The sequence below is a fragment of the Ranitomeya variabilis genome, chromosome 8, assembly GCF_051348905.1.
Source record: "Ranitomeya variabilis isolate aRanVar5 chromosome 8, aRanVar5.hap1, whole genome shotgun sequence".
NCBI classification, from domain to species: domain Eukaryota; kingdom Metazoa; phylum Chordata; class Amphibia; order Anura; family Dendrobatidae; genus Ranitomeya; species Ranitomeya variabilis.
Genome location: NC_135239.1, coordinates 104,024,496 through 105,095,212, shown reverse-complemented (window position 1 = coordinate 105,095,212; position 1,070,717 = coordinate 104,024,496). Strand labels below are relative to the sequence as shown.

Sequence of the window (1,070,717 nt, the reverse complement as noted above, 5' to 3'; positions counted from 1 at the left end):
GGATATACTCACCTCTCCGACGCAGCCTGCACCTTACCGAGGGAACCGGCAGCCTTCTTTGCTTAAAATGCGCCCGTTTACTGCCTTCCGTGACATCACGGCTTCTGATTGGTCGCGTGCCGCCCATGTGACCGCGACGCGACCAATCACAACAAGCCGTGACGTAATTTTCAGGTCCTGAATGCCTAATTCTAGGCATTCAGGACATGAAAATTACGTCACGGCTTCTGATTGGTCGCGTGCCGCCCATGTGACCGCGACGTGACCAATCACAACAAGCCGTGACGTAATTTTCAGGTCCTGAATGCCTAATTCTAGGCATTCAGGACCTGAAAATTACGTCACGGCTTGTTGTGATTGGTCGCGTCGCGGTCACATGGGCGGCACGCGACCAATCAGAAGCCGTGACGTCACGGAAGGCAGTAAACGCGCGCATTTTAAGCAAAGAAGGCTGCCGGTTCCCTCGATAAGGTGCAGGCTGCGTCGGAGAGGTGAGTATATCAATATTTTTTATTTTAATTCTTTATTTTACACATTAATATGGATCCCAGGGCCTGAAGGAGAGTTTCCTCTCCTTCAGACCCTGGGAACCATCAGGGATACCGTCCGATACTTGAGTCCCATTGACTTGTATTGGTATCGTGTATCGGTATCGGATTAGATCCGATACTTTGCCGGTATCGGCCGATACTTTCCGATACCGATACTTTCAAGTATCGGACGGTATCGCTCAACACTAGTTATTACACTTGGGGCTGTTTAGTTTGGAAAAACGAAGGCTAAGGGGTGATCTTATTACAATGTATAAATACATGAGGGGACAGTACAAAGACCTTTCTGATGATCTTTTTAATCATAGACCTTGTAATGTATAAGAATTAGATCTGTCTCTTTAAGAAAGGAGGGCGGGAGTTGAGTTTAGTTTCTGTTTCAGTTCTAGCCTGAGGAGGAAATCTTATGCTGCTAGTATGCTGTGTGCTGGAGGAAAAGAGAAAAATAAAATACAGTTACGGCTTACTCTCTCTTAAATTCCTTACACCGTGTGGACATTACAACTGGCGACGAGGATGGGATTGAATCACCTGCTACTGTGAGTACTGACCCCTGCTTTACTGCTTCACACGCCAGCACCACTGAGAGACTCCATCATGGCTGAATACTTGTACACTCTGAATCCACTAAAGACCTTCTTATAACACACTATAAGGCAATTAACTTCATTCCCCTTCTTTGAATCTGCAGGACCGCCTGTCCTAACGGCTCCAGACCTACTGCCTCTCCTTTCTTTACAGGACCGCCCCTTTCAGCCCGGGCCTACTGCCTTTTCAACTACTATACACAGTATAGAACATAACATTTACCTTCAGTTTGAAATCACTGAGCCATCTCTATCTGGCTCCTAAGAGGACTCACCACTAACCCCTACGGGTTCACTTCCTGTCCTCGTTCTTCCATCAACATTATCAAACACTTTTCACATTTAACTAGTTAGGTACATTTAACGTGTTCATATCAACATTATTACTTTCTCTTTCCAAGACATTATTGCCACCCAATTGTCTTAAGGCAATACGGTTCATCAGCGCAATACGTGAACATCCCCTTTAAGAGGGGACCAAGTCTTTATGAGGTAGCACATCTTCTCAAGCTACCAGTCCATACTCAGCAAAAGCTCCGGTGCAGTATCTTCGCAAAGAGTCTCTCTTTAAGTAAAACCAGTAGGGAGCACCTTTAATAAGGTGCAAACTATTTACAAACAGTTTGTATCATGCACTGTTCATGATTGCGGCAGTTCTTTTCAACAGGAAACAAAAAGTGGAAAAACAACCAAAAAGCAATAGGGATCCCGGGTCAACAAAGGGATCCCTTTAAGAGTTAACCCTGGACGGGTTTAGCAGCAAAACGGTAGAACAATAACTATTTACATTCATCAAAGCATTCCTGCTTACTTAATTTTGTAGTGTAGGGGGTGGTCTTTGGTTCCCGGCCGATGCAGCACCTGTGCTGGTAGTTGGTCTCTCAGATGCCATCAGATCAGCCGGTGTCTGGATTTGAAGGCTAATCCTGCTTGCAAGTTCAGCAGCCGCTACAAGGCGTACGGTGGTGACAGTAAAAAGATCTGGCAATTCTGGATCAGTCATGATCGGGGCAACAGGCGACGCTCCCTCAGGCTCACACCGGTGTACGTTCCGAGCGCACCATCCTTGTGCATTCCGGTGGCGAGTGTAAGTCACCTGATCCCCCCTTTGCAATGGGTCACCATCTCGACTGCAGCAGGGAGTTTTCACGTTGTAACTAGTAACAAAGACATCAGTTGGTAGCCCCGGTTCCTGTATGGAGCCCCATCCCCTCTTCGGGTGGTAGGCCAGCACAGTTCCCCGCTTTACCACGTCTTTCCTGCCATGCGCAGACTTCCTACGTTGTGTGTCATGTTGTTCGGTCTCGTCTCGATCTTTCCAGTGCTGTATTAGACATTGCTTATACTGTTCCCAGGTAAGTACCGCAAGGGTGAGGCTCTCCCCCGGAGCTCCATACGGCTCATTCCAGGGGGTGTCCCACCGGAGGATCACCCCATCCGGGCCTACATCTATGGGTTCCCCCATCTTGGTCGGTAGTGGAGGTAACAGCTTCCCCATCGCATCGGGGGTGAGGACTACCCGCTCCACTGAGAAGAAACGGTTATTGTTGCTGGGGTGAGGAGCGGTCACAGGAGCGGGATTGGTCAGGGGAGCCGGATCGGTCGGGAGAGCAGAATCGGCATGGGGAGTAGGGGTGCCATCCATACCTGCGCCTGTTGTGATTCCACCGATGTCGCTCCGGTCCGTTGACAAGGACACTGGAATCGGCTGCAGCCCGGACCGCGGCTCTTCCGGAGTGGTCTCTGGATGTGGCTCCGCCCTCCATGGCTCCGTGGATGGGATAGGTAAGCTCGGCTCCTCCACTGGCGGCTCCAAGGAGTTCAGGACCTTCACCGGCGGTGGACGCAAGTCCGTCTCTGATGGGCAGGGGCAGGCCAGGATCACCTCGCTGTGGCTCGGGTACTTGCTGCTCATCGTCGCTGTCGGGCATTCGGTGGCAACGCATGCACCTGGCTCCGCCATTTCTCCGAGGTCGGGCTCCTCCTTCACCTCCTTCCCGCCGTTGCAAGTCAGGGGGCGGTTCTCCTCGGCTGCTGGGTAAGTCGTCCTCTCGCAGCAGGAGTCGGAGGGGGCGGTCGCTACTTCTGGCGCCGCTTTGGTAGTCTCCTCCCATGGCACGCCCCTCTTCTCCCTCCGCACTCCCTGGGACGCTGCAATGGCGGCGACTTTTGGCGGGAACTTTTGGCGGTAAATGGCAACACACAGTCTTTGCAATAAAGTACAGTCCAAGCACAATAAATCACAGTTCCAAGGCACACATGACCTGATTCTTCAGGCTTAAGTAGATCCTGTTCGTGACGCCAAGTTTGTAGCGCCCCCACTGCCACAGGGCCGAGGGGTACCCGGTACCGGGCCTCTGAGTCTCTGCTCTGGGGTTGTCACGGTGGCTAGGCCCGGTCCGTGACCCTGCTGAGGGGCGTACAGCAAATGATAGATGTAGATGGTGATGGTGGTGTAGTTATGAAGTGCCGGTCGCAGTAAATAACGAGGACACCAGGTTGCAGTCTCTTTACCTCTTTACTGGAGATCTCTGGGTCCTCAGTCCGGAATCTGGATAACCAGGCTGCGCAAGTCCGGCCGGTCCAATGGCACCTCCAGAGTTCTCTTTGCAGGTGGAAATCTGTGCCTTCCTGCTAGCGCTATGTGTTGTGGTCCTTCCCTGCTGTGCTTACAGAAAGTCCCCACAACTGTTGTGTCTGTTTCTTAAGTTCCCTCACAACTCGATTAGGTGATGTTCTGCTAATCCTCTGTCCCTCCCTGATGTTGCGGTTAGGACGGCACCCATATGACGGGTAGGCTCGGAGCTCTTCCGGGACCCTAGAGTCGCCCCTCTCCACAAGTTGCCCCCCAAGACTGCATAGGTGATTTGGGTGAGACAGCCCGCCTTAGACTGACTGTCCTGCCGTTGGTTTAGAGTATTGCTTGAAGCTGATATTGTGATACTCCCTCGGCGTTCCGGCCGCCGGTTTGCGCCTCAGTAGGATGTTGCCTCGGTCTCACAGCACGACTCCTACTGGTATTCTCCTTCTTGCTTTGATCTCGTTTCTCACTCAGCACAATCTATCTCGCTTCTAATCCTTCCTTGGGCACCGCCGCTATGCTGAGCAGGCACGGTTCCGTTATATTCCTTCCTGTAGCCAGGCCTCTGTCAGGATCCCACCCCTGACAGGGACCCTACCGAATCTTCTCCCACAACACCCCCTGCCACAAGGTGTTGCCTGGTTCCAACCCAGTCAGCTTTCCGAACTAACTACCTGCCTGACCCCCAGTTTACCCACAATGGTGGGGAGTGGCCTAATGAATAGAACCCTTAGCTCCCCCTGGAGGCCCGGCTGTGAAATGTATTGGTGTCTGTGATACCTGGTCAGATGAACTCCTTCAGTGCCATCGGACGTACCATAGCTCCCCTTAGTGGCGGAGCCACAGTACTGCAACGACCAGGACTCTGGGGCGCTGCAATAACGGTGCACAAGGCAAGCAAGCCCCGCAACAGAAGAAATGTTATAGATGTGGACAAGATTTCCCTCACCACATGAACAAATGTCCAGCTATAGGACAAACTTGCAGCAAATGTGGAAAAGGGAACCATTTTGCAGTTGTCTGCAAATCAGCACCCAAAAAGTCTCCTCTGCCAATGACAAAGCCTGCAAATATAAAAATGGTAAATCAGGATATAGAAGAAATGTCTGTGGCTGAGAACTATGTGTTCACGACTTCTGTCACTGGCTCAGTGCAGTCTCCATGTATTACACTCACCATCTGCAACACGGATGTTACCTTTACAATAGATACAGGAGCTTCGGTGGATATCATAGACAGCAATACTTATGAGCAGTTGAAAACAAAGCCAGTCTTACAGCAAGTGCATACTAAAATCTTTCCATATGGATCTAAAACACCTCTAGTTACAATGGGACAATTTGATGCTGAACTTAGCTATAAAGAAAATAGGCAGAAAACCACTTTTCACACATTACAAGGATCAGGAGGCTGTCTTCTCAGCTATCACACTGCCTTGAAGCTAGGACTCATCCAGATTGTTCATACCATAACCGACCCTGCGGACCTGGATGTACAAGCCATGGTGAACAATTTTCCCTCCCTATTTAGTGGATTGGGGAAATTAAAGGACTCTCAAGTGCATCTTCATGTGGATGACACTGTTCGTCCAGTAGCCCAGGCTCACAGGCGTATTCCATTTCACCTGAGAAAGAAGGTAGAAAGGAACTCCAATTACTCATGGATGATGATGTCATTGAAACTGTTTCTGGTCCCACTCTGTGGGTCTCTCCACTTGTGGTAGTTCCAAAACCAAATACTCCAGAGCAGGTAAGACTGTGTGTTGACATGCGCCTGCCCAACACTGCTTTTCAAAGGGAAAGACACATCTCACCCACAATTGATGACATTATTCATTTATTAAATGGAGCAACCGTTTTTTCAAAGCTCGACCTCAATAAGGGCTTATCATCAATTAGAATTGACTCCAGAATCCAGATACTTAACAACATTTTCCACCCATGTGGGTCTCAGATGATACAAAAGATTGACGTTTGGGGTTTGCTCAGCAGCGGAAATTTTTCAAGATACGATAAGGAGCGTCATTCAACATATTCTAAATGCCTTTAATTACAGTGATGACATACTGGTTTTTGGGAAAACTCAAGCTGAACATAATCGTGCTCTATATGCTATCTTTGAATGTCTGCTCTCTGCTGGACTCACTTTAAACAAAGAAAAATGCGAATTTGATAAAAATTCATTGGAGTTCTATGGTCACATTTTCTCGGCGGAAGGAGTACGACCTGATCCCAAGAAGGTGGAATCCATCAGAGCAGCTTCAATTCCACAGGATGCCAGTGAAGTGCGCTCTTTTCTTGGAATGGCAAGTTACTGTGCTAGATATATTCCAAATTTTTCGACAATCAGCACTCCATTAAGGGAACTAACGAAACAAAATTGCATTTTTCAATGGTCCCAAGACTGTCAGGCCTCTTTTGAAACAATCAAAAACGAACTCTGCTCAACAACCACCATGGCCTATTTTGATCCAGCTCTTCGAACCGAACTGATTGTGGACGCCAGTCCCGTGGGACTGGGTGCAATTTTAGCACAATACAAGGATGACAATCAAAGTCCCCACATCATTTTTTATGCAAGTAAAAGCTTAACAAGCACTGAAAGAAAGTATTCACAACCTGAAAAAGAAAGCTTGGCAGTCGTCTGGGGATGTGAACACTTTCACTTATTTCTCTATGGCGCTCCCTTCACTATTGTCACAGATCATCAAGCTCTCCTTACAATTTTTGGAAACCCCCGAGCTAAAATTCCGTCACGGATTGAACGATGGGGTTTACGTCTACAGGACTATAATTACAAAATTGTTCACAAACCTGGAAAATACAGCAATCCGGCTGATTATCTCTCAAGACATCCTACGAATGATGATTTACCCGTGCATTCCTCCATTGAAGAATACATCCACTTTGTTGCAGCTCATGCCGTGCCAAAAGCACTTTCTGTTGATCAGTTTGTGAATACAACAACAAGTGACAAGACACTCTGTGCCTTAATACAAATTATCCAAAATAGAAGGTGGCATGAAATTCAAAAGAAAAAATTTCCTGAAGATGGGATTGATCTGAAAGAGTTAAAACTATTTTCAAATGTACGTGAGGAATTATCAGTCACTGAAGATCAACTCATCCTTCGTGGTACCAAACTGGTTGTACCTAAGGCCTTGCGCAACCTAGTCATACAGATAGCACACGAAGGTCATCTAGGAATTGTTGGCACAAAAAAGTTACTCAGAGAAAAAGTGTGGTTCCCAAATATGGATAAATTGGTGGAAGAGAAGATTAGACATTGCTCCACTTGTCAAGTAATTACTCCATCGTCAACTCTAGAGCCATTACAAATGTCTCCGTTACCCACTGCTGTATGGGAGGAAGTGGCAGTCTACATATATGGACCATTACCAAATGGCCAATACATTCTAGTAACAATTGATGAATATTCTAGATACCCTGTCATTTCATTCATCTCTTCAACGTCTGCTAATAGTGTCATACCAGAACTGGATGACATATTCTCTGCATATGGCATTCCAAGAGTGGTCAAAACAGATAATGGACCTCCATTCAATGGACATGTGTTTGCACAGTTTTCTGAATACTTGGGGTTCAGCCACAGAAAAATCACACCGTGCTGGCCGCAAGCTAATGGAATCGTAGAACGTTTCATGCGCACCATGGGGAAACGAATCAAGGCAGCTAGCCTGGAGCACACCCCAATGAAACAGTCACTATACAAATTCCTGCGCAATTACTGCAACACGCCACATTCCACCACTAATGCTGCTCCATCTCATCTCATGTTCAGCAGAACTCTTCCTACACGGATCCCTGATGTGACCAGCCATCCCTTACCAAATGACTCTTCAGTGCGGTCAACAAATTTCTTTAACAAGCAAGCCATGAAACATTATGCAGACAGAAGGCGACGGGCACAGCCATGTGCTATCAAAAGAGGTGATATGGTTGTTGTGCGTCAAAAATCAACCAACAAAACCTCAGCTGTATATAGTCCTGCGAAATATAATGTTACTGAGAGAAAAGGCAGTATGGTCACGGCTGAGCGAGACGGACACTCCATCACTCGAAATTCCTCACATTTTAAAATCATACCGCAGGACAATGGTAATGAACTCCCACCAGTGGAAGATTTGATACCTGACGGTGGAGAGGACCAACAAGAGGTGACTGATCCGTCAGCACTGGACACCCCCAATGAACCGAGACATTACCCTACACGGGAAAGAAGGGCTCCATCGAGACTTATTGAAGAGATATAGTTTAAAAAAAAGGGGGAATAAGACAATACAGACATATGGTTTTTCTTGGTCATTTTCGTGTTGTTACATTGTCAATATTTGTTTTATGTTGTTAATATATATATATATATATATATATATATATATATATATATATAAAAAAAAAGGGGGATGATGTAATGTATAAGAATTAGATCTGTCTCTTTAAGAAAGGAGGGCGGGAGTTGAGTTTAGTTTCTGTTTCAGTTCTAGCCTGAGGAGGAAATCTTATGCTGCTAGTATGCTGTGTGCTGGAGGAAAAGAGAAAAATAAAATACAGTTAAAGCTTACTCTCTCTTAAATTCCTTACACCGTGTGGACATTACAGACCTGAGACAGGGACAAGGGGGCATCCTCTACGTCTGGAGGAAAGAAGGTTTAATCATAATCACAGACGTGGATTCTTTACTGTAAGAGCAGTGAGACTATGGAACTCTCTGCCGTATGATGTTATAGTGAGTGATTCACTACTAAAATTTAAGAGGGGACTGGATGCCTTTCTTGAAAAGTATAATGTTACAGGGTATATACACTAGATTCCTTGATAAGGCGTTGATCCAGGGAACTAGTCTGATTGCCGTATGTGGAGTCGGGAAGGAATTTTTTTTCCCCAATGTGGAGCTTACTCTTTGCCACATGGGTTTTTTGCCTTCCTCTGGATCAACATGTTAGGGCAAGTTAGGTTAGGCTATGGGTTGGACTAGATGGACGTAAAGGCTTCCTTCAACCTTAATAACTATGTTACTATGTCATCTCTAAAAATCATTAAAAAATTATGCAAACGTGTTTCAGACGACTGTCTTAATTACTGCATGTTTTTGCTTCAATGTATGTAAATCTCATGTCCCGATGCCTTTTTTTAACACTAAGGCTGTGTGCACAGGTTGCTGAATTGCCCCGGAAATTTCCACAGCAATTCTGCAACTCCCTGCTGCGGGTATAATTGGCATGTGTTTTCCCGCTAAACACTAGTGTTTTGCAAGCGTAATTGGCTTGCAGAATGCTAGTGTTTTCCAAGCAATCTGTAGCATCGCTTGGAAAACTGATTGACAGGTTGGTCACACTTGTCAAACATAGTGTTTGACAAGCGTGACCAACTTTTTACTATTGCTGCCTATGCAACATCAATAGTAAAAGATAGAATGTTAAAAATAATAATTTTTAAAAAAAATAGTTATTCTCACCTTCCGACAGCCCCCAATCTCCTCAGCGGCGCTTCCGGCGGCTTCCGTTCCCAGGGATGCATTGCGCGAAGGACCTTTCTGACGTCACGGTCATGTGATCGCGATGCGATTCCGCCGCAGAAAAATGTGCAGCATTAGCACAGCATTGCGGAATCCCATTGAATTCAATGGGCTGTGTTGTGCATGCCTGTTCGAAGCATTTTCGCGGCGAAAAAACGTGGCAAAAACACAAACAATCCACAATGTGTGCACATAGCCTAAATAATTTAATTTTTGGAATCTGTAGCTGTCACTTTCTCTTGCGGTTAATATGTGTTTTATTTGTGGGTTTTTCCCATAGACTTTGGGGAGATGTAGGAAATCAGCATACAAAAATGCAAATATGTTTCTATTGTATTTCTTCAGCAAAAATGGATGTCATCCACGTGACATTTTCAATAAAGCTGTATAAAAGATCAGCAGACCAGCAGTTTACAAAACAAGTTTTATTTAAAACACAATACAGACAAAAATAAAAGCAAAAATGAAAAAAAGTGATACAAATACATAAAATAAACACTCAAAAATGCAACAAAAACCATAAACAACCTAATGTAGCTAATTCAAGCAGGAAATACTACAGGAAACCTGCAGCGTCACTAACTCACTATAATATCACTCTGGAAACAAAGCCTTAGGCTGCGATTAATGTGACCCCAGCATAAGGCCAGCGTCACACTCAGCGTAGGTAAATACGGTGCGTATTTTACAGCAGTAATACGCAGAAAAAATCCAGAAATGGTGATCCGTATGTAATCCGTTGGCAAGGTGTAGTCGCGTATTTTGCGCATGTAATGTTGCGTATGTAATCCGTAGGACATCCGTAATGCGTTTTTTCCACGCAACCTGACAAAATGGACATTTAACGGTTGTTGAGGCTCAAATTAATTTAAATCAGCATCATCAACCCTATTTAAGGCCTCTACAACAGGTGGCACCCTCCCATATGGCCATTTTGTGGTTGTGCATCTGTTGGTGTGTTGTGGTAACGTTTGCACCATGTCTGACCTACTGCACTTCACCCCTACTCAGCGGGTTTTGTTTAACTGGGTCTTGTCGCGTCGGTTTGGCCAGCCATATCCTGTGATTGTAGATCCGCGAAGGAGGAGAAGAAGAATGTGGGCGCATCCTCTTTTGACCCAATGCCTCACTAAAGGCCATTTTAAGAGGCTCTATACAGCTCTGCGTGCACATCCTGATAAGTTTTACGTATACCGTCGAATGACAATACCAACATTTGATATCTTGTTGGAGACAGTACATCCAGGACTCATGTATCAGGACACCAGGATGCGAAAAAGCATATCCGCACAGGAACGTCTTCTCCTTACCTTACAGTATGTATTCAACATCCTCACATACTGTATGTTGATGATGTTTTTTTTTTCTTGGTTGTTTGCTATCAGCTATTTTAAAATATATGTGTAACTTAGGAGAAAACCACAAGAAAATTATATATTTTTAATGTTCTACTTATGTCCACTAGGTAAATATCGATAAATTTAATTGATATTCCAGTGTTTTATAGTAAACAACATACTTGCGCTTTATCATGTTTTCTCAACACTATTGTTACATAACTAATATGTTTTTTTTGGGTCCTTTCAGCTTCCTGTCAACTGGCTTGTCTTATGCGGGACTACACCTGGCGTTTCTCATTGGTCGCTCCACGATTTCTGGCATTGTGCGCTCAACATGTATTAAAATATGGGAGAAACTCCATGAACTTGTCATGCCTGAGCCAAAAATGGTTGATTGGCTAAAAATAGCCCATGGATTCAATGACACTTGTGACTTCCCACACTGTATTGGAGACCTGGATCGGAAACATATCAGGGTGCGTAAGCCGCCGAACTCCGGGTCCCAATTCTTCAATTATAAGCAGTTTTTCTCTGTAGTTCTGTTAGCTGCAGTTGACAGTAATTACAGGTTTATAATTGTAGATATTGGGGCCTATGGGCGAACAGGAGACTCTAGGGTGTTCAATTTGTCCATTATGGGTCGATGGCTACGTGAAAACCAGTTATACCTCCCACCACCACAACAACTCCCAGGCTCCAATGCTGAAGCAGCCATATGTTTTTGTGGGAGATGAGGTCTTCCAATTGACAAGGAATGTCATGAGGCCTTATCCCAGGCGCAACCTGGATCACTGGCGGCGTGTTTTTAAATTGAGGCTTTCCAGGGCGCGTAGACTGGTGGAGTGTGCCTTTGGGATTCTGTGTGCCAAATTGCATCTCCTCCAGTCTGCCATTCAGCTGAGTGAGGCTACTATTAATGAAGTTATTAAAGCGTGTGTTGCTTTGCACAATTTTACTAGACTTCATGATTGCCCGTCATCTGTTCTTGGTGAAGAAATGTTGCCCAATGTGAGTAGCCCTGCACCACATGTCCCTCCTCTGCGCCGTCCCCTTTCTGGAATCAAAGTGAGAGATATTTTCAAAAATTATTTTGTTTCTCCTCAGGGTGCTACTCCCTGGCAAGATTATGCTGTTTCTCCGTTGTGATTTCCTTATTTTAAAAAAATATTATCACCATAAAAAATGTGTTTCATACAGAAACTGTACTCTGTGTGTTGTATTTACTTATTTACCAGATGCTTATGAACAGAGCATATGTGTGTGATGTAAGAATGATTCTCCCACAAACGTCAATTGGCTTTTGACAACATTTTTTACTTAAGGCCCCGTCTCACACAGCGACGCTGCAGCGATACAGACAACGATGCTGATCGCTGCAGCGTTGCTGTTTTGTCGCTGTGTGGTCGCTGGGGAGCTGTCACACAGACAGCTCTCTCCAGCGACCAACGATCAGGGGAACGACTTCGGCATCGTTGAAACTGTCTTCAACGATGCCGAAGTCCCCCTGCAGCACCCGGGTAACCAGGGTAAACATCGGGTTACTAAGCGCAGGGCCGCGCTTAGTAACCCGATGTTTACCCTGGTTACCAAAAAAAACAAACAGTACATACTCACCATCTGTTGCCCGTCAGGTCCCTTGCCGTCTGCTTCCTGCTCTGACTGAGTGCCGCCGTACAGTGAGAGCAGAGCGCAGCGGTGACGTCACTGCTGTGCTCTCACTTTGCGGCGCTCAGTCAGAGCAGGAAGCAGACGCCAAGGGACCTGACGGGCAACAGATGGTGAGTATGTACTGTTTATTTTTTTTTACATTTACGCTGGTAACCAGGGTAAACATCGGGTTGCTAAGCGCGGCCCTGCGCTTAGTAACCCGATGTTTACCCTGGTTACCAGTGAAGACATCGCTGGATCGGTGTCACACACACCGATTCAGCGATGTCAGCGGGACCTCAACGACCAAAAAAAGGTCCAGGCCATTCCGACACGACCAGCGATCTCGCAGCAGGGGCCTGATCGCTGGTACGTGTCACACATAGCGAGATCGCTACTGAGGTCGCTGTTGCGTCACAAAACTTGTGACTCAGCAGCGATCTCGCTAGCGATCTCGCTATGTGAGACGGGGCCTTTAGAGCGAAAGCCTTTTGTTGTAAACATGAAACCATATTTGTTTCATATGGTTTTTTGGGGGGTTTCTCTTTTTTTTTTAAAACCACAACAGAACAAACTGCAATTACAGCACAAAGTGAACCAAAACATGGTTACGCGTAACAAATATAAACAACTTTTGTTACAGATTCCTGCAAGTTGGTGGAGGTGATGGCGGCAGCTCAGGGTCCTGCTCAGGTGGCCTTTGTTGGGCCAATTGTCCTTCACCCTGTGTGGATGCTGTGTGTGGCGGATCAAAATACAGGCGTTGATCATATTGGCCAGTTGGGTATTGGCCATAAGGGATTCGTCTCTGGCCCTCATGCTGATGAACATATTGGCTGGACTCATACCCACCCCCAAAATGGCCATGTCGTCCAAACCCAGGTTGGGACCAGCCTACAGCACTGGGTCTGGCCTTGGTTGATTTTGGGTTGGGAGGGGTTGAGGTGTAGGCACACGTGGAGGAGGTGCTTCAAATCCTGATTGACCCTGCATCTGTTGAGTTCGTGGAAGGCGCAAGAAGTTATGTGGTGAAAGCTGCCTTCTCTCAATAAATTCAAAAACCTCATGGGGTCATTTGGGGCGGTGCTTAAATCAATCAGGATTTGAATACACCCTTTCACACGTAGCCTCACCTCACGGGGAAGAGGACGAAGGTACCGGGCCAGGCTGCGAGCAAAGGCCTCCTCACCATCATCCGTGGCTGCCCTGGCCAAATAATTGAGGACCCCAGCGTCCACTTCCCTCCTAGTGGCTTGCCGCTCTCTCCTTCTGTGGCCTCTGCGTAAAGGCCCAGATGCCTGTGGGGAGGACACCAGTGGTACAGTAGGGCTGCTGCTCTGTCCATGCTTTTCCTGGCTTACAGCATCAGGTGCTGCTGAGGTTGTTGTTGCTGCATCTTGGAAACTTGATGCTGTCTCTTGTGATGCAGAAGCCGATGGTCCAGGAAGGATGGAGCTAGAAAAGTCCAAGGATGGGCCTGCCACCTCTTCTTCAACAGCAACCGGATCTATGACAACCTCCGAGTCTGACCCGGTCTCCCTCTCAGTGAGTTTGGACTGTGTTCTGTTATGAAAAAAAAAAAAAAAGAAAGAAAAAGAGTTGAGTCATTTTCTAACATAAGTTTATTATACATCTGTGACCTCGTCTCCCGGTAATTACCTACACGCAACCTACGATCCTCACAAGATCGCCTTCTCTACTCCCCTCTTATCTCCTCTTCACACAATCGTAGACAAGATTTCTCTCGCGTATCACCCCTACTCTGTAACCCTCTACCACAACACTTCAGACTCTCGCCTACCGTCAAAACCTTCAAAAAGAGCCTGAAGACACACCTCTTCCGACAAGCATATAACCTGCATTAACCACCGATCGACCAAACCACTGCATGAGCAGCTCTACCCTTGCCTACTGTATTCTCTCCCATCCCTTGTAGATTGTGAGGCTTCGCGGGCAGGGTCCTCTCTCCTCCTGTACCAGTTCTGACTTGTATTGTTTAACATTATTGACCTTTTTTTGATTATGTATACCCCTCCTTACATATAAAGCGCCATGGAATAAATAGTGGCGCTATAACAATAACAAATAATAATAATAATAATAATAATAATAATAATTGTGTTGGGATGTTTTTACTTACTGTCTTAGATCCATACTGGGATCCAAAAATGAAAGTCGATCGTAGTATATGTACTTTTTTTTTATGGTGGTTGCTGCTGACCCACTTCATGCCCGCTGCTGCCTTTCCCGGCGGTATTGATCCCTGATGCTGCGCCATCGTGTCATAACATCTTCCACTGCAATGACATGGTAACAAATATTCTATAAGCTTATTCTGCACATTGCTTAAAACAGTTGGCATTGATTGATCATATTTTAACGATGCTAATAAAATGCCTTCTTAAATGATTTCCCTAAAGTTTAAATTGATTACAACAACAAATACATTATACACAATAAAATGAAACAACACAAGGACAGTGTTCACTCCCCTCTGTACCAGTCTGGCGTTAACAAAAATAGTACCCAACGCAACACCTAGATTATCTATGTACGAAAACCCTTTCTCATGTTCATGATCTTTGTTTTTATACAAATTTTTTTTTTTTTTTTTTTTAAACACACTAAGCCAAAAAAAGTGACATAAATCATGTAGGTAAAGCATTTTTCAAGGTTAATTAATGTCACAACATGAGTGTACTTACAAAGTTGTGTCAGCTCCGCACGTGGCTGTTGGGCATAATCTGGGAATAGGATCCCACAGATGGTCCTCCAAGCTGCCTCTTTCCTGGCCCGGTTGGAATAATTTGGTTCCCGCTGGTCCCAGATTTCAGGCCTTTCTTGGACCAGGATGAGGAGCTGATCAACATTGATGATGGTTGCCATGCTGCTTGCAACTCCGTGGAGGCGAGCGCCAGACTTCCGGGATGTCTGTCTGGCTTTTTCAGCTAATTAGCATGTTTGAGCTTCCTGACTGAGGGCTTGGCACATTTCCTGGCACCTGGAGATGTCTGGCGTATTTCTCGCAAGTCACACTGCTGGTCCGTGTGTAATCCGTATTTTTCTCGGCCCCATAAACTTTCATTGGCGTATTTTTTGTGCAATACGCTGACAAACGCAGCATGCTGTGATTTTCTACGGCCGTACAAGACCGTATAATACGGATACGTAAAATACGGCAGATAAGAGCAAGGCCATAGAGAATCATTGTACCTTGTGCAATCCGTATTTTCTGCGCCTCTCATACGTCCGTAAAACACACTACGCCGGCCTTAGAAGATAACACTACTGATTGTCAGACAGGGGTGATTGCAGACAAGTCTGTTGCCAATGGGAGATAATTTGTGGTCTAAATTAAGGGTGTTCTCCAGTTAAAAAGCACAACAAAATATTTTGATGTATCTTCTTGAAGAATACTAGGGAATATAGGGGCGTCCTTTGTCCGCTGTTCTCATGGTCGGTGTGGTTACAAAGAACATGTGTTGCTCTCGCCTCCGGACGGCTGTTATGCCCTGCCATCACTGACAATCCATGGACATAAATAAGTGCTGTATAATAAATCCATTCTGTGCGGGTGCTAAAGGACATCTGAACAGTATCACTGATTTCCTGATCATCCTCAGGCAGCAAATTATGTTTTTTTCCACCTAATTCAGGTGTAGGCTTGTATGTGGACAGATACCCTGATTCTAGTGATGTCTCCCTGGGCTGCTTGCTGTAATAAAATTACTGTTTTATCAGCAGGAGATTGTCACTACAGGACTAGTAAATCTGCTGTCATGAAGTCCTCTATATTCAAGAGCTCTGTAACACCGCCCCTATCATCGATTAGCTGCTTTCTGTTTATGTACATAGGAAGCAGGCCAATTAGTGGTGTGGGCAGGGTTATACAGAGCTCAGCACTCAGAGAACTACTAGATCAGGCATTTTATCAAAACAGCAGCACGCAAGTAAGTGATATATCACTGGAATCATGGTCTATTCCCTTACACCATGCTGCTCTCAGATGGAGTAGCAAAAACCTGGTTATAGATTTCCTTTAATGCCCATTAAGGACAAATAATCATCTGTGATATTTTCCATACATTATGTTCCTCTGCCTCTTTTAATCCATGGCAAAAATGATATACTCATGACCAGAGAATCTTTACCCAGCTACCTAAAATAACTGAAATTAAAATACACTTTATTTTTTTTACAAATCAAGCAGAGGGAAAAAATAATGAACATCTCCTTGAAATGTGCATTTTTAAAACAATTACTTTCCCTTGTCTAACACTACAAATCAGCCTGCAGGTAAAGGGCTGAGGGAGATGTAGTCGTGTGGCATCCCAGGAGTCCAGTTGCCACAATGGTGTTGCCTTCCTCACGGGGGGGGGGGTGATGTCATGCCTGGGTGTAAGGAGGGATCCCCTTGTCAGGTAATACGATCATACAGCACTTTCCTGACTCCAGGCCAGAAGGGGGAGCTCTAAACCCGGTTTCAGAAGTTCTGGTCTGGAGGCTGGGTTAAAGAGTTTAGTGTAAGACAGTGAAGGGAGAGGAAGGAAGCGTGTGAGAAGAGAGACTGGAAGTAGAGCTTTGACTGAGCTCTTGCCAAGATTAAGTGCAAAAAAACCCGAACCCCGGACTCTGTGGTTGCACAGGTACTAAAGGCCCAGCAACTAGAACCGGAGGACTGGAGATTGCAGGCCTCCTGGCCCATCTAACACCTTGAGGCATCACAGCAAGTCAGAAGCCTGGGGCTACCAGTGAGAAGACACTGCCCATGCAAGGCTCATGCTGTGAACCATACGGGTTAAGGGAAACAGACACTAAGAGGAACTTGTGTAAAGCTTCAGACAGCAAGGGACAGAGAGCACAGCACAAAAGGAAGGCTTCCAAACCCACCTGGCTAGGTGTATCCCAAGATGCTCCCAGGCTGCCCAGACCCCATCAACATCTGTAACTTGTGCCCCCGACTGCACCTGCAATTTCACCAGTAAAAGGTAAAGGAAACTACAATACCTGTGTCCTCCAATTATTTCCAGCACCCTCAGTCCTGCACCCCACCACCTATCATCCCTTATCAACTGCACCAGTAGCCCTGGGGCCTGAGCTCTACCTGTGGGGAGCTATACCAACTTTGCTGCAACACCATCAGCCCCAGTGATCCCCTTTAAGCAGCGTCAGCCATCCCTGCCACAGTACCACAGCTGGCATCACAAAAATTTTCCCCATAGATTTTATTGTCCACTACACTTCATCCCCTTTAATTGGACACCCAGGGCCATGGATCGGGTCACCGCTTCCATGACCACTCCTTTAAGTACCGCCAGATGCGATACCGAGTGCCCCATGGCCTTAGCGTGTGCTCCATCTTGGCATCACGAACAGGATTTGCAGCCCGGTACCACCGGGTCCTGTGTGCCATAAACTTTATTGAGCTGTATGATAACCGCCATTGCCACATGCAAGCAGCCGAGGCGGTCTGCCTTCATGGGCGGAGCTAAGCAAAGAGCACAAAAAGAAGCTGAGCTCTGTGCTCTACGGTGCGTGGATGAAAAAGCAGGAAGCCCCGGATTTGAGAACCGGAAGGAGCACTGTCCTAATCGCCGGTGGAGCAGCCACTCACTCTGGTAACGGAACACAGGGCCTGGCAGAAGTTAACTAGAGGGGGAGGAACATCTTCAATCCAGGTGGAGATTCAGAGGCGGTCGCAGCCACAGCCCTCATCATGCAGCCAGACCAAGCGGTGGCCGCAGCCCCAATAATGCCACAAGACCCAGCAGTGGCCGCAGACACAGCCTCATGGTACAGCTAGACAAAGCGGTGGCTGCAGCCTCCATAAACCGACTAGATCAAGCAGCAGCCACAGTTACAGCCTCCATAATGCCGCTATTGATGCCGTACATGCAGGGAGAAGCCTGGTTACCGCAATACTCAGGGGAGTCACACACCCTGAGCAATTTTAAGGAAAGACTCTGCAGTTTGTTTGAAGTGTACCCCCTGTCTGAAAATCAAAAAGTCAGCATCCTCACTGGCCAGTTAACTGGTGCAGCTCAGAGGGCGATAATGCCCTGCTGGACACTGATAATAGAGCTGTTAAACAAATCTTGGCAAGGCTGAAGGACACATTTGACACCCGCCCTGCAGCAGAGATAAAGATGAGATTCTTTGCGTGGAAACAAAGGATGCAGGACAGTATATGGGACTATGCCCTTAATCTCCAGGAGTCACTTTGGTCCATTAAGCAGGTTGACCCTGACAGTGTGCAAGATGGGGACAGATAAAGGATCAATTTATTGAGGGACTCCTGTCCAGCACCCACAGAACACAGCTGTGCATCTTGGCCCAACAGAATCCTGACCTGGACTTTGCACACTTAAAATATAGGGCCATCCGGGTGCTGGATGAACCAAATTACAGCCGCAAAGCGCCCCCTAGGTGCCCAGCAATTACATACAACCTGGAGGTGGCATCTTTTCCTCATTCCCCCATTGAGGCCGATGCGCAGACCCTGGATAATGACCCTGCTGCAAGACTGCGCCTCCAGGTCCAGGAACTGACCAGAAGTGTGGCTGCACTAGCCAAAACCGTGCAGTCCATGTAAGTGTCCCTAAAGGAGAAGATCCAGCTGGCTTTCAGTCCAGATGATGTCCTGTGGTGATGGCAGAAGAGGATCCCACTGACCAGAGGGAGAGACAATGACCGTTACGACCAGGACGGACGACCCATTTGTCTCCACTGCAGCAAAGTGGAACACATCGCAAGAATCTGCAATTTAAACGAGAAACCCCCGGGAGAAGGATGACCAGGCCCACAAAGCCGGCGAACCAAGTACATCGGAGGGCGACCGGCATCCCAGTTGAGATTGACGGCATCCCCATGAACACTTTACTGGACACCGGCTCCCAAGTGATGACTATGCCATATATTCTTTACAAACAGTACTGGGCTGACTCTGATATTACCAGAGGCCCAGATAGTGATTTAACAATAGTTGCCAGCAATAGTCAGCCTTTGCCACAAGTGGGGTATAAGGAGTTGACCATTAAGGTGGGGCGAGAATGTGATAGGAAATTGTCTTGGCAAGGTTATTGTTTCATTACAACAGATAGCCAAAACTGCCAGTTCCAGTGAGCAGCGTGTCCTGCAAAAAGAGATCAAAGCCCTGATGCAGAGACAACAGGTAGAACTATCTGGTGGAGAAGTCGGCAGCGTCAGAGTGAGTGATCCTATCCCCATTGCAGTACCCCCCAAGAGTGAAATGTTAATCTGGTGTCGAGCAGCAATAGGCCTCAGGGGTCAAGACTACCCGGCCCTGTTAGAACCCAAGTATTCTGAAAGTAGGCCACCCATCCTGACAGCCAGAGGGGTAGTCGATGTCCGTAAGGGGAGGTTACCAATACGCACCCTGAATTGTGGGGAGAAAGAGGTCCATTTACACAGATATGCCACTCTTGCTAAACTGTTCACTGTCAGTCACAATGCAATACAAGCAACAGAACCCTTGGTCCCGTCTGACCAGGCGAAGAACATTGGCTCTGCAGGACAGCTGGAGGATTGGTGTCAGATGTTACACGTAGGCACTGACTCCACTCCTTTGCACCAAAAGAATGGGGCTTACCGGGTGGTCCAAAAATATGTGCGGTTATTCAGCAAACACCCACTAGACTTTGGGCAGGTAAAAGGGATCCAACACCATATCCCCACTGGAGATCATCCGCCCATTAAAGAGAGGTACCAGCCTGTACCTCCAGCTCACTATCAATGTGCCAAGAGTTTGTTACAGGAGATGAAGGAGGCTGGGGTGATCAGAGACAGTTGTAGCCCCTGGGCAGCTCCGTTAGTCCTTGTCAGAAAGAAGGATGGTACAATAAGGATGTATTGACTACAGGCAGATTAACCACATTAAAAATAAGGATGCCTACCCGTTACCCAGGAGAGAGGAATCATTATCTGCACTAAAATTCGCTCACTATTTCTCCACCTTAGATCTCACTAGTGGGTATTTGCAGGTACCCATGGCAGAGGCGGATAAAGAGAAGACCGCCTTCACAACACCAATGGGCCTCTTCGAGTTCTAGTACATGCCATTCGGGTTTTGCAACGCACCAGGGACATTCCAGAGGATGATGGAGTGTTGCCTCGGGCACAAGAACTTTGAAACCGTTCTGTTGTACCTGGATGACATCATCGACTTGAAGCACCTGACCAAGGTGTTCGAAGCCCTGTCCAACTTCGGCCTGAAGGTGAAGCCATCTAAGTGCCACCTGTTGAAGCCAAATGTGCAGTACCTAGGCCATGTTGTAAGCACTGAAGGTGTGGCACCAGACCCTGACAAAATTACCGTGATCAGGGACTGGCCAAAACCCAGCAACATTCATGAAGTACGGCATTTCCTCAGGTTGGTAGGTTACTGCTGGAGATTCATCAAGGGCTTCACCAAGACAGCCGCATTCCTGCAAGACCTCCTGTTGGGTCAATCCAAGAAGGCCAAGAATAAGAATCCTCCATTCGAGTGGAATGACAGGTTGGAAGAATCCTTCATCTGGTTGAAGGTGGCTCTCATGGGAGATGAAGTCCTGGCCTACCCTCACTATGACCAGCCATTCATACTTTACACTGATGCCAGCAACGTGGGATTAGGAGCAGTGTTGTACCAAGTGCAGAAAGGCAGAGAGAGAGTGATAGCCTATGCCAGTGGAGCACCCCCACGCAAGGGCAATGGGGTACTTGGTACCGGGTCCTTCGGTTCGGGGAATGTCACGGTGGCCCGACCCGGTCTGTGGCCCTTTGAGGGATGTCCAATAAAGAAAGGAGTAGTTTTTATGGTTTGGGGAAAGGTCTTTAAAGGGAAAGTGTTTGTGACGCCACCTGTGGTATTTGGTCAGGGCGACCGATGCTGCTTAGGGGTCCGCTGGGGTGATGTTATGGCAGCTAGATGGTATACCTTCCTACAGTTGAAGTGTATCCCCAGAGCTTCCCAGAGTGTAGATGGTGAATGGTGTGAGGTGCAGTGAAGAACGAGGACACAAGGTTGCAGTCTCTTTACCTTTACTGAAGGATTCAGTATCCACAGTCCAGGGTACGGACCACAGGGTAGGTAGTCTGAAGGCAAATTCGGAGTCCCCTTATCCAGGTGGAATTCAATAGCCTTCCTATGCACACAGTAACACAGTAGGTTCTTACTTGCATAAGTTCCAATATGGTCCTCCTCACCGTTATTACTCCTCTCACTGTTCCCCGTGGTCGGATAGAACAAAACACGTATGACCGGTGACTTGAGACTTTGGTTTGGGACTCTAGCACGCCCCGGCCTCTTTAAGGTTGCCACCTTTTTTCCTGTGTATAAAGGGTGGACAGGCAACTTGGAATCACCTGCCCTGCCGGTCTCTGAAGCAAGGCATAGAGCACTTACTCCCTCGGTATTCAAGGCTACAGGATCGCGCACTAGAAGGATGCAGCTTCTCTCGGCCACTCTCCTCTCTGGTATCCACTTGTTGCTATGCCTTCATTTCTCACTCACTGCAATACACTTCTCTTCTATATCTCTTTCTTTGGATGCTGCCGCACGTGGGGCAGGCGCAGCTCCGTGGACGCTCATTCTCCTCAGACCGCAGTCTGGATCTGACTGGAACTCCTGTCAGCCAGCTCGGTCTGGAGACCTTTCTCTCTTGGTCCTCAGCCAGGAACTCCCTAACTTTCCCTCCAACTACCAGTTTTACCTAACTGTGAGGAGTGGCCTAGTAGATAGAACCTTTGCTCCCCCTGGTGGCTGGAGTGTGAAGTGTGTTGTGTGTGGTTGTGATACCTGGACAGAATATCTCCTTTATTGCCTTCAGACATAATATTGCTCCCCCTGGTGGAAGAACAACATTACTGCAATGACCAGGACTCTGGGGCGCTTCACCAGCAGGAAGCTTCATCCCTCTGAAAGGAACCCTGACAACTATAGTTCCTTCAAGCTGGAGTTTCTCGCCATAGACTGGGATGTGAACGAGCGATTCAAACACTACCTGGCTTCAGCAAAGTTCACCATCTTCATGGGCAATAATCTGCTGACTCACCTAAAAACCGCAAAGTTGGGTGCATTGGAACAGCGATGAATGGCCTGGATGTCCAACTACGAGTTTACCATCAAGTACCGAGCAGGGCATAAGAATGTTAATGGTGATGTGCTGTCCAGGAAGCCCAATTTACCAGATGTAGGAGAAGACATGGAAGAGCTAGAAGAAATCGAGTTACCTGCCTTCCATCGCCCCAAGGCGATTCAGTGCTCCCACTGCATGAGGAACAAGTGATATGTCAGGCAAGAAGCCACGCTGAACCCGTTGCCCCACCATGGATGGGCAGAGACACAGGATAGTGACCCAGCATTCTGCCTGGTAAAGGAATTGCTGACACAGGCTGATTCACACCCTGGTTCAGATGCTCCACAAGAGACCCAACAGTTGAGATAAGAAAAGGGCAAGCTGTTCATCTATAAGGGAAAACTGTGTCAGAGGAACATCAACTCGCGCACACATGAACTGGTCTGGCAGGTGGTAGTCCCGAAGCGGGATACGTCAATGGTCTTAGAGGCATACCACGATGGAGCCAGATACTTCGGATGGAAGAAGTTGGAGGTCTTACTTTGTGAAAGATTCTACAGGATTGGCATAAGGACCGTCATTGAGAAGTGGTGCAGAGAATGTGGCCCCTGCAACCTGCGCAGGAAAGACCGTAACAGCCAGCGAGCCCCATTACAGGCGATCATCACTAAACAACCGCTTGAACTAGTAGCCTTGGACCAAGTGAAGCTGACCCCAAGCTGGTCATTCTATATCTACACCCTCACCATAGTGGACCATTACTCAAGGTTTCTGGTAGTCGTGCCTGTCAAGGCTCAAACAGAGAAGACATTAGCCAAAGCATTCCAAGAACACTTTTGTCGACCTCACGTTTACCCTGAAAAGGTGCTCTCCGACCAAGGCCCAGCCTTTGAGGCAGAAGTGTTTCAAGAGTTCTGTAACCTATACGCGGATACAAGAAAATCAGGACAATGCCATATCATCCACAGGCTTGTGTGAGAAAATGAACCAGGTGGTAGTTGACCTGTTGAAGACCTTGCCCCTGGAAGAGAGAAACGTTTGGCCAGAGAAGTTGCCTGACTTGGTAAATCTATACAACCATATCCCGGTGAATTCCACCAACTGCACTCCAGCCTACTTGATGAGAGCGAGACCTGGCAAGTTACCTATTGACTTGGACATGGGAGTCCTAACACCTGAACTTACATCACCAGATGCAGACTGGGATACAGAGTGGCAGCAGCAATACCGCAGAGTACAAGAAAGTGTAGAGAAAAGTTTGTCCCAAGCTAGGCAAAGACAAGAAAAGAGCTACAACTAACAAGCTCCAGCTACTCCTTTAGTACCAGGAGAACAAGTTCTAAAAAGAAAGAGGAGAATGCAAAAACTAGATGATCAGTGGGAGGCTGAACAATACACAATCATGCCTTCAAACTTTGATAATACAAAGGTATGCATTGTCAGTAAAGATGGAGGAGAAATCTCAGCAGCCGTATCAAGAGATCATCTGAAGGTATGCCCTGACCAACTGAAAAACAAAGAAGAAAACCAAGATGCCCCTCAACCCATAGAAGCGGAGGAAGAGAAAATCCATACCATTCTTGGAGACTTTCCCCAGTCATGGACACAGGTAGACCAAGCCATCGTAGTACCTGTCCTGATCTTTCCCCAACCTACTGCACCTGAAGCAGCAGAGACTCAAGACCAACCTGAAGACCTGTCAGCTCAAGCAGCAGATGCCACACCAGCAGAGGAGCAAAAGAGTCCCCCCCCTGCCAGCGGTGAATCTGTCATGCCCACAGTGAGTAGGAGTAGTCGTATGAAATCAGGTATACCTGTGCTACATAGAATCACCCGTAGTGTAGCCAATGGAGAGTGCACTACACCAGTGGTAGCAAGCACAATGAATAGATACACCCGTAGTACCAAAGGTCAGATCCCAGCCCGGTATAGGGACTAAAGTATAAAAGTATTAATAATGTAAATAAGTTAATATGTGTAACAACAATCGTTAGAAGCATGAGTACCTACAGAGACTACTGTATGAACTTTTAAACATGCATAATAACCTGTTAAAAGGACAATTGGGCCACAGGACTATGTGGCTATGTATGGTCAGGACATTTTCTTGTACATAGTTACCCCAGTTTGGCCTAGAAAATAAACCGCCGGCATGGCCGAAGACCAGGCCCACCAACAGAGTGCCCTGTAGCCATGCCCAGGGACGACACATAAGATGGGTTTTTGGCGGTTTCCACCAAGGAAATACAAGAGTCCGGAGGGTAACACAAATGGACCAGTTTCGCCCCCAGGAACTTAATTGGCCAATTGTTACCATGTTGTTTTGGTTTTTGTAATTTCTATGTTTTTGAAACTCTGTAACCCTTTTACAATTGTTCACCTGTTAACATGTTCTTCTTTTTGTTTCCTCAGTCCGGGAGTACTGAAATGTACTATTGGGGAATGTGCCCCCCCCAGAAATCCAGTTGCCACAACGGCATTGCCTTCCTCACGGGGAGGTGATGTCATGCCTGGAGGTAAGGAGGGATCCCCTCGTCAGGTAATACAAACATACAGCACTTTCCTGACTCCAGGCCAGAAGGGGGAGCTCTAAACCCAGTTTCAGCGGAACTTCCCTAGAAGTTCTGTCTGGAGGCAGGATTAAAGAGTTTAGTGTAAGACAGTGGAGGGAGAGGAAGCATGTGAGGAGAGAGACTGGGAGTAGAGCTGTGACTGATCTCTTCCCAGGATTAAGCGCAAAAGAAACTGGACACCGGAGTCCGTAGTTGCACGGGTACTAAAGGCCCAGCAACTAGAACCGGAGGGCAGGAGATTGCAGGTCTCCTGTCCCATCTAACACCTGGAGGCACAACAGCAAGTCAGGAGCCTGGGGCTGCCAGTGAAAAGACAGTGCCCATGCAAGGCTCATGCTGTCAACCATACAGGTTAGGAGAAACAGACACTAAAAGGAAATTGTGTAAAGCTTCAGGCAGCAAGGGACAAAGAGCACAGCGCAAAAGGAAGGCTTCCGAACCCACCTCGCTAGGTGGATCCCAAGATGCTCCAAGGCTGCCCGGAGCCCATCAACACCTGTAACCTGTGCCCCTGCAATTTCACCAGTAAAAGGTAAAGGAAACTGCAATACCTGTCCTCCAATTATTTCCAGCACCCTCAGTCCTGCACCCCACCATCTATCATCCCTTATCAACTGCATCGGTAGCCCTGGGGCTAAGCTCCACCTGTGGGGATCTATACCAACTTTGCTGCAACACCATCAGCCCCAGTGATCCCCTTTAAGCAGCGTCAGCCATCCCTGGCCGAGCACCACAGGTGGCATCACGAACATTTCCCCATAGACTTTATTGCCCACTTCACTTCATCCCCTTTAATTGGATGCCCAGGGCCATGGACCGGGTCACCGCTTCCGTGACCACGCATTTAAGTACCACAGGACCCGGTACCGAGTACGCCACGGTCCTAGCGGCACTCCAGACGCATCCACTGAAAGCCTAAACCTCACTTCTGGATGGAGAGGAGGACTCTGACCCCTTCTGCACCTGGAGGACTGGGGTCTCTTTACATTCTCTGTGTAGGGGGTGTCTTTTACATTTCATTTATTATGGGAAACTGGGGATTATATGGTGATGTACAGATTGTGGCAGTAGGGGCTCCATTGTCTCTGGGCAAGAACGGCGCCAACACATGGAATTCCTAACAAGTTCAACTTTTACCTGTATCTGCATCCTCAGGACATGGATTCAGTTGCAAACCATAGGAAACATAGACATTGGCCCCCTGACATCCGACTTATATTATCACAGTCTTTAATAAAGTATTTCCAGCTCCAGAAGTTTAGATAAGAACTTCCAAGCTTTATTTGGTTCCTCCAACTTAAGTCCAAATTAGGAAAACACATACATTGGTTACTGACAAAGACCATAGGGGGCACTGTGCCATAGCATCGATAAGTCCTGACTCCTACCATTAGGCGCTTTCTGTCTCAGACCGATCTTCAGGATATTGTGTGCATTGATGCCGGGTGCAAAAATGGCTGCACCACCCAATCAAAAGGACATGTGTTGTCTGGTGTAGGGGCTGTAAAACACTTTGTGGCTTTGTCATGAATCTTATTTAATTTTGGGGTGTGATGCACTACTTAGGTTGGAGATGCAACCTTTAAAAAAGGAAGGACATATATTAATAATATAGCAGCGGGGCTACCAGGACACCAGACTTCAGGAAAGCAAATTTCCATCTGCTAATAGATGATCTGGATACTGGGCAATGTGCTTGAAAATAAAAATACACAAAGCAAATGGGACACTTTTATAAGCATCTTGAATAGGACCTGTGCACAATATACAGTTGTGCTCAAAAGTTTACATATCCCTGCAGAATTTTTGCTTTCTTGGCCTTTTTTCAGAGAATATGAAAGATAACACCAAAACTTTTTCTCCACTCATGGTTTGTGGTTGGGTGAAGCCATTTATTGTCAAATTACTGTGTTTTCTCTTTTTAAATCATAATGACAACCCAAACCATCCAAATGACCCTGATCAAAAGTTTACATACCCCATTCGTGTATTGCCCCCTCTAACATCAATGACAGCTTGAAGTCTTTTGTGGTACTTGTGAATTAGGTTCTTTATTTTCTCAGATGGTAAAGCTGCCCACTCTTCTTTGCAAAATGACTCCAGTTCCTGTAAATTCCTGGGCTGTCTAGCATGAACTACGCTCTTGATTCCTCACCAGAGTGGCTCAATGATATTGAAATCAGGAGACTGAGATAGCCACTCCAGAACCTTCACTTTGTACTGATGCAGCCAATGACAGGTCGATTTGGCCTTGTGTTTTGCATCATTGTCCTGTTGGAACGTCCAGGTATGTCCCATGTGCAGCTTCCGGGCTGATGAGTACAAATTTCCCTCCAGTATTTCCTGATAGCATGCTGCATTCATCTTTCCTTTAACTTTGACCAAGTTTCCTGTGCCTTTGTAGCTCACACATCCCCAAAACATCAGCGATCCACCTCCGTGCTTAACAGTAGGAATGGTGTTCCTCTCTTCAAATGTAACGTTTATGGTTGTGGCCAAAAAGTTCAATTTTGGTCTAATCACTCCAAATTACCTTGTTCCAGAAGTTTTGAGGCTTGTCTCTGTGCTGTTTTGCACATTGTAGACAAGATACTTTGTGGCATTTGTGCAGTAATGACTTTCTTCTGGCAACTCGACCATGCAGCCCATTTTTTCTTCAAGTGCCTTCTTATTGTGCATCTTGAAATAGCCACACCGCTAGTTTTAAGAGAGTCCTGTATTTCAGCTGATGTTATTTGTGGGTTTTTCTGTAAATCCCAAACAATTTTCTTTGCAGTTATGGACAACATTTTTGTTGGTCTACCTGACTGTGGTTTTGTTTTTACTGAGCCCTTGATTTTCTATTTGTTAATCACAGTTTGAATGCTGCTGACTGGCAATATCAATTCCTTGGATATCTTTTTGTATCCCTTTCCTGTTTTATATAGTTCAACTACCTTTTCCTGTAGATCCGTTGACAATTCCTTTGTCAGAAGTCAGCAGCATCTGATTGCTTCTACACTGGCGCTGAGAAAAAGCACTTCTCCTTCATTTTAATTGTGTTTATTCCTTCTGGCAGAACAGGGGTAATCGGCCATGTTGGAAATCCCTGTGCTCACAGCTCTGCTTGGTTAGCCACTCCTTTTCCCTTTATAATCTGGGCTCTGATACTAATCCTTGCCAGAGCTAGCTTTATTGCTGCATGGCCAATGGAGGGAGAGGAGTTAGTATGAGAAGGAGAGTTGAAGGAGTTATTAGTGACTGTTGCTTAGTTTGTATGCCTGGTAACTCCTTATCCTTCTCTGTTTTGGTTTATTCCTTTATCTTCACACCTCGGTGCATACCTCTGTTATATGTGAGGAAATATTTTGTATGCCTTTAGTTTTCTGTTAAGCCTTGTTTGTGCTGCTTTGTTTGTTCGGTTTGGTGTACTATGGTGCACAGTAGTGCTCCTGAGGGCTAACTCAGGAAATTAGGCAAGGGCGGAGGTCCCGGCATCTTCACCATCTGAAGTATCCTGGTGAGCTTGGGCACCCCCAAGGGTTAGGGACAGGGAAGGAGCCCCTGGTTCTGGGTCACCCGACAACTGTGTCATGACAGTACGTCTATCACTGGACTTTGGGACACTAGTTTCTTAGGGCATTTCACGCCTTGCCTACATGGTGCTTTTCCTTCAGTGCACCCTACCAAAGGAGGTGATCCTCCTTTAAATGTCCTTGCTTGCACTCTTTCATGCATTGTCCGAGCTGGGGGAAGTTCCTGGAGACATGTCCTCTTTCTCTGCACCTCCAGCATATTGGGCCCCAGGGTAAACAGTGTTCAGGTGTTCTAGGGTTTGGTCCTGGTTTGAACAAGGTTGTCCTTGGTGGTGGGTCAGGCCACATTGGGGCTGTTCACTCCCAGGTTTCTTTTGATTACCTTTATAAAGAGACATTTGTCGGATGTCTCAGTTTTTCCCACCCTATCGGCTGGGGCGACAGTTTATATATTGAATGGCCCAACTTCCCTCACCCCACTTGATGGAGAGTGAGACTTTCTCAGCTGATCCACTTGCCGTGTCAGTTCCTGGTTTACAGCCCTCATCTCAGCCAAGGACTCAGACTGCTGATTTTCAGCCATTTTCAGCTGGACTCCCTGTCCTTTGGGGCCATACATCCGCACATTGCTTAAGCCCATATTATCCTCACCTTCATTAGCCAAAGCTTCTGCAGCAACTTTGGCAAACTGAAGTGTTTAATTCGCCCATATTTTATCCTGCAATGTCCATCTCAGCAATTAATCCCTGAACAAACTGTTCTTTCAGGATGGTGTTAGGATTGGTGAAAATAGAGGCTCCAGCCTTGCATTTTGTGGCAGGTCTGTAACATTATCTGTTAAGCATTTATATACTGGGAGATGTTTTTTTCTTCTTGCTGACACCGATTAAAGAAGAACATCTGGAAACTAGTGGCCCTGTCTCTCTCCCCATAAACCTCATCTAATATGGCCACAATGTTTTCTAGAGTTTTTTGTGTTGATGCGAAAAGCCGAGTCACCGTTTCCCGGGCTTCTCCAAATAGAGTGTGCAGCATGACATCTGAGTGCAGCTCCTCAGCTAGGTTCTGCAATCTGTATGTACTTCACATACAATTGGCCCATTCTTTGATTGGCATATTATCGCTGTCAAATTCTGCAAGTTATCTCAGTATGAACCCTGCTGACAAGCTCAGGCTTGAAGCGGTTAGAGTCGTTGGGAGATCGACTGGGACTGGTGCTCCTGCGGACCCTGCTACCTGTACCGCACTACCATCCTCGGTCGTGTTCTGCATTGTGATGCTGTACCCTCCTAACAGCGCCAAATGAAACATGGACAAGGGACAGCCACAGGACGAGAGGTACAGCAACAATCAGCTGATATGCATAGATAATATAATATGAATATTTACTAACATGTTTATAAAGCAAGAGAAAGGATGGTAGGTAAACAGTGTATAAGTAACAAATGCAATGACAGCAGTTACTCTCAATAACACCGACTAAGAGTATATGCAGGTTCACTTAAACAGAATTAACAGATATATGCGAGCAAAATACAACGTGATTAATCCTTTCTGTACGTAAATCAATAAAATGACAGTATTGTGCAAGTACTTTAGTAATCGCCTACTCAGTTTTCGAAGTGTCTCTTACAGAAGAGGCCTTTTCTCCTAACTAACTGGATCTCTATAAGGCTATTTATATATGCACACATACAGCTCTGGTAAAAATTAAGAGACCACTTTAAAGTTTTCAATTTCTCTGATTTTTCTCTTTATAGGTATATTTTTGCATAAAATGTACATTATACATTGTTGTTTTATTCTATAAACTACTGACAACATGTCTTTGAAATTCAAAGCTACAAATTTTGTATTTTTTTTGCAGCAAATGAAAAATCATCAAAATAATAAAAAAGAACCAGTGCTTTCAGACCGCAAATAATGCAATGAAAACAAGTTCTTATTCATTTAGAAACAACAATACTAAGGTTTTAACTCAGGAAGAGTTCAGAAATCAATATTTGGTGGAATAACCATGATTTTTAATCACAGGTTTCATGCGTCTTGGCATGCGTCTTGATCACCTAATCAGAAGCACATTAAGTTGAATGAGGTGTACTGTGGAATTCAACTGACTAACACTGATTTTTAGAAAACTGTGCAGTGGTCTCTTAATTTTTGTGCAGTGGTCTTTTGATTTTTGCCAGAGCTATATATTCAGATGTAAGATGGTATCGGTATGTACTGAAACTAAAGTAGTAGGGTCCTTGCTGGGCTGAGTCCTGAATAATCTGAAACGCTGTCTTGAAGCTATTAGGGAAAGCCGATCTCTCCAGCGCAGGGCTTCCCTAAGTCCTCCTAATTAGAAACACCATTTTGAAGCTCTTAGGCTAGGGTCACATTGCGTTTATGGCTGAGCGCTAACGGACAGCGTTCATTGTCGAAGTATATCTCCTGATCAGAACCCAATCGAACACCAATGGGGATTTCTGAAGAGACAAGTTGAGCATGACTCTCCATCCAGTATCCAGGCTCTAAAAAAACATTGTTTTTGAAGAATATGAAAGTTAAATGTTGCAATTTGTCACTAACTTGTTCATTCTAGTTCTAGAAGACTTGGTGCTGTCCTTAAAAATCAAAAAGGGCATGCAAAATAATAGATTTAGTAGTTTGTGATGTGGGGTGTATTCATTTTTGCACCAACTTATTTGAGTAAAACTGAAGATTTTGTAACGAAAGTTATATTATTAACTTTACTTTCATGTTGTGGGTTAAAAAATGTTCTTTGAAACTCAGTCTTGTCAAAATTGTGGAATTGTATTCAGTGAGATATTGATTAAAATCTTACTTTTCAAAGGGGGTGTATTAACTTATGTTGAGCATTGTATATTGCATAAATATTCATTATTTTATATTAAATATTTTAAATGTTGTAGGGTTAATTGAGGTGGAGATAAAATGAACACAGCAAACAAAATTATATTATTTTTTGGCTGCATAACATAATTGCATTACCAAATTGAAATACTCACTTACTAGTGTTTTCAATAAATATCATTTTAAGGACGGTCATGTAGTTCCATCCTACTGAATGTCTCTTTGTTAACCCAAATTGGTTTCTTAAGAAGCTTGGTATTTCTTCACTCCTGCATGACATTGGAATGAGTAAAGTCTGGAGTAGACATTTGAAAATATTTGTTCATCTTCTTAGAATACATGATATGATAAAATCATCTGACGGTAAAACATTGCAAGGCTTCTTAAAGATGTATTCTAGTTTTTATTTTATTTATAAACTAGTAAACCACAAAAAATATTTATTTAAAAGCTCCATTAAATATAGCAAACTGTAAATGTACTGTTACAATAAAAATTATTCAACTCCCAGTGTAAAGATTTATTAAGTACAATCTACAAACTTTCTGCTGTTTTCAATAAATCCATCAAACATGAATAATATAACAACTAATATAGCAAAAAATAATATAACAACAAGCAACCTAACATAACAAATGGTTTCTTCAAATTTAACACAAAATTATACTTTTAATGACTACTGCAGTCTCAGACTTATTTAACCCATTCATGACAAGCATTTATACAACTTACTAAAGCACCTCTGGCTGTATAATGAAGTGAACTTTGTCATCTTGGTCTCTGCCCATGCAGAATACAATAGCCACTACTCTGCACATCATTCAAAAATGTCTTCACTCATTATGAAGAGCTGCTTTAACATTTTGAATAGTTTTATAACTCTAAAAAGATTTAGAGCTAGGATTATACTTAGGGTTAAGCTTAGGGCTTGGGTTAAAGATAGGGTTAAGGATACAGATAGGGTTAGGACCAGAGACAGGATTATGGCTAGGGACAGGTTAATAAAATGATAATATTTTCATGAAAATATAATAGAAAAATAAAAAGTAAAACATATAGAAATCTTTAATGTTTTATTTTTAAAATGTAGAACAAAATGTAGAGGGTCAAATGTCAAACTACCAATACATGAGAATTTTCCTCAAAATATAATACATGTGCTTGATGAATAAGGGATGTAATACTGGACCGGTGTAAGAGATTCAGGAAATTTTATTTATTATTATTATTATTATAATACATTTATATAGCGCCATTTATTCCATGGAGCTTTACATGTGAATAGGGGGCAAATATAGACAAGTACATTAAACATGAGCAAAAAAACAAAACAAGGCACACAGGTACATAAGGAGGGAGAGCCCTGCCCGCGAGGGCTCGCAGTCTGCAGGGGGTGGGTGAGGATAAACTAGGAGAGGGTAGAGCTGGTTGTGCGGCGGTTCAGTAGGTTGAGGATCATTGCAGGCTGTAGGCTTGTCGGAAGAGGTGAGTCTTCAGGTTCTTTTTGAAGGTTTCTGTGGTAGGCGAGAGTCTGATGTGTTGGGGTAGAGAGTTCCAGAGTATGGGGGAAGCATGGGAGAAGTCTTGGATGTGGTTGTGGGAAGAAGAGATGAGAGGGGAGTAGAGAAGGAGATCTTGAGAGGATCGGAGGTTGCGTGAAGGTAGGTACCAGGAGACCATGTCAGAGATGTATGGAGGAGATAGATTGTGGATGGCTTTGTATGTCATTGTGAGGGTTTTGAACTGGAGTCTCTGGGTGATAGGAAGCCAGTGAAGGCCTTGGCATAGGGGAGAGGCTGGGGAGTAGCGGGGAGACAGGTTGATTAGTCAGGCAGCAGAGTGTAGGATGGATTGTACTGGTGCCAGAATGCTAGAGGGGAGGCCAGAGAGTAGGAGGTTGCAGTAGTCAAGGCGGGAGATGATAAGGGCATGCACTAGTGTTTTTGTGGTGTCGCGGTCAAGGAATGCACGGATCCGGGAAATATTTTTGAGTTTTAGATGGCAGGAGGAGGTAAGGGCTTGGATATGTGGCTTGAAAGAGAGGGCAGAGTCTAGGATCACTCCAACGCATCGGGCGTGTGGGACTGGGGGAAGTGAGGAGCCATTGATATTGATGGATAGGTCTGGTGGAGGGGTAGAGTGAGATGGGGGAAAGATGATGAATTCTGTTTTGTCCATGTTCAGTTTTAGAAAGCGAGCAGAGAAGAAGGCTGAAATAGCAGACAGTGTGGGATTTTGGTAGGTAAGGAGGTGAGGTCAGGTCCGATAGGTAGATCTGCATGTCATCGGCGTAGAGATGGTACTGCATACCGTGGGATTCTATGAGTTGTCCCAGACCGAAGGTGTAGATGGAGAAGAGTAGGGGTCCTAGAACAGAGCCTTGAGGAACACCGACAGACAAGGGGTGAAGTGGGGAGGTGGCGTGGGGAAGGGAGACACTGAATATTCGGTCTGTCAGATATGACGAGATCCAGGATAGTATTAGAAATACTAATGTTTCACAAGGTAGGGATTGAAAAACACCTGCCTTGCCCTGGGTGCTGGTAACTCACATTACTCCACTCTCACATTGATAATTATGTTGCGATCTGTTTAGTTTTAATTTTATTTCAGTTTTTTTAGAAACAGAACAAAAGGCGTATCATGCAGGACTTGTTATTCCATTCTTTTTTTCATGAACTATTGCGTTTTACTTACAGCAGAGTAAGTGTTTATTTTGTTTCTATTTTAGGCTTTGTCTGTTTAATTGCCAATGTGAACACGTTCTTACATGTTGCATGTATACTAACTTATACTCCAGTATGCTCTAGGTTCTTGCTCTCAGTGCAGGTAAGGGTGCGGTCTCCCTTTCTTTGAGCCGGGCATTACGTTTATATTACTTCCCAAGGCTGGGAGTCCATAGTCTGGCCCTGGTCCTGCTTGTCCCTTATTCACATTGAGGTAATTTTTGACACACAGTAAGGTTTTAATACTAGAGATTAGGATGTTCCTGATTGGGTAGACATTGTCATGGGTGAGATGGCTCTTACGTTTATTTTTTATCAAACCAGTGTGTACTAAGTACCCTATGTTATTTATATGGTCTGTTGCCTTTCAACCCCTTGCTGCCAGCTGACGGGATCGTACATCAGCTGGCAGTATCCCCCGCTTTGAGGTGGGCTCTGGCAGTTGACAAGTTGACAAGTTACGAGGCCAAAAAATGCTATGTGTCACCGCAGGTTAATTCGGTCACATAGTGACCGCTAGGGTACAGTGACTAGTCTAAGAAATTTTGACTGTATTATGCTGCAACATAGCTCCAGCTCTCTAAGTTGACATTTAGCACCAGTGGCCACAGCTGACATTTAAGGTACCGTTACACTAAACGATTTACCAACGATCACGACCAGCGATACGACCTGGCCGTGATCGTTGGTAAGTCGTTGTGTGGTCGCTGGAGAGCTGTCACACAGACAGCTCTCCAGTGACCAACTATGCCGAAGTCCCCGGGTAACCAGGGTAAACATCGGGTTACTAAGCGCAGGGCCGCGCTTAGTAACCCGATGTTTACCCTGGTTACCATTGTAAATGTAAAAAAACCCAAAAACTATATACTCACCTTCTGATGTCTGTCACGTCCCTTGCCGTCAGCTTCCCGCACTGACTGTGTCAGTGCCGGCCGTAAAGCACAGCACAGTGGTGACGTCACCGCTGTGCTCTGCTTTTACTTTACGGCCGGCGCTCACAGTCAGTGCGGGAAGCTGAAGGCGAGGGATGTGACAGACATCAGAAGGTGAGTATGTAGTGTTTTTTTTTTTTACATTTACAATGGTAACCAGGGTAAACATCGGGTTACTAAGCGCGGCCCTGCGCTTAGTAACCCGATGTTTACCCTGGTTACAAGCGAACACATCGCTGGATCGGTGTCACACACCGATCCAGCGATGACAGCGGGTGATCCAGCGACGAAATAAAGTTCTGGACTTCTAGCTTCGACCAACGATATCACAGCGGGATCCTGATCGCTGCTGCGTGTCAAACACAACGAGATCGCTATCCAGGACGCTGCAACGTCACGGATCGCTGTCATTCTCGTTGGAAAGTTGCTCAGTGTGACGGTACCTTTAGCCCCAGCCTTATGGTCGTACTCATCCACACTGATAAGGGCAAGGTTATAGCTGCCTGATAGGGAGCAAAGAAAATACCCATACCAGAGGAGTCTGGAATCGGATGACTGTGTGTAAAAAGAAACTGTGATAAAGTGACTGTGAGGAGTGGATCCCAAGACTGTACATAGTGGCTAGACAAGATTGTTTGAATTTAAGAAAAAAAAAAAAAAAGACCTAATATGGAGATGTGAATTAAAATATAAAAAAACAGGTTTGTTGAAAGGTGGAGATGGAAAAACTAAACTAAAATGTTATTAACATTAAACAGGTCTGGTCATTAATGGGTTAAAATCTTTTGGATTTGAGCAGAATATAATTTATTTATAGAGATGAAAGGAAGAAATATGAAGAGAAAATCCCAATGAGTGTAAAGAAATGGGCGGATGACTTTGCGGTTTGTCTTTGGCTCAAATTTAGTAACTTGATGATTTCATTACACCATCAATCACGAGTGATGATCAGGCTTACAGTTACGAGATATACCAGAAGTTTGGTGAGAGATTTTGATATGATAGAATGTGTCATTAATTATCTATAGTGCATGACAGCACACAGGTGATTTATGCCTGGACATTGTAAAAAATCCCCATTTATTATGTGTTTCATAAAGTTTGGCTGTAAGTTTGGAATGAAGTGTTTTACTAAAGCTGGAGTCACATTAAACATATGAAAAATCGGTCTGAGCCTCCCTGCCGAGATTCGCACGAGTGTAATGCAAATGTCATGCGAGTACAATCCGATTTTTCAAACCTAGCATCCTATTTACATCCGAATACAGTGCGATTGTTATCCGATTGCAATGCGATTTTAACATGAGCTTTTACGTAACGCAATTCTCTATGTCTTTACACATCATTTTCAAAGGAAATATTCTTCAAAACACACACACATTATACATTGCTCAAAAAATAAAGGGAACACTAAAATCCCACATCCTAGATATCACTGAGTAAAATAATACACTGGTAAATCTTTATTCATTACATAGTGGTATGTGTTGAGATCAATAAAACCTAAAAATGATCAACGTAAATCAGAACTAATATCCCACAGAGGTCTGGAGTTGGAATGATGCTCAAAATCAAAGTTGAAAATGAAGTTACAGGCTGATCCAACTTCAGTGGAAAAGCGTCAAGACAAGGAAATTATGCTCAGTAGTGTGTGTGGCCTCCACGTGCCTGTATGATCTCCCTACAATGCCCGGGCTTGCTCCTGATGAGGCGGCAGATGGTCTCCTGAGGGATCTCCTCCCAGACCTGGATAAAAACATCCACCAACTCCTGGACAGTCTGTGGTGCAACGCGACGTTGGTGGATGGTGACAGACATAATGTCCCAGATGTGTTGAATCGGATTCAGGTCTGGGGAACGGGCGGGCCAGTCCATAGCTTCAATGCCTTCATCTTGCAGGAACTGCTGACACACTCCAGCCACATGAGGTCTGGCATTATCCTGCATTAGGAGGAACCCAGGGCCAACCGCACCAGCATATGGTCTCACAAGGGGTCTGAGGATCTCATCTCGGTACCTAATGGCAGTAAGGCTACTTCTGGCGAGCACATGGAGGGCTGTGCAGCCCTCCAAAGAAATGCCTCCCCACGCCATTACTGACCCACTGCCAAACCGGTCATGCTGAAGGATGTTGCAGGCAACAGTTTGCTCTCCACGGCGTCTCCAGACTCTGTCACAGCTGTCACATGTGCTCAGTGTGAACCTGCTTTCATCTGTGAAGAGCCAGGGTGCCAGTGGCAAATTTGCCAATCCTGGTGTTCTGTGGCAAATGCCAAGCGTCATGCATGGTGTTGGACTGTGAGCACAATGCCTATCTGTGGACTTCGGGCACTCAGACCATCCTCATGGAGTCAGTTTCTAACTCTTTGTGCAGACACATGCACATTTGTGGCCTGCTGGAGGTCATTTTGCAGGGCTCTGCTCCTCCTTTTCCTCCTTGCACAAAGGCTGCGGTAGCAGTCCTGCTGCTGGGTTGTTGCCCTCATATGGCCCCCTCCATGTCTCCTGGTGTACTGGCCTGTCTCCTGGTAGTGCCCACAGTCTCTGGACACTACACTGACAGACACAGCAAACTTTCTTGCCACAGCTCACATTGATGTGCCATCCTGGATGAGCTGTACTACCTGAGCCACTTGTGTGGGTTGTAGAGTCCTTCTCATGCTACCACGAATGTGAAAGCACAACCAACATTCAAAAGTGACCAAAACATCAGCCAGAAAGCATTGGTACTGAGATGTGGTCTGTGGTCCCCACCTGTAGAACCACTCCTTTATTGAGTTTGTCCTGAAAATTGCCAATAATTTGCATCTGTTGTCTATTCCATTTGCACAACAACATGTGAAATTCATTGTCAAACAGTGTTGCTTCCTAATAAGGGTACTGTCTCACAGTGGCACTTTTGTCGCTACGACGGTACGATCCATGACGTTCCAGCGATATCCATACAATATCGCTGTATCTGACACGCAGCAGCGATCAGGGACCCTGCTGAGAATCGTACGTCGTAGCAGATCGTTTGGAACTTTCTTTCGTCGCTGGATCTCTCGCTGTCATCGTTGGATCGGTGTGTGTGACACCGATCCAACGATGCGTTCGCTTGTAACCAGGGTAAACATCGGGTTACTAAGCGCAGGGCCGCGCTTAGTAACCCGATGTTTACCCTGGTTACCATCGTAAAAGTAAAAAAAACAAACAGTACATACTCACATTCCGGTGTCCGTCAGGTCCCTCCCTTGAAGTCTGCTTCCCGCTCTGACTGACTGCCGGCCGGAAAGTAAGAGCAGAGCACAGCGGTGACATCACCGCTGTGATCTCCTTTCACTTTACGGTGGCACTCAGTCAGAGCGGGAAGCAGACTGCAAGGGACCTGACGGACACCGGAATGTGAGTATGTACTGTTTTTTTTTTTTTACTTTTATGATGGTAACCAGGGTAAACATCGGGTTACTAAGCGCGGCCCTGCGCTTAGTAACCCAATGTTTACCCTGGTTACCCGGTGCCTTCGGCATCGTTGGTCGCTGGAGAGCGGTCTGTGTGACAGCTCTCCAGCGACCACACAACGACTTTCCAACGATCACGGCCAGGTCGTATCGCTGGTCGTGATCGTTGGAAAGTTGCAGAGTGTGACAGTACCCTAAGTGGATAGTTTGATTTCACAGAAGTTTGATTTACTTGGAGTTATATTCTGTTGTTTAAGTGCTCCCTTTATTTTTTTGAGCAGTGTATATTACATAGAACCATAGATAGAAGAAAAGCCAGCAATTCAGCAGCCACATATTGTAAACTGACAGCAGAAGCCGACAGGATAGAATAGATGGATTACATATAGTAAATACACATAGAATAGATATATAGATGTCAGTGACATATACAATTTGAACAGTGTGTATTCAGCTTACTGTACATGATGTATTTAACCCCTTTGCAACGTTAAGTGTAATATTATTAGGAAGGTATGGAGCGGGGAGGTAACTGCCCCTCAATGGGTTGAAGTCTTGAAGAAGGTTAAGTGGCTGAATATAAGAAGACCCCTGCTGCAGAGTACAGCCCTCCGGTGCGAGAAAGAGAGACCACCCCCAAAGTGAAACTAGTGCCTCTCGGCGAAGAAGCCTGTTCACATGCTACAATTGCGGAGCACCCAGTCATAATGAAGAGGAGACGACATGGACCCGGGATTCCCGGTTGAAGATAAGAAGAATCTGGGAAGAGATTGAGAGTCTGGGGAAAGCCCTTACTGCTGTTTTGGGGACCAGCAGCGTAACGTGAGGTAACGTGAGGTAACGTGCGGAAGCCGCCAGAAAGAGATAGCGGAGAGGTGCGTAGCATGAAGAAGGCTTCAGTGGTGGCCCCAGAGTGTAACTCCGTATCCTGGGGTGAAGAGCAACTGCAGATGAGAGATGTCTCCCACCGAGGTCGACGATCCAGACTAAAGCGCCCTCCAGACAGATGCAGACGTGAGTGCTGGTCGTGCAGAAGGGTGGGACAAATGTCCTGAAATTGCCCTTCCCGAGAAAAGTGGTGGCAGAGATCTGCTCACCCCTCTGAGGGTCCTGCTAACTGAAGGGAACGTCGCCCCTGGAGGGAGTGTTACGGCAGAAAGAGAAGAGCCCCACCTAGAGCAAGACAGTACCACAATGTCGGATGCCAAGGAGAAGGGGAGAAAGTGCCAAGTGTTCCTGCGACGCTCATTTTCAAAGTTCTAGTCGATGAGAAGGAAGAACCACTGATGTCGTCCCCTGAGATGAAGTGCCTGCTGGCTGTCAGCTCACAAGATCCTGATCGGACAGAGGAAATGGAACAGCTGTGTGAGACAGGGTGTGTGGCTGAGAAGCCCTGGGAAGTGATGCCCGCAGAGCCCTGCGCAGATGACAAAGAGTCCGGCCTGCATGGTCTTAATCCATCTGATTCTAGTTTCAACAAGAATGCTCCTGTCAAACAGAGGGGGAGCTATGGAGAAGAATTACTTGTACTAAGCCCCCAGACTGAAGAGCCCAGGCAAGAAGTCCCTAAAGTTTCCGATAATGACAAGGAAAAGAATGAATTGTCTATGCAAGCATCTGCTAGCGGCAAAACCAAGAAGAAGAAGAAAAAGAAGAAGAGGACAGTGAGTGCCATTGGAAAATTGAATGTGACAACACAAGATTCATCTGAGGAATTTTCTTCTATGGCTGCCGACGAAGTAGAGGAAGAATATCTCAACCTGACTGATGAACAACTCCTAGACCATTTAGTTTGGCAGTATGTGGAAGAACAAAGGCAGAAGGAGACTTGAGAATTGCAGGTATCTGACTCCCCTCAAAAGAACAAAGAGGAGCACGAAGAGTTCTCACCCGTGGAATGGCGAGCTTCAAGAGAGGGGGAATAGGAAGACGAGCCCAGAGGAGGTTGCTTTCCCTGTTCCTTACCTGGAACCACTTAGTCGGACAGCTGGGTTGTTGGGGGGAGGACTTTCTGCCCTGGACAGAGGAGACCATGTGACTGCTGGGGGCAGAGAGGAAAAGAGAGGAGTGTGGTCAGAAAAGAGCAGGAAAGCAGAGCGCGTGGGACAGAGAGGACAGCGTGCGAGAGAGAAAGCAGGCTGCAGCGCCGCGCTCCCCATGAGAAAGTGCTCCCTGTGAGGGCACTGAGGCTGAGATACCCACCATAGTGAAGGCTGTATGTGAGGGTGTGGACTCGGAAGCCTCCGTAATCAGAGAAGACTTTTCCCCTGACAGCACAGAGACTGGAGCATACAGCCCCAGTGACTGCAGTGACAAGCCAAGACCCCTGAGTTTGATAAGTAAACTGCTCAGTGTGTGTGTAGAATTGCTACTGCAGAGAGACTGCCAGCCCAACATACAGAGACTCATGCAGCAGTGTGACTGTGCTACTTCCTGCTTTCAGTTTCACTCTGAGAAAAAGACTGCAAAAATTTTAACCCCGGAGTCTCCAGTTCCCAGGAGACAGAGGAGAGACTTCAGAATCTTCAAGTGCTGCTGGTGACTGTACCCAGTTGGAATAAGGACCCTCCAGTCAGGACCTCGCTGGACTGATAAGTTACATGAACACTCGTTAACCATTTCTGTTCCGCTTAACTGTTTCATAGCTTCAGTGAGCTTGCTGTGTATTGTTATACTGTTTGCTTTATCTCTACTAACCCCCTGTTTTCTCCCTGGGAGGACAATCTTACTCCTGTTAATAAATCCCCCTCAACAGTTGGTCTGTCTGTTCCGTGGTGACATACTCAACCCTGCACCCTATTACATCACTACCGCCAAAACTGGCTATGGGACTGATTGTGAGTCCTGGAATATGGTTGGGTGTGACACTGGGAAAGACTGGGCTTACTACCCTTTCATAGCCTGAGAAAAGACAGACTGCAAGGATACATGTGCTTTCATTAAATTCCTGATACCACTCTAGATTGTGACTCCAAGTACAGACAAGCTAAACGAATATGCAGCGGAAAACCAGAGACTAGGGTTGAGCGAAACGGGTCGGCCATTTTCAGAAGTCGCCGACTTTTGGCAAAGTCGGGTTTCATGAAACCCGACCCGACCCCTGTGTGGGGTCGGCCATGAGGTCGGCGATCTTCTGAATTTGGTATCGGAATTCCGATACCGAGTTCCGATATGTTTGCGATATCGGAACTCGGTATCGGAATCCACATTTAAGTGTAAAATAAAGAATTAAAATAAAAAATATTGATATACTCACCTCTCCGACGCAGCCTGGACATCGCCGCTGGTAACCGGCATCTTCCGTTCCTAAGAATGGCGCTTGAAAGACCTTTCGATGACGTCACGGCTTGTGATTGGTCGCGGCGACCCACGTGACCGCTGAGCGACCAATCACAACAAGCCGTGACGTAATTCTCAGGTCCTAAATTCCTCATTCTAGGAATTTAGGCCATGAGAATTACGTCACGGCTTGTGATTGGTCGCTGAGCGGTCACGTGGGCCGCCGCGACCAATCACAAACCGTGACGTCATCGAAAGGTCCTTCACGCGCTCATTCTTAAGAAGGAAGGCTGCCGGAAAGAAGCAGGGTGCGTCCGAGGGTGAGTATATACCTAATAGGAATATACTCACCCTCGGCTTCTTTCCGGCAGCCTTCCTTCTTAAGAATGAGCGCGTGAAGGACCTTTCGATGACGTCACGGCTTGTGATTGGTCGCGGCGGCCCACGTGACCGCTCAGCGACCAATCACAAGCTGTGACGTAATTCTCATGGCCTAAATTCCTAGAATGAGGAATTTAGGACCTGAGAATTACATCACAGCTTGTTGTGATTGGTCGCTCAGCGGTCACGTGGGCCGCCGCGACCAATCACAAGCCGTGACGTCATCGAAAGGTCTTTCAAGGCCATTCTTAGGAACGGAAGATGCCAATTACTACCAGGGCGCGTCAGAGGGTGAGTATATCAATATTTTTTATTTTAATTCTTTATTTTACACTTAAATATGGATCCCAGGGCCTGAAGGAGAGTTTCCTCTCCTTCAGACCCTGGGAACCATAGTATCCCATTGCACTGCATCGGCCGACCCCGACCCCGACTTTTTTATAGGATCGGCCGATTTCACTCGACCCGACTTTTGAGAAAGTCGGGTTTCGTGAAACCCGACCCGATCCTATAAAAATAAAAGTCGCTCAACCCTACCAGAGACACAATCGTGACACCAGCATTCCTACTTCTTTTAACCATCACGTGTACATTGACTCTCTATGGGTTCCAAGAGGAGTACCAGACAAGTTCAAAGCCAGGGATCAAGTAGCTGCAGCATTTGAATCACTGTTCCCCATTGTTACAGCGAATAAAAATGTGGACTGGATAAATAATATCAGCTATGACTATGACCAACTGTTGGATGCTAACTCTGACATGCGCATGAATGTAGCACCCGTATAGTTCACTTGCTTATTGTGGCTTGTGTGTGTTTGTCCATTCGATGGTGTGACAGGCAGATCGATATGGAGAATCAGGTGAAGTGTAGTAGGAAGGCTGAATTTATCTATTAGGGGAGGAGAATGTATATGTGGGAGTCTGTAGACATGCATTTCAGCTGGAACAAGAAAAGAGAATTATGAGAGTAGGATTTATATTTATCTATCCTGACTAGTGTTGAGTAGGGTTGAGCGACTTTTATTTTTATAGGATCGGGTCGGGTTTCACGAAACCCGACTTTCTCAAAAGTCGGGTCGAGTGAAATCGGCCGATCCTATAAAAAAGTCGGGGTCGGGGTCGGCCAAAACGCGAAACCCAATGCAGTGCAATCGGATACTATGGTTCCCAGGGTCTGAAGGAGAGGAAACTCTCCTTCAGGCCCTGGGATCCATATTTAAGTGTAAAATAAAGAATTAAAATAAAAAATATTGATATACTCACCCTCTGATGCGCCCTGGTAGTAATTGGCAGCCTTCCTTCTTAAGAATCAGCGCGTGAAGGACCTTTCGATGACGTCACGGCTTGTGATTGGTCGCGGCGGCCCACGTGACCGCTCAGCGACCAATCACAAGCCGTGACGTAATTCTCATGGCCTAAATTCCTAGAATGAGGAATTTAGGACCTGAGAATTACATCACGGCTTGTTGTGATTGGTCGCTCAGCGGTCACGTGGGCCGCCGCGACCAATCACAAGCCGTGACGTCATCGAAAGGTCTTTCAAGCGCCATTCTTAGGAACGGAAGATGCCGGTTACCAGCGGCGATGTCCAGGCTGCATCGGAGAGGTGAGTATATCAATATTTTTTATTTTAATTCTTTATTTTACACTTAAATGTGGATTCCGATACCGAGTTCCGATATCGCAAACATATCGGAACTCGGTATCGGAATTCCGATACCAAATTCAGAAGATTGCCGACCTCATGGCCGACCCCACACAGGGGTCGGGTCGGGTTTCATGAAACCCGACTTTGCCAAAAGTCGGCGACTTCTGAAAATGGCCGCCGACCCGTTTCCCTCAACCCTAGTGTTGAGCATTCCGATACCGCAAGTATCGGGTATCGGCCGATATTTGCGGTATCGGAATTCCGATACCGAGTTCCGATATTTTCCGCATATCGGATACTGGAATCGGAAGTTCCCAGAATTCAAACTGCCTATTTCAGCCAATGAGGAATGATTACAAGTGTGGGCACATCCTGTTCTGCATGGTGGGAATGTAACTACTGGCAAGGCTGTGATTGGCTGCTGAAATGATGTCATGATGCACTATAAAAATCGCTGCCGCCATTTCGGGCTCACTCTGCTGTGAATTCAGTTAGGGACAGGACGCGGTGTTCTGACTGAGTGCCACTTTAGAGATAGCGATTTGCTTCATTGTGCTTTACCCAGGCTAATTTAGCAACCGCTGTGTGAGAACCTTGCTTTTGCCTTGCAGCGCTGTTCACAACTGTCTGCAAGGTCTCTGTGTGTGTGAGTGCAGCTCACTCTTTAGTCTGTGTGCAGCCACAGCCGGTTGTATTCAGCTCAGGGTGCTTCACTGCCTCATACTGTTCTATCCATTGTCCTTTTTTGCTATTAGTGCAGCCTGCTGCACTGTTTTTTCAAATATTTCCTATTAGTGGCTTTCCACCCGTATCCAGCTGCATTGTGGAAAAACACTACATAGGATAACATAGAGGAGGGTTTTTGGGCCTTGCAGCGCCGTTTACGGCTGTCTGCACGGTCGCTGTGTGAGTGCACATCGCTCTGCCACTAAGGGGAGCGATGGTACATCTGATAGCACTTAAGGAGTTCACCTGACCAGGTATCACAGTCAGACATTACACGTCACATTCTGGCCACCATGGGGAGCAAAGAGTTCTATGTATTAGGCCACTCCTCACAATCTGGTAAAACTGGGGGCTGGATAGGAAGTTAGTCAGAAGCTGACTGGGTTGGATCCAGGCAACATCCTGTGGCAGAGGGTGTTGAGGGGGAAGATTCAGGGGGGTCTCTGTCAGGGGTGGGATCCTGACAGTGGCCTAGCGAACAGAACAGAATGTTACGGAGCCGCACCTGGACCCCTTGCGGTGGCATCCTAAGGAAGGAAACGAAGCAAGGTTTACTGTGGAGAAGTGAGAAACAAGATCGCAGCAAAAATGAAATAAAGCCAGTAGGAGTCGTGCCTTAAGATCGTGGCAACATCCTACTGAGGCGCGTAGCCGGTGGCCGGAACGCCGAGGAAGTATTTGGCTCCAAGCATTACTTCAAACAGCGGCAGGGCAGTTAATTATAGGTTGGCTGCCTCACCTAAATCACCTAAGCAGACATAGGGGGCAATTGTGGGAGAGGGGCGACGCTAGGGTCCCAGAAGAACTCCAGGCCTACCCGTCATACGGGTGCGTCCTATCCATATCATCTGGGGGACGGAGAAAGAACATCAGAATAGATACGAGTTGTGAGAGAAGAACATCAGAAACAGACAACAGTTGTGAGGACTATCCCGTGGTGCTCAGCAGGGAGGTACTACAACACACAGGCGCTAGAAGGTAGGCACTGATTTCCACCTGCAAAGGAAACTCTGGATGTGCCTTCAGACCGGCCGGTCTCAGCCAGCCCTGTTAGCAGTATTCTGGATTGTGGATCCTGAAGCCTTCAGTAAAGAGGTAAAGAGAGTGCAACCCTGTGTCCTCGTTATTCATCGCGACTTGCATCACGCATCACCAATACATCTTTCATTGGACGCCCCTTAGCAGGGTCACGGACCGGGTCTAGCCACCGTGACAACCCCAGGGCCGAGACAGAGAGGCCCGGTACCGAGTACCCCGTGGCCCTGTGTCTGGGGGGGCTCCATAGTCACTTAAGGGTGCGTCACAGCCTCATACAGTTAAATCCATTTTTTGCCAAATAGTGCAGCCTGCTGCACATTTTTTCAAATATTTCCTATTAGTGGCTTTCCATCCGTATCCAGCAAAATTTTGGAAAAACACTACATAGGATAACAGAGAGGAGGTTTTTTGGGCCTTGCAGCGTCATTTATGGCTGTCTGCACGGTCGCTGTGTGAGTACACATCGCTCTGTAGTCTGTCTGCAGCCACAGTCGGTTGTAGTCACTTAAGGGTGCGTCACAGCCTCATACAGTTAAATCCATTGTCCTTTTTTGCCAAATAGTGCAGCCTGCTGCACATTTTTTCAAATATTTCCTATTAGTGGCTTTCCATCCGTATCCAGCTAAATTTTGGAAAAACACTACATAGGATAACAGAGAGGAGCTTTTTTGGACCTTGCAGCGCTGTTTACAGCTGTCTGCATGGTCTTTGTCTGACTGCAGCTCACTCAGTAGTCAGTTCTGCAACTAACAAAAAAAAAAGTTAAAAAAGTTCACCAAACACACCACTTTACAGTTGTGTAGGCCACATTAGCTCATATTAAAGTCTAGTCCACACTCTAGAAAATCAGTGTTTCTTATACCTGTTAGGAGCTGTTCAGGAATAAGCACACTAAGCCCTTAGTAGTACTTTTCTGCTTATCTTTATCAGTCAACCAAGATGAAGAAGGCAGGGAGTAAGGCACGTGGGCGTGGGTGCGGAGCAGGGAGAGGACGTGGGGATTCTGTGCCTGCTGCGGGCATCGGTGACTCATCATCACCCAGTTTCAGCAGGGAACAGTCCTTCATGCGCAGCTTTGTAGGAGAGCTGCGTGAAGACCAAATTGAAGCCGTTGTCGGATGGATGGCAGCTAACGCATCGACTTCAATTAGTGCCACATCCTCTCAGGCACAAAGCACTGGAGAGCACCCATCTGTCTCTTCACCACCTGCCAAATTGCCCAGGCAGTCAGAGAGCCCAGGACAGGAGCCGTCTCTTCTTCTGTTCTCTGAATCTCTTGGCTTGGAAACAGGGGGCCAGCCAAGCAGCATTGGAGAAATGGGAGAAGAGGCAGTATGCAGTGATGCCCAACAGCTTTGTCTCTCTGACTCTGAAGAAATGGGTGGGCCAGTGCCTCCGGTCAGCACACCTCAGTACGTAGCTGATGATGAGACTCGGGTGCCACTTTCTGGTGCGTACTGTGCTACCAAGGAGAAGCAGTTGGTGGAAGAGGGGAGTGTAGATGATGAGGTCCTGGACTCATCATGGCGTGAGGTACAGGAAGGTGGTGGGAGCAGCTCTGAGGAAGAGATTCCCCGAACGGCCCAAAGAGGGAGAGGGAGGGGGAAGACTGCGGAGCCTGTAGCCTCCACTTCGGCACCCGTTAGGAGCATGTCTCTTCCAAAAGCCAAAACGGGCGCACCCAAGACTTGCAGTGCCTGGTCCTTTTTTGACACAGTTGCAGATGACATTTGCTTTGTCAAATGCAAGGTGTGTCATCAGAAAGTCAAACGAGGGAAAAATGTCAGCAACCTCAATACCACAAATATGTGGAAACATGTACGGAGCAGGCACGCGGCGGAGTTACAAAAACACACTGAAGACCTAGGCCAACCAACAGCGGCACCTACCACCTCTTCAGCTCGTGTTGTTGCCTCTTCCTCCAGCTCACACACAGCTGGTTCGGCTTCCTCACAGGAACGCTATGGAAGAACCTCTGGCAGTGTTGTCCAGAGACCCACTGTAATTCCACCCACAGCACCATGTTCCCAGTCATCCTCACAGTCCCAGCCCAGTCTACAGCCATCAGTAGCACAGGCATGGGAGAAAAAGCGGACATTCTCGGCAAACCACCCCCGAGCACAGGCTCTGAATGTTGGCATTGCAAAACTACTGTCCCTTGAAATGCTCTCATTCAGGCTGGTGGAGACTGACAGCTTCCGTAACTTGATGGCATTGGCAGTCCCACAATACAACGTGCCCAGCCGCTTTTATTTCAGCAGGCAAGCCGTCCCTGCCCTGCACAAGCATGTGGAGGGACACATAAAACACGCTCTACTGAATGCCATCAGTAGCAAGGTCCACCTCACCACCGATGCGTGGACCAGTCACCATGGACAGGGGTGATACCTTTCACTCACTGCCCATTGGATTAATGTTGTTGAGCCGGGTACAGATCGTGCGAGAGGTGCAGGACACGTTCTGCCAAATCCAAGGATTGCAGGAATCCAGTCTGTACACATTGACTCCTCCTCATACACAAGTTCCTCAGAATCATCGCTGCAGGAGCCGTCACAGTCCACCTCCACATTGACCCGTGAATGTTTACCTGTTATGACCGATATGAGCACAGCCGTGGCCAAACGTCAACAGGCTGTCTTGAAATTAATTTCTTTGGGGAATCGAAGCCACACAGCGCTGGAGCTCTGGAATGCCATAAAGCAGGAGAGCGACGTGTGGTTTGTGCCAGCGAATCTCCAGCCAGGCATGGTAGTGTGTGACAATGGCCGAAATCTGGTGGCAGCTCTGGGCCTAGGCAACCTCACTCACATCCCATGTCTGGCACATGTGCTCAACTTGGTCGTGCAGAGTTTTTTGAGGGACTATCCGGATCTTGATGCACTGCTACACAAGGTCCGCCTAGTGTGTGCTCACTTGTGGCGTTCCAGCACGGCAAGATCGGGCATTGCAGCTCTGCAGCGCCGATTCCGCCTTCCGGAACAGCGCATCATATGTGACCTACCCACCAGGTGGAACTCCACGTTACATATGTTGGAGCAGTTGTGTGAGCAGCAGCAAGCAGTAATGGAGTACCAGCTGCATCAGGCACAAAGAAGTTGCACTCTGCACCGTTCAGACTTCACAACCACAGAGTGGGCCACTATGAAGGACGTCTGCCAGGTTTTGCGTCCCTTCGATTATTCCACGCGGATGGCGAGTGCAGATGATGCAATAGTCAGCATGACTGTCCCCCTTATCTGCCTGCTTCAACAAACACTGCAAGCGCTAAGGGATGATGTTGTGGAAGAGGTGGAGGCTGAGGAGTCACCATTTCCATCAACTTCTGGACAGTCAGCGCTACGTGGTTCCTCACAAAGGAGTAGGCAGGGGACACTTTGTGAGGAGGATGAGGAGGAGTCAATGGAGGAGGAAGACATCCGTCCAGAGGAGGGAGTTATACAATTGTCCAGTAGTCAGTGAGTACAGTGAGGGTGGGGTGATGAAGAGCAGGCAGAGATCACGCCTCAATCAAGGGACAGCGTTTCTTGGCCAGTTGGCAGTCTGCAGCACATGGTTGATTACATGCTGCAGTGCCTGAGAAACGACCGCCGCATCGCCCACATTCTCAACATGGCTGATTATTGGGTGTACACCCTCCTAGATCCTCGCTACCGGGACAACTTACAAAGCCTCATCACACCGTTGAACCGGGAGCGTAAAATGCGGGAGTACTAAGACACACTGGTGAATTCCATCATCTTCTCCAGTCCAACTGAGAGCAGTGCTACTAGTGCTTTACAAAGCAGCTGAGTGCATCGAGGCAGTGGAGGAGGCTCTGCACAAAGAGGGAGCAGAAGCAGTGCCTCTGCCCAAGGCAAGACCAGTATGGCCGAACTGTGGCACAGTTTTGTGTGCCCGCCACAAATGTCTACCCCATCACCGGCGGCTCCAGGCAGCAGGAGGCAACGGTTCCGTCAGATGGTGACAGACTACATGTCTTGCCCTCTTACTGTACTCCCAGACGGCTCTTCCCCTTTCAAATTTTGGGTCTCTAAGTTGGATACATGGCCAGAGCTAAGCCAGTATGCATTGGAGGTGCTGGCTTGCCCTGCGGCTAGTGTATTATCGGAATGCGTCTTTAGTGCCGCAGGTGGTGTACTAACAGACCATCGCATGCGACTATCCTCCGATAATGTTGACCGGCTTACTTTTCTGAGAATGAACCAGGCCTGGATCTCGCAGGAATTCGCCACTCCTCTTCCTGATTAAATAATTGGGTGTCTACAGTATCCAGGTCTCCTGTTGTGTTCATCTTTCTACCACCTGACCTGTAATCCCTGGGCTCCAACAACGCCTGTTGATGCTCAGAAGTGCCGTCAAAACACACGGCCTACTGTTATTAGGAATCAGTAATGTCAGCTGATTCCCAGCTGTGTATCCGGCAATGTGTCCTGTGACCGCCACGCTGACACAACAACTGAAATTTAAGGGAACCTGTCCCCTCCCCGCAGGCATTTGTTACTGAAAGAGCCACCTTGTGCATCAGTTATGCTGTACAAGGAAAAGGTAGTTCTTATAATTGTGTTCCTTGCACACGCTGAACTTAACACTTATAAAATGTGTCCACTGATACCGTAAAACCGTCCCGGAGGTGGGACTTTCCTTCGTAATGGAATGCAGCACAGCCGTCATCCCTACCCCCTTGGCGCCTTGCGCTGCCTCCTTAGTGTTGTTTTAATCTGTCCCATAGCCTGCACTGCTATGTTCAACCTTGGCCATGCGCTGTTCGCGCTGCCTGTCTTCTGACATCATTTGGTGTCAGGTGGACTGGGCCTGTGCGGCCGCGCTGCTCGAGATCCCGCCTCGCAGTGTCTTCTGATTTCATCATACTGCGGGCCTGGGACCCATGGGCATGCGCAGTGCACATCTTCACCTCAGCCTCTTACTCATCTCCCTCCATGTCCTTCAGACTGTGCGCCGTCACCTGATCCTTAATAGCATGCCACAGCTGTGACGCCGCACAGTCTGAAGAAGCCGAAAGGAGGTGAGTGAGAGGCTAAGATATGCACTGCGCATGCCCATGGATCCCAGGCCCGCGGTGTGATTACATTAAATGACACAGCAAGGTGGGATCATGGGCAGCGCGATCGCACAGGCACAGCCCGCCTGACACCAAGTGATGTCAGAAGACGGGCAGCGCTAACTGCACATGACCAAGGTTGAACATAACAGCGCAGGCTCGGTGACAGATTTCAACAACGCTGAGGATGTGGCGCACGCCGCCAAGGGGGTAGGAATAACGCCAGTGCTGCGTCCCAGCACGAAGGAAAGTCCCACCTCCGGGACGATTTCACGGTATCAGGGGACACATTTTATAAGTGCTTAGTTCTGCGTTTGCAAGGAGCATAATTACAAGAGCCACCTTTTCCTTTTGCAGCATTTGTGAGGCACAAGTTGGCTCTTTCTGCTACAAACGCCTGGGGGGGGTTAAAGGTTCCCTTTCAACTTGCTACAAGTAGGCCTCAGCCTACACTCGGCTCCTCCTGCTGTCCCTGGGCTTCAACACCGCCAGTTGCTGCCTGGAAGTGCTGTCTGCACAGTTAACAGTCGCTCCTCTGTTATTGGGGTTCAGTAACGCCAGCTGCTCCCCTGCTATGTTGCGGCAATACCTCCAGCCTGCTCCTCCTGCTGTCCCTGGGCTTCAACACTGCCAGTTGCTGCCCAGAAGTGCTGTCTGCACAGTCAACAGTCGCTCCTCTGTTATTGGGGTTCAGTAACGCCAGCTGCTCCCCTGCTGTGTTGTGGCAGTACCTCCAGCCTGCTCCTCCTGCTTTCTCTGGGCTTCAACACCACCAGTTGCTGCCTGGAAGTGCTGTCTGCACAGTCAACAGTCGCTCCTCTGTTATTGGGGTTCAGTAACGCCAGCTGCTCCCCTGCTGTGTTGTGGCAGTACCTCCAGCCTGCTCCTCCTGCTTTCCCTGGGCTTCATCACCACCAGTTGCTGCCTGGAAGTGCTGTCTGCACACTCAACAGTCGCTCCTCTGTTATTGGGGTTCTGTAATGCCAGCTGCTCCCCTGCTGTGTTGCGGCAATACCTCCAGCCTGCTCCTCCTGCTGTCCCTGGGCTTCATCACCACCAGTTGCTGCCCGGAAGTGCTCTCTGCACAGTCAACAGTCGCTCCTCTGTTATTGGGGTTCAGTAACGCCAGCTGCTCCCCTGCTGTGTTGCGGCAATACCTCCAGCCTGCTCCTCCTGCTGTCCCTGGGCTTCAACACCACCAGTTGCTGCCCGGAAGTGCTGTCTGCACAGTCAACAGTCGCTCCTCTGTTATTGGGGTTCAGTAACGCCAGCTGCTCCCCTGCTGTGTTGCGGCAATACCTCCAGCTGCTCCTCTTGCTGTTTCTGGGCTCCAACACCGCCAGTTGCTGCCCGGAAGTGCTCTCTGCACAGTCAACAGTCGCTCCTCTGTTATTGGGCTTCAGTAACGCCAGCTGCCCCCCTGCTGTGTTGCGACAATACCTCCAGCTTAATCCTCCTGCTGTCCCTGGGCTTCAACACCGCCAGTTGCTGCCCGGAAGTGCTGTCTGTACAGTCAACAGTCGCTCCTCTGTTATTGGGGTTCAGTAACGCCAGCTGCTCCCCTGCTGTGTTGTGGCAATACCTCCAGCCTGCTCCTCCTGCTGTTCCTGGGCTTCAACACCACCAGTTGCTGCCCGGAAGTGCTGTCTGCACAGTCGACAGTCGCTCCTCTGTTATTGGGGTTCAGTAACGCCAGCTGCTCCCCTGCTGTGTTGCGGCAATACCTCCAGCCTGCTCCTCCTGCTGTCCCTGGGCTCCAACACCGCCAGTTGCTGCCCGGACGTGCTGTCTGCACAGTCAACAGTCGCTCCTCTGTTTTTGGGGTTCAGTAACGCCAGCTGCTCCCCTGCTGTGTTGCGGCAATACCTCCAGCCTGCTCCTCCTGCTGTCCCTGGGCTCCAACACCGCCAGTTGCTGCCCGGAAATGCTGTCTGCACAATCAACAGTCGCTCCTCTGTTATTGGGGTTCAGTAACGCCAACTGCTCCCCTGCTGTGTTGCGGCAATACCTCCAGCCTGCTCCTCCTGCTGTCCCTGGGCTCCAACACCGCCAGTTGCTGCCCGGAAGTGCTGTCTGTACAGTCAACAGTCGCTCCTCTGTTATTGGGGTTCAGTAACGCCAGCTGCTCCCCTGTTGTGTTGCGGCAATACCTCCAGCCTGCTCCTCCTGCTGTCCCTGGGTTCAGTAACGCCAGCTGCTCCCCTGCTGTGTAGCCGGCAACGTGTCCTGCAAACGCCACGCTGACACAACAACTGAAATTTAAGGGAACCTGGCCCCCCCCCTAGGCGTTTGTTACTGAAAGAGCCACCAGGAAAAGGTAGTTCTTTTACTTGTGCTCCTTGCACACGCAGAACTTAACACTTATAAAATGTGTCCACTGATACCGTAAAACCGTCCCGGAGGTGGGACTTTCCTTCAAAATGAAACGCAGCACAGCCGTCATCCCTACCTCCTTAGCGTTGTTTTAATCTGTCCCGTAGCCTGCGCTGCTTTGTTCAACCTTGGCCATGTGCTGTTCGCGCTGCCCGTCTTCTGACATCATTTGGTGTCAGGTGGACTGGGCCTGTGCGGCCGCGCTGCCCGAGATCCCGCCTCGCATTTTCTTCTGATTTCATCATACTGCGGGCCTGGGACCTATGGGCATGCGCAGTGCATATCTTCACCTCAGGCTCTTACTCATCTCCCTCCGCGTTCTTCAGACTGTGCGCCGTCAGCTGATCCCTAATAGCATGCCACAGCCGTGACGCCGCACAGTCTGAAGAAGCCGAAAGGAGGTGAGTGAGAGGCTAAGATATGCACTGCGCATGCCCATGGATCCCAGGCCCACGGTGTGATTACATTAGACGACACAGCGAGGTGGGATCACGGGCAGCGCGATCGCACAGGCACAGCCCACCTGACACCAAGTGATGTCAGAAGACGGGCAGCACTAACTGCTCATGACCAAGATTGAACATAACAGCGCAGGCTCGGTGACAAATTCCAACAACGCTGAGGATGCGGCGCACGCCGCCAAGGGGGTAGGAATAACACCAGTGCTGCGTCCCAGCACGAAGGAAAGTCCCACCTCCGGGACGATTTCACGGTATCAGGGGACACATTTTATAAGTGCTTAGTTCTGCGTTTGCAAGGAGCATAATTACAAGAGCCACCTTTTCCTTTTGCAGCATTTGTGATGCACAAGTTGGCTCTTTCAGCTACAAATGCCTGGGGGGGGGTTAAAGGTTCCCTTTCAACTTGCTACAAGCAGGCCTCAGCCTACACTCGGCTCCTCCTGCTGTCCCTGGGCTCTAACACCGCCAGTTGGTGCTCGGAAGTGCTGGCTGCACAGAGAAAAACATTCGCCAATGTGTCAGTGGGGTTCAGTAACGCCAGCTGTTCCCCTGCTGTGTAGCTGGCAACAACGTGTCCTGCAAACGCCACGCAGACACAAAGCTGTCTCCAGTGCAGGCTTCGGCCTACACTCTGCTCCTCCTTGATTCCCTGGGCTCTAACACCGCCAGTTGGTGCTCAGAAGTGCTAGCTGCACAGAGAAAAACACCCGCCAATGTGTCAGTGGGGTTCAGTAACGACAGCTGTTCCCCTGCTGTGTAGCTGGCAACAACGTGTCCTGCAAACGCCACGCAGACACAAAGCTGCCTCCAGTGCAGGCTTCGGAATACACTCTGCTCCTCCTTGATTCCCTGGGCTCTAACACCGCCAGTTGGTGCTCGGAAGTGCTAGCTGCACAGAGAAAAACACCCGCCAATGTGTCAGTGGGGTTCAGTAACGCCAGCTGTACCCCTGCTGTGTAGCCTGCAAAGTGTCCTGCAAACGCCACGCAGACACAACAGACACTAAGCTGCCTCCAGTGCAGGCTTCGGCCTACACTCTGCTCCCCCTGCTGACCCTTTGCTCCAACACCGCTAGTTGGGGCTCTTGGAAGACAATCTTGAATAGGTCCCCATCCTGGTTCCAGTACCGTCAGCTGGTTCTGGGTAGAGCCTTTGGCTTAGGTGCCTCCTTCTGGGTATCCGAGTTCCACCAACGTCAGGTGGTCCTTGGTAGTGCTTTCAGGCACGGGTACCTCCTGCTTAGTAACCGGGTACGTCAGCTGGTCCTCGGTAGTTCCATTGGATCTTGGACCTTCGGCTACCCATCCGGGTTCCAGTACCGACAGCTGGCTCTCGGCAGTGTCTTTTGCTCTTGTACCTTCTGCTCCCCATCCTGGTTCCAGTACCATCAGCTGGTGCCGGGCAGAGCCTTTGGCTTAAGTGCCTCCTTCTGGGTATCCGAGTTCCACCAACGTCAGGTGGTCCTTGGTAGCCATCCGGGTTCCAGTTCCATCAGCTGGTTCTCGGCATTTTCTCAGCCTTCTTGTACCTTCTGCTTCATTTCCAAGTTCAAGACCCTAAAGACGACGACCCTGAAGACCACCCCTAAGATGACGACGACACCAGAGATGACAACCCCTGAGACAACGACCCTGGAGACGACGACCCTGAAGACCACCCCGATGACGACGACGACCCCAGAGAAGACGACCCTGGAGACGACGACCTGGAAGACCGAAAAGCAGAAGAACAAGAGGCTGCAGAACAAAGAGCAGAAGAACATTAAGCATAAGACTAAACATCAGAGCAAAATATATTATCTAAATTATAAGCAGAAGAAGACTAAGCAGTGTATGGGGGTGAGTCCGTTCCTCCTCGTGGTGCCCCTGGAAAAAGCCTGCAGCTGCAGGCCTAACTGAACGCGGACAAATACTGTTGTAACTCTTTTGTGACAGGCAGAACGGAAGGTGTAATCTTCAAACTGTTATACATAGCAACGACAGGAATGCCTGTCACAAATAAGAATATGATGAAGAAGTAGAATATGAAGAAGAATAACAGTTTAATAACAAGAAGATGAAGAATGTAACAAGAAAAATAAGAGGTAGAAGATGAAGAAGAAGATGAATAAGGTGAAGAAGAAGTCGATGTCAAAGATGCTGCTGCTGAGGATGATGAAGAAAGTGTTGGAGAAGTAAAAAAGACGGTGAAGGGCCTGGAAGTAGTGAGACATCAATATCTGACAAGATAAAAAAAAACTTAACATTGTCAATATCTTTGTAACTCCGAACGTCTTAAAAAAAAAAAAAAAATTCCTGCTATTCTGTTTGATTGGGCTAAACCTCTATGCCTTTAATGTCTCCGCCACCTCCCCCAATACATCCTACATTATTCTTACTTGTTTTCCTTCATGTAGAATGAACCTACAAGGAAAGAAAGGGTTTATTTTAGTTCCGATATTTTGGTCCCATTCACTTGCATTGGTATCGGGTATCGGTATCGGCGATATCCGATATTTTTTTAATATCGGCCGATCCAATCCGATACCGATACTTTCCGATATCGGAAGGTATCGCTCAACACTAATCCTGACTCCATTTTGTTTTTTTTGTGCGTGCATCTCTTTGCTTGTAAAATGGAGTCTATGTAAGGGGGGTGGTCTTAGAAATATCTTTGTCTAAAGACTAAGGGTACTGTCACACAGTGCCATTTTGATCGCTACGACGGCACGATCCGTGACGTCGCAGCATCGTATGATTATCGCTCCAGCGTCGTAGACTGCGGTCACACGTTGCAATCACGGCGCTGGAGCGATGCCGAAGTCGCCGGGTAACCAGGGTAAACATCGGGTTACTAAGCGCAGGGCCGCGCTTAGTAACCCGATGTTTACCCTGGTTACCAGCGTAAACATAAAAAAAACAAACAGTACATACTTACATTCCGGTGTCTGTCCCCCGGCGTTCTGCTTCTCTCCACTGTGTAAGCGCCATACCCGGAAAGCACAGCGGTGACGTCACCGCGTCACCGCTGTGCTCGCTTTCCGGCTTGCCGGTGCTCACAGTGCAGAGAAGCTGAGACGCCGGAGGACAGACACCGGAATGTGAGTATGTACTGTTTTTTTTTTTTACGTTTACGCTGGTAACCAGGGTAAACATCGGGTTACTAAGCGTGGCCCTGCGCTTAGTTACCCGATGTTTACCCTGGTTACAAGCGAACACATCGCTGGATCGCTGTCACACACAACGATCCAGCGATGACAGCGGGAGATCCAGCGACGAAAGAAAGTTCCAAACGATCTGCTACGACGTACGATTCTCAGCAGGGTCCCTGATCGCTGCTGCGTGTCAGACACTGCGATATCGTATGGATATCGCTGGAACGTCACGGATCGTGCCATCGTAGCGATCAAAATTGCACTGTGTGACAGTACCCTTAGAGATCATGGAGCAGTGAAGCTAAAAGCAGAGCCACTGCTAGACCAAAAGCTGGGTGTCAATAGTGTTAACTTTAGCCAATTAGAAGTATGCATGCTAATGCCAGCACATATTTAGAGATAAGGTGAGCCAAATATATTGTTACAATGCATAACTATTAATAACCTATATAAACGCTGAGTAATTATGTAAGGAGTTATATTCTGACACTAAGAGTGCCAGTGTGGTTCTCTCTCTTTGTAAATGTACTTGGATTTTACAATCTAATTTGGAGCAGGCACAATGTCTCAGAGTCAGAACACCCCGCAATACGTGGCAATGACACTTACCGTATATACTCGAGTATAAGCCGACCCGAGTATAAGCCGACCCTCCTAATTTTGCCACAAAAAACTGGGAAAACTTATTGACTCGAGTATAAGCCTAGGGGGGAAAATGCAGCAGCTACCGGTAAATGTCAAAAGTAATAATAGGTACCAATAAAAGTAAAATTAATTGAGACATCAGTAGGTTAAGTGTCTTTGAATATCCATATTGAATCAAGAGCCCCATATAATGTTCCATACTGTTCATTATGGCCCCATAAGATGTTCCATATTAAAATATGCCCCATATAATCCTGCATAAAGGTTAATAAAGGCCCCATAAGATGCTCCATAGACACATTTGCCCAATATAATGCTGCACAAATGCTGATTATGGCCCCATAAGATGCTCTATAAAGATATTTGCCCCTTATAGTGCTGCACAAACGTTATGGCCCTATAAGATGCTCCATACAGACACTTGCCCCATATGCCGTAGTGCCCTACAAACGTTAATTATGGCCCCATACAGACACTTGCCCTATATAGTGCTGCACAAACGTTATGCCCCTATATAGTGCTGCAGAAACGTTATGGCCCCATATAGTGCTGCAGGAATGTTATGGCCCCATATAGTGCTCCAGGAACATTATGGCCCCATATAGTGCTCCAGGAACGTTATGGCCCCCATATAGTGCTGCAGGAATGTTATGGCCCCATATAGTGCTGCAGGAACGTTATGGCCCCCATATAGTGCTGCAGGAATGTTATTGCCCCATATAGTGCTGCAGGAATGTTATGGCCCCATATAGTGCCGCAGGAATGTTATGGCCCCATATAGTGCTGCAGGAACGTTATGGCCCCATATAGTGCTGCAGGAACGTTATGGCCCCATATAGTGCTCCAGGAACATTATGGCCCCATATAGTGCTCCAGGAACGTTATGGCCCCCATATAGTGCTGCAGGAATGTTATGGCCCCATATAGTGCTGCAGGAACGTTATGGCCCCCATATAGTGATGCAGGAATGTTATTGCCCCATATAGTGCTGCAGGAATGTTATGGCCCCATATAGTGCCGCAGGAATGTTATGGCCCCATATAGTGCTGCAGGAACGTTATGGCCCCATATAGTGCTGCAGGAACGTTATGGCCCCATATAGTGCTGCAGGAACGTTATGGCCCCATAGATGCTCCATACAGACACTTGCCCCATTTGCTGTGATAAAAAAAATAAATCACATACTCACCTCTCCGTCGCTCAGGCCCCGGGCACTTTCAATAGTCACCTGCTCCTCGTTCCGGGCGCCGATCTGTCTCCAGCACTGACGTTCAGCAGAGGGCGCGCACTGACCACGTCACCACGCCCTCTGACCTCAGCGTCACTGCTGGAGACAGATCGGCACCCGGAACGAGGAGCAGGTGACTATCGCGCAGCGCAGCGCTCCCCTCCCCGTATACTCACCTGGTCCTGCCGCTGTGTAGATCCTGCTTCCCCGACTCTGCAGCGCTTTATCCTGTACTCAGCGGTCACATGGTACCGCTGATTACAGTAATGAAAAGGCGGCTCCACCCCTATGGGAGGTGGAGCCGAATATTCATTTACTGCAATGAGCGGGACCATGTGACCGCTGAGTACAGGAAGAAGCTGAAGCTGCTGCTGCCGGCGCTGGGGAAGCAGGGACCGCGCCTGGACTAGGTGAGTATTTTTAGACAGCCCCCGCTCCCCCTCCCCTGCCGACCCCCGGTATGACTCGAGTATAAGCCGAGAGGGGCAATTTCAGCCCAAAAAAGTGGGCTGAAAATCTCGGCTTATACTCGAGTATATACAGTATGTATAACCATCTTTATGAAAGGTATAATATTTTTACAAAGTGTAAACTAATTCAGTATACTATGCTTTTTATAGCTTTTGTACAATTTAAGCAACACATACGTTCTATAAAGATGATCAAATGTAAGTATAGTTGTGTAGCGTCTGTCCATTGCAGTCCATGGCTCTTTCAAGTAATACCTTTGGATGCACTTTTTGCAATTTTGCCAGAGGACACATTGGGGGAAGAGGACACATTAGGAGTGGAAAACAAGTTGGAAGGGATTGACACACTGGATGGGAAAGAACCAAGGGAAGGTGTGGACAGACTTCAAAACATGGACACATTCGGAGGTGAGGGTGGAGGGGGTGGGCTAATGTCTTTTTCCTTTTTCCTTTTCGCTTCCAGGTCTTTGATTTGCTGCTTCCTCTGCCTTTTGGTTCCTGTTACTGCGTAGTGGGAGTGGAAGTCTGGGCTGCTGCACTCGGCTGCATGTTTGAAGAGGAAGGCTGGGCTGCTGCACTCAGCTGCGAGGTTGAAAGGGAAGGCTGGGCTGCTGCACTCGGCTACATGGTGGATGTGTACGGCTGGGCTGCTGCACTCGGCTGCATGGTGTAGCTGGGTACTGTTGGAACAGTCCTAATGTCCAGCGGTGGTTGTGGTGGTGGTGGATAGGTCACTTGGTGAGCAGACTGGTATCCATGTCCTTGATATGTTGGGAAAGGTGCTGGCAGATTCTGCCACTGATGCTGTCCTGGAGCTTGTTGCCCTGTAGGGAATGAAGTTTGTGCCTGCTGCTGATATCGAGACCACTGCATGGCCTCGGTGTAAGCAGCCTGACAGGCCTTCATCACATACAACTGGAGATCAGGACTAAGGTTTTCCGTCACACCCCGTCCCATAGTGGAAAAATAATGTCGCGCTGGTCTATTAACCCCTTCATGACCTTGGGATTTTCCGTTTTTCCGTGTTCGTTTTTCACTCCCCTCCTTCCCAGAGCCATAACTTTTTTGTTTTTCCGTCAATATGGCCATGTGAGGGCTTGTTTTTTGCGAAACAAGTTGTACTTTTGAACAACATCATTGGTTTTAGCATGTCGTGCACTAGAAAACAGGAAAAAAATTCCAAGTGCGGTGAAATTGCAAAAAAAGTGCAATCCCACACTTGTTTTTTATTTGGCTTTTTTGCTAGGTTCACTAAATGCTAAAACTGACCTTCCATTATTCTTCTCCAGGTCATTACGAGTTCATAGACACCAAATGTGACTAGGTTATTTTTTATCTAAGTGGTGAAAAAAAATTCCAAACTTGCTAAAAAAAAAAAAAATGGCACCATTTTCCGATACACGTAGCGTCTCCATTTTTCATGAACTGGGGTCGGTTGAGGGCTTATTTTTTGCGGGCCGAGCTGGCGTTTTTAATGATACCATTTCGGTGCAGATACGTTCTTTTGATCACCCATTATTGCATTTTAATGCAATATTGCGGCGACCAAAAAAACGTAATTCTGGAGTTTCAAATTTTTTTCTCGCTACGGTGTTTAGCGATCAGGCTAATGCTTTTTTTTTATAGATTGGGTGATTCTGAACGCGGCGATACCAAATATGGGTAGGTTTGATTTTTTTTATTGATTTATTTTGAATGGGGCAAAAGGGGGTGATTTAAACTTTTATATTTTTTTATTTTTTTCACATTATTTTAACTTTTTTTTTAACTTTTGCCATGCTTCAATAGCCTCCATCATCAGATCGCTGCTATGCAGCAGAAATGCAGGTGTGCTATGAGCGCAGACCACAGGGTGGCGCTCACAGCTATCCGGGATCAGTAACCATAGCGGTCTCAAGGACCTCCATGGTTACTCTGCAGAAGCATCGCTGACCCACGATCATGTGACGGGGGTCAGCGATGCTCTCATTTTCGGCCGCCCGGCCGGAAGCGCCGGTTAAATGCCGCTGTCAGCGTTTGACAGCAGCATTTAACTAGTTAATAGCGGTGGGTGAATCGAGATTTCACCCGCCGCTATTGCGGGCACATGTCAGCTGTTCAAAACAGCTGACATGTCCTGGCTTTGATGCGGGCTCACCGCCGGAGCACTGCATCAAAGAGGGGGATCTGACCTCGGACGTACTATCTCGTCCGAGGTCAGAAAGGGGTTAAGGTCAGCTTCCAGGTGTTCCAGGCGTCTGTGGACTTCCTGGAAAAGTGTGTTCACCTGAGTGAACCCACTATCCAGTCTTTCTACAACCGCCTTCATCCCAGCCTGGAAGACCGATCTTAAGTGAATAAACTCGGACCTGACTGACCTCTCCCAGGTCCTCTGCCGCTGGCGAGCATATCCAAGTAAAGTAGTGGCAGAGGGCTGGGAGAGGGGAAAACGAGATGGATTGGCTTCCTGTTCCCCAGTCTGTGAAGCCTACCTGGTTGCTACATCGCTGGTGGATGATTGGGATTGGGCCTGTTTGTTGGCTGGTCGATGAGTGGCCGCTCCAACAGAGGATGATCCAGGTTGTGTGGTGCTGCTCAAGGTTCTGTGTGGAAAATAATTGAAAAACGTTAGTAAAAAATTTAAAAGTTTAAATAATAGTAAGACAACGCAAAAGATACTCACGTTCGCTGAGCAAGCGCAGGCTTCAGAAAAGAAAGCCGATGATGGTACTTATATTTTCTGAGTTTTTGAGCAGCATCACTTTGAACCTGAATCTTCTCTCTCATGTCCTTATTGAAGCGATCCTTCATCGAACAGACGAGTAAGACCACATTGCAATACTTACGAAAATCCTTTCTGACTTGTGGCCTTGCATGGTCCCAATCATCCAACAGCGATCTGGTCACTTCTTCCCAGAGTCGTCGGATCAAGGCTGAGTCGGAATTATTTCGATCACGGGGGTCCCACAACGCTGCTCGCTTTTGCACCGCTTGATCAAGTATGTCGTTATTTATGTTCTTTCTCACGTTGTGGAACCTACAGATGAAATACAAAAAAAGAATTTGTAAGTAAAACTGAAAATAAATTAAATTACAACTCTAACAAAGGATACTTACACACCGTCTTTCCCCCTCAGCAACTTGAGGCTGACAACCCTGGGAAGAATCATTTCCACTCTACTGCTCCTGCTCTTCTGCACTGGAAGGTACCTGTAAAGAAAATACATGATAGTTATTTCTGCACAAAGGGATCCCAGAAGATACTGAAAGCAAAGGTTCACATACTTCTGTCACTCAAAAACATGTGATATTGGATCATTTTCCACAATTTAAAGATGACAAAGTCTAACATTGGTGACTCATTTACGTGATTTGTTTTTCTTTATCTAGATTTAGAGCTTATGTAAAAGAAAGTCTCATATAGTGTAAAGTCAAATTTATCGAGAAATATGAAAAATACTGAACAGTTCACAAACCCAAGCACCACTAAGCATCACAAGCATGGTGAAGGCTTGTGATCCCACTCCTGATTTTGGCTTCTAAACACTGATGTAAAATACTGACTAAATACTAAACATGTGAACATGGCCTTAGGAGCTGGCTCAGGAGCTAAGCCTACACCATATCTGACAGATGCCAGCTGTGTTATAAACAAGCTCCAATCACTACTCTTAATCCCCAGGATATACAGGGGTTGGACAAAATAATGGAAACATCAACAAAAGTTAGATTAATATGGTGTAGGTCCACTTTTTGCAGCGATTACAGCCTCAATTCTCCGAGGTATGGATTCATAGAAGGTGTGAATTGTTTCCAAAGGAATTTTAGCCCATTCTGCAGTTAAAACACCCTCCAGTTATTTGACCGACGATGGCTGCGGAAATCGACGTCTAACTTGAATCTCTAAAATCGACCATAAATGCTCAATAATGTTGAGGTCTGGGGATTGTGGGGGCCAGATGAGATGCTCAACTTCATTAGAAAGTTCCTCGTGCCATGGTTTAACGATTCTAGCTGTATGAATTGGTGCATTATCATCCTGAAAGATGGCGTTCCCCTCCAGGAACTGTGCTTGAATCATTGGATGCACTTGGTCGCCCAAAATGCCTTAAAAATCTCGGCTGTTAATTCTTCCATGAAGGGATATCATTGGCCCAGCGGATCTCCACGACATAGCACCCCAGATCATCACAGAACCTCCACCATGTTTTATGGTTGGGAGAAGGCAGTCTGGATAGAATGCTTCTTTCGGCTGTCTCCAAACATACACTCGGCCGGAGGTCGGAAATAGGGTAAACGATGATTCGTCTGAGAATATCACATGTTTCCACTGCTCGAGGGACCAATTCCTGAGGTTTCTACACCACTCTAAACGCTTGGAAACATTTGTCATTGAGAGCAGCGGCTTTCTAATTGCAGCTCTTCTGTGGAATCCAGATTTGTGCAGCTCCCGACGAACAGTTTTTGTGGAAACTGGGTTCTGTAGGTGTTCATTGAGCTCAGCAGTGATTTTTGGAGCCGTGGTCTTGCGATCCTCTCTCACAATTCGCTTTAGAGTCTGACGGTCTCTTTCAGTCGACTTTGACTTTCGGCCGGACCTGTGCTTTGCTGCGGCTGTTTTTCCTTCTCTTTCAAACGCAGTCATTTTTTTGGAGACAATACCTCTTGACACACCAAGCATTTAGGAACTTTCTGTTACACTAGCGCCTGCCATACGAGCACCAACAATTTGACCTCTTTGAAAATCTGACAGGTCTGCCATTGGTATCAGCTTCTCATCAATGTTCTTACAATTCCGCAAACCAAACAGTTACCGTATTTTTTGGACTATAAGACGCACCGGACTATAAGGCGCACCCAGGTTTTAGAGGTGGAAAATAGGGAAAAAAATATTTGAAGCAAAAAAATATGGTAAAATATTTAATAACATACTATAATATGTGGTGTTATTATATATAATAGTATGTTATTATGTTGGAAGCTGCGGGACCAGTGTGGTGTCTGTGAAGTACTATATGAAGATGCTGGAGGGTGAGTATAAGAATGGGGGCACAGGGCTTATATTGAAAGCACCACTCCAGCACTGCAAAATAACACTGGAGTGCTGCTTTAAAATCCCATGGGAGAACTATAACTCCCAGCATGTCCTGCAGATCCTATGACATGCTGGGAGTTATAGTTCACTAAAGGAGTGGCAGAGTGCTTTATTGTGTTTTGGAAAGACTAACCTCTTAATTGTGGCAGCCAGCCAGCTGTGGTGAGGTGAAAGCATCCCATGACTGCACACACAGAGGTCTCCCTCTTATTTCCTTTCCACAGCACAGGTAATGGAAGCCAGCAGATTCTAGTGTTGGAGTCTGAAGGACCTGTGATGATGTCAAGAAGAGGGAGGGCTCTGTGCTGCCATGTGATGCTCCAGCCCGCCCATTTCTGACATCACCACAGGTCCTTCTTGTGCACAGCTCTCAGCGTCCAGCCCAGGCAGGTAGGCAGCGATCTCCTCTCCCCCGGACCCTGCTGCTGCTGCCTCCTCCTCCCCCGGACACATGGATCTCCCCAGCTGCTGCAGGAATCAGTGCTGAGGAATCCATGTGTGTCACTGCTTAAGTGCAGTATTCATTTGCTGCTCCTGACTCACCGCTCAGCTGATAGGTGGGCGGGGAGTAGCTAATGAATATTCAGAAAGGGGAGGAGGGGGGAGGGAGAAGGGTTGAAGCTTGACACGCCGAGACATACATCTGAGAGCCGTTGCAATTAAATATAACTGGTGGGTGCCGTACCTTGCTGGTGATTTTCAGCTGAAGTAGAAGAAAAGAGAAATGGGAATTTCCAGCACGTCCATCCAGTGTAAGTAACCAATATTAATAATATTATTAATGCGTCCCTTTCCTTTATGGAACAATGCATGCTACTTACTTTAACCTCCCTTCAGGAAGAAAATTCTGGTGAGGACAAAATAAAGGACGAAGATGTGCAGGTGCTTTCATCTAATCCGGCATATTACCCCCTCCAATCAAGAGTTCCTGCTCTAGACCTGTTTCAGACCTTAGTAGAACAGGATTTGAAAAAACTACATGCTGAAACACGGAATGCCAATTATCGAAGTAACTTGAGTAAAATTCAATCTCAGGCTGTTAGAGATTTACAACGTAATCATGATTTGACAGTTCGTCAGTCGGACAAAGGGGGCTGTATAGTAGTCATAGATACTGCTTTGTACTGTAAATTGATAATATCTATTATACAGGATACCAGCACATACACTTCCTTAAGATCTGACCCTACATTGTCTTTCAAATATGACATGACTGATATACTAAATAATGCACAGAGATTGGGGGTCATCAACAACAAAATTTATAAATGGCTACTTCCAGAACATCCAATTACTCCCATTTTTCATGGGCTCCCAAAAACACATAAAAATGTTTTCCCTCCGCCTTTGCGACCTATAATCTCTGGGATGGGTTCCCTAAATGAAAATCTTAGTCATTTGATTGACGAGTATCTTCAACCTTTGATCCCAAGAATTCCAGGGTATCTTAAAGACACCTCATCAGTTTTGAAGGTTTTTGACACTTTTCAGTGGTGCCACAATTATTCTTTTGTAACTTGTGACGTCACAAATTTATATTCATGCATTCCCCACTCTTTGGCTATGACAGCAATTGAATATCACCTAAATAAGTATAGCAGTTACTCAGACTCATTGAAATGGTTTATTCTTGCGTCTTTACATTATTTACTAAAGCACAATTTCTTTATGTTCCAAAATGAGTATTACATCCAGACCATGGGTGCTCCTATGGGGTCTAAGTTCTCTCCATCTTTAGCAATTTTATTTATGGCATGGTGGGAAGAAATTTACATATTTACAGATGACAATCCATTTCTCCCATACCTTAATTGGTATGGGAGATTTGTGGATGATATTTTGCTAATTTGGCAGGGGGAGGTGACTAAATTTTCTGATTTTATGGCGAATCTGAATGACAATCAGTGCAACCTGCGTTTCACCAGCGGCATTCCTTCAGATGAAGTTTCATTCTTGGATGTACTCCTTACAGGCAGTAACACAACACAGAGGGTTAACACCTCACTCTACAGAAAAGACAACTCTGGTAATACGATCCTGATGTCTTCAAGCTCACACCCTCGTCACACTATTCATGCCATTCCTAGGGGGGAGCTCACCAGAGCAAGAAGAATTTGCTCTAGTGAAGAAAATTTCCATAAGGAGAGTTGTATTATTTCTGATAGACTGCTTGATAGAGGGTACAAACAATCTAACATAAAGCATGCATTCAGACAGGTTTCCAGGATTCCACGTGCCAATTTATTGTATTCTGAAAATAAGAATGTAAGTGCCGCTTCTGAAACGCAGATCACTTTTTCCACTGCTTACAGCAGTCAATATAACAAAATCAGACAGATCATTCTCAAATATCTTCCTGTAGTTAATCAAGATAGATCTTTGTGCACAATTCTCCAAAACGGATGCAGGATAGTGGCTAAAAGAGGTTGCACACTGGGGAATGTTTTATCTCCCAGTATGGTGCGCCCGAAAAAAACTCCCACATCATGGCTATCAGTGAAGGGTTTCTTTAAATGTTCTGGTAATAGATGCAATGTCTGCAAATTTGCAGACAATAAAAGAACTTCTTTTTCTTCGAATCACAATGTCACTTATAATATAAAATCATTTATCAATTGTGACTCTGATCATGTCATATACTGCATAAAATGCAAAGCCTGCAATATTTGCTATATAGGTTATACCACAAGGAAAATTAAAAAAAGAATTTCGGAACATATAGCTAATATAAAGAATAGTAATTCAGGTTATTCTGGGGCTACTAAACATTTTATTTCTGTGCACAAAGGCGATCTATCAGATTTTTCCTTTTTTGGCATTGAAAGGGTTAGTCAGTCACCTAGAGGTGGAGATTGGAGGAAGCAATTAGCTCTGCGGGAAGCTTTTTGGATTCTAACTTTAGACACCAGATATCCACATGGTATGAATTACAAAAATGATCTTTTTTATATATATTGAATTGACAAACAGATTTTGTGGTAATTTAAAACAGATATTTGTGTATTTCTAATATATTTGGAGAAAAATAAGGTAAAGTTCTGTTATGTGAGTCTAGCTGCAGCCTTTTCCAATGAAATTGATTGCTATGTCTGTGATTGGTTCCCTGTCATATATAAACCTGTTTATCCATGTTGTATTAGTTCCTATGACTAAGGGCGCTGTGGTGTGCCAGAAACGCGTCAGGCAAAGAGGGTTCCTCTCTCTTTTTTTAAAATTGTTTTTTAAAATGTTCTAATAAATTTTGGTTATTTTACTTACACTGGATGGACGTGCTGGAAATTCCCATTTCTCTTTTCTTCTAATGAATATTCACTGCACTTAATCATCGGGACCACATGGTTTCCCCAGCAGCTGATTCCCGGCAGTGGGGACATTTTTCTGCTGCCTGAAGTGGGATATCATTGCGATCCCACTCGCTGCTGCCCCCCTCCCCACATGCTACATCCCTACCATAAGACGCACCCACACTTTTCCTCCCAAATTTGGAGGAAAAAAAGTGCGTCTTATGGTCAGAAAAATACGGTAATTTACATGCACATATCACATAACACAAATAATGAACTACAAAACATTACCATATGTCACAGTTTGCATGTTTATAACATGTTCAAAGATTATGATGCCAAAACGTTAGGTGTTTCCATTATTTTGTCCAACCCCTGTAGCTCTCAGTGTATTACAGCGTCAGTTAAAAGGAACCTGTCTTGTAAAAAATGCTATTAACCTGCAGATATTGGGTTAATCTGCTGGTTAACCCCTTAAGCCCCGAGGGTGGTTTGCACGTTAATGACCGGGCCAATTTTTACAATTCTGACCACTGTCCATTTATGAGGCTATAACTCTGGAACGCTTTGACGGATCTTGGCGATTCTGACATTGTTTTTTCGTGACATATTGTACTTCATGTTAGTGGTAAAATTTATTCGATATAACTTGCGTTTATTTGTGAAAAAAATGGAAATTTGGCGAAAATTTTGAAAATTTTGCAATTTTCCAACTTTGAATTTTTATGCCCTTAAATCACAGACATATGTCACGCAAAATACTTAATAAGTAACATTTCCCACATGTCTACTTTACATCAGTACAATTTTGGAACCAAAATTTTTTTTTGTGACGGAGTTATAAGGGTTAAAAGTTGACCAGCAATTTCTCATTTTTACAACACCATTTTTTTTAGGGACCACATCTCATTTGAAGTCATTTTGAGGGGTCTATATGATAGAAAATACTCAAGTGTGACACCATTCTAAAAACTGCACCCCTCAAGGTGCTCAAAACCACATTCAAGAAGTTTATTAACCCTTCAGGTGTTTCACAGGAATTTTTGGAATGTTTAAATAAAAATGAACATTTAACTTTTTTTCACACAAAATTTATTTCAGCTCCAATTTGTTTTATTTTACCAAGGGTAACAGGAGAAAATGGACCCCCAGAGTTGTTGTACAATTTGTCCTGAGTACGCTGATACCCCATATGTGGGGGTAAACCACTGTTTGGGCGTATGGCAGAGCTCGGAAGGAAAGGAGCGCCATTTGACTTTTCAATGCAAAATTGACTGAAATTGAGATGGGACGCCATGTTGCGTTTGGAGAGCCCCTGATGTGCCTAAACACTGAAACCCCCTACAAGTGACACCATTTTGGAAAGTAGACCCCCTAAGGAACTTATCTTGATGTGTGGTGAGCACTTTGACCCACCAAGTGCTTCACAGAAGTTTATAATGCAGAGCCGTAAAAATAAAAAATCATATTTTTTCACAAAAATGATCTTTTCGCCCCCAATTTTTTATTTTCCCAAGGGTAAGAGAAGAAATTGGACCCCAAAAAATGTTGTGCAATTTGTCCTGAGTATGCTGATACCCCATATGTGGGTGTAAACCATTGTTTGGGCGCATGGCAGAGCTTGGAAGGGAAGGAGCGCCATTTGACTTTTCAATGCAAAATTGACTGGAATTGAGATGGGACGCCATGTTGCGTTTGGAGAGCCCCTGATGTGCCTAAACATTGAAACTCCTTACAAGTGACACCATTTTGGAAAGTAGACCCCCTAAGGAACTTATCTAGATGTGTGGTGAGCACTTTGACCCACCAAGTGCTTCACAGAAGTTTATAATGCAGAGCCGTAAAAATAAAAAATCATATTTTTTCACAAAAATGATATTTTTGCCCCCAATTTTTTATTTTCCCAAGGGTAAGAGAAGAAATTGGACCCCAAAAAATGTTGTGCAATTTGTCCTGAGTACGCTGATACCCCATATGTGGGTGTAAACCATTGTTTGGGCGCATGGCAGAGCTTGGAAGGGAAGGAGCGCCATTTGACTTTTCAATGCAAAATTGACTGGAATTGAGATGGGACGCCATGTTGCGTTTGGAGAGCCCCTGATGTGCCTAAACATTGAAACTCCTTACAAGTGACACCATTTTGGAAAGTAGACCCCCTAAGGAACTTATCTAGATGTGTGGTGAGCACTTTGACCCACCAAGTGCTTCACAGAAGTTTATAATGCAGAGCCGTAAAAATAAAAAATCATATTTTTTCACAAAAATGATATTTTTGCCCCCAATTTTTTATTTTCCCAAGGGTAAGAGAAGAAATTGGACCCCAAAAAATGTTGTGCAATTTGTCCTGAGTACGATGATACCCCATATGTGGGTGTAAACCATTGTTTGGGCGCATGGCAGAGCTTGGAAGGGAAGGAGCGCCATTTGACTTTTCAATGCAAAATTGACTGGAATTGAGATGGGACGCCATGTTGCGTTTGGAGAGCCCCTGATGTGCCTAAACATTGAAACTCCCTACAAGTGACACCATTTTGGAAAGTAGACCCCCTAAGGAACTTATCTAGATGTGTGGTGAGCACTTTGACCCACCAAGTGCTTCACAGAAGTTTATAATGCAGAGCCGTAAAAATAAAAAATCATATTTTTTCACAAAAATGATATTTTTGCCCCCAATTTTTTATTTTCCCAAGGGTAAGAGAAGAAATTGGACCCCAAAAAATGTTGTGCAATTTGTCCTGAGTACGCTGATACCCCATATGTGGGTGTAAACCATTGTTTGGGCGCATGGCAGAGCTTGGAAGGGAAGGAGCGCCATTTGACTTTTCAATGCAAAATTGACTGGAATTGAGATGGGACGCCATGTTGCGTTTGGAGAGCCCCTGATGTGCCTAAACATTGAAACTCCCTACAAGTGACACCATTTTGGAAAGTAGACCCCCTAAGGAACTTATCTAGATGTGTGGTGAGCACTTTGACCCACCAAGTGCTTCACAGAAGTTTATAATGCAGAGCCGTAAAAATAAAAAATCATATTTTTTCACAAAAATGATCTTTTCGCCCCCAATTTTTTATTTTCCCAAGGGTAAGAGAAGAAATTGGACCTCAAAAAATGTTGTGCAATTTGTCCTGAGTACGCTGATACCCCATATGTGGGTGTAAACCATTGTTTGGGCGCATGGCAGAGCTTGGAAGGGAAGGAGCGCCATTTGACTTTTCAATGCAAAATTGACTGGAATTGAGATGGGACGCCATGTTGCGTTTGGAGAGCCCCTGATGTGCCTAAACATTGAAACCCGCCACAAGTGACACCATTTTGGAAAGTAGACCCCCTAAGCAACTTATCTAGATGTGTTTTGAGAGCTTTGAACCCCCAAGTGTTTCACTACAGATTATAACGCAGAGCCGTGAAAATATATATATTTTTTTCTCAAAAATGATTTTTTAGCCCCCAGCTTTGTATTTTTACAAGGGTAACAGAATAAATTGGACCCCAAAATTTGTTTTCCAATTTGTCCTGAGTACGCTGATACCCCATATGTGGGGGGGAACCACTGTTTGGGCGCATGACAGAGCTCGGAAGGGAAGGAGCGCCATTTGGAATGCAGACTTAAATGGATTGGTCAGCAGCCGTCACGTTGCATTTGCAGAGCCCCTGATGTACCCAAACAGTACAAACCCCCCACAAGTGACCCCATATTGGAAACTAGACCTCCCAAGGAACTTATCTAGATGTGTTGTGAGAACTTTGAACCCCCAAGTGTTTCACTACAGTTTATAACGCAGAGCCGTGAAAATAAAACATCTTTTTTTTCCAACAAAAATGATTTTTAGCCCCCCAAATTTTTATTTTCCTAAGGATAACAAGAGAACTTGGACCCCAGAAGTTGTTGTTCAATTTGTCCCGAGTACGCTGATAACACATATGTTGGGGTAAACCCCTTTTTGGGCGCACGGGAGAGCTCGGAAGGGAAGGAGCACTGTTTTACTTTTTCAACGCAGAATTGGCTGGAATTGAGATTGGACGCCATGTCGCGCTTGGAGAGCCCCTGATGTGCCTGGACAGTGGAAACTCCCCAATTCTACCTGAAACCCTAACCCAAACACACCCCTAACCCTAATCCCAACGGTAACCCTAACCACACCCCTAGCCCTGACACCTAACCCATAATTCTAATCCCAACCCTAATCCAAACCGTAAATGTAATCCAAACCCTAACTTTAGCCCCAACCCTAACTTTAGCCCCAACCCTAACTTTACCTCCAACCCTAGCCCTAACCCTACCCCTACCCCTAACCCTAAACGTGACTGAAATACGTGGCACTGAAATACGTGGCACTGAAATACGTGGCACTGAAATACGTGGCACTGAAATACGTGATACGTGGCACTTAAACACGTGACACTGAAACACGTGGCACTGAAATACGTGGCACTGAAATACGTGGCACTGAAATACGTGGCACTGAAATACGTGGCACTGAAATACGTGGCACTTAAATACGTGGCACTGAAATACGTGATACGTGGCACTTAAATACGTGGCACTGAAATATGTGATACGTGGCACTGAAATACATGGCACTGAAATACGTGGCACTGAAATACGTGGCACTGAAATACGTGGCACTGAAATACGTGATACGTGGCAATGAAATACGTGGCACTGAAATACGTGGCACTGAAATACGTGGCACTGAAATATGTGGCACTTAAATACGTGGAACTGAAATACGTGATATGTGGCACTTAAATACGTGGCACTGAAATACGTGATACGTGGCACTGAAATACGTGGCACTGAAATACCGTGGCACTGAAAAACGTGGCACTGAAATACGTGCAACTGAAATACGTGCACCTGAAATACGTGGCACTAAAATATGTGGCACTGAAATACGTGATACGTGGCACTGAAATACGTGATACGTGGCACTTAAATACGTGGCACTGAAACACGTGGCACTGAAATACGTGATACGTGGCACTGAAATACGTGGCACTGAAATACGTGGCACAGAAATACGTGGCACTGAAATACGTGGCACTATGACTGTCAGAAAATGTTCATTAAACGGTTAGGGGTGAGGTTAGGGGTAGAGTGGTTAGGGTTTGGATCCCTTTATCACCTTGATGGTGGTGGGTGGCTTTTCAGTGTGTTTTCTGGTTTTTTTCGATAAAAACGCATGCGTTTTTAACGCAAACAAACGCATGTGCTTAAAAACGCAAGAAAATACTGCAGGTTGTATTTCTGAAAATGAACGCATGCAGAAAAAAAACGCATGCGTTTGAAAACGCGACCAAACGCGTACAAAAAAACGCATGCGTTTTCAATGTTAAATATAGGGAAAAAACGCATGCGTTTTTTTGTGCAAAAAACGCTTCAGACAAAAACGCAAGTGTGAAACCAGCGACGCTTTTTATAGCAAAAAAGTTTTTGCGTCTCCACATTTTGAGACCTATAATTTTTCCACATTTTGCTTCACAGAGTCATGTGAGGTCTTGTTTTTTGCGGGACGAGTTGACGTTTTTATTGGTAACATTTTCGGACACGTGACCATTTTTGATCGCTTTTTATTCCGATTTTTGTGAGGCAGAATGACCAAAAACCTGCTATTCATGAATTTCTTTTGGGAAAGGCGTTTATACCGTTCCGCGTTTGGTAAAATTGATAAAGCAGTTTTATTCGACGGGTCAGTACGATTACAGCGATATCTCATTTATATCATTTTTTTATGTTTTGGCGCTTTTATACGATAAAAACTATTTTATAGAAAAAATAATAATTTTAGTATCGCTTTATTCTCAGGACTATAACTTTTTTATTTTTTTGCTGATGATGCCGTATGGCGGCTTGTTTTTTTGCGCGACAAGATGACGTTTTCAGCGGTACCATGGATATTTATATCAGTCTTTTTTATCGCGTGTTATTCCACTTTTTGTTCGGCAGTATGATAATAAAGCGTTGTTTTTTGCCTCGTTTTTTTTTTTTTTTTTCTTACGGTGTTTACTGAAGGGGTTAACTAGTGGGGCAGTTTTATAGGTTGGGTCGTTACGGATGCGGCGATACTAAATGTGTGTACTTTTATTGTTTTGTTTTTTTTATTTAGATAAAGAAATGTATTTATGGGAATAATATATATATTTTTTTTATTATTTATTTAGGAATTTTTTTCTTTTTTTTTTTACACATGTGGAAAAATTTTTTTTTTACTTTTTTACTTTGTCCCAGGGGGGGACATTACAGATCATTGATCTGACAGTGTGCACAGCACTCTGTCAGATCACCGATCTCACTGACAGGGCTGCAGGCTTACCAGCGTCTGCTCTGAGCAGACACTCGGTAAGCCACCTCCTTCCCTGCAGGACCCGGATGCCGCGGCCATCTTGGATCCGGGACCTGCAGCCAGGAAGGAGGTAGGAGACCCTCGCAGCAACGCGATCACATCGCGTTGCTCCGGGGGTCTCAGGGAAGCCCGCAGGGCGATGTTTGATCGCGGTGTGCCGGGGGTTAATTTGCCGGGGGCGGTCCGTGACCGCTCCTGGCACATAGTGCCGGATGTCAGCTGCGATAGGCAGCTGACACCCGGCCGCGATCGGCCGCGCTCCCCCCGTGAGCGCGGCCGATCGCGTATGACGTACTATCCCGTCACCGGGAATTAAGTCCCAGGTCACCTTGACGGGATAGTACGTCATATGGGATTAAGGGGTTAATAGCATTCTGACATTATGTGGCGGCCACACTAAGAGCCCTGCTGCCAGGAAGAAATTAACTTTATTCCCACCAGCAGCCTCAGATTTTCAGTTATAGGGGTGGTGCTGGCATGATTTCAGTCACCCCTCTGTGCTTAAAGAAAGGCTGCTGCAACCGCGCCCCGGAAACTGACTGACAGCAGGCTCTGCATTAGAGATTTCGATCCAAGATACAGTAGTGTTCAAAATAATAGCAGTCCAATATGGCTAACCAGATTAATCACTGTTTTTAGTATAAATTATATTACCACATGTCAAACAATTTACCGGTTGGTGCAGTAGATTGTAAGAAAACCAACAGACTCCGCATTCATGATCTGCAGGTTTTTGAGACTGTGTATCAGAATAATTAATTGAAAGGGGGGGGGGTTCAAAATAATAGCAGTGTGGAGATCAATTAATGAGGTCAATCAGTATGTGAAGAAACAGGTGTGAGTCAGGTGGCACTTATATAAGGGTGAAGCCAGGACATGTTGTACAAGCATTTCCCCTGGAAAGCTTGGGAAATATGGGACGTTCGAGACATTGTTCAGAAGATCAGCGTACTTTGATTACAAAGTTGATTGAAGAGGGTACAACTTGTAAAGAAGTGCAGACAATGATGGGCTATTCAGCTAAAATGATGTCCAATGCTTTAAAATGGAAAGCCAAACCAGAGCGACGTGGAAGAAAATGAAAGACTACCATTCACATGGATGGAAGAATAGCCAGAATGGGAAAGGTTCAGCCAATGATCAGCTCCAGGATGATCAAAGACAGTCTCAAGTAGAGATGAGCCACCTCCCTAGTGTTCGGGTTCGATTCGGTTCGTCGAACAGGGACATGTTCGACGAACTGTTCATCGAACGTTCGACGAACACCGTCGAACCCCATTGAAACCAATGGCAGGCAAACACAAACATATACAAACACATGGAAAACACATCGAAAACACCTTAAAAGGCGTCCAAAAGCTGACAAACTGCTCAGAAGACACAGCAAACACATGGTAAAGTCACAACGACATATAGTCATGCGAAAAGAAAAGAGGTGGAGGAGTAAAAGGAGGAGGAGACACAGATATAGGCATGTCATGCCCTTCTAAAATCAAGAAAGGCTGGAGTAAAAATCTAAACTCACTCTACCAACACCCAGACGTCTTGACAAAAAAAAAAAAAAAAATCTTTAGGTAGAATGGCGGCGGGTCCATTCAGAACACTTTCCTTAGAAGACGTAGTGGTACCCCCATTGGGAGTTGTGCCAAAAAATGAACCCAATACATTCAGACTAATCCACCATTTGTCATATCCAAGGGGCAGGTCAGTAAACAACAACATCGACGTGGAACCAAGTACAGTACTATGTACTGTACCTCCTTTGACGAGGCAATCAGGCGGGTCAAGAAGTTGGGAAGGGGCACCCTAATGGCCAAAACAGACATTGAGGGGGCGTTCCGGTTACTACCTGTGCCTCCGAATACTGTCCTCCCATTGGGCTGCTTCTGTGAAGGAGCATACTACATAGATCGCTGTTTGCCCATGGAGTGCTCCATATCCTGATCACTATTTGAGGCGTTTAGTTGCTTCCTCGTACGTGTCGTCATGGACGTTTGTAAGGCGGCACAAATTATCCATAACCTCGACGACTTCTTATGCCTGGGCCCAAAAAATTCGCCACAGTGTGAAAACACGCGGTAGTCCACCTGTGAGAAGGAGAGAGCTGGAGGGAGAGTGGACACCCCAGAGCCGAGGGGTTAGATTGAGAAAGAACGAAGGTGGTGTAGCTTGCTTCATGGGTGGGTGTTATGATCCTAGTGGTAGAGGATCTCAGGAGTTCCAGCTAAGTCCGCAAACACAAAAACCAGCTCATAGGGAAGTGGTAACTTGGCTGACCGCATATCTGATCCTGGCACAACAACTAGAAGTAGCCGGGGAACGTACCTACGTTGATTCTAGATGTCTCGCACCAGCCGGAGAACTAACTAACCCTTTCAGAGAAAATAAGACCTCACTTGCCTCCAGAGAAAAGACCCCAAAGTTATTATACAAGCCCCCAACAAATAATAACGGTGAGGTAAGAAGAAAAGACAAACGTAAGAATGAACTAGATTTAGCAAAGAGAGGCCCACTAATTAATAGCAGAAAATAGGAAGAGGACTTATGCGGTCAGCAAAAAACCCTATAAAAATATCCACGCTGAAGATCCAAGAACCCCCGCACCGACTAACGGTGTGGGGGAGATTATCAGCCCCCTAGAGCTTCCAGCAAAAACAGAAATCACATTTTGAACAAGCTGGAACAAAATAAGAGCAAATGCAAAAGGACAAAAATAAGAAAGCAGAACTTAGCTTATCTTGCAAAACTCAGGGACCAGGAGTCAGGAGGAAAACAGACATAGACTGATTACATCGATTCCAGGCACTAGACTGAGTTTCCAGGAAGTCTAAATAGGAACACCCAAGGCCTAACGAACCAGGTGGGTACCAACCTGGGGAAGGATAATCCAAGTGCCATACCGCTAGTGACCACAAGAGGGAGCCAACAAATATAGTTCACAACAGTACCCCCCCTTTAAGGAGGGGTCACCGAACCCTCACCAAGACCACCAGGGCGATCAGGATGAGCAGCGTGAAAGGCACTAACCAAATCGGCCGCATGAACATCAGAGGCGGCCACCCAGGAATTATCCTCCTGACCATAGCCCTTCCATTTGACCAGATACTGAAGCCTCCGTCTAGAGAGATGAGAATCTAAGATCTTCTCCACCACGTACTCCAACTCGCCCTCAACCAACACCGGAGCAGGAGGCTCAACAGCAGGAACCATAGGCACAACGTACCGCCGCAACGAAGACCTATGGAACACATTGTGAATGGCAAACGACACAGGAAGATCCAAACGAAAAGACACCGGATTAAGGACTTCCAAAATTTTATAAGGACCAATAAAGCGAGGCTTAAACTTAGGAGAGGAAACCTTCAGAGGGACAAACCGAGAAGACAACCAAACCAAATCCCCAACACGAAGTCGGGGACCCACACCGCGGCGGCGGTTGGCAAAACGCTGAGCCTTCTCCTGTGACAACTTTAAGTTGTCCACCACATGATTCCAAATCCGCTGCAACCTATCCACCACAGAATCCACCCCAGGACAGTCAGAAGGTTCAACATGACCCGAGGAAAAACGCGGATGAAAACCAGAGTTGCAGAAAAATGGCGAAACCAAAGTAGCGGAACTAGCCCGATTATTGAGGGCAAACTCAGCCAATGGCAAGAAGGTCACCCAATCATCCTGATCCGCAGAAACAAAACATCTCAAATAAGCCCTCCAGCGTCTGATTAGTTCGCTCCGTTTGGCCATTAGTCTGAGGATGAAAGGCAGATGAAAATGACAAATCAATGCCCATCTTAGCACAAAAAGATCGCCAGAATCTGGACACAAACTGGGATCCTCTGTCAGACACGATATTCTCAGGAATGCCGTGCAAACGAACCACATTCTGAAAGAACAAAGGAACCAGATCGGAAGAGGAAGGCAACTTAGGCAAGGGCACCAAATGGACCATCTTGGAAAAACGATCACACACCACCCAGATGACAGACATTCCTTGAGACACCGGAAGATCTGAAATGAAATCCATGGAAATGTGCGTCCAAGGCCTCTTCGGGACGGGCAAGGGCAAAAGCAACCCGCTGGCACGAGAACAGCAAGGCTTAGCCTGAGCACAAATCCCACAGGACTGCACAAAAGAACGCACATCCCGCGACAGGGAAGGCCACCAAAAGGACCTAGCCACCAAATCTCTGGTACCAAAAATCCCAGGATGCCCTGCCAGCACCGAGGAATGAACCTCAGAGATAACTCTGCTGGTCCATTTATCAGGAACAAACAATCTATCAGGTGGGCAAGGGTCAGGTCTACCAGCCTGAAATCTCTGCAACACACGTCGCAAATCAGGAGAAATGGCCGACAAGATTACTCCCTCTTTAAGAATACCAGCTGGCTCTGAGACGCCGGGAGAGTCAGGCACAAAGCTCCTAGAAAGAGCATCAGCCTTCACATTCTTTGAACCAGGCAGGTACGAGACCACAAAGTCAAAACGGGAGAAAAACAACGACCAAAGAGCCTGTCTAGGATTCAGGCGCTTAGCAGACTCGAGATACATCAGATTTTTGTGATCAGTCAAGACCACCACACGATGCTTAGCTCCCTCGAGCCAATGACGCCACTCCTCAAATGCCCACTTCATGGCCAATAACTCCCGATTACCAACATCATAGTTCCGCTCAGCAGGCGAAAATTTCCTAGAGAAAAAAGCACATGGTCTCATCACAGAGCAACCAGGGCCTTTCTGCGACAAAACAGCTCCGGCACCGATCTCAGAAGCATCCACTTCAACCTGAAAGGGAAGTGAGACATCAGGCTGGCACAAAACAGGCGCCGAAGTAAACCGGCGCTTCAGCTCCCGAAAAGCCTCCACGGCTGCAGGAGCCCAATTAGCAACATCAGAACCTTTCTTGGTCATATCCGTCAAAGGTTTAACAACGCTAGAAAAATTAGCAATAAAACGACGGTAGAAATTAGCAAAACCCAAGAACTTCTGAAGACTCTTAACAGACGTGGGTTGAGTCCAATCATGAATAGCTCGAACCTTGACTGGGTCCATCTCCACAGTAGAAGGGGAGAAAATAAAACCCAAGAAGGAAACCTTCTGCACTCCAAAGAGACACTTTGAGCCCTTCACAAACAAAGCATTATCACGCAAAACCTGAAACACCATCCTGACCTGCTTTACATGAGAATCCCAATCATCAGAAAAAACCAGAATATCATCCAGATAAACAATCATAAATTTATCTAGATACTTCCGGAAGATGTCATGCATAAAGGACTGAAACACTGAAGGAGCATTAGAGAGCCCAAAAGGCATCACCAAGTACTCAAAATGACCTTCGGGCGTATTAAACGCAGTTTTCCATTCATCTCCCTGCTTAATGCGCACAAGGTTGTACGCACCACGAAGATCTATCTTGGTGAACCAACTGGCACCCTTAATCCGAGCAAACAAGTCCGACAATAGTGGCAAAGGATACTGAAATTTGACAGTGATATTATTCAGAAGCCGATAGTCAATACAAGGTCTCAAAGACCCGTCTTTCTTGGCCACAAAAAAGAATCCCGCACCAAGAGGGGAAGAAGATGGACGAATATGTCCCTTCTCCAAAGACTCCTTTATATAAGAACGCATTGCGGCATGCTCAGGTACAGATAGATTAAATAATCGTCCCTTAGGAAATTTACTACCAGGAATCAAATCTATAGCACAGTCACAGTCCCTATGAGGAGGAAGGGCACTGGACCTGGACTCACTGAATACATCCTGATAGTCCAATAAATACTCCGGAACTTCAGAAGGAGTAGAAGAGGCAATAGAGACCGGCGGGGAATCGCAATGAATTCCCTGACAACCCCAACTTGACACAGACATAGCCTTCCAATCCAAAACTGGATTATGGGTCTGTAACTATGGCAGACCCAAAACGACCAAATCATGCATTTTATGCAGAACAAGAAAACAAATCACCTCCCGATGTTCAGGAGTCATGCACATGGTCACTTGTGTCCAATACTGCGGTTTATTCTCCGCCAATGGCGTAGCATCAATTCCTCTAAGAGGAATAGGATTTTCCAAAGGCTCCAGGACAAAACCACAGCGCTTGGCAAACGACAAGTCCATAAGACTCAGGGCAGCACCAGAATCCACAAATGCCATAACACAATGACAATGAGCAAATTAAAGTCACAGACAAAATAAACTTAGGCTGCAAATTACCAATGGCGACAGGACTAACAACCTTTGTTAGGCGTTTAGAGCATGCTGAGATAACATGTGTAGAGTCACCGCAGTAAAAACACAACCCATTCTGACGTCTATGATTTTGTCGTTCAGTTTTAGTCTGAATTCTATCACATTGCATTGAGTCAGGTGTCCGTTCAGACAATACTGCCAGAGAATTAGCAGATTTGCGCTCCCGCAAACGCCGATCAATCTGAATGGCAAGAGTCATAGAATCATTCAGACTTGTAGGGATGGGAAACCCCACCATCACATTCTTAATGGCCTCAGAAAGGCCATCTCTGAAATTTGCGGCCAGAGCACACTCATTCCATTGAGTAAGCACGGACCATTTCCGAAATTTTTGGCAATACACTTCAGCTTCATCCTGGCCCTGAGAGATAGCCAGCAACGCTTTTTCTGCCTGAATTTCAAGATTAGGCTCCTCATAAAGCAATCCGAGCGCCAGAAAAAATGCATCAATATTTGCCAATGCAGGATCTCCTGGCGCCAATGAGAAGGCCCAATCCTGAGGGTCGCCACGCAAGAAGGAGATAACAATTTTAACTTGCTGAGCTGAGTCTCCAGACGAACGAGGTCTCAAAGATAGAAACAATTTACAATTATTCCTAAAATTCCTAAATTTAAATCGATCTCCAGAGAACAGCTCAGGAATAGGTATCTTAGGCTCTGACATAGGACTACAAGTAACAAAATCCTGAATGCCCTGCACTCGTGCAGCAAGCTGATCCACACTAGTAATCAGAGTCTGAACATTCATGTCTGCAGCAGGGCTTCAAGCCACTCAGAGAAAAAGGGGAAGGAGGAAAAAAAAAAACTCAGAACTTTTTTTTCTTTTAATCCCGCTTCAGCAATGCATTAAATATTCTCTTTTTTGGCCTGGAATACTGTTATGATCCTAGTGGTAGAGGATCTCAGGAGTTCCAGCTAAGTCCACAAACACAAAAACCAGCTCATAGGGAAGTGGTAACTTGGCTGACCGCATATCTGATCCTGGCACAACAACTAGAAGTAGCCAGGGAACGTACCTACGTTGATTCTAGACATCTCGCACCAGCCGGAGAACTAACTAACCCTTTCAGAGAAAATAAGACCTCACTTGCCTCCAGAGAAAAGACCCCAAAGTTATTATACAAGCCCCCAACAAATAATAACGGTGAGGTAAGAAGAAAAGACAAACGTAAGAATGAACTAGATTTAGCAAAGAGAGGCCCACTAATTAATAGCAGAAAATAGGAAGAGGACTTATGCGGTCAGCAAAAAACCCTATAAAAATATCCACGCTGAAGATCCAAGAACCCCCGCACCGACTAACGGTGTGGGGGGAGATTATCAGCCCCCTAGAGCTTCCAGCAAAAACAGAAATCACATTTTGAACAAGCTGGAACAAAATAAGAGCAAATGCAAAAGGACAAAAATAAGAAAGCAGAACTTAGCTTATCTTGCAAAACTCAGGGACCAGGAGTCAGGAGGAAAACAGACATAGACTGATTACATCGATTCCAGGCACTAGACTGAGTTTCCAGGAAGTCTAAATAGGAACACCCAAGGCCTAACGAACCAGGTGGGTACCAACCTGGGGATGGATAATCCAAGTGCCATACCGCTAGTGACCACAAGAGGGAGCCAACAAATATAGTTCACAACAGGTGGGGTACTCTGCTGAGTAGCAGAAATTGCTTCTAGGCCCAAAAGGATTTGCTGGGCCAGATGCCGTTACAAAATAGTAGTTAGGTAAATAGGCGGTGTAGCTTGCTTCATGGGTGGGGTACGCTGCTGAGTAGCACTAAATTCTACTAGGCCCAAAAGGATTTCCTGGGCCAGATGCCGTTAAAAATAGTACTTAGGTAAACAGGCACTGGGTGGCTGGGCTGCTCTGCTGACTAGCAGACACTGAAGCTTTGGAGCAGACCTCTGAATCCCAGGCCATAGTATGAGTAAACAACTCTGCAGATGACGGCAACGTCATATAAAACTCAGCAAGGGGACTAAATAAAAGAGTCTCCATTTTTTCAAAAAATTCGGCCACAGACACCACTTAAGTGGCATCAATTTCGCCAGTTTTTTTAAAACGGTTGGTGAGGGGATTTTCAAAAATCATCAAGCTTTTAGTCTCCCCAAGATGACACAGGGGTAGAAAAGTCCTTGCGGATCCAGGATTTGTTCATCTTGATGAATGTTAGTCTGTCTACATTGTCACTGGACAGCCGCGTGCGCTTATCTGTCAGCACACCACCAGCAGCGCTGAACACACGTTCAGAGAGAATGCTGGCTGCGGGGCACAACAAGATCTCCAAGGCGTGAGTGGCAAGCTCAGGCCATTTTTCAAGATTGGAAGCCCAAAATGAGCAAGGGTCCAATTCCAGTCATGGCATCGATGTTTACTTGGAGATACTCTTGTACCATCCTCTCTAGGCGTTGGCTGTGCGTCAGACTTCTTGTCTCCTGTGGCCTTGCAAAGGATGGTCTAAAAAAATCTTGAAACGATTGGAAAAAATTGCTGTTACCACCAGATACGATGTTACTGTTATGGTTAGAGTGATGACTCGATAGTCCCACGGTTGGCAAGTTAGAACTCAGAGACTGACTACGTGCACCACTGGTGTTTTGTGGAAAAGCAGATGTTAGATTCTGTAATAGTCTCTGCTGATACTCCTGCATGCGTGAATCCCTTTCTATGGCAGGAATTATTTTGCCAAATTTGCTTTTGTACCGGGGATCTAAGAGTGTGGCAACCCAGTAGTCGGCATTACTTCGGATTCTGACAATCCGAGGGTCATGTTGCAGGTAGTGCAGCAAGAAGGCACTCATGTGTCTTGCGCATCCAGGAGGACCAAGTTCTTGTTGTCTTGGTGGTGGTGAGGTGAGAATCATGCTTCCTTCATCTGCCCTCTCCCTCCAACCTCGCATAACAGAAATTTGATCAAGGTCTCCCTCATCTGATGAGTCTTCCATGCCCAGCGCCAGTTCGTCCTCCACTTCTTCCTCGCCTCCTGCACCTTCCTCAACACTTTGGCTGCTACCATGCGCCCTTGGTAATCCCTCTCCCCCAGCCTCCAATGCCAGCCGCCTTGGTGCTGCCAACCTTTTTGACCTTGGAGATATTATCCCTTCCACATACGACTCCTCCTGTTCCTCCTCCCCCTCTTGTTCCACCACTTGACTCTGAACACTGTGTAAGGTGTGCTCCAGCATGTAAATCACCGGCATGGTCATGCTGATAATGGCATCGTCAGCACTAAACATCTTCGTTGCTATTTCAAAACTGTGCAGAAGGGTGCATAGGTCCCTGATCTGAGACCACTCCTGCAGCGTGATTTGCCCGACCTCTTGAGCTCGTTGGCCCAGGCTATACATCATAACATATTGCACCAGGGCTCGTCGGACAGTGCAGACACTGCTCCTAGGCCCAAAACTATTAACTGGATTAGATGCAGTGAAAATAGAGATACACAGGCGGTGTAGTTAGTTTCACAGGCTGGCTACTCTGCTGACGTGCAGACACTGCTCCTAGGCCCTAAACTATTAACTGGATTAGATGCAGTAAAAATTGAGATACACAGGCGGTTGTTATGATCTGGTGGCCTAGGAGCAGCATGAGACGTACCCTGGAGAAGGTGGTACCTGTACTGACCGCAGACCCTGAACTTAACACCGCAACTAGAAGTAGCCGTGGAATGTACCTATCACACCCAAGACATCTCGACACAGCCGGAGGACTAATTACCCCTAAAGATAGAAAAGGGAAAACTATCTTGCCTCAGAGAAAATCCCCAAAGGATAGACAGCCCCCCACAAATATTGACTGTGAGAGGAGAGGGAAAAAACATACACAGACTGAAATCAGAATTTAGCAAAGGAGGCCACTTCTAGCTAAATAGAAAGGATAGGACAGAGTACTATGCGGTCAGTATTAAAACACTAGAAAATATCCACCACAGAAAATACAAAATCTCCACATCTAACTAAAGATATGGAGGGTATATCTGCATCTCCAGAGATACCAGCTTGGCTAAACAAATCCTTATACAGACCAAGCTGGACAAGACAAAAACATAGAAAAGAACTGAACAATAAGGCCCACAGCATGTGGACTGCGAAAATCAGGGCCAGAACTTATCTTTGTTGAAATGAACAGCAAAGCAGGAGAGACCAGGCAGGGATGTGAATCCTCCAGGAACAATGGACAACTGGCACTGACTAAAGGGTCAAGCAAGACTAAATAGCCCAGTCAGATTTGCAAAAAGTGGACACATCTGATGAATGCTGCGATCCAGAGACAGCAGCGCTACCACTTATAACCACCGGAGGGAGCCCAAGAGCAGAATTCACAACAGTACCCCCCCCTTGAGGAGGGGTCACCGAACCCTCACCAGAGCCCCCAGGCCGATCCGGACGAGCCAAATGAAAGGCACGAACCAAATCCTCAGCATGAACATCAGAGGCAACAACCCAAGAATTATCCTCCTGGCCATAACCCTTCCATTTGACAAGATACTGAAGCTTCCGCCTCGAAAAATGAGAATCCAAAATCTTCTCAACCACATACTCCAACTCCCCATCAATCAACACCGGGGCAGGAGGATCAACAGAAACATGACGGGAAGACAACCAGACCAAATCCCCAACCCGGAGCCGGGAACCAACACACCGACGACAGTTAGCAAAACGCTGAGCCCCCTCCTGAGACAACACCAAATTGTCAACAACATGAGCCCAAATTTGCTGCAACCTGTCAACCACAGAGTCCACCCCAGGACAATCAGAAGGCTCAACCTGCCCTGAAGAAAAACAAGGATGAAATGCAGAAGAAAAAGACAAATCAATGCCCAGCCTAGCACAAAAGGCCCGCCAAAACCTAGAAACAAACTGGGAACCTCTATCGGACACAATATTCTCCGGAATGCCATGCAAATGAACCACATGCTGAAAAAACAACGGAACCAAATCAGAAGAGGAAGGCAATTTAGGCAAAGGTACCAAATGAACCATCTTAGAAAACCGGTCACAAACCACCCAGATAATCTCTGGGAAACCGGAAGATCCGAAATAAAATCCATAGAAATATGCGTCCAAGGCCTCTCAGGGACCGGCAAAGGCAAAATCAACCCACTAACGCGGGAACAGCAAGGCTTGGCCCGCGCACAAGTCCCACAGGACTGCACAAAAGAACGCACATCCCGTGACAAAGAAGGCCACCAAAAGGACCTACCAACCAAATCTCTGGTACCAAAAATCCCAGGATGACCAGCCAACACAGAACAATGAACCTCAGAAATCACTTTACTAGTCCATCTGTCAGGAACAAACAGTTTCCCCACTGGACAGCGGTCAGGTTTATCAGCCTGAAATTCCTGAAGAACCCGTCGCAAATCAGGGGAGATGGCAGAAAAAATCACCCCTTCCTTCAGAATGCCGACCGGCTCAAGGACCCCAGGAGAATCAGGCAAAAAGCTCCTAGAGAGGGCATCAGCCTTAACATTCTTAGAACCCGGAAGATACGAGACCACAAAATCAAAACGCGAGAAAAACAGGGACCATCTAGGATTCAGCCGTTTGGCAGACTCGAGGTAAATCAGATTCTTATGATCGGTCAAGACCACAATATGGTGCTTGGCCCCCTCAAGCCAATGTCGCCACTCCTCAAATGCCCACTTCATAGCCAACAACTCACGATTGCCGACATCATAATTGCGTTCCGCAGGCGAAAACTTTCGAGAAAAGAAGGCACACGGTTTCATCAAGGAACCATCAGAATTCCTCTGAGACAAAACGGCCCCTGCCCCAATCTCAGAAGCGTCAACCTCAATCTGAAAAGGAAGAGAAACATCCGGCTGACACAACACAGGGGCAGAAGTAAATCGGCGTTTAAGCTCCTGAAAGGCAGAAACAGCCGCAGAGGACCAATTCGTCACATCAGCGCCTTTCTTCGTCAAATCGGTCAGGGGTTTAACCACACTGGAGAAGTTGGCAATGAAACGGCGATAAAAATTAGCAAAGCCCAAAAATTTCTGAAGGCTCTTCACGGATGTGGGCTGAATCCAATCATGAATGGCCTGAACCTTAACCGGATCCATTTCTATAGATGATGGAGAAAAAATGAAGCCCAAAAAAGAAACCTTCTGTACTCCAAAGAGGCACTTAGACCCCTTCACAAACAAGGCATTATCACGAAGGATCTGAAATACCATCCTGACTTGTTTCACATGAGACTCCCAATCATCTGAAAAAATCAAAATATCATCCAAATATACAATCATGAATTTATCAAGATAATTCCGAAATATATCATGCATGAAGGACTGAAACACAGATGGAGCATTAGAGAGTCCGAATGGCATCACAAGGTATTCAAAATGGCCTTCGGGCGTATTAAACGCAGTTTTCTATTCGTCACCCTGCTTAATATGAACAAGATTATATGCCCCTCGAAGGTCAATCTTAGTAAACCAACTAGCCCCCTTAATCCTAGCAAACAGATCAGAAAGCAAAGGCAAAGGGTATTGGAATTTGACCGTGATCTTATTCAAGAGGCAATAATCAATACAGGGTCTCAAGGAGCCATCCTTCTTGACAACAAAAAAAAAAACCTGCTCCCAATGGTGAAGAAGATGGCCGAATATGCCCCTTCTCCAAAGACTCCTTAACATAGCTCCGCATGGCGGTATGTTCTGGCACAGACAGGTTGAAAAGTCGGCCCTTAGGGAACTTACAGCCTGGAATCAAGTCAATAGCACAATCACAATCCCTATGCGGTGGAAGGGAACTGGACTTGGGCTCATTGAATACATCCTGGAAATCTGACAAAAACTCAGGAATTTCAGAAGAGGGGGAGGAGGCAATTGACATCAAAGGAACGTCACCATGAACCCCCTGACAACCTCAACTAGTCACAGACATAGATTTCCAATCTAATACCGGATTATGCACCTGTAACCATGGGAAACCCAGCACAATAGCGTCATGCAAATTATGCAACACCAGGAAACGACAATCTTCCTGATGGGCTGGCGCCATGCACATGGTCAGCTGTGTCCAAAACTGAGGTTTATTTTTAGCCAACGGTGTAGCATCAATGCCCCTCAAAGGAATAAGACTCTGCAAAGGCTGCAAGGGGAAACCACAATGTCTGGCAAATTCTAAGTCCATTAAGTTTAGAGCGCCTGAATCCACAAATGCCATGACAGAAAATGACGATAATGAGCAGATCAGGGTCACAAGATAACAGAAATTTAGGTTGTACAGTACTGATGGTAACAGAACTAGCGATTCTCTTGGTACGCTTAGGGCAATCAGAAATAACATGAGCAGAATCGCCGCAGTAAAAACACAACCTATTCTGACGTCTGAATCCTTGTCGTTCAGCTCTAGACACAATCCTATCACACTGCATAGGCTCAGGACTCCGCTCGGAAAACAATGCCATAGTGTGCACAACTCTGCGCTAGCGCAAGCGCCGATCAATCTGAATGGCCAGAGACATAGAATCACTCAGACCAGCAGGCGTGGGGAACCCCACCATAACATCTTTAACGGATTCAGAAAGACCCTTTCTGAAAATTGCCGCCAAGGCATCCTCATTCCATTTAGTCAGCACAGACCATTTTCTAAATTTCTGGCAATATGATTCTGCCGCTTCTTGACCCTGACACAGGGCCAACAAGGTCTTCTCAGCATGATCCACTGAATTAGGTTCATCATACAATAACCCAAGCACCTGGAAAAAGGTGTCTACATTAAGCAAAGCCGGATTCCCAGGTTCCAGGGCAAATGCCGAATCCTGGGGGTCACCACGCAGCAGAGATATAACAATTTTAACCTGCTGGATGGGATCACCAGAGGAACGGGGTTTCAGAGCAAAAAACAGTTTACAGTTATTTTTAAAGCTCAAAAATTTGGACCTGTCCCCAAAAAACAAATCAGGAGTTGGAATTCTAGGCTCTAAAACCGGAGTCTGAACGATATAATCGGAAATACCCTGTACTCTAGCAGCAAGTTGATCCACACGAGAAGCCAATCCCTGAACATCCAGCCAGCGCCAAACTCCTGAGCCACCCAGAGGTAAAGAGGGAAAAAAAACCACAACAGACTACAGAAAAAAAAATGGCTCAGCACTTTCCTTCCCTTCTTCTGAGATGCCGTTAACTCATTGTTGGCCAGTTGTACTGTTATGATCTGGTGGCCTAGGAGCAGCATGAGACATACCCTGGAGAAGGTGGTACCTGTACTGACAGCAGACCCTGAACTTAACACCGCAACTAGAAGTAGTCTTGGAATGTACCTATCACTCCCTAGACATCTCGACACAGCCGGAGGACTAATTACCCCTAGAGATAGAAAAGGGAAAACTATCTTGCCTCAGAGAAAATCCCCAAAGGATAGACAGCCCCCCACAAATATTGACTGTGAGAGGAGAGGGAAAAAACATACACAGACTGAAATCAGAATTTAGCAAAGGAGGCCACTTCTAGCTAAATAGAAAGGATAGGACAGAGTACTATGCGGTCAGTGTTAAAACACTAGAAAATATCCACCACAGAAAATACAAAATCTCCACATCTAACTAAAGATATGGAGGGTATATCTGCATCTCCAGAGATACCAGCTTGGCTAAACAAATCCTTATACAGACCAAGCTGGACAAGACAAAAACATAGAAAAGGAGTAGCTGGCCGACAGCACATGGATGAACGGATGCACGTCCTAGTTCCACTGGACCCCCATGGAGAGTGTACATACCACGTAAAAAATGAAGGACAGCATCCAATCCAGGTGAAAGTGTTCACAAACGATTTCCTTTATTTGCCAAGGTGCAACGTTTCGACCCACATGGGTCTTTGTCAAGCATAAAAAACATTGAAAATGGTGGACTCTTATAGGGGATGGATTACCATACACCAATCCCCACAAGATATCCACCCACATCATAAATATCTTATAAAAATACAAATACACATATTACATTTTATACACATAGCAGATTTCCAGGCAGAATATCAAAAATCGTCATATAACTGGCAGTAAATTCCATAAAACAACCTGCTTATGGATCCGTCCCTGTAGCCTTGGTAACCATGAACCAATGGCTACATGTATAACATCTAGACCATTGCCATCCCGCCTATCAAATCCCACTACATAGCCCATTCGGTCACATGTGTAGGATCCACCAATCTGCATCGGTATTATGCTCCACCAATCCCACACAATACCCAGAATGCAATATGTCCCAAAGTGGCCTATCACATCACGTTAGTCAATAGTGTTTACAAACATCATCGTACCAATAGATGAACTATTCAACACAGCAGCATGTTCGCTTCCTCCAATCAGCAAAGGCGCCTCCAATATGTGAGAACGGTGCTCCATGCCTGTGTGCCGGCGTGCGGACCCACACAGCTCCACCCACATCCGCGTCATCACCAATGACGCCGCGTAGTGAGGGGAACAGACCACGCCCACCGCCGCACCACTATGCATGTGCTCCAGACTCCAAACGTTCCTACATACAAATCCCGAGTTATACATCCAAAGGAGGTTCACTAAACATAACTCTATACGGAGACGCTTCCTCCAAGGGAAAGCGCCCCCTAACGAATTAGAGCGATCACCAATGTCATTAATAAATATATCATATGGGCTGTAAACAAATAAGACCAACCTGTGTGTCGGTACATGGGCTCACATAGCTCCACCCACCGCAGCGTCACCACCGATGACGCAACTCTGCGAGGTAAGCAATGCAGGCCCACAACCGCACCACTGCGCATGTATCCCGGACTCCTGACTCTTCACAGAGCCACAAATCTAAACGAGGCACACCAAGTATATTAGGCAGTAAACCTAGTTAAAGCAAACATAGAGGACATTTGGACATATATCCCAAGGGCTATAAATACATAGACATAATTAATCAAATATTAGAACCTTAGCCAAACCAGAAAGGAGGTCAATGTGCATGTTATATAATATCCAAAGAGTAGCAATCCACCCGCGAAAGCCATCAGATCTTATGTCTTCTACCAACCTGCCAACATATGTATATAAACCTAAAAAAACAAAAGAAGACAGAAAGAAAAAAACAAAATATGTAAAACCAATTAAAAACATTCCAATACTTAGATTAAGCCACAGAATAATCCCAAAGCTACTCAAGATACACAAATTTGGAGATTATAGTCAATATTTAGACCTCCAGGTTGTAAAGAACCTAATTTAGAGATCCACCTTAGTTCCTTTTGCTTCAACATCATAGTACGGTCTCCACCTCTTCTGAGTGGTGGCACTCCATCTATCACCCTAAATCTCAATTGGCTCACGGTATGCCTACTATTGCAGAAATGATTGGGGACCGGCAACGCCAACATCTTATTCGTGCTCGTTTGTGAACACTTTCACCTGGATTGGATGCTGTCCTTCATTTTTTATCTGGTAAAAACATAGAAAAGAACTGAACAATAAGGCCCACAGCATGTGGACTGTAAAAATCAGGGCCAGAACTTATCTTTGTTGAAATGAACAGCAAAGCAGGAGAGAACAGGCAGGGATGTGAATCCTCCAGGAACAATGGACAACTGGCACTGACTAAAGGGTCAAGCAAGACTAAATAGCCCAGTCAGATTTGCAAAAAGTGGACACACCTGATGAATGCTGCGATCCAGAGACAGCAGCGCTACCACTTATAACCACCGGAGGGAGCCCAAGAGCAGAATTCACAACAGCGGTATAGTTTGTTTCACTGGCTGGCTACTCTGCTGACGTGCAGACACTGCTCCTAGGCCCTAAACTATTAACTGGATTAGATGCAGTAAAAATTGAGATACACAGGCGGTATAGTTTGTGTCACAGGCTGGCTACTACTCTCCTGATGTGCAGACACTGCTCCTAGGCCCTAAACTATTAACTGGATTTGATGTAGTAAAAATTGAGATACACAGGCGGTATAGTTTGTGTCACAGGCTGGCTACTCTGCTGACGTTCAGACACTGCTCCTAGGCCCAAAACTATTAACTGGATTAGATGCAGTAAAAATTGAGATACACAGGCGGTATAGTTTGTTTCACAGGCTGGCTACTCTGCTGACGTGCAGACACTGCTCCTAGGCCCTAAACTATTAACTGGATTAGATGCAGTAAAAATTGAGATACACAGGCGGTGTAGTTAGTTTCACAGGCTAGCTACTCTGCTGACGTGCAGACACTGCTCCTAGGCCCTAAACTATTAACTGGATTAGATGCTGTGAAAATAGAGATACACAGGCGGTGTAGTTTGTCTCACAGGCTGCCAACTACTCTCCTGATGTGCAGACACTGCTCCTAGGCCCTAAACTATTAACTGGATTAGATGCAGTAAAAATTGAGATACACAGGCGGTGTAGTTAGTTTCACTGGCTGGCTACTCTGCTGACGTGCAGACACTGCTCCTAGGCCCTAAACTATTAACTGGATTAGATGCAGTAAAAATTGAGATACACAGGCGGTGTAGTTAGTTTCACAGGCTAGCTACTCTGCTGACGTGCAGACACTGCTCCTAGGCCCTAAACTATTAACTGGATTAGATGCTGTGAAAATAGAGATACACAGGCGGTGTAGTTTGTCTCACAGGCTGCCAACTACTCTCCTGATGTGCAGACACTGCTCCTAGGCCCTAAACTATTAACTGGATTTGATGCAGTAAAAATTGAGATACACAGGCGGTATAGTTTGTGTCACAGGCTGGCTACTCTGCTGACGTTCAGACACTGCTCCTAGGCCCAAAACTATTAACTGGATTATATGCAGTAAAAATTGAGATACACAGGCGGTATAGTTTGCTTCACAGGCTGGCTACTCTGCTGACGAGCAAACACTGCTACTAAGTAGGGTTGAGCAAAACGGATTGGACAAATTCAAAAATCGCCGACTTTCAGCAAAGTCGGGTTTCATGAAACCCGACCCGATCCTAGTGTGGGATCGGCCATGAGGTCGGCGATCTGCGCGCCAAAGTCCCGTTTCGTATGACTCTTTCAGCACCATTTTTCAGCCAATGAAGGAGGATGCAGAGTGTGGGCAGCGTGATGACATAGGTCTCGGTCCCCACCATCTTAGAGAAGGGCATGACAGTGATTGGCTTGCTTTCTGCGGCATCACAGGGGCTATAAAGGGGCGTGCACGCCAACCGCCATCTTAATTCTGCCGATCTTAGCATAGGGAGAGGTTGCTGCAGCTTCATCAGAAGAAGGGATATAGTTAGGGAGGGAAGATTAACCTCCAAACTGCTTGTGCTGTAGCGATTTCCACTGTCCAACACCACCTTTTTTTTGCAGGGACAGTGGAGGCTATATTTTTGTGCATCAGCTCTGTAGCTTATTAGGCTGCCTTATAAGGCTCCCTGATAGCTGCATTGCTGTTTGCACGCTGCTGTGCAAACCAACTGCTTTTTTAAAGAGAAAAAATCCTGTTGCTCCTTTCTGCACAGTTATCTTGTTTATTTGTCCACACTTTTGTGTGCAGCAGTCCTTTTTATTGCTGCCATACTTGTCCTGAGATCATTGTAGGGAGATTTAAATTGTACTACTACAGTCCTTGTATTTTTTCTTATATCTTACAGCCACTTTCTGCCACTTACATTGTGTTGTTTTATACACTGGGCCTAAGTTTTGGTTCAGTCTCCCCCCCAAAAAAGTGAGATTTAGATTCTCACAAAGTGGATATACTTCTGTCTTGTTAGTTTGTCGTATATCAGCCAGCCACTTTATGCCACTTACATTGTGTTGTTTTATACACTGGGCCTGAGTTTTGGTTCAGTCTCCCCCCAAAAAAAGTGAGATTCAAATTCTCACAAAGTGGATATACTTCTGTCTAGGGTTGAGCGACTTTAACCTTTTTAGGATCGAGTCGGGTTTTGCGAAACCCGACTTTGTCAAAAGTCGAGTCGAGTCAAATCGTCCGATCATCGCGCAAAGTCGGGGATCGACCGAAACATGAAACCCGATGTAAGTCAATTGGGGGAAAAAAAAAGTCTCTCTCTCTCTCTCTCCTCCGTGCACAGCAAAAGTTGTGTTGGACTGTGGAAATCGCTACTTCCCAAACGGTAATATGGCGGTTTTACCCCCTGTGACGCCGCAGAAAGCAAGCCGGAACCTATGTCATCATGCTGCTCACACTCCTTCATTGACTGAAAAATGGTGGGGAAAGTGTCACATGAAACGCGACTTTGGCGCGAAGATCGCCGACCGCATGGCCGATCCCACAGTGGGATTGGGTCGGGTTTCATGAAACCCGACTTTGCTGAAAGTCGGCGATTTTTGAAAATGTCCGATCCGTTTCGCTCAACCCTACTTCTGTCCTGTTAGTTTGTCGTATATCAGCCAGCCACTTTCTGCCACTTACATTGTGTTGTTTTATACACTGGGCCTGAGTTTTGGTTCAGTGTCCCCCCAAAAAAAGTGAGATTCAAATTCTTACAAAGTGGACATACTTCTGTCCTGTTAGTTTGTCGTATATCAGCCTGCCACTTTCTGCCACTTACATTGTGTTGTTTTATGCACAGGGCCTGAGTTTTGGTTCAGTCACCCAAAAAATAAAGGGAGATTTAAATTCTCAACAAGTTAATATACACCTTCTACCTTGTTTTACAGTACCATATAACGGTTGTTATTTTGGATAGATTTTCCAAAAAATGAGGAAGTCTGGTGGAAGAGCCCATGGGCAGTCATTGCCAGCTGGTACTGATGGTGGTGGTGGTGCATCTGGTGGTAGTGGGAAAAGCACAATAGCACCTAAGGCTGGAGGTGTTGAGCCAGCATCATCGTCTGGCTACACAAGGCCTCGAAGGCTTCCTTATCTGGGAGCAGGAAAACAGCTTTAAGGGTATGTGCACACGTCAGGATTTCTTGCAGAGATTTCCTGAAGAAAACCGGAAATTTTCTGCAAGAAATCCGCATATTTTTTTTGCGTTTTTTTCCCGTTTTTTTCCCGTTTTTTAGCATTTTGCAAGCGAAATTAGCTTGCAGAATGCTAAAGTTTTCCAAGCGATCTGTAGCATCGCTTGGAAAACTGACAGGTTGGTCACACTTGTCAAACATAGTGTTTGACAAGTGTGACCAACTTTTTACTATAGATGCTGCCTATGCAGCACCAATAGTAAAAGATAGAATGTTTAAAAATAATAAAAAAAATAAAAAAATGGTTATACTCACCTGCAGACAGCGGATCTCCTCAGCGGCGTCCGTTCCTATAGATGGTGCGCGTGTGCAGGACCTTCCATGACGTCGCGGTCACGTGAGCAGTCACATGACCGGTCTCGCGACCAATCACAAGACCGCGACGTCATCGCAGGTCCTTCACCGCACACCAGCTATAGGAACCAAAGCGGCAGCATGCACCGGAGAGGCGGGAAGACTCCGGAGGCCATCGAAGGTGAGTATATCACTATTTTTTATTTCAATTCTTTTTTTTTGACCAATTATATGGTGCCCAGTCCGTGGATGAGAGTCTCCTCTCCTCCACCCTCGGTACCAACCGCACATAATCTGCTTACTTCCCGCATGGTGTGCACAGCCCCGTGCGGGAAGTAAGCAGATCAATGCACTCCTACGTGTGCGGAATCCCCGCAATTCCGCATTTTTAATGAACATGTTAGCGTTTTTTTCGCGTTTTTATCACGTTTTTCTAGCGAAAAAACGCGAAAAAAATGCGAAAAATACTGAACGTGTGCACATGGCCTTAAAGTCGGAGCAGCAGGAAAAAGTTTTGGCATTCCTTGCTGACTCAGCCTCTAGCTCTTTTGCCTCCTCTTCAGAAAGCTCCAAATATAAAAGCAGCGAGTCGTCAGTGGATGCTCCCGGTCAGGAACAAGACGTTTCCTTGTGTCCTTCACCCAAACCAAAAGTGAAGGATGGGTCAGGCGACTCTACAGCTTACTCCATGGAGCTCTTTACACATACCGTGGCTGGGTTAGAAAGGGAAATTGTTAACTGCCCATTACAAGATGAATCGGACATGGAGTGCACTGATGCACAGCCACAGCTAGATTATTATGCTGTTCCATTGACTCAGATCACTACATTGCCCTCGCAGTGTACTGAGCCAGAATCTGACCCTGATGAGACTATGGTGCCCCGTCCCGAACGCTATAGCACATTACACGGTGACACAGAGGAAGGTGCACATGACATTGAAGAGGAGGTAATAGATGACCCAGTTGTTGACCCAGATTGGCAGCCATTGGGGGAAGAGGGTGCTGCTGCCAGTAGCTCTGAAGCAGAGGAGGATGATCCGCAGTAGCCATCTACATCGCAACAGCTGTCTTCTGGCAGGCCCGTATCAGGCCAAAAACGTTTGTCAAAAACAAAAACTGTTTTAGGACAGCGTGGCCATCCGGTGAAAGTAGCACAGCGTGCAATGCCTGAAAAGGTATTCCATAGTAGGAAGAGTGTAGTATGGCAATTTTTTAACCAAGATCCGAATGATCAGTGCAAAGTTATCTGTAAGAAATACTCAAAGACCTTTAGCAGAAGAAAGAATCTTCAAAATTTAAATACAACGTGCATGCTTAGACATTTAACCAGCATGCACTTGCAAGCCTGGACTAACTACCAAACGTCCCATACCGTTGGTGAACCTGCTCAGAATGAAGGTAGTCAGCAACGCTACATTGCTTCCCTCACTGTAAGCCCACCGGTTAGGACACCACCAGCAGTAAATATGGAGGTATCGTCGCAAGGTCAAAGCAGTCAGGGAATCACAAGGTTATTGGTAGGAAACACTGTATGTAGGCCAACATCAAGAATACCATCACCAACCCTCTCTCAATCCGCCATGCCCACCACCACCACCACTGCTAGTTCCACCATATGCAGCTCTCCAGTCCAGCTCACCCTACAAGAGACTCTCATTAGGAAAAGAAAGTAACATAGTAACATAGTAACATAGTTAGTAAGGCCGAAAAAAGACATTTGTCCATCCAGTTCAGCCTATATTCCATCATAATAAATCCCCAGATCTACGTCCTTCTACAGAACCTAATAATTGTATGATACAATATTGTTCTGCTCCAGGAAGACATCCAGGCCTCTCTTGAACCCCTCGACTGAGTTCGCCATCACCACCTCCTCAGGCAAGCAATTCCAGATTCTCACTGCCCTAACAGTAAAGAATCCTCTTCTATGTTGGTGGAAAAACCTTCTCTCCTCCAGACGCAAAGAATGCCCCCTTGTGCCTGTCACCTTCCTTGGTATAAACAGATCCTCAGTGAGATATTTGTATTGTCCCCTTATATACTTATACATGGTTATTAGATCGCCCCTCAGTCGTCTTTTTTCTAGACTAAATAATCCTAATTTCGCTAATCTATCTGGGTATTGTAGTTCTCCCATCCCCTTTATTAATTTTGTTGCCCTCCTTTGTACTCTCTCTAGTTCCATTATATCCTTCCTGAGCACCGGTGCCCAAAACTGGACACAGTACTCCGTGTGCGGTCTAACTAGGGATTTGTACAGAGGCAGTATAATGCTCTCATCATGTGTATCCAGACCTCTTTTAATGCACTCCATGATCCTGTTTGCCTTGGCAGCTGCTGCCTGGCACTGGCTGCTCCAGGTAAGTTTATCATTAACTAGGATCCCCAAGTCCTTCTCCCTGTCAGATTTACCCAGTGGTTTCCCATTCAGTGTGTAATGGTGGTATTGATTCCTTCTTCCCATGTGTATAACCTTACATTTATCATTGTTAAACCTCATCTGCCACCTTTCAGCCCAAGTTTCCAACTTATCCAGATCCATCTGTAGCAGAATACTTATCTTCTCTTGTATTAACTGCTTTACATAGTTTTGTATCATCTGCAAATATCAATATTTTACTGTGTAAGGCTGGTTTCACACTTGCGTTTTGATCTGCAGCGTTTTAGCGCTAAAAAACGCATGCGTTTTTTTCTATACTTAACATTAAAAAACGCATGCGTTTTTTAGCGTGCGTTTTGATGCGTTTTCGGCAACGCATGCGTTTTTTGACGTGTGCATTCATTTGCAGAAATGCAACATGTAGTAATTTCTAGCGGCGTTTTTTGCCACAAAAAAACGCATGCGTTTATTCGTGGCAAAAAAATGCATTGCTGTCTATGTAAACGCATGCGTTTTTAAGCACATGCGTTTGCTTGCGTTAAAAACGCATGCGTTTTTATAGAAAAACACAAGAAAAAACAAGAAAAAACAAGAAAAAACAAGAAAACCCTAACCCTAACCCTAAACACAAGAAAAAACAAGAAAACCCTAACCCTAACCCTAACCCTAAATACAAGAAAAAACAAGAAAACCCTAACCCTAGGGTTACTAGGGAGCCTAACCCTAACCCTAACCCTTAGGTATGGATCCCTAGTAACCCTAGGGATCCTAACCCTAACACTAGGGATCCTAACCCTAACCCTTAGGGTTAGGGTTAGGGTTAGGATCCCTAGGGTAGGGTTAGGGTTAGGATCCCTAGGGTTAGGGTTAGGGTTAGGATCGCTAGGGGTAGGGTTAGGGTTAGGGTTAGGAGTAGGGTTAGGGTTAGGATCCCTAGGGTTACTAGGGATCCTAACCCTAACCCTAACCCTAGCTATTTCTGTTTTTAGTGGGTTTTCTAGTTGATTTTGATGATTGGCAGCTGTCACACACTTCTCAGCATGCGTTTAAAAAGCGCAAACGCAGGAAAAAATGCATGTAAATGCCGCAAAACGCCGCGTTTTTTTTTCTGCATGCAAAAACGCATGCGTCTAAAAAACGCGGCATTTTGCCGCGTTTACATGAGTTTTTTCACCACATGCGTTTTTTTTAAAAACGCTGCAGATCAAAACGCAAGTGTGAAACCAGCCATAACCTTCTACCAGATCATTAATGAATATGTTGAAGGGAACAGGTCCCAATACCGACCCCTGCGGTACCCCACTGGTCACAGCGACCGAGTTAGAGACTATACCATTTATAACCACCCTCTGCTTTCTATCACTAAGCCAGTTACTAACCCATTTACACACATTTTCCCCCAGACCAAGCATTCTCATTTTGTGTACCAACCTCTTGTGCGGCACGGTATCAAATGCTTTGGAAAAATAGAGATATACCACGTCCAATGACTCACCGTGGTCCAGCCTATAGCTTACCTCTTCATAAAAACTGATTAGATTGGTTTGACAGGAGCGATTTCTCATAAACCCATGCTGATATGGAGTTAAACAGTTATTCTCATTGAGATAATCCAGAATAACATCCTTCAGAAACCCTTCAAATATTTTACCAACAGTAGAGGCTAGACTTACTGGCCTATAATTTCCAGGTTCACTTTTAGAGCCCTTTTTGAATATTGGCACCACATTTGCTATGCGCCAGTCCTGCGGAACAGACCCCGTCGCTATAGAGTCCCTAAAAATAAGAAATAATGGTTTATCTATTACATTACTTAGTTCTCTTAGTACTCGTGGGTGTATGCCATCCGGACCCGGAGATTTATTTATTTTAATCTTATTTAGCCGGTTTCGCACCTCTTCTTGGGTTAGATTGGTGACCCTTAATATAGGGTTTTCATTGTTTCTTGGGATTTCACCTAGCATTTCATTTTCCACCGTGAATACCGTGGAGAAGAAGGTGTTTAATACTGTATGTTAGCTTTTTCCTCGTCATCTACAACCATTCTTTCCTCACTATTTTTTAAGGGACCTACATTTTCAGTTTTTATTCTTTTACTATTGATATAGTTGAAGAACAGGCTGGGATTAGTTTTACTCTCCTTAGCAATGTGCTTCTCTGTTTCCTTTTTGGCAGCTTTTTAGATAAAGTATTTTTCTCCCTATAGTTTTTTAGAGCTTCAATGGTGCCATCCTGCTTTGGTAGTGCAAATGCTTTCTTTTTACTGTTAATTGCCTGTCTTACTTCTTTGTTTAGCCACATTGGGTTTTTCCTATTTCTAGTCCTTTTATTCCCACAAGGTATAAACCGCTTACAGTGCCTATTTAGGATGTTCTTAAACATTTTCCATTTATTATCTGTATTCTTATTTCTGAGGATATTGTCCCAGTCTACCAGATTAAAGGGCCACTGTCACCCCCCTCCAGCCATTATAAACTAGAAGAGCCACCTTGTGGAGCAGTAATGCTGCATTCTAACAAGGTGGCTCTTTTAGATTTTGGTTCAAGTATTCCCAAAATAAAGCGTTTTGAAACTTAGCCAAAATACCTGTCTTTAGCCAGGGAGGCGGGTCCTCACTCCCCAGCTTGAACCGCTACTCTGCCGTCACTCCAATCTTCAGGGGCTTTCGGCGCCGCCCCCTCAGCGCTGTTTACGCTTCAAAACCGGTGCCTGCGCTGTGTACTACTGTGCTGCGCAGGCGCAGTAAGCTCTGGCCGTCTGACGTCCCAGCCAGGCTTACAGACTGCGCCTGTGTGGGCAGTGCGACGCTGTAAGTTGGGGGACCTGGGTGACAGGCTGACACACGCAGTGCGCATGCCCAGGAATCCTAGCCCCGCACTGTGCATAATGCATAACACACTGTGGGGCTGGGATTCCCAAGGTGGGTGGCCGCACTGCTCAGCACAGTAGTACACAGCGCAGGCGCCGGTTTTGAAGGGAAAAAAACGTGGAGGGGGCGGCGCCGAAAGCCCCTGAAGATTTGAGTGACGGCAGAGTAGCGGTTGAAGCTGGGGAGTGAGGACCCGCCTACCTGGCCAAAGACAGGTATTTTGGCTAAGTTTCAAAACGCTTTATTTTGGGAATACTTGAACCAAAAACTAAAAGAGCCACCTTGTTAGAATGCAGCATTACTGCTGCACAAGGTGGGTCTTTTAGTTTATAACGGCTGGAGGGGGTGACAGTGGCCCTTTAAGGGCAACTCTAACCTGGTCAAACTTTGCCTTCCTAAAGTTCAGTGTTTTTGTGACTCCCTGACAAGTCCCCCTAGTGAAAGACAGGTGAAACTGTACAATATTGTGGTTGCTATTTCCTAGATGCCAGACCACCTGCAGATTTGTTATTCTGTCAGGTCTATTAGATAGTATTAGGTCTAAAAGTGCTGCTCCTCTGGTTGGATTCTGCACCAATTGTGAAAGATAATTTTTCTTGGTTATTAGCAGAAACCTGTTGCCTTTATGGGTTTCACAGGTTTCTGTTTCCCAGTTAATATCCGGGTAGTTAAAGTCCCCCATAACCAGGACCTCATTATGGGTTGCAGCTTCATTTATCTGCTTTAGAAGTAGACTTTCCATGATTTCTGTTATATTTGGGGGTTTGTAACAGACCCCAATGAGAATTTTGTTACCATTTTTCCCTCCATGAATTTCGACCCATATGGACTCGACATCCTCATTCCCTTCGCTAATATCCTCCCTTAAAGTGGACTTTAGACAAGACTTTACATAGAGACAAACCCCTCCTCCTCTCTGATTTTTACGATCCTTTCTAAACAGACTGTAACCCTGTAAGTTAACTGCCCAGTCATAGCTTTCATCTAACCATGTCTCGGTTATTCCCACTATGTCAAAGTTACCTGTAGATATTTCTGCTTCTAGTTCTTCCATCTTGTTTGTCAGGCTTCTGGCGTTTGCGAGCATGCAGTTTAGAGGATTTTGTTTTGTTCCAATCTCCTCGCTGTGGATTGTTTTAGAAATGTTCTTACCTCCCTTCTGAGTATGTTTTCCTGGGTCTTCTTTGTTCGAGTATAATGTTTTTCTTCCCGTCCTCTCTTCTTCTAGTTTAACGCCCTCCTGATGAGTGTAGCGAGTCTTCTGGCGAATGTGTGTTTCCCAGGTTTGTTGAGGTGTAGTCCGTCTCTGGCGAGGAGTCCATCGTAAAAGTAATTCACACCGTGGTCCAGGAATCCGAATCCTTGTTGTCTGCACCATTGTCTTAGCCAGTTGTTCGCATCAAGGATCCTGTTCCATCTCCTGGTGCCATGCCCGTCTACTGGAAGGATAGAAGAAAAAACTACCTGTGCATCCAGTTCCTTTACTTTCTTCCCCAACTCTTCAAAGTCCTTGCAGATTGTCGGTAGGTCCTTCCTTGCCGTGTCATTGGTGCCAACATGTATCAGCAGAAATGGGTGGACGTCCTTGGAGCTGAAGAGCTTTGGTATCCTATCGGTCACATCCTTGATCATCGCACCTGGAAGGCAGCATACTTCTCTTGCGGTTATGTCCGGTCTGCAGATGGCTGCTTCTGTGCCTCTCAGTAGTGAGTCTCCCACCACCACCACTTTTCGTTGCTTCTTGGCTGTTCTTTTTGCTGTCACTTGTTGCTGCCCTTTTCTTTTTTGCTTGCTGGTATTGCTTCATCCTTAGGTGTGCCATCTTCATCCTCTACAAAGATTTGATATCGGTTCTTCAGTTGTATGGTTGGTGATTTCTCCATGGTCTTCTTGCTTCTTTTGGTCACATGCTTCCACTCATCTGCTTTTGGGGGTTCTCTGACACTTTTTTCACCTTCTGTGACCAGTAGAGATGCTTCTGTTCTGTCTAGGAAGTCTTCATTCTCTTTGATGAGTTTCAAAGTTGCTATTCTTTCTTCCAGACCCCGCACCTTTTCTTCTAAAAGGGCCACTAGTCTACACTTCTGACAGGTGAAATTGGATTCTTCTTCTGGTCGATCTGTGAACATGTAGCACATGCTGCAGCTAACCATGTAGGTTGTCACATCTGCCATGTTACTCCTAGATCCTGCTGACTTGCTGTGTGTTTTCCTTCTTGTGTAATCTACTCAGCCAAGCTTTCTTGCAATAATGCCCTACAGGCAAAAATTCAGCGCGCGGTTTGGTGATGCTTTCCAAGCAGCTGGTCCCGGCTGTACCCAACGATCTTCTTGCTGAGGGAGACTCTTCGCTTTTCCCAGAAGGCACCTGGAATATGCAAATTATCCTCCTCAAGCTTGAATCCCTGGTTTGGTGATGCTTTCCAAGCAGCTGGTCCCGGCTGTACCCAACGATCTTCTTGCTGAGGGAGACTCTTCGCTTTTCCCAGAAGGCACCTGGAATATGCAAATTATCCTCCTCAAGCTTGAATCCCTGGTTTGGTGATGCTTTCATCCTCTCATCCACGTACACAGGGTTTGAACGCCCACATTGCTATACTAATCTCGTTAGAGATGATGCCCTACCAGTTGGTTGAAAGCGAAGCTTTCAAAGACCTGATGGCCTATGCAGTACCACGCTATGACCTACCCAGTCGGCAATTCTTTGCAAGAAAAGCCATCCCAGCCCTCCACCAGCATGTCAAAGACCGCATTGTCCATGCACCGAGGCAATCAGTCAATGGAAAGGTGCACCTCACAACAGATGCATGGACCAGTAGGCATGGCCAGGGACGTTACGTGTCCATCACGGCGCACTGGGTTAATGTGGTGAATGCAGGGTCCACAGGGGACAGCCACAGTGGGACAGTTCTGCCTAGCCCATGGTCTAGGAAACAGTTGGCTGTAGGCATTCGCCACCCCTCCTCCTCCTCCAGAAGTGAAAGCTCGTCCACAGAGCACACTCGCATGACCACTCTATCCGCAGCTGCCAGTGTTGCACACGAGGTGTCCCATTATCGAACAGCTAGTGGTAAGAGTCAGCAGGCTGTGTTACAAATGAAGTGTTTGGGTGACAACAGACACACCGCGGAATTACTGGCCGAGTACTTGCAGCATGAAACTCAGTCATGTCTGGGCAGTGTACATCTTGAGGCAGGCAAGGTAGTCAGTGATAACGGAAGGAATTTTATGGCTGCCATAGCCCTTTCAGAACTGAAACACATACCTTGCCTGGCTCACACCTTGAACCTGGTGGTGCAGTGCTTCCTGAAAAATTATCCGGGGTTACCAGCCCTGCCCCTGACTTTGCTTGCACATCTGCCGGTCACCCGTACACTCCAGCTGTATGCTGAACCATCAGCAATCGCTGAATTTTCCCCAGCACCTCCTAATAATCGACTTTGCAACAAGGTGGAACTCCACACTGCACATGGTTCAGAGGCTGTGCGAACAGAGGCGTGCTGTAATTAATTTGTGGGAGGATACACATACACGGGCAGGCACTTGGATGGCAGACATGGAGTTGTCAATTTTGAACTGCATTTAGCCTACTTTATTATTTGGGCCTACTAACTGTGTCTGCCACTCATTACAGTTTTCCTCCACTGGACAAAGCAATGCCGCCTGTTTAGTCCTGTTACCACATTTGAACTGCATTTAGCCCACTTTATTATTTGGGCCTATATCTGTGTTTCCTCCTCATCCTGCCCATTGCCCAGCCACTGCTAGATGAGTCTGCTGGTACATTGACTCAGACCACTACATTCCCCTTGCACACTACACAGCCAGAATCTGTCCTTGTTGAAAGTCAGGTTCCCCTTCCCGCATATTATACCACCTTACACGCGGACAAAGAGGAAGGTGCAGATGAAAGTGCAGGTTCCTTCATCAGGTGGGTGGGGCATACTCATTGGCGACGTCACTGGCACAGGGCCCCTCATAGTACGCAAAAGTGTCTCTGCCGGTGGGAGGCGCCACCCGCTGTCAAGCACACTGCCGTACTATGAGGGGCCCTGTGCCAGTGCCAATGCCAACGAGTGGGCCCCCCTGCTTGCTCAGGATCACAGCACTTGCAAAGTTGAAATACTTACCTCTCCCTGCTCCACCGCCATGACGTATTCCGCGTTTCCTGGGCCCACGAAAATCTTGAGCCAGCCCTACCCCCCCACAACTTTAGCCAAATGACCCCCAGTTTTCAATGCCTAACTATTATTATAAAGTAAATTAAAATTGACAAGCTTCAGTAATAAGAATTGATGTTTTTGGTATTAAAATGGTCACTGTAGGTGTTTTCCTGTCCTCCACTCACTGCTGACTTTGATTCCCCATTGACTTGCATTGGGTTTCGTGTTTCAGTTGGCCCCCGACTTTTCGCAATAATCGGCCGATTTGACCAGACCCGACTTTTGACAAAGTCGGCTTTCGCGAAACCCGACTCGATCCGAAAAAAGTAAAATTCGCTCAACTCTACTATTAAGCCCAAAACCCCAAAACCATTTACTGGGTTAGATGCAGTAAAAATTGAGATACACAGGCGGTGTAGCTAGCTTCACAGGCGGGCTATTCTGCTGACGTGCAGACACTGCTACTAAGCCCAAAACCCCAAAACAATTTACTGGGTTAGATGCAGTAAAAATTGAGATACACAGGCGGTGTAGCTAGCTTCACAGGCGGGCTACTCTGCTGACGTGCAGACACTGCTACTAAGCCCAAAACCCCAAAACGATTTACTGGGTTAGATGCAGTAAAAATTGAGATACACAGGCGGTGTAGCTGGCTTCACTGGCGGGCTACTCTGCTGACGTGCAGACACTGCTACTAAGCCCAAAACCCCAAAACGATTTACTGGGTTAAATGCAGTAAAAATTGAGATACACAGGCGGTGTAGCTAGCTTCACAGGCGGGCTACTCAGATGACTATCAGACAATGCTACTAAGCCCAAAAGGGCTGGCTGAGCTAGATTACACCAAATGCTGTGACTAAAGGTACCTTCACACTAAACGATATCGCTAGCGATCCGTGACGTTGCAGCGTCATGGCTAACGATATCGTTGTGTTTGACAGGCAGCAGCGATCAGGATCTTGCTGTGACATCGTTGGTCGGAGAAGAAAGTCCTGAACTTTATTTCGTCGCTGGATCTCCCATAGACATCGCTGGATCGGTGTGTGTGACACCGATCCAGCGATGTCTTCACTGGTAACCAGGGTACACATCGGGTTACTAAGCGCAGGGCCGCGCTTAGTAACCCGATGTTTACCCTGGTTACCATTGTAAAAGTAAAAAAAAACACATACTCACATTCCGGTGCCCGGCGTCCGCTTCCCTGCACTCCTCCTGCATCCTGTGTAAGTGCCGGCCGTAAAGCAGAGCGGTGACGTCACCGCTGTGCTCTGTGGCAGATGCCGGAGTTGTTCGGCGCTGACACAGGATGCAGGAGGAGTGCAGGGAAGCGGACGCCGGGCACCGGAATGTGAGTATGTGGTTTTTTTTTTTACATTTACGCTGGTAACCAGGGTAAACATCGGGTTACTAAGCGCTGCCCTGCGCTTAGTAACCCGATGTTTATGCAGCGCCCCAGAGTCCTGGTCGTCGCAGTACTGTGGCTCCGCCACTATGGGGAGCTATGGTGCGTCTGATGGCACTGAAGGGGTTCATCTGATCAGGTATCACAGACACCAATACATTTCACAGCTGGGCCTCCGGGGGGAGCTAAGGGTGCTATTCATTAGGCCACTCCCCACCATAGTGGGTAAACTGGGGGTCAGGTAGGAAGTTAGATCAGAAAGCTGACTGGGTTGGAACCAGGCAACACCTTGTGGCAGAGGGTGTTGTAGGGGAAGACACAGTAGGGTCTCTGTCAGGGGTGGGATCCTGACAGGGGCTTGGCAACAAGAACGAACGTAACGGGACCGTGCCTGCTCCGGGTAGCGGCGGTGCCCAAGAAAGGATTAGAAGAGAGATAGATTGTGCTGAGTGAGAAACGAGATCACGCAAAGGAGAAATACCAGTAGGAGTCGTGCTGTAAGACCGAAGCAACATCCTACTGAGGCGCACTACCGGTGGCCGGAACGCCGAGGGAGTAGAATAACATTCAGCTTCAAGCAATACTCCAAACAGCGGCAGGACAGTCAGTCTAAGGCGGGCTGTCTAACACATATCACCTATGCAGTCTTGGGGGGCAACTTGTGGAGAGGGGCGACTCTAGGGTCCCGGAAGAGCTCCGAGCCTACCCGTCAAATGGGTGCCGTCCCGACCAGAACACCAGGGAGGGACGGAGGATTAGCAGAACATCATCTAATCGAGTTGTGAGGGAACTTAAGAAACAGACACAACAGTTGTGGGGGACTTTCCGTAAGCACAGCAGGGAAGGACCACAACACATAGCGCTAGTAGGAAGGCACCGATTTCCACCTGTGAAGAGAACTCTGGAGGTGCCATTGGACCGGCCGGACTTGCGCAGCCTGGTGAACCGTATTCCGGACTGAGGACTCAGAGATCTTCAGTAAAGAGGTAAAGAGACTGCAACCTGGTGTCCTCGTTATTTACTGCACTGCACCACTACAGCGTCACCACCATCATCCACACCTGTTATTCACTGAGCGCCCCACGGCAGGGTCACGGACCAGGGCCTAGCCGCCGTGACAACCCCAGAGCAGAGACTCGGAGGCCCGGTACCGGGTACCCCTCGGCCCTGCGGCGGTGGGGGCGCCGTATTTACCCTGGTTACCAGGGGACTTCGGCATCGTTGGTCGCTGGAGAGCCGTCTGTGTGACAGCTCTCCAGCGACCACACAATGACTAAACAGCGACGCTGCAGCGATCGGCATCGTTGTCTGTATCGCTGCAGCGTCGCTTAGTGTGAAGGTACCTTTACACTTGCACAGCACTGGCTGAGACTTGCCTGGCAAACAGTGCTATGAACTGCTGTAACCTACCCTGAAAAGGGCTGATATTAGTCCCTACTCCTCCCGACTCCCTAAACCTATCTCTCTGACAATTCACTCCAAAAAAACACTCTTAGTCTGTATAGCGCCCACAGCAGCAGCGGTGCCGTCTAACACTAAGCTGCAGCAGTGAGGAAATGGTGGCGACGGGGCAAATGGCTGGTTATTATAGGGCAAGGACATGTGACATACACAGCCAATGACACATGCCCTTGCTTGTGTGCATCACATGCACATTGCTGTGTACAACTCGCTCTGCACTGAACCGTACTTTGTCATAGTGGAGACTCCACGCGGCATCCAGCGTGTACTTGTCTCAGCTAATGGCATTCCACGTGTCATACCACACAGAAGGTAGATCTCGGTATGTGAGCGCTAGCACAATCTGCTCCGTACTGAATCGTACCTTGTAAAAGCGGAGACCTTACGCAAGTATCCAGCATGCATTACTGCCAGCACTCCACATGCCATGACATGTATAAGGAGAGTTCACTTTGAAGTTCTGAGCGGTATACATTTATCACCGCCTGTCACAGAACTGTATTATCGGAAGCGGCTTTAAATGAGCGATCACCCCCCGCTGGCTGTGCGTTAAATAACTGATATAATTTCTGGCAACAATGCTATAATAGGATATCAGTTATTTATTCTAACATATCAGCTCAGGGCGAGCTTATAATTAGAAGCTGCTCTTATATAGACTCTACTACTGGGTGCTGCATTGTTCTCAATACGGTTATCTATATATATAATTGTCTAAGGGTCACTTCTGTCTGTCTGTCCTTCTGTCTTTATGTCTGTCTGTCTGTCATGGATATTCATTGGTCGCGGCCTCTGTCTGTCATGGAATCCAAGTTGCTGTTTGGTTGTGGCAAAACGCCCAGGACCATTGCCACGACCAATCAGCGACGCGCACAGTCCGGAAGAAAATGGCCGCTACTTACTCCCTGCACTCACTGCCCGGCGCCCGCATACTCCCCTCCGGTCGTTGCTCACACAGGGTTAATGCCGGCGGTAACGGACCACGTTATGCCGCGGGTAACGCACTCCTTAACCGCCGCTATTAACCCTGTGTGTCCCCAATTTTTTACTATTGACGCTGCCTATGCGGCATCAATAGTAAAAAAATGTAATGTTAAAAATAATAAAAAAACAAAAAACCTGCTATACTCACACTCCGTAGTCCGCCGAGCCGCTCGCACCGGCCGACATCTTCCGTTCCCAGCGCTGCATTGCAAAATTACCCAGAAGACTTAGCGGTCTCGCGAGACCGCTAAGTCTTCTGGGTAATTTCGCAATGCATCCTGGGAATGGTAGATGGCGGCCGGTGCGAGCAGCTCGGCGGAGCTTCGGTGGATCCCAAGCATCGGTAACCGCTTCCTGGATCCAGGCGCCAACGGAAGGTGAGTATATAAATATTTTTTATTTTAATTCTTTTTTTTTAACAGGGATATCATGCCCACATTGCTATATACGTGGGCTGCGCAAAATACAACGTGGGCTGCGCAATATACTACATGGGCTGGGCAATATACTACTACATGGGCTGCGCAATATACTACATGGGCTGCGCAATATACAACGTGGGCTGCGCAATATACAACGGGCTGCGCAATATACTAAGTGGGCTGTGCAATATACAACGGGCTGCGCAATATACTAAGTGGCCTGCACAATATACTAAGTGGCCTGCGCAATATACTAAATGGCCTGCGCAATATACTAAGTGGGCTGTGCAATATACTAAGTGGGCTGTGCAATATACAACACGGGCTGCGCAATATACAACGTGGGCTGCGCAATATACTAAGTGGGCTGCGTAATATACTAAGTGGGCTGCGCAATATACTAAGTGGGCTGCCCAATATACTGAGTGGGCTGCACAAAATATACAACGGGCTGGGCAATATACAACGTGGGTGGGCAATATACAACATGGGCTGTGCAATATACTACGTGGGCTGCACAATATACAACGTGGGCTGCGCAATATACAACGTGGCCTGCGCAATGTACAACATGGGCTGCGCAATATACTACGTGGGCTGCGCAATATACTATGTGGGCTGCGCAATATACAATGTGGCCTGCGCAATATGCAACGTGGGCTGCGCAATATGCAACGTGGTCTGCGCAATGTACTGCTTTGGCTGCGCAATGTACAGCGTGGGCTGCGCAATGTACTGCGTTGGCTGCGCAATGTACTGCGTGGGCTGTGCAATATACTATGTGAGCTGTGCTATACACTACGCATACATATTCTAGAATACCCGATGCGTTAGAATCGGGCCACCATCTAGTATCTTCTGTAAATTACAAGACCTTTCAGTGCATGCAGGAATTGTTTAGCAGCACTGAAAATTATATATATATTTGTTCTGCCTCTTATGATAATGATTAGTTATAGGTGGATTAGGTTGACTGTCATTTCATGGGGACAACAGTCATAATCACCTTTGTTATTCATACATCTCCCACATCATTCTACCTATAGGAATCAGTGAGTCACACTACAAATCACTATTGTGACCCAAGATACATGCACACTGGATGTATGTACGGTAATTTGAGACACAATATTTTAATATACCGTATTTTCCGGCGTATAAGACGACTTTTTAACCCCTGAAAATCTTCTTAAAAGTCGGGGGTCGTCTTATACGCCGGGTATCATCTTGTACGCCGGGTGTATATGGTGGGTGGGGGGGGGGAGTGGTCCTGATGACGACGAGGGGGCGTCTCACAGGAAAGTGCGTGGAGTATCCCCCATTACCTCATCGTAGCGCTGCAGCGTGGGGTCTCTGTGCTGGGAGCGGCGGCTGCTGCTCCTCTTTGTGCCGCGTGGGTGCTGTGCTGTGGGGCGGCGGCTCCTCTTCTGCAGTGTGGGGCCTCTGTGCTGTGGGGCGGCGTATTTTCATGCAGTCAGTCGGGGCTCTTCCGGCATCTCCTTAAAGCCCGGAGGCCCCGCTGGCAGCTCCATTGCTATGATGCGGTGGCCTCCGGGAAAATGGCCGCTGCTCAGATTCAGATCTCGTCTCCCGAGATCTCGGGACGAGATCTGAATCTGAGCATGCGCCGCCCCCAGCGGCCATTTTCCCGGAGGCCACCGCATCGTAGCAATGGAGCTGCCGGCGGGGCCTCCGGGCTTTAAGAAGATGCCGGAGGAGCCCCGACTGACCGCATGAAAATACGCCGCCACCGCCCCACAGCACAGAGGCCCCACACTGCAGAAGAGGAGCCGCCTCCCCACAGCACCCACGCGGCACAAAGAGGAGCCGCCGCTCCCAGCAGAGACCCCACGCTTCAGCGCTACGATGAGGTAATGGGGGATAGTCCACTCACACTTTCCCGTGAGACGCCCCCTCATCGTCATCAGGACCACTCCCACCCAAAAGGCACATTAGTCACCGGCCCTATAAGACGACATACGGCGTATAAGAAGACCCCCGACTTTTAAGAAGATTTTATATTTTAACTGGAAAAGTTGGGGGGTCGTCTTATACGCCCAGTCATCTTATACGCTGGAAAATACGGTATATGGAATGAAAGGTAAATTTTAGTTACACATTATCTCTCTTTTTCTTTATTGGATTCATAATCTACTGATGGTGTACGTCTATGTGTAACCTTGTCCTTTGAGGATGGATTAATCATTAATTAGAGAAGGAGATTATATGTATTGTTTGTATATTTTTTGTGATTCTTGTGATGAATGTATGTGACTTAAATTTGCAGGCTGTGTCTGTGCAGTGATTAGTGCTGAATGTGCTTCCACATTACTTTAGTCGGACCTGTGTGTTGTTATGTATAATTGATAAAGACCTATTGCTGGTCGAAATGTATTGTATCATGGAGGAATAAAGCTTTTTTTTAACCTCTTCACCTGGATTGGATGCTTTTCTTATTTTTTCCTGATACCTATTTTTAGAGCGTCCAGAGCCCCATTCCACCGTCATGGCCTTTTTCCTCAGCATATGGTCAACTATGAAAGCTGAATACACTCTAGAAGTGGATTCTGGAGTTTGCCCTTAACAATACCCTGGCCCCCTAAATGGCTGGAGCTTAGTAGTTTTACAATTTTCTTCCACAGAGAAATAGATTTTGGAATTTTTCATCCTTAATGTCTCTCATCCAGCTGAGAGACATTTAGGGAATTTGGAAATATGGGTAATACATTCTTTTATTTCTTTCATAGTAGTGTTCAAACTAATAGGAGTCCAATATGACTAACCAGATTATTCGCTGTTTTTAGTATACATTATATTATCACATGTCAAACATTTTACCAGTTGGTGCAGTAGATTGTAGGAAAACCACCAGACTCGGCATTCATGATCTGCAGGTTTTTGAGTCTGTGTATTAGAATCATTAATTGAAGGGGGATGTTCAAAATAATAGCAGTGTGGAGTTCAATTAATGAGGTCAATCAGTGTGTGAAGAAACAGGTGTGAATCAGCTGGCCCTTATTTAAGGGTGAAGCCAGGACATGTACATGCATTTCTCCTTGAAAGCCTGAGAAATAGGGGCCGTTCGAAGCATTGGTCAGAAGAACAGCGTACTTTGATTACAAAGTTGATTGTAGAGGGTAAAACTTATAAAGAAGTGCAGACAATGATGGGCTGTTCAGCTAAAATGATCTCCAATGCTTTAAAATGGAAATCCAACCTGAGAGACGTGGAAGAAAATGGAAGACTACCATTCGAATGGATGGATGAATAGCCAGAATGGGAAAGACTCAGCTAATGATCAGCTCCAGGATGATCAAAGACATTCTCAAGTTAACTGTGAGGACTGTGACAGTTAGAAGATGCCTGTGTGAAGCTAAATCTCTTAGGTTACTTTCACACATCCATCCCGCGCCGTCACACATAATCCGGTGGTGGGACAGATTGCTGGATCTGGCGCAATTAGTGTAAAAACTGATTGCCCCGGATCAGCTTTTCTTCCGGATCCAGAATAAAGATATAATGTAAAAAATAATAAACAAAAATAAAAAATCGTGATATTCTCACCGTCTGGCGGCCCCGGCAGCCTTCCCGCTCCTCGTGATGGTCGCAATGCTCCTGGTCCCAGTAATGCATTGCAGCAATGACCTGTGATGATGTCTCGCGAGACCGCACGTCAACTGGAGTCATTGCCGCGATGCATTACTGGGACCGGGAGCATCGCGAAGAGCCGGAAGGCTGCGGGGGACGCCAGAAGGTGAGAATATCACGATTTTTATTTTTGTTTATTATTTTTTACATGATATCTTTTTACTATTGATGCTGCATAGGCAGCACCAATAGTAAAAAAAGAGAGAGAAAAAAGGGCATGTGAAGTTTGGAGGCTGGACTTCGGCGCCGGATATCATCATGTGGCACATCTGGCTTCCATAGACGTCCATTGTCAGAAAAGTCGGACAGCGCCGATTCCGGTGCCATCAGGTTTTTTGCCACAACAAAAAAATGTTCCTCTGGACGTTTTCTCCAGCTGCAAGACCGGCAATTTTTGCCAGATCTGGCAAAAAACGGATGAAACGTTGGGACATCAGGCACAATCTGGCACTAATACAACTCTATGGGAAAAAAAAGGATCCAGCGGAAAAAAAACTGATCAGTTTTTTTGAAAATTCGCCGGATTGTGCCTGATGCAAAAAACCTGATGTATGAAAGTAGCCTTAGTTAGAAGTCCCTGCAGAGTCCCACTTTTAAAGAAAGACATGTACTGAACCGGATACAGTTTGCCAAAGAACACATCAACTGGCCTAAAGAGAAATGGAGAAATATTTTGTGAACTGATGAAAGTAAAATTGTTCTTTTTGGGTCCAAGGACCGCAGACAGTTCATCACACGACCCCCAAACTCTGCATTCACATACCACAGTACACTCTGAAGACAGTGAAGCATGGTGGTGCAAGCATCATCATGATATGGCCATGTTTGATTTACTATGGTGGATATACAATTATATATTAGGTTAGTGATTCACATGAATGCTAAATCTGTACAAAAAAGTACATATTGTGAGTTTGTAAAGACAAATGCAGACACTGCTATTTTTTAGAACAGCCCAATGTCCATTTTTTTATTTTCTGTAAAGTTGTTAAAAATTATATACATTTCTCATCATGTTTTGAATTAGAAAACTGTGTGCAATGTCCTCAATGCTGGAAATAAAAACTAGTAGAAGGATTATGTGATAAGCTCATATTTTTCAACACACTGCTATTATTTTGAACACTACTGTATGCTGAACATGGTCCTTGACCTTGAGTCATACGACTGCATCCTGTAAAAATGGCTTTCCTACAGGATTATGAGCAATAGTCTTGTCATCTGTTTTATTTATAGCTGTCTGGGAAATGGATGTTGCAACCTCTACATCTTTGCTCTACTGTTCCCAGATCTAAAAATCTGAAATCCAAGAAAATAGAAATGAATATGTTGTACAAATCAGATAAAGAAATTAAACTGGGAATGCAGTCAAGCTAGCTGCTCACAGTTGCCCTGAAGTAGATGGGGGTACTGATATGCTCAGATTGCCCTCTTCTCCCCCCCCCTCAGATTAAGGCTGCCATCACACTATCAGGCCGGCCTCACACTAGCGAGTTTTACGGACGTATGAGCGCATAAACTACGTCCGTAAAATACGCATAACACACGGCCCAATGATTCCCTATGTCCCAGCTCCTATCAGCCGTATTTTACTGATCCGTATTATACGGTCTTGTACGGCCATACAAAATCGCAGCATGCTGCGTTTGTCACCGTATTGCGCAAAAAAAATCGCCAATGAAAGTCTATGGGGGGCGAGAAAAATACGGATTACACACGGACCAGCAGTGTGACCTGCGAGAAATACACACCGGTCTTAGTGAGAAAAGCCGGTAATTCAATTGCCGGCTTTTTGTTTCTCCTTCCCAAACCCGACAGGATATGAGACATGGTTTACATACAGTAAACCATCTCATATCCCTTTTTTTTTGCATATTCCACACTACTAATGTTAGTAGTGTGTATGTGCAAAATTTGGGTGCTGTAGCTGCTAAAATAAAGGGTTAAATTGTGGAAAAAATTGGCGTGGGCTCCCACGCAATTTTCTCCACCAGAGTGGTAAAGCCAGTGACTGAGGGCAGATATTAATAGCCTAGAGAGGGTCCATGGTTATTGCCCCCCCCTGGCTACAAACATCTGCCCCCAGCCACCCCAGAAAAGGCACATCTGGAAAATGCACCTATTCTGGCACTTGGCCACTCTCTTCCCACTCCCGTGTAGCAGTGGGATATGGGGTAATGAAGGGTTAATGTCACCTTGCTATTGTAAGGTGACATTAAGCCAGATTAATAATGGAGAGGCGTCAATTATGACACCTATCCATTATTAATCCAATAGTACTAAATGGTTAATAAAACACACACATTATTACAAAGTATTTTAATGAAATAAAGACACATGTTGTTGTAATATTTTATTAGACTCTTAATCCACCTGAAGACCATTGTCTTGAAACAAAGTAAAAAAAACAAACAACAATACGGTATGGTATGGAACCTTCCGTTGTTATGTCCCACGATGTAAATCCATCTGAAGGGGTTAAATAATTTTACAGCCAGGAGCTGTGCTAATGCACTCGCTCCTGCCTGTAAACCCTGGGTACTGAAAGGAAAGCTGGGTGATCTGTAGTTACCTTGAGTTGCGGTGATGCGCCCTCTGCTGGATGTCCTCATGAACTGGAGCCTTGGAAAAGTTCCCATGCTCGAGTTCATATGAGGACATCCAGCAGAGGGCGCATCACCGCAACTCAAGGTAACTACAGATCACCCAGCTTTCCTTTCAGTACCCAGGGTTTACAGGCAGGAGCGAGTGCATTAGCACAGCTCCTGGCTGTAAAATGATTTAACCCCTTCAGATGGATTTACATTGTGGGACATAACAACGGAAGGTATGGAATATTGTTGTTTGTTTTTTTAACTTTGTTACAGAACCAGGGTCTTCAGGTGGATTAAGAGTCTAATAAAATATTACAACAACCTGTGTCTTTATTTCATTAAAATAATTTGTAATCATGTGTGTGTGTTTTATTAACCATTTAGTACTATTGGATTAATAATGGATAGGTGTCATAATTGACGCCTCTCCATTATTAATCTGGCTTAATGTCACCTTACAATAGCAAGGTGACATTAACCCTTCATTACCCCATATCCCACCGCTACACGGGAGTGGGAAGAGGGTGGCCAAGTGCCAGAATAGGCGCATCTTCCAGATGTGCCTTTTCTGGGGTGACTGGGGGCAGATGTTTTTAGCCAGGGGGGCCAATAACCATGGACCCTCTCTAGGCTATTAATATCTGCCCTCAGTCACTGGCTTTACCACTCTGGTGGAGAAAATTGCGCGGGGGGCCCATGCCCATTTTTTCCGCGATTTAACCCTTTATTTTACAAGCTACAGCGCCCAAATTTTGCACATACACACTACTAACATTAGTAGTGTGGAATATGCAAAAAAAAAAGGGATATGAGATGGTTTACTGTATGTAAACCATGTCTGATATCCTGTTCGGGTTTGTGAAGGAGAAATGAAAAGCCGGCAATTGAATTACCGGCTTTTCACATATATCGCGCTGAATTAAATATAAATACAGAATATATATATATATATGTCTCAATGACATATATTTATATATATATATATATATATATATATATATATATATATATATATATACTGTATATATGTTTTAACGAACATTTGAGCACATAAATCCATTAGATGTCGGTTTTGCAAGCCTGCGAGAAAATATCGCAGTACGGATGCCATACGGATTACATACGGAGGATGCCATGCGCAAAATACGCTGACACACCCTGCCTACGGATGACATACGGATCACTATTTTGGGGACTTTTCTGCGTATTACGGCCGTAAAAAACAGACCATATTTACATACGCTGAGTGTGAGGCCGGCCTCATTATTTGGTCAGTATTTTACATCAGTATTTGTAAGCCAAAACCAGGAGTGGGTGATAAATGCAGAAGTGGTGCATATGTTTCTATTATACTTTTCCTCTAATTGTTCCACTCCTGGTTTTGGCTTACAAATACTGATGTAAAATACTGACCAAATACTGCTAGTGTGACGGCAGCCTAAGACATACAACAATATTTGCCTTATATGTGTAATATTAAATATATTGTATATTGCATTTTTTATTCATGGGAATATTTTCTCTCTTACCGCCATTCACATATGAAAGTCATATATAAATTGTTATATGATATGGATTGTCATCGTAGTGGTTGATAATGAGATTTCACTTTGGTATTTGATTTTCAATAATGTATACTTTGTGAGTTACAAATATAGGTTACTTTTATACCTTTGTGTCTGTGCTCTTTTTGTGTCTATAAGATTATATATAACTAGATTGTGGCCCGATTCTAACGCATCGGGTATTCTAGAATATGCATGTCCCCGTAGTATATGGACAATGATGATTCCAGAATTCGCGGCAGACTGTGCCCGTCGATGATTGGTCAAGGCAACCTTTATGACATCATCGTCGCCATGGCAACCATTATGACATCTACGTCGATACTGTGCCCGTCGCTGATTGGTCGAGGCCTGGCGGCCTCGACCAATCAGAGACGCGGGATTTCCAGGACAGACAGACAGACAGACAGAAAAACCCTTAAACAATTATATATATAGATTGTATTGAGCCAGATACTGTGATAAGAATCTAGCAATGTACTGCAGTATACTTTATGATACTTTGTGTTCTTTTCTTGAACTGCTGTCTATACCTAACATTTAAACTTTATAAGATCAAGACTGTGGAAATGTAAAGACCAAGGAGGCAAGAAAGACTGTCTGTTGTGTTCCTGGAGCCAATCCATTTCTATAAGGCTGTGTGCACACAATGCAGATTTAGTGCAGTTCTGCAGCGTTTTTTTCTGCTGCAGAAACGCTGCAGAACTGCACTGTGATGTACAGTACCATGTAAATCAATGTAAAAAAAAAAAGCTGTGCACATGGTGCAGAAAAATCTGTGCAGAAACGCTGCAGATTTCAAAGAAGCGCATGTCACTTCTTTTGTGCAGAACTGCAGCGTTTGGCTATGTTCACACGATCCTTTTTTTGATCCTTTTTTTTTTCAGGTCCTTTTTCCATGCAGGGTACAGTCCAATGTTACTCTATGGAAAACAAAAACCGCTGTGCCCACTATCCTTTTTTTCTCAGGCAAATCCGCGAGGATTTGCCTGCAGAAAAAAAGAAGTACCATGTCACTTCTTTCTGCGGATTCAGCTCCTGTTTTCAACAGGCACCAATAGGAAAGTGCTGTTGAAAACCCGCAGAGGAATCTGCAGAAGAAACTGCAGGAAAATCAGCAGTGCAGTTTTGCACTGCGGGTTTTCCAAATCAGGACCTGAAAAAAAAAGGATAAAAAAAAGGATCAAAAAAAGGATCGTGTGAACATGGCCTTTCTGCACCCATTGACTCCCATTTTGTGGGTCAAATCCGCATAAAAACTGCAGATGTAAATACCATCTGCAGATTTTATGCGGATTTGGGTGTCAAAACTGCAGCAGAAGGAAGTGACGTCAGTGATGTGGAGGAAGTGTGTGGGCGGAGTGTAGCGAAAATGGAGTTGTATGGTAGAAATGGTATGTATAGTGTCTGTGTGTGTGTGTGTGTGTGTCTGTCTGTCTGTCTGTCTGTCTGTCAGTAGTGACTCATTGTAGTCATTCGTCGGGTGGGACTACTTCTCCCATCAAAATGTGATGATGGGAGAGTTGTCCCATCGTCAGGCGACTGACTACAATGGGTTAAAAACACAAACAAACATATAACATGTAGTACATACTCACCACATACGTCCCCGAAGGCCACCACCCACGATCATCCTTGTCCCAAAATAAAAAAAAAATTTAAAAAAATCTTTTCCGTCGTAATCCATAGTATAGGTTGTCCCACAACGTCCTCCGGTGATACACTGCAGGAGTTAATCGCTCCTGCAGTGTATCGGAGCTGCCCGTTCGTTTCCTGGAGTTAAATGAACTCCGGGAGCTCACTTTACGGCAATTGAACTGCTGTGAAATCTCTCACGCAGCAGTGTAGTAAAGCGAGAGTCCCGGAGTTCATTGAGCTTTAGCTCCTGTCAGTGTGTTTGGGAAGCCGTGGAGAGCAGTCTCATCTCCTGGGGTGGCTGTTCTCCATGGCAGATCGTCGTGGGACACTCGATATTAATGGACTACGTCGGAAAAGACTACAGATCATCAAGGGATTTGTAAGTATGGTAAAATTTAGAATATTAAAATACTTTTTCCTGTGTCTTTTTTTTGTGTTCAGTAATTTGGGGTTAATAATGGATAGGCGTCTTATAGACGCCTCTCCATTATTAACTGGGGTTAACGTCACCTTACAATGTCAAGGTGACATTAACCCCTTATTACCCCATATCCCACCGCTACACGGGAGTGGGAAGAGACAGGCTAAGCGCCAGATTTGGCGCATCTTAGAGATGCGCCATTTCTGGGGCGGCTGCGGGCTGGTAGTTGTAGCCGGGGGGGGGGGGCAATATCCCTGGCCTCTCTCTAGGCTATGAATATCATCCCGCAGCTGTCTGCGTAGCCTTTCTGGCTATAGAATATAGGGGGACCCTATGTCATTTTTTTCTGGGGTCCTCCTATTTTAATAGCCAGTAAGGCCACGCAGACAGCTGTGGGCTGATATTCATAGCCTGGGAAGATTAACCCCTTCCCTGGCTACAAATTAGCAGCCTGCAGTCGCTGGCTTTCCCTTTCTGGACATGAAAATTGGGCGGGAGCCTATGCCAATTTTTTTTGAGGGGTTAATAATGGATAGACGTCTTATAGACGCCTCTCCATTATTAACTGGGGTTAACGTCACTTTACAATGTCAAGGTGACGTTAACCCTTTATTACCCCACTAGATGGTGGCCCGATTGTAACGCATTGGGTATTCTAGAATATGCATGTCCACGTAATAAATTGCCCAGCCACGTAGTATATTGGCCAGTCAGGTAGTATATTGCCCAGCTACGTAGTAGATTGCCCAGCCACATATGTCACAGGTTAAAAAATAAAAAATCATTATATACTCATTTCCTCCGCCTTGGACTAGGAAATGACTAGGAAATGACATCACGTAAATATATATATATTTTTTTAAACTTTTATCTCTTTATTTATCTTTAAAAAAAGCTGAAAAATCTGCATAAAAAAACGCACAAAAATGCACTAAAAACGCACTACAAAACTGCACCAAAACTGCACTGCAAAAAACGCACTAAAAACGCATGAAAAACGCACAAAAAACGCATAAAAAATGCATAAAAAACACAGGAATTGTCAGCTGCATTTTCTGCCAGAAGATGCAGATTTTGTGTAGAAAATTCTGCACCAAATCTGCATCGTGTGCACATAGCCTAAGACCCTTGTGGCATAGTGCATTGTCCAACTGAAAGTATTGTTCTTCCAAATGACAAACAGCTGCCATAAAGCGATGAACGTTTTTGGCTTGGGAAAGTCATAGCAATGTCTGCCTATAGGAATCAGTGAATCTACAATGTGCAAAAAAAGAAAATAAACATTCCCTACATTATTACTTCACCTTCTCCACTCTGAACTATTGACTCCTAGCAGGAAGGGTTCAGCAATTGCTACTACCTGAAACTAATTCTCATCCTTATATTAGCAGGGTACATAGAAATCTCAACTCACCTGACCAGGCAATGTTGTTACAGTGCTCAGTGATCCAATTATTGAGCTCTTCTGACTACTAGAGTCAGTCTTTCCTTATCCTTCAGCCGGCATTGGCGCATGAACCAGTCAATTTGGACACATTAGTTAGTACATGTCCGTGAGCACTGTATTCGGCTATTTTGGTGATTTCACGACGGTGTAGTGGCCATGATGTAGCCGATGTGATAACTCCATATGTGAATATAATTGTTCCTGCGGCACAGATATAACAACAACCCCTTTTATATATTGCTGTACTGTCTACATACTTATTCAGTTCAAACTATTACTTTTATTTATTCATTTTTGCTATAATTCAGCCGTCACGGGTTTAAAGCAACAGAGAGGAGCCAGAAGGCTGCAGCATCTGAGTTCTCCTACTCCTGCACTGATCAGAAGCACTTCATCTTCTTATTAAACTATGCACATTTTTTTGGGACATAGCAACACAATGGAGCTGCACGCTCTGCTCCGGAGTGCCGGTGCCAGAGCTTCTTTTTAACCTGCGAGACTCGGCCGTATCGCGCTGTAGTGTGACTCCGGCCTAACACACTTCCTCAGACCTGGCTTATGCTGAATAGCTTAATAGGAGGATAGGTGTTGGTGCTTATTTGAGTAGTCAGTTGGTGGATTTATCTGTGACAGTTGCTTGGTTTTTTGAGTGTGATAATTCTATTTTTTTCTCCTACTTCGGTTTAACCTCATCCTTCACTTCCCAGAACTTACCTCTGTTATATATGAGTGCATATTTTTATGTTTGGTATTTTTCGTTACCCCTGTTCATATTAGCTTGTTAGTCTGGTTGGTGTACAGTGCACTACTACTCCCCTCTCCCCTGGGTGGGGGAAGGGTACAGACTGGGGCAGATTCAGGAGCTAAGGCAAGGTTTCTCTTCACCTTCCTTCACCTTCGGGGAACAGGGCAAGCTAGTGTGTCCCCTAGCATTAGGGACAGAGAAGGAGCCTCTGGTCCCAGGACACCCAATAACAGAGTTGTGTCATCAGCCTTCTCGAACAATTGAAACCACAGCATTATGAAAGGAAACTTATAGTTAGAGAACCAACCCAACTGAATATATCCCAAAATACATATAGGGAAATGTTTTGTAGTAACAATGAATCAAATGCATTCTGCAATAGATAATGTAATTAATTACCAAATATGTATATGGTATGATTTCTATAGTTTGATTGGCTTATGTGCTTTTTCCTAGTCAAAATCATGTTGGTTGTTTCTAAGTATCTACTGTTACTATAATAAATAGGGTACCAAAGGTTTTACATTAAGTGCGAAAATTTAACGTATCCATCGTGTGTCATTGTATTTAATTTTTCTGGACAGCCACTCCCTAATGCTAGAGGAAGACAATTTACTCTTTCCATGTGGAGTCCACAGATAATAGGCTGTAGGGAACTCCATAAAAAAACCATTTTGGAATACATTGAGTTTCTGCAGCAACAACGTAAACCACAGCACCTGCAACAATCTCTAGGCATTCACCAGCTGTTGCAAACAATGGGCCATCCGGCCAGAAGATTAGCTGCGTGGAAATAAAGAAATTTTTGTCTGCACCGCAGATGGAATCTCAAAAATTGACTCAGGAGATGGAGATGTGGAACGCTCGCCAGGGCAATGGCAATACTCGGTACCGGGTCCGGTCGCACTTAAAGGGGATGTCCCGGTGGCTGCAACCCAGACCGTGGCCCTGAGCACCCAATTAAAGAGGAAGGTCTTTTAAGGGTTTGGTGAGTAAAGTTTGTGTTTGTGATGCCACCTGTGGTATTCGGTTAGTAGGGGTCCACGAACAGTTAATAATTTAAGAAAGAATAGAGGTATAGAGAGGAACATCAAGTGCATGTATACTAATTCCAGAAGCCTCGCCAACAAAATGGACGAATTAGAATTAATGTTGTTGGAGCATAATTATGACATGGTGGGAATATCTGAAACATGGCTGGATGAGAGCCATGACTGGGCTGTTAACTTGCAGGGCTATAGCCTTTTCAGAAATGACCGTACAGATAAGCAAGGGGGAGGGGTGTGTCTGTATGCAAAATCGTCCTTAAAACCCATCCTGCGTGATAATATGGGTGAATTTAATGAAAATGTGGAGTCCCTGTGGGTGGAGATAAGGGGAGGAGGAAAAAATAATAAATTACTGATAGGGGTTTGTTATAAATCTCCAAAAATAATGGAAGCAGTGGAGAATATCCTCGTAAAGCAAATAGATGAAGCTGCGACTCAAGGAGAAGTCATTATTATGGGGGACTTCAACTACCGTGAAATAGATTGGGGAACAGAAACCTGCAGTTCCAGCAAAGGTTATCGGTTTTTGACAACTATGGGAGACAATTACCTTTCACAACTGGTTCAGGACCCAACAAGAAGGGGGCACTGCTAGACCTAATATTAACCAACAGGCCAGACCGCATATCAAATATAAGGGTTGGGGGTCACTTGGGGAATAGTGATCACAAAATAATAAGTTTTCATGTATCCTTTAATAAGATGGGTAGTAGGGGTTTACAAGGACACTAAACTTCAGGAGGGCAAATTTCCAACGGATGAGAAAGGATCTTGGTGCAATTAACTGGGACGATATCCTGAGACACAAAAATACACAAAGAAAATGGGAGACATTTATTAGCATCCTGGATAGGACCTGTGCACAGTATATACCGTATGGGAATAAACATACTAGAAATAGGAGGAAACCAATATGGCTAAATAGAGCTGTAAGGGGCGCAATAAGTGACAAGAGGAAAGCATTTAGAGAATTAAAGGAAGTAGGTAGTGAGGAGGCATTAAATAAATACAGAAAATTAAATAAATTCTGTAAAAAGCAAATCAAGGCAGCAAAGATTGAGACAGAGAGACTCATTGCCAGAGAGAGTAAAACTAATCCCAAAATATTCTTTAACTACATAAATAGTAAGAAACTAAAAAATGACAGTGTTGGCCCCCTTAAAAATAGTCTGGGTGAAATGGTGGATGAGGATGAGGAAAAAGCCAATATGCTAAATGACTTTTTTTCATCAGTATTTACACAAGAAAATTCAATGGCAGACAATATGATCAGTGATAACAAAAATTCCCCATTAAGTGTCACCTACTTAAACTAGCAGGAAGTTCGGTGGCATCTAAAAATCACTAAAATTGACAAATCTCTGGGCCCGGATGGGATACACCCCCGAGTACTGCAGGAATTAAGTACAGTCATTGATAGACCATTATTTTTAATCTTTAAAGACTCCATAGTAACAGGGTCTGTACCACAGGACTGGCGTATAGCAAATATGGTGCCAATATTCAAAAAGGGGACAAAAACTGAACTCGGAAATTATATGCCAGTAAGCTTAACCTCTACTGTGGGTAAAATCCTGGAGGGTTTTCTAAGAGATGCTATACTGGAGTATCTGAAGAGGAATAACCTCATGACCCAGTATCAGCACGGGTTTACTAGGGACCGTTCATGTCAGACTAATTTGATCAGCTTCTATGAAGAGGTAAGTTCCGGACTGGACCAAGGGAGCCCAGTAGATGTAGTGTATATGGACTTTTCAAAAGCTTTTGATACGGTGCCACACAAAAGGTTGATACATAAAATGAGAATAATGGGGATAGGGGAAAATATGTGTAAGTGGGTTGAGAGCTGGCTCAGGGATAGGAAACAAAGGGTGGTTATTAATGGAGCACACTCGGACTGGGTCGCGGTTAACAGTGGGGTACCACAGGGGTCAGTATTGGGCCCTCTTCTTTTTAACATATTTATTAATGACCTTGTAGGGGGCATTCAGAGTAGAATTTCAATATTTGCAGATGACACTAAACTCTGCAGGATAATCAATACAGGGGAGGACAATTTTATATTACAGGATGATTTATGTAAACTAGAAGCTTGGGCTGATAAATGGCAAATGAGCTTTAATGGGGATAAATGTAAGGTCATGCACTTGGGTAGAAGTAATAAGATGTATAACTATGTGCTGAATTCTAAAACTCTGGGCAAAACCGTCAATGAAAAAGACCTGGGTGTATGGGTGGATGACAAACTTATATTCAGTGGCCAGTGTCAGGCAGCTGCTGCAAAGGCAAATAAAATAATGGGATGTATTAAAAGAGGCATAGATGCTAATGAGGAGAACATAATTTTACCTCTATACAAGTCACTAGTTCGACCACACTTAGAATACTGTGCATAGTTCTGGTCTCCGGTGTATAAGAAAGACATAGCTGAACTAGAGCAGGTGCAGAGAAGAGCTACCAAGGTTATTAGAGGACTGGGGGGTCTGCAATACCAAGATAGGTTATTACACTTGGGGCTATTTAGTTTGGAAAAACGAAGGCTAAGGGGTGATCTTATTTTAATGTATAAATATATGAGGGGACAGTACAAAGACCTTTCTGATGATCTTTTTAATCATAGACCTGAGACAGGGACAAGGGGGCATCCTCTAAGTCTGGAGGAAAGAAGGTTTAGGCATAATAACAGACGCGGATTCTTTACTGTAAGAGCAGTGAGACTGTGGAACTCTCTGCCGTATGATGTTGTAATGAGTGATTCATTACTTACATTTAAGAGGGGACTGGATACCTTTCTGGAAAAGTATAATGTTACAGGGTATATACACTAGATTCCTTGATAGGGCGTTGATCCAGGGAACTAGTCTGACTGCCGTACGTGGAGTCGGAAAGGAATTTTTTTCCCCAATGTGGAGCTTACTCTTTGCCACATGGTTTTTTTTTGCCTTCCTCCAGATCAACATGTTAGTGCATGTTAGGTTAGGCTATGGGTTGAACTAGATGGACTTAAAGTCTTCCTTCAACCTTAAAAACTATGTAACTAAGTCGACCTTTCACTGGCTACAGCAGAGTAAAGTGAAGGTTCTGGAGTGGCCATCTCAGTCTCCTGACCTCAATATCATTGAGCCACTCTGGGGAGATCTCAAGAGCGCAGATCATGCTAGACAGCCCAGGAGTTTACAGGAACTGGAGGCTTTTTGACAAAAAGAGTGGGCAGCTTTACCATCTGAAAAAAGAAAAAACCTCATCCACAACTACCACAAAAGACTTCAAGCTGTCATTGATGTTAGAGAAATGGGGTATATAAACTTTTGATCAAGGTCATTTGGATGTTTTGGGTTGTCTTTATGATTTAAAAAGAGAAAACACAGTAGTTTGACAATAAATGGCTTCACCCAACCACTGACCATGAGTGGAGAAAAAGTTTTGGTATTATCATTCATATTCTCTGAAAAAATTCTGCAGGGGTATGTAAACTTTTGAGCACAACTGTATTATATAGAGTCATTACAAACGGAGTGATCTATTTCAAGTGTTTATTTCTGTTAATGTTGATGATTATGGCTTACAGCCAATGAAAACTCAAAAGACATTATCTCAGTAAATTAGAATACTTTATAACACCAGCTTGAAAAATGATTTAAAAAATCCGAAATGTTGGCCTACTGAAATGTATGTTCATTGTTCAGTAAATGCACTTAATACTTGATCTGGGGCTCCTTTTGCATCAATTACTGCATCAATGCAGCATGGCATGGAGGCGATCAGCCTGTGACATGGCTGAGGTGTTATGGAAGCCCAGGTTGCTTAGACAGCAGCCTTCAGCTCATCTGTATTTTTGAGTCTGGTGTCTCATCTTCCTTTTGACAATACCTCACAGATTCTCTATGGGGTTAAGGTCAGGCGAGTTTGCTGGCCAATCAAGCACAGTTATACTGTTGTTTTTAAACCAGGTATTGGTACTTTTGGCAGTGTGGACAAGTGCCAAGTTCTCCTGGAGAATGAAATTTCCATCTCCAAAAAGCTTGTTAGCAGAGGGAAGCATGAAGTGCTCTAAAATTTCCTGGTAGACAGCTGTGCTGACTTTGGTCCTCATAAAACACAGTGGACCTACACCAGCAGATGGCATGGCTCCCAAAACCATCACTGATTGTGGAAACTTTACACTAGACCTCAAGCAGCTTGGATTGTGTTCCTCTCCACACTGCCTCCAGACTCTGGGACCTTGATTTCCAAATGAAATGCAAAATTTACTTTTATCTGAAAACAACAGTTTGCACCACTGAGCAACAGTCCAGTTCTTTTTTTCCTTGGCCCAGGTAAGATGCTTATGGCATTGTCTATTGGTCTTGAGTGGCTTGACACAAGGAATGCGACACTTGTAGCCCATGTCTTGAATATGTCTGTGTGTGGTGGCTCTTGAAGCAATGACTCCAGCAGCAGTTCACTCCTTGTGAATCTCCCCCCAATTTTTGAATGGCCTTTTCTTAACAATGCTCTCAAGGCTGTGTTGCTTGTGCACCTTTTTCTACCACACTTTTTCCTTCGACTCAACTTTCTATTAATATACTTGGAAACAGCACTCTGTGAACATCCAGCTTCTTTGTCAATTACCTTTTGTTGCTTACCCTCTTTGTGGAGTGTGTCAATGACTGCCTTCTGTACACCTGTCAAGCGAGCAGTCTTCCCTATGATTGTGGAGCCTACTAAAACAGACTAAGGGACCTTTTTAAACTCTTAGGATGCCTTTGCAGGTGTTTTTGTTAATTATTCTAATTTACTGAGATAATGACTTGTTGGTTTTCATTGGCGGTAAGCCATAATCATCAACATTAACAGAAATAGATCACTCTGTAAGGGAGAGAGCCAAGGTGTTCTGCTGCATACTGTTAGGAGTCGAGTTTCCTCTGCTGCACAGGGGGAATCTCAATCCGTCTCTGCTGCGGTCTCCATCGGCCGCAGTGGAGCCTGCTCAGCGGAGACGTCGGTCCCAGCGTCTCACTGAGTCTGATTCAGTGCAAAGGGTTTTTGCTGCCTCTCCAGGCTCTACTATTGTACCCTGCACTGATCTACGATGAACAGGCTTTTCTGGGACTAAGTGCTGCTTTGCACACACTGAGCATGCCCAGGGTAAGATCTCTCAGTGGAGATCAAGGGTCACATGTTCAGGTACTGCAGCCAAGTCTATTGGTCTTTCTAGGAAGGTCCTGTAGGTACACAGACTCAGTAGCAGTCTCTCATTGGCCCATTTTTAAGGTCCTGTACGTGCTGTAGCTATTTTAAGGCTCGCATGGCCGCACGGCCATGCGCTAGTATCTTCTAAAGTTACATGCTTTGCGCCACTGTGGTCATATGCGTGAATGTGTTCAGGGACCTGGCTGAAATAAGCCCCCAGAATGCTGGCACCTCCGGCGAGGAGATTGTGTATGAGAGTATTCAGGGACCCGGGTGAAATAAGCCCCTACAATGCTGGCACCTCCGGCGAGGAGTGTTGTGTGCATGCATGACCACTGACTGCTCTCTTCTGGGTAGTTAGCCTGTGCCTCTGTGAGAGTTAACAGGGCACAGAGCTTTGCTTTCTCGGCCACTCTGTGAAGCTAACAGAGCTGGTTAATACTGCCATATTGTACCGCCATTTACTTAGCGGCAGGATATTTCCTGCACGGTGGATCCCGGGTTGCGAACGCACCAATCACATCAATAAATATATTTGGTGCGTTCCGCAAACCCTAACACATACCCCAACACTAATGAAATGGGTCCCTGGGTGTGTGTCTATGTCCAATCTAAAGATTTTTCCTCATGATTGTGTATTGCTCGGCAATGGTACGGCAAACGAGGACCAATCAGTTAAGTAAGGAAAATGACAATTCTGTACATAAAAATAAACTGCAACCAGCAATTGTAACCATCATTGCAGCTTTCAGGTCTGTCCTATACACCAGCCTCTGTCCCTTTATTCTACTGTACCATCTCAGAATTCCCGTTAACCACAACATTTAGACCTTCGGTTATGTACCATCATAGTTGAACTTGCCTATCTGTTTCTTGTCCTGAATTCTCCCAGTTCCCAGCTTGCTTTGCCTGATGCTTTTTCCACATCCAACTACCATGGTGCTATCCAGTTGATGGTTTGCTACCTAGGTGTCTGTGTCTCCCTCGTTTTCCAAGCACACTTGGATTATGGGTGGCATATACAGTCATCATACCTGTAACTGGCTTCACTTTCTCTCCTCAAATAATCCATCAAATGGGTTTGGCTATCTGTTAACTCTTTTACGCCCTGCATCCACACCGTTACTTTCACTCTCCCCAATATATTTGCATAGAAGCCAGGAAAAATTCATTAACTGTTGTATCAAGCATCAACACAACAAGAATTTATTAATTCAGTATATCACAGCAATGCCAGTATCTTCAACCATACCCTTACAACCCTATACAGTTATAGTGCCTCCACTGTGCCTTCAGATGGTAATAATGTCCCCTGTGTGCCTCACATAGTAATGATGCCCTCTTTGTGTCCTTAAATGGTGTCCCCTGCATTAACACATGGCAATACCACCCCCTTTGTGCCTCCACATGGTAGTTTAAGCTTAAAGGGAACAAGGTTTTTCCAATATAAACTTAAGATGCCACCTTAAACTGGTCTATTACTGCAATCCATCAATTTGGATATAAGCCCCCAACTCCCACATGAAAATTAAAAAGAAAAAATATATTTTTGCATCATTTGCTAATCCGCACGTTCTGGTCCAACGGTGGGCGTCAGTGATCTGGGGTTTATAGAATTGCCACCGTCCTGCCTCGATTGGTGTGGATGATGTGTTCTTCATCATCCACAGACCCATGCGAATCTTGCGCTTACTCAGTTGAAGCGCAGGCACAGTACTGAGGGTTGAACAAAGTCCTGCAATGCACAAGCATCAGCACCAGCTTCCCTTCCAGTTAATAGGTGCAGGTGCTGGCAATCACACTACTACCTAAGTTCGAGTATGTACAAAAACGTACTTATTATGCAACCTATATACAGTGTCGGACTGACCCACCAGAGGATTAAAAATCATTGCACCCAATAAATGAGTGTTTTGCCGGTTCATCAGGTGATTACCGGATTTTTTGATGAGTTGATAGTTGGGAACAAGCATTCCTATGAACACTCATTCCCCAATTATCAGCTTCACAAGATGGGGGATAAAGGTAAGGGAAGACTCTTCAGCTAGTACAACTTAAGCTTTGTGGGCCACAAGAATGATTTTCTATGGTGGAAAAAAACTACTCAAGACAGCTTTAATTCATTATTTTAATTTAATAAAAGTTCTATCTGTCTTAGCAGTACATATTGGGCAGATACTGTATCTGCCATTATTATATTGCTGGTTAGGACATGGATCCCCAAAATGTTATTTCTTTAGGTCTAAATCCAGAAGCACTGCTTAAGGTATTTTAACCTGAAAATTCCCCTCATTGGTGTATGGACTTTATGCTAAAAAATACATGGAATAGATGAAGTGTCAGCTTACCATTACTGATTAATTATTATTATTATTATTATTATTATTATTATTATTATTTATTTACTTTTGTATTATTATTTTATATTTATTTTTATTTTATTTCATTTCAATTGTTACTTTAAATTTTTCATTTTTATTCATTATTTAATATTATTTTTTTAATTTCCATTTATTGATTTGCATTCCTTCATTACCATCGTTTCCAATTTATTCATTGTTTTCACTTGTTTTTCATTTTTTCATGCATTTTTTTAATTTTTTTCTTGATATTTTTTTCATGCTATTTTCATTTTCATTTTTTTCATGTTATTGTTATTTTTACCTTATTTTTTATTTTTTTTGCTTTGTTCATTCTGTTCTTTTCATTTTTTCAGTTTTACTATGGTATTTGTATTATATTACTGATTTCTATCAGAATTTTCCCTTCCTCGGTCCTCATACATGGGTCAGATTACCTGTATTTTAAGTCCATACATACATAGCCACCATTTAGCTTTTTCACCCTATTAAGCTAGTGGCCCCTTTAAATGTCTCCCTGGTGCTACATAAATGATTAATCCTTTATTGTTCTTTAATAGTGATGAGCGAATATACTCGTTACTCGAGATTTCCCAAGCACGCTCGGGGGTCCTCGGAGTATTTTTTAGTGCTCGGAGATTTAGTTTTTACAGCTGAATGATTTACATCTGTTAGTCAGCATAAGTACATGTGGGGGTTGCCTGGTTGCTAGGGAATCCCCACATGTACTTATGCTGGCTAACAGATGTAAATCATTCAGCTGCGGCAATAAAAACTAAATCTCCGAGCACTAAAAAATACTAGGAGGTCACCCGAGCGTGCTCGGGAAATCTCGAGTAATGAGTATATTCGCTCATCATCACTATTCATTGACACATAGACTCTCTGTGAGTCACTTCTAAGCCATTCATACTCGCTCACTATGGGGTCATTAACATCTAATTTACTACAGAGCTATACACACTTTAGCAGTCCTGTCTTTTATATAAAGGTACCTTCACATTAAGCGACTTTGCAGCGAGAACGACGACGATCCGTGACGTTGCAGCGTCCTGGATAGCGATTTCGTTGTGTTTGACACGCAGCAGCGATCTGGATCCCGCTGTGATATCGCTGGTCGGAGCTAGAAGTCCAGAACTTTATTTAGTCGCTGATCACCCGCTGTCCATCGCTGGATCGGCGTGTGTGACGCCGATCCAGCGATGTGTTCAATTGTAACCAGGGTAAATATCGGGTTACTAAGCGCAGGGCCGCGCTTAGTAACCCGATACTTACCCTGGTTACCCGGGTGCTGCAGGGGGACTTCGGCATCGTTGAAGACAGTTTCAACAATGCCGAAGTCGTTCCCCTGATCGTTGGTCGCTGGAGAGAGCTGTCTGTGTGACAGCTCCCCAGCGACCACACAATGACTTACCAACGATCACGGCCAGGTCATATCGCTGGTCGTGATCGTTGGTAAGTCGTTTAGTGTAACGGTACCGTTACACACCGGCGCTGCAACAACAATATTACATAGGTTGCCAAGGCATTTGCTGCCTTCATGACGCCCAGGCAGGCGCAGTACATTCATTGTACTAGTGCTACATCACTTCCAGTCCAGACCGCTGGCTTCCAGTCTAGCGGCTCATCGAGACATTGAAATGCTCACATGGAGCATTCAGCTGACACGCCAGCACATCAGCCAGGCGCCGGAGCGCCGCTACAAGCATCTACTATACAAGGTAACCCTCTCACTGCCCTTACCTTATCGCTCATTCCCTTGCATTTACCTGGGCAATTAATATCTAGCTCCTGTCTCCCTCTTACCTATCCACAGACCTCTATCATAGTTTCATGGTGATACAGCACAAGCATTGGGATAACGATTTTTAGCTAAGTACAATATAGCCTTCCTTCTTTGTTTCCTTTTTTCTATAACTTTTATACTTTACACTAATTGTATCAATGTTCCTAACAGCCTCTGCTTTTTGACATTACAGGATTCCTATCCTTTCACACTGCATCCTTTCCTTTTTTCCTGATATTGGACTAAGGTAATTTTTCTATATATGTTCATGAGTGACCCATTGTATACCAACTTACATGATGGCATGATTGTATGATTATAATTGTTGCTGTTATCACTATTATAATTCTTTTTTCATTTTTTGGGGGGATATTTTGTTTCTTTTTGACACTGTAAATTAGTTCTTCTTTATTGTGATATAATCGTTATTGATGTGTTCCTTTTATTTTACAGCGATTATGTGATTAAGGCTCCGGCGGAGCCGAAATGTCTCTATAATTATCGCTTCCACTGCATATTTTTGTTATGCTCACATAATAAAGCTTATACTATTGTGCAAGATAATCCACAAGAGTGTGCGGTGAACTTTAATTTATCTATATTTCGACCTTCTGGTCTGTTACACCGGCACCTCATAGTTATTAATAGGGTTGAGCGGCTTTCATTTTTTTAAGATCGAGTCGGGTTTTGCGAAACCCGACTTTGTCCAAAGTCGAGTAGAGTGCAGTCGGCCGATTATCGCTAAAAGTCAGGGATCGACCGAAACACGAAACCCAATGCAAGTCAATGGGGAAGCATAGTCGGCAGTGAGTGGAGGCCAGGAAAACACCTACAGTGCCCATTTTAATGCCAAAACATCCATTCTTGTTTCTGAAGCTTGTCAATCTTAATTAAATTTATAATAATAGTTGGGCATTGGAAATTGGGGGTCATTTGGCAAAAGTTGTGGGGGGTAGGGCTGGTTCAACGTTTTAGTGGGCCCAGGAAACGTGGACTACGTCACGGCGGTGGAGCAGTGAGAGGTAAGTATGTCAAGTTTGCAAGTGCTGTGATCCTAAGCAAGCAGGGGGGCCCACTCGTTGGCATTGGCACTGGCACAGGGCCCCTCAAAGTACAGCGGTGTGTTTGCACGGCGGGGGCGCCTCCCACCAGCAGCGACACTTTTGCGTACTCTGAGGGGCCCTGTGCCAGTGACGTCGCCAACGAGTATGCCCCCCCACCTGATGAAGGAACCTGCACTTTCATCTGCACCTTCCTCTTTGTCCCTGTGTAAGGTGGTATAACATGCGGGAAGGGGAACCTTACTTTCAGCAGGGTCAGATTCTGGCTGTGTAGAGTGCAAGGGGAATGTAGTGGTCTAGGTCAATGTACCAGCAGACTCATATAGCAGTGGCTGGGCAATGGGCAGGATGAGGAGGAAACACAGATATAGGGCCAAAGAATAAAGTAGGCTAAATGCAGTTCAAAATTGGTAACAGGACTAAACAGGCGGCATTGCTTTGTTCAGTGGAGTAGCAAACCCAGGAGCAGCAGACACTGTTTTAAGGGCCCAACCACACTAGTAGGCCAAATGCAGTTTAATATCTGCTACTATAGGCCAAAAGCCTAAAGACTGAAGCTCAGCTTTATACAGTGGAGGACAACACCATGGAGCGGCAGACACCGTTAGTAGGCCGTAACCACCAATTTTTTGTTAAAAAAGCACTTAATGAGAGCCAGAAGGTTGAAGCTCAGCTTTATACAGTTGAGGACAACACCAGGGAGCGGCAGACACCGTTAGTAGGCTGTAAACAAAGTTGAAGGCCAAATGCAGTTTAATATCTGATACTATAGGCCGAAAGCCTAAAGACTGAAGCTCAGCTTTATTCAGTTGAGGACAACACCAGGGAGCGGCAAACAGAGGTATTAGACCCCAACCACCAATTTTTTAAAAAAAAGCACTTAATGAGAGCCAGAAGGTTGAAGCTCAGCTTTATTCAGTTGAGGACAACACCAGGGAGCGGCAAACAGAGGTATTAGGCCCCAACCACCAATTTTTTAAAAAAAAGCACTTAATGAGAGCCAGAAGGTTGAAGCTCAGCTTTATTCAGTTGAGGACAACACCAGGGAGCGGCAAACAGAGGTATTAGGCCCCAACCACCAATTTTTTTAAAAAAAGCACTTAATGAGAGCCAGAAGGTTGAAGCTCAGCTTTATTCAGTTGAGGTCAACACCAGGGAGCGGCAAACAGAGGTATTAGGCCCCAACCACCAATTGTTTTAAAAAAAGCACTTAATGAGAGCCAGAAGGTTGAAGCTCAGATTTATTCAGTTGAGGACAACACCAGGGAGCGGCAAACAGAGGTATTAGGCCCCAACCACCAATTTTTTTTAAAAAAGCAGTTAATGATGTAGCGCCCCCACTGCCACAGGGCCGAGGGGTACCCGGTACCGGGCCTCTGAGTCTCTGCTCTGGGATTGTCACGGTGGCTAGACCCGGCCCGTGACCCTGCTGAGGGGCGTACAATGAAGGTGTTGGTGGGGGTGATGTTATGGTGCGGTGCAGGTCGCAGTAAATAACGAGGACACCAGGTTGCAGTCTCTTTACCTCTTTACTGAAGGCTTCAGGATCCTCAGTCTGGAATACGGTTAACCGGGCTGCGCAAGTCCGGCTGGTCCGATGGCACCTCCAGAGTTCCCTTTGCAGGTGGAAATCTGTGCCTACCTTCTAGCGCTTGTGTGTTGTGGTCCTCCCCTGCTGTGCTTACGGGATAGTCCCCACAACTGTTGTGTTTGTTTCTGAAGTTCCCTCACAACTCGATTCTGATGTTCTTCTTCGTCCCCCAGATGATATGGCTAGGACGCACCCGTATGACGGGTAGGCTCGGAGCTCTTCCTGGACCCTAGTGTCGCCCTTCTCCTGTTGTTGCCCCCTGTGTCTTCATAGGTGATTGGTGTGAGACAGCCCGCCTATAGCTGACTGTCCTGCCGTAGGTTTAAAGTTAGGCCTGGAGCTCTATACTTCCTCGGCGTTCCGGCCACCGGCTGCGCGCCTCAGTAGGATGTTGCCTCGTCTTACAGCACGACTCCTACTGGTGTTTCTCCTTCTTGCGTTGATCTCGTTTCTCACTCAGCACAATAAACCTCGCTTCTTGTCCTTTCTTAGGGCACCGCCGCTATCTCGTGCAGGCGCAGTCCCGTAACGTTCTCTCTGTTCGCTAGGTCTCCGTCAGGATCCCACCCCTGACGGGGACCCCCCTGAGTCTCGCCCCGCAACACCCTCTGCCACAGGATGTTGCCTGTTCGATTCCCAGTCAGCTTCTGTCTAACTTCCTATCTAACCCCCAGTTTTACCAGATTGTGAGGAGTGGCCTAATACATAGCACCCTTAGCTCCCCCTGGAGGCCAGACTGTGAAGTGTATTGGTGTCTGTGATACCTGGTCAGGTGAACCCCTTCAGTGCCATTAGACGTACCATAGCCCCCCTTAGCGGCGGAGCATCAGTACTGCAACGACCAGGACTCTGGGGAGCTGCACTCCCCCCGGTTAAATCCAGTACTCCTGGACTGGGAAGAAAACAACAATACATGTCAGCAAAAAGACATACAATTTTGAAATGCAATAACAATAAGCAAATTTTGAACAGAGCTTCCCTTTATGGGAGGTGAGGACACTTGAACATTCAAACATGGTTAAATACTTGAAATAACATACTATAAATAACTTTTCTTACCCAACCGGGTATTCTACTTAGTGCAATTTCTGAACAATAATTTAACATTGCCTTTAAGGACGTACACGCTGAATCCACTAAAGACCTTCTTATAAAACATTATAAGGCTAATCAACTTTTTCTTCATTTTCCACCTTTACATATGCAGGACCGCCTGTCTATCTGCCCCAGGCCTACTGTCTCTCGTTCTATTGCAGGACCGCCCCTTTATGCCCGGGCCTACTGCCTTTCTGCTACTGTACACAGTATAGAACTTATTTTCCATCTCTCAGTTCAGGATCACCGAGCCATCTCTGTATGGCTCCTAGGAGGACTCACCGATTAACCCCGTCTGGGTTCACTTCCTGTCCTCATTCTTCTAGCAACATCATTAAACATTTCTCGCAATTAACTAGCTCACTACATACAACCTTTTTATACGTAAGCATTATTAATACTTTCTTTTAAAGCATCATCATTCTTTAAGTGCTATCAATGAACGTCCCCTTTAAGATGGGACCAAGTCTCTATGAGGTAGTGCAACTTTCTCAAGCTGCAAGTCCGTATGCAGTAAGGACTCCGGTGCTGTTTCCAGGAACAGTTTCTTCGCAAAGAGTCCTTTCTTTTATAAAACCAGTAGAGGGCACCTTTAAGAAGGTGCAAACTATTTACAAGGAGTTTGTAATCATGCAGTGTTCATGATCCAGCAGTTCTTTCAACAATGATAAAACAGGAAACAAAAACAAAAAGCAGAAGAAGGGATCCCGGGTAAACAAAGGGATCCCTTTAAGAGTTAACCTGATCGGGTCATAGCAAGAGGACAAACAGTTAACTATTTACATTCGATGAAGCATTCTTGCTTACTCAGTTTCTGGCTGCCCCCACCGAGGTTTTACCTGGCAGGTGGCCCTTTGCGGCTGATGTAGTGTCAGTGTCAATGGTTGGTCTCTCGGGTGCAGTCAGATCACCCGGTGTCTGGATTTGAAGGCTTGTAAAGTAAGCTGCGGAGACACCATCACGTGTTTCTCAACGCAAGCAATGAATAGCCAGGCCTTTCTCCGGGAAGGAACAACCACGGGAAGGGCAGCATCCAATAAAGGAGAATATCCAATAAAGGAAGACCACCTATGCCAAGCATGGTATCCATCCACAAACAGCTGTTTCGGGGTTTTTGCCCCTCATCAGTGTGGAGTAGGAAACTGGCTATTAGGAGCAGTGCCTGGTGAAAGGCTATGAAGGAACAGATGAATGACCTCGGGGAGACCAAAACATCCAACACTGCGGAGACACCATCACGTGTTTCTCAACGCAGTGATCCAGAACACTGCCCCCATCCCTTATGGGAAATATGCAAACGCATGTAAAGTAAGCTGCGGAGACACCATCACGTGTTTCTCAATGCAAGCAATGAATAGCCAGGCCTTTCTCCGGGAAGGAACAACCACGGGAAGGGCAGCATCCAATAAAGGAGAATATCCAATAAAGGAAGACCACCTATGCCAAGCATGGTATCCATCCACAAACAGCTGTTTCGGGGTTTTTGCCCCTCATCAGTGTGGAGTAGGAAACTGGCTATTAGGAGCAGTGCCTGGTGAAAGGCTATGAAGGAACAGATGAATGACCTCGGGGAGACCAAAACATCCAACACTGCGGAGACACCATCACGTGTTTCTCAACGCAGTGATCCAGAACACTGCCCCCATCCCTTATGGGAAATATGTAAACGCATGTAAAGTAAGCTGCGGAGACGCCATCACGTGTTTCTCAACGCAAGCAATGAATAGCCAGGCCTTTCTCCGGGAAGGAACAACCACGGGAAGGGCAGCATCATTCATTGCTTGCGTTGAGAAACACGTGATGGTGTCTCCGCAGCTTACTTTACATGCGTTTGCATATTTCCCATAAGGGATGGGGGAAGTGTTCTGGATCACTGCGTTGAGAAACACGTGTTGGATGTTTTGGTCTCCCCGAGGTCATTCATCTGTTCCTTCATAGCCTTTCACCAGGCACTGCTCCTAATAGCCAGTTTCCTACTCCACACTGATGAGGGGCAAAAACCCCGAAACAGCTGTTTGTGGATGGATACCATGCTTGGCATAGGTGGTCTTCCTTTATTGGATATTCTCCTTTATTGGATGCTGCCCTTCCCGTGGTTGTTCCTTCCCGGAGAAAGGCCTGGCTATTCATTGCTTGCGTTGAGAAACACGTGATGGTGTCTCCGCAGCTTACTTTACATGCGTTTGCATATTTCCCATAAGGGATGGGGGCAGTGTTCTGGATCACTGCGTTGAGAAACACGTGATGGTGTCTCCGCAGTGTTGGATGTTTTGGTCTCCCCGAGGTCATTCATCTGTTCCTTCATAGCCTTTCACCAGGCACTGCTCCTAATAGCCAGTTTCCTACTCCACACTGATGAGGGGCAAAAACCCCGAAACAGCTGTTTGTGGATGGATACCATGCTTGGCATAGGTGGTCTTCCTTTATTGGATATTCTCCTTTATTGGATGCTGCCCTTCCCGTGGTTGTTCCTTCCCGGAGAAAGGCCTGGCTATTCATTGCTTGCGTTGAGAAACACGTGATGGTGTCTCCGCAGCTTACTTTACATGCGTTTGCATATTTCCCATAAGGGATGGGGGCAGTGTTCTGGATCACTGCGTTGAGAAACACATGATGGTGTCTCCGCAGTGTTGGATGTTTTGGTCTCCCCGAGGTCATTCATCTGTTCCTTCATAGCCTTTCACCAGGCACTGCTCCTAATAGCCAGTTTCCTACTCCACACTGATGAGGGGCAAAAACCCCGAAACAGCTGTTTGTGGATGGATACCATGCTTGGCATAGGTGGTCTTCCTTTATTGGATATTCTCCTTTATTGGATGCTGCCCTTCCTGTGGTTGTTCCTTCCCGGAGAAAGGCCTGGCTATTCATTGCTTGCGTTGAGAAACACGTGATGGTGTCTCCGCAGCTTACTTTACATGCGTTTGCATATTTCCCATAAGGGATGGGGGCAGTGTTCTGGATCACTGCGTTGAGAAACACGTGATGGTGTCTCCGCAGTGTTGGATGTTTTGGTCTCCCCGAGGTCATTCATCTGTTCCTTCATGGATTTGAAGGCTAACCCTGGCTGCAAGCTCGGTAGCCGCAACAAGGCGTACGGTGGCGATAGTAACAAGATCTGTCAAGTCCGGATCGGTCATGGTCGGGGCAACAGGTGACACCCCCTCAGGCCCACATCATTGGACGTTCCGAGCGCACCATCCTTGCGCACTCCGGTGGCGGGTGTAGGTCACCTGATCCCCCCTTTGCAATAGTGGGTCACCATATTGGTTGCGGCAGGGAGTCTTCATGATGTAACTGGTAACGAAGATGTCAGTCAGTAGTCCCGGTTCCTGTAAGGAGCCCCAACCCCGCTTTGGGTGAAAGGCCAGCACAGTTCCCCGCTTTACCACGTCTTTCCTGCCGCACGCAGGCTTCAGGCGTTGTATTTTTGGCGCATTAGTTTGTTCTGTGTCTTTTCGGTTTTTCCAATGTAGGATCAGGCATTGTTTATATTGTTCCCAAGTGAGCACAGCAAGGGTGAGGCCTTCCTCCCGAGCTCCTTCTGGCCCGGTCCAGGGGTGTCCCACTGGAGGATCACCCCCTCTGGGCTCACATCTATGGGTTCCCCCATCGTGGTCGGTAGTGGAGGTACCAGCTTCCCCATCGTGTCGGGGGTGAGCACCACCAGACCCGCCGAGAGGAAACGGTTATTGTTGGGGTGAGGAGCGGTCGCGGGAGCGGGATTGGTCAGGGGAGCAGGATCGGTCAGGGGAGCAGGTGCGTCTTCCATACCTGCACCTGATGTGATTCCACCGATGTCGATCCGTTCCGCTGACAAGGACACTGGAATCGGCCGCAGCCCGGACTGCTGTTCCTCCAAGGTAGCCTTTTGATGTGGTTCCGCCCTCCATGGCTCCGTGGTCGGGATAGGTAGGCTCGGCTCCTCCGCCGGCGACTCCAAGGAGTTCAGATCCTTCAGCTGCAGTGGACGCGAGTCCGCCTCTGGTGGGTGAGGGCAAGCCGGGATCACTTCGCCGTCGCTCGGGCACTTGCTGCTCATCGTCGCTGTCCGGCATTCGGCGGCACCGCATACACCTGGCTCCGCCATTTCTCCAAGGTCGAGCTCCCTCTTCGCCTCGTTCCCGCCGTTGCAAATCAGGGGGTGGTTCTCCCCTGCTTCTGGGCAGGTCATCATCTCGCAGCAGAAGTCGGAGGGGGCGGTCGCTGCTTTTGGCGCCGCTTTGGTAGTCTCCTCCCATGGCACGCCCTTCTTCTCCCCCTGCGCTCCCTGTGGCGCTGCAATGGTGGCGGGTTTTGGCGGGAAACTTTGGCGGCAAGTGACAGTACACTGGCAATAAGTCACAGTCCAAACACAATAAATCACAGTTCCAAGGCACACATGACCTGATTTTTCAGGCTTAAGTAGATCCTGTTCGTGACGCCAAGTTGTAGCGCCCCCACTGCCGCAGGGCTGAGGGGTACCCGGTTTTGGGCCTCTGAGTCTCTGCTCTGGGATTGTCACGGTGGCTAGACCCGGCCCGTGACCCTGCTGAGGGGCGTACAATGAAGGTGTTGGTGGGGGTGATGTTATGGTGCGGTGCAGGTCGCAGTAAATAACGAGGACACCAGGTTGCAGTCTCTTTACCTCTTTACTGAAGGCTTCAGGATCCTCAGTCCGGAATACGGTTAACCGGGCTGCGCAAGTCCGGCCAGTCCGATGGCACCTCCAGAGTTCCCTTTGCAGGTGGAAATCTGTGCCTACCTTCTAGCGCTTGTGTGTTGTGGTCCTCCCCTGCTGTGCTTACGGGATAGTCCCCACAACTGTTGTGTCTGTTTCTGAAGTTCCCTCACAACTCGATTCTGATGTTCTTCTTCGTCCCCCAGATGATATGGCTAGGACGCACCCGTATGACGGGTAGGCTCGGAGCTCTTCCTGGACCCTAGTGTCGCCCTTCTCCTGTTGTTGCCCCCTGTGTCTTCATAGGTGATTGGTGTGAGACAGCCCGCCTATAGCTGACTGTCCTGCCGTAGGTTTGAAGTTAGGCCAGGAGCTCTATACTTCCTCGGCGTTCCGGCCACCAGCTGCGCGCCTCAGTAGGATGTTGCCTCGTCTTACAGCACGACTCCTACTGGTGTTTCTCCTTGTTGCGTTGATCTCGTTTCTCACTCAGCACAATAAACCTCGCTTCTTGTCCTTTCTTAGGGCACCGCCGCTATCTCGTGCAGGCGCGGTCCCGTAACGTTCTCTCTGTTCGCTAGGTCTCCATCAGGATCCCACCCCTGAGTCTCTCCCCGCAACACCCTCTGCCACAGGATGTTGCCTGTTCGATTCCCAGTCAGCTTCTGTCTAACTTCCTATCTAACCCCCAGTTTTACCAGATTGTGAGGAGTGGCCTAATACATAGCACCCTTAGCTCCCCCTGGAGGCCAGACTGTAAAGTGTATTGGTGTCTGTGATACCTGGTCACGTGAACCCCTTCAGTGCCATCAGACGTACCATAGCCCCCCTTAGCGGCGGAGCATCAGTACTGCAACGACCAGGACTCTGGGGCGCTGCAATGAGAGCCAGAAGGTTGAAGCTCAGATTTATTCAGTTGAGGACAACACCAGGGAGCGGCAAACAGAGTTATTAGGCCCAACCACCATTTAAAAAATAAAAAAAACACTTAATGAGAGCCAGAAGGTTGAAGCTCAGAGTTATTCAGTTGAGGACAACAACAGGGAGCGGCAAACAGAGGTATTAGGCCCCAACCACCAATTTTTTTAAAAAAAAGCACTTAATGAGAGCCAGAAGGTTGAAGCTCAGATTTAGACAGTGGAGGAAAATTTGGATTAGGGACTGCAGACAGACTTAGTAGGCTGTCCCCTGTGGACCATGCATCCACCACATTAACCCATTGTGCCGTAATGGACACGTAAGCTTCCGTGGCCATGCCTACAGGTCCATGCGTCTGTTGTCAGGTGCACCTTTGTACTCACAGATTGCCAGAGTGCATGGACAATGGAGGTGGTGCTGGTGGAGGGCTGGGATGGCTTTTCTTGCAAAAGAAGTGTCGACTGGGTAGCTCGTAGCGTGGGACAGCGTAGTCCATCATGGCTTTTTTAATATTACATAAAATAAAGAAATAGGCTCTATGCACTTTAAAATAGGTTCCAGGGGTACACGGGCAGCATTGGTGTGGTCAGTGGAGGAGGAGGATTGCAAGGAGGGACCGCAGACAGGCTTACTAGGCCTAAAATAAATAAAAATAGGCTCAAGGCAGTTTTAAATCGGTTACATGGATACACAGGCAGCATTGTGGTCAGCGGAGGAGGAGGATTGCAAGGAGGGACCGCAGACAGGCTTACTAGGCCTAAACTAAATAAAAATAGGCTCAAGGCAGTTTTACATCGGTTACATGGATACACAGGCAGCATTGTGGTCAGCGGAGGAGGAGGATTGCAAGGAGGGACCGCAGACAGGCTTACTAGGCCTAAAATAAATAAAAATAGGCTCAAGGCAGTTTTAAATCGGTTACATGGATACACAGGCAGCATTGTGGTCAGCGGAGGAGGAGGATTGCAAGGAGGGACCGCAGACAGGCTTACTAGGCCTAAACTAAATAAAAATAGGCTCAAGGCAGTTTTACATCGGTTACATGGATACACAGGCAGCATTGTGGTCAGCGGAGGAGGAGGATTGCAAGGAGGGACCGCAGACAGGCTTACTAGGCCTAAAATAAATAAAAATAGGCTCAAGGCAGTTTTACATCGGTTACATGGATACACAGGCAGCATTGTGGTCAGCGGAGGAGGAGGATTGCAAGGAGGGACCGCAGACAGGCTTACTAGGCCTAAAATAAATAAAAATAGGCTCTACGCAGTTTTAAATAGGTTACATGGATACACAGGCAGCATTGTGGTCAGTGGAGGAGGATTGCAAGGAGTGTCTGACACAGTTAGTACTCACAAAAAATAAATAGATGTTAATGTCTCGCAAAACAACAACAACAAAAAAAAAAAGTGTGGCATACTTAGGTACAGGGGTGGGCTCATCTGCTGAGTTTCTGACATAGTAATTTGGCAGTAAGTATTTACTGGTGTCAATATAGGACACTGACCCAGACTACTTTAACTAGCATCATAGATGTCAACAAATTGGTATTGTCAGTGCCAGGCATTGAATGATGTCAGCGCATAGACTAAACATTGGTGGAGCTGTGAGAGATAAGTTTATACGTGGTAGAGCACAGTTTGAGCTGGGGGGGGGGTGAACTCTCTTGTGGCCGGCGGTACCGTCCCAGGGCCCCTCATGTTACAACGGTGTGTCTGACGTTGGGTGCGCGCCACCACCGCCAGAGACACTTTATTGTACTATGAGGGACCCAGTGGCAGTGCCGTCGACCAAAAGCGGGCACACCCACCTCTTCAGACAAACGGCACTCTAACGGGTGCTTGCGCCAAGTGGCGAGACCACGGCCCCGTGGGGGGAGTTTTCCCATTGAGGGAGGTGTAAACATGTCGTATGCTGGAAAAACAGCTGCTGCAAATTAAGAGATTGGAACACTCAGTAAGACCAGTCCACAAGCAAGACCTTTTTATAGGAAAGCTAGGTGTCAGCCGGGAAAGGTGGGGCAAAATAATTTGAAATTCAGGAGTGGTTCATTTTAATGAAGGTTAGATCATCCACATTTTGGGTAGTCAGACGAGTCCTTTTTTCGGTTAATATTGAACCAGCAGCACTGAATACTCTTTCTGATAGCACACTAGCTGCTGGGCAAGCAAGCTCCTGCAATGCATATTCTGCCAATTCAGGCCAGGTGTCTAATTTGGATGCCCAGTAATCAAATGGGAATGACGGTTGAGGGAGAACATCGATAAGGGATGAAAAATAGTTAGTAACCATACTGGACAAATGTTGTCTCCTGTCACTTTGAATAGATGCTGCAGTACCTGTCCTGTCTGCGGTCATTGCAAAATCGCTCCACAACCTGGTCAGAAAACCCCTCTGTCCAACGCCACTTCTGATTTGTGCACCTCTAACACCTCTGCCCTGTACCCCCCTGCAGCTCGTGTGAGAACCATCACCGGCGCTGTGTGCTGGGAATGCCTGAATCAAACGGTCTACAAGAGTAGCTTGTTTGGTTGCTAATATTTATTTGAGGTTCTCATGTGGCATAATATTTTGCAATTTGCCTTTATAGCGAGGGTCAAGGATGCAGGCCAACCAGTAATCGTCATCGCTCATCATTTTAATAATGCGTGGGTCCCTTTTGAGGATACGTAAGGCATAATCCGCCATGTGGGCCAAAGTTCCAGTTGTCAAATCTGTGGTTGTGCTGGTTTGAGGGGCAGTTACAGGCAAATCTACGTCACTTTTCTCCCTTAAAAAAACAGAACCCGGCCTTGCAACGCCACTAATTTCTGTTGGCCCAGGAGAAGCTTCCTCATTAAAAAAGTACTCATCCCCATCATCCTCCTCGTCCTCCTCCTCCTCTTCGCCCGTTACCGCATCCTCTACACGGCCCTGACCAGACAATGGCTGACTGTTATCAAGGCTTTCCTCTTCCTCGGCTGCAGACGCCTGCTCCTTTATGTGCGTCAAACTTTGCATCAGCAGACGCATTAGGGGGATGCTCATGCTTATTATGGCGTTGTCTGCACTAACCAGCCATGTGCATTCCTCAAAACACTGAAGGACTTGACACAGGTCTTGTAGCTTCGACCACTGCACACCTGACAACTCCATGTCTGCCATCCAACTGCCTGCCCGTGTATGTGTATCCTCCCACAAAAACATAACAGCACGCCTCTGTTCGCACAGGCTCTGAAGCATGTGCAGTGTGGAGTTCCACGTTGTTGCAACGTCGATGATTAGGCGATGCTGGGGAAGGTTCAAAGACCGCTGATAGTTCTGCATATGCAGCGCCCCAGAGTCCTGGTCGTTGCAGTAGCATGGTTCAGCCACTAAGGGGGGCCATGCTGCGTTCGATGGCACGGAAGGAGTTCTCTGAGCAGGTATCACAGTCACCAATACATTTCACAGCTGGGCCTCCGGGGGGAGCTAAGGGTGCTATTCATTAGGCCACTCCCCACCATAGTGGGTAAACTGGGGGTCAGGCAGGAAGTTAGAGAGAACGCTGACGGGATTGAACGGAGCAACACCTGGTGGCAGAGGGTGTTGCGAAGGGAGAGACTGTAGGGTCTCTGCCAGGGGTGGGACCCTGGCAGAGGCTTGGCATGGAAAGAACGTAAAGGGACCGTGCCTGCTCAGCATAGCGGCGGTGCCCAAGGAAGGACTAAGAAGCGAGATAGATTGTGCTGAGTGAGAAACGAAATCAAGCAAAAGGAGATACCAGTGAGGGTTGTGCTGAAAGAGGCAGCACCTTACTGAGGCGCACTACCGGTGGCCGGAACGCCGAGGAGGTAAAGAGTTTCAAGCCATACCTCAGACCTACGGCAGGGCAGTTAGCTTGAGGCGGACTGTCTCACGCATCACCCAGGAAGGCAAAGGGGGGTACCAACAGGAGAGGGGCGCAGATAGAGTCCCGGAAGATCTCCGAGCCTCCCCGTCATACGGGTGCGTTCCTACCATAGTATCTGGAGGGACGAGGAAGATCATTGCGAATTAAGTTGTTGTGAGGGAACACGAGAAACAGACACAACAGTTGTGGGGTACTTTCCGTAAGCACAGCAGGGAAGGACTGCAACACATAGCGCTAGAAGGAAGGCACCGATTTCCACCTGCAAGGAGAGCTCTGGAAGTGCCATTGGACCGGCCGGACTTGCGCAGCCTGGTGAGCCGTATTCCGGACTGAGGACCCAGAGAGCTTCAGTAAAGAGGTAAAGAGACTGCAACCTGGTGTCCTCGTTATTTACCGCGACCTGCACCCCACAACTGCACCGCTACATCGCTACCATTACAACATCACTTATTGCACCGGACGTTCCCCACTGACGGACAGGGCCACGGACCGGGTCTAGCTACCGTGACAACCCCAGGACTGAGACCTAGAGGCCCGGCTCCGGGTACCCCTCGGCCCTGCGGCGGTGTGGGGGCGCTCCAACTTGGCGTCACGAACAGGATCTACTTAAGCCTGAAGAATCAGGTCATGTGTGCCTAGAGACTGTGATTTACTGTGCTTGGACTGTACTTTATTGTAAGACTGTGCTGCGCCATTAGCCGCCAAAAGTTCCCGCCAAAAGGCGCCGCCATTGCTACACCCAAGGAGAAGGAGGGCGTGTTATGGGCGGAGACTCCCAGTGTGGCGCGAGAAATGGCTACCGCCCCCTGCACTTCTGGCTGCAGAGGAATGACCTGCCCCAAAGCAGAAGAGAAACACCCCCTGAGATGCAACGGCGGGAAGCGGGTGATGGAGAAGCCCGACCTCAGAGAAATGGCGGAGTCAGGTGCATGCACTGCCACCGACTATCAGGCAGCGATGATGAACGGCGAGTGCCTGAGCGAGGAAGAAGTGGTTCAGGCCTGCCCTTCTTCACCGGAGATGGACCGGAAGCCTGCGGATCCGACAGCGGAGCTATGTCCACCAATCCCGACCTTGGAGTTAGAGGAGGAGGAACCACTGCAGGCGGAGCGGAATCCGAGCATCCCATTGGCGGGGCCCCGGTCCGGGCTGCAGCCGATTCCAACGTCCTTGTTAACGGACCGGAGCGACACTGATGGAACCACATTAGACGCAGGTATGGCCGACGCCCCTGCTCCCCTTCACGAGCCCGCTTCCATGGCCCACCTCCATCGCAGTAGGGAGCGACTTATCTCGGCAGGGCTAATGGTGCTATCCCCCGACGACCTGGGGAGGATGGTGCCACCGCTGTCGATTGGAGTGGGGGAGCCTGTGGATGTGAGTTTAGATGGAGTAGTTCTTCGGTGGGACACCCCCTGGTTTAGAGCAGATGGATCCCGGGAGAACGGGTCCACTCTTGCGGTGCTTACATGGGAACAATATAGACAGTGCTTGATTCTGCAGTGGAAAGGACGGAAAGGAGCCGAGTCGATGGGCCCAACGAAAGTACAACAACCCCCCCCGGCATGGGATGACAGAGACGCGGTAAGGCGGGGCACTGTGTTGGCCTACCATGTAAAAAGGGGGTGGGGCCTCATACACGAACCGGGACTGGATACTGATGTTTTCGTTGCGCACTGTAACGTGAGGGCTCCCTGTTGTGGCCGAAGTGGAGAACCGTTACAAAAGGGGGATCCAGTGACCTACAGCCGCCACTTGAACCCACTCGGGTGGTATGCACGAAATGTTCGGCGGTGTATGTCTGGGCCTGCGGCACCTGCAGCCCCAGATCTGGTCCCGGGAGCGCCTGAACTTGTCACTATCGCGACGGTACGCCTAGTGGCAGCCCCGGAGTTGGCCAGTCGAGTCCATCTGCATGTTCGAACCGAGGACACTGGCGCTGTAGTGACCGGGGTCCAAGAACCAAAGCCACCGGAAGGAGAATAAACCTCGATACCATGGAAAATGTAAATAGTTACTGTTTGTCTTTTATTCCTTTTAAGTTGCTGCTAAACCCGCCCAGGGTTAATGGATCCCTCTGTTCACCCGGGATCCTCTTTGTTTGTTTTCCTTTCCTAAAATTTTTGCACAAGTTTAAAGAACTGCAGAAATCATGGACTGTGCATGATTCGAACTTCCCTTGTAAATAGTTTGCACCTTCTTAAAGGTGCTCCCTACTGGTTTTAGCCAAAGACACTTTGCGAAGATATTTGCCCTATTTGTTTGAGCCAAAGACACTTTGCGAAGAAACTGTTCCTACTGGTCCTAGTTAAAGACACTTTGTGAAGATACCGGACCGGAACTTTGCATGGGACTGGTAGGCTGAGAAGACGAGCTACCTCAGAGAGACTTGGTCTCCTCTTAAAGGGGATGTGAGAAACTGAACTTGAGAGAGATACTGTTGCAGAACAGTAATGCCATAATGATGCCTTGAAAAGAAATGTAACTGTTTTACATGCTAAGTTATATGTGTTGAATTTGTTAAAATGTGAAATTTGAATAATGTTTTGAAGACAGGAAAGATGCAGAGAGCCCGTAGGGGTAGAAGTAGAGGTCTGCACAGTTGAAAGTAAGAGAAGTAATAATGAGGGTGAGGATAGAAGGTAAACCCTGCGTCCCCATTGAAAAGTTACTTTATTGCTAAGGACAGAGAGTGAACCCGTAGGGGTTAGAGAGTGAGTCCTTAAAGGGGCCGAGTAGAGCTGGCTCAGAGTTCTTCAACCGAAAGGAATGTTATGTCTATACTGTGTATAGTAGCGAAAGGCAGTAGGCCCTGGCTGAACAGGGCGGTCCTGTAGAAGAAAGGAGAGGCAGTAGGCCTGGTGCCGTAGGGACAGGCGGTCCTGCAGGTTCACAAGAAGGAGAATGTAAAGTTGAAATGCCTTATAATGTGATTATAGGAAGGCCTTTGATAGACTAAGAGTGTGAGTTTCTTAAAGGCAATGTTAAGTTATTATTTCAAAAATTGCACTAAATAGAATACCCGGTTGGGTAACAGAAGTTATTTATACTCTGTAAATTATAAGGTTAGTTATGTTTGTAACGTTACAAGTGTCCTCACCTCCCATAAAGGGAAGCCTACTTAAGTATACTTATTGTTATTTGCACTCAACAAAATTGTATGTCTTTTTGCTAACCTGTATTGTTGTTTTTCTTCCCAGTCCCGGAGTACTGTGTTTAACCAGGGGGGAGTGCAGCGCCCCAGAGTCCTGGTCGTTGCAGTAGCATGGTTCAGCCACTAAGGGGGGCCATGCTGCGTTCGATGGCACGGAAGGAGTTCTCTGAGCAGGTATCACAGTCACCAATACATTTCACAGCTGGGCCTCCGGGGGGAGCTAAGGGTGCTATTCATTAGGCCACTCCCCACCATAGTGGGTAAACTGGGGGTCAGGCAGGAAGTTAGAGAGAACGCTGACGGGATTGAACGGAGCAACACCTGGTGGCAGAGGGTGTTGCGAAGGGAGAGACTGTAGGGTCTCTGCCAGGGGTGGGACCCTGCCAGAGGCTTGGCATGGAAAGAACGTAAAGGGACCGTGCCTGCTCAGCATAGCGGCGGTGCCCAAGGAAGGACTAAGAAGCGAGATAGATTGTGCTGAGTGAGAAACGAAATCAAGCGAAAGGAGATACCAGTGAGGGTTGTGCTGAAAGAGGCAGCACCTTACTGAGGCGCACTACCGGTGGCCGGAACGCCGAGGAGGTAAAGAGTTTCAAGCCATACCTCAGACCTACGGCAGGGCAGTTAGCTTGAGGCGGACTGTCTCACGCATCACCCAGGAAGGCAAAGGGGGGTACCAACAGGAGAGGGGCGCAGATAGAGTCCCGGAAGATCTCCGAGCCTCCCCGTCATACGGGTGCGTTCCTACCATAGTATCTGGAGGGACGAGGAAGATCATTGCGAATTAAGTTGTTGTGAGGGAACACGAGAAACAGACACAACAGTTGTGGGGTACTTTCCGTAAGCACAGCAGGGAAGGACTGCAACACATAGCGCTAGAAGGAAGGCACCGATTTCCACCTGCAAGGAGAGCTCTGGAAGTGCCATTGGACCGGCCGGACTTGCGCAGCCTGGTGAGCCGTATTCCGGACTGAGGACCCAGAGAGCTTCAGTAAAGAGGTAAAGAGACTGCAACCTGGTGTCCTCGTTATTTACCGCGACCTGCACCCCACAACTGCACCGCTACATCGCTACCATTACAACATCACTTATTGCACCGGACGTTCCCCACTGACGGACAGGGCCACAGACCGGGTCTAGCTACCGTGACAACCCCAGGACTGAGACCTAGAGGCCCGGCTCCGGGTACCCCTCGGCCCTGCGGCGGTGTGGGGGCGCTCCACATACAGCTGGAGTGTACGGGCGAACGGCGGATATGCGAGCAAAGTCTGCGCACTTTGAGGAGCAGGTCGGGTAACCCCGGATAACTTTTCAGGAAGCACTGCACCACCAGGTTTAAGGTGTGAGCCAGGCAAGGAATGTGTTTCAGTTGGGAAAGGGCTATGGCAGCCATGAAATTCCTTCCGTTATCACTCACTACCTTGCCTGCCTCAAGATGTACAGTGCCCAGCCATGACTGAGTTTCTTTCTGCAAGAACTCGGACAGAACTTCCGCGATGTGTCTGTTGTCGCCCAAACACTTCATTGCCAATACAGCCTGCTGATGCTTGCCACTAGCTGTCCCATAATGGCACACCTGGTGTGCAACAGTGGCAGCTGCAGATGGAGTGGATGTGCGACTGCGGTCTGTGGACGAGCTCTCGCTTCTGCAGGAGGAGGAGGAAGAGGGGGAGGGGGGCGAATGCCTACAGCCAACTCTTTCCTTGACCGTGGGCTAGGCAGAACTGTCCCAATATTGCTGTCCCCTGTGGACCCTGCATACACCACATTCACCCAGTGTGCCGTGATGGACACGTAACGTCCCTGGCCATGCCTACTGGTCCATGCATCTGTTGTCAGGTGCACCTTTGTAGTCACAGACTGCCTGAGTGCATGGACGATGCGGTCTTTAACATGCTGTTGGAGGGCTGGGATGGCTTTTCTAGAAAAGAAGTGTCGACTGGGTAGCTCGTAGCATGGTACAGCGTAGTCCATCAGCGCTTTGAAAGATTCGCTTTCAACTAACTGGTAGGGCATCATCTCTAATGAGATTAGTCTAGCAATGTGGGCGTTCAAACCCTGTGTACGCGGATGCGAGGATGAGTACTTCCTTTTCCTAACAAGAGTCTCATGTAGGGTGAGATGGACTGGAGAGCTGGAGATCGTGGAACTAGCGGTGGTGTCGGTGGACATGGGTGACTGAGAGAGGGTTGGAGATGGTATTCTTGCCGGTGCCCTACATGCAGTGTTTCCTACTGCGAACCTGGTGATTCCCTGACTGCTTTGGCCTGGCGACGATAGCTGCACAGATACTGCAGGTGGTGCGGGAAATGGTGGGTTTACAGTGAGGGAAGGGATGTAGCGTTGCTGACTAGCTTCATTGGCCGAGGGTGCTGCAACCTTTAGGGATGTTTGGTAGTTAGTCCAGGCTTGCAAATGCATGGTGGATAAATGTCTATGCATGCAACTTGTATTTAGACTTTTAAGATTCTGACCTCTGCTTAATCATCAGCATCATTTTTGACAGATGACTTTGCGCTGATCATTTGGATGTTGTTTAAAAAAAATGCCAGACTGCACTCTTTCTACTATCGGATACCTTTTCAGGCATTGCAGACTGAGCTTCTTTAACCGGATGGCCACGCTGTCCTCCAACTGGTTTTGGTTTTGCCAAGCGTTTTTGGCCAGATACGAGCCCGGCAGATGGAACCTGTTGTGATGTTGATGCCTGCTGTGGCTCCTCCTCCTCCGCTTCAGAACTACTGCCGCCTGCACCCTGTTCCCCCAATGGCTGCCAATCGGGGTCAACAACTGGGTCATCTATGACCCCCTCTTCTATGTCGTGTGCAACTTCGTCTGTATCACCGTGTAAGCCGGTGGTATAGCGTTCGTGACGGGGCACCATAGTCTCCGCTGGGTTTGATTCTGCCTCACTACACTGCGAGGGCAATGTTCTGGTCTGAGTCAAAGGAACAGCATAGTAATTTGGCTGTGCATCTGTGCACTCCATGTCCAATTCAACTTCTAATGGGCATGGCCTGTTAACTGTTTCACTGTCTAACCCAGGAACGGTATGTGTAAAGAGCTCTATGGAGTAACCTGTTGGGTCGACTGACGCATCCTTCACTGTTGTTCTGGGTGAAGGACACAAGGAAGCGACTTGTTCCTGACCGGGAGCATCCACTGACGATGCACTGCTCTGACATTTGGCACTTTCCGAGGAGGAGGCGAAAGAGCTAGAGGCAGAGGCAGCAATGAAAGCCAAAACTTGTTCCTCCTGCTCCGGCTTCAAAAGTGGTTTTCCTACTCCCAGAAAAGAGAGCGTTCGAGGCCTTGTGTAGCCAGACAACGAACCTGGCTCAACAACTCGAGACTTAGGTGCTGTACTGCTTTTACCACGACCACCTGATGCTCCACCACCACTACCATCATTACCAGCTGACAATGACCGCCCACGTCCACGACCTCTTCCACTAGACTTCCTCATTGTTTGCAAAACGTAACCAAAGTAACGGTATTTGTTACTGTAAAACAACTTATAAGGTGAACTCAAACTTCTGTAGGATTTATATATACCTTTATAGGTGCCTGACACTGAAAGGAAAATCAGGCCCAATGTTACACACTAGGTTTTCTGTGCCCCAATAATTTGAGACTGATGGCACACACAGGACCGGCACTCAAGCAGAAATGCCAATCTTAATCTCCCACTATTTTTTTTTTTCAGGGAGAATTTAAAAATAAAAAAAATGTGCCAGTATTACACACTGGTTTTCGGTGGCACACAATGAGAGACAGATGCCACACACAGGACTTGCACAGAGGCAGACTTGCCAATCTTTATCTCCCACTATTAATTTTTTTTTTTTTACAGGGAGAATTTACCCCCCCCAAAAAAATGGCCCAATATTACACACTGGTTTTCAGTGGCACACAATGAGAGACAAATGCCACACACAGGACTTGCACAGAGGCAGACTTGCCAATCTTTATCTCCCACTATTAATTTTTTTTTTAACAGGGAGAATTTACCCCCCCCAAAAAAAATGGCCCAGTATTACACACTGGTTTTCGGTGGCACAGAATGAGAGACAGATGCCACACACAGGACTGGCACAGAGGCAGACTTGCCAATCTTTATCTCCCACTATTAATTTTTTTTAACAGGGAGAATTTACCCCCCCCAAAAAAATGGCCCAGTATTACACACTGGTTTTCGGTGGCACACAAGGAGAGACAGATGCCACACACAGGACTTGCACAGAGGCAGACTTGCCAATCTTTATCTCCCACTATTATTTTTTTTTTTTACAGGGAGAATTTACCCCCCCCAAAAAATGGCCCAATATTACACACTGGTTTTCGGTGGCACACAATGAGAGACAGATGCCACACACAGCACAGGCACAGAGGCAGACTTGCCAATCTTTATCTCCCACTATTTATTTATTTTTTTTTCAGGGAGAATTTACCCCCCCCAAAAAATGGCCCAATATTACACACTGGTTTTCGGTGGCACACAATGAGAGACAGATGCCACACACAGCACAGGCACAGAGGCAGACTTGCCAATCTTTATCTCCCACTATTTATTTTTTTTTTCAGGGAGAATTAAAAAAAAACAAACAAAAAAAAACCAATATTACACACTAGGTTTTCTGTGGCACACAATGAGAGACAGATGCCACACACAGCACTGGCACAGAGGCAGACTTGCCAATCTTTATCTCCCTGCAGTAATCTCAGAAAAGTATGGCAGGCAGCTATAAAAAGGACTGCTGCACACAAAAGTGTGGACAAACAAACAAGATAGCTGTGCAGAAAGGAAGGAACAACAGGATTTGTGCTTTGAAAAAAGCAGTTGATTTGCACAGCGGCGTACACACACAGCAACGCAGCTATCAGGGAGCCTTCTAGGGCAGCCCAATGAGCTACAGCGCTGAGGAAAAAAAAATGTAGCTTCCACTGTCCTGCAAACAAAAGGTGGTGTTGGACAGTGGAAATCGCTACAGCACAAGCGGTTTGGGGGTGAATGTACCCTGCCTAACGCTCTCCCTGCTTCTGACAAAGTGGCAGCAACCTCTCCCTACGCTCAGATCAGCAGCAGTAAGATGGCGGTCGGTGGGAACGCCCCTTTATAGCCCCTGTGACGCCGCAGAAAGCAAGCCAATCACTGCAATGCCCTTCTCTAAGATGGTGGGGACGGAGATCTATGTCATCACGCTGCCCACACTCTGCGTCCACCTTCATTGGCTGAGAAATGGCGCTTTTAGCGTCATTGAAACGCGACTTTGGCGCGAAAGTCGCGTACCGCATGGCCGACCCCACACAAGGATTGGGTCGGGTTTCATGAGACGCTGACTTTGCCAAAAGTCGGCGACTTATGAAAATGAACGATCCGTTTCGCTCAACCCTAGTTATTAAGACTGAGTGCACGCTAAAATCCTCTCTAATAGCTTACCATTACTAACAGCAGTCATATTTGCCTAGTATTAGATGTGTTTTTGGTGCCTGGTTTATAGCCTGTGCAACCTATTGAGAATTTGCTCTTTCAAGTCATGCATACTTTTTATATTATTTCAGTTTTCCATTAAACGGATGAGCCATTCTTAGCCGCATGATAGCTGTTAACTACCTGATATTGAGAAGAGTTGCTGTCTACTTGGCTCTAGTCCATGTTTTCATCTTAATGATCTGTGTTTTGGAACTTTCCACTCTATGTTTCTGGGCATTATGCCTTGCTTGGTCAGAGTCTCGATTTTGTTCTTTTCTTCTTTTCTATTTTACTTTTAATCCAGACAATTGTCTACAATGAATTGTTACTCACCCTTTACAATAGTATTGGAGTTCTCTGGCCATTAAGTGCTGGTTCTGCTTTTTTCAGCTGTCACTTTCTTTTATATCCTGAAATCAATGTTACACCAGTACACATCCTATGATGCCATTATTATTATTTATTGTGAACAGTGAAACAGCATAAAGCTTTAAAGTGGTTGATTCATTTGTTTATTTGTTTGTTTTTGTAGGGGGCAGAACCCATTTATAAGAAGACATGTAGGATAGTATTCTCATTTAAATATAATAGGATGTGGTGGCCCTTGATGGTAGACTATTTCCCCACTCGGGAGTGGTGAAAGTGAAAGCAGGTATCAAGATGCAGTAACAGTCGGAGGCAGAGCAAGGTTTAATGGAGGGATTTAATATAACCTCGTTACTCCACGCAAGGAGAGGGTATATGGTAGGTAGGATAATGAAACTGTGCATGATAAACTTAGGTACAAAAGGTATGTAGTAAGGTAGGGGAGAGTTCAAAGGAATCAGACTTATCGGTCCGGCGTTGATGAGGAGCAGTCTCTGAGATGATGGCGATGGCGTCCCGGCCTGGACGCTTGAAGAACCTGGTGTCGTCCTGGTGCAGAAGGGGTCTTGGATTCCGTCATCGTCGGTGGTCCTGGGCTGTCTGGTCACAGGTCCTGGGTCCAGAAGAAGATTAACTAAAAGGGGAATAATCCTTTCCTTTAAGCGCCGACACAGCATGGGAGTATACAGGAGCAGGTATGTCAGGCAACCACACTCTGACAGCTGCCTGGTCATCCCATCTGGGAGTGTGCCCAATGCAGTCTGGTCGTAAGGAGGGATCACTCACGCTCAGTGATATCACGGGAGTCAGCACTGTCAACGATCTCTGGAAGCATCTCCGCCTGAAGTCTCCAGTAAGTTTCCGTAGGCCACTCTGGCTTGGGCCTACATTTTCCTGACTGTGCAGTGCAGGAGAGCTCACAATAATCCCCTGCACATGACAGCTTCCCGCCACTACTGAACTTGTTCCCACGCACTGCCGCCCTTTTATGCTCTCCACGCCCCCAGGTCTCAAGTTCAAAGGTCTTTCTGGAGAACTGAACTCTCCCCCCTGCAACTCGGTTCTGGACTCACCCATACAAGGTACGTTGAGGCCGGCTCTCCTCCTTACATTCCCCCTTCCTTTGTGCTCGCCATTCCACGGGCAAGATTTCTTGCAGTAGGCATTTGCATTCTCCTATTCCTTTCACAATTTGTCGCCAGATGAAATGTTCCTGATCAAAATGGTTAGGGGTTTTTCCTGTGGTTGAGTGTTCAGACCGACGTAAACTGGGAGTCTCCGTCGAGTCTTGGAAGGTGGTTGGATTTGATTGTGCCAACAGGGCTGGGGACATGCCCGATTCAGGTAGAACAGTCATTTCTGGAACTAAAGGAGCCTCAGGAGTCTCAGTTGTCCGTTCTTCTCTCTCTCCCACTGGCATTTGTTCAGCACGTTCGCAAGCTCTGTTGCCCTGAGGGTAACAAGGGGTTGTCCGCAACTTCTCAATCTGGTATAAACGATGCAGCTCTTCCATCACTTTCCCCAGAAAGCAGGCTCCCTGATCTGAATGTATTCTCTTCGGGAAAGCTCTCTGTTCTTGAGGCTTGGACAGCTCACAGATCCTGCACTGCTGGCACACCTGTTCAACTGCCGTCTTCAGTAGGGGATGATAAACTCTTTTTTGCAACCAGTATAGGGTTTTCCCAGGACCAAAATGTGCTCCTTTTTCATGCACCTCTTTTGCTACTTCGTACACAAGTGTTTCTGGGATCACCACCTGTCAGACAATGGACAAAGCCCTCTGAGGCTGGATTTTCCTGTACAGGAGCCCATCTTTCAGATATAACCTTTCCCATTGCCGAAGTATTTACAGGACCCCGGTAGTCAGACCTTCTCTCTCGCTCTTGCTGGGCAGTTGTTGAGCCACCCCAAACCGGATCTGTGCAAGTTCTCCATCTTCTTTTTGATCCTTACCCATTCATCACAAGGCTGCCTCAGTATACTTTTCGAGACATCCACCTGTACCTGGTCCTGCGTTGCTGCCAACATCCTGGCAGTACCCCGGAAGACAGGAATTTCCTCATCCTCAAGTTCATCATCCCGATTGGGACCGGGCTTTTCGTGTGTGACTTTAGATAATGTGTCTGCATGGGTGTTTTCGGCTCCTCAACTGTAAGCAATTTTTTATCAATATTTTGCCATCCTTGCTACCCAGCGCTGTTCTAAGGCCCCTAATTTTGCATTCTCCAGATGAGCCAACGGGTTATTGTCAGTATGTACTAGCACTTCGGACCCTGCCAAGTATTCCACAAATTTCTCTGTCATAGCCCACAACAGTGCCAGTAGCTCCAACTTGAATGAGCTGTAATTGTCTGGATTTCTTCGGAGTCATGGAGGGAGCGACTCACATATGCAATTGCAGCGTCCCAGAGTCCTGGTCGTTGCAGTACCGTTGCTCCGCCACTAAGGGGGGCTATGGTACGTCTGATGGCACTGAAGGAGTTCATCTGACCAGGTATCACAGACACCAATACATTTCACAGTCTGGCCTCCAGGGGGAGCTAAGGGTTCTATTTATTAGGCCACTCCTCACAATCTGGTAAAACTGGGGGTTAGGCAGGAAGTTAGAGAAGAAAGCTGACTGGGTTGGAACCAGGCAACACCTTGTGGCAGAGGGTGGTGTAGGGGAAGATTCAGAGGGGTCCCTGTCAGGGGTGGGATCCTGACAGAGGCCTAGCAACCTGAGAGAACGTTACGGGACCGCGCCTGCACGATATAGCGGCGGTACCCCAAGAAAGGACAAGAAGCGAGGTATATTGTGCTGAGTGAGAAACGAGATCAACGCAACAAGGGGAATACCAGTAGGAGTCGTGCTGTAAGACGAGGCAACATCCTACTGAGGCGCATAACCGGTGGCCGGAACGCCGAGGAAGTATAGAGCTCCAAGCCAAACTTCAAACATACGGCAGGACAGTCAGTTATAGGCGGGCTGTCTCACCCAACTGACCTAGGAAGACACAGGGGGGTAACAACAGGAGTGGGGCGACGCTAGAGTCCCGGAAGAGCTCCGAGCCTCCCTGTCATACGGGTGCGTCCTAACCATAAGATCTGGGGGACGTGGAAGAACATCAGAATCGAGTTGTGAGGGAACACGAGAAACAGACACAACAGTTGTGAGGACTATCCCGTGGTGCTCAGCAGGGAAGTACTACAACACACAAGCGCTAGCAGGTAGGCACAGATTTCCACCTGCAAAGGGAACTCTGGATGTGCCATCGGACCGACCAGGCTTGCGCAGCCCGGTTAACCGTATTCCGGATTGAGGACCCTGAAGCCTTCAGTAAAGAGGTAAATAGACTGCAACCTGGTGTCCTCGTTATTTACTGCACCGCGCTACCACCACCATTTACACCTATTATTTGGGCGCCCCTCAGCAGGGTCACGGGCCGGGCCTAGCCACCGTGACAACCCCAGAGCAGAAACTCACAGGCCCGGTACCGGGTACCCCTCGGCCCTGCAACAGTGGGGGCGCTGCAAAACTTGGCGTCACGAACAGGATCTACTTAAGCCTGAAGAATCGGGTCATGTGTGCCTTGGAACTGTGATTTATTATACTTGGACTGTGACTTATTGCAAAGACTGTGTATTGCCACTTGCCGCCAGAAGTTCCCGCTAAAACCGCCGCCATTACAGCGCCGAGGAGAGCGCAGGAGAAGAAGAGGGGCGTGGAGTGGGCGTAGACAAGCTGAAGAGCGCGAAAGACAATGGCCGTCCAGTCTAAATATTTTGGCCCTTTGAGGACGTGTCCGTCAGCAGCCGAGATCCGCCTCCTGATCCTCAATGGTGGGCAGAGACAAAGAAAGCGAAACCGCCCACGAAGGAGAGAGCGGGAAAAGGACCAGGAAGAAGAAGTCAGCGACATGGAGGACGCCATGGCCAGCCACCCAGAGCCGGAGCTTGGGGTAGGAGCAGAGGACTCCCCCAGCTACCCGGAGGGGCACCGCAACCAGGCCTCCACCGCTGATATTGACTTCCTGCAGGCCGGAGGGGATGAGTTCAGCGACCAACTCCAGCGGACGCAGCTGAGCACTGAGGCCGGGTGGGAGAAGACCTTCATCGGGAGCCTCACCAGACATCTGTCGGCAGCCTCGTCTGGTCCGGAGCAGGAAAGAAGTTCCAGCGCTCCGGAGCCAGGAAGCAAGGCCCTGCCGGAAAGCGAGGTGCTGCAAACGGAGATGACAACGCCGCAGCGCAGGGCCCTGCAACCAGCGTTCCAGATCCCAGCGGGGACGGAGCAGATCGGCACCGGAGGAACCGCATCTGAAGCAGGTATGAAGGACGACCCTGCCCTGACGACCGACACCACTCCAGTGACTGCTAGTGCCACAGCTGCTGACTCCGTTCCAGTGACTGATCTTGCAGCAGCCGCTACCTCTGCTGCAGCAAATGCCCATACTCAAGCTGCGCAGACCTCCATCGCTGCGCATGACTTTACCGTACATGAAAGACGGATTAACGGCATTTGTCCAGCACTGGGTGTAACCCTGGACCTCACTTTTCCCAGGCCAAGAAGGGTTAAGTGCCAGGTGCAGCCCTGGAAGCCGTCCAACTAAACCTCGGAAACCTGAACCTGTAAATAGTTAACTGTTTGTTTTCCTGCTTTTTGCTGCTTTAAAACCGACTAGGGTAAACTCTTAAAGGGATCCCTTAGTTTACCCGGGATCCCTTCCTCTGCTTTTGCTTTTGTTTCCTGTTTTATCATTGTTGAAAAGAACTGCTGGATCATGAACAATGCATGATTACAAACTTTTTGTACATAGTTTGCACCTTCTTAAAGGTGCTCTCTACTGGTTTTACATAAGGAAAGGACTCTTTGCGAAGACACTGCTCTTGGAACCAGCACCGGAGTCTTTACTGCGAACGGACTTGCAGCTTGAGAAGTTGCACTACCTCATAGAGACTTGGTCCCCTCTTAAAGGGGATGTTCACATATTGCACTTATGAACAGTGTTGCCTTAAGATGGTTAAATGGCAATAATGTCTTGAAAGAAGAAGTTAAATGTAGCTAACCAGTTGATTGTAAGAAATGTTAGTAATGTGCTCTGAAATAAAGTCCTGTAAAGGTGAAAGCTAGAAGAAAGATGCAGCAGACCCGTAGGGGTAGACATAGCGTCCTGCATACATGTCAGTAAGAAAGTAATGAAGGAAGTTTAATGTTTTATTTAATAGAAAATGTTTAATAATGTGCTAGAAAATGAGGACAGGAAATGAACCCGTAGGGGTTAGTGGTGAGTCCTCTTAGGAGCCATACAGAGATGGCTCAGTAATCTTGAACTGAAAGATGGATGATATGTTCTATACTGTGTATAGTAGTAGAAAGACAGTAGGCCCGGGCGGAAAGGGGTGGTCCTGTAACAGAAAGGAAAGGCAGTAGGTCTGGAGCAGTTAGGACAGGCGGTCCTGTCAATGTAAAGAAGGAGAATGCATAAAAGTTTATTAGCCTTATATGTGATATAAGAAGGTCTTTAGTGGATCCAGCGAGTACGTCCTTAAAGGCAATGTTAAATTATTGTTCAAAGATTTTGCACTTAGTAGAATACCCGGTTGGGTAAGAAAAGTTATTTAAAATATTTAACCATGTTTGTAACGTTCAAGTGTCCTCACCTCCCATAAAGGGAAGCTCTGTTAAAAAGTTTACTTGTACTTGCATTTTCAAAATTGTATGTCTTTTTGCCGACATGTATTGTTGTTTTCTTCCCAGTCCAGGAGTACTGGATTTAACCGGGGGGGAGTGCAGCGCCCCAGAGTCCTGGTCGTTGCAGTACCGTTGCTCCGCCACTAAGGGGGGCTATGGTACGTCTGATGGCACTGAAGGAGTTCATCTGACCAGGTATCACAGACACCAATACATTTCACAGTCTGGCCTCCAGGGGGAGCTAAGGGTTCTATTTATTAGGCCACTCCTCACAATCTGGTAAAACTGGGGGTTAGGCAGGAAGTTAGAGAAGAAAGCTGACTGGGTTGGAACAGGCAACACCTTGTGGCAGAGGGTGGTGTAGGCGAAGATTCAGAGGGGTCCCTGTCAGGGGTGGGATCCTGACAGAGGCCTAGCAACCTGAGAGAACGTTACGGGACCGCGCCTGCACGATATAGCGGCGGTACCCCAAGAAAGGACAAGAAGCGAGGTATATTGTGCTGAGTGAGAAACGAGATCAACGCAACAAGGGGAATACCAGTAGGAGTCGTGCTGTAAGACGAGGCAACATCCTACTGAGGCGCATAACCGGTGGCCGGAACGCCGAGGAAGTATAGAGCTCCAAGCCAAACTTCAAACCTACGGCAGGACAGTCAGTTATAGGCGGGCTGTCTCACCCAACTGACCTAGGAAGACACAGGGGGGTAACAACAGGAGTGGGGCGACACTAGAGTCCCGGAAGAGCTCCGAGCCTCATACGGGTGCGTCCTAACCATAAGATCTGGGGGACGTGGAAGAACATCAGAATCGAGTTGTGAGGGAACACGAGAAACAGACACAACAGTTGTGAGGACTATCCCGTGGTGCTCAGCAGGGAAGGACTACAACACACAAGCGCTAGCAGGTAGGCACAGATTTCCACCTGCAAAGGGAACTCTGGATGTGCATTCAGACCGACCAGGCTTGCGCAGCCCGGTTAACCGTATTCCGGATTGAGGACCCTGAAGCCTTCAGTAAAGAGGTAAAGAGACTGCAACCTGGTGTCCTCGTTATTTACTGCACCGCACTACCACCACCATTTACACCTATTATTTGGGCGCCCCTCAGCAGGGTCACGGGCCGGGCCTAGCCACCGTGACAACCCCAGAGCAGAGACTCACAGGCCCGGTACCGGGTACCCCTCGGCCCTGCGACAGTGGGGGCGCTGCAAAACCACCCGTTCTCCTCCATCTGGGATTTGTGACAACACCACTCCTAATTCTTGCAGGCTGCCATCCGTATGAAGAATGAAGGGCTGCAAGAAGTCGGCATAGGCCAGCATGGGTGTGTGACACCCTAGGGTCCTGGTTGTCACAGTGGCATTGCTTTCCTTATGGGAAGAGTGATGTCACGCTTGGAAACGAAGGAAGATGTCTTTCACCAGGCAAACACAAGCATACAATGTGTTCACACTCCAGGCCAGAGGGTGCAGCTCTAAATCCGGATTAAGGGCAACTTCCCTATTGATACATTCTGGTCTGGAGGAAAAGTTAGTTAGCACAGGCGAGTGACAACTGGGGAGAACAGCTGCAATTGGGCAATCTCCTTATGAAGCGCAGATGCCGGTAGCAGGAAGACCGAGGTTGTGAGGGACTCCAAGACTTGCAGCAGAAACCGGCAGGACAGCTGAACTACACATAACCTGTCCACCTTAATACCCAGGAGACACAGTGGCGCATAGAGCCCTGGTTGTGACAGAGACCCTGTAAAAAGGCTTGAGCCACCTGTCGTACGGGTTTGTGTTCCACCTTTAAGGAGGACAGAGAGAACTGTGAGGACCTTGCCAGAAGCCATAGGCAGTAAGGGACTACAACACCACCCACCACCGCACTAGTAGGAAGGCTTCTAACTCCACCTGGTAAAGGGGACTCTGAATTTGCTTTCAAGCCAGCCGGACCCTGCCTGTAGTTGTGATCTGGTGCCCTGGACTGTGGCTGCCTGAAGTCTTCAGTAAACCAGGTAAAGAGACTGCAAACCTGTGTCCTCATTCTTTACTGCACTATTCACCATCTTCCATCTACACACCAGGAGCCCTGGGGATATACTTCATCTGTGGGAAGTTATACCATCTAGCTGCCATAACATCACCCCAGTGGACCCCTTTAAGCAGCGTTGATCCCCTCTGACCGAATTTGTACTTTATTCAAAACCCCTTTAGGGACATTTCCTTTAACATGGGTGCCCAGGGCCATGGACCGAGTCATCGCTAACATGACATCCCCCTTTAAGTACCGGACCCGGTACTGAGTACCCCACGGCCCTGACAGGCGACTCAGGTGCTTCCGTCAGGGCAGATTTTACAGTTTGGAATGTCTGCTCCTGCTGCTCTCCCCACTGGATCTCTCGATTCTTTGCTCCAGATGGGACGCCTCTCAACAGTTCCATCAGTGGATTCACGATGTGTGTGAAGTCCTTCACGAACCGTCTGTAGTAGCCAGTTAGTCCCAAAAAGGTCCTTATGTCCTTTACTGTCTTTGGGGTGGGCCAGTCCCGTACCGCTGCAATCTTTTCTGGGGATGGTCTTACCCCTTCAGCCGAAACCATGTGCCCTAGGTACTCAATCTGAGTGCAGAACAGATGGTATTTATAAGGCTGTGTCCTTGGAACCGGCTCAATACTTGCTCTAATCGTCGCAGATGTTCATCAAATGTGCCAGCATAGATGATTATGTCATCCAGATAGATCAGCGTGGCTTCAAAATTCAGGTCCCTCAGACACTTCTCCGTAAGCTGTTTAAAAGTTTCCGGAGCATTTGCCACCCCGAACGGCATTCGGTTAAATTCAAACAGCCCCATCGGTAGTATAAAGGCCGTCTTCGCTTGGTCGTGCTCCGATATTGGTACCTGCCAGTAGCCACTTGCCAAATCCAGTGTGGAGAAATACTTTGAGTGTCCTAGGGCAGAGAGAGACTCTTCTACATGGGGCAGCGGATATGAATCTCGAACGGTACAGGCATTTAACTTGCAATAGTCTACGCAGAATCGGAGGGTTCCGTCTTTTTTCTGGACAAGGACAATCGGAGTGGCCCATGGGCTCTGTCTTTCCCGGATCACGCCGTTCTGCAACATCTGGAAGAGCATCCCTTTCACCTCCTGATATAGTTGTGGAGCAATCTTCTGATAGCGCTCTCTTATGGGTGCTGCTTGCCCTGTTGGGATCTCGTGGGTGATGGCGGTGGTACAGCCAAAGTTGTCTTCAGGCTGGGCGAACACATCCCGATAGTGTCCCTGCAGAACTTCCACTTGTATTTGGCTGGATGTGAGCCTGGTAAGTTTCAGCCCGCATTTGGTCAAGGATATTCCGTCCTTCTTTTTGCTGTATTGGCTCTGACACGGAAAGAGCTTCTACGGCTACAATCCAAGGATTTTCCTTTTTTGCGGTCAATTGGACGGTCTGGGGTAGCATCAATTCTTTTGGCATGCCGATGACTTGGGCTATCTCACTCTTGGGAGACAAGGTAAGCGGTTCTTCACTAGTATATGTAGGACCTTGTCAAATGTGTCACGCTGTCAGGGGGGTCTTAACATCACTGAATCTTTGGCCTCTCACCCCTTTGGCCTCTCATTATGGCAACCTCCGCCTGCAGTGCGGGCACCATAGGGTGCATTTTCATCATCCCCTAATACATTCAGTCCAGCTCCACAACATGGTATTATTCCCATTAAACTTTGGCAAGTTAGTCAGCATAGCCCCTAGGGAGATATTGATCCTGGGGGTGCTCCAGATGCTTAATGTGCCCCCGCCAAAGTTGAAGACTGCATCCTGCCGACTACGCCAAGTGAAAGCAGGTATCAGGAGGCAGTAATGGTCAGAGGCAGAGTAAGGGTTAATGGAGGGATTAAATATAACAGCGTTACTCCACGCAGACAGAGGGTATATGGTAGGTAGGATAATGAAACTGTGTATGATAAACATAGGGGCAACAGGTATGTAGTTAGGTAGGGGAGAATTCAAAGGAATCAGACTTATCGGTCTGGTGTTGATGAGCAGTCTCTGAGATGATGGCCGTGGCGTCCCGGCCTGGACGCTTGAAGAATCCGGTGTCGTCCTGGTGCCGAAGGGGTCTTGGATTCCGGCATCGTCGGTGGTCCTGGGATGTCCAGTCGCAGGTCCTGGGTCCTGAAGAAGATCCGCTAAAATGGAAACATCAACATCAGACTTTTGTATCCACATTTTCACCTCAGGTCGCAACTTTTCCTATGTACCAAATATTGAAGAGACCTCTGGAATTCCAGATTTCTATTATCAATGACTGGGAAAGGTGGTGGTGGAGATGGCTCAGAGGAAACAATTTATTTTTTTGAGAAGATATCGGTGAAACACATTATGGATCTTGAAAGTCGGTGGCAAAACAAGGCGCAAAACTACTAGATTGATGATGGAATCTATCTTGTAGAGGCCAATGAACCTGGGTCCCACTTTCTAAGAAGGAACTTTCAACTTAATGTTCCTCCTCTTATTATTGAGAACATCTTGCCACACTAATGTATTAGACGAAAACAACCGTTCCTCCTCAGGTACTCCTGAAGGATAATTCCTGTTGAAGATGTAGAATTGAGGATGAAAATCATATGCCCCAAAAAACGGGGACTTGCCAGTAGATTCATGACACCGGTTAGTCACAGCAAACTCAGATGGAGATAATTAAGAAACTCAATGTGCCTGATATTTGGATACAAAACACCTAAAATATGTCTAAAGATTCTGTATCACTCGCTCAGTTTGCCCATTAGACAGTGGATGGAAGGCAGAAGAAAGTGAAAGATGAATCCGTAAGCGAGCACAAATGCTTTCCAAAATGTAGATATAAATTGAACAATATCAGATGGAATCCTATCTAATTTCACAATTTCTTTAATAAAATTTGTGTCAGAGTCTAGGCATTTGGTAAAGCAGGTAGTGCAATGAAATGAGTTATCTTGCTGGATCTATTTACCACCACCAATATTACTGTGTTACCTGCTAACGCAGGTTGATCCGTAGAAAAATCTATAAACAAATGAGTCCATGATCTGGAGTTGCCAAAGCTTGAAGAGCCCCGAACAGACGAGTATGTGGAGTCCTAGAATGCGCACAAGTACTGCAGGCAGCTACATAATCCCGGACATCCTGATGCACCCCAGACCACCAAAAACGGCAAGTAAGAAGATCTATGGTGGCTTTACTACCAGAATATCCAGCTAGGACCGAAACGTGATGTTCATTCAAAATTCTAAGAAGGAGGTTCAGAGGGACAAACAGTTTACCTGAAGGACAGGCAGCAGGGGAGTTCCCCTGAGCCTCTAGAACCTCCTTTTCCAGATTAGAATATATAGTAGCAATAAATACTCCTTTCTGTAAAATAGGACCAGGCTCACAAGTACTTCATCCCCCTGGAAAACAACGAGACAATGCATCCATCCACCTTATTGTTCTTATCCTCCAGCCTATAAGTCACAAAAAAGTTAAATCTGGTAAAAAACAATGACAGCTTGCCTGTCTATGTGTCAGACAATTAGCAGATTCCAGATACAAAAGATTAGCATGACCGGATGAACTGCACCCTCCAAAAAAAAGACGACATTCCTCAAAAGCCAACTTTATTGCCAAGATTTGCCTATTATATTACCGCAGGGTCAGACTGGGGTGTCTGGGGCCCACAGGGGGAATTGAACCCAGGGGCCCACCCTACAGCTATATGTAAATATCTGTAAGCCATTATCCCTGTTATAATGGAGTATTGACTCTAATACACAAGCTGCTCCTGCACATTACCTGTGTGCCACCATAACTGGTATGTACAATTACGGTAGTTTACATTAAAAGGGTTATTTTGTTAAAACAAGTTATCACCGATCCATGGGCTCCACTGGATAGGTGATCGCTTAGGTCTGACTAGGGTTGAGCGAAACGGGTCGTTCATTTTCAAAAGTCGCCGACTTTTGGCAAAGTCGGGTTTCATGAAACCCGATCCGACCCCTGTGCGGGGTCGGCCATGCGGTACGCGACTTTCGCGCCAAAGTCGCGTTTCAATGACGTGAAAAGCGCCATTTCTCAGCCAATGAAGGTGAACGCAGAGTGTGGGCAGCGTGATGACATGGGTCCTGGTCCCCACCATCTTAGAGAAGGGCATTGCAGTGATTGGCTTGCTGTCTGCGGCGTCACAGGGGCTATAAAGGGGCGTTCCCGCCGACCGCCATCTTACTTCTGCTGATCTGAGCGTAGGGAGAGGTTGCTGCCGCTTCTTCAGAAGCAGGGATAGTGATAGGCAGGGTACATAAAGCTACAAACCGCTTGTGCTGTAGCGATTTCCACTGTCCAACACCACCTTTTGTTTGCAGGGACAGTGGAAGCTACATTTTTTTTTTTCCTCAGCGCTGTAGCTCATTGGGCTGCCCTAGAAGGCTCCCTGATAGCTGCATTGCTGTGTGTACGCCACTGTGCAAACCAACTGCTTTTTTCAAAGCACAAATCCTCTTGTTCCTTCCTTTCTGCACAGCTATCTTTTTGTTTGTCCACACTTTTTATTTAATTTGTGCATCAGTCCACTCCTTATTGCTGCCTGCCATACCTGGCTGAGATTACTGCAGGGAGATAGTAATTGTAGGACAGTCCCTGTTTTTTTTTTTTTTTGTGGGAGATTAAGATTGGCATTTCTGCTAGAGTGCCATCCCTGTGTGTGCCATCTCTCACTCAGTGGGCCATAGAAAGCCTATTAATTTTTTTTGCTTGATTTGGGTTCTAAAATCTACCTGAAAAAAAATCACTACATCAATCAGTGGGAGAAAAATATTGGCCTCAGGGCTTGTGTGCCACTCCTGACTCCTGTGTGTGCAATCTCTCACTCAGTGGGCCATAGAAAGCCTATTAATTTTTTTGCTTGATTTGGGTTCTAAAATCTACCTGAAAAAAAATCACTACATCAATCAGTGGGAGAAAAATATTGGCCTCAGGGCTTGTGTGCCACTCCTGACTCCTGTGTGTGCCATCTCTCACTCAGTGGGCCATAGAAAGCCTATTATTTTTTTTGCTTGATTTGGGTTCTAAAATCTACCTGAAAAAAAAATCACTACATCAATCAATGGTAGAAAAATATTGGCCTCAGGGCTTGTGTGCCACTCCTGACTCCTGTGTGTGCCATCTCTCACTCAGTGGGCCATAGAAAGCCTATTATTTTTTTTGCTTGATTTGGGTTCTAAAATCTACCTGAAAAAAAAATCACTACATCAATCAGTGGGAGAAAAATATTGGCCTCAGGGCTTGTGTGCCACTCCTGACTCCTGTGTGTGCCATCTCTCACTCAGTGGGCCATAGAAAGCCTATTAATTTTTTTGATTGATTTGGGTTCTAAAATCTACCTGAAAAAAAATCACTACATCAATCAGTGGGAGAAAAATATTGGCCTCAGGGCTTGTGTGCCACTCCTGACTCCTGTGTGTGCCATCTCTCACTCAGTGGGCCATAGAAAGCCTATTAATTTTTTTGCTTGATTTGGGTTCTAAAATCTACCTGAAAAAAAAATCACTACATCAATCAGTGGGAGAAAAATATTGGCCTCAGGGCTTGTGTGCCACTCCTGACTCCTGTGTGTGCCATCTCTCACTCAGTGGGCCATAGAAAGCCTTTTTTTTATTATTATTTGGTTTCCACATTGTCCCTGAAAAAATCATTTTATCTTATTTGGTTTCTAAAGTCTCCCTGAAAAAAAAAAAAATAAAATAGGTGGGAGATTAATATTGACATTTGTGCTTGAGTGACAGTCCTGCGTGTGTGGCATCTCTGTGATTTGGTGCCACAGAAAACAGAGTGTGTAACATTGGGCCTGATTTTCCTTGTGGTCTCACCAACTTGTAAAGGGATATTGAAATCATACTGAAGTTATAGCTCACCGTGTAAGTTGTTTGACAGCAACAAATAAAGTTACTTTGGTTAAGTTTTTAAAACAATGAGGAAGTCTTGTGCAAGAGGTCGTGGCCGTGGGCGTTCATTGTCAGCTGGTAATGATGGTAGTGGTAGTGGAGCATCAGGTGGTCGTGGGGATAAAAATATTCCACCTAAGTCTGGAGCTGTGGAGCCAGGTTCGTTGTCTGGCTACACAAGGCCTCGAACGCTCTCTTTTCTGGGAGTAGGAAAACCGCTTTTAAAGCCGGAGCAGCAACAGCAAGTTTTGGCTTACCTTGCAGACTCAGCCTCTAGCTCTTTTGCCTCCTCTTCTGAAACTGGTAAATGTAAAAACAGGGCGTCGCTTGTGGATGTTCACGGTCAGGGACAAGTCGCTTCCTTGTCCTCTTCAGCAAAAACAACAACAAGAGAGAAGGATGCAGCAGGCGACACAACGGGTTACTCCATGGAGCTCTTTACACATACCGTCCCTGGCTTAGAAAGTGAAACACTTAACAGGCCATGCCCATTACAAGTAGATTCTGACATGGAATGCACTGATGCACAGCCACAGCCAGAGTACTATGCTGCTCCTTTGACTCAGACCACAACATTGCCCTCTCAGGGTACTGATCCACAACCAGACCCTGATGAGACTATGTTGCCCTGCCACGAACGCTATACCACCGACCGACACGGTGACACAGATGAAGTTGCACACGAGCTCGAAGAGGAGGTAATAGATGACCCAGTTGTTGACCCCAATTGGCAGCCATTGGGGGAACAGGGTGCAGGCGGCAGTAGTTCAGAAGCGGAGGTGGAGGAGGGGCCGCAGCAGGCATCAACATCGCAACAGGTTCCATCTGCCGGTCCCGTATCTGGGCCAAAACGCGTGTCAAAGCCAAAACCTGTTGGAGGACAGCGTGGCCATCTGGTTAAAGCTCAGTCTGCAATCCCTGAAAAGGGATCCGATGCTAGGAAGAGTGCAGTCTGGCATTTTTTTAAACAACATCCAATTGATAAGCGCAAAGTCATCTGTCAAAAATGTTCAACTAGCTTACGCAGAGGTCAGAATCTGAAAAGTCTCAATACTAGTTGCATGCATAGACACTTAACCACCATGCATTTTCAAGCCTGGACTAACTACCAAACGTCCCTTAAGGTTGTAGCACCCTCGGCCAATGAAGCTAGTCAGCAACGCAACATCCCTTCCGTCACTGTAAGGCCACCATTTTCCGCACCACCGGCAGTATCTGTGCAGGTTTCTTTGCCAGCCAAAAGCAGTCAGGGTCAGGGAACCACCAGTTTTGTAGGAGGAAATATTGCATCTAGGGCACCGGCGGAAACAATACCGTCTCCAACCGTCTCTCAGTCTGCCATGTCCACCGGCACACCCGAAAGTTCCACGATCTCCAGTCCAGCTCACCCTACATGAGACTCTGGTTAGAAAAAGGAAGTACTTATCCTCGCATCCGCGTACACAGGGTTTTAACGCCCACATAGCTAGACTAATCTCATTAGAGATGATGCCCTACCGTTTAGTTGAAAGCGAAGCTTTCAAAGCCCTGATGGAGTACGCTGAACCACGATACGAGCTACCCAGTCGACACTTTTTTTCCAGAAAAGCCATCCCAGCCCTGCACCAGCATGTTAAACAGCGCATCATCCATGCACTCAGGCAATCTGTGAGTACAAAGGTGCACCTGACTACAGATGCATGGACCAGTAGGCATGGCCAGGGACGTTATGTGTCCATCACGGCACACTGGGTGAATGTGGTGGATGCAGGGTCCACAGGGGACATCAATTTCGGGACAGTTGTGCCTAGCCCACGGTCTAGGAAACAGTTGGCTGTAGGCGTTCGCACCCCCTCCTCCTCCTCCTTGTCCTCCTGCAGAAGCGACAGCTCTTCCACAGACCGCAGTCGGCCAACCACTCCATCGGCAGATGACACTGTTGCACACCAGTTGTCCCATTATGGGCCAGCTACTGGCAAGCGTCAGCAGGCTGTATTGGCTATGAAGTGTTTGGGCGACAACAGACACACCGCGGAAGTTCTGTCCGAGTTCTTGCAACAAGAAACGCAGTCGTGGCTGGGCACAGTAGATCTTGAGGCAGGCAAGGTAGTGAGTGATAACGGAAGGAATTTCATGGCTGCCATCTCCCTTTCCCAACTGAAACACATTCCTTGCCTGGCTCACACCTTAAACCTGGTGGTGCAGTGCTTATTGAAAACTTATCCTCGGTTCTCCGACCTGCTCCTCAAAGTGCGTGGACTTTGCTCAAATATCCGCCGTTCGCCCGTACACTCCAGCCGTATGCAGAACTATCAGCGGTCTTTGAACCTTCCCCAGCATCGCCTAATCATAGACGTTGCAACAAGGTGGAACTCAACACTGCACATGCTTCAGAGACTGTGCCAACAGAGGCGGGCTGTTATGTTTTTGTGGGAGGATACACATACACGGGCAGGCAGTAGGATGGCAGACATGGAGTTGTCTGGTGTGCAGTGGTCGAAGATACAAGACATGTGTCAAGTCCTTCAGTGTTTTGAGGAATGCACATGGCTGGTTAGTGCAGACAACGCCATAATAAGCATGAGCATCCCCCTAATGTGTCTGCTGATGCAAAGTTTGACGCACATAAAGGATCAGGCATCTGCACCAGAGGAAGAGGAAAGCCTTGATGACAGTCAGCCATTGTCTGGTCAGGGCAGTGTACAGGACGAGGTAGCGGGCGAAGAGGAGGTGGAGGACAAGGAGGATGATGGGGATGAGTTTATTTTTAATGAGGAAGCTTTCCCGGGGGCACTGGAAATTGGTTGCGTGGCAAGGCCGGGTTCTGGTTTTTTGAGGGACACAAGGGACGTAGATTTGCCTGAAACTGCCCCTCAACCAATCACAACCGGAGATTTGTCAACTGGAACTTTGGCCCACATGGCGGATTATGCCTTACGTATCCTAAAAAGGGACACACGCATTACAAAAATGATGAACGATGACGATTACTGGTTGGCCTGCCTCCTTGATCCACGCTATAAAGGCAAATTGCAAAATATTATGCCACATGAGAACTTGGAACTAATATTAGCAACCAAACAATCAACTCTTGTTGACCGTTTGCTTCAGGCATTCCCAGCACACAGCGCACGTGATCGTTCTCACACGAGCTCCAGGGGCCAGCAGACTAGGAGTGTTAGGGGTGCACACATCAGAAGTGGCGTTGGACAGAGGGGTTTTCTGACCAGGTTGTGGACTGATTTTGCTATGACCGCAGACAGGACAGGTACTGCTGCATCAATTGAAAGTGACAGGAGACAACATTTGTCCAGTATGGTTACTAACTATTTTTCATCCCTTATCGATGTTCTCCCTCAACTGTCATTCCCATTTGATTACTGGGCATCAAAATTAGACACCTGGCCAGAATTGGCAGAATATGCATTGCAGGAGCTTGCTTGCCCGGCAGCTAGTGTCCTATCAGAAAGAGTATTCAGTGCTGCAGGTTCAATATTAACCGAAAAAAGGACTCGTCTGCCTACCCAAAATGTTGATGATCTAACATTCATTAAAATGAACCACAACTGGATTTCGAAATCTTTTGCCCCACCTTGCCCGGCCGAGACCTAGCTTTCCTATGAAAAGCTCTTGCCTGTGGACTACTGTGAATTACTTTTCTAATGTCTAATTTGCTGCAGCTGATTGTCCAGCATACGACATGTTTACACCTCCCTAAATGGCCAAACTCCCCACACGGGGCCGTGGTATCGCGACTTGGCGCAAGCACCCGTGAGACTGCTGTTTGTCTGAAGAGGTGGGTGTGCTCGCTTTTGGTCGACGGCATTGCTACTGGGTCCCTCATAGTACAATAAAGTGTCTCTGGCGGTGGTGGTGCGCACCCAACGTCAGAAACACTGTTGTAACATGAGGGGCCCTGGGCCTGTACCGCCGGCCACAAGAGAGTTCACCCACCCCCAGGTCAAACATTGCTCTACCACTTCCACAGTTATCTCTCACACTTCCACCAATGTTTAGTCTATGCGCTGACATCCTTCCATACCTGCCACTGACAATACCATTGTGTTGACATGTATGATGGTACTTAACATAGTCGGGGGCAGTGTCCTCTATTTACCACAGTAAATACTTTGCGCTAAATTAGTAGGTCTGAAACAACGCAGAGGATCCCACCCCTGAACCTAATGATTGCACCCTTTAGTGTTTTTGTTTTGTTTTAATGCGAGACATTCACATTTATTTGTTGTTTTGGACACTCATTACAATCGGCCTCCGTTGACCAGACCACTGCTGCCCGTGTACCCCTGGAACCAATTATAAAGTGCCTACAGCCAGCCCATTTTATTATGTTAGGCCTTGGAAGCCTGTCTGCGGTCCCTCCTTCCACTAGGCCTCCAATGACCAGACCACTGCTGCCCGTGTACCCCTGGAACCTATTTTACAGTGCATAGAGCCTATTTTTTTATTTTATTTAATATTAATAAAGCCATGATAGACTACTCTGTCCCACGCTATGAGCTACCCAGTTGACAATTCTTTTGCGAGAAAAGCCATCCCACCCCTCCACCAGCATGTTAAAGACCACATTGTCCTTTCATTCTGTCAATCTGTGAGTCCAAAGGTACACCTGACAACAGACACATGGAGCGGTAGGCATGGCCACGGAAGGTTATGTGTCCTTTGTGGCGCAATGGGTTAATGTATTGGATGCATGGTCCACACAGGGGACAGCCTGGTAAGTCTGTCTGCAGTCCCTAATTCAAGTTGTCCTCAAATGAATAAATCTGAGCTTCCACCTTCTGGCTCTCATTAAGTGCTGTTTTTTAAAAAATTGGTGGTTCCGGCCTACTAACGGTGTCTGCCCCTCCCTGGTGTTGTCCTCAACTGAACAAAGCTGAGCTTCCACCTTCTGGCTCTCTTTAAGTGCTGTGTTTTTAAAAATAGGTGGTTATGGGCCTACTAATGGTGTCTGCCCCTGCCTGGTGTTGTCCTCAACTGAATAAAGCTGAGCTTCTACCTTCTAGCTCTGATTAAGCTTTTTTTTTTTTTTTTTTTAATTGCTGGATGGGGCCTAATACCTCTGTTTGCTGCTCCCTGGTGTTTGTCCTCAACTGAATAAAGCTGAGCTTCTACCTTCTGGCTCTCATTAAGTGCTGTTTTTTAAAAGATTGGTGGTTCCGGCCTACTAACGGTGTCTGCCCCTGCCTGGTGTTGTCCTCAACTGAATAAAGCTGAGCTTCTACCTTCTAGCTCTGATTAAGCTTTTTTTTTTTTTTTTAATTGCTGGATGGGGCCTAATACCTCTGTTTGCTGCTCCCTGGTGTTTGTCCTCAACTGAATAAAGCTGAGCTTCTACCTTCTGGCTCTCATTAAGTGCTGTTTTTTAAAAGATTGGTGGTTCCGGCCTACTAACGGTGTCTGCCCCTGCCTGGTGTTGTCCTCAACTGAATAAAGCTGAGCTTCTACCTTCTGGCTTTTGGCCTACAGTAGCAAATATTAAACTGCATTTGGCCTATTAGTGTGTTTGGGCCCTTAAAACAGTGTCTGCTGCTCCTGGGTTTGCTACTCCACTGAACAAAGCAATGCCGTCTGTTTAGTCCTGTTACCAATTTTGAACTGCATTTAGCCTACTTTATTCTTTGGCCCTATATCTGTTTCTTCCTCATCCTGCCCATTCCCCAGCCACTGCTAGATGAGTCTGCTGGTACATTGACCTAGACCACTACATTCCCCTTGCACTCTACACAGCCAGAATCTGACCCTGCTGAAAGTAAGGTTCCCCTTCTCGCATGTTATACCACCTTACACAGGGACAAAGAGGAAGGTGCAGATGAAAGTGCAGGTTCCTTCATCAGGTGGGGGGGGCATACTCGTTGGCGACGTCACTGGCACAGGGCCCCTCAGAGTACACAAAAGTGTCGCTGCTGGTGGGAGGCGCCCCCGCCGTGCAAACACACCGCTGTACTTTGAGGGGCCCTGTGCCAGTGCCAATGCCAACGAGGGGGCCTCCCTGCTTGCTTAGGATCACAGCACTTGCAAACTTGACATACTTACCTCTCACTGCTCCACCGCCGTGACGTAGTCCACGTTTCCTGGGCCCACTAAAAGCTTGAACCAGCCCTACCCTCCACAACTTTTGCAAAATGACCCCCAAGTTCCAATGCCCAACTATTATTATAAAGTTAATTAAGATTGACAAGCTTCAGAAACAAGAGTGGATGTTTTTGGCATTAAAATGGGCACTGTAGGTGTTTTCCTGGCCTCCACTCACTGCCGACTATGCTTCCCCATTGACTTGCATTGGGTTTCGTGTTTCGGTCGATCCCCGACTTTTAGCGATAATCGGCCGACTGCACTCGACTCGACTCTGGACAAAGTCGGGTTTCACAAAACCCGACTCGACCTTAAAAAAATGAAAGTCGCTCAACCCTAGGTCTGACCATTAGAAACTGCACAGATCTGACGAATGAGGAAGTTTTATCCCTGATAGGACACTTATCACCATTTTAAAATGGAGAGGCAAGTGGGATGTCTGACCGCAGCTCTATTCATTCTCTTTTGGGATTCCAGGAAAAAGTAAGTGCAGTACTCGCAGCCACAAAGTAAAAAAATGAATGAATCGGTAGTCAAGTTGAACATGCCACTCCAGTCTAATGGGGATAAAAGGTCCACATTCTGCCAATTGGGTTCAAGCAGTCAGGCCTGCACCAATATGTCATCATCACTTATCCTGTTGAGAAGTGATTACTTTTTTCACAGGCGAACCACTGTAAGTGCATCTCTGCCACTGTGTACCAAGTATTTACTCTCTAATGGAAATAAAGAATGTTCTAATTAAAGTCAGAGAGAACAAATGACCTCCATACACAAGGCAATCCACTATACCAAGATCAATACCACTTACAGGGAAGAAATACCGCCACACCATGACCAGACCACATAGTGATAGAATAAAACCACATATTACCAACATATAGGGACCAAATAATGCTACATACAAGGAGAAATACAGCCACACCATAACTAGACTACATATTCTACCACATACTGTAATGACCGAATAATACCACATACAAGGGAAAAAAAACTGCCACACCGTGACCAGACCACAAATTACCACCACATAATGATTGAATACTACAATACTGGTCATGAATACAAATCACAATACTAAGAACACGGTTATTACCACCAGCGACATTATACACAAGAGCTCTGAATATACAGTCAGTGTACAGGTAAGGCTACTTTCACACTAGCGTCATTTTGCCTACGTCGCAATGCATCTTTTAGGAGAAAAAACACATCCTGCAAAGTTGTCTGCAGGATGCGTTTTTCCCCATAGACTTACATTAGCGACACATTGCGATGTATGGCCACACATCGCATCCGTCGTGAGACGGATGCGTCGTGTTTTGGAGGACCGTCGGCACAAAAAAGTTCCATGTAACTTTTTTTGTGCATCGAGTCGGCCATTTTCGACCACGCATGCACGGCTGAAACTCCGCCCCCTCCTCCCCAGAACTCACAATGGGCAGCGGATGCGTTGTAAAACTGCATCCGCTGCCCACGTTGTGCTACATTTAGCACACTGTCCGTCGGTACGTCGGGCCGACGCTTTGCGTCAGCCCGTACCGACAGACTAGTGTGAATGTAGCCTTATACTGTGATCACCAGTGACATTATACACAGGAGCTCTCTATATCATGTACTGTATAGTGTACAGGTAATACAGTGATCACCAGTGACATTATACACAGGAGCTCTGTATATAGTGTACAGTGTACAGGTAATAGAGTGATCAACAGTGACATTATACACATGAGCTCTGCATATAGTCTTATTCTACAGGTAATACAGTGATCACCATTGAAATTATACACTGGAGTTCTGTATATACTGTCAGTGTATAAGTAGCACAGTGATCACCGGTGACACTGTATACTGGAGCTCTGTATATAGCATCAGTGTACAGGTAATACAGTGATCATTAGTGGCATTTTACACTGGATCTCTGTATATAGTGTCAGTGTACAAGTAATACAGTGATCACCGGTGACATTATACACAGGAGCTCTGTACATAGTATACAGTATATAGTGTATGTATTCAGGTAATACATTGACTCACCAGTAGTTGAAGTCCTTCATCTTCACTTTTCTTCTTCATCCAGCACAGACCGCCATCACTTCTTCCAGCCAGTACTCGTCTCTACAAAAAAAACCACACAATCATCAATAGCTGATCGCTTCCACAGCACATTCTCATGTTTCCCCGAGTTATACACTACGTCAGATGAAGAAAAAAATTGGTATTGTTATTAGGAAGTTAGACAGTTAAAAGTTTATGAACCCTTCAGGTGCTTCACAAACACTAACGCAACGTGGAAGGAAATTTACATTTAACTTTTTTCACAAAAATTTTACTTTAGCCCCAAATTTGTTATTTTCACAACGGTAAAAAGAGAAATGGACCCTAAAATTTGTAGTCCAATTTATTTTGAGTATGCTGATACCCCAAATGTGTGGAAAATCCTGTTTAGGTGCATGGCAGGGCTCAGAAGGGATGGCTGGAATCGAGAGCAGACGCTATGTCACATTTTGAGAGCCCCTGATGTGCCTCATTTTGGAAGCTAGGCCCCTTAAGGAATGTATCTAGATGTGTGGTGAGCACCTTGAAACCCCAGGTGCTTTACAGAAGTTTATAACATAGAGCATTGAAAATAAAAAAATAATTTTACCAACAAAAATGCACTTTTATCTTCACATTTTATTTTCACAAGGTTAACAGGAAAAAATGGACTCCAAAGTTTGTTGTGCAATTTATTCTATGTCAATACCCCATATGTGGAGGAAAACTACTTTTTGGTCGTATAGCAGGGCTCAAAAAAGGAAGGAGTAACGTTTTGGAATGCAGACTTTGATGGAATGGTCCGAGGGCATCATGTCCCTTTTCGAGAGCCCCTAATGTGCTTAAACAGTGAAAAAAAAGTGACCCATTTTGGAAACTACACCCCTCAAGGAATTTTTCCAGGGCTATAGTGAGCATTCTAAACCCACGGGTACTACACAGAATTTGATAACATTAGGTCGTCATATTGAAAATGTTAATATTTTTTCACAAAAATGTTTTTGCCCCAAATTTGTAATTTTCATAATGGATAATGGGTAAATTCGGACCCCATATTTTATTGCACAATATGTCCCAAATGCGACAATACCCCATACTTAGTGAAAAACTTCGGCTTGGGCTCATGGCAGGGCTAGGAAAGGAAAGAGAGCTATTTGCCTGGGATAGATTGTGTATGCCATGCAGCATTTGAAAAGCCCCTGACATGAGAAAACAGCAGAAACCCTTAACAAGTACCCCCATTTTGGAAACTAGACTCCTCAGAGAATTCATCTAGGGGTGTAGTAAGTATTTTGAATCCATATGTGCCTCACAGAATTTTATAACATTGAGACGTGGAAATATGAGATTTTAGTGGTAAAAATTTAATATTTGTTTTTTGCTGCAAATCTGTCAGGTACACAGGGATTAAAAGGTGAAACTAGACCCCACAATTTATTGCGCAATTTCTCCCAAACTCGATGCTGCCCCAAATGTTGTCAGAAATTACTGTTAGACCACATGTCAGCGCTGAGAAAAAAGGAGCACTATTTGGCTTTTGGAGCACAAAGTTTGCTAGAATAGTTTGCTGGCACAATTTGCGGAGCCCCGAAGGTGCCTGAACAGCTGAAAAACACCAAAAGTGACCCCATTGTAGAAACTGCATCTCTCAATGAATTCATCTATGGCTGCAGTGACTACTTTGTAACATCAATTGCAAATCTTCCAATCTAGTACCTATACATTGTGTCCCCATACAGTGTAGAACCTCATATATTGTAGCGCCCCCACACATTGTGCCCAGCTTATGCTTCTGGTGATACACACGCATAAATTGTTAGGTACCGTACCTTTGCTCCATTATAATAATGCCAAAGATGTGGTCGCTTAATGTAGTTTAGGCATAATGGGGCTCAGAAGGAGGGGGCATTTGGATTTGGGAGCTCTACATGCATGTGTTGTGACTGTCACACAGCTGTGACACATGCAGCTGCGGCGCCGAACAGCTGATTATCGGGAGCGCTCCAAGGCAGCTATGCGGTTAGTGCTATAGCTCTCCAGATAAGCACTTATCCAAAGCTATTCGATCAACCATATTCGCTATATTCTGAGAGCTATAAGTTTTTTTTTTGCAGAATGGGCCATAAAAGGACTTTTTCTCGAGGGACTATTTGGCATTTTCATTTATACCATTTTTTCTGCATACAACTTTTTGATCACTTTTTATAAGTCACTGTGATGAAAAAGCATAATTTTTGGCTTGTTTTTTACTTATTATTTTACGACACTTGCCATTCTGTAAAAATAACATGCTTTATTTATAGAGCATGTTGTTCCGGACTCGTCGATACCAAATATGTATACTTTTTTTGTCACAAACATTGCGTTTTGAGTGATGAAACAGCTTTTCATGATATGAGTACACTTTTTTGTGTGTTTTTTTACTTTTTTTCACATTTTATTTTACTTTTTCACTTAGACCCACTGAGGGACATAGTATAATTTTCGGTTTGATAACTGGTACTGCAGTGCATGAGATTGTCAGTGTCTCACTGACCCAGCCTGTGAGACTCAGCTTAAGGCTGGAGTCACACTAGAGAGGAATACGGACGAGTCCTATGTGAGAAAAAAAATCGCATAGCACTCAGACCAATGTTAATCTATGTGGCAGCTTCCATCACGGTTTTTTTTTGTATTGCAAGGTGCCATTAAGCCTGCTTAGTAATGGAGAGGTGTCAATAAGACACCTATCCATTACTAATCCTATAGTTGTTAATGGGTTAAGTAAAGACACAGCCAGGAAAAAGTATTTTAATGAAATTAAACACTAAACACTGTTTGACCATTTTATTGTTACTCCTAATCCATGTGAAGCCCTCGATCTTCTGGAAAAAATAAAAAATAAATAAAGAACAATATACCCATACCTGTCCGGCGTTCAGTCAGTCCGACACCGTAATCCATATCTGGGGCATATAAAGTTTACAACCAGGAGTGGTGCTAGTGCTACTGGCCCTGCTGTAAACTACTGGGGAATGAATGAAATGCTGGGAGCGGAGCTTCAGAGACTAGCGGTGACGTAGCTGAAGCTGCACTCCCTCACAGCCTGAACTCAGATGAACTCTTGAGCGTGGGAAAATGCCACTATACTCCTATTCCCCAGTGCAGTTAAAAAGCAGCGCAGAGTAATAAGGTCCCTAAACCACTGCCATTAAAAGGCGTTTTGGAGGTCATAAAGGGGTTAAATAAGTAATAAGATACTGCCCTTGAGACGTTGCAGTCAGTGTACTGAGCCAAACACTCCGCATGTTGGGATGTGACGACCCGCTAAGACACACAGGCTCACTATGGGATTCCCTTGTTTCCCTGTGAACCAGACTGAGGCTGGTCACATCAGATAAAGGTCACATTTATGTGACTGGTGTGCACACACAAATTAGCCAATTTGTGTTCTAAGTATCTTCTTTTCATAAGTACAGTATATCCTATATAGCAGTAATGCAGTTTCTATTTCACATTCAGCCTATGCATATACAGTTGTGCTCTAAAGTTTACATACCACGGCAGAATTTTTGCTTTCTTGGCCTTTTTTCAGAGAATATGATATGAGTAACACCAAAACTTTTTCTCCTCTCATGGTAAGTGGTTGGGTGAAGCCATTTATTGTCAAACTACTGTGCTTTCTCTCAATAAATGATGCCACGCTTGAGGGTGTATTTTTAGAAACAGAATAATAAAACAAAGTTATATAAATAGCCTCCCAGTGGTATGGTATGATCAGAGGTGTGGCCCCTTTAAATGTAGTTTAATCACTCTCTGGGGCCACTAAGGTTGTCCAGTTTAAAAGATGCAGCAGAGAAATCAGTGCTCCAGGTGTGATCGCAAGGGGAGAAAACGTAGGAACATATGGACAAACACTTACTCTAGTATTGGTAAGTCGCTGCTTGTATATTGCAGAGTTGTGTCCAGGCATGTAGATTTCAGTGAGGGGAGTGAACTCCTGCAATAGGCAAGGTAGCAGGAGTACGGAGAGGCTGCTCAGAGCCAGGGAAGCCCCGGCCAGTGGCGTCCAAGGAAAAAATGGCCGGCAGTGCTTGCTAGCGTGTGACATCACAAAGGCTATGGAGCAGCGCTGGGATCAAAAAGGGTGACCAATGGGATTCGAAGGACTGAATCCTTCTTCATCAGAAGAAGCTAGTGTTCATCAGCAGAGCCAAGCAAATCTATAGATTCTGTTTGGTTTTCATAAAGCTCCATTTTCCATGGTTGGTCTATCGGTTTTTGGTCTGAAAATCTCTTGGGTAGTGATAGATGTTGAAAGGACCATGCACACGGTGGCTGCAAACAATGCACCTGGAGCACCCTCATGGGGCTGTTGAGAACTCGGTACCGGGTCCTTCGGTTCACAGGGGGATGTCACGGTGGCTGACCCGGCCCGTGGCCCTGGGACGTCCATGTAAAAGTGAAAGGTCTTTAAAGGGAATGTTCGTGACGCCACCTGTGGTATTCAGTCAGGGTGACCGACGATGCTTTAAGGGGTCTGCTGGGGTAATGTTATGGCAGCTAGATGGTATACCTTTCCACAGGTGAAGTATATCCCCAGGGCTTCCCGATGTGTAGATGGTGGTATGGTGAGAGGCGCAGAGAAGAACGAGGTTGCAGTCTCTTTACCTTTACTGAAGGCTTCAGCATCCACAGTCCAGAGCACCAGATCACAGGATAGGCAGAGTCTGGCCGGTTTGGAGTCAAGTCCAGAGTCCACTTGTCCAGGTGGAAATCAGTAGCCTTCCCTTGTGCTGCAGTGTTGTAGTTCCTTACTGCCTAAGGCTTCACATAAGGTCCTCACAGATTTAATGTCTTTCTCTCTGTCCTCCATACAGGATAGGACAAACCCGTATGACTGGTGGCTTGAGGCGGTTTATAGGGACTCTATCATGCCCCAGCCTCTAAGGGGTGTCACCGTGTCTCCTGGGTGTAGGGCGGACAGGTAACATGAAATTAGCTGTCCTGCAGGTCTCTGGAGCAAGGCATAAAGGTCATTACTCCCTCGGTGTTCCGACTACTGGGATTCTGCACCTCAGAAGGAGGTAGCCTGTGTAGGGCTGGTCCCCTTCTGGTATCCACTCCTTTGCTACGACTTCCTTGCACGCTCGCTGCAATACAGTTCTGCCTTCTGTGTGTCTCTTTCTAGAAGCTGCAGCTCTGAGCACAGCTCTGTGTCCTTCTCCTTTGTTCTCTGACAGGATCCCACCCCTGTCAGGGACCAACTCACTGAGCGGAGCTCAGCCAGCAACTAGCTAACTTTCTCTACAGGCGACCAGTTTTACCAATGTGGGGAGTGACCTAATAAATGGGAGCAAGAGCTCCCCCTTGTGGCCTGGAGTGTGAAATGTGTTGCATGTTTGTGATACCTGGATGCAGTTATCCTTCACTGCCTCCAAATGTAGCATCACTCTCCCTGAGAGGAAAGCAACACCACTGCGACGACCAGGACCTTGGGGCGCCGCACACCATTTCCAGATTTTGATCTGAATGAAAAAAAAAAATATTATTCTCAGAGATAACACCTGTCTGTTGGTACGTGTTCCCACTACTTTTGCCCGGGTTTCACAACTATCAGTACATTATCTGCTCCACGAGCAATTACTTCAGCAGGTTCTGGAGGACCTTTGTCCTCAGATTTTTACACCATCATTGATAGGATGTGAGGATCCAAATCCTTTATCAAATCTAACCTGATGGGCACCCCTCTGGCGTGTGCCCATTGGTAAGCAGCCTTTTCTCCCAGGTGTCCATATTTCTGGTGTGCTCACTGAGTCAATTCGAGCAGTCGCTCAGTGTTATCAGTCTTTTTCCTGGATTCAGCGAATGTTCATTTGCTACTAAAAAAAAGCTGAAGAGCCTTTCCAGTGTATCTGAAGCACAATAACCATGAACATTAAACACAGTCACTTTTATTCTTTGTACAATTGCCCAGATATCTTGCCACAACTCTTCCCCACATTACAGGATTGCTCCATTTAGTAGTAGTAGGCACAAGCACATTGATCTCTAACAAATTCTAAATTGTCTCTGTGGCGCCCCAGGGTCCTGGTCGTCACAGTAGCATTGCTTTCCTCATAGGGAGAGTGATGTTACGTTTGGAAGCGATGAAGGATAACTCTTATCAGGTAACCACCATAAACACAACACGTTCACACTCCAGGCCACAAGGGGGAGCTTTTGATCCTATTTAATAGGTGACTCCCCTATATATATTGTGGTTTGGAGGGAAAGAGGTGAGTTTTCAGTCAGATTGTCAGAGAGACAGAAGGGAGGAGACCGACCTAGAGGGTCAGAAGGTCTGAAGGGGCCGTGTAGTCTGAAGTACTACAGCTCCTGGAAAGAGACATACAGAAAGCCGAACATTGTTCAGTGAGCGTGCAGTAGAGCAAAGCATGGGAGATGATAAAAGAAGAAAATGAGGGCACTCACCAATCTTTCACGTTCTTAGTCCTTTATTGCAACACGATCCAGTTAAAACACATGGCCGGGGAAGAGAGAGAGCCGAAGCCCGTGTGAGCAGGCGAGAGACGACAGCTGTTTCGCGCTGTGCTTTGCGCTTCTACAGGTCAGCTTGTGCATAGGTGAAACAGTGGAAATGTAGTGCCGGCCATGACACCGCCCACCACTGTGTCCCCTCCCACAAACCAAACGATACATACATATACTTTAAAAAGCACACTTAAAACCATTAACGCAACCTTAGTTGGTAACAAAACCTTTTGGCAGAGCAGACAATTGGAGACATTTAAAGTTATTCTAGGAACCACAGTTAATCTTTAGAAAGCATAAAGGGTTAACCTTTAGAAAGCATAAAGGGTTAAACCCTCGCCGCTACCAACAGCGCACAAGACACTGCAGAATGCACAACTTCTGCCATAATATTCACAAAATTACCCCCCAACATCGGTATAAATGTCAGCAAAAAGCAGAGAAAGAAAAAAAAAAAATCTTTTCAAAAAAATTCTTAAAAAAAAAAAAAAATAATAATTATCCTTTTTTTCCCAAGCAGCAAATTATTAAAGAAACAATGTATATAATAGTACACTGGCGCTACACTATTAAGGAGACACTAAAACAACACTGCTGCTGGTGATTAGACAGGGTCTGTGTAAACCCCTGCTTAGTAAGAAAATAAAAGTGAATGCAAAAGTTATCACCTGCGCTAAAAGGGTACGTTGGTGGATAGAGTAAGTATGTGGATACCAGGAGAATAGTTGTGCAGATACGGTAATTAAAAAGCAATGCCGCCAGACATAATGATTAATTGCCCAAGCACTTACTGCATGGATCTGTGATGGCGCTGCAGGGTAGCTGTAACTTTTCCCGAGAGGTGTCCAGTGATTAGTCCCGTAGTGCGGTAGAGCAGAGGGGTAGAATACGCTGGATAGCTGCTCGCTGGTCACAGGGAAGCAGGACGAGCCGCCTGCATCTGGTGTGCCCCGGCCGGAAGCAACGCCGAAGCAGTGGCGGAGCGTGAAAAGGGCGTAGCTAAAACCAACGCGTTTCGAAGGATAAGTTCCTTCTTCGTCAGGGCCCTGACGAAGAAGGAACTTATCCTTCGAAACGCGTTGGTTTGTGTCCCTGCACGCTCCCCGTCCTTACTTTGTGTGTGACGTCACACTTTAGCTACGCCCTTTTCACGCTCCGCCACTGCTTCGGCGTTGCTTCCGGCCGGGGCACGCCAGATGCAGGCGGCTCGTCCTGCTTCCCTGTGACCAGCGAGCAGCTATCCAGCATATTCTACCCCTCTGCTCTACCGCACTACGGGACTAATCACTGGACACCTCTCGGGAAAAGTTACAGCTACGCTGCAGCGCCATCACAGATCCATGCAGTAAGTGCTTGGGCAATTAATCATTATGTCTGGCGGCATTGCTTTTTAATTACCGTATCTGCACAACTATTCTCCTTGTATCCACATACTTACTCTATCCACCAACGTACCCTTTTAGCGCAGGTGATAACTTTTGCATTCAAATTATTAAAGAAATATCGACATATCCACACGGTCATTGAAACCTAGTGGCCCCAATGCTTCACTGCGCAGAATCCATCTCGTCTCACATCTGAGGAGCAGATTATCCAGATCACCTCCTGGCGCCGGCAGACTGACTTTCTCAATCCCGGTGAAGGAGAGGACCCCTGCATCACCGCCATGTGTATCCCTAACATGTGTAATTAACCGTGGAACACCTTTCCCTGAGACAATCGATCTGCAATGCTCGCGGAAACGAACATATAGTGGCCGGATCGTCTTTCCCACATAGTAATACCTGCAAGGACAGAAAACAACGTATACTACGTGATCTGTCCTGCATGTGATGAAATCTTTAACCGTGTGCTTCACTGCACCTATATGAAGAGTCCGGTAAGTTACATGTTGCTTACACCAAGGACAATGCCCACACCTGAAATTACCTTTGGGTATAGCAGTGTTCAGCCAGTTCTGATTTGACTTAACTACCCGACTCCTCACTAATTTGTCCCTTAGTCTGATGCTCCGTTTATTCGCTATGAGGGGACCCCTAGACACTACCTCAGCCAACTCCTTGTCCCGACCTAAGATATGCCAATTTTTCTTAATGGCCAATCTGATTTGCTGGTCCATATTGCTGTATTGAAAACTGAAGGTAAACCTTCTCTCTACGTCAACCCTATTAGAAGGCACCTTCCTTACGTTCTTGCTTATGCAACTCCTCTCACTTCTCACTTTTTCCTTTTCTGTCATTAAAGCCCTATCAGGATACCCTCTTTGTTTGAATCTAGTCTCCATCTCATTTAGCTGCCGATCAAAACCCTCATCAGTATTATTAACCCTACTCACTCTCAGAAACTGACTATAGGGCAAAGAGCGTTTTGTATGCATTGGGTGGAAACTATTAAAATGTAACATGGTGTTACCTGCTACTGGCTTATGATAAAGCGACGTACAGATCTTATTGTCCTTAATTTCCACCAGGACATCCAGGAACTCCAACCGCTGCTCTCCGAAAACTGACGTGAAGGCCATGTTCATATTATTACTCTGATTAAGGTAAGTTACAAAACTATTGAAAGCCTCTTCTGTTCCATCCCAAATCAATACTACATCGTCGATATATCTCTGATAAAACTTTATATGATGCAAAAAATTATTTTTATTTGCGTACACATATTTCTCCTCAAAGAGCCCCAAAAACAAATTTGCGAAGGTACAAGCTGCCGGAGTCCCCATCGCAGTCCCCACTGACTGTACATACCAATCATCCAAGAACATAAACGCGTTATGCGTGAGGATGAACTCCAAACCCTCACACACAAAGCCAATAAAATTCTGGCTCTTTCCCGTGGTGCACAAAATCTGATTGACAACCTCAACCCCTATTTTTTGGGGGATCCTGGTATATAAACTTTCGACATCTATCGAGGCCAGGGAAAAATTCTCCTGCCATTCGACATCTTGGATACCACACAGAAAAGAGTTAGTATCCTTCAAATAAGCAGGAATATCTTTCAACATGGGACGCAACAGCCAATCAATGTACTGGGACAGGGGTTCGGTGAGCGATCCTATCCCAGACACGATTGGCCGTCCCGGGGGATTGTCAACAGACTTGTGCACCTTGGGGATGTGGTACCAGTGGGGCCTGGTCGGGAACTCCGGCAGCAATTTCTCCGCCTTTTTCTTGGAAATAATACCTAACTCAACATACTTTCTCAAGTATGATCTTAATTTGCTCTTATATTTTTGCAAGGGGCTACTCGGAAGCAACCTGTATACATTAGAATCAGACAATTGTCTCTTGGCCTCGGCAATGTAGTATGATCTGGGAAGTAACACAATCTTTCCACCTTTATCTGCAGCCCTCACTACTGTGTCCTCCCAAGAGCAAATCTCCTGCAATGCCTTATTCTCATCTTCCGATAAATTCTTGGGAGGTTTTTGATAAATCACAGCCTCCACGTCTTTTATTACCTGAGCCTCAAAAAGATCAATCATATTGCCTGGAGACACCATAGGCATAAACCTCGAGGGAACTCCTCCTTTAAAGGGAGCAAATGCTACTGTATCACCATTATTGAAATCGACTGATTCCTCTGCTATATTTAACAACAGTCTAGCATCCTCCCTCATATCGGCTAGAGCTCCTGTGCCTGCCATAAAACCCAAAGGGCCAATAGAACACGGGTTTTCCCCTTCCAGGACATTACTGCTCGTAGCTTTATTAGAAAATGCTTTAAAAAGGTGAATTTTCCTGATAGACTTAAACAGGTCAATTTTAAACTCTGTCAGATCGAACTCTTGCGGTATGCAAAAGCCCAAACCCTTAGACAGTAAGGACAAGTGAGCTGGAGTTAGAGCATGATCAGTTAAATTTATAATTGCATCCCCCGTCAGGGTTACTGGTATCTCCGGGTCCAAGCCACATGCTTCCGCTTGCGTTGTTTGCCTCCGCCGGCCTTTCCTTCTGCCCCTCCGGGTCCTCCTCCTAAAGGGGTCGACATATCGACGGTTTCAATGTCCGTAGTAGGCAATGCTTCTAAGGACGCGGTCAGATTACCTGCGCCATCACTAAGGCTAGACTCGGATTCGGTAGTCAGATAATCTTTATTGCGGTATCTGTTTTTATTTCTATTTCCGTTACTCCTCCTCCAACCCGTGGTATTTCTCCCCTTACCAATACCATCCGGGGGTGTATTCCACGAAAAAATGCACCCTGTGTCGAAATCTGCTTTATCACTAATAAATTTGTCTCTCTTTCTTTGCTTAACGTTTGCCTGAATGGGTATCAGTCTGCCATCCAATTTTTTACTGAAGGTGGCCCATTGACTCTCAGTATGGCGTGATTTTAATTCTGCTTGTGTTTTGACCAATTCGCTGTTCACTTTATCGTAATTCTGTAAATTTGTTCTCAGAACTAAAGACAATAACTCCTGCGAGCATTTAAGCATAATGCTTTCCCACTCCTTTCGGAAGGTACTATCATCGCTGTGCTGGGATATCTGCTTCCAGACCCTCAGTCCGCGCGGAACTCTCCCACTTTCACAATACGATTTCAAAGAGTTATTTGTCCAAAATAATTTGATCTCTCTTTCAGCTAAATTTGTCAATTTAAACTCCAAGGCTTTGGTGCTCATTGCATGTATCCCATCAGCCTGCTCACACTCTTTAAAATAACTCTCAACGTCCTCCCGGCCAGCTTGTAATCCCATTCTGGGTTGCACGGTAGCCAATTCCATCTGCTCCAATGCAGGATCCATTTAATCATCTACACCTGACAGTCCTGTCAGTAGCGTGCTCAGCTCTGATACAATTAGATTGGAAGGGGAAAACCCGTGTTCTATTGGCCCTTTGGGTTTTATGGCAGGCACAGGAGCTCTAGCCGATATGAGGGAGGATGCTAGACTGTTATTAAATATAGCAGAGGAATCAGTCGATTTCAATAATGGTGATACAGTAGCATTTGCTCCCTTTAAAGGAGGAGTTCCCTCGAGGTTTATGCCTATGGTGTCTCCAGGCAATATGATTGATCTTTTTGAGGCTCAGGTAATAAAAGACGTGGAGGCTGTGATTTATCAAAAACCTCCCAAGAATTTATCAGAAGATGAGAATAAGGCATTGCAGGAGATTTGCTCTTGGGAGGACACAGTAGTGAGGGCTGCAGATAAAGGTGGAAAGATTGTGTTACTTCCCAGATCATACTACATTGCCGAGGCCAAGAGACAATTGTCTGATTCTAATGTATACAGGTTGCTTCCGAGTAGCCCCTTGCAAAAATATAAGAGCGAATTAAGATCATACTTGAGAAAGTATGTTGAGTAAGGCTACGTTCACATTTGCGTTGTGCGCCGCAGCGTCGGCGCCGCAGCGCACAACGCAAACAAAAACGCAGCAAAACGCATGCACAACGCTGCGTTTTGCGCCGCATGCGTCGTTTTTTTCATTGAATTTGGACGCAGCAAAAATGCAACTTGCTGCGTCCTCTGCGCCCCGACGCGGGCGCCGCAGCGACGCATGCGGCGCAAAACGCAAGTGCGCCGCATGTCCATGCGCCCCCATGTTAAATATAGGGGCGCATGACGCATGCGGCGCCGCTGCGGCGCCCGACGCTGCGGCGCTGGCCGCAAATGTGAACGTAGCCTTAGGTATTATTTCCAAGAAAAAGGCGTAGAAATTGCTGCCGGAGTTCCCGACCAGGCCCCACTGGTACCACATCCCCAAGGTGCACAAGTCTGTTGACAATCCCCCGGGACGGCCAATCGTGTCTGGGATAGGATCGCTCACCGAACCCCTGTCCCAGTACATTGATTGGCTGTTGCGTCCCATGTTGAAAGATATTCCTGCTTATTTGAAGGATACTAACTCTTTTCTGTGTGGTATCCAAGATGTCGAATGGCAGGAGAATTTTTCCCTGGCCTCGATAGATGTCGAAAATTTATATACCAGGATCCCCCAAAAAATAGGGGTTGAGGTTGTCAATCAGATTTTGTGCACCACGGGAAAGAGCCAGAATTTTATTGGCTTTGTGTGTGAGGGTTTGGAGTTCATCCTCACGCATAACGCGTTTATGTTCTTGGATGATTGGTATGTACAGTCAGTGGGGACTGCGATGGGGACTCCGGCAGCTTGTACCTTCGCAAATTTGTTTTTGGGGCTCTTTGAGGAGAAATATGTGTACGCAAATAAAAATAATTTTTTGCATCATATAAAGTTTTATCAGAGATATATCGACGATGTGGTATTGATTTGGGATGGAACAGAAGAGGCTTTCAATAGTTTTGTAACTTACCTTAATCAGAGTAATAATATGAACATGGCCTTCACGTCAGTTTTCGGAGGGCAGCGGTTGGAGTTCCTGGATGTCCTGGTGGAAATTAAGGACAATAAGATCTGTACGTCGCTTTATCGTAAGCCAGTAGCAGGTAACACCATGTTACATTTTAATAGTTTCCACCCAATGCATACAAAACGCTCTTTGCCCTATAGTCAGTTTCTGAGAGTGAGTAGGGTTAATAATACTAATGAGGGTTTTGATCGGCAGCTAAATGAGATGGAGACTAGATTCAAACAAAGAGGGTATCCTGATAGGGCTTTAATGACAGAAAAGGAAAAAGTGAGAAGTGAGAGGAGTTGCATAAGCAAGAACGTAAGGAAGGTGCCTTCTAATAGGGTTGACGTAGAGAGAAGGTTTACCTTCAGTTTTCAATACAGCAATATGGACCAGCAAATCAGATTAGCCATTAAGAAAAATTGGCATATCTTAGGTCGGGACAAGGAGTTGGCTGAGGTAGTGTCTAGGGGTCCCCTCATAGCGAATAAACGGAGCATCAGACTAAGGGACAAATTAGTGAGGAATCGGGTAGTTAAGTCAAATCAGAACTGGCTGAACACCGCTATCCCCAAAGGTAATTTCAGGTGTGGGCATTGTCCTTGGTGTAAGCAACATGTAACTGACCGGACTCTTCATATAGGTGCAGTGAAGCACACGGTTAAAGATTTCATCACATGCAGGACAGATCACGTAGTATACGTTGTTTTCTGTCCTTGCAGGTATTACTATGTGGGAAAGACGATCCGGCCACTATATGTTCGTTTCCGCGAGCATTGCAGATCGATTGTCTCAGGGAAAGGTGTTCCACGGTTAATTACACATGTTAGGGATACACATGGCGGTGATGCAGGGGTCCTCTCCTTCGCCGGGATTGAGAAAGTCAGTCTGCCGGCGCCAGGAGGTGATCTGGATAATCTGCTCCTCAGATGTGAGACGAGATGGATTCTGCGCAGTGAAGCATTGGGGCCACTAGGTTTCAATGACCGTGTGGACATGTCGATATTTCTTTAATGATTTGCTGCTTGGGAAAAAAAGGATAATTATTATTATTTTTTTTTTTTTTAAAGAATTTTTTTGAAAAGATTTTTTTTTTTTTTTGTTTCTTTGCTTTTTGCTGACATTTATACCGATGTTGGGGGGTAATTTTGTGAATATTATGGCAGAAGTTGTGCATTCTGCAGTGTCTTGTGCGCTGTTGGTAGCGGCGAGGGTTTAACCCTTTATGCTTTCTAAAGATTAACCCTTTATGCTTTCTAAAGATTAACTGTGGTTCCTAGAATAACTTTAAATGTCTCCAATTGTCTGCTCTGCCAAAAGGTTTTGTTACCAACTAAGGTTGCGTTAATGGTTTTAAGTGTGCTTTTTAAAGTATATGTATGTATCGTTTGGTTTGTGGGAGGGGACACAGTGGTGGGCGGTGTCATGGCCGGCACTACATTTCCACTGTTTCACCTATGCACAAGCTGACCTGTAGAAGCGCAAAGCACAGCGCAAAACAGCTGTCGTCTCTCGCCTGCTCACACGGGCTTCGGCTCTCTCTCTTTCCCGGCCATGTGTTTTAACTGGATCGTGTTGCAATAAAGGACTAAGAACGTGAAAGATTGGTGAGTGCCCTCATTTTCTTCTTTTTCATTGCTACATATTTATGGACACATTTTCATTGAGGTGCACCACCAAGTCACCACTGTATGGTTTGTCCATCCGAAGTCTGCACAAATGCACCTTGACTAGAGCCTATGAGAAGTCGTTAAGACACATGCAGTGCCTCTCTTCTCCTTTTTTCTTTTGATTTTGGATACAAAGCATGGGAGAGTAACATCAGGGGAGACCAGCTAAGAGCAGGCTTTCTCCCTTTGAAGCACAGATAACCGGTATCCGGAACACTGAGGTTGTAAGGACTCTATGACTTACATCAGAGACCGGCAGGACAGCTGAACTGCAAGTTACATGTCCGCCTTAATACCCAGGAGACACCTAAAGAGCCCGGGGCATGCTAGAGTCCCTGTAAAAAGGCTCAAGTCACCAGTCATACGGGTTATGTCCTATCCTATATGGGGGACAGAGAGAAGAACTGTGAGGACCTTTTCTGAAGCCATAGGCAGTAAGGTACTACAACATCAACAACGCTGGAGGAAAGCTTTTAACTCCACCTGGTAAAGGGGACTCTGGATTCGCTTCCAAACTGGCCGGACCCTGCCTGTCCTGTGATCTGGTACCCTGGACAGTGGCTGTCTGAAGTCTTCTGTAAACCAGGTAAAGAGACTGCAAACCTGTGTCCTCATTCTTTACTGCGCCATTCACCATCTTTCATCTACACACCGGGAGCCCTGGGGATACACTTCACCTGTGCGAAGTTATACCATCTAGCTGCCATAACATCACCCCAGAGGACCCCTGAAAGCAGCGTCAGTCCACACTGACCGAATACCACAGGTGGCATCCAAACCCCTTTTAAAGACTTCCTCTTTTACATGGGCGCCCAGGGTCATGGACCAGGTCGCCATCGTGACATCCCCCTGTGAACACCATTGGACCCGGTACCGGGTAACCCACAGCCCTGGCAGGGCAACTCATCTTAGCGTCACGTACAGGATGGACCATCCCTGAAAATCGGGTCATGTGCACCTAAGAGACTGTGCCTAACTTAGATTTATTGAGAAACTGTGCATTGTGAATTGCCGCCAAAACTGCAGCCATTATAGTGCCACAAGGAGCACCGGAAAAGACAAGTGCGCCATCGTGGGCGGGGACTAGTTGCACGGCGCAAAAATAATGGCCACCCAATCCAAGTATTACTGTACCATGCGGACATGTCCATCAGCTACAGAGATCTGCCTCCTGATCCTGAATGGCGGAAGGAAGAGAAAGAAGAAGTTCCGCCCACGAAGGAGAGCGCCGGAGAGAAACCCGGACTCAGGAAGCAATGCGGAGGAAAACATGGCCAGCAGCCCATGGGCAGCAGACCAGAGTGTGGGGTGGAAGCCGAGGACTCCCCCAGCAACCTTGAAGGAAGCCACGGTGAGCCAGCACCTGCCGTCCCCAAACTCCTGCAGACCGGAGTGGAAGATCTGGTTGACCAGCTCCTGCGGATGCAGCTGGACGCCGGAACCACATGCAAGGTGGCACCAGTGGAAGAACCACAGGAACCGCATCCCGTCCAACAGCCCCCCAACACCAACGGAGGAGACCAGCACCGGAGACACCACAGCGGCAGGTAGGAACAACAACCCTGCCCCGGTAGCCGAGGGACTTTTAGTGGGCCATGCCATGGATCCGCGCGACTCCAGATCCTGGGGGAATGGAACAAGGCCACAGGGATGGAGCACTTTATGAAGGCCCCGATACAGCCCACCAGCCTGCCGGGTGAAATCTACGCGGAACGAACAGTGTACCGCTGGGTGAGCCCTGGGACAGACCTCATGGGGTTCCTCGGGGTGGAGAAGAAAGAAGGGGAGACCTTAGAGGTTCTGAGCTGGGAGGAATATCAGCAGCAACTCGCCCGCAAATGGGAGGCTAAGGAGTAGGAGTACCAGGCCCGGTGCAAAGCCTTTGACCAGAGGGACTTATACGAGAAGGCCCAGGCCCGCAAGGACCACCAGACAAACTAGGCCCAGCTGAAGCAGGGCACAGTGGTAGCCTTCAGATTAAAGAAAGGCTGGGGATTCATTAAGGAGCCAGGTCTATACGCGGTGTAACATTGCACTTACTTGCGGGTTGGGGAATACTCGCTTGGCAGCAGGATAAACATAGACAGGCACGGTTTTTTCTCATAAATAGTCCATGTGGTTTATTATCCACTCAGCATAAACCACGGAAGGCCATGTTCCACATCACAGACCTCACATAATACTTAGCACTTCACAGTATATTGCTTTGAAGCACAGTCAGTAAACATGCAGGACCTTACTTTGTCCAGTTGTCCTGGGTGACTGCATGCCACACAGTTCAGTAACTGACCTTCAATAAAACACATAGTCCTTTCCTTGTGCTGTTCAGGGATCCGGTCCTCCTCCCAGGACCTCCCAACACCAGCATGTGCTTTCAGGAAGCCTCTTCCCAGGTCTTCCAACACAGGAACTTACACAGAGAGCTGTGACCCACACCCTGGTCACATTATGTACCTTGTAACCACACCCCATAGGTGAGGTATATCACATGGGCTGATCACGTGATCATGACATCACTACAGGTCCTCATATTCCTGCAGGGAAAAAGGTACAGTGAGTGCCCTCACCCAGTGGTGAGGTATGTGGGTAGCCAGACCCTCCCATCTCTCATAGCTACCCACAATCGGGACCCAGGTGCACTAAATGACATCATCAGTGCTTACGTGCTCTAATGACAAGATACTCCGGGTTGCATCGCAGGGAGCATCCATCCCTGTGACACATACCTCCCATTAACCACAATGCCGGACACTGTCTCACTACCACATCCATGCATACCCGTGGCCTCAATATGCCTCTGTGCATATGCTGGGGAGACCATGCAGCGCCCCCTACCTGTTACAGGGGTCATTGCATCACATACCTCCCCCCTTTGTTCAACCCTATTGGGGTGGACACATGACATAAACCCGGGGATCCGATACCGGGAACCCACGTCACCTTGTCCTACTAGTCGAGAGGGCCCTCTCAGTCGGGTTTGGGCATCATGGTCAATCTGGCGTCGCAATCCCCTTGCACCCATATGACCTGTCTGGACTGACTGTTTGTCAACACGTCCTCTACCGGGTCTCCCACCTAAGTCAAACAGCCCTGAGCTAACTGAGATGACACTTCTTTTATCTCTTTCATCAGGCCTCTTTCTGTAACCTCTCTGCTGGCCATTTCTTCCATGGTCTTTATGTCCTCTGTTAGCTTCACCTTGAGGACCTTCAGCCGTTAGCGAACCTCTTCGCCTCTCTAACCCATGAGATGAAGCTGGCGGCCATCTGTTTCCCATTTTCTGCAGCTCTTTATTGATCTGCTCCCTCTCACGTCTTAGCTGCTCGATTTCTTTTAGGTACGCCACGCGATACCCCAGGAGCATCCGGATATTCTCAAGACTCTCCATGGACCCGACAATAAGGAATGGAACCATCCCATCTTCACCCACTTCCTGGGCCTCGTCATCTGCCGGAATCCTTAGTCTCTTCACACCGGATTTATTCACTATCTCCTGCATCACTCTCCCAAGTCTTCCGACGACTTTCGCCACCAGAGCTTTGGGCACTTGGATGACTTCTTCCACAAAGCCTAGCCAATTTTGAGCTTCTCTCGCAAGCTCCAGACGTCGTGCGGCTTCCTCATTTCTCAACAGGATCATCCGTTTCATGTGGAGACATTGTAGGTGCATATCCCTTAGAATAGCCACCCGCTTCACTGTGACTTCCTTAGTCGACAGTATCACCAACTGTTCTGTCTCTGGTACCCAGTGCACACTACATGCTTCTACTGCCTTTTTAAAGGCCTCATGCGCACGCTCACTAGTACATGCACCCTGCATGTCCTCGGGTATCTCCACCACGCACTTGAAGAGCGAGGTCTCATTTTCTTCACGGACAGATGGCTCCTGGTTTACCTCCGAAACTTCCATCAAGACATCTGTCACGACCAGGTGACTGTCTTGTTCTGCCTTTAGCGCGAGCTCTTCCTCAGTTTTACACTTCTCAACATCCTTTGCCAAGATGGGCATCGGCAGCTCTGCCTTGTTATCATTCGGGGTTGACAGCTGTACGTCTCGGACTTGTAACTTCTCCTCTGGCAGAAGATCTCTTACTGCTTCTCGTAGCACTACCACATTTTCGCCTAAGGCCTTATTCTCACTGTGCCACACTGTCAGGTGACTTCTGAGCTCAGAGACGTCCTTCTCCAGCTCACCCAACCTGTGCTCCGCCATTTGTCTCAGGGCCTTTTCTCGTTCCACATGCCCTTTTAGTATTTTTATTTCGGCCTGTAGATCTGCCACCTTTTCATTCTCACGAGATAATCCATTAGCGAGTTCCTGGAACCCCTGTGCTTCCTTCGCTACAAGCCAGGCCTTGACTGCTGAGAGCTCGGACTCCAGGTAACGCACCTGATCCAGCTGCGCGGAGTTGGCAACTTCTATCTCAGGGACATTATCTTTGTTGGCATCTGTCCCTGTCTCCTCTTTAACACTCTTCTCCGAGGGTGCAATTTGTTCAGCCCCTTTTCCTCTTTTACGTCTCCGGCGACGGGAGGAAGTTTTGTTATTTATACCAGAGTCAGTCTTACTGCCCTCTTTTCCGCTTTCGTCACCGCCTGAATCGGAGTCACCACCACCCGATCGGTCATCCGGGAACCAGCCGTCCCCATCTAAACAGGTCACATTTTCTGAAATGGCTGCCACCGCTATCATGACTTCAGCCTGTGGAGCCCTGTCGTTTCTCTGTGTCAGTACCTCTGATAGCACAGCGTCATACTCCTCTCTAGCACTTGTTACTGGCCAAGACATGTCACAGTCACCCCCAGAGCCAGTCTCACACCCCACAACATGGTGAACCTTCCTGCTGCTCCCTATCCGGGTGTCAGCTTTAGGGGCTTTATTAACCACGTCACTTACAGTCTTCTTGGGGTACACATCAGGTGACATGTCCGTAAGTTGGGCAGACACTCCCTCCCCACTGGTCAACCCGACATTTGACCCTTCAACTTTGGGAGGAACACCTGTTTTAAGGTACGCAACCCCACCAGCTGAGAGCCCTCCATTCACCTGTTGTAAAGAAACTCCCTTCTCCCACAAGTCTCTGAACAACTCAGAGTCCCTACCAATTATCACTGGGCAGGGTAAGGTCGAGACTACGGCCACATCATGGAGTGCACGGTCCTTGGCCGTCTCTAGGACCACCCTGACTACTGGAAAACTCTTAGTGTGCCGATGGATGCAGGTGACCTTGATCTTCCTACCGGGTATTTCGAGTCCCTCAGGTGCAACCCTCAGTAGAGTCACCAGGCCCCCAGAATCAACCAGTCCATACATTTCCATCTCATGCATCCGTAGGACACACCCCCGTAAATTTTCACCAGGTGGATAGTTCACAGAGCATACCGGACACACATAACTTACAGGCCCCGGGCACCAATTTGTCTGCGGTACCTCTTTGGGACGCTCTGCCCCCTTTTGGGAAACCTCTATTTCCAAAGATTCCACCTCTTTTTGGGCTACTACCCCTCTTCGGGTTACCGCCCCTTTTCGTGACTCCGCCCCCTTTTGGGCAATCATCCCCGTTTGGGTCACAGCCCACTTTTATGGACACCACCCCTTCCCTGGGGTACACCCCGTGGACTTCCCCACGGCACTCAGGCCCCAGTTCGCACAGTACACCCCTATGTCTCTGGGCTTGTACTGGCCCTTTAAGAGTCTGCACAAAAATTTTTTTTTTTTTATATGTCACTTCACCAGCTCCCGCTGGTACCGCCACAGCTCCCGCTGCAGTCACACACAACTGGCACCTCCGGCGGCCGACCACCAGCTGCCACTGCAGCTCCAGCCGCTGCGGAACCTCCCGCTGCAACCACGGCCACACTCCACAAGGCTCTACCGCAGACTTCGTGGACCCGCCGATCCACAGCAAGCCACTTGTCAGCTTCGTAACCCCGCCGAGTTACAGCCAGACACAATCTTCGTGGCCCCGCCGAGCCACAGCAATTAACTCCACGTGTGCGTGCTGGATCGCTGCCCGCATTCTCCACCACATGTAAGATTGCACTTACTTGCGGGTTGGGGAATACTCACTTGGCAGCAGGATAAACATAGACAGGCACGTTTTTTTCTCATAAATAGTCCATGTGGTTTATTATCCACTCAGCATAAACCACGTAAGGCCATGTTCCACATCACAGACCTCACATAATACTTAGCACTTCACAGTATATGGCTTTGAAGCACAGTCAGTAAACATGCAGGTCCTTACTTTGTCCAGTTGTCCTGGGTGACTGCATGCCGCACAGTTCAGTAACTGACCTTCAATAAAACACATAGTCCTTTCCTTGTGCTGTTCAGGGATCCGGTCCTCCTCCCAGGACCTCCCAACACCAGCATGTGCTTTCAGGAAGCCTCTTCCCAGGTCTTCCAACACAGGAACTTACACAGAGAGCTGTGACCCACACCCTGGTCACATTATGTACCTTGTAACCACACCCCATAGGTGAGGTATATCACATGGGCTGATCACGTGATCATGACATCACTAAAAGTCCTCATATTCCTGCAGGGAAAAAGGTACAGTGAGTGCCCTCACCCAGTGGTGAGGTATGTGGGTAGCCAGACCCTTCCATCTCTCATAGCTACCCACAACCCGGACCCAGGTGCACTAAATGACATCATCAGTGCTTACGTGCTCTAATGACAAGATACTCCGGGTTGCATCGCAGGGAGCATCCATCCCTGTGACACATACCTCCCATTAACCAAAATGCCGGACACTGTCTCACTACCACATCCATGCATACCCGTGGCCTCAATAAGACTCCGAGCATATGATGGAGAGACCATGCAGTGCCCCCTACCTGTTACAGGGGTCACTGCATCACAGCGGATATCTTCGTCAACAGGAGGGACATGGAGTCCCACCTCTGGGAAGGACACCCGGACGGGGATATTTACCCCAGTGACCGCGTGACTTACACCCGGCATCTTGGTGAAAAAGGGTACTATGCCTTGAATGTACACAAGCACAGAGACGCTGCTCCAACGCTGGTTAAATTAAAGACGCAAGCAGCGCCACCTAGTGCCAAAATAGCTACTACCACCACCACTCCGACTGTAACCCCAGCTTGCACCACCAAGACGACAGTGTGCATGATAACCACCATGGTGACAGCAGTGGCCACCATGCCAACCATCACGTATACTCAGACTACGCAGACCCCCATTGCAGGACATGACTTGACAGTGCATGAGTATAAAACCCATGACGTCAATTTGTTACCAGGAGTAATTTTGGCTCAAGACGTTCCCAGGCCAGGAAGTATCCAGAGCAAAGTATTGCCTTGGAGACAACCAAAGAAAAATTAAAAGAGAGGAAAACCTGACTGTGAATAGTTAACAAGTTTAAACATTTGTTTTACCTGGCCAAGGTTTTGCACTAACAAGTTTCTTTGCACTAAAGAGTTTTTGCACAAAAGTATAACTGTTTAAAGAACTGCAGAATCATGAACTGAGCATAATCAAAACCTGTCCATTGTACATAGTTGGCACCTATTTAGGTGCTTCCTACTGGTTTTACAAATAAGCTTTTAAGAGACTGTTTCTAACATTACTGTAAAAGTTGCCTTGTTTTACAGAGACCTGAAGAAAAAAAACCATTTGGCGTGGCAGGATTCCGGGTCTGGATACACGCCTAGCCTGCCCAAACCTACGTTGGGGGTTTATGCCGGGTCACTTGCATCGTTGCTGCTGTTATAAAGTATTAATTGACTTGAGTATTAAATTGCACCTTTAAATGCATTACCTCAGTACTGAAAGAAGTTAGATTTGAATTTGCACTTTTGACCAGTTAAATGTGTTGCACTGTTAAAGTAATATGTGGAGTTAGTCAGAACTGTACTTTATATGCTGGATAGTTAATATATTAGAGAGTTAATATAATGAATAAAAATGAAAACTGAAACTTGAATCCAGATAGTGTTATGTGCAGAAAGTATTAAAGATGTCTAATGTTGCACTTGTGAGCTGAACGGACCTGATGTAGCATACCCGTAGGGGTCGTATTCGTTTGTAAGGAATGTTCTGCACTTTGAAGAGAATAAAGATGACATTTGTTTTGCACTTCGAAGCCTTAAAGTAGTACACCCGTAAGGGTATTTGCATTTCAAAGTTAGTTAGTTATTATACTGTTTTCTATTTGTGAAAGTATGCATACTATTTATATATGTTTTTGTAACGTTCAAGCATCCATACCTCCCATAAAGGGAAGCTCCAGTTTGCACTATTTACGTGTTTCACCTGTTTACAGCATTTAAAAATTTGTCTGTATTTTTGATAATCTGTATTGTTGTTCTTCTTTTCCCAGTCCGGGAGTACTGGATTTAACGGGGGGGGGGGGGGAGAGTGTGGTGCCCCAGGGTCCTGGTCATCACAGCAGCATTGCTTTCCTCCCGGGGAGAGTGATGTTACGTTTGGAAGCGATGAAGGATAACTCTTATCAGGTAACCACCATACACACAACATGTTCACACTCCAGGCCACAAGGGGGAGTTTTTGATCCTATTTAATAGGTGACTCCCCTATATATATTGTGGTTTGGAGAGAAAGAGAGATAAGTTTTCAGTCAGATTGTCAGAGAGACAGAAGGGAGCAGACCGACCTAGAGGGTAAGGTCTGAAGGGGCCGTGTAGTCTGACGTACTACAGCTCCTGGAAAGAGACAAACAGAAAGCCAAACATTGTTCAGTGAGCGTGCAGGAGAGCGAAGCACAGGAGGGTAACATCCTTTGAAGCGCAGATAACCGGTAGGTTGTAAGGACTCTACAACTTATATCAGAGACCAGCAGGACAGCTGAACTGCAAGTTACCTGTCCGCCTTAATACCCAGGAGACACAGTGCCCCCTTAGACACCGGGAGCCCTGGGGATACACTTCACCTGTGGGAAGTTATACCATCTAGCTGCCATAACATCACCCCAGAGGACCTCCTAAAGCAGCGTCGGTTCACACTGACCCAATACCACAGGTGGCGTCACAAACATAAATTCTATTCACCAAACCCCTTTTAAAGACTTTCCCCTTTTACATGGGAACACAATTGGACCCAGTACCGGGTACTCCACGGCCCTGGCAGGGCGACTCATCTCAATTTGCTTTCCTCCTAGTCCTGTAATTATAACCTTGCACCCACTGAATTGTTTTGGATTTCCATAAATCACACTGGACTCCGCCTCTGTATCTACCAAAGCTTTAATATTCTGCCTGTTTTTATTTTTCCAGTTAATCACCAAACCTACATGGGGGCGTCTATCCATTTGTGGGGCATGGCCAGCTAGTTAGTCACTCTTATCTCCCCCTCCCCCAATGATCCTCCATTTCAGATGAAGATATCTTGGAAGGAGAAAATGATAGCCCCTTAAATTGGGCTTTGAATTCCTGTATCAAGGATTTGACTTCAGTATAAAAATCCTCAAACCCCGGTGCTGTGGGCTTTGACGGAGATGAAGAGGGAGTGGATCCTCTCTCTCCCCATGTCCTGTCTCACCCCCTCTATGGAGATTCAGAATCTTTTACTGTAACCTTTTTATTATGTGAAACCCGGGGCTTTTTAATATGTCATCTCTTTTGATACAATTTCCATATCTTGTCGTTACCAATCCCATCTATTTTATCCCCGTGGATGCCATCCTTTATTAAGGCCCTAAACATATATTGCCGGGTAATAAGGGTTCTGGGATTGTATTGACTTTTGACATCATAATGCTTCTCTTCAGAGGGAAAATTACCCTTTTTTGGGACCCCTGTCTCCCAGATCCCTTAACTGTCGAATTTCCTCCAATGTGGGAGGCAATGTGGGATTGTTTTCCCAGTCTGATTTAGCATTAATGTCATCATGATATGTTTAAAGGCTGGAGGGGCAGTTCTAATGATATGATTTATAACAGACACAATTAAAACAACTTGCATATAATCATCATAGGTGTTTGATGAAATAGCATTTTTCATGACCTCCTCCTTTAACCTCTGAGCTGAATGTCTCAATGTAAACCATGGTTTTTCATTTGGTGGCCATTCTGCCTTAGATAGGCACTTTTGCTGTAATGCCATAGCCACAACGTCAAGCATACTACACACCACATGTGGTTGCTGGTAGGGTTGAGCGACTTTCATTTTTTTAAGATCGAGTCGGGTTTTGTGAAACCCGACCTTGTCCAGAGTCGAGTCGAGTGCAGTCGGACGATTATCGCTAAAAGTCAGGGATCGACCGAAACACGAAACCCAATGCAAGTCAATGGGGAAGCATAGTCGGCAGTGAGTGGAGGCCAGGAAAACACCTACAGTGCCCATTTTAATGCCAAAAACATCCATTCTTGTTTCTGAAGCTTGTCAATCTTAATTAACTTTATAATAATAGTTGGGCATTGGAAATTGGGGGTCATTTGGCAAAAGTTGTGGGGGGTAGGGCTGGTTCAAGGTTTTAGTGGGCTCAGGAAACGTGGACTACGTCACGGCGGTGGAGCAGTGAGAGGTAAGTATGTCAAGTTTGCAAGTGCTGTGATCCTAAGCAAGCAGGGGGGGCCCACTCGTTGGCATTGGCACTGGCACAGGGCCCCTCAAAGTACAGCGGTGTGTTTGCACGGCGGGGGCACCTCCCACCAGCAGCGACACTTTTGCGTACTCTGAGGGGCCCTGTGCCAGTGACGTCGCCAACGAGTATGCCCCCCCACCTGATGAAGGAACCTGCACTTTCATCTGCACCTTCCTCTTTGTCCCTGTGTAAGGTGGTATAACATGCGGGAAGGGGAACCTTACTTTCAGCAGGGTCAGATTCTGGCTGTGTAGAGTGCAAGGGGAATGTAGTGGTCTAGGTCAATGTACCAGCAGACTCATCTAGCAGTGGCTGGGCAATGGGCAGGATGAGGAGGAAACACAGATATAGGGCCAAAGAATAAAGTAGGCTAAATGCAGTTCAAAATTGGTAACAGGACTAAACAGGCGGCATTGCTTTGTTCAGTGGAGTAGCAAACCCAGGAGCAGCAGACACTGTTTTAAGGGCCCAACCACACTAGTAGGCCAAATGCAGTTTAATATCTGCTACTATAGGCCAAAAGCCTAAAGACTGAAGCTCAGTTTTATACAGTGGAGGACAACACCAGGGAGCGGCAGACACCGTTAGTAGGCCGTAACCACCAATTTTTTGTTAAAAAAGCACTTAATGAGAGCCAGAAGGTTGAAGCTCAGCTTTATACAGTTGAGGACAACACCAGGGAGCGGCAGACACCGTTAGTAGGCTGTAACCAAAGTTGAAGGCCAAATGCAGTTTAATATCTTTTACTATAGGCCGAAAGCCTAAAGACTGAAGCTCAGCTTTATTCAGTTGAGGACAACACCAGGGAGCGGCAAACAGAGGTATTAGGCCCCAACCACCAATTTTTTTTAAAAAAGCACTTAATGAGAGCCAGAAGGTTGAAGCTCAGCTTTATACAGTTGAAGACAACACCAGGGAGCGGCAGACACCGTTAGTAGGCTGTAACCAAAGTTGAAGGCCAAATGCAGTTTAATATCTGATACTATAGGCCGAAAGCCTAAAGACTGAAGCTCAGCTTTATTCAGTTGAGGACAACACCAGGGAGCGGCAAACAGAGGTATTAGGCCCCAACCACCAATTGTTTTTAAAAAAGCACTTAATGAGAGCCATAAGGTTGAAGCTCAGCTTTATTCAGTTGAGGACAACACCAGGGAGCGGCAAACAGAGGTATTAGGCCCCAACCACCAATTTTTTTTAAAAAAAGCACTTAAAGGGAACCTGTCACCACGTTTTTGGAAGATGGGATAAAAATAGCGTTAAATAGGGGCAGAGGTGGGCGTTACATTAGTGTGTGTGTTATGCGTTTATTACCCACCTAAGTTGCCGAAATAACTTTGCAAAGTCTCCGTTTTCGCCTGTCAATCAGGCTGGTCAGGTCGCATGGGCGTTGTCTTCCCCCAGATTTGGCGTAGTTTTCCGTTGGTGGCGTAGTGGTGTGCGCATGCCCAAAGTCCGGAATCCTCTTCCAGGGGATTTAAAATAGCGCGGTGTTCGTTATTGCATTGGTGATCGGTGGGCGCGGCCATCTTCCTTTGGCCGCGCGTGCGCAGAAGCGGCGCTCTGCTGGCCGCGGCTTCAGGAAAATGGCCGCCGCGATATCCATCTGCGCACGCGCGGCATCCCGCGGCCATTTTCCTGAAGCCGCGGCCAGCAGAGCGCCGCTTCTGCGCACGCGCGGCCAAAGGAAGATGGCCGCGCCCACCGATCACCAATGCAATAACGAACACCGCGCTATTTTAAATCCCCTGGAAGAGGATTCCGGACTTTGGGCATGCGCACACCACTACGCCACCAACGGAAAACTACGCCAAATCTGGGGGAAGACACCACGCCCATGTGACCTGACCAGCCTGATTGACAGGCGAAAACGGAGACTTTGCAAAGTTATTTCGGCAACTTAGGTGGGTAATAAACGCTTAACACACACACTAATGTAACGCCCACCTCTGCCCCTATTTAACGCTATTTTTATCCCATCTTCCAAAAACGTGGTGACAGGTTCCCTTTAATGAGAGCCAGAAGGTTGAAGCTCAGATTTAGACAGTGGAGGAAAATTTGAATTAGGGACTGCAGACAGACTTAGTAGGCTGTCCCCTGTGGACCATGCATCCACCACATTAACCCATTGCGCCGTAATGGACACGTAACCTTCCGTGGCCATGCCTACAGGTCCATGCGTCTGTTGTCAGGTGCACCTTTGTACTCACAGATTGCCAGAGTGCATGGACAATGGAGGTGGTGCTGGTGGAGGGCTGGGATGGCTTTTCTTGCAAAAGAAGTGTCGACTGGGTAGCTCGTAGCGTGGGACAGCGTAGTCCATCATGGCTTTTTTAATATTACATAAAATAAAGAAATAGGCTCTATGCACTTTAAAATAGGTTCCAGGGGTACACGGGCAGCATTGGTGTGGTCAGCGGAGGAGGAGGATTGCAAGGAGGGACCGCAGACAGGCTTACTAGGCCTAAACTAAATAAAAATAGGCTCAAGGCAGTTTTACATTGGTTACATGGATACACAGGCAGCATTGTGGTCAGCGGAGGAGGAGGATTGCAAGGAGGGACCGCAGACAGGCTTACTAGGCCTAAAATAAATAAATATAGGCTCAAGGCAGTTTTAAATCGGTTACATGGATACACAGGCAGCATTGTGGTCAGCGGAGGAGGAGGATTGCAAGGAGGGACCGCAGACAGGCTTACTAGGCCTAAAATAAATAAAAATAGGCTCAAGGCAGTTTTACATCGGTTACATGGATACACAGGCAGCATTGTGGTCAGCGGAGGAGGAGGATTGCAAGGAGGGACCACAGACAGGCTTACTAGGCCTAAAATAAATAAAAATAGGCTCTATGCAGTCTTAAATAGGTTACATGGATACACAGGCAGCATTGTGGTCAGTGGAGGAGGATTGCACGGAGGGACCGCAGACAGGCTTACTAGGCCTAAAATAACTAAAAATAGGCTCTATGCAGTTTTAAATAGGTTACATGGATACACAGGCAGCATTGTGGTCAGTGGAGGAGGATTGCAAGGAGTGTCTGACACAGTTAGTAGTCACAAAAAATAAATAGATGTTAATGTCTCGCAAAACAAAAAAAAAGTGTGGCATACTTAGGTACAGGGTTGGGCTCATCTGCTGAGTTTCTGACATAGTAATTTGGCAGTAAGTATTTACTGGTGTCAATATAGGACACTGACCCAGACTACTTTAACTAGCATCATAGATGTCAACAAATTGGTATTGTCAGTGCCAGGCATTGAATGATGTCAGCGCATAGACTAAACATTGGTGGAGCTGTGAGAGATAAGTTTGCACGTGGTAGAGCACAGTTTGAGCTGGCGGGGGGGGGGTGAACTCTCTTGTGGCCGGCGGTACCGTCCCAGGGCCCCTCATGTTACAACGGTGTGTCTGACGTTGGGTGCACGCCACCACCGCCAGAGACACTTTATTGTACTATGAGGGACCCAGTGGCAGTGCCGTCGACCAAAAGCGGGCACACCCACCTCTTCAGACAAACGGCACTCTAACGGGTGCTTGCGCCAAGTGGCGAGACCACGGCCCTGTGGGGGGAGTTTTCCCATTGAGGGAGGTGTAAACATGTCGTATGCTGGACAAACAGCTGCTGCAAATTAAGAGATTGGAACACTCAGTAAGACCAGTCCACAAGCAAGACCTTTTTATAGGAAAGCTAGGTGTCAGCCGGGAAAGGTGGGGCAAAATAATTTGAAATCCAGGAGTGGTTCATTTTAATGAAGGTTAGATCATCCACATTTTGGGTAGCCAGACGAGTCCTTTTTTCGGTTAATATTGAACCAGCAGCACTGAATACTCTTTCTGATAGCACACTAGCTGCTGGGCAAGCAAGCTCCTGCAATGCATATTCTGCCAATTCAGGCCAGGTGTCTAATTTGGATGCCCAGTAATCAAATGGGAATGACGGTTGAGGGAGAACATCGATAAGGGATGAAAAATAGTTAGTAACCATACTGGACAAATGTTGTCTCCTGTCACTTTGAATAGATGCTGCAGTACCTGTCCTGTCTGCGGTCATTGCGAAATCGCTCCACAACCTGGTCAGAAAACCCCTCTGTCCAACGCCACTTCTGATTTGTGCACCTCTAACACCTCTGCCCTGTACCCCCCTACAGCTCGTGTGCGAACCATCACCGGCGCTGTGTGCTGGGAATGCCTGAATCAAACGGTCTACAAGAGTAGCTTGTTTGGTTGCTAATATTTGTTCGAGGTTCTCATGTGGCATAATATTTTGCAATTTGCCTTTATAGCGAGGGTCAAGGATGCAGGCCAACCAGTAATCGTCATCGTTCATCATTTTAATAATGCGTGGGTCCCTTTTGAGGATATGTAAGGCATAATCCGCCATGTGGGCCAAAGTTCCAGTTGTCAAATCTGCGGTTGTGCTGGTTTGAGGGGCAGTTACAGGCAAATCTACGTCACTTGTCTCCCTTAAAAAAACAGAACCCGGCCTTGCAACGCCGCTAATTTCTGTTGGCCCAGGAGAAGCTTCCTCATTAAAAAAGAACTCATCCCCATCATCCTCCTCGTCCTCCTCTTCGCCCGCTACCGCGTCCTCTACACAGCCCTGACCAGACAATGGCTGACTGTCATCAAGGCTTTCCTCTTCCTCGGCTGCAGACGCCTGCTCCTTTATGTGCGTCAAACTTTGCATCAGCAGATGCATTAGGGGGATGCTCATGCTTATTATGGCGTTGTCTGCACTAACCAGCCGTGTGCATTCCTCAAAACACTGAAGGACTTGACACAGGTCTTGTAGCTTCGACCACTGCACACCTGACAACTGCATGTCTGCCATCCAACTGCCTGCCCGTGTATGTGTATCCTCCCACAAAAACATAACAGCACGCCTCTGTTCGCACAGTCTCTTAAGCATGTGCAGTGTGGAGTTCCACCTTGTTGCAACGTCGATGATTAGGCGATGCTGGGGAAGGTTCAAAGACCGCTGATAGTTCTGCATACGGCTGGAGTGTACGGGCGAACGGCGGATATTTGAGCAAAGTCTGCGCACTTTGAGGAGCAGGTCGGGTAACCCCGGATAGCTTTTCAGGAAGCACTGCACCACCAGGTTTAAGGTGTGAGCCAGGCAAGGAATGTGTTTCAGTTGGGAAAGGGCTATGACAGCCATGAAATTCCTTCCGTTATCACTCACTACCTTGCCTGCCTCAAGATGTACAGTGCCCAGCCATGACTGAGTTTCTTTCTGCAAGAACTCAGACAGAACTTCCGCGGTGTGTCTGTTGTCGCCCAAACACTTCATTGCCAATACAGCCTGCTGACGCTTGCCACTAGCTGTCCCATAATGGCACACCTGGTGTGCAACATTGGCAGCTGCGGATGGAGTGGATGTGCGACTGCGGTCTGTGGACGAGCTCTCGCTTCTGCAGGAGGAGGAGGAAGAGGAGGAGGGGGGGCGAACGCCTACAGCCAACTCTTTCCTTGACCGTGGGATAGGCAGAACTGTCCCAATATTGCTGTCCCCTGTGGACCCTGCATCCACCACATTCACCCAGTGTGCCGTGATGGACACGTAACGTCCCTGGCCATGCCTACTGGTCCATGCATCTGTTGTCAGGTGCACCTTTGTAGTCACAGACTGCCTGAGTGCATGGACGATGCGGTCTTTAACATGCTGTTGGAGGGCTAGGATGGCTTTTCTAGAAAAGAAGTGTCGACTGGGTAGCTCGTAGCGTGGTACAGCGTAGTCCATCAGTGCTTTGAAAGCTTCGCTTTCAACTAACTGGTAGGGCATCATCTCTAATGAGATTAGTCTAGCAATGTGGGCGTTCAAACCCTGTGTACGCGGATGCGAGGATGAGTACTTCCTTTTCCTAACAAGAGTCTCATGTAGGGTGAGCTGGACTGGAGAGCTGGAGATCGTGGAACTAGCGGTGGTGCCGGTGGACATGGGTGACTGAGAGAGGGTTGGAGATGGTATTCTTGCCGGTGCCCTACATGCAGTGTTTCCTACTGCGAACCTGGTGATTCCCTGACTGCTTTGGCCTGGCGACGAAAGCTGCACAGATACTGCAGGTGGTGCAGGAAATGGTGGGTTTACAGTGAGGGAAGGGATGTAGCGTTGCTGACTAGCTTCATTGGCCGAGGGTGCTGCAACCTTTAGGGACGTTTGGTAGTTAGTTCAGGCTTGCAAATGCATGGTGGATAAATGTCTATGCATGCAACTTGTATTTAGACTTTTAAGATTCTGACCTCTGCTTAAGGTAGTTGAACATTTTTGACAGATGACTTTGCGCTGATCATTTGGATGTTGTTTAAAAAAATGCCAGACTGCACTCTTTCTACTATCGGATACCTTTTCAGGCATTGCAGACTGAGCTTCTTTAACTGGATGGCCACGCTGTCCTCCAACTGGTTTTGGTTTTGCCAAGCGTTTTTGGCCAGATACGAGCCCGGCAGATGGAACCTGTTGTGATGTTGATGCCTGCTGTGGCTCCTCCTCCTCCGCTTCAGAACTACTGCCGCCTGCACCCTGTTCCCCCAATGGCTGCCAATCGGGGTCAACAACTGGGTCATCTATGACCTCCTCTTCTATGTCGTGTGCAACTTCGTCTGTGTCACCGTGTAAGCCGGTGGTATAGCGTTCGTGACGGGGCACCATAGTCTCCGCTGGGTTTGATTCTGCCTCACTACACTGCGAGGGCAATGTTCTGGTCTGAGTCAAAGGAACAGCATAGTATTCTGGCTGTGGCTGTGCATCTGTGTACTCCATGTCCGATTCAACTTCTAATGGGCATGGCCTGTTAACTGTTTCACTGTCTAACCCAGGAACGGTATGTGTAAAGAGCTCCATGGAGTAACCTGTTGTGTCGACTGACGCATCCTTCACTGTTGTTCTGGGTGAAGGACACAAGGAAGCGACTTGTTCCTGACCGGGAGCATCCACTGACGATGCACTGCTCTGACATTTGGCACTTTCCGAGGAGGAGGCGAAAGAGCTAGAGGCAGAGTCAGCAATGAAAGCCAATACTTGTTCCTCCTGCTCCGGCTTCAAAAGTGGTTTTCCTACTCCCAGAAAAGAGAGCGTTCGAGGCCTTGTGTAGCCAGACAACGAACCTGGCTCAACAACTCGAGACTTAGGTGCTGTACTGCTTTTACCACGACCACCTGATGCTCCACCACCACTACCATCATTACCAGCTGACAATGACCGCCCACGGCCACGACCTCTTCCACTATACTTCCTTATTGTTTGCAAAACATAACCAAAGTAACGGTATTTGTTACTGTAAAACAACTTATAAGGTGAACTCAAACTTCTGTAGGACTTATATATACCTTTATAGGTGCCTGACACTGAAAGGAAAATCAGGCCCAATGTTACACACTAGGTTTTCTGTGCCCCAATAATTTGAGACAGATGGCACACACAGGACAGGCACTTAAGCAGAAATGCCAATCTTAATCTCCCACTATTTTTTTTTTTCAGGGAGAATTAAAAAAAAAAAAAAATGTGCCAGTATTACACACTGGTTTTCGGTGGCACACAATGAGAGACAGATGCCACACACAGGACTGGCACAGAGGCAGATTTGCCAATCTTTATCTCCCACTATTAATTTTTTTTTTTACAGGGAGAATTTACCAAAAAAAAAATGGCCCAATATTACACACTGGTTTTCAGTGGCACACAATGAGAGACAGATGCCACACACAGCACTGGCACAGAGGCAGACTTGCCAATCTTTATCTCCCACTATTAATTTTTTTTTTACAGGGAGAATTTACCCCCCCCCAAAAAAAATGGCCCAGTATTACACACTGGTTTTCGGTGGCACACAATGAGAGACAGATGCCACACACTGGACTGGCACAGAGGCAGACTTGCCAATCTTTATCTCCCACTATTAATTTTTTTTTTTTTACAGGGAGAATTTACCCCCACCCCAAAAAAATGGCCCACTATTACACACTGGTTTTCGGTGGCACACAAGGAGAGACAGATGCCACACACAGGACTGGCACAGAGGCAGACTTGCCAATCATTATCTCCCACTATTAATTTTTTTTTTTACAGGGAGAATTTACCCCCACCCCAAAAAAATGGCCCACTATTACACACTGGTTTTCAATGGCACACAAGGAGAGACAGATGCCACACACAGGACTGCCACAGAGGCAGACTTGCCAATCATTATGTCCCACTATTAATTTTTTTTTTTACAGGGAGAATTTACCCAATAAAAAAATGGCCCAATATTACACACTGGTTTTCGGTGGCACACAAGGAGAGACAGATGCCACACACAGGACTGGCACAGAGGCAGACTTGCCAATCATTATCTCCCACTATTTTTTTTTTTTTTAACAGGGAGAATTTACAAAAAAAAATAAAATGGCCCAGTATTACACACTGATTTTCGGTGGCACACAATGAGAGACAGATGCCACACACAGGACTGGCACAGAGGCAGACTTGCCAATCTTTATCTCCCACTATTATTTTTTTTTTTACAGGGAGAATTTACCAAAAAAAAAAAAAGGGCCCAATATTACACACTGGTTTTCGGTGGCACACAATGAGAGACAGATGCCACACACAGCACTGGCACAGAGGCAGACTTGCCAATCTTTATCTCCCACTATTTATTTTTTTTTTTCAGGGAGAATTAAAAAAAAAACCAAAAAAACAATATTACACACTAGGTTTTCTGTGGCACACAATGAGAGACAGATGCCACACACAGCACTGGCACAGAGGCAGACTTGCCAATCTTTATCTCCCTGCAGTAATGTCAGAAAAGTATGGCAGGCAGCTATAAAAAGGACTGCTGCACACAAAAGTGTGGACAAACAAGCAAGATAGCTGTGCAGAAAGGAAGGAACAACAGGATTTGTGCTTTGAAAAAAGCAGTTGGTTTGCACAGCGGCGTACACACACAGCAACGCAGCTATCAGGGAGCCTTCTAGGGCAGCCCAATGAGCTAGAGCGCTGAGGAAAAAAATGTAGCTTCCACTGTCCTGCAAACAAAAGGTGGTGTTGGACAGTGGAAATCGCTACAGCACAAGCGGTTTGGGGGTGAATGTACCCTGCCTAACGCTCTCCCTGCTTCTGACAAAGCGGCAGCAACCTCTCCCTACGCTCAGATCAGCAGCAGTAAGATGGCGGTCAGCGGGAATGCCCCTTTATAGCCCCTGTGACGCCGCAGAAAGCAAGCCAATCACTGCAATGCCCTTCTCTAAGATGGTGGGGACTGAGATCTATGTCATCACGCTGCCCACACTCTGCGTCCACCTTCATTGGCTGAGAAATGGCGCTTTTAGCGTCATTGAAACGCGACTTTGGCGCGAAAGTCGCGTACCGCATGGCCGACCCCACACAGGGATCGGGTCGGGTTTCATGAGACGCCGACTTTGCCAAAAGTCGGCGACTTATGAAAATGAACGATCCGTTTCGCTCAACCCTATTCACAACCACAGGAGGGAGCCCAAGAACGGAATTCACAACAATCTTTACCCTCTTCTGTTCCCTTACTAATCTCACTAACTCACCCCTCCCCCTGTCTGACCACAACCTACTGACATTCTCTTTCCTCTCCTCTCCTAGTGCGCAACCCCCACTCCACAAACTCACTCACCCTCACAGAAATCACCTCAATTTACAATCACTCTCTGAGTCCTTTCTCCCTCTTACAGACATAACTTCCCTTCATGGCACAGATGCTGCTGCCAATTTTTATAACACCACAATGACAGCGATACAATCAACAGACAGCCCTGGCTGACTAGCCTGACCAAAGAACTGAGACTGGCTTCCAGGGTCGCTGAGCAGAAGAGATCCCACTCTGCTGAGCACTTCATCGCATAAAAGCAGTCCCTCACCAGCTTCAAGTCCACGCTCACTGCCGCAAAACAAACTTACTTCTCATCTCTCAAATCATCCTTGTCGCACAACCCTAAACAGCTTTTCAACACTTTCAATTCGCTACTCCATCCCCCAGCACCTCCTCTCTCCCCTCTCATTTCTGCTGTAGACTTTGACTCTTTATTTAAACAGAAGATAGATATGATCAGAGAAAGCTTTGGCCCACAGCGCCCAATGCCCCTCTTATCTGCTCAACCTTGTTCCGCCAAAACCAGCTTCTCCACCATGACAGAAGATCAGCTCTCCACCCTCCTGTCAAGATCACACCTCACCACTTGCACGCTTGATCCGCTCTCATCCCATCTCATCCCTAACCTCGCCACACTCTTCATCCCAACCCTAACACACCTCTTCAACCTCTCACTCACAACTGATGTCTTCCCCTCATCCATCAAACATGCCAAGATCACACCCATGCTCAAAAGCCCTCCCTCGACCCATCCTCTGTGTCTAGCTATCCGCCGATACCTCTTCTCCCTTATGCCTCAAAACTATTGGAACAGCATGTCCATCTTGAACTGTCCTCCTACCTGGGTAATCCTAATCTGGCTTCTGACCCCATCACTCAACTGAAACTGCCCTAACTAAAGTCACCAATGACCTACTAACCACCAAGAGCAAACGATACTACTCTGTCCTCCTTCTCCTGAACCAGTCTTCTGCCTTTGACACTGTGGACCACTCCCTACTGCTACAGATTCTATCATCTCTTGGCATCGCAGGCTTGGCCCTATCCTCGATCTCATCATATCTAACAGACCGAACATTCAGTGTCTCCATCTCTGACACCAGCTCCTCACCTCGCCCCTTGTCTGTTGGTGTTCCTCAAGGCTCAATTCTAGGACCCCTACTCTTCGCCATCTACACCTTCCACCTGGGACAGCTCATAGAATTCCACGGTTTGCAGTATCATCTCTACGCCGATGACATGCAGATCTACCTATTTAGACCTGACCTCACCTCCTTACTCACCAAAATCCCACACTGTCTGCCTTCTTTTCTGCTCGCTTTGTAAAACTGAACATGGACAAAACAGAATTCATCATCTTTCCCCCATCTCACTCTACCCCTCCACCAGACCTATCCATCAATGTCAATGGCTGCTCACTTTCCCCAGTCCCGCATGCTCGGTGCCTCGGGGTGATCCTCGACTCTGCCCTCTCTTTCAAGCCACATATCCAAGGCCTTGCCTCCTCCTGCCATCTCAAACTCAAAAATATTTCCCAGATCTGCGCATTCATTGACCACGAATCCACAAAAACACTAGTGCACACCCTGATCATCTCCCACCTTGACTACTGCAACCTCCTACTCTCTGGCCTCCCCTCTAGCACTCTGGCACCACTCCAATCCATCCTACAGTCTGCTGCCCGACTAATCTACCTGTCTCCCCTCTATTTCCCTGCCTCTTCCCTATGCCAAGCCCTTCACTGGCTTCCTATCATCCAGAGACTCCAGTTCAAAGCCCTTACTATGACATACAAAGCCATCCACAACCAGTCTCCTCCATACATCTGTGACATGGTCTCCCAGTACTTACCTACACGCAACCTTCGATCCTCACAAGATCTCCTTCTCTACTCCCCTCTTATCTCTTCTTCGCACATCCGCATCAAAGACTTCTCCCGTGCTTCCCTCATACTCTGGAACTCTCTACCCCACCATATCAGACTCTCGCCTACCATAGAAACCTTCAGAGCAAAGCAACGGGTTATTCACCATTCTTCCTGTTGTTTGGTCAATCTCCAAGACTACCAAATGATATAATGTTTGATACTCCAGTTTCAAAGACTTATAAGACATACTCTGACTATGTTTGGAAATGGAAAGAACGTATGGCAGAAGCATACAACATAGCATCAAAAGTTGTCACGGGAGAGCAAGACAAGAGCAAAGAATACTATGATCTGAAATTTCATGGAGCGGAACTGATACCTGGAAGTCGTGTGCTAGTCAAAACTGTACATGAAAAAGGTGGTCCAGGAAAACTATGTTCATACTGGGAAGATAAGGTGTATGTGGTCATCAAGAGGAAGTCCATCGACAGCCCAGTTTATGAAATCAAACAGGAAATGGGAGACAATAATAAGAACAAGAATAATACATCGGAACTTGCCACTACCTAGCGATTACCTCTCGCCACAACAAGACATTCTAAAAGTGGATTAATGTTGAACCAAGCCAAATGACACTACTACAGACTAAAGCTTCTGAGGTGGACAGTGACCTTGAGAGTGGAGATGAAGATCAGATGTTTGTACTTCACATACTGACAAGAAGTGAAACTTACCATCCTCATGAAAGTAAACTTAGCCCTGAAGCTCCAGAGTTCATACCAAGAAACACAACCAAGGTTAATTTCAGATCTGATGATCAAACACCAGTTGCCGAAAATATTGATAGAATCCTAGGGTTAGAGAAATCACCAGACCGTACAGAAACGGATGATCCAAGTGATGTACTTTACAAAAGACTTTACCTGAGTGAATAGACTCTTTACCTTAAATAAACTCAAACAAAGAATTATAAAAGTACTCAAGACTAGTTAACCTTAGCTGTTGAAGGTTGAGCGAACAGCTAAAGCTGAAGAGTTGTTGATTGTTTAAGTTGTTTTATTTCTTGCAAGAGATCTACAAGCAAGAGTTAGTTAGGATATGATTGTTGTTAATGTTTTTAAATTGGATGCTAAATGAAAAATCTTTAACGCCTTTCTGACGTATGACGTACTATCTGGTTGAGGTGGGGTGGGCCGTATGACCATCGACGATAGTACGTCATATGAGATCGGCAGCGTGTTAGCTGACTATCGCAGCTGACATCCGGCACTATGTGCCAGGAGCAGTCACGGACCGCTCCTGGCACATTAACCCCCGGAACACCGAGATCAAACATGATCGCAGTGTTCCGGCAGTATAGGGAAGCATCGCGCAGGTATGGGGCTCCCTGCGTGCTTCCCTGAGACCCTCGGAGCAACGCGATGCACTCGCGTTGCTCCGAGGGTCTCCTACCTCCTTCTCCCTGCAGGCCCCAAATCCAAAATGGCCACGGGGCTGCTTCCGGGTCCTGCAGGGAGGTGGCTGACCAGCGCCTGCTCGGAGCAGGCGCTGGTAAGCCTGCAGCCCTGCCTGTCAGATCGCTGATCTGACACAGTGCTGTGCAAAGTGTCAGATCAGCGATCTGACCCTATAACATCATGTCTCCCCTGAGGCAATGTTATAGTGTAAAAAAAAAATATTCAGATGTGTAAAAAAAAAAATAAAAAAAAATTCCTAAATAAGGAAAAAAAAAATATTGTTCCCATAAATAAATTTCTTTATCTAAATAAAAAAAACAATAAAAGTACACATATTTAGTATTGCCGCATCTGTAACGACCTGGCCTAAAAAACTTTCCCACTAGTTAACCCCTTCAGTAGTGTTGAGCATTCCGATACCGCAAGTATCGGGTATCGGCCGATACTTGTGGGTATCGGAATTCCGATACCGAGATCCGATACTTTTGTGGTATCGGGTATCGGTATCGAAACAACATTAATGTAAAAATGTGTAAAAGAGAGAATTAAAATAAAAAATATTGCTATACTCACCTCTCCGACGCAGCCTGCACCTTACCGAGGGAAGCGGCAGCGTTCTTTGTTTAAAATTTGCGCTTTTCTTTCCTTACGTGAAGTCCCGGCTTGTGATTGGTCGCATGCCGCCCATGTGGCGGCGACGCAACCAATCACAGCAAGCCGTGACGTAATTTCAGGTCGTTCAGTATTTTAAAATTACGCTCCGGCTTTGTGATTGGTTGCGTCGCAGTCACATGGGCGACGCAACCAATCACAGCAAGCCGTGACGTAATTTCAGGTCCTTAAGGATTTTAAACTTACGTCCCGGCTTTGTGATTGGTTGCGTCACAGTCACATGGGCGCCGCAACCAATCACAAGCCGTGACGTCACGGGAGGCTGGACACGCGCGCATTTTAAAATGGGCGCGTGTCTAGCCTCCCGTGACGTCCCGGCTTGTGATTGGTTGCGGCGCGGTCAACCAATCACAAGCCGGGAGGCTGGACACGCGCGCATTTTAAAATGGGCGCGTGTCCAGCCTCCCGTGACGTCCCGGCTTGTGATTGGTTGCGGCGCGGTCAACCAATCACAAGCCGGGAGGCTGGACACGCGCCCATTTTAAAATGCGCGCGTGTCCAGCCTCCCGGCTTGTGATTGGTTGACCGCGCCGCAACCAATCACAAGCCGGGACGTCACGGGAGGCTGGACACGCGCCCATTTTAAAATGCGCGCGTGTCCAGCCTCCCGTGACGTCACGGCTTGTGATTGGTTGCGGCGCCCATGTGACTGCGACGCAACCAATCACAAAGCCGGGACGTAATTTTAAAATCCTTAAGGACCTGAAATTACTTCACGGCTTGCTGTGATTGGTTGCGTCGCCCATGTGACTGCGACGCAACCAATCACAAAGCCGGAGCGTAATTTTAAAATACTGAATGACCTGAAATTACGTCACGGCTTGCTGTGATTGGTTGCGTCGCCGCCACATGGGCGGCATGCGACCAATCACAAGCCGGGACTTCACGTAAGGAAAGAAAAGCGCGAATTTTAAACAAAGAACGCTGCCGCTTCCCTCGGTAAGGTGCAGGCTGCGTCGGAGAGGTGAGTATAGCAATAATTTTTATTTTAATTCTTTCTTTTACACATTAATATGGATCCCAGGGCCTGAAGGAGAGTTTCCTCTCCTTCAGACCCTGAGAACCATCAGGAATACCGTCCGATACTTGAGTCCCATTGACTTGTATTGGTATCGGGTATCGGTATCGGATTGGATCCGATACTTTGCCGGTATCGGCCGATACTTTCCGATACCGATACTTTCAAGTATCGGACGGTATCGCTCAACACTACCCTTCAGTGAACACCATTAAAAAAACGAGGCAAAAAACGCTTTATTATCATACTGCCAAACAAAAAGTGGAATAACACGCGATTAAAAATACGGATATAAATAACCATGGTACCGCTGAAAACTGGCATCCTGTCCAGCAAAAAACGAGCCACGATACAGCATCATCATCAAAAAAATAAATAAGTTATAGTCCTCAGAATAAAGCGATGCAAAAATAATTATTTTTTATATAAAATAGTTTTTATCGTATAAAAGCACCAAAACATAAAAAAGATGTAAATGAGGTATCGCTGTAATTGTACTGACACGAAGAATAAAACTGCTTTATCAATTTTACAAAACGTGGAAAGGTATAAACGCCCCCCCCCCCCAAAAGAAATTCTTGAATAGCTGGTTTTTGGTCATTCTGCCTCACAAAAATCAGAATAAAAAGCGATAAAAAAATGTCACGTGCCCAAAAATGGTACCAATAAAAACATCCACTCGTCCCGCAAAAAACAAGTCCTCACATGACTCTGTGGACCAAAGTATGGAAAAATTATAGCTCTCAAAATGTGGAGATGCAAAAACTATTTTTTGCAATAAAAAGCGTCTTTTAGTGTGTGACAGCTGCCAATCATAAAAATCCGCTACAAAACCAGCTATAAAAGTAAATTAAACCCCCCTTCATCACCCCCTTAGGTAGGGAAAAATAATAAAATTGAAAAAAATTATATATTTCCATTTTCCCATTAGGGTTAGGGTTAGGGCTAGGGTTAGGGCTAGGGTTGGGGTTAGGGTTGGGGTTTGGGCTAGGGTTGGTGCTAGGGTTGGGGCTAGGGTTAGGGTTGGGGCTAGGGTTAGGGCTAGGGTTAGGGCTAGGGTTAGGGTTGGGGCTAGGGTTAGGTCTAGGGTTAGGGTTGGGGCTAGGGTTAGGACTAGGGTTAGGGTTAAGGTTAGGGCTAGGGTTAGGGCTAGGGTTAGGGTTGGGGTTAGGGTTGGGGTTAGGGCCACAGTTAGGGTTGGAGCTAAAGTTAGGGTTAGGGTTGGGGCTAAATTTAGGGTTAGGGTTGGGGCTAAAGTTAGTGTTAGGGTTGGGGCTAAAGTTAGTGTTAGGGTTGGGGCTAAAGTTAGGGTTAGGGCTTGGATTACATGTACAGTTGGGATTAGGGTTAGGGGTGTGTCAGGGTTAGGGGTGTGGTTAGGGTTATGGTTGGGATTAGTGTTAGGGGTGTGCTGGATTTAGGGGTGTGGTTAGGATTGGGATTAGGGTTAGGGGTGTGTTGGAGTTAGGGGGTGTGGTTGAGGTTAGGGGTGTGGTTGGGATTAGGGTTAGGGGCATGTTCAGGTTAGGGGTGTAGTTAGGGTTATGGTTACAGTTGGGATTAGGTTTAGGGGTGTGTTTGGTTAGGGGTGTGTTTGAGTTAGGGTTTCAGTTAGGATAGGGGGTTTCCACTGTTTAGGCACATCAAGGGCTCTCCAAACTCGACATGGCATCTGATCTCAATTCCAGCCAATTCTGCGTTGAAAAAGTAAAACAGTGCTCCTTCCCTTCCAAGCTCTCCCGTGTGCCTAAACAGGGATTTACCCCATATATGGGGTATCAGCGTACTCAGGACAAATTGGACAACAACTTTTGGGGTCCAATTTCTCTTGTTACCCTTGGGAAAATAAAAATTTGGGGGGCTAAAAAAACCTTTTTGTGGGAAAAAAATGATTTTTTATTTTCACGGCTCTGCGTTATAAACTGTAGTGAAACACTTAGGGGTTCAAAGTTCTCACAACACATCTAGATAAGTTCCTTCGGGGATCTAGTTTCCAATATGGGGTCAGTTGTGGGGGTTTCTACTGTTTAGGTATATCAGGGGCACTGCAAATGCAATGTGATGCCTGCAGACTAGTGTTGAGCGATACCGTCCGATACTTGAAAGTATCGGTATCGGAAAGTATCGGCCGATACCGGCAAAGTATCGGATCCAATCCGATACCGATACCCGATACCAATACAAGTCAATGGGACTCAAGTATCGGACGGTATTCCTGATGGTTCCCAGGGTCTGAAGGAGAGGAAACTCTCCTTCAGACCCTGGGATCCATATAAATGTGTAAAATAAAGAATTAAAATAAAAAATATTGCTATACTCACCTGTCCGACGCAGCCTGGACCTCAGTGAGGAAACCGGCAGCGTTGTTTGTTTAAAATTCGCGCTTTTACTTGGTTACGTGAAGTCCCGGCTTGTGATTGGTCAGGGCGGCCATGTTGCCGGGACGCGGACCAATCACAGCAAGCCGTGACGAAATTACGTCACGGCTTGCTGTGATTGGTCCGCGTCCCGGCAACATGGCCGCCATTAACCAATCACAAGCCGTGACGTCACGGGAGGCTGGACACGCGCGCTTTTTGAAATACGCGCATGTCCAGCCTCCCGTGACGTCACGGCTTGTGATTGGTTAATGGCGGCCATGTTGCCGGGACGCGGACCAATCACAGCAAGCCGTGACGTAATTTCGTCACGGCTTGCTGTGATTGGTCCGCGTCCCGGCAACATGGCGCCGTGACCAATCATAAGCCGGGACGTCACTGGAGGCTGGACACGCGCGCTTTTTAAAATACGCGCATGTCCAGCCTCCCGTGACGTCACGGCTTGTGATTGGTTAATGGCGGCCATGTTGCCGGGACGCGGACCAATCACAGCAAGCCGTGACGTAATTTCGTCACGGCTTGCTGTGATTGGTCCGCGTCCCGGCAACATGGCGCCGTGACCAATCATAAGCCGGGACGTCACTGGAGGCTGGACACGCGCGCTTTTTAAAATACGCGCATGTCCAGCCTCCCGTGACGTCACGGCTTGTGATTGGTTAATGGCGGCCATGTTGCCGGGACGCGGACCAATCACAGCAAGCCGTGACGTAATTTCGTCACGGCTTGCTGTGATTGGTCCGCGTCCCGGCAACATGGCCGCCCTGACCAATCACAAGCCGGGACTTCACGTAACCAAGTAAAAGCGCGAAATTTAAACAAACAACGCTGCCGGTTCCCTCGCTGAGGTCCAGGCTGCGTCGGAGAGGTGAGTATAGCAATATTTTTTATTTTAATTCTCTCTTTTACACATTATTACATTAATGTTGTTGCGATACCCGATACCCGATACCACAAAAGTATCGGATCTCGGTATCGGAAATTCCGATACAGCAAATATCGGCCGATACCCGATACTTGCAGTATCGGAATGCTCAACACTACTGCAGACCAATCCATCTAGGTCTGCATTCCAAACGGCCCTCCTTCCCTTCCGAGCTCTGCCATGCGTCCAAACGGTGGTTCCCCCCCACATATGGGGTATCAGCAGGGCCGGCGTCAGCGGACGGCAGGGTCGGGCAGATGCCGGGGCCCCCTGACTTCTGGGGGCCCCCCGGCCCCCAGGATCCGACGGCAATTTTTTTAATTTTTTTTTTCTTACTTGGGACTGGCCGCCGACTCGCCGATCCAGAGACAGAGGGGACGGAGGAGACGGAGTCCCCGCTGAAAGCCCCGCCCAGCCATATGTTGCCCGGCCCCTCCACGCGGAACGTCCTTCAGCCGTTGCTTGCTGGACCCGGAAGCGAGCCACTGCTGCACCCCGGCGGAATTCCGGACGCAGAACCCGCCGGCTCGCAGGACACAGGTGGCTCTGTCTGTGTCACAGTCACAGAGCCACCGGCTCCAGACCACGGCCGTCGGACTCGGCCGTCCACTTGCCCATCTCGATCTCCCCATCTCCCCTCGTATCGGCAGGTTCACCGCCGCTGTATATACGCTGCACACCACTGTCACCACACCTGCCCGCCAGAACCAGCAGACAGCAGCCAGTAAGTACTCAATTAACGTCCACTATGTATATACATATGTGTTACTGTGTATATATCATATGTATTTGTATATATGTGTGAGTGTGTGAGTGAGTGTGTGCGTGAGTGTGTGTGTGAGTGCGTGTGCGTGCGTGCGTGTGTGTGCGTGGCAGCGTGAGTGAGAATGAGTGTGTGCACACACAGCCAATATAATGAATAAACATTACTTTCCTTCCCTTGACTGAACTACATGTGGAAGTGCTGCGTTATACACTATATATGGGGGAAGGGGGGGCCCAGGACCATTCTTTGAACATGGGCCCTTTGGCCTCTGTGTCCGCCACTGGTCCTATGTGACATAGGAGCGCAGACACAGGGAGCCGTCCGGTCCGCTGGAGCCACGGCGCATGGCAGCGCAAACTGAGCCGCTGAAGCCGCTGTGGAACATCAGCGCACACTCAACGCCGGAGCATCCTGTCCGCTGAAGCCACTGCCGCTCACCGCCTGACAGCATTTTTGTAAGTACACTGCATGGTATATATATATATATATGACCATGCTAGTAACGGTTGGACCCCCTTTTGCCTTCAGAACTGCCTCAATTCTTCGTGGCAGAGATTCAACAAGGTGCTGGAAGCATTCCTCAGAGATTTTGGTCCATATTGACATGATGGCATCACACAGTTGCCGCAGATTTGTCGGCTGCACATCCCTGATGCGAATCTCCCGTTCCACCACATCCCAAAGATGCTCTATTGGATTGAGATCTGGTGACTGAGGAGGCCATTTGAGTACAGTGAACTCATTGTCATGTTCAAGAAACCAATCTGAGATGATTCTAGCTTTATGACATGCACATGGCGCATTATCCTGCTGAAAGTAGCCATCAGATGTTGGGTACATTGTGGTCATAAAGGGATGGACATGGTCATCAACAATACTCAGGTAGGCTGTGGCGTTGCAACGATGCTCAATTGGTACTAAGGGGCCCAAAGAGTGCCAAGAAAATATTCCCCACACCATGACACCATGATGGATCCATGCTTTCATGTTGTTTACGCCAAATTCTGACCCTACCATCCGAATATCGCAGCAGAAATTGAGACTCATCAGACCAGGCAACGTTTTTCCAATCTTCTACTGTCCAATTTCGATGAGCTTGTGCAAATTGTAGCCTCAGTTTCCTGTTCTTAGCTGAAAGGAGTGGTACCCGGTGTGGTCTTATAATGGCGGTGATGCAGAGAATAATGAAAGTGATGTAGAGATGATGATGATGGGGACATGATGGTGCTGATGCAGAGAATAATGGCGGTGATGCAGAGATGATCGAGACATGATGGCGGTGATAGGAAAAATAATGACGGTGATGCGGAGATGATGGCGGCGATCCCTTTTTATTTTTTTTAGGCTAAAATGGATAGCACGGATCAAGGCCAAGAACTGGCAAGTCAACATGGACCTCCTACAAAGAAGTACAAGTCTGGAAGTCAGAAAAGAAAAGATAAACAGTTATTGGAGGACAAAATCAAGAAGCTACCTTCTATTGATCGTTTCTTCAGGAAGAGTGCATCTAAAGAGAATGAAGAATCTGTGATTTCTACCATGTCTGATGTGCAGCCAAATGTTAGTGGCTCATTAGAAGCGTGTTCCAACATTGAGGAAATAGGTGACATGCCTTTGGATTCTCCAGACCAGCCAGTCCTGCCCTGTCATCCTGGACCTGTGCCAGAACTCAGTGATGATCCAGCAAAATGGCCTGATGTAATCACCAACCTTCAGAGATGCCAAACTATCAAAAGGGGACCTAAACAAGTAAATCTTCACGATTTTCCACTCACAGATTTTCCGGATGGTAGTAAGAGACGATTTTCTTCTGTTCATTATTACAGGGTGATAGGTACTGGAGAAAAGGTTCCACGTGATTGGCTAATATACTCAATGCTTGGTGACTCCATATATTGTTTTTGTTGTCGGTTATTTGACAATCAAAGTAGATCAATATTCTCCAGCCCAGGTGGATTTAAAGACTGGAAGCATGTCGGTGGTAAGGGATCTTTGCACCTCCATGAAGTATCTAGCAGCCACATGTCTAATTATGTCAAGTGGAAAGAGCTAGAGGCAAGCATCAGTTCAGAGAGAACTATTGATAAAGATTTGCGCCAACAACTCCGTTTAGAAGAACAGCGGTGGCGTGAAGTATTGTTGAGATTGTTAAAAGTTATTCGATGGATGGCAAAAAATAATCTGCCATTTAGAGGATCGTCAGATACAGTGTTTACAGAACAAAATGGAATTTTTCTGCAGTTACTGGAGTTAATCTCCGATTTTGATCTGGTTCTGAAGGAACACTTGCAGCGTGCTAAAGAAGGAACCAATGTCCACTACCTAAGTAAGGATATGCAAAACAAGTTCTTGCAACTGATCGCAGAAGCAGTGATTGAAATAATAATTCAAAAGGTAAAACAAGCTAAATTTTTCAGTATAATAGTGGACTGTACACCAGACATCTCCAAAAAAGAGCAGTTGTCACTTGTGCTGCGATATGTGGAGATTGATAAAATAACAAAAACAGTGGAGGTAAAGGAAAGTTTTCTGCAATTCGTTCATGTCACAGAAACAACTGGAAGAAGTCTTGCAGGAGTTGTTTTGGAAAGACTGAGCGAACATGGATTATGTGTATCTGACATTCGAGGTCAATGCTACGACAATGGTGCCAATATGAGGGGGCAATACAAAGGAGTGCAGGCCATAATTTTAGAAAAAAATCCCTATGCCTTTTTTGTACCCTGCTCGCCACATAATTGGAACCTTGTCATTGTACACGCTGCTGAAAGTTCGAGCCAAGCCAAACGTTTTTATGACGTCCTAAATCGCCTTTATACATTTTTCTCTGGAGCGACAAAAAGGTGGGAAGTGGCCAAAGAGCATTTGTCACAGTTGACACTTAAGGCTTTGTCTCAGACACGGTGGTGTGCTTGTCTTCAATCATTGAAAGCTGTTTTATTACAGTTTCCCCAGCTTGTCGAAGCCCTAGAAGTATTTGTACATGGTACTACTACTACATATTCAAGTGACACATACAGCGAGGCAAAGTTTTTATTAGACTGCATATGCTCATACCCTTTTGTTGTCTCATTATGTGTTTGGTATGATGTCCTTCTGCAGGTTAATCAAATTAGCCTGGCTGTCCAGACAAAGACCATTAATCTCGCTGATGTCCTTCCACTTGTCGAATCTGTGACTGCTTCTTTTAAAGAATATTTGTCATCAGGATTCAAAACAGCAGAAAGTAAAGCTGCTGGTATTTGTGAAAAGCTCGATATCCCGATTGTGTACCCAACTCACAGAATGAGAAAAAAAACTCGACAATGCAGTGATAAAGATTGTCAAGAGCCAGCATGCCAGCAAGCAAGTAGTGGATCGTCATTTTTAGACACAAGGACTGAATTTGAAGAAACTTACTTCAAGCCTCTGCTTAACACCGTCCTTGAGGAAATAGATACAAGATTTAATTTTTTGAAACAATTCACTACCAAATTTGGATTTCTAACGGACCTCAAGAAATCAGCCTCTGATGGATCGGTGCTGGAGCAACACTGTTTAAACTTTTCTGATCCAGCAGTTGATGGGGAGGATATGCTGGAAGAATGTAAAACACTGGCTAGGATGTTGCCAGATGATCATCTAAGCCCACAAGAGACTTTGCAGTATATAGTGTCTCACTCACTGTACTTGACATTTCCTAATCTTGTTTTAGCATTGCAATTGCTGTTAACTGTTCCTGTCTCAGTGGCATCAGCTGAAAGGAGCTTCAGCAAACTGAAGCTGATTAAGAACTACCTCAGGTCCCAGATGTCTCAGGACAGGTTAAATGCTTTGGCCGTTCTTTCCATTGAGGCAGAAGAAGCTGAGTGTGTAGATTTTAATGACGTTATACACCGTTTTGCTTCAGAGAAATCAAGAAGAAAGGTTTAAAGGAGCAGAGCACCTAAGAAAAGTAACTACTGTTAAAGATCTAGCAAAAGGCATAAATTGTTTAAATTTGTTTAGAAGTTTACAACTTACAGAGAAGCTAATTTATCAAAAGTTTCCCTGATATATTGCACTTTCTCTATTTTGCACTAGTGTTTTTATAAAGTTTACATAGTTTTTTTCTAAATAAAATATTTGGGTCTCTGTGGTCCCTGCTGTTTTACTGTCGCCACATGATTTGCTCCACAAGGGGGCCCACTGAGGTTCTGTCGCCCAAGGGCCCATGAAAACCTGGAGCCGGCCCTGGGTATCAGCGTACTCAGGACAAATTGGACATCAGCTTTTGGGGTCCAATTTCTTCTGTTACCCTTGGGAAAATACAAAACTTGGGGCTAAAAAATAATTTTTGTGAAAAAAAAAAGAATTTTTATTTTCACTGCTCTGCGTTATAAACTGTAGTGAAACACTTGGGGGGTTCAAAGCTCTCACAACACATCTAGATAAGTTCCAAAATTGTTCTGATGTAAAGTAGACATGTGGGAAATGTTACTTATTAAGTATCTTCTGTGACATATCTCTGAGATTTAAGGGCATAAAAATTCAAAGCTGGAAAATTGTCAATATTTGCATAATTTTTGCAAAATTTCTGTTTTTTTCACCAATAAACGCAGGTAATATCAAAGAACTTTTACCACTATCATGAAGTACATTATGTCACGATAAAACATTGTCAGAATCATCAGGATCCGTTGAAGCGTTCCAGAGTTTTAACCTCTTAAAGGGACAGTGGTCAGAATTGTAACAATTGGCCCGGTCATTAACGTGTAAACCACCCTTGGGGGTAAAGGGGTTAATATACACAGTGTTACATGACTTTCACCACCTCTTCCAAAAGGACAGTTAAGGTAGAATAACATCTAGGGGTTGGTTAGACAAACTAGAAAGAAGACGAATGTTGGGGATGACATTAAATTAGGAGGGAACAGTGTGACAGATAGAAGCTGCACTGTTGATTTTTAATCATTCAGTAACTATAGGGGTTAAATGGTTATAGCAGAAAGGGAATTATAAGCTCAGCCCCAAGGGATAGTGGGAAAGTTGTTATTGTGTCCTGGACATCCAAGAGTAAGGTGTATGCTAGAGAATCTTCTGTTAGACTGAAATCAGACAAGCTGTATAGACCAGTACTTCCTGGGAAGTGATTGCTGTAATTATAGAAGCAGTCAGGACAGCCAGGAGCATCTTTATTACCTCAAGATAGAAGTGAAAGCACCGGACTCATCCCCCTCACCCCACCTCACTGCATGAGCAAGGTACAGTTCTGCTTAGGTTAAGACACTGTGTGTGAAGAGAAGTTATCTGTAAAGAGACTTTCATATATCTTGATGAAGCATTGCATGAAGAGAAGTGATACTGTGTAATGAGAAGATGCTTGAATAAAACCCCTGTGATCAACTTCATCTCAGATCTGTGTCTTAGCCTTATGGCCTTATGCCTCTAAACCGTTACCTCCCTTCTACTGTGAAAAATTATAATTAATGGTCACCCTCAGTAAGATTTCAGCTGGATTCCAGCAAGAACTCTTGCTTGAGAGAGGCTCACACTTGGAGCCGAAACTTCACCATAATGGACTCTTAGGCTGCTTTCACACATCAGGTTTTTCGCCGCATGCCGGTTCCGGCGTCGCGCCGCAGAGCCGGATCCGGCTTATTTTGGAAAAACTGGATGAAACGGATCTGTTTTTTAGCCAGATCAGGTCTCTGGATCCGGCGAGAAACCGGATCCGTCCAATCCGGTTACCATCCGTTTCGTCCGGTTTTCTATCCGGTTTTTTACGCATCCGGCTTGAAAAAACGCCCCCTGAAAGGCTGAAAAGGTGATTGGCCTGCTGAAAACTATATATACAGTGTTCAAAGCGCATCTGTAACAGTTTGGAGAGGAGAAAGATACAGAGCAAGATGGACGGCATTATTGCAAAGATTCTGCAGAACAACGTGGATTTCATCGTGGAGGCGAATCGATTGAAAGCAATTGTTATTGAGAAGGAGCGAGAGAGACAGCATGTCATGCGTCTGCGACAACGCCGTTTGTGGATCCACCCCATCACGGCACAGAGAATGACCCGGGGAGTCTTTTCCACTTTGTATATGGAGCTACGAGGTGAGCCTGACATGTTTTTCAGCTATGTGCGGATGAAAGCTGAGAACTTTGATGTATTGGTGGAGCGGGTTGAACATCTAATAAGAAGGAGTGATACCTATTGCAGATTCTCCATTACCCCGGCTGAGCGTCTGATGGTCACTCTTCGGTAAGCATTTTTTTGGGATCTACTCTTGTAGGGTACTTTCGTTGATATTTTGAATTTGCAGTAATTTCTGCCTTGCTTTTGTTCACAGATTCCTAGCAACTGGTGAATCCCTGTCTTCACTACATTTTCAGTTCAGACTGGGCATTTCAACCTTATCTGGAATAGTGAGGCACACTTGCCGTGCACTGTGGGACTCTCTGCATGAAGAATACATTCCACATCCCACAATGCAGACATGGTTGGAAGTAGCTGACAGATTCCTGGAAGTGTGTCAGTTTCCCAATTGCTTGGGTGCGGTGGACGGGAAACACATCCGTATCGTGAAACCGGCTGGTTCTGGATCTCAGTTTTTTAACTATAAGAAGTACTTTTCCATCGTGCTGATGGCCATCGCTGATGCGGATTACAAATTTGTTGCGGTGGATATTGGGGCGTATGGCCATTCTAATGATTCGCAAGTTTTCAAACTGTCTTCTATGGGGCGGCATTTATATGGACAAACCTTTCAATTTCCCCCCCAAGACCACTGCCTCAAACCTCAGAGCCACCAATGCCATTTGTTTGTGTTGGGGATGAAGCTTTTCAGCTTTCCGATCATCTTTTGAAACCCTACTCCAGCCGTGGTTTAAACAATACTAAAAGAATTTTCAACTACCGACTCACACGTGCACGGAGAATGGTGGAGTGTGCGTTTGGGATCCTAACCGCCAAATGGAGAGTTCTCCTGACATCCATTAACTTGAAGACAGACACTGTGGATGAGGTAGTGAAAGCGTGTGTTGTCCTACACAATTATGTTATATCCAAGGAACAGCTTTCCATTGAGGACCACTCTGCCGAAACCACCTTGACGGATTACAGCAACTAAACGTACAGAAGTTCTACCACTGTTTCCAGAATACGTGATCACTTTGCAGAATATTTTATTTCACCCGAAGGAAGAATACACTGGCAGGATGAGAGAGTTTAAACACTTTGTATGTAACCTAGTAATAACTGTTACCTTTACCCATGTTGTGTATCTATTTGGTTTTGCCTTTTAACCATGTTGTGTACCTGTTTGGTTTTACCTTTTAACCAAGATGTGCATCTGTTTGGGTTGTACCCAAAGTATTTTACCTTTTAACAATAAACCCTGTGTAACAAAATTGTTATTTGACACAAACGAATAAATACAAGGTAGTTGTAAACAAAAACTTTTTATAAAAAATTTTCTTAATCAACAAAAATGTTTTTGTAAACTGAATAAATAATGCAGCATATATACACTAAAGGTTTTTGTACGTCGGGGTGGAGACACTGTTGGAGGGGCTGTCGGATAGGGACACTTCGACAGTGGGAGTATGCAGAGAGGAATGTGTTGGTGGTGGGGAAGGATCAATAGGTAGTGGTGAAGGAGTGGAAAAAGCAATTGAGCGGGTGGACAAGAAAGTGGGATTGGGGTTAGGAATTTGGTAGGATGGAGGGGTGTAGGTTATGTTTATGGAGGATTGGGAGGCAGAAGGAATGATGGTTGGAGAAGAGGGTTGGGAAGAGGGTGATAGAGGCTGTTGGAAGTGGGCAGGGAGAGGAGGCGATGATGAAGTAGATGGGAAGTTGTAAGGGTCGGGATCATCATATGGGTGGGAAGAGCCACGGGTGGGAGGCTGGTAGTGTGGCTGGTGGGAAGGAGCACGGGCATGAGGCTGGTATTGTGACTGGTGGGAAGGGGCACGGGAATGCTGGAAGTGTGGTGGAGTTTGGGACGGGGCACGGGCACGATGTGGGTGATGGTGATGTTGGTGGGATGGGTCTCGGTCTGGTTGGCGGTACGGGTCAGGAGGATGGTAGTGGCTGTAGTGATGGACAGTGGAGGAAGGGGGGGCAGTTGAAGCATGGGTGGCAAGAGTATCTGCTCTTGAGGCTATGAGCGCTAGAGTGGACTGGCAGGATTCCATTACTTACATCTGCTGAGAAGTAGATAACACCTCCATTTGCTCAAGTACCGACTGGAAAAAAGTATTGTTCGGTGACTGTCTTGCCTCTGAACGCATCGTTACCAGAAGTGTATGCATCTCGAGAATACTTTTATTTATAAAATTAAAACCTGCAGCCATTTGCTCGGACAAAACTTTCAAACAGTTCTGGAATGATGCATTCAGGTGTAAGAACTCGGGCGCATAACTCTGTACCTGACCCCTCTGCCGAAGGCGCCCCGATGCTACAGGTGTACTAGAGGTGGCTGCGGCAGAGGGGTGGGGTACAGGAAACGCTATATCCTCACCAGCAGATACATGCAATGGAACTGGCCAGGATGCTCCAGCGCTCGTGGATGGGACAGAGGGATCAGAAGTGTGGGAAGATGCAGAGTGGGAAGGTGCAGAGGGGGAATGTGCAGAGGAGGAAGGTGCAGAGGGGTTCTCACTGTCAAAGTGTCCCTCGGTGGCGGCATCCTGATGGATCACCCCAGAAGGGTTCAACTGTGCTGCAGGCTCCCGAGTGCTCCCGACGGTGCTGTGGAACAAAAGATAAAAAACAAACAATTAATATACTGCCGTTGCATGGCCCTGGCTGAAAGAGCAAAATAGGTTTAGACATATTAAACATTTATTAGTGCATGTGGTGGGTAATATTTACCTTCGTGTCACCATCGTTGACCTGAGGAACGACAGGGCTCAGGCATCCAGATCCACTCGGGGCCCGCATCTCTTTGTTGAACTTCTTAAAGTGATCCCTGATCGACCGCAACCTTTTCACAATCCGCTCACCTGTTAAGAAAGGAGAAACACAACTTTGTTAGAAACAGAATTTTAGAATGCATCACCAAAACTGAAATGATGATACTTACATTCTTGAATCTGGGCCTGGACATCAAGGTCCTCCCACCTCGCTATCAGTTCTCAGCAGATTTGCTCCCAGAGTCGACGGGTCACTGAGAGATCAGCATGGTGGCGGTCAGCCATGTTCCACAGCGGCTCCCTGTCTTGGACAAGATCGATGAGGAGGTCAATATCAAGGCCGACCTCCTCACCGTCAGAATCGGGATCACGCTGTGAAACCTGTTGGAAAAGGGGAAAAAAAATTAACACAAAATTTGAAACATTGCTAACCTCCAAGGAAAAAAAGAAAAAAACCTACACGACGACGGCCGCCATGAGGGTTACACCGACAACCCTGGGAGCCAGTGGAAGAACCTCTTGCTTGAGCACCAGATTCCAAACTCTAGAATAAAAATAAGAAAAATGATGTGCTTGTTGGTAGCCTTTCTATGTCTTGTGTGACATGTAGTGTTGAGCGATACCGTCCGATACTTGAAAGTATCGGTATCGGAAAGTATCGGCCGATACTGGCAAAGTATCGGATCTAATCCGATACCGATACCCGATACCAATACAAGTCAATGGGACTCAAGTATCGGACGGTATCCCTGATGGTTCCCAGGGTCTGAAGGAGAGGAAACTCTCCTTCAGGCCCTGGGATCCATATTAATGTGTAAAAGAAAGAATTAAAATAAAAAATATTGCTATACTCACCTCTCCGACGCAGCCTGGACCTCACCGAGGGAACCGGCAGTGTTCTTTGCTTAAAATGCGCGCGTTTACTTCCTTCCGTGACGTCACGGCTTGTGATTGGTCGCGTGCCGCCCATGTGGCCGCGACGCGACCAATCACAGCAAGCCGTGACGTAATTTTCAGGTCCTCAATGCCTAATTCTAGGCATTCAAGATTTTAAAATTACGTTCCGGCTTGTGATTGGTCGCGTCGCGGTCACATGGGCGACGCGACCAATCACAAGCCGTGACGTCACGGGAGGCAGGAAACGCGCGCATTTTAAAATTACGTCACGGCTTGTGATTGGTTGCGTGCCGCCCATGTGACCGCGACGCGACCAATCACAGCAAGCCGTGACGTAATTTCAGGTCCTGAATGCAGAATTAGGCGTTTCCTGCCTCCCGTGACATCATGGCTTGTGATTGGTTGCGTCGCCCATGTGACCGCGACGCGACCAATCACAAGCCGGAACGTAATTTTAAAATCTTGAATGCCTAGAATTAGGCATTGAGGACCTGAAAATTACATCACGGCTTGCTGTGATTGGTCGCGTCGCGGCCACATGGGCGGCACGCGACCAATCACAAGCCGTGACATCACGGAAGGAAGTAAACGCACGCATTTTAAGCAAAGAACGCTGCCGGTTCCCTCGGTGAGGTCCAGGCTGCGTCGGAGAGGTGAGTATAGCAATATTTTTTATTTTAATTCTTTATTTTACACATTAATGTTGTTTCGATACCGATACCCGATACCACAAAAGTATCGGATCTCGGTATCGGAATTCCGATACCCGCAAGTATCGGCCGATACCCGATACTTGCGGTATCGGAATGCTCAACACTAGTGACATGTGATATCTATAATAAGTTTTGTATGTGTTGTGTGAGCTTAGAATGTATCAGTTTCTATGTGTTGTGTTCGAAGTATCTTGTGTTATGTGTTGTGCGTTGTGTAGGGTGTGGTTCCGCAATACATGACAGATACATACCAATTGTGAGCCCTCTCCGTGTGTTTCTCCACCCCTTCCCTCTTCTTCGGGGAGCACCTCTTCAACTGGGGAAGCAGCTTCAGCAGCTTCCTAAAAAGATGAAAGATTACAAAATACATTAGATACACACACACTCACACACACACTCACACACACACACTCACACACACACACTGACACACACACACTGACACACTCGACAACGATGGAGCAAGATAGCTAGATTATGTTCATATTTACCTCTGTGCGTCGCCGACGCGGAGGAGGAGGGCTCCCAGAAGAAGACATGGCTGCTGCTCAAGTACGGCTTGGCTCTGCGGTAGGTAGCTGGCTCTGTGGCAGGTTTCTGGCTCTGTGGCAGGCAGGAGAGCTGGCTCTGTGGCAGGCAAGCTCTCTGGCTCTGTGGCAGGCAGGCTCTCTGGCTCTGTGGAAGGTTTGTGGCTCTGTGGCAGGCAGGCTCTCTGGCTCTGTGGCAGGCAGGCTCTCTGGCTCTGTGGCAGGCAGGCTCTCTGGCTCTGTGGCAGGTTTCTGGCTCTGTGGCAGGCAGGAGAGCTGGCTATGTGGCAGGCAGGAGAGCTGGCTCTGTGGCAGGTTTCTGGCTCTGTGGCAGGCAGGCTCTCTGGCTCTGTGACAGGCAGGAGAGCTGGCAGGTTTCTGGCTCTGTGGCAGGCAGGCTCTCTGGCGCTGTGGCAGGCAGGAGATCTGGCTCTGTGGCAGGCAGGCTCTCTGGCTGGTTTCTGTCTCTGTGACAGGCAGGTTTCTGGCTCTGTGGCAGGCTCTCTGGCTCCTTCCGTCTTGGCAGGGTGTGGCAGGGTGTCGGCTCTTTTGCAGGCTGGAAATGAATGAAGGCCTCAATGGCACTGCTTTATATATAGTCCTGGGGGCTGGTGTTATGAACTGGTGGCCTAGGAACAGCATGGACTAGCTCTGGAGTAGGTGCCCACTATACTGACCGCAGACCCTGAACTTAACACATCAACTAGAAGTAGCCGTGGGATGTTCCTGTCACTCCCTAGACACCTCGTCACGGCCGGAGGACTAATTACCCCTAAAGAAAGAAACAGGAATACTATCTTGCCTCAGAGAAAATTCCCAAAGGAAAGGCAGCCCCCCACAAATATTGACTGTGAGAGGAGAGGGAAATTAGAAACGCAGACTGAAAACAGAATTTAGCAAAGGAGGCCACGCTACCTAGAAAGAAAAGACAGGACAGAGTACTGTGCGGTCAGTATAAAAAATACTACAAAATCCACCACAGAGAATACAAAAATCTTCACACCTAACTAAAGGCATGGAGGGTAACTCTGTGACTCCAGAGCTTCCAACTTGGCTGAATAAATCTTTACACAGACAAAGCTGGACAAGAAAAAACATAGCAATTCACAGAACTATTAAGTCCACCGCATGTGGACTGCAAAAACAGAGCCAGGACTTATCTTTGATGATTTGGACAATCCAGAAGGAGAAACCAAGCAGAGATGTGGATCCCTAGAAAACAATGGACAACTGGCACTCATTAAAGGAAGGAGCCAGACTAAATAGCCCCGTCCAAAGTGGAAGCAGCTGATGACTGTTGTGAAGGACAAACAGCAGCACTACCACTTATAACCACCGGAGGGTGCCCAAGAGCAGAACCCACAACAGAATTCACAACAGTACCCCCCCCCCTTGAGGAGGGGTCACCGAACCCTCACCAAAGCCCCCAGGCCGATCCGGACGAGCCAAATGGAAGGCACGAACCAAATTGTCAGCATGAACATCGGAGGCAACAACCCAAGAATTATCCTCCTGGCCATAACCCTTCCACTTGACAAGATACTGAAGCCTCCGTCTAGAAAAATGAGAATCCAAGATCTTCTCCACAACATACTCCAACTCCCCATCAATCAACACCGGGGCAGGAGGATCAACAGAGGGAACCACGGGCACCACATATTTCCTCAACAAAGATCTATGAAAAACATTATGGATGGAAAAAGAGGCTGGAAGGGCCAAACGAAAAGACACTGGATTGATAATCTCAGAAATCCTATAAGGACCAATAAACCAAGGCTTGAACTTCGGGGAAAAAACCTTCATAGGAACATGACGAGAAGACAACCAGACCAAATCCCCAACCCGAAGCCGGGAACCCACACGCCGACGACGGTTGGCAAAACGCTGAGCCTCCTCCTGAGACAACACCAAATTGTCCACAACATGAGCCCAAATCTGCTGCAACCTGTCAACCACAGAGTCCACCCCAGGACAATCAGAAGACTCAACCTGCCCTGAAGAAAAACGAGGATGAAACCCAGAATTACAAAAGAATGGTGACACCAAGGTAGCAGAACTAGCCCGATTATTAAGGGCAAACTCGGCCAATGGCAAGAAAGCCACCCAATCATCCTGATCGGCAGACACAAAGCATCTCAAATAAGTTTCCAAAGTCTGGTTAGTTCGCTCGGTTTGGCCGTTTGTCTGAGGATGAAATGCGGAAGAAAAAGACAAATCAATGCCCAGCTTAGCACAAAAGGAGTGCCAAAACCTAGAAACAAACTGGGAACCTCTATCGGACACAATATTCTCCGGAATGCCATGCAAACGAACCACATCCTGAAAAAACAACGGAACCAACTAAGAAGAGGAAGGCAACTTAGGCAAAGGCACCAAATGAACCATCTTAGAAAACCAGTCACAGACCACCCAGATAACAGACATCCTCTGGGAAACAGGAAGATCCGAAATAAAATCCATAGAAATATGCGTCCAAGGCCTCTAAGGGACCGGCAAAGGCAAAAGCAACCCACTGGTGCGGGAGCAGCAAGGTTTGGCCCGCGCACAAGTCCCACACGACTGCACAAAAGAATGCACATCCCGTGACAAAGAAGGCCACCAAAAGGACCTACTAACCAAATCTCTGGTACCAAAAATCCCAGGATGGCCAGCCAAAACCGAAGAGTGAACCTCAGAAATCACTTTACTAGTCCATCTGTCAGGAACAAACAGTTTCCCCGCTGGACAGCGATCAGGTTTATCAGCCTGAAACTCCTGAAGAGCCCATCGCAAATCAGGGGAGATGGCAGAAAGAATCACCCCCTCCTTAAGAATACCAACCGGCTCAAGAATCCCAGGGGAATCAGGCAAGAAACTCCTAGAGAGGGCATCAGCCTTAACATTCTTAGAACCTGGAAGATACGAGACAACAAAATCAAAACGGGAGAAAAACAGGGACCATAGGGCCTGTCTAGGATTCAGCCGTTTGGCAGACTCGAGGTAAATCAGATTCTTATGATCGGTCAAGACCACAATACGGTACTTGGCCCCCTCAAGCCAATGTCGCCACTCCTCAAATGCTCACTTCATAGCCAACAACTCACGATTGCCGACATCATAATTGCGTTCCGCAGGCGAAAACTTTCGAGAAAAGAAGGCACACGGTTTCATCAAGGAACCATCAGAATTCCTCTGAGACAAAACGGCCCCTACCCCAATCTCAGAAGCGTCAACCTCAACCTGAAAAGGAAGAGAAACATCCGGCTGACGCAACACAGGGGCAGAAGTAAATCGGCGCTTAAGCTCCTGAAAGGCAGAAACGGCCTCAGAGGACCAATTAGCTACATCAGCGCCCTTCCTCGTCAAATCGGTCAGGGGTTTAACCACACTGGAGAAGTTAGCAATGAAACGGCGATAAAAATTAGCAAAGCCCAAAAATTTCTGAAGGCTCTTCACGGATGTGGGCTGGATCCAATCATGAATGGCCTGAACCTTAGCCGGATCCATTTCTAGAGATGATGGAGAAAAAATGAAGCCCAAAAAAGAAACCTTCTGTACTCCAAAGAGGCACTTAGACCCCTTCACAAACAAGGCATTGTCACGAAGGACCTGAAATACCATCCTAACTTGTTTCACATGAGACTCCCAATCATCTGAAAAAATCAAAATATCATCCAAATATACAATCATGAATGTATCAAGATAATTCCGAAAAATATCATGCATGAATGACTGAAACACAGATGGGGCATTAGAGAGTCCGAATGGCATCACAAGATACTCAAAATGGCCCTCGGGCGTATTAAACGCAGTTTTCCATTCGTCACCCTGCTTAATACGAACCAGATTATATGCCCCTCGAAGGTCAATCTTAGTAAACCAACCAGCCCCCTTAATTCTGGCAAACAAATCAGAAAGCAAAGGCAAAGGGTTTTGGAATTTGACCGTGATCTTATTCAAGAGGCGATAATCAATACAGGGTCTCAAGGAGCCATCCGTCTTGGCAACAAAAAAAACCCCTGCTCCTAATGGAGAAGAAGATGGCCGAATATGCCCCTTCTCCAAAGACTCCTTTACATAGCTCCGCATGGCGGCATGTTCAGGCATAGACAGGTTGAAAAGTCGGCCCTTAGGAAACTTACAGCCTGGAATCAAATCAATAGCACAATCACAGTTCCTATGCGGTGGAAGGGAACTGGACTTGGGCTCATCGAAAACATCCTGGAAATCTGACAGAAACTTAGGAATTTCAGAAGAGGGGGAGGAGGAAATTGACATCAGAGGAACGTCATCGTGAACCCCCTAACAACCCCAACTAGTCACAGACATAGATTTCCAATCCAACACCGGATTATGTACCTGTAACAATGGAAACCCCAGCACAACAGCATCATGCAAATTATGTAACACCAGGAAGCGACAATCTTCCTGATGGCTGGCGCCATGCACATGGTTAACTGTGTCCAAAACTGAGGTTTATTTTTAGCCAATGGTGTAGCATCAATCCCCCTCAAAGGGATAGGACTCCGCAAAGGCTGTAAGGAAAAACCACAACGTCTGGCAAATTCTAAGTCCATTAAATTTAAAGCGGCGCCTGAATCCACAAATGCCATGACAGAGAATGACGATAATGAGCAGATCAGGGACACAGATAACAGAAATTTAGGTTGTACAGTACTGATAGTAACGGAATTAGCGATTCTCTTGGCACGCTTAGGGCAATCAGAAATAACATGAGCAGAATCGCCGCAGTAAAAGCACAACCTATTCTGACGTCTGAATCCTTGGCGTTCCGCTCTAGACACAATCCTATCACACTGCATAGGCTCAGGACTCTGCTCGGAAGACAAAGCCATAGTGTGCACAACTCTGCGCTCACGCAAGCGCCGATCAATTTGAATGGCCAGAGACATAGAATCACTCAGACCTGCAGGCGTGGGGAACCCCACCATAACATCTTTAACAGATTCAGAAAGACCCTTTCTGAAAATTGCCGCCAAAGCATCCTTGTTCTGTCTTCATACACGTTGATACGGTGTGTGATCCAACATACAGCATAAACCACTTCTGTCTCCAAAGTAAGCAGACTGTTTTCTGTAGTCTGACTTGTTTATTGGTAACAGGTATTGAAATGCGGTAAAACTATAAGAATACAAATGATTTGAGTAAGTATTGGGCACATAACAGCACAACTGATACTATAACTAACAGGGAAAGCATACAGGATGATGCGACTTCTACATGCAGCTACATACAGTAACTCACAGATAATAGATTTCCCAGGTACTAGTTGCTATACAGTAATCACATTCTATAGAACAATATATTACAAGAACAAGGATAGCAATCTTACCGGATAAACTAACCAGGGTGGCAGGTAAATGAAGTAGTTCCAACACAGCTGAATAACACGAGTGAACAGGAAATACAAGAGAAAAGGCTGGGGAATTCCCCAATCCCATGATGCTTTGCTGAAACCCACAATGCAACACTCTATTATTCATGGAAAACACAGGTTATAAATTTATCCACCACTGGGTGGTGCTATAACACAGCAAAACCAAAACTATGATAATAGTGAAACTTTTAATGCTGGACGAACCCCTGTCCTCCATTAGGAAGGGCAGAACACTCCCCGCTTGGCATCAACCGATGCCACCTACAGGTTCTTTTGGAGAAAACAGTAAGACAAGTTCCGCCACTGGTCTGAGGAATAGTTTGCTTTCCCCGGACTTGCCTACTTTGACCTCAACCTTACGGATCTTCCCATCTTTGCTTGGGAATACTTTAGTGATGAGGCCTAGTGGCCACTCGTTACGGTGTGACTGGCTGTCTTTCATGAGAACGACATCACCGGTTTTGATGTTTGGTTTGTCGGTCTGCCATTTCTTCCTTGGTTGTAAGGTGGAGAGGTACTGCTTCCTCCATCTGTCCCAGAAGGTATTGGAGAGACTTTGGACTTGTCTCCATTGTCGTCTGTAGAGGTCCTTGTTGCTAAATTCTCCAGGTGGAGCGCTGAGAACGCTGGCTTTCTGAGTAAGTAACATGGCAGGAGTGAGAATTGTCGGATCCTCAGAGTCACTAGAGAGTGAAGTCAATGGTCTGGCATTAATGATGGCCGAAACTTCTGCCAGGAATGTGGTCAAACTTTCATGTGTGAGTCTTGCACTACCTGCTTGCAAGAAAATGGAGTCAAGGATTCTGCGTGCTATTCCTATCATCCTCTCCCAAGTGCCTCCTGTTATGATTTTCCCAATGGCAGGGAAATCAAAATAACAACGGACTAGCTCTCGGGTGATGGGAACTAAAGTGACCGTGACCTGAACCTGACACGACACTGGAAGTAGCCGGGGAGTGTTTCCTACGATGCCCTAGACACCACGCGCCAGCCGGAGATCTAACTACCCCTATCAGAGGAATATACAGGCCTGCCTTACCTCCAGAGATGAACCCCAAAAGGAGATAGCAGCCCCCCACAGATATTGACGGTGAGTCAAGAGGAAAAGACATACGTAGGATGAACAGCAGATTTAGCACAGTGAGGTCCGCTTACTAGATAGCAGAAGTACAGGAAAGAGTCACTTCACGGTCAACTTCAAAACACTACTCAAAAACACCATCCTGAAATTACTTTAAAACTCCAGTGACAACTCATGCCACTGGAGTGGCAATTCCAGTCCACGAGAGCTTCCAGCTACAGAGAGTCACATTGCAAATAGCTGGACAAAAATAGAATAAACTAGAAACAAAATTCAACTTAGCTGAACAGGATCTTGAGGCAGGAGAATGCAACAGAATGCTACTGATACATTGTTGGCCGGCATCAGACCAGCAGCCAAGCAGCCTTAAATAGGAAACTCCCCTAATGGGTGTCAACAGGTGATCAAGGATAGAAGAAGGCAAATAAGTGGCACTACCATAAAACACCACCGGGGGAGCCCACAAACAGAATTCACAACAGTACCCCCCCCTTAAGGAGGGGGCACCGAACCCTCACCAGAACCACCAGGGCGATCTGGATGAGCACTATGAAATGCACGAACCAAATCAGGAGCATGAACATCAGATGCTGTCACCCAAGAATTATCCTCCTGACCATAGCCTTTCCACTTAACCAGATACTGAAGTTTCCGTCTGGAAACACGGGAGTCCAAGATCTTTTCCACCACATACTCCAACTCACCCTCAACCAGCACAGGAGCAGGAGGATCAGCAGACGGAACAACCGGCACCTCATACCTCCGCAACAATGACCGATGAAAAACATTATGAATAGTAAAAGATGCTGGGAGGTCCAAACGAAAGGACACAGGATTGAGAACCTCCAGAATCCTATAAGGGCCGATAAACCGAGGCTTAAACTTAGGAGACGAGACCTTCATAGGAACAAATCGAGAAGACAACCAAACCAGGTCCCCAACACAAAGACGAGGACCGACACGCCGATGACGATTAGTGAACTGTTGAGTCTTCTCCTGGGACAACTTCAGATTGTCCACAACCTGTCCCCAAATCTGATGCATTCTATCAACCACAGCATCTACTCCAGGACAATCCGAAGACTCCAATTGACCGGACGAAAAGCGAGGGTGAAACCCTGAATTACAAAAAAATGGAGAAACCAAAGTGGCAGAACTGGCCCGATTGTTAAGGGCAAACTCTGCCAATGGCAAAAAATGAAGCCAATCGTCCTGATCAGCGGACACAAAACACCTCAAGTAAGTCTCCAAGGTCTGATTAGTACGCTCAGTCTGGCCATTAGTCTGAGGATGGAATGCAGACGAAAAAGACAAGTCGATGCCCATCCTGGCACAGAACGCCCGCCAAAATCTAGACACAAACTGAGTACCCCTGTCAGACACTATATTCTCAGGAATACCATGCAAACGCACAACATTCTGAAAAAATAGAGGGACCAGCTCAGAGGAGGAGGGCAATTTGGGCAAAGGTACCAAGTGAACCATCTTGGAAAAACGGTCACACACCACCCAGATGACGGACATCCTACGAGAAACAGGAAGGTCAGAAATAAAGTCCATAGAGATGTGCGTCCAAGGCCTCTTAGGAATAGGCAAGGGCAACAACAACCCGCTGGCCCGGGAACAGCAGGGCTTAGCCCGAGCACAAACATCACAAGACTGCACAAAAATACGTACATCTCGAGACAAGGAAGGCCACCAGAAGGACCTAGACACCAGATCCCTGGTGCCAAAAATTCCAGGATGACCTGCCAACGCGGAAGAGTGAACCTCCGAAATAACTCTACTGGTCCAGTCATCAGGGACAAACAATCTACCAGGCGGACAGCGATCAGGCCTATCCACCTGAAACTCCTGCAAAGAGCGCCGCAGGTCTGGGGAGACAGCTGACAATATCACCCCATCCTTCAGGATGCCAGTAGGTTCGGAATCACCAGGCGAGTCAGGCTCAAAACTCCTAGAGAGGGCATCCGCCCTCACATTCTTAGACCCAGGCAGATATGAAACCACAAAGTTAAATCGAGAGAAAAACAACGACCAGCGCGCCTGTCTAGGATTCAGACGCCTGGCTGACTCAAGATAAATTAGATTTTTGTGGTCAGTCAAGACCACCACCTGGTGTCTAGCACCCTCAAGCCAATGACGCCACTCCTCCAATGCCCACTTCATGGCCAAGAGCTCCCGATTTCCAACATCATAATTTCGCTCAGCGGGCGAAAACTTTCGAGAGAAAAACGCACATGGTCTCATCACTGAGCAGTCAGGACCTTTCTGCGACAAAACTGCACCTGCTCCGATCTCGGAAGCATCTACTTCAACCTGGAACGGGAGCGAAACATCAGGCTGGCGCAACACAGGAGCAGAAGAAAAGCGGCGCTTAAGCTCCCGAAAGGCCTCCACAGCCGCAGAGGACCAATTAGCAACATCAGCACCCTTCTTGGTCAAATCAGTCAAAGGTTTAGCAATGGCAGAAAAACCCGCTATGAATCGGCGATAGAAATTAGCAAATCCCAAGAATTTCTGAAGACTCTTTAGAGAAGTAGGTTGTACCCAATCACAAATAGCCTGAACCTTAACAGGGTCCATCTCCATAGATGAAGGGGAAAAAATATATCCCAAAAAGGAAATTCTCTGAACCCCAAAAATACACTTTGAGCCCTTCACAAATAGAGAATTAGCTCGTAAAACCCGAAAAACTCTCCTGACCTGTTGAACATGAGATTCCCAGTCCTCCGAAAAAATCAAAATATCATCCAAATACACAATCATAAATTTATCCAGATATTCACGGAAAATATCGTGCATAAAGGACTGAAAAACGGAAGGGGCATTCGCGAGACCGAAAGGCATTACCAAATACTCAAAATGGCCTTCAGGCGTATTAAATGCGGTCTTCCACTCATCCCCCTGCTTAATCCGCACCAAATTATACGTACCACGTAGATCGATCTTAGTGAACCACTTCGCCCCCTTTATGCGAGCAAAAAGATCAGTCAGTAAAGGTAACGGATACTGGTATTTAACTGTAATCTTATTCAGAAGTCGATAGTCGATACAAGGTCTCAATGAACCATCCTTCTTACCCACAAAGAAAAACCCTGCCCCCAGTGGAGACAAAGAGGGGCGAATATGACCCTTTTCCAAAGATTCTCTGATATACTCCCGCATAGCAGTATGTTCAGGTACAGACAAATTAAACAAGCGACCCTTAGGAAATTTACTACCGGGAATCAACTCAATAGCGCAGTCACACTCTCTGTGAGGAGGGAGAGAATCAGTTTTAGGCTCCTGAAAGACATCATAAAAATCTGACAGAAATGCTGGGATCTCAGAGGGAGTAGATGAAGAAATGGGAACCAAAGGTGCATCCCCATGAATCCCCTGACATCCCCAGCTCAGCACAGACATTGATCTCCAGTCCAAGACTGGATTATGAATTTGTAACCATGGTAATCCAAGTACTAATACGTCATGTAGATTATATAACACAAGGAAACGAATAATCTCCTGATGGTCTGGGGACAGATGCATAGTCACTTGTGTCCAATATTGTGGTTTATTGCTAGCCAAAGGTGTAGAATCAATACCCTTTAAGGGAATAGAAACCTCCAGAGGCTCTAAATCAAACCCACAACGCTTGGCAAAGGACCAATCCATGAGACTCAGAGCGGCGCCAGAATCCACATAAGCATCCACAGTAACAGATGATAAAGTACAAATCAATGTCACGGACAAAAGAAATTTAGACTGCAAGGTACCCATAGAAAAAGATTTATCAACCTTTTTATCAACCTTCTTTATGCGTTTAGAGCATGCTGATATAACATGAGCTGGATCTCCACAATAGAAGCACAACCCATTTTTGCGCCTGTAATTCTGTCGTTCGCCTCTAGACAATACACTATCGCATTGCATATGCTCTGGTGCCTTTTCAGAGGTCACCGCCAAATGATGCACAGGTTTTTGCTCAGAAGATACCGCCATATGGTGCACAGGTTTTTGCTCAGAAGATACCGCCATATGGTGCACAGGTTTTTGCTCAAAAGATACCGCCATATGGTGCACAGATTTTTGCTCAGAAGATACCGCCATATGGTGCACAGATTTGCGCTCCCGTAAACGCCGATCAATCTGGATAGCCAATTTCATGGCATCATTCAGACCTGTAGGCACAGGGAACCCCACCATGACATCCTTCACGGCATCAGAGAGACCTTCTCTGAAATTAGCTGCTAGAGCGCACTCATTCCATTTAGTAAGCACCGACCATTTACGAAATTTTTGGCAGTATATCTCAGCTTCATCTTGCCCTTGAGAAAGAGCTATCAAGGCTTTCTCAGCCAAAATCTCTAAATTAGGTTCTTCATAAAGCAACCCCAAAGCCAGAAAAAACGCATCTACATTTAATAACGCAGGATCCCCTGGCGACAATGCAAATGCCCAACTTTGTGGGTCACCCCGCAATAGAGAAATAACAATTTTAACCTGTTGCGCAGGATCACCAGCAGAGTGAGATTTCAGAGACAAAAACAATTTACAATTCTCTCTGAAATTCAAAAAACGGGATCTGTCTCCGGTAAAAAATTCAGGCATAGGGATCTTAGGTTCAGACATTGGAGCACGTATAACAAAATCTTGTAAGTTCTGGACCTTTGTAGCCAGGTTATTCAGACCTGCAACCAAACTCTGTGGATCCATGATTCAAACAGGTGTAACCAAAGCCATTCAGAGATTAAGAGGAGAGGAAAAAAAAAAGGCTGAAGACTGCAGTTTAAGCAAGGAGTACAAATAAGCACTAAGGTGCACTTTCCAAACACAGAAGGAAAAAAAAACCTTTTCATATCCTTTCCTGCTTTAGTGCATAGTTTTAACACATGTGGGCCGGCCAAACTGTTATGATTTTCCCAATGGCAGGGAAATCAAAATAACAACGGACTAGCTCTCGGGTGATGGGAACTAAAGTGACCGTGACCTGAACCTGACACGACACTGGAAGTAGCCGGGGAGTGTTTCCTACGATGCCCTAGACACCACGCGCCAGCCGGAGATCTAACTACCCCTATCAGAGGAATATACAGGCCTGCCTTACCTCCAGAGATGAACCCCAAAAGGAGATAGCAGCCCCCCCACAGATATTGACGGTGAGTCAAGAGGAAAAGACATACGTAGGATGAACAGCAGATTTAGCACAGTGAGGTCCGCTTACTAGATAGCAGAAGTACAGGAAAGAGTCACTTCACGGTCAACTTCAAAACACTACTCAAAAACACCATCCTGAAATTACTTTAAAACTCCAGTGACAACTCATGCCACTGGAGTGGCAATTCCAGTCCACGAGAGCTTCCAGCTACAGAGAGTCACATTGCAAATAGCTGGACAAAAATAGAATAAACTAGAAACAAAATTCAACTTAGCTGAACAGGATCTTGAGGCAGGAGAATGCAACAGAATGCTACTGATACATTGTTGGCCGGCATCAGACCAGCAGCCAAGCAGCCTTAAATAGGAAACTCCCCTAATGGGTGTCAACAGGTGATCAAGGATAGAAGAAGGCAAATAAGTGGCACTACCATAAAACACCACCGGGGGAGCCCACAAACAGAATTCACAACAGCCTCCCATGTGAGAAGAGTGTGGTAGATTGAAAGTCCAGGTACATCCCTGCTCACTCAGGTATCTTTCCACACCGGTGGTGTCTAGGTTGGAAGGAATTTGAAGTTCTTTCACTGCTCCTACAAAGTTGGTACCTCTATCGGAGCGTATGTGCTTCACGGGACCTCTGATGGCGATGAAACGTCGGAGTGCATTTATAAACCCTGAAGTGTCCATGGACTCAATTACTTCAATGTGGACTGCTCTAATGGACATATAGGTGAACATAACAGCCCAGCGTTTGGCATTGGCCTGGACTCTTCTAGTGTTCCGTGCAACCACAGACCATGGCCCGAATACGTCCAGTCCGACGTTGGTAAAAGGAGGTTCTGTACTAAGTCTGTCTGGTGGGAGATTGGCCATCTTCGGCTTTTGAGTCCCGCCACGGAGTTTGCGACAAATCACGCAATTGTAAATGAGTTTACTCACGCATCGCTTTGCTCCGACTATCCATAGTCCAGCAGTTCGTAGATTTCCTTCAGTAAACAGTCGTCCCTGATGTTTCACCAAGACGTGGTGGTGTTGCACAAGCAGGGTCGTGACATGATGATGTCCAGGAATTATTATAGGGTGCTTCTCCCCAAATTCCACTTCAGCTTCTTGAAGACGACCGCCAATTCTTAACAGCCCATCCTGGTCAATGATTGGATCAAGCTTCTTCAAGACACTATCTCTGGAAACGGGTTGGCTTTTATTGAGGTTATCTATTTCTTTGGCGTAACATTCACGTTGTATGGTACGAATTATGACGTTCTTGGCATTTTCCATGCTTGGAACGGTAAAGGCAAGCTTGCAGTGGTGCCAACCTTTGCAAGGTTTCTGGATGGCGGGTGACGTTGACTTGTAGGATCGAACCACATGAATTAAACAAACGAGGGCACGAACAAGTGAGTCCCAAGTTGAGAACCTGTTGAAGCGGTGGGATTTGAGGTGATTGTCTTTAGTCACCGTACGTAGAACGGATACCTGAGGATGGATTTCCTCATCTGCCTCTGGATCCACCAATTCAAAGATGTTTGACTCGTCCACATATGGCGTCGAACGGTATAAGAATGTAGGGCCGGTGAACCAGGTTGTGTCCTTAAGTTGTATTGCTTCAACGGATCTGGTTGCGTGGTCCGCCGAATTGTGGTGCGTGGACACATAGTGCCACTGTTTAGGTTCGGTGGATCTCCTGATCCTTAGCACCCGATTGCTGACATAGACATAGAAGCGACGAGTTTCATTACAAATGTACCCCAGCACTACCTTGCTGTCAGTGTAGAACTCGACTTCTTTGATTTCCAGGTCCATTTCTGTCGAGATAAGTTCAGCTAACTCTACTGCCAGCACAGCTGCACAGAGTTCCAGTCTGGGTACTGTGTGTTCACGGAGTGGGGCCAATTTTGTCCGGCTCATAACAAGCCTTACGTGGCATTGTTCATTGATGTCAGTTGTTTTCAAATACGCCACTGCTGCAATTGCCTTGGTGGAAGCATCGCAGAAGATACAAAGCTTTTGCGCCTTGATTTCTGATGAAGGCACAGAAGCATATGGTCGTGCCACGTAGAGACTCGACAGGGCTTCTAAAGAATTTTTCCATCTTTCCCACAATTCTCTTTTATCGCTGGGAAGCGGATCATCCCAATCGGATGTCTCTTGGGTGAAGTCTCTCAACATCATTTTACCTTGGATAGTTACAGGGGTTACAAATCCCAGAGGATCGTACAAGCTGTTCACAACGGACAGGACACCTCTACGCGTGAAGGGTTTCTCTTCTTCGCTGATCTGGAAGGTGAATGCATCCTTTTTCAAATCCCAGAGTAGACCCAGGCTCCGCTGCATGGGAAGGGAGTCCGTGCTTAAATCCAAGTCTTTTAAATCGGTTGAGTAATCTTGAGAGGGAAAGGCTGCCATTAGTTTCTGGCTGTTGGAAGCAATTTTGTGCAACCTCAAATTGGATGAAGCGAGCATTTCTTGTGCCCTTTTCAGGAGACTGACTGCCGACTCCTCTGTGGGTGGGGATTTCAGGCAGTCATCTACGTAGAAATCCTTTTCCACAAAAGATCTTACATCCGATCCATACTTCGCTTCACCTTCTCTGGCTGAATGTCTAAGGCCATAGATAGCGACAGCAGGGGAAGGGCTGTTCCCGAAGATGTGAACCTTCATACGATATTCCACGATGTCCTTGTAGGGGTCATTATTGCGGTACCAGAAGAACCTCAAGTAGTTTCTGTGTTCTTCTTTAACAAGGAAGCAGTGAAACATCTGTTGTATGTCGGCCATAAATGCTACTGCGTCTTTGCGGAAACGAAGAAGTACTCCCAGAAGTCTGTTGTTGAGGTCTGGACAAGACAGGAAGACGTCGTTTAAAGAAACACCTTCGTATCTGGCACTTGAGTCAAATACCACTCTTATCTGACCTGGTTTCTTCGGATGATACACACCGAAAATAGGAAAGTACCAACATTCCTCGGAATCTTGAAGTACAGGTGCAATTTCCGCGTGGCCACTCTGGAATATTCTCTCCATGAAGGTAAAGAAGTGTTGTTTTGTTTCTGGTGCCTTCTGCAGTTTGCGCGTAAGGGAGACAAATCGACTGTAGACAAGTTCTCTGTTGTTGGGTAAGCGTTGCCTCTGTGGTTTGAATGGTAAAGGTGCGACCCAACTCTTTGATTCATCTCTTACTATCTCTCGCTCCATGATGTCCAAGAACAGTCTGTCCTCTATGGACATTGCTACCTGGTTGTCTTCTCTTGTCCTGTGGAAAACTGTGCACCCTATATGATCTTGCTCACCGTCGCATGCATGGTCTTCACAGGAAGGATCAGCTAACGGACAAGGTGGAGGGGTGTGGTGTGGCAATTCTTTAATCAGGAAACTGCTCTCGCATGGCTGGAAGAGAGACGGGCGTCCATTCTCGAGGGTATTGGTGAGCATGCTATTGACTGATGTCGGCCTGTGTGCTCCACCCAAACAGACATCTCCCACAATGACCCATCCTAGGTCAAGTCTCTGAGCATATGGGGCGTTTTGTGGGCCGTTGATCTGTCCTCTAGCCTTGTGGACCCATAGTATGTCTCTTCCGAGAAGTAAGACGATAGGAGCTCCTTGGTCAAGCTCTGGTATCAGGTGAGCTATACATCTCAAGTGGGTGTGATGAGCTGCTACCTCTGGTGTAGGTATCTCAGTTCTGTTGTCTGGAATCTGGTTGCACTCCAGTATTGATGGCAAGGATAAGCAGGTTTGACCGTCTATAGACTCTACTTTGAATCCAGTTGCTCTCCTCCCCGCCGTCTCGACAGTACCTGCACATGTCTTCAAGGAGTACGGAGAGCCGGGACCAGCAATGTTGAAGGTGTCGAAGAGAAAGGACTTAGCTAGAGACCTGTTGCTCTGATCATCCAAGATTGCATATACCTTGATCGCCTTATCCCGTTGGCTCGCTGGGAATACTCTGACAAGACAGATGTTTGAGCAGGATCTTCCTGCTATGAGTTCCTTGCAGATCTCTGTGCACTGAGAGGTGACCACTGGGGTGTCCATGTCAGTGTCCATCTGTTTTTCGGCAGACTCTTCTACTCGCGATGGTACCCCTGAAGGTGGTCCAGGATGCAAGGCCGTGTTGTGCTCCACACTACTACATTCTGTGCATTTCACACTGGTTTCACAGTTCTTGGCGAAGTGTGAGGTTGTCGCGCAGCATCTGAAGCATATCTTGTTTTCCTTTAGGAAACTCTTACGGTCTTCTAGAGACTTCTCCCTGAAGGCTCTACATTTTAGCAGAGGATGAGGTTTCTTGTGTAGGGGGCAGTGTTTGCTGAGATCCTGTGGTTTGTCCTCTTCTGGAGAAGACTTACTTGCCCTGTAAGGAAAACCTGTGGAGGTAACATTAGTTTTGTGGACTGCCACTGGTGTTTTACTGGGTTTTACACCAGAGGCAGCGGTACATGACATAGAGAAATCGAAACTAGGGTCATTTCTAACTTTAGCCTGCTGAGCGACAAAGTCTACAAACACCCCAAAGGGAGGAAATGGTACCTTATGAGCCTGTTTGTAACGGGACCCGTGACTGACCCACTTTTCTTGTAAGTTGTAAGGGAGCTTTTGGACAATTGGGTTGACACCTCTGGCAGTGTCCAGGAATGCCAACCCTGGTAGGTCACCTTCTGCCTGAGCAGCATGTACCTCCATTAACAAGTCGCTCAGTTCCCTGAGCTTTTGATAACCCTTATTTGCTATCTTGGGGAAATCATCAATTCTTTTATACAAAGCATTTTCTATAGCTTCTATTGACCCATAACATTCTTCGAGTCTCTCCCACACCATACGAAGTCCTGTGTGTGGGTACTTTATGTTAATGTTCCTGATTCTTTTGGCGTGTTCAGCTGACTCACTCCCAAGCCACTTAACCAGTAGATCTAACTCTTCACTACTGGAAAGATGCAAGTCTCTGATGGCATTCTGAAAAGAGGCTCGCCATGCTCTGTAGCTTTCAGCTCGATCAGTGAACTTTACAAGTCCCTTGGTCACCAGCTCCCGGCGGGTAAAGAACCTTGCAAAGTTCATAGTGGCTGAGTCTGTGCCGACGTGAGCTGGTGTGCTGTTGTTATGCGGTGTTTGTGGTGCATCCTCATACCTGGTAGGAGCTTCTGGCATAGGAAAGTCTGTATAAACCCATTCAGTGGCGAAGGGTGTCCCTGTCAATCTGGGCGGAGGCCGTACCTTCTGTTCCGTAGGACGGTAGTGGTGATCAATGTCGTTTCGCAGTATACTTTCCTGCTTCCAGTACGGTGTTTGGAGGAAGGGTCTCTGGTAATCTGTATAGGCTGGTTGGTGTAACGGATCAGAATTGTCTTCTATTTTGGGATGTTGGCGGACATATTCTGAGACGCGTTGAGCAGGGTCCTGATGATCAAGGTCTGGTCCGCTTATGTCGCTGCCTCGCTCGGATTCAGGAAACTCCACGGCTTCTAAAAACTCAGCTTTGGCTATTGTGGCTGCTGCTTCTTTTTCAGCGGAAAGCCTTTCTAAGGTCGCTTGCAGGCGGGCTCTTTCTGCTTCTTGCTCTGCTTGCAGGCGGGCTCTTTCTGCTTCTTGGCGGGCTCTTTCTGCTTCTTGGCGGGCTCTTTCTGCTTCTTGCTCTGCTCTTTCTGCTTCCTGCTCTGCTTGCAGGCGAGCTCCTTCTGCTACTTGGCCTGCTTGTCTTAACTTTAACTGCATCTCTTGTGCAGCGAAGGAGGATCTTTCTTTCGCTGCCTCAGCTTCTGCTCGGGCGAGGGTGGCAGACCTTTTCGAGGAAGACTTGCTAGAGCGGCTTGTTTGGGATCTCGTCTTGAGTGAAGATGTTTGACTTGCAGACATTTTATGTCCGTTTGCAGGCTGTAGGACGTCTCAGAGTGGGTAGGGGTGACTTCGGCGTGGACTGAGACGTGTGGTGCTTGGTGGGCTGCACTCTCGGTACTTGTGACTGTATGGCGGCCGCTGCGGTATCTGCAGGTAGTGCGATGTGGTACAAGCGGCTGCGTAGGTGGTATTTGCTATCGCTGGCGTCTAGCCTCCCTTTACTGTAATCCCGGCGCCTAGCTTCCGTTTTATGGCCTCCACTGGTATTTAGCCTCCGTTTTACTGTTCTGTCTTCATACACGTTGATACGGTGTGTGATCCAACATACAGCATAAACCACTTCTGTCTTCCAAAGTAAGCAGACTGTTTTCTGTAGTCTAACTTGTTTATTGGTAACAGGTATTGAAATGCGGTAAAACTATAAGAATACAAATGATTTGAGTAAGTATTGGGCACATAACAGCACAACTGATACTATAACTAACAGGGAAAGCATACAGGATGATGCGACTTCTACATGCAGCTACATACAGTAACTCACAGATAATAGATTTCCTGGGTACTAGTTGCTATACAGTAATCACATTCTATAGAACAATATATTACAAGAACAAGGATAGCAATCTTACCGGGTAAACTAACCAGGGTGGCAGGTAAATGAAGTAGTTCCAACACAGCTGAATAACACGAGTGAACAGGAAATACAAGAGAAAAGGCTGGGGAATTCCCCAATCCCATGATGCTTTGCTGAAACCCACAATGCAACACTCTATTATTCATGGAAAACACAGGTTATAAATTTATCCACCACTGGGTGGTGCTATAACACAGCAAAACCAAAACTATGATAATAGTGAAACTTTTAATGCTGGACGAACCCCTGTGCTCCATTAGGAAGGGCAGAACAATCCTCATTCCACTTAGTAAGCACAGACCATTTTCTGAATTTCTGGCAATATGACTCTGCCGCTTCTTGACCCTGACACAGGGCCAAAAGTGTTTTCTCAGCATGCTCTACAGAGTTAGGTTCATCATACAATAACCCAAGCGCCTGAAAAAAGGTGTCTACATTAAGCAAGGCCGGATTCCCAGATTCCAGGGAAAATGCACAATCCTGCGGGTCACCGCGCAACAGAGAAATGACAATTTTTACCTGCTGGATGGGATCACCAGAGGAACGGGGCTTCAGAGCAAAAAACAATTTACAGTTATTTTTAAAGCTCAAAAATTTGGACCTGTCCCCGAAGAACAGATCGGGGGTAGGAATTCTAGGCTCTAAAACAGGAGTCTGCACGATATAATCAGAAACACCCTGTACTCTAGCAGCAAGTTGATCCACCCGAGAAGCAAGTCCCTGAACATCCATGTCAACGCCTAACTCCTGAGCCACCCAGAAGTGAAGAGGGAAAAAAAAAAACACAACAGAGTACAGAAAAAAAAATGGCTCAGCACTTTCTTTCCCTTCTTTTGAGATGCGGTTAACTCATTGTTGGCCAGTTTACTGTTATGAACTGGTGGCCTAGGAGCAGCATGGACGAGCTCTGGAGTAGGTGGCCACTATACTGACCGCAGACCCTGAACTTAACACATGAACTAGAAGTAGCCGTGGGATGTTCCTGTCACTCCCTAGACACCTCGTCACGGCCGGAGGACTAATTACCCCTAAAGAAAGAAACAGGAATACTATCTTGCCTCAGAGAAAATTCCCAAAGGAAAGGCAGCCCCCCACAAATATTGACTGTGAGAGGAGAGGGAAATTAGAAACGCAGACTGAAAACAGAATTTAGCAAAAGAGGCCACGCTACCTAGAAAGAAAAGACAGGACAGAGTACTGTGCGGTCAGTATAAAAAATACTACAAAATCCACCACAGAGAATACAAAAATCTTCACACCTAACTAAAGGCATGGAGGGTAACTCTGTGACTCCAGAGCTTCCAACTTGGCTGAATAAATCTTTACACAGACAAAGCTGGACAAGAAAAAACATAGCAATTCACAGAACTATGCAAAAACAGAGCCAGGACTTATCTTTGATGATTTGGACAATCCAGAAGGAGAAACCAAGCAGAGATGTGGATCCCTAGAAAACAATGGACAACTGGCACTCACTAAAGGAAGGAGCCAGACTAAATAGCCCTGTCCAAAGTGGAAGCAGCTGATGACTGTTGTGAAGGACAAACAGCAGCACTACCACTTATAACCACCGGAGGGAGCCCAAGAGCAGAACCCACAACAGAATTCACAACAGGCTGGCCCATAGTTTTTTGAGCATGCTCAGTTTAAAAAGCCGGATCCGGCCACCGGATACGCCTTTTTACAGATCCAGCGCAATCAGGCGTCCATAGACATGCATTGTGGCGAAAAGCCGGAAAGGCTGGATCCGGCCTTTCCGGCTTTTTCGACGGAGACAAAAAACGTTACAGTAGACGTTTTTTCCAGACGCCGGAATCAAATGTACGCCGGATCTGGCATCACACCGGAAGGAACGCTGGGCCATCCGGCGCCATCCGGTGCCAATACTATTCCATGGGGGAAAAGCCGGATCCAGTTTCTCCGGTTTTCAATTCCGGTTTTTGGTGGAAGAGCCGGAATTTGCCTGAAACAGAAAACCTGATGTGTGAAAGCAGCCTTAAATAGCACTTTTTTTTTACCATTTCAAGCTGGTGTGCTGCCTCCATTTTTTTTCTACTAGATAGATAGATACAGAAATAGAATAATAGACATATATTTTTAGCTATATTTCACCCAGATTTTTTTGTAAAAAATAGTTGTGAAGCAAGGGATAAAAATGTAAGTATATGAATATATATTTCCGATACACAATTAATCTAAAATCAGACCTTAGATATTAAACCTAGTAACATTACTTCTAATTTAGTAACCAGATATGATAACCTAATAAATGTTCTACAGTATATACTGAATTTTCATCTCTAATCTTACACCTGTCTCATCCTACCTGCCTATAACAGAGACAGTCAGACAAGACAGGAGCAGCCGACAACGAGCCGGGGGGGAGGGCACCTCATCTTGCATCTTTTAGGGAGCCAACCTCCGCAGTTAGGTAGAATCAATTTAGGACATTAGTCAGGACTTCATACAGTAGTTACCGTTAGGGTTGAGCGACTTTTATTTTTATAGGATCGGGTCGGGTTTCACGAAACCCGACTTTCTCAAAAGTCGGGTCGAGTGAAATCGGCCGATCCTATAAAAAAGTCGGGGTTGGGGTAGGCCGAAACACGAAACCCAATGCAGTGCAATGGGATACTATGGTTCCCAGGGTCTGAAGGAGAGGAAGCTCTCCTTCAGGCCCTGGGATCCATATTAATGTGTAAAATAAAGAATCAAAATAAAAAATATTGATATACTCACCCTCGGACACGCCCTGGTACTAACCGGCAGGCTTCCTTCCTAAGAATGTGCGCGTGAATGACCTGCGGTGACGTCGCGGCTTGTGATTGGTCGCGAGCGGTCACATGGACAAGCCGCGACGTCATCTAAGGTCCTTCACGCGCTCATTCTTAGGAAGGAAGGCTGCCGGAAAGAAGCAGGGCGCGTCCGAGGGTGAGTATATTCCTATTCCTTGTCCATGTGACCGCTCGCGACCGATCACAAGCCGAGACGTCACCGCAGGTCATTCACGCGCTCATTCTTTGGAAGGAAGCCTGCCGGTTAGTACCAGGGCGCGTCCGAGGGTGAGTATATCAATATTTTTTATTTTGATTCTTTATTTAACACTTAAATATGGATTCCGATACCGATTTCCGATATCGCAAACATATCGGAACTCGGTATCGGAATTCCGATACCAGATTCAGAAGATAGCCGACCTCATGGCCGACCCCACACAGGGTCGGGTCGGGTTTCATGAAACCCGACTTTGTCAAAAGTCGGCGACTTCTGAAAATGGCCGACCCGTTTCGCTCAACCCTAGTTACCGTACGTATTAGGTTATTATATCTGGTTACTAAATTAGAAATATGTTTACTAGATATAATATCTATGGTCTAATTTCAGATTACTTGAGTATCGGAAATATTCACTTTTGCGAAGCGGTTGTTATACACTGGGATTTTAAGAATATTTTAAGGGATTATATGTTCATACACTATATTTTAACCAAGAGTAACACTAAATTAATTAGTTTCATGTTACCACAGTGTAATATAGGTGTTAAAGTGCAAAATAAATATTGAGTGTGACCAGGAATATAAAAAACCATGCTGCTCAGCAAAGTGCAAGTCGTCTTTTAGGCCATCTGGAATGTTAAGATTACAGTAACTACATGGGGTATGAATGATGAAATCATGATATCACAGAACACTGTGTTACTGTTGAGGAATAAGGAAATACTCCACCCATTTTTTACATGACTAAATGTCTTACATGACACGCAAAGACTCCTCGTGTTCATGTAGAACACTCATGCAGTGAAGATGACGTCCTTTCTAGCCCGTCTAGTCAGATTGGTAAATTTGGACCCAATTGCTATCTGAATCACAATACAAACTTATTTTTTTAGCCGTCATACCACTTGTGTAAAACAATACCTGTAACAGTAGAGGTGCAATGTATTTATACTCTGTGGCTGCATGCTGTTACACTGGGCACTTAGCAATTACACACAATTGCTCCCCAGACATAAAGCGCTGGTATTCCCGTATTCTGTGTACACAGTCAAACACTACTAACATCAAATGGAGCTTATTTCTATGATGAACCATCGGCATTTAACCTCTGAGTCTCTGGGTGAAGTGTCAGCAGACTCTCTCAACAGCAAATCATATTTTACACTTGTCAGACATTCTCTCATCAGTAATGGGTCAGGCTGTAATTAGTTTCCATCTGATAAATGTCTTGCAACATGTGCATCTATTTAAAGGAAGCAGACACGCATTTTGTTTGGGCTGTCAAATCGTTTGCCATGACATAATATGAGCAACAGACTGAAATTTCTTAATGGCAGAGAGAGTGCCAAGCACAATTTAATTGGGGGAGTAGACCGAACCGTATTAGTGAAATTCATTTCCTAAATGATTCAGTTCTCAGTATTGCAACAATCTACAGTTTCACATCTTCAGATTGCATGTAGTGGAAATTTGAGCAAGAGACAGGAGTAAATGTCTCTGCCAATGTTCCCTTTAAGCCTTTGTAGTTAGTGAGCGGGGCAGTTTGGGACCTCGCTACTGTTCCCTCTAAACCGGAAGATCGAAAAGAGCAGTAAATAAATCCTACCGTATATTTCTGAACTATATTAATGCAAGGATCCCTGGTGGATTAAAGGTGACGAAGGACTAGAGCAGGGAATGAGTTAATGGCAATAAGCCGGTGATCTCCGTCAGTAAATGGATTACTGTTGGCCCCCCTTATAATTTATGATAGAGAAGCAATTACTGATGGACTCCTCTGTGGTGTAGGGCAGAGAAGAAGTTTTATCATCAGTGGTGGTCTAGAGCAAAGAAAGTGATAACTACACCATCCTTGGGAATGTAGAGGAGACACAGTGTTAAAATTCGACTGGGTTCAGACAGTGGTGATTGAAAAAAAAGGGCCAGTTTAGAAAATTGTGGACATGATTGGTTCTGTATGCAGGTAATTGTGCTCACCAGCGTCGTGGACGGCTGCCGGAGATGACTGTACATTACATGCATTATTCTACTTTGAAAAATGGTTCAAAATAATGCACACCGCCATCGCTTCTCCACAAACCCCGCAACGTGCAATGTACTGTGTGTGTCTGACTTACGTCTCTAGTCAAGTGCACACTGTTGTCTAGAACAGCTGCAGTATTTAAACGGAATGTGTCACCAGGTTTTTGCTATGTAATCAGAGACCCTGATTTCAGGGATGTGTCACTTGCTGGGCTATGTTTTGCAGTTTCAATACAAAGTTTTCTCAGCAGGAAATTCTCACTACAAAAAAACTGGTCTTGTACATCCCAGTCCAACCATGCCCCATGAGTGATTCCATAATTTTTCCCCTATGCTTGGTTAAAAAAAGTCACCATTACTGACTACCACATTTTTTGTTCTTGATTTCCTTTAGTGTTTCTTAAAGCCAGAAAGTTGCCATTTGAAATGACTCTAGTTTTGTGCCATGTCTGTGATCTGCTTTTATTCTACAAAATTAAACAACTGAATGAAATCTTCCAAGGTCGGTGATTTCATAATTTTTGCCAGGGGTTGTATCTGGGTGTCTGAGATCTGACATCTCAGCTCAACAGGCCCATTATAGTATATAGAGGGCTACGTGGGGCCATCATATTATATGGAAGGCTATGTGAGATCAATTATAATAGTTGGAGGGCTAGGTTGGGGTCATTATATTTTGAGGTCTATGTGAGGCCCATTATAGTATATGGAAAAATATGTGGGGCCATTATAATATTTGGAGGGCTATTGTGGGGCCATTATAATTTAGGAGGGTTATGTAGGTTTAGGGAAGGCTATGTGGGTGCCATTATAATTCATGCAAGCAACTATACAGTACAACGGTTTGTGGGGGGTCCATCATACTGTGCAGGGCCCTCATTCCTACTGGTATCTGTTTTGAACTGTGATTTCTGTTATGCTGTAATGTCTATTGTCTGTATAAGTCCCCTCTATAAGTTGTAAAGCGCTGCGGAATATGTTGGCGCTATATAAATAAAATTATTATTATATATTATTATTATACTGTGTGAGGGCTTTGAGGGGGCCATTTTACTGTGCAGAGGGCAAGTGGGGGTCATTATGCAGCGTTGAGTGGTGAGAGGGCCATTATACTGCATGGACGGCTGTGTGGAGGTCACAGTTTGGGGATCATACTGTGTTGAGGTTACCATTCTTTATCTGGGCTGTTGAGTGGGGGTTCAGTAGAGTCATAGAGTCATATGTGTGGAGGAATTCACTGCGAGGGTATCATACAGGGTTTGTGGGACATTTTTGTTGGCATCATACTTTGGATGCAATGAAAGGGGGATCTAGGGGATCCAATAAGGTGGAAAATTACTTTGTAAGAGCTGCAAAGTTGTGAGATATGTTTTTCTGTGATCCTGTCAAATATGAATTATTATTTTTTTTTTTTGGTGGGGGGCAATAATCAGATCATTGTCTATGGAGCCTAATGATTTCTATGTACCCGTATTTCGCGGACTATAAGACGCACCGGACCATAAGGCGCACCCCAAATTTGGGGTGAAAATTGCAGAAAAAAAGATTTTTTATAAGATGGGGGTCCGTCTTATTGTCCGAATTTACAGTATCTTACCTGAGGGCTGGTGGTGGCAGAGCAGGGTCACAGGAGGCATGGTGGCGGCAGAGGTGGGGTGATGCGGTACGGCGTGCAACTGAGCAGGGTCCCTTCCTGCTTAGGTGGGCGACGCCACGGCCTGGTGTCCATGGGAGGGTGGCAGCAGTGGTTACCGACAGAGGTGCTGGGATGAGGAGGCACAGTGAGAGGTATGGCGTGAGAGGGGTCCCTTTCCCCGGTGAGGTGATGGAAGGATCTCGTGGGCACATGGACTGGAGATGATGGAGGTAGTGGTGTACATTGTGAAGTGAGTATTCCACAGGAGCTCATATGTCTGAGTCCTTGCCGCTTCCCGGCGCTCCTCAGCGCAATAATTATTTCAGAAGCCGGTAATAAGTGAGGAGCTCCGCTACCGAGACACAGCCGCCATGACCGGACACTGCGGGAAAAGCGCCTCTGTACTGCTGCGAGCCCTGCTGGAGGCGGAGAGCCGGCCGTGCCATGCGGTGCTGAGGAGCGCCGGGAAGCGGCAAGGACTCAGACATCTGATCTCCTGTGGAATACTCGCTTCACAATGTACACCACTACCTCCATCATCTCCAGTCCATGTGCCCACGAGATCCTTCCTGAACCTTGCTGCACCCATCCTGGGAAGCAAAAGGATGGAGTACGGTATACAGAGTCCAAAGTCCCGGTGAGGTGATGCAGCAGCCCGGTAATGCAGCAGAGCCGGGTGAATCCTGTTGATATCGGTGGGCGCGGCCATCTTCCTGAGGCCGCGCGTTCGCAGATGGAGCTCTGCTGCCCGGGGCTTCAGGGAAATGGCCGCCGCGATCCCCCATCTGCGCACGTGCGGCATCCCGCGGCCATTTTCCTGAAGCCCTGGGCAGCAGAGCTCCATCTGCAAACGCGCGGCCTCAGGAAGATGGCCGCGCCCACCGATAACAACAGGATTCACCCGGCTCTGCTGCCTTACTGGGCTGCTGCATCACCTCACCGGGAAAAGGGACCCCGCTCACTGCGCTTCCTTATCTCCGCACCTCTGCTGCCACACCTCTGCCGCCGCACCTCTGCCACCGCACCTCTGCCGCCACGGTAAGCCTGCATTGCGACTATTAGACGCACCCCCCATTTTCCCCCCTTTTTTGGGGGGGAAAAAGTGCGTCTTGTAGTCCGAAAAATACGGTATGTCCCTGCCCCCAATACTGATTAACAGCTCTCTCACTATACAATGTACACAGGAAACTGTGGTGTGAGCGGGGTTATACACAGCTCAACAACTGAACTCTGCAATAGCTGCAAGAGAAAACTGTGGCTCTATCATAATTGCTGCTCCCAGTAAGCTAAGTGATTCATTGTTGGAAACACGGTCTCTGTCCCTACCTCAAGCTACTTTCAGATTACATAGTAGAAAGCTGCTGACAGATTCCCTTTAATTTCTGTTTCTTCGGCTGTTCCTGACCATGGGCCAAACAGGCAGTTTAATATTTGGAGGGCTGTGTGACATTAAAGATGGTAATGCTGCAATTCATGAATAATCCAACAGTATGACCTAGCTAGATTATATTACCAGGAGCATACAATAATAGCCAATTACACAAAATGTGTTCATTTAAAAATTACGCTATTTATATTTTTATTTCATTCTTAAAACACATTAGTTACACTAAAATTATTAACGAGATGCCTCTGTTCGAGGGAAGACCTGCCAGAGTAGACCGCAGATTATGATATAGCTGTCCGTGTGAATAGTACTGGACTATATCCTACATGCCTATCAATAGGCTTATGTATCACACAGTAAACTAATAATGGAAAAAACAGCAGTGAAAAAAATTCCAAGCTTAATTCATTATATTTAATAGTCTCCTTTTAAGGTATTAAAATGACAACAAGAGGGTACAAGTGCCCATATAATATTGCCAAAGGCGGCCTAAAGATCCTGTCATAAATTTCACACCAAATGTAAGAAAAAGAAATGAATTTACCTATGGAAATGAAAAAAATGTGGAGTCCAGCGTGTTGCTGCGGGGTCTGGCAGAAAATTCCTCTACCCCAACGCACGTTTCATATTATCTTCTTCAGGGGGCGTGTCATTTTAATATCTTAAAAGGAGACTATTGAATATAATGAAATAAGCTTGCAATTTTGTTACCGTAATCATTTTAGTGTAACTAATGTGTTTTAAGAATGTTCAATAAAATAGTGTCATTTTTAAATGAAAACATTTTGTGAAAGTGGTTATTATTGTATGCTCCTGGTTAATACAATCTAGTGAGGTCATACTGTTGGGTTTTTCTCATGTCTTGATATAACCACAATTCTTTGGACTTTTATTTGATAATTTCATGCAATTCATGAATGTTTGGTTTGGTAAAGATTACAATGGGCCTGCTTCAACCAGCAGTTATCACCTGAATTCTTGCAAAAAATTACTTTAAATGTTGCAAAACATTTGCACAACTCAAAGATGCAGCAAAATTTTGCTACTTTTTTGCATTTTTTCCCAATTCCAGCCAGCACAAGCAACTTTTAGAAAATTCATCATAATTTCCCCCAGCTGGAGTGCATTTTTAGAGGCAGTATATTGCAATGGAAAGATGTGCCAAATTCGTTAAGAGAAATGGCCCTCTTTACTGAATTTGTTCCATCCTACATCAGCACTCCCTTCATTAAGAATTAGAGCCAATGGCTGTGCCTAAAGGGGTTAATGTTTCTGATAGTCTAGTGCAAAGAAATGGTTTATTCCAATATCCCTCGTGGTCCAGAGGTGTGAGACAGGCAATCTTTTACATTTGGTGTTCAGCATTATTCATAAGTAGTGTTGAGCATTCTGATACCACAAGTATCGGGTATCGGCCGATACTTGCGGGTATCGGAATTCCGATACCGAGATCCGATACTTATGTGGTATCGGGAATCGGTATCGGGATTAATATCAATGTGTAAAATAAAGAATTAAAATAAAAAATAGGGATATACTCACCTCTCTGACGCAGCCTGGACTTCACCGACGTAACCGGGAGCCGTTGTACCTAAGAATGCGCGCTTGCAGGGCCTTAGATGAGGTCACTGCGCTCTGATTGGTCCGTAGTGGTCGCGTGACCGCTACGCGACCAATCACAAAGCAGTGACGTTACCTAAGGTCTTTCAAGCGCTTGAAATACCTTAGAAGACGTCACTGCTTTGTGATTGGTCGCGTAGCGGTCACGCGACCGCTACGCGACCAATCAGAAGCTGCGGACGTCTTCTAAGGTATTTCAAGCGCTTGAAAGACCTTAGGTAACGTCACTGCTTTGTGATTGGTCGCGTAGCGGTCACGCGACCACTACGGACCAATCAGAGCGCAGTGACCTCATCTAAGGCCCTTCAAGCGCGCATTCTTAGGTACAGCGGCTCCCGGTTACGGCGGTAAAGTCCAGGCTGCGTCGGAGGGTGAGTATATCCCTATTTTTTATTTTAATTCTTTCTTTTACACATTGATATGGATCCCAGGGCCTGAAGGAGAGTTTCCTCTCCTTCAGACCCTGGGAACCATCAGGGATACCGTCCGATACTTGAGTCTCATTGACTTGTATTGGTATCGGGTATCGGTATCGGATTAGATCCGATACTTTGCCGGTATCGGCCGATACTTTCCGATACCGATACTTTCAAGTATCGGACGGTATCGCTCAACACTATTCATAAGTGATGGTGTTCTAAATGGTAATGAAACTGAAATCACCAATGAACAAACACTAGCTTTTCCTATCCAAAGACAACTGACAACATCTGTTACTGGATGGTCTACTCGACTCCCTTTATTTGGCAGCCACACAGCAGTATGCCTTATAGATAATTATTTGAAATGTGAAGACTCCAAGTTAGGTCTCCATCTGATGGCTTGCCTGTAGTCAAAGGGTAATTTGATGGCACTTTAGTGGTGTTTTGCCAATAATTTCTTGAAATGTGGAGACTAGGGTTGAGCGAAACGGGTCGTTCATTTTCATAAGTCGCCGACTTTTGGCAAAGTCGGCGTCTCATGAAACCCGACCCGATCCCTGTGCGGGGTCGGCCATGCGGTACGCGATCATGGCGCGAAAGTCGCGTTTCGTATGACGCGATTAGCGCCATTTTTTCAGCAAATGAATGAGCGTGGGCAGAGTGATGACATAGGTGTTAGGGGAGTGAACGCCTATTGTCATGTTATCGCTCGTGCGCAGTAGGGATTTGGAATGTGCAATACGAAATTTTCTGTGCTGGGACGGAGGAGGAGGAGGAGGAGGAGGAGGAGGAGGAGGAAAAAAAAATATAAATTCCTTCATTGGGTTTCGTGTTTCGGCCGAAACCCGACTTTTAACGGTGGTCGGCCGATTTCACTCAACTCGACTTTTAAGACAGTCGGGTTTCACAAAACCCGACTCGACCCTAAAAAACTAAAGGTCGCTCAACCCTAGTGGAGACTCCAAGCTGGGTCGCCATCTGGTGGGTTGCCTGTAGTGGAAGGGGTCTCAGAGCACCAGGTACCTGTCACTCATACCTCTTATTGGTCAATTTGTAAGCTGGAAATACTGTGACAGGCTCTGTCCTATTCATCCATGCTGCGCCATTATAAAACTTCTAATGTGGATCAATTGATGCCACTTTTCCTTGGTGTCTGCCCCTAATTTTTGGAAATATTTTGATTCCATGTTGGGTCTCCTTCATGTGTGTTGTCTGAATTTGACAGGGCTCCCAGTACAGCAGGCCTACACCGGTCCCTAACCCACCTATTAATTTCAACTTAATTTCAAAACTGTAAATGCTGACCCAGACCATGTCTCATGAATGCCCCATACCTGACTGCTGCACCATTATAAAATTTCTACTGTGGGTCAATTGATGCCACTTTTAATGGTGTCTGAGCCTAATTTTTGGAAATGTTTGGACTCCAAGTTGGGTCTCCTTCATGTGTGTTGCATGTAGCATTAGGGCTCCCAGACTGGCAGGCCTGCAATTACTTTCAGTCAACTACCTGTGCTACTATCCTTAAATGTTTCTAACAATAGTAGTCTGCAAAGCTGATATTTGTGCCAATTGAGTGTGGCTGATCAGAAAATTGTAACTTAAATTCAAAGCTGTAAATGCGGGCACAGATCCTGTCTCATGCATGCCTGACTGATGTGCCATTATAAAATTTCTACTGTGGGACAATTGATGCCACTTTTAATGGTGTCTGCCCCTAATCTTTGGAAATGTTTGGACTTCAAGTTGGGTCTCCTTTATGTGTGTTGCCTGAATTTGGCAGGGCTCTCAGAGCACCAGGCCTACACCTGTCACTCATCAACTTGTTACTGATCAATGTTTAAGTTGTTAAAGTTGGTCCCAGGCCGTGTCCCACGCATCCATGCTGCAAATTTATACTATTTCTACTCTGGGTCAATTGATGCCACTTTTCCTGATGTCTGCCCCTAATTTGAGCTGTTTTTGCAGCTTTTGGCTCTCTTGAAAGTGCTGTCTATGAATTTGGTTTTGCTTCCCATTGAATTATTTTGAGTTCGGATAAGTTCGGCAAACCGAACCTTATAAGGTTCGCTCATCTGTAATTACTGTGGTTGGCCAGGCACATACCTTCATTGAGTCAATACAAGAATAGTGTATTAAAGTCATTTAGGCAAGGTTGATTGCATTACAGTCCTTGGTGCTGCATAGAAGCCAAAATCTTTTCAGGGCCAATTTAAATAGATTCTATTCTCTACAGGCTTGGACTGGCTCATAGGGAAACAGGGGAATCCCCTAGTGGGCCCCTGTGCAGATCTTGGCCACCAACCCCATTGTATAGGCAGTAATTGGCATAATTTAACTGGCTGTCATTTACTGCCCCCCAGGGCCAGCCGCCACCTTCTTTGACCATTTCACCACCTGGCTACTTAATTTCCTTTCTGCGGACATCCCCACTATCATCATGGGTGACTTCAGCATCCCCTTTGACACTTCCCTCTCAGCTGCCACTAAACTTCTATCTCTCACTTCCTCCTTCGGCCTTGCTCAATGGTCTTCTGCAGCCACTCACAAAGATGGCCACACATTGGACCTCATCTTCACCCGCCTCTGCTCCCTATCTAACCTCTCTAACTCACCTCTCTCTCTTTCTGACCATAACCTCCTCACACTCTCTTCCCTCTCCACTCCTGTCCACAATCCCCACCCCACAAACTTGCACACCTGTTATGATCCTTAGTGGTTGAGGATCACAAATTACTCCAGCTAAGTAACAAACATAGGACAAGCTCTAGGGAGGTGGCAAACTGGACTGACCGCAAATCTGAACCTATCCAAACACACTAGAAGTAGCCGGTGAACGTGCCTAAAAATCCTAGACGTCTCGAGCCAGCCTGAGGAACTAACTACCCCTAGAGAGAAAGAAAGACCTCTCTTGCCTCCAGAGAAATAATCCCCAAAGATATAGAAGCCCCCAACAGATAATAACGGTGAGGTAAGAGGAAGGCACATACACAGGGGTGAAAGCAGATTCAGCAAATGAGGCCCACTAATACTAGATAGCAGAAAATAGAAAAGGGAATCTATGCGGTCAGTAAAAAACCCTTACAAAATATCCACTCTGAGATTTCAAGAACCCCCACACCAACTAACGGTGTGGGGGGAGAAACTCAGTCCCCTAGAGCAACCAGCAAGCGAGGAAATCACATTTTAGCGAGCTGGACTAAAAACATAATGAACACTGATAATCAAAAAATGATCAAACAAAAACTTAGCTTGTCTTGGAGAGACTGGGAGCAAGGTAGTCACAAGGAATCTGAAGAGCACTGAATACATTGATAGCAGGCAAGGAACTGAGTCTCCAGGTGAGCTAAATAGGAAACCAACCAAGGATAACGAACCAGCTGATGCAGCCAACCTGCAGAAAGACAACACTACACAGTACCGCTTGTGACCACTAGAGGGAGCCCAAAAATAGAATTCACAACACACACCCTCACAGAAATCTTAAACACATCAATATACACTCACTGTCTGAATCCCTTCTCCCTCTTACAGGCATAAGTTCCCTACACAATGCGGATACCACTGCTGCACTATATATCACTACAATAGCTGTACTCTGGAATCGGTTGCCCCCTCACACATACCAAAGCTTGCCAAATCAACAGACAGCCCTTGCACACCAGCCTGACCAAAGAACTGAGACAGGCTACCAGGGTTGCTGAGCGGAGAAGGAAAAGATCCCACTCCAATGAGCACTTCATCACATTGAAACAGTCCCTCACTACTTTCAAGGACGCACTTGCTGCAGCAAAACAAACCTTCTTCTCATCTCTCATATCCTCCCTGTCTCACAACCCTAAACAGTTATTCAACACTTTCAATTCTCTCGTCCGTCCCCAGCACCCCCTCCCTCTCTACTCATCTCGGCGGAAGACTTTGCCTCATTTTTCAAGCAGAAGATTGATAACATCAGAGACAGTTTTAGTCGACAACCCCAGAGCCCTTCCTCCTAACTGCCCAGTCCTCCTCCTCCAAAACAAACTTCTCCACCATTACAGAAGATCGACTCTCAACTCTAATCTCAAGATAACATCTCACCACCTGTGCACTTGACCCGATCCCATCCCACTTCATCCCAAACCTCACCACAGTCTTCATTCCAACCCTAACCCATCTCTTCAACCTATCACTAACAACTGGTGTTTTCCCCTCAAGCTTTAAACATGCCTCAATCACACCTATCCTCAAAAAGCCCTCTCTTGACTCATCCTCTCCATCTAGCTTTCGCCCCATATCACTTCTCCCCTATGCCTCAAAACTACTGGAACAACATGTTCATCTTGAACTGTCCTCCCTCTTTGACCGCTTTCAATCTGGCTTCCGGCCGCATCACTCCACTGAAACTGCCCTAACTAAAGTCACCAATGACCTATTAACTGCCAAAGCCAAGTGACACTATTCTGTCTTCCTCCTCCTAGACCTGTCCTCTGCCTTTGACGCAGTGGACCATTCCCTAGTATTACAGACCCTCTCATCTCTTGGAATCACTGACTTGGCCCTATCTTGGATTTCGTTGTACCTAACAGACGGGACATTCAGCATCTCCCACTTGCACACCACCTCCTGACCTCGCCCCCTATCTGTCGGAATCCCGCAAGGTTCAGTCCTAGGGCCTCGGCTCTTCTCCATCTATACCTTTGGCCTTGGACAGCTCATAGAGTCCCATGGTTTTCAGTATCATCTCTATGCCGACGACACACAGATCTACATCTCTGGACCAGATGTCACCACCTTACTAACCATTCTTATTCTCCGCTAGATTTCTAAAAACTTAATATGGACAAAAAAGAATATAAATGCATATAAAAACTTCCTAAATCACCATGAATAATCATTACTCATAATTGTCACACATACACAGACATATCAACCTAATGAAGAAAGACATGTGTGTCTGTGTGTTTAAGGTAGAGATGAGCAAATCGACTTGATGCAAATCGACTTTGTGCAGTAGTTATGTAATTCACTGAAACTGGCGGATTTGAATAATTTGCAATTCAATTTGCACAAATTGACAAAAATGGCAGCCGTAGAGCACTCACATGACAGTCAGGAAAGACTAAACTAGCCTGTATAAATGCAGAGACAGGGAATTCAGCGATCATTTTGAGGTGAATCTGGATAGTGAGAGGACGTCACAACTCACAGCTTAGCAAAGGAGATAGGAAGGAAAAGTCATAAACAGTGAATATACATTACAAATAGTGTGTGACATCACAGCAGTGAAGAACGGTTACATTGTGGTTACCCATAGCCACATACGTTAAGGTCACTTTAGCATTATTAAAGTTGTATTTGGGTTAAAGAGCTTGAAAGGGATTGGATAAAGTCCTAGTGGACCTCAGAGTGTTATAAACAATTTTTTTTTTAATTTGCTGAATCTTGCAAATATTCAAATTTCAAAAGATTATACCATCTCTACTGGGTGGGGTTCCAGAGCTCTTCAAAGTAATTTGACATTTCGCCTGTCGCCTTATATAATGGAAATCAGTTTTAATCCATTTTATTTCATCCTTTTCTTTTTAAGCCCCATTGTGTTTGTATAAAGTTGATGCATCATATTCTGTAATTCGCCCATAATGAGTGATGTGTAATGAGTCTTTGGTGTTTACAAATGAAACATGAACACCAGATACAAAAACTGTTGTAATTTATTCACTAAAAGGATTTTGTGGATTGTAATGTCTTTCAAGTATTAAATTACAGAGAAGCACAGAATGAGATTGGAGACTGCAGTTAGCTCAATAGGGATAGGGAGACACAGAAATATACACAATAAAAGTTGTCTGATACTCGATGCTGCGCTCTGTGCTGTATGATAAAGCTTTCACTTTCATTCTGTAGGTTTCCGGCTCTTTCAGGGGTCTGTTGGTAAAAACCACTCCTTTCATATGTTCCTCCCTTATAGAGAAGGGTAGCATTGGGTCTTCATTAAGTATAAGGAATGTTGTTCTTGGATGTAATATTCCATCTTGTGTGTATGCCACCAGGCGAATTAAGTCTTGATTGGCAGCAATACCAAATGGAAGTGAGACCAGTTTGTACTGCAGTGCATAGGGGCTGAGAGCACACTCCAAATCATTCAGGGCACAATTCTTCAAACAGTACCTGGTGTTACACAAACATGATAAACGGCATTAGTCATATGATAACAAATAACTGTTAACAACTTCAATTCAATTTGATTTGTTGTCTTGCAAAAATAAACTCTTTCTTGTCCATCGACTGGGTCAGGTATTAAGTGAATGGGACTAAGGAGAGCAAGTACAGCCCATGGACAAGAGTGGCAAGGTGCTTCAATTACGTTATGATGACTGACATACAAGTGCGACAGCTGTGTGCTATTACTGGATGCAGTGGGTTTAGGAAATGAGCCCACTCCATGCAGCGGAAGTGCTGGCTGCCTTATATCACCTGCAACCAACACATAGCTCAGATCATATTAGTTTAACCAAGTGTCACTTCTGATGGCCATTGACATCCTGTGCAACACAATTGCAATTGCTTTCCACTGCAGCCTTCTGATGGCTGAGTCTGTGACTGAGCTTCATAGAAGATCGCCAATTTCACAATACACTACAAGGAGAACAAGTCCTCTGAAAGGATTATTTAAAGATGTGAAAGTGTTACAAAATATTTTTAAACACATACATGCATATATACAGTACAGACCAAAAGTCTGGACACACCTTCTCATTTAAAGATTTTTCTGTATTTTCATGACTATGAAAATTGTACATTCACACTGAAGGCATCAAAACTATGAATTAACACATGTGGAATTATATACTTAACAAAAAAGTATGAAACAACTGAAAATATGTCTTATATTCTAGGTTCTTCAAAGTAGACACCTTTTGCTTTGATGACTGCTTTGCACGCTTTTCGCATTCTTTTGATGAGCTTTAAGAGCTAGTCGCCGGGAATGGTTTTCACTTCACAGGTGTGCCCTGTCAGGTTTAATAAGTTGGATTTCTTGCCTTATAAATGGGGTTGGGACCATCAGTTGTGTTGTGCAGAAGTTTGGTGGATACACAGCTGATAGTCCTACTGAATAGACTGTTAGAATTTGTTTTATGGCAAGAAAAAAGCAGCTAAGTAAAGAAAAATGAGTGGCCATCATTACTTTAAGAAATGAAGGTCAGTCAGTCCGAAAAATTGGGAAAACTTTGAAAGTGTCCCCAAGTGCAGTGGCAAAAACCATCAAGTGCTACAAAGAAACTGGCTCACATGAGGACTGCCCCAGGAAAGGAAGACCAAGAGTCACCTCTGCCTCTGAGGATAAGTTTATCCGAGTCACCAGCCTCAGAAATCGCAGGTTAACAGCAGCTCAGATTAGAGACCAGGTCAATGCCACACAGAGTTCTAGCAGCAGACACATCTTTACAACAACTGTTAAGAGGAGACTTTGTGCAGCAGGCCTTCATGGTAAAACAGCTGCTAGGAAACCACTGCTAAGGACAGGCAACAAGCAGAAGAGACTTGTTTAGGCTAAAGAATCCAAGGAATGGACATTAGACCAGTGGAAATCTGTGCTTTGGTGAGTCCAAATTTGAGATCTTTGGTTCCAACCACCATGTCTTTATGCGATGCAGAAAAGGTGAAAGGATTAACTCTACATGCTTGGTTCCCACCGTGAAGCATGGAGGAGGAGGTGTGATGGTGTGGGGGTGCTTTGCTGGTGACACTGTTGGGGATTTATTCAAAACTAGATTGTGGCCCGATTCTAATGCATCGGGTATTCTAGAATATGCATGTCCCCGTAGTATATGGACAATGATGATTCCAGAATTCGCGGCAGACTGTGCCCGTCGCTGATTGGTCGAGGCAACCTTTATGACATCATCGTCACCATGGCAACCATTATGACATCTACGTCGATACTGTGCCCGTCGCTGATTGGTCGAGGCAAATTCACGGCAGACTGTGCCCGTCGCTGATTGGTCGAGGCAACCTTTATGACATCATCGTCGCCATGCTGTGCCCGTCGCTGATTGGTCCCAATCAGAGACGCGGGATTTCCAGGACAGACAGACAGAAAAACCCTTAGACAATCTAATATATAAAGCTGAATATGTGTATGTGTGTATGTATGTATGTATGTGTGTGTGTATGTCCGGGATTGGCATCTGAACCGTCGCAGCTACAGCCACAAAATTTTGCACAGTCACACGTCTGGACCCCGAGAGCGTCATAGGCTATGTTGTGAGGCGAAATTTTAACCCCGCGCGTTCCAATTCACCAAACAATTTTGCCCCTATCTACATAATGGGGAAAAAATGAAAGGAAAAGTGTTGGAGGCAAATTAACAGCTGCCAGATGTGAACAAGGGGGACGTAAAGAATGAGAGCGATGGCGCCAAAGAGTATATACTGTACAGTTGCTAAGGTGGGGCCCCGACATGGGATAATCACCACACCACCACGGGGATATGAACACACACAAAATGCGCCACACACTACCACGTGCTCGAACACATATATCACCCTCAGCACACATTTCACCACACATACACCAACCTCGCCACATAAAAATCGAAACACAAAAGTCGCCGCTCAAAACTCGCCATGCGCAAAACTCTACACATGCAAAACTCGCCACACGTGCAAAACTCACCTCATGGAAAACTCGCCACACGCAAAACTTGCACACGCAGAAAAATTGCCACATGCACAAAAGTAGCAACACGTGCAAAAGTTGCCTCACACAAAACTTGCACATACTCAAAAGGCACCACACATAAAACTCGCCACGCACAAAACTCGCCATGCGCAAAACTTGCTGCACACAACTTGCTACACTAACCTGTCACATGCAATTCGACACACAAAAAGTTGCTACACGCATGTCGCCACACGCAACTCAACACACACAACTTGACACACGAAACTCGCCCTAAAACACACACAAGGCTGGTATTATCCTTCAAAAATAAAAATCTGATTAATAAGCAGACAAACTACAAGAGCAACAAATGTACCATAAAGGAATCCGGCAGCTGTCAGTCACATGACCAGTCTATTATGTGTATGTGTGCGCTAATATATACTGCCAGGGGGTGGGCTTACTGTTGGATGGGGATTTATCAGGCTGCCAATTTAGCTTACAAATACTGTGGTAAAAATACTGACCAAATAACGTGTGAACGAGGGCTAATACAGGAGGAGATGACATACAGATATATACTATATACAGGAGGAGATGACACACAGGTATATACTATTTACAGGGGAGATGACACACAGGTATATACTATATACAGGAGGAGATGACACACAGATATATACTATATACAGGAGAGATGACACACAGGTATATACTATATAGAGGAGGAGATGACATACAGGTACATACTACATACAGGAGGAGATGACATACAGGTATATACTATATACAGGAGGAGATGACACACAGGTATATACTATATACAGGAGCAGATTACCTACAGGTATATAGTATATACAGGAGGAGATGACATACAGGTATATGCTATGTATAGGAGGAGATGACATACAGGTATATACTATATACAGGAGGAGATGACACACAGATATATACTATATATAGGTGAGATGACACACAGGTATATACTATATACAGGAGATTACATACAGGTATATCTAATATATAAAGCTGAATGTGTGTATGTATGTATGTGTGTATGTCCGGGATTGGCATCTGCACCGTCGCAGCTACAGCCACAAAATGTTGCACAGTCACACGTCTGGACCCCGAGAGCGTCATAGGCTATGTTGTGAGGTGAAATTTTAACCCCGCGCATTCCAATTCACCAAACAATTTTGCCCCTATCTACATAATGGGGAAAAAGTGAAGGGAAAAGTGTTGGAGGAAAATTGACAGCTGCCAGATGTGAACAATGGGGACTTAAAGAATGAGAGCGATGGCACCAAAGAGTATATACTGTACAGTTGCTAAGGTGGGGCCCCGACATGGGATACTCACCACACACAGGGATATGAACACAAACACAAAATGCGCCACACACTACCACGTGCTTGAACACATATACGACCCTCAGCACACATTTCACCACACACACACCAACCTCGCCACATAAAAGTCGAAACACAAAAGTCACCGCTCAAAACTCGCCACGCGCAAAACTCGCTACATGCAAAACTCGCCATATGCAAAACTAGGCTCACACAAAACTCGCCACACGTGCAAAACTCACCTCACGGAAAACTCCCCTCATGCAAAACTTGCACACACAGAAAAATTGCCACATGTACAAAAGTTGCAACACATGCTAAAATTGCCTCACACAAAACTTGCACATACTCAAAACGCACCACACATAAAACTCGCCATGCGCAAAACTCGCCATGCACAAATCTTGCTGCACACAACTTGCTACACTAACCTGTCACATGCAACTCGACACACAAAATGTTGCTACACGCATGTCACCACACAAAACTCATCTCACAAAAGTCGCTACATGCATGTCGCCACACGCAACTCAACACACACAACTTGACACATGAAACTCGCCCTAAAACACACACAAGTCTGGTATTATCCTTCAAAAATAAAAATCTGATTTAATAAGCTGACAAACTACAAGAGCAACAAATGTACCATATAGGAAATACGGCAGCTGTCAGTCACATGACCTGTCTATTATGTGTATGTGTGAGCTAATATATACTGCCAGGGGGGAGGGCTTCCTGTTGGCTGGGGATTTATCAGGCTGCCAATAGCAACCAATCACAGCTCAGCTTCTATTTTGCTACAGTTAATTAATCTGAGCTCTGATTGGTTAATATAGGCAACAAAGACATTCTCAGTATAACAAAGCTAATATATGTTGTGAAATGCTTCTATTAGCTTAGTTTTTGCCTTTTAATAATTACATTTCTATCTATTTGTTTTGTGGTTTTTGCGTGCAGAATAAATTTTTGTTAACACATTCTATTTTGCTAACAGCAGTCATTAACCCGGGCAAAGCCGGGTAGTACAGCTAGTTATATATATAGATTGTAGGCATACTGAACCAGCATGGCTACCACAGCATCTTGCAGCGGCATGCTATTCCATCCGGTTTGCGTTTAGTTGGACTATCATTTATTTTTCAACAGGACAATGACCCCAAACACACCTCCAGGGTGTGTAAGGGCTATTTGACCAAGAAGGAGAGTGGTGGGGTGCTACGCCAGATGACCTGGCCTCCACAGTCACAGACCTGACAGATCGAGATGGTTGGGGGTGAGCTGGACCAGAGTGAAGGCAAAAGGACCAACAAGTGTTAAGCATCTCTGAGAACTCCTTCAAGATTGTTGGAAGACCATTCCCTGTGACTACCTCTTGAAGCTCATCAAGAGAATGCCAAGAGTGTGCAAAGCAGTCATCAAAGCAAAAGGTGGCTACTTTGAAGAACCTAGAATAGAAGACATATTTTCAGTTGTTTCACACTTTTTTGTTAACTATATAATTCCACATGTGTTAATTCATAATTCTGATGCGTTCAGTGTGAATGTACAATTTTCATAGTCATGAAAATATAGAAAAATCTTTTAATGAGAAGGTGTATCCAAACTTTTGGTCTGTACTGTACATTATTTTTTTAATGTTTAAATTGTTAGGAGTCGAGTTTCCTCTGCCGCACAGGGGGAATCTCGATCCGTGTCTGCTGCGGTCTCCCATTCTCCATCAGCCGCAGTGGAGCCTGCTCAGCGGAGACGTCGGTCCCAGCGTCTCACTGAGTCTGATTCAGTGCAAAGGGTTATTGCTGCCTCTCCAGGCTCTGCTATTGTACCCTGCACTGATCTACGGCGAACAGGCTTTTCTGGGACTAAGTCCTGCTTTGCACACACTGAGCATGCCCAGGGTAAGATCTCTCACTGGAGATCAAGGGTCACATGTTCAGGTACTGCAGCCAAATCTATTGGTCTTTCTAGGAAGGTCCTGTAGGTACGCAGGCTCGGTAGCAGTCTCTCATTGGTTCTCTTTTGGAAGGTCCTGTACGTGCTGCAGCTATTTAACCCTTGTCAGGCTGCATAATTTTACAACCTTAACAGGCTGCATAGGTACAATTGTACCTTCACATATACCTCCACTGTGGGAAGACGTTACTTGGTTTCAGAAACTAAAGTTCATTCAGCTACAAATGTTATGCTGATATCTATTGTTCAGTGTTGTTACTGGTCACTTATGTTGCTGTCAATTAAGTTAATTCAAACTGGGAGTGGCTTCTACTTGTCTTCCTGCCTCCCTCCTCTCATTAGCCATTTTGCTGTTCATCTCATTGCTGTGAGCACACATTTCTAGGCTTGTGAAGTCTTCAATTTCTTGGAAACGAAGGTAGGAAAGTCTCACAGCATCTAACAGCCAGTTATACCTTTATTCTCATTATGTGGGGACAGAACAGTCAAATTGTCTTTCAGCCTGGACTTGGCTTACATATATTTTGTATGAAACTTATCACTATAGGTATAATTTTTATACGAAAAATGGATAATAATTAGTATCTACATATTGTTTTACGATGTTTTATTTATATTCAGCACAAAATACGAAGCCAAAATTCATCTAGCAAGTCATCATGAGTGATAGTAATGCTGGATCTAGTTTCCGCCATAATCCAAGAAAACGTGTTTGCAGGTTAGTATAATTTTGTGAAAAGCCAATAATGTAGTATTTCGGAAAATTATTTATTTTACATTTTTTCATATTTACAGATTTACGTCTGACGAAATAATGCGAATGCTAGAAGAATCTGATTCTGAGCATGAGGATGAACCATATGTTGCATCTGATGATGAAAACTATGTACCACAAGTGGATGTTACTGAAGAAGATTCAGACATTGAACAAGAAATGGTCATAGAGCATGAAAATGAATACAAATCAGACGAAAGTGTTGAGGATGATTCTGTGCCTCAAAGTGCAGGCGACATTTGGACTGCTAAGGATGAAACTCAATGGTGCAGTAATCCACTGCCAAATGCACAAACAAAATCTCGTAATGTCCTACGACAAAGAGGTGGCCCTGCAGCAATCAGCAACCTATATACAGCAAAAGAGCTATTCAAGTCCATCATGACTCCCGAGATGTGTGACATCATATTACGGGAAACGAATCGAAAGGCCAAGAGAGTTTGTGATGCTTACAACAACGAACTGGTACAACGTTTTCCTGATTCTTCCAAACGGCCACCACAAAAAACATTCAAGCAATTTACTGAAACTGAACTTCATGCATTTTTGGGCATACTGATTGCTGCTGGTGTGCACAGAGCCAACAAAGAGAATCTGGAGGAAATGTGGAATGTTGCTGCTCTGCCTCTTATACGTGCAGCCATGTCTCGTGACCGCTTCAAGATGATACTCAGATTTATCAGGTTTGACAACGAAAATACACGTGCAGAACGTGTGCAAACAGATAAAGCTGCACCAATACGGGACATCTGGACAATGCTGAACAGTAATCTGGAGAGAGCCTACAAGCCATATCATTGTATCACCGTCGACGAGCAATTATTTCCATTTAGAGGTCATACTAAATTTACCCAGTATATACCTTCAAAACCAGCTAAATATGGCATAAAGATTTTCTGGGCTTGTGACTCATCAAATGCCTACCCTTTACAAGGTCAGCTCTACACTGGGAAACCAACTGATGGTCCTCGACAAGTAAACATTGGAGAACGAACAGTATTGGACCTAGTGAGCTCGTATAAAGGCTCTGGAAGAAATGTCACCACCGATAACTTCTTTACAACCATGGAACTAGCTAAGGTATTGAACTCCTGGAACATGACACTAGTTGGTACAGTGAGAAAAAACAAAAGGTTCCTACCTAACAACATGCAGCCTGCCAAAGAAAGGCCTGTAAACTCGACAAATTTTGCCTACAATCATGATGCAACAGTCTGTTCATATGTACCAAAGAAGAACAAATCAGTCGTGCTTCTATCATCTATGCACATGACGGGAGAAGTTGAAGAGACACTAGCAGCCAAGCCAGAGATAATAAAATACTACAACATAACAAAAGGTGGCGTTGATGTTATGGATAAAATGTTGGGAGAGTACACTGTGAAACGACGAACATCACGTTGGACTTTGGCATTTTTCTACAATATGATTGATGTCAGTGGGTTAGCATCCTACATCATCTACAGAGAACACAATCCAAGCTTCAGGGCAAAGGATCAACGAAGAAAGTTCCTGAAAGATCTCGCAAATCAGCTGTGTATGATTGCAATTGAAGATCGTAGTACAAACAAAATGATAATGAGAAACCATTTTCTTCGAGGTGCAGTAGAAATGGTGCTTGGACGATGCATTGTGGTAGCATCGCAGCCAGCAGCTGGCCCCAACATACCTCATGGTAGTCGTGGACCCTCCCCTGTTGTTGGTAGTTGCTATGTCTGCAGAGACCTGAGGCGAAAACAACGCAAGACTAGAAAGTCTTGTGTGGTTTGTGTGAAACCCATTTGCGATGAACACTCTGTAGCAAAGCCAACATGCATTACTTGTAAAGAAAATCAATAAAAAAAAGTTTCTTACATTTTCTTTTATAATGTAAATGAACAGTTTTTTACTTGTTTATAATAGTTAAATAGCATTATCATTAAAAAAAAATTTATGCTTTTTCCCTTGCATTATCTTCATTCAAAATATATGAGGTACATTTGTACCTATGCAGCTTGTTATGGATGCAAAAAGATCTCGACCCCTTATCTCGGAAGCGGGTGGAGATATTTTATTGAAATTTGGCCAATATATTCTGGACCAAAAATGTAGAGATGTCACGAAATTTCAGCCCTCTACGTCTTTTCAAAAAAAAGTTATTGCAATTTTAAAACGGAATAGTTACAATTGTACCTATTCAGCCGGATAAGGGTTAAGGCTCGCATGGCCGCACGGCCATGCGCTAGTATCTTCTAAAGTTACATGCTTTGCGCCACTGTGGTCATATGCGTGAATGTGTTCAGGGACCCGGCTGAAATAAGCCCCTAGAATGCTGGCACCTCCGGTGAGGAGTGTTGTGTGCATGCATGACCACTGACTGCTCTCTTCTGGGTAGTTAGCCTGTGTCTCTGTGAGAGTTAACAGGGCACAGAGCTTTGCTTTCTCGGCGGCTCTGTGAAGCTAACAGAGCTGGTTAATACCGCCATATTGTGCCGCCATTCTCTTAGCGGCAGGATATTTCCTGCACGGTGGATCCCGGGTTGCGAACGCACCAATCACATCAAAAAATATATTCGGTGCGTTCCGCAAACCCTAACATAAATCACATCAAAATGTAAAAAAATAACATCTTTATTTTTACTGTGTATTTCCATGGAAATTGAAAAACAAATTGAAAGCTAGAATTGTTTTGTTTGCCAGAATTTCCCAAAGGGCACGGCTGTATAAATTAAACGGAGATCGGAATGCAATGCTCGGACTGGTCAGCAGCTCTCCTAATCTGAGCATGACAGCTGCACAGAAGTACAAGAAGCTATCATGTTTTATTTGGGGGAGCCACCGACCAGTCCAAGCACTGCGTTACATTCTCCATCCAATTTAAATGAAAGGCCTTCTAACTATGCCCTATAAAAGGCAATGAAAAGCAATCAAAACTTTGCATGGTATCCATGAAAACAATCAATAAGTGGTTTTAATAAAAAATATTAGCTTTATGCGCAAAGAACAAGCACTCTCTCAGTTCCATTAACTGAAGACAAAAAAGTTACAACAGAAAGCAGAGACACAATTCACTTTTTTTTTTTTTTACAAACATATGACAAATCTGACATTTTGATTTGTTTTCCTTAGGTCGTTTACCATATTAGTTAAATTTATAAATTCATAGGTTGGACTTTTACAGACACAATATCATATGGGTTTTTTTTAACTGGAAAAATGGGAGAGATTCAAACTTTCATTCTTAATTATTTTTCAATTTATTTTATAACCTTATCTTCATTGCAACCCAGGGACAGCAACCTAAAATCATATTAAGTATTGCAGTATATAGGAAATATCACAATCTCCTGGGAAACCCAGATGTTCATCAGAGAACAGAAATGGTGGCGATATGGACCTTTAGTAGGTTCCTGCGCTACTGGCACTCCCCACCCACCACTTAAGGCCCCGTCTCACTAAGCGATTTACCAACGATCACGACCAGCGATATGACCTGGCCGTGATCGTTGGTAAGTCGCTGTGTGGTCGCTGGGGAGCTGTCACACAGACCGCTCTCTCCAGCGACCAACGATCAGGGGAACGACTTCGGCATCGTTGAAACTGTCTTCAACGATGCCGAAGTCCCCCTGCAGCACCCGGGTAACCAGGGTAAACATCGGGTTACTAAGCGCAGGGCCGCGCTTAGTAACCCGATGTTTACCCTGGTTACCAAAAAAAACAAACAGTACATACTCGCCTTTCGGTGTCCCTTGCCGTCTGCTTCCTGCTCTCACTGAGCCGCCGTACAGTGAGAGCAGAGCGCAGCGGTGACGTCACTGCTGTGCTCTCACTTCTCACTGTACGGCCGGCAGTCAGTGAGAGCAGGAAGCAGACGGCAAGGGACACCGAAAGGCGAGTATGTACTGTTTGTTTTTTTTGGTAACCAGGGTAAACATCGGGTTACTAAGCGCGGCCCTGCGCTTAGTAACCCGATGTTTACCCTGGTTACCAGTGAAGACATCGCTGGATCGGTGTCACACACACCGATTCAGCGATGTCAGCGGGGCCTCAACGACCAAAAAAAGGTCCAGGCCATTCTGACACGACCAGCGATCTCGCAGCAGGGGCCTGATCGCTGGTACGTGTCACACATAGCGAGATCGCTATGGAGGTCGCTGTTGCGTCACAAAACTTGTGACTCAGCAGCGATCTCGCTAGCGATCTCGCTATGTGAGACGGGGCCTTTACAGTAAATCTCACACTGCTCTGTACAAGCTGCAGCTGTCAGTCACACTGGGCGAGTGAAGATTGAATGCACTTTTATTTATGGGCTCAATCTCTATCCTCTTTATACTTATGCTAAAATGGTCATTTTAAAATCAGGATTATACAGCCATTGTGAAATTAATTTTGACAATAATTGCAATAGCCTCATCAAGTCTAATAGACGTTGACCTAAACAATATATTCAGTTATTGTTCAATAATACAACATAAAAAGGAAACCTTAGAGTATGCTTCAAATTCCTGTTTTGTTTCCATCCATCCCCCGCCCCTTCACATATACACAGAAGTACACTAGAAGAATTTGGCAATATTAACTCAAAAATTATTGGGTTGTGTCTTCAAAGCCAAAATAGTTGTGTCCTGAATTGGTTAATATACAGTATGTATCACTGCTTTTATGTTAGAAAATAAAACAGAATATAATTTTTTGTTAGACAAAAACACAAAATTTACATTAAAATGTATTAAAATATCTAAGCAACATCACTTAGGGTTGTAAGGACCAAAAATAAAAGAAAACAGCCTAGAATGGATGTTTCTGAAGGACTTGTAATCTGTCAATTCTGACAAATGATGGATGCTTCAGTCTGTGCCCAGCAGCAGCTAGATGAAGAACTTGGAGAGATTGTCCACTAGTTTTTCATGGATGACCTATCCTTAGGATAGTTCATCAATATCTGATTGGTCAGAGTCTGTCAACAGGCACCCCTGCTTATTAGCTGTTATTGGTGTCGGCAGTGGTGGCCGCCGGCTGGAAGTACTTAGCTGGCCGCCTTCTGGTAGTGACCGAGGTTTTGTACTGCACATCCGCCTCCTATTCAATAGGACGCGGATGTGTAGTACCCTGCAGTGGCCACTATCAGAAGATGGTGAGCTCCATAAGTGCACTTAAGGATAGGTCATCAATGAAAAAGTAGCAGACAACCTCTTTAAAGTACATCATTAAAATGGTAGGAATTTATTTTATTGAAGACTGACATATTGCTTAGATGTGCATTTAGAAAGGAAATGAACAATAAAAAAATCAGGACAAAAGTGTCTATAGCCTATAAGGTAACTTGTGAGTGTCATGTGCTGGTAGATAGTTGCTTGATCCGTACACCTTACTTATTTAACAATGACTAAATTCAAACTTGAAAATTGCCATGCAGTGGAGGAAATACATAGGTTAGAGATGATAGAATCAATTTGATGCAAATAAAACTTGTTTACAGTTTGATAAAATTTGCAGGTTTTGGCAAACTTAAAAGTGTGCCATTCAAATTGCACTATTTGTCAAATTTTAAAAAATTTTTGCTGTCATTTTAAAAATTGGAGAAGACTGCATCAACTACAGAAGGCACACATGAATCTCCGTGCACAGTCACCTGGATTTTTCCATAATTCCTTGCAGCTATCCCATCACATGGAACAGAGCAGACAATCTGGAGAGACTATCCTAGCCAGTATAAAAGCTGAATCACGGAATGCAGCAGCCATTTTTATTTCATAATTGAAAGAACACCAGAGCTCAGAGTTCAGCAATAGAGAAATGAATAGAGATCCCTAAAACAATGGACATATACAGTACTACAAGGCAACTGGAAGCTTTGAAGAATTGCAATTTGCAGAAAATGGATTTGCTGTGAATATAATGTGTGGGAAAAATCTGTTGAGTCTAACGGATTAGAATTTCAAAAGATTCAGTTATCGCTACAGGGTTTTGGAATTTACTATATTGGGGGGGAAAGGTTAGCAATACCTTCAACAAAATTGACAAGTATACACTGTTTTCAGTACATAAAATAAACTAGTAAGTATAACATACCCAGAAGAAGAGTCTCGTAGGTAGTTTGGAGGGCAAGGGGTATCGATGCATTGATGACTTCCCCTCATGTTAAAGCACATCTGGTTTGGATCACATTGAATATTTTGGAGAAGGCATTCATCAATATCTGTGAGTAAATGTGCAAATGACATAGTTGTTAGAATACATAAATTTGCTTTAGCTAGAAATAACACAAGTTGTTCAAAGAAACCCATAATTGACACACCCTACATATAACCTCTTTACTCTGGCACTCTATCTGTCTGAAGCCCTCAAAAATAAGGAAATGACACATTCTCAACAGTATGAAGACTGAAAGGATTAAACATAATAGTAGACACACCGTGAGCTGCTGCTTCTTCATCTTTAGTTTTTATCTTACAGCTCCACTGTTTACTTTTTTAAAGCACACAACATTCTTTGGGTAACTGAAGATACAGTCATGGCTGATAGTGTTGACACCCTTGAAATTGTTCCAGAAAATGAAATTTGTCCCAGAAAATTATTGCAATTACACATGTTTTATTATACACATGTTTATTTCCTTTGTGTGTATTGGAACAACACAAAAAACTGAGAAAAAAAAAGACAAATTGGACATAATTTGACATAAAACCCTCAAAATGGGTCTAATAAAGTTGTTGGCACCCTCAACTTAATATTTAGTTGTACACTCTTTGGAATAAGTAACTGCAATAAATCGCTTCCTATAAACATCAACATGCTTCTTACACCTCTCAACTGGCATTTTGGACCACTCTTCTTTTGCAAACTGCTCCACAACTATTTGAAGGGTGCTTTCTTCCAATAGCAATTTTAAGATCCTTTAGATCTGGACTCATTGCTGGCCACTTGAGAACTCTTAAGCACTTTCTATCCATCCATGTCTGGGTGCTTCTCGAAGTATGTTTGGGGTCATTGTCCTGCTGGAAGACCCATGACCAAGGATGCAAACCCAGATTTCTGACACTGGGTATTATATTGCAACCAAAAATCCTTTTGGTAATCTTCAGATTTCATAATGCCTTGCACTGTCAAGGCATCCAATGCCAGAGGCAGCAAAATAACCCCAAACATCTTTGAACCTCCACCATATTTGACTATAAGAATGGTGTTATTTTCTTTGTAGCCTTATTTCATTTTTGATAAACAGTAGAATGATGTGCTTTACCAAAAATGTCTATTTTCTAATCTATTCACAAGACGATTTCCCAGAAGGATTTTGGCTTACTCACGTACATTTTGGCAAACTGCAGTCTAGATTTCTTATGTGTCAGCAGTGGGGTGCTCCTGGGTCTCCTGCCATAGCATTTCATTTCATTCAAATGTGGACAGATATTTCATACTTACACTGATGCACCCCGAGACTGCAGAACAGCTTGAACTTCTTTGGAACTTGATTTGGGCTGCATATCCACTGTCTGAATCATTCTCTGCAGCCTTTCATCAATTTCTCTCTGCCTTGCATGTCCAGGAAGATTAGCTTGAGTGCCATGGGTTGTAAACTTCTTGATTATGTTGTGCAATGTGGAAAAAGGAACATCAAGATCTCTTGAGATAGACTTGTAACCTTGAGATTGCTGATATTTTTCAACAATTTTATTTCTCTTCTCCTCTTACTGTTCTCCATGCTTAGTGTGGCACACACAGACACATAATGCAAAGATTGAGTCAACTTCTCCCTTTTTATCTGGTTTTAGGTGTGACTTTCATATTGCCCACACCAGTTACTTGCCCCAGGTGAGTTTGAATGAGCATCACATGCTTGAAACAAAGTTGTTTAACCACAAGATTGAAAAGGTGCCAACTTTGTCAGACCCATTTTGGGGGTTTTGTGTGAAATTGTGTCCAGTTTGCCTTTTTTTTCTATTTTTGTCTGTTGTTCCAATACACACAAAGGAAATAAAAATATGTATAATTATTATTTTTTTTATTATTATTATTCATTTTTATAGCGCCATTTATTCCATGGCACTGTACATGTGAAATACGGGGCAAATATAGACAAATACATTAGACATGAGCAAAAAAACAAACAAAAAAAAAACAAGGCACACGGGTACATAAGGAGGGAGGACCCTGCCCGCGAGGGATCACAATCTGCAGGGGATGGGTGATGATACACTAGGAGAGGGCAGAGCTGGTTGTGCGGCGGTTCAGTAGGTTCAGGATCACTGCAGGCTGTAGGCTTGTCGGAAGAGGTGAGTCTTCAGGTTCTTTTTGAAAGTTTCTATGGTAGGCGAGAGTCTGATGTGCTGGGGTAGAGAGTTCCAGAGTATGGGGGAAGCACAGGAGAAGTCTTGGATGCGGTTGTGGGAAGAAGAGATGAGAGGGGAGTAGAGAAGGAGGTCTTGAGAGGATCGGAGGTTGCGTGTTGGTAGGTACCGGGAGATCATGTCACAGATGTATGGAGGAGATAGGTTGTGGATGGCTTTGTAGGTCATTGTGAGGGTTTTGAACTGGAGTCTCTGGGCAATAGGAAGCCAGTGAAGGGCTTGGCATAGGGGAGAGGCTGGGGAATAGCGGGGAGACAGGTAGATTAGTCGAGCAGCAGAGTGTAGGATGGATTGGAGTGGTGCCAGAGTGCTAGAGGGGAGTCCAGAGAGTAGGAGGTTGCAGTAGTCGAGGCGGGAGATGATAAGGGCATGCACTAGTGTTTTTGTGGTGTCACGGTCAAGGAATGCGCGGATCCGGGAAATGTTTTTGAGTTTGAGGCGGCAGGAGGCAAGGGCTTGGATATGTGGCTTGAAAAAGAGGGCAGAGTCGAGGATCACCCCGAGGCACCGGGCGTGTGGGACTGGGGAAAGTGAGCAGCCATTGACATTGATGGATAGGTCTGGTGGAGGGGTAGAGTGAGATGGAGAAAGATGATGAATTCTGTTTTGTCCATGTTCAGTTGTAGAAAGCGAGCAGAAAAGAAGGCTGAAATAGCAGGCAGACAGTGCGGGATTTTGGTAAGTAAGGAGGTGAGGTCAGGTCCGGATAGGTAGATCTGCGTGTCATCAGCATAGAGATGGTACTGCATACCGTGGGATTCTATGAGCTGTCCCAGACCGAAGGTGTAGATGGAGAAGAGTAGGGGTCCTAGAACAGAGCCTTGAGGAACACCAACTGACAAGGGGCGAGGTGAGGAGGTGGTGTGGCGGAGGGAGACACTGAATGTCCGATCTGTCAGATATGATGAGATCCAGGAAAGGGCCAAGTCTGTGATGCCAAGAGATGATAGGATTTGTAGCAGAAGGGAGTGGTCCACAGTGTCAAAGGCAGAAGACAGGTCCAGGAGAAGGAGGACAGAGTAGTGTCGCTTGTTCCTGGCAGTTAGTAGGTCATTGGTGATTTTAGTTAGGGCAGTTTCAGTTGAGTGATGGGAACGGAAGCCAGATTGTAACAAAACATTTGTAATTGCACTAATTTTCTGGAAGAAATACCTAATTTGCTGGAACAATTTAATGGTTGCTAACACTTTCTTCCATCACTGTATGCATATATATATATGCAATATGTACACACACACACACACACATTCAAAGGGATTTCAGAAATAGATGTCAATTCTGAAAGATCATGCTAAAATTAATAAAAGCGTGAGGGGAAGTAATTTTGATTTTACACAAAAAGGATTATCATAAGTAGACTCTGAATATGCAATATTTCATATAGGAGGTAAAGGGAAATTATACAGCTAAATTTTGGATTGATTTACAGAAGATATTAAAACACTGAAAATTTACCATAATATGTCATTTCCCATAGCTTCCTTGGAATGCACTGCTACTGCCATGGTTGTGGACAGGATTCCTTCCCTGTCCTCTCGGGGTTAATTTGTATAGCCTCCTTCTGGTTTGGGGAGGGCTATATTTGTCAGTGATACATCTGTCTTGGCTGTGTATCTGACCCCCTGGTGTGCTTGCATACTGTTTAGTCCGTTTGCTTTCTTGTGTATGACTCAGTCTGTTTTCTCGTTCTGTGCTTTGCCTTGAGGCTCTGTGCTAATTGTCTGTTTCTGGCTCTGACCTTCGGCTTGGTACTCTAACTTCCCTCCTGTCTGCCCCATTTGTACTGTACCACTATCTTTGGCTCCTCGACCTTTTGCTAATGTCCTCCCGTTAAGAGGGGGTACTGTCATGTTGTGGACAGGGTTCCTTCCCTGTCCTCTCAGGGTTAAGTTGTATAGCCTCCTTCTGGTTTGGGGAGGGCTATATTTATCAGCCTTCATCTGGGGATCCTTGTCAGTGATACATCTGTCTTGGCTGCATGTCTGACCCCCAGGGGTGCTTGCATAATGTTTAGTCCATTTGCTTTCTTGTGTATGACTTGGTCTGTTTTATGTGCTTTGTCTTGTGACTCTGTGCTAATTGTCTGTTTCTGGCTCTGACTTTCGGCTTGGTACTCTAACTTCCCCCCTGTCTGCCCCATTTGTACTGCACCGCTATCTTCGGCTCTCCAACCTTTTGCTATGTCCCGACCACGCTTACGTCTCACCCTTTTGGCACTTCATCGATCTCCCGGCTTGACTTCGGCACGTTCAGACTACGCTCCGCTTCCGCCGGTCACTGCCACCAATCAGCGTCAGACTCCGCCTCCACCCACTCCAACGGAGTTCACGTGTTTCAGGACCTGCGCTCTGGCAGGTAAGCTCACCGCGGCACTCCTTACTCTCTCTCTGTCCTTCTGTAACACGTGCACAGACTCCTGCTGTAAGTCTGCAGCAGGGCTCTTGATAGCTACCATCCGGACTTGTATTTGGAGATGTACTATTTTTTAAGTGTACATGTATTTTCACACAAAATCTATAGAAAAGCATGGTGGTGTTGTGCTCATCAGCAAAAATATTTTGGCACATTTCACTCTGTTAGATAAAAGAATTCTCCTGATTCTTATGATTTGCAACTTTCCACCCTTTTTGATTGTGCAGTTCCTCTTCATCAGCACACTGTCAGCATTGTAGATGCAACTTCCTTTCTCTTAATTCCCAGCATACATTGCTCTTACCACAGTCTAATGGCTTGCCTGCCCTGAACTTAAAGCTTGACACTTTTTATGCCATTATATGGATTAAGAAACAAAAGATGAAACACAAAAAGACAAACAGTCACAGCCTCATCCTGTGATCTGACTTACCGTCTTTGCTGCTAGATATGGATGATACTTTACAACAGGCAGCGCGCAGAAAGTTAGGCTGAAGGGATCCACCTAGTGGCCAACACTATGGAGTGACTTTTGAGTCAGAGGACATAATTTTTAAATAAAGTGATTGTGTATTTAAATTATCTATCAAATTCACATTGTCCATGAACTAAGATCGAGCAGTCTGAAAGTACAGCGTCCATTTAAGAATTATGTTATGAAAACGTTCAGCATAGAATCGTATTGGATGGAGAGTGTGGAGTCTCTTTTCCAACAGGGATTGACAACTGCTCTTGTAACAGAAGGGAGAATTGAGCTTTTATTCTCTTGCTGTGTACCATCAGTGGAAATCAACTACATATTTGATTTCAAAATGTAACATTTTATTGAATTACTACAGATTTCAACCACCCAAGTTGTGGCAGTTCTCTGCTGAATTAATCTTCATTAGAAAGCCCAATAAACAAAATAATTTTTGTTGGTGAAAATGTTTGCTGTTTTCAAGGAATATCTGCTATAAAACCTCTTCCACATGTGACTGAATTATCCAAAACTTTTCAACATTAAACAATATTGCCTGGAGTGTAACTAAAATACTGTGGGCCCTCATGCAAATTTATTGGACTAGTTCACCCACCAGTATGTTGTTTGTATGCATCCCCCAGTTCCGTTTCTTGGGTCTATAAGCATCTTCTTTCCCCTTTGGTACCAAACAAATTATTGGTATAGCCATGTTTCATGCCCCTCAATTGATGTCTTCCACATTTAAGTTGCAGCCATGTGTGCCACCACAAAGTAATAAACCCAATTTTGACCTTGATGTGCACTAATTCCCCCATCCTCCATAGCCCATAGCTCCTCACACACAATTAAGAATCCCATCAATTCCATGAGCTCTTCATCCTCCAGTAGACTTGGGCTGTGTGCCACACAAACATTGACCTCTGGATCTATGGGATATCGCCAACCATCATTTTCACTAGAATTCTGAGTGAGTGAGTGAGTGAGATGCTTCTGCATTTGAAAAATGTAATATACCACTGCCATCTGTCACACAGTCAAAATGATGTGATGAATCCTTTCAGGGTTACCAGATCAAAATGGCTGCTAATGTAAGTTCCGTGGATGCGGTTGGCATTTTGTGGTGGTTTATTATTTATTAGCTATTTCATCTAAGCATTTCAGGGTTGGACTGACCCCTTCATCAGGATTAATCAAAATTTTACTGACAAAACGAAAACTCAGCATCATCCCACTGATTCATAACTGTAATAGAAATTTTGGCTGCCAACGTCACATCGATCCAGAATGCAGCATTCATGTGGAATACATGCCAAGGCTGCTACAGGGTCAAGCGTTCTCTGCTTGTCGTGAAACTGCAGGAAAGAACTCTCTTCTAGGAGTAGCCTGCTACTTCAAACCGGGCTCCGACCCTTATGGGGATGATCACGATACCACCTCTTAAGACCTTGATTGTGTCACCCCTGAATACTGCCTGGACATACCTTGACATGACTTTCCATTGGCCATGAGTTGATAACCAGGTGGGCAGACACACTGGTAACTTCCGAGCACATTTCTACATTCATGTTGGCATATATCTTGATTGTCACATTCATTAATGTCTATGTAGAATAAATAAATGAGTGAGATAATTATTACATTATAACAATATTATAATGCAAACATGGAATACAGCCCTCAATCTGAATGTGACTTACCTACACAAGATTTCCCGGGACCTTCAGACCTGAACCCTCGTGGACAAACACAGGCATAACTACCATGCATGTTTTCACATATTTGGTTATTTTTGCACCGATGTTCAGCCTCTCTGCACTCATTAATATCTAAGACAAAAGAATAAAGAATTTTTACATACAACCATGAACTTGCAGTCCTCATTGGCCCCAATCTCCTCCATCTCATGTCCTGATTCTGCTCTGAAGCATTACAATGAAACACTGCAAAGTGCCCTGGATGAAGCTGCCCCTCCTATACATAGAACAACTCGGCACAGACGGCGACAACCATGGCACACGCTGCAAACATGTTTCCTGCAGCGGTGCTCCAGGTGCGCTGAACGTCTGTGGAGAAAATCTAATCTACCCAAAGATTTCATCCATTATAAGTTCATGCTAAAAACATACAACTCTGCCCTTCACCTCTCCAAACAAACCTATTTCAACACCCTCATCACCTCACTGTCAAATAACCCTAAACGTCTCTTTGACACTTTCCAGTCCCTACTCAACCCAAGAGAGCAGGCCCCAACCACAGATCTCCGCGCTGACGATCTGGCCAATTACTTCAAAGAAAAAATTGACCACATTCGACAGGAAATCATCTCCCAATCTCTTCATACCATGCACTGTCCTCCCTCTCCGACTGCATCTAGTTCACTCTCTGACTTTGAACCAGTTACAGAAGAAGAAGTAAGCAGGCTCCTTGCATCTTCTCGCCCGACCACTTGCACCAGTGACCCCATTCCGTCACATCTCCTCCAGTCCCTTTCCCCGGCTGTCACCTCTCACCTAACAAAAATATTCAACCTTTCCCTCACTTCCGGTATTTTTCCATCCTCATTTAAGCATGTCATCATACATCCATTACTTAAAAAATCCTCCCTCGACCAAAATTGCGCCACTAATTATAGACCTGTCTCTAATCTTCCCTTCATCTCTAAACTCCTCGAATGCCTGGTCCACTCCCGTCTTACCCGCTATCTCTCAGATAACTCTCTTCTTGACCCTCTTCAATCTGGCTTCCGCTCTTTACACTCTACTGAAACTGCCCTCACTAAAGTCTCTAATGACCTACTAACAGCTTAATCTAATGGTCACTACTCCATGCTAATTCTCTTGGATCTCTCAGCAGCATTCGACACTGTGGATCATCAGCTCCTCCTCACTATGCTCCGCTCCATAGGCCTCAAGGACACCGTTCTCTCTTGGTTCTCCTCCTATCTCTCTGACCGATCCTTCACTGTATGTTTTGCTGGTTCCTCCTCCTCTCACCTTCCCCTTACTGTTGGGGTTCCTCAAGGATCAGTGCTAGGCCCCCTCCTCTTCTCTTTGTATACTGCCCCTATTGGACAAACAATCAGTAGATTTGGTTTCCAGTACCATCTCTATGCTGACAACACCCAATTATACACCTCTTCTCCTGTTATCACGCTGACCTTTTTAGAAAACACCAGTGATTGTCTTACCGCTGTCTCTAACATCATGTCCTCCCTCTATCTGAAACTGAACCTGTCAAAAACTGAACTCCTCGTGTTCTCTCCCTCTACTAACCTACCTTTGCCTGACATTGCCATCTCCGTGTGCGGTTCCACAATTACTCCAAAGCAACATGCCCGCTGCCTTGGGGTCATCCTTGATTCCGAGCTTTCATTCACCCCCCACATCCGATCACTGGCTCGCTCTTCTTATCTGCATCTCAAAAACATTTCTAGAATTCGCCCTTTTCTTAATTTCGACTCTGCAAAAACTCTTACTGTCTCACTTATTCATTCTCGTCTGGACTATTGTAACTCTCTACTAATTGGCCTCCCTCTTACCAAACTCTCCCCGCTCCAATCTGCCCTGAATGCTGCTGCCAGGGTCATATTCCTCACCAACCATTACACCGATGCCTCTACCTTGTGCCAGTCATTACACTGGCTACCCATCCACTCCAGAATCCAGTACAAAACTACTACCCTCATCCACAAAGCACTCCATGGCTCAGCACCACCCTACATCTCCTCTCTGGTCTCAGTCTACCACCCTACCCGTGCCCTCCGCTCCGCTAATGACCTCAGGTTAGCATCCTAAATAATCAGAACCTCCCACTCCCGTCTCCAAGACTTTACATGTGCTGCGCCGATTCTTTGGAATGCACTACCTAGGTTAATACGATTAATCCCCAATCCCCACAGTTTTAAGCATGCCCTAATTTAAGCATGCCCTAAAAACTCATTTGTTCAGACTGGCCTACCGCCTCAACGCATTAACCTAACTATCCCTGTGTGGCCTATTAAAAAAAAAAACATAATCAGGTTCCTCGCATCATGTTCTCTCATACACTTTATGCAATTAATAGCACTCTGTGTCTGTACTGTTACATACTTAGGCAGTTAACTGGATCATGCAGCTTTACATGAACACCCAAGCCTTACACTATGGCTGGTCCAAATAACTAAAGCAATTGTTACCATCCACCTCTCGTGTCTCCCCTTTTCCTCATAGTTTGTAAGCTTGCGAGCAGGGCCCTCATTCCTCCTGGTATCTGTTTTGAACTGTGATTTCTGTTATGCTGTAATGTCTATTGTCTGTACAAGTCCCCTCTATAAGTTGTAAAGCGCTGCGGAATATGTTGGCGCTATATAAATAAAATTTTTTATTATTATTATTATTATTATTATTATTATTATAATATTAGCATTTCATATGCTTATGGCAAAAGCCATGTGCAGAGACTTGCATCTATATGAGTCCTCAGCATTATTTTTCCTTGCAAATCTGGTATGAATCCATGAGAAAAAAACTCTTAGGGTATGTGCACATGTTCAGGTTTATTCGTGTTTTTTTCGCGTTTTTTCCTGATAAAAACGCTATAAAAACTCATTTAAAACGCATACATTATGCATCCTATCATTTAGAATGCATTCTGCATGTTCGCGGTAAAAAAAAGCAGCATGTTCATTAATTTTGCGGATTTTCCGCGTTTTTCCCGCAATTCTATGCATTTGGAAAAAATGCACAATATTGCACAAAAAACGCGAAAAAAACGCATGCAGATTTCTGGCAGAAATGTCCGTTTTTTGTCAGGAAAATTTCTGCAAGAAATCCTGATGTGTGCACATAGCCTTAGGGTATGTTCCCACGGTCAGTAAACGCTGCGGGTTCAACGCTGCGTATATCCACAGCGTTCAATCCGCAGCAGCCAGATGTTACAGCATAGTGGATGGGATTTCAAGAAATCCCATCTAAACTATTCGTGCTCGGACGCCTCCGGCTTCCCTGCAGAGACGGACATGTGGCACATCTTTCCAGACCACAGGATGTCTATTTGTCTTGCGGAGATGCTCAGTCTCCGCAAGATAAATATCACACGTACAATGTATTGGACACGGTGATTCCGCACAGTTCAATGAACACGTGCGGAATCACCTGCGGTCAAGAGCTGGCAGCGCTTTGGATGGAGAGGACATGTGCTGTGTGCCGATTTCTGACAGTGGGAAAGCAAACTTAATGACTACCAGCAAACTCCTGGCCAATGCATTTTTAATAATATGCTGTTAGAATGCAACGAAAGCCAGGACTAAAGTCTGTGAGTGACTCCAGCTCTGTAACGTATAGTAATATACGATATGTGCTGACTGCAGCTGTGAAGAGGGTTCCCAAGCTGTCCAATGAGAGCATGAGCCCGCAGCTGTGATTAGAAGTATAACTTACGCCTGCTGCCACTAATAACAGCGAGAGCAGGAGTGGCTAATGGGAGTATTGATTAACCGCTGCCTGTGCACTAAATAAATAATTTAAAAAAACGGAATGGGTTCCCCTGTGTTTTATAAAATCAGCCAGGCAAAACTCACAGCTGGGAGCTGCAACCCTCACTATTAGCAAGGCTGGTTTTCAAGAGTAGAGGGGTGCCCACGCTGTTTTTTTAAATTATTTAAATAAATAATAAATAAAAAATATGTGGTGTCCCCCCATTTTAGACAGCCTGCCTTGCTAAAGCAGACAGCTGGGGGCTGGTATTCTGAGGCTGGTAAGCAGCCATTTATTTTGGCCCCCCTTAGCCTAAAAACACATGCCCACAACCATTCAGAAAAGGTGCACTATAGCGGTGACAAGTGGGGTTCATATTTGTGGGGTTAGTGTCACCTTTGCAGTGTCCGGTGACATGAAGCCCATGGCTTAATAATGGAGAGGCATCTATAAGACACCTATCCATTACTAATCCAATAGTTATATTGCAAATATACACACACCCAGAATAAAGTCCTTTAATTGAAAGAATGACAGAGTCCTTTAATAGTTACATATAGTTACATAGTTATTAAGGTTGAAGGAAGACTTTAAGTCCATCTAGTTCAACTCATAGCCTAACCTAACATGCCCTAACATGTTGATCCAGGGGAAGGCAAAAAAAAACCCATGTGGTAAGAGTAAGCTCCACCATGGGGAAAAAAATTCCTTCCCGACCCCACATACGGCAATCAGACTAGTTCCCTGGATCAACGCCCTATCAAGGAATCTAGTGTATATACCCTGTAACATTATACTTTTCCAGAAAGGCATCCAGTCCCCTCTTAAATTTAAGTAATGAATCACTCATTACAACATCATACGGCAGAGAGTTCCATAGTCTCACTGCTCTTACAGTAAAGAACCCGCGTCTGTTATTATGCTTAAACCTTTTTTCCTCCAGACGTAGAGGATGCCCCCTTGTCCTCATCTCAGGTCTATGATTAAAAAGATCATCAGAAAGGTCTTTGTACTGTCCCCTCATATATTTATACATTAACATAAGATCACCCCTTAGCCTTCGTTTTTCCAAACTAAATAGCCCCAAGTGTAATAACCTATCTTGGTATTGCAGACCCCCCAGTCCTCTAATAACCTTGGTTGCTCTTCTCTGCACCTGCTCTAGTTCAGCTATGTCTTTCTTATACACCGGAGACCAGAACTGTGCACAGTATTCTAAGTGTGGTCGCACTAGTGACTTGTATAGAGGTAAAATTATGTTCTCCTCATGAGTATCTATACCTCTTTTAATACATCCCATTATTTTATTTGCCTTTGTAGCAGCTGCCTGACACTGGCCACTGAATATGAGTTTGTCATTCACCCATACACCCAGGTCCTTTTCATTGACAGTTTTACCCAGAATTTTAGAATTAAGCACATAGTTATACATCTTATTCCTTCTACCCAAGTGCATGACCTTACATTTATCCCCATTAAAGCTCATTTGCCATTTATCAGCCCAAGCTTCTAGTTTACATAAATCATCCTGTAATACAAAATTGTCCTCCTCTGTCTTGATTACCCTACAGAGTTTAGTGTCATCTGCAAATATTGAAATTCTACTCTGAATGCCCCCTACAAGGTCATTAATAAATATGTTAAAAGAGGGCCCAATACTGACCCCTGTGGTACCCCACTGCTAACCGCGACCCAGTCCGAGTGTGCTCCATTAATAACCACCCTTTGTTTCCTATCCCTGAGCCAGCTCTCAACCCACTTGCACATATTTTCCCCTATCCCCATTATTCTCATTTTATGTATCAACCTTTTGTGTGGCACCGTATCAAAAGCTTTTGAAAAGTCCATATACACTACATCCACTGGGCTCCCTTGGTCCAGTCCGGAACTTACCGCTTCATAGAAGCTGATCAAATTAGTCTGACATGAACGGTCCCTAGTAAACCCGTGCTGATACTGGGTCATGAGGTTATTCCTCTTCAGATACTCCAGTATAGCATCCCTTAGAATGCCCTCCAGGATTTTACCCACAGTAGAGGTTAAGCTTACTGGCCTATAATTTCCGAGTTCAGTTTTTGTCCCCTTTTTGAATATTGGCACCACATTTGCTATACGCCAGTCCTGTGGTACAGACCCTGTTATTATGGACTCTTTAAAGATTAAAAATAACGGTCTATCAATGACTGTACTTAGTTCCTGCAGTACTCGGGGGTGTATCCCTTCCGGGCCCGGAGATTTGTCAATTTTAGTGATTTTTAGACGCCGCCGTACTTCCTGCTGGGTTAAGCAGGTAACATTTAATTGAGAATTTTTATCACTAGTCATATTGGCTGCCATGGGATTTTCTTTTGTAAATACTGATGAAAAAAAGTCATTTAGCATATTGGCTTTTTCCTCATCCTCATCCACCATTTCACCCAGACTATTTTTAAGGGGGCCAACACTATCATTTTTTAGTTTCTTACTATTTATGTAGTTAAAGAATATTTTGGGGTTATTTTTGCTCTCTCTGGCAATGAGTCTCTCTGTCTCAATCTTTGCTACCTTGATTTGCTTTTTACAGAATTTATTTAATTTTCTATATTTATTTAATGCCTCATCACTACCTACTTCCTTTAATTCTCTAAATGCTTTCTTTTTGTCACTTATTGCGCTCCTTACAGCTCTATTTAGCCATATTGGTTTCCTCCTATTTCTAGTATGTTTATTCCCATACGGTATATACTGTGCACAGGTCCTATCCAGGATGCTAATAAACGTCTCCCATTTTCTTTGTGTATTTTGATGTCTCAGGATATAGTCCCAGTTAATTGCACCAAGATCCTCTCTCATCCGTTGGAAATTTGCCCTCCTGAAGTTTAGTGTCCTTGTCACCCCTCTACTACACATCTTATTAAAGGAGACATGAAAATTTATTATTTTGTGATCACTATTCCCCAAGTGACCCCCAACCCTTATATTTGATATGCGGTCTGGCCTGTTGGTTAATATTAGGTCTAGCAGTGCCCCCCTCCTTGTTGGGTCCTGAACCAGTTGTGAAAGGTAATTGTCTCTCATAGTTGTCAAAAACCGATTACCTTTACTGGAACTGCAGGTTTCTGTTCCCCAATCTATTTCAGGGTAGTTGAAGTCCCCCATAATAATGACTTCTCCTTGAGTCGCAGCTTCATCTATTTGCTTTACGAGGATATTCTCCATTGTTTCCATTATTTTTGGAGATTTATAACAAACCCCTATCAGTAATTTATTATTTTTTCCCCCTCCCCTTATCTCCACCCACAGGGACTCTACATTTTCATTAGATTCACCTATATTATCACGCAGGATGGGTTTTAAGGTGGATTTTACATACAGACACACCCCTCCCCCTCGCTTATCTGTACGGTCATTTCTGAAAAGGCTATAGCCCTGCAAGTTAACAGTCCAGTCATGGCTCTCATCCAGCCATGTTTCAGATATTCCCACCATGTCATAATTATGTTCCAACAACATTAGTTCTAATTCGTCCATTTTGTTGGCGAGGCTTCTGGCATTAGTATACATGCACTTGATGTTCCTCTCTGTACCTCTATTCTTTCTTAAATTATTAGCTGTTCTAACCCCACCCCCCATGCCACCGCCACCCCCAACTTCCTTATTTGTGCCCAGGTCTCTATCTGCACTATCTTCCCCTCCTATAAAATGAATACCCTCCCCCCCAATCCCTAGTTTAAACACTCCTCCAACCTTCTAGCCATTTTCTCTCCCAGCACAGCTGCACCTTCCCCATTGAGGTGCAGCCCGTCCCTAGCGTAGAGCTTGTAGCCAAACCATGCTCACGTCAATGCCCATTCCATTGAAGCCATCGTCTCCTGTAATAAAACAAAAATGAAAAACAACCATTTTCCCCACTTGTCCATCGTTCTGTCCCACGCCGTAATCCATGTCTGTGGATAAACAGTTTTCAACCTGGACGGCGCCATGATGCGACTGTCCAGGCTGAGAACCACTGGGTGAATGTGCTACTGCAAGTTCAGCGTCAGTGAGCAGCAGTCACGTCATCAAAGTTATCACTTTGCATTCCCAGCTGGGCCTCTGATATGCGAGATCCCCGCTAGCACAGTGAGAGTCTCACAGTGCAGCGCTGAGCTCAGAGAGTTCACTGCAGTTCACTGTGAAAAATTCTCCAGGTTACCTGAGGTGAACTCACCGCTGCACCATGAGGCCTAATTTAGAATAATTGAAGGAGTCTGTCTCATTCTTTCAATTAAAAGGACTTTATTCTGGCTGTGTGTTTATTAACAATATAGCTATAGGATTAGTAACGGATAGGTGTCTTATAGTCTTACTAGTCAATGGGCTTTATGTGACCAGACAATGCAAAGGTGACATCAACCTCAAAGATATGAACCTTCACTTGCCACCGCTACAAGGCAAGTGGGAAGAGCTGGGCAAAGCGGCAGAATTGGTGCATCTAATAAGGCTGTTGTTTTTAGGCTGGGGAAGGCACAATATTAATGGCCCCTTACAAGCCTGATAATACCAGCCCCCAGCTGTCTGCTTTGGCATTGTTGGTTGTCCAAAATGAGGGGGACCCCAAGTTGTTTTTTATTATTTATTTAAATAATTTAAAAAAAACAGCGTGGGGGATCACTCTATTCTTCATAACCAACATTGCTAAATGCTGACAGCTGAGGGTTGCAGCCTGGTTGGTTATCAATGATACAGGGGAACCCACGTCATTTTTTTTAAAATTATTTATTTAGACCACAAGCGCCAGCTGATGAGTACTCCCATCAGCCACTCCTGCTTTCACTGTTATTAGCGGCAGTTATTAGCAGCAGTAGCACCATCAGCTGACACCAGTGACTCGAGGTAAAGTTAATATCTCTAATCACAGATGTGGGCTCATGCTGTCATTTGGCTGTCTGAACGGCAGTAATGATTTTTCCGCTGATCAGAAGCAGTGTTTGATGCACTGTCAGTGCGACAAACACCCGGTGTTCTGGGGACCGAACCTAAACAGTAACATGGACTTCCTCGTGAAATCTGTGTTCAGTGTCAGTGCCCGAATAGTAGGTAGCTAAAGACAAGCTGACATACAGCTCCATAAGCGGAGAAATAAAAAAGCGAAAGCTCCCAGAATACAGCGATGAAAAAATAATTATTTTTTTCTCTCAAATAGTTTTTATGGTGAACAAAACATCAAAAAATGTATATAAATGTGGTATCGCTGTAATCGTACTAACCAAAAAACTAAAACTGCCTTATCACTTTATACGGTGAACAGCATAGAAACAAAATAAAAAACAATTCCTGAATTTCTGGCTTTTGTTCATTCTGCTTCCCATATAGCGGAATAAAAATCAATCAAACAATGTTATGTGTCTGAAAATGTTGCCAATAAAATCGACAACTCGTCCTACAAAAAACATGTCCTCAAATAACTCTGTTAGCAGAGATATAGAAAAATTATAGCTCTCAAAATATGTCAAAGCAAAAACTTTTTTTTGTGAAAAAAGTGTTTATTAGTGTGTATCAGCAGCCATACAAAAAAAACTATATAAATCTGGTATTGCTGTAATCGCACCGACCCGAAGAATAAAGTCGTCTAATCACTTATACCAGATGAGGAATAGCATAAAAAAGAAATAAAAGCAATTCTTGACTTGCTGTTGCTTTATTTATTCTGCCTCCCAAACATCGCAGTGCACATTTATCTTGTGCTCTACGCTGAGCGCTTACACTAAAGTTAGTAATATTAAACACACAGTTATACCACCAATATGGGGAATGTATTATATATCCTCACCAATACTCAAAATCCACCCATTCCTGGTATACTGTGTAAGTGGGTGACTGCCGCCACCTAGTGAAGACTAACAACCCAGACACCTTAAAATGGATCACCAGAGAGCACCAAGACAGGAGAGTGTATAAAAGTTTGATACTTTATTTAATTTATATCAGAATAACTCAGTACATATTAAAAATCAGTTAAAAAGAATAGAGAATATATATAAAAAAATATATCCTTTATATATATAAAACACAGGACGAGAGGATAATTACATATCGCATATAATATGCCAGCCACAATTACATAAGGGATCCCTAGACCTCAAGATTTATATGAGACACTCCAATGACAAAAAGTGCAAGCGTGATTAAAAAATAAAAATAGCAATAAACACAATAAAAATTAATAATAAGAGATCCTATTTTATGCCCCAATATTTCAGCAATATAACGCTCAAAGTGCAAATGTGCAATAGAATTTATGTGCAAAATAACCTACAAAGGTGCAAAAAGTGCTACGGCAATGGCCGATTTCAATATCACACACAGTGCAAACCAGTTTTATATAAAGAGAGGATTTATCAGAGGATTTACCTATGAGTGGCTGTGTCCTGTGTATGCGTACCCCTACGCACGTTTCGGACTTTTTCCTTCGTCAGGGGGTCCTGACGAAGGAAAAAGTCCGAAACGTGCGTAGGGGTACGCATACACAGGACACAGCCACTCATAGGTAAATCCTCTGATAAATCCTCTCTTTATATAAAACTGGTTTGCACTGTGTGTGATATTGAAATCGGCCATTGCCGTAGCACTTTTTGCACCTTTGTAGGTTATTTTGCACATAAATTCTATTGCACATTTGCACTTTGAGCGTTATATTGCTGAAATATTGGGGCATAAAATAGGATCTCTTATTATTAATTTTTATTGTGTTTATTGCTATTTTTATTTTTTAATCACGCTTGCACTTTTTGTCATTGGAGTGTCTCATATAAATCTTGAGGTCTAGGGATCCCTTATGTAATTGTGGCTGGCATATTATATGCGATATGTAATTATCCTCTCGTCCTGTGTTTTATATATATAAAGGATATATTTTTTTATATATATTCTCTATTCTTTTTAACTGATTTTTAATATGTACTGAGTTATTCTGATATAAATTAAATAAAGTATCAAACTTTTATACACTCTCCTGTCTTGGTGCTCTCTGGTGACACTAAAGTTAGTGTAAGGCTGCCGTCACACTAGCAGTATTTGGTCAGTATTTTACATCAGTATTTGTAGGCCAAAACCAGGAGTGGGTGATAAATGCAGAAGTAGTGCATATGTTTCTATTATACTTTTCCTCTATTTGTTCCACTCCAGGTTTTGGCTTAAAAATACTGATGTAAAATACTGACCAAATACTACTAGTGTGGCGGCAGCCTAAATATCTGAAATACATGATTCAGATGGAACCCCAGGAGGAAGATTCTCTATAATGAGGCAGATGGAGGCACTGTGGAGACCATGTGGCCTATGATCCGGCCATGTCCATCTTTATAGGTGTGCATAAAAGCACAGTCAACCAAAGTTGTGTGCACCTCTGAAAAGAAGGACACCACTGAACAGAGGTCAGACAGAGTCCGAAGTAACTGTGTTGCCTCATTATTCTGAAGTGATCCCTCAGGGGTTTCATCTGAATCATGTCATTCAGAGATTTAAATAGAAACCCTGAAGTAAATGTTGAACATACAGGACATGATAAATGTAATCCAAAATGTTATGTAACATGTCCTTATTAAAAGCTTGAACTCAGTCCACAAAAAAAGCAAGTCCCCACTCAGGTCAGTCATATGTCTTTGGAAATATAAGGGCTTCCATATTACTGGTAGGACAAAAGCTCTTGACCGCGTATAGCCAATAAAGGATCCTTTCCACAAGAAATCCTCCGCCCCAACTACCTTGCTCCCTTTTAACCATTCCGTTTAACCACCTAATAAATTCACACGAACACATTAATTTCTTTTGGATAATTTGGCCACAGCGGCCATTTTATTAACAAACAAATACATGAATAACAACATGTAAACATTGTAAATGTAAAAACCTCGAGGGGAGGGTTCTTGGAGCTAAGAAATCTGGCTCATAATAGGCAGAAAGCCTACCACAAATTTAACCAAAACACGTATTTACCCTCAGCCGTGACCACCAGCTCGAGGGCACCATGTAACCCATTTCGGGCAAACCAACCACAAAGCTCCCGAGGTAAACACCCCGTCCAGAGCCCGTAACAAAAGCCAGATCAACCCTATAAGCATCATCACCAACTCCAAGAACCCCACCCCCCGCCACAAATGAACAGCCCTGACCACCTCAGGCTTGTGAGTGCCCCACCATCGCCAAAGCTCTTTCAACCCCCTCCTGAAGACCGAGCGCCCATAAATCCATACCTATCTCGTTGAGATGCACTCCATCATCCCTCCAGAAATTCCCGACCCCGGCCTCCAGCTCAAAATGTCTCACGGCAATACCCCCGTTCCGAGACACAAAACTCACCACCGTCCTATTCAATTTCACCCTGGCCCTGTTAATCCCTTTATGGGAACGGGCTTCCCGCCACATCCGGCGTGGCACAATATCCGACCACACCGTCAGTATACCAGGAAAAGAAACCCACAGTCTCAACAAGTCGAAACGGATATCCCGAATCAGTTCCCTCACTGGTTTCGCCCCCAAATCGTTACCTCCCAGGTGAACCACCAAGATGCCACGGGGGGCGATCCAAAAGGGCGGCGCGGGAGAATTCCGACAACAAGCTATGCCACAACATACCACGACGACCCAGCCAACGAATGACCACTGCCTCCCGACCAAAACCCAGTTGCCTACCATTCGACCTAGCGTCAGCCTGGAGGGCACCCCAGTAAACGAAAGAGTGTCCAACAATCCAAACCAAGGATGGGGGCCGACCTAGAAAACATAACCACAATTAACAAACGCCAAAACACCCCCCCCCCAGCATCGCCAAATCAATGTCGCATATAAGACCGGTAACGATTAGAACTCCACCTGCCTATTTTCTTAATTACATCCGGCCCCAGGTCCAAACCATCAGCCTCGGACGCGGCCCCAATCCTAAAAGAGTGCAAACCGAAATTATCCGGGTTAACATCCAGGTATCCCAAACCTTTCTTCAAAATAGCTACAAACTGGAAACGTGACAGAAAATCCCCTTCTTGGTGTTGTAACAAAGGACCTGACCAGGCACAAACTCCAATATGCTTCCAAACAGTGTCGCGGGCACATCCCGCTACCATCCACCCTTCCTAACACCACTTTCTTTCCCCTGCCCAGCTGGTCCGTCTTTGAACGCTGTATCCAAAAAGCGATACCACCATCCCAAAAAACCACATCTTCCGCCAAAAGACCACCCGACCTGACCTTGCTCGGGGAAACCAATTCTCCCAAACGCAAAGCACCAAAAAATGCTAACGAAAAGGCCAACCGAAAAAGTACCACCTAGAACTGAGAACAAATGAAACCTAAGGCCTCACCTAACCGCTGCAACATCCCAAAAGAAATGGGCCTACGCTTATCAAAAGTTACATTACCTTTGCGAAAACCCTTCAACGCCTGCCGTATTACAAAATCCTTTGTAACGTCCCGTAACCCTTGCAGCTGAAAACCAAAAACCAAACCTGCTATAAACTTGTTTAACCTAGACACAGACCAACCCCACTCCACACCTTACCTATCAGGGCCAATAACGCCATTGTCCTATCGCCATCAGACTCAGCCGAGCCACATTGGGCCAACCAACCTTCCCACATGACCCATGACGCCCTATAATCTGACCATGTCCTGTTTGACACTGAAGCTTGAATCAGTCGGCCTCCCCTTCCATAACAACCTACCACAGATGCAAAGGACATGCTGCTCCTGTCACCTCCGAATCTGGAGCCAATTCCCGGAATCGGTCCCACTGCAAACGAGACAAAGCGTCAGCTATACTGTTTTGAACGCCTGGCACGTGCACCGCCGAAATCCATGCATTCAACTCTAAGCATCTCAACACCAATTCCCTGACCAGCCTAATTACTGGGGGGGAGGAAGAAGATAGGCTGTTAATCACGGACACCACGCTCGAGTTATCACAATGAAAACGTACTCGCCGGTCCCTAAAATTGTCGCCCCAAATAAACACCGACACCACAATTGGGAACAGTTCTAACAATGCCAAATTCCTGGTAAACCCCTTCTTTCGCCAATCTTCAGGCCACACCCCCACACTCCATTTTCCACCACAATAGGCCCCATAACCAACTCCACCCGCTGCGTCCGTGTAGATCTCGCAGTCAAAGGCATTGAGATCCTCCCACTGAATAAGCGACCTGCCGTTATAGCTTTCCAAAAAACGTTGCCAAACAAGATCGTCCTTATGCTCTCTACCCAAACGGATAAAATGATGGGCCGACCGGACTCCCGCCGTCGCCCTGGACAATCTGCGGCAAAAATCCTGCCCATCGGCATAATACGGCAAGCAAAATTCAGGCGGCCTAGCAACGACTGCAACTCCTTCAGAGTTGCCTTCCGCAATTTTCCGATCCTGCCCACCTCCTGCTTAAGCAACAGCAACTTATCGTCCGGCAACCTACACTCCATTTTCTCGGAATCAATGAGAATCCCCAGAAAACTCAAGACCTTGCAGGGGCCCTCCGTTTTATCCTGTGCCAAAGGAACACCAAACTGTCCGGCCACCCATTCCATGGTAGCAAGTAGATGACCACACACCGCAGAATCCGGTGGACAAACAAACAAAAAGTCATCCAAGTATTGGACCCATTCCAAAAAGGTACTGAAAGTCTCAAACAATGCACAAGAAATCGAACATCCCATAGGCAAACACCTATCCAAGTAGTGGTGCACCGGCAAAAGCCTAAAAGCTGACTCGATGTCTGTTTTTGCCAACAAGGCCCCTGGCCCGTACCTGCGCACCCACTGGACAGCCGCATCAAAAGAGGTGTAAACAACAGAGCACAATTCTTCCGCAATCCCATCATTAACCGAGGATCCCCTGGGATAAGACAGGTGCTGAATTAGCCGGAACTTATTCGGCTCCTTCTTGGGCACCACCCCAAGCGGGGAAACAATTACGTCAGCCATAGGCAGCGAACTAAACGGCCCCGCCATCCTTCCCAATTCGACCTCTTTTGCCAACTTAGCCGAAACAACCTCCGAATGCAAACTAGCCGATCTCAAGTTTTTTGTAGAAAAGGGAACAACATGCGTCGGGTGAGGGATCTTAAACCCCTCTAGAAAACCATCCCTAATAACCTCCGCCTTTTGATAATCTGGGTATCTAATTAGATAGGGGGCCATCTTTTGCAGCCTCACCGGAGTCACCCCCTTGACCGCCACCCACTGATGGCTTACCCCGCGACTTCTTGAAACACTTAGCAGCCCCATGTGAGGCCCCGTTGCAATGGGAGCACACGTGTTTAAACTTACAGGTAGCGCCATACTTACACTGGCCGTCGTTAAACTGCCAGCATGTCCCCGTTCTTTCCTTTGCCCCCTGTGACCCCTGTCCTCCTCCACTTTGTTCTGACTGCTGACTGCTACCCCCCTGCCCCCTTGAAAGGACTGCCCATATCGCACCGGGGCCATCACCTTCAACCACAATCTGATGTCCTTCTGATCCCATCTTATCTCGGGCCTAACCGCTTTGCGCTGCCTAAACTGTTCATCGTATCGCAGCCAAGCCTGGCCCCCGTAGGTACGATACGCCTCACCAATAGCGTCGAAATAACAAAAAAGGCCTGAGCAATTCTCAGGGAATTTCTCCCCAATAACACTCGCCAGAATGGGAAAGGCCTGCTGCCAGTTAATGAACGTCTGAGGAATAAGGCGCCAACGCCTCTTTTCTTCCTCCTCCTTTTTACTATCGTCTTTCTTTCCTTTATCCAAATTAAATTTTTCTAAAGGAAGGAGAGAGAAAATCTCTACGTATTCATCTTTCCAAATCTTTTCCTTCACCTCCTTCTTCAAATGGGCCCCCAGCGGGCCCTCAAAACACATGTAGACCTCACCTTTTGCCCTGTCGTCTAACTTAATAGTATCACCCTTCCCTGTTTCGGTTTGCACTGACACCGACACCCCAGCCGCTGAAGACGGCGGCCCGCTACCAGAACTTGCAATCTCGCTTGGACCCCCTACTCCACAACCAGCAACCGACACCCAAGCCCCAGCGGGCGATGCTCCCACACTATCCGCAACCCCGCCATCCAATCTCCTCAAAATCTGCGACATACCCGCCAAAAGCTCTCTAACACCCGGAACCTCACCATCACCCCCACTCCGCTCGACTAACCCCGAAACACCCGGCACCGGAAAAAGACTGGACATATACTCACGGGGCTGCGCAGGTGCTGTGTCCCCACCAGCCGTGCCTCCTGAAGCCTGCCGCTCGCTTTCGTCCCGATGCTCGTTCCCGGAGTCGTCGCTGCAGCTCATCTGCCCCAGGCCCGTGCCCCTGGCCTCCACGTCACCAGGGGGGACTGTTAAGGACCTGGTGGTTAGGAGCACCCAAAATGACCTGATGGTTAAAATAGAAAACCTGGGACAAGCTCTGAGGAAGTGGTAACTCTACTGACCGCAATCCCTAATCCTATCACACACACTAGAAATAGCCGTGGAGCGTACCTAACTCTCCCTAGACGCCTCTTCACAGCCTAAGAGCTAACTACCCCTAAAGATAGAAATAGCAGCCTACCTTGCCTCAGAGAAATTCCCCAAAGTAAAAGTAGCCCCCCACAAATATTGACTGTGAGTTAAGAGGGAAGTAACAAACACAGGAATGAAACAGATTTTAGCAAAGGAGGCCGAATCTTCTCTAGACAGACAGAGGATAGGAAAGGGAACTATGCGGTCAGTATTAAAAACTACAAAAACCACGCAGAGTGTGCAAAAAGACCTCCACACCGACTCACGGTGTGGAGGTGCAGCTCTGCACCCCCAGAGCTTCCAGCTAGCAAGGAAATATAATAGCAAGCTGGACAAGAAACATAGCATATACTGAGAAGTATATTCAAAAACCAATGAACAGCAAATGGACTAGCAAGGACTTAGCTTCTGCTGGAGTAGACAGGTCATCAGAGAAATCCAAGAGAGATCTGAACCAGTACTGAGACATTGACAGCTGGCATGAACTAACGACCTGGGCAGAGTTAAATAGGGAAGCCAGCAGCAGCAATAAACGAGGGCAGCTGAGAAAGCCAACCTCAAAGATCAGCAGTTCCCCTCAAAGCCACCAGAGGGTGTCCAAGGACAGAACTCACCAAAGTACCATTCACGACCACAGGAGGGAGCCCGAGAATGGAATTCACAACAGTACCCCCCCCTTGAGGAGGGGTCACCGAACCCTCACCAGAGCCCACAGGCCGATCAGGACGAGCCAAATGAAAGGCACAAACCAAATCGGCAGCATGGACATCAGAGGCAACAACCCAGGAATTATCCTCCTGACCATAGCCCTTCCATTTAACCAGGTACTGAAGCTTCCGTCTCGAAATACGAGAATCTAAAATCTTCTCCACCACATACTCCAACTCCCCCTCAACCAACACCGGAGCAGGAGGATCAACGGAAGGAACCGTAGGCGCCACATATCTCCGCAACAACGACCTATGGAACACATTATGGATGGCAAAAGAAGCTGGAAGGGCCAAACGAAACGACACAGGATTGATAATTTCAGAAATCTTATAAGGACCAATGAAACGAGGCTTGAACTTAGGAGAAGAAACCTTCATAGGAACATAACGAGAAGACAACCAAACCAAATCCCCAACACGAAGTCGGGGACCAACACAGCGACGGCGGTTAGCAAAACGTTGCGCCTTCTCCTGAGACAACATCAAATTGACCACCACGTGAGTCCAAATTTGCTGCAACCTATCCACCACAGAATCCACACCAGGACAGTCAGAAGGCTCAACCTGCCCTGAAGAAAAACGAGGATGAAAACAAGAATTACAAAAAAAAGGCGAAACCAAAGTAGCAGAACTAGCCCGATTATTAAGGGCGAACTCGGCCAATGGCAAGAAGGTCACCCAATCATCCTGATCAGCAGAAGCAAAGCATCTCAGATAGGTCTCCAAGGTCTGATTGGTTCGTTCGGTTTGGCCATTTGTCTGAGGATGGAACTCTGAAGAAAAAGACAAATCAATGCCCATCTTAGCACAAAAGGACCGCCAAAACCTAGAAACAAACTGGGAACCTCTGTCCGACACAATGTTCTCCGGAATGCCACGCAAACGAACCACATGCTGAAGAAATAATGGAACCAAATCAGAGGAGGAAGGCAGTTTAGGCAAGGGTACCAAATGGACCATCTTAGAAAACCAATCACAAACCACCCAGATGACAGACATCCTTTGAGAGACAGGAAGATCAGAAATAAAATCCATGGAAATATGCATCCAGGGCCTCTTCGGGACAGGCAGAGGCAAAAGCAACCCACTGGCACGAGAACAGCAAGGTTTGGCCCGAGCACAAGTCCCACAGGACTGCACAAAAGAACGCACATCCCGTGACAAGGAAGGCCACCAAAAGGACCTAGCAACCAAATCTCTGGTACCAAAAATCCCAGGATGACCAGCCAACACTGAACAATGAACCTCAGAAATAACCCTACTAGTCCATCTATCAGGGACAAACAGTTTCTCCACTGGACAGCGGTCAGGTCTATCAGCCTGAAACTCCTGCAGCACCCGCCGCAAATCAGGGGAGATGGCAGACAGAATCACCCCCTCTTTAAGAATACCAGCCGGCTCAGGGACTCCCGGAGAATCAGGCAAAAAACTCCTAGAAAGGGCATCAGCCTTCACATTCTTAGATCCCGGAAGGTATGAGACCACAAAATCGAAACGGGAGAAAAACAGTGACCATTGAGCCTGTGTAGGGTTCAACCGCTTGGCGGACTCGAGGTAAGTCAGATTCTTGTGATCAGTCAGGACCACCACGCGATGTTTGGCTCCCTCAAGCCAATGTCGCCACTCCTCGAATTCCCACTTCATAGCCAACAACTCCCGATTGCCGACATCATAATTATGCTCAGCAGGCGAAAACTTTCTAGAAAAGAAAGCACACGGCTTCATCAAGGAGCCATCAGAATTTCTCTGAGACAAAACAGCCCCTGCCCCAATCTCAGAAGCATCAACCTCGACCTGAAAAGGGAGCAAAACATCTGTCTGATGCAACACAGGGGCTGAAGTAAAACGACGTTTAAGCTCCTGAAAAGCCTCAACGGCCGCAGGGGACCAATTCACCACATCAGCGCCTTTCTTTGTCAAATCAGTCAAAGGCTTAACCACACTAGAAAAATTAGCGATGAAGCGACGGTAAAAATTAGCAAAGCCCAGGAACTTCTGAAGACTCTTCACAGATGTAGGTTGAGTCCAATCATAAATGGCCTGAACTTTAACAGGATCCATCTCGATAGTAGAAGGGGAAAAAATGAAGCCCAAAAAGGAAACCTTCTGAACTCCAAAGAGGCATTTAGAGCCCTTCACAAACAACGCATTAGCACGAAGGACCTGGAACACCATCCTGACCTGCCTTACATGAGACTCCCAATCATCCGAAAAGACCAAAATATCATCCAAATATACGATCATGAACCTATCCAGATACTTCCGGAAGATGTCGTGCATAAAGGACTGAAACACAGATGGAGCATTAGAAAGCCCGAATGGCATCACCAGGTACTCAAAATGGCCCTCGGGCATATTAAATGCTGTTTTCCATTCATCGCCCTGTTTAATACGCACAAGATTATACGCCCCTCGAAGGTCAATCTTGGTAAACCAACTAGCCCCCTTAATCCGAGCAAACAAATCAGACAACAGAGGCAAAGGGTACTGAAATTTGACCGTGATTTTATTGAGAAGGTGGTAATCTATACAGAGTCTCAGAGAGCCATCCTTCTTGGCCACAAAAAAGAACCCTGCTCCCAACAGTGACGAATACGGGCGAATATGCCCTTTCTCCAAGGACTCCTTTACATAACTCCGCATAGCGGCATGTTCTGGCACAGATAAATTGAACAGTCGGCCCTTAGGGAGCTTACTACCAGGAATCAAATTAATAGCGCAATCACAGTCCCTATGAGGAGGTAGGGCACTGGACTTGGGCTCATCAAATACATCCTGGTAATCCGACAAAAACTCAGGGACTTCAGAAGGAGTGGAAGAAGAAATTGACATCAAAGGAACATCACCATGTATCCCTTGACAACCCCAACTAGACACAGACATTGATTTCCAATCCAGTACTGGATTATGAACCTGTAACCATGGCAAACCCAACACGACAACATCATGCAAATTATGCAACAGCAAAAAGCGAATATTTTCCTGATGTGCGGGAGCCATGTACATGGTCAGCTGAGTCCAGTACTGAGGTTTATTCTTGGCCAATGGCGTAGCATCAATCCCCCTTAAGGGAATAGGACTCTGCAAAGGCTCCAAGGAAAAACCACAGCGCCTGGAAAACTCCAAGTCCATCAAGTTCAGGGCAGCGCCTGAATCCACAAATGCCATAACAGAGTAGGACGACAATGAGCAAATCAGAGTAACAGATAAGAGAAATTTAGGCTGCAAAGTACTAATGGTGACAGACCTAGCGCTTAGTGCGCTTAGGACAATCAGAGATAGCATGAGAGGAGTCACCACAGTATAAACACAGCCCATTCTGACGTCTGTGTTCTTGACGTTCAGCTCTGGTCAAAGTCCTATCACATTGCATAGGCTCAGGCCTCCGCTCAGAGGACACCGCCAAATGGTACACAACTTTGCGCTCACGCAAACGCCGATCAATCTGAATGGCTGTAACGATTCCTGATACTTATCTGTCCGGCCGGCGCGATCCCAGCGTTCCTTCTTCTTCTTCTGCCTCCAGTTTCTCGGCCTCTCTGCACGTCGCCGGTCCACGCATGCGCCGTAGGGTCTCCTCCGCCGCTCTGCCTTCTGGGAGGTCGTGACCCGGTGGTCCCGCCTCCAATATGGCGGCGCCCTTCAGGTATTTCAGCTCGGCGCTTCCCCAGGTAAAGCGCCTGCGTATCTTCGTTGTTTCTGCTCCGTAGTTCAGCGTTGTGCTCTGGCCCATTCTAAGCTTAAGCCTCGTTGTTCCCTTTCCTGCCTTGTGCTCTGTTTCTTCGGCTTCTTCCCTCGCCCTCCGTCCCCTTTATCCTTCAGCTCCAACTGCCTGGTTAACTTGTATTTTTTCCCTTCCAGTGCTCCGCTTCAGTCATCCTCTGCATTCCAGTTCTCCTGCTCCACCCAGTCGTCCCTTTGGCTCCGGCAGTTGCGGTTCCATCCTCCCTGGGCCTGCTCCTAACACTCCCTGTATAGGGGGTGCTCCCATCAGGTTCGCTCGCCATAGGGGGCTCTGGGATCGTGACCCAGAGGGTCCACTTTGGGGTTCACCTCTCCCTCCCTGGCTCACCCCCGTGTAGCGTGATAGTATACGCAGGCCATGGATCCCGCTGGAGCCGCTGCCGCTCAAAAAGAGTTGCTCTTTCTCCACGAGAATCAGTCCCGTATGATGGCCTTTATGAAGTCGATGGACTCTCGTTTGTCCTCACTTCAATCTTCCGATCCTGGGAATGCTTCTTTGTTGCTAAATCTGCAACAGGAGCTGGCGCAGCAGCGCGACACCCAAACGCAGATTTTGACTTATCTGGCCGCTATTGATTCTCGTCTTCTCTCTCTACAGACCCCTTCCCCTACAGTCACGTCTGTTCACGCTCCTCACGCACCTCCCCGTTTGGCCAAACCCCCACGCTACAATGGAGACCCCAAAGTGTGTTGGGGTTTCCTTAATCAGTGTCGCCTCCATTTTGAGCTCTTGCCCTTGCAATACCCCACCGATCGAGCTAAAATTGCCTTTATAATTTCCCATCTCGAGGGGAATGCATTAGCGTGGGTAAATCCTCTCTGGGAACGAGATGACCCACTAATGTCTCGCCTAGACAATTTCCTCGAGACGTTCCGTCGAGTGTTCGACGAACCTGGTCGCCTGGCCTCAACTACTGAGTCCCTGTTCAGTTTACAACAAGGGACCCTATCCGTTGGTCAGTACGCCATTCAATTCCGCACTTTATCCTCTGATCTTGGGTGGAACAATGAGGCCCTGGTAGGGGCATTCTGGCGTGGTCTATCCGGGCGCATAAAAGACGAATTGGCGGGACGTGATACTCCCACCAATTTGGAAGATTTAATATCCTTGGCTACTCGTATTGATCTCCGATTCCAGGAACGAGCACGAGAGAGAAGGACTCCACGTCTTTCCCTGCCTCTTCGAACGTCACCCAGTCCTAGACCCAGAGTGTCTACCTCTGAACCGGTGCCGGAACCTATGCAGGTAGACCGGCTCAAGATGTCTGAGCAACGGCGCCAGGAGAGACGCACTCAGGGTCTGTGCTTCTACTGTGGCAGTTCTTCCCATCTCCTGCGTGCTTGTCCTGATCGTCCGGAAAACTCCTCCGCCTAGGTCAGGTAAGAGAGGCCTCCCTAGGTACATGTGATACCTCTCTACCCCTTACGCTCTCTGTTCTACTTCTTGTCTCTGGTAAACGCTATTCCCTGCAAGCTTACATTGACTCGGGTGCAGCAGGGAATTTTATCAGGTTAGAGGAGGTAGTAAGATTTTCTGTTCCCGTTAAGACTCTTGAAAGCCCTCTCTTTCTTGCGTCTGTTGATGGTAAACCTTTGCAAGAGACTATAACCCAGGTCACCCAAGTAGTAGAACTTCAGGTAGGGGTTTTACACAAGGAAAAGATTGCCTTTTACGTTTTAGCCAATATTTCCCATCCAGTACTTTTAGGCTTACCGTGGTTACGTACCCATGAACCTATGTTAGATTGGCATAATGGCAATATTCTTTCGTGGGGGGATTCCTGTCGGGCTCGGCGTCTCTTGTCGGTACGTCCTGTGGGTGACTCTTGCTCTTCCCTTGCCCTTCCTGGTCTGCCTTCTGCTTATTCTTCCTTTTCTGATGTTTTCAATAAAAAAGAAGCAGAGAACCTTCCTCCACATCGGTCCTACGACTGTCCTATAGATCTGGTTCCTGGTGCCATGCCTCCGCGAGGAAGAATTTACCCTCTCTCTCTTACGGAGACTCAAGCCATGTCGGAGTACGTTCGGGAGAACCTTGCTAGGGGATTCATTCGGAAGTCCACCTCCCCTGCTGGGGCCGGTTTCTTTTTTGTCAAGAAAAAAGACGGCTCACTTCGTCCCTGCATAGACTATAGGGGATTGAACAACATAACGGTGAAGAATAAATATCCGTTACCTTTAATCTCTGAACTCTTTGACCGCTTAAGAGGAGCACGAGTTTTCACTAAGTTAGATCTTCGAGGTGCTTACAACCTTGTTCGAATCCGTGCCGGGGATGAGTGGAAGACTGCATTCAATACTCGTGACGGCCACTATGAGTACTTGGTGATGCCTTTTGGTCTCTGCAACGCTCCCGCTGTTTTCCAAGAATTCGTAAATGACATCTTCAGAGATTGCCTTTATGTATGTGTCGTAGTTTATCTGGACGACATACTAATCTTCTCTCCGAATCTCTCTGCCCATCGATGAGATGTCCGTCTTGTTCTTCAACGCCTCCGAGAGAACCATCTTTTTGCCAAGATCGAGAAATGTGTATTCGAACAATCCAGTTTACCCTTCTTGGGATATATTGTTTCAGATGCCGGTCTAAAGATGGATCCAGCCAAGGTCTCCGCAGTTCTGGATTGGCCACAGCCTGTTGGTATTAAAGCCATTCAACGTTTCCTCGGCTTCGCCAATTACTATAGGCAATTCATTCCACATTTCTCTTCTTTGACCAAGCCCATCTAGGCTCTTACTCGCAAAGGAATTGCTTCCAACAACTGGTCTTCGGAGGCCCAAAATGCATTTCTTACTTTAAAACAAAAATTTGCTGTAGCCCCGGTACTTCATCGTCCTGACGCTAACAGACCCTTCGTCCTTGAAGTGGATGCATCTTCCGTGGGAGTCGGAGCAGTCCTCTTACAGAAGTCAGCTTCTGGATGTGTCGTCACTTGTGGTTTCTTCTCCAAATCATTTTCTTCTTCAGAACGCAATTATTCTATCGGAGATAAGGAACTGTTGGCCATTAAGTTGGCCTTAGAAGAGTGGCGATATCTTCTCGAAGGGGCCGTTCATTCCTTCACCATATTTACAGATCATAAGAATCTAGCCTATGTACAGACTGCTCAAAGACTTAACCCTTGTCAGGCCAGATGGTCCCTGTTTTTTGGACGTTTCGATTTTGAACTCCATTTCCGTCCTGGAGACAAAAATGTCAGAGCTGATGCTCTCTCACGGTCCTCTCAACCTTTGGATGTGGTGGAGAATCCTGCACATATTATTGATCCGGCTAAGATTATTTCCGTTGCTCCTCTGAAAGTAGTCTCCTCTCCTCCTGGGAAGACCTTCGTGGCAAGCAAAGACAGGAGACAAGTTTTGCTCTGGGGTCATTCCTCTAAATTTGCCGGGCACGCAGGAGTCAAGAAGACACTTTCTCTTATAACTCGTCACTACTGGTGGCCATCCGTTCGTCAGGACGTCCTAGATTTCCTTGCTTCGTGTCCTTCTTGTGCAAAAAATAAGGTTCCTCGGCAGCTACCTTCCGGACTCTTACATCCGCTTCCTGTACCTTCTTGTCCTTGGAGTGATATTGCCATGGACTTTATTACGGATCTTCCTCGCTCCTCTAATTGCTCTGTTATCCTAGTGGTTGTGGACCGATTTTCGAAAATGGCCCACTTCATACCCTTGTCTGGATTGCCATCTGCTCCCGAATTCGCAAAGATCTTCATCCTTCATGTCTTCCGACTTCACGGCTTTCCTCGTCATATTGTTTCTGATCGTGGAGTTCAGTTCACCGCCCGCTTCTGGAGAGCCCTGTGTAGCTTAATGAAGGTGACCTTGGATTTCTCCTCCGCCTACCATCCTCAGTCCAATGGCCAAGTGGAGCGTGTCAATCAAGTTCTCACATCCTATTTACGACATTTCTCCAATGCCCATCAGAACGATTGGGTCTCTTTGCTTCCGTGGGCTGAATTTGCCTATAACAATCACCCCTGTGAATCTTCTTCTAAATCTCCATTCTTGGTGGTTTTCGGGCAACACCCTGGCATTCCTTTTCCCATTTCCTGCACTTCAGGTGTACAGGCAGCTGATTCTTTGTCCCAGGAGTTCTCCAAAATTTGGCAAGAGACTAAGGAGTCACTTCTTAAGGCCAGTGATCGTATGAAAAGGTTTGCGGATAAGAGACGGCTTGATGCTCCACCTTATCAACTGGGGGATAAGGTGTGGCTCTCATCTCGGTATATTAGGTTGAAAATTCCGTCTCATAAACTTGGTCCTCGTTACATTGGTCCCTTTGAAATTTCCCACCGAATTAATGATGTAGCTTACAAGTTAAAATTACCCGCATCTTTGCGTGTTCCTAATGCCTTTCATGTCTCACTTCTTAAGCCTGCTGTATTTAATCGTTTTCACTCTTCTTCTCCTGTAGACCCATCCTTCTCTTCCTCCGACGGACAATTCGAGGTGAAGGACATTCTAGCCCAGAAAACGGTTAAGGGTCGGACATGGTTTCTGATTGATTGGAAGGGTTTTGGTCCTGAGGAGAGATCTTGGGAACCTCGAGAAAACATCAATGCACCCCTTATTTTGAAGAGGTTTCTTTCCAGTTCCAGGAGGGGGGGGAGTAAGAAAGGGGGTACTGTAACGATTCCTGATACTTATCTGTCCGGCCGGCGCGCTCCCAGCGTTCCTTCTTCTTCTTCTGCCTCCAGTTTCTCGGCCTCTCTGCGCATCGCCGGTCCACGCATGCGCCGTAGGGTCTCCTCCGCCGCTCTGCCTTCTGGGAGGTCGTGACCCGGTGGTCCCGCCTCCAATATGGCGGCGCCCTTCAGGTATTTCAGCTCGGCGCTTCCCCAGGTAAAGCGCCTGCGTATCTTCGTTGTTTCTGCTCCGTAGTTCAGCGTTGTGCTCTGGCCCATTCTAAGCTTAAGCCTCGTTGTTCCCTTTCCTGCCTTGTGCTCTGTTTCTTCGGCTTCTTCCCTCGCCCTCCGTCCCCTTTAACCTTCAGCTCCAACTGCCTGGTTAACTTGTATTTTTTCCCTTCCAGTGCTCCGCTTCAGTCATCCTCTGCATTCCAGTTCTCCTGCTCCACCCAGTCGTCCCTTTGGCTCCGGCAGTTGCGGTTCCATCCTCCCTGGGCCTGCTCCTAACACTCCCTGTATAGGGGGTGCTCCCATCAGGTTCGCTCGCCCTAGGGGGCTCTGGGATCGTGACCCAGAGGGTCCACTTTGGGGTTCACCTCTCCCTCCCTGGCTCACCCCCGTGTAGCGTGATAATGGCCAAAGACATTGACTCATTCAGACCAGCAGGCGTGGGGAAACCCACCATAACATCCTTAAGGGCTTCAGAAAGACCCTTTCTGAAAATTGCTGCCAGGGCACACTCATTCCATTGGGTAAGCACAGACCACTTTCTAAACTTCTGGCAATATACTTCTGCTTCATCCTGACCCTGACATAGAGTCAGCAAGATCTTTTCTGCCTGATCCACAGAATTAGGTTCGTTATAAAGCAATCCAAGCGCTAGAAAAAATGCATCCACATTAAGCAATGCAGGATTTCCTGGCTCAAGAGAGAATGCCCAGTCTTGCGGGTCACCACGCAACAAAGAAATAATAATCTTTACTTGCTGAATGGGATCACCAGAGGAGCGGGTTTTCAGAGCAAGAAACAATCTGCAATTATTTTTGAAATTCAAAAATTTTGATCTATTCCCAGAAAACAAATCAGGAATTGGAATTCTAGGCTCTAACATCGGATTCTGAACTACATAATCTTGAATACTCTGTACCCTAGCAGCGAGTTGATCCACACAAGAGGACAAACCTTGAATATCCATATCTACACCTGAGTCCTGAACCACCCAGAGGTTAAGGGGAAAAGAAAGACAAAACAAGCTGCAAAGAAAAAAAAATTGACTCAGAACTTCTCTTTTCCCTCTTTTGAGATGCATTAACACTTTGTTGGCCAGCTGTACTGTTATGGACCTGGTGGTTAGGAGCACCAAAAATGACCTGATGGTTAAAATAGAAAACCTGGGACAAGCTCTGAGGAAGTCGTAACTCTACTGACCGCAATCCCTAATCCTATCACACACACTAGAAATAGCCGTGGAGCGTACCTAACTCTCCCTAGACGCCTCTTCACAGCCTAAGAGCTAACTACCCCTAAAGATAGAAATAGCAGCCTACCTTGCCTCAGAGAAATTCCCCAAAGTAAAAGTAGCCCCCCACAAATATTGACTGTGAGTTAAGAGGGAAGTAACAAACACAGGAATGAAACAGATTTTAGCAAAGGAGGCCGAATCTTCTCTAGACAGACAGAGGATAGGAAAGGGAACTATGCAGTCAGTATTAAAAACTACAAAAACCACGCAGAGTGTGCAAAAAGACCTCCACACTGACTCACGGTGTGGAGGTGCAGCTCTGCACCCCCAGAGCTTCCAGCTAGCAAGGAAATATCATAATAGCAAGCTGGACAAGAAACATAGCATATACTGAGAAGTATATTCAAAAACCAATGAACAGCAAATGGACTAGCAAGGACTTAGCTTCTGCTGGAGTAGACAGGTCATCAGAGAAATCCAAGAGAGATCTGAACCAGTACTGAGACATTGACAGCTGGCATGAACTAACGACCTGGGCAGAGTTAAATAGGGAAGCCAGCAGCAGCAATAAACGAGGGCAGCTGAGAAAGCCAACCTCAAAGATCAGCAGTTCCCCTCGAAGCCACCAGAGGGTGTCCAAGGACAGAACTCACCAAAGTACCATTCACGACCACAGGAGGGAGCCCGAGAACGGAATTCACAACAGGGGACCGAGACTGGCGAAGTCGACCGTTCCCTCGACCTCCTGCTGGATCTGGACCTGGCAGACTCCGTGGGTCCTCTGTGTGCTGCAGCCGGACTGGCCCCTCTGGCCGCCACTCCCGCGGCCCGATTCGCTCCCTGTCATCGTGTTGGCGCCAGCCTGCCTGACATCCTGCTCTGCCGACCCGTCCTCGAGCCAGGTGCAATGGGCGGCTGTGATACCGGTGCACCCGCCACTGTCCTGTCCGGCTCCTGGCTCCTGGATGATGCAGCCGCCGCTGGGCTCCTCCCTCGCCCCGTCGCTGGTACCGCCGCCGGATCCTGGCTCCTAGGTGGTGCAGCTGCCGCTGCGCTCCTCCCCGTGCCGTCGCTGATGCCGCCGCCGCTGGAGCTGCTCCCCGGCGGGTACTGGCTGGAGATCTCGGCGCTGCAGCGCCTCCGCGCCCACTGCTAGGCCGCACCGGAAGTGCGACCCTGTCTTCCTGTGCAGCGCTGGCGCTCGGCTGCGCCTGCACCGCTCTCCCTGTGCCTCGTCGCCTCGCGCCGGCAGGGCCGCCTGGTGGATTCCTGCCGGAGGGGGGGCGGGCGAGGTGGCTGCGCCGCGTCCCACAGCCCCCGGAGGGGCTCCATGGCCTGCGCCTGCCGTGCGGAATCACGTCGGGGGACACCCTCTCCGGCGGCCTGGTCCTCCTGGTCCGCCTGCCCTGGCTCCCGCTGTCCCCTAGCAGCCCGGTGAGCTGCTCCTCAAGCCAGCCTGCCCTCCTGGACCTTGCCTCCCTGCGAAGCTGAGCGACCAAGCTGTCCACTGTGGCCATGGTGAGTAACACTGTGGCAGCAGGTCCACTCACTTTGCCTGTCTCTAATCCAATGATCCCCTTCCCGCACTTTCCCTAGCCCCCTCCTCCCATTCCCACAAAATCCCCGCCCCCATTCTTATCCCAACCAATCCCTGGAACCCCTGTTTAATTTTTTAAAAAATACTGCACTGCTCCCCATGGCAATGCAGTCATGTGGGGGCTTTCTTCTAGCTGCGTCCCATACAGCCCCCCCTCTGGAAAAGCACTATGACTCATTGCTCCCAAAAGACATCCAGCAAATTCTGCACTCCCAAATCCAAATGTCTCCCTCCATTCTGAGCCCTACAGTGTGACTACATCACATTTAGCATCCACACGCTTGACATTTCTGTAGCTATTAGAGCCCGCATGACTCCAGAAGCATGAGCTGGGCACAATGCATAGACATTACAATATAAGGGCACTACAATGGTATTACAATGACAGATTTGCAATTTTCACTCAGCAACATCCACTGCTCTTTGTTTTTCTAGAAAACACCCAAGGAGTCAAAGTCATCACTACATCTGTACATAATTGCCCAGAGGTCTGTCATTTCAAAAATGGGGTCACCTAAGAGGATTTCTGCTCTTCTGTCACTTAGGAGCTCTCGGCGATCGCCAATAGTGGCTACTGTGCAGGTGCAGGCAGCAGCCATCTTAATTATGAATACCTAAGCAGAGCACCACATGAACACCCTGCCCACAGGCCCGCCCAAAGCATGAGCACATCATTAACTCAAAACTGAAAATAAAGATTAAACAACAACCACAAGACAGATTTCATCAACCAAGGTATCATTTTAATCAGTGTAACGGTGCCGACCGGACACTGTCTGTAGGTTACTGTGCACAATCCTGCTGATAGATTCCCTTTAAATGCTGCTTTCGTCCCTGTGAAGCCCCAAAAGGGTTAACAAACTTCTTGAATGTGGTTTTGAGAAGAGATGAGTGAACATCATTGGCTCCCTCTTTATTCGGCAAGTTATAGTGCTTACCGAAGAAGCTGCAGCGGGAACCAGGATACCTGGAGCGCTCCTGATAATCAGGTGGCCGGCGTCGCAGCTGCATGTGTCGCGGCTCTGTAACAGTCACAACACACAGACTCTCCATGCCAAATAAGGAGGGAGCTGATGATTTTCGCTCATGTCTAGTTTTGAAATCTTTGAGGAGTGTAATTTTTAAAATGGTGTCACTTTTGTGTATTTTCTGTCACATAGGCTCAACAAAGTCAATTAAAATAGGATGTGGTTCTTTAAAAAATTGATTTAGTAAATTTTGTTGGAAAAATGAGAAATTGCTGATTAACTTTTATCCCTTCTAACTTCCTAACAAAAAAAAATATGTATGCAAAATTGTGCTGATGTAAAGTAGACATGTGGGAAATGTTATTTATGAACTATTTTGTGTGACATACTGTAACTCTGATTATGATAGATTTATGCACCTTAATTACTCTTTAACTGGATAGTTTTAAATGTATGCTAAGATCAATCATTTTGAAAAAAAGAAAGAAAAACAAGGATGCACAAAACTTACCAACACATGATCCATTTTCTGTTTTTTTAAATCCACTCGGACATAATTCAGTGCACTTGTAACTTCCACGTGTGTTTTTACACAGTTGATCTGGTCTGCAGACATTCTGACGACATTCATTCAGGTCTGCAGGAACATAAAATACATGAGTGAAAATTGTCCTTATAGCCCTCATAATAGCATAAGCTCTGTGGTGACCCACAACAAGAAAATTAGTCACAACACTCCCCAAAAATTAAGGAATTAGAATGCCTCCAAAAAACTTAGTGTGAACATAGCCTACAATTAGAGTATACAGCTGCAGGCTTATGCAGTGGAGACTAAGGCTGCCTTCACACTAGCAGTATTTGGTCAGAATTTTACATCAGTATTTGTAAGCCAAAACCAGGAGTGGGTGATAAATGCAGAAGTGGTGCATATGTTTCTATTATACTTTTCCTCTAATTGTTCCACTCCTGGTTTTGGCTTACAAATAATGATGTAAAATACTGACCAAATACTGCTAGTGTGACAGCAGCCTAAATGTTGCTACATGTGATGTATGCATCTATCACTCCCTCATCCATCCATCCCTCATCCATCCATCCCTCTCTCAGTCATCACTCCTTTCATCAATCTACACACACATCCATACATACATCACTACAGACTGAGGTTCTGCAGCAGCTGAGGAATATTATGAGTTATATATGTAAATATACATCACTATAGACTGAGTTTCTACAGCAGCTGAAGTGTATTGTGTGATATATACGTAGATACACACACATTACTATAGACTTTTCACAGTGTTCGTATGTCAGGGGTAATGTAGGCACATGTGACGCTCTGTCACCACTATGGATGTGATGTGGGCACATGTGAAGCTCTAGCACCACTGTGGATGTGATGTGGGCACATGTGAAGCTCTCAACACTGTGGATGTGATGTGGGACATGTGACACTCTGTCACCACTGTGGATGAGATGTAGAGATATGTGAAGCTCTATCACCACTGTGGATGTGATGTGGAGACATGTGATGCTCTATCACCACTGTGAACGTGATGTGGGGACATGTGAAGCTCTATCACCACTGTGGACGTGATGTGGGCACATGTGACGCTCTATCACCACTGTGGATATGATGTGGGGATATGTGAAGCTCTATCACCACTGTGGATGTGATGTGAAGACATGTGATGCTCTATCACCACTGTGGATGTGATGTGAAGACATGTGATGCTCTATCACCACTGTGGATGTGATGTGGGGATATGTGAAGCTCTATCACCACTGTGGATGTGATGTGAAGACATGTGATGCTCTGTCACCACTATGGATGTGATGTGGAGACATGTGAAGCTCTATCACCACTATGGACGTGATGTGGGCACATGTAACACTCTGTCACCACTATGGATGTGATGTGGAGACATGTGACGCTCTGTCACCACTATGGATGTGATGTGGAGACATGTAAAGCTCTGTCACCACTGTGGATGTGATGTGGAGACATGTGAAGATCTATCACCACTGTGGATGTGGAGACATGTGACGCTCTATCACCACTATGGATGTGATGTGGGGACATGTGATGGTCTATCACTGGAGCGCCCCCACTGCCGCAGGGCCGAGGGGCACCCGGTACCAGGCCTCTGTGTCTCAGTTCTGGGGTTGTCACGGTGGCTAGGCCCGGTCCGTGACCCTGCTGAGGGGCGTCCAGTGAAAGTTGAGAATGTGAGGATGTTGTGGTGCGGTGTAGGTCGCGGTGAATAACGAGGACACCAGGTTGCAGTCTCTTTACCTCTTTACTGAAGGCTTCAGGATCCTCAGTCCGGAATACGGTTAACCGGGCTACCTGAGTCCGGCCAGTCCGATGGCACCTCCAGAGTTCCCTTTGCAGGTGGAAATCTGTGCCTACCTTCTAGCGCTTGTGTGTTGTAGTCCTTCCCTGCTGTGCTTACGGGATAGTCCTCACAACTGTTGTGTCTGTTTCTGAAGTTCCCTCACAACTCGATTATGATGTTCTTCTTCGTCCCCCCAGATGATATGGCTAGGACGCACCCGTTTGACGGGTAGGTTCGGAGGTCTTCCGGGACCCTAGAGTCGCCCCTCTCCAAATGTTGCCCCCTGTGTCTGCTTAAGTGATTTTGGGTGAGACAGCCCGCCTAGAACTGACTGTCCTGTCGTAGGTTTGAAGTAAGGCCTGGAGCTCAATACTTCCTCGGCGTTTCCGGCCACCGGCTACGCGCCTCAGTAGGATGTTGCCTCGTCTTACAGCACGACTCCTACTGGTGTTTCTCCTTGTTGCGTTGATCTCGTTTCTCACTCAGCACAATAATCCTCGCTTCTTGTCCTTTCTTGGGGTACCACCGCAATGAAGTGCAGGTGCGGTCCCATAACGTTCTTCCTGTTCGCTAGGCCTCTGTCAGGATCCCACCCCTGACAGGGACCCCCCTGAATCTTCCCCTGCAACACCCTCTGCCACATGATGTTGCCTGGTTCCAACCCAGTCAGCTTCTGTTTAACTTCCTATCTAACCCCCAGTTTTACCAGATTGTGAGGTGTGGCCTGATACATAGCACCCTTAGCTCCCCCTGGAGGCCAGACCGTGAAGTGTATTGGTGTCTGTGATACCTGGTCAGGTGAACTCCTTCAGTGCCATTAGACGTACCATAGCCCCCCTTAGCGGCGGAGCATCAGTACTGCAATGACCAGGACTCTGGGGCGCAGCAATTTTTGAAATGCAACAATAAGTAAATTTGAACAGAGCTTCCCTTTATGGGAGGTGAGGACACTTGAACGTTACAAACATGGTTAAATATTTTAAATAACATACTATAAATAACTTCTCTTACCCAACCGGGTATTCTACTTAGTGCAATTTCTGAACAATAATTTAACATTGCCTTTAAGGACGTATGAGCTGAATCCACTAAAGACCCTCTTATAAAACGCTATGAGGCTAATCAACTTTTCTTCATTTTCCACCTTTACATCTGCAGGACCGCCTGTCTATCTGCCCCAGGCCTACTGCCTCTCGCTCTGTTGCAGGACTGCCCCATTCCTAATCCGGGCCTACTGCCTTTCTGCTACTATACACAGTATAGAACTTATCAACCTTCTCTCAGTTTAGGATCGCTGAGCCAACTCTGTACGGCTCCTAGGAAGACTCACCGACTAACCCCGTACGGGTTCACTTCCTGTCCTCATTCTCTAACACATTATTAAACATTTCTTACAATTAACTAGCTAACTACATATAACTTTGACATGTAAGCATTATTCGACTTTAAGTGCTATTGGTGAATGTCCCCTTTAAGAGGGGACCAAGTCTCTCGGAGGTAGTGCAACTTCTCAAGCTGCAAGTTCGTATACAGCAAGGACTCCGGTGCTGTTTCCAAGAACAGTTTCTTCGCAAAGAGTCCTTTTCTTTGTAAAACCAGTAGACGGCACCTTTAAGAAGGTGCGAACTATTTACAATAAGTTTGTAATCATGCAGTGTTCATGATCCAGCAGTTCTTTTCAACAATGATGAACAAGAAACAAAAACAAAAGCAAAAGTAGGGATGCCGGGTAAACTAAGGGATCCCTTTAAGAGTTAACCCTAGTCGGGTTGTAGCAGCAAGAAGACACATAGAAAGACGGACAGTTAACTATATACAGTTTGCAAAGCACTTTAAAGCTTCATAGTAAATTGCAAGACATCAGCCGGTAGTGGACATCTCCTGACCGTGGCGGCTTTGGTCCCTGGTCTCCGGCTGATGCGGTGTCAGTATCGGTGGTTGGTCTCTCGGGTGCAGTCAGTTCACCCGGTGTCTGGATTTGAAGGCTAACCCTGGCTGCAAGCTCGGTAGCTGCAACAAGGTGTACTGTGGCGATAGTAACAAGATCTGTCAAGTCCGGATCAGTCATGGTCGGGGTAAAAGGTGACACCTCCTCAAGCCCACATCATTGAACGTTTCGAGCGCACCATCCTTGTGCACTCCGGTGGCAGGTGTAGGTCACCTGATCCCCCCTTTGCAATAATGAGTTACCATATCGGTTGCGGAAGGGAGTCTTCACATGGTAACTGGTAACGAAGACGTCAGTCGGTAGTCCCGGTTCCTGTATGGAGCCCCAACCCCATTTCGGGTGAAAGGCCAGCACAGTTCCCCGCTTTACCACGTCTTTCCTGCCGTGTGCAGGCTTTGGGTGCTGCACTTTTGGTGGGTCAGTTTGTTCTGTCTCTTTTCGGTTTTTCCAGTGTAGGATCAGGCATTGTTTATATTGTTCCCAAGTGAGCACAGCAAGGGTGAGGCCTTCCTCCCGAGCTCCATCCGGCCCAATCCGGGGGGTATTCCACTGGAAGATCACCCCGTCCTAGCTCACGTCTAAGGGTTCCCCCATCCTGGTCGGTAGCGGAGGCACCAGCTTCCCCATCGTGTCGGGAGTCAGCACCACCCGCTCCACTGAGAGGAAACGGTTATTGTTGGGGTGAGGAGCGGTCAGGGGAGCAGGATCGGTCGGGGGAGCAAGATCGGTCGGGGGAGTAGGGGCGCCTTCCATACCTGCGCCTGATGTGATTCCACCGATGTCGATCTGTTCTGTTAACAAGGACACTGGAGTCGGCTGCAGCCCGGACCGCGGCTCCTCCAAGGCGGCCTCCCGATGTGGCTCCGCTCGCCATGGCTCCGTGGTCGGGATAGGCGGGCTCGGATCCTCCGCCAGCGGCTCCAAGGAGCTCGAGTCCTTCAGCTGCGGTGAGTTCGGATCCATCTCCGGTCGGTGGGGACAACCTGGGGTCACTTCGCCGCCGCTCGGGCACTTGTTGATCATCTTCGCTGTCTGGCATTCGGCGGCAACGCATGCACCTGGCTCCGCCATTTCTCCAAGGTCGAACTCCCTCTTCACCTCGTTCCCGCCGTTACAAATCAGGGGGTGGTTCTCCTCTGCTTCTGGGCAGGTCATCATCTCGCAGCAATAGTTGGAGGGGGCGGTCGCCGCTTTTGGCACCACTCTGGTAGTCTCCTCCCATGGTATGCCCTTCTTCTTCCTCTGCGCTCCCCGTGGCGCTGCAATGGCGGCGGTTTTTGGTGGCAACTTTTGGCGGCAAGTGGCAATGCACAGTCTTTGCAATAAGTCACAGTCCAAGCACAACAAATCACAATTCCAAGGCACACATGACCTGATTCTTCAGGCTTAAGTTGATCCTGTTCGTGACGCAAAGTTGGAGCGCCCCAACTGCCACAGGGCCGAGGGGCACCCGGTACCAGGCCTCTGTGTCTCAGTTCTGGGGTTGTCACGGTGGCTAGGCCCGGTCCGTGACCCTGCTGAGGGGCGTCCAGTGAAAGTTGAGAATGTGAGGATGTTGTGGTGCGGTGTAGGTCGCGGTGAATAACGAGGACACCAGGTTGCAGTCTCTTTACCTCTTTACTGAAGGCTTCAGGATCCTCAGTCCGGAATACGGTTAACCGGGCTACCTGAGTCCGGCCGGTCCAATGGCACCTCCAGAGTTCCCTTTGCAGGTGGAAATCTGTGCCTACCTTCTAGCGCTTGTGTGTTGTAGTCCTTCCCTGCTGTGCGTACGGGATAGTCCTCACAACTGTTGTGTCTGTTTCTGAAGTTCCCTCACAACTCGATTATGATGTTCTTCTTCGTCCCCCCAGATGATATGGCTAGGACGCACCCGTTTGACGGGTAGGCTCGGAGGTCTTCCAGGACCCTAGAGTCGCCCCTCTCCAAATGTTGCCCCCTGTGTCTGCTTAGGTGATTTTGGGTGAGACAGCCCGCCTAGAACTGACTGTCCTGTCGTAGGTTTGAAGTAAGGCCTGGAGCTCAATACTTCCTCGGCGTTTCCGGCCACCGGCTACGCGCCTCAGTAGGATGTTGCCTCGTCTTACAGCACGACTCCTACTGGTGATTCTCCTTGTTGCGTTGATCTCGTTTCTCCCTCAGCACAATAAACCTCGCTTCTTGTCCTTTCTTGGGGTACCGCCGCAATGAAGTGCAGGCGCGGTCCCGTAACGTTCTTCCTGTTCGCTAGGCCTCTGTCAGGATCCCACCCCTGACAGGGACCCCCCTGAATCTTCCCCTGCAACACCCTCTGCCACATGATGTTGCCTGGTTCCAACCCAGTCAGCTTCTGTCTAACTTCCTATCTAACCCCCAGTTTTACCAGACTGTGAGGAGTGGCCTAATACATAGCACCCTTAGCTCCCCCTGGAGGCCAGACCGTGAAGTGTATTGGTGTCTGTGATACCTGGTCAGGTGAACTCCTTCAGTGCCATCAGACGTACCATAGCCCCCCTTAGCGGCGGATCATCAGTACTGCAACGACCAGGACTCTGGGGCACTGCATCACCATTGTGAATGTGATGAGGAGACATGTGACGCTCTATTACCACTGTGGATGTAATGTGGAGACATGTGATGGTCTATCGCCACTGAATGTGGTGTGGAGACATGTGAAGCTCTATCAACACTGTGGATGTGTTGTGGGGACATGTGACTCTGTCACCACTGTGGATGTGATGTTGAGACATGTGATGTTCTATCACCACTGTGGATGTGATATGGAGACATGTGATGTTCTGTCACCATTGTGGTTGTAGCGTAGAGACATGGGTGCAGGGAACTAATTGAAAATCAGGAGGCATGAAAGGCAGAAACAACAAATTTTTTTTTATAGAAGTGTTGTATATATTACAATACAGCACAGATTAGCTTATAAAAAAAATTGGATTTCGGGGGGCAGACAACTTCTTTAATTCTTCCACAATGTCTAAGAGCTGAATGATTTGACTGAAAGCTGAAGACCGCAACAAACATCACCACCATAACTGTGAGACTCACAATGCCTTTCATAGCAGAGACATCTGTTTCTACGTTCAATACAAGCGTACCAGTGACTTTGTTCCAAACTTAGGGCGTTTCCACAGTCAGTAAATGCTGCGAGTTTGACGCTGCGCTCATCCGCAGTGGCCAGATGTTACAGCATAGTGGAGGGGATTTCCACATCTTTCCAGACTGCAGCACGTCTATTTATCTTGCGGAGACGCACCGACACTGCAAGATAAAGTCACCCATACAATGTATAGGATGCGGTGTTTCTGCACGGTTCAGTGATCCCATGCGGAATCACCGCGAGTTCAAAAGCCGGCACCACTTTGGACAAAGCGGACATGTCCTGCATCCAAAGCGCTGCCAATACTGACCGTGGAAACATACCCTTACAGACAAAAATTCCCCATTCAAGCCTACTAACCACTGCCTCTGCTTGCTTGTTAGCAGACAATAGGTCTGACAATGCATTGACATCTAGTATTTGCCATATATGTGATCCTGACAGACTTACCAAAACATCGTCTGCCTTTTAAATGGAAGCCTGGGTCACAGCCACAGTGATAGCTTCCAATGCTATTGAAGCAACGCTGATGACAGGGATTCATCTCTTGGCACTCATTAATATCTGCAATTATAAAAAAAGAGATGAATAATAAATCATAACAAAAATTACTTTTTTTTTTAAAGAGGAAGGACATAGAATTAGGAAATACAGGAAAGCTATTATCTTTTTTTTTTTTTTTTTCAAGGGAGTACCATAGCAAAAATAACCAGTACTAATTTATTAAATAAAACCTCCCACCTTTAAATCTTTGTATACCTTGTAGGAATTAAAGTCAACTGGAACTTTGTGATTCATTTATTTTCCACACTTCCACAGCCCTTTAAATACATTATTGGCACTGTCCCCATTGGGGCTCACAATCTAAATTCCCTATCAGTATGTCTTTGGAGTGTGGAAGGAAATCAGAGTACCCAGAGGAAACCCAAAAACTCCTTGCAGATATTGTCCTTGGTGGGATTTGAGACAAGGACTCCAGCGCTGTAAGATTTCAGTGCTAACCACTGGGCCACCATGCTGCCAGTTTATCCATCTTTACTGACATTTACATTAACTTTTTTGCTAAGGATTAATGATGACTTAATTCTATAAATGAGGAAACCCAACTATAGCAGAATCTGAATCCAGCTCCATAATTCAGAACAAATGCATATGAACCAATTGTGTTTCTGTATTCTTCATTGTGAAAAATACAGCAGTAAGGAAAGAAAGTAAGCAAGTCTTTATAATCAGGGTCCATTGCGTAGAGAATAAATGCTCTTCAAAAGATTATGTTTGCAATCCTTTCCATCAAAGACAGATATGGGCAGGACATTTTCAGAAGCAGAGAGATCTAGGATTTTCCAACTAATCCATAATCTATAGAGGGTAAACATCAGAAGAATGTTACAATGCTCTCACGATGCTATAGATGCTTGGGGAGGCTGCACAGAATTGTTTATTGCCTCTCTGATATTTGCTGGAGATGTTGAGCTAAAAAAGGCCCTTATATCAGGTGGGCTTGTCCTCTAATTCATGAATTCTTTACAGTCTTGTCAGTTCTAATTCTGTGCTGCCTTATCGAAAGATTGCTTTAGGGTTCATTCTCACTTGCATATAAAATTGGCTAGTGCAATGCGAGAAAACATCACATTGCACTTGCATCAATATTATTAAATGATTCAGTGCTCATCTTAAAGTTTTTACTTAGCTCTAATTGGACTGAGGAAAATATCGAAGCATGCAGTATATATACTGCATATATCAGCAAAGTATAGTAAATTCACAACCAGAAACTTCAGGATAGAGAGATTAGATAGATAGATAGATAGATAGATAGATAGATAGATAGATAGATAGATAGATAGATAGATAGATAGATAATAGATAGATAGAATAGCTACAGTAGATAGATAATGTCACAAGTCCCCTACAAATAATGCTCATCACCATCGCGGACTCACGCTGCTCTCTCTGAGACCTGGCGGCTTTGCTGAGCATTGTTGTCAGTACCAATGCCTGTGAACAGCAGGATCTTTACTGTTATTCATAGAGGCCAGGCCAAAGCCGGATTCGGTCAATGTGGACTTTATCGGAGCTTCGCGGGAACAATTTTTCAAATGAATTGCTGAATGAGGGACAGTCTCTTGATTTTATTTCTGTCTTATTATGGACTACATCAGACTCAGTGGAACAATAAATTGGTGATTTTTTTCTGTGTAATTTTATTTTTTATTACTGGGTTAGTAATGAGGTTCCTGATAAACACCTCTCCATTACTAACTCAAGGGCCCAGGGTTTGATGGCAGCTGTGATTCTTGACAAATCACAGCTGTCATAAACCCCAACTACCATTACCCCGATTGCCACTGCACCGAGAAGAAGCGGGCAAAGCACCAGTATTGTAGCATCTAATGTGATCCGCCAATTCTGAGTTAGCTGCGGGCTGGTATTTTTAGGCTGGGAAGGGCCAAATAACCAGGGACCTTCCCAGCTTGGTAATATAAGTCCACGGCTGTTTGCTTTACCTTATCAAAAATAGGGGGACCCATGTCGTTTTTTAAAATTACAGTATTTATTTATTTAATAGGTTAAATAAAGCTAAACAACCTTTAGCAAAGAAAAAAAAAATCCAGCAAAGAGTCAGTTAAATAAAACTTCACAATTTATTTAAATATCATAAAACAATAGCGGTTCCTCCAGTGGTCTCCAACTAACAGGTTTCGTCTCCGCCTTACTCATGGTTATGCCAAAATGGAGTGAATAGTAAAGTGTCCGAATACCACCGAAGTACTATCTGCTGTAGAATTTACCGCATCAGACATGTGACGTCTGATGCGTTTTTTCGAAGGTCCTACTGTACATCCCACATATTGAACGTGACATAGCAAGCAATCTATCAGATATATAATACCCACCGTATTACAGTTTATAAAGCTGCTAATGTTAAAGCTGTGCCCCGTGGTATACGAAATAAAGTTTTTGGATTTGTCGGCATGCTCACATAAGATACAGCGAGAGTGTCCACATTTGAAAAAACCTTTTAAAGAGAACCAGGTGAGATTTAACGAGTACTGTGTATAAATAAACTGGTAGATAATATCGATCCCAGTGTTGGTGCTTTCTAAGCAACACATCTGATTTCAGTATCCTTTAAAATAAATAAATTGTGTTGCAAATGAAATTAGAATTATGAAGTTACTTTTTTGCACTTTTTTGGGGGTCCAGATGTATATTGGAATTAATAGGGATTTTGTGTTTCAGTTGTGTAAACTGTACATTCTTGTGTTCTGCCCAGCAGATCCTTTCTGTCAATTTTTGACACAGAATGATTAGCAAGGTTTAAATGTGATTCTTTGTAACCCTGATTTTTTAATCTGGAGAATGCTTTTATGGTTTCCTAATTGAAATCCTCAGAATTTGTGCAATTTCACCAAGGCCGGAGTCACACTACCGTAGAAAACAGCAGAGTGCTATGCGAGAAAACATCGCATAGCACTCGGACCAGTGTTAATCTATGGAGCAGCTCACATCAACATTCATTTTCTTGGGCGTATTCAGCGTGCGTGTATTTTATATTTGCATTAGCCTTCTGACTGAGCACTCCGCCCCTTAGCCTTAGGTGTTTTAATTGCAGCAGGATTCTACCCCTCTGCAGAGATACAGACTTCAGTCCAAGAAAGGATTCACATTAGGTTCCCAGAGAAATGTAGATTGTCTAAGAGAGGATTGGCATTAGGTCCTGGCAACCAGAAACGCCTTAACGTGGCTGCCAGGACCACATGAATTGGCCAATTTATGTGCTAAGCATTCTCAATTTTTCATATTTCTAGTGCAGTAATGCAATTCAATTTTTATAATTTATGTCTGCACGCTACAGCTTTACAGAGTGCTGCCTTATCTGTTTCATTACAAGTCTATTTTTGGCATTAGAATTGCAAGTTAACCCTTGAAAACTATTTAAAAAAATGTAAATACAAAAATAGTAAATTAGAAAATTGTTATTCTTTATCTGTTAACAATGTCAAGATTGGGATATATTTCCCTATTCATGACCAGGCATATTTTCAGAATTTTTTGTACATATGGTTTTAAGATCTTATTTTTGGCTCTTATTTGCAGGAAACTTGTGACTATCTTACTGTATTTTGCATTCTTTATTACCACAAAAAGAACCCCTAAATTGTGTTGTGTTTCCCTTTAAAATTATTTTTATATATCAGACATGTGCATTTTTTTTTCAATTGGATGGGTCTTGAAGCAGAGATTCAAACTGGTTGGCACACTTTTTATGTTATTTTCTGCTTTTGCCTGTACCTATTTTTCATTTAATTTATACATTGTGCCCACAATTAGGTCATTAAATACCTTTGGGAGGCATTAAAACACTTTTTTTTTTTTTTTTTACAGAATATGTATCGGATTTCCCCTGTAACTGGGACTGGCCTATTAGCCCCAGTTATAGAGTAAATTCAGTCCCGTCCCCTAACTCCATTGCAGAGTTAATCTTGGTCTATTAGGACTCAGCAGCTCCTACTCTTAGTCATCGGGAAGGCAGAGAGGGTAATATACTATCTCTTTATTCTCTGCTGGAAATTCAGCTTTGTCTAACATTCGCTCCCCCCTTCCCCGCTCCTGCTGCTGTACGATCTCATGCAGGTACTTACTGTACAGTGACATTATAGAACCTCATTGCAGAGTAATATGTAGACTGCCCAGTTGTTTAATGTCTAAAGGTGGTCTGGAAACAGTTAACAAGTATGGTTCCCTATACTTTACCTTTACAGTCGAGGCCATTAGCAGAAGATCTGAATCCAGCTCCACAATTCAGAACACATGCATATGAACCAATTGTGTTTTTGCACTCCTCATTTTTACGACAGGCAGCATCTTCCAATGTACACTCGTCAATGTCTGCAAGCAAAAATTTCAAAATAAACTCAAAGTAATCTGTGTGAATCCAACATCTTTAAAGGGAATCTATCACCATGAAAATACAGTCCAATCTGCAGGCATCATGATAAAGAGCAGGGGGAGCAGAGCAGAGTGATATATAGTCTTTTGAGAAAAGATTCAGTATAACCCTTAGTTTTAATAATTTAAACTGCTGCTTTTTCTTGGATTTTTAGTCCAGTGTGTGGTCCTATCAGTGACTGACAGCTATCTCTGCATGCACTCTTATACAAAGAAAGCTGTCAGTCGTTGATATGACCGCCCACAGGACCAAAAATCCCAGAAAGAGCAGTGGAATCGTTGATTAGAACAGAGATTATACTAAATATTTTCTCATAAAACTACATATCAGTCTGCTCAGATGTCCCTGCGCTATAATATAATGCCTGCAGAATGGTCTGTATTTTCATGGTGACAGGTTCTCTAAGTGCCATCTGGTAGTATATTGATTGAACTTTTGTGGTTGTTTTACTCTTTCCTGACATGGCCATTTTGTACTGTGTTACCACAGAAAAATGATGTACTAGTCCCAAAATAAGTATAAATAACAACTTTTTTGATATGCAAAATATAAACAGGCCAAATAGTGACAATGAAGGGTTAAAACCGGACCTCAAGCCATAGTTGCATGTAAGGTGAACAGAGCGGCACCCATAGTCCAGACAGTATAATGAAATATGGAACCCATACACAGTCCACCATAACCAACTATTCCTATATGTACACAATAACCCAACAGTGGGGATACAAGAAAGGGTAGGACTTATAAAGCATGGGAGCCGAACACATACCAGATAGTATTAAGTACTGGACAGGCGCCACGGTGTCCACCTCCTCCCGATGCACGTTTCGGATGTCCCTTCCTCAAGGGAGGCATACCCATGATGAAAACCCCCGTCCTTATGTGCTACAACTGCCGGAAATCCATGTGCCCCGAAGTCCGCCCACCACGCCAATACACATGGGCCCATGCGATCAACCGCGGGGAGACGGCAGGAAGAGGCGGAGAACCGGCAGTATGCACACTGCGCATGACCGGAAATATCATAGCGGCCATCTTGGTGGAGGTATAGTACACCCATGTAACAGGACGCTTATCTATAGCGCATGAATCAATGCGCAGAAGGTAAACACAGTCCGCAAGGTGATGGAATGCCAAGAATAGTAATCTATATATATAGAAAAGCATCCCACAAAAACCTCAAATGGAAAATATTAATAATTTATATATACACACACGGGCAATACAATACACCTAGAGACAATATAAGAGAAGAAAACCACGGTCAATATAGAAAATATAGCACACAGGGAAAAATATATATGCAGTGTAAGAGCATGCAGACCCAACAACAAAACATGGACAAAATTGAAAAATAAAAATAAATATAAAACAAATATACTACACAAAACAAGATCATATAAAACAATATACCATAAGACCAATAATTAGAACCCAAACAAAACAAAATAAAATACATAATAGTATACCCAACAACCCTCCACAGTACAAAATAACAATACAAAATAATAACACATAAAGACCATAACGACGATTGCTGAAGAAGAAATATGACTGCATGGTTAAAGATGTTAGATGGTATCCACACTGCATATTCACATGGAGAATAATCATCACAGACTTAAATCTGAAATGGCATAAAAAGGTAATTAAAACCAAACATTAACAATAAAAGCAAGCACGACCGAATGCTCGATTCCGATGTACCGCAGCCAGCAGCTCAGAGGAAGGGGGCAAAAGAAAGCACCTCATTAAGCCCAAAGGGGCGTACAGTATTGAGTTGCCAGATCCATCTGGTCTCCAATCTACCCAATCTTTTAGTAAGGCTACCCCCTCTGATGTTAATTTTAAGGGCATCAATCCCTTTAACTTTCAAGGAGGTGCCATCACACTTATGAAACTCTTTAAAATGGCGGGGCAGAGTTTTCAGGGAAGATATATCCATGTGGCCAAGTGCCGCCTCAATACCCAATACATGTTCTCTTATACGGACCTTTAGCTGGCGTGTTGTTCACCCCACATATATTAATCCACATAGGCATGTGGCATGGTATACCACATACCTTGTGGTACAGGTGATCCGCTGTCTGATTTTATATTGTTTGGTATTATCAAAATTCGAGAACTCATTGCATCTCACAACATTAGGGCAGGCGACACAACCGCCACACGGATAACACCCCATGCCCCTAGGGAAACTATCAAGGAATGTAGTTGCCCCGCCACTTGAGTAGTGACTGGAGACCAGATGGTCCCTCAGATTTTTAGCTCGCCGAAATGCTAGGGATGGTCTCTCAGGGAGCAATTTTGCAATATTTGGATCCACCCGTAAGATCGGCCAAGCCCTTTGGAGGATAGACCTAACCCTATCTGATTGGGAACTGAAGGTAGTGATAAATCTTAATTTAGAGGAATCATCAGAATTAGATCGAGATGCATTGACAAAGAGGAGATTGTGCCGTGTGGCGTGTTTGGCACGGTTAAGTGCCCGCTTGAAGGACCTATTGCTGTACCCGCGGATTTTAAACCGCTCCCTTAAATCCTCTGCCTGAATAAGGAAGTCCGCCTCCGAAGAGCATATTCGACGGAGATGGAGAAATTGCCCCACAGGTGCAGAATTGATCATGTGGCGTGGATGGCCAGAGGAGGCATGCAAAAGTGTATTTGTAGAAGTTTCTTTCCTATAGATGTCTGTCTGTAGGGTACCGGTAGGGTCTCTCCTAAGGCTAGGTTCACATTGCGTTAGTGGGTGGTCGCTAACGGACAGCGTTGCACAGCAAAAATGTCGCAATTAACGCCGTGCAACGGGTCCGTTAGCGCACCCATTGACAGCAATGTAAATTTCGCCTGCAGCGTATCGCTAGCGCGTGCCTTTTTCAGCTCGCGCTAGCGATGTGCCGTTCTTTTGTAGCGCGCCTCAGACGCTGCTTGCAGCGTCCGCGGCGCACCCGAGGTCTGTTCCCCACTCTCGCAGATCGATGATCTGCGAGAGCGGGGACGTTAGCGCGACCCCTAAACGCGGCCCCGAAAAAGACATTGCGTTAGCGCAATCCGCTAGCGCTAAACGGATTGCCCTAACGCAATGTGAACCTAGCCTTATCGTCACATCAAGAAAATACAAAGATTTACCACTATATACAAATGTAAGATGGATATTGAGATCATTGTCATTAAGGGTATGGATCAACTGCTCAAGATCGACTGAAGTGCCCTGCCACATGAAGAAGATATCGTCTATGTACCTCGTCCAAAATGGGACGTGATAAATCGACCCCAATTCATCAGACAGGAAGACTTCCCTCTCCCAGAGCCCCAGGAAAAGACCGGCATAAGCGGGCGCAAAGGCCACCCCCATGGCGGTCAACTGGAGCTGCAGGTAGAAGTTGCCCTTAAACACAAAAAAGTTGTGTGTGAGGGTGAACTCTAGAAGCTCCAGCAGAAGGTCCCTGAATCCAATCGATAAGGATGAAGTGGTAAGGAAAAACCGAACCGCAGATAATCCATCCTTGTGTCTAATATATGTATATAGGGATTCCACATCCGCTGAAACTAATAGAGTATCACCCTCAATTTGCAGTCCATTGATCCTGCAAAGAAGATCACCCGTATCCTTGAGGAAGGAAGGGAGGCCCGAGACAAGGGGTTGAAGATGGTAATCAATCCACTTATTAATGTTCTCCAAAAAGTTACCCCTACCCGAAATAATCGGTCTGCCAGGTGGTGAGGATGCGTTCTTATGGATCTTCAGGAGGAGATAAAAGGTGGGGATAGTGGGCTCAGGAACCACCAGAGCTAGTCTAAGGTCCCTGGTGATAATGTCGTCCTCCAGCGCACGCTTTTGTACTGTGATAGTTCTGTTTTTATCCCTGCATTCCAAAACCTATAACTTTATTTTTTCGTTGATATCTCCACATGAGTGTTTGTGTTTTGTGTGACAATTTGAAGTTTTAATGGCATTATTTAATATACCATACACTGTACTTTACATTTTTTGTGCACATGTAATAATTGATTGTATTTTTTTCTACTATTTTTTTATATTTTCTAAAACTATTTTTAAAAGGTTTTTGTTCATTGCCCACTAAATGATATGATCATGCAATCCCGTGTATAATACTCCCAACACTTCAGACAGCAGACTTGAGGGACCCCTGGCTACCATGACAAGCCATCAGAAACTCATAAATGCATTTCAGTTGGGATAATGGGGAACAGAGATAGAGACATGTAAATCTGTGTAACGATCATATATAGGGGTTGATGTTGGTGCCACATCAAAGTGGTTAAAACAGCCAGGACTGGAGTTATCTTTGATATGCAGCTGATATGAGCTTCACATACAGTGTGCTCAGCTCCTTAACCATCCTCCATAAGTTCCCTTTCTGCTGTACATATGTGACTATTGTAAAGAATTAGTTAAATTCTGACAAATATAAAATAAAAAATAAAGTCAAAGCAGTAAAGCAACATATCATTGATGTAATTAAAGAATTATTCACAAAATCACAATGTAGTCTTATAATAATGTACACGTATATTTATTAATTTGTGCTAACAGAATCATTTTTAATCTGCCTTGTTTTGCACACATCACTCCCCATAAGATGTCCTCCAGCCTGTTGTAGTCCCTGAACTCCTGGTAGAACATGGGCAGAGCAGTCTCTCTCAGCTTCCAGTATAGCTCTGTTCTGTATCTGGCACTGACAAAGAGTATATACTACTACTACTTTAGATTGCACGCTAGGCCTCTGTGCACTGCCTGCTTCTGTACAGTACTCTGTCTGGCCTGTTATATCTTCTGCCATCTACATGAATATACTGCAGCTATCTATGTGTTTTTATGCAGCGCCCCAGGGTTCTGGTCGTTGCAGTAATGTCATTCTTCCACCAGGGGGAGTGATGTTACGTCTGAAGGCAGAAAAAGGAGATCTCTTTACCAGGTATCACAAACCATGCACCACACTTCACACTCCAGTCCACCAGGGGGAGCTACGCTCCTATCTATTAGGGCACTCCTCACAATTAGGTAAAACTGGTGGGCTGGATAGGAAGTTAGGCAGAAGCTGACTGGGCTTCACCCAGGCAGCACCCTGTCAGGCAGCGAGAGGGGAAGGAGGAACATTTACAAGCTGCAGACAGAGGGGTCCCTGACAGGGGTGGGATCCTGTCAGAGGCCTAGACAGAAGACCACGGAGCTGCACCTGCCCCACGTGCGGCACCATCCTAAGGAAGGACTCGAAAGAGAATTGTATTGTAGAGGGTGATAAATGAAGTCATAGCAAAAGGAGAGGAATCCAGAAGGAGTTCTGCCCTGCAAAAGGCTGCCTCCTTTCTGAGGCGCAGAATCCGGTAGCCAGAACACCGAGGGAGTAAACGTCTCCAAGCCTTGCTCCAGAGACGGGCAGGACAGTTAATTCCACGTTAGCTGCCCGACCTTATACCCAGGAGGCACGGCGGCAACTTGTGGGGGCTGGGGCGTGATAGAGTCCCCGTAAAAAGTTCCAGGCCATCAGTCATACGGGTTTGTCCTATCCATTCCATCTGGGGGACAGAGAGAAAGAGAAATAACATCTAGAACACCAGCATCAGTTGTGAGGACCTTACCGAGAAGCTCAGCAGGGAGGTACTACAACAAACAGGCGCTAGAGGAAGGCTACTGATTTCCACCTGGATAAGGGGACTCTGGATTTGCCTTCAGACCGGCCGGACTCTGCCTACCCTGTGGTCTGTACCCTGGACTGTGGATGCTGAAGCCTTCAGTAAAGGTAAAGAGACTGCAACCTTGTGTCCTCGTTATTCACTGTGCCTTACATCATCCACCATCTACACTCTGGGAAGCCCTGGGGATACACTTCACCTGTGGGAAGGTATACAATCTAGCTGCCATCACATCACCCCAGCGGACCCCTAAGCAGCGTCGGTCACCCTGACAGAATACCACAGGTGGCGGCACGAACATTATCCCTTTAAAGACCTTTCCCCTATTTACATCGGATGTCCCTATGGCCACGGACCGGGTCAGCCACCGTGACATCCCAATGAGAACCGAAGGGCCCAGCTCCGAGTACCCCATAGCCCTACTGGGGGCACTCCAACTTTGGCGTCACAAATAGGATCTACTTAAGCCTGAAAATCGGGTCATGTGCACCTAAGAACTGTGCCAGAACTGTATTTGAACTGTGATTTGCTTAAAGACTGTGTATTGCCATTTACAGCCAAGATTCCCGCCAAAACTGCCGCCATTACAGCGCCACGAGGAGCGCAGAAGAAGAAGGGCATGGAGTTGTCGGCGTGAATGAACTGAGAAGCGCGAAGAATAATGGCCGCCCAGTCTAAATATCTCAGTACCTTGAGGACGTGTCCATCAGCAGCCGAGATCCACCTCCTGAACCTTGATGGCGGGCGGAGACCAAGAAAGCAAAGCCACTCTCCAGGAGAGGAAGGAGTGGAGATGGAGATCGATAAGGACTCGAGAAAGAAAATGGCCCAGCACAGATCCCTGTCACCGGAGGAGTACCGGGACATGCCGCCACTAGAGAGTTTGGATCTCTCGAAACTGTTCATGGGGGAGCCACTATCTGCGCCACCGCTGGTCCTGGCACATTCCTCGGAGGAGCGGAATGGCGTCGGTGGAGCCACCTCGCGTCCAGGTACTCGATACAGCGGCATCCCAGGAATCTGCCTACCCCCAGCGCCTGCTCCTTTCCCCACTGCGGCCGCTGAAGCCCTGACGGCCCTGCTACCGGGCCCCGGACCACAAGGGCATGACCTTAGGGCCTTCCCCTGGGGAGAATACCAGCGACATTTAATCTCGCAGTATAAAGGAGGAAGTGGAACAAGAGGCCCGGGGCGAACCGCTGAACGACTTTCCACCAAAGTGGGGTGTAGTTGTGATCTTTCACCCCCAGAAAGGAAAAGGCTTCATCCAGGAGATTGGGTTGCCGGTGAGGGTCCACGTAACTCGGGATGAAGTAGAATCCTGCCTCCAAGGAGATTCCGCGGATCCAGACTTGTACCCCAGGGATGCCGCGACCTACATCCGGTACCGGAAGGGGAACAGTTGGTGGACTCGGGATGTGCAGAAGTGTGCAGCCCTTATGGCAATACCTAGGGCCCAGGAAAATGAACTCATCGCTGAAACGGCAGCTGCAGCAGCCCCGGCTGAAACAAATGCTCACCACCAAGCCACCCAGACTTTCATCGCTGTGCACGACCTAACCGTGGATGGAAAACAGACTAATGGTGTTTATCCAGCGCCAGGTGTAACCTTGGTTTCTACCCTTCCCAGGCCAAGAAGGGTTATGTGCCAGGTAAAGCTCTGGAAGCTATCCAAATAAGCCTCGAAACACTGATTGAATGTAAATAGCTTCACAAACATTTCCTTTCCCTTTTCCTTCCTTAAACTCGTCCAGGGTTATTCCTTAAAGCGGTCCCCTGTTTAAAGGGATCCTATTTTGCACAAGTTTTCTTATTTCTTTTATCAACGAACTGCGGAATCATGAACTGAGCATGGTCAAAAACTTTCATTTGTAAATAGTTTGCACCTTCTTAAAGGTGCTTTCTACTGGTTTTACAAAGGAGGCTTTTACAGACACTGCCTCTTAACAGAAACTGCTGTTCAAATTTGCTGTAAAAATAACTGCTTTGCTTTTCAGACCTGAAGAAAAACCCGTTGGTGTGGCAGAATTCTGGGTCAGGATTACACGTCTTGTAGCCCACCCAAGACCAACGTTGGGGGTTCGTCACGGGTCCCTAGCATCACGTCACCTTTAAATTGACTTGAATACTGATGATGTGATTATGTTGCACCACCTCAGAAAAGACTTGACTTTGCCCTTAAAGGGAACATTCATTTGTTGCACCTTGCCAAAAAGGTAATATATTATAAAGTTAATATAGTAGATAGTGAGTTAATGCAATATAGTAATAATGTTTACATAGCCGATAGTACGTAGAATAAGAAAATGATGTACTCTGAATAAAATTGAAGGAGGATGCAGTGAGCCTGTAGGGGGGTGATAAACTGTTCTGTAATTCAATGAAGTGAACCCGTAGGGTTAGTGAACTAGTGAGCTAGTAAGTTAGTTGGTTGGTCCAAAGTTTGCACTTAAATAAGATGTTTGCACTTAGTAAATAGTATACCTGTAACAAAGTGAGCAAATGTAAATATGTTATTGTTTGCAACGTTCAAGTGTCCTCACCTCCCATAAAGGAAAGCACAGTTAAATTAATTTGTTTTATAGCATTTCAAAAATTTAGCATGTCTTTTGCTAATGTATTGTTGTTTTCTTTTCCCAGTCTGGGAGTACTGGATTTAACAGCGGCGGAGTGCAGCACCCCAGGGTTCTGGTCATTGCAGTAATGTCATTCTTCCACCAGGGGGAGTAATGTTACATCTGAAGGTAATAAAGGAGATCTCTTTACCAGGTATCACAAACCATACATCACACTTCACACTCCAGTCCACCAGGGGGAGCTACGTTCCTATTTATTAGGGCACTCCTCACAATTAGGTAGAACTGGTGGGCTGGATAGGAAGTTAGGCAGAAGCTGACTGGGCTTCACCCAGGCAGCACCCTGTCAGGCAGCGAGAGGGGAAGGAGGAACATTTACAAGCTGCAGACAGAGGGGTCCCTCACAGGGGTGGGATCCTGTCAGAGGTCTAGACAGAAGGCCACGGAGCTGCGCCTGCCCCACGTGCAGCAGCATCCTAAGGAAGGACACGAAAGAGAATTGTATTGTAGAGGGTGAGAAACGAAGTCATAGCAAAAGGAGAGGAATCCAGAAGGAGTTCTGCCCTGCAAAAGGCTGCCTCCTTTCTGAGGTGCAGAATCCAGTAGCCGGAACACTGAGGGAGTAAACGTCTCCAAGCCTTGCTCCAGAGACCGGCAGGACAGTTAATTCCATGTTAGCTGTCCGACCTTATACCCAGGAGGCACGGTGGCAACTTGTGGGGGCTGGGGCGTGATAGAGTCCCTGTAAAAAGCCTCAGGCCATCAGTCATACGGGTTTGTCCTATCCATTCCACCTGGGGGACAGAGAGAAAGAGAAATAACATCTAGAATACCAGCATCAGTTGTGAGGACCTTACCGAGAAGCTCAGCAGGGAGGTACTACAACACAAAGGCGCTAAAGGAAGGCTACTGATTTCCACCTGGATAAGGGGACTCTGGATTTGCCTTCAGACCGGCTGGACTCTGCCTACCCTGTGGTCTGTGCCCTGGACTGTGGATGCTGAAGCCTTCAGTAAAGGTAAAGAGACTGCAACCTTGTGTCCTCGTTATTCACTGCACCTTACATCATCCACCATCCACCATCTACACTCTGTGAAGCCCTGGGGATACACTTCACCTGTGGGAAGGTATACCATCTAGCTGCCATCACATCACCCCAGCGGACACCTAAGCAGCGTCGGTCACCCTGACCGAATACCACAGGTGGCGTCACGAACATTATCCCTTTAAAGACCTTTCCCCCATTTACATCGGACGTCCCTAGGGCCACGGACCGGGTCAGCCACCGTGACATCCCAATGAGAACCGAAGGGCCCGGCTCCGAGTACCCCATAGCCCTACTGGGGGCGCTCCATTTACATCGTTGTTTACTGGTTTCTAGCAGAGCTCAACTACTCTGCACTCCTCCACAACGGAGCTTTTATTACTAGGAAGTGCACAGCTGAGTTGTGTTTGTTGTTGCCATATCTATACCTCCCAATTTTTTCAGGAAAAAAAGAGGGACAAATCTAGCAGTGGCACAGCAACACATTTTTGACTATACCCCTAATCACACCCCCTAGACATACCGATTTACTGTTTCTTTCTACCCTTGCAGGAGGAGATGTCATGTGAGACATGGTGGAATAGTGGAAGCAAGAGACATTCAGCAGATTGCCCGGGACATCAGGGCATAACCTCAAATCTGGGAATGTCCCTCTGTATTGGGACAGTTGGAACCTATGGATTTATTTTTTGTTCATTGACTCATGGCTATAGCAGCCATAATGTTTTCAATTTTATGTAAGGATTAGTGTTGAGCATTCCGATACCGCAAGTATCGGGTATCGGCCGATATTTGCGGTATCGGAATTCCGATACCGAGTTCCGATATTTACCGCATATCGGATACCGGAATCGGAAGTTCCCAGAATTCAAACTGCACGAATTCAGCCAATGAGGAATGATTACAAGTGTGGGCACATCCTGTTCAGCATGGTGGGCATGTAACTACTGGCAAGGCTGTGATTGGCTGCTGAAATGATGTCATGATGCACTATAAAAAACGCTGCCACCCTTTCTGGCTCACTCTGCTGTGAATTCAGTTAGGCATAGGATGCTGTGTTCTGACTGAGGGCCAGTTGAGATAGCGATTTCCTTCACTGTGCTTTTCCCAGGCTAATTTAGTAACTGCTGTGTGAGAAGCTTGCTTTTGCCTTGCAGCGCTGTTTTCACAGCGATCTGCAAGGTCTCTGTGTGTGTGCGTGAGTGCAGCCAACTCTGTAGTCTGTGTGCAGCCATAGCCGGTTGTATTCAGCTCAGGGTGGTTCACTGCCTCATACTGTTCTATCCATTGTCCTTTTTTGCTAATAGTGCAGCCTGCTGCACATTTTTTCAAATATTTCCTATTAGTGGCTTTCCACCTGTATCCAGCTAAATTGTGGAAAAACACTACATAGGATAACATAGAGAAGGTTTTTTGGGCCTTGCAGCGCCGTTTACGGCTGTCTGCACGGTCTCCGTGTGAGTGCAGCTCCCCTGTAGTCTGTGGGCAGCCACAGCCGGTTGTATCCAGCTCAGGGTGCATCACTGCCTCATACCGTAAAATACATTGTCCTTTTTTGCAAATAGTGCAGCCTGCTGCACATTTTTTCAAATAATTCCTATTAGTGGCTTTCCACCCGTATCCAGCTAAATTGTGGAAAAACACTACATAGGATAACATAGAGAAGGTTTTTTGGGCCTTGCAGCGCCGTTTACGGCTGTCTGCACGGTCTCCGTGTGAGTGCAGCTCCCCTGTAGTCTGTGGGCAGCCACAGCCGGTTGTATCCAGCTCAGGGTGCATCACTGCCTCATACCGTAAAATACATTGTCCTTTTTTGCTAATAGTGCAGCCTGCTGCACATTTTTTCAAATAATTCCTATTAGTGGTTTTCCACCCGTATCCAGCTAAATTGTGGAAAAACACTACATAGGATAACATAGAGGAGGTTTTTTGGGCCTTGCAGCACCGTTTACGGCTGTCTGCATGGTATCCGTGTGAGTGCAGCTCGCCCTGTAGTCAGTTCTGCCAAAAAATAAATAAATAAATAATAAAGTTCACCAAACACACCACTTTACAGTTGTGTAGGCCACATTAGCTCATATTAAAGTCTAGTCCACACTTTAGAAAATTAGTGTTTCTTATACCTGTTAGGAGCTGTTCAGGAATAAGCACACTAAGCCCTTAGTACTTTTCTGCTTATCTTTATCAGTCAACCAAGATGAAGAAGGCAGGGAGTAAGGCACGTGGGCGTGGGCGCAGAGCAGGGAGAGGACGTGGGGATTCTGTGCCTGCTTCGGGCACCGGTGACTCATCATCACCCAGTTTCAGCAGGGAACAGTCCTTCATGCGCAGCTTTGTCGGAGAGCGCCGTACACCGCTGCTGCGTGAAGACCAAATTGAAGCCGTTGTCGGATGGATGGCAGCTAACTCATCGACTTCAATTAGTGCCACATCCTCTCAGGCACAGAGCACTGGAGAGCACCCATCTGTCTCTTCACCACCTGCCAAATTGTCCAGGCAGTCAGAGAGCCCAGGACAGGAGCCGTCTCTACTTCTGTTCTCTGAATCTCTTGGCTTGGAAACAGGGGGCCAGCCAAGCAGCATTGGAGAAATGGAAGAAGAGGCAGTGTGCAGTGATGCGCAACAGCTTTGTCTCTCTGACTCTGAAGAGGCGGGTGGGCCAGTGCCTCCGGTGCCACTTTCTGGTGCGTGCTGTGCTGCCGAGACTACCCAGGAGGAGCAGTTGGTGGCAGAGGGTAGTGTAGATGATGAGGTCCTTGACCCATTGTGGCATGAGGAACAGGAAGGTGGTGGGAGCAGCTCTGAGGAAGAGATTCCCCGAATGGGCCAAAGAGGGAGAGAGAGGGGGAAGACTTCGGAGCCTGTAGCCTCCACTTCGGCACCCATTAGGAGCATGTCTCTTCCAAAAGCCAAAAAGGGTGCTCCCAAGACTTGCAGTGCCTGGTCCTTTTTTAACAGTTGCAGATGACATTTGCTTTGTCAAATGCAAGGTGTGTCATCAGAAAATCAAAAGAGGGAGAAATGTCAGCAACCTCAATACCTCAAATATGTGGAAACATGTGCGGACCAGGCACGCGGTGGAGTTACAAAAACACACTGAAGACCTAGGCCAACCAACAGCGGCAGCTACCACCTCTTCAGCTCATGTTGCCTCTTCCTCCAGCTCACACACAGCTGGTTTGGCTTCCTCCCAGGATCGCCATGGAAGAACCTCTGGCACTGTTGTCCAGAGACCCACTGTAATTCCACTCACAGCACCACGTTCCCAGTCATCCTCACACTCCCAGCCAAGTCTACAGCCATCGGTAGTACAGACATGGGAGAAAAGGTGGCCATTCTCGGCAAACCACCCCCAAGCACAGGCTCTGAATGCTGGCATTGCAAAACTACTGTCCCTTGAAATGCTCTTATTCAGGCTGGTGGAGACTGACAGCTTCCGTGACTTGATGGCATTGGCAGTCCCACAGTACAATGTGCCCAGCCGCTTTTATTTCAGCAGGCAAGCCGTCCCTGCCCTGCACAAGCATGTGGAGGGACACATAAAACACGCGCTACTGAACGCCGTCAGTAGCAAGGTCCACCTCACCACCGATGCGTGGACCAGTCACCATGGGCAGGGGTGATACCTTTCCCTCACTGCCCATTGGGTTAAAGTTGTTGAGCCGGGTACAGATCGTGCAAGTGGCGCAGGACGTGTCCTGCCCACTCCAAGGATTTCTGCAATCCAGTCTGTACGCATTGATTCCTCCTCATACACAAGTTCCTCAGAATCATCGCTGCAGGAGCCGTCACAGTCCACCTCCACATGGACCCGTGAACGTTTACCTGTTACAACCGACATGAGCACAGCCGTGGCCAAACGTCAACAGGCCATCTTGAAATTAATTTCTTTGGGGAATCGAAGCCACACAGCGCAGGAGCTCTGGAATGCCATCAAGCAGGAGAGCGACGTGTGGTTTGTGCCAGCGAATCTCCATCCAGGCATGGTAGTGTGTGACAATGGCCGAAATCAGGTGGCAGCTCTGGGCCTCGGCAACCTCACTCACATCCCATGTCTGGCACATGTGCTCAACTTGGTCGTGCAGAGTTTTTTGAGGGACTATCCGGATCTTGATGCACTGCTGCACAAGGTCCGCCTAGAGTGTGCTCACTTGCGGCGTTCCAGCACGGCAAGATCGCGCTTTGCAGCTCTGCAGCGCCGATTCCGCCTTCCAGAACATCGCATCATATGTGACCTACCAACCAGGTGGAATTCCACGTTACATATGTTGGAGCGGTTGTGTGAGCAGCAGCAAGCAGTAATGGAGTACCAGCTGCATCAGGCGCAAAGAAGTCGCACTCTGCGCCGTTCAGACTTCACAACCACAGAGTGGGCCACTATGAAGGATGTCTGCCAGGTTTTGCGTCCCTTCGATTATTCCACGTGGATGGTGAGTGCAGATGATGCACTAGTCAGCATGACTGTCCCCCTTATCTGCCTGCTTCAACAAACACTGCAAGCGCTAAGGGATGATGTTGTGGAAGAGGTGGAGGATGAGAAGCCACCATTTCCATCAGCTTCTGGACAGTCAGCGCCACGTGGTTCCTCACAAAGGAGTAGGCAGGGGACACTTTGTGAGGAGGATGAGGAGGAGTCAATGGAGGAGAAAGACATCCATCCAGAGGAGGGAGTTACACAATTGTCCAGTAGTCAGTGTGTAGAGCGAGGGTGGGGTGATGAAGAGCGGGCAGAGATCATGACTCAAGCAGGGGACAGCGTTTCTTGGCCAGTTGGCAGTCTGCAGCACATGGTTGATTACATGCTGCAGTGCCTGAGAAACGACCGCCGCATCACCCACATTCTCAATATGGCTGATTATTGGGTGTACACCCTCCTCGATCCTCGCTACCAGGACAACGTACAAAGCCTCATCACACCGTTGAACCGGGAGCGTAAAATGCGGGAGTACCAAGACACACTGGTGAATTCCATCATCTTCTCCAGTCCAACTGAGAGCAGTGCTGCTAGTGCTTTACAAAGCAGCTCAGTGCGTCGAGGCAGTGGAGGAGGCTCTGCACAAAGAGGGAGCAGAAGCAGTGCCTCTGCCCAAGGCAAGACCAGTATGGCCCAACTGTGGCACAGTTTTGTGTGCCCGCCACAAATGTCTACACCATCACTGGCGGCTCCAGTCAGCAGGAGGCAACGGTTCCGTCAGATGGTGACAGACTACATGTCTTGCCCTCTTACTGTACTCCCAGACGGCTCTTGCCCTTTCAAGTTTTGGGTCTCTAAGCTGGATACATGGCCAGAGCTAAGCCAGTATGCATTGGAGGTGCTGGCTTGCCCTGCGGCTAGTGTATTATCGGAACACGTCTTTAGTGCTGCAGGTGGTGTACTAACAGACCGTCGCATGCGACTATCCTCCGATAACGTTGACCGGCTTACTTTTCTGAAAATGAACCAGGCCTGGATCTCGCAGGAATTTGCCACTCCTCTTCCTGATTAAATAACTGGGTGTCTACAGTATCCAGGTTTCCTGTTGTGTTCATCTTTCTACCACCTGAACTGTAATTCCTGGGCTCCAACACCGCCAGTGGAGGCTCAGAAGTGCCGTCTGCACAGTAAAAACATACGACCCAGTGTTATTGGGTTTCAGTAACGTCAGCTGATCCCCAGCTGTGTAGCCGGCAATGTGTCCTGCGACCGCCACGCTGACACAACAACTGAAATGTAAGGGAACCTGTCCCCCCACCCAGGCGTTTGTTACTGAAAGAGCCACCTTGTGCAGCAGTAATGCTGCACAAGGAAAAGGTAGCTCTTTTAGTTTAGCTCCTTGCACACGCAGAACTTAACACTTATAAAATGTGTCCACTGACACCGTAAAACCGTCCCGGAGGTGGGACTTTCCTTCGTAATGGGACGCAGCACAGCCATCATTCCTACCCCCTTGGTGCCGTGCACCGCCTCCTCAGCGTTGTTTGAATCTGTCCCGGAGCCTGCGCTGTTAGGTTATCCCTTTGCCATGCACGCTTAGCGATGCCCGTCTTCTGACATCATTTGGTTTCAGGCAGGCTGCGCCTGTGCGGCTGCGCTGGCCGAGATCCCGCCTCACAGTGTCTTCTGATTTAATCACACTGCGTGCCTGGGATCCATGGGCATGCGGAGTGCATATCTTCACCTCAGGCTCTCACTCATATCCCTCTGCCTTCATCAGACTGTGCGCCGTCAGCTGATCCCTAATAGCATGCCACGGCCGTGACGCCGCACAGTCTGAAGGAGCCGGAAGGAGGGGAGTGAAAGGCGAGGATATGCACTGCGCATGCCCATGGATCCCAGGCCCGCAGTGGGATTACATTAGACGACACTGCGAGGTGGGATCTCGGCACAGGCGCTGCCAGCCTGACACCTAAATGATGTCAGAAGACGGGCAGCGCTAAGTGTGCATGGCCAAGGGATAACATAACAGCGCATGGCTCCGGGACAGATTCAAACAACGCTGAGGAGGCGGCACACGGCACCATTGGGGTAGGAATGATGGCTGTGCTGCGTCCCATTACGAAGGAAAGTCCCACCTCCGGGACGGTCTCACGGTATCAGGGGACACATTTTATAAGTGTTTAGTTCTGTGTTTGCAAGGAGAATAATTAAAAGAGCCACCTTTTCCTTTTGCATCCTTAGTGCTGCACAACAAGATGGCTCTTTCAGCTACAAACGCCTTGGGGGGCGTTATAGGTTCCCTTTCAACTTGCTCCAATAAGGCTTCGGCCTACACTCTGTTCCTCAGCTCATCCTGCTGTCCCTGGGCTTCAACACCGCTAGTTGCTGCCCGGACGTGCTGTCAGCACAGTCAACAGTCGCTCCTCTGTTATTGGGGTTCAGTAACGCCAGCTGCTCTCCTGCTGTGTTGCGGCAATACCTCCAGCCTGCTCCTCCTGCTGTCCCTGGGCTTCAGCACCGCTAGTTGCTGCCTGGAAGTGCTGTCAGCACAGTCAACAGTCGCTCCTCTGTTATTGGGGTTCAGTAACGCCAGCTGCTCCCCTGCTGTGTTGCGGCAATACCTCCAGCCTGCTCCTCCTGCTGTCCCTGGGCTTCAACACCGCTAGTTGCTGTCTGGAAGTGCTGTCAGCACAGTCAACAGTCGATCCTCTGTTATTGGGGTTCAGTAACACCAGCTGCTCCCCTGCTGTGTTGCGGCAATACCTCCAGCCTGCTCCTCCTGCTGTCCCTGGGCTTCAACACCGCTAGTTGCTGTCCGGAAGTGCTGTCAGCACAGTCAACAGTCGCTCCTCTGTTATTGGGGTTCAGTAACGCCAGCTGCTCCCCTGCTGTGTTGCGGCAATACCTCCAGCCTGCTCCTCCTGCTGTCCCTGGGCTTCAACACCGCTAGTTGCTGCCCGGAAGTGCAGTCTGCACAGTCAACAGTGCCTCCTCTGTTATTGGGGTTCAGTAACGCCAGCTGCTCCCCTGCTGTGTTGCGGCAATACCTCCAGCCTGCTCCTCCTGCTGTCCCTGGGCTTCAACACCGCTAGTTGCTGCCCGGAAGTGCTGTCAGCACAGTCAACAGTTGCTCCTCTGTTATTGGGGTTCAGTAACGCCAGCTGCTCCCCTGCTGTGTTGCGGCAATACCTCCAGCCTGCTCCTCCTGCTGTCCCTGGGCTTCAACACCGCTAGTTGCTGCCCGGAAGTGCTGTCTGCACAGTCAACAGTCGCTCCTCTGTTATTGGGGTTCAGTAACGCCAGCTGCTCCCCAGCTGTGTACACAGCAACGTGTCCTGCGACCGCCACGCTGACACAACAACTGAAATTTAAGGGAACCTGTCCCCCCCTAGGCGTTGGTTACTGAAAGAGCCACCTTGTGCAGCAGCAATGCTGCACAAGGAAAAGGTAGCTTTTAGTTTAGCTCCTTGCACACGCAGAACTTAACACTTATAAAATGAGTTCACTGATACCGTGAAACCGTCCCGGAGGTGGGACTTTCCTTCGTGGTGTGGCGCAGCACAGACGTTATTCCTACCCCCTTGGCGGCGTGCGCCGCTTCCTCAGCGTTGTTGGAATCTGTCACCGAGCCGGCGCTGTTATGTTCAACCTTGGCCATGCGCTGTTTGCGCTGCCCGTCTTCTGACATCATTTGGTGTCAGGTGGACTGGGCCTGTGCGGCCGCGCTGCCCGAGATCCCACCTCGCAGTGTCGTCTAATGTAATCCCATTGCTGGCCTGGGATCCATGGGCATGCGCAGTGCATATCCTCACCTCACACTCCCCTCCTTCCAGCTTCTTCAGACTGTGCGGCATCAGCTGATCCCTAATAGCATGCCACGGCCGTGATGCCGCACAGTCTGAAGAAGCCGGAAGGAGGGGAGTGTGAGGTGAGGATATGCACTGCGCATGCCCATGGATCCCAGGCCGCAGTGGGATTACATTAGACGACACAGCGAGGTGGGATCACGGGCAACGCGACTGCACAGGCACAGCCTGCCTGACACCAAGTGATGTCAGAAGACGGGCAGCGCTAACTGCGCATGACTGAGGTTGAACATAACAGCGCCGGCTCGGTGACAGATTCCAACAACACTGGGGAAGCAGCGCACGCCGCCAAGGGGGTAGGAATAACGTCTGTGCTGCGCCCCACCACAAAGGAAAGTCCCACCTCCGGGACGGTTTCACGGTATCAGGTGACACATTTTATAAGTGTTTATTTCCGCGTTTGCAAGGAGCATAATTAAAAGAGCCACCTTTTCCTTTTGCAGCATTTGTGATGCACACGTTGGTTCTTTCAGCAACAAACACCTTTGGGGTGGGTTAAAGGTTCCCTTTCAGCTTGCTCAAAGTAGGCCTCAGCTTACACTCTGCTCCTCCTGCAGACCCTGGGCTCTAACACCGCCAGTTGGTGCCCAGAAGTGCTAGCTGCACAGAGAAAAACACCCGCCAATGTGTCAGTGGGGTTCAGCAACGCCAGCTGTTCCCCTGCTGTGTAGCCGGCAACGTGTCCTGCAAACGCCACGCAGACACAACAGACCTAAAACTACCTCCAGTGCAGGCTTCGGCCTACACTCTGCTCCCTCTGCTACTCCTGCTGACCCCGGGCTCTAACACCACCAGTTGGTGCCCGGAAGTGCTAGATGCACAGAGAAAAACACCTGCCAATGTGTCAGTGGGGTTCAGCAACGCCGGCTGTTCCCCTGCTATGTAGCCGGCATCGTGCCCTGCTAACGCCACGCAGACACAACTGAAATTAAAGGGAACCTGTCCCCCCCCCAGGCGTTTGTATGTATAACAGCCACCTTGTACAGCAGTAATGCTGCATTTGTACAAGGTGGCTCATTAAGTTATTCTCCTTGCACACGTCGAACTCAACACGTATAAAATGTGTCCCCTGAGACCATTAAACAGTCCCTGAGGTGTGACTTTTTTTGTAATGACACGCAGCAACCCCCTTGGTAGTGCTGCCCATCTTCTGACATCATTGGTTGGCTGGCTGCGCCTCTGCGGCCGCACTCTATGACACAACGCCCCTCGGTGTCTTATTTATTTTGACTGCGAGGGTGTGATTGATGGGCATGAGCAGTGCATATCTTCGCCTGTCACTCATCTCCTTCCGCCTTCTTCAGACTGTGCGGCTTCATGGCCGTGGCATACGATAAGGGATCAGCTGACGCCGCACAGTCTGAAGCAGGTGTAAGGACACGAGTGAGAGGCGAACATATTTACTGCGCAAGGCCATGAATCCCAGCCCCGCAGTGTGAATAAATGAAAAGACACTGTGGGGCTGGGATTCATGGGCTTTGCGAACCGCACCGGCCGACATCAAATGATGTCAGAAGACGGGCAGCGCTAACAGCGCATGGCCAAGGGATAACACAACAGAGCAGACTCCTGTACAGCAAAATGCGACGCTCAGGAGGCCGCGCCCAGCACCAAGGTGGTATTTTTGACAGCTGTGCTGCATCTCATTAAGAAGGGAACTCACGCCTCCAAGACAGTTTGACTGTATAAGGTGCTAAATTGTATATGTGTTTCATTCAGCGTGTGCAAGGAACAAAATTAAAAGAGCAACCTTTGACTTGTGCAGCATTACTGCTGCACAAGGTGGCTCATCTAGTTTGTAACACCTGAGGGGGAGTTAAAGGTTACCTTTAAAATTGGTTCAATGAGGCTTCGGCCTACACTCTGCTCCTCTTGCAGAGCCTGGGCTCTAACACCGCCAGTTGGTGCCCAGAAGTGCTGGCTGCACAGAGAAAAACCCCCGCCAATGTGTCAGTGGGGTTCATCAACGCCTGCTGTTCCCCTGCTGTGTAGCCGGCAACGTGTCCTGCAAACGCCACACAGACCTAAAACTGCCTCCAGTGCAGGCTTCGGCCTACAGTCTGCTCCTTCTGCTCCTCCTGCTGACCCCGAGCTCTAACACCGCCAGTTGGTGCCCGGAAGTGCTGGCTGCACAGAGAAAAACACCCGCCAATGTGTCAGTGGGGTTCAGCAACGCCAGATGTTCCCCTGCTGTGTAGCCGGCAACGTGTCCTGCAAACGCCACGCAGATACAACAGACCTACAACTGCCTCCAGTGCAGGCTTCGGCCTACACTCTGCTCCCTCTGCTCCTCCTGCTGACCCTGGGCTCTAACACCGCCAGTTGGTGCCCGGAAGTGCTAGCTGCACAGAGAAAAACACCAGCCAATGTGTCAGTGGGGTTCAGCAACGCCAGCTGTTCCCCTGCTGTGTAGCCGGCATCGTGTCCTGCAAACGCCACACAGACACAAAGCTGCCTCCAGTGCAGGCTTCGGCCTACACTCTGCTCCCCCTGCTGACCCTTTGCTCCAACACCGCTAGTTGGGGCTCTAGGAAGACAATCTTGAATAGGTCCCCATCCTGGTTCCAGTACCGTCAGCTGGTTCCAGGTAGAGCCTTTGGCTTAGGTGCCTCCTTCTGGGTATCCTTGTTCCACCAACGTCAGATGGTCCTTGGTAGTGCTTTCAGGCACGGGTACCTCCTGCTTAGTAACCGGGTTCCAGTAACGTCAGCTGGTCCTCGGTAGCTCCATTGGCTCTTGGACCTTCGGCTACCCATCCGGGTTCCAGTACCGTCAGCTGGTTCTCGGCAGTGTCTTTTGCTCTTGTACCTTCTGCTCCCCATCCTGGTTCCAGTACCGTCAGCTGGTTCCGGGCAGAGCTTTTGGCTTAGGTGCCTCCTTCTGGGTATCCGAGTTCCACCAACGTCAGGTGGTCCTTGGTAGTGTTTTCTGGCACGGGTACCTCCTGCTTAGTAACCGGGTTCCAGTAACGTCAGCTGGTCCTCGGTAGTTCCATTGGCTCTTGGACCTTCGGGTAGCCATCCGAGTTCCAGTTCCATCAGCTGGTTCTCGGTATTTTCTCAGCCTTCTTGTACCTTCTGTTACATTTCCAAGTTCAAGACCCTAAAGACAACGACCCGGAAGACCACCCCTAAGATGACGACGACAACAGAGACGACAACCACTGAGATGACGACGACCCTGGAGACGATGACCCTGAAGACCACCCCGATGACGACGACGACGACCCTGGAGACGATGACATGGAAGACCGAGAAGCAGAAGAACAAGAGGCTGCAGAACAAAGAGCAGAAGAACATTAAGCATAACACTAAATATCAGAGCAAAAGACATTATCTAAATTATAAGCAGAAGAAGACTAAGCAGTGTATGGGCGTGATTCCGTTCCTCCTCGTGGTGCCCCTGGATAAAGCCTGATGCTGCAGGCCAAACTGAACGCGGACAAATGTAACTCTTTTGTGACAGGCAGAACGGAGGGTGTAATCTTCAAACTTTTATAGATAACAACTACAGGAATGCCTGTCACAAATAAGAATATGATGAATAAGTAGAATATGAAGAAGAATAATAGTTGAATAAAAAGAATATGAAGAATGTAACAAAAAAAAATAATAGGTAGAAGATGAAGAAGAAGATGAATAAGGTGAAGAAGAAGTTGATGTCAAAGATGCTGATGATGATGAAGAAGAAAGTGTGGGAGAAGTAAAAAAAAAGGTGAAGGGCATGGAAGTAGTGAAACATCAATATCTGACAAAATAAAAAAATTCTTAACATAGTCAATATCTTTGTAACTCCGAACATCTTAAAAAAAAAAAAAAATTCCTGCTATTCTATTTGATTGGGCTAAACCTCTATGCCTTTAATGTCTCCGACACCTCCCCCAATACATCCTACATTATTCTTAGTTGTTTTCCTTCATGTAGAATGAACCTACAAGGAAAGAAAGGGTTTATTTTAATTCCGATATTTTCGTCCCATTGACTTGCATTGGTATCGGGTATCGGTATCGGCGAGATCTGATATTTTGCCGATATCGGCCGATCCAATCCGATACCGATACTTTCCGATATCGGAAGGTATCGCTCAACACTAGTAAGGATATATCAGGTCTAGCTTTTTTGCGAGATAAGCTGTAGCTTTTTAAATTGCAATTTTGCCAAACATGACTGCAAAGCTGTGCTCACATGTAACATTAATGCTTCATTTTTTCTGCTGCTTTTTATTTGCATTTTTTTCCGCAGGTGTCTGTACCTAACCACGCCATTACAATCTTATATGGTTGTTGCTTTTTTTGCTGCATATTATCATGCGTTTCCACCCTTATTTGACCTGTTTCTGGTGTATATTTGAAGCAGTGGTATTAATGATTTTTTTTATATTTTGGAAAAGCTTTAATTCTGCACTGCACTTGAGTCACTGCGGTTTTTTACATGTGTTTTTTTCAGGCTCCCCATAGAAGTCTATTGAGAAAAAATGCATGAAAAACATATAGTTAGGTGGACACCTGCAGATAAAGAAAAAACAGCAGAAAAATTGCCACATTTACGTTCAGTGTGAACATTTCCTCAGCTTACATTTTTAAATAAAAAAAAAAATTCTGAGAACTGGAAATCAAAAATCAGTCACGTCATTTTTTCACACTATTCACTATTATCATAAATAATCTGTACACTATATTGTATAGGTTGTTATGATTATAGTGATAGAAAGTATGTCTGTTATTTGCTGATTTGTGATGTTTATTTTTTTAAGTGCATTAAAATGTCATTAATTGTTTTTCATTGTTTTTAAGTAATTGTATAAGAACAAAAAAATCTCTGACTTTTAGGTTACCTCTAAAATATGGATACATAGAAGTGTATTGGTATAGAGAGACGTATATTGCAGCCGGGTGTGGACGAGGTGTGCGGAGCACAGCCGGGTGTGTACTAGGTGTGCGGAGCGCAGCTGGGTGTGTAAAATGTGTGTGGAGCGCAGCCGGTTGTGTACGATGTGTGCGGAGTGGAGCCACGTGTGTGCGAGGTGTACAGAGTGTAGCCGTGTGTGTACGAGGTGTACGGAGCGGAGACACATGCGTACGAGGTGTACGGAGCGGAGCCATGTGTGTACAAAGTGTATGGAGCAGAGCCATGTGTGTACGAAGTGCATGGTGCAGAGCCGCATGGGTACGAGGTGTACGGAGCGGTGCCGTGTGTGCAAGTTGTACTGAGTGGAGTCGTGTGTGTGTGTACGAGGTGTATGGAGCGGAGCCATGTGTGTACGAGGTGTACGGAGTAGAGTCGTGTGTGTGTACGAGGTGCACAGAGTGGAGTCGTGTGTGTTCGATGTGTACAGAGTGAAGCCATGTGTGTATGGAGCAGAGTCGTATGTGCATAACTCCCAACTGTCCTGGATCCAGTGGGACAGTCCCGATTTTGAGACTCTGTCCCACTGTCCCGGCCGGGATCCTCCTTTTCCCGCATGGCTTCAGACCAAATGTACTGCCGCTTTAAACTGCTAGAGCAATTGCTAGCTGTGTCGGATCAGAGCAGATATTGCTCCTCGCTATGACACTGTCTGGCACAGAAGACACGGAGAGGTTTTTATCAGTGGTGTACTGGAGCTGCAGCGACATAAGCAGTCAGCGGCATGGCTGGATAACATCATTCAGTGCCACGGAGAGGAAGCTGCCAGCTGCTGCGAGGGAACATGGTGAGAGGTGTGTGTGTGTGTAGGTGTGTGTGTGTAGTGATGGAAAAAGCAATGATGGGGTGTGAGAGCAATGATGGGGGTCTGGTAATTATGTGTGGCCATTATACTGTATGCAATATCATGGGGGGCCATTATACTGTACCCAGCATTATGTAGGGCCATTATACAGTATGGAGCGTCATGTGGGGCCAGTATACAGTACGCAGCACAATGTGGAGCAATTATACTGTACACAGCATCATGTGGGGCCATTATACTGTATCCACCATCATGTGGGGCCATTATACAGTATGGAGAATCATGTGGGGCCATGATACTGTACACAGCATCATGCGGGGCCATTATACGGTATGGAAAACATGTGAGGCCATTATACTGTACGCAGCATCATATGGGGCCATTATACTGTACGCAGCATCTTGTGGGGCCATTATACTGTATTGAGCATCATGTGCGGCTATTATATAGTATAGAGCATAATGTGTGGCTATTATACAGTATGGAGCACTGTGTTGCCATTATACAGTATTAAGCATCACGTGGGCTCACTATACAGTGCTGAGCATCTTGTGGGGCCATTATACAGTATGGAACATCATGTGGGGCCATTATACAGCATGTATTACTATGTGTGGCCACTGTACAGTATGCAGCACTGTGGGGCCATTATACAGTATGGAGCATCATGTGTGGCCATTATACAGTACGGAGCATCATGTGTGGCCATTATACAGTACAGAGCATCATGTGGGGCCATTATACAGTATGGAGCATCATGTGTGGCCATTATACAGTATGGAGCATGATGTGTGGCCTTTATGCAATATGGAGCATCATGTGTGGCTATTATACAGTATGTAGCATCATGTGTGGTCATTATACAGTATGGAACATGGAGTGGCCATTATGCAATATGGAGGATCATGTGGGCCCATTATACAGTATTGAGCATCATGTGGAGCCATTATACAGTATGGTGCATCATGTGGGGCCATTATACAGTATGGAGCATCATGTGTGGCTATTATACAGTATTGATCATCATGTGTGGCCATTATACAGTATGGAGCACTGTGTGGTCATTATACAGTATTGAGCATCATGTGTGGTCATTATACAGTATTGAGCACTGTGTGGCCATTATACAGTATGGAGCACTATTTGTGGTCATTATACAGTATGCAGCACTATGTGTGGCCATTATATAGTATGGAGCATCATGTGGGGCCATTATAGAGTATGGAACATGATGTGTGGCCATTATGCAGTATGGAACATTATGTGGGCCCATTATACAGTATTGAGCATCACGTGTGGCCATTATACAGTATGGAGCACTGTGGGGCCATTATACAGTATTGAGCATCATGTGTGGTCATTATACAGTATTGGACATCATGTGGGGCCATTATACAGTATGGAGCACTGTGTGGCCATTATACAGTATTGAGCATTATGTGTGGCCATTATACACTATGGAGCACTGTGTGGTCATTATACAGTATTAAACATCATGTGTGGTCATTATACAGTATTGAGCACTGTGTGGCCATGATACAGTATGGAGCATCATGTGTCGCCATTATACATCATGGAGCACTGTGTGGTCATTATACTGTATGGAGCATTATGTGGGGGCAATTATACAGTATGGAGCATCATGTGTGGCCATTATACAGTATGGAGCATTATGTGTGGCCATTATACAGTATGGAGCACTGTGTGGTCATTATACAGTATTAAACATCATGTGTGGTCATTATACAGTATTAAGCACTGTGTGGCCATGATACAGTATGGAGCATCATGTGTGGCCATTATACAGTATGGAGCATCATGTGGGACCATTATACAGTATGGAGCATGATGTGTGGCCATTATACAGTATGGAGCATGATGTGTGGCCATTATGCTGTATGGATCATCATGTGGGCCCATTATACTGTATGGAGCATCATGTGTTTCCATTATACAGTATGAAGCATCATATGTGGCCATTATACAGTATAGAGCACTGTGGGGCCATCATACAGTATGGAGCATCATGTGTGGCCATTATACAGTGTTGAGCATCATGTGGGGCCATTATACAGTATGGAGCACTGTGTGGCCATTATACAGTATTGAGCATCATGTGTGGCCATTATACAGTATTGAGCACTGTGTCACCATTATACAGTATGGAGCACTATGTGTGGCCATTATACAGTATGGATCATCATGTCTGGCCATTATACAGTATGGAGCATCATGTGTGGCCATTGTACAGTATGGAGTACTGTGTGGCCATTGTACAGTATGGAGTACTGTGCGGCCATTATACAGTTTTTGAGCATCATGTGTGGCCATTATACAGTATTGAGCATTGTGTGGCCATTATACAGTATGAAGCACTCTGTGTGGTTATTATGCAGTATGGATCACTCTGTGTGACCATTATACAGTATGGAGCACTATGTGTGTTCATTATGCAGTATGGATCACTATGTGTGGCCACTATACAGTATCGAGCATCATGTGTGGCCATTATACAGTATAGAGCATCATGTGTGGCCATTATACAGTATTGAGCTTCATGTGGGGCCATTAAACAGTATTGAGCATCATGTGGGGCCATTATACAGTTTGGAGCATCATGTGGGGCCATTATACACTATGGAGCATCATTTGGGGCCATTATACAGTATGGATCATGTGTGGCCATTATACAGTATTGAGCATCATGTGGGGCCATTATACAGTTTGGAGCATCATGTGGGGCCATTATACAGTATGGAGCATCATTTGGGGCCATTATACAGTATGGATCATGTGTGGCCATTATACAGTATGGAGCATCATGTGTGGCCATTATACAGTACGGAGCATCATTTGGGGCCATTATACAGTATGGATCATGTGTGGCCATTATACAGTATGGAGCATCATGTGTGGCCATTATACAGTATGGAGCATCATGTGTGGCCATCATATAGTATGGAGCATCATGTGTGGCCATTATACAGTATGGAGCATCATGTGGGGCCATTACACAGTATGGAGCATCATGTGGGGACATTAAACAGTATTGGGCATCATGTGGGGCCATCATATAGTATGGTGCATCATGTGTGGCCATTATACAGTATGGAGCATCATGTGGGGCCATTACACAGTATGGAGCATCATGTGGGGACATTATACAGTATTGGGCATCATGTGGGGCCATTATACAACATGGAGCATCATGTGTGGCCATGATACAGTATGGAGCATGATGTGTGGCCATTATACTGTATGGCGCATCATGTAGGGCCATTATACAACATGGAGCATCATGTGTGGCCATGATACAGTATGGAGCATGATGTGTGGCCATTATACTGTATGGCGCATCATGTAGGGCCATTATAAAGTATTGGGCATCATGTGGGCCATCATATAGTATGGAGCATCATGTGTGGCCATTATACAGTATGGAGCATCATGTGGGGCCATTACACAGTATGGAGCATCATGTGGGGACATTATACAGTATTGGGCATCATGTGGGGCCATTATACAACATGGAGCATCATGTGTGGCCATGATACAGTATGGAGCATGATGTGTGGCCATTATACTGTATGGCTCATCATGTAGGGCCATTATACAGTATGGAGCATCATGTGTGGCCATTATACAGTATGGAGCACTGGGGGGGCATTATACAGTATGGAACATCATGTGTGGCCATTAGTGTTGAGCGATACCGTCCGATACTTGAAAGTATCGGTATCGGAAAGTATCGGCCGATACCGGCAAAGTATCGGATCCAATCCGATACCGATACCCGATACCAATACAAGTCAATGGGACTCAAGTATCGGACGGTATTCCTGATGGTTCTCAGGGTCTGAAGGAGAGGAAACTCTCCTTCAGGCCCTGGGATCCATATTAATGTGTAAAAGAGAGAATTAAAATAAAAAATATTGCTATACTCACCTCTCCGACGCAGCCTGCACCTTACCGAGGGAAGCGGCAGCGTTCTTTGTTTAAAATTCGCGCTTTTCTTTCCTTACGTGAAGTCCCGGCTTTGTGATTGGTTGCGTCGCAGTCACATGGGCGACGCAACCAATCACAGCAAGCCGTGACGTAATTTCAGGTCCTTAAGGATTTTAAAATTACGTCCCGGCTTTGTGATTGGTTGCTTCGCAGTCACATGGGCGACGCAACCAATCACAAGCCGTGACGTCACGGGAGGCTGGACACGCGCGCATTTTAAAATGCGCGCTTGTCCAGCCTCCCGTGACATCCCGGCTTGTGATTGGTTGCGTCGCGATCAACCAATCACAAGCCGGGAGGCTGGACACGCGCGCATTTTAAAATGCGCGCTTGTCCAACCTCCCGTGACGTCCCGGCTTGTGATTGGTTGCTTCGCGATCAACCAATCACAAACCGGGAGGCTGGACACGCGCGCATTTTAAAATGCGCGCTTGTCCAACCTCCCGTGACGTCCCGGCTTGTGATTGGTTGCTTCGCACAAGCCGGGACGTCACGGGAGGTTGGACAAGCGCGCATTTTAAAATGCGCGCGTGTCCAGCCTCCCGGCTTGTGATTGGTTGATCGCGACGCAACCAATCACAAGCCGGGACGTCACGGGAGGCTGGACAAGCGCGCATTTTAAAATGCGCACGTGTCCAGCCTCCCGTGACGTCACGGCTTGTGATTGGTTGCGTCGCCCATGTGACTGCGACGCAACCAATCACAAAGCCGGGACGTAATTTTAAAATCCTTAAGGACCTGAAATTACGTCACGGCTTGCTGTGATTGGTTGCGTCGCCCATGTGACTGCGACGCAACCAATCACAAAGCCGGGACTTCACGTAAGGAAAGAAAAGCGCGAATTTTAAACAAAGAACGCTGCCACTTCCCTCGGTAAGGTGCAGGCTGCGTCGGAGAGGTGAGTATAGCAATATTTTTTATTTTAATTCTCTCTTTTACACATTTTTACATTAATGTTGTTTCGATACCGATACCCGATACCACAAAAGTATCGGATCTCGGTATCGGAATTCCGATACAGCAAATATCGGCCGATACCCGATACTTGCGGTATCGGAATGCTCAACACTAGTGGCCATCATAAAGTATTGAGCATCATGTGTGGCCATTATACACTATGGAGCACTGTGTGACCATTATATAGTATTGAGCATCATGTGTGGCCATTATACAGTATGGAGCACTGTGTGGCCATTATACAGTATGGAGCATCATGTGTGGCCATTATACAGTATGGAGCACTGTGTGGCCATTATACAGTATGGAGGACTGTGTGGCCATTATACAGTATGGAGGACTGTGTGGCCATATTTTTGTGTTTATAATTATTGTTTATAAAACAGTGTGATCAGCAGTGCTAAATGGGTGTGGTTGGGGCGTGGATATGGGTGTGACTAGTTGTGAAATGGGTGTGGTCAGAGGTGTGGCCTAAAATTTGCCTCGGCGAGCTGTGCGCGCTGCATACTTTGTCTCTCTTTGCCTTCTTCAAAAGTTGGGAGGTATGGCATGATCGCATCAGTGATGTGAAACCAGATTAATTAGCATTTGCACTTTCACATCACAAATCTCTCCTCAGTAGGCAACAAGCACAACTCAACTTTGTAGTGCATGCTAATTACTAAGTACAAGCTCCATTGTGGAGGAGTGAAGACAGTTTAGATTATCTATCAACCAGCTGACAATGATGTGAAATCACACTGGGCAGCTGTATTGATGTGGATGGCAGAAAATAAAATTGGAAAAGTTAGGGTCGTGTCCAGGAGCAGAGTCCAAAGTAGCATAAGGTTAATTCTAGACTTAGTTTAATTTGATGATAACTAAGATAGGTGTGGCTCATCAGGGTACACAGGAGAGGGAGTGAGGGGTCTGCACATTCAGCTATTTAAAGCTGCATACACAGAGGAGCAGACAAGGTACAAATACACAAAGATAGAATAAGGATCTTTATGTTGGGCTTGTACTGTATATTAAACAATAAGAAAGCATTTATTGTGCCTTGTGAAACATAATGTGATTGTGGGAATAACATTAGAAATACATTGCTAGAACAGAACAACTTACCATGGCATGTCCTTCCATCCGCAGAGCTCATCAGGCCTTTTGGACATGAGCAGTAATAACTTCCCATAATGTTATGGCATGCATGTGAGCATGGGTTGTGGACAGCGCATTCGTCATCATCTAAAGTGTTTTAAAATAAGAGTTACACAACTTACACAGTCATTAATGGAAAGTGTGTGTAATTCTATGTATGCAGACTGAGATTCACTGCCTGTCTTTGGTCCCTGTGCTGATACAGTTTATCAATTCTCTCTTCGCCTTCTCTTCATTGGTGTAAACTCAATTCCTTGTACATTTCCTTTTAATACTGCCTTGTCACTGTTTAGTAGTTTACCCTAATACTGTAGGTCATATTATATTGCGGTATTGGCATGACCACTGCATTTTGTTCTCGACTTGCATGCTCTGTAAATAGTTTTTTACCTTCACAGTAAAGTCCAGAAACTTCATAACTAAATCCAGAAGGGCACTGGTTGTTAAGATCACCTAAAAGGAAGAGAAATTAGTTAGTGAAACTGGTTCATGCAGTTTATTAAAGTGTAAAAGCCTGAAAAATCACTCCAAAGTGCAGGCCACTAGTGGTCTCCCTTCTGTCTAAATGCTGTCTACAACTTGTTGCCTTGTTTGATTAGTTTCTAGATGTGAGCACAAATCGAAGGTGAGGGAAAGACTTTGTCTATTTGCTGCTTTGTCCTGTCTACCAAACTGCAACAAAGGCATAACAAAGAGGCAGGTGAAATGAGTTCTGGGAATTCAGGGAAGTAATTTCCAGTAACTATTGTGCTGTTAGAATGCAGCTGATCAGGAACTGCTCATTCAAGAGTGGATGGCAAGTGACAGTGCTTGAAACAGGTCAGTTTTGGACATATTACAGCAGTATGTGCACCAGAAGCACTTTTAACTTTTTTGTGGGGGATAAACGTAGCAAAATCTAACTTTTACTTTTGCTTTGGGCGAAATGACAAGTACAATCTGAATCTATTGTGAAATAAATGTTCTTTTAGATGCCTCCAGGTGCATTCATTGTCAGACAGTCAGGGCCTCTTTTTTTTATTTATATAAAATTCTGGTGAAAAAAAATGTGGCCTGTTCCATTGGAGCAGTACTAGTAACAACAAATTCTCAGGTTGTGAAACAGAGCTGGCAACATAAAGCAGCCGGATATCAGAGCCTTAAAGGGAACCTGACGGCTAATACATGCTGTGCGATCCACAAGCGGCATGTATCAGCTGCTGGCTGCATGATTTTGGCTACATACAGTATGTGCGACTCTGAAACACTGCGGCAAATAAAGAAAAAAATAGTACAGATCATTGAATTGATCTGTTTGTGAATCAAATTTATGTCAAATTTTAGGAAATTCATTTTTACCAGGGGAATCAAACAATTTGCAATTTCTCTATCATCTAAATAATGTCCACTGCCATTTTGCACAAAGCAGAATATTGTGTCAGCCAGAGAAGTTACCCACAATGTCTTGCAGCTATCACATCACATGGTATAATGAAACAAATCAGAAGGGACTATCATACCTGTCTGAAAGCCAATGCAGAGAATGCAGCACCCATTTTAGGATGATTTAGGATAATGACAAGACGCTCACAGCTCAGCAATAAAAAATATTACACACACAACATAAATATGTGACCCCTCAGATTTTGTGTTATTCTATACTTGATGAGGAGACCTGAGTAGTCAGGAAGGCTCGCTATTTATTACCATCTTTTCAGTTAGCTATTAAAAGGTATCAAACACTGAGGACTCTCAAAATTTTATATTTTTATCTACTAGCTACCACGGTACCAAGATATATTTTTCCTAGCTCAGCAATAGGGATAGTGTAAAGTGGCTCTGTTCATGGTGACCTGGCAGCGATAAATAGGTCTTCCACAGAGACTTTTTTTGCACTATATTTTTCGGGGTGCAGCCAAGCCCAAACACGATCGGTCTCGCATGAGGGGTGTTCGCACTGGGATGCATTGAGAGTGTGCTGGCCAGCCCGCCTAATCGAAAAGTAGGGCCGTGACTAATAGGCTGTGAACCAGAACTAACAATGCCCTATGTGGGCCTTTATTGTGCACTTGTACACTGGGCAGTCACCCCCTCCAGGAGTGGGTATGTGGTGAGTGGCTGTTGATCTGGTATTTTGCACCTGTGTTGCTAATATCTTGCTTTATGGGCTGGCTGCACCCTGCAGTGCATTTGTTCCAAGATCTGGGCAGGTAATTGTTGCTGTCTTTTTTTTTTGCTGTTGAAGATATATATTTGTGCCAGATACAAGTCGCTTTAGCAGCCATACTGGGTGAGTGGATTCACTTTCTTTACACCTCACTGTTATCGGTTAAGATCCTGTTGCGTTTTTATTTTTCCCAGTTCCCTATCCTTATATGTATATCCTTTGACAGGACAAATAAGTTTATGGATTAGCCATATTGTAAACCATATGTTTACAATGAATAATTATGAACAGTGAACATATCATATAAACAATAGTAAGAATGTTTATTTTGAAAATATCCAATGGGGACGAGGGAATGAGGACTGATGTATGTCTAGGGGTTGTGAGGCAGTGAGGGGGTTCATATGAGAGGGTCAATATGTGTCCCCCAGGATGCGGACGGAGTCATATTAAAGGGAACCTGTCACCCCGCTATTTTTATCTCATCTTCAAAAAACGGGGTGACAGGTTCCCTTTAAATCCGCTGGAGTACCTTATGTTTACAGCACTAGGCCTGTGAATCACAAGGCAAGGTTAAAGGAAGTGTGGATTGGGTCTAAGTAGTGACCCAGCAAGATTTTTAGGAAAACTCAACAAGGGCTTTTATTTTTAGAGGGATTTGCAGGTTTGGTAGTGAGGCGAATCCCTTTCTCCACTTCGGGGTTTGGAACTGGCTCTATGGCCACGATTCTATTTAAAGGAGGCTCTGTGGAACCCAGGTCTGTGTGAAGCTAATACAGAGCCAGGGACTTCAAGGCGGCTGATGCACCCAAGAGACATGGCGGTGCCATTTCCCACAGCAACAGGTTTTGAACACTGACTGTATTTGTGGATATCACTCTTGTTATGTGAGTCTGAAAATGAAGACACTGTTTATGTTGAACTTTCTGCCTGTGCCTGGGATAACTAATGTCCATGTCCACATCCACTTTCTGTTGGACTTCTATCCCTTGTTGCATTCTTGTGAATGTTTTTCCAATACAAATATGAAGGGGATAACATTGTGGATGTCACAGTTGCCTCTACTGGCAAATATATTTCATTCTTCAAAGGACCTTGGTAGGCAGCATGTCTACTCCATTAGCTGCTAATGGCAGGTTTCAAAGTAACACAGGCTTCAATTTGCCTGCTGCTAGATATAATCAGTCACTACTAAATGCTGCAAATGTCATAAAATATGCAGCTTTGAATTCTATCATGTTGTAATGTCACACATCTGGTAGTACTCGGGAAAACCATTTTGTTCTTCAAAGCTTGGAGGGTGTGCTTTGCCATGTAAAAACAGGTGAAATGCCCAGACAATCTACTAGTCACAGGCACCATCTTCTTCAAGCAGGCATATTGTTTAAAAAATGTGTACAATCAAATTTAGGACATGCACCTTGCAGAGAGTGTGTATCACTTTGCAGAAAGGTACTACAATTATGATATTCTGGGCATTGTTGAATACTACAATGCCCAGTTGTTGTTAATGGGGAGTCATCCAGCATGAGATTTGCTGCTTGTATCAGATGAGCAACTTGCCCACTATATAGCTTTTGTCACCCATGCTCAGAAGTTGAAAACAGCTTGGCAGCGTTTAAGCTTACAAGAGTGGTGCCCTTTTGCTGTTGGGGATCAGTGCTATCCATTGAGTAATTGAACTCTAGCTTTAGATGGATAAGTGCCATTTAGTGTTGGAACCATATCTGACATCCAACTATGGTAGCTTTACTACCTTTGCTGGTTGCTCTAGTCTAGTGCATCACTGTTGCTTAAAAGAATGTCTCAGGAGGCCGTGAAAGACATGTCTTACTGTTCCTGTCCAGAATTTTTGCTCTACATTTCAATGTTGCAGTACACTTCCAAGCTCAATGATTAACTCATTGAGTGACCCAAGGTTTCTTACATATTAGCACATAGCAGGCTCCCTTTTTACTGAGAAAAAATAATGGCTGATGACAATCATTTCCTGAAAGTTAGTAGAATTCACTATGTGAAGCAGCAGCAACCTCACCATCAGCAAATTGATCAAGTGGGAGTTAACTCACACAAGTGGATGACGTGGCCTAGATGTCTTAAGGCCCCGTCTCACTTAGCGATTTACCAACGATCACGACCAGCGATATGACCTGGCCGTGATCGTTTGTAAGTCGCTGTGTGGTCGCTGGGGAGCTGTCACACAGACCGCTCTCCCCAGCGACCAACGATCAGGGGAACGACTTCGGCATAGTTGAAACTGTCTTCAACGATGCCGAAGTCCCCCTGCAGCACCCGGGTAACCAGGGTAAACATCGGGTTACTAAGCGCAGGGCCGCGCTTAGTAACCCGATGTTTACCCTGGTTACCAGCGTAAATGTAAAAAAAAACAAACAGTACATACTCGCCTTTCGGTGTCCAGGTCCCTTGCAGTCTGCTTCCTGCTCTGACTGAGATCCGGCCGTACAGTGAGAGCAGAGCGCAGCGGTGACGTCACTGCTGTGCTCTCACTGTACGGCCGGCAGTCAGTGAGAGCAGGAAGCAGACGGCAAGGGACCTGGACACCGAAAGGCGAGTATGTACTGTTTGTTTTTTTTTACATTTACGCTGGTAACCAGGGTAAACATCGGGTTACTAAGCGCGGCCCTGTGCTTAGTAACCCGATGTTTACCCTGGTTACCAGTGAAGACATCGCTGGATCGGTGTCACACACACCGATTCAGCGATGTCAGCGGGGCCTCAACGACCAAAAAAAGGTCCAGGCCATTCCGACACGACCAGCGATCTCGCAGCAGGGGCCTGATCGCTGGTACGTGTCACACATAGCGAGATCGCTATGGAGGTCGCTGTTGCGTCACAAAACTTGTGACTCAGCAGCGATCTCGCTAGCGATCTCGCTATGTGAGACGGGGCCTTTACTCATATTGCTGGCCAATTTGCTTTCCACACTTGAGAAGGTTTTTCTGCTTCATGTTCTTGTGGAGATGTAGTTCCTAGTTGGTTTGTATTGAGACATATTTCACTCCTGCAGAGCCTGCATGCTACAAAAGTTTCCTTAGCCAGTAAAGTTTAAAATATTTCCCACAACCAATATGATGAGTTACAGAACTCAATACCACAACAACCAGGCACTATTGAGCCTCCTTCACCAACATCAGTACCTGCTCCCAAGATGACCATAGAAAAGCATTTCTGTACCCGTAAGATCTTTAGGCCAGATGCTGGTGCTGCTTTTTATCGCCGATGCCAACACACACTTTTGATGATATTACCTTCTTTTTAACCCTCTCTGGTTCCCATCCCCTATCCACCACACAGTTATCATTATCCCCGAATCGACTGACATATGTGTGTGTTTGGAAAATGTCCTGAGCTTCTGGGCCCACCTCTTGATTCCACCCCTTTTTATTTGCCCTGACTCAGTACCATTATCATGTCGGCTGCTAGTGCCCCACCTTTTTGGCTAACAGTGTCACTATTATAATCACCCCACCAAAGCAAACTGTTTAAGTTATGTCCTCTACTCTTATCTCATCTAAGTCCAAATGCTGACTGTTCATCTTATCCAATTCATCAAGTTCACTAATTTTGTGTTGTAAAAAATCTTTCTTACAACTCAGGTTGTTGTATTTTAGATGACTGGGGCTCAGAAAAGATAGAGATGTCATTGATGGAATGTAAAGTCTGCAAACAAAAACATTAACTGATATGGAAACGGAAGAGGAAGAATGTGCAGAAAACTGACTCAAACTCATAGTGTAAGTGTCAGAGGTCACATCATTCCTGGTGTAACAATGGTGACCTGCATGTGGTCCAGAAGACTTCATACACTTCAAATTTATGTTAAGAACCTATAATTCTGTTCTTCACCTTGCCAAACAGACTTACTTCACCACCCTGATCTCGTCACTATCCAACAACCCCAAGAAACCTTTTGACATCTTTCTCTCCCTCCTCAGGCCAAAAGCACAAGCCCCTATCACAGACTTTTGTGCTAATGACCTGGCCTCCCACTTTATAGCGAAAATAGATAATATCTGTCAGGAAATTCGCTCCCAGCCACCAAGTGCAGTGACTCCCATTCCTCCCTGCATTTCCCCTGGCTCACTCTCCACATTAGATCCCATCACATAAGAAGAAGTCTCCAAGCTCCTCTCTTCTTCTCGTCCGACTACATGCACCACTGACCTCATTCCCTCACATCTCATCCAGTCTCTCTCTCCAGTCGTCACAACTCACCTAACTACAATCTTTAATCTCTCCCTCTCCTCTGGCATTTTCTCCTCCTCCTTCAAACACTCGATCATTACTCCATTACTAAAGAAACCCGCCCTCGACCCATCCTGCACAAACAACTACAGACCGGTCTCCAATCTCCCCTTCATCTCTAAACTCTGGAGCGCCTGATCAACTCCCGCCTTACCCGTTACATCTCCACTCATTCCCTCCTAGACCCTTCACAGTCCGGTTTCCACCCCCTACATTCGACAGAAACTGCACTCATCAAAGTGGCCAACAACCTTCTGACAGCAAAATGTAATGCTGACCACTCTCTGCTCATTCTTCTTAACCTTTCTGCAGCTTTCGACACTGTTGACCACCCTCTCCTACTCTCTAGGTTCCAGTCACTAGGCTTTAAGGACAGTGCTCTCTCCTGGTTCTCTTCCTATCTCTCCGACTGCTCCTTCAGTGTTTTGTTTGCTGGCTCCACTTCATCTCCTCTTCCTCTCACTGTTGGGGAACCTCAGGGCTTAGTCCTTGGTCCCCTTCTCTTCTCCCTCTACACGGCCCCGATTGGACAGACCATCAGCAGATTTGGCTTTCAGTACCATCTTTATGCTGATGACACCCAACTATACACGTTATCCCCTGACTTTACCCCCGCTGTACTACAGAACGCCAGTGACTGTCCGCAGTCTCCAACATCATGTCCACTCTCTATCTGAAACTCAACCTTTCCAAAACCGAACTTCTTCTACTCCCGCCATCTACTAACCTTCCCAAATCTGACACTTCCCTCTCCGTGGGTGGCACCATAATAACGCCCTGGCAGCAGGCACGCTGTCTGGGTGTTATGTTTGACACCAATCTCTCCTTCACCTCCCATATACAATCTCTTGTCCGCTCTTGCCACTTACACCTAAAGAACATCTCTAGAATCCGCCCTTTTCTCAACATGGAAACAGCAAAAACCCTCACAGTTGCCCTGATCCACTTCCGCCTGGACTACTGTAACACTCTTTTAATTGGCCTTCCCCTTACTCGATTTTCCTCTCTCCAGTCCATCCTTAATGTAGCAGCCTGGCTAATCGTTACTCGGACGTGTCCCCCTGAAGATGGCTGGACCTTCACTGTAAATACATCATTGTAAATACACACCTGTACTTTGTATCTAGCCCACCTCATTGTAGATTGTAAGCTCTCACGAGCAGGGTTGTTTTATCTTGCTTTAATCATTATATTATTGTTAACGCCATTACTTATGACTGTTGTGTTTGAAACTGTTAAACTATAAAGCGCTGCGGAATATGTTGGTGCTATATAAATAAAGATTATTATTATTATTATGTGGTAGTAATACTGCGGTGCTGCTGGTGCTTGTAGCTCTCACAGTCATGTTACCAGATGCCGTGGTATACTTTTTTATCTTTTTTACTTTACCTGGACCATTGCCACTTTTTATTTTGCCATGTAGTTTTTGCTATACTAGAATTAACATTTTCACTGTTTTAAACCTCAATTCCCCCTTCCCAAAAAGGACCAATCAAAAACTGCTAAGTACACGGGATGCTCACAAAATCATGAGTGGCAATAGCCAACAGTATTGGAGTAGCATTTACATTTGTCAGATTTGACTAATAATGCGTGTGCAAACAAGTCATTATTTTGTGCTATGTATATTGGTGATATAGAAGGGTTAATGTTTTGCCTTTATTGCCTTTTGCCTTTAATTGCTAGAATGTGTTTAGAAATTGTTCTTATGATGCAGTAGTCTTGTAGTCTAAGATCCAAGGATTTTATACTTCTTATCTTACATGTTTTCAATAGTCAGCAAATAGCATGTTCTAGGTACGTGAGAAATAAAGGTCAGTATGACCCCGGGGTAAAGGGGAGGACTACATGAATTACATTTAGTTACATTTGGTGTAAATGGTATAAAATACTGCCTCTTGCTGCATTACATCAGATAAAAGTGACTTTGCTCAAAGAACGTGTGCGATTTCCTTTTTTCTCCAAGCGCTTGTAAATGAAGGGCGTAACCTCCTGATTTGGCCTCACTGGTGATCTGGCATGTCTGACATTGGGTCAGAATGCAAACAGCTACAACATTGGTGAGACAGTCACAGAGTTATTTTTTTCTTTCACTAATCTCGATGGCCTGCCTGTGCATGAAGACTGAAAAATGTGTAATTGAAATGCCTGCTGCACTATAACCTCTGTGATCAATCACTACTATTTTCCTATCTCTCTATCAGTTGAATTTCTCTTTTTTTTCAAACTCTGTACACTAATTTTCTTTACTGCTGTGCTATAATACACAAAATCTATAGAATTCATTCACTGTTTTATGACTTTCTCTCACTATCTCTATAGCTAAGCAGTGACATCCCTTCACTATCCAGAGTCACCACAAAATGGTTGCTGTATTCCCTAACACTTCTATTATACAAGTTATGGTAGTCTCTCCTGATTGGCTGTGCTATATTAGGTGATGTGATAGCTGCAAGGGATTATGGGGAAGAATCCACAGCCATGCCCGAAGGCACATGAACCCTCTCTGTCCAACACAAAGTAATGCAATATGTAAAATGGTGGTGTCTATTTTAGGTGCTAGAATGGAAGCAAATTACAAATTATTCAAATTCACATTGAATTGATTGCCCCATCTCTATTATTTATATGCAGTTTCTATGTATGTAAGTTTAACTATACTAAGGAGTCATTGAACTTTAAAGGGCATCTGCTAGTAGGATCAACCCTCCTAAGCAATCTATAATGGAATATAAGTAATAGAAAGTTTAATAAAATGATACCTTGATAACTGTAATTTTATGTTTTATCCCAAATCCATGTTTTTCTTGATATGTAAATGATCTAAGAGCTGGACACCGATCTCACTGAGAATCTGTGTCCAGAGATTATTTTAAATGAAAGGAGTTACCAGTGTGAGACATGTAGATCAGGAGAACAGACTGTCAGCCATTACACGACTCACACCGGTAATGCCCCCTTTCATTTGAAATAATCTCTGGAGGAAAATTCTCAGGGAAATCAGTGCCTGACCTATAGATTTGAAGAGCTTGTTTACATAATAAAAAATGTAGATTTCTCTGGAATAAGACATTGGATATCAAGGTAACATTTTATTTAATTTCCTATGACCTCCATGCCCATATAGATGCCTAGGAGAGTTAATCCTACTGACAGATGCTATTTAACTAGACTTACGCTTGCCATTTTTATGAATATGATTTATTTAAGTCAGCGTTAAAGGGGTTGTCTACTAATAGGACAATTCATTCTTGATCAAAATGTTTGTCCCCATAAAATATCAAAGCCTATAATCGCCTCCCATGCCTGCGTCGTTCCCAAGGTGTCAGCAATTGCGTTCCCGGGGCTCTCGTGTGGTGTTGTGGCACCGGCATCCAATCAGCGCTGATGTCACTGTCCCCGCCTTTGGACAAATCGAACATGAAGAGGAAGTCGGGGCTTCAGCTGATATCGGACTTCCTCTTCATGTTCGATTTGTCTGACAGTGGTGGGGACAGTGATAACAGCGTTAATTGGGCACCGGCGTCATGTGTCACAACAACAGCACGGGAGGCCCGGAAGAACGAGTGCCAACACCACGGGAATGGCGATGGCACGGGAAGTGAGTATAATCTTTATTATTTTATCGGGGCCAAGAAAGGGGTATTACAAGAAGTTGTTCAAGTAGTGGACAACTTCTTTAATTGTGTAGTCTTCAATCCTACAATCCAAGAAATTGGTCCTTTCATAGTGTGGCATTGAGTTCCAAAAAAGTTGTGTACTTCTAATTTAACTGCTTCAATTGTAATACCTTTTGAGATGAAAGCATGTATCTCAAAGCCAAGGGTTTCATCCAGAGGGTTGTAATTTGTTTCTATAGACGATACACGCAAAATCTCGACCATGAAAGGCATTTTGCCATGGCTTGGATCATAACTGATAGTGTGATTCCATGAATATGGTACACTGACTCCATCCAAGTAGAACATTCTTGTTGAGTAGGCATATAGCTGTCCCAGACCTGTTTGGACATAATCCTCTGTGTAATCCTAAAATCATACATATACATATCTTCAGGCACGTGACTCTAGTTATAATTTCTATTATTTTTTTTTAAATAATGGGAAATGTAAAAAATAATACACATTCTATATTTACTTTTAACATGAGGTCAGTAGATGATTGTAGTTGAAGAACATATCCTTTTACAACAGTATCCAAAACAAGGAAGCCATCAGCATCAAGGCCACGGACGGTGTGAGTGATCCTTAAGACTTCTCCTATAAGTTTAGATGAGAAAGAAATTAAATGTATCCATAACAACCATTGCAACTTGGATGATGAAACATAGTCAATGTCACTATGTTGCGATATAGCATCATGACAAAGCAATCTTTGGCAACACGTAACATGACCAAATTCTCTGCATATCCCAGTTCTAAGTCAAACTGCAGCATCATTTCATTTGCTATTAGCTCTAACATTTCAACAGGAAAAAATTAAAGGGAATCTATCAGTAGGATCGACCCTCCTAAGCCGTCTATATGGATATTTGGTTATAGGGGGCTGAATAAAATGACACCTTGATATCTGTGATCTGATGTCTTATTCCAGAGAAATCCATGTTTATCTTATATGTTATTGAGCTGTTAAGGACTATGGGGTGGACACAAGTCTGAATAACTGGTAACACTTTCATTTAAAGGGAACCTGTCATGTAATTTTTACCATCTAAACTGTCCCCAGTGTGCTGTTAGTGAGGCAATGTGCATCACTAACATGTTTTTTTTTCTTTTCTAAATACATCGCAGTAATCATGTGCAAATAGCACTTTATATAGTTAGATCGTACCTGCTCATTTAGTCATAGGGTTGTGTTTCATTTTGTTAAGTCACGGTTGTCGTCGGTCACGCAATTTGAATGATGTTCCTGGGTTTGCACCAATGTTACTCGAATCCGCTTTGAAAAATCCCGTGCTTGCACAGTGTGTATCTTGGAGCCACACATGTGCAATGACGAGCAGCTCCCCACGTGTGCGCACTGAAGCTATGTGTAGTACCGAGCTTCACTGACTGAGTGTGGAAGGAGCCGCTCGTCATAGCGCAAGAGTGGGAAGCGGCTCATCACACCACAAGTGTGGCTCCCCGATTGACAATGCTCAAGTGCAGTTTCACAATACACACTGAGAAAGCACGATATTTTTCAAAGCGGATTTGAGTGACGTCGGCGCAACCCCAGGAACCCCATTCAAATTGTGTGGGCAGTGACAACCATGACTGAATGAAATGAAGCACATCCCTATGACTAAATGAGCAGGTATGACATAGCTATATAAAGTGCTTTTTGCACATGATTACAACGCTGTTTTTAATGAAAAAAAACATGTTAGTGATGCACATCGCACTGGGGAGAGTTTGCATGCTAAAAATGACATGACAGGTTCCCTTTAGAAAAGTTCTTGAGGCAGATTCTCATGCAGATCAGTGTCCGGCCCATAGTTCTTAACAGCTCATTTACATATATGAAAAAATTTATTCAGCTTCCTATTACTTACATGTCCATATAGACGGCTTAGAACGGTAGATCCTACTGACAGATTCCATTTAATTTATGGTTACTCACAAGCACCTAACTAACAGAAAGTGATGGCTGCCTAAGGTATATACAGTTGTGCTTAAAAGTTTACATACCCCGGCAAAATGTTTGCTTTCTTGGCCTTTTTCTGGAGAATATGAATGATAACACCAAAACTTTTTCTACACTCATGGTTAGCGTTTGGGTGAAGCCATTTATTGTCAAACTACTCTGTTTTCTCTTTTTAAATCATAATGACAACCCAAAACATCCAAATGACCCTGATCAAAAGTCACCACATCCTGGTGATTTTTGCCTGATAACTGTAATGTGCTGCTGCAGTGTAGTATAGTGCAACCTCCACCAGGGGGAGCTGGTTCAGGAAAAGAGGTTGTACACACAGCACAGCAATACTGAACAACACCACAGGTGTCACAGGTAATGCAAGAGAAGTCAGACAAGCCAAAGGTCATACACATAGATGTAAACGCAGTACACAGGGGAAGTCAGAAGAATGGTCGGGGACAAATAAGAAGTCGAAGCCTACCGGGAACGTGGTAACAAAACGTGAGACGTAAGACAAAGTCAGGATACAAGCCAAGGGTCAGAACAAGTCATAAACGGGTACAGGCAGCCAGAGGCAAAAGGAACACTAGTACAAGTGACCAGGTCAGGTGCTCAAGCCATGCAGCATGAACTATAGCAGACACTGGGCCACAGGCTGCAGGGGACTTAAATAGCTCAGCCAGCTTCAAAGTGAGGCAGAGGGAATTAACTCCCACATGACCAGTCCAGAGACAAGACAGCTGAACATAAACACAGAACTGGATCATGACAGTACCCCCCTCTCAATGGGGGCCACTGGACCCCCAGGCTTCCCTGGATAACGAGCATGAAAGGCCCGGACCAGCCGATCTGCATGGACCGAATGCGCCGGCACCCACGACCGGTCCTCAGGACCGTAACCCCTCCAATGGACCAAGTACTGTAGTGAACGGCGGAGCATGCGAGAATCCACCACCCGTTCCACCTCATACTCAGTCTGGCCATCAACCACAACAGGCGGAGGGTGCGCGGGAGACTCATCTGAGGAAGGCACAGATGGCTTCAGAAGCGCCTTATGGAATACATTGGGGATCCGCAATGATGGAGGCAAGCGCAGATGGAAGGACACGGGATTAAGCACCTCCAAAATTTCATAAGGGCCAATAAACTTGGGACCCAACTTAGCAGAGGGAATCCTCAATCTAATATTCTTAGTGGATAACCATACCTTATCCCCCAGCTGGTAAGTTGGCCCCACAGAACATCGTTTATCGGCAAAGAATTTATACTTGCCCTGAGCCTCCCCCATGTTTCTCTGAACCTCCCTCCAGATCTCTCCTAACCGCAGAAAGGCTGAATCAGCCCCTGGACACCCCGAATCCAGCCGGGAAAACTCACCAAAGTGAGCGTGAAAACCATAGTTGCAGAAAAACGGGGACGTACCAGTGGACTGATTGACACGATTATTAAAAGCAAATTCCGCCATGGGTACCACAGAACACCAATCATCCTGTCTGGATGTAGCAAGACATCGCAATATCTGCTCCAAGGACTGATTGGTCCTTTCAGTCTGACCGTTGGTCTCGGGATGGTAGGCCGATGAAAAGGACAGAGTGATACCCAGCCTTTTACAAAAAGCCCTCCAGAATTTTGCCACAAATTGCACTCCTATATCAGACACCACACTGACAGGCACACCATGCAATTGGACCACATGCTCCATGAATAGTTTTGATAGAGTCTCAGCATTAGGGAGACCCGCTAAAGGTACAAAATGCGCTTGCTTACTGAACCTATCAACAACAACCCAGATCACGGTTTTGCCATTAGAGTGGGGAAGATCAGTGATAAAATCCATGGACAGATGAGTCCACGGTCTATCTGGAATTGGCAGTGGTACCAATTCCCCGGCCGGCCGGCTACGGGAGGATTTAGCGCGAGCACAAGTTTCACAGGAAGACACAAATCCAATGACGTCAGAAGCTAATGAAGGCCACCAAAACAGCCTAATGATGGCTTTATGCGTGGCTGAGATTCCTGGATGCCCACTAAGAGCTGAATCATGGAACTCCCGAAGCACCCTTAACCGATACTGGATAGGTACAAAGAGCTTGTCATCGGGTACAGACAAAGGAGCAAGAGATTGGGCCTCACGAATCTCTCGCTCCAATGCTGAGGACACCGCAGCCACCACCACGCCGCGCTGAAGAATGGAGGAAGGAGGTTCAGGTGGTGAAACTGGGTCCAGGCTACGAGATAAAGCATCAGCCTTCACATTCTTGGACCCTGGTCTGAAAGTAATGGAAAACTGAAATCGGGAAAAGAACAGTGACCACCTAGCTTGTCTCGCGGTCAACCGTTTGGCAGATTCAATGTAAGACAGATTCTTGTGATCCATAATGACAGTAATATGATGGGTAGCCCCCTCCAAAAAATGCCTCCATTCTTCGAACGCTAATTTAATGGCCAACAGCTCCCGATTACCCACATCATAATTCCTCTCAGCAGAGGAAAATTTTCTCGAAAAGAAGGCACAAGGTCTTAAATTAGTCAACGTGGTGGGTCCTTGGGATAACACAGCCCCCACTCCCACCTCCGACGCGTCCACCTCAACGATAAATGGTTTAGACAAATCAGGTTGAACCAGCACAGGAGCAGTCATGAAACAATTCTTCAAAGAAGAAAACGCCACCAAAGCTGGAGCTGACCAGTTTTTGAGATCTGCCCCCTTACGAGTTAAATCTGTGAGGGGTTTGACCACCTGAGAAAACCCCTTAATAAATTTCCTATAATTGGCGAAACCCAGAAAATGCTGAAGACCCTTGAGATCTCTGGGTTGCACCCAATCCACAATAGCCTGTACCTTCCTAGGGTCCATACGAAACCCCTTAGCAGACAAAATGATCCCCAGAAAGGACAATTCCTGAGCGAAAAATGAACACTTCTCTGGTTTAGCAAATAGTGAGTTCTCCCTAAGCCTCAGAAGAACTGCACGGAGGTGGTCCATGTGACTCTGTTTGTTGGCAGAATATATGAGGATGTCATCCAAATAAATTACCATGAAGCGCCCAATAAAATCTGAGAAAACTTGATTCATGAAATTCTGAAATACAGCTGGTGCGTTAGTCAGACCAAAGGGCATAACCAAATTTTCAAACAAACCTTCAGAGGTGAGAAATGCAGTTTTCCATTCACCCCCTTCCCGCATACGGATGAGGTTGTATGCCCCACTGAGGTCCAACTTAGAGAACCACCTGGCCCCCGACAATTGATTATACAAATCGGGTATAAGTGGGAGAGGATAAGTATTTCTTATGGTGATGTTATTAAGTTCTCGAAAATCGAGGCATGGGCGTAAACCACCATCCTTTTTCTTCACGAAAAAGAACCCCGCAGCCACAGGAGAGACAGATGGCCGAATGTGCCCTTTGCGGAGACTCTCGGAGATATACTCCTTCATAGCAGCCCGCTCAGGGGCGGAAAGATTGTACAAACGGGCTTTGGGCAATTTGGCACCAGGAACCAGATCAACCGAACAATCAAATGAGCGGTGTGGTGGCAGAACCTCAGCCTCTTTTTCGGAGAACACATCCTCAAAGTCCTTCAGGTACTCCGGAATACCCTCCAGACTGACGGATGACACAGATACAGAAGCAAGACATCTCTTAGAACAATTGGAACCCCATTTAACAATGTCCCGAGATTCCCAGTTAATAACAAGATTATGTAATTGCAACCAGGGAAGCCCCAATACCAGTCCCGCAGGCAGATTGTCCATAACAAAACATGAAATGCGTTCCTGGTGTAAGGCACTCACTTTAAGGAGAAACTCTTCTGAAACCATTTTGATGACATTCTTATCCAGTGGTGTTTTGTCAATGGCAACAACATGAATAGGAGTCTCCAGCCTAACTGTCCCTAACTTACACCTGGACACCAAGTCAGAGTTAATAAAGTTCATGGACAACCCACAATCCACGAAGGCAGAAGTGGATACGGAGCCACTCCCACAACAAAGTTCCACTTCCAACAAAATTTTTGAAAATGAAAAAAAAAGGTACCTGAGAGTCGGGGTGACTACCACGACAATGACCCAGACTCAGACGTTTGTAGGTTGGTGGACAGGAGGAGCAGTCTTTTTTCCAATGTCCAGGATCTCCACAGTAAAAACACAACTTTGCTTCAAACCGTCGTCTCCTCTCCTTCTCCTTGAGATTGGCGAATCCCACCTCCATAGGTTCAGACGGGGGTGAAACAACAGGACCAGCAGAAAAAAGTGGACCCTTTCGCTGAGCAATACCTCTTTCCCTCAGCCTTCGATCCATGCGGATAGCCTGAGTCATGGTCTCCTCCAATGAGCTGGGAGGTGGATGGAGAGCCAGAGCATCCTTCAGGTAATCCGCCAGTCCACTCCTGAACAGACATCTAAGCGCGGAGTTATCCCAGGACACCTCAGTGGACCATCGGCGGAACTCAGTGCTGTACCACTCGGCTGAGCGTTCCCCCTGAACCAGACCCATAATAGTGTCCTAGTGTCCTCTGCCAACCTGACACGGTCCGGTTCGTCATAGATAAGTCCTAGGGCCTCAAAGAACCTATCTACAGACATCCGTTCAGGAGCAGTGGGGAGCAGTGAGAAAGCCCAAGATTGGGGACCCTGCCTAAGTAAGGAGATAATAATCCCTACCCGCTGAGTCTCATTCCCAGACGATCGAGGTCGAAGGGAAAACAATAACTTACAGCTTTCCCTGAACAAGCGAAATTTATCTTTATCACCAGAAAAGGTGTCAGGAAGCTGAACCAAGGGTTCGGCAGAATGCAAAACAACATCTACAGGCTCACCAGGTTGACTAACAGCATGGGGGGTGGTTCCCTGCATGGTCTGAACTGTCTCCGTCAGTTCTTTTTGTAAGAGAGTATGAGACATCACAAGGGCACAATGTTCCACCAAAAAATCCCGCACCATCTGTGTCAAACTGGACACTTGATCCGCCAGGTTGCAAAGCGGATCCATGACCAGAGAGAGAAAAAAAAATGGCAAAATCCCCTTTAAATGTATTTTGGTCTGCTATAATGTAATGTGCTGCTGCAGTGTAGTATAGTGCAACCTCCACCAGGGGAAGCTGGTTCAGGAAAAGAGGTTGTACACACAGCACAGCAATACTGAACAACACCACAGGTGTCACAGGTAATGCAAGAGAAGTCAGATAAGCCAAAGGTCATACACATAGATGTAAACGCAGTACACAGGGGAAGTCAGAAGAATGGTCGGGGACAAACAAGAAGTCGAAGCCTACCGGGAACATGGTAACAAAACGTGAGACGTAAGACGAAGTCAGGATACAAGCCAAGGGTCAGAACAAGTCATAAACGAGTACAGGCAGTCAGAGGCAAAAGGAACACTAGTACAAGTGACCAGGTCAGGTGCTCAAGCCGTGCAGCATGAACTATAGCAGACACTGGGCCACAGGCTGCAGAGGACTTAAATAGCTCAGCCAGCGTCAAAGTGAGGCAGAGGGAATTAACTCCCACATGACCAGTCCAGAGACAAGACAGCTGAACATAAACACAGAACTGTATCATGACAATAACATGCACAGAAGTTGACACAAATGGGTTTGACTGGCTGCTAAAGGTAAAATCCTCTCCTGTGACCTATTTGCTTGTAATCAGTGTGTGTGCATAAAAGCTGAGTGAGTTTCTGGGATCCAGACAGACTCTTGCATCTTTCATCCAGCCACTGACGTTTCTGGATTGTGAGTCATGGGAAAGCAAAAGAATTGTCAACAGATCTATGGGAGAGGGTAGTTGAACTGTATAAAACAGGAAAGGGATTCAAAAAGATATCCCAGAAATTGATACAGTAATGCCAGTTAGCAGTTGGCAGCGTTCAAACTGTGATTAACAAAAGGAAAATCAGGGGTTCTAAAAACAAAACCATGGTCAGGTAGACCAACAAAAATTTTGTCCACAACTGCCAAGAAAATTGTTCAGGATGCAAAGAAAAACCCAGCTGAAATACTGGACTCTCTGAAAACTAGCGGTGTGGCTGTTTCAAGATGAACAATAAGGAGGCACTTGAAGAAAAATGGCCTGCATGGTTGAGTCAACAGAAGAAAGCAATTACTGCACAAATGCCACAAAGTGTCTCTCCTACAATACACAAAACAGCAAAGAAAAACCTCAAAACTTCTGGAACAAGGTAATTTGAAGTGATGAGACCAAAATTGAAATTTTTGGCCACAACCATAAACATAACATGTGGAGAGAGGTCAACAAGGCATTTGATGAAAGGAACACCATTCCTACAGTAAAGCACGGAGGTGGATTGCTGATGTTTTTTATGTGTGCGCTACAAAGGCACAGGAAATTTGGTCAAAGTTGAAGGACAGATGAATGCAGCATGTTATCAGCAAATACTGGACGCAAATTTGCACTCATCAGCCTGGAAGCTGCGCATGGGACATACTTGGAAATTCCAACAAGACAATGATACAAAACACAAGGCTAAGTTGACCTGTCATTGACTACAGCAGAACAAAGTAAAGGTTCTGGAGTGGCCATCTCAGTCTCGTGACCTCAATATCATTGAGCCACTCTGGGGAGACCTCAAGCTAGCAGTTCATGCTAGACAGCTCAGGACTTTAAAGGAACTGGAGGCTTTTTGCCAAAAAGAGGGCAGCTTTACCATCTGAGAAAATAAAGAACCTCATCCACAACTACCGCAAAAGAATTCAAGCTGTCATTGAAGTTAGAGGGGGTAATACACGGTGTTAAGAAATGGGGTATGTGAACTTTTGATTATGGTGATTTGGATGTTTTGGGTTGCCATTATGATTTCAAAAGAGAAAACACAGTAGTTTGACAATAAATTGCTTCACCCAACCACTATCCATGAGTGGAGAAAGAGTTTTGGTGTTATTCTTCATATTGTCTGAAAAAAGGCGAAGAAAGCAAAAATTCTGCTGGGGTATGTAAACATTTGAGCACAACTGTATATGGTTATGCTAAAGATAAAACACTGTGTACACTGATGAATGGTTATATACTGTAAAAGGGTATCTGTCACTCTATTTGAACGTTTTTAGCTAATAATATGGGCATAGGGGTTGTATAAAGCTGAAACTGGTCATACCTGTATGCCTTCTTGATGATGCCTTATTCATAAAAAATCATCTTTTTTATTTTCATTTTGATCTTACAAGCTATGGCGCTGCCTGGAAGATAAGACTGCCTCCTTTCTCATTATACTAGATTTCTCCTTCCCCCTGTTCCCTGCTAACCATGTGTGTGGCCAGAAATCCCACCACTCCTGCACATTCAGTCTGGTGTCTGGTAAATTAAGGAGATAAAAAAGCACAAATAGGGTCTTATCCTTCGGATTAATTGTAGTTTTTAACAAGGAGCTGCTCACCTGATGGCATAAAGCAAAAGCATGTGCGCATCGGCTGCTGCAGATCCACGGGCCGCCAACGCGACTTTTTCAAAGACATTGTAAAGGATAATTTGTGGATTAAATCTACACTGCCACAATGATACAAATTCAGATATAATAATTCAGAGTTCATTATTATATCTGAATTTGTATCATTGCTGCAGCGCGAATTTATTCCACAAATTATCCTTTACAACATATTATTAGCTAAAAATGCTCAAACATGAAAAACATTTAAACGTTTGTTTTCCAAGATACAAATTGGGACACAAAACATATTAAAATGCTCCAACACTTCATTAACATAGTCACTGACAAATTCTTAAATACCTTAGTTTTGTAATTAATGTGCAAATTCTTTATTACAGAGTATTTATTAATGCAATTCAGCCAGTTTTTCAGTGCATCTGCATTGAAAATAATGGTGATTAGGCTGAATTTATTACTCTTTTCAAACTGTCAGAAGACGTGAGAGTGATTATATACAGACAAGACATTATAAGACACGGAAAACTGGTGCTACTTAGGAGGTACTCCTTAATCATTAAGGTCCCCTTGACATGTCCGTATAATACCGGAACTGGAAAAAAACGGCATCTGTGTCATCAGTGTTTTGGGTAGTGTCAGGACTTTGAACATTTTGATTACCTTTTGTGCATTACTGCCCTCTTCCAAGATGGCGTCTTTGGTCTCATGTGCACTGTGTCTTCCTGCTATATATGTAACTCCACCCCAGCCTTTAGTCTGTGCTAGAGTATTCTGCCTTGCATCCAGCTCCACCCTGGCGACTCCCTGGCTTTGCACCTGCACCTGCACTGCTCCTGTGAACCTGTGTGGAGATCCTGCTACTCAGCTCTGAGTTTCTGCTGCATACATCGGTTTCCAGTAATCCTCCATCTGGCTGCTTGTGTTTGTTTCCATCTGCATTTGCTGGACATGTAAGCTGTTGCTTCTCTGCTTAAACCCGAGACTTTTACCCAGGCCTCCCGGATTGTGCTATATTATTTGAACTGCCTTATAAGCATATCTATCTGTGTTTGGACTACCAAGGACTTATTCGTGTCAAGTATCCTCAAGAATAATTGTGCTTCATAGACTTTCTGCATGATTGCATTTTCCTCTGAAATTTCCTATAGACTGTTAAGCTGCGTTTAATATTTACACCAAGTGTTGTGGACTTGAGTTTCTCTCTGCACCTGTTTGAATCACCGTGTGATAATATAGACTTTACCACTTATAAAACTGTGTCCTGTAGTTGTCTTGTTCCATGCAAAGAGTCTCCTGCGTTATCCCTTATAATCTTTACAGGTAGTGTGTCATCATTGAGCCATGACTGTGTTATCAGTGTGTCATCCATGTGTTGCAAATGTTTTACACGGACCAATAAACCAGTGTACGGGCTATTGTCATCAGTTCTGACTGCAAAAAATGGATATACCTCTGTGTTGTTACCATGAGCACACAGACATGTGTGCTGCATCATAGAGTATGAGTATGTGTGGTATCAGTGAAAAAAATGAATGTCACACGTACCTGAGACCTGGGCATGTTAGGAGGGCCTAATGCTGCATGCACAACTATGATGAATATAAAGCATGCTTCAGTGACAATAAATACTGGAGACCAAGTTTAGTGAATATGGTCTTTTGGCCATTTTTATAGAAGGATAACTGTCAACATGTGCTATCTCTTGCATGTGTGCCTTAAAGTGGCTTTTATTTTATCACATTGAAGCACACTTAGTATTGGGCAGCAGCTATTCACTTATTAGTGTTGGGTGGACAATGAATTGTACAAATATTCTCCAAGCTCGTATCTTCTGTATGACTTTACAGTGTATTCAGAACCTAGCAAATTTATAACTGAAAAGGTGAATTCAGGCAGTGTGCTGTGATTCTGATTCTCTGTCATCTGTTGTGTCTCACCAGATGAGGTGGATTCTCGAAGCCCCTGGGTGAGCAGCCATTATGCAACACAGACAATACATGTTGGTGCTGCAGGGCCTGGAATACAGAAATAACTACAGAGACAGTAATGGCTGGCAGGCAACAGACGGAGTAGCACTGGAACCACAGGAACCCTGAAAGCAGAAGTAGACATAGCAGAGGTATAATCCATGAGAACGTAGGGCAGACTCAGTGATGTAGTTGAGATGGTTTTTAGCAAAATCCAATGTGGAGCAGATAGGGCAGTATGGCAGAGCTAGGATGATGAAAGATCTGAGATGATGACAAAGCTGAGATGATGACAGAGCTGAGTTTGTTAGAGTCCAGACAGAACTGGAAAAATGATACAAAAGCTCACTCAGTGGCAGAGCTGAACTTGTCAGAGAGTTAAATCACTGAACTGGCAGATCAGTATAGCAGAGATAACTCAGAGACAGACCTGAGATTTTCTAAAGTCCTTAATCAGAATATCAGAGTAGACTCAGGAACAGAGCTGGGTTTGACAGAATATCCTTCTTCAGAATTGGCAGATCTGTTTTGCATTGCATAATAACAGGTGATGTCTCTGTCTGAGCCAGGCTAGATGGGCTGGGATAACGACGTTACAAGAGTGCTTTGGATTGCAATGGCAACCCAGTATGCCAGGGATTTGGTGGCTGCTGAATGGGGTCCCAGCGCTCTGCATTGGATGCAGGAGAAGAGATTATCATTCTCAAAGTGCATTAGCAGAATAGTATGTGCCTGTATTTTACCCCACTCTGCTATGGAACTGTCAGTGAAGTTAATGACTGATATCCCTGGCATGGACAATATTTTTCAGTATTTTATTTTTATATTTCATTTTATATTTTATTTGGCATTGAAGTGGTTATATTTTTTAATAGAAAAAAGAGAATGGAGGGCACTCACCAGTCTTCTAAGTTCAGTCTTTATTTAGCAGCTTGTTACAATAAATACATGGTCGGGATTACCGGAGCCAGAGCTCGTGTGAGCAGGGGAGAACGGGGACGACGGCCGTTTCGAGCATAGCGCGAAACTGCCGTCGTCCACGTTCTCCCCTGCTCACACGAGCTCTGGCTCCGGTAATCCCGACCATGTATTTATTGTAACAAGCTGCTAAATAAAGACTGAACTTAGAAGACTGGTGAGTGCCCTCCATTCTCTTTTTTCTATTGGATTATTATACACAGACGTCTTTCCAGGAGGAGCACCCGGTCATTCATTCAGCTAGGCTAACAGAGCCGCTGTGATAGCACCTGCATACAGGGTGATATCGGCTGCCAACAGCCCATGTGAGGACTGTGCCGCCTGAGGAACTTTTTTGGTTATATTTTTTAGCTGACATAAGGTGTTAATATTAAGAAAGTTAATAGTTTCCAGCACCAATTTTGTTATTATGTGATTTTTTATTTTATTTCAAACAATGATAACATAATAAGATAGCAATTATCTTTCACTAAGTAAACAAGACACATGCAAAGATTACTACATTGACTAAAGTAGATCTAAACTTGCTTATACCTGTTGCAAATTCCACTTGAGATTCTCTTATAAATTCTCCACCTGTAAGTGTAAATCCATTCACCCCTTCCTCAATTTCTCTAGCTACAGTCCAATATACCGGATTCATAATCGAGGCAAGAGTTCTCATAGAAGGGCCTAAATATAGAAAGGGGATTGAAGCAAATGTATCTTTAATAGAAAGTACCAATAATAAGTACTGATAAATACTTTTCATCAAATCTGGAAACCTCCCTCAACAGAATACGGCTGTGTTCACACGAGTGTAATTCACGCTCCATATATGGCCCACAATGACCAGACTGACCGTGGGTCTCCTGAGTTTAAACTTACGGCCTTGTAGACGTAAATGAAAATATAATTTCAGGTTGGAAGATCTTCTGCCAGACTGTGCATTGCGGTCCATATACAGTAATACACTCGTATGAACTCTGCCTTAGGCTACAGTCACACATCTGTGAGACACGTCCTGTGCTTACTGGTTTTTGTCAGATAGCACACTGACTTAGAGTTTCATTGATTCATACACATATCAGTTTTGAAAACAGATCCATGTCATCAGTCCATGAGACTTGTAGTATGTCCTATTCTCACGGTTTTGTGGATCAGACTCGGCTATTAAAGTCTATGGGTACCTGTGTAAAATTAAAGACACATTGAAGACACTTATACTTCAGAGGTCCATTCAAGTTCCATCCGCTTTTAACTGTTCATACTGTCTACCTGCTTTAGAGAATAAAAAAAAGGACAAAAAAAAAAAACTGAAGCAACTAGGATGTCACCTGAGAAAAAAAATCAGTTTCTCTAAAATGTTAACATTAAGGCGGAGATCACATGAGCATATAAAAAATCTTCCATTATTCATCCAGAAAAAGGTCCTATTTTCATCTCAATTGTCATCCATAAGACATCTATTTTGATATATCAGCACTTTCTAAAATTTACAAGACCAAATACCGTATTTTCTGGGGTATAAGACGACTGGGCGTATAAGACGACCCCCAACTTTTCCATATAAAATATGGAATTTGGGATATGCCCGCTGTATAAGACGGGGGTCATCTTATACGCCCAGTCATCTTATACGGCGTGTGGTTCCCAGGGTCTGAAGGTGAGGAGACTCTCCTTCAGGCCCTGGGATCCATATTCATGTTAAAAATAAAGAATAAAAATAAAAAATATGTATATACTCACCCATCCGAGAAGCCTGGCTGTCACTGCTGCAAGCGTCTGCCTCCGTTCCTAAGAATTGCAGAGCCTGAAGGACCCTCGATGACCGCTCATGTGACCGGTCACCTGACCATGACGTCATCGAAGGTCCTTCACGCTCTGCAATTCTTAGGAACGGAGGCAGACGCTTGCAACGGTGACAGCCAGGCTTCTCGGAGGGGTGAGTATATACATATTTTTTATTTTTATTCTTTATTTTTTACATGAATATGGATCCCAGGGCCTGAAGGAGAGTTTCCTCTCCTTCAGACCCTGGGAACATCCAGGATCGCTCCCTGCACATGCCGTACCTGGCGTATAAGACGACCCCCGACTTTTGGGACAATTTTTAGGGGTTAAAAAGTCGTCTTATACGCCGGAAAATACGGTAGTTTCCTATGTACATATAATCATAGAATGTTAGAGTTCGAATGTACCTCAAGGGTCATCATGACCAACTCCCTGCTCAATGCAGGAATCACTAAACCATCTCAGACAAATGTCTATCCAACATGTGTTTGAAGACTTCCATTGAATGAGACCTCACCACCTCTCGTGGCAGCCTGTTCCACTCATTTTATCACCCTCACTGTCAAAAAGTATTTCGAATATCTAATCTCTATCTTATCCCTTTCAGTTTCATTCTATTGCTTCTCGTGTTTCCATGTGCAAATGAGAAAAAATGTGATCACTCTACACTGTGACAGCCCTTCAGATATTTGTAGACAGCTATTAAGTCTCCTATTGGAATTCTTTTTTGCAAGCTAAATATTCCCAGATCCTTTAACCGTTCCTCATAGGACACGCTTTGCAGTCCACTCACCATCCTGGTAGCTTTTCTCTCAACTTGCTCCAGTTTTTCAATGTTTTTCTTAAAATGTGGTGGCCAGAACTGGACATTGTATTCCAGATGAGGCCTGACCAAGGAGGAGTAGAGGGGGATAACTACTTCACGTGATCTAGACTCTATGCTTTTCTTAATACATCCTAGAACTGTGTTTGCCTTTTTATGCTGCATCACACTGTTAACTCATGTGCAGTCTGTGATCTATTAGTATACCTAAATCTTTTTCAAACATGCTTCTCTCTATTCTCCCACTCTGTAGATATAATTTTTGTTTTTCTTGCCCATATTTAGAATCTTGCAGTTCTCCCTGTTAAATACCATTCTATTAAGGTACCTTCACACTAAACGACTTTGCAATGAGAACGACAACGATCCGTGATGTTGCAGCGTCCTGGATAGCGATATCATTGTGTTTGACACGCAGCAGCGATCTGGATCCCGCTGTGATATCGCTGGTCGTTGCTGAAAGTCCAGAACTTTATTTGGTCGTCAGATCGGCGTGTATCGTCATGTTTGACATCAAAAGCAACGATGCCAGCAATGTTTTACAATGGTAACCAGGGTAAATATCGGGTTACTAAGCGCAGGGCCGCGCTTAGTAACCCGATATTTACCCTGGTTACCATTGTAAAAGTAAAAAAAAAAACACTACATACTCACCCTCTGATGTCTGTCACGTCCCCCGGCGTCCGCGCTGCTGCTCAGAGCTTCCTGCACTGAATGTGTCAGTGCTGGCCGTAAAGCAAAGCACAGTGATGACGTCACCGCTGTGCTTTAGGGCCGGAGCTTACACAGTGCAGGGAAGCTGAAGGCGAGGGACGCGACAGGCACGGCAATGTAAGTATGTAGTGTTTGTTTTTTTTTACATTTACACTGGTAACCAGGGTAAACATCGGGTTACTAAGCGCAGCCCTGCGCTTAGTAACCCGATGTTGACCCTGGTTACCCGGGGACTTCGGCATCGTTGGTCGCTGGAGAGCTGTCTGTGTGACAGCTCTCCAACGACCACACAGCGACGCTGCAGCGATCGGCATCGTTGTCGATATCGCTGCAGCGTCGCTTAATGTGATGGTTGTTATGATCCGGTGACCTTGGAGCCGCATGAAAACTTTCTCTGGAGTCGGTGGAACCTGTACTGACCGCAAATCCTGAACTAACACCGCAACTAGACGTGGGGTGTGCCTAACAAACCCTAGACACCTAGACACAGCCGGAGGACTAAATACCCCTATAGATGGAAATAGGAATGCTATCTTGCCTCAGAGCAGACCCCCAAAGGATAGGCAGCCCCCCACGAATAATGACTGTGAGTAGGAGAAGAATAGACACACGCAGGTAGAAAACAGGATTTAGCAAAAGAGGCCACTCTAGCTAAATAGGAAACTATAGGACACATTACTAGGCGGTCAGTATTAAAACCCTTCCAAAAATATCCACAACAGATAATACAAAAAGTTCCACAATCTAACTAAAGACATGGAATGTATATCTGCCACTCCAGAGAATCCAACAAAACTGAGAAAATACTGACACAATCTTGGACAAGAAAACACAAAGAATAGTACTGAATTGTGAAGCACACAGCATGTGTGCCACAGAAAAAAAAAACAGACACTTATCTTTGCTGATTTGGCAGAAAGGCAGGAGGAACCAGGCAGAGGTCCTACACCTCCCAACAACAATTGACAAGTGGCAAGGACTAATGAATCCTGCACACCTAAATACCCCAGTCAGAACTGCAATCAGCAGACACACCTGACCAGGACTGCAACCCAGGGACAACTGCATTACCACCTACTACCACCGGAGGGAACCCAAAAGCGGAATTCACAACAGACGGTACCTTTAGTCGATGCCCATTGTTCAAGCTTATCTATATTCTCCATCTTCTGTAGTTATAGCTATCCCTCCTAGCTTTGCATTGTCTGCAAATTTGATTAGTTTACCTTCAGTTCCCTTATCTAGATCATTTATAAAAATGTTGCACAACACTGGTGCCAGGACAGAGCCTTGTTGCACTCCTCTTGAAACACTCTTCCAATTGGATGTGCAACCATTTATCACCACTCTTTCAGTACGATTACTGAGCCAGCTTTGAATCCACCTAACCATATAGCCATGTCAATCCCATGCTTGGTCATTTTTTCAATAAGAATGGTATGAGATACTTTATCAAATGCTTTGCTGAAGTCAAGATATACTATATCTACTGCACTTCCCTGATCCACCCAGTCAATGATTTCATTATAGAAGGAAATTAGATTAGTCTGGCATGACTTGTTTGCTACAAACCCATGCTGGCTCTGGTTAATTAGTATATTCTTATCCAAGTCCTTACATACATGCTGCTTAATAATTTGTTTAAAGATCTTTCTTGGCGTAGAAGGCTCACTGGCCTGTAATTTCTTGGCTCCATCTTCTTTCCTTTTTTGAAGATGGGGTCAAAATTTGCCCTTCTTCAACCTTCTGAGACTTTTACTTCATCCAGATCAGGAGATTTAAATTCCTTTAAATTAACTAAGTGTTCCCTCACCATCTCTCTGTTTATAGATAGTGTGTTAGGGGTCGAGTTCCCGTCTCAGCACAGAGGGAATCTCGGGCCATCTTCGCTGCGGTCTCCCACTCTTCTCCTGCCGGAGTGGAGTCTGCTCAGCGGAGACGTCGGTCCCAGCGTCTTGCTCAGTCTGACTCTGTACAGAGAGTTGCTGCTGCTTTTCCTGCTTCTGCCATTGAAGTCAGTGCTGGGCAGCAGCGAGCAGACGCTTCTGGGACTAAGTCCTGCTTTTCTCGTTCTGAGCATGCCCAAAGTAAGATCTCTCAGTGGAGATCGAGGGTCACATGATCAGACACTGCAGCTAAGGTCCTGTAGGTGCTCACGCTCTGTGGCAGCCTCTCATTGGTCCTTCTTGGAAGGTCCTGTACGTGCTGCAACTATTTAAGGCTTGCATGGCGGCACAGCCATGTGCTAGTATTGCTTTTATTTATGTACTTTGCGCCAGTGTGGTCTTGTATGAGTGTGTTCAGGGACCCGGCTGAAATAAGCCCCTAGAATGCTGGCACCTCCGACGAGGAGTTTGTATGCTTGTGTGTTCAGTGACCTGGCCGAAATAAGCCCCTAGAATGCTGGCACCTCTGGCGAGGAGTTTCATGTGCATGCAAGACCACTGACTGCTCTTGTTTAGACAGTTAGCCAGTGCCTCTGTGGAGTCTAACAGGGCACAGTGCTTTGAGTTCATGACTGCTCTGTGAAGTAACAGAGTTAGCTAACACCGCCATATAGTTCAGCTATTTGCTAGCAGCAGGTTCTCCTGCACGGTGGACCCCGGGCTGCGAACGCATCTATCCTAATAAAATATATACATTCATTAGGTGCGTTCCGCTAGCCCTAACATAGTGTGGATTCTTTTATTTCTTCGATAGCACCATGAAGATCAATAGATGTTACAATTGCTTTCTTAGAGAACACAGATGCAAAATAGGAATTTAAAAGTTCGGCCTTCTCAATATAATTTCCGACTACTTCACCCTTTTCATCCATTAAAAATCCTACAGCATTTTGACTTTTCCTTTGCTTTTGACATACTCCCTGATTCCATTTTTTTGCTTTTGGTCTCCCTTGCAAGCCTTACTTCATAACTGGCTTTAGCTCTTACACAGTTTGTCCTGAATTCCCTGCAGACAGCATTATATTCTTCTTTATTTTTCAGACTATAAGACGCACCTGACCATAAGATGCACCTAGGTTTTTGAAGAGGAAATTAGGACAAAAAAAATTGAAGCACAAAATGTGGTCAATTCTGTACTTAATATCTCCTAGAACCCAAAAGAGAATGGACACTAGATCTAATAAAATGTAAATAAAGTTTATTGAGAATACTCTAAAAGTTATATTCAAACAACCATTACAAATTTATAATGAAATTAGGACGCAAGATAGTAGAAATGGACAACAACCTAGTACCACGTGCAGGAAAATAGCAATGCAGGTTTGATGTATAAACCACTACGTACTTCATAAAGACTACTCATTGTTAGGGTTTGCGGAACGCACCGAATATATTTATTGATGGGATTGGTGCGTTCGCAACCCGGGATCCACCGTGCAGGAAAGATCCTGCTGCTAAGTGAATGGCGGCATGAACCAACTCTGTTAACTTCACAGAGCGGCCGAGAAAGCAAAGCTCTGTGCCCTGTTAGACTCTCACAGAGGCACAAGCTAACTACCCAGATGAGAGCAGTCAGTGGTCATGCATGCACACAACACTCTTCGCTGGAGGTGCCAGCATTCTAGGGGCTTATTTCAGCCAGGTCCCTGAATACACTCATACACAATCTCCTCGCCGGAGGTGCCAGCATTCTAGGGGCTTATTTCAGCCGGGTCCCTGAACACATTCAAGCACATGACCACAGTGGCGCAAAGCACGTAACTTTGGAAGATACTAGCGCATGGCCGTGCGGCCATGCGAGCCTTATATAGCTGCAGCACGTACAGGACCTTCCTAAAAAGGACCAATGAGAGACTGCTACAGAGCCTGCATACCTACAGGACTGTTGTGAACTCTATTTTTGGGCTCCCTCTAGTGGTCACAAGCGGTACTGTGTAGTGTTGTCTTTCTGCAGGTTGGCAGCATCAGCTGGTTCGTTATCCTTGGTTGGATTCCTATTTAGCTCACCTGGATACTCAGTTCCTTGCCTGCTCCCAATGTATTCAGTGCTCTTCAGATTCCTCGTGACTACCTTGCTCCCAGTCTCTCCAAGACAAGCTAAGTTTTTGTTTGTTTATTTTTTGATTATCAGCATTCATCATGTTTCTTGTCCAGCTTGCTAAAATGTGATTTCCTCACTTGCTGGTTGCTCTAGGGGACTGAGTTTCTCCCCCCACACCGTTAGTTGGTGCGGGGGTTCTTGAAATCTCAGTGTCGATATTTTATAAGGGTTTTTTACTGACCGCACAGACCCCTTTTCTATTTTCTGCTATCTAGTATTAGTGGGCCTCATTTGCTGAATCTGCTTTCACCCCTGTGTATGTGCCTTCCTCTTACCTCACCGTTATTATTTGTTGGGGGCTTCTATATCTTTGGGGATTATTTCTCTGGAGGCAAGTGAGGTCTTTCTTTCTCTCTAGGGGTAGTTAGTTCCTCAGGCTGGCTCGAGACGTCTAGGATTTTAGACACGTTCACCGGCTACCTTTAGTGTGTTGGATAGGTTCAGATTTGCGGTCAGTCCAGTTTGCCACCTCCCTAGAGCTTGTCCTATGTTTATTACTTAGCTGGAGTAATTTGTGATCCTCAACCACTAAGGATCATAACACAGGACCTTCCTAGAAGGACCAATAGATTTGGCAGCAGTACCTGAGCATGTGACCCTTGATCTCCACTGAGAGATCTTACCCTGGGCATGCTCAGTGCGAGCAAAGCAGGACTTAATCCCAGAAAAGCCTGCTCGCTGCAGATCAGTGCAGGGTACACTAGTAGAGCCTGGAGAGGCAGCAGTAACCCTTTGCACAGAATCAGGATCAGTGAGACGCTGGGACCGACGTCTCCGCTGAGCAGGCTCCACTGCGGCCGATGGAGAATGGGAGACTGCAGCAGACACGGATCGAGACTCCCCCTGTGCAGCAGAGGAAACTCGACTCCTAACATTACCCCCCTCCTAGGGCCCCCCCTCTTTGAGCCTCACTACGCTCAAAAGCTGCAATGAGCAGCGGAGCCCGAATGTGCTCCACAGGCTCCCAGGTTCTATCCTCTGGACCGTGACCCTTCCAATCCACCAGATAAAATGTCTTGCCACGTACCACCTTGCACCCCACGATAGCATTCACCTCAAACTCATCCGTGGATGAACCCGATGTCCCGGCAGATGACTCAGAAAACCGGGACAAATGAAGGGCTTTAAGAGGGAAACGTGAAAGGTATCGGTGATAACAAGGCGTGGATGAATAGCCAAACGGTAGACCACAGGGTTGAACTGTTCCAGAACTTTGAACGGGCCAATGTAGCGAGGTGCAAACTTAGTGGACTCAACTCGCAGCCTGATGTTACGGGCGGAAAGCCACACTAAGTCACCAGGAGCAAAGGTCGGAGCGGGGCGCCGGTGTGTATCGGCCGAAACCCTCATTCTCTCCTTGGAGGCCCGGATGGCATCCTGTGTGCGATCCCAGATGTCATGTGCCTCCACCGCCCAGTCTGCCACCCTAGAATCGGTGGATGACACGGGCATGGGCACAGGGACATGCGGATGCTGGCCGTAATTGAGGAGAAAAGGAGTCTGACCAGTGGACTCGGCTACGGCATTGTTCAAGGCAAATTCCGCCCAAGGTAGCAAAGATGCCCAGTCATCCTGCCTAGCAGAGACAAAATGTCGCAAGTATGTCACCAGAGTCTGGTTGATTCTCTCTACCAACCCATTCGTCTCGGGATGATATGCAGAGGAGAGATTCAGCTCTATGCTGAGTAAACAGCAGAGCTCTCTCCAAAACCGAGACGCAAACTGGGGACCCCGGTCGCTGACAATTTTATCAGGCATTCCATGTAGGCGGAAAATATGTTTAATGAACAACGTCGCCAAGGCCCGTGCAGAAGGTAACCGTGGAAGCGGCACCAAATGCACCATCTTGGAAAATGATCGGTGACTACCCAGATAACGGTGCAGCTACGAGACTTGGGTAAGCCCACTACGAAGTCCATCCCTACCATTTCTCAGGGCCTGTCTGCCACCGGCATGGGGTAAAGTAACCCAGCAGGCCGTTGCCGAGGAGACCGATTCTGGGCGCAGGAGACACACGCCCGAATATAGTCCCTGACATCACGAGCCATATGCGGCCACCAGTACGTCCTCGCCAAAAGCTCAGATGTTCTCTTGGTCCCAAAATGTCCACCGACTCTGGACGAATGAGCCCAAGAGAGAACCTCCGGTCGCAAATTTGCTGGTACGAAAGTCTTGCCTGGGGGCATGGACTCAAGCGAAACTGGAGCCACAGTTCTCAGGCTCTCAGAAGAGACAATAAGCCGAGGCTCCTCCTCCTCCTCAGATGACACTACGGAGCGGGACAGAGCATCAGCATGAGTGTTCTTCTCCCCGGAGAGAAAATGGAGAGTACAATGGAACCGGGAGAAGAACAGGGACCATCTAGCCTGGCGAGAATTCAGCCACTGGGCCGTCTGTATATACACCAAGTTCTTGTGGTCAGTGAACACTTGGAAGGGATAAGCGAGCTCCCTCCAAGAGGTGTCTCCACTCTGAAAAAGCCAACTTCATGGCTAGCAACTCCCTGTCCCCGATGGAATAATTCCTCTCCGCTGGTGTGAAGGTCTTGGAGAAAAAGAAGCAAGGATGCTTCCGACCTTGAGCATCCTTTTGGAAAAGGACTGCTCCCGCCCCAACGGATGAGGCATCCACCTCCATGATAAATGGCTTATCTACATCGGGGCGATGTAGGATGGGAGCGCTAGCGAAGTGTGACTTAATCGAGAGAAAGGCCTTGGAGACCTCCTCTGACCACAATTTGGGATTTGCTCCCTTCTTGGTGAGGGCAACCAAGGGAGGTACCAAAGTTGAGAAGTGTGGAATGAACTGGCGATAGTAATTAATGAACCCCATAAAGCGCTGCACGGCTTTAAGAGAATGGGGTTCCTGCCAGTCCATCACAGCCTGTAGCTTGGCAGGATCCATAGCCAAACCCTGGGCAGAGATGTTATAACCAAGGAAAGGCAAGGACTCCTGCTCAAACACACACTTCTCCAACTTGGCATAGAGGGAGTTTGCCCATAAGAGGTCGAAGACTTTGCGAACATCTCTCCGATGGGAGTCAATATCTGGAGAGTAGATGAGAATATCATCCAGAGAGACTACGACCGAGGTGGTGAGCATATCCCGGAAAATGTTGTTCACAGTGTCTTGGAAAACGGCTGGCGCATTACAGAGCCCGAAGGGCATCACCAGGTATTCATAATGCCCATCCCTGGTGTTAAAAGCCGTCTTCCATTCGTCCCCCTCACAGATGCAAATCAGGTTATAGGCACCCCGCAGATCTAATTTTGTAAATACACTTCCTCCCCGTAGCCTATCAAAAAGCTCAGAAATCTGGGGTAATGGGTACTTGTTCTTAACGGTGATAGCATTAAGACCCCTGTAATCTATGCATGGACGTAAGTCTCCTGTCTTCTTCTGTACGAAGAAGAACCCTGCCCCTGCTGGTGACACTGACTTCCTAATGAATCCTCTTGCCAGATTCTCTTGGATATACTGAGACATTGCCTCCGTCTCCGGGAGAGATAACGGATAAACTCGACCCCGGGGAGGCTCAGCACCAGGCAAGAGGTCAATAGGACAGTCATAGGGGCGGGGAGGCGGAAGGGTCTCCGCAGCCCTTTTGGAGAACACATCTGCATAGGGCCAATAGTGTTTGGGGAGAGAGGAAAGATCTGCGGGTACCTGAGTTGTAGCAACCTGAATGCACTCCCTCTGACATCTACCCTCGCAGGATTTACTCCATCCCAAAATTCTCCCTGAGTACCACTCTATATGAGGAGAATGGTAGCGTAGCCATGGTATCCCCAACAGGACCTCATCAATTCCCTCAGGAATGACTAATAGTGAGATAATCTCCTGATGTGATGGAGACACAGAAAGCGTGATAGGAATGGTTTGGTGGGTAATCTGAGAGGGTAGTGTCGACCCATTTACCACTCGAACGGTTACTGGTTTGGCGAGCATAACCAGGGGTATTGCGTGATGCTGGGCGAAAGCAGATGACATAAAATTACCCTCCTCCCCAGAGTCCACGCATAGCTCTACCATAAGAGTGGATGGGCCAAAGGTAATTGTCCCCTTGAAGGACAACTTTGAGGAAAATGTCGCCGTGTCTAGCGTACCTCCTCCTACTGCCACTAGACACTGACGTTTCCCCGACCGCTGAGGACACTTGGAGGCAAGATGTCCTGACTGCCGGCAAACATGACAGACCTTATGTGCACGAGCGGACTGGGACTTGGGTCCCGCTCGTGTCACCTCTATGGCCTCATGTGACTAGGATGCCTGGACTGGAGATTCCAGAGGTCTGGCAAAGGTGGGAGCCAGCGGAAACCTCTGCCTACACTGGGCTCGCTCCAACCCTCACTCGTGAAATTGAAGGTCTATGCGAGTTGATGCAGCTATGAGCTCCTCCAGTGTAGCGGGAATCTCTCTAGTAGCCAAAGTGTCCTTCACATGGTCAGCCAGCCCCCTCCAAAATACGGGAATGAAGGTTTTATCCGGCCATTCCAACTCAGACGCTAACGTCCGGAAGGTAACCGCAAAATGGCTGACCATGTCTGAGCCCTGAGTCAAAGCCAGCAGCTAGAGCGCTGTATCATGGGTGACTTGAGGTCATACAGAGACCTGTTTCAGAGTGTCCAGAAACCGAGGAACACTCAGCACCACATGATCATTGCGCTCCCACAGCGGCGTAGCCCACTCCAATGCCCTGTCTGACAAGAGAGAGATTATGAATCCCACCTTTGCCCACTCTGTGGGAAAACGTGCAGCCAGGAGCTCGAGGTGTATACCACACTGGCTCACGAAACCCCTACAGGACTTACTGTCCCCAGAGTATCTCTCAGGCAATGGGAGGTGAGATATGGTCGGAACAGAGGTGGCAGTGGGTAAAGCAGCTGCAGCCATGCTAGCAGCCTGAACAGCTATTGCGGTAACATCCACCGCCGAGGTTGCACGCTCAAGAGACGTCAACCGACCCTCCAGCAGCTGGATGTACCCCTGCAACCGCTGTTCATCCGCCATTACTTAGCCAGATCCTGGCGCTAGTATACTGTTAGGGTTTGCGGAATGCACCGAATATATTTATTGATGGGATTGGTGCATTCGCAACCCGGGATCCACCGTGCAGGAAAGATCCTGCTGCTAAGTGAATGGCGGCACAATATGGCGGTATGAACCAGCTCTGTTAACTTCACAGAGCGGCCGAAAAAGCAAAGCTCTGTGCCCTGTTAGACTCTCACAGAGGCACAGGCTAACTACCCAGATGAGAACAGTCAGTGGTCATGCATGCACACAAAACTCCTCGCCGGAGGTGCCAGCATTCTAGGGGCTTATTTCAGCCAGGTCCCTGAATACACTCATACACAATCTCCTCGCCGGAGGTGCCAGCATTCTAGGGGCTTATTTCAGCCGGGTCCCTGAACACATTCAAGCACATGACCACAGTGGTGCAAAGCACGTAACTTTGGAAGATACTAGCGCATGGCCGTGCCGCCATGCGAGCCTTAAATAGCTGCAGCATGTACAGGACGTTCCTAAAAAGGACCAATGAGAGACTGCTACAGAGCCTGCGTACCTACAGGACCTTCCTAGAAGGACCAATAGATTTGGCTGCAGTACCTGAGCATGTGACCCTTGATCTCCACTGAGAGATCTTACCCTGGGCATGCTCAGTGTGAGCAAAGCAGGACTTAGTCCCAGAAAAGCCTGCTCGCCGCAGATCAGTGCAGGGTACAATAGCAGAGCCTGGAGAGACAGCAGTAACCCTTTGCACAGAATCAGGCTCAGCGAGACACTGGGACCGACGTCTCCACTGAGCAGGCTCCACTGCGGCCGATGGAGAATGGGAGACCACAGCAGACACGGATCGAGATTCCCCCTGTGCAGCAGAGGAAACTCGACTCATAAACATAAATCATCTCAAAATTATACAAAAATGTTTTATATTTTTTTAGGAAAATAGATAACAGAATACTATATGTGGACTAATGGTTCAAACTATCATAACAAATCCATATATAACATCAGTTAATGGAAACATATATAAAGTGCCAATAGTGCAATATATATAAAATGCAAATAAGCGCCACAGTGGCGACTACACTACCAAGAAACTCACTGGGGGCACATTATATAAGACACAGTATCCATATACTGGGGTTGAATAATTAGTCACTATATTTATCCTCTTAAAAGTGCATGCATAGGCTGACAGATATCCACAGGTTATAGTATGCCAAAAATATATAATCACAGTATGTGCAAATTCGATACCATAATAGGAAGAAAAGCAGCAGCCATAGACAAAGGGAAAAAATCCCAATACTAAGAGGGAGATAGAGACCAATATGATGGATGAACCAACCTGCTCCTGGACTCGGGATGAAAACCCCAACGCGCGTTTCGCACTTATGGCTTCCTCAGCGGGCGCGTTCTACATGAAACGACAAGTCCTGAAGAGCTAAGAACCACCTAGACACCCTGGGGTTTTTACCCTTTTTCTCAATCAACCATCTCAGCAGGGCATGGTGTGACAGTAATTTGATAATTTGAACCTTCGTCTCAGAAGGTAGTACTTTAGTGTATCTATGGCCCACTTTATGGCCAAGCACTCCTTCTCCACAATTGCATAATTATTCTCGCAAGAAGAGAGTTTTTGGCTCAGATACAGGACGGGATGCTCTTCTCTGTTTATTTCCTGTGAGAGCACAGCTCCTAATCCAGCCTCTGAAGCATTGGTCTGTAACACAAATTCTTTCTTAAAGGGAACCTGTCACCTGAATTTGGCGGGACCGGTTTTGGGTCATATGGGCGGGGTTTTCGGGTGTTTGATTCACCCTTTCCTTACCCGCTGGCTGCATGCTGGCCGCAATATTGGATTGAAGTTCATTCTCTGTCCTCCGGAGTACACGCCTGCGCAAGGCAAGATTGCCTTGCGCAGGCGTGTACCATGGAGGACAGAGAATGAACTTCAATCCAATATTGCAGCCAGCATGCAGCCAGTGGGTAAGGAAAGGGTGAATCAAACACCTGAAAACCCCGCCCATATGACCCAAAACCGGTCCCGCCAAATTCAGGTGACAGGTTCCCTTTAAAGTTTGGTGTGACCAGAACCGGATGCCTACACAGAGCCCGTTGGAGTTCCTGAAACGCCCGCTCTGTGTCAGGAGCCCATTTTAACACAGTCGGCCTGGTGCACCTGAGGAGGTCCGTCAACGGTGCGGCAATCATGGCGAAGTTTTGCATAAACTGCCAGTAATACCCCCAAATCCCAAGAAATGCCGTCACTTGCTTGTTGGAAAGCTGTTGCGGCCACTCCTGAATTGTCTCTATTTTATTCAATTGGGGCTTGATTACACCTCTCCCAATGATGTAGCCCAAATACCTGGCCTCCTCCTTCCCTATGGCACACGTCTTCAGGTTTATTGTAAAACCTGCCTTCCTCAAGGCATCGAGGACCACCTGTACTTTTAGGAGATGCAAACTCCAGCCATGGCTGAAGATGGTGATGTCATCCAAGTAGGCTATGGCATAGTTCCTATGTGGCACCAAGATCCAATCCATTGCCCTCTGAAGGGTAAGGGGGGGGGCCTCTGCAGACCAAATGGCATCCTGGTGTAATGGATGCAGCCATCCGGCATCAAGAAGGCCATCTTCTCTTTGGCACTCTGCGACATGGGAATCTGCCAGTATCCCTTTGTTAGATTAAGGGTTGTGATATACCTCGTGGGCCCCAGACGCTCAATAAGTTCATCCACAAGGGGCATCGGGTATGCGTCAACACTGGACACCTCACTGAGCTTGCGGTAGTCGTTGCAAAACCGCCACTCGCCACTGGGCTTCGGTACGAGGATGATGGGACTGGACCAGCCACTTTTTGATTCCTCTATTACCCCGAGGTCCATCATTCTATTCACTTCTTGTGAGATTATCTCCCGGCATGCTTCAGGGATTCTATAAGGCTTTAGGTTCACCCTTACATGCGGCTCCATTAGTATGTCATGTTCAATGACCTGTGTGCGCCCTGGCAATTCCGAGAACAGATCACGGTTCTGCTGCAGCAGTTATCGACATTGTTGCTTCTGGGTTGGCGTTAACTTCTCTGCAATCACGACCTCCTCAATCCTAGCTTCCAGATGGGTTTCCATGCAAGTATCTACCCACGGTTCATGGTCCTGCCAGGGTTTGAGCAATTTCATATGGTACACCTGGTGGGGCTTCCTGCGACAGGACTGGTGTACCTTATAATTCACATCCCTGAGTTTTTCCACGCCCTCATATGGGCCTTGCCACTTGGCCAGGAACTTGCTCTCCGCCTTTGGTATGAGTACTAGCACGCAGTTCCTGAGCTGGAACTGCCTCAGCCTTGCTGATCGGTTGTATACCCTGGTTTGGGCCTCCTGCGCCTGGAGCAGATGCTCCTTCACGATAGGCATTAGGTGAGCCATCTTCTCCTGCAGCTGGGTGACATGCTCTGTCACGCTTTGGTGTGGCATGACCTTGGTGTCATGTCGGACGCTGTTCAGACCAGGTTGTTCGACAGACAGCGGTAATTCCGCTTTTGACCACTATTTGTTTATTGGCGTCGGCTAGGTTTTGTCCAGCTGTTCCAGGGTTAATTTACCTGATCCTTGGATTGGAAGCTAGGCCATGCCCATGGCCTTTAAATAGTTCTCCAGGATCATTGGGCATCGTCGATTATAGCTTCTGTCTTGCGTTGTTATCTCGGTCTGGAGTGGAGAGCTGGTTGTTGGAGAATCGTTGCTGGTGGTGTATTTTCCTTTGTCTTATTTACTCCTTCCTATATTTGTGTTTATTTTGCCCTGCACATTTATAGTGTATTCCTGAGTGACTGCGGCGTGGTGTATATTTTCCTTTATCCTTGTCTGTGCAAACTGTGGGTATTGGTGTATTACATTCACTGGGTGGAGGGCGGAGGTTTTCAGCTTAGGGTTGTAACTGGAGGCAGGGTGAGGTTTGAGGCCTGGACATGCACACCATCAGTGTAAACTTCAGGTAGAGGGTCAGTCAGCATTTCCCTAGTCTGAGGGAAATTGCAGGGGCCCGGGTTATTAGCTCTCACCCACCTAGTCTCCCCATGACATTATAATCGGCCCAACAACAAAAGAAAAAAAAAAAGGGGTTTCTTTTTTTTTGTGTGTTTTGTCATGGATCCCATGACTTCCATAACCCGCCAGTTGGAGGCGCTGTCCCTACAGGTCACGGAGGTGAGGGGGGCAGTACAGAAACAGGGACTAGCAGTATCTAATGTGCAAGCTAGAGCGACAGAAAGAGTTGCTGAGCCTAAATTTCCTTTGCCTGAAAAATTTGCTGGGGAACGCAGTAAATTTGTTTCTTTTCGTGAAGCTTGCAAACTACATTTCCGTATGCGCCCGATCTCCTCAGGTAATGAGGCTCAGCGTGTGGGCCTGGTTTTGTCATTGTTAAGCGGGGATCCCCAAGCATGGGCGTTTTCTTTGCCATCTGATTCTGCTGCATTTGACTCTGTGGAGAGTTTTTTTTCTTCTCTTGGGAAAATCTATAACGAACCCGACAGAATGGCTCTGGCAGAATCTAAAATACGCTCCATTCGCCAGGGGGAGCGAGTAGCAGAGGATTACTGTTCTGAATTCCGCCGCTGGGCGATCAATACCCAATGGAATGATCCAGCATTGCGGAGTCAGTTTATTCATGGGGTTTCTGGAATGGTTAAAAAAGCCCTTCTGATGTACGAGACTCCTGCTTCTCTAGATTCCGCTATGAGTCTGGTTGTCCGCATTGATCGCCGTCTGCGTCAGGGGGAGCATGAGACACCGCCTGTGGGTGAAGGTTTAGGTTCACGTGAGGTTGCTGCAGGTGAGCCCACGGAGCCTATGCAAATCGCAGGGGTGTCACATGTAAAGCGTCTAGCCCCAGAGATCAGGAAGCAGGGAGCCTGTTTTTACTGTGGTAAAATTGGTCATTTTATTAACATCTGTCCTCTGCTGTCTAAGGAAAACGCAACGGCGGAAAACTTCTAAGCTCAGATGGTGTGGAGGAGACCAATCTGAGCTTATGTATATCCTCCATGGTGGTTTCTCAATGCATGCTCCCTGCTAAGGTTTTTATCGCTGGAGGTGAGCTGCCAATTACTGTTTTTGTGGATAGTGGTTCAGCCACAAATCTCATTGATGAGGAGTTTGCCCGCACAGCAGGTTTTAGGATTGAAAAACTGTCTCATCCTATCCGTGTGGTCACCATCAATGCTGCTCCTCTCTCTCAGGGGGAGATTACTGAATTTGTGGCTGAGGTGATACTCCACATTGGGGTTCTACATTCCGAGCGGGTTACATGTAAGGTGCTCAGGAATCTTCCTGCTCTGGTGGTTTTGGGTTTTCCTTGGTTGTCCATGCACAACCCAGTAATTGACTGGAAAACTCAGGACATAATTCAGTGGAGCGTGTTCTGCCAGGAGAATTGCCTGGCTACATGTGTGGCTGCGGTGACTTCAAGCGTTCCGGAGTCACTTTTGGATTTTGTGGATGTGTTCTCTGAAAAGGGTTGCTCAGAGTTGCCGCCACATCGTCCCTATGACTGTTCTATCAGGTTTAAACCAGGGGCCAAGTTGCCTAAAGCAAGGATGTTTAACATCTCCCGTCCGGAGAGACAAGCGTTAAAAGATTATATTGCTGAAAGCTTGAGCAAAGGGCACATCAGGCCGTCATCCTCGCCGGTGGCAGCAGGGTTCTTCTTCGTGAAGAAGAAAGATGGCGGATTACGCCCGTGTTTGGATTTCAGGGAGTTGAACCAGATTACGGTTCGTGATCCATACCCGATGCCACTGATACCAGATTTGTTCAACCAGGTGGCGGGTGCTAAGTGGTTTACCAAGCTTGACCTCAGGGGGCGTACAACCTCATAAGAGTCCGTCAAGGTGATGAGTGGAAGATAGCTTTTAATACCCCTGAGGGTCATTTTGAAAATTTGGTGATGCCTTTTGGGTTGACTAACGCACCTGCAGTGTTCCAACATTTCATCAATGATGTGTTCTCGCATGTTTTGGGGAAATTCATTATCGTGTACCTAGATGACATCCTCATATATTCTTGCGACCGTGATGCTCATTTAGATCATGTCAGGCAGGTGTTACAGCTTCTCAGAGAGAATAAGCTGTATGCTAAACTTGAGAAATGTGTATTTTCTGTTCAAGAGTTGCCTTTCTTGGGTTATATTGTGTCTGCTTCTGGTTTTAAAATGGACGCCGCTAAGGTGCAAGGAGTGCTGCATTGGGAACGTCCTGATAACCTGAAAGCACTTCAGCGGTTCCTTGGGTTTTCTAACTACTATAGGAAATTTATCAAGGATTTTTCCATCATTGCTAAACCGCTAACTGACATGACTAAAAAGGGTACCAATTTCTCCGTTTGGCCTGAGGCTGCTGTGGGCGCATTTGAATTTCTTAAGAACAGTTTTGTTTCAGCCCCCATTCTTGTGCAGCCAGACGTATCAAAACCCTTTGTTGTGGAAGTCGATGCGTCTGAGGTTGGTGTGGGGGCGGTACTATCTCAAGGCTCATCTTTGAGTGGTTTGCGTCCGTGCGCCTATTTCTCCAAGAAACTGTCGTCCGCCGAACATAACTACGATATCGGCAACAGGAAGTTGTTGGCAATCAAGTTGGCCTTTGAGGAATGGCGACACTTCTTGGAGGGGTCGGTACATCAGGTTACTGTTATTACCGATCATAAGAATCTGCTGTATTTGGAGTCAGCCAAGCGTCTGTCCCCCAGGCAGGCTCGCTGGGCATTGTTTTTCACGTGGTTCAATTTTGTTGTCACTTACAGACCGGGGTCTAAAAACACTAAGGCGGATGCTCTGTCCAGGTGTATTCTGGGGGGTGAACCTCGGGAGGATCCAGTACCCATCCTCCAAAAGGGTGTGGTGGTTTCGGCTCTCACTACCGAGGTTGAGGCTGAGATTGCCGAGGCTCAGGAGGAGGTACCATCTGAGCTTCCCATCAACAAATCTTTTGTACCACTTCATCTCCGCCTAAAGGTTTTGGTGGAGCATCATGATGCTGTCCTGGCTGGCCACCCAGGGGTTAGAGGTACCTTGGAGTTGGTGTCACGTCAGTTTTGGTGGCCCAAGATCCGACAGGATGTGGTCTCATACGTGTCAGCTGGTACCACGTGCGCTAGAGCTAAGATGCCCCGCTCCCGTCCTGTTGGCACACTACTTCCTCTTGAAGTACCTAGTAAGCCATGGACGGAAATCTCCATGGATTTCATCACTGATTTGCCCTCATCAGCTGGGAACACGGTCATCTTGGTGATTGTTGATCGGTTTTCAAAAATGTCGCACTTTGTGCCTTTGCCTTCATTGCCTAACGCTAAGACTCTGGCTCAGGTATTTGTGCAGGAGGTGGTCAGACTTCATGGGGTTCCGTGTGACATTGTGTCTGATAGGGGGTCTCAGTTTGTGGCAAAATTTTGGAGAGCATTTTGCTCACGGCTGGGGATCAAGTTGTCTCATTCTTCGGCGTTCCATCCTCAGTCAAATGGTCAGACTGAGCGTATGAACCAAAATTTGGAACAGTACTTACGCTGCTTTGTCTCTGATAACCAGGAGGAGTGGTCTACCTTTCTTCCTTTGGCTGAGTTTGCCATCAATAATCACCCCCAGGAGTCGTCTGGGGAGTCTCCGTTTTTTTGTGTTTATGGGCTACATCCTCAATTTTGTACCTTGAGTCAGAGGGGCTCTTCCGGCGTTCCGAAGGAGGATCAGTTAGGAGCACAATTATCATCAGTCTGGAGGAGAGTTAAACAGCGCCTGTTGAGTGTGGGTGCTAGGTACAAACGTGTGGCTGACAGTAGGCGTGTGCCAGGTCCGGACCTGAGTGTGGATGACTGGGTGTGGTTATACACAAAAAACATAAGACTCAAAATACCATCCCTTAAATTGGGTCCACGGTTTATTGGTCCATTTAGGGTCACCGCCGTCATTTACCCAGTAGCGTACCGATTGGAGCTCCCTACAGTGTATAAGATACACAACGTGTTCTACAGGTCTCTTCTAAAGAAGGTGGTGGGTTCTGTGGACGCGGCGCCTATGCCACCTCCAGTATTGGTGGATGGTAATTTGGAGTTTGAAGTCTCCAAGGTGGTTGACTCTCATGTAGTGCATCGTACTTTACAGTACTTGGTACACTGGCGTGGTTATGGGCCTGAGGAGAGGTCCTGGGTACCAGCCTCGGATATTCATGCGGATCGGCTGGTCAGGTTTTTTCATCGTCGCCATCCAGACAAGCCGGGTCCTATAAGCCGTGAGGGCCCTGGGGTTCCTCGTAGAAGGCGGGGTACTGTCATGTCGGATGCTGTTCAGACCACGTCGTTCGACAGACAGCGGTAATTCCGCTTTTGACCACTATTTGCTCATTGGCATCGGCTAGGTTTTGTCCAGCTGTTCCAGGGTTAATTTACCTGATCCTCGGATTGGAAGCTGGGCCATGCCCATGGCCTTTAAATAGTTCTCCGGATCATTGGGCGTCGCCGATTATAGCTTCTGTCTTGCGTTGTTATCTCGGACTGGAGTGGAGAGCTGGTTGTTGGAGAATCGTTGCTGGTGGTGTATTTTCCTTTGTCTTATTTACTCCTTCCTACATTTGTGTTTATTTTGCCCTGCACATTTATAGTGTATTCCTGAGTGACTGCGGCGTGGTGTATATTTTCCTTTATCCTTGTCTGTGCTAACTGTGGGTATTGGTGTATTACATTCACTGGGTGGAGGGCGGAGGCTTTCAGCTTAGGGTTGTAACAGGAGGCAGGGTGAGGTTCAAGGCCTGGACATGCACACCATCAGTGTAAACTTCAGGTAGAGGGTCAGTCAGCATTTCCCTAGTCTGAGGGAAATTGCAGGGGCCCGGGTTATTAGCTTTCACCCACCTAGTCTCCCCGTGACACTTGGCTTCCAAGGTTTCCTTGGCGATGTCCAGGAGTCATCATGGATGATGGCCGCACAGAGAACCCCGTGGATGCCTGTGGAGCTTCTCTAATGTTCTCTAAGAACAGGGCTTCTGAAGTGAGACACAGGGGCAGTTATCTGGCAGGTGGGGCAATACCTACAATAATCTAGAATCTCATGGTAACATCCTGGTCAATAAAATCTCTGCAGTGCACTCTCCTGAGTTTTCTCTACCCGTAGATGACCACCCAGTGTATGTGCATGGGCCATACCTAGAACCCTCCGCCGATACGATGTCGGAACTAACAGCTGTTCCACAATTTCTCCACCCCTCAATTTGGTCACCCGATACTGCAGCTCGCTAGTCACAGCAAAAGGAGGGAACCTGGTGTCAGCCCTCAGCTCTTGAGAAACCCCATTACATACAGTGACATTTTTAAAGGCATATTTCAAAGTGAGGTCTCGAAGCTAGGCAGTCCCAAAGTTCTCTCCGAGCACCTCTGAGTCAGGGAAGCTGGGCTCCTCAGGTCCGGTCTCATTCTCCTCTCCAGCAAGGCCACAAAGGGGAAACTCCTTCATCTCTTCTCCTGATGGAGTTACCTTCAGAGGGGCCTGGCTTTGAACAGGGACACTCGGTACAGCCCCTTCTGCCAAAAGTCCCAGAATAGAGAAAAATCACGATCTAGTATGACGGGATGAATCAAGGCTCTCACTACCTCAACCTCATGGGTCTTATCACCACGGTCTGTCCCCATGGTTACTCTGGCGACAGGGTAGTCCTTGGCGTTTCCATGTATGCAGTGGACACCCATCAACTTATTGGGGATTAACTGGTGGGGCAGTGCAGTGCTGATTAGTGTCACCATATCACCATACTTTCAGAGTCCAGCAGCACGAGGAAACTCACCCCACTGACGGAGATGGCGCATGACTGGGGACAGTTGTCGGCTTTACAGTCCACACCGCAGGCCAGGTAAGCATAATACGAGCACCGTCTGCCGAGACTGTAGTCCGTAAGTTCAGAGGGCATAATATACCGGGCGGCTATGTGCCCAGGATTGTGACACCACCAACAGACCACATCTTTCATCTCAGTCTTAGAGGTCCCCTCAGCAGGATTGGGTCATCCCCCAGTTGTGGACCTAGCCACCCTCTTTGGTGAGCCTGCCCCCTTTTCGGTATCCAAGTACAGGGACGTAATAACGTATAGTCTCCCCAGGAATTTCTCCATCACCTAGTATCTCTCAACCAGTCCAGCCAAATTGTCTGCATTCCGGGGGGCAACCCAGGCCTGCATTGGCCTAGGGTAGGGAATGGATGAATCTGTCCATCACCACACGCTCGACCATCTGGGCCGGAGTGGACGACTCTGGTTGCAGCCACTTTTGAACCAGGTATAGCAAGTCAAACATCTGTGAGCGAGGTGGTTTATCGCCACCATATGTCCAACGGTGGCCTCGCTGAGCTCTTACAGACATTGTCACCCCCAGGCATGCCAGTATCTCAGTTTTTAAATTCCCATACTCCTTTGCATCCTGGAGGGCTAAGTCATAATATGCCTTCTGGGGCTCCCCCCTCAGATATGGCACCAGTACCTCTGCCCACTGCTCCGGCGGAAGTCTCTCCCATTCAGCCACCAGCTCAAAAACTGTCAAAAAGGCTTCCACATCATCCCCCGGGGACATTTTCTGCATAGCTCGCCTTACTGTTTTCTGGGCGTATGCATCACCTTCCGGAGATGAAGAGAAGACCGCCAGCCTTACCCGAACCACCTCCGTGAGGCACTCCTTTTCTTGTGTTAGCGCCTCCTGCTGCTGTCCTGCTGCTGTTCAGACTGTTGAAGCTGCTGTATCAATAGCTTATTCATCTCCTGTTGTGCTAGTTGTGCTTGCTGACTAGCAAGTTGATGTTGTTGATGTGCCTGCACAAGATGTTTCACCAGCTCCTCCATGTTGCCGGACGTCTCGTGCTGGATGGCGGATTTCACCCAGGACATGTAGTTGTCTGCAGCTTCTATCCGGGTTCCTGAATTGCTGCCCGCACTCAAAGCACCACGTGTGAGGGGTTGTCAGGCTTGGTAGAGGCCTTCAGATAGACTTAGGAGCACGTGCACATAAAACACCAGTGGGTTTATTATATGCAGCATAAACCACGATGTTGAAAAAAAACGCAGTCCTCCGGGCACGACAGACAAACCAAAACAAAAATATTAGCACACAGTTCACTCCTCTTTATGCTGGGTCCTCCTGCACACTGTTAGGGAAAACCACTCTCAGTCCTCACTTCTGTGGGAAGTGCAGCTTCTCCCCACAGCGCCACACCCAGACTGAACCACAGGTCCAAGTATATATATCACATGTGCTTGACACGTGATCATGACATCACCGCAGGTCCTGAAACACCTGCAGGTCCTGCAGGAAAATGAATTTGGTGAGCACCCTCCATCCCACACTGCGAGTGCTCACATGAAAACAACCCATTAAACTCTGTACACGGTCTCTCAGCACCTAGTACGCTGGAAGCGCAAAACATTCTGGTTTCACATCACTGAACGCTGCATGCGCAGTGACACGTACCTCCCTTCCTCTACAAAGCCAGTGTGATTCTGTCACAATATATATATATATATATATATATATATATATTTACAGCTCTGGCAAAAATTAAGAGACCACGTCATCAAAACCCTGTCATGAGCAGCCTAATCTCCAGACCTGAACCCCATTGAAAATCCGTGGAATGTAATCAAGAGGATGATGGATAGTCACAAGCCATCAAACAAAGATGTGTTTACATTTTTGCACCAGGAGCAGTGTGAAAGACTGGTGGAAAGAGTGCCAAGACACATGAAAGCTGTGATTAAAAATCATGGCTATTCCACAAAATATTGATTTCTGAACTCTTCCTGAGTTAAAACATTAGTATTGCTGTTTATAAATTATTATGAACTTGTTTTCTTTGCATTATTTGAGGTCTGAAAGCCCTGGTTTTTGTTTGTAGTTTTTAACACTTCTCCTTTTCAGAAAAAAAATGCTTGGAAATTCGGAGGCATGTTGTCAGTAATTTATAGAATAAATATAAAAATTACATTTTTACTCAAAAATATACCTATTAAGAGAAAAATCAGACAAACTGAACATTTTGCAGTGATCTCTTAACTTTTTTTCCAGAGCCATGTATATATATATATATATATATATATATATATATATATATATATATATATATATATGTCTTGCTGTTTGCCAAGGAAGAATGGGCAAGAATTTCAGTCTCTCGATGTACAAAACTGATAGAGACATACCCCAAGCAGCTTGCAGCTGTAATCGCAGCAAAAGGTGGAGCAACAAAGTATTAAGTTAAAGGGGCCGAATAATATTGCACGCCCCACTTTTCAGTTTTTGAATTTCCACAAAAATGTAAAATAGCCAATACATTTTGTTCAACTTCACAATTGTGTTCCACTTGTTGATTCTTCACCAAAAATTTACATTTGGTATCTTTATGTTTGAAGCATGATATGTGGGAAAAGGTTGAAAAGTTCCAGGGGGCCGAATACTTTCGCAAGGCACTGTATATATATATATATGCTAGATGTTTCCAGCCAGCTAACGCTCGGCACGCTCATTGCTATCTAATTAAGTCTGCTGGTGATTAAACTAAAGTAAATAATGACAACATTCAATAGCGCTTACGCAGATGGTAAATTAACCTCAAATAAAATTTTTGCCTCTCTCGTATCTTCAGTTAACCATGCTTGAAACTGCTGAGGATATTCATTTACTTCATGAAAGTGTATAGTACCACTTCCGCAGCATGACGCAAACTTTGCACTGTGTAATTTTTCTTTCCAAAAGTGAGATGTACCGCAATTCATTACATGTAACGTCTTGCTTTCCCACATGGTGTTCACTGGGTATAGTCTCTGGATTTCTTGCTGCATACCTCGAAGGTGGTGGCAGTTTACGTCGACGGGCATTGTTGTTTTCAACTTCCGCAGGTGTCAAATTCCTTCTTCACTGACGCTGGTTATATATATCAGCCTCACTTCTTTCTGTCACTCGGTTGTGATGTGGTGGGAGGCGGGATTATATGTGGTGATGTGGTGGTGGGGCGGGATTATGTGTGGTAATGGGGTGGGATTATGTGTGGTGATGTTTTGGGGGGCGGGATTATGTGTGGTGATGTGGTGGGGGGCGGGATTATGTGTGGTGATGTGGTGGGGGGCGGGATTATGTGTGGTAATGGGGTGAGGGGCGGGATTATGTGTGGTAATGGGGTGGGGGGCGGGATTATGTGTGGTGATGTGGTGGGGGGCGGGATTATGTGTGGTGCGGGGGCGGGATTGTGTGTGGTGATGTGGTGGGGGGCGGTATTATGTGTGGTAATGGGGTAGGGGGCGGGATTATGTGTGGTGATGTGTTGGGGGGGCGGGATTGTGTGGTGATGTGGTGGGGGTCAGAAATCAGGAGAAGAGCTTCTGTTCACTGTGTGTGAACAAGGCCCAGAGCGCTGCGGTTCTCTGAAACCTCTCAGTCACGGTGGCCCCGTGACAGTACCCTCCCTTCTACGAGGGACCTCCGGAACCTCAGGACCAGATTTCTCAGGATGGGCTGTATGAAATGCCCAAACCAACCTAACTGCATGGACATCAGCAGCAGGTACCCACATCCTCTCCTCAGGACCGTACCCTCTCCAGTGTACCAGATACTGTAGGGACCGACGAACTAAATGAGAATCCATGACCTATCATGACCCATGATGGCTATCTGGAACTAAAGATTTCCATCAACAAGGACCGGAGAGAAAGGTGACGGTGACGGATTGGATGACGCCACAAACTTCTTGAGTAAGGAGCGATGAAAAACATTATGGATCTTAACCCCTTCAAGTTGCGGCCCTTTTTCGTTTTTGCGTTTTCGTTTTTCACTTCCCTCCTTCCCAGAGCCATAACTTTTTTATTTTTCCATCAATATGGTCATGTGAGGGCTTATTTTTTGCAGGACGAGTTGTACTTTTGAACGACACCATTGGTTTTACCATGTCTTTTACTAGAAAACGGGAAAAAAATTCCAAGTGCGGTGAAACTGCAAAAAAAGTGCAATCCCACACTTGTTTTTTGTTTGGCTTTTTTGCTAGGTTCACTAAATGCTAAAACTAACCTGCCATTGTGATTATCTAGGTCATTACGAGTTCATAGACACCTAACATGTCTAGGTTATTTTTTATCCAAGTGGTGAAAAAAAATTCAAATTCTTGCTTAAAAAAAAAAAAGTGCCATTTTCCGATATCCGAAGCGTCTCCATTTTTGATGATCTGGGGTCGGGTGAGGGCTTATTTTTTGCGCGCTGAGCTGACGTTTTTAATAATGTCACTTTTGTGCAGATACGATCTTTTGATCACCCGTTATTGCATTTTAATGCAATGTCGCGGGACCAAAAAAACGTAATTCTGGCGTTTCAAATTTTTTTTCGCTACGCTGTTTAGCGATCAGGTTAATGCTTTTTTTTTACAGATCGGGCGATTCTGAATGCGGCGATACCAAATACATGTAGGTTTGATTTTTTTTTTTATTGTTTTATTTAGGATGGGGTGATTTAAACTTTCATATTTTTTATATTTTTTCATATTTTTTTTACTTGTGCCATGCTTCAATAGCCTCCATGGGAGGCTAGAAGCTGGCACCACTCGATTGGCTCAGCTACATAGCAGCGATCATGAGATTGCTGCTATGTAGCTGATTTGCAGGTGTGCTGTGAGCGCCGACCACAGGGGAGCGCTCACAGCAGGCCTGCATTAGTAACCATAGAGGTCTCAAGGACCTCTATGGTTACCATCCTGATGCATCGCCGACCCCTGATCATGTGACAGGGGTCGGCGATGACGTCAATTCCAGCCACCCGGCCGGAAGCGCCGGTTAAATGCCGCTGTCTGCGTTTGACAGCGGCATTTAACAGGTTAATAGTGGCGGGTGAATAGCGATTTCACCTGCCGTTATTGCGCACACATGTCAGCTGTACAAAACAGCTGACATGTCGCGACTTTGATGTGGGCTCACTGCCGGAGCCCACATCAAGGGGGGAGACACGACATGCGCAGTACATGTACGGCGCATGTCGTGAAAGGGTTAAATGACTGAGGCAAAGTCAGCCGAAAAGCAACAGAATTCACGATGGCCACAATCCTATAAGGGCCAATAAACATAGGGGCCAATTTCCACGAGGAAACTCTCAGCTTAATATTTTTCGAGGACAACCAAACCCAATCACCCACACTCAGGTCCGGACCTTCCATACGTCTCCGATCAGCCGCATTCTTATATCTGGAACCCATTGTCAGGACTCTGAACATTTTTTACCTTTTGTGCATTACTGCCCTCTTCCAAGATGGCGTCTTTGGTCTCATGTGCACTGTGTCTTCCTGCTATAAAACTCCACCCCAGCCTTCAGTCTGTGCTAGAGTATTCTGCCTTGCATCCAGCTCCTGACCTCTGATTACTCCCTGGCTATACACCTGCTCCTGTGAACCTGTGTGGTTATCCTGCTACTCTGCTCTGAGTTCCTGCTGCATACACAAGTTTCCAGTAATCCTCCTTCATCTGCTGCTCGTGTTTACTTTATCTGCATTTGCTGGACATGTAAGCTGCTGCTGCTTTGCTATAACCTGAGACCATTAACCAGGCCTCCCTGGTTGAGCTAAGATATTATTTGAACTGCCTATAAGCATATCTATCTGTGTCTGGACTAAGACAAGGATTTATTCTTGTCAAGTATCCTCAAGAATAACTGTGCTTCATAGACTTTCTGCTTGATTGCATTTTTCTCTGAAGACTGCTAAGCTGCGTTTATTATTTGCACCAAGTGTTGTGGACTTGAGTTTCTCTCTGCACCTGTTTGAATCACTGTGTGATAATATAGACTTTACCACTTATAAAACTGTGTCCCGTAGTTGTCTTGTTCCACGCAAAGAGTCTCCTGAGTTATCCCCTATAATTATTACACCCATCCTCTTTAATTTATCTCTGAAACCTCTCAGTCGCGGTGGCCCCGTGACACCACATCTCAGTACCAATGCTTTCTGGCTGATGTTTTGGTCACTTTTGAATGTTGGTTGTGCTTTCACACTCATGGTAGCATGAGACGGACTCTGCAACTCACACAAGTGGCTCAGGTAGTGCAGCTTATCCAGGATGGCACATCAATACGAGCTGTGGCAAGAAGGTTTTCTGTGTCTGTTAGCGTAGTGTCCAGAGGTTGGAGGCACTACCAGGAGACAGGCCAGTACACCAGGAGATGTGGAGGGGGCCATAGGAGGGCAACAACCCAGCAGCAGGACTGCTACTTCCGCCTTTGTGCAAGGGGGAACAGGAGGAGCACTGCCAGAGCCCTGCAAAATGACCTCCAGCAGGCCACAAATGTGCATGTGTCTGCACAAATGGTTAGAAATCAACTCCATGAGGATGGTCTGAGTGCCTGACATCCACAGATGGGGTTGTGCTCACAGCCCAACACCATGCAGGACGCTTGGCATTTGCCACAGAACACCAGGATTGGCAAATTCGCCACTGGCTCCCTGTGCTCTTCACGGATGAAAGCAGGTTCACACTGAGCACATGTGACAGATGTGACAGTCTGGACATGCCGTGGAGAGCAATCTGCTGCCTGCAACATTCTTCAGCATGACCGGTTTGGCAGTGAGTCAGTAATGGTGTGGGGTCGCATTTCTTTGGAGGGCTGCACAGCTCTCCATGTGCTCACCAGAGGTAGCCTGACTGCCATTAGGTGCTGAGATGAGATCCGCAGACCCCTTGTGAGACCATATGCTGGTGCAGTTGGCCCTGGGTTCCTCCTAATGCAGGACAATGCCAGACTTCATGTGGCTGTTGTGTGTCAGCAGTTCCTTCAAGATGAAGGCATTGAAGCTCTGGACTGGCCCACCCATTCCCCAGACCTGAATCTGATTGAGCACATCTGGGACATCATGTCTCGCTCCATTCACCAACGTCACATTGCACTACAGACTGTCCAGGAGTTGGCGGATGCTTTAGTCCAGGTCTGGGAGTAGATCCCTAAGGAGACCATCCGCTGCCTCATCAGGAGCATGTCCAGGCGTTGTACAGTAGGGAGGTCATACAGGCACGTGGAGGCCACACACAATACTGAGCACCTTTTCCTTGTCATGAGGCATTTCCACTGAAGTTGGATCAGCCTGTAATTTGATTTTCCACTTTGATTTTGAGTATCATTCCAAATCCAGACCTCCATGGGATATTCATTTTGATTTACATTGATAATTGTTTTGTTTTATTGTTCTGAACACATTCCACTATGCAATGAATGAAAAATTGCAACTGGAATATTTCATTCAGAGATATTTAGGATATGGTATTTTAGTGTTCCCTTTATTTTTTGAGCAGTGTATTTGCATGCACAGAACAATCCTGGACCTCATCAGAGCCAGAAGTACCGGCATAGCGTGAAGAGGTCTGGGATTTTAGCACTCAAGAACAGGACCTTGAACATTGAGGAGAGGAGGGGCCAGAAAGGTGAGTGGTAAAGTGAGTATATGTATTTTTTAATTTTTTAATTTTGATGTTCTTTTATGGTGTATAGCAAGATGTGGGCCATCCACCATTTAGCTGAATCCGCAAGGAAATGTATTACAAAAAATCCACATTGTGGCAAATGTGGATTTTTAAAAAATATCAAACAAATTCTCTCATCTCTTAATGCTATGTCTTGACCCCATAATGTTAGTCAGTAACTACAAAAAAAACCTATATAGTTATCATATACTCTTTCTACTGTTCTTCTAGTCGTCTAAAACAGTGCCTGGAGAGTGTCATTGTTGCCACTACATTTTGCCCAATTAGGCATTATACAAAGAAACAGTGACACCAGTCATGGAAAATAAATTCTATTTAGCCTAATTTTTATCAGGTTTCATTGCTTGGATTAAAGTATGGCAAGCACTGTAGGTATTTTTGTTACCTACATCATGAAAACATTTCAAAAGTAAAATAGATGCATAAAGAAACGTTTTACTTCTCTTACCTAGAGTTTTGGGGATGTTGCTATATTGTGCCTTTATTATGTTACTTTGTGAATCAGGAGAGTTGCTAATTGTGCCATTAAGAAATGCAATGCCAAAGTCAAGGTCATTGATGGTTCCAACTAGGGTTCCTCTAATGAACTGAGCTCCACCTAAAGAAAGGAAGATAATAAAAAAGATAAAAATATAGTGCAAGAAAAGTCTGATTAAATATTTAAGAGGAAGGAAGAAAAATAGGCCGCTACTACATAGTCCAGTGTCAGGTGCTGCAAGGTTTTGCACTTTAGTAAGATAATTTTAAAACTATAGAAAAGTGCACTGTTTAAAATATCATTAAAATCTAGTTACAGTGCCTACAAGTAGTATTCAACCCCCTGCAGATTTAGCAGGTTTACACAATTGGAATTAACTTGGCATTGTGACATTTGGACTGTAGATCAGCCTGGAAGTGTGAAATGCATTGCAGCAAAAAAGAATGTTATTTCTTTGTTTATTTTTTTTTTAAATTGGGAAAAGTTTTTTCAGAGGGTCATTTATTATTCAACCCCTCAACCCACCAGAATTCTGTTTGGTTCCCCTAAAGTATTAAGAAGTAGTTCAGGCACAAATAACAATGAGCTTCACATGTTTGGATTAATTATCTTTTTCCAGCCTTTTCTGACTATTTAAGACCCTTCCCAAACTTGTGAACAGCACTCATACATGGTCAACATGGGAAAGACAAAGGAGCATTCCAAGGCCATCAGAGACAAGATCGTGGAGGGTCACAAGGCTGACAAGGGGTACAAAACCCTTTCCAAGGAGTTGGGCCTACCTGTCTCCACTGTTGGGAGCATCATCCGGAAGTGGAAGGCTTATGGAACTAATGTTAGCCTTCCACGGCCTGGACAGCCTTTGAAAGTTTCCTCCCGTGCCGAGGCCATGCTTGTCCGAAGAGTCAAGGCTAACCCAAGGACAACAAGGAAGGAGCTCCGGGAAGATCTCATGGCAGTGGGGACATTGGTTTCAGTCAATACCATAAGTAACGTACTCCACCGCAATGGTCTCCGTTCCAGACGAGCCCATAAGGTACCTTTACTTTCAAAGCGTCATGTCAATGCTCGTCTACAGTTTGCTCATGATCACTTGGAGGACTCTGAGACTGACTGGTTCAAGGTTCTCTGGTCTGATGAGACCAAGATCGAGATCTTTGGTGCCAACCACACACGTGACGTTTGGAGACTGGATGGCACTGCATACGACCCCAAGAATACCATCCCTACAGTCAAGCATGGTGGTGGCAGCATCATTCTGTGGGGCTGTTTCTCAGCCAAGGGGCCTGGCCATCTGGTCCGCATCCATGGGAAGATGGATAGCATGGCCTACCTGGAGATTTTGGCCAAGAACCTCCGCTCCTCCATCAAGGATCTTAAGATGGGTCGTCATTTCATCTTCCAACAAGACAACGACCCAAAGCACACAGCCAAGAAAACCAAGGCCTGGTTCAAGAGGCAAAAAATCAAGGTGTTGCAGTGGCCTAGTCAGTCTCCTGACCTTAACCCAATTGAAAACTTGTGGAAGGAGCTCAAGATTAAAGTCCACATGAGACACCCAAAGAACCTAGATAACTTGGAGAAGATCTGCATGGAGGAGTGGGCCAAGATAACTCCAGAGACCTGTGCCGGCCTGATCAGGTCTTATAAAAGACGATTATTAGCTGTAATTGCAAACAAAGGTTATTCCACAAAATATTAAACCTAGGGGTTGAATAATAATTGACCCACACTTTTATGTTTAAAATTTATAAAAATTTAACTGAGCAACAAAACTTTTTGGTTTGTAAGATTTATGCATCTGTTAATAAATCCTGCTCTTGTTTGAAGTTTGAAGGCTCTAACTTATTTGCATCTTATTAAACCTGCTAAATCTGCAGGGGGTTGAATACTACTTGTAGGCACTGTATATGGACTGTTTCAACTATTTTGTAGGCATGCTCTGTGATTTCTGCGAAGATCATTGTGTGTGTGTGTAGGCGGTAAGAGCTGTTTCCATCACCTATTGTGAATGGAGCTATCCTGTGTTACCCCTATATAACTGTTCATTCTGTAGTGCCTTGAAAAATTATTCATACCGTATGAAATTTTTAATTTTTTTTCATGTTACACCCACAAACCTAAATATATTTTATTGGGATTGTATGTGATATACCAACACAAAGTAACAAGTATCTGTAAAATGTAAAGGAATTTATACATGGCTTTCTAGTTATTTTAGAAATATAAATCTGACAATTGTGACGTGCATTTGTATTTTGTCCACCTGAGTCAATACTTTGTAGGACCACCTTTGCTACAATTACTGCTGCAAGTCTTTGGGGGTCTCTACCAGCTTTGCACAGCGAGAGGCTGAAACTTTTGCCCATTCTTCTTTACAAACTAGCTCTTGCTCAGTGAGATTGGATGGAGGTACCTGTGACCAGCAATTTTCAAGTATTTCCAAAGATTCTCAATGGAATTTAGATTTGGACTATGCGTTCACACACATCAATATGCTTTGATCTAAACACTATTGTAGCTCTGGCTCTGGTACGTTTAGGGTCGATATCCTGCTGGAAGATGGATCTATGCCCCGGTCTCAAGTCTTTTGCAGCCTCTAACAGGTTTTCCTCCATGATTGCTCTGTATTTAGCTCCATCCATCTTCTTCTCATTTCTAACTAGCTTCCCTGTCCTTGCTGAAAAGCATCCCCACAGCAGGATGCTGCAAACAACATGTTTGAGAGTGGGGATGGTGTTTCCAGGGTGAGGTGCAGTTAGTTTTCCACCACACGTAGCATTTTACATTTAGCCCTAAAAGTTCTATTTTGGTCTCCCCTGATCGGACACTTTCTTCCATATGCTAGTTATGTCCTTCACGTGGTTTTTGGCAAACTGCAAACAGGACTTATTATGGCTTGCTTTCAAAGATGTCTGTTTTCTTGTCACTCTTGTATAAAGGCCAGATTTGTGGAATAATTGACTCAGTTCTCAGGTGGACAGATTCTACCACCTGAGCTGTGGATATCCACGGGCCTCTTGACTGTTTCTCTAATTAGTGCTCTCCTTGCTTGAGATGTCAGTTTAGGTAGAAGGCCATGTCTTGGTAGGATTTCAGTTGTGCCATACTCCTTCCGTTTTTGGATGATGGCTTTAACAGTGCTTCATGAGATGTTCAGATCTTGGGGTATTTTTATAACCGAACTCTGCTTTAGGGTACCGTCTCACAGTGGCACTTTGGTCGCTACGACGGCACGATCCGTGATGTTCCAGCGATATACTTACGATCTCGCTGTGTCTGACACGCTACTGCGATCAGGGACCCCGCTGAGAATTGTATGTCGTAGCAGATCGTTTGAGACTTTCTTTCGTCGTCAGATCACCCGCTGTCATCGTGGATCATCGTGTGTGACGCCGATCCAGCGATGTGTTCACTTGTAACCAGGGTAAATATACGATGCTGAAGTCGTTCCCCTGATCGTTGGTCGCTGGAGAGAGCTGTCTGTGTGACAGCTCCCCAGCGACCACACAACGACTTACCAACGATCACGGCCAGGTCGTATCGCTGGTCGTGATCGTTGGTAAGTCTTTTAGTGTAACGGTACCCTTATTCTTCTCCACAAGTTTATCACTTACCGGTCTGTTGTTTTCCTTGGTTTTCATAATGCTGTTTGATCCCTAATGTTCTAAAACAAACCTCTGAGTCTTTCGTAGAGCAGCTGTAATTATACTGACAATAAATTACACACAAGTGAACTCAAGATACTAATTATGTGACTTCTGTAGGCAATTGGTCAAACTACAATTTAGTTAGGAGTGTCAGACTACAGGGGGGCTGAATACAAATGCACATCACAAATTTCAGATTTATATTTTTTAAATAATTAGGAAACCATGTATCATTTCCTCTACACTTCACACATACTTGCTATTTTGTGTTGTATATCACATAAAATCCCAATAAAATACATTTAAGATTGTGGGTGCAACTATGACTCTAGTCACTAATCATGGACAGACCGTGTGGCAGAAGAGTCAGACGTCACAGGGTCAATACCAAAAGAGTACGAAGATAGCCAAGGGAAAAGACAAAGATGTAAGTCAAGTCATAGTCCAGGGTCAAAAACAAAAGATAGCGGCTCAAAAGCCAAAGGACAAAGGGATAGTCACAACATGGTACAAAGGGTCAGGCAGCAGAAAATCAGAACTCAGAGCAAAAGAATCAGGCTAACACTCACCAAGGAGCACAAACTACTGTAGGTCTGGCAGGGATCAAGGGCAGACAGATTAGTTAAGTAGCTGGGCAATCACCAGAACACTGAACACCTGGAGAAAGTATGGCACCTCCCAGTCACAGATTGAACAGCAGAGCTAGCTGTCAATCAAGGCACCGACAGTTCAGCAATTCCATCACAGGACTGGACAGCCAAGCTGACAATCAAGACACAAACAACTCAGCAAGACAGTTTCCATAGATCAGAATAGTAATCACTCACTGAGAGGAGGAATCGTGACAGTAACATGAAAACAATTGGAGAAGTTCATGGGGTATGAATACTTTTTCAAGGCACTGTAACCCTGCCTGTGATGATAATGGAAAACAGAAGTGTCAACCGGTTTTGGAGCTCCATATGAAAATTGCAAAATGTCAAAGAAAATTCTGTATTATCATCATAAGTTTAAATAAACATAGAACCTTTGTTTAAACAAAGCATCATTTTCTAGTTTCACATTTTCTTTAAAAGGTAATTCTAAGAGTATGTTCACATTTGCTATTTTGCTTTCCATATGCAAAATCTACAGCGTGTAACATTAGAAGCAAAGTTAGTGACATACTGTAGTGACAACTCTTATCCAAAAATGGTAAAAATATTTCTACCTTGAAACTGATTTTTGGTGATTGCCCTGATATATGCGGGGGTCTCACCTTATAGCTGTAAGTACAGACACATGATACTTTATAGAGACTATGCACCTTTATTAGATCTTGTTTTTTATCTTAATGTGATCTATTGATGAAAATCGACCATAGATAGCGGAAGCTTCTTTGAATATAGAGGCACTTGCACTTTACGTACTGTACATTTTTACATAGCTCTGAAGTGAGCAATTGATTTTCATCTCTAGTCACAATTATACCTTGTCCTGTGTCAACTAACACTATAATCTTAATCAGTGGCTGTGCTGCAGTCCATCAATGGTTATATAACCCCCTGACTTCCCCTGTATACCCCCCAAAACCTTTTGAAGTTCTTACTCGCTATATGTTAATCCTAGTGGTCCACGTTTCTGCAGTCTCCATCCCACCTCCCAGCTTCTCTATCCCTCCTCTCAGCTGCTGATAGCTGTGCTCCTGCTGTAATTGATGTGGATGATGCCTTCTAAATCATCCACATAGCCTGGCAAAATCTTGCGCATGTGACTATGCTCAACCCTATTATGGACAGAGCCAAAAACATAAGTGCGCATGAGCCATTATGATTTAGGCTCTGCCCGCATATTGCACCTGTCACACTGGCACTGGCACCTGTCCACACTGCCAAAAGTACCAATACCTGGTTTAAAAACAACAGTATTACTGTGCTTCATTGGCCAGCAGACTCACCTGACCTTAACCCCATAGAGAATATGTGGGGTGTTGTCAAGAGGAAGATGATAGACACCAGATCCAACAATACAGATGAGCTGAATGCTGCTGTCTAAGCAACCTGGGCTTCCATATCACCTCAGCAGTGCCACAGGCTGATTGCCTCCATGCATTGATGCAGTAATTGATGCCAAAGGAGCTCCAACCAAGTATTGAGTGCATTTACTGAACATACATTTCCGTAGGCCAACATTTCGGATTTTAAAATCATTTTTTCAAGCTGGTGTTAAAACGTATTCTAATTTACTGAGATAATGACTTTTGGGTTTTCATTGGCTGTAAGCCATAATCATCAGCATTAACAGAAATAAACACTTGAAATAGATCACTCTGTTTGTAATGACTATCTAATGTATGAGTTTCACTTTTTGTATTGAAGAACTAAAATAAATTAACTTTTTGGTGATATTCTAATTTTGTGAGATGCACCTGTATGTGCCTTCTTGCCCTGAGATTTAGCATCTTCGGTAGTGATCTTTGACTGTTATTTTGGAGTTTATGTATCTACCTTATTGACAAAGTGTGAAAATAGATTTTTCGCTAGGACATCAACCTTTACATGCTGATTTTGCAGTTGATTTGAAGCAAACTTTGTGATGCATATTGTCCATCACGTCTGGACATATGCAAGCTTCCACACAAAGAAGCTTCAATCCTGAAGCACTTTGTACTTTGAAATTCACTATTGCTAGTACAGAATTTCTAACTATGCATTTATTACACAATACAGCTGTAATGTCTGACATGCCATGAATATTACCATAAAAATGTCATATTTAAAAGCTTTTTAAAATTAATGTAGCCACATACAGTGGCATGTAAAAGTTTGGGCACTCCTGGTTAAAGTGACTGTTATTATGAGCAGTTAAGCAAGTAGAAGATGAAATAATCTCTAAAAGGCCTAAAGTTAAAGATGACACATTTCTTTTGTATTTTAGGCAAAAAAATATATAGTCGTGTTTTGCATTTTAAAAATTACAAAAAGTAAAATGGGCCGATGCAAAAGATTTGTCACCCTGCATGGTCAGTACCTAGTACCATAGTCACAGCCCATTTTTGAGCAGGGATACAAAATTATGCATCTAGGATAACACTTTTTGCCACAAGACAACATATTGTCCTACAGATATTTTTGAAGGTGATTCTGGTTCTTACTAACTCTATCGATTTTATTCATTTGCTACCCTCCTACACATCTCACTCTGAAAAATATTATCACCCAACAACCCTACTATCATTGTCGTATGATTTTCCACTTTTTGACATTAGATATACCAGCTTGTCACTGTGGGCAATTGTCTTATTACATGTATATGGCTATGCATCATAAAGTTTCTTGGTTATTTTACCCTAGGGTCTAAGTTATGGCTTTTCAGGGACAATAGGGGCAGCTGTCGAGGAGCGGGAGTGCCAACATCGGTCTCCCTAGGGTACCAACCTCTGCTTATAGGCAGGCAACAGTGGAGGGTTTTACGCAGGGCAATGTCAGCTGTTAGTATACTGTAGCCAACTAGCATTATTGACTAGCTGCTTATCACTACCAGCTGCTCCCCACATTTCTGTTTATGGTCCCACTTAGATAATGGTTCTGGCTATTTACTATATTTTCTTGGAAGCATTAGCAGTATATCACTATTAGATTCGCTGTCCAGAAAACTAATTCTATTTGTTTACTCTTTACCTAGCTCTGTGTATACTCACATGTCCCTTTTGATTTCCAGGGTTATCTAGGTTCAACCGCGACAGCCGCCGAGGAGTGGGGGTGCCACTATCGAACCCCCCTTGGGTGCCAAACTCCGCTGGCAGGCAGGCAACAGAATAGGTATTAGGATAGGGTGTGGGTAGCAATTCCCTATATTCACTTGTATACCCCAATATTATATTTATTATTTTTTTGTATGTACATCTGTCATTGGATGTGATCCATCCTTTTAATGCATATCTAATAAATATCATTTTTAGGTCAGTTTTTTACATGCAATTAAAACGTGTAGAGTATAAATGTCTGATCTTTGTGGACACAAATAGAAGAATTTTAAAATGCATCATACGCATGTACTGGTAAGTTAATGGTCATACCTTGGCAAGCTTGAACATTACATTTCAGAAGCTGGGTGGAGTCCCCAGGGCATGTGCGAACACTGTTAGATTCCATGGGATGCTTACACAAGCGAGTCCGAATCTGTTGGCCACCACCACATGTAGAAGAGCATTTACTCCAGGCTTCCCATGGACTCCAATTACCATCAACTATAAGGGAAATTAGAATGTACAGCATTCAGAGTTCTCTACAAAATTGGGCTAATATAAATGCAGAATAATGAATTTCATTAGAGTAAGACAGCATTTCAGGAAGCTGTGTTTTAGGCATTTAAAGGGGTTATCAAATACTTTAATGTTGATGACCTATCCTTAGAATAGGTCATCAATATCAGTTCCCCCACAGGATAGACCCCCGCCAACCAGGTGTTATCAGCTACAGTAGTGGCAGATGTAAGTGTAAGCTAAGGGATTTACCTCTATTTATATACTCAGTTAGCTTTTGCAGCTCCTCCTTGACATTTATTACGAACTATTATACCCAAGTCCTTCCACTTGCATTCCATACAACGAATATGCAGCCATTATATTACTATGGCCTCGATACATTATGTTCCATTCTGTACTTGCCAAGGCATCTGTACAGATTGTACCAATGTGCTGCATAAATGTGTTTATTAAAGTCTCTTATATTTTCAAGTAGCCACAAAAATGGAAAAACTGGTGAACATCCAAGTAATTAAAGAGCTACTCACGGGTGGAGATATCGCTTTATTTGTGCAGTTAACGCATCGTGCCACTTGGATTAAAGCTTTTATTCTAGTGTAATCACAGTAATCCTCGTGCTAATGTCTAAGGCTAAGCCCATTTCCAAATTTACATACAGCTCTGTCAAAAATTAAGAGACCACCACATCAAAACCCTGTCATGGGCAGCCCAATCTCCAGACCTGAACCCCACTGAAAACCTCTGCAATGTAATCAAGAGGATGATGGATAGTCACAAGCCATCAAACAAAGAAGAACTGCTTACATTTTTGCGCCAGAAACAGTGTGAAAGACTGGTGGAAAGCATGCCAAGACGCATGAAAGCTGTGATTAAAAATGGTTATTCCACAAAATATTGATTTCTGAACTCTTCCTGAGTTAAAACATTAGTATTGTTGTTTCTAAATGATCATAAACTTGTTTTTTTGCATTATTTGAGGTCTGGAAGCACTGTTTTTTTTTTTTTATTTTGACCATTTCTCCTTTTCAGAAAAAAAATACAAAATTTATTGCTTGGAATTTCGGAGACATGTTGTCAGAAGTTTATAGAATAAATGAACAATTTAGATTTTACTCAAAAATATACCTATAAAGAGAAAAATCAGACAAACTGAACATTTTGCAGTGGTCTCTTAATTTTTGCCAGAGCTGTATTTCTTACTAATATTGTAAATAATAAAAAATTTACAATCAATTGAGGAAGGTCAAAGCTTTGAACATTTCCATAGATAAAGCAATATGGAAAATCATGGATTATAGTAAGATATCTGAATATCAAGCACAATATGGTACATACATTTATATCTGTGAGATTTCTTAAAGGACTTTCGCTCTTATTAAATAATGAAGGCTGCAGTGTATCAGAGCCTGTTATATGTTGTGCTGCATTATGGAGATATTGGGAACAACCCCTTAGCTTATTAAACTTTTGCATTTGTTTTTACACTTTTGTGAAGAGCCATCATTTTTTTTTTCACTATTTCCATTGATAAAAATGTATGAGGGCTAGTTTTTTGTGGGATGAGTAGTAGTTGTGACATCATTCATTTTACCATTTAGTGCATTAGAAAATATGAAAAAAAAAATCCAAGGACATTAAAATAATGAAAAAAAATGTAATTCTACTATTGTCTTTTTGATTTAATTTTTACAGCGATAATTGTGCAGTAACAATGACATGCAAGGTGATTTTTCAGGTAGTTGTGATCACAGCAATACCAAATGTAAAGGTTATTTTTGTCTTTTTGCAGCCTAAAGAGGACCTTTCACCAAATGTTTCATGCTCAGGTAGACACCGATGTAATAGTGACTGCAGAGCAGAGTAAAAAATTTTTTGGTTAATTTCGACTCTCTGGTGGAGATATTAGCAAACAAAGTATTTGGCTCCTAATGAGTTACTTATTTCGTCCAAGTGGCTGTTATCAGGTATCTGTCAATGGGGACCTGTACTTCTTCCTGTATTATTTGCTATCTGATAAAACCCTTTTCTGCTTAAAAGTTACTCACTAGGTGCCAAATATTTTGATTGCTAATATCTCTACAATCCGTTTCATTATGCTCTGCAGCCACTATTACATTATGTGTCCAGTTTAATGTGAACAATTTGGTGACAGGTAGTGATGAGCGAGTGTACTCGTTGCTCAGGCTTTCCCAAGCACGCTCGGGTGACCTCCGAGTATTTATGACTGCTCGGAGATTTAGTTTTCATCGCGGCAGCTGAATGATTTACAGCTACTAGCCAGGCTGAGTACATGGGGTTGCCTGGTTGCAAGGGAATGCCACATGTAATCAAGCAGGCTCGTAGCTGTAAATCATTCAGCTGCCGCGATGAAAACTAAATCTCCGGGCAGTCATAAATACTCGGAGGTCACCCGAGCGTGCTCGGGAAATCCTGAGCAAGGAGTACACTCGCTCATCACTAGTGACAGGTCCTCTTTAATGATTGTCATCTCTTTTGACGCAGCTAGTATGCTATTGTGATACACGTGGGGACCACTCCCATCAGGAAGCTTTCTTTTTTTATGCTTCCCTGTTTCTATTTGGCTGCACTGCTGTCTTACTTGTAGATTATACCTTGCATCTCCTTGCTATAAGTAATTGTTTGGATCTATTATTTTTTTAGTAGTTATTTCTCATCTACATTTATTCTATTTTTCTTATGTATTATTGTATTTGATTTTCTCGTATTTGCATTTATTATTTACTCATTCAGTCTGCATTTTATTTAGATATTATCCAGCCAATGGGACATAAATATCTCGTTCATTTTTGCCCGGTGTTCTTTTGTTTCTGGATCATTATATACGCCCCACGTCTGTTACTTATACAGTTGTGCTCAAAGGTTTACATGCCAGAATTTTTGCTTTCTTGGCCTTTTTTCATAGAATATGAATGATAACACCAAAACTTTTTCTCCATTCATGGTTAGTGGTTGGGTGAAGCCATTTATTGTTAAACTACTGTGTATTCTCTGTTTAAATCATAATGACAACCCAAAACATCCAAATGACCCTGATCAAAAGTTCACATACCCTGGTGATTTTGGCCTGAAAACATGCACAGATGTTGACACAAATGGGTTTGAATGGCTACTAAAAGTAACATCCTCACATGTGACCTGTTTGCTTGTAATCAGTGTGTGTGCATAAAAGCTGAGTGAGTTTCTGGGATACAGACAGACTCTTGCATCTTTCATCCAGCCACTGATATTTCTGGATGGTGAGTCATGGGGAAAGCAAAAGAACTGTCAACGGATTTATGGAAAAAGGTAGTTGAACTGTATAAAACAGGAAAGGGATACAAAAAGATATTCAAGGAATTGATCATGCCAGTCAGCAGCGTTCAAACTGTGATTAACAAACGTAAAATCAGAGGCTCTGTAAAAACAAAACTACGGTCAGGTAGACCAACAAAAATTTTGTCCACAACTGCCAGGAAAATTGTTTGGGATGCAAAGAAAAAGCCACAAATAACAGCAGTTGAAATACTGGACTCTCTGAAAACTAGCATTGTGGCTGTTTCAAGATCCACAATAAGGGGGCACATGAAGAAAAATGGGCTCAGGGTCAAGTCTCCAGAAGAAAGCCATTACTGCGCAAATGCCACAAAGTATCTTGCCTATAATGCGCAAAGCAGCACACAGACAAGCCTCAAAACTTCTGGAACAAGGTAATTTGGAGTGATGAGACCAACATTGAAATTTTTGGCCACAACCATAAATGTTACATTTGGAGAGCGGTCAACAAGGCATATGATGAAAGGAACACCATTCCTACCATAAAGCAAGGAGGTGAATCGCTGATGTTTTGGGGATGTGTGAGCTATAAAGGCACAGGAAACTTGGTCAAAGTTGAAGGAAAGATGAATGCAGCATGCTGTCAGCAAATACTGGAGGCAAATTTGCACTCATCAGCCTGGAAGCTGTGCATGGGACATACTTGAGCGTTCCAACATGACAATGACCCAAAACACAAGGCCAATTCCACCTGTCATTGTCTACAGCAGAACAAAGTGAAGTTTCTGGAGTGGCCATCTTAGTCTCCTGACCTCGATATCATTGAGCCACTCTGGGGAGATCTCAAGTGTGCAGTTCATGCTAGACAGCCCAGGAATTTACAGGAACTGGAGGCTATTTGCCAAGACGAGTGAGCAGCTTTGCCATCTGAGAAAATAAAGAACCTCATCCACAACTACCACAAAAGACTTCAAGCTGTCATTGATGTTAGAGGGGGCAATACACGGTATTAAGAAATGGGGTATGTGAACTTTAGATCAGGGTCATTTGGAAGTTTTGGGTTGTCATTATGATGCAAAAAGAGAAAACACAGTAGTTTGACAATAAATGGCTTCACCCAACCACTAGCCATGAGTGGTGAAAAAGTTTTGGTGTTTTCATTTATATTCTCTGAAAATAGGCCAAGAAGGCAAAAATTCAGCTGGGGTATGTAAATTTTTGAGCACAACTGTATATTTTAAATTGTTTGTCAGTTTTGCATTGTTACTCAATTAAATGTGTTGTCCGGTTTAAAATGATAAGTCTGCAGTCACACCGAGTGATTGCAGACTTATGAATTCCCCCAGTGCACACAATACTGTATAAGATATGGGATTTGCCATTTTTTTATATATTGGACTGAATCCTTCCTTCCTAATGCATTAAATCTAGGGTTCTTGTGTCAAAGCAACCTTAGTGGGAAACATCTGAAGGAAATAACATCACACACACCCAGAGGAACCAATATCACTGGTGTTTATGGAAGAGACAAAACACCTTGATCGGTGCAACCTTGACACACACTACCTGACTCACTCCATAGCAATATGTATCCATCATGGAGCATTAAGGGGTTCATTGTCCTTCAAGTATGTTTTCTAATTTACCATAACTTAGCACATACGATAACATACCTTCACTTTACGAAAACTGAGGAGCACAATACTCACTGGGACACTTGACTGTGTTACATTTGTGTATCTCTGTGTCAGCACCAGTGCAGCCTCTTCCACTGTTTGAGGGAGCTGGGTCATCACAAGCTCGATATCTCCTCATCTGTCCACCATTGCAGGTACGAGTACATGCTCCCCAAGAGCTCCATGAGCCCCAGTTTCCATGAACTACAATGAAAAGCTAAAGCTTAGCATATGTATAAAACAGAAATAATTATTGCTGTATTGCTTATTGTCAATGGTTAACCCAGTGTTAGCTTCCATTGTAATCTCGTCTGATGATATGTTAAAAACTGATGAAACATGACCTCCACAAATCATCGTCAGTCTAAGGTTCACTGCACAGTATGAAAACTGCAAAATGACAATTTATTTAAAATATATTGTAAAGTTAAAAAAAAAAAACAATTTTAGTACCAATAATCAGTTATTATGTAAATATACAGTACCTTCTCTCTCATAATAACATTTTTTCTAGGGTTCACAAAGCTAGTGGAAATAGCATTTTTTGTGTGGGTAAAATACATTTTTTCTCATACAAAGATAATACTTTAGGTAGTCACTGGATGAGCTTTGTAGTCATAGTGTTCGCAATGTTTGTAGAATCAATTAGCTTAAATGAAAGTGAGAAAACTGAAAATAGAAGCTTACCTGGACATAAATCACTGTTGCAAAGTTCATTTTCATACTCCATCCCTTCACATTTGTGACCACCATATTGCGGGGCTGGATTGGAACATTCTCTAAACCTTTGTCGAAGTCCCCCACCACATGATAAACTGCAGGACGTCCAGCTTCCCCAGGCTGACCACTTTCCATCCACTAAACAAAACAGTATCATACAGTCATTATAAGCATCATTGCTATGTGAATAAGTTCTCATTCACAACTCAGAATGTGAACGGTTTATTGTCAATCTCTGTTGTCAATTTCCTACTTAACGTCTGCATATTCTAAACTTGTCAACTGTATTCTTGTTAGAATAAAATGATTATGCCACAATTAAATATTACATATTGTTTTCAGTATGTTTAGGCAAAAAAATCAAGTTGGAAAAATGCTCCTGTATGTAGATACTGTTCTTACATATTTGCTATAATGCTCCATTTTTGTGATCCTTTTTCAGGATTTCCACCTACTGTGTTCAGAGTCTGATGAGAAGAAATGTACTGCAATTATGCAACAAAATTAAACAAATGACCTCAGCTGAAATAAATGGCCAACACTCATGTGATCACCAGGAGAGAGAGAAAGTTTGGCATTGCCAGTGCTTCTAGACACTATTTCCACAGAACCGACAGTTTCTAACAGTCATAGACGTGACCTGATGACGCTATACTGAAATTAACGCAGTGATGTCAAAAGACAATGCTGCAGATTTAGGACCTGCACCACCATCTGTCTTTTAGCAGTTGGTTAAGGGAAAGGATAATACATTAGTGACTGTACCTGGACAATGTCTGTCAGAGCATATCTGAGTCTGCACATCTTGACCTTCACAAGATGATCCATCAAATGATGGAGGCGGATTATTACACACTCTTACACGTCTGTGAGTTCCTTTCCCACATGTTTTGCTGCACGCTCCCCAGGCTTGCCACGAACTCCATATACCGTTAACTAAAATAAAGGCAAAGTAAGTGACATGTGATCTTCATATGCCGCATTAGCTAGTTATAAGAGTCATAGTAACAATTAAAAAAACTGGACTCAAGACATGTGTAAATATGTTACTTAGTTGAATAACTGATCTGGATTTGGTGACCTTAAATTAAGTTGAATTTTTATATTGTAACAACCAATTGATTCTCTAAGAATCTTTTTATATTAAACTAGAAATATTGATATGATACAAAGAGGTATTATATATAAAGGGGTTTCGTAAAAAATACTTAAAGAATAACTATAATTTTCAAGTAACTTTTAAAGTGTAACCACCATTTAAATTTTTAATTCCATAAATCAATAGTAAACGTGAGAATAAAAAACTAGTAGAATGAATAAAGAAAGACTAGCTGTTAGGGCTAGCGGAACGCACCGAGAAAATATAGAGGTTTTATTATAATTGATGCGTTCACAGCCCGGGGTCCACCGTGTAGGAGAACCTGCTGTTAGCAAACGGCGGAACTATATGGCGGTATGAGCTAACCCTGTTACTTCACAGAGTAGCCGAAACTCAAAGCACTGCGCCTTGTTTGACTTAACAGTGGCACAGGCTAACTACTCAACTGAGAGAAGTCAGTGGTCATGCATGCACACAAACTCCTCGCTGGAGGTGCCAGCATTCTAGGGGCTTATTTCATCCGGGTCCCTGAATATATTCACACAAAATCTCCTCGCCGGAGGTGCCAGCATTCTAGGGGCTTATTTCAGCCGGGTCTCTGAACACAAACTCACATGACCACACTGGCGCAAAGCACATAACACAGAACAATACTAGCGCCGTGCGGCCATGCGAGCCTTAAATAGTTGCAGCACGTACAGGACCTTCCTAGAAGGACCAATGAGAGGCTGCCACAGAGCGTGAGCACCTACAGGACCTTCCTGAAGGACCAATGGACTTAGCTGCAGTATCTAATCATGTGACCCTCGATCTCCACTGAGAGATCTTACTTTGGGCATGCTCAGAACGAGAAAAGCAGGACTTAGTCCCAGAAGCGTCTGCTCGCCGCTGCCCAGCACTGACTTCCATGGCAGAAGCAGGAAAAGCAGCAGTAACTCTTTGTACAGAGTCAGACTGAGCGAGACGCTGGGACTGATGTCTCTGTTGAGCAGGCTCCACTGCGGCAGGAGAAGAATGGGAGACTGCAGCGGAGATGGCCTGAGATTCCCCCTGTGCAGAGGCGGGAACTTGACCCCTAACACTAGCAGTCTTGGAAAGACAATATAACTTGGCTTTTGTTACTATGTATGGTAAGTAATAATGCCAAGCAAATACATAATAATAATAATCTTTATTTTTATATAGCGCTAACATATTCTGCATTGCTTTACAGTTTTGTACACATTATCATCACTGTCCCCAATGGGGCTCACAATCTAAATTCCCTATCAGTATGTCTTTGGAATGTGGGAGGAAACCGGAGAACCCTGAGGAAACCCACTCAAAAAAGGGGAGAACATACAAACTCCTTTCAGATGTTGTCCAAGGTGGGATTAGAACCCAGGACTCCAGCGCTGCAAGGCTGCAGTGCTATCCACTGAGCCCCCGTGCTGCCCAATACATGAAACATACATAATTTTTTTGAGAAGCACTGGGGGATCCTGTACAAAGATTGATATTTCATGAGGGTTCTAAATAATACTCCAAGCATAGATTACAGAAGAGTTAAAATGATTAAAGAAATCCTAGCCCCCTCCTACCAAACCTTAAGAAAAAGAAATTTAGCAATGATATTAAAGGGAATCTGTCACCCCCTGGGGCGTTTTTAACCTATTGACATGGGCATACAGGTAAGGCTACGTTCACATTTGCGGTGTGCGCCGCAGCGTCGGGCGCCGCAGCGTCGCCGCATGCGTCATGTGCCCCTATATTTAACATGGGGGCGCATGGACATGCGTCGCACTTGCGTTTTGCGCCGCATGCGTCCCTGCGGCGCCCGCGTCTGGGCGCAGAGGACGCAGCAAGTTGCATTTTTGCTGCGTCAAAAATCAATGAAAAAAAGGACGCATGCAGCGCAAAATGCAGCGTTGTGCATGCGTTTTGCTGCGTTTTTGTTTGCGTTGTGCGTTGCGGCGCCGACGCAGCGGCGCACAACGCAAATGTGAACGTAGCCTTATACAATGGTGAAAACAGTCATACCTGTGTAAGCAGGTTGTGGGATGCAGTGATGGACAGGAGGCAGATCAAGGGTTAACAGGTTTTAATAAACAAGGTCTTACTCCTCGCAGGGAGATAGAGAAAACGTGAGGTAAAATGTAGGCAGAATAGGGAAAACGTGAGGTAAAATGTAGGCAGAAGAGGGAAAACTTGAGGTAAAATGTAGGCAGAATATGGAATTCAGGGGTTTGGTTGGGAAAAAAATCAACGCAGGTAAAACAAAGAAAGTCGTTCTCAATAAAGTCACATATGTATCAGGCGTCTTCCTGACAGGAATGGTTCTGGAGAAGATAATGGCGCCAACAGCCGATGACGCAACGTGGATCTGGTGTGGTCCTGAAGAAAGCGATGATCCGTTCCCAGCTGGCAACTTTAAGAAATGTCCCATGGAGTCCGCAGTAAAGAGACTCCGGTGGCCGGCAACGTATATGCCAAAGTACTGTCAGAATTAGGCGAGGCTCAATGAATATGCTCCGGGATTCAGGAAACAGCAGTATCCGGTCACAGTCTCTGTCAGGTGGCCCACGCGCAGCACTGACTGTTGCAGAGCGATTGGCACCTCGATGCCAGGGTGCCGACCTGCACACGACCGGGCTGCTCATCAGAGTCTCTGCAGTCCTTTTCCCTCACAGCCGAGCGCGCCTCCACTGCTAACCGCCCTGAAGAAGGAGCTCTCACTCTCCTCAGCCGCTCGCTGCACCTTCCCGCCCACTCTGTCTGTTCTCACACGCTGCGCTTACCCTGGTAACGCTTAACCACGCCCCCAGTCAGCCCGTACAAAGATAGTACTGATTCCCTAAACTTTCCCCCTGACAGCAGAGGATGCAGCCTCATTAGTTCCGGCCCCGATACGCAGGTACCCGCAGTGCGGTCATCCCCCTTACACTTGTATGACTAATATCAGCAGTATTCCTGTGGAGAAATCCTCTTTTATTCTGATATAGTAATGATTTCTTCCAGGCTCTGGGGTTTGCTGTGCTGTGCGGTCTTCATTATTGTACCAGCCCCCTGTGATATGTAGTGGTGGCCCTGGAATCCCGCAATTACACATCACTTTTCCGGCCTTCTAAAGTCTTTGCTCTTTTGTGCAGGTGCTGGCGAGTCACTGCTACTTCTGCTCCAGTGACCGCTAGCATGCATGGTGATAAGGTGCTTTTACCACTTCCCACTTAGTGACTCGCCGGTGCCTGCACAGAGGAAGCCAATGACAATAAAAGGGGGAAAAGTGATGTGCAATCGCTCTATTGCGGGTCACAGGTGTGGGATTCCAGTGCGACCACTACATTCCACAGGGCTAGACTACACTTGCGTTGAGAGAGACTGCACCCAACTAATTGGACTTTGCATATCGCATACTTGGAGTCACATGACAATTATTGACGGTGGCAGAAAATCCTCACAGTGTGTTGTGCGCGCAATGTGAGGACTCACAAGCCTGCATTCACAGGCTTGTACTTTTAGACCAGACAACCATTTTAACTCAACACTGTTAATCCTGTTGATTCACCTCAACTGTCTACAGAGGAGAGGTTCACCTGGATGAGGAAAAGGGAATAGAGATCATTCTCCCCTGGAGTAAGTGTTGTGCAAACTCCCCACCACTTAGAATATGGATCTGTGTTGCCCTGTGGCTCCCAATTTTGCTTTGCAGATGACAGAGTGACAAACACCTGGTGTTCGGGCAGCCGAACCCAAACTGTAACACAGACTAACTGATGCCCAAACAGTAGGTGTTCAGTATGACCCCCGAACTTTACTGTTCAGGTTTACCCATCTCTAGTCCTGACATGTGTTGGACTGGAGTAAGTCAAACACTGGAGGAAAAGGAAGTTGTTATTTTTCATAGTAGATTAAGATTTTAGGAGGAAGGTTTGAGAAGAACAAGTGGCTAATAGATGAAGAAACATTTTATCAGAGAATTCTATCACAAATAGTGTTGAGCGATACCGTCCGATACTTGAAAGTATCGGTATCGGAAAGTATCGGCCGATACCGGCAAAATATCGGATCCAATCCGATACCGATACCCGATACCAATACAAGTCAATGGGACTCAAGTATCGGACGGTATCCCTGATGGTTCCCAGGGTCTGAAGGAGAGGAAACTCTCCTTCAGGCCCTGGGAACCATATAAATGTGTAAAAGAAAGAATTAAAATAAAAAATATTGCTATACTCACCTGTCCGACGCAGCCGGGACTTCAGCAAGGGAACCGGCAGCGTTGTTTGTTTAAAAATCGCGCTATTACTTGGTTACGTGAATTCCCGGCTTGTGATTGGTCAGGTCGGCCATGTTGCCGGGACGCGGACCAATCACAGCAAGCCGTGACGAAATTACGTCACGGCTTGCTGTGATTGGTCCGCGTCCCGGCAATATGGCCGCCCTGACCAATCACAAGCCGGGACGTCACGGGAGGCTGGACACGCGCTCATTTTAAAATGGGCGCGTGTCCAGCCTCCCGTGACGTCACGGCTTGTGATTGGTTGCGCCGCGATCAACCAATCACAAGCCGGGAGGCTGGACGCGCTCATTTTGAAATGGGCGCGTGTCCAGCCTCCCGTGACGTCACGGCTTGTGATTGGTTGCGCCGCGATCAACCAATCACAAGCCGGGAGGCTGGACGCGCTCATTTTGAAATGGGCGCGTGTCCAGCCTCCCGGCTTGTGATTGGTTGACCGCGACGCAACCAATCACAAGCCGTGACGTCACGGGAGGCTGGACACGCGCCCTTTTTAAAATGAGCGCGTTTCCAGCCTCCCGTGACGTCACGGCTTGTGATTGGTTAATGGCGGCCATGTTGCCGGGACGCGGACCAATCACAGCAAGCCGTGACGTATTTTCGTCACGGCTTGCTGTGATTGGTCCGCGGCCCGGCAACATGGCCGCCCTGACCAATCACAAGCCGGGACTTCGCGTAACCATGTAAAAGCGGGAATTTTAAACAAACAACGCTGCCGGTTCCTGCGCTGAGGTCCCGGCTGCGTCGGACAGGTGAGTATAGCGATATTTTTTATTTTAATTCTCTATTTTACACATTTTAACATTAATGTTGTTCCGATACCCGATACCCGATACCACAAGAGTATCGGAATCCCGGTATCGGAATTCCGATACAGCAAGTATCGGCCGATACCCGATACTTGCAGCATCGGAATGCTCAACACTAATCACAAAGCTTTTTCTATTCACATGTATTACTGGTTTATGCAAATTAGCTGAAGGTACAATTTCCTTTTAAAATGTACAAACTCTACTGCTCTAAGGCTGACATCACACTAGCAGTATTTGGTCAGTATTTTACATCAGTATTTGTAAGCCAAAACCAGGAGTGGGTGATAAATGCAGAAGTGGTGCATGTGTTTCTATTATACTTTTCCTCTAATTGTTCCACTCCTGGTTTTGACTTACAAATACTGATGTAAAATACTGACCAAGTACTGCTAGTGTGACGGCAGCCTAACAATGTTGAATTTGTGTTATTTCCATTCCACCCTGCTTTCCAGAAGGCTTTTCTTTTTTCCCCAGCAGTCCCAAAAGTGGTCCATGTGAATCCTTTGTCTGTAGACATGTAGCAAAGTATACACTTTGTTGTAAAAAAGGGAACAAACCAGCACTTGACTCCAATGACAATCTATGCCGCGGTGAAGAGTTGACAGGAACATAAATATGTATTAGTTATTTTACCCAGATGGGTAGCAGACGATCATTGACTGTAACCTCATAGCCCCTAGCAGCAGTGTACATGCTCAGCCCTTCCTGACACACAGTCTGTGTTACCCATGTGAATGTAATAGAGAAGGCCGGGGAGGTACACTTGTAATGTATTTTCCCTAATAAGACAGAATAAAAGCATGCTCAGACATCAGGGTCAGAAACAAAAGGTGGACATGTTCAAGGGAACCAAATGATGAAAAAGGGGGCTGTTATAGTAAAGTGGTAGGACAGTATCTCCCAAATGATCCATAATTTGAATACATAGTACTTTGCTAACTTTCATTACTTAGCATGTAAACTGAGTTACTCTATATGCATCTTTGTAGAAATACGCATTTAGCTTTCCCTGTTTCAGAATAATGAAAGGTTAAGAAGATTTTTCTTCATGAGATATGTTTCCAAAAATACACACCTGGACAAGGTTCAGTGTTACATACTATAGTATCAACAGCTTTCCCCAAACATGACTTTCCCCCTCCTTGGCCTGGAGGAACATGGCAGCTCCTTGTTCTTGTTTTTTTGCCATTTCCACATGTTTTTGAACACTCTTCCCACGGACTCCAGTCTGACCAACTTCCATCCACTATACAACAGGAGAAATGTATTATGTCAAAGGTTCGATAAAGGACAAAACTGAACATTCACTTGTCTTACTGTAATATAACTAATATTCTCTAAAGTTGTGGCAGTATGTGTACAACTTCATGGTACTATATAATTTTGCACAAACACACACGCACACACACATATGTATACTATATAAAGACAGATATATGAATTCAAAAGGCATAGGGGATTGTGACTTCTGCTATACTAAAGCATTGCATTACAAGTGATCAGACGATTGCAGCTTGAAGTCCCCTAACAAGATTAACAAATGAAGTAAAAATGAGAAAAAAAAGTTAAAAAAATATGAAAAAAACACACAAAAGTTAAAGTCATTCCCTTTTTGCCCTATTAAAAGCAATTAAAAGTAATGCAATAAAAAGCACACATATTTGTTATTGCAGGGTTAGTAAAAGTCTGATATATCAAAATATTATATAAATTATTCCAATCAGTAAAGGGGGTGATGAGAAAAAAAATCAAAAAGCCAGAAATACGTGTTTTTTTTCCTTTTGCAACACTGCAATAAAATGCAATAAGAGGAGATCAAAAGATCGTATCTACCCCAAATAGTATCGATAAAAATGTCAGCAGTGCAAAAAATAAACACTCACTCAACCCCATATTCCAAAAAACGAAAACGTTACAGGTCTTGAAAAAGTTACTACCTACTGTACCTGCCTGTTCCGCCCGGCTCCGATCTCTGCTGACTCACAGCGATCACATACCGCTCCTGCTGGCAATTCTGCAGCTTCCATTGACAGAGCATTTCAGACTCTCTGCTCTGTAAACTTGGCATGACTACCAATGTCATGCTGTTTAACAGTATGGCTCCCCACTGCCTATCTGCAGGTAGCCAGCTGTCAATCAGCATGATGGTGGCAAGCATGCCCCATTGACAGAGCAGACCAGCAGTGTAAGAGCTGCTCTGATGTGGAGAGCAGAATTTCTGGCAGGAGAAGTCAGTGGGTGCTCTGAGCCGGGAATAGAAGTGCCTGTTAGTTTTTAGGCCCATAGTAAAACAATAAACAAAAAATGTTCCAAATAACCTCTTTAAGGATTAATATTTTGCCTGTGACTCTATGACTTATACACATTTGCCTTTAGTGGTGAGCTGATGTTTTCTTGATTCACTATGTACATGTCTGATCATTTTACATTAAGTACAGAAACCGAGTAATCAAAAATACCTGGGCAAAGTTTATTTTGACAGACTCTGGTCTCTGACTCTTCTCCTTGGCAGGACAGGCCACCATTTGCTGGGGCAGGGTTGTCACACAGTCGTATGCGTTTTTGAACTCCTTGGCCACAGGTTACACTGCATGATTGCCATGGCAGCCAATCTGAAAACCCACCATGCACTGGAAAACAGTTAATTGTGTAAAGTTATGTTTGCAGAAATGCTGCTATATTTCTTTCAGCACAAGAATGATTGAAAATATCAATATTTTTTAAATATTATCTGCTTTTAAATTATGAATCAGAATTTATTGGCAAATTGTCTTGAATATCAGTTCACTTTGCTTAACAGGAGATGTCAATTAATGATGTCCATTGGTTAAAATAGGACATACAGTACAGACCAAAAGTTTGGACACACCTTCTCATTTAAAGATTTTTCTGTATTTTCAGGACTATGAAGCTTGTACATTCACATTGAAGGCATCAAAACTATAAATTAGCACATGTGGAATTATATACTTAACAAAAAAGTGTGAAACAACTGAAATTATGTCTTATATTCTAGGTTCTTCAAAGTAGCCACCTTTTGCTTTGATGACTCCTTTGCACACTTTTTTGTTAAGTATATAATTCCACATGTGTTAATTCATAGTTTTGATGTCTTCAGTGTGAATTTACAATTTTCATAGTCATGAAAATACAGAAAAATCTTTAAACGAGAAGGTGTGTCTTTACTGTATATATCGGCAAAGTTTGATATAATGGACAACCCCTTTTAAAACTGTTATTTGATTTCAAATTGCTACCCAAAAAGTTAGAAAATGTTTCATATTACCTTCTACAGTAAAGGAAGCTTTGGCGACTACAGATCCCATGACATTTGTTGCTGTGCATTCATACATAGAGGTATCCTCCTTGCGAGCTGCAACAATTTGTAGAGAACCATTTGATAATATGGTGAATCGAATGTCACCAGATATAGGATGTGTCACACGGGCCCAAACAATGTCAGGTTTAGGTTCACCTTCTGCTTGACAATTCAGAAGCACTGTCAAACCTGCATGCACAGTAGTATCTATAGGAGGAATTGTTATAACGGGAGGCTCTGTAGATGTACAAAAAGGGACACAACATTAAGTATTATACAGTTCTCGACATTTTTACTTTTTAATTAAATATTACTAGCTGAAATGTTCTTCTTTCAATTCTGTTTAGATATATTTTGATTTCAAAACTACAATTTTTCAGCCCTTCATCAATGAATATTCAAAATTCTTTAACATCCTAACCTAAATAAAAATAGGGTTCCATACCTCGTTAGCCACTTGAAAAAAAAGTTTTGTTGCTTCATGAAAGAGAAACAAAAAAATAATTTTGCAGATCTTTTAATGACTAACAAAAATAAAATACATTATGTTCAAAAAGAAAGATTTCAAAACAACTTAGCATGCCTTCACAACGTTGTCTCTAAAGCTTGCTTCTTGACATTATTTCTTATATTTTTATTAGTTCTTTAAAGGGTATCAGATTTTAAATATTATAATTTTTTTTCGCTGACTGAGAATAATAAAGCTTTTAACAACCAATCCAAAATCCTTAATAGACCTTTCATGAAACCATATCAATGATATATCTATTCCTAAAAGATGTCATTTTCACTTTAGATTGAGAATATTGGAAAGTTTGTGGCCATGGTAAACTATACACCTATAATGTTACCTACCGATGTAACCGAGATAGTACAAATTTGAAGGAAATTTACAAATCCAAATTTACCAAAGATCTGTCACAACATTGTTATAAATAATAAAGTACCGTATATACTCGAGTGTAAGCCGACCCAAGTATAAGCCGAGACCCCTAATTTTGCCACAAAAAACTGGGAAAACGTAATGACTTGAGCATAAGCCTAGGGTGGAAAATGCAGCAGCTACTGGTAAATGTCAAAAATAAAAATAGATACCAATAAAAGTAAAATTAATTGAGATATCAGTAGTTTAAGTGTTTTTGAATATCCATATTGAATCAGGAGCCCCATATAATGATCCATACAGTTCATGATGGGTCCCATAAGATGCTCCATATTAAAATATGCCCCATATAATGCTGCACAAATGTTATGGCCCCATAAGATGCTCCATTGGCACATTTGCCCCGTATAATGCTCCACAAATGCTGATTATGGCTCCATAAGATGCTCCATAGAGATAATTGCCCCATATAATGCTGCACATGGCCCCATAAGATGCTCCATAGAGATATTTGCCCCACATAATGCTGCACATGGCCCCATAAAATGCTCCATACAGATATTTGCCCCATATAATGCTGCACATGGCCCCATACAGATATTTGCCCCATACAATGCTGCACATGGCCCCATAAGATGCTCCATACAGATATTTGCCCCATATAATGCTGCACATGGCCCCATAAGATGCTCCATACAGACATTTGCCCCACTGTCATGTTCCCAATGGCAGGGAATTAAATACATAACACGGGCAAAAACAGGACGAGCTCTAGGGTGATGGAACCTGAGCTGACCGCGATCCTGAACCTCAACACTCAACTAACAGCAGCCGGGGAACGTTCCTGGGGGGACTCTAGACGTCTCGCGCCAGCCGGAGATCTAGCTACCCCTATCAGAAGAATCACAGACCTATCTTGCCTCCAGAGAAATATTCCCACAGAAATAGCAGCCCCCCACATATAATGACGGTGAAATGAGAGGAAGGCACAAACGTAGTTATGAAAACAGATTCAGCAAAATGAGGCCCGCTTAAGCTAGATAGCAGAGGATACAAAAGGTGAACTGCGCGGTCAGCTTAAAACCCTTCAAAATACCATCCTGAAATTACTTGAACTCATGTGCCAACTCATGGTACATGAGTGGTAATTTCAGCCCACTAGAGCAACCAGCAGCAGAGAATTACATATCTGCAAGCTGGACTAAAAACATGAAAGCAAACATGAAACAGGGAAATCCAGACTTAGCTTGTCTTGAAGGCCTAGGAGCAGGTAGCAAAGGTAACAGAGACACAGATACATTGATAGCCGGCAAGGGAATGACAGGAAAGCCAGGTTAAATAGGAAACACCCAGCCTCTGATGGACAGGTGGAAACCAGAGACCGCAACCCACCAAAGTCACCCAGTACCAGCTGTAACCACCAGAGGGAGCCCAAAAACAGAATCCACAACAGTACCCCCCCTTGAGGAGGGGTCACTGAACCCTCATGAGAACCCCCAGGGTGATCAGGATGAGCTCTATGGAAGGCGCGGACCAAATCAGTCGCATGAACATCAGAGGCGACCACCCAGGAATTATCCTCCTGACCATAACCCTTCCACTTAACCAAATACTGGAGTTTACGTCTGGAAACACGAGAATCCAAGATCTTCTCAACAACATACTCCAATTCTCCCTCCACCAGCACCGGAGCAGGAGGCTCAACCGAAGGAACAACGGGCACCTCATACCTCCGCAATAACGACCGATGGAACACATTATGAATAGCAAATGATGCTGGGAGATCCAAACGAAAAGATACAGGGTTAAGAATCTCCAAGATCTTATAAGGACCGATGAACCGAGGCTTGAACTTAGGAGAAGAGACCTTCATAGGGACAAAACGAGAAGACAACCACACCAAGTCCCCAACAAGAAGTCGGGGACCCACGCGGCGACGGCGATTAGCAAACTGCTGAGTCTTCTCCTGAGACAACTTCAAATTGTCCACCACCTGATTCCAAATCTGATGTAGCCTGTCCACCACCACGTCCACTCCAGGACAATCCGAAGGCTCCACCTGACCAGAGGAAAAACGAGGATGAAACCCCGAATTACAAAAGAAAGGAGAAACCAAAGTAGCAGAACTAGCCCGATTATTAAGGGCAAATTCGGCCAGTGGCAAAAAGGCAACCCAGTCATCTTGATCAGCAGAAACAAAACACCTTAAATAAGTTTCCAAGGTCTGATTAGTTCGCTCCGTCTGGCCATTCGTCTGAGGATGGAATGCAGACGAGAAAGACAAATCAATGCCCATCTTAGCACAAAACGTCCGCCAAAATCTAGACACAAACTGGGATCCCCTGTCAGAAACGATATTCTCCGGAATCCCATGCAAACGGACCACGTTCTGAAAAAATAAAGGGACCAACTCAGAGGAGGAAGGCAACTTAGGCAAGGGTACCAAATGAACCATCTTAGAAAAGCGGTCACACACAACCCAGATAACGGACATTTTCTGTGAGACAGGGAGATCTGAAATAAAATCCATGGAAATGTGCGTCCAAGGCCTCTTCGGGATAGGCAAGGATAACAACAACCCACTGGCCCGAGAACAGCAAGGCTTAGCCCAAGCACACACTTCACAAGACTGCACAAAGGTGCGCACATCCCTTGACAAGGAAGGCCACCAAAAAGACCTGGCCACCAAGTCTCTAGTACCAAATATTCCAGGATGACCAGCCAACACAGAAGAATGGACCTCAGAGATGACTCTACTGGTCCAATCATCCGGAACAAACAGTCTTTCTGGTGGACAACGATCAGGTTTATCCGCCTGAAACTCCTGCAATGCACGTCGCAAGTCTGGGGAGACGGCGGACAATATTACCCCATCCCTAAGGATACCAGTAGGCCCAGAGTCTCCAGGAGAGTCAGGCACAAAACTCCTGGAAAGAGCATCTGCCTTCACATTCTTTGAACCTGGCAGGTATGAAACCACAAAATTGAAACGAGAAAAAAAAACAACGACCAACGAGCCTGTCTAGGATTCAGACGCCTGGCAGACTCAAGGTAAATCAGATTTTTGTGATCAGTCAAGACCACCACACGATGTCTAGCACCCTCAAGCCAATGACGCCACTCCTCAAATGCCCACTTCATGGCCAAAAGCTCCCGATTACCCACATCATAATTGCGCTCGGCGGGCGAGAATTTTCTAGAAAAGAACGCACATGGCTTCATCACCGAGCCATCGGAACTTCTCTGTGACAAAACCGCCCCCGCTCCAATCTCGGAAGCATCAACCTCAACCTGAAAAGGAAGTGAAACATCTGGTTGACATAACACAGGAGCAGAAGAAAACCGGCGCTTAAGTTCCTGAAAGGCCTCCACAGCCGTAGGAGACCAATTAGCAACATCAGCACCCTTTTTAGTCAAATCAGTCAAAGGTTTAACAACACTGGAAAAATTAGTAATGAACCGACGATAAAAATTAGCAAAACCCAAGAACTTCTGAAGACTCTTAACAGATGTAGGTTGTGTCCAGTCACAAATCGCCTGAACCTTGACGGGATCCATCTCAATAGTAGAAGGAGAAAAAATGTACCCCAAAAAAGAAATCTTCTGGACTCCGAAGAGACATTTTGAGCCCTTCACAAACAGAGAATTGGCCCGCAGGACTTGAAACACCTTCCTGACCTGTAGAACATGAGACTCCCAGTCATCAGAAAACACCAAAATATCATCCAAATACACAATCATAAACTTATCCAGATATTCACGGAAAATATTGTGCATAAAGGACTGAAAGGCTGAAGGAGCATTAGAAAGTCCAAAAGGCATTACCAAATACTCAAAATGGCCCTCAGGCGTATTAAATGCGGTTTTCCACTCATCACCCTGCTTTATCCGCACAAGATTATACGCACCGCGAAGATCTATCTTAGTGAACCACCTAGCCCCCTTAATGCGAGCAAACAAATCAGTCAACAATGGCAATGGATACTGATATTTGACTGTAATCTTATTCAGAAGGCGATAATCTATACAAGGCCTCAGGGAACCATCTTTTTTTGCCACGAAAAAAAAACCTGCTCCCAGAGGGGACGAAGATGGACGAATATGTCCCTTTTCCAAGGACTCCTTAATATAATTCCGCATAGCAGTATGCTCTGGCACTGACAGATTAAATAAACGACCCTTAGGGAACTTACTGCCAGGAATTAATTCTATAGCACAGTCACAATCCCTATGAGGAGGGAGCGAATTGAGCTTAGGCTCCTCAAAAACATCCCGATAGTCAGACAAAAACGCAGGGACCTCAGAAGGAGCAGATGAAGCGATTGAAATCAGAGGTGCATCATCATGAACCCCCTGACATCCCCAGCTTAACACAGACATTGTTTTCCAATCCAGGACTGGATTATGAGTTTGTAACAATGGCAGACCAAGCACTAGTACATCATGTAAATTATACAGTACAAGGAAGCGAATCACCTCCTGATGAACGGGAGTCATGCGCATGGTCACTTGTGTCCAGTACTGCGGTTTATTCATAGCCAATGGTGTAGAGTCAATTCCCTTCAAAGGAATAGGAACTTCCAGAGGCTCCAGACTAAAACCGCAGCGTTTGGCAAATGACCAATCCATAAGACTCAGGGCAGCGCCCGAATCCACATAGGCATCGACGGAAATGGATGACAGTGAACAAATCAGAGTTACAGACAAAATGAACTTAGACTGCAGAGTACTAATGGCAAAAGATTTATCAACCTTTTTTGTGCGTTTAGAGCATGCTGATATAACATGAGCTGAATCACCACAATAAAAACACAATCCATTTTTCCGCCTATAATTTTGCCGTTCACTTCTGGACTGAATTCTATCACATTGCATAGTCTCAGGTGCCTGTTCAGAAGACACCGCCAACTGGTGCACAGGTTTGCGCTCCCGTAAACGCCGATCAATCTGAATGGCCATAGCCATAGACTCATTCAGACCTGTAGGCGCAGGGAACCCCACCATAATATCCTTAATGGCCTCAGAAAGACCATCTCTGAAATTTGCAGCCAGGGCGCACTCATTCCACTGAGTAAGCACCGACCATTTCCGAAATTTTTGATAATATACTTCCGCTTCATCATGCCCCTGAGAGAGGGCTAATAAAGCCTTTTCAGCCTGAATCTCCAGGTTAGGTTCCTCATAGAGCAATCCCAGTGCCAGAAAAAACGCATCCACCCTGAGCAATGCAGGATCCCCTGGTGCCAATGCAAATGCCCAATTCTGAGGGTCGCCCCGCAGGAAAGATATTACAATCTTGACCTGCTGAGCAGGGTCTCCAGAGGAGCGAGATTTCAAAGAAAGAAACAATTTGCAATTGTTCCTGAAATTCAGGAAGGTAGATCTATCTCCAGAAAAAAACTCTGGAATAGGAATTCTAGGTTCAGACATAGGAGTGTGAACAACAAAATCCTGTATGTTTTGAACTTTTGCAGCAAGATTATTCAGGCTGGAAGCCAAACTCTGGACATCCATGTCAAACAGCTAAGGTCAGAGCCATTCAAGGGTTAAGAGGAGGTAAGAAGCAGCTAGACAGCAATTAAGGGCTAGGCAGCAAAACTCTGAGGGAAAGAAAAAAAAAAATTCCCTTCAACACTTCTTTTTCTCCTGCTTCAGCCCAAACAATTAACACTTTGTGGGCCGGCTATACTGTCATGTTCCCAATGGCAGGGAATTAAACACATAACACGGGCAAAAACAGGACGAGCTCTAGGGTGATGGAACCTGAGCTGACCGCGATCCTGAACCTCAACACTCAACTAACAGCAGCCGGGGAACGTTCCTGGGGGGACTCTAGACGTCTCGCGCCAGCCGGAGATCTAGCTACCCCTATCAGAAGAATCACAGACCTATCTTGCCTCCAGAGAAATATTCCCACAGAAATAGCAGCCCCCCACATATAATGACGGTGAAATGAGAGGAAGGCACAAACGTAGTTATGAAAACAGATTCAGCAAAATGAGGCCCGCTTAAGCTAGATAGCAGAGGATACAAAAGGTGAACTGCGCGGTCAGCTTAAAACCCTTCAAAATACCATCCTGAAATTACTTGAACTCATGTGCCAACTCATGGTACATGAGTGGTAATTTCAGCCCACTAGAGCAACCAGCAGCAGAGAATTACATATCTGGAAGCTGGACTAAAAACATGAAAGCAAACATGAAACAGGGAAATCCAGACTTAGCTTGTCTTGAAGGCCTAGGAGCAGGTAGCAAAGGTAACAGAGACACACTGATACATTGATAGCCGGCAAGGGAATGACAGGAAAGCCAGGTTAAATAGGAAACACCCAGCCTCTGATGGACAGGTGGAAACCAGAGACCGCAACCCACCAAAGTCACCCAGTACCAGCTGTAACCACCAGAGGGAGCCCAAAAACAGAATCCACAACACCCCATATGCTGTTGCTGCGATTAAAAAAAAATGACATACTCACCTCTCAGGCCCCCGTCCCTTGCTATATTCACCAGTCCACGTTCCACCTACGGCCGCCGCTGTGTCTTCCCCATCCTCTGCACTGACTTTCAGGCAGAGGGCGGCGCGCACACTAATCGTGTCACCGTGCCCTCTGACCTGAGCATCACTGCAGAGGACGGGGAAGATGCGGCAGTCGGTGGAACGGGGAACAGGTGAATATCGCGCACTGCGTTATACTCACCTGCTCCTGGTGTGGTGCAGTCCCTGGTTCTCCGGCGCTGGCAGCTTCTTCCTGTATTGGGTGGTCACATGGTACCGCTCATTACAGTAATGAATATGCGGCTCCACCCCTATGGGAGTGGAGCTGGGTCCATATTCATTACTGTAAAGAGCGGTACCATGTGACCTCTCACTACAGGAAGAGGCTGCCGGCACCCGGAGATCCAGGGACGTGCAGGGACCGCACCAGGAGCAGGTGAGTATTATTACACAGCTGCTGCTCCCCCTCCCCTGCCCAACCCTGGGTATGACTTGAGTATAAGCCGAGAGGGGCAATTTCAGCCTAAAAAAATAGGCTGAAATTCTTGGCTTATACTCAAGTTTATACGGTATATGCCATATGCGAAACATGTTTTCACTTTTTATGCCTACACTATGTAGGGAACACGGAAGAAAATATTTGTCAAGGTGTCAAACTTTGTGCTACAACATGTAGCCAAAGTACCAAGCAATACATTTTGTATTTATTTTCTGAAAATGAGAAATGGTCAAAACAACCAAAAAAATGCATTGCTTGCAGACCTCAAATAATGCAAAAAAAAACCCAAGTTCATAATCATTTAGAAACAATAATACTAATGCTTTAACTCAAGAAGAGTTCAGACATCAATATTTTTTGGTATAACCATGATTTTTAAACACAGCTTTCATGCGTCTTGGCATGCTTGCCACCAGTCTTTCACGCTGCTTTTGGGTGACCTTATGCCACTCCTGGTACAAAACTTTAAGCAGTTCTTCTTTGTTTGATGGCTTGTGACTATCCATCTTCCTCTTGATTACATTCCAGAGGTTTTCAATGGAGTTCAGGTCTGGAGTTTGGGTTGGCCATGACAGGGATTTGATGTGGTGTTCCTTCATGTCCACACCTTGATTGACCTAGCTGTGCAGCATGGTGCACTGTCCTACGGAAAAAACAGTCCTCAGAGTTGGGGAACATTGCCTGAGCAGAAGGAATCAAATGTTTTTCCAGCATAACCTTGTATGCAGCTTGATTCATATGTCCTTTGCTAAGAACAACCTGCCCAATTTCAGCCTTGCTGAAGCATTCCTAGATCATCAACGATCCTCCACCAAATTTCACAGTGGGTGCAAGACACTGTGGCTTGTACGCCTCTCCAGGTCTCCGTCTAACCATTAGATGACCAGGTGTTGGGCAAAGCTGAAAATTAAACTCTTCAGATAAGATTACCTTACTCCAGTCCTCCATGGTCTAATCCTTATGGTCTTTGTCAAACTTTAGCCTGGCTCTCCTTTTGCTTCTCATTGATGAAAATCTTTTTTTTTAGCTTTACATGACTTGAGTTCTGACTCTAGGAGCCTGTAATGAACTGTTCTTGCCATGCACTTCACCCCAGCTGCCATTTGAAATTCCTTTTGTAGGTCACTTGATGTCATCCTGCGGTTGATAAGTGACATTCGAATAAGATGACGGTCATCCCGGTCAGTGGAGAGTCGTTTTCGCCCTCTGCCGGTCTGTAGCTTTGTTGTCCCCAATGTCTGCTGCTTGACTTTGTTGTAATGGACAGCCATCTTAAAAATTTTAAAGATGGAGGCAACATGACACTCACTGTGTCCCTCTGCTAGTAAAGCCTGAATTGAGCCCAGAGGCCACCAAAAAATTCTTGTGTTCCTACAGTAGGGGACATCTGACTTTCAAATTGTTTGTAGCATATCTTCTTTGTCATACAGGCATCATGTATATTCAAACAATTCTTTCTTCTATGACAAACACAATAGAGCACGCCATAGTTCACCTTGGAATTTACTGTCACTGAAATTCTGCTGTTTGCAGAGGCGGTGCAGAGTTAAAAAATCTATTTTTTTAGTTGCTATTACTGTGCTCCTACTACACTATCTGAGCAACATGACTGGAAAAATGTGAGGCAGTGATGGAAGGGGAATTAGGCTTGGTGTTCAAGGTGTACATGGGGTAGGTGGTAATGTTTGTAAAAGCACTAGTGAACCAACGTCATGTCCTATGCAAAGACAACTGACAAATTCTGTTACTGGACAGGCTACTCCACTACTTTTATTTGGAAAAGGTGGTACACCTTGTTGATGAGGCCAAGAAAGAGCATGTGCTCGAGTGGATGGCAAGTGCAGCTTCAAGTGGCCTTTCCTCCTCTTCCACCAACTCAACATCACACCCAGTACACTCCACAGAGGTGGCACCCAAATTCCACTTGCTTCCCCCCGCGTCCCAACTTTCCAACCATACAACTGACTGTACAGAACCACAGATGGGTGAGTCTGAAGAGCTGTTCCCACATTCTATGGAATGGTCATTGGAAATGTACTCAAAAGCTTCACAGAGACAAGAGGTGGAAATCTGCACTGGTGCCCAAATTTGTTTAGCTTGGGGCCGGGGCAGGACAAAGTATAGTCCGAACAGCATCCTGACCAGCGTCATCAGACGTTAACCCCAGGGGGGAAGTGATCATGTTGAGACTCAGATATCTGAGGCTCACGAGGACTGTACTGTGCTGGCAGGGCAGGAAGAGATGGAGGGTGACTCCAAGGGTGAGGAATGTGATAACACAGAGGATGATGATGATGATGATGAGGCACTAGATCCCAGTTGGTGTGAACATAGAGGCACACAGGAGGTTACGTTGCGCCGTATGTCGCAGACACATAGTAATGCAGCCATGACGAGCAATGCATCCTCAGCCACAACTGTGGCTGTGACCAGCAGCGTCCATGGGTCTGTAGCTCACAGGGGTGGCAAGGGTTCCCTAGCCTGGGCTTTTTTGACACTGCAAAAGATGAGCCAACTCATGTAATCTGCCAACTTTGCAAAAAAAAAAAAACTGAGTAGAGGTAAAAAATGCAATAATTTCACTACTATATGTATGAACTTTCACATGCACAATCAACATGCGTTACTCTGGGAATCCCACTGCACTAAAATGCAGACCAGCGGACCTCAACAACCATCAGCTGCCCCATAAATCACATCTGCTGCTTCTTCCTCCTCCTCTGTTACCATGCCAACTATTGAGACGCATGTCTTCGACCGCAGATCCTCAGGTTCTTTATCCGCTCCAGTCACACTGGCTGAGCCTGCCGTCAGCTGTAACGGAAGCGGACATGCCTGCCGTTTTTGAATAATCTCAGAGAATGAGCACACCACAACTTTCTCAATCCACTGTAAAATCTCTGTCTGCACCTCTCTCACAGTACAGCAATTTGTCCGGTTCACCATACCCCGCCCTCTCTCAGCACTGCAGCCAGCCCACAGTCACGCAGTTGTGGTCATATAAAAGATTGTTTATTCCTATGCATGACAAAGCTAAGAGATTGAACTCCACCATCTCCAATCTGTTGGCCACAAAAATGCTGCCTTTACAGGTATATGCAGTCGATTTCCGAAAGCTGATGGCCGTCGCAGTCCCCCAGTGCCAATTGCCCAGTCGCCATTACTTTTCTAAGAAAGCTGTGCCTGTGCTACACCAGCATGATGCAGACAACATCACCCGTTCGAAAATTTATTGAATGATAACCCAAAATTAGTATTAACAAAAAACTGAGCTAAAACTAATTTATACAATATCTTTATTTCAAAACTAGGATAAACAAACCAACACAACCCCTTAAAAAACCCTTCTATATGAGACTGGGTTTACAAACTGGCCTGTATGTTCATGGGCAAGAAAAGGGGGGGGTGGGATACCTGTTTAGAATCTGATACCTACACGTCCCTAGGATACCCCCTGCCTGTCTGCGGAGGTTGGCATCCTCTTGGACGCAATGTGGTGCCCCCGCTCCTCGACAGCTGTCCCTGAATGCCCTATGGGTCCCTAGTAAATGGATATTGTGGACACAACACACTTACCCACACCTAGGGCCCAACCTTGTGCGAACAAACCAAATGCCAGATGATATTTCCCAAAGTGCCACAATAACAAAAACCAGCACAGTGCCTCAACAGGCTCAATTAGATAGCATGTGGCACACCTAGCCGTCTGCTCTAAGCCTCCCTCACTGGCTATTACACCGTTATACGTCCCTGTCCGGACTGCCCTGCTTGACAGCGGAGGTTGGCACCCTCTTGAACGCAAAGTGGCGCCCCCGCTCCTCGGCGGCTGTCCCTTAGAAGCCCTAGGCAGATCCCTACAAAAAATGAAACTGCTAAAAGGAAGTGCCTAAGGGGCTGTACTAGTGGGCTGCAATGGAAGCATAAATGTATAGCAATTTAAGCAAGGAGAATACACAGTGAATTAGCCCTGGTATCCATATGCCATGTATCAACTTTGTTTGTGAATTATCACAAAAAATAACAGAGGAGATACAATAACCTCTATATTCCAAAGGCACATAGATACAATAACAATTTTGTCTTAGAGTATACACATGGTGAAAAATCAGAAATAAATAATAAAAAACCTGATACACTTATCTGTGCTCAGATCTCGCCTCTACGCATTTCCCCCCCATGATATGGTTCTTCAGGAGGCACATGGGAAAAAGAACCGTGTGTTCCAGCCACATCGGAGATATGCTGTGCCTGGTTGCAGGTGCAGGGATACCACTGACAAAATCATACTTATATAGCCCCCGCCCAAATGGCGATATTAAGGGAGTTAGTTCATACTTGCGGATTGATGTACAATTGATGGTGCAGATATCCAGATAACTACCCCCAATCCGTATCACCACGCTGTACATAGCGGCCGCCATTATTCCTATGTCATTGTCGGCGTTCCCGTACTGCGCATGCGCCGTTTTCAGACCCTAGAGGTCTGCTGTATTCTCTCAGACAGCGCAAGCGCTCAAAAAACTCCATTTTGTCGTAGATCCTTTCTGTCTCCCTTTACGATCATTGCTACTGCGCTAGCGCCATTACCTAGTCCCCCGCAGACAATGCAGATTGTACAATGTACCGTATAACAGGAGGGTAGAATTGGATGTAGTGCACCAAGACCTTTCTGCATCATATCTAATGTGCACAGATACCAGAAGACACCTCCCAATTACATTGCTACTTAATAATCGTGGGTTAAACCTAAGAATACCAACTTATATATAGATATGAATAACGGGGAGCAGTGCAAACCATACATGAACCCCCAACAAAGGGGGTTCCTGGATTTACCAACCCAAATGTGGATCCATTAATAAATGATCATAACTAAACACCCCCATTATAAATGGGCCCATCCCCCACCTGCAGTTATTTTATCCTAAAGCCAATAAATGGCGAATGATTGGAGTTACAATCTTAAGTAACCACCTACATTATGCACTGCAAACCATCTATTAGGTCTGCACGGCCTCTCTACTCATGTCAGGGAAACGGGGAAGCCCAATCAGTAAAACCAGTTCACACGAAGCAACTATAAGTTAATCGCTCATTTAGTCCCCTAGGGACAACTGACTCCATTCTAAATATCCACTGGGTCTCTTTTTGTAGGATGACCCTGTCCCAGTCACCCCTTCTCCCGTTTTGCTTAACCACCTCCAGGACACAGAAGGAGAGTACCCTGTTGTCACCCTGGTGAACTTCCCAGATGTGGCGTGCTATGGGGGTATCCCTGCAGTTCTTGATGTCACCCAAGTGTTCCCCGATCCTCCTCCTCAGCTCTCTCTTGGTCTTCCCTATATAATTTTTCGGACATCCGCACGTGGCCATATAGACCACACCCGTGGTCCTGCAGTTAGAGAAATCCCTGCAGAAAAATTGTTTTCCATTAGATGCACTGGCAAAATTCTTGCAGGGTGCTATAAAGTCACAGAACGAGCAATTTCCACACCTAAACGTGCCATTTACCCGTCTATCAAGCCAGGTTCCTACTTGCTTTTCTCTTTTATAATGGCTATGTACAAGCCTATCTTTCAGAGAGCGTCCTCTCCGGAAGGTGATCTGGGATCTACTTGGGATGACATCTGTCAGGGTTTCATCCATCTGTAGAATGCTCCAATGCCTTTTGAGGATACTGAACACCCGATTGGTTTGGTTATCATAAGTCCCAATGATCCTCGGAGCATTCTCAGTTTCTATTTTTCTGTTGGTATACAAGAGGGACCGTCTATCCCTCCCCATAGCATTCCTAAAGAACTTCATCTGGATAGCCCCGATCTCGGAATCTCTCCCTTAGATCATAAGCCTGTGCCCTGAAGGTGGCGGGACTGGAGCAATTCCTCCGAGCCCTAAGGTATTGACCCCGAGGAATGCCCCTCTTTAGGGGAACCGGGTGATGGCTCTCCCACCGGAGAAGGGCATTGGTGGCAGTTGGCTTACGAAACAGTCTTGTATCCAACATGCCATTGGCATTAATAGTAATTTTTACATCAAGGAAGGCCAGTTCATGTGTATCACTCTCTGATGTGAATCTTAGGCCAACCCTGTTACTATTTAATTCCTGTACAAAACTGTTAAATTCCGTTTGTGTACCACTCCATATGACCAGGACATCGTCTATATATCGGTACCATGCCGATATTTTATTGTTCCACCATCCCTCAATTTCAGGGAACACCATGGTTTCCTCCCACCAGCCCAGGAGGAGATTTGCATACGAGGGTGCACAAGAACAACCCATCGCAGTCCCCCTGAGCTGGTGGAAGTACTTACCGTCAAAAAGAAAATAATTGTGGGTTAGAACAAATTCCATCAACTCCACCACAAATTTATTGTGTCCCTCAAAGTGGATGGCCCTCGTTTTTAGATAGTACTCTAATGCTCTAAGGCCCTCTGTGTGTGGAATGCTGCTATATAGGGCCTCAACATCAATCGAGCCCAAGATGGTACCCTGTTCCACCACAATGCCATCTATCTTTTGGAGTAAATCTGACGTGTCCCGCACATAGGAGGGTAAAGATGTTACAAACGGACGTAAGATGTTATCTACATAAATGCCAACATTCTGACTCAATGAGCCAACACCTGAGACTATAGGGCATCCTCTTAGGGGCAAGAGACCCTTGTGGACCTTAGGGAGGGCGTAAAAGGTAGGGATCATGGGAGTACGAGGAACCAAAAACTTATGCTCATTATGAGAAATCAATTTGTCACTCAAACCTGCATCTAGGATGGAAACCAACGACATAGTGTACTTTTCAGTGGGATCACTCACGAGTCTGCCATACGTCTCTTTATCATCAAGGATCAGCTTACACATTCCTACATATTTTCGGTGGTCGAGGATGACCAAATTACCGCCCTTATCGGATGGTTTTACAATAATTTGATCATTTTTCTCAAGTGTCTCCAAGGCCTCCCATTCTTCACCACTCAAATTTGGCGGTGTATTACCATTTTTGCGGCAAACTTTTTTAAGGTCATCCTCGACCACCTTTAAGAACATGTCAATATTAGTATAATCACCAGGGGGAGGCATCTTATTACTCTTTAGCTTAAGGGTACCATCACACAGTACCATTTTAATCGCTACGACGGCACGATCCGTGACGTCGCAGCGATCGTATGATTATCGCTCCAGCGTCGTAGACTGCGGTCACACTTTGCAATCACGGCGCTGGAGCGATGCCGAAGTCCCCAGGTAACCAGGGTAAACATCGGGTTACTAAGCGCAGGGCCGCGCTTAGTAACCCGATGTTTACCCTGGTTACCAGCGTAAACGTAAAAAAAACAAACAGTACATACTTACATTCCGGTGTCTGTCCCCCGGCGTTCTGCTTCTCTGCACTGTGTAAGCGCCATAGCCGGAAAGCAGAGCGGTGACGTCAGACGTCACCGCTGTGCTCGCTTTCCGGCTGGCCGGCGCTCACACTGCAGAGAAGCTGAGACGCCGGAGGACAGACACCAGAATGTGAGTATGTACTGTTTGTTTTTTTTACATTTACGCTGGTAACCAGGGTAAACATCGGGTTACTAAGCGCGGCCCTGCGCTTAGTTACCCGATGTTTACTCTGGTTACAAGCGAACACATCGCTGGATCGCTGTCACACACAACGATCCAGCGATGTCAGCGGGTGATCAAGCGACGAAAGAAAGTTCCAAACGATCTGCTACGACGTACGATTCTCAGCAGGATCCCTGATCGCTGCTGCGTGTCAGACACTGCGATATCGTAACGATATCGCTAGAACGTCACGAATCGTACCGTCGTAGCGATCAAAATGGTACTGTGTGACAGTACCCTAAGGTTAGTATGTGGACCCAAACCTTCCTCCCTCTCATTATCCTCTAAAAGACCCGTCAGGATGTTAACCCCTTCCAGATCCTCTTCGGATATACCGAGTTCTAGACATTGTTGTTTATTATGTAGAGAAAATTTTTTTTTCCATTTCAACTTACGACAGTACAAATTTAAGTCTTTCACCCATGAAAAAGTATTAAACAAAGTTGTGGGGACAAATGTTAGTCCCTTTTTTAGTACACTAATCTCTCCAGGCGACAGAGCATGGCTGCTGAGATTCAGAATTTGATTATCATCATAACCAATTTTTACACCCGTTTCCTCAAATCGTACCCCCCAAGGGGTCTCTGCTCTAAAAAAGAGGAGGAGGGCATAGAGGTAGATAGGGACGAAGATGGTGCCATTTGCGCCAGGGATCTTGGGGGTACCCCGAAGCCACCAGCTCCATTTGTTAGACCACCATAACCCTGATCCTGATCCCTGCCACCTTGATACCTGTTTTTGTAACTTTTTGGTTTCTGCCATCTTCCTCTTCCTCTATATGACGTAGAACCCCCTCTCCCTCTTTGTCTCCAATAGCCACCTGCTCTCTCTGTGTCTGAGCCTTCTGCCTCCGAGGAAGAGACCTCTGAGGTTGTGTCCACGCTTCCTGTAAAGTTATATGCCCTGTTAGTTCTAAACTCCTCAGAATCCCGCATAAACTGTGTATGATTCCGATTCTTTAGCTGATTTTGGTAGCATTCCACCGATATCTGCAGAGTACTCTCTTTTTTATTGAATTCAGAGTCTGATTTGAACTGTAAAGTTTTTTCTATTAGTTCATTTAGTTGTTTCGAAGTAATCTCCAGAATCTTTTTCTCCTCCTCTAACAGTAATTTCATAAACCTAAGGGTACCGTCTCACTATACGATTTACCAACGATCACGACCTGCGATACGACCTGGCCGTGATCGTTGGTAAGTCGTTGTGTGGTCGCTGGGGAGCTGTCACACAGACCGCTCTCCAGCGACCAACGATGCCGAGGTTCGCTGGTAACCAGGGTAAACATCGGGTTACTAAGCGCAGGGCCGCACTTAGTAACCCGATGTTTACCGTGGTTACCAGGGTAAAAGTAAAAAAAAACAAACAGTACATACTCACCATCTGATGTCCGTCAGGTCCCTTGCCGTCCGCTTCCCACTCTGACTGAGTGCCGCCGTACAGTGAGAGCAGAGTGCAGCGGTGACGTCACCGCTGTGATCTGCTCTCACTTTCCGGCCGGCAGACAGTCAGAGCGGGAAGCGGACGGCAAGGGACCTGACGGACATCAGATGGTGAGTATGTACGTTTTTTTTTTTTTTTACTTTTACGCTGGTAACCACGGTAAACATCGGGTTACTAAGCGCGGCCCTGCGCTTAGTAACCCGATGTTTACCCTGGTTACCAGCGAACGCATCGCTGGATCGCTGTCACACACAACGATCCAGCGATGACAGCGGGAGATCCAGCGACAAAAGAAAGTTTCAAACGATCTGCTACGACGTACGATTCTCAGCAGGGTCCCTGATCGCTGCTGCGTGTCAGACACTGCGAGATCGTAACTATATCGCTAGAACGTCACGAATCGTACCGTCGTAGCGATGAAAATGCCACTGTGTGACGGTACCCTAACAGACGAAGCTGTAGACTCCTCCTGCCAGGCTTTAAGCAAACACGGATTATTTACTCTTGGTGATGGAGAGATGTTTATCCGTAATCCCTTAGGTACGATACTATTTTTAATGTAGTTCTCTAAGGCTTTTGTTTCCCACAGAGATTTCAGGTACCTCTTATAACACCCAGTAAGTTCCTTAAAAATAGAGTATATAGATGGACTAGAGTCAGTACCTGTATACCCCGAGTCAACTGAAAACACACGATCCGCTTCACTAACCCAAGTTTCAGAACAGATAGGCCCTGACAGAAATCCGGCCATATTACAAAAAAGTCTCTAACGAAAATTTATTGAATGATAACCCATCACCCGTTCCTTCACTAAATCTCTGTCTGCCAGGGTGCATTTCACCACAGACACTTGGATGAGTAAGCATGGTGAAGGGTGTTACATCTCGCTAACTGGGCACTGGTTGACTCTTGTGGCTGCGGAGGTAGGCGCTGTCTTGCAGGACAAACTTCTACATTTAACACTTTCTCCACTGCTTCTACCTCCCCCTCTATATCCTCTAGGGCCTCCACCTGCACTCTCAAACTCTGCATTAATGAGACACACTTTCCAACAGTGCAGAGCGAATCCCCACCACCTCTGTACTGCGCAGCCAGGGCTCACCACAATCAGGCAGTATTAAAATTGAAATGCCTTGGATATCGCAGTCATACAGCTGAAGAGTTGTAGACAGCACTCCAGGCTGATTTTGATCAATGGCTGTCTCCACAGAACCCGCATCCAGGGAAGGCCATTTCCGATAACAGTGCAAACCTGGTGGCGGCCCTATGACAAGGCAAGTTCACACATGTGCCTTGCATGGCTCATGTCCTCAACCTGTTGATACAGTGTTTTCTCTGCCACTATCCTGGCCTGGGTGAGCTGCACCAGAAAGAATGTAAGCTGTGTGCTCATTTCTGCCGTTCGTACACCTCAGGTCATCGACTTGCATCGATACAGACATCTTTGTCAATGCCAGTTAACAGGTTGATACGCAATGTTCAGACATGGTGGAATTCCACTCTGCACATGTTGCAGTGACTGTGGCAGCAGCAACGAGCCCTGATGCAGTATGTCATGTTGTATAGCCTGGGACAACACAGTACGGACGTGGAGCATATCATGTTTACAGACTGGGCACAAATTAAGGACTTCTGCACCCTTCTGCACAGTTTTGAAATGGCTACTAAGATGATTAGCACTGGAGAAATCATCATCAGTAGGGTTGAGTGAAACGGATCGGTCATTTTCATAAGTCGCCGACTTTTGGCAAAGTCAGGTTTCATGAAACCCGACCCGATCCCAGCGTGGGATCGGCCATGCGGTACACGATCTTCGCGCCAAAGTCGCGTTTCATATGACGCTTAAAGCACCATTTCTCAGCCAATGAAGGTGCACGCAGAGTGTGGGCAGCGTGATGACATAGGTCCTGGTCCCCACCATCTTAGAGAAGGGCATGGCAGTGATTGGCTTGCTTTCTGCGGCATCACAGGGGCTATAAAGGGGCGTTCCCACCGACCGCCATGTTACTGCTGCTGATCTGAGCATAGGGAGAGGTTGCTGCCGCTTCGTCAGAAGCAGGGATAGCGTTAGGCAGGGTATATTAACCCCCAAACCGCTTGTGCTGTAGCGATTTCCACTGTCCAACACCATCTTTTGTTTGCAGGGATAGTGGAGGCAAGATTTCTGTGCAACAGCTCTGTAGCTTATAAGGCTCCCTGATCGCTGCGTTGCTGTGTGTAGGCCGCTGTGCAAACCAACTGCTTTTTTAAAAGCACAAATCCTGTTGCTCCTTCCTTTCTGCACAGCTATCTTGTTTGTTTGTCCTCATTTTTTGTGTGCAGCAGTCCTTTTTATTGCTGCCTGCCATACTTTTCAGAGATTATTGTAGGGAGATAGTAATTGTAGTACGGTCCCTTTTTTTTTTTTTTTTTAATATCTTCCAGCCACTTTCAGCCCCTGAAATTGTGTAGTGTAAAACAGTGGGCCTGTATTTTTCTGCACTGTCCCACACCTAAGAAGGGAGATTTATATTGCCAATCAGTGCATCTGTGCCAGTGCTGTCTGTGGTATCTGTCATTCATTTTTTGCCACAGAAAATATACTGTGATATAGTGGGCCTGATTTATTCACTTGTCTCCCATATCAAAATAAAAAAAAAATTAAATGAAGGGAGAATAATCTTGGCAAATCTGTGCATCTGTGCCAGTGCTGTCTGTGGTATCTGTCATTCATTTTGTGCCACAGGAAATATACCGTGATATAGTGGGCTTGATTTAATCACTTGTCTCCCCTATCAAAAAAAAAAAAAAAAAAACATAAAGGGAGAATAATCTTGGCAAATCTGTGCCAGTGTGGTCTGTGGTATCCGTCATTCATTTTTTGCCACAGAAAATATACTGTGATATAGTGGGCCTGATTTATTCACTTGTCTCCCATATAAAAAAAATAATAATTAAATAAAGGGAGAATAATCTTGGCAAATCTGTGCCAGTGCTGTCTGTGGTATCTGTCAATCATTTTTTGCCACAGAAAATATACTATGATATAGTGGGCTTGATTTATTCACTTGTCTCCCATATAAAAAAAAAAAAATAAATTAAATAAAGGGAGAATAATCATGGCAAATCTGTGCATCTGTGCCAGTGCTGTCTGTGGTATCTGTCATTCATTTTGTGCCACAGGAAATATACCGTGATATAGTGGGCTTGATTTATTCACTTGTCTCCCCTATCAAAAAAAAAAAAAAATTACATAAAGGGAGAATAATCTTGGCAAATCTGTGCCAGTGCGGTCTGTGGTATCCGTCATTCATTTTTTGCCACAGAAAATATACTGTGATATAGTGGGCCTGATTTATTCACTTGTCTCCCATATAAAAAAAAAAAAAATTAAATAAAGGGAGAATAATCTTGGCAAATCTGTGCCAGTGCTGTCTGTGGTATCTGTCATTCATTTTTTGCCACAGAAAATATACTATGATATAGTGGGCCTGATTTATTCACTTGTCTCCCATATCAAAAAAAAAAAAAAATTAAATAAAGGGAGAATAATCTTGGCAAATCTGTGCATCTGTGCCAGTGCTGTCTGTGGTATCTGTCATTCATTTTGTGCCACAGGAAATATAACATGATATAGTGGGCCTGATTTATTCACTTGTCTCCCCTATAAAAAAAAAAAAAGTAAATAAAGGGAGAATAATCTTGGCAAATCTGTGCCAGTGCTGTCTGTGGTATCTGTCATTCATTTTTTGCCACAGAAAATATACTGTGATATAGTGGGCCTGATTTATTCACTTGTCTCCCATACCAAAAAAGAAATAAATGTAAATAAAGGGAGAATAATCTTGGCAAATCTGTGCATCTGTGCCAGTGCTGTCTGTGGTATCTGTCATTCATTTTGTGCCACCGGAAATATACTGTGATATAGTGGGCCTGATTTATTCACTTGTCTCCCCTATCAAAAAAAAAAAAATTAAATAAAGGGAGAATAATCCTGGCAAATCTGTGCCAGTGCTGTCTGTGGTATCTGTCATTCATTTTTTGCCACAGAAAATATACTGTGATATAGTGGGCCTGATTTATTCACTTGTCTCCCATATAAAAAAAAAATTAAAGGGAGAATAATCTTGCCAAATCTGTGCATCTGTGCCAGTGCTGTCTGTGGTATCTGTCATTCATTTTGTGCCACAGGAAATATACTGTGATATAGTGGGCCTGATTTATTCACTTGTCTCCCATATCCCCAAAAAAAAAATGTAAATAAAGGGAGAATAATCTTGCCAAATCTGTGCATCTGTGCCAGTGCTGTCTGTGGTATCTGTCAGTCATTTTGTGCCACAGAAAATATACTGTGATATAGTGGGCCTGATTAAATCCTGCATTCCCACACATAAAGAGTGAGATTTCTATTGCCAGTGTGTGCATCTGCGTGCGTCAGTCCTGTTCGTGGCATATCTGCCAGCCTCTTTCTGCCAATCAAACTGTGTAGTGTAATCCAGTGGGCCTGATTGTTCCCTGCATTCTCCCACACATAAAGAGTGAGATTTCTATTGCCAGTGTGTGCATCTGCGTGCGTCAGTCCTGTTCGTGGCATATCTGCCAGCCTCTTTCTGCCAATCAAACTGTGTAGTGTAATCCAGTGGGCCTGATTGTTCCCTGCATTCTCCCACACATAAAGAGTGAGATTTCTATTGCCAGTGTGTGCATCTGCGTCCATCAGTCCTGTTCGTGGCATATCTGCCAGCCTCTTTCTGCCAATCAAACTGTGTAGTGTAATCCAGTGGGCCTGATTGTTCCCTGCATTCTCCCACACATAAAGAGTGAGATTTCTATTGCCAGTGTGTGCATCTGCGTGCGTCAGTCCTGTTCGTGGCATATCTGCCAGCCTTTCTGCCAATCAAACTGTGTAGTGTAATCCAGTGGGCCTGATTGTTCCCTGCATTCTCCCACACATAAAGAGTGAGATTTCTATTGCCAGTGTGTGCATCTGCGTGCGTCAGTCCTGTTCGTGGCATATCTGCCAGCCTCTTTCTGCCAATCAAACTGTGTAGTGTAATCCAGTGGGCCTGATTGTTCCCTGCATTCACCCACACATAAAGAGTGAGATTTCTATTGCCAGTGTGTGCATCTGCGTGCGTCAGTCTTGTTTTTGGCATATCTGCCAGCCTCTTTCTGCCATTCAAACTGTGTAGTGTAATCCAGTGGGCCTGATTGTTCCCTGCATTCTCCCACACATAAAGAGTGAGATTTCTATTGCCAGTGTGTGCATCTGCGTGCGTCAGTCCTGTTCGTGGCATATCTGCCAGCCTCCTTCTGCCAATCAAACTGTGTAGTGTAATCCAGTGGGCCTGATTGTTTCCTGCATTCTCCCACACATAAAGAGTGAGATTTCTATTGCTAGTGTGTGCATCTGCGTGCGTCAGTCCTGTTCGTGGCATATCTGCCAGCCTCTTTCTGCCAATCAAACTGTGTAGTGTAATACAGTGGTCCTCATTTTTTCCAGCATTCTTCCACACATAAAAAAGGGAGATTTTAATTCACAACAAGTTTACGTACACCTTCTACCTGCTTGTACAGGACCACATAACGGTTGTTGGTTTGGTTTAATTTTTCCAAGAATGAGGAAGTCTGGTGGAAGAGGTCATGGCCGTGGGCGGTCATTGCCAGCTGGTAATGATGGTGGTGGTGGTGGAGCATCTGGTGGTAGTGGGAAAAGCAAAATAGCACCTAAGTCTCAAGTTGTTGAGTCAGCGTCATCGTCTGGCTACACAAGGCCTCGAAGGCTCCCTTTTCTGGGAGTAGGAAAACCGCTTTTAAAGCCGGAGCAGCAGGAACAAGTTTTGGCTTTCATTGCTGACTCTGCCTCTAGCTCTTTCGCCTCCTCCCCGGAAAGTGCCAAATGTAAGAGCAGTGTGTCGTCAGTGGATGTTCCCAGTCAGGGAGAAGTCGCTTCCTTGTGTTCTTCACCCAGAACAACAGAGAAGGATGCGTCAGGCGACACAACAGGTTACTCCATGGAGGTATTTACACATACCGTTCCTGGGTTAGAAAGGGAAATTGTTAACAGGCCATGCCCATTACAAGATGAATCGGACATGGAGTGCACAGATGCACAGCCACAGCCAGATTATTATGCTGCTCCTTTGACTCAGATCAGAACATTGCCCTCGCAGTGTACTGATCCAGAATCTGACCCTGATGACACTATTAAGCCCCGTCACGAACGCTATAGCACCGGCTTACACGGTGACCCAGAGGAAGGTGCCCAGGACATAGAAGAGGAGGTCATAGATGACACAGTTGTTGACCCCGATTGGCAGCCATTGGGGGAACAGGGTGCAGAACCAGTAGCTCTGAAGCGGAGGAGGAGGAGCCGCAGCAGGCATCAACATCGCCACAGGTTCCATCTGGCAGGCCCGTATCTGGTCAAAAACGTGTGGCAAAACCAAAACCAGTTGTAGGACAGCGTGGCCATCCGGTTAAAGTAGCTCAGTGTGCAATGCCTGAAAAGGTATCCGATAGTAGGAAGAGTGCAGTCTGGCATTTTTTTAACCAAGATCCAAATGATCAGTGCAAAGCCATCTGTAAGAAATGCTCAAGGACCTTCAGCAGAGGTCAGAATGTTAAAAATCTAAATACAAGCTGCATGCGTAGACATTTAACCACCATGCACTTGCAATCCTGGACTAACTACCAAATGTCCCTTAACGTTGTAGCACCCTCTCACAATGAAGCTGTATGTAGGACAACAGCAAGAATACCATCACCAACACTCTCTCAGTCTGCCATGTCCACCGGCACCCCCGCTAGTTCCACCCTATGCAGCTCTCCAGTCCAGCTCACACTACATGAGACTCTCGTTAGGAAAAGGAAGTACTCATCCTCGCATCCGCATACACAGGGTTTGAACGCCCACATTGCTAGACTAATCTCGTTAGAGATGATGTCCTACCGTTTAGTTGAAACCGAAGCTTTCAAAGCCCTGATGGACTACGCTGTACCACGCTACGAGCTACCCAGTCGACACTTCTTTTCGAGAAAAGCCATCCCAGCCCTCCACCAGCATGTAAAAGACCGCATTGTCCATGCACTCAGGCAATCTGTGAGTAGAAAGGTGCACCTGACAAAAGATGCATGGATCAGTAGGCATGGCCAGGGGCGTTACGTCTCCATCACGGCACACTGGGTTAATGTGGTGGATGCAGGGTCCACAGGGGACAGCAATATTGGGACAGTTCTTCCTAGCCCACGGTCTAGGAAACAGTTGGCTGTAGGCGTTCGTCCCACCTCCTCCTCCTCCTCGTCCTCCAGCAGAAGCGAGAGCTCGTCCACAGACCGCAGTCGCACGACCACTCCATCCGCAGCTGCCACTGTTGCACACGAGGTGTCCCATTTTGGAGCAGCTAGTGGCAAGCGTCAGCAGGCAGTATTGGCAATGAAGTGTTTGGGCGACACAGACACACCGCGGAAGTTCTGTCCGAGTTCTTGCAGCAAGAAACTCTGTCATGGCTGGGCACTGTACATCTTGAGGCAGGCAAGGTAGTGAGTGATAACGGAAGGAACTTTATGGCTGCCATAGCCCTTTCACAACTGAAACACATTCCTTGCCTGGCTCACACCTTAAACCTGGTGGTGCAGTGCTTTCTGAAAAGTTATCCAGGGTTACCCGACCTGCTCCTGAAAGTGCGCAGACTTTGCTCGCACATCCGCCGTTCGCCCGTACACTCCAGCCGTATGCAGAACCATCAGCGGTCTTTGCAACTTCCCCAGCATCGCCTAATCATCGACGTTGCAACAAGGTGGAACTCCACACTGCACATGCTTCAGAGACTTTGCGAACAGAGGCGTGCTGTTATGTATTTGTGGGAGGATACACATACACGGGTAGGCAGTTGGATGGCAGACATGGAGTTGTCAGGTGTGCAGTGGTCGAAGCTACAAGACCTGTGTCAAGTCCTTCAGTGTTTTGAGGAATGCACACGGCTGGTTAGTGCAGACAACGCCATAATAAGCATGAGCATCCCCCTAATGCGTCTGCTGATGCAAAGTTTGACGCACATAAAGGAGCAGGCGTCTGCAGCCGAGGACGAGGGAAGCCTAGATGACAGTCAGCCATTGTCTGCTCAGGGAAGTCAACAGGACGAGGTGGCGGGCGAAGAGGAGGAGGATGAGGAGGATGATGGAGATGAGTATTTTTTGGATGAGGAAGCTTGGCAGGGGGCAACAGAAACTGCTGGCGTTGCAAGGCCGTGTTCTGGTTTTTTGAGGGAGACAAGTGACGTTGATTTGCCCGAAAGTGCTCCTCAACCCAGCACATGCACAGATTTGACAACTGGCACATTGGCACACATGGCGGATTATGCCTTGCGTATCCTCAAAAGGGACCCACGCATTATAAAAATGATGACCGGCGATGACAATTACTGGTTGGCCTGCCTCCTTGATCCTGGCTATAAAGGCAAATTGCAAAATATCATGCCACATGAGAACCTCGAACAAATATTGGCAACCAAACAAGCTACTCTTGTAGACCGTTTGATTCAGGCATTCCCAGCACACAGCGCCGGTGATGGTTCTCACACGAGCTGCAGGGGGCAACAGGGCAGAGGTGTTAGAGGTGCACAAATGAGAAGTGGCGTTGGACAGAGGGGTTTTCTGACCAGGTTGTGGAGTGATTTCGCAATGACCGCAGACACGACAGGTACTGCAGCATCAATTCAAAGTGACAGGAGACAACATTTGTCCAGTATGGTTACTAACTATTTTTCCTCCATTATCGATGTTCTCCCTCAACCGTCATTCCCCTTTGATTACTGGGCATCCAAAATAGACACCTGGCCTGAATTGGCCGAATATGCATTGCAGGAGCTTGCTTGCCCAGCAGCTAGTGTGCTATCAGAAAGAGTATTCAGTGCTGCTGGTTCAATACTGACCGAAAAAAGGACTCGTCTGGCGACCCAAAATGTTGATGATCTAACCTTCATTAAAATGAACCACTCATTGATTTCTAATTATTTTGCCGCACCTTTCCCGGCTGACACCTAGCTTTCCTAAAAAAATGGTCTTGCTTTGGGACTGGTGTTACTGACTGTTCCAATCTCTAAATTTGCAGCTGCTGTTTGTACAGCATACGACATCTTTACACCTCCCTAAATGGCCTAACTCCCCCCACGGGGCCGTGGTCTCGCCACTTGGCGCAAGCACCCGTTGGAGTGCCTTTGTCTGAAGAGGTGGGTGTGCCCACTTTTGGTCGACGGCACTGCCACTGGGTCCGTCATAGTACAATGAAGTGTCTCTGGCGGTGGTGGCGCGCACCCAATGTCAGACACACCGTTGTAACATGAGGGGCCCTGGTCCTGTACCGCCGTCCACGAGAGAGTACCCCCCCAGCTCAAACAGTGCTCTACCACTTGCAAAATTATCTCTCGCTGCTCCACCACTGTTTAGTCTATGCGCTGAAATCCTTCAATGCCTGGCACTGACAATAACAATTTGTTGACATGTATGATGCTATTTAAAATAGGCAGGGGCCCTGTACTACTATTACAACAGTAAATACTTTGCCCCAAATTACAATGTCTGAAAGTCAGCATAGGAGCCCAACCCTGTACCGAAGTATGCCCCCCCTTTTTTTTTGGGGGGGGGAGACATTGACATCTATTTAGTTTTTGAGAGTACTTACTGTCTGCGGTCCCTCCTTCGAATTGTCCTCCTGAGAGCACAGCAATGCTGCCTGTGTACCCCTGCCACATAATGGAAGCTGCATAGAGCCTATTTTGTTATTTTAGGCCTTCCAAGTCTGTCTGTGGTCCCTCCTTCGAATTGTCCTCCGCTGAGCACACCGATGCTGCCTGTGTACCCCTGCCAGATAATGGAAGCTGCATAGAGCCTATTTTGTTTTTTTAGGCCTTCTAAGTCTGTCTGCGGTCCCTCCTTCGAATTGTCCTCCTGAGAGCACAGCAATGCTGCCTGTGTACCCCTGCCACATAATGGAAGCTGCATAGAGCCTATTTTGTTATTTTAGGCCTTCTAAGTCTGTCTGTGGTCCCTCCTTTGAATTGTCCTCCGCTGAGCAAACCAATGCTGCCTGTGTACCCCTACCACATAATGGAAGCTGCATAGAGCCTATTTTGTTATTTTAGGCCTTCTACGTCTGTCTGCGGTCACTCCTTCGAATTGTCCTCCTGAGAGCACAGCGATGCTGCCTGTGTACCCCTGCCACATAATGGAAGCTGCATAGAGCCTATTTTGTTATTTTAGGCCTTCTAAGTCTGTCTGCGGTCCCTCCTTCGAATTGTCTTCCGCTGAGCACACCAATGCTGCCTGTGTACCCCTGCCACATAATGGAAGCTGCATAGAGCCTATTTTGTTATTTTAGGCCTTCTAAGTCTGACTGTGGTCCCTCCTTCGAATTGTCCTCCTGAGAGCACAGCAATGCTGCCTGTGTACCCCTGCCATATAATGGAAGCTGCATAGAGCCTATTTTGTTATTTTAGGCCTTCTACGTCTGTCTGCGGTCACTCCTTCGAATTGTCCGCCTGAGAGCACAGCCAATGCTGCCTGTGTACCCCTGCCACATAATGGAAGCTGCATAGAGCCTATTTTGTTATTTTAGGCCTTCTACATCTGTCTGCTGTCCGTCCTTCGAATTGTCCACCGCTGAGCACACCAATGCTGCCTGTGTACTCCTGCCACATAATGGAAGCTGCATAGAGCCTATTTTGTTATTTTAGGCCTTCTAAGTCTGTCTGCGGTCCCTCCTTCGAATTGTGCTCCTGAGAGCACAGCAATGCTGCCTGTGTACCCCTGCCACTTAATGGAAGCTGCATAGAGCCTATTTTGTTATTTTAGGCCTTCTACGTCTGTCTGCGGTCACTCCTTCGAATTGTCCTCCTGAGAGCACAGCAATGCTGCCTGTGTACCCCTGCCACATAATGGAAGCTGCATAGAGCCTATTTTTTTATTTTAGGCCTTCTAAGTCTGTCTGCGGTCCCTCCTTCGAATTGTCCTCCTGAGAGCACAGCAAGGCTGCCTGTGTAGCCCTGCCACATAATGGAAGCTGCATAGAGCCTATTTTGTTATTTTAGGCCTTCTAAGTCTGTCTGCGGTCCCTCCTTCGAATTGTCCTCCGCTGAGCACAGCAATGCTGCCTGTGTACCCCTGCCACATAATGGAAGCTGCATAGAGCCTATTTTGTTATTTTAGGCCTTCCAAGTCTGTCTGTGGTCCCTCCTTCGAATTGTCCTCCGCTGAGCACACCAATGCTGCCTGTGTACCACTGCCAGATAATGGAAGCTGCATAGAGCCTATTTTGTTATTTTAGGCCTTCTAAGTCTGTCTGCGGTCCCTCCTTCGAATTGTCCTCCTGAGAGCACAGCAATGCTGCCTGTGTACCCCTGCCACATAATGGAAGCTGCATAGAGCCTATTTTGTTATTTTAGGCCTTCTAAGTCTGTCTGTGGTCCCTCCTTTGAATTGTCCTCCGCTGAGCAAACCAATGCTGCCTGTGTACCCCTACCACATAATGGAAGCTGCATAGAGCCTATTTTGTTATTTTAGGCCTTCTACGTCTGTCTGCGGTCACTCCTTCGAATTGTCCTCCTGAGAGCACAGCAATGCTGCCTGTGTACCCCTGCCACATAATGGAAGCTGCATAGAGCCTATTTTGTTATTTTAGGCCTTCTAAGTCTGTCTGCGGTCCCTCCTTCGAATTGTCCTCCGCTGAGCACACCAATGCTGCCTGTGTACCCCTGCCACATAATGGAAGCTGCATAGAGCCTATTTTGTTATTTTAGGCCTTCTAAGTCTGACTGTGGTCCCTCCTTCGAATTGTCCTCCTGAGAGCACAGCAATGCTGCCTGTGTACCCCTGCCATATAATGGAAGCTGCATAGAGCCTATTTTGTTATTTTAGGCCTTCTACGTCTGTCTGCGGTCACTCCTTCGAATTGTCCGCCTGAGAGCACAGCCAATGCTGCCTGTGTACCCCTGCCACATAATGGAAGCTGCATAGAGCCTATTTTGTTATTTTAGGCCTTCTACGTCTGTCTGCGGTCCCTCCTTCGAATTGTCCTCCGCTGAGCACACCAATGCTGCCTGTGTACCCCTGCCACAAAATGGAAGCTGCATAGAGCCTATTTTGTTATTTTAGGCCTTCTAAGTCTGTCTGCGGTTCCTCCTTCGAATTGTCTTCCTGAGAGCACAGCAATGCTGCCTGTGTACCCCTGCCACATAATGGAAGCTGCATAGAGCCTATTTTGTTATTTTAGGCCTTCTAAGTCTGTCTGCGGTCCCTCCTTCGAATTGTCATCCTGAGAGCACAGCAATGCTGCCTGTGTACCCCTGCCACATAATGGAAGCTGCATAGAGCCTATTTTGTTATTTTAGGCCTTCTACGTCTGTCTGCGGTCACTCCTTCGAATTGTCCTCCTGAGAGCACAGCAATGCTGCCTGTGTACCCCTGCCACATAATGGAAGCTGCATAGAGCCTATTTTGTTATTTTAGGCCTTCTACGTCTGTCTGCGGTCCCTCCTTCGAATTGTCCTCCCGAGAGCACACCAATGCTGCCTGTGTACCCCTGCCACATAATGGAAGCTGCATAGAGCCTATTTTGTTATTTTAGGCCTTCTACGTCTGTCTGCGGTCACTCCTTCGAATTGTCCTCATGAGAGCACAGCAATCAATGCTGCCTGTGTACCCCTGCCACATAATGGAAGCTGCATAGAGCCTATTTTGTTATTTTAGGCCTTCTAAGTCTGTCTGCGGTCCCTCCTTCGAATTGTCCTCCGCTGAGCACACCAATGCTGCCTGTATACCCCTGCCACATAATGGAAGTTGCATAGAGCCTATTTTGTTATTTTAGGCCTTCTAAGTCTGTCTGCGGTCACTCCTTCGAATTGTCCTCCTGAGAGCACAGCAATGCTGCCTGTGTACCCCTGCCACATAATGGAAGCTGCATAGAGCCTATTTTGTTATTTTAGGCCTTCTACATCTGTCTGCTGTCCGTCCTTCGAATTGTCCACCGCTGAGCACACCAATGCTGCCTGTGTACTCCTGCCACATAATGGAAGCTGCATAGAGCCTATTTTGTTATTTTAGGCCTTCTGTCTGTCTGCGGTCCCTCCTTCGAATTGTGCTCCTGAGAGCACAGCAATGCTGCCTGTGTACCCCTGCCACTTAATGGAAGCTGCATAGAGCCTATTTTGTTATTTTAGGCCTTCTACGTCTGTCTGCGGTCACTCCTTCGAATTGTCCTCCTGAGAGCACAGCAATGCTGCCTGTGTACCCCTGCCACATAATGGAAGCTGCATAGAGCCTATTTTGTTATTTTAGGCCTTCTAAGTCTGTCTGCGGTCCCTCCTTCGAATTGTCCTCCTGAGAGCACAGCAAGGCTGCCTGTGTAGCCCTGCCACATAATGGAAGCTGCATAGAGCCTATTTTGTTATTTTAGGTCTTCTACGTCTGTCTGCGGTCACTCCATCGAATTGTCCTCCTGAGAGCACAGTAATGCTGCCTTTGCACCCCTGCCACAAAATGGAAGCTGCATAGAGCCTATTTTGTTATTTTAGGCCTTCTACGTCTGTCTGCGGTCCCTCCTTTGAATTGTCCTCCTGAGAGCACACCAATGCTGCCTGTGTACCCCTGCCACATAATGGAAGCTGCATAGAGCCTATTTTGTTATTTTAGGCCTTCTACGTCTGTCTGCGGTCACTCCTTCGAATTGTCCTCCGCTGAGCACACCAATGCTGCCTGTGTACCCCTGCCACATAATGGAAGCTGCATAGAGCCTATTTTGTTACTTTAGGCCTTCTACGTCTGTCTGCGGTCCCTCCTTCGAATTGTCCTCCGCTGAGCACACCAATGCTGCCTGTGTACCCCTGCCACATAATGGAAGCTGCATAGAGCCTATTTTGTTATTTTAGGCCTTCTACGTCTGTCTGCGGTCACTCCTTCGAATTGTCCTCCTGAGAGCACAGCAATGCTGCCTTTGTACCCCTGCCACATAATGGAAGCTGCATAGAGCATATTTTGTTACTTTAGGCCTTCTAAGTCTGTCTGCGGTCCCTCCTTCGAATTGTCCTCCGCTGAGCACACCAATGCTGCCTGTGTACCCCTGCCACATAATGGAAGCTGCATAGAGCCTATTTTGTTATTTTAGGCCTTCTAAGTCTGTCTGCAGTCCCTCCTTTGAATTGTCCTCCACTGAGCACACCAATGCTGCCTGTGTACCCCTGCCACATAATGGAAGCTGCATAGAGCCAATTTTGTTATTTTAGGCCTTCTACGTCTGTCTGCGGTCACTCCTTCGAATTGTCCTCCTGAGAGCACAGCAATGCTGCCTGTGTACCCCTGCCACATAATGGAAGCTGCATAGAGCCTATTTTGTTATTTTAGGCCTTCTAAGTCTGTCTGCGGTCCCTCCTTCGAATTGTCCTCCTGAGAGCACAGCAAGGCTGCCTGTGTAGCCCTGCCACATAATGGAAGCTGCATAGAGCCTATTTTGTTATTTTAGGCCTTCTACGTCTGTCTGCGGTCACTCCATCGAATTGTCCTCCTGAGAGCACAGTAATGCTGCCTTTGCACCCCTGCCACATAATGGAAGCTGAACCACGCTATGCTGCAAGTGTACTCCACTTACCAATTTTGAACAGCATTTTGCCTAATTACTTATTTAGGCCTACTTATTGTGTCTGTCTCCCATTACAGTTGTCCTCCACTGCACAAAGCTGAGCTTCAATCTTCAGGCTCTCGTTAAGTAGTTGTTTTAATATGTGTGGTTGGGGCCTACTAACGGTGTCTTGCCCTCAAAGGTGTTCTCCAGGTTTACTTGCCTGAGCTTCAATCTTCAGGCTCTCATTAAGTAGTTGTTGTTAATATGTGTGGTTGGGGCCTACTAACGGTGTCTGCCACTCCCTGGTGTTGTCCTCCACTGTACAAAGCTGAGCTTCAATCTTCAGGCTCTCATTAAGTAGTTGTTGTTAATATGTGTGGTTGGGGCCTACTAACGGTGTCTGCCGCTCCCTGGTGTTGTCCTCCACTGTACAAAGCTGAGCTTCAATCTTCAGGCTCTCATTAAGTAGTTGTTGTTAATATGTGTGGTTGGGGCCTACTAATGGTGTCTGCCGCTCCCTGGTGTTGTCCTTCACTGTACAAAGCTGAGCTTCAGTCTTCTGGCTTTCGGCCTATAGTATCAGATATTTAACTGCATTTGGCCTACTTGTCTGGTTGGGCCCTACTAACGGTGTCTGCCGCTCCTGGGTTTTCTCCTGTTTTGTTTTCTTGAGCTTCAATCTTCAGGCTCTCATTAAGTAGTTGTTGTTAATATAACACTGCAGTTGGCCTACTAGTGTGGTTGGGGCCTACTAACGGTGTCCGGCCCTCAAAGGTGTTCTCCAGCTTTACTTGCCTGAGCTTCAATCTTCAGGCTCTCATTAAGTAGTTGTTAATATAACACTGCTGTTGGCCTACTAGTGTAGTTGGGGCCTACTAACGGTGTCTGCCGCTGCTTTCTGTTTTCCACTGTACAGAGCTGAGCTTCAATCTTCAGGCTCTCATTAAGTTGTTGTTTATATAACACTGCAGTTGGCCTACTATTTTGGTTGGGCCTAGTAACGGTGTCTGCCTCACCTTGGTGTTGTCCTGTGTTATTTTCCAGAGCTTCAATCTTCAGGCTTTCTGGCTAGATTTGTAATATTAAACTGCATTGGGCCTACTAGTGTGGTTGGGCCCTTAAAACGGTGTCTGCCGCTCCTGGGTTTTCTCCTGTTTTGTTTTCCCGAGCTTCCATCTTCAGGCTTTCGGCCTTTATTTGTAATATTAAACTGCATTGGGCCTACTACTGTGGTTGGGCCCTTAAAACGGTGTCTGCCGCTCCTGGGTTTTCTACTCCACTGAACAAAGCAATGCCGCCTGGTTAGTCCTGTTACCAATTTTGAACTGCATTTAGCCCACTTTATTATTTTGGCCTATATCTGTGTTATCTCCTCATCCTGCCCATTGCCCAGCCAGTGCTAGATGAGTCTTGTGGTACATTGACCCAGACCACTACATTCCCCTTGCACGTTACACAGCCACAATCTGACCCTGCTGAAAGTCAGGTTCCCCTTCCCGCATACTATACCACCTTACACAGGGACAATAAGGAAGGTGCAGATGAAAGTGCAGGTTCCTTCATCAGGTGGGGGGGCATACTCGTTGGCGACATCACAGGCACAGGGCCCCTCAGAGTACGCAGAAGTGTCGCTGCCGGTGGGAGGCGCCCCGCCGTGCAAACACACTGCCGTACTTTGAGGGGCCCTGTGCCAGTGCCAATGCCAACGAGTGGGCCCCCCCTGCTTGCTCAGGATCACAGCACTTGCAAAGTTAAAATACTTACCTCTCACTGCTCCACCGCTGTGACGTAGTCCACGTTTCCTGGGCCCACTAAAAACTTGAACCAGCCCTACCCCCCACAACTTTAGCCACATGACCCCCAATTTCCAATGCACAACTATTATTATAAAGTTAATTAAGACTGACAAGCTTCAGAAACAAGAATGGATGTTTTTGCCATTAAAATGGGCACTGTAGGTGTTTTCCTGGCCCCCACTCACTGCCGACTATGCTTCCCCATTGACTTGCATTGGGTTTCGTGTTTCGGTCGATCCCCGACTTTTCGCGATAATCGGCTGATTGCACTCAACTCGACTTTTGAGATAGTCGGGTTTCGCAAAACCCGACTCGACCCCAAAAAAGTAAAAATCGCTCAACCCTAGTCATCAGCTTCACTATTCCGGTCATCTATATCCTGGAGCAGACTTTGAATAGCCTGTGGGAGGAGATGGTGGTCCCAGAAGAAGAGGAGGAAGCAGAGAGGATGTGGAAGGGATAACATTGTATCTAAGTTCCAGACTGTCGTCACACAGGTGGGTGCCAAGGGAGGGTGGTAATAACAGACAAACTGTTATCGACGGTGAAAGATCCGAGGAACAAATGGAGGTGGAAGAGGTGATGGGTGAGCAACTGTCAGATGAGGATAATCCTCACCTCTCTGTTGTTCATGGTTGGCAGGAGGGGAAGGAGGAAATGAGCCTCATTGTTGCCCAGTCACGATCACAGCATGGGCTTGGACCTCATGGTAGAGCCAGACATATGAGTGCCTTCTTGCTGCTGCACTATCTGCAACATGATCCCCATTGTTGTGAATTAGACTTTTTGGCTCCCTCTTGTGGTTACTTGTGATATGACTCTGGGATTGTCTTTCCTCAGTTTGGCACCCACCTGGGTCGTTAGTCCAGGGGTGTTGCTATATAAACTTCCTGGATCCTTAGTCCAGTGCCTGGCATCGTTGTAATCAGATCCTTTCTGTTTGCTCCTGTCTGCTGGTCCGGTTCGTGCAACATTAAGCTAAGTCCTGCTTCTTTGTTTTTTTGGTTATTTGCTTTACTCTTATTTTTGTCCAGCTTGTACTAAATGTGATTCCTGACTTTGCTGGAAGCTCTAGGGGGCTGGTGTTCTCCCCCCGGGCCGTTAGACGGTTCGGGGGTTCTTGAATATCCAGCGTGGATATTTTGATAGGGTTTTTGCTGACCATATAAGTCATCTTACTATATTCTGCTATTAGCTAGTGGGCCTCTCTTTGCTAAATACCTAGCTCATTCTTACGTTTGTCTTTTCCTCTTACCTCACCGTTATTATTTGTTGGGGGCTTGTATCCAACTTTTGGGGTCTTTTCTCTGGAGGCAAGAAAGGTCTTTCTTTTCCCTTCTAGGGTTAGTTAGTTCTCCGGCTGGCGCGAGACGTCTAGAACCAACGTAGGCACGTTCCCCGGCTGCTGCTATTTGTTGTGCTAGGATTAGATATATGGTCAGCTCAGTTACCACTACCCTATGAGCTGGTTTTTAGTGTTTGCAGACTTAGTAATTATTTCTGAGACCCTCTGCCATTGGGGTCATAACACCCCATATAGTTGTGATTAGGAATACTGCTGACTACTGGGTTGCCACTCTGTTAGATCCACGTTATAAAACCACATTTTGCCAGATGCTTCCCTCCCTGGAAAAGGACCCGCGAATTCTGGAGTATTGAAACTTTTTACACAACCTTAAGAGAGATTTTCCCCAAGACAGCAGTGAAGCACACAGTTCTTATCACAGCTCTGGACTTCCCAGCTCTGGCATGTCAATTTATCAATGCCAAAACATTAGCAGCTGCAGTAGCAGCAGTGGTGTAAGTGGAAGAAGCAATTTCTGTAAGTCCTTTGAAACGTTTTTTTTAGACCAGCTCGTGCACCAGCACAACAGAGTCCAAGTGCAGGAGTATCTATAACTGAATATCAATACCATCAGGGAGGGTTTGGACCCTTTCATATTTTCATCTTCCAAAATGGATGAGGGGCCTTAGGTTGCCTCACACGCCTTGGAGGGTTTATCGTGCCCAGCAGCCAGGGTTCACTCAGAACGTATCTTCAGCGCTGCTGGCGGTGTCCTGACAAATAAGCGCAGCCAGCTGTCCCCTGAAAGCATAGGCCACCTAAGTTTCATCAAGATGAACAAGTCATGGATCTTCAAGAACTTTTACACCCCAATCGCAGACTGTACAGATAAAGTGATATTGCATTTTTTAGTGTGATGCATTAATGTTACGTAACTGCACTCTGTGATATCTTTAGTGTGGCTTCTGTGCCTGCTGTGGCTTCTGCTGCTGCTGATGTTAAAAAATTTGTGGAAATGTGAACAGTCCTGTTTGTGTTTGGACTACATCTGGTGGGTTAGCTGTAGTGGAAGACATATTGATCCCAATTACAATATTTCTATTCTCGTGACTAGTGTTGAGCGATACCTTCCGATATGCAAAGGTATCGGTATCGGATTGGATCGGCCGATACCGGCAAAATATCGGATCTCGCCGATACCGATACCCGATACCAATGCATATCTATGGGACACAAAATATCGGAATGGTTCCCAGGGTCTGAAGGAGAGGAAACTCTCCTTCAGGCCCTGGGATCCATATTCATGTATAAATTAAAGAATAAAAATAAAAAATATTGATATACTCACCCCTCCGGCGGCCCCTGCTCTTAGCGGTGCCTCCGTTCCTAAGAATGCCGAGTTAAGGACCTTCAATGATGTCGCGGCTTGTGATTGGTCGCGTGACCGCTCACGACCAATCACAAGCCACGACGTCATCGCAGGTCCTTCACTCGCTCATTCTTAGGAACGGAGGCTGCCGGTTGCAGCGGTTACAACCAGGGCGCGTCAGAAGGTGAGTATATCCCTATTTTTTATTTTTATTCTTTATTTTACACATGAATATGGATCCCAGGGCCTGAAGGAGAGTTTCCTCTCCTCCAGACCCTGGGAACCATACACTGGGAACTTCTGATTCCGATTTCCGATATCACAAAATATCGGAACTCGGTATCGGAATTCCGATACCGCAAATATCGGCCGATACCCGATACTTGCGGTATCGGAATGATCAACACTACTCGTGACAGTTATTCCACTTCCGTGGTGTCAGGCCCTTATTTTTTAAAATGTGAAAACACCAGGCTGGATGGCCATCTCCTGGATTAGGCATAGTGGAATACCTGTTGGTCCCTATTATACTATTTCTACTGTTGTGAAATTGATGCCACTTTTGTGGTGTCTGCCAGTAATTTTTGGAAATGTGAACAATCCTGGTTGGGTGTCCATCTGCTGGATTGGGTGTATTGGAAGACCTGTCGGTCCATATTATACTATTCATACTGTGGTGAAATTGATGCCACTTCTATGGTGTAAGGCCCTCATTTGTTTAAATGTGAACACTCCTGGTTGGGTGCCCATCTGCTGGATTGGGTGTAGTGTAAGACCTATCAGTCCCTATTATACTATTTCTACTTTGATGAAATTGATGCCACTCATGTGGTGTCTGCCAGTAATTTTTGGAAATGTGAACACTCCTGGTTTGTTGGTATCTTTCATACAAAATATACAAAAAGAACTTACTTTGCAAAGACAATGTAAAGGTGTGCTCCAATATTCCAGCCTCATTTGTAGCTATGCAGGAATATTCGCCAACATCTTCATTCTGTGCAATAAAGTGATCAATGAATATTTGTAGGACATCAAGAAGAGCAATAGCTGCACGAAAACCAGAACTCTATGTAATAATACATAAAAAGGAGGAAACTCCAGCAAAAACTTTAAACAAAAGAGCCAATAAGACAATTTGTTTGAGCAATTTGCTGCTAAGATCTAGATTTACTTTTTTTGTTGGCTGATGGATTTGGAAAAAAATCATTCACTTCAGCCTCCAATAAAGCAGTTGTGTTTTATGTATAGCTGTGAATGTGTTCTGCTAGGAAATTTGTGCATTTCTTAAATTTGGACACTGTCTGAGGATATAATCCAAGCTTTAAGATTTTTTTCTAATTTTCCAACTAAAAGATAAAGCTTGCATTCACAATGATTCTCAATGTCATGGGTTATGAGTGGCTTCGCACATGTGTTATAAATGTACCCCACATACTGATACAGGAAAGATATATATCTTGGTACCCCTCATACTGTAAACTTATTATTAGGTCTTAAGCTTGGAACAGCTTTGTCTACATTTAAAACAATCTCATTATTTGTTCTCAAATGTATAATGTGATTATACATAACACTATTCCATTTCTTATTCCTTATATATATTCATGTGCAGAAGTGAGGACATTTGTAATGCATATTGTTATTTGACATATGAGGACATATTAATAATTTACCTTCATTTAAACAGTATATAAAGATGAAGGTGATGTAATTGACGAAAAAAAAACATTAATAAACTGAGTTTGCAGTAATTTATAAAACTAAATATTCGCAAATAAGCCACTATCTTTATGTAGGAAAAGGTAATTATATGTCTACCTGATATTGTTCCACATGGACAGAAATAAACATGTCTAGTCTGTATGTCTACTACTCCCCAACTCTAACTAGGAGAAATGTTTCTGTTGTGCCATGAGAGAGGGATTTCTGATATACTCGGCTTGTTTCAACACATCCTACAACATTTTAGAGGGATTTAGATCCAGACTTACTTGGCCATTTAGCAACCCTCCATGTTATTTCAGTTATCCTTTGGTGAATTTGCTGCTGTGTTTAGTATATTTCTATTGATATACTATTGGAAAGAAGATCAAATATTGATATGTCCAGGAACCTATCACCAACTTCATGCTACCCAACGCCTGGCCAGCATGAATCAGAGCCTGGTGGTGCAATTGCAGAAAGGTACATCATTCTCAGAGCTGCAAGCAGCCAATCCTGATTCCCGCTATCCACGGTTTGGGCAGCATGAACCAAGTGACATGTTCCTTTTAAAGGGAACCTGTCGGGTCCCTCATGCCCTCCAACCCTGCCAAACCAGACCTGTATAAAATTTTGTGTACAAATTAGGTTCAAAAAAAGCATTTATATTACCCCCGCTTGCTATGCTAATGAGGGCTTTGACTAGTCCATGGGGCATTAGTTGCCCCTGAGTAGTCAGCCCTTTTTCCATGTTATCACGCCAAGAGGGGCTTGATAACATAATTTACAGAACTATTATCATCGCCAGCTCCTGCAAGTCTTTCTCACGCATGCTGCACATTTTGGCAGCGTCACTGCACCTCTGCAGCCAGGTGTATGCTTCCCGGCTTTACAGGCGAACCGACCATGATCGGAAGCCATCTTCTGAACTTCTGGTCATGTGCAGTGTGCCTCTGAAGCCAGGAATCGTACACCTGGCTTCAGAGATGCAGTGAAGCTGTCAGAATGAGCAGTGCGCATGTGTCAGATTTGTAGGCCCTGGCGATGATGCCACTTGTGCAAATTATTCTTCAGGTCAGTATGGCTACAGATGCCAAATTTGTGTCATTTTATTTTTAGTAATGAAAAAAAGAATCTGAAATTTGTGAAAAGAAATAACTTTTTTATTTTTCAGTCGATGGAGCTTTGTGAGAGCTATTTTTTGCAAGCTGAGCTGTAGTTTTCATTGACACCATTTTGGGTTTAATCTTACTTATTAACCACTTTTTATTGCATTTTTTGGGGAACCAAAAAACAACAAATCTGTCAGTGATCGACAATGGCATTGAAACAATCAAATAGTTAAAGAGCAGCAATCATGAGTAGCACAGAATGCTGCTGTTACAGACAGATGCAGGCTGTGTATTACAGCAGACATCTGCCCTTTATGGAGTGGTACAGCTCCTGAGCTAAATCCATACACGCGCACTCTGACCAGAATGTACATGTGTGGAAGGTGTACAAAGGGGATACATTTTCTTTATTTTTTTTGCATATTTTTAAAGGCTTTATAACAACAGAAACTAATTTCTTTTGGTCTCTATTATCATAGCCATATTACAAAGTGATAATGAAGCGTTGCTAAATTAGTCTAGGTGATGTATTTGCTTCTTTACTATTTTTGCTATAAATGCCCAGTTAAAATATGTAAGGTAGCACAGATAAATCAGGAATAAACAGTGGATTGCTGCCTGTTGTAAAAGGGGTAAGATTGGAAGGGAGATAAAGATATTTAGACATTACAGTAAAATCTACGTATGATATAGAAGTGCAGACGGTATGACCAGTTATAGCGTTGTTAGCTACAAATCATTAAATCATAAAGTCCTTAATTCTTTATGGACAGGCTGGCTTACCTTAGTGTTATAAATTGCTAAAGAGCCATTCCTGAACTGCTTAAACCGTTTATTATTCAGAATATCATTTCCTTTCTTGTTCCACTGAATTTTCGGAATTGGATTTCCTTTTACAATACAATGTAAAATAATACTGCCTCCCAAAGACACAGTCTGAACGATATAATGGTTCCCAACAAGAACAGGGGGCTCTAAATACATGTAAAAATGTAGTAAGTATATATTTAATAAAATACATTTAGCATAACTTGATTTAGAGCAATTCTCTTTAATGTAATATGTGAGCACAAGCTCTTCCATCTTTGTGTGACTACCGACAATTAGGCAGGCCTCTTTGAATTTGTCCAGGAAATTAAATTTGCACTGAAGATATCCTCTGTGAATCAAATGTTTCTTATTATAATCTGATGTCTCCCCAAACCACAGAGCATAATAAATGTACGTTAAAAAATAAAAGAAATGACTGTATACCTACTTTACCCTGACCTCAACTGTCCAGCTAACCAGCCCATCTCTGTTCCGGTCTTTCAGGCTTCTTCTCCCACCGCTTCCTGGCATCTTCTGAACTTCTCCTAGCCTGTGCAGAGGGGCCAAATATTCTGGGACAAGATGAGAGAAGTTTGAAGACTAGACCAAAGCTGAGAGGAGTTGAGCAGCTGGACAGATCAGGCCCAAGGCCAGGTGAGTACTTTTTTAACCTTTTTCTTGCCATTTTGAATCCAGCAAACTTATGGCCTTCTTGTGACACTTTTGTTGGTTTTGTGAGAAGCAAAACGCCCAAAGTTCGGGTTAGTCAGAATCCATGAAATTTGATAAATTTGATAGACTTATCTCTATTTACAACTCATTATGTCCACCCATACATGGCACTAGCAAATTTAATTCTTTTAGGCATACCACTTAATAAGCCTCAGATATTTGTTTTGTGCTTATTCCCTGAGGGTTCAGACAACGTTTTGAGCTTGTGCTGGCACAATAATTCAATGCCTATTTCCATATATTTCATTGACATTTGTATCACTTCCCGATTAGGGTTAGTGTTGGGGTACCGTCACACAGTGCCATTTTCATCGCTACGACGGCACGATCCGTGACGTCGCAGCATCGTATGATTATCGCTCCAGCGTCGTAGACTGCGGTCACACTTTGCAATCACGGCGCTGGAGCGATGCCGAAGTCCCTGGGTAACCAGGGTAAACATCGGGTTACTAAGCGCAGGGCCGCGCTTAGTAACCCGATGTTTACCCTTGTTACCAGCGTAAACGTAAAAAAAAAAAACAGTACATGCTCACATTCCGGTGTCTGTCCCCCGGCGTTCTGCTTCTCTGCATTGTGTAAGCACCATAGCCGGAAAGCAGAGCGGTGACGTCACCGCTGTGCTCGCTTTCCGGCCGGCAGGCGCTCACAGTGCGGAGAAGCTGAGACGCCGGAGGACAGACACCGGAATGTAAGTATGTACTGTTTGTTTTTTTTACGTTTACGCTGGTAACCAGGGTAAACATCGGGTTACTAAGCGCTGCCCTGCGCTTAGTTACCCGATGTTTACCCTGGTTACAAGCGAACACATCGCTGGATCGGTGTCACACACAACGATCCAGCGATGTCAGCGGGTGATCAAGCGACGAAAGAAAGTTCCAAACGATCTGCTACGACGTACGATTCTCAGCGTGTTGTCTGATCGCAGTAGCGTGTCAGACACAACGATATCGTAACGATATCGCTAGAACGTCACGAATCGTGCCGTCGTAGCGATGAAAATGGCACTGTGTGACGGTACCCTTAGGGTTAATTATCCAATTTGTTTAAATGGAATCTGTCACCATGAAAATGCAGTCAAATGTGTAGGCACCATATTATAGAGCAAAGGGAGCTAACATATTGATATATAATTCTGTGAGAATAGATTCGGTATAACCTGTGTCCACTGGGCGGTCCTATCAGTGACTGACAGCTTTCTTTGTATAGGAGTACATACAGATATAGCTGTCAGTCACTGATGGGACCGAAAATCACAGTAAGAGCAGAGATATAAATGGAAAACACACAGGTTATACTGAATCTATTCTCACTAAATCATATGTCAATCTACTCTGCTCTTGCTCTATAACATGCCATTAAATTGGATGGCAATATCATGGTGACAAGTTCCCTTTAAATTTGGAATAATCTGATCTAAAATGCAAAGTGTCATAAAGTGATAGATTATCCTCATATTTAGTTACATAATAGCATTTTTTTTTTCAAAATTCAAAATATTATACTTAAAAAATGTAATTAAGAGAGGGTTGTTTGTTATTCCTTGATTCTGTTATTGAGACTGAGACTGAGACAGGTTTCTGTTAAAAAAACACAATATTTGCCTTCAATAATTACTATCCTATTGTAGTGGCCGGCATGACTATAATATTTGAATTGTCACAATATGTATTACCTCTCACAAACACGTGTACTGTAGTATTGATAGCGGACACTGTGTTTTCTGCTGTGCACGTATATGCACCTTCATCCTCTTTTAGAATTCTTTCAATCACCAAATCAGTCAGAAGTTTACTTGGTCCTGGTTGTGCTGCAGAAAATATACAGCATATCATAAAATTCAATTACAATCACACAGACAGGCATGTTGAATTTCAAATGTGAAGTGCAGAGCGAGAAGGATTTGGATTAAAAACATACCACATTTGTCCATGGACTACATCTGATATTGCAGCTGATTCCCATTTACATAAATGGGCTGAAATTCAGTAACAGAAAAAACCTCATGGTCACAAGCGACACAATTAGAAGGCAAGAGACTAAAAAGAATCATTCTAATGAAAATGACCATTGTCACCTTTATTTTAATTCTAGCAGGGTCATAAACAGTTGGACTAGCTTGAAGGGGTTAATCACTTTATCATGTTACTATAGCTTTCCTCATAAACTGCCCTGACCTATACTTCTGTAAGGGTGTGGACTGCCCTGTCCCTGAAGACAGCGTTGAATCACAAAGATAGTGATGGACGGTTTTCCTGAGTTTTATTGTTCCATGTGAAGTGTATACTTTGTCATGTGGTTTTTAGAAATATAATGTCTGTATTGTATAGTGTTGTAGGTACCAATGCTGCTCTGTAAATACCATAAAGGTAATGCCTAGTGTGAGTAACATGCACTCAGCTCAGGTGTAGGGAAAGCATAGGATAGAGTTTAGTGGTTATAATAGAGAGAGAGTGACTGTAGGTACAGTGGGGCAATATACAGTTAATGTTTGGGACTAGCCCAGATTGGGAGGTGCTAGGCCAAGAGGGAAAGGGAACTACTTCCTGGTTTAGTTAGTGAAATTAATAGGGAAAGTTTTTGTTGGAGACAAGGTGAAGTTCAAGGTGCAGTGGGCTTAAAGCATGGTGTGAACAAAACATTCAGGTGTTATGAGGTCATACAGTGGATACAGAAAGTATTCATACCCCTTTAAATTGTTCACTCTTTGTTTCATTGCAGCTATTTGGTAAACTAAAAAAAGGTCATTTTTTTCTCATTAATGTACACTCTGCACCCCATCTTGACTGAAAAAAAGACGTAGTAATTTTTGCAAATTTAATAAAACAGAAAAATTGAAATATCACATGGCCATAAGTATTCAGACTCTTTGATCAGTATTGAGTAGAAGCACCCTTTTGAGCTAGTACAGCCATGAGTCTTCTTGGGAATTATGCAACAAGTTTTTCACACCAGAATTTGGGGATCCTCTGCCATTCTTCCTTGCAGATCCTCTCCAGTTCCGTCAGGTTGGATGGTGAATGTTGGTGGACAGCCATTTTCAGGTCTCTCCAGAGATGCTCAATTGGGTTTAGGTCAAGGCTCTGACTGGGCCAGTCAAGAATGGTCACAGAGTTATTCTGCAGCCACTCTTGTTATTTTAGCTGTGTGCTTAGGGTCATTGTCTTGTTGGAAGGTGAACCTTTGGCCAAGTCTGAGGTCCAGAGCACTCTGGAAGAAGTTTTCATCCAGGATATCTCTGAACTCGAAGCCGTATTCATGTTTCCTTCAATGGCAACCAGTCGTCCTCTCCCTGCAGCTGAAAAACACCCCATATCATGATGCTGCCACCACCATGTTTCACTGTTGGGATTGTATTGGGCAGGTGATGAGCAATACCTTGTTTTCTCCACACATACCGATTAGAATTATTACCAAAAAGTTCTATCTTCATCTCATCAGACCAGAGAATCTTATTTCTCAAAGTCTGTGAGTCCTTCATGTGTTTTTTTTAAGCAAACTCTCTGTGGGCTTTCATATGTCTTGCACTGAGGAGAGGCTTACATCGGGCCACTCTGCCTTAAAGGCTAGACTGGTGGAGGGCTGCAGTGATTGTTGACTTGTGGAACTTTCTCTCATCTTCCTACTGCATCTCTGGAGCTCAGCCACAGTGATCTTGGGGTTCTTATTTACCTCTCTCACCAAGGCTCTTCTCCCACGATTGCACAGTACGGCTGGACGGCCAGTTCTTGGAAGATTCTGGTGGTTCCAAACATCTTCCATTTAAGGATTATGGAGGCTACTGTGCTCTCAGAAACCTTGATTACTACAGAAATTCTGTTTTAACCTTGGCCAGATCTGTGCCTTGCCACAATTCTGTCTCTGAGCACCATGGCCAGTTCCTTTGACCTCATGATTCTCATTTGGTCTGACATGCACTGTGAGCTGTGAGGTCTTATATAGACAGGTGTGTGCCTTTCCAAACCAAGTCCTATCAGTTTAATTAAACACACCTGGACTCCAATGAAGGACTAGAACCATCTCAAGGAGGATCTCAAGGAAATGTACAGCATGTGACTTAAATATGAGTGTATGACCAAAGGTTCTGAATACTTATGACCATGTGATATTTCAGGGTTTTTTTTAAATAAATTTGCAAAAATGTCTACATTTCTGTTTTTTTCAGTCAAGATGGGGTGCAGAGTTTACATTAATGTGAAAAAATGAACTTTTTTGAATTTACCAAATAGCTGCAATGAATCAAAGAGTGAAAAATTTAAAGGGGTCTGACTACTTTCTGTACCCACTGTTCAAAACTCCCTGCAGACATTCTTGCAATATCTGGAGCTCAAGGCTCAAGTTGGGGCTATGTAGGGCACAAAAAACTTTTTCGCACAGAGGAAGATGGGTGTGAAACCATGAGAGGGAAACATAGCGGATCTTGGGAATACTGCAATGCCAGACAAGAAATCTCTAGGGCTAACAGGATCTGTTAAAATAGGTATAGTCCAAACTGAACATCGGAAAATGATTGAAATGCACTGTATTGATGGAACAAGTGGTGAAGAGTGTTCTGTCTGATATTGCATGTTAAAGAATGATGTACTTGAGATATCCAGTGTTATGATCCGGTGGTAGGATCTCAAAACTGACCTGACACATGTGACCAGAATATAGGACCAGTTCTGGGGAGGTGGAAGCTATACTGACCGCAAACCTGATCCTATCCACAAACACTAAAGGCAGCCGTGGAGCGTTCCTAAAATCCTAGACGCCACGTTCACAGCCTGAGAAACTGACTACCCCTAGAGAGAAAGCAAAGACCTCACTTGCCTCAGAGAAATAACCCCAAAGTTTTAGTCAGCCCCCCACAAATAATAACGGTGAGTTAAGGGGAAAAGACAAACGTAGAAATGAAACAGGTTTAGCAAATGAGGCCCGCTAACACTAGATAGACTGAAAATAGGTAGGAGTCTGTGCGGTCAGTACAAAAACTATCAAAACTAAACCACGCAGAGAATACAAGAACCCCCACACCGACTCACGATGTGAGGGGCGCACTCTGCACCCCAGAACTAACCAGCAAGCGAAAAATCACATATAAGCAAGCTGGACTGAACTCATCATATACAGAGAAACGTTTTCAAGGAAATAATGAGCAAAATGAACAAACAAACTTAACTTCTCCAGCAGGAGACTGGTCACAAGGAATATTCAGGAGCTATCAGAAACAGGACTGAATACACCGACAGCAGGCAACAAATGAAAGGCCAGGTGAATTAAATAGGCCTCAGCATAGCAGGAAATGAAGAAGCTGAGCCCAGCCAAGACCAGCCATATCGCTAAAGGCCACCAGAGGGAGCCCCAGAACAAACTCACACAATACCGCTCATGACCACAGGAGGGAGCCCGAGAACGGAATTCACAACAATCCAGTACAGTTGAAATTTTAAAATGAACCGGTTATCCCCTTATGGGTGTGTGGCTGTTTTGGGAACCAAAGACGTGGATACCGTGATGGGCTCTAGCCTACAAATGAGTACAATGCAATGTACACAGCACAACAATTATGAACTAGAACCAGATTTTCTTGTAAAGTGTGAGGGTGCTATGGAGGAGCAGCTCGCCCATTGCTACCATCCTGGGCACCTTGCACGTCTGTTTATAAAACATGGGAACACCTCACATGGGAAATCTCCTTTTCTGTAAAAGGTGTCTGATAAACTGTTCGGGTCACTTAGTCATCAATCAGCAGTCATTTTATGGACAAAAGTGTTGATCAGTTTGTGAGGAAAGTTGCAATAAAAAGAGAAAGTGGCCAACTCATTTTAGGATCTTTTAGTGGTCCAAGACAAATTAATTAGCTTCAATGAGCTAACAAAGACAACATAATTCATAAAAGACATCAATAGCTGGAATATTTTCTCCCAACATTTTCTTTATATTCCAGGAGACAACTGATGTGCATGCTCTGTGGCCTGAGCAGAGGTCACTGTGCAGGGAGAGGAGAGGTATGGTAAATATCAGCTACTGTCAATGAAATGAATATTTATTATGTGTCTCCAGGTGTTACTTTTCACTGTAATCCTATGCTCTAATGAAATGACTGTGAGCCTTCCCCAGGGTGTATAGTATAAGCTAAAAAGTGCTGGTAAGTATCAGCCAGCACATTGTCTACGATAAGGACAATGTGACCACTGTATAGAAATAATCTTATATAGGAAAATGAACATGTAAAAAGTAACCACAAAATAATCAAAAATCCATTTACCATAACATTACATTAAATATTATATAATTGTATATGGCAAATTTTTTAGCTATAAGTTATTCTCATCATATCTTTTTTTAACATTTTTATTGGTTTGTAAAAAAAAACAACACTTTTACTGATACTGGTTATATAAAACCAAAGTAAAACAATTACATTATATAAATCAATCAATATCACATTTTACTCTACCATGCCCAATGTTTAAAATCAGAGCACAGAGACTGTGACTCACCTGTTATTATCCTATCCTTGTAAGCCCACGTTACCTTCGGGGAAGGGTTTCCTGTTGCTTTACATGATAACTTTAAGCTTTCCCCTTCATTTAGTGACACATTTGAGGGTAGTTCATTAAAAGATGGAGCATAGTGGATGGCTAGTCTTACTGTGTGAGAATCTTTTCCAGCAATGTTGATAGCAGTACATGTATAATTACCAGCATCTTTTTTCTACAGAGATAAATTCAGGAATACTTCCATTTAATACATTACACAATCTAATAAATGTGGCAGTAGTTGTAAAAATTCAAAAATATAGATAAGGTAAAGTATTGAACATTTTAAGTTAATAAAAACGTAAAGTAATTTTTATATACAATCATAAATTCACATATTGTATTTCACGATAACTGGAAAACTAATGGGGATATTTTAGCATACAATAAAATTATATAAGAAATTTTTAAGGCATTTTGATAAATGCATTAGCATTGCATGTTTGTTTTATGTCTGCTGCATTTGTAAGCCTTACAGTTGTAAAGGTGAGAGGCAGATTATATGTTATTGCTCCTATTCAAAATGAGAACAATAAGTGATCTTCTCTAAAGTTAGAGCCATTGACCAATGTGGTCACACAGCTCACTTTCTCCAGCTCCCCTGGCAGCACCTCTGTTCTGACTACGTTTCTTACGGCAATGTGCCTACCCAACAGAACAAAGGCCATAGGTATACCTCTTTGCCACCCATAAATTACATGATTTATTTTTCAGTCATCTTGTAAAATTTTGTCAAATGATCAGAGATATAAGTACTAAAAATATAGTTAAGACAAAATGAACAATATTTCCAAAATTATAAAAGAAAACAACTACAACAACCACTATAACACTACTGCTTCTAGTACTTCTCCAACTATTAAAGTTACCACCACTACTACACGTATCACTAAGATCACCACCTCTACTACTGTTCCTGTTAAAGTTACCACTTCTACAACCACTACTACTAACACTACCATCTCTACTACAGTTATGAGTAAAGGTTTTTACCCCTTTCCTAATGTCCTATTCTTTTGGATGTCTGCCACAAAAATGTTTCAATTCACGAATAAGCCTCCTTACCTTGACAAGCCAGAGCTGGTATGTCACTCTCCACAAGGAGAAACCTTACTGTTATGATCCTTAGTGGCTGAGGATCACGAATAGACCAGCAAGTGAATAAACTAAGGACAAGCTCTAGGGAGATGGTAACTGGACTGATCGCAAATCTGAACCTATCCAACACAACTAGAGGTAGCCGGTGAACGTGCCTAAAAAAATTCCTAGACGTCTCGAGCCAGCCTGAGGAACTAGCTACCCCTAAAGAGAAAGAAAGACCTCGCTTGCCTCCAGAGAAATAATCCCCAAAGATATAGAAGCCCCCAACAAATATTAACGGTGAAGTAAGAAGAAGGCACATACGTAGGGATGAAATCAGATTCAGCAAAAGAGGCCCACTAGTACTAGAAAGCATAAAATAGAGCAGGGGTCTATGCGATCAATAAAAAAACCCTTACAAAATATCCATCCTGAGATTTCAAGAACCCATGCACCAACTAATGGTGTGTGGGGAGAAACTCAGTCCACTAGAGCATCCAGCAAGCGAGGGAATCACATTTTAGCAAGCTGGACAAGGAAACATGATAAACACTGCTGATCAAAAAATGAGCAAACAAAACTTAGCTTGTCCTGGATGGACTGGGAGCGAGGTAGACAGAAGGAATCTGAGTAGCACTGATTACATCGACAGCCGGCAACAAGTGGAAGTGAAACAGAGCTATATAGGAACCTCCCAGAGGATAACGAACCAGCTGATAGCCAGAGACCAGCAGGATAACAAACAAAGCCACCAGGGGGAGCCCAAAGCAAAAGTAACACCATGCCACCAGTGACCACAAGAGGGAGCCTGAAAACAGAGTTCACAACAGTACTCCCCCTTAAGGTTGGGTCACCGAACCCTCATGAAAACCCCCAGGGCGATCAGGATGAGCCACATGGAAGGCACAAACCAAATCGGCCGCATAAACATCAGAGGCGACAACCCAAGAATTATCCTCCTGACCATAGCCCTTCCACTTGACCAAATACTGGAGCCTCCGTCTAGAAATACGAGAATCCAAGATCTTCTCCACCACGTATTCCAATTCTCCCTCAACCAGCACCGGGGCAGGAGGCTCAACCGGAGGAACCACAGGTACCACATACCTCTGCAACAACGAGCGATGGAACACATTATGAATAGCAAATGATGCCGGGAGGTCCAGACGGAATGACACAGGGCCAAGGACTTCCAGAATCTTATAAAGACCGATAAACCGAGGCTTGAACTTAGGAGAGGAGACCTTCATAGGAACGAAGCGAGAAGACAACCACACCAAGTCCCCAACGCGAAGTCGGGGACCCACACAGCGACGGCGGTTGGCAAAGAGCTGAGCCTTCTCTTGTGACAGCTTCAAATTGTCCACCACATGATTCCAAATCTGATGCAACCTATCCACCACAACATCCACTCCGGACAGTCAGAAGGCTCCACCTGACCCGAGGAAAAACGAGGATGAAACCCCGAATTACAAAAAAAAGGAGAAACCAAAGTAGCAGAACTAGCCCGATTATTAAGGGCAAACTCGGCCAACGGCAAAAAAGTAACCCAGTCGTCCTGGTCAGCAGAAACAAAACATCTTAAATAAGTCTCCAAGGTCTGATTAGTTCGCTCGGTTTGGCCATTCGTCTGAGGATGGAAGGCCGACGAAAAAGACAATTCAATGCCCAACTTAGCACAAAAGGTCCGCCAAAATCTAGACACAAACTGGGATCCTCTGTCAGAAACAATGTTCTCAGGAATCCCGTGCAAACGAACCACATTTTGAAAAAACAGTGGAACCAACTCAGAGGAGGAAGGCAACTTAGGCAAGGGCACCAAATGGACCATCTTAGAAAAACGATCACACACCACCCAAATGACAGACATTCTCTGAGAGACAGGGAGATCTGAAATAAAATCCATGGAAATGTGCGTCCAAGGCCTCTTCGGGACAGGCAAAGGTAACAGCAAACCACTGGCACGAGAACAGCAAGGCTTCGCCCGAGCACAAATTCCACAAGACTGCACAAAGGAACGCACATCCCGCGACAAGGAAGGCCACCAAAAAGACCTGGCCACCAAGTCTCTGGTACCAAATATTCCAGGATGGCCCGCCAACACCGAAGAATGAACCTCGGAGATGACTCTGTTGGTCCATCTATCCGGGACAAACAGTCTCTCCGGTGGACAGCGGTCAGGTCTATCCGCCTGAAACTCTTGCAGCACACGTCGCAAATCTGGGGAGATGGCAGACAAAATCACCCCTTCTCTAAGGATACCAGCCGGCTCTGAATCTCCAGGAGAGTCAGGCAAAAAACTCCTAGAAAGAGCATCAGCCTTCACATTCTTTAAACCCGGCAGGTACGAGACTATGAAATCAAAACGAGAAAAAAACAACAACCAACGAGCCTGTCTGGGATTCAGCCGCTTGGCCGACTCAAGATAAATCAGATTTTTGTGATCAGTCAAGACCACCACACAATGTTTAGCTCCCTCGAGCCAATGTCGCCACTCCTCAAATGCCCACTTCATAGCCAACAGCTCCCGATTACCGACATCATAATTCCGCTCGGCAGGCGAAAACTTTCTTGAAAAGAAAGCACATGGCTTCATCACAGAGCCATCGGGGCTTCTCTGTGACAAAACAGCCCCCGCTCCAATCTCGGAAGCATCAACCTCCACCTGGAAGGGAAGTGAGACATCTGGCTGACATAAGACCGGAGCCGAAGAAAACCGACGCTTCAGCTCCCGAAAGGCCTCCACAGCCGCAGAAGACCAATTAGTCACATCAGAACCCTTCTTGGTCAAATCCGTCAAAGGCTTAACAACGCCAGAAAAATTAGCTATGAAGCGACGGTAAAAATTAGCAAAACCCAAGAACTTCTGAAGACTCTTAACAGATGTAGGCTGCGTCCAGTCATGAATAGCCTGAACCTTGACTGGATCCATCTCAATAGTAGAAGGAGAAAAAATGAAACCCAAAAAAGAAATCTTCTGGACTCCAAAAAGACATTTTGAGCCCTTCACAAATAAAGCATTGTCACGCAGGACCTGAAAGACCATCCTGACCTGCTTAACATGAGACTCCCAATCATCCGAAAAAAACAGAATATCATCCAGATACACAATCATAAACTTATCCAGATATTCACGGAAGATGTCATGCATAAAGGACTGAAAGACTGAAGGAGCATTAGAAAGTCCAAAAGGCATCACCAAGTACTCAAAATGGCCTTCAGGCATATTAAATGCAGTTTTCCATTCATCACCCTGTTTTATACGCACAAGGTTATACGCACCACGAAGATCTATCTTGGTGAACCAACTAGACCCCCTAATGCGAGCAAACAAATCAGTTAACAATGGCAAAGGATACTGAAATTTAACCGTGATTTTATTCAAAAGGCGATAATCAATACAGGGTCTCAGGGAACCATCCTTTTTAGCCACAAAAAAGAATCCTGCACCAAGAGGGGATGAGGACGGGCGAATATGTCCCTTCTCTAAAGACTCCTTTATATAACTCCGCATGGCAGCAAAAAAAAAAAAAAAAAATCTCAAGGCTTCTTTTCTCCTGCTTCTGCCATGCAATTAACACTTTATGGGCCGGCTGTACTGTTATGATCCTTAGTGGCTGAGGATCACGAATAGACCAGCCAGTGAATAAACTAAGGACAAGCTCTAGGGAGATGGTAACTGGACTGATCGCAAATCTGAACCAATCCAACACAACTAGAGGTAGCCGGTGAACGTGCCTAAAAAAATTCCTAGACGTCTCGAGCCAGCCTGAGGAACTAGCTACCCCTAAAGAGAAAGAAAGACCTCGCTTGCCTCCAGAGAAATAATCCCCAAAGATATAGAAGCCCCCAACAAATATTAACGGTGAAGTAAGAAGAAGGCACATACGTAGGGATGAAATCAGATTCAGCAAAAGAGGCCCACTAGTACTAGAAAGCAGAAAATAGAGCAGGGGTCTATGCGATCAATAAAAAACCCTTTTCAAAATATCCATCCTGAGATTTCAAGAACCCACGCACCAACTAATTGTGTGTGGGGAGAAACTCAGTCCACTAGAGCATCCAGCAAGCGAGGGAATCACATTTTAGCAAGCTGGACAAGGAAACATGATAAACACTGCTGATCAAAAAATGAGCAAACAAAACTTAGCTTGTCCTGGATGGACTGGGAGCGAGGTAGACAGAAGGAATCTGAGTAGCACTGATTACATCGACAGCCGGCAACAAGTGGAAGTGAAACAGAGCTATATAGGAACCTCCCAGAGGATAACGAACCAGCTGATAGCCAGAGACCAGCAGGATAACAAACAAAGCCAACAGGGGGAGCCCAAAACAAAAGTAACACCATACCACCAGTGACCACAAGAGGGAGCCTGAAAACAGAGTTCACAACACCTTACCCCTTAGGCTATGTGCACACTTTGCGGCGTGCTCTGCGGGTTCTCCCGCAGCGGAATTGATAAATCTGCAGGGCAAAACCACTGCGGTTATCACTGCAGATTTATCGCAGTTTGTTTTGCGATTTCCGCTGCGGGATTACTCCTATACTATTGATGCTGCATATGCAGCAATATGCAGCATCAATAGTAATGTTAAAAATAATAAAAATGGTTTATACTCACCCTCTGATGTCCGGATCTCCTCGGTGCTGCACGCGGCGCTCCGGTTCCAAAGATGCTGTGCCGAGAAGGACCTTCGTGACGTCACGGTCATGTGACCGCGACGTCATCTCAGGCCCTGCTCGCACAGCAACTGAGACCGGACGGCCGCGTACAGCGCTGAGAGGTGAGTATAGCATCATTTTTTATTTTACTTCTTTTTTTTTTTACACTATTTATGCTTCCCAGGGCCTGGAGGAGAGTCTCTACTCCTCCACCCCGGGTAGCAACCGCACATTATCCGCTTACTTCCCGCATCGTGGGCACAGCCCCATGCGGGAAGTAAGCGGATCAATGCATTTCTATGGGTGCAGAATCGCTGCGATTCTGCACAAAGAAGTGACATGCTGCGGGTTGTAAACCGCTGCGTTTCTGCGCATTTTTTCCCGCAGCATGTGCACTGCGGTTTGCGGTTTCCATAGGGTTTATATGTTAATGTAAACGCTATGGAAACTGCTGCGGACCCGCAGCATCAAAATCGCCGCGGATCCGCGGTAAAAAGCGCAAAGTATGAACATGGCCTTAGATCTCAATTCACCAAGCAAATTTAAATATTTGACAAAGATAACAGAAGTAAACACAAAATGCAGATTACAAATAAAGATCTTTATTATAATGGGAAAAATAAATCCAAACTTACAGGACCCTGTGTGAAAAAGAGATTGCCCCTTAAATCTAATAACTGGTTGGCCACTATTAGAAGCAACAACTGCAATTAAGCGTTTGCGATAACTAATGAGTCGTTTACAACATTCTGGAGGAATTCTGGCCCACTCATATTTGCAGAATTGTTAGAATTCAGCCACATTCGAGGGTTTTCGAGCATGAACCGCATTTTTAACCCCTTAGTGACTGAGCCAATTTGCAGCTTAATGATCAGGCCAATTTTTACAATTCTGACCACGGTCAATTTATGAGGTTATAACTCTGGAACGCTTTAACACAGTGTTCCCCAACTCCGGTCCTCAAGAGCTACCAACAGGTCATGTATTCAGGATTTCCTTAGTATTGCACAGGTGATGGAATTCTTGCCTTTCTAGGTAATGCAATTATCACCTGGGCAATACTTAGGAAATCCTAAGTTGGGGTTGGGGATCACTGCTTTAACAGATCCAGCTGATTCTAAGAATGTTTTTTCGAGACATATTGTACTTCATGTAAGTTGTAAAATTTCTTCGATATGACTTGCGTTTATTTATGAAAAAATGGAAATATGGCGAAAATTTTTAAAATTTAGCAATTTTCAAACTTTGACTTTTCATGCCCTTAAATCAGAGAGATATGTCACAAAAAATTCTTAAAACATAACATTTCCCACATGTCTACTTTACATCAGCACAATTTTGGAACCATGTTTTTTGTTAGGAAGTTATAAAGGTTAAAAATTGACCAGCGATTTCTTATTTTTACAACACCATTTTTTTAGGGACCACATCACATTTGAAGTCACTTTGAAGGGTGTACATGACAGATAATACCCAAAAGTGACACCATTCTAAAAACTGAACCCCTCAAGGTGCTCAAAACCACATTCAAGAAGTTAATTAACCCTTTACGTACTTCACAGGAACTGAAGCAATGTTTATTTTCACAAAGGTAAAAAGAGAAAATGAACCACAAAATTTGTTTTGCAATTTCTCCTGAATAGGCTGATACCACTGTTTGGGCACACGGCAGAGCTCGGAAGGGAAGGAGCATCGTTTGATGTTTTCAATGCAGAATTGGCTGGAATTGAGATCGGACGCCATATCGCATTTATAGAGCCCATGATGTGCCTAAACAGCGGAAACCCCTCACAAGTGACACCATTTTGTAAACTAGACCCCCGAAGGAACTTATCTAGATGTGTGGTGATCACTTTGAACACCCAAGTGCTTCACAGAAGTTTATAACGTAGAGCCGTGAAAATAAAAAATCATATTTTTTCCAATGATATTTTAGCCCCCAAAGTTTTATTTTTCCATGGGTAGCTGGAGAAATTAGACCCCCAAAGTTGTTGTGCAATTTGTTTTGAATACATCGATACCCCATATGTGGGGGTAAACCACTGTTTGGGTGCACGGCAGAGCTCGGAAGGGAAGGAGCGCCATTTGACTCTTTCAATGCAGAATTGGCTGGAAATGAGATCGGATGCCATGTCGCATTTGGAGAGCCCCTGATGTGCCTAAACAGTGGAAACTCCCCACAAGTGACACCATTTTGGAAACTAGACCACCCAAGGAACTTACCAAAGTTGTGAGAACTTTGAACGCCCAAGTGTTTCACCAAAGCTTATAACGCAGAGCCATGAAAATACAAAATCATTTTTTTTTACACAAAAATTATTTTTTTTAGCACCTAATTGGGTATTTTCACAAGGGTAACATGAGAAATTGGACCCCAAAAGTTGTCCAATTTGTCCTGAGTACACTGATACCCCATATGTGGGAGAACACTACTGTTTGGGCACACGTCAGGGCTCGGAAGAGAAGTAGTGACATTTTGGAATGCAGACTTTGATGGAATGGTCTTCGGGCGTCATGTTGCGTTTGCAGAGCCCCTGATGTGCCTAAATAGTAGAAGCCCCCCACAAGTGACACCATTTTGGAAACTAGACCCCCCAAGGAACTTATCTAGATGTGTTGTGAGAACTTTGAACCCCCAAGTGTTTCACTAAAGTTAATAGAGCACAGCCGTGAAATGAAAAAAAAAAATTTTCCACATAAAATGATATTTTAGCCCCCAATGTTTTATTTTCACAAGTGTTACAGGAGAAATTGGACTACAAAAGTTGTTGTCCAATTTGTCCTGAATATGCCAATACCTCATATGTGGGAGTAAACCACTGTTTGCTCAAACGGCAGAGCTCGGAAGGGAAGAAGCACTGCTTGACTTTTTCAATGTAGAATTGAGATCGGATGCCATGTGGCGTTTGGAGAGCCCCTAATGTGCCTAAAAAATGGAAACCCTCCAAATCTAACTCCAACCCTAACCCCAACACACCTCTAATCCTAATCCCAACCCTAGCCATAACCCTAACCACACCCTAACCCCAAACCTAACCGTAATCCCAACCCTAACCCTAATCCCAACCGTAAACGTAATCCAAACTGTAACCCTAACCCCAACTCTAGCCCCAACCCTAACTTTAGCCCCTACCCTAACCTTAACTTTAGCCCAAACCTTAACCCTTTCTTTAGCCCCAACCCTAACCCTAACTTCAGACCCAACCCTAACCTTAACTTTAGCCCTGACCCTAAGTTTAGCCCCAACCCTAACTTTAGCCCCAACCCTAACTTTAGCCCAACTCTAACCCTAATGGAAAAATGGAATATATATTTTTTATTTTATTATTGTTCTCTAACTAAAGGGGTGATAAAGGGGGGTTGATTTACTATTTTTTTTATTTTGATCACTGCGATAGGGTCAATCACAGTGATCAAAATGAACCAATAGGAAAAATCTCCTATTGCTGCCGGGTGCCGGCCGGCAGATCTTGGCGGTGCACTGCACATGTGCCCGCCATTTTCTTACTGGAAGAAGATGTCAGCGGCCGTGGGGGGAACTAGGAGGACCCTGGGACACCGGGTGGTACCAGGGGGAATCGGGGACCCTATTTATCTCTCCTCTGATGTTAAATTAAATGGTAAATCGGACTTTTTTTTGTGATCGACATTATATGGTTGATAACGGCGAAAGCAACCTCGGGGTCGGTTAAAACCGACCCAAATCATGTTTTCTGGGGTCTCGGCTACCCCCGGCAGCCGAGACTTCAGAGAAAACCTGACTGGTGGGGCACTATACACTTTTTCCACAGCACCTTTAATTAATGGCGCTGTGGTTTAAGTACCCTTAGCTACCACCGTGAAAAGGCATATCGGCGGTCATTAAGGGGTTAAGGTCATACCACAGCATCTCAATCAGATTAAGGTCTGGACTTTTACTATGCCACTCTAAAGTTTTCATTTTGATTTTCTTAAGCCATTCAGAGGTGGACTTGCTGGTGTGTTTTGAATCATTGTCCTGCTGCATAACCTAAGTGTGCTTCAGCTTAAGGTCACGAACAGAAGGCCAGACATTCTCCTTCATGATTTTTTGGTAGACAACAGAATTCATGATTTCATTTAACACAGCAAGTCTTCCAGGCTCTGGTAGAGCCATGAACACTGACCTTAACTGAGGCAAGTGAGGTCTGCAGTTTTTTGGGTGTTGTTATGGCATCTTTTGTGACGTCTTGTATGCGTCGTCGCTGTGCTCTTGTGCTAATTTTGGTTGGCCAGCCACTCCTAGGAAGGTTCACTATTGTTCCATGTTTTCACCATTTGTGGATATTAGCGCACACTATGGTTCACTGGAGTCCCAAAGCTTGAGCAATGGTTTTATAAACTTATCCAGAATGATAGATCTCAATTACTTTGCTTCTCACTTGTTCCAGAATTTCTTGGATCGCGGCATGATATATAGCTTTTTAAAATCTTTTGGTCTATTTCACTTTGTCAGGCAGGTCCTATTTAAATGATTCCTTGATTGAGAACAGTTATTGCAGTAATCAGGCATGGGTGTGGCTAGGTAATTTTAACAGCTTCCCAAAGATGTGATAAACCACAGTTAATTTATGTTTTTAGGGGGCTGAGGTGAGGCAATCACTCTTTCACACCGGGCCTTATAGGTTTGGATTTCTTTTTCCCTTAGTAATAAAGACCTTCATTTAAAAATTGCATTTTCTGTTTACTTGTTGTCACAGAACCCTGACACAGAGAGGAGCCAGAAGACAGTGGTGTCTGAGTTCTCCTACTCCTGCACTGAATAAAAGCACTTCACCTTCTTATTATATTAAACGGTGTAAATTTCTTTTGGCAGAACAGGAATTAATCTGCTCTGTTGAGAGCTCTTGGAGCTAAGGCTCCCATCTGTGCACTGTTAGCCACTCCCATCACCTGTGTAATCTGGGTCCTGACCGACACACATTGGCAGAGCTAGCTTATGTTGCATAGCTAGGAGGATAGGTGTTGGTGGTTATTTGAGTAGGCATTTGGTGGATTTATCTGTGACTGTTGCTTTGTTTTGTGAATGTGATATTTCCCTTTCTTCTCCTACTTTGGTTTAACCCCATCCCCAGTGCATACCTCTGTAATATGTGAGTGTATATTTGTATGTTTGGTATTTTCTGTTACCCCTGTTTATGTTACCTTGTGAGTCTGGTTGGTGTACAACAGTGCAGACTGAGGGCAATTCAGTAGCTAAGGCAAGGTATGTGGCCCCGGCATCTTCACCTTTTGAAGTAACCCGGGAAATAGAGAGAGCTAGGGCTCCCCCTAGCATTAGGACAGGGAAGCACCTGTTCCTGGAACACCCGAAAGCAGAGATGTGACACTTTTGCTATCTTTGTCTAATATTTAATTGTGTTTGGTGATCTGAAACATTTAAGTGTGACCACTATGCAAAAGTGCAAAACAATAGGAAATCAAAAAGGGGGCAAACACTTTTTCACACAACTATATATGTACTAATAAAATAACTACCACCTCAACTAGATGTACTAATAAAATAACTACCATTACTATGAATACTACTAACATTACCACCTCTACTACTATTGCTACTATAATTTCCACCTCTACTACGATTACTACTAAGGCTGGGTTCACATTGCGTTAACAGCAGCCCGTTCAACACATACATTAACGGGCTGCTGTTAAAGTGCCGACATTCCATCCCGCTAGCGCAGATAGACCATCTGCTAGCTCTATCTGCGCTAGCAGTGACGGACCCGGAAATGCTGCAGCCCGCGTCTCAGGGTCCGTCACTCAATGACGGCACATAGCTAGCGCACGCCCATTGTGGGCGTGCTTTAGCGATGCATCCGACATTGCATTCAATGGCAGCATTAACGGACTACGTTACACCTCGTTATGCCGCGGTGTAACGTAGTCCATCTAACGGATGCCAGGAACGCAATGTGAACCCAGTCTAACATTACCACCTCTACTACTAACATTACCACCTCAACTACTATATCACTAAGATCACCACCTCTACTGCTATTACTACTAACATTATCATCTCTACTACTATTACTACTATTACTACTAACATCAACACCTCTACAACTATTACTACTAACATTACCACCTCTACTACTATATCACAAAGATCACTCCTCTACTATTATTACTACACTCCCTGACAGAAGTTATGTAGCTTATCCATCTTATGTAAATAAAAGCTTATAACCTTACATTAAATTCATCCATTGGTTGTATAAATTATTCTTTGGAAAGCTAAAAACCCTCCAAAATGTGGTTTAGGTTGAAAAAATAAATTGGCATCAATGCAGAAATATTGATCAGTTAATGGACACAGAATGGTCAGATTGTGGCAAGACAAAAGTTTTGTTGCCCACAGAAAGTATTGTGATATTCAAACAAATAATTAACTTAAAATACAAATATATGTTGCATAACATTTGTGAATGAAGTTGTGGTGCTATTAGAGTCATATTTAATATTTTGTGTGACTTCCATGAGCTTGAAGGACTGCATTCAGGTGGTTCAGCAATGATTCATACAATTTGTTTATGAAGTCACCAGGAATATCAAAGAATGCAGTCTTACATGCCTCCCAGAGTTCATCTAGATTCTTTGGTTTTGTCTTCCAAGCTTCCTCTTTCATCCTACCCCAAACATGCTCAATGATGTTCATGTCTGGTGACTGGGCTAGCCAGTCCTTGAGCACCTTGATCTTTTTTGCCTGGAGGAACTTTGTTGTAGAGATGGATGTATGAGATGGAGCACCAGCTTGCTGCAGAATTTGACCCCTTTTATGATTTGGTATATAGGAGGTAGCCAATACTTCTTGATAGTTTAGGCTATTGATATTGCTTTCCACCTTGCAGATGTTTTGCACACCCTCATACTGAAAGTAATCCCAGACCATGATCTTTCCACCACCAAATTTAACTGTTTTCTGGGTGTAATTTGGATCCATACAGGCTCCAGTAGGTCTCCTGCAGTATTTGCGGCGGCTGTGGTGTAATTCTACTGAAGATTCATCAGAGAAATCCACCTTCTGCCACTTTTCCAGAGTCCATCTGTTTAGCAGGCTGTGTGACTTTGCAAATACCACACGGATTTTATTTGCCTTTTGTTTAGCGCTGGCTTCTGGGCACTAATTCGACCATGGAGGCCATTTCGAGACAGAATCCTACAAACTGTTCTAGTTAACACAGGGACTTGAGGTGACCAGGCCTGTTGGAGCTCTGCTGCAGTCGAAGAGGGGCTTGCTTTGGATTTTTGAACCATCAAACGTTCCTCCTGAGCAGTTGTCTTGTGTGGTATGCCGGACCTGGGATTGTCAAACACATCTCCAGTCTCTTCAAATCTTTTTTTAATTCTTTGTACTTGACGCTGAGACACATTAAAGGTGCCAGCCACCTCTGCAGTGGATCTGGTCTTCAGCCTCTTGATAATCCAGGCTTTGGTTGCAGGGTGGATTTTTGGCATGTTGTCAGAGCTCAAGTTGCAGTTCAAGTGAAGGTCTGGGGTGCTGAGTTTCTTTTTATACACACACACTAATTAACCAATCATTTACTGAGCACAGGTGAGGTTGTAAACTAGGATTGGGTGCATTATATGACCACGTGTCAAAAAAATTGTCTTGCCAAAATCTGACCATTCTGTGTTCATTACCTGATCAATATTTCTGCATTGATGCCAATTTATTTTCTTAACCTAAACCACATTTTGGAGGGTTTCAGCTTTCAAAAGAATAATTTATACAACCAATGGATGAATTTAACATCAGGTTATAAGCTTTTATTTGCATAACATGGTTAAGCGACATAACTTCTGTCAGGGAGTATACTAACATTAACACCTCTACTACTTTTATCACTAAGATTATCACCTCGACCACTATTACCACTAACATTACGACCTGTACTTCTATTGCCACTAGCATTACCACTTCTACAGCAGACCACAAGCTGCCATCTGCCATAGCAACCAATTGGCACCCCTCAATCATGCTGCAAGGAGACAGATGGGTACATGAAATGGTTTGTCCCCAGGCAGCACTCTGTAAATATTGCTATTGACGACATTTAACAGGTGAACAGCAGCAGACGGAGCTAAGATCTACTCGCTTCTGTTAGAAACAGATGATGGCTGAATAACACAGTCATCATCTGGTGACAGATCAACTTTGATGTTATTAACCTATAAAGCAGCTTTTTAGTCCATCAATCCCATGTCACTTCTAATATGGTTACCCAAACTAAAACCTCTTCTACTATTACTGTTCAAACTAAAACAAACATAATTATAGTGATTATCATGAGTTGTTGTGTAAACTTGCAGAAGGTATTTAGATTGCACAACTGAGACCAGCTGCTGAGTAGTGCTCAGAAAACATGGCTTTTACTGCATTTTTACTTCTGTGGTTTGTCCTGATGAAGAAGCAAGGTGTGTTTTTGATAAAGAACTGAATTTATACCTTCATAGTTTTTCCACTGCATATTTTACTATTGACAGCGTGGGTTTCTCTCCACTATCTCCAGGTGCACACAGGCAATGTGGCTTGACAGGCTAGAGACTGAGGGGCCTGATCACATATCAAAACAGAGAAATCCAGCACGGTGATCTTCATAAAAGGAAGATTTCAGTGTTGGATTTTTACATTGTGATGATTGGAAAATGGTGACAGTTGCACAGTAGCAGCCTGATGTCTGTTACTCACCTGTTCTCAATCTAGCGGTGAGCAGTCTGTAATCTGCAATGCTCCTGTTGGCTCTCTTTGCGCTTCTGCACACCGGGATGCAGTAGAGCTCCTGTAATATCACTCACCAAAACCATTTACCCAAGACACCGCCTGAGAATTCAGGCATCTGCCACTACAGCTACTGTACACAGCTCATTCTGTGGCTCCAGACATTTTCTTCTCAGCTATTGAGTCCGTGAGCTACCAAACATACCGTAATCAGCTCTGCTATTCAGTCACAGTGAGCCGCCAGACATACTCAGCTCTGTTATTCTGCCACAGTTTGTCTCTGGTCACACTTAGCTTTTTCAAACAACCTCAGTGTTCATACTGGTGGACTCAGCTCTTCTACTTTGATCCTTTGGGCATACCCAGCTCTGTTACATTACTACCACATGCCTCTTGATGGTCTCAACTTAGCTGTTGCTCTATTACAATTACAAAAGTCCTGTTACTGACTCAACTTTTCTACACCTCCACACTCTGCTTTATCGTTTCTGTGAGCCTCCTGTTCTGTGTCATCTCTTTAGTGGTCCACCAGGGTCTGTGTTGTATACCACCTGCTCTTCCAGAATGAAAGCATTGAGGACCCTCCTCACCAGGTGACACACAACTGCTTTATGTTTACATTTGCAAACATTACAATTACCTCAGCATTGTGCACAATGAGTTCCCCAGATGTCAGCATCTGATATTTTCCAGTTGCTTCTACTATTGGTGCATTATTCTTTTTCCAGGATATTTTTGGTGTCGGAATTCCATATGTTATACAAGGAATGGTCACTTGAAAACTATTCCTCACAACATAGTCTTTGATATTTTTTATTATCTTGGGTGGGACTGAAAATGAAAAAAAATGTATGGAAATGAAAAGGAGATCATTACACTAATCTTGTCATATATTGGGGGACGAAACTGAAAAAAGTAATTGTTAATGGAATAATGAGTTATTCAGAGCAGTGCCACAGAGAAACACCTGATGCCGAGCCGTTCTAGTCACCTGACCGATGCAGCCAATCACAGGCCTCAATGGTGCTGGAATGGAAAAGCATTGACAACATTGTTCTGAAGAAGACTATGGAGCAGCCTGCGCTGACCCAGAGGACTCAATGCAGATGAGTATGTGTCAGCCTGCTCTTTCCACTTGATAAATACTTACAGTGATGTTTGTATTTTAGCACAGAGTACCCCTTTAATACATGAGTCTAGTCTACTGAAGTCCCTTCATTGTCCCGCACAGTTCTGAGCATAAGGGCTTGTTTAGACATGCATACAATCAGTTACTGTGTTGTTCGTGTGCTCAGTGGATCCAAAAATATCTAGTGTGCCAGTGCACAAGAGCAAATTTTCACATAGATCTGTGGCACGTGTGAAAAAATCTCAGCAAGAACTAGTCTGGCTCATTTTATGGACCAGACAGTTTCAAGCCAATAACAGGTGGCTGCTGCTCTTAGAATACACAAACACAATGTGAGAGAAGGTTTTCATTTTTAGCCACAATGCTTCTTCGTTTTCTACAACCGGTAACACACTCTTCACAATAAGATGTTATTTTTTGTTTTCATACTTACTCAGAACAAATAGGGTCATGTTAAAGCTGACAGATCCTGCTATGTTTCCCGCTACACATGTGTATTGGCCGGCATCCTCTGGCTGAACAAATGCTATTTGCAAAGCCCCATTGCTGATTATTCTCTGTCCAGAAAGGGGTGCTCCATCTTTATCCCAACTGATCTCAGGTGTTGGATTTCCATAGGCCTCACAGAGCATTGTGACAGACTCATCCACAGAGACGGTGTACTCCTTCTGATGTGGCTTTATTGCTGGCGGCTCTAGAATATGACATGGAATCAATACTAGGATTACTAGGAGGGGACACCTGAAATGCTAAATAAAGTAAACTCCTATATGAAAGAGGTAAATGTTATATTACTTGTGCTTTAAGGCTGCCATTTAGAAAAGTTCCCTGCCCCCATAGACATTAGACTGTAAGCGAAGCCACGGACAAAAACCTTATATGCATTAGCATTTTTTACTCAAGCAAGGAGACAATTAACTTCCATAGAGCCTCTCTATATTCTCATTTTCCTTTCACAAAATGTCGGCAGAGCCCCCGCACTACCGAACATTTTCAGAGGCGCACATCCGAACCCCCCCTCATCCCAACCTGCGGCCTGCAGCAACACTCCACTCTTGCCTCCTTTAGCAGCGACCGTGGGACCCCGCTTCACCCCAGCCACCACCCCCGGTAAGCAATAAGATGCATGGATTATAAAAAGCACCACCATTTTATTAAAAACAGTTTTTTTTTCCTTTCCTATTTTTCACCTCAAAATTTGGGGTGTGTCTTATAATCCGGTGCGTCTTATAATCCGCAAAATACAGTATATTGGGAGTCAATGAGAAATCCAAGAATTTTTCAGGTAGCCCTACAAGGTGGTCTATGGGGGCAGAGAAAATGTTGAAATCGATGGAGAAAAGTGCTTAAAGGAAGGAGAACAGCATTGGGAAGACCCCCAGAAGCATCCCTGACTCCCCATCGCTTTTCAGAACAATGAACTCACACTTTAAGGACTAACAATAAAACATTCAAAATCGATGAAAAATTGAAGTTTATAGGAAAAAAAAATGTTAAGAAACAGTCTTTCCTGTATAATGTATTGCATATAAGGCAAAATGTAAAAAGGATTAAAAAATAATAATTTAAGCAAACCAAAATTGAAAATGTTATTAAAAAATGGAAATTTCAGTGTAGTTTATGAAGGAAGCAAGGGAGACTCAGATACTCCCTGAGGAGAGCCTCATACACATTTTGTTCAAAATGTCATGTAGTGGCACTCAGACTCATAAAGGCTATGCACTAAGTGCAAAGCCTGCCAAAGATTTCAAGCAGGGTCATCCATAGACCAGTGAAGTCAACAACTGGGGGACCTTATTCATATATTGAAGAATAAAAACACTTTATGTCCTGCTGTCATCTTGTGGTGTGGAAAAGTTGGAGCTAATCCAAGTATTGTTCATTTTCATAAGAGTGAGCCTATCCGCATTCTCTGTTGACAGGTGAAAGTGGCAGTCTGTTATGATCCCCCTGGTAACACTTAAAAATACCTGCTCAGACAAGATGCAAGTGTCAGGGCAGCACAACACCTGCAAGGCATAAAGGGACAGCTCATACCAGGTGTCCAGCTTTGAGACCCAGTAGCTGAAGGCCACAAAGGAATTAGGCAGTATGATGGTTTTGTCAGCCAGGTATTGCTTTACCTTTTTAAAAACTTTTCCCTCCTTGTCAAAAATACCAGGTCATTGGGGCCTCGATGCCTCGATGCTGGGAGGGTGTCTTGAAATTGGACCAGGCCTTTGACAGTGTACCCCTGACTCTGCTGTACCTGGTGTGTGTCTCCCTTGCCTTTTCTCCTTAGTTGGACAATGACGCTTGCCCTCTGCTGTTAGCATTATCTGATGTGAATGCTTCTAGTATATTTTCCAGAATGGTCTTTTGCGGTTGCACCATTTTAGTAGACCTTTCCGCCTCAGGAAGGAGAGATGCAAGGTTGTCCTTATAGCATGGGTCTAGCAGGCTGAACAACCAGTACTCTCTTTTTGGCCAAGATGAATTGAGAGTGAGTCGCAGGAAATGCAATGGTACATAATGTCTGCCATATGTGCCAAGGTCCCTACAGCCAACACTTCCCTGTCTCCACCATCATGACTACTCTCCATCTCCTCCTTCATCTCTTCCTCCTCATTACCCTCCTCAGCCCATCCACATAGGAGTGATGGGATAAAGTTTGTGTGGGTACTAGCCTTTGTTCCACTATCAGCCAGTTCCAGTTCTTACTCCTTTTCCTCAACCTCCATGTCCTCATTGTTACCCAATCCACGCTGGCAGAAGAGATAAGGTTTGGTACTTTCTTCCTGTCTCATGTCTTCCTCCATCTCCACCTGGTCCACATGCAAAGCTTCATGTTTAATTGTCAGCAGTGACTAGAGTTCCAGCAGATGGTTGCACACCAGTCGGTGAGCTGACACTTGCATGTGCGGCTGCAGCACTGGCAGAGCAGCGGCAGCTGTAAATGACTTGCAGAAATGCGTGCTGATGCAGTGTACCTTGACCAGACGCATTGGAAAGTATAAGTAAGTTTTCAGAAACCGCTGGACTACCAGATTGAGCACGTGGACCAATCATGGTACTTGTGTCATCTTGACAAACTCCACACCTGCCACCAAGTTAGACCCATCATCACAGACGACCATGCCTGGTCGTAGGTTCAGTGGTCAGAGACACAGGTCTGTTTGGTCTGCTATTCCTTTCAATAATTGTGTCGGAGAGGTATTACTTGACCATCTTTAAAAACGTTTCATGCCTTGTCTAAAATACCAAGTCATCAGGACCCGGCACTGGGAGGGTGTCATGAAACTGGCCCTCTGCCGCTATAATTGTTTAATGAAAATTTTTTCAGCATATTTTCTACAATGGCCTTCTGGTATAGCACCATTTTAGGAAGAAGAGATGCAAAAGTTCTCCTTGTAGCATGGGTCTAGCAGGGTGAATAACCAGTACTCTTTTTTGGCCAAGATGAATGTAATGCAAGGGTCACAGGAAAGGCAACAGTGCATAAAGTCAGCCATATGTGCCAAGCTCCCTAGAGCCAACACTTCCCTGTCTGCACCATGATGATGACTCTCCATCTCGTCCTCCTCCTCTTCTTCCTCTCTCTCTTCATCCTCATTCCCATTCACAGCCCATCCATGTAGGAGAGATGGGACAAAGCTTGTGTGAGTATTAGGCTCTGTTGCGCTAACCAACAGCTCCTGTTCCTCCTTCTCTTCCTCAGCTTCCACCTCTTCATTGATACCCAACCCAACCTGAGCATATGAGATGAGGCTGGGCTGGGAAGTATCCCCTTGTCTAATGTCTTCCTCCATCTACAATTGGTCCGCATGCATACCTTCATGTTTCATTGTGCGCAGCGACTCTTTAAGCAGGCACAGACGAGGGATCATTGCATTGACTGTGGCATCATCACTGCTCAACATGTTCTTGGAGAACTGCACAAATGTCAGACATCCGTGCCCACTCTTCAGTTGTCATGTTTGGAGGCAGACCCGAATACTTATGGGCATGTTGGAGACTGCTGCTCACAAAGTCTTGCTAGCATGTGTAGTGTGGAATTCCAGTGTGGGCACGTCGCACATCAGTCGGTGAGCTGGCACTTGCATGTGCTGCTGCATCACTGCCAGAAAGTCAGCAGGTGTAGCTGATTTGCAGAAATGGACGCTGGCCTTGACCACAAGCTCTGGCAAATCTGGTTATGTTTTCAGAAACCGCTGAACTACCGAGTTGAGCACGTGTACTTATGTGAGCTTGCCAAGCTTCTCAGCTGGCACCAGGTTATGCCCATTATCACATAGACCATTCCTGGTTGGAGGTTCAGCTGAAAAAGCCATAGATCTGTCTGGTCTGTTATTCCTTCAAGTAACTCTACCGCTGTGTGCAGTTTGTCTCTTTGACAAATTAGCTTCAAGCAGAGCCTGTCGTTGCTTCACTGAGGCAGTGCTGCAGAGCTTCCAGTTTCTAGCTGATGTGGACAATGTGCTCTGAGATAACACATCAGAGATGGAGGTTAGGTAGGAGCAAAAAGGGTGCCGGAACTGATGTATGAGGTGGAGGAAACCTTGATAAAAGTAGGGCCAGCAATTCCCGGCATCGGGAGCACATGTACCATGCCAGGGCGGGACTCAACGCCAGCATACACAATGTTCACCTAGTGTGCCATCAGGGAAATGTAGCATCCCTGGCCACAAGCGCTTGTCCATATGTTGGTAAGGGCACAGGTGATGTTCTTGGACATGTACTGGTACAAGGTGGGGAACCACACCGGGAGAAAAAGTGGCAGCTAGGGACCGAGTACCGAGGGACATCTGCTGCCATGAGTCAGCGGAAATCCTCCATGCTAACAACTCTAAATGGCAAGCAGCCTGGAAATGTGTCCATTTAGTCTTTGGGCCTGTGGGTGGGTGGCTGGAAACTTTATATTTCACTCCAATGCCTGGGGTATGGACAGCTGAACGATGTGTTGGCATAAGGATTTGGAAACGTTTGATGATGATGATAAGTCAGAATGTGCAATGACAGGTGCAGGGCAGGAGGCATCAGTGCCAGTGTCATGGACTGGGGACTTGGAAGCACCTAGCACAAGGGAAGAGGTAGTGGGTCACCAGGTGGCAGAGCTGGCACCAATCATGGACTCAGGCATTCACCCCACCGAGTCGTTTGCTTAGATGACATGTGCCCGATCATGCTGATGGTCGTTAGGCTCTTAGTAGTCAGGCCCATGCTGATCTTGGTATTGCACAGTTTGAAAATTACTATCTTTTTGGTCTCTTTAAAAAAGTCGCTGACTGGGGAACACCTAACTCTTTGACGGAAAAATTCAGGAGTGTTGGTGGTTTACAGAACAGATGCCCACCTTCTCCCTCTGGTCACCCCACTGCCTCTCTCTGCCTGTTTCGGTGCTGATGATAACTCCCCCTCAGCGCTGTTGGCCTCGCTTTGCATGCCAGCATCCCAGGTTGGGTCAGTGATTTCATCATCCATCACCTTGTCTTCCACCACCGCACCCTGGTCCTCCTGACTTCATGACTTCACAACAACCTGACATATTGGCAACTGTGTCTCATCATCATCTTCCTCCTTAGACAAAATTTGCCATTCCCCACAATAATTTTTGTGTGCTTATGGCTGCTGTAAGTTTTGTGCATCACTAAACAGCATGTAGTCCTGTCCCTATTGGAACATGTAGGGTGAGAGGACACAATCAAGAAGTGATGTTATAAAGAGCTCCTTGGAGTGTCCTAGTGTGGCATCACTGGTCTCCTGGCACTCAACAAGGTGGGAGGAAAGAGGACAAGGGTGATGATGACTAAGTGATCCAGGCAGCAGGCTGGTGAGACTGGACCGTGTGAAAAACTCGGGGGTGCTGCCTAGCATGCTGGAAACATTATCTGCTATCCAACAGAATACATGTTCATACTCCTCTGGCTTCAGAAGGGGTGTACTGTGCCTTCCTGCAAAGTGGAACAGGAATCTGTGTGTCATGTATGGGAATGTTTATTTTGCTCCAGCAACAGACATCGTTGCACCTGGCCCACGTTCTCGGCTTCTGCATGCACCATCATCAGCACTTCCATTTCCCGGTCTCTTACTGCACATATTGCACATTTTCTAATTGCTAGGTCTCTTGAAACCAAGTTTATGCCTATTTTAAAAAAATTGGTCACTTGCAGCAGTCAAAGTGGTTTTTGGGACTTTAATACCAATGTTATGTACCATAAATCATGTAATTGTCATGTCGGACGCTGTTCACACTAGGGCGTCCGACAGACAGCGGTAATTCCTCATTCGTCCACTATATGCTCAGTGGCGCCAGCTAGATTGATCCAGATTGTCTGGGGTTAATCTGGCTGGTACTCGGGTTGGAGGCTTAGTCATGCCCATTGCCTTTAAATAGTTTTGCTGAGCTTTGGGCGTCGGGCGTCGCCGATTACAGCTTGTGTCTTGTGCCTGGTGATCTCGGTCTGGAGTGGTGGTCTAGGAGAGGAAATATCGTATCTGGTGGTGTATTATCCTTCGTTATATTTCTCCTTCCTATATTTGTATTGTTTTGCCCTGTGCACATTATAGTGTTTTCCTGTGTGTCTGCGGTGTGGTGCGTTTTTTAGTTTTACCTGTCTGTGCTTTCTGTAGGGGTTGGTGAGAGGTCTTATTACTGGGTGGCGGGTGGAGGTTTCAGCTTAGTACTGAAACAGGACTCAGGGTCAGGCCTGGCGGCCCAGACATGCTCACCTTCAGTGTAAACTCTGGGAGAGGGACAGATGGGGTTTCCCTAGTTTGAAGGATATTGCAGGGGCCCGGGTAATCAGCTGTAGTCTACCCAGTACCCCCGTGACATTATAATCGGCCATATTTTTTGTATTCCATGGATCCCTGTTGTGAATTTGCTTTTTGCTCCCTCTAGTGGTTACTAGTTTTTTGACTCTGGTTTTTCTGTCATTCCTTTTATCCGCACCTGGGTCGTTAGTTAGGGGTGTTGCTATATAAGCTCCCTGGACCTTCAGTTCAATGCCTGGCAACGTAGTTATCAGAGCTAGTCTGCTGTGCTCTTGTCTACTGATCCTGGTTCCAGTTATATCAGCTAAGTCTGCCTTTTGCTTTTTGCTATTTGTTTTGGTTTTGTATTTTTGTCCAGCTTGTTCCAAATCTATATCCTGACCTTTGCTGGAAGCTCTAGGGGGGCTGGTGTTCTCCCCCCGGACCGTTAGACGGTTCGGGGGTTCTTGAATTTCCAGTGTGGATTTTGATAGGGTTTTTGTTGACCATATAAGTTTCCTTTCTTTATTCTGCTATCAGTAAGCGGGCCTCTCTGTGCTAAACCTGGTTCATTTCTGTGTTTGTCATTTCCTCTTACCTCACTGTCATTATTTGTGGGGGGCTTCTATCCAGCTTTGGGGTCCCCTTCTCTGGAGGCAAGAAAGATCTTTGTTTTCCTCTACTAGGGGTAGCTAGATTCTCCGGCTGGCGCGTGTCATCTAGAATCAACGTAGGAATGATCCCCGGCTACTTCTAGTGTTGGCGTTAGGAGTAGATATATGGTCAACCCAGTTACCACTGCCCTATGAGCTGGATTTTTGTATTCTGCAGACTTCCACGTTCCTCTGAGACCCTCGCCATTGGGGTCATAACAGTTTGCCAGGCCTGTATTAAATGTTTAATGCATTGCAGAAGAGGGATTATAAGAAAGAAGATTCTGAGTTTTTTTTTTTTTTTTTTTTTCTCCTTCCCCTTTACCTCAGAGTGGCTATGCTTGCTGCAGACATGAATGTCCAGACCTTGATTACAAGTGTGGACCAGCTGGCTACTCGTGTGCAGGGCATACAAGACTATGTTATCAGAAATCCTAGGTCAGAACCTAAAATACCGATTCCTGAACTGTTTTCCGGAGACAGGTTTAAGTTTAGGAATTTCGTGAATAATTGTAAATTGTTTTTGTCCCTGAGACCCTGTTCATCAGGAGATTCCGCTCAGCAAGTAAAAATTGTTATTTCGTTCTTACGGGGCGACCCTCAGGATTGGGCTTTTTCGCTGGCGCCAGGAGATCCGGCATTGGCTGATCTTGATGCGTTTTTTCTGGCGCTCGGTTTACTTTATGAGGAACCCAATCTTGAGATTCAGGCAGAAAAGGCCTTGCTGTCTATGGCTCAGGGGCAGGACGAGGCTGAAGTGTATTGCCAAAAATTTCGGAAATGGTCCGTGCTGACACATTGGAACGAGTGTGCACTGGCCGCTAATTTTAGAAATGGCCTTTCTGAATCCATTAAGAATGTTATGGTGGGTTTTCCAATTCCCACAGGTCTGAATGATACTATGGCACTGGCTATTCAAATTGACCGGCGGTTGCGGGAGCGCAAAACCGCAAATTCCCTCATGGTGTTGTCTGAACAGACACCTAATTCGGTGCAATGTGATAGAAAAACCGCAAATTCCCTCATGGTGTTGTCTGAACAGACACCTGATTTAATGCAATGTGATAGAATCCTGACTAGAAATGAGCGGAAAATTCATAGACGCCGGAATGGCTTGTGCTACTACTGTGGTGATTCTACACATGTTATCTCAGCATGCTCTAAACGTATAGCTAAGGTTGTTAGTCCTGTCACCGTTGGTAATTTGCAACCTAAATTTATTCTGTCTGTAACTTTGATTTGCTCACTGTCATCTTATCCTGTCATGGCGTTTGTAGATTCAGGTGCTGCCCTGAGTCTCATGGATCTCTCATTTGCTAAGCGCTGTGGATTTACTCTTGAACCATTAGAAAATCCTATTCCTCTTAGGGGTATTGATGCTACACCATTGGCAGCAAATAAACCGCAGTATTGGACTCAGGTTACCATGTGCATGACTCCTGAACACCGCGAGGTGATACGTTTCCTGGTTTTACATAAAATGCATGATTTGGTCGTTTTAGGGCTGCCATGGTTACAGACCCATAATCCAGTCCTGGACTGGAAGGCTATGTCAGTCTCAAGTTGGGGCTGTCGTGGTATTCATGAGGATTCCCTGCCTGTGTCTATTGCTTCTTCTACGCCTTCGGAAGTTCCGGAGTATTTGTCTGATTATCAGGATGTCTTCAGTGAGTCTGAGTCCAGTGCACTGCCTCCTCATAGGGACTGTGACTGTGCTATAGATTTGATCCCAGGCAGTAAATTTCCTAAGGGAAGACTGTTTAATCTGTCGGTACCTGAACATACCGCTATGCGTTCATATATCAAGGAGTCTCTGGAAAAAGGACATATTCGTCCGTCTTCTTCCCCTCTTGGTGCGGGATTCTTTTTTGTGGCAAAAAAGGACGGATCTTTGAGACCTTGTATTGATTATCGGCTTTTAAATAAGATCACTGTCAAATTTCAGTATCCTTTACCGCTGTTGTCTGACTTGTTTGCGCGGATTAAGGGTGCCAAGTGGTTCACCAAGATAGACCTTCGTGGTGCGTACAACCTTGTGCGCATTAAGCAAGGTGATGAATGGAAAACCGCATTCAATACGCCCGAAGGTCATTTTGAGTACTTGGTGATGCCTTTTGGGCTCTCCAATGCGCCTTCAGTTTTTCAGTCCTTTATGCATGACATTTTCCGGAAGTATCTGGATAAATTTTTGATTGTTTATCTGGATGATATTTTGTTTTTTTCTGATAATTGGGATTCGCATGTGGAGCAGGTCAGGTTGGTCTTTAAAATTTTGCATGAAAATTCTTTGTTTGTCAAGGGCTCAAAGTGTCTCTTTGGTGTACAGAAGGTTCCCTTTTTGGGGTTCATTTTCTCCCGCTTTGATTTTGTTGTCTCGTATTTACCAGGTTCAAAGAATGTGAAGGCCGATGCTCTTTCTAGGAGCTTTGTGCCTGATGCTCCTGGAGTCGCTGATCCTGTTGGTATTCTTAAAGATGGAGTTATCTTGTCAGCTATTTCTCCGGATCTGCGACGTGTGTTGCAGAGATTTCAGGCTGATAGGCCTGAGTCTTGTCCACCTGACAGACTGTTTGTCCCGGATAAGTGGACCAGCAGAGTCATTTCCGAGGTTCATTCCTCGGTGTTGGCAGGTCACCCGGGAATTTTTGGCACCAGAGATCTGGTGGCCAGGTCCTTTTGGTGGCCTTCCTTGTCAAGGGATGTGCGGTCATTTGTGCAGTCCTGTGGGACTTGTGCTCGAGCTAAGCCTTGCTGTTCTCGTGCCAGCGGTTTGCTCTTGCCCTTGCCTGTCCCGAAGAGACCTTGGACACATATCTCCATGGATTTCATTTCTGATCTTCCGCTATCTCAGGGCATGTCCGTTATCTGGGTGATATGTGATCGCTTCTCCAAGATGGTCCATTTGGTTCCTTTGCCTAAGCTGCCTTCCTCTTCCGATCTGGTTCCTGTGTTTTTCCAGAACGTGGTTCGTTTGCACGGCATCCCTGAGAATATTGTGTCAGACAGAGGATCCCAGTTCGTTTCCAGGTTCTGGCGATCCTTTTGTAGTAGGATGGGCATTGATTTGTCGTTTTCGTCTGCTTTCCATCCTCAGACTAATGGACAGACGGAGCGAACCAATCAGACTTTGGAGGCTTATTTGAGGTGTTTTGTCTCTGCTGATCAGGACGATTGGGTTACATTCTTGCCGTTGGCTGAGTTTGCCCTTAATAATCGGGCTAGTTCCGCCACCTTGGTTTCGCCTTTTTTCTGCAACTCTGGTTTCCATCCTCGCTTTTCTTCGGGTCATGTGGAGCCTTCTGACTGTCCTGGGGTGGATTCTGTGGTGGATAGGTTGCAGCAGATCTGGAATCATGTGGTGGACAACTTGAAGTTGTCACAGGAGAAGGCTCAGCGCTTTGCCAACCGCCGCCGCGGTGTGGGTCCCCGACTACGCGTTGGGGATTTGGTATGGCTTTCTTCCCGCTTTGTTCCTATGAAGGTCTCCTCTCCCAAATTTAAACCTCGTTTTATTGGGCCTTACAAGATATTGGAAATCCTTAATCCTGTATCTTTTCGTCTGGATCTTCCTGTGTCGTTTGCTATTCACAATGTATTTCATAGGTCCTTGTTGCGGCGGTACATTGTGCCTGTAGTTCCTTCTGCTGAGCCTCCTGCTCCGGTGTTGGTTGAGGGCGAGTTGGAGTACGTGGTGGAGAAGATCTTGGATTCTCGCCTCTCCAGGCGGAGGCTTCAGTACCTGGTCAAGTGGAAGGGCTATGGTCAGGAGGATAATTCCTGGGTGGTCGCCTCTGATGTTCATGCGGCCGATTTAGTTCGTGCCTTTCATGCCGCTCATCCTGATCGCCCTGGTGGTCGTGGTGAGGGTTCGGTGACCCCTCACTAAGGGGGGGGTACTGTTGTGAATTTGCTTTTTGCTCCCTCTAGTGGTTACTAGTTTTTTGACTCTGGTTTTTCTGTCATTCCTTTTATCCGCACCTGGGTCGTTAGTTAGGGGTGTTGCTATATAAGCTCCCTGGACCTTCAGTTCAATGCCTGGCAACGTAGTTATCAGAGCTAGTCTGCTGTGCTCTTGTCTACTGATCCTGGTTCCAGTTATATCAGCTAAGTCTGCCTTTTGCTTTTTGCTATTTGTTTTGGTTTTGTATTTTTGTCCAGCTTGTTCCAAATCTATATCCTGACCTTTGCTGGAAGCTCTAGGGGGGCTGGTGTTCTCCCCCCGGACCGTTAGACGGTTCGGGGGTTCTTGAATTTCCAGTGTGGATTTTGATAGGGTTTTTGTTGACCATATAAGTTTCCTTTCTTTATTCTGCTATCAGTAAGCGGGCCTCTCTGTGCTAAACCTGGTTCATTTCTGTGTTTGTCATTTCCTCTTACCTCACCGTCATTATTTGTGGGGGGCTTCTATCCAGCTTTGGGGTCCCCTTCTCTGGAGGCAAGAAAGATCTTTGTTTTCCTCTACTAGGGGTAGCTAGATTCTCCGGCTGGCGCGTGTCATCTAGAATCAACGTAGGAATGATCCCCGGCTACTTCTAGTGTTGGCGTTAGGAGTAGATATATGGTCAACCCAGTTACCACTGCCCTATGAGCTGGATTTTTGTATTCTGCAGACTTCCACGTTCCTCTGAGACCCTCGCCATTGGGGTCATAACAGATCCCATCACTTCCATAACCCGCCAGTTGGAGGCGCTGTCCCTGCAGGTCACTGAGCTGAAGGGGGCAGTTCAGCAACAGGGTCTAGTAGTATCTAATGTGCAAGCTGAATCTGCAGGCAGAGTTGCTGAGCCAAAGTTTCCTTTACCTGAAAGGTTTGCTGGGGAACGCAGTAAATTTGTTACTTTTCGTGAATCTTGTAAAGTATATTTTCATATGCGCCCGATCTCCTCAGGTTTTGAGGCTCAGCGTGTGGGCCTGGTGTTGTCATTACTGAACGGGGATCCTCAAGCATGGGCGTTTTCTTTACCATCTGATTCTGCTGCATATAACTTAGTGGAGAGTTTTTTTTCTGCTCTTGGACTCATTTATGAGGATCCTGACAGAATGGGTCTAGCAGAATCTAAAATTCGCGCTATCCGCCAGGGGGAGCGTATGCTGGAGGATTACTGTTCTGAATTTCGCCGCTGGGTCGTAGAAACACAGTGGAATGATCCCGCACTGCAGAGTCAGTTTGTTCATGGGGTTTCAGGAAGGGTTAAAAAAACCCCTTTGATGTACAAGACTCCTGCTTCTCTAGAATCTGCTATGAGTCTTGTTATCCCCATTGATCGCCGTCTGCATCAGGGGGTGCAAGAGACGCCGCCTATGGGAGAGAGAGCGTAGGTACACGTGAGGTTGCTGCAGATGAGCCCACGGAGCCTATGCAAATCGCAGGGGTGTCACATGTGAAACATCATGCCCCTTTGCTCAGGAAGCAGAGAGCCTGTTTTTGCTGTGGTAAAACTGGTCATTATGTTAATACTTGTCCTCTGCTATCTAAGAAAAGCGCAACAGTGGAAAAACTACTAAGCTCAGAGGGTGTGGAGGAGGCCAATCTGAACTTATGCATATCCTCCATTGTGGTTTCTCAATGCATGCTCCCTGCCAAAGTTATGGTTGCTGGCAGAGAGCTGCCAATCACTGTGTTTGTGGATAGTGGTTCTGGCACTTATCTTATTGATGAGGAGTTTGCGCGCACAGCCGGTTTCAGGATCGAAAAACTGCCTCATCCTATCCGGGTGGTCACCATCAATGCCGCTCCTCTCCCACAGGGGGAGATTACTGAGTTTGTGGCTGAGGTTAAACTCCACATTGGGGTCCTACATTCGGAGTAAGTTACATGTAGGGTGCTCAGTAATCTGCCTGCACAAATGGTTCTGGGTTTTCCATGGTTGGCTATGCACAACCCGGTGATTGACTGGAAAACCCAGGACATCATCCAGTGGAGCGGATTCTGCCAGGAGAATTGCCTGGCCACGTGTGTGTTCGCTGTAACTCCTAGTATTCCTGAGTCTCTGCTGGATTTCACAGATGAGTTTTCTGAGAAGGGTTGTTCAGAATTGCCACCACATCGTCCCTATGACTGCGCACTATTAGGTTAAAACAAGGGGCCAAATTGCCGAAAGCTAGGATGTTTAACATCTCTGGTCCTGAGAGGCAAGCCTTAAAAGACTACATCGCTGAGAGTCTGAGCAAAGGGCACATCAGGCCTTCGTCCTCGCCTGTGGCAGCAGGGTTCTTCTTCGTTAAGAAGAAAGATGGCGATTTACGCCCGTGTCTGGATTTCAGGGAGTTAAACCAGATTACGGTTCGTGACCCATACCCTATGCCGCTGATACCCGATCTGTTCAATCAGGTGGCTGGTGCTAGGTGGTTCTCTAAACTTGACCTCAGGGGGGCGTACAACCTCATAAGAGTCCGTCAAGGGGATGAGTGGAAAACGGCTTTTAATACTCCTGAGGGTCATTTTGAAAATCTGGTGATGCCATTTGGTTTGACAAACGCGCCTGCTCTATTTCAACATTTCATAAACGATGTGTTCTCTCATGTCCTGGGAAAATTCGTTATTGTGTACCTTGTTGACATTCTCATCTATTCATGCGACCGTGATACTCATTTAGAGCATGTTAGGCAGGTGTTACAGCTACTCAGAGAGAATAAGCTCTATGCTAAATTGGAGAAATCTGTATTTTTGGTTCAGGAGTTGCCTTTCTTGGGTTATATTGTGTCTGCTTCTGGGTTTAAAATGGACGCCGCTAAGGTGCAAGCGGTGCTGCGTTGGGAACGGCCTGATAACCTAAAAGCGCTCCAGCGGTTCCTTGGGTTTTCTAACTATTATAGAAAGTTTATAAAAAACTTTTCTACCATTGCTAAACCGCTCACTGACATGACAAAAAAGGTACCGATTTCTCCTCCTGGTCTGAGCCTGCTGTGCGCGCATTCGAGTTTCTGAAGAACAGTTTTGCTTCAGCTCCCATTCTGGTGCAACCGGATGTATCGAAACCATTTACCATGGAAGTTGATGCGTCTGAGGTTGGAGTGGGGGCGGTGCTGTCTCAAGGCTCATCCTTGAGCGAGTTGCGTCCATGTGCCTATTTCTCCAAGAAACTGTCGCCCGCCAAACGTAACTACGATATCGGCAACAGGGAGTTGTTGGTTATCAAGTTGGCTTTTGAGGAATGGCGACACTTTTTGGAGGGGTCGGTTCACCAGGTTACTGTTATTACCGACCATAAGAATTTGCTTTATTTGGAGTCAACCAAGCGTCTGTCCCCCAGGCAGGCTCGCTGGGCATTGTTTTTCACGTGGTTCAACTTTTTTGTTACTTACCGACCTGGGTCTAAGAACACTAAGGCGAATGCTTTGTCCAGGTGTTTTCTGGGGGGAGAACCTCGGGAAGAACCGGTACCCATCCTCCAAAAAGGTGTAGTGGTCTCGGCTCTCACGACAGAGGTTGAGGCTGAGATTGCCGAGGCTCAGGAGGAAGTACCACCAGAACTTCCCATTAACAAATCGTTTGTACCGCTCCATCTTCACCTAAAGATATTGGCAGAGCATCATGATGCTGTCCTGGCTGGTCACCCAGGGGTTAGGGGTACTTTGGAGTTGGTGTCGCGTCGGTTTTGATGGCCCAAAATCCGACAGGATGTGGTCTCATATGTGTCAGCATGCACCACATGCGCTAGGGCTAAGACGCCCCGCTCCCGTCCTGCTGGCACACTACTTCCTCTCGAGGTACCCAGTAGGCCATGGACGGAGACCTCCATGGATTTTATCACGGACTTGCCCTCCTCAGCTGGGAACACGGTCATCTTGGTGATTGTTGATCGGTTCTCAAAAATGTCGCACTTTGTGTCTTTGCCTTCATTGCCTAACGCTAAGACTCTGGCTCAGGTATTTGTGCAGGAGGTGGTCAGACTTCACGGGGTCCCGTCTGACATCGTGTCTGATAGGGGTACTCAGTTTGTGGCAAAATTTTGGAAAGCATTTTGCTCACGGCTGGGGATCAAGTTGTCGCATTCTTCGGCATTTCATCCTCAGTCAAATGGTCAGACCAAGCGTGTGAACCAAAATTTGGAGCAGTACTTACGCTGTTTTGTTTCTGACAACCAGGAGCAGTGGTCGACTTTCCTTCCTTTGGCTGAGTTTGCCATAAATAATCACCGCCAGGAATCTTCTGGGGAGTCTCCGTTCTTTTGTGTTTATGGGCACCATCCTCAATTTTGTACTTTGAGTCAGGGGGGCTCTTCCGGCATCCCGGAGGAGGACCTGTTAGGAGCACAACTGTCTTCCCTCTGGAGGAAAGTGAAACAGCGCCTGTTGAGCGTTGGTGCAAGGTACAAACGTGTGGCTGACAGTAGACGTGTGCCAGGTCCGGACCTGAGTGTGGGTGACTGGGTGTGGTTATCCACAAAAAACATAAGACTCAAAATACCATCCCTTAAATTGGGTCCTAGGTTTATTGGTCCGTTCAGGGTCGCCGCCATCATTAACCCGGTTGCCTACCGATTGGAGCTTCCTACGGTATATAAGATTCACAACGTGTTCCACAGATCGTTATTAAAAAAGGTGGTGGGTTCTGTGGACGCGGCGCCGATGCCTCCTCCAGTCTTGGTGGATGGCAGTTTAGAGTTTGAAGTCTCCAAGGTGGTTGACTCTTGAGTGGTGCGCCGCACGTTACAGTACCTGGTACACTGGCGTGGTTATGGGCTGGAGGAGAGGTCTTGGGTACCAGCCTCGGATATACATGCAGACTGGCTGGTCAGTATGTTTCACCGCCGCCATCCGGACAAGCCGGGTCCTATAAGTCGTGAAGGCCCTGGGGTCCCTCGTAGAAGGCGGGGTACTGTCATGTCGGACGCTGTTCACACTAGGGTGTCCGACAGACAGCGGTAATTCCTCATTCGTCCACTATATACTCAGTGGCGCCGGCTAGATTGATCCAGATTGTCCGGGGTTAATCTGGCTGGTACTCGGGTTGGAGGCTTAGTCACGCCCATTGCCTTTAAATAGTTTTGCTGGGCTTTGGGAGTCGCAGATTATAGCTTGTGTCTTGTGCCTGGTGATCTCGGTCTGGAGTGGTGGTCTAGGAGAGGAAATATCGTATCTGGTGGTGTATTATCCTTCGTTATATTTCTCCTTCCTATATTTGTATTGTTTTGCCCTGTGCACATTATAGTGTTTTCCTGTGTGTCTGCGGTGTGGTGTGTTTTTTAGTTTTCCCTGTCTGTGCTTTCTGTAGGGGTTGGTGAGAGGTCTTATCACTGGGTGGCGGGTGGAGGTTTCAGCTTAGTACTGAAACAGGACTCAGGGTCAGGCCTGGTGGCCCAGACATGCACACCTTCAGTGTAAACTCTGGGAGAGGGACAGACAGGGTTTCCCTAGTTTGAGGGATATTGCAGGGGCCCGGGTAATCAGCTGTAGTCTACCCAGTACCCCCGTGACAGTAATATTCTATGGATGAGTAATTGAATCCATAAAAAATGTTCAAGGCTTTTTTGGAATGTTTATAAAACCAAAATATACCACACACCACGTAATAGTATGTGGATGAGTAACTGAATAAAGAAAAATGTTGCAACATTTTTTGGAAGTGTTATATAACACTGAAATGTACCACAGACCACGTAATTGTACATGGATGATTAATTGAATATAGAAAAATACATTTTTCAATACTTTTTTGGACTTTTATATAAATCGGAAATGTACCACAGACCACACAATAGTATTTGGATGAGTAATTTAATACAGAAAAATGTTTCAAGGCTTTCTTTGGACTGTTCCATAACAGCAAAATGTACCACAGACCATGTAGTAGTATGTGGATGAGTATTTTATTACAAAAAAAATGTTTCCACCATTTGTGTGGAATCTTATATAACACTGAAATGTACTACAGACCACAAAATAGTAAATGGATGAGTTATTGAATTCAGAAAAATGTTTCCATTCTTTCTGGAAGTGCTATATAATTGTCACACTGTGATGGTCTCCAGTAAGGAAGGGTGGCCTCAAATTGTCCCTGGATCTGAGATCCTAACTATCCCTGTCCCAGTGGTATTCTTGAAGGTAGAGACGCCTGAGTCTCTGACCTTACTATGCTCCTGTTAAACCCTGATCTGTCCCCTCACCCACCCCATGAGGCATGGTACAGAAATGTAAGGAAAACAAGATACAAAGGCAAATCAGGGATAATAGAAAACCTCTATCATACAAAAGCACTAACCAACAATACGGAGGAGGATAATGACAGGGAGGAATAAACTAAATGGGAGTAGGGACCAGGAGATAAACATACATGCACTGCAGCAAACCACAGAACACTACTACAACAACTCTACTCCAACCACAATCAATGTTTCCCTGGCAAGGACAGAGTTTTCTAAGTAAGAGATTCAAATTAACTGTTTATAATAAGTTGTGTCTTCATTTTAGCAGATTAATGGTTTAGAAACAGCTATGTTTTCCTCCTTAAAATTAACCCTTTTGAAGCAGCTGTGCTCTCTATCTGTAGCTAGTCTGCAGATTACAAATTTACATCTTATGACCTATCCGACACAGCTGCATTCAAGCCCAGAAGTTTAAAGGTGGTTTTCTGGGACTTAGTATCAAACTGGCCAAGTGGGGGTCCAATTCTGGGAATCCCTACTTATTACCTAACAGTAGGGGCTGCAGATCTCTAATGTCCGTTGTTCTCTTCATTATTTAGCAGCCACAGTTCTGTGTCTGGTGATACAGCTGAGTCCTACTCAAATGTATAGGACTGAGCTGCAGAGAGCTGCTGTACCAGGCTTATCTTTTTTGGGTGCTGGGAGTTAAACCAGCCACTCACTTGATACTAATGGCATGATCTAAGGGTAATCCATTAATATCAAAGTCCAAGAGAACCCCTTCAACTACATCTCTTAAAATAATTTACCATAAATTGTGAGTTTAATCCTTCGAAGTGCTGTACCCGCTGGGTTTTGAGCAATACAATTGTAAGTTCCAGCATCTTCTTGTCTTGCTTTAACAATTTTTAAGCCTCCATTAGGAAGAATAGAGTAATTGCTTCCTACAAAACAAATTAAAAAAATGTAATTAAACTATAAAATAGTGACAAGTTATAAAATAATTTTAAATACTATTCTAATTGTATATCATATACTGTATGATCTAATATAAAGATATTAAAAACATAGTACCTGTTTTGATTGAGACCCCTTCTTTCTGCCATGTCAATGTCGGTGAAGGTGTTCCGAAAGCTTCACATGAAAGCATGACAGAATGGTTTATAATTCCTTCCATATAATCAGCTTGACTTTGAATGATGGGAACCTCTAATTTGGAAATTACCAGAAAGGAGAAATAGATAATTCCTTGAGTTACTTTTACAGATACTTGTAATATAAAATAATGCAGATAACACCATATAAAGGATTTACTACATGTATGCATACATAGATGTCATGCATTCCAGCACTTCTATTTTTATTAAAGACATGTTTTTTAGTGATAATGATTTGTTAATGACTGTAATTTAACTACTAACCTTCAACATGAAGATTTATTGAAATTTGTGCAGCGCCAACCTCATTAACCGCCTTGCAAGTGTATGTTCCAGCATGACTTAGTTCTGCACGTGCTATTTCGATACTTCCTAGAATCCAATTACAAGAAATAAATTTAGAGCCTCTGAGTAATTCTTGGTATATTAAATAAAAAAAACTTAATATTGGCAGACCATTAATTGCTCTTTCCCTCCAGAATACTAATGGCAACATTTTTTCCATTAAAGATGAACAGGGCATTTCTCCAGAATTTAATATGATGATCGAAAGTAAGAGATTTGGTGTACCCCAGATACCATAAAGATTTTCTTTTCACTATTATTACTTTTTTAAGTAGACTATTATCTGGTTGGATTAAAATCCAACAGATAACACTACCACCAATTATAGCTCCTCTGTTGATTCAGTATATGTTGTATGTTGGTGCTCCAGAAGAAAGGAACAGTAAATAAATGCTGTGTTCTGGTCTACGATGTGAATTTTGTTTTGCTCTGATCTTACCTAATGTCTTAATATCGGGGTCTAGTTGTGGGCTTGTACTTGTTTTCTAGTCAAGACCCAGCTTTGATTTCATTCAGGGGCACTGCATTTATTTTGGCGTCCAGTCTAGAGTCTATAATATTCAAGGAGGGCTTCTGGTATTACATTTGAGGTCTTTATTTTATTAAGGTTTTTGTCTGAGGGCTAAATAAATTATGGAATATGGTCTTGGCTTTGAATTAAGTTTGGGAGTATGATCCACAAAATGTGTTGTGTATCTGTTGTAAGTTCTGGATATTTATTGTACATTGTGGTCTGAGATCTGTATTAAGTTAGAGGTCAGTTCTGTAGTGTCAATTCAAGGGACTATTTTGGAATCGGCCTTAGTTTTGCATTTCAAGTTTCAGATTTGAATTGCCATACTTTTCGGGTCTGGTCTAGGGTCCAAATCATTTTTAGGGTCGGTGTCTATTTGGTCTAGTATGTGGTCTGTATCGTTTTTGGGGTCTGATGTCTATTTTAGCTTATTGGGTCTGGTATGTGGTTTGTATAAATTTAGGGCTGGGTGTCGGTTCTATTTAGGGATGTGGTCAAGAGTTTGTTGGCTCCATTGTCACTTTTTTACAATTTTAACCCCTTCCCGACATTTGACGTACTATCCCGTCGAGGTGGGGTGGGCCCGTATGACCGCCGACGGGATAGTACGTCATAGCCGATCGGCCGCGCTCACGGGGGGAGCGCGGCCGATCGCGGCCGGGTGTCGGCTGCATATCGCAGCTGACATCCGGCACTATGTGCCAGGAGCGGTCACGGACCGCCCCCGGCACATTAACCCCCGGCACACCGCGATCAAACATGATCGCGATGTTCCGGCGATGCAGGGAAGCATCGCGCAGGGAGAGGGCTCCCTGCGGGCTTCCCTGAGCCCCCCGCAGCAACGCGATGTGATCGCGTTGCTGCGAGGGTCTTACCTCCCTCCCTGCCTGCTCCAGACCCGGATCCAAGATGGCCGCGGATCCGGGTCCTGCAGGGAGGGAGGTGGCTTCACAGACGCCTGCTCAGAGCAGGCACTGTGAAGCAGCCTGCACTTCAATCAGATCGGTGATCTGTCAGAGTGCTATGCAAACTGACAGATCACCGATCTGTATTGTCCCCCCCTGGGGCAAAGTAAAAAAGTAAAAAAAAAAATTTCCAAATGTGTAAAAAAAAATAAAAAAAAATATTCCAAAATAATGAAAAAAAAAAAAAATATTATTCCCATAAATACATTTCTTTATCTAAATAAAAAAAAAAAAACAATAAAAGTACACATATTTAGTATCGCCACGTCCGTAACGACCCAACCTATAAAACTGCCACACTAGTTAACCCCTTCAGTAAACACCGTAAGAAAAAAAAAAAAAAAACGAGGCAAAAAACAACGCTTTATTACCATACCGCCGAACAAAAAGTGGAATAACACGCGATCAAAAAGACTGATATAAATATCCATGGTACCGCTGAAAACGTCATCTTGTCCCGCAAAAAACAAGCCGCCATACAGCATCATCAGCAAAAAAATAAAAAAGTTATAGTCCTGAGAATAAAGCGATACCAAAATAATTATTTTTTCTATAAAATAGTTTTTATCGTATAAAAGCGCCAAAACATAAAAAAAATGATATAAATGAGATATCGCTGTAATCGTACTGACCCGACGAATAAAACTGCTTTATCAATTTTACCAAACCCGGAACGGTATAAACGCCTCTCCCAAAAGAAATTCATGAATAGCAGGTTTTTGGTCATTCTGCCTCACAAAAATCGGAATAAAAAGCGATCAAAAATGGTCACGTGTCCGAAAATGTTACCAATAAAAACGTCAACTCGTCCCGCAAAAAACAAGACCTCACATGACTCTGTGGAGCAAATGTGGAAAAATTATAGGTCTCAAAATGTGGAGACGCAAAAACTTTTTTGCTATAAAAAGCGTCGCTGGTTTCACACTTCCGTTTTTGTCTGCAGCGTTTTTTGCACAAAAAAACGCATGCGTTTTTTCCCTATATTTAACATTGAAAACGCATGCGGTTTTTTTGTACGCGTTTGGTCGCGTTTTCAAACGCATGCGGTTTTTTTCTGCATGCGTTCATTTTCAGAAATACAACCTGCAGTATTTTCTTGCGTTTTTAAGCACATGCGTTTGTTTGCGTTAAAAACGCATGCATTTTTATCGAAAAAAACAGAAAACACACTGAAAAGCCACCCACCACCATCAAGGTGATAAAGGGATCCAAACCCTAACCCTAACTCTACCCCTAACCTCACCCCTAACCGTTTAATGAACATTTTCTGACAGTCATAGTGCCACGTATTTCAGTGCCACGTATTTCAGTGCCACGTATTTCAGTGCCACGTATTTCAGTGCCATGTATTTCAGTGCCACGTATCACGTATTTCAGTGCCACGTGTTTCAGTGCCACGTATTTCAGTGCCACGTATCACGTATTTCAGTGCCACATATTTTAGTACCACGTATTTCAGTTGCACGTATTTCAGTGCCACGTATTTCAGTGCCACGTATTTCAGTGCCACGTATCACGTATTTCAGTGCCACGTGTTTCAGTGCCACGTATTTAAGTGCCACGTATCACATATTTCAGTGCCACGTATTTCAGTGCCACGTATTTCAGTGCCACGTATTTCAGTGCCACGTATTTCAGTGCCACGTGTTTCAGTGCCACGTATTTAAGTGCCACGTATCACGTATTTCAGTGCCACGTATTTCAGTGCCACGTATTTCAGTGCCACGTATTTCAGTGCCACGTATTTCAGTGCCACGTATTTAAGTGCCACATATCACATATTTCAGTGCCACTTATTTCAGTGCCACGTATTTCAGTGCCACGTATTTCAGTGCCACGTATTTCAGTGCCACGTATTTCAGTGCCACGTATTTCAGTGCCACGTGTTTCAGTGCCACGTATTTAAGTGCCACATATCACATATTTCAGTGCCACTTATTTCAGTGCCACGTATTTCAGTGCCACGTATTTCAGTGCCACGTATTTCAGTGCCACGTATTTCAGTGCCACGTATTTCAGTGCCACGTATTTCAGTGCCACGTGTTTCAGTGCCACGTATTTAAGTGCCACGTATCACGTATTTCAGTGCCACGTATTTCAGTGCCACGTATTTCAGTGCCACGTATTTCAGTGCCACGTATTTCAGTCACGTTTAGGGTTAGGGTTAGGGTTAGGGCTAGGGTTGGAGGTAAAGTTAGGGTTGGGGCTAAAGTTAGGGTTAGGGTTTGGATTACATTTACGTTTGGATTAGGGTTGGGATTAGAATTATGGGTGTGTCAGGGCTAGGGGTGTGGTTAGGGTTACCGTTGGGATTAGGGTTAGGGGTGTGTTTGGGTTAGGGTTTCAGGTAGAATTGGGGGGTTTCCACTGTCCAGGCACATCAGGGGCTCTCCAAGCGCGACATGGCGTCCAATCTCAATTCCAGCCAATTCTGCGTTGAAAAAGTAAAACAGTGCTCCTTCCCTTCCGAGCTCTCCCGTGCGCCCAAAAAGGGGTTTACCCCAACATATGTGTTATCAGCGTACTCGGGACAAATTGAACAACAACTTCTGGGGTCCAAGTTCTCTTGTTATCCTTAGGAAAATAAAAATTTGGGGGGCTAAAAATCATTTTTGTGGGAAAAAAAAGATGTTTTATTTTCACGGCTCTGCATTATAAACTGTAGTGAAACACTTGGGGGTTCAAAGTTCTCACAACACATCTAGATAAGTTCCTTGGGAGGTCTAGTTTCCAATATGGGGTCACTTGTGGGGGGTTTGTACTGTTTGGGTACATCAGGGGCTCTGCAAATGCAACGTGACGCCTGCAGACCAATCCATTTAAGGCTGCATTCCAAATGGCGCTCCTTCCCTTCCGAGCTCTGTCATGCGCCCAAACAGTGGTTCCCCCCGACATATGGGGTATCAGCGTACTCAGGACAAATTGGACAACAACTTTTGGGGTCTAATTTATCCTGTTACCCTTGTGAAAATACAAAACTGGGGGCTAAAAAATCATTTTTGTGAAAAAAAAAAAAGAATTTTTATTTTCACGGCTTTGCGCTATAAACTTTAGTGAAACACTTGGGGGTTCAAAGTTCTCAAAACACATCTAGATAAGTTCCTTGGGAGGTCTAGTTTCCAATATGGGGTCACTTGTGGGGGGTTTGTACTGTTTGGGTACATCAGGGGCTCTGCAAATGCAACGTGACGGCTGCTGACCAATCCATTTAAGTCTGCATTCCAAATGGCGCTCCTTCCCTTCCGAGCTCTGTCATGCGCCCAAACAGTGGTTCCCCCCCACATATGGGGTATCAGCGTACTCAGGACAAATTGGAAAACAAATTTTGGGGTCCAATTTATTCTGTTACCCTTGTAAAAATACAAAGCTGGGGGCTAAAAAATAATTTTTGAGAAAAAAAAAAAAAATTATTTTCACGGCTCTGCGTTATAATCTGTAGTGAAACACTTGGGGGTTCAAAGCTCTCAAAACACATCTAGATAAGTTCCTTAGGGGGTCTACTTTCCAAAATGGTGTCACTTGTAGGGAGTTTCAATGTTTAGGCACATCAGGGGCTCTCCAAACGCAACATGGCGTCCCATCTCAATTCCAGTCAATTTTGCATTGAAAAGTCAAATGGCGCTCCTTCCCTTCCAAGCTCTGCCATGCGCCCAAACAATGGTTTACACCCACATATGGGGTATCAGCGTACTCAGGACAAATTGCACAACATTTTTTGGGGTCCAATTTCTTCTCTTACCCTTGGGAAAATAAAAAATTGGGGGCAAAAAGATCATTTTTGTGAAAAAAATATGATTTTTTATTTTTACGGCTCTGCATTATAAACTTCTGTGAAGCACTTGGTGGGTCAAAGTGCTCACCACACATCTAGATAAGTTCCTTAGGGGGTCTACTTTCCAAAATGGTGTCACTTGTAGGGAGTTTCAATGTTTAGGCACATCAGGGGCTCTCCAAACGCAACATGGCGTCCCATCTCAATTCCAGTCAATTTTGCATTGAAAAGTCAAATGGTGCTCCTTCCCTTCCAAGCTCTGCCATGCGCCCAAACAATGGTTTACACCCACATATGGGGTATCAGCGTACTCAGGACAAATTGCACAACATTTTTTGGGGTCCAATTTCTTCTCTTACCCTTGGGAAAATAAAAAATTGGGGGCGAAAAGATCATTTTTGTGAAAAAATATGATTTTTTATTTTTACGGCTCTGCATTATAAACTTCTGTGAAGCACTTGGTGGGTCAAAGTGCTCACCACACATCTAGATAAGTTCCTTAGGGGGTCTACTTTCCAAAATGGTGTCACTTGTAGGGAGTTTCAATGTTTAGGCACATCAGGGGCTCTCCAAACGCAACATGGCGTCCCATCTCAATTCCAGTCAATTTTGCATTGAAAAGTCAAATGGCGCTCCTTCCCTTCCAAGCTCTGCCATGCGCCCAAACAATGGTTTACACCCACATATGGGGTATCAGCGTACTCAGGACAAATTGCACAACATTTTTTGGGGTCCAATTTCTTCTCTTACCCTTGGGAAAATAAAAAATTGGGGGCGAAAAGATCATTTTTGTGAAAAAATATAATTTTTTATTTTTACGGCTCTGCATTATAAACTTCTGTGAAGCACTTGGTGGGTCAAAGTGCTCACCACACATCTAGATAAGTTCCTTAGGGGGTCTACTTTCCAAAATGGTGTCACTTGTAGGGAGTTTCAATGTTTAGGCACATCAGGGGCTCTCCAAACGCAACATGGCGTCCCATCTCAATTCCAGTCAATTTTGCATTGAAAAGTCAAATGGCGCTCCTTCCCTTCCAAGCTCTGCCATGCGCCTAAACAATGGTTTACACCCACATATGGGGTATCATCGTACTCAGGACAAATTGTACAACAACTTTGGGGGTCCATTTTCTCCTGTTACCCTTGGTAAAATAAAACAAATTGGAGCTGAAATAAATTTTGTGTGAAAAAAAGTTAAATGTTCATTTTTATTTAAACATTCCAAAAATTCCTGTGAAACACCTGAAGGGTTAATAAACTTCTTGAATGTGGTTTTGAGCACCTTGAGGGGTGCAGTTTTTAGAATGGTGTCACACTTGAGTATTTTCTATCATATAGACCCCTCAAAATGACTTCAAATGAGATGTGGTCCCTAAAAAAAAATGGTGTTGTAAAAATGAGAAATTGCTGGTCAACTTTTAACCCTTATAACTCCGTCACAAAAAAAAATTTTGGTTCCAAAATTGTACTGATGTAAAGTAGACATGTGGGAAATGTTACTTATTAAGTATTTTGCGTGACATATGTCTGTGATTTAAGGGCACAAAAATTCAAAGTTGGAAAATTGCAAAATTTTCAAAATTTTCGCCAAATTTCCATTTTTTTCACAAATAAACGCAAGTTATATCGAATAAATTTTACCTTTAACATGAAGTACAATATGTCACGAGAAAACAATGTCAGAATCGCCAAGATCCGTCAAAGCGTTCCAGAGTTATAGCCTCATAAAGGGACAGTGGTCAGAATTGTAAAAATTGGTCCGGTCATTAACGTGCAAACCACCCTTGGGGGTGAAGGGGTTAACTTATGTGTCTGTTTTTTAAATTTTAATAACTGGCATAGGCAGAGAAGAGACAGCCAGTTGCCAGAGTCTAAAGAGAAAAAGAGCAAGCTAATGTGGACTGCGGAACTCACTGAGAGAGGCCAATAAAAGTAAGCATGCCCATCCTCAGAGTTGTGCATCTGCCTCTCTCCTCTTTGGCTCCCATATTTTTATTACACTAAAGAAAAAGAGAGCACCAAGGTTTCCTCCTAAGGCTTCCTCCATTGGCCACCAGGTTGGGCACAATGCTATGATACGCCATCCTCTTCCCAAACTAAATATTTTAGCAGAAAAGTTTAGAAAAATGAACATATAACAACAGATAGAAGACTCGCCTGATTACATAAGAAATGAATTGCAGTTAAAGTGCATATTGGGATTTCCAAGGATTTAGCAGCTTATTTGGGGTACAATACAAAATTGAAGAACATTGTATAAATTATACTTTTGAAATCTAGAGAAAACTACTATGAATACTTTCATATGCAAAATCATTTTGTGTTGAAAATCTGACACATGTTGATGTGATGACACATGCCAGATTGACCGTAACCCATTTTACTACATGTTTACTGTATGTAAATAAATGAATAGACAATTGAGCTTACCAGAAGCTAGTGTTTTGTAGTTTTCTCCTTCAGCATGGAGGTTTATTCCATCCTTTGACCAATGGACCATTGGACGTGGAACACCATATACAGTACAGGGAATTATTGCAGATGAAGACTTACTCACAAAGATATTTGTAACTTCATCGGCAATGGAAGGAGGCACTGCAGAGAGTTAAAATTATATACAGGCTTAATAAATGTACGGCATCAAAATTCTAATTCACCACATACTAGACATGTTTTTTATCTACCATGGCCATCAATAACATTGTCTGACAAGTTATTCTTTTTTCTGCCATTTCAGAGGGATAAATAATCAAAATAAAACTTCTAATGATAAATATATCACAGAGTATAAAATTGCTAGTTGACTACAGCTAAATCAAGTGCATATAGTTTGACAATTATATTCTTATTTAAACAAATACTGGAACTAGTGGAAAAACTATTCCAATTAAAATTCCAATGAAAAATTCCTGTGTCAGACAGAATTTAAACCTCTGCTTCTAAGAAAAAAAAAGAAGAAGCATTTTTTGACATCTTAGAAAACTTCATACTTACACTTCATTGGCAAATCCACTTTAAATTGAAACCTCGTTTTTCACTGACCGGATGGAAAAAGAAAAATCTCTGGTGATCCTTGTATTCCTTTACTTTCTCCCACCACTTAAAGGGAAGCTATCATGGCCAATAATGCTATGAACCTTCATATATAGGGTGAATCTGCAGATTAATAGCATTATGAAGTCCGGCCACTGTTCAGAAAGTGCAGCACCTGGGAACTTTATTTCTAAAGGGAGACATCGGCTTTCAGTCATGCAGGCGTGCCCGGAGAAAATACAATCAGTGTTTACAGAATTGAGAGTGGTGACTGACAGCATGCCCCGGCACTAACTGACAGCCAGCTCTGAAGTAAATTAATTCTAAAAAATATTTTGACAAAGACAAAATGCCTAATCTCATTGGTCTTGCTGGGAGCCGCACTCTGATTGTGTATTTGTTCAAAACTAATTGTGAATATTTTCATTGTAACAACAAGGCATGCTATATAATCTAATGTGTTCTACTTTATTGATAATATTCATTAAAAAACATTTTAGAAAAAAAATCCTTTGCTGACCATAGCAACCAATTAGATGGGATATATAAAGTTCTGATCTACTTTGGGTGCAGGAACTGTTTATTTACTGTAAGGATATATTCACACAGGCCGGATTTATTTAGCACTAATATTTATGGACTTTATCAATGGGGCGTTGCTCTCAGGATTCTCTTGGAGTGTCTCTTTAGGCTGCGCCTCATTATCTTTCTGATTATCTTGCTGTGAACAATGCCCCTTGATAAAGACCACAAGAATTAGCAGTGAATAAAAAGGCCCACATCTCTGGAATCGTATGGCGGATTTAAAAGTGAAAACAAACAAAAAAAAAAAATCTAAATAATCAGACAAGCAAGCATAATCAGAGCTTTTAACCTAGTGACAAGTCGTTTTTAAAGGGAATCTGTCACCCCCTGACATGTATATAACATATTAATATAGGTACTGTATAATCATGCTGTTGCAGAGTGCTGGTGCAGGATTCTGGAGCCACCATTATGCATCACAGGGCACTGTGACTGTGACTGACTAAGAGGCAATGGTGACAAAATAAATACTATACAATAAAGTCTGGATATGCAGTACAGACCAAAAGTTTGGACACAACTTCTCATTTAAAGATTTTTCTGTATTTTCATGACTAGGAAAATTGTAAATTCACACTGAAGGCATCAAAACTATGAATTAACATATGTGGAATTATATACTTAACAAAAAAGTGTGAAACAACTGAAAATATGTCTTATATTCTAGGTTCTTCAAAGTAGCCACTTTTTGCTTTGATGACTGCTTTGCACACTCTTGGCATTCTCTTGATGAGCTTCAAGAGGTAGTCACCGGAAATGGTTTTCACTTCACAGGTGTGCCCTGTCAGGTTTAATAAGTGGGATTTCTTGCCTTATAAATGGGGTTGGGACCATCAGTTGTGTTGATCAGAAGTCTGGTGGATACACAGCTGATAGTCCTTCTGAATAGACTGTTAGAATATGTATTATGGCAAGAAAAAAGCAGCTAAGTAAAGAAAAATGAGTGGCCATCATTACTTTAAGTAATGAAGGTCAGTCAGTCAAAAAAATTGGGAAAACTTTGAAAGTGTCCCCAAGTGCAATTGCAAAAACCATCAAGCGCTACAAAGAAACGGGCTCACATGAGGACTGCCCCAGAAAAGAAAGACCAAGAGTCACCTCTGCTTCTGAGGATAAGTTTATCTGAGTCAACAGCCTCAGAAATCGCAGGTTAACAGCAGCTCAGATTAGAGACCAGGTCAATGCCACACAGAGTTCTAGCAGCAGACACATCTCTACAACAACTGCTAAGAGGAGACTTTGTGCACCAGGCCTTCATGGTAAAATAGCCGCTAGGAAACCACTGCTAAGGACAGGAAACAAACAGAAGAGACTTGTTTGGGCTAAAGAACACAAGGAATGGACATTAGACCAGTGGAAATCTGTGCTTTGGTCTGATGAGTCCAAATTTGAGATCTTTGATTCCAAACACCGTGTCTTTGTGCGATGCAGAAAAGGTGAACGGATGGACTCTACATGCCTGGTTCCCACCATGAAGCATGGAGGAGGAGGTGAGCTGGACCACAGAGTGAAGACAAAAGGGCCAACAAGTGCTAAGCATCTCTGGGAACTCTTTCAAGATTGTTGGAAGACCATTTCCAGTGACTACCTCTTGAAGCTCATCAAGAGAATGCCAAGAGTGTGCGAATCAGTCGTCTAAGCAAAAGGTGGCTACTTTGAAGAACCTAGAATATAAGACATAATTTCAGTTGTTTCACACTTTTTTGTTAAGTATATAATTCCACATGTGTTAATTCATAGTTTTGATGCCTTCAGTGTGAATGTACAATTTTCCTAGTCATGAAAATACAGAAAAATCTTTAAATGAGAAGGTGTGTCCAAACTTTTGGTCTGTACTGTATGTATTACAAAATAGATTAGAAAATGTTTCTGCTCTCCCTCTCTCAAGATCATACAGATAGAATTGAGAGCTGATTGACTTACATTCTCAGTGTTTTCTTACCTAGTACTGTTAAAGAGACCTCTATTTCATCATGTCCAGCATCATTTGAAGCAGAACACACATATGTTCCAGTGTCATCTACAGTTGGAGAAATTATTATGAGTGATCCTGAAGAAAGAAGTCTGCAAAAAAAGTAGTATTAATGCAGAATACCTTTAAGTTTGGTCTGAAATACTAAAACATCTAATTATTGTCATCCCTAAAAGCATAGGACCCATAAATAGGCAGATAAAAATAAAACCCTCAATGCTGCTCAAGATTTAAGGTTATAAATTGTAGTATATGACTACGTAATAAATGTCAGTAGAGTACATAAATGTAACTTCTTATTTACATTGCAAATTATAAATATGCCATTGCAAAAAAAGATCAAATAATTTCTAAAAGTTGTATGACCACCTGAGAGAGTGCCACAACCTTATATACAGTTTGTCTGAAAAACTTTAGAATGAATCTTGACAGTCCATCAAGAACCTTCATAGTCATGACTTTTGAAGGACTCAGAAATTTGACCACCACTGATCCTGCTTTCATTGCATTCCCCAGTTATACATTATACAACCCTCTAAATGTGCATGGTGCAAAGAAAAACCTCTTTAGCACCAGGCCTAATTTGACCTTAAATGACTAAAATGAAAAAGTCTGCAGTTAATTTGGGCAATACTTAAAGAGGTTATCCATTCTAAGAAGAAAAGTCCGCAGTCACTCTATGATTCCCCTGTATGCCAAAAGTGAGTGAGTCTCGCCAGCACGTGACTAGTGATGACTGATGAGCGTGTATACTCGTTGCTCGGATTTTCCCGAGCATGCTCGAGTGTCCTTTTTGGCGTATTTTGGCGTGCTCGGAGATTTAGTTTTTGTCGACTCAGCTGCATGATTTGCTGCTGCTAGGCAGCCTGAATACATGAGGGGATTGCATGTTTGTTAGGGAATCCCTACATGTATTCAGGCTGTCTAGCAGCTGCAAATCGTGCAGCTGCGTCAACAAAAACTAAATCTCTGAGCACGCCAAAATACTAGGAGGACATCCGAGCATACTCAGGAAATCTTGAGTAACGAATATACACGCTCATCACTACACATGACCACATGTAAGCAAATTGCATATACAGTATACAGTCATGTGACCGCCCACTCTCTTAGTGCTATTGAGGAAATGCATTTTTACACAGTCATGATTTGGAAGTCTACAGTCACATAAAGAGAATGCAGACTCTTCATTTCAGCCTCGAAAATTTCTTTACCACCTTTGCTCAGTATGACATAGATGTATGTTAGATAGAACCTGTGCCACAAGCTAGGCTTATTTAGGGGGTGCGTAGTTAAGGTGTTCACTGGAGCACCTGATAGCGGAGTCAGGCTTGACTGCAGATAGTCACCAGGTACCACTCTTAGGCAATCCCCAGTACTGAAGCTGCTGACCCCAGGGGTCAGGTACACAGACACGGATATGGACTAGTGCTCCATTCAGACTACTAAGTTCTGGATCCTCTGCAGAATGGTTTCTGACATGCATATGGGCTCCGTTCAGACTACTAGGATCAGGATTCTCTGCAGAATGGTTACTGACATGGAGAAACAGGACTGATTAAGGTACCGCTTCAGTGTCCTGAGACTGGTTTGTAGCAGTCCGGAGACATGGTATACACCTGAAGGCATTGGTCGCACAATAACCAGGGACTTCGGGTTCATGACTGGCTGCACTAGGACCAAGGATTCAGGTACAGGACACTGGCCACACCAAGACCAGGGGCCCTCATAACAGCTATTGGCTGGTAGCCATCTTGCAGGTGCACAATTATACTAAATACCTCCCAGTTAAGACATTTTACAATTAAAGGCACTAGGCCTTAGGCACACTGCCAGAACTCATTTTTAGAAGAAGGGTGCATGCTGGGTGACCATGCTGCACAGCCAGGACGGTGAGTTTACCAGTATACCTGCATGGAAAGTGAAGTAGAGCCATGCAGGGGCACAGACAATAATGTTACAATATCCCCCTTATGCCCCCTTTTCAAGCCCACGAGGACTCTGTGCAGAGAAGTTGGAGGCCGACACCTCTTCATGGACTATCACCACTTCTCTTCAGACTATATCTTTTTCTGTTCACTAGAAGAAAAGTGACTCCTCACAATGTTCAGGACTAGAATGCTTCCCTCCATCAAGCCATCCTTAGCATAGGACAAAGCGGGCATAGTACCAGGAAATTGGCAATGGGAAGTCTCTCTTCGACTGTTGAGATTAGCTTTCAACATAGAGGATTCAAGGACCAGCTGGAGTTCCCCACCTGGTTAGTGGATTGCAGAGACTCGGAAGATGACACCACCTTGACTTTCTCTTTACCAGACCAACTAGGAACTGAAGATACCTCCTCTGGGTCCTTCTTCAGCTTGATCTCCAAGATGACACGTCCACTACGCAGGGAGGCTCCTGGACTTATGGGGACCAGACACCTCTTTTGACTCAATTGTCTCCAATTAAACACTTCTCTGTATCTCCAGACTAAAATGGACGCTCGAGTTCTCAGCCTAGACGACCGAACGGAAGTGGATGGAATGAACCAGACTTCTCCATATGCAGTGCTCCAATATAAAGCTCTAATGGCATGGAAATGACTTGACTGTCTCTTTTGGTAGAGCTCGTCCTTCACCTGACAAAACCCTCACTGGATTTTGGAGGTGTCGGAAGGGAATCTGACACCGAAATTCACAGCTTGCAGATACAACTCTCCTACTGAACTGAAGCCTCCACTTGCCATAGATGCAATCACAGTCATTAGTTGAGAGGGAATGCTATCACCAAGGACAGCTTCTCCTACTGGCCCAAGGCTTTGGAGCTTTTTAGACTTCACAGGACAAAGACCATCAGGATGTTCCATACAACAGCAGTGATACCGCAATCCCTTTATGAGCAACACCGACTGACAGCACTCCGGTCAGTTCACGTGTCCTGATGGGTGCAAGACAAGTGGCGCTCATAGCTCACCGAGAGTCGGTCAGGTCGGGACGTGACCACCAGCGTGCAGGACCTGCAGCACGTGACCACAGAGGGAGAGACCGGTGCGGAACCAGCCAACGCACCCCAAGAAAGGTAGCGGCGGGGACCAGCAGGACAAAAAGGAGGTCAGGAGAGCCGAGGTCAATCCCGGGAGGACAGCGATGTACAAGCGCGAGATACAGAAGAGAGGTCAAATACAAGTCAAGTGTCAGAAACCATGGAGGGCAACAGAGGTAGCAGGGGAACAGGCAAAACGGGCAGTTAAGGTGGAGCAGAAGTCAGAAACCAGGCAAACAAACAGGCAGTACCAAATAAACAGACAAAAGCTAAACTGAGAGACAGACCGGGTCAAAAACAAGAGATCATACAAACCATGCACAAGGCACAAGCACACAGGGGTTAACTAACTCAGCCGAGGGCAGAAGTATAACTGACAAGGAACGAAGCCCAATAGAGGCAATTTAAAGCCCTCCCATAGCCAGAAAGAGGCTAACAGAATTAACCCCTGACGCACAAGCCAACAACTTTTACAGAAACCATGACACCTTTCTCATGACTGAGTTCCAGCTTCTGCTCAAATTGCCAAACACAGTTGACCTTCAAGGATTCTGCATGGGAAACTGCCTCAACAGGCTAGGGAATTGGTGATCTTTGGAAGGATAGTGCCAGACGTGACGGTTTCCTCACATGCATCACCACTCTGGGCAGCTCCTGGAAGCTGGGATGGAAAGATGTCCCAGATGATTCCAGATTCAGCTCACTGAAGACCTTTCTGAAGGCCACCAGGAGGGCCTACAGGTCCAAAAGTGATAGGAGCATCTCTTTCCCATAAGGGGCTGAACCATGCCAGGGCATCTCCTTTTAAGTAGGACATCAGGAATCCAAACTTGGCTCAATCGTAAGAAAACTGCTGACCAAAAACTTCATAGTGCCATATGCACTGCTCCAAGAACCTATGGCACTACTTTGGATCCCCATAGTAGTGAGGCAGATTAGACAGGATGGGTTGTATAGTCCAAAGGCTTAAGTTTCAGATGAATAAGCACAGCCGTACGTACTGCAACTTGGGCTTGCATAACGGACGTCAGGACTTCCAATCGGTCATCTAGTGTCCGCAGATTAAACTAATGTTTGTCCTTGATTTCTCGCTGGTAGCTTAGCTGCTGACACAGCTCCTAGTACAGAGCGCACTGAGGATCAGTGGGGCCCATAACCAAGCAAACTGTTACGCACGCAGGTGGCACACGTGGTTTTGCTAACCAATTGTGCCACAGGGTTGGGTTTATCTAGGAGGGGTATAGCTAAGTGAGTACCAGGTGTTCATTGGAAGTTCTGATGGTGAAGTCATGCTTGGTTGCAGGTAACCACCAGGTACCACTCCTAGGCAGTCTCCGTTACTGCAGCTGCTGACCACAGGGGTCAGGTACACAGACACAGATATGAACTAGGGCTAGATTCAGATTACTAAGTTTTAGATCCTCTGTAGAATGGTTACTGACATGGACACAGACTCGGGCTCTGTTCAGAATACTAGGTTCAGGATCCTCTGCAGAACAGTTACTTACATGGAGAGACAGAACTGATTCAGATACTGCCGAATCAGATTTAGGTACCGCCGGAGCAGCTTCAGGATACAGGTGTCACCGATGCAGTTTCAGTGTTCGGAGACTGGTTTGTAGCAGTCCGTAGAAATGGAATACATATACAGGGACTGGCCGCACTAGGACCAGGGACTTTGGGTTCAGGATTGGCTGTACTATGACCATGGACTTCGGGTTCAGGACTGGCTACACTAGGTCCAAGGATTCGGGTACAGGACATTGGCCACACCAAGGCCAGGGGACCTAGCAACTTCACTGGGAGAACACCACATTACATAATGACTGAATATGTTGCTTGGCACCTACCTTGGGGAGGGTGCCTATTTAGCAAGATGTCTCCCAATTATTAGCTGGGAGCCACTTTCCATTTGCACAATTATATTAAATGCCTTCCAGCTAAGACTGGGGGTATTTTACCATATGAGTGTGCTGCACCTCTAAAAGCACCATCAGGACTTAGTACAGGAAGAAGCATGGGTATGCCAGTGTCCCTGCATGTAGGAGGAAGGAGAACATGCAAGGGTGATGGCAAAAGCATTACAATGGCTATATTACACAAATGTTAACCGTTTAAATGCTGCTGTCAATCTCTGTTAAATGAAACAGTTGAAGACATTATCGTGGGTACCGATGAGTCACCATTGCAATCTGGGTCAGGCTGAAGGACTATTTTTGGAATTCCTGCGAAGCTCAGCCACAGACTGCACTTCATAGGAGACTGAGATTTTCACTTTACCCTGCAATGCTGCTGTATTGTAGTACATAGTGAAAGCAATCATACAGTCACAGATTGAAAGTGTTAATAAAGGTGCAGTATATTAAAATATAAAATAATTAATCCATACGATAAATTCTGCAAAGAGAAAAAAAATCAAAGTACCAGAAATGTGATTTTTTTTGCTCACCACATTGCTCTAAAAAATGGAATAAAAAACAGAACATTGTATATACAGTATGCAAGATTGGTATTGATGTCAATATATTGACCTGGATAACCATGTTTCCAAGTTATTGTAACCAAAAGTACTCATTCAGACGTCAGAAAAACAGGCTGAGTTTCATCAGCGATTTTCATCAAAGAGTCATCAGAGTTTTCAACACAGTTTGGTCATCAGGGTTTCATCATTTTTTCACTGATAAGAGAAAAAAAGTCTCACCACCTTCTCCTATGTCAGTGAAAAATTTGGATGACATTTGAATGCTGTCAGATTTTTTCACGGACCCATAGACACTCGGATCAATATTTTGCTATACTTTCTTGATGCCACTGTACATTTTTATGTTTCACTTTACAATTTTCTCAGTGATGATCATATGATAAATATATAACTTTATACAAATCTTTCTAAAGCCTACGCTGAGGCTCCTGGTCACTTTACCTGTAATTATTCTGATTGATATCTGTATTAAGGAGGAGGCCATTTTTCTTCCATTCCACTCTTGGTTTAGGAGTACCCGTAACGTCACAGCTCAATGTTGTTTGCTCATTTACTAATGCTGTAATGTTTTGTAGACCTGGTATTATAGATGGAGGATCTGAAGAACAATTTCAGGGACACAAAACATATTTATTAATTTACTATAATATATGATATCCTGCAAAAAAGTCACTTGTGTTACATGTGAATGTATCCTAGCAATGCAGTCTGGGAACTGGGCAACTAATCACAACCGAAAAGATATTGTATGAAAAGGCATTGTGCAAAGGTGAAAGCCCCTCCAGAGAGTTCCAAAGAGGATTAGTACCCAACTATTCTACTTAGGTCATGACATGTGTTGCTGGCTGGACAAAGATGTCTGGATAATTCTGAACAATGGTAATACATATTTATAACAATACTGGCAAGTTGAGTGAAAGAACACCGTTGCCCATAAACTCGGCTATCGCTGACTGATGACTCTCACAACTCGCAACATGTACATGAACGCTCAGCGTCATTCATGAGAGGTGGAAGAAAAAGCCGCTGACTGACTCTTCCCTGAGAACAAAAGGATTGGATGCTTACATTTAGGGCATTCAAACATGATTAAAATGTTGTTGCACTCTGCTTGTAAGATTATTCTAAGGAAATGGATTGCACCTGAAATGCTGACCAAAGCAGTGGATGGCATCTACAAATCAGCTTTGTAATAAACCAGAGAGGTTCATTGAATAATAGGAATAATGGAAACCTCAAACTAAATTCTACTGTAAAAATTTGATACTTCAAATATTGGGAAGATTCAAAGATCATGGATTTAACCTGTGGTATCGTGGGGCATGGAAGAGAGAGAGTTTTTTTGTATTTTTTCTTTTTTTTCTTTTTTTGGTAGGCCCGGGAAGGTTACAATTGTACATGGATATGTACACTATACATATCTTTTTGGAGTTCAGATTGTAGATTTGAATAATACCATTCATTTTTACAGGATAATGCATTGAAAAACTGGAAATAAAATACCAAGTTGGGGGAGTTGGAAAGACAACAATTCCACCACAGTTTTGGAGTTTTGTTTTAAAGGCGATCACTTTCTGGTAAAAATGAGCTGGTAACTTTGTTCTACAGGTCAGTATGGTTTAGTTGATCCCAAATTAATATTTTTTTATTTTTACTACTTAAAAAAAAAAAAATTGGTCAACAGAGTTGTAAGAGGCCTGTTTTTAATTTTTAGCGTTATTATTTTGGAATCCACATGACTTTCTTATCTTTTTTTATTCCACTTTGTTTTTTAGAGGCGAAGTGACAATGATTGACAGCGGCATCTAAGAGACTGATCTGTAACAATCAGAGCCAGTTCCAATCGCAGATGTTATTCTCAGATGCCGGCTGTACAAAACCTGCTCCATACATGCAGTGACACATCTGCAAGGGGTTAAATAAAAATGTAAAATGCTTATTGTCTAGCCTTGCTGGAGAATTGGAGGGCAGTCCCACTGAAATAGGTGAGTTCAAATATCTATGCGGGCCCTTATAATACCCTTTATAATGTCCATGCAGAGCAACTGCAGATACAGTGGCAGAGACGGACAATGGGCGTACTACATTCAGTAGGTGCCTTTTATATCCTGATTCCTTTGTAGTAAATGTGTATCGTATTTGTTTTTTGTTCCATATCAAATCTAAAATGAACAGATCTCTTTCATTCTCAAAATATACAAACCTAAAACCAAGAGTTCAGTTTTCCTCTGTCTAGATCCTGCTGCATTAGTTGCTAAGCAGACATAATGACCCGAGTCTTTGATATCGGTTAGCAGAAAGTTTAATGAACCAGATCCTAAAATAAAATACCTATAACAAAGAAAAAACATAATATTTAATAAATATTTTATGTATATTATTCATTGTTGTGCCTACAGCACCTATGAAAAAGAATCAAAATTTGAGAGTCCTCCGTGGTTGATACCTTTGAATGGCTAACTGAAAAGATGGTAACAAATATCGAGCTTTCAGACTACTCAGGTCTCTTTATCAGGCATAGACTAATACATAATCTGAAGAATCACATATTTATACCCAATAGCACACAGGAATAATGCAATAGACAAGTGACGTGAAGCAGAACTATCATTATGAGAAGGGGAGAAACCGTTGTGGCCGTAAATATTGGAGCACTTCGTAGATAAGGAGTGTGAAAGTTGTATTGTCCTGTGATTGAGGTTGGTCCAGGGTTGTGATGTCCTCATGAGATCTAATGCTATGTTCACTCAATGCGGTTTTTTTCCTGTGTTTAATGCAAATTTTAAGCTGCGCTTTACAGTATCGGCAAAAGCTATGAGATTTCAGAAATCTCATGCACACATATTGTTTTTCTTCCTGACTGAATTGGAAAACTGCTGCGTTCTTGCACCTACAGCATGTCACTTGTTCCAACGTTTTTCAGCATTTTTTCACCCATAGAAAAAAAGAGTAAGTACAAAAATGCAACAGAAAAATACAGGTATAAGGTTTTGCTAAACTTTTGGTACAAAAACCTAAGGAAGTTCTATGGTGTTTTGGGGGGCACTAAATGCATGCACAAGAGACAACAGAAATGGAGCAAAAATGCAGCAAAACCTGCTTTTTGTAAGTAGCTTCTTTACTTCCAAGAGAGTAGATTTTGGCTGCAGAAAAAAAATGCAGCAAAAACACAACATGTGAACATAGTCTAAGGACCACATTCCTTAATTGAGCTACTGTAGGGATGTGGACTGTCTTACCCTGTTCCTGCCCTTTAAGACAACAGATGCACTATGTGAATACAATTGTGCGGTTTTATATGTGAACTAATGTGTGTGTATTGTAATGTACTGTATTATGGTGATGTACACTATGTAAAGTGTAGAGCATAGTATGAATACAGCATAAGGATAAGCTTAGAACAGCATAGGATATAGAGCAGGTTTGCATGTACATAGGAAATGTTATGGTTGTGATTATCCCAGTGGGTGGGCACTTCCTGGTTAGAGTGTCAGTCAGTGAAGTGTGGGGTGGAGCTCAAGTTCAGGTAGGGTGGTGGGTTGCTAGGGGCAGCATGGGCCAAATGTTCAGGGCAGTGGGCAGCCAAATGGAGATCCCTGATAGATATTTCAACAGCATTTGGAGCCTATGGCTTGGGCCAGGTATCATGGAGAGGGCCTGGTCTTCAGACATTATGAGGTCAGTGGACATGGAGTTACATGAGGGGCAGGTGGCCTGTCCCGGGTGCACTGCTGAAGTGGACAATGAATCCCTGGGGCTGATCAAATCAGCAGGCTTGGGGGTAGTCCAGATCAAATGGATGGCAATACAGAAGAGGAGGTGGAAGGAAGTGAAAATTGCTTTGCCCTATCCCACCTGGTGAACTTGGACTGTTTAGTAGAAGTTTGACTGTTGCAAGAATCTGGTGTTCGATGCATTGTGTGATGTGGCTCCTGAGGACGGAAGCCTGGAGGCAGCAAAGACCTGCAACTTACACGTGAGTGTGATGCACCCCAGACCCTACAGCACACTAGAACTGGGACACCACAACACATCTCTTCTAATTTGGACATATATATGCCTTATATATGAGCTAGAGCTTTTACTCTACATCTGTTCTTGTGGACTCAAGCTGTACTTGTAATAGCCATTTGAATAGCTGCCTTATAATATGGTAATTCCACTATTCTAATCATCTGAGCCCCCTCTTTTTTGGTAAAACTAACTTTCTACTAACCTACACCACTTTTCCCTGAACCATACTTCCTTGTCGGACAAGCCTCTGAAGGTTTCTAAAACATACAAAATATCTGGTGCAAGTCATGAGAGACAGGTTGTTTTTGAACATTGTTCAAAAATTCTGGCACATTTAGCATAACCAATCTTCTTCAATGTTGTACTGGACATGTTTTATAACTAAAAAAATTTACAGGACTTTCAATAATTGCTGTTTCCTCAGTGATGTTTTTAAAATGTGCTTCCCTTTAATCAAAGTATTATCCAAATCACATTTTTTATATAATTTGAAAGATAGGACATTAAATATAAAGAATCCAACCTTTCACTGTTTCGATCTAGAATGGCACCATCTTTCCTCCAAGATAATCGAGGTGAAGGGATGCCTGTAGCGATGCAATCCAAAGTAGCAGGTTTATTTGTGAAAGTTGTTACTAGTTTGGGCCCATCTTTTATTGAAGGAGGAACTGTTGATAGAAAACAGATTAATATAATGCAAAAAACTTATGTAAACATGTATCTTATTTTAATAGATGAGGTATGAGTATAATATGAATATTTAAAGGTTTTTTTTGGCAAATAGTATTGATGATCTATCTGCAAGTTAACACATAAAGAGCAGATTGGTAGAAGGCCAACACCCAGCGCTGCCACCTATCAGCTGTCATAATTACAATGGAGAAAATAAGTATTTGATACGCTGCCGATTTTGCAAGTTTTCACACCTACAAAGAATGGAGAGGTCTGTAATTTTTATCGTAAGTACACTTCAACTGTGAGATAAAGAATCTTAAAATATCCAGAAAATTACATTGCATGATTTTTCATAATAAGTTTACATTTTAAAGCAGGACATAAGTATTTGATACATTAGAAAAAGAGAACTTAATATTTGGCGCAGAAACCTTTGTTTGCAATTTCAGAGGTTAGACGTTTCCTGTAGTTCTTGACCAAATTTGAAGAGACTGGCTAGGCCACTCCAGGACCTTGAAATGCTTCTTATAGTGTCACTCCTTGGCTGCCCTAGCTGTGAGTTTTGGGTAGTTGTCATGCTGAAAGACCCAGCCACGACTAATCGTCAATGCTCTTACTGAGAGAAGGAGGCTGATGGCCAAAATCTCATGATACATGACCCCATCCATCATCCCTTCTATATGGTGCAGTCGTCCTGTCCCCTTTACAGAAAAGCACCCTCAAAGTATGATGTTTCCCCACCATGTTTCACAGTGGAGCTGATAACCAAAAAGTTCTATTTTGGTCTCTTCTGACCACATGACTTTCTCCCATGCCTCATCTGGATCATCCAGATGGTCGTTGGTGAACTTAAAACATGCCTAGACATGTGCTGGCATTAGCAGAAAGACCTTGCATGCCCTGCAGGATTTTAATCCATGACAGTGTAGTGTGTTACTAACTGTAATGTTTGAGACTGTGGTCCCAGCTCTCTTCAGGTCATTGACCAGATTCTTCCGTGTAGTTCTGGGCTGATTCCTGACCTTTCTCAGAACCATCCTTACACCACGAGTCGAAAGCTTGCATGGAGCCCAAGACCTATGAGGATTGACAGTCATCTTGTATTTCTTCCATATTCTAATAATTGTGCAAACAGTTGTTGCCTTCTCACCAAGTTGTTTGCCCATTATCCTATAGCCCATCCCTGCCTTTTGCAGGTCTACAATTTTGTCCCTGGTGTCCTTAGACAGCTCTTTGGTCTGGGCCATGGTGGAGAGGTTAGAGTGTGAGGACAGGTGTCTTTCATAGAGGTAACAAGATCAAACAGGTGCAATTAATACAGGTAATGAGTGCGGAGTAGGAGGGCTTCTTAATGAAAAACTAACAGATGTGTGAGAGTCAGAATTCTAGCTGGTTGGTTGGAAATCAAATACTTATTTCATGCAATAAAATGCAATTTAATTATGTAAAAATCATACAATGCGATTTTCTAGTTTTTATTTTTAGATTCTGTCTCTCACAGGTGAAGTGTACCTGCAATAAATATTACAGACCTCTCCATTATTTGTAGGTTTGAAAACTTGCAAAATTAGCAGTGTATCAAATACTTTTTTTCCCCCACTGTATAAACAGTATTAGTAAGTGCCGCAAAAATCATGTCCCTTTGAAATCTGTTAAAATAAAGATAAAGTAGCCAACCCCACATAGTTGATCCATGCTGAGCTACAGTTTACTAATGCAATTTCAAAATATAAAATTAAGTTACTGGTTAACAGCTTGGACATTTTTTTGTTTTTTTTTCACCTTACTCCAAGAGCCAAAACCCTTTTATTTGCCAACAAAATAATATGAGGGCTTGTTTTTTGCAGGACAAGTTGTAGTTTTAAAGGCATTATTCATGTTACCATATAATCTTCTGAAAAATGGGGGAAAAAACCCAAGTGGGATAATGACCTGAAAATATGATTCTCCAGGGCAGTACATTTATAGAAAACTTAAACTTATAAGTTGTTTTTTTTTATTTCAGTGGTGTTTGAGTTCCAATTTTCTGAGACCTGTATCTTTTTTACTTTTTAAATTCATTTACCCGTATTAAGGGCTTATTTTTTTCGCACATAAATATAGTTTTTATTGATAACATTTGGGACATGTAAGACATTTTCATCACTTTTTATTGTATTTATTGGGAAGAGTGGTTACCGAAAAATGGCAACTTTGATTTTTTTTTCCATTTTGGCATTTAACATAGAATTTACATAATTGTATATTTGGAGGCTGGAGGTAATTTTGCGGGTCTCTGACACTGCTCCTCCTGTTCCTCCTTGCACAATGGAGGAGGTAGTGGTGTTGCTGCTGGGTTGTTGCCAACCTACAGCCCTCTCCATGTCTCCTGGTGTACTGGCCTGTCTCCTGCTATCTGCTCCATGCTCTGGACCCTGTGCTGACAGACATAGCTAACCTTTTTGCCACTGCTCACATTGAGGTGCCATCTTAGATGAGCGGCACTACCTAAGCCACTTCTGTTGGTTGTAGACATCGAATCATGTTACTGTACAGTACCTCTAGGGGCAAGAGCAATGACAAAGTGCAAAAGTGACCAAAACAACAGCCAAAAAGGGTGAGAACAGAGAAATGGTCTGTGGTCACCCCCGTTTTAAGGGTTGTCTTTGCTAATTTAGAAAAAACTCCGAAAAAATACATACAACAAGATACGGCCTTCCCAAAACCCTGTCTGATGACAAATACACACTTATCAGGATGCAGCAGGCCTCCACTGATAAAGGCTAGGAGAGGCACATGTGCAAACTACTTGATAAAAACAACCACCCTCACCCTCCAAACATTGCAGGGGTTGGCTGCCTAGTAGAAAAAATGCACATTGATATAACTCACATAGGACGCCAGTCACACTGATAAGTGTGGTGCACAGTGTCTGGTATGCAACCTATTAATGACGCCCCTTGTATTAACAGGTGGGCTGCCCAGCACTATAATATGCAGCACACAGTGACAGACGCCCCAGAAAAACCTAACTAACATAGAGGCCTGGCCACATCCTGCAAAAAAGGATATGATATAGTGCAAATAGTGCTGCATCCTGCTAAGTGTGCATTTGTCATCAGACAGGGTTTGGGGAAGGCCGTATCTTGTTTTATGTATTTTGTCTTTGCTAATTGCCTATAATTTCTACCTATTGTCTGTTAAGCTGCAGAACAGCAGGAGAAATTGATTCACAATCGGTGTTGTTTCATAACTGGACAGATTAATTTCACAGAAGCATGATTGACAAGTACCGTAATTACATTGCATTGTTTGTGTTCCCCTTATTTTTTTGAGCAGTATATACTGTGTATATATATATATATATATATATATATATATATATATATATATATATATATATATATATATATATATTCATTTATTTTATATATATCATGAATTACCATGGACAGTCAGCATAAATTCTCTGATGTTTTGTCCAGCAACATTGCTAGCAATACAGGTGTATCGTCCAGTGTCTTTCACCTCTGCTTTGTCAATTTGCACGTATTGTCCATCAGATGAAACATGGACCTGGGAGCTTGACTGAGAAAGATAAAACAAATCTTCTTTTGTCTAATGAACAATTGAACATAATGAATTATGTTCATATAGATTATGTTCAGTCACATATGGAACACAAAATCGGTACAAAAACACCACAAAAGAGAAGCGTATCTCCAGAGAATGAAAGAGAAAACGATAGAACGAATCTAAGCAGACATAGCACAAATGTTACACTATAAAATAAGAACATTCCAAATGAGAAACAAGGCTTCCTAACATGTTATACCACACAGACAAATGAAGGTAAAATCATCCCCAGTCCTACCGAATTTACGATTAATGGCTTGTCATCCTTCTTCCACGTGATCTTTGGAGCTGGCATAGCGTCTGATTTACATTCCAGAATAATTTGCTTATTTTGTAGCACAGAAACATTATGGATTCCATTAATGCCTAAAATGTTTGGAGGCACTATAGAGAAAGAAGGAACCAAGTATTTAATGCATGGTTGTTGGTAACTAGTCAGCCATATGGTTGGCATTCACTTTACTTTCTTCAGAAGCCAGAATATAATAGCCGCGTCTACCACCAGATTAATGTCCTATTGTGCCTCAAGCTTGGAAACTTTATTGGCAAGCTGACTGATTTTATCTGCCACATCAATAAGAAAACTCCATTTAAGATATTGAGAACTTGCTGTGTTATATGATATCTACATTTTTAAATCTTTCACCAGTTTTTACAGAAATGGAAAGAAGCTTAACCACAGAATCAACTGCAATAAATGTACGCTGAGTCTGAATTTTGGAACAGATAACTGAGGACTGCCCAGGATAACTGGCATGTGGACATAGGGAAACTGTATTACACAAGCTCTGTATCATGTTTTCAATCATTCTCACATTGCTGCAGGCAGTGTCTGCGCTGGTGTCTAGCCTAAATGAGGTTGGATGTTTTCTTACGGACTTACTGTGAACGGTCACTGCAAATTCTTTTTTAGCTTCTCCAGCTTGGTTTGAAACCAGACAACTATAAAGCCCGATGTGCTCTTCCTGGAAACACGAAAGAAATATAAAAGTTAGGAAACATTACGTAAATGTACCTAATAGGATACATGAGTAGTAAAACTCTACCCAGTCATTCATTTTTTTAAATCTAAGAGCCATTTGAGGAATATTAGGCCGGCTATGCATGAAAGGGAACCTGTGACCAGTTTTTGAGTCTGTGAACAAATGTCCTTTATCTGCTGCCATTATTCATTTCACAAATGTTTACACTGCCTCCTGACTCCCACTGTATACCCCCAAAATACCATTTGATTTGGTCCCACGCTATATTTAAATGAGTATGGTTGGGTCCAACGGGTGTCAAGGTTTCGTTGTCTGTGCCTTCTCTTTGCTCCCAATAGCCGTCCTCCGGCTCTGATTAATGTGGATGATGCATCCTGCGTTGACCACATAGCTCATTGAATTCTCACGCAGTAGCATTGTTGGCCGCGTAGGGCCACTTTACTCTGCCCTACTCTACACATGATTCAGCTAAAACAGGCGAGTGACAAACTCCGATATACTATATATAGAAATTCATCAGACTCCACAATATGTGAGATGCTTAATGTTGTAATACCTGGGCACTTGTAATTCGAAGAACCTGTCTTGCATTCATGAAGTGAGCGCTGTCAGTCTGTGAAAGTGTTTGTCCATCTTTAAGCCAAGTTATCATTGGAGGAGGGAAACCCATGGTATGGCAATGTAAATCTAACCGGTGGTTAACCACAACAGACAGTTCTGCTGTATTTTCTGACCCATTGATGTGCGGAGGGTCTAATGACAAAAGAAGAACAATATTAATATCTAAGATCTAATAATATAGCTGTTAAATGCACAAAAATATCTATAAAAAACAAGACATAAGGAAAGTGGAAGCAACTCCTTAGACCTAGACCACATACAATTTATATTGATTAGTCGTATGTAATTTCTAAAGGGTTGAAGAGTTATTCCTGCCTCAGTTTTTTACAGGTCACATGGGTGAGACACAGTAGCATAGCTACTGGGGGGGGGCAGAGGGGTCTGTGGCCCCGTCACATGTTGAGGTCCACCCAGAGGTGTCAGGGAGAGAGCAGAAAAATGCCTACGCCTCTTTCTGACTGAGACTCTGCACACTGTCTAGCACAGTCACAGTGTGGGCTGGAGATGACCTGATAAGTTTCTGGACAGGCTGGCCTATCAGTGTCACAGGTAGCTCCACTCCATGTGTGTGCTCTGGTTATCACATGCTGGACCTCCCCTGGGGGGTCCTAGTGCCCACTTTAGATTTGCCTCAAACACTGCCTGTCCCTGTCTGACTTTATCTTATGCTCTTTGCTTGCCTGTATCACATTGGATGAAAAATTGCCAGTGCTGTCCATTAACTACCTGCTTGCAAACTTCATCTGAGGGTGGCTAGAATTTATTAGGTTAATTAAATTTAGGTATGTCATGGTCACTGTGGGGTGTATGTGAGAGGATGGGGGTAGGGTGGGAACTGAAGGGGTGGTGGAGGGAGGACAGGGGACTGTGGGGTGAATGTGAAAGGATGGGGGTAGGGTGGGAACTGAAGGGGTGGTGGAGGGAGGACAGGGCACTGTGGGGTGAATGTTAAAGGATGGGAATAGGGTGGGAACTGAAGGGGTGGTAGAGGGAGGACAGGGCACTGTGGGGTGAATGTGAAAGGATGGGGATAGGGTGGGAACTGAAGGGGTGGTGGAGGGAGGACAGGGAGCTGGGGCCTTATTACTATACTGTTAGTGTTCTGAGATTATATGTACTACATTGCATGTACTAGGTGCTGTTTGGAGAGGCTGGAGATGGGGAGGTAGGGGGCTTATTATTCTTACAGCCGGGGTCTTATTATAAGCCCCAGCCTGTTGGTAAAACAAGCCTCCATACAGTAACCATGGCATAAGCTGCATTATATTTTATAATTTCATAATAAGCAACTTATTATAAAGTTATTAAAGGGAGCCTGACTGCACATGGTTTGGACTGCAAGGTCTTTTCCTTTACACACCCATGGGCAGATGCTTGTCAGTCACTGTCAGACATTGCACAGGGAGTCGCAAACAGCGCACAGGGGGTCCAGGACAGCACACAGGGAGGCAGAGACAGCGCGCAGGGGCCCTGCACGCTGTCTCTTCCCCCAATTGCATACTGTCTCTGCCCCCTGTGCACTGTCTGGGGACCCGTGAGCTGTCTCTGCCCCTTGTGCGCTACCTGGGGCCCCTGTGTGCTGCCAGGGGCCTCTTTATGCAGCCTGGGGACCCTGTGCACTGCTTGGGGCCCTGTGCACTGCCTGGGCCCCTATTCACTGCATGGGGCCACTGCGTGCTGCCTTGTTCCACCTTCGCTGTATCTGTCCCCATGTGCAACCTGGGGCCCTGTGCGCTGCCTGGGGCCACCGTGTGCTGCCTGGGGCACCGTGTGCTGCTTGGGGCCCCATGTGCTGTCTGGGACCCTGTTCACTGTCTCTGCCCCCCCCCCCCCGTGTGCTGCCTGGGGCCCTGTGTGCTGCCTGGGGCCCCCGTGTGCTGCCTGGAACCTCGTTCACTGTTTCTGCCCCCCCGTGTGCTGCCCGGGGTCCCGTGTGCTGCCTGGGAACCCGTTCGCTGTCTTTGCCCCCCGTGTGCTGCCTGGGGCCCCATTATTAAGTATATCACTCAATGGTTTTCAAAGGCGTGAAAAATCTGATCTACAGCAGCTGGGGTATATTCTGACCCAGAGGGCTATAATCTGGCCTAGGCCACTTTAACCCTGGACATTCTGGGCGGGGGGTTAATCTGGCCTGTTACACTGGCTCCAACCAATGGAGGTGGCACTGATTTGATGACTGCTGAAACAGTATAGCTCAGCTACCCTGAGCCTTTCTCATAGCCCCAGTAGTCAGGGCTTGGACGTAAAAAGCTAAAATATGAATAATCCTTTAATAAATATTGCTGACTTTACCTACTTCCAATTTTCTGAAATATAGATGTAATCTGCATGCATAGCTTTTGTCAGTGTACCAGTCAATGGAAAACAACTTCAAAACATTCACTTATATTACTCACTTATATAGCGCCATTAATTCCACAGCGTTTTACAGACATTATCATCACTGTCCCCATTGGGGCACACAATCTAGATTCCCTCTCAGTATGTCTTTGGAGTGTGAAAGGACACCAGAGCACCCGAGGAAACCCACAAAAACATGGGGAGAACCTACAAACTCCTTGCAGATGTTGTTCTCAGTGGGATTTAAAGGGAACCTGTCACCTCAAATTGGCGGGATATTTAAATGAGTTTTAACCGGTCCGATGAGCGGCGTTTCATCTTCATTTCTCCACCCCGTCCATCCCTGTTGTCTGCAATATGTTAGTGAATTAGAGTACGTGTGCGCCATAGTTGGCGCGTGCGCAATGCAATCTTCAGTCGTGCACGCGCAGTATGCTTTGCCCAACTGCAGGCAAATCCGAAAAGCATTACTGCGCATGCACCCACGCACTATGTCCCAGAAGTATTTAACTGTGTTAATATCCCGCCAATTTGAGGTGACAGGTCCCCTTTAAACCCAGGACTCCAGCACTGCAGAACAGTGCTAACCACTGAGCCGCCATGATTATACCAATAACTATACCATTATACTGAACTCATGTTCACCAATCATACTTCAGCAGATCCTAGTTTGTGGGAAAGGTATTAAGTGGCCAGGAACCAGCATAGGACATGGGTATATTTTTTCATTAGTACTGAGCAGGAGGGAACATAGGGATTACTGCAATGTCATTACATTTAAGAATACATTTCTGGCTTCTAAAGTTAGTAGTCATGAGAGTTACATACTATGCTACATACATACCATACCACAGTCATCGGTGAAAGAAGAAAACATTATAATTGCTCTGTTCCTGCTCCTTTGTAGTCATGGGGCGGGGTACACAACAGAGCAGTCGTGTGCGCTGCTCATTTATGTATAAGGTATACTGCATTTGAATTTTGCAAAGAAGAAGTCAACTCACCCAGAACATTGAGGATGAAGTGTTTGCTGACGCTGCCTGCATCATTGGATGCCACACATGAATATCTTCCAATGTCACTCATTTCAGTTACAAGAATCTGCAGGATGGTTCCTCTGCTCTCACCATGATCTATAGCTTTTCCATCCTTTAGCCATGATATATGCGGCACAGGTTGCCCACTGACAAGGCATGATATTGTAGTGGGATTGCCTTTCACAGATGTCAAGTGTTCCGTCTTGTCTGCATCATCAATGCTTGGGGGCACTACAAATTCAAGCACATGAAAGAAATATAGACATCAAATATGTCTCTGTATTACTAAGATATGCAAAGGGAGACATGGTCTACCACTCCATGACAACTTTTCATGACAAACTGTCATATGTTGTGACTGAGATCTCATTTTCTGGAGCACAGACAGCCGAAAAATTCTTTAAACATATTAACAGTTGTGCACCTCATAATAAGTTTCACTCACCTTACTTCAGCCGGCTATAAGTTTAAAATAAAAATTCCCTCCATTGATTTCAGTAATTTGCACTTTTCAAACCCTTATAAATATTATGGTTATTGGGTTTGGAACTTTCCAAACAATGATCAGTGATGGTATACAAAAGGTAGATAAACAGATTAGATAGAAGAAAACAAAAGATGAGGCAGCATTTTCTTCATTCTTCATGCACTAAAAAGCAGCAACAAAATAGCCCAAGACTTTTTACAGAAAAAAATCTGAAATCAGTGTCAGTCAGAGACAGCATACTTGTATGTCATGAACACTCTTTTGCAAATCTGTTTTAGGCTGGGGTCACATTTGCGAGTGCAATGCGAGAAACTCGCATGAGCACTCGGGACCGGAGCATTCAGCTGCATAGAAATACATGCAGCTGCGCGCTCCGGTCCCGAGTGCCGGCGGCAGTGCCAGGTATTGATGCGAGAGACTCATGCGAGTTTGTCGCATTGCACTCGCAAGTGTGACCCCGGGCCTTACAAGTCATATTTTACATCTGTACATGGCACACCAATATAACAGTTGCTGGTGTGGGCTTTTTGAATGTGTATGTGTAAGAAGAAGACCTAGACCGGGGGTACCTCTCTTGTGCCGGGTCCGTATCTGTCAGAACTGTCTCCTCTTGTTGTCTGGGGGAAAGCTTGCGCACTGCCGCAAGGATAAATTCAGGAAAAGTATCAAAGATTCTCAGTGGTTTATTCTACGCGTTTCGGGGGTCTCATGCCCCCTTCATCAGGAAATACCACACAATATGTACAGGCATTACAAGCATATATAGTTAAAAAAAGGACGCTGAGTTTCAAAAAAACGAGAGCCAACAAATCAGATGACATGGTTCATAGCCATCACAGGGTTAACAATTCCAACAGGTTATATTATATACATAATGAATGAACCTGTTGGAATTGTTAACCCTGTGACGGCTATGAACTTTGACACCATGTCTTCTGATTTGTTGGCGCTCGTTTTTTTGAAACTCAGCGTAATTTTTTAACTATATATACTTGTGATGCCTGTACATATTGTGTGGTTCTCCTGATGAAGGGGCCATGAGACCTACGAAATGGGTAGAATAAATCACTGAGAATCTTTGATACTTTTCCTGAATTTATCTTTGCGGCAGCGCGAAGTATATCTACAAATTCCCTTTGAATATATGGTTTCTTTTGGTCGTGGATGACCTGTGGATCTGCAGCAGCCGTCAACCTATATGCCTTTAATCTCATCCTAACCAGGTGAGCTAACTTCATGATATTTTCTCTCCTTTGTAACGTGGAAAAGACCCTATTGTGCTTTTCTGTCTCCCCATTATTTGCAAAAGCTGGAGCTGCTGGCATTGGTGTGGGCCATGACTGAGAAATTTGCGGAGTACTTTTCCGTGTCCGAAGTCCTGGTAAGCACCGACAACAACCCTTTGGCTCACTTGGAAAATGCAAGGCTAGGGGCCCTGGAGAAGCACTGGGTGGCTCGGATGGCAAAGTATCGATATAGAATCACCTACAAGAGGCGGGCTGAAAACACTCATGCCGACGCCTTATCCCGAGTGACACACAAGAGGCCTGGACCAACCGGGATGAAGAACTGACCTGGAGGCTGAAGAAATCCCTGAGTTCTGTGATTCCGCCAGGACAGTGGCGGCTACCCAGGAACAGATTCAGACAGCGTCCGGAGAAGGCATTCTGAGACAACCCCGTGATGAGTGGGTTCGATTACAACAGGAAGACGGAGAACTCGCTTAATTGGGACAGTGGGTATCCCTAAAACAACTACCCAGTCAGAGAGAAAGAGATGCCCTGCCCCTGAGAATCCACTCTGATCAAGGTGCCTGTTTCCACGGGCGTGTAATGGAAGAATTACAACACATATATCAGCTTAGCAAGTCCCGGACAACACCCTACCATCCTCAAGGAAATGGAGCCTGTGAACAGTTCAACCGTACTCTGATTCAGATGTTGAGGATGCTAGAGGAAGACAGAAAGGCCCATTGGCCTGAATACGTAGCTGAATTAATTAAGGTGTACAATAACTGAGCAGATCGCACCACCGAGTACACACCATATACCCTGCTATTCGGTCGACCAGGAAGAGAGATTACGGAGCTAGAATTGGATCCAGAAGAGGACTACCCGCGAACGGGGGTGTCCAGCTGGGTTCGAGAACATCGCCACCGGCTGCAGACATTACACCGACTTGTGCAGACTAAGTTTCGGGAACTAGAGCATACAGAGACAGCTCCTCTGTGAGGGACAGTGCTTCATGCCGGAGACCGTGTGTTGGTCCGAGACAAGCACCCTCGAGACAAGCTGGAGCAAAGATGGGAAAAAACTCCATATCGAGTAAAACAAAGGATCAGCAATGAAGGTCCCGTCTATAAAGTCCAATCTGAGGGGGAGAAAGATGCCCCTACTTGAGTGGTCCATTGGAACATGCTACATCCTTGCTTCTCAAGAGATCCTGATCAAGTGGAAAAGGTACAGAGTGATCCAGAAGTACCTCCTCCAGCAGCTGTTGATTGTGAAGAAGAAGAATTCCCAGATCTATTACAAGTAGTCCCAGAAGAGGTGCAGGCACCTGAAGTTCCTGAAGAACTAGCTTTGTTGGGTTCGGGCGCATCCCAGACCTCACCCATTCAACCTCTCTCGACTACTCAGCCTGATTCGACTACACCATCTGACTTACGGCCCACTGAACGAACAATGGCTGGAATACCTCCCAACAGATACAACAAAGACCAATTTATTTGGCAAAGGATCATCCAAGGAATAGGGAAATATCAACGCTTGCTACAAGGAACCTCGCCCGTGGAATGGCGAGCAAAAGGAAAGGGGGAGTGTAAGAAGAAGACCTGGACCAGGGGTACCTCTCTTGTGCTGGAACTGTCGGGGCTGTCTCCTCTGTTGTCGAGGGGAAAGCTTAGACACCCAGATGACCTTTGCATGACAGAGCAGGGGGCATGGGCTACTAAGAAAAAGCCTGAGTGCACGTAAGCAATCAGACTTGGCAGGACGAAGCAGCGTGCGGCAGGGACCAGAGGGTGCTCCGACTCCTGGGCACTGGAATAGCGCAGGCCCACGTTCGGGCTTCCCTGTAGTAACTCAAAAAGACTGTGACCAGAATCTTGCCGTGTGCCTGCTGGCTCCTGCGAAGCGGGGTGCCAGACACTCCGGGCACGTGAGTGACGCGCACGCACCGCTCAGGAAGGACCGGGTAACTTACCGTAAACTGTGCTCTGTCGAGCCACGTTGGGCTCCATTAGTATTATGGACTGCACTGCACCCTGCGCAGCAAACCCTGGACTGAGGAACTCGTTAAAGATACCGAGGACAAGTCTTCACCGTCAGGATTCGACTCAGGGACACCCACAGAACTACACCAGATCCACCCCATGCTGACCATGTTGGCGCCACCACACCCACTGTGGAATCTTGAGTCAGGAAGCTGTCGGACTGATAAGTTAACCCTTGAGAACTGTTGTCATTTCTATTCCTTACTTCACCCACATCCCATATACCAACTGTTAACCCCCTGTTTATTCTATCTGCTCCCTGTGTGGAGTATACCCTTGTTCAAGTAAAATTAAGTTAACTCTTTCTCTGTCTCCTGTCCGTTACTGCATCCCACAACCTGCTTACATATGCATCTAACCTTTCTTATCTCATCATTTTTTGGAAGAGGGTCAAATTTTGTTGAAAAAATATAAAAAAATGATAAAAAAATAATTTAAATAGACAAGGAAGTGTAGAGAAAGAAAACATACCATGGCTAAAAATGTTGCAGGGTGTAGAGGAAAAACAAAGAACCACTGAGCTCTGCTGGAAAAAGAATGGTTCATGAGTAAACGTCACTTTATTGAGGCTAAATGTTTCAGCACTGTACAAGTGTCTTCTTCAGGTTACATTAACATTATAGGTCAAAGATCAAGAATAAGTAAAAATAAATAAAAAATAAATGTTTAAATGCATATAGGCAAACAGAGAATCTCAATATTCGTACAAACTGTTGGCACAATGGAGTTATACAAGTGCTTTCCATCTTCTATTTTAAACAATCACAAATATTGAAATAGGGTTCAAAGGAGGATGGGGAGGAGACAAAGATTGACATAATTGGTATGGGTAGATGATTGTGTGTGTGGTGACAAAACATCAGAGGAGAAGCTGACAGGCATCTGATTTAGTTGTAGTAAGTGAAGGAAATTAGTGAGGAAGCTGAATGTGGAGATAAATATCTGATCAGTGAATGCAGAGATTGGGAACACAGCAAAACTAGACTAACGAGAAGGATGTGATGGTGATTAGGAAGCTCCAGCACAGCCAGCAGGAGTCAAAGAAGAGTGGCATATATATCAGCCAATGCATGAAGAGAGTAGGTGGAGCTGTAGCATTATGAGAAGCAGAATCAGGAGGAATAGGGAGAAGGGGAAGGAGAAAAGATTGACAGAGAACAGAGAATAAAAAAAATAGAAGTCGGAAATGCCAAAGATATATAGAGATTTCAAAGTGAAATGCGGTGAACTCACTGACCCTTCTCCATCTCCTTCTCCTCCATCTATTCCTCCTCATTCCCCTCCTCAGCCCATCCATGTAGGAGAGACAGGACAAAATTTGTGTGGGTACTAGCCTTTGTTGTGCTAGCCAACAGCTCCTGTTCCTCCTCAGCTTCCACCTCCTCATTGTCACCCAATCTGCAGTGAGCAGATGAAGTTAGGCTACGCTGGGTAGTATCTCCCTGTCTCATGTCTTCCTCCATCTTCATCTGGTCCACATGCATAGCTTCATGTTTCATTGTGAGCAGTGACTGTTTAATTAGGCATAGAAGAGCAATCGTTGCTTTGACTGTGGCGTCAACGCTGCTCACCATGTTTGTGGAGTCCTCAAAGCCCTGGAGAATTGCACAAATGTCAAACATCTATGCCTACTCTTCAGTTGTTATGTGCGGAGGCTGACCAGAATACCGACGGGTGTGTTGGAGCTGGTACCCAATAACTGGCCTCTGCTGCTCACAAAGCCTTGCCAGCATGTGCAGTGTACAGTTCCAGCTCGTACTGACATTGCACACTAGTCAGTTAGCTGGCACTTGCATGTGCTGCTGCAGCAGTGCCAGATCATCAGCATCTGTAGCTGACTTGCGGAAATGGGAGCTGACGCAGTGTACCTTGACCATAAGTTATGGCAAATATGGGTTTGTTTTCTTAAACCACTGAAATACCAAGTTGAGCACGTAGGCCAAGTATGATACATGTGTGAGCTTGCCAAGCTTAACAGTCACCACCAGGTTACGCCCATTATCACAAATGACCATGCCTGGTTGTAAGTTCAGAGACGAAGCCACAGATCTGTCTGGTGTGTTATTTCTTTCAACAACTGTGCCTTTGTATGCAGTTTCCCTCCTAGACAAATTAGCTTCAGCAGAGCCTGTTGCTGCTTTACTGAGGCAGTGCTGCAGAGCTTCCAGCTGATGTGTGCTCTGAAATAGTATGTTGAAAATGGACATTGAGGAGGAGCAGGAGGGGGTGCAGGAACTGGTGTAGGAGGTGGAGGAAACCCTGACAGAAGTAGAGTCCTCAATCCTAGGTGTCTCTAGTACATGTGCCATGCCAGTGTGGGACTCGGCCCTGGCCTTCACAATGCTCACCCAGTGTGCAGTCAGTGAAATGTAGCATCCCTGGCCATGTGCTTGTCCACGTGTGTGTTGTTAAGTGGACAATCCCAGTAACCGTGTTGACATAGCTGATGCTCCTGGACATGTGCTGGTACAAGGCGGAGATGCCACACAGAGAAAAATAGTTGCAGCTGGGGACCGAGTACCAAGTGACCAAATTTGTACATCTATAGCAGGCCAATTTTGTTTTTTATTTGAAACCAACAAAATTTAACACAAAACAGGTTCTACAGTATATATAACAATAGTCAATTTTTTGAACAAAAATATTTTGCGAACTGCACCAGGTCAAGCGGTTTTGAAAAATTTAAACCCACCGTAATTTTACACAAAGCACGTTAAACTGTTTATATGAATAATTAAATACAAAAATTGAAAGGATTTTTTTTTCAGTTTTATATACCATCGTAATGTAAAAAGAACCACGTTAAACTGTATGAATGACTAACTGAATCCATAAAAAATTTTGGAACTTTTTTTAGTTTTATGTACCACCATTTTGTAAAAAGAACTGCCTTAAACTGTATGTATAAATAATTGAATCCATAAAAATGTTTGGAAGAGTTTTTTTTATAGTTTTATATACCACTGTAATGTAACAAGAACCACATTAAACTGTATGGATGATTAATTAAATCCATAAAAAATCTTGGAACTTTTTTCAGTTGATTAATTGTATGCATAATTGAATCCATAGCTAAAGCAGGAATTAAAACATAACTTTTTTTTGGCTAGGGGCTATCCCCGCAGTGTTCTCAGTAAGGCGTATCATGAAGCTAAGGGTAGAGACCGTAGTTGAATTGCTAAACCCTGCACCCAGGAGACAAGATGATTCTGTTGCCCATTACATCACTACCTATGATAACGGGGCAACCTGTGTCAGAGACATCCTGAGGAGACATTGGTCAGTCCTTCAAATGGATCCGGATATAGCAGAACGCTTAGGTGATGCTCCCACCATCACCTACAGAAAAAGCTCGCCCGTTACAGGATAGAATTGTCCATAGCCACTATACTGCTCCCCAAGTGGGCACGTGGCTTAAAAGCAATGTCACAGGGTGCCACAGATGTGGTCATTGTACGGCTTGCCAGTATGTAGATCCAAGTAAATCCTTTGTGAGTAACGTGACAGGGCTGAGGTATGAAATCAAGCAGTTCATCAACTGCAGCACAAAGGGGGTCGTGTATAGGGCCTTTTGTACATGCGGTATGGAATACATTGGCAAGACCATTAGAGAATTTAAAAAAAGAATTGGAGAGCATATTGGTGATGTCGAACACAATAGGGACACATCTGTGTCTCGAGTCGAGACTCTCGACACATCAACCATATGCATAATGGACAAGTAAAAAATCTGCGCTTTGTGGCAATAGAAAAGGTTTCTGCACCTATGTGAGGGGGCAACTGGGATCAGTTGCTGTTACAGAAGGAGGCGAAGTGGATATTTTACTTGAACACTGTCGCACCTCATGGTCTTAATGACCAAATTAACTATGGATGTTTTATTTGATATTTCTGATTGAACCCGATTACTACTAGCCGAGTGCTGTGTTACACATTTAAGTGTACCTTTCTATAAATCCTTCCCTTTTGTCACCTTTGTGGGTTTTCGCATTTTTGTTAACTGATATCCTTTTGGCCCCAATTATACATCTTATGTGGGGCTTTTTTTTCCCTTTTTTTAAAATAAAACCATAGAGCATAGATGTTTATGTGCTATTTATCCATTCAGAGCATTCTTATATAACACTGTGCAGTTGATGTGATTCAGCTCTTTATGGGATGTCACAGGTATAGATATTATAAGTGCATAAGAACAGTATTCATAAGCAGTTACCCCTTATTAGGGGGACTGTTTTACTAGCTCATAATTGTAACTGCTTTCTAGGCATGCCGTCACTCCGGACGTACCTAAGCACATATAGCATATCTTTAAGGTAGACATATAGGCAACATTTGTTTATTAAATGTCCTTGTATATTAATTGTATTGGCTCTACCGCATAATGCTATCCTGTAGTTTTATGGCACCCATTTATATGGTCATTATGATGTAACATTTAATCATAAACCTACTTTTTCGCTCATTAGTGTAGCGCTATGGATATGCGCTGATATTTCATCTCAAGTGCTGACATTGCACCTCATGCGCAGAGTTAGAGGCGCCTAGTTGCTGTGGCAACGTTTATATCCGGCTAATACCGGGCCGGGTATCATTGTTTTCACGGCATCCTTGTTTACTTGTGGCGTCTCCTTTGAATCATGATGGTATTTTGTGGTTAAGTTTCAGTGGTCAGTGTGTCTTACCGCTGTGTGCCGGCAGCAATTACTCATTGGCGCAGTTTGCCTGAAAGAGTTGCTTTGTCGCTCCATATTTAGGCGTCCTATCACCGCGGTAACAATAACATCCGGTCTTTACCGGAAGCTGGTTATCGCGTTTTTCAACTAGGCGTCCAGTCACCGCGGTAACAATAACATCCGGTCTTTACCGGAAGCTGTTTATTGCGTCTTTCAACCATTTGTTGGCAGCACATTCTGGTACGTGTATTGCACGAAATTTTGCATCCGGGGATACCCTAGTAATTAAGGCTTACTGGCAAATTATGTTATGGACGGCGATCCCTGTATTAAGTATCGTTTTTGTTAGCGTACCACTGCTATGGTAACAGCGACTTCCAGCCCCCTGTTAGCTGGGGGCATTTTACCATGTGCGCTGACCCTTTAAGAAGAGATGAGCGCAAACATATTGGCCATCTGTGGGTAAAATGGTAAAAGTGCTGGTAATTGACAATCCACAGGAATGCAATATTCCCTGAATTATGGATATATCATGTTCATGATTGGTGTGGATAGAATTTTTAAAGTGTGTTCAGCAAGATGATGGTCATATTGTTTCTCTAGCAGGTTGCTGGCTGTTGTCTTCTTACCTCAGCTGAGGAAGGCGTGAGAAGTCTGATGAGACCCTTTATAACATGACATGAATATCATTGGCAGACCCGAGGAGAAGCCAGAAGTATTAGAGATCTGGCCATATTTCTTGCAACTTTCGCGTGCACCAAAAGTGCTTGTGGATCCAATTGGTAAGATGTAGATGTATTTTATCCCCTTTATTTTATACTGTTTTGCCTGTATCTAAGTCCTTTTGTTACTCCATCTTGTGTTACCTTTTTAAGCACAGTACATTTTTGGACATTGAATCTAAAATGCAATAAATTTGTTCCTTGCTGCTTTAAACGTACCCACAAATCCAGAGCAGGGCAAGAATAGCTTGGTTGTGTTACCCTATCAGGTGTTCAGGAAAGTTGGGTGGCATGTGTACTAGTGTGTGACACAGTGCAGGCATCTCATTTGCATATCAAAAAGGTGAGTGGTGGCAGCCAAGGGTGTGGGATGTGCTCATCTCATTGTCAGACTATTAGTTATTGTGATAGGTGAGTCTCAGGAACAAGGGGTGCTCATGACAAACTGGGAGCACTGGTGGGACTTGTCACAAACATCAGACCCATGAGCCCAGGATGCTACTGTGAAGGGGCTCCGCTTCCCACACTCACTCGTCCATGCACCTATTGCAATAGTCTGACAATGAGCTAAGTGCCCCTCATAGCTGGTTTCAATTATATTGGGGGCGCTGACAGTGTTCCAATAACCGAAGCCTTTGATTTACATAATTCAAAACTCCATTCATAACACCGTATTATTAAATTCACAGTCTCAAATGTTTGGTAAAATTACTTGAATTCTAATATGAAAAGATGTGATCATCTCTAATGTCAGCATGTTCCCTGTCTTCTACCATCTTCCTACCTTGCGCAGGTTCCTGCTACCGTAATGCAGACGTTGACCGCCTCGGCTGCTGAGCTCCATAGCAGCTGTTCTGTCTATGACCCAGGTAATTATTGTACATCCTTAGAAAGAACTTACCGTAGACTTGTAAGTTGTAATTTTTTTTGTCCACTCCAGCCCTGTTTGAAGATACACAAGTGTACGCTCCTTCATCTGATTTTTGAATTCTTGAAATCCTATAAAGTATTCAGATGAATAAATCAGATAACTCAGTTATAATGCAAACACAAATGTATCTAATTACAGGAATCATCACAAATCTCAGCAATAATGGAATCTAAATGTTATTAGGTGACATCCATCGACAGGGGAAACTCTCACCATAGTACTGAAAAACAGTCTATTGGCTTAGCTTACTTGGAACACAAACTATTCTGGTACATTCCATGCCTTTTTGAAGTTTTTTAAATAGTGTTTAGTCAAGTGGAAACAATTTTTTAGTGAAATTCAAAAATAAATTTGGCTATACTGAAGAAAAAAGCTCCAAAAAAGGTGCAAGGTTTGCCAATTCTACAATCGAAAATGTGCCCCAATGTTTCTCTGTGAAGTTTCTATTTCAACTGTATAAAGATATTAGAACTACAAATTCATTTACTGAATATTGGCAAAACAGTTCTTACCAATTTCAGCCACTAGAGGACACCAGAGACCATTACATTACTGACTTACTTTGCACTGCTGCATGCCTACAGTTAAAATCATCATCATCATTACTATTATTGTTTCATTTTAGAGCACCATTGATTCCATGGTGCTGTACATCAGAAAGGGTTACATACAGAATACAACTATAGATTACAGAGAACAAACTAACAATGACAGACTGGTATATAAAGAAGCGTCTTATATTTTAACCCCTTAGCCCCCCGGAGCTTTTTTCAGTTTTGCGTTTTTGTTTATCGCTCCCCTCTCTTCCTGAGCCATAACTTTGTTATTTTTCCATCAATATGGCCATGTGAGGGCTTGTTTTTTATGGGTCGAGTTGTAGTTTTGAACAACTCCATTGGTCTTACCATGTCGTATACCAGAAAACAGGAAAAAAATTCCAAGTGCGGTGAAATTTCAAAAAAAGTGCAATCCCACACTTGTTTTTTGTTTGGCTTTTTTACTATGTTCACTAAATGCTAAAACTGACCTGACATTATGATTCTCCAGGTCATTACGAGTTCATAGACACCAAACATATCTAGGTTATGTTTTATCTAAGTGGTGAAAAAAATTCCAAAACTTTGTTAGAAAAAAAAAATTGCGCCATTTTCTGATACCCATAGCGTCTCTATTTTTCGTGACCTAGGGTCGGTTGAGGGCTTATTTTTTGTGTGCTGAGCTGACGTTTTTAATGATATCATTTTGGTGCTGATACATTCTTTTGATCGCCTGTTGTTGCATTTTAATGCAATGTTGCGGTGACCAAAAAAACAAGTTTGGTGTTTTGATTTTTTTCTCGCTACGCCGTTTAGCGATCAGGTAATCCTTTTTTGTATTGATAGAGCGGGCAATTTTGAACGCGCGATACCAAATATGTGTATCTTTGATTTTTTTATTATTGTTTTATTTTGAATGGGGCGAAAGGGGGGTGATTTTAACTTTTATTTTAATTTAATTTATTAATTTACTTTTTTATTGTTTTTATACTTTTAAAAACATTTTTTTTTACTTTTGGCATGCTTCAATAGTCTCCATAGGAGACTAAAAACTGCCATAGCCCGACCAGCTCTGCTACACAGAGGTGATGATCAGATCGCCTCTATATAGCAGATTTACTGACTTTCTATGAGCGCCGACCACCAGGCGGCGGTCACAGCAAGCCGGCACTGACAACCATAGAGGTCTCCAGGAGATCTCAGGTTGTGATGCCAACACAGATTTCTGGCGTGATTGTCAGAGTTTGACAGTGGCATTTAACTGGTTAATAGTCGCAGGTGGATCACGATTCTGTCTGCGCCTATTGCGGGCACATGACAGCTGACCTATTCCCAGAAAGATGTGAGCTCACCGCTGGAGCCCACATCAAAGGGAGGGAGACCGACATCGAGGTAAATGTACGCCTGATGTCAGAAAGGGGTTAAGCAATAACTGATGAAATAAAGGAGTTATACAGGCCCAGCGAATATGTCTGCACTGACACTACATGACTGTGCAATGCGCACAGTGTCAGGATTGCCCTCACTCCAGTGTGACTGGACCATCATGTGACTGCAAGCATGTGATCTGTATCATTGAGCTCATGTGTTTCTCATTCGCTTCTCTCAATAGCACTATTGACAGAAAATGATAAGAATCTAATTGGCACATGAATGCGACTATGCCAATCAAATACTTGCAGTCACATGACCGCCTACTCACACTGGAGGGAGGGGGGAATCCTAACACTGTGCGCATTGCACGCTATCATAAATCGGCAGTCTGCAGTCAAATAGACCCTGTAAAACCCCTTTAAGGGTTCGTTCACACAAACTCATAATATGGTCGTGTGCTGTCTAAGTGAAGATAGGACAGGGCACTGACCAATGTAGATCACTAGGGCTGTGCAGATGATCATTCTGTGCAGGCATGCATCGTTCCCTTCCAAGTCTCGGGTGAGATGCGTCCATCTGTGTGACATCGGATTTGTACCGATACATTTTATTAACCTAAGAAACTGTATTTGATCATGCACATTATTGAATGAAGATGTATGAAAGCAGACCACACGAAGAACACACAAGGAGGTCACAAAGACGTTAAAAAGGACACAGATGGCATACCGCTAACAATATGGATGGAGCTTGGACAATTTTTCATATTGTCTGACCTCGGTCTAAAGGAGAGTTGATATTGCTAATTTCTGGTAATCATTAACAGGTTGATCTATACGTTCTTTTTTATTTCTTTTTTTAAATTATCAATATCAATTTAAAGCAGTTTTTGCAGGTTTACATTTTTATGGCATAGGCATCCTATGTGTAACAATAATCAAAATGAACATTACTTCCCTCCAGCCGCACAGCGCTGCCTTTCTGCCGCTGCCTCCGCTCTTTAGTAACTCTGCTGCACCAGTAACGTCACGACTACAGCACATGACTGTTACAGTGGTCTTATACTCTCCATAGCGGCATCACTGAGCCCTGTGATTGGCCACAGTAGTCATTTGCGGTAGTTATGATGTCACCGCTGTAGTCATTACATCACCGGGGCAGTGCTGGAGCCACAGTGCTGATTTTGCTGTTTTTCCACATAGGATGTCTATGCTATAAAAACGATAAACTTTGTAATATGGCTCAACAGGAAGTCTCTGAGCTGGAGCACAGAGCAGAGTGTGGTCTTATGGACGTTCTACTGAGCCCATTGTCTGCTCTGTGAGCGCACTCATACAGCTGCTCAGCAAAGCACTACAGTGGATATTCAGTCCTCAGTTATTTATAAGTGCAGAGCCCCTTAAAAGGGTTGTCTAGTCAAAAGCGATGTCTGCAGTCACTCTGTGATTCGCTGGTTTCAGACCTGGGAACGGAGGGTATATATGAGTTATACATACCCCGGACACTTGTATTAAGCCAGTGGGCGTGTGTGAGTAGAGGGCGTGGCCTCGCTCCATATAAGTGTATGGAGAACAAGGCCACGCCCACTGGCTGGGAGTATGTATAACTCATACATACCCCACGGTCCCGGATTCATAAGTCTGCAGCCACACAGAGTGACTGCAAACTTATCGTTTTGGACCGGACAACCCCTTTGTTTGCAATCAATACAATGTGACTATTCATATTTACAGGTACAGAATTCATGCTATCTACTGTGATGAAGGAATATTTTTCAAGCCTTTAAATATTATATTAAAATCTGAAACCTGGAGAATGCAGATAATTATTTTGATTTACCTAAGCACTTGTCCTGAAGAATGGAGTCGGACTTGTGAAGATACTGGAAGCGGGAGGCCATTCTTCAGCCAGTTGATCTGAGGTGTTGGGACACCCGTTACAAGGCATTCAATGTTTATTGAAGTTCCCAAAATGGCGGTCAGTTCTACAGGTGTCCCCTGGTTATCGGTAATTTTGGGTGGAACTAGATAAAACAAAGAATATATTTGATAAATAAAGCAAAAGTTTATACCCATCTATATACAGTTTTGATTTCATACCATGTCTTTTCAGGTCAAGGGAAGATCGCATGTAAAGTAAGATTGCATCTACACTATGATAATGGTCCTATGATGACTTCTCCTCCTGTGTAGCCATGCCATCTCCTTGGTTTGAGCTCTATTGCCCATGGACACAGGCACCTGCGGTATCTCATGTGGTGGTCAGCTGTCACCAGTGTGCCGTTCGGTGATGGACGCACAGAGATTACAAGGTCTGATTAGGGCATGGGCAGCACACACAAGCTGGCCGTACTGGAGGTATACTGACACATGACTTCTGAGCACATGGGAACAGTCCCGCCATTCTCATGTGCCCACCCTCCAATACCGGGAGCTTGCCGTAAGTAATTATTGCACCTGCCTGTGGCTCTGGGAAAGCAGGCTGCTGGGAATGACATGTGTGAGCCATAAGCCCAACTTTCATATAGCTGAATAATACAACAAGCCGACGGGAGGCTGATAGTAGGTGAATAAGTGTGAATCTGCCAAACGTAACCCTTCTACTAATCATCAATAATGGAAGTGCACCTATTCCTAATATTTGGTAGAAACAATGGAGAAACAATCCCTTTAGTACAATGTTGAATAACTGTAAATATTTAGTTTGTTTTTTATATAAATTGGATTGATTTTGCAGAAATGATTCTGTAAAATGCTGACTTAGGTATTAAACGGAGATACATACCATGTACATTTATGGTGAATATTCTGTCATCTTCTCCTACAGCGTTGGTAGCTATACAGGTGTATTTTCCCATATCTGTAGTTTGAGCACTTGTAATAGTTAATACTTCTCCATTCAAAGATTTGCTTTGAAATTTAAAATAGAAATCACAGTGAATTTACCGTATATTATTAATCACATAAAATGTGTCATTGTTGTACAATCATAAGGACTGAAGGACATAAGACCAAAATTACCTTAATCACATGTACAGAAAAAAAAGGTATTCTAATCCCAGAATGGAGTCTGCCAGATCCGAGATAAATAGACAGCTGGATGTCACTGGTTGGGGTGAGTCCCTACGCACGCAAACACTGACCAATCATTTTACGAAATTTACAGACCCGGAAAATTTGAACAGTTTGAGATTCATTTCACTTGAATCAGCAAGAAAAAATGCCCACTGTTTTTTTACATAAAAGACTGTAGAAGTCACAGAAGCCCCAGGTGTAACCACGTTTCCTCATAATGCCTTGCAGCTATCACATCATATCTTATAGGGGTGGCCAATCAGGAGGAGCTATCATATTCTGTAAAAAGCCTAAGCAGGGAATGCAGCAAGCATTTTAGGGTGGCTTTTGGATAGTGAGAGGAAATCAGAGCTCACAGCTCAACAATAAAGATAGAGGGAGAAAGCCCTAAAACATTAGACAAAAACATCAGGGAGCAATGTGTTGTTCGACTGCAGCACTGGAGAAGATGAGACTAATAGTCTGAGAAGAATACAAAGATTAAATTGATAGGAAGAAAGAGAGATAGGAAAGATGCCAGTGGCTGTTCTTGGCTCATTGTGATTGGTCAGGTGTAACTGGCATCTGTCTCTCTGCACTTTAATTACAATTACACATTTTTTCTTCATTCATAATGTATTTTTCTGCTCTGTCCGTAAAAATGATTTAGGGCGTCCGTGATTTTTTTTTAAGCTGAACAAACTTATATAAATTATTTTGACAGTGATTGTCATCATTAACAGTTGACAGTAAAAACAGTGAATGCAGCTGATGTCTTTATGTCAGAATTATGGACTGTAGACATCTTTCACTTATAATCATAATTATTTATTATGGTTATCCAATGTGTCCATACATTTTTTTTGCCTGTCCGTAACTTTTTGATAAACTGTACAGAAAAAATAAGAAGTAACGTTTGCAACCCTGACACCTATAGGGCCTATGTAGTTATTATGTTATTACGCGGCCTGCTCACATTATTTGCTTTCTGGACATGTGACTACCTCCCTATCATTTATCGTTACATCTTTTTGGCAAGGGCGGAATAGAGTTTAATAGTTTGTCAAAAGGTAGTTCTAGAGGTTGTGCAACATGTATGGTAAAAGAAAGTGGTAAAGAAAAAAAACCTATACTATGGCTGAAAATGTAGGTGTTGTTAGCAGCAGGGGAAGCACCGACACCAATGGCACCAGCTGTTCGGGCCGTCGCATTAGCAACCACAAGCCACAATTGTCCGCCTTTGCCTCCATCAAGGATATTAGTGGAGAAGAATCCCAGGGCATTCTGAAATAGTGAATATGGCACACCACTTGTCTTAGTCACAGCAGGGTTATGTTACATCTATCAGCAACACCATCAGTTTGCAGAGAACGGTCAGCCTGGTCACCAATTACTAAGAAGGATACCCCAAAGTGTTGTACATATCTTTTCAGTGCCAATCTTAGTGAATATGTATATTAATTCATTGTGTCACCCCATATTCTTGTGAAATTCTTAAAATTATGCTGTTGGGTACATTTTTACAGCAGGTAGGTATTTAACTCCTATTTCTGAATAAATCACATGTTGTTGGCTGCACTATTATTTTGAGTAAAGTAAAACTTCTAGTAACATTTCCTTTCAGACACATTCCTTCAAATAGAAGCGAGACATATGTTCATGTGCTTGCCTGTGGCAATCTTAGCTATAAACATATCCATCATACTAGATATATCAGAGAAGAATACATTCTTACAGAATTCTAAGGCGATGATCACTGTTTATGCGTTTACCATCCTTCAACCAATAAATGAGGGGTTCAGGAATTCCTTTGGCGTCACACACCAGCTGTATGTCTTCTGATGGTAAAGCATTGATCTCATTTGCCATTCCAGACCCAGTAATACTAGGGGGAACTATAAACATTTACATAGTTATTATATACATTATGACTATAATTCTGTATAGGCTAAACTAAGATATGACAATTTACAATAGAAACGACTATGAAATACTTGCCTTGAATTGTCAGGACGTAGTCTTTCTGGGCTCTGCCTTTTATATTGGTTGCTATACATGTGTAGTTTCCACTGTTGGAGAGCTGAGCTCTACCAATCTTCATTTTGGTCCCACCAGCTAGAAAGTGGGTGTCCAAATAATCTGAAAGATCTATGTAAGAAGACATAAGTGAAGCATAGCTACTCAAACATAGAATCAGAATCGTAGAATGTTAGAGTTGGAAGGGTCAAGGGTCATCATGTCCAACCCCCTGCTCAATGCAGGAGTCACTAAACCATCTCAGACATATGTCTGTCCAGACTCTGTTTGAAGACTTCCAATGAAGGAGAACTCACCACCTCTTGTGGCAGCCTGTTCCACTGATTGATCACCCTCACTGTCAAATAGCTTTTTCTAATATCTAATCTGTATCTTCTCCCTTTCAGTTTCATTCCATTGCTTCTCTTGTTTCTATGTGCAAATGAGAAAATGGATGATCTCTCTACACTGTGACAGCCCTTCAGATATTTGTAGACAGCTACTAAGTCTCCTCTTAGCCTTCTTTTTTGTAAGCTAAACATTCCCATATCCTGTAAGTGTTCCTCGTAGGCAGGGCCGGCGTTAGGGGCAGGCAGACCAGGCAGCAGCCTGGGGCCCCCACTCCCCCAGGGGCCCCCAGCTAGCAGCAAGTCACGCAGCCGCTATGGGGCCCCTGTGAGGCAGGGGGTCTGCCTGCCGCCAGCGCCGACTCCCCCGCCGCATTGAACTGTACCGGCGTCTGCCAGTACAGTTCAATGCAATGATGGAGGAGAGAGCGTCACCTGACGACGCCCCCTCTCCCATCATTCCCCGCTCTGCCTCTGACACAGCGGGTGCGCGCGCACTCACTGTGTCCCAGGCAGACCAGCGGCAGCCACTGACACAGGAGCAGGAAGCAGCGCGGGCAGGTGTGGAGAGGTGAGGAGCTTGTGTTTTTGTTTTTTTTTTTACTGGACTGTGCGGCCATTCTCGGGAGGGGAGGGGAGGGGAGGGGAGGGGATGAGGGGGGATGGCCATGCTGTATACTACTATGGGTTCTGCTGTACACTATTGTGGGCTCTGCTGTATACTACTGTGGGCTCTGCTGTATACCACTGTGGGCTCTGCTGTATACTACTGTACTGTGAGCTCTGCTGTATGCTACTGTTGGCTCTGCTGTATTATACTACTGTGGGCTCTGCTGTATACTACTGTGGGCTCTGCTGTATACTAATGTGGGCTCTGCTGTATACTACTGTGGGCTCTGCTGTATACTATTGCGGGTGCGGGCTCTGCTGTATACTCCTGTGGGCTCTGCTGTATACTACTGTGGGCAGTGCTGTATACTATTGTGGGCTCTGCTGTATACTCCTGTGGGCTCTGCTGTATACTCCTGTGGGCTCTGCTGTATACTACTGTGGGCTCTGCTGTATACTACTGTGGGCTCTGCTGTATACTACTGTGGGCTCTGCTGTATACTCCTGTGGGCTCTGCTGTATACCACTGTGGGCTCTGCTGTATACCACTGTGGGCTCTGCTGTATACTACTGTGGGCTCTGCTGTATACCACTGTGGGCTCTCTGCTGTATACTACTGTGGGCTCTGCTGTATACCACTGTGGGCTCTCTGCTGTATACTACTGTGGGCTCTGCTGTATACTACTGTGGGCTCTGCTGTATACTACTGTGGGCAGTGCTGTATAGTACTACTGTGGGCAGTGCTGTATAGTACTACTGTGGGCAGTGCTGTATACTACTGTTGGCTGTGCTGTATACTACTGTTGGCTGTGCTGTATACTATATGGAGGACTATGGGGCACATTATATTATATGGAGGACTATGGGGTGTATTATACTAAACCAGCAAAATGCTGCATATTCATTGGGTGATTGGATTGTTTATGCTGGAATAAAAATCCTTGTTCTCAGCAGCACATCGCCGGTATAAACTGTAGATGTGCTGCTGATAACATGATACTGTATGGTGATCTGTAGTGATCTATTAGTGATCGTTCTGTCCCCTTCACCCCTTCATTCTTTCTCAGATGGTGGAAAGATGCCGGGAAACAAGCGTCCAACGACTTCAGTATTGTCGATCACACTCGTTTAGCGGCCCGAGATCAGCGCATGTAAATACAACCGAAATGCTTCTGTGTGATGTGCAATATGTTAGCATTTGGGGCCCCATTTTAAACTTTGCCTAGGGCCCCACTTTGCCTAAAACCAGCCCTGCTCGTAGGACATACTTTGCAGTCCACTCACCATCCTGGTAGCTCTTCTCTGAACTTGCTCTAGTTTTTCAATGTATTTTTTAAAATGTGGTACATTTTTTCAAGTGGCATAATGTCATGACATGGCCAAGTCTTTAGTAAAAAGTGAGAAAAGGGAGGCTTTCAAGGAAAAGAACACCATCCAAATCGTTATGGTCTGAAGTGGCGGTATCATGTTGAGGGGTGATTTGCTGTACGAGGAAATGGAGAACTTTACAAAGTAGAAGACATTATGAAAAAGAAAATTTATGAGGAGATATTGAAGAAACATCTCAAGGCACCAAATAGGAATTTAAACCTTGTGTGCTAATGACCCCCAAATCAAAAATGACTCCAAACATATTTGTAAAGTTGTGGTTTATAGACAACAAAATGAAAGTAATAGAGCGACCATTACAATGACCTGACCTCAAGCCTATGGAAAATTTTCTGGTAGGACTTAAAAATAGTTTGTGAACAAGGAAGCCTACTAAACTGTCACACCAGTTCTGTCAGGAGGAATGGTCCTAAATTTCAGCAGCAAAGCTACCAGATACTAACCACATTTATGTAAACTGAGCCAATAGGCATGTGATGAAAGTTGCTTCAATTGATGCGAATGAGTTGAAAAAAATGAGGAGAAAAAATTGGAAAATTAATTTTAATAAATGTGGCTAAGGTGTGTATACATTTCCACTTAAAACATGTTAATATGTTGCACTGAGTTCCAGCAGAAGTGCCACATGAATAAGCCGTATAGTTATATCTATTGTCACATAACATCTTCACGTCTAATTTATAAAACCTACAACATATGAAATGTAAGGAAGAATGGTGTGGGAAGGCTAACACTCTCTAAAATGTTAAAAAAGCTTTAGTGGAACTAGTCTATTGTTTTTTTTTCATGTAGAGGCACAATAGTTTGATGGTCACAGTTACTTTCATTGGTAGAATAAACATAGTGGTCACATTTCACACTTGGTATGTAAGTACTCTTTCAGTATGTCAGTACAGATAAAAAGATACAGGTGGTCTCTTCTTGGGGTCTAGAGGACCTAGCACGAATCTATTAACCTTCCTAGAGGTCAGCTTATATCCGATATGGCTGATGGCTCTTGTATGAACCTCCTGTACTTTTATGGATCTAAGGTCTCATTCAGACTAGTGTATATTCATCCTGTGTACTGTCCGTCTCTGTTGCGCACTGATCACAGAGAGCATATGGATTCTTTATAGCCAGTGTTTCAGTGCATGTGGATCAAAAGCATCATACATTATTTTGGTCTGTTTTAAGGATGATAATAATACATGCATGCAACGTAAAGGCAGCTCCGGTATCTCTCCATAATGTGGATAAGGGCACAGAGCTACACTTGGAGTCCATCATATGCTGACACTCCAATCCGCGGGATAGTCAGCCTAAGGGAGGGTATTCCAGACAGCAGTATGCCATTGCTTGCGAATGATCCATTGTCTCTGAGGGTCATTGTAACCAGTAATCCCCTACCATTCTCATTGCCCCTAATCCCCCGAATACATAGTGAGTGCCCCACAAAGACTTTTTCATTCCAAATTAGATAGCAGTTCTCCACAACTCAGTTTGGGTCCATATGAAATACTGCCACTGCTTTATGCATACTATTTAAAAGGGTTGTCCACCTTTGAAGCCAATGTTTTTTTCTTAAAGGTGTTCTACAATAAATGTAATAAAATAAATAAATAAATAAATAATACAGATTTCAATATTAAACATTTTATAAGTACGGTACCTTTATTTAGCAAAAAGGTGTGCCTTATCTATTGGATTTGGTCATGATTTTAAAAATGGCAACTGTCCTCTATATCGTTGTGCAGCCTATCCTAGATTTCAGAACATGTAGTAGATGGGGCTGTGTGAAGAACGAGACGGGCAAACTAGAACTGCCAGGCTGAATGAGGTAAATGTTTATTCCCAGTCAGCCAAAGAAAGGTGCAAAGAAAGGTGTTTATCTGTTCCTTTAGTCAGCCCTGATTAGTGTCCTGTCAGCTGGACTGATCAGAGGAACGAGCGTTCACGATGCCTGACCGGACGCCGCTCAGATGTGACTTCTGTCTCCAGCAGATGTTTTTCACACAGCCACTGCGCATCCTCAGAAATGTAGGTATACAATATACAATGATATAGATGGCAGCTGCCTTCTTTGAAATCCTGATAGAGCGCTTGATAAAGCAGACCCTTTTGTTAAATAAAAGTATTTAGAAAAAGGTTTAATGTTTATATGTGTATTATTTATTTTATGTATTTATTTTATAACATTTCTCAGAGAACACTATTAAATGCTTGTCATTTGGGACAAAATCCATTTGGGTTGACTTAAAAATTTTGTCCCAAATTTTTTTAGTGTTCTCCCTTCCTCCTCCCCCCCATTACACCCCTTTTTTTCCCCCTCAATCACGATGCAGTTATACTCACCCTATAGGTCTTGACAATATATGACTACTTTTCCACAATCACTATGTAGCTATACTCACTTTTTGTTCTGGCTATGTATGACTGTTGCACTTTCCAATATTTTTATTAATTCCTCTTGTTTTTATTATTATTTTAGCTGGTTATCTTCCTGATTCAAACAAATTAATTTTAATCTCATAATCTGATTTCGGACTTTTGACTGTTTTTTTCTTTGTTCCTCTGCCAGTTAATTTTGCCGACTGTCTGCGTTGCCACTACTATTCCACATGGATTACTGCATGACATTTACAATTTAGATATAAGTTTATTATACTAACTATATACTGCCTTCTGTCATATTTCTATGTGTTCGCTTGGTCATTATTTACTATATACACCCGTCTGACATTGTTGGTTAGTTGTGAGTTATTGTATCATCATTTAAACGATTATTTATATGCTCATGTAAATGAGCGGTTAGATAGCTGTCGGCCCAACACTTACTCGGCGGATAGTTATCACTCCAGACTCTCCAATACCCATGAACAACGACATCTATGACAGCATATTATCTCGCCTGGACACTAAAGAATTGAGGATTTAATTCAACATTATGTTGGGAAAGTGTCGAGGGGCCAAAGCAAAATTGGCTGGTTCAGCAGACTATCGTGTATAGCAAAATAAAGAACAAGTATAGCCTTTTGAATACTATATTACAAAAAATTGATTTTGCCTTATGGTCCAAGAGGTATCAAAGATAATCACTTTATACAGTTGAATATCAAATTTAGTAAATCTTCCTACTAAGTGAAAAAATATTTCAGTCATGATCATGAATGATCATCATGAGTAATGCTCTGAACTTTATTATATTATCGCATAAACTTACTTATCTGACTCCCATCCTTGAGCCAAATCAATGTGGGTGTTGGAATTCCATAAGCATCACATGAAAGCATAACAGGGTTTTTAACTGTCCCAGCTTGATACTCCACTGGTGGTCCTTGTATCCTAGGAGGCACTGCAAGCAAAGTTAATACATACATTATATTCCACTCCATGCTTTGTCATCGGTCTGTAAACAGGAATTTACCAAAACCTTACCATGAACCATCAGGAAAAATGTCTTCCTGTCTTGCCCTACAACATTCGTGGCGATACATTCATATTCTCCTGTATCAGATACCTGGAATGAGCATTTAAGATGACGACAGATACATTTTAATACTTGGTGCTCCAATAGGCTAACCTCAATTTGTCAACTTAGACAGTGCTATTTATTTAGTAGAAGACTGATGGTGAATCTGGGAATTGACTCACCTGAGCATTGACAATGTTCAGGACTTTCCCTCTCTGAAGAATCCTAATATTACTGGATTCAGCAATCAGTTGGCTGTTCTTATACCAGCTTATAATAGGTGCTGGGATTCCATCTGATTCACATGTCAAGGACATCGATGTAGAAATGTCTACATCCACCTGGGGACTGGAATCTCCGCTGTCGCTGACTATGGTAGGAGACACTGCAATAACAATGTACAAACAGGAGTATTTTACTGAAGAAAGAAAATCTGCCACATAGTAGTGTTCTCAAGAGAGTACTAAGTGAGGAGGACTGACCATACACATTAAGAGAGAAGGTTTTCTTGGTTTCTCCAGCTTGATTACTGGCAACACATACATATTCTCCAGTATCTTCCAGCTTGGTTTGATGAATTTGCAAAATCCTGCCCCCTACAAGCAAAAAAATATTTTATTACAGAGAAGCAATGTGCTGCAAAATCTATTGGTGAGAGGGGTCTGCAAACTTATAAATTGTAGTAATTCACGTCATAAAGTGTCCTTAAAATGAAGTCTATAACCAGGGACATTAAGAACAAAGTTAAGTTTAGGTCGCCTATTGAACGCTGGGAAAGGTCTCCCTCACACGAGCGAATAAAGCGGCCGAGTGCTATGCGATAAAACATCGGATTGCACTCGTCCCAGTGTTACTCTATGGGGCAGGACGCATCTGTGATTATTATCTCATGCAATCTCCTCTGCACCTGTGCTGTGATTTCCTCATGCAAGAGGATCCAAGCACAGAGCACTGACACTCGGCTCACACTCGCAGCAGAGCCAGAGCTGAGCGTCATTAGCATATCATATAGGATGCCATATCTTAGCTTAACTCCAGCCTTAATATAGCAGGAAATCCACAGAAATGATAGGACTGAACATAAGACAACTGTAGTGGATGTCCTAAGACTGAAGGCATTAGACTAAATCATCACATGTTGTTGGATTTATAATAAAATACATTTAGAATTATGCAAATATTGCATTGTTTCTCAATGTTTCTGAGCCAGGTACTCATGTAATAATAGAGTACACAGTACCTTCAAGGCATTAACTATACATTTGTAAGGAGTGCAAACTGTTGTGAAATTGGATTTTGGGCTCCCCCGGTGGCCACTGGTGGAATTGAACTGGTGTGCATCATCCCCTCTGTTCACCTGTTTCCATCAGGATGTGGGAGTCGCTATTTAACCTTGCTCCTCTGTCACTTCCATGCCGGTCAACATTGTAATCAGAAGCCTTTCTGTGCATGTTCCTGCTGCTAGACAACTCCCAGCTAAGTTGGACTTTAGTCCTCGTTTGTTTTTGCATTTTGTTCCAGTTCACAGCTGTAGTTTCGTTTCTGTGTCTGGAAAGCTCTTGTGATCTGAAATTGCCACTCTGATGTTATGAGTTAATACTAGAGTCTTAAAGTAATTTCAGGATGGTATTTTGATAGGGTTTTCAGCTGACCATGAAAGTGCCCTTTCTGTCTTCCTGCTATCTAGTAAGCGGACCTCAATTTTGCTAAACCTATTTTCATACTACGTTTGTAATTTCATCTAAAATCACCGCCAATATATGTGGGGGCCTCTGTCTGCCTATCGGGGAAATTTCTCTAGAGGTGAGCCAGGACTATATTTTCCTCTGCCAGGATTAGTTAGTCCTCCGGCCGGCGCTGGGCGTCTAGGGATAAAACGCAGGCTACGCTACCCGGCTACTGTTAGTTGTGCGGCAGGTTTAGTTCATGGTCAGTTTAGTTTCCATCCTTCCAAGAGCTAGTTCTTATGTTTGCTGGGCTATGTTCTCTTGCCATTGAGAACCATAACAGTTTGACCGGCCAAAAAGGGTTAAATTAATTGACAGAGAAAGGAGAGAAAAGAGAAGTCTGCTGAAGATTTTTTTTTTTTTTTTTTCCCTTCCCTTCAGTTCTGAGTGTGCTTGTAATTGAATCTCTTGCAAGTCTGCCTATATTGCAGCCTTTCTCTCTCTCTCTCTCTCCTTCTAATCCTGGAATGGCTCTGTGTTCACCTGTTTAAAATGGATATTCAGAGTTTAGCTGCAGGTTTGAATAATCTCACCACGAAAGTTCAAAATTTACAAGATTTTGTTGTTCATGTTCCTATATCTGAACCTAGAATTCCTTTGCCTGAATTTTTCTCGGGGAATAGATCTTGCTTTCAAAATTTCAAAAATAATTGCAAGTTGTTTTTGTCCCTGAAATCTCGCTCTGCTGGAGATCCTGCTCAGCAGGTCAGGATTGTGATTTCCTTGCTCCGGGGCGACCCTCAGGATTGGGCTTTTGCATTGGCTCCAGGGGATCCTGCGTTGCTCAATGTGGATGCGTTTTTTCTGGCCTTGGGGTTGCTTTATGAGGAACCTCAGTTAGAGCTTCAGGCGGAAAAGGCCTTGATGTCCCTATCTCAGGGGCAAGACGAAGCTGAAATATACTGCCAGAAATTCCGTAAATGGGCTGTGCTTACTCAGTGGAATGAGTGCGCCCTGGCGGCGAATTTCAGAGAGGGTCTCTCTGATGCCATTAAGGATGTTATGGTGGGGTTCCCTGTGCCTGCGGGTCTGAATGAGTCCATGACAATGGCTATCCAGATCGATAGGCGTCTGCGGGAGCGCAAACCTGTGCACCATTTGGCGGTGTCTACTGAGAAGACGCCAGAGAATATGCAATGTGATAGAATTCTGTCCAGAAGTGAACGGCAGAATTTTAGACGAAAAAATGGGTTGTGCTTCTATTGCGGTGATTCAACTCATGTTATATCAGCATGCTCTAAGCGTACTAAGAAGCTTGATAAGTCTGTTTCAATTGGCACTTTACAGTCTAAGTTTATTCTATCTGTGACCCTGATTTGTTCTTTATCATCTATTACCGCGGATGCCTATGTCGACTCTGGCGCCGCTTTGAGTCTTATGGATTGGTCCTTTGCCAAACACTGTGGGTATGATTTGGAGCCTCTTGAAACTCCTATACCCCTGAAGGGGATTGACTCCACCCCATTGGCTAGTAATAAACCACAATACTGGACACAAGTAACTATGCGGATTAATCCGGATCATCAGGAGATTATTCGCTTTCTTGTGCTGTATAACCTACATGATGTGTTGGTGCTTGGATTGCCATGGCTGCAATCTCATAACCCAGTCCTTGACTGGAAAGCTATGTCTGTGTTAAGCTGGGGATGTAAGGGGACGCATGGGGACGTACCTGTGGTTTCCATTTCATCATCTATTCCCTCTGAGATTCCTGAATTCTTGACTGAATATCGTGACGTTTTTGAAGAACCTAAGCTTGGTTCATTACCTCCGCACCGGGAGTGCGATTGTGCCATAGATTTGATTCCGGGTAGTAAATACCCTAAGGGTCGTTTATTTAATCTGTCTGTGCCTGAACATGCTGCTATGCGAGAATATATAAAGGAGTCCTTGGAAAAGGGACATATTCGTCCTTCGTCATCTCCCTTAGGAGCCGGTTTTTTCTTTGTGGCTAAGAAAGATGGCTCTTTGAGGCCGTGCATTGATTATCGGCTTTTGAATAAAATCACGGTTAAATATCAATATCCGTTGCCACTGCTGACTGATTTGTTTGCTCGCATAAAGGGGGCCAAGTGGTTCTCTAAGATAGATCTCCGTGGGGCGTATAATTTGGTGCGAATTAAGCAGGGGGATGAGTGGAAGACCGCATTTAATACGCCCGAGGGCCACTTTGAGTATTTGGTGATGCCTTTTGGTCTTTCAAATGCCCCTTCAGTCTTTCAGTCCTTTATGCATGACATTTTCCGTGATTATTTGGATAAATTTATGATTGTGTATCTGGATGATATTTTGATTTTTTCGGATGACTGGGACTCTCATGTCCAGCAGGTCAGGAGGGTTTTTCAGGTTTTGCGGTCTAATTCCTTGTGTGTGAAGGGTTCTAAGTGCGTTTTTGGGGTTCAAAAGATTTCCTTTTTGGGATATATTTTTTCCCCCTCTTCCATCGAGATGGATCCTGTCAAGGTTCAGGCTATTTGTGATTGGACGCAACCCTCTTCTCTTAAAAGTCTTCAGAAATTTTTGGGCTTTGCTAACTTTTATCGTCGATTTATTGCTGGTTTTTCTGATGTTGTTAAACCATTGACTGATTTGACTAAGAAGGGTGCTGATGTTGCTGATTGGTCCCCTGCTGCTGTGGAGGCCTTTCGGGAGCTTAAGCGCCGCTTTTCTTCCGCCCCTGTGTTGCGTCAGCCTGATGTTGCTCTTCCTTTTCAGGTTGAGGTCGACGCTTCTGAAATCGGAGCTGGGGCAGTTTTGTCGCAGAGAAGTTCCGATTGTTCCGTGATGAGACCTTGTGCCTTTTTCTCGCGTAAATTTTCGCCCGCCGAGCGGAATTATGATGTTGGGAATCGGGAGCTTTTGGCCATGAAGTGGGCTTTTGAGGAGTGGCGTCATTGGCTTGAGGGGGCTAGACATCAGGTGGTGGTATTGACTGACCACAAAAATCTAATTTATCTTGAGTCCGCCAGACGCCTGAATCCTAGACAGGCGCGCTGGTCGTTGTTTTTCTCTCGGTTTAATTTTGTGGTGTCCTACCTGCCGGGTTCTAAGAATGTTAAGGCGGATGCCCTTTCTAGGAGTTTTGAGCCTGACTCCCCTGGTAACTCTGAACCTACAGGTATCCTTAAGGATGGAGTGATATTGTCTGCCGTTTCTCCAGACCTGCGGCGGGCCTTGCAGGAGTTTCAGGAGGATAGACCTGATCGTTGCCCACCTGGTAGACTGTTTGTTCCTGATGATTGGACCAGTAAAGTCATTTCTGAGGTTCATTCTTCTGCGTTGACAGGTCATCCTGGAATCTTTGGTACCAGGGATTTGGTGGCAAGGTCCTTCTGGTGGCCTTCCCTGTCTCGAGATGTGCGAGGCTTTGTGCAGTCTTGTGACGTTTGTGCTCGGGCCAAGCCTTGTTGTTCTCGGGCTAGTGGATTGTTGTTGCCCTTGCCTATCCCGAAGAGGCCCTGGACGCACATCTCGATGGATTTTATTTCGGATCTTCCTGTTTCTCAGAAGATGTCTGTCATCTGGGTGGTGTGTGACCGTTTCTCTAAGATGGTCCATTTGGTTCCCCTGCCTAAGTTGCCTTCTTCTTCCGAGTTGGTTCCTCTGTTTTTTCAAAATGTGGTCCGTTTGCATGGTATTCCGGAGAATATCGTTTCTGACAGAGGAACCCAATTCGTGTCTAGATTTTGGCGAGCATTCTGTGCTAGGATGGGCATAGATTTGTCTTTCTCGTCTGCTTTCCATCCTCAGACTAATGGCCAGACCGAGCGGATGAATCAGACCTTGGAGACATATTTGAGGTGTTTTGTGTCTGCAGATCAGGATGATTGGGTTGCTTTTTTGCCTTTAGCGGAGTTTGCCCTCAATAATCGGGCCAGCTCTGCCACCTTGGTGTCTCCTTTTTTCTGTAATTCGGGGTTTCATCCTCGATTTTCTTCTGGTCAGGTGGAATCTTCGGATTGTCCTGGAGTGGATGCTGTGGTGGAGAGGTTGCATCAGATTTGGGGGCAGGTAGTGGACAATTTGAAGTTGTCCCAGGAGAAGACTCAGCTTTTTGCCAACCGCCGGCGTCGGGTTGGTCCTCGGCTTTGTGTTGGGGACTTGGTGTGGTTGTCTTCTCGTTTTGTCCCTATGAGGGTTTCTTCTCCTAAGTTTAAGCCTCGGTTCATCGGCCCGTACAAGATATTGGAGATTCTTAACCCTGTGTCCTTCCGTTTGGACCTCCCTGCATCTTTTTCTATTCATAATGTTTTTCATCGGTCATTGTTGCGCAGGTATGAGGTACCGGTTGTGCCTTCCGTTGAGCCTCCTGCTCCGGTGTTGGTTGAGGGCGAGTTGGAGTACGTTGTGGAAAAAATCTTGGACTCCCGTGTTTCCAGACGGAAACTCCAGTATCTGGTCAAATGGAAGGGATACGGTCAGGAGGATAATTCTTGGGTGACTGCCTCTGATGTTCATGCCTCCGATCTGGTCCGTGCCTTTCATAGGGCTCATCCTGATCGCCCTGGTGGTTCTGGTGAGGGTTCGGTGCCCCCTCCTTGAGGGGGGGGTACTGTTGTGAAATTGGATTTTGGGCTCCCCCGGTGGCCACTGGTGGAATTGAACTGGTGTGCATCATCCCCTCTGTTCACCTGTTTCCATCAGGATGTGGGAGTCGCTATTTAACCTTGCTCCTCTGTCACTTCCATGCCGGTCAACATTGTAATCAGAAGCCTTTCTGTGCATGTTCCTGCTGCTAGACAACTCCCAGCTAAGTTGGACTTTAGTCCTCGTTTGTTTTTGCATTTTGTTCCAGTTCACAGCTGTAGTTTCGTTTCTGTGTCTGGAAAGCTCTTGTGATCTGAAATTGCCACTCTGATGTTATGAGTTAATACTAGAGTCTTAAAGTAATTTCAGGATGGTATTTTGATAGGGTGTTCACCTGACCATGAAAGTGCCCTTTCTGTCTTCCTGCTATCTAGTAAGCGGACCTCAATTTTGCTAAACCTATTTTCATACTACGTTTGTCATTTCATCTAAAATCACCGCCAATATATGTGGGGGCCTCTGTCTGCCTATCGGGGAAATTTCTCTAGAGGTGAGCCAGGACTATATTTTCCTCTGCCAGGATTAGTTAGTCCTCCGGCCGGCGCTGGGTGTCTAGGGATAAAACGCAGGCTACGCTACCCGGCTACTGTTAGTTGTGCGGCAGGTTTAGTTCATGGTCAGTTTAGTTTCCATCCTTCCAAGAGCTAGTTCTTATGTTTGCTGGGCTATGTTCTCTTGCCATTGAGAACCATAACAGCAAACTGGTTGACCCCCATTGGAATTCCCATGCATGCTGTGCAGTTACACTATACTGTTGCCTATTCCTATGTATAATTGTTATGTAGCACTCTATATAATTTTTTTTCAGGTTGGATAAAAAACACAGTTTGCCATGCAATGTCATGTGTGGTGCTATGACAGAACAAGGACTGAAAGTCTGGGTGACAATCAGAGGGAAGATACATAGGAATGACTCGGCCTAAGCATAGTGCCAGCTGGGAACAGAGCATAGTCAAGCTGATATGCTGCACTACCCCCAATAATGAGGGGCAATAGGGAGCACATAGTGATCATGTGCGGAGCTGGACTGAAGGGTTGCCTGCCACAGAGTGACAAGCCTTGGACAGAAAAGCAGTAGAAGCAGAGTGAGCTTGGTTGACTGGACCATGTTCTGGTTGCCCTGTACGCCTTGGCTGCAGCCTGATAGTCCAGTTCTAAACTAGATTGGACTGAGTGGAGAGTATAGTGAAAAATGTAATATAGTGAGAGCCCTTTAGATACAGGGCCAAGGTGGAAGACTACTTATTAGGTCTAAGTGAATGTAAAGTGGGCCTGCAGTTTGTCGAATAGTGAGAGCAGACCACCTACATGATCGTATCTTTGAAGAGAATGTATGAATGGACAGAATGCTTGGGAAGCACGTCTGTAAGGCATTTGGTGGAGACTGAGATTGTTATGTGAGACAGTGTAGTATGACAGCACTCAGTGTAGTCCCTGTGAGAGACCTGTGCAAGAAGATAATGAAGACTGTGTTTTGTTGGTTTGGTTTTTTCTAATCTGCAACAATACAAAAGTGTGATAGTATCCCCAAAATTGTGTGCCACAGTATTTGCAGTTGAGTTCAGTAGAGAATATTTGAATATTATTGGTTTCATTGACTTCCATTTTAAAGGGGAAGAACCCGAAGAACCCGCATGACACACTTCACCATAAAAAGCACAACAATAAGACATTGAATAGAGATTAGTGAGACAATTCACAGGATCATGGCCCAGCACTGACCAGGTCAGTATTCCTCACCACTGGACATGGCATGGCACAACATTGTGTATGTATCACACTGTAACAATATGTCACATCAGACTAACAAGTCAGAAGAGGAGCTGGAGGTGCCAGCAGGTAGGAGGTGGTTCTCAGGGCTCCCGTTCAGTGTCCATGGAGTACTGGCCTGTCCGATGGTCCAGGGTGCTGCAAATCGATTCACTCATCTCCAACAGCGAAACTAGTCCTAGACACATTGCTCGTATCCCTGACACACACATACTACAGCTACGACTTACTGCAGTCAGCTTATTCCCCAGTGTGGAGCTTACTCTTTGCCACATGGGTTTTTTTGCCTTCCTCTGGATCAACATGTTAGGGCATGTTAGGTTAGGCTATGGGTTGAACTAGATGGACTTAAAGTCTTCCTTCAACCTTAATAACTATGTTACTGTTACTATTCCACAATATTAAAATTTCTTTATTCTGTCAAATGAAACTGACGTTGCGTTGCCAGCAGCTATCAATTATATAGGATTACAGAAGTCAGACTCTGATCATCATTGTTTCTATAACAGAAGGAATCAGGTATTCAGTGGAATAAAAACTATAAATGAAGCACTAGGATATCTCATAACACTATTGTCCATTCTAAATCCCTCTTACCTGGCACAAGAAAGTGATGTGCGCTGGGTCTGAGAACAATCCCATCCTTCCGCCAACTTATTATCGGTAATGGAAATCCAGTGACCTCACATGTCAGAGAAACGAAATTATCTTCTACAATAGTGATGTTTTCATATATGCTGCCTATGATTCTTGGAGGAACTGCAATGGGATGGGAATACACCAGAATCAAATTCTAGTTCTTAAATAGCTTCTTACATAAATTGCAAGTCAGATACAACTGGTGGTGGGTGCTGTTTTGGGCAAAAAAAATTAGCAGCTTATAGTAAAGAGAAATTATTATTAAATGGTCTCTGTCCTGTAATTTTTTTTAATTAAATCTATCCTACAGGCAAACATAAAATAATCTGCATTATATCTTATCACAGAAATCTCCTTCTTTCTCCACTTATGAGTCATTTCCCTCCATTTCCTAAACCCATCATTCATTCTTAAAAAAACCTGCTAAAATCCATCTTGGTCAAAACAATATGAATTTCCAGTTCATTGTAGAATCAGACTGCAGCAGCCTATTAAAATGGAAAGGGGAGTGGGAGAGTGAAAGAGGTAAGGGGACAACTGGCTCCTGCTACTTTCTAGTAAGTGTTTATCTTTCCCCAGTGTTGGATTCACAGCCACACTCCTCAATACTGCTGTAAAATGTCCTTCCTATTGCTACAGAGCAGGAATCCCCCATTTCTCTGAATTTTAGCTATTGTAGGGAAAAATAGCTAATTTCTCCTTTTTTTAATATACTTTATTTTTATAACACTCTTTTATTAGTCACAAGGATAGGAGAAAATATCAGACAGAGAAATGATGTAGTAAGCAATGTGCCTGTTTAGCCTGAATGTGTCACTGTGGCATTTACGTTTATGGTGCTAAATAGTTTTATATCAGGATTACCATTCCCATCAATCCGCTTTGCTTTTCACTCTTATCTCTTCCACTGTACTCTGTCTATTAATGGGAAGCACAAGAATTGTTGGGGTTGTGTTCTACGACCTCCTTATTCTACATTCGTACATTCGTGTGTTACCATCCAAGAGAAACACACTGATTTCATTTTTTCAGATGTCATCCTACTTTCAGCAGTATTTTCTCATCCCTTTTTTAACTGAAGCAAGTATACTGTCTGAACATTTTTTACATTGACTCTTAGCAAAGTATCCATTAAAAATGGACAAAACTAGAATGGACAGCTAAAGAACAAAGTATGTCTTCCAAGTCTCATCCATGTCTGATGTCTGCCCATAGACTTTAATGATCTAATCTGATCTGCAAAATGGGGGAGAACAGGATGTATTCTGAGTCTCCTGGATGGAAATACAGATCCGTTTTTAAAATGAATGTGTGTATGGATCACTAAAGCTATGCGTTTGTGTGCTGCCTAAGAAAAAAAAACGCACAGCACTTGGATGCATCACAAAGATGTGCAAATGAAGCCTTAGATATGAGCAGCATGTCACCGTTTAACAGAAAAACACCTGTGTAATAAGCGCCCAGCATCACCCCCCAATATAAGAATGTGAGTATGTCTCAGCTGGTGCCTCATTCAACGCTGCATGTGACTATATTGGGCAAAGTGGATGCGCCAGGATCAGTGAGGGTTTGTGCACCCCACTTGTGTCTATAGTACAATATGCACCCAAACACATGCAGTATGTCGGTGTTCGCCCATCTGGTTACTATATGCTCATGAAACTCCATATACTGCCTCTCTCAGTTGAAATATCCCTCCCTTAGTCAGGACTGACATAATAGTGATAAAATAAAAAGTTTTACCATTAATATTCAGGTTAAATATTTTCTCAGCACTTCCCGCCACATTCCCAACAATGCACACATATCGACCAGTATCCATTAACTGTGCATTCTTTATCTAAAGGAACAAAAGAAGAGAAAATATAAATGAATATATGTACAAATTAAAGGATCTCACCAAGCGGAGCCCTATAATATACACACCAACCAAAGGTGTGTACATGCGGTAAGATACAGTATATAGTCAAGTGACTGATAATAGGGATAAATATGTAGAAGGAATGTATGCGAGGCAAAATCAAGAACCAAACAGTTATTAAGGTTGAAGGAAGACTTTAAGTCTATCTAGTAGTTCAACCCATAGCCTAACCTAACTTGCCCTAACATGTTGATCCAGAGGAAGGCAATAAAACCCATGTGGCGAAGAGTAAGCTCCACACTGGGGAAAAAAATTCCTTCCCGACTCCACATACGGCAATCAGACTAGTTCCCTGGATCAACGCCCTATCAAGGAATCTAGTATATATAACCTGAAACATTATACTTTTCAAGAAAGGCATCCAGTCCCCTCTTAAATTTAAGTAATGAATCACTCATTACAACATCATACGGCACAGAGTTCCATAGTCTCACTGCTCTTACAGTAAAGAATCCGCGTCTGTTATTATGCTTAAACCTTCTTTCCTCCAGACGTAGAGGATGCCCCCTTGTCCCTGTCTCAGGTCTATGATTAAAAAGATCATCAGAAAGGTCTTTGTACTGTCCCCTCATATATGTATACATTAAAATAAGATCACCCCTTAGTCTTCATTTTTCCAAACTAAATAGCCCCAAGTGTAATAACCTATCTTGGTATTGCAGACCCCCCAGTCCTCTAATAACCTTGGTCGCTCTTCTCTGCACCCGCTCTAGTTCAGCTATGTCTTTCTTATACACCGGAGACCAGAACTGTGCACAGTATTCTAAGTGTCGTCAAACTAGTGACTTGTGTAGAGGTAAAATTATGTTCTCCTGATGAGCATCTATGCCTCTTTTAATGCATCACATTATTTTATTTGCCTTTGTAGCAGCTGCCTGACACTGGCCACTAAATGTGCGTTTGTCATCCATCCATACTCCCAGGTCTTTTTCATTGACGGTTTTGCCCAGAGTTTTAGAATTAAGCACATAGTTATACATCTTATTACTTCTACCCAAGTGCATGACCTTACATTTATCCCCATTAAAGCTCATTTGCCATTTATCAGCCCAAGCTTCTAGTTTACATAAATCATCCTGTAATATAAAATTGTCCTCCCCTGTATTGATTAACCTGCAGAGTTTAGTGTCATCTGCAAATATTGCAATTCCACTCTGTATGCCCCCTACAAGATCATTAATAAATATGTTAAAAAGAAGAGGGCCCAATACTGACCCCTGTAGTACCCCACTGCTAACCGTGACCCAGTCCGAGTGTGCTTCATTAATAACCACCCTTTGTTTCCTATCCCTGAGCCAGCTCTTAACCCACTTACACATATGTTCCCCTATCCCCATTATTCTCATTTTATGTATCAACCTATTGTGTGGCACTGTATCAAAAGCTTTTGAAAAGTCCATATACACTACATCTACTGGGTTCCCTTGGTCCAGTCCGGAACTTACCTCTTCATAGAAATTGATCAGATTAGTCTGACATGAACGGTCCCTAGTAAACCCGTGCTGATACTGGGTCATGAGGTTATTCCTCTTCAGATACTCCAGCATAGCATCCCTTAGAATGCCCTCCAGGATTTTACCCACAGTAGAGGTTAAGCTTACTGGCCTATAATTTCCGAGTTCAGTTTTTGTCCCCTTTTTGAATATTGGCACCACATTTGCTATACGCCAGTCCTGTGGTACAGACCCTGTTATTATAGACTCTTTAACCCCTTAATCCCATATGACGTACTATCCCGTTGAGGAGGGGTGGGCCTTAATTCCCACCGACGGGATAGTACGTCATAGCCGATCGGCCGCGCTCACGGGGGGAGCGCGGCCGATCGTGGTCGGGTGTCAGCTGCCTATCGCAGCTGACATCCGGCACTATGTGCCAGGAGCGGTCACGGACCTCCCCCGGCACATTAACCCCCGGCACACCGCGATCAAACATGATCGCGGTGTACCGGCGGTACAGGGAAGCATCGCGCAGGGAGGGGGCTCCCTGCGTGCTTCCCTGAGACGATCGGTACAAGGCGATGTACTCACCTTGTACCGAGCATCTTCTCCATGCAGGCCCCGGATCCAAAATGGCCACGGGGCTGCATCCGGGTCCTGCAGGGAGTACTTCCGGATCGGAGCAGGCTGCAGAGCAGCCTGCTCCGATGAAAGTATGATCACCGATCTGATAGAGTGCTATGCAAACTATCAGATCGGCGATCTGTGATGTCCCCCCCTGGGACAAAGTAAAAAAAAAAATTTTCACATGTGTAAAAAAAAAAAAAAAAAAATTCCTAAATAAAGAAGAAAAAAAATAAATAATATTCCCATAAATACATTTCTTTATCTAAAAAAAACCAAGAAAACAATAAAAGTACACATATTTAGTATCGCCGCGTCCGTAACGACCCAACCTATAAAACTGTCCCACTAGTTAACCCCTTCAGTGAACACCGTAAGAAAAGAAAAAAAACGAGCAAAAAAAACAACGCTTTATTATCATACCGCCGAACAAAAAGTAGAATAACACGCGATCAAAAAGACGGATATAAATAACCATGGTACCGCTGAAAACATCATCTTGTCCCGCAAAAAACGAGCTACCATAAAGCATCATAACCAAAAAGATAAAAAAGTTATAGTCCTCAGAATAAAGCGATGCCAAAATAATTATTTTTTCTATAAAATAGCTTTTATCGTATAAAAGCGCCAAAACATAAAAAAATGATATAAATGAGATATCTCTGTAATCGTACTGACCCGATGAATAAAACTGCTTTATCAATTTTACCAAACGTGGAACGGTATAAACGCCTCCCCCAAAACAAATTCATGAATAGCTGGTTTTTGGTCATTCTGCCTCACAAAAATTGGAATAAAAAGCGATCAAAAACTGTCACATGTCCGAAAATGTTACCAATAAAAATGTCAACTCGTCCCGCAAAAAAACAAGACCTCACATGACTCTGTGGACCAAAATACGGAAAAATTATAGGTCTCAAAATGTGGAGACGCAAAAACTTTTTTGCTATAAAAAGCGTCTTTTAGTGTGTGACAGCTGCCAATCATAAAAATCCGATATAAAAAACACTATAAAAGTAAATCAAACCCCCTTCATCACCCCCTTAGTTAGGGAAAAATAATAAAATTAAAAAAATTTATTTATTTCCATTTTCCCATTAGGGCTAGGGTTAGGGTTAGGGCTAGGGTTAGGGCTAGGGCTAGGGTTAGGGTTAGGGCTAGGGTTAAGGTTGGAGCTAGGGTTGGAGCTAAAGTTAGGGTTAGGGCTAAAGTTAGGGATAGGGTTGGGGCTAAAGTTAGGGTTAGGGTTGGGGCTAAAGTTAGGGTTGGGGCTAAAGTTAGGGTTAGGGTTTGGATTACATTTACGGTTGGGAGTAGGGTTGGGATTAGAATTAGGGGTATGTCAGGGTTAGGGGTGTGGTTAGGGTTACAGATGGGATTAGGGTTAGGGGTGTGTTTGGATTAGAGTTTCAGGTAGAATTGGGGAGTTTCCACTGTTTAGGCACATCAGGGGCTCTCCAAACGCGACATGGCGTCCGATCTCAATTCCAGACAATTCTGCGTTGAAAAAGTAATACAGTGCTCCTTCCCTTCCGAGCTTTCCCATGCGCCCAAACAGGGGTTTACCCCAACATATGGGGCATCAGCGTACTCGGGACAAATTGGACAACAAAATATGCGGTCCAAGTTCCCTTGTTATCCTTGGGAAAATAAAAATAATTTTTGTGAAAAAAAAAGGAATTTTTATTTTCACGGCTCTGCGTTATAAACTGTAGTGAAACACTTTGGGGTTCAAAGTTCTCACAACACATCTAGATAAGTTCCTTGGGAGGTCTAGTTTCCAATATGGGGTCACTTGTAGGGGGTTTGTACTGTTTGGGTACATCAGGGGCTCTGCAAATGCAACGTGACGCCTGCAGACCAGTCAATCCAAGTCTGCATTCCAAATGGCGCTCCTTCCCTTCCGAGCTCTGCCATGTGCCCAAACAGTAGTTCCCCCCCACATATGGGGTATCAGCGTACTCAGGACAAATTGGACAACAACTTTCAGGGTCCAATTTATCTTGTTACCCTTGTGAAAATACAAAACTGGGGGCTAAAAAATCATTTTTCTGAAAAAAAAAAGATTTTTATTTTCACGACTCTGCGTTATAAACTGTAGTGAAACAGTTTGGGGTTCAAAGTTCTCACAACACATCTAGATAAGTTCCTTGGGAGGTCTAGTTTCCAATATGGGGTCACTTGTGGGGGGTTTGTACTGCTTGGGTACATCAGGGGCTCTGCAAATGCAACGTGACGCCTGCAGACCAGTCAATCCAAGTCTGCATTCCAAATGGCACTCCTTCCCTTCCGAGCTCTGCCATGTGCCCAAACAGTGGTTCCCCCCCACATATGGGGTATCAGCGTACTCAGGACAAATTGGACAACAACTTTCGGGGTCCAATTTATCTTGTTACCCTTGTGAAAATACAAAACTGGGGGCTAAAAAATCATTTTTCTGAAAAAAAAAAGATTTTTATTTTCACGACTCTGCGTTATAAACTGTAGTGAAACACTTTGGGGTTCAAAGTTCTCACAACACATCTAGATAAGTTCCTTGGGAGGTCTAGTTTCCAATATGGGGTCACTTGTGGGGGGTTTGTACTGCTTGGGTACATCAGGGGCTCTGCAAATGCAACGTGACGCCTGCAGACCAATCAATCTAAGTCTGCATTCCAAATGGCGCTCCTTCCCTTCCGAGCTCTGCCATGTGCCCAAACAGTGGTTCCCCCCCACATATGGGGTATCACCATACTCAGGACAAATTGGACAACAACTTTTGGGGTCCAATTTATCCTGTTACCCTTGTGAAAATACAAAACTGGGGGCTAAAAAATCATTTTTCTGAAAAAAAAAAAAAAATTTATTTTCACGGCTCTGCATTATAAACTGTAGTGAAACACTTGGGGGTTCAAAGCTCTCAAAACCCATCTAGATAAGTTCCTTAGGGGGTCTACTTTCCAAAATGGTGTCACTTGTGGGGGGTTTTAATGTTTAGGCACATCAGGGGCTCTCCAAACGCGACATGGTGTCCCATCTCAATTCCAGTCAATTTTGCATTGAAAAGTCAAATGGCGCTCCTTCCCTTCCGAGCTCTGCTATGCGCCCAAACAGTGGTTTACCCCCACATATGGGGTATCGTTGTACTCAGGACAAATTGCACAACAACGTTTGTGGTCTAATTTCTTCTCTTACCCTTGGGAAAATAAAAAATTGGGACGAAAAGATCATTTTTGTGAAAAAATATGATTTTTTATTTTACGGCTCTGCATTATAAACTTCTGTGAAGCACTTGGTGGGTCAAAGTGCTCACCACACATCTAGATAAGTTCCTTAGGGGGTCCACTTTCCAAAATGGTCTCACTTGTGGGGGTTTCATTGTTTAGGCACATCAGGGGCCAGGTACGGATTGGGGATGAAATTCAGCCCTGGCATTTGAAATCACACAGGCCCTTGTTGTGCCCGTCCCCAATAACCAGATGGGATATATTACTAATATTACCCTGGATGGAGGAAAGGAAGATTTACTACAAGACCAATATTTCTAATTATATCCACGGCATGCTGAGGTAAGTGACGGAGTGACCAGCTTTGTGCTCCGTCACAACTGTTAACAGTATGGGTGTCTTGAGAACATTGATTCTGTTAACAACGTAGCACACATGGCAGCTCACAACCAGACCGGCCCTTCTGGCATTTGCCAGAATTGCCAAATGGCCAGTCCAACCCTGTCAGGGGCTCTCCAAACGCAACATGGCGTCCCATATAAATTCCAGTCAATTTTGCATTGAAAAGTCAAATGGCGCTCCTTCCCTTCCAAGCTCTGCCATGCACCCAAACAATGGTTTACACCCACATATGGGGTATCAGCGTACTCAGGACAAATTGCACAATTTTTGGGGTCCAATTTCTTCTCTTACCCTTGCGAAAATAAAAAATTGGGGGCGAAAAGATCATTTTTGTGAAAAAATATGATTTTTTATTTTTACGGCTCTGCATTATAAACTTCTGTGAAGCACTTGGTGGGTCAAAGTGCTCACCACACATCTAGATAAGTTCCTTAGGGGGTCTACTTTCCAAAATGGTGTCACTTGTGGGGGGTTTCAATGTTTAGGCACATCAGGGGCTCTCCAAACGCAACATGGAGTCCCATATAAATTCCAGTCAATTTTGCATTGAAAAGTCAAATGGCGCTCCTTTCCTTCCGAGCTCTGCCATGCGCCCAAACAGTGGTTTACCCCCACATATTGGGTATCAGCGTACTCAGGACAAATGTACAACAACTTTTGTCGTCCATTTTCTCCTGTTACCCTTGGTAAAATAAAACAAATTGGAGCTGAAATACATTTTGTGTGAAAAAAAGTTAAATGTTCATTTTTATTTAAACATTCCAAAAATTCCTGTGAAACACCTGAAGGGTTAATAAACTTCTTGAAAGTGGTTTTGAGCACCTTGTGGGGTACAGTTTTTAGAATGGTGTCACACTTGGGTATTTTCTATCATATAGACCTCTCAAAATGACTTCAAATGAGATGTGGTCCCTAAAAAAAAAAGGTGTTGTAAAAATGAGAAATTTCTGGTCAACTTTTAACCCTTATAACTCCCTAACAAAAAAAAGTGTTGGTTCCAAAATTGTGCTGATGTAAAGTAGACATGTGGGAAATGTTATTTATTAAGTATATTGCGTGACATATCTCTGTAATTTAAGGGCATAAAAATTCAAAGTTGGAAAATTGTGAAATTTTCTAAATTTTCGCCAAATTTCCATTTTTTTCACAAATAAACGCAAGTTATATCAAATAAATTTTACCAATGACATGAAGTAGAATATCTCATGAGAAAACAATGCCAGAATCGCCAAGATCCGTTGAAGCGTTCCAGAGTTATAACCTCATAAAGAGACAGTGGTCAGAATTGTAAAAATTGGCCCGGTCATTAACATGCAAACCACCCTCGGGGCTTAAGGGGTTAAAGATTGAAAATAATGGTCTATCAATGACTGTACTTAATTCCTGCAGTACTCGGGGGTGTATCCCATCCGGGCCCAGAGATTTGTCAAATTTTAGTGATTTTTAGACGCCGCCGTACTTCCTGCTGGGTTAAGCAGGTGACACTTAATGGGGAATTTTTGTTATCACTGATCATTTTGTCTGCCATGGGATTTTCTTTTGTAAATACTGATGAAAAAAAGTCATTTAGCATATTGGCTTTTTCTCATCCTCATCCACCATTTCACCCAGACTATTTTTAAGGGGGCCAACACTATAATTTTTTAGTTTCTTACTATTTATGTAGTTAAAGGATATTTTGGGATTATTCTTACTCTCTCTGGCAATGAGTCTCTGTCTCAATCTTTGCTGCCTTGATTTGCTTTTTACAGAATTTAATTAATTTTCTGTATTTATTTAATGCCTCATCACTACCTACTTCCTTCAATTCTCTAAATGCTTTTTTGTCATTTATTGCGACCCTTTCAGCTCTATTTAGCCATATTGGTTTCCTCCTATTTCTAGTATGTTTATTTCCACACGGTATATATTGTGCACAGGTCCTATCCAGGATGCTAATAAACATCTCCCATTTTCTTTGTGTATTTTTATGTCTCAGGATCTTATCCAAGTTAATTGCACCAAAATCCTCTCTCATCCGTTGGAAATTTGCCCTCCTGAAGTTTAGTGTCCTTGTAATCCCTCTACTACACATCTTATTAAAGGATACATGAAAACTTATTATTTTGTGATCACTATTCCCCAAGTGACCCCAAACCCTTATATTTGATATGCGGTCTGGCCTGTTGGTTAATATTAGGTCTAGCAGTGCCCCCCTTCTTGTTGGGTCCTGAACCAGTTGTGAAAGGTAATTGTCTCTCATAGTTGTCAAAAACCGATTACCTTTGCTGGAACTGTAGATTTCCGTTCCCCAATCTATTTCAGTGAATAATAATGACTTCTTGAGTCGCAGCTTCATCTATTTGCTTTACGAGGATATTCTCCATTGCTTCCATTATTTTTGGAGGTTTATAACAAACCCCTATCAGTAATTTATTATTTTTTCCCCCTCCCCTTATCTCCATCCACAGGGACTCTACATTTTCATTAGATTCACCTATATTATCACGCAGGATGGGTTTTAAGGATGATTTTACATATAGACACACCCCTCCCCCTCGCTTATCCGTTCGGTCATTTCTGAACAGACTATAACCCTGCAAGTTAACAGCCCAGTCATGGCTCTCATCCAGCCACGTTTCAGATATCCCCACCATGTCATAATTATGCTCCAACAACATCAATTCTAATTTGTCCATTTTGTTGGCGAGGCTTCTGGCATTAGTATACATGCATTTTATGCATCTCTCTGCACCTCTATTCTTTCTTAAATTATTAATTGATCTAACCCCACCCCCATGCCACCACCACCCCCAACTTCCTTATTTGTGCTCAGGTCTCTATCTGCACTATCTTCCCCTCCTATAAAATGAATACCCTCCCCCCATTCCGTAGTTTAAACACTCCTCCAACCTTCTAGCCATTTTCTCCCCAGCACAGCTGCACCTTCCCCATTGAGGTGCAGCCCGTCCCTAGTGTAGAACCTGTAGCCGACTGAGAAGTCGGCCCAGTTCTGCAGGAACCCAAACCCCTCCTTCCTACACCAATTCTTGAGACACTTATTAACCTCCCTAATCTCCCGTTGCCTCTCTGGCGTGGCAACAGCACATCAAATTTAAAAAAATTAATAAAATACATGATTCAGGTTAGAAAGGAGAACTCAGTAATAAAAGGCAGGAGAAAAATATTATTAATGATAGTAAGCACCATGCACATACCCCACAGGGCTTATATCAAGGCACTACTACCCAGTGCCCTAACTGCGGTATGGGGACTTGTGAACAGAAGTAAAGAGCGGGGGCCTGGAGATGATCTGGGTCCCTCTGTCTTGTGCTTCTGTTCACCGGGCCCCAGGATATCGCGTGCCGGCGCTCCACCTCCTGACAGCGTACTGTCATGAATCCCAATGGCTAGGGATAGCACAGGACAAGCAAAGTACAAATATATTACGGACGAGCTCTAGGGTGATGGAACCTGGGCTGACCGCTGCCCTACGCCTGACAAACGCAACTAGAGATAGCCAGGGAGCGTGCCTACGTTGGTTCTAGACGCCACGCACCAGCCTAAGAGCTAACTAGCACTGCAGAGAAAATAAAGACCTCACTTGCCTCCAGCGGAATGAACCCCAAAAGATATAGTTGCCCCCCACATGTATTGACGGTGAAATGAGAGGAAGGCACACACATAGAGATGATATATATAGTTTTAGCAAATTGAGGCCCGCTGTAAACTAGAAAGCAGAACGATACAAAAGGGGACTGAGCGGTCAGCAAAAAACCCTAATAAAAAAAAAACCATCCTGAGATTACAAGAACCCATGTGCCAACTCATGGCACATGGGGAGAACCTCAGTCCACTAGAGCTACCAGCTAGCATAGAGACATAATAAGCAAGCTGGACAAAAAAACCAAACAACTGAAAATCAGCACTTAGCTTATCCTGAAAGATCTGGGAGCAGGTAGGCAGGAACCAAACAGAGCACATCTGAATACATTGATAGCCGGCAAGGGAAATGACAGAAAGGCCAGGTAAAATAGGAAACACCCAGCCACTGATGGACAGGTGGAAACCAAAGGCCGCAACCCACCAAAGTCACCCAGTACCAGCAGTAACCACCAGAGGGAGCCCACAAACAGAATCCACAACAGTACCCCCCCCTTGAGGAGGGGTCACCGAACCCTCACGAGAACCCCCAGGGCGATCAGGGTGAGCTCTATGGAAGGCGCGGACCAAATCAGTCGCATGAACATCGGAGGCGACCACCCAGGAATTATCCTCCTGACCATAACCCTTCCACTTAACCAAATACTGGAGTTTACGTCTGGAAACACGAGAATCCAAGATCTTCTCAACAGCATACTCCAATTCTCCCTCCACCAGCACCGGAGCAGGAGGCTCAACCGAAGGAACAACGGGCACCTCATACCTCCGCAACAACGACCGATGGAACACATTATGAATAGCAAACGATGCTGGGAGATCCAAACGAAAAGATACAGGGTTAAGAATCTCCGAGATCCTATAAGGACCGATGAACCGAGGCTTGAACTTAGGAGAAGAGACCTTCATAGGGACAAAACGAGAAGACAACCACACCAAATCCCCAACAAGAAGTCGGGGACCCACGAGGCGACGGCGATTAGCAAACTGCTGAGTCTTCTCCTGAGATAACTTCAAATTGTCCACCACCTGATTCCAAATCTGATGTAGCCTGTCCACCACCACGTCCACTCCAGGACAATCCGAAGGCTCCACCTGACCAGAGGAAAAACGAGGATGAAACCCCGAATTACAAAAAAAAGGAGAGACCAACGTGGCCGAACTAGCCCGATTATTAAGAGCAAATTCGGCCAGTGGCAAAAAAGCAACCCAGTCATCTTGATCAGCAGAAACAAAACACCTCAAATAAGTTTCCAAGGTCTGATTAGTTCGCTCCGTCTGGCCATTCGTCTGAGGATGGAATGCAGACGAGAAAGACAAATCAATGCCCATCTTGGCACAAAACGTCCGCCAAAATCTAGACACAAACTGGGATCCCCTGTCAGAAACGATATTCTCCGGAATCCCATGCAAACGAACCACGTTCTGAAAAAATAAAGGGACCAACTCAGAGGAGGAAGGCAACTTAGGCAAGGGCACCAAATGAACCATCTAAGGCTACGTTCACATTAGCGTTAAGCTAATGTGCGTCGGGTTTGCGTCGGCGACGCAGCGGCGACGCATGCGTCATGCGCCCCTATACTTAACATGGGGGACGCATGCGTTTTTTTTTGTTGCGTTGTGCAACACATGCGTCTTTTTTGCCGCAAGCGTCGGACCAAGAAAACGCAACAAGTTGCATTTTTCTTGCGTCCGATTTTCGGCAAAAAACGACGCATGCGTCGCAAAACGCAGCGTTTTTGCGTGCGTTTTGACGCGTTTTTGCGTGCGTTGTGCGTTGCGTCGCCGACGCACCGGCGCACAACGCTAGTGTGAACGTAGCCTTAGAAAAGCGGTCACACACAACCCAGATAACGGACATTTTCTGTGAAACCGGGAGATCAGAAATAAAATCCATGGAAATGTGCGTCCAAGGCCTCTTCGGGATGGGCAAGGATAACAACAACCCACTGGCCCGAGAACAGCAAGGCTTAGCTCGAGCACACACTTCACAAGACTGCACAAAGGTATGCACATCCCTAGACAAGGAAGGCCACCAAAAAGACCTGGCCACCAAGTCTCTAGTACCAAATATTCCAGGATGACCAGCCAACACAGAAGAATGGACCTCGGAGATGACTCTACTGGTCTAATCATCCGGAACAAACAGTCTTTCTGGTGGACAACGATCCGGTTTATACACCTGAAACTCCTGCAATGCACGTCGCAAGTCTGGGGATACGGCGGACAATATTACCCCATCCCTAAGGATACCAGTAGGCCCAGAGTCTCCAGGAGAGTCAGGAACAAAACTCCTGGAAAGAGCATCTGCCTTCACATTCTTTGAACCTGGCAGGTATGAAACCACAAAATTGAAATGAGAAAAAAACAACGACCAACGAGCCTGTCTAGGATTCAAACGCCTGGCAGACTCAAGGTAAATGAGATTCTTGTGATCAGTCAAGACCACCACACGATGTTTAGCACCCTCAAGCCAATGACGCCACTCCTCAAATGCCCACTTCATGGCCAAAAGCTCCCGATTACCCACATCATAATTGCGCTCGGCGGGCGAGAATTTTCTAGAGAAGAATGCACATGGCTTCATCACCGAGCCATTAGAACTTCTCTGTGACAAAACCGCCCCCGCTCCAATCTCGGAAGCATCAACCTCAACCTGAAAAGGAAGTGAAACATCTGGTTGACACAACACAGGAGCAGAAGAAAACCGGCGCTTAAGTTCCTGAAAGGCCTCCACGGCCGCAGGAGACCAATCAGCAACATCAGCACCCTTTTTAGTCAAATCAGTCAAAGGTTTAACAATACTGGAAAAATTAGCAATGAACCGACGATAAAAATTAGCAAACCCCAAGAACTTCTGAAGGCTCTTAACAGATGTAGGTTGTGTCCAGTCACAAATCGCCTGAACCTTGACGGGATCCATCTCAATAGTAGAAGGAGAAAAAATGTACCCCAAAAAAGAAATCTTCTGGACTCCGAAGAGACACTTTGAGCCCTTCACAAACAGAGAATTGGCCCGCAGAACCTGAAACACCTTCCTGACCTGTAGAACATGAGACTCCCAGTCATCAGAAAACACCAAAATATCATCCAAATACACAATCATAAACTTATCCAGATATTCACGGAAAATATTGTGCATAAAGGACTGAAAGACTGACGGAGCATTGGAGAGTCCAAAAGGCATTACCAAATACTCAAAATGGCCCTCAGGCGTATTAAATGCGGTTTTCCACTCATCACCCTGTTTTATCCGCACCAGATTATACGCACCGCGAAGATCTATCTTAGTGAACCACCTAGCCCCCTTAATGCGAGCAAACAAATCAGTCAATAATGGCAATGGATACTGATACTTGACTGTAATCTTATTCAGAAGGCGATAATCTATACAAGGCCTCAGGGAACCATCTTTTTTTGCCACAAAAAAAACCCCTGCTCCCAGAGGGGACGAAGATGGACGAATATGTCCCTTTTCCAAGGACTCCTTAATATAATTCCGCATAGCAGTATGCTCTGGCAGTGACAGATTAAATAAACGACCCTTAGGGAACTTACTGCCAGGAATCAATTCTATAGCACAGTCACAATCTCTATGCGGAGGGAGCGAATTGAGCTTAGGCTCCTCAAAAACATCCCTATAGTCAGACAAAAACGCAGGGATCTCAGAAGGAGTAGATGAAGCGATTGAAATCGGAGGTGCATCAGCATGAACCCCCTGACATCCCCAGCTTAACACAGACATTGTTTTCCAGTCCAGGACAGGATTATGAGTTTGTAACCATGGCAGACCAAGCACTAGTACATCATGTAAATTATAAAGTACAAGGAAGCGAATCACCTCCTGATGAACGGTAGTCATGCGCATGGTCACTTGTGTCCAATACTGCGGTTTATTCATAGCCAATGGTGTAGAGTCAATTCCCTTCAGAGGAATAGGAACTTCCAGAGGTTCCAGACTAAAACTGCAGCGTTTAGCAAATGACCAATCCATAAGACTCAGGGCAGCGCCCGAATCCACATAGGCATCGACGGAAATGGAAAACAGTGAAAAAATCAGAGTCACAGACAAAATGAACTTAGGCTGCAGAGTACCAATGGCAAAAGATTTATCAACCCTTTTTGTGCGTTTAGAGCATGCTGATATAACATGAGCTGAATCACCACAATAGAAACACAATCCATTTTTCCGCCTATAATTTTGCCGTTCACTTCTGGACTGAATTCTATCACATTGCATAGTCTCAGGTGCCTGTTCAGAAGACACCGCCAACTGGTGCACGGGTTTGCGCTCCCGTAAACGCCGATCAATCTGAATGGCCATAGCCATAGACTCATTCAGACCTGTAGGCGTAGGGAACCCCACCATAATATCCTTAATGGCCTCAGAAAGACCATTTCTGAAGTTTGCAGCCAGGGCGCACTCATTCCACTGAGTAAGCACCGACCATTTCCGAAACTTCTGACAATATATCTCCTCTTCATCATGCCCCTGAGAGAGGGCTAATAAAGCCTTTTCAGCCTGAATCTCCAGGTTAGGTTCCTCATAGAGCAATCCCAATGCCAGAAAAAACGCATCCACACTGAGCAATGCAGGATCCCCTGGTGCCAATGCAAATGCCCAATTCTGAGGGTCGCCCCGCAGGAAAGATATTACAATCTTGACCTGTTGAGCAGGGTCTCCAGAGGAGCGAGATTTTAAAGAAAGAAACAATTTACAATTGTTCCTGAAATTCAGGAAGGTAGATCTATCTCCAGAAAAGAACTCTGGAATAGGAATTCTAGGTTCAGACATGGGAGTGTGAACAACAAAATCCTGTATGTTTTGAACTTTTGCCGCGAGATTACTCAGGCTGGAAGCCAAACTCTGGACATCCATGTTAAACAGCTAAGATCAGAGCCATTCAAGGGTTAAGAGGAGGTAAGAAGCAGCTAGACAGCAATTAAGGGCTAGGCAGCAAAACTCTGAAGGGAAAAAAAAAAAAAAAATTTCCCTTAAACACTTCTCTTTCTCCTGCTTCAGCCCAAACAATTAACACTTTGTGGGCCGGCTATACTGTCATGAATCCCAATGGCTAGGGATAGCACAGGACAAGCAAAGTACAAATATATTACGGACGAGCTCTAGGGTGATGGAACCTGGGCTGACCGCTGCCCTACGCCTGACAAACGCAACTAGAGATAGCCAGGGAGCGTGCCTACGTTGGTTCTAGACGCCACGCACCAGCCTAAGAGCTAACTAGCACTGCAGAGAAAATAAAGACCTCACTTGCCTCCAGCGGAATGAACCCCAAAAGATATAGTTGCCCCCCACATGTATTGACGGTGAAATGAGAGGAAGGCACACACATAGAGATGATATATATAGTTTTAGCAAATTGAGGCCCGCTGTAAACTAGAAAGCAGAACGATACAAAAGGGGACTGAGCGGTCAGCAAAAAACCCTAATCAAAAAAAAAAACATCCTGAGATTACAAGAACCCATGTGCCAACTCATGGCACATGGGGAGAACCTCAGTCCACTAGAGCTACCAGCTAGCATAGAGACATAATAAGCAAGCTGGACAAAAAAACCAAACAACTGAAAATCAGCACTTAGCTTATCCTGAAAGATCTGGGAGCAGGTAGGCAGGAACCAAACAGAGCACATCTGAATACATTGATAGCCGGCAAGGGAAATGACAGAAAGGCCAGGTAAAATAGGAAACACCCAGCCACTGATGGACAGGTGGAAACCAAAGGCCGCAACCCACCAAAGTCACCCAGTACCAGCAGTAACCACCAGAGGGAGCCCACAAACAGAATCCACAACAGCGTACATCTCGGCACAGGGAGGCTTGGAGCTCTCATGGAGCAGCTCCAAAGGAGTGCCTTCACCTCCTCTGTGATGCGCTGATGATGATGTGTATGCAATGACATCATCGCATCTGCGACGTCATGTAAGAGCACCAGGATGCCAGTCCAGAAGTGGACCTGCAGGGGATTATATGAAATGTAAGTATTAGTGTATGTGCACACATTAAGTATTTGCTTCACTTGGCAGAAAAAACATGTGGTTTTTCCACATTTTTGTTGTGCTTTTGCATGTGTTTTTGTACAGCAATGAACACTTTTTGGAGCTAAATAAAGATATCTGAAAACATGAAAAAAAAGTTTTGTGGTGTAATTTCCTTGTTCAACCCTTTCTTTTCATGCATATTTGCCCAATCCCAGGCTAAAAATACCAGCCCTCAGCTGCCCCAGAAATGGCACTTCATATTTGAAGCGTCAATTCTGGCACTCTGTCCAGGCTCTTCCAGATACCCTGGTGCAGTCTCATTGGAGTAATGGGATTAGGGGTTGTCAGCAGCTGTCGCTGACACCAAGCCCTAGGTTTAGTAATGAAGAGGAGTCAACCAGACACCCTCATTACTTAACCTGTAAGTAAAGAGTTAAATAAACATACACACCGAAAATATAGAATCATTGCATGCTGCAATTGTATATTGGACAAGACTCGCCAATGCAACTCAATGGTGTGAGAAAAAAAAATTGCACGTCACTTGGACCATGAGAGTGCCATCCGATTTGTACACACCCATGTCCTTGAAAACCCAACATTTCATCTGCCGCATACCGTAAAATCACACCATAACCCAACAAAATAGAAGAGATAGAATAGATATGTACACATAGAATGGACAGATATAAAGATGTCAGTGACATATACAATTAGTACAGTGTGTGTGTGAGCAGCTTACTTTACATGTATTTAATTAAAAAATTATTTTTCTGAAAAAAATGGCTTGGGCTCCCATGTAATTTTCACAATCAGCAGAAGAAAAGTGGACAGGGGAGACAAAATAGGAAGAGGAGGAGTGATTCATCCTACATTGTTCTTATATATACACTGTGTTCCAAATTATTATGCAAATTGGATTTAGGTGTGATAAAGATTTAATTGTTTTGTTTTTCAAATAAACTCATGGATGGTATTGTGTCTCAGGGCTAAATGGATCACTGAAATCAATCTTAAACACATGGGATAATTAGTTTTCCAGGTGATTCTAATTAAAGGAAAACTACTTAAAAATGATGTTCCACATTATTAAGCAGGTCACAGTTTTCAAGTAACATGGGAAAGAAAAAGGATCTCTCTGCTGCTGAAAAGCATCAAATAGTGCAATGCCTTGGTGAAGGGATGAAAACATTAGAAATTTCCCGCAAACTTAAGTGTGATCATCGTACTGTTAAGAGATTTGTGTCTGTATCTGAGAACAGTTGTGTTTGTGCTGATAAAGGCATAATGAGGAAGATTTCTGCCAGGCAAGTTCATCAGATTAAGAGAGCAGCTGCTAAAAAGCCATTACAAAGCAGCAAACAGATATTTGAAGCTGCTGGTGCCTCTGGAGTCCCTCGAACCTCAAGGTGTAGGCTCCTTCAAAGGCTTGCTGTGGTGCATAAACCTATTATTCGGCCACCCCTAAACAGTGTTCACAAGCAGAAATGGTTGCATTGGGCCCACACATACATGAAGACTAATTTCCAAACATTCTTGTTTACTGATAAGTGTTGAGCAACCCCGGATGGTCCAGATAGATGGAGTAGTGGATGGTTGCTGGATGGCCACCATGTCCCAACAAGGCTGCAACAACAGCAAGGAGGTGGAGGAGTCATGTTTTGGGCCGGAATCATGGAGAAACAGCTGGTAGGGCCCTTTAAGGTTCCTGAAGGTGTGAAAATGACCTCTGCAAAGTATATAGAGTTTCTGACAACTTTCCTCCATGGTATAAAAAGCAGAAATGTGCCTTCAGGAGCAAAATCATCTTCATGCATGACAATGCACCATCTCATGCTGCAAAGAATACCTCTGAGTCATTGGCTGCTATGGGCATAAAAGGAGATAAACTCATGGTGTGGCCACCATCTTCCCCTGTCCTCAACCCTATAGAGAACCTTTTGGAGTATCATCAAGCAAAAGATCTATGAGGGTGGGAGGCTGATTGGTCGAGGCAACCTTTATGACATCATCGTCGCCATGGCAACCATTATGACATCTATGTTGATACTGTGCCCGTCGCTGATTGGTCGAGGCCTGGCGGCCTCGACCAATCAGAGACGCGGGATTTCCATTATGACATCATCGTCGCCATGCTGTGCCCGTCGTGTCCCCGTAGTATATGGACAATGATGATTCCAGAATTCGCGGCAGACTGTGCCCGTCGCTGATTGGTTGAGGCAACCTTTATGACATCATCGTTGCCATGGCAACCATTATGACATCTACGTCGATACTGTGCCCGTCGCTGATTGGTCGAGGCGAATTCGCGGCAGACTGTGCCCGTCGCTGATTGGTCGAGGCAACCTTTATGACATCATCGTCGCCATGCTGTGCCCGTCGCTGATTGGTCGAGGCCTGGCGGCCTCGACCAATCAGAGACGCGGGATTTCCAGGACAGACAGACAGACAGAAAAACCCTTAGACAATTATATATATAGATATAGATATATATATATACATATAAACATGACATATAAAATGTATAAAAAACAATATTGATAATAATTAACCTATTTGTAAGAAGCATGTCAATCTCATTAAATTCACATCTGAAGACTAAAAATGTATCCCAATAAATGACCTTCTATTCTTTTGAAAAAAGCACAAGCACTTTATCCCAATTGGTGCCCTCAGATCATGATTTTGTGGTCTTGATATTTGTCATGGCAATTCACGACCAAATAGCGGCCTTAGAGTCTGTCGGCTGTAGTAATTTGTTTAGAAGTTAGAGGCATTTAGGTGGTAAAAATACACATTGTCATTTCTATCATGTCACTTTGCATTAATTCCTGAAAATCACCTGAAGAGTTAATAAACTACCTAACAGCAGTTTTCAATATGTCAGGGGGTGCTGTTTTTAAAATGGTATCACTTTTGGGGGTTTCCCAATATATGAGACCCCTAAAAACACTTCAAACATGGATAAGTCCCTAAAAAAATAAATTTTGTAAATTTCCCTGAAAAAATTAAAAAATTGCTGCTACATTTTTAAACCTCTTAAAGTGCTAACAAAATAAAAGAGCATTTTACAAATGGTGCTGATGTAAAGCAGACATGAGGGAAATATTATTTAATAATATTTTGCTGCGGTATGACTATCTGGATTAAAGGGATAATCATTAAAAGCTTGAAAATTGCTTTTTTTAACATTTTTCTCAAATTTCTGATATTTTTTATAAATAAACACAAAACATATCAACCTAAATTTACCATTATCATAAAGTATAATGTGTCACGAAAAAACAGACTTAAAGTCACTGCGTTGAAGCATTCCAGAGTTATTACTACATAAAGTGACACTGGTCAGATTTAAAAAATTTGGCTCCGTCTCTAAGGGGATATATATATATATATATATATACACTGTGTTCCAAATTATTATGCAAATAATATTTCCTCATATTTTCTCTAAATTACCTATGTGAATTGCAGTCATTGTTATTTTCCAGTCATCTACTATTCTAGTATAATTGCAATGTTTTGGAACAAACTGCCTATGAAAACAGTATCTTTTTTAAAAAAAATAAACATTCAAAATGCATGTCCCAAATTATTATGCACAGCAGAGTTTTCAACCTTTTTTTTTTATTTTGAACAAAAAAATGGTCAATTGTAAGTTATAAACATTATCAGTTTATTACAAAATGAAATCAAACAGTTTTCAAGTGAAAACTTTATTCTAGGTGATGTTACATTTGCACATAGGACCCCTTGTTCGAAAGAAGCTTCTGAACTCTCTCGTCCATTGAATTTGTCAGTTTTTGGATGGTTTCTGCTTCAATTGTTTTGCATGTGGACAGAATACCCTCCCAGAGCTGTTGCTTAGATGTGAACTGCCTCCTGCCATCATAGACACTCCTTTTGATGATGCTCCAGAGGTTCTCAATGGGGTTGAGGTGAGGGGAAGATGGTGGCCACACCATACGTTTGTCCTCTTTTATGCTCATAGCAGCCAGAGATGCAGATGTGTTTTTTGCAGCATGAGACGGTGCATTATCATGCATGAAAATGATTTTGCTGCGGAAAGCACGGTTCTTCCTCTTGAACCATGGCAGAAAGTGTTGTTTTAGAAACTCCACATAGATTATGGAGTTCATCTTTAACCCCTTCAGGGATCATATAGGGGCCGACAATCTCTCTCCCCATGATTTCAGCCCAAAACATTACTCCACCTCCTCCTTGTTGGCGCCTTAGCTGTGTTTTCATGGGGTGTCCATCAACCAGCCATCCTCCACTCCATCCATCTGGACCATCGAGCGTTGCACGGCACTCATCGGTGAACAAAACAGTTTGGAAGTCAGTCTTCATGTATCGTTTGGCCCACTGGAGCCGTTTCTGCTTGTGTGCAGTGGATAGAGGTGGTCGAAAGGATGGCTTACGCACAGCTGCAAACCTCTGAAAGACCCTGCATCTTATTGTTCTGGGGGCGTTGGAGGCACCAGCAGCTTCAAAAACTTGTCTGCTGCTATGACAAGGCATTTTTGCAGCTGCTCTTTTAACCTTACACAATTGCCTGTTGGAAAGAGTCCTCAATTTTTCCTTATCAGCACGCACACGTGTGTGCTGGGAATCAGCTACATACTTCTTGATTGTGCGATGATCATGATGAAGTGTCTTGGCAATGTTGATTGTAGTCATGCCTTGACCTAAATACTCCACAATTTGTTGCTTCTCAGCAGCCGATACATCCTTTTTCTTTCCCATTTTGGCAAAAAATGTAGGCTGCTTAATAATGTGGAACAGCCTTCTTAAGTAGTCTTGCCTTTATTTGGACACACCTGCCAAACTAATTTGCGCAGGTATCTGCAATTGCTTTCAGTGATATAAAGAGCCCTGACACACATCACCATCAATGAGTTTAAATGACAAACAAAAAAATTCTAGCCTTAGCACTCCTAAACTCTTTGTGCATAATAATTTGGAACACAGTGAATAAATATATATACACTAGATGGTGGCCAGATTCTAATGCATCGGGTATTCTAGAATATGTATGTATGTATGTACGTCACGCTTAGCACAGCCACATAGTATATAACACAGCCATGTAGTATATAACACAACCACGTAGAATATAACACAGACAGCCACGTAGTATATAGCACAGCCACGTAGTATATAGCACAGCCACGTAGTATATAGGACAGGTATGTAGTATATAGCAGCCACATAGTAAACAGCAGCCACATAGTATATAGCACAGCTCACGTAACACAGACTGCCACGTAGTATATAGCACAGCCATGTAGTATATAGCAGCCACGTAGTATATAGCAGCCACGTAGTATATAACACAGCCTACGCAGTATATAACACAACCTGCGCAGTATATAACACAGGCCACATAGTATATAACACAGCCTACGCAGTATATAACACTGCCCACGTAGTATATAGCAGCCAGGCAGTATATAACACAGCCCACGTAATATATTGCACAGCCCATGTAGTATATAACAGCCCACATAGTATATAACACAGGCCACGCAGTATATAACACTGCTCATGCAGTATATAACACTGCCCACATAGTATATAGCAGCCAGGCAGTATATAACACAGCCCACATAATATATAGCACAGCCTATGTAGAATATAACACAGCACACGTAGTATATAACACAGGCCACGCAGTATATAACACAGCCCACGCAGTATATAACACAGCTCATGTAGTATATAGCAGTGTGGGCACCATATCCCTGTTAAAAAAATAAAATAAAATAAAAACTAGTTATATACTCACCCTCCTGTTGTGGATTCTGTTTGTGGGCTCCCTCTGGTGGTTACTGCTGGTACTGGGTGACTTTGGTGGGTTGCGGCCTTTGGTTTCCACCTGTCCATCAGTGGCTGGGTGTTTCCTATTTTACCTGGCCTTTCTGTCATTTCCCTTGCCGGCTATCAATGTATTCAGATGTGCTCTGTTTGGTTCCTGCCTACCTGCTCCCAGATCTTTCAGGATAAGCTAAGTGCTGATTTTCAGTTGTTTGGTTTTTTGTCCAGCTTGCTTATTATGTCTCTATGCTAGCTGGTAGCTCTAGTGGACTGAGGTTCTCCCCATGTGCCATGAGTTGGCACATGGGTTCTTGTAATCTCAGGATGGTTTTTTTGATTAGGGTTTTTTGCTGACCGCTCAGTCCCCTTTTGTATCGTTCTGCTTTCTAGTTTACAGCGGGCCTCAATTTGCTAAAACTATATATATCATCTCTATGTGTGTGCCTTCCTCTCATTTCACCGTCAATACATGTGGGGGGCAACTACATCTTTTGGGGTTCATTCCGCTGGAGGCAAGTGAGGTCTTTATTTTCTCTGCAGTGCTAGTTAGCTCTTAGGCTGGTGCGTGGCGTCTAGAACCAACGTAGGCACGCTCCCTGGCTATCTCTAGTTGCGTTTGTCAGGCGTAGGGCAGCGGTCAGCCCAGGTTCCATCACCCTAGAGCTCGTCCGTAATATATTTGTACTTTGCTTGTCCTGTGCTATCCCTAGCCATTGGGATTCATGACAGTATAGCCGGCCCACAAAGTGTTAATTGTTTGGGCTGAAGCAGGAGAAAGAGAAGTGTTTAAGGGAAATTTTTTTTTTTTTTTCCCCTTCAGAGTTTTGCTGCCTAGCCCTTAATTGCTGTCTAGCTGCTTCTTACCTCCTCTTAACCCTTGAATGGCTCTGATCTTAGCTGTTTAACATGGATGTCCAGAGTTTGGCTTCCAGCCTGAGTAATCTCGCGGCAAAAGTTCAAAACATACAGGATTTTGTTGTTCACACTCCCATGTCTGAACCTAGAATTCCTATTCCAGAGTTATTTTCTGGAGATAGATCTACCTTCCTGAATTTCAGGAACAATTGTAAATTGTTTCTTTCTTTAAAATCTCGCTCCTCTGGAGACCCTGCTCAACAGGTCAAGATTGTAATATCTTTCCTGCGGGGCGACCCTCAGAATTGGGCATTTGCATTGGCACCAGGGGATCCTGCATTGCTCAGTGTGGATGCGTTTTTTCTGGCATTGGGATTGCTCTATGAGGAACCTAACCTGGAGATTCAGGCTGAAAAGGCTTTATTAGCCCTCTCTCAGGGGCATGATGAAGCGGAGATATATTGTCAGAAGTTTCGGAAATGGTCGGTGCTTACTCAGTGGAATGAGTGCGCCCTGGCTGCAAACTTCAGAAATGGTCTTTCTGAGGCCATTAAGGATATTATGGTGGGGTTCCCTACGCCTACAGGTCTGAATGAGTCTATGGCTATGGCCATTCAGATTGATCGGCGTTTACGGGAGCGCAAACCCGTGCACCAGTTGGCGGTGTCTTCTGAACAGGCACCTGAGACTATGCAATGTGATAGAATTCAGTCCAGAAGTGAACGGCAAAATTATAGGCGGAAAAATGGATTGTGTTTCTATTGTGGTGATTCAGCTCATGTTATATCAGCATGCTCTAAACGCACAAAAAGGGTTGATAAATCTTTTGCCATTGGTACTCTGCAGCCTAAGTTCATTTTGTCTGTGACTCTGATTTTTTCACTGTCTTCCATTTCCGTCGATGCCTATGTGGATTCGGGCGCTGCCCTGAGTCTTATGGATTGGTCATTTGCTAAACGCTGCGGTTTTAGTCTGGAACCTCTGGAAGTTCCTATTCCTCTGAAGGGAATTGACTCTACACCATTGGCTATGAATAAACCGCAGTATTGGACACAAGTGACCATGCGCATGACTCCCGTTCATCAGGAGGTGATTCGCTTCCTTGTACTTTATAATTTACATGATGTACTAGTGCTTGGTCTGCCATGGTTACAAACTCATAATCCTGTCCTGGACTGGAAAACAATGTCTGTGTTAAGCTGGGGATGTCAGGGGGTTCATGATGATGCACCTCCGATTTCAATCGCTTCATCTACTCCTTCTGAGATCCCTGCGTTTTTGTCTGACTATAGGGATGTTTTTGAGGAGCCTATGCTCAATTCGCTCCCTCCGCATAGAGATTGTGACTGTGCTATAGAATTGATTCCTGGCAGTAAGTTCCCTAAGGGTCGTTTATTTAATCTGTCACTGCCAGAGCATACTGCTATGCGGAATTATATTAAGGAGTCCTTGGAAAAGGGACATATTCGTCCATCTTCGTCCCCTCTGGGAGCAGGGGTTTTTTTTGTGGCAAAAAAAGATGGTTCCCTGAGGCCTTGTATAGATTATCGCCTTCTGAATAAGATTACAGTCAAGTATCAGTATCCATTGCCATTATTGACTGATTTGTTTGCTCGCATTAAGGGGGCTAGGTGGTTCACTAAGATAGATCTTCGCGGTGCGTATAATCTGGTGCGGATAAAACAGGGTGATGAGTGGAAAACCGCATTTAATACGCCTGAGGGCCATTTTGAGTATTTGGTAATGCCTTTTGGACTCTCCAATGCTCCGTCAGTCTTTCAGTCCTTTATGCACAATATTTTCCGTGAATATCTGGATAAGTTTATGATTGTGTATTTGGATGATATTTTGGTGTTTTCTGATGACTGGGAGTCTCATGTTCTACAGGTCAGGAAGGTGTTTCAGGTTCTGCGGGCCAATTCTCTGTTTGTGAAGGGCTCAAAGTGTCTCTTCGGAGTCCAGAAGATTTCTTTTTTGGGGTACATTTTTTCTCCTTCTACTATTGAGATGGATCCCGTCAAGGTTCAGGCGATTTGTGACTGGACACAACCTACATCTGTTAAGAGCCTTCAGAAGTTCTTGGGGTTTGCTAATTTTTATCGTCGGTTCATTGCTAATTTTTCCAGTATTGTTAAACCTTTGACTGATTTGACTAAAAAGGGTGCTGATGTTGCTGATTGGTCTCCTGCGGCCGTGGAGGCCTTTCAGGAACTTAAGCGCCGGTTTTCTTCTGCTCCTGTGTTGTGTCAACCAGATGTTTCACTTCCTTTTCAGGTTGAGGTTGATGCTTCCGAGATTGGAGCGGGGGCGGTTTTGTCACAGAGAAGTTCTAATGGCTCGGTGATGAAGCCATGTGCATTCTTCTCTAGAAAATTCTCGCCCGCCGAGCGCAATTATGATGTGGGTAATCGGGAGCTTTTGGCCATGAAGTGGGCATTTGAGGAGTGGCGTCATTGGCTTGAGGGTGCTAAACATCGTGTGGTGGTCTTGACTGATCACAAGAATCTCATTTACCTTGAGTCTGCCAGGCGTTTGAATCCTAGACAGGCTCGTTGGTCGTTGTTTTTTTTCTCGTTTCAATTTCGTGGTTTCATACCTGCCAGGTTCAAAGAATGTGAAGGCAGATGCTCTTTCCAGGAGTTTTGTGCCTGACTCTCCTGGAGACTCTGGGCCTACTGGTATCCTTAGGGATGGGGTAATATTGTCCGCCGTATCCCCAGACTTGCGACGTGCATTGCAGGAGTTTCAGGTGGATAAACCGGATCGTTGTCCACCAGAAAGACTGTTTGTTCCGGATGATTGGACCAGTAGAGTCATCTCCGAGGTCCATTCTTCTGTGTTGGCTGGTCATCCTGGAATATTTGGTACTAGAGACTTGGTGGCCAGGTCTTTTTGGTGGCCTTCCTTGTCTAGGGATGTGCGTACCTTTGTGCAGTCTTGTGAAGTGTGTGCTCGAGCTAAGCCTTGCTGTTCTCGGGCCAGTGGGTTGTTGTTATCCTTGCCCATCCCAAAGAGGCCTTGGACGCACATTTCCATGGATTTTATTTCTGATCTCCCGGTTTCACAGAAAATGTCCGTTATCTGGGTTGTGTGTGACCGCTTTTCTAAGATGGTTCATTTGGTGCCCTTGCCTAAGTTGCCTTCCTCCTCTGAGTTGGTCCCTTTATTTTTTCAGAACGTGGTTCGTTTGCATGGGATTCCGGAGAATATCGTTTCTGACAGGGGATCCCAGTTTGTGTCTAGATTTTGGCGGATGTTTTGTGCCAAGATGGGCATTGATTTGTCTTTCTCGTCTGCATTCCATCCTCAGACGAATGGCCAGACGGAGCGAACTAATCAGACCTTGGAAACTTATTTGAGGTGTTTTGTTTCTGCTGATCAAGATGACTGGGTTGCTTTTTTGCCACTGGCCGAATTTGCTCTTAATAATCGGGCTAGTTCGGCCACGTTGGTCTCTCCTTTTTTTTGTAATTCGGGGTTTCATCCTCGTTTTTCCTCTGGTCAGGTGGAGCCTTCGGATTGTCCTGGAGTGGACGTGGTGGTGGACAGGCTACATCAGATTTGGAATCAGGTGGTGGACAATTTGAAGTTATCTCAGGAGAAGACTCAGCAGTTTGCTAATCGCCGTCGCCGCGTGGGTCCCCGACTTCTTGTTGGGGATTTGGTGTGGTTGTCTTCTCGTTTTGTCCCTATAAAGGTCTCTTCTCCTAAGTTCAAGCCTCGGTTCATCGGTCCTTATAGGATCTCGGAGATTCTTAACCCTGTATCTTTTCGTTTGGATCTCCCAGCATCGTTTGCTATTCATAATGTGTTCCATCGGTCGTTGTTGCGGAGGTATGAGGTGCCCGTTGTTCCTTCGGTTGAGCCTCCTGCTCCGGTGCTGGTGGAGGGAGAATTGGAGTATGTTGTTGAGAAGATCTTGGATTCTCGTGTTTCCAGACGCAAACTCCAGTATTTGGTTAAGTGGAAGGGTTATGGTCAGGAGGATAATTCCTGGGTGGTCGCCTCCGATGTTCATGCGACTGATTTGGTCCGCGCCTTCCATAGAGCTCACCCTGATCGCCCTGGGGGTTCTCGTGAGGGTTCGGTGACCCCTCCTCAAGGGGGGGGTACTGTTGTGGATTCTGTTTGTGGGCTCCCTCTGGTGGTTACTGCTGGTACTGGGTGACTTTGGTGGGTTGCGGCCTTTGGTTTCCACCTGTCCATCAGTGGCTGGGTGTTTCCTATTTTACCTGGCCTTTCTGTCATTTCCCTTGCCGGCTATCAATGTATTCAGATGTGCTCTGTTTGGTTCCTGCCTACCTGCTCCCAGATCTTTCAGGATAAGCTAAGTGCTGATTTTCAGTTGTTTGGTTTTTTGTCCAGCTTGCTTATTATGTCTCTATGCTAGCTGGTAGCTCTAGTGGACTGAGGTTCTCCCCATGTGCCATGAGTTGGCACATGGGTTCTTGTAATCTCAGGATGTTTTTTTTTTGATTAGGGTTTTTTGCTGACCGCTCAGTCCCCTTTTGTATCGTTCTGCTTTCTAGTTTACAGCGGGCCTCAATTTGCTAAAACTATATATATCATCTCTATGTGTGTGCCTTCCTCTCATTTCACCGTCAATACATGTGGGGGGCAACTATATCTTTTGGGGTTCATTCCGCTGGAGGCAAGTGAGGTCTTTATTTTCTCTGCAGTGCTAGTTAGCTCTTAGGCTGGTGCGTGGCGTCTAGAACCAACGTAGGCACGCTCCCTGGCTATCTCTAGTTGCGTTTGTCAGGCGTAGGGCAGCGGTCAGCCCAGGTTCCATCACCCTAGAGCTCGTCCGTAATATATTTGTACTTTGCTTGTCCTGTGCTATCCCTAGCCATTGGGATTCATGACACCCTCCGTCATCCAACTAAGCTGTCCCGATGCGCGCGATGCTGCCGCCAGTTTCCGTTCCCAGTGATGCATTGCGAAATTACCCAGATGACTTAGCGGTCTCGCGAGACCGCTAAGTCCTCTGGGTAATTTTGCAATGCATCACTGGGAATGGAAGCTGGTGGCAGCATCGCGTGCATCGGTGGACGTCGGAAGGTGAGAATAGCACAATCTTATTTTTTTATTATTTTTAACATTATATCTTTTTACTATTGATGCTGCATAAGCAGCATCAATAGTAAAAAGTTGGTCTGGGATGGGGTGACACACTGGCACTAACTGGAGGGGAGAAGGGAGGGGGCACCGACTGGAGGGGAGTAGGGAGGGGCCAATTTGCGGCCGGACTAAGCCTGTCGCGACCAATCAGTGACGCAGGATTTCCGTTACAGACAAACAGACAGAAGTACCCTGTTAGGGCTAGCGGAACGCACCAAATAATTAGAGAAAAGGAATAAGGTGCGTTTGCAGCCAGGGGTCCACCGTGCAGATATGGAACCTGCTGCTAAGCAATGACGGACTATATGGCGGTACAATGAGGATACACACACGGGTTAGCTTCACCTTGTGTGAAAGAAGCGAACCCTGTTGTGTCACAGAGCAGCAGTACCGCATGTAACAGAAATAATAATTAAATAGCACTAGAGTGCATGCGATGCCACACTGGCGGACGCCACTAACCACCCAGACTTGGGTTTGGAAAGCGCGGTGATAGAGCACGGCGCCGCACTGGCGGTCACAGCAATAGACGCTGTTTCTGTACCAGTGTTGGTTACAAGTCGGGCGCTAGATTACAATCATCCTCCTTACGTGAGCATTCAAACACAAGGGAGGGGATGATTAAAGAGCGACTTTCACTCACAACACACACACATAAACAAGTGTATACTAGCGCATGGCCGTGCGGCCATGCAAACCTTTTATAGCTGCAGCAAGTTCAAGACCTTTCTAGAGGACCAATGAGAACTGCTACAGTAATTGAGCAGCTTCAGGACCTTCCTAGAGGACCAATAGGAGCTACTGCAGTACCAGAGCATGTGACCCCAGACCTCCACTGAGAGGTCTTCCTTTGGGCATGCTCAGAAGGGGAAAAGCAGGACTTAGTCCCAGAGACGTCTGCTCGCCGCTGATCAGTACAGGCTACAATGGCAGAGCCTGGAAAGGCAGCAGTAACCCTTTGCACAGAATCAGACTGAGCGAGACGCTGGGACCGACGTCTCCGCTGAGCAGGCTCCACTGCAGCTGATGCAGAATGAGAAACCGCAGCAGACAAGGTTCGAGATTCCCCCTGTGCAGTGGCAGGAACTCATCTCCTAACATACCCCTTAGACGATTATATAGATAGATACACATATATTTGTCAGATCAGGTGATGCACATTTGTAAAATGAGGGAGGGTGCGGCTTAAGGATACAACACCCTTTATTAAAGTGTGCAGGATTTTCCCCTGGCAAAATGGGCCAAAAAAGAGAATCTTAAAAGTAAAACATTGCTAAAAGTCTTACAGATGGATGCAGCACTCTTGATATTGCTAAGATATTTGAGCGTCACAGAACCATTAAAGTTTTGTTGCAAATTAGTCAACAGGGTTGCAAGAATGTGTTGAGAAAAAAAAGGCACACATTAACTACCAAAGATTTAAGAAGAATCAAAGGTGAAGTGACCAGGAACCCAATTATCCTCCAGTGCTGTCATATTCCAGAACTGAAACCTCCCTGGAGTACCCAGAAATACAAGGTGTTCCCAGGCATGGCTAAGGTAAGCTTGACTGAAACTCGACCACCACAAATGTCTGAATACAAATTTTGGAAAGGTTTTATGGACTGATCAGACGAGAGTGACTCTTGACATGCCAGATGGATGGGCCCGTAGCTGGATCAGTAATGGGCACAGACCTCCACATTGACTTAGACACCAGCAAGGTGGAGGTTGGGTACTGTCACGGGCTGGTATTAAGAAAAGATGAGCCAGTTGGACATTTTTGGGTTGAAGATGGACTTCAAATCAACTCCCAAACCTACTGACAGTTTTTGAAGACATTTTCTTCAAGGAGTGGTAGAGGAAAAAGTCTGCAACTTTCAACAAAACCATGTTTTATACAGGACAATGCTCCATTGCAAGCATCAAAGTCTCCACTGCTTAGCTTCCAGTAAAGACCTTAAAGATGGCAGAATAATGGCATGGCCCCTTCCTCACACCTACACCCTATTGAGAACGTGTGGGCCCTTCTTAAATTGGAGATTTAAGGTGAAGGAAAACAGTCACCTCTCTGAATAGTGTCTGAGAAGCTGTGGTTGGTGCTGTCCAAAAGGCTGATTATTGACAGATTAAGAAACTGACATGGATGTAAAGCTAATGACTGTTACTGAAAAGAAGCTATATTGGTCACTATTTTTTTTTAAATATCAGAAATATATTTTTGTACATTTTCAGTTGTCTCGTTATTATTCTAACTTTAACAGATGCAATCAAACAAATGAGGTGAAACATTTACGTTTTTCATTTAGTTGCATAATATTTCTCTACACTAATAATGGTGCACACATACCGTAAGTCATTTTCCTAAGGGCCACATTTACTTTCCTAAAAACTCAGGTTTATTACCCTTTCAGACTGACTAATAGGCCTGTAGTTGTGCTATAATAAAATTAATCAGAACTACAAATTGCCTAATAATTGTGCACAGAGTGTATATATGACAATACATATTATATGTCACAAACCTGCAGGTATCTTCCAGCAGATACAATCTGGTAGTGGCTTCCTTCCTCTATGGCTTGCCCATCTTTCAGCCAGGTAACAGTTGGAGCAGGATGACTTCTCACAGAACAATTCAGCAATACAGTTTGATTTTCTAAAGATGTAATTTCCTCTGATACATTTTCTGTGCTACCTTCAAAAGTTGGAGGTACTAAACAGAAATGATAATGTTATAGGCTATATATACTAATTTAAAGTCACACTGCCAAAAGTTTTAGTAATTGCAATTAGTTTAAGCATTTGTAAGAATACTGAAACAGAAAGCATGCCACATCTCTTAAGAAAATAATAATTATATGGGTGTGTCCAGTCGCCGCAGATTTACTTAAAGCGTATATCTGGGACTTTATTAAAAAAAAAAAAATGTACCTAAGCACGAACAGGCATGTAATTGCAACTTACTACCCTGTTGTGCACAGCGCCATTTTTCCCTGACAGAGAGGGGTTACAGACAGCTACTGCTGGGAATTCAGTGGTGTCTGCTGAAGCCACGGGGCGCAATTTTCGGCATCATTCTATTGACAGCTCGCTCCCCCAGTTATGCAGCAGGGATCTGGCAGTCAATCAGAATGACGTTGGTAGTCTCGCCACGTTGACAGAGTGGAAAATAAGCCTTCGCTCTGTAAATGTTATGTCAGCAGAGGCTTCTGAATTCCTGGCAGTAGCGGTCTGTGGCGGGGAAGAACGGCACCGTGCACAACAGACAGGTAAGTTGTAATTACCTGCCTGTTGGTGCTTAGGTACATTTTTTGCTTTTTATAAAGTCTCAAATACCCCCTTTAACAGATTTTCAGATGTTGGCAACTAATTTCAGTTGCAAATTGTATGGGGGAAATGTATGGGGTTTTTATAAATCACATATTGGCAGGTGCTGTAGATTTCATAAAAAAAGCATTATGTTCAATATATTGAGAATTTCACCCTTTACCATGAAAATTTGGCAACATTTCTCAAAAGTAATACACAATATTTTCTTTTATTTTGGGGAAAAGAGGAGTTTAAAGAGACTCGACAACATTTCAAATCTAAAACCTCATGAGCCTCTTTTGTAATGTATATGCACAAATAAACTGAAAGTGGATTACACAATTATAAAGAGAATAACATCATTGTAATAAAATAAGTGTTTTACTTAAATCCTTTCAAAATACCCATCTTATGATTTAAATGATTTAAATGGGTATTCTGATTTTATTAAGTTGTTTAGTTAGACAGGAAAATAATCAAGTTTGCAATCAACTTGCTTTTCCTATCTATTTCTATTCTGCTGTGAGAGTTTTTCTTCTTACGTAGCGTAAAACTGATTTTAAAGGAGATTAGTCACCAGCGTCTGGCTAAATATGGATATTATCAATATTACAGGCTGTGGAGTTAACTCTTGAGATCCCAGCCATCAATGTTCAGTCCATTTAATTATATACACCAGTTAGCTGCTCACCTCCCTACTTTTTCTCTCAATCTCCAACCATTGGCAGCTTCCAGAGCAAGTTTCCTAATCATGGCTCTCACTGTCCAGAGATGTATGCTTGTTCAAATGCCTTGTAATCTCTCCATATAAATATGGTTATAGCAGTGTACACTCCAGAAAAAAAAGAATGATAGCTGAATGTGCTACAGTAGAGCTAAAGAGCTAAGCACAAGTTCTGCTAATGCTACAGCTCTGCTAATAATGAGAAATGTCATTCAAGGAGGAGTGTCTGCCCCAACCCTCCCACCCCAGTCAGGAAATAAAGAGACTGCAGAAGAGACAACTTGAGAATAGCCCATGAAGAAAATGTTGTTTTTGAAGTGATATGTTGTTGGTTGTTTCTGCTATAATACCTTTTTTTCTGATTTTTTTAAATTTGTGGAATAAAAAGATAACAATCACATATTTTAAATAATTCTAAAATGATCTGTATGATTGAAAATAAATAGAGCTGTGATGGTGTGATATGCTATGTGGGTATCATTTTGTGTATATTTCTATTTTACTTATTTTCATGGTGTTCTCTTGTAGGATGAGTTATTTGCTAATTGATGAATAGCTGTTGCTGCCATATGATATCAGCCCCCACAGTACTGTATTGTTTGCTAATATGCTAATGACATATTGACCTAGCTTGTTGAAACAATGAGCCCCTGCAACCTTCCCCCCTGACCTGTGAATGAGGAGGGGGACTTTTAAAATATCACAGAGATGAGACACAATCTTGGATCATGTGTGGAACTATGATGTGAACACAGCACCCCAGAGAGAAAGAAGCGTACGTGGACTGTTATCCTCTGTTTGCTGGATTGTTGGACTCTCATCTCCCAGGGCTTTTATCCTCTTACTGAAGTGCATTCAGGTTCTGGACTATCTTATCCTTTGAGTGGTGGATTGTATATGGACCTTTCGTACTTTTGCCTAAATAAAGATCTTGGGATTGTTCACTCTTCTCTTGCTCTGTTGATTGTGTGATACCAGAGAAGGACCCCGTGACAAGAGCATTTTGGTAACAAATACCCTGCAAAGTATTATAGGTCAATGTGTCATGTTTTTAATAGATGTGCTCATCTTATATATGAATATACTGTATGTTGTTGAGAATAGTTGAAAATTAAGCACAGGAATTTTAGGACTGCAATATTATAAGCTTGCGAGCAGGGCACTCAGTACTCTTGGTATCTGTTGTATTAGGTGTTTATTCTGTTGGGTCTTTATTTTCTGAAAAAGTCCCTTCTGATATGTAGAGTGCATAGGAATAGGTTGGTGCTATAGAAATTCAAATTATTATTGTTATTATTGTTATTATTATTATACTTACCAAGTATCCGAATATTATACTGTAGGGAGTCTTCTCCTGCTTCATTTACAGCAACACAAGAATATATTCCAGCATCCTCCATATGTGTCCTTGAAATCTGTAAACTGTGCCCCCCTGAAAAGAAAAAGGTTTATCAGTGCATATACAGTATAACCTTAGCCTGGTTCATTGTACAATATTATCATATATCACATTATCTGTAACAACATATTCTTACTTTTAGAATAAAAACACTATATATTCTTATATATTTCAGGGTTGGTTCATTTCCTTATTCATATCGGTTTAATTTCTTTTTAATTACGCTGATCATTTAGTAGTTATTAAGTGATAATGGAAAGATAATTTGCTGCTACTAAGGGGTGACGCATACAGAATGGGTCTTTATTATTAATAGCCCATCTATTTTAATGCTCACAATTGGTTGCTTTTAAGAGAAATAACAGTCCATTGTTACTTTAAGACATGAAGTTTACTCAGTCTATGGGATCGCCCCCAGGCGCAGGGCAGTGGGGTACTCGGTACCGGGTCCCTCTGTCTCAGTTCTGGGGATGTCACGGTGGCCCGACCCGGTCCTTGGCCCTGCTAAGGGGCGCCCAATTAAAGGATGTAGTTTGTCAAGTGTTCGTGACGCCACCTGTGGTGTTCAGTCAGGGTGACCGATGCTGCTTAGGGGTCCGCTGGGGTGATGTTATGGCAGCTAGATGGAATACCTTCCCACAGGTGAAGTATGTCCCCAGGGCTTCCCAGTAAGGTAAATGATGATGGTGTAGGTCACAGTAAATAACGAGGAAACAGGGTTGCAGTCTCTTTACCTTTTACTGTAGACTTCAGCGTCCACAATCCAGAGCACTGCTAACAGGGCTCGCTGAATCCGGCTGGTCCGAAGGCACATCCAGAGTTCCCTTTGCAGGTGGAAATCAGTAGCCTTCCTACTAGCGCCTGTGTGTTGTAGTACTTCCCTGCTGAGCACCACGGGATAGTCCTCACAACTGTCATGTATGTTTCTGATATTCTCTCTCCGTCCCCCAGATGGTATGGATAGGACGACCCGTATGACGGGGTAGGCCTGGAGCTATTTATAGGGATCCTAGAGACGCCCCTCTCCCACAATTTGCCTCCGTTGTCTTCATTAGGTATTAAGGTTGGGCAGCCAACTTGGAACTAACTGTCCTGCCGTAGTTCGAAGTAATGCGTAGAGCCTATTACTCCCTCGGTGTTCCGGGCACCGGCTTCGCGCCTCAGAGGGATGTTGCCGATCTTAAGGCAGGACTCCTCCTGGTATTATCTCCTTGTGCTGTGATCTCATTTCTCACTTCTCCACAATATACTTCGCTTCTTGTCCTTTCTTAGGATGCTGCCGCAATGAGGTGCAGGCGCAGCTCCGTAACGTTCTATCTCTTGCTATGTCTCTGTCAGGATCCCACCACTGACAGGGACCTCTGTCTGCAGCTCAGATGTTCCTCCTTTTCTCTCCCTGTCTGCCTGACAGGTCTTCTCTGGGTCTCACCCAGGCAGCTTTCTGACTAACTTCCTATCCAACCCCCAGTTTTACCCGAGTGTGAGGAGTGGCCTAATAGATAGAACCTTTTGCTCCCCCTGGTGGCCGGAGTGTGAAGTGTACTGTGTGACTGTGATACCTGGTCAGGTGAACGCCTTTAGTACCATCAGATGTACCATCACTCCCCCTGGTGGGAGAGCGACAATACTGCAACGACCAGGACTCTGGGGCGCTGCACTATAAATTTGCTAGAACCTTGAAGGTATCCTCAAGTGCAGTCATGAAAACCATCAGCAGCTATGAAGAAACTCATGCGATTCATCCAAGAAAAGGAAAATCAATAATTATCTCTGCTACAAAGAATAAGATCATCATTGTTACCAGCCTCAGAAGCTACAAATTGATGGCACCTCAGACAACAGCCCTCAAATAAGTGAAGCATCAAATAAGTGAAACATCTCACAATTAACTGTCCAAAGGATGCTCAAGAGGCAGTATTTTATGGTCAAATTGCTGCAAAGAAGCCACTATTGAGGACCACGGACAAGAAGAGACAATTGGGTCTATTTGCCTTTGGCAATTTGTAAATTACATTTTTTTCTGGTGACACTGTTGGTGATATATTCCAAATAAAGTCACATTTATCCAGCATGGTTTGCACAGCATTCTACAATGACATGCCATCTCATCTGGTTTGCACTTAGTGGGACAATCATTTGTGTTGCTACTGGACAATGTCTGAAACTACACCTCCAGGCTATCTAATGCTGGTTTCAAATTTGCGTTTTTTGCCGCTGCGTTTTAGCGCAAAAAAAGCATGCGTTTTTTTTCTATATTTAACATTAAAAACGCATGCGTTTTTTTTGTATGCGTTTTGCCGCGTTTGACGACGCTTGCGTCTTTTCTATGAATGCCTCTTGTTGCAGAAATGCAACATGTAGTAATTTCTAGAGGCGTTTTTTTGCCACAAAAAAAGTATTGCTGTCTATGTAAACGCATGCGTTTTTTAAGCACATGCGTTTGGTTGCGTTTTAATAGAAAAAAACAATAATACACACTGATAAGCCACCCCCCACCATCAAGGTGATAAAGGGATCCAAACCCTAACCCTAATAAGCCACCCCCCACCATCGAGGTGATAAAGGGATTCAAACCCTAACCCTAACCCTAACCCTGATAAGCCACCCCCCACCATCAAGGTGATAAAGGGATCCAAACCCTAACTCTAACCCTAACCCTGATAAGCCACCCCCCACCATCAAGGTGATAAAGGGATCCAAACCCTAACCCTAACCCTGATAAGCCAACCCCCACCATCAAGGTGATAAAGGGATCCAAACCCTAACCCTACCCCTACCCCTAACCCTAGCCCTAACCCTAACCCTAGGGATCCTAACCCAAACCCTAACCCTACCCCTACCCCTAACCCTAGGGATCCTAACCCTAACCCTAACCCCAACCCTAGCTATTTCTATTTATAGTGGGTTTTCTAGATGATTTTGATGATTGGCAGCTGTCACACACTTCTCAGCATGCGTTTCAAAAACGCAAACGCAGGAAAAAACGCATGTAAATGCGTCAAAATGCCGCGTTTTTTTTACTGCATGAGAAAACGCACGCGTTTACATGCGTTTTTTCACCACCTGCGTTTGTGTTTAAAACGCTGCGTTTTTAAACGCAAATGTGAAACTAGCCTAAGACTTATGTGACTAAGAAGGACAGGGAGATGGTTTGGGATGAGTTAGACTGCAGACAAAGTAGCCAACAAGTCCTATGCACCTCTGGAAACTCCTTGAAGATTGGATTGGTGTAAAGCCATTCCGGATGACTACCTGATGAAGCTGAGTGAAAGGTACCAGAATAAAAGGGGGGGGGGGGATTGAGGAATGTAAGGTTTAACACATAACTTGGTTTGCTTCACACATTTCTTTACTCTTTTTTTCCATATGTATTCTTTCATGGCTTTCAAGCTTCAGTCTAAATTTACAATGTGCACATTCCAATAAGAACAAGGAAAACCATTGCATTAACAGGTGTGTTTCAGCTTTTGACTTGTACTGTATATTATATTATCCCTAAAAAGTACCAATCAAAAAACAGTCCTATCCATCTTGATCTATGCTGCATAGTTGAGAAGACCCTAGACTTACATTGGGAAAAGGGATTTTTTATTGTTACCTATGAAAATGTCTTAAAGATAGCCAAGATAGAATGGCGCAGTGTTGTTCATGTAACACTGCAAAGTGATCTTTCATCATTGTTCTGCCCATTTATGCTCAGTAAGAGAAGGTATTGGTAGTTTGAGACTTGTTACAGCCTGTAAGAGAGGTGATATGTTATCATTTTATGATGTTTAAATATGTTTAGCACAATTTGGCAGCATTCTTACAGATGCAGGTGTCTTCCCCTTTAAGCTTAGTGTGCTTGTGGTACCGCACCTTACTCCTCTGTGAAGGAGACATGTTTTCAGACAAGCCCAGACTCCATGCAGACAAGATACCTCCATGCAGACAAGACACGTGTCTCTTGCTCCTGCTCACTTCTTACTACTATCCCCATCCTACAGCTAGTCTGTTTTACCACTCATATTCATCTTCATATCATCTCACCAACAAACCATAGACTACTGAACCTTACAGTCTGTTTACTTGGGATGTGAAGAAGGTTTAGCTTTATGATGGAATCCACATAGCACCAGACGAGGAAGAAGGCAGGACAGTAAAACAGATGCTAGTCAAGTGATAGCGGATTGGACTGTACGGCACCGCTACCACCCATAGTGCATCGTGTACGGGTATCACAGCAGCCACCATACAGTCACACATAATGAGAGTGCAGCCTTCTAGAAAGTGCAATACCATTCCCGCCACGCTGAAGTCCATTTACAGTGCCTTGCGAAAGTATTCAGTTCCCTGGAAATTTTCAACCTTTTCCCACATATCATGCTTCAAACATAAAGATACCAAATGTAAATTGTTGTTGAAGAATCAACAACAAGTAGAATACAATTGTGAAGTTAATGAAATTTATTGGCTACTAGCTGAAGAGCCCGGCGTTGCCTGGGCATAGTAAATATCTGTGGTTAGTTATAGCACCTCACTTCTCTTATTTTCCCATCACGCCTCTCATTTTCCCCCTCACATCTTTCATTTTCCCCCTCACTCCTCTCATTTTCCCCCTCACATCTTTCATTTTCCCCCTCACTCCTTTCATTTTTCCCCCTCACATCTTTCATTTTCCCCCTCACTCCTCTCATTTTCCCCCTCACATCTTTCATTTTCCCCCTCACTCCTTTCATTTTTCCCCCTCACATCTTTCATTTTCTCCCTCACACCTCTCATTTTCCCCCTCACTCCTCTCATTCCCCCCTAACAGTTGTCATTTCGACCTCACATCTGTCATTTTCCGATCACTCCACTATTTTGCCCTCACTCTCATTTTGCACTCACACCTTTTAATTTTCACCTCACACCTCTCATTTTCACCTCACACCTCTCATTTTCACCTTACACCTCTCATTTTCACCTCACACCTCTCATTTTAACCTCACACCTCTCATTTTAACCTCACACCTTTCATTTCCCCCTCACTATATACATGTTTGTCGTCTCCCTTATATATAGTATACACCTGTATGTCATCTCCCCTGTATATAGTATATACCTGTGTCATCTCCCATGTAAATAGTATATACCTGCTGTATGTCATCTCCTCCTGTATACTGTATATACCTATGTGTCATCTCCTCCTGTATATAGTATATACCTGTATGTCATCTCTTCTGTATATAGTATATACCTGTATGTCATCTACTCCTATATATAGTATATACCTGTATGTCATCTCCTGTATATAGTATATACCTGTATATCATCTCCCCTGTATATAGTATATACCTACTGTATGTCATCTCCTCCTCTATATACCTGTGTCATCTCCTCTTTTATATAGTATATACCTGTATGTCATCTCCTCCTGTATATAGTATATACCTGTATGTCATCTCCCATGTATATAGTATTTACCTGTATGTCATCTCCCCTGTATATAGTATATACTTGTACGTCATCTCCCGTGTATATAGTATATACCTATGTCATTTCCCCTGTATATAGTACATACCTGTATGTCATCTCCTCCTGTATATAGTATATATGTGTGTCATCTCCTCCTGTATATAGTATATACCTGTATGTCATCTCCTCCTATATATAGTATATACCTGTATGTCATCTCCTCCTGTATATAGTATATACCTGTGTGTCATCTGCTCCTGTATATAGTATATGCCTGTGTGTCATCTCCCCTGTATATAGTATGTATGTCATCTCCTCCTGTATTAGACCTCGTTCACACGTTATTTGGTCAGTATTTTTGCCTCAGTACTTGTAAGCTAAATTGGCAGCCTGATAAATCCCCAGCCAACAGGAAGCCCTCCCCCTTGGCAGTATATATTAGCTCACACATACACATAATAGACAGATCATGTGACTGACAGCTGCCGTATTTCCAATATGGTACATTTGTTGCTCTTGTAGTTTGTCTGCTTATTAATCAGATTTTTATTTTTGAAGGATAATACCAGACTTGTGTGTGTTTTAGGGCGAGTTTCATGTGTCAACTGTCAAGTTGTGTGTGTTGAGTTGCATGTGGCGACATTCATGTAGCGACTTTTGTACGATGAGTTTTGTGTGGCGACATGCGTGTAGCAACTTTTTGTGTGTCGAGTTGCATGTGACAGATTAGTGTAGCAAGTTGTGTGCAGCAAGTTTTGCGCATGGCGAGTTTTGCGCGTGGCGAGTTTTATGTGTGGTGCGTTTTGAGTATGTGCAAGTTTTGTGTGAGGCAACTTTTGCGCATGTGGCAATTTTTCCGTGTGTGCAAGTTTTGCGTGTGGCAAGTTTTCCATGAGGTGAGTTTTGCATGTGTGGCGAGTTTTGCGTGAGCCTAGTTTTGCATGTGGCGCGTTTTGAGCGGTGACTTTTGTGTTTCAACTTTTATGTGGCGAGGTTGATGTATGCGTGGTGAAATGTGTGCTGAGGGTGGTATATGTGTTCAAGCACGTGGTAGTGTGTGGCGCATTTTGTGTGTGTGTTCATATCCCCGTGTGTGGTGAGTATCCCATGTCGGGGCCCCACTTTAGCAACTGTACGGTATATACTCTTTGGCGCCATTGCTCTCATTCTTTAAGTCCCCCTTGTTCACATCTGGCAGCTGTCAATTTGCCTCCAACACTTTTCCTTTCCCTTTTTTCCCCAATATGTAGATAGGGACAAAATTGGTGAATTGGAACGCGCGGGGTTAAAATTTCACCTCACAACATAGCCTATGACGCTCTCGGGGTCCAGACGTGTGACTGTGCAAAATTTTGTGGCTGTAGTTGCGACGGTGCAGATGCCAATCCCGGACATACACACACACATACACACACACATTCAGCTTTATATATTAGATTTTAAATTTTTTTGGAAATTCAAAAACTGAAAAGTGGGGCGTGCAATATTATTCGGTCCCTTTAACTTAATACTTTGTTGCGCCAGCTTTTGCTGCAATTACAGCTGCAAGTAGCTTGGGGTATATCTCTATTAGTTTTATACATCGAGAGAATGAAATTGTTGCCCATTCTTTCTTGGCAAACAGCTCGAGCTCAGTGAGGTTTGATGGAGATCGTTGGTGAACAGCAGTTTTCAGCTCTTTCCACAGATTCTCAATTGGATTGACTTTGACTTGGCCATTCTAACGCTTGGATACATTTATTTATGAACCATTCTATTGTAGATTTTGCTTTATGTTTGGGATCATTGTCTTGTTGGAAGACAAATCTCCGTCCCAGTCTCAGGTCTTTTGCAGACTCCAACAGGTTTTCTTCAAGAATGGTCCTGTATTTGGCTCCATCCATCTTCCCATCAATTTTAGCCATCTTCCCTGTCCGTGCTGAAGAAAAGCAGGCCCAAACCATGATGCTGCCACCACCATGTTTGACAATGGGGATGGTGTGTTCAGGGTGATAAGCTGTGTTGCCTTTATGCCAAACATATCTTTTGGTATTGTTGCCAAAAAGTTCGATTTTGGTTTCATCTGACCAGAGCACCGTCTTCCACATGCTTGGTGTGTCTCCCAGGTGGCTTGTTGCACACTTTAAACAACACTTTTTATGAATATCTTTGAGAATTGGCTTTCTTCTTGCCACACTTCCATAAAGGCCAGATTTGTGCAATGTGCGACTGATTGTTGTCCTATGGACAGACTGTCCCACCTCAGCTGTAGATCTCTGCAATTCATCCAGAGTGATCATGGGCCTCTTGGCTGATAAGTCTTCTCCTTGTTTGAGATGAAAGTTTAGAGGGACGGCCGGGTCTGGTAGATTTGCAGTGTTATGACGCTCCTTCCATTTCAATATGATTGTTTGCACAGTGCTCCTTGGGATGTTTAAAATTTTGGAAATCACTTTGTATCCAAATCCGGGTTTAAACTTCTCGACAACAGTATCACGGACCTGCCTGTTGTGTTCCTTGGTCTTCATGATGCTCTCTGTGCTTCAAACAGAACCCAGAGACTATCACAGAGCAGGTGCATTTATACGAAGACTTGATTACACACAGGTGGATTATATTTATCATCATTAGGCATTTAGGACAATATTGGATCATTCAGAGATGCACAATGAACTTCTGGAATGAGTTTGCTGCACTGCAAGTAAAGGGGCCGAATAATATTGCACATCCCACTTTTCAGTTTTTGAATTTCCACAAAAATTTAAATTAACCAATAAATTTCGTTCAACTTCACAATTGTGTTCCACTTGTTGATTCTTCACCAAAAATTTACGTTTGGTATCTTTATGTTTGAAGCATGATATGTGGGAAAAGGTTGAAAAGTTCCAGGGAGCCGAATACTATCTCAATGCACTGTATACAGTACATAGACTCAGGTTCGCACTGAAGTACCCTGCAGTCTACAGCTAAGCACACAATGTCTGTAAGAAGAGCATCTTCTCTCAAGACGAGGTCACGAACAGGCTATAACAAGTCTTCAATAAAAGAGCATGCTGCCGTCGCTCGCGCCAAAGCTGAGGTGGCTAAAGCAAGGTCCTCCTTCGCTGCACAAGACATGCAATTAAAGTTGAGACAAGTAGAAACCACACGTTTGCAGGCAGAGCAAGAAGCAGAGAGTGCACGTCTGCAAGTGTCTCTGGAAAGACTTGCCACAGACAAAGAGACAGCGGCCGCAATAGCCAAGGCAGAGTACTTGGAAGCAGTGGGATGCAGCAACGTTTTTGGACCAGATCTAGACCAGCAGGATCCATCACAGCAAGTCTCAGAGTACATCCACCAGCATCCCAGAATAGATGACAGCCCTGATGCACTACATCAACCAGACTGTGCAGATTGCCCGTGATCCAACGTCGAACTGCACTACTGCAAAGAGGAAGGTATACAGCACAGAGACGCTCGCCTTAGCTACCGTTCTAGCGAACAGAAGGTATGACTTCCATCCGAAGATGAATCCAAAACAAGAAAAAAAGTATCCACCACACTAAATATCACATGTGTAAACTTTATTAGATATAACAATTAAAAACATGATTGTACAACAGTAAGAAAAATAATTATGCATAATGTTAGGTGTCGAGTTCCTGCTGCTGAACAGAGGGAATTTCAAACTATGTCCTCTGCAGTCTTCCATTCTTCCCCAGCCACAGAGGAGAGTCTGCTCAGCAGAAACGTCAGTCCCAGTGTTTGGTTCAAGCTGATACTGTGCGCCTGGTTACTGCTGCCATCCCAGGTTCAGCAATTTTAACCAGCATTGATCAGCAGCGAGCAGACGCTGAAGGGACTAAGTCCTGCTTTGCGTCTACTGAGCATGCCCATGGGACGACCTCTCATTGGAGGTTGGAGGTCACATGCTCATGTCATGTAGTGGCACTAATTGGACCACTAGGAAGGTCCCAGAAGGCTGCATCTATAAAAGGTTTGCATGGCTGCTCGGCCATGTGCTAGTATAAACCTAATATTGTGTGTGGATACGTGTATGTTATCTGGTGAAAGCTCCTATTGATCCCCTTCCCTAGTGTTGTTGTATGTGGTTGTGTGTTTGGAGTTGACTAGCGCCAGATAGTGCAATCCCGCACAAGAGCACAAAATACTGTGTCATTTCAACAGCGTTCACCAGTGCGGCGCCGTGCGCAACTAGTGCGCTTTCCAGGCCCTAGTTAGGGTGGTTAGTGGCATCCACCAGAGCTGCGCGGCGGGCACCTAGTGCTCTAAATCTATCTATCTACCATTTAGTTTTCCCCTGGCACCGCAGTTGCGGCGCCGAGCGCTAGTGGGTCTGGAGGGACTCTAACCCTGTGTCCTTGGGGTAGAGTACTTTGACCAAACACTAACATTCACTCTGCGGTATTGCGGCCCTGTGATGCAAAAGGGTTCCCCTCCTTACATACCGGGTGAAGCTAACCCATGTGTGTTCACATTATACTGCAATATACTGTCCGTCATTACCGAGCAGCAGGTGTTATCTCTGCACGGTGGAACGCACCTTATATCTTCTTTAATATTATTTGGTGCATTCCGCCAGCCCTAACACATAACATAATTATAAGACAAACTAAATAAAAACATTAAAATAATACCAAGTGAGGGGGCAAAGGTACGCTTCCAGTCCAGCACAAATTCTCAATTACGAAAAAACATCCATGATGGTAACAAAATGATCATGGTATATGCTGCCTATTAACATATACAATCAATAAATATACATGTATACATATATCTCTTTATACAAAGAATCTAGGTAAGATATAAAAGTGAAGGTGCATAGTGCACAAACGACTTCCATCTGGCCTTAAAGGGCCTTAAAGGGACACCTTTCTCATCAGAAAAGTATTATACAGACTATCCGAAGCCAGAAGCATCTAACACGAATGATGATGATACACCACACACTCAACATGACGACAACACATTGGCTCATATCAGCACTGACAAAGCCACCATAGACTTTTGCAAAGTTCTTTGTTTGCCGGGAATTGGTCACACAGGGACTCAAAGTTCAGAGGTTTGAACCTTTCCTGTAGCAAGGAGTTAGATCTCCTGGTAAAGTGGCTTGGAAGCAAGTCTGCTGATCATGCCAAAAGAATCAGAGACATTAATATAAAGCATCCACACAAAGGTCTACATAACGTGTGGGAAAGACTTGATGAGTGTTATGGGTCAATAGAAGCTATACAAAATGCTTTTATAAGAGAATTGACAATTTTTCCAAGATAGCATTACCAAAAGCTCAGGGAACTAAGTGATTTGTTAGCAGAGCCACAGGTTGCTCAGGCAGAAGGAGATTTGCCCGGATTAGCATTCTTGGACACTGCCAGGGTGTCAATCCGATTGTGCAAAAACTTCCTTACAACCTACAAGAAAAGTGGGTCACATATGGTTCACGGTATAAGCAGACTCATAATGTACCATTCCCTCCTTTTAGTGTTTGTAGATTCTGTCACCCAACAAGATAAAATCAGAAATGACCCTAGGTTCGACTTCACTCGTCATGCCCCAAGTCCCCTGGTGTCAAACCTAGTAGAGCACCAGTGACAGTCCACAAAACTAACATTACTTCCACAGATCCTCCTCACAAAAGCAAGTAAGTCCCCTCCAGAAGAGAGCAAACCTCAAGATGTCAGTAAGCAGTGTCCTCTACATCGGAAACAACATCCTCTACTAAAATGCAAAGCCTTCAGGGAGAAGTTTTTAGAAGATCTCAAAGGTTTCCTTAAGGAAAATAACATCTACTTCAAATGCTGTGCTATGACATTGCACTTTGCCAGGAACTGTGAAGCCAGCGTGAAATGCACAGAATGCGGCAGCATGGACCACAATAAAAGCTTTGCACCCTGGACCACCCCCACAAATGTTGCAAGCAGAGGAGTGCGACGAAAAGGAGAAGGACACTGACAGACACTCCTGTGGTCACCTCTCAATGCATAGAGATCTGTAGAGTGCTCATAGGAGGAAGGCACTGTTCAAAAATCTGCCTTGTCAGGGTCTATCCAGCAAACCATAGGGACAAGGCGATCAAGATAAATGCAATCCTGGATGATCAGAACAACAGGTCTCTAGCCAAGACCATTCTTGAAGATGTGTGCAGGTACCGTTGAGACGGCAGGGAGGAAAGCAACTGGTACAAAGTGGAGTCCATAGATGGCCACACCTGCTTACCGCTACCGACAATACTGGAGTGCATCCAGATTCCTGACAACAGAGATACCTTCACTGGAGGTAGCAGCACGTCACCCTCATCTGAGGTGTATAGCTCACCTGATACCAGAGGTGGACCAAGAAGCTCCAATAGCTTTACCCCTTGGAGGAGACATACTATGAGTTCATAGGTCTAGAGAATACAGGTCCTTCTCAAAAAATTAGCATATAGTGTTAAATTTCATTATTTACCATAATGTAATGATTACAATTAAACTTTCATATATTATAGATTCATTATCCACCAACTGAAATTTGTCAGGTCTTTTATTGTTTTAATACTGATGATTTTGGCATACAACTCCTGAAAACCCAAAAAACCTGTCTCAATAAATTAGCATATCAAGAAAAGGTTCTCTAAACGACCTATTACCCTAATCTTCTGAATCAACTAATTAACTCTAAACACATGCAAAAGATACCTGAGGCTTTTAAAAACTCCCTGCCTGGTTCATTACTCAAAACCCCCATCATGGGTAAGACTAGCGACCTGACAGATGTCAAGAAGGCCATCATTGACACCCTCAAGCAAGAGGGTAAGACCCAGAAAGAAATGTCTCAACAAATAGGCTGTACCCAGAGTGCTGTATCAAGGCACCTCAATGGTAAGTCTGTTGGAAGGAAACAATGTGGCAGAAAACGCTGTACAACAAGAAGAGGTGACCGGACCCTGAGGAAGATTGTGGACTGAGTCTGGTGTGGAAACATCCAGAGCCACCGTGCACAGGCGTGTGCAGGAAATGGGCTACAGGTGCCGCATTCCCCAGGTAAAGCCACTTTTGAACCATAAACAGCGGCAGAAGCGCCTGACCTGGGCTACAGAGAAGCAGCACTGGACTGTTGCTAAGTGGTCCCAAGTACTTTTTTCTGATGAAAGCAAATTTTGCATGTCATTCGGAAATCAAGGTGCCAGAGTCTGGAGGAAGACTGGGGAGAAGGAAATGCCAAAATGCCTGAAGTCCAGTGTCAAGTACCCACAGTCAGTGATGGTGTGGGGTGCCATGTCAGCTGCTGGTGTTGGTCCACTGTGTTTCATCAAGGGCAGGGTCAATGCAGCTAGCTATCAGGAGATTTTGGAGCACTTCATGCTTCCATCGGCTGAAATGCTTTATGGAGATGAAGATTTCGTTTTTCAGCACGACCTGGCACCTGCTCACAGTGCCAAAACCACTGGTAAATGGTTTACTGACCATGGTATTACTGTGCTCAATTGGCCTGCCAACTCTCCTGACCTGAACCCCATAGAGAATCTGTGGGATATTGTGAAGAGAAAGTTGAGAGACGCAAGACCCAACACTCTGGATGAGCTTAAGGCCGCTATTGAAGCATCCTGGGCCTCCATAACATCTCAGCAGTGTCACAGGCTGATTGCCTCCATGCCACACCGCATTGAAGCAGTCATTTCTGCCAAAGGATTCCCGACCAAGTATTGAGTGCATAACTGAACATTATTATTTGATGGTTTTTTTGTTTGTTATTAAAAAACACTTTTATTTGATTGGACGGGTGAAATATGCTAATTTATTGAGACAGGTTTTTTGGGTTTTCAGGAGTTGTATGCCAAAATCATCAGTATTAAAACAATAAAATACCTGACAAATTTCAGTTGGTGGATAATGAATCTATAATATATGAAAGTTTAATTGTAATCATTACATTATGGTAAATAATGAAATTTAACACTATATGCTAATTTTTTGAGAAGGACCTGTATATTAATGGCTTCCAGAATGCTCAATATGCACAGACTCGATCTTGGATGGGTCATTGTAGGAGTTGTCTGTCTAGGAGGAGCACACAAGCCGACCTCAGTCAACAGTATGCCCACCAGCACACTAGAAAATGGACGTCCATCTCTCTTCCTACCATGTCAGAAAAGTTTGTTGGTAAAGGAATTGTCGTGCTGTACTCCCCTACCTTGCCCTTTTGCAGGCCCTTCCAGTGAATACCACGCTTGTGAGGGTGAACAAGACCACAAAAGGTGCAAAGTTTTCTACAGGACAAAGGAAGACAACAAGGCAGCGATGTCTATAGAAGACAGAATGTTCTTGGATATCATTGATCGAGAAATAGTGAAGGAAAAGTAAAACAGTTGGGTTGCACCTCTACCATTCAGACCTCGGAGATGACGCCTACCCAACAACAGAGATCTTGTCTACAGTCAATTCATCTCCCTCAAATACAAGCTTCAGAAGTCACCTGAGACAAAAGAACATTTCTTTACCTTCATGGGGAAGATATTCCAGAATAACCATGCAGAGATCGCACCTGCTCTTCGAGACTCCGAGGAGTGTTGGTACTTACCCATCTTCGGCATGTATCACCCTAAGTAGCCATGTCAAATGTCATGATTAAGGGAGCTTAGTCTCCAGAAATGCATTGAGATTCTTACCCATATGGTTTGTGCTGAAGTCTGTATCCTCCATGTTTAAAGTTTGTGAATAAAGAAAACTCCTTTTTACGGACTCGGTGAAGCTGGACATTCTTTTCTTTTGTGAACAAACAACGCCGTATCGGGTATGTTATGAGCCGGACAAAACTGGCACCACACTGCGAACACACAATACCCAGACTGGAACTCTGCACGGCCGTCCTCGCAGTTGAGTTGGTCAAACTTATCTCAGATGGAATGAATCTGAAGATCAAAGATGTCGAATTCTACACATACAGCAAAGTGGTACTAGAGTATATTTGCAATGAAACATGATGTTTCTATGTCTACGTTAGCAATCAGGTGTTGAGGATCAGGAGATCCACTTGCTCTAATAAGTGGCATTACATGTCTACACACCACAATCCTGCAGACCATGCAGCTAGATCGGTCGCACCACGTCATCTTAAGGAGACTACATGGTTCATAAGCCCTGCATCCTTGTACCATTCGACACCCCACATCACCAAGCCTGATACGTCTGAACTAGTGGATCCAAATGCTGATGAAGAACTTCGTCCTCAGGTGTCTGTTCTACGGACAGCGAACTCAAGTCATCACCTCGAATCCCATAGGTTCAGCAGGTTCTCAACCTGGAAGTCATTAGTTCGAGCCATCGCTTGCTTACTTCACATAGCTAAGTCTTACAAGTCAGCACTACCTACAAGTCAGAAACCTTGCAAAGGTTGGCATCATTGTGAGCATTCATTTACCTCTCCCAACTTAGAAATAGCCAAGATTGTGATACTTCGTGCTATGCAAAATGAAACCTATGCCAAAGACAGTCAGTCGCACTGTAAAGAATGGCCACTCGGCCTAGTGACCATACCTTTCCCCAGCAAGGATGGGAAAGTACACAAGGTAGAAGTCAGAGTGTGTAAACTTGGTGTTAGGGCTAGCGGAACGCACCGAGTAAATATAGATGTTTATTATTATTGATGCGTTCGCAGCCCGGGGTCCACCGTGCAGGGGAACCTGCTGCTAGTAAATGGTGGCACTATTTGGCGGTGTAGACTAGCTCTGTTACTTCACAGAGTAGCCAAGAAAGGAAAGCACTGCGCCCTGTTAGACTTCACAGGAGCACAGGCTAACTGCCCATCAGGGAGCAGTTAGTGGTCATGCAAACATACAATCTCCTCACCGGAGGAGCCAGTATTCTAGGGGCTTATTTCAGCCGGGGCCCTAAATCCATGCACACAATCTCCTCACCGGAGGTGCCGGCATTCTAGGGGCTTATTTCAGCCGAATCCCTGAACACACATGTGACCACACTGGCGCATGCACGTAACTGATTCAATACTAGCGCATGGCCGTGCGGTCATGAGAGCCTTAAATAGCTGCAGCAAGTACAGGACCTTCCTAGAAGGACCAATGAGAGGCTGCTACAGAGCCTGAGCACCTTCAGGACCTTCCTGGAGGACCAATGGATTTAGCTGCAGTATCTGAACATGTGACCCTCGATCTCCACTGAGAAATCTTACTCTGGGCATTCCGAGAACGAGAAAAGCAGGACTTAGTCCCAGAAGCGTCTGCTCGCCACTGCCCAGCACTGGCTTCAATGGCAGAAGCTGGAAAAGCAGCAGTAACCCTTTGTACAGAGTCAGACTGAGCGAGACACTGGGACTGACGTCTCTGCTGAGCAGGCTCCACTGCGGCAGGAGAAGAATGGGAGACCGCAGCTGAGATGGCCTGAGATTCCCCTTGTGCAGAGGCGGGAACTCGACCCCTAACACTTGGGAACAGCAAACTGTTCCTCAGGCCATTAACAGAGCTTGTGTTGCTGTTTTACCCAAAAGAACCTAATAGTGTCTTCTATTGATGCCAAGCAGGGAGTGTTCTGCCCATTTATGCTCAATAAGAGAAGGTGTTGGTAGTTGACACTTGTTACAACCTGTAAGAGGTGATATGTTATCCTTTTATGATGTTTAAATATGTTAAACACAATTTGGCAGCATTCTTACAGATGCAAGGGTCTTCCCCTTTAAGCTTAGTGTGCTTGTGGGACCGCCCCTTGCTCCTTTGTGAAGGAGACATGTTTTCAGACAAGCCCAGACTCCATGCAGACAAGATACCTCCATGCAGAAAAGACACTTGTCTCTTGCTTCTGCTCATTTCTTCCTACTATCCCCATCCTTCAGCTAATCCGTTTTACCACTCATATTCATCTTCATATCATCTCACCAATAAACCATAGACTACAGAACCTTACAGTCTGTTTACATGGGATGTGAAGAAGGTTTAGCTGTATGCTGGAATCCACATAGCACCAGACGTGGAAGAAGGCAGAACAATCATGTATTTATCTATACATCTGTAGCCACCGCTAAAGTCTTTTCCACATGAATTTCACTTAGCGCTCATTCAGACGTCTGTTTTCATGTACAATTTTCAGGAATAGAACACGTGCCCATTATATATTGCTCACAGATCAACTGCACCCATTTAAATCTATGGCTCTATGAAAAACTCAGACAGCACTCTGGTGCCATCCTAATTACATCAGTGTGATGTCTGTTTTTTGTGTTTGACAGGAGAAGCTTGAGATCCATTGTTTTATTTTGTTCCATACGAGAAATACTGTTGGGAATCTGATTTTGTAAATTGAAACTCTAAACAGACTCTGATGTATTTGTGATCCAGGACCCTGATGAAAATTGTTCCATTTTATGCATACAAGAAAGATTACTAATACCTGAATGAGGCCTGTGTCATATACCACATAATATATTATTATTTATTTATATAGCACCATTGATTCCATGGTGCTGTACTTGACGGGTTACATATAAAATACAAATATCACTTATAGTAAGCAAACTATCAATGATAGGCAGGTACAGACAGAAGAGGACCCTTCCCTTGCGGGCTTACATCCTACAGGATGATGGGAAAGGAGACAGTAGGTCGAGGGGTTGCAGAAGCTCCAGTGGTGTTGAGATGGCAGCGTGGTCATTACAGGTTGTAAGCTTTATTGAAGAGGAGGGTTTTCAGGTTCAGTCTGAAGGATCCAAATGTGGAGGACAATTGGATGTTTTGGGCATGGGAGTTCAGAGGATGGGGGATATTTGCAAGTAGTCTCAGAGGCGATTGAGTGAGGAGCAAATAAGTGTGGAGGAGAGAAGGAAGTCTTAGGACTGGAGATTACGTGAGGGAAGATATTGGGAGATTGGTTCAGAGATGTACAGAGGAGAATGGTTATGGATGGCATTTTAGATTAGTGTTAGGAGTTTGAACTGGATACACTGGGGAATTGGGAGCCAATGAAGGGATTTGCAAAAGGGGAAAGCGGAGAGTAGAGAGATATTAATTATTCTGGCAGCAGAGTTAAGGATGGACTGGAGAGGTGCAAGAGTGTTAGAAGGTAGGCCACAGAGGAGGATGTTGCAGTAGTCAAGACCGGAGATAATGAGTGCATGCACAAGCATTTTAGTAGAGTGAGGCCATGTGCACACGTTCAGTATTTTTCACGTTTTTTTTCACGTTTTTTCGCTATAAAAACATGATAAAAACGCAAAAAAAATGTGAAAAAAATGCTTACATATGCCTCCTATTATTTACAGTGTATTCCGCATTTCTTGTGCAAATGTTGCATTTTTTTCCACAAAAAAATCACATCGCGGAAAAAAAAGCAACATGTTCATTAAATTTGTGGAATTGCGGGGATTCCGCACACCTAGGAATGCATTGATCTACTTACTTTCCGCATGTGGCTGTGCACACCATGCAGGAAGTAAGCAGATCATGTGCGGTTGGTACCCAGGGTGGAGGAGAGGAGACTCTCCTCCACGGACTGGGCACCATATAATTGGTAAAAAAAAAAGAATTAAAATAAAAAATAGTGATATACTCACCTTCGATGGCCCCGGAGTCTTCCCGCCTCTCAGCGGTGCATGCTGCCGCTTCGGTTCCTATAGATGGTGTGTGTGAAGGACCTGCGATGACGTCGCGGTCTTGTGATTGGTCGCGTGACCGCTCATGTGACCGCTCACGTGACTGTGACGTCATCGAAGGTCCTGCACACACACACCATCTATAGGAACGGACGGAGATCGGCTGTCTGCAGGTGAGTATAACCATTTTTTTTATTTTTTTATTATTTTTAAACATTCTATCATTTACTATTGATGCTGCATAGGCAGCATCTATAGTAAAAAGTTGGTCACACTTGTCAAACACTATGTTTGACAAGTGTGACCAACCTGTCAGTCAGTTTTCCAAGCGATGCTACAGATCGCTTGGAAAACTTTAGCATTCTGCAAGCTAATTTCGCTTGCAAAATGCTAAAAAAACCGCGAAAAAAACGGGAAAAAAAAACGCAAAAAAATATGTGGATTTCTTGCAGAAAATTTCCGGTTTTCTTCAGGAAATTTCTGCAAGAAATCCTGACGTTTGCACATACCCTGAGGGTTGAGGAAAGGAGGTGGCAAGAGTTTGGATGTGTTGTTTGAAGGACAAGGCAGAGTCAAGGGTTACTCCGAGGCAGCGTATTTCCAGTACAGGAAAAAGTGTGATGTAATTTATTGTGATTGATCAGGTAGGCAAGATATGTGATATGGAGGAAACATAATGAGTTCAGATTTGTCCACATTGAGTTTGAGGATATGAGAGGAGAAGCAGGAAGATATGACTGATAGACACTCTGGGATTTTGGACAGCAGAGAGGTGATGTCTGGGCCAGACAAGTAGATCTGAGTGTCATCAGAGTACAGATGGTACTGGAAGCCATAGAACTTTATGAGTTGTCCCAGGCCAAGGGCATAGATAGAGAAGAGTAGGGATCCTAGGACAGAGCCAACAGAGAGAGGGGGGATGAGATTGTAGTGTGAGAGTAGGAGACGCTAAATGTGCAGTTGGTAAGGTATGAGAAGATCCAGGATAGGGCAAGGTCTTTAATGCCAAAGGAAGAGAGGCTCTGTAGTAGGAGACAGTGGTCAACTGTGTGGAAGGCAGAGAACAAGCCAAGAAAGAAGAGTATAGAAAATTGTCTGTTAGCTTTGGCTGTAAATAAGTCATTGGTAATTTTAGTCAGGACAATTTCAGTGGAATGTTGGGGGCAGAAAATTGTAGGTTGCCGAAGAGCGAGTTAGATGAGAGGTGAGAGGAAAGTTCAGCGTGAAGGAGTTTGGAAGTGAATGGGAGCAGCAATATGGGGCGATAGCTGGACATAGCGATTGGGTCAAGAGATGGCTTTTTGAGGATAGGCATGAATGTGGCATGTTTCAAAGCAGAAGGGAAGGTGCCAGAAGTTAGTGATAAATTGAAGAGATGGGTTAGAGATTGGATAAGTGTGGGGGTGAGGTAGGGGAGGAGGTGGGATGGGGTAAAGTGCACAAGTGGTGAGGTGTGATTTGGAGAGGAGATGAGTAAGCTCTCCTTTAGTGATGTTGGAGAGAGGTTACGGGGTAAGTGCATTGGTCTGTATACAAAGAGGTTGTGGTGGTAAAACAATAAAGACTTGATTTGTTTGGTTGATCTTATTTTTTAAATTTGTGGTAAAGTCTTCAGCAGAGACTAGAGAGGTTGGAGGGAGCAGCGGAGGGCGGAGGAGGAAGTTAAAAGTGTTAAATAATTGTTTGGAGCTTTAGGATAAGGAAGATACGAGGGATGTAAAGTAGACGTGTTAAGCAGAGGTGAGGGTTGATTTGAATGCAAGTGTTGCTTGTTTGAATGCGTTGAAGTCATCTTGCGAATGTGTTTTTTTCCAATGTCTCTCCGCAACCCTGGATACTTGACAAAGCTTTTTAGTGATGTTTTTGTGCCAGGGTTGTCTATTTATTTGTCGCACTCTGCCATGCATGAGGGGATGACAGAGTCAATAGCTGATGTGAGAGTGGCATTGTAGAAAGCAGTGAGTGGCACTGTCTGTGTTGTGGACTGAACATATGGCTGCCAGTGCTAGACTAGAGTCAGAGAGTGTGCAAGTGTCTAGATGTGTGAGGTTTCTGCAAGGATGTGCTAGTTGCTGGACATGGGTGGCAGGTGAGGAGGACAGGTATGAAAATGTGAGTAGATGGTGGTCAGATAGGGTGAGAGGGGAGGTTGTGTGGTTAGATAGGGAGTAGAGGTAGCTGAAGATAATATCTAATGTATGGCCGTCTGTGTGGGTGGCTGAGGAGGACCACTAAGTAAGTCCAAAAGATGAAGTGACAGGAGTTTTGAGGCTGCTCTCTGGCAGTTGTCAATGGGGATGTTGAAGACACCCATGATGATGGTGGGAATGTCAGCAGAGACAAAGTGAAGAAGCCAGGTGGAGAATTGGTCAATAGAGGCAGTGGTCATGCCTGGAGGCGGGTATATAATGGCCACTTGGAGGTTGAAGGGAGAGTAGATGTGGATAGAGTGGACTTCAAAAGCGGGGAGGATAAGGGAGGGTAGAGGTGAGATTGGGTTGAACGTGCCGTTGGTAGAAAGGAGAAGACCCACACTGTCTGTTGCCAGGGAGAGATATGTAGGTGAAGTGGAGGCCGCCGTAACACAGCGCAGCGGGTGAGGCAGTGTTGAAGGGTGTCAGCCATGTTTCATTAAGGGCCAAGGAGGAAAGATTCCAAGAGGTAAAGAGAGGTGAACTACATGGAGCATATTGCAGACAGAGCAGGAGTTTCAGAGTTCTCCAGAGAGAGGGAGCAGGGGGTTGGGTGTCAGGGGGATAGGTTTTACATAGGAGAGAATGGAAAATTCATATTAGGCAAAAAGCGATAGGAGGTGATATTAATAGGAAGTATCAGCTGAGGGGGTCCAGGATTGAAAGTTATTTGCCAGTAGTGAGGAGAAGCAGAGAGAGGGCAGGTGGGAGAAGGAGAGAGGCTGGCTTGTTTTATGTTTTAGTAGGAAAGATCTGAGGTTGAGGACCACATATGCAGAAGAGGTTAAGTGGGGAGGTAAGAGGGAAAAAGACATGATTATTTGATTAGAGGGTGCTGGAGTTTTTGTGATAGTGAAGGACAGTAAGGTTTAGTGGAGCAAAAACTGTAAGGGCATATGTAAATATGGTGAAAGAATAAGTGTGGGGGAAAAGAATAGCTTTGTACATTTAATAATCAGTGGTTGCTTATATCTTCTGGTCACTTCTAGTCCATTTCTGGCATATTTCAGATGCACGCTTAAAGAGCCACATTTATGGAGCCAGACCATGGTCAGACAGACCTGGGACTCTAAATTTATAAAGTTTTAAGTGCACATGGAATAGACCATGTGTCAGCAGTGAGGAAGAGCCACAGGAAGACAGCTCAAAGAAACACAGGAGGCGAGAATTAGGAGACAGAAGATAAAATGCATTCAGGATGAATTTGCATTCAGGAAATAGACAAACTCAAGTTATCAGATCTAGGCAAGTGTGAATCAATGAATTGAGGTGATAAACATGCGGGAAACCACATACCATCAAAACCAGATAGATACAGTAAGGGAATCAGGAAATACGCGCTATGGTTATGCAGTACAAATACTATTGTCTGTATTACTGCTTTAATGATAAACAATTTAATGTCAAAACTTATGCTTTCCTGGTTTAGGATTTTTTTTCTTTTATGATTCTCAATATAATTTGTATAGATTAGTCACACCTTGTAGAGCATGTAGTGCAAGCAAATAGCAATGCAACATCATAGAGTGCACATTATATGAGTACTACTCAGTAATGTAATATTATTCACTGTACCTGGCAGTATAAACACCTTATCATTTGAGGTGAGAAGGTTTCCATCCTTATACCATGAGATACTGGGTGGAGGCACGGCATTCGTTTCGCAATACAAAGTCAGTGGGTTGTGGACAATGACATCTTTGTTATCTCCATTTTGTGATACACCGCTGTCAGCATTTAGAAGAATTCCAGCTAACTTCAAAAATGTTGGTGGAACTAAAAAATATAAAAAGTAAAAAAAGCTAATTTCCTCTTAATGCCATCTAAGCCCTTAAGTTATAGTCAAGATTTCTGAATTATAAAATACAGCAGAAATGAACATATATACAAAATGATAACATTGAAAAAAAATGTTTTGCTCACCATAGGAAGGAGAAATAAAGAAAACATGGTGGAAAAAAGCTAAACATAAACCATGTAACATGCATTGCTGTCACTGGGCAATTGGTGAGAGTCCAAAACCCACCTACAAATGCAGACTAATGATGGAGGGACAACACAGAAGAATGATAACACTGGACTGCTTTATGCCTTACTATGTAACTATGTGATTTAACCTGAAAGCGACCACCCCTAGTCTATTGAATTACATATCAGACAGAAGCATAGCTATATATTTCAGGATGCGTATTTACATGCAGGTCTAACCTTGCACAATGACATCAAAGTCCTTTTCATCTTCCCCAGCAATGTTGGAGGCCACACAGGTGTACCTCCCAGTATCTGATAGCTGGGCATTGTCTGCATGGAGTTTATAGCCATTCATTTGCAGAGGACTCTCAGGACCAAGAGGCTGTTTTAATAGAAAACATTTATAGATATATAAGATTTATTACACATTTATCTTGCTTCACTTGATTAATTGCCTATCCAAATATCCAGGTACTTGAGAAACCTATTTATGGAAGGACTATTGCATAGATGATTAGCATACAGTATGTAAACTTGTCACTGAACCATACAGCTTCACTGTACATATTTCTCATCCCATTTCCTCTCATCTCATGTATGAAAATTGAAAAATCTATGTTTTGTAATGAAGAGATTAATCAGTAAAAATGAAATGGGTTGTCTCAAGTTTAGAAGCTATTCCATATCCACGGGGCTGGGGGTCTGACTGCTGGGCCTTCCACCATTCCCAATATCCGGGGCTCTGAAGAGTCCTGCGCAAATGAAATGGCAGTCGATCATACAAACTGGCTCCCCAGTCATCCTTAATGGGACCATCAGTGATATGGCAAACACCTGTCCTCAGCACTCCCATAAGAATGAATGGAGTGACATTGCACATTTACTGACCACCGCTTCATTCACACAGGAGAGCACCAATTCTTGGGATTGGTCAGGATCCCATTGGTCAGACCCACAGCAATCCAAAAGCTACTCTCTAGCCTATGGATTGGGGATCATTTCTAAGCTTGAGAATACCCGTTTAACCAAAAAAGAAAAGATTTTAGAGATGAGCTGAACTATACGATTTTAAAGACAACCTAGTCCAATCCTACTTAGATCCTTCAGCGGTAGAAGCTTACTTTCCAGACCTGGTTGAAGGTATCACCCCACATCCCTCATATAGCCTCATTGCATAGAAGATGAATCTTGCCTAATCTTACTCCTCATGCACAGCTGGTCACAAGAGACTAATCCCAAAGACTTTAGTACAGCTACAGCACTGTCCGTTACAAGAATTATGTCAAGACTTCAAAAAAAGGCAGAAAAAAAATATGTTGGTGACTGACCTGTCCATCTTTGTACCATGTGACAGTGGCCCTTGGGAAGGCCTTCACTTCACATTCAAGAGTGAAGTTTGTATTAACTTTGACTTTCACCTGCTTTGTAAATGTTCCAAGGCCAGACAGATCATCTTTTTTAATTTGTGGTGGAACTAGAAAAATGAGAACAAATAAATCAGTATGTACAGTTTGCTTTTCCAATAAATACATTCCTCAACATTGTCGTTGCTACATCAAAAACTTAAATTTATGGTATTATGGAAATCTAAAAATTTATATACTTCTTAATGATGTGCAAATAATGAAAAAAATTAAAAATAATTCAAAATATCTCAATTTATTCAGTACCTAGTATTAGCACCTTGTGCAGAAACACACTCACTTACAGACCTTGGCTGTTTTCAATGAGGTTATTAATGGATGTCTGAGGAATGTTCTGACATGTTGAATGCATTTGGGCATGCAAATCATCAAAATTCACTGCTGGCAGCTCTCTTTGCAATTGCAGTCCAATTACATCCCACATGTGCTCAATGGGAGACAAGTATGGAAACGTTGCAGGCTATGGTAGCACGCTTAAGCTGTACAGACTGCTTAAAGGGACTCTGTCACCTGAATTTGGAGGGAACAATTTTCAGCCATAGAGGCGGGGTTTTCGGCTGTTTGATTCACCCTTTCCTTACCCGCTGGCTGCATGCTGGCTGCAATATTGGATTGAAGTTCATTCTCTGTCCTCCATAGTACACGCCTGCGTAAGGCAAGATTGCCTTGTGCACGCATGTACTACGGAGGGCAGAGAATGAACTTCAATCCAATATTGCAGCCAGCGGGTAAGGAAAGGATGAATCAAACAGCCGAAAACCCTGCCCATATGAATGAAAATTGTTCCCTCCAAATTCAGGTGACAGAGTCCCTTTAAAGTAGCATGTAGCAACATGAGCTGCTTATCACGTTTAGTGTTGAAAAACGGCTCCTGGGACACTTTTAAGAAACGGTAGTAACAGGAGTGGCCAGCAATGGCTCTTTATGATTTCTGCCTGTGGTGCTCATACTAGATCCCTAATAAAGTTATATATTTTGAAAATTGTGTTTCCTATGATATCCACAATATTGCAACTTCTCCTCCATGGAGTTGCAATTTCAATGATAACTGTATAGTTTAATGAACTTTACCATAGACGTTCAAATTATAATGATGGTCATCCTGTCCTGCCTCATTGGAAGCAATGCAGGTGTAGGTTCCAGAGTAGTCTTCTTGAGCCTTTAAAATCTGCAGAGTGTGGCCACCTAGATAAACGAGCCCAAAGGTTAATGAGAAGATAGTGGCATGCATAGTTTAAAGGGAACCTGTCAGCAGGATTGTACACAGTAACCTACAGACAGTGTCAGGTTGACGCCGTTATACTTATTAGGCTGGAGTCACACTACAAATTTTAAAATCGGTCCAATTTTGATGTAGGAGAGTAAGACGAGTGTAATGCAATTGTCATGTGAGTGTCACGCATTTTTTATGTGAGTACAATCTGATTTTTCACACCTAGCATCCGATGTACATCCGACTGCAATGCGATTTTAACATGAGATTTTACATAGAGCAATTCTCTGTCATTTATACATAATTTTCAAAGGAAATATTCTTCAAAACATATATATGATAGATAGATAGATAGATAGATAGATAGATAGATAGATAGATAGATAGATAGATAGATAGATAGATAGATAGAATAAAAACTGGCAATACAGTCACGTAATATAAAATCCCAGCTGGAAATGACAGGAAAGAAAAGATGGATTATATACAGTAAATACACATAGAATATGTAGATATACAGATGTCAGTAACATATACAATTAGTACAGTGTGTGTGCAGCTTACTGTACATGTATTTAATTAATAAAAGATAATTTTTCTGAAAAATAAGGCGTGGGCTCCCGAGTAATTTTGTTGACTAGCAGAGGTAAAGCCAATAGCTGGGGGCATATGTTTATAGCCTAGGAAGGGGGTAATACCCATGGAGCTTCCAAGGCTATTAATATCAGCTCACAGCTGTATAATTAGCCTTTACTGGCTATTAAAATGGTGGACCCCAAAAAATAACGTGGGGTCCCCCTATAACTAATAACCAGCAAAGGTTATTCAAAAAGCTGCGGTCTGATATTAATAGCCTGGAAAGCTCCATGGGTATTACCCCTTCCCAGGCTATAAACATCTGCCCCCAGCAGTCAGCTTTCCCTCTGCTGGTTAATAAAATTATGCGGGAGCCCACGCCATTTTTTTCAGAAAAATAATCTTTTATTAATTAAATACATGTACAGTAATTTGCACACACTGTACTAATTGTTTGAAACGCGTCGGTTTATCCACTGTGACTAGAACCACACTTACCATGTTTTTATGGATGTGATTTATTTCTTCAATAAAATTGGACATTTTATTTACCTGCTTCTTCGCTGGATTTTTCCTCTTTGTTTCCACTAGCAGCTGTCAGTTTTGGCTGCACTGGTTATCAAAAAAAGACGAGACCCCAAGTCTTTTTTTTTTTTACACAGCTTGCGCCGGTCAATCACAGCCATACCAATACTTGACATGACCATGATTGAGCTGGAAGTGCCCACACAGCAAAGCTTGTTGATTGGTTCTGCTGCAGCCTTTCAACAATCTTTGTTTGAGCTACTGAACCCAAACAGTAACACAGACATCCTGGAAAAGTCCGTGTTCTGGGTCTGTGCAAGGACAATAATTGTTCAGTCCGGACTTGGAACTTTACCATTCAGGTTTGTCCATCCCTAAACATCAACTCTCTGATGACTGGTAAATTATTTTGCACTGTTAATCAATCATTTCAATTCTGCCTTATTACTGGCTGTTCCTCTTATCATTTATCAAAAACATCTGCAATCTATATTTCCGCTTGCAATATTGAACTCTATGATATGTTGAAGATAGGATTGTTAAATAAAAGTGTCTTCACATATTCCCATCTGTGGTAAACATTATGCTAGAATTGGCGGTATATTGAGTATATAAAATGGGTACAAACACAAATTGACATCGCATACTTTCTGTCATTTGTATGATGAATATGATAGATTTCATTTAAATAAAAATAAACCAAGCCTCACCTGGAATAATTCTGATATTATCTTTTGAATGGACTTGAAATCCATCTTTATACCACGTTATCGTTGCAGGGGGGTGGGAATCAACATCGCAAGATAGTGATACTGAGCTGTGGAGAATTACAGATATTTCCTCTGGGGAGTTTTTAGTTTTGGAACCAAATATTCTTGGAGAAACTGTTTAACAAAAAGTTGAATAAACTATTTATTGTCCTGCAATACCAATCATACATTCATAAGGACGCAATGGGACTTAATTCAGGCACATAGCAGTATAACTAGGTATAAGATAGTGGCAATGACTATTCTACAAGTGGCTATTGCTATCAATAAGTGGTGCTTCCCTTATTCTGTAGCTGGCACTTTTCAGGTTAAGCTCCAGTATTTTAGGCTGTACATAGTGGTACTTCTTCTGTACTGGCTGATGATAAAGTTTTGAATATATTATAGAAAACGCTTCATCTCCATAGGGTGACATAGATAAACTGGCCGGACAAGCAGCAAAATGTCAGATGAGTTACAATATTAACAAAAGTGAGGTTACATAGTATGTTTTTGAAGAAACGGTGAGTGGATCACAACTATCTATACCATTATCAGAAAGGGTATAGATAAAGGTGTAGAGAAGAAAATAATAATAATCTTTATATAGCGCTAACATATTCCGCAGCGCTTTACAGTTTACATATATTATCATCACTGTCCCCATTGGGGCTCACAATCTAAATTCCCTATCAGTATGTGGAGTGCCCCCAGACGCAGGGCCGCAGGGTACTCGGTACCGGGCTTCTCTGTCTCAGTTCTGGGGTTGTCACGGTGGCTAGGCCCGGTCCGTGACCCTGCTAAGGGGCGTCCAATGAAAGGTGTAGGTGGTGGTGCGTGGTGCAGGTCACGATGAATAACGAGGACACAGGGTTGCAGTCTCTTTACCTCTTTACTGAAGGCTTCAAGATCCTCAATCCAGAGTACTGTCAACAGGGCTGTCTGAGACCGGCCAGTCCGATGGCACCTCCAGAGCTCCCTTTGCAGGTGGAAATCTGTGCCTACCTTCTAGCGCCTGTGTGTTGTAGTACTTCCCTGCTGAGCACCACGGGATAGTCCTCACAACTGTTGTGTCTGTTTCTGATGTTCTTTCCCACAACTTATATCTGTTCTGATGTTCTTCTCCGTCCCCCAGATGATATGGCTAGGACGCACCCGTATGACGGGTAGGCCTGGAGTTCTTCCGGGACCCTAGTGACGCCCTCTCCCACAGTTGCCCCCTATGTCTGCTTAGGTGATTTAGGTGAGACAGCCAACCTATAATTAACTGTCCTGCCGTTGGTTTGAAGTAATGCTTGGAGCCCAATACTTCCTCGGCGTTCCGGCCACCGGCTACGCGCCTCAGTAGGATGCTGCCTCGATCTTACGGCACGACTCCTACTGGTGTTATCTCCTTTTTGCTTTCATCTCGTTTCTCACTCTTCACAATAAACCTCGCTTCTTGTCCTTTCTTGAGATACTGCCGCGATGTAGTGCAGGCGCGGTTCCTTAACATTCTGTCTTGTTCGCTAGGCCTCTGTCAGGATCCCACCCCTGACAGGGACCCCCCTGAATCTTCCCCTGCAACACCCTCTGCCACAGGATGTTGCCTGGTTCCAACCCAGTCAGCTTCTGTCTAACTTTCTATCCAACCCCCAGTTTTACCAGATTGTGAGGAGTGGCCTAATACATAGTGCCCTTTGCTCCCCCTGGAGGCCAGACTATGAAGTGTATTGGTGTCTGTGATACCTGGTCAGGTGAACTCCTTAAGTGCCATCAGACGTACCATCACTCCCCTTAGTGGCGGAGCGTCAGTACTGCAACGACCAGGACTCTGGGGCGCTGCACTCCCCCCGGTTAAATCCAGTACTCCCGGACTGGGAAGAAAACAACAATACATGTCAGCAAAAAGACATACAAATTTTGAAATGCAATAAACAAGTAATAAGTAATAATAACAGTGCTTCCCTTTATGGGAGGTGAGGACTCTTAAACGTTACAAACACAACATGGTTAAATATCTTAAATAACATACTATAAATAACTTCTATTACCCAGCCGGGTATTCTACTAAGTGCTAATTCTGAACAATAATTTAACTTTGCCTCTAAGGACGTATAAGCTGGATCCACTAAAGGCTTACTAATAAACTCCTAAAATATAAATTAACTTTTCTTCATTTTTCTCTTCTAAGTGCAACATTTTCTTCTTACTCTCTGATTTGTCTTATGCAGGACCGCCTGTCTATCTGCCCAGGCCTACAGCCTCTTTTCTTAGTACAGGATCACTGAGCCATCTCTCTATGGCTCCTAGGAGGACTCACCCACTAACCCCTACGGGTTCACTTCCTGTCCTCAATCTCTAGCAACATTATCAAACATTTTCTATAACTAACTAGCTGGCTACATATAACTTGCTATGTAAAACATTATTACTGTTCACTTTCTTTTAAAGCAACATTGTACATTAAGTGCAACTGGTGAACTTCCCCTTTAAGAGGGAACAAAGTCTCTTGTAGGTAGTGCAACTGCTCAAGTTGCAAGTCCGTGTAAGGCAGGAACTCCTGTACTGTTTCCAGGAACAGTTTCTTCGCAAAGAGTTATTTTTCTTGTAAAACCAGTAGGGGGCACCCTTAATAGGGTTCAAACTATTTACATTACAGTTTGTGAACCATTCACCGTCCATGATTCGGCAGTGTTTTCAAAATAGGGGGTATAAAGGAGCAAAAAAGAAAACAAAAGCTAAAATAAAAAGCAATATGGATCCCGGGTAAACAAAGGGATCCCTTTAAGAACAACCCTGGTTGGGTATTAGCAGGAAAAAGCAGAGAAACAAACAAGTAACTATTTACATACTCGTGGTTCTGAGGTTTATCCTCACAGAAGGTTACACTGCATCAATTGGTGACGGACACTCGCCGGCCGGGAAGGCTGCGGTCCTCTGTCCTCGGCGGATGCAGAATCGGTATCATTGGTTGGTCTCCCAGGTGTGGTCAGATCACCCGGCGTCTGGATTCGGATGTCAGCTGTGGTTGCAAGTTCAGTAGTGGCGATAATACACACCGTGGCGACAGTAGTGGCGTTGGTCAAATCTGGGTTAGTCGTAGTCGGGACAGCAGGTGGCGTTACGGCCGGCTCGCATCGTTGGACGTCTCGAGCGCACCACCCCTGCGCACTCCGGTGGCGAGTGTAGGTCACCTGGTCCCCTTTACATGGTAGCTGATTGTCATATCGATTGCGGGACGGGGTTTTCACATTGTAGCTGGTAAAGAAGATTTCAGTCGGCAGTCCCGGTTCTTGTATAGAGCCCCAACCCCGCTTCGGGTGAAAGGCCAGTACAGTCCCCTGCCTTACTGAGTTCCTCTTATTGTGTTCAGTCCTTGGTCTCTGTACTCTCGGTGGGTCATTTGGTTCTGTCTCTTTTTGGTTTTGCCATTGTCGAATTAAGCATTGCTTATACTGTTCCCAGGTGAGCGCAGCAATGCTGAGGCCCTTCTGCCTGGCGCCATCCAGCCCAATCCGTGGGGTGTCCCACTGGAAGGTCACCCCCTCTGAGCTCACATCTAGCGGTTTCCCCATCGTTGTTGGTAATGGAGGCACCAGCTTCTCCATGGTGCCTGGGGTTAGTATTACTAGCTCAGCGGTGAAAACTCAGTTATTGTCGGGCTGGGGAGCGGTCACGGGAGTAGGGTCGGTCGGGAGAGCAGGATCGGTCGGGGGAGCAGGGACACTTTCCATACCTGCGCCTGATGTGATTCCACCGATGTCGATCTGTTCCGTTGACAAGGACACTGGAGTTGGCTGCAGCCCGGACCGCGGTTCTTCCAGGGCGGTCTCCTGACACAACTCCGACCTCCATTGCTTCGCATCGGCTGGCTCCACATTCGGGATAGGCTGGCTCAGCTCCGCCGCCTGTGGCTCAGAGAGGTCCGAATCCTCCCAATGCGGGGGGTTCGGGTCCATCTCTGGTAGTCGAGGACAGGCCGGGATCACTTTGCCGTCGCTCTGGGACTCACTGGTTGCCATCCCTGTTCCGGGATCTTCTTTGGTGGCATATGCACGCTGCCCCTCCATTTTCTGAGGGCGTAGCTTCTTCTTCCTCTCGTTCCCGCCGTTGCAATTCAGGGGGCGGTCCTCCTCTGCTTCTTGGCAGGTCGTCATCTCACAGCAGTAGTCGGAGGGGGCGGTCGCCAATTTCGGCACCACTTGGATAGTCTCCTCCCATGGCACGCCCTTCTTCTTCTTCTGCGCTCCCCGTGGCGCTGCAATGGCGGCGGTTTTGGCGGGAACATTTGGCGGCAATACACAGTCTTTGCAATAAATCACAGTTCAAGCACAATAAATCACAGTTCCAAGGCACACATGACCTGATTCTTCAGGCTTAAGTAGATCCTGTTCGTGACTCCAAGTTTGGAGCGCCCCCAGACGCAGGGCCACGGGGTACTCGGTACCGGGCTTCTCTATCTCAGTTCTGGGGTTGTCACGGTGACTAGGCCCGGTCCGTGACCCTGCTAAGGGGCGTCCAATGAAAGGTGTAGGTGGTGGTGCAGGTCGCGATGAATAACGAGGGGCACAGGGTTGCAGTCTCTTTACCTCTTTACTGAAGGCTTCAAGATCCTCAATCCAGAGTACTGTCAACAGGGCTGTCTGAGACCAGCCGGTCCGATGGCACCTCCAGAGCTCCCTTTGCAGGTGGAAATTTGTGCCTACCTTCTAGCGCCTTTGTGTTGTAGTACTTCCCTGCTGAGCACCATGGGATAGTCCTCACAACTGTTGTGTCTGTTTCTGATGTTTTTTTCCACAACTTATATCTGTTCTGATGTTCTTCTCTGTTCCCCAGATGATATGGCTAGGACGCACCCATATGACGGGTAGGCCTGGAGTTCTTCCGGGACCCTAGTGACGCCCTCTCCCACAGTTGCCCCCTATGTCTGCTTAGGTGATTTAGGTGAGACAGCCAACCTATAATTAACTGTCCTGCCGTTGGTTTGAAGTAATGCTTGGAGCCCAATACTTCCTCTGCGTTCCGGCCACCGGCTACGCGCCTCATTAGGATGCTGCCTCGATCTTACGGTACGACTCCTACTGGTGTTATCTCCTTTTTGCTTTGATCTCGTTTCTCACTCTTCACAATAAACCTTGCTTCTTGTCCTTTCTTGAGACACCGCCGCGATGTAGTGCAGACGCGGTTCCTTAACGTTCTGTCTTGTTTGCTAGGCCTCTGTCAGGATCCCACCCCTGACAGGGACCCCCCTGAATCTTCCCCTGCAACACCCTCTGCCACAGGATGTTGCCTGGTTCCAACCCAGTCAGCTTCTGTCTAACTTTCTATCCAACCCCCAGTTTTCCAGATTGTGAGGAGTGGCCTAATACATAGTGCCCTTTGGTCCCCCTGGAGGCCAGACTATGAAGTGTATTGGTGTCTGTGATACCTGGTCAGGTGAACTCCTTAAGTGCCATCAGACGTACCATCACTCCCCTTAGCGGCGGAGCGTCAGTACTGCAATGACCAGGACTCTGGGGCGCTGCACATGCCTTTGGAGTGTGGGAGGAAACCGGAGTACCCGGAGGAAACCCACACAAACATGGGGAGAACATACAAACTCCTTGCACATGTTGTCCTTGGTGGGATTTGAACCCAGGACTCCAGCACTACAAGGTTGCAGTGCCAACGACTGAGCCACTGGCATCTTTATATAAATATGTAAATGCCCCCTTTCACAAAATGTGTGATCATTTATTCTAGTTGAAGACTCTGTGACTTGAAAGAAAAATAGTCATTTCTGTTAGTACCAGGTAAAGGAAAAAAAAATGTATTAAAGAAGAGCTTTTATAAAGAGGACTCATCATGAAATAATGATTATGAGCATCTTAAAATTCTGCAGTTCTTATATTAATTTTGGCTTGAAAGTATGAAAATGTACACCCCTAGACCATAGTATCCTACTGCAAATGGGGTGTGTGAATTGCAAGAACTTGCATTAATCAGCACTGGCAGTATCAGACTGTAGGTGTAAGGGCCTGGATTGGTTGACGAAGATGTTGTGTCAACAGGGGATATTGTATGTTATTATATATATATATATATATATATATATATATATATATATATACTGTATATATATATATATATATAAATAAATATATATATATATATATATATATATATATATATATATATATATATATATATATGTGATAAAAGATTATGTTTTATTGCTATGGCCGGTTTTGGGTCCTGGCTCTCCTCTAGGCTTTGCCTGGAGGTTTTCCCTGGAAATGCGGGAGGTTTGTCCGCTAGTTGAACCATTTAAGGTATAAGAATATAGCTTGTACTACACAAGGCATAAGATAGTTACCATTGTTGGGATTAGCCCCACGTTCAGGAGGGGTTAGACCTGTTTTTTAATAGAAAGTTTTCTGAGTTGAGGGACTGCAGAAGGAGGAGAGAGACTAGTCAGGTGTGAGTTAGTGGGAGCAAAGCTAGATATTACAGTGTTAACAGATTCTAAGAAAAGTAGATGCAGCAGATGCGAGAAATTTCTGTCAGTTCAAGTCTCCTTACAGCATGAGGATATATCTGAAGTTTCGTATGGACACCGGGATAGTCTTGGTCCTGAGGCCTGGAAGAGGTATTGACTGCCATATCTCTGTCCCAACCTTTGAGGAAGATGTTGGCTGGGTCATAGAGAAAAATAAGGATGAATTAAACTGATGGAACCTTCTCAACTCTGCTGCATCTATTTTTCTTAGCATGGAGCAGGGTACCTTCCTCAGGATGCCGGCGGCAGAAATATGGCGACTGGTGTCCGTCAAGCAGAGCCGAGTGCAACACCGGCGGCTATCTTCCTGAGGCCGCGCATGCGCAGATTGAGATATCGGTGGCCCTCGACTTCAGGAAAATGGCCATGCAGCCACTTTCCTGAAGCCAAGGGCCACCGAGATCTCAAGCCCACAGCCTCAGGAAAATGGCGTGCGAGAGGTCGGCCGAGATCTCAATCCGTGGATGCCGCCGCCTTCAGCGGCCCACGGCTTCAGGAAGATGGCCGCAGGGAAACCAACAATGCACACCACACTGCCCACCGCCAACACCGAGCCTCAGCATTGCCACACCTCTGCCGCCACCAGTTCCCTGAGGAAGGGACACTGCTACACCACTGCCGCAACCCCCCGGTAAGCCTACGTTCAGACTATAAGACGCGCGCCTCATTTTCCTCCCAAATTTTGGGGAAAAGATGCGTCTTATAGTCCGAAAAATACGGTATATAACATAACAACCAACATCATGCAACTCCCCTGTTGACACAACGTCTTCTTCAACCCTTCCACTTGCTTACATGGAGACAGTCAAGTAGAATAGTAATATCCAGTTGTCAACATATGAATTCAAAGTTAAATAACATCAATGGAAGACAACAGAATTTGGAGAAAATGTACCCCTTAATTGGTCTTTTCTGGAATAATACAATAATTATTAACACAGACATGTCAGGAGAGATTATAAATCATCTCTAATGTCAGCATAAGAAAGCATTTTCTACTTTTTTAACCTATATAAATTCTAGAATGTTCTTCAGGATACTACATGGCAAGAGTAGGAAGTAATGATAAGAAAGGATTAGGTACGATATATATTGTATGCTACAGGTTAACTGGTATAGAGAAAGTAGTAGTGATCCAAAGATCTCCCCACCTTCTGGAAGGAGTCACAAAGTAACCCCTTTGATCACTCAATAATCAATAATGGGCTTCTTTTCTTAGACTGAGGCTGAATTCTATGGATCTCCTCCTTTATAACTGATTAATGACACTGAATGAAAACAAAAATATACTCACCCATAACATTAAGGCTAAACCTTCTGCTTTTATCGCCTGCTGAATTAGAAGCAATGCAAACATATGTTCCTGTGTCAGACACCATGGCACCATTAATTTGAAACGTTTGTCCTCCATTTCTGACTATATGATGACTTTCCAAATGCAAAGGCTGACCGAACTTTACCCATGTCAGCTGTGGTGCAGGATTCCCTGAGTAAAAGTGTAGAGATAACATAAATGTCAGGACATATTCACATATATTTTAAAAGGAGCCACAGAACATAAATTATGAATTTATTTCTAGATGTATAAAAAGAAGAATTGTGGGCAGAATGATAGAGTATGGCTTCTCTGACTTCTACTGTCTGGTTTCAGTGTTAGCCTCCATGCACACTGCACTGCCCTGTACTGCAGTACTTGGTGCCCCATATTAGAGGCACGCCACCCCATCTCCACATGGTGGATTTATCTCTAACAGCAATGAAAGGGATAATATTCACGTAATACGGATGTGACGGAGCCTGTTTACATGCAGTATGCCTCAAAGATAAGAGGGCACAAAATACAAAGAGCTGTGTTTCAGAAAGAGCAGTGAGACCAGGGGACTCTCCCCCAGCTGACGTGGACATGTTTACATTGAGGAATAAGGTTTAGAGGCCATGACCACCATTACACAGATTCTATTTTAGTTTTCATTTGCTTCCAAAATGGAAAATACGACATATTTCTAAACTATCTTCATAAAAAAACTTCTACCATGCTATGGCTGCAAAGTGTCTGTAAATCAATGAAAGACCTAAAATATCAGCCTGTCATGCAAAAACAGCTCTCACACAGCTCCATCAAGGGAAGGTTAAAAACATTACAGGTCTAGGAAAAGGCGACATAAACAATTAACATCAATTTTTTTTACAATCTTCATAATTTTTCTACACAACTAAAATATAAAAAAATATCAAGTTTGGTATCGCCATAACTATAGTGACCTGGAGAATTATGTTGACAGGTTATTTTTACCATATAATTAAAGCTGTAAAAAGAACCCACCCACAAAAAAAATAACAGAATTTAGTTTTTTTCATCATTTCACTGCACTTGGATTTTGTTGTCTGTTCTCCAGTACATTGAATGGTAAAATGAATAGCGTGATTAAAAACTACATCTCACGTCACAAAAAACAAGCTCCCATATGGTTATGCCAACATAAAAATAACATTGTCATGGCTTTTGGAAGAAGGTGAAGAAAAAATAAAAATACAAAAATGAAAAATGCCTTAGGGATTAAATAAAGCTTAGATGATTTTTGGAATGTAATAATCTTATGTTAACTACAGGTGCCTAGGCCTCTGTTATTTCATTACTAGCGATGGGGTGTTGATCAGGGGATTTTTTGTGATTGCAATACTGAAGCCAGTACAGATTTTCGGGGGGTTCCTGTCTCATCCGAGTTTTATGCTCTTCCTTGAAGCTTCACAGCAATAAAACAGGTTGGAATTATACAACTATGTAATGAAAAACTATAAGAATAAGATGTAGTAATATAGTATTACCTGTTACTTCACATGAAAGAGTTACATCACTTTTCTCTTTTACCTTTACGTCTTCCAGAGTATTTCCCTTAAATCTTGGTGGCACTAAATATGAAGATACGCATTATAGAAAAGTGCAGGTTCAATGACGATAAAATGCACAGAAAATAGTCTTGCCTGTCTGGGTGGAATGTGCTGGATGTGTAGACTTCATAAAAACACAGTAATGGGAATGGCAAAAGAAAAAGCGCGGATTATTCAGTTTGGAAAAAAGATGTTTATAGCATCACTAACTGTATTAAAAATGATAATGGTGTTGGAAAATAGCAGAATGTGAGGTCCAGAAGGCATCTCCCCCATATGATGAAACAAATCATTTACCTAGTACACTTAGATGGAAGTTTTTGCTTTTCTCCCCAGCAGTATTTGAAACCACACAACGGTATCTTCCTGCATCCGAAAGTGCGGTATGTAAAAAGCGCAGGATCATACCCCCTAAGACATGAAAATAAATGCAAAGAAATTATTTTTGGCCTCTCTACCAGGATTATCTGCCTAAAAAAGGCATATATTTGTATTGCTAAATGTACTTTTTTTTTAATTTCAAACTTTTAAAGCAGAATAGCAAATAACATCGAATGATGGACCACTGAGGCTTGTTTGTATATGGATTCACCAGAACAAAGTGAAGCCTATATGTTATGAAACATGATTAGGTGGTTTATATAGAGGTAAGACAGAGTTAATGGTTTAGGTGGGAGTTAAAAAAATACAAAATCTGAAAAATATAAAAAATTATCATATTTGGTAACACTTCATATGTAACTGTCCTAACCAATTATATATCATAAATATTTCATAAATATTTTTTCCATACGGTGAATGATAAAATGAAAATAAGCACTGACATGGTAGAATTGCCATTTTTTGGTCAGTTTATGTCACCAAAAACATGTAATAAAAAGAGATTAGTCTTACGTACCCCCAAAAAACATTAATTCAAATACTGCTTATCCGTTGTTCAGAATAGTATGCAATATTTTCGGCATCTGAGTATTTGTAAATGGTGAGCAGCCTGACTTACCTGACATAAGTTGGAGATTTTGATCAGAAGTAATAGGATAGTCATCTTTGTACCACGTTATTTCAGGTGGAGGAATGCCTGAGACTTCACACGTTAGAGTCACTGGATTTCTTTCTAGAACGCTTACATTTTCATGCTCCTGAAATCTTCCCAAAAAATCTGGGGGGACTTAAAAGGCAAATATATTATTGGTATACTGTCATGACTCTGTTGTCAGATTACCTTGGGACATGGGCTCCTTCCCGGTCCCTAACACTAGGGGCACCCTAGCTATCCCTGCTACCCTGATTACTTCTGATGGTGAAGATGCTGGGGCCACGTACCTGGCTGAACTCCTGAATCAGCCCTATAACTGTCCCCCTCCACCACCCATGGAAGTGGGGAGTAGTAATGTATGAATATACACAAACTAGACAAACAAGGAAGAATGTACAAGGACGTACAAATATGCACTCCCAGACAACAGAGGGGAACACCGGAGAGAAAAATGAATGTAAACCAAATAGGAGGGAAAGAGAATTTGCAAACAGCCGAAACGTCCAAGCAACACAGAACAATACTCCAAACGCCTCAACTCCAAATGCATCTATCCACAACCGACTCCTCCACTCCACACCAGGCAGTATGAGGCAAGTATATATAGCAGAGGGGAATGCCCAATACTGCACAGCTGAGATCATCCAAGCAGAGAGGCTTCAGAGACACTAAGCTGAACACTTTAACCTGTGCACAGCTAACAGAAACCTGTTGTGTGAAAGTGTTTAATATGAAGGAGACATGCTTCTAATCAGTGCAGGAGTACGTGAAATCAGACACTGTGGTCTGTGGAAACCCCTGACACATACAGGTTTTATTCTACAAGTTATCTCCCTTCCTTAAAGGGGTTAGCCGAGATTCAGTGTGAGAATATCCAAAATGCAGGTAATATTGACAAGTAGCTTAGCTTTGACCATTTATACAATCAGAAAATCTTTTTATATAGGTAAACACAGCCTTCACGCTTACATCGTGGTGGTGGACATTCCTCGTCTTCTCAAATTACATTTCTCCTTCGCCTCATTGGGGGACACAGACCATGGGTGTATGCTGCTGCCTCTAGGAGGCTGACACTAAGTGATACACACTCCTGCTGGCTCTCAGCTAACCATCTTCTTGCTCAGTGTCCGTAGGAAGCACACGGATGGGTCTGCTATTCAGACCCAAAACTCGTTATTATTTTATTTTTACCTTTTACATTTTTGATTTTACTTTCTACAATGAAGGGGCGACGGATCCTTTCAAAGCTCTGATCTCCCCGAACCATCAACAGGCGAGCACGGAGAGTGTTGCGACGTGCCATGCCTGAGCTGATTCTTAGGGGCGATGGGTCCCTTCAAGGGCACCGATCTCCCCGCACCCTGAATGGACGAGGATATGGAGTGTCGCCTCCACGTACCCTCTTCCCCAGCCAGGCCCAATGCCGGACAACTGGCGCTGTCCACCCGGGGACTTGAACTCTGTGGATGTACAGAGGCCCCTCTCTTTGGCGTCCGAGCAGCCCCCACTGTCCTACCACTGTTAAAGTGGATGGTACAAGGAGGCGGACAGCTCCTCTACACCTCCCTAACAAAGGGATGGTGGATTGAGGTTTATCCCTCTATCCCTGCACCGTCCATGCTGCAATACCTGACCTGCAGCAGTACAGTAGAGTGCGCGCACTTTCCTCGGCGCTGAAACCCAGTCATCTGCGGCGGCTTCATGCTGGGACATGCACCGATGGTGAGTTGATCCAGTCAGCGATGGGTCTCTGCAGTGGGATATTCACATGCGGACAGGCAGCCTCAGCTTCCCTGTGGCCCACCTCCCTGAGGTAACGCTATGGCCAGCTGCAAAAATTTAGCCCCCGACTTCGGCCGATGTGTAGGCTGGATCCCAGGAGCTCCGCCCAACTTTTCTAGCACTTCTTCCCTGGCACGGGAGCGATAGCTTCTCTTGGCAACTCCTCTCTATTTTACCCCTGGTATTGCTCACGCCGGCTGCAGAAATTTAGGCCCCGGCTTGGGCGTATTTATGGAAGTCACTAGGCTCCGCCCACCTTACGTATGTGGCTCCATCCCCCGAATTGGCACCTCTCGCTCTCTGCGAGATTTTACCACCTCTCCAACTCCCGGTGGCCATCTTGGTCCACCCTGCCAGAACACACACATACAGGGGCTGTGGTTTTGCATTAAAGGGGCACAACAACTCTGCAACTGGGTAACTAAGTACTGCTCTCTTCCCCTGCATCTTCCCCCTGTGCTTAAAGACACATGACGAGTATCTCCTGCCTGGTCTTAAAGGTACATGACCCATATTCCCTGGTCTTAAAGGCACATGACCAGTATTCCTGGTCTTAAAGGCATATGACCAGTATTCCCTGGTCTTAACCCCTTAACCCCCAAGGGTGGTTTGCACGTTAATGACCAGGCCAATTTTTACAATTCTGACCACTGTCCCTTTATGAGGTTATAACTCTGGAACGCTTCAACGGATCCTGATGATTCTGACATTGTTTTCTCATGACATATTGTACTTCATGATAGTGGTAAAATTTCTTTGATATTACCTGTGTTTATTTGTGAAAAAACGGAAATTTGGCAAACATTTTGCAATTTTCCAACTGAAGTTTTATGCCTTTAAATTACAGAGATATGTCACAAAAAATACTTAATGTGTAACATTTCCCACATATCTACTTAAACATATCAGCTCCAATTTGTTTCATTTTACCAATGGTAACAGGAGAAATTGAACCCCAAAAATTGTTGTACAATTTGTCCTGAGTATGCCGATACCCCAAATGTGGGGGTAAACCACTGTTTGGGTGCATGGCAGAGCTCGGAAGGGAAGGAGCGCCGTTTGACTTTTCAATGCAAAATTGACTGAAATTGAGATCGGATGCCATGTCGCGTTTGGAGAGCCCCTGATGTGCCTAAACACTGAAACTCCCCACAAGTGACACCATTTGGGGAAGTAGACCCACTAAGGAACTTATCTAGATGTGTGGTGAGCACTTTGACCCACCAAGTGCTTCACAGAAGTTTATAATGTTGAGCCGTAAAAATAAAAAATCATATTTTTTCACAAAAATGAATTTTTGCCCAAATTTTTTATTTTCCCAAGGGTAACAGAAGAAATTGGACCCCAAACGTTGTTGTGCAATTTGTCCTGAGTACGCTGATACCCCATATGTGGGGGTAAACCACTGTTTGGGCGCATGGCAGAGCTCGGAAGGGAAAGAGCGCCGGTTGACTTTTCAATGCAAAATTGACTGGAATTGAGATGGGACGCCATGTTGCGTTTGGAGATACCCTGATGTCCCTAAACATTGAGACTCCCCACAAGTGACATCATTTTGGAAAGTAGACCCCCTAAGGAACTTATCTAGATGTGTGGTGAGAGCTTTGAACCCCTAAGTGTTTCTCTACAGTTTATAACGCAGAGCCATGAAAATAAAAATTATTTTTTTTTCCACAAAAATTCTTTTTTAGCCCCCAGTTTTGTATTTTCCCAAGGGTAACAGGAGAAATTGGACCCCAAAAGTTGTTTTCCAATTTGTCCTGAGTACGCTGATACCCAATATGTGGGGGGAAACCACCGTTTGGGCGCATGGCAGAGCTCGGAAGGGAAGGAGCGCCGTTTGGAATGCAGACTTAGATGGATTGGTCTGCAGGCGTCACGTTGCATTTGCAGAGCCCCTGATGTACCTAAAACCCCCACAAGTGACCCCATATTGGAAACTAGACCCCCCAAGGAACTTATCTAGATGTGTTGTGAGAACTTTGAACCCCAAGTGTTTCACTACAGTTTATAACGCAGAGCCGTGAAAATAAAAAATAATTTTTTTCCCAACAAAAATGGTTTTTTAGCCCCCAAAATTTTTATCTTCCCAAGGGTAACAGAAAAAATTGGACCCCAAAAGTTGTTGTCCAATTTGTCCTGAGTACGCTGATACCCCATATGTAGGGGTAAACCCCTGTTTGGGCGCATGGGAGAACTCGGAAGGGAAGGAACACTGTTTTACTTTTTCAACACAGAATTGGCTGGAATTAAGATCCGATGCCATGTCGCGTTTGGACAGCCCCTGATGTACCTAAACAGTGGAAACCCCCAATTCTAACTGAAACCCTAACCCAAACACACCCCTAACCCTAATCCCATCCCTAACCATAACCCTAACCACACCCTAACCCGAACATGCCCCTAACCCTAATTCCAACCACACCCCTAATCCCAACCACACCCCTAAACGCAACACACCCCTAACCCTAATCCCAACCCTAACCACACCCCTAACTCCAACAGACCCCTAACTCTAATCCCAACCATAACCCTAACCACACCCCCTAACCCTGACACACCCCTAACCCTAATCCCAACCATAAATGTAATCCAAACCCTTACCCTAACTTTAGCCCTAACCCTAACTTTAGCCCCAACCTTAATCCTAACTTTAGCCCTAACCCTAACTTTAGCCCCAACCCTAATCCTAACTTTAGCCCCAACCCGAACCCTAACTTTAGCCCAACCCTAACCCTAACTTTAGCCCCAACTCTAACTGTAGCCCTAACCCTAACTTTAGCCCCAACCCTAACCCTAACTTTAGCCCCATCCCTAACATTAATCCTAACCCGAACTTTAGCCCCAACCCTAGGTTCCTAGTTAGGGAACTTTAGCCCTAACCCTAATTTTAGCCCCAATCCTAACTGTAGCCCTAACCCTAACGTTAGCCCCAACCCTAACCCTAACTTTAGCCCCAACCCTAACCCTAACGGGAAAATGGAATTAAATCCATTTTTTAAATTTTATTATTTTTCCCTAACTAAGGGGGTAATGAAGGGGGGTGTCATGCTCGTGCCAAGACTGGTTGGCGCGGGCGTGCGGGGGAGTGGCCTCACTGGACCACAGACCAAACCTCCCTGGAAGGGGCGTAACTAAGTAGCTTCCTAGGTGTTCGCTGGAGCCTCTGATGGTGAGGTCAGACTTGTGCAATAGGAAGCTACCAGGTACCACTCCAGGGTGGAGTCTGGTTGTGGCTGCTGATCCCACCGGGGAACGGAACATAGACAAGCAAGCGGGCACGGCTGGCACATAGGCAGGCAGACGGGTACAACAGGAACACTGTCAGGCAGGCGGGCACGGCTGGCTCTCTGGTAGGCAGGCGGGCACGGCTGGCTCTCTGGAAAGGCAGGCGGGCACGGCTGGCTCTCTGGCAGGACTGGTGGACAAGACTGGTACACTGGAAGAACCGGTAGGGACCGGTCTGCAGGCAGGTATGTAGAACGGGTAAGAACCTGTTCAGACACGAGGACCTAGGAATAAGTAGATAAAGACCGCAAGAGCGGATGCAGAGCGAAAGCACAGGAGCTAGAGCCAAGAACAGAAATGCAGGAGGCGGAGCCAAGAGCAGGAGGCGGAGCCAAGCGCAAAACCGCAGGAGGCGGAGCCAAGAGCTGGAGGCGGATCCAAGAGCTGGAGGCGGAGCCAAGTGCAGACAGGCAGGAGGCGGAGCCAAGAGCTGGCGGCAGAGCCAAGTGCAGGAGAAGTAGAACCGCAAGGAGCGGAGCAAGGTAGAACCGCAAGGAGCGGAGCCAGGTAGAACCGCAAGGAGCGGAGCCAGGTAGAACCGCAAGGAGCGGAGCCAGGTAGAACCGCAAGGAGCGGAGCCAGGTAGAACCGCAAGGAGCGGAGCCAGGTAGAACCGCAAGGAGCGGAGCCAGGTAGAACCGCAAGGAGCGGAGCCAGGTAGAACCGCAAGGAGCGGAGCCAGGTAGAACCGCAAGGAGCGGAGCCAGGTAGAACCGCAAGGAGCGGAGCCAGGTAGAACCGCAAGGAGCGGAGCCAGGTAGAACCGCAAGGAGCGGAGCCAGGTAGAACCGCAAGGAGCGGAGAGGAGCTGCGGGAGGGGTCTCTGCAGCAAAGCCACAAAGAATGTGGAGAGAAGCTGCAGCAAGGGATAACTGCAACAGCAGAAGATAAGCTGAGTAGAAAGGAGCAGAAACGCAGAAGTGAGGAGCAGAGGTAAAGTCACAAAGGTTTAGAGCAGGCAGAGCTGCAAGAGTGCGGAGTGTAAGCAGACTGAGAACACAAGGAAAGACAACAGGGAAGGAAGCCAAAGACTAGGAGACCGAGGTAAGACTAAGTGCAGACAAGGCAATGGAACAAGACACAAGGACAAAGACACTAGGACCAGGATATTCTGCCTCCTGGTGGGCGGACAACAAGACCAAGGAAAGAACACAGAGAATCCTCCAGAGAGGGAGTAACTCAGAGCAAGGCCAGGCAAACTCAGAAGCAAGACACTAACTGAGCTAACACATTGCACAGGCCCAGACCACTGGGTGGAGCTGAACTAAATACTGGAGGTCTCCTGGCAATTGGTCAGGAACAGATTGGACAGATGCACCTGATTCCTATAAGAACCAGAGAGTTCAGGCGCCGCCCCTCTATACACAGAACCATGAAGCATGCAGAGAGCAGAGACACAGAACATGGAGCTGGCAAGAAACAGAAACCACATCATGGCCTGGAGCAGTGGGTAAGATAGTGTGAGAGATGCGAGGCCATGCCGTGATGCCAGCAGAGTTGTAACAGGGGGTTTGATTTACTATTTATAGCAAGTTTTTTAGCTGCTTTTTATGAGTAGCTGTCACACACTAAAAGACGCTTTTTATTGCAAAAAATAGTTTTTGCATCTCCACATTTTGAGAGATATAATTTTTCCATATTTTGGTCCACAGAGTCATGTGACCAAAAACCAGCTATTCATGAATTTCTTTGGGGGGGGGGCGTTTATACCATTCCACGTTTGGTAAAATTGATAAAACAGTTTTATTCTTAGGGTCAGTACGATTACAGCAATACCTCATTTATATCTTTTTATGTTTTGGAGCTTTTATACGATAAAAACTATTTTATATAAAAAATAATTATTTCTGCATCGCTTTATTCTGAGGACTATAACTTTTCTATTTTTTCGCTGATGATGCTGTATGGCAGCTCGTTTTTTGCAGGACAAGATGACGTTTTCAGCGGTACCATGATTATTTATATCCGTCTTTTTGATCGCGTGTTATTCCACTTTTTGTTTGGCGGTATGATAATAAAGCGTTGTTTTTTGCCTCTTTCTTTTTTTTTTCAGTGTTCACTGAAGGGGTTAACCAGTGGGACAGTTTTATAGGTCGGGTCGTTACGGACACGGCGATACTAAATATGTGTACTTTTATTGTTTTTTTTTAATAATTTAGATAAAGAAATGTATTTATTGGAACAATATTTTTTTTTTCTTTATTTAGGAATTTTTTTTTTTTACATATGTAAATATTTTTTTTTAACTTTATAACAGGCGGGGACATCTGTTGTGAACTCTGTTTCCGGGCTCCCTCCTGTGGTCATGAGTGGTACTGTGTGAGTTCTCTCTTTGGGCTCCTCCTGGTGGCTCTTTTTGTTATTTTGCAGGTTTCTGGCAGGATCAGCTGTCTTATCATCTGCTAGTTAGGTTTCCTATTTAATCCACCTGGTCCTTCATTCCTTGCCTGTTGCCGTTGTATTCAGCGCTATTCTGATTGCTCCTGTCTACATCCGTTCTCAGTCTCTCCAAGAGAAGCTAAGTTCTGTTTGCTTATTTTTGCTCATCTGTGTTCAAGATGTTTCCTAGTATATTATGAGTTTTTGTCCAGCTTGCTAATATGTGATTTCCCTGCTTGCTGGTGCTCTGGGGTGCTGAGTTGCTCCCCCCACATTGTTAGTTGGTGTGGGGGTTCTCGCATTCTCTGCGTGGATATTTTTGCATAGGGTTTTTTACTGACCGCACAGATCCCTTGCTATTTTCTGCTATCTAGCGTTAGCGGGCCTCATTTGCTTAACCTGTTTCATCTCTGCGTTTGTCTTTTCCTCTTAACTCACCGTTATTATTTGTGGGGGGCTTCTATATCTCTGGGGGATTTCTCTGAGGCAAGTGAGGTCTTTACTTTCTCTTTAGGGGTAGTCAGTTTCTCAGGCCATGAAGAGACGTCTAGGATTTCAGGAAACGTTCCACGGCTGCCTATAGTGTGTGCGGTTAGGATCAGGTTTGCGGTTAGTCCAGTTACCACATCCCCAGAGCTCGTCCTATTATTTTCTACTTAGCTGGTTAGATTTGTGATCCTAAGCCACTAGGATCATAACAGTGCAACAGGCCAAAAGTGTTAAATGCACCGCAAAAGTGGGATAAGAGAAATCCTGAGTTCAATTTTTTTTTTTTCTGCTCTGCAGTCTGTCCTGCTTCTCTCCTCCCCTTAATCTCTGGGTGGCTTTGAGTTCTGCTGCAGACGTGGATATTCAGAGTCTGACTTCTAGTGTGGATCATCTTGCTGCAAAAGTACAAAGCATTCAGGATTTTGTTGTTCACAGTCCTATGTCTGAGCCAAAAGTACCTATTCCTGAGTTTTTTTCTGGAGATAGATCTAGGTTTCTGAATTTTAAGAATAATTGTAAATTATTTCTTTCTTTGAGACCTCGTTCCTCTGGTGATTCCGCTCAGCAAGTTAGAATTGTTATCTCTCTGTTACGCGGCGACCCTCAAGATTGGGCCTTCTCCCTGGCGCCAGGAGATCCTGCATTGCTGAATGTGGATGCGTTTTTTCTGGCGCTTTGATTGCTTTATGAGGAACCTAATCTGGAGAACCAGGCAGAAAAGGCCTTGCTGGCTCTCTCTCAGGGTCAGGATGAAGCTGAGGTGTATTGTCAAAAATTTCGGAAATGGTCGGTGCTTACTCAATGGAATGAGTGTGCACTGGCTGCAAATTTCAGAGAAGGTCTTTCTAAAGCCATTAAGAATGTTATGGTGGGGTTCCCCACGCCTGCGAGTCTGAATGAGTCAATGGCTTTGGCCATTCAGATTGATCGGCGTTTGCGGGAGCGCAAACCTGCGCACCATCTGGCGGTGTTTTCTGAACAGAAACCTGAGTCTATGCAATGTGATAGGATTCTGACCAGAATGGAACGGCAAAATCATAGACGTCTGAATGGGTTGTGCTTTTACTGTGGTTATTCAGCTCATGTTATCTCAGCATGCTCTAAGCGCACAAAAAACTTTGCTAGATCTGTCACCATTGGTACTGTACAGCCTAAATTCATTTTGTCTGTTACTTTGATTGGCTCTCTGTCATCCTACTCAGTTATGGCTTTTGTAGATTCAGGTGCCGCCCTGAATCTGATGGATTTGTCATTTGCCAAGCGCTGTGGTTTTATCCTTGAGCCATTACAGTTCCCTATTCCATTGAAGGGAATTGATGCTACACCATTGGCCAAGAATAAACCTCAATACTGGACTCAAGTGACCATGTGTATGACTTCTGCACATCAGGAGGTGATTCGCTTTCTTGTGTTATATAATTTGCATGACGTTGTCGTGTTGGGTCTGCCATGGTTGCAGGCTCATAATCCAGTCCTGGATTGGAAAGCTATGTCTGTGGTGAGTTGGGGTTGCCAGGGAATTCATGGCGATGCTCCCTTGGTATCAATTGCTTACTCTACTCCTTCTGAAGTCCCTGAGTTTTTGTCGGACTACCAGGATGTATTTGATGAGCCCAAATCCAGTGCCCTACCTCCTCATAGGGATTGTGATTGTGCTATAAATTTGATTCCTGGTAGTAAGTTCCCTAAGGGACGACTGTTTAATTTGTCTGTACCAGAGCATGCCGCTATGCGGAGCTATGTAAAGGAGTCTTTGGAGAAGGGACATATTCGCCCCTCCTCGTCCCGTCTTGGTGCGGGATTCTTTTTTGTGGCCAAGAAGGATGGTTCTTTGAGACCCTGTATAGATTATCGCCTTCTAAATAAAATCACGGTCAAATTCCAGTATCCCTTGCCATTGTTGTCTGATCTGTTTGCTCGGATTAGGGGGTCTAGTTGGTTCACCAAGATAGATCTTCGCAGTGCGTATAATCTTGTGCGTATAAAACAGGGCGATGAATGGAAAACAGCATTTAATACGCCCGAAGGCCATTTTGAGTACTTGGTGATGCCTTTTGGACTTTCTAATGCCCCTTCTGTGTTTCAGTCCTTCATGCACGATATCTTCCGAGAATATCTGGATAAATTTATGATTGTGTATCTGGATGATATTTTGGTCTTTTCAGATGATTGGGAATCCCATGTGAAGCAGGTCAGGATGGTATTTCAGGTCCTGCGTGCCAATGCCTTGTTTGTGAAGGGTTCCAAATGTCTCTTCGGAGTCCAGAAAGTTTCCTTTTTGGGCTTTATTTTTTCTCCTTCTTCTATTGAGATGGACCCAGTCAAGGTCCAGGCTATTCATGATTGGACTCAACCTACATCGGTTAAGAGTCTTCAGAAGTTCTTGGGTTTTGCTAATTTTTACCGTCGCTTCATTGCTAATTTTTCTGGTGTGGTTAAACCTTTGACGGATTTGACCAAGAAGGGTTCTGATGTGACTATCTGGTCTCCTGCAGCCGTTGAGGCCTTTCAGGAGCTGAAGCGCCGGTTTTCTTCGGCTCCAGTTTTATGTCAGCCAGATGTCTCTCTTCCCTTCCAGGTCGAGGTTGATGCTTCTGAAATTGGAGCAGGGGCTGTTTTGTCACAGAGAAGCTCTGATTGCTCTGTGATGAAGCCATGTGCCTTCTTTTCAAGAAAATTTTCGCCGGCTGAACAAAATTATGATGTTGGTAATCGGGAGTTGTTGGCAATGAAGTGGGCATTTGAGGAGTGGCGACACTGGCTAGAAGGAGCTAAGCATCGTGTGGTGGTCTTGACTGATCATAAAAATTTGATTTATCTTGAGTCGGCCAAGCGGTTGAATCCTAGACAGGCTCGTTGGTCGTTGTTTTTCTCACGTTTCGATTTCGTGGTCTCGTACCTTCCTGGTTCGAAGAACATGAAGGCTGATGCTCTTTCTAGGAGTTTTGTGCCTGACTCCTCTGGAGTTTCTGAGCCGGTTGGTATCCTCAAGGAAGGGGTAATTTTGTCTGCCATTTCCCCAGATTTGCGATGGGTGTTACAGGAATTTCAGGTGGATAGACCTGACCGTTGTCCATCAGAGAGACTGTTTGTCCCAGATAGATGGACCAGCAGAGTTATTTCCGAGGTCCATTCTTCAGTGTTGGCAGGTCATCCTGGGATTTTTGGTACCAGAGATTTGGTGGCTAGATCCTTCTGGTGGCCTTCCTTGTCGCGGGATGTGCGTTCCTTTGTGCAGTCCTGTGGGATTTGTGCTCGGGCTAAGCCTTGCTGTTCTCGTGCCAGTGGTTTGCTTTTGCCTTTGCCGATTCCTAAGAGGCCTTGGACGCATATTTCCATGGATTTTATTTCGGATCTTCCGGTCTCTCAGAGAATGTCTGTCATCTGGGTGGTTTGTGATTGTTTTTCTAAAATGGTCCATTTGGTGCCCTTGCCTAAGTTGCCTTCTTCCTCCGATTTGGTTCCGTTATTTTTTCAGAATGTGGTTCGTCTGCACGGCATCCCTGAAAACATTGTGTCTGACAGAGGATCCCAGTTTGTGTCCAGATTTTGGCGGTCCTTTTGTGCTAAGATGGGCATTGATTTGTCTTTTTCGTCGGCCTTCCATCCTCAGACGAATGGCCAAACCGAGCGAACTAACCAGACCTTGGAAACTTATTTGAGATGTTTTGTTTCTGCTGACCAGGATGATTGGGTGACTTTTTTGCCATTGGCCGAGTTTGCCCTTAATAATCGGGCTAGTTCGGCTACTTTGGTTTCGCCTTTTTTTTGTAATTCTGGTTTTCATCCTCGTTTTTCCTCGGGTCAGGTTGAGTCTTCGGACTGTCCTGGGGTGGATTCTGTGGTGGATAGGTTGCAGCAGATTTGGAACCATGTGGTGGACAATTTGATGTTGTCACAAGAGAAGGCTCAGCGCTTTGCTAACCGTCGTCGCTGTGTGGGTCCCCGACTTCGTGTGGGGGATTTGGTGTGGTTGTCTTCTCGTTATGTTCCTATGAAGGTTTCTTCTCCTAAGTTTAAACCTCGTTTTATCGGTCCTTATAAAATTTTGGAAATCCTCAACCCTGTGTCATTTCGCTTGGACCTCCCGGCATCGTTTACCATCCTGTCATGATCTCCATGGCCAGAGAACTAGCATAAGCCTCAATAGGAACAAGCTCTTGGAAGATGTAACTGTACTGACCATGAACTAAACCTACCGCATCATCTAGAAGTAGCCAGGTAGCATGTCCTACTTTTTATCCCTATATGCCCAGCGCCGGCCGGAGAACTAAATAATGCTAGCAGAGGGAAATATAAGACCTGACTCACCTCTAGAGAAATGCCCAAAAAGGAGACAGAAGCCCCCCACATATATTGGCGGTGATATGAGATGAAACAACAAACGCAGCAGGAAAATAGTCTTAGCAAATTTGAGGTCCGCTTTCTAGATAGCAGAAGACAGAAAGCATACTTTCATGGTCAGTAGAAAACCCTAACAAAACACATCCAGAAATTACTTTAGGACTCTGGCATTAACTCATAATACCAGAGTGGCAATTCCTGATCAACAAGAGCTTTCCAGACACAGTAACGAAACTGCAGCTGTGAACTGGAACCAAAATACAAAAACAAAACATGGACGAATGTCCAACTTATCTAGTAGATGTCTGGGAGCAGGAACAAGCACAGAGAGGCTTCTGATAACATTGTTGACCGGCAAGCATCTAACAGAGAAGCCAGGTTATATAGCGACACCCAGATCTAATCAGAACAGGTGAACAGGGAAGATGATGTCACAAGTTCAATTCCACCAGTAGCCACCGGGGGAGCCCAGAATCCAAATTCACAACAGTACCCCCCCCTCAAGGAGGGGGCACCGAACCCTCACCAGAACCACCAGGGCGATCAGGATGGGCCCTATGAAAGGCACGAACCAGATCAGAGGCATGAACATCAGATGCAGTGACCCAAGAATTATCCTCCTGGCCGTATCCCTTCCACTTGACCAGATACTGGAGTCTCCGTCTGGAAACACGGGAGTCTAGGATTTTTTCCACAACGTACTCCAACTCACCCTCAACCAACACCGGAGCAGGAGGCTCAACGGAAGGCACAACCGGTGCCTCATACCTGCGCAATAACGACCGATGAAAAACGTTATGAATAGAAAAGGATGCAGGGAGGTCCAAACGGAAGGAAACAGGGTTAAGAATCTCCAATATTTTATACGGACCGATGAACCGAGGCTTAAACTTAGGAGATGAGACCCTCATAGGGACAAAACGAGAAGACAACCACACCAAATCTCCAACACAAAGCCGAGGACCAACACGACGGTGACGGTTGGCAAAAAGCTGAGTCTTCTCCTGGGACAACTTTAAATTGTCCATCACCTGCCCCCAGATATGATGCAATCTCTCCACCACCGCATCCACTCCAGGACAATCCGAGGATTCCATCTGACCGGAGGAAAATCGAGGGTGGAACCCCGAATTACAGAAAAACGGGGACACCAAAGTGGCAGAGCTGGCCCGATTATTGAGGGCGAACTCCGCCAATGGCAAAAAAGCAACCCAATCATCCTGGTCAGCAGACACAAAACACCTCAGATATGTCTCCAGGGTCTGATTAGTCCGCTCGGTCTGGCCATTAGTCTGAGGGTGAAAAGCAGACGAAAAAGACAAATCTATGCCCATCCTAGCACAGAATGCCCGCCAAAATCTAGACACAAATTGGGTTCCTCTGTCAGAAACGATATTCTCAGGAATACCATGCAAACGAACAACATTTTGAAAAAACAGGGGCACCAACTCGGAAGAAGAAGGCAATTTGGGCAGGGGAACCAAATGGACCATCTTAGAAAAACGGTCACACACCACCCAGATGACAGACATCTTCTGAGAAACAGGCAGATCTGAAATAAAATCCATCGAGATGTGTGTCCAAGGCCTCTTAGGAATAGGCAAGGGCAACAATAATCCACTAGCCCGAGAACAACAAGGCTTGGCCCGAGCACAAACGTCACAAGACTGCACAAAGCCTCGCACATCTCGTGACAGGGAAGGCCACCAGAAGGATCTTGCCACCAAATCCCTGGTACCAAAAATTCCAGGATGACCTGCCAATGCAGAAGAATGTACCTCAGAGATGACTCTACTGGTCCAATCATCAGGAACAAACAACCTATCAGGCGGACAACGATCCGGTCTATCCGCCTGAAACTCCTGCAAGGCCCGCCGCAGGTCTGGAGAAACGGCTGACAAGATAACTCCCTCCTTAAGAATACCTGTGGGGTCAGAGTTGCCGGGTGAATCAGGCTCAAAACTCCTAGAAAGGGCATCCGCCTTAACATTCTTAGAACCCGGTAGGTACGATACCACAAAATTAAACCGAGAGAAAAATAATGACCAGCGCGCCTGTCTAGGATTCAGGCGCCTGGCGGTCTCAAGATAGATCAAATTTTTGTGGTCAGTCAATACCACCACCTGATGTCTGGCCCCCTCGAGCCAATGGCGCCACTCCTCAAACGCCCACTTCATGGCCAAAAGCTCCCGATTCCCAACATCATAATTCCGCTCAGCGGGCGAAAATTTACTGCCAAAGATTCCGTAAATGGTCTGTGCTTACTCAGTGGAATGAGTGTGCATTACTGTTGTGAATTTGGATTCTGGGCTCCCCCGGTGGCTACTGGTGGAATTGAACTTGTGACATCATCTTCCCTGTTCACCTGTTCTGATTAGATCTGGGTGTCGCTATATAACCTGGCTTCTCTGTTAGATGCTTGCCGGTCAACAATGTTATCAGAAGCCTCTCTGTGCTTGTTCCTGCTCCCAGACATCTACTAGATAAGTTGGACATTCGTCCATGTTTTGTTTTTGTATTTTGGTTCCAGTTCACAGCTGCAGTTTCGTTACTGTGTCTGGAAAGCTCTTGTTGATCAGGAATTGCCACTCTGGTATTATGAGTTAATGCCAGAGTCCTAAAGTAATTTCTGGATGTGTTTTGTTAGGGTTTTCTACTGACCATGAAAGTATGCTTTCTGTCTTCTGCTATCTAGAAAGCGGACCTCAAATTTGCTAAGACTATTTTCCTGCTGCGTTTGTTGTTTCATCTCATATCACCGCCAATATATGTGGGGGGCTTCTGTCTCCTTTTTGGGCATTTCTCTAGAGGTGAGTCAGGTCTTATATTTCCCTCTGCTAGCATTATTTAGTTCTCCGGCCGGCGCTGGGCATATAGGGATAAAAAGTAGGACATGCTACCTGGCTACTTCTAGATGATGCGGTAGGTTTAGTTCATGGTCAGTACAGTTACATCTTCCAAGAGCTTGTTCCTATTGAGGCTTATGCTAGTTCTCTGGCCATGGAGATCATGACAGTTTGACCGGCCCACTAAAGGGTTAAAATCCTTGGCTGAGAAAGGAGAGAAATAAGAAGTCTGCTGAAAATTTTTTTTTTTTTTTTTTTTCTCTAGTAGTTAGTGTGCTCTTAATTGGATCACTTGCCAGTCTGTCTATGCTGCAGTCTTTCTTTTTTTTTCTCTCTCCTTCTAATCTTTGAATGGCTCTATGTTCACCTGTCTATAATGGATCTACAGAGTGTAACTGCAGGTTTGAATAATCTCGCCACGAAAGTACAAAGTTTGCAAGATTTTGTTGTTCATGCTCCGGTATCAGAGCCGAGAATTCCTTTGCCGGAATTCTTCTCAGGGAATAGATCTAGCTTTCAGAATTTTAGAAATAATTGTAAGTTATTTTTGTCCCTGAAATCTCGTTCTGCTGGAGACCCTGCACAGCAGGTTGGGATTGTGATTTCCTTGCTCCGCGGCGACCCTCAAGATTGGGCTTTTGCATTGGCACCAGGGGATCCTGCGTTGCGCAATGTGGATGCGTTTTTTCTGGCCTTGGGCTTGCTTTATGAGGAACCTCATTTGGAACTTCAGGCAGAAAAAACTTTGATGTCCCTATCGCAGGGGCAAGATGAAGCTGAAATTTACTGTCATGATCTCCATGGCCAGAGAACTAGCATAAGCCTCAATAGGAACAAGCTCTTGGAAGATGTAACTGTACTGACCATGAACTAAACCTACCGCATCATCTAGAAGTAGCCAGGTAGCATGTCCTACTTTTTATCCCTATATGCCCAGCGCCGGCCGGAGAACTAAATAATGCTAGCAGAGGGAAATATAAGACCTGACTCACCTCTAGAGAAATGCCCAAAAAGGAGACAGAAGCCCCCCACATATATTGGCGGTGATATGAGATGAAACAACAAACGCAGCAGGAAAATAGTCTTAGCAAATTTGAGGTCCGCTTTCTAGATAGCAGAAGACAGAAAGCATACTTTCATGGTCAGTAGAAAACCCTAACAAAACACATCCAGAAATTACTTTAGGACTCTGGCATTAACTCATAATACCAGAGTGGCAATTCCTGATCAACAAGAGCTTTCCAGACACAGTAACGAAACTGCAGCTGTGAACTGGAACCAAAATACAAAAACAAAACATGGACGAATGTCCAACTTATCTAGTAGATGTCTGGGAGCAGGAACAAGCACAGAGAGGCTTCTGATAACATTGTTGACCGGCAAGCATCTAACAGAGAAGCCAGGTTATATAGCGACACCCAGATCTAATCAGAACAGGTGAACAGGGAAGATGATGTCACAAGTTCAATTCCACCAGTAGCCACCGGGGGAGCCCAGAATCCAAATTCACAACACCATCCATAATGTTTTCCATAGGTCTTTGTTGCGGAGGTATGTGGTGCCTGTGGTTCCTTCTGTTGAGCCTCCTGCTCCGGTGCTGGTTGAGGGAGAATTGGAATACGTGGTGGAGAAGATCTTGGATTCTCGTATTTCAAGACGGAGGCTTCAGTATTTGGTTAAGTGGAAGGGCTATGGTCAGGAGGATAATTCCTGGGTTGTCGCCTCTGATGTTCATGCGGCCGATTTGGTTTGTGCCTTCCATGTGGCTCACCCTGATCGCCCTGGAGGTTCTGGTGAGGGTTCGGTGACCTCTCCTCAAGGGGGGGGGTACTGTTGTGAACTCTGTTTCCAGGCTCCCTCCTGTGGTCATGAGTGGTACTGTGTGAGTTCTCTCTTTGGGCTCCTCCTGGTGGCTCTTTTTGTTATTTTGCAGGTTTCTGGCAGGATCAGCTGTCTCGTCATCTGCTAGTTAGGTTTCCTATTTAATCCACCTGGTCCTTCATTCCTTGCCTGTTGCCGTTGTATTCAGTGCTATTCTGATTGCTCCTGTCTACATCCGTTATCAGTCTCTCCAAGAGAAGCTAAGTTCTGTTTGCTTATTTTTGCTCATCTGTGTTCAAGATGTTTCCTAGTATATTATGAGTTTTTGTCCAGCTTGCTAATATGTGATTTCCCTGCTTGCTGGTGCTCTGGGGTGCTGAGTTGCTCCCCCCACATCGTTAGTTGGTGTGGGGGTTCTCGCATTCTCTGCGTGGATATTTTTGCATAGGGTTTTTTACTGACCGCACAGATCCCTTGCTATTTTCTGCTATCTAGCGTTAGCGGGCCTCATTTGCTTAACCTGTTTCATCTCTGCGTTTGTCTTTTCCTCTTAACTCACCGTTATTATTTGTGGGGGGCTTCTATATCTCTGGGGGATTTCTCTGAGGCAAGTGAGGTCTTTACTTTCTCTTTAGGGGTAGTCAGTTTCTCAGGCCATGAAGAGACGTCTAGGATTTCAGGAAACGTTCCACGGCTGCCTATAGTGTGTGCGGTTAGGATCAGGTTTGCGGTTAGTCCAGTTACCACATCCCCAGAGCTCGTCCTATTATTTTCTACTTAGCTGGTTAGATTTGTGATCCTAAGCCACTAGGATCATAACAGACATCATGTTATAGTGTCACATCGCTGATCTGACACTTTGCACAGCACTGTGTCAGATCAGCGCTCTGACAGGCAATGCTGCAGGCTTGCAAGCGCCAGCTCTGAGCAGGCACTTGCAAGCCACCTCCCTGCAGGACCTGGAAGGAGCCCCGTGGCCATTTTGGATCTGGGGCCTGCAGGAAGGAGGATGTAGGAGACCCTCGGAGCAACGCAATCACATCGCGTTGCTCCGAGGGTCTCAGGGAAGCATGCAGGGTTCCCCCTCCCGGCGCGATGCTTCCCTGTGCCGCCGGAATGCTGCGATCATGTTTGATCACTAGTGTTGAGCATTCCGATACCGCAAGTATCGGGTATCGGCCGATACTTGCGGGTATCGGAATTCCGATACCGAGATCCGATACTTGAGTCCCATTGACTTGTATTGGTATCGGGTATCGGTATCGGATTAGATCCGATACTTTGCCGGTATCGGCCGATACTTTCCGATACCGATACTTTCAAGTATCGGACGGTATCGCTCAACACTATTGATCACAGTATTCCGGGGGTTAATGTGCCAGGAGTGGTTCGTGACCACTCCTAGCACATAATACCGTATGTCAGCTGTAATAATCAGCTGACACCCAGCGGCGATCGGCCGATCTCCCCCCATGAGCGCGGCTGATCGCCCATGACGTACTATTTCGTCCCTGGGAATTAAGTCCCAGGTTACCTAGACGGGATAGTACGTCAAATAGGATTAAGGGGTTAAAGGCACATGACCAGTATTCCCTGGTCTTAAAGGCACATGACCAGTATTACCTGGTCTTAGGAGTGCATGACCAATATTTCCTGGTCTTAAAGGCGCATGACCAGTATTCCCCGGTCTTAAAGGCACATGACCAGTATTCTCCTGTCTTAAAGGCACATGACCAGCATTCCCTGGTCTTAAAGGCACAGGACCAGCATTTCCTGGTCTTAAGGGCACATAACCAGTATTACCTGGTCTTAAAGGCACGGAACCAGTATCCCCTGGTCTTAAAGGCTCATGACCAATATTTCCTTGTCTTAAAGGCACATGACCAGTTTGAAGCCGGTCACCCTAAATGAGTTCAGGAGCCCTCCACCGCCGATCCCAGCTAATCCCAGAGTACCTAGTTCCCCGAGTGGGCTTCATCTCTGCCGCAACCCATTAATTATTTGACCAAGAGATTGAATCTCTCCGTGAACCCTCTGGGGCTCGGAGTGCTCGCAGGACCAATATAGATGGTCCCTTTCCCTCATGCAAGCCATTGGCTAGCAGGAGCAGCAAGTTTTCCAGAAAGTACAGGCGTCTAGAAACGTACACGTGCCTAGAAAACAGAAGTTTCATTTCCTGATCCCTCACCAATGATTTGCTGAGAACAAGTCTCTGAATATGGATCGGATATTGCCTTGGTTCTGGACTCACCAGAACTTCAGAGCAGGATGGATTCGCCTATTGATATCATCAACCAATCTCTGTAGATTGACTAGGACTTCGGTTCTACTCTAGATCACGCAGTGTCCCTCATGAGGAAACTAAACTCCCTCGTAGAGCATTTGCTATTCACCCGGACAGGGAGCATCTGGATAGGCGATCTACTGGAAAGAAACCTCTGCAAGTGTGGTATCCTTTTTCAGCCAATATGCAAATACCTGGGGTGTCCCCTCCAGGTATACCCACCTAAGACGTGAGATGCCATGCCTGGTCTGATTCTTAGGGGCGACGGGTCCTTTTAAAGGGCACCGATCTCCCCACTCCATCAATAGACGAGCACATGGAGTGTCGCCTCCATGTATCCTCCTATACAGCCAGGCCTAACGCCGGACAACCAGCCCTGTCCACCCGGGGACCTTAACTCTGTGGATGTACAGAAGCTCCCTTTTTGGCATCCGAACACCCCCTCTGCATCTCCACTACTTAGCAGATGATGCAAGAAGGCGGACAATCCCCCTCCACTTCCCTGTTAAGAGGATGGTGGATCGAGGGTTCATCATTTTAACTACGCACTGTCAAAATAGAGCGGCGATAGCAAGAGATGGCTTTTCCGGACCTTCTGAATGCTGCTGCGCATTCTGCCACTTAGCATATTAGCCAGGTAGAATCTCCTGTGGTATACCTACCAGTATCCCTGCCCGATGGGTCATCAATTAAAGATACAACGGACTGTCAGATAGCAAATCTGGTTCATTCCGTCTTGCGTCCTCCGGTTCAGCGCTCTACCCTTCCTTAGCCGTCGCATGGGTTGCTACAGCAATGGTCTCCTGGTCAGAGACCTTAACTACTTTGATTTCCAACAGTAACCTTCTCCCGAAGACTGTACAGCTGGTCAATCAAATTTCTTGAGCGAGAAGACTAGCTGCTTCACATCTCTCGGATGCGTCTACTTGCGCAGCGCTGTCAGCAGCAAATACCATTACATTCAAAAGGACATTATAGATCAGAGAATGGAAGCGTACTCTGTGTTCAAAAGGCCTCTGACATCACTCTCTTACCAGAGTGATTGGTTATTCGGTGAGAAGTTGGGAGTGTTCCCCACGCAGGAACAAAGGATCCCATGTTTCCTATAGATGCAACCAACAGTGGATCAGTTGTCCAGGACGGTCTAGAAGGGATCTTGGTCCAAAAAGGGGACTGAAAAGTAAGACCAACCCTGAACCTCAAACTTCTACCAAGCATGACAAGGTCCCCCTTCTTCGGATGGAGTTCCTTCGCTCAGCCATTACTTCAACGGAAAAAGGTGGAATTTCTGGCATCCACCGACATTCAGGATGCTTACCTTCACATTCCTATGTTTTCCCCTCTTCAAAAATTCCTTAGCTTTCTCTTTCGAGAACAGCATTTTTAAATCACGACCTTGTCCTTCGGCCTTGCTACCGCACACAGAGTTTTCGCAAGGGTTATGGCGGCTGTCATGTTCCTCTTGCACTCTAGAGGCGTGGTCATCTTGCCCTATCTGGTCGACTTTCTAGCCACTCTTCCAGCCCTGCGCAGAGTCGTCTATATCTCTTGCGATACCCTCTCTCTACTGGGCGGGCAGCTTAACTTAGACAAGTTTTTCCTCATTTCCAGCCCAGCAGATATCCTTTTTGAGGATGATCCTGGAATCTTTCGGAAGGTTGGTGATTCTCCCTTGAAACAAGGCCGTGGCCCTTCAACAGGGAGCTCATGCACTTGTTCACTCATCCCCTCATTCCATTCGATTTGGTAGGAGGGTTCTGAGGAAAATTGTTGATGAGAATGGAAGCAGTTTCCTTCGCTCCTCTCGTTTTCTGCAGGTCAAACAGGCTTTCAGAGGGTAGTCTCTGAGCTCGTTCCTCATCCAGGGGAGATCCTTTATCCCGCTTCAATGGTTATTAGTGACTACCAATGCCAGTCCTCTTCTCCTGGTCATTGTTCTGGGGATCCGAACGGTATGGCTAGTTTTATAGCAGGTCCAAAATAAAAAAGAAGCAATATCCTATACCTGTCTGCCATACAGTCAAGTCCCACGCTGTAAATTCATCTCAAGGGGTTAAATAGTTTTCAACCGGGAGCGCTGCTAATGCGGTCGCTCCTGGCTGTAAACGACTGGGGAATGAATGAAATGCAGGGAATGAAGCTTCGGTGACTAGCGGTGCAGTCACCGAAGCTGCGCCCCCTGGAGGCATGAACTCATATGAACTCTGTAGCGTGCGAAAATACTCAGAAACTTTTCCACGCTACAGAGTTCATATGAGTACATGCCGCCAGGGGGCGCAGCTTCGGTGACAGCACCGCTAGTCACTGAAGCTCTGCTCCCTGCATTTTATTCATTTCCCAGTCGTTTACAGCTGGAAGTGGCCGCATAAGCAGCGCTCCCGGTTGTAAATGTAAATTCCCCCAGATATGGATTACAGCGTGGGACTTGACTGTACGGCAGACAGGTATGGGATATTGTTGCTTCTTTATTTTGGATTTTTTTTTACAGAAGAATGAGTGCTTCACTTAGATTGAGCGTGCAGTAAAGATGTTAAAACCTGTGTGTTTGATTCTTTCATTAATAATTTATTCTTAATGTGTGGGTGTATTTTTAACCCTTTCATACTATTGGATTAATAACGGCGAGGTGTCTTATTGACACCTCTCCATTATTAACCAGGCTTAATGTCACCTTACAAGAGCAAGGTGACATTAACCCCTTATTACCCCATATGCCCATGCCACAGGGCAGTGGGAAGAGAGAGGCTAAGTGCCAGAAGTGGGGTGGCTGGGGGCAGATGTTTTTAGCCAGGGGGGACCAATAACCATGGTTCCTCTCTAGGCTATTAATATCTGCCCTCAGCAGTCACTGGCTTTCCCTCTCTGGTGGAGAAAATTGTGCGGGAGCCCACGCCAGTTTTTTCCGTGAATTAATCCTTTAATTTAGCACCTACAGCTCCAAAATTTTACACACACTACTAAGATTATTAGGGAGGGATTAATAAAAATCTAATGGATATGCAATGGTGTACTGTATGTAAACCATGTCTCTTATCCTGTCAGGTTCTGCAATGATTTTACAGAACCGACAACTGAATTATCGGCTATTCTGCTATATAACTCTCTATGAAATATAAAGATATATATATGTGTGTGTCAATGACATATATATATATATATATATATATATATATATATATATATATATATATATATATACCTATACAATGTGTAGACATTTACTCACAGTTTCCATTGACTAATATTGGACTCGCTACTCGTACTGAATACTCGAGTATTACGGTATACTCGGTACGAGTATAGCGAGACCGAATATTTCACTACTCGCTCATCCCTAAGTATTACAGATGAGGTCTGATCAAGGAGGAGTAGAGGAGGATAATAACTTCACATGATACAGACTATATGCTTCTCTTAATACATCCAGATATCAGGACTAAGGAAGTGGACCCTCTGGGTCACGGCTTCAGAGCCCCCGAGGACGAGTGAACCAGATGATGCCTCCCCCTTTACAGGGAGAGTTAGGGACAGGCCCAAGGAGGGTGAAGCCGCAACTGCCGGAGCCAAAGGGACGACTGAAGATAGAATACAGAGAGAACGAAAGACGGAGGGAAAAAACGGAGCTAGTGAAGTGACTAGAATGGCGGTGGCACTGGACCGATAGAGGCAGCAAGGACAAGGTACTGACCGGTAAGATGCAGGCACACGAGAGACGGTGACAATGGAGACACAAGACTGGCAGGAAAGGGCAGGTACTAAGGACTGGCAAGGTACAGCAGGAACACAGGACTGGCAGGAGATGGCAGGAACACAGGACAGGCAGGAGACGGCAGGAACACAGGACTAGCAGGAGACGGCAGGAACACAGGACTAGCAGGAGACGGCAGGAACACAGGACTGGCAGGAGACGGCAGGAACACAGGACTGGCAGGAGACGGCAGTGTTACAGAATCCCCCAGCACTTAGAATATGTTGGGTCATTATATATATGTATAATAGGTTCCATGTGAGATGCATCAGTCCACAGGCTGCGCTCCTGGGCAGATAGGACAAGATATTCTCCTTCTGTCCTCTCCCACCTTTGTAATTCCCACAGTAAATATCGGCAGGCTCCAGCCACCTGCGGCTATTGTAATGTATGTCTGGCCTGCTGCTATTCTATTGGCCTGCCCTCTGTATCTGTGTTATATATTCTGTGTGCTGTGAATAAAGTGTTGTTAGACTGGAAATACGTGGAGAAGCAGCGAGATTTTATATGCTCCCATGTAACCCAGGAATTTCAGCCAGTGTCCTTCATTCAGAATCCAGCCAAAGCAGAGTGGACCTCCTGATACACGGGGTGGTACTGAAAGAGGTACTCCAGCACGGCAGACCCCATTACAGGCAGGAACACAGGACTGGCAGGAGACAGCAGGAACACAGGACTGGCAGGAGGCGGCAGGAACACAGGACTGGAAGGAGACGGCAGGAACACAGGACTGGCAGGAGACGGCAGGAACACAGTACTGGCAGGAGATGGCAGGAACACAAGACTGACAGGAGACAGCAGAAACACAAAACTGGCAAGGTACACAGGACTAGCAGGGACGGCAAACAAGACAGTCAGAGTCACAGCAGAGATACAGGGATCAGAGCCTAGGAACCTAAGGAGATGCTGGCGGCAGGCAGCGAACGCAATAGACGCAAAGGCGTCTGAGCAGGGCAGGCGCTGGGAAGAAGTACCCGACGGAGCGGAGCCGCCGGGTCACAACCTCCCAGAAGCCCCAGCGACGAAAGGAGCGCATCTGCGCATGCGCGGACCGCAGAACAGACGAGCGCCGGAGAAGCAGGAAGACACAGAGCTGGAAGGAGCATCGGGAGCGCGCCGGCCAGACAGGTAAGTATTAGGTAGCAGCGCAACACCAGAACTGTGTTTGTCTTTTTTGCTGCTGCATCACACTGTTGACTCATGTGCAGTCTGTGATCTATTAGTATATAGTATACCCAAGCCTTTTTCACATGTGCTGTTGCTTAGTTCTATTCTTCCTACTCTGTATATGTCATTTTTTGTTTTTCTTGTCAACATGTACTATTTTTCATTTCTCCATGTTAAATGCCATTCTATTAGTTGCTGCCCATTTTTCAAGCTTATCTAGATCCTTCTGAATTCTTTCTCCACCTTCTCTAGTCTTAAGGTACCTTCACACTAAGGGACTTTGCAGCGAGAACGACGACGATCCGTGATGTTGCAGCGTCCTGGATAGCGATCTTGTTGTGTTTGACATGCAGCAGCGATCTGGATCCCGCTGTGATATCGCTGGTCAGAGCTAGAAGTCCTGAACTTTATTTAGTCGCTTAATCACCCGCTGTCATCACTGTATCGGCGTGTGTGACGCCGATACAGTGATGTGTTCACTTGTAACCAGGGTAAACATCGGGTTACTAAGTGCAGGGCCACGCTTAGTAACCCGATATTTACCCTGGTTACCATTGTAAAAGTAAAAAAAACACTACATACTCACCTTCTGATGTCTGTCACGTCCCCCGGCGTCCACATGGTTACGCGCTGCTGCCGAGAACTTCCTGCACTGAATGTGTCAGCGCCGGCAGTAAAGCAGAGCACAGCGGTGACGTCACCGCTGTGCTCTACTTTACTGCCGGCACTCACAGTCAGTGCAGGAAGCTCTGAGCTGCAGCGCGTAACCATGTGGACGCCGGAGGACGTGACAGACATCAGAAGGTGAGTATGTAGTGTTTTTTTTTTACTTTTACAATGGTAACCAGGGTAAATATCGGGTTACTAAGCGCGGCCCTGCGCCTAGTAACCCGATATTTACCCTGGTTACCCGGGTGCTGCAGGGGGACTTCGGCATCGTTGAAGACAGTTTCAACGATGTCGAAGTCGTTCCCCTGATCGTTGGTCGCTGGAGAGAGCTGTCTGTGTGACAGCTCCCCAGCGACCTAAACAGCGATGCTGCAGCAATCGGATCGTTGTCTATATCGCTGCAGCATCGCTAAATGTGACGGTACCCTTAGCTCTCCCTGCTAGCTTTGCATCATCTGCACATTTGATTAGTTTAACTTCAGCTCCCTTATCTAGATCATTTATAGAACTGTTAAACAAAACTGGGGCAAGGAGAGATCCTTGTTGTACCCCACTTGATACACTCTTTCAATGGATGTGTAAGCATTTATTACCACTCTTTGAGTACGATCACTGAGCCAGTTATGAATCCACCTAACTGTAAACTTGTCAGTCCCACACTTGGTCATTTTTTTCAATAAGGATAGTATGAGATACTTTATCAAATACTTTCCTGAAGATATACTATACTGCATCTCCTTTATCCAATCAGTCAGTGATTCCATCATAGTAGGAAATTTGATGTTTGTTAGTTACAAAACCTATGCTGGCTCTGGTTAAAGTGGTTGTCCGGTCCAAATCGATAAGTATGCAGTCACTCTGTGTGACAGCAGACTTATGAATTTCCCCAGCACACACGCTGATTTGGGGGGATTATTCAGTTCCTGAGCCAGAACCGGAGGGTATGTATGAGTTATACAAACTCCAGACCAGTGGGCGCAGCCTGCCTTCCATACACCTGTATCGTGCAAAGCCATGCCCTGTAGTCGGCCATGCCTACTGGATGGCTTTGTCTCTAGATTAGGCGCAGCCTCACTCCATACAAGTGTATGGAGGGAGGCCATGCCCACTGGCTGTGATTATGTTTAATTAATACATATCCTCTGTTCCGTGTCAGAAACCGACGAACCCCCACAGCACAAAGTACATGCACTGGGGGGAATCATAAGCAGGGCCGGCGTCAGCACCCGGGAAAGTGCCGGGCCCCTGAGCAGGCAGGGGGCCCACTCACCGTGGGGGACACTGGCGCGCTATAGTGCCGGCCCCCCAAGTGGACCCCCCGCCTGCTCCGGGCCCCGACATTTGCGATACTTACCTCTCCCGGTTCCAGCGCTGCAGGCAGCGTCTTTCATCCTCTGACTGTGACGTTCAGGTCAGAGGGTGCGATGAGATCACCAGTGTGCGCCCTCTGCCGGAGCAGTCACAGCACAGAGAGCAGGAAGATGCCGACACTGAGTAGTCCAGAGCAGAGCAGCATCAAGCAACGAGAGGTGAGTATTTCATTTTTGTTTTATATTTGGAGCAATATATGGGGACCATCAGAAGGGGCCCATATATGGAGCATTATATGGGGCTAATTCTATATGGAGTATTTTATGGGGCCCATAATATAGGGAGCATCTTATGAAGCCAATTCTATAGGGAGCATTATATGGAGCCAATTTAATCTGGAGCATCTTATGGGGCTAATTCAATATGGAGCAGTATATGGGGCCAGTTACATATGGAGCAGTATATGGGGCCAATAATATATGAAGTCTCTTATGGGACTAATTATATATGGAGCATTTTATATGGCCAATTATATATGGAGCATTATATGGGGCCCATTATACATGGAGCATCTTATGGGGCCAATTATTTTTGGAGCATTATATGGGACCCATTCTGTAAAGAGTATTATATGGGGCCTATTCTCTATGGAGCAATATATGGGACTCAGTATACTGTATGGGGCCAATCATATACTGTATGGAGCATTATATGAGGCCCATTATATATGGAGCAATAGATGGGGCCCATGATATACTGTATGGAGAATTATATGTGGCTCACTATACTGTATGGAGCATTATAAGGGGTCAATTCTGTATGGAGCAATATATGCGGCTCATTTTGTATGGAGCACTGTGTGGTGCCCATTATACGGTATGGAGCATTATATGAGGCTCATTATTCTGTATGGAGCATAATATTGGGCTCATTATTCTGTTTGGAGCAATATATGGGGCTCATTATTCTGTATAGAGGACTATGTGGTGCCAATTATACTGTATGGAGCACTATATGGGGCCATTATACTGTATGGGGCAATATATGGGGCTCATTATTGTGTTTGGAGCAATATATGGGGCTCATTATTCTGTATAGAGGACTATACTGTCCGGTTCTGAGCTAATGTAGAATGTACAATAGATATCACTCATGTAATATAAGAAGTAAGTGAAATCTTTGGCATTGTACTATACCTGTATTTCTCTGCCGTATCGGTGCATTATGAATTGTGATATGTGTTAAAGGGGCCAACTAGGACTCTTTCACCCAGGGCCCATGAAAACCTGGAGCCGGTCCTGGTCATAAGTCTGCAGGCAAACAGAGTGACTGTAGACTTTTCGATTTGGACCGGACAACCCCTTTAATTACTGTATTCTTATACAAGTATTGACATACATGCTGTTTGATAATTTGTTTAAAGATCTTTCCTGGTATAGCAGTAAGGCTAACTGGCCTTTAATTTCCTGTCTTCTTTTCTTTTTTGATGGTAGAGACAACATTTGCCCTTCTCCAATCTTCTGGGACTTCTCCTGTTCTCCAGGAATTTTTGAAGATTCTGAATAGTGGTTCTGCAATTTCCTCTAATTCTTTCAGTACCCTAGGATGTAATTCATCTGGACTAGGAGATTTAAATTCATGTAAACTAACGAAGTGTTCCATCGCCATCTGTTTGTTTATAGATCATGTGGATTATTTTATTTCTTCAATAGCACAATGAAGATCAGTTGATGTTACAATTGCTTTCTTAGAAAACACAAATGCAAAATAGGAATTTAAAAGTTCGGCCTTCTCAACATCATTTTTGATAACTTCACCCTTTTCATCCTGGAAAAATCATATCATCTTTGACTTTTCTTTTGCGTTTGACATACCCACAAAATCGTTTGTTATTACTTTTGGTCTCCCTTGCAAGCCTCACTTCATTACTGGCTTTAGCTCTTGTAACGCTTGCCCTGCATTCCCTGCAAACAGCATTATATTCTTCTTTAAACATGCCCCCTCTGTCCATTGATATACATTTCTTTTTTCCTATATATCCTCATCTGTAGTACATTGCTCTTCTTAACCCCTGTATATGCAGCCTCATTTTTAAGCACATTGCTTCTCTCATTCCACTCCTGCAGCTGATTATTTATAGATAATTTCAGTACATCTCTACTCCAAAAGTATATCTCTATTCCTGCATTATATTGCTCCTTGATGCACAGCCTCAGGTTTCAGCATATCATCTCCTGTCAGGGTGAGGACTGCAATAGCCACTTCATCTCCTGCTGTACACAGGACTGCTGATAGGTAGGTATAATCATAAGTCCCATGTACATCAGAAGAGTGAACAGGGATCACGGTCCTCCCTCATTCATTTCATGAGAGAACTACGGTATGTGACACGATTCCACCTATCGGTATGTCTGGAAGCAGTGAGTGACAGTTCAGTAGTCCAATCTGGGACAGGGGCGTGCTGAGCTGTTAGTATGGAGATGGACAGCTCAGCTGTCCAATCAGAGGTTGGTGCATGCTGAGCTGTCAGTGTGCTGAGTGAAAGTTCCGCCGTCCAATCAGGGCCGGGCTTCCTCCATATGTCTCCTAATCGAGTGAATATCTAGCTATTTAGCTGATTCACTGCCTTTAATTATTGCCCGACCTTGGACTTTGCCTCTGAGAATCCTTTTGCCTTGCCCTTTTCTCTTGATCCATTACCTTACCGAAATTCTGATCTTGGACTGTGTTCTGACTACTCATTTGCCTTACCCCTTTGTTTATGACTTGCCATCTTGGTATCTGACCCTGTTCTTCTTCACTACCCAGCCTCACGGCTTGTCGTGAGTAGTTACTAGAGTCACAATATGCAGCAAAATCCTAGGTAGAGCAGGATAGTAGATTGTGCAAACATGATCCAACTTCTGCACCACTGAGAATGCAGGAGAGAGATCAGGAATCAAGCATGTGCTACCCTATAAAATTCAGAACTGCCTATATACTAATGTCAGTTGTGATGCTATGTATACTGGGCAGCGCCATTGGAGCTGAAAAAACTTGTCGAACATCACCTGAGTGAAATCATCCTAATGAAGTCATAGCCCCCATGACCAGCCCACATAGCAGACAGGGCTACCATTGTTAATGCAAGTATATTTTAAGACTACTAATACTGGTGAGGGCAAGGTTAGGAACAAGTAAAATAATATCTTGGGCAACCCCTTTAAACACACTTATAGTTATATTTGTCTAGCAGTACTTCAAAGGCCTGAAACAAAGACCTGATATTTTGTTAAGGCACCAGTTAGTGGATTTTTTTATTTCACCACTAGAGCGGTGCTTCTAATGTAAGGTCACTGATCCTATTCTCACACTTATCTGCTGCCGTGTTCCTCTTTTATTGCCGCAGCTCCCTTCGTTTGTGACCTGCAGGATCACTCCAGTGTTTGCTGCAGCGAGCCAGAGATCACAACTCAATACAGGTCTATGAGGGCTTCATACTGGCTCTCATAGACTTGCATTGAAAACTTGTAACATAACATCTGACTTCTGGTCAGTCAGAAGTTGCGGTCACAAGATGGTGTTGTGGGACCGGAATGATGCTGAAAAAAAGTGAAGACAGCAGAGGGTAAGTATGAGACTGGGACAAGGAACTTATAGTAGAAGCACCACTCCAGCGTTGAAAAAAACAAAATGTTGGAGTGGTGCTTTAAAAATCTTATCTCGAGAAAAGCAATATTTAAAGTCACTTACCAAGCACTCTCAAGTTATACTTTTTGTCAGCTTGTCCTGCCACATTTACTGCTACACACACATAATGGCCAGAGTGTAAAAGCTGAATGTTTTCTAAATGAAATTGTCTTCCATTGTTTAGGAGTCTGAACCCATCTCCATCAAGCACAGAAGTACCGTCTCTCAGCCAGGTTAGCATGGGTACTGGGTCTCCACTGGAGTCACATTCAAGAGTTAAATTGCTTCCTTGAATTTTTGCAATTTCAATGGGAACTTTTCCACTTTCAGATATAGTAGGTCGTACTGTAGCAAAATAAACATAATATTCACACTAGCAATATTTCAATGCATAAACTGCAATAATATAAATCCGGTTCTGATCTACCAGGTTTTTGCAACCTAATCTGAGAGCAGCATGATGTAAAGACAGGGGCCCCACCGTAGGCAATTGCTGTATTTTTAAAAATGTAACTTTTTATCAGCAGAACATTATCACTAGAGGTTATAGATGAGCGAATCTTTTCAAATTTCAGTTTGCTGACTTTGATATGCAGCTAATAAATTCACAAGAATCTTAACACTAGAAAGCTTTTAATTCCTCGGAAAACACACATGTGGGAGAGGAGAACCCTGCTGACTTCTACGGTATGTGCAGACGATCAGGAATTGGCAGCGCTTTGGATATAGCACAGGTCTGCTGCCTCCAAAGCGCTGCCGGCTATTAAACGCCGGCGATTCTGCATGTGATCACTGAACTGTGCAGAATCACTGCTCCCAATAGATTGTATGGGTGACATTTATCTTGTGGACACTAGTGTGATATGCTGCTGTCTGGAAAGACGCACCACTGTCCGTCTCCGCGACGTCACAAAGGTCCTTCGCGGCGCGCAATGCATCCCTGGGAACGAAAGCCGCTGCATGCATCGCAGAGAGCCGGGAGAACACAGGGGGCCGTCAGAAGGTAAGTATATACATATTTTTTATTTTTATTTTTTTTACACAAATATGGATCCCAGGGCCTGAAGGAGAGTCTCCTCTCCTCCAGACCCTGGTAACCATCCGGGACCGCTCCCTGCGCACGCCGTATAAGACGACACCCGGTATATAAGATGATCCCCGAAAAGTTGGGGTTCGTCTTATACGCCCAGTCATCTTATACGCCGAAAAATAAGGTAGTTTTTTTCCTTCCTCAGAATAATTTTGATTTGATTCTCCATGGATTTGTACAGATTATTATTGATAACATTAAAGGCGGAAAAAGTTCTCAAATGATTCCTCTTGATATAATTTTTTAGATGACATAAACCTTGCATTTTAGCAGGGGTGTGTAGACTTTTTATATCCACTGTATGTTTTACTGTATAATGTGTAACCTCTGGAAAAACAGATATACAAAGTCTATGTGACTATTGATCTGTGGTTTCTGATTTTCCCAGAGCTATTGTATGGCATCCACAAAAGTCTACAGGCCACACCATAACTCTGCACTCCTGACACTTCAATCTAAGGCAAATGGAGATTTTTCTGCTGAATTGTGTGTAAATCCTGCAGAGAGAAAGAATAACGGTATGTCCTGTAATACGCTATATGCACGGGGCCTTTGGAAAACATTATTATTATTTCTGTTGCACTAAAATACATTGAACATTCATTCATTGTCACTGAGAGACCGCCCTGCTCATTTCCACATTGTCATGTCATTTTCTATTTTGTAATGTATGAAATATGTGCCGGATTTTGTTACTGGTGGAATTTATTTTGCTTTGAGTATTTCAAGGTAATTGACATGTAAAGCTTACTGAGGATAATATTACTATTGTATCATTTACCATAAACTGTCACATTGTACTGCCTTGTCGCAATCCCGGCAGTGTTTATAGCAGTACAAGTATATTCGGCTTCATCAGTCTTTACAGCCATTGATATCTGAAGGTGACGACCTCCAGAAAGATATCGAATACGGCCCGAGTCCTCTGGATTCAGTGGAATACCTGAAAACACCAAAACTGGGTAAGGCTCTGATGATACCATCATGGCATCACTTCTGCTCTATTATTGCAGTTCAAAAAACCAAACAAATAACAGAACATAGTGTTCAGATACAGAAAGCCCAAAAGATTTATCCTTTCTAAGAAGCTTCAAATCTAGACACTATGGGGTAAAACATGAAAGGGGTTGAAACAACATATATGCAGGATAAGCCATATATATGTGATTGGTGGTGGATCCTCACCAATCAGCTGCCATTTGGCCTGCCAGCGGCCGATGTATGCAATGTATAGAGTAGGAACCACACCAATGACCATTGCTACTACTCCGCTGAGCACTACTTGAATGTTTGCTATGGGCTACATGTTATTTCTCTGTGAAGGCTTAAAGGGAACCTGTCACCCCGTTTTTTCAATATGAGGTAAAAATAGTGTTCAATAGGGCCTGAGCTGTGCTGTACAATAGTGCCTTTATTATCCCCTGATTCCCCAGCTTTGCTGCCAAAATACCTTAGTAAAGTCGCCGTTTTCAGCTGTCAATCACGCAGGTCTGGTCAAATGGGCGTGGTGAAATCGCTGTTTCTCCCCCACCTCTTGCTTTTCTTCCCGGCGTTGACGTAGTGGTTCGCGGCTGCGCATTACAGTCTGTTCACTGTAACCGCTGTGCAATACATACTGTGCATGCGCAACAGCCGAATGCACTGCGCAATGGCACAAAAAAGAGCGCGTGCGCAGATGGAGATAGCGGCGGCCATTTTCCTGAAGCCCCGGGAAGCAGAGCACTCCATCTGCACACGCGTGGCCTCAGGAAGATGGCCGCCGCCACCGATAAACCGGGGAATAGCACAGATCGTGCTCTTTTTTGTGTGTTGCGCAGTGCATTTGGCTGTTGCGCATGCGCAGTATGTATTGCACAGCGGTTACAGTGAAGAGACTGTAATGCGCAGCCGCGAACCACTACGCCAACGCCGGGAAGAAAAGCAAGAGGTGGGGGAGAAACAGCGATTTCACCACGCCCATTTGACCAGACCTGCGTGACTGACAGCCGAAAACGGCGACTTTACTAAGGTATTTTGGCAGCAAAGCTGGGGAATCAGGGGATAATAAAGGCACTATTGTACAGCATAGCTCAGGCCCTATTGAACACTATTTTTACCTCATATTGAAAAAACAGGGTGACAGGTTCCCTTTAAAGCAAGAGATCCACAATAAATATCACCGAAGAGTAGTACAGAAAACACTGAAAGATAAAGCTACATAACTGGAAGTAGTCTGACACGTAATGTACCGTACTGACCGTTTTTTGTCCAAGTGAGTGCAGGAGCTGGAATCCCACTGGAATCACACACGAAACTTATGAGTGATCCTTCAATGACAGTAACAACTCTTTCTCCGGCCGAACTTTTGATCTTTGGGGGCACTAAGAGTTAGTAGATATTAGACATGTAAGTAATATTTCAGGACACAGCAAGAGCTTAAGCACTGTGCAGCTGGAAGGACATCTGATAGCATGCTACACCTTATTTTACATGAAGGTGGAGTTACCATTGTGATGTGTGATGGCCGCTCTCTGCTCTCCTGATCTCACTGCAGAGCTGTGTGTGATTATACCTCACACATCTGCAGGTTCCTCTCAGCTTCCATCTCACAGGCAGGGTTGTAATAATATTATAATTGAGCAGAGATGTGAGAGCTGCAGCAAATGTGTTTGTAAGGAAACAAAGTTCAGATCTATTGTTTTGTGTTAATTTGTCTTGCTCTGGTAACTCCTCCTTTCAATTATAATAATCTGTGGAGGCAGATCCTCATGCAGATGAGGGTCCGGCCCATAGTCCTGAACAGCTCATTTACATATTAGATATCAATGTATCAATTTGGTCAGATTGCTATGACCTCCTTGCCCATATAGATGGCTTATTAGGGTAAGTCCTACTGACAGATTCCCTTTAATCTTTATTGAACATAATCTCACCTTTTACTTTAATAGATATACTAATCTACTCTGACCAGTAGGTTCGGGGTCCCCAACCTGTGGCTCAAAAGCCACATGTGGCTCGCTGGTCCATGATGAGTACTTTGTGACTGTCTGCCAGCTAGGTGCATTAGCACCAAATGTAGCAAACAGCTAAGAGTAGATCGCTAGACGGTGACATTTGTGTGTAGCTCTGCACAGAGGAGCAGATCTGAAAGGGGGGAAAGATAGGAAATACTGGAAGTTGGCATACTGCTTTGGTGTGATTTTAGTGGAAATGCTTTGGCTGTCATTATACTGGTAGTAGTGGGCTCTGGGTGCCACTACTGTGAGTGGTGCAGGAGCTGGATGTGGATCACCACCCTCTCTCAAAGCTGGATGTGGCTCTCAGGGTCAGAAAGGCTGGCGACCTCTTCATTAGGCCCGTGCTTCTAGCAGACCTAGGGGTCCTTTGTCAGGCCCTCAGCTCACATAAAAACCCATCAGCATCCCATAATCACATAACTGGAGATCAACAAACTGACATAGGGATCCCCATTCCTCTCTCAAGGCTGCAACATTTAAGAGGTTCCATGGTTAGGATCAGAGAAAACTAACACAGCTCGACTGTGGCAATTGGATGTGGGGGGCATATTATCGGATATCATTGAATATGTCCTATTGCAGAAAGAAATCCTAAATTAGGAAGGGATAGTATATCATTTGAGGGAAAGGCTTCAGAGCTGACCCTTTCTTGTAATCTCAAATAACCCTCCAAAAATGAGTTTTCGATTTGTTTAAAATAAGGCAAATGCTAAAATATCATACCCAAAACATTCACATTAAAGTTTTTTTCAGTTTTTCCAGCGACATTAGCAGCCTCGCAAGAATATCGACCAGCATCTTTTACCTGAGCATTCTTAATCTGCAAAACATAATGTGTGATAGGAGTAATAAACCAACATATACATTGATTCCTGCAATGCTTCATGCAGCACACATATGACATACTGCCAGGTGTTCTGGCAAAGGGTATTTATCTGCCTCATCATTGACAGTGGTAATCGCTGTGCTTGTACATTCTACAGCTACTTCTGCTATTGCATGTATTATCGTCCATTCTCATCCCCTGACCTCCCAATCCTGAAGGCTGCTGAACTAAAAACATATTTTGCTGGCTCAATACTAATTGTTGCATTCTATAAGATGGCTGATAGTGTAATATGTTCCATATTATAATGTTGCGCTGTATAAAATAATAATGTTATACTGTATAAATATATAACTGGGTAGGTATACTCTGAATAACAAAGATAATCATTAGAACTAGTACAAAGCATTGGCTTACTTGTAGCACACTCCCGTTCTCATATATGTGAGCTCCAGGCCTGGTCAGCAGAGGCAGCCATTCTTTATACCAGGACAGCACAGGAGGGGGCACTGCGTTGCTTTCACATATGAGTACAAGTGTTTCGTTCTGTAGGACTGATACATTTTGCTCTTCACCCATTATGTTGGGAGGCACTACAGCAAAAGGAAGACACATTTCAAAAACCTTAAATGATAAATATGTATTACAGTACATCATGCCCGTCTAGGTAGAAAACAATGACATCATGGAAAGTTATGAGAAGTAAAGAATCTGATATTTAAGACTAAACTCAAGCAGAGACTTAGATACAGAATAAACTCTAACAGAAGGAGGTTTGCACAGTGGGGAATCCAAGTGCATGAGTGCCAAGACAGAGATGAAGACATTCTTTTCTTCATACAGTTAGTTGCCATCTTTCTACACATAAATGTAAATGTGACTGGTTAGAAGCAGCTTTTTTTCCATTTAAAGAGAACCCATTTCTTGGTCATAAGTTACCACCAGTTTTTGCTTTTATTTTAATAATGCTGCTCTCCTGACTATGACAATTTCTTTCTTTTTTTTATCCGCCAGGTGGTTCTTTTATTTAGTGCTGATTTCTCTGGTGTTTACCAAGGGGGCATCGTTCACAGGATTCTTTGGGGGGGTGTCTTTAGGGTGGTCTGCATTATTACCCTGTAGGACACACCCCCTTGTAAAGACCATAAAAATTTGCACTAAATAAAAAGGCCAAAGTCTATGTAGCCATATAGTGGATTTAAAATCATCATAAAAAATGAATATTTGGGAAAGCAGTGGGAACAAAATAAGAGCAAATAATGGCTCCATCTAAGCATAGTTATCATTTGGCCAAGCCAGCCATACATTAATTTTTGTGCTATTTTTAGTGGATTTCCTTCTACTTGCACACGGGGGAAGAGAGAAGAGCTTCGCTAAACGTTAGCTGTGCAAGTTTTCAGGAATTCCACTACGATACTTCAAGTCACAAGGATCAGACAGAACCTAGGAGTGAGACTAACAGGTACCAGATGGATTGACATGTACCAGAAGTACTACAAGTGCCAGACATATTGAAAATAGATGTGCTGATGATGAGAGCCCAGCGTTGGACAACAAAGGAACTACAAGCTGAAATATTTCAAGGCAAGAAAAATGGATATAATTAATTCTTATTCTAAGTTAAGTCAACTGAAATTTATATCTTTAAACAAGTCTAATTTTAGAAGTCTTATGTCTCAGCTTATATGCAAAATGCAAGATTGAGAATTTAAAGATAGATTCTAATAAGAAGAAGCTGATGTCCTACAATAGAGAAAAAGAAAAATTGAAAAATATTTTACAGTGGGTCGATGTATTTCACAAGTTTGTGTCAGAGAAATCCAAAAAGGACTGTGTAGAAACAGTGTCAAAGGAAAGTAGCGATGTTCCTGAGATTGAATGTAATGTGGAGAGTGAACAAGATGTGAGACACGTGTCTGTAATGGCCACTCAAGGTGACCTTGTGTCTCATGGTGTAAAAAAAGATGGAGGAAACATGGGAGGAGACATGAGAACTGATGACGTAGATGACGTAGATGACGTACAAGGAACAGATTTACAAGGGCCACTAAAAATAGAAGACAACGCAGAGGCCCAACTCCAAATGAAAGTTAGGAAAAACTTGCTAAAATTATGCAAAATCATTCCTGCATACGATAACAAAATCCATGTGTGCAGAAATTCAGAGATATTTGAGAGTTTTGCTGATACGTTTGATTTACCCAATGAGGAGAAAAATCAGTTGTTTAAAATGTGGCTTCCAGTAACTTTTTCCAGATGGTCAACATTAAAAAATGCAGTGTAATAATGAGTTATATGGAGATTTAACCAATATGGACATTAAAAATTCTCATTTTCTGTGGATTAAATGAAAATTATCCAGATATTGATATTCTTCAAAAATTAAGGATTGGCCGGAAAGAATGTACTTTTACATGCATGTCCATATTTGAAAGGTTGTACAAAACTCCCATTAAAAATGTCAATACACAATCAATGATAAAATATTTTGTAAACAAATTTAGATTCCTAAATTCTGTATCTCGTGTTATTCCGTCACAAAAATATTCTTTATTTGAATGTGTGCAATCCCTTGACATTGCTAGGAAACATGAAAATCTTGAAAGGAAAATAAATCGTACTAAGTTTGTGAAATCAGATAGAGTAAATTCTTATCAGAAGCCAGAATCAAAATCTCCAAAACTGAGTTATCCCTAAAATCAAATCTATGAAGTATGAAGAAAATTATATATTTGTTATAAGTCCTACCAAATGATCCAAGAGTCCACTGAAAAAGTTGCACAAAAAGAGTTAAAAAATTGAAACTTCTGATCGTTCTGTAAAAAGACAAATGGTGGAAATTGACAGACATAAACAGGTGGCTTCAGGAAGCCACATCATGGGAGGTAAGCTGAAGACTCCATTATCAGAGTTCTTGAAAGATTCTGTAAGTTTAAAAATGGCAATTTTAAATAGAGCTTTTCAGGACATTATCGACAGAGAGATAAGATTTGGTTTAGGAATTGGCTAAAAATGTAATTATATGTTGTGTAAAAATTTCATACAATGTATTACTGTTAGGTGTCGAGTTCCTGCCGCTGCACAGGGGGAATCTCGCACCATGTCCCTTCAGTCTCCCATTCTTCCCCAGCCACAGTGGAATCTGCTCAGCGGAGACGTCGGTCCCAGCGTCTGGATCAAGCTTATACTGTGCGTCTGGTTACAGCTGCCATCCCAGGTTCAGCCTTTGTAACCAGCATTGATCAGCAGCGAGCAGACGTTCCATGGACTAAGTTCTGCTTTTCATCTACTGAGCATGCCCGTGGGATGACCTCTCATTGGAGGTCGGAGGTCACATGCCCAGGTCCTGTAGCAGCTCTGATTGGACCACCAGGAAGGTCTTGGAAGGCTGTTACTATGAAAGGTTCGCATGGCCGCTCGGCCATGCGCTAGTATAGACTTGACTATGTATGTGTGTGCTTGAGAGATTGATACTGGTGAATGCTCCTAAATGATCCCCATCACTTTGGTTATTGTCTGGGTATTAGGGTGAGTGGAGCAAGCAGTCAGCGCCTAATAATGGCTTCTCAGCTACATTAACACTACTGGTCAGTGTAGAGTGGGAATTCCTGCTTGATCTCAGCATCTGAATCAGGGCGTCCTCAGGCACGGGTTCAAAAGCCACTGAGGGTCAGAGCGAGATCAATCACCAGTGTAGTGGGGGTTAATTTCAGGGATCTCACTACCGTCCATCTGCAGCATCCTGTGACTGCTAACAGGGCACAGCATTTCCTTTGTTTCTCTGCATCTCTGTGAAGCAACAGAGTTCGCATCAGTTCATACCGGGTGATGGAACCCATGTTTATTCTGACGTAGTACTGCCATATAGTGCCGCCATTACCTAGCAGCAGGTTCCATCTCTGCACGTTGGACCCCAGGCTGTGAACACACCTTATTACTATCTTTATAATTAATCGGTGCGTTCCGCCAGCCCTACCATAATCTGACTAGTAATGCCAGATGAACAGCGACTGCAGCTGTACATCCAGCAGATGGAGGGCAGGTTGGCGGCTCTCGAGCGCACAACCTTAGCTGTGGATGTTACGGCAGTAGCTGTTCAGTCTGCTAGCGTGGCTGCAGCTAGTTTGTCCACTGCCCCTCCTTATCCCGCCTCTACCAGATAAGTTTACTGGCGACAGTAAACTGTGTAGGGGATTCGTGAGCCAGGGTACAAAACACCTTGAGCTCCTGGTTGCATGTTTTCCCACAGAGCGGGCAAAGGTGGGATTCATTATATCCCTCCTGTCGGACAGGGTATTGGAGTGGGCTACGCCGCTGTGGGAGCGCGATGATCATGTGGTGCAGAGTGCTCCGCAGTTCCTGAGCACTCTGAAACAGGTCTTTTTAGGACCTCGAGTCACCCATGATACGACGCTCCAACTGCTGGCATTAACATAGGACTCGTCTATGGTCAGCCATTTTGCCGTCCACTTCCGCACCCTAGCATCAGAGCTGGAGTGGTCGGATAAAGCCCTCATCCCTGTATTTTACAGGGGGCTGGCTGACCATGTGAAGGACGCTGTGGCCATCAGGGAGATTCCCACCACACTGGAGGATCTAATAGCTGCATCAACGTGCATCAACCTTCATTTTAACGAGCAAAGGGTGGAGCGAGCCCAGTGTAGGCAGAGGTTTCAGCTGGCTCCCACCTTCGCCAAACCTCTGGAATCTCCGGTCCAGGAGTCCAAGCCACATGAGGCCATGGAGGTATCATGAGCGGGATCTAAGTCCCGCACTGCTCACGCACTCAAGGTCTGTCATATCTGCCGGCCGTCAGGACATCTTGCCTCCAGATGTCCCCAGCGGTCGGGAAAACATCAGCGTCTAATGGTTGTAGGAGGAGGTACACTAGAAACGGCAACAATTTCCTCCAAACTGTCCTTCAAGGGGACAATTACCATAGGCCCATCCACTCTTACGGTAGAGCTTTGCATGGATTCCGGGGCAGAGGGAAATTTTATGTCATCTGCCCTCGCCAAACGGCACGCAAAACCCCTAGTGATGCTCGCCAAACCTGTGACCGTACGAGTGGTAAATGGGTCGACACTGCCCTCACAGATAACACACCAGACCATCCCATTTACTTTATCCATGTCTCCATCCCATCAGGAGATTCTCACTGCTAGTCATTCCCGAGGGACTTGATTAGGTCCTGTTAGGGATACCATGGCTACGCTACCACTCTCCTCATATAGAGTGGTCCTCGGGGACAATTTTGGGATGGAGTGAATCTTGTGAGGGTAGATGTCAGAGGGAGTGCGTTCAGGTTGCTACTACTGAAGTACCCGCAGATCATTCCTCTCTCCCCAAGCACTATTGGCCCTATGCGGATGTGTTCTCCAAGAGGGCTGCGGAGACCCTTCTGCCCCACCGCCCCTATGACTGTCCTATTGACCTCTTGCCTGGTGCAGAGCCTCCCCGGGGTTGAATCTATTCCCTATCTCTACTGGAGACGGAGGCAATGACCCAATACATCCAAGAGAATCTGGCAAGAGGATTCATTAGGAAGTCAGTGTCACCTGCATGGGCGGGGTTCTTCTTTGTGCGGGCGGAAGAAGAAAGGAGAACTACGTCCATGCATAGATTACAGGGGTCTTAGCGCCATCACCATTAAGAACAAATACCCTCTGACTCTGATATCTGAGCTCTTCGATAGGTTGCGGGGAGTGAGAGTATTTACTAAGCTTGATCTGCAGGGTGCTTACAACCTGATTTGCATCCGTGAGGGGGACGCATTTAACACCAGGGACGGGCACTATGAATACCTGGTGATGCCCTTTGGGCTCTGTAATGCTCCTGCCCTTTTCCAAGACTTTGTGAACGATATCTTCCAGGATATGCTCACCACCTCGGTCGTAGTCTATCTGGATGATATTCTCATCTACTCTCCAGATATAGACTCCCACCGGAGAGATGTTTGCAAAGTCTTCAACCTCCTATGGGCAAACTCCCTCTATGCCAAGTTGGAGAAGTGTGTGTTTGAGCAGGAGTCCTTGCCTTTCCTGGGCTATATCATCTCCACCCAGGGATTGGCTATAGATCCTGCCAAGCTACAGGCTGTGATGGACTGGCAGGAACCCCATTCTCTCAAAGCGGTGCAGCACTTTATGGGGTTCATTAACTATTATCGCCAGTTCATTCCCCACTTTTCAACTCTGGTAGCTCCCTTGGTAGCCTGTCATGAATCCCAATGGCTAGGGATAGCAAGGGACAAGCAAAGTAATACAAAATATCGGACGAGCTCTAGGGTGATGGAACCTGGGCTGACCGCTGCCCTACGCCTGACAAACGCAACTAGAGATAGCCAGGGAGCGTGCCTACGTTGGTTCTAGACGCCACGCACCAGCCTAAGAGCTAACTAGTACTGCAGAGAAAATAAAGACCTCACTTGCCTCCAGAGGAATGAACCCCAAAAGGTATAGTTGCACCCCACATGTATTGACGGTGAAATGAGAGGAAGGCACACACATAGAGATGATATATATAGGTTCAGCAAATTGAGGCCCGCTGTAAACTAGAAAGCAGAACGATACAAAAGGGGTCTGAGCGGTCAGCAAAAAACCCTAATCAAAAAACCATCCTGAGATTACAAGAACCCATGTGCCAACTCATGGCACATGGGGAGAACCTCAGTCCACTAGAGCTACCAGCTAGCATAGAGACATAATAAGCAAGCTGGACAAAAAAACCAACAACTGAAAATCAGCACTTAGCTTATCCTGAAAGATCTGGGAGCAGGTAGGCAGGAACCAAACAGAGCACATCTGAATACATTGATAGCCGGCAAGGGAATGACAGAAAGGCCAGGTAAAATAGGAAACACCCAGCCTCTGATGGACAGGTGGAAACCAAAGGCCGCAACCCACCAAAGTCACCCAGTACCAGCAGTAACCACCAGAGGGAGCCCACAAACAGAATCCACAACAGTAGCCCTCACCAAGAAGGGAGCAAATCCCAAATTGTGGTCGGAGGAGGTCCCCAAGGCCTTCCTCTCTATCAAGTCTCACTTTCCTAGTGTGGCGCCCCAGGGTCCTGGTCGTCACAGTAGCATTGCTTTCTTCACAGGGAGAATGATTTCACGCTTGGAGGCAAGGAGGGATAACTTTCAACAGGTAAACACAAGCATGCAAACATGTTCACACTCCAGGCTACAAGGGGGAGCTTTTGATCCTATTCCTAGGTGACTCCCCTATATATATTGTGTTTTGGAGGGAAAGTGGGTCAGTTCCTGTCAGAGAGACAGAGGGAAAGGAAGCAGAGGGGCCGTGCAGCCACGAGAAAGTGCTGCAGCTCCTGGACAGAGATAACACTGAATGAAGAACATATTGCAGTGAGCGTGTAGGAGAGAGGGGCACAGGTGAGGACACCAGGGGGAGGACAGCAGCGAGCAGACTGTCTCCCTGGCAAAGAGCAGATAACCGGTAGCCGGCACACCGAGGTTGTAAAGGACTTAAGACTTACATCAGAGACCAGCAGGACAGCTGAATTGCAAGTTACCTGTCTGCCATACACACCGGAAGACACAGTAACACATAGAGCCCAGGGCGTGATAGAGTCCCTGAAAAAAGGCTCGAGTTACCTGTCATACAAGTATTGTCTTATCCTATAGGGGGACAGAGAGAAGAACTGTGAGGACCTTATCAGAAGCCATAGGCAGTAAGGGACTTCAACACCACGCTAGAGGAAGGCTTTCATCTCTACCTGGTAAAGGGGAACTCTGGATTTGCTTCCAAGCCGGACTGCCTGCCCTGTGATCTGGTACCCTTGGCTGTGGCTGCCTGTAGTCTTCAGTAAACCAGGTAAAGAGACTGCAAACCTGTGTCCTCGTTCTTTACTGCACCATTCACCATCTTCCATCTACACACTGTGAGCCATAACATCACCCCAAAGTTGCATAATGTCAATATTTTGGTAATCCAAGGTTATGACAAATATGAAAACATCCAAATAATGGAAATATTAAGGGTATGTGTTACTGAGAACATAACTACTCTGCATCATCAACATATAAAGGCCTTATTTTAATTTTTATTCTCATTTTTACTTTTAATTTTACATTTTTATTCTTACCTCATTTTTATTCTTAATTTTTATTTTTTATCTCAAGAAGAAAACATCAATATTTAATAAAGTAATGTCTAGTACAAGGATATTGCTTCATTAAATAAAGTGATGATATGGTTCCATTCTAGGAAAAATCTTTCAATTCTGAGTTAAATACAACAATTCTTTTATTCATTTATTCATATATATTCTTATTTTGGTTCATGGCTATACATTCTTACATATTATTGGTCTAAAAAATATAGTTTATTAATAAAGTTTTAGTAATAAAGATGGAAACACTTGTTACATAAAAAACACACTAGCATCTAAAGGTAATTACACCTATGACATAAACATATTCTATCACATGAAGAATATGATTAATAATGTATTGTCATTTATTATTGTTTTATTTTTCCAGATATGAATTCCATATTAATATTCTAATAATAATTATATGGATATTATTGATTGCTATGGTACGCTGTGATTTTATAGGTTAGGAAAATTACCAGATTTGATATAGAATTAGGGAATGAAGACTTCAATCAAGATACTGGAGTTACGATAATAAAGACTTTTCATATTTCTAAATTCAAATGATTCTTAAAAGTTGCAAGAAGAAAAAGCCGCTATCCAGAAGTTTCACAAAGTAACAATGTTATATGATTTCTGAGTAATAATAGACTGTGTCAATTACAATTTCTCACCACTGACAACCACGACTGCAGTATCCATCACTGACAACCATGACTGCAGTATCCATCACTGACAACCACGACTGCAGTATCCATCACTGACAACTACGATTGCAGTATCTAAACTGACAACCACAATTGGAGAGGACGATGATCCTATGATGCTAAAATGAACTGCGTTATCATGTTTTTATCATGTTCCAGTGTTTCCTATCAATGAAAGCTGGAGAACAATAAGGTAATTGTCAGGAAGCTACAACCCTGACATGCTTCCTGTGGATGACATGGAGGATTCCAGATGACATCAAAGGTGAGCCAATGTAAGTCCAAGTCTTTAGTGGTGACAGTGCACAGATATTAAAGCTACACTTAATCTATGGACTTTGTTTTCTTAACATGTGAATTTATGAACTTTGATTGACACGACACACAATGTCCACAATATATACATGCCATTTCAAAAGAATTATAGTAAAGATTGTTTTAAAAGAACCAAGAAGAAGACATCAAGATGAAGACCAGATGACATCAGATGATGATTATAGGACCTGAGATGCTTCAATTAGATATATGGAAGTATAATTATATATATAATATGAATATTGGTCACGGCTTACGATAACATGAATTTACATATCATTGTTATTGAGTATGTATAACAATGTTTTATTATTATAGTGCTTTGGAACAAAGCACTATACTGTTATTCCACCGTGGTAAACTTCTTCTTATTCTTATTATTCAGTCCGCACGTAATGCGGCCCGAACCGCTAAACTCACAGACTCCAGTGAGGTGTCATTTCGAAGCCAGCGTTCCTGAGAGGTGTGCTAAGTATTTTTCGTGTCGATCGGATTTGTAGTTTTTGCGCAATTTGTGTTTGAAAAAAGTCTTTCAATGCGTTTCAATGGAGAAATTTTCCTATACGTTTATAATGGGCTGGTTTCTGAGGCAATTTCTAAAAATAACTGCCACCTGGCTGATTAGCTCATTGATATGCGCAGTCAGACACAGTTACTATGCCAACTCCTATGAAATCTACATCAGCTCACCAGGTCACAAGTTTTGTCAGATAATATCAGCTCTTAAAGTGACAGTACAGCACAATTCCAAACCACTATCCGTAGTCTTATGATTATTAGACTGTGGCCCGATTCTAACTCATCGGGTATTCTAGAATATGCATGTCCACGTAGTATATTGCACAGCCACGCAGTATACAGTGCAGAGCCGTGCAGTACACAGCGCAGAGCCGCGCAGTACACAGCGCAGAGCCGCACAGTACACAGCGCAGAGCCGCGCAGTATAAAGCGCAGAGCCGCGCAGTACACAGCGCAGAGCCGCGCAGTACACAGCGCAGAGCCGTGCAGTACACAGCGCAGAGCCGCGCAGTATACAGCGCAGAGCCGCGCAGTATACAGCGCAGAGCCACGCAGCATACAGCGCAGAGCCCCGCAGCATACAGCGCAGAGCCCCGCAGCATACAGCGCAGAGCCCCGCAGCATACAGTGCAGAGCCCCGCAGCATACAGCGCAGAGCCCCGCAGCATACAGCGCAGAGCCCCGCAGCATACAGCGCAGAGCCCCGCAGTATACAGCGCAGAGCCCCGCAGCATACAGCGCAGAGCCCCGCAGTATACAGCGCAGAGCCCCGCAGTATACAGCGCAGAGCCGCGCAGCATACAGCGCAGAGCCCCGCAGCATACAGCGCAGAGCCGCGCAGTATACAGCGCAGAGCCCCGCAGCATACAGCGCAGAGCCCCGCAGTATACAGCGCAGAGCCCCGCAGTATACAGCGCAGAGCCCCGCAGTATACAGCGCCCACCAAATCGGCCCCTGAGGGGCCCCACCCACCAAATCGGACCCAGAGTGGCTAGTGGCTACAACTACCAAACCAGCGCCTGAGGGGCACCCAAGTGTGAAAGTCTTGCTGGGGCAACCCGGGCACCATTCCAAAGCACTATCTGTAGTTCCTTCAGGAAATACCCATCTATTTCTCTCTGTTATCAGCCATTCCCCGTACTGCTGTCAGTCTATTTCTCTCTGTTATCAGCCATTCCCCGTACTGCTGTCAGTCTATTTCTCTCTGTTATCAGCCATTCCCCTGTCCTGCTGTCAGTCTATTCTCTCTGTTATCAGCCATTCCCCTGTCCTGCTGTCAGTCTATTCTCTCTGTTATCAGCCATTCCCCTGTCCTGCTGTCAGTCTATTCTCTCTGTTATCAGCCATTCCCCGTCCTGCTGTCAGTCTATTTCTCTCTGTTATCAGCAATTCCCCTGTCCTGCTGTCAGTCTATTCTCTCTGTTATCAGCCATTCCCTTGTCCTGCTGTCAGTCTATTCTCTGTTATCAGCCATTCCCTTATCCTGCCGTCAGTCAGAGTGACCCGGCCCACCAAATCGGACCCAGAGTGACCCGGCCCACCAAATCGGACCCAGAGTGACCCGGGCCACCAAATCGGACCCAGAGTGACCCGGCCCACCAAATCGGACCCAGAGTGACCCGGCCCACCAAATCGGACCCAGAGTGACCCGGCCCACCAAACCGGACCCAGAGTGACCCGGCCCACCAAATCGGACCCAGAGTGACCCGGCCCACCAAATCGGACCCAGAGTGACCCGGCCCACCAAATCGGACCCAGAGTGACCCGGGCCACCAAATCGGACCCAGAGTGACCCGGGCCACCAAATCGGACCCAGAGTGACCCGGGCCACCAAATCGGACCCAGAGTGACCCGGCCCACCAAATCGGACCCAGAGTGACCCGGCCCACCAAATCGGACCCAGAGTGACCCGGCCCACCAAATCAAACCCAGAGTGACCCGGGCCACCAAATCAAACCTAGAGTGACCCGGGACACCAAATCGGACCCAGAGTGACCCGGGCCACCAAATCGGACCCAGAGTGACCCGGGCCACCAAATCGGACCCAGAGTGACCCGGCCCACCAAATCGGACCCAGAGTGACCCGGCCCACCAAATCGGACCCAGAGTGACCCGGGCCACCAAATCGGACCCAGAGTGACCCGGGCCACCAAATCGGACCCAGAGTGACCCGGGCCACCAAATCGGACCCAGAGTGACCCGGGCCACCAAATCGGACCCAGAGTGACCCGGGCCACCAAATCGGACCCAGAGTGACCCGGCCCACCAAATCGGACCCAGAGTGACCCGGGCCACCAAATCGGACCCAGAGTGACCCGGGCCACCAAATCGGACCCAGAGTGACCCGGCCCACCAAATCGGACCCAGAGTGACCCGGGCCACCAAATCAAACCCAGAGTGACCCGGGCCACCAAATCAAACCCAGAGTGACCCGGGCCACCAAATCGGACCCAGAGTGACCCGGGCCACCAAATCGGACCCAGAGTGACCCGGGCCACCAAATCGGACCCAGAGTGACCCGGCCCACCAAATCGGACCCAGAGTGACCCGGCCCACCAAATCGGACCCAGAGTGACCCGGGCCACCAAATCGGACCCAGAGTGACCCGGGCCACCAAATCGGACCCAGAGTGACCCGGGCCACCAAATCGGACCCAGAGTGACCCGGGCCACCAAATCGGACCCAGAGTGACCCGGGCCACCAAATCGGACCCAGAGTGACCCGGGCCACCAAATCGGACCCAGAGTGACCCGGCCCACCAAATCAAACCCAGAGTGACCCGGCCCACCAAATCAAACCCAGAGTGACCCGGGCCACCAAATCGGACCCAGAGTGACCCGGGCCACCAAATCGGACCCAGAGTGACCCGGGCCACCAAATCGGACCCAGAGTGACCCGGGCCACCAAATCGGACCCAGAGTGACCCGGGCCACCAAATCGGACCCAGAGTGACCCGGGCCACCAAATCGGACCCAGAGTGACCCGGGCCACCAAATCGGACCCAGAGTGACCCGGGCCACCAAATCGGACCCAGAGTGACCCGGGCCACCAAATCGGACCCAGAGTGACCCGGGCCACCAAATGGGACCCAGAGTGACCCGGGCCACCAAATGGGACCCAGAGTGACCCGGGCCACCAAATGGGACCCAGAGTGACCCGGGCCACCAAATGGGACCCAGAGTGGCCCGGGCCACCAAATGGGACCCAGAGTGGCCCGGGCCACCAAATGGGACCCAGAGTGACCCGGCCCACCAAATCGGACCCAGAGTGACCCGGCCCACCAAATCGGACCCAGAGTGACCTGGCCCACCAAATCGGACCCAGAATGACCCGGCCCACCAAATCGGATCCAGAGTGACCCGGCCCACCAAATCGGACCCAGAGTGACCCGGGCCGCCAAATCGGACCCAGAGTGACCCGGGCTGCCAAATCGGACCCAGAGTGACCCGGGCCGCCAAATCGGACCCAGAGTGGCGCCGCCCCCCAAATCGGACCCAGAGTGGCGCCGCCCGCCAAATCGGACCCAGAGTGGCGCCGCCCGCCAAATCGGACCCAGAGTGGTGCCGCCCGCCAAATCGGACCCAGAGTGGCGCCGCGCACCAAATCGGACCCAGAGTGGCGCCGCCCGCCAAATCGGACCCAGAGTGGCGCCGCCCGCCAAATCGGACCCAGAGTGGCGCCGCCCGCCAAATCGGTCTCAGAGTGACCCCGCCCACCAAATGGGACCCAGAGTGACCCGGGCCACCAAATCGGACCCAGAGTGACCCGGGCCACCAAATCGGGCCCAGAGTGACCCGGGCCACCAAATCGGGCCCAGAGTGACCCGGGCCACCAAATCGGGCCCAGAGTGACCCGGCCCACCAAATCGGACCCAGAGTGACCCGGCCCACCAAATCAAACCCAGAGTGACCCGGGCCACCAAATCGGACCCAGAGTGACCCGGGCCACCAAATCGGACCCAGAGTGACCCGGGCCACCAAATCGGACCCAGAGTGACCCGGGCCACCAAATCGGACCCAGAGTGACCCGGGCCACCAAATCGGACCCAGAGTGACCCGGCCCACCAAATCGGACCCAGAGTGACCCGGGCCACCAAATCGGACCCAGAGTGACCCGGGCCACCAAATCGGACCCAGAGTGACCCGGGCCACCAAATCGGACCCAGAGTGACCCGGGCCACCAAATGGGACCCAGAGTGACCCGGGCCACCAAATGGGACCCAGAGTGACCCGGGCCACCAAATGGGACCCAGAGTGGCCCGGGCCACCAAATGGGACCCAGAGTGGCCCAGGCCACCAAATGGGACCCAGAGTGACCCGGCCCACCAAATCGGACCCAGAGTGACCCGGCCCACCAAATCGGACCCAGAGTGACCTGGCCCACCAAATCGGACCCAGAATGACCCGGCCCACCAAATCGGATCCAGAGTGACCCGGCCCACCAAATCGGACCCAGAGTGACCCGGGCCGCCAAATCGGACCCAGAGTGACCCGGGCTGCCAAATCGGACCCAGAGTGACCCGGGCCGCCAAATCGGACCCAGAGTGGCGCCGCCCCCCAAATCGGACCCAGAGTGGCGCCGCCCGCCAAATCGGACCCAGAGTGGCGCCGCCCGCCAAATCGGACCCAGAGTGGTGCCGCCCGCCAAATCGGACCCAGAGTGGCGCCGCGCACCAAATCGGACCCAGAGTGGCGCCGCCCGCCAAATCGGACCCAGAGTGGCGCCGCCCGCCAAATCGGACCCAGAGTGGCGCCGCCCGCCAAATCGGTCTCAGAGTGACCCCGCCCACCAAATGGGACCCAGAGTGACCCGGCCCACCAAATCGGACCCAGAGTGACCCGGGCCACCAAATCGGACCCAGAGTGACCCGGGCCACCAAATCGGACCCAGAGTGACCCGGGCCACCAAATCGGGCCCAGAGTGACCCGGGCCACCAAATCGGGCCCAGAGTGACCCGGGCCACCAAATCGGGCCCAGAGTGACCCGGCCCACCAAATCGGACCCAGAGTGACCCGGGCCACCAAATCGGACCCAGAGTGACCCGGGCCACCAAATCGGACCCAGAGTGACCCGGGCCACCAAATCGGACCCAGAGTGACCCGGGCCACCAAATCGGACCCAGAGTGATCCGGGCCACCAAATCGGACCCAGAGTGACCCGGGCCACCAAATCGGACCCAGAGTGACCCGGGCCACCAAATCGGACCCAGAGGGACCCGGGCCACCAAATCGGACCCAGAGTGACCCGGGCCACCAAATCGGACCCAGAGTGACCCGGGCCACCAAATCGGACCCAGAGTGACCCGGGCCACCAAATGGGACCCAGAGTGACCCGGGCCACCAAATGGGACCCAGAGTGGCCCGGGCCACCAAATGGGACCCAGAGTGGCCCGGGCCACCAAATGGGACCCAGAGTGACCCGGCCCACCAAATCGGACCCAGAGTGACCCGGCCCACCAAATCGGACCCAGAGTGACCCGGCCCACCAAATCGTACCCAGAATGACCCGGCCCACCAAATCGGATCCAGAGTGACCCGGCCCGCCAAATCGGACCCAGAGTGACCCGGGCCGCCAAATCGGACCCAGAGTGACCCGGGCCGCCAAATCGGACCCAGAGTGGCGCCGCCCCCCAAATCGGACCCAGAGTGGCGCCGCCCGCCAAATCGGACCCAGAGTGGCGCCGCCCGCCAAATCAGACCCAGAGTGGTGCCGCCCGCCAAATCGGACCCAGAGTGGCGCCGCGCACCAAATCGGACCCAGAGTGGCGCCGCCCACCAAATCGGACCCAGAGTGGCGCCGCCCGCCAAATCGGACCCAGAGTGGCGCCGCCCGCCAAATCGGTCTCAGAGTGACCCCGCCCACCAAATTGGTCCCAGAGTGACCCCACCCACCAAATCGGACCCAGAGTGGCCTCACCCCTTTAGGGGCTACAACTACCAAGCCAGTGCCTGAGGGGCACCCAAGTGTGAAAGTCTTGCAGGGGCAGCCCGGGCACCATTCCAAAGCACTATCTGTAGTTCCTTCAGGAAATACCCATCTAGTTATTATTATGGACATTAAATTATTTTGCCAACGACGAAGAAAAGAAGAAGATCTTATTGTCAATATATCTATTTTGAGGGTTCCAATCAATGTCCGTCACCCTCAAAAGAGGGAATTGTTAAATATTAATTATTGATTACTGACTTATTCTTATTCTCAATTCTGTGCTGAGCACATTGCCTTTTGCTGTCATTATAGTGCTTTGGAACAAAGCACTATACTGTTATTCCATCGTGGATAACTTCTTCTTATTCTTATTATTATAGTGCTTTGGAACAAAGCACTATATTGTAATCCGAACGTGGATAACTTATTATTATTATAGTGCTTTGGAACAAAGCACTATACTGTTATTCCATCGTGGATAACTTCTTATTATAGTGCTTTGGAACAAAGCACTATACTGTTATTCCATCGTGGATAACTTCTTATTATAGTGCTTTGGAACAAAGCACTATACTGTTATTCCACCGTGGATAACTTCTTCTTCTTATTATTATAGTGCTTTGGAACAAAGCACTATACTGTTATTCCACCGTGGTAAACTTCTTCTTATTCTTATTATTCAGTCCGCACGTAATGCGGCCCGAACCGCTAAACTCACAGACGCCAGTGAGGTGTCATTTCGAAGCCAGCGTTCCTGAGAGGTGTGCTAAGTATTTTTCGTGTCGATCGGATTTGTAGTTTTTGCGCAATTTGTGTTTGAAAAAAGTCTTTCAATGCGTTTCAATGGAGAAATTTTCCTATACGTTTATAATGGGCTGGTTTCTGAGGCAATTTCTAAAAATAACTGCCACCTGGCTGATTAGCTCATTGATATGCGCAGTCAGACACAGTTACTATGCCAACTCCTATGAAATCTACATCAGCTCACCAGGTCACAAGTTTTGTCAGATAATATCAGCTCTTAAAGTGACAGTACAGCACAATTCCAAACCACTATCCGTAGTCTTATGATTATTAGACTGTGGCCCGATTCTAACTCATCGGGTATTCTAGAATATGCATGTCCACGTAGTATATTGCACAGCCACGCAGTATACAGTGCAGAGCCGTGCAGTACACAGCGCAGAGCCGCGCAGTACACAGCGCAGAGCCGCGCAGTACACAGCGCAGAGCCGCGCAGTATAAAGCGCAGAGCCGCGCAGTACACAGTGCAGAGCCGCGCAGTACACAGCGCAGAGCCGTGCAGTACACAGCGCAGAGCCGCGCAGTATAAAGCGCAGAGCCGTGCAGTACACAGCGCAGAGCCGCGCAGTACACAGCGCAGAGCCGTGCAGTACACAGCGCAGAGCCGCGCAGTATAAAGCGCAGAGCCGTGCAGTACACAGCGCAGAGCCGCGCAGTACACAGCGCAGAGCCGCGCAGTACACAGCGCAGAGCCGCGCAGTATAAAGCGCAGAGCCGCGCAGTACACAGCGCAGAGCCGCGCAGTACACAGCGCAGAGCCGTGCAGTACACAGCGCAGAGCCGCGCAGTTTAAAGCGCAGAGCCGTGCAGTACACAGCGCAGAGCCGCGCAGTATAAAGCGCAGAGCCGCGCAGTATAAAGCGCAGGGCCGCGCAGTACACAGCGCAGAGCCGCGCAGTACACAGCGCAGAGCCGTGCAGTACACAGCGCAGAGCCGCGCAGTATAAAGCGCAGAGCCGTGCAGTACACAGCGCAGAGCCGCGCAGTACACAGCGCAGAGCTCTGCAGTACACAGCGCAGAGCCGCGCAGTATAAAGCGCAGAGCCGTGCAGTACACAGCGCAGAGCCGTGCAGTACACAGCGCAGAGCCGCGCAGTACACAGCGCAGAGCCATGCAGTACACAGCGCAAAGCCGCGCAGTATAAAGCGCAGAGCCGTGCAGTATAAAGCGGAGAGCCACGCAGTACACAGCGCAGAGCCGAGCAGTACACAGCGCAGAGCCGCGCAGTAGACAGCGCAGAGCCGTGCAGTACAGAGCGCAGAGCCGCACAGTATAAAGCGCAGAGCCGCGCAGTATACCGCGCAGAGCCGTGCAGTACACAGCGCAGAGCCGCGCAGTACACAGCGCAGAGCCGCGCAGTACACAGCGCAGAGCCGAGCAGTACACAGCGCAGAGCCGCGCAGTACACAGCGCAGAGCCGCGCAGTACACAGCGCAGAGCCGCGCAGTACACAGCGCAGAGCCGCGCAGTATACAGCGCAGAGCTGCGCAGTACACAGCGCAGAGCCGCGCAGTACAGAGCGCAGAGCCGCACAGTATAAAGCGCAGAGCCGCGCAGTACACAGCGCAGAGCCGCGCAGTACACAGCGCAGAGCCGCGCAGTACACAGTGCAGAGCCGCACAGTACACAGCACAGAGCCGCGCAGTACACAGCGCAGAGCCACCCAGTATACAGCGCAGAGCCGCGCAGTACGCAGCGTAGAGCCACGCAGTATACAGCGCAGAGCCCCGCAGTATACAGTGCAGAGCCCCGCAGTATACAGCGCAGACACGCGCAGTACACAGCACGGACACGCGCAGTACACAGCGCAGAGCCGCGCAGTACACAGCGCAGAGCCGCGTAGTATACAGCGAAGAGCCACGCAGTATATAGCGCAGAGCCGCGCAGTACAAAGCGCAGAGCTGCGCAGTATACAGCGCAGAGCCGCGCAGTATACAGCGCAGAACGCGCAGTACACAGTGCAGAGCCGCGCAGTACACAGCGCAGAGCCGTGCAGTACACAGCGCAGAGCCGCGCAGTACACAGCGCAGAGCCACGCAGTATACAGCGCAGAGCCGCGTAGTATACAGCGCAGAGCCGCGTAGTATACAGCGCAGAGCCACGCAGTATACAGCACAGAGCCACGCAGTATACAGCGCAGAGCCACGTAGTTATACTGCCCAGTCACGTAGTATATTGTCCAATCACATAGTATACTGCATATCCCTGTTAAAAAAAAAAAGAATTAAAATAAAAAAGTTACATACTCACCTCCTGGAGCGGCCGGTATCTGATGGTTGTTGCACCTCCTAGAGCGGCCGGTACACGATGCTTGTTGCACCTGGAGTGGCCGGTACCCGATGCTTGTTGCGCGCTCCGGTCCCAAGAGTGCATTGCGGTCTCACGAGATGATGACGTAGCGGTGTTGTGAGACAGAAAGACGGAAGTGCCCTTAGATAATTAGATAGTAGATTACCCCGCTCACCAATTCGGAACCCGAGAGGCCCGGCCCACCAAATCGGACCCCGAGGGGCCCGGCCCACCAAATCGGACCCAGAGTGACCCCGCCCCCTAAATCAGACCCAGAGTGACCCCGCCCACCAAATCGGACCCAGAGTGGCTCCGCCCACCAAATCGGACCCAGAGTGACCCCTTCCACCAAATCAGACCCAGAGTGACCCCTTCCACCAAATCGGACCCAGAGTGACCCCTTCCACCAAATCGGGCCCAGAGTGACCCCGCCCACCAAATCGGACCCAGAGTGACCCCACCCACCAAATCGGACCCTGAGGTGCCCAGCCCACCAAATCAGACCCTGAGGTGCCCAGCCCACCAAATCGGACCGAGTGACCCCACCCACCAAATTGGTTCCTAAGGTGCCCCGCCCACCAAATCGGACCCAGAGTGGCTCCGCCCACCGAATCGGACCCAGAGTGGCCGCGCCCACAGAATCGGACCAAAAGTGACCCCGCCCACCGAATCGGACCTAGATTTACCCCGCCCACAAAATCAGACCCAGATTGACCCAACCCACCAAATCGGACCGCCTGAGGGGCACCCAAGTGTGAAAGTCTTGCAGGGGCAGCCCGGGCACCATTCCAAAGCACTATCTGTAGTTCCTTCAGGAAATACCCATCTAGTTATTATTATTATTCAGTCCGCACGTAATGCGGCCCGAACCGCTTCACTCACAGACTCCAGTGAGGTGTCATTTCGAAGCCAGCGTCCCCAAGAGGTGTGCTAAGTATTTTTCGTGTCGATCGGATTTGTAGTTTTGGCGCAATTTGCGTTTGAAAATGTTTTTTCCCCTCATTGTAATGCTTTTCAATAGGGAAATTTTCACATAGGTTATCTGGGGGTTAACCCAGAGTGGCGCCGCCCGCCAAATCGGACCCAGAGTGGCGCCGCCCGCCAAATCGGACCCAGAGTGGCGCCGCCCGCCAAATCGGACCCGGAGTGGCGCCATTCGGCCAAATCGGACCCGGAGTGGCGCCGCCCGCCAAATCGGACCCGGAGTGGCGCCGCCCGCCAAATCGGACCCGGAGTGGCGCCGCCCGCCAAATCGGACCCGGAGTGGCGCCGCCCGCCAAATCGGACCCGGAGTGGCGCCGCCCGCCAAATCGGACCCGGAGTGGCGCCGCCCGCCAAATCGGACCCGGAGTGGCGCCGCCCGCCAAATCGGACCCGGAGTGGCGCCGCCCGCCAAATCGGACCCGGAGTGGCGCCGCCCGCCAAATCGGACCCGGAGTGGCGCCGCCCGCCAAATCGGACCCAGAGTGGCGCGGCCCGCCAAATCGGACCCGGAGTGACCCGGCCCCCCAAATCGGACCCGGAGTGGCGCGGCCCGCCAGATCGGACCCGGAGTGGCGCGGCTCGCCAAATCGGACCCCGAGTGGCGCGGCCCGCCAAATCGGACCCCGAGTGGCGCGGCCCGCCAAATCGGACCCCGAGTGGCGCGGCCCGCCAAATCGGACCCCGAGTCGCGCGGCCCGCCAAATCGGACCCCGAGTGGCGCAGCCCGCCAAATCGGACCCCGAGTGGCGCGGCCCCCCAAATCGGACCCCGAGTGACCCGGGCCACCAAATCGGACCCAGAGTGGCCTCAACCCTGAGGGGCTACAACTACCAAAGCAGCACCTGAGGGGCACCCAAGTGTGAAAGTCTTGCAGGGGCAGCCCGGGCACCATTCCAAAGCACTATCTGTAGTTCCTTCAGGAAATACCCATCTAGTTATAGTGCTTTGGAACAAAGCACTATACTGTTATTCCACCGTGGTAAACTTCTTCTTATTCTTATTATTCAGTCCGCACGTAATGCGGCCCGAACCGCTAAACTCACAGACTCCAGTGAGGTGTCATTTCGAAGCCAGCGTCCCCAAGAGGTGTGCTAAGTATTTTTCGTGCCGATCGGATTTGTAGTTTTTGCGCAATTTGTGTTTGAAAAAAGTCTTTCAATGCGTTTCAATAGGGAAATTGTCCCATACGTTTATAATGGGCTGGTTTCTGAGGCAATTTCTAAAAATAACTGCCACCTGGCTGATTAGCTCATTGATATGCGCAGTCAGACACAGTTACTATGCCAACGCCTATGAACTCTACATCAGCTCACAAGTTTTGTCAGATAATATCAGCTCTTAAAGTGACAGTACAGCACAATTCCAAACCACTATCTGTAGTCTTATGATTATTAGATGGAGGCCCGATTCTAACTCATCGGGTATTCTAGAATATGCATGTCCACGTAGTATATTGCACAGCCACGCAGTATACAGTGCAGAGCCGCGCAGTACACAGCGCAGAGCCGCGCAGTACACAGCGCAGAGCCGTGCAGTACACAGCGCAGAGCCGCGCAGTATAAAGCGCAGAGCCGTGCAGTACACAGCGCAGAGCCGCGCAGTACACAGCGCAGAGCCGTGCAGTACACAGCGCAGAGCCGCGCAGTATAAAGCGCAGAGCCGTGCAGTACACAGCGCAGAGCCGCGCAGTACACAGCGCAGAGCCATGCAGTACACAGCGCAAAGCCGCGCAGTATAAAGCGCAGAGCCGCGCAGTACACAGCGCAGAGCCGCGCAGTACACAGCGCAGAGCCGCGCAGTATAAAGCGGAGAGCCGCGCAGTACACAGCGCAGAGCCGAGCAGTACACAGCGCAGAGCCGCGCAGTAGACAGCGCAGAGCCGTGCAGTACAGAGCGCAGAGCCGCACAGTATAAAGCGCAGAGCCGCGCAGTATACCGCGCAGAGCCGCGCAGTACACAGCGCAGAGCCGTGCAGTACACAGCGCAGAGCCGCGCAGTATAAAGCGCAGAGCCGTGCAGTACACAGCGCAGAGCCGCGCAGTACACAGCGCAGAGCCGCGCAGTACACAGCGCAAAGCCGCGCAGTATAAAGCGCAGAGCCGCGCAGTACACAGCGCAGAGCCGCGCAGTACACAGCGCAGAGCCGCGCAGTACACAGCGCAGAGCCGCGCAGTATAAAGCGCAGAGCCGCGCAGTACACAGCGCAGAGCCGCGCAGTACACAGCGCAGAGCCGTGCAGTACACAGCGCAGAGCCGCGCAGTATAAAGCGCACAGCCGTGCAGTACACAGCGCAGAGCCGCGCAGTACACAGCGCAGAGCCGTGCAGTACACAGCGCAGAGCCGCGCAGTATACAGTGCAGAGCCCCGCAGTATACAGCGCAGAGCCGTGCAGTACACAGTGCAGAGCCGCGCAGTACACAGCGCAGAGCCGCGCAGTATACAGCGCAGAGCCGCGCAGTATACAGCGCAGACACGCGCAGTACACAGCACGGACACGCGCAGTACACAGCGCAGAGCCGCGCAGTACACAGTGCAGAGCCGCGTAGTATACAGCGAAGAGCCACGCAGTATATAGCGCAGAGCCACGCAGTATATAGCGCAGAGCCGCACAGTACAAAGCGCAGAGCCGTGCAGTATACAGCGCAGAGCCGCGCAGTATACAGCGCAGAACGCGCAGTACACAGCGCAGAGCCGCGCAGTACACAGCGCAGAGCCGTGCAGTACACAGTGCAGAGCCGCGCAGTACACAGCGCAGAGCCGCGCAGTACACAGCGCAGAGCCACGCAGTACACAGCGCAGAGCCGCGCAGTATACAGCGCAGAGCCACGTAGTATACAGCGCAGAGCCGCGTAGTATACAGCGCTGAGCCACGCAGTATACAGCGCAGAGCCACGCAGTATACAGCGCAGAGCCACGTAGTTATACTGCCCAGTCACGTAGTATATTGTCCAGTCACATAGTATTCTGCATATCCCTGTTAAAAAAAAAAAAAAAGAATTAAAATAAAAAAGTTACATACTCACCTCCTGGAGCGGCCGGTATCTGATGGTTGTTGCACCTCCTAGATCGGCCGGTACACGATGCTTGTTGCACCTGGAGTGGCCGGTACCCGATGCTTGTTGCACGCTCCGGTCCCAAGAGTGCATTGCGGTCTCATGAGATGATGACGTAGCGGTGTTGTGAGACAGAAAGACGGAAGTGCCCTTAGACAATTAGATAGTAGATTACCCCGCTCACCAATTCGGAACCCGAGAGGCCCGGCCCACCAAATCGGACCCCGAGGGGCCCGACCCACCAAATCGGACCCAGAGTGACCCCGCCCCCTAAATCAGACCCAGAGTGACCCCGCCCACCAAATCGGACCCAGAGTGGCTCCGCCCACCAAATCGGACCCAGAGTGACCCCTTCCACCAAATCAGACCCAGAGTGACCCCTTCCACCAAATCGGACCCAGAGTGACCCCGCCCACCAAATCGGACCCAGAGTGACCCCACCCACCAAATCGGACCCTGAGGTGCCCAGCCCACCAAATCAGACCCTGAGGTGCCCAGCCCACCAAATCGGACCGAGTGACCCCACCCACCAAATTGGTCCCTAAGGTGCCCCGCCCACCAAATCGGACCCAGAGTGGCTCCGCCCACCGAATCGGACCCAGAGTGGCCGCGCCCACAGAATCGGACCAAAAGTGACCCCGCCCACCGAATCGGATTTAGATTTACCCCGCCCACAAAATCAGACCCAGATTGACCCAACCCACCAAATCGGACCGCCTGAGGGGCACCCAAGTGTCAAAGTCTTGCAGGGGCAGCCCGGGCACCATTCCAAAGCACTATCTGTAGTTCCTTCAGGAAATACCCATCTAGTTCTTCTTCTTATTCTTATTATTATTAGGCTTTTTTCCGCAATTAATGCGGCCCAAACCGTAAAACGGACAGACTCCAGTGAGGTGTCATATCGAAGCCAGTGTCCACGAGAGGTGTGCTAAGTTATTTTCATGTCGATCGGATTTGTAGTTTTGGTGCAATTTGCATTTGAAAATTGTTTCCCCCTCATTGGAAAGCATTGTTTTCAATGCATTTCAATAGGGAAATTTTCCTATACGTTTAAAATGGTCTGGTTTCTGAGGCAATTTCTAAAAATAACTTAACTGCCAAATGCCACCTGGCTGATTAGCTCATTGATATGCACAGTCAGACACAGTTACTATGCCAACGCCTATCAACTCCACCAGGTCACCGTTTTGTCAGATAATATCAGCTCTTAAAGTGACAGCACAGCACAATTTCAAAGCACTATCTGTAGTCTTATTATTATTACAGTATACAGCGCAGAGCCCCACAGCATACAGCGCAGAGCCCCGCAGTATACAGCGCAGAGCCCCGCAGTATACAGCGCAGAGCCCCGCAGTATACAGCGCAGAGCCGAGCAGTATACAGCGCAGAGACGCGCATTATACAGCACGGAGCCATGCAGCATACAGCGCAGAGCCGCGCAGCATACAGCGCAGAGCCGCGCAGCATACAGCGCAGAGCCGCGCAGCATACAGCACAGAGCCGTGCAGCATACAGCGCAGAGCCCCACAGCATACAGCGCAGAGCCCCGCAGCATACAGCGCAGAGCCCCGCAGCATACAGCGCAGAGCCGCGCATTATACAGCGCGGAGCCGCGCAGCATACAGCGCGGGGCCGCGCGGCATACAGCGCGGAACCCCGCGGCATACAGCGCAGAGCCCCGCAGCATACAGCGCAGAGCCAAGCAGCATACAGCGCAGAGCCCCGCAGCATACAGCGCAGAGCCCCGCAGCATACAGCGCAGAGCCGCGTAGTATACAGCGCAGAGCCCCGCAGCATACAGTGCAGAGCCACGCAGCATACAGCGCAGAGCCCCGCAGTATACAGCGGAGAGCCGCGCATTATACAGCGCAGTGCCCCGCAGCAGACAGCGCGGAGCCACGCAGCATACAGCGCAGAGCCGCGCAGCATACAGCGCAGAGCTGCGCAGCATACAGCGCAGAGCCGCGCAGTATACAGCGCAGAGCCGCGCAGTATACAGCGCAGAGCTGCGCAGTATACAGCGCAGAGCCGCGCAGTATACAGCGCCCACCAAATCGGACCCAGAGTGGCTACAACTACCAAACCAGCGCCTGAGGGGCACCCAAGTGTGAAAGTCTTGCTGGGGCAACCCGGGCACCATTCCAAAGCACTATCTGTAGTTCCTTCAGGAAATACCCATCTATTTCTCTCTGTTATCAGCCATTCCCCGTACTGCTGTCAGTCTATTTCTCTCTGTTATCAGCCATTCCCCTGTCCTGCTGTCAGTCTATTCTCTCTGTTATCAGCCATTCCCGGTCCTGCTGTCAGTCTATTCTCTCTGTTATCAGCCATTCCCCATCCTGCTGTTAGTCTATTTCTCTCTGTTATCAGCCATTCCCCGTTCTGCTGTCAGTCTATTTCTCTCTGTTATCAGCCATTCCCCGTCCTGCTGTCAGTCTATTCTCTCTGTGATCACCATTCCCCTGTCCTGCTGTCAGTCTATTCTCTCTGTTATCAGCCATTCCCCGTCCTGCTGTCAGTCTATTTCTCTCTGTTATCAGCCATTCCCCGTACTGCTGTCAGTCTATTCCTCTCTGTTATCAGCCATTCCCCTGTCCTGCTGTCAGTCTATTCTCTCTGTTATCAGCCATTCCCCGTCCTGCTGTCAGTCTATTTCTCTCTGTTATCAGCAATTCCCCTGCCCTGCTGTCAGTCTATTCTCTCTGTTATCAGCCATTCCCCGTCCTGCTGTCAGTCTATTTCTCTGTGTTATCAGCAATTCCCCTGTCCTGCTGTCAGTCTATTCTCTCTGTTATCAGCCATTCCCTTGTCCTGCTGTCAGTCTATTCTCTGTTATCAGCCATTCCCTTATCCTGCTGTCAGTCAGAGTGACCCGGCCCACCAAATCGGACCCAGAGTGACCCGGCCCACCAAATCGGACCCAGAGTGACCCGGCCCACCAAATCGGACCCAGAGTGACCCGGCCCACCAAATCGGACCCAGAGTGACCCGGCCCACCAAATCGGACCCAGAGGGACCCGGCCCACCAAATCGGACCCAGAGTGCCCCGCCCACCAAATCGGACCCAGAGTGGCTCCGCCCACCGAATCGGACCCAGAGTGGCCGCGCCCACAGAATCGGACCAAAAGTGACCCCGCCCACCGAATCGGATTTAGATTTACCCCGCCCACAAAATCAGACCCAGATTGACCCAACCCACCAAATCGGACCGCCTGAGGGGCACCCAAGTGTCAAAGTCTTGCAGGGGCAGCCCGGGCACCATTCCAAAGCACTATCTGTAGTTCCTTCAGGAAATACCCATCTAGTTCTTCTTCTTATTCTTATTATTATTAGGCTTTTTTCCGCAATTAATGCGGCCCAAACCGTAAAACGGACAGACTCCAGTGAGGTGTCATATCGAAGCCAGTGTCCACGAGAGGTGTGCTAAGTTATTTTCATGTCGATCGGATTTGTAGTTTTGGTGCAATTTGCATTTGAAAATTGTTTCCCCCTCATTGGAAAGCATTGTTTTCAATGCATTTCAATAGGGAAATTTTCCTATACGTTTAAAATGGTCTGGTTTCTGAGGCAATTTCTAAAAATAACTTAACTGCCAAATGCCACCTGGCTGATTAGCTCATTGATATGCACAGTCAGACACAGTTACTATGCCAACGCCTATCAACTCCACCAGGTCACCGTTTTGTCAGATAATATCAGCTCTTAAAGTGACAGCACAGCACAATTTCAAAGCACTATCTGTAGTCTTATTATTATTACAGTATACAGCGCAGAGCCCCACAGCATACAGCGCAGAGCCCCGCAGTATACAGCGCAGAGCCCCGCAGTATACAGCGCAGAGCCCCGCAGTATACAGCGCAGAGCCGAGCAGTATACAGCGCAGAGACGCGCATTATACAGCACGGAGCCATGCAGCATACAGCGCAGAGCCGCGCAGCATACAGCGCAGAGCCGCGCAGCATACAGCGCAGAGCCGCGCAGCATACAGCACAGAGCCGTGCAGCATACAGCGCAGAGCCCCACAGCATACAGCGCAGAGCCCCGCAGCATACAGCGCAGAGCCCCGCAGCATACAGCGCAGAGCCGCGCATTATACAGCGCGGAGCCGCGCAGCATACAGCGCGGGGCCGCGCGGCATACAGCGCGGAACCCCGCGGCATACAGCGCAGAGCCCCGCAGCATACAGCGCAGAGCCAAGCAGCATACAGCGCAGAGCCCCGCAGCATACAGCGCAGAGCCCCGCAGCATACAGCGCAGAGCCGCGTAGTATACAGCGCAGAGCCCCGCAGCATACAGTGCAGAGCCACGCAGCATACAGCGCAGAGCCCCGCAGTATACAGCGGAGAGCCGCGCATTATACAGCGCAGTGCCCCGCAGCATACAGCGCGGAGCCACGCAGCATACAGCGCAGAGCCGCGCAGCATACAGCGCAGAGCTGCGCAGCATACAGCGCAGAGCCGCGCAGTATACAGCGCAGAGCCGCGCAGTATACAGCGCAGAGCTGCGCAGTATACAGCGCAGAGCCGCGCAGTATACAGCGCCCACCAAATCGGACCCAGAGTGGCTACAACTACCAAACCAGCGCCTGAGGGGCACCCAAGTGTGAAAGTCTTGCTGGGGCAACCCGGGCACCATTCCAAAGCACTATCTGTAGTTCCTTCAGGAAATACCCATCTATTTCTCTCTGTTATCAGCCATTCCCCGTACTGCTGTCAGTCTATTTCTCTCTGTTATCAGCCATTCCCCTGTCCTGCTGTCAGTCTATTCTCTCTGTTATCAGCCATTCCCGGTCCTGCTGTCAGTCTATTCTCTCTGTTATCAGCCATTCCCCATCCTGCTGTTAGTCTATTTCTCTCTGTTATCAGCCATTCCCCGTTCTGCTGTCAGTCTATTTCTCTCTGTTATCAGCCATTCCCCGTCCTGCTGTCAGTCTATTCTCTCTGTGATCACCATTCCCCTGTCCTGCTGTCAGTCTATTCTCTCTGTTATCAGCCATTCCCCGTCCTGCTGTCAGTCTATTTCTCTCTGTTATCAGCCATTCCCCGTACTGCTGTCAGTCTATTCCTCTCTGTTATCAGCCATTCCCCTGTCCTGCTGTCAGTCTATTCTCTCTGTTATCAGCCATTCCCCGTCCTGCTGTCAGTCTATTTCTCTCTGTTATCAGCAATTCCCCTGCCCTGCTGTCAGTCTATTCTCTCTGTTATCAGCCATTCCCCGTCCTGCTGTCAGTCTATTTCTCTGTGTTATCAGCAATTCCCCTGTCCTGCTGTCAGTCTATTCTCTCTGTTATCAGCCATTCCCTTGTCCTGCTGTCAGTCTATTCTCTGTTATCAGCCATTCCCTTATCCTGCTGTCAGTCAGAGTGACCCGGCCCACCAAATCGGACCCAGAGTGACCCGGCCCACCAAATCGGACCCAGAGTGACCCGGGCCACCAAATCGGACCCAGAGTGACCCGGCCCACCAAATCGGACCCAGAGTGACCCGGCCCACCAAATCGGACCCAGAGGGACCCGGCCCACCAAATCGGACCCAGAGGGACCCGGCCCACCAAATCGGACCCAGAGTGACCCGGCCCACCAAATCGGACCCAGAGTGACCCGGCCCACCAAATCGGACCCAGAGTGATCCGGCCCACCACATCGGACCCAGAATGACCCGGCCCACCAAATCGGACCCAAAGTGACCCGGCCCACCAAATCGGACCCAAAGTGACCCGGCCCACCAAATCAGACCCAGAGTGACCCGGCCCACCAAATCGGACCCAGAGTGACCCGGCCCACCAAATCGGACCCAGAGGGACCCGGCCCACCAAATCGGACCCAGAGGGACCCGGCCCACCAAATCGGACCCAGAGTGACCCGGCCCACCAAATCGGACCCAGAGTGACCCGGCCCACCAAATCGGACCCAGAGTGACCCGGGCCACCAAATCGGACCCAGAGTGACCCGGGCCACCAAATCGGACCCAGAGTGACCCGGGCCACCAAATCGAACCCAGAGTGACCCGGTCCACCAAATCGGACCCAGAGTGACCCGGTCCACCAAATCGGACCCAGAGTGACCCGGTCCACCAAATCGGACCCAGAGTGACCCGGGCCACCAAATCGGACCCAGAGTGACCCGGGCCACCAAATCGGACCCAGAGTGACCCGGGCCACCAAATCGGACCCAGAGAGACCCGGGCCACCAAATTGGACCCAGAGTGACCCGGCCCACCAAATCGGACCCAGAGTGACCCGGCCCACCAAATCGGACCCAGAGTGACCCGGCCCACCAAATCGGACCCAGAGTGACCCGGCCCACCAAATCCGATCCAGAGTGACCCGGCCCACCAAATCGGACCCAGAGTGACCCGGGCTACCAAATCGGACCCAGAGTGACCCGGGCCACCAAATCGGACCCAGTGTGACCCGGGCCACCAAATCGGACCCAGAGTGACCCGGGCCACCAAATCGGACCCAGAGTGACCCGGGCCACCAAATCGGACCCAGAGTGACCCGGGCCACCAAATCGGACCCAGAGTGACCCGGCCCACCAAATCGGACCCAGAGTGACCCGGCCCACCAAATCGGACCCAGAGTGACCCGGCCCACCAAATCGGACCCAGAGTGACCCGGCCCACCAAATCGGACCCAGAGTGACCCGGCCCAGCAAATCGGACCCAGAGTGACCCGGGCCACCAAATCGGACCCAGAGTGACCCGGGCCACCAAATCGGACCCAGAGTGACCCGGGCCACCAAATCGAAACCAGAGTGACCCGGGCCACCAAATCGGACCCAGAGTGACCCGGGCCACCAAATCGGACCCAGAGTGATGCGGCCCACCAAATCGGACCCAGAGTGACCCGGCCCACCAAATCGGACCCAGAGTGACCCGGCCCACCAAATCGGACCCAGAGTGGCCCGGCCCACCAAATTGGACCCAGAGTGGCTCGGCCCACCAAATCGGCCCCTGAGGGGCCCCGCCCACCAAATCGGACCCAGAGTGGCCCCGCCCACCAAATCCTCAACTCTGAGGGGCTACAACTACCAAACCAGCATCTGAGGGGCACCCAAGTGTGAAAGTCTTGCAGGGGCAGCCCGGGCACCATTCCAAAGCACTATCTGTAGTTCCTTCAGGAAATACCCATCTAGTTCTTCTTCTTATTCTTATTATTATTAGGCTTTTTTCCGCAATTAATGCGGCCCAAACCGTAAAACGCACAGACTCCAGTGAGGTGTCATATCGAAGCCAGTGTCCACGAGAGGTGTGCTAAGTTATTTTCATGTCGATCGGATTTGTAGTTTTGGTGCAATTTGCATTTGAAAATTGTTTCCCCCTCATTGGAAAGCATTGTTTTCAATGCATTTCAATAGGGAAATTTTCCTATACGTTTAAAATGGTCTGGTTTCTGAGGCAATTTCTAAAAATAACTTAACTGCCAAATGCCACCTGGCTGATTAGCTCATTGATATGCACAGTCAGACACAGTTACTATGCCAACGCCTATCAACTCCACCAGGTCACCGTTTTGTCAGATAATATCAGCTCTTAAAGTGACAGCACAGCACAATTTCAAAGCACTATCTGTAGTCTTATTATTATTACAGTATACAGCGCAGAGCCCCACAGCATACAGCGCAGAGCCCCGCAGTATACAGCGCAGAGCCCCGCAGTATACAGCGCAGAGCCCCGCAGTATACAGCGCAGAGCCGAGCAGTATACAGCGCAGAGACGCGCATTATACAGCACGGAGCCATGCAGCATACAGCGCAGAGCCGCGCAGCATACGGCGCAGAGCCGCGCAGCATACAGCGCAGAGCCGCGCAGCATACAGCACAGAGCCGTGCAGCATACAGCGCAGAGCCCCACAGCATACAGCGCAGAGCCCCGCAGCATACAGCGCAGAGCCGCGCAGCATACAGCGCAGAGCCGCGCATTATACAGCGCGGAGCCGCGCAGCATACAGCGCGGGGCCGCGCGGCATACAGCGCGGAACCCCGCGGCATACAGCGCAGAGCCCCGCAGCATACAGCGCAGAGCCAAGCAGCATACAGCGCAGAGCCCCGCAGCATACAGCGCAGAGCCCCGCAGCATACAGCGCAGAGCCGCGCAGTATACAGCGCAGAGCCCCGCAGCATACAGTGCAGAGCCCCGCAGCATACAGCGCAGAGCCCCGCAGTATACAGCGGAGAGCCGCGCATTATACAGCGCAGTGCCCCGCAGCATACAGCGCGGAGCCACGCAGCATACAGCGCAGAGCCGCGCAGCATACAGCGCAGAGCTGCGCAGCATACAGCGCAGAGCCGCGCAGTATACAGCGCAGAGCCGCGCAGTATACAGCGCAGAGCTGCGCAGTATACAGCGCAGAGCCGCGCAGTATACAGCGCCCACCAAATCGGACCCAGAGTGGCTACAACTACCAAACCAGCGCCTGAGGGGCACCCAAGTGTGAAAGTCTTGCTGGGGCAACCCGGGCACCATTCCAAAGCACTATCTGTAGTTCCTTCAGGAAATACCCATCTATTTCTCTCTGTTATCAGCCATTCCCCGTACTGCTGTCAGTCTATTTCTCTCTGTTATCAGCCATTCCCCTGTCCTGCTGTCAGTCTATTCTCTCTGTTATCAGCCATTCCCCGTCCTGCTGTCAGTCTATTCTCTCTGTGATCACCATTCCCCTGTCCTGCTGTCAGTCTATTCTCTCTGTTATCAGCCATTCCCCGTCCTGCTGTCAGTCTATTTCTCTCTGTTATTAGCCATTCCCCGTACTGCTGTCAGTCTATTCCTCTCTGTTATCAGCCATTCCCCTGTCCTGCTGTCAGTCTATTCTCTCTGTTATCAGCCATTCCCCGTCCTGCTGTCAGTCTATTTCTCTCTGTTATCAGCAATTCTCCTGCCCTGCTGTCAGTCTATTCTCTCTGTTATCAGCCATTCCCCGTCCTGCTGTCAGTCTATTTCTCTGTGTTATCAGCAATTCCCCTGTCCTGCTGTCAGTCTATTCTCTCTGTTATCAGCCATTCCCTTGTCCTGCTGTCAGTTTATTCTCTGTTATCAGCCATTCCCTTATCCTGCTGTCAGTCAGAGTGACCCGGCCCACCAAATCGGACCCAGAGTGACCCGGCCCACCAAATCGGACCCAGAGTGACCCGGCCCACCAAATCGGACCCAGAGTGACCCGGCCCACCAAATCGGACCCAGAGTGACCCGGCCCACCAAATCGGACCCAGAGGGACCCGGCCCACCAAATCGGACCCAGAGGGACCCGGCCCACCAAATCAGACCCAGAGTGACCCGGCCCACCAAATCGGACCCAGAGTGACCCGGCCCACCAAATCGGACCCAGAGTGACCCGGCCCACCACATCGGACCCAGAATGACCCGGCCCACCAAATCGGACCCAAAGTGACCCGGCCCACCAAATCGGACCCAAAGTGACCCGGCCCACCAAATCGGACCCAGAGTGACCCGGCCCACCAAATCGGACCCAGAGTGACCCGGCCCACCAAATCGGACCCAGAGGGACCCGGCCCACCAAATCGGACCCAGAGGGACCCGGCCCACCAAATCGGACCCAGAGTGACCCGGCCCACCAAATCGGACCCAGAGTGACCCGGCCCACCAAATCGGACCCAGAGTGACCCGGGCCACCAAATCGGACCCAGAGTGACCCGGGCCACCAAATCGGACCCAGAGTAACCTGGGCCACCAAATCGAACCCAGAGTGACCCGGTCCACCAAATCGGACCCAGAGTGACCCGGTCCACCAAATCGGACCCAGAGTGACCCGGTCCACCAAATCGGACCCAGAGTGACCCGGGCCACCAAATCGGACCCAGAGTGACCCGGGCCACCAAATCGGACCCAGAGTGACCCGGGCCACCAAATCGGACCCAGAGTGACCCGGGCCACCAAATCGGACCCAGAGTGACCCGGGCCACCAAATCGGACCCAGAGAGACCCGGGCCACCAAATTGGACCCAGAGTGACCCGGCCCACCAAATCGGACCCAGAGTGACCCGGCCCACCAAATCGGACCCAGAGTGACCCGGCCCACCAAATCGGACCCAGAGTGACCCGGCCCACCAAATCGGACCCAGAGTGACCCGGCCCACCAAATCGGACCCAGAGTGACCCGGCCCACCAAATCGGACCCAGAGTGACCCGGTCCACCAAATCGGACCCAGAGTGACCCGGTCCACCAAATCGGACCCAGAGTGACCCGGTCCACCAAATCGGACCCAGAGTGACCCGGGCCACCAAATCGGACCCAGAGTGACCCGGGCCACCAAATCGGACCCAGAGTGACCCGGGCCACCAAATCGGACCCAGAGAGACCCGGGCCACCAAATTGGACCCAGAGTGACCCGGCCCACCAAATCGGACCCAGAGTGACCCGGCCCACCAAATCGGACCCAGAGTGACCCGGCCCACCAAATCGGACCCAGAGTGACCCGGCCCACCAAATCGGACCCAGAGTGACCCGGCCCACCAAATCGGATCCAGAGTGACCCGGCCCACCAAATCGGACCCAGAGTGACCCGGGCTACCAAATCGGACCCAGAGTGACCCGGGCCACCAAATCGGACCCAGTGTGACCCGGGCCACCAAATCGGACCCAGAGTGACCCGGGCCACCAAATCGGACCCAGAGTGACCCGGGCCACCAAATCGGACCCAGAGTGACCCGGGCCACCAAATCGGACCCAGAGTGACCCGGCCCACCAAATCGGACCCAGAGTGACCCGGCCCACCAAATCGGACCCAGAGTGACCCGGCCCACCAAATCGGACCCAGAGTGACCCGGCCCACCAAATCGGACCCAGAGTGACCCGGCCCACCAAATCGGACCCAGAGTGACCCGGGCCACCAAATCGGACCCAGAGTGACCCGGGCCACCAAATCGGACCCAGAGTGACCCGGGCCACCAAATCGAAACCAGAGTGACCCGGGCCACCAAATCGGACCCAGAGTGACCCGGGCCACCAAATCGGACCCAGAGTGACGCGGCCCACCAAATCGGACCCAGAGTGACCCGGCCCACCAAATCGGACCCAGAGTGACCCGGCCCACCAAATCGGACCCAGAGTGACCCGGGCCACCAAATCGGACCCAGAGTGGCCCGGCCCACCAAATCGGACCCAGAGTGGCTCGGCCCACCAAATCGGCCCCTGAGGGGCCCCGCCCACCAAATCGGACCCAGAGTGGCCCCGCCCACCAAATCCTCAACTCTGAGGGGCTACAACTACCAAACCAGCATCTGAGGGGCACCCAAGTGTGAAAGTCTTGCAGGGGCAGCCCGGGCACCATTCCAAAGCACTATCTGTAGTTCCTTCAGGAAATACCCATCTAGTTATTATTATTATTATTAGGCTTTTTTCCGCAGTTAATGCGGCCCGAACCGCTAAACGCACAGACTCCAGTGAGGTGTCATTTCGAAGCCAGCGTCCACGAGAGGTGTGCTAAGTATTTTTCGTGTCGATCGGATTTGTAGTTTTGGCGCAATTTGCGTTTGAAAATTGTTTTCCCCCCATTGGAAAGCATTGCTCAATGCATTTCAATAGGGAAATTTCCTCATATGGTATAATGGCCTGGTTTCTGAGGCAATTTCAAAACTGCCACCTGGCTGATTAGCTCATTGATATGCGCAGTCAGACGCAGTTACTATGCCAACGCCTACGAGCCCACTAGGAAACAGGTTTTGTCAGTCAGATAATATCAGCTCCTCTCTGTTATCAGCCATTCCCCTGTCCTGCTGTCAGTCTATTTATTCTTATTAGGCTTTTTTCCCGCAATTATTCTCTCTGTTATCAGCCATTCCCCGTACTGCTGTCAGTCTATTTCTCTCTGTTATCAGCCATTCCACTGTCCTGCTGTCAGTCTATTCTCTCTGTTACCAGCCATTCCCCGTCCTGCTGTCAGTCTATTCTCTCTGTTATCAGCCATTCCCCCATCCTGCTGTCAGTCTGTTTCTCTCTGTTATCAGCCAATCCCCGTCCTGCTGTCAGTCTATTTCTCTCTGTTATCAGCCATTCCCTTGTCCTGCTGTCAGTCAGAGTGACCCGGCCCACCAAATCGGACCCAGAGTGACCCGGGCCACCAAATCGGACCCAGAGTGACCCGGCCCACCAAATCGGACCCAGAGTGACCCGGCCCACCAAATCGGACCCAGAGTGACCCGGCCCACCAAATCGGACCCAGAGTGACCCGGTCCACCAAATCGGACCCAGAGTGACCCGGCCCACCAAATCGGACCCAGAGTGACCCGGCCCACCAAATCGGACCCAGAGTGACCCGGCCCACCAAATCGGACCCAGAGTGACCCGGCCCACCAAATCGGACCCAGAGTGACCCGGGCCACCAAATCGGACCCAGAGTGACCCGGCCCACCAAATCGGACCCAGAGTGACCCGGCCCACCAAATCGGACCCAGAGTGACCCGGCCCACCAAATCGGACCCAGAGTGACCCGGCCCACCAAATCGGACCCAGAGTGACCCGGCCCACCAAATCGGACCCAGAGTGGCGCCGCCCGCCAAATCGGACCCAGAGTGGCGCCGCCCGCCAAATCGGACCCAGAGTGGCGCCGCCCGCCAAATCGGACCCAGAGTGGCGCCGCCCGCCAAATCAGACCCAGAGTGGCGCCGCCCGCCAAATCGGACCCAGAGTGGCGCCGCCCGCCAAATCGGACCCAGAGTGGCGCCGCCCGCCAAATCGGACCCAGAGTGGCGCCGCCCGCCAAATCGGACCCAGAGTGGCGCCGCCCGCCAAATCGGACCCAGAGTGGCGCCGCCCGCCAACTCGGACCCAGAGTGACCCGGGCCACCAAATCGGACCCAGAGTGACCCGGGCCACCAAATCGGACCCAGTGTGACCCGGGCCACCAAATCGGACCCAGAGTGACCCGGGCCACCAAATCGGACCCAGAGTGACCCGGGCCACCAAATCGGACCCAGAGTGACCCGGGCCACCAAATCGGACCCAGAGTGACCCGGCCCACCAAATCGGACCCAGAGTGACCCGGCCCACCAAATCGGACCCAGAGTGACCCGGCCCACCAAATCGGACCCAGAGTGACCCGGCCCACCAAATCGGACCCAGAGTGACCCGGCCCACCAAATCGGACCCAGAGTGACCCGGGCCACCAAATCGGACCCAGAGTGACCCGGGCCACCAAATCGGACCCAGAGTGACCCGGGCCACCAAATCGAAACCAGAGTGACCCGGGCCACCAAATCGGACCCAGAGTGACCCGGGCCACCAAATCGGACCCAGAGTGACGCGGCCCACCAAATCGGACCCAGAGTGACCCGGCCCACCAAATCGGACCCAGAGTGACCCGGCCCACCAAATCGGACCCAGAGTGACCCGGGCCACCAAATCGGACCCAGAGTGGCCCGGCCCACCAAATCGGACCCAGAGTGGCTCGGCCCACCAAATCGGCCCCTGAGGGGCCCCGCCCACCAAATCGGACCCAGAGTGGCCCCGCCCACCAAATCCTCAACTCTGAGGGGCTACAACTACCAAACCAGCATCTGAGGGGCACCCAAGTGTGAAAGTCTTGCAGGGGCAGCCCGGGCACCATTCCAAAGCACTATCTGTAGTTCCTTCAGGAAATACCCATCTAGTTATTATTATTATTATTAGGCTTTTTTCCGCAGTTAATGCGGCCCGAACCGCTAAACGCACAGACTCCAGTGAGGTGTCATTTCGAAGCCAGCGTCCACGAGAGGTGTGCTAAGTATTTAAAATCGGTCCCAGAGTGGCGCCGCCTGCCAAATCGGACCCAGAGTGGCGCCGCCCGCCAAATCGGACCCAGAGTGGCGCCGCCCGCCAAATCGGACCCAGAGCGGCACCGCCCGCCAAATCGGACCCAGAGTGGCGCCGCCCGCCAAATCGGACCCAGAGTGGCGCCGCCCGCCAAATCGGACCCAGAGTGGCACCGCCCGCCAAATCGGACCCAGAGTGGCGCCGCCCACCAAATCGGACCCAGAGTGACCCAGGCCAACCAAATCGGACCCAGAGTGACCCAACCCACGAAATCGGACCCAGAGTGGCCTCAACCCTGAGGGGCTACAACTACCAAACCAGCGCCTGAGGGGCACCCAAGTGTGAAAGTCTTGCAGGGGCAGCCCGGGCACCATTCCAAAGCACTATCTGTAGTTCCTTCAGGAAATACCCATCTAGTTACATATGCTATTCTTATATATTTAGCTCAGAGTAAAAGTTAACACCATATAGATAGAACACGTGCTCTATGGGACATATATATCCATGTCTCACAAGAGGGAGGGGCTGTCACTTGGGGGCTTCTTCTTCACTCTCACACAGACTTCAGAGGATTGAACAGCTGGTATGTGAGTTAACCACGTGCTTCTTGATGGTTTCTACCACGCTCCACGAAAGAGACAGATGCCATTTACCATTCAGAATCTCAGGAAAGATGGGGAATAAACTTTGATATGGACAATCTCTTTGTAACTATTTCACCTATTTTATGTTTTGCTGCAATTATGCCACTAAATTTTTTATGAGAAATATCATGACATTTTCTTTAGAGTATTGCACCTGGTAAAGTCCGGATTAAATAAATATACAAAATAAGCATATTTAACATTGAGCTCAATCAAAACTGTGGTTAAGATGGTGAAGTGGATGAAGGGGTGTACTACTAAAATTAGAGTTTGAAAACCTTAAGCCAATGAAAAAAAAGAAATAATGCTTCAACCCGTAATTCCACATATGCCTCATGTAGGACTTTCCTCAGCCCTTCTGGTCTCTACTTTTTGGTGTTGTTTATTTGTTATTTTAAGCACTATTGTTTATTCCCCAGAGCAGTCCATTAATTGGGATTGGCTACTACAGAAAATTGTATCTACCTATTATTGATTCCCTTCAAGCAATTATCCAGTTATAAACTGTAATTCTGTGCGCCTGAATCTGCTACTAGAGATAACTTACTGTTAGGAAACTATGTGTGCACCTCCTAATGGCTACCCAGATATATATTGTTACACTTCTTAACCCCTTAGTGACAGAGACAAATTTAAAAAATCTGACCAGTGTCACTTTATGTGGTAATAACTCTGGAATGCTTCAACAAATCCCAGTCATTCTGAAAATGTTTTTCCGTGACACTTTATACTTCATGATAATCGTAAATTTAGGTTGATATGTTTTGTGGTTATTTATAAAAAATATCAGAAATTTGACAAATGTAAAAAAAAAATAGCAATTTTCAAACTCTGAGTGATTATCCCTTTAATTCAGATAGTCATACCATAGCAGAACATTAAGAAATAATATTTCCCACATGTTTGCTTTACATCACCACCATTTGTAAAATGTTATTTTATGTTATTAGCATTTTAAGAGGTTTACAAATGTAGCAGTAATTTTTCATTTTTTCAAGGAAATTTACAAAATAATTTTTTTAGGGCCTATCCAGGTTTGAAGTGACTCTGGGGGTCCTATATATTGGAAAACACCCAAAACTGATACCATTTTAAAAACAGCACCCCCTGACATACTGAAAACTGCAGTCAGGTAGTTTATTAACCCTTCAGGTGCTTTTCAGGAATTAATACAAAGTGGCATGATAGAAATGAAAAGGTTGATTTTTACAACCTAAATATCATAGACTTTTAAACAGATCAGTGTAGCCGACAGACTCTAAGGCCACTATTTGGCCATGAATTGCCATGACACACATCAGGACCATACAATCATGATCTCAGGGTGCCGATGGAGATAAAGAGGGAGAAGCCACACTCTTTAAAACATATATATGACATAGTCGTTATTGACAGCAGCATCTAAGGGGTTAAACAGATGTGGACGGTGCAAACACTGATCGTGGCTGCTGGATTGTTACCTGTATGGGGAGGCTATTCTCTTATATCTCAGGTCAGTTAAAAGACGTATTGGCGGTCATTAACGGGTTAAGCTGCTCAGAGGAGGAGGGTCTGGCTAGAGTTCAGTGAATTTGTTCGGATTCGGTCACCGAATCTGAATTTGCCATATTCGTGCCATAATGGTACCCTATTCGTGCCAAATGTATGTTTGATGATCGGTTCTGATTCTCTGAACATATTCAGTAAAAAAAATATTAGCTGTCGATCGTATTAGGACACAAATCCGAACAAATTCGCTCAACTCTACTGTAGGTCTGGCTAAAAGGGGCACTTAAAGGGAACCTCCTAACTGATACATCCTGCCCAATCCACAGGCAGCCTGTGTCATACACTCTGCACAATTTAAGCTGCAGTTAACTCTTAAAGAGAAAAACATAGTACAATAACCACCAGGGACAGAGTCGCACGGGAGACTAGTCGGACAGGCAGTTCCCCAGCAATTTCTCCCCACCCTCTGCACTAGAATGGCAGACCCCTCCATACACAGACAAGGAGGGGTGCACCTGTGACTCCAGGGCAGTGGACAGGGAGAAGCTGCTGGAGACCCACGTGTCTGGCTAATCTCTCTTGTGGCTCAGTCCTCAGCCACTATTAAACTACTGTATGATTTTCTCTGAAATGCCGCAGGGTTTCAAAGTTAAGAATATATGGCTAAAATCATGCAGCCAGTGCCTGATACATGCTGCCCATGGATCGCACAGCATGAATCCACTGCCAGGTTCCCCTTAAAACGATTGTTCAGTCTTTTGATAAAGTCTGCAGTCACCCTATGTGACTGCAGACTCCTGAATATTTCATATTAAGCAAAAGACCTGATAACCCCTTTAAAGGTTTTGCCACAAATTTGCCATATTTTTTATAAACTGCTGTAAAAAAAAAAGCTATGGGGTCTTCTCTGCTGTATGTACACAACTGCGACATGCTGACCTTCTATAGTCTCTTCTGCATAGATCAAGCAGATCCAAGCCCAGAAGCCATTTATTATTTACAGCCGATTTATGGATTATATTCAGTGCACTCATAGCGCCTATATTGTATCCTGCACTCAGGGCCATAACTTTGTGCAGTTTAGAGAATTAAAGCTAAACTCAATTTCACAAACTTACCAAACACAGATACATTGAAATCCTTTTGTTGCTCTCCAGCTGCATTAAGTGCCACACATGTATATTTCCCGAAATCTCCGACCTGTGCAGTTGTTATTGTAAGCACCCTGCCACCTGAAGAAATCTGGGACAAAAGAGATTTCAGTATATTGAACTAGTAATTGGGTTTTCCGGACTAAAAGCAAAGCTCCTCAGGAACTTGGAACTGTGAAAAATAACAAAGTACTGTACTTATAGGCACCTACTGGCACCCACATGGACCAGGGAGAGGTGCTCAGAGGTCTGGAGTAAAACAAGAAAAAGAAAATGTAACGTTCCAGCAGGACTGTTGTGGCCTGTGATTAGCTGCAGCGATAAGGTGACTTAAGAAGTGCGTCATCAGATAAACATTTTAAGAGGCGCTGTTCGCATCACCAGAAAACTGAAGCCAATCAAAGGCAGCAGCGGTCCCACTGCTGGTAAAACGGTGATGTCTCCTCTTCCCGTGTCAGCGCAGACCATGCATGTACTGACCTCCAATGGATCCAAATGGGTACTATGTTTTGCAGCTCCAAGTGCCTGAGGAACTTTTCTTTTTGACTAGACAATCCCTCTAATGGTGAAAGAAATTCCAAAAACCAGTAATAACTAAATGATAACATGTATGCATGGGAATAAACATTGGAATGGGCCAGGATTCATTTAATTCAAGTCAGAGCTTTATTCTGATTTATTTATTAATGCTCAAGCTGACAAATATGAATTGTTCCCTTACAATTAAAATATAGAAATCAATACTTACAGTCATGGCTGAAAGTATTGGCACCCTTGAAATTGTTCCAGAAAGTCTTTCTCCCAGAAAATTATTGCAATTATACATGCTGTGTGTCATGATCCGGGTCGGAGTTTGCCATTTTACCCTTGCTCCGGCCTGGTCATGGTGGGGTTAACTATTCCTGCCTCTCTTTGATTTGGGAGTGGCTATTTATTGGTTCTCTTGCTGGCAGCTTGTGTCAGTGATAGTTTTGGGCTTGCTGAGACTGCTACCTGTGAAACCCCTGTGTTCCTTTTGCCTCTGACCTCCCTTACCTGTACCTGACCTGTCTCCTGTACCCGACCTAGGTTGACTCTGGTGTGTATCCCCTCTGTTTGTGACCCGGCTAAGACTCGGACTTTGTCTCCTGCTTCCTGGTTCTGTTACCACACATATGTCTGGCTTTTTGACCTTTTGGCTTACTCTGACTCCGTTCTCTGTCTCACGTCTCTGGTACCTTTGCTCCTGGCTGGTTCGGAGCCTCGGCTTGTAAATTGACCACGAGTTCTGTTTTCCCCTTTAAACCATACGCTTACCGACTGTTACAGACTTGGCTTGTTTTGACCACTCTGTCGCCACTTGGTGGCGTAGTGCAGCGTGCACTGGGCTGCGGTGTGGTAAGTGTGACCTCTTTTTCTGTCACCCACTCTCCTTCATGGAGTCTGCACATACCTGCATTGCTGCAGCATGACACTGTGTTATACAAATGTTTACTTCCATTGTGTGTAATGGGACAGGACAAAAAAAAGAGAAAAAAAGGCGAGTTGGAAATAATTTCACACAAAACCGCAAAAATAGAATGGAAAAAATGTTTGCACCCTCAACTTAACATTTGGTTCAGAACTTTCCAGTGCTTTGTTTCCATCTTTTTCTGGGTGCTTCTTGAAGTATATTTGGGGTCATTGTCCTGCCGGAAGATCCATGACCTAGGATGCAAACCCATCTTTATGACACAGTGTACTACATTGAGACTCAAAATACATTGGTAATCTTCACATTTCATGGTGCCTTGCACACAGTCAAGGCACCCAGTGCCAGAGGCAGCAAAAAAATCCCAAAACATCTTTGAATCTCCACCATATTTGACTGTAGGTACTGTGTTCTTTTCTTTGTAAGGCTCATTCCATTTGCAGTAAACAAAAGAATGAGTCGATCTTGGTCTCATCTATCCACAAGACACTTTCCCAGATAGATTTTGGGTTATTCACATACACTTAGACATAAAACAATCTAGACCGCAGTTTGCCAGTGTGTCAGCAGTGGGGTCCTCTTGGGTCTCCTGGGTCTTCTGCCATAGCATTTCTTTTCATTCAAATGTTGACAGATAGTTTGTTCTGATACTGATGCACCCTGAGCCTGCAGGACAGATTGAATGTCTCTGGAGCTTGATTGAGGCTGCTATTCCACCATCAGGACTGTCCTGTGTTGCAACCTTTTGTCAATTCTTCTCTGCCATCCACGTCCAGAGAGTTTAACTACAATGCCATGGGTTGTAAACTTCTTGATTATGTTACACATGGTGGACAAAGGAACATCAATATTTCTGGGGGTGGACATATAACCTTGAGATTGTTCATATTTTTCAACAGTGTTGGTTCTCAAGTCCTCAGACAGTTCTCTTCTCCTCTTTCTGTTCTCCATGCTTAATGTGGCACACACAGACACACAATGCAAAGATTGAATCAACTTCTCCCCTTTAGATCTGGTTTCAGGTATGATTTTCATATTGCTCACACCTGTTACTTGTCATAGGTGAGTTTGAAGGAGCATCACATGCTTGAAACAAAGTTGTTTACCCATATTTATGGAAAGGTGCCAACAATTTTATCTGGCCCATTTTTGGCATTTAGTATAAAATTATGTTCAATTTCCCTTATTTTCTCTGTTTTTTTGTCTTGTTCTAATACACACAAAGGAAATAAACATATAAATAGCAAAACATGTGTAATTGCAATAATTTGTTTGGGAGAAATACTACATTTTCTGGAACAGTTTCAAGAGTATCAACTATTTTTATCATGACTGTATATGTCTCTGATTACTTTTTAAACATCATATAGCTGAAAAAAGTAAGAAATAAGAGTTGTTAATTATGACAACCAATAAACTTCCTCTCGTAAGTTTTGAACAAATGGCAGATTTCCAATATTCCTTTAATTATCTCCAACCAATGATGGACATAGCACATCATGAGCAGGTGTCAGTTCCCTCAACATGACGCGCTATGTCCGTCATGACTTTAAACTGTCACTTCATGTAAACCCACAGTGACAGTTCAATGCCAACAGAAGTCAGTGCACCTGAGCGGCATGGAAAGATGTGCGAGGACCCATGTCATCGGTCTGAGCGCTGTGATTTGTCAGTAAATCTGACAGGCCGATCACAGCATGATAGCACAGGAGGTGCTGAAATATCAGCATCTCCCACCCAATCACAGCAGGATCTTGGCACTGCTAGTAGTGGCAGAGCTTCTGCACTAACTTATCCCTCAAAAAACAAGCCCTCACATGACTCTAATAATATGGAAAAACTATAGCTCTCAAAATATGGCAATGCAAACACTAGTTTTTGCAAACAAAAGCATCTTTTAGTGTGTGATAGCAACCAAACATAAAAACACGATATAAATCTGTTATCGCTGTAATCACACTGACCTGAAGAATAAAGTTGTCTAATCATTTACACCACACGAGGAAAAGCGTAACAAATAGATAAAACCAATTCTTCACCTGCTGTTGATTTGTTCATTCTGCCTCCCAAAGATCGCAGTAAGGCTCAGCTCACATTTATCCTGCGCTCTACACTGAGCGTTTACACACAGAGTTTCCATGTAAATGTCTGAAATACGTGATTCAGACAAACCCGACAGAAGATTCCCTATAATGAAGCAGATGGAGGCACTGTGGATGCCATAAGACCTGTGATCCATTGTTGTCCTTCTTCCTAGGTGTGCCAAAAGGGGGTCCGCAATAGTTTTGTCCAGAGTAACTCTGCTGCCTCATTATAGTAAATGGATTCCTCGGGGGTTTCACCTCAATAGTATCACTCGGAAATTTAGATGGAAACCCTGATGTAAGTGCTCAACGTAGAGCGCCGGATAAATATGATCCCAAATGTTATGTAAAATGTTCCCAATAAAAGTTTCAACTCAATCCACAAAAAAGCAAGTCACCACTCTGGTCTGTCATCTGTTAATGGAAATATAGGGGCTTTCACGTTACTGGTAGTGCATAGGCTCTGGAAAAGCATTATTCCACCTCCCCCCAAAAAAGAAATACAGCGAGTCCTGTACTCCCAAAATGTAAATGCCCCCTCTGTTCTGAGCCCCACAGTGTACCTAAACCACATTTAGAGTCTACATGTTTAGCAGGGGTATAATTTCTAAAATGGGGTCACTTGAGATTCTGCTATTCTAGCACTTAGAGGCTCTGTATTTATTAGATGTGCCAATTCTGGCGCTTTGCCTGGCTCTTCCCACTTCTCCTGTGGCGATGGCAAGTGGGGTTCATATTTGTGGGGTTAATGTCACCTTTGTATTGTCCGGTGACATCAAGCCCACGTGTTAGTAATGGAGATTTGTCTATAACAGATAAGCGAACTAAAAAATAAAAAATGTTTATTCTGCTCTAGAGCTACTATTACATCAAATCCAATTCAAGAAGAAAAATATGGTGAAAGGTCCTTCTTAGGGGGTTACGTTTTAGGTGTTAGTTGAGATATTTGTGGATTTAACCATTCTGAGCTAATTCAGTATATTTACTTCATTTTTGACCATTGTGACTTGTATTGTACTGTACTTGTTTTTATTATGTATACCCCTCCTCACGTGTAGGGCGCCATGGAATAAATGGCGCTATAATAATAAATAATAATAATAATAATGACAGACTGGTACAGAGGGGAGAGAACCCTGTCCTTGCGGACTTACATTCTATGGGATAATGGGGAAGAGACAGAAGTACTTGTCTATATTTGCCCCGTTCACAGGTAAAGCGCCATGGAATAAATGGCGCTATAAAAATGTATAATAATAATTTTGGGGGGTGAGAATTCCAGTCTGGTCTGAAGGGATCAATAGTTTCTTATAGTGTTAAATTGGACTTGTCACCTGCCTTAAATATGTTGCCTGCTGCAATTCTACTATTCTCCTGAATGTGGCATGGTTTTTCTTTTGTTTTTGGGCCTGTCTTCCCTATGGTTCTCAGCTTTTCTGTATGGGAGTTTTCTTTAGCTACAAAGAACAGATTTACATACAGGAACAGAGAGGCGTGTGAAGAAAAAATAAACAATGCCAGATTCAGGAGAACAGCACAATTTAAACCAGGTAAAAAAAGACAAATTTCTGGAAAATGATTCTTTAAATGTAAACACAAAATAACTGTATAGTATTATCATATTATTCAGCACAAAGTATTATAAATGGGTATTTTTGGCTTCTTTGGTTAGTATAGATAGATAGATAGATAGATAGATAGATAGATAGATAGATAGATAGACAGACAGTAGAATGTAATTACATACCTGAATTCCACCACTGAAACTGGAGACGGGTCTGCCATCTTTTAGCCATGTTAAACCAGGTGCTGGAAAGCCAGTGGCTTCACATTCTAGTCTCACTGGATTGTTGATGATCACACTTATATGTTCATCAGACCCAAAAATGAATGGTGGAACTGTAAATGAATATAGCTATGCTGGTGAATAATATAATAATTACACCCAGGTATTAACAATGGCTATATTCAGAAAATGCATCTGCTGCTGGAATACTCCACACTGCCTACAGGGGAATTTACCAAGCCAACCTTCTGCCCTGTAGTATGGACAGTGCCCGTCTATAGTTCTGTAGTACAACACTGGGGAATGGGAAATTCTCTGAAACCTTGCATTATTACAAAATACTCCCACAGCGAGATGGATCAATTTACTGTATGTATCATGAAACTCTGTTCAATCTATATTAAAATATTCATATATTTTTCATGGTTTTAAAGTATGGTAAAATTTCTCTTTAGGACCAGAAGGTCCATATAAAGCACAAGGACCCAGAGTCATAAAATATTTTATGCCAGAAAATGGCATGAAAAGTTTACAACAGACATAACATTTGTGCACAACTTAAAGTTGACCAAAGATTTTGCCAGTTTTTGCATTTCCATGACAAATTTGCCTAGCTCCACGAAAACGGGAGGAGTTCGGGTTGGATAGGAAAGTGACACCACTGCTCATCTAATTCATGATGTGCTGTGGCATGCCTTACTAAAGCCAGAAGCCTTACTCTAGTCACTGACGGGAGTAAGATTTGTGGGCAGGCACATGGAGACATGTAGTACATGGCGTACTTGTTAGATGCATCTGTTTTATTAATGTTAGATGAATCAGAATCGTCTGACTCCACTACACCCATTCATAAAGACCGGCATGAAAATCACTGGTCTTGATGTATCAGGGCCAAAGTGCAATACTTCGGTATCAGCTTACATACGACTGCCAACTATGGCTAATGTGAGACATACTTACCATGTACCTGTAGCACATATGTCAGATCCGCTGATCCTGCCATGCTGCTTGCTACACATTTGTAAACTCCAGCATCAAATGGTTGTGCCCTTATTATCTGTAGTATTTGCCCTCTGTCCGAGATGGTAATTGATGGCTCACCGGTGACTATGATGGGCTGGTTATCCTTTGACCAGGTGACAACTTTAATATCATACAAAGAAACAAAATAGCATCAAGTTCTTTCATAATTTCTACACAAACCATTCATTTTTTACTTTGTTGTATAGTGTTTAGAATTCATGAGGTTGATCATATCTATATGTACAGTATACATGAATCATAGATCTGTTCATGGAGTTGTCTACACTACCTACAAATAGATCAAAACTAGGGTTGAGCGACTTTCATTTTTTTAAGATCGAGTAGGGTTTTGGGAAACCCGATTTTGTCCAGAGTCGAGTCGAGTGCAGTCGGCCGATTATCGCTAAAAGTCGGGGATCGACCGAAACACGAAACCCAATGCAAGTCAATGGGGAAGCATAGTCGGCAGTGAGTGGAGGCCAGGAAAACACCTACAGTGCCCATTTTAATGACAAAAACATCCATTCTTGTTTCTGAAGCTTGCCAATCTTAATTAACTGTATAATAATAGTTGGGCATAGGGAATTGGGGGAAAGTTGTGGGGGGAGTAGGGCTGGCTCAAGTTTTTCGTGGGCCCAGGAAATGCGGACTACGTCACGGCGGTGTTGCAGGGAAAGGTAAGTATTTAAAAGTTGCAAGTGCTGTGATCCTGAGCAAGCAGGGGGGGGGCCCACTCGTTCGCATTGCCACTGGCACAGGGCCCCTCAAAGTACGGCGGTGTGTTTGCATGGCGGGGGCGCCTCCCACCAGCAGCGACACTTTTGCGTACTCTGAGGGGCCCTGTGCCAGTGACGTCGCCAACGAGTATGCCCCCCCACCTGATGAAGGAACCTGCACTTTCATCTGCACCTTCCTCTTTGTCCCTGTGTAAGGTGGTATAACATGCGGGAAGGGGAACCTTACTTTCAGCAGGGACAGATTCTGGCTGTGTAGAGTACAAGGGGAATGTAGTGGTCTAGGTCAATGTACCAGCAGACTCATTTAGCAGTGGCTGGGCAATGGGCAGGATGAGGAGGAAACAGATATAGGGCCAAAGAATAAAGTAGGCTACATGCAGTTCAAAATTGATAACAGGACTAAACAGGCGGCATTGCTTTGTTCAGTGGAGTAGCAAACCCAAGAGCAGCAGACACTGTTTCAAGGGCCTAACCACACTAGTAGGCCAAATGCAGTTTAATATCTGATAGTATAGGGCGAAAGCCAGAATGTGGAAGCTCAGCTTTGTTCAGTTGAGGACAACACCAGGGAGGGGCAGACACCTTTAGTAGGCCGGAAAAGCCTATTGCATTTTTTAAAATGGTAATTTGGAGCAGAAGGTTGAAGCTCAGCTTTATTTAGTTGAGGGCAACACCAGGCAGGGGCACACAGACAGACACCTTTAGTAGGCCGGAAAAGCCTATTGCATTTTTCAAAATGGTAATTTGGAGCAGAAGGTTGAAGCTCAGCTTTATTTAGTTGAGGGCAACACCAGGGAGGGGCAGAAGCCGTTAGTAGGCCCTAACCACCCTTTTTTTTTTTAAAACCACTTAATGAGAGCCGGAAGGTTGAAGCTCAGCTTTATTTAGTTGAGGACAACACCAGGGAGGGGCAGAAGCCGTTAGTAGGCCCTAACCACCATTTTTTTTTTTAAAACCACTTAATGAGAGCCGGAAGGTTGAAGCTCAGCTTTATTTAGTTGAGGACAACACCAGGGAGGGGCAGAAGCCGTTAGTAGGCCCTAACCACCATTTTTTTTTTTAAAACCACTTAATGAGAGCCGGAAGGTTGAAGCTCAGCTTTATTTAGTTGAGGACAACACCAGGGAGGGGCACACAGACAGACACCTTTAGTAGGCCGGAAAAGCCTATTGCATTTTTCAAAATGGTAATTTGGAGCAGAAGGTTGAAGCTCAGCTTTATTTAGTTGAGGGCAACACCAGGGAGGGGCAGAAGCCGTTAGTAGGCCCTAACCACCATTTTTTTTTTTTAAAACCACTTAATGAGAGCCGGAAGGTTGAAGCTCAGCTTTATTTAGTTGAGGACAACACCAGGCAGGGGCACACAGACAGACACCTTTAGTAGGCCTGAAAAGCCTATTGCATTTTTCAAAATGGTAATTTGGAGCAGAAGGTTGAAGCTCAGCTTTATTTAGTTGAGGGCAACACCAGGGAGGGGCAGAAGCCGTTAGTAGGCCCTAACCACCATTTTTTTTTTTAAAACCACATAATGAGAGCCGGAAGGTTGAAGCTCAGCTTTATTTAGTTGAGGACAACACCAGGGAGGGGCAGAAGCCGTTAGTAGGCCCTAACCACCATTTTTTTTTTTTAAAACCACTTAATGAGAGCCGGAAGGTTGAAGCTCAGCTTTATTTAGTTGAGGACAACACCAGGGAGGGGCAGAAGCCGTTAGTAGGCCCTAACCACCATTTTTTTTTTTAAAACCACATAATGAGAGCCGGAAGGTTGAAGCTCAGCTTTATTTAGTTGAGGACAACACCAGGGAGGGGCACACAGACAGACACCTTTAGTAGGCCGGAAAAGCCTATTGCATTTTTCAAAATGGTAATTTGGAGCAGAAGGTTGAAGCTCAGCTTTATTTAGTTGAGGGCAACACCAGGGAGGGGCAGAAGCCGTTAGTAGGCCCTAACCACCATTTTTTTTTTTAAAACCACTTAATGAGAGCCGGAAGGTTGAAGCTCAGCTTTATTTAGTTGAGGACAACACCAGGGAGGGGCAGAAGCCGTTAGTAGGCCCTAACCACCATTTTTTTTTTTAAAACCACTTAATGAGAGCCGGAAGGTTGAAGCTCAGCTTTATTTAGTTGAGGACAACACCAGGGAGGGGCACACAGACAGACACCTTTAGTAGGCCGGAAAAGCCTATTGCATTTTTCAAAATGGTAATTTGGAGCAGAAGGTTGAAGCTCAGCTTTATTTAGTTGAGGGCAACACCAGGGAGGGGCAGAAGCCGTTAGTAGGCCCTAACCACCATTTTTTTTTTTTAAAACCACTTAATGAGAGCCGGAAGGTTGAAGCTCAGCTTTATTTAGTTGAGGACAACACCAGGCAGGGGCACACAGACAGACACCTTTAGTAGGCCTGAAAAGCCTATTGCATTTTTCAAAATGGTAATTTGGAGCAGAAGGTTGAAGCTCAGCTTTATTTAGTTGAGGGCAACACCAGGGAGGGGCAGAAGCCGTTAGTAGGCCCTAACCACCATTTTTTTTTTTTTAAACCACTTAATGAGAGCCGGAAGGTTGAAGCTCAGCTTTATTTAGTTGAGGACAACACCAGGGAGGGGCAGAAGCCGTTAGTAGGCCCTAACCACCATTTTTTTTTTTAAAACCACTTAATGAGAGCCGGAAGGTTGAAGCTCAGCTTTATTTAGTTGAGGACAACACCAGGGAGGGGCACACAGACAGACACCTTTAGTAGGCCGGAAAAGCCTATTGCATTTTTCAAAATGGTAATTTGGAGCAGAAGGTTGAAGCTCAGCTTTATTTAGTTGAGGGCAACACCAGGGAGGGGCAGAAGCCGTTAGTAGGCCCTAACCACCATTTTTTTTTTTTAAAACCACTTAATGAGAGCCGGAAGGTTGAAGCTCAGCTTTATTTAGTTGAGGACAACACCAGGCAGGGGCACACAGACAGACACCTTTAGTAGGCCTGAAAAGCCTATTGCATTTTTCAAAATGGTAATTTGGAGCAGAAGGTTGAAGCTCAGCTTTATTTAGTTGAGGGCAACACCAGGGAGGGGCAGAAGCCGTTAGTAGGCCCTAACCACCATTTTTTTTTTTTTAAACCACTTAATGAGAGCCGGAAGGTTGAAGCTCAGCTTTATTTAGTTGAGGACAACACCAGGCAGGGGCACACAGACAGACACCTTTAGTAGGCCTGAAAAGCCTATTGCATTTTTCAAAATGGTAATTTGGAGCAGAAGGTTGAAGCTCAGCTTTATTTAGTTGAGGGCAACACCAGGGAGGGGCAGAAGCCGTTAGTAGGCCCTAACCACCATTTTTTTTTTTAAAACCACATAATGAGAGCCGGAAGGTTGAAGCTCAGCTTTATTTAGTTGAGGACAACACCAGGGAGGGGCAGAAGCCGTTAGTAGGCCCTAACCACCATTTTTTTTTTTTAAAACCACTTAATGAGAGCCGGAAGGTTGAAGCTCAGCTTTATTTAGTTGAGGACAACACCAGGGAGGGGCAGAAGCCGTTAGTAGGCCCTAACCACCATTTTTTTTTTTAAAACCACATAATGAGAGCCGGAAGGTTGAAGCTCAGCTTTATTTAGTTGAGGACAACACCAGGGAGGGGCACACAGACAGACACCTTTAGTAGGCCGGAAAAGCCTATTGCATTTTTCAAAATGGTAATTTGGAGCAGAAGGTTGAAGCTCAGCTTTATTTAGTTGAGGGCAACACCAGGGAGGGGCAGAAGCCATTAGTAGGCCCTAACCACCATTTTTTTTTTTTAAAACCACTTAATGAGAGCCGGAAGGTTGAAGCTCAGCTTTATTTAGTTGAGGACAACACCAGGCAGGGGCACACAGACAGACACCTTTAGTAGGCCGGAAAAGCCTATTGCATTTTTCAAAATGGTAATTTGGAGCAGAAGGTTGAAGCTCAGCTTTATTTAGTTGAGGGCAACACCAGGGAGGGGCAGAAGCCGTTAGTAGGCCCTAACCAAAGTTGAAGGCCAAATGCAGTTTAATTTCTGATACTATAGGCCGAAAGCCAGAAGGTGGAAGTTCCGATTTAGACAGTGGAGGACAATTTGAATTAGGGACTGCAGACAGACTTAGTAGGCTGTCCCCTGTGGACCATGCATCCACCACATTAACCCATTGCGCCGTAATGGACACGTAATCTTCCGTGGCCATGCCTACAGGTCCATGCGTCTGTTGTCAGGTGCACCTTTGTACTCACAGATTGCCAGAGTGCATGGACAATGCGGTCTTCTACATGCTGGTGGAGGGTTGGGATGGCTTTTCTCGCAAAAGAAGTGTCGACTGGTTAGCTTGTAGCGTGGTACAGCGTAGTCCATCATGGCCTTATTAATAGTAAATAAAATATATAACTAGGCTCTATGAACTTTTAAATAGGTTCCAGGGGTACACGGGCAGCATTGGTGTGGTCAGTGGAGGAGTATTGCAAGTAGGGGCTGCAGACAGGCTATCAAAGGCCTAAAATAACAAACAGTAGGCAGTCATGGCAGTTTTACATCGGTTACATGGATACACAGGCAGGCACTCCAGGCAGCATTGTGGTCAGTGGAGGAGTATTGCAAGTAGGGGCCGCAGACAGGCTATCAAAGGCCTAAAATAACAAACAATAGGCTCATGGCAGTTTTACAGCGGTTACATGGATACACGGGCAGGCAACTTGGTGGTGGTGAGTGGAGGAGTATTTAAAGTAGGGACCGCAGACAGGCTATCAAAGGCCTAAAATAACAAACAATAGGCTTATGGCAGTTTTACAGCGGTTACATGGATACACGGGCAGGCAGCTTGGTGGTCAGTGGAGGAGTATTTAAAGTAGGGACCGCAGACAGGCTATCAAAGGCCTAACATAACAAACAATAGGCTCATGGCAGTTTCACAGCGGTTACATGGATACACGGGCAGGCAGCTTGGTGGTGGTGAGTGGAGGAGTATTTAAAGTAGGGACCGCAGACAGGCTATCAAAGGCCTAAAATAACAAACAATAGGCTCATGGCAGTTTTACAGCGGTTACATGGATACACGGGCAGGCAGCTTGGTGGTCAGTGGAGGAGTATTTAAAGTAGGGACCGCAGACAGGCTTCAAAGGCCTAACATAAGAAAATGGGCTGGCTGTAGGCACTTTATAATTGGTTCCAGGGGTACACGGGCAGCAGTGGTCTGGTCAGTGGAGGAGTATTTAAAGTAGGGACCGCAGACAGGCTATCAAAGGCCTAAAATAACAAACAATAGGCTCATGGCAGCTTTACAGCGGTTACATGGATACACAGGCAGCTTGGTGGTGAGTGGAGGAGTATTTAAAGTAGGGACCGCAGACAGGCTATCAAAGGCCTAAAATAACAAACAATAGGCTCATGGCAGCTTTACAGCGGTTACATGGATACACAGGCAGCTTGGTGGTGAGTGGAGGAGTATTTAAAGTAGGGACCGCAGACAGGCTATCAAAGGCCTAAAATAACAAACAATAGGCTCATGGCAGCTTTACAGCGGTTACATGGATACACAGGCAGCTTGGTGGTGAGTGGAGGAGTATTTAAAGTAGGGACCGCAGACAGGCTATCAAAGGCCTAAAATAACAAACAATAGACTCATGGCAGCTTTACAGCGGTTACATGGATACACAGGCAGCTTGGTGGTGAGTGGAGGAGTAGTGCAAGGAGTGTCTGTCCCAGTACTCCCAAAATATAAATAGATGTTAATGTCTCGCAAAACAACCAAAACAAAAAAAAAGGTGGCATACTTAGGTACAGGGGTGGGCTCATCTACTGAGTTTCTGACATAGTAATTTGGCAGTAACTATTTAATGGTGCCAATATAGGACACAGACACAGACTACTTTAAGTTGCATCATAGATGTCTACAAATTTGTATTGTCAGTGCCAGACATTGAATGATGTCAGCGAATAGACTAAAGATTGGTGGAGCTGTGCGACATAATTTTGCACGTGGTAGAGCACATTTTGAGCTGGGGTAGGGGGGAACTCTCTTGAGGCCGGCGGGACCGCCCCAGGGCCCCTCATGTTACAACGGTGTGTCTGACGTTGGGTGCGCACCACCACCGCCAGAGACACTACATTGTACTATGAGGGACCCAGTAGCAATGCCGTCAACCAAAAGCGAGCACACCCACCTCTTCAGACAAACAGCAGTCTCACGGGTGCTTGCGCCAAGTCGCGATACCACGGCCCCGTGTGGGGAGTTTTGCCATTTAGGGAGGTGTAAACATGTCGTATGCTGTACAATCAGCTGCAGCAAATTAGACATTAGAAAAGTAATTCACAGGCAAGAGCTTTTCATAGGAAAGCTAGGTGTCGGCCGGGCAAGGTGGGGCAAAAGATTTCGAAATCCAGTTGTGGTTCATTTTAATGAATGTTAGATCGTCAACATTTTGGGTAGCCAGACGAGTCCTTTTTTCGGTTAATATTGAACCTGCAGCACTGAATACTCTTTCTGATAGGACACTTGCTGCCGGGCAAGCAAGCTCCTGCAATGCATATTCTGCCAATTCTGGCCAGGTGTCTAATTTGGAGGCCCAGTAATCAAATGGGAATGACGGTTGAGGGAGAACATCGATAAGGGATGAAAAATAGTTAGTAACCATACTGGACAAATGTTGTCTCCTGTCACTTTCAATTGATGCAGCAGTACCTGTCCTGTCTGCGGTCATAGCAAAATCACTCCACAACCTGGTCAGAAAACCCCTCTGTCCAACGCCACTTCTGATGTGTGCACCCCTAACACTCCTAGTCTGCTGCCCCCTGGAGCTCGTGTGAGAACGATCACGTGCGCTGTGTGCTGGGAATGCCTGAAGCAAACGGTCAACAAGAGTTGATTGTTTGGTTGCTAATATTAGTTCCAAGTTCTCATGTGGCATAATATTTTGCAATTTGCCTTTATAGCGTGGATCAAGGAGGCAGGCCAACCAGTAATCGTCATCGTTCATCATTTTCGTAATGCGTGTGTCCCTTTTTAGGATACGTAAGGCATAATCCGCCATGTGGGCCAAAGTTCCAGTTGTCAAATCTCCGGTTGTGATTGGTTGAGGGGCAGTTGCAGGCAAATCTACGTCACTTGTGTCCCTCAAAAAACCAGAACCCGGCCGTGACACGCAACCAATTTCCTGTGCCCCCGGGAAAGGTTCGGCATTAAAAATATACTCATCCCCATCATCCTCCTCGTCCTCCACCTCCTCTTCGCCCGCTACCTCGTCCTGTACACTGCCCTGACCAGACAATGGCTGACTGTCATCAAGGCTTTCCTCTTCCTCTGGTGCAGACGCCTGCTCCTTTATGTGCGTCAAACTTTGCATCAGCAGACGCATTAGGGGGATGCTCATGCTTATTACGGCGTTGTCTGCACTAACCAGCCGTGTGCATTCCTCAAAACACTGAAGGACTTGACACATGTCTTGTATCTTAGACCACTGCACACCTGACAACTCCATGTCTGCCATCCTACTGCCTGCCCGTGTATCCTCCCACAAATAAATAACAGCACGCCTCTGTTCGCACAGTCTCTGAAGCATGTGCAGTGTTGAGTTCCACCTTGTTGCAACGTCTATGATTAGGCGATGCTGGGGAAGGTTCAAAGACCGCTGATAGGTCTGCATACGGCTGGCGTGTACAGGCGAACGTCGGATATGTGAGCAAAGTGCACGCACTTTGAGGAGCAGGTCGGAGAACCCAGGATAAGTTTTCAATAAGCACTGCACCACCAGGTTTAAGGTGTGAGCCAGGCAAGGAATGTGTTTCAGTTGGGAAAGGGAGATGGCAGCCATGAAATTCCTTCCGTTATCACTCACTACCTTGCCTGCCTCAAGATCTACTGTGCCCAGCCACGACTGCGTTTCTTGTTGCAAGAACTCGGACAGAACTTCCGCGGTGTGTCTGTTGTCGCCCAAGCACTTCATAGCCAATACAGCCTGCTGACGCTTGGCAGTAGCTGGCCCATAATGGGACAACTGGTGTGCAACAGTGTCATCTGCCGATGGAGTGGTTGGCAGACTGCGTTCTGTGGAAGAGCTGTAGCTTCTGCAGGAGGACGAGGAGGAGGAGGAGGAGGGGGTGCGAACGCCTACAGCCAACTGTTTCCTAGACCGTGGGCTAGGCACAACTGTCCCTAAATTGATGTCGCCTGTGGACCCTGCATCCACCACATTCACCCAGTGTGCCGTGATGGACACATAACGTCCCTGGCCATGCCTACTGGTCCATGCATCTGTAGTCAGGTGCACCTTTGTACTCACAGATTGCCTGAGTGCATGGACGATGCGCTGTTTAACATGCTGGTGCAGGGCTGGGATGGCTTTTCTGGAAAAAAAGTGTCGACTGGGTAGCTCGTATCGTGGTTCAGCGTACTCCATCAGGGCTTTGAAAGCTTCGCTTTCAACTAACCGGTAGGGCATCATCTCTAACGAGATTAGTCTAGCTATGTGGGCGTTAAAACCCTGTGTACGCGGATGCGAGGATAAGTACTTCCTTTTTCTAACCAGAGTCTCATGTAGGGTGAGCTGGACTGGAGAGCTGGAGATCGTGGAACTTTCGGGTGTGCCGGTGTACATGGCAGACTGAGAGACGGTTGGAGACGGTATTGTTTCCGCCGGTGCCCTAGATGCAATATTTCCTCCTACAAAACTGGTGATTCCCTGACCCTGACTGCTTTTGGCTGGCAAAGAAACCTGCACAGATACTGCCGGTGGTGCGGAAAATGGTGGCCTTACAGTGACGGAAGGGATGTTGCGTTGCTGACTAGCTTCATTGGCCGAGGGTGCTACAAACTTGAGGGACGTTTGGTAGTTAGTCCAGGCTTGAAAATGCATGGTGGTTAAGTGTCTATGCATGCAACTAGTATTTAGACTTTTCAGATTCTGACCTCTGCTTAAGCTAGTTGAACATTTTTGACAGATGACTTTGCGCTGATCAGTTGGATGTTGTTTAAAAAAATGCCAGACTGCACTCTTCCTAGACTCGGATCCCTTTTCAGGGATTGCAGACTGAGCTTTAACCGGATGGCAACGCTGTGCTCCAACAGGTTTTGGCTTTGACACGCGTTTTAGGCCAGATACGGGCCCGGCAGATGGAACCTGTTGCGATGTTGATGCCTGCTGCGGCCCCTCCTCCACCTCCGCTTCTGAACTACTGCCGCCTGCACCCTGTTCCCCCAATGGCTGCCAATCGGGGTCAATAACTGGGTCATCTATTACCTCCTCTTCGAGCTCGTGTGCAACTTCGTCTGTGTCACTGTGTCGGTCGGTGGTATAGCGTTCGTGGCGGGGCAACATAGTCTCATCAGGGTCTGATTGTGGATCTGTACCCTGAGAGGGCAATGTGGTGGTCTGAGTCAAAGGAGCAGCATAGTACTCTGGCTGTGGCTGTGCATCAGTGCACTCCATGTCAGAATATACTTGTAATGGGCATGGCCTGTTAAATGTTTCACTTTCTAAGCCAGGGACGGTATGTGTAAAGAGCTCCATGGAGTGACCCGTTGTGTCGCCTGCTGCATCCTTCTCTCTTGTTGTAGTTTTTGCTGAGGAGGACAAGGAAGCGACTTGTCCCTGACCGTGAACATCCACAAGCGACGCGCTGCTTTTACATTTACCAGTTTCGGAAGAGGAGGCAAAAGAGCTAGAGGCTGAGTCTGCAATGTAAGCCAAAACTTGCTGTTGCTGCTCCGCCTTTAAAAGCGGTTTTCCTACTCCCAGAAAAGAGAGCGTTCGAGGCCTTGTGTAGCCTGACGACGAAACTGGCTCCACAGCTCCAGACTTAGGTGGAATATTTTTATCCCCACGACCACCTGATGCTCCACTACCACTACCATCATTACCAGCTGACAATGAACGCCCACGACGACCTCTTGCACCAGACTTCCTCATTGTTTTAAAATCTTAACCAAAGTAACTTTATTTGTTGCTGTCAAACAACTTACACGGTGAGCTATAACTTCAGTATGATTTCAATATCCCTTAACAGGTTGGTGAGACCACAAGGAAAATCAGGCACAATGTTACACACTCTGTTTTCTGTGGCACAAAATCACAGAGATGACACACATGCAGGACTGTCACTCAAGCACTAATGTCAATATTAATCTCCCACCTAATTTATGTTTTTTTTTTTTTCAGGGAGACTTTAGAAACCAAATAATATTAAAAAAAAAAAAAAAAAAAAAAAAGGCTTTCTATGGCCCACAATTAGAGAGAGAGAGGTGGCACACCCAGGAGTCAAGACTGGCACACAAGCTGAAAGGGCAATATTACTCTCCCACTGTTTTTTTATGTATTTTTTGTTTTTTAATGGAGACTTTAGAAACCCAATAATATTTAAAAAAATAAATAAATAGGCTTTCTATGGCCCACTGAATGAGAGGGAGAGAGGTGGCACACCCAGGAGTCAAGACTGGCACACAAGCTGAAAGGGCAATATTACTCTCCCACTGTTTTTTTAGGTTTTTTTTTTTTTTTTCAGGGAGACTTTAGAAACCAAATAATATTAAAAAAAAAAAAAAAAAAAATAGGCTTGCTATAGCCCACTGAATGAGAGATAGCACACACAGCAGTGGCACACAAGCCCTGACTGAGGCCAATATTTTTCTCCCACTGATTGATGTAGTGTTTTTGTGTTGAGGTAGAATTTAGAACACAAATCACGGAAAAAATAAATAGGCTTTCTATGGCCCACTGAATGAAAGGGAGAGAGGTGGCACACCCAGGAGTCAAGACTGGCACACAAGCTGAAAGGGCAATATTACTCTCCCACTGTTTTTTTATGTATTTTTTGTTTTTTCAGGGAGACTTTAGAAACCCAATAATATTTAAAAAAATAAATAAATAGGCTTTCTATGGCCCACTGAATGAGAGGGAGAGAGGTGGCACACCCAGGAGTCAAGACTGGCACACAAGCTGAAAGGGCAATATTACTCTCCCACTGTTTTTTTAGGTTTTTTTTTTTTTTCAGGGAGACTTTAGAAACCAAATAATATTAAAAAAAAAAATAAAAAAATAGGCTTGCTATAGCCCACTGAATGAGAGATAGCACACACAGCAGTGGCACACAAGCCCTGACTGAGGCCAATATTTTTCTCCCACTGATTGATGTAGTGTTTTTGTGTTGAGGTAGAATTTAGAACACAAATCACGGAAAAAATAAATAGGCTTTCTATGGCCCACTGAATGAAAGGGAGAGAGGTGGCACACCCAGGAGTCAAGACTGGCACACAAGCTGAAAGGGCAATATTACTCTCCCACTGTTTTTTTATGTATTTTTTGTTTTTTCAGGGAGACTTTAGAAACCCAATAATATTTAAAAAAAAAAATAAATAGGCTTTCTATGGCCCACTGAATGAGAGGGAGAGAGGTGGCACACCCAGGAGTCAAGACTGGCACACAAGCTGAAAGGGCAATATTACTCTCCCACTGTTTTTTTAGGTTTTTTTTTTTTTTTCAGGGAGACTTTAGAAACCAAATAATATTAAAAAAATAAATAAAAAAATAGGCTTGCTATAGCCCACTGAATGAGAGATAGCACACACAGCAGTGGCACACAAGCCCTGACTGAGGCCAATATTTTTCTCCCACTGATTGATGTAGTGTTTTTGTGTTGAGGTAGAATTTAGAACACAAATCACGGAAAAAATAAATAGGCTTTCTATGGCCCACTGAATGAAAGGGAGAGAGGTGGCACACCCAGGAGTCAAGACTGGCACACAAGCTGAAAGGGCAATATTACTCTCCCACTGTTTTTTTATGTATTTTTTGTTTTTTCAGGGAGACTTTAGAAACCCAATAATATTTAAAAAAAAAAATAAATAGGCTTTCTATGGCCCACTGAATGAGAGGGAGAGAGGTGGCACACCCAGGAGTCAAGACTGGCACACAAGCTGAAAGGGCAATATTACTCTCCCACTGTTTTTTTAGGTTTTTTTTTTTTTTCAGGGAGACTTTAGAAACCAAATAATATTAAAAAAAAAAAAAAAAAAATAGGCTTGCTATAGCCCACTGAATGAGAGATAGCACACACAGCAGTGGCACACAAGCCCTGACTGAGGCCAATATTTTTCTCCCACTGATTGATGTAGTGTTTTTGTGTTGAGGTAGAATTTAGAACACAAATCACGGAAAAAATAAATAGGCTTTCTATGGCCCACTGAATGAAAGGGAGAGAGGTGGCACACCTAGGAGTCAAGACTGGCACACAAGCTGAAAGGGCAATATTACTCTCCCACTGTTTTTTTATGTATTTTTTGTTTTTTCAGGGAGACTTTAGAAACCCAATAATATTTAAAAAAAAAAATAAATAGGCTTTCTATGGCCCACTGAATGAGAGGGAGAGAGGTGGCACACCCAGGAGTCAAGACTGGCACACAAGCTGAAAGGGCAATATTACTCTCCCACTGTTTTTTTAGTTTTTTTTTTTTTTTCAGGGAGACTTTAGAAACCAAATAATATTAAAAAAAAAAATAAAAAAATAGGCTTGCTATAGCCCACTGAATGAGAGATAGCACACACAGCAGTGGCACACAAGCCCTGACTGAGGCCAATATTTTTCTCCCACTGATTGATGTAGTGTTTTTGTGTTGAGGTAGAATTTAGAACACAAATCACGGAAAAAATAAATAGGCTTTCTATGGCCCACTGAATGAAAGGGAGAGAGGTGGCACACCCAGGAGTCAAGACTGGCACACAAGCTGAAAGGGCAATATTACTCTCCCACTGTTTTTTTATGTATTTTTTGTTTTTTCAGGGAGACTTTAGAAACCCAATAATATTTAAAAAAATAAATAAATAGGCTTTCTATGGCCCACTGAATGAGAGGGAGAGAGGTGGCACACCCAGGAGTCAAGACTGGCACACAAGCTGAAAGGGCAATATTACTCTCCCACTGTTTTTTTAGGTTTTTTTTTTTTTTTCAGGGAGACTTTAGAAACCAAATAATATTAAAAAAAAAAATAAAAAAATAGGCTTGCTATAGCCCACTGAATGAGAGATAGCACACACAGCAGTGGCACACAAGCCCTGACTGAGGCCAATATTTTTCTCCCACTGATTGATGTAGTGTTTTTGTGTTGAGGTAGATTTTAGAACACAAATCACGGAAAAAATAAATAGGCTTTCTATGGCCCACTCAGTGAGAGATGGCACACACAGGGATGGCACTGTAGCAGAAATGCCAATCTTAATCTCCCACAAAAAAAAAAAAAAAAAAAAAAAAAAAAACTGTCCTACAATTACTATCTCCCTGCAGTAATGTAAGCCAGGTATGGCAGGCAGCAATAGGAGTGGACTGATGCACAAATTAAATAAAAAGTGTGGACAAACAAAAAAGATAGCTGTGCAGAAAGGAAGGAACAAGAGGATATGTGCTTTGAAAAAAGCAGTTGGTTTCCACAGTGGCGTACACACAGCAATACAGCTATCACGGAGCCTTCTAGGGCAGCCCAATGAGCTACAGCGCTGAGGGGAAAAAAAAAAAAAAATAGCTTCCACAGTCCCTGCACACCGAAGGTGGTGTTGGACAGTGGAAATCGCTGCAGCACAAGCGGTTTGGTGGTTAGTGGACCCTGCCTAACGCTCTCCCTGCTTCTGACGAGGCGGCAGCAACCTCTCCCTAAGCTCAGATCAGCAGCAGTAAGATGGCGGTCGGCGGGAACGCCCCTTTATAGCCCCTGTGACGCCGCAGACAGCAAGCCAATCACTGCAATGCCCTTCTCTAAGATGGTGGGGACCAGGATCTATGTCATCACGCTGCCCACACTCTGCGTTCACCTTCATTGGCTGAGAAATGGCGCTTTTCGCGTCATTGAAACGCGACTTTGGCGCGAAAGTCGCGTACCGCATGGCCGACAAGCACAGGGGTCGGATCGGGTTTCATGAGACGCCGACTTAGCCAAAAGTCGGCGACTTTTGAAAATGATCGACCCGTTTCGCTCAACCCTAATCAAAACTTATTGTCAGGTATGAAACATCAGAGAAACGATTCTTATAGTGACTCATACAACAATAAACTTGGAAAAATACTTGTAGGGTTTTTTCCATCTTGGACATTTATGGCAAATCTACAGGATAGGCTGTAAATGTCCAAGATATGGGTTGGGTTGTAAATTTATTTTGAGAACAGGAGCGCCCCATGCATGGGTACCTCTTTCCATTTACTGTTATCAGGGTTCCAGAACCTGGAGAGCAGCATACTCAGCAATTTTCAGCATTCTTTTACCAGTGAACGGAGAGAGCCAAAGCATGCTGTGTCACATCTTCACTCCTGACAAAGCATAGTAGGCCCTGTTCTGTAGCCAGATATGGGTCTATATAGGACATAGCATGTGAACTTGCTATAAATGTTCCAGATAGGACAAATGTCTTACCTTAGCATCAGTGGCTAGTTCTTATAGTTTCATTGTAAGTGTATAGAATAGTTTGATCAGAATGTAAAATCTACAGTATATTGAGGCAGATTGTATTGCCAGATGTAAGTTTAAGAGGTCATTGAAATCCTTGAAGAAAAGAGCTGCAGCAAAAAGTGATGTGGAGAGGGAAAGTGGGATAAAGAGGCAGTTTGAACTCATTTTTAGCTTTTTTTTTTTTATTCATTTAGGCACTTATTTTCTTGTCATATGTCTTTGAGTATCTGCATATCATTTTGGGTATCTAATACTTAACTTAATACAGTAACTTACCTGGGTTAGGTTTTCCAGAAGCCTTACATTCAAGAGTCACAGGTTGATTAGCAATTACAGTTTCATAGACAACTTCCCCAGAATTCTCTATTTTTGGTGGTTCTGCAAAACAAAACAAAACACTCACAAGGATCTGTGCCTACATGAAAAAAGTTACCTGCCTGTTCCTGTGATGACTCCATAATCCCCCCTCATACGTTCATTTTTTAGCTCCCCTTCAGCCCCCTGAAGCTATCCTTGTAGTATGACATAGTTGATATCCGGAATTCTTCCACTGCGCCTCTACGCTACATTTCCCTATACGTATATATATGTGTATGTATATATATATATATATATATATATATCACTTTGTTCAGATATTTTTATGACTTTAATTATCATTATTTTTTAGTTCACGCAGAATGTAGGTGATGTCTTCATATCAGAATTACGGACTGTAGGCATGGATCACTTAAAATGATTTATTATGGTTTTCATATGTGTCCATACAAAATTATAACTGTCCATGATTTTTTGATAAGCTGTCCAGAAAAAAAATAAGTTGGCCTGTTGAAGCAGAGCAATAGAAAGCGGGCTAAGAACAGATTTATCATTAGATGCACACCAGAGGAGCCCGACTGTCCCCACTAACTACAACGAGGTGTGTCAACTTTTTTTTCAAGATTTTCATCATATTTCAAACCTAAGTTTTTGTTCTTATAAGTCGACAGTGAGGCCGTATCCTTACTGTTCCTTTCTGCCCTCAGGCCAAGAATTGTCACAGCTTTCATTGTCACAATGTGCTGTGGACTAAGGGCAGAGAGGAGCAGATGAGTGTGTGAAAAATCAAGTTTCATCAAGAAAACTCAGACAATTTTCATCCATATCCATGTGACATCCTTTAATATACATCAACATTTTAAAATGAAATAGTTTCCTAGCTCACTGAAATGTATCTATGAAGCTCGGATGGCACACAGATGGGATCTGATATTTGTTTTACACACCCATAGTCTTCTATAGGCGGTCCTCATCCCATACTCAGAAGAGAATAGTCTGTGCTGACATTTTTTTTCACATGGACACTAACAAGCTGTCATCAGGACAGGCCTACTGAATTACACTGGTGAGTGTGCTGTTGATTTTTACTTGGACAGCACGCATGTGTATAATGGTCCTGCCTGAAGAAGATGTAAAAGGGACTGTCTTCACAGATAACACTTTAGAGGGCTTTTCCCCTTCAATCTTCTATGCACATTCAGAGTGTCAGTGTAAAAAATATCTTCAGCATAACTCACCTTTAGCTGCCCTAGCATCAACCCCCTGCTGCTCTCATATTTAATTTGAGGTCTTTAGTACTTATGACCACTGCAGCCAATCACTGAACACAATGGCATCACTTATGCACATATATGGATCTAAAATTCTAAAACCTTACACACAGCCTGTGATCAATGCAAGAGCTGTATATCATTGATTTTTTGCTGGGGCCTTTTTTTTCATAGGTAAACATTGTAGTCACTTTCATGGAAATCACATGATTCTACTGAAGCTCTAGAGCAACACCATCAAAATGTTGTAGGGAATCAAGTAAAAGACACGAAAAAAGAATGTTTAAAGCTTTTTTCATAAAACAATGCTGAACACGATGCGATTCGTATGCCTATTTTTTCCCCTCTGTGCCTCGTCTCTCTTAGCTTTCCTTCACCAACTCCCTGCGGCAATCACTGCTGCTTCATTTTACGGTAGATTGCATTTAGCTTTACATGATTGTGCAATAAAAACAATGGAGATCCATGTCATGTAACTGTACTTAAAAATACATGTCACAGCTCCATGCTTGGACTCATTTTATCTTTTTAACTGATTTGTCCTTTGGATTTCACTAAAGGGAAATTGTAGAATAAAGTACATGACATTGCTTACCATGAACTTTTAACACAATGCTTTGCTCAACTTCTCCAGCAGCATTTGTTGCCACACACGTATATTTTCCATCATCTTCTACTAAAGTACTTTTGAAATGTAAAATGCGGCCAAAAGACTCCACCTTTAAAAATATAAAAGCCATGTATTATCTTAGGTCTACCTGGTTGTGTATTATTTATGCTGTGAGGACGTGATAATAAAACTGCATAATGTTAGCTGTTCTCTTTACAGTTATGGTTCCCTTTACTTATTTTACAGGCATAAAAGAAATGTATTTTAATCCATATTCTGTCTAATATTATAAAGGCTTATATGTCACTTCATTTGATTTTACTACTAAATTCTGTGACCTCACAACACACCTCTGCCGCTGCTCAACCTCACATCACAGCTCTGCCGCTGCTCAACCTCACATCACAGCTCTGCCGCTGCTCCACCTCACATCACAGCTCTGCCGCTGCTCCACCTCACATCACAGCTCTGCCACTGCTCCACCTCACATCACACCTCTGCCGCTGCTCAACCTCACATCACAGCTCTGCCGCTGCTCAATCTCACATCACACCTCTGCCGCTGCTCAGCCTCACATCACAGCTCTGCCGCTGCTCCACCTCACATCACAGCTCTGCCACTGCTCCACCTCACATCACAGCTCTGCCGCTGCTCCACCTCACATCACAGCTCTGCCACTGCTCCACCTCACATCACACCTCTGCCGCTGCTCAACCTCACATCATAGCTCAGCCGCTGCTCAATCTCACATCACACCTCTGCCACTGCCAAATATAAAGGTTGGGGGTCACTTGGGGAATAGTGATCACAAAATAATAAGTTTTCATGTAACCTTTAATAAGATGTGTAGTAGAGGGGTGACAAGGACACTAAACTTCAGGAGGGCAAATTTCCAACGGATGAGAGAGAATCTTGGTGCAATTAACTGGGACGATATCCTGAGACACAAAAATACACAAAGAAAATGGGAGACGTTTATTAGCATCCTGGATAGTACCTGTGCACAGTATATACCGTATGGGAATAAACATACTAGAAATAGGAGGAAACCAATATGGCTAAATAGAGCTGTAAGGGGCGCAATAAGGGACAAAAAGAAAGCATTTAGAGAATTAAAGGAAGTAGGTAGTGAGGAGGCATTAAATAAATACAGAAAATTAAATAAATTCTGTAAAAAGCAAATCAAGGCAGCAAAGATTGAGACAGAGAGACTCATTGCCAGAGAGAGTAAAAATAATCCCAAAATATTCTTTAACTATATAAATAGTAAGAAACTAAAAAATGACAGTGTTGGCCCCCTTAAAAATAATCTGGGGGAAATGGTGGATGAGGATGAGGAAAAAGCCAATATGCTAAATGACTTTTTTTCATCAGTATTTACAAAAGAAAATCCCATGGCAGCCAATATGACTAGTGATAATAATTCCCAATTTAATGTTACCTGCTTAACCCGGCAGGAAGTACAGCGGCGTCTAAAAATAACTAAAATTGACAAATCTCCGGGCCCGGATGGGATACACCCCCGAGTACTGCAGGAACTAAGTACAGTCATTGATAGACCATTATTTTTAATCTTTAAAGACTCCATAATAACTGGGTCTGTACCACAGGACTGGCGTATAGCAAATGTGGTGCCAATATTCAAAAAAGGGGCAAAAACTGAACTCGGTAATTATAGGCCAGTAAGCTTAACCTCTACTGTGGGTAAAATCCTGGAGGGCATTCTAAGGGATACTATACTGGAGTATCTGAAGAGGAATAACCTTATGACCCAGTATCAGCACGGGTTTACTAGGGACCGTTCATGTCAGACTAATTTGATCAGCTTCTATGAAGAGGTAAGTTCCGGACTGGACTAAGGGAACCCAGTGGACGTAGTGTATATGGACTTTTCCAAAGCTTTTGATACGGTGCCACACAAAAGGTTGTTACATAAAATGAGAGTAATGGGGATAGGGGAAAATATGTGTAAGTGGGTTGAGAGCTGGCTCAGGGATAGGAAACAAAGGGTGGTTATTAATGGAGCACACTCGGACTGGGTTGCGGTTAGCAGTGGGGTACCACAGGGGTCAGTATTGGGCCCTCTTCTTTTTAACATATTTATTAATGACCTTGTAGGGGGCATTCAGAGTAGAATTTCAATATTTGCAGATGACACTAAACTCTGCAGGGTAATCAATACAGGGGAGGACAATTTTATATTACAGGATGATTTATGTAAACTAGAAGCTTGGGCTGATAAATGGCAAATGAGCTTTAATGGGGATAAATGTAAGGTCATGCACTTGGGTAGAAGTAATAAGATGTATAACTATGTGCTTAATTCTAAAACTCTGGGCAAAACCGTCAATGAAAAAGACCTGGGTATATGGGTGGATGACAAACTCATATTCAGTGGCCAGTGTCAGGCAGCTGCTACTAAGGCAAATAAAATAATGGGATGTATTAAAAGAGGCATAGATGCTCATGAGGAGAACATAATTTTACCTCTATACAAGTCACTAGTTCGACCACACTTAGAATACTGTGCACAGTTCTGGTCTCCGGTGTATAAGAAAGACATAGCTGAACTGGAGCGGGTGCAGAGAAGAGCGACCAAGGTTATTAGAGGACTGGGGGGTCTGCAATACCAAGATAGGTTATTACACTTGGGGCTATTTAGTTTGGAAAAACGAAGACTAAGGGGTGATCTTATTTTAATGTATAAATATATGAGGGGACAGTACAAAGACCTTTCTGATGATCTTTTTAATCATAGACCGGTGACAGGGACAAGGGGGCATCCTCTACGTCTGGAGGAAAGAAGGTTTAAGCATAATAACAGACGCGGATTCTTTACTGTAAGAGCAGTGAGACTATGGAACTCTCTGCCGTATGATGTTGTAATGAGTGATTCATTAATTAAATTTAAGAGGGGACTGGATACCTTTCTGGAAAAGTATAATGTTACAGGGTATATACACTAGATTCCTTGATAAGGCGTTGATCCAGGGAACTAGTCTGATTGCCGTATGTGGAGTCGGGAAGGAATTTTTTTCCCCATGGTGGAGTTACTCTTTGCCACATGGGTTTTTTTTGCCTTCCTCTGGATCAACATGTTAGGGCATGTTAGGTTAGGCTATGGGTTGAACTAGATGGACTTACAGTCTTCCTTCAACCTTAATAACTATCATAGCTCAGCTACTGTTCAACCTCACATCACAGCTCTGCCGCTGCTCAACCTCACATCACAGCTCTGCCGCTGCTCAACCTCACATCACAGCTCTGCCGCTGCTCAACCTCACATCACAGCTCTGCCGCTGCTCAACCTCACATCACAGCTCTGCTGCTGCTCATCCTCACATCACAGCTCTGCTGCTGCTCAACCTCACATCACAGCTCTGCCGCTGCCTCACCAAACATCACAGCTCTGCTGCTGTTCAACCTCACATCACAGCTTTGCTGCTGCTCAACCTCACATCACAGCTTTGCTGCTGCTCATCCTCATCACAGCTCTGCTGCTGCTCATCATCACATCACAGCTCTGCTGCAGCTCAACCTCACAGCACAGCTCTGCTGCTGCGTAACCTCACATCACAGCTCTGCTGCTGTTCAACCTCACATCACAGCTATGCTGCTGCTCAACCTCACATCACAGCTCTGCTGCTGCTCATCCTCACATCACAGCTCTGCTGCTGCTCAACCTCACATCACAGCTCTGCCGCTGCTCAACCTCACATCACACCTCTGCTGCTGCTCAACCTCACATCACAGCTCTGCCGCTGCTCAACCTCACATCACAGCTCTGCTGCTGTTCCACATCACAGCTCTGCTGCTGCTCAACCTCACATCACAACTCTGCTGCTGCTTAACCTCACATTACAGCTCTGCTGCTGCTCAACCTCACAACACAGCTCTGTTGCTGCTCAACCTCACATCAAAGCTCTGCTGCTGCTCCTAAGTGCTCCCCTTCCTTCTGGGACCTTCTTGTAAGAGATCATGGGTTGTAGCTTCTTTCTTATGCAAGCCTGTTCTCTGCAGTCAGAGATCATGGGGTGTGACTTCAATCTTGCACCTTATGCCTCCTAACCAAGGCTTATCACAAGCTATGTGCGAGTTTACTGTCCCCCACCACCTTATTCTCTCTGCTGTGCTATGTGGCAGTCTCCCTGCTTCTCCGGCTCTCACTCCACCCTTCTTGACAGGTCACATGCAAGCTATAAAGGTGCAGGCAGTGCAAAACGAGCCATGTTAGTTCATATTTTAGCAAATAGATCAATGGCTGCACTCAATTGTACTAAAGCAAGGGAAATGTGCGATACATGAAATGTGAATAGCATAATGGCTTGTGAAATCTATGAAAAAACACATGAGATGCTTAGCACAAGATTTCACACTAGGCAGTCAGGTCAGGTACCCATCCGATTTGAGATTACCTTGACGTTTGGTGGAAGGGTTCACATTTTTTGGCCAAATCTTGTGCTAAGCATCTCATGTGTTTTTTCATAGATTTCACAAGCCATTATGCCATTCACATTTCATGTATCGCACATTTCCTTGCTTTAGTACAATTGAGTGCAACCATTGATCTGTTTGCTATGTAAGTCTTTTTTTGGTTATGCACCAGTTCAGATTAGATTGCTATTCAGTCAGTTTACCTATATTTACTAAGTACATATTTTAGGTCTGATTTTGTGCTTCTTCACAGATCTTATTTTACATACAGGTGCTTCTCGCAAAATTAGAATATCATCAAAAAGTTAATTTACTTCAGTTTTTCAATACAATAAGTGAAACTCATATATTATAAAGAGTCATTACAAACAGAGTGATGTATTTCAAGTGTTTATTTCTGTTAATGTTGATAATTATGGCTTACAGCCAATGAAAAACCAAAAGTCATCTCAGTAAATTAGAATAATTAAGAAAAACACCTGCTAAGGCTTCATAAGTGTTTAAAAAGGTCCCTTAGTGTGTTCAGTAGGCTCCACAATCATGGGGAAGACTGCTGACTTGACAGATGTCCTCAAGGCAGTCATTGGCACACTCCACAAGAAGGGTAAGAAACAAAAGGTAATTGCTAAAGAAGCTGGCTGTTCACACAGTGCTGTATCCAAGCATATTAATGGAAAGTTGAGTGGAAGAAAAAAATGTTGTAGAAAAAGGTGCACAAGCAACCAGGATAACCACAGCCTTGAAAGGATTGTTAAGAAAAGGCCATTCAAACATTTGGGCTAGATTCACAAGGAGTGGACTGCTGCTGAAGACATTGCTTCAAGAGCCACCATACATAGAGATATCCAGGACATGGGCTACAAGTGTCGCGTTCCTTGTGTCAAGCCACTCATGACCAATAGACAACGTGAGAAGCATCTTACCTGGACCAAGGAGAAAAAGGACTGGACTGTTGCGTGAGAAGCACCTGTATAATGTAAGCATGACTCTATAATAAAGCAGGGAGGGTGAGGAGCACACATAAACTGAAGACTTTGTTTCAGCAACACCAAATATCATCATGCTTTCAGTTTCCTCCATATTGAAAATTTAATAATTATCAAATGAATGGTAACCCATTAAATAAAAAAATAAATAAATGAGTGGTTTGTGATACCATCTTAGATCCATGACATTTTTGGGGACATGTAGGGATATCTATTCCACATATTCCACATGAATTATAATACCAGAACGGTAAATATTTTCTGTGCACTTACTCTAATATTTCCTTTCACAACATTAAACGGCAGACCATTTTTTAACCAAGTGATGTGAGGACTAGGAAATCCAGTGGCAATACATTGCAGTGTTATAGATTTGAGCATTAGAACAGATACTGGTGATTGCTCAGGTTTAATGGAAGGACGAACTGCAATATAAACAAAATATATCTATGTTACACACATTTGAGCCTCTACTAACAATTAACAAAGTGTAATATCTATCAAAGACATTAAAGTGGTTTTCCAATTTCTGGGAAAAAAAAAAGAAATAAAAAGCTGCAAATATGAGAAAACAAAAAAACACTGCTTACCTCTTCAGTTCTCTGCAGCTCCAGCATAGTTGCTCTGGTGGTCCTTGCCAGTCTTCTTTGACATCCTACCAGAGGTGTATCTAGCCTTTCCTGCACCCGGGGCAAAGGATCAGTTTGCCCCCCCCCCCCAAACCTCCCCCATTTGAACCTTAACTCTATTGAAACTGTATGACCAAGCCAAGGTACATTCCTGAATCCCCATGTTAAAATAGATACCAATAAAAGTAAAATTAATTGAGACATCAGTGGGTTAAGTGTTTTTGAATATCCATTTTGAATCAGAAGCCTCATATAATCCTGCATAAAGGTTAATAATGGCCCCATAAGATGCTCCATAGACACATTTGCCCAATACAGTGCTGCAGAAACGTTGATTATGGCCCCATAAGATGCTCCATAAAGATATTTGCGCCATATAGTGCTGCAGAAACGTTGATTATGGCCCCATAAGATGCTCCATAGAGACATTTGCCCCATATAGTGCTGCAGAAACGTTGATTATGGCCCCATAAGATGCTCCATAAAGATATTTGCCCCATATAATGCTGCATAAACGTTATGGCCCCATAAGATGCTCCATATAGACACTTGCCCCATATAGTGCTGCACAAACGTTATGGCCCCATAAGATGCGCCATACAGACACTTGCCCCATTATAGTGCTGCACAAATGTTATGACCCCATAAGATGCGCCATACAGACACTTGTCCCATTATAATGCTGCACAAACGTTATGGCCCCATAGATGCTCCATACAGACACTTGCCCCATATAGTGCTGCACAAACGTTATGGCCCCAAAAGATGCGCCATACAGACACTTGCCCCATTATAGTGCTGCACAAATGTTATGACCCCATAAGATGCGCCATACAGACACTTGTCCCATTATAATGCTGCACAAACGTTATGGCCCCATAGATGCTCCATACAGACACTTGCCCTATATAGTGCTGCACAAACGTTATGGCCCCATAAGATGCTCTATACAGACACTTGCCCCATTATAGTGCCGCACAAATGTTATGGCCCCATAAGATGCTCTATACAGACACTTGCCCCATTATAATGCTGCACAAACGTTATGGCCCCATAAGATGCTCTATACAGACACTTGCCCCATATAGTACTGCACAAACGTTATGGCCCCATAAGATGCCCCATACAGACACTTGCCCCATATAGTGCTGCACAAACGTTATGGCCCCATAAGATGCCCCATACAGACACTTGCCCCATGTAGTGATGCAGAAACGTTATGGCCCCATAAGATGCCCCATACGGACACTTGCCCTATTTGCTGTTGCTGCGATAATAAAAATCACATACTCACCTCTCCGTCGCTCAGGCCCCCGGCACTTTCAATATTCACCTGCTCCCCGTTCCAGCCACCGCTCCATCTTCAGTACTGACGTTCAGGCAGCGGGCGCGCACTAACTACGTCACCACGCCCTCTGACCTCAGCATCACTGCTGAAGACGGAGCGGCGCCGGAACGGGGAGCAGGTGAATATCGCACAGCGCAGCGCTCCCCTCCCCATTATACTCACCTGCTCTTGGGGCTGTGCAGTCCCTGCTTCCCGGCACCGGCAGCTTCTTCCTGTACTGAGCCGTCACCGTTACCGCTCATTACAGTAATGAATATGCAGCTCCACCCCTATGGGAGGTGGAGCCGCATATTCATTACTGTAGTGAGCTGTACCATGTGACCGCTCAGTACAGGACGAGGAGCCTCCTTGGACTGCCGCATCATCAGGCGGCCTGCTGGCGCCCCCCTGTCGGCTGCGCCCAGGGCACATGCCCTGGCTGCCCCCCCCTGGATACGCCACTGCATCCTACAGTACCAGCATGTGGCCACAATGGCTTATCAGTGGTCTCTCCAGTCACATATAATTACCAGCATCAAGGTCCGGATTGATTGTTGATGTCACTAATATTTCATGTGACCTCTGGCTACAGTGATCGTGTGCAAACAAAGGCAGGCAAGGACCACCAGAGCAACTGCACTGGATAGAAGCGGCACTGAAGAGATCAGTAAAGGCTTATTTGCATATTTTTTTATTTTTTTATTTTTTATTTTCAGAATCCAAACAAACCTTTAACACCTTAGTGACTGGGCCAAATTTTTTACATTTGACCAGTGTCACTTTATGTGATAATAACTCTGGAGCGCTTTGACAAATTTGAGTGATTTTGAGATTGTTTTTCGTGACACATTATAGTTTAATGGTAAATTTAGGTTGATATGTTTTGTGTTCATGTATAAAAAATATCCGAAATTTGACAAAAATGCAAAAAAAATTAGCAATTTTCAAACTTTGAATGATTATCCCTTCACATAGTCATACCATAGCAAACCATTAATAAATAACATTTCCCACATGTCGGCTTTACATCAGCACCATTTGTCATATTATTTTGTTAGCATTTTAGGAGTTTTAAAAATGTAGCAGTAATTTTTCATGGAAATTTACAAAAAAATTTTTTGGGGACCTCTCCAGGTTTGAAGTGACTTTAGGGATCCTATATATTGGAAAAACCCTAAAAATTATACCATTTTAAAAACAGCACCCCTCGACATATTGAAAACTGCAGTTAGGTAGTTTATTAACCCTTCAGTTGCTTTTCAGGAATTAATACAAAGTGGCATGATAGGAATGTAAAAATGTATTTTTACCACCTAAATGTAGCTGACTTTTTAATAGGTCAGTGTAGCCGGCAGAGTCTAAAGGTACCTTCACACTAGGCGACTTTACAACGATAACGATAGCAATCCGTGACGTTGCAGCGTCCTGGATAGCGATATCGTTGTGTTTGACACGCAGCAGCGATCTGGATCCTGCTGTGATATCGCTGGTCGTTGCTGAAAGTTCAGAACTTTATTTGGTAGTCAGATCGGCATGTATCGTCGTGTTTGACAGCAAAAGCAACGATGCCAGCGATGTTTTACAATGGTAACCACTAACCAGGGTAAATATCGGGTTACTAAGCGCAGGGCCGCACTTAGTAACCCGATATTTACCCTGGTTACCATTGTAAAAGTAAAAAAAAAAACAGTACATACTCACCCTCTGATGTCTGTCACGTCCCCCGGCGTCCGCGCTGCTGCTCAGAGCTTCTTGTACTGAGTGTGTCAGTGCCGGCCGGAAAGCAGAGCACAGCGGTGACGTCACCGCTCTGCTGTTAGGGCCGGCGCTCACACAGTGCAGGGAAGCGGACGCCGGGGGACGCGAATGTAAGTATGTAGTGTTTGTTTTTTTACATTTACACTGGTAACCAGGGTAAACATCGGGTTACTAAGCGCGGCCCTGCGCTTAGCAACCCAATGTTTACCCTGGTTACCCGGGGACTTCGGCATCGTTGGTCGCTGGAGAGCTGTCTGTGTGACAGCTCTCCAGCGACCAAACAGCGACGCTGCAGCGATCGGCATTGTTGTTGATATCGCTGCAGCGTCGCTTAGTGTGAAGGTACCTTTAGACCACTATTTGCTCATGAATTGCCATGACAAACATCAGGACCACACAATCATGATCTCAGGGTGCCAAAGGGGATAAAGAAGGAGCCCTCACACTCTTTTAACCATTTATATAATATAGTCATTATTGACAGCAGCATCTAAGGGGTTAAACAGATAAGGACGGTGACAACACTGATCGTGGCTGATGCAGCAAGTTGTCAGCTATAGTGTATGGCTGACAGCTGCTGGATTGTCACTTGTATGGGGGATGATATTCTCTTATATCTCAGATCACTTAAAAGACACTGACGGTCATTAAGGGGTTTATTAAATTAATACGTTTTTAGAAAGCATGCTTAATGTGAAGTCATTTATGTTTCTGATGGCATTCAACTTGGTAACCAGAAATTATATAGCCCTATAGTCCGAGACAGGAATTGATCCCATGACTTGAGCGCAATCAAGGAGCTCACAATGTAGTTCCAGGTTCCAGGAAAGCCACCATTAATTTTGTATTCTTGCCCCAAACCATATTCAATAGCCATAACACTCATTCTCGCACTCTGTACATTATAGCTTCCTTATATATGTGCTACTTACCGTGCACATTGACATTAAACAGTTTTCTGCTGCTGCCAGCTTCATTCTTAGCAATACACTCATATGATCCACTATCTGATGACTCTGATTCTTGAATAATAAGTTTTTGACCATTTGACTGTATATACATGCCATCATCAATGTCAAGAGGGATTTCATTTTTCAACCACCTTTTAAATAAAAAGCGCATTTAAATTATGGAGTTTTAAAATAATCACTAATAAGTGTATAATTCATTAAATTACGTTAATTATTATATTTAATCCCAAACTTTAGACTTTCAACATCTATAGAAGTGGGTGAGGACTGAGGAGTACTGCCCTATAACTGGAAGGTAAAAAGGACACCCAATCAGAAGATTTCCTTACTGATGATATAACCTTAATCACAATTCCGTATCTCACCTTACTGTTGGCATAGGAGCTCCTGTAACATAACATTCCAGTTCAATGGGGTTACTGGCAACAACAATGTATTCTCCCAGGTCATCTGTATCTTCTATAGTTGGTGGTACTTGGGAATAAAAAATATAATACAATTATACTAACAAAAATAATCAAATGGCCGAATGTTGGGAACAGTCATTTATTGGATAAACTGTAAAAATATTCAGTAATTGGCTATTTTCTACTTAGTTTAATTTTATTTTGGTGATTCCATTCTCTAATATTTTCTAAAAAGAAGCTCAAAAGCAAAACTTTATTTTAAATTGAATCTCTGTATTTTGTTATCACATTGTTTTTAGGGTTTAACTTTTTTTGCTGAATAATTTCACTTTTTCTCTTTACCATTTACAATTGGTCAGTGCTTTTGAGAGCTCTTAGGAGTTAGTTTGTATTGGTCAATTAAGGGTCACATAGAATATAGCTATTCTAATTGCTGTCATTTATGTATCATTATTTATAAAGAAATGAAGGATTGATTTTGTTTTATTGCTTATAGAATTTTGCCTACTGTTTTTTTCTGGTTGAATCCTTTAAGAATCAAGCCCATTTTTAAAATAAGCATCACAGAATGTTTTGGCCCCCTATACTAACAAAGTATAATTTATATTGATGTCTATTCATAAATTAGATATTTTTTAAAATGTAAGTAATTATATTTTTCTGTCTTTTAACATTTTTTTCATAGTTCAATTAGGATGCTTTAAATATAACACATTCACACGGATAGCCCCTGTCTGCCAGTGCATGGTTGTTGACGTGAAGAAATGAATGGAGGTGGTATTGATCATTATTCTCCACTAGATGGTGGCCCGATTCTAACGCATCGGGTATTATAGAATATGTATGTATGTATGTATATATAGAAGCCATATAGCAGAGGCCACGTAACACAGACAGCCACGTAGTATATAGCACAGCCATGTAGTATATAGGAGCCACGTAGTATATAACACAGCCACGTAGTATATAACACAGCCCACATAGTATATAACACAGCCCACGTAGTATATAACACTGCCCACGTAGTATATAACACTGCCCACGTAGTATATAACACTGCCCACGTAGTATATAACACTGCCACGTAGTATATAACACAGCCCACATAGTATATAACACAGCCCGCATAGTATATAACACAGCCCACGCAGTATATAACACAGCCCACGAAGTATATAACACAGCCCACGTAGTATATAATACAGCCCACGCAGTATAAAACACAACCCACGTAATATATATCACAGCCCATGTAGTATATAACACAGCCACGTAGTATGTAACACTGCCCACGTAGTATATAACACTGCCCACGTAGTATATAACCCTGCCCACATAGCATGTAACACAGTGTAACAATATACAGGTACTAAGGAATCTGATAGCGTGGGATAAAACCAGTCTGAGAGCAAAGCTGTAGTAAAAGATGTATTTAAACAAAACAGAAATGCAAACAAAACTAACACAGATATTCCTGCAATTGTAACGAGGTGCTCAGCACAATATGGTAAACAGGAAAGCAAACAGAACTAACACAGATATTCCTGCAATTGTAACGAGATGCTCAGCACAATATAGTAAATCACAGCACAGTGGATTGCGGGACGCGACCGCTAATATGAGCCAGTTCCAGCAAGGATATGACAAGGGGGCAAACAAGACACTTGACAAGGAAGTCCAGTAGGTTATTAGTGGAAATGCACACAGTACTTTAACCATACCTCCCAACTTTTGAAGATGGGAAAGAGGGACAAAGTTTGCGGCGCGCGAAGCGCGCTGCGGCAAATTTTAGGCCACGCCTCTGACCACACCCATTCATAATTAGTCACACCCATATCCACGTCCCAAGCACACCCATTTAGCACTGCTGATCACACTGTTTCATATACAATAGTTATAAACAAAAAAATATGGCCACACAGTGCTCCATACTGTATAATGACCACACATGATGCCCCATACTGTATAATGGCCACACATGAGGCTCCATACTGTATAATGACCCCACATGATGCTCCATACTGTATAATGAACACACATGACGCTCCATACTGTATAATGACCGCATGCATACTGTATAATGGCCGCACATGATGCTCCATACTGTATAATGACCGCACATGATGCTCCATACTGTATAATGACCGCACATGATGCTCCATACTGTATAATGGCCGCACATGATGCTCCATACTGTATAATGACCGCACATGATGCTCCATACTGTATAATGACCGCATGCATACTGTATAATGGCCGCACATGATGCTCCATACTGTATAATGACCGCACATGATGCTCCATATTGTATAATGACCGCACATGATGCTCCATACTGTATACTGGCTGCACATGATGCTCCATACTGTATAATGACCGCACATGATGCTCCATATTATATAATGACCGCACATGATGCTCCATACTGTATACTGGCTGCACATGATGCTCCATACTGTATAATGAACACACATGATGCTCCATACTGTATAATGGCCACACATGATGCTCCATATTGTATAATGACCGCACATGATGCTCCATACTGTATAATGACCGCACATGATGCTCTATACTGTATAATGACCGCACATGATGCTCCATATTGTATAATGACCGCACATGATGCTCCATACTGTATAATGACTGCACATGATGCTCCATATTGTATAATGACCACACATGATGCTCCATACTGTATACTGGCTGCACATGATGCTCCATATTGTATAATGACCGCACATGATGCTCCATACTGTATAATGACTGCACATGATGCTCCATACTGTATAATGACCCCACATGATGCTCCATACTGTATTATGGCCACAGTTCTCCATACTGTATAATGACATACAGGCACGCAGCTCACACACATGCAGCATCACACACACAGTATCACACATACACACGCAGCATCACAAACGCAGCTCACAAACACATGCAGCTTTGACACAAATGCATCACACATGCAGCCATCACACACACACACAGCCATCACACACACACGCAGTCATCACACACACACACGCAGCCATCACACACACACAGCCATCACACACACACGCAGTCATCACACACACACGCAGTCATCACACACACACGCAGTCATCACACACACGCAGCCATCACACACACACACACACGCAGCCATCACACACACACACGCAGCCATCACACACACATGCAGCCATCACACACACACACGCAGCCATCACACACACATGCAGCCATCACACACACGCAGCCATCACACACACACACACACGCAGCCATCACACACATGCAGCCATCACACACACACACACGCAGCCATCACACACACCCAGCCATCACACACACCCAGCCATCACACACACCCAGCCATCACACACACCCAGCCATCACACACACACCCAGCCATCACACACACACACACACTCAGCCATCACACACACACACCCAGCCATCACACACACACACCCATCACACACACACACCCATCACACACACACACCCATCACACACACACACCCATCACACACACCCATCACACACACACACCCATCACACACACACACCCAGCCATCACACACACCAGATACCTCATACACACATGACACACACACAAATGCAGCATCACACATCTCACACACACACACACATCACACACACAATCTCCTCTGTGGTGCAGGGGCAGCTGATCTGTCCATGTGCACTGCAGCTCTTCAGTTTCTCCGGCTGCTCACAGCTCTGCACTGTCCCGGCACCTCCCCCGTCTCTCCTTCTCTGCCGGGATAGCAGCTAAGAGCAGGAGACGCCGGAGCTCCGTGCACACACAGGACCGAGGAGGAAGTGAGTCGCTGACCTCTCATCTTGATCGCTGCTGGCTCTCTTCCTCAGCGTGGCAGCGCCGCACACACAGGGGGCAGGGGCGGGGGGGGAGGGATCGGTCGGGAGGAGACCCAGCATGTATAAGAAAAAAAAAACAGCCACAAACCTAAGCTACTCAGGTGCCGCCCCCTGCATTGTCCCTGCCCTAGGCACGGGACATTAGTGTCCCGCCCGGGATCCCGGGGCTGGCTGTCAAAATCAGGACAGTCCCGCGGGATCCGGGACGGTTGGGAGGTATGCTTTAACTAGGGAATCCAGCAGAAGTGAAGTAGAAATGCACACAGTACTTAACGAGGAAATCCAGCAAAACTTGATCCCACGTGTGCACAGCACTTGTTTGTGGAAGTTCAAAAATATGCAGGTGGTGCATTGAGCATGAAGTCCTGGTGAAAGAGGATGAAGGGAAAAAGAGGGAGAGCGCTATCTAAGCCTAGTAGATAAGTACAAAACTCTCTTGGTGAGAAAAGCAACACTGGAATCTTGCTCACCTGGTGTGGTTGTGCAAAGAGGCACAACACTGGGAAAAGCTTAGCAAACAAGGGAAATCCTTCCACAGGTGTGCTGCCAGTCACAGCAGTTCCAGCGGTGAGATGCAGCTCAAAGGGGCGAGGCAGACTGCCGAGTAGTGAGTAGCTGAAGCAGTGAGTTCCCCAGAACGCAGGCAGAAGCTCAGGAGCCAGCAGCACAAAATACTCAAGCACAGAACACCACATGACTTGGACTTAAATAATCAGGACAGACAGGAAATTCCAAAACAGGGAGAGATCCAAGACTCCATCTTGGATCAGGGCGAACAGGATCAAGGGAAGTCTGGAATCCTTACACACAGCCCACGTAGTATATAACACTGCCACGTAGTATATAACAGAGCCCATGTAGTATATAACACTGCCCATGTAGTATATAACACAGCCCACGTAATATACAGCACAGCCCATGTAGTATATAACACTGCCCACGTAGTATATAACACTGCGCACGTAGTATATAACACAGCCCACGCTGTTGTGAATTCCGTTCTTGAACTCCCTCCTGTGGTCATGAATGATACTTCGGCGAGTTCTGTCCGTGGACTCCCTCTGGTGGCTGTGAGTGGAACTGCTGGTTCTGAGGTTGCTCCCTCAGCTGCCCTCGTTTGCGGCTAGGCTGCTTCTCTATTTAACTCCACTCAGATCGTTACTCCATGCCAGCTGTCAATGTATTAGCACTGGTTCAGATCTCTCTCGGATCTTTCTGATGACCTGTCTACTCCAGCGAAGCTAAGTCCCTGCTAGTTCATTTTGTTGTTCATTTTGTAGTGAATATATTTCTTAGTACTTGCTAAGTTCTAGTCCAGCTTGCTAACATGATATTGCCTTGCTAGCTGGAAGCTCTGGGTTGCAGAGTGGCACCTCCGCACCGTGAGTCGGTGCGGGGGTCTTTTTGCACACTCTGCGTGGATTTTTGTAGCTTTTTGTGCTGACCGCATAGATCCCTTTCCTATCTTCAGTCTATCTAGTAAGTCTGGCCTCCTTTGCTGAAACCTGTTTCATCCCTGTGTTTGTGACTTTACTCTTAACTCACAGTTAATATATGTGGGGGGCTGCCTTTACATTTTGGGGAATTTCTCTGAGGCAAGGTAAGGCTTATTTTGCAAAAAAACGTATCAACTAAATACCCTGTTTTCTTTACATCTTTTGACTAGCACTTGCTGATTACTGTGATTTTTTTTTTTTCAACAGAGTATTTTTGACCTCACTGTGCTCTTTTGTGTCTTCAAGTTTTCTGGTGGTGTGAACAGGTTCCTACAGACTTGTTCAATGTGCAAGTGGCCCATGTGTTTCTGGTTCTATAATTGTTCTCTTGCTTCTACAAGACTGGGGAGTCCACCACTCCTCTGTGGGTCATTTGCATTTAAGCTGTTCCATCCTGCATGTCCACATGGATAGTCCTTCTCTGAACCCTGCTTATTCAGGTACTATACAGATGATCAGGTTTTAAATACATCAGATAGGGATTCTATACATTAGTTAGGACTGCTCTATAAGGGTATACAGTGGGGCAAAAAAGTATTTAGTCATTCAGCAATAGTGCAAGTTCCACCACTTAAAAAGATGAGAGGCGTCTGTAATTTACATCATAGGTAGACCTCAACTATGGGAGACAAACTGAGAAAAAAAATCCAGAAAATCACATTTTCTGGTTTTTTTATCATTTTATTTGCATATTATGGTGGAAAATAAGTATTTGGTCAGAAAAAAACAATCAAGATTTCTGGCTCTCACAGACCTGTAACTTCTTCTTTAAGAGTCTCCTCTTTCCTCCACTCATTACCTGTAGTAATGGCACTTGTTTAAACTTGTTATCAGTATAAAAAGACACCTGTGCACACCCTCAAACAGTCTGACTCCAAACTCCACTATGGTGAAGACCAAAGAGCTGTCAAAGGACACCAGAAACAAAATTGTAGCCCTGCACCAGGCTGGAAAGACTGAATCTGCAATAGCCAACCAGCTTGGAGTGAAGAAATCAACAGTGGGAGCAATAATTAGAAAATGGAAGACATTCAAGACCACTGATAATCTCCCTCGATCTGGGGCTCCACGCAAAATCCCACCCCGTGGGGTCAGAATGATCACAAGAACGGTGAGCAAAAATCCCAGAACCACGCGGGGGGACCTAGTGAATGAACTGCAGAGAGCTGGGACCAATGTAACAAGGTCTACCATAAGTAACACACTACGCCACCATGGACTCAGATCCTGCAGTGCCAGACATGTCCCACTGCTTAAGCCAGTACATGTCCGGGCCCGTCTGAAGTTTGCTAGAGAGCATTTGGATGATCCAGAGGAGTTTTGGGAGAATGTCCTATGGTCTGATGAAACCAAACTGGAACTGTTTGGTAGAAACACAACTTGTCGTGTTTGGAGGAAAAAGAATACTGAGTTGCATCCATCCAACAGCATACCTACTGTAAAGCATGGTGGCGGAAACATCATGCTTTGGGGCTGTTTCTCTGCAAAGGGGCCAGGCCGACTGATCCGGGTACATGAAAGAATGAATGGGGCCATGTATCGTGAGATTTTGAGTGCAAACCTCCTTCCATCAGCAAGGGCATTGAAGATGAAACGTGGCTGGGTCTTTCAACATGACAATGATCCAAAGCACACTGCCAGGGCAACGAAGGAGTGGCTTCGTAAGAAGCATTTCAAGGTCCTGGAGTGGCCTAGCCAGTCTCCAGATCTCAACCCTATAGAAAACCTTTGGAGGGAGTTGTGTTGTGAATTTGGATTCTGGGCTCCCCCGGTGGCTACTGGTGGAATTGAACTTGTGACATCATCTTCCCTGTTCACCTGTTCTGATTAGATCTGGGTGTCGCTATATAACCTGGCTTCTCTGTTAGATGCTTGCCGGTCAACAATGTTATCAGAAGCCTCTCTGTGCTTGTTCCTGCTCCCAGACATCTACTAGATAAGTTGGACATTCGTCCATGTTTTGTTTTTGTATTTTGGTTCCAGTTCACAGCTGCAGTTTCGTTACTGTGTCTGGAAAGCTCTTGTTGATCAGGAATTGCCACTCTGGTATTATGAGTTAATGCCAGAGTCCTAAAGTAATTTCTGGATGTGTTTTGTTAGGGTTTTCTACTGACCATGAAAGTATGCTTTCTGTCTTCTGCTATCTAGAAAGCGGACCTCAAATTTGCTAAAACTATTTTCCTGCTGCGTTTGTTGTTTCATCTCATATCACCGCCAATATATGTGGGGGGCCTCTGTCTCCTTTTTGGGCATTTCTCTAGAGGTGAGTCAGGTCTTATATTTCCCTCTGCTAGCATTATTTAGTTCTCCGGCCGGCGCTGGGCATATAGGGATAAAAAGTAGGACATGCTACCTGGCTACTTCTAGATGATGCGGTAGGTTTAGTTCATGGTCAGTATAGTTACATCTTCCAAGAGCTTGTTCCTATTGAGGCTTATGCTAGTTCTCTGGCCATGGAGATCATGACAGTTTGACCGGCCCACTAAAGGGTTAAAATCCTTGGCTGAGAAAGGAGAGAAATAAGAAGTCTGCTGAAAATTTTTTTTTTTTTTTTTTTTTTTTTTTCTCTAGTAGTTAGTGTGCTCTTAATTGGATCACTTGCCAGTCTGTCTATGCTGCAGTCTTTCTTTTTTTTCTCTCTCCTTCTAATCTTTGAATGGCTCTATGTTCACCTGTCTATAATGGATCTACAGAGTGTAACTGCAGGTTTGAATAATCTCGCCACGAAAGTGCAAAGTTTGCAGGATTTTGTTGTTCATGCTCCGGTATCAGAGCCGAGAATTCCTTTGCCGGAATTCTTCTCAGGGAATAGATCTAGCTTTCAGAATTTTAGAAATAATTGTAAGTTATTTTTGTCCCTGAAATCTCGTTCTGCTGGAGACCCTGCACAGCAGGTTGGGATTGTGATTTCCTTGCTCCGCGGCGACCCTCAAGATTGGGCTTTTGCATTGGCACCAGGGGATCCTGCGTTGCGCAATGTGGATGCGTTTTTTCTGGCCTTGGGCTTGCTGTATGAGGAACCTCATTTGGAACTTCAGGCAGAAAAAACTTTGATGTCCCTATCGCAGGGGCAAGATGAAGCTGAAATTTACTGCCAAAAATTCCGTAAATGGTCTGTGCTTACTCAGTGGAATGAGTGTGCCTTGGCGGCTACTTTCAGAGAGGGTCTTTCTGATGCCATTAAGGATGTTATGGTGGGGTTCCCTGTGCCTGCAAGTCTGAATGAGTCCATGACAATGGCCATTCAGATCGATAGGCGTCTGCGGGAGCGCAAACCAGTGCACCATCTGGCGGTGTCCACTGAGAAGACGCCAGAAAACATGCAGTGTGATAGAATTCTGTCCAGAAGCGAGCGGCAGAATTTTAGACGGAAAAATGGGTTGTGTTTCTATTGTGGGGATTCTACTCATGTTATATCAGCATGCTTTAAGCGTACTAAAAAGCTTGATAAATCCGTTCCCATTGGCACTTTACAGTCTAAATTTATTTTGTCTGTGACCCTGATTTGCTCTTTGTCATCTATTACTACGGACGCCTATATCGACTCTGGCGCCGCTTTGAGTCTTATGGATTGGTCCTTTGCCAATCGTTGTGGGTATGATTTAGAGCCTTTGGAGACTCTTATTCCTCTGAAGGGGATTGACTCCACCCCATTGGCTAATAATAAACCACAATACTGGACACAAGTGACTATGTGTATTAATCCGGATCACCAGGAGACTATTCGTTTTCTGGTGCTGTATAATCTACATGATGATTTGGTGCTGGGATTGCCATGGCTGCAGTCTCACAACCCAGTCCTTGACTGGAGAGCTATGTCTGTGTTGAGCTGGGGATGTAAGGGGACTCATGGGGACGTACCTTTGGTGTCCATTTCATCATCTATTCCCTCTGAAATCCCTGAGTTCCTGTCTGATTATCGTGACGTCTTTGAAGAACCCAAGCTGGGTTCACTACCTCCGCACCGTGAGTGCGATTGTGCTATAGATTTAATTCCGGGTAGTAAATACCCAAAGGGTCGTTTATTTAATCTGTCTGTGCCTGAACATACTGCTATGCGAGAATATATAAAGGAGTCCTTGGAAAAGGGACATATTCGTCCATCGTCATCTCCCTTAGGAGCCGGTTTTTTCTTTGTGTCAAAAAAAGACGGCTCTTTGAGACCATGTATTGATTATCGGCTTTTGAATAAAATCACGGTTAAATATCAATACCCATTGCCGTTGCTGACTGATTTGTTTGCTCGCATAAAGGGGGCCAAGTGGTTCTCTAAGATTGATCTCCGTGGGGCGTATAATTTGGTGCGGATCAGGCAGGGGGATGAGTGGAAAACCGCATTTAATACGCCCGAGGGCCACTTTGAGTATTTGGTGATGCCTTTTGGTCTTTCTAATGCCCCTTCAGTCTTCCAGTCCTTTATGCATGATATTTTCCGCGATTTTTTGGATAAATTTATGATAGTGTATCTGGATGATATTCTGATTTTTTCGGATGATTGGGACTCTCATGTCTGGCAAGTTAAGAGGGTTTTTCAGGTTTTGCGGTCTAATTCTCTGTGTGTCAAGGGTTCTAAGTGCGTTTTTGGGGTTCAGAGAATTTCCTTTTTGGGATATATTTTTTCTCCCTCTTCCATTGAGATGGATCCTGTCAAGGTTCAAGCTATTTGTGATTGGACGCAGCCCTCTTCTCTTAAAAGTCTTCAGAAATTTTTGGGCTTTGCCAACTTTTATCGTCGATTTATTTCTGGTTTTTCGGATGTCGTTAAGCCATTGACCGATTTGACTAGACAGGGTGCTGATGTTGCTAATTGGTCCCCTGATGCTGTGGAGGCCTTTCAGGAGCTTAAGCGCCGTTTTTCTTCTGCCCCTGTGTTGCGTCAGCCTGATGTGACTCTTCCTTTTCAGGTTGAGGTCGACGCTTCTGAGATCGGGGCTGGGGCAGTGTTGTCGCAGAAAAGTTCTGACTGCGCCGTGATGAGGCCTTGTGCCTTCTTTTCCCGTAAATTTTCGCCCGCTGAGCGGAATTATGATGTTGGGAATCGGGAGCTTTTGGCCATGAAGTGGGCGTTTGAGGAGTGGCGCCATTGGCTCGAGGGGGCCAGACATCAGGTAGTGGTATTGACTGACCACAAAAATTTGATCTATCTTGAGACCGCCAGGCGCCTGAATCCTAGACAGGCGCGCTGGTCATTATTTTTCTCTCGGTTTAATTTTGTGGTATCGTACCTACCGGGTTCTAAGAATGTTAAGGCGGATGCCCTTTCTAGGAGTTTTGAGCCTGATTCACCCGGCAACTCTGACCCCACAGGTATTCTTAAGGAGGGAGTTATCTTGTCAGCCGTTTCTCCAGACCTGCGGCGGGCCTTGCAGGAGTTTCAGGCGGATAGACCGGATCGTTGTCCGCCTGATAGGTTGTTTGTTCCTGATGATTGGACTAGTAGAGTCATCTCTGAGGTACATTCTTCTGCATTGGCAGGTCATCCTGGAATTTTTGGTACCAGGGATTTGGTGGCAAGATCCTTCTGGTGGCCTTCCCTGTCACGAGATGTGCGAGGCTTTGTGCAGTCTTGTGACGTTTGTGCTCGGGCCAAGCCTTGTTGTTCTCGGGCTAGTGGATTATTGTTGCCCTTGCCTATTCCTAAGAGGCCTTGGACACACATCTCGATGGATTTTATTTCAGATCTGCCTGTTTCTCAGAAGATGTCTGTCATCTGGGTGGTGTGTGACCGTTTTTCTAAGATGGTCCATTTGGTTCCCCTGCCCAAATTGCCTTCTTCTTCCGAGTTGGTGCCCCTGTTTTTTCAAAATGTTGTTCGTTTGCATGGTATTCCTGAGAATATCGTTTCTGACAGAGGAACCCAATTTGTGTCTAGATTTTGGCGGGCATTCTGTGCTAGGATGGGCATAGATTTGTCTTTTTCGTCTGCTTTTCACCCTCAGACTAATGGCCAGACCGAGCGGACTAATCAGACCCTGGAGACATATCTGAGGTGTTTTGTGTCTGCTGACCAGGATGATTGGGTTGCTTTTTTGCCATTGGCGGAGTTCGCCCTCAATAATCGGGCCAGCTCTGCCACTTTGGTGTCCCCGTTTTTCTGTAATTCGGGGTTCCACCCTCGATTTTCCTCCGGTCAGATGGAATCCTCGGATTGTCCTGGAGTGGATGCGGTGGTGGAGAGATTGCATCATATCTGGGGGCAGGTGATGGACAATTTAAAGTTGTCCCAGGAGAAGACTCAGCTTTTTGCCAACCGTCACCGTCGTGTTGGTCCTCGGCTTTGTGTTGGAGATTTGGTGTGGTTGACTTCTCGTTTTGTCCCTATGAGGGTCTCATCTCCTAAGTTTAAGCCTCGGTTCATCGGTCCGTATAAAATATTGGAGATTCTTAACCCTGTTTCCTTCCGTTTGGACCTCCCTGCATCCTTTTCTATTCATAACGTTTTTCATCGGTCGTTATTGCGCAGGTATGAGGCACCGGTTGTGCCTTCCGTTGAGCCTCCTGCTCCGGTGTTGGTTGAGGGTGAGTTGGAGTACGTTGTGGAAAAAATCCTAGACTCCCGTGTTTCCAGACGGAGACTCCAGTATCTGGTCAAGTGGAAGGGATACGGCCAGGAGGATAATTCTTGGGTCACTGCATCTGATGTTCATGCCTCTGATCTGGTTCGTGCCTTTCATAGGGCCCATCCTGATCGCCCTGGTGGTTCTGGTGAGGGTTCGGTGCCCCCTCCTTGAGGGGGGGGTACTGTTGTGAATTTGGATTCTGGGCTCCCCCGGTGGCTACTGGTGGAATTGAACTTGTGACATCATCTTCCCTGTTCACCTGTTCTGATTAGATCTGGGTGTCGCTATATAACCTGGCTTCTCTGTTAGATGCTTGCCGGTCAACAATGTTATCAGAAGCCTCTCTGTGCTTGTTCCTGCTCCCAGACATCTACTAGATAAGTTGGACATTCGTCCATGTTTTGTTTTTGTATTTTGGTTCCAGTTCACAGCTGCAGTTTCGTTACTGTGTCTGGAAAGCTCTTGTTGATCAGGAATTGCCACTCTGGTATTATGAGTTAATGCCAGAGTCCTAAAGTAATTTCTGGATGTGTTTTGTTAGGGTTTTCTACTGACCATGAAAGTATGCTTTCTGTCTTCTGCTATCTAGAAAGCGGACCTCAAATTTGCTAAAACTATTTTCCTGCTGCGTTTGTTGTTTCATCTCATATCACCGCCAATATATGTGGGGGGCCTCTGTCTCCTTTTTGGGCATTTCTCTAGAGGTGAGTCAGGTCTTATATTTCCCTCTGCTAGCATTATTTAGTTCTCCGGCCGGCGCTGGGCATATAGGGATAAAAAGTAGGACATGCTACCTGGCTACTTCTAGATGATGCGGTAGGTTTAGTTCATGGTCAGTATAGTTACATCTTCCAAGAGCTTGTTCCTATTGAGGCTTATGCTAGTTCTCTGGCCATGGAGATCATGACAGAGTTGAAAGTCCGTGTTGCCAAGCGAAAAGCCAAAAACATCACTGCTGTAGAGGAGATCTGCATGGAGGAATGGGCCAACATACCAACAACAGTGTGTGGCAACCTTGTGAAGACTTACAGAAAACATTTGACCTCTGTCATTGCCAACAAAGGATATATTACAAAGTATTGAGATGAAATTTTGTTTCTGACCAAATACTTATTTTCCACCATAATATGCAAATAAAATGATAAAAAAACAGAAAATGTGATTTTCTGGATTTTTTTTTCTCAGTTTGTCTCCCATAGTTGAGGTCTACCTATGATGTAAATTACAGACGCCTCTCATCTTTTTAAGTGGTGGAACTTGCACTATTGCTGAATGACTAAATACTTTTTTGCCCCACTGTACCTTGACGATTTGGTGGAGCAGCTTAGTATACATTTTTTTGCAAAAAAACGTATCAACTAAATACCCTGTTTTCTTTACATCTTTTGACTAGCACTTGCTGATTACTGTGATTTTTTTTTTTTTTTTAACAACAGAGTATTTTTGACCTCACTGTGCTCTTTTGTGTCTTCAAGTTTTCTGGTGGTGTGAACAGGTTCCTACAGACTTGTTCAATGTGCAAGTGGCCCATGTGTTTCTGAGTCTATCTAGTAAGTCTGGCCTCCTTTGCTGAAACCTGTTTCATCCCTGTGTTTGTGACTTTACTCTTAACTCACAGTTAATATATGTGGGGGGCTGCCTTTACATTTTGGGGAATTTCTCTGAGGCAAGGTAAGGCTTATTTTCCTATCTTTAGGGGTAGTTAGCTCTTAGGCTGTGAAGAGGCGTCTAGGGAGAGTTAGGTACGCTCCACAGCTATTTCTAGTGTGTGTGTTATAGGATTAGGATTTGCGGTCAGCAGAGTTCTCACTTCCCAGAGCTCGTCCTGTCTTCTAGTTTAACCATCAGGTCATTCCAGGTGCACCTAACCACCAGGTCCATAACACCACGCCGTATATAACACTGCCCACGTAGTATATATCACTGCCACGTAGTATATAACACAGACCATGTAGTATATAACATTGCCCACGCAGTATATAACACTGCCCACGTAGTATATAACACAGCCCACGTAGAATATAACACTGTGCACGTAGTATATAACACAGCCCACGTAGTATATAAGACAGCCCACGTAGAATATAACACTGTGCACGTAGTATATAACACAGCCCACGTAGTATATAACACAGCCCACATAGTATATAACACTGCCCACGTAGTATATAACACTGCCACATAATATATAACACTGCCCACGTAGTATATAACACTGCCCACGTAGTATATAACACAGCCCATGTAGTATATAACACAGCCCATGTAGTATATAACACAGCCCACGTAATATATAGCACAGCCCATGTAGTATATAACACTGCCCACGTAGTATATAACACTGCGCACGTAGTATAAAACACAGCCCACGCCGTATATAACACTGCCCACGTAGTATATATCGCTGCCACGTAGTATATAACACTGCCCATGTAGTATATAACACTGCCACGTAGTATATAACACAGCCCACGTAATATATAGCACAGCCACATAGTATATAACACTGCCCACGTAATATGTAGCATCCACGTAGTATATAACACTGCCCACGTAGTATATAACACTGCCACGCAATGCAAGACCCGGAGCGTCGCGATAAGCGGGAAAGGCGCCGGAAGGTGAGTATATAATGATTTTTTATTTTATTTCTTACTAGCTGAAGAGCCCGGCGTTGCCTGGGCATAGTAAATATCTGTGGTTAGTTATAGCACCTCGCTTCTCTTATTTTCCCATCACGCCTCTCATTTTCCCCCTCACATCTTTCATTTTCCCCTCACATCTCTCATTTTCTCCCTCACACCTCTCATTTTCCCCCCTCGCTCCTCTCATTCCCCACTAACACTTGTCATTTCGACCTCACATCTGTCATTTTCCGATCACTCCACTATTTTCCCTCGCTCCTCTCATTTTGCACTCACACCTTTTCATTTTCACCTCACACCTCTCATTTTCACCTCAGTATATACATTTTTGTCATCTCCCTTATATATAGTATACACCTGTATGTCATCTCCTGTATATAGTATATACCTGTATGTCATCACCCCTGTATATAGTATATACCTGCTGTATGTCATCTCCCCTGTAAATAGCATATACCTGCTGTATGTCATCTCCTCCTGTATATTGTATATACCTATGTGTCATCTCCTCCTGTATATAGTATATACCTGTATGTCATCTTTTCTGTATATAGTATATACATGTATGTCATCTTCTATATATAGTATATACCTGTATGTCATCTCCTGTATATAGTATATACCTGTATCTCATCTCCCCTGTATATAGTATATACCTGCTGTATGTCATCTCCTCCTGTATATACCTATGAGTCATCTCCTCTTTTATATAGTATATACCTGCTGTATGTCATCTCCTCCTGTATATAGTATATATGTGTGTCATCTCCTCCTGTATATAGTATATACCTGTATATCATCTCCTCCTATATATAGTATATACCTGTATGTCATCTCCTCCTGTATATAGTGTATACCTGTAAGTCATCTCCTCCTGTATATAGTATATACCTGTGAGTCATCTGCTCCTGTATATAGTATATACCTGTGTGTCATCTCCCCTGTATATAGTATGTACCTGTATGTCATCTCCTCCTGTATTAGACCTCGTTCACACATTATTTGGTCAGTATTTTTACCTCAGTATTTGTAAGCTAAATTGGCAGCCTGATAAATCCCCAGCCTACAGGAAGCCCTCCCCCCTGGCAGTATATATTAGCTCACACATACACATAATAGACAGATCATGTGACTGACAGCTGCCGTATTTCCAATATGGTACATTTGTTGCTCTTGTAGTTTGTCTGCTTATTAATCAGATTTTTATTTTTGAAGGATAATACCAGTCTTGTGTGTGTTTTAGGGCGAGTTTCATGTGTCAAGTTGTGTGTGTTGAGTTGCGTGTGGCGACATGCATGTAGAGACTTTTGTGAGATGAGTTTTGTGTGGCGACATGCATGTAGCAACTTTTTGTGTGTCGAGTTGCATGTGACAGGTTAGTGTAGCAAGTTGTGTGTAGCAAGTTGTGTGCAGCAAGTTTTGCGTGTGGCGAGTTTTATGTGTGGTGCGTTTTGAGTATGTGCAAGTTTTGTGTCAGGCAACTTTTGCATGTGTAGCAACTTTTGTGCATGTGGCAATTTTTCCGCATGTGCAAGTTTTGCGTGTGGCGAGTTTTCCATGAGGTGAGTTTTGCGTGAGCCTAGTTTTGCATGTGGCGAATTTTGCATGTGGCAAGTTTTGAGTGGTTACTTTTGTGTTTTGACTTTTATGTGGCGAGGTTGGTGTATGTGTGGTGAAATGTATGCTGAGGGTAGTATATGTGTTCAAGCACGTGGTAGTGTGTGGCGCATTTTGTGTGTGTGTTCATATCCCCATGTGTGGTGAGTATCCCATATCGGGGCCCCACCTTAGCAACTGTACGGTATATACTCTTTGGCGCCATTGCTCTCACTCTTTAAGTCCCCTTTGTTCACATCTGGCAGCTGTCAATTTGCCTCCAACACTTTTCCTTTCACTTTTTCCCCATTATGTAGATAGGGGCAAAATTGTTTGGTGAATTGGAAAGCACGGGGTTAAAATTTCACCTCACAACATAGCCTATGACGCTCTCGGGGTCCAGGCGTGTGACTGTGCAAAATTTTGTGGCTGTAGCTGCGACGGTGCAGATGCCAATCCCGGACATACACACACACATACACACGTACACACACACATTCAGCTTTATATATTAGATTTTTAACATTAGATATTTTTACTATTGATGCTGCATAGGCAGCATCAATAGTAAAAAGTTGGTCACACAGGGTTAATAGCAGCGTTAACGGACTGCGTTACACTGCAGCATAACGCGGTGTAACGCAGCCATTAACCCTGTGTGAGCGCTGACTGGGGGGGAGTATGGAGGGAGCACTGATGGAAAGTAGGAAGTGGCGAATTAACGGCCGGCAGGCCGTGACCAATCAGCGACGCGGGATTTCCGTGACAGACAAACAGACGGAAGTGCCCCTTAGACAATTATATATATAGATCAGACAACACAGTGATTGTAACTGATCCTAAAGCTTAAAAGGGATGCGATCAGCACGGAATGACTACTCAAACCAAGTGCAGGCACCAGGTGAATCATGCCATGGCCAATCATTTATATACACCTTCCCACCTGCTTGGTTTCCATCTATCTCTGCCCTTCTGTTGCTCTATGAAGCCAGTGCTGTCAATCAAAGAGGGGGTGGAGAGAGAGGAAAACAAGCAGATGGGAAGTTGTATATAAATGTTGTTACCATTGTTGTTACCAATGTTGAGACCTTTCATGTCTCCCCTTTTTCCTCATAGATTGTAAGCTTGTGAACAGGGCCTTCATTCCTCTTGGTATTGGAGCCCCAATATCACTGGAATGGCTCCTTTGTGTTAGGCAAGTATGTATTTTTATTTTACAAAGGGGAAAGCTAAGAAGAGGTTGTATCGGTAGAAGACAACCTTTTTAAAGCCTACCAATCTGGCTGCCTGCAGTAGTCACTAGAGGGAACGTAAAAGGTATCTGTACACCATGGGGCTGATTCATTAGGACTAGTGTTCAGCACACCAGTCTTAGTAAAGGGATTCCTGGACTATAATGCACTGAATTCATTAAGAGGCTCATCTTCTCTGTGGCATGCCGCTCTGTGCGCCTCGGCAGAAATGCTTCTCCACTCAGGACATACTGTATATTAACATGATAAAAGTTCTAAACTTAATCAATGGTGAGTGTGGATATTCCAATCATTTGTGCAGAGGTACATCATGTGTAGCCACTATTTCAGAGAAATAACTTTTCTGATGGATCCCCACGATGGCGCACAGTTCTTGTTAATATACTGCCAAGAATGTTAATCAGAAGATTGGCTACGAGTGATCCAACGCAGAGGTTGATGGCATTTTTGTGCTCCTGATTGTCTGCAAATAGCATGTTTCATGAACTCGATGATGTCAGAGATATTTGTACCAGCTATAACTGGCAGCATTTTCTTCTCGAAGAAATGTCCATCCATTTTAATTTGAGGGCAACAAGAAATTGCAAGTTTATGGGGTTTGGAACTTTAAAAGTGGCAACATTACTGTAGACATGTCATACAATGGAAGCAGGTAATGGAGAGATGTAGCTGTCTTATAGTAAGAATTGACTTTATTGCCCATCACAACCAATCAGAGCTCAGTTTTCCTTTTACCAGGGCTTATTTATATATGAAAGCTGAGCTCTGATTGGTTGCAATGGGCCATTCTTACTAGAAGACAGCTTGATAAATCTCCTCCAATGTCACTGCAGAAGCAGGAGGACATAATCTTCACTTGTTCAAACGGGGGACATGATCTTTGATTGATCCAGATACTTCTCTCTATTAATTTAGAATATTTAGCTTTTTATCCATTCCCTAAAGGCTTATGATATCATTCACATGAATAAAAATACATAAATAAACAGAAATGGTAAATTATGTGAAACCTGAAATTGTCATTTTTTGGAAACCACCATCACTAAAGCCTTTTTAGGGGCATATATACATGTGAACAAAGTTGTTAGCACCCTTCTGGTCAAGGAAAAAACATATTGGTCAATAAAATAACTTTTACCTATCGTTTTCATTAGTTTTTACTCATAATTTATCTGTTGACCCACAACCCATAAGCAATGCCTGATTCTTATCAGCTGATATTCAATAAATTTACATTGACAATCACTTTTGTCAGTTTCCAGTGACTTCAGTGACCATTTTGGGTTTTTCATACTTTAACAGAAGGTGCCAACAGTTTTATCCATGTGTGTATGTTTCTTTAGAAAATCAAGAAAAGTTTTTGAAGAATATTTTTTCACAAAGCAAACCTAATAATTACTTCATGTGCTGCATAAACTCTTCTTCTGCGTGATATTTCCAGAGTTCTGCTAATCTCTATATAGCACAATTGCCATAATGTGATAAATTAGCTCCAGGCTACAACATGTAACTAACCTAAAACCTGGATGTCATATTTGATTTCAGCTTCTCCCGCTACATTGGTGGCCACACAAGTGTACTGTCCTTGGTCCTGCTCCCCGGTATTTTTAATCTCCAGCTTCTTGCCGTGGTACAGAAGGCGGATGTTGTCACTTGTCTCCACAGGCACTCCTTCTCTCAGCCAGGTTATCAATGGTAATGGATGTCCTCTGGCTTCACACTCCAGTACCATGGGATTTCCTGTGATTACCTTTTTACTATGCAGTTTGCTCAAATCTCCATCAATTGTAGCTGGAACTTGTAAATAAATCACATACAATATTAATATTACCACATTACAGGGAACCATGTAAATTCCAAGGTCCTATTCTGTATGGTTCACACAGTCACTGCTGCAGTATATATAGTAAATCTACAGGATAAAACGTATTACTGTCAGTAGGATCCATCCTCCTAAGCCGTCTATATGGACATGTAGGTCATAGGAGGCTGAATAAGATGACACCTTGAGATCAGATGTCTTATTCCAGAGAAATCCATGCTTCTCCGCTAGCACTGATTGTTACATGTTATTTGTGTTGCTTTTTGATTTAATTGCATTTATTCATCTTGGTTGTTTTCATATTTACCTTACCTTACTCATATGATCTGATTATTGATTCATTGATGATCAAATTACCTCAAATACTGTGGCTAATTGTCACTAATACATTAAACTTACTCCGTTTTTTAGACTATCTACAACTTTGGTGATTATGGATAAAATTTGTCATTTTTTTGGATAATGCTATTAATTTGAAAGCTGCATTTCTCCTTACCTTGTAATCTTTCGTGCTGACCTGCTATTACCTAATCATGATTTTTAAATCATATCTTAATAAAAATCATTTTTTATCATTTAAGTGGGTGATTTTTTAGTTTCTCCAATGTTTTATTTTTTGGGGGGTTTAATGTTGTAGAGGGAGAAGCATACAAGCTGTAGGATATAGTATATAGGATAGTGTTAACATTTTGCCTTAATAATGTTAATGTAACCTCTGGCACTCAAAAAGTACAACTTGCTTTTTTTCAAAATAGAGGGTTTATTCACTACCGGTCATGTTAACAACAGACAATCTCCAACGTTTCGGCTTTTTTTAGCCTTTTTCAAGGAAGTCTACAACAATAAATAATAATTGATCAAAGAAATATCATATACAGAGTACTCAGTAACTTATAGAAGTACCATGTAGTACCAAATGGTAGTGAAAAGATCCCAGTAAAAGATCACCAAAAATATGTGATTCGTTGAAGATTGTCTGTTGTTAACATGACCGGTAGTGAATAAACCCTCTATTTTGAAAAAAAGCAAGTTGTACTTTTTGAGTGCCAGAGGTTACATTAACATTGTTATATTGGACCTTTTCCTCTGAGCACCATCTGATATTTTATAGAGTGCGCCTCTCTTGTCATAAATTCTAACATTTTGCCTTATACATCCCTCCATCAACACATTACAGCCATTAATACATCTCCCCTTCCCTAATGCCAGGAAAATGACTCTGCTCCACTGACCAAGTCTACATAGAAAAGCTGACATGTGTCCTAGAGAAAATATGGAGCTGTTTAATAGGCTCTTGGTGACCGTCCGAAAACTAAAATATTTTAAGCTAGTCACATATATGGAAAATTAATTTACTAAAAATGTAATAAAAAATGTGACTGGAGGTACATTCTTTTTAAATGCACTTTCATGTTTAGAAAGTCTATTTTTAATTAGAGCAATAACCATTTAACTATTATTAGTATTATTGAATTGTGATGTAAAATCTCACTAATTTCTTTAAGATTATTCGCCTTATGCTGTGTTGTTCAGATTGGATTTATAGGGCAGTTTCTGTTATACACAAATATTTTTTGTTCCATCTGTTTATCCATCTTGTCTTCTTACACTAGTGTGTGTGTTTTTTCATACTAAGTTTGTATTTTTTAGTATTCCTCTTTTATTTAATGTGGACGTCCCTATCATTTTATTGCTTTTAATACAGTTTATATTTCTTATATGAAATTTAAACTTATATATAAGTGTAACTTGGAACTTTTGATGCAAACTGTTAGCTCTCGGTCAGGCCAGCTCCAGTGCCATTATGTTTCTGCGATGCTGCAGAGGCAAAGCAACAGAGCGCACAATGTTTGGGCCACTGGCGCCACACTGTCCATGATCTGACATGTCAATCTAGCAAGAATGACCTGTCCCGGTAAATGCAAAAAGACAGGAGACCTGGAAGCAGTTTTCACCTGAAAATGAAAGATGAGACAACCCATTTATGGTTATGAATTTAAAGTTTGGATACCGCCACTATGTTACACTCTGTCCAGTTGCGGTCATGGCGCTCATTCTATCTCTCTCTTGGGTTATTTGGGATGAAAGATGTAGCTTTGCCTGCTGTAAATTAGAAGATCGTAGATCAATGGCTTTATTCAATATACATGAAATAGCTTACCATAAATATCAAGCACATACGCCTTCTCTGCATTCCCTGCAACATTAGCCACATGACATGTGAATTTTCCAGAATCTGTAGTCTTAGCTTCAGAAATTTGTAGATATTTTCCATTCTCAATAAAGATGACTCGTGTACTCGGGACAATTGTTTCCCCATTTTTATACCATGCAATTGTAGGGTGTGGAATTCCCCTGGCATCACATTCCAAATTGATTTCACTTTTTGCTATAAAGGACATCTCCAAGGTGGTGTTTCCATCTTTAATGCTGGGTGGAACTACAAAAACAAAATATGTGAATGGACCCATTTTGATATTTTGCAGCCTGAATGTAAAGCCTATTTGGAATTTTGTTTCAAAGCTAAACAAGCTGTGTCTATAGTTTATTATTATTTATATGTTAAAATAAAATAAAAAATCAGTAGTTCTATAATAAAACAGTTGTACACCTTATTAATATGCTGCGGTCCACAGCTAATAAATGTAGCGTCATTTTAGTCAATTTTTACATTGAAACTAGACTACTGTACTGATGAGGGTACGTTCCCACGGTCAGTAAACGCTGCGGGTTTGACGTGGCGTACTTGTGCAGCGTCCAACCCACAGCGTCCAGGTGGAACAGTAAGATCACTCCTCTCATCAATTAATGAGATTCCTAACTATTTTCCACTGCATTTCCACTCTTCTTAGTCAGGGGTCACAACAATTATTTTGTTGTTACGGATAATAGGAAAGTGGACCTCTTCTGTGTTCCCATTAAACAGCACAGCATATTCCGATGTCACGGCTCAGTTTGGGGATTAAATTTGGTGACATCTTGATCCATGGTTGGTTCTCTCGTCTGCTGAGCTATTGCCATTTTCTTCCCATGTTAGGGCATGTTAGGTTAGGTTATGGGTTGAACTAGATGGACTTAAAGTCTTCCTTAAACCTTAATAACTATGTTACTATGTTACTATGTTCCCTGTCTTTATGCTTATGGTTCCTATTGCCTATATTTTTAGTTTCTGAGTTCGCACATCTTCATGTGTTTCCCATTGTCCTGTTTGGCTGCCCTATCACATTCTAGGTTGGGCTATATAGACTCTCCCTTCACTACACTTCCTTGCTGGCTATACGTGTAAGTGGATTAGTGCTAAGGAGTACCAGCCCATCAATGAAGGGATTTTTTTTGCTAGGCAAACACCGTTTGTATTTCTGCTATGTGTATGTTTGTCAGCCTTCGAGCACCTTTTATTTCTCCTCAGTTAGGTTGGTGGGGGATTATTCTTGTTTTATTTTGTTTTTAATTCCTTTTAGTTTTTATTTCCCCTTCATGCATATGTTTTAAGTTTCCTCACCCTAAGTCCTCGTATCCTTCTGCACACTTTTGCGCTCATGGTTAGCGATGCACAGTGGCCTCATCCTTGGTTCCTCAGGAGCTATGAGAAACCCCCTGATGGCCTTACTGGTGGCAGCTGCAGCAACTCAATGAGGTAAGTTTGTTGCTGATAAGCTTGTTTGACACTTTTACTGTAGTTCAAGAGCAGTATACATAGTTCTTTTCTAAACTAGTCTGATTATTTTTTAATTGTGTTTATATGTTTTATGTGCAAAATATATGGTATTTGTTTGTTAAGCACAACTGTCAATATTAGAAATAAGTTGGAATTTTGGAACTTACCAAGTACAGTTAATTTACTTTCCTTAGTCTGGGAGCCAGCAGGATTAGATGCTACACATTTATAATGCCCTCTGTCACTTAGGTGTGCATTTTTTAAATAAAGAACTTGTCCGTTTTCCAAAATGACTATATTAGGATCGCCCACATCAAGAAATCTGCAATGTAAAGATGTTATATTTAAGAGGTCACTATGTAGCAAAAGTTAGTGAAGGAAAACATCTAGGAGTATTGCATGTGCACATGGCATCTTTCAGACACTGGAATACTTGCATACTTTTTGAACCAAAAGATGTTTTGGGAAAAATCTATTAGTGTTTTTCCTGAAACATCTTCTTTGGCATTTTTTTTGTATTATTTTATGTAGATATAGCGACAGCTACAAGTAGAAAGCACGTGAAGAATGGCCCGGTCACTCTTTTTCACCTCTACACCATTACTGAAGGAATCCACCTGAAAAAGATGCCGGGTGCACATACCGTAAAGAATATGATTATTACCTAGAAAATTGTTCAGTCCCTAACTGTAGAAACATGTACTCTACTGTTAATAATCAATAGACTGGAAAATCAAAGGCTCTCCTATTGGAACTTTTAGACAATACCTATATATAGAGAGAGAACTGGGAGCATGAAGCCATATATAAATTCAATAAACTTAATTGAATAAGTACAACAAGTAACAAACAGGATAAAAAGGAGATGCTAAAACTGAAATAAATCTCACCAGGGGTATTACTGTGCAAGTGGTATAGATATCATATATACATTAGATTAAAATTATATCCAGAAAAAGTTCATCCAATATACCTTCTAGGCATAGGGGATATAAGGTCAATGCCATTCATGTGTACAGGCTACAGAAAAATCACATGCAAGGTTCTATTAAACAACAGACAATATCAAGGTGGTGAAAAAGTTCTTCTGAACAAAATAGTACCTGTATCGCAATTGTAATATAAAATGAGTATATATGATAAATAATCATATGCGGAAAAAATCCTACCAGAAAAGCTCTAGTATATACCCCTCCGAAGAAGCCAGATGCAAAACGCATATTAGGGGTGTTCTTACAGTTGTAAATTCTCACCATGAGTAAATGTGCCACTTTGGATTTATTTAGGGTTAATTAACTTGTGTGTGCACAGAGGACACTGAACTTGGTTAGAGCATTGCTAGATATGCTAAATTGCATGACAATTGGTAGGTGTAGCAGTCTTTGTATATAAATATTGTACATATGATAAATAATCATATGTAGAAAAAATCCAACAAGAATAGTTTTAGTATATACAGATATGCGTTCAAATACAAAGACTACTACACCTATCAGTGGTCATGAAATTTAGAGTAAAAATAGGGTATTTTTAAAGCAAGTATATTAGAAAATAGCTTTGATTATGCCATCAAATAGATAGGGATTTAGATTAAATTTACTTTAGCCCTCTGATCACTCCCTTTAAGGGAATCTGTCACCACATTTAACATATCTAAACTATTAATATGGGCATACAGGTTATAGACTGCTGAAGAGAGTGAGACCGGTGTGCCTCATATCAGATGTGCTGCTTTAAAGAAATCATCTTTTAGAACTTTACATAAATTACCTCTTCCAGGCTCTGGGGAAGACGCTGCCTGGAAGATAACTCTGCCTCCAGAGATTATTTTACATGAAGGGGAGTTACCACTGTGAGACAAGTAACTAACACAGAGCAGGATAAATGAACTTTATCTTCCTGCAAACACATTTTTTGAAACTCTTTGAGCTCTGCTGTATTGCTACAATATTACATCCCTGTCTGCCTGTGAGATGGGAGCTGGAGCAGAGAGGAACCTGCAGTTGTGTGAGGTATAATCACACACAGCTCTGCAGTAAGATCAGGAGAGCAAAGAGCGGCCATTACACATCACACTGGTAACCATTACACATCACACTGGTAACCTTTACACATCACATTGGTAATCGGGGCATAATGATCGCATTCTCAGAGGTTGTGACGCAACAAAGCCTGGCAGGGTTGGGGCCTGCTGTGCAGAGAAGCAGCCGGCGCCCCTCAGTGAGAGAAGAGCTGCACTGTTCCTGTACTTTCTTTGGAAACGGCTGGGAAGCGCTGGGCTCTTCCTCCTCCAGCCTCTGCCTGGGACTCCGGTCTCTGCACATCACGTGTGCCAGTGTCTGCTGTTGCCGTCACATAAAGTATGTGAGAAAGAAGTGTGCCTCGTCCCAGCACTGCTGCAGGAGGGGCCCTGAAGAACCGATCTAAGTCTATAATCCATAACAGCCGGCGGCAGCATCAGCACTAATGTGAGAAGCAAGACTGGCTCCACTCCACCCTACAGATGATTATGGTGAAACAGGCCCTTCCTCACCTGTTGGGGTTGATGCTGCCGCTGGTCCTAACTGTGTGGATCCACTGTAGGGATGGAGGGAGTCACTGACACTGAGCCTCCTTGCAGTGTGTGATTCACTCTGCTTGGGCTGCTGCTAACACCTGCTTGTGATGTGCTAGGGTAAGAGAAGAGGAGGCCTAACCACTATAATGGGGAGGGGGGGTCTCCAGAGTGCCTCCTCTTACAGCCTTATAAATTTACTATTTTATTTATGCTTAATATTATATATAGTATTATTGCAGTACATTATATATTATATATGATATAACATTATGCTTATATTATATACAGAGGGTACGGAAAGTATTCAGACTGCTTTAAATTTTTCATTGCAGCCATTTGGTAAGTTCAAAAAAGTTCATTTTTTTCTTATTAGTGTACACTCTGCACCCCATATTGACTGGAAAAAAAAAGAAATGTGGAAATTTTTGCATATTTATTAAAAAGAAAAACTGAAATATCACATGGGCATAAGTATTCAGACCCTTTGCTCAGACACTCATATTTAATTCACATGCTGTCCATTTCCTTGTGATCCTCCTTGAGATAGTTCTACTCCTTCATTGGAGTCCAGCTGTGTTTAATTAAACTGATAGGACTTGATTTGGAAAGGCACACATCTGTCTATATAAGACCTCACAGCTCACAGTGCATGTCAGACCAAATGAGAATCATGGGGCCAAAGGAACTGGCCAAGGAGCTCAGAGACAAAATTGTGGTAAGGCACAGATCTAGCCAAGGTTACAAAAAATTTTTTGCACTACTCATCCTTAAATGGAAGAAGTTTGGGATCATCAGAAGTCTGCCTAGACATGGCCATCCAGCCAAACTGAGCAATCGTGGGAGAAGAGCCTTGGTGAGAGAGGTAAAGAAGAACCTCAAGATCACTGTGGCTGAGCTCCAGAGATGCAGTAGGGAGATGAGAGAAAGTTTCACAAAGTCACCTATCACTGCAGCCCTCCACGACTTGGGCCTTTATGGCAGAGTGGCAAGACGGAAGCCTATCCTCAGTGCAAGACATATGAAAGCCCTCATAGTGTTTGCTAAAAAACACATGAAGGTCTCCCAGACTATGAGAAATAAGATTCTCTGGTCTGATGAGATGAAGATAGACCTTTTTGGTGATAATTCTAAGAGGTTAGTGTGGAGAAAACCACGCACTGGTCATCACCTGCCCAGTACAATTCCAACAGTGAAACATGGTGGTGGCAGCATCATGCTATGGGGCTGTTTTTCAGCTGCAGAAACAGGACAATTGTTTGTTATTGAAGGAAACATAAATGGGGTGAAGTACAGAGATAACCTGGATGAAAACCTCTTCCAGGGCGCTCTGGGCTCTGGACCTCAGATTTGGTCAAACGTTCACCTTCCAACAGGACAATGACCATAAGCACGCAACTAAAATAACAAAGGAGTGGCTTCAGTACAACTCTTTGACCATTTTTGATTGGCCCAGCCAGAGCCCTGACCCAGACCCAATTGAGCAACTCTGGAGAAACCTGAAAATGGCTGTCCACCAATGTTCACCATCCAACCTGACAGAACTGGAGAGAATCCCCAAATCCAGGTGTGAAAAATTTGTTGCATTATTCCAAGAAGACTCATGGCTGTACTAGCTCAAAAGGGTGCTTCTACTCAATACTGAGTAAAGGGTCTGAATACTTATGACCATGTGATATTTCAGTTTTTCTTTTTTAATAAATTTGCTAAATTTTCTACATTTCTGTTTTATTTCAGTCAAGGTGGGGTGCAGAGTGTACATTAATGAGAAAAAAAATAACTTTTTTTGAATTTACCAAATGTCTGCAATGAAACAAAGAGTGAAAAAATTAAAGGTGTCTGAATACTTTCCGTACCCACTGTATTATCTACAGTATTATTCAGAGGCATAATGAAAGAGACGAGACTCGTGCGGGTGAGGGGCCCACTGATGCCAGCACAAACTTCAACTGGATGTGCGACCTTGGATGCAAATTCAGCTAAAATGTATTGCGGCGCAGCACTGCAATACACTCTCCAGCAAGCTGACATTGGCGTGCACATGACTAGGTACATGGCAGTGTCGTCTTGCGCTCCCGTCGTTTGCATGCTGAAGTCAGTTGCAGGCTTCAGAAGTGGACGCCACGCAGTGAAGGAGCGGATGGGAGGTGAGTAGAATTGTTTCTTTCTGGGGGACATATACCAGGATGGGGCCCAGGATAAGAGACATATATACCAGGATGAGGGATATATATATATATATATATATATATATATATATATATATATATATATATACACTGCTCAAAAAAATAAAGGGAACACTAAAATTCCACATCCTAGACATAACTGAATGAAATATTTCAATTGTAAATCTTTATTAATTACATAGTGGAATTAAGTTACAGGCTGATCCAACTTCAGTGGAAATGCCTCAAGACAAGGAAATGATGATCAGTAGTGAGTGTGGCCTCCACATGCATGTATGACCTCCCTACAATGCCTGGGAATGCTCCTGATGAGGTGGCGGATGGTCTCCAGAGGGATCTCTTCCCAGAACTGGACTAAAGCATCCGCCAACTCCTGGACAGTCTGTGGTGCAACGTGACGTTGGTGGATGATGCGAAACATGATGTCCCAGATGTGTTCAATTGGATTCTGGTCTGAGGAACGAGCGGGTCAGTCCATATCTTCAATGCCTTCATTTTGCAGGAACTGCTGACACACTCCAGCCACATGAGGTCTGATATTGTCCTGCATTAGTAGGAACCCAGGGCCAACCACACCAGCATATGGTCTCACAAGGGGTCTGAGGATCTCATCTCAGTACCTAATGGCAGTCAGGCTACCTCTGGCGAGCACATGGAGGGCTGTGCAGCCCTCCAAAGAAATGCCACCCCACACCATTACTGACCCACTGCCAAACCGGTCATGCTGAAGGATGTTGCAAGCAGAAGATCGCTCTCCATGGTGTCTCCAGACTCTGTCACGACTGTCACATGTGCTCAGTGTGAACCTGCTTTCATCTGTGAAGAACACAGGACGTTGGCAAATTTGCCAATCCTGGTTTTCTGTGACAAATGCTAAGCGTCCTGCACGGTGTTGGGCTGTTAGCACAACCCCCATCTGTGGATGTCGGGCACTCAGACCATCCTCATGGAGTCAGTTTCTGTTTGTGCAGACACATGCACATTTATGGCCTGCTGGAGGTCATTTTGCAGGCTCTGGCAGTGATCCACCTGTTCCTTCTTGCACAAAGGCTGAGGTAGCGGTCCTGCTGCTAGGTTGTTGCCCTCCTACGCCCCCCTCCACGTATCATGGTGTACTGGCCTGTGTCCTGGTAGCGCCTCCAGCCTCTGCACACTATGCTGACAGACACAGCAAACCTTGCCACAGCTCGCATTGATGTGCCATCCTGGATGAGCTGCACTACCTGAGCCACTTGTGTGGGTTGTAGAGTCCGTCTCATGCTACCACGAGTGTGACAGCACAATCAACATTCAAAAGTGACCAAAACATCAACTAGAAAGCATTGGTACTGAGATGTTGTCTGTGGTCCCCACCTGCAGAACCACTCCTTTATTGAGTGTGTCTTGATAATTGCCAATAATTTCCATCTGTTGTCTATTCCATTTGCACAACAGTGTGTGAAATTGATTGTCAAACAGTGTTGCTTCCTAAGTGGAGAGTTTGATTTCACAGAAGTTTGATTTACTTGGAGTTATATTCTGTAGTTTAAAAGGAACCTGTCACCCCCAAAATCGAAGGTGAGCTAAGTCCACCGGCATCATTCTGGAATGCTGTAGATGAGCCCCCGATATATCCTGAATGGTGAGAAAAAGAGGTTAGATTATACTCACCCAGGGGCGTTCCCGCTGCGGTCCAGTCCGATGGGTGTCGCGGTCGGTCCAGCGCCTCCCATCTTCTTACGATGATGGCCTGTTTTTGTCTTCACGCTGTGGCTTCGATGCAGGCGTACAGCAAAGTACTGCAGTGCGCAGGCGCCGTGAAAGGTCAAAGAGGCCCAGCGCCTGCGCACTGCAGTACTTTGCATTCCAGAATGCTGTAGATAAGCCCCTGATGCCGGAGGGCTTAGCTCACCTTCGATTTTGGGGGTAACAGGTTCCCTTTAAGTCTTCCCTTTATTTGTTTGAGCAGTATATATATATATATATATATATATATATATATATATATATATATATATGTATATTGTATATATATATACACACAGTACAGACCAAAAGTTTGGACACACCTTCTCATTTAAAGATTTTTCTGTATTTTCATGACTATAAAAATTGTACATTCACACTGAAGGCATCACAACTATGAATTAACACATGTGGAATTATATACTTAACAAAAAAGTGTGAAACAACTGAAATTATGTCTTATATTCTAGGTTCTTCAAAGTAGCCATCTTTTGCTTTGATGACTGCTTTGCTCAGTCTTGGCATTCTCTTGATAAGCTTTGAGAGGTAGTCACCAGGAATGGTCTTCCAACAATCTTGAAGGAGTTCCCAGAGATGCTTAGCACTTGTTGGCCCTTTTGCCTTCACTCTGCGGTCCAGCTCACCCCAAACCATCTTGATTGGTCGGGCATTGTAACTAACTGTGGTTAGTTATAGCACCTTTTCCCATCACGCCTCTCATTTCCCCCTCACATCTCTCATTTTCCCCTCACTCCTCTCATTTTCAACCTCACACGTCTCATTTTCCCCCTTACTCCTTTCAATTTCCCCCATCTCTCATTTTCCTCGCATTTCTCATTTTCCCCTCACTCCTCTCATTTTCCCCCTCACACTTCTCATTTTCCCTCTCACTCCTCTCATTTTCCCCCTCACTCCTCTCATTTTCCTCCCTAACACCTGTCATTTTGACCTCACGCCTGGCATTTTCCGATCACTGCACTATTTTCCCCTCACTCCTCTCATTTTGCACTCACACCTCTTCACTTTCACCTCACAATGCTCATTTTCACCTCACATCTCTCATTTTCCCCTCAGTATATACCTGTATGTAATCTCCTTTGCATATAGTATATACCTGTATCATCTGCTGCATGTAGTATATACCTGTATGTCATCTCCTCCTGTATGTAGTATATACCTGTATGTCATCTCCGTTGTATATAGTATATAGCTGTGTGTCATCTCCTCCTGTATATAGTATATATCTGTATGTCATCTCCCCCTGTATATAGTATATCCTGCTCTGCGGTTTGTGTCGCGTCTCGCACATTTACCGGCACCATTTTGTTGAAGCAAAAGTTTTTTTAACACAATAATAACCCCTTAACAACTGCCGATACGACTTTTAATGGCAGCAGTTAAGGGGCCTTATTCCTCCCGCACCTCACGCTCCTCCTTTATACACAGCATTTTTCTGCAGCACAGCTTTTCTCCTTTATAGTCGCCTCCTCCAGCACCACCTCACACTCCTCTTCCATATACAATTGGAAACACTTGATCCCGAGAGAAATTGCAATAATTGGAATAAATCGTATTGTATACACAGCCTACTTCTTTTGCACACTTTTCTCCTTTAGATCTCGTTCACACATTATTTGATCATTATTTTTACCTCAGTATTTGTAAGCTAAAACTTGGAGTAAAACAATCTGAGGAAAAGTATATTAGAAACAGGTCACCACTTCTGCATTTTTCTCCCACTCGTGGTTTTGGCTTATAAATACTGAGGTAAAATATTGAACAAATACTGAACATGTGAATGTGGCCTTATACACAGCCTCCACCTGCAGCGCTTCACTCTTCTCTATACACAGCCTCATACTGCAGCAGAACCTCTCTTCCATCATTTTGCCCCTCACATGTCTATCCATGAGGCTTCTCCCTTTCCCTTGAGGTCATACCTCACAGGAGCAACTCCATTCTAGACACGATGGAGCTAGATGTGGCCTGTGTCTGCTATGCGGAGTGGGCATGGCTTGATATATACACATATACACTCAACTTTATATTTATATATATACTAGATGAAGCCCCAATGCTATCGCATCAGGAGGGCGGTAATGTCACAATGGGGGCAGGGTTTGCAGCATTGAGAATCTCTCCCCCCATGTTCTCGCCCACCTATCTACTCTCTCTTTCCCCATGTACTGACTTCTCCCATCTGTGCTCTCTTCTTTGACCTGCCTACCCCATGTGCTATCCCCCTTGTCTGCTGTCTTTCTCCTTCCTGTTCTGTGTTCTCCCCTCATGTGCTGTCCTGTCTGAGCTGTCTCCCCCTGTGCTCTGTCTCTCTCACCCCTGTGCACTTTCTCTCTCCCCATCTGCTGTCTCCTCCTCTCATGTCATCTCGCGCTCCTCCTATACAAAGATGGCAGCGGTCAGTGAATCATTCGGCTGATCCATGCGGCGGCGTGTTTGCGACGGTGTTCCGCTGGTGGAACAATGCAAGAGGCTGCATATGGCATATACAGTGTGTGTGTGTCTGTGATGCATACGGCATATACAGTGTGTGTGTTTGTGTGTGTGTGTGGTGCGACGGTGTTCCGCTGGTGGTACCGCTCAAGAGGCTGGTACCACCAGCAATTTCCATATTGAGACACCCATCACTTGGGTGTCGTAATATGGCGGTCGGTGAACTTCCATCGCTTGGAATTCTGGGATCCGGACTAGTGTTGAGCAATACCTTCTGATACAGGGAAATATCGGATCGGATTGGATCGGACCGATACCCAAAAAATATCGGATATCGCCGATTCCGATACCGGAAACCAATGCAAGCCAATAGGACACAAATATCGGAATGAAAATAAACCCTTTCTTTCCTTGTAGGTTAATTCTACATGAAGGAAAACAACTAAGAATAATGTAGAATGTATTGGGGGAGGTGGAGGAGACATTAAAGGCATAGGGGTTTAGCCCAATCAAATGGAACAGCAGGAATTAAAAAAAATTTTAAGACGTTCGGAGTTACAAAGATATTGACTATGTTTTATATTTTGTCAGATATTTATGTTTCACTACTTCCATGCTCTTCACCTTCTTTTTTAGTTCTCCCACACTTTCTCCTTCATCATCCTCTTCGGGGTCATCGTATTCTTCGGAGTGGTCTTCTGGGTCGTCATCTTTAGGGTCGTCGTCAGGGAGATCCAGAGTGATTACCAAAAACCATTTCAAAAAGCTTGAACTTGGAAATGTAGCAGAAGGTACAAGAAGGCTGAGGAACTGCCGAGAACCAGCTGATGGTACTGGAACCCAGATGGATAGTTTAAGGTACAAGAGGCAATGGAACTACCGAGGACCAGCTGATGGTACACATGAAAAAAAAGTTGCAAGGCCGCGAGCCGGCCGGAGTTACCAAAACCCACAATCCTACAGGGGGTGCTTGTCCTATTGGCACTACGGAACCAGCCTTCATTGCTAGATCCCGCAGCCCACATAGGAAGCATCTAAACTGCAGGCACCATAGAGTCAGCAAACCTGACCGCAACACGACAGGACAACATATTGGAGGCAAAGTGACATTGACACTACCCGGAAACAGCTGGCGTGCTGGCACCAGGCTGGGCAGGAGGGAGTACCCGTGCCAAAGACACTGCCGAGAACTAGCTGACGGTACTGGAACCCGGATGGGTAGCAGAAAGTACAAGAGCCAATGGAACTACCGAAGACCAGCTGATGGTACTGGAACCCAGTTACTAAGCAGGAGGTACCTGTGCCAGAAAGCACTACCAAGGACTAGGGTTGAGCGAAACGGGTCGGCCATTTTCAGAAGTCGCCGACTTTTGGCAAAGTCGGGTTTCATGAAACCCGACCCGACCCCTGTGTGGGGTCGGCCATGAGGTCGGCGATCTTCTGAATCTGGTATCGGAATTCCGATACCGAGTTCCGATATGTTTGCGATATCGGAAATCGGTATCGGAATCCACATTTAAGTGTAAAATACAGAATTAAAATAAAAAATATTGATATACTCACCTCTCCGACGCAGCCTGGACATCGCCGCTGGTAACCGGCATCTTCCGTTCCTAAGAATGGCGCTTGAAAGACCTTTCGATGACGTCACGGCTTGTGATTGGTCGCGGCCGCCCACGTGACCGCTCAGCGACCAATCACAAAGCCGTGACGTAATTTTCAGGTCCTAAATTCCTCATTCTAGGAATTTAGGACATGAGAATTACATCACGGCTTTTGATTGGTCACTGAGCGGTCACGTGGGCCGCCGCGACCAATTACAAGCTGTGACATCATCAAAAGGTCCTTCACGCGCTCATTCTTAAGAAGGAAGGCTGCCGGAAAGAAGCAGGGCGCGTCCGAGGGTGAGTATATACCTAATAGGAATATACTCACCCTCGGCTTCTTTCCGGCAGCCTTCCTTCTTAAGAATGAGCGCGTGAAGGACCTTTCGATGACGTCACGGCTTGTGATTGGTCGCGGCGGCCCACGTGACCGCTCAGCAACCAATCAAAAGCCGTGACGTAATTCTCATGTCCTAAATTCCTAGAATGAGGAATTTAGGACCTGAAATTTACGTCACGGCTTTGTGATTGGTCGCTGAGCGGTCATGTGGGCGGCCGCGACCAATCACAAGCCGTGACGTCATCGAAAGGTCTTTCAAGCGCCATTCTTAGGAACGGAAGATGCCGGTTACCAGCGGCGATGTCCAGGCTGCGTCGGAGAGGTGAGTATATCAATATTTTTTATTTTAATTCTTTATTTTACACTTAAATATGGATCCCAGGGCCTGAAGGAGAGTTTCCTCTTCTTCAGACACTGGGAACCATAGTATCCCATTGCACTGCATTGGGTTTCGTGTTTCGGCCGACCCCGACTTTTTTATAGGATCGGCCGATTTCACTCGACGCGACTTTTGAGAAAGTCGGGTTTCGTGAAACCCGACCCGATCCTATAAAAATAAAAGTCACTCAACCCTACCAAGGACCATCAGACATTGGTGGAACTCAGATACCGAGAAGGAGGCACCTAATCCAAAGGCACTGCCTGGAACCAGCTGATGTTACTGGAACCCAGGGGGACATATTCAAGATTAACTTCCAAAGAACCAGCTAATGATACTGGAACTCAGATAGGCAGCAGAAGGTACACATGAAAAAAAAAGTTGCAAGGCCTCGAGCCGGCCGGAGTTACCGAAACCCACGGTCCTACAGGGGGTGCTTGTCCTATTGGCACTACGGAACCAGCCTTCATTGCTAGATCCCGCAGCCCACATAGGAAGCATCTAAACTGCAGGCACCATAGAGTCGGCTAACCCGACTGCAACATGACAGGACAACGTATTGTAGGCAAAGTGACATTGACACTACCCGGAAACAGCTGGCGCTGGAACCAGGCTGGACAGGAGGGTGTACCCGTGCCAAAGACACTGCCGGGAAAGAGCTAGCGGTGCTGGAACCCAGGGTAAATACTAGAAACAGAGTGGAGGCAGAGGCCTAATTGGAGCTAGTTTAAAATCAGTAGTAGTGTGAATGTGGACAGAGCAGGAGACATTGCCGGACACACAGCAGGGGATCAGCTGACGTTACTAAACCCCAATAACACAGGAGCAAGTGTTGACTGTGCAGATGGCACTTTTGAGCAACAACTGGCGGTGTTGGAGCCCAGGGTAAATGCTAGAAACAGAGTGGAGGCAGAGGCCTAATTGGAGCTAGTTTAAAATCAGTAGTAGTGTGAATGTGGAAAGAGCAGGAGACATTGCCAGACACACAGCAGGGGATCAGCTGACGTTACTAAACCCCAATAACACAGGAGCAAGTGTTGACTGTGCAGATGGCACTTCTGAGCAGCAACTGGCGGTGTTGGAGCCCAGGGTAAATACTATAAACAGAGTGGAGGCAGAGGCCTAATTGGAGCTAGTTTAAAATCAATAGTAGTGTGAATGTGGACAGAGCAGGAGACATTGCCGGACACACAGCAGGGGATCAGCTGACATTACTGAACCCCAATAACACTGAAGCATGTGTTGACTGTGCAGACAGCACTTCTGAGCAGCAACTGGCGGTGTCGGAGCCCAGGGTAAATACTAGAAACAGAGTGGAGGTAGAGGCCTAATTGGAGCAACTGGCGGTGTTGGAGCCCAGGTATTACAGTTCAGGTGGTAGAAACATGAACACAACAGGAGACCTGGATACTGTTGATAACCAATTATTTAATCTGGAAGAGGATTGGCAAATTCCGGCAAGATCCAGGCCTTGTTCATTTTCAGAAAAGTAAGCCGGTCAACGTTATCGGAGGATAGTCGCATGCGACGGTCTGTTAGTACACCACCTTCGGCACTAAAGACACGTTCTGATAATACACTAGCAGCAGGGCAAGCCAGCACCTCCAATGCATACTGGCTAAGCTCTGGCCATGTATCCAGCTTAGAGACCCAAAACTTGAAGGGGGAAGAGCCGTCTGGGAGTACACAGAGGGCAAAACATGTAGTCTGTCACCATCTGACAGAAACGTTGCCTCCTGCTGACTGTAGCCGTCTGTGATGGTGTAGACATTTGTGGCAGGGACACAAAACTTTGCCACATTTGGGCCATACTGGTCTTGCCTTGTGCTGAGGCGCTGCTTCTGCTCCCTCTTTGTGCAAAGCTTCCTCCACTGCCTCGATGCACTGAGCTGCTTTGTAAAGCACTAGCAGCACTGCTCTCGGGTGGAATGGAGAACATGATGGAATGCACCAGTGCATATTAGTACTCCCGCTTTTTACGCTCCCGGTTCAACGGTGTTATGAGGCTTTGTAAATTGTCCCCGTAGCGAGGATCTAGGAGGGTGGACACCCAATAATCAGCCGTGTTGAGAATGTGGGCGATGCGGCGGTCGTTTCTCAGGCAATTCAGCATGAAATAAATCATGTGCTGCAGACTGCCAACTGGCCAAGAAATGCTGTCTCCTGCTTGAGGCGTGATCTCTGCCTGCTCTGCATCACCCCACCCTCGCTCTACATACTGACTACTATAGCACTGTGTACCTCCCTCCTCTGGACAGATGTCTTCCTCCTCCATTGACTCCTCCCCATCCTCCTCACAAAAGTTTGCCCTGCCTAGGCCTTTGTGAGGAACCACGTTGCGCAGACTGTCCAGAAGCAGATGGCATTTGTGACTCCTCATCCTCCACCTCTTCCAAAACCTCCTCTTTTAGTGCTTGCAGTGTTTTTTCAAGCAGGCAGATAAGGGGGACAGTCATGCTGACTAGTGCATCATCTGCACTCGCCATCCGCGAGGAATCATCGAAGGAACGCAAAACGTAGCAGATGTCCTTCATAGAGGCCCACTCAGTGGTGGTGAAGTGTGAACGACGCGCAGTGAGACTTGTTTGCGCCTGATGCAGCTGGTGCTCCATTACTGCTGCTCACACAACCTCTCCAACATATGTAACGTTGAATTCCATCTGGTGGGTAGGTCACATATGATGCGATGTTCCGGAAGGCGGAATTGGCGCTGCAGAGCTGCAATGCGCGATCTTGCCATGCTGGAACAACGGAAGTGAGCGCACTCTATGTGGACCTTGTGCAGCAGTGCATCAAGATCCGGATAGTCCCTCAAAAAACTCTGCACAACCAAGTTGAGCACATGTGCCAGACATGGGATGTGAGTGAGGTTGCCTAGGCCCAGAGCTGCCACCAGATTTCAGCCATTGTCACACACTACCATGCCTGGCTGGAGATTCGCTGGCACAAACCAAACATCGCTCTGCTGCTTGATGGCATTCCAGAGCTCCTGCGGTGTGTGGCTTCGATTCCCAAAGAAACTAATTTCAATACGGGCTGCTGACGTTTGGCCACGGCTGTGCTCATATCAATCGTAACAGGTAAGCGTTCACGGGTCCATGTGGAGGTAGACCGTGACGGCTCCTGCAGCGCTGATTCAGAGGAACTGGAGTATGAGGAGGAGTCAATGTGTACAGACTGGATTCCTGCAATCCTTGGAGTTGGCAGAACACGTACAGCGCCACTCTCAAGATCTGTACCCGGCTCCACATTTACCCAATGGGCAGTGAGGGAAAGGTATCGTCCCTGTCCATGCTTACTGGTCCACGCATCGGTGGTCAGCTGGACATTGCTACTGACGGCGTTTAGTAGCGCATGTTTAACTTTTCCCTCCACATGCTCTTGCAGGGCAGGGACGGCTTGCCTGCTGAAATAAAAGCGGCTGGGCATGTTGTATTGTGGGACTGCCAATGCCTTGAAGTTACGGAAGGTGTCAGTCTCCACCAGTCTGAATGATAGCATTTCAAGGGACAGTAGTTTTGCAATGCCAGCATTCAGAGCCTGTGCTCGGGGGTGGTTTGTCGAGTATGGGCGCCTTTTCTCCCATGCCTGTGCTACTGATGGCTGTAGACTGGCCTGGGAGTGTGAGGATGACAGAGAACGTGGTGCTGTGGGTGGAGTGACACTGTGTCTCTGTACAACAGTGCCAGAGATTCTTCCATGGCAATCCTGTGAGGAAGCCGAACCAGCTGTGTGTGAGCTGGAGGAAGAGGCTACAACACGAGCTGAAGAGGTGGTAGGTGGCGCTGTAAGTTGGCCTAGGTCTTCAGTGTGTCTTTGTAACTCCACCACGTGCTTGGTCCGCACATGTTTCCACATATTTGTGGTATTGAGGTTGCTGACACTTTTCCCTCTTTTCACTTTCTGATTACACAGCTTGCATTTGACAAAGCAATTGTCATCTGCAACTGTGTCAAAAAAGGACCAGGCACTGCAAGTCTTGGGAGGGCCTGTTTTGGGTTTTGGAAGATGCATGCTCCTAATGGGTGCTGAAGTGGAGGCTACAGGCAACCGAGTCTGCCCCTCTCTCTCCCTCCTTTTTTGGCCGTTCGGGGAATCTCTTCCTCAGAGCTCCCACCACCTTCCTGTACCTCACTCCATGATGGGTCAAGGACTTCATCATCTACACTATCCTCTTCAAACAACTGCTTCTCCTGGGTAGTCTCGACAGCACAGTATTCACCAAAAAGTGGCACCTGAGTCTCATCATCAGATGCGTACTGAGGTGTGCTGACTATGGGCACTGGCCCACCCGCCTCTTCAGATTCAGAGAGACAAAGCTGATGCGCATCACTGCATACTATCTCTTCTTCAGGTTCTGGAATGCTGCTTGGCTGGCCCCCTCTTTCCAAGCCAAGAGATTCAGAGAACAGAAGTGGAGTTGGCTCCTGTCCAGGGCTCTCTGACTGCCTGGGCAATTTGGCAGGTGGTGAAGAGACAGATGGGTGCTCTTCAGTGCTCAGGACCTGAGAGGATCTGGAACTAATTGAAGTCAATGCATTAGCTGCCATCCATCCGACAACGGCTTCAATTTGGTCCTCTCGAAGCAATGGGCTACGGCGAGCTCCTACAAAGCTGCGCATAAAGGACTGTTCCCTGGTAAAACTGGGGGATGCTGAGTCACTGGTGCCTGCAGCAGGCACAGAATCCCCACGTCCTCTCCCTGCAGAAACTCCACACCCACGCCCACGTGCCTCACTCCTTGCCTTCTTCATCTTGGTAGACTGATAAAGATAGGCAGAAAAGTACTAAGGGCTTAGTGTGCTTATTCCTGAACAGCTGCTAACAGGTATAAGAAACACTAATTTTATAAAGTGTGGACTAGACTTTAATATGAGCTAATGTGCCCTACACAACTGTAAATTGGAGTGTTTGGTGAACTTTATTTCCTTTTTTTTTCACAAAAAGACACTGGATGTGCCCAAAGATGTAAAACTGATAGTATCACAAACTTTTTGTAGCTATTACAATGCAGGAAGGTAACCTACAATGCAATAGATGAGGCTCCAAAAAATAGGCTAATACTAATCTGGCTGGGGCTGCAGGGCACAAGCCAGCAGAAAGGCTCCTCTATCTACTCCTATATAGTGTTTGCAAGCAATCTAGCTGGATATGGATGGAACCACACTAATAGGAGAAATCAGGAAAAATGAGCAGCACTAATGCAAAAAAGGACAATGTATGAGGCAGTGACGCACACTGAGCGGACTACAACCGGAGGTGGCTGTAGAACACACTACAGCGTGAGCTGCACTCACACACACAGACCTCTCAGACAGCCGTGAATAGTGCAGAGAACTGTGCACTAGCGCTGCAAGGCTGCAGAAAGGCTTCTCTATCTACTCCTATATAGTGTTTGCAAGCAATCTAGCTGGATACGGATGAAACCACACTAATAGGAGAAATCAGGAAAAATGAGCAGTACTAATGCAAAAAAGGACAATGTATGAGGCAGTGATGCACACTGAGCGGACTACAACCGGAGGTGGCTGCAGAACACACTACAGTGTGAGCTGCACTCACACACACAGACCTCGCAGACAGCCATGAACAGCGCTGCAAGGCAAAAGAAAGCTTCTCACACAGCGGTTGCTAAAGTAGCCTGGGTAAAGCACAATAAAGCAAATTGCTAGCTCAAACTATCCCTCAGAGTCAGAACAGCAGCGTCTTGTCCCTAAGTAAATTCACAGCAGAGTGAACCCAAAATGGCGGCAGCGGCTTTTATAGTGCATCATGCCATCATTTCAGCAGCCAATCACAGCCATGCCATTAGTTAACATGCCTAACAGGATGTGCCCACACTTCTTAGGATCTTCATTGGCTGAATAAAATTAAACTGGCTCATTGCATTATGGGAACTTCTGATTCCGGTATTCGATATTCTAAAAGTATCGGAACTCAGTATCAAAACTCCGATACAGCCAATATCGGTCGATACCCGATATTTCAGTATCGGAATGTTCAACACTAATCCGGACACAGCTGAACGGAACAGGATGTAAAGACATTACAAGGTAAGCATATATTAAGATATAGATAGACAGACAGATAGATAGATAGATAGATAGATAGATAGATAGATAGATAGATAGATAGATAGATAGATAGATAGAGTAGATAAAAATCCAGAAAAATTGGAGGCAGCACACTGTTTGTAGAGAAAAGGAGCTATTTAATCAGCCCAGAAGGCGACTTTTCTGGATTAACTGAGGGTTGGTATTTGCCTGGGGGGCTCTGCACCTGGATTCTTTCTTTGTGCTGCTCTAATTTTCTGATAGATAGATAGATAGATAGATAGATAGATAGATAGATAGATAGATAGATAGATAGATAGATAGATAATGTTTCAGGTCTCAGAAAATGGCGACTTTTTTTTCACCACAAAAAAATAAAATATGGTATCCCCATAATTGTACCAACCCAGAGAATCATGTCACCAGTTCATTTTTACCACAGAATGAACGTCATAAATTGGGGAAAAAAAACAACAAAATTGTTTTTTTCAATCATTTCACTGCACTGTGAATTATTATTCCATGTTTTTCAGATTGTATGGTAAAATTAACAAAAATTACAAATGGCTGCATTGGGAAGGGGTTAAGGGGAGTGTGCCAGTATTTGGGGCTGTGGGATGCATTTATGGGGACTTTTAACACAAGATGGTATAGAAAATGTTCAGCACAGCCTAGGAAGGGAGGTGCACAGTCATAGGTTCCCAAACCTTGATGTATAAGATGCAAGTGACTAGCACACTCCAAAGTGTTGTGATGCAAAAGGGTTTTTTTTATTTACATACAGTAATCACAAACGTTTCGGTCGATACTGGACCTTCATCAGTGTGCTATAAAGGGAATATATACAAAATGACAACCAATGTATAAATAAAAGAACAAAAAAGAAAAATTAAACATAAACAAAATAACAAAAGAATAACAAAAGTATGTACATCACGGAGAGCAGCAGAGTCATGAGTATAAATAGAACAACAACCGTGGAGTACCGTCAAAACATACATGTCTGCTCATAAGGTACGCTGCAGGATAAATGTCTGTGCACTTGGACATATAGACATGATTGCAAGTCCCGGGTAGAGGAGGGTCAGAGGACCACTATGGTGATTATGAAAGGGGAGTGATGTAACGGGGGGAGAAATGAAAATGAGAACATACCTAAATACAGTAGTATGCTTGATGGAGCCCCAAAATAGTTACTAAATTTGCATCTAAAGTAAGAGAGGTGGGAAAAAAATGACATATACAGAAGTGATGACGCTATGACGTGCTTATAGCAACTGAACACGGGGGTACATACCCAACTCACAGAGACAGAGTCTGGATGTATGCGGTGCCAGGCACACTACCCCCTCACTATACTTGCGGTGGACACCAGACTCTGTCTCTGTGAGTTGGTAAGTCATTCATGCGACACGCTCCTCCACTGGCGGTCGGCACTTTGCTGTTCCCATGTCAGCCCCATAACCTACTACCCATTATATTTCCCTCTACAGACGGCCTTGCTGCCTCACTGGTCTATAATCCCAGGTCTATTATATGGGTATGTACCCCCGTGTTCAGTTGCTATAAGCACATCATAGCGTCATCACTTCTGTATATGTCATTTTTTTCCCAGCTCTCTTACTTTAGATGCAAATTTAGTAACTATTTTGGGGCTCCATCAAGCATACTACTGTATTTAGGTATGTTCTCATTTTCATTTCTCCCCCCGTTACATCACTCCCCTTTCATAATCACCATAGTGGTCCCCTGACCCTCCTCTACCCGGGACTTGCAATCATGTCTATATGTCCAAGTGCACAGACATTTATCCTGCAGCGTACCTTATGAGCAGACATGTATGTTTTGACGGTACTCCACGGTTGTTGTTCTATTTATACTCATGACTCTGCTGCTCTCCGTGATGTACATACTTTTGTTATTCTTTTGTTATTTTGTTTATGTTTAATTTTTCTTTTTTGTTCTTTTATTTATACATTGGTTGTCATTTTGTATATATTCCCTTTATAGCACACTGATGAAGGTCCAGTATCGACCGAAACGTTTGTGATTACTGTATGTAAATAAAAAAAAACCTTTTGCATCACATTCACAACACTTTGGAGTGTGCTAGTCACTTGTATCTTTTAACACAAGATGACACTCAGCCATCCAACAGACAGGGAAACAGACACTTACTTCACAGCACAGGTATAACATATGATATCAGTTGAGTTTTCACATTTCAAGGCAGATTACACAAATAAAGACCAACAAAGGTGACATTTACCTCAGAAACCATTAATATCAGCACCATTCACCACAAGGAGAGAACTACCTGTGTCATAATTCACCCTCAGGAGCATTTCCCGCCTAGAAATAGAACAGAATCTGAGGCTAGCCATCAGTTTTTGCAAAGATTGCTGGGAGTCGTAGTTTAATAATCACTTCTGCCCATAGATAACTGCAGACGTGAGCTATAGTTCCTAGAAATCCATGTGCCGCAAATGGTTTCTGGGAACTGTTGTACAGGGAATGCAGTAAGTAAGAAATGCTAGATGGGTCAGTTAAATTACGAATCCCAGAAATCAATGCGTGATCAATTCTAGGCGTGAAATAGAGGTTGTTGATGACTGCTGGGGCTTGTAGTTCCCCTGTAGCTTAGGAGCCATTCTCCTCAGATTAATAGATGATGTTAGTCAGCTTTCAGCATCATGAAAGTATAAATGTCACCATTATTATTAAGCACATTTGCTATCGAAAGCGCCATCACATTTCTCTGACGTGTTGCGTTTTTAGAACATGGGGAACATGTATACCAGAATGGTGGACATATTTACATATATACCAAGATGAGGCCAGGAAGGGGAACATATATACCAGGATGGAGGACATATAAACCAGGCTGCAGCCAGGAAGGGGAACATATATACCAGAATGGCGGACGTATATATATACCAGAATGTGGCCATGATAGACAGGGCCGACGTTAGGGGCAGGCAGACAAGGCATTTTGCTATGGCTCCAGGTCCCCCAGGAGCCCCCAGCCAGTGGCATGTCGCTAATAGTGGCGCACCGCGCAGCTGCTATGGGGCCTGTAAGTCAGGGCGTCCCGTGATCACACACCATTCTGTGCCGGGCAGTGGAGCTGCTGAGACCGGACAAGAGGGGGATTGGTCAGAGGTAAGTATTGCATTTCTTTATATCAGGGAGTATGGGTGGCCATAGTACTGCAGGACCGTGGGGCTGCATTATACTATGAGAGGGGCTGAATTATATTCCATGGGGTAGCTGTATTAAACTTTATGCAGCGGCTACATTATACTCTATGTGGTGGCTGCATTATACTTTATGGGGGGCTGCATTATACTATATGGGTGGCTGCATTATATGCTGTGGGACGGCTGCATTATACTGTATGGGAGGCTACATTAAACTGTATGGGAGGCTGTTTTATACTCTTTAGGGGACTGCATTATACTCTATAGGGAGCTGCATTATACTCTGAAGGGGGCTGCGTTATACTCTAAGGGGGGCTGCAATTTACTCTGAGAGGGGCTGCATTATACTCTATGAAGTGGCTGTGTTATAATCTATAAGGTGTTTACATTATATTCTATGGGGAGGCTGCATTATACTCTATAGGGTGGATGCATTATACACTATGGGGGCTGCATTGTACTCTATGGGGATTGCATTATACTCTATGAGGTGGGCTGCATTATACTCTATGGGGTGGCTGCATTATACACTATGGGGGCTGCATTGTACTCTATGGGGACTGCATTATACTATATGGGTGGCTGCATTATACTCTATGGGATGGCTGTATTATACTGTATAGGAGGCTGCATTATGCTCTATGGGGGACTGCATTATACTCTGAGGGGGCTGCATTATACTCTATAGGGGGCTGCATTATACTTTGATGGGGACTGCATTATACTCTATAAGGGGATGCATTATATTCTATGGGGGGCTGCATTATACTCTATGGGGTGGCTGCATTATACTCTGAGGGGGGCTGCATTATACTCTGAGGGGGACTGCATTATACTCTATAAGGGGGCTGCATTATATTCAATGGGGGGCTGCATTACACTCTATGGGGTGGCTGCATTATACTCCAAGGAGGGCTGCATTATACTCTATGAGGGAAGCTGCATTATAATCTATGGGGGCTGCATTATACTCTATAGGGTGGCTACATTATAATCTGATGGGGCTACATTACACTCTGAGGAGGCTGCATTAATCTCTGAGGGGCTGCATTATACTCTATGAGGGGGCTGTATGATACTTTGAGGGGGCTGCATTATACTCTAAGGGGGGATGCATTATACTCTATTGGGTGGATGCATTATATTCTATGGGAGGCTTCATTATACTCTAAGAGGGGCCTGAATTATACTCTATTGGGTGGCAGCATGATACTCTATGGGGAGGCTGCATTATAATCTATGGGGGCTGCATTATATTCTGTGGGGGGGGTTCATTATACTCTATGGGGGCTGCATTATACTCTATGGGTGGCTCCATTATACTCTATGGGGTTGCTGCATTTTACTTTATGGGTGACTGCATTATACTCTATGAGGGGGCTACATTATACTCTATTGGGTGACTGCAATATACTCTGGGGCTGCACTATACTCTGAGGTGAATGCATTATACTCTATGAGGGGGCTGTATTAATCTCTGAGAGGGGCTGCATTATACTCTATGTGGGGGCTGCATTATACTCTATAGAGGACTATGAGATGCATTACACTATATGGGGACAGCATTATACTATATGGGGGCTGCGTTATACTATATTGGGGATGCATTACACTGTATGGGAATGCATTATACTATATGAAGGGTGTGGCAGGTTGATTCACTTAGCTGCTCCTCGAGGTAGACACAGGCATACATGGGGTAAAGTCTCTGGGTGGTTTATTGTGTCATAAACCACAAAATGGTAACAGAAAAACAGCCTTTCTGGCTCAAAAGGAAAACAAAAAGTTCATAAACAGTCCTGCCCGACACTTCTGGGCCAACATGTATGGCAAGGCAAGGTTGAGGCAAACGTCAGCCTAAGGCTTGCTTGCCTCAACACAACACAGAGCACAGTAAAAAAAATGGTTTGACATTTATTTCCCCTCCAGCCACACCCTGGAGGTAGAGATATGGTGGGTAGGCGTCCCGCCCATCTCTGACCTATCCACCATGAAAGCAAGCCCATATAGCAACTGGATTGCTCTCAGCACATATCATGTTGGAGAAAACACTTATGGCTTTCACATCACTCAGGAAAGCAATCTTTGTGACACAAATCTCCCCTAATGTATGACACCAGTGACCCTGTCACAAGGGCTATGGGGTGCATTATACTATTAGGAGTGCATTGTACTGTATGGAAGACTATGAAAGGTGCATTACATAATATGGAGGACTATGGCATGCATTATTCTATATTGAGGAGTATGGAGAATGCATTATACTATAGAGAGGATATGGGCTGTGCATTATACTATATGGAGGTCTATGGGGAGTGCATTATACTGTATGGAGGACTAGTGTATGTATTATACTGTATGGAGGACTATGGGGTGTTCATTCTACTATATGGAGGACTATGGGGAGTGTATTATACTATATGGAGGACTATGACGAGTGTATTATTCTATATTGAGAATTATGGGGAGTGTATTATACTATATAGAGGACTATGGGAAGTGTAATAACTACATGGAAGACTGAGGAGTGTATTATACAATACGGAGGATTATGGGGAGTGTATTATACTATGTGGAGGACTATGGGGAGTGTAATATACTACATGGAAGACTATGAGGAGTATATTATACAGTACTATATGGAGGAAAATGGGGAGTATACTATACGAAGGACTATAGGGGAATGTATTATACTATATGGAGTACTATGGGGCACATTATACTATATGGAGGACTATGGAGTGTGCATTATACAATATGAAGGACTATGGGGTGCATTATACTATGTGGAGGACTATGGGGTATATTATACTAAACAAAGAAAATGCTGCCTATTCATTAAATGATTGGATTGTTTAAAAATTGAAAAACCTATTGTTCTCAGCCCTGTGAAAACTGCAAATATGCTGCCGGCAACATGATACTGTAAGTGGATAGATTAATATATTGGTGATTGTTCTATCCCCATCATTATTCCTCAGCTGGAGTATAGAGGCTCAGAAACAAGCGTTGAACATCTTCAATATTGTCGATCACACTCATTTAGCGCCCTGAACTCAGAACGTGTAAATACAACCGAAATGTTTCTGTGTGATGGTTAAGTTAGTATTGAGCTTGTCAACAACTTTTCAAGCAAATATATTTTGAAAAGAGCTACTGGCATGAAATTCTCACCAGATGTTGGTAACAACCTATCCAATCCACACAAATAAATCAAAACATTAACCCCTTCATGACCTTGGGATTTTCTGTTTTTCCGTGTTCGATTTTCGCTTCCCTCCTTCCCAGAGCCGTAACTTTTTTATTTTTCTGTCAATTTGGCCATTTGAGGGCTTATTTTTTGCGGGTCAAGTTGTACTTTTGAACGACCTCATTGGTTTTACCATGTCGTGTACTAGAAAACGGGAAAAAAATTCCAAGTGCGGTGAAATTGCAAAAAAAGTGCAATCCCACACTTGTTTTTTGCTTGGCTTTTTTGCTAGATTCACTAAATGCTAAAACTGACCTACCATTATGATTCTTCAGGTCAGTACGAGTTCATAGACACCTAACATGACTATGTTATTTTTTATCTAAGTGGTGAAAAAAAATTCCAAACTTTGCTAAAAAAAAAAAAGAATTGCGCCATTTTCCGATACTCGTAGCGCCTCCATTTTTCATGATCTGGGGTCGGTTGAGGGCTTATTTTTTGTGTGCCGAGCTGGAATTTTTAATGATAGCATGTTGGTGCAGATACGTTCTTTTGATCGCCCGTTATTGCATTTTAATGCAATGTCACGGCGATCAAAAAAAGTAATTCTGGCGTTTCAAATTTTTTTTTCGCTATGCCGTTTAGCGATCAGGTTAATGCTTTTTTTAGTGATAGATCGGGCGATTCTAAACGCGGCGATACCAAATATGTGTAGGTTTGATTTTTTTAAAATTTATTTATTTTGATTTGGGGTGATTTAAACTTTTATATTTTTTTATTTTTTTCACATTTTTTTTTACTTTTTTTTGTTACTTTTGCCATGCTTCAATAGCCTCCATGGGAGGCTAAAAGCAGGCGCAACGCGATCGCCTCTGCTACATAGCAGCGATCTGATGTTCGCTGCTATGTAGCAGAAATGCAGGTGTGCTGTGAGCGCCGACCACAGGGTGGCGCTCACAGCTGCCGGGGATCAGTAACCATAGAGGTCTCAAGGACCTCTATGGTTACCATTCAGAAGCATCGCCGACCTCCGATCATGTGACGGGGGTCGGCGATGCGATCATTTCCGGCCGCCCGGCCGGAAGCGGTAGTTAAATGCCGCTGTCTGCGTTTGACAGTGGCATTTAACTAGTTAATAGGCTCGGGCAGATCGCGATTCTGCCCGCGCCTATTACGGGCACATGTCAGCTATTCAAAACAGCTGACATGTCCCGGCTTTGATGCGGGCTCACCGCCGAAGCCCGCATCAAAGCGGGGCTTCTGACCTCGGACGTACTATCAGTTTAGCTGCCCAGTAGATGGCAGGGACATACTGAGCTTTCAGGGTTGTGAATTGGATTGCCCAGCCACCAAATCAGGGACTGCAGCATGTTGACGATAATCATGCTAATTTGAGACAGTCGAGCCTCACAATCAGGGGCTGGGGCATTCTGGGCTATCCCCATGCAAATTTAGGATTGCCCAGCAGCCCAATCTCAGGCTTCGCCTGCTGGGCTTCCTCTAGGCGTCACCCTTTCAGGGTGATCATCTGGCTATTTAGCTCACTGGCAATGGTCAGTCATACCATCAGTCATAGCTAGTGTTGAGCATTCCGATACCGCAAGTATTGGGTATCGGCCGATACTTAGCGGTATCGGAATTCCGATACCGAGATCCGATACTTGCCGCGTATCGGATACCGGAATCGGAAGTTCCCAGGATTCAAACTGCACAACTTTGTACGAAATCAGCCAATGAGACTGATTCCAAGTGTGGGCACATCCTGTTCAGCATGGAGGGCATGAAACTACTGGCAAGGCTGTGATTGGCTGCTGAAATGATGTCATGATGCAGTTTAAAAGTCGCTGGCGCCATTTTGCGATCACTCTGCTGTGAATTCAGTTAGTGACAGGACGCTGTTTGCTGACTGAGGGTCAGTTTAGAGATAGCGATTTGCTTCTTTGTGCTTTTCAAAGGCTAATTTAGCAACCGCTGTGTTCACCTACTAATCACCTTGCTTTTGCCTTGTAGCGCTGTTTTCACAGCGATCTGCAAGGTCTGTGTGTGTGTGTGTGTGTGAATGCAGCCCACTCTCTAGTCTGAGTGCACCCACATAGGCCATCCATAGCTGGTTGTATTCAGTTCAGGGAGGGTGGTTCATTGCCTCATACTGTTCTTTTTTTTTTTTTTCCAAGTAGTGTAGTCTGCTGCACATTTTTTCAAAAAAATCCTATTAGTGTCTTTCCACCCGTCTCCAGCTAATTTGTGGAAAAACATTACATAGGATAACGTAGAGGAGGGTTTTTGGGCCTTGCAGCGCCGTTTACGGCTCTCTGCACGGTCTCCGTGTGACTGCAGCTCGCCCTGTAGTCTGTGAGCAGCCATAGCCTGGTTGTCTCCAGCTCAGGGTTCTTCACTGCGTCATACCGTAAAATCAATTTTCCTTTTCTTTTAAGTAGTGTAGTCTGCTGCTAATTTTTTCAAAAAAATCCTATTAGTGTCTTTCCACCCGTCTCCAGCTAATTTGTGGAAAAACACTACATAGGATAACGTAGAGGAGAGTTTTTGGGCCTTGCAGCGCCGTTTACGGCTGTCTGCACGGTCTCCGTGTGACTGCAGCTCGCCCTGTAGTCTGTGAGCAGCCATAGCCTGGTTGTCTCCAGCTCAGGGTTCTTCACTGCGTCATACCGCAAAATAAATTTTCCTTTTCTTTTAAGTAGTGCAGGCTGCTGCACATTTTTTCTAAAAAATCCTATTAGTGTCTTTCCACCCGTCTCCAGCTAACTTGTGGAAAAACACTACATAGGATAACGTAGAGGAGGGTTTTTGGGCCTTGCAGTGCCGTTTACGGCTGTCTGCACGGTCTCCGTGTGACTGCAGCTCTCTCTGTTGTCAGTTCAGCCCCCAAAAAATAAATAAATAATAAAGTTCACCAAACACACCAGTGACACCACTTTACATTTGTGTAGGCCACATTAGCTCATATTAAAGTCTAGTCCACACTTTAGAAAATTAGTGTTTCTTATACCTGTTAGGAGTTGTTCAGGAATAAGCACACAAAGCCGTTAGTACTTTTCTGCTTATCTTTATCAGTCAACCAAGATGAAGAAGGAAGTGAGTAAGGCACATGGGCGTGGGCGCGGAGCAGGGAGGGGATGTGGGGATTCTGTGCCTGCTGCGGGCACCGGTGACTCATCAGCACCCACTTTCACCAGGGAACAGTCATTCATGCGCAGCTTTGTCGCAGAGCGCCGTACACCGCTGCTGCGTGAAGAACAAATTGAAGCCGTTGTCGGATGGATGGCAGCTAATGCATCAACTTCAATTAGTGCCACATCCTCTCAGACACAGAGCACTGGAGAGCAGCCATCTGTCTCTTCACCACCTGCCAAATTGCCCAGGCAGACAGAGAGCCCAGGACAGGAGCCGTCTCTACTTCTGTTCTCTGAATCTCTTGGCTTGGAAACAGGGGGCCAGCCAAGCAGCATTGGAGAAATGGAAGAAGAGGCAGGGTGCAGTGATGCCCAACAGCTTTTTCTCTCTTCCTCTGAAGAGGCGGGTGGGCCAGTGGCTCCGTTCACCACATCGCAGGCCGCATCAGCTGATGATGACACTCAGGTGCCACTTACTGGTGCGTGCTCTGCTGCTGAGACTACCCAGGAGGAGCAGTTGGGGGCAGAGGGTAGTGTAGATGATGAGGTCCTTGACCCATCTTGGCGTGAGGGACAGGAAGGTGGTGGGAGCAGCTCTGATGAAGAGATTCCCCGTACGGCCCAAAGAGGGAGAGGGAGGGGGAAGACTGTGGATCCTGCAGCCTCCGCTTTGGCACCCGTTAGGAGCATGTCTCTTCCAAAAGCCAAAAAGGGCGCTCCCAAGACTTGCAGTGCCTGGTCCTTTTTTGACACAGTTGCAGATGACATTTGCTATGTCAAATGCAAGGTGTGTCATCACAAAGTCAAAAGAGGGAAAAATGTCAGCAACCTCAATACCTCCAACATGTGGAAACATGTGGGCACCAGGCACGTGGTGGAGTTAGAAAAACACACTGAAGAGCTAGGCCAACCAACAGCGGCAGCTACTACCTCTTCAGCTCGTGTTGCCTCTTCCTCCAGCTCACACGCAGCTGGTTCGGCTTCCTCCCAGGATCGCCGTGGAAGAACCTCTGGCCTTGTTGTCCAGAGACCCGCTGTAATTCCACCCGCAGCACCACTTTCCCAGTCATCCACACACTCCCAGCCCAGTCTACAGCCATCGGTAGTACAGGCATGGGAGAAAAGGCGGCCTTTCTCGTCAAACCACCCACGAGCACAGGCTCTGACTGCAGGCATTGCCAAACTTCTGTCACTGGAAATGCTGTCATTCAGGCTGGTGGAGACTGACAGCTTCCGTGACTTGATGTCATTGGCAGTCCCACAGTACAATGTGCCCAGCCGCTTTTACTTCAGCAGGCAAGCCGTCCCTGCCCTGCACAAGCATGTGGAGGGACACATAAAACACGCGCTACTGAATGCCGTCAGTAGCAAGGTCCACCTCACCACCGATGCGTGGACCAGTCAACATGGACAGGGGCGATACCTTTCCCTCACTGCCCATTGGGTTAATGTCGTTGAGCCGGGTACAGACCGTGAGAGTGGCGCAGGACGTGTCCTGCCCACTCCAAGGATTGCAGGAATCCATTCTGTACGCATTGACTCCTCCTCTTACACCAGTTCCTCAGAATCATCGCTGCAGAAGCCGTCACAGTCCACCTCCATATGGACCCGTGAACGTTTACCTGTTACAACCGACATGAGCACAGCCGTGGCAAAACGTCAACAGGCCGTGTTGAAATTAATTTCTTTGGGGAATCGAAGCCACACAGCGCAGGAGCTCTGGAATGCCATCAAGCAGGAGAGCGATGTGTGGTTTGTGCCAGCGAATCTCCAGCCAGGCATGGTAGTGTGTGATAATGGCCGAAATCTGGTGGCAGCTCTGGGCCTCGGCAACCTCACTCACATCCCATGTCTGGCACATGTGCTCAATTTGGTCGTGCAGAGTTTTTTGAGGGACTATCCGGATCTTGATGCACTGCTGCACAAGGTCACCCTAGAGTGTGCTCACTTGCGGCGTTCCAGCACGGCAAAAGCGCGCATTGCGGCTCTGCAGCGCCGACACCGCCTGCCGGAACATCGCATCATATGTGACCTACCTACCAGGTGGAATTCCACGTTACATATGTTGGAGCGGTTGTGTGAGCAGCAGCAAGCTGTAATGGAGTACCAGCTGCATCAGGCGCAAAGAAGTCGCATTCCGCACCGTTCAGACTTCACAACCACAGAGTGCGCCACTATGAAGGACGTCTGCCAGGTTTTGCGTCCCTTCGATTATTCCACGCGGATGGCGAGTGCAGATGATGCACTAGTCAGCATGACTGTCCCCCTTATCTGCCTGCTTGAAAAATCACTGCAAGCGCTAAGGGATGATGTTGTGGAAGAGGTGGAGGATGAGGATTCACCATTTCCATCATCTTCTGGACAGTCAGCGCCACGTGGTTCCTCACAAACGCGTAGGCAGGGGACAGTTTGTGAGGAGGATGAGGAGGAGTCAATGGAGGAGGAAGACATCCGTCCAGAGGAGGGAGTTACACAATTGTCCAGTACTCAGTGTGTACAGCGAGGGTGGGGTGATGACGAGCGGGCAGAGATCACGCCTCCAGCAGGGGACAGCGTTTCTTGGGCAGTTGGCAGTCTGCAGCACATGGTGGATTACATGCTGCAGTGCCTGAGAAACGACCGCCGCATCGCCCACATTCTCAACATGTCTGAATATTGGGTGTTCACCCTCCTCGATCCTCGCTACCGGGACAACGTAGAAAGCCTCATCACACCGTTGAACCGGGAGCGGAAAATGCGGGAGTACCAAGACACACTGGTGAATTCCATCATCTTCTCCATTCCAACTGAGAGAAGTGCTGCTAGTGCATTACAAAGCAGCTCAGTGCGTCCAGGCAGTGGTGGAGGCTCTGCACAAAGAGGGAGCAGAAGCAGTGCCTCTGCCCAAGGCAAGACCAGTATGGCCGAACTGTGGCACAGTTTTCTGTGCCCGCCACAAAAGTCTACACCATCACAGACGGCTCCAGTCAGCAGGAGGCAACGGTTCCGTCAGATGGTGACAGACTACATGTCTTGCCCTCTTTCTGTACTCCCAGACGGCTCTTCCCCTTTCAAGTTTTGGGTCTCAAAGCTGGATACATGGCCAGAGCTAAGCCAGTATGCATTGGAGGTGCTGGCTTGCCCTGCGGCTAGTGTATTATCGGAACGTGTCTTTAGTGCTGCAGGTGGTGTACTAACTGACCGTCGCATGCGACTATCCTCCGATAACGTTGACCGGCTTACTTTCCTGAAAATGAACAAGGCCTGGATCTCGCAGGAATTTGCCACTCCTCTTCCTGATTAAATAATTAGGTCACTGTCTACGTTATCCAGGTCTCCTGTTGTGTTCATCTTTCTACCACCTGAACTTAAATTCCTGGGCTCCAACACCGCCAGTTGAGGCTCAGAAGTGCCGTCTGCACAGTCAAAACATACGACCCAGTGTTATTGGGTTTCAGTAACGTCAGCTGATCCCCAGCTGTGTAGCCGGCAATGTGTCCTGTGACCGCCACGCTGACACAACAACTGAAATGTAAGGGAACCTGTCCCCCCCCCCCCAAGGCGTTTGTTACTGAAAGAGCCACCTTGTGCAGCAGTAATGCTGCACAAGGAAAAGGTAGCTATTTTTGTTTAGCTCCTTGCACACGCAGAACTTAACACTTATAAAATGTGTCCACTGATACCGTAAAACCGTCCCGGAGGTGGGACTTTCCTTCGTAATATGACGCAGCACAGCCGTCATTCCTACCCCCTTGGCGCCGTGCCCCGGCTCCTCAGCGTTGTTTGATTCCGTCCCGGAGCCTGCGCTGTTATGTTATCCCTTGGCCAGGCACACTTAGCGCTGCCCGTCTTCTGACATCATTTGGTGTCAGGATGGCTGCGCCTGTGCGGCCGCGCTGGCCGAGAGCCCGCCTCGCAGTGTCTTCTGATTTAATCCCACTGGGGGCCTGAGATCCATGGACATGCGCAGTGCATATCTGAACCTCCATCTCTCACTCATCTCCCTACGGCTTCTTCAGACTGTGCGGTGTCAGCTGGTCCCTAATAGCATGCCACGGCCGTGACACCGCACAGTCTTAAGAAGCCGTAGGGAGGGGAGTGAGAGGCGAGGATATGCACTGCGCATGGCCATGGATCCCAGGCCCGCGGTGGGATTACATTAGAAGACACTGCGAGGCGGGCTCTCGGCCAGCGCGTCCGCACAGGCGCAGCCAGCCTGACACCAAATGATGTCAGAAGACGGGCAGCGCTAAGTGTGCCTGGCCAAGGGATAACATAACAGTGCAGGCTCCGGGACGGAATCAAACAGCGCTGAGGAGCCGTGGCACGGCGCCGGGGGGGTAAGAATGACGGCTGTGCTGTGTCATATTACGAAGGAAAGTCCCACCTCCGGGACGGTCTCACGGTTTCAGGGGACACATTTTATAAGTGTTTAGTTCTGTGTTTGCAAACAGCATAATGAAAAGAGCCACCTTTTCCTTTTGCATCTTTTGTGCTGCACAAGCTGGCTCTTTCAGCTACAAACGCCTTGGGGGGGGGGTTAAAGGTTCCCTTTCGACTTTCTCCAATCAGGCTTCGGCCTTCATTGTGTTCCTCTGCTTTTCCTGCTGTCCCTGGGCTCCAACACCGCTAGTTGCCGTCCAGAAGTGCTGTCCGCACAGTCCCAACAGTCCCTCCTCTGTTATTGGGGTTCAGTAACGTCAGCTGTTCCCCAGCTGTGTGTGTGGCAATCCCTCCTATCTCCTCCACCTCCTCCTCCTCCTGTCCCTGGGCTCCAACACCGCTAGTTGTTGCCTGGTAGTGCTGTCCGCACAGTCCCAACAGTCCCTCCTCTGTTATTGGGGTTCAGTAACGTCAGCTGTTCCCCAGCTGTGTGTGTGGCAATCCCTCCTATCTCCTCCACCTCCTCCTCCTCCTCCTGTCCCTGGGCTCCAACACCGCTAGTTGCTGTCCAGAAGTGCTGTCCGCACAGTCCCAACAGTCCCTCCTCTGTTATTGGGGTTCAGTAACGTCAGCTGTTCCCCTGCTGTGTGTGTGGCAATCCCTCCTATCTCCTCCACCTCCTCCTCCTCCTATCCCTGGGCTCCAACACCGCTAGTTGCCGTCCAGAAGTGCTGTCCGCACAGTCCCAACAGTCCCTCCTCTGTTATTGGGGTTCAGTAACGTCAGCTGTTCCCCAGCTGTGTGTGTGGCAATCCCTCCTATCTCCTCCACCTCCTCCTCCTCCTCCTGTCCCTGGGCTCCAACACCGCTAGTTGTTGCCTGGTAGTGCTGTCCGCACAGTACCAACAGTCCCTCCTCTGTTATTGGGGTTCAGTAACGTCAGCTGTTCCCCAGCTGTGTGTGTGGCAATCCCTCCTATCTCCTCCACCTCCTCCTCCTCCTCCTGTCCCTGGGCTCCAACACCGCTAGTTGCCGTCCAGAAGTGCTGTCCGCACAGTCCCAACAGTCCCTCCTCTGTTATTGGGGTTCAGTAACGTCAGCTGTTCCCCAGCTGTGTGTGTGGCAATCCCTCCTATCTCCTCCACCTCCTCCTCCTCCTGTCCCTGGGCTCCAACACCGCTAGTTGCCGTCCAGAAGTGCTGTCCGCACAGTCCCAACAGTCCCTCCTCTGTTATTGGAGTTCAGTAACGTCAGCTGTTCCCCAGCTGTGTGTGTGGCAATCCCTTCTATCTCCTCCACCTCCTCCTCCTCCTCCTGTCCCTGGGCTCCAACACCGCTAGTTGTTGCCTGGTAGTGCTGTCCGCACAGTCCCAACAGTCCCTCCTCTGTTATTGGGGTTCAGTAACGTCAGCTGTTCCCCAGCTGTGTGTGTGGCAATCCCTCCTATCTCCTCCACCACCTCCTCCTCCTCCTGTCCCTGGGCTCCAACACCGCTAGTTGCTGTCCAGAAGTGCTGTCCGCACAGAGCCAAACACCTCGCCAATGTGTTAGTGGGGTTCAGCAGCGCCAGCTGTTCCCCTGCTGTGTATACGGCAACGTGTACTGCGACCGCCACGCAGGCACAACAAGTTAAATTTAAGGGAACCTGTCCCCCCCCCCCAGGCGTTTGTTACTGAAGGAGCCACCTTGTGCAGCAGTAATGATGCAAAGGGAAAAAGTGCCTCTTTTCATGGTGCTCCTTGCACATGCTGAACCTAACACTTATGAAAAGTGTCCCCTCCTACCGTGATACCGTCCGGTTGGTGGAACTTTCCTTTGTGATGTGACGCAGCACAGCCGTCATTCTTACCCCCTTGGTGCCATGCGCCGCCTCCTCAGCGTTGTTTGAATCAGTCCCGGAGCCTGCGCTGTTAGGTTAGCCCTTGGCCATGCACACATTTTGCGCTGCCCGTCTTCTGACATCATTTGGTGTCAGACTGGCTGAGCCTGTGCGGCCGCGCTGGACGAGATCCCGCCTCGTAGTGTCTTCTGATTTAATCCCACTGGGGGCCTGAGATCCAAGGACATGCGCAGTGCATATCTGAACCTCCACCTCTCACTCATCTCCCTACGGCTTCTTCAGACTGTGCGGTGTCAGCTGATCCCTAATAGCATGCCACGGCCGTGACACCGCACAGTCTGAAGAAGCCGTAGGGAGGGGAGTGAGAGGTGAGGATATGCACTGCGCATGGCCACGGATCCCAGGCCCGCGGTGGGATTACATTAGACGACACTACGAGGCGGGATCTCGGCCAGCGCAGCCGCACAGGCGCAGCCAGTCTGACACCAAATGATGTCAGAAGACGGGCAGCGCAAAATGTGTGCATGGCCAAGGGCTAACCTAACAGCGCAGGCTCCGGGACTGATTCAAACAACGCTGAGGAGGCGGCGCACGGCGCCAAGGGGGTAAGAATGACGGCTGTGCTGCGTCACATCACAAAGGAAAGTTCCACCAACCGGACGGTATCACGGTAGGAGGGGACACTTTTCATAAGTGTTAGGTTCAGCATGTGCAAGGACCATAATTAAAAGAGCTAAGTTTACCTTTTCCAGCATTAGTGCTGTACACGATGGCTCTTTCAGCTACAAACGCCTGGGGGGGGGTTAAAGGTTCCCTTTCAACTTGCTCCAGTGCAGGCTTCGGCCTACACTCTGCTCCCTCTCCTCCTCCTGCTGACCCTGGGCTCTAACACCGCCAGTTGGGGCCCAGATGTGCTAGCTGCACAGAGAAAAACACCAGCCAATGTGTCAGTGGGGTTCAGCACCGCCAGCTGTTCCCCTGTTGTGCAGCCGGCAACGTGTCCTGCAACAGCCACGCAGACAGAAGAACTGAAATTGAAGGAAACCTGTCCCCTCTCCCCCAGGTGTTTCTACGTTTTACAGCCACCTTGTACGACAGTAATGCTGCATGTGTGCAAGGTGGCTCAGAAACTTATTCTCCTTGCCCATGTTGAACTGAACACGTCTAAAATGAGTCCTCTGCGACCATTAAAACGTCCCTCAGGTGTGATTTTCCTTTGTATTGACACGCAACAAGCTCCTTGGTAGCGCTGCCCATCTTCTGGCATCATTGTGTGGCTGCCTGCGCCTCTGCGGCCGCCCTGCCCCACACAACTCCCCACGGTGTCTTATTTCTTTGGACTGCGAGGGTGTGATTGATGGGCATGAACGGTGCATTTCTTCGCCTGTCCCTCATCTCCTTCCGCCTTCTTCGGACTGTGCGTCTTCATGGCCGTGGCATGCGATAAGGGATCAGCTGACGCCGCATAGTCTGAAGCGGATGTAAGAACCCGAGTGTGAGAGGCCAACATATGTACTGCGCCAGGCCATGAATCCCAGCCCCGCAGTGTTTTAACAATGTTAAGACACTGCGGGGCTGGGATTCATGGTCATCGCAAACCGCAACGGCCGACATTACATGATGTCAGAGGATGGGCAGCGCTAACAGCGCAAGGCCAAGGGATAACACGACAGCGCAGACTCCTGTGCAACAAATAACGATGCTCAGGAGGCCGCGCCAAGCACCAAGGTGGCATTTTTGCCAGCTGTACTGCGTCTCTTTACGAAGGGAACTCACGCCTCAAAATCAGTTTGACTGTGTAAGGGCTAAATGTTATACGTGTTCTTTTCAGCGTGTGCAAGGAGAAAAATTAACAGAGCAACCTTTGACTTGTGCAGCACTACTGCTGCATAAGCTGTGGCTCTTCTAGTTTGTAACACCTGAGGGGGGGTTAAAGGTTACCTTTAAAATTGGTTCAATTAGGCTTCGGCCTACACTCTGCGCCCCCTGCTGACCCTGGGCTCTAACACCGCCAGTTGGGGCCCAGATGTGCTGGCTGCACAGAGCCAAACACCAGCCAATGTGTCAGTGGGGTTCAGCACCGCCAGCTGTTCCCCTGCTGTGTAGCCGGCAATGTGTCCTGCAACTGCCACGCAGACACAACAGACCCAAAGCTGCCGCCAGTGCAGGCTTCGGCCTACACTCTGCTCCCTCTCCTCCTGCTGACCCTGGGCTCTAACACCGCCAGTTGGGGCCCGGTACTGCTAGCTGCACAGAGAAAAACACCAGCCAATGTGTCAGTGGGGTTCAGCACCGTCAGCTGTTCCCCTGCTGTGTAGCCGGCACCGTGTCCTGCAACAGCCATGCAGACACAAAGCTGCCGCCAGTGCAGGCTTCGGCCTACACTCTGCTCCCTCTCCTCCTCCTGCTGACCCTGGGCTCTAACACCGCCAGTTGGTGCCCGGTAATGCTAGCTGCACAGAGAAAAACACCAGCCAATGTGTCAGTGGGGTTCAGCACCGCCAGCTGTTCCCTTGCTGTGTAGCCGGCATTGTGTCCTGCAAAAGCCACGCAGACACAAGAACTGAAATTGAAGGGAACCTGTCCCCCCTCCCCCAGGTGTTTGTATGTTTTACAGCCACCTTGTACAGCAGTAATGCTGCATGTGTGCAAGGTGGCTCAGAAACTTATTCTCCTCGCACATGTGGAACTGAAAACACGTCTAAAATGTGTCCTCTGTGTGACCATTTAACCGTCCCGGAGGTGTGACTTTCCTTTGTAATGACACGCTGCAACCCCCTTGGTAGCGCTGCCCGTCTTCTGGCATCATTGTTTGGCTGCCTGCGCCTCTGCGGCCGCCCTGCCCCACACAACGCCCCTCGGTGTCTTATTTATTTGGACTGCGAGGGTGTGATTGATGGGCATGAGCAGTGCATATGTTCGCCTGTCCCTCATCTCCTTCCGCCTTCCTCAGACTGTGCGGCTTCATGGCCGTGGCATGCGATAAGGGATCAGCTGACGCCGCACAGTCTGAAGCGGGTGTAAGGACCCGAGTGTGAGAGGCCAACATATGTACTGCGCCAGGCCATGAATCCCAGCCCCGCAGTGTTTTAACTATGTAAAGACACTGCGGGGCTGGGATTCATGGTCATCGCGAACCGCACCGGCCGACATTAAATGATGCCAGAAGATGGGCAGCGCTAACAGCGCAAGGCCAAGGGATAAAACGACAGCGCAGACTCCTGTAAAGCAAATAACAACGCTCAGGAGGCTGCGCCCAGCACCAAGGTGGGATTCTTGACATCTGTGCTGCGTCTCATTACGAAGGGAACTCCCGCCTCCAACACAGTTTGACTGTATAAAGGGCTAAATGTTATACATGTTTCATTCAGCGTGTGCAAGGAGAAAAATTAAAAGAGCAACCTTTGACTTGTGCAGCACTACTGCTGCATAAGCTGTGGCTCTTCTAGTTTGTAACACCTGAGGGGGGGTTAAAGGTTACCTTTGAAATTGGTTCAATTAGGCTTCGGCCTACACTCTGCTCCCCCTGCAGAGTCTGGGCCCTAACACCGCCAATTGGGGCCCGGTACTGCTAGCTGCACAGAGAAAAACACCAGCCAATGTGTCAGTGGGGTTCAGCACCGCCAGCTGTTCCCCTGCTGTGTAGCCGGCAATGTGTCCTGCAACAGCCACGCAGACACAAAGCTGCCGCCAGTGCAGGCTTCGGCCTACACTCTGCTCCCTCTACTCCTCCTGCTGACCCTTTGCTCCAACACTGCTAGTTGGGGCTCTAGGAAGACAAGCTTGAATAGGTCCCCATCCTGGTTCCAGCACCGTCAGCTGGTTCTGGGCAGAGCCTTTGGCTTAGGTGCCTCCTTCTGGGTATCCGAGTTCCACCAACGTCAGGTGGTCCTTGGTAGTGCTTTCAGGCACGGGTACCTCCTGCTTAGTAACTGGGTTCCAGTAACGTCAGCTGGTCCTCGGTAGTTCCATTGGCTCTTGGACCTTCGGCTACCCATCCGGGTTCCAGCACCGTCAGCTGGTTCTCGGCAGTGTCTTTTGCTCTTGTACCTTCTGCTCCCCATCCTGGTTCCAGTACCGTCAGCTGGTTCCGGGCAGAGCCTTTGGCTTAGGTGCCTCCCTCTGGGTATCCGAGTTCCACCAACGTCAGGTGGTCCTTGGTAGTGCTTTCAGGCACGGGTACCTCCTGCTTAGTAACTGGGTTCCAGTAACGTCAGCTGGTCCTCGGTAGTTCCATTGGCTCTTGGACCTTCGGCTACCCATCCGGGTTCCAGCACCGTCAGCTGGTTCTCGGCAGTGTCTTTTGCTCTTGTACCTTCTGCTCCCCATCCTGGTTCCAGTACCGTCAGCTGGTTCCGGGCAGAGCCTTTGGCTTAGGTGCCTCCCTCTGGGTATCCGAGTTCCACCAACGTCAGGTGGTCCTTGGTAGTGCTTTCAGGCATGGGTACCTCCTGCTTAGTAACCGGGTTCCAGTAACGTCAGCTGGTCCTCGGTAGTTCCATTGGCTCTTGGACCTTCGGGTAGCCATCCGAGTTCCAGTTCCATCAGCTGTTTCTCGGCATTTTCTCAGCCTTCTTGTACCTTCTGCTACATTTCCAAGTTCAAGAGACTAAACACGATGACCCGGAAGACCACCCCTAAGATGACGACGACACCAGAGACGACAACCACCATGATGACGACGACCCTGGAGACGATGACCCTGAAGACCACCCCGATGACGACGACCCCAGAGACGACGACCCTGGAGACGACGACGACCTGGAAGACCGAGAAGCAGAAGAACAAGAGGCTGCAGAACAAAGAGCAGAAGAACATTAAGCATAACACAAAATATCAGAGCAAAAGATATTATCTAAATTATAAGCAGAAGAAGACTAAGCAGTGTATGGGGGTGAGTCCGTTCCTCCTTGTGGTGCCTCTGGATAAAGCCTGATGCTGCAGGCCAAACTGAACGCGGACAAATGTAAATCTTTTGTGACAGGCAGAACGGAAGGTGTAATCTTCAAACTTTTATAGATAACAACTACGGGAATGCCTGTCACAAATAAGAATATGATGAAGAAGTAGAATATGAAGAAGATAATAGTTAAATAAAAAGAATATGAACAATGTAACAAAAAAAATAATAGGTAGAAGATGAAGAAGAAGATGAATAAGGTTAGTTGATGTCAAAGAAGCTGATGATGAGGATAATGAAGAAGAAAGTGTGGGAGAAGTAAAAAAGAAGGTGAAGGGCGTGGAAGTAGTGAAACATCAATATCTGACAAAATAAATAAAAAATTAACGTAGTCAAAATCTTTCTAACGCCGAACGTCATAAAAAAAAATAAAAATCCTGCTATTCTATTTGATTGGGCTAAACCTCTGTGCCTTTAATGTCTCCGCCACGTCCCCCAATACATCCTACATTATTCTTAGTTGTTTTCCTTCATGTAGAATTAACCTACAAGGAAAGAAAGGGTTTATTTTAATTCCGATATTTTCGTCCCATTGACTTGCATTGGGATCGGGTATCGGTATCGGATTAGATCCGATACTTTGACGGTATCGGCCGATACTTTCCGATACCGATACTTTCCGATATCGGAAGGTATCGCTCAACACTAGTCATAGCTATACTTGGTGGCATACGTTCCTTGTGCTTTAGTGTTCTGCTGTTCTGATCTTTTACTGCCTGACCACAGATCTAGTCATTGACTAGCCCCTTTGTCTCGATCCACAATGTTTAGGACTGATGACCTTGAACTGTGACCTGTTTACTCTTTTGTCTTCCCCCTCTGCATTTGATGTACACACTTGGTATTTGACCCTGGACTTCTTGACTCTTCTGCTGCACGGCTTGCTGTAAGAAGAGACAATAGCCAGTGTCACATTATGACTACATTTTACAGCAGTATGGATCCTATTTGTATGCTTTGTGATCAGGTGGCGAATTTGACTCAAATGATTTAATATCTGACCAAAGAGTACCGGAGCTTTGCATTTTTGCAATCCCAGCTGCAGGGTCTGATGTCTAGCTTGAGGAATGCTTCACCTAGCTATTCACTGCCAGCAGTGGCTGTGACTTCTGTACCTTCAGACTTGCAGTAGGTCTCTACCAAAGCTGTATTTGCCCTTCCTAATACTTTTTAAGGAGAGAAAAAAAGAGTTTAGAGCATTCAGGGAGAGCTTTAAGCTATTTTCTACCCTGCGACCTTGGTCTTCAGGGGATGAGTTCCAGCAGGTAGAAATAATCATGTCCGTAATGTGAGGGGGGCATTCAGACCCGGGAGTTTTCTTTGTCCTCACAAACAACGCCTTCTTTGACACTTTAATTTTAATTTATGACTAACCAGAGAAGACCCAGGTTTCTGAGGCAAAGATCATGAATCTGACACAGGGGAGCTACACTGATGAGGACTATAGTACCGACTCTGGTAATGGCGCACTGAAGTTCAGTGGAATGATGCAGCTCTCAGGCACCAGTTCCGTAGAGGCCTTTCCGAAGCTCTTAATTACACTCTAGCTCTTCATTGTCCTCCATGTTCTATGGAGGAGGCCATGACCAATGCCATACAAATGGATCACTGAATTTGTGGGAGGTATGGTGAGCAGTAAGGTGCTTTTTATATTCCTTCTGAGCATGTCAATTTATCCTAGGTGGAGTCGATGGAAGTTGGAGCTACCAGTTCTCGTGCTGTAGAGAGGAAACGTCAATGCAATCTTGGATTCTGTCTCTACTGTGGTCTTGCTGAACATTTTATAAAAGACTATCCAACCCTCCCTAAAGCAAGCAAGTTATCGGGAAATGCTTAGTCTGAGTGATTGTCGAGGTGGTCACCCAGACATCCAGGTACCTTTTTTCACCATCCACATTGTGCAATGGTGAAACTTGTACTCCCTATCTCTACCTATTCTAGTAACAGCAAAATGTATTGTGGGGTCCCCATCACCGTCTCTTTTAGTAGGTATGATACAGCCCCCTTAGGGTAATTTTTGGAAACCTTTGTACATTGTGCAATGGTCTATTTTCTACTCTCAATCTCTATACATTCTATTACTATAATTTTTTTACTGCATTGTCCTTCTCACTGTCTCTTTAAGCGTATATCTGGTAGCCTGATGCTGTTTTTTGGGTCTGCACTTGGACATTTTGGAACATTTTGGAACATAAATGAATTAATATGCTCCACACAATTCTTCAGGTTTCAGCATTACACAGAATATGATGAGTAATGAAACATGCTCTAAATATATGGTGCTAGTTTGAAAATCTTACCCACACATTCCTTTATAATGTAAAATTCAATATAATACCTTTGTTAGCATACGCCATATACTGCTCATATACGCAGCACCTCAGTAGGTGAGTGGGACGCCTGGGTACAAAAACTGTGTCTGATGGTGAAACCACTGGCCCTTCCCCTATGTTATGTTATTCCCACTCTGCTGTCCAGGAAGGATGCGCTGAGGCCTCCTTTCAACATCCTTCAATTGCACAGACACAAGAGTCAGCAACCACGTCCAGTTCGTTTTCCTTTGTCAGCATATACAGTGCCTTGCGAAAGTATTCGGCCCCCTGGAACTTTTCAACCTTTTCCCACATATCATGCTTCAAACATAAAGATACCAAATATACATTTTTGGTGAAGAATCAACAACAAGTAGAACACAATTGTGAAGTTGAATGAAATTTATTGGTTATTTTACATTTTTTGTGGTAATTCAAAAACTGAAAAGTGGGGCGTGCAATATTATCCGGCCCCTTTACTTTCGGTGCAGCAAACTCACTCTAGAAGTTCATTGTGGATCTCTGAATGATCCAATGTTGTCCTAAATGCCTAATGATGATAAATATAATCCACCTGTGTGTAATCAAGTCTTCGTATAAATGCACCTGCTCTGTGATAGTCTCAGAGTTCTATTTGAAGCACAAAGAGCATCATGAAGACAAAGGAACACAACAGGCAGGCCCGTAATACTGTTGTGGAGAAGTTTAAAGCTAGATTTGGATACAAAATGATTTCCAAAACTTTAAACATCCCAAGGAGCACTGTGCAAGCGATCATATTAAAATGGAAGGAGTATCTTACCACTGCAAATCTACCAAGACCCGCCGTCCCTCTAAACTTTCGTCTCAAACAAGGAGAAGACTGATCAGAGATGCAGCCAAGAGGCCCATGATCACTCTGGATGAACTGCAGAGATCTACAGCTGAGGTGGGACAGTCTGTCCATAGGACAACAATCAGTCATACACTGCACAAATCTGGCCTTTATGGAAGAGTGGCAAGAAGAAAGCCATTTCTCAAAGATATCCATAAAAAGTGTCTTTTAAAGTTTGCAATAAGCCACCTGGGAGACATACCAAACTTGTGGAAGAAGGTGCTTTGGTCAGATGAAACCAAAATCGAACTTTTTGGCAACAATGCCAAATGATATGCTTGGCATAAAGGCAACACAGCTCATCACCCTGAACACACCATCCCTACTGTCAAACATGGTGGTGGCAGCATCATGGTTTGGGCCTGCTTTTCTTCAGCAGGGACAGGGAAAATGATTAAAATTGATGGGAAGATGGATGGAGCCAAATACAAGACCATTCTTGCATAAAACCTGTTGGAGTCTGCAAAAGACCTGAGACTGGGACAGAGATTTGTCTTCCAACAAGACAATGATCCCAAACATAAAGCAAAATCTACAATGGAATGGTTCACAAAGAAATGTATCCAGGTGTTAGAATGGCCAAATCAAAGTCCAGACCTCAATCCAATCGAGAATCTGTGGAAAGAGCTGAAAACTGCTGTTCACCAACGATCTCCATCAAACCTCACTGAGCTCGAGCTGTTTGCCAAGGAAGAAAGGGCAAGAATTTCAGTCTCTCGATGTACAAAACTGATAGAGACACACCCCAAGCAACTTGCAGCTGTAATCACAGCAAAAGGTGAAGCAACAAAGTATTAAGTTAAAGGGGCTGAATAACATTGCCCGCCCCACTTTTCAGTTTTTGAATTTCCACAAAAATTTTAAATAACCAATAAATTTCGTTCAACTTCACAATTATGTTGCACTTGTTGTTGAATCCTCACCAAAAATTTACATTTTGTATCTTTATCTTTGAAGCATGATATGTGGGAAAAGATTGAAAAGTTCCAGGCGGCCGAATACTTTCGCAAGGCACTGTATATCTATCTGTTCATGAATTGTTAGTTAGATAGGACATACATATTCGTTAGCACTTTGCATTGTTTGTGCTGGACAAAGACGATTGCTGATTTTTCCAGGCTCCTAAATGAGAATTCTGTCTCTTTATTCAACTGTCGCTTCCCTTACATTTTCTAAATTTGGGTCCTTACAGAAACAGGTGGTGAGGTATTTGCCAGTTTCTGCACCTTTTAATCACATCTAAGAGACTGGATTAATACGCTCCACAGACCTATTCAGGCCTCAGCCTTACACATATTGGAACATGGTTATTGCCACTCTAAGGCCTTTACCTGAGCTCTGTAGCACTGCCTGTCACCTGAATAATACACTCCACAGACCTCGTCACTGTAATGTGCTGCTGCAGTGCAGTATAGTGCAACCTCCACTAGGGGGTGTTGGTGAGGGAAAAGAGGTTGTACACACAGTGTAACAGCACTGAACAACAACACAGGTGCCACAGGTAATGAAAGAGAAGTCAGACAAGCCAAGGTCATGCACAGAGAGGTCAGCGCAGTACACAAGGGGAGTCAGAGGAATAGTCGGGGACAAACAAGAAGTCAGAACCTACCAGGAACATGGTAACCAAGACGTGAGATGTAAGAAGAAGTCGGAATACAAGCCTGAGTCAAAACCAGTCGGGAAGCGTGGTAACAAAGATGGAAAACAAGGGGCAAAGTCCAGAAATCAGATCGAGTCATACATGGGTGCAGGCAGTCAGAGGAACAAGGATCACTAATAGGAATACAGGTCAGGGGCTCCAGCCGTGACACTTGAACTATAGCTGACACTGGTGTTATGACCCCAATGGCGAGGGTCTCAGAGGAACGTGGAAGTCTGCAGAATACAAAAATCCAGCTCATAGGGCAGTGGTAACTGGGTTGACCATATATCTACTCCTAACGCCAACACTAGAAGTAGCCGGGGATCATTCCTACGTTGATTCTAGATGACACGCGCCAGCCGGAGAATCTAGCTACCCCTAGTAGAGGAAAACAAAGACCTTTCTTGCCTCCAGAGAAGGGGACCCCAAAGCTGGATAGAAGCCCCCCACAAATAATGACGGTGAGGTAAGAGGAAATGACAAACACAGAAATGAACCAGGTTTAGCACAGAGAGGCCCGCTTACTGATAGCAGAATAAAGAAAGGTAACTTATATGGTCAACAAAAACCCTATCAAAATCCACACTGGAAATTCAAGAACCCCCGAACCGTCTAACGGTCCGGGGGGAGAACACCAGCCCCCTAGAGCTTCCAGCAAAGGTCAGGATATAGATTTGGAACAAGCTGGACAAAAATACAAAACCAAAACAAATAGCAAAAAGCAAAAGGCAGACTTAGCTGAGATAACTGGAACCAGGATCAGTAGACAAGAGCACAGCAGACTAGCTCTGATAACTACGTTGCCAGGCATAGAACTGAAGGTCCAGGGAGCTTATATAGCAACACCCCTAACTAACGACCCAGGTGCGGATAAAAGGAATGACAGAAAAACCAGAGTCAAAAAACTAGTAACCACTAGAGGGAGCAAAAAGCAAATTCACAACAGTACCCCCCCCCTTAGTGAGGGGTCACCGAACCCTCACCACGACCACCAGGGCGATCAGGATGAGCGGCATGAAAGGCACGAACTAAATCGGCCGCATGAACATCAGAGGCGACCACCCAGGAATTATCCTCCTGACCATAGCCCTTCCACTTGACCAGGTACTGAAGCCTCCGCCTGGAGAGGCGAGAATCCAAGATCTTCTCCACCACGTGCTCCAACTCGCCCTCAACCAACACCGGAGCAGGAGGCTCAGCAGAAGGAACTACAGGCACAATGTACCGCCGCAACAAGGACCTATGAAATACATTGTGAATAGCAAACGACACAGGAAGATCCAGACGAAAAGATACAGGATTAAGGATTTCCAATATCTTGTAAGGCCCAATAAAACGAGGTTTAAATTTGGGAGAGGAGACCTTCATAGGAACAAAGCGGGAAGAAAGCCACACCAAATCCCCAATGCGTAGTCGGGGACCCACACCACGGCGGCGGTTGGCAAAGCGCTGAGCCTTCTCCTGTGACAACTTCAAGTTGTCCACCACATGATTCCAGATCTGCTGCAACCTATCCACCACAGAATCCACCCCAGGACAGTCAGAAGGCTCCACATGACCCGAAGAAAAGCGAGGATGGAAACCAGAGTTGCAGAAAAAAGGCGAAACCAAGGTGGCGGAACTAGCCCGATTATTAAGGGCAAACTCAGCCAACGGCAAGAATGTCACCCAATCGTCCTGATCAGCAGAGACAAAACACCTCAAATAAGCCTCCAAAGTCTGATTGGTTCGCTCCGTCTGTCCATTAGTCTGAGGATGGAAAGCAGACGAAAACGACAAATCAATGCCCATCCTACTACAAAAGGATCGCCAGAACCTGGAAACGAACTGGGATCCTCTGTCTGACACAATATTCTCAGGGATGCCGTGCAAACGAACCACGTTCTGGAAAAACACAGGAACCAGATCGGAAGAGGAAGGCAGCTTAGGCAAAGGAACCAAATGGACCATCTTGGAGAAGCGATCACATATCACCCAGATAACGGACATGCCCTGAGATAGCGGAAGATCAGAAATGAAATCCATGGAGATATGTGTCCAAGGTCTCTTCGGGACAGGCAAGGGCAAGAGCAAACCGCTGGCACGAGAACAGCAAGGCTTAGCTCGAGCACAAGTCCCACAGGACTGCACAAATGACCGCACATCCTTTGACAAGGAAGGCCACCAAAAGGACCTGGCCACCAGATCTCTGGTGCCAAAAATTCCCGGGTGACCTGCCAACACCGAGGAATGAAACTCGGAAATGACTCTGCTGGTCCACTTATCCGGGACAAACAGTCTGTCAGGTGGACAAGACTCAGGCCTATCAGCCTGAAATCTCTGCAACACACGTCTCAGATCCGGAGAAATAGCTGACAAGATAACTCCATCTTTAAGAATACCAACAGGATCAGCGACTCCAGGAGCATCAGGCACAAAGCTCCTAGAAAGAGCATCGGCCTTCACATTCTTTGAACCTGGTAAATACGAGACAACAAAATCAAAGCGGGAGAAAAACAATGACCAGCGGGCCTGTCTCGGATTAAGGCGTTTAGCAGACTCGAGATACATCAGATTTTTGTGATCAGTCAAGACCACCACACGATGCTTAGCACCCTCGAGCCAATGACGCCACTCCTCAAATGCCCACTTCATGGCCAACAACTCCCGATTGCCCACATCATAATTTCGCTCGGCAGGCGAAAACTTCCTAGAGAAAAAGGCACAAGGTTTCATAACAGAGCAACCAGGGCCTCTCTGCGACAAAACGGCCCCTGCCCCAATCTCCGAAGCATCCACCTCAACCTGAAAGGGAAGTGAGACGTCAGGCTGGCACAAAACAGGCGCCGAAGTAAACCGGCGTTTCAACTCCTGGAAAGCCTCCACGGCAGCAGGAGCCCAGTTAGCTACATCGGAGCCCTTCTTGGTCATATCCGTCAAAGGTTTCACAATGCTAGAAAAATTAGCGATAAAACGACGGTAGAAGTTAGCGAAGCCCAAGAACTTCTGAAGACTCTTAACTGACGAGGGCTGAGTCCAATCAAGAATAGCTCGGACCTTGACTGGGTCCATCTCCACAGCAGAAGGGGAAAAAATGAACCCCAAAAAGGGAACCTTCTGTACACCAAAGAGACACTTTGAGCCCTTGACAAACAAAGAATTTTCACGCAAAATTTTAAAGACCAACCTGACCTGCTCCACATGCGAATCCCAATTATCAGAAAAAACCAAAATATCATCCAGATAAACAATCAAAAATTTATCCAGATACTTCCGGAAAATGTCATGCATAAAGGACTGAAAAACTGAAGGCGCATTGGAGAGCCCAAAAGGCATCACCAAGTACTCAAAATGACCTTCGGGCGTATTGAATGCGGTTTTCCATTCATCACCTTGCTTAATGCGCACAAGGTTGTACGCACCACGAAGGTCTATCTTGGTGAACCACTTGGCACCCTTAATCCGGGCAAACAAGTCAGACAACAGCGGTAAAGGATACTGAAATTTGACAGTGATCTTATTCAAAAGCCGATAATCAATACAAGGTCTCAAAGATCCGTCCTTTTTTGCCACAAAAAAGAATCCCGCACCAAGAGGGGAAGAAGACGGACGAATATGTCCTTTTTCCAGAGACTCCTTGATATATGAACGCATAGCGGTATGTTCAGGTACCGACAGATTAAACAGTCTTCCCTTAGGAAATTTACTGCCTGGGATCAAATCTATAGCACAATCACAGTCCCTATGAGGAGGCAGTGCACTGGACTCAGACTCACTGAAGACATCCTGATAATCAGACAAATACTCCGGAACTTCCGAAGGCGTAGAAGAAGCAATAGACACAGGCAGGGAATCCTCATGAATACCACGACAGCCCCAACTTGAGACTGACATAGCCTTCCAGTCCAGGACTGGATTATGGGTCTGTAACCATGGCAGCCCTAAAACAACCAAATCATGCATTTTATGTAAAACCAGGAAACGTATCACCTCGCGGTGTTCAGGAGTCATGCACATGGTAACCTGAGTCCAATACTGCGGTTTATTTGCTGCCAATGGTGTAGCATCAATACCCCTAAGAGGAATAGGATTTTCTAATGGTTCAAGAGTAAATCCACAGCGCTTAGCAAATGAGAGATCCATGAGACTCAGGGCAGCACCTGAATCTACAAACGCCATGACAGGATAAGATGACAGTGAGCAAATCAAAGTTACAGACAGAATAAATTTAGGTTGCAAATTACCAACGGTGACAGGACTAACAACCTTAGCTATACGTTTAGAGCATGCTGAGATAACATGTGTAGAATCACCACAGTAGTAGCACAAGCCATTCCGGCGTCTATGAATTTTCCGCTCATTTCTAGTCAGGATTCTATCACATTGCATTAAATCAGGTGTCTGTTCAGACAACACCATGAGGGAATTTGCGGTTTTTCTATCACATTGCACCGAATTAGGTGTCTGTTCAGACAACACCATGAGGGAATTTGCGGTTTTGCGCTCCCGCAACCGCCGGTCAATTTGAATAGCCAGTGCCATAGTATCATTCAGACCTGTGGGAATGGGAAAACCCACCATAACATTCTTAATGGCTTCAGAAAGGCCATTTCTAAAATTAGCGGCCAGTGCACACTCGTTCCAATGTGTCAGCACGGACCATTTCCGAAATTTTTGGCAATACACTTCAGCCTCGTCCTGCCCCTGAGACATAGCCAGCAAGGCCTTTTCTGCCTGAATCTCAAGATTGGGTTCCTCATAAAGTAAACCGAGCGCCAGAAAAAACGCATCAAGATCAGCCAATGCCGGATCTCCTGGCGCCAGCGAAAAAGCCCAATCCTGAGGGTCGCCCCGTAAGAACGAAATCACAATTTTAACTTGCTGAGCAGAATCTCCAGATGAACAGGGTCTCAGGGACAAAAACAATTTACAATTATTCACGAAATTCCTAAACTTAAACCTGTCTCCGGAAAACAGTTCAGGAATCGGTATTTTAGGTTCAGACCTAGGATTTCTGATAACATAGTCTTGTATGCCCTGCACACGAGTAGCCAGCTGGTCCACACTTGTAATCAAGGTCTGGACATTCATGTCTGCAGCAAGCATAGCCACTCTGAGGTAAAGGGGAAGGAGAGAAAAAAAAAAAACTCAGAATCTTCTTTCTTATAATCCCTCTTCTGCAATGCATTAAACATTTAATACTGGCCTGGCAAACTGTTATGACCCCAATGGCGAGGGTCTCAGAGGAACGTGGAAGTCTGCAGAATACAAAAATCCAGCTCATAGGGCAGTGGTAACTGGGTTGACCATATATCTACTCCTAACGCCAACACTAGAAGTAGCCAGGGATCATTCCTACGTTGATTCTACATGACACGCGCCAGCCGGAGAATCTAGCTACCCCTAGTAGAGGAAAACAAAGACCTTTCTTGCCTCCAGAGAAGGGGACCCCAAAGCTGGATAGAAGCCCCCCACAAATAATGACGGTGAGGTAAGAGGAAATGACAAACACAGAAATGAACCAGGTTTAGCACAGAGAGGCCCGCTTACTGATAGCAGAATAAAGAAAGGTAACTTATATGGTCAACAAAAACCCTATCAAAATCCACACTGGAAATTCAAGAACCCCCGAACCGTCTAACGGTCCGGGGGGAGAACACCAGCCCCCTAGAGCTTCCAGCAAAGGTCAGGATATAGATTTGGAACAAGCTGGACAAAAATACAAAACCAAAACAAATAGCAAAAAGCAAAAGGCAGACTTAGCTGAGATAACTGGAACCAGGATCAGTAGACAAGAGCACAGCAGACTAGCTCTGATAACTACGTTGCCAGGCATAGAACTGAAGGTCCAGGGAGCTTATATAGCAACACCCCTAACTAACGACCCAGGTGTGGATAAAAGGAATGACAGAAAAACCAGAGTCAAAAAACTAGTAACCACTAGAGGGAGCAAAAAGCAAATTCACAACACACTGGCCCACAGGCTGCAGAGGACTGAAATAGCTCAGCCAGCTCCATAACGAGGCAGATGGGATTAACTCCCACATGACCAGTCCAGAGACAAGACAGCAGAAAACAAACTCAGGACTGGATCATGACAGTCACTTTCTGGGACATAGCCTGTGATAATTCCATTGTTGCTCAAAACCATGCAAAAGATACATTCTGCCTGGCTGGGTAGTTTCCAGAAGAACTGCGTAGGCTTGTGCAGATAGGTCAATGGCACTTATGTCTCTTTCCCTTGAAGAGGCTGCTTCCAAGTAAAATGAGGCTTGTACATGTTCCTGACATGGGTTTCAAGCCTGACAGACTGAGCACAATACAGGCCCTCGCTTGCTTACAATGTATTCAGAATTTAATTCTAATGCTTTTGGTATCTAGTAGAATCCAATTTACTGAAACTGATCATACAGCCCTCCCAACTCCTGTATTATATTCATCTTACAGTGGCTTCACCTGCTATGACAGTTGTTCCATTGGGATCCGATGGAAAAAATGAACAGTGGACTTTACAAAATGCAGGTTTCACAGCATCTGCTGGCCCTCTGAAAATTTGAAGTGAGAGCCGCATAATGACATGGCGGTAGACATGGTGGTGGTGACGAGCAAAGCTCAAAATTCAAATGGGCATGTTTGAAATGGCATTGTAAATGGGTGTGGAATATGTATTCCACTATCTTGCTAGTTATTTGGCACGAGGGAGGGATCTCCCAAATATAGGAGTGAGAGCCCCTACAAATGTATGAAACAGGGCCACCTGAAGACCCTTACCAAATTCAAGTTTCACGGCACCTGCTGGCACTTTGCAAATTATAAGCGAAGGCCGCATACTGACATGGTGGTGGACATGGTTGTTTTGTCAGTTGAAGCCCAAAATTCAAATGGGCATGTCTGAAATGACATTGTAAAGGGATGTGGAATATGTATTCCACTACCTAGCTAACTAGTTGGCATGAGGGAGGGACCTCCCAAATGTAGTAGTGAGAGCCCTCACAAATGTTAAAGGAAAAACTAAAGTCAAAATGCTCTGTGTGAACATATGCTAAAGGGGAGGTATAATTGTTTTTATTTTTTTATTTTTTTTTGCGTTATATGCATGTAATTATGAAGGAAATAATGTTTCTTAGCATTTTTCCCTTTAAAAAAAATGTGGGTTTGGTAAGTCTTTTTAAAAATCTGTAAAACGGGCGCAATAGTCTGACAACAGTATTCCCAGATACCATAGGTGAGTCAGAAAGGCATGCCAGCATCTTCTCCATGCTGTTCCCATTTAGTTTTAGCTCTTTCCCATCTATTTCAGCTTTTTTCCCATGCCCACAGACTTGTTTGCTGGGTCTAGCAGAAAAATATTTGACTTTCCCTTTGACGTGCATTGGATTCGTTATTCGGGTACGAATACACGGATATTAGAAATTATTCGTGTCCATTTTACCGAATCAGAATATTTCACTATTCGCTCATCACCAATGCTTACCTATTTTCTTTGAACCACTGAATGGCAGGGAATGGTTTTCCTTTCACCTTACACTCCAGTTTAGCTTCATTTCCAGCTATTACAGAAACATTAATAATACTTCCACTGCTTACAATTTCCGGAGGATCTAGTAAAAAATAAAAAAAGAAGAATTTTACATGCAGGAAATATAAATCAAATGGTAAAACAGGAGAGACAAAATGTATCTGGGTTCCCTCTGCAGCTTTTTCAGTAAGCAATACACTGTGTGCAGAATTATTAGGCAAGTTGTATTTTGATCACATGATATGTTTTATACATGTTGTCCTACTCCAAGCTGTTCAGACTTGAGACCCAACTACCAATTAAGTAAATCAGGTGATGTGCATCTCTGTAATGAGGAGCGGTGTTGTCTAATGACATCAAAACCCTATATAAGGTGTGCTTAATTATTAGGCAACTTCCTTTCCCTTGGCAAAATGAGTCAGAAGAGAGATTTGACAGCTCTGAAAAGTCCAAAATTGTGAGATGTCTTGCAAAGGGATGCAGCAGTCTTGAAATTGCCAAACTTTTGAAGTGTGATCACCGAACAATCAAGCGTTTCATGGCAAATAGCCAACAGGGTTGCAAGAAGCGTGTTGGGCAAAAAAGGCGCAAAATAACTGCCCATGAATTGAGGAAAATCAAACGTGAAGCTGCCAAGATGCCATTTGTCACCAGTTTTGCCATATTTCAGAGCTGCAACATTACTGGAGTATCAAAAAGCACAAGGTGTGCGCTACTCAGGGACATGGCCAAGGTAAGGAAGGCTGAAAAACGACCACCTTTGAACAAGAAACATAAGATAAAACGTCAAGACTAGGGTTGAGCGAAACGGGTCGATCATTTTCAAAAGTCGCCGACTTTTGGCTAAGTCGGCGTCTCATGAAACCCGATCCGACCCCTGTGCTTGTCGGCCATGCGGTACGCGACTTTCGCGCCAAAGTCGCGTTTCAATGACGCGAAAAGCGCCATTTCTCAGCCAATGAAGGTGAACGCAGAGTGTGGGCAGCGTGATGACATAGATCCTGGTCCCCACCATCTTAGAGAAGGGCATTGCAGTGATTGGCTTGCTGTCTGCGGCGTCACAGGGGCTATAAAGGGGCGTTCCCGCCGACCGCCATCTTACTGCTGCTGATCTGAGCTTAGGGACAGGTTGCTGCCGCTTCATCAGAAGCAGGGAGAGCGTTAGGCAGGGTCCACTAACCACCAAACCGCTTGTGCTGCAGCGATTTCCACTGTCCAACACCACCTTCGGTGTGCAGGAACAGTGGAAGCTATTTTTTTTTTTTTTTCCCCTCAGCGCTGTAGCTCATTGGGCTGCCCTAGAAGGCTCCGTGATAGCTGTATTGCTGTGTGTACGCCACTGTGGAAACCAACTGCTTTTTTCAAAGCACATATCCTCTTGTTCCTTCCTTTCTGCACAGCTATCTTTTTTGTTTGTCCACACTTTTTATTTAATTTGTGCATCAGTCCACTCCTATTGCTGCCTGCCATACCTGGCTTACATTACTGCAGGGAGATAGTAATTGTAGGACAGTTTTTTTTTTTTTTTTGTTTTTTTTTTGTGGGAGATTAAGATTGGCATTTCTGCTACAGTGCCATCCCTGTGTGTGCCATCTCTCACTGAGTGGGCCATAGAAAGCCTATTTATTTTTTCCGTGATTTGTGTTCTAAAATCTACCTCAACACAGAAACACTACATCAATCAGTGGGAGAAAAATATTGGCCTCAGTCAGGGCTTGTGTGCCACTGCTGTGTGTGCGCTATCTCTCATTCAGTGGGCTATAGCAAGCCTATATTTTTTTTTTTTTTTTTTTTTTAATATTATTTGGTTTCAAAAGTCTCCCTGAAAAAAAAAAAAAACCTAAAAAAACAGTGGGAGAGTAATATTGCCCTTTCAGCTTGTGTGCCAGTCTTGACTCCTGGGTGTGCCACCTCTCTCCCTCTCATTCAGTGGGCCATAGAAAGCCTATTTATTTATTTTTTTAAATATTATTGGGTTTCTAAAGTCTCCCTGAAAAAAACAAAAAATACATAAAAAAACAGTGGGAGAGTAATATTGCCCTTTCAGCTTGTGTGCCAGTCTTGACTCCTGGGTGTGCCACCTCTCTCCCTCTCATTCAGTGGGCCATAGAAAGCCTTTTTTTTTTTTGCTTTTTTTAATATTATTTGGTTTCTAAAGTCTCCCTGAAAAAAACAAAAAAAACATAAAAAACAGTGGGAGAGTAATATTGCCCTTTCAGCTTGTGCGCCAGTCTTGACTCCTGGTTGTGCCACCTCTCTCTCTCTAATTGTGGGCCATAGAAAGCCTTTTTTTTTTTTTTAAATATTATTGGGTTTCTAAAGTCTCCCTGAAAAAACAAAAAATACATAAAAAAACAGTGGGAGAGTAATATTGCCCTTTCAGCTTGTGTGCCAGTCTTGACTCCTGGGTGTGCCACCTCTCTCCCTTTCATTCAGTGGGCCATAGAAAGCCTATTTATTTTTTCCGTGATTTGTGTTCTAAATTCTACCTCAACACAAAAACACTACATCAATCAGTGGGAGAAAAATATTGGCCTCAGTCAGGGCTTGTGTGCCACTGCTGTGTGTGCTATCTCTCATTCAGTGGGCTATAGCAAGCCTATTTTTTTTTTTTTTTTTTTTTTTTTAATATTATTTGGTTTCTAAAGTCTCCCTGAAAAAAAAAAAAAACCTAAAAAAACAGTGGGAGAGTAATATTGCCCTTTCAGCTTGTGTGCCAGTCTTGACTCCTGGGTGTGCCACCTCTCTCCCTCTCATTCAGTGGGCCATAGAAAGCCTATTTATTTTTTTTTTTAAATATTATTGGGTTTCTAAAGTCTCCCTGAAAAAACAAAAAATACATAAAAAAACAGTGGGAGAGTAATATTGCCCTTTCAGCTTGTGTGCCAGTCTTGACTCCTGGGTGTGCCACCTCTCTCCCTTTCATTCAGTGGGCCATAGAAAGCCTATTTTTTTTTTTTTTAATATTATTTGGTTTCTAATTCTCCCTGAAAAAAAAAAAAAAACCTAAAAAAACAGTGGGAGAGTAATATTGCCCTTTCAGCTTGTGTGCCAGTCTTGACTCCTGGGTGTGCCACCTCTCTCCCTCTCATTCAGTGGGCCATAGAAAGCCTATTTATTTTTTTTTTAAAATATTATTGGGTTTCTAAAGTCTCCCTGAAAAAAACAAAAAATACATAAAAAAACAGTGGGAGAGTAATATTGCCCTTTCAGCTTGTGTGCCAGTCTTGACTCCTGGGTGTGCCACCTCTCTCCCTCTCATTCAGTGGGCCATAGAAAGCCTTTTTTTTTTTTGGTTTTTTTAATATTATTTGGTTTCTAAAGTCTCCCTGAAAAAAACAAAAAAAACATAAAAAACAGTGGGAGAGTAATATTGCCCTTTCAGCTTGTGCGCCAGTCTTGACTCCTGGTTGTGCCACCTCTCTCTCTCTAATTGTGGGCCATAGAAAGCCTTTTTTTTTTTTTTTTTTAATATTATTTGGTTTCTAAAGTCTCCCTGAGAAAAAAAAATAAATAAATTAGGTGGGAGATTAATATTGACATTAGTGCTTGAGTGACAGTCCTGCGTGTGTGTCATCTCTGTGATTTTGTGCCACAGAAAACAGAGTGTGTAACATTGTGCCTGATTTTCCTTGTGGTCTCACCAACCTGTTAAGGGATATTGAAATCATACTGAAGTTATAGCTCACCGTGTAAGTTGTTTGATAGCAACAAATAAAGTTACTTTGGTTAAGATTTTAAAACAATGAGGAAGTCTGGTGCAAGAGGTCGTCGTGGGCGTTCATTGTCAGCTGGTAATGATGGTAGTGGTAGTGGAGCATCAGGTGGTCGTGGGGATAAAAATATTCCACCTAAGTCTGGAGCTGTGGAGCCAGTTTCGTCGTCAGGCTACACAAGGCCTCGAACGCTCTCTTTTCTGGGAGTAGGAAAACCGCTTTTAAAGGCGGAGCAGCAACAGCAAGTTTTGGCTTACATTGCAGACTCAGCCTCTAGCTCTTTTGCCTCCTCTTCCGAAACTGGTAAATGTAAAAGCAGCGCGTCGCTTGTGGATGTTCACGGTCAGGGACAAGTCGCTTCCTTGTCCTCCTCAGCAAAAACTACAACAAGAGAGAAGGATGCAGCAGGCGACACAACGGGTCACTCCATGGAGCTCTTTACACATACCGTCCCTGGCTTAGAAAGTGAAACATTTAACAGGCCATGCCCATTACAAGTATATTCTGACATGGAGTGCACTGATGCACAGCCACAGCCAGAGTACTATGCTGCTCCTTTGACTCAGACCACCACATTGCCCTCTCAGGGTACAGATCCACAATCAGACCCTGATGAGACTATGTTGCCCCGCCACGAACGCTATACCACCGACCGACACAGTGACACAGACGAAGTTGCACACGAGCTCGAAGAGGAGGTAATAGATGACCCAGTTATTGACCCCGATTGGCAGCCATTGGGGGAACAGGGTGCAGGCGGCAGTAGTTCAGAAGCGGAGGTGGAGGAGGGGCCGCAGCAGGCATCAACATCGCAACAGGTTCCATCTGCCGGGCCCGTATCTGGACCAAAACGCGTGTCAAAGCCAAAACCTGTTGGAGCACAGCGTTGCCATCCGGTTAAAGCTCAGTCTGCAATCCCTGAAAAGGGATCAGAGTCTAGGAAGAGTGCAGTCTGGCATTTTTTTAAACAACATCCAACTGATCAGCGCAAAGTCATCTGTCAAAAATGTTCAACTAGCTTAAGCAGAGGTCAGAATCTGAAAAGTCTAAATACTAGTTGCATGCATAGACACTTAACCACCATGCATTCTCAAGCCTGGACTAACTACCAAACGTCCCTCAAGGTTGTAGCACCCTCGGCCAATGAAGCTAGTCAGCAACGCAACATCCCTTCCGTCACTGTAAGGCCACCATTTTCCGCACCACCGGCAGTATCTGTGCAGGTTTCTTTGCCAGCCAAAAGCAGTCAGGGTCAGGGAATCACCAGTTTTGTAGGAGGAAATATTGCATGTAGGGCACCGGCGGAAACAATACCGTCTCCAACCGTCTCTCAGTCTGCCATGTCCACCGGCACACCCGAAAGTTCCACGATCTACAGCTCTCCAGTCCAGCTCACCCTACATGAGACTCTGGTTAGAAAAAGGAAGTACTTATCCTCGCATCCGCGTACACAGGGTTTTAACGCCCACATAGCTAGACTAATCTCGTTAGAGATGATGCCCTACCGGTTAGTTGAAAGCGAAGCTTTCAAAGCCCTGATGGAGTACGCTGAACCACGATACGAGCTACCCAGTCGACACTTTTTTTCCAGAAAAGCCATCCCAGCCCTGCACCAGCATGTTAAACAGCGCATCGTCCATGCACTCAGGCAATCTGTGAGTACAAAGGTGCACCTGACTACAGATGCATGGACCAGTAGGCATGGCCAGGGACGTTATGTGTCCATCACGGCACACTGGGTGAATGTGGTGGATGCAGGGTCCACAGGCGACATCAATTTAGGGACAGTTGTGCCTAGCCCACGGTCTAGGAAACAGTTGGCTGTAGGCGTTCGCACCCCCTCCTCCTCCTCCTCGTCCTCCTGCAGAAGCTACAGCTCTTCCACAGAACGCAGTCGGCCAACCACTCCATCGGCAGATGACACTGTTGCACACCAGTTGTCCCATTATGGGCCAGCTACTGCCAAGCGTCAGCAGGCTGTATTGGCTATGAAGTGTTTGGGCGACAACAGACACACCGCGGAAGTTCTGTCCGAGTTCTTGCAACAAGAAACGCAGTCGTGGCTGGGCACAGTAGATCTTGAGGCAGGCAAGGTAGTGAGTGATAACGGAAGGAATTTCATGGCTGCCATCTCCCTTTCCCAACTGAAACACATTCCTTGCCTGGCTCACACCTTAAACCTGGTGGTGCAGTGCTTATTGAAAACTTATCCTGGGTTCTCCGACCTGCTCCTCAAAGTGCGTGCACTTTGCTCACATATCCGACGTTCGCCTGTACACGCCAGCCGTATGCAGACCTATCAGCGGTCTTTGAACCTTCCCCAGCATCGCCTAATCATAGACGTTGCAACAAGGTGGAACTCAACACTGCACATGCTTCAGAGACTGTGCGAACAGAGGCGTGCTGTTATTTATTTGTGGGAGGATACACGGGCAGGCAGTAGGATGGCAGACATGGAGTTGTCAGGTGTGCAGTGGTCGAAGATACAAGACATGTGTCAAGTCCTTCAGTGTTTTGAGGAATGCACACGGCTGGTTAGTGCAGACAACGCCGTAATAAGCATGAGCATCCCCCTAATGCGTCTGCTGATGCAAAGTTTGACGCACATAAAGGAGCAGGCGTCTGCACCAGAGGAAGAGGGAAGCCTTGATGACAGTCAGCCATTGTCTGGTCAGGGCAGTGTACAGGACGAGGTAGCGGGCGAAGAGGAGGTGGAGGACGAGGAGGATGATGGGGATGAGTATATTTTTAATGCGGAAACTTTCACGGGGGCACAGGAAATTGGTTGCGTGTCACGGCCGGGTTCTGGTTTTTTGAGGGACACAAGTGACGTAGATTTGCCTGCAACTGCCCCTCAACCAATCACAACCGGAGATTTGACAAGTGGAACTTTGGCCCACATGGCGGATTATGCCTTACGTATCCTACAAAGGGACACACGCATTACGAAAATGATGAACGATGACGATTACTGGTTGGCCTGCCTCCTTGATCCACGCTATAAAGGCAAATTGCAAAATATTATGCCACATGAGAACTTGGAACTAATATTAGCAACCAAACAATCAACTCTTGTTGACCGTTTGCTTCAGGCATTCCCAGCACACAGCGCACGTGATCGTTCTCACACGAGCTCCAGGGGGCAGCAGACTAGGAGTGTTAGGGGTGCACACATCAGAAGTGGCGTTGGACAGAGGGGTTTTCTGACCAGGTTGTGGAGTGATTTTGCTATGACCGCAGACAGGACAGGTACTGCTGCATCAATTGAAAGTGACAGGAGACAACATTTGTCCAGTATGGTTACTAACTATTTTTCATCCCTTATCGATGTTCTCCCTCAACCGTCATTCCCATTTGATTACTGGGCCTCCAAATTAGACACCTGGCCAGAATTGGCAGAATATGCATTGCAGGAGCTTGCTTGCCCGGCAGCAAGTGTCCTATCAGAAAGAGTATTCAGTGCTGCAGGGTCAATATTAACCGAAAAAAGGACTCGTCTGGCTACCCAAAATGTTGACGATCTAACATTCATTAAAATGAACCACAACTGGATTTCAAAATCTTTTGCCCCACCTTGCCCGGCCGACACCTAGCTTTCCTATGAAAAGCTCTTGCCTGTGAATTACTTTTCTAATGTCTAATTTGCTGCTGCAGATTGTACAGCATACGACATGTTTACACCTCCCTAAATGGCCAAACTCCCCACACGGGGCCGTGGTATCGCGACTTGGCGCAAGCACCCGTGAGACTGCTGTTTGTCTGAAGAGGTGGGTGTGCTCGCTTTTGGTTGACGGCATTGCTACTGGGTCCCTCATAGTACAATGTAGTGTCTCTGGCGGTGGTGGTGCGCACCCAACGTCAGACACACCGTTGTAACATGAGTGGCCCTGGGGCGGTCCCGCCGGCCTCAAGAGAGTTCCCCCCTACCCCAGCTCAAACTGGGCTCTACTACGTGCAAAATTATGTCGCACAGCTCCACCAATCTTTAGTCTATTCGCTGACATCATTCAATGTCTGGCACTGACAATACAAATTTGTAGACATCTATGATGCAACTTAAAGTAGTCTGTGTCTGTGTCCTATATTGGCACCATTAAATAGTTACTGCCAAATTACTATGTCAGAAACACAGCAGATGAGCCCACCCCTGTACCTAAGTATGCCATCTTTTTTTTTGTTTTGGTTGTTTTGCGAGACATTAACATCTATTTATATTTTGGGAGTACTGGGACAGACACTCCTTGCACTACTCCTCCACTCAGCACCAAGCTGCCTGCCCGTGTATCCATGTAACCGCTGTAAAACTGCCATGAGCCTATTGTTTGTTATTTTAGGCCTTTGATAGCCTGTCTGCGGTCCCTACTCCTCCACTGACCACCAAGCTGCCTGCCCGTGTATCCATGTAACCGCTGTAAAACTGCCATGAGCCTATTGTTTGTTATTTTAGGCCTTTGAAGCCTTTCTGCGCTCCCTCCTTCCACTAGTCCTCCACTGACCAGACCACTGCTGCCCGTGTACCCCTGGAACCAATTTTAAAGTGCCTACAGCCAGCCCATTTTATTGTGTTAGGCCTTCGAAGCCTGTCTGCGGTCCCTCCTTCCACTAGGCCTCCACTGACCAGACCACTGCTGCCCGTGTACCCCTGGAACCAATTTTAAAGTGCCTACAGCCAGCCCATTTTATTGTGTTAGGCCTTCGAAGCCTGTCTGCGGTCCATACTTCCACTAGTCCTCCACTGACCAGACCACTGCTGCCCGTGTACCCCTGGAACCAATTTTAAAGTGCCTACAGCCAGCCCATTTTATTGTGTTAGGCCTTCGAAGCCTGTCTGCGGTCCATACTTCCACTAGGCCTCCACTGACCAGACCACTGCTGCCCGTGTACCCCTGGAACCAATTTTAAAGTGCCTACAGCCAGCCCATTTTATTGTGTTAGGCCTTCGAAGCCTGTCTGCGGTCCCTCCTTCCACTAGGCCTCCACTGACCAGACCACTGCTGCCCGTGTACCCCTGGAACCAATTTTAAAGTGCCTACAGCCAGCCCATTTTATTGTGTTAGGCCTTCGAAGCCTGTCTGCGGTCCATACTTTAAATACTCCTCCACTCAGCACCAAGCTGCCTGCCCGTGTATCCATGTAACCGCTGTAAAACTGCCATGAGCCTATTGTTTGTTATGTTAGGCCTTTGATAGCCTGTCTGCGGCCCCTACTTGCAATACTCCTCCACTGAGCACAATGCTGCCTGGAGTGCCTGCCTGTGTATCCATGTAACCGATGTAAAACTGCCATGACTGCCTACTGTTTGTTATTTTAGGCCTTTGATAGCCTGTCTGCGGCCCCTACTTGCAATACTCCTCCACTGAGCACAATGCTGCCTGGAGTGCCTGCCTGTGTATCCATGTAACCGATGTAAAACTGCCATGACTGCCTACTGTTTGTTATTTTAGGCCTTTGATAGCCTGTCTGCAGCCCCTACTTGCAATACTCCTCCACTGACCACACCAATGCTGCCCGTGTACCCCTGGAACCTATTTAAAAGTTCATAGAGCCTAGTTATATATTTTATTTACTATTAATAAGGCCATGATGGACTACGCTGTACCACGCTACAAGCTAACCAGTCGACACTTCTTTTGCGAGAAAAGCCATCCCAACCCTCCACCAGCATGTAGAAGACCGCATTGTCCATGCACTCTGGCAATCTGTGAGTACAAAGGTGCACCTGACAACAGACGCATGGACCTGTAGGCATGGCCACGGAAGATTACGTGTCCATTACGGCGCAATGGGTTAATGTGGTGGATGCATGGTCCACAGGGGACAGCCTACTAAGTCTGTCTGCAGTCCCTAATTCAAATTGTCCTCCACTGTCTAAATCGGAACTTCCACCTTCTGGCTTTCGGCCTATAGTATCAGAAATTAAACTGCATTTGGCCTTCAACTTTGGTTAGGGCCTACTAACGGCTTCTGCCCCTCCCTGGTGTTGCCCTCAACTAAATAAAGCTGAGCTTCAACCTTCCGGCTCTCATTATGTGGTTTTAAAAAAAAAAATGGTGGTTAGGGCCTACTAACGGCTTCTGCCCCTCCCTGGTGTTGTCCTCAACTAAATAAAGCTGAGCTTCAACCTTCCGGCTCTCATTATATGGTTTAAAAAAAAAAAATGGTGGTTAGGGCCTACTAACGGCTTCTGCCCCTCCCTGGTGTTGTCCTCAACTAAATAAAGCTGAGCTTCAACCTTCCGGCTCTCATTAAGTGGTTTTAAAAAAAAAAAAAATGGTGGTTTGGGCCTACTAACGGCTTCTGCCCCTCCCTGGTGTTGTCCTCAACTAAATAAAGCTGAGCTTCAACCTTCCGGCTCTCATTAAGTGGTTTTAAAAAAAAAATGGTGGTTAGGGCCTACTAACGGCTTCTGCCCCTCCCTGGTGTTGTCCTCAACTAAATAAAGCTGAGCTTCAACCTTCCGGCTCTCATTAAGTGGTTTTAAAAAAAAAAAAAATGGTGGTTAGGGCCTACTAACGGCTTCTGCCCCTCCCTGGTGTTGTCCTCAACTAAATAAAGCTGAGCTTCAACCTTCCGGCTCTCATTAAGTGGTTTTAAAAAAAAAATGGTGGTTAGGGCCTACTAACGGCTTCTGCCCCTCCCTGGTGTTGTCCTCAACTAAATAAAGCTGAGCTTCAACCTTCCGGCTCTCATTATGTGGTTTTAAAAAAAAAAATGGTGGTTAGGGCCTACTAACGGCTTCTGCCCCTCCCTGGTGTTGTCCTCAACTAAATAAAGCTGAGCTTCAACCTTCCGGCTCTCATTAAGTGGTTTTAAAAAAAAAATGGTGGTTAGGGCCTACTAACGGCTTCTGCCCCTCCCTGGTGTTGTCCTCAACTAAATAAAGCTGAGCTTCAACCTTCCGGCTCTCATTAAGTGGTTTTAAAAAAAAAAAAAATGGTGGTTAGGGCCTACTAACGGCTTCTGCCCCTCCCTGGTGTTGTCCTCAACTAAATAAAGCTGAGCTTCAACCTTCCGGCTCTCATTAAGTGGTTTTAAAAAAAAAATGGTGGTTAGGGCCTACTAACGGCTTCTGCCCCTCCCTGGTGTTGTCCTCAACTAAATAAAGCTGAGCTTCAACCTTCCGGCTCTCATTATGTGGTTTTAAAAAAAAAAATGGTGGTTAGGGCCTACTAACGGCTTCTGCCCCTCCCTGGTGTTGTCCTCAACTAAATAAAGCTGAGCTTCAACCTTCCGGCTCTCATTAAGTGGTTTTAAAAAAAAAAAAAATGGTGGTTTGGGCCTACTAACGGCTTCTGCCCCTCCCTGGTGTTGTCCTCAACTAAATAAAGCTGAGCTTCAACCTTCCGGCTCTCATTAAGTGGTTTTAAAAAAAAAATGGTGGTTAGGGCCTACTAACGGCTTCTGCCCCTCCCTGGTGTTGTCCTCAACTAAATAAAGCTGAGCTTCAACCTTCCGGCTCTCATTAAGTGGTTTTAAAAAAAAAATGGTGGTTAGGGCCTACTAACGGCTTCTGCCCCTCCCTGGTGTTGTCCTCAACTAAATAAAGCTGAGCTTCAACCTTCCGGCTCTCATTAAGTGGTTTTAAAAAAAAAAAAAATGGTGGTTAGGGCCTACTAACGGCTTCTGCCCCTCCCTGGTGTTGCCCTCAACTAAATAAAGCTGAGCTTCAACCTTCTGCTCCAAATTACCATTTTAAAAAATGCAATAGGCTTTTCCGGCCTACTAAAGGTGTCTGCCCCTCCCTGGTGTTGTCCTCAACTGAACAAAGCTGAGCTTCCACATTCTGGCTTTCGTCCTATACTATCAGATATTAAACTGCATTTGGCCTACTAGTGTGGTTAGGCCCTTGAAACAGTGTCTGCTGCTCTTGGGTTTGCTACTCCACTGAACAAAGCAATGCCGCCTGTTTAGTCCTGTTACCAATTTTGAACTGCATGTAGCCTACTTTATTCTTTGGCCCTATATCTGTTTCCTCCTCATCCTGCCCATTGCCCAGCCACTGCTAAATGAGTCTGCTGGTACATTGACCTAGACCACTACATTCCCCTTGTACTCTACACAGCCAGAATCTGTCCCTGCTGAAAGTAAGGTTCCCCTTCCCGCATGTTATACCACCTTACACAGGGACAAAGAGGAAGGTGCAGATGAAAGTGCAGGTTCCTTCATCAGGTGGGGGGGCATACTCGTTGGCGACGTCACTGGCACAGGGCCCCTCAGAGTACGCAAAAGTGTCGCTGCTGGTGGGAGGCGCCCCCGCCATGCAAACACACCGCCGTACTTTGAGGGGCCCTGTGCCAGTGGCAATGCGAACGAGTGGGCCCCCCCTGCTTGCTCAGGATCACAGCACTTGCAACTTTTAAATACTTACCTTTCCCTGCAACACCGCCGTGACGTAGTCCGCATTTCCTGGGCCCACGAAAAACTTGAGCCAGCCCTACTCCCCCCACAACTTTCCCCCAATTCCCTATGCCCAACTATTATTATACAGTTAATTAAGATTGGCAAGCTTCAGAAACAAGAATGGATGTTTTTGGCATTAAAATGGGCACTGTAGGTGTTTTCCTGGCCTCCACTCACTGCCGACTATGCTTCCCCATTGACTTGCATTGGGTTTCGTGTTTCGGTCGATCCCCGATTTTTAGCGATAATCGGCCGACTGCACTCGACTCGACTCTGGACAAAATCGGGTTTCCCAAAACCCTACTCGATCTTAAAAAAATGAAAGTCGCTCAACCCTAGTCAAGACTGGGCCAAGAAATATCTTAAGACTGACTTTTCAAAGGTTTTATGGACTGATGAAATGAGAGTGACTCTTGATGGGCCAGATAGATGGGCCACAGGCTGTATCAGTAAAGGGCAGAGAGCTCCATTCCGACTCAGACCCCAGCAAGGTGGAGGTGGGGTACTGGAATGGGCTGGTATCATCAAAGATGAACTTGTGGGACCTTTTCGGGTTGAAGATGGAGTGAAGCTCAACTCCCAGACCTACTGCCACTTTCTGGAAGACAACTTTTTCAAGCAGTGGTACAGGAACAAGTCGGTATCGTTCAAGAAAAACATGATTTTCATGCAGGACAATGCTCCATCACAAGCCTCCAACTACTCCACAGCGTGGATGGCCAGTAAAGGTCTCAAAGAAGAAAAAATAATGACATGGCTCCCTTGTTCACCTGATCTGAACTCCATAGAGAACCTGTAGTCCCTCATAAAATGCGAGATCTACAGGGAGGGAAAACAGTACACCTCTGGGAACAGTGTCTGGGAGGCTGTGGTGGTTGCTGCATTGCGTGCAATGTTGATCGTAAGCAGATCAAGCAACTGACAGAATCTATGGATGGAAGGCTGTTGAGTGTCATCATAAAGAACGGTGGCTATATTGGTCACTAATTTTTTGGGGTTTTGTTTTTGCATGTCAGAAATGTTTATTTCTAAATTTTATGCAGTTATATTGGTTTACCTGGTGAAAATAAACAAGTGAGATGGGAATATATTTGGTTTTTATTAAGTTGCCTAATAATTCTGCACAGTAATAGTTACCTGCGCAAACAGATATCCTCCTAAGATAGCCAAATCTAAAAAAAAAAACCACTCCAACTTCCAAAAATATTAAGCTTTGATATTTTTGAGTCTTTTGGGTTGATTGAAAACATAGTTGTTGATCAATAATAAAAATAATCCTCTAAAATACAACGTGCCTAATAATTCTGCACACGGTGTATAGCTTACCGAATAAGCAGGGACCCGATCAAATTCACTCATCTCTAGTGTTGAGCGATACCTTCCGATATTTGAAAGTATCGGTATCGGATTGGATCGGCCGATATCCAAAAAATATCGGATATCGCCGATACCGATACCCGATACCAATACAAGTCAATGGGACACAAATATCGGAAGTGATCCTGGATGGTTCCCAGGGTCTGAAGGAGAGGAAACTCTCCTTCAGGCCCTGGGATCCATATTCATGTAAAAAATAAAGAATAAAAAAAAAAAATATGGATATACCGTATATACTCGAGTATAAGCCGAGATTTTCAGCCCACTTTTTTGGGCTGAAATTGCCCCTCTCGGCTTATACTCGAGTCATACCGGGGGTCGGCAGGGGAGGGGGAGCGGGGGCTGTCTAAAAATACTCACCTAGTCCAGGCGCGGTCCCTGCTTCCCCGGCGCCGGCAGCAGCAGCAGCTTCAGCTTCTTCCTGTACTCAGCGGTCATATGGTCCCGCTCATTACAGTAAATGAATATTCGGCTCCACCTCCCATAGGGGTGGAGCCGCCTATTCATTACTGTAATCAGCGGGACCATGTGACCGCTGAGTACAGGATGAAGTGCTGCGGCGTCGGGGAAGCAGGATCTACACAGCGGCAGGACCAGGTGAGTATACGGGGAGGGGAGCGCAGTGCTGTGCGATAGTCACCTGCTCCTCGTTCCGGGTGCCGATCTGTCTCCAGCAGTGACGCTGATGTCAGAGGGCTCAGTGACGTGGTCAGTGCGCGTCCTCTGCTGAACGTCAGTGCTGGGGACAGATCGGCGCCCGGAACAAGGAGAGGTGACTATTGAAAGTGCGGGGGCCTGAGCGACGGAGAGGTGAGTATGTGATTTATTTTTTTTATCGCAGCAAATGGGGCAAGTGTCTGTATGGAGCATCTATGGGGCCATAACGTTCCTGCAGCACAATATGGGGCCATAACATTCCTGCAGCACTATATGGGGCCATAATGTTCCTGCAGCACAATATGGGGCCATAACGTTCCTGGAGCACTATATGGGGCCATAACGTTCCTAGAGCACTATATGGGGCCATAACATTCCTGCAGCACTATATGGGGCCATAACATTCCTGCAGCACTATATGGGGCCATAACATTCCTGCAGCACTATATGGGGCCATAACGTTCCTGGAGCACTATATGGGGCCATAACATTCCTGCAGCACTATATGGGGCCATAACATTCCTGCAGCACTATATGGGGCCATAACATTCCTGCAGCACTATATGGGGCCATAACGTTCCTGCAGCACTATATGGGGCCATAACATTCCTGCAGCACTATATGGGGCCATAACATTCCTGCAGCACTATATGGGGCCATAACATTCCTGCAGCACTATATGGGGCCATAACGTTCCTGCAGCACTATATGGGGCCATAACATTCCTGCAGCACTATATGGGGCCATAACATTCCTGCAGCACTATATGGGGCCATAACATTCCTGCAGCACTATATGGGGCCATAACATTCCTGCAGCACTATATGGGGCCATAACATTCCTGCAGCACTATATGGGGCCATATCATTCCTGCAGCACTATATGGGGCCATAACGTTCCTGCAGCACTATATGGGGCCATAACATTCCTGCAGCACTATATGGGGCCATAACATTCCTGCAGCACTATATGGGGCCATAACATTCCTGCAGCACTATATGGGGGCCATAACGTTCCTGCAGCACTATATGGGGCCATAACATTCCTGCAGCACTATATGGGGCCATAACATTCCTGCAGCACTATATGGGGCCATAACATTCCTGCAGCACTATATGGGGCCATAACATTCCTGCAGCACTATATGGGGGCCATAACGTTCCTGCAGCACTATATGGGGCCATAACATTCCTGCAGCACTATATGGGGCCATAACATTCCTGCAGCACTATATGGGGCCATAACGTTTCTGCAGCACTATATGGGGCCATAATGTTTCTGCAGCACTATATGGGGCCATAACGCTTCTGCAGCACTATATAGGGGCATAATGTTTGTGCAGCACTATATGGGGCAAGTGTCTGTATGGGGCCATAATTAACGTTTGTAGGGCACTACGGCATATGGGGCAAGTGTCTGTATGGAGCATCTTATAGGGCCATAACGTTTGTGCAGCACTATAAGGGGCAAATATCTTTATAGAGCATCTTATGGGGCCATAATCAGCATTTGTGCAGCATTATATTGGGCAAATGTGTCTATGGAGCATCTTATGGGGCCTTTATTAACCTTTATGCAGGATTATATGGGGCATATTTTAAAATGGAACATCTTATGGGGCCATAATGAACAGTATGGAGCATTATATGGGGCTCCTGATTCAATATAGATATTCAAAGACACTTAACCTACTGATGTCTCAATTAATTTTACTTTTATTGGTATCTATTATTACTTTTGACATTTACCGGTAGCTGCTGCATTTTCCCCCCTAGGCTTATACTCGAGTCAATAAGTTTTCCCAGTTTTTTGTGGCAAAATTAGGGGGGTCGGCTTATACTCGGGTCAGCTTATACTCGAGTATATACGGTACTCACCCTCGGACGAGCCCTGGCTGTCACCGCTGCAAGCGTCTGCCTCCGTTCCTAAGAATGCAGACTGAAGGACCTTCGATGACGCTCACGCGACCAATCACAAGCCGCGACGTCATCGCAGGTCCTACACTCACTGCATTCTTAGGAACGGAGGCTGCCGGTTGCACCGCTGAGGTCCAGGGGCCGTCCGAGGGTGAGTATATCCATATTTTTAATTTTTATTGTTTATTTTTTACATGAATATGGATCCCAGGGCCTGAAGGAGAGTCTCCTCTCCTCCAGACCCTGGGAACCATACGCACCGCACAAGCCTGGGAGCTTATAGGAACTTCCGATTCCGATTTTCGATATCACAAAAATATCGGAACTCGGAATCGGAATTCCGATACAGCGAATATCGGCCAATACCCGATATTTGCAGTATCGGAATGCTCAACACTACTCATCTCTAATCAGGACTTCCCTATGCTCATCTCAGACTAGATGTCTCCAGTATGTCAAGTGCCTCATCAGCTCATTCACTTAGCACAAAAGTATATCTCTTAGTGAGGTTCTTCTACTCTACCTACCCACACTATGCCACAGAGTTTCATAATGCTTATGTCTAGTGTTGAGCAATACCGTCCGATACTTGAAAGTATCGGTATCGGAAAGTATCGGCCGATACCGGCAAAGTATCGGATCTAATCCAATACCGATACCCGATACCAATACAAGTCAATGGGACTCATGTATCGGACGGTATCCCTGATGGTTCCCAGGGTCTGAAGGAGAGGAAACTCTCCTTCAGGCCCTGGGAACCATATTAATGTGTAAAATAAAGAATTAAAATAAAAAATATTGCTATACTCACCTCTCCGACGCAGCCTGCACCTTATCGAGGGAACCGGCAGCGTTGTTTGCTTAAAATTCGCGCTTTAACTTCCTTACGTGAAGTCCCGGCTTGTGATTGGTCGCGCGCCGCCCATGTGGCGCGCGTGTCCTGCCTCCCGTGACGTCACGGCTTGTGATTGGTCGCGTCGCCCATGTGACCGCGACGCGACCAATCACAAGCCAGAACGTAATTTTAAAATCCTGAAGGACCTAAAATTACGTCACGGCTTGCTGTGATTGGTCGCGTCGCGGCCACATGGGCGGCGCGCGACCAATCACAAGCCGGGACTTCACATAAGGAAGTTAAAGCGCGAATTTTAAGCAAACAACGCTGCCGGTTCCCTCGGTAAGGTGCAGGCTGCGTCGGAGAGGTGAGTATAGCAATATTTTTTATTTTAATTCTTTATTTTACACATTAATGTTGTTTCGATACCGATACCCGATACCACAAAAGTATCGGATCTCGGTATCGGAATTCCGATACAGCAAATATCGGCCGATACCCGATACTTGCGGTATCGGAATGCTCAACACTACTTATGTCACATCAAAGTAGAGATCTCTGTACAATTACCTTCCAGAGACTGTCAGCTCCTACTCCAGCAAGTTGGCATGCATAAAACTAAACAAGTTCATGGACTTTGTGGGTTGCACAAATCATAACAAGTCAGCATAAGAACAGCAATAACACATTTCCTAAAAGGAACCTGTCGTGTAAAATAGTGCTATTAACCTGTAAATATGGGGTTAATCGGCAGGTTTATGGCATTCAGTGCAACCACACTGAGAGACCCTCTGCCGGGAGGAAATTAATGTTTCGGCCTCCAGTCATAGGGTTTAATTTACAACTCAGCGCATAGAGAGCAGTGGATGTAACCACACCCGTGGCACTGACTGAAAGCCAACCAACCCTAATGCTGATCCTGCTGTCAGTCTCTATATACAGAGCGGTGAGTGAAGTCGTATTGGCACTACCCCTACGACTGGAAACCGAACAGCCAGGGAATAAAGTTAACTTCCTCCCGGCAGCGAGTCTCTCAGTGCTGGCGCCGCACGGTATCAAAACGCTATTAACCTGCAGATTAACCTCATATCTGCAGGTTAATAGTGTTATTTTATACGACAGGTTCCTTCAAAGAGAATGTAAAACCTATAATATTTTGTTGTAATTAAAAAAAACATACTGATATTCTTTTCTTTGCAATCTATCTGTATTATCTTATTGCAGATTATTATATTCTTTTTCTTTGTAAATGATTATGGTGGCCGTTATCTTGCCTGAGCTTCTGTTAACAGTATTTAGAAATATGTTACTGCAGCCACATGTACCATACACAGCAATAGACAAGCTACTTGACTCCTGTAAAAAATGTACCGTAAATGCCATTGATTAGGGAAGGCGAGGAGCTGAGCAGGTGCATTCTGTGTCATCTAGATGTAGATGTTATACTACTACCTGTTATGATAATTATATACTGTACCTATTGGAAAAAGCTATTTCTAGAAGAGCACAGAATTTATACCAGCTATGCTCCTGCTGATACTGCCGGGGCCAGACAGAGCTCTGTCTGCCAACCCAGTGACAGATAAGACGCTATGGAAAGCAGAGGTTTGACCATGGATATACCGAAGCCTATGAGATCTTTGTAGACACAGAGCATAGTAGGCTGCTCATTGTTATATAACTGGAAGATTAAAGTAAGACACAGCACTACTAGTTGTGCAGTGTATTGGCGAAGAGATCAAAGGATCACGTGTACAAATCTTTTTGTGGGACTAAAAAAAATTGTAAAAAAGAAGAAAAATGTTGTTTGGCACTTAAACCTCAACCACAATAAAAATGCCAATTTCCCAATAATGCAAATGTATACAAATAAAGCTGTCAGTCACTGACAGGACCAACCACTGGACCGAAAATCACAGAAAGAGCAGAGGATTAAATGATTAAAACACCAGTTATACTCAATCTATCCTCACAAAACCGTATATCAATGTACTCAGCTCCCCCTGCTCTATAATAGGATGACTGGAGATTGAAAGGCATTTTCCATGTGACAGGTTCCCTTTAATAGAAAAAAGTAAGCACTCCAAAAAATGGCACATATCGCCTGATTATTTATCCTGCAATATAAATGGTGGAAAAATATGAAAACTAATGCCAGAGTTGTTATTTTTGTTCATCCCACCTGAAAAACATGGAATAAAAGGAAATAAGGGTGAACCAAGAGCCATATGTATCCCGTAATTGTACCAATATCAAGTACAGGTCTTTCCACACAAAAAACAAACCTTCACATAGCTCTGTAATTAGAAAAATCAAAAATATATGATGACCATGAAAAATATTTTACGAAGTATTATGTCAGTGGTTGAATGTGGGTTACGAGTGGTTCAAGTTTCTTACAAACACCTTGATTGGGCAGAGAATGCACTTAACCTCTAGATGCAGAGAATACAACCTACGTAACTTACCAAGAAGGTTTACATAGAACTGCTTCTCGGCGCTCCCTGCAATGTTACTGGCTATACATGTGAAGTATCCTGATTCAGTAGTCTTCAGAACCTTCATTATTTTTCCTTTATCAAGCATGAAAATATTATTAGTCTCAACAACCTAAAAGAAAAGAACAATTATGTATTAGCAAATGATAATGGGAAAACATGTCCTACTTAACATTTAAGAGAATATTGGAAAATCATATCTATCTGCACAAATTTAGTTTGTTATTCCAAAACCATGTGCTTGGAACGAGTTTATGGTAGATCAAGCTTTTCAACAAGTAAGGTATGGTACTCGACTTGGTTTTGTCCAAAACTTCTAGCCTTCTTTATTAGACTACAAAACTAACCACTGAGCCACCGTGCTGCCACAGCTCTCATTAATGTAATTTTATGACGGGGTAAATGCCTGGCTTTCCACGGCTTCCCCTTGCAAAATCATCTATGTCACCACCCCTGCTACAACCTGAAATCACAAACATTTTATGGTAAGTTTTCCTTTCACCAGAACCAAGGCTCACATTATATTAGTGATCAAATGTAAACAATTACAATAATGATCTTTGTAAATGTTTTTAGTTTACATGGGAGTGTGTGGTAGGTAGCTCCATGATGCCAATTATGTAGGAAACTCAGAATCATATGACTTTGCCCTTATTACTACATGGACTTGTAAATATAAGATGACCTTGATGTGGTCAAGCACACTAATCAGAAGGATTACTGGACATTTTACATGCTTGAAAATGCCATGAAATATGAAAACTGAAGATACATAAGTTTACAGTTTGTCATAGTAACAGATACAGTGGCATGTAAAAGTTTGGGTACCCCTGGTCAAAATTAATGTTATTGTGAACAATTAAGCAAGTTAAAGGTGAAATTATCTCTAAAAAGACTAAAGTATTTTAGGCAAAAATATATATATCATCTTTTTTTCATTTAAAAAATTAAGAATAGGGAAAATGGGCCAATGCAAAACTTTGGACACCCTTGGACATTTGTGTGCTTAGATAGCTTTGACCAAGGTTTCAGACCTTAAGTAGCCTGTGTAGTGCGGTGGTATTCACACCGTGCGGTAATGAGGCAGTGACCCAGTAAAGTTCAACGCAAATGTATTTAGGGTATGTCCACACATTGCGGATCTTGCTGCGGATCCGCAGCGGATTGGCCGCTGCGGATTCGCAGCAGTTTTCCATGAGATTACAGTATGGTTTACCTGCGGATTTACCAAAATCAGTGCGAAAAAATCCACATAACTTTCTGCAACATGTGCACATACTCTTACTGTCCAAAAACTCACAACTTAAAGGCAAAACGGTATCCTCCAGATCGCAGCTGGGGCACCAAAACAGTCCGTCTCCAAAACCTGTTGCTGTAGGCAACTGCACCACCATGTCACGCTGAATGGGCACCAGGCATTTAGCTTCCCTTGGCTCTGTGTTGACTTCACACAAACGGGATGTTGCAGAGCCAACCGCTCTGAAGCTTGCAAACACTGACACACCCAACCCTTTGCCGCAGGGTTTTTAAATGGGATCTGTGGCCATGGGCCACTTGTAAGACCTGGCTGGAGGGTGTAAACCGCACCAGTACCATCCTGTAGTTCACTCCAAAAATAAAAGCCCATGCAGTATTTTCTTAAATCTGCCTTGGCCAAATAGCTTGACCAAGTCCAAACTTACTTTTATTCTGCACTGCAGCCACAGCTCAGTCTGTGATTGCAATGCACTCCAGCAGGCTCAATACGCTTCTGTACTCATTCTGGGGGATACATACCGTCCCTTGCATATAATTCCCCTCACTGCCTCACACCTGTTAGGGTTATGGCTTGTTCACTATCATCGTTAGGAAAGGCCAGGTGAAGGTGATGCAAATTTCCCAGCTTCAAAAAACCCAGCCTCCCCTAATCTTGTGCCAAAAAACATCAGCCATGAGTTCTTCTAGGCAGCTGCCTAGCACTCTGAAAATGAAAATGGTGGAGGCCCACAAAGCAGGAGAAGGCTATTAGACAATAGCAAAGTGTTTTCAAGTTGCCCTTTCCTCCGTTCGAAATGTAATTAAGAAATGGCAGTTAACAAGAACAGTGGAGAGCAAGACAAGGTCTGGAAGACCAAGTAAAATTTGAGTGAAAGCAGCTCACTAGATTGCTAGAGAGGCAAATCAGAACACCCGCATGACTGCAAAAGACCTTTAGAAAAATTCAGCAGACTCTGGAGTTGTGATACATTGTTCTATTGCTCAGAGACACCTGAACCAATATGGTTTTCATGGAAGAGTCATCAGAGGAAAACCTCTCCTGCATCCTCACCATAAAATTCAGCATCATAAGTATGAAAAATAATATTCAAACAAACATGATGCATTTTGGAAACAGTTTCTGTGGACTGATGAGGTTAAAATAGAATTGTTTGGCCACAATGATCAAAAGAATGTGTGAAGAAAAAAAAACATTTACAAGCTGTGATTCTTTCAAAAGGGGGTGTTACTAGCTACTAACAATGCAGGATGCCCAAAACTTTGCATTGGCCCATTTTCCTTTTTATATTCTTTTTTAAATGTAAATGATGCCAATATATATTTTTTGCCGTTAATACTACCAGGACTCTGGAATCCCAGGGAATCCAGAATCCTGACAAATACAAAGGAAATGAGTCATCTTTAACTTTGGGCCTTTTAGACTTGCTTAACTGTTCACAATAACACTACTTTTGACTAGGGGTACCCAAACTGTTACATGCCACTGTATGTCGTATAGGAAATTAGTTATATATAAGCCATATATACCTGGGTAGTTCCATTATACCACGTGATAAGTGGTGGTGGATTTCCTGTAGCATCACAATATAAGCTTACATCATGATTCAACAAAACAGAGATATTCATCAGTTTTTCCTTGTCTTTAATTACTGGGGGATCTGTAGAACAAAAGTATAGATAATTACAAACAGAAAAGGAGATTTTTCCTATAAATAATTAACAAAATATGTGCAAATTTGCAAAAGTAAGTGCATGTTTACACTGGTATATAATTACTGTGTTCTGTAAACTATTACTTCCATGTGTGAGAATGATTCACTGCAATGTTCTCCAGCATTTGAGTTCAATTAAAAACTTGGCAAACATTACTTCTTTAATGAGGACTTGAAAAGTGAGTAAGGGGCAGATGAAAGCAAATATAATATGTAATGCTCCAAATGTTACAGCACAATTCTAATAGTAAGGTGAGCTTTGGGCAGTTCTGCTATTAAATGTCACTTTGTCCATCAATTACAGTAATGTTACAATACACTTCCTACCAGCTTTCTTAGTTATGGTAAACTTCATTGGTATAGCTCATTAATCTGTACTGTGTGTTGGGCGGATTACAGTAATGGCTTTTGGCACAGCATCCCAGAACTGAGTCTTCATCGTAGACTGCCTCCATTGAAGTTCAAATGTGGAGTTATGTGGTGTGATCCTAAAATAAGTATGTCCCCTTATGTTGGTGAAACTGATAATAAGTCTTACCATTAAAGAATAAATCATGAGAGTTATTTAGGGTGACACACTGACATTCTTGGACATTGGGCAGATTTTCACACTTAATGAAGAGTTGATTGTGAAATCTGAGGTTAGCTAAATTTTGGCGAATGCTAAGAAAATTATTGTGGGCTCATTGATGACAAACTTTGTGCACAGACATGAATGCTGCTAAAATTCAAAGTCATCGTCATAGCTTCCTTTATTACAACTCAGAATTTTACCATTCTTCTGATATTCATAATGGAAATATATAAGTGATTTCCCTTTTCAATTGGATATATCTCTACACAGCCTGACACTGTTAGCATTGATTAGACTCTGATAAACTGTGAACTGGTAAGGCAAGATCCAGTTGTTAAAGGAGTTGTCAAGTTTTGTGGTGAGAGTCTGTAATTCTGAATCCTCACATCAGTGCGCACTGCACCCTGTCAGGTGGAAGCAATGGAAGCGGGTGGTAAAGTGACTGTAAGTGTGCGATTTGCATACATGTCGGTACTTGCCGAACAGATGTGCTCGGACTCATTTTATTCATTTTTATTGAGCGAGGCCACAAACTACTAGATGGAATGTGGCCGGAAGCACACAGTTTGCATAGTTGCAGTCACATGACTGTCCACTCTCGCCGCCACCATTGGAGAATCCGGACAGTGTGCAATTTGCATGCTGTGAGGATTCAGAAGTCTGCAGTTATATATGGTTTCTGTAGACTCTCATCCCAAACCTGATCAGCCCCTTTGATTTATCCATTCAAACATTGACATTTTCATACATTTCTATCTTATGACGATTAGAACAAAGAGATTAAACAAACGTAAGGAGAGCAGACAGATCCCCTTTAAGTAGAGATGATTGGATCAATCCACAGACAATGGAATAGAATTTATTGAGCTTTGCATGTGCACAGGTTTTCCCAAAATGACCTGCAACTATCACATCACATACTGTAGTCTAGCCTAACTTTTCAAAATGCATTTTCTCAGCCAGCATAAAAGAATAAGGCTGGCCAATCAGAGCCATTTTATGTTTTTTTTAGTCTGTGAATAATAATCCAAAGATTCAGTGAGATAAGGAACACACATACATACATACACATACATACAGCACGTAGCTTCATAGTCAGTGTGACTGTGAATTGATTGATCAATGAGATACTGCAGTAACAGCACCTCAATAACAGCAATTTTTTATTTAGTTTTCATTCACTGCAATTGCAAACTGGGAGGATAGTTGAATACCCTGGTCACTGGCAATTTATGTATGGAGAGATATGTATGATGAAGATTGCTAACTTCAGTGATATGAAACCAAGAAGTTTCTCTCCAGCATGTTATATACTGAGGGGTAAATTGTCCATGACAGGAATTAGTTTATTTGTTGGTAGCTGTAAGTGGTGGGTGATTCGGCAGGTAAAATATCCGGCCACTATATTTGGAGGCAAGAGAGCTCCAGAGATATGCAACTGTGCTGGACTGTATTGATTGTACTCTTAGCGGGCAGAGGGCAGATTCCTGCAGGCATATGGACTATGATATACATTATCTTTTTGTTTCCCGGAACGGCCATGTTTATTTAGGTGACCTCTGTACTGGTGTATGCCATGTTTTAAATAAACCAGCAGAAGCAATGTTACTGTGTCTACCTCTGTGAGCCGCTGAGTGAGTCACATTACCACTATACATATATATACATATATACAGTACAGACCAAAAGTTTGGACACACCTTCTCATTTAAAGATTTTTCTGTATTTTCATGACTATGAAAATTGTAAATTCACACTGAAGGCATCAAAACTAAGAATTAACACATGTGGAATTATATACTTAACAAAAAAGTGTGAAACAACTGAAAATATGTCTTATATTCTAGGTTCTTCAAAGTAGCCACCTTTTGCTTTGATGACTGCTTTGCACACTCTTGGCATTCTCTTGATGAGCTTCAAGAGGTAGTCACTGGAAATGGTCTTCCAACAATCTTGAAGGAGTTCCCAGAGATGCTTAGCACTTGTTGGCCCTTTTGCCTTCACTCTGCGGTCCAGCTCACCCCAAACCATCTCGATTGAGTTCAGGTCTGGTGGCTGTGGAGGCCAGGTCATCTGGCGTTGCACCCCATCATTCTCCTTCTTTGTCAAATATCCCTTACACAGCCTGGAGGCGTGTTTGGGGTCATTGTCCTGTTGAAAAATAAATGATGGTCCAACTAAATGCAAACTGGATGGAATAGCATGCCGCTGCAAGATGCTGTGGTAGCCATGTTGGTTCAGTATGCCTTCAATTTTGAATAAATCTCCAACAGTGTCACCAGCAAAGCACCCCCACACCATCACACCTCCTCCTCCATGCTTCACGGTGGGAACCAACCATGTAGAGTCCATCCGTTCACCTTTTCTGCGTCGCACAAAGACACGGTGGTTGGAACCAAAGATCTCAAATTTGGACACATCAGACCAAAGCACAAATTTCCAGTGGTCTAATGTCCATTCCTTGTGTTCTTTAGCCCAAACAAGTCTCTTCTGCTTGTTGCCTGTCCTTAGCAGTGGTTTCCTAGCAGCTATTTTACCATGAAGGTCTGCTGCACAAAGTCTCCTCTTAACAGTTGTTGTAGAGATGTGTCTGCTGCTAGAACTCTGTGTGACATTGACCTGGTCTCTAATCTGAGCTGCTGTTAACCTGCGATTTCTGAGGCTGGTGACTCGGTTAAACTTATCCTCAGAAGCAGAGGTGACTCTTGGTCTTCCTTTCCTGGGGCGGTCCTCTAGTTTCTTTGTAGCACTTGATGGTTTTTGCAACTGCACTTGGGGATGCTTTCAAAGTTTTCCCAATTTTTCAGACAGACTGACCTTCATTTCTTAAAGTAATGATGGCCACTCATTTTTTTTATGTAGCTGCTTTTTTCTTGCCATAATACAAATTCTAACAGTCTATTCAGTAGGACTATCAGCTGTGTATCCACCAGACTTCTGCTCAACACAACTGATGGTCCCAACCCCATTTATAGGGCAAGAAATCCCACTTATTAAACCTGACAGGGCACACCTGTGAAGTGAAAACCATTTCTGGTGACTACCTCTTGAAGATCATCAAGAGAATGCCAAGAGTGTGCAAAGCAGTCATCAAAGCAAAAGGTGGCTACTTTGAAGAACCTAGAATATAAGACATATTTTCAGTTGTTTCATACTTTTTTGCTAAGTATATAATTCCACATGTGTTAATTCATAGTTCTGATGCCTTCAGTGTGAATTTACAGTTTTGATAGTCATGAAAATACAGAAAAAATCTTTAAATGAGAAGGTGTGTCCAAACTTTTGGTCTGTACTGTGTATATATACAGTACATATACATACATACACATAATTTTCTATAAATCGCAAGTTTTCAGAATTCTGTAATATAAAATCAACTGGCATGCTCACGAAGTGAACGTGTTGTTAAACAGTTAAACATTTACTTTTTTTGCACACTTTGTTGTTGTAATAGTCTACTATTAGACCCATACATGCAACCCACATAAAGTTACCTGTTACTTGCTTTTGGGAAGTCAGACTAGCAAGCTTTTGTTGTCCCATTCTTTTTTTGGAGTGAAATTGGGGTGCATTTGTTTAAGCTTTTATGTAACAGACACGTTTACATTTTTTTAATACTTGTTCTAACCAATTTATGAACTATACACTATACATGATCACTCTACATTGTGTAGCCGTATTTTCATTTACATGCTGTATTTTTGGATTATGCAGCATTTTTGTTCAAAGGGGGAAAACTTTAAAAAAGGTTAAGCTTTTACAATAGTTTTAATAGAAAGTTCACCTTCCAACAAAACAATGACCCTAAGCACACAGCTAAAATAACAAAGGAGTGGCTTCAGAACAACTCTGTGACCATTCTTGACTGGCCCAGCCAGAGCCCTGACCTAAACCCAATTGAGCATCTCTGGAGTGACCTGAAAATGGCTGTCCACTAATGTTCATCATCCAATCTGACGGAACTGGAGATGATCTGCAAGGAACAATTGCAGAGGATCCCTAAATCCAGGTGAGAAAAACTTGTTGCATCATTCCCAAGAAGACTCATGGCTGTACTAGCTCAAAAAGGTGCTTCTACTCAATGCTGAGCAAAGGGTCTGAATAATTATGACCATGTGATATTTCAGTTTTTCTTTTTTAATAAATTTGCAAAAATTTCTACATTTCTGTTTTTTTCAGTCAAGATGGGGTGCAGAGTGTACATTAATGAGAAAAAAAATAAACCTTTTTGAAATTACCAAATGGCTGCAATGAAACAAAGAGTGAAAAATTTAAAGGGGTCTGAATACTTTTCGTACCCACTGTACATGTATTTTTCTTGGCAAGTAGAGGCTTTAAGATATTAAGCTTCATGGCAAATCTATTCTCCACAAATCTCTTGGAAAAAAATGGCAAAGCAGGCAAATTCAAATTTCTAATGGTTTAAACATCTCTACCTTTAAAATGTCTAGTATGTAGGACCCACTGTTGATTTTGTACCGAGTGAAAAATGCCAATTAACCATGACTCAATCTACAATAAAAACATTACTTAATGTAAAAATAATAATTACCATGGACTTTCAGGTTATATTTCTTCTCTGTCAGCCCTGCTTCATTTGTAGCCACACACTTGTACTCTCCACTGTCATAAGGTGTCAAGGAATTGATGATGAGCAATGTCCCATCCTTTGTAATGTTGATGCCAGGTTCTGTTCCTGTTAATTCCTTGTTATTATGTAACCATTTGATCACCGGTTTTGGAGTACCTTATTAAGACAATACAAGAATGTAATGGAATAATGTTACTTATTAACTTTAGAGAAATCCAGTAGAGGTCCAAAAAGTACAAAAGCTATGAACACCTTTGACATTTTAAAAAATAATTTTTATATCTTAGTGGATATTATTAGTTTAAAAAGTTGGAAAATGATTCATTCTGCAATTCTAATTCCTTTAGTTTCTGTTCATATTCCTAACCAGCTGAGGGAAAACCAACAGCTGGGGGCTGATATTAATATTCAGGGAAGGGGACAAGTTTCAAACTTTTGGATTTGGTTGAGTCCCTTCCAAAAAAATATGCTGTCTGTGAGAAGTAAGTTCCCGGGTTCGTATGTATCAGTTTGTGATAAGTACGCTTTCATGGCTCATATGGTTCAGTAGACTTTCATATCTGGAATAATTTCTCTGACATGTGAATTCATTTTATCTACAGCCTGTTATCTCTGCTGTGCCTGAGAACATAGATGCTTTTCACCATCTTCACACTTTGATCTGCAGTATACAACCCTTCTTCCCCTCTGCTGCTATTTAACACTAAGAGAAAGGAGGGTGAAAAGCAGAGTGAGAGGTCAGAGACAGAAGCAGAGCTCCCACCAATTTGTGTCATATTTTGAAGTCCAGTCAATGAATGGGTTACACAGATTACACAGCAGTGGCATGTTGGTATGATTTTTTTTTTGTTTTTTTTTAAAGACTATTTAGAAAGCTCAATGATGAAATATTGCAAAGGAGTAAGCAGTCTTTAAAACAATTTTTTTCCCTATATATTTCAACCTACAACATGCACAAACATGCTGGACTGGAAACACCTTAAAGTTTTCACCCTATTTAATATTATGTTATGTTAAAAAATTTTCACCTGTTTAAGTATGCTATAGCGCTTTTCATTTATGGGACGTGTCCTCATAGTTAAACCATCCAATGCTAAATTACTTATAATTAAGACTTTTATGCTATGATCTAGTTGCTGGCAAAATGGGGCTTTTTAGCAAATATATATCCATTATCTGACTAATTAATCATGTGAATCATTGTGAAAAACTCACAGGACAAGTAATGAAAAAACAAAACTATAACTCTTCAAACATGAGAATACATACACATGAGAACAAAACCTACGAGGAAACATAAGCTGTAAACACAACTGATTTCTCCTGTAAGGAGGCTATAACTCTCCCTATAGTAACCGGATCCCTTCATCACCATTTGGAGATTTGCAAAACACTGGAAATCTCTGGCATGGTCATTGCACCGTTGGATACAGTGGCGTTCTATGCTAAATGTTTCAAGATGAGGACCTACAAAAGAGTTGACTCCCAGAATAATCCCAAGTAGAATATTCTGTTCACTGCTATTTTTTTGCTCTCATTTGACGTATGCTCCGAGAAAGCTAGGCTGCTATGTTCTTTTACAATATAGGGATCCATAGTCTGTTACACTTCTGTACAGAAACACTGTGCAGTATATCTTTTAGTAGATTATTGTACTTGTTTTTATTATGTACACCCCTCCTCACATGTAAAGCGTATTAACCTAGGTAATGCATTCCAAAGAATCGGCGCAGCACGTGTAAAGTCTTGGAGACGGGAGTGGGAGGTTCTGATTATTGAGGATGCTAACCTGAGGTCATTAGCGGAGCGGAGGGCACGGGTAGGGTGGTAGACTGAGACCAGAGAGGAGATGTAGGGTGGTGCTGAGCCATGGAGTGTTTTGTGGATGAGGATAGTAGTTTTGTACTGGATTCTGGAGTGGATGGGTAGCCAATGTAATGACTGGCACAAGATAGAGGCATCGGTGCAACGGTTGGTGAGGAATATGATCCTGTCAGCAGATTCAGGACAGATTGGAGCAGGGAGAGTTTGGTAAGAGGGAGGCCGATTAGTAGAGAGTTACAATAGTCCAGACGAGAATGAATAAGCGAGACAGTAAGAGTTTTTGCAGAGTCGAAAGTAAGAAAAGGGCGAATTCTAGAAATATTTTTGAGATGCAGATAAGAAGAGCGAGCCAGTGATCGGGTGTGGGGAGTGAATGAAATCTCGGAATCAAGGATCACCCCAAGGCAGCGGGCATGTTGCTTGGGAGTAATGGTGGAACCACACACGGAGATGGCAATGTCAGGCAAAGGTAGGTTAGTAGAGGGAGAGAACACGAGGATTTCAGTTTTTGACAGGTTCAGTTTCAGATAGACTATTTCATTGACTAATGTATGCCACAGTATGTCCATACAGCGCCATATATCAGAAGTAAATGCAGGAAAATACTCTCAATATAATTCTCTGACAGAAGTCTGAGTCCTACTAAAAAAAGTTTACAACTAAAAGTAATCTCATATAGCCATTACGTGTGTGGCAAGTATTGCTTTCCTTGTAAGTTATAAGATCCAAGGATATCTGGAGTACTTTAATTACTTTATGTGCTTTTTCATTATCTGTGCTTTGCCATCATTGCACATGTGTGCACTGTGGCCTGTTGTAGGTACAGAGTGTCAGTGTTAGGGAATAAATGACAATATAATCTTATACAAGTCACGATGCCATGTTAATAAATATAAAGTTATGGATCTGATGACATACATTTAAAGGACATAAAGCTAAAAAGATCAATCACCAGTAATGAAAATACTTTCTTACTGAAAGAGCTGTGAAGTGGAAAGGTCTTGGTTGAAGCACAACATTGGATCCTTTCAACCAGTGTGGATACTTTCAAAAGTAATTATCTAATTCGATAAATTGAATTAACATTGATCTGGCTCCATAATGATATGTAATCCAAAAGGTATCATTTCTCCTTGCGGAGAGTGACTCCTCAAGTCTGACATGCCAAGGTGAGGAGAGTTTTAAGCCGCAACGCTCCCCCGGGAAATATGCAAATTATCTCTTCAGGAAGAGGACTACACTGTGTGCAGAATTATTAGGCAAGTTGTATTTTGATCACATGATACTTTTTATACATGTTGTCCTATTCCAAGCTGTTCAGGCTTGAGAGCCAAATACCAATTAAGGAAAATCAGGTGATGTGCATCTCTGTAATGAGGAGGGGTGTTGTCTAATGACATCAAAACCCTATATAAGGTGTGCTTAATTATTAGGCAACTTCCTTTCCTTTGGCAAAATGGGTCAGAAGAGAGATTTGACGGGCTCTGAAAAGTTCAAAACTGTGAGATGTCTTGTAGAGGGATGCAGCAGTCTTGAAATTGCCAAACGTTTGAAGCGTGATCACCGAACAATCAAGCGTTTCATGGCAAATAGCCAACAGGGTCTCAAGAAGCATGTTAGGCAAAAAAGGCGCAAAATAACTGCCCATGAACTGAGGAAAATCAAGCGTGAAGCTGACAAGATGCCATTTGCCACCAGTTGTGCCATATTTCAGAGCTGCAACGTTACTGGAGCAACAAAAAGCACAAGGTGTGCAATACTCAGGGACATGGCCAAGGTAGAGAAGGCTGAAAAACGACCACCTTTGAACAAGAAACATAAGATAAAACGTCAAGACTGGGCCAAGAAATATCTTAAGACTGACTTTTCAAAGGTTTTATGGACTGATGAAATGAGAGTGACTCTTGATGGGTCAGATGGATGGGCCAGAGGCTGGATAAGTAAAGGGCAGAGAGCTCCACTCCGACTCAGACACCAGCAAGGTGGAGGTGGGGTACTGGAATGGGCAGGTATCATCAAATATGAACTTGTGGAACCTTTTCGGGTTGAGGATAAAGTGAAGCTCAACTCCCAGACCTACTGCCAGTTTCTGGAAGACGACTTCTTCAAGCAGTGGTACAGGAAGAAGTCGGTATCGTTCAAGAAAAACATGATTTTAATGCAGGACAATGCTCCATCACATGCCTCCAACTACTCCACAGTGTGGCTGGCCAGTAAAGGTCTCAAAGAAGAAAAAATAATGACATGGCCCCCTTGTTCACCTGATCTGAACCCCATAGAGAAGATGTGGTCCCTCATAAAATGTGAGATCTACAGGGAGGGAAAACAGTACACCTCTCGGAACAGTGTCTGGGAGGCTGTGGTGGCTGCTGCACGCAATGTTGATCGTAAACAGATCAAGCAACTGACAGAATCTGTGGATGGAAGGCTGCTGAGTGTCACCATAAAGAAAGGTGGCCATATTGGTCACTAATTTTGGGGGGTTTTGTTTTTGCATGTCAGAAATGTTTATTTCTAAATTTTGTGCAGTTATATTGGTTTACCTGGTGAAAATAAACAAGTGAGATGGGAATATATTTCCGCCCTTTTCTCACCATGGAAACAACAAAAACCCTCACTGTCACCCTGATCCACTCCTGCCTGGACTACTGCAATGCTCTATTATTGGCCTCCCCCTCACGCGACTTTCCCCTCTCCAGTCCATCCTTAATGCAGCAGCCAGGGTCGTCCATCTGGCTAATAGTTACTCGGACCGCTCTTCGCCAGTCGTTACACTGGCTGCCCATTCATTACAGGACACAATTCAAACTTCTTGCTCTCACCCACAAAGCTCTCCACAGTGCGGCACCCCCTTACATCTCCTCCCTCATTTCTGTCTATCGGCCTAGCCGACCACTGCGCTCTGCAAACGACCTTCGACTAACCTCTGCACTAATCCGTACCTCCCACTCCCGACTCCAAGACTTCTCCCGTGCTGCGCCAATCCTCTGGAATGCTCTGCCCCAAGATATTAGGACCATCCACAATTTGCATAGTTTTAGGCGCTCGCTCAAAACACATTTGTTCAGAGCGGCCTACCACGTTCACTAATCAAACTAATTTTATATTTGTGTGTGTGTAGCCCATTCACTACTTCCATCTATCCCCCACCCCCTGAAGATGGCTGGACCATCATTGTAAATACATAATTGTAAATACACACCTGTGCTTTGTATCTCCCCCACCTCATTGTAGATTGTAAGCTCTCACGAGCAGGGGCGGCTTATTTCGCTTTAATTATTGTATTGTTAACCTTGTTACTTATGACTGTTGTGTTTGAAACTGTTAAACTGTAAAGTGCTGTGGAATATGTTGGCGCTATATAAATAAAGATTATTATTATTATTTTTATTAAGTTGCCTAATAATTCTGTACAGTAATAGTTACCTGCACAAACAGATATCCTCCTAAGATAGCCAAATCTAAAAAAAAAACCACTCCAACTTCCAAAAATATTAAGCTTTGTTATTTATGAGTCTTTTGGGTTGATTGAGAACATAGTTGTTGATCAATAATAAAAAATAATTCTCTAAAATACAACTTGCCTATTAATTCTGCACACAGTGTAGAACTCTAGCGCTGATGTAACGTGGCACTAATGGGGTGGTGCTCAAAGTAGGGTCCCAAACCGATTAATGTGAAAAAGAAACTTGGCACTAAACTTTACAAGAAATGAAGTAAACTTTTAGTGCAGTCAAAAGTAGTACAATATCCAGACCTTTCGGTCCACATAGATCTTCATCAGTGTACCGACTGCTTATGTGTGTGGAGTGAAAATAGTAGAAAACCGAGACCCAGTGTCTCCTTGGTATCCTCCAACTGGGGATCTTCCGATTCCTGCAGTAGCTAAGGAATTTAATAGTATCGCTCTGCTGTGGTTGAAGTGATCACTTCGACCACAGCAGAGCGATACTATTAAATTCTACTATTTTCACTTCACATACATAAGCAGTCGGTACACTGATGAAGGTCTATGTGGACCGAAACATCTGGATATTGTACTACTTATGACTGCATTAAAAGTTTACTTTGTTTCTTCTAAAGTTGAGTGCCAAGTTTCTAGAACTCTAGTGCCACCTATAGGACTTTCAGAGTTCTAGTACTCTTCCTCTCTGAAGAGACAATTTGCAATGACACTGTACGCAATGGACATGATTCCTACAGAGCAGGGTTATAGCGTAATGTCAAGCAGAAATATAATCTAACTACATTAAGGATTTCAATCATGCAAATAACATCAACAGAAAATACATATTGTTAACAAACAATTGAAAACATTTTTAACTAAATATTAATGAATTGTAAAGTAGTGCAACAAATGGAAAAAATCAACTGATTTGTACCTTTTGCTGGGCAAGGAAATGCAACCCATTGATTGGAAATCCTTTCTTGGTTTGTTTTATCATAAGGAGGTTCCAGGTTGGATAAAGAAGGAGGTGCTACAATGGAATAGTATAGCAAAAAGTCATTACAACTAAGAAAAAAGCTAATGATTAGTCATAATTGTCTTACTTGCTTTACCTCGAATCTCCACTGTTATGTTTGCATCGTCTTGGCCAATAATGTTTCTAGCAATGCATGTATACAGGCCTGCATCAGAAAGTTCTGCACTATCCACTCTGAATGTGGTGTCCTTTAGTTTTGCATTCAGTTCTAGGATTCTTCCATCTTTAAACCAGCTTGTTGTGGGTAGTGGTATGCCATTGCTTGAGCATGAGATTTCAAAACGTTGATGAACATTTGCTCTTATGACTTTCGGACCTCTTTGGATTTTTGGTGGGACTTAAGAATACAACATAAGGGCAGTTAAAAAGCATGAAATCCAACCAGTAAATATGGTAACAAAAACAATTAATTTCCCATAGTATTTCCTTTGGGACTGCTCTAGGACATCACAACATGCAAGCAATTACATGGGTAAGCTGGCTTTTTACCTGTTTACTTATATCTTCAGTCTAACCTGTGCCTTATTTTGCATTCCATACACTGACACTATACGTTGGTAGTACAATCTATTACCTAGTTAAGGGCATATGTGCAATATACTATCTAAGTTAGAGCAGGTTACTATATAGATATAACATTGGGTTATAGGACGTATATTACGGTAAATTTGCACTGAGCATTTTAGGTCATCATTACATATGAGGTGATCATGTTTTTGAAGGACAGCTTCCCCTGACCCTGTTTACAACATGTGCTGTGTTTATGTCCTTCACATCTAAACCTTTTTCTGTGTTTTTTTACCTGTTCTGTACACTTTGTGTGATATTTTTTATGCCCTATCATATCATAAATGTATCTAATTATTATTTTTGGACTTTAACTCTGTGATTTTGTTGGATCTACCCTACCCATCCTTGTATTGTAATTCCCTTTGCTATAATCAAAAGCAATTCACTGAAAACCAAATGTGCAACATACTACTGACAATAGGGGTCTGAACTTGTGGGATCTAATCACACAGGCAATCGTGTTATTGGCACCTTCCAAAAGATCATTTTGTGTGCATTTATAATACTGTTTAATATAATAATATAATACTGTTTATAATAATAAAGATTATTATTATTATTATTATTATTATTATTACTGAGCATCAATCAAGAGTGTGAGTGGAGGTTCCAACTGTGCTACCAATATATACCATCGTGGTCAGTCTGCATTGACCTTGTTTCAGAAAGTATGGCCTTTTTATAGCAGAAATAGATATTTCAGTATGTGATGCAGATTTAGAAATTACTTTTAGTCACTTTTTTAAGAAATTAGATACAATACAAAAACTAATGGTCAGCACTCAGCATAAACATTTCTCCTGTTAACAAAAAAAGAGAAAAGGAGAGAGAGCTCCCTAAATTCTACTGTATCTAACTTTTTTTCTCCACTTTTCAGCTTCCTCCTGTCCTCCCTGGCCCTGACTAATATATTTAATAAAAAGACTATAACAAAGCATAATTTTCAATGGTTAGATCAAGGGATTAATCAAGTTAAAGAAACAATACTTACCATAAACATTGAGTTTTACAGTCTGTGTTACATTTCCTGCTATATTGGTGGCGACGCAAGTATACATCCCGGTATCGGTGACCCTAGTTTCAAATATCTTCATTGAACCTGATGGAAGGATATTGTGCCTAAAACAGTCAGAACCATAAATTAAAATGTAATTTATACTATAAATTCTGTTCTCCAATTCAAAGTGTAGTACTATTTATTTATTTTGCTCACTTATACTCTGTTAGCCCCCTCACACTTCCATTTTTTATGTCCATATGTGGTCCGTTTTTATAAGGTGGTGTACACATGTCAGGTTTTTCACACAGACCGTGTGTCCATATGAAAAGCCTAAAGACATGTCCATTTTCTTCACACACTAAAGACGAAATGCATGTCGCACACATGCACACTGATGACACACAGATGACATCCATATGCGTGTGTCATCAGTGTGATACGTATCAGAATGAAAAGCTCTGGCAGCATGTTCCGGCATTTGGGAAAAGCAGTACAGTTAGAACTGTTCCCAGGCGCCTGGTGCTGAATCCAGCTCTCTTCATTTTCGCCTGGTCTCCCTGCTATCAGCAAGACAAAGCAAAGCTGATGGGAGCTGGTGTCAGCACCCACTGTTTGTGTATATCGTGTAATAAATAATTACACAAAAATAATGGCGTGGGGTCCCCCATCATTTTCCTAACTAGCTAAGGGAAAACCAACAGATGTGGGCTGATGTTAATAATCTGGGAAGGGGTCAGTAGCCATAACGGTTGCCAGGCTATTAATATCAGCTCTCAGCTGTTTGCTTAGCCTTTACTGGTTATTATAAGGGGGACCCCGACAAAAAATTATGTAGGGACCCACTATATTTATTGTACAAGAAAGAATAAAAAGACAGCTTTAGACTGATATTAATAGCCTTAGGAAGGGGCCATGGATATTGGACCCCTCACAATAAGAAAATCATCCCTCAGCCACCCCAGAAATGGTGTGTCCATTAGATGTGCCAATTCTGGCGCTTAGCCTCCGCTCTTCCCACTTGCCCTGGTGTGTTAGTAAGTGGGGTAGTAGTTGTAGGGTTGATGTCAGCTGTTATATGTCCACTGACATCATGTCCAGGAGTTAGTAATGGAGAGGTGTCTATCAGACACCCCCATTATCGTATGGGAATAAACATACTAGATAGTATAGGAGGAAACCAATATGGCTAAATAGAGATGTAAGGGGCGCAATAAGTGGCAAAAAGAAAGCATTTAGAGAATTAAAGGAAGTAGGAAGTGATAAGGCATTAAATAAATACAGAAAATTAAATAAATTCTGTAAAAAGCAAATCAAGGCAGCAAAGATTGAGACAGAGAGACTCATTGCCAGAGAGAGTAAAAATAATCCCAAAATATTCTTTAACTACGTAAATAGTAAGAAACTGAGAAATGATAGTGATGGCCCCCTTAAAAATAGTCTGGGTGAAATGGTGGATAAGGATGAGGAAAAAGCCAATATGCTAAATGACTTTTTTTCATCAGTATTTACACAAGAAAATCCCATGGCAGACAATATGATCAGTGATAACAAAAATTCCCCATTAAATGTCACCTGCTTAACCCAGCAGGAAGTACGGCGGAGTCTAAAAATCACTAAAATTGACAAATCTCCGGGTCCGGATGGGATACACCCCCGAGTACTGCAGGAATTAAGTACAGTCATTGATAGACCATTATTTTTAATCTTTAAAGAGTCCATAATAACAGGGTCTGTACCACAGGACTGGCGTATAGCAAATGTGGTGCCAATATTCAAAAACGGGACAAAAACTGAACTCGGTAATTATAGGCCAGTAAGCTTAACCTCTACTGTGGGTAAAATCCTGGAGGGCATTCTAAGGGATACTATACTGGAGTATCTCAAGAGGAATAACCTCATGACCCAGTATCAGCACGGGTTTACTAGGGACCATTCCTGTCAGACAAATCTGATCAATTTCTATAAAGAGGTAAGTTCCGGACTGGACCAAGGGAGCGCAGTGGACGTAGTGTATATGGACTTTTCAAAAGCTTTTGATATGGTGCCACACAAAAGGTAGATACATAAACTAATAATGGGGATAGGGGAAAATATGTGTAAGTGGGTTAAGAGCTGGCTCAGGGATAGGAAACAAAGGGTGGTTATTAATGGAGCACACTTGGACTGGGTCGCGGTTAGCAGTGGGGTACCACAGGGGTCAGTTTTGGGCCCTCTTCTTTTTAACATACCGTATTTTCCGGCGTAAAAGACGACTTTTTAACCCCTAAAAATTGTCCCAAAAGTCGGGGGTCGTCTTATACGCCGGGTACGGCGTGTGCAGGGAGCGATCCTGGATGATTCCCAGGGTCTGAAGGAGAGGAGACTCTCCTTCAGGCCCTGGGATCCATATTCATGTTAAAAATAAAGAATACAAATAAAAAATATGTATATACTCACCCCTCTGAGAAGCCTGGCTCTCACCGGTGTAAGCATCTGCCTCCGTTCCTAAGAATTGCAGAGCGTGAAGGACCTTCGATGACGTCACGGTCAGGTGACTGGTCACATGAGCGGTCACGGACCAATCACAGGCCAGTCACCTGACCGTGACGTCATCGAGGGTCCTTCATGCTGCAATTCTTAGGAACTGAGGCAGACGCTTACACCAGTGAGAGCCAGGCTTCTCGGAAGGGTGATGAGTATATACATATTTTTTATTTTTATTCTTTATTTTTAACATGAATATGGATCCCAGGGCCTGAAGGAGAGTCTCCTCTCCTTCAGACCCTGGGAACCACACGCTGTATATGATGACTGGGCTTATAAGATGACCCCAGTCTTATACAGCGGGCATATCCCAAATTCCATATTTTATATGGAAAAGTTGGGGGTCGTCTTATACGCCCAGTCGTCTTATACACCAGAAAATACGGTATTTATTAATGACCTTGTAGGGGGCATACAGAGCAGAATTTCAATATTTGCAGATGACACTAAACTCTGCAGGGTAATCAATACTGAGGAGGACAATTTTATATTACAGGATGATTTATGTAAACTAGAAGCTTGGACTGACAAATGGCAAATGAGCTTTAATGGGGATAAACATGGGTAGAAGTAATAAGATGTATAACTATGTGCTTAATTCTAAAACTCTGGGCAAAACCATCAATGAAAAAGACCTGGGTGTATGGGTGGACGACAAACTCACATTTAGTGGCCAGTGTCAGGCAGCTGCTACAAAGGCAAATAAAATAATGGGATGCATTAAAAGAGGCATAGTGTTATGACCCCAGTGGACAGGGTCTCAGAGGAACGTGTAAGTCTGCAAGATACAAAAATCCAGCTCATAGGGCTGTGGTAACTGGGTTGACCAAATAGCTACTCCTAACGCCAACACTAGAAGTAGCCGGGGATCATGCCTATGGTGATCGCTAGATGACTCGCGCCAGCCGGAGAATCTAACTACCCCTAGGAGAAGAAAACAAAGACCTCTCTTGCCTCCAGAGAAAGGGACCCCAAAGCAAGATACAAGCCCGACACAAATAATAACGGTGAGGTAAGAGGAAATGACAAACACAGAAATGAACCAGGTTCAGCAAAGAGAGGCCAGCTTACTAATAGCAGAATATAGCAAGATAACTTATCTGGTCAACAAAAACCCTATAAAAATCCATGCTGGATATTCAAGAACCCCCGAACCGTCTAACGGTCCGGGGGGAGAACACCAGCCCCCTAGAGCTTCCAGCAAAGGTCAGGATACAGATAGGAACAAGCTGGACAAAAATACCAAACAAAACAAAAGCAAAAAGCAAAGAAGCAGACTTAGCTAGAAAAACAGGAACCAGGATCAGAGGACAAGAGCACAACAGATTAGCTCTGATTTCAACGATGCCAGGCATTGAACTGAAGGTCCAGGGAGCTTATATAGCAACGCCCCTGAACTAACGGCCCAGGTGAGGATATAGGAAAAGACAGACGCTCCAGAGTCAAAACACTAATGACCACTAGAGGGAGCAAAAAGCAAAATCACAACAGTACCCCCCCCTTAGTGAGGGGTCACCGAACCCTCACCACGACCACCAGGGCGATCAGGATGAGCGGCATGAAAGGCACGAACTAAATCGGCCGCATGAACATCAGAGGCGACCACCCAGGAATTATCTTCCTGACCATAGCCCTTCCACTTGACCAGGTACTGAAGCCTCCGCCTGGAGAGACGAGAATCCAAGATCTTCTCCACCACGTACTCCAACTCGCCCTCAACCAACACCGGAGCAGGAGGCTCAGCAGAAGGAACCACAGGCACAATGTACCGCCGCAACAAGGACCTATGAAACACGTTGTGGATAGCAAACGACACAGGTAGATCCAGGCGAAAGGATACAGGATTAAGAATTTCCAATATCTTGTAAGGACCAATAAAACGAGGTTTAAATTTGGGAGAGGAAACCTTCATAGGAACAAAGCGGGAAGAAAGCCAAACCAAATCCCCAACACGTAGTCGGGGACCCACACCGCGGCGGCGGTTGGCAAAGCGCTGAGCCCTCTCCTGTGACAACTTCAAGTTGTCCACCACAAGATTCCAGATCCGCTGCAACCTATCCACCACAGAATCCACCCCAGGGCAGTCAGAAGGTTCCACATGACCCGAAGAAAAACGAGGGTGGAAACCAGAGTTGCAGAAAAACGGCAAAACCAAGGTGGCGGAACTAGCCCGATTATTAAGGGCAAACTCAGCTAACGGCAAGAAGGTCACCCAATCGTCCTGATCAGCAGAGACAAAACACCTCAAATAAGCCTCCAAAGTCTGATTAGTTCGCTCCGTCTGTCCATTAGTCTGAGGATGGAAAGCAGACGAAAACGACAAGTCAATGCCCATCCTACTACAAAAGGATCGCCAGAATCTGGAAACGAACTGGGATCCTCTGTCTGACACAATATTCTCAGGGATGCCGTGCAAACGAACCACGTTCTGGAAAAACACAGGAACCAGATCGGAAGAGGAAGGCAGTTTAGGCAAAGGAACCAAATGGACCATCTTGGAGAAGCGATCACATATCACCCAGATAACAGACATGCCCTGAGACACCGGAAGATCAGAAATGAAATCCATGGAGATATGTGTCCAAGGTCTCTTAGGGACAGGCAAGGGCAAGAGCAACCCGCTGGCACGAGAACAGCAAGGCTTAGCTCGAGCACAAGTCCCACAGGACTGTACAAATGACCGCACATCCCTAGACAAGGAAGGCCACCAAAAGGATCTGGCCACCAGATCTCTGGTGCCAAAAATTCCTGGGTGACCTGCCAACACCGAGGAATGAACCTCGGAAATGACTCTGCTGGTCCACTTATCAGGCACAAACAGTCTGTCAGGTGGACAAGAATCAGGCCTATCAGCCTGAAATCTCTGCAACACACGTCGCAGATCAGGAGAAATAGCTGACAAGATAATACCATCCTTAAGAATACCAACAGGTTCAGCGACTCCAGGAGCATCAGGCACAAAGCTCCTGGAAAGAGCATCGGCCTTCACATTCTTTGAACCTGGTAAATACGAGACAACAAAGTCAAAACGGGAGAAAAACAATGACCAGCGGGCCTGTCTAGGATTCAGGCGTTTAGCAGACTCGAGATACATCAGATTTTTGTGATCAGTCAAGACCACCACACGATGCTTAGCACCCTCGAGCCAATGACGCCACTCCTCAAATGCCCATTTCATGGCCAACAACTCCCGATTGCCCACATCATAATTTCGCTCCGCAGGCGAAAACTTCCTAGAGAAAAAGGCGCAAGGTCTCATAACAGAGCAACCAGGGCCTCTCTGCGACAAAACGGCCCCTGCTCCAATCTCTGAAGCATCCACCTCAACTTGAAAGGGAAGCGAGACATCAGGCTGGCACAAAACAGGCGCCGAAGTAAACCGACGTTTCAACTCCTGGAAAGCCTCCACGGCAGCAGGAGCCCAATTAACCACATCGGAGCCCTTCTTGGTCATATCCGTCAAAGGTTTCACAATGCTAGAAAAGTTAGCGATAAAACGACGGTAGAAGTTAGCGAAACCCAAGAACTTCTGAAGACTCTTAACTGACGAGGGCTGAGTCCAATCAAGAATAGCTCGGACCTTGACTGGGTCCATCTCCACAGCAGAAGGGGAAAAAATGAACCCCAAAAAGGGAACCTTCTGTACACCAAAAAGACACTTTGAGCCCTTGACAAACAAAGAATTTTCACGCAAAATTTTAAAGACCATCCTGACCTGCTCCACATGCGAGTCCCAATTATCAGAAAAAAACAGAATATCATCCAGATAAACGATCAGAAATTTATCCAGATAGTTCCGGAAAATGTCATGCATAAAGGACTGAAAAACTGAAGGGGCATTAGAGAGCCCAAAAGGCATCACCAAGTACTCAAAATGACCTTCGGGCGTATTGAATGCGGTTTTCCATTCATCCCCTTGCTTAATGCGCACAAGGTTGTACGCACCACGAAGGTCTATCTTGGTAAACTAAACCACTTGGCACCTTTAATCCGGGCAAACAAGTCAGACAACAGCGGCAAAGGATACTGAAATTTGACAGTGATCTTATTTAAAAGCCGATAGTCAATACAAGGCCTCAAAGATCCGTCCTTTTTAGCCACAAAAAAGAATCCCGCACCAAGAGGGGAAGAAGACGGACGGATGTGTCCTTTCTCCAGAGACTCCTTGATATATGAACGCATAGCGGTATGTTCAGGTATCGACAGATTAAACAGTCTTCCCTTAGGAAATTTACTGCCTGGAATCAAATCTATTGCACAGTCACATTCCCTATGAGGAGGCAATGCACTGGACCTGGACTCGCTAAAGACATCCTGATAATCAGACAAGTACTCCGGAACTTCCGAAGGCATAGAAGAAGCAATAGACACAGGCAGGGAATCCTCATGAATACCACGACAGCCCCAACTAGACACTGACATAGCCTTCCAGTCAAGGACTGGATTATGGGTCTGTAACCATGGCAGCCCCAAAACAACCAAATCATGCATTTTATGTAGAACGAGAAAACGTATCACCTCGCGGTGTTCAGGAGTCATGCACATGGTAACCTGTGTCCAATACTGCGGCTTATTTTCTGCCAATGGCGTAGCATCAATACCCCTAAGAGGGATAGGATTTTCTAATGGTTCAAGAATAAAACCACAGCGCTTAGCAAATGAGAGATCCATAAGACTCAGGGCAGCACCTGAATCTACAAACGCCATGACAGGATAAGATGACAGTGAGCAAATCAAAGTTACAGACAGAATAAACTTAGGATGCAAATTACCAACGGTGACAGGACTAACAACCTTAGATATACGTTTAGAGCATGCTGAGATAACATGTGTAGAATCACCACAGTAGTAGCACAAGCCATTCCGGCGTCTATGAATTTTCCTCTCATTTCTAGTCAGGATTCTATCACATTGCATCAAATCAGGTGTCCGTTCAGACAACACCATGAGGGAATTTGCGGTTTTTCTATCACATTGCATCACATCAGGTGTCTGTTCAGACAACAACATGAGGGAATTTGCGGTTTTGCGCTCCCGCAACCGCCGGTCAATTTGAATAGCCAGGGACATGGTATCATTCAGACCTGTGGGAATGGGAAAACCCACCATAACATTCTTAATGGCCTCAGAAAGGCCATTTCTAAAATTAGCGGCCAGTGCACACTCGTTCCAATGTGTCAGCACGGACCATTTCCGAAATTTTTGGCAATACACCTCAGCCTCGTCCTGGCCCTGAGACATAGCCAGCAAGGCTTTCTCTGCCTGAATCTCAAGATTGGGTTCCTCATAAAGTAAACCGAGCGCCAGAAAAAACGCATCAATATCAGCCAATGTCGGATCTCCTGGCGCCAACGAAAAAGCCCAATCCTGAGGGTCACCCCGTAAGAATGAAATAACAATTTTTACTTGTTGAGCAGAGTCTCCAGACGAACAAGGTTTCAGGGACAAAAATAATTTACAATTATTCCTGAAATTCCTAAACTTAAATCGGTCTCCTGAAAACAGTTCAGGAATCGGAATCTTGGGTTCAGACCTAGGATTTCTGGTAACATAATCTTGTATACCCTGCACACGAGCGGCAAGCTGGTCCACACTTGTAATCAAGGTCTGGACATTCATGTCTGCAGCAAGCTTAAGCCACTCTGAGGTAAAGGGGAAAAGAAAAAAAAAATGAGAGAGGGAAAAAAAAAACTCAAAATTTTCTTTCTTATAATCCCACTTCTGCAATGCATTAAACATTTAATACTGGCCTGGCATACTGTTATGACCCCAGTGGACAGGGTCTCAGAGGAACGTGTAAGTCTGCAAGATACAAAAATCCAGCTCATAGGGCTGTGGTAACTGGGTTGACCAAATAGCTACTCCTAACGCCAACACTAGAAGTAGCCGGGGATCATGCCTACGGTGATCGCTAGATGACTCGCGCCAGCCGGAGAATCTAACTACCCCTAGGAGAAGAAAACAAAGACCTCTCTTGCCTCCAGAGAAAGGGACCCCAAAGCAAGATACAAGCCCCCCACAAATAATAACGGTGAGGTAAGAGGAAATGACAAACACAGAAATGAACCAGGTTCAGCAAAGAGAGGCCAGCTTACTAATAGCAGAATATAGCAAGATAACTTATCTGGTCAACAAAAACCCTATAACAATCCACGCTGGAGATTCAAGAACCCCCGAACCGTCTAACGGCCTGGGGGGAGAACACCAGCCCCCTAGAGCTTCCAGCAAAGGTCAGGATACAGATAGGAACAAGCTGGACAAAAATACCAAACAAAACAAAAGCAAAAAGCAAAGAAGCAGACTTAGCTAGAAAAACAGGAACCAGGATCAGAGGACAAGAGCACAACAGATTAGCTCTGATTTCAACGATGCCAGGCATTGAACTGAAGGTCCAGGGAGCTTATATAGCAACGCCCCTGAACTAACGGCCCAGGTGAGGATATAGGAAAAGACAGACAATGCTCCAGAGTCAAAACAGTAATGACCACTAGAGGGAGCAAAAAGCAAAATCACAACAGCATAGATGCTCATGAGGAGAACATAATTAAACCTCTATACAAGTCACTAGTTCGACCGCACTTAGAATACTGTGTACAGTTCTGGTCTCCGGTGTATAAAAAAGACATAGCTGAATTGGAGTGGGTGCAGAGGAGAGCGACCAAGGTTATTAGAGGACTGGGGATCTGCAATACCAAGATAGGTTATTACACTTGGGGCTATTTAGTTTGGAAAAGTTAAGGCTAAGGGGTGATCTTATTTTAATGTATACATATATGAGGGGACAGTACAAAGACCTTTCTGATGATCTTTTTAATCATAGACCTGAGACAGGGACAAGGGGGCATCCTCTACGTCTGGAGGAAACAAGGTTTAAGCATAATAACAGACAAGGATTCTTTACTGTAAGAGCAGTGAGACTATGGAATTCTCTGCCATATGATGTTGAAATGAGTGATTCATTTCTTAAATTTAAGAGGGGACTGGATGCCTTTTTTGAAAAGTATAATGTTACAGGGTATATATACTAGATTCCTTGATATGGCGTTGATCCAGGGAACTAGCCTGATTGCCGTATGTGGAGTCGGGAAGGAATTTTTTTTCCCCAATGTGGAGCTTACTCTTTGCCACATGGTTTTTTTTTTGCCTTCCTCTGGATCAACATGTTAGGGAATGTTAGATTAGGCTATGGGTTGAACTAGATGGACTTAAAGTCTTCCTTCAACCTTAATAACTATGTTACTATGTATTACTAACCTCAAAATCAAATTTAATAAAGACACAGATAGAGTAAAATACTCCAACTGAAACAAGCACTCCCCGACCTTCTTTTACCCATTTATTAATCAAAAACTAAAAATATAAAAATCAAAGTAATACTCATCTTTCCATCAGTAATCCATTAATGTCTATGTCCCACGACGATCTAGATGGTTTGATGAGTGGTCACATCAGTGATGCGATAGCTCACCATGCCAGCTGGAACACACTGAGCCATGGAATCACCACCAGTCACATGCAGCCGTGTTCTCACAAAAAAAATGAGAAAAAAGGCAATTGGATTTTGAGTTTCAAAGTAGTGCCCAGTGTCAAAAAGCTGGGTTTGTATCGTAGGTGCATGGGTTTTCCAGCAGGACAATGACCACAAATATACTTCAAAAAGCACCCAGAAAAGGATGGAAACAAAATGCTGGAGAGTTCTCAAGTGAGCAATGAGTCTGGATGTAAATCCCATTAAAGAGATCTTAAAATTGCTGTTGGAAGAAGTCATCCTTCAAATATGAGAGACCTGGAGCAGTTTGCATAAGAAGAGTGGTCCAAAATTCCAGTTTAGAGGTGTAAGAAGCTTGTTGGTAGTTAAAGGAATCGATTGAATACAGTTATTTATTCGAAAAGGTGTGCAACCTTACATTAGGTTGATGTTTCCAACAATTTTGTCCGGCCCATTTTTGGGGCTTTGTGTGAAATTATGTTAAATTTTGCTTTTTTTTCTCTGTTTTTTTGTGTTGTTCCAATACACACAAAGAAAAAAAACATGTGAATAACAAAACATGTGTAATTGCAATAATTTACTCGGAGAAATACTTTATTATCTAGAATAATTTTAAAGATGCAAACACTTTCAGACATGACTAATGCTTAAAAAAACAAACAAATGAGGAATAGCATTCTCCATTGTCTCTCATATAGAGTGCTAAGAATGTGGCTTCCATGCCACAACCACGTGGCCATCAGCATTTTGGGCAAAGATTAAATGGGCCAATGGGAAGTGGGATGATCAGGCTACCTATTGTACATGGAGGCCAATGTGACCAATGAGCACCTTATTTGTTTGAGTGATAGAAGTGCATAACTGAAAGAAATCAGCGACAGTATACATTGGTATACATGCATGTTCACACTGGCCATTAAAGACACAAAACATAAGATAGAATCAAAATAAGCACATTCCCTGCTATAAGTAATAAACATTAGTACATCTAGCTCACATAGGGTAGTTAGCAAACACATTTTTTATTTAAAAAAAAGCGTAAAAGTCATCACACCAGCGACAAGGTTTACCTAACTGAGACGGTCCTATCGTCTGGTATTAAAGCCTTGCCATGTGTCAATGACCTCATGGGAATGACCAGCTATGGAAAGCTATATCAACATAATGCCCAGCTCAAAGAAAGGAAGGCCACACGCTTACCTGGACTAAGTGCAAAAGCCTAAATCAAAGCTAAAAAAAACTAACTGGGCATTAGTCGATATAAATTCAGCATATGGTAGCATATTACATATATACCCACTATAGCCACATATTACCTCAATATGATTATCCAAAATACCACAATATTGCTACTAAATAATACCGTTACACCACAAGTTGCTACCATAAAATGACTTAATAATATTACCCTACTGTATCAAATAGTGCAGTCAAACCTTCACAACTACCATTGCTACTCAGTAGTGACCCAATTATATTATCACACTGGATTAGTGATTAGTGGATTGTTCTCTTTCCGCACATTATTACATGCAGTTAAAAAATTAAATATATTACTATGACTATTACTAAGTCTTTATTGTTCACCCACCGCAACCCCTTTGTATACCATACCAATTCCCTTCCACCTCTCCAAATCCCATCCCACCTCCTCCCCAACCTCACCACGACATTTATCCCATCCCTAACCCATCTCTTCAACCTATCACTAACTTCTGGTACCTTCCCTTCTGCTTTCATACATGCCACAATCATGCCTATCCTTAAAAAGCCAACCCTCGACCCAACCTCTATGTCCAGCTATCGCCCAATATCAGTGCTCCCATTCGCTTCCAAACTCCTGGAGTAGCATGTCCATGCTGAACTTTCCTCCCACCTCTCATCTAACTTGCTCTTTGACAATCTACAATTTGGTTTCCGACCCCATCATTCCATTGAGACTGCCCTGCCCAAAATTACTAACGACCTACTTACAGCCAAAGATAACGGACAATACTCTATACTCCTTCTTCTAGACCTGTTCTCTGCTTTAGACACAGTTGACTACTGCCTTCTACTACAGATCCTCTCTTCCTTTGGCATCAAAGACCTCGCCCTATCCTGAATCTCCTCATACCTTTCCAACCACACATTCAGCATCTCCCAATCCCACACTACCTCCTCATCCCACCCTCTCTCTGTTGGAGTCCCCCAAGGCTCTCTTCTAGGACCTTTACTCTTCTCAATCTATACATTTGGCCTTGGACAACTCATAAGGTCCCATATATTCCAGTACCACCTTTATGCTCATGACACTCAGATCTACCTCTCTGGCCCAGAGGTCACCTCACTGTTGTCCAGAATCCCGGAGTGTCTATCAGCCATATCCTCCTTCTTCTCCTCTTGCTTCCTCAAACTCAATGTGGACAAATCTGAACTCATCATCTTTTCTCCATCTCACAGATCTTCCTGACCTAATCTATCACAATAAATGACATCACACTTTCCCCCATAACAGAAGTCTGCTGCCTCAGAGTAACCCTTGACTCTGCCCTGTCCTTCAAACCGCACATCCAAGCTCTTTCCACCTCCTGTCACCTCCAGCTCAAAAATATTTCCAGAATCCATCCTTTCCTCAACCCTCAATCTACTAAAATGCTTGTGCATGCCCTCATCATCTCCCGCCTCGACTACTGCAACATCCTTTTCTGTGGCCTCCCTGCTAACACTCTTGCACCTCTCCAATCCATCCTTCACTCTGCTGTCTGACTAATTCATCTCTCTCCTTGCTACTCCTCTGCTTCTCCCCTCTGCAAATCTCTTTTTCACTGGCTCCCATTCTCTCAGTATATCCAGTTCAAATTACTAATACTGACCTACAAAGCCATCCATAACCTGTCTTCTCCATATATCTCTGAACCAATCTCCTGATATCTTCCCTCACGTAATTTCAGGTCCTCCCAAGACCTCCTTCTCTCCTCCATACTTTTTCGCTCCTCACCTAATCACCTCCAAGACATCTCCCAAATATCCCCCACCCTTTGGATTTCTGTGCCCCAACATGTCCGACTATCACCCACATTCGGATTCTTCAGACGGAACTGAAAACCCACCTCTTCAAGAAAACGTACAGCCTGCAATGACCCCGCTGCCTCCTCACCGCTATTTGGAACTACCGCCTCGCCAACACCGGAGCTGCTGCAACCCTCGACCTACTGTCTCCTTCCCCGCCATCCTGGAGAGTGCAAGCCCGCAAGGGCGGGGTCCTCCACCCTCTGTATTAGTCTGTCATTGTTAGTTTGTTTACTGTAAGTGATATCTGTAATTTGCATGTAACCCCTTCTCATGTACAGCACCATGGAATCAAAGTGCTATATAAATAAATAATATACTATACCTCTGGGAAAATGGTGAAATTAGCTGCGTCTCCTTTGCCCACGTTATAAATGGTGGTGGAACACTTTTTACCTCACAGGGAAGTATCACGCTATCACCGACTTTTACATATATTTCCGTTTGACTATTTGAAACTCCTAATATATCTGACTTTACAATTCGTGGTTTTACTAAAAGAAAAGGAAATTCTTTGCATTAACATGGCATATTTTAAAGTTGTTACTCATAATATGTTGTGAATATGTGATATTTTAGTGATGTGAGCTAAAGTACTAAAACCTAAAACAAATTTACAAAACCGGTTTGCTATGAGGTTATTCTGTTTATGTGATGCCAAATATAAAAAAAAAACACATTGTTTAAAAAGCTTAAAAAACTGTGTCCACATACACAACCAATTATTTCTATAGAACTCATGTATTCAACAAGTAAAATGAGGCAACATTTCACATTGCCAATTACAAATATCCTGACATTTTTCTCTTCAGCTTCTTATCAGACTTATGGTATGTGTCTCTATATTAACAAGCACTGAAGTTTAGGACACTTTCCTATTGACGATGTTATCCCACATCTGTAAATGAAGGCTTTCTCCACTACTATGATATCATCAATATCAGACCACTGAGGGTTTAACCTTAGACTTCCACTGATCAGCTGCAGCGGTCAGAGTTAAACACTGTACTAAGTGGAATGTCCGCCGCTCCATCATACTGATTAGTGGCTGCTGTCGGGTACAGCTCATGAGATCCTATTACTTGAAGAAGGTGATAACAGCTTATAAGGGAGGGACCCCATGATCGTATATCGATTACCTATCCTAATATCCTTAAAGGGCTATTCCCATCTCCAACATCCTATCCCAATATGTAGTAGGTGTAATAATAATAATATTAGCAAATATCTCCAATATGAAATGTAGTATAGTTCTTCTGATTCGCTCTGTTGCTTACCTAATGTGTAAGCATTGCAGTAGCTTAGGTATCCATGGTTAAAGATGTGTTTGCTGCAGACATTTTTTAATATAATATACACTCACTGGCCACTTTATTAGGTACACCTGTCCAACTTCTTGTTAACACTTAATTTCTAATCAGCCAATCACATGGCGGCAACTCAGTGCATTTAGGCATGTAGACATGGTCAAGACAATCTCCTGCAGTTCAAACCGAGCATCAGTATGGGGAAGAAAGGTGATTTGAGTGCCTTTGAACGTGGCATGGTTGTTGGTGCCAGAAGGGCTGGTCTGAGTATTTCAGAAACTGCTGATCTACTGGGATTTTCACGCACAACCATCTCTAGGGTTTACAGAGAATGGTCCGAAAAAGAAAAAAAATCCAGTGAGCGGCAGTTCTGTGGGCGGAAATGCCTTGTTGATGCCAGAGGTCAGAGGAGAATGGGCAGACTGGTTCGAGCTGATAGAAAGGCAACAGTGACTCAAATCGCCACCCGTTACAACCAAGGTAGGCCTAAGAGCATCTCTGAACGCACAGTGCGTCGAACTTTGAGGCAGATGGGCTACAGCAGCAGAAGACCACACCGGGTACCACTCCTTTCAGCTAAGAACAGGAAACTGAGGCTACAATTTGTACAAGCTCATCGAAATTGGACAGTAGAAGATTGGAAAAACGTTGCTTGGTCTGATGAGTCTCGATTTCTGCTGCGACATTCGGATGGTAGGGTCAGAATTTGGCGTAAACAACATGAAAGCATGGATCCATCCTGCCTTGTATGGAGCATCTTTGGGATGTGCAGCCGACAAATCTGCGGCAACTGTGTGATGCCATCATGTCAATATGGACCAAAATCTCTGAGGAATGCTTCCAGCACCTTGTTGAATCTATGCCACGAAAAATTGAGGCAGTTCTGAAGGCAAAAGGGGTCCAACCCGTTACTAGCATGGTGTACCTAATAAAGTGGCCGGTGAGTGTAGTTTAAATCACGGATTATAGGTTGAGGCAGTCCCTGCCAATACTGAAGTAGTAACATCTTATCAATCATTCATGTGACTGCTGCGGCCAAACAAGGACCTTAGTGGTGATGTGTTGCTCATGCAAATATCAGAACTGAAGCAAATCACTGGCTGCAGCTGTCACATGAATAATGAAAAATGATAATATTGTGCTCATATAGAAAGGTAGGAGACAAAAAAAGCGCAAATAGGGTCTTATCCCCAGGATGGTTTCCAATCATTTATGAGAGAACTGCTCACCTGGTGGTACAAAGTAAAAGCGTGTAGTTGTCAGCTGCTGCAGATCCACAGGTCGGCACTGCGACCTCTCAGAACCGTTATAAAAGATTAATGTGGATAAAATCCGCGCTGCTGCGACAAATGATGGATCTAGATATAGTTATAAGATGTTCGGGTGGTTTATTCAACGCGTTTCGAAGCTCATGGCTTCTTCTTCAGGAAGTTTCCACAGAAAGATATGACACATGGTACTATCATGGTACCATGTGTCATATCTTTCTGTGGAAACTTCCTGAAGAAGAAGCCATGAGCTTCGAAACGCGTTGAATAAACCACCCGAACATCTTATAACTATATCTGGATCCATCATTTGTCGCAGCAGCGCGAATTAACAATATTGTGCTCATATGACATGTTTAGCATAACTGGCATGGTGACAATTGTGTACAATGATGTACTGCTTACTGTAAACTGTAAGTTGGACTTTCCGGGCAGCATAACCTGCTGCATTCACTGCAGTGCAAGAATATTCTGCAGAGTCCTCTGCTCCTGGAGAAGACAAGAGCAAACTTCCGTCGGATTCAATTATGACGGAAGCATTATTTGGGATGATTGTTTCTCCCTTCTAAAGAAAAAAAATAGAAAAATGTATACAATGTAGTTATTCGAAAAAGATAAAATAAATGAAGAGTTTATGTGTTGATGACATATTTATGATTATTACATTTCAGAAGGTTGACTTGACTTGTAGCAATTATATGCATAGTAGATTGTCAAAATAACATTGTTAATAATACTAGAATTCGATCCATTCTGCACATTCTTGGTTAACATTTTCCCATTTTTACATAAAATAAATTTTCCAGTTTTATAGAAGCAGAGCATTAATTCAGAATTTCTGTGCAGTCCCAGCTTGGCCGGTTACTAAGGCAAGGAAGAAGCGGCACAAGCAGGCTCTATGCTTTAAAGCCTGTTTACACTGCCTTAAAGATGGTCAATTTCTCAAAAAAATTGATTTGCACATAATTGATTCACCACACATCACAAAACCTCAAACTGTCCTGAAAAAAAGCGTGTAACACTATGAAGTCTCCTATGACTATATTTAGCACAATCTGAGCTTTTTTAATGCAAACACAGCCTTATAAATGCCAAAGTGACCTTAACATACAGTTGTGCTCAAAAGTTTACATACCCCAGAAGAATTTTTGCTTTCTTGGCCTTTTTTTCAGAGAATATGAATGATAACACCAAAACTTTTTCTCCACTCATGGTTAGTGGTTGGGTGAAGCCATTTATTGTCAAACTACTTTGTTTTCTCTTTTTATATCATAATGACAACCCAAAACATCCAACTGACCCTGATCAAAAGTTCACATACCCCATTTCTCAATACCATACATTGCCCCCTCTAACATCAATGACAGCTCGAAGTCTTTTGTGGTAGTTGTGGATGAGGTTCTCTATTTTCTCAGATGGTAAAGCTACCCACTCTTCTTGGCAAAAAGGCTCCAGTTCCTGTAAATTTCTGGGCTGTCTAGCATGAACTGCGTGCTTGAGATCTCCCCAGAGTGACTCAGGGAAAGTGACTTGCACTGAGTTAATGTCACTCAGTGGAGAAGCACGTGGCTGTGCTAATCGCACACAGCGATGGAAAATGAACTCTGCATTAGCACTGTGTTTATCGGCACACAGCCATAGAGAAATATGGCGCTAAATGCGCACCCTGTTAACTCCACAGGAGTACGCAAGCCCCACTGGGGCAAGGGAACTGGTAGTGGACTCCTCTCTGGAGGAGCCAGAATTCTAAAAGCACTAGCGCCTGCCCTGAATTCAACCACACAACAATCTCCTCTCCAGAGAAGCCGGAAATCTAAAGGAACTGAGCCTGCCCTGGGCACTTACAGCAGAGTCCACACTACCGTTAGGTTCCTCACACACACAAAACATAAAGGATCTTAGCGCACCGACGGGCGCGCCAAAGATCCTTTTATAGTTTCTGTCAATCTGACAGGACCTTGCTCACTGGCCAATCCGGATCCGGACCAGGACCTGAGAATGTGACGGGCGAGCACCAACGAGAAGTCTTCTCATGAACATGCTCAGTAGAGCGAAACCAGGACTTAGACTCAGGAGTGATCACTGGCTGCAGTCTATTATTGGTTACTAAAGCAGAACGTGAAAAAATAGCAGTAGCCTTGCTCACAGACTGAGTATGATCAAGATGCCGAGACTGACGTCTTTGCTGAGCAGCATCCACTGCAGTCGGAACTGAATGGGAGACCGCAGAGGAAGATAAGGCTTGGGGTCCATCCTGTGCAGAGGGAGAATCCCGGCGCCTAACACACAGTGTATTTAGCTGTGGTTTCATGACTCTATGCACTGTTTACCTTGGTCTACCACAGGATCTGCAAAGTTAGACCAGTGGATAGGTCAGATGTCAGGCCCCACCAATCTGTTATTGATTACCTTTCCTGAGGATAGGTCAGCAATATATACCAGAATTCCTTGCACCTCTATGGTCTGCCTGTTTATGAGGTACACTGTTGTGGATTCTGTTTGCGGGCTCCCTCTAGTGGTTACTGCTGGTACTGGGTGACTTTGGTGGGTTGCGGCCTTTGGTTTCCATCTGTCCATCAGAGGCTGGGTGTTTCCTATTTTACCTGGCCTTTCTGTCATTTCCCTTGCCGGCTATCAATGTGTTCAGATGTGCTCTGTTTGGTTCCTGCCTACCTGCTCCCAGATCTTTCAGGATAAGCTAAGTGCTGATTTTCAGTTGTTTGGTTTTTTTGTCCAGCTTGCTTAGAATGTCTCTTTGTTAGCTGGTTGCTCTAGTGGACTGAGGTTCTCCCCATGTGCCATGAGTTGGCACATGGGTTCTTGTAATCTCAGGATGGTTTTTTTTTGATTAGGGTTTTTTGCTGACTGCTCAGTCCCCTTTTGTGTCATTCTGCTTTCTAGTTTTCAGCGGGCCTCTATTTGCTAAAGCTATATACATCATCTCTATGTGTGTGCCTTCCTCTCATTTCACCGTCAATACATGTGGGGGGCAACTATATCTTTGGGGTTAATTCCTCTGGAGGCAAGTGAGGTCTTTGTTTTCTCTGCAGTACTAGTTAGCTCTTAGGCTGGTGCGTGGCGTCTAGAACCAACGTAGGCACGCTCCCTGGCTATCTCTAGTTGCGTTTGTCAGGCGTAGGGCAGCGGTCAGCCCAGGTTCCATCACCCTAGAGCTCGTCCGATATTTATTAGCTTTGCTTATCCTGTGCTATCCCTAGCCATTGGGGATTCATGACAGTATAGCCGGCCCACAAAGTGTTAATTGTTTGGGCTGAAGCAGGAGAAAAAGAAGTGTTCAAGGGAAATTTTTTTTTTTTTTTTCCTTCAGAGTTTTGCTCCCTAGCCCTTAATTGCTGTCTAGCTGCTTCTTACCTCCTCTTAACCCTTGAATGGCTCTGATCTTAGCTGTTTATCATGGATGTCCAGAGTTTGGCTTCCAACCTGAGTAATCTCGCGGCAAAGGTTCAAAACATACAGGATTTCGTTGTTCACACTCCCATGTCTGAACCTAGAATTCCTATTCCAGAGTTTTTTTCTGGAGATAGATCTACCTTCCTGAATTTCAGGAACAATTGTAAATTGTTTCTCTCATTGAAATCTCGCTCCTCTGGAGACCCTGCTCAACAGGTCAAGATTGTTATATCGTTCCTACGGGGCGACCCTCAGAATTGGGCATTTGCATTGGCACCAGGGGATCCTGCATTGCTCAGTGTGGATGCGTTTTTTCTGGCATTGGGATTGCTCTATGAGGAACCTAACCTAGAGATTCAGGCTGAAAAGGCTTTATTAGCCCTCTCTCAGGGGCATGATGAAGCGGAAATATATTGTCAGAAATTTCGGAAATGGTCGGTGCTTACTCAGTGGAATGAGTGCGCCCTGGCTGCAAACTTCAGAAATGGTCTTTCTGAGGCCATTAAGGATATTATGGTGGGGTTCCCTGCGCCTACAGGTCTGAATGAGTCTATGGCTATGGCCATTCAGATTGATCGGCGTTTACGGGAGCGCAAAACCGTGCACCAGTTGGCGGTGTCTTCTGAACAGGCACCTGAGACTATGCAATGTGATAGAATTCAGTCCAGAAGTGAACGGCAAAATTATAGGCGGAAAAATGGTTTGTGTTTTTATTGTGGTGATTCAGCTCATGTTATATCAGCATGCTCTAAACGCACAAAAAGGGTTGATAAATCTTTTGCCATTGATACTCTGCAGTCTAAGTTCATTTTGTCTGTGACTCTGATTTTTTCACTGTCTTCCATTTCCGTCGATGCCTATGTGGATTCAGGCTCTGCCCTGAGTCTTATGGATTGGTCATTTGCTAAACGCTGCGGTTTTAGTCTAGAGCCTCTGGAAGTTCCTATTCCTCTGAAAGGAATTGATTCTACACCATTGGCTATGAATAAACCGCAGTATTGGACACAAGTGACCATGCGCATGACTCCCGTTCATCAGGAGGTGATTCGCTTCCTTGTACTGTATAATTTACATGATGTACTAGTGCTTGGTCTGCCATGGTTACAAACTCATAATCCTGTCCTGGACTGGAAAACAATGTCTGTGCTAAGCTGGGGATGTCAGGGGGTTCATGATGATGCACCTCCGATTTCTATCGCTTCATCTACTCCTTCGGAGATCCCTGCGTTTTTGTCGGATTATAGGGATGTTTTTGAGGAGCCTAAGCTCAATTCGCTCCCTCCCCATAGAGAGTGTGACTGTGCTATAGAATTGATTCCTGGCAGTAAGTTCCCTAAGGGTCGTTTATTTAATCTGTCACTGCCAGAGCATACTGCTATGCGGAATTATATTAAGGAGTCCTTGGAAAAGGGACATATTCGTCCATCTTCGTCCCCTCTGGGAGCAGGTTTTTTTTTCGTGGCAAAAAAAGATGGTTCCCTGAGGCCTTGTATAGATTATCGCCTTCTGAATAAGATTACAGTCAAATACCAGTATCCATTGCCATTATTTACTGATTTGTTTGCTCGCATTAAGGGGGCTAGGTGGTTCACTAAAATAGATCTTCGTGGTGCGTATAATCTGGTGCGGATAAAACAGGGTGATGAGTGGAAAACCGCATTTAATACGCCTGAGGGCCATTTTGAGTATTTGGTAATGCCTTTTGGACTCTCCAATGCTCCGTCAGTCTTTCAGTCCTTTATGCACAATATTTTCCGTGAATATCTGGATAAGTTTATGATTGTGTATTTGGATGATATTTTGGTGTTTTCTGATGACTGGGAGTCTCATGTTCTACAGGTCAGGAAGGTGTTTCAGGTTTTGCGGGCCAATTCTCTGTTTGTGAAGGGCTCAAAGTGTCTCTTTGGAGTCCAGAAGATTTCTTTTTTGGGGTACATTTTTTCTCCTTCTACTATTGAGATGGATCCCGTTAAGGTTCAGGCTATTTGTGACTGGACACAACCTACATCTGTTAAGAGCCTTCAGAAGTTCTTGAGGTTTGCTAATTTTTATCGTCGGTTCATTGCTAATTTTTCCAGTATTGTTAAACCTTTGACTGATTTGACTAAAAAGGGTGGTGATGTTGCTGATTGGTCTCCTGCGGCTGTGAAGGCCTTTCGGGAACTTAAGCGCCGGTTTTCTTCTGCTCCTGTGTTGTGTCAACCAGATGTTTCACTTCCTTTCCAGGTGGAGGTTGATGCTTCCGAGATTGGAGCGGGGGCGGTTTTGTCACAGAGAAGTTCTAATGGCTCGGTGATGAAGCCATGTGCTTTCTTCTCTAGAAAATTCTCGCCCGCCGAGCGCAATTATGATGTGGGTAATCGGGAGCTTTTGGCCATGAAGTGGGCATTTGAGGAGTGGCGTCATTGGCTTGAAGGTGCTAAACATCGCGTGGTGGTCTTGACTGATCACAAGAATCTCATTTACCTTGAGTCTGCCAGGCGTTTGAATCCTAGACAGGCTCGTTGGTCGTTATTTTTTTCTCGTTTCAATTTCGTGGTTTCATACCTGCCAGGTTCAAAGAATGTTAAGGCAGATGCTCTTTCCAGGAGTTTTGTGCCTGACTCTCCTGGAGACACTGGGCCTGCTGGTATCCTTAGGGATGGGGTAATATTGTCCGCCGTATCCCCAGACTTGCGACGCGCATTACAGGAGTTTCAGGTGGATAAACCAGATCGATGTCCACCAGAAAGACTGTTTGTTCCGGATGATTGGACCAGTAGAGTCATCTCCGAGGTCCATTCTTCTGTGTTGGCTGGTCATCCTGGAATATTTGGTACAAGAGACTTGGTGGCCAGGTCTTTTTGGTGGCCTTCCTTGTCTAGGGATGTGCGTACTTTTGTGCAGTCTTGTGAAGTGTGTGCTCGAGCTAAGCCTTGCTGTTCACGGGCTAGTGGGTTGTTGTTATCCTTGCCCATCCCGAAGAGGCCTTGGACGCACATTTCCATGGATTTTATTTCTGATCTCCCGGTTTCACAGAAAATGTCCGTTATCTGGGTTGTGTGTGACCGCTTTTCTAAGATGGTTCATTTGGTGCCCTTGCCTAAGTTGCCCTCCTCCTCTGAGTTGGTTCCTTTGTTTTTTCAGAACGTGGTTCGTTTGCATGGGATTCCGGAGAATATCGTTTCTGACAGGGGATCCCAGTTTGTGTCTAGATTTTGGCGGACGTTTTGTGCCAAGATGGGCATTGATTTGTCTTTCTCGTCTGCATTCCATCCTCAGACGAATGGCCAGACGGAGCGAACTAATCAGACCTTGGAAACTTATTTGAGGTGTTTTGTTTCTGCTGATCAGGATGACTGGGTTGCTTTTTTGCCACTGGCCGAATTTGCTCTTAATAATCGGGCTAGTTCGGCCACGTTGGTCTCTCCTTTTTTTTGTAATTCGGGGTTTCATCCTCGTTTTTCCTCTGGTCAGGTGGAGTCTTCGGATTGTCCTGGAGTGGACGTGGTGGTGGACAGGCTACATCACATTTGGAATCAGGTGGTGGACAATTTGAAGTTATCTCAGGAGAAGACTCAGCAGTTTGCTAATCGCCGTCGCCGCGTGGGTCCCCGACTTCTTGTTGGGGACTTGGTGTGGTTGTCTTCTCGTTTTGTCCCTATGAAGGTCTCTTCTCCTAAGTTCAAGCCTCGGTTCATCGGTCCTTATAGGATCTCGGAGATTCTTAACCCTGTATCCTTCCGTTTGGATCTCCCAGCATCGTTCGCTATTCATAATGTGTTCCATCGGTCGTTGTTGCGGAGGTATGAGGTGCCTGTTGTTCCGTCGGTCGAGCCTCCTGCTCCGGTGCTGGTGGAGGGAGAATTGGAGTATGTTGTTGAAAAGATCTTGGATTCTCGTGTTTCCAGACGCAAACTCCAGTATTTGGTTAAGTGGAAGGGTTATGGTCAGGAGGACAATTCCTGGGTGGTCACCTCCGATGTTCATGCGACTGATTTGGTCCGCGCCTTCCATAGAGCTCACCCTGATCGCCCTGGGGGTTCTCGTGAGGGTTCGGTGACCCCTCCTCAAGGGGGGGGTACTGTTGTGGATTCTGTTTGCGGGCTCCCTCTGGTGGTTACTGCTGGTACTGGGTGACTTTGGTGGGTTGCGGCCTTTGGTTTCCATCTGTCCATCAGAGGCTGGGTGTTTCCTATTTTACCTGGCCTTTCTGTCATTTCCCTTGCCGGCTATCAATGTGTTCAGATGTGCTCTGTTTGGTTCCTGCCTACCTGCTCCCAGATCTTTCAGGATAAGCTAAGTGCTGATTTTCAGTTGTTTGGTTTTTTTGTCCAGCTTGCTTAGAATGTCTCTTTGTTAGCTGGTTGCTCTAGTGGACTGAGGTTCTCCCCATGTGCCATGAGTTGGCACATGGGTTCTTGTAATCTCAGGATGGTTTTTTTTTTATTAGGGTTTTTTGCTGACCGCTCAGTCCCCTTTTGTGTCATTCTGCTTTCTAGTTTTCAGCGGGCCTCTATTTGCTAAAGCTATATACATCATCTCTATGTGTGTGCCTTCCTCTCATTTCACCGTCAATACATGTGGGGGGGCAACTATATCTTTGGGGTTAATTCCTCTGGAGGCAAGTGAGGTCTTTGTTTTCTCTGCAGTACTAGTTAGCTCTTAGGCTGGTGCGTGGCGTCTAGAACCAACGTAGGCACGCTCCCTGGCTATCTCTAGTTGCGTTTGTCAGGCGTAGGGCAGCGGTCAGCCCAGGTTCCATCACCCTAGAGCTCGTCCGATATTTATTAGCTTTGCTTATCCTGTGCTATCCCTAGCCATTGGGGATTCATGACAGTACTCCAAGGTCTACAGATACAATCCTCTCTAAATATGTAACCTCACCTTTCTTGGCAATATTTAATCTTATAACCTTTATAAAGCACAAATGAGGGCACATTACTGCATTACAATTACCTTTTTCCAAATGATTGCTGGCTTAGGAACGCCATTGGCTTTACAAGGTAGCGATATTCCATTTCCTTCTATTGTACTGAAAATTTGGGGTCCATGCTGAATGATTGGGATAACTGGAATAAAAGAAATTAACTTTTACTAAAAGAGGATCTGTCATCAGGTATTTGCTCTTATCTTACTATTGCTACTCCCCTGAGGATTCAATTTTTTCTTTTGTTTTGGGTCTTTTTTTAGCATTCCAGAGATAAGGGTTTTTTTACTATGTGCTAATTTTATGGTCTTTACCTTCAGGCATTGCTCACGGGACTTTTTATGGGTGTGTATCTAGGGCGCTTTGTATAATTACTATGTGAGAAGCACCTTTCTATGCAGCTATTAATGGGAGCCGGTCATCCCCAAAATGCATTTAAACTGCCCATACATTTATATTGGGGACCAAGTCTCTATTTAAATCATATTAGGCAAGTTTTGGTTAAATTTATGCTAATTAAAAATCAAAATTGATTTGATAAGCAAATGAGGGCTCTTCAGTGCACCTTTGGCGTGGCCTATGCCTTGGTGGACTATCACTCCCTCCTATTTACATAATATTCTGATACATCACATTAATTGACTTGTCTCAAAGGCTCAAAGCAAACACTAGGTATCCTGCCTGCAACTGTACACTGATACTGGATGATCGCTCACAGTGTCAGTAAAGGCGCACACCCAAAGACTCATGCATTGACATCCTGCCTGCAACTGTACACTGATACTGGATGATCGCTCACAGTGTCAGTAAAGGCGCACACCCAAAGACTCATGCATTGACTCATGCATTGACATCTGGCTCCGGCCTGTCTGTGGCCGCAACACACTACACCTGTATTTGTAATGAGCAGTGGCCACAGACAAGCCAAAGCCTGATATCACTGATATCAATGTGCTCCTGCGCTAACACTATGAGCGCACTGCAGCGATCACTAAGTGCAGGAGGAGGCACTGGGATGGAAATAGAGCTGGAGTGACAGAGCTTCAGATGGTCAGCTTCATTTGCATACCAGTTCAAATGTTCATTATTGGAGGAACGGACTGGCCTTGTAAAGCTATTGCTGGACTTGTCTTTGAAAAAGCTACATGTACAGTACATATAAATAGCTGGCAGGGTTAAACCTGCTGAAAGATTCCATAAATCAAAGGAAGAACATCTTATCTCCAGATATAAATTAGAAATACAAATATTCGCTCTTACCATGTACATTGAGACTTGTTAATCGTTTACTGGTACCAGCAACATTTGTGGCTGTACATATATATTCTCCATCATCTTTTAAGTGGACACTTTCCAGATGAAGACTTCCATCTGTCCGGACGCTAACATACGGGTTTGATACCACCTTCAGAAGAAAAACACTTTACACATTCTACCTGTGCACACTGTACACACAATACACATCCTGCAGCTAGTAGTATTGGTAAAGGTTTGCACTCCCCCCAATTTATTTCACAAAGAAAATAAATTATTTCCAAGTAAAGTAATTAATACACAGACGATAATGGGAATTGTCCTCTTACGTCAGGAAAATAAAACCAAATGTTCTTGTGGGACATCCTCTTTTAAAGTACTTTATGAATATTGAAGGTGTTAAAGGTCATTGATGGAAAATAAAGGTGTGAATGCCTTGTGGGAATAAGACGCACTAAACAGCATAAGTATAGTATGTAGCTTGCATGATTATAAATGCTAATCTGAGAGTCATAAAACTTAAATAAACATTAAGATGTTTGATGAGAGAGATGAATAAATTGTATGTTGTGAATGATTGCCATGTTAGACCTATTTTCTATGCTTGTTTCTCGTCTGTTCCATTTTACTTTTTTATGCTTATGCCCAATGTTTTTCATGTTATTAATCCTAGTACTGGAATCCAGTGAACAGCAGTAAGTGACTTACCACTACATCGTTTTTAAGCCACTGTCGAACTGGAAGAGGGTTTCCAGCCAGGAGTACACAAGGCAGGGTAATTTGGTTTCCTTCAATAACATTCACCGCTTGAGGACTTTCTCCAATTACAGGAATGACTAAAAGTGCATTAAATAAAATAGAAATAAGAGTATACAAATGAAATGAAATTAATAAAAGCTTCACCCTAGGACCTGTGCTTAGTGTTTCCTCTAAGGTGTGTGGTCCGGAAAATAGTTATAACCACATTGTGAGCCCTGTCCAGCTGTACCTGCGTACAGGACGGGGAATGTTAACTCTATTATGTGCAAAGCTTCGGGAGAACTATGATAGAAGAGAGATATAGGAAACCACTGAGAAAGGCCTTAGTCTATACTTAGGGTGTAGAATAAAAAATTGCGTCCTAAAGTGCAAATACAAGAAGGAATTATTTTTACGTCTGGCTACATCTAAGAATCAGATAGTATGGATATACAAAAGAAACTAATTATCCTGGCATTAAAGGGGTTTACCACTTATAGACTTCTGGCCTTTATTGGAACATGATATGTTAAAATAATAAAATCAGATGGTAGACCAGAGCAGCAGTGGAGAGCTGGCCTGAGATCTGGGTAGGGCAAATACTATCTTATTTTGATATTTTAACAAAGCGAAGGGCAATAGAGGCCTCAAGTCTATAAAGGGTTGCCTCCTCAAGACAAGCTATATTTCATATGGAAAGCAGCCAGATGTAGCAGAACACCATACCCCCTGCTTCAGAGACCTCCGATAATCAGCTAATATCGTAGGAAAGACCCGTGGCAGCTCATACGATTCTCCTGTAAAGGTCATATTCGAGTGAAAGCCGACAATCAAAAATATGGACTTGTCACATCTGTTAGAGTCGGAGACATAGAGACTGACTGTGGCTCTCTGATTGGCCTACTGGACTACTAGCTGAAGACCCCTCTCACTGATGTCTACCCTCTTTAATAGGATTGTGAAATGGACAAAATCATAGGAAAACCCCATTATATAAGGAAAAGCAAAACTTTCTCAGGTTGAATATCTTACCTAATCCGGTCAGTGTAATAGTAACTTGTGACTGAACTTTCCCAAATCGATTCTCAGCTTCACAGACGTAGGTGCCATTATCTCCAACCCAAAGATCTGAAAGATATTACAATGTTATTATGTTCCATTCATTCCAACAGAACTAGCAATACATTTTACCACAGAGCTGACAAATATAAAACATATCTACTGAATGGACTGGATAATAAAATGTGCATTTAGGGTTTGTTAAAAAACAGTCTGTCTTCTCTACATATTTGTTAGCATTCCTTCCTTCCTTTTTTGCTATATTACTTAAGGCAGATATGTCTCAAGAATTCACAATAACTCGGCATACATTATGAAATACATCTCATTCTATATTTACCTTTGAAAATAAAAATCCATTCAAAATTAGAAACAATTGAATATTTTCCGGTTTTTAATGCACTTTCCGAGCATGTCATCATATTAACATCACACAGCAATGGATTTCTAATATATTATAGACGCAGAATACATTGTCTCAACAATTTAGGTATTTATATAGCTTTTGATCTACAGCTGTAAACTTATATCCACTACAAGACTTTACCAGAAAGACAAGACAGTGACCACCAGGGAGCCAACCCAACAACTGCTCAAACCCAATTTCGCTTTTACATGAGAAATGCACATACACATGCATATACAGGTTAGTCACACATGTACACATTAAACCAATTTACATCACACACATATAATGTACATATTATGACAGTATATACACATTTCACACACCACATACACATCAAAATTATACACATACACATTGCTTCATCAAGATATGCCCATTACACACATCAATATTATCCAGACATATGCAAAAAGTCTGTTTTTTTTACTGTAACTAGTGTTGAGCATTCCGATACCGCAAGTATCGGGTATCGGCCGATACTTGCGGTATCGGAATTCCGATACCGGGATTCCGATACTTGCCGCGTATCGGATACCGGAATCGGAAGTTCTAAGATTCAAAAAGCAGAAATTCAGCCAATGAGATTGATTCCAAGTGTGGGCACATCCTGTTTAGCATGGAGGGCATGAAACTACTGGCAAGGCTGTGATTGGCTGGTGTAATGATGTCATGATGCAGTTTAAAAGTCGCTGGCGCCATTTTGCGATCACTCTGCTGTGAATTCAGTTAGTGACAGGACGCTGTTTGCTGACTGAGGGACAGTTTAGAGATAGCGATTTGCTTCTTTGTGCTTTCCAAAGGCTAATTTAGCAACCGCTGTGTTCACCTACTATTCACCTTGCTTTTGCCTTGTAGCGCTGTTTTCACAGCGATCTGCAGGGTCTGTGTGTGTGTGTGTGTGAGTGCAGCCCAGTCTCCAGTCTGAGTGCAGCCACATAGGCCATCCATAGTTGGTTGTATTCAGTTCAGGGAGGGTGGTTCATTGCCTCATACTGTTCCTTTTTTTTTTTTTTTTCCCAAGTAGTGTAGTCTGCTGCTAATTTATTCAAAAAAATCCTATTAGTGTCTTTCCACCCGTCTCCAGCTAATTTGTGGAAAAACACTACATAGGATAAAGTAGAGGAGGGTTTTTGGGCCTTGCAGCGCCGTTTACGGCTGTCTGCACGGTCTCCGTGTGACTGCAGCTCGCCCTGTAATCTGTGAGCAGCTGTAGCCTGGTTGTCTCCAGCTCAGGGTTTTTCACTGCGTCATACCGCCAAATCAATTTTCTTTTTTTTCAAAGTAGTGTAGTCTGCTGCTAATTAATTTAAAAAAATCCTATTAGTGTCTTTCCACCCGTCTCCAGCTAATTTGTGGAAAAACACTACATAGGATAAAGTAGAGGAGGGTTTTTGGGCCTTGCAGCGCCGTTTACGGCTGTCTGCACGGTCTCCGTGTGACTGCAGCTCGCCCTGTAATCTGTGAGCAGCTGTAGCCTGGTTGTCTCCAGCTCAGGGTTTTTCACTGCGTCATACCGCCAAATCAATTTTCTTTTTTTTCAAAGTAGTGTAGTCTGCTGCTAATTAATTTAAAAAAATCCTATTAGTGTCTTTCCACCCGTCTCCAGCTAATTTGTGGAAAAACACTACATAGGATAAAGTAGAGGAGGGTTTTTGGGCCTTGCAGCGCCGTTTACGGCTGTCTGCACGGTCTCCGTGTGACTGCAGCTCGCCCTGTAATCTGTGAGCAGCTATAGCCTGGTTGTCTCCAGCTCAGGGTTTTTCACTGCGTCATACCGCCAAATCAATTTTCTTTTTTTTCAAAGTAGTGTAGTCTGCTGCTAATTAATTTAAAAAAATCCTATTAGTGTCTTTCCACCCGTCTCCAGCTAATTTGTGGAAAAACACTACATAGGATAAAGTAGAGGAGGGTTTTTGGGCCTTGCAGCGCCGTTTACGGCTGTCTGCACGGTCTCCGTGTGACTGCAGCTCGCCCTGTAATCTGTGAGCAGCTATAGCCTGGTTGTCTCCAGCTCAGGGTTTTTCACTGCGTCATACCGCCAAATCAATTTTCTTTTTTTTCAAAATAGTGTAGTCTGCTGCTAATTTATTCAAAAAAATCCTATTAGTGTCTTTCCACCCGTCTCCAGCTAATTTGTGGAAAAACACTACATAGGATAAAGTAGAGGAGGGTTTTTGGGCCTTGTAGCGCCGTTTACGTCTGTCTGCACGGTCTCCGTGTGACTGCAGCTCTATCTGTTGTCAGTTCAGCCCCCAAAAAATAAATAAATAATAAAGTTCACCAAACACACCAGTTACACCACTTTACATTTCTGTAGGCCACATTAGCTCATATTTGTGTCTAGTCCACACTTTAGATAATTAGTGCTTCTTATACCTGTTAGGAGGAGTTGCTCAGGAATAAGCACACAAATCCGTTAGTACTTTTCTGCTTATCTTTATCAGTCAACCAAGATGAAGAAGGCAGTGAGTAAGGCACGGGGGCGTGGGAGCCGTCGCGGAGCAGGGAGGGGACGTGGGGATTCTGTGCCTGCTGCGGGCACCGGTGACTCATCAGCACCCACTTTCACCAGGCAACAGTCGTTCATGCGAAGCTTTGTGTCCGAGCGCCGTACACCGCTGCTGCGTGAAGAACAAATTGAAGCTGTTGTCGGATGGATGGCAGCTAATGCATCAACTTCCATTAGTGCCACATCCTCTCAGACACAGAGCACTGGAGAGCAGCCATCTGTCTCTTCACCACCTGCCAAATTGCCCAGGCAGACAGAGAGCCCAGGACAGGAGCCGTCTCTACTTCTGTTCTCTGAATCTCTTGGCTTGGAAACAGGGGGCCAGCCAAGCAGCATTGGAGAAATGGAAGAAGAGGCAGGGTGCAGTGATGCCCAACAGCTTTTTCTGTCTTCCTCTGAAGAGGCGGGTGGGCCAGTGGCTCCGGTCACCACATCGCAGGCCGCATCAGCTGATGATGACACTCAGGTGCCACTTACTGGTGCGTGCTCTGCTGCTGAGACTACCCAGGAGGAGCAGTTGGGGGCAGAGGGTAGTGTAGATGATGAGGTCCTCGACCCATCTTGGCGTGAGGGACAGGAAGGTGGTGGGAGCAGCTCTGAGGAAGAGATTCCCCGTACGGCCCAAAGAGGGAGAGGGAGGGGGAAGACTGCGGATCCTGCAGCCTCCGCTTTGGCACCCGTTAGGAGCATGTCTCTTCCAAAAGCCAAAAAGGGCGCTCCCAAGACTTGCAGTGCCTGGTCCTTTTTTGACACAGTTGCAGATGACATTTGCTATGTCAGATGCAACGTGTGTCATCAAAAAGTCAAAAGAGGTCGAAATGTCAGCAACCTCAATACCTCCAACATGTGGAAACATGTGCGCAACAGGCACCCGGCGGAGTTAGAAAAACACACTGAAGAGGTAGGCCAACCAACAGCGGCAGCTACCACCTCTTCAGCTCGTGTTGCCTCTTCCTCTACCTCACACGCAGCTGGTTCGGCGTCCTCCCAGGATCGCCGTGGAAGAACCTCTGCCCCTGTTGTCCAGAGACCCGCTGTAATTCCACCCGCAGCGCCACTTTCCCAGTCATCCACACACTCCCAGCCCAGTCTACAGCCATCGGTAGTACAGGCATGGGAGAAAAGGCGGCCTTTCTCGTCAAACCACCCACGAGCACAGGCTCTGACTGCAGGCATTGCCAAACTTCTGTCACTGGAAATGCTGTCATTCAGGCTGGTGGAGACTGACAGCTTCCGTGACTTCATGTCATTGGCAGTCCCACAGTACAAAGTGCCCAGCCGCTTTTACTTCAGCAGGCAAGCCGTCCCTGCCCTGCAGAAGCATGTGGAGGGACACATAAAACACGCGCTACTGAACGCCGTCAGTAGCAAGGTCCACCTCACCACCGATGCGTGGACCAGTCAACATGGACAGGGGCGATACCTTTCCCTCACTGCCCATTGGGTTAATGTCGTTGAGCCGGGTACAGACCGTGCGAGTGGCGCAGGACGTGTCCTGCCCACTCCAAGGATTGCAGGAATCCATTCTGTACGCATTGACTCCTCCTCTTACACCAGTTCCTCAGAATCATCGCTGCAGGAGCCGTCACAGTCCACCTCCACATGGACCCGTGATGAACGTGTACCTGTTACGACCGACATGAGCACAGCCGTGGCCAAACGTCAACAGGCCGTCTTGAAATTAATTTTCTTGGGGAATCGTAGCCACACAGCGCAGGAGCTCTGGAATGCCATCAAGCAGGAGAGCGATGTGTGGTTTGTGCCAGCGAATCTCCAGCCAGGCATGGTAGTGTGTGATAATGGCCGAAATCTGGTGGCAGCTCTGGGCCTCGGCAACCTCACTCACATCCCATGTCTGGCACATGTGCTCAATTTGGTCGTGCAGAGCTTTTTGAGGGACTATCCGGATCTTGATGCACTGCTGCACAAGGTCCGCCTAGAGTGTGCTCACTTGCGGCGTTCCAGCACGGCAAAAGCGCGCATTGCGGCTCTGCAGCGCCGACACCGCCTGCCGGAACATCGCATCATATGTGACCTACCTACCAGGTGGAATTCCACGTTACATATGTTGGAGCGGTTGTGTGAGCAGCAGCAAGCTGTAATGGAGTACCAGCTGCTTCAGGCGCAAAAAAGTCGCAGTCAGCGCCGTACAGACTTCACAACCACAGAGTGGGCCACTATGAATGACGTCTGCCAGGTTTTGCGTCCCTTTGATTATTCCACGCGGATGGCGAGTGCAGATGATGCACTAGTCAGCATGACTGTCCCCCTTATCTGCCTGCTTGAAAAATCACTGCAAGCGCTAAGGGATGATGTTGTGGAAGAGGTGGAGGATGAGGATTCACCATTTCCATCATCTTCTGGACAGTCAGCGCCACGTGGTTCCTCACAAACGCGTAGGCAGGGGACCGTTTGTGAGGAGGATGAGGAGGAGTCAATGGAGGAGGAAGACATCCGTCCAGAGGAGGGAGTTACACAATTGTCCAGTACTCAGTGTGTACAGCGAGGGTGGGGTGATGACGAGCGGGCAGAGATCACGCCTCCAGCAGGGGACAGCGTTTCTTGGGCAGTTGGCAGTCTGCAGCACATGGTGGATTACATGCTGCAGTGCCTGAGAAACGACCGCCGCATCGCCCACATTCTCAACATGTCTGATTATTGGGTGTTCACCCTCCTCGATCCTCGCTACCGGGACAACGTAGAAAGCCTCATCACACCGTTGAACCGGGAGCGAAAAATGCGGGAGTACCAAGACACACTGGTCAATTCCATCATCTTCTCCATTCCAACTGAGAGAAGTGCTGCTAGTGCATTCCAAAGCAGCTCAGTGCGTCCAGGCCGTGGTGGAGGCTCTGCACAAAGAGGGAGCAGAAGCAGTGCCTCTGCCCAAGGCAAGACCAGTATGGCCGAACTGTGGCACAGTTTTCTGTGCCCGCCACAAAAGTCTACACCATCACAGACGGCTCCAGTCAGCAGGAGGCAACGGTTCCGTCAGATGGTGACAGACTACATGTCTTGCCCTCTTGCTGTACTCCCAGACGGCTCTTCCCCTTTCAAGTTTTGGGTCTCAAAGCTGGATACATGGCCAGAGCTAAGCCAGTATGCATTGGAGGTGCTGTCTTGCCCTGCGGCCAGTGTATTATCGGAACGTGTCTTTAGTGCTGCAGGTGGTGTACTAACTGACCGTCGCATGCGACTATCCTCCGATAACGTTGACCGGCTTACTTTCCTGAAAATGAACAAGGCCTGGATCTCGCCGGAATTTGCCACTCCTCCTCCTGATTGAATAATTAGGTCACTGTATACGTTATCCAGGTCTCCTGTTGTGTTCATCTTTCTACCACCTGAACTTAAATTCCTGGGCTCCAACACCGCCAGTTGAGGCTCAGACGTGCCGTCTGCACAGTCAAAACATACGACCCAGTGTTATTGGGTTTCAGTAATGTCAGCTGATCCCCAGCTGTGTAGCCGGCAATGTGTCATGCGACCGCCACGCTGACACAACAACTGAAATGTAAGGGAATCTGTCCCCCCCCCCCCAAGGCGTTTGTTACTGAAAGAGCCACCTTGTGCAGCAGTAATGCTGCCCAAGGAAAAGGTAGCTATTTTTGTTTAGCTCCTTGCACACGCAGAACTTAACACTTATAAAATGTGTCCACTGATACCGTAAAACCGTCCCGGAGGTGGGACTTTACTTCGTAATGTGACGCAGCCCAGCCGTCATTCCTACCCCCCCGGCGCCGCGCACCGGCTCCTCAGCGTTGTTTTATTCCGTCCTGGAGCCTGCGCTGTTATGTTATCCCGTGGCCAGGCACACTTAGCGCTGCCCGTCTTCTGGCATCATTTGGTGTCTGGATGGCTGCGCCTGTGCGGCCGCGCTGGCAGAGAGCCCGCCTCGCAGTGTCTTCTGATTTAATCCCACTGGGGGCCTGGGATCCATGGACATGCGCAGTGCATATCTGAACCTCCACCTCTCACTCATTTCCCTATGGCTTCTTCAGACTGTTCGGTGTCAGCTGGTCCCTAACAGCATGCCACGGCCGTGACACCGCACAGTCTGAAGAAGCCATAGGGAGATGAGTGAGAGGTGGAGGTTCAGATATGCAGTGCGCATGTCCATGGATCCCAGGCCCCCAGTGGGATTAAATCAGAAGACACTGCGAGGCGGGCTCTCTGCCAGCGCGGCCGCACAGGCGCAGCCATCCAGACACCAAATGATGCCAGAAGACGGGCAGCGCTAAGTGTGCCTGGCCACGGGATAACATAACAGCGCAGGCTCCTTGACGGAATAAAACAACGCTGAGGAGCCGGTGCGCGGCGCCGGGGGGGTAGGAATGACGGCTGGGCTGCGTCACATTACGAAGGAAAGTCCCACCTCCGGGACGGTTTTACGGTTGCAGGGGACACATTTTATAAGTGTTTAGTTCTGTGTTTGCAAGGAGCATGATGAAAAGAGCCACCTTTTCCTTTTGCATCTTTTGTGCTGCACAAGCTGGCTCTTTCAGCTACAAACGCCTTGGGGGGGGGTTAAAGGTTCCCTTTCGACTTTCTCAGGCTTCGGCCTACATTGTGTTCCTCTGCTTTTCCACCTGTCCCTGGGCTCCAACACCGCCAGTTGCCGTCCAGAAGTGCTGTACGCACAGTCAACAGTCCCTCCTCTGTTATTGGGGTTCAGTAACGTCAGCTGTTCCCCTGCTGTGTGTGTGGCAATCCCTCCTACCTCCTCCAACCTCCTCCTCCTCCACCCGTCCCTGGGCTCCAACACCGCCAGTTGCCGTCCAGAAGTGCTGTACGCACAGTCAACAGTCCCTCCTCTGTTATTGGGGTTCAGTAACGTCAGCTGTTCCCCTGCTGTGTGTGTGGCAATCCCTCCTACCTCCTCCTACCTCCTCCAACCTCCTCCTCCTCCACCTGCCCCTGGGCTCCAACACCGCCAGTTGCCGTCCAGAAGTGCTGTACGCACAGTCAACAGTCCCTCCTCTGTTATTGGGGTTCAGTAACGTCAGCTGTTCCCCTGCTGTGTGTGTGGCAATCCCTCCTACCTCCTCCAACCTCCTCCTCCTCCACCCGTCCCTGGGCTCCAACACCGCCAGTTGCCGTCCAGAAGTGCTGTACGCACAGTCAACAGTCCCTCCTCTGTTATTGGGGTTCAGTAACGTCAGCTGTTCCCCTGCTGTGTGTGTGGCAATCCCTCCTACCTCCTCCTACCTCCTCCAACCTCCTCCTCCTCCACCTGCCCCTGGGCTCCAACACCGCCAGTTGCCGTCCAGAAGTGCTGTACGCACAGTCAACAGTCCCTCCTCTGTTATTGGGGTTCAGTAACGTCAGCTGTTCCCCTGCTGTGTGTGTGGCAATCCCTCCTACCTCCTCCAACCTCCTCCTCCTCCACCCGTCCCTGGGCTCCAACACCGCCAGTTGCCGTCCAGAAGTGCTGTACGCACAGTCAACAGTCCCTCCTCTGTTATTGGGGTTCAGTAACGTCAGCTGTTCCCCTGCTGTGTGTGTGGCAATCCCTCCTACCTCCTCCTACCTCCTCCAACCTCCTCCTCCTCCACCTGCCCCTGGGCTCCAACACCGCCAGTTGCCGTCCAGAAGTGCTGTACGCACAGTCAACAGTCCCTCCTCTGTTATTGGGGTTCAGTAACGTCAGCTGTTCCCCTGCTGTGTGTGTGGCAATCCCTCCTACCTCCTCCTACCTCCTCCAACCTCCTCCTCCTCCACCTGCCCCTGGGCTCCAACACCGCCAGTTGCCGTCCAGAAGTGCTGTACGCACAGTCAACAGTCCCTCCTCTGTTATTGGGGTTCAGTAACGTCAGCTGTTCCCCTGCTGTGTGTGTGGCAATCCCTCCTACCTCCTCCTACCTCCTCCAACCTCCTCCTCCTCCACCTGCCCCTGGGCTCCAACACCGCCAGTTGCCGTCCAGAAGTGCTGTACGCACAGAGCCAAACACCTCGCCAATGTGTTAGTGGGGTTCAGCACCGCCAGCTGTTCCCCTGCTGTGTATACGGCAACGTGTACTGCGACCGCCACGCAGGCACAACAAGTTAAATGTAAGGGAACCTGACCCCCCCCCCCCCCCACAGGCGTTTGTTACTGAAGGAGCCACCTTGTGCAGCAGTAATGATGCAAAGGGAAAAAGTGCCTCTTTTCGTGATGCTCCTTGCACATGCTGAACCAAACACTTATGAAATGTGTCCCCACACAGCGTTAAACCGTCCGGTAGGTGGAACTTTCCTTTGTCGTGTGACGCAGCACAGCCATCATTTTTACCCCCTTGGCGCCGTGCGCCGCCTCCTCAGCGTTGTTTTAATCTGTCCCGGAGCCTGCGCTGTTAGGTTAGCCCTTGGCCATGCACACATGTTGCGCTGCCCGTCTTCTGACCTCATTTGGTGTCAGGCTGGCTGCGCCTGTGCGGGTGCGCTGGCCGAGATCCCGCCTCGCAGTGTCGTCTAATGTAATCCCACCGCGGGCCTGTGATCCGTGCCCGTGCGCAGTGCATATCCTCTCCTCTCACTCCCCTCCCTACGGCTTCTTCAGACTGTGCGATGTCAGCTGGTCCCTAATAGCATGCCACGGCCGTGACACCGCACAGTCTGAAAAAGCCGTAGGGAGGGGAGTGAGAGGAGAGGATATGCACTGCGCACGGGCACGGATCACAGGCCCGCGGTGGGATTACATTAGACGACACTGCGAGGCGGGATCTCGGCCAGCGCACCCGCACAGGCGCAGCCAGCCTGACACCAAATGATGTCAGAAGACGGGCAGCGCAAAATGTGTGCATGGCCAAGGGCTAACCTAACAGCCCAGGCTCCGGGACAGATTAAAACAACGCTGAGGAGGCGGCGCACGGCGCCAAGGGGGTAAAAATGATGGCTGTGCTGCGTCACACGACAAAGGAAAGTTCCACCTACCGGACGGTTTAACGCTGTGAGGGGACACATTTCATAACTGTTAGGTTCCGCATGTGCAAGGACCATAATTAAAAGAGCTAAGTTTACCTTTTCCATCATTAGTGCTGTACACAATGGCTCTTTCAGCTACAAACGCCTGGGGGGGGGGGGGTTAAAGGTTTCCTTTCAACTTGCTCGAGTGCAGGCTTCGGCCTACACTCCGCTCCCCCTGCTCCTCCTGCTGACCCTGGGCTCCAACACCGCCAGTTGGGGCCCGGTACTGCTAGCTGCACAGAGAAAAACACCTCGCCAATGTGTCAGTGGGGTCCAGCACCGCCAGCTGTTCCCCTGCTGTGTAGCCGGCAACGTGTCCTGCAAAAGTCACGCAGACACAACACACCCAAAGCTGCCGCCTGTGCAGGCTTCGGCCTACACTCCCCTCCCCCTGCTCCTCCTCCTCCTGCTCCTCCTCCTGCTGTCCCTGGGCTCTAACACACCGCCAGTTTTTGCCCAGATGTGCTAGCTGCACAGAGAAAAACACCAGCCAATGTGTCAGTGGGGTCCAGCACCGCCAGCTGTTCCCCTGCTGTGCAGCCGGCAACGTGTCCTGCAAAAGCCACGCAGACACAAGAACTGAAATTGAAGGGAACCTGTCCCCCCTCCCCCAGGCGTTTTTACGTTATCCAGCCACCTTGTACAGCGGTAATGCTGCATGTGTGCAAGGTGGCTCAGAAACGTATTCTCCTCGCACATGTGGAACTGAAAACACGTCTGCAATGTGTCCTCTGTGTGACCATTTAACCGTCCCGGTGGTGTGACTTTCCTTTGTAATGACACGCTGCAACCCCCTTGGTAGCGCTGCCCGTCTTCTGGCATCATGGTTTGGCTGCCTGCGCCTCTGCGGCCGCCCTGACCCACACAACGCCCCTCGGTGTCTTATTTATTGGGACTGCGAGGGTGTGATTGATGGGCAGGATCAGTGCATCAGTTCGCCTGTCCCTCCTCTCCTTCCGCCTTCTTCGGACTGTGCGGCTTCATGGCCGTGGCATGCGATAAGGGATCAGATGACGCCGCATAGTCTGAAGCGGGTGTAAGAACCCAAGCGAGAGGCGAACATATGTACTGCGCCAGGCCATGAATCCCAGCCCCGCAGTGTTTAAACTATGTCAATACACTGCGGGGCTGTGATTCATGGGCATCGCGAACCGCACCGGCCAACATTAAATGAGGTCAGAAGATGGGCAGCGCTAACGGCGCTAGGCCAGGGGATAACACGACAGCGCAGACTCCTGTACAGCAAATAACAACGCTCGGGAGGCTGCACCCAGCACCAAGGTGGGATTCTTGACACCTGTGCTGCGTCTCATTACAAAGGGAACTCTCGCCTCCATTACACAGTTTGACTGTCTAAAGGGCTGAATGTTATACGTGTTCCATTCAGCGTGTGCAAGGAGAAAAATTACAAGAGCAACCTTTGACTTGCGCAGCACTGCTGCTGCATAAGCTGTGGCTCTTCTACTTTGTAACCCCTGAGGGGGGGTTAAAGGTGACTTTTGAAATCGGTTCAATTAGGCTTCGGCCTACACTCTGCTCCACCTGCAGAGCCCGGGCTCCAACAACGCTAGTTGCTGTCCGGAAGTGCTGGCTGCACAGAGCCAAACACCTCGCCAATGTGTCAGTGGGGTCCAGCACCGCCAGCTGTTCCCCTGCTGTGTAGCCGGCAACGTGTCCTGCAAAAGTCACGCAGACACAACACACCCAAAGCTGCCGCCTGTGCAGGCTTCGGCCTACACTCCCCTCCCCCTGCTCCTCCTCCTCCTGCTCCTCCTCCTGCTGTCCCTGGGCTCTAACACACCGCCAGTTTTTGCCCAGATGTGCTAGCTGCACAGAGAAAAACACCAGCCAATGTGTCAGTGGGGTCCAGCACCGCCAGCTGTTCCCCTGCTGTGCAGCCGGCAACGTGTCCTGCAAAAGCCACGCAGACACAAGAACTGAAATTGAAGGGAACCTGTCCCCCCTCCCCCAGGCGTTTTTACGTTATCCAGCCACCTTGTACAGCGGTAATGCTGCATGTGTGCAAGGTGGCTCAGAAACGTATTCTCCTCGCACATGTGGAACTGAAAACACGTCTGCAATGTGTCCTCTGTGTGACCATTTAACCGTCCCGGTGGTGTGACTTTCCTTTGTAATGACACGCTGCAACCCCCTTGGTAGCGCTGCCCGTCTTCTGGCATCATGGTTTGGCTGCCTGCGCCTCTGCGGCCGCCCTGACCCACACAACGCCCCTCGGTGTCTTATTTATTGGGACTGCGAGGGTGTGATTGATGGGCAGGATCAGTGCATCAGTTCGCCTGTCCCTCCTCTCCTTCCGCCTTCTTCGGACTGTGCGGCTTCATGGCCGTGGCATGCGATAAGGGATCAGATGACGCCGCATAGTCTGAAGCGGGTGTAAGAACCCAAGCGAGAGGCGAACATATGTACTGCGCCAGGCCATGAATCCCAGCCCCGCAGTGTTTAAACTATGTCAATACACTGCGGGGCTGTGATTCATGGGCATCGCGAACCGCACCGGCCAACATTAAATGAGGTCAGAAGATGGGCAGCGCTAACGGCGCTAGGCCAGGGGATAACACGACAGCGCAGACTCCTGTACAGCAAATAACAACGCTCGGGAGGCTGCACCCAGCACCAAGGTGGGATTCTTGACACCTGTGCTGCGTCTCATTACAAAGGGAACTCTCGCCTCCATTACACAGTTTGACTGTCTAAAGGGCTGAATGTTATACGTGTTCCATTCAGCGTGTGCAAGGAGAAAAATTACAAGAGCAACCTTTGACTTGCGCAGCACTGCTGCTGCATAAGCTGTGGCTCTTCTACTTTGTAACCCCTGAGGGGGGGTTAAAGGTGACTTTTGAAATCGGTTCAATTAGGCTTCGGCCTACACTCTGCTCCACCTGCAGAGCCCGGGCTCCAACAACGCTAGTTGCTGTCCGGAAGTGCTGGCTGCACAGAGCCAAACACCTCGCCAATGTGTCAGTGGGGTCCAGCACCGCCAGCTGTTCCCCTGCTGTGTAGCCGGCAACGTGTCCTGCAAAAGTCACGCAGACACAACACACCCAAAGCTGCCGCCTGTGCAGGCTTCGGCCTACACTCCCCTCCCCCTGCTCCTCCTCCTCCTGCTCCTCCTCCTGCTGTCCCTGGGCTCTAACACACCGCCAGTTTTTGCCCAGATGTGCTAGCTGCACAGAGAAAAACACCAGCCAATGTGTCAGTGGGGTCCAGCACCGCCAGCTGTTCCCCTGCTGTGCAGCCGGCAACGTGTCCTGCAAAAGCCACGCAGACACAAGAACTGAAATTGAAGGGAACCTGTCCCCCCTCCCCCAGGCGTTTTTACGTTATCCAGCCACCTTGTACAGCGGTAATGCTGCATGTGTGCAAGGTGGCTCAGAAACGTATTCTCCTCGCACATGTGGAACTGAAAACACGTCTGCAATGTGTCCTCTGTGTGACCATTTAACCGTCCCGGTGGTGTGACTTTCCTTTGTAATGACACGCTGCAACCCCCTTGGTAGCGCTGCCCGTCTTCTGGCATCATGGTTTGGCTGCCTGCGCCTCTGCGGCCGCCCTGACCCACACAACGCCCCTCGGTGTCTTATTTATTGGGACTGCGAGGGTGTGATTGATGGGCAGGATCAGTGCATCAGTTCGCCTGTCCCTCCTCTCCTTCCGCCTTCTTCGGACTGTGCGGCTTCATGGCCGTGGCATGCGATAAGGGATCAGATGACGCCGCATAGTCTGAAGCGGGTGTAAGAACCCAAGCGAGAGGCGAACATATGTACTGCGCCAGGCCATGAATCCCAGCCCCGCAGTGTTTAAACTATGTCAATACACTGCGGGGCTGTGATTCATGGGCATCGCGAACCGCACCGGCCAACATTAAATGAGGTCAGAAGATGGGCAGCGCTAACGGCGCTAGGCCAGGGGATAACACGACAGCGCAGACTCCTGTACAGCAAATAACAACGCTCGGGAGGCTGCACCCAGCACCAAGGTGGGATTCTTGACACCTGTGCTGCGTCTCATTACAAAGGGAACTCTCGCCTCCATTACACAGTTTGACTGTCTAAAGGGCTGAATGTTATACGTGTTCCATTCAGCGTGTGCAAGGAGAAAAATTACAAGAGCAACCTTTGACTTGCGCAGCACTGCTGCTGCATAAGCTGTGGCTCTTCTACTTTGTAACCCCTGAGGGGGGGTTAAAGGTGACTTTTGAAATCGGTTCAATTAGGCTTCGGCCTACACTCTGCTCCACCTGCAGAGCCCGGGCTCCAACAACGCTAGTTGCTGTCCGGAAGTGCTGGCTGCACAGAGCCAAACACCTCGCCAATGTGTCAGTGGGGTCCAGCACCGCCAGCTGTTCCCCTGCTGTGTAGCCGGCAACGTGTCCTGCAAAAGTCACGCAGACACAACACACCCAAAGCTGCCGCCTGTGCAGGCTTCGGCCTACACTCCCCTCCCCCTGCTCCTCCTCCTCCTGCTCCTCCTCCTGCTGTCCCTGGGCTCTAACACACCGCCAGTTTTTGCCCAGATGTGCTAGCTGCACAGAGAAAAACACCAGCCAATGTGTCAGTGGGGTCCAGCACCGCCAGCTGTTCCCCTGCTGTGCAGCCGGCAACGTGTCCTGCAAAAGCCACGCAGACACAAGAACTGAAATTGAAGGGAACCTGTCCCCCCTCCCCCAGGCGTTTTTACGTTATCCAGCCACCTTGTACAGCGGTAATGCTGCATGTGTGCAAGGTGGCTCAGAAACGTATTCTCCTCGCACATGTGGAACTGAAAACACGTCTGCAATGTGTCCTCTGTGTGACCATTTAACCGTCCCGGTGGTGTGACTTTCCTTTGTAATGACACGCTGCAACCCCCTTGGTAGCGCTGCCCGTCTTCTGGCATCATGGTTTGGCTGCCTGCGCCTCTGCGGCCGCCCTGACCCACACAACGCCCCTCGGTGTCTTATTTATTGGGACTGCGAGGGTGTGATTGATGGGCAGGATCAGTGCATCAGTTCGCCTGTCCCTCCTCTCCTTCCGCCTTCTTCGGACTGTGCGGCTTCATGGCCGTGGCATGCGATAAGGGATCAGATGACGCCGCATAGTCTGAAGCGGGTGTAAGAACCCAAGCGAGAGGCGAACATATGTACTGCGCCAGGCCATGAATCCCAGCCCCGCAGTGTTTAAACTATGTCAATACACTGCGGGGCTGTGATTCATGGGCATCGCGAACCGCACCGGCCAACATTAAATGAGGTCAGAAGATGGGCAGCGCTAACGGCGCTAGGCCAGGGGATAACACGACAGCGCAGACTCCTGTACAGCAAATAACAACGCTCGGGAGGCTGCACCCAGCACCAAGGTGGGATTCTTGACACCTGTGCTGCGTCTCATTACAAAGGGAACTCTCGCCTCCATTACACAGTTTGACTGTCTAAAGGGCTGAATGTTATACGTGTTCCATTCAGCGTGTGCAAGGAGAAAAATTACAAGAGCAACCTTTGACTTGCGCAGCACTGCTGCTGCATAAGCTGTGGCTCTTCTACTTTGTAACCCCTGAGGGGGGGTTAAAGGTGACTTTTGAAATCGGTTCAATTAGGCTTCGGCCTACACTCTGCTCCACCTGCAGAGCCCGGGCTCCAACAACGCTAGTTGCTGTCCGGAAGTGCTGGCTGCACAGAGCCAAACACCTCGCCAATGTGTCAGTGGGGTCCAGCACCGCCAGCTGTTCCCCTGCTGTGTAGCCGGCAACGTGTCCTGCAAAAGTCACGCAGACACAACACACCCAAAGCTGCCGCCTGTGCAGGCTTCGGCCTACACTCCCCTCCCCCTGCTCCTCCTCCTCCTGCTCCTCCTCCTGCTGTCCCTGGGCTCTAACACACCGCCAGTTTTTGCCCAGATGTGCTAGCTGCACAGAGAAAAACACCAGCCAATGTGTCAGTGGGGTCCAGCACCGCCAGCTGTTCCCCTGCTGTGCAGCCGGCAACGTGTCCTGCAAAAGCCACGCAGACACAAGAACTGAAATTGAAGGGAACCTGTCCCCCCTCCCCCAGGCGTTTTTACGTTATCCAGCCACCTTGTACAGCGGTAATGCTGCATGTGTGCAAGGTGGCTCAGAAACGTATTCTCCTCGCACATGTGGAACTGAAAACACGTCTGCAATGTGTCCTCTGTGTGACCATTTAACCGTCCCGGTGGTGTGACTTTCCTTTGTAATGACACGCTGCAACCCCCTTGGTAGCGCTGCCCGTCTTCTGGCATCATGGTTTGGCTGCCTGCGCCTCTGCGGCCGCCCTGACCCACACAACGCCCCTCGGTGTCTTATTTATTGGGACTGCGAGGGTGTGATTGATGGGCAGGATCAGTGCATCAGTTCGCCTGTCCCTCCTCTCCTTCCGCCTTCTTCGGACTGTGCGGCTTCATGGCCGTGGCATGCGATAAGGGATCAGATGACGCCGCATAGTCTGAAGCGGGTGTAAGAACCCAAGCGAGAGGCGAACATATGTACTGCGCCAGGCCATGAATCCCAGCCCCGCAGTGTTTAAACTATGTCAATACACTGCGGGGCTGTGATTCATGGGCATCGCGAACCGCACCGGCCAACATTAAATGAGGTCAGAAGATGGGCAGCGCTAACGGCGCTAGGCCAGGGGATAACACGACAGCGCAGACTCCTGTACAGCAAATAACAACGCTCAGGAGGCTGCACCCAGCACCAAGGTGGGATTCTTGACATCTGTGCTGCGTCTCATTACAAAGGGAACTCGCGCCTCCAACACAGTTTGACTGTATAAAGGGCTAAATGTTATACGTGTTTCATTCAGCGTGTGCAAGGAGCGAAATTAAAAGAGCAACCTTTGACTTGTGCAGCACTACTGCTGCATAAGCTGTGGCTCTTCTACTTTCTAACCCCTGAGGGGGGGTTAAAGGTTACCTTTGAAATTGGTTCAAGTAGGCTTCGGCCTACACTCTGCTCCCCCTGCAGAGCCCGGGCTACAACACCGCTCGTTGCTGTCCGGAAGTGCTGGCTGCACAGAGCCAAACACCTCGCCAATGTGTCAGTGGGGTCCAGCACCGCCAGCTGTTCCCCTGCTGTGCAGCCGGCAACGTGTCCTGCAAAAGCCACGCAGACACTTGCTCTTGTACCTTCTGCTCCACATCCTGGTTCCAGTACCGTCAGCTGGTTCCGGGCAGAGCCTTTGGCTTAGGTGCCTCCCTCTGGGTATCCGAGTTCCACCAACGTCAGGTGGTCCTTGGTAGTGCTTTCAGGCACGGGTACCTCCTGCTTAGTAACCGGGTTCCAGTAACGTCAGCTGGTCCTCGGTAGTTCCATTGGCTCTTGGACCTTCGGCTACCCATCCGGGTTCCAGCACCGTCAGCTGGTTCTCGGCAGTGTCTTTTGCTCTTGTACCTTCTGCTCCCCATCCTGGTTCCAGTACCGTCAGCTGGTTCCGGGCAGAGCCTTTGGCTTAGGTGCCTCCCTCTGGGTATCCGAGTTCCACCAACGTCAGGTGGTCCTTGGTAGTGCTTTCAGGCACGGGTACCTCCTGCTTAGTAACCGGGTTCCAGTAACGTCAGCTGGTCCTCGGTAGTTCCATTGGCTCTTGGACCTTCGGGTAGCCATCCGAGTTCCAGTTCCATCAGCTGGTTCTCGGCATTTTCTCAGCCTTCTTGTACCTTCTGCTACATTTCCAAGTTCAAGAGACTAAACACGATGACCCGGAAGAACACCCCTAAGATGACGACGACACCAGAGACGACAACCACCGTGATGACGACGACCCTGGAGACGATGACCCTGAAGACCACCCCGATGACGACGACCCCGGAGACCACCCCGATGACGACGACCCCGGAGACGACGACCCTGGAGACGACGACGACCTGGAAGACCGAGAAGCAGAAGAACAAGAGGCTGCAGAACAAAGAGCAGAAGGACATTAAGCATAACACAAAATATCAGAGCAAAAAAATATTATGTAAATTATAAGCAGAAGAAGACTAAGCAGTGTATGGGGGTGAGTCCGTTCCTCCTCGTGGTGCCCCTGGATAAAGCCTGATGCTGCAGGCCAAACTGAACGCGGACAAATGTAACTGGTTTGTGACAGGCAGAACGGAAGGTGTAATCTTCAAACTTTTATAGATAACAACTACGGGAATGCCTGTCACAAATAAGAATATGATGAAGAAGTTGAATATGATGAAGATAATAGTAAAATAAAAAGAATATGAACAATGTAACCCAAAAAATAATAGGTAGAAGATGAAGAAGAAGATGAATAAGGTGAAGAAGTTGATGTCAAAGAGCTGATGATGAGGATAATTAAGAAGAAAGCGTGGGAGAAGTAAAAAAGAAGGTGAAGGGCGTGGAAGTAGTGAAACATCAATATCTGACATAAAAAAAAAAAAAAATAACATAGTCAAATTCTTTCTAACGCCGAACTTCATAAAAAAAAATAAAAAATCCTGCTATTCTATTACATTGGGCTAAACCTCTGTCCCTTTAATATCTCCGCCACGTCCCCCAATACATCCTACATTATTCTTAGTTGTTTTCCTTCATGTAGAATGAACCTACAAGTTTATTAAGGGTTTATTTTAATTCCGATATTTTCGTCCCATTGACTTGCATTGGGATCGGGTATCGGTATCGGATTGGATCCGATATTTTGACGGTATCGGCCGATACTTTCCGATACCGATACTTTCCGATATCGGAAAGTATCGCTCAACACTAACTGTAACTGAATACAGATTGTCATATTTTCTTTTTGAAGAATGAAATGTTGATGATTCTCTTGTAGATTTATTGTTGAAAAATAGTTTTACAAAGATATGTTTATTGTGATTGTTTTGGCATCACTACTTTGCTTTAGTAGGTCAGTCTGTGACTCACTGTTATTGTTTTTGTCTTCTATAATATAAGTCATGGGTTTGTGTCCCTATAGGAGCAAGCTAAAAACAGAGGCTGAGAATAAATTAAATATATGGACTCATCTACTGAATACAAACAGTGGACCCTTCCCCAAAATGTGCTGTGTGGGTGCGTCTGCATTGGGCGTCAGCAGCATTCTGGACTGTAAATGGAAAGGCTGCCCTGGGCTGGGCAGATGATACAACTGCCAATCACTTTCTTCTGAGAAACCACTCCTCACCCGCTTCTGCTGTCCTGTGTCTGCCAGGTTATCTAGACTGTTACATACCAGGGAAACACGATGCTCATGCACCAGTTTTGGACCCGTGCCCTTTTCTGTATTACTCTTCCCCCTTTTGCTATAGCCTGCATTAAGACTTACTGTTGATCTGTAGTTTGCCGGTTTTCTGGTTGTACATCAGAGGCTTGGAAGTTGGTGATGTGATATTTAGTTTTTTCCAGCTTATTTTTGGTTCTGGAATCCCTTGGGCAGTGCAGGACAACGTTACATCTGATCCTATATCTGTTGATATGTCGTCTGGAATCTGAATGAACACGGGTGCCGCTGGAAGAAAGTTGCCATGTATTATTACTAATTAAGGAATATAAAAGTATTGTATGAGACTCAATAACATTCATGAACTTACAACCAACATTGAGTGACACTTGGCCACTTGCTTTTCCTGCTTCATTAGATGCCACACAGGTGTAATCTCCGGCATCTGTATACTTTGTATTTTTAATTGTCAAAGTTCCGAGATGGCTTTCAATAGACATTAATGATGATGCACTTATTTGTAAATCGCCTGAATGAAACAGTATTTAAGAAACATTAAAATAACTCGAGCCTACAACATAGTGTAATGTGGGAATGCGCTAAGCTCACCAGTACCTTTAAACCAGTCTATATGAGGCTGTGGGACGCCAGTAGCTTTACATTCCATGGTCGTTTCTGTATTAACTGCAACCATCATTTCTTTCTTATGGACTGTCACAACTGGCGCCTCTGGGAAACAATGGCAATTGTATAATATGGTAATTAACATAGGATTCACTCAACAGAGATGTCACAAATATCAGAAAAAATATAAATGAATAATACAAATGATTAATCCATTACAAAATAAAACATTCAGTGTATGAATAGAGGAGTGGTGTGTACACAGCCACATCATGACATTGGACAATTAGGATCATTCCTCTCCAAAGCTACAAGTCCATACAGTAAAATATGAACATATTAATAAAGTAGCTAATCAGCTTTGTTGTTCCTCACTAAATTGTAACAAGGCTTTATACAACTATGAAAGTGAAAAAAAGTTAGTTGCTGAAAAAAGTAGAGGCAAAAATTAAAAAGAAAAAATAAATAGTCTAATCATTAGGCCCTTTTCATGCTCGCTCAGTTATTAAAGCTTTATCCCCTTCACCACATGGCCAATTTCCATTTTCATGTGTTCGTTTTCTCCTCCTCCTACTCCAAGAGCCATACGTTTTTATGCTTTTGTCCACGTAGAGCTTGCTTTTTGCTGAATTCTTGTACTTGTGAATGACATCGTTCATTTTACCAAATAGTGTAAAGGAAAAAAAAAACAAGTGTGGTGAAAATGCAAAAAAAAACAATTATTCCATTGTTTATTTAAGTTGTATTTACAACATACATTGTGTGATATAGAAAAAACTTGACAGTATGATTCTCCTCATCGGTATGATTATGTCATAGAGTCGTAAAATGTTAGACTTGGAAGGGACTTCCAGGGTCATCGTGTCCAACCCCCTGCTCAATGCAGGATTCACTAAATCATCTCAGACAGATCTCTGTCCAGCCTCTGAAGACTTCCATTGAAGGAGAACTCACCACCTCTTGTGGTAGCCCGTTCCACTCATTGATCACCTTCACTGTCAAAAAGGTTTTTTTTTTTATATCTAATCTGTATCTTCTCCCTTTCAGTTTCATCCCATTGCTTCTCGTGTTTCCATGTGCAAATGAGAATAATGATGATCCTCCTGCACTGTGACATTCCTTCACAAATTGTGCTCATTATATGATATGTCTGTCAATGGTCATTAAGGGGGTTAATGTAAAAACAAAAGTAAAGAAATAAAGTACACAGATTTGGTATCGCCACATCTGTGACGACCCAACCTATAAACCTGTCTCACTAGTTAACCAGTTCTGTGAACCCCATAAAGAAAAAAAATGTGACAAAAAAATATGCTTTTTCATGATACAACCAAACAAAAAGTAGAGTAAAACGTGATCAAAAAGTTGAATGTAAATATAAATATTTGAAAATGTCATCTTGTCCTGCAAAAATGTCAGTCTAAAAATAAAAAAGCTATAGCTCTCAGAATATTGATTTGCAAAAACAATTTTTTTTTAATTAAATTATTTTTATTGTGTAAAAACTGCAAAACATTAAAAAATTACATAAATGTGGGATCGCTGTAATCGTATTGACCTTGAAGTATAAAGCTGCCTTATGAGACTGTGAATGGCATAAAAAACAATAATTCCTATATGGTTGGCTTTTGTTCATTCTGCCTCTCAAAAATCATAATACAATTAAATAAAAAAAATTATGCAGTCAAAAATGGTACCAATAAAAACGTCAACCCGTCCCACAAAAAAAAAGCCCTCACATGACTCTGTAAGCAGAAATATAGAAAGATTATATCTTTCAAAGTATGACAATGCAAAAACATTTTTGTTACAACGATACCACAATTATATATATTTTTTTATGTTGAGCTACTATAACACACTGGAAAAAAAAAAGTTTTATAGTGTGTTACAGTAGCCAAACATAAATATATATTATATATAAATGTGGTATTCACACCAACCCAAAATATAAAGTTATATACTTATACCACATGAGGAATGGTGTAAAAATAAAAGCAATCCTTCAACTGCTGTTGATTTGTTCATTCTGCCTCAGAAAGATGGAAGCAAGGCTCGGCTCTCATTTATCCTGCGCCTTACAGTGAGTGCTTACATCGGGTTTCCATTTAAATCTCTGAAATATGTGATTCAGGCTGAAACCTCGACAGAAGATTCATGATAACGAGGCAGATGGAGACATTGTGGATTCTGCCTGGCCTATGATCTTGGGGTTTCTGTCTTTTTAATTATGCATAAAAGTGTGTTCTGCCACAGTTTTGTGCACCTCTGAAAAGAAAAACACCACTGAACAGAGGTCAGATGGACTCCAGAGTAACTCTGTTCCCTCATTATAGTGAATGGACCCGTCGGGGGTGTTCATCCCAATCACTTCATTCGAAGATTTAGATGGAAAACCTGATGTAATTGCTAACCCAGAACACAGGATAAATGTGATGCAAAATGTTATGTAAAATGTTTCCAATAAAAGCTTCAACTCAATAGACAAAAAAGCAAGTCCCCACTCAGGTCTGTCATCTGTCAATGGAAATATAGGGGTCTTCTACATTACTGCAAGCAAAAACGCTCTTGAAAAGGGCTATTTCTCCTTGCTCCCTAAAGAAATATAGAAAATTTTGCACTCCCAAATCCTAATGCCCCTTTCCCTTCTGAGCACTCCAGTATTCCTAAACCATATTTAGCATCCACATGTTTGGCATTTCTGTAGCGATGAGAGCCCAAATACTTTACGGGGTGCATGTATCCAGAAGCTTGAGCAGGGCACAATGTACTGGGTACTACAATATACTGGCACTACAGTGTACTAGGCACTGCGATGCAGAGGCATAACAATGGCAGATTTGCAGTTTTTACTCAGCAAATTCCACTGCTGCTTGTTTTTGGAAAACACCCATGGAGTCAAAATAGTCACTACACCTGTAGATAAATTCCCAGAGGGGTGTAATTTCCAAAATGGGGTCACTTGACGGGGAATTCTGCTCCTCTGGCACTTAGTGGCGCTGTATATGGAGTCCATAAACTACTGTACGATAATTAGTTATCCAAAAGTCAAATATAGCTCCTTCCCTCCCATCTCACTGTTTTGCTACACAGTACTGCATAAGCACATATGGGGTACAGCAACAATCAGCAGAAATTGTGTGACTAGCTTCTTACACTGTACGTAACTGTTGCGTAGCCCAAATACAGCAGCTAATCAAACTTTATAGTTTCTGATTCTGACCTCAGCCAAATTGTGTTGACCAGTCACATATTGTATTTTAATGATCAGTTTATTTTACATGTCATTGAAACAAATGCATTTCCCTGCACCCTTCATACGTACCAATGTAGACAAGAACCGATGACTGCCTATCAGTTCCAGCAGCATTTGCTGCTAGACATGTATAAACTCCAGAGTCTTTCTCCATTGCATTTTTTATAAAAAATGTCCCATCCTGTGTTAATATGTATCTGCCATAATGAAATAAAAGGTTGCAGTAAAAGAAAATGCAATATAATAATAAAACAATATATAAAATAAAGGCATTCTTTTTGAAGAATTTTAGTGACAAACGTTGATAACAAATTCAGTAATGTAATATGTAATCATGAGAATCAGTGCCCAAACCTACTCATGCTTACAATAATGGAACTGCAGGTTATTTGGCCTTTTTTGCTTTTACACACCCTTAACCAAACAATTTAATTTTTTTTAGTGATTATTAAATACATATGATATCTTTTACATGTATTATTTTCTGTTAGCAACGACATAACTTCTTTAACGTATCTCTGGACCTGACATATCCCAACATGTATAGTGGGATCTGTTAATCTAACATGAAAAAAATGTATGTATTTGACAGATGCCCTGCTTTATGCCATCCATCACCCCATCACCCTAGGCTCCTTGTGTTAAAAAAAAGTATATGTGACCATACATTATTTAGCAAATAGCGCAAAATTGTACTGAAATACTGGATTGCTGTGATGGATAATATCTGTGTGTAATACATCAGCCAACAATTACCCATAGGTTCCCATATTTAAAATAATATAATAAAATGTAATATAATAAACTGGATAAACATGCTCCTACATGTATGGGTATACATACTGTCTATATATACAGCTCTGGCAAAAATTAAGAGACCACCACATCAGAACCCTGTCAAGGGCAGCCCAATCTCCAGACCTGAACCCCACTGAAAACCTATGGAATGTAATCAAGAGGAAGATGGATAGTCACAAGCCATCAAACAAAGAAGAACTGCTTAAATGTTTGTGTCAGGAGCAGTGTGAAAGACTGGTGGAAAGCATGCCAAGACACATGAAAGCTGTGATTAAAAATCATGGTTATTCCACAAAATATTGATTTCTGAACTCTTCCTGAGTTAAAACATTAGTATTGTTGTTTCTAAATGATTATGAACTTGTTTTCTTTGCATTATTTGAGGTCTGAAAGCACTGTTTTTTTTTTTATTTTGACCATTTTTCTTTGTCATAAAAAAAGTACAAAATTTATTGCTTGGAAATTCGGAGACGTTGTCAGAAGTGCAGCGGTCTCTTAATTTTTGCCAGAGCTTTATATGTATATTTATATCTATAGCGTTAAATACGTATTGAACACATCATCAATTTTCAAAGTAAATATACTTGTAAAGGTGCTATTGGCATGAAATTCTCACCAGATGTCAGTAACAACCCATCCAATCCACTCAGGCAAAGAAATCAATCATTAGATATCCATGAATTAAGTTGTGTAATAGTGAGAAATGACACGGGGAAAATGTGTTGAACAGATGATGAAATAGAGGTGCAAAAAGCCATGAAGCCATGGGAAATCATTACACCAGCTGAAATCTATAAGTAATTAGAAAGCAATGCTGTCACTTAGTGAAAATTAATATCAGCTGGTTCAACTACTAGCCTATAGAAAGGTGTATTATTACTAAGGTGCTACACAAGAGACATCTCATGATGGGTACAACCATGAAGGTGTCTCAAGACCTTTGCAACATTATTGCTGCAAAACATACTGATGGCATTGGTTACAAAATAATTTCTAAACTACCGAAGGTTCCAGCAAGCACTGATGGGTTCATAATCTGGATGTGTAAAAAAACATAATTTCACCATAAACAGGCCATGACCAGGTGATCTCTGCAAGACTTCAGAAAGAGGAGTGGAAAGAATTATCAGAAGAGTTGTTCATGAGCCAAAGACCACCTGAGGAGAGCTACAGAAAGTCCTGGAATCAGCAGGTACAAATTGCACTGCATATCGCCCAAAAAATAACATACCAACTGTGATGTTTGTAGGTGGGAATACAATTATGTGCAGCTGTTTTCAGCATAAAGCACTGGCAAACTTCAAACAGTTGACAGTTGAGGGAAGAATGAATGGACAAATGTACCGAGACATTCTTGATAAAAATCTGCTGCCATCTATCAGGATGATGCAGATGAGATGAGGTTGAACATTTCAGTAAGACAATGATCCCAAACACACAGCCAAGGAAACTCTCACTTAGTTTAAAAGAAAGAAAATAAAGCTGCTAGAATGGGCCAGCCAATCACCTGACCTGAGACTACCGTAGTTTCTCCATGCAGGAGACATCTTGAAACTGTTATCACTAATAAAGGCTGTTGTACAAAGTATTGAATACATTTCAATAAGCGTATTCAATACTTTTCCATTTGTCATTATTACACAACTTAATTTATGGACATATATAGTTTGATTTCTTTGCCTGTGTAGATTTGATGGGTTGTTACCAACATCTGGTGAGAATTTCATGTCAATAGCACCTTTAGAATTATATTTACTTAGAAAATTTGTACTTTTTTCACCAGCTGTATGTGTAATTTATATATCTTTTTATTGGATGATGCAAGATTGTATTGAATTGTCATCATTACAAATAGTCACAACAAACTTAAAACAATTGAAGAAACTTTAAAGGAGTTGGCCACAAGTTTATTTTTACAAATATGTTGGAGGTAAGATTTTTTAGAGCAGCTTTCTTCACAGACTTTCCTATAAATAAAATGTAGCTGAGGAAGTGGTATGGTTACACGTCAGACTTTTCTATCCGTCTCCTCCAACTGAAAGACAGTTTTCAAATGGAGGAGGCTGATGGACAGATGTGATGATCACTTAGCCATGCCGCTTTATTGACTATCATTTTGAGAATAGCAATGCTGTGCAGTCTATGAGCTAGGATGTTCTAACAATTTAGTGGCATTTCATAAAGCAGAAGAATTTGTCAAACACATATATTAGTAAGTGCTACAAAATCATGTTTCCACCCATTTGTTAAAATAAAGTAGACAATTTTTTAAAGAAACACTCCCATCTCTATTTTTTGTATTTTTTAGTAAATGTGTATATGTGTATGTACTGTGGTGTGAGCATATTAGTATACAGTGCTTGCCTAACTACGTCTTCTCCAGTATCCAGCGCCATTCTTCTCCTCTTCTTAGTGACATCACCGCATTTCAGAGTATCCGGCTCACTCTATAATTTATGGGTGAGCAGAAAGTCTCATTTACAATTTAAGCTTGTGAAGCATCATTCTGACACTCTATAGTCTTAAATTGTAAAAGCCACTTCTGAGTTACGCACAGCGCAGTGTAACCTGGAAAGTCTGCAGATGGGTGACATCATTGAGAAGCGGAGCACAACAGCACTGCACACCGGAGAGAGCAGCAGTAGGTGATTATATTGATACACTCACACTTCATTACATGCACATACAGTCATGGCCGAAAGTGTTGACACACCCCTGAAGTTGTTCCAGAGAATGAAATATTTCTCTCATAAAATTATTGCAATTACAATTTTGTTGCTATAGACATGTTTATTTACTCTGTCTGCACTGAAATAACACAAAAAAAAAATTGGAAAAAGGCTAATAGGACATAATTTCACACAAACCCCCCAAAATGGCACCCTCAACTTAATATTTGTTTGGCCACCCTTTGGAATAAATAACTGCAATCCATCGCTTCCTATATCAACAAGCTACTTACACCTCTCAAATGCAATTTTGGACCACTTGTCTTTTGAAAACTGCTTTAGATCACTTATATTTGAAGGGTGCCTTCTCCCAACAGCAATTTTAAGATTTCTCCACAGGTGTTCAATGGGATTTAGATCCAGACTCCTTGCTGGGCACCTCAGAACTCTAAAAGAGTAGGTATTTCAGCTCACCCTTGTAGATAGATTCCTTGTGGTCCGAGGGAGATCCGAGCACGGAAAGAGCGTCTCTGCCCAACGCTAAAAACTTGTGTATGAAGAAAAAGAAGGAATCCAGCTCCGGAATTAAAATTGAGAAAATTTAATTCAACATTTTAAAATTAGAAAGCTGCTTACAGATGACCAACAGATTACTGGAAAGAACAGCCATGAACAGCAGTTCATGGCTGTTCTTTACCAATAATCTGTTGGTCATCTGTAAGCAGCTTTCTAAATTTAAAATGTTGAAATACGTTTTCTCAATTACAATTCCGGAGCTGGATTCCTTCTTTTTCTTCACACACCTCAGAACTCTCCAGCACTTTGTTTCCATCCATTTCAGTGTGGTTCTTTAAGTATGTTTGGGGTCATTGTTCTGCTGGATGACCCATGACCGAGGACATAAACCCAAAGCTTTATGACATGGGGTAGTACATTGCGACCCAAAATCCTTTGGTAATTTTCAGATTTCATGATGTCTTGCACACTGACAAGGTAGATAGTGCCAGAAGCAGCTAAACAACCCCAAAACATTTTTGAACCTTCACCATATTTGAATAAATATTGTGTTCTTTTCTTTGTAGGTCTCATTCCATTTTCGTTAAACAGCAGAATGATGTGCTTTATCAAAAAGCACTATTTTGGTCTCATCTGTCCAGAAGATGCTTTCCCAGAACTGCAGGCTAGCTTTTTATGTGTCTGTGTCGGGTCCTCCTGCCACAGTGTTTAATTTCATTCTTATGTTGATTGATAGTACGCGTTGACACGGATGCACCCTGAGCCTGCAAGACAGCTAGAGTTTCTTTGGAACTTGATTGGGGCTGCTTATCCACCATCCGAAGTATCATGCATTGTAACTTTTCATACATTTTTCTCTGCATTCCACATCCAGAGAGATCAGCTACAGTGCCATGGGTTGTAAATTTCTTGATTATGTTGCGCACCGTAGACAAAGGAACATCAAGATCTCTGGAGATGGACTTGCAACCTTGAGATTGTTAATATTGTTCAACAATTTTGGTCCTCAGACAGTTCTCTTCTCTTTCTGTTCTCCTTACTTAGTCTTGCACACTCAGACACACAATGCAAAGATGGAGTTATCTGGTTTCAGGTGTGATTTTTATATTGCCCACACCTGTTACTTGCCACAGGTGAGTTTGAAAGAGCATCACATGCTTGAAACAAAGTTGTTTACCCACAATTTTGAAAAGGTGCCAACAAATTTGTTTAGCTCATTTTGGGGGTTTTCTGTGAAATTATGTCCAATTTGCCTTTTTTTCTCAGTTATACACGCATATAACAAAACATGTGTAATTGCAATCATTTTCTGGGAGAAATACTTCATTTTCTGTAGTAGTTTCAAGCGTACCAATACTTTTGACCATGACTGTACACACATTTACTGAAAAAATATATAGAAGAGAGTGCTTCTGTAAGGGTAAATATGAACACAAATGGTAAAAGAGTGAAGATGATAAATATAATATACTGTATGAGACAAATTGACTAATACCAAATAGTTCTGCTCAGGACTAAGAGCGGTCTGCTCGAAACGCGTTGATATTTTCCTTCATTCCGCCCCGCTTCCCTTTCTTCCCTCTTATATTTAATCTCTCACTGTGATTTTTCCATTTTAAAATGTATTATTAAAAGTTATGTTTTAGCCCTATTATACAAGGCGGATGCTGGAACTCCCTCCCTTTTTTTGTCTATTGCCCAGCTGTCAGGCTGGAGCCCGTGCACCGCATACCGTGATGGAGGCTACAATTCCACACTTGGTGAGCTGAATAATCCTCTCCCCTTCCCTGTGTTTTTCTTTGTAAAAGTAAGTACTGTTTTACACATTGACCCTACATTTTCTATTTTTCCTCTGGATAGATAGACAGTTATACTGATGGTTCAATAAATATGTGGGTAGATCGAGCGATACCGTCATGGCCAAAAGTGTTGGCACCCGTGAAATTGTTCCAGAAAATGAAGTATTTCTTCCAGAATATTATTCCAATTATACATGTTTTGCTATACATTCCTTTGCATATATTGGAATAACACAAAAAAACTGAGGAAAAAAAGGCAAACTGGACATAATTTCACACCAAACCTCAAGAATGGGACGTAAAAAATTGTGGGTACCCTCAACTTAATATTTGATTAAATAACAGCAATCAGTCTCTTCCTTTAACCATCAACAAGCTTCTTTAACCTCTCAACTGGAATTTTGGACCACTCTTCTTTTAAAAAATACTCCAGGTCTCTCATGTTTGAGGGGCGCCTTCTCTCAACAGCAATTTTAAGATCTCTCCACAAGTGTTCAATGGGAATTAGATCCAGACTCCTTGCTGGCCACTTCAGAACTCTCCAGTGCTTTTTTCCATCCATTTTGTGATGCTTCTTGAAGTATGTTTGGGGTTATTGTCCTGCTAGAAGACCCATGACCTAAGATGCAGACCCGGCTTTCTGACACCGGTCACTACATTGTGACACAAAATCCTTTGGTAAGCTTCAGATTTCATGATACCACAAAAGGAAATAAACATGTGTATAACAAAACATGTGTAGTTGCAATACCTTTATGGGAGAAATACTTCATTTTCTGGAACAATTTAAAGTGTGCCAACTTGAGATGCATGAACCCGAACTGTAAAGTTCGGGGTTCATACCTGATGAACGCCAAACATGGAGTTTTGGTACCCAAACCGAACTTCTGACTAAAGTTCAGTTGAACCTGACGAACCTGAACATCCATGGGTTTGTTCCTCCCCAATACTTTCAGCCTTGACTGTAGATAGATGGATAGAAAGACAGACAGAGCACTTGTTATGTGGTCTAAACAATTACTGCATATCTAAAAATGGCTCTAAAAATGTCAACCTTCATAAACCACAATCGTACCTTGTAGAGAATCTGACAAAGATGTCGTTGTGAGTCCAGACTAACTGTGGGACAGGATATCCTGTTACAAAGCATTTTAGTTTAATACCAGATCCTTTGGTAAACGGTACATTTTTGGGATCAACAATAACTTTCGGTGGATCTACAACGAAAACAATGGGAGGACTGTGAATTGAATGATTTCATATAAATACTGTTATGGGCTTGTCTGGGATTAAAAAAAGGGTCTGTTCTTTTTCCTGTAACAGTGCCATGATTGTTTGGGGTTTGTGTCTGGTACTGCAGCTCAGCCCATTTAGCTTGGTGGCAGGTGTTGGCACTGTTACTTTGCAGCACTCAGGTAATGAGTTTGAATCTAAAAAATGACAATAAGTGCAGTAAGTTCTTTTCATGTTTGGGTGTATGTGTGTGAACACAACACAAGTACCTTGTACAATAAGATATGATGTAACTGTAGTAGTTCCACCTTCATTAGATGCAGAACAGACATATTCTCCAGCATCACTGATGTTTGCACTCATTATCTTAAGAGAGTTGTCACTTAACACTTGAATCCCAGGAGCATTGACCAGTCTTAGATCATGGGCTTGTCTCCACCACGTTAAATTGTAATGAACTGTACTAATCACATCACAAGATAATGTAGCCTCTGCTCCAATGATGACTGTAATGTTACTTGATGATTTAAGTACAGGAGGGGGTTCTACAAAGCACACAAAAAGGAGAAAATTGTAATTTATACAGTACATCCATAGAAATACAGTTACATATAGTTAGTTACACAGGTAATATGATAGAAAGAAGACACATGTCCATTAGGTTCAACGTAGGGATGGAAAAGGCTAAAGGGAAGGTTTTTAAGTAAATCCATAATGCATGGTGAAAACTATTTTAGAAAGAAGTATCCAGACAATAACAAATTGTGAATGAAACTGAACAGTAAAAGAGAAAATAGGCATAAAAGAGAAAGTAATAAATATAATTGTCAGGACTCTAAACATTTTTTACCTTTTGTGCATTACTGCCCTTTTCCAACATGGCGTCTTTGGTCTCATGTGCACTTGTCTTCCTGCTATAAAACTCCACCCCAGCCTTCAGTCTGTGCTAGATTATTCTGCTTTGCATCCAGCTCCTGATTACTCCCTGGCCTTGCACCTGCACCTGCTCCTGTGAACCTGTGTTGGAGATCCTGCCACTCTGCTCTGAGTTCCTGCTGCATACACCAGTGTTCAGTAATCCTCCTTCATCTGCTGCTCGTGTTACTTCCATCTGCATTTGCTGGACATGTAAGCTGTTTCTGCTCTGCAAAACCTGAGACTATTAACCAGGCCTCCCTGGTTGAGCTAAGATATGATCTGAACTGCCTAATAGCATATCTATCTGTGTCTGGACTAAGTCAAGGATCTATTCATGTCAAGTTTCCTCAAGAATAACTGTGCTTCATAGACTTTCTGTTGGTTTGCATCTACCTCTGAAGTTTCCTATTGACTGCTAAGCTGCGTTTTTTATTTGCACCAAGTGTTGTGGACTTGAGTTTCTCTCTGCACCTGTTTGAATCACCGTGTGATAATATAAACTTTACCACTTATAAAACTGTGTCCTGTTGTCTTGTTCCACTCAAAGAGTCTCCTGAATTATCCCCTATAATTATTACAATAATTAAAATTAGCAAAAAAACAAATTAGTGCTCAGCCAAATATAGGGGCAGTCATTACCTCCAAATGTATACTCCAAAAAGGCCCCCCTCTTCATGACTAATGGCCGCCACATTATGCCAAAGCATGATTTATCACACCAGACTACCTTCTTTCATTCCTCCATTACCCAGTTAAGATGCTTGCATGCCCGTGATAGGTCCTTTGAGTAGTAGCAAAGGTCAGCGTGGGCATCCTGATTAGTCCGTGTCTACACAGCCCCATACACTGCACGCTGCTTTGCACCGTGTATTCTGACGTCTTTTTACCAAAGCTGGGATCACACTAGATGGTTAGACTGTGTTGCTCACACACATCAATGATACTAAAGTGCCCATGACTGTCATTAGTTCACCAGAGATCCTTTCTTGGTCCATTTTTGGTAGCAGAGCAAGGACAGCAGCACACAGGGGGATGAAGGCGTAGCACCCCAACAGGCAGGAAGATGCAGTGTGGTGGCCGCAGACATTCCACGCAACACCAACATGATGGAAGTTGCCAGTCCAACTGTAAGGTCTTCCTGAGTCTGGTTGTTTTATAAAGACTCTGCCGATAACCACAAACAGGTCATTTGCACCTCCTGCCATGCCCGCATCAGCAGGGGTAGCAAACTACCAGCCTGACCACCACCAGCATGATCAGGCACATGGCAGCAAAGCACCCGACTTTGTGGGCTGAACCACAGGCATCAGAAACAGTGTCTGCGGGTAATACCACTCCTTCTTTCACTGTTGTGCGTGAAAAACAATCCCCTGTCCACTGTGCATGTGAAAATGCCTCCTGCCCTGCACCTGCCATTACCCAGACTCTATATCACCGGAAACAATCAGATACCAGCGTCTCATATTAAATTATTCACCGAGAAAGAAGACACTATATTTTCAGATAATCAATAACTAATAATAAAACTTAACCTTTAATTAATATCGATAAAATTCAAACAACAATCACGACCTAAAAACAAGTATGGCTGCAAACAAAGATACAGGGTGCTCAATCTCCCTAAAGGGCTTACCTATCTGGTCCCTACCTCACAGCAGAGGTTGGCACCCTAATGATCCTTCGCAATGGCGCCCCTGCTCAACGTAGGCTGCCCTATCTGTCCCTAATAGGCCCTATCGTGCAGAAGATAGTACCAACAACATGCAGCAGTCCATACACTACAGACAGCACAACAAAAAAACTTGAGCAAAAAAGATGTAGTATGGTGTACCTATGAGTATATAGTACAGTACATCAATCACTTTCATATATATATGAATAGCGTGGGTCAATGGCCACATGGAGATATAAAGAGTATGGTAAGCGCGCTTACTGCAAGGCTGATACAGTCCCGCAGATTTTGGATGGACATTGTTCCCCACTGTGCCTGAGGCAGGATTGCTCCTACAGATCATCCCCTGATAGCATACAGATAAGTTCTTTAGACCCTAAAATAATACGAGTATGTCTCCTGATGAACCTATATGGGGAAACGCGTCGAGCTAAACATACTTATGGGCTGAACATGCTTGCTAATATGAAGAGCTAAACATACTTATGGGCTGCTAATGTGAATTAGTCCATTTGGAGAGTTGTTACTGAGCATTTTTTATGTATTTGTATTGCACTATTGCACTATTTTCTGCACTTTACCCTGCTGTGCACTTTATCTGATATTTTTTTGAGTTAATTAATTAGCTTTGTACCTTGGTATATGGTATAGGTATTGTTTAGGGACAGTCGACTGGAGCGGGGGCGCCATCTGCGCAGGTATCTAGGGCGCCAACCCCCGCAGATAGGCTGTTTATCCTTAGGTACAGTGTAGGGGTATTAGTCATCTAGTTGCAGAATGGGCCGGACTTTATGTGCAATTTTGAAGTGTTATAAACACGATCAGCACATATCCCCGTCTTTTTGTATGGTGTACATATATATATGAAAGTGATTGATGTACTGTACTATATACTCATAGGTACACCATACTACATCTTTTTTGCTCAAGTTTTTTTGTTGTGCTGTCTGTAGTGTATGGACTGCTGCATGTTGTTGGTACTATCTTCTGCACGATAGGGCCTATTAGGGACAGATAGGGCAGCCTACGTTGAGCAGGGGCGCCATTGCGAAGGATCATTAGGGTGCCAACCTCTGCTGTGACGTAGGGACCAGATAGGTAAGCCCTTTAGGGAGATTGAGCACCCTGTATCTTTGTTTGCAGCCATACATGTTTTTAGGTCGTGATTGTTGTTTGAATTTTATCGATATTAATTAAAGGTTAAGTTTTATTATTAGTTATTGATTATCTGAAAATATAGTGTCTCCTTTCTCGGTGAATACATTACCCAGACTCAACTAGCACCATCATCGAGCATGTCCACGTCTTTGTCCCAGCGCAGCCTTCAGTTGTCCATACCACAGTCATTGGAACGCAAGCGGAAGTACGCCTCCAACGTCCCACAGGCCACAGTACTTCACAAATTTCTCGTCTGTTTGCGCTCAAAATGTTGCCTTTAAGGCTCGTACAGATGGAAGCTTTATGAAACCTGATGGCGGCGGCCATCCCAAGGTATTCAGTCCCCAGCCGCCACTATTTCTCCCATTGTGTTGTCCCAGCATTACACAAGCACAAGTCCCACAACATTAGCCGTGGCCTTAACAATGCTGTTACTGGGAAAGTCCACCTAACCATGGGCACGTGGACAAGTGCTTGTGGCCAGGGAGAGTACATCTCACTGATGGCACACTGGGATAACACAGTGGAAGCCGGGACCCAGTCAGACCTTGGGATGGTGCACATCCTCCCAACTCCGAGGATTGCGGGCCCTACACCAATCTGGGTTGCTCCCACAGTCTACAGCTCCTGCATCTCCTCTTCTGCCTCCTCTTCAGCCTCCATCTCCGAAAGTAGCACATCAGTCACAAGCTGGAAGCACTGCAGCACTGCCTCAGACAAGTGCCAACAGGCTGTGCTGAAGCTAATCTGCTTATGTAACCAACTGCACAATGATGAAGAGTCGTGGACAGCTCTGAGAGAGTAGTCAAATCTGTGGCTGACACTGCTGAACCTACAGCCAGGCATGGTTGGGTGTGACAATGGCTGGAACCTGGTGGTGGCTCTGAAGTGAGGCGAGATGACACACGTGCCTTGCCTGGCCCATGTGCTTAGCCTCGTGGTTCAGCGTTCTCTAAAAACCTACCCAGAGCTGCCGGATCAGCTTTTGAAAGTACGTCGACTGTGTGCCCATGTTAGAAAGTCAGCTACAGCTTCAGCCGCCCTGGCCGTGCTTCAGCAGCACTTGCATCTTTCGGCTTACCGACTGGTGTGTCATGTCCCCATGCGTTGGAACTCTACACTGCATATGTTGGAAAGGATTTGTGAGCAGAAGAGGGCAGTTGTTGACTACCAGCATCAACAAAGACATAGGTATTCAGTTCAGACTCCACACATAAGACCTCAGGAGTAGACATGGATGTCAGACATCTGTACCATCCTGCAAAACTTTGAGGAGTCCACCAAGATGGTGAGCGGCGATGACGCCATAATTAGCATCACCATCCCACTTCTTTGCATTCTGAAAAGCTCTCTGCTCACAGTGAAAGAGGATGCATTGCAGGCGGAGCACAAGGACATGGAGCAAGGAACCATGCAGGGTGATTACACACAGCCCAGCCTCATGTCATCCCAACATGGATTGGTTGACAATGAGGAAGAGGAGGAAGAACAGGAGCCACTTTCATTGTGTATAGATGGTACTACAAGCACAACTGTCATACCGTCTGAACAGCATGGATGGCGTGAGTACAGGGAGGAGGACAACTTGGTCACTTGTCCTGTTGTTGAGGACACGGAAGGCTTTACTGTTTCCAGTCTGGCACGCACTTCTTCCAGAGGCAGACGTGTACTAAAATGGTGCAGTACCAGAGGGCCATTGTTGCGGAATTATTAAAACAATTCCCATCTGAAAACGCTGGTGGCAGACGTCACAGTGCGTTGGACAACCAAGGAGTACAGGCGAGAGAGACACAACTCCAATCCAGCAGTGGCAGGGCAACACTGGCAAAGTTCTGGGACAGTTTTCTCAGACACTCCCATGGCCCTGGCTCAGAGGCACTGGGCAATGTCACAAGGAATGGAATGTTTGGGAAGATGGTGAGGGAGTAGCCTGCTGACCGTACCAACGTCCTCTGTGATTCCTCTGTGCCTTTTAATTATTGGGTATCCGAGCTGGACACATGGCATGAACTGGCTCTCTATGCTTTGGAGGTCCTGGCCTGCCCTGCCGCTAGCGTTTTGTCAGAGTGGGTTTTTAGTGCCGTTAGTGGAATTATAACAGATAAGCGCATTCGCCTGTCAAATGAAAATGCAGACTGGCTAACTCTTATAAAAATGAACAAGGGCTGGATTGGGCAAGACTTCTGTACACCACCAAATGACAGTGAAACATAACCTTCAATACAGTGTCTTTTTGGGAGGTGTATTCCCATGCACCTCTTCACACCCACACATGGGTATAGGCTTCCTGATTTTGGCTATTTTGTGTTCTCCTCCTCCTTCTCCTCATCCTTATCATCCACCACCACTAAAACACCAGGGTGAACGTGTTCTGTGATGCTACAGCCAGTCTATTTTTTTCAAGGGTGTCTATGAGGCCCGTAAAAAAAATTTTTTTAAATGTACCCCCATGGGAAAATGTTTGTCAGCCCTTAAACTTAGAGTATGGGCATTCCAAGTATCGGAAACCCACTCCTTTAAATTGGGAAAACATTCATAGGAGGATATCCTCCATGTCTCTTCAGACACCACCTATCAGGGCAAACTATCAGGAAAAACTGCCAGGTGGCACTCCCGAGCGGTTTCTGCTGCCCTGACAGTGAGAACCCAGAGTCTCAGACAACCTGTGACTACTGTACTCAAAGCGCCTGAGAGCTGGGCAAGAAAACACCGTTACGGCAGAGCTAGAGTGAGCAGAACGCCTGATGGTGAGTGTACTGAAAGGACCTGTGGTCACGTGACAACAGGGGGCGGGGCTTAGAGTCCTATAGCAGGAGTATGCAGGATATTACAGGAACAAAGGTACAGGAGAAGGGAAAGGGAGTCACCGGACATCAGGAAAAGGATGAGGCAGAGGGAGACGCAATCCAAGACAAGCCAAGGTCAATAAACGGGAGCGGCAACGCAGTACACAAGGAGCAAAGAAATAAAGAATAGTCAGGGACGAGGCAGGAGTCAGAAAACCAGAGAAGCAGATACACAGTACCGAATCAAAAGGCAAAATCACACCAGGGAACAGAACCGAGTCAAAACCATACAAGCAAACTAGAATATAAGCACAAGGCACAAGCAAACAGAGGTCAACACACTCAGCCAAAAGCAAAAGTATAACTGACAGAGATTGGAGCTTCCCATGGCTATAAGAAGCTCACCCCAAACCAAAGAGAGGCCAATAATAAGCCCCAGGTGTGTCGGTCAGAGCCTGCACTGATCAACACATTAACCCCTGGCGTGCAGGTGAAACCCTGCACTGGGATCATGACACCACCATTAGAACACGAGGGTGAAAGTATTCCGTGATGCAACAGTCACTCTAATTGTTGGCAAGGGTGTTTATGATGCCCGTAAATAATAAAAAAAAAAAAAGTAGACCCCCAGGGGGAAAGGTTTATCAGCCCTCACACTTAGTGTATGGGCATTACAAGTATAGGAGACCTGCTCCTTTAAATTGGGAAAACATTCATAGGAGGACATCCTCCACGTCTCTACAGACTCCACCACTAGAACACGAGGGTAAGCATATTCCGTGATGCAACAGTCACTCTAAGGGTGATTCTGATGGCCGTAAAGAATGAAAAAAAAAAAAAAGTAGACCCCCAGGGGGAAATGTTTGTCAGCCCTTACACTAAGGGTACTGTCACACTCTGCAACTTTCCAACGATCACGACCAGCGATATGACCTGGCCGTGATCGTTGGAAAGTCATTGTGTCGCTGGGGAGCTGTCACACAGACGGCTCTCCAGCGACCAACGATGCCGAGGTCCCGGGTAATCAGGGTAAACATCGGGTTACTAAGCGCAGGGCCACGCTTAGTAACCCGATGTTTACCCTGGTTACCAGCGTAAAAGTAAAAAAAAAAAAACGTACATACTCACATTCCGGTGTCCTTCAGGTCCCTTGCCGTCTGCTTCCCGCTCTGACTGAGTGCCGCCGTAAAGTGAAAGCAGAGTGCAGCGGTGACGTCACCGCTGTGATCTGCTCTTACTTTCCGGCCGGCAGTCAGTCAGAGCTGGAAGCAGACGGCAAGGGACCTGAAGGACACCGGAATGTGAGTATGTACGGTTTGGTTTTTTTTACTTTTACGCTGGTAACCACGCTAAACATCGGGTTACTAAGCGCGGCCCTGCGCTTAGTAACCCGATGTTTACCCTGGTTACAAGCGAACGCATCGCTGGATTGCTGTCACACACAACGATCCAGCGATGACAGCGGGAGATCCAGCGACGAAATAAAGTTTCAAACGATCTGCTACGACGTACGATTCTCAGCGGGGTCCATGATCGCAGTAGCGTGTCAGACACTGCGATATCGTATGGATATCGCTGGAACGTCACGGATCGTACCGTCGTAGCAATCAAAGTGTCACTGTGTGACAGTACCCTTAGTGTATGGGCATTCCAAGTATAGGTGAAACGCTCCTTTGTAATGTGAAATTTTTGTTATGAAATCCTCCTCCACGTTTCTTGTAAGGGGGATTGTGGTGTGTGCAAATTACGGCCAGGCTTTGTATTCACTTCATGGACAAAATTTATGGTAATAAAAAAAAAATAATAGTGGAACTTTTGTTTCAAGTGGCCATCCAGTACTTGGTTTGAAAGAGTTATTGGAGAGCATATAAGATTGGTGCAGGGCATGCCTTGCATTCAGTGCACAAGCAAACAGTATGGGAGACACACTTTCATCTAATGGGAACAATTTTGTCCTGAGGCCCTAAAGTACGTCTGCTGAAACATTTATTGGGGTGCATGTAACATTGGTGCAGGCCAGGCCTTGCATTCAATGCATAAGCAAACAGTATGGGTGACACTGTTAGGTGTCGAGTTTCCACCGCTGCACAGGGGGAATCTCGAACCATGTCCTCTGCGGTCTCCCATTCATGCTCAGCAGAGACATCGGTCCCAGCATCTTGCTCAAGCTGATGCTGAGCGTCTGGTTACTGCTCCCATCCCAGGTTCAGCTATTATAACCAGCATTAATCAGCGGCGAGCAGATGCTCCAGGGACTAAGTCCTGCATTTTGTCAACTGAGCATGCCCGTGGGATGACCTCTCATTGGAGGTCAGGGGTCACATGCTCAGCTCCTGAAGCAGTCCTGATTGGACCACGGGGAAGGACCCAGAAGGACGCAGCTATAAAACGTAGGAGGTGGTTCACTAGACGCAGCGGCGTTTTCCTTCAAACTGTCCTTCAAGGGGACAATTACCATTGGCCCATCCACACATATGGTAGAGCTTTGGGTGGATTCCGGGGCAGAGGGCAACTTTATGTCTTCTGCCTTTGCCCAACGGCACGCAATTCCTCTGGTGATGCTTGCCAAATCAGTGACCGTACGAGTGGTAAATGGATCGACACTGCCCTCACAGATATCTCATCAGACCATCCCAATTACTCTATCCATGTCTCCATCCCATCAGGAGATCATCTCCCTGTTAGTCATTCCCAAGGGAATTGATGAGGTCCTTTTAGGGATACCATGGCTACGCTACCACTCCCTTCATATAGAGTGGTCCTCAGGGAGAATTCTGGAATGGAGTGAATCCTGTGAGGGTAGATGCCAGAGGGAGTGCATTCAGGTTGCTACTACAGAGGTACCCGCAGATCTTTCCTCTCTCCCCAAACACTATTGACCCTATGCGGATGTGTTCTCCAAGAAGGCTGCGGAGACCTTTCCTTCTCACCGCCCCTATGACTGCCCTATTGACCTCTTGCCTGGTGCTGAGCCTCCCCGGGGTCGGGTCTATCAATTATTTCTCCCGGAGATGGAGGCAATGACTCAGTACATCCAGGAGAATCTGGCAAGAGGATTCATTAGGAAGTCAGTGTCATCTGCAGGGGCGGGGTTCTTCTTCGTGCAGAAGAAGAATGGAGAACTCCGTCCATGCATAGATTAAAGGGGTCTTAACGCCATCACCGTTAAGAACAAGTACCCTCTGCCCCGATATCTGAGCTATTTGATAGGTTGCGGGGAGAGAGGGTTTTTACTAAACTTGATCTGTGGCATGCTTACAACCTGATTGGCATCCGAGAAGAGGAGGAATGGAAGATGGTATTTAACACCAGGGACTGCCACTACGAGTATCTGGTGATGACCTTCGGGCTCTGTAATGCCCCTGCTGTTTTCCAGGACTTTTGTCAACTGAGCATGCCCATGGGACGACCTCTCATTGGAGGTTGGGGGGTCACATGCTCAGGTCCTGAAGTGGTCCTGATTGGACTACGGGGAAGTTCCTGGAAAGACGCAGCTATAAAAGGTTCGTGTGGCCGCTTGGCCATGCGCTAGTACAAATGCAAAATAGCGTATGTGCGGATGTGTGTATGCAATCTGATGAAAGCTCCTGATTGATACCCTTCCCTAGCATTGTTGACTAAGTGTGGTTGATTGGAGCTAACACGCCAGATTGTGCCATCCAGCACAAGGCACGACAGTACTGCATCTACAGCAGCGTCCATCAGAGCGGCGTCATGCGCAAATAGTGCGATTTCCTGGCCCAAGTTCAGGGTGGTTAGTGGCGTCCGCCAGAGCAGCACTGTACGCACATAATGTGGCAAAGCTTTAGTTAGTTTTTCCCTGGCACCGCAGTTGCGGCGCCGAACGCTAGTGGGTCTAGAGGGACTCTAACCCCGTGTTCTTGGGGCAGGGTCCTATGACCAAAACAATAGCATTTACTCTGCGGTATTGCGGCCCTGTGACCCAACAGGGTTCGCCTCCTACATACTGGGTGAAGTTATGTTTATGTTATATTGCCATAGACTGTCCGTCATTACTAAGCAGCAGGTGTCATCTCTGCATGGTGGACCCCGGTCTGCAAAAGCACCTTATAACCTCTTTAATATTATTTGATACATTCTGCCAGCCCTAACAGACACACTTTCTTCTAATGGGAACAATCTTGCCCTGAGGCCCTCAAGTATGTCTGCTGAAACGGTTATTGGGGTGCATGTAACTTTGGGGCAGGCCAGACCTTTCATTCAATGCAATATTTTTTCAGGAGGCCCGCCTGTACATCTCGTGAAAGGGGTATTGGGGTGCGGCCTAATTTTTGGAAGCCCAGCCTCTCACTGCACAGGCAATAACAGTATGGGAGACCCACTGTTTAATGGCCCTTTAAGAACATTAAAGCAGCCTGATACCCCTCCAAAAATAGACTCTGTGACTTTAAGAGTCCCTCCTTCATAAATGAAGAAAGATGTATCTGCTTATGTGTCACACAACACATGGCCAGCTAGGGTTGTTAAATGTTACAATGACATTACTCAGTGAATGCATTTGTATTGGTTTAAAGCAATGCTAAAGTTGAAAAACGCATCAAAATCGCTGTGTGTGAAATTAGCCCAAGTGATGGAGGAACATTTTTGTTTGCGGTTAATTATTTTGCCTTATATACAAGTCATTACCCTGGAAAAGGATGTTACTTAACATATTTCCCAGCAAAATCCATTTTGGTTTTGTTTGTTTTTTTGGTGCACTTGTAAAAATGGCGTGAAACTCTGACAACATTGTTAAAACTGTGAGCTAGGAGTCAGAAATGCTTCCAGAGACATTTGCCATAATGTTCCCGTGTCATTTGAGCAGTTTTCCATCATTTTCAGACGTTTTTAGACCTTAAAAGGACCCCCGGGGGGATCGCGTTAAAAAGGCTCGGGTCTCTCATAGACTTACATTGGGCTCGTTGTTCTGTCCAAGCACCAGAGTGTTACAAATTGTTCGACCCGAGCAACAAGCACCCGAGCATTTTAGTGCTCGCTCATCACTAAAAGCAATATAAATATCTCAGATATGTGATTGCCTAGGTAGTTTGGCACTTCCAATAAATAGACACATCAAATAAGGAGAAAAAGGAAGTTAACTGCCGTAAAAATTCAAAATCTTATTAATGCATATTAAAAAGATCATTACATTTAAAACAATGGGGACAAAAGTGCAAAAGAAAACGCCGCAAGGAAACAGTGTCAGGTAAGTATGTATGCTGATTGCACAAGATAACCCACAATATGTTAATACACCTCAAAAACAGGCCAAAAAGAGGGAGAGGGTGAACGATTATAGCATAAATATCACATCGGTCAAAAGAAGCAGAGTCCATGCTTTCAAAAATTTTCTTGCTATAAATGCAGCTTTAGTGTTTATATGAGTAACTAGAGTAAAAAGGAAAGGAGTAGATGTTTCAAAAAGACCACCTTGGCCCAAATTAGTATCATCAGTGATTTGTGATGTAAGTAAGTGGGATATACAATGCATTAGTAAAAAAAACAAAAAAGGATAACAAGCCTGGAATAAATATTAATCCGGCAAATAACACTGTACCTTTAAGCAGCACTTCAACCCCGACGCGCGTTTCGTGTGTTGCTTTATCCAGGGGAGGTTTTTCTTTTTTACTAACATAATCAGCATACATACTTTCCCGACACTGTTTCCTTGCTGGGTTTTCGTTTGCAGTTTTGTCCCTACTGTTTTAAATGTAATGATCTTTCTAATATATAGTACAGACCAAATGTTCGGACACACTTTCTCATTTAAAGATTTTTATGAATTTTCATGACTATGAAAATTGTACATTCACACTGAAGGCATCAAAACTATGAATTAACACAGGTGGAATTATATACTTAACAAAAAAGTGTGAAACAACTGAAAATATGTGTTATATTCTAGGTTCTTCAAAGTAGCCACCTTTTGCTTTGATGACTGCTTTGCACACTCTTGGCATTCTCTAGATGAACTTCAAGAGGTAGTCACCGGGAATGGTTTTCACTTCACAGGTGTGCCTTGTCAGGTTTAATAAGTGGGATTTCTTGCCTTATTAATGGGGTTGGGACCATCAGTTGTGTTGAACAGAAGTCTGGTGGATACACAGCTGATAGTCCTACTGAATAAACTGTTAGAACTTGTATTATGGCAAGAAAAAAGCAGCTAAGTAAAGAAAAATATGTGGCCATCATTACTATAAGAAATGGATGTCAGTCAGTCCGAAAAATTGGGAAAACTTTGAAAGTGTCCCCAAGTGCAGTTGCAAAAACCATCAAGCGCTACAAAGAAACTGGCTCACATGAGGACCACCCCAGGAAAGGAAGACCAAGAGTCACCTCTGCTTCTGAGGATAAGTTTATCCGAGTCACCAGCCTCAGAAATCGCAGGTTAACAGCAGCTCAGATTAGAGACCAGGTCAATGCCACACTGAGTTCTAGCAGCAGACACATCTCTACAACAACTGTTAAGAGGAGACTTTGTGCAGCAGGTTTTCATGGTGAAATAGCTGCTAGGAAACCACTGCTAAGGACAGGCAACAAGCAGAAGATACTTGTTTGGGCTAAAGAACACAAGGAATGGACATTAGACCAGTTGAAATCTGAGCTTTGGTCTGATGAGTTCAAATTTGAGATATTTTGATTCCAACCACCATGTCTTTGTGCGACGCAGAAAAGATGAACAGATGGACACTACATGCCTGGTTCCCACTGTGAAGCATGGAGGAGGAGGTGTGATGGTGTGGGGGTGCTTTGCTGGTGACACTGTTGGGGATTTATTCAAAATTGAAGGCATACTGAACCAGCATGGCTACCACAGCATCTTGCAGCGGCATGCTATTCCATCCGGTTTGCGTTTAGTTGGACCATCAATTATTTTTCAACAGGACAATGACCCCAAACACACCTCCAGGCTGTGTAAGGGCTATTTGACTAAGAAGGAGAGTGATGGGGTGCTACGCCAGATGACCTGACCTCCATAGTCACCAGACCTGAACCCAATCGAGATGGTTTGGGAGTGAAAGCAAAAGGGCAAACAAGTGCTAAGTATATCTGGGAACTCCTTCAAGATTGTTGGAAGATTATTCCCAGTGACTACCTCTTGAAGCTCATCAAGAGAATGCCAAGAGTGTGCAAAGCAGTCATCAAAGCAAAAGGTGGCTACTTTGAAGAACCTAGAATATAAGACATAATTTCAGTTGTTTCACACTTTTTTGTTAAGTGTATAATTCCACATGGGTTAATTCATAGTTTTGATGCCTTCAGTGTGAATGTACAATTTTCATAGTCATGAAAATACATAAAAATCTTTAAATGAGAAGGTGTGTCTAAAATTTTGGTCTGTACTGTATATTAAAAAGATCATTACATTTAAAACAATAGGGACAAAAGTGCAAACGAAACCCCAGCAAGGAAACAGTGTCGGGAAAGTATGTATGCTGATTATGTTAGTAAAAAAAAATCACTTTATAGTGCTTTTGTATGTTTGTTTGTTTTTTTGTTACCTGATGAAGGCTGCACTGTAAAAATAGCAGCCAAAACGCGTTGCACTGTATTTGTTAAATATTTAAGAAAATGTTTTTTCCTTTTTTTTGTTTTGAGAAAATAAATAAACTGTTATTAACATTCTTTCACTGGAAGTAGATATTGTGATGCAGTGACCCCTGTAACAGGTAGGGGGCGCTGCATGGTCTCCCCGGTATGTGCACGGAGTCGTATTGAGGCCGTGAGAATCGACCTGCAGTGATGTCAGGATCACGTGACCAGCCCAGGTGATCCATTACTGTGGGTGTGCTTACGGGTACATAATGTGGCCAGGGTGTGGGTCACGTGTTCCTGTGTGGTTCCAGTGTTTGGATCTGTTAGGTCCAAGTGCAAGGTCCTGGAAGCCTGTGTTGGAAGACCTGGGAGGAGGCTTCCTGGAAAGCACATGGTTTGAACCTGGTGGCCTGTGGTGTTGGACTAAGTCCTGAATAGCACCCAGACAGGCCACATGCCTCTGTGGTTGGACGGTCCCAGGTGGGATGGACGTTCTGAAGACCACAGTGTGATCATGGTCCCGGACAGTCTGTGTTAGAAGCTCCTGTGAGTGGAGTCTTCTTGGAGCACCTGAGAGACTGGGGACCTGGATGATCGGTGTTGGGGAAGCTACCGGCCTTCGGTGGCTCTGGACTGACTGAGGTGTGCCGGCCAGGCAAGTTGGTGAACCCCGTAAGGCAGTTTCCCCAGGAGAGAGGTCTGACAAGGAGTCAGCAGAAGGAGCAGGAGCTCCCATAAGGTACCTCCATAAACTGTCGGTGCTTGTAACATGAACTGTGTGGTAACCCACGGCAACTGGTCAGTGAGGACCAGCGTGTTTAGTTACCACAGAATAAGGGCCTGAAACTTGAAGTGATGTCCGGGTTCAGTATGTAAATGGACTGCTCACGGTATGGTTTATGAGGCATAATAAACCGTATGGACTGTTTTGTTTTAAAAACCCGTGCCCGTGTGCTGAATATCGCGGCCAAGCGAGTGTCCCCCAACACACTCAGTAGGAATAGTCTTACAATGTATTTAAAAAATCCTAAGGTGATTAGTGCCACATTCGCATGGAGTTCATTTTCCCTTTCAAAATAGGCTTTGGAGACAGATTCTCAGGAAGATCTATTTCCGACCCATAGATCTTAACAGCTCAATTACAAGCTAAGAAAAATGTATATTCCTCTGGAATAACACATCATATCACAGATATCAAGGTATAAATGTATTCAACTTTCTATAACCTACATGCTCATGTACACCGCTTAGGAGACTTGATCCTCCTGACAGATCCCCTTTAACAGTACTAAGTATTTTACAATTTATGTTGCAATGCTACTGGAGACCTTTAGGGTTGGGGAGGTAGAAAACTAATAGAATTGTTTTGGGTCCATCCATCTTTAGTTCAGTATAGCAGTATACATATCTACTAATTGTTACAGAAGTGATAATACATAAAAATTTATGTAATATTTAAAATAGCTCATGTTTCAGTTTCCCATCTACACTCACCGGCCACTTTATTAGGTACACCTGTCCAACTTCTTGTTAACACTTAATTTCTAATCAGCCAATCACATGGCGGCAAGTCAGTGCATTTAGGCATGTAGACATGGTCAAGACAATCTCCTGCAGTTCAAACCGAGCATCAGTATGGGGAAGAAAGGTGATTTGAGTGCCTTTGAACGTGGCATGGTTGTTGGTGCCAGAAGGGCTGGTCTGAGTATTTCAGAAACTGCTGATCTACTGGGATTTTCACGCACAACCATCTCTAGGGTTTACAGAGAATGGTCCGAAAAAGAAAAAAAATCCAGTGAGCGGCAGTTCTGTGGGCGGAAATGCCTTGTTGATGCCAGAGGTCAGAGGAGAATGGGCAGACTGGTTCGAGCTGATAGAAAGGCAACAGTGACTCAAATCGCCACCCGTTACAACCAAGGTAGGCCTAAGAGCATCTCTGAACGCACAGTGCGTCGAACTTTGAGGCAGATGGGCTACAGCAGCAGAAGACCACACCGGGTACCACTCCTTTCAGCTAAGAACAGGAAACTGAGGCTACAATTTGTACAAGCTCATCGAAATTGGACAGTAGAAGATTGGAAAAACGTTGCTTGGTCTGATGAGTCTCGATTTCTGCTGCGACATTCGGATGGTAGGGTCAGAATTTGGCGTAAACAACATGAAAGCATGGATCCATCCTGCCTTGTATGGAGCATCTTTGGGATGTGCAGCCGACAAATCTGCGGCAACTGTGTGATGCCATCATGTCAATATGGACCAAAATCTCTGAGGAATGCTTCCAGCACCTTGTTGAATCTATGCCACGAAGAATTGAGGCAGTTCTGAAGGCAAAAGGGGGTCCAACCCGTTACTAGCATGGTGTACCTAATAAAGTGGCCAGTGAGTGTAAGTGACTGATAATGAGGATTGTACACATTATTTTGTGTACACCTTTATTAAAGTTATCATGTTACTTACCATTTACATCTAGAAATGTCTGAGCTCTTGCACTTCCGGCGGTGCTAACCGCAAAACAGTCATAGTAGCCCTCATCGTAAGTAGACACATTAGCAATTTCCCAAGTGGTTTCTATTGACTCTCTAGAAACAAAATATTTTTATAAATTATTACATGTTATGTATTGAGCATGAAGAAATTCTGCAGGAAATGAGACTAGTGAGTTTTTAATGGCTGAATTAAAATGATTTGTCAAAGACAAAATGTCTTGGCTTAGATGCAAGAAACTCATTTAAATTTAAGCTATAAGGCTATAGTGAAATTTAGGTTTCAATTTTAACTTTCATTTGGAAGTTTCCAGAGATAAAGCTTCTCAATTTCATGGCAAAAAAATGCCATTAGTCTGGTGGGGAGCTAATTCTTATAGATTGACTCTTTGCTCTGGCATATATAGGGGGTCCCGAAAGGGAGCCAATGCTCTATAACAGGGGTGTCAAACTCATTTTCACCTAGTGCCACATCAGCATTATGGTTGCCTTCAAAGGGCCAATTGAAATTGTAAGGGCCCATGCAGACATCCATGGAACACGATACTTGTATGGACTGCAATGTATGGACTGTCCACGTGTTAGAAGAGGGCTGTCACTGGGTAGTAGGGCTACGAGACCTGGGGTTCCTATGTAGTAGGCCCAAGAGCATTGTCCCTGGATAGTAGGGCTAAGAGCTGTCCCTGGGTGGTAGCACTAAGAGAGATATCCCTAGGTCATAAGGGTAAGAGAGCTGTTCCTGGCCAGTAGGGCTAGGAGAGCTGTCCCTGCGTATTAGTGATTAAAAGAGCTGTACCTGATCACTAGGATTAGAAGAGCTGTTCCTGGGTAGTAGGGCTAAGAGAGCTGTTCCTGAGCACTAGGATGAGAAAAGCTGTTCCTGGGTAGTAGGGCTAAGACAGCTGTCCCTGGATAGTAGGGCTAAGAGAGCTGTCCCTGGATAGTAGGGCTAAGTGTCACTGGTTAGTAGGGCTAGGAGAGGTCCCTGGGTCGTAGGGCTAAGAGAGCTGTCCCTGAGTAGTAGGGCTAGGAAAGCTGTCCCTGGATAGTAGTGATTAACAAAGCTGTCCCTGATCACTAGGATAAGAAGAGCTGTTCCTGGGTAGTAGGGCTAAGAGAGCTATCCCTGATCACTAGGATAAGAAGAGCTGTTCCTGGGTAATAGGGCTAAAAGAGCTTTCCCTGAGCACTAGGACAAGAAAAGCTGTTCCTGGGTAGTAGGTCTAAGACAGCTGTTCCTGGATAGTAGGGCTAAGAGAGCTTTCCCTGGCTGGTAGGCCTAAGAAAGCTGTCCCTAGGTAGTAGTGCTAAGGCCGGGTTCACATTAGCGTTCAGGGGCTTTGCGGAGGGCTGCGTAATTCCTCCATTAAGCTCCGCCTACCTTTGCATTCTTCTACATGTGTCCTGCGTACCTATCTTTAACATTGGGTATGCAGGACATTTGGATGTATGCGGGTGCATCGTTTTGACGTGCCCACTGACCGCATGGGAGCGCAACTTGTTGCGTCTTTATGCGGTCGGCGGGGACATGTCAAAATGATGCATCCACATACATCCGCATGTCCTGCATGCCCTATGTTAAAGATAGGTACGCAAGATGCATGCAGAAGTAGATGGACCTAAATGGAAGAAGTGCGGAAGTGGGCAGAGCTTCAGGGAAGAAGTACGCAGCCATCTGCAAAGCCCCGGTTTGCAAGTGTGAACCTAGCCTAAGAGAGCTGTCCCTGGGTAGTAGAGCTAAGAAAGCTGTTTTTAGATAAATGTTCTCTCTGACAAAGATGGCACCTGCTCCTTGTGCTGGTGTGGCACCTCAGGAGTCCGGATGCTACAGTAGCAATGCCTCCCTCACAAGGGGAAATGCCATGCCTGGAAGCAAGAAGGGATCCTCTTAACAGGTAATACTGGCATGCAACACTTTCCTTACTCCAGACCAGAAATGGGAGCTCTAAATTTATTTTCAGGGGAACTTCCCTAAAAAGTTCTGGTCTGGAGGCGGGGTTAGTCAGTCAGAGACAGTGAAAGTGGGAGCAAGTGAGGAGAAGCTGAGGATAGGAGCTGCGAATGAGCTCACCCCAGGACTGAGTGCAACAGACTGGACACCGGAGTCAGTGGTTGTGTGGGAACTGCATGCCCAGCAACTGAATAAAGAGAACAGGAGATTGCAGGTCTCCTGGCCACATCTGACGTCCGAAGGTACAGCAGCACACTAGAGAGCCCGGAGTCACCACTAGGGAGTGACATCAGGAAAAGGCTCAAGCTGCCTGCCATGCGGGTAGTGTTCTACCAAAGGGACAGACTGAGAGAGGGACTTGAAGAGAGCATAAGGCATCAAGAACCTAAAGAACAGCGCAGTAGGGAGGCTTCCAACCCCAACTGGCTAGGGGGATTCTGAACTGCTTCCAGGCTGCCCAGATTTCCAATACCACCTGTATCTGTGCTCCGGAAAGCACCTACAGTTAAAGAAAAAGAAACTACAGTCCCTGTGTCCTCCAATCATTAATGCACTCCAACGTCCACAACCCCTCATAGACTGTTATGGTAGCCCTGGGGACCCGCTACACCTGTGGGGAGCAGGACCATCCTAACTGCATCACCATTGGCCCCAGAGGTCCCATTAAGCAGTATCAGCCATCTATAGCCGAATACCACAGATGGTGTCATGAACAATCACCTACAAAGATCCCCTCATCCCTTTTTATTGCACGCCCAAGGCCACGGACCGGGACAATGCTCCGTGACCACCCCTTTAAGAACTGTCCGACCCGGTTCCAAGTACCCCACGGCCCTAGCGGGTGTTGCACTGGAGCCACCCTCTCTTTTTACCGCTCACTGCATCTGCTTAGATTGAAAGACTGCATCAGCTCCTTGTGTTGGCTCTGCCCCCTCTGTTAAGCATTGACTGTGTCAACATAAAGCATAACCAATACTTAGGAGAGGGGGTGGTGCCAGCACAGGGGGTGACTGCCATTTTAGATTTTGAGATTCGGCGCACACTTCGACACTGCTCCGATCTGCTCTCCACTTTCCATGTATGGAGAGCTGGTTGGAGCAATGTTAAAGGGTGTCCTGACCTCGTGGGCCACATAGAATAATATGGAGGGCCAGATTTGGTTTAGGGCCTTGAGTTTGACACCTATGCTCTACAGTCCAAGTAAACATAAAAAAACAATAGGATCAGTTCTAGTATCAGGTTCCTTTCCATATAAAATAATTGTACACATTGGAATGCATCTTAAAATATTTTTTTTCTAAATAGCAACCAAACACAGCATGCTTTCATTTCTTACAGTGCCCTTTAAAACAAATATTGAGTTGTTTTTGTTTACGTGTAACAAAGACAGTTTTCTTGTTAGACCATGGCAATTTCCCCCTGTTGTCTATTGTGTCAATTACCATATATACTCGAGTATAAGCCGAGATTTTCACCCCATTTTTTTAGGCTGAAAGTGCTCCTCTCGGCTTATACTCAAGCCACCCCCACGGGTCTGTCTCCCATCACCCCAACTGGTCTGTCTTCCTTCTCCCCTGGTCCGTCTCTCTGTCACATCATACTCACCTGCTCCTGACATGGTCCCTGCTTCACCGATGGTCTCCGGGCACCGGCAGCTCTTTCTGTGTTCAGCGGTCACGTGGTACCGCTCATTAAAGTAATGAATATGGGCGTGACTCCACTCCCATAGGTGGAGTGCATATTCATTACTTTAATGAGCGGTACCAGTGACCGCTGAACACAGGAACAAGCTGCTGGCTCCAGAGAGACCATCGCATCAGAGAAGCAGGGATGTGAAGACCACGCCAGGAGGGTGAGTATGACGGTGGAGGGTGAGAATTGCGATATTCACCTGTCCCCGTTCCACCACCGCGTGCCGCTCTGTCTTCTGCGTCCTCTGGCTGTGACGTTCAGGTCAGAGGGAGCGATGACATGTTTAGTGTGCACGCCGCCCTCTGCCTGAACAGTCACTGCAGAGAGCCGGAAGATGGAGTGGCGCGCGACGGTGGAATGGGGGCAGGTGAATATTGCAAGTGCCGGTGTCCCCACCTGCTCAGGACAAGAGGTGAGTATGTCATTTTTTTTTTTAAATAGCAGCAGCAGCATATGGGGAAAATGTTTCTATGGAGCATCTTATGAGGCCATAATCAACCTTTGTGCAGCATTATATGTGGTAAATGTTTCAATGGAGCATCTTATGGGGCCATAATCAACCTTTGTGCAGCATTATATGGGGCAAATGTTTCTATGGAGTATCTTATGGGGCCATAATCAACCTTTATGCAGCATAGTATGGGGCAAATGTTTCTTTGGAGCATCTTATGGGCCATAATCAACTTCTGTGCAGCATTATATGGGGCATATTTTTGTATGGAGCATCTTATGGGGCCCATCATAAACTTTATGGAGCATAATATGGGGTGTATTTTGTATGGAGCATCTTATGTGGCCCATCATAAACTTTATGGAGCATTATATGGGGTGTATTTTGTATGGAGCATTACATGGGGCTTCTGATTCAATATGGATATTCAAAAACACTTAACCTACTGATGTCTCAATAAATTTTACTTTTATTGGTATCTATTTTTATTTTTGAAATTTACCAGTAGCTGCTACATTTCCCACCCTAGGCTTATACTCAAGTCATTAAGTTTTCTCAGTTTTTTGTGGCAAAATTAGGGGTCTCGGCTTATACTCGGGTCTGCTTATACTCGAGTATATACGGTAAATAATCCACATATTTACAGTATTATAAATCTCAATCTGTACTCCATTAAAGCTTTCAAAATTACAGACTCAAACTCAATCCTGATCTACATCTAGAGATACTGTATATACTGTATATATATAATTTAATAACAATTATACATACTGGAATGTTTGCTCTATACCAAGTCTGATGCCGTTCTTTCTGAAATGCACTGATACGGGTATAAGACTTTCCACATAGCACATAATGCGACCGGGTTGTAGATAGTAACCAGGCGTTACTTTGGGCATTGACACCTTTGGTGGTCCTATGAGTATAAATAATGTAGTGAAAAGTAAATGCTACATGAAATAAACAGTGACACATATGTTATATGCAAAAGACATTTGATCTACAATCTGTGTTGCAGCAAAGGGAATTAAATAAGTAAATGATATTGATTACAGCATTATTTCATGGTAAACTGATGAGTCAAAATTTTAAATTGGCAAAATGTTTGCAAAATCACTAAATGCCATAAAACTGTTATACAAGCTATGATAATTTCTTCCCATAAATTTGACAGTGGATAAAATATGTTACAGTGATTAGCATTTACCTGGCACAGTATTAGAAAATGAAACACTTGATGCTCTCTGAAACAGGTAGTCGTCTTTATCATAACCTGTTATTCTAAGGAAAAATGGTTCCTTTGGTGGAGTAAATGCAGTTACATTCCATATTTCATAGGGTATTCTATCAGGATAATATTTAATTGGAATTGTCTTTAGAAGCCGGCCTGAAGTACTTAACAACTCCAGATAATCGAGTCTTCCTGGATGCTGTAAGCCTGTTGTGTTTAAGAGAACGTATGTAGGAATCCCTGTAAGATGAAGGAGATTACTTAAGGGATTGGGAAACTCAACCCTCAGTATAAAAAAACAATGTTTTTACGCTCTGCAGAAAAAAAAGTAATACATTTTTTAAAGATTATCTTGACTTCAGAATAAAATATTACAATAGTCATCTTGCTGAGCTTATATCTACCGATATTGTCTTCCTCTTCAGCGTCTATAGAGTTGGCTCTAGTGAATAATTGAAGTACGGCTCTTAAGGTACCGTCACACTAAACGATATCGCTAGCGATCCGTGACGTTGCAGCGTCCTCGCTAGCGATATCGTTTAGTTTGACACGCAGCAGCGATCAGGATCCTGCTGTGATGTCGCTGGTCGCTGAATAAAGTCCAGAACTTTATTTGGTCGTCCGATCGCTGTGTATCGTTGTGTTTGACACCAAAAGCAACGATACCAGCGATGTTTTACACTGGTAACCAGGGTAAACATCGGGTTACTAAGCGCAGGGCCGCGCTTAGTAACCCGATGTTTACCCTGGTTACCAGCGTAAAAGTAAAAAAAACAAACAGTACATGCTCACCTGCGCGTCCCCCAGCCTCTGCTTCCTGCTCTGACTGAGATCCGGCCCTAAAGTGAAAGTGAAAGCACAGCGGTGACGTCACCGCTGTGCTGTTAGGGCCGGAGCTCAGTCAGTGTCAGGAAGCAGAGGCTGGGGGACGCGCAGGTGAGCATGTACTGTTTGTTTTTTTTACTTTTACGCTGGTAACCAGGGTAAACATCGGGTTACTAAGCGCGGCCCTGCGCTTAGCAACCCGATGTTTACCCTGGTTACCCGGGGACTTCGGCATCGTTGGTCGCTGGAGAGCGGTCTGTGTGACAGCTCTCCAGCGATCAAACAGCGACGCTGCAGCGATCTGCATCGTTGTCGCTATCGCTGCAGCGTCGCTTAATGTGACGGTACCTTTAAACTAGGCACTAGATAGCAATCTAAAAAAAACACTCCAAGAATGCATTGGAGGAGAATCTCAGGATCTGTTTGAAAATACATTGCAACCAAAGAGCCCTTGACTATCACGGTGCTTTGAGGTCTCTTACTTGGAATATCTTCAGGTTCACCAGTGGCTCTTATTACGTACTATCATGCCATTGCTTTAACTAAAGTGCAATTCATTGACTTGTCCCAAATCTCATTCCCCTTTGATCTAATTAATTTTTCTTATGTTCAAATATTGCTTATTATCTTGTTAAAAATTCTAGTGCTTAATTGTTGGTGGTATCTATTGCTGTCCTGCACCTGACCATAACTGCCATGATCTTCTAGGGATAACGACTGACCCATTATGTTATTCATGAATCAAAACCTTGTAAAACAACAAACCATTCAGTGTCTTATCAATTTGTGCAAGCACAATAATAACCTATGTCAGAGAATGGTCAACCATAATATACTGAACAGCCTTGTTGGCTCTAGCAGCCATCTTGGACAATCTCTAGTCAACTAACTTTGCTAAAAGATCTGAGGCTCTCCCCAGAATAAAGAAACAAAAAATGACCTCAGTGCCATTAGTAAGAATGGATGGAGTCCAGGGAGACTAATTGGAACAGCTGCAAGGTACTGTGATTGTAAATAAGTGGTATTATATGGTGGTGAATAGTATATATATATTGAGTTAAGTTAGAAACCAGAATCGAGAGTTGTTAGTGTATGGATAGCTATAGCAGCATGCTGAAAGCATGATGTGAATAATGATGTTAGCTAAGAGGAACATGGAGATTTATGGTTTTTAATGTAGTTTGGGGAAATGTTCATTAATGTTGTCATATTGTGTCATTGTATTCTTTGTTGTTCTTCTTTGTTTCTCTCTGCAGTATGAGGTTATCATGTATACGCCCTTTGCTGCAAGGTGCAGCTTTCTTTGTCTAAACCATGTATAAAAAGCCCGTGTTACTGTTGTTCGGGCCACAGCATCGCCAGTCTGCCGACAGGCCACACCATCACCAGACCATGGCCAGACCATTGCCAGATATCCCAGCTAATGTTGAGCATTCCGATACCGCAAGTATCGGGTATCGGCCGATACTTGCGGTATCGGAATTCCGATACGGAGTTCCGATACTTTTGTGATATCGGGAATCGGTATCGGAACCATATTCATGTGTAAAATAAAGAATTAAAATAAAAAATATGGATATACTCACCTCTCCGGCGGCCCCTGGATCTTACCGCTGTAACCGGCAGCCTCCGTTCCTAAGAATGAGCGCGTGAAGGGCCTTCAGTGACGTCGCGGCTTCTGATTGGTCGCGTGAGCGCTCATGTGACCGCTCACGCGACCAATCACAAGCCGCGACGTCATCGCAGGTCCTTCACGCGCTCATTCTTAGGAACAGAGGCTCCTGGTTACGGCGGTAAGGTGCAGGGGCCGCCGGAGAGGTGAGTATATGGATATATATATATATCTCCTTCAGACCCTGGGAACCATTCCGATACTTTGCGTCCCATTGAAATGCATTGGTATCGGGTATCGGTATCGACGAGATCCGATATTTTGCCGGTATCGGCCGATACTATCCGATACCGACACCAATGCATATCGGAAGGTATAGCTCAACACTAATCCCAGCTTTACTTTGTCTGTCTGGTCACCTTTTCATGCCTACATGCTTGGTCTCACTGACTTTCATGAACTGTTCTGTTGCCTATCGCTGAATAAACTTCACCTCAGCTTGATAAGAGGATTGTCTACATCTTTTTCCCAGCTTTTCCAGCTCTCTATAAGGACTTTCTTACAACCCACTTAACCATGAAGCTTACAAACACATAGAAAATCAATTCTACATTAAGCATTAATTAGAAATTTTGCTCAAAAGGTCCCACCTTGTATAGGTCTGCTGGATGTTTTACTGAAATCTAAGGTAGGCTTGTTAGAAAAACCAGCTCTGAAATCTATAGTACTGACTCCAGTGATTCTCACAGAATGACGTCCATTACTTGATGTCTGAAAAACAATCACAATATCGAGCTCTTATTTATAATGCCCAAGCCATTGAAAAAAATGTATATTATTATATTCAAGGTTTAACCTAACATTGAGCAGAAGATGAGGTTATTTGTAGCACAACGATACTTCATTTACTCCACTTTTTCTGTTTTATATCTATAAATACCAAATAATCAGCTTGCGTTGAAGTTTTGCGAAACACAGTATCATAACAGGTATTGAGTTACCTTTATTTTCCAAGTCCCAGGTGCTGGTTCTTTAATATTTAAGACCTTGGCAGAATTGAATATATTTAATAACTCATTTAGGCCTGTTTCTGCTTTTATTTGCTTTCCTGAAATTAGAAAAATATTAATATTCTGAATTATAGAGCAGTAAGCAACATAATTCAACTTAAAATTAAAGGTGTATGTTATCAACTTGGCTCCTCATAGTTGAGTGAATGGATGGCGGGACCAGTGTCTCGCATAGCGTGTGGAAGGGGCACACTAACAAGCATCTATGATTTGATTCGCATGTGTTTGTTAATTCTGTTGTTCCTCTATATAAAACAAACAGAACACCTAAACTAACAGCAATGCAGTATAGGAAACATGGTGAACGGAGATGGAACACATTGACTATTATGTTATTAAGTTTCACCAAATTGGGCAGCGCTGTTGCATTGCAGCACTGGGGTCCTGGGTTCAATCCCACCAAGGACAACAAGGAGTTTGTATGTTCTCCTCGTGTTTACGTGGGTTTACTCTGGGTTCTCCGGTTTCTGTCATACTGTCTGCCTTTTTACTGGACAAAAAACTGTAGCAGGATGATGAAATAAGTTTAGTATTTTTTGCAGGACCTGTAACAGAGCTTAAACTGCAGATGTCTACTGTGTGCACAATTATTAGGTAGTGAGTCTTTTGACAATATCATCGATTTTCTGTAGATTTTCCATCTCTGTGCTGTATAAACTTGAATGCTTATTGGATGAAGCAGATCAGGTGATGTGTATGTGTGTAATGAGGAGGGTGAAGCCTAAGTATATCAACACTCTTTATTGAAGTGTGCAGAATTATTAGGCAGCTTGTTTTCCTTAGGCAAAATGGGTCAAAAAAGAGATTTAACTGATTCTGAAAACTGAAAAGCCAATAATCGTTGCAAGTCTTACAAAGTGATGCTATGCTCTTGTAACTGATACAATATTGAAGCATGATCGGAGACTCATCAAAAGTTTTGTTACAAATAGTCAACAGGGTCTCAAAAAAAGTGTTGCGAAACAAAGATTATTAACTGCCAAAGATTTCAGAAGAGTCAAATGTGAAATGACCAGGAAGCCATTATCCTCCAGTGCTCTCATATTCCAGAACTGCAACCTTCCTGGAACTCAGTAGAGGTGTGCTCAGAGACATGGCCAAGGTAAAGAAGAGAGAAACTGACCACGACTGAACAAGGCACAGAAGGTGAAATGTCAAGACTGGGCCAACAAATATCTGAAGACAATTTTTTCAAAGGTTTTATGGACTGATGAGATGAGTAACTTTTGATTAATCAGATGGATGAGCCATGGCTGCATCAGTAATGAACACAGACCTCCACAACAACTCACCAGCAAGGTGGAGGTGGCTGTGTGCTGGTATTATTAAAGAAAAACTAATTGGACCATTTTGGGCTGAAGATGGACTCAAAATCAACTCCCAAACCTACTGCCAGTTTTTACAAGAATAACCATCTTCAATCAGTGGTAGAAGAAAACGTCTGCATCTTTTAAGAAAACCAGGAATTTATGCAGGACAATGTTCCATGCATGAAAGTCTCCACTGATTGGCCAGACAGTAAAAACCTTAAACATTAAAGAATAATAACATGACCTCTTCTTCACTCGATCTAAACCCTATGGTATGGAGAACTTGCAATCCCTTTTTAAATGGGAGGTTTATGTGAAGGAAAACAGTCTCCTCTCTCAACAATGTTTGGGAGACTGTGGTTGGTGCTGTCCAAAAAAAATGATCATCAGCAGATTAAAAAACTGGCAGACTCCATAGATGCAAGGCTTGTGACTGTTGAAAAGGAGGGCAGCTATATCAGCCACTCAAATTTTTTTGAAAATGGCCAAAATGTATTTTTGTGCATTTAAGTCATTTGGTTATTATTCTCACTTTAACAGATGAAAATTTTGTACTTTTTGACTAAAATTGGGACTTGAGTATCATCTTTTTTGTGGTGGTGTTGTGGACACGTAGTATATAGCAGAGCCACGTAGTATATAACATAGCCACGTAGTATATTGTAGAGCCACGTATTATATTGCACAGGCACGTAGTATATTGCACAGCCACGTAGTATATAACACAGTCACGTAGTGTATTGCACAGCTACGTAGTGTATTGCACAGCTATGCAGTATATTGGTCAGCGACATAGTATATAGCAGAGCCACGTAGTATATAACATAGCCACGTAGTATATTGTAGAGGCACGTAGTATATTGCATAGCCACGTAGTGTATAACAGAGCCACATAGTATATTGCACAGTCGACATAGTATATAACAGAACCGACACAGCCACATAGTATATTGCACAGCTACGTAGTATATAACACAGCACGTAGTATATTGCACAGCCACGTAGTATATTGCACAGTCATGTTGTATATTGCCCAGCTACATAGTATATGGCACAGAGATGTAGTATATAACAGAGCCCATGCAGTATGTAACACAGCCCACGTAGTATATAGCAATGTGGGCACTATATGCGTGGTTAAAAAAGACTTAAAATAAAAAATAAACATAAACTCACCTTCCGAAGGCCCCTTGAAGTCCTGGCGCCTGTGTGCGGTGCACACGGCAGCACAGCTTCCTGTCCCAGGGTTGGAATGAGCGCAGGACCTGTGATGACGTCGCGGTCACATGACTGTGACGTCATGGCAGGTCCTTCTCGCATAGCATCCTTGGCACCGGAACCTGCCGCTTGCACTGCTGAGTACAGCGCGCGACGTCGGATGGTGAGAATAACCTTTTTTTTATTATTATTATTTATAACATTAGATCTTTTTACTATTGATGCTGCATATGCAGCATCAATAGTAAAAAGTTGGTCACACAGGGTTAATAGCTGCGTTAACGGAGTGGGTTACACCGCGGTCTGTTAACGCTGGCGTTAACCCTGTGTGAGCACTCAGCGCTGACTGCAGGGCAGTAAAGCAGCGGCCATTTTGCTGCCAGACTATGACCATCGCTGATTGGTCGTGGCAATGGTGGTGGGTGTTTTGCCACGACGAATCAGCGACTTGGATTTCCATGACAGACAGAGGCCGCGACCAATGAATATCCGTGACAGAGAGACAGACAGAAGGATAGACTGAAGTGACCCTTAGACAATTATATAGTATATATATATAAATCTAACAAGAGACTACATGCATTGAAGCCTATTATACATCTAGCAATATCACATAGAAGGTACAAGTTTCTAGAAAACATGATCATTTTTTAAAGTAATATCGATGTGAGTACTTTTCTGCCCAATGATGACAGAAGTATTCTCGTAGTGATACCTTTATTGACTAACCAGAAAATAATATGTTTGGAAGCTATCAGAGTACAGTGGCTCCTTCTTCAGGCAAGATTACAAATAGATTAATAAGTAGTGTTGAGCATTCCGATACCGCAAGTATCGGGTATCGGCCGATACTTGCGGTATCGGAATTCCGATACCGAGATCCGATACTTTTGTGGTATCGGGAATCGGAATCGGAAGTTCCCAGTGTATGGTTCCCAGGGTCTGAAGGAGAGGAAACTCTCCTTCAGGCCCTGGGATCCATATCCATGTAAAAATAAAGAATTAATATAAAAAATAGGGATATACTCACCCTCTGACGCGCCCTGGTAGTAACCGGCAGCCTGCTTTGCTTAAAATGAGCGCGTTCAGCACCTTCCATGATGTCACGGCTTCTGATTGGTCGCGTGCCACTCATGTGACCGACATGCGACCAATCACAAGCCGTGACGTCATTCTCAGGTCCTAAATTCCTAATTCTAGGAATTTAGGACCTGAGAATGACGTCACGGCTTGTGATTGGTCGCCTGGCGGTCACATGAGCAGCACACGACCAATCAGAAGCCGTGACATCATGGAAGGCCCTAAACGCGCTCATTTTGAGCAAAGAAGGCTGCCGGTTAACAGCGGTGAGGTGCAGGGGCCTCCGGAGAGGTGAGTATATCAATATTTTTTATTTTAATTCTTTATTTTACACATTAATATGGATCCCAGGGCCTGAAGGAGAGTTTCCTCTCCTTCAGACCCTGGGAACCATCAGGATGCCTTCCGATACTTGGTGTCCCATTGACTTGTATTGGTATCGGGTATTGGTATCGGCGATATCCGATACTTTTCGGGTATCGGCCGATACTATCCGATACCGATACTTTCAAGTATCGGACGGTATCGCTCAACACTATTAATAAGAAAAAAGCACAACATTTAAAGAATACTGCAGTAGGACATTTGTTCAGGGGGGGTGAGGTGTGATGCCTCCTAAAGATAAGCCAAGTAAATCAAATTAGGCATTTTCTTACAAATGGAGAGGCAGTGGGAATGATGTTTTTAGTTATCTGGAGTCTCTCTGGTGGAGGTGTGAATTGTATCCATGTAGTGACTTATAAATTCAGGTGTTAAATTGAGTCCTAGTGTCAAAGAATTGAACAAACATCTTCATTAGTTTGAATTCCCAAATGTTTCTTTCTCTGTCATCCTTAAAGTGACCTTTTAGTATCAAGACTTTTAAATTTGTCATACTGTGTCCAGGTCCAGAGAAATGTTTTCCCACAGGCGTGTCCAGTTCATTCCTGATTGTGTGTCTGTGTAGATCAGAGGTGTCAAACTGCATTCCTCGAGGGCCGCAAACAGGTCATGTTTTCAGGATTTCCTTGTATTGCACAGGTGATAATTTAATCACCTGCAAAGAATGATTCCAGCACCTTGTGGAATGCTAAGGAAATCTTGAAAACACTCATGGTTTGCAGCCCTCGAGGAACGCAGTTTGACACCTCTGGTGTAGATTCATCCTAGTTTGTAGTTTTAAAAGTCTAATACTAAAAGGTCACTTTAAGGATGATAGAGAATCTTCCTTTCTTTACTTTCCTCTTTCTTTATAATTTTCTTCTGGACTCCTTTTTTATCTTGAATTTCCTTATTCATGCCATTTCTCAGCCTCTGTTTTCTTTCTTTTCCTTATGTTAATGTATACAACATTTAATGTCTTCATTTATGTTTTAGATTCCAGAATGGGATGAGGATCTCATTGACAACGATATCCTCATCTCCCTGGTCCAGGAGCGAGTCCCGTTGTGGGACACCCGGGTTCCACAGCACTCGGACAACGTGATGATCCGGCGCCTATGGAATGAGGTGGCCAAAGAGATGTGGGATGGCTGGGACAACGCCCCGAATCGGGTCCAAAATGCTTTTGGTAAGTATTGCAATGCAGTGTGAAGCAGCAGAGACCTTGGCCGTGCTCACTCGACTGTGTGTGATGAGATAAACTCTCAGGAGTTTCTCTCATTACACACAGTTGTGTGAGCACGGCCAAAAGTCCATTGTCTAACCATTATGCTTTGTTTTTTCAACAGTGGCCAGAGTCAAAACACATTGGCGTTCGATGAAGGACCGCTTCAACAAGGACCTGCGTCAAGAGAGCCGTGTTCCCAGTGGTTCAGGGGCAAGGATCAGAAAATACAAATACCATCGCGTTCTGGCATTTTTAAGACCAGTCCTTGCCCAGAGAATGTAAGTATTTCTCCCGTGCATTAGGTTGTATTGTATTGCCATAATCTGTATATTTCTATTCCACAGGACTTTGCGTTTGGTTAATTTTTGGTATTAATTTTCTTTTTCCTTTTTTCACAGCACATGGAGCAGCACTGTTGGCCCAGGTTCTGGAGCGTACCTTCATCAGACAGCCACGGACCCGTCCCAGCTATCCAGCAGCACTGCAGCAAGTGGGCCTGCCACACTAACTGGCGACCAGGATGCTGGTCCATCAGATGTTCCCCTTTCCCAGTCCTCTGCCATTGCCCCTTTTTTGGGGGGGCTTCTCCCGGCAGCGGCAGAGGGCATCGGACAGGTCCCTCATGCCGAGTTTTTGCACTTGAGCTCAGTTTTTCATGAAGGACTCAAGGCTTTGGGTGACCAAATGGATATTTCACTTAGCCACATGAATACATGTATCCAGGAGGTCACCAAAAGCCTTGACCAAGTAAAAGCCGATCTCCAGAGGCCAGCACATAATTTTTTTAACCAAATTGAGCAGGGCATGTCGGAACACCTTACTCCTGATCTCCAGCTGAGTGTCATGCAGGCCTGCAATGCTGCTTACGTGCATGCTATGCAGCAGAGTTGGTATTTTCAGCAGACAGTGGCGGCATATCCACCTGTGCCTTCACTGTCATGATTAACCTCAATGCCGACCTCTGCTGCATACCACTGCATGGCCACCTCTATTCCTAGCACTGCCGGACACCAGTACAGCACCACCACGATGCAGAGTGCTGTTGGACAGCCCACCGCCACCACCATGACAACCGCTGCTCCTGCTTGGACCTCCTCCACTGACATGACGATGCAGCAGGACCCAGGCATGGCCTTCCGTACCGCCACCACCACGATGCGGTAGGACCCTGGCATGGCCTTCCGTACCGCCACCACCACGATGCAACAGGACCCTGGCATGGCCTTCCGTACTGCCACCACCACGATGCAGCAGGACCCTGGCATGGCCTTCCGCTCTACAAGCGCTATGGACTCTGGCATGGCTGCATGCTCTACGAGCACTATGGACTCTGGCATGGCTGCACGCTCTACGAGCACTATGGACTCTGGCATGGCTGCACGCTCTACAAGCACCACGACCATGCCACGACATATGAGCCCACGGAGGCTTACCAGAACCCGGGTATTACAGAAAAAAAAAAAAATCAAAACAGCGCACTCTTAGTATTCCTCCCCCTTCACCTCCCAGTGTGTCTGTAATGTCAGGTTTGTCTCACCCTTCCAGTGCGTCTCAAGCCTCTCATGTGTCAAGCTCTATCTCCGAACTACCAGACCCCACTAGTTTCATTGCCCCTTCTCATGCCACCTCTGCGTTGTCCACGGTTATCCAGGCCTCAGTGCTTAACACACCCCGTTTACATCACTCTACCCCAAGCAGGCGCAGTTAAATAAATATTTTGGTTGTTAAAAAATAAATACAAGTTTTTTTGCCCCAATTATGTTTGGTTTATTGTGTCTTTCGCCGCCGGCAACACACACCGTGCGCCAAATAAAACAAACTTCGCCACACACTTTATTTTTTGGCCACATCATAGCTCCAGTAGTTAGCAAGTACAAGACTTTGTGTGTCTTTAGTATAGAGCTATGAGGTGGACCAAAAAATGTATACTTGTATTTTCTCCTTAATCTCTTCATTCTGCTTAGTCTGTGACTAGTGTTGCAGACTGAAGAGACAATGGTGGCAATACCATGCAAAACTATACTCTACAGGTCAGGTGTCCAAAAACTCATTAGTTGGGACGCCTGACCTGGTGAGTAGAGAAGTGCATTGTATAGCCTCCTTTTTCTCTTCTGTGTACATAATCTATTTCACACAAACTCAAGGGACGATGGCGGTCATACACGGCATATCTATGCTCACCTGCATATGTGTCAGAAATAGTGAATTCATGAGGCTGTTATATGTGCATCATGAATTCATTATTTCTGACACCTGACTTCATGAGTATAGATCTGTTTTGTATGACAGCCATTGTCTCTTCAGTCTGTGTCCAATGGATTCTGCATAGCAGAACAGAATCAGGACGCAATGTCGTCAACAACCTTATCACTAAAACCACATCGCTGCCGTCACACTAGCAGTATGTGGTCACTACTTTATATTGGTATTTGTAAGCCAAAACAAGGATTGGAACTATTAGAGGAAAAGTATAATATTAGCATATCTAGCACTTCAGCCTTCATCACCCACTCCTGGTATTGGATTACAAATACTGATAATAAATACAGACCAAATACTGCTAGTGTGAGGCAACCTCGGTTTATAGAGAAAATACATATGAGACATGGTCAAGACAACAAAAAAAGTTTATTAACGAGAAACATTAGTAACATGTAAGAAAATAACTGGTACAGATAAAATAACAACAGGACATTTACACAACATTGTCCTGCCATGACACACATCCAATATCCGAATCAAAAAAGGCAGCAAATTGGTTCTGCTGAATCAGGGATTGACATATCATTGATGCAACATTTGCGGCCAATTAGGGACCACAGTAGTAAGGGGGCCACTACCACCTCTAAATGAGGTGGAATTAATGAGCTATTTTCCAGCAAAGGTCCCATGTTTTGTTCTTGCACAGTGACCCTTTTTTGTCTGTGTCCATCAGTGGGCTAGATAGTGATCACAGTGACTCCTTTAGCTTCATTCAAGTGAATGGCTCCTTTGGGGATCCCATCAGAATAAATGTTTAGGGGGATTACAACAGAAACCCAGGCATAATCCTAGGTGAAGAGCACTGTATGCACCTAACCTTAGATTAGTTAGGTCCTGACAATTGCTGGCTATGGTCCATGTGGCTGCTGTAAAATGTATCGCACCTGCTTTGAAGGGTATATTAGGCAAACTGGCAGCCCCTTAACTGTTGTACAGAAAATAAAGCATATCGGAGATAGTTAACTACTTCATCCTTGTAAAGACCCTTACCAATTGGATCATAGAGTTCTATATCTGGAGACGGTCCGCTCAGCGACACAGTAACTTCCCGAAGACTTGGATCTAATGGAATTTCCCAGGTATGTAAGGCACCAACCAAGTGGTCTGTAGACACGAGGTGAACTTTCGAGGCTTGAACTGCTTCCTCTACCCATTTTAATACCTGAATAAAGACATTTCATTATTATTACTGTTTGCTCCAAACATAAAAAGAATAAACACAATTTAATAGAGCTTCAAAACTGCTAAGAATTCTACTTTCATTTTATGAAGACATTGTAAAAAGCTTGATTTTAAAATACAACAAATTACAATAAAAGCCATAGTCGTAGTCATAATGTTACATGACTGGCAAATTGATTAGCAGCTCGCTCTGCACAAATGCGCTGCAGAGTATGGGGTTATCTGGTTTGCAGTAGAAAACCTACTTTCAAAAGCCATATCAGTGAGTCCAGGGTTAAAAACATAGGTTCTCCATTCAGGGCCATTATCCATGACCCTGGTAGTAGCCACAGTGAGCATCTCTCTCTGTCTCTCTTTCCCTCACTCTGTCTCTGCAAAGCTTTTCTGTGCATTGCATGGACATTGATTTCAGAAGGATCTGATTATTATTTTGCTTCATCTGTGACGGCAATGGAGGGAAATGTAACACTTGCTGAAACTGAATTCAGCTTATTACTTGGGTTCCAATCAGATGGACGCCCTGAGCTCATCTTTGAGGGACCTGGACAAAGAAATGACATATATTACTGCATCCTAATGTCCAATTCACCATTATAGATGATGGCCAGCAATCAAGCTCGATTGTTCCACTTCACATTTTTTGATGACACACACTGTGGCAATGTTTGAGTTCTCTTTCATTTCCAATAAAATGTGAATAAGTTGTGCTCAAGTTCTTTCATGTGCAGTGAGGTCAACTAAGGCTGAGCTGAACTGTGAAAAGCATGGATAAGCAGACCAAGCCGCTAATATTTTATGCACAATAATCCAGACCCATTAAATGATCAGGTTAGGACAGGCCTGTATATGTGAACCCATAAAAATATGCCAGACAGCCTCAGTGTTTGCATTTACAAAACTCAAGGAAAATATTTGTAGTAAACTTCCCTCCATTGACCTGTGGCCTGTAGCAGCAAGAATTCGGAAAACTGTTTAGCAATTCTGTTGTTGCTTGATTTAAGTCCGTTTGTCCTTGTTGCCATAAACAGTTGGAACATTCCACTGAACATTTCCCTCCATTGTAAACAAGACTTGAGACATACCATATATTTTGGGATGAGATCAATCTTCAAGCTTTTTCTTTGTCATTATTTACACTCGTGGTAGCACTGACACTTGTTTGGATTCTGAACCATATAGTTTACACTTCATTTTATTCATTACAGATATACGTTTTTCAGTGTATTTGGTTGTCATTTTTAGCATTGGATAGTATATATTTATTATAAATAGAAATTCATGTAATGCAGCTGAACATAGATGGGGGAATTCCAAAATAAAACACTTTCCACAATGTTCCAAAAGCAGCAAAAAATGTAATCATCCTAAAATAGAGCATATTACGCAATGCTCCAAAAATGCTTAAAAAAGTTATCACTCTGTATTACCGGGAACAGAGGACAACTCAGCTGTGTATGTTAGTAAAGACACCGGTATTATTCTAACACCCTGCAGTAATTATAAAGTGAACCTGTCAGCACGAGTTTATCATGTAAAGTAAAGCCATGGCTATAATGGCGCAGTAATACTGATTACATTGATATCTTTGGTGAATAAATCCGCTTTGCAGTTCTTCATTAAGCAGCATTTGAAGTTTTCTGCTAATGATGTTTCGGTCCTCAGGGGCCGGACTGTGAACTTTAAATGGTGGTTAAAGAAGAACAACAAAGCTGATTTCTCCACCAAAGGTATCAGTCTAATCAGTATAAGGGCTCACACTCACTTGTGTCTCGCACGGCAATACCCGGCGCTGCTGCCGGCACTCAGATCGGAGCGTGCGGCCACATAGGAATACATGCAGCTGCACGCTCCTCTCCTCTGTGCCAGGAGCAGTGCCGGGTATTGCCGTGCGAGACTCATCCGAGTTTCGCGCAAGTGAGTATGAGCCCTTAGAGTGCCATTACAGCCACGTCTATACATTACAAACTCATGCTGACAGGTTCTTTGTAAACTGCTGATTTCTCGTGTGAAATAATCAGACATATTCTATGTGCACACTGAGTATTTGCAGCTGATTTTTTTCAGCAAAAAACACTGGTGGCAGGAAAAATCCTGCTTTGAGCATTTTTTATGCATTTTTGTGTCTGCTTGTGATGCGTTTTTACTTGTCTTTTTTTCCCAGTCATTTAAATAGGTGAAAAATGCACACATTTGCTGAAACAATTGACATGCTGTGTATTAGAAAAAAACACTTTGATTGTTCAAATCTACAAGGAAAAAGTAGGCAGCATGGGCATGAGATTTAAGAAATCCCATTCACTTTGCTGGTACTGTAAAATGCTGCTTTTTTCCATGGCAAAAATGCAGGAGAGGAAACAGCTGCAAAAACGCACCATGTGAGCAAGACCATATACTGTTTTTTAAATCGCATCTATGGCAGGTTTATGGTGTGACCTGCTGTCTGTCTTTTATCTGTGACATTTCCAATCTGTGACAAAGAATCCTGCTGCTTTAAAAAAGGCAATGTGGATTTCATACTTTAGAAAGATTCGAGGCGGTAAGATTTCATGCAGATTTCAAAGTGAAATATGCACCAAAATAAGTGCCAACAAATCCACCATGCAAACACCCCATTCAGGGACTCTTATTGCAGCAAATAATGGTGATTGTCAGAATCTGTATCTCTGGAATGATACCGGCATAGAACGAGGAGCCAATGTGGTCTACGTTACCTCATTAACCTGCTTTTTATCCAGGTGAAATACTTGGCCAGAACTTGTAGAAGCAATCTCCTCGTATATCTTGTAGCCCACGTGGCTTCTGTCATCACAGTCTCCGGTCAATACAAAGACAACCTGTCGGGATACAATGGTAAGCGTGGGCTTCTAGTATCACAGTGTTAGAAATACCATGCAGGGAGGTAACAGAAGAGCAACATTAGGGCTCCCGCCAACATTGGAAATTCATTGTCAAATTTTTTATGCTTGTTTGGTGTTAAGATGGAATCATTATCCAATGTAAGGAAATAGCATATTTCAAAAACATTGGCAGTATTAACTTATTACATAGTTCTATAAGTAAATACCATTCCTGGCTAATGCAAGTGAAAGTATACAACCAGTGTGTTTCCGCTCTCATGGTAATAATGTTTCAAGATATTTTAAATACATAGCTATTTCATGACTTCTCTCTATCCAGCTGATGAAGCTGTTGAACGTTTTTGCAAAAAAAAAAAGCCAAATCAGTTCTCATACTTTGCACTGACGAGGGCCAATAGCCCGAAACACCGCGTCTGCAAATTGAGATTCTGAGTTGGCTTTTATCCCAAGTCATATTGCACGACTCGTTAAAGGGTTGATTGTGACTTGTAGGATCGCTACTTCCAACAGGCGGCGCTATAGAGTTCAAGTTCTCTTTCTCTCTGAAGAGGCAATTTGCATATACTTTTTTACTGTTATTTTTACCATACGCTCATAATTGAATTCTCTTACAGCAGCAATCAGTAAATGTACCGGCTGCTCAGTACAGCAGACATTGTAGCTAATCCAGACCATTTGTGGAATGATGAGTAGGTTCGACCATCAAGTCTTCACTGCTAAGCCCATATAAAGGGATTCTGAACATAAAAGTCATGCACATATATCAATATGAGCATTCATAAGAATTATCATTCCCGATCATTGGCTGGTGTAGATATACAGCTAATCAGACAATGAACAAGCAAAACCAAGGGTAGACGTATCATTGGTGCAACCTGTGCAGCCAGCCAGGAGCCCAAGTGGTAAGGGGGACACGTTCTACCTCCAATGCAGGTGGAATTGTGCATTATGATGAGCCCATATATTGTTCTTGCACAGGGGCCCTCTTCTGTCTGTGTCCACCAGTGAGCAAAACACTTGTTTATTAGATGACTGGATCATTTATGTGGTCCTTCAAAATGGAGACATGCTACCAACAATATGCAAACTGAGGAGAGACCAAATACCGTAATTGCATTAAAATTGATCAATACCCATACAATTTGCATCGTCCTGTGTATAATGACCTTAAAGGGAATGTGTCATTAGAGAATGACCTATAATTTAAATATGGCTTTTATGTCAAATTTGTTTTCAAACACTTTTATCATTTTCAGCATGTTTTATCATGGTTTCTTTTTTCAATTTTCTATATCACTATGTTAAGAAAATATTCTGATGTATTGCAATTGTTTTACTTGCTCAGATGTCTAATAGACTCATGTCATTATCGTTGCAGAAGTACAATTACAGATTATACCTGGATGTACAGAGGGTCACACAAGATCAACCATTCACAACACAGTAGATGATGGTCGCAGCTCACCTCCACCCCCTCAATGAGTCAGAGCCAGTCTACGTGGCCGCTGAAAGTCACCTATTATTTGGCTTAGTGCACAGTGTTAAAAGTGCAAGATTTCAGAATTGTTATTTAATTTAGAAAATAATATGGAAAATGAAAGAAAAAATTAAAACATTTTAATATTTATTTAACAAAAACTTCATTTAAAATAAAATGGTTTTAATCTGACATTATAAATTTATAATAGGCTTGAAGAGGTCATGATTAGAGTTGAGCGACTTTCATTTTTTTAAGATCGAGTCGGGTTTTGTGAAACCCGATTTTGTCCAGAGTCGAGTCGAGTGCAGTCGGCCGATTATCGCTAAAAGTCGGGGATCGACCGAAACACGAAACCCAATGCAAGTCAATGGGGAAGCATAGTCGGCAGTGAGTGGAGGCCAGGAAAACACATACAGTGCCCATTTTAATGCCAAAAACATCCATTCTTGTTTCTGAAGCTTGTCAATCTTAATTAACTTTATAATAATAGTTGGGCATAGGGAATTGGGGGTCATTTGGCAAAAGTTGTGGGGGGAGTAGGGCCGGCTCAAGTTTTTCGTGGGCCCAGGAAATGCGGACTACGTCACGGCGGTGTTGCAGGGAAAGGTAAGTATTTCAACGTTGCAAGTGCTGTGATCCTGAGCAAGCAGGGGGGGCCCACTCGTTCGCATTGGCACTGGCACAGGGCCCCTCAAAGTACAGCGATGTGTGTTTGCATGGCGGGGGCGCCTCCCACCAGCAGCGACACTTTTGCGTACTCTGAGGGGCCCTGTGCCAGTGACGTCGCCAACGAGTATGCCCCCCCACCTGATGAAGGAACCTGCACTTTCATCTGCACCTTCCTCTCTGTCCCTGTGTAAGGTGGTATAACATGCGGGAAGGGGAACCTTACTTTCAGCAGGGTCAGATTCTGGCTGTGTAGAGTATAAGGGGAATGTAGTGGTCTAGGTCAATGTACCAGCAGACTCATCTAGCAGTGGCTGGGCAATGGGCAGGATGAGGAGGAAACAGATATAGGGCCAAAGAATAAAGTAGGCTAAATGCAGTTCAAAATTGGTAACAGGACTAAACAGGCGGCATTGCTTTGTTCAGTGGAGTAGCAAACCCAAGAGCAGCAGACACTGTTTCAAGGGCATAACCACACTAGTAGGCCAAATGCAGTTTAATATCTGATAGTATAGGGCGAAAGCCAGAATGTGGAAGCTCAGCTTTGTTCAGTTGAGGACAACACCAGGCAGGGGCAGACAGACACCTTTAGTAGGCCGGAACAGCCAATTGCATTTTTAAAAATGGTAATTTGGAACAGAAGGTAGAAGCTCAGCTTTATTCAGTTGAGGACAACACCAGGCAGGGGCAGACAGACACCTTTAGTAGGCCGGAACAGCCAATTGCTTTTTTAAAAATGGTAATTTGGAACAGAAGGTTGAAGCTCAGCTTTATTCAGTTGAGGACAACACCAGGCAGGGGCAGACAGACACCTTTAGTAGGCCGGAACAGCCAATTTTTAAAAAAAACAGCAGTTAGTAAGAGGCAGAAGGTAGAAGCTCAGCTTTATTCAGTTGAGGACAACACCAGGCAGGGGCAGACAGACACCTTTAGTAGGCCGGAACAGCCAATTGCATTTTTAAAAATGGTAATTTGGAACAGAAGGTAGAAGCTCAGCTTTATTCAGTTGAGGACAACACCAGGCAGGGGCAGACAGACACCTTTAGTAGGCCGGAACAGCCAATTGCGTTTTTAAAAATGGTAATTTGGAACAGAAGGTTGAATGTTATGGTTCTCAATGGCAAGAGAACATAGCCCAGCATACATAGGAACTAGCTCTTGGAAGGATGGAAACTTAAACTGACCATGAACTAAACCTGCCGCACAACTAACAGTAGCCGGGTAGCGTAGCCTGCGTTTTATCCCTAGACGCCCAGCGCCGGCCGGAGGACTAACTAATCCTGGCAGAGGAAAATATAGTCCTGGCTCACCTCTAGAGAAATTTCCCCGAAAGGCAGACAGAGGCCCCCACATATATTGGCGGTGATTTAAGATGAAAATGACAAACGTAGTATGAAAATAGGTTTAGCAAAATCGAGGTCCGCTTACTAGATAGCAGGAAGACAGAAAGGGTACTTTCATGGTCAGCTGAAAACCCTATCAATACACCATCCTGAAATTACTTTAAGACTCTAGTATTAACTCATAACATCAGAGTGGCAATTTCAGATCACAAGAGCTTTCCAGACACAGAAACGAAACTGCAGCTGTGAACTGGAACAAAATGCAAAAAACAAACAAGGACAAAAGTCCGACTTAGCTGGAAGTTGTCTGGTAGCAGGAACATGCACAGAAAGGCTTCTGATTACAATGTTGACCGGCATGGAAGTGACAGAGGAGCAAGGTTAAATAGCGACTCCCACATCCTGATGGGAACAGGTGAACAGAGGGGATGATGCACACAAGTTCAATTCCACCAGTGGCCACCGGGGGAGCCCAAAATCCAATTTCACAACAGTACCCCCCCCCTCAAGGAGGGGGCACCGAACCCTCACCAGAACCACCAGGGCGATCAGGATGAGCCCTATGAAAGGCACGGACCAGATCGGAGGCATGAACCTCAGAGGCAGTCACCCAGGAATTATCCTCCTGACCGTATCCCTTCCATTTGACCAGATACTGGAGTTTCCGTCTGGAAACACGGGAGTCCAAGATTTTTTCCACAACGTACTCCAACTCGCCCTCAACCAACACCGGAGCAGGAGGCTCAACGGAAGGCACAACCGGTACCTCATACCTGCGCAACAATGACCGATGAAAAACATTATGAATAGAAAAAGATGCAGGGAGGTCCAAACGGAAGGACACAGGGTTAAGAATCTCCAATATCTTGTACGGGCCGATGAACCGAGGCTTAAACTTAGGAGAAGAAACCCTCATAGGGACAAAACGAGAAGACAACCACACCAAGTCCCCGACACAAAGCCGAGGACCAACCCGACGCCGGCGGTTGGCAAAAAGGCAACTTCAAATTGTCCACCACCTGCCCCCAAATCTGATGCAACCTCTCCACCACAGCATCCACTCCAGGACAATCCGAAGATTCCACCTGACCGGAGGAAAATCGAGGATGAAACCCCGAATTACAGAAAAAAGGAGACACCAAGGTGGCAGAGCTGGCCCGATTATTGAGGGCAAACTCCGCTAAAGGCAAAAAAGCAACCCAATCATCCTGATCTGCAGACACAAAACACCTCAAATATGTCTCCAAAGTCTGATTCGTCCGCTCGGTCTGGCCATTAGTCTGAGGATGGAAAGCAGACGAGAAAGACAAATCTATGCCCATCCTAGCACAGAATGCCCGCCAAAATCTAGACACGAATTGGGTTCCTCTGTCAGAAACGATATTCTCCGGAATACCATGCAAACGAACCACATTTTGAAAAAACAGAGGAACCAACTCGGAAGAAGAAGGCAACTTAGGCAGGGGAACCAAATGGACCATCTTAGAGAAACGGTCACACACCACCCAGATGACAGACATCTTCTGAGAAACAGGAAGATCCGAAATAAAATCCATCGAGATGTGCGTCCAAGGCCTCTTCGGGATAGGCAAGGGCAACAACAATCCACTAGCCCGAGAACAACAAGGCTTGGCCTGAGCACAAACGTCACAAGACTGCACAAAGCCTCGTACATCTCGTGACAGGGAAGGCCACCAGAAGGACCTTGCCACCAAATCCCTGGTACCAAAGATTCCAGGATGACCTGCCAACGCAGAAGAATGAACCTCAGAAATGACTTTACTGGTCCAATCATCAGGAACAAACAGTCTACCAGGTGGGCAACGATCAGGTCTATCCGCCTGAAAATCCTGCAAGGCCCGCCGCAGGTCTGGAGAAACGGCAGACAATATCACTCCATCCTTAAGGATACCTGTAGGTTCAGAATTACCAGGGGAGTCAGGCTCAAAACTCCTAGAAAGGGCATCCGCCTTAACATTCTTAGAACCCGGTAGGTATGACACCACAAAATTAAACCGAGAGAAAAACAACGACCAGCGCGCCTGTCTAGGATTCAGGCGTCTGGCGGACTCAAGATAAATTAAATTTTTGTGGTCGGTCAATACCACCACCTGATGTCTAGCCCCCTCAAGCCAATGACGCCACTCCTCAAAAGCCCACTTCATGGCCAAAAGCTCCCGATTCCCAATATCATAATTCCACTCGGCGGGTGAAAATTTACGAGAAAAAAAAGCACAAGGTTTCATCACGGAGCAGTCGGAACTTCTTTGCGACAAAACCGCCCCAGCTCCGATTTCAGAAGCGTCGACCTCAACCTGAAAAGGAAGAGCAACATCAGGCTGACGCAACACAGGGGCGGAAGAAAAGCGGCGCTTAAGCTCCCGAAAGGCCTCCACAGCAGCAGGGGACCAAACAGCAACATCAGCACCCTTCTTAGTCAAATCAGTCAATGGTTTAACAACATCAGAAAAACCAGCAATAAATCGACGATAAAAGTTAGCAAAGCCCAAAAATTTCTGAAGACTCTTAAGAGAAGAGGGTTGCGTCCAATCACAAATAGCCCGAACCTTGACAGGATCCATCTCGATGGAAGAGGGGGAAAAAATGTATCCCAAGAAGGAAATCTTTTGAACCCCAAAAACGCACTTAGAACCCTTCACACACAAGGAATTAGACCGCAAAACCTGAAAAACCCTCCTGACCTGCTGGACATGAGAGTCCCAGTCATCCGAAAAAATCAGAATATCATCCAGATACACGATCATAAATTTATCCAAATAATCACGGAAAATGTCATGCATAAAGGACTGAAAGACTGAAGGGGCATTTGAAAGGCCAAAAGGCATCACCAAATACTCAAAGTGGCCCTCGGGCGTATTAAATGCGGTTTTCCACTCATCCCCCTGCTTAATTCGCACCAAATTATACGCCCCACGGAGATCTATCTTAGAGAACCACTTGGCCCCCTTTATGCGAGCAAACAAATCAGTCAGCAGTGGCAACGGATATTGATATTTAACCGTGATTTTATTCAAAAGCCGATAATCAATACACGGCCTCAAAGAGCCATCTTTCTTAGACACAAAGAAAAAACCGGCTCCTAAGGGAGATGACGAAGGACGAATATGTCCCTTTTCCAAGGACTCCTTTATATATTCTCGCATAGCAGCATGTTCAGGCACAGACAGATTAAATAAACGACCCTTAGGGTATTTACTACCCGGAATCAAATCTATGGCACAATCGCACTCCCGGTGCGGAGGTAATGAACCAAGCTTAGGTTCTTCAAAAACGTCACGATAGTCAGACAAGAATTCAGGAATCTCAGAGGGAATAGATGACGAAATGGAAACCAAAGGTACGTCCCCATGCATCCCCTTACATCCCCAGCTTAACACAGACATAGCGTTCCAGTCGAGGACTGGGTTATGAGATTGCAGCCATGGCAATCCAAGCACCAACACATCATGTAGATTATACAGCACAAGAAAGCGAATAATCTCCTGATGATCCGGATTAATTCGCATAGTTACTTGTGTCCAGTATTGTGGTTTATTACTAGCCAATGGGGTGGAGTCAATCCCCTTCAGAGGTATAGGAGTTTCAAGAGGCTCTAAATCATACCCACAGCGTTTGGCAAAGGACCAATCCATAAGACTCAAAGCGGCGCCAGAGTCGACATAGGCATCCGCGGTAATAGATGATAAAGAACAAATCAGGGTCACAGATAGAATAAACTTAGACTGAAAAGTGCCAATTGAAACTGACTTATCAAGCTTCTTAGTACGCTTAGAGCATGCTGATATAACATGAGTTGAATCACCACAATAAAAGCACAACCCATTTTTTCGTCTAAAATTCTGCCGTTCGCTTCTGGACAGAATTCTATCACATTGCATATTCTCTGGCGTCTTCTCAGTAGACACCGCCAAATGGTGCACAGGTTTGCGCTCCCGCAGACGTCTATCGATCTGGATAGCCATTGTCATGGACTCATTCAGACCCGCAGGCACAGGGAACCCCACCATAACATCCTTAACGGCATCAGAGAGACCCTCTCTGAAATTCGCCGCCAGGGCGCACTCATTCCACTGAGTAAGCACAGACCATTTACGGAATTTTTGGCAGTATATTTCAACTTCATCTTGCCCCTGAGATAGGGACATCAAGGCTTTTTCCGCCTGAAGCTCTAAATGAGGTTCCTCATAAAGCAACCCCAAGGCCAGAAAAAACGCATCCACATTGAGCAACGCAGGATCCCCTGGAGCCAATGCAAAAGCCCAATCTTGAGGGTCGCCCCGGAGCAAGGAAATCACAATCCTGACCTGCTGAGCAGGATCTCCAGCAGAGCGAGATTTCAGGGACAAAAACAACTTGCAATTATTTTTGAAATTTTGAAAGCAAGATCTATTCCCCGAGAAAAATTCAGGCAAAGGAATTCTAGGTTCAGATATAGGAACATGAACAACAAAATCTTGTAAATTTTGAACTTTCGTGGTGAGATTATTCAAACCTGCAGCTAAACTCTGAATATCCATTTTAAACAGGTGAACACAGAGCCATTCCAGGATTAGAAGGAGAGAGAGAGAGGAAGGCTGCAATATAGGCAGACTTGCAAGTGATTTAATTGAAAGCACACTCAGAACTGAAGGAAAAAAAAAAAAAAAAAAATTTTTCAGCAGACTTCTTTTTTCTCTCCTTTCTCTGCCAATTAATTTAACCCTTTAAGGCCGGTCAAACTGTTATGGTTCTCAATGGCAAGAGAACATAGCCCAGCATACATAGGAACTAGCTCTTGGAAGGATGGAAACTTAAACTGACCATGAACTAAACCTGCCGCACAACTAACAGTAGCCGGGTAGCGTAGCCTGCGTTTTATCCCTAGACGCCCAGCGCCGGCCGGAGGACTAACTAATCCTGGCAGAGGAAAATATAGTCCTGGCTCACCTCTAGAGAAATTTCCCCGAAAGGCAGACAGAGGCCCCCACATATATTGGCGGTGATTTAAGATGAAAATGACAAACGTAGTATGAAAATAGGTTTAGCAAAATCGAGGTCCGCTTACTAGATAGCAGGAAGACAGAAAGGGTACTTTCATGGTCAGCTGAAAACCCTATCAATACACCATCCTGAAATTACTTTAAGACTCTAGTATTAACTCATAACATCAGAGTGGCAATTTCAGATCACAAGAGCTTTCCAGACACAGAAACGAAACTGCAGCTGTGAACTGGAACAAAATGCAAAAAACAAACAAGGACAAAAGTCCGACTTAGCTGGAAGTTGTCTGGTAGCAGGAACATGCACAGAAAGGCTTCTGATTACAATGTTGACCGGCATGGAAGTGACAGAGGAGCAAGGTTAAATAGCGACTCCCACATCCTGATGGGAACAGGTGAACAGAGGGGATGATGCACACAAGTTCAATTCCACCAGTGGCCACCGGGGGAGCCCAAAATCCAATTTCACAACAGTTGAAGCTCAGCTTTATTCAGTTGAGGACAACACCAGGCAGGGGCAGACAGACACCTTTAGTAGGCCGGAACAGCCAATTGCTTTTTTAAAAATGGTAATTTGGAACTGAAGGTTGAAGCTCAGCTTTATTCAGTTGCAGCTTCTTGGCAATAATATAAAGAAGACGAGACAGGACAACACTCGTTGGATGCCATATCTGTGTTTTCACTGGAAAAAAAACTGTCAGTTAACTACTTGTAGGAGAAAGTTTTTGTAGCTGGAGGCCACTTTTTGTATTGTACCAGTTTTCTGTTGTATGTTTGGAACTGAAGGTTGAAGCTCAGCTTTATTCAGTTGAGGACAACACCAGGCAGGGGCAGACACCTTTAGAAGGACGGAACAGCCAATTTTTTTAAAAACAGCAGTTAATCAGAGCCACAAGGTAGAAGCTCAGCTTTATTCAGTTGAGGACAACTTGAATTAGGGACTGCAGACAGACTTTGCAGGCTGTCCCCTGTGTGGACCATGCATCCAATACATTAACCCATTTAGCCACAAAGGACACGTAACCTTCCGTGGCCAGGCCTACAGGTCCATGTGTCTGTTGTCAGGTATACCTTTGGACTGACAAATTGACAGAATGCAAGGACAATGCGGTCTTTAACATGCAGGTGGAGGGGTGGGATGGCTTTTCTCGCAAAAGAATTGTCAACTGGGTAGCTCATAGCGTGGTATATCGTAGTTCATCCTGGCTTTATTAATATTAAATTAAATAAAAAAATAGGCTCTAGGCACTTTATTATTGGTTCCAGGGGTACACGGGCAGCAGTGGTCAGGTTAGTGGAGGCCTAGTGGAAGGAGGGACCTTAGACAGGCTTCGAAGGCCTAACATAATAAAATGGGCTGGCGGTAGGCACTTTATTATTGGTTCCAGGGGTACACGGGCAGCAGTGGTCTGGTCAGTGGAGGCCTAGTGGAAGGAGGGACCGCAGACAGGCTTCAAAGGCCTAACATAATAAAATGGGCTGGCTGTAGGCACTTTATTATTGGTTCCAGGGGTACACGGGCAGCAGTGGTCAGGTGAGTGGAGGCCTAGTGGAAGGAGGGACCGCAGACAGGCTTCGAAGGCCTAACACAATAAAATGGGCTGGCTGTAGGCACTTTAAAATTGGTTCCAGGGGTACACGGGCAGCAGTGGTCTGGTCAGTGGAGGCCTAGTGGAAGGAGGGACCGCAGACAGGCTTCGAAGGCCTAAAATAACAAACAATAGGCTCATGGCAGTTTTACAGCGGTTACATGGATACACGGGCAGCTTGGTGGTGAGTGGAGGAGTATTTAAAGTAGGGACCGCAGACAGGCTATCAAAGGCCTAAAATAACAAACAATAGGCTCATGGCAGTTTTACAGCGGTTACATGGATACACGGGCATCTTGGTGGTGAGTGGAGGAGTATTTAAAGTAGGGACCGCAGACAGGCTATCAAAGGCCTAAAATAACAAACAATAGGCTCATGGCAGCTTTACAGCGGTTACATGGATACACAGGCAGCTTGGTGGTGAGTGGAGGAGTATTTAAAGTAGGGACCGCAGACAGGCTATCAAAGGCCTAAAATAACAAACAATAGGCTCATGGCAGTTTTACAGCGGTTACATGGATACACGGGCAGGCAGCTTGGTGGTCAGTGGAGGAGTATTTAAAGTAGGGACCGCAGACAGGCTATCAAAGGCCTAAAATAACAAACAATAGGCTCATGGCAGCTTTACAGCGGTTACATGGATACACGGGCAGGCAGCTTGGTGGTCAGTGGAGGAGTATTTAAAGTAGGGACCGCAGACAGGCTATCAAAGGCCTAAAATAACAAACAATAGGCTTATGGCAGTTTTACAGCGGTTACATGGATACACGGGCAGGCAGCTTGGTGGTCAGTGGAGGAGTATTTAAAGTAGGGACCGCAGACAGGCTATCAAAGGCCTAAAATAACAAACAATAGGCTCATGGCAGCTTTACAGCGGTTACATGGATACACGGGCAGGCAGCTTGGTGGTCAGTGGAGGAGTATTTAAAGTAGGGACCGCAGACAGGCTATCAAAGGCCTAAAATAACAAACAATAGGCTTATGGCAGTTTTACAGCGGTTACATGGATACACGGGCAGGCAGCTTGGTGGTCAGTGGAGGAGTATTTAAAGTAGGGACCGCAGACAGGCTATCAAAGGCCTAAAATAACAAACAATAGGCTCATGGCAGTTTTACAGCGGTTACATGGATACACGGGCAGGCAGCTTGGTGGTCAGTGGAGGAGTATTTAAAGTAGGGACCGCAGACAGGCTATCAAAGGCCTAAAATAACAAACAATAGGCTCATGGCAGTTTTACAGCGGTTACATGGATACACGGGCAGCTTGGTGGTGAGTGGAGGAGTATTTAAAGTAGGGACCGCAGACAGGCTATCAAAGGCCTAAAATAACAAACAATAGGCTTATGGCAGTTTTACAGCGGTTACATGGATACACGGGCAGGCAGCTTGGTGGTCAGTGGAGGAGTATTTAAAGTAGGGACCGCAGACAGGCTATCAAAGGCCTAAAATAACAAACAATAGGCTCATGGCAGCTTTACAGCGGTTACATGGATACACGGGCAGGCAGCTTGGTGGTCAGTGGAGGAGTATTTAAAGTAGGGACCGCAGACAGGCTATCAAAGGCCTAAAATAACAAACAATAGGCTCATGGCAGCTTTACAGCGGTTACATGGATACACGGGCAGGCAGCTTGGTGGTCAGTGGAGGAGTATTTAAAGTAGGGACCGCAGACAGGCTATCAAAGGCCTAAAATAACAAACAATAGGCTCATGGCAGCTTTACAGCGGTTACATGGATACACGGGCAGGCAGCTTGGTGGTCAGTGGAGGAGTATTTAAAGTAGGGACCGCAGACAGGCTATCAAAGGCCTAAAATAACAAACAATAGGCTCATGGCAGTTTTACAGCGGTTACATGGATACACGGGCAGCTTGGTGGTGAGTGGAGGAGTATTTAAAGTAGGGACCGCAGACAGACTATCAAAGGCCTAAAATAACAAACAATAGGCTTATGGCAGTTTTACAGCGGTTACATGGATACACGGGCAGGCAGCTTGGTGGTCAGTGGAGGAGTATTTAAAGTAGGGACCGCAGACAGGCTATCAAAGGCCTAAAATAACAAACAATAGGCTCATGGCAGCTTTACAGCGGTTACATGGATACACGGGCAGGCAGCTTGGTGGTCAGTGGAGGAGTATTTAAAGTAGGGACCGCAGACAGGCTATCAAAGGCCTAAAATAACAAACAATAGGCTCATGGCAGTTTTACAGCGGTTACATGGATACACGGGCAGGCAGCTGGTGATGAGTGGAGGAGTATTTAAAGTAGGGACCGCAGACAGGCTATCAAAGGCCTAAAATAACAAACAATAGGCTCATGGCAGTTTTACAGCGGTTACATGGATACACGGGCAGGCAGCTGGTGATGAGTGGAGGAGTATTTAAAGTAGGGACCGCAGACAGGCTATCAAAGGCCTAAAATAACAAACAATAGGCTCATGGCAGCTTTACAGCGGTTACATGGATACACAGGCAGCTTGGTGGTGAGTGGAGGAGTAGTGCAAGGAGTGTCTGTCCCAGTACTCCCAAAATATAAATAGATGTTAATGTCTCGCAAAACAACCAAAACAAAAAAAAAGGTGGCATACTTAGGTACAGGGGTGGGCTCATCTACTGAGTTTCTGACATAGTAATTTGGCAGTAACTATTTAATGGTGCCAATATAGGACACAGACACAGACTACTTTAAGTTGCATCATAGATGTCTACAAATTTGTATTGTCAGTGCCAGACATTGAATGATGTCAGCGAATAGACTAAAGATTGGTGGAGCTGTGCGACATAATTTTGCACGTGGTAGAGCACATTTTGAGCTGGGGTAGGGGGGAACTCTCTTGAGGCCGGCGGGACCGCCCCAGGGCCCCTCATGTTACAACGGTGTGTCTGACGTTGGGTGCGCACCACCACCGCCAGAGACACTACATTGTACTATGAGGGACCCAGTAGCAATGCCGTCAACCAAAAGCGAGCACACCCACCTCTTCAGACAAACAGCAGTCTCACGGGTGCTTGCGCCAAGTCGCGATACCATGGCCCCGTGTGGGGAGTTTTGCCATTTAGGGAGGTGTAAACATGTCGTATGCTGTACAATCAGCTGCAGCAAATTAGACATTAGAAAAGTAATTCACAGGCAAGAGCTTTTCATAGGAAAGCTAGGTGTCGGCCGGGCAAGGTGGGGCAAAAGATTTCGAAATCCAGTTGTGGTTCATTTTAATGAATGTTAGATCGTCAACATTTTGGGTAGCCAGACGAGTCCTTTTTTCGGTTAATATTGAACCTGCAGCACTGAATACTCTTTCTGATAGGACACTTGCTGCCGGGCAAGCAAGCTCCTGCAATGCATATTCTGCCAATTCTGGCCAGGTGTCTAATTTGGAGGCCCAGTAATCAAATGGGAATGACGGTTGAGGGAGAACATCGATAAGGGATGAAAAATAGTTAGTAACCATACTGGACAAATGTTGTCTCCTGTCACTTTCAATTGATGCAGCAGTACCTGTCCTGTCTGCGGTCATAGCAAAATCACTCCACAACCTGGTCAGAAAACCCCTCTGTCCAACGCCACTTCTGATGTGTGCACCCCTAACACTCCTAGTCTGCTGCCCCCTGGAGCTCGTGTGAGAACGATCACGTGCGCTGTGTGCTGGGAATGCCTGAAGCAAACGGTCAACAAGAGTTGATTGTTTGGTTGCTAATATTAGTTCCAAGTTCTCATGTGGCATAATATTTTGCAATTTGCCTTTATAGCGTGGATCAAGGAGGCAGGCCAACCAGTAATCGTCATCGTTCATCATTTTCGTAATGCGTGTGTCCCTTTTTAGGATACGTAAGGCATAATCCGCCATGTGGGCCAAAGTTCCAGTTGTCAAATCTCCGGTTGTGATTGGTTGAGGGGCAGTTGCAGGCAAATCTACGTCACTTGTGTCCCTCAAAAAAACAGAACCCGGCCGTGACACGCAACCAATTTCCTGTGCCCCCGGGAAAGGTTCGGCATTAAAAATATACTCATCCCCATCATCCTCCTCGTCCTCCACCTCCTCTTCGCCCGCTACCTCGTCCTGTACACTGCCCTGACCAGACAATGGCTGACTGTCATCAAGGCTTTCCTCTTCCTCTGGTGCAGACGCCTGCTCCTTTATGTGCGTCAAACTTTGCATCAGCAGACGCATTAGGGGGATGCTCATGCTTATTACAGCGTTGTCTGCACTAACCAGCCGTGTGCATTCCTCAAAACACTGAAGGACTTGACACATGTCTTGTATCTTAGACCACTGCACACCTGACAACTCCATGTCTGCCATCCTACTGCCTGCCCGTGTATCCTCCCACAAATAAATAACAGCACGCCTCTGTTCGCACAGTCTCTGAAGCATGTGCAGTGTTGAGTTCCACCTTGTTGCAACGTCTATGATTAGGCGATGCTGGGGAAGGTTCAAAGACCGCTGATAGGTCTGCATACGGCTGGCGTGTACAGGCGAACGTCGGATATGTGAGCAAAGTGCACGCACTTTGAGGAGCAGGTCGGAGAACCCAGGATAAGTTTTCAATAAGCACTGCACCACCAGGTTTAAGGTGTGAGCCAGGCAAGGAATGTGTTTCAGTTGGGAAAGGGAGATGGCAGCCATGAAATTCTTTCCGTTATCACTCACTACCTTGCCTGCCTCAAGATCTACTGTGCCCAGCCACGACTGCGTTTCTTGTTGCAAGAACTCGGATAGAACTTCCGCGGTGTGTCTGTTGTCGCCCAAACACTTCATAGCCAATACAGCCTGCTGACGCTTGGCAGTAGCTGGCCCATAATGGGACAACTGGTGTGCAACAGTGTCATCTGCCGATGGAGTGGTTGGCAGACTGCGTTCTGTGGAAGAGCTGTAGCTTCTGCAGGAGGACGAGGAGGAGGAGGAGGAGGGGGTGCGAACGCCTACAGCCAACTGTTTCCTAGACCGTGGGCTAGGCACAACTGTCCCTAAATTGATGTCGCCTGTGGACCCTGCATCCACCACATTCACCCAGTGTGCCGTGATGGACACATAACGTCCCTGGCCATGCCTACTGGTCCATGCATCTGTAGTCAGGTGCACCTTTGTACTCACAGATTGCCTGAGTGCATGGACGATGCGCTGTTTAACATGCTGGTGCAGGGCTGGGATGGCTTTTCTGGAAAAAAAGTGTCGACTGGGTAGCTCGTATCGTGGTTCAGCGTACTCCATCAGGGCTTTGAAAGCTTCGCTTTCAACTAACCGGTAGGGCATCATCTCTAACGAGATTAGTCTAGCTATGTGGGCGTTAAAACCCTGTGTACGCGGATGCGAGGATAAGTACTTCCTTTTTCTAACCAGAGTCTCATGTAGGGTGAGCTGGACTGGAGAGCTGGAGATCGTGGAACTTTCGGGTGTGCCGGTGTACATGGCAGACTGAGAGACGGTTGGAGACGGTATTGTTTCCGCCGGTGCCCTAGATGCAATATTTCCTCCTACAAAACTGGTGGTTCCCTGACCCTGACTGCTTTTGGCTGGCAAAGAAACCTGCACAGATACTGCTGGTGGTGCGGAAAATGGTGGCCTTACAGTGACGGAAGGGATGTTGCGTTGCTGACTAGCTTCATTGGCCGAGGGTGCTACAACCTTAAGGGACGTTTGGTAGTTAGTCCAGGCTTGAAAATGCATGGTGGTTAAGTGTCTATGCATGCAACTAGTATTTAGACTTTTCAGATTCTGACCTCTGCTTAAGCTAGTTGAACATTTTTGACAGATGACTTTGCGCTGATCAGTTGGATGTTGTTTAAAAAAATGCCAGACTGCACTCTTCCTAGACTCGGATCCCTTTTCAGGGATTGCAGACTGAGCTTTAACCGGATGGCCACGCTGTCCTCCAACAGGTTTTGGCTTTGACACGCGTTTTGGGCCAGATACGGGCCCGGCAGATGGAACCTGTTGCGATGTTGATGCCTGCTGCGGCCCCTCCTCCACCTCCGCTTCTGAACTACTGCCGCCTGCACCCTGTTCCCCCAATGGCTGCCAATCGGGGTCAATAACTGGGTCATCTATTACCTCCTCTTCGAGCTCGTGTGCAACTTCGTCTGTGTCACTGTGTCGGTCGGTGGTATAGCGTTCGTGGCGGGGCAACATAGTCTCATCAGGGTCTGATTGTGGATCTGTACCCTGAGAGGGCAATGTGGTGGTCTGAGTCAAAGGAGCAGCATAGTACTCTGGCTGTGGCTGTGCATCAGTGCACTCCATGTCAGAATATACTTGTAATGGGCATGGCCTGTTAAATGTTTCACTTTCTAAGCCAGGGACGGTATGTGTAAAGAGCTCCATGGAGTGACCCGTTGTGTCGCCTGCTGCATCCTTCTCTCTTGTTGTAGTTTTTGCTGAGGAGGACAAGGAAGCGACTTGTCCCTGACCGTGAACATCCACAAGCGACGCGCTGCTTTTACATTTACCAGTTTCGGAAGAGGAGGCAAAAGAGCTAGAGGCTGAGTCTGCAATGTAAGCCAAAACTTGCTGTTGCTGCTCCGCCTTTAAAAGCGGTTTTCCTACTCCCAGAAAAGAGAGCGTTCGAGGCCTTGTGTAGCCTGACGACGAAACTGGCTCCACAGCTCCAGACTTAGGTGGAATATTTTTATCCCCACGACCACCTGATGCTCCACTACCACTACCATCATTACCAGCTGACAATGAACGCCCACGACGACCTCTTGCACCAGACTTCCTCATTGTTTTAAAATCTTAACCAAAGTAACTTTATTTGTTGCTGTCAAACAACTTACACGGTGAGCTATAACTTCAGTATGATTTCAATATCCCTTAACAGGTTGGTGAGACCACAAGGAAAATCAGGCACAATGTTACACACTCTGTTTTCTGTGGCACAAAATCACAGAGATGACACACACGCAGGACTGTCACTCAAGCACTAATGTCAATATTAATCTCCCACCTAATTTATTTATTTATTTTTTTCAGGGAGACTTTAGAAACCAAATAATATTAAAAAAACCAAAAAAATAAATAGGCTTTCTATGGCCCACTGAATGAGAGAGAGGTGGCACACCCAGGAGTCAAGACTGGCACACAAGCTGAAAGGGCAATATTACTCTCCCACTGTTTTTTTTTTTTTTTTTTTTTTCAGGGAGACTTTAGAAACCAAATAATAAGAAAAAAAATAAATAAATAAATAGGCTTTCTATAGCCCACTGAATGAGAGATAGCACACACAGCAGTGGCACACAAGCCCTGACTGAGGCCAATATTTTTCTCCCACTGATTGATGTAGTGTTTTTGTGTTGAGGTAGATTTTAGAACACAAATCAAGGAAAAAAAAAAAATGCTTTCTATGGCCCACTGAATGAGAGAGGTGGCACACCCAGGAGTCAAGACTGGCACACAAGCTGAAAGGGCAATATTACTCTCCCACTGTTTTTTTATGTATTTTTTGTTTTTTAATGGAGACTTTAGAAACCCAATAATATTTAAAAAAAAAAATAAATAGGCTTTCTATGGCCCACTGAATGAGAGAGGTGGCACACCCAGGAGTCAAGACTGGCACACAAGCTGAAAGGGCAATATTACTCTCCCACTGTTTTTTTAAGTTTTTTTTTTTTTATTTTCAGGGAGACTTTAGAAACCAAATAATATTAAAAAAACCAAAAAAATAAATAGGCTTTCTATGGCCCACTGAATGAGAGAGAGGTGGCACACCCAGGAGTCAAGACTGGCACACAAGCTGAAAGGGCAATATTACTCTCCCACTGTTTTTTTTTTTTTTTTTTTTTTTCAGGGAGACTTTAGAAACCAAATAATAAGAAAAAAAATAAATAAATAAATAGGCTTTCTATAGCCCACTGAATGAGAGATAGCACACACAGCAGTGGCACACAAGCCCTGACTGAGGCCAATATTTTTCTCCCACTGATTGATGTAGTGTTTTTGTGTTGAGGTAGATTTTAGAACACAAATCAAGGAAAAAAAAAAAAATGCTTTCTATGGCCCACTGAATGAGAGAGGTGGCACACCCAGGAGTCAAGACTGGCACACAAGCTGAAAGGGCAATATTACTCTCCCACTGTTTTTTTATGTATTTTTTGTTTTTTAAGGGAGACTTTAGAAACCCAATAATATTTAAAAAAATAAATAAATAGGCTTTCTATGGCCCACTGAATGAGAGAGGTGGCACACCCAGGAGTCAAGACTGGCACACAAGCTGAAAGGGCAATATTACTCTCCCACTGTTTTTTTAAGTTTTTTTTTTTTTATTTTCAGGGAGACTTTAGAAACCAAATAATATTAAAAAAACCAAAAAAATAAATAGGCTTTCTATGGCCCACTGAATGAGAGAGAGGTGGCACACCCAGGAGTCAAGACTGGCACACAAGCTGAAAGGGCAATATTACTCTCCCACTGTTTTTTTTTTTTTTTTTTTTTTTCAGGGAGACTTTAGAAACCAAATAATAAGAAAAAAAATAAATAAATAAATAGGCTTTCTATAGCCCACTGAATGAGAGATAGCACACACAGCAGTTGCACACAAGCCCTGACTGAGGCCAATATTTTTATCCCACTGATTGATGTAGTGTTTTTGTGTTGAGGTAGATTTTAGAACACAAATCAAGGAAAAAAAAAAAATGCTTTCTATGGCCCACTGAATGAGAGAGGTGGCACACCCAGGAGTCAAGACTGGCACACAAGCTGAAAGGGCAATATTACTCTCCCACTGTTTTTTTATGTATTTTTTGTTTTTTAAGGGAGACTTTAGAATCCCAATAATATTTAAAAAAAAAAATAAATAGACTTTCTATGGCCCACTGAATGAGAGAGGTGGCACACCCAGGAGTCAAGACTGGCACACAAGCTGAAAGGGCAATATTACTCTCCCACTGTTTTTTTAAGTTTTTATTTTTTATTTTCAGGGAGACTTTAGAAACCAAATAATATTAAAAAACCCAAAAAAATAAATAGGCTTTCTATGGCCCACTGAATGAGAGAGAGGTGGCACACCCAGGAGTCAAGACTGGCACACAAGCTGAAAGGGCAATATTACTCTCCCACTGTTTTTTTTTTTTTTTTTTTTTTCAGGGAGACTTTAGAAACCAAATAATAAGAAAAAAAATAAATAAATAAATAGGCTTTCTATAGCCCACTGAATGAGAGATAGCACACACAGCAGTGGCACACAAGCCCTGACTGAGGCCAATATTTTTCTACCACTGATTGATGTAGTGTTTTTGTGTTGAGGTAGAATTTAGAACACAAATCACGGAAAAAATAAATAGGCTTTCTATGGCCCACTCAGTGAGAGATGGCACACACAGGGATGGCACTGTAGCAGAAATGCCAATCTTAATCTCCCACAAAAAAAAAAAAAAAAACAGGGACTGTCCTACAATTACTATCTCCCTGCAGTAATCTAAGCCAGGTATGGCAGGCAGCAATAGGAGTGGACTGATGCACAAATTAAATAAAAAGTGTGGACAAACAAAAAAGATAGCTGTGCAGAAAGGAACAAGAGGATATGTGCTTTGAAAAAAGCAGTTGGTTTCCACAGTGGCGTACACACAGCAATACAGCTATCACGGAGCCTTCTAGGGCAGCCCAATGAGCTACAGCGCTGAGGAAAAAAAAAAAAAAAATAGCTTCCACTGTTCCTGCACACCGAAGGTGGTGTTGGACAGTGGAAATCGCTACAGCACAAGCGGTTTGGTGGTTAGTGGACCCTGCCTAACGCTATCCCTGCTTCTGACGAAGCGGCAGCAACCTCTCCCTAAGCTCAGATCAGCAGCAGTAAGATGGCGGTCGGCGGGAACGCCCCTTTATAGCCCCTGTGACGCCGCAGACAGCAAGCCAATCACTGCAATGCCCTTCTCTAAGATGGTGGGGACCAGGATCTATGTCATCACGCTGCCCACACTCTGCGTTCACCTTCATTGGCTGAGAAATGGCGCTTTTCGCGTCATTGAAACGCGACTTTGGCGCGAAAGTCGCGTACCGCATGGCCGACAAGCACAGGGGTCGGATCGGGTTTCATGAGATGCCGACTTAGCCAAAAGTCGGCGACTTTTGAAAATGATCGACCCGTTTCGCTCAACCCTAGTCATGATACCATCAATGAATAAACACAAAGTGCCATATTTTTGTACTATAATATGAACATTTTATCAAGAAAAAATCTCTCTAAAAACGAATGCATTTTATAGTCTGAAGGCAGCTTCCTGTGATGGAGGAGAATGCTGACACAGCATAGTTCCCGATCATTGTGAGACCTGCTCTCTCCTCCTGCATGTCATTGATCAGTCTGATTGGTGCAGGGTAGTAGAGAAAGCTACCAGGACCTGCACATCAGTAAACCTGTTCGAATACTGAAAGTCCTGGCTAGCTGCAGGACCTTTCAGGTTAGGTGATCAGTCACAAGTCTGGAGGGAACTTTAAGATGAGGTAGTGTATATGGTGTATGTGTGTTGATGTAGCAAAGGCGTGTTTGTGTATATAGCAGAACTGTGTGTGTATGTAGGAGAGCATTGTGTGTATATGTAGCAGAATTGTACTGTAAGTATATATAGCAGAGTTATATGTAGCAAAGCTATGTGTGTGTGTATATTCATGGCCAAAAGTGTTGGCATCCTTGAAATTGTTCCAGAAAATGAAGTATTTCTCCCAGAAAATTATTGCTATTACACATGTTTTGTTAAACACATGTTTATTTCCTTTATTTATATTGGAACAACACAACAAACAGAGATAAAAAATGTAAAATGGATATAATTTCATTCCAATCTTCAAAAATGGGTTGGACAAAATTGCTGGCACCCTCAACTTAATATTTGGTTGCACAACCGTTGAAATAAATAACTGCAATCAATCTCTTCCTATAACCATCAACAAGCTTCTTACACCTCTCAACTAGAATTTTTGACCACTCTTCTTTTGTAAGCTGCTCCAGGTCTCTCATAATTGAAAAGTGCCTTCTTCCAACAGCAATTTTAAGATCTCTCCACTGGTGTTCAATAGGATTTATGAAGTATATTTGCAGTCATTGTCCTGCTGGAACATCCATGACATAGGATACAAACGTAGCTTTGTGACACTGGGCACTACATTGTGACCCAAATTCTGTTGGTAATCTTCAGATTTCATGATGCCTTGCATACAATCAGCCAGAGGAAGCAAAACAACCCCCAAATCATCTTTGAACTGCTACCATATTTGACTGTACAGTGGCTTGCAAATCTCCCCTAGTAACCCTTTAAGGTCAGGGCTTTGACTAGACCACTCCAAAACATTTACACGTTTCCACATAAACCACTCAAGTGTTGCTTTGGGTACGTTTTGGGTCATTGTCTTGTTGGAAGGTGAACCTCCATCCTAGTCTCAAATCTCTGACAGACTGAAACAGGTTTTGCGGAAGAATATTTCTGTATTTTGCACCATCCATCTTCCCCTCAACTTGGACCATTTTCCCTGTCCCTGCTGCCGAGAAACATCCCCACAGCATCATGCTACCACCACCATGTTTCACTGTGGGGATGGTCTTCTTGGGGTGATGAGCTGTGTTGGTTTGGTGCCAGACACAGCGATTATCTTGGTTGCGAAAAAGTTAAATTCTGGTCTCATCTGACCACAACACTGTCCTCCATACAATTGAGGAGTCTCCCACATGTCATTTGGCAAATTCAAAATAAGCGTTGCAATTTCTGTGTGTAAGTAAAGGCTTTTTTCTGCCCACTCATCCATAATGGACACCTCTATGGAGTGTACAAGCCGCATTGTGGTCACATGGACAGATACTCCATTCTCTGCTTGGGAACGCTGCAACGTCTTCAGGTTTACCTTTGGTCTCTGTGCTTCCTCTCTGATTAATGTCCTCCTTGCCCAGACTGAGAGTTTTGGGAGGCGGTCCTCTCTGGTAGGTTTGTTGTGATGCCATGTTCTTTCCATTTGATGAAAAAGGATTTTATAGTGATCTGGGGGATCATCAGAGATGGGGATATTTTTTTTATAACCAAATCCTTACTTGTACTTCTGAACAACTTTGTCCCTGACTTGTTTGGGGACCTACTTGGTCTTCATGATGTTGTTTGATTAAAGGTGTCTCTTGCTTATTGGTGTTGCAGCTTATGTGGCCTTTCAGAAAAGGTTTTTATATACTGACAGACCATGTGATACATAGATTGCATACAGGTGGATTTCCTTTCACTAAAAATGTGACTTACAAAAGTAATTACTTGCACCAGAAATTTTTAGGGGCTTCAGTGCAAAAGGGGTGAATACATATGCTCATAGCAATTTTTGTTATTTGATTCCATAAATTTAATTTATGGCTATATTTTCTCACTTGACTTCACTAATTTAGACTATTTCGTGCTGATGCATCACACACATATTGCATTAGAAAAATATTTAAACATACTGTATGTTGTCATGTAACAAAATAGATGAAAAGCAAGGGGGTGAATACTTTCACAAGCCACTGTAGGTACTGTGTTCTTTTCTATGTAGGCCTCATTCCATTTTCGGCAAACAGAATGATGTGCTTTACCAAAAATTCCTATCTTGGTCTCACCTGTCCTTAAGACACTTTCCCAGAAGGATTTTGATTTACTCACATACATTTTGGTAAACTGCAGTCTAGCTTTTTAATGTGTCTGCAACTTTTCTGCAATTCTTCTCTGTCGTCCACATCCAAGGAGATAAACTACAGTGCCATATGTTGTACACAACTTGATTTTGTTGCACACCATCATGAACAACAAAATCTGGACTGGTAACTAGGGTTGAGCGACTTTTATTTTTATAGGATCGGGTCGGGTTTCACGAAACCCGACTTTCTCAAAAGTCGGGTCGAGTGAAATCGGCCGATCCTATAAAAAAGTCGGGGTCGGGGTCGGCCGAAACACGAAACCCAATGCAGTGCAATGGGATACTATGGTTCCCAGGGTCTGAAGGAGAGGAAACTCTCCTTCAGGCCCTGGGATCCATATTAATGTGTAAAATAAAGAATCAAAATAAAAAATATTGATATACTCACCCTCGGATGCGCCCTGGTACTAACCGGCAGCCTTCCTTCCTAAGAATGAGCGCGTGAATGACCTGCGGTGACGTCGCGGCTTGTGATTGGTCGCGTGAGCGGTCACATGGGCGGTCACGCGACCAATCACAAGCCGCAACGCCATCTAAGGTCCTTCACGCGCTCATTCTTAGGAAGGAAGGCTGCCGGAAAGAAGCAGGGCGCGTCCGAGGGTGAGTATATTCCTATTAGGTATATACTCACCCTCGGACGCGCCCTGCTTCTTTCCGGCAGCCTTCCTTCCTAAGAATGAGCGCGTGAAGGACCTTAGATGACGTCGCGGCTTGTGATTGGTCGCGTGACCGCCCATGTGACCGCTCGCAACCAATCACAAGCCGCGACGTCACCGCAGGTCATTCACGCGCTCATTCTTAGGAAGGAAGGCTGCCGGTTAGTACCAGGGCGCGTCCGAGGGTGAGTATATCAATATTTTTTATTTTGATTCTTTATTTAACACTTAAATATGGATTCCGATACCGATTCCCGATATCGCAAACATATCGGAACTCGGTATCGGAATTCCGATACCAGATTCAGAAGATCGCCGACCTCATGGCCGACCCCACACAGGGGTCGGGTTTCATGAAACCCGACTTTGCCAAAAGTCGGCGACTTCTGAAAATGGCCGACCCGTTTCGCTCAACCCTACTTGTAACTGTAACACTAGCCCCAACCCACGGCCAGGTCATGAATCCACACAGTCAGACGTTACGGGGTTAATACCAAAAGATCACATAGTAAACCAAGGGAAATTACAAATTCTTAAGTCAGGTTACATGCCAGGGTCAAAATACCAGAGAAGTAGCGGATAAGCAAAGGGGCAATAACAAACAGGTAGTCTGAACACGGTCCAAAGGTCAGCATTAGAATATCAAATGCAAAAGGGTAATAACAAATGGGTAGTCTGAACACTGTCCAAAAGTCAGCTGCAGAATGTCAGATCAAAACTTACAGCAAAGGGTACAGGCAAACAAACCAGAGAGCACAAGCTTAGAACAAGCTTTGACTGGCAATAATCTGGGCGACAACCCACCTAAATAGAAGGGCAATTACCAAGAAAATGGAGCACCTGTGGAAATCTCTGCACCTTTCAGTCAAATAGGTCAACCGGGCTGTCAATGAAAGCACCGACAGCTCAGCACGCCCCAGAACAGGTTAGGATGACACAGCTGTCCATCACAGAGTCACGGACACTCTGAGCACAGAAATCATGATAGTAACCTTGAGATTGTTGATATTTTTCAACAATTTTGGTTCTAAAGTCCTCAGACAGTTCTTGCCTCCTCTTTATGTTCTCCATGCATAGTGTGACACACACAATACAAATACAAAGATTGAGTCAACTTCTCTCCTTTTTATCTGGTTTCAAGTGTGATTTTCTTATTGCCCACACTTGTTACTTACCACAGATGAGTTTAAATAAGCATCACATGCTTGAAGCAAAGTTGTTTACCCACAATTATGGAAAGGTGCCAACAATTTTGTCCAGCTCGTTTTTATGGTTTTGTGTGAAATGATGTCCAATTTGCCTTTCGGGAGTAGCCGCCATCTTGGATATGGGGCATAATGCTGGCCTCCTATCAGAGATTGGCCTGACTCCATTTTGTCTCCTATCAGAATTCACCTGGTCACACTTCTGCAGGGACTTGAGCACTCCTAGCCCCCACCTTTTTGCTACTTGAATGAAGACCCTTTAGTAAGGTAATGGACTGAGACCCGTGGAGCAGGCAGATGGCACTTCAAAGCTTGACTGAGGAAGCCATGCCAGCAGGGGGCATGGAGGTGCCTGAGGGCTCAATTAAAACATACATGTCAGGTGGCTACAGGAGGACACGTCTAATACAGGAGGACTATCTACAACATGAAGTTATGAATTATGGACAAATCATCCGAGGTACAGGCTCATAAAAATATCCTCATAACCCTGAAGAAATTGCGCATCTGACAGTGCAACTCTCGGGTCAGTGAGAGTTCTGGAACCCGAGATATAGAGATCAGCCTCCCACAGCGATCGAATGGGTCCAGGTTTGATCCCGGTATGACCGGCAGAACAAACCACATGTGCTGGTACCGCCCGTGTACTCATCCGATCATCTTGAGAGAAGTTATTCAATTTATTAGGTATTGGGAATAGATTCTGCAGGGAAGCTGAAGGGTGGAGATTCTTAACCCACCCAGGTACAGGGGGGAGGGACACAGAAGGATTAAGAGCTGAGGACACATGGGTAGTGAGACACACACAACAGAAGAAGATGATGATAAAATAAGGAACAGGGCATATGCCAGCCAGAGGGGAGCAAGCACATGCTTTTTGGGGGCTGCCTGGCAACTAGAAGTCTTGTACCTGTGGAACACAGAGCTCCCTGGCTTTCACAAGCGACCTTCAACCTGGTAATTTGACCTCCAGCTTTATACCTCTAAGCCTTGCACTATTATTGTTATATTTTACTCTGACTGTAACTTTTGGTATATTTTTACTGTATATTTCTTGTGATTATCTTGTGTGCCCTTAAGGCAATTAAACCATATTTTGGGCTGATCTTTTTATTCTGATTGTGAATCTTAGAATACCAGTGTTGTCCATTCTTGCCACATCGAGTCAGGGATTTCAGGCAGCATTGGAAGCTGACACTAGCCTGAAAGCTCTCAAGGAGCAGGTGGCAGAGCCTCCCAGGGAGTCAGACCGCGAGCGGGTGGTCTGGGACCAGGGACGGCTGTACCGGGTAACGGTCCAGCAGGGTTCACCGGAGGCGTGACCCAGGGACCCACAGTTCGTGGTACCCTATCCGTTCAGGGCGGAATTGTTGCGGATAGCACACGAGATTCCCATGGCCGGACACCTAGGGATCGCTAAAACCAGGGCCAGGCTAACGCAGCATTTCTACTGGCCTGGAATGAGGACCGAGGTAATTGCCTACTGCGTACGTGTAGCAGCTGTCAGAGGGTGGGGAAGGCGGCAGCGCCCCAAAGCCTCACTGGTAATTCTGCCCATCATTGAAGAGCCTTTCTCGAGGGTGGCTGTGGATCTCATTGGACCTCTGTCCACTCCCAGCCGCTCCAAAAAATGCTTCATATTAACGGTAGTGGACTATGCCTCCCAGTACCCGGAGGCGATAGCTTTGTCTTCCAAAAGAGCTGAGGACACATGGAGAGTGAGACACACACAACAGAAGAAGATGATGATGAAATAAGGAACATGGCATATGCCAGCGAGAGGGGAGCAAGCACATGCTTTTTGCGGGCTGCCCGGCAACTAGAAGTCTTGTACCTGTGGAACACAGAGCTCCCTGGCCTTCACAAGCGACCTTCAACCTGGTAAATTGATCTCCAGCTTTATACCTCTAAGCCTTGTACTATTATTGTTATATTTTACTCTGACTGTAACTCTTGGTATAACAGGTGGGTAACAGGGCAGTCTCCCCGGCGGCCATTTGCTCTAGGTGCAGTTCCCTTATTGACCTGAGAGACAAATGTGGCGCCGGAGAGCTGTGCCTGTGTAGTTATGTCACGGATTGGTGACGTGGGAGGAACCAGTTTCCTTCACAAAAGCTATGACCCCCTGGTGGTGATCTTTGACACACGTTTATTTCCTTTGTGTACATTTGAACAACACAAATATCACAACACAAAAAAAACCCTGAAAATAGGCAAATTGGACATCATTTCACACAAAACCATAAAAATGAGCTGGATAAAATTGTTGGCACCTTTCCATAATTGTGGGTAAACAACTTTGCCTCAAGCATGTGATGCTTATCTAAACTCATCTGTGGCAAGTAACAAGTGTGGGCAATAAGAAAATTGCATTTGAAACCAGATAAAAAGAGGAGAATTTGACTCAATCTTTGTATTTGTATTGTGTGTGTCACACTAAGCATGGAGAATATAAAGAGGAGGCAAGAACTGTCTGAGGACTTTAGAACCAAAATTGTTGAAAAATATCAACAATTTCAAGGTTACTATCATGATTTCTCTGCTCAGAGTGTCCTTGGCTCTGTGATGGACAGCTGTGTCATCCTAACCTGTTCTGGGGAATGCTGAGCTGTCGGTGCTTTGATTGATTTTTGACCATCCTTTTACACTCCTTAGCTCTACCAAATGATTGTGGAAGAGTCTGCCTCATCAAAAACAGAGGAATGCGAGAGAGAGAGAGAGAGAGAGAGAGAGAGAGAGAGAGAGAGAGGGAGAGAGAGAGAGGGAGAGAGAGAGAGATAACTGATGTCAGAACAATCATTTGGCTGATAGCTGTGTAATGTGTATGGAGGCGTTATACTCACTTGTGACTGTTTCTGTTGTATCAGTTGTAGGACATCATTGGCGAGCTGGTAATCCTTCGATCTTGCATCAGTAAACACATAAATAAAAGATCCAGGTAGAGATATTTCGAGGGCAATCTTTATTGCTCCTACACTCATTTCTGGGCAATCACCACCACCCTGTATTTTGAGCAAGAAAAAGAAGCACAACAAAGTAATTGTTCATTTGGAAGTAGATTGCAAGAATCAGTGTAGATTCATACATAGGTTATCTAACCAAAAATTATGTATAATGTAGCAATGATCTATAATGTAGGTGATAAAACAATTATTCAATTTTTCCCAAATAAGAATGCAATACTAAGCACATAAAATACATACACTATACACTTACTGACAAAACCATTGGCACACAGCTCTTAATCAATTAATTCAGGTTTTCATTCAGTTTCATTGATGTAAGTGTATTAACCCCTTCATGACCCAGCCTATTTTGGCCTTAATGACCTTGCCGTTTTTTGCAATTCTGACCAGTGTCCCTTTATCAGGTAATAACTCAGGAACGCTTCAACGGATCCTAGCGATTCTGAGATTGTTTTTTCGTGACATATTGGGCTTCATGTTAGTGGTAAATTTAGGTCGATAATTTCTGAGTTTATTTGTGAAAAAACGGAAATTTGGCGAAAATTTTGAAAATTTCGCAATTTTCACATTTTGAATTTTTATTCTGTTAAACCAGAGAGTTATGTGACACAAGATAGTTAATAAATAACGTTTCCCACATGTCTACTTTACATCAGCACAATTTTGGAAACAATTTTTTTTTTTGCTAGGAAGTTATAAGGGTTAAAATTTGACCAGTGATTTCTCATTTTTACAACAAAATTTACAAAACCATTTTTTTTAGGGACCACCTCACATTTGAAGTCATTTTGAGGGTTCTATATGGCTGAAAATACCCAAAAGTGACACCATTCTAAAAACTGTACCCCTCAAGGTGCTCAAAACCACATTCAAGAAGATTATTAACCCTTCAGGTGTTTCACAGCAGCAGAAGCAACATGGAAGTAAAAAATTAACATTTAACTTTTTAGTCACAAAAATGATCTTTTAGCAACAATTTTTTTATTTTCCCAAGGGTAAAAGGAGAAACTGGACCACGGACGTTGTTGTCCAATTTGTCTTGAGTACGCTGATACCTCATATGTGGGGGTAAACCACTGTTTGGGCGCACGGCAGGGCTCGGAAGGGAAGGAGCGCCATATGACTTTTTCAATGAAAAATTGGCTCCAATCTTTAGCGGACACCATGTCGCATTTGGAGAGCCCCCGTGTGCCTAAACATTGGAGCTCCCCCACAAGTGACCCCATTTTGGAAACTAGACCCCCCAAGGAACTTATCTAGAAGCATAGTGAGCACTTTAAACCCCCAGGTGCTTCACAAATTGATCCGTAAAAATGAAAAAGTACTTTTTTTTCACAAAAAAATTATTTTAGCCTCAATTTTTTCATTTTCACATGGGCAACAGGATAAAATGGATCCTAAAATTTGTTGGGCAATTTCTCCTGAGTACACTGATACCTCACATGTGGGGGTAAACCACTGTTTGGGCACATGGTAAGGCTCGGAAGGGAAGGAGCGCCATTTGACTTTTTGAGTGAAAAATTATCTCCATCGTTAGCGGACACCATGTCGCGTTTGGAAAGCCCCTGTGTGCCTAAACATTGGAGCTCCTCCACAAGTGACCCCATTTTGGAAACTAGACCCCCCAAGGAACTCATCTAGAGGCATAGTGAGCACTTTAAACCCCCAGGTGCTTCACAAATTGATCCGCAAAAATGAAAAAGTACTTTTTTTTCACACAAAATTTCTTTTAGCCTCAATTCTTTCATTTTCACATGGGCAACAGGATAAAATGGATCCTAAAATTTGTTGGGCAATTTCTCCTGAGTATGCCGATACCTCATATGTGGGGGTAAACCACTGTTTGGGTGCACGGCAAGGCTCGGAAGGGGAGGCGTGCCATTTGACTTTTTGAATGGAAAATTAGCTCCAATCGTTAGCGGACACCATGTCGCATTTGGAGAGCCCCCGTGTGCCTAAACATTGGAGCTCCCCTACAAGTGACCCCATTTTGGAAACTAGACCCCCCAAGGAACTTATTTAGATGCATAGTAAGCACTTATAACCCCCAGGTGCTTCACAGAAGTTTATAACGCAGAGCCGTGAAAATAAAAAAATAATTTTTCTTTCCTCAAAAATGATTTTTAGCCCAGAATTTTTTATTTTCCCAAGGGTAATAGGAGAAATTGGACCCCAAATGTTGTTGTCCAGTTTGTCCTGAGTACGATGATACCCCATATATGGGGGTAAACCACTGTTTGGGAGCACGGCAGGGCTCGGAAGGGAAGGCACGCCATTTGGCTTTTTGAATGGAAAATTAGCTCCAATCATTAGCGGACACCATGTCGCGTTTGGAGAGCCCCTGTGTGCCTAAACATTGGAGCTCCCGCACAAGTGACCCCATTTTGGAAACTAGACCTCCCAAGGAACTAATCTAGATGTGTGGTGAGCACTTTGAACCCCCAAGTGCTTCACAGAAGTTTATAACGCAGAGCCATGAAAATAAAAAATAATTTTTCTTTTCTCAAAAATGATTTTTTAGCCCACAATTTTTTATTTTCCCAAGGGTAACAGGAGAAATTGGACCCCAAAAGTTGTTGTCCAGTTTCTCCTGAGTACGCTGATACCCCATATGTGGGGGTAAACCACTGTTTTGGCACACGTCGGGGTTCGGAAGGGAAGTAGTAACGTTTTGAAATGCAGACTTTGATGGAATGCTCTGCGGGCATCAGGTTGCGTTTGCAGAGCCCCTGATGTGCCTAAACAGTAGGAACTCCCCACAAGTGACTCCATTTTGGAAACTAGACCCCCAAGGGAACTTATCTAGATGTGTGGTGAGCACGTTGAACCCCCAAGTGCTTCACAGAAGTTTACAACGCAGAGCCGTGAAAATAAAAAATCATTTTTCTTTCCTCAAAAAAGATGTTTTAGCAAGCAATTTTTTATTTTCACAAGTGTAACAGGAGAATTTGGACCCCAATATTTGTTGCCCAGTTTGTTGTGAGTACGCTGATACCCCATATGTGGGGGGTAAACCACTGTTTGGGCACACGTCAGGGCTCGGAAGGGAAGTAGTGACATTTGAAATGCAGGCTTTGATGGAATGGTCTGCGGGCGTCACATTGCATTTGCAGAGCCCCTGATGTGCCTAAACAGTAGAAACACCCCACAAGTGACCCCATTTTGGAAACTAGACCCCCGAAGGAACTTATCTAGATGTGTGGTGAGCACTTTCAACCCCCAAGTGCTTCACAGAAGTTTATAACGCAGAGCCGTGAAAATAAAAAATAATTGTTCTTTCCTCAAAAATTATGTTTTAGCAAGTAATTTTTTATTTTTGCAAGGGTAACAGGAGAAATTGGACCCCAACAGTTGTTGCCCAGTTTGTCCTGAGTACGCTGGTACCCCAAATGTGGGGGTAAACCACTGTTTGGGCGCACGTCGGGGCTTGGAAGGGCGCGAGCACCATTTGACTTTTTGAACGCAAGATTGGCTGGAATCAATGGTGGCGCCATGTTGCGTTTGGAGACCCCTGATGTGCCTAAACAGTGGAAACCCCTCAATTCTAACTTCAACACTAACCCCAACACACCCCTAATCCTAATCCCAACTGTAGCCATAACCCTAATCACAACCCTAACCCCAACAAACCCCTAACCACAACCCTAACCGCAACACACCCGTAACCCTAATTCCAACCCTAATCCTAACCCTAATCCCAACCGTAACCCTAATCCCAACCCTAACCACAACTGTAACCCCAACACACCCCTAACCCTATCCGTAACCCTAACCACAAGCCTAATCTTAACCCTATTTCAAACCCTAGCCCTAATTCCAACCCTAACTCTAATTCCAACCCTAACCCTAAGGCTATGTGCCCACGTTTGTTGTGGATTCTGTTTGTGGGCTCCCTCTGGTGGTTACTGCTGGTACTGGGTGACTTTGGTGGGTTGCGGCCTTTGGTTTCCACCTGTCCATCAGAGGCTGGGTGTTTCCTATTTTACCTGGCCTTTCTGTCATTTCCTTGCCGGCTATCAATGTATTCAGATGTGCTCTGTTTTGTTCCTGCCTACCTGCTCCCAGATCTTTCAGGATAAGCTAAGTGCTGATTTTCAGTTGTTTGGTTTTTTGTCCAGCTTGCTTATTATGTCTCTATGCTAGCTGGTAGCTCTAGTGGACTGAGGTTCTCCCCATGTGCCATGAGTTGGCACATGGGTTCTTTTAATCTCAGGATGGTTTTTTTGATTAGGGTTTTTTGCTGACCGCTCAGACCCCTTTTGTATCGTTCTGCTTTCTAGTTTACAGCGGGCCTCAATTTGCTAAACCTATATATATCATCTCTATGTGTGTGCCTTCCTCTCATTTCACCGTCAATACATGTGGGGGGCAACTATACCTTTTGGGGTTCGTTCCTCTGGAGGCAAGTGAGGTCTTTATTTTCTCTGCAGTACTAGTTAGCTCTTAGGCTGGTGCGTGGCGTCTAGAACCAACATAGGCACGCTCCCTGGCTATCTCTAGTTGCGTTTGTCAGGCGTAGGGCAGCGGTCAGCCCAGGTTCCATCACCCTAGAGCTCGTCCGTTATATATTTGTACCTTGCTTGTCCTGTGCTATCCCTAGCCATTGGGATTCATGACAGTATAGCCGGCCCACAAAGTGTTAATTGTTTGGGCTGAAGCAGGAGAAAAAGAAGTGTTTAAGGGAATTTTTTTTTTTTTTTTTTTTTTCCCTTCAGAGTTTTGCTGCCTAGCCCTTAATTGCTGTCTAGCTGCTTCTTACCTCCTCTTAACCCTTGAATGGCTCTGATCTTAGCTGTTTAACATGGATGTCCAGAGTTTGGCTTCCAGCCTGAGTAATCTCGCGGCAAAAGTTCAAAACATACAGGATTTTGTTGTTCACACTCCCATGTCTGAACCTAGAATTCCTATTCCAGAGTTCTTCTCTGGAGATAGATCTACCTTCCTGAATTTCAGGAACAATTGTAAATTGTTTCTTTCTTTAAAATCTTGCTCCTCTGGAGACCCTGCTCAACAGGTCAGGATTGTAATATCTTTCCTGCGGGGCGACCCTCAGAATTGGGCATTTGCATTGGCACCAGGGGATCCTGCATTGCTCAGTGTGGATGCGTTTTTTCTGGCATTGGGATTGCTCTATGAGGAACCCAACCTGGAGATTCAGGCTGAAAAGGCTTTGTTAGCCCTCTCTCAGGGGCATGATGAAGCGGAAATATATTGTCAAAAATTTCGGAAATGGTCGGTGCTTACTCAGTGGAATGAGTGCGCCCTGGCTGCAAACTTCAGAAATGGTCTTTCTGAGGCCATTAAGGATATTATGGTGGGGTTCCCTACGCCTACAGGTCTGAATGAGTCTATGGCTATGGCCATACAGATTGATCGGCGTTTGCGGGAGCGCAAACCCGTGCACCAGTTGGCGGTGTCTTCTGAACAGGCACCTGAGACTATGCAATGTGATAGAATTCAGTCCAGAAGTGAACGGCAAAATTATAGGCGGAAAAATGGATTGTGTTTTTATTGTGGTGATTCAGCTCATGTTATATCAGCATGCTCTAAACGCACAAAAAAGCTTGATAAATCTTTTGCCATTGGTACTCTGCAGCCTAAGTTCATTTTGTCTGTGACTCTGATTTTTTCACTGTCTTCCATTTCCGTTGATGCCTATGTGGATTCGGGCGCTGCCCTGAGTCTTATGGATTGGTCATTTGCTAAACGCTGCGGTTTTAGTCTGGAGCCTCTGGAAGTTCCTATTCCTCTGAAGGGAATTGACTCTACACCATTGGCTATGAATAAACCGCAGTATTGGACACAAGTGACCATGCGCATGACTCCCGTTCATCAGGAGGTGATTCGCTTCCTTGTACTGTATAATTTACATGATGTACTAGTGCTGGGGCTGCCATGGTTACAAACTCATAATCCTGTCCTGGACTGGAAAACAATGTCTGTGTTAAGCTGGGGATGTCAGGGGGTTCATGATCATGCACCTCCGATTTCAATCGCTTCATCTACTCCTTCTGAGATCCCTGAGTTTTTGTCTGACTATAGGGATGTTTTTGAGGAGCCTAAGCTCAATTCGCTCCCTCCTCATAGAGATTGTGACTGTGCTATAGAATTGATTCCTGGCAGTAAGTTCCCTAAGGGTCGTTTATTTAATCTGTCACTGCCAGAGCATACTGCTATGCGGAATTATATTAAGTCCAAGAAAATAGAAAAAACAAGCCGCACAGCCTCAAGTAAAAGAGCCTCTACTATCGTGGTATATATCCACAGGGAGTCCAAGCAAAAAAACTGGAGGTGCTTGCGCAGAAAAACAGTCTATTATAATGAAATGGCAATGAGAAATGAACGCCACAGCACTCACCAGGTTTGCAGTTCGAGTCTTCTTTATTAAGTGACACAAGTAAACATCTTCACGGCACGGGAGGTGAGGCAAGAGTGCAGACGCCTAACAGATGAGAACGACGACGGCCGTTTCGCGCTGGGGGAAAGCGCTTCTACGGGTCCCCCAGCGCGAAACGGCCGTCGTCGTTCTCATCTGTTAGGCGTCTGCACTCTTGCCTCACCTCCCGTGCCGTGAAGATGTTTACTTGTGTCACTTAATAAAGAAGACTCGAACTGCAAACCTGGTGAGTGCTGTGGCGTTCATTTCTCATTGCCATTTCATTGGAATTATATTAAGGAGTCCTTGGAAAAGGGACATATTCGTCCATCTTCGTCCCCTCTGGGAGCAGGTTTTTTTTTCGTGGCAAAAAAAGATGGTTCCCTGAGGCCTTGTATAGATTATCGCCTTCTGAATAAGATTACAGTCAAATATCAGTATCCATTGCCATTATTGACTGACTTGTTTGCTCGCATTAAGGGGGCTAGGTGCTTCACTAAGATAGATCTTCGCGGTGCGTATAATCTGGTGCGGATAAAACAAGGTGATGAGTGGAAAACCGCATTTAATACACCTGAGGGCCATTTTGAGTATTTGGTAATGCCTTTTGGACTCTCCAATGCTCCGTCAGTCTTTCAGTCCTTTATGCACAATATTTTCCGTGAATATCTGGATAAGTTTATGATTGTGTATTTGGATGATATTTTGGTGTTTTCTGATGACTGGGAGTCTCATGTTCTACAGGTCAGGAAGGTGTTTCAGGTTCTGCGGGCCAATTCTCTGTTTGTGAAGGGCTCAAAGTGTCTCTTCGGAGTCCAGAAGATTTCTTTTTTGGGGTACATTTTTTCTCCTTCTACTATTGAGATGGATCCCGTCAAGGTTCAGGCAATTTGTGACTGGACACAACCTACATCTGTTAAGAGCCTACAGAAGTTCTTGGGGTTTGCTAATTTTTATCGTCGGTTCATTGCAAATTTTTCCAGTATTGTTAAACCTTTGACTGATTTGACTAAAAAGGGTGCTGATGTTGCTAATTGGTCTCCTGCGGCCGTGGGGGCCTTTCAGGAACTTAAGCGCCGGTTTTCTTCTGCTCCTGTGTTGTGTCAACCAGATGTTTCACTTCCTTTTCAGGTTGAGGTTGATGCTTCCGAGATTGGAGCGGGGGCGGTTTTGTCACAGAGAAGTTCTGATGGCTCGGTGATGAAGCCATGTGCATTCTTCTCTAGAAAATTCTCGCCCACCGAGCGCAATTATGATGTGGGTAATCGGGAGCTTTTGGCCATGAAGTGGGCATTTGAGGAGTGGCGTCATTGGCTTGAGGGTGCTAAACATCGTGTGGTGGTCTTGACTGATCACAAGAATCTCATTTACCTTGAGTCTGCCAGGCGTTTGAATCCTAGACAGGCTCGTTGGTCGTTGTTTTTTTCTCGTTTCAATTTCGTGGTTTCATACCTGCCAGGTTCAAAGAATGTGAAGGCAGGTGCTCTTTCCAGGAGTTTTGTGCCTGACTCTCCTGGAGACTCTGGGCCTACTGGTATCCTTAGGGATGGGGTAATATTGTCCGCCGTATCCCCAGACTTGCGACGTGCATTGCAGGAGTTTCAGGTGGATAAACCGGATCGTTGTCCACCAGAAAGACTGTTTGTTCCGGATGATTGGACCAGTAGAGTCATCTCCGAGGTCCATTCTTCTGTATTGGCTGGTCATCCTGGAATATTTGGTACTAGAGACTTGGTGGCCAGGTCTTTTTGGTGGCCTTCCTTGTCTAGGGATGTGCGTACCTTTGTGCAGTCTTGTGAAGTGTGTGCTCGAGCTAAGCCTTGCTGTTCTCGGGCCAGTGGGTTGTTGTTATCCTTGCCCATCCCGAAGAGGCCTTGGACGCACATCTCCATGGATTTTATTTCTGATCTCCCGGTTTCTCAGAAAATGTCCGTTATCTGGGTTGTGTGTGACCGCTTTTCTAAGATGGTTCATTTGGTGCCCTTGCCTAAGTTGCCTTCCTCCTCTGAGTTGGTCCCTTTATTTTTTCAGAACGTGGTTCGTTTGCATGGGATTCCGGAGAATATCGTTTATGACAGGGGATCCCAGTTTGTGTCTAGATTTTGGCGGACATTTTGTGCCAAGATGGGCATTGATTTGTCTTTCTCGTCTGCATTCCATCCTCAGACGAATGGCCAGACGGAGCGAACTAATCAGACCTTGGAAACTTATTTGAGGTGTTTTGTTTCTGCTGACCAAGATGACTGGGTTGCTTTTTTGCCACTGGCCGAATTTGCTCTTAATAATCGGGCTAGTTCTGCCACGTTGGTCTCTCCTTTTTTTTGTAATTCGGGGTTTCATCCTCGTTTTTCCTCTGGTCAGGTGGAGTCTTCGGATTGTCCTGGAGTGGACGTGGTGGTGGACAGGCTACATCAAATTTGGAATCAGGTGGTGGACAATTTGAAGTTATCTCAGGAGAAGACTCAGCAGTTTGCTAATCGCAGTCGCCGCGTGGGTCCCCGACTTCTTGTTGGGGATTTGGTGTGGTTGTCTTCTCGTTTTGTCCCTATGAAGGTCTCTTCTCCTAAGTTCAAGCCTCGGTTCATCGGTCCTTATAGGATCTCGGAGATTCTTAACCCTGTATCTTTTCGTTTGGATCTCCCAGCATCGTTTGCTATTCATAATGTGTTCCATCGGTCGTTGTTGCGGAGGTATGAGGTGCCCGTTGTTCCTTCGGTTGAGCCTCCTGCTCCGGTGCTGGTGGAGGGAGAATTGGAGTATGTTGTTGAGAAGATCTTGGATTCTCGTGTTTCCAGACCCAAACTCCAGTATTTGGTTAAGTGGAAGGGTTATGGTCAGGAGGATAATTCCTGGGTGGTCGCCTCCGATGTTCATGCGACTGATTTGGTCCGCGCCTCCATAGAGCTCACCCTGATCGCCCTGGGGGTTCTCGTGAGGGTTCGGTGACCCCTCCTCAAGGGGGGGGGTACTGTTGTGGATTCTGTTTGTGGGCTCCCTCTGGTGGTTACTGCTGGTACTGGGTGACTTTGGTGGGTTGCGGCCTTTGGTTTCCCCCTGTCCATCAGAGGCTGGGTGTTTCCTATTTTACCTGGCCTTTCTGTCATTTCCTTGCCGGCTATCAATGTATTCAGATGTGCTCTGTTTTGTTCCTGCCTACCTGCTCCCAGATCTTTCAGGATAAGCTAAGTGCTGATTTTCAGTTGTTTGGTTTTTTGTCCAGCTTGCTTATTATGTCTCTATGCTAGCTGGTAGCTCTAGTGGACTGAGGTTCTCCCCATGTGCCATGAGTTGGCACATGGGTTCTTGTAATCTCAGGATGGTTTTTTGATTAGGGTTTTTTGCTGACCGCTCAGACCCCTTTTGTATCGTTCTGCTTTCTAGTTTACAGCGGGCCTCAATTTGCTAAACCTATATATATCATCTCTATGTGTGTGCCTTCCTCTCATTTCACCGTCAATACATGTGGGGGGCAACTATACCTTTTGGGGTTCGTTCCTCTGGAGGCAAGTGAGGTCTTTATTTTCTCTGCAGTACTAGTTAGCTCTTAGGCTGGTGCGTGGCGTCTAGAACCAACGTAGGCACGCTCCCTGGCTATCTCTAGTTGCGTTTGTCAGGCGTAGGGCAGCGGTCAGCCCAGGTTCCATCACCCTAGAGCTCGTCCGTTATATATTTGTACCTTGCTTGTCCTGTGCTATCCCTAGCCATTGGGATTCATGACACACGTTGCGGATTCGTGTGAGATTTTTCCGCACGATTTTTGAAAAATCTGCAGGTAAAAGGCACTGCGTTTTACCTGCGGATTTACAGCAGATTTCCAGTGTTTTTTTGTGCGGATTTCACCTGCGGATTCCTATTGAGGAACAGGTGTAAAACGCTGCGGAATCCACACAAAGAATTGACATGCTGCGGAAAATACAACGCAGCGTTTCTGCCCGGAATTTTCCGCACCATGGGCACAGCGGATTTGGTTTTCCTTAGGTGTACATGGTACTGTAAACCTGATGGAAAACTGCTTCGAATTCGCAGCGGCTAATCCGCTGCGGATCTGCGGCCAATCCGCTGCGGATCCGCGGCCAATCCGCTGCGGATCCGCGGCCAATCCGCTGCGGATCCGCTGCGGATCCGCGGCCAATCCGCTGCGGATCCGCTGCCCATCCGCTGCGGATCCGCGGCCCATCCGCTGCGGATCCGCGGCCCATCCGCTGCGGATCCGCGGCCCATCCGCTCTGTGTGCACATGCCATAACCCTACCCCTAACCCTAACCCTACCCGTAACCCTAACCCTACCCCTAACCCTACCCCTAGTTCTAACCCTAGTTCTAACCCTAACCCTAGTGGAAAAAGAAAAAAATATATTTTCTTTATTTTATTATTGTCCCTACCTATGGGGGTGATAAAGGGGGGGGGGGTTTATTTATTATTTTTTTATTTTGATCGCTGTGATAGAACCTACCACAGCGATCAAAATGTACTTGTAAGGAATCTGCCAGCTGGCAGATTCGGCGGGCGTACTGATTTTGGAAGATGGCGGCGCCCAGCGAGGAGGCGTACGGACACCGGGAGGATCGGTAAGTATGAAGGGGTGGTGGGGGGGTGGATTGGAGCACAGGGGGGTGATTGGAGCACAGGGGGGGTGATCGGACCACAGGGGGAGCGGACAGCAGGACGGGGGAGCCGGCAGGCGGACGGAGGGGACCGGAGGACTAACGGAGGACTGGGGGGGCGATCGGTGGGTGTGTGGGGGGTGACTTCAGGTTTTCCAGCCATGGCCGATGATATTGCAGCATCGGCCATGGCTGGATTGTAATATTTCACCAGTTTTTTAGGTGAAATATTACAAATCGCTCTGATTGGCAGTTTCACTTTCAACAGCCAATCAGAGCGATCGTAGCCACAGGGGGGGTGAAGCCACCCCCCCTGGGCTGAAGCACCACTCCCCCTCTCCCTGCAGATCGGGTAAAATAGGAGTTAACCCCTTCACCCGATCTGCAGGGACGCGATCATTCCATGACGCCACATAGGCGTCATGGGTCGGATTGGCACGGGTTTTCATGACGCCTACTTGGCGTCATGGGTCGGGAAGGGGTTAAGTCAAGCACCTAAGTTCATAAAATCCAGCCCCAGCCCTGTAGTCTGTCTTTACTAACATTTGTGAAAGAATGAGTCAGTCTAAAGAGCTCACTGAATTTAGATGTGTTTCTGTAATAGAATGGCACCTTTGTTACAAGACCTCTGTTTGTGAAATTTCTTCCCTCCTTTATATTTCATGATCAGCTATGACTATGAGTGATATTATTAAAAACTGGAAATATTTATTAACCTATGCAACTCAGGTATGAAGTGTCACACCACATAAAGTTACATAGTGGGGTCACAGAGATATGAAGGCATGGTGCAAAAAGTCACCAGTACTTTACTGATTCCATAACTGCTGAGTCCAAACCTCCTCTAGTATTAGCACCAGCATAAGAACAGTGTCGGGAGCTTCATGACCAGGTTTTCCATTTTTGAGCAGCCACATGGAAGCCCTACATCACAAATTACAATGCCAAGCATCAGATGATGTGGTGTAAAGCTGTCCCCAGTGGACTGTAGAGCAGTAGAAATTTGATCTGTGGAGTCACGGTTCACACTTTCCTATCTGGTATTTGGTGGACGAGTCTACACTAGGATAATGCCAATAGAACATTACCTATCTGATTAAATTGTGGCAGCTGTAAAGTTTGGTATAGGAGGGATATTAATGAGAGGATGATTTTCATGGTTTAGTATAGGACCTTTAGATCCTGTGGTGCAGTGACCCATGTTACAACCAGGGGGCGCTGTATGTGCTCCTCAGGATACGCATGGAGGCGTATCTGTAATGGTGATAATGAAACTGTGTCTGGCATGATTGTAAATGGCCAGTATGTGTCGCAGAGGGAGTCTGCGCTGTAAGCCTGAAGTAATGTTGTTCTGGGACCTGTAGTCCCACAAGTATTTGTATAGTTTGTAAAGGGAGGCTTGCAGTGCTAGTTTGAGAGCTGGACGGGTTGAACTAGCCACACACACCTCCCACCTATGGGAGTCTTTACAACTACATAATGTGACCAGGGTTTGGGTCACATGGTTCAGAGTGCATGGTCTGTGTGTTGGAATGTCCTGTAGTGGACTGATTTCCTGGAAGCACCTGGTGAGGCTATGGACTGAATGGTCAGTGTGTTGGAATGTCCTGGAGTGGACTGGAATCCTGAAGCACGTGGTGAGACCATGGACTAAAGGCCTGTGTTGGAAGTGCCTGGGACTGCACTTTCTGAATAGCGCACGGAGAGGCCGTATCTGCAGAGCCTGGGACGGCTACTGTGTTGGGGAAGCTACAGTTCCTACTGCGGGTCTGGACTATCTGAGGTGCCCTGGTCACAAGGTCGGTGATCCCAGTGAGGCAGCTTTCCCCTGGGAACCAGGAATGAAAGGAGTCAGTGTGTGGAGCTGGAGCTCCTCTAAGGTAACTCCAGATAAAGGAGGTTACGAGCAGAGATGTATCTGCCATTGGAACAGACTGTAGGAGGTTAATGTGTTCCATTGATGTAAATAATGAGCTGTTCGTGGTGCGGCTTATGATGTTTAATAAACCGGATAGACTGTTTATGTGGAGAAACCATGCCTGAGTTCTTTAATCCCGTTCTAAGTGAGTTTCCCCAACCCACTCAGGTAGCGCTATCTCACAATCCAGTAAAGGAAAATTTTAATTCTTCAGCATTCCAAGACATATTGGACAATTAAATGCTTCCAGTTTTAGGAGAACAATATGAGGGAGTAAGTTCCCTATTCCAGCATGACTGTGCCACAGTGCACAAGGTAAGGTCTATAAAAGCATGGCTGAATTAGTTTACTTTGGAAGAATGTGGAAGCTCTGACCCCAAAACCCATCCATCCTTTATTGCGAAATACTGGTTATGGAGCGCCCCCACACCGCCGCAGGGCCGAGGGGTACCCGGAGCCGGGCCTCTGGGATCTCCGTTCTGGGGTTGTCACGGTGGCTAGACCCGGTCCGTGGCCCTGTCTGTCAGTGGGGGAACGTCCAGTGCAATAAATGATGATAATGGTGCAGTTGTGAAGTGCCGGTCGCAATAAATAACGAGGACACCAGGTTGCAGTCTCTTTACCTCTTTACTGAAGGTGTTGGAGACCTCAGTCCAGAGCGCTGTTAACTGGGTTGTCAGAGACCGGCCGGTCCAAAGGCACATCAGGAGTTCTCTTTACAGGTGGGAATCAGTGTCTACCTTCTAGCGCTCAGTGTTGTAGTTCTTCCCTGCTGAGCTCCCGGGATAGTCCTCACAACTGTTTCTGTCTGTCTCTGATGTTCGTTTTCTCCGTCCTCCAGATGATATGGTAGGACGCACCCGTATGACGGGGTAGGCCTGGAGTTCTTCCGGGACCCTAGAGTCGCCCCTCTCCCACAGCTGCCTCCGTTGTCTGCTTAGGTGTTAAGTGAGACAGCCAACCTATAATTGGCTGTCCGGCCGTGGTTTGCAGTGTACTTAAAGTCTCTTACTTGCTCGGCGTTCCGGCCACCGACTGTTTGCGCCTCAGAAGGATGTTGCCTCGGTCTAACAGCACGACTCCTTCTGGTTCTAATTCCTCTTTGCTGTATTCCCGTTGTTCACTGGTTTGTTCTGCTCTGAGGAGTCTGCCAGGATCCCATCCCTGACAGGTCCTCTCACTAGCTCTTCCCAGCTACTTCTGCCTGTCTTCCTGTCCAACCCCCAGTTTTACCAGAGTTGTGAGGAGTGGCCTACTAAATAGGACCACCCCCCCTGGTGGCCGGAGTGTGCAGTGTGGTGTGAGTGTACCTGGTCAGAGAAACTCCTTAGTGCAATCAGACGTACCATAGCTCCCCATAGTGGCGGAGCCACAGTACTGCAACAACCAGGACTCTGGGGTGCTGCACTCCCCCCCGGTTAAATCCAGTACTCTGGGACTGGGAAAACAAGAACAATAATACATGTTAACAGGAAACACACAAATTTTTGAAATAGCATAACAATTGAACATAACTATGCTTCCCTTTACGGGAGGTGAGGATTCTTGAACGTTGCAAAAGTTAGGTCATGCACAGTTTATGACTCTCAGTTCAGTGGTTGAAACAGCGGGGACCCCGGGTAAACAAAGGGGTCCCCCTTATGAAAGTTTTTGAGCAATTCACCGTCCATTACTCTAGTGTCCATTTAAAAACCTGTAACAAAAAGATATGCATACAAACATTTTCAATTAAATAGCAGCCCTTATCAATACCTCCAAGTTTTGTAGCGGAGGGGAGTTTGATTTTGAGTGCTGCGTGTGGACCTTCGCAGCGCAGGGGTTGCTATTGGCCTAACAGGGCCCGCTATGCTTGCTACCGCTGGTGTAGTGCACTGTCTTCTAACTACACTTCTAGTGAGTCTGGGTAGCACTGGCAGGTTGGGGCTCTCAGAGCTGCGGTTATCAACAGTGGGTACAGCAGATTCACTGATAGCAGAGGGAGGATTTGCCGGCTCAATAGTTGGCATGGCTTCATCAGGTAAGGCTTGTTGAGGTAGCGGGGCCAGATGATCTGGTACCACCATTGGTTCTGGTGGGTCCGGCTGTTGAAACATTAGAACAGGCACCGCGATGGCTTGGTTTATCTGAGTCCAGGATTGGGGAAAGTCACCAAGGACGGTATGGAACATCTTCTCCTTTTCCACCGGCGGGGAGATTTCTGGGGCCGTGCCCCTCTCTTTCAACTTATCGGGGCAGACCTTAAGGTGATCCCTGGATACCGCTGTCGAGGTCTCCCCTCTGTCCTTGCTGATGAGACAGACCTTTGTGTTGTCGAAGTCGGATGGCAGGATGGTATACGGTTCCGCTTCCCATTGGTCATCGAGCTTGTGTAATCTCCTCTTTCGTTTAAGTACTTGCTCACCAGGTGACAGGGGGATCGCAGGAGCATGTTGGTTGTAGTCCCTTTCTTGTTTCTGCCTAGCCTGGGCGAGACTTCTCTCTACACACTCCTGTACTTCGCGGTACCTTCGCTGCCTTTCTGCATCCCAATCTGCATCCGGCGAGGTATCTTCGGGTACTAGGACCCCCATGTCCAGATCAATGGGTAACCGACTAGATCTTCCTCGCATCAGGTACGCTGGAGTACAGTTGGTGGAACTTACTGGGATGTGATTGTACATATCCACCAAGTCAGGCAACTTTGTCGGCCACAGGTTCCGTTCCTCCACGGGTAAGGTCTTCAATAAATCAATTACCACTTGGTTCATCTTCTCGCACATCCCGTTGGTTTGAGGATGGTACGGTGTGGTCCTGATCTTCTTACACCCGTACAGTTGGCAGAATTCTTGGAACACTTCCGCTTCGAATGCAGGTCCCTGATCGGTCAGTACCTTCTCTGGGTAGCCATGGGGCCTACAAAAGTGTTGCTGGAAGGCCCTGGCGGCAGTCCTGGCCGTTAGATCCTTGACAGGCACAACCACCAAAAACCTGGAGTAGTGGTCCACGATGGTAAGGGCGTAGATATAGCCCGACCGGCTAGGTGTCAGCTTCACATGATCCAGCGCGACCAGTTCGAGCGGCCTTTTGGTGATGATAGGCCGCAGGGGAGCCCGCTGACTGTCACGGTCCTTCCTGCGCAGACTACATGGACCACACTCCCGACACCACTTCTCAATGGTTCTCTTCATGCCAATCCAATAGAACCTCCCTCGGAGCAGCTTCTCTAGCTTCCTCCATCCGAAGTGTCCGGCTCCATCATGGTAGGCTCCCAGAACCATGGGCGCATCTCGCCTGGGCACCACTATCTGCCACACCAATTCATGAGTACGTGGGTCAATGCTCCTCCTGCACAGCTTGCCATCATGGATAAACAGCTTGCTTCTCCCCTTCCACAGCTGTTGGGTTTCTTGTGGGTCGTCTGGGCCAGGGTGCAACCCAGCCTGCGTCAAGAGCTCCTTCACCTGACGGACCGCGGGGTCACTATCCTGGGTTTCTGCCCATCCGTGGTGGGGCAGGGTATTCAGCGTGGCATCCGGTTGGTTCTTGTGCCTGTTCTTCACATGGTGAGAGTTCTGAGTGGCTTTGGGGCGATGGAAGGCAGGCAGCTCCACCTCTTCAAGTGCCTCCGGGTCTTCTCCCACTTCTGGTAAATTGGGCATTCGGGACAGAGCATCGGCATTGGCATTCTGGTGTCCTGCCCGATATTTGATGGTGAAATCATAGTTGGACAGCCGGGCCATCCACCGCTGTTCCAAAGCCCCGAGTTTGGCAGTACCCAGATGCGTTAGCGGATTGTTGTCCGTGAAGACGGTGAATTTCGCGGAGGCCAGGTAGTGCTTAAACCTCTCTGTCACTGCCCAGACAAGGGCAAGGAATTCCAGTTTGAAGGAACTGTAGTTGTCAGGGTTCCTTTCCGTGGGACGGAGTTTCCTGCTGGCGTAAGCGATCACTCTTTCCTTGCCTTTCTGGACTTGAGACAGCACGGCTCCTAGTCCCACATTACTGGCATCTGTGTACAGCACAAATGGTTGGTCGTATTCGGGGTAAGCCAGTACCTCTTCTCCCGTCAGTGCCGACTTCAAACAGGTGAAGGATTCCTCCAGCTCTTCGTTCCAATCAAAGGGGGTGTTCCTCCCCTTGGTCTTCTTTGGTTGGCCCACCAACAGGTTTTGCAAGGGTGCGGCCTTCTTGGTGAAGTCCTTAATGAACCTCCGGTAATAGCCTACCAGCCCGAGGAACTGCCGGACTTCGTGGAGGTCACTGGGCTTTGGCCAGTCCTTAATCACTGTGACCTTGTCGGGGTCTGGGGCCACTCCTTCAGCGCTCACCACATGGCCCAGGTACTGCACTTTAGGTTTCAGCAGATGACACTTGGACGGTTTCACCTTTAAGCCAAAGTTGGATAGGGCTTCAAACACCTCGGCCAGGTGCTTCAGGTGGTCTTCGTAGGTCTTAGAGAAGACAATGACATCATCCAAATATAGCAGCACGGTTTCAAAGTTCAGGTGTCCCAGGCAGCACTCCATCATCCTCTGGAACGTTCCGGGAGCATTGCACAATCCGAAGGGCATGTAGTTGAACTCACAGAGACCCATTGGCGTCGTGAAGGCCGTCTTCTCTTTGTCCGCCTCCGCCACAGGAACCTGCCAGTACCCACTGGTGAGATCTAAGGTAGAGAAGTAGTTAGCAGATTTTAAGGCAGCCAGAGGCTCCTCTATCCTAGGCAGTGGGTATGCGTCCTTATGTGTAATGCGATTCAACTGCCTGTAATCAACACACATCCTCATTGTACCATCTTTCTTTTTAACAAGGACTAACGGAGATGCCCAGGGGCTACAGCTGTCTCTCACCACCCCAGCCTCCTTCATTTCCCGCAACATGTCCTTGGCACACTGGTAATGAGCTGGGGGTACAGGGCGATATCTCTCTTTTATGGGTCGGTGATCTCCCGTGGGGATGTGATGTTTGATCCCTTTCACCTGCCCAAAATCTGAGGGGTGTTTGCTGAATATCTGCTTGTACTCGTGTACCACCCTGTAGGCCCCCTGTTTTTGATGGGATGGGGTAGAGTCAGTGCCCACATGCAATTCCCAACACCAGTCCTTCGAGGGCTCTGCAGAACCTTTGTTCTCCGCCAAGTTTGACGGGACCAAGGGTTCAGGTGTCTGTATCACATTATTATTGACAGTGAACAATTTGGCGAGCGTGGTATACTTGGTGAGGTGAACCTCTTCCTCCCCACAATTGAGGACACGTACGGGCACTCTCCCCTGACGGACGTCGACCACCCCCCGGGCTGTCAGAACAGTAGGCCTATTGTCTGAATATACGGGTTCTACCAAGGCCTGGTAGTCCTTACCCCTGAGGCCTATGGCTGCTCGACACCATATTAACATTTCACTCTTGGGGGGTATCGCGATGGGGTTTGAATCACTCACAGTGACACGACCAATCTCACCACCAGTCAGCTCTACCTGCTGTCTCTGCATCAGAGCTCTGATTTCCTTCTGCAGGGCACGTTGCTCACTGTGGCCAGCGGTTTCTGCCACCTGTTGCAACAAAACAATCACTTCTGCAAGACAATTTTCTATAACATTAGTACCAAGAGTCATCATGGGATTACATTCTCGGCGATCAATATCAACAATCACAATCCCTTGGGCTTTCAATTCCACCCGCCCCACTTTGATGGTGACCTCCTTATACCCCACTTGTGGCAATGGCTGACCATTACTGGCGATTATGATGAAATCATCGTCAGGGCCACGAGTAATATCAGCGTCCTCCCAATACCGTTTGTAGAGCACGTAAGGTATAGTCGTTACCTGAGAACCGGTGTCCAGCAAAGCATTCAAGGGGATTCCATCAATCACTACAGGGAGAACTGGTCGTCCTCCAATATACTTGGTTCTCCAATGCTGCGGGCCTGACCGTCCTACTCCTGGGGGTTGGCCCTTTGCCCCAGGGGTTGCTCGTTTAAAGGACAGTACCTTGCAAGATGGCCCACCTGGTGACAGCGGCAGCAGATGGGTCGTCCATCCTGGTGGAAGCGATCGTCGGGCCGGCTCCTGGTCGGCGGAGTCCTCCTCTGTCGCATCCAAGGGACATCCTCCGGGCTGGAAGCCAACTGGATCTTCTCTTTGGGGGCCTCCTGTAGGGACTGCACCATCCGGGCCAGGGCATCAACGCTCTTGGTTAGCTCTTGCATCTGGAGACGGAGTCCTGCAGGGGAGTCGTCCTCGAAGCTCTGGGCGTCGGCCTCTGCGGCAACTGGGGTATCCGATGCCACCTCCTGGTGGTATGTGAGAGCGGGGCGCCTGGGTGGTACTGCGCGGCTGGGCTGTCGCTCCTGCAATGCCTGGATAGCTTTATCTTTAAACTGCGCAAAAGTCAAGTCTGGATTTTGCATGGCCAGGAAGTGCAATTGGCCCCGCTGGTGACTGCACAGGAGCCCCTCAATGAACCACTCCTTCAGGATTTTATCCTCATCCTGCATGCTGCCGGGGTCACTCTGCTTAATGGCCCGCATCGCTTCCTGGAGATTAAGGGCATAATCCCGTAAGCTATCCTGTGGCCTTTGTTTGCATCCATAAAAAGTCAGTTTAATTTCCGTAGCAGTGCGAGTATCAAAGGTGGCTTTAAGCTTGGCAAAAATCTGTTGTGCAGTTTCTTTATCCTCAGCGGGCCAGGATTTCAATTCTCTCAGAGCCGCCCCAAAGAGTTGGCCGGTTATCATATGGACCTTCTGAGGCTCGGTTAGGGGATAGAACTCGAGCAGGCTGCAGAGCCCCTCTTTAAAGTCAGTGAACGTATGCGACTCCCCAGAGTATCGCGGAAGCCAAGCCGCTCCGGGCAGGTACGGCATAGAGAAGGGCATTATGGCTTTTGTGTTAGCGGCAGCGTCCGGCTGGTTGGGAGGAACAGCGGGTTCTGCGGCTACCGGTGGTGGTATTAGGGCCGCGGCTCCGTCCGCTGCGGGGACCGGAGCTGCCCCTGCATCCGCGGCTGCGACCGCCACCTCCTCTCCTCCCGACTCAGACATGGCTGTCCCTTCCTCCCACGAACCTGCTGGAGGTCGGAGTTCCTCTTCCGGGATCGGCGCCTTACCGCGCTTTCCGTTCCGCGCTTCTTTTGGCTGATTCCGCCCACGTAGCTAAGGCTCCTGCCTCCGTGCGCGGCAATGGCGAATTTTGGCGGTAAATGGCAATACACAGTCTTTTCAATAAAGTACAATTCAAGCGCAATAAATCACAGTTCCAAGGCACACATGACCTGATTCTTCAGGCTTAAGTAGATCCTGTTCGTGACGCCAGGTTGGAGCGCCCCCACACCGCCGCAGGGCCGAGGGGTACCCGGAGCCGGGCCTCTGGGATCTCCGTTCTGGGGTTGTCACGGTGGCTAGACCCGGTCCGTGGCCCTGTCTGTCAGTGGGGGAACGTCCAGTGCAATAAATGATGATAATGGTGCAGTTGTGAAGTGCCGGTCGCAATAAATAACGAGGACACCAGGTTGCAGTCTCTTTACCTCTTTACTGAAGGTGTTGGAGACCTCAGTCCAGAGCGCTGTTAACTGGGTTGTCAGAGACCGGCCGGTCCAAAGGCACATCAGGAGTTCTCTTTACAGGTGGGAATCAGTGTCTACCTCAGTGTTGTAGTTCTTCCCTGCTGAGCTCCCGGGATAGTCCTCACAACTGTTTCTGTCTGTCTCTGATGTTCGTTTTCTCCGTCCTCCAGATGATATGGTAGGACGCACCCGTATGACGGGGTAGGCCTGGAGTTCTTCCGGGACCCTAGAGTCGCCCCTCTCCCACAGCTGCCTCCGTTGTCTGCTTAGGTGTTAAGTGAGACAGCCAACCTATAATTGGCTGTCCGGCCGTGGTTTGCAGTGTACTTAAAGTCTCTTACTTGCTCGGCGTTCCGGCCACCGACTGTTTGCGCCTCAGAAGGATGTTGCCTCGGTCTAACAGCACGACTCCTTCTGGTTCTAATTCCTCTTTGCTGTATTCCCGTTGTTCACTGGTTTGTTCTGCTCTGAGGAGTCTGCCAGGATCCCATCCCTGACAGGTCCTCTCACTAGCTCTTCCCAGCTACTTCTGCCTGTCTTCCTGTCCAACCCCCAGTTTTACCAGAGTTGTGAGGAGTGGCCTACTAAATAGGACCACCCCCCCTGGTGGCCGGAGTGTGAAGTGTGGTGTGAGTGTACCTGGTCAGAGAAACTCCTTAGTGCAATCAGACGTACCATAGCTCCCCATAGTGGCGGAGCCACAGTACTGCAACAACCAGGACTCTGGGGTGCTGCAGTTACACCACTGAAAACAACACATGCACAAATAGACAATGTTAAAAATTGGATCTGCAGAGGAGCATTGACTAATCCAAATAGATAAATATAAATCCAGATCCAAACGGTAATTTCTAGAGTTCATGAGAATTGGTTTCCATGTCCCAGAACATTGTCCAGGACAGCGGTCAGTGGCCACTCAATGGTAGAAGGAGAACTGCCTCTTACCTGATGGTATCCGCAGCTCTACTTTTGATTGGCACACATGTGGTATTATACCAGGATGTCTAATCAAAGAAAGAGCAGTGGATGCCATCCGGTAAGTGGCCATTCTCCCACTCCTGTCCAGTTGTTACTGAGCCAATGGACTGGGATGTGTGAATTGATTTGCATCAACTCTAGTCAATTGGCATTACGATACTTAACGTACCAAATGTGACACAGATGAATTTAAGAGGAGCATGCTAACATTAGAACAATATTAGTCCTTACATATGGGAGAAAGCTGAATGCTTATAATGATAATATCTATAAAGGCAAGGACTGATCCTGGTTCATGACAGATGTGATCCATTGCAACTCCACCTTCCAGTCCAATGCTTGTTTAGCAATGGCCTCCTCATTTCAACCTTTGTAAATTTGATTAAAGTGACGGCAGTTTGCCACACATCTGCTCTATAACATCAAACCAAACCACATGTTCAACTGAGATTAGTGACAGTTATTAGTGGGCTGTGTGAAGAAAAATATCCTTGTGTATAATACCGGGTCAAACCCGAATCTAAGTCTTAGCACAGAGAGATTAATGACACCGTCTTGTACTTTTGAAGCCCCGTGACAAGTTTTGGAAAGAGGTTTTCGATGTATAATTTGTTATTGTATATCACGGAAACAAGTTTTCAAAGAGTCGGAAATAATGTATTAGCCTCACACTTACAGCTAAACCTCCAGCTCACGTCCATGTAATTACACCCCAGTTATACTGAGATGCTTTACGCACTTTTAAAGGCTTAATTACCTTCCAAAAAACAAGCAATAACAAAGCAGATAAAGCGCTAGAAATGTGTAAGTCATAGACAACAATATATTGTATAAGTTCTCTAGGGGCAGATTTGTTGCAGAAAAGTCTACAACTGAAAATGTATTCCATCCACGTGAATGGGAAAGGTTATACTGCAGCATGTGAACATTTTTTTTATATGCCAAGGATAAGAACCTGGTGTTATATTTTTCTATATCTCCAATTTACCCTTTATTGCAATGAACATTTTACAGTAGAGATAAAATACTTCCTCCGTGATACCCTTGGAAATTAAAAATGAAAGGTCCCAACTAATAAAAGCTTTGCATTTCATACATGCCTAGTCTCTCTATTAATGGGATAAGCCACTTTATGGTAACAAATGTATAGGAAATAAGATGTTATGTTAATATTCTATAAGTATTACATGTTCTCCTCCTGGAGTTTTTTATAGACATTTGAGATTAAAACCTTGATGTGGAAATTTCCACAGATAAAAAGGCCACAAAGTCACACTATAGACACAGGACACAACAACTGACCGGATAATGTGGACACAAAATCAAACAAGAATTACAGCCACCTTCTCCATTCAGTCCTATTCATCAATCTTATACGTATATGGAGGAGCAGTGACCAGATCTGTATATCAGTCTCCTCCAATAGAAACACAGCTTTCCAATCTGAGGTCTTTTTAATTGGAGGAGGCTGATAGACAAGCTTGATTATGGCACTAAGAAGTACAGAAAGAAAAACGGAAATACTTATATATTAGTGTCACAAAATCGTGTCCTTAAAGGGAACCTGTCACCCCCCCAGCCTATTAAGGTAAAAGAGCCACCTTCTGCAGCACTAAGGATGAATTATGTGAAGGTGGCTCTTATGTTTTTGATCCCTAATAACGCTGAAATGTTCACTTTTATAAATTTGGCGCCATACCTGTATTGAGCCTGGGGGTACGTTTTCTCCCCCTGACTCAGCCGCCTCGCAGCCGTCTATCATCGCACCTGGTGCCGTCTCCTCTCTGTCTTTGTCCTGTGCCGTCACCAGCGCCTGCGCTCTGCAATTATTTCTCGGGCATGCGCAGTGCGCGCTGCCCTGGAACTTACATCAAGTGATGTAAGTAGATCGCATCGGCGCACAGCACCAGATTCCCAGCCCTGCAGTGTGAATGCATCATAACACACTGCGGGATCTCGGGCCTCTGCTACACACAGGCGTGATATCAGTACATCAGCTAATGTGAGTTCCAGGGCAGCGCGCACGGCGCATGCCCGATAAATGAGAGCACAGCGCAGGCACCGGTGGAGTAAGGAAGCACAGAGGAGACGGCACCCGATGAACTGAGGGGATGATGGACGGCTGCGAGGCGGCTGAGTCAGGGGGAGAAAACATACCTCCCTGACTCGATACAGGAATGGCGCGCAATTTATAAATGTGATTATTTCAGCATCATTAGGGATCAAAAACATAAGAGCCACCTTCACAGAATGCAGCCTTAGTGCTGCTGAAGATGGCTCTTTTAAACATACTCTCTGAAAATGGTCTTAAAGGGGATTTCTCATCATAAATATTTTTGGCATACTCAAAGTAGCCAGTATGAATTGATGAACAGGGGTCATGAGGAGAGAATTGTACCAACCAAGAATGTGAAATGGAGCGCCCCCACGTGCAAGGGCAATGGGACACTCGGTACCGGGTCTATCTCTCTCGGTTCTGGGGATGTCACGGTGGCCCAACCCGGTCCGTGGCCCTTTGAGGGGCGTCCAATTAAAGGTGTAGTTTGTACGGTGTTCGTGACGCCACCTGTGGTATTCGGTCAGGGTGACCAACGCTGCTTAGGGGTCCGCTGGGGTGATGTTATGGCAGCCAGATGGTATTCCTTCCCACAGGTGAAGTATATCCCCAGGGCTTCCCAGAGGTGTAGATGGTGATGGTGTAGGGCGCGGTAAATAAGGAGGACACAAGGTTGCAGTCTCTTTACCTTTTACAGAAGACTTCAGCGTCCACAGTCCAGAGCACAGATCACAGTGCTCGCTGAGTCAGGCCAGTCCGAAGGCACATCCAGAGCTCCCTTGTGCAGGTGGAAATCAGTAGCCTTCCTACTAGCGCCTGTGTGTTGTAGTACCTTCCTGCTGAGCACCACAGGATAGTCCTCACTAGGGTTGAGCGAAACGGGTCGGCAATTTTCAGAAGTCGCCGACTTTTGGCAAAGTCGGGTTTCATGAAACCCGACCCGACCCCTGTGTGGGGTCGGCCATGAAGTCGGTGATCTTCTGAATCTGGAATCGGAATTCCGATACCGATTCCCGATATGTTTAAGATATCGGGAATTGGTATCGGAATTCAGATTTAAGTGTAAAATAAAGAATTCAAATAAAAAATATCGCTATACTTACTCTCTGACGGGCCCTGGTACTAACCGGGAACCTTCCTTCCTTAGAATCAGCCTTCCAGGACCTCGCGGTGACGTCGCGGTGACGTCGCGGTGACGTCGCGGTGACGTCGCGGCTTGTGATTGGTGCGCGGCCGCCCATGTGACCGTGACATCACCGGAGGTCCTTCCTGGAAGGGCTGATTCTTAGGAAGGAAGGCTGCCGGAACGACGCAGGGCGTATCCGAGAGTGAGTATATACCTAATAGGTATATACTCACCCTTGGCTTCGTTCCGGCAGCCTTCCTTCCTAAGAATCAGCCCTTCCAGGACCTCCGGTGACGTCACGGTCACATGGGCGGCCGCGCACCAATCACAAGCCGCGACGTCACCGCGAGGTCCTGGAAGGCTGATTCTAAGGAAGGAAGGTTCCCGGTTAGTACCAGGGCCCGTCAGAGTGTAAGTATAGCGATATTTTTTATTTTAATTCTTTATTTTACACTTAAATATGGATCCCAGGGCCTGAAGGAGAGTTTCCGCTCCTTCAGACCCTGGGAACCATTGGAAACCCAATGCACTGCATTGGGTTTCGAGTTTCGGCCGACCCCGACCCCGACTTTTTTATAGGATCGGCCGATTTCACTCGACCCGACTTTTGAAAAAGTCGGGTTTCGTGAAACCCGACCCGATCCTATAAAAGTGAAGGTCGCTCAACCCTAGTCCTCACAACTTTCGTGGATGTTTCTGATGTTCTCTCTCTCTCTCTGTCCCCCAGATGATATGGATAGGACAACCCGTATGACGGGGTAGGCCTGGAGCTTATTTATAGGGACCCTAGAGACTCCCCTCTCCCACAATTTGCCTCCGTGTCTTCATAGGTATTAAGGTCGGGCAACCAACTTGGAATTGACTGTCCTGACGGTCTCTGAAGTAATGCGTAGAGCCTATTACTCCCTCGGTGTTCCGGTCACCGGCTACGCGCCTCAGAAGGAGGCTGCCGATCTTGGGGCAGAACTCCTGCCGGTATTATCTCCTTGTGCTGTGACCTCGTTTCTCACTTCTCCACAATACAATTCGCTTTGTGTCCTTTCTTAGGATGCTGCCGCAATGGGTGCAGGCGCAGCTCCGGAACGTTCTATCTCGTGCTTGGCCTCTGTCAGGATCCCACCCCTGACAGGGACCCTCTGTCTGCAGCTCAGATGTTCCTCCTTTCCCCCTGTCTGCCCGACAGGTCCTCTCTGGGTCAAACTCAGGTAGCTTCTCTCTAACTTCCTATCCAACCCACCAGTTTTACCCGTGTGTGAGGACTGGCCTAGTAGATAGTACCTTTGCTCCCCATGGTGGACTGGAGTGTGAAGTGTAGTGTGTGACTGTGATACCTGGCAAGGTGAACTCCTTTAGTACCATCAGACGTAATATCACTCCCCCTGGTGGAAGAGCAACATTACTGCAACGACCAGGACTCTGGGGCGCTGCATATAGCATATTCTGTTTATCATATTACCTACAGAGTATAATTTTGAGATTAGTTTATCATATATCCTGGAGATTATTTGATTTTAGCTTAGATTGTGTGATATTAACAAAATTGCACAACAAAAATCAGAGGTTCTTCTGATCTTCACCATTAGAGAGGGGCTTCAAGTGTGTATTTTAGCCATTCCTCAACAAGGCCTGAACCAGCCATGTCTGCCCTGATTACCATGATGATGAGTAAATTTATCATGATATGTCACATTTGCAGTCCATGACAAGCATAGCCATAATGAGATTTTACATTATTGCATAAATGAACTGAAGCAAATATCTCACACATTGTACAACGGTTAACACTTTGTTGTTCAATGTTCTTTATTATTGATGAGTCAGTGTGCTCAGTAAGGTGTTATGTGACCACGCTCGCATGCTAACAGAGTGTCTTCAGCGTGCTCAGATACTACAGTATGTTTGATATGCCATGGCGGCATGTCTTGCGGCTGTTAGACAGCCACAACACATGCAGGAATTGCCCAACAAACAGCCGAGGGGACTCAAACATAGTACTCAAGCACACCAAAGACACTCTGTTAGCACCCGAGCATGGTCAGATAACACCTTATCCGAGCTCGCTCGCTCATCACTATTCTTTATGTCACGATCCTGTAATATGTTTACTGACCTGCACATATAGTTCTTTAAGTTCATTCTTAAATGTCTCCGGATCAGTTGTGATTGTGACTGGTCCAATCTCTGAAACATAAAAGTTATCATGTTATCATGATATCAATGTTATCAAGTTATCAAGATATCAAGTTATCAATGTGCATGTGAACTTGGATTAATTCATACCTTGTATTCATATCAATTGAATGTCTGCACTATGTAAGAAAATCTAGCACAGACATTAAGAGCCTTTTCAGACCTCGTTTTAGCCCTAAGTTTTGCATCAGCACCAGAAAGCTGCTGGAGTATACGCTGAATATTAGTCCCAATTGTCTCATCATAGGCAAGTACCGTGTTATTTTGGCATACCAAAAGCCGGCAATTGAATTACCGGCTTTTCTGCTATCTAGCGCTGAATTAAATATAAATATATACACTCACCGGCCACTTTATTAGGTACACCTGTCCAACTTCTTGTTAACACTTAATTTCTAATCAGCCAATCACATGGCGGCAACTCAGTGCATTTAGGCATGTAGACATGGTCAAGACAAACTCCTGCAGTTCAAACCGAGCATCAGTATGGGGAAGAAAGGTGATTTGAGTGCCTTTGAACGTGGCATGGTTGTTGGTGCCAGAAGGGCTGGTCTGAGTATTTCAGAAACTGCTGATCTACTGGGATTTTCACGCACAACCATCTCTAGGGTTTACAGAGAATGGTTCGAAAAAGAAAAAAAATCCAGTGAGCGGCAGTTCTGTGGGCGGAAATGCCTTGTTGATGCCAGAGGTCAGAGGAGAATGGGCAGACTGGTTCGAGCTGATAGAAAGGCAACAGTGACTCAAATCGCCACCCGTTACAACCAAGGTAGGCCTAAGAGCATCTCTGAACGCACAGTGCGTCGAACTTTGAGGCAGATGGGCTACAGCAGCAGAAGACCACACCGGGTACCACTCCTTTCAGCTAAGAACAGGAAACTGAGGCTACAATTTGTACAAGCTCATCGAAATTGGACAGTAGAAGATTGGAAAAACGTTGCTTGGTCTGATGAGTCTCGATTTCTGCTGCGACATTCGGATGGTAGGGTCAGAATTTGGCGTAAACAACATGAAAGCATGGATCCATCCTGCCTTGTATGGAGCATCTTTGGGATGTGCAGCCGACAAATCTGCGGCAACTGTGTGATGCCATCATGTCAATATGGACCAAAATCTCTGAGGAATGCTTCCAGCACCTTGTTGAATCTATGTCACGAAGAATTGAGGCAGTTCTGAAGGCAAAAGGGGGTCCAACCCGTTACTAGCATGGTGTACCTAATAAAGTGGCCGGTGAGTGTATATATATATGTGTCTCACTGACATATATATGTATATATATATATATATATATATATATATATATATATATATACCGTATATATATATATATATATATATACATATATATATATATATACATATATATATATATATATATATATATATATACCTATTCTATGTGTATACATTTATTCTACCTATTCTATCACTGTGATTTTACTGTACACCCCACTGAATTACCGGCTTTTCTAGAGAACACCGCTGCGTATTTCTCACAAGTCACACTCATGGTCCGTGTGTAATCCGTAATTTTCTCGGCCCCATAGACTTTCATTGGCGTATTTTTTGCGCAATACGCTGACAAACGTCAAATACGGCAGATAGGAGCTGGGCCATAGAGAATCATTGTACCGTATGCAATCCGTATTTTCTGTGCCTCTCATACGTCCGTAAAACACGCCAGTGTGATGCTGGCCTTATACTGAGTGACATGTCTGGCTTGATTTATTCCAGAATTGATTTATTCGTTCTTCTTGCCATCCATGGTATTGATAACATCCCTCTCCAGCAACACATTTCAAAGGCATCTAAGCAAGCCATCTCACTCGAAGCAAGGATCACCAAGTTACAACTTGCCTACTTTGGACACATTGTGCAAAGAGAGCAATCATTCCAGGACATTATTGTCAGAAGAATAAAAGGAACAAGGCGAAGAGGAAGACAAGGACCCAATGTCTGATACCATTAAGATAATGGTGGAAAAGACCCTAGGTTTGCACGCGATTGATCTTCCTACAGATCATTCATCCATCAAGTCTCCATGGCTTTAGATCGAGCCGAACACAGTAAAAAAAAAAAATTTGGTGAATTGAAAAGTGCGAAACGCGCATCAGGTGTGGTGGACGCCTGGGCTTTCTTTACTGGAACTGGTAATATATGTTCAAACTATTGAATCACTGCATATTTCTCGCATGCACTTTAGAATACCTGCTGCAATTATACATGACCCCTGTCAGCCGTTATATGCATTGATAGACGCCATATGTCTCTATTTCACATAGGCTTATTTCATTGGTGTGTCCTGTTTCATTGATATGTTGGGTTTTATTGCTACGTAGCATTTATTCAGCTATAATGTGTTTTTTCTTGCGAGTTCCCCAAATGACAGTTACTATCCAGTATTGATTACCTTATAATTGGTTATATATTTATATATCTAGTACTTCCAGGTGTTTCCACCTTTTTCTTTCTTGTCCATTTGGCCCTCACCTATTTTTTCATGTTGTATTCTGTTTTCACTTCTTTGTCTTAATAAAATATTGGTTTTATCATGGTACTTTTTTGTATGTAGCCTTTATTTATAGGTGGTAATATTCCATACAAAGGTAAATTCAGGCTCAGACTGACCAGCAGGGGAACAGGTGAATTCTCCTCCACTCACTTACAGAAAAGTGCCATGAGCAGTGCAAAACGAAAAATATTTCATAAGCATGGCTTGTGCCAAAATGTACTAATTTTTGTATTTCAGAAAATGTGGTGAATGATCATTTTTACAATTTGACCTTTCCTTTTCTCAAATTCATTTTTGGCTTTGGATCAAAAAAGGCATTAAAATCCTGAAAATGAACATTCAGTCCTAAAATAGTTTATTTCCTGACATTATCAATTGTGGTGTAAATGTTACTACAAATCCGTTGTATTATAAAGATGATAAAGTTCTATGACGATGCCAATCTGTAAAGCTTCTGGGGAGTCAGTGATGGTAGCACGTATGATGATTATATTCATACTGTAGGAGGCATTGCAGGATGAGCATTTGGTAGTGTCTGCTTACAATTTGATAGAATTTTGCTGTATACGGTAAAAAGCACCATTATATTCTATGCACCATTTATACAAAAACAAAAATTCAAGCTAAAATAAGCAAATATATAAATACCCCTCTGATTTCTTATTAAAAACACATTCCCAAATTGTTTATTTTAATTAAGGAAAAGCAATCTCACGTTTCTCGTCTCCAGAAACTGTAAACTGGTGAGTAAAATCACAAACAGGAAACATAAGTGGAATCTGTTGGCACACAAAATATTGTAGAACTAAGGGCAAAAACCTCATCCACATGAAAAAGAATTGTATAATATTTACAATAATGAATGCATGGATGCGTATTACAAATCTACTCTTTGCTTATTCCCGGAATAGCTTCACTCCTAGTAATTAACGGTGCCACAGCAGCTCTGATCGTCGTGCGTTCTGAACTTAATAGATATAATGGACAAAAAGTATGGGTAGAGTATATATGGTTAGTTGTATGTATACGATTTATATGTGAATATATACTTCAACTCATATACAGTTGTAAACATTTGCTCAAAAAAATAAAAGGAAGACTTAAACAACACAGTGTAACTCTAAGTCAATCACACTTCTGTGAAATCAACTTGTCCAGTTATGAAGCAACACTGAATCAATTCTCCTGCTATTGTGAAAATGGAATATACAATAGGTAGAAATGATTAGCAATTAGCAAGAAGATCCCTATAAAGAAGTGGTTCTGCAAGGGGTGACCACAGACCATTTCTCTGTTCTCATTCTTTTTGGCTGTTGTTTTGATCACTTTTGCATTTTGTCATTGTTCTCACCCATATAGGTACTGTACATTAGCATGAGATGGTGTCTACAACCCTCATAAGTTGCTCAGGTAGTTCAGCTCATACAAGATGGCATATCAATGCGAGCTGTGGCAAAAAGGGTAGCTGTATCTGTCAGCACAGTGTACAGAGCATAGAGCAGATACCAGAAAATAGGCAAGTACACCAGGAGACAAGAAGGGGACCGTAGGAGGGCAACAACCCAGCAGAAAGACCGCTACCTCCTCCTTTGTGCCAGGAGGAAAAGGAGGAGCAGTACCAGAGCCCTGCAAAATGACCTCCATTAGGCCACTAACATCCACGTGTCTTCTCAAACTGTCGGAAACTGACTCCATGAGGATGGTATGAGAGGGGCCCAATGTCCACAAGTGGGTGTTGTGCTTACAGCCCAACACCATGCAGGGCAATTAGCATTTTCCAGGTAACACCAAGATTGGCAGATTCGACATTGGTACAATATGCTCTTCACGGATGAGAGCAGATTCACACTAATCACATGTGACGTGAGAGACGTGACAAAGTTTGGAGATGCCGTGGAGAACGTTCTGCTGCCTGCAATATTTTACAGTATAACCAGTTTGGCAGTGGGTCATAAATGGTGTGGGGAAATATCTTTTTGGAGGGCCATCCATCAGAGGTACCCCAACTACCTTTAGGTACTGGGATGAGATCCTCAGACCCATTGTGAGATCATATGCAGATGCAGTGGACCCTGGGTTTCTTCTGATGCATAACAGTGCTAGGCCTCATGTGGCTGAAATGTGTCAGCAGTTCCTGTATGATGAAGGCATTGATGCTATAGACTGGCCTGCCAGTTCCCCAGACCTGAATCCAATCGAGCGCATCTGGGACATCATGTCTCGTTCCATCCACCACAGTTTCACCACAGACTGTCCAGGAGTTGACTAATCCTTTAACCCCTTAAAGGGAACCGGTCATCCCCCTGGCGTTTTTAACTAAAAGAGCCACCTTGTGCAGCATTAATGCTGCATTCTGTCAAGGTGGCTCTTTTAGTTGGGGTCCCTTCCAACGCTGCAATATTCATTTTTTATTAGCCCGCCATACCTGTAGTCTGTCTGGGGGCATGTCTTTTCCCCCCAGACACAAAAGCCTCCCAGCCATCCCTCAGCCCTCTGTGTGCCGGGCGCCGCCTCCTGTGCCTTTATTAATGTCCCCAGTGCCTGCGCTGTAATTTCCCATCATGTGAAGGGAATCGAAGGGCAGCGCAAACTGCGCATGCACGAAAAAGAAACTTACAGCGCAGGCGCCGGGGACGTTAATGAAGGCACAGGAGGTGGCGCCCGGTGCACAGAGGGGCTGAGGGATGGCTGGGAGGCGTTTGGGTCCGGGGGGGGGGGAAGACATGCCCCTTGGACAGACTACAGATATGGCGGGATAATTAAAAAAACTAATATTGCAGCTTTGGAAGGGACCCCAACTAAAAGAGCCACCTTGACAGAATGCAGCATTAGTGCTGCACAAGGTGGCTCTTTTAGTTAAAAACGCCAGGGGGGGGTGACAGGTTCCCTTTAATGACCAGAGGTAATTTTGGTTTTGAATTTTCATTTTTTGCTCCCCTTCTTTCCAGAGCCATAACTTTTTTATTTTTTACTAAAAATCGCCATGTGAGGATTTGTTTTTTGTGGGAAAAGTTGTATTTTTGAACGACACCATTGATTTTACCATGTCATGTACTAGAAAACAGGAAAAAAACAAATTCCAAGTGCAGTGAAATTGCAAAATAAGTGCCATCGCACACTTGCGTTTTTTTTTTTTTCACCCTGCTCACTAAATGCTAAAACTGACCTGCCATTATGATTCTCCAGGTCATTAGGAGTTCATAGACACCAAACATGTCTAGGTTCTTTTTTATCTAAGTGGTGCAAAAAAATTCCAAACTTTGTTAAAAAAAAGTCAGCATGCCGAGCTGATGTTTGTAATAATACCATTTTGGTGCAGATATGACCTTTTGATCGCCCGTTATTGCATTTTAATGCAATGTCACTGCGACCAAAAAAACAATTCTGGCGTTTTGACTTTTTTTTTCTCTCTACGCTGTTTGGCGATCAGGTTAATCCTTTTTTTATTTGATAGATCGGGCGATTCTGAACGTGACGATACCAAATATGTGTATGTTTGTTTTTTTATTGTTTTACTTTGAATGGGGCAAAAGGGGGGTGTTTTGAAGTTTTATATTTATTTTATTTTTTTATTTTTTTAAAAACTTTTGTTTACTTTTGGCATGCTTTAATAGTCTCCATGGGAGACTAGAAGCTGCCATAACCCGATTGGCTCTGCTACATACAGGCAATGATCAGATCACCTTCTGACAGCAAAATGTAATGGTGACCACTCTCTGCTCATTCTCGATCTTTCTGCAGCTTTCGACACTGTTGACCACACTCTCCTACTCTCTAGGCTCCAGTCACTAGGTATTAGGGACACTGCTCTCACCTGGTTTTCTTCCTATCTTTCTGACCACTCCTTCAGTGTTCTGTTCGCTGGCTCCGCTTCATTTCCTCTTCCTCTAACTGTTGGGGTACTTCAGGGCTCAGTCCTTGGCCCACTTCTCTTCTCCCTCTACACGGCCCCAAATGGACAGACCATCAGCAGATTTGGCTTTCAGTACCATCTTTATGCCGATGACACACAACCAGGGGCGTAACGACCGCGGTCGCAGCGGTCGCCATTGCGACCGGGCCCCGCAGGTCAGGGGCCCCGGGCCGGCAGGTCAGGGCAGGGCCGGGCTGGACATCGGGCACTTCTGGCAAATGCCAGAAGAGCCGATGCCAGTAGTGGGCCGCTGCACTGTTCCTCCCCCCCCGCCGCCGCCGCCGCCGCCGCCGCCGCATTTAACTATACCGGCGTCTATGACACCGGTATAGTTCAATGCAATGATGGAGGAGAGCGTCACCTGACGCTCCCTCTCCCATCATTCCCCGCTCTGCCTCTGACAGTACACTGCGGGTGCGCGATGATGTCATATCATCGCGCACCTGCAGTGTCCTGGGCAGACTGCAGCCACCAGGAGCAGCGCGGGCAAAAGGAAAGGTGAGGAGAGTTTTTTTTTTTCTTTTTCACCGGACTGTGGGGCCATTATCGGGGGGGGGGGGATGAGATGCGGGCTGTGCTCTATATACCCCTGTGCTGGCTGTGCTCTATATACCCCTGTGCTGGCTGTGCTCTATATACCCCTGTGCTGGCTGTGCTGCATATACCCCTGTGCGGGCTCTGCTGTATATACCCCTGTGTGGGCTCTGCTGTATATACCCCTGTGCGGGCTGTGCTCTATATACCCCTGTGCGGGCTGTGCTCTATATACCCCTGTGCTGGCTGTGCTCTATATACCCCTGTGCTGGCTGTGCTCTATATACCCCTGTGCTGGCTGTGCTGCATATACCCCTGTGCGGGCTCTGCTGTATATACCCCTGTGTGGGCTCTGCTGTATATACCCCTGTGTGGGCTCTGCTGTATATACCCCTGTGCGGGCTGTGCTCTATATACCCCTGTGCGGGCTGTGCTCTATATACCCCTGTGCGGGCTGTGCTGTATATACCCCTGTGCGGGCTCTGCTGTATATACCCCTGTGCGGGCTGTGCTGTATATACCACTGTGCGGGCTGTGCTCTATATACCCCTGTGCTGGCTCTGCTGTATATACCACTGTGCGGGCTGTGCTGTATATACCCCTGTGCCGGCTGTGCTGTATATACCCCTGTGCTGGCTGTGCTGTATATACCCCTGTGCGGGCTCTGCTGTATATACCCCTGTGCGGGCTGTGCTCTATATACCCCTGTGCGGGCTGTGCTCTATATACCCCTGTGCGGGCTGTGCTGTATATACCCCTGTGCGGGCTGTGCTGGATATACCACTGTGCGGGCTGTGCTGCACTCTGCAAATGACTTTCGACTAACCTCTACACTAATCCGTACCTCCCACTCCAGACTCCAAGACTTCTCCCTCATTGCGCTAATCCCCTGAAATGCTCTACCTTAAGAAATTAGGACCAGCCACAACTTGTACAGTTTTAGGCGCTCCATCAAAACACATTTGTTCAGAGCAACCTATCACGTTCCCTAATCAAAGTCATTTTATGTGTAAGTGTGCGTGTGTAGCCTATTCACTATTTCCACCTATCTCCCACCCCCTGAAGATGGCTGAACCATCATTGTAAATACATCATTGTAAGTACACACCTGTACTTTCTGTACTTTGTATCCCCCCCACCTCATTGCAGATTGTAAGCTCTCACGAGCAGGGTTGTTTTATTTTGCTTTAATCATTATATTATTGTTAACGCTGTTACTTATGACTGTTGTGTTTGAAACTGTTTAACTATAAAGCTCTGTGGAATATGTTGGCTCTATATAAATAAAGATTATTATTATTATCACCTGTATGTAGCAGATTTGCTGACTTGCTATGAGTGCCGACCACCGGGTGGCGCTCAGAGCAATCTGGCAGTAACCACCATAGAGGTCTCCAGGAGACCTCTGGTTGTCATGCCAACATATCGGTGACCCACAATCACGTGACAGGGGTAACCGATGGGCGGATTTCTGGGTCAATGGCCGGAAGCGCACTTTAAATGCTGCTGTCAGAGTTTGACAGCAGCATTCAATGGGTTAATAGCTGCGGGTGTATCGCGATTCCACCCACGGCTGTTCCGGGCACATGTCAGCTGTTCAAAACACCTGACATGTGCCGGGAAAGATGTGGGCTCACCACCGGAGCCCACATCAAAGGGAGGGAATCCGACATCAGCGTAAATGTAAGCCCGATGTCGGAAAGGGGCTAATCCAAGTCTGGGAGGAGACCCTCAGGTGAACATCTGACACCTCATCAGGAGCATGCCCAGGCATTGTAGAGAGGTCATAGAGGCACACACACTACTGAGCATTATTTCCTTGTCTTAAAGCATTTCCACTGAAGTTGGATCAGCCTGTAATTTGATTTTCCACTTTGATTTTTACTATCTTTCCAAATCCAGACCCTGTTTGTCCGTCTGTCCCGCTGGGTCAGCTGGGTCAGCGAGTCCGGGGTCTAACTGGAGGTTGCATCCATGTCCCCCAGGTATCCCATTCGACCCTGTTCGCGGGGTCTTACTACGGGTGTCTGGGGCTCACGTAGTCACGCCCACTTCGGAGCCCCCCGGACTGTGGTTCAGAGGTTCCACGTTCAATTACAATAAAAACGAATGTGAACTTCACCATCTGTGTCTCCATTTCCATTCGTTACAGCGGTAATCTCTGTAACATCTGTATACCATCGTGGGAACCGCAGCGCTCTGACCGGCAGAAATGAACTTACTGCCGATCAGAGCTGGTGATTCTGGCCCAGTGGCACAGATGACAGCATGGGAAACACCGGATGTTTGGGACCCCATTCATTTGAATGGGGTCCGGGTTCAGGTACCATTCTGGTACCCGAACCGAACTTTTTAAAAATGTTCTGCTGAATCCACTGGACCCAAACATACAATGGTTTGTCTATCACTTATGGCTATGAGTCAGCCTCTCTGAAGTAAAACTCAAGGAATGCTAATAAGGAAACTTTGAACTAAACCTTAAGGGTAGATAAGAGCACATCTGATGCGGTTACATGTTTTTTTCTTACAGATGTTATGGAACTTTTTTCATTGTGGGAATGTGAACAGACAATCTTAACATTTTTTAGCCTTAATATTTTTACAGCTCTGCCAAAAGTCTGGCATTAATTAAATTTTCAGCTCATTGTTTATATTCCTTCTTAGTGAAAATATAAATATTGTTGTATATTAAATAATATTTCCTTCATGGCGGTACAAGAAAACGAAAAACGGGGTCAAACACTATAAAGTTCATAAATAGACATTTTAAAGATTTTTCTCACAGGATAATAACATTATTCCTAAAGGTGCAGCCAAAAATATTTCACATTGTTGTTATTACATTTGCACAGAGAATAATATTAGAACAAGCAGTACCAAAAGTAGCATATAATAGCTAGGCTTTCAAAACTATTCCCGTATAATGATTGTTCAGCTACATGTTTGTGACAGAAGTATGGACTTTCAATGTGGAATATACAGTGCCTTGTGAAAGTATTCGGCCCCCTGGAACTTTTCAACCTTTTAGGGCAGCACGGTGGCTCAGTGGATAGCACTGCAGCCTTGTAGCACTGGGGTCTTGGGTTCAAATCCCACTAAAGACATACATCTGTCATGTTCTCCCCGTGTTTGCGTGGGTTTCCTCCGGGTAATCTGGTTTCCTCCCACATTCCAAAAACATACTGATAGGGATTCTAGATTGTGTGTAAAGCACTGCGGAATATGTTAGCGCTATACATAAAAATAAAGATCATTATTTAACCTTTTCCCGCATATCATGCTTCAAACATAAAGATACCAAATGTACATTTTTGGTGAAGAATCAACAACAAGTGGAGCTCAATTGTGAAGTTGAACGAAATTTATTGGTTATTTAAAATTTTTGTGGAAATTCAAAAACTGAAAAGTGGGGCGTGCAATATTATTCTGCCCCTTTAACTTAATACTTTGTTGCGCCAGCTTTTGCTGCGATTACAGCTGCAAGTCGCTTGAGGTATGTCTCTATCAGTTTTGTACATCGAGAGACTGAAATTCTTGCCCATTCTTTCTTGGCAAACAGCTCGAGCTCAGTGAGGTTTGATGGAGATCGTTTGTGAACAGCAGTTTTCAGCTCTTTCCACAGATTCTCAATTGGATTGAGGTCTGGACTTTGACTTGGCCATTCTAACACCTGGATACATTTATTTGTGAACCATTCCATTGGAGATTTTGCTTTATGTTTGGGATCATTGTCTTGTTGGAAGACAAATCTCTGTCCCAGTCTCAGGTCTTTTGCAGACTCCAACAGGTTTTCTTCAAGAATGGTCCTGCATTTGGCTCCATCCTTCTTCCCATCAATTTTAACCATCTTCCATGTCCCTGCTGAAGAAAAGCAGGCCCAAACCACGATGCTGCCACCACCATGTTTGACATTAGGGATGGTGTGTTCAGGGTGATGAGCTGTGTTGCCTTTACGCCAAATCGTTGGCATTGTTGCCAAAAAGTTTGATTTTGGTTTCATCTGACCATAGCACCTTCTTCCACATGTTTGGTGTGTCTCCCAGGTGGTTTGTTGCAAACTTTAAACAACACTTTTTATGGATATCTTTGAGAAATGGCTTTCTTCTTGCCACTCTTCCATAAAGGCTAGATTTCTGCAGTGTACAACTGATTGTTGTCCTATGGACAGACTGTCCCACCTCAGCTGTAGATCTCTGCAGTTCATCCAGAGTGATCAAGGGTCTCTTGGCTGCATCTCTGATCAGCCTTCTCCTTGTTTGAGATGAAAGTTTAGAGGGACGGCCGGGTCTTGTTAGATTTGCAGTGGTATGATACTCCTTCCATTTCAATATGATCGCTTGCACAGTGCTCCTTGGGATGTTAAATGTTTTGGAAATCATTTCGTATCCAAATCCGGCTTAAAACTACTCCACAACAGTATCACGGACCTGCCCATTGTGTTCCTTGGTCTTCATGATGCTCTCTGTGCTTCAAACAGAACCCTGAGACTATCATAGAGCAGGTGCATTTATATGAAGACTTGATTACACACAGGTGGATTATATTTATCATCATTAGGCATTTAGGACAACATTGGATCTTTCAGAGACCAACAAACAATGAACTTCTGGAGTGAGTTTGCTGCACTGAAAGTAAAGGGGCTGAATAATTATGCATGCCCCACTTTTCAGTTTTTAAATTTCCACAAAAATTTAAAATAACCAATAAATTTCGTTCAACTTCACAATTGTGTTCCACTTGTTGTTGATTCTTCACCAAAAATTTACATTTAGTATCTTTATGTTTGAAGCATGATATGTGGGAAAAGGTTGAAAAGTTCCAGGGGGCCGAATACTTTTGCAAGGCACTGTAATTCCATAAATCTAACAGCTGAGAAACTAAGAAATAATAAAAAACACACAGTAGGCGTGTACAGAGCATGTTCATTCTTGCCAACTTTTCCTAACTTTTTGACATGTAAGAAGATGGCATCGTCTGGTGTCGGGGTGCTACTATCCCACAACGCATTTCCATGAAGGACTGATGCCTTTCTACAGCAAAAAAAACACAACACAGAGGGGTCCCCTCTCTCTATCTGTCTTTCTGTCCTATAGAGTGCAAGCTCTTATGGCTAGCGGGTCCGTTCTCTCTTCTGTAGAGTGTAAGCTCTTATGGCTAGCGGGTCCATTCTCTCTTCTGTAGAGTGTAAGCTCTTATGCAGAAGCAGTGGACCCTGGGTTTCTTCTGATGTAAAACAGTGCTAGGCCTCATGTGGCTGAAAAGTGTCAGCAGTTCCTGTATGATGAAGGAATTGATGCTATAGACTGGCCTGCCAGTTCCCCAGACCTGAATCCAATCAAGCGCATCTGGGACATAATGTCTCATTCTATCCACCACAGTTGCACCACAGACTGTCCAGGAGTTGACTAATCCTTTAACCCCTTAAAGGGAACCTGTCACTGAAAGTAAAGGGGCCGAATAATTATGCACGCCCCACTTTCAGTTTTTAAATTTCCACAAAAATTTAAAATAACCAATACATTTTGTTCAACTTCACAATTGTGTTCCACTTGTTGTTGATTCTTCACCAAAAAATTTACATTTAGTATCTTTATGTTTGAAGCATGATATGTGGGAAAAGTTTGAAAAGTTCCAGGGGGCCGAATACTCTTGGAAGGCACTGTAATTCCATAAATCTAACAGCTGAGAAACTAAGAAAAATTGAAAACCACACAGTAGGCGTGTACAGAGCACGATCATGCTTGCCAACTTTTCCTAACTTTTTGACATGTAAGAAGATGGCATCGTCTGGTGTCGGGGTGCTACTATTCCACAACGCATTTCCATGAAGGACTGATGCCTTTCTACAGCAAAAAAAAAGAACACAGAGGTGTCCTCTCTCTCTCTATCTCTCTTTCTGTCCTATAGGGTGCAAGCTCTTATAGCTAGCGGGTCCATTCTCTTTTCTGTAGAGTGTAAGTTCTTATGGCTAGCGGGTCCATTCTCTCTTCTGTAGAGTGTAAGCTCTTATGGTTAGCGGGTCCATTCTCTCTTATGGCTAGAGGGTCCATTCTCTCTTTTGTAGAGTGTAAGCTCTTATGGCTAGTGGGTCCATTCTCTCTTCTGTAGAGTGTGAGCTCTTATGGCTAGCGGGTCCATTCTCTCTTCTGTAGAGTGTAATCTCTTATGGCTAGCGGGTCCATTCTCTCTTTTGTAGAATGTATGCTCTTATGGCTAGTGGGTCCATTCTCTCTTATGGCTAGAGGGTCCATTCTCTCTTTTGTAGAGTGTAAGCTCTTATGGCTAGTGGGTCCATTCTCTCTTCTGTAGAGTGTGAGCTCTTATGGCTAGTGGGTCCATTCTCTCTTCTGTAGAGTGTGAGCTCTTATGGCTAGCGGGTCCATTCTCTCTTCTGTAGAGTGTTAGCTCTTATGGCTAGCGGGTCCATTCTCTATTCTGTAGAGTGTAATCTCTTATGGCTAGCGGGTCCATTCTCTCTTCTGCAGAGTGTAAGCTCTTATGGCTAGACGGTCCATTCTCTCTTTTGTAGAATGTATGCTCTTATGGCTAGCGGGTCCATTCTCTCTTCTGTAGAGTGTGAGCTCTTATGGCTAGTGGGTCCATTCTCTCTTCTGTAGAGTGTGAGCTCTTATGGCTAGTGGGTCCACTCTCTCTTATGTAGAGTGTAAGCTCTTATGGCTAGCGGGTCCACTCTCTCTTCTGTAGAGTGTAAACTCTTATGGCTAGTGGGTCCATTCTCTCTTCTGTAGAGTGTAAGCTCTTATGGCTAGAGGGTCCATTTACTCTTCTGTAGAGTGTAAGCTCTTATGGCTAGAGGGTCCATTTACTCTTCTGTAGAGTGTAAGCTCTTATGGCTAGCGGGTCCATGCTCTTTTTTGTAGAGTGTAAGCTCTTATGGCTAGTGGGTCCATTCTCTCTTCTGTAGAGTGTGAGCTCTTATGGCTAGCGGGTCCATTCTCTCTTCTGTAGAGTGTGAGCTCTTATGGCTAGCGGGTCCATTCTCTCTTCTTTAGAGTGTAAGCTCTTATGGCTAGCGGGTCCATTCTCTCTTCTGTAGAGTGTAAGCTCTTATGGTTAGCGGGTCCATTCTCTCTTATGGCTAGAGGGTCCATTCTCTCTTTTGTAAAGTGTAAGCTCTTATGGCTAGTGGGTCCATTCTCTCTTCTGTAGAGTGTGAGCTCTTATGGCTAGCGGGTCCATTCTCTCTTCTGTAGAGTGTAATCTCTTATGGCTAGCGGGTCCATTCTCTCTTTTGTAGAATGTATGCTCTTATGGCTAGTGGGTCCATTCTCTCTTATGGCTAGAGGGTCCATTCTCTCTTTTGTAGAGTGTAAGCTCTTATGGCTAGTGGGTCCATTCTCTCTTCTGTAGAGTGTGAGCTCTTATGGCTAGTGGGTCCATTCTCTCTTCTGTAGACTGTGAGCTCTTATGGCTAGCGGGTCCATTCTCTCTTCTGTAGAGTGTAATCTCTTATGGCTAGCGGGTCCATTCTCTCTTCTGTAGAGTGTAAACTCTTATGGCTAGCAGGTCCACTCTCTCTTCTGTAGAGTGTAAGCTCTTATGGCTAGCGGGTCCATTCTCTCTTCTTTAGAGTGTAAGCTCTTATGGCTAGCGGGTCCACTCTCTCTTCTGTAGAGTGTAAGCTCTTATGGCTAGTGGGTCCATTCTCTCTTCTGTAGAGTGTAAGCTCTTATGGCTAGAGGGTCCATTTACTCTTCTGTAGAGTGTAAGCTCTTATGGCTAGCGGGTCCATTCTCTCTTTTGTAGAGTGTAAGCTCTTATGGCTATTGGGTCAATTCTCTCTTCTGTAGAGTGTGAGCTCTTATGGCTAGCGGGTCCATTCTCTCTTCTGTAGAGTGTGAGCTCTTATGGCTAGCGGGTCCATTCTCTCTTTTGTAGAGTGTAAGCTCTTATGGCTATTGGGTCAATTCTCTCTTCTGTAGAGTGTGAGCTCTTATGGCTAGCGGGTCCATTCTCTCTTCTGTAGAGTGTGAGCTCTTATGGCTAGCGGGTCCATTCTCTCTTCTTTAGAGTGTAAGCTCTTATGGCTAGCGGGTCCATTCTCTCATCTGTAGAGTGTAAGCTCTTATGGTTAGCGGGTCCATTCTCTCTTATGGCTAGAGGGTCCATTCTCTCTTTTGTAGAGTGTAAGCTCTTATGGCTAGTGGGTCCATTCTCTCTTCTGTAGAGTGTGAGGTCTTATGGCTAGTGGGTCCATTCTCTCTTCTGTAGAGTGTGAGCTCTTATGGCTAGCGGGTCCATTCTCTCTTCTGTAGAGTGTTAGCTCTTATGGCTAGCGGGTCCATTCTCTATTCTGTAGAGTGTAATCTCTTATGGCTAGCGGGTCCATTCTCTCTTCTGCAGAGTGTAAGCTCTTATGGCTAGAGGGTCCATTCTCTCTTTTGTAGAATGTATGCTCTTATGGCTAGCGGGTCCATTCTCTCTTCTGTAGAGTGTGAGCTCTTATGGCTAGTGGGTCCATTCTCTCTTCTGTAGAGTGTGAGCTCTTATGGCTAGCGGGTCCATTTTCTCTTCTGTAGAGTGTAAGTTCTTATGGCTAGCGGGTCCATAATCTCTTCTGTAGAGTATATGCTCTTATGGCTAGCGGGTCCACTATCTCTTCTGTAGAGTGTAAGTTCTTATGGCTAGTGGGTCCACTCTCTCTTCTGTAGAGTGTAAACTCTTATGGCTAGCGGGTCCACTCTCTCTTCTGTAGAGTGTAAGCTCTTATGGCTAGCGGGTCCATAATCTCTTCTGTAGAGTATAAGCTCTTATGGCTAGCGGGTCCATTCTCTCTTCTGTAGAGTGTGAGCTCTTATGGCTAGCGGGTCCATTCTCTCTTCTTTAGAGTGTAAGCTCTTATGGCTAGCGGGTCCATTCTCTCTTCTGTAGAGTGTAAGCTCTTATGGTTAGCGGGTCCATTCTCTCTTATGGCTAGAGGGTCCATTCTCTCTTTTGTAGAGTGTGAGCTCTTATGGTTAGCGGGTCCATTCTCTCTTATGGCTAGTGGGTCCATTCTCTCTTCTGTAGAGTGTGAGCTCTTATGGCTAGCGGGTCCATTCTCTCTTCTGTAGAGTGTTAGCTCTTATGGCTAGCGGGTCCATTCTCTATTCTGTAGAGTGTAATCTCTTATGGCTAGCGGGTCCATTCTCTCTTCTGTAGAGTGTAAACTCTTATGGCTAGCAGGTCCACTCTCTCTTCTGTAGAGTGTAAGCTCTTATGGCTAGCGGGTCCATTCTCTCTTCTTTAGAGTGTAAGCTCTTATGGCTAGCGGGTCCACTCTCTCTTCTGTAGAGTGTAAGCTCTTATGGCTAGTGGGTCCATTCTCTCTTCTGTAGAGTGTAAGCTCTTATGGCTAGAGGGTCCATTTACTCTTCTGTAGAGTGTAAGTTCTTATGGCTAGCGGGTCCATTCTCTCTTTTGTAGAGTGTAAGCTCTTATGGCTATTGGGTCAATTCTCTCTTCTGTAGAGTGTGAGCTCTTATGGCTAGCGGGTCCATTCTCTCTTCTGTAGAGTGTGAGCTCTTATGGCTAGCGGGTCCATTCTCTCTTTTGTAGAGTGTAAGCTCTTATGGCTATTGGGTCAATTCTCTCTTCTGTAGAGTGTGAGCTCTTATGGCTAGCGGGTCCATTCTCTCTTCTGTAGAGTGTTAGCTCTTATGGCTAGCGGGTCCATTCTCTATTCTGTAGAGTGTAAGCTCTTATGGCTAGCGGGTCCATTCTCTCTTCTGCAGATTGTAAGCTCTTATGGCTAGAGGGTCCATTCTCTCTTTTGTAGAATGTATGCTCTTATGGCTAGCGGGTCCATTCTCTCTTCTGTAGAGTGTGAGCTCTTATGGCTAGTGGGTCCATTCTCTCTTCTGTAGAGTGTGAGCTCTTATGGCTAGCGGGTCCATTTTCTCTTCTGTAGAGTGTAAGTTCTTATGGCTTGCGGGTCCATAATCTCTTCTGTAGAGTATATGCTCTTATGGCTAGCGGGTCCACTATCTCTTCTGTAGAGTGTAAGTTCTTATGGCTAGTGGGTCCACTCTCTCTTCTGTAGAGTGTAAACTCTTATGGCTAGCGGGTCCACTCTCTCTTCTGTAGAGTGTAAGCTCTTATGGCTAGCGGGTCCATAATCTCTTCTGTAGAGTGTAAGCTCTTATGGCTAGCGGGTCCACTCTCTCTTCTGTAGAGTGTAAGCTCTTATGGCTAGTGGGTCCATTCTCTCTTCTGTAGAGTGTAAGCTCTTATGGCTAGAGGGTCCATTTACTCTTCTGTAGAGTGTAAGTTCTTATGGCTAGCGGGTCCATTCTCTCTTTTGTAGAGTGTAAGCTCTTATGGCTATTGGGTCAATTCTCTCTTCTGTAGAGTGTGAGCTCTTATGGCTAGCGGGTCCATTCTCTCTTCTGTAGAGTGTGAGCTCTTATGGCTAGCGGGTCCATTCTCTCTTTTGTAGAGTGTAAGCTCTTATGGCTATTGGGTCAATTCTCTCTTCTGTAGAGTGTGAGCTCTTATGGCTAGCGGGTCCATTCTCTCTTCTGTAGAGTGTTAGCTCTTATGGCTAGCGGGTCCATTCTCTATTCTGTAGAGTGTAAGCTCTTATGGCTAGCGGGTCCATTCTCTCTTCTGCAGATTGTAAGCTCTTATGGCTAGAGGGTCCATTCTCTCTTTTGTAGAATGTATGCTCTTATGGCTAGCGGGTCCATTCTCTCTTCTGTAGAGTGTGAGCTCTTATGGCTAGTGGGTCCATTCTCTCTTCTGTAGAGTGTGAGCTCTTATGGCTAGCGGGTCCATTTTCTCTTCTGTAGAGTGTAAGTTCTTATGGCTAGCGGGTCCATAATCTCTTCTGTAGAGTATATGCTCTTATGGCTAGCGGGTCCACTATCTCTTCTGTAGAGTGTAAGTTCTTATGGCTAGTGGGTCCACTCTCTCTTCTGTAGAGTGTAAACTCTTATGGCTAGCGGGTCCACTCTCTCTTCTGTAGAGTGTAAGCTCTTATGGCTAGCGGGTCCATAATCTCTTCTGTAGAGTATAAGCTCTTATGGCTAGCGGGTCCATTCTCTCTTCTGTAGAGTGTGAGCTCTTATGGCTAGCGGGTCCATTCTCTCTTCTTTAGAGTGTAAGCTCTTATGGCTAGCGGGTCCATTCTCTCTTCTGTAGAGTGTAAGCTCTTATGGTTAGCGGGTCCATTCTCTCTTATGGCTAGAGGGTCCATTCTCTCTTTTGTAGAGTGTGAGCTCTTATGGTTAGCGGGTCTATTCTCTCTTATGGCTAGTGGGTCCATTCTCTCTTCTGTAGAGTGTGAGCTCTTATGGCTAGCGGGTCCATTCTCTCTTCTTTAGAGTGTTAGCTCTTATGGCTAGTGGGTCCATTCTCTCTTCTGCAGAGTGTAAGCTCTTATGGCTAGCGGGTCCATTCTCTCTTTTGTAGAATGTATGCTCTTATGGCTAGTGGTTCCATTCTCTCTTCTGTAGAGTGTGAGCTCTTATGGCTAGCGGGTCCATTCTCTCTTCTGTAGAGTGTAAGTTCTTATGGCCAGCGGGTCCATAATCTCTTCTGTAGAGTATATGCTCTTATGGCTAGCGGGTCCACTCTCTCTTCTGTAGAGTGTAAGTTCTTATGGCTAGCGGGTCCATTCTCTCTTTTGTAGAATGTATGCTCTTATGGCTAGTGGGTCCATTCTCTCTTATGGCTAGAGGGTCCATTCTCTCTTTTGTAGAGTGTAAGCTCTTATGGCTAGTGGGTCCATTCTCTCTTCTGTAGAGTGTGAGCTCTTATGGCCAGCGGGTCCATAATCTCTTCTGTAGAGTATATGCTATTATGGCTAGCGGGTCCACTCTCTCTTCTGTAGAGTGTAAGTTCTTATGGCTAGCGGGTCCACTCTCTCTTCTGTAGAGTGTAAGCTCTTATGGCTAGCGGGTCCACTCTCTTTTCTGTAGAGTGTAAGCTCTTATGGCTAGTGGGTCCATTCTCTCTTCTGTAGAGTGTGAGCTCTTATGGCCAGCGGGTCCATAATCTCTTCTGTAGAGTATATGCTATTATGGCTAGCGGGTCCACTCTCTCTTCTGTAGAGTGTAAGTTCTTATGGCTAGCGGGTCCACTCTCTCTTCTGTAGAGTGTAAGCTCTTATGGCTAGCGGGTCCACTCTCTTTTCTGTAGAGTGTAAGCTCTTATGGCTAGCGGGTCCATTCTCTCTTCTGTAAAGTTTAAGCTCTTGAGATGAGCAGGGTCTTTTCTCTCTCTCTCTCTCTCTCTCTCTCTCTCCCTCTCTCCTGTAGAGTATAAGGTCTTATGGTACACTCTCTCTCTACTCTTATCCACGTGTATTTTCTGACCAATTACAAGCTTTTGAGTATTGAGATTGGTGCAAATTTATTTGCAGTAAATCACATTTTTTAGAAAAATTCAGCGGTCAGTAAATTAAAATTTCAAAGGGTCCGCTCATCTCTATTGATCGTGTTTTCCCACACTAAATATAATAATATATTTATACCTACAGTATATCATTCACTATGTCTAGTTAAGATTTGATGGTTGCTTTTTGATGCATCTAGCCATAAAGAGACCTAAGGACTGCGGTAAATAATATAATAATTTAGGATTCAGTTAAATATCTTAAATGTAGGTGGTCTTCCCATTTTAGACATTATGGCTTATGCATAGACTATGTCAGAAATCTCTGATTGATATAGGTCTCACCTCTGAGCACCACATGTCAAGAACAATATCACACCTGCACCCAAGTGTCCTGCCTGATGCAGTGGCTGCTGATGGTCACATCTGGGTGGGGAAAGACTGGAGTAGTGTCCATGCAGTTGGCACCCACCATACTGAGCAGGTGTTGGAAGACCCACATTCTTGAAATAGCTAAAAGGTCCCAGAATGGAATCCCACATCTTTCAGACACTTATAGCATACCCATGGCATAAAGCATGCATGACAAACTGGTGAACAGATGTCCTTAGTGACGGGGCCAAACTTTTAAAATCTGACCAGGTTCACTTTATGTGGTAATAACTCTGGAACGCTTCAACATATCCCAGTGATTTTGAAAACGTTTTTTCGTGGCACATTATACTTTATGATAACGGTGAATTTAGGTCTATATTTTTTTATATATAAACACAAAACATATCAGAAATTTGTCAAAAATGTAAAAAAAATCAATTTCCAAACTTTGAATGATTATCTCTTTAATCCAAACAGTCATACCACACAAAACCATTAATAAATAACATGTCCCACATGTCTGCTTCAAATCAGCATAATTTGTCAAATTTATTTTATTTTGCTAGCATTCTAGGTGGTTTAAAAATGTAGCAGTCATTTTTTACTTTTTTCATGGAAATTTACAAAATTTATTTTTTTAGGGACCTATCCAGGTGTGAAGTGACTTTAGGGGTCCTATACATTGGAAACCCCCCAAAAGTGATACATTTTAAAAACAGCACCCTCTGACATACTAAAAACTGCTGTCAGGTAATTTATTAACCCTTCAGGTGCTTTTCAGGAATTAATACAAAGTGGCATGATAGGAATGAAAAAGTGTATTTTTACCACCTAAATGTCACTAACTTCTGAGCAGGCTGCTATAGCCGAGAGACTATTTGGCCGTGAATTATCATGGCAAACATCAGGGCCATACAATCATGATGTCAGAGGTGCCAATGGGGATAAAGAGGGAGCCCTCATGCTCTTTTAACCATTTATATGATATAGTCATTATAGACAGCAGCATCTAAGGGGTTAAACAGATATGGACGGTGCAAACACTGATCGTGGCTGATGCAGCAAGTTGTCAGCTACAGTGTACAGATGACAGCTGCTGGATTGTCACCTGTATGGGGAGGGTATTCTCGAGTATCTCAGGTCAGTAAAAAGACGTATTGGCGGTCATTAAGGGGTTAAATATTTGTGCAACTTTCATTTGTAAACATCAAACCATCAAAAATGGAAGCACAGTCACACAAAATGGAAAAGATGACAAAACCTACTTCACTGCTACATATAATACTTTGTAATCACATCCAACATTGCATTGGATCTGCAGCATCATGAAATGCGGCACTACAAAGGACTTCCATAGAACAAAATGAAAAAGGCAACTAAGAGCGCACAACAGGCATGGTTCTGGCTGCTAACCAGATGTGATTAAATATAACAGAGAAACCAATCAGCCACATAGACGAGGACTTCTTCATAAGTCATTGTGTCTGATGTATGGGACGTGTTCGAGCATCACATAGCTCGTCTATACATTCTGTATGTGTTATGTCATAAAAGCCTCCAAGGTGTTCTCTTAGCTAAGAAATATTAAAGGTGATATATGGCATTAGTAGACAAAGTAATTTACCAACTTTCTAGTGATTGACAGAAAAAGCTAAAAGAATAACGTTCCTGAGAACAGTCTTCCCAATTTTATCGTAAACATCTCGTAAAAGTGCAAACGATTCAGAACAACTAACGCACAACACAAACGTCTTACCTGGATCATGGAATGGCACTAATGCAAAATTATACAAAGGCTTTTTCGGTCTGCTTAAAGATGTTTCTAAAATCTTTGATGCTCCTTCTATCACTTGTACTAAGTCATCGTACATGGATCCGGTAACATCAAAAACAAATGCTAAAGTAGAGGCTCCATCCGGTGTTTTTCCTTCATCTGGCTCCGTTTCTGCACAGGAATTTTGAAGTTGAAGCAGGAGTAAAAGCACTGTGAGATGTAAGGAAATGCTCTTACATTTATTCATCCTTACAAAGTCCTCTTCACTAATAGAAAGTCACTTTTAATGGACTGAAGAATAAGTCCTTATGACATGGCTTTCCTATCTGTCCAGCTTTCAGTAGTCTCTAAAACTGCATGAAACAATGAACAGTTCAATGGGCAGAACCAAACTGTGCTCCAAATTCTATTTTCTTTTTGCTTAGTAGAAAGAACAAAGGTTTTAGTTTCTTTCTTAAATCGTGACTGCCACCTGCTGGAAATGTTGTTTAAGCCCATTACAGTCAAGTTAGACTTTAGGCAGAAATATCAAACTCAAATACTCAGAGGGCCAAAATTAAAAACTTGGACAAAGTCACAGGTCAACCTTGAAATGTACTAAAAAAAAAAGTCTACAATTAAGGATGTGTTTCCTTATCATCAAATATGATGATGAACCTTTTCATATGGAAACAAACTTACAGGGGCTGTCCCGCAAAGTACATTTTAATTACTATCTATTAACATTAATATTTACATAGAATATAATAAACACAATCACAAATGGGGCATAGTACATTGAATACAAAGGAAAGAAAAAAGGATCTGAAAAAAGCAGCACTTATGTATGGGAATATATCAGGAGGTAGAGAATACTAAGGGAAAATGTGGAACTTACACTCTGTGAGTGGCTTAAAAACCTCTCACACACGCAACCATGTCATCAAAGAATTATAATCAGCCTGCAGCTTTCATGAGGACGCTGAAAAGAGAGGACTAAACAAACTAAATAAAAGAAAAAGGGCCAATTCATAAAGCATGGAAGGTGAAAATGCAGAAAAGGAATCTCACATGGCAGGGGAGAAGCAATTAGCCCCCAAACCTTGTATCCTGGGGCAATGGAACCCTGTCAGTCATGATCACACTGCTGCCGCCCCTCTGGATATGGTGTGCACCTCTGTGTCCCCTGTCAGAATGTTGGGTCAGCAGGCTTGTGACACAGCTGCATATTATTAACTCCTCTTACTGTTGGTAATGATGGATCACTCACATGGGCACCAATGGCTATGGTGAAAAAAGTTATTTCATGTCAGCATAAAAACATTAAAAAAAATGATAACACATTTCAGGCAGAACTCCCTTCCTCAGGCATAAAAACCAATACAATTACAAACATAAATGGAAATGCCAAAACCTGGAACTTTAGAAAAGCTGATTTCAACAAATTAAGGGAAGAGCTTAGGTCCTTTTCACACATCAGTTTTTAGCCGTCAGGCACAATCCGGTGAATTTTGAAAAAAAAACAGATCCATTGCAAATTGTGAAAAACTGATGCGACAGATCCGCTTTTTCGATGGATTAGTTTTTCTTTTTTTACCCGGGGATAGGGATAGAGTTTGGACTTCCTGTTCAGGGGAAAAGAGAGAGAGAATGATTTGCGTAAAAAAATGGATTCGGTCTTCGGATTCCATCATTTTACCTCACGTTTCATACGTTTTTCGCCAGATCCCTCGCTGTCCGTTTTTTCGCTGAAAAGAAAAAATGTTCCTATGTACTTTTTCTCCAGCCACCAGAAATGAATTTTTGACAGATCCGGCAAAAAACGGATGAAACGTGAGGCAATCCGGTGCTAATACAAGTCTATGAGAAAAAAACAGATCCAGAGGCAACTTTTGCTGGATCTGTTTTTTCCAAAATTCGCCAGATTGTGCCTGACGGCAAAAACCTGATGTATGAAAGCAGCCTTACTCATGTAGACTGGGACCACGTCATGGTAATTGGGGATACCGAACATAAATGGGGCATTTTTAAGGAAATACTGCTAGAATCCTGCAGAAAATATATACCCTCAGGTAATAAAAGTCAAGGAATGCAAAGAAACCATTATGGATAAATAGCACAGTACAATTTTTAATAAGGCAAAAACAAAGGACGTTCAAAATCTTGAAAGCCGAGAATACTGACACAGCATTTCAGGAGTATAAAGATCTAAATAAGAAATGTAAAATAGAAATCAATTAAGCAAAGTTATCTACAGAGAAACAAATCACCAGCGACACTAAAATAAATCCCCAATTTTTTAATAAATACATCAATACCAAAAAGAAAAAAACAGATGATATCAGCCCCTTAAAAGATGACAATAACAAGGTAATTACAGAGGACAAAGCAAAGCCTGAGGTATTTCACAGTTGCTTTTCATCTGTGTTCCCAAATGAACTGATTGTTACAGGGACCATTCAACAAGGCAAAAATCAAAATTCACAACCTGATATAGCTAGTTTAACACAAAAATAAGAGCATCTGCATCTGAACAATTTAAACATTGACAAATCCCCCAGCCCAGATGGCATTCATCCACGGATACTGAGGAAATTGAGCTCAATTATTGACAGACCGTTGCATCTCATATTCTTAGACTCTCTTGTAACAGGGGTGGTGCCACAGGATAGGAGGATGGCTCACTTGATACCAATATTTAAGAAAGGTACTGTCACGCTCACGCCCTGACTGGTGGGTGTGATCTCAGGGGGTTTGTGGCCCCACTGTGCCACAAACCAGACTACCCTGGAAGGGGTGTGACTATGACAGCTGCCTGGGTTTTCACTGGAGCCTCTGATGGTGAGATCAGACTTGTGCAGCAGGCAGCGGCCAGGTGCTACTCCAGGGTGGTGTCTGGCTGTGGCTGCTGATCCCACTTGGGAGACAGGAACACCAGAATTAGTGCGGGCATCAGGCAGGACTGGCAGAAGAGCACGGCTGAAATTCAGATGAGTAGGCTGGCACGGTTGAGACACAGGGCTGGCAGAGACAAGGCAGAGAACACAGGGCTGGCAGGAACGGCAGAGAACACAGGGCTGGCAGAGAACACAGGGCTAGCAGACACACGGTAGAGAACACAGGGCTGGTTGATGTGGTGTATGAAGGAACAGGTAGGGACCTGTTCACACTGGAGGTGCAGGAACGGATATGTAGTATAGAGGAACAGGTAGGGACCTGTTCACACAGGAGGTGCAGGAAAGGAAACAAGCAGAAAGGAATGAAGTATGAAGGAACAGGTTGGGACCTGTTCACACAGGAGATGCAGGTACGGAAACAAGACAGAAGGAAAGGAGAATGAAGGAACAGGTTAGGACCTGTTCACACAGGAAGAGAACCGCTAGGCTGCGGATAGGAGCGGTAGAGCAGCAAGAGATAGCGCAGCAATAAAAGCTAAGCAGAGCAGAACCACAAGGAATATGTAGAGGAGCTGCAGCAAGAGATTACTGCAGCTGCGGAAGCTAAGCAGTACGGAGCCACAAGGAATGTGGAGAAGAGCTGCAGCAAGAGGTTTCTGTAGCAGCAAAGCAGAACAGAAGCGCAAGGAATGCGGAGAGGAGCTGCAGCAAGAGATTACTGCAGCAGCAGAAGATAAGCAGAGTAGAAAGGAGCAGAGGTAAAGCCACAAAGGTACAGAGCAGGCAGAGCCACAAGAATGCGGAGTGTAAGCAGACTGAGAACATGAGGAAAGACACAGCAGGGAAGGAAGTCACAGACAAGGAGACCTGTTGTGAATTCCGTTCTCGGGCTCCCTCCTGTGGTCGTGAATGGTACTTTGTTGAGTTCTGTTCGTGGGCTCCCTCTGGTGGCTTTGAGTGATACTGCTGGTCTTTAGCTGGGCTCCAGCTGCCTCGTTTTCTGCAGTGCTGGTTGCCTATTTAACTCCACCTAGATCTTTACTTGTTGCCAGCTGTCGTTGTTATTCAGTATTGGTTCAGATCTCTCTGGGACTTCACGTGTGACCTGTCTCCTCCTGGAGAAGCTAAGTTCATGCTAGTTCATTTTTGCTCATTGCTTTTGGAAAATGTTTCTCAGTATATGATAAGTTCAGTCCAGCTTGCTTATATGCTATTTTCTTGCTAGCTGGAAGTTCTGGGGAGCAGAGTTGCTCCCCCACATCGTGAGTCGGTGTGAGGGTCCTTTGTATTCTCTGCGTGGATTTTTTTGTAGTATTTTATACTGACCGCACAGTTCCCTTGCTATCTTCATACTATTTAGTACTAGTGGGCCTCTTTTGCTAAACCCTGTTTTCATTCCTATGTTTGTATTTTCCTCTTAACTCACCGTCATTATTTGTGGGGGGCTGACTTACTTTGGGGAAATTTCTCTGAGGCAAGTGAGGCTTTTGTTTCTCTCTAGGGGTAGCTAGCTCTCAGGCTGTGAAGAGGCGTCTAGGGAGAGTTAGGTACGCTCCACGGCTGCCTATAGTGTGTGTGATAGGATCAGGGTTGTGGTCAGTAAAGTTTCCACGTCCCCAGAGCTTGTCCTATATTTCTGGTTTACCTATCAGGTCATTCCAAGTGTTCCTAACCACCAGCACCATAACAGTACAGCTGGCCATAAAGTGTTAATGCCTCACAAAAGAGGGATAAGAGAAGTTCTGAGCTCATTTTTTTTTTCTCTGCAGTGTGTTTTGCTTCTCTCCTCCCCTTAATCTCTGGGTGGTTCAGGACTCAGCTGCAGATATGAACATTCAAAGTCTGTCCTCTAGTTTGGATCATCTCACTGCAAGGGTACAAAGCATTCAGGATTTTGTAGTTCAGAATCCTATGTTAGAGCCTAGAATACCAATTCCTGATTTGTTTTATGGAGATAGATCTAAGTTTCTGAATTTCAAAAACAATTGCAAATTGTTTCTTGCTCTGAAACCCCGCTCCTCTGGTGACCCTACTCAGCAAGTTAAAATTATTATTTCTTTGTTACGTGGCGACCCTCAAGACTGGGCATTCTACCTGGCGCCAGGAGATCCTGCATTGCTAAATGTGGATGCGTTTTTTCTGGCACTTGGATTGCTTTATGAGGAGCCTAATTCAGTAGACCAGGCAGAAAAGACTTTGCTGGCTCTGTCTCAGGGTCAGGATGAAGCGGAGGTTTACTGCCAGAGGTTTAGGAAGTGGTCTGTGCTCACTCAATTGAATGAGTGTGCCCTGGCAGCGATTTTCAGAATGGGTCTTTCTGAAGCCCTTAAGGATGTTATGGTGGGGTTCCCCACGCCTGCGGGTCTGAATGATTCAATGTCCTTGGCCATTCAGATTGATCGGCGTTTGCGGGAGCGCAAACCTGTGCACCATCTGGCGGTATTCTCTGAGCAGAAGCCTGAGTCTATGCAATGCGATAGGATTCTGACCAGAATTGAACGGCAAAATCACAGACGTCAGAATGGGTTGTGTTTTTACTGTGGTGACTCCACTCATGCTATCTCTGTTTGTCCTAAGCGCACTAAAAGGTTCGCTAGGTCTGTCACCATTGGTACTGTACAGCCTAAATTTATTTTGTCTGTTACTTTGATTTGCTCTCTGTCATCCTACTCAGTTATGGCTTTTGTGGATTCAGGCGCTGCCCTGAATTTGATGGATCTGGAATTTGCCAGGCGCTGTGGTTTTTTCTTGGAGCCTTTGCAGTTTCCTATTCCACTAAGGGGAATTGATGCTACGCCATTGGCCAAGAATAAGCCTCAGTACTGGACTCAAGTGACCATGTGCATGACTCCTGCACATCAGGAGGATATTCGCTTTCTGGTGTTACATAATTTGCATTATGTTGTCGTGTTGGGGTTGCCATGGCTGCAGGTTCATAATCCAGTATTGGATTGGAAATCAATGTCTGTGTCTAGTTGGGGTTGTCAAGGGGTACATGGTGATGTTCCTTTGGTGTCAATTGCCTCTTCTACTCCTTCTGAAGTCCCTGAATTTTTGTCGGATTACCAGGATGTATTTGATGAGCCCAAATCCAGTGCCCTACCTCCTCATAGGGATTGTGATTGTGCTATAAATTTGATTCCTGGTAGTAAGTTCCCTAAGGGTCGACTGTTCAATTTGTCTGTGCCAGAGCATGCCGCTATGCGGAGTTATATAAAGGAGTCCTTGGAGAAAGGACATATTCGCCCATCCTCGTCACCATTGGGAGCAGGGTTCTTTTTTGTGGCCAAGAAGGATGGTTCTTTGAGACCCTGTATTGATTATCGCCTTCTTAATAAAATCACGGTCAAATTTCAGTACCCTTTGCCTGTGCTGTCCGATCTGTTTGCTCGGATTAAGGGGGCTAGTTGGTTCACCAAGATAGATCTTCGAGGAGCGTATAATCTTGTGCGTATAAAGCGGGGTGATGAATGGAAAACAGCATTTAATACGCCCGAAGGCCATTTTGAGTGCTTGGTGATGCCATTTGGGCTTTCTAATGCCCCTTGTGTGTTTCAGTCCTTTATGCACGACATCTTCCGAGAGTATCTGGATAGATTCATGATTGTATACCTGGATGATATCCTGGTCTTTTCTGATGATTGGGAATCTCATGTGAAGCAGGTCAGGATGGTATTTCAGGTCCTGCGTGCTAATGCTTTGTTTGTGAAGGGCTCTAAATGTCTCTTCGGAGTCCAGAAGGTATCCTTTTTGGGCTTTATATTTTCCCCTTCTACTATCGAGATGGATCCAGTTAAAGTCCAGGCCATTTATGATTGGACTCAACCTACATCAGTGAAGAGTCTTCAGAAGTTCCTGGGCTTTGCTAATTTTTACCGTCGCTTCATCACTAATTTTTCTAGTGTGGTTAAGCCTTTGACTGATCTGACCAAAAAGGGTGCTGATGTGACGAATTGGTCTCCTGCGACCGTTGAGGCCTTTCAGGAGCTGAAACGTCGGTTTTCTTCGGCTCCTGTCTTGCGTCAGCCGGATGTTTCTCTCCCTTTTCAGGTCGAGGTTGATGCTTCTGAGATTGGAGCAGGGGCTGTCTTGTCTCAGAGAAGCTCTGATGGCTCTGTGATGAAGCCATGTGCTTTCTTTTCTAGAAAGTTTTCGCCTGCCGAGCGTAATTATGATGTTGGCAATCGGGAGTTGTTGGCAATGAAGTGGGCATTTGAGGAGTGGCGACATTGGCTTGAGGGAGCCAAGCATCGTGTGGTGGTCTTGACGGATCACAAGAATTTGATTTATCTCGAGTCTGCCAAGCGGCTAAATCCTAGACAGGCTCGATGGTCGCTGTTTTTCTCCCATTTCGATTTCGTGGTTTCGTACCTTCCGGGCTCTAAGAATGTGAAGGCTGATGCCCTTTCTAGGAGTTTTGTGCCTGACTCTCCAGGAGTTCCTGAACCGGCTGGTATCCTCAGAGAGGGGGTGATTCTGTCTGCCATCTCCCCTGATTTGCGGCGGGTGCTGCAGGAGTTTCAGGTCGATAGACCTGACCGTTGTCCACCGGAGAGACTGTTTGTCCCTGATAGATGGACCAGTAGAGTTATTTCCGAGGTTCATTGTTCAGTGTTGGCGGGTCATCCTGGGATTTTTGGGACCAGAGATTTGGTGGCTAGGTCCTTTTGGTGGCCTTCCTTGTCGCGAGATGTGCGTTCTTTTGTGCAGTCCTGTGGGATTTGTGCTCGGGCCAAGCCTTGCTGTTCTCGTGCCAGTGGATTGCTTTTGCCTTTGCCTGTCCCAAAGAGGCCCTGGACGCATATTTCCATGGATTTTATTTCGGATCTTCCAGTCTCTCAGAGGATGTCTGTCATCTGGGTGGTTTGTGATTGTTTTTCTAAGATGGTCCATTTGGTGCCCTTGCCTAAATTACCTTCCTCCTCTGATTTGGTTCCGCTGTTCTTTCAGAATGTGGTTCGTTTGCATGGTATTCCGGAGAACATTGTGTCTGACAGAGGGTCCCAGTTTGTGTCCAGATTTTGGCGGTCCTTTTGTGCTAAGATGGGCATTGATTTGTCTTTTTCTTCGGCTTTCCATCCCCAGACAAATGGCCAAATCGAAAGAACTAATCAGACCTTGGAAACTTATCTGAGATGTTTTGTTTCTGCTGATCAGGATGATTGGGTGACTTTTTTGCCATTGGCTGAGTTCGCCTTCAATAATCGGGCTAGTTCTGCTACTTTGGTTTCACCTTTTTTTTGTAATTCTGGTTTTCATCCTCGTTTTTCCTCAGGGCAGGTTGAGCCTTCTGACTGTCCTGGTGTGGATTCTGCGGTGGACAGGTTGCAGCAGATTTGGAACCACGTAGTGGACAATTTGGCGCTGTCACAGGAGAAGGCTCAGCGCTTTGCTAACCGCCGTCGCTGTGTGGGTCCCCGACTTCGTGTGGGGGATTTGGTTTGGTTGTCTTCTCGTTATGTTCCTGTGAAGGTTTCCTCTCCTAAGTTTAAGCCTCGTTTCATCGGTCCTTATAAGATTTCTGAAATCCTCAATCCTGTGTCATTTCGTTTGGACCTCCCAGCATCTTTTGCCATCCATAATGTGTTCCATAGGTCATTGTTGCGGAGGTATGTGGTGCCTGTGGTTCCTTCTGTTGATCCTCCTGCTCCGGTGTTGGTCGAGGGAGAATTGGAGTATGTGGTGGAGAAGATCTTGGATTCTCGTGTCTCGAGACGGAAGCTTCAGTACTTGGTTAAGTGGAAGGGCTATGGTCAGGAGGATAATTCCTGGGTTTTTGCCTCTGATGTCCATGCTGCCGATTTGGTTCGTGCCTTTCATTTGGCTCGTCCTGATCAGCCTGGGGGCTCTGGTGAGGGTTCGGTGACCCCTCCTCAAGGGGGAAGTACTGTTGTGAATTCCGTTCTCGGGCTCCCTCCTGTGGTCGTGAATGGTACTTTGTTGAGTTCTGTTCGTGGGCTCCCTCTGGTGGCTTTGAGTGATACTGCTGGTCTTTAGCTGGGCTCCAGCTGCCTCGTTTTCTGCAGTGCTGGTTGCCTATTTAACTCCACCTAGATCTTTACTTGTTGCCAGCTGTCGTTGTTATTCAGTATTGGTTCAGATCTCTCTGGGACTTCACGTGTGACCTGTCTCCTCCTGGAGAAGCTAAGTTCATGCTAGTTCATTTTTGCTCATTGCTTTTGGAAAATGTTTCTCAGTATATGATAAGTTCAGTCCAGCTTGCTTATATGCTATTTTCTTGCTAGCTGGAAGTTCTGGGGAGCAGAGTTGCTCCCTCACATCGTGAGTCGGTGTGAGGGTCTTTTGTATTCTCTGCGTGGATTTTTTTGTAGTATTTTATACTGACCGCACAGTTCCCTTGCTATCTTCATACTATTTAGTACTAGTGGGCCTCTTTTGCTAAACCCTGTTTTCATTCCTATGTTTGTATTTTCCTCTTAACTCACCGTCATTATTTGTGGGGGGCTGACTTACTTTGGGGAAATTTCTCTGAGGCAAGTGAGGCTTTTTTTTCTCTCTAGGGGTAGCTAGCTCTCAGGCTGTGAAGAGGCGTCTAGGGAGAGTTAGGTACGCTCCACGGCTGCCTATAGTGTGTGTGATAGGATCAGGGTTGCGGTCAGTAAAGTTTCCACGTCCCCAGAGCTTGTCCTATATTTCTGGTTTACCTATCAGGTCATTCCAAGTGTTCCTAACCACCAGCACCATAACAGAGACCGAGATAAGACTAAGTTCAGACAAGGAAATGGAACAAGACAAGAAGCAAGGACAAAGACACAGGGACCAGGATATTCTGCCTCCTGGAGGGCGGACAACAAGATCAAGGCAAGAATACAGAGTAAAGCCTCCAGAGAGGGAGTAACACAGAGCAAGGTCTGGCAAACTCTGAACCAAAACGCAAACTGAGCTAACACATTGCACAGGCCCAGTCCACTGGGTGGAGCTGCACTAAATACTGGAGACCTCCTGGCAATTGGTCAGGAACAGATTAGACAGATGCACCTGATTTCTATAAGAACCAGAGAGTTCAGGCGCCGCCCCCCTATGCACACAGCCAGGAAGCATGCAGAGAGCAGAGACACAGAATATGCAGCTGGCATGAAACAGAAACCACATCATGGCCCTGAGCAGTGGGTAAGAGTGTGAGAGATGAGAGGCCATGCTGTGATGCCAGCAGAGTTGTTACAGTACCCCCCCTTTACGGCCCCTCTTCAAGCCCGCCAGAATAACTTGTAGAAGAAGGATAGGAGCACACATAGTCGGAGCCATCACATCATTCCTCTGGTAGAATGAGGTAGATGAGACATCGGAGATCTCAGGTTGCCCAGTCTCTTTGAGTCCAGTAAGATCAGCTTCCCACACAGAAGATACAAGGGACAGGACGTCTTTCACCTGGTTGACTGAAAGCAAGGACTTAGAAGCTTCTGATTTGACCTCAACATAATTCGATTCTTTGGAAACTGAAGACACCTTCACTGGATCCAACTTAAGCCCATCATCACAAGAAAATTGAACCTCCTCCTTTAGACTGGTGGAAAGCAGAGATGAGAACACTTCTGTCTTGGGATCTTCACCCAATTACCAGATGGAAACTGGAGGCATACATACAGGAAACATCTTCAGCCTGGTACCCTGAAAAAACTGGACCTCCTCTTCTAGATTAGAGGATGAGTAAGTCTCTGTCTTAGTATCAAGTAGCCACTTGGAAGCAGAAGGCATACATTCAGGAAGCCCCATCAGCCTGTTACTCTGACAAAACTGGACCATCTCTTCCTCCGGATTGGTGAAGAACAGAGATACAAGAGCTTCTGCTTCAACTTCTTCATCCACCAGCCATATAGAGTCTGAATGCATTTTTACAGGAAGCATCTTCTGCCCATAGTTCAGAGAAAAACTTTTAAGTGACAGGGATGTTTCTGGGAACTGGTCACTGGTATTGACACAGGAGGTGTACAGAGAGGACGCCACTGCTTCCTTTACTTCAGTGAGGTCAGCACACCATGATTCAATAGCCAGCAGATCAGATGGAGAAGATATCAACACTGTAGATTGACCTTTTAGTTTAGGAACAAGAAACTTCTGGAGACTTGATAGTTCCAAACGCAGAACCACGCTGGGTCTTCGGACCGGAATGGGCAGCAGAGTATCCGGTTCAGAATGACCAACGAGCAGACTCATCAACAAGTGGAAAACAAATTTCTTTGCATATAATGCTCCATTTTGGAGCTGTAGTTGTCCCTTCGACACTGGACTATTCATAAGTAGGACTTGGCAATCACCAAACACCTTCACAGGATTCTGGAGCAGTGGAACAGGAACCACACTTAGACTCCGTCTGGTTTGCAGCTTGAACACATCTGCAGGACCGAAGCTCCCACAAGGCACCGGAACAGACACAGACTTTAGCAGAAGGGAGTTATTCTCACCAAGAGCAGTCTCTCCTACTGGCCTGAGGTTTTGGAACTTTAGATCCCCTGGACAGAGGCTATCCAAGTGTTCCTCACAACAGCAACGACATAGTAAGCCCTTCTTACGACTGGTCTTAGACTGGTGCTTTGCCAGTCCACTCTTGACAGTCTTTCTGGGTTCTATTTGAGTAGCTGCTTTAACGGGTAGAGGAACTGGAGGGTCACAGATGGTCATGGCTTGACGTGGAGGTTTCTTCACGGGTTTCGCCCGTCTGGAGCGCCTCTCAGATCTAGATGGGGAAGACTTCACAGGAGCAGCAGGATGAGGCTTGTCAAAGACTCTATGGAAGGCCACCAGGAAGGCCCCAAGACTCATGACGATAGGATCCCCTTCTTCCCAGAGGGGGCAAATCCATAATAAAGCATCTCCTGCTAGGTAGGACATAATGTACCCCACCTTAAACCGGTCAGAGGGGAAACAAGCTGCATTCTGCAGGATGTAGCGCAAGCACTGTTCCAGGAAGCTTTGGCATTCTTCTGGATTCCCATAGAACCTAGGCGGGTCTGCTGGGTTGTGCAATTCCTCATAGGCCAGAAGTTGATTGTAGACAGCATTTGAAATTATGATTGGGCCCGAGGTCTCCTCAATTGGAACGACACAGGGCGGAACAAATTCTTCAGCTTGCTCATATGGGTAGAGAGAAAGGTCATCATGCTCTGTGAGCAGTAGGACATGGGATACAGCGGAGGCCATGGTGTGTGCAAATTGTCACGCTCACGCCCTGACTGGTGGGTGTGAGCTCAGGGGGTTTGTGGCCCCACTGAGCCACAAACCAGACTACCCTGGAAGGGGCGAGACTATGACAGCTGCCTGGGTTTTCACTGGAGCCTCTGATGGTGAGGTCAGGTTTGTGCAGCAGGCAGCTGCCAGGTGCTACTCCAGGGCGGTGTCTGGCTGTGGCTGCTGATCCCACTTGGGAGACAGGAACACCAGGATTAGTGTGGGCATCAGGCAGGACTGGCAGAAGAGCATGGCTGAAAATCAGACGAGTAGACTGGCATGGCTGAGACACAGGGCTGGCAGAGAACACAGGGCTGGCAGAGACACGGTAGAGAACACAGGGCTGGCAGAGACACGGTAGAGAACACAGGGCTGGTTGATGTGGTGTATGAAGGAACAGGTATGGACCTGTTCACACTGGAGGTGCAGGTACGGATTTGTAGTATGGAGGAACAGGTAGGGACCGGTTCACACAGGAGGTGCAGGAAAGGAAACAAGCAGAAAGGAATGAGGTATGAAGGAACAGGTTGGGACCTGTTCACACAGGAGATGCAGGTACGGAAACAAGACAGAAGGAAAGGAGAATGAAGGAACAGGTTAGGACTTGTTCACACAGGAAGAGAACCGCAAGGCTGCGGATAGGAGCGGTAGAGCAGCAAGAGATAGCGCAGCAATAAAAGCTAAGCAGAGCAGAACCACAAGGAATATGTAGAGGAGCTGCAGCAAGAGATTACTGCAGCAGCAGAAGCTAAGCAGAGCGGAGCCACAAGGAATGTATAGAGGAGCTGCAGCAAGAGATTACTGCAGCTGCGGAAGCTAAGCAGTACGGAGCCACAAGGAATGTGGAGAGGAGCTGCAGCAAGAGGTTTCTGTAGCAGCAAAGCAGAGCAGAAGCACAAGGAATGCGGAGAGGAGCTGCAGCAAGAGATTACTGCAGCAGCAGAAGATAAGCAGAGTAGAAAGGAGCAGAGGTAAAGCTACAAAGGTACAGAGCAGGCAGAGCCGCAAGAGTGGGGAGTGTAAGCAGACTGAGAACATGAGGAAAGACACAGCAGGGAAGGAAGTCACAGACAAGGAGACCGAGATAAGATTAAGTTCAGACAAGGAAATGGAACAAGACAAGAAGCAAGGACAAAGACACAGGGACCAGGATATTCTGCCTCCTGGAGGGCGGACAACAAGATCAAGGCAAGAATACAGAGTAAAGCCTCCAGAGAGGGAGTAACACAGAGCAAGGTCTGGCAAACTCAGAAGCAAAACACAAACTGAGCTAACACATTGCACAGGCCCAGTCCACTGGGTGGAGCTGCACTAAATACTGGAGACCTCCTGGCAATTGGTCAGGAACAGATTAGACAGATGCACCTGATTTCTATAAGAACCAGAGAGTTCGCCCCCCTATGCACACAGCCAGGAAGCATGCAGAGAGCAGAGACACAGAATATGCAGCTGGCATGAAACAGAAACCACATCATGGCTTGGAGCAGTGGGTAAGGTAGTGTGAGAGATGAGAGGCCATGCCGTGATGCCAGCAGATTTCTTACAGGTACAAAGGTGGATCGAGGCAACTACTGTCCGGTAAGCCTGACATCAGTAGTGTGCAAAATTTTTGAGGACATTATAAGAGGCGACCTGCAAAAATATATTGTAGATAATATAATAACTGACAACCAGCACAGATTCACGAAGAATAAGTTGTGTCTAACTGACATGTTGGTTTTCTATGAGGAGGTAAGTGCAAAACTGGATGTTGGTAATGCGGCTGATGTGATTTATCTGGACATTGAAAAGGCATTTGACCACCTATCAGCCTTATGCTGAGGCTACAGAAGCAAGGACTGGGGGAATCTATATGCAGATGGATAAGGAATTGGCTAAAAGACAGGAAACAAAGAGTTGTCATAAATGGCACATTCTCTAAATGAGATATAGTCAGCAGTGGGGTACTGCAGTGATCTGTGGCTAGGACCAATTCTTTTTAATCTCTTTATTAATGACCTTGTGGATGGGATTGAGAGAAAAATGTCAGTCTTTGCTGACGACACCAAACTATTGTAGTGCCGCGCTTACTGAATGTGTTGGGGACACTCGCTTGTCAACAGGATTAAGGCACAAAGGAACGTTTTTTCCACTCAAACAGTCCATGCGGTTTATTATACACTCATAAACCACTGTAGGCCATGTTATATATCACAGACCTAGCATATAGTCCATAGCACTTCATAGTACATGGCTTTAAATCACAGTTACTAAACATGCCGGACTTCTCTTTGTCCAGTTACTGCACAGTTCATTAACTGACCCTCATCAGTGCACACAGTCCCCCCATACTCTGGGTTACCTTACAACAGCTCCGCTCCACATGCTAACTTTTTGTCAGTCCTAGGTTCCTGGGAAGCTGCATAACTGTGATCACTGTCCTGGATGATGACTTGCTCCACAGGCCAAACCCGACAGTTTCAGACCCTGAGAAGGTCAGTAGCTTCCCCAATGCAGTTAGCCATCACAGGCCCTGCAGGTACATTTTCTCACTCTGGGCTCTTCAGGAATCTGGTCCACTCACAGGACCTTCCAACACAGAAACCTGTCCTTTTTCAGGACCTTACAACACAGATCATATGACCAAACCACAGTCACGTTATGTAGCTGAAACCACCCCCATAGGTAGGAGGTGTGTGTGGTTAGCCAGTCCAGCCTAGCTCTCTGGCTAACCCTGTAAGCCCCCCTTTATAAACAAAAACAAGGATCATGGAACTACAGGTCCCAGAACAACATTTCAGGCTTACAGTGCAAAGGACCTTCCCCTCTGCGACCCATACCAGCCATTTACAACAATACGGGTCACTGTCTCACACTATGTAGGATATTAAAAACACTTGGCAAATGAGATTTAATATAGATAAATGTAAAGTAATGCACCTAGGATGGAGTAATCCTATTGCTGCATATACATTATATGGGAGTATACTCGGGACTACAGATAAAGAGAAGAACTTGGGTATTCTGGTTACACATAAGCTGAGCAGCAGTACTCAATGTCATGCAGCAATTGCAAAAGCAAACAAGAAAGTATAAAAAGAGAGATAAAATCCTGCGATCCCAACGCATTATTACCCCTTTATAGATCACTGGTGAGGCCACATCTAGAATATGGGATCCAGTTTTGGGCTATGCATTTTAAAAAAGGATATTCAGAAGTTAGAATCAGTTCAAAGATGGACAACTGGATGGAAGGTTGAACATGATGGGCCTAGATCTTTTGTCAACCTATGTAACTATGCAACTATAATTGAAACCAGAAATGTACATACACTATATAGAAAGACACATATGCATGTTTTTCTCAATATCTGACAAGAAATCAGAATAAACCTTTCCCGTTTTAGCTCAATTAGGATTACCATAATTATTAATATTTGCCAAATGCCAGAATAATGAGCAAGAGATTGTTTAAGGCATTTTTGTTACTTACTGCAAAGTTTCTTTAGTATTTGGTACCATTGCCATTAAACTGAATGCAATAGTTGGTCGGAATTTGGGCCCATTCCTCTTGACAAAACTGATCCAGGCTTGTAGGTCGCCTTGCTCGCACCTGCCTTTTCAGCTTTGCCCATAAATTTTTAAATGGTATTGAGATCAGGGCTTTGTGATGGCCACTCCAAAACATTGACTTTGTTTTCCTTAAACCACTTTTTTACCATTTTGGCAATATGCTTCGAGTCATTGTCCATTTGGAAGACCCATTTCCGCCCAAGCTTTAACTTCCTGGCTGATGTATTGAGATGTTTCTTCAGTGTTGCCACATATTCTTCTTTTCTCATGATGCCATCTATTTTGCGAAGGGCACCAGTCCCTCCTGGAGAAAAACAACCCCTCAACATGATGCTGCCACCCCAGTGTTTCACAGTTGGGATGGTGTTCTTAGGCTTCCAAGCTTCTCCCTTTTTCCTCCAAACATACCAATGGTCATTATGCCCAAAACATTGAATTTTAGTTTCATCAGACCACAGGACTTGTCTCCAAAAGTTAAGGTCTTTGATCCTGTGTGCATTTGTAAGCATTAATCTGGCTTTTTATGTTTCTTTTGGAGTAATTTCTTCTTCCTGGCAGATTAGCCTTTCAGCCCATGTTGATACAGTACTCGTTTCACTGTAGCTATTCACACAATCTTACCAACTTCCGCCATCATCTTCAAAAGGTCTTTCGCTTTTGTATTTGGGTTGATATGCACATGTCAGACCAAAGCACGTTCATCACTGGGACACAGAACTCATCTCCTTCCTGAGCGGTATGATGGCTGGACATTCTCATCTTGTTTATACTTGCATATAATTGTTTGTACAGATGAACCAGACACCTTCAGGTATCTTGAAATAGTAGCTAAGGATGAGCCAGACTTGTGCAAGTCCACAATTCTCTTCCTGATATCTTCGCTGATTTCTTGACACTTCCCCATGATAATACACAAATAAGCAGTGTGTTTCAGGAGTGCATTAAAATACATCCAGAGGTGTGTCTCTAATTAACTCAGAAGCTTCCAAACACATGACATCATCATATGGGCAGTCCTGAATTGTTTAACCCCTTAAGGACCAGGGGTCTTTCTGTTTTTGTGCTTCCATTTTTTGCTCCCCTTCTTCCCACGGCCGTAACTTTTTTATTTTTCCATCAGTATGTCCATCTAAGGGCTTGTTTTTTGTGGGATGAGTTATACTTTTGAAAGGAGCCATTGATTTTACCATATCAGGTAATGGAAAGCAAGAAAAAAATTCCAAATGCAGTGAAATTGCAAAAAAAAGTCCAATTCCACAATTGTTTTATGGATTTTTTTTTTGCCATGTTTACTAAATGCTAAAACTGACCTGCCATTATGATGGTCCAGTGTTGTGTATTAGACTTTTTGGCTCCCTCTTGTGGTCACTAGTGGTATGACTCTGGGATTGTCTTTTTTCTGTTTGGCACTCACCTGGGTCGTTAGTCCAGGGGTGTCGCTATATTAACTTCCTGGATCCTTAGTCCAGTGCCTGGCATCGTTGTAATCAGATCCTTCTGTTGCTCCTGTCTGCTGGTCCTGGCTCTTGCAAAATTAAGCTAAGTCTTGCTTCTTTGTTTTTTGAGTTACTTGCTTTGCTACTATTTTTGTCCAGCTTGTACTAAATGTGATTTCTGACCTTGCTGGAAGCTCTAGGGGGCTGGTGTTCTCCCCCCGGCCGTTAGACGGTTCGGGGGTTCTTAAATATCCAGCGTGGATATTTTAATAGGGTTTTTGCTGACCATATAAGTCATCTTACTATATTCTGCTATTAGCTAGTGGGCCTCTCTTTGCTAAATACCTAGCTCATTCTTATGTTTGTCTTTTCCTCTGACCTCACCGTTATTATTTGTTGGGGGCTTGTATCCAACTTTTGGGGTCTTTTCTCTGGAGGCAAGAAAGGTCTTTCTTTTGCCTTCTAGGGTTAGTTAGTTCTCCGGCTGGCGCGAGACGTCTAGAACCAACGTAGGCACGTTCCCCGGCTACTTCTATTTGTGGTGCTAGGATTAGATATATGGTCAGCCCAGTTACCACTGCCCTATGAGCTGGTTTTTTGTGTTTGCAGACTTGGTATTGATTCCTGAGACCCTCTGCCATTGGGGTCATAACAGTATGCCAGGCCAACATTGAATGTTTAATGCATTGCAGAAGTGGGATATAAGAAAGGAAATTCTGAATTTTTTTTTTTTTCCTCTCTTCCTCCCCTTTACCTCTGAGTGGCTTGAGCTTGCTGCAGACATGAATGTCCAGACCTTGATTACAAGTGTGGACCAGCTTGCTGCTCGTGTGCAAAGCATACAAGATTTTGTTACCAGTAGTCCTATGTCTGAACCTAAAATACCTATTCCTGAACTGTTTTCTGGAGACCGATTTAAGTTTAGGAATTTCCGGGATAATTGTAAATTGTTTCTATCTCTGAGACCCCGTTCATCTGGAGACTCAGTTCAGCAAGTTAAAATTGTTATCTCTTTTTTACGGGGCGACCCTCAGGATTGGGCTTTCTCGCTAGCGCCAGGAGATCCGGCATTGGCAAATATTGATGCGTTTTTTCTGGCGCTTGGATTGCTTTATGAGGAACCCAATCTTGAGGTTCAGGCAGAAAAAGCCTTGCTGGCTATTTCTCAGGGCCAGGATGAAGCTGAAGTGTATTGCCAAAAATTTCGGAAATGGTCCGTGCTTACTCAGTGGAATGAGTGTGCTCTGGCCGCAAACTTCAGAAATGGCCTTTCTGAAGCCATTAAGAATGTGATGGTGGGTTTCTCCATTCCTACAAGTCTGAATGATTCCATGGCGCTGGCTATTCAAATTGACCGGCGTTTGCGGGAGCGCAAAACCGCTAATCCTCTGGTGGTGTTGTCTAAACAAACACCTGATTTGAGGCAATGTGATAGAATTCAGACCAGAAATGAGCGGAAAAATCATAGACGTCAGAATGGGTTGTGTTTTTACTGTGGTGATTCTACACATGCTATATCAGCATGCTCTAAACGCCTAACAAGGGTTGTTAGTCCTGTCGCCATTGGTAATTTGCAACCTAAATTTATTTTGTCTGTGACTTTAATTTGCTCATTGTCCTCTTACCCTGTTATGGCGTTTGTGGATTCAGGTGCTGCCCTGAGTCTTATGGATCTGTCATTTGCCAAGCGCTGTGGTTTTGTTCTTGAGCCGTTGGTTAATCCTATCCCTCTGAGGGGTATTGATGCTACGCCATTGGCGGAAAATAAACCGCAGTTTTGGACACAGGTAACCATGTGCATGACTCCTGAACATCGGGAGGTGATTCGTTTTCTTGTTCTGCATAAAATGCATGATTTGGTCGGTTTGGGTTTGCCATGGTTACAGACTCATAATCCAGTCTTGGATTGGAAGGCAATGTCTGTGTCAAGTTGGGGCTGTCAGGGTATTCATGGTGATTCCCCGCCGGTGTCTATTGCTTCCTCTACTCCTTCGGAAGTTCCTGAGTATTTGTCTGATTATCAGGATGTGTTCAGCGAGTCCAGGTCCAGTGTTCTGCCTCCTCATAGGGACTGTGACTGTGCCATAGATTTGATTCCAGGTAGCAAATTTCCTAAGGGAAGACTATTTAATCTGTCTGTACCTGAGCATACCGCAATGCGTTCGTATATCAAGGAATCTCTGGAGAAGGGGCATATCCGTCCTTCCTCTTCCCCTCTTGGTGCGGGATTCTTTTTTGTGGCCAAGAAGGACGGATCTTTGAGACCTTGTATTGACTATCGGCTTTTGAATAAAATCACTGTTAAATTTCAGTATCCTTTGCCTCTGTTGTCAGACTTGTTTGCCCGAATTAAAGGTGCCAAGTGGTTCACCAAGATAGATCTTCGTGGTGCGTACAACCTTGTGCGCATTAAGCGAGGAGATGAATGGAAAACCGCGTTTAATACGCCCGAAGGTCATTTTGAGTACTTGGTGATGCCTTTTGGGCTCTCTAATGCTCCTTCAGTGTTTCAGTCCTTTATGCATGATATTTTCCGGAAGTATCTGGATAAATTTATGATCGTTTATCTGGATGATATTCTGGTTTTTTCTGATGACTGGGACTCGCATGTAGAGCAGGTCAGGATGGTGTTTCAGGTTTTGCGTGAGAATGCTTTATTTGTTAAGGGCTCAAAGTGTCTCTTTGGAGTACAGAAGGTTCCCTTTTTGGGGTTTATTTTTTCCCCTTCTGCGGTGGAGATGGACCCAGTCAAGGTCCGTGCTGTCATGTTCTCAATGGCAAGAGAACATAGCATAAGCATATATAGGAACCAGCTCTTGGAAGATGGGAACTGAGCTGACCATGAACTAAACCTAACGCACAACTAGCAGTGGCCGGGTAGCATGCCTACGTTGATTCTAGATGCCCAGCACCAGCCGGAGGACTAAATAATGCTAGCAGAGGAAAATATTAGTCCTAGCTCACCTCTAGAGAAATACCCCGAAAGGAGACAGAGGCCCCCCACATGTATTGGCGGTGAATTAAGATGAAATAACAAACGTAGTATGAAAATAGGTTTAGCAAATTTGAGGTCCACTTACTACATAGCAGAAGACAGAAAGGACACTTTCATGGTCAGCTGAAAACCCTATCAAAACACCATCCAGAAATTACTTTAAAACTCTGGCATTAACTCATAACACCAGAGTGGCAATTCCTGTTCACAAGAGCTTTCCAGACACAGTAACGAAACTTCAGCTGTGAACTGGAACAAAAATGCAAAAACAAACATGGACAAGAGTCCAACTTATCTAGTAGTTGTCTAGGAGCAGGAACAAGCACAGAGAGGCTTCTGATAACATTGTTGACCGGCAAGCAACTAACAGAGCAGCAAGGTTATATAGCGACTCCCACATCTTGATGGGAACAGGTGAACAGAGAAGATGACAACACCAGTTCAATTCCACCAGTAGCCACCGGGGGAGCCCAGAATCCAAATTCACAACAGTACCCCCCCCCTCAAGGAGGGGGCACCGAACCCTCACCAGAACCACCAGGGCGATCAGGATGGGCCCTATGAAAGGCACGAACCAGATCAGAGGCATGAACATCAGATGCATTCACCCAAGAATTATCCTCCTGGCCGTATCCCTTCCACTTGACCAGATACTGGAGTCTCCGTCTGGAAACACGAGAGTCTAAGATTTTCTCCACAACGTACTCCAACTCACCCTCAACCAACACCGGAGCAGGAGGCTCAACGGAAGGCACAACCGGTACCTCATACCTGCGCAATAATGACCAGCGCGCCTGTCTAGGATTCAGGCGCCTGGCGGTCTCAAGATAAATCAAGTTTTTGTGGTCAGTCAATACCACCACCTGATGTCTGGCCCCCTCAAGCCAATGGCGCCACTCCTCAAAAGCCCACTTCATGGCCAAAAGCTCTCGATTCCCAACATCATAATTCCGCTCAGCGGGCGAAAATTTACGGGAAAAGAAGGCACAAGGCCTCATCACGGAGCAGTCAGAACTTTTCTGCGACAACACTGCCCCAGCTCCGATCTCAGAAGCGTCGACCTCAACCTGAAAAGGTAGAGCAACATCAGGCTGACGCAACACAGGGGCAGAGGAAAAACGGCGCTTAAGCTCCCGAAAGGCCTCCACAGCGTCAGGGGACCAATCAGCAACATCAGCACCCTTCTTAGTCAAATCGGTCAATGGCTTAGCAATATCCGAAAAACCAGCAATAAATCGACGATAAAAGTTAGCAAAGCCCAAAAATTTCTGAAGACTCTTAAGAGAAGAGGGCTGCGTCCAATCACAAATAGCTTGAACCTTGACAGGATCCATTTCAATGGAAGAGGGAGAAAAAATATATCCCAAAAAGGAAATCCTCTGTACCCCAAAAACACACTTAGAACCCTTCACACACAAAGAATTAGACCACAAAACCTGGAAAACCCTCCTGACTTGCTGGACATGAGAGTCCCAGTCATCCGAAAAAATCAGAATATCATCCAGATACACAATCATAAATTTATCCAAATAATCGCGAAAAATATCATGCATAAAGGACTGGAAAACCGACGGAGCATTTGAAAGACCAAAAGGCATCACTAAATACTCAAAGTGGCCCTCGGGCGTATTAAATGCGGTTTTCCACTCATCCCCCTGCCTGATTCGCACCAAATTATACGCCCCACGAAGGTCAATCTTAGAGAACCACTTGGCCCCCTTTATGCGAGCAAACAAATCAGTCAGCAACGGCAATGGGTATTGATATTTTACAGTGATTTTATTCAAAAGCCGATAATCGATACATGGTCTCAAAGAGCCGTCTTTTTTTGACACAAAGAAAAAACCGGCTCCTAAGGGAGATGACGATGGACGAATATGTCCCTTTTCCAAGGACTCCTTTATATATTCTCGCATAGCAGCATGTTCAGGCACAGACAGATTAAATAAACGACCCTTTGGGTATTTACTACCCGGGATTAAATCTATGGCACAATCGCACTCTCGGTGCGGAGGTAATGAACCAAGCTTGGATTCTTCAAAGACGTCACGATAGTCAGACAGGAACTCAGGAATTTCAGAGAGAATAGATGATGAAATGGAAACCACAGGTACATCCCCATGAGCCCCCTTACATCCCCAGCTCAACACAGACATAGCTTTCCAGTCGAGGACTGGGTTGTGAGATTGCAGCCAAGGCAATCCCAGCACCAAATCATCATGTAGATTATGCAGCACCAGAAAGCGAATAATCTCCTGGTGATCCGGATTAATACGCATAGTTACTTGTGTCCAGTATTGTGGTTTATTATTAGCCAATGGGGTGGAGTCAATCCCCTTCAGAGGAATAAGAGTCTCCAAAGGCTCTAAATCATACCCACAGCGTTTGGCAAAGGACCAATCCATAAGACTCAAAGCGGCGCCAGAGTCGACATAGGCGTCCGTGGTAATAGATGACAAAGAGCAAATCAGGGTCACAGATAGAATAAACTTAGACGGTAAGGTGCAAATGGAAACAGATTTATCAAGCTTTTTAGTGCGCTTAGAGCATGCTGATATAACATGAGTAGAATCACCACAATAGAAACACAACCCATTTTTCCGTCTAAAATTCTGCCGCTCGCTTCGGGACAGAATTCTATCACACTGCATACTCTCTGGCGACTTCTCAGTGGACACCGCCAGATGGTGCACTGGTTTGCGCTCCCGCAAACGCCTATCGATCTGAATAGCCATTGTCATGGACTCATTCAGACCCGCAGGCACAGGGAACCCCACCATAACATCCTTAATGGCATCAGAGAGACCCTCTCTGAAAGTCGCCGCCAGGGCGCACTCATTCCACTGAGTAAGCACAGACCATTTACGGAATCTTTGACAGTAAATTTCCGCTTCATCTTGCCCCTGAGATAGGGACATCAAAGCTTTTTCTGCCTGAAGCTCCAAATGAGGTTCGTCATAAAGCAACCCCAAGGCCAGAAAAAACACATCCACATTGAGCAACGCAGGATCCCCTGGTGTCAATGAAAAAGCCCAGTCTTGAGGGTCGCCCCGGAGCAAGGAAATCACAATCCTGACCTGCTGTGCAGGGTCTCCGGCAGAGCGAAATTTCAGGGACAAAAATAATTTGCAATTATTTCGAAAATTCTGAAACCCAGATCTATTCCCCGAGAAAAATTCCGGCAAAGGAATTCTCGGCTCAGATACAGGTGCATGACAAACAAAGTCTTGCAAATTTTGTACCTTCGTGGCGAGATTATTCAAACCTGCAGTTACACTCTGAAGATCCATTACAAACAGGTGGACACAGAGCCATTCAAAGATTAGAAGGAGGAAAAAAAAAAAAAAAAATTCTCAGCAGACTTCTTATTTCTCTCCTTTCTCAGCCAAGGATTTTAACCCTTTAGTGGGCCGGTCAAACTGTCATGTTCTCAATGGCAAGAGAACATAGCATAAGCATATATAGGAACCAGCTCTTGGAAGATGGGAACTGAGCTGACCATGAACTAAACCTAACGCACAACTAGCAGTGGCCGGGTAGCATGCCTACGTTGATTCTAGATGCCCAGCACCAGCCGGAGGACTAAATAATGCTAGCAGAGGAAAATATTAGTCCTAGCTCACCTCTAGAGAAATACCCCGAAAGGAGACAGAGGCCCCCCACATGTATTGGCGGTGAATTAAGATGAAATAACAAACGTAGTATGAAAATAGGTTTAGCAAATTTGAGGTCCACTTACTACATAGCAGAAGACAGAAAGGACACTTTCATGGTCAGCTGAAAACCCTATCAAAACACCATCCAGAAATTACTTTAAAACTCTGGCATTAACTCATAACACCAGAGTGGCAATTCCTGTTCACAAGAGCTTTCCAGACACAGTAACGAAACTTCAGCTGTGAACTGGAACAAAAATGCAAAAACAAACATGGACAAGAGTCCAACTTATCTAGTAGTTGTCTAGGAGCAGGAACAAGCACAGAGAGGCTTCTGATAACATTGTTGACCGGCAAGCAACTAACAGAGCAGCAAGGTTATATAGCGACTCCCACATCTTGATGGGAACAGGTGAACAGAGAAGATGACAACACCAGTTCAATTCCACCAGTAGCCACCGGGGGAGCCCAGAATCCAAATTCACAACACCGTGCTATTCATGATTGGACTCAACCCACGTCAGTTAAGAGTCTTCAGAAGCTCTTGGGTTTTGCTAACTTCTACCGTCGTTTTATTGCTAATTTTTCTAGCATTGCTAAACCTTTGATGGATATGACCAAGAAAGGTTCTGATGTTGCTAACTGGGCTCCTGCAGCCGTGGAGGCTTTCCAGGAGTTGAAGTGCCGGTTTACTTCGGTGCCTGTTTTGTGCCAGCCTGATGTCTCACTTCCCTTTCAGGTTGAAGTGGATGCTTCTGAGATTGGGGCAGGGGCCGTTTTGTCGCAGAGAGGCCCTGGTTGCTCTGTGATGAGACCTTGTGCCTTTTTCTCGAGGAAGTTTTCGCCTGCTGAGCGGAATTATGATGTTGGCAATCGGAAGTTGTTGGCCATGAAGTGGGCATTTGAGGAGTGGCGTCATTGGCTCGAGGGTGCTAAGCATCGTGTGGTGGTCTTGACTGATCACAAAAATTTGATGTATCTCGAGTCTGCTAAACGCCTGAATCCTAGACAGGCCCACTGGTCATTGTTTTTCTCCCGTTTTGACTTTGTGGTCTCGTATTTACCAGGTTCAAAGAATGTGAAGGCTGATGCTCTTTCAAGGAGCTTTGTGCCTGACTCTCCGGGAGTCGCAGAACCAGTTGGTATTCTTAAAGAGGGAGTTATCTTGTCAGCCATTTCTCCGGATTTGCGACGTGTGTTGCAGAGATTTCAGGCTGGTAGACCTGACTCTTGTCCACCTGACAGACTGTTTGTTCCTGATAAGTGGACCAGCAGAGTCATTTCCGAGGTTCATTCCTCGGTGTTGGCAGGGCATCCGGGAATTTTTGGCACCAGAGATCTGGTGGCTAGGTCCTTTTGGTGGCCTTCCTTGTCACGGGATGTGCGGTCGTTTGTGCAGTCCTGTGGGACTTGTGCTCGAGCTAAGCCTTGCTGTTCGCGTGCCAGCGGGTTGCTCTTGCCCTTGCCTGTCCCGAAGAGGCCTTGGACACACATTTCCATGGATTTCATTTCAGATCTCCTGGTGTCTCAGGGCATGTCTGTCATCTGGGTGGTATGTGATCGCTTTTCTAAGATGGTCCATTTGGTACCTTTGCCTAAGCTGCCTTCCTCTTCCGATCTGGTTCCTGTGTTCTTTCAGAATGTGGTTCGTTTACACGGCATTCCTGAGAATATTGTGTCTGACAGAGGATCCCAGTTTGTTTCCAGGTTCTGGCGATCCTTTTGTGCTAGGATGGGCATTGAGTTGTCGTTTTCGTCTGCCTTTCATCCTCAGACTAATCGACAAACGGAGCGAACTAATCAGACTCTGGAGGCTTATTTGAGGTGTTTTGTTTCTGCGGATCAGGATGATTGGGTGACCTTCTTGCCGTTGGCTGAGTTTGCCCTTAATAATCGGGCTAGTTCCGCTACATTGGTTTCGCCATTTTTCTGCAACTCTGGTTTCCATCCTCGTTTTTCCTCGGGACATGTGGAGCCTTCTGACTGTCCTGGGGTAGATTCTGTGGTGGATAGGTTGCAGCAGATCTGGAATCATGTGGTGGACAACTTAAAGTTGTCACAAGAGAAGGCTCAGCGTTTTGCCAACCGCCGCCGCGGTGTGGGTCCCCGACTTCGTGTTGGGGATTTGGTATGGCTGTCTTCTCGATTTGTTCCTATGAAGGTCTCCTCTCCTAAATTTAAGCCTCGCTTCATCGGTCCTTACAAGATATTGGAAATCCTTAATCCTGTGTCCTTTCGTTTGGATCTTCCTGTGTCGTTTGCCATTCACAACGTGTTCCATAGGTCTTTGTTGCGGCGGTACGTTGTACCTGTGGTTCCTTCTGTTGAGCCTCCTGCTCCGGTGTTGGTTGAGGGTGAGTTGGAGTACGTGGTGGAGAAGATCTTGGATTCTCGTCTCTCCAGGCGGAGGCTTCAGTATCTGGTCAAGTGGAAGGGCTATGGTCAGGAGGATAATTCCTGGGTGGTTGCCTCTGATGTGCATGCGGCCGATTTAGTTCGTGCCTTTCACGCTGCTCATCCTGATCGCCCTGGTGGTCTTGGTGAGGGTTCGGTGACCCCTCCTTAAGGGGGGGGGGTACTGTTGTGTATTAGACTTTTTGGCTCCCTCTTGTGGTCACTAGTGGTATGACTCTGGGATTGTCTTTTTTCTGTTTGGCACTCACCTGGGTCGTTAGTCCAGGGGTGTCGCTATATTAACTTCCTGGATCCTTAGTCCAGTGCCTGGCATCGTTGTAATCAGATCCTTCTGTTGCTCCTGTCTGCTGGTCCTGGCTCTTGCAAAATTAAGCTAAGTCTTGCTTCTTTGTTTTTTGAGTTACTTGCTTTGCTACTATTTTTGTCCAGCTTGTACTAAATGTGATTTCTGACCTTGCTGGAAGCTCTAGGGGGCTGGTGTTCTCCCCCCGGCCGTTAGACGGTTCGGGGGTTCTTAAATATCCAGCGTGGATATTTTAATAGGGTTTTTGCTGACCATATAAGTCATCTTACTATATTCTGCTATTAGCTAGTGGGCCTCTCTTTGCTAAATACCTAGCTCATTCTTATGTTTGTCTTTTCCTCTTACCTCACCGTTATTATTTGTTGGGGGCTTGTATCCAACTTTTGGGGTCTTTTCTCTGGAGGCAAGAAAGGTCTTTCTTTTCCCTTCTAGGGTTAGTTAGTTCTCCGGCTGGCGCGAGACGTCTAGAACCAACGTAGGCACGTTCCCCGGCTACTTCTATTTGTGGTGCTAGGATTAGATATATGGTCAGCCCAGTTACCACTGCCCTATGAGCTGTTTTTTTGTGTTTGCAGACTTGGTATTGATTCCTGAGACCCTCTGCCATTGGGGTCATAACAGTCCAGGTCATTTTGGGTTCGCAGACACCAAATATGTCGAGGTTCTGTTTTATTTAAGTGGTGAAAAAAAATTCCAAGGTTTGTAAAAAAAAAAAAAGTTGCCATATTCTCGAGACCCGTGGCGTCTCCATTTTTCGGTATCTGGGACAAGGTGAGGGTTTATTTTTTGCGTGCCGATCTGACGTTTTTATTGATACCATTTTGGTGTGTATATGTTCTTTTGATCGCCCATTATTGCATTTTATTGCAATGTTGCAGCAAACAAAAAAACATAATTCGATTTTTTTCTCGCTACACCGTTTACCAATTAATTATATATTATTGATAGATCGGGCGATTCTGAATGCGGCGATACCAAATATGTGTATGTTTTTTTTTTTTACTGTTTTATTTTTAATGGGGTGAAGAGGGGGTGATTTGAACTTTTATTTTTTATTTTTTTTAATGTATTTTTAAAAACATTTTTTTACTTTTTACTTGCTTCAATAGTCCCTATGGGAGACTAGAAGCTGCAATCATCCGATCGCTTCTGCTACATAGAGCAGGGCTGCAGCCCTGCTTTATGTAGCAGATATGCTCACTTGCTATGAGTGCCGACCACTCAGCGGTGCTCATAGCTATCCAGCTATAACACCCACAGGGGTCTCCTGTTGTCATGCCAACCCATCAGCAACCCATGCCATGTGATATGGGCACCGATGGGAGGAAGTAATGACGCGCTTTCTGCGCGTACATTTTAAATGCCGCTGTCAGAGTTGACAGTAGCATTTAATATGTTAACAGCCGCAGGTAGATCACAATTCCACCCACAGCTGTTAGGGGCACATGTCAGCTGATCAGATCAGCTGTCATGTGCCGAAAAAGGTGCGGGCTCATTGCACCAAACAGTGGGAGGCAAGCAATGACGGACACTGCCTGTTATTGGACGTTAAGGGGTTAAAGGCATAATAATCTTAGTGTATGTAAACTTTTGACTTTGCAGTAATAAAAATGCCTTAAAACATTCTCTCTCTCATTATTCTGGCATATAGCAAATATTAATACTGTAATTATGGTAATCCTAATTGACCTAAAACGGGAAAGGTTTATTCTGATTTCATGTCAGATATTGAGAAAAACATGCTTTTTATATAGTGCATGTAAACTTCTGGTTTCAACTGTATATATATGGAAAGCGAGTTTCCCTAACAATGGTGTTTTTGTAAAAAAAAATGGGGGGACATTTTTGTGAAATGTAGTATTAATTTAATTTAAAATGATAAAAAGGGATTTGCTTGATAAGGATGTAAATTATGATTGTCTAGCTCCATCAAGTGTTTCTCTTTAAGTGTGCAGCAGAAATATGACAAAAGCATAACCCCCTGTTACATATGTTTCAGTGTCATTATTACTGTCAATCTGACAATACATGTGCTTCATCTTCAGGTATGTTTTCTGGCAGCATAATCATCATTCATATTTTCTGATTCTCTTTCACACTGTACCTGTCTATAGTTTCTGGTATGTTTTTTCCTGCATGCTTATGACCTTAATTTCTTGATGCTAATACACACTTGCCTTTATATTTCCATTTGGGCTTGTCTATTTCCTGAATACAAATTCATCCTGAATGCATTTTAGCTTCTGTATCCGAATTCTCCCCTCCTGTGTTTCTGAGACCTGTGTCGATGTGGCTCTTCCCTCCTGCTCACACCTGGCCTATTTCATGTGTATTTAAATCTCTATAAATTTAAAGGCCCAGGTCTGTCTGTCTGTGATCTGGCTCCATCAAGTGTGGCTCTTTAAGTGTTCAGCAGAAATATGCCAGAAATGGACCCAAAGTGAACTGAAGGTACGAGTACCCACTGTTATTAAATGTACTTGGTTTTTCCTTTTTCTCACACTTTCTCTCACTATGCTCACATCTTCCCTTACAGTTTTTGCTCCACTAATCCTCACTTTCCTTCACTATCCACAAACTCCAGCACCCTCTAACCAAATGATTATCTCTCCTTCCCTTTTACCTCCTCACCTGACCTCTTCTGCTGCACTGCTCATCAACATTAGATCTCTCATACTAAAATATAAAACAACCAACCATTATCCTTCTCCACCTGCTCTCCCTCTCTCTGCTTCTCCTCACTGCTGGTGACATACCTCCCAATCCTGGCCTCCTGAAGCTAATACCTCAGATTATTCCCCCCTCCTATCACTCCCAACCTAATGTAAACTACATTAGCTAAATCTTTCCTACATAAAATCCGTGCCCTTGACGCTCACTCCCTGCTCTCTCTCTCTAGCACTCTGGAATGCCCGCTCCTTCTGCAATATGTTCCATTTAATTCATGACCTCTTTACCTCTAGGAAATGTTCCTTCCTCTCCGAAACATGGTTGACACCCTCCAACACAGCCTCCCCTGCTGAGCTATGTTACAGTGGCCTTCACTTCACCCACATTCCTAGCCCTGGCAACAAACATGGTGGAGGAGTGGGTCTTCTCCTTTCTACCAACTGCACCTTTAACCCAATCCCACCTCTTCCCTCCCTCATCCTCCCTTCTTTTGAAGTCCATTCTGTCCGCATCTACTTTGCCTACAAACTTCAAGTGGCTGTAGTATACTGACCTCCAGGCCCGGCCACTGCGTTTATTGACCAGTTCTCCACCTGGCTTCTTCAGTTTCTCTCTGCTGACATTCCCAGCATCTTTGGAGACTTAAGTATCCCCATTGATACCCACCAGTGAGCAGCCTCCAAACTCCTATCGCTCACTTCATCTTTTGGACTTACTCAGTGGTCCTCCTCAGCCACCTACACAGACAGACATACATTAGACCTAGTCTTCACCCATCTCTGTTCCCTATCTAACTTCACAACCTCTATCTGACCACCATCTACTCATGTTCTCATCACTGTCCTCCTCACCTGTCACCCATGTCTAACAACTAGCACACCTGTAATAATTATAGGGGATAACGCAGGAGACTCTTTGCGTGGAACAAGACAACTACAGGACACAGTTTTATATGTGGTAAAGTCTATATTATCACACGGTGATTCAAACAGGTGCAGAGAGAAACTCAAGTCCACAACACTTGGTGCAAATATCAAATGCAGCTCAGCAGTCTATAGAAAACTTCAGAGGAAAATGCAATCACGCAGAAAGTCTATGAAGCACAATTATTCTTGAGGATACTTGACACGAATAAGTCCTTGCTTAGTCCACAACACAGATAGCTATGCTTATAAGGCAGTTCAAATAATATCTTAGCTCAACCAGGGAGGTCTGGGTAATAGTCTCAGGTTCTTGCAGAGCAGAAACAGCTTACATGTCCAGCAAATGCAGATGGAAGCAAACACGAGCAGCAGATGAAGGAGGATTACTGGAACTGGTGTATGCAGCAGGAACTCAGAGCAGAGTAGCAGGATAACCCCACAGGTTCACAGAAGCAGGTATATAGCCAGGGAGTCACCAGAGATCAGGAGCTGGATACAAGGCAGAATACTCTAGCACAGACTGAAGGCTGGGGTGGAGTTTTATAGCAAGAAGACACAGTGCACATGAGACTAAAGACGCCATCTTGGAAAAGGGCAGTAATGCACAAAAAGGTAATAAAAAATGTTCCGAGTCCGGACATTACTCCCTCCTTAGAAGCGGCCTCAGGACGATCCTGGACCTGGTTTTTCAGGGAATCTCTGATGAAAACGAGAAATCTTCTGTTGGGCATTGATGTTTTCCACAGGTTCCCAAGAGTCTTCCTCAGGGGGATATCCCTGCCATCTTATCAGATATTGGAGCCGATTCCTGCGAATCCTGGAATCAACAATTTCCTCCACCACAAATTGTTCTTGCCCATCAATTACCACAGGCTGCGGAGGTGGAACAACACATCCCTGGAAGGTATTAGGAGATACAGGCTTTAGTAAAGATACATGAAAAACTGGGTGTACCTTCATGGTCCTAGCAGCTTCAGCCGGCAGGCCACAGAGCCCACAATACCGTTGATCTTGAAAGGGCTAATGAATTTCTGTCCAAGTTTTTGAGAAGGAACGTTTAACTTCAGATTCTTAGTTGCTAACCACACGGAATCTCCTACCTTGAACATGGGTGCAGGTTTACGGAATCTATCAGCCAATCTCTTATAACTTTCTTGAGCTGTGGTCAGGGATTCCTTCAGAACCTCCAGATTTTGCCTCATCACAGTCAGCCTTTCCTCCACTGCCGGAACCGGAGAATTAATTGGAGACCTAGGTAAAATACACGGATGATAACCCAGATTGGCAAAGAAAGGTGTAAATTTAGTGGAGGCGCTCTGAGAATTGTTATATGAAAATTCAGCTAACGGCAGCAACTCCAACCAATCATCCTGGAGATGGCTGACATAGCATCTTAGATATTGTTCCAGCGTCTGGTTGGTACGCTCAGTCTGACCATTTGTCTGGGGATGGTAAGCGGAAGAGAGACAGACATTAATATTGAGTGCAGAGCAAAACCCCTTCCAGAATCTTGAAGTGAACTGCACTTCACGGTCAGAGATGATCTCATCCGGAACCCCATGCAACCGAAAGACCTTCTGTATAACCAAGTTCACTGTATCTTTAGCTGAGGGGAGGCCGGTGCACGGAACAAAATGAGCAGCTTTAGTCAGGCGATCAACTACCACCATGATTGTATTCATGCCCCCCGATGTAAGCAGCTCCACAATAAAGTCCATTGATATAGACCCCCAAGATTGGCAAAGAAAGGTGTAAATTTAGTGGAGGCGCTCTGAGAATTGTTATATGAAAATTCAGCTAATGGCAGCAACTCCAACCAATCATCCTGGAGATGGCTGACATAGCATCTTAGATATTGTTCCAGCGTCTGGTTGGTACGCTCAGTCTGACCATTTGTCTGGGGATGGTAAGCGGAAGAGAGACAGACGTTAATATTGAGTGCAGAGCAAAACCCCTTCCAGAATCTTGAAGTGAACTGCACTTCACGGTCAGAGATGATCTCATCCGGAACCCCATGCAACCGAAAGACATTCTGTATAACCAAGTTCACTGTATCTTTAGCTGAGGGGAGGCCGGTGCACGGAACAAAATGAGCAGCTTTAGTCAGGCGATCAACTACCACCATGATTGTATTCATGCCCCCCGATGTAAGCAGCTCCACAATAAAGTCCATTGATATAAACCCCCAAGGGCGGGACGGAACAGGTAATGGTTGTAGAAGACCCGTAGGTGCCACATGAGGAGTCTTGTAACGAGCACATACCTCGCAAGAGAGAACGTAATCCTTGGTAATTCAGGCAAGTTGGCCACCAGAAGAATTGACTCAGGAACTCTTGTGTCTTCTGAACCCTCCTGTGACCAGTCAACTTGGAGTCATGTACCAACTTGAGGATCTGCAGACGGATGACCTCATGGACGTAGATACTTCGATCTCTGAACCACATGCCACCCTTAAAGACAAGATTAATATCCACAAGTGGGTTGGCCAGAAATACATCACCGTCATAAGCCTCCCTGCACTCCTTCCACAAGTCCTGATCGTGGATAACTCCGATGAAATTGGCATCAGATAGAATGGTCTTGGACGGGGCTCCAGGTACGGAATCCGCAGCATGGATTCGGGATAAAGCATCAGCCTTCCCATTACGAGAACCTGGACGGTACGAGATAACAAAGTTAAATTGATTTAAAAATAAGTCCAAACGAGCCTGACGAGGAGAAAGACATCTAGCGGATCTAAGGAACTGTAAATTGCGATGGTCAGTTAGCACTATGATCTGTTGTGCAGCTCCTTGCAGATGATGCCTCCATTCTTTGAAAGCCGCAATAATAGCCAGCAATTCCCAAAGTCTCCCACGTTGTAATTCTTCTCTGCTGAGGTTAGTCTACGGGAAAAGAAAGCACAAGGATGTAGCAGACCCTTCTCTCCAGTTCTTTGGGAGAGAATAGCCCCCAAAGTATTATCAGAAGCGTCCACCTCCACAATGAAAGAAAGTGTTGGATCTGGGTGTATCAACAGCGGTGCTGATGTGAAACAGATCTTAAGCCGATCAAAAGCTTCTTGAGCCTGTGATGACCACTTAACGGGCTTTTCCTTCTTTGTCAAGGAAGTAATGGGACGGACAATATCAGAAAAATTTCAAATAAAGCATCTGTAGAAATTTGCAAAACCAATAAAACTTTGGACCTCCTTAACGTTCTTGGGTACCGGCCAGTCAAGAATAGCCTGAATCTTACCAGATTCCATGTTCAGCCCCTGGGGAGAGATGATATAACCTAAGAAATGTATCTCAGAACGATGGAACTCGCATTTCTCTGGCTTAATATACAGATGGTTCTCTTTCAGACGTCTTAAAACAGTTTTGACATGTTCTTCATGTTCCTGTAGAGAGTCAGAAAAGATTAGTATATCGTCCAAATAGATCACTACAAACTGGTCCAACAAATCTCTGAAAATGTCATTAGCAAGGTGTTGAAATGTTGCAGGGGCGTTACAAAGCCTGAAGGGCATCACCAGAGATTCAAAGTGTCCATACCGGCATCTGAATGCTGTCTTCCACTCATCGCCTGGATGAATACGCACCAAATTATAAGCCCCACGAAGATCCAGTTTAGAGAACACCTTAGCATGGCGGACTCTTTCCAGTAATTCGGGAATCAGAGGCAAAGGGTAATGGTTTCGTACGGTTACCTTATTGAGTTCCCGATAGTCAACACAGGGACTTAGGGTCCCATCCTTCTTCTTTACAAAAAAGATAGGTGCCCCTGCTGGTGAGGAAGAAGGACGTATGAAGCCTTTGGCCAGATTTTCATCAATATACTCCTTTAAGGCTTGAAGTTCAGGTGCCGCCAAAGGGTATACGTTACCAAAAGGAATAGCTGCCACAGGAAGCAACTCAATGGGACAGTCATAATGCCTGTGTGGAGGAAGCTGATCTGCATTCTTCTTGTCACAGATGTTGGAGAACTCTTTATATGCTGGAGGTAAAGAAAATACCTGTTCATGTGGTTCCGTAGCCGTGGACTCAGGGACAGCTTCTGTTAACGCTGAGTTGCTCCTTGTTGGAAAGATAATCTCCTTGGTCTCCCAGTTGATAATTGGGTTCTGAGAATGCAACCAAGGAATGCCTAAAATCACAGGAAAATGAGGAGAAGAAATTAGCAAGAAAGAAAGTTGCTCCTGATGATTAGGCTCCAACAAAATTTCAAGGGGTACGGTCTCCTGAGCTACAGGCCCAGAGATTAAAGGTGACCCATCCACTGTTTCCATGCTAATTGGAGAGGCTCTTTGCTGAATTTCAATACCATGTTCCTTGGCAAATGCGATATCCATGAAATTGCCACCTGCACCAGAGTCAATCATAGCTGCACTGGAAATCCACTGTCCTGAACACAGGATCTTAATAGGGAGAGAACAGTGAGAGTTCTTTTCCTTAAGCTCCTTGGGGGGTGAAGTCATAGAAAGTGAATGGAATACAGCATTTAAAGGCAGGCTACATTCAGAGATGTCAGATTCATCATCACAGTTGTCATACTCCCCTACTGCTGCTAGCACCTTGTTAGGTCGTCTAGGACACTTAGGACAATTGATCAAGAAGTGGTCAGACTGGCCGCAGTAGAAACATAGACTTTCACAAAGGCGATGCTCCTGGCGCTCATTGATCTCGCGCCTCTGAACGGAATCAATTTGCATGGGCACCTCCTCCACCTCCCGAGATGTTTTACCTGCAGGCTCTTTGGATGGAAGGGAAAAGTTAGAAATACGGTTATATGCAGCAAACTTCTCCTGCCTACGCTCAGTAAGGCGAATGTCAATGCGCACACAATGCTGTATAAATGTCTCTAGCTCTTGTGACTCAGAGCGAGCTAGTTCATCTTTTACAATACTAGGCAGACCCCTTTTAAAAATAGGCAACTGTGCATAACTGTCCCAATTGGTATCTACCGCTAATCTCCTGAATTCAGTAGCATACTCAATAACAGAACGTTTTGCCTGGCGTAAAAACTATAAAGCAGATTCAGGGGTTGCACGGTGATTAGGATCATCAAACATTAATGCCATAGCGGCCAAGAAATCATCCAATTTATTTAACCGTGGGTCACGAGACTCAATCATCGGATTTGCCCAGGCGAGCGCTCGTGGGGTCAGCAGCATTATTACACACAATACTTTGGATTTATCATTAGGAAAACGGTCAACATGCACATCAAAATATAGCATACATTGATTCACAAAGCCACGAAATTTGTCGCGATCACCATTAAATCTGAATGGGGGCAACTTAGGTGGGCTAGCTGGTGGCGGTTGCCCAGAGGGAAAAGTCGTTTGTGCAGCTATTTGCGTGCTTATGTCCTGAAAAGCCCGTCCATACTGGGACTCTATGCCAGCAAGTTTGTTTTCCTGGGCTGCCATGCGGGTGCTTAAGTCCTGTAAAGTCTGTCCAAACATTTGTTGATTGAGTTCAAAGCTTCCAAACTTATTTTGCAGACCTTCCACATCTTTCTGCAGTGATCTAATTATGGAAAACACCTGCTCTAGTCTGCTTTCTGCAGTCATTGTTCCAGCAGTCTCCTTTTTTTTTAGGCTAGAGTATCCTGTAATAATTATAGTGGATAACTCAGGAGACTCTTTGCATGGAACAAGACAACTACAGGACACAGTTTTATAAGTGGTAAAGTCTATATTTTCACACGGTGATTCAAACAGGTGCAGAGAGAAACTCAAGTCCACAACACTTGGTGCAAATATCAAATGCAGCTCAGCAGTCTATAGGAAACTTCAGAGGAAAATGCAATCACGCAGAAAGTCTATGAAGCACAATTATTCTTGAGGATACTTGACACGAATAAGTCCTTGCTTAGTCCACAACACAGATAGCTATGCTTATAAGGCAGTTCAAATAATATCTTAGCTCAACCAGGGAGGTCTGGGTAATAGTCTCAGGTTCTTGCAGAGCAGAAACAGCTTACATGTCCAGCAAATGCAGATGGAAGCAAACACGAGCAGCAGATGAAGGAGGATTACTGGAACTGGTGTATGCAGCAGGAACTCAGAGCAGAGTAGCAGGATAACCCCACAGGTTCACAGAAGCAGGTATATAGCCAGGGAGTCACCAGAGATCAGGAGCTGGATGCAAGGCAGAATACTCTAGCACAGACTGAAGGCTGGGGTGGAGTTTTATAGCAGGAAGACACAGTGCACATGAGACCAAAGATGCCATCTTGGAAAAGGGCAGTAATGCACAAAAAGGTAATAAAAAATGTTCAGAGTCCTGACAGCACCTCACAGAAATCCCACACATCTAGGCACTCACACACTCTCTAACTCTATTCTACCACTAGCATCCATATCCTCACTACACAACACAGACACTGACGCTAGTTTCTACAATGCCACTCTCACATCGGCCATCGACTCGGTCGCCCCTCTCATGCATAGCAGAGTGCGATGAATCAATAGACAATCCTGGCACTAAAAAGCTTTGGCAAGTATCAAGAATTGCAGAGTGGTTTGGAAGAAAGCGCATTCACAAGACAACTTCACCTCATTCAAACAAGCAACACTCACATTCAAATCAGCCCTCACCTCTGCTAAACATGCCAACTTTACATCCCTCTTATCTTCCTTATCCTACAACCCACACATTTACCTCCCTCCTCTGCCCATCACTGCCCCCTCCGACTTCCCTAATCTCTGCCAAGGACCTTGCTACGCACTTCAAAAAAAAGATAGACCAAACAAGGCAAGTCTTAATTGTTTGACCACCAGAAACCCTTTGTATACCAGACCAATACCCTTACCCCATAACCTCCCTCTCCAATATCACTAGAGAGCTTACTCATTTCCTCTCCAAATCACACCTCACCACATGTGAACTTGACCCCATCCCACCTCCTCCCCAATCTCACCACCACACTTATCCCATCCCTAACCCATCTCTTCATCCTATCACTAACTACTGGTACCTTCCCCTCTGTTTTCAAACATGCCACAATCACACCTACTGTATTCTCAAAAAGCCATCCCTTGACCCAAGTGCAATGTCCAGCTATCGCCCCATATCATTGCTCCCATTTGCTTCCATTTCTTCCCTACTTGATCTATCAACCACAATAAATGCCATCACACTTTCTCCACTGACAAAAATCCGCTGCCTCAGCATAACCCTTGACTCTGCCCGTCCTTCAATCCGCACATCTAAGCTCTTGCCATCTCCTGTCACCTCCAACTCAAAAATATTTCCATAATCCAACCTTTCCTCAATCCTCAATCTACCAAAATGCTTGAACTTGCCCTAATCATCTCCTGCTTTGACTACTGCAACATTCTCCTCTGTGGCCTACCTTCTAACACTCTCGCATTTCTCCAGTCTGTCCTTAACTCTGACTAATTAATCTCTCGCCTCACTACACTCCTGCTTCCCCCTGTCATGTTCACGCCCTGACTGATGGGAGTGAGCCAGGGGGTTTGTGGCCCCACTGTGCCACAACCAGTCTACCCTGGAATGGGCGTAACTATGTCAGCTGCCTTGGTCTTCTCTGGAGCCTCTGATGGTGAGGTCAGATTTGTGCGGCAGGCAGCTGCCAGGTGCTACTCCAGGGTGGTGTCCAGCTGTGGCTGCTGATCCCACTTGGAGAACAGGAACACTAGGACAGATGCGGGCTCCAGGCAGGACAGGCAGATGAGCACGGATGAAACTCAGACGAGTAGGCTGGCACGGCTGAGACACAGGGCTGGCAGAGACACAGGACTGGCAGGAATGGCAGAGACACTGGGCTGGCAGGAACTGCAGAGACACAGGGCAGGCAGGCACGGCTGAGACACAGGGCAGGCAGGCACAGCTGAGACACAAGGCAGGTTGGTGTGGTGTGTGAAGCAACAGGTAGGGACCTGTTCACACAGGAGGTGCAGATATGGATATGAAGTATTAAGGAACAGGTTGGGACCTGTTCACACAGGAGGTGCAGGTAACGAAACAAGCAGGAAGGAATGAAGTATGAATGAACAGGTTAGGGCCTGTTCACACAGGAGATGCAGGTAAGGAATCAAGCCGAGAGGAAAGGAGTATGATGGAACAGGTTGGGACCTGATCACACAGGGGGTGAACCGCAAGGTATGCGGAGAGGAGCTGCAGCAAGAGATTCTGCAACAGCAAAAGTAAAGCATAGCGAAACCACAAGGTATGCGAAGAGGAGCTGCAGCAAGAGATTCTGCAGCAGCAAGAGCAGAGCGAAACCGCAAGGTATGCGGAGAGGAACTGCAGCATGAGATTCTGCAGCTGCAAGAGCAGAGCGAAACCGCAAGGTATGCAGTGAGGAGCAGCAGCAAGTGCAGAGCAGAGCAAAACCGCAAGGTATGTGGAGAGAAGCTGCAGCGAGAGATTCTGCAGCAGCAAGAGCAGAGCGAAACCGCAAGGTATGCAGAGAGGAGCTACAGCAAGAGATTCTGCAGCAGCAAGAGCAGAGCAAAACCGCAATTTATGCGGAGAGGAGCTGCAGCAAGAGATTGTGCAGCATCAGAGTGGAATGGAGCAGAATCGCAGGAGTGCAGAGCGGAGCTAGAAAAGTGGTTCAGAGTGAACACAAGTAAGGACACAGTAGGGAAAGAAGTACATACAAGGAGACAGTGGTAGGACAGAGTTCAGACAAGGAAATGGAATGAAACAAGGTACTGGAACAAAGACACAGGGACCAGGATATTCAGTCTCCTGGAGGGCAGACAGACAGGTACTGTACAAGGCAAAGCAAGGAGAACAGCCTTCAGAGAAGGCAAGACACAGAGCAAGGCCTTGCAGCTCAGAAGGAAAACACTAACATTGCACAGGCCCAGTCCACAGGGTGGAGCTGCCCTAAATACTGGAGGCCTCTTGGTAATTGGTCAGGAACATATTAGACAGGTGCACCCTGATTCTATAAGAACCAGAGAGTTATGGCACCGCCCCCCTATGCACACAGCCAGGAAGCATGCAGAGAGCAGGCAGAAAGCAAGAGACACAGAGCATGGAGCCGGCAGCAGATAGAGACCACAACATGACCTGGAGCAGTGGGTAAGATGGTGTGAGAGATGAGAGGCAATGCCGTGATGCCAGCAGAGTTGTTACACCCCCCTTTGCAAATCCCTACACTGGATCCCAATTTCCCAGTGTATCCACTTCAAACTACTAACACTGAACTAAAAAGCCATCTATAACCTTTTTCCTTTCTATATCTCCAAACTAATTTTCCCGATATCTTCCCCGATGTAATCTCCAGTCCTCCCAAGACCGCCTTCTCTCCTCCACACTTATTTGTTCCTCACTCAATCACCTCCAAGATTTCTCCAAAATATCTCCCATCCTCTGGAATTCTGTGCCCCAACATGTCAAATTATCCACCACATTCAGATCCTTCAGATGGAACCTGAAAACCCATCTCTTCAAAAAGCTTACAACCTGCAATGACCATGCTGCAACCTCAACACCATCAAAGCTACTGCAATACCCCAACCTACTGTCTCCTTCCCCATAATCCTGTAGAATGTTATCCTGCAAGGGCAGGGTCCTCTGTACTAGTCTACCATTGTTAGCTTGTCTACTATAATTGATATTTGTATTTTAATGTAACCCCTTCTCATGTACAGAACCATGGAAACAATGGTGATATATAAATCATTAATAATAATAATTGTGGGTCTCACTCACCCCACCGTAAATCAAGATGTACAATAAATTATATTGTGGTACCACATTAGCCAGAGAAATCAATGTGAATACTATTCTGCCCAATGACAACAAAAGTATTTGGGAGTGATACCTTTATTGGCTAACCAGAAAATAATACGTTTGCAAGCTTTCAGAGCACAGTGGCTCCTTCTTCAGGTAAGATTACAAATAGATTAATAAGAAGAAAGCACAACATTTAAAGATTTAAAGAATACTACAGTAGGACATTTGTTAGGGGGTGGGAAGTGTGATGAGTCAATAGATAAGCCAAGGAAATCAAATTTAGGCATTCTCTTACAAATGGAGAGGTGATGGGAATAATGTTCTTAGTTATCTGGAGTCCTTCTGGTGGAGGTGTGAATTGTATCCATGTAGTGACTCATAAATCCAGGTGTTAAATTGAGTCCTAGTGTTAAAGAATTGAACATTTTCATTAGTTTGAATTCCCAAATTTTTCTTTCCCTGTGGTCCTTAAAATTACCTTTTAGTATTAAGACTTTTAAGTCTGTCATACTGTGTCCAGGTCCAGAGAAATGTTTTCCCACAGGAGTGTCCAT

The 1,070,717-nt window shown here is 45.3% G+C and overlaps 1 protein-coding gene and 1 long non-coding RNA gene across 3 annotated transcripts; one reads left to right on the top strand and one right to left on the bottom strand.

Annotated features, from left to right (window-relative positions):
- Nucleotides 1–262,572: 262,572 nt before the first annotated feature.
- HMCN1 (hemicentin 1) lies at nt 262,573–1,030,817 on the bottom strand. Its single transcript, XM_077275842.1, has 106 exons — nt 1,030,429–1,030,817; nt 1,008,923–1,008,993; nt 982,090–982,248; nt 954,529–954,651; nt 951,626–951,797; nt 943,109–943,215; nt 942,758–942,878; nt 939,647–939,910; nt 939,211–939,355; nt 934,320–934,441; nt 918,062–918,337; nt 917,635–917,776; nt 910,847–910,974; nt 907,513–907,626; nt 907,268–907,426; nt 907,003–907,185; nt 887,824–887,919; nt 886,762–886,889; nt 886,060–886,204; nt 884,829–884,941; nt 876,885–877,044; nt 874,230–874,398; nt 860,833–860,960; nt 859,348–859,608; nt 859,170–859,265; nt 852,925–853,119; nt 847,614–847,744; nt 844,800–844,941; nt 825,386–825,512; nt 775,294–775,448; nt 773,630–773,908; nt 771,162–771,443; nt 752,164–752,272; nt 751,760–751,929; nt 747,387–747,538; nt 741,679–741,802; nt 739,771–739,872; nt 724,286–724,468; nt 723,287–723,438; nt 717,973–718,096; nt 678,672–678,847; nt 678,152–678,248; nt 676,670–676,792; nt 675,214–675,375; nt 673,406–673,687; nt 643,510–643,677; nt 642,807–642,920; nt 642,447–642,530; nt 640,915–641,106; nt 633,062–633,235; nt 631,109–631,222; nt 629,942–630,087; nt 628,851–628,995; nt 628,218–628,418; nt 606,379–606,492; nt 603,553–603,740; nt 573,773–573,869; nt 571,988–572,149; nt 563,789–563,902; nt 563,489–563,691; nt 563,273–563,354; nt 563,058–563,189; nt 557,493–557,642; nt 557,230–557,389; nt 555,226–555,350; nt 554,281–554,464; nt 550,502–550,599; nt 540,412–540,675; nt 537,003–537,199; nt 536,347–536,428; nt 535,702–535,847; nt 535,274–535,415; nt 531,697–531,841; nt 529,363–529,490; nt 527,601–527,757; nt 521,624–521,745; nt 518,494–518,658; nt 510,732–510,839; nt 510,385–510,519; nt 510,120–510,254; nt 492,271–492,531; nt 491,349–491,539; nt 476,187–476,400; nt 471,377–471,511; nt 468,946–469,136; nt 466,262–466,343; nt 429,354–429,623; nt 428,527–428,697; nt 427,143–427,313; nt 420,646–420,816; nt 419,848–420,018; nt 419,194–419,364; nt 414,023–414,193; nt 406,286–406,435; nt 376,487–376,624; nt 364,124–364,245; nt 363,777–364,014; nt 353,962–354,024; nt 353,539–353,658; nt 324,006–324,140; nt 319,698–319,811; nt 312,381–312,506; nt 282,519–282,647; nt 282,303–282,422; nt 275,671–275,797; nt 262,573–263,046 (listed from the first exon to the last, which is right to left on the bottom strand). Exons 1-106 carry the CDS (start codon nt 1,030,691–1,030,693, stop codon nt 262,680–262,682), a joined length of 16,506 nt encoding a protein of 5,501 aa, XP_077131957.1. The 5' UTR covers nt 1,030,694–1,030,817; the 3' UTR covers nt 262,573–262,679.
- On the top strand, nt 548,767–554,413 carry LOC143787284 (uncharacterized). 2 transcript variants are annotated; one of them, XR_013218314.1, is made up of 4 exons: nt 548,767–549,118; nt 549,482–549,660; nt 550,394–550,469; nt 554,175–554,413. It is a non-coding gene; the product is annotated as an uncharacterized LOC143787284 (long non-coding RNA). The 2 variants fall into 2 exon arrangements; XR_013218315.1 differs by having other exon boundaries at nt 548,786–548,848.
- Nucleotides 1,030,818–1,070,717: the final 39,900 nt, after the last annotated feature.

Excerpts from the sequence above, each read along its gene's own strand:
- HMCN1 (XM_077275842.1), bottom strand. The coding sequence starts at position 1,030,693 with ATGAATAAATGTAAGAGCATTTCCTTACATCTCACAGTGCTTTTACTC. Across the intron at positions 918,338-934,319 it reads GACATTTCTAGATGTAAATG|AACCCCCTCCTGTACTTAAA; the intron begins GTAAGTAACATG and ends TGTGCTTTGTAG. Across the intron at positions 747,539-751,759 it reads GTTTAATGTCAATGTGCACG|TTCGTCCTTCCATTAAACCT; the intron begins GTAAGTAGCACA and ends TTTATATTGCAG.